The 1,006,923-nt window shown below is 40.4% G+C and overlaps 6 protein-coding genes and 3 long non-coding RNA genes across 27 annotated transcripts; 4 read left to right on the forward strand and 5 right to left on the reverse strand.

Annotated features, from left to right (window-relative positions):
- Positions 1-170,224: 170,224 nt before the first annotated feature.
- On the reverse strand, positions 170,225-215,113 carry LOC122225500. Its single transcript, XR_006205212.1, has 2 exons — positions 214,969-215,113; positions 170,225-170,644 (listed from the first exon to the last, which is right to left on the reverse strand). It is a non-coding gene; the product is annotated as an uncharacterized LOC122225500 (long non-coding RNA).
- A 62,282-nt stretch (positions 215,114-277,395) lies between these two features.
- On the forward strand, positions 277,396-311,468 carry PTER (phosphotriesterase related). The gene is made up of 4 exons (XM_042945000.1): positions 277,396-277,892; positions 279,237-279,502; positions 304,751-304,891; positions 310,581-311,468. The coding sequence occupies exons 1-4, from the start codon at positions 277,401-277,403 to the stop codon at positions 310,789-310,791; spliced, it is 1,110 nt and encodes a 369-aa protein (XP_042800934.1). The 5' UTR covers positions 277,396-277,400; the 3' UTR covers positions 310,792-311,468.
- Positions 311,469-313,021: 1,553 nt separating this feature from the next.
- On the reverse strand, positions 313,022-320,822 carry C1QL3 (complement C1q like 3). Its single transcript, XM_042948368.1, has 2 exons — positions 320,096-320,822; positions 313,022-314,279 (listed from the first exon to the last, which is right to left on the reverse strand). Exons 1-2 carry the CDS (start codon positions 320,681-320,683, stop codon positions 314,100-314,102), a joined length of 768 nt encoding a protein of 255 aa, XP_042804302.1. The 5' UTR covers positions 320,684-320,822; the 3' UTR covers positions 313,022-314,099.
- Positions 320,823-378,816: 57,994 nt separating this feature from the next.
- Positions 378,817-579,718, reverse strand: RSU1 (Ras suppressor protein 1). 3 transcript variants are annotated; one of them, XM_042945001.1, is made up of 9 exons: positions 579,579-579,717; positions 579,231-579,342; positions 539,863-539,913; positions 522,120-522,240; positions 514,680-514,798; positions 512,972-513,054; positions 512,587-512,701; positions 468,000-468,132; positions 378,817-379,398 (listed from the first exon to the last, which is right to left on the reverse strand). In XM_042945001.1, exons 2-9 carry the CDS (start codon positions 579,337-579,339, stop codon positions 379,296-379,298), a joined length of 834 nt encoding a protein of 277 aa, XP_042800935.1. In that variant the 5' UTR covers positions 579,340-579,342; positions 579,579-579,717; the 3' UTR covers positions 378,817-379,295. The 3 variants fall into 3 exon arrangements, with proteins under 3 accessions (XP_042800935.1, XP_042800936.1, XP_042800937.1); XM_042945003.1 differs by lacking the exon at positions 378,817-379,398 and adding an exon at positions 400,291-401,576; XM_042945002.1 differs by lacking the exon at positions 539,863-539,913 and having other exon boundaries at positions 579,579-579,718.
- Positions 579,719-579,945: 227 nt separating this feature from the next.
- On the forward strand, positions 579,946-597,010 carry LOC122223908. Its single transcript, XR_006204572.1, has 6 exons — positions 579,946-580,024; positions 580,130-580,180; positions 582,030-582,138; positions 586,420-586,579; positions 592,604-593,105; positions 595,909-597,010. It is a non-coding gene; the product is annotated as an uncharacterized LOC122223908 (long non-coding RNA).
- Positions 587,044-860,290, reverse strand: CUBN (cubilin). Of its 2 annotated transcripts, XM_042945004.1 has the most exons (67): positions 859,989-860,290; positions 859,472-859,601; positions 858,234-858,329; positions 857,636-857,674; positions 855,015-855,116; positions 853,488-853,591; positions 847,615-847,741; positions 846,458-846,620; positions 843,544-843,675; positions 842,587-842,682; positions 840,389-840,507; positions 840,019-840,205; positions 838,758-838,870; positions 835,954-836,188; positions 828,831-829,012; positions 826,859-827,021; positions 825,251-825,438; positions 805,575-805,719; positions 805,180-805,358; positions 802,640-802,805; positions 802,075-802,291; positions 798,569-798,699; positions 782,525-782,717; positions 780,785-780,945; positions 780,198-780,379; positions 779,056-779,212; positions 776,304-776,491; positions 757,378-757,528; positions 734,744-734,925; positions 729,742-729,916; positions 728,132-728,301; positions 708,127-708,286; positions 706,276-706,389; positions 704,502-704,612; positions 702,821-702,949; positions 701,672-701,804; positions 692,594-692,799; positions 691,506-691,690; positions 689,640-689,832; positions 682,274-682,471; positions 677,564-677,710; positions 675,182-675,372; positions 674,841-675,024; positions 670,798-670,972; positions 669,441-669,619; positions 667,772-667,981; positions 666,986-667,126; positions 666,279-666,460; positions 659,377-659,548; positions 658,058-658,264; positions 655,673-655,822; positions 653,370-653,491; positions 652,657-652,882; positions 650,991-651,178; positions 644,270-644,426; positions 641,646-641,795; positions 631,126-631,326; positions 628,256-628,385; positions 625,210-625,427; positions 607,765-607,973; positions 600,168-600,330; positions 599,600-599,805; positions 596,511-596,658; positions 595,243-595,424; positions 591,904-592,069; positions 590,168-590,403; positions 587,044-587,513 (listed from the first exon to the last, which is right to left on the reverse strand). In XM_042945004.1, the coding sequence occupies exons 1-67, from the start codon at positions 860,099-860,101 to the stop codon at positions 587,406-587,408; spliced, it is 10,863 nt and encodes a 3,620-aa protein (XP_042800938.1). In that variant the 5' UTR covers positions 860,102-860,290; the 3' UTR covers positions 587,044-587,405. The 2 variants fall into 2 exon arrangements, with proteins under 2 accessions (XP_042800938.1, XP_042800939.1); XM_042945005.1 differs by lacking the exons at positions 840,019-840,205; positions 842,587-842,682; positions 843,544-843,675; ... (6 more) ...; positions 859,472-859,601; positions 859,989-860,290 and having other exon boundaries at positions 840,389-841,045.
- Positions 760,907-775,225, forward strand: LOC122223907. 2 transcript variants are annotated; one of them, XR_006204570.1, is made up of 4 exons: positions 760,907-761,315; positions 763,009-763,199; positions 767,456-768,784; positions 774,690-775,225. It is a non-coding gene; the product is annotated as an uncharacterized LOC122223907 (long non-coding RNA). The 2 variants fall into 2 exon arrangements; XR_006204571.1 differs by lacking the exon at positions 774,690-775,225 and having other exon boundaries at positions 760,913-761,315; positions 763,009-763,152; positions 767,456-767,719.
- A 1,678-nt stretch (positions 860,291-861,968) lies between the features above and the next one.
- Positions 861,969-953,905, reverse strand: TRDMT1 (tRNA aspartic acid methyltransferase 1). 15 transcript variants are annotated; one of them, XR_006204569.1, is made up of 13 exons: positions 937,054-937,170; positions 909,550-909,659; positions 895,168-895,244; positions 892,534-892,605; positions 891,840-891,905; positions 890,996-891,065; positions 889,492-889,575; positions 887,512-887,855; positions 885,451-885,508; positions 883,996-884,125; positions 867,311-867,436; positions 866,685-866,812; positions 861,969-863,345 (listed from the first exon to the last, which is right to left on the reverse strand). XR_006204569.1 is itself a non-coding variant. In XM_042945010.1 (11 exons), exons 3-11 carry the CDS (start codon positions 909,603-909,605, stop codon positions 878,023-878,025), a joined length of 981 nt encoding a protein of 326 aa, XP_042800944.1. In that variant the 5' UTR covers positions 909,606-909,659; positions 942,381-942,447; positions 952,934-953,905; the 3' UTR covers positions 876,930-878,022. The 15 variants fall into 15 exon arrangements, 14 of the variants coding, with proteins under 14 accessions (XP_042800944.1, XP_042800947.1, XP_042800940.1 ...); XM_042945010.1 differs by lacking the exons at positions 861,969-863,345; positions 866,685-866,812; positions 867,311-867,436; positions 895,168-895,244; positions 937,054-937,170 and adding exons at positions 876,930-878,123; positions 942,381-942,447; positions 952,934-953,905; XM_042945013.1 differs by lacking the exons at positions 861,969-863,345; positions 866,685-866,812; positions 867,311-867,436; positions 895,168-895,244; positions 937,054-937,170 and adding exons at positions 876,930-878,123; positions 942,381-942,447; positions 948,675-948,939.
- A 9,583-nt stretch (positions 953,906-963,488) lies between these two features.
- Positions 963,489-970,908, forward strand: VIM (vimentin). Its single transcript, XM_042945022.1, has 9 exons — positions 963,489-964,212; positions 964,872-964,932; positions 967,260-967,355; positions 967,443-967,604; positions 968,138-968,263; positions 968,492-968,712; positions 969,180-969,223; positions 969,604-969,689; positions 970,538-970,908. The coding sequence occupies exons 1-9, from the start codon at positions 963,650-963,652 to the stop codon at positions 970,577-970,579; spliced, it is 1,401 nt and encodes a 466-aa protein (XP_042800956.1). The 5' UTR covers positions 963,489-963,649; the 3' UTR covers positions 970,580-970,908.
- The last annotated feature ends 36,015 nt before the right edge of the window (positions 970,909-1,006,923 follow it).

Raw genomic sequence — 1,006,923 nt, forward strand, 5'->3', positions numbered from 1 at the left:
TCAGAATTAAAATTATAATATATATAGGAAGATTATTATATATATAGGAATATTTAGTCATCAAAAATGAACACATCTTACCACTTGTAACAAGGATGGGCCTTGAAGTCATTATGCTAACTGAAATAAGTCTGAAAGAAAAAGACAAATGCTGTATGATCTTACTTATATGTGAAATAAAAACAAAACAAAACACCAAACTCATAGAAAAAGAGATCAGACTTGTGTTACCAAAAGGAGGGGTCAGAGTGGGGCTAAAATTTGAGGAAGGTGGTCAAAAGATATAAACTTCCACTCATATGATAAATAAGTACTAGGGATATAATATACAATATGATGAGTGTAGCTAACATCTCATCTATATGAGATGATGGATGTTTGCATTTCCCTAACGATTAGTGATGGTCAGTATCTTTCTATGTACTTGCTGACTTTTCATGCATCTTCTTTAGAGAAGTATCTACTTGGTCACTTTTAAAATGGGGTTGTTGTTATGTTTTGTTTTGGTTTGTTTTTTTGTTAATGAGTTGTAGGAGTTCTTCATATGTTTTGAGCATTACCCTCTTATCAAGTATATAGTTTGCAAATTTGTTTTACAATTCTGTAGGTTGTCTTTTCATTTTGTTGATGGTTTCTTTTGCTGTGCAGAACCTTTTTAGTTTGATACAGTTTTCTATTTTGCTGCTTGTGATTTAGTTATTATATTCAAAAAACCATGACCAAGCCCCATGTCAAGAAGCTTTGTTCCCAAGTTTTCTTACATTTAAGTACTTTATCCATTTCAAGTTAATTTTTGTGAATGGTGTAAGATATGAGTCCAATTTTATTAGTTTACATGTGAATATCTAATTATCCCAGTACCATTTGTTGAATAGACTATCTTTGCTCCATAGAATATTCTTGGCTCCCTTGTCAAATATGAGTTAACCATACATACTTGGGCTTATTTTTGGGTTCTTGATTCTGTTCCATTGATCTATGTGTCTGTTTTTATACCAGTATCACAATGTTTTGATGACTAGATTTACCTTATGGCTTGAAGACAGGATGTGTGGTGCCTTCTGCTTTGTTATTTTTTTTTCCTCAATATTTTCTTGTCTATTTGGGGTCTTTGGCAGTTCCATATAAATTTTAGGACTGTTTTTCCCTCCTGTGAAAAGTGCCACTGGAATCTCGATAGAGATTGCACTGAATCGATACGTGGCTTTGGTAGTATTGACATTTTAACAATGTTAATTCTTCCAGTCCATGAACATTGGATAACTTTCCATTTATCTGTGTTTTCAATTTCTTTCATCAGTGCCTTATAATTTTCACCATTGTAGCTATCTTTCATCTTTTTAAATTTATTCATATTCTACTGTTTTTGATGCTACTATAAATTGGATCAAATTCTTTTTCAGAAATGTGCTTGTTAGTGTACAGAAACACTACTGGCTTTGTATGTTAACTTTTATTCTGCAACTTTCCCAAATTCATTGCCAGATTACTTTTTTTTTTTTTCAAATCAAATTGCTGACTGACTTAGGCAAATAATTCACTCAGCTCCTTGCTTTGCTTGGAATATAAAGTTGCACTTTTGGGTGGGATTATTTGCCTTTATTTTTTTATTTTTTAAATTAATTTATTTTTTAATTTTATTTTTTATTTTTTAAAATTTACATCCAAATTAGTTAGCATATAGTGAAACAATAATTTCAGGAGTAGATTCCTTAGAGCCCCTTACCCATTTAGCCCATCCCCCCTCCCATAACCCCTCCAGTAACCCTCAGTTTGTTCTCCATATTTATGAGTCTCTTCTGTTTTGTCCCCCTCCCTGTTTTTATATTATTTTTATTTCCCTTCCCTTATGTTCATCTGTTTTGTCTCTTAAAGTCCTCATAGGAGTTAAGTCATATGATTTTTGTCTTTCTCTGACTGACTAATTTCACTTAGCATAATACCCTCCAGTTCCATCCATGTAGTTGCAAATGGCAAGATTTCATTCTTTTTGATTGCCGAGTAATACTCCATTGTATATAAATACCACATCTTCTTTATCCATTCATCCATCGATGGACATTTGGGCTCTTTCCATACTTTGGCTATTGTTGATAGTGCTGCTATAAACATGGGGGTGCATGCATCCCTTCGAAACAGCACACCTGTATCCCTTGGATAAATGCCTAGTAGTGCAATTGCTAGGTCACAGACGTTTTTTGTTTTTTGAGGAGCCTCCATACTGTTTTTCAGAGTAGCTGCACCAGCTTGCATTGCCACCAACAATGCAAAAGAGATCCTCTTTCTCCGCATTCTCTCCAACATCTATTGTTGCCTGAGTTGTTAATGTTAGCCATTCTGACAGGTGTAAAATGGTATCTCATTGTGGTTTTGATTTGTATTTCCCTGATGATGAGTGATGTTGAGGACTTTTTCATGTGTCGGTTGGCCATCTGGATGTCTTCTTTGGAGAAGTGTCTATTCATGTCTTTTGCCCATTTCTTCACTGGATTATTTGTTTTTTGGGTGTTGAGTTTGATAAGATCTTTATAGATTTTGGATACTAACCCTTTATCTGATAGGTCATTTGCAAATATCTTCTCCCATTCTATGGGTTGCCTTTTAGTTTTGCTGATTGTTTCCTTGGCTGTGTGGAGGATTTTTATTTTGATGAGGTCCCAGTAGTTCATTTTTGCTTTTGTTTCCCTTGCCTCCAGAGACGTGTTGAGTAAGAAGTTGCTGCGGCCAAGATCAAAGAGGTTTTTGCCTGCTTTCTCCTCGAGGGTTTTGATGGCTTCCTGTCTTACATTGAGGTCTTTCATCCATTTTGAGTTTTTTTGTGTGTGTGTATGGTGTAAGAAAGTGGTCCAGGTTCATTCTTCTGCATGTCGCTGTCCAGTTTTCCCAGCACCACTTGCTGAAGGGACTGTCTTTATTCCATTGGATATTCTTTCCTGCTTTATCAAAGATTAGTTGGCCATACGTTTGTGGGTCCATTTCTGGGTTCTCTACTCTGTTCCATTGATCTGAGTGTCTGTTCTTGTGCCAGTACCTTACTTTCTTGATGATTACAGCTTTGCAGTATAGCTTGAAGTCTGGGATTGTGATGCCTCCTGCTTTGGCTTTCTTTTTCAAGATTGCTTTGAATATTCGGGGGTGTTTTCTGGTTCCATACAAATTTTAGGATTATTTGTTCTAGCTCTGTGAAGAATACTGGTGTTACTTTGATAGGGATTGCATTGAATATGTAGATTGTTTTGGGTAGTATCGACATTTTAACAATATTTGTTCTTCCTATCCAGGAGCATGGAATCTTTTTCCATTTTTTTTGTGTCTTCTTCAATTTCTTTCATAAGCTTTCTATAGTTTTCAGTGTATAGATTTTTCACCTCTTTGGTTAGATATATTCTTAGGTATTTTATGGTTTTTTGTGCAACTGTAAATGGGATCGATTCCTTGATTTCTCTTCCTGTCACTTCACTGTTGGTGTATAGGAATGCAACCGATTTCTGTGCATTAATTTTATATCCTGCAACTTTGTTGAATTCATGAATCAGTTCTAGCAGTTTTTTGGTGGAATCTTTTGGGTTTTCCATATAGAGTATCCTGCCTTCTGTGAAGAGTGAAAGTTTGACCTCCTCCTGGCCGACTTGGATGCCTTTGATTTCTTTGTGTTTTCTGATTGCAGAGGCTAAGACTTCCAATACTAACTTGAATAACAGTGGTGAGAGAAGACATCCCTGTCTTGTTCCTGACCTTAGAGGGAAAGCTCTCAGTTTTTCCCCATTGAGGATGATATTAGCATTGGGTCATTCATATATGGTTTTTATGATCTCGAGGTATGATCCTTGTATCCCTACTTTCTTGAGGGTTTTTATCAAGAAAGGATGCTATATTTTGTCAGATGCTTTCTCTGCATCTGTTGAGAGGATCATATGGTTCTTGTCCTTTCTTTTATTGATGTGATGAATCACGTTAATTGTTCTGCGGATATTGAACCAGCCCTGCATCCCAGGTATAAATCCCACTTGGTCATGGTAAATAATTTTTTTAATGTATTGTTGGATCTGGTTGGCTAATATCTTGTTGAGGATTTTTGCATCCATGTTCATCAAGGAAATTGGTCTATAGTTCTCCTTTTTAGTGGGGTCTCTGTCTGGTTTGGGAATCAAGGTAATGCTGGCTTCATAGAAAGAGTTTGGAAGTTTTCCTTACATTTCTAGTTTTTGGAACAGTTTCAAGAGAATAGGTGTTAAGTCTTCCTTAAATGTTTGGTAGAATTCCCCTGGAAAGCCATCTGGCCCTGGACTTTTGTTTTTCAGCAGATTTTTGATTACTAATTTGATTTCCTTACTGGTTATGGGTGTGTTCAAATTTTCTATTTCTTCCAGTTTCAGTTTTGGTAGTGTATTTTTTTCTAGGAATTTGTCCAATTCTTCCAGATTACCCATTTTATTGGCATATAATTGCTCATAATATTCTCTTATTATTGCTTTTATTTCTGTTGTGTTGGTTGTGATCTCTCCTCTTTCATTCTTGATTTTATTTATTTGGGTCCTTTCCTTTTTCTTCTTGATCAAACTGGCTAGTGGTTTATCAATTTTGTTAATTCTTTCAAAGAACCAGCTTCTGGTTTTATTGATCTGTTCTACTGTTTTTTTTTTGTTGTTGTTGTTTGTTTGGTTTTTTTTTTTTTTTTTTTTTGGTTTTGATAGCATTAATTTCTGCTCTAATATTTATTATTTCCTGTCTTCTGCTGGTTTTGGGTTTTATTTGCTGTTCTTTTTCCAGTTCCTTAAGGCGTAAGGTTAGGTTGTGTATCTGAGATCTTTCTTCCTTCTTTAGGAAGGCCTGGATTGCTATATACTTTCCTCTTAGGACTGCCTTTGCTGCATCCCACAGGTTTTGGGTTGTGGTATTATCATTTTCATTGACTTCCATATACTTTTTAATTTGCTCTTTAACTGCTTGGTTAGCCCATTCATTCCTTAGTAGGATGTTCTTCAGTCTCCAAGTATTTGTTACCTTTCCCAATTTTTTCTTGTGGTTGATTTCGAGTTTCATAGTGTTGTGGTCTGAAAATATGCACGGTATGATCTTGATCTTTTTGTACTTACTTAGGGCTGATTTGTGTCCCAGTATATGGCCTATTCTGGAGAACGTTCCATGTGCACTGGAGAAGAATGTATATTCTGTTGCTTTAGCATAAAATGTTCTGAATATATCTGTTGAGTCCATCTGGTCCAGTATGTCATTCAAAGCCATTGTTTCCTTGTTGATTTTTTGATTAGATGATCTGTCCATTGTTGTGAGTGGAGTGTTGAAGTCTCCTACTATTATGGTATTACTTAGATGAGTTTCTTTATGTTTGTGATTAATTAATTTATATATTTGGGTGCTTCCACATTTGGCGCATAAATGTTTACAATTGTTAGGTCTTCTTGGTCTATAGACCCCTTGATTATGATATAATGCCCTTCTGCATCTCTTGATACAGTCTTTAAAGTCTAAATTGTCTGATACACATATGGCTACTCCAGCTTTCTTTTGTTGACCATTTGCATGATGGATGGTTCTCCATTCCCTTATTTTTAATCTGTAGGTGTCTTTAGGTCTAAGATGGGTCTCTTGTAAACAGCATATAGATGGATCTTGTTTTCTTATCCATTCTGCACTTTAATGGAATCTACATGTTGAAAATATATTCAAACTCAAATATTCTTTTTTTTTTTTTTTTTTAATTTTTTTTTTCAACGTTTTTTATTTATTTTTGGGACAGAGAGAGACAGAGCATGAACGGGGGAGGGGCAGAGAGAGAGGGAGACACAGAATCAGAAACAGGCTCCAGGCTCCGAGCCATCAGCCCAGAGCCTGACGCGGGGCTCGAACTCACAGACCGCGAGATCGTGACCTGGCTGAAGTCGGACGCTTAACCGACTGCGCCACCCAGGCGCCCCTCAAACTCAAATATTCTTGATATGTAAGTTGCTTCTATAACTGCTATTTTAGTATTTACAAACTTATTTTTTAATTCTACTATAGTTAATGCAAAGTGTTATACTAACTGATTTTTAATGAAAGAACACCAACTTTAAGAAATAAATGAGATGATAATAAGTATCTACCCAAGGGCTCTAAAATTTTCTCATATGTATAACCCCTTCATTGTCCTTAAAAGTACACACAAATAGGGCTAGTATCCAAAATCTATAAAGAGCTCACCAAACTCCACACCCGAAAAACAAATAACCCAGTGAAGAAATGGGCAGAAAACATGAATAGACACTTCTCTAAAGAAGACATCCGGATGGCCAACAGGCACATGAAAAGATGCTCAACGTCGCTCCTTATCAGGGAAATACAAATCAAAACCACACTCAGATATCACCTCACGCCAGTCAGAGTGGCCAAAATGAACAAATCAGGAGACTATAGATGCTGGAGAGGATGTGGAGAAACGGGAACCCTCTTGCACTGTTGGTGGGAATGCAAATTGGTGCAGCCGCTCTGGAAAGCAGTGTGGAGGTTCCTCAGAAAATTAAAAATAGACCTACCCTATGACCCAGCAATAGCACTGCTAGGAATTTACCCAAGGGACACAGGAGTACTGATGCATAGGGGCACTTGTACCCCAATGTTTATAGCAGCACTCTCAACAATAGCCAAATTATGGAAAGAGCCTAAATGTCCATCAACTGATGAATGGATAAAGAAATTGTGGTTTATATACACAATGGAATACTACGTGGCAATGAGAAAGAATGAAATATGGCCTTTTGTAGCAACGTGGATGGAACTGGAGAGTGTGATGCTAAGTGAAATAAGCCATACAGAGAAAGACAGATACCATATGGTTTCACTCTTATGTGGATCCTGAGAAACGTAACAGAAACCCATGGGGGAGGGGAAGGAAAAAAAAAAAGAGGTTAGAGTGGGAGAGAGCCAAAGCATAGGAAACTGTTAAAAACTGAGAACAAACTGAGGGTTGATGGGGGGTGGGAGGGAGGGGAGGGTGGGTGATGGGTATTGAGGAGGGCACCTTTTGGGATGAGCACTGGGTGTTGTATGGAAACCAATTTGACAATAAATTTCATATATTGAAAAAAAAAAGTACACACAAATAGGAAAGGTCCTTTGAATTATTTGCTTTTTCACACTAACCCTATCCTTCTTAGAACATACTAGTGTTTTGATATTTTTATACACTTTCAGCTTACGATGGTCGGCATATACATTTTAGTACTTTTCCCAATAATGGTGAGGATTCACAGCTATATTGAATGATAAGATGATGGATTTGGTAGGTGAGTGATACTCAAAAGGATAGACATTAGGTAGTCAGGGATCACTTCGCCAATGTTAGTATCATGAGCCTATGTATAAGATTCAAACATGACCCTGTGTAGAAATGAAGACAGTGTGTTTGTTCAGGCTTCTTTTTTTTATGGGGGAAAAACCATTGTATAAAATAGTTTATTTCTTACTACTTTCCTCCATTTTGAAATCTCTGAGATACAGACTACTTTTCCTCTGCTGGACAAGTAAAATATACTGCTTACAAGAACACAGACTAAACACAGACTATGATCCTTAGGTGTTGTCTCTCTCATCCTATTTCTAGGTCTCATATTTTCTCTTCTCTCAATTCATACAATTAATCAAGAAAACAATGTAAAACAGAATACCCAGTAGGCGTGTGCAATTGACCTTATAACCTGCTTTCTATTAAATTATAATTTTAGATCAATATCCTTATCTTTCTATATACTATCCATAGGTGCTATCAGTCAAGACACTTTGGGGCTAATCAAACAAGTCTCCATATCCAGTGTAGAGCCACGTTTCTCTCTTTAAAGTTCTGTCTGTCTTGGTTTTACAACATCTTGTATTTTCACTGCTTTTAAAATCCTTTATTTTTCTAATTTGAAAGGTAATAAATGCTCATTTTGGAAACATAACATTTTTTAAACTTGAAAGGATCATTAATTATCCAATCACTCTAAGATGGCCACTATTAATGATGTATAGTCCTCAAGACTTCATTTCTACCCACATGTACAAACTGAGATCACAGATTTTCATCTGAGCATCAACAATCCTTAACACTTTGCCAAAATTGTTTCATCTGTTACTCCACTTGGTTGGAGGGTGGAGGAAGAAGTCAGCACTAGAGTCTTTGGAAATGAATCCTGGACATCTTTTCAATTTATCCATAAATATTTACAAACACAGCTCTAAAGTTAAGGGATTTTTAAAACCTAAATACAATCCTATGGACCCTGTGACAAAATTAATACATAATCAACACATTATAATCCCTTAGCATCAACTAAAATGCAGTCCATTGATCAATGTAGCCTGCACTCTCAGAAAGGTCTTTTATTCAAATTAGGATCTAAACAAGTGAAAGCAATCTATTCAACAAGCACTCCCCCCCTCTGCCCCCCAACACAAAAACCACACAGGTGTCTGCTCTTGGCCCTAACTCTGTTTTTCTAGGTCATAGTGCCCTACATTCTCAGAAAATAGACCTCAACCACAAAACACATTCTTCTCTAATCTGACCACAACCCACACCCCAGATGAGCCCCTAACAAAAGCCCTTCAAGAAACCTGCTCTACCTGGCAAGAGTTGAGCCTTCCCACACCGCTTGCCCTGTCAGCACAGCTGCAACCCTCTCACATCCTGCAAAATCCCTTAGAAGGCCCAGCCTGTCAGAAACTCAGCTGACATTTCTCTACACGTCTGGCCCCTCTCCTCCCTTGAAGATGAATATACTCTGTCCTGCTTGTTGCTCCACTCTGTGCAATTCTTTGCCACCTGCATCACCAGCCACCCGAAAAAGGTACACAAGTTCCATTTTGTTGATGTGTCTCTCAAGGTTCTTTAGTATGTATGTAACAATGCTTCCTTCTTTATTTTTCTCCCTGACATTTATTGGTTGAAAAAATGAGTTATTTGTTCTGTGGAATTTTTCGAATGGTGTATTTTGGCAATCGCGTCTTCATGGTGCCGTAACTTGATTTTGTATCCCCTGTACTTCCTATAAAGTGGTAATTGGATCTAAAACAGGATTTCCATCCCCCCCAAATTTCTTCAATGATGAAAATATTATCTGTGCTTGTGTATGCTACCTGAAATGTTAGCCACAAGCTACATGTAGCTATTGAGTACTTCAAATGTGGCCAGGATGACTACAGAATAAACTCTAAATTTATTTAACTTAAATTTAATATTAAATAGACATATATGTCTAGTAATTTACATATTGGATGGTAGAGAAAGGGCTTGATTAGGTTCCAGAGATTCTACATATTCATATATATGATATACATCTGTATATTGTATATAATATAAACATTTTTAATAATACCTTAGAGGGGCGCCTGGGTGGCGCAGTCGGTTGGGCGTCCGATTTCAGCCAGGTCACGATCTCGCGGTCCGTGGGTTCGAGCCCCGCGTCGGGCTCTGGGCTGATGGCTCGGAGCCTGGAGCCTGTTTCTGATTCTGTGTCTCCCTCTCTCTCTGCCCCTCCCCCGTTCATGCTCTGTCTCTCTCTGTCCCAAAAATAAAATAAAAAATTAAAAAAAAAAAAAATTAAAAAAAAAAAAAATAATACCTTAGAAATAGTATTGTGTTCTTCTAACACATGACCTCAGGACTCCCACTATAAGGATGGTAAGACTGATCAGTGGGGTAAGGCATTGTTAACCTGATCCCTCCACTTGCAACTTTTCAGCCACAGTTCCTGCCTCCTTAAATCGTTGTTACCTAGATCCATTATTTCATGAGGGGTGAAAAAGATAGTGATTTTCTAACTTCATCCTATCTGAATTTATTCATTGTAGTTCTTCTATGAAGGAGGACATTCCCTAGGTAATTCCTTGGTTAACATGAAATATAATTTTATATGATATGTAGAAAAAATCCTTGGTTATCCTCTTATTTACCATTTTTTATAATTATGAACTAATGGTTTATTTTTGTTGTGTTTTATTCCATTTCTATGATTAATCTTTTGGCTAGTCAGATTGTTTCATCTTAGATAGGAGTTCCTTCTATTGTTTGCCATGTCCTTTTTAGAATACATTTTTTACTGCAATGACATACATATATGTATTATATACATACTGTATATATACAGTAATACATGTATATGTATATATAATATAAAACTTAGCATTTAACCATTTTTAAATGTACAATCCGGTGGCTCTAAGTGCATTCACGGTGTTGTGAAATCATTACTGCTATCCATTTCCAGAACATTTTCATCATTCCAAACAGAAATTTGTACACATTAAGTGGTAATTCACCATTGCCCCCTCCCTCAACCTTTAATAAATCCTTTTGTGTCCTACTTACTGGAATTAATATAAAACTTTCATGGTTCATTTATGTTTTAGTATTCATCCCACTTTTATTCATTTTTGAGACTGAATAACATTCTACTATATTTATATGCAACTTTTTCATTATTATTTGCTTATCTATTGATAGACACATGGGTCCTTTCCACACCTGGTCTACTGTGAATAATGCTTTTATAAACACGAGTACACATCATTTGTTTTAATCCTTTTCAGTCTTTCTGAGATACACCCAAGAGTTGAGTTGCTGGATCATATGACAATTATGTCTAACTTTTGGAGAAACACGAAACTGTCTTCCACAATAGCTGCACCATTTTACATTCCCAGCAGCGATGCACTAGGGTTTTCCAGTTACTTCAAATCCCTGCCAACAAGTTATTTTTCTTTTTTTAAAAAGTCAACCAAATACTTGTGAACTGGTATCGTATTGTGGTTTTGATTTTCCTTTCCCTAATAACTAATTATTTTGAGCATCTTATGGACGTATTGGTACACGTTCTTTGGAAAAATCTCTGTTCAATCTCTTGTCCAGTTTTTAAGTAAGCTGGTTTTGTTGTTGAGTTTGAGGAGTTCCCTTATCAATTCTGGATATTAATCTCTTACCAGATTTGTGATTTACAAATGATTTTTCCCATTCTATGGTTGTCTCTTTTCCTGTTGATACTGTTGATTTTATGCACAAAAGTTTTTAACTTTTATCAAGTCCTATTTGTCTATTTTTTGTTATTGCCTGTGACTTTGGTGTCATACTTATGAAACCACTGCCAAATCAATGTTGTGAAGTTTTTTCCTTATGTTTTCTTCTTTGAAATTTATGGCTTTAGTTCTTCCACTTAAGCGTTTGATCCATTTTTGAGCTAATTTTTGTGTATATTGTTAGGTAAGGGCTCAAAGTCATTCTTTTACATGTAGACATCTAGTCTTTCAAGCATCATTTGTTGAAAAGACTGTCCTTTCCCCCATTAAATGAATTTAGCATTCTCTTTGAAAACTATTTGACCATCCAGGAATGGTTTATTTCTGGGCTCTCTAGTCTATTCCATTGGTCTATATGCCAGTACCCCACTGTCTTGGTTACAACAACTTTGCAGTAAATTTTGAGATCAAGGAGTGTTAGTTAACTAACTTTGTTCTTTTTCAAGATTGTTTTGACTTTTCAGGGTCCCTTGATTCCATAGAAAATTTAAGACAGTGGGCACCTGGATGGCCCAGTCAGTTGAGCATTTGACTTTGGCTCAGGTCGCCATCTCGTGGTTTGTGAGTTCAAGCCCCGAGTCAGGCTCACTACTGTCAGCCTGTCAACGCAGAGCCTGCTTCAGATCCTTTGTCCCTCTCTCTCTGCCCCTCCCCTGCTTGAGCTTTCCCCAAAAATAAATAAATATTTAATAAAAAGAAAATTTACAATGGATTTTTCAATTTTTAAAATTAGACTTTTTTATATGTGTGGAATTTATTTCTGGAACCCCAACATTGTTAGGAGTTTTAATAGGGATTACACTGGATCTCTAAAGTTACTTTAGGTAGTATGAACATCTTAAAAATATTGTTTTCTAATTCATAAAAATGGGATATCTTTCCATTTATTTATGCTTTCTCTTAATTGCATCTGATTTTTATGTTGATTTTTAATCCTACTACTTTGCTGAGTTTGCTCATTAACTTGATTTTTTTGGGGGGTGATATCCTTAGTGTTTTCTACATAGAAGATCATGTCATCTTGTGAAAGGAGACAATTTACCTCTTTGTTTCCAATTTTTTTTTCCTAGCTGTTCTGGTTGGAACTTCTAATACTATGTTGAATAGAGGTGCTAAAAGCAGACGTCCTTGTCTAGTTCCTGACCTAAGTGGAAAATCTTTTTCCATCATCTTTCACTATTGAGTATGATGGTAGCTGTGAGTTCTTCATCGATGGCTTTTATCTTGTTGAAGAATTTGTTTTTTATTCCCAGTTTATCCAGTGTTGCTGTCATGAAGGAATATAACATCTTTTAAATACTTTTTCTGCTTCAACTGATATGATCATGTGGGTTTTTTTTCTTCCCTTTATTCTGTTAATGTGGTATATTACATTGATTGATTTCCATACATTGAATGTCCTTGCTTTCCAGGAATAAATTCCATTTGGTCTCAGTGTATAATCCTTTAACATGCTGCTAAATTTAGTTTGCTAGTATTTTGCTGAGTATTTCTCTATCAGTGTTCACAAGGGATATCGGTCTCGTATTTAAGTTTTTTGTGTCAATATTAATAAGTAAAACTGATGTGTAAAGTTTGTTTTATGCAATCTTTGTCAGGTTTCACTATTTTAGCATCAGAGAAAGACTCTGGAATTTTTCCTTATTTTCCTAAAAAGCAATGACTTAATATATATGTAAATAATGTATTCTTTGTTAGAACCATCAACTATCTTTAAACTATCTTTATGTCTATATCCATTATCTTTCATCCATATGTTTAGAAATTGTTAGTTTCCCATTTTCTCTTGCATTCTCAGAGTTTTAAAATTTATCCTCCATATCATTTATTTATGGATTAATTCTTTACAGTTTCTATTTTTACATCCTCTATATTCTTTTATATTTATCTTTCCTTTGCCCCCATGTTCTTTTCTTACCTCTTTATTTTCCTTTTTATTTCTGTCTGCTTTTGAGCAAACTTCGTTATCGCATTCTAAACCATTATCATCTTAATTTTAACTAATTATATTATAAATTTCAAGTTTGCTTAAATTTTAGCGAGAACACAAAGCAGAATTACTTCTGAAATTACTTATTTTCTTGTGGTTAATCTTTTCTCAATTTGTAATCATCCCATGCATCGCTTTTTTGTTGTCTTGTTTTGTTTTTAATATTGCACAATGTTTTTATAAACTTTATGATCACTTTGAGCTTAGACAATAAGTCTTTCCAGGTAGAGGATTTTTCATAAACAGGCTTAGCTTGTTCCCTTTCACTACCTACAAATTTTTTAATCTGGAAAGGGTTTTGTGTGTTGTTTTAAATGATAAAGTGTCATTATCAGTTTAGCCAATCAATGTTTTGAGGAGAGTAGATAGAAAACTTGAGTTCATGGATATCTTTGCAGTAAAACATTATTTAAGAAGTGCAAAGGCAAAGAACTCACAAGTGACTGAACAGTTTAAACAGAAACCACAACCTCCAATAAACATACTGTTGAAACACAACCCATTTCTTCCTACCTCACCTCGTGTTTTTTAAATATTTATTTGTTTTTGAGAGAGAGAGAGAGTGTGTGAGCAAGAGAGGGGCGGGGGTGGGGGGGAGCAGGGGAGGTGCGCGGGAACAGAGGATCCTAAGCAAGCTCTGCATAGATAGTGCAGAGCCCCATGTGGGGCTGGAACTCACACATCATGAGATCATGACCTGAGCTGAAGTCATAGGCTCAGCTGACTGAGCCACCCAGGCACCCCTTACCCGGTGTTTTAAATGGCTGATTGCCTGGCTGAGGTAGTGTGTGTACGTTTTCCCATTTTAAAGTTATGTCCCACTTCTCCATGCTGTAGTCTTTGGAAGGAAGTCACTACACTGAGCCTACATTTAAGGAGTGAAGAGTCTTGCTTTTCTGCCTTGGGGACAATAGATCTACATAATTATTTGGAATTCTTTCACATGGAAGATTTGTCCATCTCTCATTTATTTAGCCAATCATTTTATTTATATCGGTATGGACTTGTAGGTATTTATTTTACACATAGGGCTAAACTCCTAATACTGTATTTATCAAATTATTCCAGTTTTGGCCATAGGGGGTGCCTTCAGATAAGCTCCAGTGTCCCTATGGCATGTCTCCCTGATTATGGGTGATTTTTTTTCTTAGTATTGACTTACTTCCAGTTACTACAAGAAGCTCCAGACTTATCCCCTGCCCTAGTCCTACAATCAACCCTTTCTCCAGGGAGATCTGCCTCCTTTTATTGGAGAATGGTATTAGAAAATGAGTTCTGGATACAAGGTGTGCTCATTGTTATTGGGCCCTAAGGTTATTGAGCAAGAAATATGTATGTATAAATTCTAACGTGTATATGTATTTGTCTATAAATAGGTCTATATGCAACAACTTGTATTTATATTAAGGTAAACATGACTTCATACTGATGTCTCTAAATCTCATCAGCACATGGATCATTTTAGCTATCTCCCCTTGGTTATCTGTAAATTCCCACTTCTGAGTTGTCTTTTTAACCCATCATCCACCCCATGAAGGAGTCGTGCCTGATCTGCCCTGATGTTGCTGTCATGTGTCTAAGTGAAATCATGATGACTTTCTACTTGGTGTAGTCACTGCTTAACTCCTGATCCCTTGGTACAGCTGCTTTCAATGGAAACTGACTGTTAGTGTTAACCATGTAACATGTTGCCAGCCTCTCCAGGAGCCCTGCCTTGTCTCCAGGCCAAAAAGAATGCTGACAGTAATATTCCGTGAAGAAGTACTCTATTGATTTCTGTGATGCTCTTCTAATTTCTCAGGAAATTGTCTCTTGGTGTCTTATCTGTGGTCCAACCTTAATTTCAAGGTTTATCCCCAGTGATTATGTTGTTACCATAATGGAAGTCTACATATATCACATGTGATTAGGCTTAAAGCAGAATCGGGGTTTTTGTTTGTTTTAATTTTTTTTAATGTTTTTATTTATTTTTGAGATAGAGAGAGAGAACGAGCAGGGGAGGGGCAGAGAGAGAGGGAGACACAGAATCCAAAGCAGGCTCCAGGCTCCAGCCCCAAACTGTCAGTACAGAGCCCGATGCGGGGCTTGAGCTCATGGACCTTGAGATCATGACCCGAGCTGAAGTCAGACGCTTAACCGACTGAGCCACCCAGGCACCTCTGTTTGGTTTTTGTTTTTGTCTATAAGCATCCTGATGCATGTCCCCCCTGGGATGGGTAACATTAAGGGATTGGAATATAGGCAGAATCCCCTCTGCAATGAACCAGCTTGTTATTATCCTAAGTGAAAGGCAAAGTGTGCTGGTGAAATATTAGTTCTTTGACTCTGGAGGTGGGATAAGAAGGTTGGAGACATTCCCAGGTTTATTCTGGGAAGCTACATTCAAATTTCAATTCAATTCCTAGTTAATAAAGAGAAAAATGCATGTGAGGAAACTGTCCTACATTTCAACTTATATGTTATTGGGTGGATTTCTAGTTCTTGTTCCTTTTGCCTCTCAGTTAATCATAGCAGCTACTAGTTTCCTACCTCCTAAATAGCTTTTCTCTTTCTTTGTCCCAGCATATTATTACTTTTACCAGATTTCTCTCATGCTTCTCTCACACAGCTCTAACTGTACTTACCTATTTCTCACTTTCTGGTGTCTTTGATGAACAGGGCATTTTTCTGTTCCCTCAGAATTAATTATTTTCAAGTAAGAATAACTCTTGTAGTCCCAAGGTGCAAGTGAGTAAGGACTCACCATTCTTACTGCCTCACTTAGTTTGGGAAGATTTTATGCTCCCTATTCCTCTGCTTGGTTGCAACACACCATGTGGCTTTTGCTAATGTTGAAGGTAACAATGTGTTTTTAATCTAATTTACTAATGTGGAACAGCTTTCTTCTGAATCACAGTGGTGTAACCATTGACAACCAGAGCTTTGGCTCATGGTGAGTGTGAGTGCGTAGGATCAGGAAATAAAATTTTCCAGTATCTCACTATCCCAATTTAATCTTTATCAATCTTAGTGAATTAATTAGCAAGTAGTAAGTGGTGCTATATCAGTAAACGTTTATGAACAATTATGTAGTTTCTTTGAATGCTTATCATCCAAAAGCCACGCCATCGAGTTCAATCGGGCTTTCATTGTTGTTCTCACTTATTTGATTGGATTATTTTTAGCCATTCTTCTCCACATCTTCCCTTTCACTGTCATGCTAACAACTGACATTATCCCTTATTCACCTAACACTCTTTTTCCCCCCTCCAGATATGTGCTCTTATGCTTCTTTTCACGGGAGAGGTGTCTTACATTCTAAAATGAATCTCTTCTATATTGACTGTTTCTCATGAGACCCTTTTGAGGGCATCTATAGCATTTCTGTCTCTTCTCTCTTTTGCTTTGATATAAGCTCAAGTCTTCCTTGATTTAGGGGGGAAAAAACGACTCAAACATTTGACTATTTTGAACTATGAGGCTACCACCTTACTCTCCTTTTGTTTGCTGCCAGTTTCTTAAATCTTGGTTTCCTATGCTTCTCCACCCATTTTCTTCAGCGTCCTGAAATCTGGCTTCTCTTCCCATCACTGGACCAATAATACTCCTGCAGAAGTCATCAATGGCCTTGTTATCTATTTCATGACATCCCGACTGCTCATTATTTTTGTCTTGACATTGTCAGATTGACTTTTGGAAGCTCTTCTCTTGGTCGGTTTTCATGACACAAAAGTGCAGTGTTCTCTTTATCATTTCCCTTTTCTGATTTCTTCTCCTTCTTTTTATTTCCCTACTCCCTAACTATAGCTATTCTAAAAATTAGTTCTCATTAATTCTGCTCTCTTTTATTTATACTGCCTTCTACATATGAACTCATCCACACTCAACAATTCAATCATGGGGATGACTTAAAGTCTTTGTAGGCAAGACCTATCTCCTGAATTTCAGCCTTGGATTACCAAGTGGCCATTTTCATTTGGTTGCACGCTTCATCTCCAACTGAGAATCTCTAAATTAGAAATACTTTTCTTTCTCTGGCCCCTAAATTGACTCATCTTCCTATTTCTGTATTTCTGATAGGATTTTTAGCATTGTGCTTGATGCACAGGCTATCCAAAATGTCAGACTTTTGTGGGTCTCCATTTCTCTTTCTGTCCATATTACTTAGATCTCTTCTTTTCCTTAAATTCTTATGGTTTCCACCATTGCTCATGATTTGGCTCACCATGCCTACCTTATTGCCTTAAACACTAAAGCAAGACCCCTCATCTACAACTTATCTTTGTATCAAAATGCACTTGAGAACTGAGAAGATTCTAATTTTCTTACAGTAACACTTTTATCCCAAAATAAGCTCTCCTCCAAAAGCATGCATGCCTTCTTTATGGCCTGCACAGGAGACACCCAAGTATAAAAGTCTTTGAATGCCACATAAGAAAAAATATATATGGGAAGATTTTTAGGGATCTTTAATCATGGAACTATGTAAAAATAATGAAGTAAAATATTAATTTGTTTTCATTATATTTTGGTGGATGGATTAGTGGGATTGAGCCTGGAGGCAGTCATACCACCTGGGTGTTATTGTGATAATCCTCAAATGATAAGAATTTAAAATGACATAGTAGAAAGACCAACCCAGGACTAAAAGGAGAAATCATCCAGTGTTGGAGATTGATGTACTGGCTGTGGGGATGAAGGAAAGGAAAAAAAAAAAAAAAAACAAACCTAGAAATGACTGCCAGTTTCGAGGACAGGACAGTGGTACGTAAAACTATGGGAAAATTAAATTTCTAGCAAAGTAAGAAAAAGAACTGTATGGGAATAGAGTAGGTTTGCGATTTCTACTTAAAATAGATAGTGCTACTGATACCCTCGAATAAGTAGTCAAACAGACCACCTGAGATACGTTAGGGACTTGTAATCAGAGAATACCTTGTCTGAGCAATTTTTATGCTTTTCCTAAAAGAAAACATCATAGAGCTATACATGGGTAACAGTTCTTCAAGCTAAAGAAGGTGAACTGCCGCACGAGAGGAGGTGGACACTACAGATTTCAATCTTGCCTCAGGTTCAGAAAGAATAATCACAGACGAGAAATTATCAAAATTAAGATAAATATAAGCAAAGATTCATTTATACCTGAAAGTATTCCCATCTTGTTTCTTTTTGAGTCAGTCAAGGAGGTGAGGAAGAGAGGAACTGTTAATTCGTTCTCATTATTTACGTTCCCTGAAGTGTCAAGTTTTTTAATGATGTTCACACTTACTACCCTTTCCACCCACTAATTCCTTTATTACTCCTCCTGTTCACTCCTGTCTTTATCAGTATTGGGATTTCAATCATGACTCTTTTTTTTTTTTTTGGTTAAAGGAATGCTTTTGCTAACAAAATACACACACACAGATCACAGAACTCCATGAAGAGTTGTCACTCTGGCTTTATGTACTCTTTCCAAATTATTTGTTTTTAAGTAAAATTTAAACAATTTTACACCTGCCTAACTCAAGCAGACTAGCTCCTATCTAGGACTCAGGGAATTTCAGCCCGAAATCTAGGCAAAGAAAACTATTTCAAATGTGATACGAGCCCATGATAAAAACTTGGAGTCAAAAGGAAGAGAGTAAGAGACAGAACCCAGGCTCTTAGGCCAGTATTAACCATTCCACTGTCCAGGAAGCTCCCAAGAACCCTGTGCTCTACACCTGAGTCCTCCAGCCTAGGACACACTCTCTAGGTAGGCTGTGACACACGCCTGGTAACTCTAAGGCTCAAATGTGTTCACTTCTAGGATCCCTTTATGGGGCGCAGGACATAGAAGGCTTCCAATCGCTTGAATAGCTTCAGTAGGGCCATCACATATCTCACTGTCAAAAGTAGGGTTTCTATTTAAAAGAAGTCTCTTTCTGGTCACCAACTCATTTGCCCAACTTCAGTGAAATGGCACAGAAATTCATTTGGAGACTTTTATGCTCATGCATGTATGTGTAGATATACATGTGATCCCATACCTCATACATGGTATCTTTCACCTGCTTCAAGTAGTAGCTTTACTTCTTTATCATTCTATTGTCTTCTGACTATAGATAGCTAGACTCTTTTGCCTCTTACTGTATATTAAAGATAAAGACTTAAGAATTAATATGTTTTAACAGAAGTCATACTTCAAACAACACAGAGTCATCCAAATGTCCCAAGAGGAGAAACCAATCTGGAAATGCAACCAGAATCATGTTGTTTTGGGCCTGCCTTCAACATGATTAAACATTCTGTACCCTCTGAACCTCCCAAACCTTTTCCATCACTGAAACTTAACTATTCTTTGTCCCATCTTTTGGCATCCAAATAATATAGTGATATAATAGCCCTAAGATACTGTTAGCTGATAATCCCTTTAATATTTTAACCTCTGAACACTGTATCTTCCATTTGAAACAAGAGATCTTAATGTCTCAATTAATGAAATCGATAATATATACATGTTTGGGTTATTGCAAAAGATATTTAGGTACAAAGGCCATCAATTCCTTTACTCAAACGCTCCTAATGTATCAGTTGTATAAATGGTACTGACCTTCTTAAAGAAACATCTTTTGACTTCACTGATTTTTTTCTCTTGTTTTTCTGTTTTCAATTTGATTGATATCTTCTCTGTTCTTCAAATATAGGTGGCCTCCTCCACCAATGTTTGAGTGAGAGCATGCATTAGAAATTCAATGACTGCCTTACGTTACCCTGCTCTGAACCCTGTTTAAGCCCATATCTCACGCTTGCACCACTACATACCTCTCCACTAGGCTAGCGGATAATCAAACAAATACTAGTGTCAATACAACTGTATGCTCATTGAAGTTCATTGAAGGAAGTCAGTTCTGGAGCTTCTCAGGACCCTCTAATCCACTTTACTTATCTTTTCCTCTAACCAACTGGGGAGCTTTTGAACATGTCCATGAAAGACAAAAGGCTATCCTGTCGCTTTTCCTAGAGGCAATGCAACCAAGTATGCCACTGTCACCAGATAAGAAAATGAGTTTCTGCATATCGTTTCCTGGGCCCACGTTACTGACTTGGTGAACTTTGCATTGGAAGCGAAGCCAACCCAGGATAAGCATAGTCTTACCTCACACTTTACACAGCCAGTAGGATTTCAAATTACAGCACGGTCTCTCCAGGGTCAAGTTCATCATCATTTCAAATGAAGTTGCACGTCTCTTTCCCTTCAAGTTGAATGAACAAAAAATGTCAACTTCAGATTATTGCTCAGCATCTTTTAAAGAACAAACATAATTACATACCTCTTATGTGTCAGGTACTGCCTAACCATATGCATTATTTTCTCCCATGTTCACAACTTTGGTGGGAGAGGTTGAGTCATCAGGACCCACTTTTCATTGTCAAGTCACTTTGTGATCTCAGTAATTTAAAAGAAAAAGACCGATGTACCTAGAAATAACTCTGGAGGTTTTATATTCTGTGAATAGCCCAAAGAACGACATGGGAGGCTGTCAATGCAGATTATAATAAGACTTAGATACACCGCAAAAACCCCTTCCTGTAGCAGAGCATTACTCAGACCTTCTTTCCAATTTCAGCTCTTTGCCAAGACAACATCATAACCACCCACAGCATATGACAGGGCCTGGAAGGATTATACCAGGAGAGACAGGTCAAATCACCTGTCACTGCTCCATTTGTCTGCTACCGGAAAGATGCTGGATCTTCAGGTTGTGATTTCTTAACATTTCTGAAACTGTTTTTACAAGACACTGTAGCACCTGTGCCTCTCCCCGGAGCCATCCTCAATTGATACAAATGTCCACAACCACTAGATCCTGTTTACCAAATATGTGAAAGGTAAAAAGAATGTTAAGACCAAGTGGGAGTAGAGGCTACCAGGAGAAACCTTTATTGAATGGATGTAGAAAAACAGAGGAATGTATTATTTCTCAAACCAGCAAGGCAGGAAGTGGAAACATTACTTAAACCTGGAACAGCGAAGATTCCAGATTCTCACTGCTTCAGTGAGAAGCACAGAATATACCCTCAACTCTGATGCAGGCCCTTGATATCAACTTCAAGTACTTTTACCATGACTATAAATGCTCAGTATAATGGCAAAAATTCATACAACGTATTTCTTTTATTATTCTTACAAGTTTATTTTGGGGAGAGAGAGAGAGAGAGGGAGAGAAGGAGGGAGGAAGCATGAGTGGGGGAAGGGCAGAGAAAGAAGGAGAGAGAGGATGCCAAGTAGGCTCTACACTGTCAGGCCAGTGCCCCATGTGAGGCTCCAATGCACGAACCCTGACATCATGACCCGAGCCAAAATCAAGAGTGAGATGCTTAGCCGACTGAGCCACCCAGGTGCCCTTGCACAACTTATTTCTAAACCATCAAGTGGAATTTTGCCCCAAAGCATGAAAGCTCCATCTGGGTAAGGACTCTCTCTCAGTGAATACTTTCCTTCATACTGAGTTTCACATGAAGTTTCCTTCTGAATTTCAGATTCATCTTGCCTAACATTTGTAATGAATCTCTCTCTTTTATTCCAAGTGCAAACACTAGAATTCTCGCTGAAACTTTTGTTGTCTTTCTCTAGTAAGCACCACTGTATACATGGCATAAACTGATTTTAAATACTCACTTGACTTGGGTTGCCTGGGTGGCTCTGTCTGCTAAGCATCCGACTCTGGTTCAGGTCATGATTTCACAGTTCCCTGGTTCAGGCCCCGTGTAGTGCTCTGGGCTGACAGCTTGGAGCCTGGAGCCTGATTTGGATTCTTTATCTCCCTCTCTCTCTGCCCCTCCCCTGTTCAGGTTGTGTCTCTCTCTCTCTAAGATAAATAAATATTTTTAAAAAAATTTACTCATTTGACTCAATAAATGAGAACTTTGCAAAGAAAAATCTCACCAATTACAGAAATTTTTTCATTTTTCTCCCACTTCCTGTGGTCTATTTTCTCCTCTAACTGAAGAAATTAGTTTAAAAAAAAATGAGGACAGTTCCATGGACCTCTTATTTATACTATACCCTTGCACTTGGCTGGATATAAAATGACAACCTCCAGCTCTATCTTCCCCTTTACATAACAGTGATATTGTTTCCTTTGAAAAAAAGGCAGATAAAGCCTAGCGGAACTTCTACTTTGGGGCCTATCCACAGGTGTTACAAAGTTCAGGATTTGAGTACCAGAAGCAAGTTGTGTTACATCCAGTGTTCCAGTCAAGGGAAGGTTACAAATGGCAGGTTTTCTGTGTTGTTGGCATCTGTAGACACATGATTTCTGTTCAATTATGCAACAGAACTTGTTACAATTCATGAGAATGTTGTTTACAGTTTGGATTGCTTACATATTTGAAGTACTTATTGGAGAACGAAAGGCTACACGTAACATAATAAGTGACCCTGATACAATGGACTCTTTCCCTACTATCCTGAAGACAGAAGTCTGGGATCTCCATCTCAAGTATTTTTTTTCTCAGATTTAGCACAGGCTTCATGAAATTAATATATGTTTGGGCATCATTAAGGAAAGAAAAGGATGATAGTTCTTATCAGGCATCTCCCTTGACTGGGTAGGTGAACAAGACTGTGGTTTCTCTGTGTCTCCAATAACAAGAGTTTACTGAACGCTTACTATGGAATATTGGGTGAGAACACTCTGAACCTCCCAGAGGCCCAGAGGGTCACAGTCACCCTTGTATTCCCAGCACCTAGCACAGTGCCTGACATCACAGTACTACTTACTAAGTGATTTTCTTTTAAATTGCTTTGGGATAACTAAGAAGAAAAGAAGACTTCTCTCACCAAGTATGCAATCTTACTGAATACATTTAACATGTACAAAACAGCGCATGGGAAAAATTGCAAGGAAGCAGGTACATCCTAACTGAAGGAAACAGCCAACTTCAAAGTTTAAAAGAAGCTTAGCACATGGACTATCCTTCTGTGGACCAAGCCCTGCTGTTCCTGTATCTAACACGGAACCTCTAGAGATGGATCTCTAAGTGGTTTGTGAATGGAACCAGATCAGAATATCAATTACAAAGATCTAAAGATCTTTCAAGAAAACATATTATTCCTTTTTGGTAAATAAATGAATTTGAATTGTCAACATTGGACATAATGAAGGGAGAAGGTAACACTTATCGTTACCTTGGAAAGAAATCCAAGAGTTTGTGGCTGATTATCTTTTAGAAGCTTTTGTCTGTTTGTTTGTTTTGGCAAACAAGGGTTTCACTAAATATCCAGACTATCAAATTCCAATGGCATTGGATATTTCTTGAGAAATTTCAGGATATAAAGGGGGCAAGCAGGTTAGACATTAAAAATCTTCTTAAAGTAAGGACTTCTGAAGAGAAAGAAGTCAAATATGGTAGCTTTAAACAGTATACATGAAGTAATACAAAGTAATACAAATGCCCAGAAATGATCTAACATAACCCCGTGACAAATCCATTGTAATTACTTAAAGGCCTTGATTTTTTTTAAGTTTGTTTTTTTTTTAGTTTTATTTATTTATGAGAGAGAGAAAGAGAGCAAGTGCACAAGAGGGGGAGGGGCAGACAAAGAGGGAGACAGAGAATCCGAAGCAGGCTCCAGGCTCTGAGCTGTCCACATAGAGCCCGACGTGGGGCTCGAACTCAGAGACCCCAGTCATGACCTGAGCCAAAGTCAGATGTGGTACTGACTGAGCCACCCAGGTGTCCCAAGGCCTTGATTTTTTTAAACAATGCATTTAGGTATTATTTACTGAGATTAGTTAATTCATACAAGCACAGAATTTTCCAGAACTTTAGTCTCACTCCCCTCCTAGTATTCCAGGGGTACCATCTCCTTCCCCAGCTTTTATGGATTTTTTCAAAATACTTTATGCCTACCCAAGCACATTTACATATGTATACATATACATACAAATCCATATATACATATATATACACACATACACACACATATTTTTATTTTTTTACTTTAAAAATTTCTTTAAAATCTGAAATACTTTGGGACCCTTGGGTGACTCGGTTGGTTAAGCATCCGACTTGAGCTCAGATCATAATCCCATGGTTTTTGAGTTCAAGCCCCATGTCAGGCTTTGCACTGACAGCTTAGAGCCTGGAGCCTACTTTGGATTCTCTGTCTCCCCACCTCCCCTCTTCTCCCTCCTCCTCCCCTGCTTGTGTTCTCTCTCTCTCAAAAAATAAACATTTAAAAAAATCTGAAATACTTCAATATACAGAAACTGCATAATATAGTAGATAACCTGCACATAGATTTAGAAGCCTAACTTTTTTGTGGTTTTCATCTCAAATATAATTATTTTTTTCATTTTTAAAGAATTTTTAAATGTACGTTTATTTTTGAGAGAGACAGAGCGTGAGCAGGGGAGGGGCAGAGAGAGAGGGAGACACAGAATCCGAAGCAGGCTCCAGGCTCTGAGCTGACAGCACAGAGCCTGACGCGGGGCTTGAACTCACAAACCACAAGGTCATGACCTGAGCTGAAGTCAGATGCTTAACCAACTGAGCCACCCAGGCACCCCTCAAATATAATTAAACAATTTTTTAAAAATGTTTATGTATTTTTGAGATAGAGAGAGAGACAGAGCATGAGCAGGGGAGTGGCAGAAAGAAAGAGGGAGACGCAGAATCTGAGGCAGCTCCAGGTTCTGAGCTGTTATCACAGAACCCGACCCTAGGCTAGAACTCACGGACTGGGAGATGGTGACCTGAGCGGAAGTTGGGCATTCAACCGACTGAACCACCCAGGCGACCCTATAATTTTTTAAAGAAATAGAATGCCAGAGGGGCGCCTGGGTGGCTCAGTCGGTTAAGCGGCCAACTTCGGCTCAGGTCATGATCTCGCGGCCCGTGAGTTCGAGCCCCGCGTCGGGCTCTGTGCCGACAGCTCAAGCCTGGAGCCTGTTTCAGATTCTGTGTCTCCCTCTCTCTGACCCTCCCCCGTTCGTGCTCTGTCTCTCTCTGTCTCTAAGATAAATAAATATTAAAAAAAAAAATTATAAAAAAAAAAGAAATAGAATGCCAGAGATATAGTTGAATCCGCCAATAACTCGGTTTTCTTTTCCTTCCCTGAAGTTAACATTATCGTGAAATCAATGTATATGCATGCTATCCAACCTGTGGCATTCTTCATAGTGTTTAATACTGGTAACAGAAGTAGAATCTTGCCGTCATAAAAAATAAAAAAAAAATATGTTGCATTCATTGAGTGGACAGGTGGTTGGTAGGAAGAAAACTGATCTCACAGAACTGGATAGTGGTGGACAGAATTTTCTAGTGATGAGAAATGGCCTCAACTGCCTTAACAAAACTGGTGGTAAAATATGGGTGTTAAAGGACGGCTTAGAAGAAAATGAGAAGCACAGTATAGCCAAAGTCTATGTCATTGGGGAGAAAACAGATCATTATACACAGAATGTTTGGAGAAATATTAATTTTAAAAGCACTGCTCATGAAGATTCAGAAGGAAACAAGGAGGAGGTTATTGGAAAATGGAAGAAAGATGATCCTTCCTTCTAGGTGGCAGAAAATTTAGCTTAACTGTGTTCTATCACAAAGAAGTCCAAAAGTATGGCTATACAACGTATTTTAAGTGCTGAAGATATTTAGACACATGGTTCATGGGTTGCTTCAAACATCTCAACAGAAGCCAGGAATTATCCATTTAAGATCTGTGAAGGTCCTTTTTGTCTGGTGATATGAATGCTCATGATACACACAGGGTTCCCTAGAGGGGAAAAAAAAGATGTGTGTGTGTGTGTGTGTGTATGTGTGTAGACAGAGAGATTGAAAGAGAGAGAGAGAGAGAGAAATATGTATATAAGGGATTGGTTCATGTGATTATATAGGATGGCAAGTCGAAAAGCTACAGGGTAGGTCAGCAGAATAAAGACCCAGAATAAGCCTATGCTACATTTCAAGTCCAAAAGCCATCTTCTGTAGAATTCCTTTTGCTCAGGGTGAGGGTCAGCTTTTTGTTCTATAGAAGACTTCAACTGATTAGATAAGGCCCACCCCCATTATAGAGAGTTATCTGGTTCACTTTTTTTTCCCCAAAGTATAGTTGAATTTATTAGTTTCAGGTGTATAACAGTGATTCAACAACTATGTACATTACAAAATGCTCACCATGAGAAATGTAGTTACCATGGGTCACTATACACAGTTATTACAATAGTATTGACTATATTCCCTATGCTGTGCTTTTCATCCCCTTCTTATTTTATAACTAGAAGTTTGTACTTCTTGATCCCCTCACTGATTTTGTCTGTGTCCCTACCCCTCTACCTCTGGAAACCACTAGTTTGTTCTCTATGAGTATGTTTCTCTTTTGTTATTGTTTGTTTTGTTTTTTACATTCTACATTTAAATGAAGTCATATGGTATTTGTCTTTCCCTGACTTATTTCATTTAACATAAAACACTCTAACTAGATCCATCCATGTCTGTTTCACTGATTTAAATGTTAATCTCATGCAAAAACACCCTCACAGAAAGACCCAGAATAATGTTTGACTAACTGTCTGGGCACCGTGGCCAAGCCAAGTTGACACATAAAATTAACCATCATAATATTATCCCAGAAGAAATAACCTGGACTAAAAGCAACAGACTCAGGACAAAATGCGGATATTATTACACTCTCAATATTCAATAGGTTGGAAAAAAGTTGATAAAACTACAAAGCTGCAAACAAATGTTACCTTTCAAGAACGAGGGAGGATAATGCTGAGGGCATGGCCTTGGACTCAGACGTTAGAGCTGCAGATGCAGAGGTAGAGGCCAGAGTCTCAAGCCCCAGACACTTGAAATGTAATGGAATTTCCCCCATGGGACTAAAAAATTGCCTGAGATTAGTGACCTTTTTATTCCTTCCATTTTCTGCCTTTAGGAACGTAAAAGTCTATAATTAGCATATTACACTTGTCCCATCATTGTAATTTTTCCCCCATCATCGTATTCCAAAAATAGACAACTTCTTTTCCATTTTCACAAGTCCATCAGTGGAGGTCAATTCTGGACCAGGATGTATATATCCTGTCCAGAGTCTCACCCATACCTGATTTGGGTAATTCAAATGATGAGATCTGAGAGTGATGATAATCAGATGAAATTCTGGACATGAGTTGATGCTGTGATAGGCTCAGACTCTTTGGGTAATGTTGGGATGGGTAGATATATTTTTGATGTGGGAAGGACATGAATCTTTGAGGGCCTGAGCATAGACGATGGGAGGTCAAAACATGGTTCCCACAAAAGACATTCATTCACACTGTACTGTTTGGAATGTGTGAATGTGACCTTATTGGGAAAAGGGTCTATGTCGATATGATTAGGTTGAAGATCTTGCGATAGGGAGGATTTTCCAGATGGTCCCTAAATACAAAACCACACGTTCTTACTGGAGAAGGCAGAGGGAAACTTCAACACACACACACACACACACACACACGAGAATTCAAGGAAAGATGGGGATACGGAATAGACGGACAGAGCCACAGGCCAAAGAAAGAGGGCAGCCAACAAGAAGCAGATTCTCAGCTAGAGTCCCCAGGAGTTCAGTCTTGCCAACATCCTGATTTCAGGCCAGTGATACAGATTTTGGATTTGTAATCTCCAGAACCCTGAGAAAATAAATTTCTATTGTTTAAATGAAAAACTATAACTTATTACTGAATCTGTGAGAAACGAATATATTTTATAGAATTTCACTGAATTTAGAAATTGAGGATCATTTTTATAATATTGAATCTTCCCATCTATGATCATGCACGTACCCATCATTTTCTTTGATCTTCTCTTACATCCTTTGACTTAAAAATTTTTCTCCGCTAAAGGTCAAGTATATCTGTTATTCCTACATTACCTACAGTATTTGCTGCTAATGTGAAGCAGATCTTTTTAACATTATTTTTCTTTTCAGCATTATCACATTTTCTATTTATTATCTTTGTGCCTGTCAATTTTACCATGTAAGTATTATATCTAGTCTACTCTAAAAACTCATTTTTTCCATGAATTTATAGACTTTTCTGGATTTCTTATTTAGAGAAAGCATTTATTTTTTTTTTAAGTTTATTTATTTTGTGTGTGTGAGAGAGAGCATGAGCAGGGGAGGGGTAGAGAGAGAGAGGGGAAGAGAGAGAATCCCCAACAGGCTCCACACTGTCTGCCCAGAGTCTGATGCAGGGCTCAAACTCATGAACTGTGAGATTACGATCTGAACTGAAAACAAGAGTCAATGCTTAACTGACTGAGCCACCCAGGCGCACCTAGAGAAAGCATTCAATGAACAAGTGGCAAGATTTTACTTCTTTATGATTCTTTTCATTCCTTTTTCTTTCTTCTTTAGAACTAGGACAGTACCTAAGACTGCCACGACTTTGTTGAACAGCCATGGTGATAGAAAATATCCTGTCCCCCCCCCATGTTTATTTTAAGAGAATACTTCTGTTTCACCATGTACTTCTGTACACCTATGAAGGATACCTATGATCAATTAAGGGATTCTCTTTTATTCTTTTTTTTTTTCACTACATTTACTAGGTGTTTTTACTATAATTGGATTGAGATCTATCAAATGATTTTTCCGCTTGGAATTGGTTTTTCAAATTATGATTCTTTTTTGGGGCACCTGGGTGGCTCAGATGGTTAAGCATCTGACTTCGACTCAGGTCAGGATCTCACAGTTTGTGGGTTCAAGCCCCACATCAGGGTCTGTGCTGACAGCTCAGAGTCTGCAGCCTGCTTGGGATTCTGTCTCCCTCCCTCTCTCTGCCCCTCCCCCATTCATGCTCTCTCAAAAATGAATAAACCTTAAAAAAATTAAATTATGATTCCTTTTTTATTTATCATGCTTGGGGTTCTTCGGGGTGCCTGGAACTGTGGCCTGGTGTCTTCCATCAGTTTGAAAAAATCCTCAACCATAATGTCTTCAAGTGTTGCTTCTCTCTGCTCTCCCAGAGATCACCCATACTTCTAACTTTGTCTACATAGTCTCTACATCTTGTACCCATTATTCTATTATTTGCCCTCAGATAGTCTATGCTTCATTCTTTGTGTATTTTTCCAACCTATCATCCAGTTCATAAACTCTAATTTATTATTACAACCATTAATTCCATCCATTTAGTCAGCTCATTGTTTTTTCAGTTCTAGACTTTCCATATTTAAGCATCCAATTCTCTGCCCCAAATCTCAATTAAATTTCTTAACTCTTTAACAGCTACTCATTTTATCTTTTAAAACGTATTTTCTTGTCTCACTAATCTTGCCAAAAATTTTAGGTTGTGTTCATCCTCCGTATTTTATTTTCTCTATTTCATTATTTAAGATCCTGTATTTGTTATGTTCTTATTACTTTCGTTGGGTTTACTTTACTATTTTACTAATGTCTTGAGTTCAACACTAGGGCATTCATTTTCCAACTTATTTTCTACTATCAATTTCCAAAATTTACTGTCTTTAGTATTATCATATGTGATTTCCTATGCAGTATATTATTTATTTTGTTCTAAAGGCTTTGAATTTTTCTTTTGATTTCTTATTTTTTTCTCAGATCTTCCAGTTACAGGTTTTTAAATTTTCACACACATCAGTTTTCAGATATATTTTTATTAGAGATTTCTAAGTTATTTTTTACTATGGTCAAGAATGTGTTGTGTATTAACTTTTTTTATATCGTCGAAACTCTATTAATGGTCTAGTAGATGATTAAGATGGCCGGTAACGCAGGTGACAAAGAATTGCACAGGGAGTGGAGCAAGAGGCAGGCCAGAGTTAATTCAGTGTCCCAGGGAGGAGAGGGGCCAGACATCTAGAGAGATGTCCACCCCGATTTTCTGTCAGGCTGGGCCTTTAAGGAGTTTAAACTGCTGGATGTGAGAGTATTGCCGCTGTGCCCATGGTGGGGGGTGGGCAAGGGGAGGGGCTCAACTCTTGGCCAGGTAGAACAGGAAGTGGCAGGTTTCTTTAGGAGCTCTGTTGGGAGCTTGTCTGGGATATGGCGTTGTGGTCAGGATAGAGAGGAATGTATTTTGTAGTTAGGGTTTATTTTCTGAGAATGCAGGGCAGCTTGACCTAGAAAAAACAAAGAGCTAGGGCCAAGGGCAGACACCTGTAAGTGTGGTTGCCAGAGGGTGGAAGGGGTGTGTATGCTTTGAATAGATTCCTTTCAATGATTATTTACCATAAATGTCCCTTGTGCTTTAGAAGAACGTGTATTTATAAGGGAGGTTCTACAGGAGTCTGTTGATTGTGTTATCAGATACCGGCTCATTAATAATTTTGGATGTTCTTGCCCTAAAACTTAGACAGGTATGTTAAAATCTCCCATTGTGATTTAGGTTTGTTCACTTCTCTTTCTAATAGTGGCCATTTCATGTGCTGTAAGGCTAGGTTATGAGAGGCATACAAGATTATTTATAAGGATTTCTTTGTCTTTAAAATGTTTTTTGTTGTTTATCTTATTTTGCTTTATTTTCTGCTTTGCCTGATCTTAATAGCCCTGCACTCTAGCATGCCCTTCTGTGTGTGCTGGCATCTTTTTCCATCTCTTTACTTTTTTATCCCTTTACTTCTTAAATTAAAAAAAAAAATAGGCACATGCTGTTTAAAGAGATACATCTACATCTTTTTGGTAGGTCAATCTGTTCACATTTACTGTGATTACTGATATAGTTAAATTCATTTTGTGTTTTCTTTTTATCATGTCTCTTTCCCCCCAATTTGCTGTTTATGATAATGATTAAGTTTTCTGTCTGCCTTTGGTGAGTTGCCAGTTCACCATGATGGGTCTCGATGTGAATCTTTATTTACCATACTCTTCCATTTCAAAATTCAGGGCATTCTGCAATTCTGTATAACTCTGTCCAATTTCATCTTTCCCCCACAAGTTCTATTCTGTCTTTGGGGAACTACTATCATTCAATCCTCCATAACTCTTACCCATTGTTTAGGGCTTGCGTTCTCCCAGTATATATCCCAATTTGTGCGTTCCTGTAAAATTGTGTCTCATCCACATCGTGAAAGTTTCTTTTATTCAATGGCTCAATTAACATCTAGCATTCTCTATGTTATTTTCCAGTCTTGTTTGTCAAAGTGCTCTCATCTATCACTGAGATTTTAGGTATACTTTCTTCATGTCCTGAACATTTTTAAAGTCCTTTTTAGTTTCTTCAAGACTTTTCTCTTTTCTGAAGTTCTTGGGATGTTAATCCATTTTTTTCCCCAAGTGGCTGTGTCTTATGGAGTCCTGATTGTCTGCGTTATGGGAATCTTATTTACCATACTCTTCCATTTCAAAATTCAGGGCATTCTGCAATTCTGTATAACTCTGTCCAATTTCATCTTTCCCCCACAAGTTCTATTCTGTCTTTGGGGAACTACTATCATTCAATCCTCCATAACTCTTACCCATTGTTTAGGGCTTGCGTTCTCCCAGTATATATCCCAATTTGTGCGTTCCTGTAAAATTGTGTCTCATCCACATCGTGAAAGTTTCTTTTATTCAATGGCTCAATTAACATCCAGCATTCTCTATGTTATTTTCCAGTCTTGTTTGTCAAAGTGCTCTCATCTATCACTGAGATTTTAGGTATACTTTCTTCATGTCCTGAACATTTTTAAAGTCCTTTTTAGTTTCTTCAAGACTTTTCTCTTTTCTGAAGTTCTTGGGATGTTAATCCATTTTTTTCCCCAAGTGGCTGTGTCTTATGGAGTCCTGATTGTCTGCGTTATGGGAATGTCCCAACAGAGTGGTTTTATGTATGCTTCTGTCAGCTGCCCCACAAAATTCACTGGTCCTGCACCCTTTATATATTCATTTCTCAGCTTGAAGTTTCCTAACCCTGAGGCTACTACAAATGCAAATTCCACACCTTTATGTACCACCTGTTTGGGGTTACAGTTTTTAAGGCACTTTTCTATTTTTAACTATAATCGTAAATGAAGGCAAAATTTCTGATTCTCTAAGCTTAAAGATTTTACAGTCTTCTATCCTTAAGAGGGCACCCAGTTCTGAGATTATTGAAGGGTATGCCTAGCTTATTGACTTGGGTAGCTTAAGGCAATATTGCCTATCCCCACAATGTCCTTAAGACCTCGGACCCACATTCTTATAGCCTACGACTATGTCCACTATGCCCATAGATCATGACAGCTTTCTCAGTTTGTGAGATTTGTAACTTGAATTCCATCTCATCTTAATTTCTAGCACCTGGGTTTTTTTTCCTCTTTTGAGCTTGCTATGTATAGAAAGCAATTATGGTTACTATATTTTATTCTCCCTTTCAGTGGGTTTGGAGAAGGGAGTCCGTTATACCTAAACATGCCTTGTTTTTAAATTCTTAATCCTTTACGTAGTCCCACACTACTTTTTACATCTAACAACCTTGTGATTATTCTGTATCAATAACTCCAAGTTGCTTTGGTCTCCGAATGGCTGCACAGTGTCCCACTGTATCATGCAGAATAGTTTATATAATGACACTGTTTGCATCATTTTTAAACAAAAGGTTTTCACGGCACAAAATGTGGAAAAGATAAAACATGGGTGTATGTTTCTAGCTCTTTTCCTTTCATATATAATTTTGATATCTAAGCATATGACTTGGTAATCTACACTATCCTTTAAAAATGTTGCACACTTTAATCGTTAATATTCGTTAAATATAAATGATATATGTGTATATATGTATACATTTATATAATTTAAATGTATATTTATTAAAGTTGTTACAAATTATTCACTAATATTAATATGTCATGATGCACATAATTACATGTAAATATTTTTATGTCTCTCATGATGACTGCTGATTTAGGATTATTGTAATGGATAATCACTTCTAAAATATAAATATTTTTCCTTTTGATACGTATCATGAAATTGCCTTCTAAAATTGTATTCTAAATTGCCTAAAGTCCCTCCAAAAGAATATAAATGACTATTTCCTCATATGCTTTTCCATGTTTTCACATTTTTAAATTTTTGCAAAAATGGTGGGCAAAAAGTTGGCATTTCTTTGTTTTAATTTACATTTCTTTAGTGGAGTCTCATGTTTACTTTTGTTTCTTCCATGAATTGCCTATTTATCCTCTTACCCATTTTTCTATGAGAATATTTTTTCTTTGTCATAGTCATCATTTGGTTGTCTCTACTTCCCCATATTTTCTGTAAGGGCACTGAGGTGTTTCCTTATGAATGCTTGCATTCCTTAGAATATCTATTTTTATTATGTATGATTGACAACTTGCTTGGTATGTAATTCCTAGGTCCCATTGTGAAGCAGGAAAATTCTTCCCGGCTTTCTCACTTATCAGGCAAATGTGTGTTCCCTGAATTCCTTCACACAGTACGCCCATTTGCAGTTATAAACTTCCTTTGCATCTTCAACTGCCAAGCTGATTAATGTAATTTTTGGTTCAGTCTCCACTCAGCTTGTGTACCTGTGCATAAAGTCTGTGATGTGGGTTCCCCAAGCAGAGGAATCCTATCTCGGGGCAGTTTTTCCTTCATGACTGTTACAATGCAAAACTGTTGGGCTGCTACTCAAAATTTTGCCCGGGGCTCCATGGTGTCACTTCACACATCATCACTCACATAGTGTTTTGTCTCCCCTCCATGATGCCCTCATGCACAATTAACCTTCCATGAACCACCACCAGGAAAACCCAGGCTTCTCCCCGTGGGTGTGGTCAAATGCACCCCATCCAACGTGGTAGACAGTATTTCACGTCTTATACCTATATCAACTTGCACCTGCCCCCCCATGTCAGTGGGTATTAGTGAAGCTCTGCTATAACTCTTTAGATCCTGAGAGGTCTATCGAGCCTCCTTTGTACAATATCTCACAAAGAAATCCTAGACGTTTTTGGCATAGGACTGACACCTTCCTCATTTTCCTGTCTTGGGTGCAGGTTTTTAATGCATTATTCCTTTGGTCATTTGCTTAGAGATTTGAAAGGAGGAAGTAGAATTCAGACAACTGAATTTTATCATCTCACCAAGAAATGCAGCCTTTGACTTTCTGAAGTAAAACAATGTGGTCAGGTACTGTGACTTCCTGATGTGCACAGAAATTACTAGGGGTAATTCTGTACAAGGCAGATGTCCAGATTCAGACTGAGTATGTCTAAGATGCACCCAATAATCTTTTTTTCTAATAAGTAATTCCCCTTCCAGGTGATTCCAGTAAAGGCTCCAACAATGTTAGAAACCCCCCAGGTAAAGCAAAAAGGAATTAAACCAGTGGTTTTCCAAGTGTGGACCATAAATTAGTAAGTGATGTCAAGAGATTAGCTTCTCCTGGGAACTTATTTGGGAAGTAAAATTCTGGACCCCAACCCATAAGGAACTCTGGAGGTGGTGCCCAGTGATCTGTTTCAACAAGCTCTCCAGGAGTTTCTAATGCACACACCAAATTCTGAGAACTGCTAAACTAGTAGGTGAGTCAGAAATCCCACCCACGCTCTCCTCTGAGTTCTGTCTTTAGATAGCTCAGTGACCAGAGAAAAGTAATTCACTGTGTTTGGACCTCAACTTCTCTAAAATATCAAGATGAGAGGCCAGGTATCTCCAAGGGTTTTTAAAGCTTCATTTCAAACTATTTTGTAGTCTCTTGTATGTTCAATTGTATTTTTCATGAAATAAATTGCATTTGGATGAGCCTTGAGTACTATTATTTCTATCACATAGGGATGGCCCTGGATCCAACAGTCAATATTTCCACAGAGCTAATCAATCAAGTCCAGAACAGTTCAAAATACAGGTATAAATGTTAATAATTCTGAATGTGAATTGCCTATAAACACTCAGAGTAGTCCATTAGCAAATAGTTGTTTTTCTCCACCGCGCCCCCCCCCCCAACCTCTTTAATATAAAAAGGCTGGGCTCCATTGGCATGCGGTTCACCAGCTCATTTTCTTCATCTGGCTCATTTGATCTTAATTACTAGGGCTGGTTCTTCAATTTCAGCAGCTTGTTTCAAGGAGCATATGGCAGAGGGTGCTAAGCACAGGCAGCAGACAATGTGTTACTAAAAGGAGAAGAAATTTTCCTTTACATAAGAAGCCATATGCCGTCCAAATTTATCCATACTGTATCACTGAAATGTGTATTTTAAAACTTCATGTATGATTTTTCACAGGTATTGGTTTCATCCTTTGCATATTCAACATAGAACCTGTAAAGAACAAGTGAAGATTTTCAGAGAGTCCATTTCAAAACACTCCCAGATTGTTCCTATGAGTAGCATTTGGGGCCACCTTCCATTGCCACCTCTTGCAAGGTTTTGCTGCAAACCTAACACACACTTCGAGGGCATCCTTCCCCTGACAGTAGGCTCGCTCTTCAGATTTCAAGAAGGTCTTGATGTCAAGATGTTTCGTCCTTGAAAGCTGTCACACTCCTGCTTTACAAGAAAGGAAAGCAAAGAGCTGGCTCTTTCTCTCTGCCCTGACTCCCTAATCTCTCTCAGTGAGACAGCAGATCTCTGGAGCTTCTCTCTCTTATGCCTTAGAGAATACCTGTGAAGCATCAAAGCCACGGGATGCGGCAGAGTGCCAGCCATCTGGATGTGGCTTTCTGCAAATTTCCTTCATCCACATACTTCTCCGTTGAAGTCTCGTCTTGAACGCTGCATCCCTTTCCCCCTTGCCTGGCTTCATTTGCTGTCACCCTTACTCAGCAGCAGACCTCTGAGGGCACACATTAGACACTTGGTCTTTACGAGATTTTCTTCTGCAAAAACTGCTCTGTCTCATAATCTTCCTTGGAGTTTTAGATTCCCAACTGTGGCACCTCCAAAATCTAATTGCTTGGCACCACATTTCTGACATCACAGTCTGTTGCCATGGCAAGTGCCACCAATTCAGCATGATGACTTCCCTGCCAGAAGGAGAGGATGCACTGAGAGGGAGACAACATTTGTTTAAGCATAAATATCTTTGATATTTAGCAAAGAGGCAAGAGACTATATGGACGACAACAGAGGAAGCAAAAATTCCAATTTATAGAAGGCTTTGCTTTCAGGGTTCCTCTCTGGTACAAGTCAGGGTTCAACTTTCTTGAGGTCCTCATGTTACAGGAGAATTTCAAGGCGATTACTTCTTTGACTTTTGGGTTCATTGGAAGTAATACTGCAATGTGAAAGCATTTAGAGTTTGAAAAGCAGAATGTCCCTTCAAATGCTACATCTGCTTTTTTTGTGTGTTGCAATCAGAGGATTATCTTGGTAGAAAGATGAGCAGCAGCCATTCTAAATAGAATTGCTCATCTCAGCACAGGCCTTCCAATGAAGCCAGTTTACAGACAATTTAAGCTAGCTTCTCCCTCCCGCAGTTCGGCTAAGATGCGGGCCCCCATCTCTGCCAGGAATAAACCCTCCTAATAATGCCTACTGTTCAATTTACAGAGTTTCCATGAACAGTTTTTCCAAGGGCCTTGCCAAAACTCAAAATCTGCTCTCATGGCATAGATATACTTAAGAACATTTTGTCTCGAAACTTACGAAACTTATTGTCTGGTTTTTACCATGATCTAATGGTACACCTTGTAATTTGCTACTTAGGACTCTGAGTAGAAGAGCAAATTTGCATGCATGTGCCTAACTCTCCTTGTCCTTTTCCTAGCTTCCTATTAAAATGAAATTTTTAAAAAGAAGAGATAACTGTATTATTTGCTTGACATTAGATACTCCAGATCTATACCAAGAATTGTGAGAAATTTCTGCAGATGAAACTGGATAGAAGACCAGAATTACTCTGTCCTCTACTGCTTGCATAGGAGGTAACAACGCGCCTGAGAGGCCCTATAGAGGATTTCCACTAACACCCATGAAGTCCAGGCAAAAGTTGTGCATGGGGTAAGCTATGGGTCAATTAGGAAGTTTCTCTCAGTCTCAGCAGGGATGGGAATGCACCAGGCACGACAGGATGTACCTAACAGGAAGCCCAGAGTGATGCTTACTCAATTTTCATTTGTAGGAGAGGTTCCTACTGACAACTTACGAGGGCCCTAAAAGGCAAATGGGTTGGTGAGGACTATCAGCTGCCACATCAAGTACAGAGGAAGAAAACTTGAGCAGAGAAGGGAAACCCTTGCTTGTGAATCTCTTCTATTCTTACTTCTTGCTCTTTCTCCCAAGCACAGACCTTCCAATGAAGCTACAACACAACAGTAAACCCACACTTCCCTGCTCCCTTGGTCTACTAGGTCTGGAGTATTCAAACAGGGGTCACGAATTCTAAGAGGAACCACGAAGGATAGCAATACTAACCCTGAATATATCTTCCCCAATAAGGATTAAAGAAAGATTACAGTTTATGTGAAAGAGTCCTCAAGTTTGAAAGCAAGGAACATGCTGAGCAATCGATACAACTGTCTTCTAGGAAATGGTTAATGCAGGAAACAAGAACAATTCAGATGCATTCTAATTCACCTTCCTAAGAAAATCCAAGAGAACATTTCACCTCATGTCAGGCAATGCAGAGGAGTGGTTAAGGACAGGCTTCATCAAGTTCAAATCACAGCTCTGCTAATTATAAACTACTTATGATCATCAATATATTACTAAAACTATCTTGTCTCCATTTTTCCACTTGTAAAATGGAGTGGTAATAGTATTTACCTGGGCGAGGTGGTCCAGGATGGCAGCATAGGAAGATCCTAAACTCACCTTCTCCAGAGGACTGAAATTATACCTACATACAGAGCAATTTCTCCTGAAAATGAACGGAGGGCTGACTGAGCAGCTTTCGGACAGCAAATGAAAGAGGAGCCACCTTAAAAGGGTAAAAAGATGAAGACACAGTAAAAACATGAATACCGCCCCCCCATGTGGTGACCTGTAGTAGGGAGGGGTATCCCTGAGAGGCTCACAGGTAGACTTATTCATCTTTGTGCACAGCAGAAAAAGCAGCAGTTAAAAGGGCAACAAGACTATAAGTGAAGGAATTCTCTACTAACCATGGAGAGTCCACTGAACAGGCAGGTAGCTGACTGAGCTCTCTCTAGGGCAGGGGAACCCAAGCACCATTTTTTAGGTTTTACTTCCGCCTTGACAGTGCAGACCAGAGTAGAGTCCAGGCACTTTAGCAGGCCTGCTAGGCCAGCCCAGCAAACCCTGACCCCTTGGCTGACCCCAGCTCCAGCTATAACCCCTGGGCAGCCCTGGTGCAGGGTGCTCTGGGACACCTTCAGCCCATTCCCTTCACACCTATTTCTACCCTGCCAAGGAGGCCTAGGTGTAGCAGCCCCAGGACAATATGCCCCTGGGCCACAGCAACTCCAGCCCCCACCAAAGCTGTCCTCAGTAGAGCACACTCTAAAACCCCAGTGACTTGTCTGACTTAGCTGCCCCACCAAAGCAGCCCTGGTGTTGTACACCCTGGGACCCTCAAGCCTGGACCTGTTCTGCTCCCACCAGGGCAGCCCTGGACTGTACCAACACCAGCTCCAGCTAACCCATCAAGGCAACCCCAAAAACATGTATCCTAGGACTCTCTTGCCAGTATCTACTCCTGCTGCAGCCATTCCATCAAGGTAACCCTGAGGGGGTACACCCTGAGACTGCCTAGCTCAGGCCCACTATAGCTCCAGCTGACCTACCAAAGCCACTAGCCACATACAGTCTACACAGGGGATGCTCCTACACAAGGCTATTCCTTCAACACTAGGATAGGTAGCTGTTGTGTCCAATTCATGGAAATGAACACAGAAAGTAAAATGAAATGAGGAGACACAGGAATATGTTCCCAAAGAAAGAACAAGATGAAACTCTGGGGGAAGGGAGAACAATAAAATGGAGACAAATAATTTAGGTGACAAGTAAGTGGTCACAAATATGCTTACCAAACTAGGGAGAAGAATGTAGGAACACAATGAGAATTTCAACAAATAAAAAATATAAAGAAGAAACACCAGAAGTGAAGAATGCAGAAACTAAAATGAAAAATTTATGAGGGACAATCAACAGCATATTAAAATACACATGAGAATGGATCAGAAATCAGGAAGACTAAATAATGGAAATCAGTAAAAAGCAATAAAAAGCAAAAATCAAAAAATAATTTTTAAAAATTAAGATAACCAGGGGCACTGCAGTGGCTCAGTTGGTTGAGCATCCAACTTCAGCTCAGGTCATGATCTCATGGTTTGTGAGTTTGAGTCCTGCATCAGGCTCTGTGCTGACAGCTCAGAGTCTGGAGCCTGCTGCGGATTCTGTGTCTTCCTCTCTCTCTGCCCCTCCCCTACTTGCGTTGTCTCCCTCTCTCTCAAAAATAAATAAACATTAAAAATTGTTTTAATTAGATTGGTTAAGAAATCTCTAGGACATCATCAGGTGGAATAACATCTACATTATAAGGGTCTAAGAAGGAAAAGAGAGAGATAAAAAGGCAGAAAACTTATCAACTTATTTAGAGAAATAATGGCTGAAAACATCCATAACCTAGGGAAGGAAACTGACATTCTTGTTCAGAAAACACAGAGTCCCAAGCAAGATGAATCCAAAGAGATATACACAAAGACATATAATTAAAATGACAAAAGTTAAAGAAAGAATCCTAAGGGCAGCCAGAGCAGTACAAATAGTCATATACAAGAGAAACCCCAGAATACTCTCAAGTGATATTTTAGAAGGAACTTTAAAGCTTCAAGTGATTGGCAGGATAAATTTAGAATGCTTAAAGGGGAAAAATCAAAACCAAAAGTACTCTATGCAGCAAGATTATTATTTAGAATTAAAAGAGAGTTAAAGAGTTTCCCAGACAAGAAAAAAAATAAAAGAAGTTCATCACTAATAACCCGGCCTTACATAAAATGTTAAAGGGCCTACTTGAAGCAGAAAAGAAAGGACCATAACTAGAAATAAGAAAATCCATGAAGGAAAAAAAAATCTCACTAGTAAAGGCAATTATAAAGACAAAGTATTAGCTAGGGAGAGTAACAAGGTAGTGCTTTTAGAATCCGTTCAACCTTAACAACAATTAGCTTCAGTCTCTCTCTCTGTCTCTGTCTGTCTGTCTGTCTGTCTCTCTCTCACACACACACACACACACACACGTATATCTATGTCAATATATATGAACCTCATGGTTATTAGATATAAAAAATCTATAATAAATACACAAAAAAATAAAAAGAAATATGAAGGATAACCTAACACTAAAGAAAACATCAAACCACAAAGGAAGAAATCAAGACAAAAGGAGCAGAGAAGACTAGAAAAACAACCAGAAAACCATGAACAAAGTGACAATTACTGCATTCCTGTTAATAATTACTTTAAATGTAAATGGGCTACATATTCCAGTCAAAAGACCTAAGGTGGCTAAGGAGAGAAAAAAAAAAAGACCCATAAAAGACTCATTTCAGATCTAAAAATACACAGACTAAAATTGAGGGATGAAAAAAAAAGATACTCCATACAAATGGAAAAGAAAAGAATGCTGGACTATCACACACAAGAGATTATTTTTTAAAAAGACTGTAACAAAAGACAACAAAGAAAGGAATTGCACAACAATAAAAAATATCTATCCAACAAGAGGATGTGATACTTGTAAATAAGTATGTACCCAACATAGGGGCATGTAAATATATAAATATTAATAGATATAAAAGGAGAGATTGACAGTAATAAGAGTAGGGGATTGTAACACCTCACTTGTATCAATGGATAGATCATCCAGGCAGAAAATCAACAAGAAAACATTGGCATTAAATGATACTTTAGACCAGATGGATTTAATACATATATACAAAGCATTCCATTAAAAAAAAAAAAAGGAGAATAGAGGTGACTGGGTGGCTCAGTTGGTTAAGTGTCTGACTCTTGCTTTTGGCTTAGGTCATGATCTCATGGTTGTGGAATTAAGCCCTGCAGATCCTGCTTGGGATTCTCTCTTTCCCTCGCTCTCTGCCCTTTCCCCACTCGCTCTCTCTGTCAAAATAAACAAACATGTTTTCAAAGCAGAATACACATTTTTTTTGAAGTGCAGATGAAACATTCCCCAGGGGAGATTACATGTTAGGCCATAAAACATGTCTCAATAAATTAAAGAATACTGAAGTCATATTAAACATCTTTTCTGACCACTATGGCATGAAAGTAGAAATCAATTACAAGAAGAAAACTAGAAAAAAAATCCACAAACATGTGGAGGCCAAACAATAAAAAAGTCAGTGAAGAAATCAAAGAGGAAATGAAAAAGATACGTGGAGACAAATGAAAACAGAACACAACATTCCCAAATCTTGTAAAACAGCAAAAGCAATCTGAAGAGGGAAATTCACTGTGATATAGGTCTGTCTCAAGATACTCACAACATCTCAAATAACTAACTGTACACCTAAAACAACTAGAAAAAGAAGAAGAAAGCTCCTAGTGGAAGAAACCAAAGCTTAAAAACAAGAATCACTGAAACTAAACACTGGTTCTTTGGAAATATCAGCAAAATCAATAAACCTATAGCCAAACCCATCAAGAAAAAAAGAGGGTACAAATAAAATCAGAAAAATAAGAGAAGTTACAACTGACACAACAAAAATACAAAGTAAAAGAGACTATTACAACTATATGCCAATAAATTGGAAAGCAAAAAGAAATGGACATATTCCTAGAAACACACAACCTTTCCAGTTCAATCAAGATGAGAAAATCTAAATAGACTGTTACAAGCAAAGAAATTCAATCTGCAATTTAAAAACTCCCATGAAACCTAAGTCCAGGACCAGATGCCTTGACTGATAAATTTTACCAAACATTTAGAAAAAGTTAGTACCTTTCTTTCTCAAATTATTCAAGGAGGAGGAGGAGGAGGGAGAAGAGGAAGAGGGAGGATGGGATAGGGGAGAAGGGAGGAAGGGGGTGAGAAGAAGGAAAGGGAGGAGAAGAAGGAAAGGGAGGGGGAGGGAGGAGGAAAAGGGAGGAGAAGAGGGAGGAGGGGGATGAGAAGGAGAAGAAATGGTTCCAAACTCATTTTATGAGGCTAGAATTACCCTGATATCAAAACCAGACAAAGGCATCCACACCAAAACAACACAAAAAACTCCAGAAACCAATATCCATGATGAGCATAGATGTAAATATATTAACAAAACACTAGCACCAAATTCAACCATACATTAAAAGGAGCATACACCCTCCATGAGATTTATTCTTGAGATGTGTGGATGGTTCAATATTCACAAAAATTCAACACAATATACTGCATTAATAAAACATAGGATAAAAATCATACAATCAACAGTTGCAGAAAAAACATTTGACAAACTTTGATAGCCATTTATAATAAAAATTCTCAACAAAGTAGGTATAGAAAGAAGGGACATACCTCAAAATAATAAAGATCATATATAACAAACCCATAGCTGACATCATACTTAACAATGTAAAGCTGAAAGCTTTTCCTCTAAGCTCAAGAACAAGACAATGGTGTCCACCATCACAATATGTAGTTGACATAATACTAAAGGCTCATAGCAATTAGGCAAGAAAAAGAAGAGGCATAGAAATTAGAAAGGAAGAAGTAAAACTGCCACTTCTTGCTTATGACTTGATATTCTATATATAGAAAACTCTAAAACCTCCACCAAAAAACTATTAGAATAAACAAATTAAGTAAAATTGATGAATACAAGATTAACATACAAAAATCACTTGTCTTTCTACACAGTAATAATGAGCTACAAGGAAGAGAAATTAAGGAAATGATCGATCTATAATTGCATTCAAATTACTAAAATACCTGGGAATAAATCTAACCAAGAAGGTTAAAATCCTAAAGAATGAAAACTCTAAGACATTGATGAAAGAAATTGAGGTAGATAAATTTGGAAAAATAGTTCATGTTCAAAGACTGGAAGAATATTTTTAAAGTGTTCATACTAACCAAAGCAATTTACAGGTTCAATGCCATCCCCACTGAAATACCAATGGTACCTTTTACAAAACCAGAACAAAGAATCATCAAATTTGTATGAAAGCGAAAAGGATACCTGATAGCCAAAGCAGTCATAAGCAAGAAGAACAAAACTGGAGCTATCATGCTCCCTGGTTTCCAACAATGGTATAAAGCTATAATAATCCAAATAGGATGGTACTGGTACAAAAATAGAGACATAGATCAATGAAAGAGAATAGAGAGCCTAGAAATAAACTCCTATGTATATGGTCAATTAATCTATGATCAAGGAGACAAGGATGTAACATCAGGAAGACAGGCTCTTCAACAAATGATGTTGGGAAAACTAGATAGCTACACACAAAATAACAAAAAAAAACTGGACCACTTTTTTACACCACACACAAATAACTCAAAATGGATTAAAGACCTAAATGTAAGATGTGAAACCATAAAACTCAGAGAAGAAAACAGAGACAGTAAATTTTTGGACATCCATCTTAGCAATATATATATATATATATATTGGATCAGTCTCCTCAAGTAAGGAGAACGAAAGCAAAAATAAACAATTGGGACTGCATTCAACTAAAATGCTTTTGCAAAGCTAAGGAAACCATCAACAAAACAGGAAACCTACTAAAAGGAAGATGATATTTTCAAATGATATATATGATAAGGCATTAATATATAAAATATATAAAGGACTCATACAACTCCATACCAAAAAAACCATACAGCCTGGTTTAAAAATGTGCCATAGGACCTGAATAGACATTTTCCCAAAGACACAGATGGACAACAGTCACATAAACATTCTCAATATTACTAATCATCAGGGAAACGCAAATCAAAGCCACAATAAAATATCACTTCACATCTGTCAAACTGAGCGGTACCAAAAGAACAAAAAATAAGGAACCTTTGTGCACTGTTGGTGGGAATGCAAATTGGTGCAGCCACTGTGAAAAATGGTACAGAGGTTTCTCAAAAGATTGAACATAGAAATGTCTTATGATCCAGTAATTCCACTACTGAGTATTTACACAAAGAAAATGAAAACACTAATTTGAAAAGATATATACACCCCTATGTTTACTGCAGCATTACTTAAAAGAGCCAAGATATGGAAACAAACCAACTGTCCATCAAAAGATGAGTGGATAAAGATGTTATATATGTATATAAAATATAATATTACTCAGCCTTAAAAAAGAACAAAATTTACCATTAGTAACATCAATGGATCTACGTGATATAATGCTAAGTGAAGTAAGTCAGAGAAATACCACTATCATATGATTTCACTTATATATAGAACTTAACTCAAAAAAAAAAACAATGTCCAAAGAAAAGGAGAGACAAAAAACACTCTTTTTTTTTTTTAGGTTTATTTATTTGGGGAGAGGTGGGAGGGTCAGAGAGAGAGAATCCCAAGCAGGCTCCACACTGTCAGCACAGAGCCAGTTTGGGCATCAGTGCCATGAACTGTGAGATCATGACCTAGGCCGAAATCAAAAGTCAGATGGCTTAACCCACTGTGCCACCCACCTGCCCCCAAAACGAACACTTAAATATAAAGAACCGGTGGTTGCCTGATGGGAGATGGGTGGGGTTATGCGTAAATAGATAAAGGGGATTATATAATGATGGAATATTACTCAGTCATCAAAAAGTGTGGAAAAAATAAAGACTGTGCAGAAATTTTATGCTATGAACACTCAGTCTTCAAACACCAATAACAAAAAGAGAGAGAACCAAGTATTTGGTACTAAAAGTCTAGTACCATTAATAAACACCAAATGGAGTAGAAATATTACATAAGTCTATGTTAGGAGCAGGCAGTAGAAACTGAGATGCAGCTCCTGAAGAATAAAGGGAAATAAATGTATACCATTCAAGATGGAGAAAATTTATTCTTTCAACCCTTATTTATTGAACTGGCACTTGTAGAATTGAGGATACAGCAATGAACCCAACCAATCCCTCTTTCCTGAAGGTTACATTCTAGTGAGGAGACAGGGTAATTGTTGGAAATGATAGGATGAGGGGAATTTGCCAGCTACCCAGTACACGAGGGACTATTTTGACTAATGGAAGGGAGGACGAAGAAGAAGCAACTAATGGGTTTTAGCAAGATTATCATTGAGAAATGAGTGAGAGATCGAGTTTCCCAGACAAACAAAACTCAAAGGAGCTCATCACCACCAAACCAGCCCTATGAGAAATGTGGAAGAGAATTGTTTAAGTGTAAAGAAAAGACCATCAACAGAAGAAAATTATGAAAGGAAACTATTTCACAGGTAAATGCAAACATATAGTAAAGGTAGTAGACTACTTACGAGGCCAGCATGGAGGTGAAAACACAAAAGTAGCAAAATCAATTATATCTACAATAATTAGTCAAGGGACAAATTTTATTTTCTACAAAATAAAAAGATGTCAAATGTGATGTCACATACATAACATGGGGAGGGGATACAAATGTACTGCTTTTAGAACGTGTTCAACCTTAAGCAACCATCAACTTAATATAGACTGCTAGCTACTTAAGATGTTATGTGTTATATATGAACCCAGGGGAACCACAAATCCAAAACCTGAAATAGATACACAAAAAATAATTAAAAAAAAAAAAAGGAATCCAAGCAAATCACTAAAGACAACCATCAAACCACAAGGGACAAGAGCAAAAGAGAAACAAACAGAAGAGCAACAAAAACATCTAGAAAACAATGAGCAAAATAGAAGTACATACCTATCAGTAATTACTTTAAATAAAAATGTACTAAAGGCTCCGAAAGACATAGGATGACCAAACAAGCAAACAAAAACAAACCCAAGACCCATCTATAAGCTGTCTACAAGAGATTCACTTCATACTTACAGACACATAAAGACTAAAAGTGAAGGGATAGAAAAAGATAGTCCAAGCTAAATGGAAATGAAAAAAAAAAAGCCAGGATAACAATATTACTACCAGACAAAATCAATTTTAAAACAAAGGCTCTAACAATAAACAAATCAAAGCATTATGCAAAGATAAAGGGATGGATCCAATAATAGGATATAACAATTCTGGGCATATCTATGCACTCAACAAAGGAGCGCATAAATACATAAAGACAATATTAACATAAATGAAGGGAGAAACTGACAGTGACACAATAATAATAATATGCAGCTTTAACATCCCACATACATCAACAGATGTACACCCAGAAAAGAAAATCAACAAGGAAGCAATGGCTTCCTTGAATGACACATTAGACCAGATAAAACTAACATATATACAGAAATCCAATTATATAACAACAGCAGAATACACACTCTTTTCAAGTGCATATATAACATTCTCCAACAAAGATCACACGTTAGGCCACAGAACAAGTCTCCATTTTAAGAAGACAGAAATTATACCAAGCATCTATTCTGACCAAAACAGTATAAAACTAGAAATCAATTATACGACAAAAATGAAAAAACACAAACGTGTGGAGGTTAAACAACATGCTACTAAACAGTCAGTGGATCAGAAGAAATCAAAGAGGGAATTAAAAAATACATGGAGATAAGTGAAAATGAAAACACAATAATCCAAAATCTTTGGTAACAGCAAAAGCAGCTCTAGAAGGAAGTTTATACCAATACAGGACTACCTCAAAAACTAAAGGAAAAAACAAAACAAACAAAAAAACTAAACACACACACACACACACACACACACACACACACACACACACACACTCAAGCAATCTAACCTTACACCTAAAGAGAATCTGACACCTAGAAAAATAAGAACAAACAGCACCCAAAGTTGGTAGAGGGAAAAAAAGAATAACGTTTAGAGTGGAAATAAATGAAACAAAGGTTTAAAATAATAGAAAATATCAGGGGGCCTGGGTGGCTCAGTCGGTTAAGCATCCAACTTCAGTTCATGTCATGATCTCATGGTTTATGGGTTCGAGCCCAGCGTCCGGCTCTGTTCTGACAGCTCAGAGCCTGGAGCCTGCTTCAGATTCTGTGTATCCCTCTCTCTCTGCCCCTCCCCCGTTCACACTCTTTCTCTGTCTCTCAAAAATGAATAAAAATGTTTAAAAATTAAAAATAAAATAAGTAAATAGAAAATATCAATAAAACCAAAAGCTGGTTCTTTGAAAACAAACAAAATTGATAAGCCTTTAACCAGACCTATCAAGAAAAATAGAGGACTGAAATAAAATCATAAATGGAGAAGGAATAACTGACACCACAGAAATACAGATAATTGTGAGAATACTAAAAAAAAAAAATTATATGCCAAAAATTGGACAACTTAGAAGAAATGGATAAGTTCCTAGAAACATAGGATCTTCCAAAACTGAATCAGGAGTAAAGAAAAAAGTTCAACATCCCAATTACTGGTAACAAAATTAAATCAGTAATCAAAAAACTCCCAACAAACAAAAGTCCAGAAGCATATGGACTCCATCAGATATTTAAAGGAAAGTTATTACCTATTCTTCCAAAGTATTCCAAAGAATTAAAGAGAAAGAAATGCTTCCATTCTCATTCTATGAGGCCAGTGTTACTCTGATACCAAAAGCAATAAAGATACCATGATAGAAAAAAAAAAAAAAAACTACAGGCCAGTATCCGCAATGAACATAGAAGCAAATATTTTCAAACAAGTATTAGCAAACCAAATTCAACAATACAGTAAGAGAATCATTCACCATGATCAAGTGAGATTTATTCCATGGATGCAAGGGTGCTTCAAAATTCACAAAATCCATAGGATACATCACATTAAGAAGAAGATGGATAAAAACTATATATAATCATCAAAACAGATGTAGAAAAAACCTTTGACAAAATACAACATCTGTTCATGATAAAAACTTTCAACAAAGTGGGTTTAGGAGGAACAGACCTCAACATAATAAAGTCCATATAGATAAAAACACCACAGTTAACATCATCCTCAAAGGTGAAAATTGAGAACTTTCCCCCTAACATCAGGAACAAGACAAGATCACTCTTTTATTCAATATAGTACTGGAAGTCATAGGTACAGCGATTGGACAAAAAAAAGTATGTAAATTGGTAGAAGTAGAACTGTCACTATTTGCATATGACATACTACACGTAAAAAACTACTAAAACTGATAAATGAATTTAGTAAAGTTGCAAACTGCACAATTCAGTTTGCAGTTTTTTTAATACACAATACTCTTTATTATAAATTCCATACAAATTAGTTCTGACAAAATGTTTTAGCTGATTTTTACCAAATGCTTGCATCTGTAACATTTTGTGCATAACTTTCTTACATCTAGACAATAAAAAAAAAAAAAAAACACAAAACAATAAATCAAGCCCAGCTCTGTAGCCATTGCCAATTTCCATGGTGTAAACGCTCTCGAAATAGCCAATTTCAGGTTATCAACACATCACTGAAGGCAGAGTTGGAAAGAGATTCACAGTAACACATCATTATACAGTATTTCCACCACGCAGACATAATAGGTGTAAATAACCTGAGGTGCACAAATAATAATCAAGTAGAATAATTAGGCAATATTAAGTTTTTAGTATTTATTGCCTTTTAAAATACAACTGATGTACTTTTAAATTTAAATAGATTTTAATAAAAGTTCTGTCAACAACTAGCTTGCAAAATTCCTGAAAATAAGCTTTTACAGGCTATCATCTGGCTCTAGTGCATTGACTAGAAATACCTTTACCTTCCACCACATGAGGAATTCCCAATTTTTCAACAACCAGAATTGAACACATGAAACAAGAAGGACCAGCAGTTTGAGAGAGTAGTATCAGTCAGAACGAACAAGAGGAAAATGAAACTGATGAAAAACAGGGATGAAAACCTGAACTATTTTTTGAAAGGCATTAAGGAGATGTAAGTTCAACACAAAAAATATTAAAGAATTTAGTAAATAAAGAGAAGGAGAAGATGGTCACCACTGAGACATTAATCAATGATCTCGAAGATGAAAATAAAAATCATAAAAAGAGAAGTTAGTAAGCTTGCAGGACGCAAAATACACAGAAACCTGTTGTGTTTCGGTATAACAATAACTAAGTAGCAGAAAGAGGTATTAAGAGAACAATCCAATTTATAAATACACCACAGAAAATAAAAACATTAGGAATAAGTTTAACCAAGGAGATTAAAGATCTTTACTCTGAAAACTGTAAGACGCTGATGAAAGAAATTAAAGACAAGACAAATGGGAAGATCTAGCGTGCTCATGGATTGGAATATTGTTAAAATGTTCATATCACTCACAGCAATCTCCAGATTCAATACAATCTCTGCCAAAGTACCAAAGTAGCATTTTTAATTTAACTAGTATAAATAACCCTCAGTTTGTATGGAACCACAAAAGAATTCAAATATATAAAGCAATTTTGAGAAAAAAGAACAAAGCTAGAGGTACCACAATCTCAGATTTCAAGATATAGTAATCAAAACAGTATGATAGTCACAAAGATCAATGCAATGGAACAGAGAACCCAGAAATAAACCCACAACTATATGGTCAATTAATCTATGACACAGGAGGCAAGAATATACAACAGCGAAAAGATCATCTCTTCAACACATGGTGCTGAGAAAACTGGATAGCTACATGCAAAAGAATAAAACAAAGCCACTTAAAAAATAAAACTTACGGGCGCCTGGGTGGCTCAGTCGGTTAAACGTCCGACTTCAGCTCAGGTCACGATCTCGCGGTCCGTGAGTTCAAGCCCCGCGTCGGGCTCTGGGCTGATGGCTCAGAGCCTGGAGCTTGCTTCCAATTCTGTGTCTCTCCCTCTCTCTCTGCCCCCCCCCCCCCCCCGTTCATGCTGTGTCTCTCTCTGCCTCAAAAATAAATAAACGTTAAAAATTTAAAAAAAATAAAAATAAAAAAAATAAAACTTACATCATACCTAAAAATAAACTCAAAATGGATTAAAGACTTACATATTAAGAACTTAAAATGTAAAATTTCCAAAAGAAAACACAGGCAACAATGTCTTTGATATCAGCGTTAGCAATATATTTACAGATACATCTCTTCAGGCAACGGAAACAAAAGTAAAAATAAACGACTGAAACTACACCAAAACAAAAAGCTTTTGAAAAGCAAACCACCAACAAACCAAAGTGATCCTATTGAATGGGAGATGATATTTGCAAATGATATATATAAGACATTAATATCCAAATCACATGAAGAACCTATACAACTCACCACCAAAAAACCAATGTGATTAAGTAATGGGAAGAGGACCCGAATACACATTTTTTCCAAAGAAGACATACAGATGAGCAGCAGATACGTTGTGAAGATTTTCAATGTCACTAATCATCAGCGAAGTGCAAATCAAAACCACAGTGAAATACCAAATAAGACCACCTCACACCAGTCAGAATGGCTAGAATCAAAAAGACAAGAAATAACAAGTGTTGGCGAGGATGTGGAGAAAAGGGAACCCTCACACAATTAGTAGGAAGGTACAATGGTGCAACCACTGTGGGGAAATTTCATCTCTAAGAATGATTCCTTAAAAAGTTAAAAATAGAAATACCATACAATCCAATAATTGCACTACCAGTATTTAAAAAACAAACAAATGAAAACAAAAAAACAACAAAAAAAACCCTAAAACAAACAAAAAACTAAACACTAATTCAAAAAGATATACGCACCCCTATGTTTATTGCGGCTTATTTATCCAAAATATGGAAGCAACCGAAGTGTTCACTGATAGATGAATGGCTAAAGATGGGGTATATATACACAATGGAATATTACTCATCCATAAAAAAGAATATGACCTTGCCATTTGCAGCAGCATGGATGGACCTAGAGAATACTAAAGGAAGTAAGTCATACAGACCAAAGCAAAAACTGTGTGATTTCACTTTTGCCTAGAATCTAAAAAACAAAGGAACAAACAAGCAAGACAGACTCATAAATACAGAGAAAAAACTGGTGGTTGCCAGAGGTAAATGCGAGGATGAGCCAAATCAGTGCAGAGAATGAAGAGATACATTTTTTCCATTACAAAAATCAGTAAGTCACAGAAATGCAAAGCAGTGCACAGGGAATATAGCCAATAATATTGTAATAGCCTTTTATGGTGACAGACGGTGACTACATTTACATGGTGAGTACTGTGTCATGTATAGAATTGTCAAATCACTATGTTGCACACCTAAAGCTAACATAGTTTTGTATGTCAATTATACTTCCATAATAAAATACTTTTTAAGAACCTATTGGGTTGGCTCAGTGTGTGGATACAAGCCAAAAATGAACAATACTGGCTCTAAAGCTATTGTCTTAACCGAGTGATGGAATAGTCTTCTGAGAGCCCAGTGAGATGTCATTTCAGAAACAATCCACTAAGAAGGGCACTAGGATGTGGTATATACTAGAAATCAATTATTATTGCATGATTCTATGTTCCCAATAGGCAGAAAATATGGGCTGAGGAACAAAAGAATGTAAGGAGTAGTCTGGATGATCATGACTTCCAGTGACCCATCAAAAATCTGGACTTTGTGTCCACACAGTTCTAGCCTCTACAGTTAGAGAGGACCCGGTTCCCAAAGGGAGGCCCTGCTTCTCATAAAAGTAACAGCAAGAGCATCACTGTGCATTAAGCTATAGCAGCTACCTAGACACTTTGGGCTTCTCATGCCCAAGAATGATCTGGCAAGAAGAGAAATCAAAACCTTGGTAGCAGTAACTGACTGGGATCATCAGAAAATCCTTGATAAGATATAACAAAGAGTCTAAATAAATATAACAAAGAGTCTAAATAAACAATACTAATATTAACTGCATAAATTTAGCTGCTGAAAGATTTCTTAGGGCAGACTTAAGAGCAAAAGAAGTCATCTACTGTCCTGAAGAGATACACCTAAATCAAAACTATAGCCAAAAGTTTAAAAATAAATAAAAATTGGTAGGCAGGGAAATCATTTCAATGGTTCAAATCTTCTGAAAAGAGATCTAACTAAAAAATACCAAAATTCCAAATGAAGCCTGACAGAAATATTTAAAGTTGTGTTGTAGCATGCTCAACAATCTAAGAAAAAAATATCTGAAGGGTTAAATAAAAAAACCTACATCATTAGAAACCAAATTGATAAAGGATCTTGGAAGCCAAGAATACTCAGAGCAAATGCCAGAATAAAATTTTAAAAATTCAGAGAAGAGCGTGCAGTGGAACAGAAGATGTGGCACCTGAGACCATGCAAGGTAGGTACATGAACTTGATAGCTCCGCATAAAGCTGGAGACTTTGAAAGAGCTTCACCACCTGTAAAGAAGCTGGGCTAAGGGGAAAAAAAGTCTTCATTAGGAAAAAAGGAACCTCTGTCTCTGACGTAGTTACAGAAGACAGGGCACTTTCTTTTGAGACCTATAACCACTGGCTGTTCTCACATGGGTCTAGTTTCACATTTATACTTCCTACAAGGTCCAGGACATCTCAAACAGAGTAACTGAAGTAAAATAGTCCTCAATATTTGAAAATCACCATGACTCACTGTATTAACAGACTAAAGAAAAAAATGTAGAGAGAGTAATCTCAATTAACTCAGGAAAAACATTTAACAAAATTTGCATTATTTCAAGGAAAAATTCTCAAAAATGTAGGAATAGAAATTACTTAACCAGATAAGAAATATTATTTAAAAACTGACAGCTAAAATCAACCTTAATGGTTAAATATTGAAGGCTTTCCCGTAATATGATAAGTCAAGGGTGTTCTTATTCTTAGCTCCTATTCAAGATTATGCTGGAATTTTAGTCCAGCAGAACATAATAAAAAGGCAGTCATATTCAAAAGGAAGAAATAAAAAGTCTTTATTCACATATAATATGATTTTCCATAGAAAATCCAAAATAATCTAAGAAAATCTAAAACCAATAAGTGATTCATCAAGTTCTCAGAACAAAAGGTCAATATGAAAACAATGGTCTGTAATTCTGTATACTGGCAATGAAAAAACTGGCATTTGAAAAAATTTTTAAAGTACCATTTAAATGTCACCCCCCCCAAATCTTGGGCATAAATATAATAAAATATATATGAAATATGTATATTAAAAACTATAAAAAGCCACTAAAGAAATCAAAGACTCTAATAAGTTAGGAGATTTAGCATGGAATGGACAACTCAATATTATTAAGAAATTAAATCTCCCCAAATTTATCTACATATTCAGTTCAATCTCAACAAAAATACCAGCACACTTTTTTTGTAGATGACAAAATTCCAAAATTTCTATGAAGAGGAAAAGTAAAAGAGCCAAAAAATGATTTAGAAGTTTAAAGATAAAGTTGGAGGACTCACACCACCTGATTTCAATACTTACTATTAAATTACAGTAGACAAGACACTGTGAGATTGGCAAATGGTCAAACACATAGGTCAGTAGAACAAAATAGAGAATCCAGAAATAGACCCACATAAATATAGACTGCTGATTTTTGACAGAGTTACCAAAAATAATTAAATGAAGAAGGGATAGTCTTTTCAATTAGAGATATGAAAAACAATGGATTTTCATATGCACAAGTTAAAAACAAAAACAACCTCCATCGTATCTTATGTAACAATTAACTCAAAATCGACCAAATGTAAAACATAGGACTATAATCATTCCACAAGAAAAATTCGGAGAACATCTTTTCAATTTGGGTTTCGCAAAGCATTTTTATGGATAATACCTGAATAAACATCTGTTAAAGAAAACCATAGTACTTTGGATTTGATTTAAAATTTAGGACTTTTCTTAGTGTTGAGACTGAAAAATCAAGCTACAGATGGGGAGAACCTATTTACCAATTACATTTATGACACAGGACTTGTAGCCAGAATACATAAAGAACTGTCAGAACTCAACAATAAGAAACCACCATCTAAATTATTTAAGGGTAACTTCTCCTTCTGATCGAAATGAAAAGCTTCTGCACAGCAAAGGAAAGAATCAACAAAACTAAAAGGCAACTGACAGAATGGGAGAAGATATTTGCAAATGACATTTTGGATAAAGGGTTAGTATCCAAAATCTATAAAGAACTTACCAAACTCAACATATAAATAAATAAATAAATAAATAAATAAATAAATAAATAAATAAATCAGTAAAGAAACGGGCAGAAGACATGAATAAAAACTTTTCCAAAGAAGACATCCAGATAGCTAACAGACACAGGAAAAGACGCTCAACATCACTTTTCATCAGGGTAATAACAAATCAAAACCACATTGAAATACCACCTCAAATTTGACAATAAATTTAATATATTAAAAAAAAAGAAATACCACCTCACACCAATCAGAATTGCTAAAATTAATAACTCAGGAAACAACAGACATTGGTGAGGATGCAGAGAAAGGGAAACCCCTCTTGCACTGTTGGTAGGAATGCAAAGTGGGGCAGCAACTCTGGAAAACAGTGTGTAAATGCCTCAAAAAATTAAAAATAGAACTACCCTGTGTCCCAGCAATTTCACTACTAGGAATTTATCCAAAGGATACAAAAATGCTGATTTGAAGGGGCACATGCACCCCAGTGTTTACAGCAGTGCTATCAACAATAGCCAAATTTTGGAAAGAGCCCAAGTGTCCATCAACTTATGAATGGATTAAGAAGATGTGGTGTGTACACACACACACACACACACACACACACACACACACACACACACTGGACTATTTCTCAGCAATGAGAAAGGATGAAATCTGGCCATTTGCAACAACATGGATGGAACAGGAGGTTATTATGCTAAGCGAAATAAGTCAGTCGGAGAAAGACAGATACCATATGATTTCACTCATATGTGGAATTTGAGAAACTTAACAGATTAACATAGAGGAAGGGAAGGAGAAATAAGATAAAAACAGAGAGGGAGGCAAAGCATAAGAGACCCTTAAATCCAGAGAACTGAGTGTTGATGGGGGTGGGGGGGGGGGGACGATGGGCTAAATGGGTGACAAGAATTAAGGAGGGCATTTTTGGGCATGAGCACTGGGTGCGATATGTAAGAGGTGAATCACTGGGTTCTATTCCTGAAGCCAAGACTACACTGTATGTTAACTAACTTGAGAATAATAATTAAAAAAAATCTAAGATGATATAACAGGAACCAAATTTACCCTCACACAAGAAAGGGCAAAACGAAGAGGGAGAAGGAGACGGGAGAGGAAGAAGGGGGAGGAAGAAGAAAGGAGGAGGAGGAAGGAGGAGAGGAGGAGGAGGGAGGAGGAGGAGGAGAAGAGGGAGGAGGAGGAGGAGAAGAGGGAGGAGGAGGAGGAGAAGAGGGAGGAGGAGGAGGAGGAGAGGGAGGAGGAGGAGGAGGAGGAGAAGAGGGAGGAGGAGGAAGAGAAGAGGGAGGAGGAGGAGGAGAAGAGGGAGGAGGAGGAGGAGGAGAAGAGGGAGGAGGAGGAGGAGGAGAAGAGGGAGGAGGAGGAGGAGGAGAAGAGGGAGGAGGAGGAGGAGGAGAAGAGGGAGGAGGAGGAGGAGGAGAAGAGGGAGGAGGAGGAGGAGGAGAAGAGGGAGGAGGAGGAGGAGGAGAAGAGGGAGGAGGAGGAGGAGGAGAAGAGGGAGGAGGAGGAGGAGGAGAAGAGGGAGGAGGAGGAGGAGGAGAAGAGGGAGGAGGAGGAGGAGGAGAAGAGGGAGGAGGAGGAGGAGGAGAAGAGGGAGGAGGAGGAGGAGAAGAGGGAGGAGGAGGAGGAGAGGGAGGAGGAGGAGGAGAAGAGGGAGGAGGAGGAGGAGGAGGAGAAGAGGGAGGAGGAGGAGGAGGAGGAGGAGGAGAAGAGGGAGGAGGAGGAGGAGGAGAGGGAGGAGGAGGAGGAGAAGAGGGAGGAGGAGGAGGAGAGGGAGGAGGAGGAGGAGAAGAGGGAGGAGGAGGAGGAGGAGGAGAAGAGGGAGGAGGAGGAGGAGGAGGAGGAGGAGAAGAGGGAGGAGGAGGAGGAGGAGAGGGAGGAGGAGGAGGAGAAGAGGGAGGAGGAGGAGAAGAGGGAGGAGGAGGAGGAGGAGGAGAAGAGGGAGGAGGAGGAGGAGGAGGAGGAGGAGGAGGAGGAGGAGAAGAGGGAGGAGGAGGAGGAGGAGAGGGAGGAGGAGGAGGAGAAGAGGGAGGAGGAGGAGAAGAGGGAGGAGGAGGAGAAGAGGGAGGAGGAGGAGAAGAGGGAGGAGGAGGAGGAGAAGAGGGAGGAGGAGGAGGAGAAGAGGGAGGAGGAGGAGGAGAAGAGGGAGGAGGAGGAGGAGAAGAGGGAGGAGGAGGAGGAGAAGAGGGAGGAGGAGGAGGAGAAGAGGGAGGAGGAGGAGGAGAAGAGGGAGGAGGAGGAGGAGAAGAGGGAGGAGGAGGAGGAGAAGAGGGAGGAGGAGGAGGAGAAGAGGGAGGAGGAGGAGGAGAAGAGGGAGGAGGAGGAGGAGAAGAGGGAGGAGGAGGAGGAGAAGAGGGAGGAGGAGGAGGAGAGAGAAGAAAGAAGAGTATCTGAAATAATGGTTTTCTAAATCCTGGATCTCAGGAAACAATATACAGAAATTCCTGAGCAATGAAAACAAAGTGAGCCATAGGATTTTCCAGCTTACTACTTTAAGAGTTTCCTGGCAAGAGGCACCTGGGTGGATCAGTTGCTTAAGTGTCCAACTCTTGGTTTCAACTCCTATCACAAACTCACAGTTCGTGAGATTGAGCCCAGCATCGGGTTTTGTGGTGACATCACTGAGTCTGCTTGGGCTTCTCTCCCTCTCTCTCTGCCCATCTCTCTCTCTCTTTCTCCCCACCTCTAAAAATAAATAAATAAACTTTAAGAAAAAAAGTTTCCTTGCAGTAGTGCAGGGAGGGAGAACACAGTAAAAGTTTCCTTGCAGTAGTGCAGGGAGTGGAGCTCATCAGACTCCTGAATTGAGGAGACACGGTAGGAAAGTCCAGGGAGACAGAAGCACTTAGAGTTTGCTTGTCAGGACAGAGTACCTCACAAGAAAGAGCTATACAGAAAACAACACAAAGATCTGCATAGGGTCCCCCTTGAGAATTCTTCAGAGTACTAGTTAGTGCATGTGTGAAAGGACTCCTGGAGGCTGGAGGAAAAACTACCTACAAAGATTTTAGAGGGAAGAGTAGAACTGACAAAAGACCTGGCTGGAAGAGTGCTTGTTTCCGCAAGCCCAACCGGAAAACCTAACAATCCACATGGGGCAATGAGTGTGGTATTCAAATGGCTAATTCCTCCATGGTGGAGAATTAGCCTTAGACTATATTAGCTGTTATGGTCTCATCTAATAAATCTTCAAACCAAGACCCAGAAGGATGGAGCTGGTTCCTAGTAACTCAATTGCATGCCAGGTTGACGTTCAGAAATATTTATAGGAATACAAAAGTATCAGCCCCCTAAAAATAAAATTCTCAAGGTTTTCATCCAATTAAAGATTATCAGGCATGTAAGAGTCAGGAAAATATGACCTGTAATGAGGAGAGTAATTAATAAATAGAAACCAACTCAGAACTGATATAGATGTTAGAGTTATCATTCAAAGACATTAAAATATTATAACTATGTTCCATATGTTCCAAGAAGAGAAAAAGCATAATAAATATTTTTCAAAATATAAAAATAGACAAACATATACAGCAAAGATGATGAAAATAGGGAGAACATATAATGAAAAGCGTATAAAAATATGAATTTAACACAGATTTCTAGAAAAAAATAAGGCTTCTAAAACAGAATCAAGAGGAAGTAGAATGTCTTTTGCCCAATACATTGTAGAGGCTAACTGTGCAGACTCTGAACAAGATTATCTGAGTTCAGATCCTGGTTCTACAACTGTATCTTAATTTAAAATTTCTCTGCCTTGGTCTCCTCATTCTAAAAGGTGGATAATAAATAGTACTTACCTCAAAGAGTTATTATGAAAGATTAAATGAATCTATATAGGTTTGGTATTTAGAATAGGGCCTAACACATAGTAAGAGCTATCTAAGAACTACTCCTTAATAATATTACTATATCAAAGGTCATTGTGCCCTATTGCAAGGAACTCCACTTCGTGATACAAAACCCAGAGAAACGCTCACCCATGCACCAGAAGACATGTGAATGAATATTCACTGCAGCATTAATTTATATTTGTAAACATTTGCCATGTACCGAAATCTCCATCAACACAAAAATGGATAAATTAATAGTGATTAAATTTACTTAACAGGAGGCAGTACATTAAAATGAATAAATGAGAGCTGCAGCTACCATCATAGAAAAGTCTCAAAGACAATGTAGCGTCAATAAAGACTGGAAAAAATGTTGAAAAATATGTATGTAATATGATTCCATAATATCTAAAGTTAGAAGATGCAAAATAACATATGTTTGAGCCCATTTATATACAATATAGAGAAATGTTTAAGAAAGATGGACACAGGGGCACCTGGGTGGCTCAGTCAGTTGAGCATTCAACTCTTGATTTCAGCTCAGGTCATGATCTCATGGTCGTGAGATGATCCCCATGTTGGGCTCAGCACTGGGTGGGGAGCCTGCTTGAGATTCTTTCTCTCCCTCTCTCTCTGCCCTTCCCTCATTCTCTCACATTCAGAAGAAGAAGAAGAAGAAGAAGAAGAAGAAGAAGGAGGAGGAGGAGGAGGAGGAGGAGGAGGAGGAGGAAGAGGAAGAGGAGGAGGAAGAGGAAGAGGAAGAGGAGGAGGAGGAGGAGAGGAGGAGGAGAAAGATGGATAAAAAAAATCATAAATATGTTTACATTTAGACTTAGAGGGGAAGGGGTCAGCGGAGGGATGCAGAAGAAAGTTGAACTATAGTTGTAAAATTTAGTGGTGACATCTGTGGCAAACTATTATGATTTACTAAAACTTAGTGGTAGCTATACGAACATACATTATAAGTATCGTATTCTCTTTTTCCTGTGTTTTAAGTATTTTGCAATAAAAACAATTTTTTGACTGGAAGGAACACTTGAGTATTAAAATGGAAAGAGATCAAGAACTGCAGACAAAACTAAAGAGAGGAGACAAACATTTAGACATACCTTGATGACATTTTTGAAAATCAAGGATAAAAAGTATTGAAACCATTCAGGCATAAAAAGTCAATTTACCAAGGGGAAAAAAAAATCTTAGGGGACCAAAAACATCTCTGCAGCACTAAATGACAAAAGTCACAGGGCAAAGTCTACAGAGTTTTGAAGAGAGACTGAGTACAAGAATTTCATGCTCATGGCAGTTGATGATTATGTGTAAGGAAACAAAGATATTCTTAGTCATTGAAGGACTCAGCAATTATACTTGAACTCTTCCTGAAATATCTAGTGAAATACATTTTAGCTGAGCAAGAGATAAATCCAAATAAAACACCCTGTAAGTCATGGTATAAAAGAATTGAAGATGAACAATGTAGTCTGTAAAACACAATTAAATCCAAGTAAATATAGACAAGACCTAATCATCAGTAACAGTATTTGACAAATAGATTCATATTCCAAAAATTCCATAACCTTACAGATCTAAACTCACAATCTGAATCAACAAAAAGTATAAAATTGGAAAGAGAGAAAATGTAATTTGAATTTTCTTACATACAGGGAGAAAAGAGAAACTTCTATCTGGGTCAGTTGTTTGTTTTTCTTAATTTCTAGCTTTTAGTAAAATATAACCGAGACTTCTGGTTTCAACTTTAATATTAGATTTTAGAAGTCATTAAACCCATTCTTATAAGAAAAAGTTGGACAAAGTAAAAGTTAATGTCTTTTCCTGGACCTATCAGAGAACTGAGTTTGCAAGTCAAACTGATACCTTAAAATCTGGAAAGACCACTGAATCCTGAGTTAATGCCCAGATCTGCCTAACTGGAACAGAAGCCAATGGAGTTAAAACTGGTAGGAACATTAAAACGGTCATTTGGATGAAATGCTGAAGGCTGTGTATTGACTAGCCCAGAACTAAGAAACTCCTGAGAGGTGAAGTCTTAGAGAAACCCCCACATTTCCTGTGCTTTTCCTTCGGGAATCCCGCCTGATAGGGAAGACTGAAGAAAGAGCCTTTTACGCCTCTTGCAAGGAGAAGGGAAGAGAAAACCTTATGAAATATGCCCCGAGTTTTCTCAAAAAGAATGACCTACTCTCCAGGATGAAAGAATTTACCAGAGCCTTATTCAAGAGCCATGGGGGAGGACATTGTTCTCATTCCAGCACCTTCTATCCCTCCTGTCTCACAGAAGGGAGACAGCAATAATCTCTATGTTATGGGCTGAAATGTGTCCCCTCAAAATTTTTTATGAGGTACTAACCCCCAGTACTTCCATATGTGACTGGCTTTGGAGGTAGGGTCTTTGAAGAGGTAACTAAGTTAAGATAAGCTCATTAGGGTGGGTGTAATTCAACCTGACTGGTATTCTTATAAGAGAAAGTTATGACAAGACACATAGAGGCAAGATGCATGGAGATGGCCAAATACAAGTCAAGGAGAGAGGCTTCATAAAAAAACCAAGCTTGTAGACACCTTGATCACATATTTCTAGCCCTGAAAATTGTGAGAAAGTAAATTTTTGCTCTTTAAGATCCCAGTCTGTGGTACTTTATTATGGCAGTCTTAGCAAATTAATACACATCCAAAAAGAATTTGTGGGAATGAGAGGTCAGAGACATTAGCTTACTCAAAGACTGGATCTAAGTAGAAGATCATAGAATCCCCTCCTTATAGCTTACCCCCACATCCACAAGGCCCCAATTTAATAATAGTGGATTACAACTCTAAGAATTTTAAGAGATTATTTCTGAGGAAGATCTCTGAGGTATCCTGAAAGTTTAAAAGGGAGGGAAAAAAAGGACACTAGAGGAATTTGAAACATCTGGTACATATACCTAAAGACAACATGAGATGAAACCCACCTCCTAACATAAATCAAACACTAGAAATCTATTTACCTCAATTCCTACTACATAATAAAGGTCCAGCTTTTAAACAAAAACTAAAAACGTTCCAAAAGGCATGAAAAGCAGTCTGAAGAGGCGAATCTCAGTGTCAGACTAAGCTACGATACAAATTGTGGAATTATTAAACAGGAAATGTAAAGTGACCAGGATTAGTACATTAAGGGCTTTAAGAGAAAAAATAGACAATAGGCCAAAATAGAAAGATAATATAAGCAAAGAGATGGAAGTTCTAAGAAAAGAATCAAAAGAAAATACTAAAAATGAAATACACTGTAGCTGAAATGAGAAATGCCTTTTATAGGGTTTCTGGCAGACTCAACAGGCTAAAGAAAGATTTGTGAGCTCGAAGATAGGTCAATAGAAACTTTGAAAACAGAAATGCAAAGGAAATAATAGTGAAAGAATAGAATACTATATCCAAGAACAATGGGATGATTTCAAAAGATATAATGTGCATAACTAGAATACTAGAAGAGAGAGAGAATGGAGCAAAACAAATATTTCAAGTAAAAATAGCTGAGAATTTTCAAAAAGTAATGATGGACATCACACCACAGATTAAAATATAGCCTAAAAAAACTGTATGTGGGGTGCCTTGGTGGCTCAGTCAGATGAGTGTCCAACTCGTGGTTTTGGCTCAGGTCATGATCTTGTGGTTCATGATTTTGAGCCCTGCATCGAGCCCTGACAGTTTGAGCAGTCAGTGCAGAGTTGGCTTGGGATTCTCTCTCTCTCTCTCTCCCTCTCCCTCTATTTCTGCCCCTCCCCTGCTCATGCTCCCCCTCTCAAAATAATAAAAAGAAAACTATGCCTGTACATATAATATTGCAACTGCAGGAAACCAAAGACAAAAATAGTATCTTGAAAGAAGCCTTTGCCTGTAGAGGAACAATACACTTTGCCTATAGAGGAACAGGGTAATATTTATGGAAGGTCTCTTATCAGAAACCATGCAGGCAAGAAAAATGTGGAGGGAAATGCTAAATCTACTGAAAGAAAAAAAAATACTCAATTAGAATTTTGTCAAAAGTCTATTTCAAAAGTAAAGGAAAAGTAGTCTTTCTCAAGTAGAAACAGAATTCACCACCCTTAGGCCTACCCTACAAGCAATGGGAAGGGATTTTCTTCATGTAGGAGAAAACTATATACATAAAAAATTTGGATATGTATAAAAAAGGTAGAGCATCAGAAGGAATAAAGGTAAAATAAAACCTTTTACTTTTCTCATTATTAAATGATATAGAATGTAACTAACTATGTCTGAAGTACTAAGAGTGATTATATTGGGGCACCTGGGTGGCCCAGTCAGTTAAGCATATGACTTGATTTTGGCTCAGGTCACAATCTCATAGTTCATGGGTTTGAGCCCTGTGTCAGGTTCTGTGCTCAGAGTGTGCAGCCTGCTTGAGATTCTCTCCCTCCTCTCTCTCTCTCTCTGCCCCTCCCCTGCTCCACTCACGTGCATACCTACTCTTTCTTTCTCTCTCTCTCAAAATAAAATACTTTTTAAAAATAAGGCATAAATATAGTAATTATGGATTGCATTATAGTATATTGATAAGTGAAAAATGAGTGACAGCAATGTCACAAGAAACAGTAAAGAGGATTTAGTAATACTCTATTATAAGGCACCTGCACTGCACTTCAAACAACAGTGTCATTTGAAGAATGATCTTACATTAATCAAATTATTTTAAACTCTAGGGAAATCAGTAAAAGTATTTATTTTTGAAAGTGTGACTGATATGTTCAAAAAGGGGATGAAACAGGCTCATATAAAATGCCCACATAAAATGAGAGAAGGCAGGAAAGCAACATCTGGCAATAAGTACAAAGCAAATACAAACATAATTGCTATTAATTAAAATATATCAATAATCATTTAAATGTAAGTGGTGTTAATTGGTTAAATGAAAGATGGATGAGGAGAAAGGGGAACTCTCTTACACTGCCGGTGGGAATACAAACTGGTGCAACCACTTTGGAAAACAGTATAGAGGTTCCTCAAAAAGTTAAAAACAGAACTCTTCCATGACACAACAAGTGCATTACTAGGTGTTTACTCAAAAGATACAAACATATTAATTTAAAGGGATGCATGCACCCCAAAAATTATAGCAGCATTATCTACAATAGCCAAATTATGGAAAGAGCCCAAATGGCCATCGACTAACGAATGAATAAAGAAGATGTGACACACACACAGACACAGACACACACACACACACACACACACACACACACTGGAACACTACTCAGCCATCAAAAAGAATGAATCTTGCTATTTACAACAATATGGATAGAGGTGGAGAGCATTATGCTGAGATAAGCCAGTCAAAGAATGAATAATGCCATATGATTTTACTCATATGTGGAATTTAAGAGACAAAACAAATGAACATAGGGGGAAAGGAGAGAGAGAGAGAGAGAGAGAGAGAGAGAGAGAGAGAGAGAGAAACCAAGAAACAGACTCAACTATGTAGAACCCAGAGGGGAGGTGGTGGGGGATGGGTGAAATAGATGATGGGGATTAAGGAGTCCAAGTGTCATGGTGAGCACCAGGTGCTGTATATAAGTGTTGAATCACTAAATTCTACACCTGAAACTAACATTACACTGTATGCTAACTAATTGGAATTTAAGTAAAATCTTGGGGGAAAAAAAAAGATGAAGATTGTCAGAGGAATTTAAAAAAGAATAAGCCAAAACTCTATGTTGTTTGTAAACACACACACACACACACACACACACACACACACACACACACACTGTAATTTAAAATTTTTTTATGTTTATTAATTTTTGAGAGTGTGTGTGAGAGAGAGAGAGATCAAGCAGGGGATGGGCAGAGACAAAGAGAGACAGAGGATATGTAGCAGGTTCTGTGCTGACAGCAGAGTCTCATGTAGGGCTTGAACTCTGGAACTGCGAGATCATGACCTGAGCCAAAATCCAGAGCTGGAGGTTCAACTGACTGAGCCACCTGCATACCCTCCAAACCCACTTTACATAAAGTGGTTAAAGGTTAAAAGCAAAAGGAGAGATATACCATGCTAACAATAATAAAAAGAAAGCCGGAGTAGCTATATTAATATCACACAAAGTTGATGTAACAATCCTAACCATATATGCACATAACAATAAAGGAACAAAAACAGTGCAACAAAAACTGATAGAACTGAAAGAAGAAATAGATACATTCATTATTATATTATAGAGACTTCAAAACCTCCTGTCAGTAATTGATAGATTAAATAGAGAGAAAACCAATGAAGATATAGTTGAGCTGAACAACACTATCAATCAACTTGAAATAACTGACAATTTCAGAATCAGAATACTCCTTTCAAAAAAAGCAGCTAGACTAACTGTGGCAATCACGTCACAGTGTATATAAGTTTCAAATCACTATGTTGTACCCCTGAAACTAATACAATGTTATGTCAATTATATCTCAATAGAAAAGAAGGGGCAAGAAAACTCAAAAAAGCAAAAAAAAAAAGCAGAATGAATACTCTTCTCAAATTTTCATGGAACTATCACTAAGTCAGACCACATTTTGGGCCATAGAACACACCTTAACAAATTAAAAGAAAATCATACAAAATAGTTACTCAGATCACAATGGAATAAAAGTAGAAACCAGTCACATAAAGATAACTGAAAAATCTCCAAATATTTGAAACTAAAGAATACACTTCAAAATAAGACATTGGTCAAGGAGGTTTCAAAAATAAAAATTTTGTGAACTAAATGGAAATTAAATGCAAATTACCAAATTTCTGAGATGTAGCAAAAGCAGCACTCTGAAGGAAATGCATGGCATTAAATGTGTAGATTAGAAAAAGAACAACGTCAACCAAAACTTCCACCTAAGTAAACTAGAGAAAGAAAAGCCATTTAACCATAAAGCAAACAGAAGAAAAGAAACCACCAAAAGGAGAATATAAGTCGATGCAACTGAGAACAGGAAAACAATAGATAAACTCAATACAACTCAAACTATTTAAATGATCAGTAAAATAGATAAACTTTTAGCTAAGCTAACAAAGAGAGCATATGTGAACCAGAATTGAAAGAGGGGGCAATGTCTACTGATACCATGGACATTAAAAAGCTAAAAAAAAACTATAAAAAATTCTACACCCACAAATTTGACAATTTAGATTAAATAGACCAATTTCTTGAGAGATGCAAGCTGGCAAAACACACAAGGAGGAAGAGACAACCTAAATATCCGTACATTTACTAAGGACATTGAATAAATAATTCACAACCTTTCAAAAAAAAGAAAAAGACCAGGCCCAGATGGATTCATTGGTGAATTCTACCAAATATTTACAGAAGAAACTAAACAAATTCTTCAGAATATTTTCTAGAAAACAGAGGCAAAGATAACTCTTCCTAACTTACTCTATGAGGCCAGCATATCCCTAAAACCAAACCCAGAGGGGGAAAAAAAACATTACAAGAAAGGAAAACTAAAGAGTAGTATCTCTTACAAATATACACATAAAAATTTCCACAAATTAGTAGCAAATAGAATCCAACACTGCATAAAAAGAATTACATACCATGACCAAGTGTGATTTATTCTAGGTCTATGAATTTGGCTTAACAAAATCAAGGTAATCATTACATTAATGGACTGAACAAGAAAAATTATGTATCAATCGGCACAGATAAAAGCAAATTTGACAAAACCAAGCACCCATTCACGATGAAAAACTTCTATCAAACAAGGAATGAAAGGAAACTTCTCAACTAGAAAGGGAACATCTAAAAGAAAATCTACAGCTGACATCAAACTTAATGATGCAAAGTTGGATGCTTTCCTCCTAAGATAGGAATAACACAAAGATGTCTCTTCTCACCACTTGCATTCAATGCTGCCCTGGGAGTTCTACTAGTGAAATAAAAAATAAATGAGGGGCGCCTGGGTGGCTCAGTGGGTTAAGCGTCTGACTTCAGATCAGGTCATGATCATGGCTGGTAAGTTCGAGCCCTGTGTCGGGCTCTGTGCTGACATCTCAGAGCCTGGAGCCTGGTTCAGATTCTATCTCCATTTCTCTCTGCTCCTCTCTTGTTCCCGCTTCTGCTCTGTCTGTCTCTCTCTCTCTCTCTCTCTCTCAAATATAAACATTAAAAAAAATTTTTTTTAACTAATTGGGAAGGAACAAAGAGAAGTATCTTTGTTCACAGAAAACATGATTGTGTATGTAAAAATCCAAAGAATCAATTACACTCCTGGAAATAATAAGTGACCGCAACAAGACTTCGGGGTACAAGGTTAATGCACAAAATTCATTGGCTTTCCTATACACCTACAACAAATATTGGAATTTGAAATTAAAACACAATACCATTTATAGTAGCCCCCAAAATGATTCATTTAGGTAAGCACCTAACAAAAGATGTACATGATCAATAAGCAGAAAACCATAAAACTTATTAGAGACTTGTGAAGGGGTGCCTGGGTGACCCAGTCGGTTAAACGTTTGACTCTTAATTTTGGCTCAGGTCATGACCTCACAGTTCATGGTTCAAGCCCCGCATCAGGTTCCCTGCTAACAGTGCAGAGCCTGCTTGGGATTCTCTCTCTCTCTCCCTCTCTCTCTGCCTCTCCCCCACTTGCATGTGCACTTGTGTTCTCTTTCTCTCTCTCAAAAGTGAATAAAGTTAGAAAAAAAAGAGGCTTATGAAGATCTACATGAATCGATACTTTTTGTTCTTGGGTTTGAAGACTTCATAAAGATGTTTATTTTTCCCAGCTTGACCTATAATTTCAGTTTTTACCCCAGTGAGATCCTAGCAGGCTCATTTGTAGATCTGAACAAATTGATTCCCAAGTTTATTTGGAATATCAAGGACTTGGAATAGCCAACACAATCCTTAAGAAGAATGAATTTGGAAGATTCACAATACTTGATTTCAAGATAGCTGTGAGTCTACAGTAATCAACACAGTGTTATATTGGCATATAGACACAGGCAACAGAATAGGCTCACATAAACAAAATCAACTGACTTTTGAGAAAAGGAACAGTTTGATGAAGAAATTTGTCTTTTTGACAAAGGTACTATAACAGTTGAATGTCCATATGCAAACAAATAAAAATAAAAAAATAAGAATGTAGACACAGACCTCATACCTTGCACATAATTCACTCAAAATGGATCACAGACCGAAATATAAAATGCCAGCCCATAAAAATTCTCAAAGATAACATGGGAGAAAATCTACATGACCTTGGATTTGGTGATACACTTAAAAATATCATACCAATAGTTTTTGAGGAAAACATAATGGATAGCAGAGATTGGGGTGCAGGCTTCTCAGTCTCTGTGGAAGGCTATAGATAAGCAAGGGTTGTAGGCTAAAATGATTCATATGGTGGTGATGGATCAGACATTGGTATTCATTCATATTTAGATTTATATAGACACAGATGGTCACATACAGAAGTATTGGTAGATATGCTTACAAACACAGGTCAGTATACACACATAGTTCCTTACTCTCTCAGGTAAGAGGGCCTCACAAGTAAGAATACCCTAGCAACAATAAACACACCTGGCAGGCAGATCTTGTTTCCTAAAGACCATGCTCCAGTAAAAGGAACCGGGGCTTTGTGGAGAGAGGCTCGTTCTCAGACTGAAGCAGGGAATGTTCAAGACAACCCTGGAACATTTTGTAATGCTTCAAAGTAAAAAAAAAAATACAAAGAAATAAATGGCACATATAATGATGTGATGGCAGGGTCATAGGGGCCAACTGTAAGAGTTCCCAATGGCCAAAGCTCAAACAATTTAGCATCAAAAACAAGTTTACTAAGTTAGCACTGGATTACAACCCAAGGCATAAAGCAAATATCTATTCATTTATACTGATATAAATGATTCAATAAGAAAATAAGATAGTAGATAAATCACCTGTGTACAAGATTTCAAAATAATTTCTGTACCTACTCCACACTTAAGGAAGTAGAGCATCATTTCCCACTCCTTATGTGTGGCCTGTGCATAGTGACTTCCCTTTTGAGTATAATGTGGAAAGGAAGAAAGGAAAGAGTAGCTTTGAAATAGAAAAAACAGACAAACACTACCTCAACCAAGTGATCAAGTTTAGCTTCAACAGTGATCAATTTTATTTCTAGTACATATTCGTTATAGAATGTGATGAGAATGTCATTTTGCTTCTGTGATCTTCCTCCCCCAAACACATTTTTTCAGTGTAATCTTGAGAAAAACAAACAAATCCTAACTGAGGGACAGTCTATGAAATACCAGTACTTCTGAAAACTTTCAAGGTCATCAAAAACAAGGAAAGTCACATTTACTGTCACAGCCAAAAGGCACCTAACAAATATGGTTGATGAATGTAATCTGGTACCTTAGATGAGATCTTAGAACAGAAAACGGACATCAGGGAAAACTGAGGAAATATGAATCAAATATGAGGTTTAATTATTAGTAATGTGTCAATATTAATTCATTAATTGTGGCAAATGTACCATATAAATGGAAGATGTTAATAACAGGGAAAACCAGGCAGCTGGGTGGCTCAGTTGGTTGAGCATCCAACCTCGGCTCAGGTCATGATCTCGTGACTTGTGGGTTTGAGCCCCACATCAGGCTCTGTGCTGACAGCTCAGAGCCTGGAGCCTGCTTTGGATTCTGTGTCTCCCTCTCTCTGCCCCTTCCCTGTTCATGCTCCATCTCTCTCAAAAAAAAAAAATAAATAAACGTTAAAAAAAAATTAAAAGGTAACAGGGAAAACTGGGTATGGGATATATTGCAAGTCTCTGGGCTATCTGAAATAATTCTTTAAACTAACATTATTCAAAAATTAAAATTTTATTTAAAAATATATGAAAATATAAAAGCATGTTTTTTGTATTGTTTTTAAAAAGACTGGTAACACTCAATCTTGGCGAGGAGCATTCATACTCTGCTGGTGGGAACGTAAAATGGTACAACTTCATACAGTTATTTTACTCTTTTCTTTTTCCCCAGGTACTTCTGCAAATATGTTTAATGCACTTAGATTGCACAGAGGAAGAGGGAGCAAGAAGGAAGTGCTAAGTGAGTCACCCAAAAATTCTTACGAAAGTCCCAGGCTGTCTGCAGCCCCCAGGAACCGAGTCACCATTGACATTAGAAACTAATATATAAAATTTTACAAAAGTCTGCTCATTGCAGCATTCAGGTACTGGTACACAAAGAGGGCTCTCTCTACCCTGGTACCTCACCTGGCATGTAGGACCTCAAAGCCAGAGAAGAAAAAAAATACAGTCAAGGGAGTTCTCTAATGGCCTGCCCCATAGAGCTACCAACCTTCAGGGTTTTTTTTTTTCCTGCTTTCAACTCAATCTCAAAACCCAGTCCCAATACCCTGAATTTATTTTTAAAAATTTTCTAGCCCTTCAGACTCTTCCTAAGCCTTCCTAGTCCTTACCCTGAAGCATTGTCTTTGGAACAGGAAGAGGAGAGCAGGAAAGCAATTTTACTCTTACGCAATTTTCCAGGAGTGATGAACACATGTAACCAAAAAAGGGCTGAATGCTCACAAGCAACTTTATTCATAGTAGCCAAAAGTTGAAACCACTCACGTGCGCCTCAACAGGAGAATAAGTAATTTGCCGTACCTTCTTACAACAGGAGATATTTAGAAGATATTTAGCATTGGTCTCAAAAAAACATAGACGAATCTCACTATCTTGGTTGAGCAAAAGAAGCCAGACACCTCAGAGTAAACACTGTAGGATTCCACTTACATGGATTTCTAAAACAGGCACAAGAACTCTTCACTGAAATGATTCAGAAAAGCTTTGTCTGAGGAGGTGTTGACTTAAAAAGGCCCAGGGGAGATTTCTCGGGCAGTAGAAATGTTCTCCATCTTAATAGGGGTATAGCCTATGTGAGTATATACATTGTCAAAATTCACTGAGTTGTACCCAAGATTTGTACATTTCACTGTATGTCAGCTTTAACTTTAGAAGGAATTGTAAACCAATAGGAAAAGCAATGCCAATGTACCCATTTTGGCTCAGGCCTTGAAATAATGATCCCCAACCATATTTTGATCGTCTCCTTAATGTCAATACTTGCTTCCCAATGCGATTTATGATCTACATTAGGTTGCAGATTAAAAAATAATTTAGGGCATCGGGTGGCTCAGTCAATTGAGCCTCTAACTTGAGCTCAGGTCATAATCTCACGGGTCTTGAGTTTGAGCCCCAGGTTGGGCTCTGGGCTGATAGGCTCTAGGCCTGGAGCCTGCTTCGGATTCTGTGTCTCCCTCTCTCTCTGCACTCCCATGCTCACGCTCTGTCCTTCTCTGTCTCAAAAACAAACAAACATGTTAAAAAATTTAAATATAGAACAGTTGAAAATTAAGTAATTATCATTTTTAAGTGTTTTTTTTTGTTTTTTGTTTTTTTTGTTTTGTTTTGTTTTTAGTATAGCTGACACACAATGTGACATTAGTGTCAGGTGTGCAACATAGCAGTTCCACTCCTCTATACATAATGCTATGCTTGCCACAAGCATAGCTACCATCTGTCACCATACGATCCTATAATTAGCATGTTTAAATGTTTACTATGAATCATCACTAGAGCAAAAACACCTATGAAAAAGCAATTATTACCCACTTCACAGATGAGTAAATTATGGCTCAGAAAGAAAGGGATCTTGGTCAAGATTACTCAGAAAGGAGAGAGGTAAGTTCCACAGACCCCCAGTATTTTTGGAGCTTGCTCTTAACCAGATGGGGGAGGGGGAAACTAAAGCCAAGGTTAATCATGTAATCCAATGGTGAATTCAGCTGAGTTTTCATGAATCCAGGGCCAAACCAAAATCAAAATGAGATGTGGAGTTTTATCGCCTGATACAAGGAATTAAACCAGCTTGCCAGGAGAAGGATTTCTTCTTCTGACACTAGATTCTAAGGGGATTTGGACTCTTCTGGATTTCTCCCAGAAGTCCTTGTGTAAGAGCCATAGAACAGTATCATGCACAGTGTCTATACTAACAGTTTTACAGAAGATGCAGACATGTTCTTGATCTGACCCTTTCTCACCTCGATGTTCCATAAAAACTGAGAACCTGCTGTAGGTACCTTGCTCAGTTAACAACTTGAGTGTTGATATGGCCTACCTAAGAGCTCAGTTCTAGCACATCATCTTTCATTTACTGTAGCCTGCATTAATCAGCCTGTTAGTAATCATGCTAATTGAACTATTTGTTGTGAGTTCAATCTGATCTGCTACTGAGGAAAATAAACATCTTGGTTTATCCATGGCATGTGTTCTCAAGAAATGCTTCACTTAACACCCAGCTGTAAATCCGAATAAAATTGAGAAGAGAAATTTCCACAGACAAATGTTTTGGCTAACTGTCTCCTATGGCATTTCAACTGAAATCTTCTCTTTAAAAAATATAGCTGCCATTTGAACCAATATTTCTTCAGTTTATTCCATTCCCAATTAGTGGCTCAGCTTTGCGTTGGCATTTCTGTCTTAGCAGCTGCAGTGGAATCAATGGGACAAATGCTGTGTTCCCCCTTTTGCCTACATGCCACTTTTGCTGATCCACACAGGCAGAGCACAAGTGCCAGGGGGCAAGAGATGGCCCAGAATATCTAGTGTCCTATTCATTAATGCCTCGATGAGTCAATGACAGCATTAGAATGCAGTTATGCATTTTCTGAAAAACGTAAATAACCCTGGGTGTGGCTCAAATGAAGGGGCTTACTTATAAGCAAAAGGGCTATTAAAAGCAACCACACAATTGCATCTAGAAGGGGAAACAGGCTTTCTTGCCTCCAAGCATCAGGAAATCAGGTCTCCTGATAAAGATGGTTATATTAGAAGAAAATTTGAAGAGTTCCTATTTAGAAAACACAGTGAATCTATTTAGTAAGCATCTCTCAAGTAGAGACTCAGTGTTGTGCTGGTCCCTGCAAGTGTTCATCAAAAGTAGAAGTCATTCTTCTGCAGTGATGCTGGAAACATTTGCAATGACTGGATTTTCAGAAGAAATGGAGTGAAGTCCTAAAGAGCAACGGACATGGCTTTTGCCTAAGGGTTTGAGGCACTGTTCCATCCCTCAGATACCTTTCTCTCTTACTTGAGGATGTGAAAGTCAGAGTATGTGAACTTTATTTCAGAGGATTAAGTTAATTACTGAAGAATAATTCTCGTTTGGGGATGGGGGAGATGGTGGTACTTTTTTCTCTTCAGGTGTGAAGTTGTATGAATACTTAGAAGTAACCTCAGCCCTCCACAGTGCACTGTCCAATATGGTAGCCAGCAGCCAGATGGCCCTTCATCAATCCAAATTTTAAATTTCAAAATTCAACCCCTTAATTGTACTAGTCACATTTCAAGGGTTTTGTCAGCAGGAAATAGACCATTTCCATCATCATTGGAAGTCTTCTCGGATAACCCTACTCCACATAAGTGAAAAGGGTCCTGAAGTGCTGCAGTAGACGATCCTGGTGTTGAATTCAAGATTCTCCCATTACAGAAGACCTTGATACATGACAGAGTCTTTTGATCTGACTGCAAAACCACTGATACTCAACTGGGGTGAGCTCCCAATAGTCACAGGCTCAGCATGACCATAGGCCAGATCGTGTTCAAAAGCAGCAGCATATGAAAAACCTGAATCTTGACCTCAGGAAGCTTACAACTCAAGACATTTCTCTCCCTACTGTCTTCCTTCTTCTCTCCCTTTGTCCATGAACCTATCCCTCTGTCATGTACCCTTCCCTTCTCTCTCTGATTATCTTATGCTTGCCTACTCATCAATGAAAGAGTTCTAGGCTCATTTATGCCCCCCAAAATTAATGATTTAATAGAAGACTAGCCGCTAGGCTTGAAGACAGAAGTTTTGACACAGTTAGGCTGCTCCTGAATGACTTCTTTGCATATTGTTATAAAAATATTTCCATTTCCCTTTTGACAACTAATGGCATCTACCAGGATACAGCGAAATCTTTGGGTATGCGGCAATGTCTTGCCAGACAGATGAACTGGTAACCGTCCGAGCTTATCAAAATGCTATTGTGATGTCAAGACAGCTGCAAGACTGTTTCTGGAAAGCCTAATTACAGTGGCTGGGAGACGAGCTTGAAAGGAGAAAATGCTGTCCCTAAGTAAGATAAGCAAGTGGAACTTTACAAATGTATATTCTCGTCCTCCTTGTCTCCTCTGTCGCCAACAGGCAGCCAAAAAGCCAGCGGGGTTCTTTCAAAGGCTGTCTTTCCATTAGGATTTCAATGGCATTGGCAATAAAAGGTGAGACACAAGGGCACACAAAATGGAGCTGAATGCCACCCTGGAACCAAGTTATTATGCTGAGAACATACTTGTTGCTATGCTAATGGGACAGGATTATATTTCTCTAACTATTTAAAATTTTCCAGCACAAATGAGGCAGTGTAGTGGGGCTGTTACATCATGTAGTTTCTCAAAGGGCTGATGGCTCCTCTCCATTTACACCTCCTCCTCTTGCACATGGCCCCCTTTCCTGGTGAGAAGATGCTTTTGCTTTTTACAAAGTGGTCTCATTTGCTTGGAAAACATCATGAGACTCACTTAGGATTTCTAACAGCCAGATTTCATCAGGACTCCACAAAGGTAAAGCTGTCTTGGCCACGTTCCAAAAGCGTTCAAGTCCTCATCTTTCTATCTCTCACTACTCCATAGCTGTTCCACCAAAACAAGAAGGAAACTAAGAAATGGACCTTTCAGCTGAAAAAACAGCGTTCAATTTAAAGGTTTGGTTTATGTCGTGTTTTGTCCAAGTCCAAATGGGTTCCACTATGTGGATAAGACCACAACAAAAGAAAGCAAAGCTGGGGGTGGGGGTGGGGGGAGAAAAAGGAAGAAAAGAAATTTGTGTTGGAGAAGTTTGTCCTTTACTGAGGATAAAGCTCAAAGTCAATGGTAAACATAAAGCACCTGAAACAAAGACCAAGTCAAAACTGAAATATATACCCTTATGCCTCTCAAGTATGTCCACTTGTCTTAATTACTACCACCAACCTAACCTAAGCTAGCATCTTCCTGCAACTAGATTCTCTGGTCTCCTAAGAGGTCTGCTGGTCCAGTCGCTCTTGCTTCACTTCAATGAATTCCTTCTCCTCTCTGCTGGCAGGGTAATGTTTTAACTTCTGCTTAAGTACCTTTAATAGTCTGTAGTGCTTTTACCATAAAGGCAACCTTCCTTAACATGGTTTGCAAGCTCTATAAATCCCAGACCCTCTCCAGCCCTCTGAGAAGCCTCACCTCCTATCACTTTCTCAACCATAGCCTTCCCTTGGTGTCTCTCCAGTATCAGACTCCAGCTAGGTTCCAGGTATTCATGCATACCTGTCTCCTCTGTCTGGAACCCTCCTTCTTCCTCTCTTCACCTTACATAACTCCAATTTCATCTTTGTATCTCAGCTTAATAGAAACTTCCCTGACCTTCACCAGAAAGCCCTCCCCAACCTAATAGGCAAGAAGCCTTGAACACGGTCTTTGTTTTCTTTGTATTCTGACTTCACCTTTTTAATCGTTATCAAGGTTTCATTTTAACATTCATTGTATGAATGTTTAATGCTTTATCTACACCCTGCCCCCCCCCCCACTAGCTTTGTGAGGTCAGGGAACATGTCTTTCTTGCTTATAAATTATATTCTTGGTAACATCTTGGCACATGGCACTAAGTGGCACCTCAAAATTATTTGAGGAACTAAGACAAGGAAGGAGGGAGGGACTTTTCCAGACATAATACAGTACATTCCCTGAAGGCATGGGACTCAGCCCAGGAATGTTTCTAGTAACTTCCTGATAAATAATTGTTGCTTTATCTACAGTAGTTAGCAATGACTGATTGACAGGGGAAAGGATTAGGGAGAGCAGGAAAGTTTCCAGGGTACAGCAAAGAACACATCTAGGAGGAGAGAAGTACACATGTGACATGCATAATTAGAGGTCTAGCCTGAATGTGTATTTCCTTGATTTGGTGGCTTTCAGATGAGATGAGCCAGACTCGATGTGTTCTAAGACACATGGCCAAAGTTCTTTCCTTTGAGGAAATAGACCTTGCTGAATTTTTATCAGACACTGGAGGCAAAAGGATGGGCTACATGGCATCTGCCAAGCCCTCAGATCCTGAATTAAATTGTACAAGTGCTACCAGTGAGCTTATAGAAGGGCCAATTGGACAGTGTTAAAAGGTATACCTTGTACAAATCAGACAAAACAGAATATTGAGTCTATAAATAGGAGAAGTTTTAGTTAGCCAAATATGACAAGTAGTATATTAGGGATCCTAGTACCTTGTCTGGTATGTTGTTACATGATATTTAATTTTTGCTCAATTTGGTGCATATTATATGATGGTATTCTGTTTGGTATTTGCTAAGCCTAAACAATAGCAGCTCCCAAAACTCTCCTGGTTAGGTCAGCCTAGAGTTCCATCCAGATCAGAGTGTTCCCTTTGCAACATTCAATTTGTATTTTGGGATGCATGCTCTTATGTATAGTTAGAAGCTTTAGTGACCCTGAGCTTCTGATAAGATGGATGTTAACTTGTTCCACCTAGATAGTGTGCTGACTGTCACATTTCTGTATTGTCAAGTTGTTATTTCTAAATTGTATGAGCCCAACAAAGATCAACAAAATTTGAACTGAAAAAATGAAATCCACTATTATTCTTCCTTATTACAGCCCATGGCTAAGACAAAAAAATGGATATAGAAAATTTAACGAAATTCATGTCTGTATGTTCCATTTAAATTCTGGCATTTAGCCATGAATATTGAATATTCATGAATACTGTTAAATAAAATTTTCTATATCAGCTACATGCAAAAGAATGAAACTGGACCATTTCCTTACATCTTATACAAAAATAAATGCAACATGGATTAAAGACCTAAATGTAAGACCTAAAACCATAAAAATCCTAAAAGAAAACAAGAAACTCTTGAACATCAGTTTTAGCAGTATTTTTTGGACCTGTCTCAGGCAAGGGCATTAAAAGCGAAAATAAACAATTAGGGTCACATCAAACTAAAAAGCTTTTGCATAGTGAAGGAAACTACCAACGAAACAAAAAGGCAACGTACTGAATGGAGAAGACACTTGAAATGATCTGATAAGGGGTTAATATCCTAAATGTATAAAGATCTCAAACCACTCAAGACCAAAAAAACCCACAAACAATTTGATTACAAATGGGCAGAAGACCTGAAGAGACATTTTTCCAAAGAAGACATACAGGTAGTCAACAAACACATGAAAAGACACTCAACATCACTAATTGTCAGGGAAATGCAAATCAAAGCCACAATGAGATGTTACCTCATGCCTGTCAGAATGGCGTAGTATCAAAATGGCAAGAAATGAGTGTTGGGGAGAATATAAAGAAAAGGGAACCATTGAGCACTATTGGTGGGAATGTAAATTGGTGGGCACTATGGACACAGTATGGAGGTTTCTGAGAAAACTAAAAATAGAACTACCATATGATCCAGGAATTATACTTCTGGGTATCTACCCAAAGAATACAAAATTACTAATTTGAAAAGATATATATGCAACCTATGCTCATTTCAGCATCATTTACAAAAGCCAAGATATGGAAACAACCTAAATGTCTATCAACAGGTGAATGGATAAAGAAGATGTGGTATATATATGCAATGGAATACTACTCCACCATATTAAAAAATGAAATCTTAGGGCACCTGTGTGGCTCAGTCGGTTAAGCATCCGACTTCAGCTGAGGTCATGATCTCGCGATTTCGAGCCCCACATAGAGCTCTGTGCTGACAGCTCAGAGCCTGAAGCCTGCTTCGGATTCTGTGTCTCCCTCTCTCTCTCTGCCAATCCCCTGACTGCTCTCTCTGTCACTCTCTCTCAAAAATAATAAACATTAAATTTTTTTTTCTAAAAATGAAACCTTGCCATTTACAACATGGATAGACCTAGAGGGTATTATGGTAAGTGAAATAAGTCAAAGAAAGACAAATATCATATGATTTCACTTATATGTGGAATCCATAAAAGCAAAATAAATTAACAAACAAAACAGAAGTACTTACAGAAAACTGGTGGGGAAGGGGTTAGGGGAATGAGTGAAAAACATAAAGGGGATTAAGAAGTATAAACTTGCAGTTATAACATAAATCATGGGGATGTAAAGTACAGCACAGGGAATATAGTCAATAATATCTAATAACTTTGTATGTTGACAGATGAGAAGTACAGTTATTGTGGAGGACATTTTGTAATGTATATAAATGTTGAATCACTATGTTGTACACCTGAAGGCAATATAATATTGTAAGCCAACTCTACTTCAATAAAAAAATACTCTGGCTTTCAGATATTGGATTTAATAAATGATTTTTTTGGTAAATTTGTCTGAGTTAAGAAGAACTCTAATTTATCATACCCTTGATTTTTTATTTGGCAATTTATAAAAACATGAAAAAATAAAGAGATGTTCACATTTGTTTACATCACCTTTAGCGGTTAATGATAGTATGAACACCATGATTTTCTATAGTGAAATAGAAAAAAAAAATCCTTAGAGACCTGTTTAATCATTTGGATCTAGTAGTGCAATGTTTATTCATTCATTTTGAGTCCATTAGAGTGTAAATTAGATTTGATTTGCTTGCTCTGATTGGCTTAATTGCCCCAGTTACAGCTCAAGTACAAATAAAATTGTAATAAATTGAACAGATGTTTAACCTACTCTACCAAGATCTTTAATAGTCAATTCCAATTGCAATTTACATTCAGCAATTTAACAAGACCCTTAGGAAACGTATTTGATTATTAAAACAAGCTGTTTGTTTCTATGTGTGATGGAAACAAGACCATTGTGTCCATGCTTTGGCCTGATCCAATTTTTTTTCTATTTAATTTTGTTTATCTCTTGTTAGGAGGACACACACACACACACACACACACACACAGCGAATGCATGGCTTCAGAAGTTAGTTTGCCAACTTAAAAAAATGGACACCACATTAACGTTGACCCAACAAGGGAAATTTTTCAGCCTTTTGACATATTTTATGAAGAAACAAATCCTATTATGTTTTCCATGAGCATCTTCACTAACAGCCTTTTTTATAGCCAGTGGGAGAAACTCACCTTAAGTAAAACATCAATTAGAAAATAATAAATTCCATTGTTTAGATTCTGCCTCTCATTCACCAACAACTCATGTGGGAAAAAAATATCCTTACAAAACACGCATGGGATTGCACTATCTCTAAAATACTTTCACTTTAATTTAATGTGGCTGTTAAGATACTGTATAACTTTTGTGTGATCTGTTCTTAAGAATGCTTGGCAGAAACTGGCACATTGCAGCCCTTGTACTTCCTCAGAAAGGAATTTAGGATGGATTTTATGTCTCATTCTATAAATTTATAATGTGAACTTCCAAAGAGATTTCCAGTTATTATACACTGAGGCCATGTTTAGGTAATAGGAAAGTTGGTTTACCAGGAAGATAAGTTTGTAGTATGGGTATAGACTTCCTCAACTGAAAACCAAATAAACATTAAGAATCAGCTAATCCTGGAGCCAAAACTCAAATGCCTACAGGAATCAGGTAAACAGCCTAAATGGGTGAAACTCCCAGTAGGGACAATGGTTAATTGAAAGAGCCCAATGATCCCCCAGTTCTTGGGTTCCAGCCATGCATCGGGCTCTGTGCTGACAGCTCAAAGCCTGGAGCCGGCTTTGGATTTGGCTCTCTGTCTCTCTGTCTCTCTCTGCCCTCCTACCCTGATTCATTCTCCCTCTCTCCCCCTCCCTCCCTCCTCTCACAAACAAATAAACATTTAAAAATTTATTTTAAAAAAATGAAGGGACCCATCTCCTTTAAAGAGAATGACCCACTTAGCTTTAGCCAATCATTGCCATGATAGAATGCAAGCCCCGGATGAAGAAGTTCTGAATTTTCATGAGCCACTCAGAATTCCAATTTTTGTAAAAACTCTCTTGATTCAAAAATTTGTAACTACTTCAAACAGCAACACCAAAGTCTGCAAACCAAGTTTACAGAACACTGTTTACTCATTGATCTATCCAATCTCAATATTTGAGAGTTAATGACAATAAGACCCTGATCATTCTAATCACCATTACACCTTAGTGGTAAAAGAGTGAAAGTATAAATTAGAACCTCTTCTTCAGTATGTTATGGTTTCAGATCCCTATTATGGCCCAATGTAGCTACACGACCTTGCACAAATTACTTAACCTCTCAAATCCTCAATTTTCTGATTAATATGTTAGAGAGAGTAATAATATTTATATCAGAAGCTTGTTGAGAGGATAAAGTGAGGTAATGTGCAAGGAGCACTTAGAGTGCCTACTACCTGGTAAACATTCAATAAATGGAAATTACAATTGCTGTCATCAGCATTACCATTCAGATCCTTCTGAAAGAAAAAGGAAATGATCTTAATAATATACCCCAATCCTATTGCTAGGGCATTTTATTAAAAACACATTTCAGATAGGAAACCATAAAATTCCTGTAAGAAAACATAGGATAAAATTTCCTTGACATGAGTCTTGGCAATGATTTTTTGGATAGGATATCTAAAGCACAAGCAACAAAATCAAAAATTAACAAATAGGACTACATCAAACTAAAAAAGCTCTGCAGAGTAAAGGAAAGCTCATCAATAAAGTGAAAAGGCAATCTACTAAATAGGAGAAAATATTTTCAAATCAGATTATCCGATAAGGAAATCATATTCAAAATATATCAAGATCTCATACAAGTCCATGGGGGGAAAATGACTAAAAAATGGACAAAAGACCTGAACAGACATTTTTTTCCCAGAAGATGTATGAATGCCCAACAGGTACATGAAAAAGTGTTCAACCTAACTAGGCATAAGGGAAATGCAAATCAAAACTGCAATGAGATAGCACCTCATCAATGTCACCTTATGCCTATTAGAATGGCGATTATAAAAAAAATGTAAGAGATAACAAATGTTGGTGGAGATGTAGAGAAAAGGTAACCCTTGTGTATTGTTGATGGAAATACAATTTAGTACAACCAATATGGGAGACAATACAGAGGTTACTCAAAAGATTAAAAACTGAACATATGATCAAGCAATTCCATTCTGGGGAATATAGTCAAAGGAAATGACACACTATGTCAAGGAGCCATCTACTCCCCCATGTTCATGACAGCATTATTCCCAAGAGTCAAGGCCTGGAAACAACCTAGGTGTCCATCAACACATGAATGGATGAAAACGTTGTGGTCACTATATACAATGGAATGTTATTCAACCATAAAAAAGGCAAGAAAACCTGCCACTTGTGATAACACGGGTGGACCCTGAGGTCACTATGCTAAGTAAAATAAGCTAGAAAGACAAATATTGTATGACCTCACTTGTACGTGGAATCTAAACAAAAACAAAACAAAACTCACAGAAAAAGAGATAATATTTGTGGTTACCAGAGGGGATAGGAGAATTGGAGGAAGGTGGTCAAAAGGAACAAACTTCCAGTTGTAAGTACTGGGGATAGAATGTACATCATGATGACTACAGCTAACACTGCCTCATGGTATATGGGAAAGTTATGAAGAGAGTAGATCCTGAGAGTTCTCATCACAAGGGAACATTTTTCTTCTTCTTTTTGTATCTACAGGAGATGATGGGTATTAACCAAACTTATCATTTCAGAACATATATAAGTCATACCATGCTTCTGCACACCTTAAACTTACACAGTGCTATATGTCAATTATATCCCATTAAAACTGGGAAAAATCTATTTCAAAGTGCTAGGAGTCAGGATACTGAGGAAATGCCTCCATAGTCTCCATTTCTGTGTCACAAGTTAAAGAAATGATATAAAAGGACATAGTGGAAGGCTCCTGGGTGGCTTAGTTGGTTAACGGTCTGACTTCCGCTCAGGTCATGATCTCCCGGTTTCTGTCTGAGTCCCAGCCCTGCATCTGGCTCTGTGCTGACAGCTTGAGCCTGGAGCCTGCTTCAGACTCTCTGTCTCCCTCTCTCTCTGCCCCATCCCTGCTTGTGCTTTGTCTCTCTCTCTCACACTCTCTCTCAAATAAATAAACATAAAAAAAAAAAAAAAGGACATAAACGGAAAAGAGGCCAAGGGCATGTCCCTAAGAAACACTGTGTTCACAGACTACCTCAAGAACTATACTCCCACTCCCAGGAGATTCAGCTGCCCTGACCAAACAATACCTCCCCTCTTCTTACCCTCAACACCTTTGAAAAAGACAATTAACAAAGAATTGCTAAGTCAGGGGGGACATGTTTTTCTTACTAGGTGTTTGTGTTTGCCATTATGAGGCTAAGTGAAAGATAAAATGCAATACAAAATCTTAAGCCAACTGTTTATTTGGAAACTGTTCAAATCAGTCACGACCTTTTATTCTACCGAAATCCACAGTGACATAACCCTTATGGAGCCTGCTTTAATTATGGAGGATTGCTTTTTGTTACTATGTAAATACGACACGCAGTTTCTTACCATGTTTAAACTACATGAAGCCCAGAAGTTATTTCCCAATTATACCCTTCAGTCAAAGGAAAGAAAAAGCTACACACTATAACTGGAATATCAAGGGCGATCTTTGGCTTATTCTCCTGATGATCAAAAAGGAGGAGGTCTGAGTAAAAGTGAACAAAATGTGCAAAAAGAGAAAAGCACAGAGGAAACTGGGGTATGACATAGTGAAACTCTTCACTGAAAGCCATCGTTGAAAGTTCAGTTGAACATTAATTGTGGTAAGCCATAGCTGAAATGGATGAAAATTATGCACAAAGTTTAAATCGGTGTGAGTATTAAGAAGAATATGTTTTCTCATTAGAAGTGAAACATTTCCAAAAACTGTGGCACTTTTGTAATTAACATCCTAATGCTTTAAAAAAATTTTTTTTAAATTTATTTTTGAGACAGAGAGAGAGAGAGCATGAACGGGGAAGGGTCAGAGAGAGAGGGAGACACAGAATCCGAAGCAGGCTCCAGGCTCCAAGCTGTCAGCACAGAGCCCAACGCGGGGCTCAAACCCACGGACTGCGAGATCATGACCTGAGCCGAAGTCGGACACTTAACTGACTGAGCCACCCAGGCGCCCCTCCTAATGCTTTTTTAAAAATACTTTCTAGGAGTGCCTGGGTAGCTCAGTCGATTGTGCGTCCAACTTCAGCTCAGGTCACGATCTCGAGGTTTGTGGGTTTGAGCCCCGCATCAGGCTCTGTGCTGACAGCTCAGAGCCTGGAGCCTGTTTCAGATTCTGTGTCTCCCTCTCTCTCTGCCCCCCCACCACCACTCTCTCTCTCCTTCAAAAATAAATAAACATTAAAAAAAATTTTTTAATACTCTCTATGGCTTTGCAAGTAATTCCCTTGGTTTGGTTTCACCGTATAGTAAAATGAACCAATAACATCTGTAACCAATGACATGTAAGATACGATTTTTAGCAAGATGTGCAATGTTGACTTGCATTAATAAAGGAAGTATACATTCTCCTACTGGCCCATAAGGAATCATCAAAACATGAAGCAACCAAAGAATTAAATCACACACTGAGCAAGTAAGCTAAAAATTCACGAGGTTTTTCCTAGCTCCCACTTAAAAATTCACTTAGGTAAAACTTAAAATTTGAATTATAAATGAGAGTTATTTTATGATCTCAAGGGATGAAATTCTGGTGAAATGAGTGAACTGGTCTCTTTTTTGGAAAAGTGTGTTAGAAGTCCTATCATACCTAAAATTCCATATGAGTGAAAATCTTGGCAAGAAGCATCTAATTGTGCTCAGTATTTTTGGCACCTTTCACCTCTAGAATACTCTACGTGGGACAGATCCAGGGAATAGGACAGTCTGTTAATAAGAGGATTTCACAAGGCATTTTCTATGGATTCAAGGAAAATTGGTCTAGGATCTCTTCCCAAAGAGATCATCTCTTGTTTTCAGGTTAGCCATGTGTACCTAGAAACCATTAGTAAGTCCTTTTAAAAGGTTTCTCTAGCTTTTTGTTCCACATGAGCTCTTCATCTATTTCTGTTCCTCTCTCCTGACACTTTGTCTTCTACTTCAACTCCTGGAAATGTGAGAACTCAAGATGGACAGAAAACATTTTGCATCTGTGGCAAAGGAACCTATTTGAAAGTGTCTCGCTGTCCTTCACCTTGACACTGAGATAGTGCACCCTGCTCCTTTGGAGGCCCCTCCAGATCACCATGCAAAGTTGGACCCTTTGTGGTATCCGTAGACAAACATTTTAAGCCTAAAGTTCAATAGAAAAGACAACAAGGGGCAATTATGAAGGTCTCTGCCTTAATTATTTAAAGGAGTGAATCAAAAAAGCATCCTAAAATGTTCAGTTCCTTACAAATTAAGGAGATGCTTATATACTCCTCCCAACTTAGGTCGATTTACAAAAAAATCTCAAGTAGGCATTGGCCTTCAAGAATTCCCAGTGCTTCTTGGAATGGAAAACTGTGGAGGCCAGTGTGTGTGTGTGTGTGTGTGTGTGTGTGTGTGTGTGTGTGTGTGCGCGCGCGCGCACAAGTCTATGATGTTTACACAACAGAGTACACAGGGTAGTTGGGTCCAGGACTTATTCCTTAAAGGGGCCATATATTATGTTAGCCCATCAATAACGACGAATCTGCCACCTGGAAAATAGGCTTTAAAACTAATGAGAATGTTGTATTAGTTTCCACCTGCAATCATAATGAATGACCTCAACTTTTAGTGGCTTAAAACAAATTTATTATCTTACAATTCTGCAGTCAAAAGTCTCACTGGGCCTAATGTGTCATCAGGTCTGAATTTTTCCCGGACAACAGTAAGGTTTTATTGACTCAATTATGTCCCCCCACCGGCCCCGAATTTCCTATGGTGAAGCCCCTAACCCTTACCCATGCTGCTGTATTTGGAGATACTAACTTTAAAGAGGTAATTAAGGTCAAGTGAGGTCACAGAGGTGTGGCTCTAATATGATGAGATTGTGACTGTATAAAAAGAGGAAGAGACACCAAAGAACTTTCTCTCACCAAGCACACACACAGCAATAATGAGAAACCTTCTGTCCCGAGGCCAGGAAGAGAGACTTCATCAGAAGCCAACCCTGATAGTACCTTGACCTTGAACTTCTAACCTCCAAAACTATAAGGAAATAAATTTCTATTGTTGGGGTGCCTGTGTGACTCATTTGGTTGAGTGTCCGACTTCAGCTCAGGTCATGATCTCACGGTTTGTGAGCTGGAGCCCCACATTGGGCTCTGTGCTGACAGCTCAGAGCCTGCAGCCTGCTTGGGATTCTGTGTCTCCCTCCCTTCCCCTCCCCCACTCATGCCCAGTGTCTCTCAAAAATAAAAACATCAAGAAAACCTAAACTTTCTGTGGTTTAAGCCACCAGCCTGTGGTAATTTGTTACGGCAGCCTGAGGACACTAATACAAGGGGAAAATCTATCTCCTTCTATTTTCCAACTTTTAGAAGGCTGCCTGCATTTCTTGTCCCATGGCCATTATCCCCAAAGCCAATATCACAGCATCTTCCAATAGCTCTGATTCTGACACTCATGCCTCTAAGAACCCTTGTGATTCCGTTGAGCCCACCTAGAGAATCCAGAATCATCTACCCATTTCAAGATCCTTCATTTAATCATAACTGCAAAGTCTTTTGCCATGTAAGATTAAATATTCACAGGTGTAGGAGATTAGCATAAAGACATCTTTGGGGATTCATGATTTTTGCCTACCATTATGTTGAAATACACAAAACCACCAACTCTGCAAACTACAAGTCTTTCTGGTGCAGATCCCTGACTATAAAAGCAAGCCAGGCTCTGAAGCTGTTTACAGAGAATACAATGACTTTAAATCCAAAGCCAGTTCACTTCAGGCCAAGTTTGAGGATGGGATCAAGATAAAATTCTTTAGGATATAAACTGAAAAAGCCCCAAGCTTTGTCCATCCCTGAGAAAACTAGGTTGTGGCCACAGTGGGTCCGTCCATCCATGGGCTTGCTGAAGTGAAAGAGTGGCCTCTCATAAAAAGATCTTCTATGTACACAGGACCTTCAATATTAAGAATAAAGTAAGTTAGTATGTACAGAATCCTTAGGCCTTAGACTAGAACCCAGTCTTAGTACATGACAAATGACTGTTTCCTTTCAAAAACGTCTTGGTGGTGGTATGTTTGAAGGTTAAATACGGTTCTCCTATAGTTTAATTGTTTATTTAAGTAATCTCTACACCGAACATGGGGCTCAAACTCAAGACCCTGAGGTCAAGAGTCACATGATCTTCCAACTGAGTCAGCCAGGTTCCCCTCAGTTCTCCTGCAGTGGAGATAATTGTATTTTCTTTACTGTTTCTCCTTAGGTTCTATCTTCCAACTTAAGTTTCTTATTTTCTCCTTTGAGCCACCATCTCTCTCCATCTCTTTTCATTATAAATTGCACAAAATGGGAACCATAATATTGTCAGTCTCCTCCTGAAATTCAGTGTGTATTTTCTTCATCAGAGGGACAGATTTGCCATCACTCACCACATTGAGGCCCCCTTTTTTCTACAAAAATCTACATATTTGCTCACTAGAGCCAGAGATGAATTTAATGGCCAAGGCATAAAGACATAGCAAGGCTGCACTGTTACTCTGACACTCTTGCAAAATGCCCCACCCTTCTGTATCACAGTTAGGTAGGGTTAACTTCCAACTAGGCAAAATCTATAGCTTTTCATGAATTCCACCATTACCACCATCCATATAAGCAGATAAAGAGTTGAGGCTCTTTGAGAAGGAACTAGTCTCGATACACAGGACTTGAAAGATCATCTGAACAACTTTTAAGAAGTTCTATTCTATGGAAAAGCTTCCAGCACATATTTAGAACAAAACATGTGCCGTAGGCATATGCACCAAGTAAAAAGCCTTGCAACAGTTAATAAAAACTCAAAACAGATTTCTTCTTTGATCTGTTTCAATTATCTAGTTTCCTTCATTCCTGTGTTCTGCTAGAAAATTATGTTTCTAGTTTTCTTAAAATACCTCAAATGTGAATTTTAAAGTATTTCAGATACATTACCTCACAGTTTCCTCATAATTCGTGTGTTTGTGTAACATCTGCAATGAGATATAACCTACCCTACAATTCATAACCTACAGTACGCCCTACAATTCATTTATTTAAAAGTATAACTTGGGGGCCACCTGGGTGACTCAGTTGTTAAGCGTCTGATTCTTGGTTTTGGCTCCAGTCGTGATCTCACGGTTTCATTAGTTCAAGCCCCACATCGCGCTGTGTGCTGATTGCATGGAGCCTGTTTCAGATTCTCTGTTTCCCTCTCTTTAAAAAATAAACATTTAAAATATACATAATACAACTCAGGGTGCCTGGGTGGCTCATTCAGTTGAGCATCTGACTCCTGATTTCAGCTCAGGTCATGACCCAGGGCTGTGGGATTGAGACCCACTCAGTGTGGAGCCTGCTTAAGATTTTCTCTCTCTGCCTCCCTCCCTTTCTCTCCTTATGCCCCACCCCCAGCCCATGACTTGCACCCTCTCTCTCAAAATAAATAAATAAAAGTGCAACTCAGTGGTTTAAATATAGTCACAAAATTGTGCAGCCATCACCACAACTTTAGATCTCACCACCCAAAAAGGAAACTTCTTATTTATTAGCAATGACTCTCCATTTCTCCCTAATCTCTCAAGTCCTAGACAACCACTAATCTATTTTCTGTCTATAGATTTGACTGTTATAGACATTCTATATAAATGCAATCATACAATATGTGATTTTTTTTTGTCACTGGCTTCTTTCATTTAGCATATTGTGTTCAAGGCTCATCAGTGTTGTATTACAGATTAGTATTTTATCCCTTTTTATTGCCAAATAAAATCCCATTGTACATACACTTATTAAGAGATGGATAGTATTTTTAACATTTCATATTATTTTATTTTTTAAAGTTTATTTATTTATTTTTAGAGAGAGAGAGAGAGGGGCACCTGGGTGGCTTAGTCGGTTAAGTGTCCGACTTCAGCTTGGGTCATGATCTCCTGGTTCATGAGTTCAAGTTCTGCATGGGGCTCTGTGCTGACAGCTCAGAGCCTGGAATCTGCTTCAGATTCTTTATCTCCATCCTGTTCTTCCCTTCCCCTGCTCATGCTATCTTTCTCTGTCAAAAATAAATAAATGTTAAAAAAAATTTTTAGATGGGAATGCAAGCTGGTCAGCCACTCTGGAAAACAGTATGGAGGTTCGTCAAAAAACTAAAAATAGAACTATGCTACAACCCAGCAATTGCACTACTAGGCATTTATCAAGGGATACAGGTGTGCTGTTTCAAAGGGATGCATGCACCCCCATGTTTATAGCAGCACTATCAACAATAGCCAAAATATGGAAAGAGCCCAAATGTCCATGGATGGATGAATGGATAAAGAAGATGTGGTATATACATACAATGGAGTATTACTCGGCAATCAAAAAGAATGAAATCTTGCCATTTGCAACTACGTGGATGGAACTGGAGGGTATTATGCTAAGTGAAATTAGTCATAGAAAGACAAAAATCATATGACTTCACTCCTATGAGGACTTTAAGAGACAAAAGAGATGAACATAAGGGAAGGGAAACAAAAATAATATAAAAATAGGGAGGGGGACAAAACAGAAGAGACTCATAAATATGGAAAACAAACTGAGGGTTACTGGAGGGGTTGTGGGAGGGGGGATGGGCTAAATGGGTAAGGGGCTCTAAGGAGTCTACTCCTGAAATCATTGTTGTACTATATACTAATTTGGATATAAACTTAAAAAAAATAATTAAATTAAAAAATAAATAAAATAAAATAAATGAAAAATTTAAAAATAAGATCAGAATTGAATGAAAAATTAGTTAATCATATTGTTTTAATTTGAAATCTGTGTAATGATCAACTAATGCATTAAATGTGACATTTTGGTACCTCAACAAGTGCGAAATTACTCTCCCATATCTGTAATTTTAAATATAAAACTTTCAGGTTTTGGTTAAAAAAATTTTTAAAAAGAGGTTAGAGTGGGAGAGAGACAAAGCATAAGGACTCTTAAAAACTGAAAACAAACTGAGGTTTGATGGGGGGTGAGAAGGAGGGGAGGGTAGGTGATGGGTATTGAAGAGGGCATCTTTTGGGATGAGCACTGGGTATTGTATGGAAACCAATTCGACAATAAATTTCATATATTAAAAAATAAAAAAATAATAAAAAAATTTAGTGAGCAAGAAAGCACACATGTCCGCACATGAGCAGGGAAGGGGCAAAGAGAGAGGGTGACAGAGAATCCCAAGCAGTCTCCATACTGACAGCAGCAAGCCTGATGCAGGGCTCCAACTCTAAAAACCCCGAGATTGTGGCTGGAGCAGAAACCAAGGGTTGGATGCTTAACTGATTGAGCCACCCAGGTGCCCATCCTTTCATTTCATTTTATTTATTTATTTTTATTTTAGAGAGAGGAAGTGCATAAGAGGCGGCAAAGGGAGAGAGAACCTCAAGCAGGCTCCACACTTACCACAGAACCCAACCCAGGACTTGATCCCATCACCTGGGGTCATGACCTGAGCCAAATCAAGAGTTGGATGATCAACCAACTGAGCCACCCAGGCGTCCCAGTAGAGGGACATTTTTCAAAATGTCTACTTTTAAGCTATTATGAATAATGCTTCCATGAATATTCATGATCAAGTTTTTATGTGGCCATGTTTCCATTTTAAAGGGTATATAACAACTAAGAGTGAAATTGCTGGGTCATATATTAACTTTATGTTTCACATTGTGATGAGCTGTCAGATTCTCTTCCAAATCATCTACACCACTGTATATTCCCATCAGTGGTATACAGAGGTTCTACTTTCTCATCAACACTACTATCTGTCTTTTTGATTACAGCCATCCTGGTGGATGTCAAGTAGTATCTCACTGTGGTTCTGATTCACATTTCCCGAATGCCTACTGGTGTACATTTTGCTGATGTGCTTACTGACCATATCTATTCAGCTCCTTTGCCCATTTTTAACTAGGTTATTTGTCTTGTTATTGTCATAAGATTTTTTGTATATTCTAGATACAAATCCCCTCTTAGGTATATAATTTGCAAGTATTTTCTACAATTCTGTGGGTTGTTCTTTCACTTTTCTGACAGTGTCCTTTGAAGCACAAAACTTCCATTATGATGAAATCAAATTTATTGATTTTTCTTTTGTTCTTATGCTTTTGGTGTCACATCTCAGAAACCATTGCCTAATCCAAGGTCATAAAGATACAAGTCCATAGTTTCTTCTAAGATTTTTATAGTTTTAACCATTATCTCTGGTATTTTATTTATTTATTTATTTTCAATTTTTATGTTTAGCATGAGGTAGGGGTCCAACATCATCCTTTTACGTGTAAATATCCACATATCCTTGCACCATTTGTTGAAAAACCTATTCTTCCCAATTTGGTCTTGGCACCCTCCTTAAAAATCAAGAGAAGGTAAACATAAGAGTTGATTTCTTGACTCAGTTCTGTTCCTTCGATATGTCAGTTTATCCTTATGCCATAATGTATACTAAAAAGGATCTCTTTCAAAGAAATTATAGTGCAAGTCAACCGTTAAGTATTTTAAACTAACACTATCACCAATCAGCGAAATAAAATACAATATCCACCTCGAGTGTTTGCCACAATTCCTACTTGACAGAATAGTAAACGGGTTGAAATTTTTAACTGACTGCCTGTATACTGAGAACAGTAAAACCAAAGCCAGAAATAGACTTAGTAATCGCTACGTCTAGGCTACATGGTCTACAGATAATGAACTGTTGCCCATATGTTGAGTTATTTTTTACCCACTCATCATAGCCAATTGCTCTTAGTCAATCAGTAAATTAGGTAGAAATATTAAAACAAACACAAAATCTAAATTCAAATATACAGGGAAGAGTAAAAACTCAAGAGCATATTATATTCAAAGGATCAAGATAACAAGCATTTATTATGAACCAAACCCTCTACCTGCAGTGCTGCATTTAATCATAATAATCTCATGATCTGGGCAAAGGGAGCTGTCCAATTTACAGGAGATAAAAGTAAAGGTAAAGTTCATTTCTCAACATCATAGATGTAGTTGTGGACTGGGTGGGATTTGAGCCTGGATTAGTCAAAACTCAAGAGAATTGATAACAACTACACTTCTTTATCAACTCTACATGCCCCAGGGCTCCATAATTGTTCAATCCCATGTTGAACCTCCATGAGACAGTGACAAGTAAATTTCTACTTTATTTTAATCCAACAGTCCTATCCAATTGTCATTAATTATGGTGTATAGCTTATTAGCTAGGAAGATTACAGCCAATTTCAAGCCTAGGTTCAGCCAAGATTTATGGAACTTCTGCACTGCTAGCTAGCTGATAGTCCACTTAATCCAGGTGTCGTTTCACACACACCCGAACTGATTCTCAGAGGGATTAAATGACTCATTCAAAAGCTCAACATGCTCCTGGTGAATCCCAGCACAGATTTCAAATATCGCATTTTTGAAAACTCGACTCCACTGTGCTAAGTAAGCATCTGTTATCAATTACTATTTGATATAATTCTGAGTCACATGCTTTAGGATCTAAAACCTTCAGTCTGTTCTTGCTCTCGAACTTCACAGCAACTGCCACAGACATTGATGAGAACACTCACTGACCGCACCCCTGCTTTGGATGACTATTTCCATCCAACCTCCTCAGCCATAAAGTTCTGGTCTTGACCCTTCAGTGAGGCAGCTTCTTTCTATTTTTTCCAAACTACCATTCCAACCCACCCTATTTTATGTGGCTTTCATGCTCAATAGGTGCTTGGCCTCTTCTCTTTCACTGACTTACCCTTCAGTCCAAACACAAAAGAAAATGCCCTGTAATGAAGGGTGGCTCACTAAGTTGCCATCATACTTCATATATTCAAAGTGATATATATGTCATCTCCCCCTGCCTTGAGCTCTGAAAGCCAAAGCTACTTTTTAAGCTTTATTTTAATCAATGTTAGAATCGCCACTTTAACAAAGTTCTTTGCCTTCTGGAGTCATTTTTTCCTATTGAGTTTTTGATGGACAAGAAAAAATGTCTGGCTTAAGCATCTAGGTTTTTGTGCCTATGTATGACAGAAATTTAGAATTAAAAAAAAAGACTGTAAAATATACTTGACAGCATTTCTTTATTGACATAGATTAGAGAAATGACTCAACTCTGACATTTCTGCCTCTCGTCAACAAAAGAGTTAAGTTATATTTTTTAATCATTAACTTTCGTATGGAGATATTATTTTAATTAAGTCACATTTGCATTAGAATAGAAACACAGGACATAAAAACTAGCTGTTAATTTAGATTTGCAGTCACCTTTCCACCATTTTCCAGTTCATTCTAAAATCTTCTGCATTACAGGTAATACCACTTTAAAAGAAGCAAGCATTTCACTGAAGTGAGATTCCTACACATGGGGAACAACATGGTAAGCTGTGATCTGAGACGACAGTTGGTTTACTCTTACCATTTGATCACAAAATTTCTATGCCATCTGTGGGAAGCCACACAGGCAAATGTGTCATCACATCTAATAATGAAAAGAAAAAACAGACAGAACGTGCTGGAGAAACAGACTGCTTTAATTACCCCCTCACAATGCTCCTTGAGAATTTGGAAAAAAGCATTGTGCAGACAAGCTCTTTATATAAAGAAGTAGCCAGTGCTAAAAACTTTTTTTTTCAAAAAATCAGGATTAATGCCCTCATTCTAGCATGTCCAGTTGAGAGCAGAAACCAATGTATGGTTAAGATTGAGGGGAAATCTTGGAAACCGACTTGCCAGGAAAATAAACAGTACGATTACCATCTATAGTCCACTATTTATATGCTAAAGTTTCAAAATTATATTCTTTAAATTAGAAAGTATCTTTACCAAAGTTCTACAGCACAAGTACAGGAGAAAGTTGGAATATAAAGACAGCTCTAAGACACAGGGATGTGACCTGCCCAACATCTAATGGTGACATTCGTTAACCTCCAACAACCACCCTCTCTTCTTTCAAGCCTAGACCAGTGAGTGACCCGTGTTCCAGGGGTTTTCTTCATCTTCCTATCATAGGTATCCTCACAAACAGAGGAGAGCATAGGGTGTTTTCCTTTCTTCAAGAACAATAGGAATTGTGTCCTAAGCTGGTAAAAAAAAAAAAATAATAATAAAGATGGGAAAGACACAGTGACACAGGACTTGACCCTCATCAGTGTAACTACTACAACTCAAGACAATTACAATCACTCTCCTTTCTTCAATCTGAAATTGGTACAAGTTATAGACATTCCCTAACAAAAAAAGAACCATTTCATTTCTGCTCACTTTCTATTCAATTTATGTTCATTTTCCATTTTATTTCTGTTCGTGTTTACCTCAGTTGTCTTTATATTTCCACTAACCGTCACTCCTAACTCTCACCAGTCCAGTAATTTCTATCCTCAGCAAGAGACAAATCCTCTCAAGACCACATTTCCAACTGACATTGGGACTGGAGCATTGAAATGAACAGAGAGGAGTTAACAGTAGACCGGGGACGTGATGAATGAGTCGTCTCTAGACACAGTGACAGAAACAGTGAGACACTTGTGTCTGTGTGTCCTGGGAATTCATTCTCATACTAATTCATGCTGCCCCACCTCTGAAACTTTCATCATATATTTATTAACTATTTTTGAGCATCAACAATGAGCCAAGTTCTAGCAGCTCTAGGGAAACAAAGAAAAAAGATGTTATGAATAAGTACTGTTAACCATGAGAACTCAGTCTAGGTAAAGAGAAACATGACAACACATACTTAGGAATTCCTGTTTTCCCATTTCTTACACTTTGAAGGCAGTATAGAACCCTACAAACTTCCACAAAGATAATATGAAAATATGTGTAAATATTAAAGATGGCAAGTGACAGACAATGGTGTTTGAGTAGAAAATGTTTCCTGCTAGATCAATACATGTTTTAAAAATATTAGGAAGTTATCTTACAGCTTTTTTTTTTTTCAAAATACTTACTGAGAACCTGCTCAGGGCCACACACTGTTCTAGGAGGCACCACAGATACAAGAGTGCACATGACAGAGAAGATCCCTGTCCTCTTAGATCTGATATTCTGGTCATCAAGATAGCTAATAAAGGATTTTTTTCCAAGTAAAATGTATAATATGTAAGAGCATAAAAAGTGTTAAGGAGAAACTAAACCATGGGAGGAAGACTGGGGGAGGATGGTAGGGAACATCTTACAATTTAAATGTGAGGGTCCAGGAAAGGCCTCACTGTAAATGTGACTTTTGAGTAAAAACCTGGAGTAAATGACAAGGAATCAAGTATCGATCTGGAGGAAAAGCATTAGTGACATTCAAACTAAGTACAGATAAATTTTGAATTGTTTTCCATTTAACACATGGTACAAGTGTTTCATTTTACTTTAAATTTCCTAAGAAAAAACATAATCTGTCAACACATACATTTAATTATGACAAGTTTGGTTTGAGAATGAAATATATATTAAAATGTAATATAAAATGTAAGTACATGTTAAACACTATTTAAGAAGGCAAAACTGTTTTCAGCATCTTAAACTCAGTAGTTTTGCAGTTTGTGCCTTAAAAAAAAAAATCAACAGGTTTCAGACTCTTATTTGTGAGTACGTTTCTGTAAATAACATATTGTGAGTGGGGATAGTCTTAATTCCAATAAATAAAAAAACAAATTGGAAATAGTCATCATTATAGCTTCTCCTTTTTAAATTGGGTTATGAAATATTGCTTTTTGCTGAAAGTTCAACATAAAACACTTGATCAGAGGAGTGTGATTAATGGCTCTTATGAAGTTCATGTTAAGGCAAATTTGTAGATGTCACATCATTTTTATCTCCCTATTAACTTACTGGATTTCAAAACCAGGTTTCTTTGTAGTCCATAGAACTTATCAAGCCTGTTATGGATTTAAATTAACAATATATGGCCTATAGTAACAAAAGCACCCAATTTAGAGTTGTATAAAGGTCTTTACCACAAGATGGGGAGTAGGGTTTGGCTGAATTATAAAACATGTGAATTGGTCATGGTTACTGATCTTCAGTAACTGCCTGTCTTGATCATCAATCCTTGGAAACTCTCTAATGAATCAGTTTTAAAGCAAAGAAAAAGCTTAGATAATTATTTTACTGCTTGACAGCTTAAATAATTATTTTATTGCTGAATGGACACCATTATTCTCTTGAACACTCTGAACTGCCTGTTGTATTTTGAGAAAACTTAAGTTGGGAAATACTGCAATTCAGCACTTGGTCTCAAAGAAAGAGCTATAGTGGAAGGGAATGCTGAGCCCACTGGGGGCACAGATGAAGGACCCACACTCATCAAAGCCTTCTAAGAATTCCCCTGAACGGTAAGTAGCAAATAGGCAGTGGAAGAAGAGCAAAGAACTTCCACACGAAGACACAAAGACATAAAGTGGCTCAGTTTATGGACAGCTGGTGGTTAATATGATGAGGCCAGATGTGAATGAGAGGAAGAAGTTGACAGAAGATGGCAGACTATGAAGGGCCTCGTACAACATGCAAAGAAGTTTGGACCTTATCCTGAGTGTGTGTACTGGAGATAAAGTACTCTACTTGTCATGATGGAAAGATCACTGGGGGAGGGTAAGGATTAGATGCCAACAACACCTTGTTTGCATTGTGCTATCTATGCTAGGGGAATTACAAAATTTAAGAAAAATCAAGAGAAACTTTGCTTAAGGAATACCTTCTTCCTTTTCCTCCACCCTCTGGTATATTCCAGTTAGAGGAAAGCATTGTTCTTATGCATTCTTGGTTGAAAATCACTAAACTACCAAATCATTAAATTACCAACATGGGACAATAAGAGTTCTTTGTCTTCAATGTTTCATGGATAATTTTTTCTTAAAGAGAAGCCAGTGAAGTTGAGGTGAGAGACAGTTTTCGGAGGCTTGGTGGTGAGTAGCCCATCCCAGGTAAATAATCAGTCTTTTGAAGTCAGGAGAAAACAGGTGGTCTAGAATTTCTAGAGGTACTAGAATGAGAAAAAAAGATACAAGGCAAGAAATGGAGCAAGGTGGGAAGTTAGCGCTGGGACATGGGAAAGTAGAAAGAATACAGGCCTAAGAGTTTAGAGCCCCGAGTTTTAGTTTTGGCTGCCAGTGAATGGCTGCAATTGTGAAGGCCCTGAGATTTTACCCTATGGGCAAGCTACCAAGTTAACCTCCCACTGTTTCAAGGGTGTTGGCAGAAGACATGAGACTCCTAGATCAGAGACAAAGGACAATATTTCACTAACAGCAACATCTCAAGTATCATCATTGTTTTGCCCCAGTTCCTTGACCTCCAGTTCCTGTAAGGCAACACAAAAAGGGCCAAGGATACGTACATGTGCAGTGGATTGATCTATGGGAGAGGAACCCTGGGTTAGCAAACTCATCTTTTAAAATGGGCAGCAAATTGTCCCATCTTTTCTCTGGAGGGAGACATTGTCTGCCTGCCATTATAGTTCACTATACAGCATCTTTGAAAGATGGTCCAGAAGACTCTGTCTACAACACATGTAAAAATGCTAAATCCATGAAGAACTGTCTCCCAACAGTGAGTGTACCCCTAAGTTCTTGGTCAGGTTATTTGACTTTACTGTGCTTGTTTCCTTATCAACAAAATGGAGAGATCATTAATTCATGGGGAGTCTGAAATAAAATATTCTTTCAAAGTCACAAAGAACCAAAATGGTGAGTACATAACTTTGTTATATTGTAGCATTTTCCAATAGCCCTGCTGAAAATTTAATTCTCTTATTACTATATATTGTACTAACAATCCCCAACTAACGAAAACACAAGAAATCTCAATCTAGTAAGACTAAAGGGTAATGTCTAAAATCAGAAAAATGTGGAAAGTTAACTAATGGTTTATCTAATTTAGCAACTGTGCTTGCACATTCTTTTTCTGTCTTCACAAATCCCTTTTCCTAAAATAATCTATGAGCTTGCTCTTTTGTCTTCCTACTGGTTGCCTCAGTAGGGAATTATTTAAAAATTTTATCAATGCTAACATATAGGTTTGTTTTAAAAGTCTTTAAATTTCTTTCGGGGGTTAAATATCAATAACTGTCTGAAGGTATCCAGAGCATACCAGGCATTCAATAAATATTAGGCCTTTCCTATTATAGTTCTAACATTCTAGGATTAACTTTAATCATACCAACTTTATTATTTTGTAATTAAAATCACAAAGCCATATTGTTTCCCAATAGCTTTAAAATAATGGCCATTTTTGCTGCTTGCCATATACTTTCAGAATCAATGTAATTTTGATTGCAACTACTCATGAAAAATGGCATTTAAACGCCTCCATTAGCTAAAACACATTTGTAACTGGAGCATTACTTTTAATTATCTCCCATTTGGTGTTCCTTTTCAGTCAGCTGGTTTCTCTCTCCCCCAAATCAGTCTATCACTTTAGTTTCAGAAATGGAGGGAGAGAGGACATAATTCTGGAAGAGGGTGGATACTATTTAGGGAATTAGCCCACCCAGGCCAAAAGAGGAAGGTAAAAATGTCTGCCCATCCCCACCAGTTTTAAGTAGGAAGAAAAAGAGCAACGTAGTTACGAGTAGGAGGCAGTCAGACACATACATGGCTATCTGCAGTGTAAGGCTGGAAACCCAGGCCTGAGGACATGAGTTACCCTGATTAAGGGAAACATGGAGAGCAGAGGAGCTTTGTTCCAGTTCCCTCTTTGGTGGAAGACTTGGAACAAAGGGCTCTGAGCTTATCTCAGCTGGCTTCAACATCCCCAACTGGTCATGACCAGAAAAACTCAGAAGACTGAGGTTGCTTATAGTTTTTTTTTTAAATTTCTTGGGTGGTATGGGCATCAAGGCAAAAGGCAGGGAGTCTCTTCTGGACCCCACCATGGGCAGGGCAAGATAAACCCACAGCCGAGGCTTTGGGGTGGTCAGCATGATCCAGGGGCCAAATGATGGATGTGGCAGGGACTCAAAGGAGTCTTCAAAACTGATGAAGCTCAACAGGAGGCTGGGTCATGAGAGAGATTTCTCAAGTCCTGAGACTCTGAAAAACCATATATTGTGCATGTATACACCAAAGACATTGCTAATAGATATCAACAGGTTACCTAGGATCAGGCCTGGCTGAGTAGAACCACAAGGATGCTAAGTTCACATCAGTTATCACACCCATCCACCTCTCCCTGGTCTTCCACAGTCTTGTGGTCCCTGCCTTGCACTCTTGGATGCCATTTTGGAAAACAGCAAGGAGAATATAGGGGAATCTCCAACACTGAAGAGCTATCCTAAAAATCTTTAAACCTAAGGAAACGGACGAAATTATTTTGACTTACTTGTTTTAGATCAGACTATTTTGTTTTCGCCTCTACCCAACAGATAGCCACTTGATGAGAAAGATCAGTGTGAGTACATTTGTAACCCCACTACATATTTTTTTGCGCTGTTCAAACACTTTCCATTATTACTGGGGGTGGAAGCAGTTAGAGAAGTCTCACAGCAACAGAGGAGCAGTCTTGAGTTTTGCTTTTTTTAGGATGTCAAACTCCAGTATTGTGGTATTTTTTCATACAACATCAACTATAATAGCTTTACAGTGCAAAGTTATAACATTAAATAAAAAGGACTAGGAGTAGCTGTACAAATTGCTCATTAGAGTTGATCACTTTTTTTTTATGCCAGCAAAGCTCTGTAGACGAGAAAATAACAGCTGAAAATCCACAAATGATGTCATCCAAGGCATGAAAAGACTGGTACATACAGCCTTCAGCCTGTCAGCTAATAGCATCAACCTCATCCAAATCAGGTAAATAAAAACTGCGTCTGACTTATGGGTAATACAAAGCATGGCTCTTGGGAAGACGGAAAGCTTTGTAGTGATTTAGAGCCTGGTCATTTGAAAATTTGATTGTAAGGTAAAATATGCAGAGGTTCTAAGAAAGATATAAAAATGCCATACAAATAGGGGAGCAGTCAGGGAAGAGCTGAGATCAAATAAAATTTTCCCATAAGGTGTGCCACTTTATTTTCATGCACTGAGAGACTATGCTGTGACAGGGAAGGGCACAGGTCTGGAAGCCAGCCTGCCTGGTCTGGAGTCCTGCTTCACTCCTTACTGACCTTCAAACAGTCACTCAACCTCACAGTGTGTGGGTTTGCTCACTCCTAAATGGGGACAAGAGTCCTGGCTTCGCCTGTTGCTGAGGAATGTTAATGCGTGTCAAGTGCTCCTACGAGTGCCTAGGACTAGCCAGCTATGTGAGTCTTAGCTGTCCTTATCCTTGTTATTAGCAACATTACCACAAGGACACCACAGTAGTGGGTGGGGCATAGGGAGCAGGACCCCTGCCCCCTCAGAGTTTGCAGTCTTACAACTGGCATAGATTAGATTACACTGAACAGCCTTAGAGGTTTTCCAGTTAAGAGATCAATAGGTCCAGTGAAGAGATCAACATAAATATGAGTTGCACTTTAAATGTAAAAGTGAAACGTGTTGAGAACACTGAAAATTACTAGTAAGTGGTTTTCAAGTGGTCTTCCGAGAAGCCATGGGGTTTGAGTACTGATGCTTAGAAGGAAAGAGAGACAAGAGGGAGAGAAAGAGGAGAGGAGACGATGAAGCTTTACGGTATCTTTTTAAAGTTCAGTGTCTTTACACAGATCGGCAATCAACAAATGAGGTATGTGAATAAACAAACTCTAAGGGACCTGTACCTGTGCCTAGAAGTGCTTCGAACATTGAAAGTCTTACTCAGCTTTAGAATTTTCCTTCCGGTCTTACTATTAACACAATTAACAAACCATTTAGATCTCAAAAATAGTAACAAGTTCCAACTGACTCGTCTATGACTACAAATTCCTGAGGTCACATTTTATTCTATGTGATACAACAGCAATGGCTCCCCAACACATCTTTTGAGAGGTAGATGGTGGTAGATCTTGCCAAAAAAGAAAAAAAAAATCCAGTAACGGTGGTGATTCAAATCTGTAACAAACTTGTGTATAGAAATCTCTCATTTAAGGTTTTTTTTCCATCTGTTTTCTTGAGTGGTCGGTGCCTATTACTGATAAAATAATAGAATTAATAAATAAGCAGTGAATCGAAGTTAATGAAAAGCCTGGTAGCTGATTGGGCTTGGCTCGTGTTCCTAGACACCAGGGCTAGGATTTGGTAGAGCAAATATGTAACATTGTTCTTTTTCCTCCCCAGGACACTGGCAGAATTGCTCATGTGGGTACGTGCCAGAGCCCCCATGACCGCTCACTCTCAGGAGGTCATGCATCTAAGGGAGACTCGAAACCACCACAGTATATGGTCTTAGAGCTTTTAATACAATCTAACAGAGGACCTAAGTTTTCACACCCAAGAGCTTTCGTGCCAAATCTGCAGGATATTTGAGAAGTTGTTAAGCAACCATTAACATCAGCTGTGCTATTGGTGATCCGTGGCCGCTCCCCCATGGGGAACAGGACTCTGAGAACACGGTATCCAGAATATTGCCTCCTTAGTCTCTAAATGAACAGCAGTTGGACTTCAAAGCACGCTGGAAGAATCTGGAAAAGCATTTTGTAGCTTTAATTCTACGGAGCCTGTCCACCTCCCCAACACCCTTTTCACTATCAGCAAGACTGGACCGAGTTGTAGGATAGATCACGTGGCACATGGCACCTCAGGAGAGACGGCTTGCATCCCCAGTCTCCATTGTGACCTTGGGGAAATTAGAGACCAGATTCAGTCAAGTGTCAGGGGAGTTGATAAGGATGCACTTCTCAAACACACTGGAGAGGAAGTGGGGGAAGAAGGAGGAAATTTTATCTATCCTAAAAATACCCAGTTTCAGCAACCCCTAACAACAAAATAAGGTTTTACTTCCTCATTTCCAGAAATTTGCCCACCTCAAAGACTTCCTGCAGCTTTCTGGAGCATCTGCCAGGGAATTTTCCTCTTGTGTGCCCAGGAACCTGCCCCTCAAAGCTCTTCAATTCCGCTGTCTCTTGCTGGTGGTGACCTACAAGATACCACCTTCCACACTGCAAGGCTGCTGGTTTGGAATGACCTGGAAACAGAAGCCAGAACAGGTTACAGCTTTTACCAGGAATTTCGTATCGTCAGGGAATCATTTAAAAGTGTGAGACCTGGCTACTCAAACAGCCTGCAAAACCAAATTGGCCTCGGGTGCTGTTTGGATCCCACTCATCGGTTTCCACTTCGGGCTTCTCACAACTGTTTCCTTTCTTCTCCTCAACTAGGGGTTAATGAGGGCCTCTTAAAGTGCCAATCTGTAACTTTTTCTCCAGCTTCCAGAAACTGGAAACCTTGAATGTCTGCACCAGGAAGTCAAACTAAGTGGGATGCGTTATTTATAAATGCATTTTGAAGTATGAGAGAGAAAAAGAGAGAGAGAGAGAGTATTATAGGCCAGTACCTATTTCTAAACAGTGTAACATACATGTTTTGAACAGCTAGGAAACCTAAGAGACAATCCACAATCCTGCTCGGTCTTCTCACAAATTTCTGATCAACAAAGATCACAGCTGTGTAAATGTAGATTCTACAGTCCAGGGTTACCTGCACCTCAAACTCAAGGCCAAATTATAATAAACAAGATCTGCAGATTGAGTTTCAGAAAATGATACAGGAAGGGGAGCCTGGGTGGCTCAGTCGCTTACGTGTCCAATTCTTGATCTCGGTTCAGGTCATGATCTCACGGTTCATGAGTTTGAGCCCCACATCGGGCTCTGTGCTGATGGTGTGGGGCCTGCTTGGGATTCTATACTTTCTTCTGTCTGCCCTCATCCACTTATGCTCGCTCTCTCTCTCTCTCTCTCTGCCTCTCTCTCAAAATAAATAAACATTAAAAATTTTTTAAAATGATATGGGAAAAAAGGAAAGATTTCTAATGTGTGGGATTCATCCACAACACTTTCACATTTTAGAAAAGTTAACATTTTTCTTGTTTATTGCCTGTCTCACTCCCATTAGACTCAGTTCTTAGAAAAAAGAAAATACCACTATTTTGCTTATTAATGTATAGCCAGAAATTAGGTCTACCACATAGTTGGCACTCAAAAAAAAAAAAATTACCGAAATGACGGACTGAAATCTGGGAAGAAGTGAATGGAAAGAAAAATGAGTCCACCTGGTTACTAGGAGGGAGCTGAATAGCGAGCGGGTTGGTGGGTGGGCGAGTGCAAGGGTAGGTCCCCATTCTCTGACCAGTCCGCTCAAGAAGGTAATGCCAGAGAGCAGAGAGACAGCTTGGGCATGAGGAATTGAGACTAGAAACTAACAGAATGTTCTAGTCGAAAGGGATAGGAGATGAGCTTAGCGGCTTTTCGGTGCTGGCAAAACCACCAGGTATCCTAACTCCTGGTTTTAAGTGCCATATTGTCTCCAGCAGCGGCTGCAAACGGGAGGGATGCACATGTCAGAACATTCTGGAGCTACTGGCAATGGACTCTCTGGGCTTCTATTACCTCCTATAGATAGATACAGTGGCCTCCTGTTCCAAAGACTCAGTATAAAGGGTTGAGAAGAGGCAACGTTTGCAGAGTGGATCCCTGAGCTGACCAAAGGCAAGAGGGGTTTGAGGGGAGATAGTGGCAGGGAGGTGGGGGGCTGGAGAAGAGGCAGTGTACCCCGGGGTGCAGGCGGTGGGTTGGCAGGGAAGGTGGTGGGGGAAGGTTCTGGGCTTTGAGGAGCAGCACACACAGAGGGAGTACTGTGCTGTGTTGTTACAGTGGCAGCTGGCAAGTGTGGGAGGGTGTAAAGAGATCACAGAGGGGGAGCTGTGGGAATCACGGCGGCATGGAGAAGCCACCGTCCTCCATCTTCAAGCCCAGTGGGGGGCTGGGTCTCCAGGCACTGGGACCCCTCCCCTCCCCCAGCCAGAATCTGGTCAACGGTCCCTGGCACCTGAGACTGCACCCGTGTGTTAGGGCCAAGTGGCTATTTCTGCTTCTCCCGTGTCAGAAGCTGGTCCTCTCTGGGGCCCTTCACCCCAAATTCTCAGAAGTCGAACTCAGACATCTGTTCACGATACTGAATTTCTAACTCCACAAGTTTAAAGGCTTCTTCACACCCACTGCTGCTTCTAGTCTAACACTTGCTGCTTAACCTGAAGCCAGACAACTCTGCAGTGACAAGTACAGACATTCCCTTCTGTTTAAGAAAAAGAAAACACTGGACACAAAGTCTGTAGAATGCCACGGTGAGCGAAGGGGACATTTCCACCGCCTTAGCTTCTGCTGGCTTTGTGACGCCTGGTCCTGCTGATCTAACCTTGAAGCCACAATTTCAACTTGCAAAGTGATTTTTTACCACCTTTGCAAACCTGCCGGTGGCCGCTTGGAAATGCAGCTGGATTCTGTGGTTACAAATAAGCTGTTTTTGTGCACGTGGCTCTGTCCTTGGACACTGGCTCTATTTTGTAATCTGTGCTAGTCCGATCTGTGAACAGCACCTTGGGTTTATCTGGCAGTACTCTTCAGATATACCTCAGGATGCTCTTCACAAATGTCATTGCTTTATTCTTTTAGGACTTTCATTGAAAAGATTCTTAGAGGCAGGCGTGAAATAAGAAAACCATTCTTTCCTTCAAGAGAGCTCTATTAAGCGTTTCCTATTCCACAATCACACATATTCTTCTTACCTCTCATGTTTGTGATTTTTCTCTTCAGTCTTGTACCTGCACCCACTGCGGAGCTTATCTTCTCTTAGGAGTGTCACTTTTTTTGGCCCCCTGGATTGCACGGTCACTACGCCCTTACCATGTTCCCAGTTTTTTTTGGAGAGAGAGAGAGAACAGGTGAGTAGGGGAGGGGCAGAGAGAGAAGGAGAGAGAGAGAGAGAGAGAGAGAGAGAGAGAGAGAGTCCCAAGCAGGCTCCACGCTGTCAGCACAGAGCCTGAGGCAAGGCTCAAACTCACGAATGGTGAGATCATGCCCAGAGCTAAAGTCAAGAGTAGGTTGCTTAACCGACTGAGCCACTCAGGCGTCCCTCCATTCTTTTCCTTTTCCTGAACAACATCAGGTGGTGAAGATTTCATCACAGATTCTTTCCTCTGGGTCGTGTGTGTGTGTGTGTGTGTGTGTGTGTGTGTGTGTTTGCCTTCACTTTCTGAAAACCAAATTCTGAAGATGTAATTCCAAAGTGAACTTCTGGACTAATTTTCAAAGCCAGTCACTGAGAGTCAGCTGGTTCAACATTTAAACATATTACCTTGTTTCAGAAAAGCAAGCATCACTTCAGCAGGGACGGCGCATAGCTGCTTAGCATAATTTTAAAAATCAGACTTAAAACTGTTTGATGAGTCATATGTTGTGCTACAGGGATTAATGTTCTTTTCTTTCTTTTTTGTGCTCATCTTCAAATTCTTAGTGAGAATCATGCTCTGTGTAGTCAACAACCTAGTTAATAACAGGTTTGGGGGAATTTCCTGGTTACAAAGTGTTTACAATCTAGTCAGCTATATCCAACCTCTGGGAAAGTACTACCACTTTCTTCCTCCTCCTCCTCCTCCCCTCCCCCTTCTCCTCTACCCCCTCCCTTCTTCACCTCCTCCCTCCTCTCCCTCTCCCTCCCCTCTCCCTTTCCCCTCTCCCCTCGTCCCTCTCCCCTCCCTACTTTGCCCTCCCCCTCCTTTCTTTCTTTCTTTCTTTCTTTCTTTCTTTCTTTCTTTCTTTCTTTCTTTTCTTTCTTTCTTTCTTTCTTTCTTTCTTTCTTGTTTCGCCTTTGTGTGCAGTCTTTATTACAAATATTTGTTGTAACCTCAGAACAAAAGCAAAGATCACTCCCTGCAGAAACTTAGGAACTATGTACAGAACTTTATAGAACAGAGGACAATACTTTGGCTGAAGCCTGACTGCTGACCAGAGAATGGAGTTCTGAATGGGCTCAATGAAGAACAGGAAATCAGGAAGGGAAGGTGCCCTTCTGAATGGAACTTCAACTTCTATCAGGGCAAGTCTTGTGATGGCCAAAGATTGGAGGCTGTTGTTGGCAGCTTCAAGTACAGCACAGGGGGTTCCATGTGTCTGTTTGGCTACACTGGCTTGCTTGCTTGCTTGCTTCCTTTTCTTTCTTTTCTTTCTTTCAGAGGGAGAGAGAGAATCTTAAACAGGGTCCACGCCCAGGGCAGAGCCTGATGTGGGGCTTGACCCCATAACTGTGAGATCATGACCTGAGCCAAAAATCAAGAGTCAGATGCTTAATTGACTGAGCCACCCAGGCACCCCTATCACTTTTTTCTTAATAAACACATGCATCCATTCTTTGTGTTTATGTGACAAAAGAACATTTGTTAGCACCCGCTGTATTCAAGGACAGTGCTAAAGTCTGGTAATATGATGTTAAAGCCAGTCTTACTGATTCCTCATGGGGGACTAATCTACTAGTCACACTTTTATTTTACTTTTTTAAACATTTTATTTATTTTTTTAATGTTTATTTTTGAGAGAGAGAGAGTACACACAAGCGGGGGAGGGGCAGAGAGAGAGGGAAACACAGAATCCAAGCAGGCTCTAGGCTCTGAGCTGTCAGCACAGGGCACAATGTGGGGCTCGAACCACAGACTGAGAGATCATGACTTGAGCCAAAGTCAGACACTTAACCAACTGAGCCACCCAGACGCCCCTCCTAGTCAAAGTTTTAAATCTGCAACTGCAAACTGAGAGAAGCACTCAAAAGGCAAGAGACAGGGCTCACTCTATGAGATCATAGAATAAGGGGGCAAGACCTAAAATAGGAGCAGGTGGGAATCAGACAGTGTCACCAAGGAGTAACACTCAACTATGACCCATATGCTGTGCATTCAATCTCTAGAACTTATTCATGTTCTAGTTGACGTCTGTGCCCTTGGACAACATCTCTTCAGTTCCCCCATGCCCCAGCCCTGGTAATCACCTTTCTATTTTTTTTTTTCTTTTTTGGTTCCACATATAGGTGATAACACATGATATTTATCTTTCTCTGTGTGGTTTATCTCACTAAGCAAAATACCATCAAGTTCCATCCATTTCCTTGCAAATGGCAGGAGGTCGTCCTTTCTTACAGCTGAATGTTATTCCATTGTATACATATACCACATTTTTATCCAATCACCTTTTGGCAGACACAGGTTATTTCCATATCTTGGCTATTGTGACTCATGCTGCAATAAATGTGGGAGTGCACATATCTTTTTGGTATCCTGTTTGCAGTTCCTTTGGTTACATACCCAGGGGTGGGATTGCTGGATCCTATGGCAGTTGTATTTTTATTTTTTTGAAGAACCTCCATACTGTTTTCCCTGGTGGCTGAATCAAGTTACATTCCTACCAATGGACACTGGCATTCCTTTTCTCCACATCCTTACCAACACATGTTATCTCTTGTCTTCTTGATGAAATCCATTCCAACAGGAATGGGATGATACCTCATTGTGGTTTTGATCTGCATTTCCCTGATGATTAGCGATATTGAGCATCTTTTCATATACCCGTTGGCCATTTGGATGTCTTCTCTGGAAAAATGTCTATTCGTGATTTCTAAGAGACTGGAATTTAAGTGTTCTCACCACAAAAAAAGAAATGATAATTATGTGATGTGATAAAGGCGTTAGCTAAAGCTATAGTGGTAATCATATTGCAATATATAAAAGTATCAAATCAACATGCTGTACACTTTAAACTTACAGGATGTTATATGTAAATTATAGCAGTAAAAAAAAGGAAGAATAGCATTTGACTCGACATTTGTCAGAATGGGAAGGGGTTAAATAGGAGAGCGTAAGGGAGGAAAAACCAGTCCGATAGAATGACTTGCATTTAAGTCCATGGTGTTAAGGGAAGTACTCTAACATTTTGAGAAAAAAAAAAAAGGCAGCATACATAGACATGGAGAGTTAAGATGATCAAGCCTGAAGGGCCAATCCACAGAAGCCATGGAGAAGTTTTTTCTTCAGTTGTTGTGGGTTTGGGGTTTATTTTTGTTGATAGGGTCAGGTTTTTAATTGGTGGGGTCAGTTTTTTTATTTTGGAAACACCTTGGATGCAGTGTAGAGAAAATAGTCAAGGTGGTCCAGAGTAGATCAGTTGGGATCTGTTAGAAATCTGCTGGGAATCTAGGAAAATAAAGAAAGTAACATCATCAGGATGATTGTAGTTGAGCTACAAAGTTTTGGATTACTTTCAGAAATGAGTAGAAGACAAATTTGAAAGATTAGTAATGGATTGGACTGGAGAGTTAGAGAGAAGGAACCATCAAGGATAGTAGATGAGTCTTGAGCTTTCACAATAAACAACTGGTACCAGACTAGGGAAATGGGAATATCACATCTTTTAATTTGAAGATCCTGAATTTTTGTATTTTTGAGACAACTGAAAGGAAATATAGAATTGGCATTGGATGAAAGGAACTAGAGTTCAAACAGGTCTGGGATGGAGATAGAAATTTGGAAGTCATTAGTATATAGGTATGACTGAAGCTTAGCCCTTACTGAAATTCCCCAGGAGACAGTACTTAGGGAGAATAAAAGACAAACTATGACAAAACTTTGAGAAAATACATTTAAAAATAGAGAAGAAATCTTAAAAAATACTGGAAAGTACCATGTGGAGGGTCAAGAGGAAATGAGAAGGATGAGGTTTCTTGAAAGCCAGGGTAAGAGACTTTTTCAAGAATAATGGCATCCCCTACTTTATATCATGTATAAGAATTAACTCAGAAAATGTCTAAGACCTAAATATCAGAGATAAAATTATAAACCTTTTAGAAGAAAACATAGGAGGGGGGTTCCGGAAGATGGCGGCGTAGGAGGATGCGGGGCTCACAGCGCGTCCTGCCGATCACTTAGATTCCACCTACACCTGCCTAAAGAACCCAGAAAACCGCCAGAGGATTAGCAGAAGGGAGTCTCCGGAGTCAAGCGCAGACCAGAGGCCCACGGAAGAGGGTAGGAAGGGCGGCGAGGCGGTGCGCGCTCCACGGACTGGCGGGAGGGAGCCGGGGTGGAGGGGCGGCTCGCCGGCCAAGCAGAGCCCCCGAGTCTGGCTGGCAAAAGCGGAGGGGCCGGACGGACTGTGTTCCGACAGCAAGCGCGACTTAGCGTCTGGGAGGTCAGAAGTTAACAGCTCTGCTCGGAAAGCGGGAAGGCTGGAGGACAAAGGGAGGGAGAGCTGCTGAGCCCCCGGACGGCAGAGCTCAGCTTGGCGGGGAACAAAGGCGCTCGCCAGCGCCATCTCCCTCGCCCATCCCCCAGCCAAAATCCCAAAGGGAACCAGTTCCTGCCAGAGAACTTGCTCGCTCCGCGCAAACACCCAACTCTGTGCTTCTGCGGAGCCAAACCTCCGGCAGCGGATCTGACTCCCTCCCGCTGCCACAGGGCTCCTCCTGAAGTGGATCACCTAAGGAGAAGCGAGCTAAGCCTGCCCCTCCAGCCCCCGTGCACCTTGCCTACCCACCCCAGCTAATACGCCAGATCCCCAGCAACACAAGCCTGGCAGTGTGCAAGTAGCCCAGACGGGACACGCCACCCCACAGTGAATCCCGCCCCTAGGAGAGGGGAAGAGAAGGCACACACCAGTCTGACTGTGGCCCCAGCAGTGGGCTGGGGGCAGACATCGGGTCGGACTGCGGCCCCGCCCACTAACTCCAGTTATACACCACAGCACAGGGGAAGTGCACTGCAGGTCCTCACCACGCCAGGGACTCTCCAAAATTACCAAACGGAAGAATTCCCCTCAGAAGAATCTCCAGGAAATAACAACAGCTAACGAACTGATCAAAAAGGATTTAAATAATATAACAGAAAGTGAATTTAGAATAATAGTCATAAAATTAATCGCTGGGCTTGAAAACAGTATACAGGACAGCAGAGAATCTCTTGCCACAAAGATCGAGGGACTAAGGAACAGTCACGAGGAGTTGAAAAACGCTTTAAACGAATTGCAAAACAAAATGGAATCCACGATGGCTCGTCTTGAAGAGGCAGAGGAGAGAATAGGTGAACTAGAAGATAAAGTTATGGAGAAAGAGGAAGCTGAAAGAAAGAGAGATAAAAAAATCCAGGAGTATGAGGGGAAAATTAGAGAACTAAGTGATACACTAAAAAAAAATAATATACGCATAATTGGTATCCCAGAGGAGGAAGAGAGAGGGAAGGGTGCTGAAGGGGTACTTGAACAAATTATAGCTGAGAACTTCCCTGAACTGGGGAAGGAAAAAGGCATTGAAATCCAAGAGGCACAGAGAACTCCCTTCAGACGTAACTTGAATCGATCTTCTGCACGACATATCATAGTGAAACTGGCAAAATACAAGGATAAAGAGAAAATTCTGAAAGCAGCAAGGGATAAACGTGCCCTCACATATAAAGGGAGACCTATAAGACTCGTGACTGATCTCTCCTTTGAAACTTGGCAGGCCAGAAAGGCTTGGCACGATATCTACAGTGTGCTAAACAGAAAAAATATGCAGCCGAGAATCCTTTATCCAGCAAGTCTGTCATTTAGAATAGAAGGAGAGATAAAGGTCTTCCCAAACAAACAAAAACTGAAGGAATTTGTCACCACGAAACCAGCCCTACAAGAGATCCTAAGGGGGATCCTGTGAGACAAAGTACCAGAGACATCACTACAAGCATAAAACATACAGACATCACAATGACTCTAAACCCATATCTTTCTATAATAACACTGAATGTAAATGGATTAAATGCGCCAACTAAAAGACATAGGGTATCAGAATGGATAAAAAAACAAGACCCATCTATTTGCTGTCTTCAAGAGACTCATTTTAGATCTGAGGACACCTTTAGATTGAGAGTGAGGGGATGGAGAACTATTTATCATGCTACTGGAAGCCAAAAGAAAGCTGGAGTAGCCATACTTATATCAGACAAACTAGACTTTAAATTAAAGGCTGTAACAAGAGATGAAGAAGGGCATTATATAATAATCACAGGGTCTATCCACCAGGAAGAGCTAACTATTATAAATGTCTATGCGCCAAATACCCGAGCCCCCAGATATATAAAACAATTACTCATAAACATAAGCAACCTTATTGATAAGAATGTGGTCATTGCAGGGGACTTTAACACCCCACTTACAGAAATGGATAGATCATCTAGACACACAGTCAATAAAGAAACAAGGGCCCTGAATGATACATTGGATCAGATGGACTTGACAGATATATTTAGAACTCTGCATCCCAAAGCAACAGAATATACTTTCTTCTCGAGTGCACATGGAACATTCTCCAAGATAGATCATATACTGGGGCACAAAACAGCCCTTCATAAGTTTACAAGAATTGAAATTATACCATGCATACTTTCAGACCACAATGCTATGAAGCTTGAAATCAACCACAGGAAAAAGTCTGGAAAACCTCCAAAAGCATGGAGGTTAAAGAACACCCTACTAACGAATGAGTGGGTCAACCAGGCAATTAGAGAAGAAATTAAAACATATATGGAAACAAACGAAAATGAAAATACAACAATCCAAACGCTTTGGGATGCAGCGAAGGCAGTCCTGAGAGGAAAATACATTGCAATCCAGGCCTATCTCAAGAAACAAGAAAAATCCCAAATACAAAATCTAACAGCACACCTAAAGGAAATAGAAGCAGAACAGCAAAGGCAGCCTAAACCCAGCAGAAGAAGAGAAATCATAAAGATCAGGGCAGAAATAAACAATATAGAATCTAAAAAAACTGTAGAGCAGATCAACGAAACCAAGAGTTGGTTTTTTGAAAAAATAAACAAAATTGACAAACCTCTAGCCAGGCTTCTCAAAAAGAAAAGGGAGATGACCCAAATAGATAAAATCATGAATGAAAATGGAATGATTACAACCAATCCCTCAGAGATACAAACAATTATCAGGGAATACTATGAAAAATTATATGCCAGCAAATTGGACAACCTGGAAGAAATGGACAAATTTCTAAACACCCACACTCTTCCAAAACTCAATCAGGAGGAAATAGAAAGCTTGAACAGACCCATAACCAGCGAAGAAATTGAATCGGTTATCAAAAATCTCCCAACAAATAAGAGTCCAGGACCAGATGGCTTCCCAGGGGAGTTCTACCAGACATTTAAAGCAGAGATAATACCTATCCTTCTCAAGCTATTCCAAGAAATAGAAAGGGAAGGAAAACTTCCAGACTCATTCTATGAAGCCAGTATTACTTTGATTCCTAAACCAGACAGAGACCCAGTAAAAAAAGAGAACTACAGGCCAATATCCCTGATGAATATGGATGCAAAAATTCTTAATAAGATACTAGCAAATCGAATTCAACAGCATATAAAAAGAATTATTCACCATGATCAAGTGGGATTCATTCCTGGGATGCAGGGCTGGTTCAACATTCGCAAATCGATCAACGTGATACATCACATTAACAAAAAAAAAGAGAAGAACCATATGATCCTGTCAATCGATGCAGAAAAGGCCTTTGACAAAATCCAGCACCCTTTCTTAATAAAAACCCTTGAGAAAGTCGGGATAGAAGGAACATACTTAAAGATCATAAAGGCCATTTATGAAAAGCCCACAGCTAACATCATCCTCAACGGGGAAAAACTGAGAGCTTTTTCCCTGAGATCAGGAACACGACAGGGATGCCCACTGTCACCGCTGCTGTTTAATATAGTGCTGGAAGTTCTAGCATCAGCAATCAGACAACAAAAGGAAATCAAAGGCATCAAAATTGGCAAAGATGAAGTCAAGCTTTCGCTTTTTGCAGATGACATGATATTATACATGGAAAATCCGATAGACTCCACCAAAAGTCTGCTAGAACTGATACATGAATTCAGCAAAGTTGCAGGATACAAAATCAATGTGCAGAAATCAGTTGCATTCTTATACACTAACAATGAAGCAACAGAAAGACAAATGAAGAAACTGATCCCATTCACAATTGCACCAAGAAGCATAAAATACCTAGGAATCAATCTAACCAAAGATGTAAAAGATCTGTATGCTGAAAACTATAGAAAGCTTATGCAGGTAATTGAAGAAGATATAAAGAAATGGAAAGACATTCCCTGCTCATGGATTGGAAGAATAAATATTGTCAAAATGTCAATACTACCCAAAGCTATCTACACATTCAATGCAATCCCAATCAAAATTGCACCAGCATTCTTCTCGAAACTAGAACAAGCAATCCTAAAATTCATATGGAACCACAAAAGGCCCCGAATAGCCAAAGTAATTTTGAAGAAGAAGACCAAAGCAGGAGGCATCACAATCCCAGACTTTAGCCTCTACTACAAAGCTGTCATCATCAAGACAGCATGGTATTGGCATAAAAACAGACACATAGACCAATGGAATAGAATAGAAACCCCAGAACTAGACCCACAAACGTATGGCCAACTCATCTTTGACAAAGCAGGAAAGAACATCCAATGGAAAAAAGACAGTCTCTTTTTTTTTTTTTTTTTTTTTTTTTTTTTTTTTGGACAGAGAGAGACAGAGCATGAACGGGGGAGGGGCAGAGAGAGAGGGAGACACAGAATCGGAAACAGGCTCCAGGCTCCGAGCCATCAGCCCAGAGCCTGACGCGGGGCTCGAACTCACGGACCGCGAGATCGTGACCTGGCTGAAGTCGGACGCTTAACCGACTGCGCCACCCAGGCGCCCCTAGACAGTCTCTTTAACAAATGGTGCTGGGAGAACTGGACAGCAACATGCAGAAGGTTGAAACTAGACCACTTTCTCACACCATTCACAAAAATAAACTCAAAATGGATAAAGGACCTGAATGTGAGACAGGAAACCATCGAAACCTTAGAGGAGAAAGCAGGAAAAGACCTCTCTGACCTCAGCCGTAGCAATCTCTTACTCGGCACATCCCCAAAGGCAAAGGAATTAAAAGCAAAAGTGAATTACTGGGACCTTATGAAGATAAAAAGCTTCTGCACAGCAAAGGAAACAACCAACAAAACTAAAAGGCAACCAACGGAATGGGAAAAGATATTTGCAAATGACACATCGGACAAAGGGCTAGTATCCAAAATCTATAAAGAGCTCATCAAACTCCACACCCGAAAAACAAATAACCCAGTGAAGAAATGGGCAGAAAACATGAATAGACACTTCTCTAAAGAAGACATCCGGATGGCCAACAGGCACATGAAAAGATGTTCAACGTCGCTCCTTATCAGGGAAATACAAATCAAAACCACACTCAGATACCACCTCACGCCAGTCAGAGTGGCCAAAATGAAGAAATCAGGAGACTATAGATGCTGGAGAGGATGTGGAGAAACAGGAACCCTCTTGCACTGTTGGTGGGAATGCAAATTGGTGCAGCCGCTCTGGAAAGCAGTGTGGAGGTTCCTCAGAAAATTAAAAATAGACCTACCCTATGACCCAGCAATAGCACTGCTAGGAATTTATCCAAGGGATACAGGAGTACTGATGCATAGGGGCACCTGTACCCCAATGTTTATAGCGGCACTCTCAACAATAGCCAAATTATGGAAAGAGCCTAAATGTCCATCAACTGATGAATGGATAAAGAAATTGTGGTTTATATACACAATGGAATACTACGTGGCAATGAGAAAAAATGAAATATGGCCTTTTGTAGCAACATGGATGGAACTGGAGAGTGTGATGCTAAGTGAAATAAGCCATACAGAGAAAGACAGATACCATATGGTTTCACTCTTATGTGGATCCTGAGAAACATAACAGAAACCCATGGGGGAGGGGAAGGAAAAAAAAAAAAAAAAAAAAAAGAGGTTAGAGTGGGAGAGAGCCAAAGCATTAGAGACTGTTAAAAACTGAGAACAAACTGAGGGTTGATGGGGGGTGGGAGGGAGGGCAGGGTGGGAGGGAGGGCAGGGTGGGTGATGGGTATTGAGGAGGGCACCTTTTGGGATGAGCACTGGGTGTTGTATGGAAACCAATTTGACAGTAAATTTCATATATTAAAAAAAAATAAAATAAAATAAAAAAAAAAAAAGAAGAAAACATAGGAGTCAATCTTCATGACCTTGGATTAGGCTATATTTTCTAGATAAGATAGAAAACCTAACCAACAACAACAACAAAATAGATACATTGGACATTAACAAAATTAAAAATTTGCATCAAAGGACACCACCCACAAAGTCAACCCGTAGAATGTAAGAAATTTTCTGTACATCATACATTTGATAGGGAACTTACATTCAGAATATATAAAGAATTTCTATAATTCAATAAAAAAACCAAAATAATCTAATTTAAAAGTGGCAAATAATTTGTAGCAACATGGATGGAACTGGAGGGTATTATGCTAAGTGAAATAAGTCAGGCAGAGAAATACAGATACCATATGTTTTCACTCATATGTGGATCCTGAGAAACTTAACAGAAAACTATGGAGGAGGGGAAGGAGGGAAAAAAGTTACAGAGAGGAAGGGAGGCAAACCATAAGAGACCCTTAAATACTGAGAACAAACTGAGGGTTGATGGGGGGTGGGGGAGAGGGGAAAGTGGTTGATGGGCACTGAGGAGGGCACCTGTTGGGATGAGCACTGGGTGTTGTATGGAAACCAATTTGACAATAAGTTATATTTAATATAAAACATAAAATAAATAAAATTTTTAAAAAGTGGCAAATAATCTGAATAGATTTTCTGCAGAGTTTTACAAATGACCAATAAGCACATAAAAGAGTCCCAGCATTAGACATTGGGGAAATGCAAATCAAAACTGAAATGACAGGGCACCTCCCAGGATGGATCTACTCCAATCCTAGCTGTCCCAACAAGGCAGCCTTAGCATGCATGCCCTGAGATTTCTCCCAGCCTTGGTTCATTCCAGCTGCCCTGGTAAGGCAGCCATGGCACAGTGTGCCCCAGCCTCCCCCTGCTTATGCCTGCTCCAGCTCTTGCCATCCCACCAAGGCAGTCCCAACATGGTGCACCCTGGAACCCCACTGCCCATGCACACCACAGATCCAGCCAGCCTGCCAAATCTACCAGGTAAACCCAGTCTATAATATTCTGAATGCACATAGATGCAAAAATCCTCAATAAAATATTATCAAACCAAAGTCAACAATACATTAAAAAGATCATATACCACAATCAAGTTGGATTTATTTCAGGAATGCAAGGATGATTCAACATCTGTAAATCAATTAAACAGCATTAACTAAATGAAGGGTAGAAATCATGATCATCTCAATAGATGCAGAAAAAGCATTTGGCAAAATTCAAGGTTCACTTTGATTAAAACTCTCAACATAGTGAGAATAAAAGAATGGACTTCAACATAATAAAGTCCATACATAACCATCCCATAGCTAACACCATACTCAGTGTTGATAAGCTGAAAGTTTTTCTTCTAAGAACATTAAGACAAGAATGCCCACTCATGTCACTTTTATTCAACATAGGATTAGAAGTTCTAGCCACAGCAATTAGGCAAGAAAAAGAAATAAAAGGCATCCCAGGGCACTGCATGGCTCAATTGGTTGAGCATCTGACTCTTGATTTGGTCTGAGGTTATGATCCCAAGGTTTTGGAATCCAGCCCCGCACTGGGCTCTGTACTGAGTGTGGAGTCTGCTTGAGATTCTCTCTCTCTCTCTCTCTCTCTCTCTTTCCCTCCCTCCCTCCCTCCACCCCTCTCCCACACTGGCGCTCTCTCTCTCAAAAAATAAAAAAAATTAATTTACAACAAGAAATAAAAGGCATCCAAATTCAAAAGAAGTAAAACTGTAATTATTTGCAGATGACAGGACACTATATATAGCAAATTCTAAGGACTCTACAAAAGACTTTAGACCTAAATAACTGAATTTGGTAAAGTTGCAGGATACAAAATTAACACACAAAAATTGGTTGGATTTCTCTGCAGTAATAACAAGCTATTGGAAAGAAAAAATAGGAAAATAGTCCCATTCATAAGTGCTTACAAAAAAGTAAAATACCTAGGAATAAATTCAACTTAGGAGGTGAAAAGCTTGTACTCTGAAAATTGTAAGACACTGATGAAGCATTGGAAGATTAAATATTGTTAAAATGTCCATACTACATAAAGCTATCTACAGAGTCAATCCAATCCTCATCAAAATACCAATGGCATTTTTCACAGAACTAGAACAAAGAAAGTTCCCACTGGGGCAAGTGGGATTACATCAAACTGGTAAATTTTTGCACAGAGAAGGAAATCATCAGCAAGGAGAAAGGACAGTTACTGACCATGCATCTCATGAGGGGTTAATATCCAAAATGTGTGAAGAACTTACACAGCTTACTATCAAACAGAAAATCCAATTTTAAAATGGGCAGAGGATCTGAATGGACATTTTTCCAGTGAGGAAATATAGACCAAAGCCACAGCAACATATCACCTCACACTTGCCACACTGGCTATTATCAGTGAGACAAAAGATAACGAGAGTGGCAAGGCTGTAGAGATGAGGGGACCCTTGACACTGTTGGTTGGAGTGGAAATTGGTACAGCCACTCTGGAGGGTAATGTGGAGTTTCCTCAAAAAAAAAAAAGTGGAAATAGAGCTACCATATAATCCAGAAGTTCCTCTTTTGGGTGTTTATCCATAGAAAATGAAAACACCAATTTGAAGAGGTATAAGCACCCCTATGTTCATTGCAGCATTGTTTATGATGGCTAGGTATGGAGGTAACCTAAGTGTCCATTGATAGATGGATGGATAAAGAAGATTAGATATAGATAGATATAGATACAGATATAGATAGATAGATGATAGATAGATAGATAGATAGATAGATAGATATAGACATATAGATACATAGATATGTATGCATATATGCAGTGGAATATTACTTAGCTACGGAAAGGAATGAAATCTTGCCATTTGCGACAACATAGATGGGCGTGGAGGGTATTATGCTGGGTGAAATGGGCCAAAGACAAATACCATGTGATTTCACTTATATGTGGAATCTAAAAAACAAAACAAGTGAACAAACAAAACAAAATAGAAGCAGGCTCCTAGATATGGGAAGCAATCTGTTGGCTGCCAGAGTAGGGAGAGGTTGGAGAATGGGAAAAGGGAATTAGGAGGTACAAACTTCCAGTTATAAAAGAGATAAGTCAGGTGCCTGGGTGGCTGAGTCGGTTAAGTGTCCGACTTGGGCTCAGGTCATGATCTCACGGTTCGTGGGTTTGAGCCCCGCGTCAGACTCTGTGCTGACAGCTTGGAGCCTGGAGCCTGCTTCAGATTCTGTGTCTCCCTCTCTCTCTGTCCCTCCCCTGCTCATGCTCTGTCTCTCTCTGTCTCTCAAAAATAAATAAGTGTAAAAAAAAATAAAAAAAATAAAAAAGATAAGTCATGGGGATGTAATGTACAGCATGGGAGAATATTGTCAATAATAGTATACTAACTTTGTAAAGTGAATGATGGTAACTAGACTTACCGTGGTAATCATTTCATAATGTACGAAAATGTCAAATTGCTATGATGTACACCTGTAAGTAGGATACAGCATTCCAAATATGCTTCAATTAAAGATTTTTTTTTAATTTTAAACTTAAATGAGATACCACTACACATCTTAAGGATGGCTAGAATAAAAAAACTCAGGTAATAATGCATATGGGCAAGGATGTGGAAAAATCGGAACCCTTATGCATTGTTGGTGGGGATGTTAAATGGTGTAGCCTCTTTGGAAAACCTTCTGCAATTCCTCTAATAGTTAAACATAGAGTTACCATATGGCTCAACAATTCCATTCCTAGATATAAACTCAAGAGAAATAAAAACATATGTCTACACAAAACTTGTTCACAAATGTTTATAGCAGAATTATTCATAATAGCCAAAAAGCGGAAACAAGCCAAATATTCATCAACTGATGAACAGACAAATAAAATGTGGTCTATCCTGGCAATGGAGTATTATTCAACAATAAAAAGGATTGAAGCATTGATCTATGCTGCAATATGGATGAACCTTGAAAACATTATACTAAGGGGAAGCAAGTCACAAAGGACCACATATAGGATGATTCCATTTACACGAAGTGTCCATAATAGGCAAATCCAAAGACAGAAAGTAGGTTGGTGGTTGCCTAGGGCTGGCAGTTTGGGGATAAGTGGGGGTGACTGCTAAAGGGCATGTTCTAAAATTATTTTAGAACAATGTTCTAAACAGAAAACTGTCTAAAACTGTAGTGATGTTTGCAAAATCTTTTGAATATGCAAAAAAACACTGAACTTTATACTTTAAATGAGTGAATTATATGGTATATGAATTATCTCTAAATGAAGGTTTTCATTAATAAAAGAATAATGAAGTCATCAGGAAAGCTAAAGATTGCTGAGAAGGCCAGTAGATAAACATTACAATCTGCCCATTGAATCTTGTGCACAGGCATCAGTGATGACCTTACTGAGAGCTATTTTGGTTGCTAAATTGGTGTGGGTGTGGGGATCCAGATTGGAGTGAGTAGGATTACAGAGTGGAAGGTGAAAAATTGAATGCAACAAATACAAAAAGTGTTCATTCACGAAGTTTGGCTGTTAAAAAGAAACAGTGTTGCATGAGATGAGATGTCAATAAGAACGATGGAAGAGATGTGGGCATGTTTAATGTTGATGGGCATGACTTTGTTGAGAAGGAAGAGCTGATTAAGTGAGGTACAGAAGGGATAGTTGCATTGTCACTTTCCTAAGAAGGCAGTATAGTGTTGTTATTACCAGACTGCCAGGAATTAAAACCTGCCTCTCTACCAGTTACCAGCTGGGTTACCTTGGACAAGTTACATAATCACTCTATGCCCTAGTTTCCTCATCTGGAGTGTGGGAACACTTATAGGATCTACCCCTAGGATTGTTGAGAGGATTATGAGTAAAGTACGTTGAGCAGAAGCTGGCATATGGGAAGCACATACTGTTCACATGATCATGATTAGGAGCCGAAGCAGAAGTGGACATATATGTCTTGGAAAGGAAGGACATCCCTTCCAAGGCAACTGGGATAAAGAAGGAAAAGAAGAGGGCACGTGTCAAAGGTGTGCATGATTAACTGCAGAAAATTAGATGATTTTTTAACTGATGATTTCAATTTTTCCCGAGGAGGAGAAGAAGCCATCGGATAAAAACGAAAAGCAAGTGTGTTAATGAATTAGGATGGTGGGGCATACAGAGGATGAGACTGAGGCTGGGGAAAGGTACAAAGTTCAAAATGATTATTCTGGATTGAGGGATCGAGTAGATCAAATAAATGTAATGGGGTATTAAGCAGTGTGTGGGATATGTTTTAACAATTATGAATATTAATGATACTTACCTGCCATTTGTTGCAACCTTCTCCATCAAGTCTCAGTTGGTCATGTACAGATGAAGGAAAAATAGCAAGACCTTTACAAGTAAGTAGTACCAAAAGGAAATCAAGAGGCTTATTTACAAGATTGTTACTGAAAGGCTAGATATAAGAATCTCTGGTCAGGAGGGTAAGAAAGAAAATAATAGCACAAGAGTGACAAAGTGTAAAGGTCTCTCTGCTGATTGGGCATTCCAATGAGACTGAAGAGTAATCATGGTGAAAGTAATCTAACAAGCAGGCTGGAAGAGGAGGAGACAGATGTCCAAAAGTAGGAGGTTTAATTTAATGGCAGTAGAGGTGGGGCAGTTTCTGATGACACAGTACATAGTGTGACCGCAGGGATGAGTGACCGCATAAAAGAAAGAGCCTGGGAAATGACAATGTCCTGGAACTGAGAGACCAGGATGTCAGAAGGATCATGCACATGTTGGAGTCCTGCAGGATGGCTGTGGGTCTTGGGATGAAGAAGATTGTAAACCAACTGCTCATAGTCTGGTGAATGACAGTAAGCACTAAAGCGGCAGGATTTTTTCTCTTCCTTTATTTCCTTCCTTTCCTCCCTCTTTTGTTTTCCTTTGCTTTCTTTTTCTTTTTCAAAGAGAGTCAGATAGAAGGAAGCAGGAAGAAATTCAATCCACTGCCAGAATTTAGAACTCCAGCCAACCTTAAAGATGTTAGAAACAACCCGGTGGAGATTGGGGAAATTATCTTCCTGCCTTCACCTGAAGGTATAGTGAGTGCAGCTGGTGAATTGGGTTCCAATATCCACCTATCATTGCCACATTGCCTCTTTACATATGCAAATTTGTTATGTCTTTTCTTGTCCCCCTTTCATTTTTGCAACTCAATTCCAATAGTAATTACAACAGTAGTGTAAAGAGAGTTAATCGGTATTTTGGTTTTCTTGTGTGTACTGTACGGATATTACATCTAGGAATGGATCTTATGTCCTGAATAATGGTCAACTAGATCTAGAAATCAAAGTCTGGACTCTTAGCCAAGACTAACGTGGATTTTGGGACACCTGGGTGGCTCAGTCAGTTGACAATACAACTCCTGATTTTGGCTCAGGTCATGATTCCAGGGTCATGGGATAGAGTCTGGAGTCAGGCTCTGTGCTGACAGTGTGAAGCCTGCTTGGGATTCTCTCTCTCTCTCCCTCTTCCCTTCTCCTCAACTCTCTCTCTCTCTCTCTCTCTCTCTCTCTCAATTAATTAATTAATTAACTCACTTGGATTTATATGGTACTTTTCAACAAAAGAATTATCAGAATAAAGATCATTGGTTTAATGTTTTATGTGCAAATAAATCATTATCATTTACTTGCTTATGTCCAATGTTTATTATTCGGCTCCACTACCAGAAAATAAACTTTACAAAGGCAGGATTCTTTGTCCACTTTCTTCATAGATATATTACAAGCAATAATAAAAATGGGTAACCCATAGTAGTCACATAATAAATATTTGCTAAATAAGCAAAAAAGTTCTGCTATTAGCAATCAATTGTTGAGTCTCTGCCATTAGCAATGCACTGAAACTGTCATGGGTAAACTTATGGTCTAACTGGGGAGACAGAACTTACACACATAGAAGAATATTAGAAAGTTCACAAAACAACAAGGCAATCTACTTGAGCTTCACTCTGTAAGGGTATAACACAACCTGCCAGAGAAAGCAAGAAAAAGAGAAGGATGGAATTTAGTCCACTCATCTTTTGCCCAAGAGAGCAAAAATAAAGACAGAAGTTATGGAGCAGGTGCATGTAGGTATAACGCATGGTGTAGTATAGCAGTTCCAAAAATGCCATATTTCAATATTAAATCTTTTGAGAACCATGGTCAATGAAGTGAATCAATGAAATGGTATTAATGGGATTTCAGGTTTCCTCCAGGAAAACCTAGTGATAGGAAGTTGTAACAACATGGGAGTAAGAAGAAACATGCTACATAGGATCCTTGGGGAACTAAAGAGATTTCAGCAAAATGGCAGCCTTCCATGTCCACCCCACCACCATGCATTTTCAGCTTAGCTCAAACTTCCCTTCGTTCATGAGTTTTCTCTCATTTCCCTACGGTTAGGAATGCACTGTCTAGTTAAGGATGATATGATACACTTATGCCTAACTATACAACAATGCCCTTTGTAACAGTCTCAAATCTGATTACTATACAGACCTCAAATTACAAGACGAAAATTTTACTTAAGTTCCACAAGAAGACAGCACACCCTTGCAGGTGCAGTTAGATACATGTTGATTTAGAAAACTAAGTTCTTAGGAGTGACAACAGGAAGATGGTGAAATAGGGGTTTTCAGCTGTCATCCCACACAAAATCATCAATTTTGACAACCATCCACAGATAAGAGCACCTTTGTGGGATCCTGGGAGTCTAGTGGAGAAGCCCCAGGACCGTGTTAGGGCAAAAAATCTGAGAATAGACACGTTGAAAAGAGTAAGAATAACAGTTTCATATTACCTGCATCACCCTGCCCCCAAGGCAGCACAGCTCAGGGCCAGGAGAGACCTCTTCAGACTCTGATTTCTCCCACATGGAAAAGTGAGAAAATGTGAGTGAGTACCTGATTTCCCCAGTGGTGTAGGACTCTGCTCAACGTGCCTGCTTTTTTTTTCTGGAGGATACCCACTCTTGACATTTCTATTCAACACAATACTGGAAGTCTCATTTAGGCAGAAGGAAAGGAGGGAGAGAAAAGGAAGGAAGGAAGGAAGGAAGGAAGGAAGGAAGGAAAAGAAAGCAGGGAGGGAGAGAGGGAAGGAGGAAGGGAGGAAAGAAGAAATAAAAGACATCCAAATCAGAAAGTCAGTAAAATTTTCTTTGCAGATAATCTGATCTTACAAATAGAAAATCCCACACACTCCATTAAAAAAACTGTTACAATTAATAAATGGTTTCAGGAAAGTTTCAGGATATGAAATTAACATATAGTCATTTATCATTTTATTGAGCTTCACTTTATCGCACTTCACAGATATTATGGTTTTTACAAACTGATGTTTTGTAGTAACCCTGTGTCATTCGAGTCTATCGGCACTATTTTTCCAACAGCATTTGTTCACTTCATGTCTCTGTCACTTTTGGTAATTCTTGCAATATTTCAAACTTTTTCATTATTCCATTTGAATTGCTGCCATCTCACGATAAAACTTTAGCAGATGATGAGTTACTTCTAATGAATGAGCAAACAAAGTGATGGGATGAAATCTTGAGATGGAATGTACTGTTGAAAGTGCCATGAGGACTGCTGAAATGACAACAAATGATTTAAAATATTACATTAACTTAGTTGAGAGAAGTTCTACTGTGGGTAAAATGCTATCAAACAGCATAGCATGTGACAGAGAAATCATTGGTGAAAGGATATGTCAATGTGGCAAACTTCACTGTTGTCTTATTTTTTTTTTTCCAAATTTTTTTAAATATTTATTTTTGAGAGAGAGAGAGAGAAAGAGAGAGAGCACAAGCAGGGGAGGCGTAGAGAGAGAGGGACACAAAGAATCTGAAGCAGGCTCCAGGCTCTGAGCTGTCAGCACAGAGCCCGATGGGGGGTGGGGGGGTGGGGCGGTCTCGAACTCACAAGCTGTGAGATCATGACCTGAGCGGAAGTCGGACCCCTAAACAACTCAGCCACCCAGGCGCCCCCACTGTTGTCTTATTTTAAGAAATTGCTACAGCCATCCCAATCTTTAGCAACCACCAGCCTGATCAGTCAGTATCCATGGACATCAAGGCAAGGCCATCCTCTTAAAAAAGATTATAACTCACTAAAGGCTTGAAGATGGTTAGCATTTTTTAGCAATAAAATATTTTTTTAATTGAGGTATGTAAATTTTTTAAAACATATGTTCTTGTGTACAAAGCACAAATAATATACTACAAAATAGTATAACTTTTATATACACTGTAAAACCAAAAAATTCATTTGACTTGCTTTATTGCGATATTTGCTTTACTATAGTTGTGTGAAACCAAACCCACAATACCTTCAAGGTAAGCCTATACAAACATCAGTTCTGCAGCTTTTCCAACACCATTTTTGAAGAGACTGTTCTTTCCCCCACTGTATATTCTCATTGCATTTGTCGTAGGTTAATTGAGCATATAAGTGGGCTTGTTTCGGGGCTCTTAATTCTGTTCCATTACTATGTGTGTCTGTATTTTTCTGCCAGTATCATACTTTTGTGATTACAGTGTTTGTGATGTAGTTTGAAATCTGGCTTTGATATCTCTAGCTTTTATTTTTTCTCCAAGAATGCTTTGACTATTCTGAGTCTTTTGTGGTTCCATTCAAATTTTAGGACTTTTTTTGTTTTGGTTCTGTGAAAAATGTTTTTGGTATTTTTATAGTGATTTTACTGAATCTGTTGAATGCTTTGGGTAGTATGGACATTTTAACATTAATTCTTCCAATCTATGAGCACAAAGCGTCTCCATTTATTTGTGTCATCTTCAATTTCTTTCATCCATGTCTTATAGTTTTTGGGTATAGGTCTTTCACCTCCTTGGTTAAATGTACCCTTAGGTATTTTAGTCTTTTTGATGCAATTGTAAATAGAATTGTTTTCTCATTTTATCTTTCTGTCATTAGTGTACAGAAATTCAACAGATTTCTGTATATTGATTTTGTATCCTGCAACTTTACTGAATTCATTTATTAGTTCTAGTAGTTTTTTGGTGGAGTCTTTAGGGTTTTCTATATGTAGTATCATGTCATCTGCAAATAGTGGCAGTTTTGCTTTTTACCAGTTTAGATGCTTTATATTTCTTTTTCTTATCTGATTGCTGAGGCTAGAACTTCCAGTACTATGGTGAATAAAAGTAGTTAGAGAGGACATCCTTGTCTTGTTTCCAATCTTTTAGTTTTGCCCCAGTAAGTGGGATGTTAGCTGTGTGTTTGTCATTTATGGCTTTATTATGTTGCAATAGGTTCCTTATATTGTATTGTTGAGATATATTCCTTGTATTCCTTGTGTTGTTTTTATCATAAATGAATCTTGAATTCTGTGAAATGTTTTTTCTCCATCTCATGAGATAATCATAACTATCTTTTAGTTAATGTGATGGATATCACTGATTCATTTGTGTACATTGAACAGTGCTTGCATCCCTGGAATATATCCCTCTTGACTGTGGACAGCTACATGCAAAAGAATGAAACTGGATCACTTTCTTACACCATACACAAAAGTAAACTCAAAACTGATTACAGACATAATGTAAAACATGAAACCATAAATCTCGTTAAAGAAAACATAGGCAGTAATATCATGGATATCAGCCTTAGCAATATTTTTCTGGCCATGTCTCCCTAGGCAAGGGAAACAAAAGCAAAAATAAATAATCAGGAGTACATCAAACTAAAAAGCTTTTGCACAATGAAGGAAACCATCAACAAAACAAAAAGGCAATCTAGTAGATGGGGATATACATTTGCAAATGATATATCTGATAAGGAGTTAATATTCAAAATATATAAAGAATCCATGACTTAATAGCAATAATAATAATAATAATAATAATAATAATAAAATCTGATTACAAAATGGGCAAGGGCCTGAATAGACATTTTTCCAAACAAGACATACAGATGGCCAATTGGCACATGAAAGGATGCTCAATATCACCAATAATCAGGGAAATGCAGATCCAGAACCATGGTAAAGTATCACCTCACAGCTGTCTGAATGACCAGTACCAAAAGACAAGAAATAACAACTATTGGCAAGGATGTGGAGAACGGAACCCTTGTGCACTATTGGTGGGAATGCAAACTGGTGCAGCCAATGTGCAAAACAGTATGAAGCTTCATCAAAAAACTAAAAAGAGAAATGCCATATGATCCGGCAATTATACTTCTGGGTATTTAGCCAAAGAAAATGAAGACACTGATTTGAAAAGTTTTCTGAACCCCATTGTTCATTGCAGCATTATTTCCCATACCCAACATATGGAAGCAGCCTAAGTTTCCAACTATAGTTAAATGGATAAAGAAGTTGTGGTATATTTACATGACGAAATATTAATACTCAGCCATCAAAAAGAATGAAGTCTTGCCATTCTCAACAACATGGATGGACATAGAGGGTATTATGCTACGTGAAATAAGTCAGACAGAGAAAGACACACACCATATTATTTCATTTCTATCTGGAATCTAAAGACCAAACAAACAGCAACAACAAAATAGAAAAAGACTCCTAAATATAAAGAAGTGGTGATTGCCAGAGGGGAAGAGGGTGGAGGGATAGGCAAAACAGGTAAAGGGGATTAAGAAGTACAAACTCCCACTTATACAATAAGTCACGGGGATGTACTGTACAGCACAGGGAAGATATTTTATGATCAGGACACTGCCCTGATTTTTCTGGACTTAAATATGCGAATATATATTGTCTGTGAATTTCATGGCAAGACAATAAAGGAGATGCTATAAATAATTACTACAGAAAGAACATTGGGTCTGATATGGAGGAGGTGGAAAGAGCATAAGCTTTGAAGTCATATCTGGGTTCTAGAATGGTCTCTGCCACTTACCAGTTTTTGGAATTCAGAGATATTACTTCTTTATGTCACCTGTTCCTCATCCTCAAAATAACAGATAATATAGCCACTGTGATTTATCTAAGTTGTTATATACCAACAAAACATGACCAAAAAATGAAGAAAACAATCCCATTTACAAAAGCACCAAAAGAATAAAAGCCCTAGGAATAGATTTAACCAAGGAGTTCAGCCATCTGGATTACAATCACCTAGGTGATTCTCCCTGCTAGTGTCACCTGAGGTTGCTCATGGGACTACAGTCACCGGGCAGCACATGAGTAGATAAAGCTGGTTGGTCTAAGAACTTCCTTTATGCATCTGGTAATTGGTTCTGGCTGTTGGCTGGGAGCTTCCATTCTCTTCCACGCGGTCCTTCCTTCTCCTTTCAATAGGCCAGACCAGACTTCCTTATATTGAATCATCAGGCAACATTCCACAAGAGTAAGAATGGGGATTGCACCACTTTTTAAAGCCTAGATTCTGGGACTCGTAGGGCATCACTCCTGCCACATTCTCTTGGTGGAAGCAATTCCAATGCCCAGAGGCAGGGAGAGGGGAAATAAACTGTACCCTTTTTGGGAAGAGCAGCAAAGTCATAGAGCAAAGAGCGCCACGTACAGACACGGAGGATTATTGCATCCTTCTTGGCAAGCAATCTATCAGAGGTGTGCGAACTTCACCGGCAGACTGCTGAGTTGGATCTACAATTACTACCCTGTGAGGTCTAGGGCTGGTCCATGTTGGTTCACTATCTTTCTCAGAGAGCCCTGTTCCTTTTCTTCTGAGTTCTTTTCTCAGTTGGAAAATTATCGACTGGTAAGTGTGATGACGAGAGTAGTATCTCTCCACCCTGGGAACAGAGGCTAGTTGTTTGGGTTTTTTTACGCACTCTTTTATCACCGGCACTTACACTGTTCATATAACATAATGGCCACTGAATAAATTCTGTCGAATGACTGAATAAATAAATGAATGAATGTCAAAGTTATGACAGTGGTAATATGTAAGCTGTATTGTGAAGGATTGTTTTGATTGCATTGGTCAGAGAAGGGCCAGATGAGTATACTAATTCACATGAAAGAAGCAATGTGCCTAACACTAAATGGCTCAGAATTCAACATGAATTCCATTCAAAATCTTTTAAAAATGATAATTGGGTACAATTATTTTAATACTTTAATAAAATATACTAGAACTAACAGAAAGTTATTATAGCAGACAAAATTAAATAACCTGTTACAATAGAAAATTACGAAGCATTAATAATGGCCTATATAAGATATTAATAATATACATAATACAATATATAACATACGAAATGAAAAAGCTGAAATATACATTTTAAACTATGAGCATATATCCAAAAGGGAATCTATCATATAAATAAAAAGGAATAAAATCATTCTATTAAAATATGTACCATGGAAAATATCTTTAGGAAATGCACACTGATCAGCACAAATTAGACCATTACATATCAATGTCTTTGTAACAGCTATGTAAAAATCATAAGTGCTAGCAACTAGCCCGACAGGAACTTTATTTCATAATTAGGTTGTATGTAATATGCAAACACTGAGAAAATAGCCCAGGGTACGTTATATAGAAGAAAAAAAATGCACATATCTCTCTCTTAAAGAAATTCTTACAAAGATTCTACCCAAAGAAATTCAAACAGAAAATCCCAGTAATATTAAGGATATCTTTAGCCACAAAATAATCATCATGCTGGAACCTAAGAATAGGAGATCCTTTCATCCTCTGGGGGAAATATGCTATACAAAGGAAAAATAGATGTGACAATTTTATTGAAATGTGGAATCCTATTTGCAACCTAATGGAAAATAAAAGTTTTGATTAATGGTACAGAAAGAAATAATACTCTCATAGATAGCTAAAAAATTATTTTTGATTCCTTTTTGCTAGAATAAATAAGATCACAGAAATACCGTATGCAGCATCTTTAAAATAACTACATACACACCTGTATGTGCTCTAACTTAATTAGAAGGGAAGAACCAGAAGCAGAACCATCTTTAACATTTGTGGGACCCAGGGCAAACTGAAAAATGGAGGCCCATATTGCACATGGGAATATTTGGAAGTTACAAATCATGGAAACAAACCATTAAAGAAGTTATTTCTACCCATTTACCTTTACAAATTTTCCATTTGGATTCTGGGATTCCTCAGAACTCCACAGCAGAATATGATCTACCTATGACCTGCACCCTTGACCTTGTACTTACTGCCCGATCTATGGGACACCACAGGTACCTCAAGTACATGCATGTCAATGCCCTAGCTCAAATGTCCCATCCGTTCCATTCATACTCTCTCCAAGTACTATTTCTCAGCCACCCTTTGAGCCTAAAAGCATGAATTCCAACAATAGGACAGACCTGGGAAAGACACCTGCATAGTTCCTGGAATCAGACACAGGGGAGACCAAGCAGATAACATGGACAAGAAAGGGCTGTGCAGGCTCAAAGTGAACATCTGTCCCCAGTCCCCACACCAGCTCCATGGACTCTTCACACAATAGGGCCAGAGTAGGGCATCGTCTTCCCCAGTCTGATATGGAACTAAGCAAAAGAAAGGTTGGGTCATCACAAACACTCTGGAGTCATGCAAAGAATGTCCTTGATCCTCACTATGCTCCATTTTTCACTTGTGTTTTTGCATAAACTTAAAGTCTTAGGATTTCTGATGTTTAAAGTTTTTAATAGGAAAATATCTGATAATCCAATCCCATTCAAAAATATTTATCAAGGCCTATTGAGAGCGGAAGATTGTGCTAGTTGCCCAGGATATAGAAGTGAATAAACATTACTCCTGCTTCAAGGGTGAGTAATTTGGCACAGACTGTCACATACCTTCAATTCACTATAATTAAATGTGGTAAGAGCAACAGAATTCATGTGAAATAGTGAAACTACATGACATCCCACCACTTGGATGTGCCCTCTACTACACCAGAGAATGTTTCATTTGTTCACTGGTTTATATACACAGCTAAACTAATGCCTGCCCAAAGTATGTGGTCAATAAATATTTGTTGACTGAGTGAAAGAAAGGGAAAGAGTAAATACTGGGCATCAATACATATCAGGAACTTAGATAAATCACAGTGGCTATATTATCTGTTATTTTGAGGATGAGGAACAGGTGACATAAAGAAGTAATATCTCTGAATTCCAAAAACTGGTAAGTGGCAGAGACCATTCTAGAACCCAGATATGACTTCAAAGCTTATGCTCTTTCCACCTCCTCCATATCAGACCCAATGTTCTCTTTCTGTAGTAATTATTTATAGCATCTCCTTTATTGTCTTGCCATGAAATTCACAGACAATATATATTCGCATATTTAAGTCCAGAAAAATCAGGGCAGTGTCCTGATCGTAAAATAAAGAAGGAATAAAAATGATGGGGTTTAAGAGGGTGGAGGGGGTTCGGAGATGACAGCTGAGAAAGAATTCTTGAAGACATCTTTGGTACAAAAAGGTGATTTTATCAAAGCACGAGGACAGGACTGGTGAGTAGAAAGAGCTGCACTAGGGTTGTGAAGAGTGACTGGTTATATACTGTGGAGATGGGGGAGGTAAAGTCAAAAGGGAAGCTTCCAGAAGGACATTGATATGCTAAAGAGGATTCCTAAAATGCCTTGCTATTGTCAAGCTAAGGTCATTTTTCCTCTAGTAAGGCATTAACATTAGGACAGTGGGGGGTTCCTGGAGAAATGTTATACTCTGTATTTGCCTCAAGTATTTGTCGATGGGCTGCAGGTTATAAGGAAATGTAATTCTGCCTGCCATTTTCTTCTTGCCTTTGTTCTCACATCACTATGGAGGTGAGAGTGATATTAGGGGCTCTAGGAAACTGAGTCTCCAGTTTCTGGAAATGAGGCTACTGATAAAATTGCTTTTTTATTATAATTGACTAAGATATTTATAAACTGATGGAGACTCATGTCCTGCATGACTGAACTCTATCAGTTAACCATTGGTTTTCTGTCCTTTCCTTTGTTCTTGGGCAGCCAGGAGTGCCTGAGGAACATCACACATATCCCACCTGGGGGTAGGGGGTGTGCTAGCTTGTTCTTGGTCCTTGGCTTGCCTTATGCTCCCTCATCAAAAGGAATGTAAGTTATGATAAAATAAAATAGACATAATAAAACAGACATAATAAAACAGATGCTCGTCCCTTTTCCCAGGTTTTCCACCACTGAAAAAATTACATGGACGGAATGAGAGAGGTGACAGATATTGGCAGGTCAAATATCACAACTGGCACTGCCACTGACTCGGTAACATTACAAACAAAACAATGTGCAGTCTTCTCTCAATTTAGATGGCAGCTGAACTCTTGGAAGATTCACTGTACCTTGTTGAGGTTTTGGGGGGTGATAGTTCTGTTCGTGGGGTCAGGAACCCATGGCCAAGAAAGAATTCTTGAAGACGTCTTTGGCCCAAAAAGGTGATTTTATTAAAGCACAGGGGACAGGACTGGTGGGCAGGAAGAGCTGCTCCAGGACCATGAGGAGAGACTAGTTATATGCTAGGAGTTGGGGGAGATAAAGTCCAGGGGAAGTTTCCAATGAGATTTTCATATGCTAAAGAAGACTCCCAGGATTCTGGAGGCCCAGCTATTGTCAAGCTAAGGTTGTTTTTCCCTCTAGCACAGCATTAGCATTAAGACAGTAAGGAGTTCCTGGAGAAATGTTTTACTCTGCCAGCCTCAAGTATTTGTCAAAGGGCTGCAGGTTATAAGGAAATTTAATTTTATCTGCCATTTCCTTCTGCCTTTGTTCCCCACATCATACCTTACAATTATGCAGATACTGGACACAGAATACTTCTTTATTGTATGAAGCCAGTTCCCACCCACTGAATGCCAACAATGCCTGCTATCATACAACAAAAACCTCTCAAAGATTTCCAAAATGCTCTATACAGAGCAGCACCACTTCCCAGGGAACCATTGCTTCGCTGGTCCTTCTCTAAAGAGCTATGAGAACCCAAGGAAAGAGACTTTGACTCTGCCTTGCCCAGTCTGGGCTTTGGAGGTCGACAAATATTTCACAGCAAAGGCAAAATGTAAGCTGGGGCTTCTCGTCTGAGGGCTTCTCCATGCTAAGGCCCTGGGAGAACTCTCCAGAAGAAAACCTTCAAGAAAGTCTCCGGCAGATTTCCCACACACCCCCACACTGTTGATCAGAAATAGAATACAGTACAAAGCTCCAGGCTATTGTCAAGTTTGTGTGGGGAAAATGTAATTGTTAACTGGAATAAATTTTAATGACCTCAGCAGGAACTAGGGAAATCACATTCTTACCCCAGAGCAGTACAAGGGTATTAGCAAGTATATTCCATATAAACTGGGGGGCGAGGGGGGGGGAGTGTTTTTTCAAGTCTTCTTTATAAACCTATTCAGTGATATAGTTCCTCAGTAACATTATGAGCACCAAGCTTACTAAGCTACAGATCTAGAAGGAGAAGCGTGGCTGACTCTCTGTGTGGAGTGTGTTTTTTCTCTCTGAGCTGGATTCTGTGCCTCTCATGTTTCTGGAACACAGTTTCGGTTCTTTGACACCTTGGGCATATCTTAATCATGATGCTATGCCTAATAAATGTCTCTGTTTGATTTGAAGTCTCATCTACTGTATTGAATCAACATAGCCCTGCATTTGTGCCTGCATGTGTTGGAGATGCTGTTCAAGCATCTGTCCAAATTAGCGCACTTAGCTTCATTTCCTTCCTTGGGGGAATCCTGTAATTTTTCTTACTCTAGAGTTTTTTAAGAGGCCCTAATTGTTTATATTTCTTGTTGTGAATGAGTCCCTTGGAGCTGCTAACAAATGACTCATAATAAGTTGGACTAGATGATCTCTGAAATTCCCTCCTGGTTCCAACATTCTATGATTTTATAAGTGGCCCATTAATTTCCCTAATTTCTCGAGAACTCAAATGTCACAGGCAGATATGGGGAATATAAAGTGATTTTTGGTGAACTGTCACATACTTGCACACTGTGACTACAAGGCACACTGGGAAGGGTGTTAAGGGACAACAGGACTGCTTCAGATTATTAGACCTGGATAGTGTTTGAAAAGATTTCAGAGCAGGATTATCTTTTAAATGTCTGGAGCAGGGAAGACCATCAGCAAAGAGGCTTAAGGAAGTTCTACTAGAAAAGCAGAATGATCTAAAAGAGAAGAAGAAAGCACAAAACAGAGATGTTTGAGAGGTGAAGTTATAGATTTATGTGGCGGACATTGGCAGTTGAACTCCAAAAGTAACTTTGTTTTGGTCCCAGTGATTTACATGTCAACAAATAAAGAAAACAAAAGAAAACTTTAGATTGCTTCCAACTCCCCCTCAATGACTAGCTGCTAATAAATGCATCAAAGACCCTGTCACTGTCATCTTAGGAAGATTTGTTCTATAGAAGAAGACGCCCATGTTTGGGGAGAGGCACCATTTTTTACAATTTTGCCATTTTTCTATTTTCATGAAACATATATACTAATCTAAGTTACTTTTATTTTTATTCTTGTTATTGGAAAATAGAACTGTTGCACTTGTTTTTGCCTTTATACATATATGCCAGATATATAGATATAGATATCTAGATAGGTAGATAATTTGTTGGTTTCACAGAGCTATTCTACCCTCATTTCTGAGCTTCATTTTTACCAGATGCTTCATTCCAAAGTAAATAAATACTGAAAATTTACATTTATTCTTTTGATTAGGGCATGACTTTCCAGTCCATTTGACTGATCTTCATTGGATTGCTATATTTCTTCATTTCAGTTGCATTTCCAATTTCCTTTTTACTATGTTCATCTTTTGTCCTGTATATTTCTGAGATTTCCTTAAATGAACATTGGCTTATTCTGTTTCATATTTTGTCATTCACCTAAAACATTCTTCTTTTCCATTTCTTCATTATTTTCATAAGAATTTCATTGGGGGGGGGTGGTGTCATGTTGGCTATTCCATTGGCTCTCTATTTCAGGATCAGCCCACATCTTTCTCTGTCCTTCTGTGCCACTATTTTACTCATGGAGTTTTTTATCCCATTTGGATTTATGCTGTTGTTTCCTTTTCAATACCCCATTACTGGTATCTTTCCACCTTCACTAATTCTCGCTCTCTCTCTCCACACACACACACACACACACACACACACACACACACCACTGCTGCCACCACCTGCATGTTCCCCTCTGCCATTCACTTTGTGACTCAGATCCATTTACTACTCCAACATCCAATGTGTAAATCCTTCCTTCTTAATCCAGTTCCGCAATTTAACTCTCATCTCTCCTTCTATCCTCTAACCCAACCCCACATCCTCACCTCTTCCTCCTGTCAAGGGATCATTTCAGTAGTGTTTATAAGAACAGACATTTTATTTACCACTTCAGTGAAAACAAAACCCCCCAAACCATGATTCGGATAGCAAGACACAAAATGGAGTAGAATGTACTCCTTCATTTAACAAGTATGTGCTGAGTACAGCAATGATGTAGTTCTGGCTCCGGGACAGAGAATCATCAGAGGTGACATCTACCCTCAAGGAACTCTCTGCTTTCTTAGAAATCACAAAATCACAAACTAAATATGATTGCTCTAAAATGTCTGAAATTGGGGAGATTGAGGTCTGAGCTTCCTGTCTAATATGTCTTACGAATGTTAAAATATTTGAGACTGAGGAGACTTCCCTTGGCAAGTGGGAGTTTTCATTAAAGATGCAAATTGGTATTATGGATCTCTGAATGAAGTCACTGCAGACTGAAAAGGAATGAAGTGAAATGTATCCAAGTAGGATGGTATGAAGAAATAACACAGCTTTTAGGGAAACACTAAAACTCAAACCATAACAGAGTATTGTTGAAGATAAAGCAACATACCCAGAACGTACTGATGAAAAACAAAAGAGAAGGCTTGGTAATTATAGATGAAGAGGCTCTGAGAACCCTATTTACTGAAACCAGAGCAGCCAGCCAGCCTCCTTCAATGTCGCCCCTCGTCAGTCTTCAGAGGCTCTGCCAAGGAGAAAGTGTGCTCAGTGTGACCTATCAGAACTGCCGGTAACTTCCCATTACTATCTGCCCTTCTTCCTACATGATCTCAACCCACAGGCAAACTGAAGTCTTCTTAGTGAACTAGTTTCTGGAGAAGGAGGTGTGATCATTGTTCAAGTTAATAACTACAAGGTAGTTACTTGAGAGAATCTAGACATGATTTCCAAGGTCTGTGGAGGTGGAACCCCATGATATATGAACGAGAACTCTGACCTGATCACAGATTAATAGGGTGTCTTGGAAGATAAAACACTTCCTGTCAAGGAGAGGTTTCAAACACGTGTGAAATGACTGCTCAACAGGGATGCTCTAAAGGGCATTCAGGCCTTGCCCAAGAGGTTACATTAAACGACTGTCAGGGGAATTTGTAGAATTCTATTCATTTCATGGAAAGCTCAGTTTTTCTGCCCTTTATAGGATGAATCTAGGTAAATGAGTTTATTAGATACTGGTTCTCTCATCGTCTTGAAAACTCATTTTGCTTGTTTGTGAAATGGCATTATACTTATGTCACAGGCTGTTACATGGATTAATGAGAAAAGTGCTTACTATAGAGTCAGTCGTAGTCAATAGTTAACATTTTCCTGGACTCTGATGTTTGCATCGTGATGATTTTAACATATATGAAATAAAGGATTATTCATAGAGTAAAACTGTGCTTCCAAAGGATTTTCAATAGGACTCATCTGGTAGAACACAGCTATATTTTATAACTGGCACAGGCAAAACTGAAAACTGGCTATCCAAAGAAGGTTTCTAGTAAAACACAAATCAAATCTTACAGGAACTAAGTTTTCTTTCCCAGAATTCTCATGGCTCTGGGCTTCTATGTGTTTTTTTGTTGCTGCTACTAAAAATTTGTTTCAATAAACTGTCAATCATAAGATCTTACAGGAAGATTCTCACAGTAAAAAGAAATCTGTGAATAGAAGTACTGTATGCTCTGTTAATATTCTTCCACTGAGAGTGAGAAAATAGAAAAAAATGGAATCCATGAAAAGAATCTGCAATATCAAAATATTAGAACATTGCACTGCAATATCAAAATATTAGATGAAAAGAAAAAAGTCCATCTGAAAGATTTACGACAGAAAATGGAAGCAAACTGCTCGTCATGTGTCCCTTGAAGGAAAAAAAAAAAAAGCAATGGTTATCAAATAAGAGATGAGATATGCCATGATGAGATAACTTAGTAACAAGGATGGGGAAGAAATGGTTATGAAGCCGATAGAAATAAGAAAGAAGCAGAATGAGACAAGGAAAAATGTGATGTGAGGGACAAGCTTGAGTCACTAGACTAGAATGCAGCCTAAAAGAACATTACATTCTCTCTGATTGAATCAACATCACACTTTTAATTATTGCAACTTTAGAACAAGATTTAATATCTGGCTCGGTTATTCATCTTTCCATCTTCCTTTATAACACTTAAAAATATTTTCATATGTTCTTCCTTTTGATAAAATTTTTCAAGATCTAAGAAATAAAAACACCAAATTTTAATGCAAACAAAATACATGTAAGTTTGAGGAAAACTTATATTTTTACTTGCATACAGTCCATTAGGTTAAGTGTCTCCATTTATAAGTCTTATTTTATTATTATTTAATATTATTTTGTTATTAAAGTATTATTATTTTTATTAAATATATAATATATAAATAATACATATTATTTATTATAATATGAAATTAATAATAATATTATTATTAATACTATTAAACATTATTATTAAGTCTTCATCCATTGACTAAGTGGTATGCCTTTTTTCATGTAAGTGCAACATATTCTATTTAATTTATGCCTATGTAGTATAATTGTTTACCTAAATAAGGACCCTAAAACAACACACTCATAATGGTGAAACACTGGGATTATTCATGCTAATGTCAGAATGGCTTCATCACCTTTATAGTGAATACCATTTTGGAAATTTTATCCAATAAACTAAGACTTCCAAAAAGCAGTGTGAATATAAATATTTAAAATAAACTTATAACGAGCAGATTCATGGAATCCTACTTTTAGGAAAATCAACTGAAACCTACTATAACTAATATAAGAGTTTTGTAAGATAGCAAATTGCTATAGGATTAAATGAAATTATAGATGTAAAGTACTTGGAACAGGTATCAATGTTCAATCTTTGAACATTTCCTTTAGCTAGTAGAAAGTATGTTTACCTGCTAAAAAAAAAGTACATATTTGCCCCAATGCCTCAGTGCCTCAATATGGCTAAAATGGGAATTCATGGGCCCATAGATCAGGCATGTTTTCAACCTGACTGGATATTGCCCAATGGCTTACCAGTTTACACTCCTGCTAGTAGTTTTTCATGTATTTTAATGTTTATTTGTTTTTGAGAGAGTGACAGAGCACGAGCAGGGGAGGGGCAGAGAGAGAGAGAGAGAGAGAGACGCAGACTCTGAAACAGGGTCCAGGTTCTGAGTTGTCAGCACAGAGCATGAGGCTCAACCCACAAACTTCAACATCATTATCTGAGCTGAAGTTGGATGCTTAACTGATCCAGCCAGCCAGGTGCCCCTCTTCATGATTTTAAATAAATCAAGTTACACACTAATTTTTAAGATCGTATTACTTCCGGAAGAGAGACATACCATTCTGCTATGCTAGCAGTTGAAAACACTTTAATAGAATTCTCTATTTAAACATAATATTTTAACAGAGAAAGTTATACTCTTTTCTATCAAAGATGAAAATTTATCCATGTCCAGTGTGACTCAATTGAAGAAGAATAACTTAAAAATACTAAAAATCATACATTTGTCTTCTGAGTCTATCCCAATTCATTAATATTAGAACATATTTTCTTCTATATGTTATATATAAAATTCCATATATAAGACTCTATAGTCTTTTCTCATTTTTATGTACTTTGTTCATTTATTAGCTCAGTAAAAATTGAAGATTAAAGTTCAGAAGTGCCTAACAATTGTGTGGGGAGAGAAAATATAGGAACAAATAGTAGGGTATAACTTAAGAGGTAATCAAGAAGGGAGAATATCACTCCCATCAATATTTTATTGAAGAAACCAGAAATACTACAAAAGCAATATAGAAATACAACACAGAAAATTCTAATCTAGAAGTTGATTAAAATGTTGGCTAATAAGCCCCAAAATTTGTACACAATTTAAGTAAAATAATAGTCCACTCATCTAAAGCATGACAAGTGGCAATTCAGGCTCTTTTCTGAAAATGGAAGAAAGTTTATCTCAGTGTCTTCCACATGAACTCTGGGTTTTACTACACAGCATCTTGGGATTACAACTGATTAATGTGAAACTATGCCTGTGACCTGCGGTAGTTATGTAGACTTTGTAGGCTGGAAATTTCCCACACTTGAGTAATGTTTTTCTGTGCACTTGAAGCAAGTAGTGTGGTAGTCTAGTGGGAAGCATGGGTGGCCAATAGGGAAGAGCAGAGCCTGGGAACCTATAGTTAAGCCTGGGAACCTACAGTTAAGGTGAGTAAATCATGTTTGGAATAAAGTGTAAAAAGCTGAATGTGGGCACAGCAGAGATCCTCTGTTAAATTAGAAGCACAGCCCAGGTCAGAACCTGTGTCCCCAATTGCCATTGCAATGCTTTTTTAGCTCCATGTTTGAAGTGAGGCTTAGTGAATGGCTGGATATGGAGTCTGGGAAGAAGGAAGAATCAAAGACGACTCTGAGATTTGAGATGCGAAGAACCATACTACTACTGTCATATAATTATGAATATCAGGAGGTAGTCCTTGCTATGGTTCCTTGGTGAGAAGGGTTAGCTGTCACTGGGGAGTAAGCAGGCTCAGATCTTAGAGAAGGGATTTGTCTGTGCCTGGGGCAAGGTATTCTTAGAAGGCCAAGCTGGCTTAAAAGTTTAGAAATCAGAGTGTAGGGATTGCTGGAATGTTGGTGACTGAGCCCTTGCAGGTAGTGGTAAGCCCACAATAGAAGAAATACATAGGAATGATTCGACTGCTCTGTAAGAAGCAGTCTGTGAAAAAAATCAGAGTGAAAAGTGCTGCTGAAAACACGATGGTATGTGTATAATATTTAATAAGAATGGTTATGTATAATTTCTGGGCCATAAAGAAGTAATTTAGGGGTTTTTTTGTCCCAGTAAATAAATGTACTGCTATTAAAATATACTGCTGGATCATTAGCAAAATTCAATTATTACCTTGGCACAATTACCAGGGTGAGAACAAGTTAAAATTAACAGGTAGAATGTGATCCCATAAGAGCAAGCAGATAAGAACTGAAGTGGTTTCAACACATATGAGGCTCTCTCCTATCATTACTGAGAAATAGCTTCCAAATTGCTTAAACCTATCCAGCAAGAATGGTTCAAAGTGTAATTGACAAGGGGAGGCCATGGGAGGGGAGGGACAAGGTAGTTAATTATAGGAAAGTAATTAGAAGGTAGTTTTGGGGAGTAATGATTTGAGGTATATTCAGGTATCTAAATCAGATGTGTGGTTAAAACCCAGAAAGGGTCCTTCAGATATCTCTGCATAATTCAAAAACTCAGAAAGCAGAAAAGTCCCCTAGACTGTAAGGATTCAATGAAGTTGTCAGCAGCAAGTACACATGTCGGGTGTCTATGGTCAGATCATGTTGGGTTGTCTCAGGGCTGAAAGACATGAACAAAATGCATCTATTGCCCTCTGGTCAGTGTCTGGCCCTATCTGTGAAGTTATGCTGACTTCTGTAAGGAGAAACACAGCATTGAACAGAACTGCATACTCACTTAGGAACATGATCAGGAGTATATATGGAAATTAGTAACAAAGGCTTCTGGAATCTTTCAAAATTTAGGAGGACTGCAGAGGATCAGCTTTGTGAATGATTAGAAACACCTATGAATCTAGTTATCCATGACAAATCCAAAGGCAAAATTAAATAATGATACTTAATAGTTTGAAAATTAAATTAGACCCCAGAAAAGTGGGGGAAATGAAATGTTTGATCTTTTCAGGGAAAATGAATATAATAAAAATGGATTTTCCCTGGAATTTAATGTCTATCTCATAAAAGTGTTAGAAAAATAGCATTCATTTCAAGAGAAAATAATAAACCCAGGACGGAAGGAATAAAAACAAATGGAAACTTATTAAACATTTCAATTGATTTTAAAATGCTATAACTTTTCAATTCAGAAAAGCTATCATAATAGATCATAAATCAGATTAAAAGAGCCCTAACTTGTGTCTGCATAGGGGAAGAACTCACAAAATGAAGCCACATACATTTGCTTATAGAAGAACATTCTGGAAAATTTCATCCATGAACTACTTGAGCTCTTAACCAGATAGCACACATGTCAGCAATTATTCTGTGTGATATTGCTTTGAATCTTCTTTAAATTAATATCACTCTGACATATTTCAGGGAATGGAAAATCTTTACATCCAATAAAACTGATAGGAATTTTAGAAATCATGGTATATTTTCCTTATGCACCCTTCAAAAAAGACATATTACAATATCTGGTTCCAGTGATTGGAATCTGTGACCAAAAAAATAAATAAATAAACAAAATAATAACATAAGTCAACAAACAAAAATTTCATAAATGCGTTCCCTTGACTTTGAAATTAGCCACTTCCCAACATGCAGAGTGTGAATCACGGGTCCTGTAGAAAGGGTGCTTGAGACAATATTTTGTAGTAGGCGTTTTAAAGATAGAAACCTGCATAAGCACTTCCACTTAAGGATATAAGAAAAAGCATGATTTCAACAGTGGCAGAACCTTACTAAACTATTCTGAACATAGTCATTCACCAACCTAGACCACATGATTTTCTTCAAGAGGTCAAAACACTGGTCATTTCTGTGCCTTTGGTAATCAAAATAGTATATAAAAGAATTTAGCTGATTGGGTCTTTTGCAAGTTATGGTAAAAAATGAATATGGTTCAAATGAAACAGTTTGATGGGCAAGGGCTATGTGGAAACAGCCATTAGGGTGGTGAAAATGAGATTCAAAATTAGTTCAATTCAGCAAATGTTTGTTAGCTTTATACATAAGGCTAGAGAGGTGTTCTAAATCGGAAAGATATGGAGATGAGTAAGACAAGTTGCTTTCTCTCAAAGTCTTCACAGCTTAGAAATGAAGCCAGCTATGTAAACTCTGTAACAGAGTACAAACCATAGTGCTATAATAGACTTACAGTCCTCAGAAGAAATTTCCTCTTGACTAGGAGACCTCTAGGGAGAAGTAGAAGACCTCCAGGGGCAGTAAAATTTGAAGAAGTCCTTCAGTGGAAAGAGATGAGAGATAAAGCAAAGAGAAAAGAAAAGTGCATGTGTTTTCTTGAAATGGCAGGTATTCAAATGGGATGGACACAGAGGGGTGGCAGAGGTGGAATATAAGTCTGACCAGAGTGTCTAGGGATAATTGTGTAGGACTATTAAGCTCTAAGCTTAAGGCTGGTACTTTGTTCTGCAGGCAACAAGGAGACATCATAGTCTTTTGAGCAGAGAAGCAGTGTGATTAGATCTATAATTCAGGCCAAGCATTCACATAGCCATATGTGGAGTGGATGGCAGCCAGGAGTGACTGTCTCGGGAGGCCAGTTCCAGAGATTGTTACAAGATTCTAGGTAAGAGGATATGAGAGCAGCAGGAACAGTAAGTGGAGTATGGCCAGAGGGAAATGAAATGAGGCAATGGGTACAAAGTTAGATGACAAACTGAAACAATAGGACCTGTAACCCTATTAGCTTATAGGGAGGGATAACCGGAAGGGGTAGAAGTAAAGATGCCTGATATTACTGCCTTTACTTCTTATTTGGAAGTGAGTTCAGGCTTATAAAAATATATAAAAATTAATATAAAGAGTTTTTACGGCTCTTCACCCAGATTGCCCAAATGTTAAATTTTATCATTCTTCCTTTTTCTCTTCCTCTTTCTTCCTCACACACATCACTATATTTATTTTTCTTAAAAAAAAATCCTTGACTTCTAAATACTGAACATATTTGAACCTCTGAGCTTTGAGGTACTAGAAAATTTGTGACAACAGTAATTTAGAATATGAATATGAAAGAAGAAGAGAAGGATGGGTTGTGGACTATACAATGCAAAAATCTAGGAAACACCACAAAAATGCCCTACAAACACTTTTTCCTAATGTTTACCTCAACAGTGGGTATTCCTCCTCTGTCTAGAAAGCTTAACCTTTTCTAGCAAATGTACAACTCTGAAAAGATTACAGTCAGAGCAGTGACTGAGATGGAAGGGCACTCACCTTGGCAGATAGTTTAGGTAAGTGGAAGCTGGTGACCAGATATTGCAACAGATCAAATTAGACATTATACTAGACATCAGTCTTCCTCCCAACTCTAAATCATTCATTTATTTAGTCACTCAACAAATAGTTATTAAGGGCTTAATATGTCAACCACTTTTCTACATACTGGAAATTCAGCAGTGAACAAAACAAAAATCCTTTGCTCTAATAAAACTTACAAGCCTAGTGGGAAGAAAGAGACAATAAACAAAGAGATATGCATCATGAGATAATAAGGGCTATGAAGAATAATTGAGCTGGATTAAAAGACAATAATAATCCAGGTTCAGGCAGCCACCTTTATTAGGAGGTCAGGAAGGGCTTCTCTGATAAAGTGGTATTTAAGCAGAGACGAAATGAAATCAGAGAGTGAATCATGTAGATATCCTCATAAGGGCAGAGAAGCTCTCAGACATGGCACTGAACTGGACTCATGTTTAACACATCTGGGAAACATGAGGAAGAATTCTATTGAATTGATTATTGCTTAAAGCAACCATCAAAACAACAAAATGAAGAATTACAGTTCATAAACTGACAGAGATTAAATTAAACCATGACAAAAACAATCCCAAAGAAAGCAGAATAAGAGGAAAAGGGAAATGAAGAGCAAATGGCACAAATAGAAAACAAATAGTAAGATGATAAGCTCAAACATAATCACATTAATAATTACATTAAACATAAATGGTCTAAACACTCAAGTAAAAGGTTCAGATTGTTGGGAGGCAGGATCAAGATAGTACAATAACAACTTTCCGAGCTCACCCCCTCCCACAGATACACCAAAACTACAACTACATATAGAACAACTATGAGGACAAATTGAAGACTAGCAGAACAAATTTTATACAACTAAGGATATACAAGCAAACCTCAAAGATATTGTAGGTTCTGTTCCAGACCACTGCAATTAAGCAAATATTGCAATGAATTGATTCAAATGAAGCTTTTGTTTCCCAATGCATGTAAAAGTTATGTGTATGCTATATTGTAGTCTATTAAGAGTACAACAATATTATATCTAACAAAATAATGTATATACCTTAATTAAAAAATACTTTATTGTTAAAAATTTCTAGCCATTATCTGAGCTTCCAGAAAATTATAATCACTGATCATAGACCACCATAACAAATATAATAATAATCACAAATATTAAAGTACTGCAAGAATTACCCAAATGTGGGGCACCTGAGTGGCTCAGTTGGTTGGGCATCCGACTTCAGCTCAGGTCATGATCTCACGGTTCGTGAGTTCGAGCCCCACGTTGGGCTCTGTGCTGACAGCTCGGAGCCTGGAGCCTGCTTCCAATTCTCTCTCCATCTCTCTCTGACCCTCCCCTGCTCATGCTCTGTCCCTCTCTCTCAAATATAAATAAAAACATTTAAAAAAAAAAGAATTACCCAAATGTGACATAGAGACACAAAGTGAGCAAATGTTGGGAGACAATTATACCAACAGACTTGCTCAATGCAGAGTTTCCACAAGCCTTCAATTTATAAAAAAACAGTATCTGTAAAGTAAAGCAGAGTAAAGTGAGGTATGCCTATGAAGGAAAAGTCACATCAAGATAGATAAGATGGATGGAGATTCAGTTTAGTTAGAATTCACAACATGAGCATGGGGTGACCAATAAGCAGGAAAAATACCACAACCATAGACACACTCACGTGGGAAAAAGTGGTCAGAGCCCCACATTGGGCTTCCCAGCCCAGGAACACAAGCACCCACAATGTCTAGCTTTGGAAACCAGCAAGGCTGTGTCTGGAAGAGCCAGAGGGGAACAGGAAAATAAGACTTTGCTCTTAAAGGGTGCACACAAATCTCACTCACACTGAGTGAGACAGCAGTTTGAAAAGTACCTGGGTTACAAGTGAAATAAATTCGTTGACTAATTTTAGGGCACATGCCAGAGGGGCAGAGATCTGTTGGAATGTTCTCCAGAGATGGAAGTGCTGTCAGGCACCTTTTTTTCCCCACTCCCCTCTACCTGGTGGGCCTAAGTGCTGGTGGAAACCATTTCTGACATTCTTCATCTAATGCCTCACCCTGTCTCAGCATTCCCTTGCAGATTCCCCAAACCAACCTGCCAGCCTTGGCCAACATCCCTCCTAGGCAACCTGCTCATCCCACCATACTCAGCAAGTGGCCTCAGCTGGTACCTCATAAGTACCCCACAAGTGGCTCCCTGCACACTAGCATTCTTTCAACAGCTGAGTCTCTCAGCCAGACAGCTGGGGGCCAACCCTTCTCACCAGTGCACCCATACCAGGTGTGGATGGGCTCACAGACAACCACACCAGGGGGCAGCCTTGCACATCAGTGAGCCCACACCAGTCACAGTCGAGCCACAATAGGAGGACACATGCAGCTCACACAGGGGACACCCCTGGAAAGTCTGGCTTGGCTGACCAAAGTGGGGGATCTCTACTGGGCCCCACAGGACAACTTCTATACAAAGCCACTACTTCAAAACCAGGAGATATAACTGACCTAACACATAGAAACAGACACAGACAGGAAAAATGCAGAGACAGGGGAATATGTTCCAAGTGAAAAAATAAGACAAACCTTAAAAAAATATCTAAAAGAAATAGAGATAAATTACCACATAAAGAGTTCATATGGCACTCATCAGACTTGACAGAAGAGTAGATGAACTCAGTGAGAATTTCAACAAAGAGATAGAAAATATTTAAAAAGAACCAATCGGAGGTGAAGAATACAGTAACTGCAATGAAAACTACACTATAGGAATCAAGAGAAGATTAGGTAATGCAGAAGAATGGATCAGGAATCTGGAAGACAAGGTAGTAGAAATCACTTGGGTGGAACAGGAAAGAAAAAACAATTTAAATAAATGGAACAGTTTATGGGAGCTCTGAGACAACACCAAGGGTACTAACATCTGCATCATAGGGGTCCTATAAAGAGAAGAACTAGAGAAAGGGACATAAAATCTATTTGAAGAAATAATATACAAAAACTTCCTTAACCCAGCAAAGGAAATGGATATCCAAGTCCAGGAAGCACAGAATCCCAAATAAAAAAAATCAAGGAGAGCTACACCAAGATACATTATAATCAAAATATTGACATTAAAGATAAAGAATCTCAAAAGCAGCAAGAAAAAAAACAACTATTTATATATAAGAGAACTTTCATAAGGTTATTGGCTGATTTTTCAGCAGAAATTTTGCAGGTCAGAGAGAGCAGCAGGATCTATTCAAAGAGGAAAAGACTTACAACCAAGAGTAGTCCACCCAGAAAGGTTATCACTCCAAATCAAGAGAGAGATTAGTTCATCACCATCAAATCAGTCTTGCAAGAAAAGTTAAAGGGAATTCTTTAAATGGAAAAAAGACCATAACTAAAAAAAAGAAAATTATGAAAGGAAAAATCTCATTGGTAAAGGTAAACATACAGTAAAGGTAGTGGATCAACCATCTACATAGCTAGTCTGAAGGTAAAAAGACAAATGTAGTAAAATAATATAGACCTACAATTATTAGTCAAGGGATACACAAATAATAATACATAAAATTTGATACCAAAAACACAAAAAGTGGAAGGGAAGAAAAAAAATGTACTACTTTTAGAAGACATTTGAACTTAAACAACCATCAACTTAAAAAGGACTGCTATGCATGTAGCATGTTATATAAAACCTCTTGGTGAACACAAACCAAATATTTACACAGATGCACACAAAAAAGAAAGAAAAAACAATATCAGCATAACACTAAGGAGAGTCACCAAATCTCAAGGGAAGAAAGCAAGAGAATAAAGGAACAGAAAAGAACTGTAAAAAAAACAACAAGAAATAATCAACAAAATGGTATATCTATATGTCATATATACAAAAGTACATATATATCAATAATTAATTTAAATTTAAATGGATTAAATGCTCCAATCAAAAGACACAGGGTGGCCAAATGAATAAAAATGCAAGACCCATCTACATGCTGCCTACAAGAGACTCACTTCAGTTCTAATGACACATACAAACTGAAAGTGAAGAGATAGACAAAGATACTCCGTGCAAATGCAAAGAAGTATGAGGTAGAAATATTCACATCAGTTAAAATAGACTTTAAACAAAGACTGTAACAAGAAACAAAGAAAGGCATTACATAATGGTGAAGGAATCACTCCAAAAGGAGGATGTAAACCTTATTAATATCTAGGCACACAACACAGGGGCCTAAACACATAAAGGAAATATTAACACACATAAAAGGAGAAATGGAAAGGAATAAAGTAATGCTGAGGGACTTTGACATCCCACTGTATCAAAAGATAGATCATCCATACAGAAAAACACTAAGACTACTTGGCTTTAAATGACACATTAGATCAGATGGACTTAATTGAAATATACTGAGCATTCCATCCCTAAACAGCAGAATGCAAATTCTTTTCAAGTGCCCATGGAACATTCTTCAGGATAGATTACATGTTTAACCAAAAAGCAATTCTCAGTAAACTTAAGAAGATTGAAATCATATAAAGCATCTTTTCTGAATGCAAAAGTATGAAACTAAAACTCAATTACAAGAAAACTGGGGGAAAAAAACTAACCGTGGAGGCTAAACAACATGGTACTAAACAACGAAAGGATCAGTGAAGATATCAAAGAGGAATTATAAAAATACTTTGAAGGGTGCCTGGGTGGCTCAGTTGGTTGAGTACCGACTTCTGCTCAGGTCATGATCTTACAGTTCATGGGATGGAGTCCCACATCGGGCTCTGTGCTGACAGCTTGAAGCCTGGAACCTGCTTTGGATTCTGTGTCTTCCTCTCTCTCTCTCTGCCCCCCCACCCCACTCAGGCTCTGTCTCTCTCTGTTTCTCAAAAATAAATAAACGTTAAAACAACATTTTTAAAAAATACCTTGAGACAAATCAAAATGGAAACAACAAATGGAAGTTTATAGCAATATAGGCTTACCTCAGGAAACCAGAAAAATCTCAAATAAGCAATCTAACTTTGTACCTAAAGGAGCTAGAAAAAGCACAAAGATCAAAGTTAGTAAAAAAAAAAAAAGGAAATAACAAAGATCAGAGTAGAAATAAATGAAATAGAGACAAAAAATAGAAAAGATCAATGAAACGAAAAGCTTGTTCTTTGAAAAGATAAACAAAATTGATAAGCCTTTATCCAGAACTCCTTAAGAAAAAAAGAGGGATCAAATGAATAAAATCTGAAATGAAAGAAGAAAAGTTACAACTAATACCACAGAAATACAAACGATTATAAGAGACTACTACTATGAGTAATTAAATTCCAACAAATGCCTCAACCTAGAAGAAGTGGATAAATTCCTAGAAATGTACAATCTTCCAAGAATTAATAAAGAACAATTGGAAATCTGAACAGACTGATTACTAACAATGAAATTGAATCAGTCATCAAAAAACCTTCAAGAAACAAAAGACCAGAATCAGATGATCTCACAGGTAAATTCACCAAACATTTAAAAAATGTTAGTACCTATCCTTCTCAAAATATTCGGAAAAACTGAAGAGAAATAAATACTTCCAAACATTTTATGAGGCCAGCATTACCCTGATACCAAACCAGACAAAAGCAACACACACGCGCGCACACACACACACACACACACACACACACATACACACACACAATTACAGGCTAATATTCCTAATGAACCGAGATCCTCAACAAAATATTAGTAATCCAAACCAAAAAATACATTAAAAGGCTCATACAGCATAATCAAGTGGGATTTTTTTCTGGAAATGCAAGGACGGTTCAATATCCATAAATCAATCAATGTGATACACCATATGAACACAAAGAAGGGTAAAAATCATATGATCATCTCAATAGACATAGAAAAATAATTTGATAGAATTCAACATACATTTATGGTAAAAACTCAATAAAGTAGGTATAGAGGGAATGTACCTCAATATAATAAAGGCTATATGTGACAAGCCCAGAGACAAGATCATACTTAATGATGAAAAGCTAAAAGCTTTTTCTCTAAGATATGGAGCAAGAAGGATGCCCAGTCTTACCACTTTTCTTCAACATTGTATTGGAAGTCCTAACCCCAGCCGTCAGACGAGAAATAAAAGGCATCCAAATTGGGGCGCCTGGGTGGCTCAGTCGGTTGAGCGTCCGACTTCGGCTCAGGTCACGATCTCGCGGTCCGTGAGTTCAAGCCCCGCGTCAGGCTCTGTGCCGAGTGCTCAGAGCCTGGAGCCTGTTTCAGATTCTGTGTCTCCCTCTCTCTCTGACCCTCCCCCGTTCATGCTCTGTCTCTCTCTGTCTCAAACATAAATAAATGTTAAAAAAAAAAATTTAAAAGACATCCAAATTGGAAAGTAAGAAGTAAAACTTTCACTATTTTCAGGTGACATGATGCTATATATAGAAAACCCTAAAGTCTCTACCTAAAAATATTAAGACTGATAAATAAATTCAGCAAAGTTGCAGGATACAAAATTAATATATATAAATCTTGTATTTCTATACACTAATAATGAACATCAGAAAGAGAAGTATAGAAGAAAATCTTTATACAAGTGCATTAAAAAGATTATCTAGGGGGTCACCTGGGTGACTCAGTCAGTTGAGCATCTAATTCTTCATTTCAGGTCAGGTCAAGATCCCAGGATTGTAGGATTGAGCCCCGTATCCAGCTCTATGCTGAGAATGGAGCCTGCTTGGGATTCTCTCTCTCTCTCTCTCTCTCTCTCTCTCTCTCTTTATCTGTCTCTCAAATTAAAAAACAATATCCAGGATAAGTTTAACCAAGGAGGTGAAATACTTGTACTTTGAAAATCATAAGACACTGATGAAAGATATTGAAGATGACACAAATAAATGGGGAGATGTCCTAAACTTATGGATTGGAATAATATTGTTAAAATGGCCATACCACCCAAAGCAAACTACAGATTCAATGCAATCCCTATCAAAATAGCAATGGCACTTTTCACAGAATTAGAACAAAGAATCCTAACATTTATGTGGAACCACAAAACACCAAAAAGCCAAAGCAATCTTGAGAAAGAACAAAGCCAGTCATGTCACACGCCCTGATTTCAAACCCTAAACAAAGCCACAGTAATCAAAACAGTATGGCACTGGCACAGAAACAGACACATAGATCACTGGAACAGAATATAGAGTCCAGAAATAAACCATCACTTACATGGTCAATTAATTTTCAGCAAATAAGGTAAGAACATACAATGGGGAAAAGACAATCTCTTCAATACACAATGCTGGGGAAACTGGACAACTACACACAAAAGAATGAAACTGGACACTTTCATACACCGTTCAGACAAATAAACTCAAAGTGAATTAAAGACTTAAATGTAAGACCAGAAACTATAAAACCCTCAGAAGAAAACATAGGGAATTAAGTGCTTTCACATGGATCACAGCAATATTTTTTGGACCTGTGTCCTCAGGCAAGGACAATTATAGCAAAAATAAACAAATGGAACTACATGAAACTAAAAGGCTTTTTGAAGAAAACCATCAACAAAATGAAAAGCCAACCTACTGAATGGGAGAAGATTTTTGCAAATGATATAACCAATAAGAGGTTGGTATCTAAAATATATAAACTCATAGTATTTAGTATCAAAAAAAAATCCAACAATCCAATTTTAAAAAATGGGCAAAGGATCTAAATAGACATTCTTCCAAAGAAGACATCCAGATGGCCAAAAGACACATGAAAACATGCTCAACATCACTCATCATCAGGGAAATGCAAATCAAAACCACAATAAGACAGAACTTCACACCTGCCAGTATTACTATTGATCAAAAAGGTAAGAAATAACAAGTGTTGTCAAAGATGTGGAGAAAAGGCAACCCTCATGTGCTGTTTGCAGGAATGCAAAATGGTGCAGCCACTGTGGAAAACAGAATGAAGTTACATCAAAAAATTAAAATACAAATAAAATCCAGCAATTCCACTTCCAGGTATTTATTCAAAGAAAATGAAACCATTAATTTGTAAAGATATATGCACCCCTATGTTTATGGCAGCATTATTTCATTATTTACAATAGCCACGATATGGAAGACACCTAAGGGTCCATCAACAGATATGTGGATAAAGATGTGAGTTGTTAGAAAGGTAAGTAGGTAAGTAGGTAGGTAGGTAGGTAGGTAGATAGACAGACAGACAGACAGACAGACAGATATGATGTGCATACACACATACACACACTAAAAAGAAAGATGGAGTGGCTACATGAATATCAGCCAAGGTAAATTCCAGAATAAAACTCATTTTGTGGGAAAAAGAGGGTCGTTTCATCAAGAGTAAAGGGTAAGGGATCATTTTGTTAAAAAGACATAGTAATCTTAAATGTTTAGTCCTCTAACCACAGCTTCAAAAACGATGAAGTAAAAACTGATAGAACTGCAGGAAGAAATTGAAAAATTCACCAGGGAATCAGATATTTCAATACCTCTCTCTCAATAAATGTTTCAACAAGTACTATATTGAACAAGAACACAGATTTGACCACCACCGACTAACTTGATTTAATTGACATTTAAAGAGCGCTCTACGTGGGGGCGCCTGGGTGGCTCAATTGGTTAAGCATTCAGCTTCAGCTCAGGTCATGATCTCACAGCTTTTGGGTTCAAGCCCTCCATTGGGTTCTGTGCTGACAGCAGAGAGCCCACTTCAGATCCTCTGTCCCCCTCTCTCTGCCCCTCCCTCTCTCTTTCTCCCCTCCCCCACTCTCTCAAAAATAAATAAACATTAAAAAAAAAAAAGCATGCTCTAGGCAGAATACACATTCTTCTTGAATGCACACAGAACATTCACTGAAACTGGATACATACCTCATTTGCATAACTCAAGGCAAGAGCATTCAACGATTACATGATACCCTCCCTACTCTGGCTCACAGGGAGCCACGTATTTTCTGATGTCTTTTTTTTTTTTAATAGACAAAAACAAATACAATCACAAAGTTCTTTAAACAGTTATAATCACAAAGTGCCTACTCTGCTAGGAAAATCTGTGCTCCAGACCAAAATTATAGATCAATCCACACATTGTATTCTCTTAGTCTGCTTTGTTTGGTTAGCCAACAAAACCAAACTCACTGTCTTTCACTCTAAGGTGTGATGTTCACTCTTAAATCATTAAATCCCTCTAAATTAAACTCTGAGTTTGCCCTTCATTGTTTGGTTTGAGGAATTTCCAGCATTCGCTATTAATGGAGTTGCAGTAGACACCATCCATATGAAATAATCCCATTTAACACCGTCAAATTAGTGAAAATGCCATCTAGAATAGTGTGCTAAATTTAGCAAATAAGAATACAGAACAGACGCCCAGTTACATTTGCATTTCAGATAAACAACAAGTAATTTCTTAGTATAGATACGGTCCAAATATTGCACGGGGCCTACGTATCTTAGATGATCACCCGGAAACTGCAGTTGAGGACCACGTAGTAAATTCTTATGGTGAAGGATTAGAAGGCCACAATGCCTACATGTGGCAGGAAAATGAGTCACTAAAGGGATCTAAAACAAAACCAGCCAACAGGACAGAGGGATGATCACACGCACAGAATCAGAGCCACGTATGTGTGACATGGAAATAACCTCGGTGACTTTCCCCAAGAGGTGTCCATTTGGCCCCAGCATGAACACTGGTACGATTAGCCAGAGTGCAGCTCTTAAAGCCTACAAACTACAGTGCTGTATTTGTCTTGAATCCTTCTTATGCTTCCTACATGCAGTAATTAAAGTAATGCTGCTACTGCTATTTTTATGGATGTATATGGCTCTGACTTCCAAAATGAAAGCTTTAATCTATAATCGCACACCAAGGCTCTTGAGCAAAGGATACAGTCTTTATTCATAAAACCATTCCCTCAAGTAACCACCCTGCATGGGTTAGATTAAGGGAGAGAGGAAAAAGGAGGGGGACAAAGGAGGAGGAAGCAAGTGAGGAAATATGAATAAAACTGCTTTTGCTAATAATGAACTCATAGTTATAGGAGGCAAGGAAAATGGACATGCTTTAAGAATTCCTCGGGGCTAAAGCAATTGTTATTTTTACATTTTCAACCTCTAATTTGAGATCTTTCTTATAAAAAGAATAAAGCCGTGAAGTCTTAGAATAGTAGTAGGCTTATATAGCATTGAGCACACTACATTGACTGTAATAACCAAACCTATTGAAAACAGAGACATCAAAACACCATTTGGTCCCCTATCTTCAGACAGGGCTGTTCCGATATCTCTCAGGCCAAAGAGAATTGATTCTAATTTGCGGGGAGGGACAGGAAAAACTCTTAGGGGAACAAGACTGAACACCTTCTTTGCTAAATTATTTTAGTCTTTCCTGCCAAAACAGGCAGGAAGTTCTTTCTCATAACTCACCCCAATAACTCCTATTGTAGTTCAGATTGACATCCTTTGAGATTTATTAATATATTCCATGGAGAGAAAGAACAGCTAGTTACTATCTTCTGGACAGTCCTCCTTCAGGCACTGAAAATTCCTGACCAAATAATTCCATCAGCCTTCTCGCAGATTTAATTATTTCAGGTCTTGTAACCTTTGTTAATAAGTCCTATTTTTCAAGCCTTTGTTCATTTTTAATCATTAGTTATACCGTTGCATGAAGATCAGTGCATAAACCTTTTGAAAAAGTGAAAAACTCAAATAATTCATTCCAACAAATGAAATGCTAATGCTGTTGCTATGCAGCAACGCTAGGTTCATTAGATGCCTTTGCTCGGCATACCATCTGCAGATCTCCTTCTTTTATCCCACCAGCCTTGGAACATTTCAAAGGGTGGAATGTGTCATAACCCATTTATTTTGACTAAATACCAAATCACATCTCTGTTTTCTATAAGACAAAAATGAAGCTTGTCACACTTGGACTAATAGTTCTTAATGAGAATTATGTTCTTTATCGTTATGTTTTAACATTCCCCTAAAAGAGACATTTTCAATTTGAGTAATTGTTTAATTAATGACTATAAAGCAATTTGATGCAACACCAATAGCACGTAGCATGAATTCTGAACAACCATGATTGTTAGTTTGAGCCAAATGGACTGAGTTTTCATTGCATGAGGCATGTCAATAAAATAATTTCTTGTGAGCCTCAACGAGACTCTGGACAAACTTGTGAAATAAAGCAAGTAAATGTGTCCTCTTAAATTCTTATTATTTACCAATGTGTTCTTTCCTCACCTTCTAAACTGTGCCTTCCAACCCATAATAGGCACTCAAAGCTGTCCTGCCCCTTCTGAAAAAACTCCTTCAACTGCACATTCTATCACTACCCTGGGTCAGTGACCCAGATATTTGCCAGATCTATCCCTCCTATAATCTATTTGCCAAAGACTCTGCTGAATTTTGAATAACTAGTCCAATCAATTCAACTGCTCTAGTGATACAAATTCTCTAAAAGAGAAAAATTACAAACTGAGAGAGTAATGTTTTTGATGAGGGGAGCATCCATTAACCAATAGAAATATGTGGGGGCCACGATTGTTAACTCATGAATCCACAAATGTATCTGTATTTCCATCTTTTCCCATTGCTTCAGCATACACTCCAGATACTACTTTAGCATTTTTTCCAGAGTGGACTTACATCAAGACAGGAAAGTGTCTTCCTCCTTTTGCTGGAGGTACTCTATTGTTGATTCATTAACACTGAACGCACAGCCAACACACTAACTCATGCCTGAGCAAAGCAGATCTAACACACATTTTTCCTTGTAAGGTACATCGTAACTTCCTTACACTTAGAAGCACTAGACAGAACTTCAACATTATGCTTAGTGTCCATTTTAAACAGCAAAATCGCCAGAAAGCACAAGCATGAAAAGCAAAAATTGTAGAAATAATTGCCACTAAACATACCATGAAAAAGACACATGTTTACGGTATGAATGCTGAAACAGGAAGGTAGAGTGTTGCCTTGCTCAGCCTCAGCTGGCAGGGAATGGGCACAGGAGGCAACTCACATTATTTGCAGCTCTGTGGTCTCAAAACAGGCACTGATTTGGGGGTAATATGAATCAAAAAGAATAAAATATTTAGGCATAAGTTAACCAGGAAGGTAAAAGATCTGTATACTAAAAACTATAAAACAGTGATAAAAGAAATTAAAGGAGACACAAATATATGGAAAGATACCCAGTGCTCATGGGTTAAAAGACTTAATATTGTTAAAATGTCCATACTACCAAAAGGGATCTACAGATTCAATACAATCTCTATCTAAATCCCAATGGCATTTTTCACAGAAACAGAAAAAACAATACTAAAGCAATCTTAAACGAAAAGAACAAAACTTCATTTCAAATTATATCACAAAGCTAAAGCAATCAAAACAATATGCTACTGGCATACAGACATATAGACAGATGAAAGAGAATAGAAAGCCCAGAAATAAACAGATGCATACGTGGTCAACTAATTTTTGACCAGAGTGCCAAGAACACACAATGGAGAAAAGATAGTCTTCTCAACAAATACTGTTGGGGAAAGTGGATTCCAGATGCAAAAGAATGAAATTGGACTTTTACACCATGGACAAAAATCAGTTCAAAATGGATCAAAGACAAAAGAGAGAGGGAAACAAACCGTAACAGACTTTTAATGATAGAGAACAAACTAAGGGTTGATGGAGGGAAGTTGGTGGGGGATGAGCTAGATGGGTGATAGTTATTAAGGAGGGCACTTGTTATGATGAGCACTGGCTGTTGTATGTAAGCGATGAATCACTGAATTCTACTCCTGAAACCAATATTGCACTGTATGTTAATTAACTAGAATTTAAATAAAGTAAAAAAAAGTGGATCGAACACTTGAACTCAAGACCTGAAACCATAAAACTCCTAGATGAAGAACATAGGAGGAAATCTCCTTGACAGTGGTCTTGGCAATAATTTTTTGGATATGGCACCAAAGCACAGAAGACAAAAGCAAAACCAAGCAAGTTGGACTACATCAAATTAAAAAGCATCCGCATATGAAAAGAAACAATCAACAAAATGGAAAGGCAACCTGCAGAATGGGGGAAAATATTTGCAAACCGCATGTCTGATGGGGGGTTAGTATCCAAAAACTAAGGCCAATAAGTACATGAAAAGATATTCAACATCAGTAATCATCAGAGAACTATAAATCAAAATCACAATGAGATTTTACCTTACTCTAATTAAGATGGCCATTATTAAAAGAGAGAGAGAGGTAACAAGTGGTAGCAAGGATGTAGAGAAAAGGAAATTCCCAGACGCTGTTGATAGAAATGTATATTGGTACATTCATTATGGAAAACACTGAAAAAATTGAAAATAGAACAACTATATGAACTAGTAACCCCACTTCTGGGTATATATGCAAAGGAAGTGAAATCAGCATTCTAAGAGATATCTGTAGTGCCATGTTTATGGAAGCATTATTTATAACAGCCAAGATATAGAAGCAGCCTAAGTGTCCATCAAAAGATGAATGGATAAAGAAATTGTGGTATGATGGGATATTATTAAGCCTTGAAAAGGAATGAAATTATGCCATTTCCAACAACATGAATGGACCTGGAGGGCATTATATTTCGTGAAATAAGACAGACAGGCAAATACTGCATAATCTCATTTTAATATAGAATCCAAAATTGACACTCATAGAAGAGAGTGGAATGATGGGTGCCAGGGGCTGGGGAAATGAGGAGGTGATGGAGGAAAGGCAGAAGCTTTCAGTTATACAAGATAAGTAAGATCTGGAGATCTACTGTATACCACAGTGCTGATAGCTAACAATGCTGTATTGTATACTTAAAATTGCTAAGAATGCATATCTTATGTTAGGTATTCGTGCATTCAAATAACAGAAACAATAACAATAATGAGGTTAGGGAGAAACTTTGGGAAGTAATGGATATGTTTATGTCCCAGATAGTGGAAATGGTTTCACAGGTGTATATTTATCTCCCAACTCCAGATGTATGCATTAAATATCAACTGCTTTTAATGCATTAATCATACCATTAGTTGTATATTAATCATTGACTGTATTATCCTCATTGTAGAGATGAGGAAACAGGTAAATGGGGTAAATAATTTGCTTAAGGTTATCTAGCTAGGAAAATAAGTGGAAGTCTACCTTTAATACTTTCTGGATCCAAATCCTATATATAAGCTATTATGCCACAATGCTTTCCATATTGGTTTCATCATTATTACACTGTCCTATTGCATGACATCCTTTGTCTTCTCTTGGTGAAAAGTGAAAACAAGCATCGGATATCCCCAACCTGTATACATCCCAAAATGCTAATATTGTTACTTAGAGATATTCTAGGCCCTGTCTTCTCGGTGACAGAGGAAACCTGTCTTCTGATGCATTTACATTCCTGATGGTACGTTCAGAGCTGGCACTGCAATCAAGTAAGGGTTTTGGAACCATAAATTTGCTAGTTACCCCAGCTTTTCTCTACACTAGTTGTGTGACCCTAAAGATCTCATGTATCCTCAACACAGGAATTGTCATGCTAATTTCATAGGATTATCCTGAAGATTAAATCAGATAGCTAGTGCAAGGGCCCTAACTCATAGTAAGTGCTTGGAAATAAGCATGTAGTGCTCTTCAGAATTTGTTCTTCGGGGGGGGGGGGGAGGCGGGCAGAACCTATGCAACAAAGCGACTTTTCATCCGTTGGTTTCTCCATACAGGCTCTTAAAAATCAAAAGTAAAAACAACCGTCACTTCGCCACGACTGTGATAATAGCAGCTACATTGCTCTGCAACCCTCTACAGCTCAGCTCTAGCTATGCCCCCCTCTTTGTCAAGGGCAATATAGACGTGTGATACATATATAGTAGCTCCAGGGTGGAGATCCCAATATTCCATCATCAAACGTGGCTTGAAAACAAACCTTAACCCCCTTAGAATTAAAGCTAAGTCTGCCATGAACAGTTGTTTCTAAACTTCCACCTCTTTAAAAAGCACTGTGTTTTGATTTTCAATCCTAGTGCAGAAATCACTCCATCTGGCCTGGCCAATCAGGATGCACAAGAAGCACCGGATTTAGTTTATTTTATTTATATATATAATACCAGAGGATGTGTTAATGTAAAAATGAAACCAGGTTTGCAATAATGCTGGGGAAAAGATGGAAAGATTTCAGGAACATTTCTCCAAACCCAATGGGTTTGGTTAAGATGGGAGACTCGGGTGGTTTCACCAGAAAGACCACAATAGCTTCTTAAGGAGAGGACTAAACAAAGTTTTAATTCATGGCGGGCAAGGTTAAAAATAAAAATGACAACGCTGTTTTAAAGGATGAACCAACCACACAGGGTACCTATGTTATCTGCGTTTTCCACATATTCTGAATAATGGAAAGCTCATGTTTCGGATTTGAACTGCCACTCTTTTACTTCCTTTGTGACCTGTGCAAGTTACTTGATCCCACTGAGCCAAACGTTCTGTTTACAAAAATGGTGGGAATAATATCAGACTCCCAGCATTGTTGCAAGCACTGAAATTAGGAGATACGTATGAAATTTCCTGCAACAGAGGTCTTAAGAAATCTTAATTTTGTTCTTTAAAGATGAAGAATTATTGACTGGCAATATAGATGTAAGATGAATTTTTTTTTCTTCAAAATATTTCAATCATTTATTCAACTTGCACTGATCATTTTCTGTGGGCCAGATACCATGCTAAATCTTCCAAGTCAGAAATCCTTGCTGTGTGTGGGGGTGGGGGTGTGTGGGGGGGTGTTGATAGAGAAGGAGCATGATACTATCCGTGGATGTCTCTTCAGAGATGTATAAATCTTACCCTTTTATGTACCGCGAATTTGACATATTAGCAAAGACTCTACTCTTGTAACAATCCCAAAAGGGAATTAAATGTTACTTCTTCCATTAAATTTTTTCCCTCAACATTCCGAACAGAAGCAATCACCTTAACCTCTAAGTTCTTACTACATCTCTCACTTATTCATTTAACAAGAATTAATGTATCACTTTTCCATTTAATAAGTACTTACTGGACTCGTACTGTAGGTAAGCCATGAAGCTGTAAAAGGGGAAAAGATCTCCTTTCAGCAGGATCAAAGGAGACTTCTTGGAGGATGGGCTTTAAAGGACGGATGGCATTTTGACCAAGAGCACAAAGTAAGACAGGAAAACACAAGTTCTGTTGGTTTTAGGAGAGTTAGGTATGGCCTTGTGTTGTTCATCGTCTATTCATTTTCACATCTTATCTCCCCATCTACTTGACAGCCATAGAGACTGTGTTTAATCTCCTGTTACTCGCACATCAAATGACACACAAGGTCATATGTACGTGCATCAAATGGCTGGATTCGAAATCCAGATTGGACTAGATTAATTCAGAGAATACATGCAGGTAAGATCTACTCCACCTTCCAGTATTCAAGGAAAGAAACCCTACAGCACCCTCAAAGTCAAAGTGTTTCCATTGGGGTCCTACAGCTACCTCCAAATCCCAAAGGATTTAGTTACCGGTCATGACCTGTCGGCATGCTAGTACCAGAATATGTTCATGCAAACATGTGACATGTGCCTCTGCTCATTTTCTGTGTTCTTTGTGGCCTTTTCTTTCTCCAGTGTGACAAGACACTTCAAAGGAATGTTGCCCATCCCTGGCCAGGAGATGGAGTCCTGGGCTTTGATACAGGCAGCACCACTTACCTTCCTTGCTAGAATGTTCTCCGAGGGTCTAATTCAAACCCTGTATCAGGACTTACTTCATTTCTAAGGCAGTACCAAGTCATAAAGTTACTACAGCACTGAATTAGCATATGCTGTTGCAATTTTTTGGCATGAATGCAGTTTTTATGTAGTTAGAAAAGGTTATTACTATGGTTTTTGGAAAGTAAAAATAAATGGTTGGGGAAATAGTTATGATATCATTTTTTTTCAAAAAATAGACATGTTCCAAATTCTCAGCACCTATCTCAGCACAGAAAACATGGCCCTGAATTTCAATGCATGTTGGACAAGGGCCCCAGCTTTCTGTGTATCAGCAGTCTTAATGTCACATCATCTAATTCATAGATGATGTGTTAAGAGAATTGGAAAATACTTTTCACTCCTGGAGATGCTCTAGGATTGTTTTTGTTTTATTATTTTCACACTATCACATTGCTTTTTTGGTTCCTACTGGGGAGTCTAGAGATGAGAACTGATTCCTAAGCCTTGGAAATCTTTTATTAAGGAGGAAAAACCAGTCAAACTATTATTTGAATGGCATATTCTGGTCTTAAGCAAAGTTAACAATCTCACTGAATACATGCAAATCAAGTTTCTAGCAAAACTTGGCTTTGCTTCTACATCAGTAAGTAGGTGGCATAGGAAAACCTGATAGGTCAGAGTCCATGTAACCACTACTTTTGGTCCCATAAGTATACCACCATAACTCCTGGCTTGTGTCATTAGTCGTATTGGAAGACATTGGCAAACATGGCTCGTAAGTTTTGAAACTTTTTGCCGAAATCTTAAGTAAATAACAGAAATTCTGGTCCTCTTTCAAAGTACTAGAATTTAAAATGCTACTTTAATCTATTAGAATAATCACTATAGGGGTTCCTGGGTGACTCAGTTGGTTGAGCCTCCAACTTCAGCTCAGGTCATGATCTCATGGTTCATGGGTTTGAGCCCGGTGTTGGTCTCTGTGCTGACAGCTCAGAGCCTGAAGCCTACTTCAGATTCTGTGTCTCCCTCTTTCTCTCTCTGCCCCTCCTGCACTCGTACTCTCTCTCTCTCTTTCTCAAAAATCAATAAACATTAAAAATTTGTTAAAAATAAAATAAAATAAGACAATCACTATCTGTCAGAGTTAGGAGAAAATCCAGAGCTGGGCTGGTACAATTCTTGCTTTCTCAAGGGGTCATGGCTGGTTGGAGATGCAATAGCTCTCAGAATCCATACTTTCTAAATTAAAGTTCCTGACAATCAGCTAGCCTGAAGCTTAGTAGAGTATCCTAGATGATCCAGGTGAGCTAGTGTGACCATAAGTGTCTTTATAAATATAAGGAGGAGGCATGAGAGTCAGTGATGCTATGTGAGAAAGGCTAAACTGTCTATTGCTGGGTTTGAAGATGGAAAGGGGACATGGACGAAGGGATGTGGCACTTTTTAGAGGCTGGAAAAGGCAGGGAAATAGTTTTTCCCTTAGAATTCTCAAAGGAATGCAGCCATGCTAACATATTAATTTTATCCCACTGAGACCCATTTTGGATTTTTGACTTCCAGAACTGTAAGATAATAAATTTGTGTTGTTTTAAGTCACTGAAGTTTGTCACAACAGTAATAGGAAACTAACACACTGTCTAAGGATGTATTCAGTTCAATTTCCTCTTTAGTGTATAGGAAGGCACTAAATTTGCTTCCTCCTGCTAGGCACAGAGGAGAAAAACTCCCATCAATTATTTCCCCCAGCAAATACTCGACAGCTCAACAAAATCGGTATTTAGGATTTAAGACCCATCTAGCTCCATCAGTCACTCAGTGTTTCTGTACCCACCCTAAGCAGCATAGCACCCAAATAAAAGGTACAAACCACCTTGTATTAGTCAGGGGGTGTAGCAGGGAACAGATGGTTCATTTAAAAAGACTAATTGAAGAGAGCTTATTAAAATGACTATTTGCAAAAGGATAGGCAGAGTTAGAAATAGTACTAAAGAAGGGATGATAAAGTACCCAGGGACGAGCAATAGAGAGAAATTAAGCCTAGGATTAAAAGGACAAGGCATGGAGGCCATTCCCAAAACTCAGGGAGACCTGATGTTGTAGAGAGGATGGTCTGGCAAGAGCTATAGGCTCTGAGAGACAAATAGAGCTCGAGCCAACCACAGACCATGGAGAGAGGATGCCAGAGGAATAAATACCTTGACCTTTCTCTCTTCCTACACTCTGGTTTCCTACTAGTTCCTCCCATTGGCTGAAACCTAATGGAAGTCAGAAGGCAGCAAGAGTAGTTGATGTAGTCAACAAAGGTCAACCTTCCAGGGCACAGATCTGGGAGAGAAGGGAGATGCATGAATCTGGAAGACCAAACAGAGAAATACAATATCCTCTTTTCAACTCACTAGACCCTTCTCCCCTTTTCCATGATATGAGAGGTCAAATGGAATTGCTATTAACTTATATAGTGGAAAGATAACATGTTATGGGAAAATGAAAAATATTTCAGAAGCATTTGGATAAGGCTCTTTCTACTACTATCAATGCATAAAATGGTTTCAGAAAACATAGATGGTAACAAAACTTCCTTAAAGTTAAGAATATTTTGGCACATTTGAGATTAGTTTAATAAAAGGGCACTACCCTGCATTCTCCTCAAAAAATGTTGGTCAGAACCACCAATGCCAAAGATAAGATGATGGCTGGATGTACCATTAGTCTGACCCAGCATGCCGTTTCTTATAGTGCTATGATTTATGGGATTATAATTTTTTGGCCAAGAAATAACAAAAATTTTACTGAAATTTGTTTCCTGGGCCTTCTAATGTTGCAGTAGGACAAATTTTTATGAACTTTTCTGTTATACCTACAGAAAATAAAAGATAGACAATGAAATCACCTAAGGACCAAGAATGAATGAATCCAAGGTAGTAAATTTAATACACTTACTAGCATTAAACTGACTAGAAGACATTTACCCTTCCTAACAAAAAACAAATACTTTGACAGCTCTTAGTCAAAAGTGCCATTGATCTAAAGAGATGCTACAACTTCTGACCAACTTCTGTCACATCCACCCTTGGTGTATACTAGGCCACAGTATACAGAATCACTAAACTTGGAATCATCTCAGACTTCTACCCCCACTATATATGCTGAATCCCTTTAGCATTATTGACCTGTACAAAAAGAAGCTCCAGGGGTAGAAATATGAAATCAGTGTGCACAACACTATCACGCTGAAACATAAACCCTGGAATGTAGTCGTTCCACCTCAGCTACTGGATGAAAGCAAGAAGTTCTGCTGCCTTAATCCTCCAATTCATTCCTTCCTAAATGTTAATAAGCACAATAGAGAAGCAGCACTAAGATTAGCATGAACCCTGAAGTCTTGGAGATCCTTCATCATCCTGTGGCCATGGTGATGAGTGAAGCCATGTCTCATAATGTGTGAACAGCCCCCTGTGGGTTGTAACCAGTGGAAAAGGGCCATAGGTTTAGAGCCCTTGCAAAGTACCCTCCAGTTTTCCAGCAGTTATTAATTTCCTTGGTGTTAGAGGTTGGACATAGCCTTAGGTATATTTATACATAGTAATAAAGGACCCAGTTCTGATGATGAGAATTGTGTAGGGGGTCACTGAGGACAGAATTTGGCTTGGTATCAAACACATACAAAAAGCCAAGTTTACCCATATTCAGTTTCCTAATTATCATTTGTTTCCAAATTGGCTATATTATTTTCATTCTGCCGTTCCAAATAGAAGAATCAACAATATTTATTATCATATAAATGCTAGTTCTAACATTACTAAATTTTCTTTAAACTTTGATTTGACAATTCTACAAGATGTTAAATAATATCTAGTGCTTTGTAGAATGCCTGCATTTCCCATTGCCAAAATATTTGGAGATGATATTCACCATCCAAATATACAACAGAGTAAATAAGCCAGAAAAGAATGTTTTTGTATTTAATACATAAGGTGATATTAACATTAATATGTTCTGAAGGCGTTTGGACCTTCACTTTCTCCCACACACATTGGCATAATTTCAGATACAAAAACTTTTGACATTTAATCTACTTAGCAAAAATCCTAATTTCCTACTAAAGCCTTGGTAGTCATTAGTGCTATTCACATATATTTATAGTTTTCTTCATCCTGGGTACATGGCAAGCTACATGTCCCCCTGAAGTCAGATAAAACCATCTGACTTACTTTAGCTACTGAAGAGTGAGTAGAACTAATATGTATCAATTCTGGGCTGAAGCTGCTGTATGCATGATCTGCTTTGTTCCCAACTCCCTGCCACAGGTACCAGTGATATTCTAGAGGTTGGGTCACCCTCAGCCTGGGACCAGAGTGAGGACAATATGCTAATCTGAAATGAACATGCAGAATGAGTAAGAACCACACTACATGCACTCAGCTTACCTTCTCTGCTCTCTCTGGGAATGACTAAACCTTCCTAAGAATCACACACATACACACAAATGCCCACACGGCCCTAAGGTCTAAACACCCTTTCACAGCTGTGCTATATTTCACAGACCACACTGGCATTTAAGATACTTGAGATTACTGGGGTTATTACCAAGTACAGCCACACCTCTCCTGATGGATAAAAGACAACTTTAAACTTCTCACAATTTACATCTCTCACAACAAAGGGTCAACTGAATGAAGTAGAGACAGTGTATTTGAATGAAGGAAGCATGAGTTTCATAGTCACCTTGATCTGGTTGCAGTAGAGGGTTCATCAGCTATTGTTTATACAATCTTACAAAACTACTTAGATAGTTTGAACAATTTACTTTTCTCATCCATGAAACAAGATAATACTATGTATTTTACAGGATGCTATGAAAGATAAAAGAGATAACTAATTTCAAGTATCTAGCCCAGGATTTGTAGTAACCATCAGTGTCTATTTGTTTCTCCTACTCTGATCCCTTCTGATAACGAAGTATTACTAGAAGTGACAAGATCGGGGTGAACAAATTACAGCCAACAAGCCAAATATGGCCCACTGTGTGGTTTTTGTAAATAAAGTTTTATTGGCTCACTACCCCATTCACGCATTTATGAATTGTCTATGGTTTCTTTCACACTAAAATGCAGAGCTGAGGAGCTGCAACAGAGACTGTATGGCCTACAAACCCTAAAAATATTACTTTTTGGATTTTTTCAGAAAAAGCATGTTGACCTCTGAACTAGATTCATTTATAACGTGGACAACGGAATTTCTCATACAAATCTCGTCCCGGACTTATTTTCCTAGAACAGGTCAATATTGTATTGTGTACCAGTGGTAGGTTATGGAAGCTTGAGATCCAATGATCACGGCCTGGTGTGTGACATGACCCAAGATTTTACAGTGAATCATGAAGCATACTAATGGACAGTCAAAAAGGTTGCTCTAAGTCTACTACTTGAATGTCCTAAATAAGCACTTATGTTTTCACTTAGTAATTCATCTCACAAGTATGTGTCTAAATACCAGCTATACGTCAATGAACTGTGCTAGGCACTAAGAACATGAAGACAAACAGTGCTGCACTCAGAAGTTCGTGGTCTAGCAGAGTGGGAAAATATGCAAAGAAATAAATAATTACAATTCAGTGAGTTAACAGCTAATGAATATATAAGCGTACACACATAAGCAAACTGTAGCAAGGAGACGAAAGGTGGTATCTGAGCAGAACAGACTGGATTCCTTGACATAAAGCATCCCAGAGTGAAAGCCTCTGCATATGGACGTATAGAAACAAAAACAAAGGTACTAAGCAGACCCCAGGGTGGGCAGAGTGTACATTTTCCCTGCTCTTGTTGGAGATCTCCAACAAGTATCTTGATCTGGATCCTATTTGGTTCCCGGCTTTCGCTTCTTGGGAATGTCTTGTGACATTTCTCTTGACCTCAGGGTTGGAGCCTCAATACCATCACAACTTATTCTTTGTTAGACCTGACTTGGTTCTTCTCTTTCAGTTCTGGACTTCCCTAGAGCCATGCTGACTTTTCCATTTAGTTCAGAACCCTCACCCCAAGCTTTAGATCTTCTCTTATCTGATTCTAATATGCTCACCTCCTTACTTCTGACCTATAGGTGCCAACGACTTGTACCTTTGTCCTATTGTTGCAATCCAAATTTGATACTGTTGAATGGAGTGTTATGGAAAAGAAAGATTTTTCCAAGGAACAAATGCAGACAGTTATTACAGTTGCATGGAATGTAATGTTTGAAGTTGCAAAGGTGTGAAAAAGTAAGGTGGGTTTAGTTCCCCCAAATAAATTTGATATGGATCGTGTATATACTACAGAGCAAAGAATGGCAGAAGATTAAACTAAAAACTAGTAAAGAGCAAGATTGTGGAGGAGCTTGAAAATCATGTAAAGGAACATGTACTTCATTCGGTGGCTAGTCAAGAACTATTGTCAAATTTTAAACAGAGAGGCATATGATCATCTTTGAATTTCCAAATATTTCTCTGGAAGCAATATGGTACATGATTGGAAGAACACAGAAGCTTAAGGAGAAAGAAAGCAGTTACCTAACCATTGTCATATACCAGGTAAACAATGAGAGCCTAAACTGAACGAAGAGAAGAGAATGAATTTGAGATATATTTGGGATGGGATCGCAGAATTGATGTCTGCATGGATAGATAGTGAGGGCAGAGAAGCAGTCTAGAACAGTGCTTCTCAAACTGTCTCAGTGAAGTCCAGTTTAGAGAATTCATAAACACTGTGGAGTAATACCTTTGTAAAACAAAACAAAAGAAAATGATCATGTGCTTGGATGTTGCAGAAATGTCAAATCCCTCTAAGAGTTTCTAATGCGTACTTTCAATTTGTGTGTTTATCTCGTGACAGTGGTAATCTGTGGTCCAACACTTATCTGTAGACCACACCTTGAGTAGTCCTGCACTACTAGGCCCCCAGGGTTTCTGGTTTGGATGACTAGATGGGTGGAGAGGACTTTAGCCAAGTTAAGGAACAGAGGGCAAGTGGATTTAGAGGATGAAGGATGAGTTTCATTTTAGATATGTTATTCTTGATGTCCCAATGAAACATGGATGGAGAAATCCATTCAGCTTGTATGTGCTTCATTTGCAGAGAATGTCTCATATGTGGTAGGTATTTAGTAAGGTTTAAAAAAAAACTTTTTTAATGTTTTATTTATTTTTGAGAGAGAGACAGAGCATGAGCACAGGAGAGGGGCAGAGAGTGAGGGAGACACAGAATTCGAAGCAGACTCCAGGCTTTGAGCTGGAGCTCAGGCTTTGAGCTCTCCAGCACAGAGCCTGACACGGGGCTTGAACCCACAAACTGTAAGATCATGACCTAAGCCAAAGTCAGACACTTAACTGACTGAGCCACCCAAGTGGCCCTAGTAAGGTTTTTTTCAATGCATAGATGGAAGCAAACTTCCTATTTAATTGTCTCCAAAGTAAACACACTATTGGAACAAGCAAGGCAGGATATTGGGATAAAAACCTAATGACACAATTCTACTACCAGACTTCTGCAATTACACCACAACCTGAAAATCTGAATAACGAGACTGTTAAAACAGGGCAGGACATGAAAGGTTGACTTTTTGCACGAAGGAAAAATGGTAAAAGGCAGTCAGTTCTTCTCTCTACTTCATGTATTCATTTCTCAGTCACACAGTTCATGTGTCTGCTGCGTGATAGTTAACTGGATCCAAGTTTACTGAGGAATCACAGAAATCAGCCAGGTTGTTTTGGTAGAAGGTACAAATCTGCATACAACTCAAGTGCACAAAGCATGTAATGTTTTGTATATGTCATATTACTTTCTATTTATAACCCATATTCTACCAGGGGAAGAAAAATTAATCTGCCTTTCACCCAAAGTTGCATCTAGATAACTGGAATCTTACAGAGTGCTGCCATGGTATGAGCTGTCTGACTACTGGGGGCCAACCCTGTCTGATTTCTCCCTGCCCTACACTCATTTACTTCAATGACCCCCATTCCCTTGGTCCCCATCATTAATCCACAGCATTGGCCACTGTCACACCCTTTGTTCTGACCTCACAATCTCTCAGTTCAACCCTCAGCCATTTCTTAGCCCTCCTCCATGCCTCGCTGGTCAGGGAACATCATGGGACTAAGACCTGCCACTACAATTGTGCTTTTATGTGCTTGAGCAATCATTCCAGTGCTTCCTACACTATACTTTGAAGAATTCATTCAACCATCTCTGCCAGCAAGTATCTTCTGAGCACCTATTATGTTCTGAGCCCTTTTCTAGACTCCTGGGAAACTTCAGTGAGCAAAACTAACTAAAGCCTCTGACGTCATGAAGCATGCATTCTTGGATGAGGGAATAAGTGATAAATAATAAGCATAATACATAAGTCTAACAACACAGTATGCTTGAAGTTGGTAAGTGCTATGGAGTAAAGCAGAGGAGGGCAAAGGAGATTTGGGAGTGCAGCCTAGGGATGGTGGTTTGAAATTTTAAACAGGTTTGTCCAGAATAGAGTTCACTAAGAAGGCAATATGTGGGCAGATGAGAGAAGTGAAGAGGTTCTTCAAGTGGGGGCGTTGGGAAAAGGACTTTGCAGGCACAGGGAACAGCAGGTGCAGAGGCCTGGGGATAGGAGTGAGTCTACTCAAGGAATAGCAGGAAAGTCACTGTGGCACAGTGAGCAAGGGTGAGAAAAGCAAGAGACACATTCAGAAAGGCAATTGGGTTTGGTTTTACTCTGAGTGAAATGGGGACTTCAGGGAGAATTCTGAGCAGAAGAGTGACCACGCTAGTATGTTGAGATCACACTATGAGAGGAAGGTTGAAGCAAGGAGACTCATTTCAGTAGCAGTAGAGGTGGAGAGAAGTTTTTGGATTCTGGATGAATTTTGAAAGCAGAACCAAAAGAATCTCTTGTTGGATTGGACACAGAGTACGAGAAAAAGAGGAGTCAAAGATGATGTCAAGATTTGTATCCCGAGCACTGGAGGAGTGAATTACCATCAGCCTGACAGGGCAAACTATGGGCAAAGAGTTTTGTTGAGCAACATTAGATCCTACACTTTTGCTCTTATCCCGGGTTTCTACACACTGGTATTCCCATTCCCAGATACAGTGCGCACCACCAGGTAGGCAGAAAATACACGCTGAGTGAGCAAATGAGTGAATGGATAATTAAATACAATCCCTACAGGGCAGACAACCTGAGGTCTTGCTGCTTGCTGTCAGAAAGCACAAGGCAAAATTAGTGTCTGCTTGCAGATTCCCAAACCATCTGAAGTTCTTTTGCCCTGTTTCACTCCCATCCAGGGATTGCCAGTCTAGTATGGGGGAGAGTACTAGCTCTATTCTCTGAGACACATATCTCAGCTCCCTGGCTTCCATTCCAGCTATCCTTTTCCATCCACCAGTCCAGACAACTTTTGTCTATTTCCAGGGGGGAAAAAAAGCCTAATTGTATAGTCTTTCAAATCCAAAGATTTTATGCTTGTTTTTCAGCTTTGAAAATATGAGAGTTAAAAATCATACTCTCAGGGCACCTGTCTGACTCAGCTGGTAGAGCCTATGACTCTTGATCTCAGGGTCATGAGTTTGAGCCCCACATCGGGGGAAGAGATTATTTAACAATAAACTTTTAAAAAAACAACAAGGAATCATACTTTTATTCTCTGAGTTTAAATCCATTGATCCAAATATGGCAGGATAATATTTTAATGTATTAACCCGTGGCATGCCAGTGACCAAACTGGGGAAAGGCAAGTGGTTCAAGAGAATGCCAGGAATGAAATACACCAGTTAACGTATCAAATATTATGTTGTTACTTTTTGATCATTTAGATGAAACAGATTTGCCCCTGGAATAGGCTCTATCTGCACAATCATCTTGTAATTGTTATCAGTTTGCCTATTGATCCAGAGTAAATTAGTGTGATGGTATTTAAGTAAAACAGATACTGTCCACGAAATTATGCAAAACCTAACAATGTTGACACTGGTCACACTGCGCAAGCTAATAATTAGACGTCGTGTATGTCATTTTCTGAACTTTCCGAGAGAACATTAAACAGCAAGGCATTTGCTAATGGTAGAACATTTCCAGGGGAAAATGGCTGGCAGGAGAATTGAGGGGCAGGGATCAACAGTGTGCAGTAAGGAGAATGAAATGTGAAGGGGGCTGAGGAAAGAGAGAAATAGATACTTCAATAACAGGGCAGAGCATCCCCTAGCTTCAAATCCTGCCTGTGTTACCATCCTACCTAATTAATTATTTTTATAGGTTAATCTCTACCTCCTGTTTATAAAGTTGCCAACTCCTTGTGTGCTTATTAAACAACAGCAGATTCTTTAACTCATGAGGGAGAGTTCCTGAAACCCTTGGAAATTGCAAATTCATAAAGACCATCATGGTATACCATTTTCTCTATGCAATGTAGTTTCATATAACTGCAAAAGTATATGTAAATGATCCAACTCTCTTGATGATCAGCTTATGTCCTGGCTGCAAACACTTACTAAATCCATTTCACAAATCTTGCTTTTTGTATTTTCATAAAGAACATATGGCTGGCTTGTTTCTATCATAGCTTCTAGTCACCAAGGAATTTAACATTTCACTCTTTATCCAAAAGTCTATTTTCTGGCAAAGAACTAATACCTTTTTAGTCTCCTTCACCTACCTTATCATTCTAGAAGTTTTCTTTATTTCAGTCAACATTTATATATTACCTTTCAGAAGAAAAATCTTTTCCTACACACACAAGATCGTAAGTTGAACCCACCCCATCACCAAACACGCACATCCTGGGTTGCATACTGGCTTCTGGCCACATTAGTCTCTAAGAGAGTGAGTCCTTTTCACCAACTTCTAGGATTCAAATTAATCTCTCAGCAAAATTGCAAATTATCTCATGTCATGAACTTATGCATTACCTGCAAAGAGACTACCACAAATGTTAAATTCATGAAGACAAAGGTTTTAGTCTTGTTTCTTTTGAAAATAGAGCAATTTATTTGAAGTGAGCTTACACAAAATCATTGCACAGGCTAAATTTGAAGAGCTCTTCATTCATAGAATCAAAATCCAAGCTAATCTCCTAGGTACTCTGAATCATGCAGAGATGATTCTCTTATGGCCCCTGTCCCCAAAGAGCATATTGTCTGCCTTGAAATTTAACTATGCATTTAACAAATGGTTGTTGAGTAGCCACTATGTGCGAACCACTCTCATAGGTACTGGGCATATAGCAGTGAACAAGATAGGCAGTGCTCTGGGGTGCCTGGGTGGCTCAGTCGGTTGAGCGTCCGACTTAAGCTCAGGTCATGATCTCATGACTCTGTGAGTTCGAGCCCCACGTCAGGCCCTGTGCTGACAGCCCTGAGCCTTGAGGCTGCTTCAGATTCTGTGTCTCCCTCTCTCTCTGCCCCTCCCCTGCTCGTGCTCGCTCGCTCTCTGTCAAAAATAAATAAACATTAAAAAAAAAAAAGATAAGCAATGCTCCTGCTCTACTGCAGGAAGATAAACAATTAATAAACAAATAAAATAGTAGGTAGTAATGAGAGCTACGGTAAAAACATAGTAAGACATTGTGATCAAGAATGACGAGAGACACTTCTTTAAATTAAATCCGAGATCAGGCACACGACGGTCTGTGCTGAATAATGCCTGCCATCTTTTTTCTGTATGGCCCATGCACTAACAACAGTTTTTACAATTTTTAATGCAAAAAAGATCACTGGTTTTCCATGAGAACAGTTGCTCAAAGCATTGAAGACATTGCCTCTTGGCCCGCAAAGCCTAACTGCTTCACTATCTAGCTCTTACCAGAAACGCTTGCAGACCCCTAAATCAGGTGACAGGATAGGACTTTCTGTGGAGGAGATGATCAAACTGAGAACTGAATAGCAAAAGAAGAGTCAGCCATGGAGAGATGTAGGGAGAAAAATTGCTAATAAAAAGAACTCACAGTGGAAATGGGAATGACATATTCCAAGAAAAAAAAAGAAAGCTAATGTAGCTAGAGGGTAGTCAGTGGAAGAATTCAGAGATAAAGGAGGGGGGTGGATCTACACAGTACAAATCAGGCCTGAGAGAGTTAAGATAACTCAATTTAAAATACACAAGGCGACAAAATGGCAATCCTTGATGACTGCACAATACCTTCACCATGATGGTTCCTAATTTATTTTAACTCTTTTCAGTGGGTGGTACTTCAGCTATTTCCAGATTTTCTAGTTTACAGGCAAAGCTTCTGTAATAGATGTAAGTATGTTGACAAACTTTTGGAAGTAAATTATTAAGGTAAATTCTTAGCAGTGGGTCAAGCACTATAGGCATTTTAAAATTTGACAGCAAAGTGGATATCATGGATAAGAGTGAGAGAAGGGAAAGAAGGGGGCATTTGTAATAAAAATGATTTGAGCAAAGGCTCAGAGTGGGAACCTCAATGACATGCCTAAGATTGAGTGCCAACACCGAGTGGGCTGGAGCAAAGTAAGTGTGTAATTTAACTGGGAGAATGGTAATGTAGGTTTATAGAACATAGAAAAGGTCATGATATCCATGGATCCAGATAGAGTAGGGTGAAAGACCATAACACTTACACGTTCCCTGCTTCTGTGACTGATGTGAGATTAAGAGAGAAGAAAAAGTCATTGTTCTTTTGGGTCTCCTGATGCTATTCTTGAGTTGTCTTATCTTCAGAAGACGTGGACTGATGGCAGTGTGGGGAAATGGAAACTCACCAAGGGGAAAGTGCTTAGAGTGGTTATGTAAATGTAAATGATGACCTTCCTTGACTCTTATCTTCCTCAACTTCAATAGTTTAACACACATTTGCTGAGCTTCTGTTGTGATGTGGAACTGAGTGTTCCAAAGATAGGTGAGTAAATAAACTGAGCTGCTACTCTCAAGGAGCTTCTAATAGAGGTGATTTCCCCAGGAAGAGTTAGTGGCCTCCTTCTTGGTGGGGTCTCAGCCCATCTATACCCTTCTATCATAGCACTTCTCACATACACTGTATAACTAATTGTTTAGAAGATCACCCACTCTGTGAGCATCTAGAGGGTAGTAACTCCATCTTATATATGTTGTATCCCCAGTAGCATTCCCAGTTGTTGCTATCCACAAGGTGGAAGATACATATTGATTGAATAAATGGACAAGCCAATGGTTAAATATAATCCCATGGTCATTCTATAGAGGTTGTAGAGGAGACACACACACCTACTCACTCATTTCCTATCCATCTCTGGCTTTCAGGTGACAATAAAACAACTGTCGACTCAGTTAATGCTATAGGGGCCACGGTTGGGGAGTAGGGATCAGTTCATTAAACTTGTCAAAGTTGATCAATCTCTCCATTTAAACTGCGATTGTAGTTTCACCAGAAGATAAATCTCTCTGCGCTCCAGAATCTCAGCCCGAGAAGCCACACGAGCAGTTGGAATAGCAGACATTTGGGAGCCACTCGGCCAGGACTCCGAATGCCAGGACTCCGAATTCCAGCCCACCATTACTTCAGGCAGCTTTCTCTGTACCTCAGTTCTTAAGTAAAAGGAGAATCAAAACATCAGCTTCACAGAACAGTGGTCTGGAATAAAAGAGTATATGATTAACTCAGAACAGAACATAGGATATGTTGAGTATATATTTAGTGCATGTATTTTCATACTCAACATGTATGCCCTTCTCTATTTTTTTTTTTTAAATTTTTTTTTTTCAACGTTTTTTATTTATTTTTGGGACAGAGAGAGACAGAGCATGAACGGGGGAGGGGCAGAGAGAGAGGGAGACACAGAACCGGAAACAGGCTCCAGGCTCCGAGCCATCAGCCCGGAGCCTGACGCGGGGCTCGAACTCACGGACCGCGAGATCGTGACCTGGCTGAAGTCGGACGCTTAACCGACTGCGCCACCCAGGCGCCCCAGCCCTTCTCTATTTCTTAACTGGACTGGAAGATCCTTGAAGGCAGAGCCCATGTATTACAATTCTGTACCCTGTCTTGAGTCATAGAACAGGGAAGATGGTAGAGACTCAGTAAATATTTGCTGAATGGGTTTTTGTTTTGTTTTTGTTTGTTTTAGTTTTAGTTTTAGTTTTGTTTTTTTCTTAAGGAAGAGGGAGAACAGGGAAGGGGCAGAAGGAGAGGGAGAGGGACAGAGAATCTTAAGCAGGCTCCATGCCCAGAGCAGAGCCTGATGCGGGGCTCAAACTCACAACCCTGGGGTCATGGGTTGAAATCAAGAGTTGGACGTTCCACTGACTGAGCCATCTAGGCACCCCTTTGCCGAATGAGTTAAAGAAAGGATTTCAGTAAGCTAAAGAGTTACTTGTACATTTCTTTTAGATCATGTAATTTACCATCATCTAATCATAAAACTAATATATGATCATTGTAGATAATTTTTAAAATACAGAAAAGTATACAGAATTAAAATCACTCATTATTTCAAATCAAGAAACAGAAATAATATCTAAATATGTTTTGGTCTATTTACTTCTAGTCTTGTTTTTTTTTTCCCTATGCATTTTTTATGTGCATTTTTTTAAGAAAATAGACTCATAATGCTGCTGTTGACTTGTAACCTGTTTTTATTTCTCTGCTTTGCATTGTACAACAAGTTTCTTCAAATGGCTGTTTTTGAAAAACATGATTTTTAATGGGGTAATAATATTCTCTTGTACCATAAATCATTTGCCATTTTCAACTGTCGGACATTTATGAGATTTCTAATTTTTCACGACTTGAAGTAATGCTAAGATGACTAACCCTGTACATAAATATTTAACCACATCTCTGATTATTCTGTGACTTTTATGCATTCCTGGGAGGCCATCTAGCATAGCAGTAAGAGAAAAATTCCAGATTCTGAAGACACCCCATCCTAGGTTAAAAGTTGAGCTTTGCTACTAACTATAGCTATGTGTCCTGAGGAAGTTACTTAACTTTTTTGAGCCTCAGAAATGTATAAAAGGAGAAGACATTTCTATATATGCTTATTTGTGGGTACAAGTTTACAATTGTGTGATATAATTAGTAAAGAGTGAATAGATCATGTCTACATAGATTATGCCTACACACACACCCTACCAGCCCTTGCTTTAAATACCAGGCCACATATTCTTAGTGCAGTTGAAACATTAGTAGGTACACATTCTAGGGCTTTAGACACTTTCTTCAATGTGACTATTGTTTGTGTGTTCAAACAGATGAGTAAAGGTGAGAAACAAGTGGTGTATTTCACTGAGTGCTGTTAATTGAATGATTTTGCTAATTAATATACTACATCCTAACTGTGACTAGACAGAGATGTTAATTGTCTTCTCTGTTACAAAGATGGAGTTAATGCCAAGGATTTGAGACGAATAGCACTTAACCCCCTGAACTCTGGATGAAGAGGGAGATGGATGTTTGCTTTTGATCATTCCAGTCTTTCCATGATCTGAATCAATAAGTACTCCTTATAGCTTTGAGTCATGGTTCTAATTAGTGGTTCTCCTGGTCCTGGTTTACAAAGTAAAATATAAATCAAAAGATTATTTGTAAATTCCAACAAGCTTTCTGGGCTCATGCCATCTTCATAAAATAGTTTAAATGCCACCCTCTTGTTAAAAATGCTTTCCCTATGCCAAAATATTTATACTAGTGAATTCAAATTGCATTTGAAAGGAATGGGTATTTTAAAGCTATGGATGTATGATGTAATGCTATCACAAATAATGGAGGATAGGATAAATAAGTTCATACCTAAATGGAGAAAATGTATTCATACACATTAAGAACTTCAAAGTAAAAATTAATAGGAGAGTGTGATGATTAGGGAAGGATAGTGTAGGTGGCATGTCTCATCCAGAAAAAAATATTCAGAGGAATTTTCACCCACAAAAATCCCTTGCTTTGCCAAGGCACAGAAATCAAAACATAGCAAAGTGAACATTGGCCCTGAGTTTTGCCCAAATCTCTAACATTAAAAAAAAAGTTACAGGGAACATTTTATTCTAAAATTGTGAACTCCTTTATAGGAGATGGAGGAGGTCTATCCAAAAGGTAGGATTACATAGGAATCCTTCCTTTGCTTGTGAAATGTGGGTGAGATACTTGAAGTGTAGATGACCAGTTCAGTTTAAGAATTGCCAATTCCCCATTCCAGGTATAACCACAGTGCCTACCCCACGTGTTGTTCAAATGAGTCATACACATCTTTAGTGGGCTACATGGTGTGTTGTCAAGATTGCCCCAGCCTCACTAGACCTCGTGGGGGCAGGGATCGGTCATCTACCTCACCTTGGTAGCTTCAGCATGTGGAGCTGAGTGGGTTCTCAGTGCATATATGTTGCATGAATGAATAAATGCATGAATGAGTTGGTGTGTGTCTTTATTTCACTCTCTCTCCTGTTTAAGTCAGTGAGAAGATGACTTCTATTTCCTGTCTCTTGGAAGTTACAAATTTAGATTCCTATTTTCTGAAATTGCCTCCTGTGTTTGCCCTAGTACTACCCCATTTTGTAATGGACCTGCAATCTGCTTCTGAATAGAAGTCATGGAAGGGATCAAAATAATTGCTCAGCAGAGACAAAGTTTAAAAAGTATATATTAGTGTAGCACCCTGTATTTGTAGTACCTGCTATGAATATCACAATATTATATGTAAGTACACGTAATAGTAATTGAACACCTACAATCTAACAACTCAGTATAAACTATTAGTATCTTACATCTTTCTGGTATCCAAAGTGAAGATTCTAGGTTTCTATGAGATCTTCAATTCCTACAAGTTACTGAGTTCTGCCCCCTCCCCAGATGAGTGATCTTCTCATGAGCAGGCAGTACATACTCACTCCTGCCTGATGTGTGGCTCTGGAGGCTCAGGAGGCATGAATTGCACAGATGTCTAAGTCAGGAACATTGAATGAGCTGGCTGCATGGAATCCCTAGATTTGCACAATGCCAGGAGGGAAACTCCAGGCTCCTCTTTAAAAAAATCAAGCCACTACCACTTTAGCAGCATCATATTTGCTTCACATTCTTCATAGTCTTTAACCTTCTTACACTGAGCATGCACAATAATTAATGTGAACCCTAGCACAGTAAAAAGCATGGGCAGGTAAGCGTGGCATTTCGTTTCTCCCATTCTCTTGCGTCATAGAGAGCCACTTATGTTATGATTGTTTTGATATGTTTCTGAATGTACTTTCATGGTCCCAAACAGTTATACACAAGTATACCCCTGATTTATTTATTTATTTACTTTTTTAACTTTATCAGTTAGCAAAGAGCTGGTGATATCACATTAGTTTGAAGTAAGGACCTGATAGGAATCCTCAGCTTCAGCAGGCGGAACAATGGTTTCTTGGACTCACAGTGGTAGGGAACGTTATCGGGTTGCTTCTTATTTCTCATTTTAGCCTTCACCATGAGATAGTATATTGCAAAATCATTGCATTCCTTTGTCTTTCAGTCTCACTATCTCTTAAATTAAAATTAGAGTATTCCCCCTTGTGTCACGAGGACTCTGGGGAGACTTAGAGTTAGAGTTAGAAGACTTAGAAGACTTACGAGCTTCTGGAAGAGTTTCTCAAAAGACTACTTTGTGCCTCCAAAAGGCACACCATAGCTTCACAGCCAGCAAAGGTGCAGGAATAAACAGTACAGCAAATGAAAGTTTTTTTCAACTGTCCCAACTCCCACCCTTCACCTTCTCTCCAGTTTCATAAATCTTTGGCTCAGTTGGCTCTGTCTGATTCTAATTCTTAAGCTCTCAATTTCATTTCATTATAGAGGGGGCTATGTAGGTTAGGCTTCAGAGTTATCCAACCCATGTTCTAATCCCTATTCCTGAACACTTAGCTCATGGTGTGACTAGACAAATAACCAATCAAAACCCCGGTTTCCTCATCTGCTAAATGAGGCACACACCTAGAGGAGCGAAGTGATATGCAGTAAATGATAACAATATTCACATTCCTTCTAAATACTATTAGACTAAGGAGGGGTAAATTAAGGACATTTTTCTTACTACCTAGGCACATATATATATATATATATATATACATATATACATATATATATATACATATATATATATATGTATATATGTATATATATATATATATATATATGTGAAAACAAGTCCCAAGTGAGTGAAAGCAATTACATCAGTCTAAGTTAAGGTCAACAACAATGGAACAATTAAAACGTATAACTGCAACCTATAATTGAAAGTAAAGGTCCTATTTTTTTTTCTCCTCTACTTTTTAAATAGTCTAGACCATCATCAGCTTCATGTTGAATATCTATACTATATCCTGCTGCCATGGTAACTATAATGGAGAAATACAAAATTGTATAAGGGAGTTTCCCAAAACATAAGATAGGCTGATACACATCAAATAATTAGGGGAAAAAATAACATTTATAATAAGGTGCTTTAGAACAAATTATACTAGTTGGAAAGGACTTTTGGGTTTAAACTTGACCACAAATGGGGTCAGAGGGCTTGAACAAAAAAGGAGGAAGAGTATCCTTAGCAAAAAGAACATTATGACCATAGATTTGGAGAGAAACAGCAACTTGAACCATTTGGGGACATAGGTTGGTAGGGGGAGAGGGGTGCTGACTGTATACGGATTAAAGGTATGCTACAAGGTTGTGGGGACCACGCTTAAATATGTAGGCTAGGGCAGCACCATGGATAGCACTGAATGACCGCACCTGATGCATAGGGAGCAAGAGAATAAGCAAATGTTTAAAAAATTACCCATATGCAGAATGGGGTAGTAGCAGAAGAGGCAGAAAGTGGGAAGAGTCCATTGTGGGGCTTCACTTTTCAAACTCCTATCATAACTCTTTTATGCAGAGAAAGTGTACCCCTAAATTTGGTCTTTAACTCAGCCTTTTTATACTGGCACAGCTATCCGTGGAGCAAAGATAAACTAAATGTCGAGTCTGGTTTAAAACACAGTTCTATCTAACCATCTACACAGTCCTTACATCTCTCGCTGAATATCTCTCGGACAATGGCACTCAGCCTCTAAGATTATTTCCATCTCCCCTTCTTTTCTAAGATGTTGTTCAGGTGTATGGAGGGAGGAGGGTGATTTCTGTGTCCCTGTGGAATTGGGGAGGAGGGGAAGAGCTTTGTGTTGGTCCTGGAGTGGGCACTGGCCTGCATCCACTGACTTAAGGGCCAGTCTTTTTCCTAATATGGTACTTCCCCAGCTTGACTTGCCTCTGCAACCTGCCTTTTATGCACCTTGTAACTTGATCTCTCTCAGTGTGCTTAGAACCTGGGAAGACACCCCAGCTCACCTGGCCTCATTTTTTTACTTACTCCAGCCACAAACAGTGTCAGTCAACCATCTACCAGTCTACCTGCCCACTGATCTGTCCCTAACCTCTGCTGCCAGCCCCTCTTCCTACCATGCAGTGCCCAGTGGCAGCCATGGCTTTCTGATCAGAGTTTAACCAGGCCAAAGCTGAGAATGGCTCTGGACAGACTATGGAAAGCATGAGGACACTGACTCTCAGATCCTCCCTCTGTCTAATATGTCATGCGACCTAGTTTAGTGTGCTGTGGACACAGTCCACGTTGACATAAGGCAGCTCTGCCTGCTTTGTCAGAACCTACACTAGACTAGAAAGAATTTGGACTTTAGTTATTTTTGTAATGGGGAAACATAAAACTTTATTGAGTGACATTAAAGATGACCAGATAAATGGCATAATATACCATATTCATGGATTTGGCGACAATACCATAAAGATATTACTGCCAAACTGTTTTATACCTACAATTCAATCAAAATCCAAACACAGAAATTATCCTGTGAAACTTAGCAGGCTAATTCTCAAATGAAACCATCAATGAGTTATTACCCCAATCAACAAATTAGCTAAAAGTAAGTTGTCTGACAGTAATAAATATCAGAGAAGGTATGGAGGAATGCAGTCTCTCAAATACCATGGTGGCAGTGTTCATTGGCACAACCATTTTGGAAAATATTTTGGCATTATCTACTAATAGTAGATAAATACATATTATGGGTTGAATTGTGTACCCTAAAAAGTTATGTTCAAATCCTAACCTTGGGTACTTGTGAGCGTGAGGTTATTCAGAAATAGTGTCTTTGCAAACGTAATTAAGTTGAGGTCATACAGGATTAGAATGGCCCTAATTCAATGACTGATATCTATGTAAGAGTAAGGAGAGAGGGGCTAGAGAAGGGGCAGGGACACAGGCACACAGGGAAGGTCATGTGAAAATGGAAACAGAATGTTATGCTGCCACAAGCCAAAGGTTTCTGACTACCACCAGAAGCTAGAAGGGGCAAGAAAGGATCCTTCTGTAGAGCCTTTAGGGGGAGCACGGCCTTGCTAACATCTTGATTTCAGATTTCTAGCCTCCAGACTGTGAAAGAATAAATTTCTGTTGCCTTAAATTACCTAATGTGTTGTACTTTGTTATGGCAACCACAGGAAACTAATATAATATGCATACCCTATGACTCAGCAATAAATGCATACCCAATGTCTCTTAGGATATATTGTATAGAATGTATATCTATATCTATATCTATATCTATATCTATATCTATATCTATATCTATATCATCTATATCTATATCTATATCTTTCTATATTATCTATCTACCATGTGTTATACATGTGTGTCATGTGTAAAATGATTTTAGCGCATTGTTTTTAACAGCATTAAGCTGGAAATGACCCAAATGTTCATCAATACTACATGGATAAATTTTATTCATTCAACACTATGCATGGATTGCTTCCTATGCACTAAGCACTGTTGTAGTGCTTTGTAGAATTTACATTCCAATTGGAGAAGACAGATCATAAAAAATATACAGGCATAGATCAAGTTATATACCCTGATAGAAACTGATCAGAACTCTGGAAATAAAAATGTACAATGCAATGGGAATTGGAAGTACCAGGTTGGCGTAAATTTCAATATTACATCTGGTGGTCAGGTGTTGTGGACTGAATTGTGTCATCTCAAGATTCATATGTTGAAACTCTAACACCTAATACCTTAGAATGTGATTATATTTGGAGATAGAGCCTTTAGATAAAAAATTTTAAATGAGGTCCTTAAGGTAGACCCTAATCCAATCTGATTGGTATCCTTATAAGATGGGAAGATTAGGACACACAGAGAGACACCAGGGAAGTGCATGTGCAGAGAAAAGACCACATGAGGACACAGTAAAAAGTGGCCATCTATAAGCCAAGAAGAAATGAAACCTGCTGACATCTTGATCTTGGATTTCCAGTCTCCAGAACTGAGAGAAAATAGTTCTGTTGTTGAAACCACTCGGCCTGTGGTATCTTGTTATGGCAGCCCAAGCAAACAAATACATCAGGTCAGACCTCACTAAGAAGACGAGATTTGCACAGATATTTATAGGAGAATCTGGGGGAGGAATGTTTGAAATAGAGGAAACAGCCACAATAAAGAATCCTGAATCAGTAGCTTGCCTTATATATTTGAGGAGTAGCAAGGAAATGAGTTGTCTGAAGGAAAATTAGAGTATGAAGTGGGTTGAGGGAAGTTAGATAGAGTTGAAGAAACAGAGTAATAAGAAACAGTAAGTAGGACTTAGAATATTATAATGAGGACTTTGGCTTTCTCTCTGAATGGGACAGGAAGCATTTTAGGAGGCTGTGGAGAAATTAGATGCCTCATAAACTGGTAAAGGCAATGCAAACTGTATACCCATTTTAGTCAGAATTGGATTTTAAAAGAATCATTCTTGGGGTGCCTGAGTGGCTCAGTTGGTTGAGCCTCTGTCTTTGGCTCAGGTCACGATCACACAGCTTGTGAGTTTGAGCCCCACATCAGGCTCTATGATGACAACTCAGAACCTGGAGCCTGCTTCAGATTCTGTGTCTCCCTCTCTCTCTCTGCACCCCCCGCCGCCCGCTCACACTCTGTTGTGTGTGTGTGTCTCTCTCTCAAATATAAATAAACATTTTAAAAAAGAATCATTCTTTTCTTCTTCTTTCCCTCTCTTCCTAAACATTTAGTCCAAAGTCATCAGGTAGCACAAAGCAAGGTAGGCATTTATGCCAGCTGAATAGAGGGATAGGGTCATGATGACCCAGAATGGGTGTCAGAGACCAAGTGAAGTGCAAAAGGCAACCACATAGGAAGCCTGCCCAGCACAGGATGTCAGAGATCAAGCATTGTAGGGAGGGCATCTATGTGGAGAACTGGCACAGGGTACTGGGGTCCAAGCGGGATAAGGAGAACCACCACATGGGAGACCCAGTATGAAGGATCAGTGTCTGAGGGTCTGTAGAAGGCACTTCTACAGGGAGGTGGTCTGCTGTGGGAACCAGAGCATCTGTGTGTGGGAGGCGTGGGGTGCAGCCCAGAAAGTGCTGTTACAGCCCAAGTTGGGTGAGGAGGGTGTCTACGCAAGGGAGCGGATGGTGGTGCAGATGGAATAGTGGTTACAAATAGCGAAATATATTAGAAATAATGGATCCAAGTTTCTCATGGTTATAGAAGGGAGTTATAAATATGAGGGGGAGAAAGATTAGAGTAAACCCTGTGGTGTTGGCAGGTAATTGGTCAAAAAAATACAACTCTTGCTTATATATATATACACACATATATATATATATAAACATATATATGTATATTTTATATATGGTATATTATGTGTATATATGTATATACGTGGCCATATAAACTCATGAAAATAATCTAGATGTGGCTATATGTGTATATACACACTTACATACACACACACACTCCCTAACTCTGTTCATTGAGAGCACTGGGAACAATGATACCCCAATAGCAATGAGCACTGTTAGCATTAGGATCATGGCCTCTAAATGCTGTATTTCACTATAAGGGCTCCTTGGAAAAGTAGCTGATTCCAACCCCAGAGCAAGCAATACACATGCTGAGTCTGGATATCTCCTTGTACTAGAAATCACAAAAGGTATTAAAAGAATATGTTAAAACAACACCGAAATTAGCTTGAAAGGGTTTCCATATTTGTAGGGGCCAGATATGTGGTAATGTGAGTATGATAATATAACTCATTAAATAAAATAGGGAATCTTAAATCCATCCATATTAAATGAATAACTATAAAGTTTGATGATAAATGAAATATTTACACAGTTTCACAGCACCTCTTCTTTGCAAAATTCTTGATAATTAGAAATAGGACAAGAGTACTCACTACCAGCAATCAAAATCATGTAGCAGCTGAGAAGATACAGCACCATTTCTATGTAATCCTTGACTAAGATGTATAATCTGAATCTGATCATGAGGAAACACCAGACCCTCCAAACTGAGCGACTTCCTAGGAAATGATCTTCAAAAGTTTTATATGAAAGACAAAGGAACAATTTCAGACTAAAGACTCTGAAAAAGGCATGACAACAAAACACTGCACATGATTCTGCACTGAATCCTTTTGCCATAAAGGACATTATTAAGACAACTGGCAAAATGTGAGTGAGGTCTGAGGACATTATGGTAGTAATATATCAATCCCAGTGGTTGTGTTATGGTTACTTAGGAGAATATCCTTGTTCGTAGGAAATATTTGCTAAGGTATTAGAAGAAGTTGGGGCATAAGGACAGCAACATACTTTTAAATGATTCAGGAAAATAAATAGTTTTTTGTACTGTTCTTAAACATTTCTGTAAGTTTGTACTTGTTTCAAAATTTTAAAACAGGTAAAAAGAGGCACTCAAACCAATACTTGTATACAAACACTCATAGCAGCAATATTCACAGTAGACAAATGCCGGATACAAACCAAACGTCCATCATTGGACGAAGAGATAAATAAAATGTGATGTGTACAATGAGGTATTATTCAACTATAAAAAGAAATGAGGTGTTGATACATGCTACACCTGGTTGAAACTTGTAAACAGTATAAGTGAAAAAAGTCACAAAAGGTCACCTATCATAGGATTCCTTTCATATAAAATATCCAGAACAGGTAAAACCATAGAGACAGAAAGCAACTGGTGGTCGGCAAGGGGGTAGGAAGAACAGGGATTGGAGAGTAACTACTTAATGGGTGTGGGGTTTTCTGGGGAGATGACAGAAATGTTTTAACTTAATAAAGGTGGTAGTTACAGAACATCGTGAATGTACCAAATGGCACTGACTTTTACACATTAAAATGGTTAGTTTATGTTAGCTTCATCCAAATAAAAAAATATGAATCTCATTCCTTAAAAAAAAAAAAGACCATTCCAACTGCTGTGTTGAAAAAATTCTGTGTAGTGGTGTGTAAATATGAACTTCAGTTAGCACCCTAAGGCAGAAACCCGGGAGTAATAGCAATGGAGATTGTAAGAAGTAGTTGGATTATTCTGAGTGTATTTTGAAGGTAGAGCCAACAGGAAGTCCTTAGAGATTAGATGTGAGATGTGAAATAGAGTTAGGAAGCTCTCATAATCCCAAGGATTGTGGATTTAGCAAGTGAAAGAATACACTTGCCTTCAATTAATAGGAAGGTTGAATAATTAGAGTTTAGTTTTGGCCAAGTTGAGTTTAAGGCGATTACAACTTGAGTAGAGATTCGAATAGGCATTTGGATGTACAAATCTAGAATTTGAGAGAGAAATTTGGGCTGTAGATATAATATTTGGTAGTTGTTAGTGTAGTGATATTTGAAACTGTTACAGAGGATGAGAACATCAATGAAGACCCAGAAAAGAAGAGGAATATGGACTGAACCCTAAGACATGTCTACATGCAGGAATATGAGAGAAGAGATGTTGACGAAAAGGTACTGAAGAATTATTAATGAGTAAGCAGTATTAACCTCTGAAAAACCATGAGAATGTGTGTTCTGGAAGCTATGTGAAGAAGCTAACAGGGAGGAATGTGTGATCATTCATGTCAAATGCTACTGATCTCTCTCATAAGACAGCAGAGATTTTTAAAGCTACATTATTAGATGCAAACTCATTTAAGGTTTTTATTGGTTTTTTAATGACACTACCCTTTTATCATTTTGAAATGTCCTTCTTGACTTCCAATAAGGCTCCTTGTCTTGAATTCTATTGTCTGATATTAATGTAGCCATATCAGCTTTTTTATAGTGTTTGAATAGTACAACTTTTTAAATCATTTTACTTTCTTTTTTTAAAACTATATTTATTTATTTTGAGTTGGGGAGGGCAGAGAGAGAAGGAGAGAGAGAGAATCCCAAGCAGCCTCCACACTGTCCGCACGGAACCCGATGCGGGGCTCAAACTCGCAAACTGTGAGCCGAAATCACAACCTAAGCCGAAATCAAGGGTCAGACACTTAACCAACTGAGCCACCCAGGCATCCCTAAACCATTTTACTTTCAACCTCTCAGTGTCCTTATACTTAAAGTGTGTCTCTTATAAGCAGGACATGGTTGGATCTTGTTTTATTATTCAGACTAACAGAAACTGACAACAGAGTAATCATTCCTTTTGCACCTAATGCAATTGCTGATACGATGACGTAAGTCTATGATCTTGCGATTTTCTAGTTGACCCTCTGTTCTTTGTTCCTTTGTTCAAACTTCTCTGCCTTCCTTTAAATAAAAATTTTAGTTTTTCCTTTTAGTTTTCTTTTTAACTATATGCTTCTGCATTTTACTCACTGCTTACTCTTAACATTATATGTATATGACATTGTAAGTTTACCTTGAGTTACTCTATCGTTTCATTTAAGGAAACTTACAAATATAATTTCACTAAACCCTCCTATCCTTTGTGCTACTTCTATCATGTATTTTCCTTTTACATATGCAATAAAGTACATCAGTACAAAATATTCAAAATCCTTTAAAATTACTTCTTATAGGGCACCTGGGTGGCTTGGTCAGTTAAGCATCCAACTTCAGCTCAGATCATGATCTCGCGGTCTGTGAGTTTGAGTCCCGCACTGGGCTCTATGCTGACAGCTCAGAGCCTGGAGCCTGCTTTAGATTCTCTGTCTCCCTCTCTCTCTGCCCCTTCCCTGCTCTCTCTGTCTCTGTCTCTCTCTCTCAAAAATAAATAAATTTTTTTAAATTTATAGTTGCCTGGCAACTAGTGTGAGTAACTGATTTCTTTGATCCAAAAAGGAACAACACTGGTTTGAAGCTGAGTTTCTCCATTAGTTAGTTTTGATTCACCTCTGGTTTCAAATGTTTTGAAGGCAAGATCTTCTCTGTGTGTATTGATCTCTCTCTGCCTCCTAGCTCCACCTTTAGCTTCTCATAACAATTTGTGCTCAACAAAATGCTAGAAAGATGTAGAAAAGTAAGCAGGAATTTCAGGTAGCTCCACATTCCAATCTGTCCCCAGATGGTTTAAAGTTGTGCTGGCCTCTCTTTACCCCAGAAAGTTCCTCTGCCTATAGCAGACCCTGCTATATATAATTGTCCTGCCCATATTCAGACATGACAATTTGCCCCTGAGATGGAATTGGCTTTATTCACTTGGGAAAGGTTTGCCATTTTCTGTAACGTATTTCCTTTAGATTTCTTTGCATCCATAGCTCTCTGCTAGCTTTAAAATGTAGGGCTTTTTTTTTTTCCCATGATTTCCCGGTTGTTTTTTTTTTTCAATATATGAAATTTATTGTCAAGTTGGTTTCCATACAACACCCAGTGCTCATCCCAAAAGGTGCCCTCCTCAATACCCATCCCCCACCCTCCCCTCCCTCCCACCCCCCATCAACCCTCAGTTTGTTCTCAGTTTTTAAGAGTCTCTTATGCTTTGGCTCTCTCCCACTCTAACCTCTTTTTTTTTCCTTCCCCTCCCCCATGGGTTTCTGTTAAGTTTCTCAGGATCCACATAAGAGTGAAACCATATGGTATCTGTCTTTCCCTGTATGGCTTATTTCACTTAGCATCACACTCTCCAGTTCCATCCATGTTGCTACAAAGGGCCATATTTCGTTCTTTCTCATTGCCATGTAGTACTCCATTGTGTATATAAACCACAATTTCTTTACCCATAAAATGTAGAGCTTTTATAGTTACTTATTCTATTATGGCAGGAGTAATAGTCTGTCATGTACTTTTTAAAAATGTTTATTTATTTATTTTGAGAGACAGAGAGAGAGCAAGAGCAAGAGAGGGACAGAGAGAGAGGAGAGAGAGAATTCCAAGCAGGCTCAATGCTGGAAGTGCAGAGCCTGATGTAGGGCTCAAATTCACAAACCATGAGATCATGACCTGAGCTGAAATCAAGAGTCAGATGCTTAACTAACTGAACCACCAAGGTGCCCCCTCATATACTTTTCATCTTAGCTAGAAGATGAGTTTTTGATCTTTATCTTCTTATTTAACTTTCCTCCTTTTCTCTCCCAATTTCCTTCCCACATTCCAGGAAACAGAAGTGTTTTTATATACATCTTTCTTTCTAATTCCAAGTGCCTGCCCAAGCATTAATCACAAATATTGGTATTTTCTATATATTTTCAGGGTATTCTGTGACCTGAATCCCTGGTTTAGCAATTTATATGCCAAAATGTAGGGGGATTAGTGCCAAAAGAATTGATTAAATTCCTTTTTAACTAAATAGATAGGCTTACAAGATAATTATCTTGGCTGTAAAGACATATTTTGAATGTCAAAAGCTGACATTATTTCTATACCTGTAACAAATCCTAATCCCCAGCTCCCACAACCAGGAGATGGCTATCCCAGGCCAATTAGAGTCAAATTTTTATACCTGAAACAAAAATTGGATTACACATTTAAAAATATTAGTTTTATACACTAGAACCTTATGTAGGGTGGTAAGAACGGAATAAAAAGAGAGAGAGAGTGTGTGGGCAAATACAAAATACAAAAGACTGCTTTAAAGGCAGATTATTTAGGAAAGTGCAAACTTCCTTTATTTCCTCTTTTTTCAAAAATGAATTTTTATTTAGAGCTGTACCTGGCTGAACTGTGTCCCCCCTCCAAAATTCATGTCTACCAAGAAGCTCAGAATGTGACCTTATTTGGAAATAGATTCTTTGTAGATGTCACCAAGTTAAAATGAGGTCATCCTAGATTAGGGTGGGCTCCAAATCCAATGACTAGTGTCCTTAGAAGGAGAGGGAAATTTGAAGATGCACAGAGACACAGAGGAGACACACAGGAAAGAAGGCCATGTAAAGGAGAAAGCAGCGACTGGAGTGATACAGATACAAGCCAGGGATGGCAAAGATTGTCATCAATCACCAGAAGCTAGAAAAGAGACATGGAATAGAATCTCCTTCAGAGCCCTCAGAAGGAAGAAACCCTGTCAACTCCTTGACATTGGACTTCTAGACTCTAGAATTCTGAGAGAATAAGTTTCTGGGTTTTTTTTAAGCCACCCGGCTTAGGGTAATTTGTTAAGGTAGCCCTGGGAAACTAATATAGTAGTTAATTCCTTTAAAACAACACAGAGGAGAAAAAAGCAAGAAAATTCTCTGGTTTCGTTTTTCTTCTGTTTTTCTGTCTGATAATTGTTAATAATTTATAGTATGAGGGAAGGATCATTTGTATATCTGTTTATCAGAGGTATCAGTAAAGAAGAATTAAATTTCTAACTATGAAAACAAAAATAAATAAATAATAGAGAGTCCAAGGTGATGCCAAGGTACGTGGCTGAAAGACTGGTGACAATAAGAAAATGTTCCAAAAATATTAGGTGAAAGAGACTGTCTGACAAATTAGCAGGTTGATGAATGTGTCAGGCCTGAGAGGGCAACATGAAGTCAAGTGAAGAAATTGCACATGGAGTTAGAAACAACACAAACCCGAATCACTACTAATTACAATGATACCATCTATTGAGAACTACCCCGCACCCTGCTAATTGCTTTACATCATCTAATTGGAGAAAACCCTATGCAGTAGATATTATGATCCCAATATTCAAATCAGAAAAGCTGAAGCTCTAAAAGTTTAAACTATCAAATTGAAACATGCATGTCACTGTGGCAAGTGGCAACCCCAGGTTTTGAATTTCAAGTCCGTAGGATTACAAAATCTTTGCTCCAAATCTAGGCTTCTGTGTTCTACTGTCTCATTTCAAGGGAGGCAGAGGGGTGAGAGGAAAGTCCTAGAGTCTTGGTTTAGATGGAAGTTTAGGATACTTCTGAGTTTCTTTGGAGATTATAAATGGTTTATATGATCCTTTCGTAAATCTTTCCTGAAGCAATATTTGACTTGATATTTGCTTTTTATTTTCTAATTCTCTTACAGAAATAGAAACCTCTACTTATTATGGGGCATACCAGATTGCTTAATGGATCCATTCTTAAAAATAATTAGGCTGAGTGAAGCTTCTCTGGGTAAGTTGAGTCTGACAAATGGATATAATCAAGCCTTTGTGACTATGCCTTTTTATCAGCGAAACATTTTGCAAGAAAAAGCTACAATATTTGAAGGCAAGGAACGACTTTAATCAAAACTCAGTTGCAAAGCAGCAATTCCAAATAATCTGTTAGTTTGGAAATCAGATTTTCTCACTAGTCGATTCTCTTATTTGGCTTGAAAAGGCAAAATATGGAGGCAGAAGAAGGGCTTACTTTGGATTCCTTTAAATATTCTCAACATTTTCAAAGGAGAAATATCCTTTCAAGTTGTACAAATTACAAAATGCAATTTGTGTCTTTTGACCCAGTGTGAGACCTTCTTAAGCCTGCTGAGGATTTCCCCCAGATGGCTACCATGACTGATTGTCAGTCACTAGCCCCGCCTGTACTGATTCAATGCCTCAATTGACCAGACATTGAAACCTGCCACCCTCCAGCCCTGACAAAGGAAAACAAATAGCTGAGTGCGGTCAGTGAGCTGATGATTCCATTGCCAACAACATTTCCTCATTTCCTGCGTGATATCATAGCACATTTTAACCGGAGAGATGGCTGGAAATGGATCCCCTGCGCACTCACTGAGATAGAACCCTCTAGATCAGAAATACCATTGCCAACTGTTATAATGTCCAATTATCTGTGGTGCTTTCTCCAGAGTTTTTACTTCCGTGATACCTAAACGATGAAGCAATTCTATGGGTGCAGAATTCTACCATCCTTCTCGAGCTTAAATAGATGACAGAATTGATTGTCTGAGGTCACACGTAAGGTCAGTACTCAACAATCACCACACAAATACTCGATGGTGTTTGGGATAAAGTCAAGGAGGAACAAATTGCAGTGTACAAATCTCTGTCTCATGCTTTGCTTAGACTTTGAGACAGACTGCTACTGCAACCCTTCTTCCTGGAAGCATACAACGAGAAATACAATTCTAGACAATTAAAATAATAGTCAATCTAGAGTTATTTAAAAATTAAAAATTAAATTTAAGAAGATAATATGAAGGCCCCCCCCTTTTTTTTTTGCCATTGCTTGCTATATTGCTGTTCTGGTCATTTGAAGATGCAAATCAATACTATATTTCACTTTTTGAATTCTTATCTGTTCATTTGACATTTATTGCTGTTGATGTTGAAGATGTTTGAACAATAGCACATGGTTGGTCTGTTTTATAATTATTTATAAGAAATCACTATACTGTAAGAGCAAAGAATGGCCATATAAAATGTGAAGTCAAAATGATTTGGCTGATGATTAATTGACTATTAATTCCTATTACATTCATTTTAACGGGTCCATGAATTAGTTAATGACTTTAGGTGAAAGGTTTAGGATTAAGAACACATTTTTAAAAGGCCATCTTTTGCTGAGTTTCATTTAAAATAAAATTCCTTCTATACTGGTCATTGAGGACACTTTCAGCTGCATTAAACAAAATGCAACTCAGAATAGCATAAACAATAAGGATACTCATCACAATCATTAAAGTCCAGAAGTAGGTCTTTTGCATAGTTGACTAACTTGGTGGTTAGATGATAGCAGCAAAGACCTAATCTTGTCTTTTCTGAGGTGATAAACTTGTCCCAGTTTGCCTGGGACATTCCTGGTTTTAGTTCAAAGTCCTGGAAACATCCTCAGTCCTGGACAAATGGGATGGTTGGTCACCCTATTAACCTCTCTATCCTTCAAGCGTTAGCTTTAGTCCTCAGACTATGTTCCTGTTCCTAAAGATGATTACATCAGCTCTAATTTTTTTCATTCTAATGCATTCAGAGACAGAAAAAATAAAGTCTCTTTCTACACCTGTATATAAGACCAAATGTCTCTTTCTATGCCTCTATATAACAGCAAATGGAATCTGTCCAAAAGACTCCCCCAACATCCCATCAGTCAAAGTGTATAACATCCCCTTTCCTCAACCAGTTATTGGCAAAGGAAATGGCAGTGGCCTCCTGGGCTTAACCTAATCAAGATTCAGCCTGCTGGGGCTGGGAAGTCATCTTCTCAATGCACAGTAATGAGGAGAACAATGAAGAAAGGTACAGGGTGCTGAAGGATTTGGGTGGTGTCTGTGCAGCAGACTGCGGGATGCCTGTGGATTTTATTGTTTAATTTATGCCTGCCTCTCCACCCCTATAGATTCCTTGGGGGTAAGGAGGTCCCTTTCCCATCCACATTTTAGGAAAATGGCGGGGGGGGGGGGTGTAGAGGAAAGGAGTGGGACCTCCCTACGTGATTCTAAGACTCCTCCACTCCTCTACATCGTAACTAGAAGCCATAGCAATACAAGCTGGACCTCCATGACTTCAGGCAAGCCTTGCTAGTCTTTTTAAAGTTGCTGCACTCCAGGAAAATCAGACTCTAGCTTGAAAGACTATTATAAATAAACGAATGCTTGTTTCTTTATATTTCACCCCCATATTTTCATAGTCAGTAGCATCCCTGGCCCTATCTAGCATCAAAAGGTTGAAATGTCACATTTAATACGGTATCAGAGGCAGAGAGGTCATGTGGAGTGGGTGTGGGACAGGCATCTTATACCTGATGTAGTGTTTCTATGAGAAGCTACCTTAATGTTTGTATAATAGAAGGCTAGTCAATAAAAGGCTCACTAGTAGAACCATCAATTTATGTATAAAATATCCCTCAGTTGGGGGAGGGAATGTTCTGCCTTTTCTTCCAGAGCCAGCAACGCTCATTTAGAATTCATCCTCAATCTTTTTTCCCAGATTCTCCATAGCCAAAACATTGGATTTAAGCCTCAATGCTTTTTAGCTGTAGCATTTCAAAAAGATAGACTGAAGACGCGTCTAAGTTACAGGTTAAAAAAAAATTTTTTTTAAACCAAAGGTGTCAAACATTAAAGTAAGTCATTTTTCTGCCTAAACTGGTAGATACCTTTGTGAGATTTAAAAATGACTAAAGTAACACCTCCAATATTTTCAATGAACTGTAATACGATGACCCTGTTCGTTGCTTCTTCAGAACGTCTGTGCTGAGGATTTCTGGCTACACTGAATTCTCCCTCCACCGAGGACCTTAGATGCCACATCTGCCATATCACATCAACAGTAGCAAATGTCCTTTGCAAATGCAAATATTTGTAAAATATTCTCAGAGTAGGTGGGGACAGGGTTTGCGGATAGTTTCAAATAATTAAAGGGGCTCCATGTGCAAATGTCAACACAGAAAAAAAATTAACAGACAACGGAGCAAAGTGACAATACAAATGGCCAGATCTCCCTATTATCACTTGCTGTACATCTCACAAGACAGCTGATTCCCTGCTCTGTACGGGTTCCAGCATTCAGTGATTTATTGGGTAATTCAGCATTTGCCAGTATGTCTGCTGCTAATTAAATGCATCGCACTCTATTCAGAAATGTCACAATTGATTTGTCTTCTGCAAGCACTGACTTTATTTCAATCTTCTGAAAAAGATTTTATGAGCCCCGGATAACTTATCCTGGCACATTCATCTCCCAGGGTAGCTTCTGTGTGTGAGGGCAGTAAGAGAGGAAACCCTCAGTGAACATTCAATACAAATACCTTCGCAGACATCTTATTTATCTGTTATGTGCCATATATCTGAGAAATGGCATAGGTATCGTAGAATTACAAACCGCCCCATTAGCCTATAAAAGCATTTAAACATGACAGGAGTTAATGTAAAATGATATTGGCAGATCTTATTGGATGATGTAAGATCAATCCAAAAAAACACACGCTTTGAAAGTGTGTTATTTATTACGAGGTGTTTACTTATTCACAAATTGATTTTGACTGAACTCAGCTATTAACTAACTTGCATACAAGAGGAAATCACATAATGTCATTTCAGGGGCAAGGGGAGAGAAAAGGAGAAAATGCAATGTGGTGGAGGTTTTTAGGAGATGTAACGCATCTCACCCTCATGTAGAAAAGCAAAGGTGGACGATTGACTAGTAGCCCTTATTTAATTCCAGGTAGGTTTCCCCACTGCCCTCCACCTTCTGAACTTGGATACAGCCTCCATGTTCATTATCTTCATTAAGGATGAACCACAGTAAAAATACACACCTTAGTCCGAGGGAAATAAAAATCCAGTCCCAGTCACTGCTTGTGAATTGATAGTCTGTGCCGCAGAAAAAGAAAGACCATATATGTCCTATTGGAAAAGAACAATCGTTGTATCTATGTGACAAGGAAAAGATTACTCAAAGAGAAGACACTACCCCACCTTTAGCAAGGAAATTTTAGAGGGGATTTTTCTGGAAATGAGTAACTCACTAGCTTGTATTATTCCATTTTGCTCCTTGTTTATATTAACATTTGAGTTTGGGTGCAAAAATGCATCACTGAATAGTAAAAATACCAACTTTCAGAGTTCATTTGCTCTTCTAGTAAAGACAGTCTCTGTTTTTGAAACTAAATGGAATGCTAATCATAAGGGCTGAGCTCTTTATGGGGTTCAAGTAGATGTTCTATTGAAATGTCCAGTGCCTTTTAGCTTCTATTTTAGGGAAAGTTAAGTCTATGTGAGACTGATTAATTTATTCAGAGGTCTTCGGAATTAGCCATTTTACCCTGCTTGTAAATTGCAGTCAAATATTTGTAAAGTCACTCCATGGGATTGGGTTTGTAAATAACTAAAATAAATCTGCAAATGACTATAGAAAGTTATTTAGCAAAACACAAAAGGAATGTAAAAGGTAACAGTTCACCAACTAACTTCTTATGCTTTTAAACTTTAAGATATATAGTTAACCCCAGAGCAACAGGAGTTAAGGGCACCCACCTCCCACACAGTCAAAAATCCATGTATAATTTTTGACTCCCCCAAAACTTAAACTAATAGCCTACTGTTGGCCAGAAACCTTATCAAAAAAATAAAGTTGGTAGACACAAATTTTGTATATATTATATATACATAAAAATATATGCATATTTTATATATATTATATACCGTATTCTTACAATAAAGTAAGCTAGAGAAAAGAAAATGTTATTAAGGGGTGCCTGCATGGCTTAGTCGGTTAAGCGTCTGACTCTTGGTTTGGGCTCAGGCCATGGTCTCGTGTTTCGTGAGTTTGAGTCCTGCATCGGGCTTTGTGCTGACAGGGCAGAGCCTGCTTGGGACTCTCTCTCTCTCCCTCTCTCTCTGCTCCTCCCCGACTTGCTCTCTCTGTCTCTCTCCAAATGAATAAATGAACTTAAAAAATTTTAATAAAGAAAAAAAAGAAAATGTGATTAAGAAAATAAAAAAGAAGAAAAGTTACATTTACAGTACTGAACTGTGTTTATCGAAAAAGATCTGCATAGAAGTGGACCTACACATTCTAACTTATGTCGTTCAAGATTCAACTATAATATGCTTTTCATTGAACACAATAGGAAACTGAGAGGCAGATTCCTTGTGTGACCCTACGTATAAGTATACAAAAAGCTGCAAAATGGCAGAACCTAAACTCAAACAACAGCCTTCCACCTTCAAATTCCACCTCCTTCTGTCATAGCACATCATAGCACAGTTGAATCTGTGTTGCAGGGCACTATATAAACAAAACAAAAACATTATCAAGGAAGGTGGATGGACTGACCCAATTATAAATCAGTTGGTTTAATATTATACATAGTTTTAAGTTTACTTATTTATTTTGAGAGAGACAGAGACAGCGCATGGGGGTGAGGGGGAGGACAGAGAGAGGGAGAGAGAGAGAGAGAGTCCCCAAAAGGCTCCCTGCTGTCAGCGCAGAGCCCATTGTGGGCTCGAACGCATGATACCATGAGATCATGACCTGACCTGAAACTGAGAGTCAGACACTTAGCCAACTGAGCCACCCAGGTGCCCCAATATTATATTTTCTTAAACACAGAAGCACAGAGGATACTGTGGTATGTTATCCAGGTCTTATTCAAGGACTGAGGAGGCCTTGATTCCCCAAATTCTGGAAGTATTGGTGACTGCATTATTAGGTCAGTCCCTCTCTAAGAACTACCATTAGTCCAAGGTCACATGTCCTTCCAGAGAGCAGCCCATATCCAAAGACTGACTCAGAAATGAGTTATAAAGTCAACCACTTGGGGTGCCTGGGCTGCTCAATTGGTTAAGTGTGGAGTCTTGATTTTGGCTCAGGTCATGATTTTAAAGGTTCATGAGATAGAGCCCTGAGTCAGACTCTACACTGACAGTATGGAACCTGCTTGGGATTCTCTCTCTCTCCCTATTTCTCTGCCCCTATTCCACATGCTTTCTCTCTCTCTCTCTCTCTAAAAATAAATTTTAAAACTTTGAAGAAAAATAAATAAATAAAGTTAACCACTTGCCTCAAGGTGAGAAGACTCCATTTCAGTTGTAGAAGTCCCTGTGGAAATCATTGAAGTCTCAGAAATGACATGAACAAATGGAAAGATATTCCATGCTCAGGGATTAAAAGAATATTGTTAAAATGTTCATACTACCCAAAGCAATCTACAGGTTCAATGCAATGTTTATCAAAACACCAGTAGCATTTTTCACAGACTAGAAAAAAAGAATCTGAAAACTTGTATGGAACTACAAAAACCCTGAAGGGCCAAAGCAATCTAGAGAAACAACAAAACTAAAATTATTACAATCCCCTATTTCAAGATATAGTACAAAGCTATAACAGTCAAAACACTATGGGATGGGCAGAAAAATAGATACATAGATCAAGAGAACAAGATAGAGAGCCCATAAATAAAACCATGTTTATATAATCAATCTACAACTAAGGAAGCAAGACTAAACAATGATGAAAAGACAACCTTTTCAATAAATGGTGCTTGGGAAAAAGGACAGCTAGATACAAAAGAATGAATCTGGACCACTTTATTACACCATACACAAAAATAAACTCAAAATGGATTGAAGACCCAAATGTAAAACATTAAGCCATAAAGCTCTTAGAAGAAAACATAGGTAGCAATCTCTTTGACATCAGCCATAGCAACATTTTTCTCATTGTGTCTCTTCAGGAGAAGGGAACAAAAGGAAAAATAAAAAATTAGGACTGTACCAAAATAAAAGGCTTTTTCACAGTGAGGGAAGCCACCAAGAAAACAAAAAAGTAATCTAGTGAATGAAAGAAGCTATTTGTTTTTAAATTTTTTTAACGTTTATTTTTGAGAAGAGAGAGACAGAGCACGAATGGGAGAGGAGAGAGAAAGAGGGAGACACAGAATCTGAAACAGGCTCCAGGCTCTGAGCTGTCAGCATAGAGCCTGACGCGGGGCTTGAACTCACGAACAGTGAGGTCATGACCTGAGCCAAAGTTGGACACTTAACCGACTGAGCCATCCAGGTGCCCCTGGAAGAAGCTATTTGTCAATGATATATGCAACAAGGGGTTAATATCCACATACATCAAGAACTTATATAACTCAACACCAAAAAACAATTCAATTAAAAAATGGGCATAGGATCTGAGTAGACATTTCTCCAAAGAAGGCATACAGATGGTCAACAAACACATGAAAAGATACTCAATATCACTCATCATCAGGGAAATGCAAATAAAAACTACAATGAGGTACCTCCTCACACCTGTCAGAATGGCTATTATCAAAAACTTCCTCAAAAGAAATATCAAGTGTTGGCCAGGAGGTGGAGAAAAAGGAAAGCTCATGCACTGTTGGTGGGAATGTAAATTGGTACAGCCACTGTGGAAAACAGTATGGAATTTCCTTAAAAGTTAAAAATAGAAATACCATATGATCCAGTAACTCCACTACTAGGTATATACTCAAAGAAAGCAAAAATACTAATTTGAAAAGATATATGCATCCCTATGTTTATTGCAGCATTATTTACAATAGCCAAGATATGGAAGCAATTTAAGCACCCATAGATAGATACACAGATAAAGAAGATACGGTTATTATTATTTACAATAGCCAAGATATGGAAAGTTACTCAACCATAAAAAAGAATGAGATCTTGTCATTTGCAACAACATGGATGGACCTAGTGGGTACCATGCTAAGTGAAATAAGTCAGAGAAAGATAAATACTGTATGATTTCATTTATGTGTGGCATCTAAAAAACAAAACAAACAGCATAGGCAAAAACAGGTCCATAAACACAGAGAATAAACTGGGGATTACCAGAGAGGAGGAAGGGTAAGGGGATAATCAAAAAAGAGGTGAAATTATGGAATGAATAAGTCACAGGAATGAAAGGTACAGCATAGGGAATCCAGTCAATGGTATTATATCAAAAGTGTTGCATAATGACAGATGGTAGCTACAATTGTGGGAAGCATAGCATAATTATAAATACTTATCACATAATTATATTGTACACCTGAAACTAATGTAAGATTGTAGGTCAACTATACTTCAATAATACAAGAAAAGAAAAACACCGAGGTCTCTGTCGTAACCGCATTGCAGTTGGACTTCTCCATTGATCCAGTTTGGTTTCCCTCACTCCTTTGCAGATAAGATTATTAATAAACTTCCTGCAATCTAATCTCCATTTCAAGGCCTGTTTACAAGGGAATGTAACCAATGACATAAGTATCCAATTGATCCCAAAAGTCATCAACAATTTTGCATTTTGAGTGTATAAGAACTATGTAGATATAAAATCATTTTTACATATTATTATCTCCCTACTTTCAGTCACATATAGTTCACACTTATTTTGTTAGCTTTATTTATTCTAAAATTAGGTACAGGGGCACCTGGGTGGCTCATTCCGTTGAACATCTGACTCTTGGTTTTGGCTTAGATCATGATCTCATGGTTTCCTGAGTTTGAGCTTTGCGTCAGGCTCTGTGCTGGCAGCACAAAGACTTCTTGGGATTCTCTCTCTCTCTCTTCCCATCCCCCACTCATGCTGTCTCTCTCTCTCTCTCTCTCTCTCTCTCTCTCAAAATAAATAAACTTTAAAAATAAAATAAAACAAAATAAAATTAGTACAATCATTATTTGAGTTGTAGGTTCACAGGAAATAAAACAACTCATGCAGATTGTAGCAGATTAAAAATGTAAGTAGGTTTGAGAGTATAAATATATGTTTTAGGGTATTTCCCATAAAAAGTGCAAGTGGCTTTAATCAGCTTATAAGAATTATAAAATGTGAATTGAATAAACATACTTTTTTTTTGTTTTTACTCATAATACTAAGATAAGGGTTTTCCAGAGGTTTGGGAGAAATACACAAATAAATTTAAGAAAGCATCAGACTAAGCTATCCAAGTGACAGTAGAGACAGAAAATAAAAGCAAGTTCTTTAAAAATTAATGAGTCTGCAAATAACAAATTTATAAAAAGTAACAGAAATATAATCACCTAAATAGTTCCAAAAAAGCACATGTGAAAATGTAGTACTTATTTAAGACAACAAAGAAACATATAAAAAGTGAACATAGAAGTGACTTATCTAACCTGATAAAGAATGTTTCTCCCAAATCCATATTTAATTATGAAATATTCAAGTTTTTCTCAAATTGAAATAAAGACAAGGATGCCTGTTAATATTTCTACTTAAAATTATATAGTTCTAGGGGTGCCTGGGTGGCTCAGTCGGTTAAGTGTCTGACTTCGGCTCAGGTCATGATCTCGCGGTCCGTGAGTTCGAGCCCCGGGTCAGGCTCTGTGCTGACAGCTCAGAGCCTGGAGCCCACTTCGGATTCTGTGTCTCCCTCTCTCTCTGTCCCTCCCCCATCATGCTCTGTCTCTCTCTCTCTCTCTGTGTCAAAAATAAATAAACATTTAAAAAAAATTATATAGTTCTAGCCAGTGTGATAAGGCAAGAAAAAAAAAGCCTAAGAATTAGAAAGCAAGAAATAAGTGTTCATTATTTATAATTAACACGATTTTTGCACATAAAAATGCAAAAGAAAATAAAGCTATTAGAATTAGTCAGTAAATTCAGTAAAGTTGCTGGTTCCAAGGTCACTATTTTTTTAAAAGATTTCTAAAGACTAGCACCAAAAAATCGAATTTTATAAATTATACCATTTACAACAGCATCACCAAACACAAAATAAGTTGGGGTTAAATGTATGCAAGGATATGCAAGATTTCTACTCTGAAGACTTTGAGACATTACAGAGAGAAATTAAACAAGAATTAAATAAATGGATAAAATATTCCATTTATGAATTATAAAAGCAATATTAAAAAGATGTCAGATAGTAAAGCTGAACATCTATCTACCCTATGATCTCACAACTCCACTCTCAGGTATTTACTCAAGAGAAATGAAAATATCCACAAAGACATCCACCTATGTTCATAACATCTTTATTCATAATAGCCAAAAATTAGAAATAACTCAAATTTCCACTGATAGCAGAATGGATAAACAAATTGTGATATGCTTAGATATTAAAATATTGCTTAGCTGTTGATAATACCCAAAGCAATCTACATACTCAATGGAATCCCTATCAAAATAACACCAGTGGAGTGCCTGGATGGCTCAGTCAGTTGAGCACCCAACTTCAGCTCAGGTCATGATCTCACAGCTTGTGGGTTTGAGACCCACATCAGACTCTGGGCTGACAGCTTAGAGGCTGCAGCCTGCTTGGGATTCTGTGTCTCCCTCTCTCTCTGCCCCACCCCCACTTGCACTCTGTCTCTCAAAAATGAATGTTAAAAAAGTGTTTTTAAAAAATAACACCAGAATTCTTCACAGAGCTAGAACAAACAATCCTGAAATTTGTATGGAACCAGAAAAGACCCCAAATAGCCAAAGAAATCTTGAAAAAGTAAACCAAAGCTGGAGGCATCACAATCCCAGACTTCAAGATGTATTACAAAGCTGTAATCATCAAGACAGTATGGTACTGGCACAAAAAGAGACACTCAGATCAATGAAATAGCATAGAGAACCCAGAAATGGACCCACAAATGTATGGCCAACTAATCTTTGACAAAGCAGGAAAGACTATCCAATGGAATAAAGACCGTCTCTTCAGCAAATGGTGCTGGGAAAACTGGACAGCGACATGCAGAAGAACGAACCTGGACCACTTTCTTACACCGTACACAAAAATAAACTCAAAATGGATGAAAGACCTAAACATAAGACAGGAAGCCATCAAAATCCTTGAGAAGAAAGCAGGCAAAACCTCTTTGATCTTGCCCACAGCAACTTCTTACTCAACATGTCTCTGGAGGCAAGGGAAACAAAAGCAAAAATGAGCTATGGGGACCTCATCAAAATAAAAATCTTCTGCACAGCAAAGGAAATAATCAGCAAAACTAAAAGGCAACCGATGGAATGGGAGAAGATATTTGCAAATGGACATATCAGATAAAGGATTAGTATCCAAAATCTATCAAGAACTTATCAAACTCAACACCCAAAAAAACAAATAATCCAGTGAAGAAATGGGCAAAAGACATGAATAGACACTTCTCCAAAGAAGCCATCCAGATGGCCAACCGACACATGAAAAAATGCTCCACATCACTCATCATCAGGGAAATACAAATCAAAACCACAATGAGATACCACCTTACTCCAGTCAGAATGGCTAACATTAACAACTCAGGCAATGACAGATGTAGGTGAGGATGCAGAGAAAGAGGGTCTCTTTTGTACTGCTGGTGGGAGTGCAAACTGGTGCAGCCACTCTGGAAAACAGTATGGAGGTTCCTCAAAAAATTAAAAATAGAACTACCCTACGACCTAGCAATTGCACTACTAGGTATTTATCCAAGGGATATAGGTATGTTATTTCAAAGGGGCACATGCACCCCCATGTTTATAGCAGCACCATCAACAATAGCCAAAGTATGGAAAGAGCCCAAATGTCCATCGATGGATGAATAGATAAAGAAGATGTGGTATATATATATACAATGGAGTATTACTTGGCGATCAAAAAGAATGAAATCTTACCATTTGCAACTATGTGGATGGAACTAGAGGGTATTATGCTAAGCAAAATTAGTCAGAGAAAGACAAGTATCATATGACCTCACTCGTATGAGGAATTTAAGATACAAAACAGATGAACATAAGAGAAGGGGGGCAAAAAGAATATAAAAACAAGGGGGGGACAAAACATTAGATTCTTAAATACAGAGAACAAACTGAGGGTTGCTGGAGGGCTTGTGGGTAGATGAATGGGCAAAATGGGTAAGGGGCATTAGGGAGTACATTTGTTGGCATGAGCACTGAGGGTTATACATAGGGGATGAATCACTGGATTCACTAATTTGGATATAAATTAAAAATAAAAATAAAATAAAAATAAAATAAAATATTACTTAGCAATAAAAAGAGAACAAACCACTGACAGACACAAAAACATGGATGCCTCCTGAAAGCATTTTGCGTGGAAAAACAGACATGAGATTATATCCTGTTTATTTCCATTTATATAAAATTCTTGAAGGCAAACTAATCTTTAGTGACAAAAGGTAGATCAGCTTTTGCCTGGAGTTGGAGTAGAGAAGAAATAAACTGGAAAGGGACACAGAGAACTTTCTGGTGTGACTGAAATGTTCTTTAACTTAATCGTTGGGGTAATTATACAGGTAGATACTTTTCTCAAAACTCAAACTGTATGCTTAAAATGGGTACAATAAATTTTATTTCAAAAGTCAAAATTTTTTAAAAAAATCACTAGCTACAAGCATATGCAGAAAGAGAACTCATTCTAAATAAACTCAGTGTAAATGATACATAGCAATGGGCTATCTCCTGGAACAAAGAGATTCTGTAAATTTTAGATGGATATTTTGAACTCCATATCAGGAGTCCAGCAAATGATGTGACACACTCAAATTAGACAATATTCGGGCATTTTAATAAGAGAATTTATTATTAAATAAAATAACTTATTTGCAAGACATGAGCAGAATATAGAGAAAAAAAAAAACTGCAAGGGAAAGTACAGTAACCCAGAGGGTTATCACCTTAAGACCAAAGCGACCAAGAATGGAGTGGTTTTCAGGACATCAAAGAGACTTTTTTTTTTTTTAATGTTTATTTATTTTTGAAAGAGAGAGAGAGAGAGAGAGAGCCCAGAAGGGGCAGAGAGGGAGGCACAGCATCAGAAGCAGGCTCCAGGCTCTGAGCTGTCAGCACAGAGCCCAACGCGGGGCTCGAACTCACAAACTGCGAGATCACGACCTGAGCCGAAGTCGGTCGCTTAACCAACTGAGCCACCCAGGAGCCCCAAAAAACACTGAATATTTATGATGCATGTTTCCTGGGTATCTGAAGAAACCAACACTACAGGCAAAAGGCATTTCAAGGACTATTAGAAAATTCAAGTATGGAAGCTGGGTATTGGAAACATAGAATTAGGCTCCTTCTTCTCTGAGAGAAGGAGCATACCCTCTGGGAGTTAAGGAGCTTGCGATTCAGGTCCTTACCCTTGACACTTCCTGGAGAGCAGCCCTGAAGATCACAAGAAACATGAGAAATCAGCAAAGTCAAGCTATTCAACAGTTGAAGAGATAAGATGATACAGTCATCAGATAGTCATGGGCAGGGATGTCATCCCAGAAAGGCAGCAGCTGTTGGGTGTATGGAATCAGTTTTGCTCAGTCATCCTTTACTTATTTTTGCCGGGGGAAGCGGGGTGTCTAGGAATAACTAAGAGGAGTCAACTCACTTCCCCGAGTATTTCAACTGCTCCCTTCTTCAATCTGAGACTTTCCATAGAATGAGAGAGGCCAAGAAGGGGGAGAGAAGGAAGGGCACTTGCTCTCAGGTGCTAGGCAGAAAAGTTCGAGACTTTTCCCTAATGGCAAGTCACACGGTCTGCACTTAAGGACTCTCCAGATTAATTTCACTGACAAAATAGAGTAAGGTGAGAAAAAGTCAGCAAAATCCAACATCAGCACAGACGCAGTCACATTTTCACAGATGTATTTTTTTGGTAGTACCGAAAACTCTGTTTAAAGTATTCAACAGGAAAAAAACAGAACTGAAATTATAACATAAATTCTGTAAAGAATGCACTTTGAATTTATTTTTATCTTGAATTCACGTAATAACAGTATGATGCATACCTCATATGAGGAGACAGTTACTAATGCATCTACAATGCCTCCTTTTTCATTTAAATACCACAGTAAGTAGATGCATAACGTTCTTGTATAAGAATAGTCCATAAATATGTTCATCACCAAAATGACACAAACTGTAAGCATGATTTTAGGTAAAATGACATTTTGTAAATGTTTCTAATTTTCCCCACAATAAGACATCAATTCTTTTAGAAGAGGGGTATTATTAATTCCATGCTGTAATTTCTCTAGATCTGGGTTTGACACACTTCTACTAGGAAAGGATCTGTTTCCATGGACAAAGGCTGGGAAATAAGGAGGGGTAGCTATAGAAATTTCTAAGATCAAGGAGCTTGACTATGGAAGCACAATTAAGTGACGTAGAGGGGCGCATGAGTCAGCTTCTACGGCAGTGCAGAGGAAGCGATTTTTGTCATGTGTCCATAAGGGTCAGGTCTAGAAGTCATCTCTAGAGCTCAGAAAGGGAGTGAAATTTACCATTTCCCTGTGGATGCTCTGCTTTGTTTCAGGCGAGACCTACCCTAACATTTGCAGGATGGGGAAGAAGGTAACACATGGAGACATCTATTTGTCTACATATTTACATATTAAAAAATCAGGTTAATAACGAGGAAATAAAATAGGTTCTCCCACCTTAAGAAATACACGTGCATAGTAATAAAATGGAAAATGCATATAAAGCGCTGGCTTTGATGACACTGAAAATCAGTAAAATAGCAAATGACTAAATTTATTTCTGTATATGTCAGGATATTTTGTTGATGCACCAGTTGGTAATAAGACGAAAACAAATTACATATAAATTATAAATAATTGCATAAAATTTTTCTTATATTCCTTTCTACAAAATCAATAATTATGTGGGTTGCCTGGGTGGCTCAGTCGGTTGAGCATCCAACTTCGGCTCAGGTCATGATCTCACGATCTGTGAGTTCAAGCCCTGTGTGGGGCTCTGTGCTGACAGCTCAGAGCCTGGAGCCTGCTTCAGATGCTGTGTCTCCCTCTCTCCCTGCCCTTCCCCTGTTCATGCTGTCTCTCTCTGTCTCTCTCTCTCTATCAAAAATAAATAAACATTAAAAAAATCAATAATTATGTGGCTATAATGAAGATATTGATCTAATTTTTGTTTGTCTAATCACCTTAAGAATTGTTTACTGTAGTGATTTTCAGTGACACAATTTGAATACATTTTCATCTGAAATGCAAATTAATGTAAATGTAAAATATCCAAAAGCATTGTTTGTATATTTTAAAATATATTTTTCTCTAACAGATTAATTAAAATAGAGGGAAAATATAAAATACATTTAATGCACAGCAACATTTTTAATTAGATCAATTTAACTGAAATGTTTAAGCAAAATTCAATATTTATTTATTTTTTGAAAAATGTAAATCTCATTAAATATATTTATAAAAAACAAAACTACTTATAATCTAGGGCTCACTGTTCATCTAATTGCCATTGTAAAGAACTGCTATCATGCTTTGCACACATAGACTTACATAGATACAAATTTAAGAGTGGCAGGAACTATTTAACATCACAAAATATTCCTCTGCCAACACCTGTAACTACTGCGAATATTATAAAACTTTGTGAGTATATCCAAAACTGTGGATTAGGAAGGAAAGCTGAAAACTGCACTGAAGGTTCTACAGGGAAATTACATTTATGTGAGAATCTATTAAATTCATGCCATCGTAGAAGAAAAATTTGGTAACAATTAATTTGTCTTTCCCTTAATGTAACCTTTCTATTCAAAACCCAGCCCAGCTGCCAGCCCTTTCTGCAACCCAGCATTCCAAAGTCAGCAAACCCACAAAACCCTGAGGGCACTCAAGTGCAATCACCTTTTGTTTTAAGGTCCAAGAATATGAAAAATGGATAAACTTTCTCTGGAATCTGAAGGGTGGTAGTCACTGCAGCAGATGTTCAGGATTATGGAGGTAGCTGTACTGGGTGCTGAGCACCAGCATTTATTTGTGGTAGGTATTTGGGATTACACGGGGTCCCCTAAAGTTCAGGGCTAGAATTTAACTACATCCTCACTACAGCCCTACCCATGTACACACCAAAAAAGTTTAAACTAATTGGGTTCACTAAATACACAACCTGTTTTTGTATTAAGGAGAAAGGATTGGAGAAATATGGGAAGAAGGAGAAGGGTAACACAGTAGCAATGGTGGAGCCTGTAACCAACCAGGAAGATCATTCCTATCTAAAGGCATTCAACTGCAAACATTTTAGTGTAAATTCTATGTGTTCTCAGCACACACACACACACACACACAAATGGTAACTATGTGAGGGGATGGATATGTAATTAACTTGACTGTGGTAAGCGTTTCACAATGTACACATTTATGAAATCATCAAATCATATACATTTAAAAAGACACTTGAGGAGCCCCTGGGTGGCTTAGTTGGTTGAGCACCTGACTCTTGATTTCGGCTCAGGACATGATCTCATGGCTGCTCTGATGGCACGCTTAGAGCCTACCTGGGAGTCTCAGTCTCCCTCTCTCTTTACCCCTCACTTGCTTGCATACACACACACTCTGTCTCTTTCTCTCTCTCAAAAATAAATAATAAATAAACAAATAAACATTTAAAAAAACTACTTGGTACGACCTAAATATATACAATTTTTGTCAATCATACCTCGATAAAGCTGAAAAAACAAATTACCTGGCCAAATTGGGCTGTTGGCTGAAACAACTGTGACCCATCCTGTGAGATTGTTATTGGATCATACAAAATAATTTTCTTTACAATAACAATGGTGTATGTTGCATGTTTAATGTATGATGTAATGCTTATAGGTGGAACTCAGGAAATAACTCCCCAGGTTCCCGTCTCAACTGAAACAACACAATTCAACCAATATATACATTTCCAGAAAAAAACAGTGAATGTTTTTAATCACTCCATATATTTGAGTTTTCAAGGATATTACCCAGAAGCCATTACTTTTCATTGTCATTACCCCTGAAATTCAGTAATGTTACTCTCAGGTGGGTGATAATGCCCAGCTTGTGACACCATGTTCCAAACAGCTCAACAAAGCTAATATAAGATCTTTTTGAATATCAACTCTCCTACAATGAAGCTTATGTGGAAGGCACTATCTGATATGATTTATTATTCAGCTAAGATTTAAATAAATTTAAAAATATCCTTTAGGATTATTATCAATTTCTGCTTATATTGACCCTGCTTATATTTCCAGACTTAGGAAACCATTCCTTCATTTACTCCAAAACTTCTTTATTCAAGGCTAATCGGTATTTAGCTTAGGTTAAGCTTAACTTAGGGTCAAAGAAAACTGCTAATTCCTGGGTAGTCAGGACTGAATTTTATCTATTACTGTCTTCCCCTGAAGGTGGGAAGATCTTGAGTCATATCTTTTGACTCCTAATAAGCATTGTAAACAATCAAGAGACTTTTATCTAGATTTTAAACATAAACAAAAGCAGAGCATGAATAATAACCCTCCCTCAAAGAAAATATTTAGTAATGCTGTGTGTCAAGCTCTATTCATTTATTCTCAGAACCATCTTATAAAGTGTTATTATCACCTTCATTTCACAGGCAAGAAGGACAGAGTAGCTGCTTTTCTTGCCCAAAGTCACATAGCTAGTAAGTGACTTAAATGAGATGCCTGACTATGCGAGATTTCAGAGCTCATTCTGATCTGTCACTTTTGGCTTGCAGGACATACCTGTGTCTTTGATGTCGCACTCGAAGAGCTTCCCTCCATTAACTCCATTTCTATTTCAATTGTTTACCCATTCAAATTATTATTTTTGTAATTTTTAACGTGAGTACAGTGTGCCAACCTATTTATCAAAACCAATCTAGCTTCATCTGATATAGAGTGCCTTTAAAAAAGAGAGAGAGAGAAACTTTTTTTCTGTATCCTCACATTTGAAGCATATTTCAATAGAAATTAACAAGGAATTTAAAGAGATATAAACATATTTCTCCACAGAGAAGAACTCATAACAATAGTTAATATCTCCTAAGATCAAGGAATGACTTGGAAATTAATGGAATTAACTTTAAAAAGTGATGAAATTTTCATTAAGTGGAGATTCTCATAAGGTATAAAACAAACTGAAGTATGATTCGATGAATTATTAGAAGCAAAACTTCGGGGTTATTTGAAACTACCCTTAGTCCAAAGAATCCTTCGGCAAAGAAGTAGGAAGGTACATTCAAAGAAAATATTTATTGAGGGGTGCAACAGTCAAGGACCGCTTTAAAGCCATTTTTACTACACGGCTCATCCATTTTTTGACCTGTACACTACTTTCTGTAACTAGACTCCACCAGTGATGTAACCCAGACCAAATGGTTGACCTTTACATGAAAAGTAAATAATAATTTACAGAAGTTCCCGGTTCAGAAGTGACTCACTGTTGACTGCTGTCCATGAGCACTGTCCCGTATGGATGGACATCTGCTTCATGATTAACCTCTGCTATGGGTTCAGTGGACTTGGAGACTGAGCAAATGATTAACGAGTCAAGAATTTTTTCTTCCTCTGCGACTTATACTGTCAGCACCAAGGGAGAATGCTATAGCAACCAGAATACAGAGATGTGGCAGGATGTGGCTGAGTGATTACAAAAGCATTTTGCAGGAAGTACTGAGGCTATGGGAAAATGAGTACCACATAGAATTTAAGTCTTAGGAAGGCAACAATAAAGGTAAAATCCAAGGAGAGAAAAGAACTCAAGAAAGCTGGGCCTTCAGGAGAAAGAATAAAATTTTACGGACATTAAACAAAATGAGAGAAATTTCTGGATAACACAGAATAAGTCATAGGAATGACATCCACAATTTAAAGAGTTTTGAGGCCATCAACTAAAATTAGGTATTTTTTCAATCATATTTGAACAGGTGTGATTTGCTAACCGAATGTCATAAACCATCACCATCATCTTCCGGAAGCATCTAGTAAATGTCAGTTTAGCATGGCTGGCGAGGTATTGGGTTTTTTCCAAGAAAATTTCATATTCTTAGTTTTTACCTAACATGTCACTTTGGTACACATTAAATGCACAATAGTTTGCTAGCTGTTTTGTTAGACTGACAAAGATTATCATGTGTAGGAATATAGAATAAGAAAAAAAAAATAACCAGAAATGGCCCAAAATATATCACTGAATAGTTACTCAAATGACGCATCTTGGAAACATAAATGAAGGCATAAGTAATCAGGACAGCATCAGGCAAGGTAGCCACTGAGTTTAACACGCTCGCTGTGAGGGGAAATGGTGAACTCTATGTTTATCTCTGGGAGGCCTGATGAGAGGAAGAAATGCAAGGGCATTTTAGTGATTGGGTGAAAGAGAAACAACATCGTTTCCTGGGGGAGTGGAGAGCTCAAGACAGGGCTTCAGCCAACTGAAGTAGGTGTGTTAATGACAGACCTGACCCTCCATGCAGCTGCCTGAGGTAAGTGGCGGCCGTTGCTGGGGCATGAGAAGATGGAGGTAACACTACCTCAACTGCAATATCCACATGGGAGGACGGGCTTTGGCACTGCGGCTTAGAATCTTCCCGAATGTGATGCTCTTCTTCTCTGCTGACAATCTTATTTTCTTGTGGCATGGAAATCCCCGCATTTGAAAAAAAGCATTTGAATTTAGGGGTCAGCATAATTGGGACTATTTTAGGCTAGCCTGGCCCACAATGAAGTTGGAATATCTAAACAGAAAAGAATAGCAACCAAGGCACATGCAACCTATGACCCTCAAGGACATCTGGCTTAAGCCCAAAGACTTTAATAGTAATCTTCAAGTCCTTCTCCAATTGGCTGTATGACCAGTCAGGGCAAGTCACTGACTTTTTCCTCAGGGCCTCGAACAAAACACAGCCTGGAACAGCATACATGGAACGGCAGAGAAGCTAACCAAGCATCAAGTCTGTGTATCCACCAAAGCTCTCATTAGCAGCCTAAGGATCCATCCAGAAATCACCAAAGACTGAGTAGGAGCTCCCAGAGGGCCATGGTAGTCAAATCCACAATGGACTTTCTGGCAGAACAGGGCTGACTAAGTACTATCTGCAAAGATGGGGGTGAGGTTCCTCAAGTCCAGAATGGTCCTCAGGAATGGCTAGTTCTCTCTGGCAGAATCTCAGCCAGAACTGAGGAGGGAGGGAATGTGGTCTCCAGCTGGGCTGATGTCTGGTAATTGGTCTCTAAGAAGCAACAATTACTTTTCAGGTGTCCTGTCAATGAAGACCGGCATACATTCTGTACTCGAAAAATTTCCCAACTATTTGTTATCTGCAAATCCATTAGTTGAAAATAGCCTATAGCTTTTGGCCCTAAAACATGGAGATTCACCTCCTTCCTGCTAAATATCTAAAAAGGGAGGAAAAGGACAATGGAGCAGAATATGACTAACCCATCAGTCAGGTCACTTCTGAGACTATTTCTGCAGACCCTTTGTCCCCTCTCAGTCAGTATTAACTACACAGTCCAATTAAACCTAGTGCTGGTTGTCCACAGGGATTCCTTTCATACAAAAATGCAATTCTCTCCAAGATTCTCGGCATTACCTAATGGGCTGCATAGAGTCAGTTTGATGGCCTCCGGCTGGTTCCCGGGCGACAAATTGATCACCATGGCAATAATCAGAGGCTCTCACCCTATCCGGGGGCAAGGTAAAATCCACATGGCCGTAGAGGAAGCTTATCTGATTATCTCAGAAGGGCTGTCTCTTTAGAGGGGCTGCTGTTGCCCATTAGGCTGCTCTACACACACATGCGGGGCCCGTGCCAGAGTGTGGAACGAGGCATATGGTTGGAGACCCAGTAGGGAAAACGTGCCAGCTTCTGAGCATGCCTCTGCTCAGGTGGTCTGGGTGAGGATTCTGTGAGTAAGACCTACTCAGTCCCAGGAAAGGGGACCGATGGGTACCTGCAGAAACACCACGGGACTGAAATCAGTAAACCACTTCGCTAGCAATACAAGAGGGGGACAATCCAGGAAACATGAGCCCATGAAACTGGTAGAGAAACTAATGCGAGCCTACCTGTAATGGTAAACTGTTAGATTTTATAATCCTTTTGTCGAGACTCTAAGTACTAACGGAGGAACTCTAAGTACTTTTTCTTCTACGTTGCCCCAAAATAGGTTTGGGACTTTTCTCTAGGACATCCTCTGAAAAGAATTAGAATTATAGAAATAATAGATGAGGAGAGGAAACACACAAGAAAATATATTTCTGGGGGTGCCTGGGTGGCTCAGTTGGTTAAGTGTCCGACTTCGGCTCTGGTCGTGATCTCCCGGTTTGTGAGCTCGAGCCCCGCATCGGGCTCTGTGCTGACAGCTCAAAGCTGAGAACCTGCTTCAGATTTTGTGTCTCCCTCTCTCTCTCTGCCCCTCCCCTGCTCTCACTGTCTCCATGTCTCTCTCAAAAATAAATTAAACATCAAAAATCTTTTAATAAAAAAAAGAACATATATTTCTGCATTGTATAATCTCTGTCGCATGATAAATGCCCAACGTGCCCAACAAGACCAAAAATCTAGTTTTCCACTCATGTGTGAAGTTGGTGCGCTCACGCTGTACAAAGCTGGGATAAAATTGTTCTCGGCAGAAGTTAATGTATGCGTTGTAAGGCACATACATACTTCTCTTTATTACTCTGCACATTCAAAGGCCTCCAAAGCAAGTACTCACAAGCGTGACTTTTAGTGTTGAGAATAATCTAGGGACAGTTCTCTATAGACAATCATGGGGGAAATATATTTTCTAAGCCCTCGTGGACAGGTCCCACCCTTCTAAGGTCAGAGGCTTGACGTGTAGCCCCATATGACAGAAAGACGTGGACAAGCAGTCAGACTGTTTCTTGGGGGGCCGGGGGGAGCTGCGTGCAATCAGTTCTGGGCAGAGAGATGGTCCCTCACAGGACTTTAATGAGCTTACTGCAAATCACACTGAACCCGAACACCAAATGATTTCACAATTAGAATGGTCTGTTCTCTTACTTTTCTGTCACATTTTTTGTACCGGGTGTTAATAGGTCCTTCAAACTCTTTTTAGCCAACCCCTTAAATAGACTGCAATTAAAGAATTTCAACCATGCTCTACCATATAGGATAAATCATATCCCTTTTCTGTGAAAATAAAATTCATCATTTTTTTTCCTTTTCAGAAAACCACTATCTTATGTTAAATTAATTTGCATTAAAACAAGTGTGGGTTTGATATGGCGTTTTGTAGAAATTATCTTTATTTTAAACTGCTGCCATTTAAAATAAAGAGCAGCCTCTTCTTTCCTGGGATAGTAGTATGGATTTTAACCTATTAATCTCTGATTCTGTTTTCCCAATCATCGAAGAAACTGAGATTTGTGTGTTTATCCCATGGGTTCACAGTAAGGGTTCCATGCTCAGCGCGTAATGGTTTCTCAAAAAATATGAGTTACCGCTCTTTCCTAGTCACTAACAATCTTTTTGTCCCAACTTGATATTAAGTGTCCTTAAATAATACAATTCCATTTTAGTTCTTTCTGTTATTTCATGAATACAACGTACAAAAGAAATCGTTTTTAAATCCTTGGACCCATAATGTGGTGAATCTTTGGGAATTCACCAAATTCACTTTGGGACGGAAGCAGAACATACCCGTCTCTAAACCTCATCACAGACAAAGCTTTCTTCCAGAACGACCACATGTCCTTTCTCCCTCCAAATTTCTTTCATCCTTCTTTATCTTCAATTGAGGGTGTACAGGGACATCCTAAAACAAGTTGCTACCAAAACCAACAGCAACTGAGACCCATGGGCACCTTTCGTGTGAAGAGGCCTGTTGTTACGTGGGGGCCACGACCTCCGGAGTGAGGCAGATCTGGGTTCAAATCCCCGTTCTCCTGTATTTGGCTGTGTGGTCTCTGGCGAGGTGTTCAAACTAGCGGAGTCTCAGTGTCCATAACGGTGCCATCGATTATACACATCTGTCCTTTAGCATTGTCAGAGACCCAGGTGGCTGTGCAGTGGAGCTGAGGAAGCTTCATCTTCAGAGCTGCTCCCTGGCATGCATGTCTCCCAGGCCCTGTACCTCTTACTGTATTTGCACGTGTTCTTCCTTCCCTTAAACAGAGCTTCTCAACCTCAGGCCCCACAAATCTTGGATCTATCCTTGTACAATGATTAAACAGGAGAATAAAAAAAATAAATAAATAGCCCATAGCAACGGTCCAATAAATGGTATCATTTTCGTCAGACTCACGGGCCATATGCTTGGATCTAGCATTAAGTAAATGCAGAGAAGGCTCCTACGTAATGGTGTTGCTGGCAGGTTATACAGAGGTCAACCCTTCTTACAATATGCCATGCTGAAGCCTGGTGAGATGCGTGCACCAACCTCTAGCAACACATTTGGCTACAACCTTAATATTAAATGTGTAACCAGATTTGGTATATTAGAAAGTTAGGCCCTAAGCAAATGCATCGCAGGATGGGTCAACTTCAATGTCAAAGAACGAGTGTGAAAGTCAAGAGCAAAGGATGCCATCTGCAAGCATCCCAAGGGGAGGGCTCTTGGAGGGTTTGGGGGAGATAAAGAACAAGATTCAAGAATGCCACTCTCCAGGGACTCAGTAGGACACTGTCCAAATTTGGCTTGCCATCCATCTACAGTAGAACCACCTCAGGAGCCTCAGTGAAAGCACAATTTCCTCCACCTTATGCCAGCCCACTAAATCAGGGCATCTGGAGGTAGCACCCAGGATTCTGTTTTATAAATAAGCTACCCCACCCAGGTGATTAGTTTAGGAACCCCTGCTTACAACTGAACAGGGAGGAAGTGATGGGGTATTTCTCAGGATTCCACCTATGTTCCTGCCTGGCTCAGAAGTGGACCGATTCTCTATAATCCTTCCCTTCCACAGTTAGAGGTGAGTATCTGATTTGTGCATTTTTGTACTTGATAGGTCTACTATAATTATAGATAAAGAGCATGCTATTCAGACACAGATATCACTTTTATTGCGATTTCATCAAGATAAGATATCTCTTTACACACCTGGGGATAAGGTAGTTTAACACTAGCTAAAATGTGGATCTACTGTACAGAGGGATACAATCCTCCCAGAGAAGGTGGATTAGCTCCTGAAAGCTTAAAACAAAGCTTCCAGTGACAAAAATGTTTGCTCTCTGGCTCTGTCCTGGTCAACCTTGTCATTGTTAACTTGGATGGAAACCTAGGAAGCATGCTTACAAATATGCAGATTATACAAAACATGGAAGGAATAAAAATGCCCAGAAAAGGATAACAGTCAAGCAACAAAGTAATGCCAACAGGTTGGAATGAGAATCAAGGACAAAAAGGATCATGGAGTCTATGGAAGCATGTGTGAAAAGAAAAACATCAGAACTGTTTCCACAAGATATCATTGGTACAAGTTTTGTTTGAACCAACAATAAAATTCTGTTTAATACTGTTACTGCTACTCATGTGTACATTTTTTTTCAATTCTTGGAGGACAATAGTTCTACTCTATTCTGTGCTGGTCAAACCATATATATTCTGAGCATGACATTTTAAGAGAAGAAATCCTCAAACTACCATGCAGCCAAAAAAGGGATATATAGCTATTATGGTGAGGTGTCTACAAACTAACATATACTTCCTATGATAGTTTGGAGGGCGGTGGGGAAAGGACCTTTCTTTAGATAACGGGTTATCTGTAGACTTACATTGTTGGAACTGGGCAAAACGCTGAGTATGTGAAAGTTGTAATAAGGCATAATTAGTTAACTATAAGACAAGGAACAGTTAAATAGCTCCAAAAATGCAATGGAGAATTGAGAATGAAAGTGAGCTCCCCATTGTAAAGGTAATCAAACACTAAGTAACGACTCAGTCCCAATTGCTACAAAATAGGTTCTTTCTACTGAAATTGTTTGGAGAGCAGAGTGATAAATCTGAAATGCTTTCAACTCCAAAGAAAAGTTTCTGTGATTTGTTCTATCTCAGCTAGCTCAGGGTTCTAGCAGCAAACTGAAGCAGAAGAATGTGCAGAGAGCAACTAGGAGCAGAAGGGAAAAACAAAAAGGATTTACAGACACTCATTGAAAGCATATGAAGCACATACTCAGTGCCAAACTCTTCTAGGTGCTGGAAATGTGGCAGGGGAAGAAAACCAACCCCAACCTCTGCCCTCACAGAGCTTATATTAATAGAAGTGTACTATTAGAAGACATGAGAGGAGTTTTGGCAATTTCCTCTTGCTATGAGAACAGAGGAAAAAGTGAAAGAAACCATGAGGGGTGAAAAGGAAGCCTAATTGTGCCAAGAAGGACTTATTTGAATGAACACTTTTCAGTCGAAACAAACCCGAAGATTGCTTATCAATGGAGTCTATTTCATATTAAGCTTTCACCGACTTCTCCAAAGCATCGCAATCTGTCCATTTAGACGGCACGTTTTCTGGTCCCATCCTCCTTTTAAACATCCCCAAGTGACCATCTAAGTCTATCAATATTGACTTCTTCACAGAGGTCACCACCTATCAGATGTTACATCCATCACCGCAAACAAGTTCCCCTTGACATATTGATTATTTCATTTTTCTTGTCTTTTGGTCAGAATCTCCTTTCCAATTAATTTATGGTTGGTGCTATCAGCACGTACGTCTTTGATGTTCCTGAGACCATACTGTCCACCTGAACCACACATTCAGCTGCTTAAGTCATACAGGTGCTATTTCCTATCTCTGACAAAATGATCTTCTTGAACACTGGCTCTGTTTACCTCGCTTTAGAAAAACTTCAAAGAACTTGCCAAATCTCAATTCCAGTTTACATTTGTATCTTCTAAGGTAGACTATCTCTTCATTGCCCACAGGCATCTGGCTTTAGCTCTGAGAGTCATACATCATCAGATCAACTCCCTACTTTCTCTCTGCTTTTATTTCTGGTTTCTGTTCGTTTCTGTTCACCTACAGGAACAGAGTTGGGCTCCGGAGGTCAACTGGGAGGGTGTTTGAGTTAATAACCTCGGCAAGCCACTATGCATTGATCTCTAGTCTCCTCGTGCACTCATATTTCTCTCCCTGCAATTAGATGCTCAGCTATCTGCCAGGGGACCTCTTCCCAGACAGTCTCTGATTTGAACTATCTAAGGGCTCCCCATCAAGCTGTTATGGGAGACTAACAACCCACATAGCTCATGCTGTGTACTCCACTTTTGGTGAAGGGTGCTGCATTCTTGCCAAGTAATCAAACCAGTGCCTCAGTCATACGAGATTAATGTCCCTTTGCTTATATCCTTGAAGCAGAGAAATGGCTAATGTGATTCTCTCCTTCATAAAGGCTTCTATGCAGTAAGTGGCCAGGATTAAATTATACAATCATGTCATCTATCTGTTCGAAAGGCTGTCACTCTAATGCTGCATTTGCCAACTTGTCCCTTTAGCGGAGGGGCTCAGCACTGTAAGAAGTGGAAAAGGGAGCATTATGATGCCGGGTAATATAATTCTAAATACCATCAAGGCCATAAAACGGGAAGTAAGTGATAAATAATTTATATTTATCAGAATGACTGAATCTTATTAAAAGTGCAGCAATATGAGATCTTCTCATACAGCACAGACATGCATGGGGAAAGAGATCAGAATTTCAATGGTTTGCTAGAGTTGGTTTGAATTCCTGTTTAAAGTCCTATAAACCTGGTGCGAACCTCATGATATTGTTTTCACCTATCCCTGGAAAAGACCATGCTAGTCTCCTAAGAAGGGAGTAAGCAAAAGGAAAAAAGAAATCCAATCCAACAAGACAATTTGGAAAAGATAATATGGCAATAAGCAGTAGGGCTAAAATGCTACCATCATTGATGTTCTTTTCTCCATTTCAACTCTACTAGTATATACCATTCACTCACTCCTTTTTTAAAAAAAGATTTTATTTTTAAGTAATCTCTACACCCAACGTGGGGCTCCAACTCACCACCCCGGGATCAAGAGTTGCATGCTCCACCGACTGAGTCAGCCAGTCTCCCCCTCCTTCATCTATTCTTAATTTATTTCTTCATTCATTCATTTACTGTCAAATATCTTCAGTGTATAAGATACTGTACTAGGAACTGTGAAAGATAAACCATGAAGAATAGGATTCTCACCTTCAAGTAGTATACACTCAAATACAGTATCCCGGAACTTTGTTAAACTCTGGGGACCATAACTCCATCTTTATAAAAGGAAAAGTGAGCATATGTCCAAACTAAACACTGATAAATTATATTTTGCTTCGTCTGTTTTCATGGTATATGCCTAAATCAGAGCTGTGCCCACTTGAAAATGTTTTCCTGGGACCAGGTCCCTGGTTGGAAATGCAAAAATTCAAATCCACTTTCATTTCTTAAATAGCATCATCAGCAAAAAGTCATTTCCCAAATGATCAATTAGACTTTAACTCACTTTTTATCATGGATGCAGAAATACCCAATGAGCAGAGAGGCATACATTTCTGAAAACAAAATTATCTCCACACACATGACCAAAACTTTAGATTGCCTTTTTATGGCAGGATGTATCTCACATGAGCACAGTGTCAGGTATACAGTTATTTTTTAGTAAATACCTGATAATGTCCTCAATTAATAACATTAACCCCTTTTTCACCTTTTCTGCTTAAGTGTCCGAGATCTGCTGTAAGCAAAGTAATAGTTCAGCGTGTGAACACTCTCCTGACACCTGGCTATCTTTTGTTTTCAAGTAGGGCTCCAAGAGTGTAGTTTGGTCCGAAAGAGTTTACTCGGTAACTTGGGCCTAGAATACACTTTCTGTAACATTTCTCTCCATCCCTGCTGCTACAAGCTGCCCTTGAGAGAGGACCAAGTCGGGAAGATGAAGGGTCACAGTATAGCCTCCAGCTACTGAATTTCAGCCATCTTTTGTTTTCAAGTAGGGCTCCAAGAGTTTAGTTTGGTCCGAAAGAGTTTACTCGGTAACTTGGGCCTAGAATACACTTTCTGTAACATTTCTCTCCATCCCTGCTGCTACAAGCTGCCCTTGAGAGAGGACCAAGTCGGGAAGATGAAGGGTCACAGTATAGCCTCCAGCTACTGAATTTCAGCAACAATGAGCAGAGGTGCTGGGTTGGTCCCCTTTTGCAGCTGTGACATTGAGGGCTTCCGGGCATGTGAGAGAAGGCATTCTTGCTTTATCACCACAATAGTCTGTAAATGTATCCCCTGCTCCGCCACACACATCCTACCTCATTCTTTCTCCATAGCGCTGCTTGCATAGAACCTTGATGGTGAATTAGCCAGTCAGTTGGCAAATCTCCCCCAACAGCCCAGACATACCAAGCTCTTTGTTCCTCAGGTCTGTGTTTGCACTGCTCACTTGACCTGGAATGGCCTTTCCTTCCCCAACCCTCTCCTGCCTCCAGAACACTAAAGTGATCTTTCAAAAGCCAGGGCAGGAACCACCTCCCCAGGATCCTTTCTGTGTCCGACCCCACGTCAGAGGAATGAACCCTTGCCCCAGTTAACTTCCCATTGCAGCTGTAACAAATTACCATACATTTAGTGACTTATGACAACCTGAAAGGGCGGACCTAGGCTGGCTGACTCCATCTTGTTCTGTGTCCTCCACCTTGAGTAACTTCCCAATCAAAACACGCCCGGCGACATGTATAACAGGACTCCGACCCTTCCCCAGCCAATCGGCTGAGGCCACAGCCATTACCTCACCAACTGCCCCTAGGCCCCAATAAAACCTTTGTCCTTTGGAATCTCTCTCTCTCTCCCCGGTATCTCACTGCTGCGTCGGTGCAGGTAGGGGATTGAGCTTGAGCTAGCTCGAATAAAGGCTCTTTTGCTTTTGCATCGGACTCGGCTCCCTGGTCGTCTTTGGGGATCACAAATTCTGGGCAAAACAAGCCCAAACACCATCTTACCATTCTGAGGTCAGAAGTCCTAAAATCAAGGTACCAGTAGGACTGTGTTCCTTCTGGAGGCCACAGGGGACACTTGGTTTCCTTGCTTTTTCCATTTATCTGGAGGCTGCCTGCATTTCCTGGCTCATGACCTCTCCCTCAAATCACTGTGACCTCTGCTTCCCTCTTCTTCACAGACCCACCCCCCCCCCGCCTCCCTCTTTCCGTCTTCAGGGCCTTTCTGATGACATTGGCTCCACCTGGTAATCCCAAGTAAGCTCCCTATCCCAAGAGCCTTAAATTAATCGTATCTGCAAAGTCCCTTTTGCATGTAAGGTAACATATTCCCAGTTCTGGGGATCAGGACTTAGACTGCTTTGGTCAGGGATGTGTTATTCTGTCAACCACACCTCCTTTTGAAGTCCCACCCTCCTTTGTCAAATGTCCACGCTAGCTGCATCACACTCAGGTGTATTTTGTATATGACAGTCACCTTAACAGGCTATTGTCTCCCAGAAGAAGATACTTTTGGGTCTCTAAGTTATTTCTCCAATGCCAAGAATTTTGCTTATTACTCTGCAGCTGTTCAAGAAATCGGATGGAATGTTTGTGGGAAAGAAACTCAGGAAAAAAAAACCAAAAAACCAGCAAAGATGATTTAACTTTAAGGTTATTATTTGACAATAAAATACAGTAAATGAAGTTTTGCATCTACATGGATGCCAAAACAAATGGTTGGGAAAACAATCAAAATCAGCATTTTGACATAACGTTTCATAGATAATCGCAGAACAATGACATCCAACTGGTCTAGATCAGGGGTTAGCAAACTACAGCCTGTGGCCCCCAGTTTTTGTAAATAAAACTTCATCAGCACACAGTCGTATCCCTGTGTTTACATATTGGTTGTATCTGTCTTTGTGTTTCAGTGGCACAGCTGAATAGTCGGAACAGAGACTATATGCCCCGCAAGCCTAAAATATTTCCTATTTGGCTCTTTACATAAAACGTTTGCTGACTCCTGGTCTAGAAAATGAAAATGATTAAATCAGAATTTTGCTCCAGACAGGTTGGACCAACCATTCTGAAAGAGGAATTCACACATTCACCCATCATGGCAGTTGAACGCCCAACTGTCTAGCTGGGCTCCCTCTTACTTATTAGATGAGTAGGCTGATATTCGAATCCAGTTATGAAACAATAAAGCTGGTCAGCTGACTTATTTTGAATGTCTGAGAACTGAGATATGACAGTGGTGTACCCAATCTTTTATGCAATTATCAAATTTCAAATTTCCCGGGGCGACTGGGTGGCTCAGGCAGGGAAGTGTCCGACCCTTGATTTTGGCTCAGGTCGTGATCCCAGGGTCGTGAGATAAGAGCCCTGAGTCGGGCTCTGTGCTGACAATGTGAAGCCTGCTTAAGGTTCTCTCCTTTCCTCTCCCTCTGCCCCTCTCCCGCTTGCACGTGCTGTCTCTCTCTCAAAAAAAAAAAAAAAAACAAATTGAAAAAAATTAAATTTAAAATTTCCTGACTCCTTCCTTATGAACGTGGACTGAGTCGTCTTGTCACTGCTTAACATAGGTAGCATCCCTAGAAAATTATGTCGGCAGCTAAGATGCCTCATTTTTACTTTTGGCTTGCCTCTCTGAATGCGTTCACAGACACTAGAGAGAAATAGCCTTTCGATTCTCCTAGTAGAAACTGACCTATTTGTAAGAGAAAATAAAATGAGGAAGAGAAGAAGAGTCAGGAAGTAAAAAAAAAAAACAAAACCCTGAAATATTGCCTTTTACCAAAGATAGCTTTAAGTTAAAAAAAATCAAAAATCAAAAATAAAAAACAGGAAAAAAAAGCCACTATTTTGGTATTTGCATGAACTCAGAACGTTTAGTATGTTTGGTCCAGGAGAAAATAATTCTTGGTCAAATCAGTTTAGCCACGTCATTTTAAACAATGTCCCTTTAATTTAAAAAAAAATGGAAACCACTATTATGAAACCACTTACATTTAACTTGTCTTCTAATTCCCAGGAATGGCAATTAAGAGCCTCAGGTCTCAATTCCAGTTTTGCCACTGAACTTGCTAGGTGAGCTACAAGTCACATACATTTCTGTGGCCTCGATTTCCCCATATGTGAAATTATTATTACAATATCTTCCTTGCCTAATTCATAGTGCTGCTGTTATGATAAAATGTGGCAATGTTTGTGAATTTGTGCAGGCGCTATACCAGTGAAAGATATTATGATTTTCTGATTGTCGCCTTAACATCTTCCCAAATTGTCTCCGGTATTAAAAATGTTACGGTCATAAACATCCATAATAATGCTCCACAGTTGACTATGAAATTCTCCTTTGTGAATTCCATGGTTTGGATTTTATTTTGATGTAATAAACGAGCATAATTAACTTTTATTGCGTGCATTATTTGTGGGAATGTTTGAACACGTTAAGTAGGACCATCTATCTCAGCATTACACAAGGCTTACCAAACAGAGAAGTGCTATCTTTAAAAATGGGATGATTTCATTTGGAGATCGGAGTTCGGTTTTATTGCTGAAATTAATAAAATGTTTCTGTTTAAAATGAAACTGTTTTCTTTCCAGCACTTCATATTTTTGCTTGGTTAAAGAAACAGCAATAACATGATTAGATGTCAGTAATTAAATATCTTTTTGGAACGGTATCTTAATAGCATATATTTAGAACACAGCCATACCCAAAACATTCAATTACATAGATTCAGCTTTAATATTTAACAGCTTGTTTCTTAACTACCATCCTTCTGGTGAACCGATGTTGACTATGTATAAAGGCAAGCAAGCAGCTTAGTGTCAAATTAAGAGAAGTAGAATATATTATAATGGTACTTTTTATGTTTTGCTATTCTCACATTCAGCCAAGTATAATGTTTTTATTTAATACGTTTAACTATCAATTCATCTCTCTTATTTTTAGCAACAGGAGCCTTTAATTTTCTCTAAGCAAAATGAAGGTTTAACCAGGGACCAAAGACGGGGGGAAAAAAAAGTCACTCCACTTAAGCATCATAGGAAAACAAGCATATGTAAGACGCAAGAGACAGAAACCCGGGGCTACTCCCACCCTCCACCGCAAAATCCCAGAAAGTAAAATGTGGAAGCCACCGCAAGGCATGTCGGGAAGTGGAGAAGAAAGCTACCTCATTCTCTCAAGAGACGGGACTGGCAAGGAAGCCAGGCTCCAGTCAGGAGCCCCTGTGTTCTGCTTTTACTTAATGTTAAGTATGAGTCCGTAAATGAATGGAATCATCCCTAATTTCTTCCTGGTGCACTTTGTTTTTGAAAAGAGCTCACCATTTTCCTAAAATTTTAATTTAATTCCAGTTCCGTGACTCCTTACTGTGAGTCAGGGCTCAGCTCTTTTTACTAAGAAAACGATTACCTGTTCAGTATTGTTTAAGTAGCATGACCTTCAACACTCAGGGAGGGTAGGGATGTGGCTCATACCATTTCCAGGTCCCCGTAGTGATAAGGACCAGGATGGTGCTGAGAGCAAGATGTCCACCAAGTACCGGTTCATTGCTCTGGTGGTGGTGGAAGAAGAAAGCCAGTCTGTCTGCGGTTGTGTAGACACAACCGAGTCTGAAGTTCACCCACAGGGCTTCCGAGTTTGGTGCGTCCACTTCCTCCCTGTGTGATCCTGGGCACATGGTTGACCATCCAAATCAAAGTCTCTTACCCATGAAATGAAAGCTAATAAAAGTATTTCCTTTGTCAACATGTCATAATGCTGAAGCCTCGTATGCAACTGGCGCTTACTAAATAGACGAAGAAAGGTAAGACATTGCTAGAGAAAACTGAAGCCAAGGGACAATGTTCTACGGAGAGAGCTCGCCTGTTTGGACTGGAGCCAATCTTTGGGGATGAGGTGGGTAGGAGGGAGTTGGTACGCAGAAGAACAATGGAGAAAACCTCGCTAACAGGTCTGGCTCCCTCCTATCAGCTTTGGTTCACGGGGTCACCTGGAAATGAAAAGTTTTCTCACTTCAGCGCGATGTACCTCCTCTTGATCTCGGAGCCTTACAATATTTCTCACCCCGTCTGGCCTTTTGAGCTTAATTACAACGGCAGCGATGGCGGGTGTAGACCTGGAGCAAACCACATCCTTCGCACGTGAACAGTTGGGCACCACCTTCGTTACTCTGCTTATTAGTGAGGGCTTGATCAACGTTTACTGAAGGGCTAGCTCATCTTCCTGACAATCCTGTAGCTAATCCGCGCCCTCATCTGTGGCGTGTCAAGCACCTGCCAGAGCGATGGAGGAGGCCAGAGGGGCCTCATCTGGTGGATGAGGACCCGGAGGCCCCCGGTGAGATGCCACCGGGTGACTTTGCTCCGTGAAGGCACCAGCGTGTCAGAGGGAAGACGAGCAGGGCAGCCCAGAACGGCCCTCTCCACCCTGCTGCATTCTCTACCCCAGATCAGAACCGATATCCTTTAGCATTGAATGGCTATCAGTGGCTGAAAAGGAAAACAAAACGCAACTTTATTTCTGTTTCATCTTTCAAGAACTCCAGAGGAGGGGATTTTGATAAGGAAGAGGGGCAAACATGCTCCGCGCCGTGGAGCTGAGTGAGGACAAACACTGCTTTCCTTCAATCTGTTAGGATGGGGAGCTAATGCTCTCCCGAAGAAGCAATATTTCTGCGAAATCCTCCCTGATCATTTCCACCAGGGTCTGCCCGGCTTAAAAGCCACACTATTTAAAAAGAAATAAGAGCGGGTGTTGCTATGAATAATGTGAACGTGTGAAGGGAAAAGCACGGGAGAATAAGTCAGAGAGATAGCATTAAAATGCCTTTTCATATTCGACACAGAAGAAGCCTTATCTTCAAAAAAAAAAAAAAGCCTGATGAATATATGAGCCGCTAATACTCTTCTATATCTGAGATTCCATCTTGGAGGGAAAAGGAATGATTTCATTGTGGTGTTTTGAAAGGAAACCCACAGAGGATGAAAAGGATAAGTCTGGCGAGCGTGATACCAGGTTCTGAGAAGTTGTCTCCTGTCACCAGCCAAAACAGCATCCCAGGTTCTATAGGATTCGACACAAACAGAAGAGGGGATGCCAAGAAGCACTGTTTTACTTCTGCTTTAAAAACAACGGAGAGGGTGGAGGTGTTCCGTCCATCACAGACAAAGCTGAGTGCTCTTTGTAAGTGAGGCGTTACTTCAAAGTCATCGGGGTCAAAGGACATCGAGCGAAGATAGATTACCCAAGACTTTCCGTCTGTAGCGGAACAGCGAATCGGCTGTCATCCCGTCAGAAGTGAACAAGCTGAAAATCACTTCATTCATTTTGAGATCATTGAAATGCAACCCCCCTGAACGTAATGAAGTGAAAACACGTGGCCCTGCAAAGAAAGATCAGTGTGGTGCAATGCACCATATTGAGGCAATATTCTCCCCCTCTGATACCTTCAGCTCACCCTGGCCTGGGCTTTCTAGCTATTGACATTTGGAGCCGGATCATTTTTTGTCGGCGGCAGAGGGTGCTGTCCTGTGCATTGTAGCAGGTTTGGCTGCACCCTGGCCTCTAACCCCTAGATGCTGGTATCACCACCTCCGCGTCGTGACAACCAAAAACGTCTCTAAGACATTGTCAAATGGTCCCAGGTGGGGGAGGGCTGAATGAAAATCACCCCCAGTAGAGAAGCGCTGCCCTAAACCCTGCTCGGCTTTTCATTGATCCAGAGTCTGCTGTCCACTCAGATACCGGATAAGGCTCATCTGACACCGGGGCAACTGGGTGGCTCAGTCAGTTAAGCGTCTGACTTTGGCTCAGGTCGTGATCTCACAGTTGGACGAGTTAGAGCCTCTCGTCGGACTCTGTGCTGACACCTTGGGTGGAGCCTGGAGCCTGCTTCGGATTCTGTCTCTCTCTCTCTCTCTCTCTCTCTCTGCCCCTGCCCCACGCGCACTCTCTCGAAAACAAATAAACATGAAAAATTAAAAGAAAAAAAAAAGACTCTTGTGACATCATCACCAACTTCTCACGTATCTCAGGCCTCACCTCTAAATGTGTTAATTCATTCCATCCTTAGCGACTGACCCTTTATTTCCCGTAGATGGTCCCTACGCAGACCACTTCGCTTTCTTAGGGACTGGGCGGATAACTCCACCAAACCGATTTGAGGTCTTTCCCTAGAGACTGTGGCCTCAAAAGGGAGAAAGAGGACTCCTTGCAGTTTGCTGGCCCTGGGTTCAAATCCTGCCTCTGCCACTTGGCAGCTGTGAGGTCCACTCTACAGCAAAGGTGCTGATTAACTATTGTATGGAGAGCCCCTGTCAGCGTCTGGAGGTTCTTGTTTCAGAGTAGCTTGGAAAGTTAGAAACACATTGCTTAGGCACCGAAGAAACGATCTGAGGGTAACGACAGGAGGTCAGTGGGAACTGAAATGGTAGTTGATCAACTAGGATAAGAATCAAAGTCAGCAGTACTGGGAAGGACGGGGCGGTCAGGAGAAATAGGGAGGAATCAGATTACCCTGGGCATTTGCAACAGGTTAGTGGTCAGGGCCAGGAAAACACCAAATTTCGGCAAACAAAGACGGGAATAAAAATAGCTGGTGTTGGGGCGCCTGGGTGGCGCAGTCGGTTAAGCGTCCGACTTCAGCCAGGTCACGATCTCGCGGTCCGTGAGTTCGAGCCCCGCGTCAGGCTCTGGGCTGATGGCTCGGAGCCTGGAGCCTGTTTCCGATTCTGTGTCTCCCTCTCTCTCTGCCCCTCCCCCGTTCATGCTCTGTCTCTCTCTGTCCCAAAAATAAAAAAAAAAAAAAAAAAAAAAAAATAGCTGGTGTTGAGAGAGAACACTGACCTGTGCCTACATTTGACACAAATACCCCAAAGGGCAGATCGGTGATCAATCCATTTTGTTTGTGCGTTTGTTTCATTGTATTTCACTCCCCAGCTACTTCTCTCACATTGGTTGTCTTGCTAATTTTGAAATGGTCCCCTGTTTCTAAAAGAACTCCCGATTTCCTTGAGATTAATTTATACCCGCTCAGTGTTTCTCCAAGTGGTTCCTCACCTCAAAAGCAAAACATGCTACTGATGAAATATGACATTTGTATAGCACCTACTTTTGCAATTCATGCAAAAAAAAAAGTGCCTGAAAATGTCACAGTCCCACGTAAAGTCACTCCAGTGTAGATTTTAAAAGGGAAAGCAAGTATTAAATACCCAACAAGAATGAGATTTCAGAAACATAATACAAAGTGCATTGCATTATTAAATCCATTTCTAAAATGGATTGATTTCTTTATGTTTAGAATAGTACACTAATGATAATTAGGTCAGTTTGGAAGATAAATGCTTTTCCAATCTTCCCTTTAAGTCCGGTATTAGTATAAAATTTCACCGTTGCTTAATTAGGAGCTGAGAGAGCAGGCCCATATATCCTTTTCTGGAGCACCAGCCCTGAGAGAAATTATTGCATACCATCAAAATAATAAAGCAGGTCGCTGACAACTGTGTTTTCCTAGCAGAGGCATCCCTAATAGTGCTATACAATCACTATTAGACCAAGCCTCAGAGAGGAGTGTCAGGAAAATTAAAACGGACAGGCACCTCTTTAAGCCACTTGGTGCAATTTAGTTGGGCTTAATAGGGTCTTTCTTTGGGAGTCTGAATAGAAGCATAAGCAATTCCACCCAGATTTTCAGATCTTAACTTGTGTTAGAAATGTCAGCTGCTTTTGATCATGTTAATGATGGGGTCCTCTAATTGGACTTGTATATAAGGCTGGGCTCCTACAAGATATTGTCTTCCTTCTTTACGCACTTAACTGTCTCTCTGCTTTCATTTCAGTGTAAACAAATGTGCATCTGGTAACAAGCCACCGAATGATGAGATTCCTCAAGTCGCTATTCCGTGCACATCTTTTCAGCCATGCGTTTTCAGTTGCTCTGAATGTCTCCACATCCATTTTTAGGCATCATGTATGTCAGCCCTGTTGTATCCAGTTTTGTCACTCTATTTTCGAACAACTACAAAAGAGACCTTGCCTTTATAAAAATTATGAATGGAAAAACTTATTTTCCATCTTAATAGAAGAGCAAACTTTTGAATTTTATCATCAGATGCCGCCTCTGTTTTAAATGCTTCGGCCAACAATGAGTTTCACTTTTATTGCATTGTCTATTCCATTTTTGAAGACAGTTTAGGGTGCATATCCAGACTGTGAAGCTTTCCATAGCAACAAGATACAAGAAAGGATGTGGCTTTCTTTTGCATTTTCTAGGATAAACGCCTATGAGCTACTTTGATTTTTGCCTTTTAAATGCATTTCCATCGCATTCGCAGAGAGAACAAATCCCAAAATTTATTGCACGTCTCTCAAAACGAACTGAGTAAATTCTATTTTGTAACTACAACTTTAATTGTGACCTCTGCTAGATGCCGAATTTCAGGGAAGCAAAATTCTTGCACTGTGCACTTACATGACATACGAAATGATTTACTTCATGTATAATCCGGGGAATTGAGAAGTTAGACATGCTTAAGGAAGCCGATCTCTCTCCTTTGCCCTTGCCCTCTCCTTCTGTCTACCCCCCAACACACACAGCTGTGTGATCTCCAGGATCTGAATCATGGCTGGGATTTAGTGAAGGAGGGAGCGAGGTAGAGTGTGTTTGTCTGTTGGGGAACAGGGTGGTCATTGTTGGTGGTGTTTAGCCTTGGGAGAAAGTTCACAAGTTCTAAAATCTTGGACCTCGCTGTTTTGTTTTCCCTACCTCACTAGGCATTTTATCTCCTATGAGCCGGGAAGCCTGGCCAACTGCAGTGAAGGTGCCTGATGACTAATTTAACATTTTCCAAAGCTGCAAAATCACTGATCTACCAGTGGGAGACTCCTGGGCTCAACAGTGTGGCCAAGAAATCCAGCCTCAACATCCACGTAACCTGGTGTTCTTTTGGAGAATAGTTCCTGCAGAGCAGTGCCTGGATAATGATATTTAAAAAACGAATCATTGCATTTGTGACCAAGGGGATGGGGAAGAATAAGGCATAATTTTTAATATTTGTGAATAAAAGAACTTTTGCTATTCAAATGGAAGGAGCTAATAATAGTGGTACAGGATGATGACTTGGAAACCTGGCACCAAATTTCTCTGTTTGCAGAAATGCATGCCTTACACACTCCCTGTTTATACAGTTCTAGTTTACTTTAGCAAAGGTACCTGTTACATATTTGTTGATGTTCTCTTACCTTGTGTTGTTGATACTGTTTTGTTTTTACATTAAGAACTCCCGAGGTACAGGGTTCTGTTTCATGTTTCTCATGAAATGCCTATTTACTTAAATATGAAAGTCTGTGAAGAAAGAAAGAAATGGCATGGAAACACACACAATAGAGGAGGAAAATTTGCCATGTATCAAAATATTATATGTTCCTGACTGGTTTTTAATTGTTTTCATGAAAAACTGATTGGATACAAAGGAATAATTGTGACATGTGTATAAGGCATGATGAATTACACTAAAATTGAGGACCATGAAACCACCACCCAGGATAAGGAATAGAGTGCCCCCCCCATGCCCACCCCTTTGAGGGGGCCTATGTGCCGCTCCATAATGTTGTGGGGCTTCTCCCTGGAGAAAACCGCTACTCTGAATTTTGGTTTATCATCCCCTTGTTTTGCTTTGTAGTCTGGCATATATGTTGATATCTTCAAACAATGCATAGTTTAGTCTTGAATGTGTTGAGTTGATATAAATGGAATTGCTGAATTCTGAAACTTGATTTTTTTTTCACTCAGTATTATTTCCCGAGATGTATCCAACGTGATGTGTATTTTATTCTTTTTCACTGCTGTATGGTAATTTTACATCATTTATTTTTAAAGAAAATGTAAGGAGGAAAGTTGGCTATAAGCATACATCTTCAGTATTTGTTGTTTAAGAGAACTTCTATCTTCATTTCCATTTTAGTGTTTGGTTCAGCTTTATACTTCCCCTAGAGAAGAAGAATGATATACTGGGTTTTAAATTTTTTTCTAATGTTTTTCATTTATTTTGAGGGGCAGGGAGGGGCAGAGAGAAGGAGAGAGAATACCAAGTAGGCTCCATGCTCTCAGCACAGAGCCCAAGGCAGGGCTTGATCTCACCAACTGTGAGACCATAACCTGAGTGGAAATCGAGTCAGACACTTAACTAACTGAGCCACCCAGGTGCCCCAGAATGATACATTGTTTGTTAGCGCTCAAAGGAAACTAGAGATTCTTTTGCTCAACCTTACATAAGGTACCTGAAACTGCCCCCCGACCCCACTCCCGGTAAACAAAGGGATCCATCTAAGGTTACAGAACAGTCAGGTCTTTGGGCATCTAGCTCTCACCTCCTCAAAAGAAAGAAGGGTTCACCCTCTTGCCCTTCTCTTGTACCTTCTCTTTTCTTCAGGAATAATTCATCAAGATACTAAAAAAGAGACTGTGTCCAGACTCACTTCAAAGTGACCACAGGTCTTGATTTTTAGAAAAAAAATACAAGGACTTGATTTTATAATGTATGTGGATACTCTTAAGTACTTGTTCTGTTTTCTGTCATCTAGAAAACAAGCTCTTGGTGGACTGCAAAATTTTCTCTTCCCATTTTAGCAAAAGAAACTATTGAGAAAAGTAAGTTAAAAAAAAAAAAACTTTGTAGCTCTCAAACTTTAGTATGTGCAAGAATCTTCTAGAAATTTAAATTCTGAGGCCACACTCAGAAACACTGATACAGAAGGACTACAGAAGGGTCCAGGAATCTTTGCTTTAACAAGCACCCAGATGATCAACACAGTCATCTAGTAACCTTGAGAAAATATACAAAGAAAGTGAGGTTGTGCGCTGTATTGGATGAGTTTACCAAGAATACTCTTGGTTCCCATGAACAGAATTAAAAAAAAAAATACAGAGGAGGAAAAGTGGAAATAATAGGAGCAATTAGAAGCTGGATTTCAGGAAATTTATGCAGGGAGGATGGAGAAGAGCAAGAGTGTAAAATCTATTATTTTCTTTTCTTGAATTGAGGTATAATTGACATAAACATCACATTAGTTTCGTGCATACTATGTAACGATTCGATATTTGTATACAGTATGAAATAATCACCACAATAATTCGAGTGAACACTCATAACCACACACGGTTAGGAAATTTTTTCCTGTGATAAGAAATTTTGAGATCTACTCTCTTAGCAACTTTCAAGTTATGCAATAGAGTATTATTAATTATAGTACACATGCTGTACATGACATCCCCACAACTTATTTATTTTAGAAGTGGAAATCTGGCTTTTTTGACCACCTTCACCCATGTTGCCCACCCCCCACACCACTGCCTCTAGCAACCACCAATCTAAACTTACGAGCTCATTTTATTTTTTTGGTTCCACATATAAGGGAGATCATGTGGTATTTGTCTATCTTGTTTCACTGAGCTTAATGACCTCAAATTCCAGCCATGTCTTTGCAAATGGCCAGATTTCCTTCTTTTGTGCAGCTGAGTAACATTTCATTTTATACATACCACATTTTCTTTATCCATTTATCTGTTGGTGGTGGACACTTAGGCTATTTCCGTGTCTTGGTTCTTATAAAGAATGCTCCAGGGTGGGAGGGGGGGGTGGGGGGAAACTCCTGCAAGTCAGCAGCGTAGGAAGACCCTGAACTCACGGCCTTCTACGGACTCACCAAATCTATAGCTACAGCTCTGAAAAGGATCTGAAAACTAGATGAATTGCTTCTCCACAACAAAGGATAAAAAGACCATGTCCAGATGGGTAGGAGAGGCAGAGAGACATGGTCTCATCAACACCCCGGCCCCAGAGTGGCAACCCACAACAGCAAAGGATCTCATCAGGCACCCCCACCCCTGGGATCTACATTGGAGACATGAGCGCCCAAAATGTCTGGCTTGGAGAACCAATGGGACTAATGTCCAAAGGACCCAAAATGTAGTAGAAAACGAAGATTCCCCTTTCACTTTTTAATTTTTTTTTTAAGTTTCTTTATTTTGAGAGAGAGAGAGAGGCAGGAGGGGCGGGTGGGCAGAAAGAGAGGGAGAGAGAGTCCCAGCTAGGCTCCTCACTGTCAATATGGAGCCCGATTTGGGCCTGGGACTTACAACAGTGAGATCATGACCTGAGCTGAATTCAAGAGGTAATGCTTAACCAACTGAGCCACCCAGGCATCCCTAAGATTCACCCTTTAAAGGGCTCAAGTGACATCTCACTTACCTTGAGACCCAGTGAAAAAACAGCAGGTGGAAAAGCACCTAGACTATACGTAGAAGGCATTGGATGGATTGATGATGTACTGATATGGGGACGTGTTTTGTTTTGTCATGTTTTTCTAAGTAGAATAGCTTGCTTTCTTAGAACTTACCCTTAAAAACAAATTGAATTATAATAATAGTAACTTTATCTGCTTATTTTTTTCTGTTATAAAATGCTTTCACATTATTACAAACTATGAAACTTACTCTATGCCCAGTCTACATTCTCTTTTACAGAGGAGCAAATTGAGACTCAGTGGAGTTCATCAGAGCTTTCAGTTAGTTAAATACTATACATTTTTTAAATTTATATTTAAAATTAAAAATTTTTTAAGCTACACTTTTAGAAATTAAGCATTGTCTCTAATCTGCTTTTACGAGTAATGTTTGAAATCTCTGAGCAATGCTTTTTAAAAACTTTTTTAAGTTTATTTATTTTTTTTGAGAGAGAGAGAGAGAGAGCTAGCCAGGGAGGGGCAGAGAGAGAGAAGGAGAGAGAAATCCCAAGCAGGTTCAGTGCTGTCAGCACAGACCTGGACGTGGGGTTCGAAGTCACAAAATGTGAGATCATGACCTGAGCCGAAACCAAGAGTCAGATGCTTAACTGACTGAGCCACTCAGGTGCCCCTATGCAATATTTTTTAAAAATTGTGTTAAAGCTAAAAAAAAAATGTACACAGATCTACCTTTTTCATTGTTTTAGGACAAACATTAAGATTCTAATGTGTGTTTTTTTTTCTCTAATTCCTGCGTTTTTAATTTGTTTTAGCTTTGGTTTAGTTTTGGAAAATAATACCTTCCCCTGTATATTCTCAAATGATGGTTTGATGGACAAAACTACCTTTTTTCAGTAAATTATTAGAGCATTATTTTCTTTATGAAGCAGGACACACTACTTACTTTTACACAAGAAATTATACATCCTAGTTTCAACTGATAGCATTTACGCTTTTATTTTTTTAATGGTTATTTATTTTGAGAGAGAGAGAGAGAGTGAGAGAGCATGTGAGTGGGGCAGGGCCAGACAGAGAAGGAGAGAGAATCCCTAGCAAGCTCCACACTCAGCTCAGAGCCCCATGTGGGGCTCGAACTTACAACTGTGAGATCACGACCTGAGCCGAAATCAAGAGTCAGACACTTAACTGACTGAGCCACCCAGGCGCCCCACATTTATGCTTCTATTCATGTTCCTCTTTCCAACCTCTTTCCAGACTAATTTACAGAGGAATAAAATTCCTGATGACCTCTCCAAGAAGGCTCATATTCACCAGGTGACACTAACCCCCAAGGTCAAGAGGAGGTGCACAGTCCAGACTGGGTCGCTGATGGACTGGTCAAAAAGATCCTAAGTGAAAAGTGGCACTGCCACTGCTAGGTCAGAAGCACTGAGAAAGATGTGATGTCCTGCATGGGGCCCTTCTGTTCTGTCCCCAAACAATGCAGAGAAACTGCCCTCAATCAAAGCAAGTGGTTTCGGAGGCCAGCAGGTTTGACCAGCTCAGCTTTGAAATGGCAACTTGATCCCATCAGAAGCAACCATGGCACCCCCCACCCAGCTTTCCAACAGTGGGGACTCTCAGCCAGGAAAATGTGGTCTGCCTCATTTTTCTACAGTACAGCCACCATCGCTGGTCCTGCAGGATTCGATCTGGGGGTGTTTACATGCTCGAGGCAACAACCCTGGACATCACAGACCCCCTTTTCCACGTGAAGAGAAATGGGTGAAACTTGGCAAGAGGAAACAAGGTAAGGCCTTTGTCTGTAGGCAGAAAATAGACGCTTTCTTTGTCTAAATACACACTCCTCTTCCTAAATGGGCTGCTGAAGAGAACTTTAAGTACAGTGATGATGTCAATAACAGGTGAATGATTTGTCTACATAAACGTAAAACCGGAACTGATCACATAGTAAACTGGATAAGAAAGCCAAATACTCAGAGGCAGAGGAGACAGCTGTGTGGATAGAGTGATGTTAGAAGAAGTGAAAGACTGAACTGACTGGGTGATCCAGTCTTTTAAGCATCCGGCTCAGGTCATGATCTGACCGTTCCTGAGTTTGAGCCCTGCTATCAACACAGAGCCCACTTTGGATCCTCTGTCCGCCTCTCTGCCCCAACCCTGCTCGTTTTGTCTCTTTCTCTCTCTCTCAAATAAATCAATAAAAACTTTTTAAAAAGAGAGAGAAATTGAAAGAAAATCTAATTCCAAAATGCTTACTCAAGGTGCCACCGCGGTATCTGAAATTCACACCAACAGACAAATCACAACTTTGTAATAATGAAGTATATCTCTAAGTGTGTTCTCCAGGGAGCATTAATAGTCGTTATACTAAGAAAAAAAATGCACACAGACAGATATTTTCACTAATGTTCATAAATGTGGGGAAATCCCAAGTTTAAACGAACAGCTGTCTTTACTGTAGAACTTACCCGGGCTTGGAAAAACTACAAAGTCTTATGAATCTCCAATAACGGGCATAAATGGGTAGTTTTTCCAAATGTGATTGGCCATAGGACACCCTTTTTAAAAAAAAAAAAAAACAAAAACAATGTACCTTATTAAACTTTCAGGTTTTTCTAAGACGAGAAAATGCATCTTTCCCAGATGATCCATAAGAGTATGCAAATGTCCCAGCAAGATGGACAACTCATGAACTCATTATCATTCATGAATACTTGAGCATGGCTCCCTACCTCCCCGCCCCCAACCACATCCAACTCAGGAGCTCCAGAGAACAGAAACTTGCAGCAACAAGGGATTTATGTTTGGGCGTGAAGGAAAGAGAATGAGTGTTACCTAGAGGGGGCTGGCAGGGGTGAGGGCTAGTGTCTGGCAGGTGGACTTAGGTGCAGCACACTAAGAGTAACTACTACCCCTCTCCCAGTGAGGCCAGGGTGCACGATGTGGAGTCCAGACAAGGTGGGAGAATCTCCAAACAGACCAGAATGGAAGCGAACAGGGAAAATGGAGAGAGACATTACAGCGACATTTTGTTCGTGGAAATCCTTTGGTTCGGACTACCTTTACCAAGAGAAAAAGGTCACGATTTCAATTTTCAGTGGCAGCCAGCCATGATAGCCGCCCCTGTTTCAAAGTCTTCCAAATGGAATTCTTTCTGCACTCAAACATAAGGGGCACAGTGGCACTGTGCAAAACGGCGGAGGCCTCCAGCAACACAAAGTTAATGCCCAACATGCAATAATATACCGTGACCCTCCAACACTGCGAACGCCAGACGCATTTGAACGCCTCCTTTCTTTTACGGAAAATGGGTTCATGTCACTCTCTTGTTAAGTTTATTTATTTATTTATTTTGGGAGAGAGAGTGCGTGAGAGGGGAAGGGGGAGAGGGAGAGGGAGAGGGAGAGGGAGAGAGAGAGAGAGAGAGAGAGAGAGAGAGAGAGAGAGAATCCCAAGCAGGCTCTGAGCAGGGCTCGATCTGAGGAATCATGAGGTCATGCACGACCTGAGCGGAAATCAAGAGTCTGACCCTCAACTGACAGAGCCTCCCGGGCATCCCCCCATTTCATGTTTTGAAAAATCATTGCTCAAAATCACACACTGTTTGTACGGTTTCACTCATATGTAGAATTTAAGAAACAAAATAAAGGAACAAAGCGGGGAGAAAAGGAGACAAATCAGGAAACAGACGCTTAACTAGAGAGAACACACTGATGGTTACCAGAGGGGAGGTGGGTGGGGGGATGGGTGAAGTAGGTGAGGTACCTAAGTACCTAAGGAGTACATCCGCAACCAGCAACCTGATGGTGTATGGAAGTGTTGAATCACTATATTGTACACCTGAGACAAATACAACACTGTATCCTAACTACACTGGAATTAAATTTTTTAAAAAGAGATATAGAAAAAACAAAAAAACAAAAAAACAAGGGCATTGGTTAAAAGTGTGTATCTGGAATAGTTAGGGAAAAAAAAAACCCAATTTTTAATTCTGTATTTTGTATGTATTCTTGTGCTGAGAGTTTTAGATTCAGCTCCTAGGGATGTTACTTTCTACTACAGGAGATATTGATTTCTACTGAAAAGTGAAGTTTCAGTCAAGGCTTTTGAATTCATACATAAACACCATTCTTATTTTAAAATTAAAGTGCTCAAACATTTCAAATGATTGGGGATTCGACTGAACCTAAGAGCAACTTTTGTGCGTTGCCTCTCATTAGAGCTGAATATAGTTCGAAGGTGGTGACAGGCGCTCTATTTTGGGAGATGAGCATATCATGTCAGGACCATAATTCAAGGAAGACATGATACATGGGTGGACTGTTACTTTGAACGGTATCGTTTTCCAGCTGAAGGAAAAAGGTGTCTTGCCATAGCAAGAGGGTTTTATCTCCTCCTTCCCACTTAAAGTCATGTTTTCCACCTTAATCCTCACATTCAATGAAATATTTTTTAAGTGATTTTATTTATTTTGAGAGAGAGAGAGAGAGAGTGTGTGTGTGTGTGTGTGTGTGTGTCTGTGTGTCTGTGAGGGGGAGGGGCAGGGAGAGAGGGAGAGAGAGAATCCAAGCTGTCAGCACAGAACGCCACGAGGGGCTTGATCCCACGAACTGTAAGACGGTGACCTGAGTCAAAATCAAGAGTCAGACACTTAACCGACTGAGCCACTCACACGCCCCCTCAATGTAATATTTCCTTGTGAGGTTTCTGCTGCCCGTCAAAGGGCACAATCTGCCTATTATGTGATGTGCTAAGATGTTTGTACTTTATCAACTGTTAATTAGAGTGACAGCCTAGCAAGCTTTTTCTTTTTTTAAATGTAGCACAGCTCTTGGTGTCTAGGCTTAGGTTAAAAGTGCAGCCTGACATAACCACTCTCCTTTTACACTTACCCCACGTTCCCCGAATGCTGACAGAAATATTTTCTGTGCTGATAAGTCAGACTGTCCTGTTATCTGAAAGAGGAAAGAAGGCAAGCAAAAAAAATTTAGGGAAATAAACATTCCCATGACTTTCACCCACGCCAGAAGGAAAGTAATAATCCCACCTCTGAGGAGTCTAAGTGATATTTTATTCCTACAGGATTTATTTTAAAATACTGAATTTGCCCCATGTTAAAAAATATGATGTTGTTTTCTATTGCCATAATCAGTGACGTAACAGTAGCTTGTCCTTTTAAATAAATCCCTGATTAATTTCAAAACCTGTATTTTCCACCTTTTTTCCTCTTTACTTTTCTGTCTATCCCCAACCTATTACAAAGTCACCTTCATGTAAGGCTGGTTTAGAATCATGAATCTGAGCCACAGGAATGACTCAGGGCGGGTACATCTGCAAAGTCAGGTGTGAGCAATGAAGACCCAGAATAGGTTTTCATGCAATTCGCAGGCAAGAAACAAATCCCGGATGAGGCAAAGGGACTTCTATCCATTCTGCTGATCAAATGGAGGAATTGTACGGCACATTCTCAATAGCACACAGCTGCTTTTTTACATAATTTTTTTTTACATTTATTTATTTTTTGAGAGACACAGAGAGACAGAGCTCAAGCTGGGGAGGGGCAGAGAGAGAAGGAGACACAGAATCCGAAGCAGGCTTCAGGCTCCGAGCTGTCAGCACAGAGCCCGACGCAGAGCTCGAATCCACGAACTATGAGATCATGACCTGAGCTAAAGTCGGACGCTTAACAGACTGAACCCCCTTTTTTTCATTGGCCCCAGGGCTCTTAGTTAGTTATCAAGTTTCTTTCTGTTTAATGACTGGGTCTAGTAGGGAGAGGCTGAGCAGAAGGGAGATGGAACCCATCCCATCGTGGGACACCATGGAGTTGACCAAGGTCCAGCATGACCTATGACCTGCCTTGGAACTGAGTCCTTCTGGGTGCCTGTCCAAGCTCGGGCTCTCCGGATCTGCCCGTCCTACTTCTAGCAGGGAAGCCAGTGAGGCCAGAATGGCTGCCATCAACTTAGCATCCTCCCCACATAACGACCTCACCCCGCACCACACCGATAAAAAGGGGGTCTTTGTGAGAAGTGTCACAGTGTGTTACCAGGAAAAGCTTCAGATCTTTAAGAAGAGGAGTGAGCCTCTTCACCCCAAATCTGCCGAGTACAGAACCGTCTTTCTCACAAATACAGAATTTGCATGTTTTGAACATTATAGGATTTTGAGTATTAATGTTAAAATAGCCTTCTCAATATATACCTAGTGTGGACATTATTCCTTGGGGAATTATAATCCTTTATTACAAGGCTGAGGCCAAGTCAAGTTTACTCATGTGTTGTGGAATTTAACTAGCATCCTGTGTGCTTAATTCTATTGTGAAAGAACTTTTATAAGTCACTTCTACCTTATCTGCTATGTCTCGGAGAAGGAGTGTCATTAGTTAATTTTCAAGACAAGCTAAATTTGGCAAACCTGTGTTAAGAAATATGGCGTTTGCTGTCAGTTTGCAACCCTGATTTATAACAGTAATACTTTCCCTACTCTTTGGAATTCTGCATCCAGGCTACGGTGTGGTGAAGGTACCTGAAATATTGAAATATTGGATGCCTAGGTATAGAAGAGTGGCTGCCCCTGGGGCGGGGGGAGTGGGGGTGAAAGCAGAGGGTAATTGAGACCAGAGAGGAGTACGCACTGGGCATCTATGGTATTGGTAATGTTGAGTGGTGGGTTCATAGATGTTTATTACAAGGCTTTATAACTTCCATAAGGTTTATTGAATATGTTCTTCTCTATCAATTAAAAATGCCATGTGCCTGATATTCTAACAGGACTCTTAAAGCTTCCACACATTTATGCACCTTAGGTTAAAAAAGATAGTTCTGTATTAAAACGACCACATCATCCTCACATCCTATTACCATGTAAACATCAGAATAATGAAATGCTCTATTTTAAGGGAATTTAAGAAAAAGAATGCCAAGATCAAATATAGATGTTTTCCTATTACATCTGTTACTATTAACACATTCTAACCTTAATCTCACACATATGCTATGATTGTAGAGTGCTTTCTGACTCACTCACTCTGTTTCTCTGAAGTTAAAACCTTTCTCTGGGACTTTAGATTGTTTGAGTTAAAAGCCCTTTCGAGTTTGCTTATTTCTCTGCGGTCGGTGACTTTTTAAAATCCCAGTGAATGTCCTTTGCCTCTTTCCGAGAGAAGAGAGTTGGATACTAGATTGTTTTTAAGATCTTCTTCTGGCTCTAAAAATCTGATCCTGTGACAATCCAGGAACGTGTTAGGTTGCCTTTCCAGCTTCCCTGTTCTCAGAGCATCTGGTTCCTTCTTAGGACAATTAAAGAAAAAGAAGCATGGAATTAGGAATTATTTTGCTCCCTGACTTCACTTCACACACATACACACACACACACACACACATACACACACACACACACACACAGAATATGTATGGGGAGCCTGGCCTCACAGTCTTTAGCTCCAGTCTAATGTTGCTTTTGCTGATGTGTGCCACAGACTCCTTCCCTTGTCCAGGTAACAACAGCTAACATTTCTTGATCCCTTTGCTATGTCCTGTGCTAAGCACTTAACTTGGATTACTGGGTCGTTAGTTCTTAGCATTTGGGTTTTGGGGTCAGCTAGTCCTAGATTGACATCTCAGGCCAGCCCTTTATCAGCTATGAGACCTTGAGCAAAAAGAATTCACATGTGTTAGCCTCAGTTTCCACATCTGTAAAATGGGGATTACGTAAATATAAAATCTTAAAAGTGTTTACAAAGGGCTACGAGAATAGAGAGGCTGGCACACGGACCGCCATAAATGTCGACGTTGTTTTTGCTATTTTTGTTATCGTTAGTGTTATTTTTGTTACTATTAACATTATTGCCAGTGAAAAATACTGCCAGACCACTACTCCTGAACCCTTGCTCCTAGGCTCCTCACTGGTGACTCTGACGCTTGATTTTCTTACGTCCAGCCTGGGTGTCAGATCCCTTCTGACCTGTTGGACCCTGGGCTTCTCACATGGGGGATTCCCCAGAGGGCTGTACCCTGAGGCCCATCTACACTTTCACACTGTTTCCTTTGTTCCATTTGCTGTGTCTGACTTCTCTGTACTTAAAGCCTCCTTATGCCACCTGCCTAGCAAAGCCCCCCAATATTGTTCTCGAGACTCCAGATAAGACACTCTCATAGCCCTAATGCTTATGGGGACTTCATACAAACCTATGGAGGTACAGGATCTCTGCCATCCTCAACACGCAGATTCCATCTCTGGTCCCAAGATTGCCCCTACAGCTCCCATCATCTCCCAGCCAGATAAGGCGCATATCAAACCCGCAAAGTCACCTGGCCGTGGCCAGCCACAAGAAAGGCTGCAAAGCGTACCTCTAACAGGGTGGCCATGGGGGCGCTGGGTGACTTCGGGGTTTCGGCTCAGGTCACGATCTCACGGTTCACGCACCGGCAGTGTGGAGCCTGCTTGGGATTTTCTCTCTCCCCCTCTCCCCCACTTGCACTGTCTCTGTCTCTCTCAAAATAAAGAAATAAAGTTAAACAAAAACGAAAACAGGGTGGCCACGAACGCTGCTGAATTATTAGGGTGAAAGAAAGTCAGAACGGATCTTTAGGACAGCCAGCAAGCTGCCAGAGAGAGGTATTAGGATTTTCGTTTTATAGAGGGCACCACGACTAAGGGAAATTAAGAGGTCGCAGAGTAAGAAAGACAAGGAGCCAGGAACTGAAGTCAGGCCTTTCAGACTCTGGAGCTACGTCTGAAGGTACTTGTCACTGGTGCCTCCCCACCACACTGTTCACTGAGAGCATAGCTGCTTCCAGCACTCTCTGACAGGCGATTTGTCCCCGATTTCCCGCCATATTCTACCTGGAAGATTGAAGCAAACTCTTCTCTTCAGTTATTTTAGGGTAGTTATATGCCCTACTGTGTTTTCAGACATCCCAGTATATTGTCACTTCTGTCAATATTTACTAAGTGACACAATCTGGCCAACAACTCACACAGAAGAATTCAAGGACTAAAGTTGCAAAGGTTGTCTTCCCATAGTACAAAATATATCAAACCATGATTTCAACAAAGCTTCTGAATAGCAATTTAAACTAATTCCATAGAAAAAAAAAATCGCACAATCAAAAAAGATCCTGAAATGAAAACAAAGAAATTCTTCATCTTATGTAAAGGGGAAAAAAAGTCGAATTATTTGAATCATAAATTCAAGCCATCCCTTTAACATTTGCTTCAAGTCCACATTGTTTTGTTTTTCAAGACTGAGACAACTACTATTTGGTATTCTTCACAGACACGCATGCCTGGACTTACAGTTAATGAATAGCTTCCTGCTGGGTTTTTTGGATTTAATTTCATTCTGTTCAACTTAGCTCTCAACACCGTATTTATTAGAGATCAATAATCACATTATTGTGTGCTAACAGATGCCTCTAACACTTAAATAATTCTCTCAAGGATTTGGGAAGCCATAATGGAAGCCATCTAATATTAGTCATTAATACTAGCTGGCTAAGGGATAGTGGTTTTTTAATTTGCATACAGAACCGCCCAATTCTCTTACCGGGACAAACACTATATTAATCAGGGTCGACTATCTTCTGTAACAAATGATCCCCACATCTCCATGGCTTAGTACACTTTTCACTGGAGAAAGAATGGAGGATGCCGGGTGGGTGGGGGTTTTTTCCAGGGGCTGCTTCTGGTTGCCACTTCCACTACATCCCATTGGCTGGCACCCAGTGGCAAGACCTCCCCTAACCGCAAAGGAGGCTGGGAAATGTAGTATAGCTACCTGCCCAGGAGAAGGAGGACATGACTTTAGTGAGCACCTAGCCACTGAAAAAAATTGAGTCTGTCATAAACACCAAAAGAAATTGTTAGGTAAGAGGAAAAAAAAACAAAAGGAAATTCAATTTAAAAGGTTTTTTTTTTTTTTTTTTTTGTAGTGGGGGGGAGTACCTCTGTGGCCCAGTCAGTTAGGCATTGACTTCGGCTTAGGTCATGGTCTCATGGTTTGTAAGTTCGAGGCCTGTGTCAGGCTCTGTGCTGACAGCTCAGAGCCTGGAGCCTGCTTCGGATTCTGTGTCTCCCTCTCTCCCTGCCCCTCCCCTACTGACGCTCTGTGTGTGTCTCTAAATAAATAAATAAATAAATAAATAAATAAATAAATAAATGATTTTTTTGAAATTAATGACGATAAAATTGAACCTTATGACCTTTTATTTATAGTAGCAAATCTAGTGAGAGTAACAGGTGTTCTAAATTCACGTCATCTTTTTACAAGTTACTTACAAACAGCTGTCTCAGGGTCAAAATTTTTTATTATGGGAAAATACTCACAACGTGAAATTTAACATCTTTAAGTGTGCGGTTCAACAGCATTAAGTAGGCTCACACTGTTGGTCTACTGTCACCACGCTCCACCTCCATTTTTTTCAGCTTCCCAAACCGAAACTCTGTACCCATTAAACACGAACTCCTCCTTGCCCCTCCCTCCAGCCTCGGAGAACCACCATTCTACATTCTGTCTTCATGAATTTGACCGCTGGAAGTGAAAGCAACCAATATTTGTCCTTTAGCGTCTGACTTATTTCACTTAGCATAACGTCTTCAACGTTCCACTGGATGCACAGAGCACATTTTGTTTATGCATTCATCCACCAATGGACACTTGGGTCGAATCGCCACCTTTTGACTATTGTGAATAATAGTGTTACCAGCATGGGTGTGCAAATACCTGTTCACGTCCCTGCTTTCACCTTTTTTGGATATACACCCAGACGTGGAGTTGCTGGATCGTTTGTTAATTCCATGCTTAATAATTTTTGAGGAACTGTTCTACTGTGTTTCACAGTGGCTGTAAAGTCGTAACAGTTCCAAAGACCAACTTATCATTGGCTTCTACAAAAGGTTGTAAAGGCTGATTTGTAAAGGGAGAGTCTCCATTAAAAAGTCTCTGGAATTGGGGGATTATGTGTTTTCAATTTAGCTCTTTAAGAACTAGAAAAGTTTTGATTTCATTCTTCCTTTGCCTCTAAATGAAGTACCAAAATATACTGAGTAATTACTTGTGTTCTCTGGGAGGTATAAAGAATAGGAATTTGATAGAAAAATGTGTGATGAAAGTTCTGTCCTAGCCCTCTTGTGACATGGTATCTAATAGATCTCCTGGAAACGATGGGACTAGTTTATCACACCATGACTAAAAATTAAACCAAGAAAATCTCTGTAGCACTGTCAACTTGAACTTCCAATTAACAGTTAAAACCCGACAGCCACACCATTTACAAACTGATATCATTGGCTGTGCTTTTTTTTTCTGCTGCTCATCCGATAATTATCTGGCTTACTTTATATTTACCTCTTTGGGTTTTTTTTTTTTCTTTTTCCCTTTGGACAATTTTTGTGTAAATATTTAAAACAACTAACTAAGGTGACGAAAACCTGAGTGCTTTCCAGAAGTTTAATCCAACCAGCGAGGGGTTTGGATGTTTGGTTTTGATTTCATTCTCTCTGCCAATTTAGGGTTTCTGAGTACAAGTACTACCAAACTTCAAAGATACCATGAAAATGAAAAGCAGGTACTGTGGATATGAGAGCACGTTTGAACTAAACCCTTCTCTGACAGATTGATTTGGAAACCTTAGGTTCCTTAATAATATGATTTTTAACTCAGCTATTTCATCACAAGCTATGGCAGTACATTGATGTTCTAGGTTTCAAAAACTATCTCCAAGTTAAGCTTTTCCAGGAGGAAAGGCTGAAAAATGAAGTTGGGCACACGGCTTGATAACATTATCATTTTGGACAGCATAACACCATACAGGACCCCTTTCATCCATTCTTGCCTGCCTGTCCTCAGGGCTAGCGGATTTGGGGGGCCACACGGGACAATTTTAATTATTTTTCAGTAAGACAGCATTTGCTGCTTCACCACCAGTACTGCTTAAATCACCTATGATGTGAAATGGAATCGTACAGTATATACTCAAATAGTGGATGACATCAACGTTTTTCACTGTTGCACACTGGATTGCTGTGGATTTCTCTCCCTTTGTTCGAACAGATGTGTTCACAATAGTTGGATAAAATTCCCAATATAAGACTTCCACGTATTAATTGGAAGCTTCCTTGAAGCGATTTCTTTCAAAGAGAAATAAAATCTACACTACTTTCTCTTTAACACCGTCTTTAGGGAGTAAAGCCATACAAGTGAGAGCCTGCATGTGAAATCCGTCACAAACCTTGTACAATGGGTGCAATGTGGGTGGTGCAGGATTTAGCAACTTCCATAAAGAAAAGCTGACGTCATTTTTTAACATGAATCTTGTGTATAATTTCACTTCTGGCAGCATAGACTAGTAAGATGCAAAGCATTATAAATGATGGACTCTTAGTCCTCTCTTTAACAGCCATTGTCAGGTACACATTTATATGGCTTCATGGTTGCAGCACGGGCAATCAAAGGGGTAGCCAGCACTGAAATCTCTCTAGAAGCTTCCCTCCATCCATCTATTCACTATACAATCTCCGTGTGAGCCCCAGTCATCCCTAGTGATATTGAACTCTCTCAATACTCTTTCCTCTGGAGTTCTTAACCTCTACATTTATTCTTATCTCTCTCACTCTTGGGCCCTATTTTTATTCCCTTCCCTGTTCCTAGGATTTAAGCAGCCACCTCCTTAAGGAACATTGCTCTCCTTCAGTCTTGTCCCCCTGCCTGTCCTTTACCAACCAACTTATAGTTTTACCCTCCTTAAAACACAGACACACACACACACACACACACACACACGCACACACACACACACACACCTTCATTTCCTTTTCTCTTCTTTTTCTGACTGAAATATATCAGTTTAGTACCTAGCGTCTTACCAAAGTGCCCTGTTCTCTACCAGGAAGGTGTGGTGTAGTGACATCGACCAAAGCACGTTCTAGCCCTGGCCTGGGACAAGGGACTTCTCTTTCGGGATCTGTTTTCTTATCCGTAATTGGAAGAGAAAACGATTCCACCACATGTAGGCTGTTCTAAAAAATTAAGCAAGATAACCTACACACAGTACCTAGAGGAGGAGAATTGGCTTCAGGAAGTATCATCATCATCATTATTATCGTTAATTATTAAATGTTTACCTTCCTTCCAAACGACACCTGGACATTCTTGCCATCTGAGTACTCATCCTTTTTTCCCCAGAATTCAGGACAAAATTAATTGAATACAGTGTAATACCTAAGGGTATCGTCCTGTATCGCCGCGACTGTTCCCAGCACTAGGTTTGGTCGACAGGTGCACTCACTTTCCCTAAGCCAGTTGACACTGAAGCGTAGGGCCACTTCAAGCGTCCAGACTCTGCTGGTAAGGATGAGAAACCTCAGGTCCAGGGACATGAAACAATGGACAAATCAACCCAAAGTCGCTTTGCGTTCGGAATGATTATCCAAATCCTGTTCAAGATACCAAACTGCCAGTGCAGCCCCTCTGATCCGTTATCCTTGGAGGAAGCTACAATAGCTACTAAAGCCTCCATGTTCCAGGCTTTTCTACAGAGACCTGGGGTCTGGGGAAAATGCAGCTGCTTCCTTTCCCCTTGGGGGATCTAGCCCCTAATTCTTTCGACTCAGCTGAACTCGAGGGAGACAAGAAACCTCTCCTTCCAGGATATTTGGGGGGGGGGGGGGGTATCTACAATAGACTCTCACGCAGAGAAAGTAGGCTTCCAGTGCGGCAGCTGAACGGATCCTGCAGCTACCAGCCTACTGCCCGCTTCAAGGTTAGGACAGGCAGCCGACAGGAGAGAACCCGGACTTGGACGGGCGGCGGGCGGGGCGGGTCCTGGGCCCGCGGGGCGTGACCTAGGGCCGGGTAGGGCGTGGCAAGAGCCACAGGGCGTGCCCTAGGGCCGAGTGGGGCGTGGCCGGGACCCGCGGAACCCTGCCCTGGGACCTGGGGGCGGGGAGAAGACTAGCCCCGAGCGTGAAGCGGGAGGGGAGTGGGGAGACCTTAAAGGCCCTGCACGCTGGCCCCGCCGAGGGTCCCGGGGGCGAAGGCGGCGCGCAGCGAGCGGAGGGAAGGTGCGCGGGAGCCGGGGCGGGGGCGTGGGGGCTGTGAGCCGGGTAGCAAGGGTGGGGTGAGCAGGGGAGCCTTTCGTGTTCATCCCTGCGGGGAGTCCCGGCGATGGTCCCCCTGGGGGAGAGAGGTTGAAAGCAATCCGCGCTTTGGCGAGCTGCTGCCTTTCTCCAGATGCGCTGCAAAGACGCGCGGATCGTGAGGCTGCGCGAGGCCTAGGAGGCTGGTCTGTGTTGGAAGTGGGTGGTTGGTTACCCCAAAGTCTAAAGTGCAGCGAAGCCTGGCTTGAAACCCGAAGCCGAGAGTCCCACGAGGAGCGAGGCCCCGGGGGGCCCCGCGTGGCTCCAGCCCAGTGTTGCTGGACAGAAATGCTGCAGGAGTTGTCGTCGGGCCGTTGGGCTGGGGGGGTGGGGGTGCGGAGGGGTGGGGGCTTCTCTAACATGCTGGTTCTCCTTTCCTGAGCTTTGAAATCATACCTCTAAGCCTTGAGCCTCAGCCTTGCCCTTTATTTTACCGTCTCATGGTTCTTCTGTTGTAAAGATATTCCAAACACACATGGGTGCGCCTCCCCTACAGATAAGAGCGCGGTGTTTACAGGCGCGACGTTGTGATATTTGTGGAGGCGCCTCGGGTTGCAGGGACACCTCCGAACCTCCGAGAGGGACACATTTACAGAGGAGAGCTTCCGCCTTGTGTAAAAACGTGTCCATTCGCCCTCAAATCACTGCCACACTGGAGGAAAACGACAAGCGTTTGCTCCTATCCTAAAGGACCTTCGCAGTCATTGTCAAATAGAATGAGCGTCAGTGAGAGAAGCGAGCTAACACTTCTGACACCGACTTGGCCAGTTGCGTCTTGTTTTGCATAGACAGCAGGGGTGTTCAGCAGTTATCCTAAAGGCCTGATGTAATTCCGGAAATAATGAACTCCTTTTTAAAAAGAAATCTCAGCACGCTGCAAAGAAAAAGGGATCGGACAACTTGCCGTGGAGAGCAAGGCAGCAACTTAATTTCAGAAAACAGGAGAATTGGAACACAAAATTCACAGCGCGCTGCTCTATGAAATTAGGTTTTCCATGTGTGGAGGCTGGATGTTGCTTTATTCTTATGGAAGTTACAAAAATGTATGTAGTATAGATTGGGGCATGCATTTTTATTGCAAAATGCAAATGCATGCAAAATGCATTTTATTCCCATTCCTGGATCTTAGAATCGGAAGAGGAATGCCCACGCCTATGTTTTTCAACATTAGTGAAAGCTAATCACCAGGGGTCTTCTTCGAGCTCTGTGCCCTAGAAGTTCACACTTTACACTGCTCCTTGAGGTGTTCTCGTGATACTGAAGAGGAAGTTAAGGCATAGGGGTGAGGCCACACTGCTGGAAAGTTTAGGGGGAAAAAACCCATGTCTTCCTAACTCAAAACCTGTGCTCCTACCACTGAGCCCCCGTGTACTTTGTTTTTCACAAGTATGCCCCCTGTCCAACAGGAACTAAAGATACGCGGGTAGAGGGGGCTATAAGACAAGTTGTTGGTTTAACGTACTCAGGACCCGTGAGTGGAATCTCATTCTATTTCCGATTCCAGCTCTGTGACTTTGCACAAGTTACTTATCTTTTCTAGGCACATGAAAGTAATTGATCTCTAGGTCTCTGCTAGATCGAAAAACCTATAGATTTGTGAAAATAATATTCTGCTTTTGCCACTTAATGATATTTTTGGTCACACTGGGTGTTGGAATTACAGGGCGGTCAGGAAGGGTTGGTTTATTCATTCAATAAATGTGCGTTGTGTAGCTGGACACGTACTGGGGCTGCTGCAATACAGAACAGGACAGATGAGGATTCTAGCCTCCAGGGGTATATATTCTGGTTAGAGGCAGGGAGACCTGAGCAAACAAAGAAGGAACTAACAAACAAATTAATTAACCAACAGCTACAAGTTGTGAACAGAGGGCTGTGATAAAGGAAAATGGAGCAGAGAGGTGGGTGGGGCACTTTAGATGTGGTGGTGAAAAGGAGTCCTCACCAAGGCCTGCTGGTTTGGAAGGATGCGAAGGACCTAGTGAAGTTCCTTCCTTGCAGTGGGACCTGCTTGGGCAAAGGAGCCATGAAAGGACTTGGCATGTTCTGGAAATGACCAGAACGTCTTTGTGATGGTGATTGGTTCAAGATGAAGTCGGAGAGACAGGGTGGGACCAGGTCATGCAGGGCTTTGTGCAGCCTGGTAAGGTCTCTAGATGTTCATCTCACAGCAACGGGAAGCCACTGAAGGGTTGTGGGCAGGGGAGTGATGTGAAGGTGGCTATGATGCAGCCCAAGTGAAAGGCAGAGGTAGCTCAGGCTGGGGTGGCAGTAAGAGTATTTATTGATTTTGAGAGAGAGAGAGAGAGGGAGGAGGAGGAGGAGGAGGAGGAGGAGGAGGAGGAGGAGGAGGAGAAACAGAGGGAGAGAGAGAATCCCAAGCAGTCTTCATGCTGTCGGTGCAGAGCCCCACACGGGGCTCGATCTCATGAATTTCAAGATCATGACCTGAACCGAAATCAAGAGTTGGACGCTTAACCAACTGAGCCACCCAGCTGCCCCCTGACAAGCATATTTAAAATCACATGCTGGGGCGCCTGGGTGGCGCAGTCGGTTAAGGGTCCGACTTCAGCCAGGTCACGATCTTGCGGTCCGTGAGTTCGAGCCCCGCGTCAGGCTCTGGGCTGATGGCTCGGAGCCTGGAGCCTGTTTCCGATTCTGTGTCTCCCTCTCTCTCTGCCCCTCCCCCATTCATGCTCTGTCTCTCTCTGTCCCAAAAATAAATAAAAAACGTTAAAAAAAAAAAAAAAAACCTTTTTAAAATCACATGCTAACACCCCTCGAACACCCTGGCATTCCCATCCTCCTGTTCCCTTTAGTTTTCCCGCATACAACTTAATCCCATATGACATATTACACATTTTGTTTATAAATTATTTACTCCTTCCTATAAGAATGTCAACCACTTGAGGGCAGGGTGTGCATGTTTTATTTATGGCTGTTTCTCTAGCACCTGATGCTGTGCCTTGTGCAAAGTGGGCCCTTGATCCATTTGTTGTAAGAATGGATGTGATAAATGCTTTGGATTTTGATTCTGTAGAGCTTGCTGATGAATGGGATATGATAGCGAAAGATAAGGAGAAACGAAGGATGAGTCTCAAGATGCTGGCTCAGAAACTGGGCAGATGTGGATGTTAATTAATAAGGAGAAGGCTAGAGAAAGAACAAATTGGGAATTGGGGGAGGGGAGATGGAAAGTTCCATTTGGTACATATTAAATCTGTGGTGTGTGGATTAGTTACCTATTACTACATCTAAAAAATTACCCTAAAATTCAGCAGAGCAAAACAACAGACATTCATTGCCTCAGGTTCTGTGGGTCGGAAATTTGCACACAGCATAGTTGGGGAGGTTCCGGCTCAGGGTCTTTCATAACGTTCCAGTCAATCTTTCAGCCAGGGCTGTGGTCATGTCAAGGTTTGACTGGAGCTGTGAGATATGCTTCTTAGCTTCTTCCATGGCTGTTGACAGATTTCAGTTGGCTGTTGGCCAGAGAGTTCAGTTCCTTGCCACATGGACCTCTCCATAGGGCTACTCATGATGTGGCTTCCCCCAGAGCAAACGTTCGAAGAGGGAAAGAGAACCCAAGATGGAAGCCAGTCTTCTTTTAGAACCTGATCTCAGAAGTAGCATACCATCACTTCTGCTGTGTGCTGTTGATCACACAGATCAACTCTGGTGCAGTGTCAGGGGTGGGGGTGGCGGGGACAACACAGGGGTGCGAATACTAAGAGGGGTGGGGTTGTTGGGTGTCATTGTAGTATCTGCCTTCTACAGGGTCTATCAGCTGTCTAAGGGGAAATGTCATATAGGCTGGTGGGTATATTATGCTGTAGCTCACAGGGGAGATCTGGGCCACAGATAATTATTGGGGAATCATTGGAAATGTGTCACAGGATCCAGGGAGAGAATAAAGGTAGAGAAGGGAAGAGGATCTTAGACCCAGTGTCGAAGAGCCCAATGCTTAATGGTTAGTGGAGTAGCAGCCAGCAAAGGAGAATGGCCAGCACAGCGTGTATTCTGGGGGTGACTTAAGGGAAAGATAGGTTTCACTGGACAAGTTTCCCCTTCCCTGTGAAGGGCAGAAAATAGTTTGAATATGGCGGAAATGAAAAGAATTTCTGAAACAGTGCAACTTAATACAGTTGAAATGTGAGTAGTTAAACGTTGACCCACATAGAAACAGAGAAAAGAACATTTGTTTATTTTAAAGTTTATTTATGTAACTTTGCGGGTGAAGGGCACACCGAGAGAGAATCTCAAGCAGACTCTGCACTCAGCACAGAGCTTGACGAGGGGCTTGAACCCATGAACCGTGAGATCGTGACCTGTGCTGAAATCGAGTCGGCCGTTTAACCGATCAAACCACCCAAGCGCCCTCGGATGGAATATTTAGAGTTTTGAGAAATCTATGGTTGCATCCTCAGTGCCCTGGCTGGGATTATAGTTGGTAGAGAGCCCCTGTGTAAAGATTTTAGAGGTTGAAGAGAAAAGAGTGAGGGCATAGGTGGGGCTACTGGCCCTGGAAAAGGCCTACCCTTACTTCCATATGTTCTACAGCATTACTGTATCAGGAGTCTTTCTCCTCAAATGTCTTAGATACCCCAGTGAGCCATACAGTGACAATGGGAAAATTAATTCCTGATTCAGTGGTGTCCTGCTCACAGCCCTATGAACTTCACTGTTAATAGAAGGACCGAAGATGGTTGTTGTACATGTTTTTCACACACCAAATGTGGCCTCGTGCTTCTCTTTTCTTTAGCTGCTCTTTAGGGTGTATTTTCAGTAATCCATGTTTTTCTAAAAAGACTTTCATTAAAAAAAAAAAACAACCTCTCATTCATAGACATCCTCCCTCACTTCAAAATAATAAATAAATAAATAAATAAATAAATAAATAAATAAATAAAATAAAGAAGATGGAGAAAAATAAAATACCTGCTCCCACCTGGCCACCTGGCATAAGCTGGCTCTGTGGTTCTGTCTGTTCACGAAGGCAGTATCTGCCTGAATACAGATGCCTCTGCCTCATGGCAGTCGTTGAGTGTTATCCATTTCTCTGTCCCCTTCCAGTGAGGTATGGCCATGTGACTTGCTTTGGCCAATGCAATGTGAGTGGAGGGAAATGTCACTTCCAGGTAGACGCTTTAAGAGCCAGCGAGAAGTCTGTCACCCTTTCTTTCCCTCTGCCGGAGTGACCACCAATTTTCTAGATAGTGGCTGTTCTGTCAGCTTGGCTCATGAAATGAGGGCAGTGAGCAGAGCCCCCCGTCAACCTCTGTTAGCCATAGAGAGAGCTAGAAGTAAGCTTTTGTTGTGTTTAGGCCTCAAGATTTGGAGGTGTGTTTGTTACCACAGCATAACCTTGCCTATCCTGACTAATGTCCTCGGGTAAGGTCTGATCCATGTGCCTCCAGGAATTACTGATTTCCAGTTTACCAGATACAGTGGGAGCCTAAGAGAGAAGGCACCCTGGAAGCCTTGCTGTTGTGACTCATGTTCCCCTTACTGTTGGTAAACAGCAGTTTACCATAACGCTCAATTCAGCTTGTTTCCATGTGGAAACGCTTGTTTCCATAACGCTCAACTCAGCTTCGAGATTTTAATCAAAGGGGGCAAAATGGCATTTAGGTGTTCAATCATACCCTGTAAGGGCAGCTATTGTTAAAGTATAAAGTACATAAAGGCTCAATGTCCAGAGGAATTAAGGCTCTCATTTTTATTTTGAAAAACACTACACACACACACACACACACACACACACACATATACATATTATTTTTTTTAATTGTCAGCTCACTTCCAAGTTTTCCAACACAGAGAAATGTTCATAGGTTCAATGTTAAGAGATAATTCTTCCCAAGTGTCGGTATCCGCGGATGCATTTCAAAAATGATTTTGTCACCACAGGACATTGGAAATGCCTCATCCATAAGCGTTTTTTAAGGCAGCTTCGATGAATATTTAAGTATGGTTTCCTGGGTATCTTACTTTTGCACTAAAAGCATCAGACCTGGGTTTTGCTCTCACTGTCCTGGAGGCAGTGTGTTCGCACTTTTACTCTGAGTTAAGCAGAAGTGAATCAGGGAGCGTTTTGCTTTGGGCAGAGCCATGCGGTGCTCCTAGGGATGTTGGCTATAAATCCATTCTCCCTAGAGGTTAACAATCAAAGTTCTCCCCCTCTCTTACTCAGACGAGTGATATGATGATGATAAATTGCTTGGACATGACTGCCCCAAGCACTAGTGTGATGAATTATGTTGTTGAGGGCATGACCACAGATTCTCCATTGTCAGTATGCCACATTGAATATTGGCAGTATTCATAAATAGCCTCCTGCCGATTTTGGTCACCGCTTTGCATATTAAATTTGCTGTTTTCACAGGTCATGGTTCTTCGTTCTTAATCAACTCTGTCTTTCCCTGAATTCACTTAACTAATCAACCTTTTGTTTTTCTGTTCTCTACTCGCTAAACCGATGGGGCGTTCTCAGAGTTGTGTTCAGTAAACATCGAGTCTTTGTTCACAGAAACTGTTAAAATAGTAATTGTTAGTCCTTTTCACTAAATCTAGAGTAATAACAGCTTATCTTGCAGTGGCTTAATTGGGTCATTATTTAGTGTTTGAAAAGCACTTTGAGGAGAATATTGGTAAATACTGTTGTTAATTTGATGTTTCCTTGTAAATTAATGTTTCCTTGTAAATTCGGGTGAAAGTCCACTGCACCCGAAAAGTCCTCGGTATTACTATGTACCAACAAGGATTTCTTAGTACTGCTTACTGTTTTCAACATTATATATCTACTGATTTTTGAAAAATTTTAAATATTGTCATAAATTCCTAAAGTTATCATGTTTACACTGTCCCATTTCTACGTGTGTCATCTACTATATTCATTACACATCTGAAAAGTGAAATGTTATGAGTCGTGCTCTCTAAAGTTTGGAGGAAATAGAAAGCCCAACCCCCAGTGCAGAGGTATGTCACGTGCTATCTTCTACATAATCTGTGTGTAGTATCTGATTAACTTTTCAGCAAGCTGACCTATTATACCCTGACAAATAACTGAGGTAAATAACGCTGAGTCCATATACTGAGCTATCACCTGATTGTCATTAAACTTTGTCGAAAAGGGTTAGATTGAATCACACGTGCCCGGCCAGCCCTTTGAACAAATTTTCTGCTCACTCTAGCCCCAGATTCCCCGGGTGTAGCTAAAGGCCACTCTGTAGCTTGGATCAGGCAACCTCAATACTGACGGTATTACTTTGCTAGGGTTGTGATAGCTAAGTAGCACCAGCTGGGTGACCTAGACAACAGATATTTACTTGCCGGCAATTCCGGAAGCTACAAGCCCAAGATCAAGGTGTTGGTAGATTTGGTCTCTTATGAGGCATCTCTTGGCTTGTAGATGGCCACCTGTCCCTATGTCCTCCCTTGGTCTTCTCTTTGTTTATGTTGTCTGTGTCCTAATTTCTGCTCGTAAGTATATAAAATGGTCATGTTGAATTAGGACCCACCCCCAAAACCCCATTTTAATGTAATTACCTCCATAAAGGCCCTATGTCCAAATCCAGTTACATTCTGAGGTTAAGACTCCAACATATAAAGGTGGGCGGAGGGGGGGGCGGGGCGGCACTATTCAGCCCATACTCCTGAACTATAATAATGATCTGTGGAAACTACCAGTTTTGGAGTTATTTTCGTTGCTTATCAAATCTGAGCAGACAGCTGATGACTACAAGCGTTTGGAGGTCTACTCAGTATAGGAACTTCTTCATGTTACTTGGAGGAGGGCTTTATGCTTGTGACTAAAACAATGAAGTAATTTGATAAACATTGTAGCAACATTAAGTGAGTTCTGTATACTTTATTAAGATGCTAACCTTAAAGTGTACATAATTAAGTATACCTTGCCATCTGAACTACCACCGGCCAAATATTTGTTATAACAACTCGCCAATATTTTTACCCAGAATTTCCTCTCTGAACCAAAAACTTGGCTATGATTAGTCCACATTCTTGTATCATCAAAAAGGGCAACAGGATGTAGAGAACACGGTGGTCCCAGCTCAGATCTCCCCCTAGAGGGGAACATCTTGCCCTCATGTTGTTAAACGTGTCGAGCATTTTTGCCTTCATGTTATCGGCTGAAAACATCTAAGAAAGCAGGAGAGTTTCTAAGGAGAGATGATGAGCCTAAGAAGCTAGAAAAGCTCTTACATTTGAAAAAAAATATTGGGAACGTGAAAGCATCAAATACCTCAATCTGACTGTTACCTGCCTGCCTCTAGTATGGGTACTATGGTTGTTTCTGGAAAGCTTTACAATGTTCCTTCAGAATAGAATAATAGTGTTTTTGTAATCCCAAAAAATGTCTTTTGTAGTTAATTAATAGCCAGAAATCCTTAGAGGATTGTTATATAGAGCTCTAAGAGTATGTTAGTAATATTTGGGATAATTGGTTGGTAGTTTTGAATGAGCTGCGGAACATTAATTTTCCCCTTAAAAACTGTTTTCATTAGAATTTATTGTTGAAGCTGGGTGATGGATACCTAGAGGTCCATTATACTGTTCTCTCCACATTTGCAAGCTTTTGAAAATGCTCGTATTAAAAAGTTGAACTGAAATGATTTTTTTCTTAAAAAAAGACATGAATGAAATATATAGCCTCCTGCAATGCACCCATCATGGGCTCAGGGACAAATTACATTTGAATAATGAAGTATGAGTGCATATGTAAGGCACTACATGTGTGAGTAGAAGGGGTTTTTTTTACTACCGATCTTTCCATAGAAAAGTATTGTTGAGACCCTTATCTAGGAAAGGCTGTGAGAGTGTCTTTCTTAGTTGTGACCTAGATTATTTGACACATGTTTTTATTTATCACTCCCTGGAGTATGGCATATCTGTCATTTCATGAGTCAATGCCTTTCTACCAGTCATGGAGCTGCCCCGGCCGCATTTTCTCCCAGTTGAGTCTTTTAGCTTCAGACACTTTCCACCTGTAGCTATACAAATCCATTTAACACGGGAATTCAAGAAGAGGGTGCTAGCTTCCAATGTCCCATGCCTGGCGAATACCTTTTGCCCAATACTTTCTATAAAAATGTCCTCTACTCCTGCAAGACGGGTGTTCACAGATTGCCGCTAGGCAAGAAAAGATCTCTGCTGAATGTACTTTGAGGAAAGTTACTCCAAAGCCCCGTCTCCAGCCTGTTGCTGCCACTGCCCATCCAAGTCCCCCCAGCTTCCACAGGGAGGATTAGGGACTGTCCCGGACCTCTCTTGTGAGTCTCACATTCCTGCATAAGTCGAAGGCCCAACATTGCTTTGAATTTGCCCCATTCTCATTCAGAGAAGTTCATCTTCAAGGTGTTCCTCTTTGTCTTGTGTAAATATTTTGAAGCAGCTTAGTGTATAAGAAGTAAAGAACCTGCTGTTTTGAGCACTTGCATTACTGAGCCTTTGACCTTACAGACATATTTGATCTGGTGGGTGTGCGGGGAGAGGAGGGGTCCTGCAAACCAGTGCTCCCTTTGGACATAATTCATTCCTCCCAGGCCTTATTATTATTATTATTATTGTTACTTTTGCTTTCTGTTTATGAGTGGATTTCAGTAGAAAGCTCAAAATATTTCAAGCTAAGAGAGCCACGTTTAAAATGATCCCTGTGAAGATTTTACATAGTTCTCTATATTGTCTATTGAATTTCATTTAATTGTTAGATTTAAAATATATAAAAGAACATATACAGCTTCTAGCATTAGAGATACTTCATGGACCTTTGCTACTCCTTATTCCTGCCACAGTAAAGTCAAAAGGATTAGTTTCTAAATTCCGTTGCTTTTTGATAGACCAAATCAGAATTGTAAAAGGTTTTTTTATATAGAATTTTCACAATGCATTATGTAGGGATGGTTTAGTTTCTTGTGAACCTGTCTTCACTTCTTTATGTTTATCTCTGCATTAGTAATACCTTGGCTAAAATAAATATTCATTAACTATTCTTATTTAATGTAATGATTTTATACCATTAGCAGAAAGGAACGTTTCTTTATATGTTGTTTCTATATAAAGAACAATGTATTAAATTTCAGAGTTTTCTCTACTAAAATTGGAAAGCTTACTCAGTAGCTACACCATGTCTGAGCCATAATGCCCCAATTTATATTTTTGACACCATGTATCATATTTATATTTTTAAATCAACCTCATTTAAAATAATGTCAACAATTATAGGACCAAGAAAAAGGTCTAAGAGTGAAAAGTGGATGATAGCTTTCCCTGCCTAATTAGAAGTCATGATTGGGGCACCAGAATAGCTCAGTGGGTTGGGCTTCTCACTCTCGATTTCAGTTCAGGTCATGATCTCATGATTCATGGGATCAATTCCCACATCAGGCTCTGCACTGACAGATCAGAGCCTGCTTGGGATTGTTTGTCACCCTCTCTCTCTCTCTGCCCCTCCCCAGCTCACCTGTGCATGTTCTCTCTCACTCTTTCTCTCAAAATTAAATAAATGAACAGAGAAAAAAGTCACGATGATATTTCTGATGAATTAGGAGGATGTTACCCCCAGAACAGAAGTTAGTTCTTTGATAGGCCCAAGAAAAGAAATGTGTTACAAGACACTGTAGAGATATATGCCTTTTAATTTTCACAAACTCAGCATAATATTCATCAGAATGAATGAATTCATCATTCATTAATATTTATCAAGTTTGTCAAATTTGATTCATTCTCCTATCATTTTTAAAGCATGTTTGCTATGCCCAGGTACTACGTTTTCTAATTACTTAATATATTTTTTTAAAGTAACCCACTTTTTTGCTTTACCCTTATCCGAAACAATAATCTCCATAAAGTCAGAGGCTTGCAACATTAATTCTTTTTTCTAAAACACATTAAAATAAACAAATAATGTGTTTAAAACATTGTTTTAATTTTTTTTAATGTCTTATTTATTTTTGAGAAAGAGAGACAGAGTGCAAGCAGGGGAGGGCCAGAAAGACAGGGAGGTACAGAATCTAAAGCAGGATCCAGGCTCCGAGCTGTCAGCACAGAGCCCAATGTGGGGCTCAAACCCATGAACCATGAGATCAAGACCTGAGCCGAAGTCAGACACTTAACCAACTGAGCCACCAGGCACCCTTCTAAAACACATCAAAATAAACAAATATGGGGGCGCCTGGGTGGCTCAGTCGGTTAAGTGGCCGACTTCGGCTCAGGTCATGATCTCGCGATCAGTAGGTTCGAGCCCCGCGTCGGGCTCTGTGCTGACAGCTCAGAGCCTGGAGCCTGTTTCGGATTCTGTGTCTCCCTCTCTCTGACCCTCCCCCATTCATGCTCTGTCTCTCTCTGTCTCAAAAATAAATAAACGTTAAAAAAAAATTAAAAAAAATAAACAAATATGTGTTTAAAAGACCTTAAATGCCCATATATCACCTAAAATTGGTTTGAACCACCAGTGGGATATATATCACACCTTCTGAAAACATTGACAAAACCAAGCAGATTATTGACTTTTTTACTTATCTCGCTGTCCATGAGGAAATAAAATAATCATTGGCTGTGAAGTTGGCACAAAACAATTTTCAGAATAGTCTCCGTACTTGTATTGTGATAATTAGAAAATGTGCACACTGTATATGTATGTGTGTATATGTGTGTGTGTGTGTGTGTGTGTGTATATATATATATATATATAAATGCACATATATACACATGTACATAGGTAGATAATGGATCATTTTAGCTGTTATTTGGGAAATAGCCAAGAGTTTTCAAGTGCTTAGATACTGAGCATCATTTATTTGAGGCTAACAGAGCCAGCATTATTTGATCCTGGCGTCTCTATTGTACTGTTAGTCATAAGCATTATAAAGAGTGATAATTTAAAAAGTAATAATCTGACTTGTGAGGTATGTTTATTTCATTCTTCTGTCCATAATAATCTGAAGTTTATAGTAAAGTAAATGCTGTAATGTGGTAAGAGGGTGGTTCAGAAAAAGAATTAGAAAGATATCAATAGGTTCCTCATTTGTCGTATAGAAATGTTCTGCCTGATTTTCGACTATATAAATATCCCCATTTATCTAATGTCTAAACAAGGTGAAGTCATGGGGAGCCACTGCACAAGTTCTTTACAGGTCATTTACTGCCTTTTTGCCTAGAATCGTGGAATTTGTGTCCGGAAGGAACTTTGGAGATCATCTTGTTTAACTCCTTTGTTTTATCTGGGAGAAAACTGAGGCTCACGTGCTACATTCGCCCAAAGACACACGTTGATCCTATCAACTTTTTGAAACATCTGTGTGCTTCGTCAAGCTCTAGCATTTCTTCCTATTGAGGAGATAGTGATACGTTCATAAGAGCGTTCTGTTGCATTCTTACATTTCTGAAATATAGCAGCGGAGCATTAATATTTGGTGGTACTCTAGATATTTAATAGCTACTGACTATTGCTTGTGTCAAATAAAAGATGAACTCTATTGAACATTATCAGGAATGTTTTCTGTTGCCTTTAATACATTTGAGTGAGAAAGGAAAATGACGACATTTTCCTAAACAGTGTCAAGATATCTTTTACAAAATAAGTAAGATTTGTGTTCTTAAGGGGAGTACCTTCGGATTCAAACATCCCATTCTTGATTCTTGATTTTTACTCTGTATGTCTAATAACCAAGCAAATAATAAGAAAAACTGGTAATCGGGTAATAAAAGTAAATTCTGATATGAATTCATAATGGCAGATGTTCCTGGGAAGAATGAGCCAGAAGAGTTTAATTATGTAGGATGCCTAACCAAGAGCCCAAGGAAGAATCGGGTTAGCAGGTGCCCGTAGACTTTACCTATGAAAATTAAAAATAACTTCTGAAGGAAGGACAGCTAATTTTGTTTATGTAATACGTTTATATTGCTCTACAGCTTGTTGGTAAAAGTAGTTTTGAGCACTCAGAGAGCAATCTTTCCCCTCGTCGTCTTCCAATTAAAAAAGCAGTATTACTTCTTTTCGGATACTGAGCCAGTGAGTAGCTCCAAGATCTCCCAGGCCCACACAATTTAAGAAAAGGGAAATTAGCAACCCTTCCCCCTCAGAATGCTGTGATCTACCAGAACAAGAAGGCAAAGCAGGTCTTTAATAATACAAGAGACATTGCCAGTTGTTAATTCCTCCGCTGTTAATGCCATGGGAGCGCACGTATTCCCAATCTGCTGCCCATGTGCTCAGACCCACAGCACAGTGTGTTCCTTCCAGCCGTGTTAATTTACGCATCTGTCCATCCTCAGCGCTTATCGGATGCCTGCTCTGGGCCAGTCAGGGTGCCGAATGCTGGCTGTGACGTTGTTCTCACTCACACACCGAGCGGAGAGGATTCCTTGAGACTTACGATCATCTGTTTGCAATTCTCCTGTGGTGTCCCCAGACAGTACCAGATGATTAGAAGCCCCTCAAGTGAACACAATAGGCTGCCAGTCTTGTAGCGTGTGCCATTCGTCACTGACACAACCTAGTCATTTAGCCCTGTGGCTTCAACCCAAGGAGAGTAGTAGGGGCTGGGCAGTGCTTTTCCGAGTAGGAGTTTCCTTTTGCTGGCCCTTGGTCTGATGCTTCGGAGACCGTCTCTGCTTATTCTCTTAGCATTAAAGAACAAGGTCCAGCTTCCATTCTGTCCACCCAGTGGGGGAGATGTGTGCAGAGGAGACGCTTCCTGTCCGAAACCTGTTCCCGCTTCCTCTGGCCAGGAAGCCGTGGCTCTGGCCGTGGCCGCTACTGGTGTCTTCAGTGGCCTGCCTTCTCCGCAGGCTTAGTGAATGCAGAATGAAGATGCCAGCCTGACTCTTAGGAGCCCTGATAACGTGCACTCCATTTCTGTCACGCAGCCCTCATGTTCAGTCTGTTTAACCCTTTATAATTATCAACCGTTTCCCTTGAGGAACACCTTGTGTGGTTTGTTCTCACCGTCTACTTAAATGCCGGTTACCAGAGTACTTTGTTTATTTGGAGCCTATGAATTGCATTGAGCTCTATGCTCTATAGAACTTGTTGCGAACCTGATTAAACAGTAAACTCCTTGAAGACAGGGACTAGGGCTGTTTCTTTCTGTATCACAGAGAGGGACTGACCCAACTGATTACCACTGTTTGAGTCCTGAACAAACAAACACAAAGAAAACCCAAACAAAACCCGTCCATGGTGTGCGAGGGCGTCTGTTCAATTCAGGGTTGTGTTGCAAACCTCAGTGCAAAATGCACGCACTTTATTGCTGAGCATTGCCTTTTTTTTTTTTAAGCTTTCCTACCACAATTAATCTTATATGGTAATGCAGTGACAATGAGATGATTTCTCCGGAGAATCTATGCTAATACTATTAAAATGCTCTTACCATGTCAAAATGATTGCAGTGGAAGGCACGTGGGGACCGTGCTTATGTGATTATGATATTATAGCGATGGGCGATTACCATAGGAAACTACTAATTCAACCCTGCAGGGACTTGCATTATGAAGCCATTATAACATGAGATTATAATGACACAATAACTCGGATGCACACTCGTGATGTGAAACCTAAAAGCTAATTTGAATGCGAGTAGTATTTCCATTAAATTGTAATTAAACACCGAAAGCCATGCTTGTTTAAATTTAAGACGGAGACCTCCAATCCAGAAAAGGAAACTGTGGGTAAAGGACGCACGCCAGGCACGAGCTGACGATGGTGAGAAACCCTTCCCAATTCTGCCCTTTACTTAGTGGGTATGGAAACTCACAACAAAGTGGCCTCCCCAGACTTCTTCTGTCTGTGCTGGCTCCCATTACCCGAAACCGAAAATGATTAGAAGCCCCTAATCATTACCCTAAGAGGACTTAGCCTCTCTGGGTAATTTCTTTCAGGTTATTCTCTATGCAAAGTATATACATTTTCTTCTAGAAAAAAAAACTGTATTATGCAATGCTTTTAAAACCTACTTCTTAATTCTTCCTATCCCTCTCAGAGTCCAGGAGAATCCAGTTGCCAAACTTTTGTCTGTCTTTTAAAGGTCAGCTCAAGATGGATGATTTTACATGTCAGGAAACTTATATTTGACTATTAGGGAATAGTAGTTGGTGGGGTTTATGCCATGCCATCTATCAGGTACAGGGTGATTCGGTAGTAAAATTTTCTGATTCTGTTAGAAACACTAGGTAGTCTGTGAACACTTCTCTCTGTTAGGGAAGACTGGTGCATTTCAGAAGCCAAACATTTCTCGTTTATTCTCCACTGATAATCACTATCTGGCTTAGGTCAACATAAAGATAGATTATAAAAAGTAAGAGCTACTGCACTTGTTAGATATACACCTGCATTAGCGTGTTCAGATGTTATAAGGACGCACAACAGCTAATATATACTCCCTCCTAATTATGACTAAAAGTGGTTATTACTCCTTGGTTTAAATATAGTGAAGATGATTTTTTGTTAATAAGCATTTCTTTTGCACTTAGATATGCTGTATGCTTTAGAGTTATTTTTATTACTACTTATTGCAACAGCCAATTTAAGCAGGGAAGTCAAAATTACTCGAGTCCTTATTTTTATAATTAGGAAGAGGAAAGTGCAGTGCAATTAAATGGCCTGCTTGATGGTATCCAGTCAGCAGTGGGGTTGGGATAGGATTTTCTGGTCCCAGATAATTGTAGCTTCTTCCTTGGGCCATTGAGTGATGTTACCTCTGAATAGTACTCCCACGTTAATGGATACCAGGATAACTTAATGTGATGTTTATAGCAAATATCTCCATGGTTAAAGGAAAGAAACACTTGCCTGTCAATTTGGGGAACTGGGTTCTATCTGGGGCTGTCTGGCCTTCAGGAGATGGAGCAGTCAGTGTTTGCACCTAAAAATGAAGTCATTGAATTAAATGATCTGCATGGTCCCTTTCTGCTCAAAAATTCTGAGATCAAATAGCATTGAACAGTCACTGAAATTTACATATGTTAATTATTTTTAAATATTATTATTTTAAATAATATTTAATAAAATATTGATTTCACTTATTTTAAAACTATTAACCTAAATTCAAAACCATACCTTATTTAGATGCATTTCATAATTCAATGTGTTTTAGCAGATCTATAATTTGATTTAAAACTGCCTTTTTTATTTAGGGAATTTATTATATTTAGTAAAGCTACAGATGTAAGTCTATCCAAGGAGAAGATTAAAATTATAGTCCTTTGGTACACTGGCAATATTGGTAAAATATGTCAGAACTACAGTGAAATGAAATGTATAAGTATATAAATATATAAATGCTTTGTGGGAATTCTTAGGAAGCAGGTAATAGTGATGAGTAAGATTCCAAATTAAAATATAGTGCTGGGGCGCCTGGGTGGCTCAGTCACTTGAGCGTCTGACCTCAGCTCAGGTCATGAACTCACAGTTTGTGGGTTCAAGCCCCACATCAGGCTCTGTGCTGACAGCTTAGAGCCTAGGGCCTGCTTCAGATTCTCTGTCTCCTTCTCTTTCTGCCCCTCTCCCACTCCCTCTCTCTCTCTCTCTCTCTCTCTCAAAAATAAATAAACATTAAAAAATAAAGTAAAATAAAAATAAAATACATTATTGGCTAGACAAACCTTCCTAAATCTTTTAGGGTACCTTATTTTTATGGGGAAAAATACATAAGCAATTACATTCCCTTTATATTTCAATACATATATGTGACTAAGGATTGGTTATTTAAAAATTTGTTGTTTGCCTATAGAAAATTTTCCTAATTTAGTGAATCTTTTTTATCTAGAGAATTCCATTAGAGCATTTTTTCCCCTGCCATCTCAAAGATTGGAAAAGAGAAATTATTGCTGTATGACCCATGAAGCTATTAGATTTGCCCTTGATCCCATTGTAGTAAATCGGCTTTCAGGAGTAGAGATAAGCTGTTTGTTATTTTTAGTGCATCAAATACTAGTCTTCCCCAAAAAAGAGGTTTCTGTGTCAGGTGCCACACTGTTTTAGAACTAGGCAAAATTTGTCATCTTGCCTTCTTCCCTAGTTCCACTAATAAAGACTGTCTTTTGGAGACAATTTTCCTCAAACTTGAGGCTCCACAAGTTGTCATCAAAATTTTTGAATTTACATTCTCATTTTTATGATAAACCAAACAATTTTAAGCATAGTCTGGATCAATATAACCATCTTTCAACCAAATAGTGCCATAGGATTTCATTATTCATATCTTTGTTTGTTTTTAACACTTCGGTGATATGAAATTATTGCCTAAAACAATAACATTTATCTTTTTTCACGATTTTTTTTCCAAACTCGGATGTTTTCCTGGGCGACATGACTGCATTTTCTGGGACATCAGGAGGTGGTTAGATTGACACAGTGGCGTCGAGGTCTGGCAAAGTGGTCTGGGCCCTTTCATTTCCTTTATTAGAAGTGGAGTTGTTTTATAAACAGGAGCCTCTAAGATTACTGCATGCATGTTTGTTTTTCACCATCTGACTTTGGAATCTGTACCGCTATCCGAAGGGTAGAACCGTGAGTCAAGACTTGTCCAGTTTTCTACTCCTCAACATTTTTTCTAGCCCTGCAATTTGTACTGTCTTCAACCTAACCAGTTCTATTCCCTGATCTCCAACAGACCGGTGCCCGCTCTTCTCTCTGGTGTTGTGGGGGGGAAGCTTGGGGATAAGAGTCTATGGAAAGAACTAGCCGAACTTCTGGCCAACCAGTCGATCAAGGCTAAAACACTGTACATCATGATAAATTGGGATTCTTGTCCTGTGGTTTTTTTGTTTTGTTTTGTTTTTGTTTTTGTTTTTGCAAAAGATGGATAATGTATATTCTCTTGGTGCACATTTTAGGTGTTTATTCATAAATGTTGGTCGGCTCTCAAAGGAGTAACCTCAGGGGTCATGGTGTTTGTACAATTTTTAAAGGTCTCCCAGGAAATGCTTACAGAGCCTATGGCATTGTATTTTGCCTTCAGTGAAAATAGAAGATAGCTCATCATCCTCCTCTGAATAATAACCCCATTTCCTCATTGGTGAAATGGGAACAATAATAATCAAAAGTGGGTTTCATCTAAAAGTATGTCCTATGGTCCAGTCTTCTAGCTGGATACTTTCCGATGACTCACCTTCTGCTGATCCCTTGCCAACTTTGCAAGGACATTAGGAGATTTAATTAAAGTGTGTACAGTGCCTTAAGCTCTTCAAAGAAACACACAGCATTATTGTTGTAGATAATACTTTTGAAATTCCATAATCTCGTGAAGGTAATGAAACCAACCATACAGAAAGTGGGGGCTTCAATGCAGTTTTATGAAGAACTTCCTACGACGTCATGTTAATAGTGGCCATCGTGGGGCACCTGGGTGGCTCAGTCGGTTAAGCGTCCGACTTCAGCTCTGGTCACGATCTCGCAGTCCGCGAGTTCGAGCCCCGCGTCGGGCTCTGGGCTGATGGCTTAGAGCCTGGAGCTTGCTTCTGATTCTGTGTCTCCCTCTCTCTCTGCCCCTCCCCCGTTCATGCTGTGTCTCTCTCTGTCTCAAAAATAAATAAACGTTAAAAAAATTAAAAAAAAAAATAGTGGCCATCGTGTGGCTTTGAGAATGCAGACTTCAATGACTGTGAACTTTTTAATTGTAAATATTTTGATTTAATGTTTTCCCATCAATAACTAACACATTTGAGAGGTCAATAAGTATTCAAGTCATGATGTTCCTGGCCCACTTTTAAGGCTTTACAAATTTTTTTTTTTTTTTTACTTTTTTTACTTCTTGGTTTAAAGTATGATTAAAAGGAGTACTTTACACTACTCCCAGCATGATATTTTGTAAGTTAGAGAAGGGTGAAAAAGAGAGTGCTCTTCGGGGCTTCTTCTGCCCTGACATGTAGTTCTCCTGCTCTTTTTTTTTTTTTTTAAATTTTTTTTTAACGTTTATTTATTTTTTGAGACAGAGAGAGACAGAGCATGAACGGGGGAGGGGCAGAGAGAGAGGGAGACACAGAATAGGAAGCAGGCTCCAGGCTCTGGGCCATCAGCCCAGAGCCCGACGGGGGGCTCGAACTCACGGACCGTGAGATCGTGACCTGAGCTGAAGTTGGACGCTTAACCGACTGAGCCACCCAGGCGCCTCTAGTTCTCCTGCTCTTAAAATCCCCCAGGAACAATGAAAATTGCTTTAGTTTCCTAACTCATCCCCTGTCTCCAGCATTCAGTCTATACGCACGCTGCCCATTTAATTACCATCCTAACACAGGTCGCTTCCTCTGGATCCGGTGCCTGTGTCAGTGTCTTGACTGTGGACCTGCCATGCATCATGTGTTTGAGCCTCAGCGGGCTGCTTACAAATCCCAAAACATGCCTTTCGTTGCTCATGCCCCCAGGATGCCTCCTTGTAAAAACTCTTTGTGCAGCCTTGCCTAAATGCCACCCTCCTCCAGAGAGCCCTCCCAAACCCTCCAGCACTGATGAATCTTAGCCAGACACATCTTCCCAGAACATCTGCTTGGGACCTCTTTTCCAACGTTACTGCATTCACTTGAACATCGCAGGTGTCCCGCTAATATATAAAAAATATCAATCCCCCATTGAATGCTCACCATGTGCCAGGTACCATGCTGGGGGCTCTTTAGCCTCTTACAGTAAGATTATTCCTTTTTCATCTTTGTCTCTCGTAGTATCCTCCTTTGGACGCACTAGATCCTTAGCAAACATTTGCCACATTGAATTGAAATGTACCCGGGTGAAATTTTCAGGTGCCCAGAAAGCAAACGTCTTTATGTTACCTTCCTGTGTTCTGTGAATTTAAAGTCCAAGCTATCCCTCAACTCTGTAAACCAAAGCAACTTCTCTTACTATTTCAAGGAGAGTAACAATAGCTGGTCCCAAGCCTGCGAAGAGGCTGTGATGTTCATGAAAATATCCAATTGCTTTTGGCTAACCTTGCCTCCCATCAGTGTGAAATTGAAGGTGGATAGAACGAAAAGTGTTCATTGGATGAACAGACACCCACTGAGCATTTACTTCTTGCCAGTGGCTCTTGTAGCCCAGGGCTGGTACCTCCTTCTCCATGTGTGGGGATGGAACTAGAGAGATTATCAGAACAGAAGCTAGTTCTAGAGATGACTCTCCTTTGCATCAGGCATGGCATGGCATTTCTCATACAGCGGACCATGTTTTGGAAGCCACTAGAACAAGACAAGATGGGCCAGAACCAGGCTGGGAGAGCTTCTCGCTCTCCTTGCAGTGGCTCTCAGACCTTTTTTTCTGCATGACTATCCTTTTTAACACCAAACAGGAGAAGCCTGACAATGTGAAAGCCCATTCATGGACTGATTCTTCGTAACTTGGAATTAGCTAAGCAGGGTAGCGGAAGTCAAGACTTTTCTAAGAAAATCTACTGTATGGTCTTCAGAATAAAGGACCTGAGATGATTTTGTAGGAAATAGATTTTTTTTTTAAATATTTATTTATTTTTGAGACAGAGAGAGAGCATGAACGGGGGAGGGTCAGAGAGAGGGAGACACAGAATCTGAAACAGGCTCCAGGCTCTGAGCTGTCAGCACAGAGCCCGACACGGGGCTTGAACTCGTGGACCGCGAGATCATTACCTGAGCCAAAGTCGGACGCTTAACCGACTGAGCCACCCAGGCGCCCCAGGGAAATAGCTTTTAGATACACATTTGTTCATGCAACTGAAGGGCTCTCTGTAATTCGAGGAAGAGTGCTTTAAAATTAAACTACCTTAAAAAGAAATTAATGTGGATGGTCTATACATTTTAAAAATTAGCCTTACGAGTCGTTATCCAGTTTTACTCCTTGTAAAGGATGAGCTACTGTCATGAACCACCTGCACTAATTTAGATAGAAAATGTGCTTGAAGATGAAGTCACTTGCTGTTGGTTATTTCTGTGCTCAAGAATCTTGCCCTGGGGTGCTTGGCTGGCTCAGTCAGGGAAGTGTATGACTCGATCTCAGGGTTGTAAATTTGAGTCCCATATTGCATGCACAGATTACTTAAAAATTAAAAAAAAAATCTGGGGCACCTGGGTGGCTCAGTTGGTTAAGCAACCAATTTCAGCTCAGGTCACGATCTCACGGTTTGTGGGTTTGAGCCCTGCACTGGGCTCTCTGCTGACAGCTCAGAGCCTGGAACCTGCTTCAGATTCTGTGTCTCCCTCTCTCACTACCCCTCCCCTGCTCACGCTCTGTCTCTCAAAAGTAAATATATCTTTAAAGAAAGTTAAAAGGGCGCCTGGGTGTCTTAGTCGGTTAAGCGTCCAACTTCAGCTCAGGTCATGATCTCACAATCTGTGAGTTCAAGCCCCGCGTCAGGCTCTGTGCTGACAGCTCAGAGCCTTGGATTCTGTGTGTGCCTCTCTCTCTGCCCCTCCCCTGCTCATGCTCTGTCTCTCTCTCTCTCTCAAAAATAAATAAAAACATTAAAGTTTTAAAAAATCTTACAAAATTAAAAATTAAAAAAAAATTTGCCCTTATTACTAAGGGAAAGTTATAAAAAAAAAAAACTTACATACTACCATGCTGGGTGCAAAAGAATAAGCTTAAATGGCATGTTCACTATCTTCTGAGAGCTTGAAATGCAAAAAAAAAAAAAAAAGGGGGGGGAGGTAAGTTGTAAAAACAAACATGGCTTCAAAATCCCAAGCCCCCAAACTTTTGGGAATCCATTTTCCATGCTTTTTAATAATACTTTTAGCTGTTTTGATTTAGGGAAATAATATGAACTGCTGGAAAAGGGGTGTGCTATGATCTCAGAATTATCTGTTGTCAGAAATGTGTTACATAAATATTCCAGGACAACTTTTTTAGCCCTTTGCCAACAACTGTTAACTTGCTCTTCCTTCTTGGTCCTTCTTCTACTTCCGTGTATAATTTCCACGCTCCTACTTTAATATTTTTTTCTTCGCTTTATGTGTCTTTTGTGCAAGTTACCTCCAGTCCTTCGTGGAAGAAGCCTGGCTCAAAACAAGCAAGCGTATGCATGTTAATCAAGTACTGACTCTGTGCCAGGCACTGCGGGTGGCTGACGACTCGCGACTGACCGAGACACGGACTCTGCCCTCAAGGAGGTCAGAGTCTGGAGGGAGAGACATTAACCATTAACTTAAGAAGTGAGTTTCAAGGTAAAGGTCCAAGGGCTAGGAGAGAACTTAGAATCGGCATGTTTCCCCGACTGCCTGAGCCACAAGGCGGAACATCAGGAAAAGCTTCTGATGATGCCAAAAGCCCTGTCCTCGATGCCTAGCAGAAGTGAGCTAGTAGAGAAAAAGGGTGGAGGGGGCTGGGTTTGTGTAAGCTGAGGAAGAAAGAGGCAGAGAAGCGTGAACAGTCTGAACCCAGAGAAGGGCAGGCAGTTGAACAGAGTGGCAGGAGCAGAGTGGGTTCAGGGGGCACCACCAGGCTCTAGGTATAGATTTGTCTCTTAAGGTTAGCAGGACGACACCCGGGGGAGACCTATCTGAGTCTGTGTTTTAGGGAGAGCACTCTGTAGGCTCGCTGAAAGCGGACCACAATGGCAGGGAAACCGGGTTAGAAGCTCCTGGCAGTAATCCACCTGAGAGAGGGGGATGGTGGCTGCACTGTAGCCGTGGCTGTGACGATACAGAGGGAAAGAGTGAAGGAGAGATTAAAATGGTGGTGTTTGTGGCATTTAGAAACTCCCTGTGGGTGAGGTGGGAGTCTGGGGTGACACTGGGTTATTTTTTTTTTTTTTTTAACCTAGGCGGCTGATTGAATGGAGCGTCGGAGAGAATTCAGACAATGCACATCTCTAAATTCTGTCTGAGGACTAAATGTGCTTGGCAGGTAGTAATCATCCAATAAGGTTGCTATCGTTGTAACCGTAGGCTAACCTCATCTGGTTAGTTCTAACGGAACTCTCTAGAAAGTGCTGCTCGTGATCGACATGTGCGTTCTCTGAGCAGACTCTGGATCAGATGGCAACTTTCGAGACTCTTAAGTTTCTTCCATTTTCTTGGCCTGTTTCCTCTTATAATATCAACCAGGCAACGAACGTTTCAGTAAGAACTTGAGATAAGAGATATAAAGTCCTTTGTGTGGCACCGTATGCATAATGGAAGCTCAGTAAATGACAGCTTCATACACGAATGGAAGGCGTCATTGTTGGTTCTCAGCCTCCAGGGGCTGGGGGGCATTCTCTCTCATGGATCTTTGTAACTCTCACAGGCCCTGCCTACCCAGCACAGGGCCTTACACTTAATGCTGGCCAGTAAATATTTATTGAAACTAGAATAACTGCTACTTCATCTTTTCTTGTCTTTCTGCCAAAGGTGGTTAACCCTCTTTTAAAAAGATTCTTTTTATGGTTTTGTCTTCGCATGGTTTATCTTTACTTAAACTTTATTTCATTTGGGCCCTCTTTTTTCCTTCTAAATGATGACCCACATTTCATAATTTCTGACGTTCTCCTATAAAATGTCTCCTTGACAATCCCCCATCTGAACTCCTTTTTTTTTTTATTAAATTTTTTTTAATGTTAATTTATTTTTGAGAGAGAGAGAGAGACCGCGGGCGGCCCGAGCCAGAGCGCACACGTGAATGGGGCAGGGGCAGAGAGAAGGGGACACAGAATCTGAAGCAGGCTCCAGGCTCTGAGCTGTCAGCACAGAGCCCGACGTGGGGCTCAAACCCACAAACTGTGAGATCATGACCTGAGCCGAAGTTGGACACTTTGGCTGAGCCACCCAGTCACCAACCCCCTGACCGCCCCCCCCTGCCCCCCCCCCCCCCAGCCATCTGCACTCCTGCCCTCTCACAGGACGGTGTTTGATAGTGGGATCTTGGTTCTTATGTGACTTGACTGTGATAATTACTTAGAGTGCTAAACCTTTCCTAAAATTCTTACTGGGCTCCAGGATTTCCACTAGAGCCAAGATCAGTCCATTAAGGACTTGGTAAAACAGCTTGAATTTAATCACAGTGAACCATACTCACTGCAGAGACATGTAATTTGATCAGAAATATTTGCACACAAACATACCAAGTCTCAGGCATGGCTGGCAATTAGCGACTCTGTGATAATAAAGAAGAATTTGAGATAGCTCTTGAGCTCACGAATCTTTGCCTGTCTGTGTGTTTTCGTTGGGGAATTCAAAACATATATTCGGTTATTTTACATGTGGCACTGGTATAAGCATCGGGTAGGTTTATACTGGTATCATTGGTCTTTTCCCATTTTACTCCCTTTTCCTGGTTATAAATGAAATAGATAAATATAAAAAATAAAAAACAGAAACTTGGAAATACATTAACCTGGGAAATACATTAAACTGTAATGAAGAACAAAATGCCACCCAAACATACACATGACATTTTTGTGTTTCTAATTAAGCTCTACATGTATGTAGATACATATACTCTCCATAAATTTATAGCACTTAAAATACAGTTTTGTATTTGCTTTTTCACAAGTTATAATAAGAGCATTTTCCTGTGTCATTAAATAGTCTTTGAAAGTATAACTTGAACGTTTGCATAATGTTCTATCATACGTGTAAACATTCCCATACTGTGAGATATTTTGGTCGCTATTCTAAATAATGCCATAATGAAATCTTTGTGCGTAAATATTTTTTACGTGTCTCTAAATATTTCCTGAAGACAGATTCCCCAGCAGCAGAGTAACATTTTGAGACTCTAGATACATATTGCTAAACTGCTTTTCAGAAAAGTTGGGCAAATTTGCACTGTGGCCAAGGCTGTGTGTGTGGGAGGGCCACCGTATCACCACTCACTGTGATCTGTCTTATCTTTCACGAACCACACAGTGAACCTGTGGGTCAGATTTGTTTTAACTGCCTCCCAATGGTGCTTTCTGTCCTAACCCCATAATGTGATTTCTGTACACTTTTAGGACTAGCTTGCCATTTAAAGGGGAAAGCTTTTTTCCTGAAGTGTGAAGCTAGATTTCTATTCATGAAAAATTTCAAATGGTTATTTAATGTTTCCAGTGTGGCAAGTTAAGTTCCTTAAATGGGGCATCCATTTTAAATGTTTTTGTCATTTACCACTGTTCACCCAAAACTAAAATCAAGCAAGCATCCCTCTTCCCCTTGTCATGGTTAGGGGCTTATCTAGCAGCAGTAATTCCAAATAAATATCCTAGTTAGTTGAGATTTGGACATTTGGACAGCTATTTGAAATTTGGGCGGTTTTCCATTATGCTGAATCCTCTGGAAATTATTTTTGAAAAATACATCATGCTTTATTTAGTTTTGGTTTGTAGGCATGAGAATTTTATGTATGTAGCCACTGCTTTCTTCATTTGTCCCTAAAAATGCCTATTTTAAACTAGATTGTCACATTTGTTTGTATATAAAAGAAGATGTAACTATCGTAGGGTATTCTAATCCAGTGGGATTTCGGGTTCTACATTTGACATGCCCTTTCCACTTGCAAACTTCAACCAAAAAAAAATTTTTTTTAATTCTTATTCGCAATTTAGAGCTATAGCAAATTTACTTGATTTATTTATTTATTTATTTATTTATTTATTTATTTTTAAGTAAGCTTCACACCCAGCGTGGAGCCCAGTGTGGGGCTTGATCTCACGACCCCGAGATCAAGCCCTGAGCTGAGATCAAGAGTGGGACACTTACCCGACTGAGTCACCCAGGCGCCGCTACTTTATTCATTTTAGAATGAAACTTTTGACTCTTTCAACCTCGTTCTTACATAAGGCATAAGCTCATTACTTTCTTTCTGTCCATTCTGTTCAGTTCAGGTTCACAGATGCAAACCAAATGCTAGATACTATGTAAAGACAAGGGACACACACGTACGTAAAGACACACAGAGCACATCGTCAGACACAAATCCCTTACCAGATCGATTCAGTACAATGTGACACGTCCTGGAGCACACTGTTGGTCCCCTTATATGATGTACTCACTTACAAGTGCCCCTTCCCCCAGTTAACAGGTTGCTCACATAAGCCAATTCTATGGTCTACCCAACTGACCATTCAACAACCAGGTTCCGTTCAAGCATTCCTATTTTCCCCTGTGTAGATTTCTGTGCCTGCCTAGCACCCCAGCATCTTTTTTTTTTTTTTTCATCTCTGGCCGATTGTTGTAAATATTGATAAATTTCAAGAAATATGATGCAAGTAGATTGCAAACTGAAACTGAAAGCCTTAAAGAAAAGAAGATGCAGTTGTGGTGAGGTCGATGACAGTGATATTGGAAGAGAACTGTATTACATACAAAGCCCAATGTGGAATAAGTTGCATCACAACTGCATAATAAAAGACCTTGGTAGGGGCTCCTGGGTGGCTCAGTTGGGTAAGGGTCTGACTCAGGCTCAGGTCATGATCTCACATTTCGTGGGTTTGAGCCCCAAGTCAGGCTCTGTGTTAGCAGTTCAGAGCCTGCTTGGGATTCCCTCTCTCCCTCTCTTTCTCTCTCTCTGCCCCTTCCCAGCCTTCTCTCTCTCTCTCTCTCTCTCTCTCTCTCTCTCTTGCAATAAATAAGTAAACTTAAAAAAAAAATAGAGGGCCTTGGTAAAAAATAAAGCCTTCAGAGATACTTCAGCAAAGATAGCTTTTTTCATCACTGGGTGCAAAAGTCAAGTAATGATGTCATTTCACATCATTTTGTCACCCCCAAATCTAACATTCAATTACTTCCTTGTTCTATAATTAGGACATGTTTATAATTATGACTTATTTTTATCATATTTATTTTATTTTCCCATTTGAAATATTGATCAAGTCTTTTTTTTAATTAAAAAAATTTTTTTTAACGTTTATTTATTTTTGAGGCAGAGAGAGACAGAGCATGAACGGGGGAGGGTCAGAGAGAGGGAGACACAGAATGTGAAACAGGCTCCAGACTCTGAGCAGTCAGCACAGATCCCGACGCGGGGCTCGAACTCACGGACCGCGAGATCATGACCTGAGCCGAAGTCGGACGCTTAACCGACTGAGCCACCCAGGCGCCCCGATCAAGTCTTAATATAACTTATTATTCAGTGTTGGTGTCTGTATTTTCTGGTTACCTACTGCTGTGTGACAACCCCAAACCACAGGTTTCAACGACCATTTTATTATCTCTCATAATTCTGTGGGTCGGCTATATTCTTCTCGATTGGCCATAGCTGGGCTCGCAGTCATGTGGAATCATGGCTGGGTTAAAATGTTCAAGATGACTCATTCATTCATCTGGTGCCTTCTCAGGGACAGCCTGGATTCTGGGGTGCCTGCCTCCCCATGTAGTCTGAGGACCTCTCCTTCTCCACATTAGGGGTAGCTAGACTTACATGGCAGTGCAGGTTTCCCCAAAGCACAAAAGCAGAAACTACTTCCGAAGATTTGGGTCCCAAACACATCGCATCATTCCTGCCACATGCTATTGGTTAAAGCGAGTCACAGGGAAGCTCAGGTTCCACGTGGAAGGGAGCAGCACACAGATGTGAATACGAGAAGGCCTGGTTCACCGGAAGCCATCTGTGACCTCCTATAGCTGTAATCGCTTTGGTGGGTCATTTCCAAAAGCCTAATGAGCTGTGATGTCAATCGCAACAGTCAATCTGCTTTTAAGAATCACAGGCCTCTGATTGATTCGTAAACTTCAGACCCTTACTGTTCGTTTTTTGAAAGAACAGGTTTGGGTTTATTTGCCTAAGGATACTCAGCAAATGTTTGGAAAATAATTCACAGTTTGATGTATATAATAAGAATTTGGAGCATTTGTGTGTGCCTCATAAATTAGGTAGTGCTTTTAGGTGTTACCTTATTTGCTTTTCATTTCAAATCTTGCAATAAGGCAGGTATTCCAGTTTTCAAGGGAGGAAACTAACTCATGGTAAGCTGTTCAGTTTTTCACAGTTACACAGATAGGAAACATTGGAGCCAGAACTCCAAGTTTAGGATTCTTTCAAACCAGCCATCCCTCCTAGGGTTCTTTTAAACTTAGAAGGATCTCAAACTAAAACCGATTCTTTCTCTCTCCATGTACATGTGTGTATGTATTCACACATATATAAATTATACATTAAAAACACTCAATAGGCACATCCTCCATTGATAGTTAATGAATGAAATTGATAGGTAGTGAATGCAATTCGCCCATTCTGTTATTATATACATATATGTGTGTGTACACACATGCACACACACACGCACACATGTTTATAAACTGGACATTTTAAAAATCAGTAAGTACAGCCTTACTGATAGGGAATGAATAAAATTGAAAGGTAATGAATGAAATTCATTCTCATTACATATATAGAGATGTATATATATATATATATGTGCACATGTATATAAAATATACATTTTAAAAACCATTCTTAAAATACACCTTCATTGATAGATGAAGATTCTTCACTGAATGATCTATGGAAGGTCATTAATATCCATTTCAAGCTAAAGGATATTACAGAAGCATGAATGTCATCTCGAAGTCATCTGGTCCAACCCATTTATTTCATAGATGGGACAACAGGCTCCGAGTGGTTCAGTTAGTTGCCCCAAATCACACAACTATTTAGTGAAAGAGCCAAGACCTGTTGACTCTGAACCTATTGTTCTTCCAACTAAATCAAGCCACTGAAGACAGCTTCGGCTCAGGTCGTGATCTTGTGGTTCTTGAGTTTCAGCCCCGCGTGGGGCTCTGTGCTGACAGCTTGGAGCCTGGAGCCTGCCTTGGATTCTATGACTCCCTCTCTCCCTGCCCCTCCCCTGCTTGTGCTCTGTGTCTCTCTCTCTCAAAAATAAATAAACATAAAAAAATAAAAAAATAAAACATTAACATGTGATTCTCCTGGATTTAAAGGAAATGCAAATTGGGGGCGCCTGGGTGGCTCAGTCAGTCGAGCGTCCGGCTTCGGCTCAGGTCATGATCTCACAGTTCGTGAGTTCGAGCCCCGGGTCGGGCTCTGTGCTGACAGCTCGGAGCCTGGAGCCTGCTTCCAATTCTGTGTCTCCCTCTCTCTCTGTTCCTCCCCTGCTCACACGCTGTCTCTCTCTCAAAAATAAATAAAGATTTTTAAAAAATAATTAAATAAATAAATAAAAGTAATGCAAATCGTAAACTCTTTAAGTGACTAAATACAGTTAGGGACCAGCTGTGCAATTTGCTGAAAATATTGTTGTTTCTGCGAGAAAACCTAGTGCTAAGAACCCATGGAAGAGGAAATTTGCTCTGGGAAAAGCTGAGAACTAACTTCAGGGTTGAGTTCTTTATGAAGAAAAAGAAGTTATCGTCGTTGTATCCAGTAACTTGTTACGTGTTTTACTCCTAGGATTATGCTCGTAGCAAAATCAAGGAATTTACATCAAACATTCTCACAGAAGTGAGTGTAGAAACTTTCTCTGAGAATGAGGGGTTGAGATGAGCTAAATCTCATTTTTTTTCCAAATGAAGGAAAACATAAAGGTCAGTTCTGTAGATAGCATTCTGACAATATCACACTTGTCCCAGCTCTGATGTTACTATGACAAGTAGTGAGTAATGTTGCATTTTGACCTGAATACAAGGCTTTTCTGCCGTCCTCCTTTCCTCCTTCCACCTCCCCTCTTTTTATCAAGGAGGAAATGTTTTCAATTTGTTGACTAAACAGGTAAAGTCAAGAAGCCAATAGTAATTTGCCAAAGTCATAGTGTATGTGACCAGCTGGCACCTGTTTGAGTAAAGAGCCCATTAAAAAATGGGCAGAGAAGGGAGCCTGGGTGGCTCCAGTGGTCAAGCCTCTGACTCTTGATTTCAGCTCAGGTCATGATCTCACAGTTCATGAGATTGAGCCCCTCCTCTGGCTCTGTGCTGACAGTGCAGAGCCTGCTTGGGATTCTCTCTCTCTCCCTCTCTCTCTGTGCCCCTTTCCTGCTCATGCTTTCTCCATCTCTCTCTCAAAATAAATAAATAAACTTTGGAAAAAAAATGGGCAGAGGACCTGAATAGAAATGTTTCCAAAGAAGACATACAGGTGACCAAAAGACACATGAAGAGATGATCAGTGTCACTAATCATCAAGAAAGAGCAAACTGAAACTATAATGAGATCCCCTTATACCAGCCACAATGGCTAGTATGAAAATGGCAAGAAATGACAAGTGCGGGTGAGGATGTGGGACAAAGGGAACCCTTGTTCACTGTGGGTGGGAATATAAGTTGACGCAGCTACTGTGAAAAAGTTCTGGAGGTTCCTCAGACGGAAAATAGATATAGCATATGATCCAGCTATTACACTTCTGGGTGTTTGCTGAAGAAAACAAAAACACTAATTCAAAAAGACACATGCACCCCTATGTTTACCACAGCATTATTTACAACAGCCGAGTTAGAGAAGCTGCCCTAAGTGTCCATTGATAGATGAATGGATAAAGAAGATGTGGTATCCATTGGAATATTACTGGGCCATGAAAAAGAGTGAGATCTTTCCATTTGCAAATAGATGGACCCAGAGGGCATTATGCTAAGTAAATAAGTTGGACAAAGACAAATACCATATTTCACTTCTATCCAGAATCTAAAAAACAAACCAACAAAACCAGAAACAGACTCATAATACAGAGAACAAATTGGTGGTTGCCAGAGGCAAGGTGGTGGTGGGGGGGGGTGGGGATGAGTAAAATGGATGAAAGAGATTAAGAGGTACAAGCTTCCAGTTATAAGTCACAGGGATGAAAAATACAGCATAAGGGACATAGTGATATTGTAATAACTGTATGGTGACAGAAGGTAACTATACTTATGGCAAGCATTTCATAATGTATATAATTGTTGAATCACTAGATTGCACACCTAAAACTAATATAATATTGTAGGTCAGCTATAATTCAGTTAAAAATAAAAATTTTAGGGGCACCTGGGCGGCTCAGTTGGTGAAGTGTCAGACTTTGGCTCACGTCATGATCTATCTCACAGTTCATGGGTTCGAGCCCCCATCGGGCTCTGCGCTGACAGCTCAGAGCCTGGAGCCTGCTTCCGATTCTGTGTCTCCCTCTTTCTCTGCCCCTCCCCACTCATGCTCTCTCTCAAAAATACAGTTTAAAAAAAGTTCTTTAATAAAAATTTTAAAAAGAGAGTCAATTAAGCCACAGGCCGCATCCTGTCAGTTGAGCAGCCCAAAGTGATTTCTGGCTTTAATAATTACTGGACTGAACTATCATTTTTTAATGTTTCATTTATTTATTTTTGAAAGACAGCAGGGGAGGGAGGGGCAGAGTGAGAGGGAGAGAGAGAATCCCAAGCAGGCTCTGCACTGTCAGTGCAGAGCCAGACAAGGGGCTCGATCTCACGAACCGTGAGATCATGACCTGAGCCGAATCTAAGAGTCAGACATTTAATCAGCTGAGCCACCCAGGTGCCCCTGAACTGACGTCTCATTTTAGATGAACTGTTGCTCAGGCCCAGGAAGGCCTGTGCTGATCCAGGGGAGGGAATCTTTCCCAGGCACACCCATCTGTGAGTGGCTTTTTCCAGGAGTGTCACCTCTTGGGTATATCTCCATCACCATCTTCATATGTGGGATTTGGGATTTGGAGATATCCTCAGATCAGCTCCCCAACTTCCTTAAATAGGGCAAAAAAGGAAAAGAAAAAAAAAAAGCTTGGGAATGAAACCCACCGTTTTCCTCTGAATGCAAAATTCAAGGCTGTTCATTTGTATCTGCGAGTGGTTCTGTTTTATTTATGTCACAGTCTGAAGAACTCGCTGGGTCCCATTTTTCCTCTGTGTACTGAAGTGGTTGGATTTCTTTCCCTTTACGCAGGTAGAGTTATTGATGTTTTGACAATGCTTAATATGAAAAGTTATAAGCCTCCATGCAATAGGGCCACACAGTCATATAGATGTGGGCAAGCAGACAGGTACTGTGCATGGGGAGGAAATCCTGTGTCACCACGGCTCAGCCACCAGACCGATATTGTTTGCGAGAAGACAGGTCACAGGCTTTAAACTGCACTTGATGAAGTATTCAAACGAGCTTTAAGAAATATTATGTGGTTTAAAACATACATATTTCGATGACAAATCAAATGTCAGCCCTAAGTGCAATGTTTGTAGGGTGCTGCGGGTCTGTGCCACACAAACCATAAAAAAATAGAAGCACCTGCATATTTGCACCAGACGGCACTTTTTTCTGAGGAGCCCATTATTTGGAGGATACTCTTACAGCATCAGCAAGTCCGGTTAGAAATTTCCAGCACCTCCTGCTGCTTCTGCTTTCCCACCATCTCCACTGCTGTCCTCTCAGACAGCCACTACCTGATTTTTTTTCCAGGTTCTAGCAATGCCCCGTGGGTCTCAGCAGGCACACTGGCTCCCCTTCGTCCATTCTCCACAGGGCTGCCTGTATTCAGTTCATATCTTCTCCTGCATAAAGCTTGGAAATGCTTTCCCATTTTTTTTTTAATCAGGGGGAGTTTGATCAGGGAATAAAGATTTATTATAGAGATCGGAAGTTGCACAGTTGTTGGGGAAGTGAGCTGAGAATCAGTGCAGCAAACATCACTTGCCAATTTAACCAATGCGTCTAAACTTGCAGGGCAGGAACCTTCAGCCGGGTCTAGGACCAGTGACAGCAGGGGCCCCGAAAGGGCATGAGTCTCTGAGATCTACAGGAAGCTCATTCATATGTGAAATTCTCAGGAAGCCCTACCCTCTGAAATGTGGAATGTAACTGAAATGAGCATTCAACTCCAGGAGACAGAAAAATCAAAATGAAGTATAACGATCAGGGTGAAATAGGTGTAGCAAAATCTTGGGGAAAACAAACTAAAATCGCCCTCAAACTACCCACCCACCACCAAATCTCCAACAATTTGGCAAATCTGCTCTGTATTTTATAAAAGTTAATTCATGTATGTGTTTTCAAAAATGACACATCCTACACACTGTCTCTGATTTCCAGTTCAGCACTATAGCACGGATCCCCTGCTCTTGTCTTTTTCTTTCTCTTTTTTTCCTTTAAAGCTTGCGTTCTTATCCGATTCTGTACCTGTGGGAATGAGAAGGCTCATTTCCTTTGACCCGGCTGTGACAGGATTTGCAGAGGAGTCGCGTCAGTGTCTCTGCTCAGATTTCACTTCCGAAGCACAACAAAGCTTTTGGCAAATGTTACAGCTCCTCTGTCTCTTTTCCCACTACCGTCTGTTGCAGGTGTGTGCAATGCCGAAGCTTCCCATGGATGCCCTGCAAAATGCCTGAAGCCTGCTTTTTTTTGGTGGGGGTCCCTCCAGTCTGTACAGTTGGGAGCTGGCAGTTCTCATTGCCCAGAACCTTCCTCCTTAATCTGTGAACTCTTCTCTCTATGGCGGAAGGCCAGTGGTAGCCCCTTGTCTCTACCTTGAGAAGAGAACGACTTTCAGGCTGAATGTTCGTAGGAGAGGGCTTTCTAGCCTCATGGGAATCATGACTGCCACATACGTATTTTATCCCACTAAAAGACACATTCCAGCCTAGAGCAGTGGCAGCTCTGGTTTGTTCTTTAGTCATTTCTTATCCTTTAAGCATGGGTTACATTGTGATCATAGGAAGCACCAACTAGTTCTGCCTGAGGAATTTCCCACGAGAGATGACATTTCTTAAGTGATTTTTTTTTTTTCACAGATTCACAGGTTGCGAGCTTGAAACTTACTAACGTTGCTCTTTCAAATCCGTATCAATTAACCATGCTGTGTGGTACTTTTCTAGTAGAAGTGATAGTGGTTTCTCCCCCTCCCCATGTTTTTAAAAAAACCGAAGTATAGTTGACACACAAAGACAGTGACGGTGTTTTATCAGTTTATCCAAGTTTCTGGCCTCCGACCGTCAGAAGAAAGGAAAGAACAAATTAAGCCTTATGGAAAATGAAATCGATCATTAGTGGAACTGTGATTTTGTCAACAGAAAGAACTAGCTATGTATTCCTTGCATTCGGTAACAGGGAATAAGGCATTGAACAGTGGGGTCCTAGACATCATCGATGAAAATGATTGCCCTGTGCAGTGACTGGCAGCTAGCTTCTGTCACCGTGTGAATTATTTAGAGGTTAGAAGTTTGGCTTGCAGAAGAGTGCTACCTAACGAAAACGAATGGCCATGCTAGCCACACATCCTATAGTTCTCTGCCAAACACTCGAAATCAATTATTTACACATTATAGGCCAATATATATCAAACCCCTCAGCTCCAATGGCTTGATATAAAGCTGCCTTTAGCTCGCTGCTCCCTCTTCTCCCACGCTGGTCTCTTTTCACCGTGTCTCTTGAACGTACTACACCCACTGCGAATTGTCCTCTACCCATTGTTCCCCCAAATGATCTCCTCTCTAACCAAAGACTTGGAAAAAAAGAACCTAGGGACTACCTAATAGTTCCTAGAACCAGCATCGCAAAGCCACTGCTTGTTGGCCACGTGCTGTGCCAACCATGTCTACAGGTCTTTTTTAACCTGTGGTATCTCATTTCATCGAATCCTTAGGATAGCCTAGGAAATGTGCATTGATTTCCTAATTTATAGATAAGAAAAGTGATAAATTTATAGATAATTCTAATTTATAGATAAGAAAAGTGATAAAGGGGCAGGGATGTGGAGGGTGGGGGGAAATGATTTCAGAATGTCTTTTAAAGAAACAGCTTGAGAGCTTCAAAGGCATTTTCTTTTACCTGGTTCCCAGTCCATTTGTCACCATCCTCCAAATGTGTGTGGCTGGCGGTCTGTGTAGACCACTGTTTCTGGCAGGGGTTTCGCTCTTGGCCATGGAGGTGTTTGTCTTCACACTTTCAGTCGTGCCTTCTTCTTTCCAAGAGAATCCCTTCATTTAGGGAACATACGGAACTGTGGTTTTTGCTGTCAGTGATGGAAACTTGGTGAATCCTTAGTATGTGTTACAAATGAAAGTAAATAGGATAAGTGGAGAGGTATTTACTCTTTTGGGGGATGGCAAATTTCAGCTTCAATAAATTATAGTTGCTTTCATTATAACAAAGGATTTTTGCTTTTAATGATTTTTGAAATGTTTCTATGTGCCCTAGACACAATAAAACTTCTAGAGCGAAGAGGTTTTTATTCTTGTTTTTTTTTATTATTGAACCTAGGTGTTTTCCCCCCAGTTTTTTTTTTTTTTTTTTTGCGGCGGTGGGGGGGAGTCTGTGAAATCATCAAGGTCAGAGAGTTTTGTCTTATGCATATTTGTATATCCAATTTCTGGCACGTGATGGACCATCAACAGGAGTCTGATAGTAGATTCATGTGGATAGTGAATGAATACTAATGGCTAGTGATGATCAGTAGCCTCAGTATATATTTAATTTATCTGAAAAAAATGACAAAAAGTTCGGAGACAAGGCTGGTTTGGATAAAACTTACTGGTTATGAGTTTTTTTAGATGGAGATTACTGTTGAATTGACCAAGAGTGTGTACCTGTGACTAATGAGATGAAATTAAGCAAAAGGAAAATGTGAGCTGAACACCAAGAAATATTTTCAATAGATGAGGATGGGATTAAATCAGGCAGAGGAGTCCCAGTGGAAGTGGCCGGGGGACATTTAACACCATGCATGTCACTTAAGGCTGCAGTGAACTTACACAATTTACTAGAGACTGACTCTGGCTTTGGCAGGGTGATAAATGGGACCATATCTCTAGTCTCATTGATTCTTTTTCTTACACGGGTATACATTCACAGCCTCCCATCCCCTATGGACAGAATTTATGTGTGTGTTAAATTTTCTGATTATGGTTTTCTTTTTTTTCCAGAAAACACTCTTTTCAGAGCATCTCCTGGTATCATCAGAAATGTCCTCCTTAAGTGGGAAAGTCCAAACTGTTTTGGGCCTGGTAGAGCCAGACAAACTGGGCTGCACTCTGACCCACGAACATTTGACAATGACCTTTGACTGCTGTTACTACCCACCTCCTCCACGTTACAAAGCTACCTCCGAAGAACCTATTATGATGAAAAATTTATTTTGGATTCAAAAGAACCCTTATTCCCATAAGGAGAATCTTCAGCTGAATCAGGAGACGGAAGCCATCAGGGAAGAACTGTTGTATTTTAAAGCCAACGGTGGAGGGGCTTTGGTCGAGAACACTACTGTTGGCATCAGCCGAGACGTGAAGACTTTGAAGTGGCTTGCCGAAGAGACCGGCGTCCATATCATATCTGGAGCTGGATTTTATGTGGACGCAACTCACTCTCCAGACACCAGAGCCATGTCAGTGGAACAGGTAAGAAGCCCCAAGTTGTTCAGCAATGTTTGCACGTAAACTCAGAAAAGCCAGAACTCCAGACGTCGGATTACCCCTGTGTGTCACCTACATTTGGAGAATGTCACTGACTCAGAGGTAGCTGGGCATGCTACAGAAGTTTGCTAGCTAGCAAAGGCATCTGCCAGTTGGGACCCAAATTAGGAACATTTCATTTCGTGAAGAAAAAAAGTGTGAAGGAAGGAGCTCTTAACCCACTGGTCACTGGAAAACCCAAAGTGTGAACGCTTAGATTTGTATGTATTGTGTCTGTGCTCAGTGGTGGTGCCACAGTCTGTTTGTAAACCTCATTTTTCCATTATAAACTTCAGTTATGTAACCTCGATTTTCTTGTTGGATTTTATAATAACCAGCAATAAAAATTCACTGCAGGGTGAAACTTGGCAGGCAGAGACTTGGCGCATTTGCGAATATGTTTCCTTCTTTTACAAAACAGGAGGGGTGGTGGAAGAAAATCCATTCCTGTTTTTGTTATCATATGATCTGAGGCAAGAATGGGCAGAAGGAAGTAAATCTTTCAGAGATAAAAAGAAAGAATTAACCACAAGTCTTTTTTGCATATACATGTGCTCTCTTTCTGTGATAGTAACTTAATGTGTTTATACATACTGTATTCATTTGTACGTGTCTTCCATTATCTGCTTGATAGGCAAGAAATGTCACCCATAGTGTTTGCAAAGAATCAGTCAATTATTAAAATCTTCATATTTCAAAGCTTTATTTGCATTATTTTCCAATCAGCCCTTTACCTTTTTATATGTCTATTATTTGAAGACTATTCAGAAGTCAGCTATCATACATTCTTCCAACCACTCTTAGTAGTAAATATACATATGAACCAAAAAATATGATATTAATATCATGTGCTGTGAATTTCCTATGCTGTATGGGACCAAGGGCTGCATAAATAAGGGAGGACTAAAGAATCAGTTAATACAGTGGACGTATGTTCAAGGGCAGTCTTTTTCCGCTCTAGATGTTCCTCAGGTTAAATTACAGTTTGTTTTTTTTTTTTCTCATCTGAATGTACTTGCATGAAGTCACATCTTTTTCCCTATAGCTTTCTAAAGCCCCAAATTTCTTGTGAAATAATCACAGTAAGATATTATTGAGTCTTTGATTTAGAATGACTTGTGGAATTTGAGACTTGGCCTTTCTCATTGGCCAGTATTCGCTGAATGGATGTCAAGCAGATTTTTTAAAGCACGAATGACGAAATGATTAAATTTCATTCCCACACTGTGGTGACTATGGGCTGATAAATTCCACAATCTGTAAAGTATCTTCTTTCCCACTCTTCCTTAGCTTACTGATGTCCTCATTAATGAAATTCTCCATGGAGCTGATGGAACTAGCATCAAGTGTGGGGTCATTGGAGAAATTGGTTGCTCCTGGCCTCTGGCAGAGAGTGAGAAGAAGGTTCTTCAGGCAACAGCTCATGCTCAGGCTCAGCTCGGCTGTCCTGTTATTATTCATCCTGGAAGGAATCCAAGCGCACCATTTCAGATTATCCGAGTGTTGCAAGAAGCAGGTGTAGACGTCTCCAAAACGGTTATGTCCCACATTGATAGGTAAGCAGACTATCTCCAAATAAGTCCCAAGGCACCAGATGATTATGGATGATCAAATAAATAGTATCGTCAGATTAATGAAATACTAATCACCTAGAGAAAACCACTAACTACCTGGATGATAGTATTTATAATGTTTTACAACAGACACCAATAAAAGTCGTTGCTGCCATTTTTGTGTCCCGACTCTGGGTCTGTTAGTGTCCTAGGTATTTTGTGTAAATAATTCCTTTTAATTTACTGAGTCCTCCCCAGCTCTTCATAATAACTGTCTCTATGCACGTTGTCTCTGATATTACAGTAGGTGCCAATTGTACATGCTCAGTATTTGTCAGCTGGGGGATAAATTTCTCTGCAAATATAGAAGGAAGGGAAAGTGAATGGTTTCACCCTGAGACAAAAACCATAAATGTAAACATTCAAGTTTGCTGTTGTGACTGGTGGTTTGAATCCTCTGAATTTTGCAAATGCAATTAGAAAACGTGATAGTAATAGGTATAATGAATTGTTTGGCAGTATTCTTAGTTTCCTACAGCTGCTATCACAAATTAGAAGACACTGGGTGACTTAAAATACAGAAATTTCTTTCTCACAGTTCTGGGGGCCAGACTCTGAGATGAAGGTGCTGGTGGGACTGTACTTGTTCAAAGCCTCCAGGGCTTTCCCTGGAGGGGAAAAATTTCCTCCAGGAGAAAAATCTACCTTCCTTCTTCCTTCCATTGTCGGGTTGTTCCAGACATTCTTGGCTTGCGGCCGTATAACTTCAGTTTCTGCCTCTTTCTTCACATGGCTTCCTCCTATCTGTCTGTGTCTTCTCTTCATTTCTTAGAAGGACACATCGTTAGATTTAGTGTCTACCAAGATAATCCGGAATGATCTCATCCCGAGACCCTTCGCTTCATCACAACGGCAAAGACTCTTTTCCCAAAGAGGATCATTTTCAGAGGTGCAGGGGTTAAAACATGGACAGATCTTTTTGGAGTCCACCCCTCAACCCCCAACACATTATATTAGATGTGTAGGAGCAAGCAGAATAAATGACTATCTGAACAGGTGTTGACTACAGTTTGTTTTATGAAAAGGCCTGACAGTGTTGCAAAGGCTAGACATTAGCCTTTGATTAACGAATTAAATTGATTAAGGAATTAACACAGTACAAATGGGACTAATAATACATTACAATTACTTCTATCTTGTATATTGGAATAAAGCCATATCAACAGACTGGTAAATTCTCATAATCACACCTGGCATTCAGCTATTTAATAAACTCACAGTCCTACAGAATGTACTGAAACAATGCTTCTACTTAATAGAAATATTATAAAAGCCTGTGCTGAGAAAAGTAAGTTATAGCTGTGGCAGAATAGAGAAGCCAATATTAATGACTGAGAACATCAAGGTAAAGGCAATTTTCCTGGCAACTGGGTTAGTATCAAGAACAGTACATACATGGCTATTTTCTCTTTTTTTAAATTTTTTTTAATTTAAAAAAAATTTTTTTTTTAACGTTTATTTATTTTTGAGACAGAGAGAGACAAAGCATGAACGGGGGAGGGGCAGAGAGAGAGGGAGACACAGAATCGGAAGCAGGCTCCAGGCTCTGAGCCATCAGCCCAGAGCCCGACGCAGGGCTCGAACTTACGGACCGCGAGATCGTGACCTGAGCTAAGTCGGACGCTTAACTGACTGAGCCACCCAGGCGCCCCTATACGTGGCTATTTTCAAACTCTTCTGGTCATACTGATAAAATACAGGGATGCTTCTAGATCCCCGTCGCAGACATAGTGCACCATAGTATGAAGAAGAGACTCTTTGGACCCAGAGACACCTGCTTTTGAATCTTCACTCTACCATGTGCCATGAGATCTAGGGTAGGTTCATGCGAATTTAAAATAATGTATTTGATCATGTTACCTTGGATGATACAGAACATATGTAGTGTCTCTAATCAAGAAAGATGATTCTTTAATACTCATTAAACAATGTGAAGTATGTCATGCAAACAAGCAAGATAAATTTTAAATTTCATAAATATTTCTTAGGTTCTTGAAAACATTTGTATCATGCTACGATTATGCTCTCTATAGGTCCATTAGACTACAGTTATTAAATTAACTATGTTCAAATATTGTATATTCCTACTGATTTTGTGACTGCCCAACTGATTGATTACAAAAAGCAGTATGTTAAAATCTATTACAGTGGATTTTTAGCTTCTGATTGCGTGTGTGTGCGCGCGTGTGTGTGTGTGTGTGTGTGTGTATTTTGAAGCTATGCTGTCACAAGTTTTTTTACCTTCCTGGTGAATTGAAATTTATTTCAATGTATATTGAATTGCTTTATCTCTAGTAATTTGAGTAACGCTTTTTGTTTGAAAGGCTGTTTTATCTGATGCTAGTGCGACTATACTGATCTTTCTGTATTAGTTTTATAATTTAGATGTGTTTTACATAAGGGGCATGTGGCTGGGTTTGGGATTTTACCCAGTCTCTTCTTTTATATGAAAAATTCAGTTTACATACATTGACCATGTTTACTAAAATGTTTACCCCACCTTTTCTTTTTGTCATAGTTAATGTCATTCTTCCTTGATTTCTTTTACTGATTTTTTTCACCTCCGTATTTTATCTTTCCCCTTTAATACTTTGGAAGGTATATATACTATTTCTATCCTATCAGTGGTTATGATAGAAAATGTAACATGTATCAAATGTAACATATCAAATTTTAAATATAATAAATTTCTTACCAACCTTCCTGGTAAGACAAAGACCCTAGAACCCTTCAATTTCAATCATCTACCATCTAAGTTTTATACTGTTTTTTTTTTCCAGAATGTGTGTCTATTTTCTTTTTCTAATCCCAGTGATTAGGCATGATTTTACTATCATAAAGACATATTGATGGTCACTGTATATTTAGATTTGCCTTTCTGTTGGCAATTTTTTTGCTCACCATTTGCTCTTACATCTCAGGTCTTTATCCTTGAATTTCCTAAGGTAAATCATTTGAAGATCCTTTGATGTGTATCTGTTTTGGTAATAAAAACTTAGCATATAGGTATCTGAGAATGCCTTCATTCCTTCATTCATAAGAGGTAATCAAATAGAAAAGGCAATTTATCATAATTAATTAAAATATACAATTCTAATTACAAGTTAGTTTTTCTAAGTCCTTTAAAGATATTCCATTTTCAACTGAAATATGGTACTGCCGTTCATAAGTCGGCTGAATCTAATTATGCTTCCTTTGAAGTAACGTGCCTTTTTCTTTCTGTTTTTAACCTGTCTCTGGTAGTCTGTATTTGCACTATGATCTATCTCAGTGTGAAATTCTTTTTATGGCGTATGCTTGGGATTCCTGGATATGAAAATGTAGTTTTCATTGTTTCTGGAAAACTTTAGCCATTGTCTCTTTGAATATCACTCTATCTGTATCTTCTTGGTTATTTGCATCATAAACTCCAATTTGATATATGTAGGATCTTATTACCTGTTCTGCAGGTCTCTTAACATCTCCTTCATATTTCCATCCATTTGCATATTTGAACTATTTTTCTTAAAGTTCTATCTTCCTATTTACTACTTCCCTCTCCAGCAAAATCAATCTGTTGCCTAGCCTATCAATTTGGTTTACAGTATTAAGAATAGGGGTACCTGGGTGGCTCACTCGGTTAAGGGTCTCACCCTTGATCTTGGCTCAGATCATGATCTCACGATTCATGAGTTCGAGCCCCACATCAGGCTCTACACTGACAGTGCAGAGCCCGCTTGGGATTCTGTCTCTCCCTCTCTCTGCCCCTTCCCAGCTTGTTCTCTCTCTCTCTCTCTCAAAATAAATAAATAAACTTAAAAAAAATAAGAACATAAAACTTAAAACCGTAGTCTTTTCAAAAAAAATTCTGTAAGTTCTATTTGTTTACTTTTTACATCTGCTTGGTTAATTCTGATAATTTCTTTTTCCTTCAATATGTTTACAATTAAATCTTTAAAAAATATTAAACATATGGGGCGCCTGGGTGGCTCAGTCAGTTAACTGTCCGACTTCAGCTCAGGTCATGATCTCACAGCTCGTGAGTTCGAGCCCCGCATCGGGCTCTGTGCTGACAGTTCAGAGACTGGAGCCTGCTTCGGATTCTGTGTCTCCCTCTCTCTCTGCCCCTAACCCACTCGCATTCTTTCTTTGTCTCTCTCAAAAATAAAAATAAACATTAAAAAAATTAAAAAAATATTAAACATACCATATTTAGCTTGTAATCAATAAATCTAATTTCTAAGGCCTGATTTTATAGTTTGTTGGTTCTTCTGGCTTTTATTCATGTGAGGTTATTTTCTCATATTAAAAATATGTTATTGTGATCTTGGATTCCTTGGAAATTATTATGAGTCCTAGGTTAGAAGGTTTTTTTTCCCATTTGTTTGTTTGTTTGCTTTATTCGTTTCTTATAGGCAGTTAGGGGGCATTGCCAATCCCGTTCTACTTTAGACTCAATTTTTGTAAATAAAAAAAATGTTTATTTATGGCAACATGCTCATAGTATAAAATTTACCATTGTACCCATTTTGAGGTATAAAGTTCAACGGTGTTGTGCAACCAATCTCCAGAACTCTTTTCATCTTGCAAAACTGAAACTCTGTACCCATTGAACAACAACTCCCCACTGGCCATGGCACCTACCATTCTATGAATCTGATGACTCCAGGTACCTCATTCAAGTCATACAGTATTTTTTGTATGTGTGTGACTGCTTAAACTTTTGACTTGAAGAGTTTCGAACCACACAGGTTCTATGAATTCTGTCCCCTAAACTCAGTGAGTGTGGGCTTGTGGTTATGGATTCTCACTGGAGACATTTTTTCTCACTCTGCTTCCCTTTCACCAGAAGACAATACTGAGAAAGGCATATCACCAAAGACTCCCTCTGTGAACCAGGTTTTTACCTATTCTGCCCACATGGGTAGTGTCTGGGGTGAGGGAGCCCTCCCTTTATGTACCGATGGGAACTGTGTTCTCCAATTTACTTCCTGCCTTATCCAGGCTGGGCTCTGTCTCCCTTTGGTCCATTAACCTACCCCTCTCCCCCACCTGCCAGGCAAATGAACACTCTAGGTCTCCCCTTACCTCTCAGTTTCTTTGCTCCCTTGTTGTTCCTGCACCATGAGAAAGTCCTTTACTTCCCCACCAGCCTAATCAAGCATTTAAAAATATGATTATTTTTCCCCTTTCATTATATTCAGTATTTTACATGCACGATGCTGGAGAGGCTTTCTCTGAACATTTAGTCCGCCATACTATTTGAACTGCCTTATGGTGATTCGTAAAGAAGAATCTTTCTAATTCTCTCTATAGTTAGATATGTAGGTAAGTTAGAAAATTATGCTTGGCCCTAGTAGAAAGTTAGCTTTTGTTGGAAATTGTGAAATAAATCTTAACTCCTAGGACAGTAGGATAATTTTGCTCATAAAATCAAACAACATATATATGTACATATGTATATATGTATATACATATATGTCTGTATTTTTTTAACTAACAAAGGTACATTATCTGATTTTCAGGGGTTGCCATCCCAGTGCCTCCCTCTAGAATAGCTCAGGATGGAACTGAGAGGTTGGCCTGGCATCAGACAGATTCAGAGCATCCTAGAAAATCCTGAGACCATTTCTCAAACAGCCACCCATTCTGTACCTATATTAGGGACTATGCAGGGTTCCAGTGCCTGAAATACATACAAGTAAGAACATTTCAGTGAGAGTCAACTGGGCAAAATGGCTTCAGAAAAAGTAGTGCATTTAGAAAAACAAACGGAATAAAGTAACAGAAAAAAAAATAATCAGGGAGGCAGATGCCGGCAACTTTAGCTTTCTGATGTGGGTGTTCACAGCAAGACAGTTGCCAGGCTGACGTTTGACTAGGTCAGCCTTTCACAGACTCTCTGAGGTCTGCTGGGCTGTGCACGCAATCTGATCTGTACTGAAAGGGCAGCTTTCATAATGGGGACAAATCACAAAAGAGCATGTATTTCCTGCAACAAAATGCACGGACAACATACAAAAAAAGAAGAGCATTCTGAAAACAAGGCCTCCCAGGAAAACAAAACGGAACAAAACACAGAATCATTCCTTTCTCCCACCATGCCGTTTTAGGCATAAAAGAGACGGTTCTGAACCCACCAGCTGTTCTGATTGCCAGGTAACCAGTAAAGGCACTGGCTCTGCCCTGTGGCTGCTTTTAGAACACGGGGGTCTCCCCCAGGACTGGCGCTCAGCCTTGACCACGCGTAAAATTGGTGCATTTATCCCCTTAGAGGTAAGACTTCTATCATTTCAGAATACAAAATAAAATATTCCAGCATGGACACAATCACGTTAAAGCAGTGAAATATTTGGAAGGGATATAAATCTTCACTAGCATTCATGCATAAGGCATTTTATCTTAAAATGTATGTTTACACACACACACACACACACACACACACACACACACACACAATACAACACAACACAACAACAATAGCAAAACTGTTATCTACCTATCCAAAAGGAGCAGTTGGGACCCTGAGAGGGAAGAGTTAATGAATGGCAGACACCTCAGGACACCTCTGAACCACATTGTTGTCATGTGACCATTTGTGACCTGCTTACGGTCATTTACCTGGAGATAACAACCTGACAAGATAAATCTGCTTCGGTGTCTAGGCCCTCCCCTAACCATCTGTTCTCTTTAAGAAATATGGGTCTGTGGATGCGCCTATGGACTGTTGTGAATTTAGCCCTAGGGAACACTGCAGGGGGCTGTCCTTGACAGTTATAGTCACCCAAAGTCAACAGTTACTGGAAAATAACACCAGCACCTAAGTGTTCCTGTTTGGGTTGTTAATCCACAAAGGCTTTATGCCTTTTAATAATTTAGTATAATTTTACTCCCTGTTGAAACTCTATCTACATTTCCAGTTGGCATGTAATCACAGCCCTGTGTCTGCCCCTGGTCTAATATTTGGTGTATGTGATTAAAGAGGATACCCCATGGATAGTCTCTCTGCAATTCATCTCCAAGGAAATTTTATCCTTAATGTACTATAGAGTAGCTGTAGGTATTTTTGTGACAACACCATTCTTTCATTACCAGTGAAAGTTGGGTAAAGCAATATGGCTGGAAGGCATTTGGGTACTAACTATTTACTGATTAAAGTTTGAGTCCCGGGGAGGGCAAAAGACAGGTGCTATGCCTCCATCATTTTTCTACTTGGTTATCTATCTAACAAACCACAGAACTTTGATGGAAATCCAGGGCCCAGAGTTTGATTAGGGGCACAATAATAATCAAGTGTAGGAAAATAGCCCACCTCTCTCTTTGAAAATTGCTCCCTGTGGAAGGTAGAAGAATTTGACCCCAGGGTTCTGAAAGAAAAGGGAGAGCTCAGGGAATGGGCTAATAACACATTTTATTCTTCGTACCTCTGATTATTCATGCCAGATTCACCTCTTTATAGGTTACAATTTTGATATATTTTTTCATGCACTTAATTAGATGAAGTAAGAGGGTAGAATATTACTGCATTCATTCATTTATTCACTCGGTCAACAAATACTTATTGAGCGCCTCATTACCATGTACCAGACAGTGGAAAGTAGCAGGGAACAACATATTCTCTGCCTTCAAAACGATTACTGAATTATGGGGCACCTGGGTGGCTCAGTCGGTTAAGCGTCCGACTTCAGCTCAGGTCACGATCTCGTGGTTTGTGAGTTCGAGCCCCACATCGGGCTCTGTGCTGACAGCTCAGAGCCTGGAGCCTGTTTCAGATTCTGTGTCTCCCTCTCTCTCTGCCCCTCCCATGCTCATGCTCTGTCTCTCTCTGTCTCTCAATAATAACAAATAAACATTAAAAAAATGATTACTGAATTATAATTATGGTGACTTTTAACCTTAAGGTTGCCTTTGAAAAGCCACAAAAAAATTATCTGGGATTCTTGGAACTGTACACTTTTAATTCCTAGGAATCCTAGTGAATTAACGTGAAACCATTCAAAAACAATTCCAGGCAAATGTTTTGCAAACTTAAATTGAGCAAAACATCCTTATATACTTAAATAGTACGGCATTTTAAAGAAAGAACAATTGGAATGCTATGCACATGAAATGGTTTATAACATTTAGAATCCTGCGTGTACAATGCTGTATTTCTTAACAGTTTATTATTAGCATTATGCATATGCATGCATTATGTGCATAAGTAGAGCATGCCTGAGAGGAATGAGTACACACATTGGATAGTATATACATTGTGCACATTATTTATAGTAAAGAGAACTTATTTAGTCATATTGGCTCAGATCCTACCATGGAGTGAAAAATTAAAGGAAACAGTTCAGGCCACAAAGTAGAGGCCTGACAAGCAAGTGACAGTTTTTTTAAAAAGGAAATATTTACTAATAACACACCCCTTTTTAAAATTTGCTAATGTCCTCTGATATTTCTTCTGCTATCTCTGTGGCAGATGACAGGAAAGAAAAGCTAGAAAAAAGAAAAAAAAATAGATGCTTTGAAAGCATGTCATTATGGCCACATGTACATAACTTGTATGGTTGGGGCTGAATTTTATATAAAAGTCTACACTGGTTTGTAGGGAGCACTCACTGACACAGAAACACAAACACCGAACAGATATCAGGTTACCATTGTGTGAGGATATCGGCAAGTAACTACATCATCAGTGTGTGTGTATCTATTTTCTTCTATATTCTATGCATGGGACAATGGAGAAATGGGGTACGGGCATCATGTGACTTAATTTCTAGTTCTGACAACAGCACTTATTTGCTTGGTCTTGAGAAAGTCACTGAAGCCTTCAAGTCCTTCTCATCTGTCAAAGGGGGTTAAGAAAAACTACTTCTAACCCTTAATGCATTATGTGCATTCCTCCCCTGTTATTGTTTACCATGGATTTCTTTTCATTGCAGGACCTATTCAATAAGAAAAAAACAAAGTGCAGACAAATGTTTGACAGATTGAAATGTAGCAGAACTTCTTTTTTTTTTAATACAAAATTTATTGTCAAATCAGTCCCCATACAACACCCAGGGCTCATCCCAACAGGTGCCCTCCTCAGTGCCCATCACCCACCCTCCCCGCCCTCCCACCCCCTGTCAACCCTCAGTTTATTCTCAGTTTCTGAGAGTCTCTTATGGTTTGGCTCTCTCCCTCTCTAACTTTTTCTTTTTTCCTTCCCCTCCCCCATGGTAGAACTTCTTAATATACACGAGTAATGCCAAATAAAATGCAATTAAGTAATGCTGGTAATTGGTATTTGTGGAGTATCCCAAATTGTACTCTTTACAGACATTTGGGCAGATCAGCCCACGTCAGGGCCAAAGAAGGCATTGGTCAGATATCCTCTCCAGTACATTATACCCACCCAAAGCTTCTACCAGTAATTTTTTTTTTCTAAAGTAATTTCTCATGACTCTGACACCATTCCCATGAAATGTGACATTTTAACAAATAGGATTGCCATGTCTATGAGATTTATCTTTACTTTTCTCAATACCATCATTCCCTGAACTGTGGACCGCCTTACATGAAAATGCAACCTCTTTTGTGCTAGGTGGCAGCTGGAAAGTTCATATGGTAAAAAGCTCTTCCTAGGGTATATAAACTGTGAAATGTATTTTAAAATAAAGTTTTAATTACATTTCGCAATTCAGAGCCAACTTCTGGTGTTAGTCTAATTTAAACAAGGGTTTTTCTCTCTTGCAGCCATCTGTTCCTTTTGCGTAAGCCTACCCTTAAGTCATAATATTGAAAGTGTGACGTCATTCCTTCTATGATGTCATTTAATATCTCTGCATGGTGTGGAACCAGGCAGGAGGAAGATGCTCGTTCAGATGTAGGTGATGGGGAATACAATTAATACATAACAATCTGAACTGTTTTTCTATTGCTTTTCATTCCCAGTGGTTTTCTAACATTGAAAAGACTGTGCTATAAAAGTAATGCCTTAAAACACAAAAAGATAAGTGATCTTTAAAATTCATATACGGAATAAACAAGTGTGTTCATGTGAATGCACCCTAATAATTGACGGTTTTGAGTTTGTGTGAAACCAAAGTTTCTGGGAAATATTTAACTGAAATAACAAATTATACTTGCTAACCGCAGGCAATTCTTAATCACACATTAAGAATCTGCCTTAGTCAGTAGGAGGCTTGCCTGGTCCCACAAATACAACTCGATAATACAGCAGCATAAATAACCCAGAAAATGACCCAAAGACTACCAGAACGAACTCTACCCTTAAAGGTAGAGAAGAGACCACATCAGAGAGGGTATGAAGGATGGAGGCATGGTGTGGAACAAAAGGGACTCGCTGTCCTGAGGGGATGGGGGAGGCATCAGCGTGGAGAGGGGAGAGAAACAGACAACGACGATGTTGGGGAGGGTGGGGAGAGCCTGTACAGGGAAGACAAAAATCTCTGCAACACTTGACTTTGAAATCAAGAGGGGCCAACTTTTGTAAGCTCTTACAACCAGAGGGATTTAAAGCCTGGAATTTTAAAAATCAGAGGACTCAGTTCTGGGACAACCAAAGGGAGATAGGAAGCTGACTCCTTGTCCTTAAAGAGACAGCACAACAAGCAGCCCATCGAGATAGAGCCTGGAAGTGGCAGTTTGAAAAATGCCTGGAGCAAATGGGAAGGGAGCGCTATTTACCCATCTCAGAGCACGTCAGAGGGGCAGGGATCACCAGGAAGACCCCTTCAGGAACAAAGGGGCTGTCAGGTTCCATTTCCCACCCTGCCGCCCAGAATAAACACACAACCACCTGTGGGAACAAGCGTGACACTGCCATTGGCCACCTCACTCGCTTACACCAAGCCATGCCCACCTGTTCTTCAGTGGATCTGCTCTTCCCAGTCCTGCTTGCTTTAGTCCCAGTGCTGGGGTCTCCTCCCCCAGAAGAGCATTGCAAGCCTTGCCAACACCATGTCTCCTGACGGGTACATGTTGTGGGGCCTTGGTCCTGGCATCAGCGGCAGCAGGGGCAGCGGCCTGAAGGGAGGCCCTGCAGAAGCCCGAGCCATACTTTGTTAAAACAGTGTGCCCTGTCCATGCAGCCACGGTTCCCGGTGTGCACCTTGTTAAAACTGCATGCCTCACGCCAGCCAGGGGCCAAACACTGCCCACAAGAGGCAAAGAGAGCCTCTGCAGACAGCTGACCTGAGAGAGAGAGCAGCCAGGGCACAACAGCAGGGCACATGCAACGCATATAGGAGACACCTCCTGAAACGCCGGGCTCCGGGCAACACGGGACACTACAAGCCCTTTCAAAAGGCCGTTACTTTCAAGGACAGGGGATATAGTTGACTTTCCCAAGACACAGAAACAGATACAGAGAGTGAAACAAAAGGAAGAGACGGAGGAATATGTTCCAAATGAAAAAGACAGGACAACACTACAGCAAGAGATCTGAGCAAAACGGAGATAAATAATATACCTGATAGAGAATTTAAAGTAATGATCATAAAGATACTCGCTGGACTTAGAAAAGAGTGGCGGACCTCAGCGAGATCCTTAACAAAGAGATAAAAGAGAATGAATCAGAGATGAAGAACACAATAAATAAAATTTAAAAATATATACTAGTTGGAATAAACAGCGGGCTATAGGAATCAGAGGAATGAATTAGTGACCTAGAAGACAGAGTAATGGAAAGTAATCAAGATGAACAGATAAGAGAAAAAAATTTTGCAAAATGAGAATAGACTTAGGGAACCCAGTGACTCCATCAAGCGTAATAATATTTACATAATAGGGGTCCCAAAAGAAGGAGAGAGGAAAGGAGGCAGAACATGTATTTGAAGAAATAATAGCTGAAAACTTCCCCAACCTAGGGAGGGAAACAGATATCCTGGTCTAGGAGGCACAGAAAATGCCTCACAAAATCAACACGAGGAGGTCCACACTGAGACACATAGTAATTGAAATGGTAAAAAGTACTGATAAAAAAAATCTTAAAAGCAACAACAAAAAAGACAGTTACATATAAGGGAAACCCCATAAGGCTATCAGCAGTTTTTTCAACAGAAACTTTGCAATCCAGAAAGGAGTGGCACGATGTATTCAAAGTGCTGACAGGAGAAAAATCTGCAGCTAAGAATACTCTATCTAGCAAAGCTATTATTCAGAATAGAAGGAGAGATAAAGAGTTTCTCAGACAAACAAAAGGTAAGGAGTTTATGACCACTAATCCAGCCCTACAAGAAATGTTAAAGGGGACTCTTTGAGTAGAAAAGAAAGACCATAAGCAAAAGTAGGAAAAGTGAGAAACATAAAATCAGTAAAAATAAGTACATCTGTAAAAATCAGTCAAGGGATTCACAAAATAAAAGGATGTAAAATATGATACTATATCCCTAAAACATGAGATAGAGGGAAAGGAACAAAAAAATGGGTTAAAACTTAAGCAACCATCAACTTAATGTAGACTGCTATATGCTGAAGATGTTATAAACAAACCTAAGAGTAACCACAAATCAAAAACCAGTAATAGATACGCAAAGATAAAGATAAAGGAATCCAAGTATATCACTAAGGAAAGACAGCAAACCGTGAGAGAAAGCAAGAGAAGAAAGGATCAGAGAAAATCTACAGAAACAACCACAAAACAAGTAACAAAATGGCAATAAAAATATATATATCAATAATTACTTTGTATTTAATGAACTAAATGCTCTAATCAAAAGACATAGGGTGGCAGAAGGGATTAAATAAAACAGAAACAACAACAACAAAAAAACAAGACCCATCTATATGCTGCCTGCAAGAGACTCATTTTAGACCTAAAGAAATCTGCAGATTCAAAGTGAGGGAATGGAGAAACATCTTGCAAATGCATGTCAAAAGAAACTTGGGGTAGCGATACTTATATTGGACAAAATGGACTTTAAAACAAAGACTCCAACAAGAGACAAAGAAGAACACCGAATAATAGCAAAGAGGACAATCTTTGTCCTTCCTGACAAGAAGATATATCAAATGTAAGTACTCATGCACTACACCTGGGAGCACCCAAATATATTTAGCCGCTATTGACAAAAATAAAGGAAATAATCAATAGGAATACAATAATAGTAGGGGATGTTAACCTCCCACTTACATCAATGGACAGATCATCCAAACAGAAAATCAATAAGAAAACAGTGGTTTTGAATGACACACTGGACCAGATGGGCCTAATAGATATGGACATAGCATTCCATTCTAAAACAGCAGAATGCACATTCTTTTCAAGTGTACATGGAACATTCTCCAGAAGAGATCACATATTGGGCCACAAAACAAGTCTCAATAAATTAAAAAATACTGAAGTTATACCATGCATCTTTTCGGACTGCAATGCTATGAAACTAGATCAACCACAAGAAAATACCTGGAAAGCGCACAAATATATGCATGTTAAATTCCATGCTACTAAACAATGGATGGGTCAACCAAGAAATCAAAGGAATCAAAAATCACATGGAAACAAAAGGAAAATGAAAATGAAGACATAATGGGCCAAAATCTTTGAAATGCAGAAAAAGCTGTTCTAAGTGGGACATTTATAGCACTACTGCCTACCCCCAAAAGCAAGAAAAATCTCAAATACACAACCTAACCTTAAAGCTAAAGGATCTAGAAAAAGAACAAAAAAACCTGAAACCAGCAGAAGGAAGGATAATACAGATAAGAGCAGAGATGAATGGGATAGAAACTAAAAAAACAAAACAAAACCACAGAACAGATCAATGAAACCAGGAGCTGGTTCTTTGAAAAGGTCAACAAAATTGATTAACCTCTAGCCAGACTCATCAGAGAGAGAGAGGGAGAGAGAGAGAGAACTCAAATAAGCAAAATCAGAAATGACAGAAGAGAAATAACAACCAACACCACAGAATATAAATGATTATAAGAGAATGTTATGAAAAATCATATGCCAAACTTTGGATAACCTGTAAGAAATGGGTAAATTCCTAGAAACATATAACCTACCAAAACTCAAGCAGGAAGAAACAGAAAACTTCAACCAATTACCAGCATTGAAACTGAATCATTAATCAAAAAACTCCCAACAAACAAAAGTTCAGGATTGGATGGCCTCACAGGTGAATTCAACCAAACAGTCAAAGTTAGAACCTATTCTTCTCAAACTATTCCAAAAAAATAGAAGAGGAAGGAACACTCCCAAATTCTACTCTATGAGGCCTACATTAACCGTAAGGCAAATAAAGATACCACAAAAAAAGAGAACCACAGATCAGTATCTCTGATGACATAGATGCAAAAATACTCAGAAAAATATTAGAAAACCAAGTCCAGCAATATATTTTAAAAAATCATTCACCATGATCAGCGTGGGATTTATTCTCGGGAGGCAAGGGTAGTTCAATATTTCCAAATGAATCAGTTTGATATATCACATCAAGAAGAAAAAGGTTAAAAACCATATGATCATTTCAACAGATGCAGAAAAAAGCATTTGACAAAGCACAACCTCCATTTATGATAAAAAACCCTCAACAAAGTAGGGTGAGAGAGAACATACCTCAACATAGTAAAGGTCTTATACGAAAACCCCACATCATACTAACATCATACTCACTGGGGAAAAACTGAGAGCTTTTCCCTTAAGGTAAGAAACAAGACAAAAATGTCCACTCTCCCCACTTCTATTCCACATAGTACTAGAAGTCCTAGCCACAGCAATCAGACAACAACAAAAAAATAAAAGGCATCCAAATAAATAAGGAAGAAGTAAAACTATCATTGTTTGCAAATGACAAAATACTATATCTAGAAACCCCTAAAGACTCCACCATAAGGCTGGTAAAACTACTGATAAATTAATTCAATAAGGTTGCAGGATACAAAATAATACACAGAAATCCATAGCATTTCTATACACTAATAATGAAGCAGCAGAAAGACAAACTAAGAAAACAATTCCATTTATAATTGTACCAAAAATAATAAAAAACCTAGGAATAAACTTAACCAAAGTGGTGAAAGACCTATACTCTGAAAATTATAAAACTCTGATAGAAGCTGGAGACAACACAGATGGAAGATTCCAGGCTCACGGACTAGAAGAACAAATATTGTTAAAATGTTCATACTACGTAAAGCAATCTACAGATTTAGTGCAATCCCTATAAAAATAACAACAGCATTTTACACAGAATTAGAAAAAACAATTCTAAAATTTGTATGAAACCAAAAAAACCCTAAATAGCCAAAGCAATCTTGAAAAAGAAAAACAAAACTGGAACTAGCATAATTCCAGACTTCAAGTTATATTACGAAGCTGTAGTAATCAAAACAGCATGGTACTGGAACAAAAATACACACATAGATCAATGGAATAGAACAGAAAGCCCAGAAATAAACTTAAAATTTTATGATCAATTAACCTCTGACAAAGGATAAAAGAGTATGCCATGGGGGAAAAAAACAAATGATGCTGGGAAAACTGGACAGCTACATGAAAAAGAATGAAACTGGGTCATTACAGCACACATAAAAATCTCAAAGTGGGTCAAGGAATTAAATGTGAGATGTGAAACCCATAAAAATCCCAGAAGAGAGCACAAGCATCAGTGATTTCTCTGACACTGGTCATAGCAACATCTTTCTAGATATGTCTCCTGAGGCAAGGGAAACAAAAGCAAAAATAAAGCATTGAGACTACATAAAAATAAAAAGCTCCTACACAGCAAAGGTAACAACCAGCAAAACTAAAAGACAACCTACTGAATGGGAATAGATATTTGCAAATGAAATATCCAGTAAAAAAGAGTTCACATGCAAAATATATAAAGAACCTATACAACTTAACACACACAAAACACTGCAATTAAAAAATGGGCAGAAATATCTGAAAAGATATTTCTCCAAAGAAGTCATCCAGATGGCTATCAGGCGCATGAAAAGATGCTCAACATCACTCATCATCAGGGAAATGCAAATCAAAACCACAATGAGGTATTACCTCACAACTGTCAGAACGGCTAAAATACAGAAAGTCAGAAACAAGTGTTGGCGAGGATTGGAGAAAAAGGAACTCTCATGCATTGTTGGTGGCAATGCAAACTGGTCCAGCCACTGTGAAAGACAGTATGGAGTTTCCTCAACAAATTAAAAATAGAACCACCCTACTGGGCATTTACCCAAAGAATACGAAAACACTAATTCAAAGGGATAGCTGCATCCCTATGTTGATTGCAGCATTATGTATGGACAATAGCCAAGCTATAGAAGCCACCCAAGTGTCCAATGGATAAAGAAGAAGTGGTGTGTGTGTGTGTGTGTGTGTGTGTGTGTGTGTGTATAAATTTCCATTGATGATATCTTGCCCATTTGCAACAACATGGATGGATCTAGAGAGTAAAATGCCAAGTGAAATAAGCCAGTCAGAAAACGACAAATACCATATGATTTCACTCATATGTGGGATTTAAGACACAAGACAAACAAACACTGGGGGAAAAAAGAATAGCAAACAAACCAAAAAACCAGACTCTTAACTAGGTAACAAACATGGCTGCCAGGGGCAGGGGTTGAAACAGGTGAAGGGGGTTAAGAGTACACTTACCATGATGAGCACTAAGTAGCATATGGAACTGTTGAAACACTATATTGCACATAGTATATTGTATATATAACACTGTATGTTAACTACACTGGAGCTAAAAAAAAAACCCAACTTATTCTATTTAGTTTCTATTTTGGCATTAAAAATAAACGAAAATTATCAATTAAGAATTTCTCAGATTTATTAGGTGCAAGTGCCATTAGCAATATATGAACATATATGAATAGTGTCTTAGAATTATATTAATATTGAACTTATTAGATTATAGTAATTTATATATTAATTTCTTCGACACATTACATTCTATTTAAACATACATAAGTTATTATATTGATAGTTCTCAGTGAGCTTAGTAATTCTCTTAAGGAGTTGTTGAAAAACTCTTATAAAATAATAAAGAATCCCACATAACATTATCTGTACAAATATCCACTGGTTTTTAAATTGAGGAATTCAGTGGGGACAGAGATTAAAAGGTTATTTTGGGAATTACTTTGGTGATAACTAATTTTTATAATAATCAGTCACTAAAATTCAACATTGTTTTTTAAAACTTTTAAAACATATTTTATTTATTTTTGAGAGAGAGAGAGAGAGACACAGTTCAAGTGGGAAGGGGCAGAGAGAGAGGGAGACACAGAATCGGAAGCAGGCTCCAGGCTCCGAGCTGTCAGCACAGAGCCTGACGCGGGGCTTGAACTCAAGAACCATGAGATCACGACCTGAGCCCAAGTCGGACGCTCAACTGGCTGAGCCACCTAGGCACCCCAACATTGTTTTTCGTAAATAAGTTGTGTATACACACCCACTTATTATTGTATTTCTGTGCCAATTCTAAAAAATTACTTGGTCAAGTTCATTACTTTTAGCATTGAGTGTATTCTGTGTTTCTCTTGGAATCAGGCCGTGAGCTGGTCTGATCTCAAATTAGCGCTGCCCTCATGGTACTAAGTCTCTAGGCCCAGGAATTCACAGATGGGACTGGCTGACAGATTACAACACGGTCAACAATGCAGTGTAATGGAAAGTGAAACGCAATTGGGGTAGGGATACTTGATCACTCAAAAGATCCAAGCTTTAGTTTCCTCTTCTATATAGTAATGATAATATGTAGTAAAATGATTTCACCAGTTGATTGTGAGTTTCAGAACCTGCTCCTCCCATGCTCTTGGCGTCATTTAACGACACCAATATCTAATCGACTGCCCAAGACAGGCCCTCGATTCTCCTTCTCCACCGCTGTCACTATGGGGACAGTGACTCGTGGCTTCCTCTTCCTGCTGTGTGCCCTATTCTGGTCGAACACAGCATTATTCACCCAGGTGTTAAATTCCTCCCTTCCCTGCACCCCCACATGATGAAACCTGTCTACTTTACGAAGATCTCCGAATACAACCCCTCCTATGCATTCCTTCCTTGTTGACTTAATTCAGGCCCTCATCTGCCCTCTGAACTACTGTAATCATCTTCAAACAGGAATCATTCCCTTCGCCTCACCCACGTGGCCACCAATTTTGATCTTTCCAGTGCAAACTGGATTACATTCCACCCTGAGTCACAGCTCTTTAGTGACCCCTTCGCCTTCAGTACAAAATCCAGATATCTTGGTCATCTGGCCTCTACCCATCCTTTCACCTCATCTCCCATAAACTCCAGTACACACACCAAATTTGGACCAAGGCCACCCTGACTGTGACCCTGAGTGCCCCGTGCTGATCATTCTTACATGCTTCTCACACAAGCTAGTCCCTTTGCTATGAATACTCCATTCTCCCTTATCTACTCGGCAGAGTCTGTTTGCAAACACAGTAAGTTCAACAGAGGTTTTCTTCTTAAGAAAGCTTTTCCTGAAGGAGCCAAGAAGGGTTTGTTATCTCCTTCTCTGTGCCAGCCCCGTTCCTAGCAGTACTTTTATTATGACTTGGTAGGTCTGGAAAACAATCGTTTGCATGTCTCTTTTTTCCTAATAGACACTGAACTTCTTGAAGGATGGGACAGTGTGCTGTCTTTGTTTAGCCAACTAATATCTCATCCTGTAAGTTGATGATCAGTAGTTTCTTGGGGTGCCTGGGTGGGGCAGTCAGTTAAGCGCCTGAGTTGACCTTGGCTCAGGTCATGATCTCAAGGTCTGTTAAGTCCGAGCCCCATGTGGAGCTCTGCCCTGGCAGCGCAGAGCCTGCTTGGGATTCTGTCTGTCCTTCTCTCTCATCTCCCCCACTTGGGCTCTCTCTCTCAAAATAAATAAATAAACTTTACATTTTTTAAGTAATAATTTCTTTTTTTTTTAATATTTATTTTTGAGAGAGACAGAGAGCGAGCAAGAGTGTGTGTGTGTGTGTGTGTGTGTGTGTGTGTGTGTGTGTGTGAGGGGGAAGGACAGAGAAAGAGGGAGACAGTATCTGAAGCTGGCTCCAGGCTCTGAGTCATCAGCACAAAGCCTGATGCAGGGCTTGAACCCACGAACCATGAGATCATGACCTGAGCCAAAGTCGGACACCTAACCGACTGAGCCACCCAGATGCCCCAAAAGTAATAATTTCTTATTGGTGGATGGATGGGTGGCTGGATGGATAGATGGATGGTTGCCTCTTCCCTCATGGACTTTATTATTTTTTTTTAAGTTTATTTATTTATTTTTGAGAGCGAGAGAAAGAGCGAGAGAAAGAGAGCGAGAGCACATGTGTGAGCAGGGGAGGAGCAGAGACAGGAGGAGAGCGAGGGAATCCCAAGCAGGCTCCGTGCTGTCAGTGCAGAGCCCTATGTGGGGCTTAAACTAAGGAACCATGAGCTCATGACCTGAGCTGAAATCAAGAGCTGGATTCTTAACCAACTGCACCACCCAAGCCCTCCCGTCATGCACTTTGGCTCTGATAATTACAGCTTTATCATCAGGAACAGCAAGATTCTTTTTCTTTTTTCTTCTTGTGCCTCTCAACAGGTGTACTTCATTATCATCCATCCAGCAACACCTGAACCCCACCAACCTTTATCTGAATCATCTTCTATTCAATAGACTCCACCCAAATGAGTTATTCTTTTCATTTTTCTTTCACAACACTTTGTATTCATTTGTACTAAAAAAAAACCTTTCAACACATTTAATTGTAATTATTAGTCTAAATTCCTATCTCCTTCCCTTTGGCTTTACATTCGTTAAGACAGCAGCTTAAATATCTCCCTCATATCTGTATTCCCAGCGGAGGCTAGCACAAGGTAGGTGATGGTACAAGATAGTAGATGCTTGCTGAATTAATTCATGAAGGTGTGCTTGAATGTATGAAATGAAAGAAGGCATTTGAGAGTTCTTTGAAACTGGAAAGCCCAAGACAAATGTTAGATACTGTTATCATCTTGATCACACCCACGAATCATATTCTTTGCTGCTTGGTTCTTTCGACCCTTGTCTAAACTATCACTTCACACAGACTTCCTTGCTCCCACTCAGAATGCATTTTGACATTAAACTAAACCCCTCAGCACTCGGATAAGATCTAGAGTATAAAGAAGTTTGACAAACAGAATCAACTGTCATCCGATTTAGTACCAGCCTTAAAACACTAGTGAATGATAACCATATTCTGAAACTGAAGATAGCCAAATCGCTTCAGGTACCACTTTGTGGCTGATGGCAATATGTCTGTCGTAAATTTATGCCTGTTCCTGATATAGAGAGAATTTGTTTATTAGTTAGGGAGCATAAACATAAAACATGCAACAGGAGAAAGAGTATATATAATATGAATGACAGGAACAAATACTTGATACAAAAATTTCAGCTTCTTCCTGGGAAATCCCAGGATATTTTACAACGACATTGTAACCACTTCATCCACCTTGAACAAGGAACTTTCTCCAGTGTGAAATGCGGGAGCCCTTCTGTATCTCAAAATCACCCCTCTGACTGCTTAGGGCAAGAGGTGAAAAATAATCACCTTAAAGGCTGGCGAAGATTGGAATAAGAAAGAATATCATTTTCATGGATCTAGAATATGGAATGAGCAGAATTAGAGTTGACACCTTGTATGAGAAGCCCTACGAGATCCCTGACGACCGGGAGGACCAGGACCTCTTTAATCCTCATCTGAAAGACGTCAAGCAGAGTACATTTTCCCAAGGTACCATTCTGACATTTGGGGTCAATCCTTTCTCCAAGTGAAAAAAAAAAAAAAGTCACTTGCATAAATGTGACTTCAGTAGCACCTTGACAGTCCCTGGAAGTCATCCAACGGAATGTCAGTTGAATGTGGCTGAGTCACCTTGTTAGACATTCATGGTGCAGGGTTACTAGTTTGTGATGGGGTGCACTTCGCCACAGTTGAGTCTCAGCGCCGGCGAGTGGATGGATGTGGGTGCTTCTCCCAACACAGAAGGGGCTACATGGCCTAAGAACATGGATTTGGAGACAAACACAGTCTAGGTTTATTCTCAGTCCCTCAGTCTGGAAGTTGAGTTCCTTAACTTTTCTGAGTCTCAAGTTTCCCTGTCTATGAAATGGGGATGATCAGACCTTCTTCATACAGTTTTTGTAAGGATTAAATGAGATAGGGCTGTTTTAAATACCTGATGATTATTATGTGTTGACTGTCTTGGTTTACCTACTATCCCCCATTAATAGCTTATACCAAATTCTGGGATTTTTTTCAGGATTTTCCTTGAACATTGTGCATGATCACTGACACTATTTTCTCCCCGTAGATTTTGGGCAACAGTAAGGAGAATTAAGGTGAATTCATTTCTTAGTCACCTTCACCCTAATGTTCAGTTATCCAGAGGGTGTTATATTACCAAATGTCTGTAAAAATAACAATATGTAATACATAATACGTGATATATGATGTATGATTTCATCTATCTATCTCCTGACATTTTCATGAGAGCACATTTTTCAGCTTCGTTTTTAACTGCATTTTCCTAATGTCCAAAATATCAGCTTTTGTTCCTCTTCTGAAGAAATCTTCTCTCCATGTGACTATGAGATTTTTAAGAGTATTTTATAGGAGGACCATTTGCCCCTTAATCATACTCCTTTCTATGTGCTGTCCTACAGAATAATTCCCACGGATTTACTTCTGAAACTTACATGTGTAGATGAATCTTACTAAACCTGTTAGCCTTCCTCTGGAAAGATATCTTCACCCAAAGCGACGTTCTTCAGATAACATATATAATGTAGGTAGCACCTATATGTAATTGACATCTGGAGAAACAGATTCCTACCTTCCCCATTCCTCTCTTAGATGAGGCGGTTACAAGACCACATCAAAGAGATCAATCATGGCCTCATGGGCCACTGCGAGGCCTTGGCTTTGTCTCTGAGGGACATGGGAAGCCACTGGTGAGTTGTGAGCACTTGAGAGACCTGGTCTGACTTAGTTGTGGTGATAGCACTTTGGTTGCTACATGTGAATAGAAAGTACTAGACCAAAGGCAGAAAAGCAAAGAGAGCAGCTGCGAAAGAGATGGTGGTGATTTGGACCAGGAGGGTAGAGGGAGAGTTGGTGACACGTCCAGATTCCGGACACATTTTGAAAGTTGAACCAAAAAGCTGTCCCGGCAGGCTAGATGTGTAGTGTGAGATGAAGCCTGTCAAGGACGATAGCAAGGTTCTTGGCCTGAGCAAACGAATGGATGGAGTTGCTGTCAGAAGAGAGAGGGAAGGGTGTTGGGACAGCTGGTTTATGGTGGTCGAGGAGGGGTTTAGTCTGCTATCTATTAGACATCTCAGTGAGGATGGCAAACGGGCCATTAGACATGCAGTTCTGGACTTCAGGAGTCCAGCCTGGGATAGGAGACTCTTAATATGTGCCCCTTAATATTTGTAAGAGGCTCAGGGCAATGTCAGGCTCCTGGTAAGAAAGTAAGCAATGGTCATAATTAATATAGTTCCTTCTCCTTCTTTGACCATGTCAATGAAATTGTCTAATAGAACTATAATGGTCAAATACTGCCTACTGTATATATCTACCCTTTGAGCTAGCAAACAAAGAACTCTTCAAAGTAATCCTTTCTTACTTTTCAGGTTTATCATGGCCCAGCCCCCACACTACCCTTTGACGGAAATTCTCCATTTTTTTCTTTTCTTTTTTTTTTTAAAGTTTATTTATTTATTTTTGAGAGGCAGAGAGAGTGTGTGAGAGTAGGGGAGGGGCAGAGAGAGAGAGGGAGACAGAGAATCCCAAGCAGGTTCTGTGCTGTTAGCACAAGCCCAACATGGGGCCCCATATCACAAACCATGAGCTCATGACCTGAGCCAGAAATTGAGAGTCACATGCTTAACCGACTGAGCCACCCAGGTGCCCCATATTCCCCATTTTTCGAGTGCATTTTGTGGGAGGGAATTAAATTTCAAAATAAAGATTTAAAAAACCCTTTGTGTGCTACAGTCAGTGTAATTCTGGAAAACGTCCTTTGAGCACAAAATGTTTAGCAGAAGTCATATAGATTGAGGATGAAGATAGGTGATTCTAGCACTGAAATGAATTTATATTTCAACACATCACCTTGAATAAGCCTCTAATCTCTCACATCCCAGTTTCCTCATCTGTAAAATTGAGACCAGTGGGATTACGGAGAATATGAAATGGGGTAACAAATATAAAGTGCTTTAGCACGATGCCAGACACATGGTAAGTTCTTATAATTTTTAGCTATCATGATGATAAGCAATTTTATTTTTTCATTTTCAGTTGGAACTAAGATGAAAAAGTTTCCTACGGCTTTTCATTTACTACAGGCTTCTCATTGAATATCTATCTTGGTATGTCATTCAAAATCTAGAAAACTTAGTCTAAAGACATTAGGCCACAGAAAGAATAAAGACATTAGAAGCAGAAAAGAGTCTGATCCAACGTGTTACTGGCCCCTACATCCCTGGTTTGTCTCCCCCCACCGCCCACCTACCCAGTAATTAACACACTGAAGGAACTGACTCAAAAGAAACACACTAAACTTATCTTTTCCTTCTTATGTTATTTTAATTGTGCATATTTTGTTTTTAAGCATGGTTCTTTGGGGGAAAACAGAATGTGTCTACTATAGAAAAACACATATTCTTTTAGGCAAGTAATTTTGGAAGCAAAAGATGGTCCCCGGGGTAAGAAGATGGAAAAGGAATAGTATTAGAAGACAGCACGGAACTAATGCACATCTTATAGTATAAAAGAAAGATATTTTAGCCTCCCTGCCTAAAACAACATCGTGAACTCTAAGTTATGCTGAATTGTTGAATAGAATAAAAAGGAAGCAGCTACAATATGACTGCTCAAAGTGAAAGTCAATAGTCAGCTCCTAGGGAGCATCCCAAGACAGCAGAAAACTCTTGCACTCATGACACACAGAGGCTTAATTGGTCCTCCCATGGTTTGGAAGAAAGGCCTTAAAAATACTTGTGACCTCTTAGAAGCAGATTTATAGACATATGATAGTGCTTTAATCCTTGCATCCTGGAATAGCCAAGGTAATAGAATATCAGTGGAGAAAAGCCTAGTAAGACAATGATCATCTGATAAATCCCACTCTGCACCAGGCCAATTTGGGATCTCAATCACTTCCATAATCTACACCCTTACCACCCTTCACACAATGTCTAATGGGGTGCACTTTTCCCCTCACATTTTTTCTATATTGTCTCCTGAAGAATCAATCCTTCCTCCCTTCCCTCCCTTCCCTCCTCCCTCCCTCCCTCCCTCCCTCCCTCCCTCCCTCCCTTCCTTCCTTCCTTCCTTCTTTCCTTCCTTCCTTCCTTCCTTCCTTCCTTCCTTCCTTCCTTCCTTCCTATTTTTCCATGTGTTTGAATCTCTACCATGGTATTTTGGGGGTTGACCTAATGCGTCCCTTTTTACTTATTATAATCTAAATTTCTCGAGATAATCTACTCTTGCTCTGGACTCTGCTCCCCTGTCTGTAGCCTGTGTTTATCTCACATACCTCTCCTTTCCCATTCATTTACACAGTCTTACATCATAAGATAGTGTTATTCTTACTATGATCGCTAAAGAAATGAGAAGATATCCATAAAGATTATCACAAAATAATAAATTCTATTTAAAAATAGGTACACCAGAACACAAATAAATATCTGTAGGAATTTTGCCCCCCTTTTTAAAAAGAAGCAATGACATTCACAAAGGCCTTGGAATTAATTTTGGAACCACCTTATGATCTTCATAAGAAAATCTCCTTACCTTAGCTTCATGTTTTACGCAGATTAGTATTACTCACCTAGTTCACCAGGCTGATGCCAAGTTCCCTTCGATAGTTTCCAGAGCTCACAGCTGTTCCGCTGCTATGAAGGATTTCCAAAAGAATACGGAACATATCCTGAAGACAGTTCTGAAGGAGAATTGCAAGATTGTTTTTGAGTAATGGCAACATAATTAAAATGTCTATAGTTCCCAAGCACTTTAGAAGGGAAACTCCCTTTTAGATATGGTAAATTCCCTTATTTCTGGTAACAAGTTGAACTTACTATTTTACAGTCACATCCTAAGAGCGGACTCAAACTTCTGTTATTTTAATTATGTTCCAGTACATGGTGTACTTAAAACTTTTAATCTGTATATGTGGAAAATATGCTCTTGATAATTACACTGTGTCCGTCTTATTGTCTCTAGGACTATACTTGATAAAAAGGAACTCCTGGAGTTTGCTCAACTTGGCTGTTACTTGGAATATGATCTCTTTGGGACTGAACTCCTTCATTACCAATTCAACCCGGATATCGACATGCCCAATGATAATAAAAGAATTAGGAGGTAAATATGATGAAATCCCTGATAGTGTTCCCTTTTACCAGTCCTTTTTGATTCATATCTGGGTAGGTATTAGCAAAGATTCGGAAAACAGTGAGCAGGCAGAAGCAGAGACTTGCAGAAAAAAATGTATCAATGCTGTTTTGGGGAGAGAAATCTCTATATATTATTTCAAGAAGCAAATGAGTCATCCTAAGTAGGCAAAAGCTTAGCAGAGCCTTAGGAGTTCAGTGCAGATGGGCAGCTGACAAGAAACAGATAATACTTAACCCCTGCCATGACAAAAAGAGAACAAAGATGCTTTCATCTTTCTATCCCTAATGAAGTAAGTGGTTTCTTTCCCATGTTGACCACATTGAAGTCCTAACCTCCTACAACGTGTGTGTGAAATGCTTTATCAAAAAGATTCACTATGGAGATGACTGAAACTTAAATGCTGTAAGTAGAATGTCTAAAGACCAAACATCATATAGAATTTGACCCCTCAAAATTGTCGAAGCAACAAATTGTCCGAGTCATTCTCTGTAACCAAGTGGAAAGTTTCTGGAGTCAAGGATGGATGGATGGTTACCTGGTTTGTCCTGGTTACACAATGATGTGAACATTGGATGCACCAAGTTAGGGAATCTGGGAGGAGAAACAGATTTGGGATTGACAAGGATGACTTTGGTTTGGGAATAATCTAAGAGTAGCTATCCAGCGGGGCTGTGGATAAGGCTGTGAGGCTCAGGGCAGAGATCTGGACTCAGACATAAATCTAGGCATCTTTGGTTTGTATGTCATGGTTGGCAGCGTGGGAATGAATGAGATCACTCAGAGGAGAGAATGAGGACAGAACTCTGGGGAACACTGATATTTAAGGAATGGACTCAGGAAGAGTCACTCAAGGACAGATCGAAAAGTTTTCAAAGTGAGAAGAGAATCAGGGAAATATGTTGTTGTGCAAGTAGGTGCAGGAGACTGTTTGGAGCAGAAGGGCTTGGGCAACTGACAGGTGGCAGGCATCAGTGAGGTAAAGGCTGGAGATTCTCACTGTGCAGTCAGTGAGGTCTCCGTAGAAAAGCCTTGAAGAATGAGTAGGGGGTAAGGAAGAGGAGAGAGAAGGTGGGGTTACTCTTTCAAGAAGCTTGGTGGTCAGGGGAAGCAGGGGCATAGGGTCAAAGTGAGAAGACAAGATAGGATCAAGGGAAGGTTTTGTCAAGGGTCCAGCAATGTTTGGGGCACCTGGGTGGCTCAGTCAGTTGAACATCCGACTCTTGATTTCGGCTCAGGTCATGATCCCAGGATCATGGCTGGGCTCTACTCTGAGTGTGGAGCCTGCTTAAGAGACTTTCTCTCTCTCCCTCTGCCCTTTTTCCCCATTCACTCTTTCTCTCTCTCTCTCAAACTAACGAAGGGTTAAGCAATGTTTATGTGGCTGAGAGCAAAAGCAGAGACACAAAGAGAACAAATCGCAGGAAGAAGTACCTCTTCTATAGGGTTATGGAATTTATATGAAATAAAGCATGAAGAGTTTTTTCCTGAATGTCTGGTGCAGAATATGAAAATAGTCGATCGACACTAACTTAAAACAATCTGGAGAGAGGAGATATAGAGCAAGCTTTCCAAGGAGACAAACAGATGGCAGCTGGGAAGCAAACAGAAAGTTGGTTGAAAGGTGTAAGGCGAGTAATGGGGTGAATGCAGATAGATGTGGTGAGAATGGGAACCCGAGGACATATGACCACCTGTGTTCTGTAGGGTCCCTGTGAAGTCAACATGGTTATCTTCTGCGAAGGAGGGAACAGATTCAGGGCAGGACCTTGTAGAAGAGGAGGAAGGCTGGGAATGGACACTGAGTGTATGAGACAGATACTGATAGGACAGTGTGTGTGAGACCCCGGTGAGGCTCAAGATCATGTCTGCACGACGGAACATGGGCACCAGTGCACATGACTTGGTGATTATTCCGCCCCCCCCCAAAAGTTTTGTATTTTGATAATAAGACCAAAGAAGCTTTGAGGAGAAGCAGAAAACGTGAACAGTTAGAGAGACTGAGGGTTGGGATTCTGTCTGAAAAATGTGGTCGACAGGGGATCTGGGGTGGGGTTGAGTGAGGGTCCTGAGGTCCAAGACGAACAGAAGAAGGTATAGAGAAAAGTAAGAAGAGGTGGGAATAACATAGCAGCGGCAACCAATCAGAAGCTTGAGTGAGGGGGAATGTACCCAGAAGACGGTGAGGGAAAAAGAGAAATGTGACTCGTGGTCGGGGTGGGAGAGTGAAGATTGGGATTTTTAGAGAGGAAGTAGTCTTCTGGGACGGAGACGGGCCAGAATGTGGTTAAGGGTGTAGAAAACTGTGTGGGCTACGAGTAAAGACACCAGACCTACAGAAGTGATGTCCAGAAACGGAGGCTAAAGCAGCAACGGTAGGACATACACCCACACTGGAATTGAGGGGAAGATCTGTGGCCACAGTCGGGGACAGCCCTCAGCTCTTAGCGTGGGTGGCCAACCTTTACACCTGTGTGCCTTCTGCCCGTCCCTGCATATGGGTACTCCTCCTGCATGACCTCATTAACAGTAAAATAGGCTTCAAGTTCAATATCATCAGGGAGAGCTAGCTGATCCATGTAATGCTTGCTATGTAAATATGGAGATGCTCAGCTGTACAGGAGCAAACTGACCTGACCAATGAAGCTAGGACTTAAAACACATTTTTTTTAAACCACTGAAATCAGTTCTCTAATACACCAATTTATTGTTCCGTTTTGTTGTTGTTAATTTTGCGTCAAGATTTTACCTAACTTTCTTAGGAGCACCATTCGGTACAGGCAGACAAGTTACCCCAGGGCCCTACGAGCCTGGGCCAGGCTGCGAGATGAATATTCTTTGGAATTTAAAGTGGGGGAGTAGGGTAGGGCTTTCTCATCTTTCATGATCTCCAAACCCTGTTTCCGGATGAATGCCCTCAACATACGTTTTACGATTCATCTTGGAAATGGGAAGTTTGCTTCTAAGACCCACTTCCTTTTCCTAAGCCCCTTTGTGGCAGCGAGCTGCATCTTTTATATCTTCTGAAGCAACCCTACGCCACCCATGCGGCTCCCAGACCTTGACTAAGAGAGAGGGGATCGGCAGAGGGGGTCTGAAGGATATATGGGGGGAGGATGACCAGCACCTCTCCTCACATTCCTCCTTGATAACTTCTGGCTATTAATTCAAGAACAAGAATTTAATTTTGGCCAGCTTTCATTGAGCCAAATGTAAACATTCTAGATGTCTGGAAATACATCAAAATATATATGCGATATATGCGTGTTCATGTATATGTATGCAAGCTTTATCTTCCCTAAATTAAAATCATGCATAAGGTCACTTGGCTCAAGCACAATTCACGGTAATTACCGAATGACCTTTAGGCAGGGGGTGTGTTCCAGCACCCCCCTCGTCTGCCATCTCTTGGGCACTTGATTTTCATCATCCATTGGCAGTCCCTTTCTGAGCCTTAGTCATCTTACATCTCTGAACTGCAAGAACATAGAAGCACGCTTCTGCCTACCTCTGGTTTTCAGCACCAGAAATTCTGTGTCTGACACCTGTTTTCAATCTTACGCTCCATTTCTCAAATCTTATTATATCTCTGCCTTTTCACACTTTGTAGTCTCTCTCTAATATTTGTTTGCAAAACACTAACTCATTTGTATTTCTATAATTACTGTCATTTTTGTCTTCTCATCTACAGTGGTTCCTTCCTTCTGGCAGCGTCTCGGAACTACTGTTCTTCCACACAATGGCACAGCATGAGAGAGGAGCTTTTATTTTAAGACTGGCCAAGTCATATCTTGATTTGATAGTCAGGAGAGAACTGTTTTGTAGAGTCATAGCAGTGTCTTTGTCGTGAGGTAACTAGTCTCTACGTTCTTGACTTAAATCAGTTCTAAGGATTCTCAGTTTTAAGCGAGTGTCTTAGCCATTATACTCTTTCCTTACTCCTTCACAATTGAGTAGCAGTGTTGCAGGAACAACAACAAGAATCCGCTGTTCCATACGATATGCCTCTGACGTAATACGATATCGCTTTTTTTTCCTCAGACAAGGGAAAGAGACAAAAACTTCTGGGAAATGCTCAGAGACGATAAGGAGGAAGGCATACCCTAAAATTTCCCATAACGTGACACTCCTTCTCAGTTGTGGATTAAGGGTTGCCACACTCAGTTTCAGCGTGGGCATGCATTCTGTCAAGTCTTTCTCTCTTCTCATAAATGACCCTAGAACTTTCTAGGGAATTGCCTCAAAGAGAGTTCCAAAAGTAACTTCAGGTCAGAGCTTTTGGACATTGTACAGATTTACGAGGTAAATATCCATGGTGGCTCAAACAGCATCCAAGTACTTACAGGACATGCGTATGAATGACACGAATACAGATTTCTAGACAAAAATGCTCGACGTGGCTCTTGTTAGGCACGACCTAGGAACACAATGTCTCACCTTCAATTATTATTTTATTTTAAAATGTATGTTCTCAGAGGGCAGAGCTCTGTGTCTGAGGTTTCTGTGCAGTGGCCCAATTTTGCTTACTTTTAGTAGTTACTAAATATGACTCACGCGCCAGGATGCCAAGAAATGTCACAGACACAAAAAGGATATCTTTTGAATAATTAGCCCTTGGAGGAAGGTGCTGTCTGACCATCTAGATTCATTTGGGAATCCAGAGACTGACATGACCATGAAGAGAATGCCAGGGAAGAGCCATTGTCTCCACTTTGCACCTTCTGCCAGTAGAATCCCGTGGAAGTCATGACAGACACTGCCCAGAGTCCAGACACACACAGATGGTGGCTGTCAGGAGGTGACTCACACTATAGATTACAGCATTTAACAAAGCAAAGAGGATTAGATGTTTAGACAGTAGTTGGAAAGCCCTTCTCCAGTCAACTGGCTATAAATTTAAAGGAACGGCTTGGTATTTACAGCAATCTTGTTGAGATAGAAGGAAGACAGAGTAAATTTGTACTGGTTGATTTAATACAGTGCTCCAAGACTACTACTACTAAGTCAGAATTCTCGTAGACTTCAAAGGAACAGATGCTCAAAATACAGAAGTACCCTTCCTGATCTTTTGAAAATGACCATTTCGCTTATCGTATGCCCCTTCCTTTCAAATCAACTGATCTGACTCTCAGAATGTTTTACCTTTGCGAAGGTTCCTTTTGCTTCTCTGTTTTAATCAGAAATTGCCATTGATTTTATTTGCTAGAAAATAAGAGAGAGAGAGAGAGAGAGAGAGAGAGACACGGGGTGGGAGGAGAGTGAGGTCTGGAAAATGGGACCACCGAGGGAGGTATTTTAGAGTGGAGAGCTGGATACAAACCTAGAACGAAGTTATTTCGTGAAATGCCCAAGCAGCCATTCACTCAGATTGGCACATCCTATTAGAACTATTTTTAATGCCGTATTGTAGGCACTGTCATAAATATCACAGGCTGGAAGTTTCTGTGTGCATGGAATAAGGATCATGTTCCTGCTACGATGCAATATTACCTTTATCATCACCACGCAATCTTTATTAAGGGTCTCCCAGTACACATGCCATAGAAGAAGGCAGTATCTCTACAGCAAGCACAATAGATTTATGAGTAAAAAGTTGAAAGCACCCTGATCATTTTAAATGTGAGACAAATGCCATATAATGAGTTGACATTTTTCACAGAGTGCGTCTTCTGGTGGATGAAGGCTACGAAGATCGAATTCTGATGGCACACGACATACATACGAAGCATCGGCTGATGAAGTATGGAGGTCACGGCTACTCTCATATACTTACCAACATTGTTCCTAAAATGTTGCTTAGAGGGATCACTGAGAATGCACTTGATAAGATACTAATAGAGAACCCTAAGCAATGGCTAACTTTCAAGTAGGATGGTTGTTTACAGACTCACACCTTGAGTAGAAAGCTCGCAGAGAACATTTTTCAGTGATTTCAAACCCACAGTGAGATATTAATCAGGGCTATGTAGGACGAATGACGGATCATTTCCTATTTATGAGAATTAGAAATTTTGCCTTCTCAGAAACCAGCTGGTACATCGGTACCTTTAGGAAGTTACTGACCTAACGGAGCCCTCTTGTTCTGCCTTTAACAAAATAAATACAGAAGCACCTATTTCCAAACAGTGATTTACATTCTGTATCCCCTCTAGCAAAGTTTTGCTTTGTTTTGTTTTCTTAATCTATCAGCTGCACTACTTGAGGAAATTTAAAGTGTTTCTAGTTAAATTACCCTCTTCTGGAGCAATCTAATGTTTCTTGTAATATTGATGATCCTACTAATTATCCTGCTGTTCTTTAATTAATGCTTAATGAATAATATGGCACTTGAAAATAGCTTCTGCAGCAAGGGAAGTTAAAGTTTGAGGCTTTTTCCCCCCCAAAGGACACTGTAATACAATCACCAACTCACAATGATAAAAATATTGTCGAAGCTTGATTATATTCATTATATATTGTAGAAGTTGTCTACCTATCTATATTGACTGGTAATAAATCAGTTTTGTTGCCTGTGGCTTCCTGGTATCCATTTTTGCTGTAAAGCTTTGTTAGTTTAAACATTTGTATAAGGGGGCATGAACACATAATACTGAATTATAAAAATTCAATGGTAAAAGTCAAAATATATTACATAATATAGTTTAATGAATCATTACATTTATAATAACAAAGGCCACAGTTTAATTAATAATATATATGCAAAAAAAGAGAAATGTTTGCCATATATATATATTCCCTTTATTTCCCTTACCTTTTATTTGTTTTTCCTTGGGCCTAAACAGAGAAAATGATGCTTAGTTATCTGAAGAAAAGGTCAGATCTATTAGAAATGGCATTCTGACTCGAGCCTACTCTTCAAAAGGTACCCACCCCAGATGTTTTGTGTAAATAAAGCCTTTTTAAAACTCTTAGTTGATGTGCACTGCTGTTTATACATTAATCTTTTGGTTGATTCCTCATTATGCTATTTGTTACAAACAAAAACAAAAACAAAAAAAACCCAAAAACTCCAAACCCCAGCTACCAATTCCTCTTTGATAAATATATATCGTTCAATAGAAGTAAATTCGTTGAAACCCCATTATCGGTTATCTAACATATTAGAAAGGCCAAATAGAATTAGTCATTATTCCTGATGAATGGGCTAAGCATTTTTGATCATAGACATCATGACAGTGACTCCGACCAAGGCATTTAAACTAAGCAAACAGCACCTTCAGATGGGAACATCATGCATAACTCTTTTGGAAAGTCGAGGTTTACGAAACACAAGATATTTCTGTGGCTCAAAGACGATCACGCTTTCTGTGTATTAGAACATAAAGTACCCAAGAGGAACGAGCCAGGGGAACAAACTAATTCCTTTAAATGAAAAAATGCAAATGTCCTTCACCAGTAAAACAAGCAGATTTTTAAATCCCTGTTTTTGAAATCTACTTGTCAGAGTCTTCAAAGGCAACCGAGGAGGTGGGGGGGGGGGGAGGGAGGGGTGGGGACAGATTTTTCATTGTAACAGTGGAAGTTGTCCGATAGGGAGGATATATCAACATGCATTTTTAATCTTTTTCTTAGATTAAAGAGATGGCTTTTGGCAGTGTATTTTAACCAGAGAGAAATGATTTGCACTACTCTCAGAATCTACTTTACTGTCAGCTTTAATCCACCTGAGAAAAAAGAAAAAAGTGATCATTCAAATGCATATAATTCATAGACATTGCAAAAAAGAGCCACCCGTTTCTGCAGTCCTAATATTAACAGTCTGACACAGAATGCGGTGGGAATATTGATTGGCATATGGTAATAAAGAAGCCGTAGGCTTAATTTACAGACATGTGACGTATAGGGCATTTTAACCTAATAAACTTTACGTTTCTGGGTAGCTCGTAAAAGAGAAGCCATTTCAATTGTTTTGCTATTCCATACACTTTTGTAATCCAAAATATATTTCGATCCAAAATAAGTCAAATAATTTTTGCGTGTTTGTGTGTATATATACACATACTTTTTTTAATTAAGTTTTCGAGGCTATACAGCCACTGTGCCTATGGTCTGAAGCCATATATATATTATATTTCCTCTAACATATGTGTGTGTGTGCGTGTACACACAAATACATGTATTTGTAGCAGATACTGGTATAAAATATATACACTTTGTTGTCATATTGGTTATACGTGAAATTATTCATTTTGAAATAACCTCAGGCCAGGACTTGTAGTAACTATTTGAAGGCCTTACTTAGTGTCCCCTTGGTGACCCATGCAGTAGCTCAAATTAAACCTTTGTGCATTGGGTTTATGAATAATCTTTTGTTCCAAAGAAAGCAAAAGCCTCAGTCTGATTTAACACCAAAGAATAAATTTCTCTGACTTTCTAAGTAAATCTAAACGCATTCTATTGACAAAATGGACACACAGGGGATTTTCTAAATACCACACATAATTACACGTTTGCACACTTAGAGGGTAATCCTATGATACAATTTCGATCTCCATTTTTAAAAGATAATCACCAGAAAGGAGAGAAAAGAAAATTCACAAGAAAAAGGAAATGTGAAAATGATCATAGGCTTGGGAATTCCCTCAAATCCAGAAAATTCCAGGTTAAGGCTTGAAGTTGAATCATTCCCAGGACTAGCTCTAAAGTTAACAAAAGTACAAGGCAAACAATTTCTTTGGGGACAAGCAGCATTATTTCAATTAGACCTTCTCCTGCAGGGTAAGATCATTCTCCCCACACTATGAATGGACTCCAAGTATCATCAGAAGCAGGTAAACTCACAAGAACCAAAGCTGATATATGGATCAAAGCAGCAGGGTCACAGAACACCAAAGTATCATAGATATTGGAGAGATAATTCAGTGTCTTAGATTTTTCTATAAAAATTTGTGATCTATATAGGACTTCATTCACATGGACACTAACAATAAGGAGGAGAATTTGCTTTGGCGGTAATGGATAACACATCTGCTTATCTTGCTTTTAATTTTTTTTTTTTTTTTTTTTTTTACAGAATGTTTCTGAGTATACAGATGTGAGTCAGGTAGCATTTGAATTCCCCACATATACACAACTGAGGTGCCCCGCAACTGGCATCCCCTGGGATCCTTGATTCAGTGACGTCAGCCATACGAATCCAGTGTCCAAACTCAGAATAATAAGCTTAGTTTCTGCATTATCAGTCCGCATAAATAATAAATCCAGAAAATGTGCTGTATTTGTTGTTATTTCCTCCGTGTGCTTTCCCGCCATCTAGTTTGATGTAGACTTCATCTCCTGGCTCCAAATGGAGAACCACACTGTTACTGGCATAATCATAATTCTGATCGGCGTCTTGGGCAATGGCACTGGCACGCACCTATGTGAAACAAACAAGAATTAGAATGCGTGGAAGAAATTTCTCCAGTATTCTCTCTCTCTCTGTCTCTCTCTCTGTCTCTCTCTTTTTTCATCCATTCACAGCACCGTAAGCAGACTTGCTGCCATAGCACAGAATTTAGCATGAGAGAGTCCACCTGGGCCTTGGAGCTCTTTGAGGAGATCTTTGCAACAGTTCGAGCTCTATCACTGGAAAGGAGGAACAGAAAGAAGAAAATGGTGCTTTCCTGAGGGTCACGGCAGCCGTCTTTTCCTACCTTACATGGTAAACAATGCACACCAACCTATTCTCTTCCTAAATCAGCACTTTTTCTAATTCCTTGAACCTCTACGCCCAATCACTTCTTGGAATGGAAATAAGGGTAATTTTTTTGCATTTCAATTCAGACCAATTAGCAATAATCTAAACCAGCTGTTTATGAGTACAGAGGTTTAATCCAAACTTCAGCGGGTCCCCAGGATTTTCAGAAAATCGAGATCCACAGGCAGTTGAGATTCAGAGAAATAAAACAACTCCAGCTCTACTACATAGGGGAAAAAAATGAAGAAAGCCTTTTCATGTGAGGTTTTCGAAATCTAATTCAAGTAAAGCCTTTTTTTTTTTTTTTTTTTTTTGCCAGAAATCTAACTCACTTAAACGTCACCCAAGTTTGCAGAGTTCATTTTTCTATTTGTGGCTTTTTATTACTTCATTGTGCTGTGTGCACTTCAATAAATTATTTAATTGCCACATATCTAAAAGTTGTAGAAGGAAATAAGATTTGAGGCCTCTAAAATTTCTAAAACTTTTTAATGATCTGATTGAATACCCTTTTATATTTAGGTGATTCTAAAATGTGTGGTTTGCTTTGAGGATAGAAGCTGCCTATAATCCTCTCATGTTCAGCCTGTGACATAGACATCCTATCACATTCTCAACTCCGATTAGGCTTCATATTCATTTAGCCATATTTTGATTCTGCCTTGGAAAAAAAATTTTCCATAGGCAGACTTATATTTGACTTATTTCAGTAAGACATCTTCTACTCTGTGCCTTGTTTCTATTCCATTATAATGGTGCTTCCCTTAATAACAGAGCAAACGATTTAGTGGTTTTGTAAACCTGTGTTATGTAATAATACCTGACTTGGGGTACCGTGTGCTGGCAAAATGAGGGAAACGAGGCACACATCAAGAATTTCCAGGTGTTTCTTTCAAAATTTAAGTGATAGGTTTTCAAATTAAATTTTCATGGGCCATGTTCTCACATTAATGCTGAAATGTTAAAAAAGGAGAAGGCTCTTTGACACTGCTGAACTTGTGAAGTAATTTGAGTAATATTTTAAAAATTTCTTTCTCTGGATATCGTATAGCAAAAGGAGAAAGGGGCTTAAAGGATTTAGAATTGCTTAACCCTGGGCTAACTGACACTAATACAGTGAAAGCAATGTACCACGCAATTATGCTCAGAAACACTGACTCAAATGTATACACCGATTCAGCTAGACGATCTGTGTTGACCATTAAGTAATAATACAACGTAACGTCACAATATTTCCTAGGAATTAATTGTAGGTTTGTAGGAGTTGAATGTTTTGATTCATTAATTTCACCTAGTTATAAATTCCCTAGGGGGGTGGAATCTACGAGGAGGATAGTGCTGTTATGACCTGATGTTTTTCTTAACGTGTGAATTTTTAATGGGTTAGAGAAATTAAAAGACAAATTAGTAACTGGCCATATCAGTAATATATTAATGAATTCACAATCCATAAATATACTATTCAGCTATTATTGATAACCAGACATATTTAGTGCTTTAGGTATTTAATATATGCTCTATGGGTGTTGTGCTTTAACACTGTTCTCTATAGAAAGGCATCTGGAAACCAGGACTCATTAAAATCCCTTGATTTAGAGACAATAGTCTTAAATGTAGTTTTTATTCGATAGGGTATAAGCACAGAACCATATAAATGTGACCATTTTTATTCTGTAGGTACAACCACGGACACCTGCAAATGCATTAGTGTGATCCCACAGACTAGAAGGTTACCCTTATGGTTTTTCACTTCCTTTGTCATGTGACTGCTTTTTAATAAAAGTGATTCTCTTAAGGTATTAAGCTATACTGTAGACCGCAAGACTTTCCCAATTAAATAACTGCCATACTCCAGCACGCTTTGGACAATTTCAGAATGTCTGCTCACCTGATCACGCTCGGAAGGTACAATGGCACTTGAAATTTCAAGCTCTAGTAACCAGCTCGGCGACTTCGAACAATTCTTCCTTTAAGCCATCAAACTACTGAGCAAGGTAATGCATCCACCTTGGAGGCTATTTTCAGGTTCCCAAATGTACACCGATTTCAGCATTTTCTCCGGGAATATGATGCATCCTTTCCTCAGCCCTACGTACCCATTTCTGCCTAAAGGTCCTCTAAAATCTTTTCATATCACAAGTTAACTATTTAGATTCCGCTTCATCTGTAGTGCGGGTTTCACAGCTTTTTAAAATGATGGTATTAATTTGGCATTTCATTAATCTTGCTAATAAATGAATATCAACTCACAGACTGTTGTTTCCAATATATCTCATGTTCCTCGATGCTGTAATTCACACATTCTTAGAATAAAAATTGGTCCTGAGTTATTTTATGGTTCTAATCTGGGGCCAGCTTCAGTGGTTAATACAGTGGCTTGTTACAGGGACATTACAGTGACTGTGCTCACACAGCAATTTTTCAATTCAGGTTTGGCTGCTAAAAGTGTACAAACACATTACAATTATGTTTCCTGTCTCTTTATAAAGCCATTTGAGTCCAACTTTTACCTTTCATGTCAACAAACGGTGTGATTAGATTTTAGGTTGATGGTTTCAACGGGGAATATGAGAACTGTAATCCCTTTAGTGGCATATTTGTGAGAATGAAGCAGCCTGTGTGGCTTTAGCATTATCTTATTAGTGAGGGTTTATCATCGGAGACGATATTTATGGTAACATTTGCTAATTTAATTAATTGCTACTGATGCTCCCATAATTTCATTTTCATTGTACTTCTGTGGGATCATAAACAAAAGGTTAAGTGGTGCATCAGGTTAATTTACCGGCCTTTGATGTTTCCATCTGTGATCCTGCATTCAACACAAAGCATAAATAAAATGCTTCCCATATAGTTACGGTCCAGAGGCACTCCTCTATCCTAGAGTGAACTGCATTTTTAGTTTAATTTTTGTGCTTCTCAAATCCACTTAATCCATGGCACATTACACTGACATAGATCTCTGAGTTTCTGTTTTATGAAAACAAATTAGGTCTGCTCGGGGGGAGACTGCCATGCTAAGAAGTGATCGGACAAGAACGTAACTGAAAACCAAGGCTAAACTATTTGTTTCATAGTAATAAAATAAATTTCACAAAAGAGTTCTCATTTGCAACTCTCTGCAAATCAGACTTTACAAAATAGTCCTGTTCTAGGGATAAAATTCCTTAATGGTAATATTTTAATAGCCATTTTCCAAAAGAGTCCACGTCGAAGTCGAAAATACATTGTGTGGTGCTACATATAATATATTTTTTAATTACTTGTTGCACACCTTTTGAAGAAGTCACAGCTTAATAATGCCAATGAAGAGTTTGCTACATGATAAGGTCAGCTGGTTTGCCTTATTTTTTTTTTTTCCTGATCCTCACAGAATGTGCCTGCTAGGACGATACAAAGGAGCATTCGACTCTCCAAACAATGAAATAATTTTAAAAACAAAATGCAGGTAGCGCATGTATAAGAAATGGTTTTCTTGGAATCAGTACAATATACCTGAGCTCAGCAGTTGAGATAAGAACACTTAAACTAATTAATATGTATCGTTCCCTGATTAGTCATGCAATTGCCATTTCTGGATACTTAAAGATGTGTTTTTATTCAGTGGCTGATAAAACTTGGTATTGTTCCATTTTAATTAATACCTCTAAAAACAATCCTTCAGCCCGACAGTAATTTCCAGACCTAACCTTTGAGTCAGAAGAGAGCCAATTTGAAAAGAAATGGGTGCCTCATCACTGTCTGCCAAGGGGCTGGTCATAAACCATTTCGTAAAGGCGACAGAATACCTCTATTTGGGTACAGTGAGTCATGCCCTTTTTAGCCATTTACCTATACCTGGCTCACTGCTCTATAAATGATTTTTATTTATCTTAATATTATTTTTGTGCATAATAACTATAATAAACAACCCTGTCAGTGCCGCCTGGTGGCCATTTTCCCTTTTCTTTTGTTGTTGTTTGTTTGTTTTGTTTTGTTTTGTTTTGTTTTGTTTTGTTTTGTTTTACCTGTCCTGTGGGTTCCTTGAGCTTTTTTAATTCCTTTAGAAGTGACGGGTGGGAGGAAGGGGGAGGGCAGGATTTTGTGCCCTTCCTTATACATTTAGAGTATTTGTCTTCCACTTTTGAAAAAACTCTGATACTGAATTAGGCCTTTGGAATAAATCCTGCCTTAATGCTGCTTAATAGAGACCTGGGTTAGAACGGAAAAGGTCTGATTTCGAGGGGGCGGGTGACCTGAAGCCCAATGAGCCCTTGTTAAATCTAAGTTGGCCACAGCGGGGTTCCCTGGGCCACCCAATAAGCAAAATTAAAGCCAGAGAACCCAGCCCAGACTTCAGGCTGCAGGTTGCAAGGCCTTGCCTGAGTGCGGCTGCTGATTCAGCGCGCGAGCCTCAGGTCTGATTACACTTTTAGGCAGTTACAAATACTATTGTCCTCTTCTGACTGAGAAATTAGACACACTTTGTTTTTGCACTGACCGCGAATTTCTCAAGCAAACGGTAAAGTGGCCCCGGCATAAAAGTGCCACCCGTGGCCCTTGTGGCAGAGCCGACCAGCTCAGGAGACTAAGTCCCAGGGGCCCGCGCGCTGCTCTGAGGCTGGTTCACAGTCAAGGCCAAGGCCACTGCCTCTCGAGAGAAGGCGGGGTTGGAAAGACTACCCAGCCGGCGGCCCGGGCCTCCCTGGCGGTGAGGCCCATCGGCCCAGGGCCGGCTCGGCCTCCTGCCCTCCTTGCCCCCTGCCCGTGCGGCCTCCTACCCCAGCCGGTGGAGTTAAGGACTCTGCGTTTGGGTGCGCGTTTTACGGAGTACACTCACGAGTCTCAACTTTTTTCTTTTGTCATCAACACTCTTTACTTCTCCCCCTTCTTCTGCTGGGGCTGCAATCTAAACAGGAGTTTGCGTCTTGCATTTGACTATATGCTTGTTTCCGAGGTCTGGGACGCCGCGAGGGCCCTGGCGACCGCAAGTCCCCGGTCCCTCTTCGGCTCGGGACGCCCCACACTTGGACTCGCTCTTTCGGGTCCCTTCTTTCTCCAGAGGGCCCATTTCTCCCCCGTTTGCCACCCTGGCACGCCCACTTCGGGGTTCCCCGCTAGCCGTCCTATTCCAGGCAAAGCCTGAGAGCGACCCTAAGCTGCAGAAGATCCCCCGGCCGAGGGTAGCGTCCCGCTCCCGGCCTCCCGGGGCACAGGCTGCACAGGGGACCGAGCTCCCAGCTCCCCTGCCCTCGAGGGTCGCTCTCGCACTCGCGCGCACAGAGAGCGCGGGTCCTAGCTTGGGAACCGCCCTCTCCAGGCCTCCGGGCGCCCTCTTAGGCCCGCGACCCCCGCCTCTCCAGGGAGTAACAGCGTCCCCTCGGCTCCACTCCCTGGAGCCCGGCTGCCGCGCCCTTCCTCCGCGGGCTCCCACCCCCATTTCCGGGGTCTCCTCCCTCTTGCCTGCACCTTCCCGCGCTCCCTCCCCGCCCACCCCGCTGCCTGCCGGCACTCACCTGGTTGTTCTTGCAGAGATCAGCCCACATGCTGGTGCCGTCCCCTCCGCGCATCAGGACGTGGTAGGTGAAGAAGTAGATGCCCGGGATAGAGCAGGTGAACTTGCCCGTGGTGGGATCGTAGTGGTTACCGAGGTTGGTGACCACGTCGTCGAACTTGAGCACCTCGTAGCCTTCGTGCTGCCGCTTGAGGCCGGCGTAGAAGGCGATCTTGGGCACCGTGCTGTAGGTGGCGGCGCTGATGGCCCCGGCCGCGTTCAGGCCGGGCGCCCCGGGCGGGCCCGGCAGGCCTTGGCGGCCGGGCTCGCCCTTCTCGCCCGGAGGGCCCACGGGACCCGGCGGCCCGGGCTCACCGGGGGGCCCGCGCGGGCCCGCCTTCCCCGGCCTGCCGGCCTCGCCTTTGGGGCCCTGGATGAAGGTGGGCAGGGACTGCATGAGGCCGCGGTCGGGCGTGGCGGCCGTGCTGGGCGCCTTGGTGCCCCCGTAGGGGTCGCAGACCATGCGGCAGGTGCCCAGCATCTCGTAGTGCGCCGACGTGCCGGCCGAGCTCACCAGCACCGGGATGAGGATAACCAGCAGCAGCACCATCACCACCCCCAGCGCCCCGGCGGCGATCAGGCGCCTCCTGCTGCCCACCAGCCGGCTCAGCGCGGGGCGATCCTCTTGTCTGCTTTTGGACAAAATTTTGAAGGTTGGGCGGGGACCTCCTCAGAGCCGAAAACAACCCCCTGCGAACCCCAACTCCCCTGGGCGGGCGCGCGCCGGCCGCTCCCCGCCTGCTCCTGCTCCTGCTCCCGCTCCCCCTGCTGAGGCTGCGGCTGGGGAGGGAGCTCGGACGCCAGAAGACTTGAGCTGAAGTCCCGGGCTGGGGGGTGGGGGCTGGGGGAGGGGCGCGCAGGGCGCCCTCTCGCCTCCCGCGAGCCCCTTGGCACCTGTGGCTGCGCCTCGGGCGCCGGCGCGGCCACCCGGAGGGCAGAGCCAGCCGCCGCCTCTCGCGCCGCCCGGGGCCGCTCACACTTTTATGCGGCCGCTGCCTGCGATCGACTTTTCCGTTTTTGCCGACTGCGCCAGTTCGCACCAACTTTCCGTCTGAAGTTGCCTTTTTCTGCCTCCTCCTCGGCTTCTCTCGCTGGCTCGGTTCGCCCTTCCGCTGCCTGTCTCCCCCTCCTTCGCCACCGCCACGGCAGCCCTAAGAGAGGCGCACCCCCCCCGCCCCCCGCGAGCTCGGGCCGGCCGCCCCCCGGGTGCGCGGAGCGGCGACGGCGGCGGCGGCGGGCACGGTCAGCGCGGCGAGGCTCGGGGCTGGAGCGGAGGAGCCAGTGAGCAGCGGCGAGCGCCTGGCGGCCGGGAGCGGAGCGCGAGAGAGACTGAACGCAGAATCCTGCCCGGGTACCACCTGCCAGGAGAAGAGGAGGCTGACAAACGCGCGCCGGAGCAATTTATAGGCACCCAAGGCACAGAGGAAGGGGAGCCGCTCTGGCATCTCACTGCAGCATCTGCTCCGCGCATCCCACTCAGAGAGAGTTTGGCATTACTCTGACAATGTGGGATTTTTTTTTTCTCAGCCTCTCTCTCTCTCTCTCTCTCTCTCTCTCTTTTCCCCCTCTGCACATGGATGAACAGTGAGATCGTGAACACTCCCTTGCCGAGCCCAGGTGATGGCAGCTCTCTCGTTGGACACACCTGGCGGGGGGAGGGGGAGGGAGACAGATGTGCAATGGCCTCGGGGACTCGAAGGTCACACCTAAGCCCCCTGTGTCCCCGCGGGGAGCTGCGCCACTTGGAGGGTGGAGGTGAGGGTTGAAAAGAGGATGGCTCCGTTGACAGTATTTCTCTGCTGGCTCACCCACAATCAGCCGGTGCTTCAGGTGTTTTTCAAAATGCCACTTTTAACATAAGAAGGGCCCTTTAGAATTTTCCAGATGGTTTTCTTTTGTAACCTTATGGTTTCCCTCGCCAGTCTTCTAAAATGAAACAAGATGCCACCCAGAGAACAGGAAGGTGTGTTGAAAAGCCCAAGGGCTGTTTTGAATGATTATGAATGAATAGGCCCACCACACAATGGGGTGGGGGTGGGGGTGGGTTCTTTTAACAAATGCGCGGACCCCGTGTCCTCTGCTTACAGGATTGCAGTTCTAGCTACCTTTCAGGAGATCCTGCCATTGGATCTGAAGTTGCATGTACTTGCACTACATGCACGAGAGATAATGACTTGTCGGATGTCTTTAAAGGTCTTAAAGCAAGCAGCCTTTACAAAAGTGCTGGGCAAGATCTTTTGCTGAGATATGGAAAGTGTCCTGTAAGCTCCAGGCACAGTTCCTGCATGTACACTGAGGCATGGGGAAAAGAGGTAACATGGGAGAGCAGAAGGAAAAGCCTGGATTTGTAATATTAATGTAAAACCCCCAGAGTAGGTATTAGGCAAGTTATCCCACTAACAAATACAGAAGGCACACGAGAACGGCCTTAAATAAACAAGCAGAATTGATTTGTAAATCATACTTTTGCATTCAGGACCCATGGATGTCAATCAAACGTGGATGGCATTTGCTTGTCAATACGGGGATGATGGCTGGGAAGATGGTGACTTATTACATCAGGGTGAGAATCTGAAATGAGCAAGAACAAACAACACCACAGCAAGCGAACAGTAACCTCCCGGTGGCCTGGGATCCTGTCTGCGGCTACCATAGCCCCGAGCGTCTCCTTTTCTGTTCCTTCCGCCTACCTTCCACAGAACCCCGGTTTAGTTCTTTCTTTCTTTCTTCTCGGTTTCAAAACAAAGTAAGGTCAAATGAGCAGGCGGAAGACAACACCGATTCATTGATTCTTTTAAGAGAAATGTCAGGAGCTCCTTCAGGCCTTTCCTGGGAGAATCAACAGCGAGGCGCAGGCCCGCCGGGCCCAGCCCAGCCTAGGTCTCCAGGTTTTCTCTCCCTCTGGCTGCTGAGGGGGCCGCTGCTCTTGCTACTGGACAAGAGTCCTTCCCACTCCTCAAACCTTTAACTTTTATTTTCAGGTAGTGGTTTTAGAAACGTGTGTCTATGTCTGGGGCATAATTATACATGTATTTCAGAATACTTTTATTCACACGAGGAACCTTATTTTCATATATTTGAGCAGCGGACACATAGCAAATTCTCCACTGACCACAATGCCTATTTTCCTAACACACGATCTGGGTTGCTTCTCAAAAGTCACCTTTCTTTTAGGGGACGAGATAGTAAAGGGTGGTAACAGCGATGAAGGTTAATGCATTAATCAAACTCTTTTCCAATGCACCAAGTTATCAACATTCAGAAGACTTCTTTATTGCTAAAGAGAGTCCAGGTGGGGGACAGAGGGGGGAGTTTTTAAAAGGTAGAGTTGAATAAATAAATTCTCATTGAAAATCTCAAGATACATGGCATTTTCCGCTGGAGACTGCCCACCTTACAGAGGAACCCAGTGAGGATGCCATGAAATGGTAGGGTTGGAATGAATGCGGGCAAGCGAGTCCACACCAGCTCACTTTTGCTGATGTTGTAAGGGCGGGACACAGCTGGGAGCAGAATCGGGGCCGTCCAGTGTGCGTGCTGGTACCCTTTCCTCTACATTGCACTGACGGACCTATGGTACCGTTCTGTTCATGGAGGCTCTTCTCCTTCTCCTTCCTTTAATGCCAAAGCGCAGCTTGGCTTCGTGAGCGAGGGCACTGGCATCTTAAAGTTCCACTGAGGTTTGGAAAGGTGCTCTGTAGTCCTCCTTCATGAAGAAGGCAACGTTGGCCAGGCCACATGGCTGAGCCATTTTCCTGTTGAGTGCACAAACCCGGGTGGCCCACGGACATTTGGCTTTTCAGCGAAGTAAGTTTAAATTATTGGTCTCCTTCCTTTTCTCTAGAAGCGTCCCACCATGTGCTTTGGGAGAAGCTTCTTGTTGTTGTTCAGGGATGACTGGGTAGTAGGTGAACTAATGGCAGCTTGCAGCCACTTTCCACCACTTGAATTTCTGAGAAGGTTCTCTGGAAAGTTACTCACGCTTCAGCCCTTATTCTGACAGTTTGAATAAGCCATCTGATATGGCATATTACTCATCATCTCTATATGTATATAATAATAGAAAATGTGTCAATTAAAAAAAAATATTTGGTTCTCTTCAGTCATCATCAGAGAAGCAAGTTATCGCTCAGAGTTGATGTTAATCTTGGAGATGAGCCCTGGGAATCTAATTTTCCCAGTCATTTCTCAAGGAAACACAAGGCTCCATATTCCCGTTCCTTCTACACCTGGGACTTTGTGACCATTCGGATTAGAAAGTTAAATGCAGAAACCCAAGATCCAACCTGGATCTTCTGCTGTGATTTTCATCTTCCCCACATCATCTCTGTCTCTTTCGGAGAACCCAGCAGATCCTGAGCACGCGACTCCCACACAGATGTGCAGGGACATCATTAATCTTTATTGAGCGCCCACTGGCAGCACAGCCCTACACTGGGCTCTTACAAGGCAAACAAATCTTTAGTCATGAGAATGATTTCCAAATGCAGCCACACTTAAACAGAAATAGCATTTATAAGGAGAAAATAAAAGGAGTTAGCAAACCCAAGGACTATCTACAGAAATAGAGATTTTAAAAGTCTGAAAAAAAATCAGACTGGGATCAGCTATTTACCTTTGATTTCTGGGGCTCCAAATTGTAATTCAGGACATATACTCCTTTGGCTGAGGAATTCGAGATTTCTAGAAAGGGTCTGCTTGGAGTAATGGAAGGAAGTAGTAGTATATCCTTATGGCTTTGGAATCAGATGAGTCTTAATTTGGATCCAGTTTCTTCATTTACTAGCTATGAAAGTTACTTAATCTCCCTGAGGCTTAATTCCCTTTTCTCTAAAATGGGAATAACACTAACACCTAAATTGTAGGGTTGTGGTGAAGACGCAAGTTCCTGCATCAATTACAGTGCTACCCAACTCATGACCAGGGCCCAGTAAATGTCAGTTTTCATGTTTATCTGTTGTAGGACTGCTGAGTAGAACATGTGCATACGGGCTGGACGGTAGGACACAGGTTTCGTAAAGGAAGCTAAAGGGTCAGACTTAAGACAAATGCCATCAAATGGATACTAAGTATCACAGACTTGGACAAAACTAGATAGAACACACAAGTTTTCCAGGAGAGGTGCCTGTGTGTCATATTATATAATATGAAATGAAGTAAGACGAAACTCAAAACAACGCTCACCTTCACCTTTCTCCAAAATAAGAAAAAAAAAAAAACTTTCATAGCAAGATAATTTGAATTCACTGCAGTTTCACAGACCAAGATGTTGGATTTAAAACCTACTAGGAAGCGTTAAAACGTGCCCCCCCCCCGTTCCTGGAAAGTTCCCCAAATCAACAGGTTGCAAATGTATACAAAAATCATTGAGATAGTTACTCAGGAACTGTTCCCGTGGATGACGATTCTTGAAAAAGTTAACATATATCAGAGAGGGCTGCTTTGTATAGTTAGCCAGAAGAGTAATCACTCTGAAGGAAATAAGTCATAACCACATGCAGTAGGGAATTTTCAACAAAAAACTCTCCATGGAGGATAGTGAGTTGGAAAGCTGGCTTGACAGGTCTATTGCCAGAAAACTATTGAATAGCCAGCTGGAAAATTATTGAATAGCACATTACATAAGACTTGGTATAATGCATGGCTTCAAGTTGGTCTCAAATTCTTGTCATATCAATCAATGCAAGGATGAAATCTCTAGTATGGATATGCTATTTTATACTTGCTTTCCACGGGTGGAATGTTCAGGCCCTAAGACCCTATTTGATGTAGAACTGAAGGGAAAGTTACCAACAATGAAATCTCAGGGGTCAGCAAGTCCTCCCAAGTGATGGTCATGATAACTCAGCCATACGAGGAAGATGGGCGAGTTCCAGAAACTACTGCCATTAGACTATAGGGAATTTCAAGCAGAAGATATATCATAGAAACACAGCTGTGAAGGCTTCTAGCAGACAAGGTCAATTGGTCAGGTCAGATTGGTTAATCGGGCAGGTAGCGATAAGAACTGTGGTAGTCTTATTGTTTTAAAAATCAAAAGCATCATGAATCCTGGCAGAGGTTACAGAGAACCACCAACAGAGCCAGACCCTGCCAAGAGCAGCTGCTATTCTAGAATCTGACTCTAAGAGAAATTGGGCTGGGGTCGACAGAAACATCAGATGAAGGTACATTCAGCCCCACTGCTATATGAGAGTACCCCCAGAGAAACTCACTTTCAAATGTGAACAATCTGTCCTGTGGAAAAAAAATACTGCATTCCTTGGGTATTTGTAGATGAATAGACATATCAGCTTTTCCCTAATTCGGGCAACCTCTTGGGAATAGTCTTGAACTATATAAAAATAGATACAGTTTAAAACCATAATCCTAAGAATAAATTGTAATTTAGATCTGTAATAAGCTGGAGGGGAAAAAATTAACTATCGTAGGGAGTTGTATGTTCAATATAAGTAGTTGTATATTTCAGTGTTTCCCATTGAAAGTAGTTGCAACAATTCATAATTTAATTACTTTATATTTGGCTCTGGAAAGTGGAAAATGTAGTAAAAGGTGGTGCTACTTAGATGAGGGTTTGATGTTTTTCTTTTGCCTGGACAGTCCAAGATACAAGAGGTAATCTTTCCACTCATCAATATCCACAAAGGTCTATGGTTTCGCTCAGGCCTTCTAAGACTCATCAGCACATAAAAATATTCCGAGTGTGAGCTGCTCCACAGATGGTAATCATTCTGGGTATTTTAGCCTTTTATTGTCTGCTGCTGCCTTGTTTGGACCATTCTAGCAAGCTAGCAAATTCACCGGGGCAGGAAACAGAAGCAAAATGATTCATTTTATTACCAATGGCTGCTTTCATAAAAGAAAGTTCAAAACTATTTGCTAAATTGAGGATTACTCGAGCATGTCTATTATCCAATAGTTGCCATCATGCATTTATATGTGTGTGTGTATTTGCAATCATATGTATAGTTTTATACATATGATTTATACATATACATATTTATACATATACATTTATACATATACATTTACTCTTAAGGGTTTGTTAAACCTTAGTAGTTGGATAATGAGAGCCAGATGTGGTCTACCCATGATGGCTTCTCTTAGTTAAAGCCCCATAACGTGATTTCGGCACCCCGGAAAGTACGAACATTTGTTCTAGCATTACACAGACCACTGGTTGGCCCTCTTTGCCCATTTCCCTGAGGGCTAAGGGTGACATGGTCCTTTTTACAAAAGGCCTTGAGTAGAAAAAAGAAAAAAAAAATTAGGATTTAATTAAAAGGAATTTTAGACATGTGGTTCTCAGATATAATCACGCATCAGGTCTAAGCTACATAATTAACTTTTCCTTCAGAAATTCAGAACAAGCACAGAAGGCCCAAATCTAATGTTTTATCCAGTTTTGACTCTACTAGTTAGAATGAATTTGTTAGATAAGTCACTTCTATTATCTTCTCATTAACGTGTTCCATTTAATTCAACTGAACTGAGTTAAAACCTGCAAGAAAAGAACTGGGCTTTGCTACACATCTGCTCCTCCTGAAGCCTCTCCCAGGACCGGACCCCTCTCACGCTCCCATTTGCAAAGACCTGCCTCCAGCACCTGCTCAGGGTGGTTCACCATTCTGCCCAGAAATAGCAACACCCTTAGTGTCCGCATGGCCAGAAAGTCCAGGTACTTAACCTTGGAATGCTGGGCTCTTCAGAAATTGCCCCAAGGCCTCTTTACCTGGCCAGCCTTGATTTTCATACCCAGCTCCCTCTTTATCCATTTTCTGGTTTTCAGTTAATCATGCCAGAAGTGGTCTTGTCATTGCCTTCTCCTCTACTCTGGCAACCAATCTCCTCCCTCTTCTCTTTCCTCCTTCTGCTATTATCCCTCTTTCAGCCCCACCCCACCCATCTGCTAAAACCACCTCCTTCATCCCTTCTCCTACTGGCTCCCTCCCTGCACCCCCTTGCCACTCCCTGCCTCCTTGGTTCTTCCAGAGCCTGTGGCTTGTCCTGGTTCACAGCACTTCCCTCCCACTGCTTTGTTGGTGGTGGTGCCCTCTGTCCCCCTTCTGTTACTGTCAGAAATACTAGCAGTTTTCATCTTCCAGCCCTACGCCACCCCCAAGCACCAAAGACATGTTGATTAGGGGCCAAATGCGTTGTTTGTTGATTGGAATTGTTAAATCACGACTGGACAGTATAGTTTTCAAAAGAAATTGTTAAGGTTTAAGAAATCTGGATGTGGTCGGGCCCCTGGGTGGCTCAGACGGTTAAGCATCTGACTTCGGCTTAGGTGATGATCTCACGTTTCATGGGTTCGAGGCCTGTGCCCCGCGTCCAGCTCTGTGCTGGCAGCTCAGAGTCTGGATCCTGCTTCCAATTCTGTGTACCTCTCTCTCTCTCTCTGCCCCCTCCCGCTTGTACTCTATCTCTCTCTCTCAAAAATAAATAAACATAAAAAAAAAAAAAAAGAAATCTGGATGTAGTGAACATGCCTGGACTGGAAATTAGATATTTCCAAGGACTAGACTTCCCTAAAAAACTGGAAACCCTTCACCTGCCAAAAGTGTTAGTTTAAGAAGCAGATTAGTATCAGATCTTTATAAAATCAGCAAAATTAGGAGCTGAGAAATATCCTGTACAAGATCAGAGGTAGAGATGTATGAGGGCCTTAGATGTCAGACCTAGTATGTGTTTACCTCGCAAGGAGAGATGTGTGCAGGGTTGGCTATGATAGTGGAAAACGATGATTAAATTTGTTTAACGACTGTATTTTCCAAATGCCTCATAGTGTGTGCATGGTGGGGAGCAAAAATTCAACTGTGATTACTGAAAGAGAATATGAATTTCTCAGGGATTTTGGCCCAAGAGGATGGCCATACGAAGCACCTAAACTACATGCCCCACTGGGTCTCCTATGGGTTTCTCCGCCCATTTCTTTAAGATTCATGCCAAGGTATTCTGCCTATAGTCTATCTGCTGTTAAGAACTAGAGGCAAGATATTTCTTCTAAAATACAGAATGATAGGGGCGCCTGGGTGGCTCAGTTGGTTAAGCGTCTGACTCTTGACTTTGGTTCAGGTCGTGATCTCACAGTTCACGAGTTTGAGCCCTGCATTGGGCTTTGCACTGACAGTGCAGAGCCTGCTTGGGATTCTGTTTTCCTCTCTCTCTGCCCTTCCCCGACCTGCTCTCTCTCTCTCTCTCTCTCTCTCTCTCAAAATAAATAAAAAGTAAACTTAAAAAAAATAAAATAAAGTAACATACAGAATGATCATATTAATTCTTCTAAACTTCACCTAGTTCCAAAGAAGTATTGAAGTTTCTAAAGAGAAAAACACAAAGACATGTAAAACAGCTCCCAAAAATCAAAATAAGAGAACTATAGCTAGGTGACTGAAAGAAAGGCTGGGGACAAGGGAGAAAGATTTGCCACAGAAGTGTTACATCAAGGGTGGTGGCTGCTGTATAGAAAATACTTCTGGGTTCCCCAGTAGCCAAGGCAAAAAGGAAAACGTTGCAGATTATCTTCATCTTGTGATTTATGAAAAAAAACATTCCAACATTCAGGAGAAAGAGATTATTCTTATTATAAAATTCTAAGAATTTAGTGAGAAGTATGGAACTGTATCATGAATAACAGTCAAAAGCAGCTTCACAGAAAATGAAGAAATGTTCCCCAGTGGCAAACTAAAGAAGCCCAAATCTAATGCAGCTTACCAACCCTAGTACATCTGGAGATTCATTCAAAGAAAGCTGACAAGCTCAACAAGAGGCAAACAAGACTCCCCGAAAACACACAATTAGCAAGAACAGAATGATATGGGATCAAGGGCAGAGGGTGCGGTTTAAACCCGAATGGGCCACGGCTCATTTTCAAATAAAAATCAGAAGTGTGGTAAATGCTATCATCGGAGTGACGAAGCTCGGCGGAAACAAATGCAAATAAATTCCACATTTCTGTTTCTTTTTAGTATGTAATTTGAAAAGATCAGTCAAATGTGACTAGCTACAGAAAAAAGAAAAGTTAAACCATTTGGCAGATTTGTTCCCAAGTCATGCCTACAATATTTGCACCCGTGCATTACTACAGATAGAAAAGCGTTACTACTCACATTATAAAAACACAATGTTGGGCAGATAGGAAGTGAAATAAATCACACCTAATTCTCCAGTTTTGAAACCAAAATGAATGCATATCCTGCCTGATGACAATATTCATAAACACCAGGAACTATTCATATAAGAGATTACTGACCCCATGCGCCCCTGTGATGTAACAGCAAGCTACTTACGGCAGGTACAAAAATCACTTTTCTCTCTTCACATTCAACTGGTTACTTACAATTAAGACTCTTTATTTCAACCCTAGTAACACCTTAATTAAGTCTATACTAAGTCATTGGATATTTAGTCACAGACGAGTGTACATAAGGTGAAAACATCCCAATACTCCTGAGGCAGCTGATGAATTTTCTGAAGATTGTAGAGCATGCAGAATAGTAGGAATTTTAATGGTTTTCAGCTCCTCTTAGATCTACATGCAAATATAGAAATATGTATTGTGAAATGCAAATGAACTTGAAATGGGTTCAGTGGATGGTAATGCCATCCCCATGATGGGCACATTCATACTCAGGACCAGAAACCACTCAACAGGTAACAGTTTCCCATCAGCAAAAGATAAAAGGCAAACTGCTCTTACAAAGCGATAAACAGTACATAATACAAAGGGGAAAAATAAATACTCTTTCATGACACAAAAGGGAACGGAGCCAGGGAGATAAAAATGCAAGAATAAATATAGGTGGTTTAAACTAGTAAAGGAGAATCTGAATGAGAGAGAAAAAGGACGTGCTGCTTTTCTTTCTTTGAGGATGTTACATCCAAGCTTTCTCTGAATAACTCAAGTTTCAAACATGGCAGCACTTTTTAGTTCAGCGTTTACGTTTCATCGCGGACAAGGACAGATTTTGAAGCACCGTGAGTGTTTCTAAAGAATTGGAATCCCTTTGAAATGACAATTACACTATTTATCGGTGCAATTGGAAATAAGCAATAGGGAGGAAGGAGAGGAACAGTGAAGATTCACCATATAGGTGACTGCCATTCCCTCTGACCAACTCAAAATCGACTGACATCCTTACTCGGTGCTCTGATGGCATGGTAAACCGTGGTCCTTCATAGTCATCAGGACTTGATGGATGTGCACTATGGATGGAGAGCTGGGAGCAGAGCAACTCCAAATTAAAATCTTCACTGTTTTGTTGGCCTGGAGATTCATTTTTGCTGTCATCCCCTCAATACACGCCTCCTTTTGTTTTCTGATTATTAATTTTGGAATCATTAGTGATTTAATTTTTTAACCACAAATGCAATCATTTTAATGATTCATTTGAGTAACATTTTTTAATTGGAAGCAGGAGAGAGTTAAATCTAAACTGAGTTCTCTGAAATGAAGTGGCCTCTTTATGGAAGCTAGCATATTTTAAAAGGATTTGAAGTCTTTGCGTGGAATTTAACTGCAATCATAGAACTCAGTGTTATGGGATGGTTAGTGCACACGTACACCGACTTACATAAAATGTACAAGATTCAAGTTGGAAAACTCTTTCAGGGTGAACTATTCACGAAAGTGGAAAATTACAGGGTTTCCCTCACTAACAAAACTGTTGGTTTCACCAAGATGTCATTATAGCTGATCCTGGTGACCATACCTGGTTAAAGTAAACGAGGTAGTTGCTTTGGAAGGGAGGGCCTTGGGTTTGAGAGTTTCTTGTTTACTGTGTGTAATTTTTCATAGTGATGAAGCAGCAAAAGAATAAAAATATTTATAAAGGTTGGGCAACTATGGGGCAAAGAATCCAGCGAAACTCTCAGTTCCCAAATTACTCAGTTTTGTATAAAACGAGTTTCTATTAGGGGACTAGGTATATTTTTAACTGAACATATCTTATCCCCTTTTATATGTCCCATAGTCTCTATACCAGCACCTGTGCACCAAGGAAGCCCTCAATAAATGTTTGTCAAAATAGGTAAAGAGAACGAACATGTTTGCTGCGTGCACCGTACAAAAAATAAAGATCAGAGCATACACAACACTTACTACGCAATGGAAGGTTCTAGATCAACCACTAAAGAGCTACCATATTTATCTTAGTTAACAGTGCCCTGATTGAGAGGGCAACTCCACTCACAGCGACTCCTTGCTCTTTGGTGTCGTGGGAAAGACACTGGGGTGGACATCACATGTCCATTCTTTTGTCCTTCAGCACCCTGTTGCTGTCTCTTTGTCAGCCTCATTTGGCCGAGTAGACTTTTTTTTTTTAATTTACTTATTTATTTTGAGAAAGACAGAGATAGAACAAGTGGAGGGGCAGGGAGAGAGGGAGAGAGAGAATCCCAAACAGGCTCCGCAGTGTCAGCACAGAGCCCGACGTGGGGCTCAAATTCACAAAACCGTTGAGATCATGACCTGAGCCAAAACCAAGAGCTGGATGCTTCACCGACTGAGCCACCCAGGCGCCCAATCTGAGTAGATTCTTGTCTGAAAATGGGCCACTCAGTTTCTCTTTCCTGATTTTTGAGTAGAAAGAGGTGGAAACTGACAGCTCCGTAGAGGAAAGGCCTGCAAAAGCGTCACTGCCCCAGTGTTTGGAGTGGCCTTTGGTTCTCCAACTGTCCTTCTGATCCTGTAGGATATTTGCTATTTCCCAGGAAGACCCACCACCACCTTCCCATCCCATTTTTTTTTTAATTTTTTTTTTTTAACGTTTATTCATTTTTGAGACAGAGAGAGACAGAGCATGAACAGGGGAGGAGCAGAGAGAGAGGGAGACACAGAATCTGAAACAGGCTCCAGGCTCTGAGCTGTCAGCACAGAGCCCGACGTGGGGCTCAAACTCATGGACCGTGAGATCATGACCTGAGCCGAAGTCGGATGCTTAACCGACCAAGCCACCCAGGCACCCCAACCCATCCCATTTTTTTAAAACTTATTCTACCAACAGTGGATTTCTGTTGCTTATGCCGGAGAGAACCTTACTAAACACAACAGGTTGGCCTTTAAGGAAGGGTTAAGCGTTCTTCTATACCAGCACTGTCCACTACGATGTTCTGTGATAACGGAGATGTTCTATGTGGTACTAGGTGGTCACTCGTCACATGTGGCTATTGAGCACTTGAACTGTGGCTAGTGCTAGAGAAACTGAATTTTTTAATTTTATTTAATTTTAATTGAGTTAAGTTTAAATAAGCACAGGTGATGCGTGGCTAGGTGTTGGATGGGGCAGCACGATGAGGGTGATTGGAATCCTTTTTCTTCGTTTACGGAGAGAACAAGAGGAATGGACTTCAGCTGAAGCAAGAAGGCTAAGCATTGGCTGTGAGCAAACCGTGAGAAAAAGATGAGTTTTTGGAGCTCTCTGGCATGCTCAGAAGCCACCAGCAGAATGGAATGGGGCATTAGGGTGCTAGGCTGCTGTAACAAAGTACCACAGCCTGGGGGTCTTAAACAACAGAAACTTTTTTGTCTTACTGTTCTGGAGGCTGAAGTCCAAGATCAAAGTGTCTATAGGATTGTTTCTTCTGAGGCCTCTCTTTTTGGCTTATGGATGGCCATCTTCTTGCTGTGTCCACACATGGTCTTCCCTCCCACACGTGTCTGCTTCCTCATCTCTTCCTCATAAGGACACCAGTCATATTGGTTTAGGATCCACCCCAATGACCTCATTTTACCTTAATTACCTCTTTAAACACCCTGTCTTCAAATACCAGCATATTCTGAGGTAGTTGGGAGTTAGGACTTCAGTGTATGAGTTTTGGGGGGACACAATCCTGCCCATAACTAATGGTCTAGGGGTGGACATACCTGAGAGACAAAGGCATGATGGACATCCCAACCTCTGGCATGGCCAAGAACTAGCCATCCCTTGAGCCTGGAGGCCTGCTCAGTATTTCCAGTCCAAGTTTGACTGCCTTTTCTGCATTTTAGTTGCAGCACGAGATGAACTACAGATATGGGCACAGCTCTACTCCAGGTAACCATTTCCAGGGAGTTTACAGAGTGTGACTTATTTCACATAACTAAGAGATTTGAACGCTGATTTTGAGTCACTGGATTCTTCCTCTACAATTATCTCTAATTTTGAGTTTTTCTTCCTCCAAGTGCTATCTGACCAACTCTTTAGGACCACACGCCAGGACCCTCCTAAATAGCTTTCTGCATGATCCCCTGGCCTCAATCCAGCCTGTCCCAGTCCTCATTCATTCTACTTAACTAAGTTTAGAGTCTTCTTCCCAAGAGACCATGTTCATTGTTCTTCTCATTTCCTGGAATCTTCCAAGGACTCTCAGCCTAGTGGTCTTAAGCAAAATCCCGAATTCCTAACCTCAAGCTAAGTGTAATTTATTACCTCACTAAACCTTACAGATGACTCTAATTTCTACTGCTACCGAGAAAAAAAAACAAAAACAAAACAACGACAACAACAAAACTCCTCTGAGTCCCCCTTGATTTCCTCACTTCCCGCTGATATAGCTAATATACACTCCATGCCCAAGCCCTCTGTTACCTTATTTGGAATGTCTTCAAAGGCCTTACTATTCATTAAATTAGAACTTTGATTCAAATTTTACTTCTTCAGAAATGTCTTCCCTGCCTAAAATAGTGTTCCCTCCATCCACCAAAAGTCTGTAACCCTGCTTTGATTTTCCTTATGGTGCTGTTAGGGGCTGAACTGTGTGTCTTCCCACCCCAAGTTTATACATTGAAGTCTTAACCCCCCCAAGACTGCAGGTCATTACTGTATTTAGCATAGGATGGGGTGGGCTCTACGCCAATGTGACTGATATCCTTATAAGAGGAGATTAAGACAGAGGGAAGATGCAGTAAAAACAGGGAGAAGTCGGCCATCTGCAAGACAAGAGGAGAGGGCTGGGATCGGTCCTCCCCTCATGACTCTCAAATGAAACCAACTCTACCAACACCTTGATCTCAGATTGCCAGCCTCCAGAAACTGTCAGAAAATTCATTTCTGTTTTTGAAGCCACTCAGTGTGTGGTACTTTGTAATAGTAGGCCTAGCAGACTAATAAAGGTGTGTATATCACAACATTTTTGTTTTTGTTGTCTATTTCTCCCCCACTAGGAAGTCAAGTCCGTAAGGGCAGAAACTTAATTTTGTTCATGGCTATCTCCCCATATGTAGAGCAGTGCCTGGTGCATAGTAGGTGTTCAATACGTCGAGTCTGGAATACCAGTCTGTAAGCATGGCTCCCCCCATCTCTGCCTAATTTTGTGGCTTAGCAAAGGAAACCCATTTAACTGCAGATAACATCTACATTCCTCCATCCAGCCTTCACGGGTAGTAAAGGCAGCACTCTGCAGGCTTTCTGTTGTTTCTCAGTGGGTTTCAAACTTGGACAAGGAGGGGGCAGCTAGCTACTTGTAGCCTCACTCCCTGAGGACCTGAAGTATCTTGCAAATGGCAGGTACTGGACAAATATTTCACCCAAAGATGCCCTATCTGCATGTTGCCCGACAGTTGCCATCCATGCATATTTTCGTTCCGAGCTTCTAGAGGGCAGAGGTTGTCTTCGGTGGTGCCTGCAAGTCTGTCCCTCTGCTTTAGTGGCTCCATAAGTCATGGTGAACGGATGACCGTTATGCACATTCTGTGGAGCCCTGGGGGAACATCAGTGCGGCTCCCAACGACTCCCCTTCCCTGAGGTTTTTCTCACTTCCCCACCCTTCATCTCGCTCCCACGACGGACAGAACACAGAGATGAAAGTTGTGAGTGTGCACTGTGAGCCTCTCTCCTCTTCCCCTTGGCCACAGGTACTGGACCAGACACAGATACCGTGCCGCTAAAATGACTTCAGCCAGGAATGCGGATTGAGACGGAGACTCATGACAGCCTCTGCTGACTGTAACACTTAAGCGTTTTGTGTACTTGGGTGATGGAAGGAAGCTGATGGGTGTTCACTTTGTGGCACAGAAGAGGAAAGGCAGTTCACGGAGGAAGCGATGGGAGTCTGCAGTCAGGCAGAGAGGAGCAGTGACAGGAAGCCCTGAGAGCTTTCCAGGAGCGTCCTAAAGCCACCTTCCACTTCTGCCCTTCACTTCCATGGCACCCCTGCGTCCCAACATCAATTCCCTCTTGTTTGCCTAAGATAGTTTGAGTTTGTTTCTCTTGTTTGCAAAACAAAACAAAGAGAAAACAAAACAAAACAAATAAAACCCCCAACCCATTAACTCATTCACCCCTGTGATGATTTTTGGAAAATAAAAAAGGAGGGCGTCATTCCCTACAGGAAAAGAGACATAAAATTCCCTGGCCCCCTCCCCTACCTCTCAAATCTCCCATTAAAACCCATTTCCTTTGGGGAAAGAGAAGAGCCCTTGCCATGCATCAGCTAATGTACAGCGTTGGACAGCATTCTTTGCAATTCTTTCCAAATGGAAGAAAGTACACCTGTGCTCCAAAATCTACCAGGAACACTCAAATGTTTTTAAATCTATCTTTTTCTAAATTGCCTCATAAATCCGCACTGTTCTCAGGATCACCTTTCTCCACTACGCCAGCTGAGATCAACTCAGGTGGTCACCCTAACAGTTCCAAGATGTTAAAACTTAAATGCTAAACAAAGCTCTTCACGGGAAGAAGGCGTTCTTTTTTCTTGTCCTTGTGTTTACATGTCCTTGTGTTTACAACCACACCGTTCAAGAGAAAATCTTAGCGGGGGTGGGGTGGGGGGGGGAGCGGGTAAACACTTGTGTATGAAAATTAAATCCACATGGGGCCGAAAGGACCCAATTGTTGGAATCATCTTCAAGGACCCCCACTCATCTTCGTTTGTATCTTATCGATAACCAGCTAGGAGGCGGCTGCGGTTGATCAGGTCAGAAGGTGGCTTGGACCAGGTGGCCTCAGAGGAAAATGGTGGTAAGTGGTCAGTGAGGGCTCACTGAGAACAAGAACCCCGGGGGGTTCCGCAGAAAAGAAACAAACAGATCACAGACAGAGAAATAAAACGTAACACGCAAGGATACATTCTGTGAAGAAAATAAAAAGCAGGGGGATGGGACAGTGCCCTGTGGGTTACCTTGGGTGAGTAGTCAGGAAGGACCTCCCTGAGGAGGTGATCTGTAAACTGAGAGCTGCAAAACCAGGTAAGGAAAAAGAAGAACCCAGACTGGGGAAACAATAAGCAAAAGACCCTCAATTATGAACAAGACTGACAGGCTCCAGAACCACAAGGGAGGTCGGTGTGGCTGGAAGACAGTGAAGCTAGGGGCAGAGGTGTTCAGAGACACAGAAAGGGGGCAGGCCTTCGAGGTCTCTGGTAATGTGCAGCCAGTTGAGGGGTCTTTTTAAGTTGTATTTATTTTTATTTTATTTTATTTTATTTTATTTTATTTTATTTTATTTTATTTTATTTTATTTTATTTTATGTTTGTTATTTATTTATTTTTATTTTTAAAATGTTTTTGTTTATTTTTGAGAGACAGAGACAGCGTGAGCAGGGGAGGGGCAGAGAGAGAGGGAGACACAGAATCCGCAGCAGGCTCCGGGCTCCGAGCTGTCAGCACAGAGCCCGACGCGGGGGTCGAACTCACGAACTGTGAGAGCACGACCAGAGGCCGAAGTCGGACGCTCATCTGACAGAGCCACCCAGGAGCCCCTTGAGGGGTCTTTTTAAAAATGTTTATGTAGGATGTGTCCTTAAAAAACCACCAGGTGTTTTTTTTTTTTAAATTTTAAGAGCAGTTTTAGGTTTACCGAAACATAAAACAGAGAGTTCCTAAGTAGCCCCCTCCCTGCCACATACAGTTTCTCCTATTATTAACATTTGCTGCAACCAATGAACCAATGCTGACTATTAACTAAAGTCCCCAGTTTACATTAGGGTTCAGTCTTTCATTCAAGGGGTCTTAACCTAGGCAGGGGGTGAAGTCGAATTCACAACTCTGGAAGAGTCAGGCTCACAGCTTTGGTGGAATTTCTTCTTGGCCCCAAATTCCTATGAAGTCCTCACTCCTCGTGCCTCAGAATGTGACTGTATTGGGAGAAAGGGTCTTTAAAGAGGCAACTAAAGTAGGCCACCAGGTGGCCCAGTCGGTTGAGCATCCGACCTCAGCTCAGGTCATGATCTCGTGGTTCGTGAGTTCGAGCCCCGCCTCGGGCTCTCTGCTGTCAGCCTGACAGAGGGGAGCACGCTTCGGATCCTCTGCCCCGCTCTCTCTCTCTCTCTTTTTCTCTGCCCCTCCCCTGCTTATGCTTTAAAAAAAAAATTAAAAACAATAAAAGAAAGAGGCAATTAAAGTAAAGTGAGGTCACTGGGCTGGGTGCTAATGCAATATAACTACCGTAGTGTCCTTGTAAGAAGAGGAGCTTAGGACATGGGCACACACAGGGGGACGACCACGAGAGGACACGGGGAGAAGACGGCCATCCGCAAGCCGAGAGAGGCCTCCAAAGAAACAACCCTGTCCACACCTTGTGCTTGGACTTCCGGCCTCCAGAACCGGGAGACAGTAGACTTCCGCCGCGCAAGCCCCCCAGATCTGCGGCACTTTCTTAAGGCAGCCCCAGCAAACTAATACGGCTGTGAAGACCCCCAGTGGAAAAACCTACTGGGTTTCATCCAACCACGTATTTTCCAACGTTTTAAACCAGAGCACTGGCCACTGACGCTCCACACACTGGCATTTTGGAGGTCACACTTTGGGGCACACTGAACCAGAATATAAACTTCGTGAGGGAGAGGACTTTGTTCTCAACCCTGCTGGGTCCCCAGCGCCTGAAATCGTGTCTGGAATTCAGCACATGCTTGTGGAATAAACGCACTCAGCGTGTGACTTTCTGCTGTTCCATGTGTGTATATCGCTTGTCCAGGTTCTACTCTTGACAAAGCTTGACAGCACGTGCCCTCAGGTTAAAGCTGAGCATGACTTCAGAGCTTTCCTCTGAAGTTCCTACAGGGAACACCGTATCAACCCAGTCCCATATTAGTGCCTGTATCTTCCAAAGGACTGAAGAATGCCACACACTCCCTGATGCTTCCTTTTCATCGAAAACTTTATCATCTTGATTTTTTCTCTAATGCTAAACAGCATTAAACACACACGATACACACACACACACACACACACACACACACACACACACCCCTAAGTAAAAGGAACAGCCATAAGCAAACAGGAGTTTTTCTTCACCATTCTGACCAGAGAAGTCTCTAGGGACACCTGGTTTCTAGGTGTCCAAAACCCAAACCAGCTTAACTGTATTCTCTGGAGGTCTGCTGAATGCTGGTCCAGCAGAAATACTCTATTCCTAGAAATCAAGTCTACATAGTATCAAATGAAAATTAAAGCTGGTCATCTTTGTTTAAGATGTAGATCTATGAAATATTGAAGCATAACAACCATAGCTGTTCTGGGGATTAAATGAGGTTATTTATAGTAGTCTATGGTAGTCGCAACTATAGCGGTCCTGTGGTACTAGGATTATTATTTTTTTAATGTTTATTTTTGAGAGAGAGAGAGAGAGAGAGAGAGAATCTCAAGCAGACTCTGCACTGTCAGCACAGAGCCCAAGGTGGGGCTTGAGCTCATGAAACTGTGAGATCATGACTTGGGCCGAAGTCAGATATTTACCTAACTGAGCCACCCAGGCACCCCTAGGATTACTGTGAAAGAAGGAACAGAGGTTCATTTTAGCAGCTGAAGTAAAATGGTGTGTACCATAAAGACATATACAAACCACTGAAAAGTAAGATCTCCTCAAAGACTGGCTTATTTTCTAGTGTCTATGTTCTCTCTTAAGCATCCACTCTTGTTTTCCTGATGTTTTTCTGTGAGTGGGCTCCATTCTCCTCTGTGTCCTAGATGATCCTTCTCAGATTATGTGTTCTCAGATTCTGGAGGGACCGAGTCTTTTTGCTTGACTACAGTCACTTTGGGCAGAGTCCCTTGTAGGACACCACCTCAAGTCATTAAACGGACTCATGGACAGGCTGCCCAAGACCATCTCTCAGGGCTCAGGAGGTTTTGCACAGCGATTCTGGGGCTGCCCATGGGCCAGATTCTGCTTTTTCAGAAGGAGCTACACTTGGAATGTCCGTGACCATGATGGACTTGTCCACACTGCCTTACTTTCGTAACCCATTCACTTGAATCCTGGTTGCCACCGAAGCTCTATTTCAAGGCTCGCCATCTGAAATGGTTTATAAGCGCTGGATAGAAGCTTAAGACCACAATGATAGTCTCTTCGCTGGTTGCTTTCGTATCTATGAACTTTAATTTACTTTGCAAATTGTATTTCATTTGCGCATAGCTAGTATATGCAAAACCCAATCTTGTTTAAAAACTTCAAACGCATCTTAACATGGATGTAACATCTTGAGAGTCATTTTTCAATATGTATCTTAACTTGTAAACAGAAGCTTGGTAGCAAATATAAAATGTGACAGGGAATACATGGTTAAAACACTGCCAGGTAAATAATGTTTTAAGAAGCTGACGATGAAAACTGACGTGTCTGTTTCTCTTGCCACATAAGCGAGGACATGACACAGTTTCCAGCAACAGTGAGCATAACTCTGCCCCTCCACGGCCCTTGTGACTGAAAAAGGACACGCTGTCGTTATACCTCAGACAAATGCCCCCGTCCCAGTCCCTTGGCTTTATTTGAAGGTAGGTAAGGGATGAAAGAGTGTCTCCTGAAAATCAAATTCTAAAGGCTCCAAACACCATCTCAAAGAACCTAATTTATTTTCCAGCAACCTCTCGTAAACCCTGGGGGGCTACATGGATCTCAGTGAAAAAGAAAGTTACTGTACAAGCCAAAGCTTTGTAAAATTATAAAGACATTTAGTCACTTAGTCATTAAAAAACATTAGATAGTACTTTATAGATACATAAATATCTTCCATGAAATCTTCTTGGTTATTGGAAAGGAAAGAAGCGCCAAACCTGAAAATGGCAGCTTCCCCCAAATGCGTGAACGGGGAGAAAAGCGGATGTGTTTCTCACAGCCTTTGTGGATCCTGTTTTCACTGGGAAAAGGCTGTCCTGTTTCTTCTTTCACTACACACTGAGCAGCACTGCAGCCAGATTTCTTTCAGACGATTGAGGGAGACTGGTGAGAAGCAAAGTATGCGTTTTCCAGCCATTTGGTTGGCACCCTGCTTTTAAAAAATGGGTTAGATCACTTCATATTTCCCCGGAACCCCAAATCATCTAGTTAAAAAGAAACGGCGACAAAGACAGAAATCAAGCGTGGCTTTTCCCCCCGCAAAAGGGTACCAATCCCAAGTAGCTGTTTTACATTTTAACTTGATCTTTGATGGTTGAACTTTGATCTTAGACATGTTTTAATTTTCTAACACATAGTTCATATAGACTCAGGAGTCATGTTTTTGCCTCTTTCTTCCTTCCTTCCCTCCCCTTCCTTCCCTCCTTCCCACCTTCCTTCCTTCCTTCCTTCCTTCCTTCCTTCCTTCCTTCCTTCCTTCCTTCTGTGCTTCCTTTTCTTTCCATTCTTTCCTTTCTTTCCTGTTCACCCTGGTAAGCATTCTTCTATTTTCCCTGGCTTGAGTGACAACATGTGCCAGCCACAGTGTTTCCTCCATGCTTCCTGGTTGTCCAAAGCCACGCTGCTGGTCCACTGCGTTTTCCAACGTCCATGTGCTGCTAAGGGAAAGGGGTGCTGATGGCAAATAGTAAGCTCCCTCTGCCGGCTGTGGGCTGCCTCTGCAGAAATAGATGTCTGAATATCCATTAAGAGCTTGGACCCTTCCTCTGGCCCGGCTATGAAAGCCTTTCTCACAATGGAGGTGAAGACCGTCAGTGAATGAGGGGCCTTGGAGAGCGCAACAGGAAAATGCCGGAGCAGGTTCCTCTGACGATTCTCTCCGAGGTCCTCTATGGAAAACCTGGGATGGTGGACCGAGTTAAATGATTAGCTTTTAACTCTGAAAGGGACAGATGGCAGAGCCACCCTGCAATAGCTTTTCCGGAAGAGTAACACATGGTAAATCGCATTAATTGTAATGATCGCTTTTTATGCCTTGATGAAAACTGGCAAAGACCTTCAAAGGTCTTCTAATCATGGCAACTCAGCACAGCTCCGCCTTGCAGTGAAAGAGCTAGAGGACCACGGTTTGGTTTCTGCTCGGAGGCTGCGGGGTTGACCGGAGCATAGGAACCAGTGGCTCAGGAAAGAGATGGGCAGGTGAGACCCTGGATATACATACACAAGCTAGAGAACAATCTCGTGCCATGTGGGGCCAGGTGGTTGGTACTTCCTGCAGGCACGTATGTGGTTAATTTCACAGTCGTGGCACGTGAGGATTTGGAGAGACTCCTGCCTTTGCAAAATACTGAAAGAGAGGGTTACGCTGGGGCTGCCGTCCTCCCTCAAACTCAGCACAAGAGGGGAGGGCAGTGGACGGCAAGATTTCCTACAGCGCGTCTGTGTTTTTCACCTGTTATTTAACTCACCACGTAACTCCAGGAGAATTTCTATTATTTCGTAAAAGCTTCCAGTTTCCTCTTTCCCATTTCTTCCACAAAGACTTTTATGTCTTTGCTTTATTGCCCCTCTGTAAGGAAGCTGAGTCAAACTTCTGCTTTGTGCGTGGAATTAGTCGACAACTTCAGGAATTTTCTGTTATTTTTTTTTCTTCCAGGAGTACCTGTGTCTTTTTTTTTTTTTTAATTTTTTTTTTATTATTATTCATTCATTCCTTGCAAATGCAAGAAACCTTTATGGAGAATATACTAGATTTCAGGAGTCTACCGGTGCGGGCCACGTTATGAGCCTGTGGGATACAAGGGTTACCTGCAGCTAAGATTTTGTGTTCCATGTGTCATGTGAACCTTTTATCAATATCTTGTTTAATCCTTGTTGCAACCCCGTGAGGTTATGCTTATCATCCCTGTTTTGCCAGAGCGAAATCCAAGGCCCAGAGAGATGAAGCGGTTTTCTCAAAGTCACACAGCTCATAAAGTGGCAGAGCTACAGCTTGAAACCAGGCTGTCCACCTGCAGAGCCCCTGTTCTTCGTGATCTACACCTTGAATGACTCACATCATAGTGGTATGAGTGGGCAAACTGGTAAATGAGCAGGACCATTTTCACCCAAGATGTCAAGAGCCCTACTCTACATATGCAAGTGTTTTTAGGGCAGGGGTCAGCAAACTTCCTGTCACGGGTTAGATAATGAACATGTAGGCTTTGCAACCCATACCGTCCCTGTTGCAACAACTCAAGTCTACTGTAGCGGCAAGAAAGCAGCGGTAGACAATATGCAAACGAATGAGGTGGCCGTGTTCCGATAAAACTTCACGAAAACAGTGACGGGCTGGGGCACCTCCGTGGCTCAGTCGGTTAAGCATCAGACTCTTGATTTCGGCTCAGGTCATGGTCACACGGGTTCGTCAGTCGGAGTCCCCTGTCGGGCTCTCCGTGGAGTGGAATCTGCTTGGGATTCTCTCTCTCCTCTCTCTGTGCCCTTCCCCTGCTCACACTCACTCGCCCTCTCAAAATAAATGAACAACAGTAAAAAAAACATAAAACAAAAACAACAACAAAAGAGGGACAGGCTGGATTTGACCCACAAGAGTGTAGTTTGCCAACTTCTGTGCTCTGTGTGAGGGGATTCCGAGGAATCAAGTACCAATGCTGCCTACAGGTGACGGGGAGACATTTGAATCAAGTCTTGGCTGTCAGGCAATAAAGGAGAAAGGCACACCCAACAGAGAGACACATGTTGGAGAATGGGGGACAGTGGATAGAAAATGGATAGTTTGGGAGCACCTGGGTGGCTCAGTCAGTTAAGCGTCTGACTCTTGGTTTCAGCTCAGGTCATGATCTCACAGTTTATGAGATCAAGCCTTCCGTCGGGCTCTGCACTGACAGTTTGGATCTGCTCAGGACCATCTCTCTCTCCGTCTTTCCCTTTCTCTCTTCCTCTCTGTCTCTCTCTCTCAAAATAAATAGATAAACACTAAAAAAAAAATAATTCACAGTTAAACACTGTGAGGTTTAAAGAAAATGGATAACTGGGAAAGACGGGAAATTGTAAGTGGTAAGGGACGTATGAGACAACGACAGAGAACAAGTTTGGAGAGCGGGATTTGAGCCTATGTTAACCAACAGTTTATTGTCAAATAACAGGTTTCCAGGTGTGGTTTATTTTACAGTTCTTGTGGGCTGCTTTTTTGTTTTACTGTGTGAGCAACTTGTTTCCCTTTCCCTGATACCACCTGGATATTTTCCTTTTCACTTGCAGCATGGACAATGTCTTCATGTGCAATTTTATCAGCAAAAGAGGAGGAAGGAAAATCATAGAGGGTCTCCCAGCTACACAAAGATTAAACACATGGTCCAAGAAACATGGTGTCCCAGAGACGCAGGACTGAAACATTCTAGGAGACACTCACATAGAAGATGAGGACGCATTTTTGTCTTTTGTCAAACCTTATGGGTATAATTTTGCCATTAGTCAAGATGGATGTTTCAGTGTCGAGACATGAGAAATCTTTGAGACACCAATGGCATAACAAGAATGCTGCAAGGGAAAGAAAGTTGATTCCATCCTTTTTCTTGAGCTGGAAGTCAGCTAAAGTTGCTTATGACAGCTTGCTGATGAAACATGATTTATAATGTTCACAGACACTTGTCCAACTTATTAAGTTTATTAGAATTACTGCATAGGTCTGAAAGCTGTTGAGCATGGTGTTGGATTCTAGTCTCTAAAATCAAATGATCTTCCTGGGAGTATATCTGGGACAGCTTCTCCCAGCAGCTGAGACTCTCTGTGGGAGAAAAAGTGGGGGCTGGGAGATAGATCGGTTTCCCTTGAAATGTGGGTATGTCCTCTCTACGCAATCAGGGGATTCCCTTGATTTTAAGATTCCCCATCTGGAAGAAATAAAGTTTCAACTGAAGCACTGAGTTAATTAGATGACATTCCTAAGTCAGGGGCCAGGCCAAGAGGCAAGTTTTTCCAAAAGAAAAAAACCCCGCAAAGTATTACATGATTTTTAAGCCCTTACCCAAAATCTAAGGAATAAAAGGGTATAAAAGAGCCCTATTAGGGTACTTTAAGCCTCAGTTCACCACACCCACCCAGGGGAGCAGGGTGGAGGGGTTGTGTCCTGCACTTCAAGACTAGTGGGGCTTCATCACCACTAGAATGATATACAATGGGGCCCAGTTTACTGGCATCTGGCTCCTACTCCTAAAAATGGGAAACAGGCTGTTTTGCTGAAAGAAGGGGGCTGAGCTGGTAATCACCATGCCTCTGAGTCTGTCAGGAAGATCCACCAGTGTCTCCTAGAAGAAGAAGGCTGGAAATGGGTTGTGTAGGAGAGAGCTGACAGCTGATAGTCTTAATCCAGTCTAAGATGGCCACATAGCAGGAGAAGGGACTTGAGGGGAAAGAGGGTTGAGGTGAATCCAGATTCACAGAGGGTGAGAAAAGAGCCTCAGAGATCAGGGTGAAGAAAGATTCATTCTCCCTCACTAAGGGAGTATGGGTGGGACAGCCCTGAAGACGCCTCCAAAGAACCCCAGAAGCACCCACAAGGTAGTAAGTGTTCAACATCTGCCAGGCCCAGAAGGCATGAACTCAGCTGTTGTAGTCCCAAATAAGAAATTTTCTGCCCACCTTCCCTCCCCCTCACTTTGTGGCTCCTCCCTCTCCTCTACCCCAGTGGGTATTGGAATGTGCACATAGCAACAGAAGGGAGAGGAGAAGAGCAAAGTAAGGTGACAGAGCAGAAGCCAATCACACCTTCTTCCCCGAGGGAAGCTTCCAGACTCCACTGGTCCTGAGTTGGGAGAAGGCAGCCAAATATCAACTTTGATCGACTATAGTATTGACTCTTATTTGAAAGTGGACATTGGCATCACTAAATTGACTTCGTGTGTTATGTCCTGAGAGTGTTGAGAAGTCATGAGGTCTGCTAACATTTTCATCCAAGGTAAGCAATTAAGGAGACTCACTAAGGACATTTAAGCAAATGGCAAATAAAGTTGCTTTGATTTTTGCATTTGTGCTGGTCCCAGGCGTGGTTGCCCCCAGATCCATTTTTTTTTACCCCCACCTTCCACTTTGTCCACTATCTCCGAATTCTAAGATGGCCCTTGAGTCTCCAATCATTGGTATACATGCTCTCTACCATCTCCTCCTCGTGAGTGGGAGTGAATTGGGTCCTGTTGTAGGAGGTTCTGCCTTAGCAGATGGGAAGGAGACTCTCCTGCCGGCTTGCAAGAAGGAAGCTACCATGCTGAGAGAGCCAGATGGCTGGGGCCTGAGTGCAACTTCGAGGGGCCTTTTTAAACTCCATAGCTGGTGAAAAAAACTCAGTCCTACAACCACAGGAGATTAATTCTGCCAACAACCTGAATGAGTGTGGAAGAGGACAGGAGCACATGTAAGACCACAGCCCTGGCCATCACCATGCTTTCAACAGATGAAACCCTGAGCAGAAGACCCAGCTGACCCTGCCTGGACTCTTACCCAGGGAAAGTATGACAAATACATATGTGTTCTTTTAAGCTCCTAAGTTTGTGGTGACATCTTACACATACAGAAAATTAACATAAGAGAGGCAATTCTGGGAAGCAGGTTGTCTAGGCTCCCATGTCATCTAGGCTCCTCACTCAATGAGAAGGGCTACAGACAGACGGAGGTGCTGGAGGGCAAGAAACCAGAGTGTTTTCCCTGCCTCCCTTCCACGGATGAGCGCTGGGGTAGTCACTGTGTTTCTTTAGTGGCTCCAGCTGCCCTCAGGTGACCAGATAAGATTATCTTCACCCACCCACAGCACCCCTCTTTCTTTTCCTTTCTAATGTCAGACACATTAGAAACTTCTATCAGCAAGATCTATCTATCTATCTACCTACATATCCATCCAACCATCCATCCATCCATCCATCCACCCATCCATCCATGTATATAGGTATATATACACCCATATATACCTTTATGTGCACACATATATAAATATATATGCATATATGTGAACTTTTTTTGTAGAAGAATGAGCCAAAGCAGATTCAAAGGACTACCACCAGATGCTTTCAGGTTGGTAATAAACTTCAAAAAGAATACACTTGTTTGCATTTAGTAAAATAACATGTTGAAGGCTTTCACAAACGGTTCTTTCATCTAATTGGGAATGCCCAGTCTAGTCTTACCAACTAGTCTATGACATCACAAACCTTTGGGCACCCTCAGTCTTCTGTGCTAGAAGCTGAGCCAATTCCCAGGACTCTGAAGAAATATTCTACCCTTCCTCAACCATCTTCTCATGCCTTCAGTATGAACTTGCATCACTGGCCTCAGGTGACAAAGCTCAGAATTTGCAAGCACTGGAACCAAGGACACCCAGGGTACCCCGGCCATTCAGCAATGTATCTCATATAAAGTAAAATAAGATGTTTCCAAAACCTACTTGTTTGGTTATACTGGGAAATTTTGTGATAAAGTGGAGACACTTCCTCAAAGGGGCGAATTCTTAGACCATTATTAAAATTTCAGCTTTCTTGTCCCTTTATGGCATGCCATTTCTGGCTTAAATTGATAACAACAAAACAACAAGTAAAGAGGAAGGGACCCTCAGACACAAAGACTCAATGACCAAACAAGTGAAGCGGCCACACCATCCGGTCAGTTAACACCTGCACATGTACCGAAAGGTCCATTGGTGGCCTGGACTGTGGATTAGGGCTCCACGTTGGCTCTCTGGTTCTCAGAGGGCAAACTTTTACGTGGATGCTCAGTAACTAGACCTACTCAGATGTCTCGCCAATCAATGGCCCAAAGGGAGCATTAGACAGAAAAGGAAAGGATGATTTATGCGCTCTAACTCCTAACAGAGGATCAGCGTAGCCACCTCCTGATAGGCACGTTTCATTTTACGCAGGCTGGCCTACCCAGCGTTGCTAGGGAGAATCATCAACTTCAGTGTGTAAATCAGTTTTGCCCTAACTCACCTTGGGCCATGAAGAGATGCCCTCAGGAATGTTGGGTTACAAATCGCCAGGCAGGGCAGAGCATTTGCCTTTCTGACCTTTGACTGGGAACGCACAACGATGCTGTGGACAGGTAAACCAACAACAATGGGTTCCAACAGGAGCCTATTGTTTCTACAGAATGCTTTTGTTGACTTTTGACGAATTCTTGTATCTGGAGCCAAGCTGTGGCTGCAAATGATACATGGGCATCGTGCTAACATGAATGTTGGTTGATATTTTCGTTTATGTTAATGAGTAAGAGGAAAATGAAACAACAGAGAAGATATACGTTGGGATTTCATTCATTTGTCAATGACATGAGTGGCTTCTTCGCAGAATCAGGTAATAATTCTTGAATCCTAGAATGCTGCCTCGATTTTTTGTGCTACTCACAAGGGAGTAGTTACACATACCACAAATGTTTAAGTTTTAATCCTCAGGGTTAACTTTTTCTGCATCACTTAATCTGTAGTCTAGAAAAACAACAAAACAATAAATCTAACTCACATCTGTAGTGCTTATCGATTTCTGTGGTGTAAATCTTAGTACATCACCCTCAAGTGTTAATCTCTATACTGGAAGCCTGATGAGGGCAAGACACATCCTGTCTCCTGTGCTTCATGCTGTGTCCCCAGGTCTTTGTACAGTTCATGCCACATGGCAGATGCTGAAAAGATACTCATTGAAAGAATGAGTAAGTCCTCCCTTTCTTCCTTATTATGAAATAAAGAGAAATCAGAAGCTCCTCATGCTTTATTTTATTAAAATTCCTTGTTTCAAGCAGGTTATGGTTAGTCATGTTCCCGATTTGTGACAGATCTGGCAATCCCGACAGAGGCTCCAGGGTGCCTTTTAATGCCTTTCCCTTCCTTGGTCAAGAACAGGGATGGTTGAAGGAAAGAAGTGAATCTGAAAACCCAACTCACAATTCTGCTTTGTTCACTATAAATCACTTACTGGTTGAATGTAGATTGTGTAATGAGCAAGAGATTAGTGATCCATTCTCAACTTGCCGCCTTCTTCTTCTCCTTCCTCCCCCTCCCCCTCCTCCTCCTCCTCCTCCTCCTCCTTCTTCTTTCCTCCTCCTCCTCCTCCTCCTCCTCCTCCTCCTCCTCCTCCTTCTTCTTCTTCTTCTCCCTCTCCTCCTCCTCCTCTTCCTCCTCCTCCTCCTCTTCCTCCTCCTCCTCCTCTTCTTCTTCTTCTTCTTCTTCTTCTTCTTCTTCTTCTTCTTCTTCTTCTTCTTCTTCTTCTTCTTCTTCTTCTTCTTCTCCCTCTCCTCCTCCTCCTCCTCTTCCTCCCCCTCCTCCTCTTCCTCCTCCTCCTCCTCCCCTTCTTCTTCTTCTTCTTCTTCTTCTTCTTCTTCTTCTTCTTCTTCTTCTTCTTCTCCCTCTCCTCCTCCTCCTCTTCCTCCTCCTCCTCCTCCTCCTCCTCCTCCTCCTCCTCCTCCTCCTCCTCCTCTTCTTCTTCTTCTTCTTCTTCTTCTTCTTCTTCTTCTTCTTCTTCTCCCTCTCCTCCTCCTCCTCCTCCTCTTCCTCCTCCTCCTCCTCTTCCTCCTCCTCCTCCTTCTCCTTCTTCTTCCTATCCACTATAGTTTTTCTTTCCCATTACTATCTCCATTCTCATCCTAACTGAATATTGCCTCCTTCAGGTCTGGTCTTGTCTTGTCTTTTTTCTTTTCTTTTCAGTTCTTTTCTTTATTAAACCACTAAATTTTGTTGTAGTTACTTAGTCATAGGTACTTGTAAATTTTTGTTAATGTTTATTTACTTTTGAGAGAGAGAGAACCTGAAGCAGGCTCCAGGCTCCAAGCTGTCAGCACAGAGCCCAACATGGGGCTTGAACCCACGACCTGTAAGATCATGACCTGAGCTGAAGTCGGATGCTTAACTGACTGAGTCACCCAGGCGTCCCTCAGGTGTTTTCTGAAATACCACTCTGCTACTAAAGTCTAGTAATAATTATATATATATTTCTTCACCAAAGTACTCTGCATACTATGTATGTTTACTTCCTCATTTTCTGCCTTCCCCTGCCCACCACCAAAATGTAAGTTCCATGAAGACTGGGATTTAAAAAAAGTGTTGGTCTGTTTTACTTATCACTATATCTCCCACTTCTTGGACAATGTTTGTTAAATAAATGAACAACTATATCAAGCACCTATTTTGAGCTATAAACTGTGCTAGGAGATATGTCACTAATATCATAAGACAGATATGATTCTTACCCTTAAAATTTATATTGTCTAGGAAGGCTATTAAACAAAAATCGCACAACGAATCCGTTAATTATAATTTTATGTAATTTAAAGGAAAAGAACAGGGGTATTACCTAATGTTCAAGTTATGGAAGGCTTCACTTAAAAGACACTGATATTTAGGGTAGGGCCACTTGATCAGGCAATAGTCAAGAAGAAGAGTGTCCCACAAGCTATGACCAAGCATGCAAGAACCTGGGGAGCAGAGTGCCAGAGCTATTCTTGAACAAAGTTGCTTTCTGGCAAGATCCAGCTAGTCATGAATTAATAAAAATTAAACCTTTAGAAAATAGAAAAGATACAGTGGGAGAACTAGCCACGAGCACTGAATGTATTTTGATAAAGGGCTAAGAACAGATATAAATATACTGGGAATTAGGGTTATGACCACAAAGAAAATGTTATAAGCCTTGACAATATAAAAACAGCGATATAACCATAAAAACAGGGAGAGGAGGAGAAATCACAGGAGGAAGTACAAGTGATAATTCCCTCATATTTTGTAACAAATAGGAAGCAGATTCTGTTAAAATCAAAATAGGTAGTTAACAAAAATCGTAACGGGTTGTTTGTATTCTTGAGTTTTGAGAGATCTCTGTATATCCTGAATACAACTCTTTTGTCAGTTACGTGCTTTGCAAACACCTTGTCGTAATCTGTGGCTTGGATTCTCATTCTTTGTTAACAAGGTCTTTTGAAGAGCATAATTTGTACATCTTAATAAAACTGTTTATCACTGTAACAGCCTCAAGCTGGGGGGGAACCCCCCCCCCCACCAAAGTGTCCATCAGGAGGTAGTGATAAGCAAATTGTAGTATATACATACAATGGGATACTATGTAGCAATAAAAGGAAATAGACTATCGATGTATCCAGCAATATAGATGAATCTCAGAGTAATTATGCTGAGTGAAAGAGGGCAGACAAAAGAAAGTACAGATAATTGTCTCACTTAAAGAAAACTCTAGAACATTCAAACCCATGGACGTGATAGAAACAGATTCCTTTGAGGAAGGGAGGCAGAGAGGGTGAAGGGAAGAGATTTGCAAAGGGGTGCACAGAAACTACAGGGGTGAAGGGTGTGTTCACTATCTTGAGTAGGGTCACGCTTTCCTGGGTGTGTATACATGTACAGTTTACCAAGTTGTACATTTTAAGTATGTACAGATTATTATAGGTCAGTTATACCTCAATAAAGCTGTTACAAAGCAATGATTCCATTATTATTTTGTGTTTTTATTACCTTTAGAGGGCTTTTCTAGGAAGTAATATTTGTTATGGTGAAAAACCTTTATCCGAAATTCAGCTTTTCTTTCAGTTTCCTTTTGGTTTTTATTTTTATAAATTCAAACAAATGTAAAACTTAAAAACAAAGATTTTATTTTATTATTATTTTTAAGTAATCTCTACGCCCAAGGTGGGGCTTGAACTTACAACCCTGAGATCAAGTGTCAAATGCTTCACCGATAGAGCCAACAGGTGCTCCCAAATGTAAAAGTTTCAATTTAAAATGCTATGTATAATATAATCTGATTTTAATAAAGTTTTAAGAATCTATCCTGTCATGCATGTAAAAATACACATGAAGTACATTTTTTTTTGAGAGAGAGCATGTATGTGCGTGAGTGGGGGAAGGGCAGAGGGAGGGAGGGAGGGAGAGGGAGAGGGAGAGAGAGAGAGAGAGAGAGAGAGAGAGAGAGAGGATCCCAAGCAGGCTCCACACTCAGCAAGGAGCCTGACATAGCACTTGACCTCACAACTCTGAGATCACGACCTGAGCTGAAATCCAAAGTTGGATGCTTAACTGACTGAGCCACCCAGGTGCCCCCTCATGAAGTACATTTTACTTACATGGCACATGAATTGTATTATGTCTAATATATATTGATAGGTGTATGTGTGCATATATACATATAAAATACACATATATATTTGTATGTGTGTGTTTATACATAAACAAGGTCAGAAATAAGGTTAAATGTAAATGATAGTTATATCCTAGCGGTGAGTTACTTTTTAAAACTTGTATTTTGGACTGCACCATATTGCTGGAGTTTCTTTCAGGCATGTGTACTTTTTTGTAAACAAACACGGTTATCATGAAGAGGTAAGGGGGTGAGGAGTGGGGTAGGAAGAGGGTCAAGAGGAGAAGCATTTGATGCAATGAGAGAACTCCGGGGAAATAGCCAGGTTGGTGCGAAAACAAACACATACAAAATGGAGCATGAAGGTGTGGCCAGAGGCAAGATGAGGGCAGAGAGAGATCCTGATGACCTAGGACCTTGAAGGCCGCTTCAAGGACTGAGGACTTCATGCAAGTTTGAAGCAGGAAAGAATGATGAGATTTGTGAAATGAAAGGATCCCTCCTTTACAAACCCACCGAGGTGGCTGCTGTTTACAGAGGATTAGTAATGGAATATATTCATCGCTGGCAAACTTTAAAAGAAAAAAAAAAGCCAGAATATACCAGGAGTTTCACCTGAAATGACATGACTTTTTTTCAGCCCTGCTGGACTCGTCTATGCAGCCAGCGTTTCCACCCTGACTGGCTTCTGTGGCTCTGAAGTGGGTTCTGGTTTTTGCTTTTGGTTCTGCCGCCATTAGGAGATTACACAGACATAATCTCATCTGTGTTTTCCCGGCACAGCAGAAAAATGGAGCTGTGATTAGTTATAAAAGGTAGTTCCTCGCTGAAGACGGACAGAGAGGGGAAAGGGAGGGGGTCCAGGGGAGGGAGAGCGAGGAGAAGTAAAGGAGAAAGACAGAACTGCAAAACTAAGTACAGTTGGTGGAGGCACATAACGGAGCTGAAGGCAGAAAACAAAAAAAGAAAAAAGAAAAAAGAAAACAAAAGAAGGAAGGGAGGGAGGGTGGAAAAAGAAAAGAAAGGAAAGAAAATGGAAAGAATCAATACCAGCAGATGTGGGTTGATCCCTTCAGGCCCCAGCCTTGCTGTAATTATTTAGCTCAATGGGTTTGGGCACCAGAAGGTGAACCCCAAAGGGCTTGAATCAGACCCATCACTGTGATCAATTAGTTTCACTGCATTCCTGGCTATGCCTCAGCCACTTTTGTTCACCTCGGGTCATGTACTTCACTTTCTCACACCTCAGATTATTTTTCCATAAAATGGGAGCAGCAATATTTTTTTCTACCTCACAGGACTGCTTTAAAAATTTTGCATAACTTATTTGAAGGAAGCCAGAATGTCAATATTTAAAACAGAATTCTCGATTGAGAGCTAATGTTTTTGCTTTTCTCAGTTTGTCAATAAACAGAGAGTCACTAAGGGACTACTTTTGTGTTTAAAACACTCTATTCGAAATTCAAAGCTGTGGGGGAGACAAGCGTAGGTGTTAAAAAGAGTCCCTTTTTATCAAAATTCACAACTTCTGGTCTTCCAATGACAATGTTAAGAACATGAAAAAGCAAGCCACAGACTGCAGGAAATATTTGTCAAATATATATAATGTGTATACACACATACACACACACACACACACACACACACACACAGATGACAAAGGACTACACCCAAAAATATACATAATGAATTTTATAAGATGAACAACCTAATTTTAAAAAGTGAGCTAAAGATATAAATAGACCTTCACAAGAAAAGATATATGCATGGCCAGTAAGCACATGAAATGATGCTCAACATCAGTAGCCATCACTCACAATTAAATATCACTATATACCCATTATAATGACCAGAACTAACAAGACCTGACAATAACAAGTATTGGCAGGTATATGGAACAACTGGTGGTAGGGATATTAAATCGTTCAGCCCTTTTGAGAACAGTTTGACAGTTTCTTAGGAAGTTAAATATGCACTTGTTATGCATCCTACCACATTACTACTGCATTTTTTAAGATGTAAAGCTTTGTTTATTTGTAGATGACATGATCTCCAATACAGGAAATCCTAGAGTCGACAAAAAAGTCACTAGAACTAATAAGTGAGTGTAACTACTACTGCATATTTGCCCGAAAGAAATAAAAACATACGTTCACACAAAAACGTACTCATGAATGTATAAAGCAGTTTCATTTATGATAAGCAAAATGTAGAAACCAGCTAAATGTTCATCATCGAGTGAATGGAGAGTGGATACACATATGTGCTACCTTCACATAATGGAATACTAACATAAACAAACAAGAAAGGAATGAATTACTGATACGTGCGACAATGTGCATGAATTTCAACAGCATTATGCTGAGTGAAAGAAGTCAGATGCAAAGTACCACACTCTGTAAGATTCAATCTCTATAAAACTCTAGAAAAGACAAATCTAATCTATAGTGACAGAAAACAGTTTAGCAGTTGCCTAGGGCTGAGGAGGAGGAGAAGTGACTGGGAGGAGACAAAGAATTTTGGGGTGATGAAAATGTCCTATATCTTGACTGTGGCAGTGGTTATATCAGTATACAGATTTGTCAAAACTTACTGTTTTGTTTAAGAATACAAATGTATTCTTAAAATGGGTGCATCACACACACACACACACACAAATATATATATATATATATACATCTCAAAAATTGATTAACTTTCTAAAAACAAAAAACAATCCTTACACCAAAGGGCTTGCAGTCTAAGAAGCACCGTATATCTTTAGGGTACTTTATTCCAAATTCTATCAATTTGAGGAGGGGGAGAATTTTCTACTAAGGGATCTTAAAGCCTGTTCTAATATTAACATACTTTCTATATTAATGTTACCATCAATCATATCTCAATCTATAAACTGACAAAGATGCTAAGTAAATCAAACAGCATACCAACTCCCTCTACTGACATCCTGACTATCCTTTATAATGTCATCTGCCTTCAAACAAATCGAATTTTGTCCTAAGAGGTACTATTCATAATATTTGTGCCATCAGTTTTACATTGACTGCTCATGCTGGCTAATAACAAGGTTTTTTAAGCTTAAGAGACTTAAGTGACATTTGAAAAATATCTGAGATGAAAAATATAGTAGATGAAGAATTTCCTTAATCGGTGTAATCTCCAAAGAATTGATTATCACCATTTATAACTGGTTCATGGGAAAAATTTAAAAGTCTTGGACTATTGTCAAAATAAATGCGTTACCACCGATCATTTATATTATGAAAAGAGAATTAATAATCAAAAGCTACTTTTTCATATCGCTTTTACTCCAATTATTTCCGATTACTGTCACTCATTCTTTTGTGGAACTTCTTGCCATTACCCTTCCATGACAAGTTGGAGCTCTGGTGGATCCGGTGGATCCACGGGGAGCAAGGATTTTCGTGCCACTGCAGAGAGCGCCGGTTATAGCAAAAATAACGGACTTTGGCTACCCAAGAATGACAATATTTCCTTGCTGCCTTAATCCTCGCAGAGTGTTCCTTTTCTGGTTCAACCTAAAGGTGCTGATCAGAACCGTGTCAACCAACATGTGATGAAATGGTCCCCTTTTGTGCCAATTTACAGTGGCTCTCAGTGTGGGGGGATGCAGGGACCTCACTTTCTCCTTGATTTGCAGCCATTAGGGAAACCGAATGCTAAGGATAAACTGAAAGTCTCCTAGAGTTAACCAATATGGAAACCCTACCTGATGTGGAAAATAGGATTTTTGGTCTGGCATCCACCTCTGGTATCTCTTTTTATGTCATACTCAGTAATGGACTTCATTCTTGATTGAGCCAAATTTATCACTACCTTAAAATGAACCAACAGGTGCCCCTGGTTCGTAAGGTGCTGGAGAAAGGGTTTTAATTTAATCCTCTGAACCTCTCTACAAAGTAGGGTTATCTGTTATTTTTTTCCATTTTGCACAAAGGAAAACTGAGACTCAGAGTGGTTATATAATTTCCTCCAAGGACACACAGCTAATAATTAGAAGAGGTAGGAATCAAATGTAATCTGTCTGATTCCCAAGTCACTAAGGCCCGAGACTTTCTTATCAGGAAACTTGGTGGCGACTTATTCCGACATCAAGGACAGTCCAACCACATTCAATGCGAGAGAGATTTTGCACAGAGAATATGAATAGATTCACACTAAATCTAAAAGTCAATCTGAGATATAGTTTTGACCTTGCAATATACTGAAAAGAAATTAGAATAAGAATAGTAGTTACATATATTCATCCTCTACTGAAACTCTACTAATTTATAAGGTTGATAAAACAAATTCATTATTTTAAGACCTAATCAATAAATATTTTGGAGGTTAGATTGGCAGCATCCAACAAAGTTTAGAGTATTTTTTTTGACTCAGTATTTCTAATTCTAGGATCTGTCTTACGGTAAAACTTACACAAGTATTGAAATATACATACATATATATACATATATATATATATATACACATATACGAAAACATATATGTATATATATACATATATATATATATATGTATATATATACACATAAAAAACATTCTTTGCAAAGTTGTTTATAGGAGCAAAAACTGAAATAGTCCAAGAAGGCATCACTGGGGACTGGTTTAAAACATTTTGCTGCATTTATTCAATTGCATTACCATGTAGGTTTAAAAGAAAGAGGTAGATTTACATGCTGTAGGAGGTTATCCAAAATATATTAGGTAGAAACATATGTTGCATAACAATATGTATACTATTTTTGTAAAAGTAAAAGATATCTATTTGTATGGGTAGAAAAATCTGGAAGGATAGATGCTAATTGTTAACAGTGGTTATCCCTGTGAGAAAATATTGATAAGAAGGGAGGGGAATCTTTTGTCACCTTAGGAGCTCCGAGATGTTTGCAGTGCTAGTGTATGTGTGTGTTTAAATAGAGGGATTTGAATTTACAGTGCTCTTTGCTTTTTATAACATGTTCATATATATATTCATTAAAATAACTGAAGAGATCAAAATGCTAACAATGGTTATCTCTGGATGGTGGGGGCTAAGATTTACTTTTAATCTTGTGCTCTCCATATTTTTATACTTTAACATTTTCTTTAAGGAATATGCATTAATTTTATAATCATAATAAATTGTTGGGGAAACAGCCTTCTCTCTGGAATTTGGCTTTATCAGCCACCCCAAAATGGGTTAGCTCGAAGGAGTAGGATGTCCTTTACCTCTTGAGGCAAAACAATGCATTGTCAACATTTAGCCTGACAAAGCGGACTGCTGTAGTAAACTGAGCATATATAGACATTCTCTTATGTCTCAGGTGGCCTGGCAGTGTTTGTTTGAGACTACGATCATTCAGTCACTCAACACAGACTTCTTAAGCATTTGTTGCACTCAGTAGGCAAGGTACTCTAAACGAATGCAAGAATGAGACACAATACTCATCTTTAAGGGGAAGAGCAGGATCTAACTGAGCAGAGAAATACCCATACGAGAAATAGCAGGCAATCTCCAACACATAATCTGAAGGTTTAAACGGTGTAACAGAGGTCAACAAGCATTACAGCCATCAGGGGGAGTCAGAAGAGATGCCAGTGTCCATGGCATGGCAGCGCATTTTCTTCGTTTGACATGTGAGATGCATCAGCCTTAGGGAGCTAACTGGTGTTACTTAGCAGAGCTCAGATTGACTTCTGTTTCTTGTGCCCCTTCCGCTAGGCTGGGTTTTCTCAATCTTGGTGCTATTGACATTTGGGGCCCCTTATTCTTTGTTGTGAGAGGCTGTCCTGTGCATTGCAGGTGCGAGTCAAACTCTACTGCCTAGCTGTAACAATCAAAAATGTCATTGCCGTAAACTACCCCCGGTTAGGAACGCTGTACTAGACCAGGCTGATTTTTGATAGATTATGAGAAAAGAGGAAGCATTTAAGATAGGGGATGAGATGGTCAAATATGCTATCCATTTTGGGGGCATGTGCAGGAAATGAGTCTGAGTCAGGTGTATTCAGTACTACACCAACATATATTAGCGAATGGTAGAAAATACAGTTACATGGGCAAAGTAGGATAAGACTCTGGAAATACAGATGTACCTAGACCTAAAAGGAAATGTAAGGTCTTTGTGAAGTTTGAATAGGGAATTGTCATGATGAAATAACATTTAAGGGAGGCTGGCTTGTGTGCAACATGAGGATAGATTTTATGGGGAACAGACTGGATTTGGGGAAACAAGTTGTGAACAAATAACAATATCCCTGACAGCTAAGGGAGTGCGACTGGGTGGTGGCAATGGTGACAGGAAGGGAGGGCAACAGATTAAATATATTTTAAGGGAACGTGAACTGGGCTTGGCTTGATATGTAAGAAGAGGAATTAATCAAAGATGACAAAGTTTCTGATACCGCGTGACCACAAGAATAAGGCAAAAAGGGACAGTTACGGGAAAAGTCAAGAAAGGAAGCCAGCTTTCATTCATCAGTAATCATGAGTGTCTCCATTATTCGAAGAATTTGAAGTTATGAGGAGACATCCAAATGGAAGTGACCACTAGACAACTGGAGATACAGGCCAGTGTGAAGGTATGTAGTCCACACTTACCAGTCCCAAATGTGGAGATGTGATCTCAAAATGGTGAGACCAATGTTGTGGATGGCTTATGGGCTTGCAAATCTCTTTTTTGCAAATGCGAGTGACACAAAATACAAAGACCTGAACTCACAAACTTAAAGAAAACAAAACAAAAAAACTACCCATGAGGCCCAGACCACAGGTACAAAATGTTTCCAATCCTATTCATTTCTCACTCTGCCATTCCCTCCTGAAGAACATATAGGGTACAGGCTGAGAAGACAAGATTATTTCTCTGAGGAGTTCATTTTATGTTTTTAGGTATCATCCACAGAGATTTATTTACTGCCAAATTAAACTGGAGCTATATCAGCTACTGTACAAAGACAACACAGATGTGGTCCCTGGCTTCTAGACTTACTTTTACAGATAGATAAAGTATTCACAGAGAGAATACAAAATTCTAAACAACGCAGAAATAGGAAATATGCACATGGGGTATAAGTTGAAAGCATTGGAGAGGAGAGTGGGATTGGGGAGAGGATACCACAATCATACAAAATGGTACCCAAAGGCAATGCAATATAAAAATGAGGGGGCAGGGGTCCCCCACCACCTGAATAATGGATCTACTCCATGATCTTAAGCAAATAAGTTCAATTCTCTCTGCTCAATGCTACTGATACTATCTGTTTGAGAACACACTCATCCATTTGCTTCTTTAACAAACACTGATTTAATTTTACCTCCATATGCTGGTCCCTGTGGGTAGGGAAATGTAAAAATGATAGCAACATAACCCTTACCTTCACAGGAAGTTGGTAAAATAACATAAAATAGGAGGGGATTCTATCAGTTAGGATGCTCTTGACTACAAGCAACAAAAGGTCCAACAAAGTGTAGCTTGAATAGTAAAGATACTATCTATCTCAGATTAAAAAAAAAAAAAAACACGCCTCAAAATAGAAGATTCTAAGGTTGGTTAATTCAGTCAACCAGTGTCATCAAGAAGGACCCAGGTATTTTTTTGCCTTTGCACTCTGACATCCTCACAATGATGGCTTCAGTATGTAGGCTTGTCTCTATTCATGGATAAAAATGGCTGCCCACAGTTCCAGGCATCACGTCCTGAGGCAACTGAGATTGAAACTGTTAAGTCTAAGAGAAGCAATGCATATATAAAGCATGGATCCTGATGCATAGAAATTACTCAACGGATGTTGGCTATTATTATTTTTGGAATTATGTTACACTATTTAGCGCCAGAGAAAATGCCTGTATTAGTTTGCTACGGCTGACACAACAAAGTATCACATTGGGTAGCTTAAATAACAGAAATTTATTGTATCATTGTTCTGGAGGCTAGAAGTTTGAAATCAACCTGTCAGGTGGATTGGTTCCTTGTGAAGGAAGGATCTGTTCTAACCTCTTTCCTTAGCGTGCGGATGTCTACTTCTCTCTTGGTCTCTGCACTTTATCTCATTTCTTTGTGTCTTTCTCTTCAATGGCATTCTTTTTGTAGGGACACCAATCATATTGGATTTCCAATTTCCAAGTAAGTTCCATTTGGAGATACAGGAGGTTAGGACTTAAACATGGAATTTGGGGGAGAACATATCGATCCATATTACTGTCCATCAATGTGCTTTAGTTTAGGTGGCTTTATTTACTAGTGCTTTAGGGGCACCTGGGTGGCCCAGGCAGTCAAGCATCTGACTTTTGGTTTCAGCTCAGGTCATGAATTCATGATTTGTGAGCTCAAGCCCAATGTTGGGCTCTGCACTGACAGCAAGGGGCCTACTTGGGATTCTCTCCCTCTCTCCATCTGCCCCTCCCCTGCTCATATTCTCTCTCTCTCTCTCTCTTTCTCTCTCCAAATGAATAAATGAACTTAAAAAAAAAAAACAAAGACCTGTTTTTTTTTTTAAAGAGAGGAAATTAAAAAAGAGAGAGAGGAAATAAGTGGGGAAACAGGAATCTGGCCAAGTGTTCTATGTATCAGATCTTCCTTCCAGTTAGCAAATTCTCTTTCTCTAGCAGTGGGTTTATCATACACTGGGAGATGAAAGCAATTACAGGATATTTCCCAGTAACTGAGCTCTTTTTAAAAAGAATTATATTATCTTTCCCTGGTTTTATTTCCTTTACTCTTTTCATCTCCAACTTCATCTCATTTATTTCCTGTTCTTTTTAAGAAAAAAAAAATCTGGGCGCCTGGGTGGCTCAGTTGGTTAAGCACCTGACTCTTGATTGCAGTTCAGGTCATGTTCTCACAGTTCATGAGTTCAAGCCCCGCACTGGGCTCTGTGCTGACAGTGTGGAACCTACTTTGGATTCTCTATCTCCCCCTCTCTCTGCCTCTCCTCTACTAGCGCTCTCTCTCTCTCTCTCTCTAAAGATAAATAAATAAACTTAAAAAAAAAAGAAAGAAAAAACTTCTGCTTTATTCATTTGCAGACTTCCCAACATGGGGGAAAAACCCAATGGCCAAGAGACAGTGAGCACATTCTTGTTTGTTGCCATCCTTTCCTCTCTAAGAGACTGTGTCTGGAATTCAGCCATGGTTGATGCCAACCACAGACTAAAACAATGCATAATACTTTTTACCAACTTATACATTCTCCTGGGTGCCGGAGGAATTTGTAAGCTATTAAAAGTTGAGTGAGTGTTCTCAGCTGCTCGAGGGAAACACCGAGACCATCTGCATGGTCTGTCCTTTTTTCATCTGGGGCCATAGCAACTCTGTCCTTGGCCTGGAGGGAAGATGGATAGAGAAGAGCCCCGGGTTTCATTTCTGGAAAGGGAGAAAAGCTGAGTGGGCACCTAATAGGGATTCTCCCTCCTGCTCCTCAGCAGGACCGCAGGCTTCCTCATTACACCAAGCTGAGAAGCAGTCTGGTCTCAGCTCCTTCTCCTAGCCCATCCTCCTGTCTCCCTCCCTCTTCCTTCCCCTTTCTTTTCCACCAGACCTACTAGTGTTTGGGAACCAGGGTTTTTAATTTTGTAAATCTGAGCCATCCAACCCAGAGGCACTTCTACTCGCACATTCTCTGCATCCTCTTGGTGAAATGAAGGACTGGGCGTTTGCCCGGCTCCTCAATTAAAACGATCGGGTTCGCTAATTGTGATTACTCGCAGATGCCCTATTCACACTTCCAGGTACAATTTTTAATTTCAAACTAAGCTTCTGAAAACCAAATTAAATACTTTTCCTTTCTTTTTTAATGCTTACCATTAATATTTTCTGAGAAGAAACGAAAAAAAGTTTTAGCATCTCCAACAGTGTGTTCCATGAGTTTCCTGGTGGGAGGTGATAAAGGCATTTTTTTTAAACTGACTAAAAATGGTTAGCCACAGCACCATGAAAATATCTCAGAATGTTTTAAAATGAAAAAAAAATTCTGTGACATGGAAATAGCAATTTAGAGGGGGGTCCAGGGTTTGTTGGCAGCTTTGAATGGCTGATTTTAGTCTTCTCTGGACCTCCCTCATGATTTCCACACCAATTTCCATCTACATCAAAAAAGCAAGCCTCCTGAGGTACAGAGGGGGGGAAAAGTATGGGACCATTTGTTATTTTGGACACAGATGATTCCAACCGAGGGAGGACATTAAAATGTTTCAAGAAACACAGCCTTTGAAATACAGCAATAGATTCACATCTATAACAGACTCTTCTGTAATATAAACCCCCTCAATGGAGTGTGGAACCCTTTTGTGACTCTCTATGCTTCAGATCCCACCCCCTAGGCACCTTTTTAAGTCCTGGAATTTAGCTTTAGCCTTTACTGATGGTTAACAACCACTTGTGCCACACGCAGATCTAGGCATAAAATTATGGCAGACGACATCATTCTAAAAACTTCTACCATTTTAAACTTTCTGGAAATCCATTGCCTTGCTATATATTCCCAGGGGAGGAGGAACACTGCACTTGTAAAGTGCTTTGCATCCTTTAACAGGAGGATTGTGGTTGATGTGGCTGGAAACCAAAAATAATTTAACCTAATTTGCATGTCCAGAATGGAGGTGTGATGGAGGCTCCATTAGTATTTACTGTTACTTCAAATAATACTGAATGAAAACTCCCATGATCCCAGGTGTTAATTCCCCAAATAATTTTATTAACATGCAGATTTTTCATGACCATTTCTCTGCCACCCCTGTCTCTCTCCTCAATGTTATTCTAGTAGTGCTAGGCTTCCGATGCCCACAAACCAGCCTACTCAACAGTTTCCACTCGAACATCTTTCTAGATGCTTATTCATTCTGGTCATTCCTTCTTTTTCATTTACTCAGGCTCCCCCTTAGTTCGGAAGAGCTGCTTAGGGCTGGGAACCTTCTCCTGGAGGAGAAGGAGGATGCCAAGGGTGGCAAGAGAGAGCAGGGGAGACGGAACTACAATTACAATGTTTCTGCGCATCTCGCAGAATGTTTTGGCCATCCTGCAACAGTGAGAAAGAGCACCGAGCGGAGATATGCAAACCTATCATTTAGCACTACCATGTTATGCTGGGATTACTTAAACTTCCACGAGACAGCACACAAAGATCCAGGCACCTGGGAAAATGGGAGATAGTTCCCTTTGGCCTCCACCTCTTTGTTACTTCGGGAAGGAAAGAAATCCAGTCCCGACACGAACAGGTTGGTCTACAGAGATTCACTGACAGTGTGTGTCTCTGTTATGGTGGATTAGAATTTTACTCAAATACAGTCCTCTGCTTTAGGAAGACTTCAAAATGTGTATGAGACTGCCAGTTTCATTTCACTAGCCCTTGAATGTACTGGATCTTTCTCTAAGTTTTCCTAACCAACCAGGCTCGTCTTTGGAAGAGTTTGGTCTATTTTTCTCGGATAACTATTGAAGGGGGTTTGTCTTTGCTTTTGGGGGTTGTTTCTGCCCATCCCCAAACAAATCTCTGGGATTATCCAAATACACACCTTGTTACATCACATTCCGGATATGGGGGCTTTTGCCACATGGGTCTTGAGCCAGCTGTGATTTGACCTGGGAAGTTTGCCTCCATGGGTGGTGTTAGCACTGAGTTTAGCAGGATGACAGAATAACTGTAATGTCATGTTCTTGGGCTACTGATGATTTGCCTTTGGTAACTCTAAACTTTGCCCAGACATCAGAGTTCTACATCACTCTGTCACTGTCACTCTTTGGAAGAGGAGTGAGGCGCACTTATGTACGGTGACTATGCAAGTCTTGTGGACCCACCACATGAGCACGCCTTCTGTCAGTTTGTGTCTGGTCTTCTCTTCTAGCATTTTATTTCCCGATCCCTGACTTGTGCCTGGACATCCAGATTCTTGTCTTGATGTGTTAGCTAATTTGCTTTCAAGAAGACTTAAATTTCTGGGGTCAACTGACCTCTCTGAGTTTCAGTTTTTCCCTCCTGTCAAGTGCAGGGATTGGACAAGATGGCTTCCAAAAACCTTGCCTGAACAAGTCTTCCAAGGTTCTCTGACATCCTGTTTTCATGCTAGGATCTTTTTTATTTAAGGCGGGGGGCGGTGGTGATGCATATAGGACGGCAGTATTTCATTTCCCAAAGCTTTGATCAAACTAAGTTGTCTGAGTACAGAACTGGTATCTCCACTCTCGTCTCCATATAAAATGGCATAAGTTGCTAACTATATGCAAGGAAGCATTTCTTGAGAAAATGTGAAAAATGTCAATGTGGTTAGAACTCTTTTACGATGCATACATTTGATCTCTACTTTACAAAGTTGGTGATCTCTGTTCTCTTGCGGCCAGAAATCAACAAGAAAAAAAATCAGTGAGCAGCTAGGGGGGCTGTGTTGCTGCCCTTTGAAGAGTAAAATGGCAAACTAAAAGTTATAAAAGAAACATCATTAATTGACTGAGGGTGATGATTTGGTGCCTAGTATTGTTCTGGTGTCATTATATAGCCCTGAGTTTATGACGGTTTGCTAAATGATGGTGCAATGGGAAACTTAATTTGTGTTAGCTGCTCTTCATGGTGGAATTAAGTTTACTAGGTTATTTAAAAGCAGTGGTCAAGGGGTGCCTGCGTGGCTACGATGGTTGAGCATCCGATTTTGGCTCAGGACATGATCTCATGGTTCGTGGGCTCAAGCCTCGCATTGGGCTCTCTGCTGTCAGCGCAGAGCTTGCTTTGGATCCTCTGTCCCTCCCTCTCTCTGCACCTTCTTGGCTCATGCTCTGTCACTCAAAAATAAATAAACACTAAAAAAAAAAAAAAGTTAGTGGTCAGAACAATCAGATTAAATATCACCATCTCAGCTTTTGGTTTCCCACGAAGACTTTTTCAGAATGGACAAACCACTACTGTGGAACAGAATGGCCATCATTTTGAAAATGCCAGAAAAATAAATGGTGGAATTGTTAACCTTTGGTATCCACACAGCAAAGTGGCCTGACAAACCTTATCACCCAGGTACTACTGTGCCAAAGCACAGTACATCTATTTTCTGCTTCCTCAAAGTGGCCTTCTAAATATCTACATCAGATCATATGAATCCTCTATTTCAAGTCCTTCTGTGTATTCCTTTGGCACTCATGATGAACTACACATTCCATAAGATGGCTGAAAAATCCCTATGTTTATTTACTCCATGTTTCCAGTGCTGGGACAGAGCAAGTCATGTAGTCTGCATCTGATGAACTTTTGCTGAATTAATGAAAATCCTGTGTCATTGTTCTGCACAAGGCTACAACTTGAACCCCTTTTCTCTGTCTGGTTAAATTCTGCCTTCTTCCAGACAAAACATCATTCTCTCAGGTTTTCAGGGATGCTGTAATCACGTCCTTTGTATTGTTCTTTCTTATAGCACCAAATTCTTCTATTTCAGAGGATTATCAAATTTCTTTTTATTTTTTTAATGTTTATTTATGTTTGAGAGAGAGAGAGATGCAGGTGAGTAGGGGAGGGGCAGGGAGAGAGGAAGACACAGAATCCGAAGCAGGATCCAGGCTCTGAGTTGTCAGCACAGAGCCTGACGTGGGGCTCGAACTCACAAACCACGAGATCATGACCTGAGCCAAAGTCGGATGCTTAACTGACTGAGCCACCAAGGAGCCCCAAGATGATCAAATTTCTAATTACATAATTACTTATTTGAATATTAGTTTATAATTTCTCCCATTAGGCTACACGATCAATTTCCACGGGGGCAGAGATTGTGCCTACTTCAAAACTGTATATTCTGTAAATAATACAGTCTAGTGCATGCTCAATAAATATTGATTCAAAAAATTATTTCAGAGGAACCACTGGCATGTTAAAATTAAATTTTTATTTACTTATCCTAAATATGTAATATACATAGACAGTTTTTTTTTAAAAAGAGGAGACAGTGAAAAGCAAGTCCCCCAGTTTCTAGCCCCAGAAGTGACTTCTCCTATGATATATGTATCTATATATATGTATCTCCTTCCAGAGATAATCTGTGAGAATAAGCACATATTCATATCCACATTTATATCCAGTTCTCTGAGGAATGAATTAGTAAATCACTTCTATTTTCACAAACCCATTATGAAAGTTTTTAGGGGTTACCTGGATGAGAGCTTTTCATTTTGTGCATAAAACTATATAAAATAAGCCTCACCTAGGCAACAAAGAAAAAAAATAATTTAGCCAGCTCAGAAAAACAAGAAAACCTTGTCATATTGATTCTTTTTGTCCTTGTTTATAGCTCTGGATTAGAAAATAAGCATGAATACAGAATGTCACCCAACACCTGTAAAGAAATGAGATTTCTTTAATGAGGTGACCAAAAAAGTTTTTCATTCCTCAAAAGAGAAAATGACATTTTTAGCATGTCCCCCCCCCCCACCCCACCCCCCGTAGTAGAAACTTCCTGATGAAAGAGAAACCATTCGGGTTCTTAACTGAGGAACCGGAGGCACAGCCAGGAATGAGGTACAGCATCTCCACATAGCACTCCTGGGACCCACAGTCCAAGCTAGATCCTAGGATGTTGGCCACACACAGTTCTGGCTCAGCCAACAACAGAATAAAAACCACATACATCTCTGGTTTGCTCTGGTTTCTCCAATCCCACCAGAGGAGCAATAATTGCCAGCCTCACATTGTTCTGTGGTCCTCACTGGCCTCTTTGTTCCGAGAAGGTCTGTTCTGAGCTGGTTCCCAATGCCTAGATACATTTCCTAAAGCTGCTGTCGCAAAATACCACCAGCTTGGTGGCTTCAACCAACAGAAATGCACTGTCCCATAGTTCTGGAGGTAAGAGGTCCAAAATCAAGGTGTCAGCAGGCCACGTGCCCTCTGAAGACTCTACGGAATGTTCTTTGTCCAGTTTTTGATGTCGCCAACAATCCTTGGCATCTCTTGCCATACAGCTGGATCACTCCATCCTCTGCCTCCATTGTCACATGGCCTTTGCCCCACGGTCCCCCCCAGTGTCATTACATGGCCTTCCTGTAAGGATACCAGTCATTGGACTTAGGGCACACCTAATCTAGTATGACTTCATTTTAACTTAATTATATCTGCAAAGACTGCATTTCCAAATATCATCACATTCTAAAGTTCCAGGTGAGCATGAATCTTTGGGGGACACTATACAACTCAACCTAGTACCCAAGGCTGATGACCTGTGACGGAGGGAAGTGGATGTCAGCGCCCAAACGAACGTCTCCATAAACGCAAACATGGCGGCTCCCGCCGACTGCAGCTTCTTCCCAGCCCACAGAACCCAAGTTTCTTCACACGTGTCCCCCACGCACCTACAATTAACACCACCACATTCTCACACTGCTTATTTTTAGGTCGAGGATGACTTGCATTGCCTTTCACAAAAATCTTTTTCACTGCTGGTCCTCGCAAGGCAGCAACAACAAAGCTCCACCCTACACTGGAGTTTTCAATGGCTGAACAATCTTGGAGCTAAGACCTCGCCTCCAGGCAGGGCCTTCCCTGATGGAAACATTGGTCTCGCGCTGCGTTGTGATTTAAGAAGTGGCTCTTTGTTAAGATCCCGGTTATACAAGTGAAAAATACACCACCCACACAAGCAGCGAGACTGTCCGCCTGGTGTGACGGGGATATTTTGGGTGGTACTCTGGGGGAGTTATGAATGGGTTGGGCTGCGTTCCCTATTTTCAACTGTTAGCCAGTGGAAGCTGCTTTCCTCCTGGGGCAGGAACGAACCTGTTTGGCTGACGACACCTGTGCACAGAAGATACCACTTGCAGAGCCCGCCGGGCAGTGTAAACATCGAAAAGACGACACCTCCAGAGACAGATAAAGTTGGCCCACAGTGAATGTGGACACTGGGATGATTTCTGAGGTGGTGAAGCAGAATCCTTGACCTCAAGGAACTGTGTGCGTGGTCAGCTGGATAATCAACAGCCTGTTCCGTTCTTACACGAGGAACCCAACATGTTCTCTTAGTAGCGGTAAAGACCCATTTCCCTGATTAGGCGCCTTTCCTGATGACACCACCACATTCTTATCCAACCCCGTTTCCTCCGTTCACCTCCAATTCCTGGCCCTGCAAACTTATTAGAGGTGTCGCCTGATTCTTCAGCAAGTCTCTAAGTATCCCAATAGGAGACACGACCTCACCATTTATAAAATTAGTATAAACGCTCAGATAAAATAGTAACAAGATGTTTGCACTATCCTGTGGAAACAGCATTCATTCATCCACCGATATTGGAATGTCCAAAATGCTCTAGGAAATCTGCTAGGTACGAGGGCAACAGAGCGAATAAGGTGGGGTCTCTCCTCAGTCTCTGAGCTGCTACAAACAAAGTCACAGGTGGTCTGATCATGTCAGGCCAAAACTACTTGAAAAGAAAACCCAAAGAAACTTGCTTCCTATTTCGGGAGGGAATGTTCCTTGGGTGGGTCACGTGAGAGAATCCCCTTTGGAGTAAAATAGTTCCTCGTGGAGGAACTATTTCTGCTGCATTTCTGAACGAGATAAAAAAGGCCAGAGCTGTTCTCAGGAGTGAGGCTTTACCTGCTTTGGTCAATACATCACTTGGCCATCAGAGAGATGCTGTCACCTTACCAAGCACGGAGAAGAGAGAGAGTAGAAGCCAGAAGTCAGCATTTAGAGAAGCGGGATAATGCTTCACTAACCCTGCTGTCATCACGTACTCACTCGAATGTGTTAATAAAATGAACACTTCAGGAAACCAAAAGCAGCAACTCCAATTTAAGAGATGATGTGAAGGGAAACTGTTGCCTTTTACAGAGACTACAGGAGTCTTGCTTGACAGAAGAGCGGTAATGTCAGATGGAGAAAAGGACGTCTGCTCTAGGAATCAGAAGATTCTTCTCCTACATCCTGCCTCCACCACTCACTAGCTTTGGGCCCTTGGGAAAGCTCTCTCGTTTCTCCGGGGTTAAATTTCCTAGGGAATGACAATGTCCGTACCAACATACTGTGCCCGAGACATGAAAGTCCCTCAGGAAATAAGTTATATGGGTCCTATGAAATAAATTCAGGAGGAAACGAGGCAATGGCAAATTACCACATTCTATTATGTATGAAATGAGTATGAGGTGAGAGGCAATACCACAAAATATTTATATGTGGTACTAATAGAAACTTGACATTTCTAAAGACCACAGGGATCTCCTCGTCTCCTATTATTATTTATGGAAAGACGAATGACACGTAGCCACATACTTGTGGATGTATATATGTATATATACTTGTGTGTGTGTGTATATATATGTATATATATGTATGTATATGTATATATATATACACACACACATACATACACAGAGAGAGAACATGCAATGACTTACACACATTACACTATATGTACACATATATAATCAAAAATATACATGAATGACGAATGCCTAATTTGAGGTCACAGAGGGTCCAGGGTAACAACAGAGACCAGAAGTACTTGGGTTGCTGGTTCTTCTGTCTTTAAACGTCACATTCCAGACAAGTGTATTTTGGGGAACATCCACAGGTTCTTCTGAAATTGACTCACACTGGACTCTAGAGCACATGGATTTAAAATTTTTTTTTTAATGTTTATTATGTTTTGAGAGAAAGAGAGACAGAGACAGCATGAGTGGGCAGGGGCAGAGAGGGAGGGAGACACAGAATCCGAAGCAGGCTCCAGGCTCTGAGCTGTCAGCACAGAGCCTGATGCGGGGGTTGAACTCATAAACCGCGTGAGCATTACTGAGCCATAGCCAGACGCTTAGCCAACTGAGCCACCCCAGGTGCCCTTAGAGCACATGGAGTTTGCTTTGGGACCCTTCCTCTAGATGTCTTAACAGGCAAATTAAATGTAAAGTCGTAATAGGGGTATAAGGCCCTTCCAGTTCAAGCTGCTACAGGAGAAATCAATGGTTATTTGAAGACGTTAAATAACCAAGTATGAAACAGTTTGGTCATTGCAAGAGAAACCAAAAATTCAGGTAAAAGTTTGAGTTTTTCCAGGGTTGAATAAAGTCTCACCTATAGTATTCAGAGGTTATTTTTCTCTTGTGCAAATTTGAAAAAAATAAATAAAATGGACACAAACCATGCAACAGAAAAGTCTACAGGTATGCCTAAGAATGTCCCTTTCTTTCTTCCTTAGTATTAGCTTTGTATTATCCAAATGGCAGTAGTATTGAATTCAATTAAACAAACATTTATGGAGCTCTTAATGTGTACCAGGCATCAGTCTAAGTGCCGGGGACATAATGGAATGGAATAATCGGGTGACTTTTTTGGTGAAGGGCTAAAGAGTAAATACGTTTGGCTTTTGGGTCATACTCTGTCATAAGTACCCGGCCCTGCTGTAGTGGCACCAAAGCGGCCTCATGGAGACTCTATTCTAAGGATGACACAACCAACATTCTGGGGTTAGAGACAGGCAACAAACAAAATAAGTGCAATTTATTTTTTAAAAAATTTTTAAGTTTATTTTCAGAAAGAGTGCGGGGGTGTGCAAGCAGGGGAGGGGCAGAGAGAGAGGGAGAGAACGTCAAGCAGGCTCTGAGCTGTCAGCACAGAGCCCAATGCTGGGTTCGATCCAACGAACCACGAGATCACGACCTGAGCCAAAATCAAGAGTCAGCTGCGTAACCGACTGAGCCACCCAGGCGCCCCCGAATAAACTGCAATTTAAAACAGGGTGATCCAGGTAGGCCTTATTGAGAATGTGACTTCGTAACAAAGATTTGAAGTTGGTGAGAGAGTTATATTTGGGAGAACATTTTAGGAAAAGGACTGAAGGCACAAAAGCACTAACATGGGAAGAACCTGGAGGCCAGTGAGGCTGGAATAAAAGCAAGTGAGAAAAGAAGAGGAAAAGGCAGATAGATCACGTGAGGTCTTGCAAACCATGTCACTGGAAGACACCGATGGAAGATTCTGAGAAGTGTGCTCTGACGTCTGTGTTGAAATGATCACTGCTGACCGGAGATTGTAAGAGAGCAGGAGCGAAAACAGGAAGAGATTCTGGAAGAGATTCTAATAATCCAGGTGAGAAGTCAGAGTGCCTGGACCAGGGTGGAAGAAATGTTATGAAGTCTGCAGTCCTGGTTATATTTTGAGGGAAGAGCCCAAAAGAACTTCTGAAGGGTACATGGCGGGTATTATGACTGTAGAGTTTTCTTGGAAACTGCTAAAAACTTAACTTGCAATTGAATATAACACCCAAGTTATTTAGCACATCATGGATAAGTAAAAGTAAAAACAGAGAAAGTTAGGGTCAACTTCTGTTCTGTATTTCTAGCAATTGACACTGACACCATGACTAAGAAAACCCAATTCCTTTTAGATTCAGAAAACTTTCATTCTGTATCTACTCCAAATTATCATCATGAGGATTCACCTATGTTAAGTGGTTTCTAAGCAGTTTCTATCCGACAGAGTAAATCTGATGAGGCTCTAGGCCAGTTGCTTGATCCTACAGACAATATATCCCAATACGAGTTCCAGCAATTATAAGTGTGGCATCATGCTTAGTGAAAAAGCAGTTCTGTGTCAAATGTTCCTGAATACCTTAGCTCCTTCTCAGAGATTCAAAACACACAGTAAGATGGGAAAGACTCTGTAACCCTGCAGGAAAAAGAGTTTCTTTACCCACAAATCTATTTAACCCTAGCCTTTTTCTCTTGCTTCCACCTTTTCTACTTGCTCCTATCCTGCCTGGGAAAAAAAAAAATTCCATGGACTCAAGATAAATAGAACATTTAACTTCTAGCCGAGAAAGAGAAACGCTTCTCTTCTAGATCTAAGAAGCATTACACAACTTATTCCCAAATAATCTTGTCCTGCTTATTTCACAAAGTAGTTGCAAATGTAACTACGTACACACAAGTATTCTGCACACTGTCTAAGGTATCCAGCACATGGGCAAAGTAAGTGTTTTACACAAAGAAGAGAAGTCCAAGGAAAGATGCTTCAAACCAGGAACAAACAAAAATAGTCTGGGTTCCCACACAGGCTTAGAACACTGGAATAAAGGCAACCTTGAGACCGCAAAGCATTCCCAGTGACAAATACTCTCATCATTGTGCTGAAAAGGTCAGGTTATTTTTGTTAAAAAGCTACTCTTTGGAGAGAGTGACATTACCAAGATGGCAACATAGACTGTCCCTGACACTGTTCCCCTTCACAAGAACAACAAATGTTCCTGTAAGAGACACCACTGAGAAAACCCTAGAGTAGACAAAATTGACTTTAAACCAAAAACAGTAAAAGAAGAAAAGTTCATCATAAAATTATAAAGGGGTCAATCCATCACAAAGATTTAACAAATGTAAGCGTTTATGCACTCAAGAATGGAGCACCTAAATATATAAAGCAAAAGCTAACAGAGCTAAAAGGAAAAAGAAACAGCAATACAATAATATTTGGGGGTTTTAATACTACACTCTTTAATGGTGGATAGATAACCCAGACAGCATCAATAAGGTAATAGCACATACGAACACTACTATAAACCAAATGGACCTAACAGACATATATAGAACATTTTATCAGTCAACAACAGAGTACACATAATTACCAAGTGCACATGGAACATTTTCTAGGGGAGAACATGTGTTAGGCAACCAAAACAGTCTTAAGTCTTAGCAAATACAAGAAAACTAAAATCGTGTCAACTATCTTCTCTGACCATAATGGTATAAAACTAGAAATAACAGGAGGAAAACTAGAAAACGCATACATAAATGGAAATTAAACAACACTCTCCTGAACAACTGATGGGTCAAAGGGGAAATAAATTATTATTAGACAAATGAAAATGGAAACAACATACCAAAATTTATGAGATACAGCAAAAACAGATCCAAGAGGAAGGTACATAACAATAAATACCCATCTTGAAAAAAATCTCAAAGAAAGCACCCAACTCTATACCTCAGGGAACTAGAAAAACAAGAACTGAGCCCAAATTTAGCAGAAGGAAGTAAATAATATCAGAGCAGAAATAAATGAAACATAGAGCAGGAGTGCAATTGAAACGATTGACAAACTTACAGTTAAAAAACAAACCAGAGTTGATGCTGTGAAAAGATAAATTTGGCAAACCGTTAGCTAGACCAAGGAAAAAAACAAAGGACCCAAATCAGCAAAATTGTAAATGAAAGAGACATTACAACTGATACCACAGAAATACAAAAGGTCATAAGGAATTACTATGAACTATATGCCAACCAATTAGACAACTTAGAAGAAATGGAAAAATTCTCAGAAAAATGCAACCTACCAAGACTGAATCAGGAAGAAATAGAAAATCTAAACAGGCCAATTACTAGCAAGGAGATTGAATCAATAATCAACAATTTCCCAAAGAGAAGTCCAATACCATACTGCTTTGCTGATGAATTTTACCAAACACTTAAACAAGAATTAACATCAAGCCTTCTTAAACTCTTCCAAAAACTCAGAGAGGAGTGAGCACTCTTGAACTCATTTTATTAGGCCAGCATTACCCTGAATGATAACAAAGCCAGAAGGGATACTACGAGAAAACGACAAGTCATTATTTCTAATGAATATGGATAAAAAAATTCTCAATAAAATGCTAGCAAACTAAATTCAATAGCACATTAAAAGGTAACTGAGATTTTAGTATATGTGCTGCCGAAGCAAGCACAATGATCAACTGAGATTTATCCTTGGGATGCAAGGATGGTTCAGTATACACAAATCAATAAATATGGTAAATCATGTTAATACAACAAGAGAGAAAAACATATAATCGTCTCAAAAGACACAGAAATAACTTTTGACAAGATTCAACATCCATTCATGATAAAAAAAAAAAAACAACACTAAACAAATTAGGTATTAGGTATAGAAAGAACATACTAACAGAATAAAGGGCATATTTTCATGAAAAGCCTACAGGAAGTCCTAGCCAGGGCAATCAGGCAAAATAAATAAAAGACATCAATACTGAAAAGGAAGAAGTAAAACTGACTTTCTTTGTAGATGACATGATTTTATATATACAAACTCATGAAGACTCAACCAAAATACTGTTAGACCTTATCAATAAATTCAGTAAAGTTGCAGTATATGAAATTAACACCCAAAATCAGTAGTATTTCTACACACTAACAACAAATTTTCTGAAAAAAAATAAAGAAATCGATCTCATTTATAATAGCATCAAAAACAATAAAATACTTAGGAATAAATTTAACTAAGGAGATGAAAATTGTCTACTCTAAAAACTGCAAAACAGTGAAGAAAGAAATCAAAGAAGACACAAATAAATGTAAAGGTATCCCATGTTCATGGACTGAAAGAATTTTTATTGTTAAAATGTCCAACCACCTAGAGCCATCTATGTAGATTCAATGTAATCCCCATCAGGATTCCAATGGCATTTTTTACAAAGGTAGAAAAAACAATTGTAAAATATATATAGAATCAGAAAAGACCCCAATAGCCAAAACAATCCTGAGAAAGAACAAAGTGGGAGGCATCACACATCCTGATTTCAAGCTGTATTATAAAGCTACAGTAATTACATAAAACTATAGTAATCAAAACAGTATGGTACTGATATAAAAATAGATACGTAGGTCAATGGAAAAGAATCAACAGCCCAGAAATAAACCCATGCATGTACAGTTAATGGATATTTGACAAGGGAGCCAAGAACACCCAGTAGAGAAGAGATGTTGTCTTCAGTAAATGGTGCCGGGAAATTGGATATCCACATGTTAAAGAATAAAACTAGACCCCTGACATTAGTCAAAAAGGATTAAAGACTTAAATGTAAGACAAGAAACTCCCAGAAGGAAACATAGGAAAAAGGGTTCTTGACATGGGCAAAGATTTTTTGGATGGGACACCCCAAGTACAAGCGACAAAATTAAAAATACACGAGCGTAACTACATCAAACCAAAACACTTCTGCACAGCATAAACAACAATCAACAAAATGAAAAGACAACAACATACAGAATGGGAAAAAAATATTGGCAAACTATATATCTGCTAAGAGGTTAATATCCAAAATATATGAAGAACTTATACAACTCAAAAGCAAAAAAATCAAATAGTCCAATTAAAAAATGGGTTCTTCTATTCAAGAGCTTGAATAGACAATTTTCCAAAGAAGATATACAAATGGCCAACAGATGAAAAGGTGCTCAACATCACTAACCACTAACCAGAGAAATACAAATTGCAATCACAGTTAGATGACATCTCACACCTGTTAAGAATGGATATCAATGAAAAAGGTAGGAGATAACAAACACTGGCCGGATGTGGAGAAAAGGGAAGCCTCATGCACTGCTGGTGGGAATGTAAGTTGGTGCAGCTCCTATGGAAGACAGTATGGAGGTTCCTGAAAAAAATTAAAAATAGAACTACTATATATTCATCAATTCTGCTTCTGCGAATATATCCAAGGAAAAAGAAAACACTACGTTGAAGAGACATCTACATCCCCTTGGTCACAGCAGCGCTATTTTTACAGTGGCCAAGGCAGGGAAGCAAGCTAAGTGTCCAGTGATAGACAAACGAATAGAGAAGATGTGGGGTATATACACAACAGAATATTATTCAGCCATAAAAAAAGAAAATCCTGCAATTTGCAACATGAATGGACCCCAAGGGTGAAATTAGAGAAATATAAACGCTGTGTGATCTCATTTATTTGTGAAATCTAAAAAACGAAAACAAACCAAACCATAGAAAAAGAGGTCATTTGAGGTTACCATGGGATGGGGAATTGGATGAGAATACTCAAAAGGTACAAACTTCCAGCTATACGATCACTGAAGTCCTGGGGGTGTAATGTATAACAGAAGGACTTCAGTTAACATTGCTGTATGGTCTATTTGAAAGTTAAGAGAGTAAGTCTTGAACACTCATCACAAGGAGAAAACCTTTTTTTTAATCGATATGAAATGATGGACGTTAAATTATGGTGGTAATCATTTCACAATACGTGCAAGTCAAATCATGACGTTGTGCACTTTAAACTTACACAGTGCTGCATATCAATTATATCTAAATAAAACTGGTAATAAAAACTACCTTGTAAGCTGTGGATAAAATGTTAATTAGGGTATCAAGTAACCAAAAAGAGTGTGTGGAAAAACGTGAAAACCCACGTTAGTGACAAGGCAAAAAAAAAACACCCTGAGATTTTATACTATGCTTGAATTCAAATATATGTTATTTTCTGGACTGCTTAAGATATGCATTTCATCTTGAAAACAAATATTTAATATTTTTTGATTACAAAAGTATACATTATCACTATAGAAAATTAAAGTACAGAGTATTTAAAATTAAAAAAAATAATAGATGATGGGGACTAAAGAGTACAGTTAACATGATGAGCACTGAGCAACATATCGAATTGTTGGGTCACTCACCTGAAACATAACACTGTATGTTAACTGTACTGGAATTAAAATTAAAAAACTGAATAAAAATAAAAAAAAATTTAAAAACATTTGAGAGAGTGCATGTGAGAGTGAAGAGGGGAGGGGTGGAGAGAGACAGGGAGAGGGAGAATCCCAAGCAGGCTCTGAACTGTCAGCACAGAGCCCCAGTGTGGGGCTTGATCCCATGAACAGTGAAATCATGACCTGAGCTGAAATCAAGAGTTGGATGCTTAGCTGACTGAGCCACCCAGGTACCCCAAAATACAAAAATGTTTAAAAATAAAATTAAAAAACAATCTTAACCCACCACAGAGAGATAATTGATCAACCATAAAATCCTGGTCCATTTCCATTTAATTTTTCTACATGTACGTATTACAAGCACAATTTCCTTTTTATACAACGAGGACCACGTAATTTTTTAATTTTACTTTTTTTTACTGAACTGGATAGGACATCTCCCTTTGCCCTTAGATATTGTTCCGTAAGTTTAATGTCTTCAGAAAAGTTTGTCATGTGGATGGATACATGGGGGGTGGGGGTAGGTATTCTTCCATGAGGGGTGGGGCAATGGCTTTACCCCTCATGTCCACTGTGTAAAGAGTTGAAAGGGCGATTTTCAAACACAGCTCTCTGCGCACATCTCTGACAGGGTCCTTAGGATAAATTGCCGGAAATAAAAATTCTGGGTCCGAGCACACAATTTTGAGGTTTTGCTACATGCTATCAAAATGCTAGCACCTTTCTGGAGAGAAATTTATATTCCCAACAGCAGGTGCCTAAGAACGTTTAGCTCATGTTACTCCCCACCACTAACTACGGCCTTGAAAAAATATTTGCACATTTCTCATTGTTACACATTTTTATTTTTGGTTTGATTTGTATTTTTTTGATTACCAGTGAGCTTGGACGTTTTTTCATGCTCCTTAGAGAGATTTCCGCTCTGTGAATTTATGTGTACTGCCTACATTTCTACTGAGAGTGTTCATCTTTTAAAGAAATTATTCGTAAGAGTATATTGTGATATTTTTACTAATGCCTTGTTGCCACTTCACTTTTAGACAAAAGTCTTTCCAATCCACAACACAGGCATTGTCTTTCCTCCAGCATTATGAGCTAAAAAATCAAATTAAACAATTCAGGCCGCGGCAAAGATTGCACCTAGAAAACTTCAGTCAGTCTTAACCCCAAACAGGTGAGGACACCTGGGGATTCCTTAGCCCACAGGAATGTTCTATCAAGGCCTTTTCCAGAAACAGTGCCTGTGATCCACGGTCTTTCTGATTTAAATGCCACGTCCAACTCCTAAGTAATTCAGGATTCGTTGTTGTCGTGTTTTGATTCTGGCTTTTCCTACTTCCTGGCAGTCCTGGTCTTGGGGGTTCCGCTGTGAAAGTGAAGGGAGGGGATACAGAGGTAGAGATGCCCCGATCTGACAGTGTTATGCCTTCAGACTCCTTTTGTTCCAAGGCACTGGTGTTGGCAGGCCTCGTTAGCACAAGGGTCCTGTGCCTGGGTTTATTTTCACTTACATCCACATGACTGTTGGTAAGAACACAGCTGCCTATCACAGATGCTAAACAATCGGTTGTTTAATGACCCTGCTGCTGCGGTTTCTACCCCACAAGTGGGGTGGGGGGAGAGCGTGCCCGTTTACACAACCTCGCTGGCACCATCGAAGCCACGCGGAAGAATGCTCTGATGTGAGATTTTCTGCAGTGATGAGAAACATACTTGAGTTTTTCTCCCTCCGTTTCACAACTTTTGTCTACCAGCCACTGGCAGAAGTCACCATTTCTTCAGCTAAGAAATGCTGCTTTCCAAAATCCTTTGGCAGAGTCTCCCAGAGATTTGTTTTTCTGCTCCTTCCTAATTTAGAAACAGTCTTCAAAGGAAACACACACACACACACACACACACACCCCAACTAACCAACCTAACAAATCCATGTGAGAAGACACCAACTCTGATGTAATTTTGTATTTCTTTCCCACAAAGTTTCAGAGTTTATCATCTACAACAATCTGGACGGCATAGTTTGAAGGGAGAAGGTAAACAAAAATGTGTATACCCCCAGATCATTCTCTATTCAAGGAGCATCATGTGATACAAATTCAAGATTTTATTAAAAATTACTTGTAAGTTAACACAATACCTTGATGGTTAAGGAAAGCTTTTCACAAAGCAAAGTAATGAGTTCTGTGAATAAACAGAAGAGCGAACAGTGTTAGTGGTGACATTTAAGTGATCGCATGATTTTTTAATTATTCTTTTGAGAACACGCACCTTAGTGAACATCTATTCAAGGAGCTGCGGTCTGTGCCTCCTCTGGAATTTGCAGTTGAATTAGAGCTTTGTTTCCTGCCTTTGGCAGTGGTAAGGAAACAAATGGAAATGATTTTGAGAACTTATAAAAATCTACCACCTACCAAAAGCATGTTAAGAGGTGAAGTGGTAAGTGCTAGAAGGAAAGAGTGGAAAAGCGACACATGCATTGTATTTATTGGTGACATACAGTAACAGGGAACAGAAGTAATAACAAGGAAGAGGAGTAACGAGAAGTCCAGCCCATGCCAACCCTTTATTTGTTTTTGGCTGTCAGGGGTTTCCGGCTGATCTTTTTCGATTTGTCATTATTTTTCTTCGGCGGTTCTGGGTTCGCCTGCATGTGTCTGCCGTAGAGGCTGAAAAGAGAGAGGAAGAAACGTGAGATCCACCTTGCTAACACTGGAAAAGCTTTTACTGGTAGGGCTTTGGAGAACAGATTATTATTATCCAGGAATATTCAGGAAGCCAGAGAAGACTAAAAGATGCCTTCTGCTGTCTCCGGCTCATACCTTTTATTTAGGAATTTGAAATTCTCTTCCACACGTGCGCACACACGCGCAGGGCATGATGAGGTCAATTCTGGACAAGTGTCCCGGAATTTCACGTTCACTGGGCAGAGTGTGACAACACCAAAGGCAGAAGAGATCTGGGGCTGTGAGAACCGGTAATGCTCAGCCCAGCTGTTCCGGAATGAAGCTCTAACGGCTGTGAGCGTTTAAGTCGACAATGACAAAAACTGGGTCGAACTGAAGAGACAGAGTGTCCATTTAGTGAAAAGTGAGCATCACGCCTGGCCGGAAAGCCCAGGGGCTGGATAATGTGACAGAGAGCAATGGTGTCCGAGCCTGCTCAGGCTGCTCACACGTGATTGATGGCAGTGGGACGGCGACCACACATCAATGCCGCGTTAATAAGTACCGTTGATTAAATGTTGACAAAGTACCCGACAATTACAGCGGGTGGCATTCATCCCAGAGCGATGCTAGCCTGTGGCGGCGAGGATTGAACCAAACGGCAGATAATAATTAATCGATAATTTATGAGTGCTTCTGATTAAACAAAATTAAAAGCCACCCTAAAATAAATACGGCTCAATCTTAACCCCCCTTATTGATATAATTGTGTCCGAGAGAGAGCCTGGCGTGTGTCTCAGTTCCTCCGGGGAAAGGCAATGCCTGATCTGCCTGTTGTGATGGTCTTGTGCCAACTGAATGGGACGGGATGACACAAGGACTGACCTCCCGGTACAAGGTGTCCCTCGTTCTAAAGTCCACTCAAGGCATCGACACCTCTCTTGATGCTCGCACCCTGCCAGGCAAACTGGTGGCATCTACCAATGCTCTTGAGGACGTGGACAGCGTGGCTGGCAGGCCAAGGGATGGACCTAGCACACAGAGCTGGCCAACTGATGGAGCAGTTAGGGCGGGTTGACAGGTGATAGTGTGGTCTATCTTCTCCAGAGGCTTCCGAATGTCTCCCTAGAAGTGCTCCGAGCAGGTCCCACCGGCAGTGGCCATGAAAATAGGTCTCTGCTCCCAAAGAGTTCAGAATGCAGGGTCTGGAGCTGGCAGCACGGACCTATGAGCCGGGGGACATATGTGCAGCCAGGTCCTGGGAATGTTCTCCAGGTGAAGTGGAGGGGGGGGGGTGTTGTTAACCACATGCCTGACAGGTAACATTAGAAACTGCAAGCTCGCTTTCAACTTCTGTAGAAATGAGCTTTAGAGACTCTTGCTCCTCTCATGGAGAGGCCCAGTCCTGCTCAGCCTGAGAGCGTGTCCCTACAGGAGAAACATCTCCTTCCCCAGGACAGCTTGTCCTCCGGGAAAATGGATCTTTTTGAAATCCACATGAGCCCTCCTCCAATGCTCCTCACTTTAAAAAGGGCCAGGGATGCCCCTGAAGTCTATGTCATGGACATTTAGACGTCCTGGAGCCCAGGAAAGGAACCACTGGTTTCAGCAGAGAGGAAGTTTCTGCCCAGCTGTCCTGCTGTTGCTGCCCCGACCCCATTGATGTCCCTGTCCCAGTTCCTGGGACTTGTGACTACCGACTTACACAGGCAAAGGGGCTCTGTGGAAGCAATTAAGCATCTCGGCGATGGCAAGCTTGTCCTCTATTATCTGGGGACCCCCCCCTTCCTTCAGTCCTGCAGCATCTCTCCCACCACATGCATCAAACAGGTTAAAGAAACAGCCACGGTAGACTCATCTATTATATCCCTCAGCTTTAGCAACACATGCCCTGAAACATACTTTTTCCTCTAAGAGCCCCGGCCTAACCCCTCATCCCAGGATGCGGCTTTCTTTGCGTTAACACAGCAGTGTGGTGTGGGGTGTGCCCGGGAGGCCTCTGCTGTCCAAGCTCCCCTCACCCGGCATATGGCAAAGGTCTGATTCTGGTCTGTGCATTCATAGGTTCCCTCCAGCCTCAAGGATCTCTCCTCTAGTTTGCAAACCCCTACCCCCATAAGGGGGAACAGTATGCATGTTCTTGCTCACAGATAGCATTTAACTTTGAGGCTTACAAAAATCTGCAGAAATAGTTTATGAACTGGGAAACCCGGCAACAGCGACACAAATAAGAGGTCAGAGGAGGGAAAAGAGAATAAAGATCTGATAAGGGCCCCAGGTATCAATCACATCCTGAATGAGTAAGAGCCGAGGTGGGCACAGAAGGGTTCCCAGAAGAGGTCGGGGTTTCGCTGGGCCTGACGGTGGTAATCCAGCAAAGTCATTTTAGAAGGGGGTGCAAAAGCTGTCTGGAACTCAGCAAGGCTCCCCTTGTTAGGAAGGAACCGGAATGTTCCAATGTTTCAATGTCTGCCTTTTTATATTCAGACACCACTGTGCCTGGATCTCCTGGGGCGACACAGCAAGTCCCTACAGAGGGCCAGGTCAGAGACAGCATTCCTGAACTTGACGTTGAAATCCTCCTTTTGCAAGTTATTAGCTGCTGACTCTGGGCAAATGATTAGCATCCCCCCCCCCTCCCGATTCCCTCACTGTGCCTCAGTTTCTTAATCTGTAAAAACAAAACAAAACAAAACAAAAAACAAAACAAAACAAAAAACGATGCTGCTTTCCTAGCAAGGAGGCTGCACTAGTGAAATAAGCCCAGTACCTGGTATGTCTACCAGAAGCGGTCAGTGGATGCTTCCTGAGACACAGGACTGATGTGGAGTTAGAGTCGGAGGGATTAAAGAAAGACAATTAAATGATTACTTCCTTAGGACTTTTTGCTCTGAAAAAAATGACATGGTATTTTCTATAAGTGCCAAACCCACGTGTCTCTAGGAGAAAGGTTTTATTCCTCTCTGAAGAGAGCAACTAAGGCAGAACTAAATGCATCCCCGCCCCCCACCACCCACCACCCACTTCCTCGGTGAGTCACTGCCAGAGCCGGGATGATGCCGTGTCCTCCCGGTGATCCCTTATTCCTCCAGCTGAGTGGGCAGAGGAGAGTGGTGATTTACTAAGTGGCCATTCCCACATGGAGACATCACTGGGGCAGAGCGGTAATGACCAGCATTTTAGGGTCCTAGGTCTGGGGTTCCATTCCTGGCTCTACCAGTGATTAGCCATGGGGCTTCCATTGTGTAAGTGTGGTAGGCAGAATAACGGCCCCCCAAAACAGGGACATTCTGATCCCTGAAACCTGTATCATAAAGGGACTCTGTGGAAAAGGTTAATTAAGGATCTAGAGCTGGAAGATTACCCTGCATTTTCTTGGTGGGCTCAGTGTCATCACCAGGGTCTTTAGAAGAGGGAGGCTGGAAGGTCTGAGTCAGAGAGATCTGAACATGGTACACTGATGGCTTTCAAGGAGGAGGGAAAGGGCTACCAGCAAGAAATGCAGGTAGCTTCTAGAAACTAGAAAGGCGAGGAAATGCATTCTCCCCTGGAGCCTCCAGAAGGAAGCCACCCTGAGGACACCCTGATTTCAGACTTCTGACCTCCACAACCATAGGAAGATATATTTGTTTTATTTTCAGCCACCAAGTTCACGGTACTTTGTTACCACAACAGGGACCTAATACAGGAAATGAACCTCTCTGGGCCTGACAGGGCAGCCTGGAAGTGAGAAGTCTGCTTACCTTCAGCAGAGGAGGAACGGGAGACTTCTGGGGTAGCAGCTCATTGAAAAGAATGACAAGTTAAAAAACTGTTTCAAAAAGGACAAAGGATGCCCCAAAGGGGGCAGGGGAAAGGGTGCTGTTTCTATCAGAAGAAAAGGGAACAAGTGGAAAAACTGTCCTCTCTGTACTACAGAAGGATCGGACGCTCCCTGCCCCCTCTGTTGTCTGAAGCTAATGCCTTGGCCCATGTTTTGAATGGACCCAGATTTAACTTCTAGAGGTGAACGAGTGAGATGTGGAGAGGTCAATGCCTTTGAACGAAGCTTCTCAAGGGGAGGGTGCACGCCACACCACACAAGGCCGCGAGGGGAAGTACCAGGGTCCATTAGGAGGGAGAAGGAACAAAGCAGGAAGCAGAATCCAAGTACTTCAAGGTGGTTTCATGGGAAGGAAAGGACGGGGTTGAGTGGATTTAGGATTGCAGAGTTTGAATAGTTCCCAGGGGCTCAAGGCTGTCACGGTGGTCTCCAGGTGTAGGGGACCTGGTCCTGGGGTGATTTAGGGCAGGGGAAATACTGGCTTGGAGTGTGAGTTTGATACAGGAGGTGGTCAGGTGTTGGCTTTGGATCGGTTGGTTTGCGTATCAAAGGCAAAGTAGCAGATAAGTTGGTCGCTATCTCTAGGAATTAAGCTAGCCCTGGAAAGGGCAATGTCTCTCCAGCCAGTAAGACCTCCAAGATGTCAAAACATCATAAAAGACAGAAAATAAACAACATGACTAATCAATGCAGTCCCGGCCTTCAGGATGGCTTCTGTCTTCCTGACCCTGTATCTTCCTCTCCTGACACACCTGCCTCTCAGCCTTCCTGAAGATGGCTTCTCTCTTGACCCACCTGCTAGTTCTACCTCCTTCATCTGGGAAATACCCCACCAGCCCTCAGACCCTGGCACAAGGCACTTCCCAAGCCAGCATGTCTCCCTCATGCTCGGTTCAGGTGGCACCTGTCCGGCCCCACGTGAGCCCATGGCACCCTGCCCGGGGGACCCAAGACAACAGACCTGGGGCTTCACTTACCTCTGCATTCTGGCACCCTGCTCGCCCTCAATGACGTGTGACCTTGGGAAAGTGACTACTTTCCATAGTCAAAAGTCCTCATCTGCAAGGATGAGGGTGAAAATGCCCAGCTACCTTGGAGGGCTTGGGGGAAGATTAAATCAGACACAGAAAAGGTCTGGTCTGTGCAGGTACTTAGCAGATGTTCCAGAATGGCAGCTGCCGCCTTTAACCTCTCACAGGAGGTCTGAGACTCAGGCTAAGCTGGCCAGCCCCTTCCACTTGAGCACACAGTTGCCTTGGAGCACACAGCAGATCCAGGAACGTGGCCCTGCCAGCTTGACAGTGGTGACAAAAGGAGCCTGGCTCAAGGTCACCAACAGTGCAGCCGCTGCAGGTGGACAAAATGTTCGACCCACAAAGTGGGGGGACCCTATGTCACACAGTCTTAGAAACTCTTCTCTCCCCTGACATCTGAGGTTTATGGGGGATAAATGGGAGATGATAAAGGAGTGGAAAAAACCAACAAAGAACAATCCAAAGTGACAGGAAAGGTTCCATTATGCACAGGAGTCTGACGAGCAGGCTTCTGTCACTGAAGAGAATCTCAAAGGCTCTCCCATGGCTGCTCTCGGCTGTGGGAGATGAGCAAGCCAGCATCGATCGGCCTCCCGGGGGCTCTCTGTTCTCATCTGTGCAGGAGGTGGGGGGTGGGCCCTGCCCCAAACAGCGGCTGAATTCCTGCTGAAGACCACCCCTGGAGGAATCCTTGTGAAACGAATCCAGGGAGAGCCAGGGTCATCTGACTGATCACTTCGGACGGATCTGGTTACAAGCAGCCTGCGCACCGGCCACTTGAAGCAACTGAACACGCCTGCAGTTCTGGGACTGCAGCAAAAAATTCCAGCCCAACAGAATCAGAATAAAGTTTGCAACTAATATCAGGGCAGGTGATATGCACACTTTTCAATTACTGCTATGTAAACTTGCCATATGTATATGGGCATTTTCACCGTGGGAAAAGATCCATTCGAGTCTTATCCTTTCTTTTGGATCCCAGGCTCTCTCACAGACCCTCAGTCCCTCCAAGCTGCGGCAGAAGACCACCGTGGGCCCACCCCATTCCTTCCTGAAAATTTCCTCCCTTGGCTGCAAATAGACTATCTTGGTTCTTAGTCTCTCCTTCTGACACTGCTTCAAGTCCTTATGTTTCTGCTGTCATCTTTGTTTTTTCTTTCCTAGAAAGGACATCTAATTTTCCAGCTTCAATGATTACCTCTTAGAAACACCTCCACGTCCCCACCCCCTACGGAGCCAACCACCGTCTTCAAACCCTGCTGTGCCTTATTCCCACCTGGACACTGAACTATTAAATCCAACCAGGGCACGGAACAGTTCCCTAGCCCGACTTTCACAGGTCTGTCCCTCTGTGTCTCCAGACCTTCAGGATCAAATCACTTCAGTGGTTTTGACACAAGCCTCTTTTTTTTTTTTTTTGGTTATCCCATGAATGAAGTTTGAGTGAAGCTTCCCCTGCAACAGGCATTCTGAGTCTGGGCCCAGGGAAGTATCCAAAACTCCAAGCAAAGCTCTATGTGTTTTTTCAGCAGAAGGAGAACGCAACTTTCAACAGCTTCTCAAAAGGCTCAGTTATGTAACTCAATGGATTAATCAGTCACTTTATGGTGCTTATTCTTATTTTCACAAACGTGGGATTTTATGTATTCTTTTTCGCCTTCCCAAATAGAGGCCCCTATCAGATGGTCATTAGATTATTATAATGGGTCCTTTCATTCCTCCAACGTGTCCTACGACTGGCAGAATAGTCTCTCCTTGGTTTACGCATGGAAAATGGCATCCACTGTCCACCAGGTCGTATCCCCAACCTGGTGTTATAAAGCAGCCACAAAACGTATCACGTGATGCTTAACTCCGACAACCTTGTCTCTCTGTCCACCAGCAGACCGGAGCACAGTAAGGCTGTTCTGGAGGAAGGCAGAGGGGAGCACAGTAAAGGGGAACCGAGGGTGAGCTCTGCCACCTGTTAACTGAGTAACCCAGAGTCCTTTCTCTTTCCAGAATGTGTGTTACCTTAACTGGAAAATGGGAATACGTGCAGTCAGATCGGCTTGGGCTCATGCGTGTGTTTGAAAAATAAAATGGTGCTAAATCGATCCAAGCCCTGGAATTAGCTCTTCCTCCCGGGCAGCATTCCTTTTGGTCTGTTTCTTGCTGATCTGGGTTAGTATCATCAGGAATGCCTGCCTGCCTGGGTCCTTCTCTGCAACTTAGATCCCATCCGTAGTTTTAGGCTTTTCAGAGCTTTCGTCCCCCTGCCCCAATTTCTGCCTTCACAAAACACTACGCGAGTTATCAGGATTGCACCATTAAGTCCTTGATGATACACAGGTTCCTGCTCTTGGCTTGTTGGTTTGAACTACCAGCAGAGTGCCGTGATAACGACACGTTACAGTTACGGCTACCAGCCATTCAGCGTTCGCTGCCACGACAATCCAGGGAAGAAGGGGCGTTTCTTATTTCCGTTTTTCAAAGGAGGAAACTGAGGCTCAGCAAGTTTAGACCCGGATCAAACCCAGGCAACTACGCCAAAGTTCGAATCCTTAATGCACTATGTTATCTTGTTTTCCATCTTTTTTTTGCATTTCCTAGATCTGTCTTCTCAATAAGCCTGCCATTTTCTTGAGGGTGGGGACTGAAGAGTTCACTTCTTTTGTATTCTGTATACTCAAGGCACTGGTAGAAGCATGTTGTGTGCTATGTAAATATTGTGTTTCCGAATGCCAGGTATATGAGAGGTACAATATGCTGTTCTTAAGTCATTTGCTCGTGTCATATGCCTCCCTCCTGTTGTTTTGGGTGTTTCCATGGAAAGTCCTTATACAGACCAAGAAAAGAACCAATTTGAGAATCCAAGTTATATGGCCAGTGACAATAATAGAGAGAAATAATTCTGTTTATAATCTGTAATCTTATGGTAGGTTGCTAAATTTAACATGTCTACAAATAAATCTGTGGACAAAGTGTGAAGCCTAGATTATTAACAAGTGTTTGCAGTATCTTTATTTATCCTATCTAGCAGCTATGAGGGGCTGGTGACAGAACCTTTAGCACAGAAACTGCTGAGTCTTAAAGAAGAAAAAAAATTAATAGTTAACCATATTCCCGGGAGAAATCTCATTAATTCAAAAGGCAATGATTTTTTGAGATCAAGCCTCCAAGAGATGGTTCCATGCAGGTCGCTAATGGCAGTATGTGTCTTTCACGTTTTTCTCCATTACAACCCTCACTGCCCTCCGTTCCCCAACACCCAGTGTAAAGGAAAGTATAAACATGCATTTGAAATCCACGGAAATAGCCAAAAGGAATTTGCAGATGGCCTAAGATACAGATTAAGCTATACGACAATATAAAATATAAACCGGGTTTTAAAACACCCTATACATTCTAGACTTACTCTCTGCCCCACTGGAGGGGAGAAATGAGGATTCTGGCAGAGCAAAGCTAACAGTCTCATGCACAAAAGATGCTCATTAAACTTCATCATCCTGTCTACTCTAATGATGCTTTTACTTAATAAAAATTCCCCGAGCAGTTGCAAGGATATTAGGCAAGGTCTTTGGTTATGTATCAGAGGTCCGAGCTGTCACGAGCAAGCATGCAGTTCAGGGGGTATGTTCCCTGGGGAAGGAGCAAATCCAGCTTTCACGGAATACATGCAGAGCAAAATCAATAATTCCAACTTGCTTCCCTGCTTAAGCATTTAAGAAAATAGGTAATCCTTTTAAATTAAACTGTGAAGTGCTAAATGATGCAATTTCCAGAATAAACTAAAAAGCAAGAGGAAACAAGTCTAAGGGCATTTGTAAGTTTCCCAAACAAGCTTCCTTAATAGACTTCATACCTGGACTGCATATTTTTTATGGAGAGAATTATTTTTTGATTTCATACTTATCACTTATAGAGATTAAAAAAGAGACATCCAACCACATATGTGTGTGTCTGTAATACACACACATATGTACAGACTTCACCATAAACACAAAGGAAAAATTATTTTCATATGTGCAATTCACCCTCTTCAAAAATTACACTTAAAAAGCACTACTATAAAAATTAACTAAATGGAATCTGACTCTCAAAAGCTAAATAATAATTATATAATGGATCCCTTAATGCGGACAGCTGGATATTAATACTACATAACCGTGAATTATGTGTTGAGATTATATAACTTATTTTTAAAATTTTGATTTATTTAGTGGGGCTTGAGTTTACCCGAAGTGGGGCTTGAACTCACGAACCAGATCACGACCTGAGCTGAAGTTGGGTGCTTGACCTACTGAGCCATCCAGAAGCCCCTATATAATTTCCTTTAGAATTCACGACCTGCCAAACAGACCTGACTGGAGAGATCACATCAGTTAGGGCAAGAGTGAGGCACCAAGCAAAATCCTGAATTTAAAGGTAAAAAAGACTGTCCAGCTAGGTGTTCGATGATAACATGGACACAAAATGAATCAAAGCATTAACGGGAAAAATCATTCTAAATATCACCAGCTCAACTCCAATGAGCGTAGACAGTAAACTGACTGATGGTATTAACAAAGCTGGAGGGAGAATCTGTCCCTCAGAAGTGTTGGTTTTGGTCAGCGATACAAACAATGGGATAAATGCTCACAGTGGGCATCTGAGGCGCCTTCTGGAGAAAGGGGAGTTCTGGGCATGCCCGGCCAGGGCTGTCTCTAAGAGGAAGCAGCGAAAACAAACACGGAGCTGCCCCCACCCTTCACACTCTGAGCCACACCTGTCAGCTCTCTCCCCTCTTCCACTTCTACCCTCCCACATTCCCAACCCCCAGCATGTGGGCAAATGGGTAAGGCCCCTGCCCACTTCTGAGGTTTGTACTTGCTATTTACCTGGAATATTCTTCTCCTGGTGTCCCGGGGACAGGCACTATCACCATCCCCGTTTTACAGATGAGGGTATAGATGCCCAGAGAGATTAAATGCCTCTGAGGTGAATAGCTATGCTGCCTCAGTTTTAGTGTCAAAACACAACTCAGTCACAGGGCGCCTAGATGGCTCAGTCGGTTAAGCATATGACTTCGGCTCAGGTCATGATCTCGTGGTCTGTGGGTTCAAGCCTCGCGTTGGGCTCACGGATTCTCGCTCTCTCCTCTCTCTCAGACCCTCTCCCGCTCATGCTTTCTCTCTCTCTCCAGATAAATGAATAAACTTTAAAAATAAAAACATGACTCAGTCTGAAACCTTTCCCTTTTTCTGGGGGACAGTGACTATTCATACATGATCCTATGGCTAATTTAAGCCAACTGGAGAAAGACTTAAGGTTTTCCCTCAAACTGCCATGGGGAAAAGTCCTTTGTTTTCTATTTATTTCAGTTAGGAGTCCAGAGCTACTGTCAGACCTGCTGACATCTCGTGAAGAGAGCATTCCTGGGAGAGAAAGCAGCCCAGACAAAGCAGAACTGGAAGACGGAGAGACGTGGGTCTGACGACATCGAGCCCTCGCACCACGCCGGGCCTGAAGTTTACCGTTATCGCTGATTATTTTTAGTAGAAAATGACCAAATAATCACCACTCCTCTTAGTTTTGTGTTTCTTGCAATCAAAGGGACGCTGAGTCCTGAAGGACACATCGGTCTCACCTTTCTCCAAATGCGAAATCCTAGGGGAGGTCCTTTTGCCCACGATATCCATCACATTCTTTTCCTTCATATCAAGAGTCGCCATATAATTATTTTATTTATCTGATTGTTTGTTCTTCCCAGCCTCCCTTAACAGAAGGTTAACTGTGGGAGAGTAGGAACCCTTCTGTCTTGTTTGGTATCCCGTGTGACTGGTACACCACGGGCATGAAATGAACACTTGGTGACGGAGGGAATAAAAGCATACATCACCGCACTTCCTAGGGTATACTCGAAGTATCCACGTGGGCTTCCTCCCAACTGGATTATTAGTGCCTCTGAAACAGGGACTGTCTTAATCATTTTGCTTCTCTAGGGCCCACCGGCCACTAGTCACCTAATACGTACTTAATGGCGGACTGAAAGAGCATCGTAGCCAACGCGTACGTTTCCCCATGTCCTCCGTTCCATGCTCCTCGGGCTGAGTACACATCAGCTTCCCACTGAGAGCTGACTACTGAAACAATATGTGCTATGCAGACCGAGGCAAGTGTTCTGGCCTTTGGAAGCAGCTACCCTCTGTTAAGGAATCTTGGTTTGTACACCAGTTTCCTATGTGTCTTCCTGGGTTTCTGCAGCATTTCTGAGGCTGGAAGGCTGACAGTGCGGCTGCGAGTTCAGTAAGCGCATCACCGCGCAATTCTGCGAGGCCTCTTGGGACCCCGGTCTGCCATCCTCTCGTGGATACTCTCTCCCATAGCACTGTGGCCAGGGTCTGCCAAAAATTCCTTTAAAGCACGGTGGACTTTTATGGAATACTAATCCTATCTGATACTAGTAAGAACTCACTGAAGATAGTAACTTTCTAAAAAAGAATTAAGCTGAAATGAAAATGATGAAACCAGTGGGGTCCCCCCTGCGTTTCCTTTGGAAAAATTAAAAATCGGAATAAATTTTTCTGGTCATGGAAAGGTAAGAGTCTTTGTGGCCACACGTGGGTCCTTCACGGATGGCTCAGGGTTGTTCACGACCTCTCACGTGATTAAGCTAGTGAGCGAGCACAATAGCAACACCCATCTAGCACTTACTGTACGTTAGCATTTCTTTAACAGGCTTCTGTGGCATTTTCCATCTAGCAGCTCGCGTAAGCTTTAAGCAGTATCACATGAATGACAGAAGCCAGGTGACTCCAAATATAAGTGATACGACAAATGAGGAACTAATGGCACAGGACTAGGAACACTAGTGTCTAAACAGAAGCTTTGCTTTTTCTTTTTTCCATCTTTCAGACAAGGAAAAACGGTAAAAGCAGATTGAGAGGTTATTATTCACCACCCCCCCCCCCCGCCCTTAACAATTTGGACTCTCTGTTCCTGAGACTGTTCCTTCCTCAGTTTCTCTCTGTCCAGCTGGCTTGGTGATTTGGCCATGGCAGGGGACTCATGGCCAAGCCCACAGAAAGCTAGCCATCTCTTCAAATTTAAGTACAAGCCTATAGGTTGCAGATGCAGGGCAAAGAACTCTGAACTAGATTCACAAGTCTTTGGAATTAATCTTGTTATCTGGGTAATCTGTTTCCCCAGATGGAAGATGGGGTGTTTGGACCTAAATAGGGGCAGTAACTGTCCAGCCTGGATGCTGCCACACCCCTCACGCAATGACTGAGCACAGCCTGACGGTACCTCAACCCCTGTCCAACTTGAACTGTCCAGGCCACGGCTTCAACCCCCTCAGCGTTGGACATCTGAATGGAACTTGCCGACTTTACACATGAAGCTTGCATAAGCACTTTGCTTTTATTAACTTGTCTAACCCTTAAGCAAAATTATGTTAAATGAAACCTTACAGGGCTCACATCTCTGAGGTTCCTTTTATGTTCTGCTCAGATTAAGGCATGATGCTTGCGGTCTGTAGACCACACTGTATTACTTGCCCCTACTTTCTGTGCGTGGATTTTCTGTGAGGTGACTCATGCTCTGCTCCCAGATAAAGCCAAGACATTAAAATAAAAAATGAAAAGATGAAAACGAAAAAATAAAAACCAGAAAGCATCCATCTACGTACAGGTGGACTTATGCACACAGCGCTTTATCCATGAGGCTCTCACCGGAGGGATTTCAGGAAGTGGCAGGTACAGACCAGTAAATGCTGCCCAAATGCCCCAGCCTGCTTCCCTGGTGAAGCAGAAAGCCTCAGATAAGCTGAGCTCTCTCTAAAGCGGCAGACCCCACCCTTGCAACATGGCCTATCAGGTTGAACTGTGCTTTTCATCCATTCCTGATACCAATGTTTGAATCACTGGCCATGAATAAGGAAAGACTGGCAGGAGGGGAGGAGACCAGCTTTTGGTGGCTGAGAGACAAAGTGGTATTTGGGAACAAGCCAACAACTGTCAAAAGAATAACGGAGAAGACACGTATGGGAGCTCGACAGGAGACAAGCCTGTAGGTCCCACCCTTCTTTGGTTACACTTTCATGTTTCTGAGTTTTGTGGAGAAAACCTACTCCCAAAAGGAATGGAACATTTAAAAAATACTTTTAGCCCTGATGTATTCATCAGACTTAGTGTGTGTCATCCATTTCCTCCTAGATTTTGTAAATCAGATTTTTAAGAGTCTCGAAGAAATTTATGGTCTTCAAGGGCAAAAAGGTTAAAAATGAAGACGTCTGTGGTTTGTGCTTGATGTTAAAAATTATATCAAGGATCCATCCATGCACTAGCAATAAATCTGAGTGGGGACCCCAGGAACCTATCAAGAGGAGGAGAGGACTCTGTCTTGGGGCTCAGGTTTTAGTTGTTTGATGCCCTCGACAGGCCTTGTAGACTCAGAGCAAAACTGTGGCCGTGGGCGGGGAGGGGAGAGCTCACGCTTGTCACAACAGACCTCATCCAAGAACCTCAAGTGTTTCATCTAGCAATCTCACCCACAAAACACTCCTGGAAGGTGTGAGAGCATTCTAAATACAGATGGTGAAAGTCAAAGCAGGAGGTGGAGATGCCAGAGGACCAGGGTATCTGTGGAATACCGCCCAGGGCTGCTCTTTTCTTATGCTTTCCAGGATATCCAGTGGTTGTGGCCATGATGTGGCCAACAGGATGACACTTGGGCAAAAAATGACGAAGGAAGGGGGGCACAGGAGTTATTTCAAATACTGACAAACTGTCTGCAACAACTGAATCAAACTGACCTATGTTCTCAGGGAAAAATACCCCTGAATACCTGCTATTCAATAGCTATTCAAGATGTCTGCTCAGGACACCTGGGTGGCTCAGTTGGTTAAGCATCTGACTCCTGCATTAGGCTCAGGTCATGATCTCATGGTTCATAAGATCGAGCCCGGCATGGGGCTCTGAGCTAACGGTGTGGAGCCTACTTGGGATTCTCTCTCTCTCTGCCCCTCCCCACTTGTGCATTATCTCAAAAAAAAAAAAAAAAAAAAAAAAAAAAAAAAAAAAAAAAAAAGATTTCTGTCCAATATATTTCCTCCAGAATGGCAAAAGCCCCTTTTAGTCAGTACTTACTATACTGAATACCTAGTGATTCCCCTCATCAATATTTCAGAAAGTTATTTTTAAAATCTTATTTTTAAAACACATATTAGTACTTCTAATTTGTAGACACGTACTCTATACTTTCATATATCTATAGACTAGCTCTGTCCGAAATATAAAATCCATACAGATAACTTTCACTTTTCTAGCAGCCACATTAAAAAAAGTAAACAAATGAAATCAACTTTGATATACTTTTTAACCCAATATATCTAAAATATGATCATTTCAACATGTAATCAATATAAATGTGATTAATGACCTATTTTATCCTTAATTTACAGACAAAAGACTTAGCAAATCTATCATATAAGTTTAATGATTTTTTTTTTTTTTTTTTTTTTTGCCCTAAGTGTCTTTGAAACCTGGTGAGGATTTCACAGCACATCCTAATCAGACAGGATAACAATTCAAGAGCTCAAGAGCTGCATGCTGTTTGTGGTCACATGCTGCACAACAGAGAGAGACCATGTGAATATGGTGGGGTCAAGCCTTTCTTGTACTAGATGAAAGGCATTCTGAAAGCTGATGGGACTCTTTCTTGGTGCTTGGTTAGTTTTTGCACTTCAGCAAAAGGAAGGATGGACACACACACACACACACACACACACACACAGTACTTTTTAAAAAAGTAATCCCACTTAGCTAGTAGGTTCTTCCCTGTTTTTAATTGCTTACAACAGTTCCGAGTATGAGCCTGGAAAAGTCTTCAGGCCAATACAAGTAAGTCCTAAAGCCCGTAAACACTACTTGGCTGGAGAAAAGCATAGTTGGGCCTTCTCTTTCCCAAAAGCAACAACACATAAAAAAATGGCTTTAGGAGCCAAAGGTCCTGAGCTCACAGCTGACCAGGCTGCACTTTCCACAAGGCCTTCCCTAGCAGGGGCTCAAAAAGAAGCAGGTGTAGGTCATGTGGACTCACGAGTTTTGCCATTTCCCAAGCAAGCCGCCTGGCTTCCTTCCTCACTCAGCTGCTTCTTGTGAAGTGGCAAATACCAAGTCTAGACTCTGGCTCAGTCTCCATGTCCGTCTCTGATCTCTGGGCCAGGGAGTCTGGAGGGTGGGTCTACAGAAGTTCACTGCAGATGTCCATGAGGCACGGCATCCGAGTCATGGCTGTGCTTACAAGAGACTGGGGACAAATGTTCAATGTGCTGGCTCTCCCATGGCTGACAGTAGTTTTAAATTCTCCATTCCTCACCAGGATATTTTTTCTATGGAACTCAGAAATAAGAAATTGAAACCTAAAGGAAGGGTGAGAGCCAAAGACTTGTCTACTGTGGAGCTCCCAGACATGCCTTTGTCGTTCTTTTGACAATTGTTGACTTGTTCCCAAACGCCACTTGGCTTCTTTCCACCCAACAATACAGTCTCCTTACCCACTAGCCTCTTTGGGTTCCCTTGCCCTGCTCGTGTCTCCCATATTACTGGGGCCTGTCATCATTGTCTTTGGCTAACACTGATGGTGACCGTCTCTTATGGGGGGCACTTTGAAACTGCCCACAGTGAACAGTGTAATACTGGCTAGATGTAAAAGTTCCAGACAGAATTAGTGGCTGTGTAGCTTGAACTATTCTAAGCCCAGTTCTTCAATCTATAAAATAGGAATTTTAATCAGACCTACACTGCCTACAATTGTGAGGAATGAATGAAGCAATCATGCAAAAAGCTTATCACCGTGTCTCGCCACCCATTAAGTATGAACTATTTTTTTCATTACAACTACTCTTAAGAGAGGTTAGGTCAGTTTTTCAGGATTTCTAGCAAATGAAAAAGGAAGGGCCCAAGTCCCGATGTATCTGATTTCAAAATCCAGCCAGCTTTTCCAGAAATAGAGAAAGTGAGTGACAAAGAGCCCAAGAGAGTCCAAGGGAGTGCACGCAGGAGAGGGAGAGAAAGCAAGAGAAAGGGTAGCTCTCTCTGTGCTCAGCATCTGTGAGGAAGTTAAAACACCTGGCAGATGTTAGTCCTGGTTTTGAAGTTCATCTATAACAACTGGCAGCTGGGTAACCTTGGCCAACTTACCTAACCTCTCTGAACATGCTCTGCCATCTGGGAAGTGGGAATGACACTCATAGTACATACCTCATAGGGTCACTAGGAGGATGAAACCAGAGTGTTTAGCAGGTACCACACAGGTGCTCAGTAAACCAAGGCTGTTACGCACACTGTGCCCTGAATTGGGATTGACCATTGTAAGCTTGGTTGAAAGCCAGAGCTGAAAAACGGGGTTGTGTGCTACAAGTTTCATGCAAAACACAGTCTTGTCCCAAAGAGATGGTTTTTTAAAATGTCACATGTGTGCTTGAGGAAAAAGGCAAATGGCAGAGAAAATCAGGTGAGGACCTTCAATATAAAATGGCTAGCAAGCCTGGTCACTTTCTGACCCTGGTCTTCACTGAATATTACACAGGGCCATGCTAGTCAAAGAGAAGAGAATCATGGCGAATCTTCCTGCAAGAAGATTCACGGGCTTTTGCTCTGTCCGGGGTCCTGAATGGGCGGCTTCCCAGGACTAAGTGAAAAAAATGAATAAGGGCATTGAGCACATTGTGGTCCTCCTCTTGCTTCAGCTCGCCCATTCACAGGCTAAGCTATTCTCAGATCTATTCAGATGGGAACCACATTACGTAAGAGTCAATAATCTTTATGGTAACTCTGCAGTGAAAGTGTCATTTGTTGTAATGAACACTGATCATAAGTTAAGCCCCTAGCTACTCTCTCTGTTATTTTTCATTATACTGTTCCTTGCTCTGTTATATTTCAGGAGTACTGAGGGAATTCATCCAACTATGTTCGCTAGTCAGCTCTTCGTTACTCAGATTACATTCTGCTAAGATGCAACGAAGCAATTTGCAAACACACGGATTCTCAAGGAAATGCATCAGACGCTGGTTATATGTTCTCCTTGCCAATGCCAGCGGGCACCCGCCCCTCCCTGGTTATTTGTCCCCTTAATTTGCTATTTTCCTCTCTATTTATCTTCCACTCAATTCACAGTATGGTTCTTTGGACCCAAATCCGAGAGACTATTAAAGTGTTTCTGGGTAGTTTTTCCTTCGGTAAGGACTCTTTGTTCAATTCCACACCCAGAATAATGTTTCCCAAATCATCATCGCCTTTCATGTAGCCCTCACTTGCAAACACCACTCTGCTTACATTACAGTCATTCCCCCCTCCGGCTGCTTTAAAGGGCACTAACTCCAAAAGGCACACCAGTGAGGGAAAGCTGGAGGTTTTCCATTTCTTAAAAGCCCAGTATGAAAAATTCATTTTGCATGGTGTATATTAAGCTCGAGAGTGGAATTTCCATATGCCTCTGTGCTTCGTGCTCTTGGACGTGCTTACGGGTAGGCTGGGAGTCCTCAGAGGGACCACGTCATCGCCATACCTCAGAGGTCCCCAGCATAATGGCTTGGAGACCAGGTGGGCTGGACCTCTGGCCACGAACACTTGCAGGTTTCACCACTCTTACTGAGTCTGAGGCTTCCGTCCATCCCCAGCTAATACTGGGCATCTCCACTTTTCCTGTGGCCATCAGGTTTGATCGTGTTTGCCATGGTGCCAGGCAATTTAATTTAAAATATTAAGAATAAAAAAAATGGCACCTGCAGACACCAAAGTTCTGGGTTTGCCACCCTGGATATCTTTTTAGGGCAGACTTGGCTGGGGATGTTCCCTTTTCAGAGAAATCTAGCTCAATGAAGTGAAATGGATTCAGACAGGCAGGCTACAGTAATGCCATATTCTCTTTTACTGTACTTTTCTCCGGATACACAGCAGACAAAAGCTGAGGAGAAGCTTTTATTAAAATGTCTACAGCTCTTTAGAAACATTAAAAAAATTTCCCCCAGACATGATACAGTGCTTCTGGTGAATGCAGAAGGCTATCTATTCACGCATATGAAGATAACGTGTACTACAAACCAGTATCCAACAATCCTGTGCCAGGTGGTACTCCTTGGGAATTTTGTGGTTGTGGGGAGGGTGGGCATAGAATCAAGGCCACAAAATAAGAGTTCAAGAGAAGGGTAAGGAGGCTAATTTCTTTAAAGGTGAGGTGAGCCATATGGACTCTAACATAACGAACAAGAAGGACAAAATTGGTAAACGAAGTTCCCCTCTACTTAAGGGAAATAATCGTGCTGAGTAGTTAATTAACCAAAATCTCAATTTCACATTAGGTGTAACACATGGAAACAGTAAACAAGCAAAAGCATCAGAAAATTTTAGCAGATATAAATTAGGAAACAGCTAGCATTTGACAAGTATAACTATATGCAGAAGCTAAAAAGAAAGCTTGCTTACAATGGTACAGATTTACCCCACGTTCAAGAAGAATCATTAAGGAATCTATTGGCAAACAGAACCTGTCTGAGGCTCATTTTGTACATGAAAGAGGCATTCTCTGTGCCACCTAATAGGGTTAGTTATGAGGACCTAATGTCAGGTACTCAGCACCTTAATATGGTTCCCCTTGAACATTAAGGGAATAACTACTATCCAAATGGCCCAAAGTACATGTATTTGTTGTCAAATACTAAGAAATTAAAAGTGAATGGGAACGCATAGATGGAAGGATGCTTAAGTAAATACGTGAGGTAACAGTCCTGTCATTTAAAAAATGTTCTAGGGGTGCCTGGGTGGCTCGGTCGGTTAAGCGTCCAACTTCAGCTCAGGTCATGATCTTGCGGTTCGTGGGTTCCAGCCCCCCATTGGGCTCTGTGCTGACAGCTCAGAGCCTGGAGCCTGCTTCCAATTCTGCGTCTCCCTCCTTCTCTGCCCTTCTCCTGCTCATGCTCTGTCTCTCTGTGGCTCCGAGCCAAATAACTGTTAAACATTTTTTTTTTGAAAAAAATAATAAAAAATGTTCTATACATTCTGCCGGCAAACAACTATCACCGTGGCTTATGTAGCAGTACCAGTCATGTTTCTACTCCAGTCTCGTCAGTTTGGTCCAGTTACAAGTCTTCACTAGTGAAAAAGTTGATGGTGACATGGTCCATAATGAATTACCCTTCTGTGACAGCAACATGAATGGCCGCTGTCACAAAAAGTGAACTGATCTAGGCATGCGGCAAGTTCCTCACCCTTTCTTTTTACAGGTAAGGCCGAATCTCATCCCAGAGGCATTCATATTAAAAACCAGTCACAACAGAGGGAGTGGCCCCACCGCCTGCTTCCCATCAGGACGTATTTTGGCTGTGTACCCCAAGGAAGGAGCCTGCATGCTTCCTTCAACAAAAAAGTAGCTTCCTTCAGCTGTCTGCCCCAAGGGACAGCAAATCAGCTCTGAAAGACTGCTGACCCCAGACCCCAGGACACACGTACATTTATCTGTAATGTGCAGAATATGGACGTTTCTTGGCTGGAATTGTAGAGAAAAAGTAACTGTGACAGGAATCTAAACTGTATCTTCCTTCATTTTTAACTTACAAATTTCACTTTTAAAACAAATAGAATATATTACAACCCATTTAGAAAATCAGAACAGGGTTGGGTGCCTGGGTGGCTCAGTCGGTTAAGCGTCTGACTTTGGCTCAGGTCATGATCTCATGGTTCATGGGTTCGGGCCGCGCATAGGGCTCCGTGCTGACAGCTCAGAGCCTGGAGCCTGCTTCGGATTCTGTGTCTTCCTCTCTCTCTGCCCCTCCCAGACTCATGCTTTCTTTCTCTCTCTCTCTCAAAAATAAACATTAAAAAAAAAAAAAAAAAAAGGAATTCAGAACAGGTTGAAAAGAAAACAGCCAGAAGTCTCTCACTTAAACATAAATTCTACTAGCATTTTTTTTGTGAATATTTTTTAAGTTTTCTTCCAGAGTATATATGTTTTAATAGTAATCATCATGGCTTATATTATAGTTAGGTTTCTAATTTTTTTTGAAGATTTTTTGGATAATTTCTACACGCCACATGGGACTCGAACTCATAACCCTAAGATAAGGAGGCACGTGCTCTGCCGGCTGAGGCAGACAGGTGCCCTTAGATCGAATAATCTTAAATAGATGTTACTGCATTAGTATTTGCCACATCATAAACACAATTATTGGCAGGCCACCCGTGAATCCATACTGTATGTCATAACTGAAGCAAACATTTCTTTGTTTTGGGGACAGACTGCTTCCAATATTGTTTTTAACAGAATTGCATCTTTAGTAGTGTGGCTTTGGGCAAATCATGTAACCCAGCCAAGCTTCAATTTTCTCAGTGAAAACAAACAAACAAAACAAAACAAAACAAAACAAAACATAGGAATAAATATTAACCAGCATCATTCAAGAGAATACATTTAAAACAGTAAGTATCTCGCAAAGACACAGGCCTCCACTGGTGTTTACTACTGGTGGTAACAAATGAAATCATTTCTCACAATGAGCCCGTCTGCATCTAGGTCAGAAACACACGAGGGGGGTCAGGGAGATCCAACCTGCTCTTACAGGGAAGGGACCAGGTGCTTCCTGAGCAGGTATCAGGAGAGGCCAGGGCCACTTCCATTTTGGGGGTAGGGAAATTATGGGCACAGTCACAAAAAAACTAAAATGTGGTCACAAAAAGTACAGTATATTTTATATTTTATTTTTTAAAATTTATTTTTGATATATACACATATACGTATATATAGAGAGCAAGAGAGAGCGAGAGAGAGCACGAGAGCGAGAGCGAGCTAGGGAGGGGCAGAGAGAGAGGGAGACACAGAATCTGAAGCAGGCTCCAGGCTCTGAGCTGTCAGCACAGAGCCCGGTACGGGGCTCGAACCCACAAACTGTGAGATCATGACCTGGGCTGAAGTTGGACGCTCAACCGACTGAGCCACCCAGGCGCCCCAAAAAAGTACAGTATATTTTAAATATACATACCTAGCAAACCGACAATTTAAGACAACAACAACATGACTCATATATAACACAGTGCTACTCAACCAGGCTCGATTTTGCCCTCCACCAGGGCTCTTTTTGGCAGTGTAGAAACATGTTTGGTTGTTGCACCCGGGGGGTGTGTGGCTGGCATCTCCCATCTAGTGGGGGTGTGGTGTGTGTGGCTGGCCAGGGATGCTGCCCAACATCCTATAATGCACAGAACAGTCTCCAAGAACAAAAAATTATCCAGCCCCAAAGTCAATAGTTGAGGTTGAAAAATCCTGGTGTAAACAAAACTTACAAGTCAAATGAAACCAGAGGCCCTTACTGAATATTAAAGCCCGGAAGAAGTGGGTCTGTTTCCCGAACCCCACTCGGCCCCCGAGGACGGAACATCTCCCCCCAAGCAATGTCTCCCAAGGGTGTTCTGTGAGATGATTATGTGTGGAGATTCCAGCCTTAATTACTATGTACGTTTATTAATTGTAAGTGATGCCAACTTATCATCTAGAGTACGGCTAAACCGTTTCATTTAAAAATAAATTTAAGAATGAGAACGGATTTAAGGAAAAATATTAAACCTGTAACAACAGAGGTGCTACCCGGCTATGGTGAAAGTCACTCCCTTAGACAACACGGTTTCTGTACACATTTTTTGTACAGATACTCTTTAACAGATTCGAGGCTGACAATGACATGAGGTTAGTAAATTTCTCCAAGTTACATAATGGAAAGAGCAGGAAACAGCACAGCCCTACTGTTTCCAAGGTTTCTTTTTCTCTGAAGGGAACTGTGCTTTTAGTGACGCTCAGAGATGTCAGAACCAGGCCATCAGGGCGGCATGCCAAAGACAGGAACCGTTCGGGACTGTATCAAAAGCAGAGGGTAGGATTCTGGAAAATGCTCCAAGAGTTTCTTAGTTGGGCCAAGGACTGTTCTGGATATCTGGATTTAGTGGAAAAGGCCGTTTATAAAGCAAGGCTGGGCAGGGTTCATGCCCACACACACGCGGGTACAACCGGGATGGAAGTCACTAATGCGAAGAGATGTACAAGGTACGAGTTCTGTGGCAGTGTGAGGACAGAGAGGGGGCACGCTCGGCCCCCTGAGAGGAGTCTGAATCTATAGACAAAAATGGGCACGTCTAAGGCTCAAAGTTCAGGACTCTTGACTGAGAGCTCTCCTTGGATGGTGTGAGGGAAGCGCTACCCAAGAAAGTCCGTGAAGCAGGGTGGAGACTTGTGGGACCGCTGCGCCCGCCACGGCGCTGGGTCGGGTGCTTTCACGGAGTTGTCGGTTTACAGATTCAACGCTGCAACCTGAGTTTCTAGGGATGAAATTAAGAGAGAATTGAAAATTGGCCAATTTGAGCTTGAAGAACAAACACGCAAACAAACTACCGCAGAAAATTAACACTCTGTCGGGCAAAGTAAAAAATAAATAAATAAATAAAAGCCTATTACAACTTAATCTTCATATAACCCTTCAATCGCTAGTGATTCAAGGAACTAGAACTTGATGGATATTACCACATCAGTGTCAAAAGAGACTTGGAACACAGCAACACGGACGGACGTTCTGAAGGGCTTCCTATTAAGCCCCTTGTTCTGGGCACTAGTTTATTAAGGAGCTGAGTGGTTCCTTCGCGAATACACAGCGCACCGAGTTTGTGCTCCAACCACCACCCCTGCCCTCCAGCTCAGGGACCCAGGAACCTACAGGAGACCACGCCTGAGCCCAAGCGCAGGTACGAGCAGCGCCAACAGGGTCACCCTTTTTTTTTTTTAATTTTTGTCATGTTTGTTTATTTTTGAGAGACAGAGACATACGCAGAGCGTGAGCGGGGGAAGGGCAGAGAGAGAGGGAGCCACAGAATCCGCAGCAGGCTCCAGGCTCTGAGCTGTCGGCACACAGTCTGACATGGGGCTCGAACCCACCAACCATGAGATCGTGACCTAAGCCAAAGCTGGATGCTCAACCAACTGCGCCACTCAGGCACCCCAGCAGGGTCACTCTTAAAACAGCCGGTGGACAGACTGGGCACGGAGGAGCGGGAGCAAACGTGCCAGCGTGCCGCCCGTGACTTCCCTTTCAGGTTCAACCGGCCCTGCTCCCTTCCTCCCCTGGGGCTGCCCAGGGCTCCTCGCCCCTTGGAAGTCTCCCACTCCTCTTCGGAGCTCAGCTGTAGTCATCCCAACTCCTTCTGCCTACAACTGTGGTCTGCCAGCTGGTCCTCAAACCTTTTTGTCCATGCCACTGTAACTGGGGACGTGATGCTCTCCCAGCCCTTTATACTGGCGCACTACTGGGACCCCAGCACAGGGAGGACACCGCGTAGAGAAAGCTGTCTCCCACCACACTGCCATGCTCCTGTTCTGCCGCCTTTCCCTTCCCTGTCCCGATACTGCACTCCTCAATTCGGTGGAGACCCTGAAGGCCAAGACAGTATCCTATAAATCTCTGTCCACACAGCCTGGTCTCGTACACACCAACTATACTTAATACAAAATTGCTCGTGTGCTGATGGATTAAAAGAAGCTCCGACTCACTCCCTTCCTAGGTTCCTAAGAAGAAATACACCATAAAGCTGAAGGATACAGCTGGCTTCCTAATTAATATTAGTCACTTGGCAGTTCTTAATTAAGAACTCCAAAATAAAGACCCACCTTCCTACCATGCCAAGTACATCTCACCTTCATTAGTATTTAAGAGCTGTACCACGACTTCATTTTTATGCTCTTTTCTCTGGCCTGCCAGATGGGAACATTAGCTGCATAGTATTTATTAATATAATAAACAAAGACAAGTGCAGAAGCTTGGGGGAAATTCAGGCAGAATTAGTCACCGCACTCCTTCAGCACAAGCTTTACATGGAAGCGGAAGGAAGCCTTCTCTTGTCATGCAGGAAGCAGCTCTCTGCCCCAGTCACCACCTACAAAGAGCTTCTGTGCCCTGGGGGTCTGGTGTGGGGTCCCCAGGCCCGCCCCCCACCTATTTTTGTGATGCTCTGAGGGGCACTGATTCAAGGCTTGCCTGTCCAAACCACCTCTGCCCTTGGGAAAGCAGGAATGTCAACTTTGCAAACCGGGGAAAGATCTCAAAAGACAAAAAGGTCCTATCCCTTTCAAGATGGTCACACAGTCACTGTGGGTAGCAAAGCAGAGTTCCTGTGGGAGCCAAGTCCCCAGCGTGTTCTGACCAGGAAGCGCACGGCATTTTCTAGCTCTGTGTGTGATCGTCAGTCACCAACTGGTGAGTGTTCCCTTCCTCAAGCCTCTAAGCTGGCCATCGCTGAGTGACCCACATCCGTGTCCTGCTAAGAAAGCGCCTGCTTTCATTCTCAAAAGTGTCCTCCTTCGGCCAATCAACTATTTGGGCACCTTACTGAGGAGGAAATGAGAAAGTAAAAGGACATCAAGAAAAGGTGGGCGAGTGGTTACCAACAGGTTATGCATGCTCCCTCCTTCTAACGGCCCAGCTCTAACGAGGTGTGGGAGCTGCTCTCGGCAGTTAAAATGAACTCGAAGCCCAGTTCTGTTTCTCACCGGCTGAGTGACCTTGGGGAAGAGGCTCAAACTCAAGTGTCCCAATTTGTTTAAAGGCAATCAACACAATGGCATTGCAGGTTTGTCGTGAACATTAGGTCATGCATGCAAAGCACCTGGCCAGAGGAGATAGCCACAGCCAGGGGTGAGGGTGGGTGTGTGTGGGGGGGGGGGGGGGGGGCTCAATGAATCTCACATCACAATTCTGAGAAATGACCCGCAAAGCCTACATGTGTTTTAACGCAGGTTAAAAGCAGGGATTCTAGCGTCAAGGACAGTCTGGAACCCAACTTCATTATTTCCTGCCTATGTGCCTTTGGGAAAATGACAGAGGCTTCAGTTGCTACTCGTGAAAGACAGAGATGAAACCAGGGTATCCTTGCCTCATGGGGTGACCATAACCCCCTGAAGACCTTTTCTAGAAATTGGTGGGGGCGTTTGTGGTTGTCCTCATGCCTGGAAAGCTATAGTGGCATTTACTGGATGAAGGCTGGGGAGATGATGTCTTCTGATAAAGCCAGACCTGGTATGTTGAGAGCGGTCTCCCGGGCCCCAAGAGTCCTCAACGTCCGTGGGACATTCGTGTAGATGGAAATCCTAGAACCTCAATTTGTTTTATGGAGGAACACAAAGTATTTTCTGTCCAGCATCGATGTAGACTGGATATTCCAGCCATGCAGCTTTTGTGCAAATCGAGATGAGGCCATATTTTGCTATGTTTTTGGAGCTTTGCTAAGATTCGTTCGCCATCTTGGAAAATCACATCACTGACACCGAGACATCTTATAGTATCTGGGTAGCCCATCTGTCCTATCTCTTTCTGCCTGTTTAGAGCTGCCAGATATCCAGATAGGATTTCTATGCACAGCTGCAAACATCTGACCACTATGACCCATCCCCCAGGGTAGCCAGGAGCAGGCTTTCATATATTCAATGAATTCAGTAATAAGCCACACTCTTTTCATTTCTCCACTATGTTACAGTTGGAAAATTACAATGACTTTGAAAAAACTACGTGTGTTGGTTACGGTAGCTACAAATCTGTTTCAGGACCGCAGTGGCATGACCCAAACAATGGTCACATAAATGATGTGAGAGGTTTGGGAAACACTGCACTTTCTCTTAGGGCTGCCGGGAATATAAATGTGGTAAATGAAATCAGAGCACTGCACAGAGAGCCTCGTGTGTAGTAACTGCTCAGGAAACGTTAGTGACTTTTCGTATCGGTAACGTTACCAGTAACCACCCCTTTCACCTAACGCTGCTTGATTAACCACTAGTATAAAATGAAACTCACCTTCTGGTTCTCTGGCTAATTCCATCCAGAGGTGAGACCGGCAATGGTGAAGGGCATTCTTTCCTGCATCAGAGGGAGACTAATAACATATGGCAAGACGCCCAGAAGGGAGAGAGACTTTTCCCAATAGCTCTGACACTCACAGAGGGTACTTCATTAGCCTGTCTATTACAAACCACTTCAGACACATATTTATTGACAGCAATCTGCCAATTGATTAAACATCTCAATATATGAAACTGACTTTACATTAATTAGCAGTTTGGAGAACATGATCCTAGAAGTTAGGATGGATAGTTTTGGAGATCCTGGCAACACTTCATTTGCTTTAACCTTTCTGTAAAATATCAACAACACACTATAAAAACAAGGAGCTGGTAATAATCTTCCTCCATATCACATTATGTACACACACGTATTAACACATTTACATACGTTTCACAGGGGGCTCGATTTATAGTGTCCTCTGTTTATGTTTTTGCACGTAATACTTAATTTTTTTTCAATATATATCTTAAAACCCTCATTGAACATGTAATATAACTGCCTCTACATGAGCTAAGTTTCAATTTTCGCTTGTTAGGTAGAATCCAGTGACTGCAAGAAATGGTACATTTTTCCTGTATGTTCTATAAAACGTTGTGCATTTAAGAAACAGCCACGTGAGACAGGAAGGAAAAACATTCGTTGCTGCATGCTGCGTATTCGCTCTTAACGATAAATATGAGTAATTATTTTACACGACATAGGATTTTTCACTTTGGAGCTGTTTTATAAGAAATACGAACTTTGAGGGGAAAAACAGAGGGCCGGGGAGTCCTGCAATTAGCTCAAAATAATAACCCTGAGAAGTATGGCTTATCACTAAGTTTTAGCCTTCTCTCTTTTTATTAATTCTTACTTTTTACTAGTTGGACTTTACTGTTTGAACTCCCAAGCAACCCGGGATGGTTTTTTTTCCAAAGTAAAAACAAACCCGAAAAAAACCCTGTGTTCTTCAACTCCATAAAAAGCAAGGTCCACGGAAAAAGATTTCTCTTTTTCCAGCTTCTCCTGCGTTCAGGTCCTATGCCTTCCTCCTGAGTGTCGCGGTCTTCTGTCGCGATTTGAGAATCGTATTCCTCAAATTCTTCACTCCTGGCCACAACACTATTAATGTGGTTATCGTGGCGTGACACTCAACTGTGCTCTTCTGCCAAGTAGCACAGGGTTCACGTGCAGTCCTGCCAGACGTACAAAGCTCCCAAACTTCTGTGTGCACGGGAATTACCTGGGGCATCTGGGCACGTGCCGATTCTGAGTCAGCGGGTCGAGGGGCCCGAGATCTTCCATTTCTGACCCCATTACCAGGTGACGCCCAAGCTGCCGGTCAGGGCACTCCACTGAGTATCAGGGGACCTGAGATCGGGTCCTTGTATTAATTAGCGAAGGTTTAAAAGAAGACCCATTGGCAACAAGATGATCTAGGAACAGTGTGGCCTCAGTGCACGGTGACACAGAACGTGCAGTAACAGGAAAAACAGAGGGCTACCTGAGTACACGTCTTCCAAGTGATCACGTTACAAGTTTCCATCTCATTCCACCCGCCATGCACCCACCAATCACTGAGCCCCGCCTTCGTGACAGGTGGGGTCACTAGCAAGCTGATCGGAACATTATGTGATGGTTCTGTGAGTCATAAAGAAGCTCCGGATTCCAAGCCCATCTTAACATTCCCTGATGTGTAAACCCAGAGAAGTCCCCTAGTCTCTCTGGGTCTCTATCTCCTCATCTGCAAACAGGGACAGTACCTACATACACCCTACGGGTACAAGGACACTAACAGAACCTCCCTCTTAAGGTTGTGAAGAATGAATGAGATCACGTCTCTGTCAGTCTGGACGCATCTAATTACTCATGAAATGGCAGATGTTCTTAGAAATAGTGACTCTAACCTCAGGCAGCACAGAGGATGCTATTTTTGAAATTCAACTTGTCCCAAATGGAAAAAAAGTAATTTTGTTTGGTTTTCTTTTCCATTTTGGTAGCACAACTATTAGACCCGTTAAACTTGAAAATCACCTTTTTTACCCACTAAAATTAAAAAAAAAAAAGTATAGATTTTAAAAAATGAGGGTGACCTAAATTCACTTTGGTTAAATGTGTTGTTCCGCAGATGAGAAATTGGGGTGTGGTTGGGCCAAATGAGTCGACCAAAGTGACAGGTGGTCGATGGCAGAAATGTGCTCAGAAACTCCCGGAAACCCCAGGCCGGGCTCTTGTCAGTCTGACTGCCTGGCCCTACCCGAAGTCACCCAAAAGGTCTCAAGCGAGTTGACAGGATCCAGAGATAGCCACCTGATGAAACCGCTGTCAGTGTGTGATTATCGAAGATTCAAAAACTAAGGAGTGCAAAATGGTAAGTCTTGTGTCCATTTAAGAAAGGAACACGCCCGGTTGGTGATACAGCTCTTGGGCTGTATTAACTTGGCGTCCGCGGGCTCTGTAAGGACACAGGGCTGCTGCAATGCACAGCTGAGAACGGACCCCGAGGGTGGGGCCCATGCTCTCTTTACCAGGATGGGCAGGGCTCCCATTCACATACCTACTTGAAGTAATGCTCAGCAAGTCTCTGTGAACGAGTGAGTGCACGAACGAGTGTGAGAATAAACGAAGACACTCCCGAGCAAAGCCAGTGTTCATGCTGTTGGCTTGGCCCCTGGCCTCGTCACCCCTTCACCAGAACGAAAATGCCCATCTCTACCTGTGCAGGGGTACTCTGCCACCGCCCAGGTTTCCCTAGAGCAGAACTGGGATGCATGGGAGGCTTGGAGTCTCTTTAAACACAGAGGGTTTTCCTCCCTGGCTCATAAGAGGGAGAAGTAAGGTCACTGAGTTGCTGCCCGGTAAGAATTAAAATCATCAAGAAAAGGCTGAAAGAGGCACAGAGAAATGAGATTTAATGAGTGTCATTCCCTTAAACTTCCTGTTCATCATACCTTGCACTTATACCCTGGAAGCAGGAAAAACTTTCAGGAGATTCAACCAAAAGGGTAACTGCAGAAAAATTTCAAAGCCTTTCAAATAGCTCCTTCTGACACAACTGTATCCTCAACTGTGCCAGGGAACAAAGCAGTGGATCTTTGTGGACCTGTCTTTGCCTCTGTCTACGTTTTTTGGGCTAAGAGTGGTGCAGGAGTGGGGGCACTCGCTGTACTCTGACTTCCCCAGGTAAGGCCTAAAGGCAAGTTTGTTTCTGCCAGACAATCTTATCTGACGATTATGGAAATGCAACATTAGACAAAATTTATTTTGTATATTGTGACTATATATCAGCCACCGAATTTAATAGGAATTATGAGTCACTTCACTTTCCTTGAGGAAAAAACACTATTTAAAAATCCATGGAATCCCAAAAAAAGTACGTAGGGGTGTCCTTTATTTACTTAGTCATTAAAGATGATTCAAGCACATATGCTGGAACGTTGCCTGTAGCCTATCAAAAAGCCTTACTAAAGAAAGCCAGCCCATTCACATACCTACTTGAAATAATTAAGACATTTCCTGTTCTTTTCTCTACTTTCCCCACTAATGCTGGATTGCCTTTCTGCAATCTCCCAACAGGTTATCATCCTTTCCAGCGATCAAGGATCTGCTGGCCTCCTCCTTGCTTGTCCCCAACCAGAGCCGGCGACAGCATCCGCCATGCGTCACACGGCCCCGTGAAGTACGCACCTGCCTTCATGTCTATACCTCATTAACGTAACCGATGATGAGAAAGAATGACATGGTACCCAAAGCCCGTATTAGCGCAGGCCAACTCCCAAAACATCCCTTTGTGAGCTGGGCAGCTTTGTTCACTACATGATTCCACGCTACAGGTGCGTTTCATGATTCTTTCTCCAGTGCTCATGATCCATTTAATTGAAAATAATTCTTCCCAGGTAGAACCTGCTAGAAATTTTACACAAACCCAGGACACAGCATGAAGTCAGATTGGATAATCAAACTCAGACATTATGAGAACACCTTCCCAAATGTCACCTCAAATTTAATCAATGCCTATTTTTGCCTTTGCATTGAAATATCCAAACTCAAACCCCTCTTCACCGGGAAGTAACAATTAATTAACCACTTGTTCAGTCCTTTCCCCGTGAACACAGAGGGAGAAGCTGTTGGCTCAGGTCACGGTTAACCAAAGCTGCCTGGCTTGATCTGCCTCGCTCTGAGTTGTTCCCCAGGACCCAACCCACAAAAAAGAAATCCTTTCATATTTTATGGTGTTTCCTTTTCACCGCCACCAACAAACATCAACAGATTTGGGTGCAAGGGCCCAGGGGTCCCAATCATAATTAGCATCCAACTGTCTGCCAGCAAACCACTTGTGATAATTAATCCGGCCGTCACAGACAAAACTGTCATGTGCCATGGGAGAGGATCGGAAGACAAGCTTTTGCCTGAGAGCTGCACTGCCGTCATCGGCAAGGGACGGTTCAGACCACGTCTCCAGAGGGAACAATTTCCAGCACTAAGATGACTGAAGCCGCAAACAAGCTCAGGGCACATCGGTGCTGGGTCCTGCCTTCACAGTGGGGAGCACTCACTCTTCGGAGAGAGCACTTGCCCAGTGCTGTGCACTATCAGGACCTCAGCTGACCCTGTGTTGCCATGAGTCTCACAAAAGGAAACAGAGAAGGGTGATTTTATATATATATATAAATATATATAAATGTTATATTATAAATATATATATATATAAACATTTATATATACATATTTATATATAACATTTATATATAAATATATTTATTTTTATTATATATTAAATATATACTATATATTATATATTTAATATATTATATAAAATATAAATTTTATATATACAAATAAATATATATATATATGTGTGTGTGTGTGTTTTACCATGAATAACTAGTACCACCAAAGGAGGATTTCTAGAACACCTTGAAATCCCAAATGGTCCCCACTCCTTCAACAACAGCTCACTAATCTTAGTTTTCATTTAAAGGTGACAACAGTCATTCGATGCTCATGCTAACCAGCCAGGAAAGAGAAAGGGAACTTCGGCGGGTGGGGCAATTCAGAATCCTCCAGTCGGCCTCTGCTGCCAGTATACTCCTACCACGGTGTTGTCTCCCTGAGTTACATTCACTGTGGGCCCGGGGAACCCCCGAACCCTCCTTTTACACCCCTAAAGAGTGTGTGTTTCCTGTTTCCATCCCGCACACAGGGGGGACCCCAGCAGTGCTCACTCCCACCATTTTCAAGTTTGGTTTTGGACGGAGTCAAAGAAATGGGGGAAGAGGGAGCCTTCACTGACACTCAGAGCAAATGTGACAGGGTGTGTGCTTCTGGAAGCCGTCCAGAGAGGCACTGGAGCTAATCTAATTAGCTTCTGCCTTGACTGACAAGCTCTTCTGCGTCCTCTCTCAGCATGGGTTCTACCCCTAAAAAGGGTGGGTGGGAAATTATTCAGCGTCTGTTCTGTTCTCCTACTATTACACATCAAAACCTGCACTGAGGTCGAGTTTGCCTTCTTCTGACAACGTGAAAAACACATTCATGTGATTTTTTCCCCCTTTTGTCTCCCCTACTACAAAACAAAATCCACAAAACAAGCCCTCCACCAAATAACCAACAATGCACCAGATTTAGCAAACTACGTCAACTATGGAAAACAAACTGCTTTCTGGAATGTATGAATAAAGGAGTGAAAACACAAGGCCTTTTAAATCTCTTTGATCTTGACTGCTCACTCTTCTCTTAATTAGAGGTAACCTAGACCTCATTGGTTTATTAGCGAGAAGTTGGATGTATCTTAAAAAAAAAAACCCAAGAGGGCTGTAAAAATAAGTCCCTGTTTAGGATTCAAAGGTGTCTGCCGCTCTGAGTTAAGTTACGGATGAAAGCGAGCGAAGAGCAAAGCCGCCAACATCGTATTCTAACCACACACCCCACAACTGATTCTCAATGAATTCTTTCTATGGTGAACTACTTGGCTCCACTCTAACTCTTCTGTAAGAGCCACGGAGAATATAAATAACTGCAGAACCTCTGCTGCTCATGAAATTAAGACTCTTGCATCTCCCTAGATACCAACAAAGCTGAGTGCCACAGCACAACCCCGTGAACTGTGCTGGCCACCAACGGAAGGGGCTACCGGTGGGCTTGCAACCACTGGCTCCTTTAGTCCAGAGTTTCCCACTCCCACCGCAAAGACCTTTTGGACCAGGTAGTTCTTTGTTGCGCAGGGCCCCCCGGTGCACTGCAGGCTGTTCAGGAGCATCCCTGGCCTCTACTCATTAGCTGCGCGTAGCATCCCCACATCAGATATGGCAACGATGGGGTCTCCAGTAACTGTCAAATGTCCCTTGGGAACCAAACTGCCCTGGTTGAAAATCACTGCTTTTGCATTATAAATACGTGGACTTTTGAACAGCTATGAAGAATGGAAGCCCAATGGAAGAAAGGAGTCATCTTTAGAGATCAAAGTAAAGATAAATCAGAGCCACTTAAGAGATGACGGTCCCTGACTGGGGAAAAGAACGCTTACTTGTGTGGTTCTTCACCCCACTGAGAAAGAACAAAAATAAAATGCCCATGATCTAGTCCCCCCTAGGGAGAGAAACAAAACCAGACACAGCTGCCACTCCATGCTAGTGGTGCAGATGCTTTTGGCTTTAGATTCTTTCCCCATGTCACAGAAGAAAGGTCCCACGGCACGGGCTCGGTAAGGTTGTACCCTGTGGGCATGTCCTGAGAAGTACGTGGGTCCTACAGTGAATGTGCTGAGGTAGTGAGTTCCAGGTCACTCTAGGTTCTCAAGCAGATGCTGGCTGACAATCAGGCCAGGGATGCTGTGGAAGGCACTTCGCACGTTGCAAAGAGTTCGGCCTGACCTCTAAAGTTCAAATCCAAGATCCCCTATGAATGCCTTTCAAAACCCAGGTCTTTCAGAGTCCCTTCTGAGAAAGCAGAGGGCATTCATCTGTCCCTGAGTGGATGAGGACCTCACAACCGCAGGACCCCGAGGGGTGACGGGCACCAACTGGCCATTTGCCTCCACCGCCAGTCACAGCTTAGTCAAGACTTCCCACTGGCTTGGAGCGGTCTCCCAGTGGCTTGTCCCCTCCCCTCCCCTAATTCTCATTACCCTGAAAGGCAAACTATACAGGAGAATGTGATCTCACACTGATGTTCAACCTGTCTTTTCTAGCATCCTCTATTTATCAGATGGCTTCAACCACGGGAACATGGCACCCCAGTCTTTGCTGAAGCACATCCTTCACTGTGCAGTGCTGAAGTTTGGGAACAGACAGCTGAGATGTCTCGGAGACATGCAGCCATGTACACGGAAGTCCATGTATGGACAAGACGTACAGAAAGACGGCAATGGGGTGCTCTCTCCCATCGCTGGAAGGAAACAGAAATGTTCTCTGCTCTCGGCCGGAGAGCGCCCAGATGAGCAGGACACTTGTCCAGCGGTTCTGCAATAGTAACAGAGGCCAATGTTGCATTCCTCTCATTTCCAAGCAAGCCACAGCAATCTTAACAGTGCACGTGTAGGGAGTTTGTTCTTAAATCACCCAACTGTGTCTCCCAGTATGTACGTCCTAACAAAAGCAAAATGGGAGCTATTCACAAGCACACAACTTTTTAATATAAAATTCTGAGTTGAATTCTCTGTCACCTTACAACGTTTTCTTCTAAAGACTACATCATTTCCACATGCAACTGTGTGCTTCATATAAGCCTAATCCGTTTGCCTCTGCACCTTACGTTCTAGATTTTCTTCCTGTGTCCTGCACATTAAACACAACTCAACTCCCGCAGAATAAAAATGTGCACAGGTATCAGGCTTTCTGTCTGTTTATGACCATGTGGTTGAATTTCAGCAAAACTCACAGAATGTGGGATCTCAAAAGGGAACTTGCAGATGACCTCGTTTATATCTTCCGTGTAGCTTCTGGGGAAATTGAGTCTGTAATAGTTCGGTGACTTTGCTAAGACTCGGTAATGACTAAGCCGAGACCATGAATTTCTGCTATCTTGCATTTCCCATTTACTATACATTTATTTTCTACCCAACAGGGTGAAGCATTCGCCTGGTTACTTTTGCAGAACAGCCACTTCAGAAAACTGGCAGTTTCTTTCCAAGTTAAATATATGTCTATTCTACGACCCAGTGATTCTGTTTCTAGGAACCTACCCAGGGGAAATGAAAACATATGTCCATATAAAGACTTGTACAAAAATGCTCATAGCAGCTGTATTCATAATAACCCCCAACTGGAAACAATATTAATGTACAATAATAGGCCAATGGATAAACAAATTGTGGTGTATATATAAACTGGAACATTAGTTATTTTCGCAGGTATTCTGGGCAAGCTCTCCTGATGCAGTGAGCACAAAGAGGCAAGTTCAATTCGCGTGGATTATCACCAGGGTCCTTTGTAGTCCTGGCCATCTTCACTCATTTCTTTGGTACATCCCTTCTCCCACTGCTAGCCGATTTTATACCTTCTTCTCCCAAACCTCAAATACTTTACAACTTCCTCATCCATCCTGCCTCCTCTCGTTACCCTGCATGAAGTGCCTGGATCCCTAGCCAGGCCAACCCCTCTGCTTGCTTTCCGGACCCCCAGCCCTTCTACCTTCACGATGACATTGCTCTAGCAACTGTCCCCTCTCCAGCATCGATCCTTCCCCCAACACGTTAACCGTTCACATTAACACAAAACACACTTTATTCTTGCCTGTCTGGACCCAACATCCTCCTCCAGCTATCGCCCATCCCTGCCTTCCCTCGGAGCCAACTCTCCAAAGACATATCTGTGTTTAACACATTCCAAGCTAATCTTCCTATTCCAACCTCTTTGTTAACAAAACAAGCTCCCAGTTTTGATGAGACCTCAGCATTGTTAACTCCAAAGGGCAATCTCAAGTCTTATCTTACCCCAGTTTTCCACGGCAGCTGGAAAAACTGATAAATTTCCACCTCTCTGACACCACTCATTTATATGCTTTCTGGAACATTACGCTTTCTTGGCTTGCTTTATGATTGAGGGCTCGCTCTCAGTTCCCTGTACTGTTTTTTCCCCTCCTGCTGCCTCTCAAACACTGGGGAGCCTGGGGCCTGGTCTCTGGACCTCTTCTCTTTGTACTCCCTAGATGATGGTCTTCAGACTCATGACTTTCAGTCATGCTACCCACCCTGGACGCTCACGCTTGGATCTCCAGCCAGGTCCTTGTCCTGCCTCCAGAATATGACAGCCACCTGCCAACCAGCCCCTTCAGCACATCCAAGCTCCCCCACTCTCTCAAATCCACTCCAATCCCAGGATTCCATTCAGGCAATGCCAACTTCTGGCTTTCCATCCCACGTCCAACTCACCAGCAAACTCTGTCAGCCTCTCCCCTTGTGCTGCTTCTAATCCATTCCATCTCAGCCACCCCACCACCACCCTCCTGCTCGGGTTACTGCAATGGCTTTCGAGTTGTCTCCTCTGCTCCCCCTTTCACCCCCCAGGACCAGTGATCCTTCTAAATGATTAACCAGATCTTGTCGCTCTTCTGCTCAAAACACACCCATGGGGTCCTGTCTCACGGAGAGCAAAGCCAACTTTTGTCACCATCATCTCTCTGAGCTCACAGTGGCTTCACTCTTTCTTCCCGTGTGGGTGTACCTGTGTGGACCACTCCTCGCCTCAATTTCTGCACGTCCTTCAGGTCCCTGAGGCCTTTCTTGACACCTCCCACCCTCTTGCTCTCTTGCCATCTAACATTTGTTCACTGACTGTCTCTCTCCACTAGAATGCAAACTTCCCCAGGACAGGTATTGTATTTTATTCCCTGTTGGACCCAGGGCCAGTAATAGGCACTGTAAATCTTGGTGGAGTAAACGAATAACAAAAGAATACTACGCTTTGTATTGAGTGGAACACGCTCCTTCTACTTCCTGCAACCAAAGCATTATAAATAAATTACATTAGCAACAAATTAGCTCGCTGAGACCATCCGAGCTCTGTTCTCCAAATCGCCATGAGAGAATCAATAGCAGCGAATCAAACCACGAAGAAATTCAATCTTGCCTCCACATGAAATCAAAACAGCATTTATGGTATGCAAAGTTACTTATTAATTTGATAAACATTTCCGAACAGGCAACTGTGAGCAGAAACTAGCTGAAGAGAAAAAAATGAGGCGGTTGGAGCCAGAAGGAGGTTTCTTGTAGTGCAGGCTGTCTACATATCCAAGGGATTTGCCGTGACTTTCACTCCCTTTGCCCCCCTCACCCTTTATTTAGAGTTTAAGCCAATCTGGAAAAGCTGACTGTGGGAAACAGACAGCTAATTATAGGGTTGTGTTAATATAAAGACAAAACTGATTAGGCAATATTAATAACTGACAGCGAGCAGTTAGAAGACACTATAAACACAACTAGTAAAACCACTTAAAACTAACGCTCAGATCAACCACATGCTATAAAGATCATTTTTTGCAGTTAGTAATGTGGACCCTTAAAGAAGAGATCTTCCCAGCATACAAAAGAGTTGGGCGGGAAGAATAAAAGACACAGAGAACGGTGTCCAGACCACTAGAATCTAAACAATTAAAGAATCTGGCACACGGTTTCTCTGACACTCTATTTCCAAAAAGATCAAAGCAGAAAACCGTAATTGGTTATATTTTTTATGGTACTTCACAGCCTTGAAAATCACATGAACAATCATCATTATATCTTCTACTCTGACAAAATTTGTGCTGTGGACAGCACAGTGTAACTAATGTTTAAAGCAACAACAACAAATAAACAAATAAAAACCACAGACCCAAAATGGCATCACTTAGGTTAAGGCCCCATGGCAGTAAATCAAGACTTCCCACCTAACCTAACTGCAGATTCAACCTTCTAGATATGTAGCCTTCAATGAGTTAACATGCTTAGTACTAGGAAATTTTACTGATTAGACCCCTTCGGCTCCGCGTAGGAGGGCAACTTTGCCTCAACAATGCATTTCTTGCTAATACATCCCTTTCTTCTTTTTAAAAAAAATTTTTTTCTCTGCCTTTTAAAGCCTTTCTTTTGTGGGTGGCTCAGTCAGTTGAGCCTCTGACTTCAGCTCAGGTCAGGATCTCACAGTTGGTGAGTTCGAGCCCCACGTCGGGCTCTGTGTGGACAGCTTGGAGCCTGGAGCCTGCTTCGGATTCTGCGTCTCCCCCCACCTCTCTCTCTCTGCCTTCCCCTGCTTGCGCTCTGACTCTCTATTTAAAAAATAAACATTAAAAATGATTTTAAAAATACCTATAAAAGCCTTCCGTTTGTTGGGCTCCGCGAAACTCCCCTCTACTTGCTGGATGGGATGCTGTCTGATCCACAAATGGTTTACTTATTAAACCACATTATTAATTATTTTATTAATTATTAATTTAACAATGATTTAATAATTTTATTAATTGATTATTAAACCACAAATGGCTTAATAAAGCCAATTACATCTTCAGATTTACCTGATTGAACTTTGTTGAACTCCATATGCTTTTTACATGTTTTATATATTTTGATTTGTATATTTCATAGAGAAAGAAAGTGAGGGTAGGACACTTCCAAAAACAAAAACAAAAACAAACAACAACGCTCTAGGGTCAATAAAGTTTGGGAAATGCTGCACCCTGCATACCCTACCTAGACACCAAAGATGAACACTCACCTATCAGCAAACAGTTTTCCCCAAAGTTTTCCAAGCTTCTTTGAACAGAACGCCCTTTAACGGGCCTATTAATATCCTCGCAACATACACAGATCACCCTAGCCTCAAGAGTCTCCAATATCGCTGGGTGGCCTCAAAAGACTTTCCAGAACTGAGGCCCCAGTGGGTTTGTGATTTAAAATAAAATCTTGATGAAAATGACAAGCATCAACTAGCCGGGTGCCTGCTGTTACAGTAGTCAATCACCGAGTGTGAGTTTCTTTGCTTCGGTGTAAGGACAGGGGCTGGAGGTGTTCTCTCAGGGGCTTGTTGAGAAGCAGCTTGGGATGGGATGAGACTGTGCTTTCCCTGAGATGACAGTGGCTACCCAGAGGCCAGCACGCAAGGAGGCTCTGAAAAGCCTGAGCTAAAGTATGCCACACGTGCCATTAAGATACACAGAGCACAATCTAGTCCATCTGATAGCTTCTGACATGCACTGAAGCCTGGAGATGCTGGGCTGGAGGAAGAGTGTTAGACAAGAAAATTCTACAATGCAGCATAAATTCAATCCCTTACAGTTTTCCCAACTGCAAGGATGGATGTGGACCTCACCGGGTAATCATGCTTATTAAATACACGTGAAATGATTGTGATACATCTTCACTCCTGTTTCTCAAATCACTTCGTGAAAGCCAGACTTGGTGTCCACAGAAATAACAGAAGGCCGTACAGAATGATCTCATTATTAAAAGTACCTTTGAATGTAAAATGATCTTGGACAATTATTTGGTTGTGATCCTGCAGGACTCTGCTGCTGTTTATGAGTGCTAACGTATGGGGTAAATTATTTCCCTGATATCACGCAAATGGAACTTCTGAATTCATTATGCATAAATTGTTAAGTTATAAAACACGACTGCTAATAAAACCGTGGCTACAAGAAGTGTGATTAAAGTCACACGTGACTGTGACCTATTAAACAATAATGTATTAATTCATAAAGCTGTATGCAGCTTATCCAGTTCCTATAATTAAAATATGCTTCATCACTAATTGCCTTACCAACCCTTAAATTTCCCCGAAACTATTCACAAATGATGGCAAAACAGCAGCTCTTGCTATTATACGTCTTCTGGCATTGGTAACTAAGAAAACACTTGTAATAAAAAACTTTTTATCTCTGTTCTAATGCAATCCTATTGATTAGTCGTAGATTTACGGCTGGAAAATATTTTGGTAAAATGAATGCGTGTTTAAAGGTAGGGGGAAAAATATCCAGGCACAGAAATTGAGGGGAATAACAATGTTTCACATATTTCTGCCAACATATTAACTAATACAGCAAAAAAAGATCCTTGATATGTCATTTGCTGACTGATGCGTGCACAGAGCTGAGGCTCCAGCACGGAATTTTATTGCCGAAGACATTTTCATCTGCAGCCAAATCACCAGGGAAACACTTTGTCAAACAACTTCATTCTGCATGGAGACTTTGTGACAATATTGGCATCCTAAGAATTTGTTCGGGCTTTTCCTATTGTATCTACCTGTCTGTGCCTGGAAATATTTACAGCAACATTGCAATTCATGCAGACGTTTGGTTTTAGCACCGAGAAACAACCTAGCCAGCTCATGTTTTATCTCCCAGAGAGTTTAAAGTAAGTGCTCCGAAGTTATATGTTTTTAACATAAATGAGACAATATATTTTGGGAAAAATTCATATCAAGCCTCCAATTCATATTAATAGGAACGGATCTGGCATGGGGCACTTGCAAAGTTAGAGACCAAAGTTCCTCTGCAAGCAGCTAATCTTTTTGCTTGAGTTGTACCAGAAAGTTAAATAATTAAGAAAGAGGGAGAGGGAGGGAGGGAGGGAGGGAGGGAGGGAGGAAGTGAAGGAGGGCGAAAGAGAAGGGGGAAGAACATAATACATGGCTTGTTGGATTCCAGTTATTTTGAAGGGTACTTTTAATTTTAGACCCTGAATTTATTTTGTCTAAAGTGAGAACACAACCCCTCAAAACAGCCCTGGACGCTTCACCCTTCCTCCTATCCAATCATCACATACATACTTCCAACTTTTTCCCCTCAATAACTTTCTCAACCTCTTCATCATCCCCTGGTCCAAGCTACACTGCCTCATATCTGGGCCCCTGCTGGGGCCCAGCAAGTGGTCTCTCTACCTCCGCCAGCCCCCTCACTCTGTTCGGTGCGCGGAGTCGAGAGCGACCTTTCCAAAAGCGAACCCGCTCACACTCCTGCCCTGCCGCACTGGCCATTTTCCCTTCACTCCGGGATAAAAATCCTCAGATGGGTTACCGGCTAGCACCAGGTGGTTCACGCCCAGCACTGACCTCAGCTGGGACCAGTCTCTTTGCTACAGGCAGAGTCAGCTCCTCACATGAGCCTTGCCCTCTGCTGCCACAAGGCCTTGGCGTGTGCAGCTTTCCCCGCCAGGAATGCCCTTCCACACTTGCTGCTGGACTCCCCTTACCCTTGTCATTCCTTCACTTGTTAGCTCCTGCCACTTCTCACAGCTTTCTAGGCTCTCAGGTCCCCTGCTGCAAGATCTCACAGCACAGTGGACTTCTCCTTTTCCATACTTAACGAGTTTCTGATACGTATCTATATTTGAGACTGCGTAGAGACTGACTTCCCTATTGCACTGTACCGTTCACATGGGCAGGGGACAAATCTAGCTTCACATGAGTCCCTGTCTTGAATGCAGAACAGGCGCTCAATCAATGCAACTGAAGCAGGGAGCCGAACAATGGGTCCCCTCCTCTCAATATTAGGCAGGAAGCCTACTAGCCTTCCCACCACCACCACCATTGAAACTAGGACTCTGCAGAGCCACACAGGCAATCACCTGACGGGATGGCCTGTCACCAGCAAACCGTTTAGGTTATCAAGGGTTTTTTTTTGCCTCAAAGTGGAGGGAAGAATTAAACAAGGCTATTTACACACACACACACACTCTCTCTCTCTCTCTCACTCTCTCTCTCTCTCTCTCTCACTCTCTCTCTCTCTCTCTCTCTCTCTCCCCCCACCCTCTCACACACACACACACACACACACACACACACACACACTCCTATATTGGTATGGGCTGTTGTGGACACATCTTTATTGAGACAGTCATAGAGAAGGGCTTGGTCTGTGTGGAGGTGCTCATGGAAATCAGTTTGATTTTAGTCTGATTTTTACTTCCTCCATCATCTCACACATTACCTGGTGACAGAAAAGCACACTGACGTTATTAAAGTTGCAAAAAAGCAGATGGGTGTGCAAAGGCAGGTAGGGGAGGAGGGAAAGAAGCAAACGACATGGGAAGAGACGGTTTGGGAAAGCAGTGAACGATCGGCTGAGAACCGCAGACCAACCAGGCGCTGCTCTGTGGAGACCCGGAGATCTGGACAGAAACCGGTGGAAAAGGTAGAAACTGTACCAGTACCAGCTTCTGACTTTGAACTCTGGTTGGCAACAGAAATCTCCCACCAGCTACGGCATCTGGATCTCTAATTTTTTTCATCGGCATTTTTTTTCACACACTGCGTGCTGTAGGCTGAGGAAGATCCACTTTCTTTTGTCTTAAATTTTCTGGCCATTAATTATATCCAGGATGGCATGTTGCCATACAGTAGGTAAACAAAGAAATATCGTGCCTGGATTTGGAGGGATATCGGTGTTATGTAAAATTACATTATTCATAAAACCCATTCTGTAACATTCTTTCCCATTCATAAAGATAGACAGTTTCTTCAAGGATGCTGAAGAACAATTGATTAGGTAAAAGCACCAACCTTAAGCCTATTTCCAAAAGACTAACCACCTCATTGAACAACATCCTTGTGAATGCTCCATTTGAAATTTATATACGATTCTTTGCTAGCCTCGAGATTTCAAATATTTATGCTTTTCTTTACTTTTTAAAAGTTATATATATACACCAGGTTTCTGGTATATAATATATGCAGCACAGAAAAATCTCACGCTTAATCTTTAAGTAATAAGCCAAAAGAGAAATTTATCAGTGTGTTAAAATTAAAATGTTAATTCTAAAAGGTAAATAGTTCTTTCTGGTCAACACATGTGTTTATTGCTTAATGTACACAGGAGACAAAACCAACCAACCAACCAACAAACAAAAAAGAAACTCTGAACAATATTTTCATAATGAAGGGATGTATAAAAGAGGATGGCTATTCAGAGATACTACTATGAAGGATTGTTAAGGATTTGTACAGAGCTCCTTTATTTAAAAATCAGAATGAGATTTTTATGAGAAGCAAACACAATAACATCCTGCCATGTGAATCATATAGATTTGTCTGGACAGCATCAAACACACAGTGATCATGTGTGGAGAAGGGTAAGGGATGTGATGTTACCGAGAAGAGGGTTACCCTTTACCTCAGAGTGGGTTTATTGTGGACCCTTGAAGATGTAAAAATGGTTTTTGCTATGTGAAAAATGGTATAAACTCTTGTTGCACCTTACTCCACCTCCTTCCAAGAATTAAAATGACAACTTGTGTCATAATTCACTCCCACCCAAGTAACATATAAAAGTGATAATACGTCAAATGATCCACTTCGTTACAGATCCTGGTACCACCTGTGTTGACCATGTAACCTCGGGAAAATCACCTAACTTCTCTTTGCTTCGATTTCCAAATCTACATAATCCTGACAGGGTTGTGGTTCGGCTGAATTAGAAAATACAAGTCCATCACCTCCCACCTCCAGCCCCTGAGCTGTGCCTTGCACAGCCCAGCCCTCAATAAAGAGAAGCCGTGTCAACGATCGACAACGTGCCCACAACACACCCGGATGAAGACGACCTACAGATGACACAGGGGATTCATGTTTCCAAAGTGAGTTATCACCACAACAGTAACGTTTCCGGACAGTCTAACAGATTTGAATTTAAATACTGGCCTTTCCCACTAAGTACAGCGGGACCACAGTGACAAGGACAGGGTACGGAAGTGGGCTGGCCCACCTGCCAGGTGCCCTGCCCTGGGCTTGCCGTGCGCGATCTCAGTTATTCCTCGCGGCAGTCCTAGGAAGTAGGCAGTATTTCTGATTTTATGTGTTACAAAAGAGGATATCGACATGTAGGTGAGGTTAAAGGACTTGCTCAAGGTCACACAGCAATGCTGAATCGGAACCAGACTCTGTGGGTCTCCAAGGCCTTGGAACTAACTGCCACACAGAGTGCAGAGTTCCGATGTGTGCGTACTGAATGGGTCTGCAGAAAGAAGGGAAGGGAAGGGAAGGGAAAGGAATTATTTATGGTGAACTGGAGGGTAATGTTCACAAGCACAAAGCACTAGGAAAGAGAGTTTTCTCATCGCTATTAACAGCGATCTTACGCTAAAATATGTAATATGATGTATATTTAATTATATTTAAGAAAACACTTGTACTAATAACTGAGCTTCAATTATTTCATGGCATTTTTGCAAGAGCTTATTTGCCGTGAAAGCATTCCAGAAAATTCCCTGTTCTGGATCTAATTTTATCTAAAGGAAAATAAAATCTGGGGAATTGTGTGACCATAGTTAATAGTTCTGAATCCTCAGCACCCTCTTTCAGGGGGAAAAAGTAATGCTGGAAAGGTTCCAGAAGTTTCAACACACAAATCTATTTCTCCTTAAGCCATCAAACATCAGAACCAATTGGCAAAAGCATGTTATATGGCTTTGTAAAATATCATGTCAGAGTTGCAAATTTAGTAAACATAAATGAGGATTTGAGCTCATTGGGGATGCTGAAAGTTGCTTCTCCTGTACATCTTTTCAAGATGATCTTGGAGTGTCTTTAAGAGGCAGAAGTGTACTAGGTGAGATTTAGTACCAAAGGTGGTTTTATCTGTAAGCTCCACAGAAGCTGATCTTTTTCTCCAAAACCATTATAAGTGCTATCAGAAAGAGAACAGAAAACAAAACACCTGAAAATAAATATTTAATCAGGGAAGAGTAAAATTTTACAAAAGAAAAAAATTGTTTTACACACACAAAAGACCCAGGGAGGTCATTTCATATTTCATCAATTTCAGACTACAAATCACACATTTTTCTAAAAGGAATTTTTTTTTTTGGGGGGGGTCAGATATCAGTTGGGCACTAAAAGGGATTCTCATGTCCTTGTTAAAACATGTCCTTGTTAAAAAAAGGACAAGTAACACAAGCAGCTTCGGGACCAAATGGACACAGCTCTTATTCAGCTGCTGAGTGAGATCCTGTCCCATCTTAACAGATATGAGGAAGCACTTTCCCCCATCACGAAGGCTGTCGTAAAGGAGAAAGACACCAGCCCAGCAGTGCTATACAAAACTGTTGCCTACAAGATTTTGACAGTCAAGGAATCAAGATCCACAATGGCCACTCGTTGTTCTCAAGAGTCAGGAGCTGTGTCTTTTCATTCCGATTGCCCCCCTTCTTGGTTCAATGACTGAGACAGAACTGTTCACGGTATAACGAATATGGCCTCTGCCATGTTTTTCTTTCCCCTCTTGATCAAAGCCCTTCTCTCCAGCAGAAGTAACCTCTTCCACCCGTATGTTCCCACTGTTCGGTGTTCATGCTTCCTTCCACCATCGCGCCCCAAAGACTTTACTTCATATATTCGTTAACAAGTACTGTCCTTCCTTTTACCCTGTATGCCACCGAGGCGGCGCCCAAAGCTCTTCTCAGCTGAGGTACAGGCATGGCACACGGTAGCAGATACTTGTGGCTAGCAGTTTCATCAGGTCCCACGGTAGTGAGTACCAGTTTGTAAGATACTCTCCCAACCTGAAAACCTGTGAATAAGCACATGAAAACAGGCTCCACATCACAGCCAGGATGGAAATGTAAACTAAAACCATAGTACCATTTCACATCCACTAGGATGGCTATCATCAGAGAAGACGAAAAGGAACACGTGAGGGCCAGGATGTGGAGACACCGGAGCCCCCACACATCGCTGGCGTGAATGCAAAATGGCGCACACCCTCTGGAGAACGGTCTGGATGCAAACTGTATGAATATGCTAAAAGTCACTGAACTGTACACTTCCAATGGGTGAGTCGTATGGTCTTGTCAATTATTATCTCAAGAAAGCCGTTAAAGAAGCAACAACAGGTGAGCTTTCAGCACGTGACTGTTCTCTGACTGGCCCATAAGCAAGAACTGGAACGGTGTCTGACTGATGCTCTTCGAATCACGTTTTTCAGTCAGGTTCGTAACTTGAGGAACCAGGAAGGACACAAGGGTGAGGGAGGCAGGTATGCAGATGGCGGAGATAGGCAACCAACATTCGCTTTTTCCCCAAAATTCAATAGAAACTTCAATGATTCACTCTCGTACTTAAAGGCAATGGTTGTTTTTTTTTTTTACAGAGAATCAAATGTACCTGGATTCTATACAGAAGATTCCAACAAGGGTTTCCATAATTGCTGTTGAAAAGCAAGATAATGTTTTCTAATTACTAGCTCTGCTTAACCCAACTATTAAAAACAGGGAACAATGGGGGTAAAAAGTGCTACATTTGTCCAAGTCTTAAAGTATACAAGCATTAGTTATGGCAGATGACTTTTAGGTTCCTTTTAAGGAGGTAGTATATTCCTCTTCCTCTTTCTGCTAAGTGTCCTCTAAAATGAGATTCTGTCCTGAGACGTCTAAATAGTTAAGGGAAATCCATTTAAATATTTCTTGAAAAAATACCACGAGAACTTTATGAACCTGGACATCAAAGACCTTAACAATCTCATTTTTATTTTTAATTTATTTTTTGAACCATCAATGCAGCTTTAACTTAAAACGCGTTTTCACTCAAATTTATTCATAAGCAAGACAAACACCCTGACAAAATGTAGATTAGGAGGGGTCCTTGTGAAGCGCGAAGACACAATACTCAGCGTGTTTGAAAACAGAATTAAATTACTCTCCCTCTCTGAGATACGCATCTTATTCCTTCAATATCCAAACAACTAGGATAACTTATTTATCCAAGTCAATTAACAAAATTAAAAAGAACAAGTGCGTTCAAAGGGAAGAATCTTATCGGCATTTAAAAAGGAGTACGGTACCTGAAAGAACCCAAGACAGAGCTTTGTAAACCCTAAGAGGTCCTTAAATACAGAGCTAAGAAAAGAAGACAAAGAGGAAGATTTTAACTTTGCTACATGGGAGAGGCACAAAAAGAAAGAAAAGGAAATCAAAGGCTTTGTTACCACTATCTTGCAAATCACGATAGAGAAAAATGCACCAAGGGGTAGAAACATCCTCTCCTCTCCTCCCCACTAAATTCTTCACAGGCAAGTGATTTCTGTAGGGGGATGGATGGAACACAACTGAGTTCTTCACTGAGCTCAGTATGAAAATCCTTGGCAGGAAAAAGACACAAGGATCTTCACACATCATGAGTGGTTGACTGAACGGCCCAACGTTACTGGAAATCACTCCTTAATCTTGATTGAAATGAAATTTGGTAAGACATTAAGGACATTTGTTGGGAAAAAACCCATTTACACACAGTGATAAAATGAATTCCCAACTTCATAACCATCGAAAACTTTTTATAGTACTGAACACTAGTTCAGGACTTCTGTTTAAAAAACAAGACATGTTCTGCTCTCGAAAGCTCTTCCCCAACTCCACTCCCTACAAAGGATGAATTTGGAGCAGGCATTTCTCATCACAAAGTAACACACCTGTAGAATGCTTTGTCAACTTACACGTATGCAATTATCTCATTACTTTAGACAATAACTAACTTGCTTCTTTCCCTTAGGCTCAATCTGTAATAATGGAATAATGCTAATACAAAACTAAATTAAAGCACAAAGACACGGGCATTGAGGAGGGCACTTGTTGGGATGAGCAGTGGGTGTTGTACGGAAACCACTGTGTCAATAAATTATGTTTAAAAAAACAAAAACAACAACAAATGAAACATGAAGGCATGTCCACTCTGTAAAAGCAGAGACCATCTTCTTAGCTCGTTTTGGTTGTTTTAAAGATCCTCTGTATCTGCGGGCACGTCACAAGGTTGAGAAGACAATAAGCAGGCTGGTACTGTTCCATTTATCACCTTCCCGATACAACAGAGGTTTGAATAAAGACTGTACGGTAAGTAGTAGCATAGACAGCGAAGCATGAGTTTAGCAACATTTTTCTTCCTACTGGAAATAATGACCTACTGTCGGTGTTTGTCAAACATGGCACACAGTAGTTGCTTCATAAACACTCGCTGCTACTGATAACCATAGTGAAAAGGGTATCCTTTGAGGAGAGACTCTAACAGACAGGTACCGAAAAGAGACACGATGGCAAGAGGTGAATTTAAACTAACACTCTGAAAATCAACGAAAGGAAGCCCTGAAAGACTTTTTATGTTTTTGTCTAAAAAAGAGAAGGCAGTGAATTTTTCATAATATATATTTCATTCGGGTTTTTAATATTTATAACTGATGCGTATGATTTATGAACAAAAATGTGAACTATGGAATTTATTTAGATCTGATTTACTAGCATCATCTTTATTAGATAAATTAATTTTTTATTGTCACATATCCAAGATGATTCTCTGCCCATGAATTTTTACTATGAAATAGTTTAAAAATTTAAATGCTATAGGCTATAGTCTAAGTTTTTACTACTGAGCTATCATGTTTCTTTTTATGTTACGTCTAAAGTTTATTTTTCAAGCTGATGTCAAACAAGGCATGTGCGATTGAATCAATGACACGAAATTACCTCTTCATTCTTTTCTTTCCAGGTTAAAAGGTGCTCTATTCTCTCTAGGCTAAAAGGTGTTCTGTGTTTAATGACGAAACTTATTCACTTATTTTGCCTATTTTTCATCTAAAATTTATTCGAGGAAGAGCCAGTTCAAATTTACATTTGAAGGAAAACTGCCAAATGCTCACCCTTCAAGATTGTATTTTCTACCTTCCTTTAGCAGAAGCAGATAAATTCTCCATGTCACTGCTGCTGAGTTTCCCCTGCTATTTTTATTTTCTTCTGACAGAATATTCAAAGCTGACAAATGTTGTAGAACAGACATAGTTATTAAAAGCTTCAATTTACAGCAAATAGTGACAGTTTGCTTTTGCTGCTCATAAAGCAACATCGAATAGGTGTAAATACACAGGGAAGGTAGAACAAACCTACTTTCGATCTTTTTAAAACAGTTCCAATAAGCAATGCTCATTTGACGAATTATTCCAAAAGTATTAGTTTAGTCATTGATTCAAAAGATAAAAACAGAATGATGGCTGGCAATGTTCAGTAATACTTTCAAAACCTTACTTATGGTCATCCTTTATATCTAAGGAATGCTTTTAAAAAATCACAGATAAGTGACTTAAAACACAAGATGGAGAGTTCTGTACTAATCAAGAGCCATCATCTATCTGCAGGAGGAAAAAAAAAAAAATAAGGCAAATAAGCAAAGTACTTCCTGGTTTGCCTCTGAGATGAATTTCCTAAAATTGACAATCACCCAGATTTTTAGTACATTTTGCTAATTTCTGAGGGGAAGAAAGACTTCTGTACACAACAACTACGGAAATTCTGGGTGATGGAAGGGGTCAGGTAATGTCAAACACCAAAACGTTTCTGATATGGAACATTCCAAAACCCTTACATGACCTCCGTGGAGGCTGAATCACAGTAGTGGTAAACCATAAAACATACTGCCAGCAGAATTTAGTAATGGGAAGAGAGACCTGGAGTGGGGTGGGGAGAATGGACACGGGAAAAATCATATAGAAAAAGCAAGCAAATCGTCTCCCATTCAAAAGTCATGTCCTCGGCCAAAGGGGCTAATTCAGAAAGTCTGCTGTAAGGCTATGGACGAGGGACAGTCAACGTGAGGAGGTGATGGACAATGCCCCAAAGCAAGAAAATCAAGGAGGAATCTGGAGAAAATGAACCATACCCAAACACAGACAGGCTTCTGCCAAAACTCCCAAGGTGACAGGAATGTTCTATATCCTGACAGGGGGGACCTCGATATATTCATTTGTCAAAACTCAGGGAACTACATGCTTACGGTCTACGCATTATATTATGTAACTTCAATTAAAAAAAAAACTTACAGATGTATTCCAAACATATATTTATTTTATCGCATTAGATGCAAAATTAACAGTCTTCTGTTAGTTTTTTTTTTAAACTTTCTTAAAGAGAAGAAAAATATAAAAGGGAGAACTGAGAACATCTGCGTTGGGGGGGGGGGGGGAGAGATAAAAAAAAAGGAATGGAGCAGAGAGATAAACCATCAAACTCTGAGTCACCATTGAAAAAAAAAAATCTTTCCAAAGACTCAAATGGTGCTCCCGGGAGCAAGTGAAAAAAGGGAAGGAACGATGCCTCATATTTTTGTATGACTTGACATACATTATCTACATTTAATAAAGAAGCTTTTGTTTAATAAACTAGGCGGTGAGGAGCATCTCCGTTGTAAAGTCGATGAAAGACACAGAAGAGTTCAGTGATGTGCCTAAGGATACACAATTAGGAACGAGCCAGGATGCAAATAGCTCTCAGACTCCCACACATAACTCATCTCACAAAACAATACTCTGTGTGCATAATGTGTGTGTGGTGTGTAAAACATAAAAAGAAGGACCACTGTTAGCTTCATATAGTAGAGATGAGGCTTTCCGCCTCGCCTCCACACAGGATGGGCGAGTATAAATGTGCTGGAAACTATGCACATGAACTAAAACAATCAAGGGTTCTTTTTCTTAAATATTCATTCATTCCGTGGCTTCAAATCTGCAACATTATACTTGGGTATGCAAATATATATCAGCTAAACGCTTAACAGCCTAAGAGCTCTCTGACTAGATATGTTGAGTATAATTTTATTCTCTTAGCACAATTTTTAATTACGATTTGATTAAAGTTAGTTGTACTTGATTTTAGGAGAGCAGGCAGAAGAAAACGCCAGACAAGACTGCGTTTTCCGTGGATTAGTTACCAAGATGTGCTTTTTGGGAATCTCACAGAAAGTGGGAAAGCATGGGACTCTCAAAGGGATTACACAGAAGTCCACTGAGGCCCAAATGTGACACCAGAGGTAATGGATGCCTCGGCTGGTCCTGGAAGCAGTGTTCTCACTTATACCCCTTAGCTTCCTACCACACACACACACGATTCTGCACTAGCAATGCCCTTCCTTCCATATGCTCTCTGGTAACCTCAGCTGCCCAGCCTCAGTCACTGCATGACCTCGAAGCACAAATAATTTGCCCTATGTGGTTCACTGCACTTACTCACACTTAAAACACACATCCCCACCCCCACCAAGCAGCAAATCGGTATAAATTTCAAAATCGCAGTCACTGAGGCAACCTACATATATCTTTCCTTCCTAAATAGAAACATACATTTTGCAGTCCTCTGTAAAATGTGCAAAATACAATCTACTGACTAGTCAGTGGATGTTTCAGAATGTCATATGGGTGCGAACCACCCATTTCAATTCAATTGTGACAATCTGTAATATTAACTCTCAAATGGAGTTTGTATGTTCTTCCACCATGACAAATGGAGACCAGTTATAGGATGATAAAGGCAAAACCACTGCTAACATTTAATGACAACCAAAAAAGGGCATAATGACAAAAGTGTGGTGCTTAAGAGCACAGGCTTGAGTTTCAGACTCCTGTTCAGAGCTGGGCTCTGTCACTCAGTAGCTGCATGACCGAGGGCAAAAAATCCAACTGGCCAAAGCCTCAGTTTGCTTATCTATAAAGTGGGGATGATTACATTTTCTTTCAACTTCATAAATTACTCTGAGGAATCAATAAGAAAACTTACATGAAGGGCTTAGCAATAAAACATGTGGCATATATGATCAATAGTTACATAACTTATATATAATTTTGTATATGTGTATACATAATAACGCATATATAACTAACTCTGTAACAATTATTTGAACAGTGCTATAATAACAAAAATGCACTAAGTGTGTGTTTCCTTTTTTCCCTTAATACTTTACAAAATTTTATTAGAACATCTATTTACATGATGTGACTGAAAATGTTGTTGTATGTTGTTAGAGAAAAATCAGACAGTCATAGAAAGCATAAAGAATAGACACCACATACAATACTACCACTTGCAAATATATAGTTTTTTTTTTGAGAGAGAGAGACAGCGTGCGTGTGAGTGGGAGAGTGGCAGAGAGAGAATCCCAAGCGGGCTCCACTCTGTCAGTGCAGAGCCCAATGTGGGGCTCAAACTCATGAACCGTGAAATCATGATCAGAGTCAAAATCAAGAGTCAGGTACTTAACCGGCTGAGCGACCCAGGGACTCCAAGAAAACTATAGATATTTAAGGTCCATCCTTTAAAGCTTTTTTTTTTTTTAATACAAATGGGCTTGTAAATATAGGTATAGAGCCTGCTTTCTAAATTCATAATATATTATGAAAATTCTCCAAAGCCTTTCGTTTTATACATTAAATGGCTGTGTAGCATTCAATCATATTCCTGCATCATTATTTCCTTAATCATATATGGTGGGGCCTCTGGTATTTCCCATCATTGCTATTATAAATGAGGTTAAGTTTTTGTTGACTTGTTTATCTGTTAAGAGTACTATAATCATGTACAAAATAAAGTGAAATAAAGCAAGCTAAAGAATCCCACTTCTTTTAAGGCTTTAGCCAGTGACTTTCAGGTGGGGTTGTGATGAAGTACAAATGATTTCTTGGTGACTGCAAAACTCCCTTCCATCATGCATCCTTGGCCAAGCAAGCATGCAAACCATATGCCCAATCACGTACTTGAATTAACAGAGGTAAAACTGGAATGACTCACCTGACCTAACAGAAATGGCTTATGATGTACTTCCATAAACACATTATGTAATACACAAAGTAGAGTAGCTTTAACAAAAGTGAGAAATTTTACTCAGGGTTTTACGGGAAAAAATTGTGAGAATATGTTATTTAATAATAATAATAAAAATCTCTTGTACTATTTAATCAACAAAATTAGAATCAGCAGAAACAAAATGAGACACTAAACATCTTAGTAGCTGTCTATAATGTTTTTCAGTACCATAAAAATAGCAGAATCAAAAGGATAAATAATGTTTCAAGGAAAAAACACCCTTCACTTAAATCCTGGAAACATGCAAATACAATACAGCTTCGTACACTCAGGAAACTGGTTCTTTATTCCGCAGAGATTTTTCTGTCAGTGTTACAAGCTAAAAACAAAATATGAATGACAAGTGCACATACTTAGCTGATGGAAAATACAGAGCCCAACAGTAACCACATTAATCTCTCATAGAGGTTATGTGACTTCCAGGCAGAAATATTGATTCAGACCTAGTCTCCTGCCACCAAGTTTGACAAGTATTCTAATCTGAGCTGGGAAATTTCTCCCCAAAATGGTAACTTCCTGTATTTCCTATAACTCATCTGGCTAACCAGCTAACTAACTTGATGGTCTAGTTTAATTCATGCATTAAGACCTCTTCAATAAAAAGGCTGCTGGATAATAAGAGTATGTATACACAGATGTCACAGATACTGAGTTATTCAAAAGCTACCAATTGAAAGAAGCAGGCAACAGTGTCCATGTAGTTATTCTAGGTTAGATTTTTAGCTTTGGCGGGGGGGGGGGGTTCTCTTCATTTTTTTAACATTACCACACATCTTAACCATGCTCAATGACAGCAACTATTCGGTAAACAATTCTAGAGCTTGAAATTAGACTTTGGTGCGTGCCTAACTGAGAGTTTGGAAAATTCTCATCCTGCCTCTCCCACAGTTTCCTCTAGTTGCCCCAGGGTCATCCCCACAGACCGCTCTTGAAACCGTGGTCGTCTGAGTCTTCAGTCCTCCTTGGCCCATGTCACGGCACAAGATTTTCCAAAGGATTCTTTTTCTTGTGGATAATCGGGTTTTGTGGCATGAATGTCTTCATCTCAAACACAAGGAGTTCTAGTGGCTTATGGCTTTTCCTTTCCTCTAATCACTGTGCGTCTTGTGTTTTGATTTTTCATTTTGCACGTAACTTGTATGTCAAGTTAAATCACGACAGAAATAAAAGCACGATACAGAAGACTATTCCTTGACATTTTCTTTTGAATTATCTAAACTTGGGGGTTGGGATTAAAAACAAACAAACAAACAACAACAACAACAACAACAACAACAACCTGGTGTCATCTGGTATGTTGTGAATCTCTCAGCAGACCTTTCTTTCCTCTTGAAAATATAAACCAAATCTACCCCCGTGTTCAAGGTTTGAGCAGAGAATATTTTGGCTTCAAAGATAACTTAGTGCTTATTAAGAAAGCAATGTAACTTTTTTGTTAAGTTACTTTTCTCCTTACATGTGATAAAACGCAAGGAAAGTCAGACTAGATTTGGCTGCCTGGGTCTTGGAAGGGAATAAGATGATGAGAACATGAGAATCCCCTCTACTCTCATCCTTCCCCACCAACAGTACTGCCCCAAATTTTCATCTGGCCAAACTGGTAGATATCAAATGGTATCACTGTGATTTTGATTTCCGGCTCTCAGATTACGGAGGCTGATTGCCTTCTATGTTCATTCACCAGTCATGTTTCCTTTTCTTTAAAAACGTGTGTTCATACCTCTGACCTATTGTTATTTTATTCATATGATTTCTTTATCTGTTTTAGATACTAATCCATTGTCAGTGATATATGTTGCGAGATTACTTCTCCCCACTGGGGCTTGTCTTTTCAATTTGTTCAAGATACCCTTTGGGGTGCCTGAGTGCTCAGTTGGTTAAGCGTCCAACATTGGCTCAGGTCATGATCTCACGGTTTGTGGGTTTGAGCCGCACATCGGGCTCTGTGCTGACAGCTCAGAGCCTGGAGCCTGCTGGGGATTCTATGTCTCTGTCTCTCTGTCTCTCTCTCTGACTGTCCCCTGCTCACTCTGTCTCTATCTCTCAAAAATAAATGTTGAAAAAAAAGATATCCTTTTGATAAAGCATTTATTTTGCATATAGTTGAATTTATCAATTATTTTCCCTAGCAGTTTGTGTATTTTGGGTTTGGTATGAGAAATCCTCCCCCTCCCCCGCTTTTTTTTTTTTTTTTTTTGCATTCAGTTTCTTTTATTTTACGATAAGGCTAATTTCAAATCTACATTAAACTAAGTTGAACACAAAGTCTTAGTGCAGGAAGTCTGGTGGTCTCATTTATAAAAACGTATGACCACCGTGCTTAAGTCTTGGAGTTTCAGGAAGGATCCTTCAGACGGCTTTGTATTTGCATGTTTCAGTGCTGGAGCACAGGGAGAGACCTTGTGTTCACTCGGCTTTCACCAGCCCCCAGCACCTCGTCTCCTCTGCAGATCACTTTCAGCTAAAGAAATTATGTCCACAAACTTTCCATCCCCTGGCTTTGCCTCAGGTCTTAAATTTTCAGCCTTATCTTCACTAACAGCTTCTGTCATAAGGTGTATGATACAGTCTGAAAACCATGGATCCATACATGCAGCTAGACAGCACTTACCAACATCACTTTTGTTGCCAGTTTCTTCCTTAAACTCCCAGAGAGAATCTCAGTCTTAATCTCTCTCTCTCTCTCTCTCTCTCTTTTTTGGTTCATTGAAAATTCCACAGTTTTGAGGCACCTGGGTGGCTCAGTCAGTTAAGCCTCTGACTTCAACTCGGGTCATGATCTCGCGGTCCGTGGGTTCAAGCACGGAGCCTGGAGCCTGGAGCCTGCTTTGGATTCTGTGTCTCCCTCTCTCTCTGCTCCTCCCCTGCTCATGCTCTGCCTCTCTCTGTCTCAAAAATAAATAAACATTAAAAAAAATTTTTTTTAATTACAAAAAGGAAAATTCCAGTTTTACTTTCCTCTTAAAACTTTGTTCCATGATTTAAAGATTCAACTATTTAGGGGCACTTGGGTGGCTCAGTCGGTTAAGCATCCGACTTTGGCTCAGGTCATGATCTCCCGGCTTGTGAGTTCAAGCCCTACGTTGGGCTCTGTGCTGACAGCTCAGAGCCGGGAGCCTCTTCAGATTCTGTGTCTTTCTCTCTCTCTCTGCCTCTCCCCTGCTCACACTCTGCCTCTCAAAAATAAACATTAAAAAAAATTTAAAGATTCAACTATTTAATCTACCTGGAACTGACTTTCTGTGTATGTCACAGTCTGGTTTTTTTTTTCTTCACATGTATAATCTTGTAACTGCATCGTTAATGAACAGTTCATCCTCTCCCCACTGATCTGCAACATGCATTCTGTCATAAAGCAAGTTTGCATGTATGCATGGTACTGTGTATAGGCTTTCTATATAGTTCCAATGGTTTCTTTGTCTACACCAATACTCTAATTCCATAGTCTTGATTACAATAGTTTTTGTTTTTTAATGTTTGAGAGAGTGCAAGTCGGGGAGGGGCAAAGAGAGGGGGGAGCAGAGGATCTGAAGCAGGCTCTGTGCTGAGAGCAATGAGCCCGATATGGGGCTCGAACTCAAGAACCATGAGATCATGACCCGAGTGGAAGTCAGACGCTTAACCCACTGAGCCACCCAGGTACCCCAATTACTATAGGTTTATAACAGACCTTGGTCTCCATAAGGCAAGACATCTTACCTTTCCTTTTCTGGTTGTTTTTTGGAAAGGTCCTGGTTATTTTTGACCCTTTGCTTTTCCAAAGAATTCTAGAACTAGCCTGTCAATTTGAACTATGCTTTCTCTTTGGGAGCCTGCAGTACCACCATGATATGTCTAAATATGTATTTACGTTGCTTGTTATGCAGGGTGTTGTCTCTGTATGAGCATTCTAAACTTTCAACATTTCTGGAAAATTCTGTGTTGATACCTTAAACAAATTACCTCTCTGCTACTAGGAAATAATTTTCCACTGGACTCCTATTTCTGCATGTTTTGTGAGTACAGGCACTGATAGCTTTGGCTCTGGGATAACTTTCCAAGGATATCTGTATAGCAAACAACCTTAGAAGACAGTCTCCCTCTGGAGCAGAGAGCAGATTTGTTTACTGTCCTGGAGATAAAATAATGTCTCCCTCCTGGCCAAACAAAGAGCAGATTTGCTTATAGTCCATTTTATTTTTGTTTTCTCCAAAAAAATTTTTTTAAAGTTTAGTTTTATTTATTTGAGAGAGAGAGAGAAAGAGAGAGAGAGAGAGAGAGAGAGAGAGAGAGAGAGAGAGAGAGAGAATCCTAAGCAGGCTCCATGCTATCAGTGCAGAGCTCGATGTAGGGCGTCATCCCATGAATCATGAGATTATGACCTGAGCAGAAGTCAACAGTCGGATGCTTAATCGACTGAGCCACCCAGGTGCCTCTATAGTCCATTTTAAAAGATTGGGGGGTCTCTGGATGTGACTCTGACTTTCTGCATGTCCCACTCTGCATCACCCCCAGGGGACATGGGAGGCAGGGGGAGCTGGCTTGAACATATAGCTCATGCTGCTTACTACGCTGTAATAAGATCCTTCGCGTTTGGCCCAGGAGTCTCGCGTCTTCAAAAACCATCTGTGAAATTATAGCAAGCTCATTTACTAAAATAAAGACAAAATTTTCCTTATTTATTAAATTGTTATTTGGATGACGTTTCACATCCTTCAATTCTGGACCACTCCCTCCATTTTCAAGATTTTAACACCTGGCATTCCAAATGGACATATGTTCCACCTTCTCCTTCTATCAGCCCTCTAACTTACTCTGGACTCTTTCTCACCCCCGCCGTCTCTCTGCCCTTCATGTCAGATGTCCTTCCTAATCTTTGAGGCCATTCACCCCTCTTCAGCTGTGTGTAATCTTCTACTTAACCCACTAATGAGTTTTTATTTCCAACTATTCTTTTTTTTTCTTCTAATTCTATTTGCTTCCTTTTCAGATGTTTCTATGTTTGATGGTCTCTTATTCCTTGTTCAATTTTGTTCGTATGGACTTCCTGTACATTGGTTTTATATCCAAAACCAGCATCCCAGTGTTCTTAGGCATGGCGGATCTAATCTATTGTTTCTGTTGACTTCTGTGAACTATGCCTTGTGTTATTCCCCATTTGGTAATTTCTGGATTTCTCTGTTGAGTGTCTGCCATTTTTTTTTTTTTTATAGGTAACCTTGTATAAGCTGAATCTGTAGGACCTTCTGAGAGAACAGGACTGTTAATGTTTTCCTCCAGAGAGGACTTAAATGCTTATATTTACCAGGTCCAGAGGGTTCTGCCAATCCAGAAACTTGTTAAGTTTCTTAGGCTAGGGTTTCCATGACCTTGCAAGAATTGTAAATTTATGCCCCAGACTCACTGAAAACAAGCTTGTAGTAACAAATGCTCAAAGATGATGACTACAACGTTACTACCTTCCTTCCCCTTAGACCAACAGCAAAACAGTTTTCCTCAACTGCTCCCTTTTCCTGGGGAGCTCATTTTCTTGTCCAGCTCTCACTCGCACCTGCACGTGAGGGTACAGTTTCTATGAAGGTTCTTGCTCTGTGAATGTTTCATGTTTGGCCTTCCGACTGTACTCAGACCCCAGAACTCCTCGTCTCTTTTTGCCCAAGGCAGTTAAGCTGCGAGTCCCTGATGCAGGCAGTCCCAGTAGGGCAGTCCTGGCCTCTCCACCATAGCACTTTGGTTTCAAATTACTGTACAGACTTTTTGCCTTACAGATTTCCCTTACTCTCTTCCAAGTTGAACAGAACATCTACAAGGCAAGTTTCTCTGAGTTTTTTCTGCATCTAGTCTTTCAGGGTGAAAAGGCTTCCAGAATATCTGCTTTCCCACACGCTACCATTTACCATGTTTTCTTTTTTGTCCACCCAGCCAAACCATGGTGATCTTTTGTTCTGCAAGTGCCTTTTAGAGATGTTTGAATTTAGCTGACCATGCAAGTAGGCAAGAGAGACTGAAATAACAGCTTTTCTGTAAACTACAACATTTAGACCAAAAGCATTCTGCAGCTCCCATGCAGCTGGTCTAATCTGATACTACATTCATCAGGCTGACGTTTATATGTTCCTGTGAACAAATGCTTAAGACAAAGCATTTTCACTTATCATTTTGCCCCATGTGGCCAGGGTAGCTATAGGTACCACTTTTCTTTGAGAAACATAGGTGAATTCCGTGACTGAATATCTCATGAAGCAAAAGACCGGAAATCCTTGCGATCCAATATTTAAGATACACCATAAACTACTACCATATACTTGAAAGAGAAGCCGCCTTAAATTTTTGTTGAATAACACAATACAGCTTAGTTTCTTAAGGTCCCACAAAGACTTCTCCATGTTCACTTTCCTAATAAAACCACACTGCCACTTTTTAAACCATCCTTCTCGTACACATCCTGACCTGTCGTAACTCTTAATAGACTTCTGGGCATCTTAATTTTGGCCGTTTTTGGTCACAGCTTTAGAAATATGTGTTTGAGGGACACCTGGGTGGCTCAGTCAGTTAAGCGTCTGACTCTTGATTTTAGCTCAGGTCATGATCTCATGATTTATGAGTTCAAGCCTCACACAGGACTCTGCACTGACAGCATGGAGCCTGCTTGGGATCCTCTGTCTTCCTCTCTCTCTGTTCCAAGCTCTCTCTCACAAAAATAAATAAATAAACTTAAAAAAAAAAAAAAGTAGTATATTTTTGGCTATTGGAAACATGAAAAAAAATCAGAGACTGTAGAGAAGAATCAATAAATGAAAACGCCCTTCAAATTCTGTGTGTTTAAAGCCCAGATGCTTCCAGACATCAATTAGTTAGATATTCTCTGATAGTTCATATGCTAATTCATGCTTACTTTAATTAAAGAAAAAAAACTGGAAGCACTTTTTCTTGGCGTTTTGAAATGAAGGGACAAAATAAAGGAATCAAGCAAAAGAAGACTATTCTGTGGCGTTAAAGAGAAGATTAAATTTGAATGTAAGCCAAGGCTGACTGGGATGTTGGCGGTGGTGATAGTTTGGGGGGCATCTCTCAGCAGTCTTTGAAAAGCCCCTCTAAATTTGAAAGCATGAAAGCATATTTACTCATAAAAACAAGAAAGGAGTCAGAAATCATGACATCATGAAAAGCCCACTCTTGTTCCTTGGACTGTTGCCTTCTCTTCACGTGGCCTGTACACCTTGAAGTATCCACCAGTCACCTCTCTATGGGTCATGACTAGACTAGCACCCATGTCCACTACCGTTCTGAAACAGGTTTCTCAGGATGGTCCATCCAAAGTCATCCTGCTCTAAACCAGGGGCACTGTGTGTTCACATTCACCAGGAGGAAGAATCATTTGTAACGGCCTCCCTCGTTCTGCCCCTTTTTGTGCCCTCCGAGTGAAGAGTCTTTATCTTGGGAAGATGAAGGGATTAAAAATAAAGATGGATTACTATTTTAGGTTATAATTTGTTCATTTGGGGATCTACTTTCTTAAATGGAAGGAGCTGCAAAGCTTCATCAAGACTCTGAACATTTCCTCCTACTGCTCCTGGTAATGGGTTAAAAATATTCTTCAATTAAGCCTCAACACTGCTCTGCAGAGCAAGCCTGCGACCATCAGCTCTCCCATCGTGTGCTCAGAGCAGGAGGCTGGCAGGCTGGGAGCGGTGCTGACAACCAGAAAGGTCACAAAACTCGCCACTCGTGGAGCAGGAACCACCACCTGTGTCGTCAGTATGCAAAGGTCAGCCATTGGTCACTCTCAGTCTCACATGTGGTCTCCATGAAAACACACAAGAAGGACTCCACTCAGCATACCCCACAAGGCAGTGTGACGACAATCTTGTTACTTTAACCACAGATACAAAAGTGCAGCTGAGTGGGAAGGCGAGAGCCTAACCCCATGCTGTTAAAGAGGTGAAATCACTCCTTTTCATTTTTTCCCATGATGAAAGACTGGCCCCAGACTCAGGGTGGTCAGTATCTCCAAGAAAGAGAATGCCCAGGCAGGCAGTGGGGTCAATCTGGGAGTTGGTGAGCAATGGGGCACTTTCAAAGAGGAGCAAGTTCGATTAATATACACTCCAGGAATTCCAAAAGGGACTGGGGTTAAATATGCCCCCGTGAACACTGTTTACGGTACAAACACTGACCTTTCCTTTACTGAGAATTTTATAGAACACACTAAAACATAATAGCTGAGAAGCATCTAATACATCTCCTTTTTTTTTTTTTTTAATTTTTTTTTTTCAACGTTTTTTATTTATTTTTGGGACAGAGACAGAGCATGAACGGGGGAGGGGCAGAGAGAGAGGGAGACACAGAATCGGAAACAGGCTCCAGGCTCCGAGCCATCAGCCCAGAGCCTGACGCGGGGCTCGAACTCACGGACCGCGAGATCGTGACCTGGCTGAAGTCGGACGCTTAACCGACTGCGCCACCCAGGCGCCCCTAATACATCTCCTTTAACACATGACTCTGATTTATAAGGAAGAAAGGGTTCATTTTAATGTTAGAAATTTATGAGATCTCCAGGGAAATTCTACACCACTTCAAGGGCATTCCCTTTTCCGACGGATAAGGCTATTGTCCCATCGAGGCATTCAGATAGAGCTGCTCACATTCACTGAGGACATTGCTAGTTCGAGGACAGTCAATAGTTTTTTCCATGACTCTTGGGTGTACAGAAATGTATTTCTAGAGGATTAACAACCACCAGGACATCAAATCAAGAGGAGCTAGAAGTGTTATATACTGGATAAGAAGTCACATACATAACACAATGACATCTAGGACAGGTTCAATGAATGTGCCTGTGGATAAGTCAGCATTTTAGTAAAATAGATGGAACACTTAACTTTGAGCCAGAAGACCTGGGTGATAGAGTCTGCTGTCCTAGCTTGATAATCCTGAAGAGGTCACTCAATCTTTTACAGCTGCCTTTTTCATCCACACAAAGAGAGAGGGGATTAAACTAGACTGTCTGAGACTCCTATGAACTCTAGTATAATTAATATTCTCTAGTTTAAAAAGCTTTTATTCTTCTTTCCTAACATCATCTTCTGAGTTTGTACCAATTTAGAGATGTGTTCTCAGTGCTCTATCTACATTATCTCATGGAATCTTCTTTAATAACCCTGCAAGGCAGACACCATTATCATTCAATACTAGAGATGAGACAGTGCTCAAAAAGTTAAATAAATAAGTAATAAGTGGTGGGCTTAGGATATGAAATGAAGGCATTTCAGCTCCAGAACTCACCACCACAACTACTGTCACACTGACTGGCCACAGCAACACACGACTCAACAATACCTAAAGCAAACACAGCTCTCCATAAAAATCTACATAAAGATTGCGCACTTCTATTTTCTATTATTCTGAAAAATACACATCTTGTCCGAATTTTTAGGTAACAGGAATATTTAGATACCTGCAGATTAATGATACAATAACTTTCCATACTAAATAAAGATTTCTGTCTGAAATACACTCCCTTAAGAAAAAAAAACAACTTGTGATTTTCCTATGGAGACAGATGATTTCTTCTAAAGCTATGTAAAAGATCACATTAGGCAAAATAGAAATGATAAAATATGTATTTAGGAGATGGTGATACTGAAAATATTCCATGGATCATTCTAAAATTTAGACAAAGTTCTATTACAGTGCCATGATAAAATGGACAAGATAATATATTGAATCAAGGAACAAGAACTCAACAGTTCATCTGGGCAGCTACGCAGTTATGAATAATTTTAATAAATATGCAAAGCTGGTATTCTGCCACATAAAATAGCTAGGCAATTGTGAATCTGAAATATATTTTTAGACTATAATGTATCTGTCCTTGGAATTAAATAATTGATTGTCACTTTCATGAATACTACTATTTTTGATTTTAGGATATCTGCATTTTGTCTTGTTCTTTCTTAAGATTAATTCTAGTCTCTTCACCATTTTATCTGTGACTATTTTATAGATTAATTTTATAACTCAATTTTTATTCTACAGCTAGGTTTTTGCATACCAGAATACACTGCTGATCACTTGCCAAATGCATTTCTATACCCTAGAGATAACACCGCTGAACTAAGTTCAAGGATATGATTTGAAATAATAAATCCTATCTGCACCACACAAAATATATACACGATGACATGGAATACACACAGAAACAAATGCATCTTAAAGACCAAAGAAAGGACAAAGAAGTACTCACCTCTTGCTGTAACTGAATGAGGACATTAACTACACCGTCGAATTACATGCTAATTTGAAAATATTTACTCTAGCCTTTCCTAATGGTCCATACCCAAAAGCCTGGTTCAGACAGTTATGTTAACTACCACCATATCATAAAGACCCTGGATCCATCTTGTTCTCAAGGATAAAACCAACAAGTTTTTCATCCTTAGCAAGGATGAAACTTATACCTAGCTGCCGATCTAGTTAAAAAATCAGCTCTGGAAAGCAACAAATTTTTCCAGATTCACTTTTCTAACTGTATTTAGTACAGGTACCAAAAAGAAGTAGGGAATAAAAGTTAAGAGCCTTGGATACCAGGTGAGACTCTGTCTTGGGTCTCAAGCTAAGTCACCTCTAAGCCTGTTTATAATTAAAGCCCCTCAATTATTGAGTACTTACCAACTGACACGACCTAGTGTGCACCAGGTGTGCATTTTCTCAGAGTTCTTCTAACAATGCAGTTGTACTATGGTACCACAGGCAACTGTATGAGAGTGCAGTGCAATGAGAATAATACTATAAAAATACAGTAGTAACTCTACATATGAAAAAATATATGCAATGAGCCTTGTATCACATAATCTCACAGATAAATATAACATTATAAGAGCAGTAAGTGCCAAGACAGGCACAAGGTATCTTGACAATAGAAAAGTGTGGTGAGTTGACCTCAGACCTTGAGTAAGACTGCGTTTGAATTCTGGTTCTAGCACATATAATTATATCGCTGGGCAAGTTAGTTAGTTAATGCCCCTGTATTTCAGTTTCACCCTCTGCAAAGTGCAGCTAACCTCTATCTACCTCATAGAGTTGTTATGATGATTAATTAGTAAGTCTTCAATAAACAGATGTGGGTGCTTTCTTGCTATTGTAATTATCTGATCTTATCAAGGGGTGAGGGCAGTGGGGTAGACTCCTCAGATAAAGGGATCCCTAACTTAAAATTTGCAGAATGGTGGGGGAGGAGGGGTGCTGGGTAGGAGAAATATTTCAGACACTTGAAGAGGTTCAATGAACACAATATGACATGAACTAGCTAGCTAATCTTAGATCATTTAATCATTTGGGGATTCAATTTCATCACCTGAAAAATAAGGAGGGAAATGAGATAATCTCTATGATTTCATGATACTTATACTTCTATAAAATTTGAACACAGTAAAACAAAGCATTGGAAACAGATTTGAAACAAACAGGTTTTACTCCTTTTTCAGTTCCAAATGCAGCCCAAAAGGCCTTAGATGTAAATTTTAAGACCATTCCCACTTTATCTCCTTTCTACTCCCCTTGTTCTGGTCTCCCTCATTATTAACTTTCCTACATCTGTAAATAAAAGTAATCACGCTGCAGTAACCTTGTTTTCCACCTGTGAAGGTGGTTTACATTTCTCTAACTGTAATGTTAATTTTCTCCTTCAGGAGTATCATCCATCGACATGATTCCAGGTGGCTATGTTTTATCAAAAGGACTGCTGTATATAAATATGGCCGGATGTTTAAATTTATGTTTACATTTACCAAATTGCTGATATGACGTTATATATATTTATGACCAAATCTTCCTCCTTAGTTGGCAGGCTGGTGTCTAGTTAAAGGAGAGGCCCTGGGAAGACTTAGCCAAAAGAAAGATGAACTCTATCTCTAGCCTAATTGGCTTCCTAAATTCTAGGACCATAAAACATCATCCTTATTAGATCTCTCTCCATTGAGGGTAGTCCAGAAAAGTCAAATTCAGGGTATATAACACCAAACTCATCTTTCATTCCTTCCTGCCCTGCCTCCTCCCTTTCCTCCTGGGTCCCTGTTGGACAGCACTGGTCAGCACCACGGATAGCTCCACAGGCCCTTTTAACTCCAAACTGTGGGATGAAAAAACAATCTTTTACAGCTTGCTGGGAAGAAATGGGTGGAGGGCATGGGATCTGAGCTATTTTTTATTATTTTAAGGTCAAATAATGTAACATGGAGTTTAACAGGCACTATCTCCACAACAATTCTATCACAGTGGCACTAATAATTCTTCATTCATTACATTTAAAATACTGTCAACTTTATTTGGAAAATTTTTACCCATACTCAAAAGTCAAGAGAATAATATAAGTCCCCATGTACCCATCCATCCCGTTTCAAAAACTATCTATACAGGGCATGTTCTATTTCATTTATTTTCACTTCTACTTCCCTCCTCCTTAACTATGACCAAATCTAAAAATTCCTTACTCTCATCAAATATCCACTATCCAAATTTCCTGATTATCTAATATATCTATCTATATGTATATAGATAGATAAATAGATATTTGCATTTTGTTTGAATGAGATTTTCTGAAAACATACTGAATGTGTTTTAATAAACTGTAGTTATTATTCTTACTGATAATCCAAACAGTCCCAGTTTTGGCCAGTGGGACCCTCTTCAACCTGGCATCTCAAATTCTTCTGACACAGTCTTTGATAGCTTCCTTGCTTTCTAGATTGACAGGATATTACAGGCTCCGTTGTATATTCTCCTCATAAAGACCTGGAATTAGCTTTTTTATTTTATTTTTTTTTTTTAAAGATCCCAGACTTCTTTCAATGGGAAATGGTATTTAAAGACACAATCCAGGGGCACCGGGGTGGTTAAGCATCCGACTTCAGCTCAGGTCATGATCTCGTGGTTTGTGAGTTCGAGCCCCACGTTGGGATCTCTGCTGATCCTCTGTCCCCCTCTCTCTACCCCTCCCCTACTTGTGCTCTCCCCCAAATAAATAGATATTAAAAAAAAAAAAAAGACAACAGTCCAGAAGCTAAGAGTGGTATCGCTACTGTATTAGTCATTTTTTTTTCTAGGTCTCTTTGGTGGGCAGGAAAAAAAAAATTTTTTAAGGGAAAAAAAAATCATTAGTTTTTCCTGTATTTCCAATTCTAATTTATGATTGTAGGATTTAACTTCTCTAATTCTTGTTATCTCCTTGCTCTTTTGCTGAAAATTTTAATCCTTAATTACACTAACATAATTACTCTTTGCTTTATACTATAATAAATATGCAATCATTTCAAAAACAATGCAAATGTTATTACTAATATATCTGAAAACATATCACTTCCTCCAGTTCTTTCTGTCATGGGAGTTTAACCTAATAGAATGTAAAACCAAATCACTGTATTTTCAAGTCATTTATAACAGTTTTTAAACTGTAAAAAAGAAGTATTACCAAAAAGTCCATAAAATATATATCCTTTTAACAATGCAAGTTCATTTAACAAGAATTTAAAAATGAATAATCGTGTAACCATTACCTAAGACAAGAATGAAAACAAGGTAGAGCCACTCTCCCTGACATCTCCTCCCTTTCCTCCAGAGTTAATCAGTATCCTGACTTTTGTGAGAGATAAAAAAAGATCCAAATAATCATGAGATGAAAACTATAATGGGGTAGTTATCAATTTTTAATTCAAAGTAACAAAAAAGATCTAAAATGACACTCAGAACACAGGATTAAACAAACGAACAGAACATAGCTGTGGAACAACTACAAGAGGCTAAGTAAAACATGTATAAACAGAGTCCTGAAAAGAGAGTCAAGACTGGGGGACAGGGATGGGGAGGGAGAGTGAAAAAAATATTTGTAAAAACAACAGCTGAAAACTTTCAGATTTGATGAGAACTATAAACCCACCGATCCATTAAGCTCAGCAAACCCCAAGCAAAAAAAACAAACAAATGGACAAACAAAAAGCGAGGAAAACTACACTAAGGCACATTAAAATCAAATGCTCAAAACCAGTGATAGAGACAACCTTGAAAGCATCCAAGGTTGGGCGAAAGGGTTACATACAAAGGAACAGAAGGAACACAGCAGATTTCTTGTCAGGAACAATTCAAGTGAGAGACAGTGGAACAAAACCTTTAATGAAAGACAAAAAACTGTCTATCCAAGATTCTACACCAGTGAAAATATCATTCAAAAAATAACGTGGAAGAGTTCTGGAGGTATATGAAATCTGAAATAATTCATACGTGGAATATCCACACAATAAGAAAAGCTAACAGAAGTCCTTCTAATAAAAGGAAAAATATAGATAGAAATACAGACCTACACAAAGGAGTGAAGAGCACTAAAAATGCGTAAATACCTAAATGCATAAATACATAACAAAATGTATAAGATGCTTTACTTCTATTTAGATCTCTACAAAATAGATTTCACTGATATAAAAATAATAAAAATGTAATGTGGAGTTAATAACATTAGAAGTAAAATGTATGACAACAAAAGCATCTGGAGGATGAGATATCCAAGTATATTATGTTAAAGTTCTCCTAACTCTATGTGAAGTGATAACATCACTGTGAAATGTCAAAGATGTAAATTATAAACACTAAAGCACACCCTAAAATTAGAAAAGATTACAACTGGTAAGTCAACAAAATAATGATAAAATGATGTCTTCAAAAATATACAATCCAAAAGGCACAAAAAAATAAAAGTGGGAAAAACAGATGGGATAGGAAAAAAACATATACTAAAGGATAGATTCAAACCTGTCCACATCACTAATCACATTGTGTAAATGGTTAACAAACCCCAATTAAAAGAGACTGTCATATGAGATGGAAAAATTGGTCCAAACTATATGCTGCCCACAAGAAACTCACTTTAACATAAAGATATAAAGAAGTCAAAAAGCAAAAAAGGAAAATGATATACCATGCTTACATTAGTGAAAATAAATATGGAGTACAGCTACATTAATATTTAGCAAAGTCGATTTCTGGCCAAAGAATGTTACTATCGCTAAATAATTTCACTTCATAATGTAAAAGGAGTCAATCAACAGGACATAAACAAACTAAATATTTATAAATCTAATTACAGACCATGAAACTACATGAAGCAGAAACTGACAGAACTGAGAAGAGAAAGAGACAAATTCATAATTATAGTCTGAGACTTATACCCCTCTCTCCATAACTGATAGAACAAGCAGACAGAAAATCAGAAAGGATCCAGAAAACTTAAACAACATAACCAACCAATCTGCACCCAAATGGGTAGAAAATACTGAATATGCAAAAAAATATGAACTTTGATCCACACCCCACATCATATAAAATATGAACTCAAAATGCATCACAGACCTAAATGCAAAACCTAAAATTATAAATTTTCTGGACTAAAACAAAGGAGACAATCTTATTAATTTGAATTAGGCAAAGAATACTTGGATAGGACACCAAAAGTACAATCCATAAAAGAACTAACTAGACTTCAACAACATTACAAATATTCTTCAAGAGACACTGCAAAGAGAATGAAAAGAGAAATCACAGAAAGACAGAAAAGCTTTGCAAAGTATACAACTGAAAAAGGATTTCTATCTGAACACATAAAGAATCTCAAAAGAATAATAAACTATTAAAAATGGATGGATTTGAAAATTTCACTAAGGAAGACAGAGGGATGGCAAAAGCTCAACATCATTTTTCATCAGATAAATGCAAATCAAAACCATAATGGGAACCTACTATAATGGATAAAAATGAAAAAACTGGCCATGCAAAGTCTTGACAAGGATATGGAGGAACAACACTTAGACACCGCTGGTTGGTACAGAAAATGATACCATCATATTGAAAATGGCTTGGCAGTTACGTAGGAAGGTAAATCTATACTTACCATATGATCCATCCATTCCACTCCACATAAAAAAAGAACAGCACATATCCAATCAAAGACTTGCACCAAAAACCCATCACAAGTTTCTCTGCAATAGCCTCAAACTGGAAACAACCCAAACATCCACAAATAGGCAGCTGGATAAATGAACTATGGTATCCCCACTCCATGGACTACTACTAACCAATACAAAGAAATGAACTACTGATGCATGCAAGAACAACTCTCAAAATCATTACGCCGAACTAAAGGAGCCAGTTTAAAAAGAAAACAAACAATACACGCTGTATGTCTCTATATAATACTCTACAAACGTATAGTTAGGAAGTAAATCAGTGCTCACCTGGAGACGGGCTAAAATGAGGGACAGCATGAGGCAGGGATAAGGTCCACACAGGAGCACAAGAAAACTTTTGGGTGTGACAAATAAGTTGACTCTCCTGATTCTGGTGACTACTCTACAAGTGTATACCCACATCAAAATGTATTCAATTATGCACCTTATATATGTAGTTTATTGTTTAACAACGACTCAATAAAGATGCTAAATTAAAAACAAAATCAAATTGGCCCAATGTTACGAAGCTAGCAAAAGGTAAGAGTGGGATTTGAACCAGGGAAACTGCCTCCGGAGCCAGTGCTCACATCCACTGGTCTCCTGCATGCCTCCTGGAGCGCGTTTATGCACCGAAGCCGCACAGGCTTGATGTTAAGTGACTGAGCCCTCCTCTTCCTGTGTTCCCTCCCAGGTAGTACCAAGAGACACTTCACTGTGTATTTACATTTCCTTTGGGAGAATCCAGAAGCCCTTTGGGTTCAGGAAAATGCTTCTCTAGGGTCCCAAGTTCGCCTGGCACAAGTGTGCACCTCCAGAAGCCGGCAAGGCTCTGAGCCAGAAGTAGGCTGATCCTGGCTGTGGTTCTGACGGCTGCCGTGCAGCCTCTAGTTCTCTTTTGTAATGGAGGCAGTTACATTTATTGTCGAAAGCAGGAATCTTGGCATAACGTAAACAGAGTGGTGACAATTCTTTCACTCACGTGCTCTGTTTTGGTGGTGCACGTAAATTAAAACTAAGTCACACTGCTGCCATCACATGCCATGCCATCTTTTTGTCCTTCAACACACAATTAGCAGTAAAAATTTGACAGAGAGAATTTTGTTTGCAATCTACAAAACTAATGAAACTTGTGAGACAATTTAATATCAAACTTGGAAGTAGTGCCCTGGCAGATCGTTCTGTGTGCAGACAAGCCAAATATTTCTACGAGCACACACACTACTCAACCTTGTTGGGAAACTCCCGAGTTCAACAAGTCAGACAGCACATCAGTGACACGGGTGAGGGAGGGAAGTAATGGCAGGCAGCCTCCTCCAGGCTATGGCTCCTCTTCAATGCAGCTGATGAGAAGTCGACTGGTTCCCCAAAGCCGGGCAACTACTGAGGGCTTCTCTATACCCTTTCACATCTAGGTTTTTACGTTCAGAAAATGGGCTCCAAGTACTTTTTCTGACCTGTCCACCAAACTTATTTCGAGGGCTGGGGCTAGGGGGGATGAACTATCTCCCATTCCCTTCCTTGGGCTTTGCTATATGTTTCTAAGCAATTGTTATAGTTCAAAGCCTGCCAGTTCACCTTCTACAGAGTCTCTCACACCATCATGATGGAAGGCAGCAGCCACACCTGCATCATGGGGTGCTCAAGTGGCCAAGAGCTAGGTCCCTCCCATTGACCCCCCACAAAGGTATCTGTTAGAGGATGGAGCCTGGCTGATTCAAAAATAGAAACACAAACAGGCTCACGGGCTGAACCTAGGTCAAATACCCCCTTGAGGGCTCTGTTAGTTTTTTCCATATTACCCTCAAACATTCCACGTGTGGGGTTTCTTTCAGAGCCTAGCTGAAAAGAGCTACGACATTTGATGGGGAATGGCTGGCTAGGGAAGGCTGCAGCCTTGGAAACATCACAGAAACATTTATGGTGATGGAAGCGACACTAATAATATCACGAAATCTTAGCAACTCAGACACGAGAAGAAAAAGGGAAACACTTAAGAATGTGTAATGGATGTGCGACAGAAGGTTTTTAAAACTGTTCCTCCAGCAGCAACGTCGAACCTGCAGGCAGCAACGTATACTTGAAAGAAACACCACTCTCATTCACCGAGGATTTCGAGAGCTGAGGGGGTGCCAGGCACTGTCTGAGGCTCCTGGCGACGCACAAGTGCACAAAACAAAGTCCCAGCTCTCAGGGGAACCTTCACTCTAGAAGTTACAGGCAGGGGTGCGTGGTGGGGTCTGTTTTAGAGACGGTGATACAGAAGGTGTTTTGCTGAGCTGACGTGTGAGCAAAAACTTGAATGGGATGAGAAGGAGCCAGACGTCATTTGGAGGTTAAATCCAAGAGCAAAACTATGTGTGTTTACAGACAAATATTCGTGCCCAAGAAAACAAAGAGGGTGAACACACATCAGAAGTTCAAAAGGTTGTACTGGTATGTCTTTCCTGCTTCTGTGTTTCTATCTTTTAACTGAATGGGAGTCTATCTAGAAACCAGGTGATCCACACCTTAGTGTTACTGAGCGGCTCACACCTTTGGTTTTTTTCACTATAAAACCCAGAAGGAAATTACAGTTTCTTTCTCTTTTTGGGTGTTCTGGGGATAGCGACAAGGTTTCCTAGACTTCACACACTTAGCAGTTCATTCCAGAACACTTGAGGCCGGGTCAGGAAGAAAATAATGGCATGCAAATGTGGAGTTGCTAGTCATGTAAACGCATGCATGATTTAGTATGTGGCACTTGGCAAAGGGGGAACTGGGTTAATAAACTCCAATAACTGGGTGTCCGGGTGGCTCAGTCGGTTAAGCGTCCGACTTCGGCTCTGGTCATGATCTCGCAGTTTGCGAGTTAGAGCCGTGTCAGGCTCTGTGCTGACAGCTCGGAGCCGGGAGCCTGCTTCAGACTCTGTGTCTCCCTCTCTCTCTCTGCCCCTGTCCTGCTTGCTTGCTCGCTCTCTCGCTCTCTTGCTCTCTCGAAAATAAACATTAAAATATCTTAAAAAATAAAAATAAACTCCAATAACAGAGTAAAGCCAAGACAGATTTAATGTTCAGGTAAACTGGAATGGTCAACGGAACTGCACGCTCCTTTGAACACAGGTAATTTTTCTGTTTTGTCACTCTAATGGCTGGCAGATCTCATGTCACTCTAACTTTGATGCCTGTTTGGAAGATACATACTTCTGGACCTTAGGTTTTGAATTCTAATGTTATCTGCCACTTAAAAGAACCAAGACTCCTTGGAGAAAAGTCAGTTCTTTTGTTGAGAATTATAACCTGGGACTGGCGCTAATAAGAAAACTAAGACACAGGGGAGCCTGGGTGGCTCAGTTAAACGTCCAACTTCGTTTGGCTCAGGTCACGATCTCGCGGTTTGTTGAGTTCGAGCCCCACGTCAGGCTCTGTGCTGACAGCTCAGAGCCTAGAGCCTGGAGCCTGCTTTGGATTCTGTGTCTCTCTCTTTGCCACTCCCCTGCTTGTGCTCTCTCTCTCAAAAATAAATAAACATTAAAAAATTCTTTTTAAAAAAGAAAGAAAGGCAAGACACAAAGAAGAGATCACAGGGAAAACTTGGGAGGGGCTGTAGCAGCCAAACTGATTTCAGTCGCTGGTACCTGAATGTTATATCCTATGCTTTCAACTATAGGATGGGGATATGGCCCTACAGGGCACTGGGATTTAAAAATTTTTTTCAACACTTATTTGTATGTGAGAGAGAGACAGTGCATGAGTGGAGGAGGGATAGAAAGAGAGGGAGACACAGAATCTGAAACAGGCTTCAGGCTCTGAGCTGTCAGCTTGAAGCCCGATGTGGAGCTCGAACCCACAAGCTGTGAGATCACGACCTGAGCTGAAATGGCATGCTCAACCGACTAGGGCTGGATTTAAGAACCAGAAAAGCTGAATGATGATAACTGTACCATTAAGCGTCATACTTTAACTTCCTTTTGAGAATGTCGGTATAATCTCGGCATTTCCTTTCTCTTCCTAAATAATACTCAAAAAGCAACAGGTAGAATATGAGAATATGAATTTTTTTATTAAATTCTTTTTTAAGTGTTAATTTATTTACTTTGAGAGAGAGAGAGCATGTGCGTGAGCGAGCAGGGGAGGGGCAGAGAGAGAAAGGTAGAGAACCTCAAGCAGGCTCCATGCTGTCAGTGCAGAGCCCAAAGTGAGACTTAAGCTCATACACTGTGAGATCATGACCTGAGCCCAAATCAAGAATCAGATGCTTAACAGAATGAGCCGCCTAGGCACCCCCAGCAGTGCTCTTTTGAGTAAGATTGACGGAGTTTGATGTCTGGCTCTACCACTCGGGTAAACCTTGGTCATTGTACTTAATCTGCAACTCTCCATTTTCACATCTGAAAGCCAGGTGAACTGACACTTAAGTCTTACGGAGTCATAAAACTGCAGGAGATGAAGCCTGCAAGGAACCTATCAGGGCCTCGAACACAGCAGGACATCCATGAATGTCAATTCTCTCTCCTCAACGTAACTAAGGCAACTTCTCTCACTCACTAATCCACCTGGATGTTAGTCCATGAATAAAAGCAAAATGGAGGAAGCGGAGGGGGTACTGGACATCCTCATGTTCCGAATGTTTCTAGTAAAAGCTTGTATAATGTATTCACATGCTGGTCTCGAGGGAGCATTTGCCTCGTATCCCATTGTATCTTTCTCTAACCGTGTTTCAGTATCAAAATAATAAAGATAATAAAGACATTTTCATTCAATCAACCTCATGACTGGTATGCTCCCTGTTGATCTTATTAAAAGTTTATATAAAAATAAAAAAGTCTGTTTCAGAAAACTAGAAAAAAAAATACAGTTCCAAGATTTTAAGTATTTCAAAGCAAAAACTGTTATTAACAAAATTTGCATTCCTTAGGAATTATCTAGAATTGAGTACCAAAATAAATTCCCTAGTTGCAAGACATAGTCTATTAAAAGATCACCACTCACGCAGTTTCTATTGAGAATGCACAGGAACAGATTAAAAATGCTCATAATCTCACATAAACAGTCTGAAACACACACGTCATCTTAACTTACAGCCAAAAAAAATTAAATGAGAGAAGAATTATAACAAAAAAAAAATCCATGTCTTACATGGGAACCTGAAGCTTAATCTCATCATCTCATATGTAATGAATTCTTCGAACATCCATTCTTTCTTATTTCAAACTCTCATGACATTTCAAATATAGAAAAACTTACTTTCAGTCACTTCAACTCTAAGGGGGGGAAAATACCTCTATTTAAAGAAACTCAGCGCTCAAGTACGTTTTGTTTTTTCCTTATTTTCCTCTGTTACATCTTTGTGAATGACGACCTTTTCCCATCTCACATTGGATTATGACAGAAAAATGGATTGTTGCAGATTCTTCCAAGGACACAGGAAAGCCTGATGCTATATCTGTGACATGTTATAAAAAAACATAGGATTTCACAATACTTAAGCAAAGAATAGGAATGATCAACCTCATTAAGTAAGAAACCTTCTTTCAAGCTCTCTCAGAGAATCCCTTTCTAAGACTCAGGACTTCTTTCTTATGAACCTTCTTTAAGAAGGTTTGGGTGTACCTGGTTAAAGAGAGACTGTAAGAAGGGTTCTACTCAACTGAGGCAAATGAACGGAAAAGAGCTATCACAGGAGACAAAAACCAATCACAGGCATGCATTCCTCAGACATAGTGAGGGTTTGGTTCCAGGCTCTACAATAAAGCAAATACTTATTTACTTATTTTAATCAGTAAGCCAAACGAATTTTTTGGTTTCCCAGTGCATGTAAAAGTTGCGTTGACATTATCCTGTAGTTTACTAAGGGTGCTATAGTATTATGTCTAAATAAATGCATATTTTTGCTAAAAATGCTGACCATCACGTGAGCTTTCAGTGAAATCATCATCTTTTTGCTGGTGGAGGGTCTCCCCTCGATGTTGATGGCCACTGACTGATCAGGGTGCTGGCTGCTTGATACTGGAGTGACTGCGGCAATTTCTTACGATAAGACAATAATGAAGTTTGCTGTCTCGACTCACTCTCTTTTACCGACAATTTCTCCGTATCACGTGATGTTGTTTGAGCATGCTATTCACAGGAGAACTTCTTTCAAAAGTCAATCCTCTCAAACCCTACAGCTGCTGTATCAACTAAGTTTGGGTAACTGTCTAAACCTTTTTTGTCATTTTGAACAATCTTCAAAGCACCTTCACTTCACCAGTAGATTCTGCTTTAGGAAACCACGTTCTTTGCTCATCCATAAGAAGCAACTCCTCATCCAGTCAAATTTGACCATGAGACTGTAGCCATTCAGTTCCATCTTTAGGCTCCACTGCTAATTCCAGTTCTCTTGTTATTCCTACCCTATCTCTCAGGGAAGAGAGGCCAGAGGAGTAGGACAGAGACAGGGGAACAGCCCATCAGTGGAGTAGTCAGAACACACATCTATCCATTCAGTTTGTGTCTTAGATGGGCGCGATTCATGGTACCCCACAACAATGACACTAGTATCATCAAAGATCACTGATCACGGATCACCATAAGAAATGTAGCAATACTGATTGGGATTGCATTGAATGTGTAGATAGCTTTGGGTAGTATTGACATTTTAACAATATATTTTCTTCCAATCCATGAGCATGGAATGTTTTTCCATTTCTTTTTTCTCGCAGCTACAACAAGCAATCCTAAAATTTGTATGGAACCACAAAAGACCCCGAAGAGCCAAAGTAATATTGAAGAAGAAAGACCAAAGCAGGAGGCATCACAATCCCAGACTTTAGCCTCTACTACAAAGCTCTAATCATCAAGACAACATGGTACTGGCACAAAAACAGACACATAGACCAATGGAATAGAATAGAGACTCCAGAATTAGACCCACAAAAGTATGGCCAACTAATCTTTGACAAAGCAGGAAAGAATATCCAATGGGAAAAAGACAGTCTCTTTAACAAATGGTGCTGGGAGAACTGGACAGCAACATGCAGAAGAATGAAACTAGACCACTTTCTTACACCATACACATAAATAAACTACAAATGGATAAAGGACCCGAATGTAAGACAGGAAACCATCAAAACCCTAGAGGAAAAAGCAGGAAAAAACCTCTCTGACCTAAGCCGCAGCAATTTCTTACTTGACACACCTCCAAAGGCAAGGGCATTAGAAGCAAAAATGAACTTTGGGACCTCATGAAGATAAAAAGCATCTGCACTGCAAAGGAAACAATCAACAAAACTAAAAGGCAACTGATGGAATGGGAAAAGATATTTGCAAATCACATATCGGACAAAGGGCTAGTATCCAAAATCTATAAAGAACTCACCAAACTCCACACCTGAAAAACAAATAATCCAGGGAAGAAATGGGCAGAAGACATGAATAGACACTTCTCTAAAGAAGACATCCAGATGGCCAACAGGCACATGAAAAGATGCTCAACGTCACTCCTCATCAGGGAAATACAAATCAAAACCACACTCAGATATCACCTCATGCCAGTCAGAGTGGCCAAAATGAACAAATCAGGAGACTACAGATGCTGGAGAGGATGTAGAGAAACGGGAACCCTCCTGCACTGTTGGTGGGAATGCAAACTGTGCAGCCGCTCTGGCAAACAGTGTGGAGATTCCTCAAAAAATTAAAAATAGATCTACCCTATGACCCACCAATAGCACTGCTAGGAATTTACCGAAAGGATATAGGAGTACTGATGCATAGGGGCACTTGTACCCCAATGTTTATAGCAGCACTTTCAACAATAGCCAAACTATGGAAAGAGCCTAAATGTCCATCAACTGATGAATGGATAAAGAAATTGTGGTTTATATACACAATGGAATACTACGTGGCAATGAGAAAGAAATATGGCCTTTTGTAGCAACGTGGATGGAACTGGAGAGTGTTATGCTAAGTGAAATAAGTCATACAGAGAAAGACAGATACCATATGTTTTCATTATGTGGATCCTAAGAAACTTAACAGAAGACCATGGGGGAGGGGAAGGAGGAAAAAAAAAAGTTAGAGAGGGAGGGAGCCAAACCATAAAAGACTCTTAAAAATTGAGAACAATCTGAGGGTTGATGGGGGGGTGGGAGGGAGGGGAGGGTGGGTGATGGCTATTGAGGGCACCTGTTGGGATGAGCACTGGGTGTTGTATGGAAACCAATTTGACAATAAATTTCATATTAAAAAAAAAAAAGAAATGTACCAATAATGAAAAAGCCTGCAATATTGTGAGAATTACCAACACATGACACAGAGATAATAAGTTGGCAAATGCTATTGGAAAAATGACACCAACAGAGTAGTTCAACACAGGGATGGCCACAAACCTTCAGTATGTAAAAAAACTCATTATGTGAGAAGCATAATAAAGCAAAGTGCAATAAAACGAAGCATGCCTGCATACAGCTACATGCTTTGTGGTTTCTTAGCTTCAAGGGCCCTACTGGTTATTCTTTGGTTTTTAAACAATCTGTTAAATAGTGATATTAATATTTAATAGTGTACAAAATGATACATATTATATATACATGTAATATATGTGTAATATATACACATAATAAACATGTATGTATATATGTAAACATAAACATCTATGTATACATTGTGTACATAGATACAGAATGATATAACAGCTAGTAACGGACAAAATAGAACATTCAATCAGTTCCAAATGGTAAAAAGGGAGACTATGTCTTGCCCTGCCTGCCTCTACCCATAAAGTTTCCCTGCCTGGAGATAACCACCTGTACCAGCTGGTACACTATGTCTCTCTTGAAAATATTCCAAACATTTACAACACAACCACACACTCCAGACAGCATGAAACACTCTTCTTGATGGACAAAGAGAAGGCACAAGAAATGAACACAGAGTCTGCAGATTCACATAGAGGAAGGTCTCGCTTTCCAAATACAATTTGTTTGTGAAGTTAAAACACAATTTCATTTCTAATATGGGAGTATGGCGGGAAAAAGAGATCAATAGAAACAATGAAAGACTACTGTGAAGACAGAATTTTCACTCAATACTATACTGTATAGTGAGAATGGATTTTAATGTTTTGACTATTGTTTACTGTGCACAGCAAAAACAAAAACAAAAAACTGTAACTTGGTGCATTCTAGATGCCAGAAAGCTGTTTTGTTTTTTGTTTTTCTTCTTTCTTTCAGGAATCAGGGCAGCCTATCTGAGGCTCCTCTGCATGAGGCAGGTAATTTATAGAAGACACAGAGGCTATGCCACAAGCAAAGCCCAGGCATGAGGGAATCTTGAATAATGCTCTCAGAAAGATTACAGCCTCTTAAGGGAAAGAAAACATGTACTCAGTTCCCTTCGCCAACAAATAAAGGTAGTATTCACAGAAATGATCAACAGCATTTATAATAAGTTTAGCACAATGCCTGTCACATGGTAAATACTCAATAACTGATCATTATTATCATTAAAATTGCTACTAAGGAAAAAGAAAAGGCACTGAAGAAGGATGATAAAAGGGATTTGGAATAGATGGGCAATAGGGAAATATTCACAAAAAGGTCTCTAAGGAAGCAATATTTGATACTTGAAAAACACTTGGGCATTCAGTAGGTAAGTACGGGAAGAAGGAACATTCCAGGCAGAGAAAACAGCACTTAAGGAGGTGCGAGGTGGGAAGCAGGTTGTATCTCTGATGGGAAGCAACCCAGCCTCATCTTTTGGGTCCACTCCCAGTGGTTCCGTATTAAGCTCCTCAGTGCAGCTCAGCTCTTCCTTGGGCCACTGCCATGACCCTTCTGTCTTGTAGACAATTGGGAGTCTGGTACCCTCAGGACGGGGCTCAAGTGATGGAAAAGCTCCCCTCCCAACAGCTCATCTCACATGATGAGGATCCAATCTTTTTTTTCCACGCTGTCAGAATGGTGTCAAAAACAGGGCCAAGAATACAGCAGACGTAAACCTGTGCCTCATTTTTCAGAAGGTACACGCGGAGCCTGTCCACAAGAGCGGCAGTCTGCCTACTGCTGCCTCCCCAGGCCACTTCAAAGAGTTCAAGCTTAGTAATCTCGCTCCGATTGGAAAGGACAGAGCTTGATAGTTCTGAACTTTGGATGACAATGGTAACAGAATCCCAAAGAAAAATGTAGATCCTCTTTTAAAATAAATGTTGTAAGCGTATCATTGGAACATGATGTTTCCTACATTCTGTCTGTTTAGCATCCCCAGTCCTACAGTCAGACCCAACGGAATTTTCTACTGGAGAAAAACAAAGAAAAGAGGTTTCACCTAAGAAGGTAACGATCACCCTGCTGATTCTTCGCATGAAATTGTAGGTAAGTTCTCTGATACTGGTTGTAAATATAACACACAACCGACAAAAAGCACAGTCTTAAACGATCCTTTACATGCCACTTTCTCTACCCTATTAAGATGCTCGTTGTTTCTTTGATTTATCTGATAATAAATTTTTGATGACTGGTAAGTCTCATAAAATTGCTCTGGTGTTGACTACACTGATTAATAAGTCTGAAGAATCGAAAGTGTCAGGAATTCATGTGTAGGAATAAGTTACTGCCAAACATATATTAGGTATTCCATAAAATATAGAATAAAAAGGTTGATCTGGTAATTTTATCTTGTATCCATTTTCCTGTAACAATTTATATTCAGGGTCATCATCATCTTCTGTTGCCTTAAAAAAAAAATCAATGAAGTAAAGCCATACGGAGGGGCAAATTAAGGAATTAAACTAAATTTTTTAAAAATAATGAATATAGACAATAAAACATGTTTCCCAGAGGGGGAAAAAATGGAATTAAAAATCATTGCTGGGGGGCGCCTGGGTGGCTCAGTAGCTTGGGCGACTGACTTCGGCTCAAGTCATGATCTCACAGCTCGTGAGTTCAAGCCCCGCGTCGGGCCTGTGCTGACAGCTCAGAGCCTGGAGCCTGCTTCGGATTCTGTGTCTCCCTCTCTCTCTACCCCTCCCACGCTCATACTCTGTCTCTCTCTCTCAAAAATAAACATTAAAAAAAAAAATGATTGCTGGGGCAACTTTGAGATGATCTAGTTTGAATCACTCACTTTGAGATGGGGAAGTTGAAAGTGGGTGTGAGAGGCCGTCTGCCACCGACCAGCAGGTGGGACAAGAAGCCACCTCTAAGGACCAGGACATACACTAAGAACAGACTTCTTTTTCCTCAGATCAGAGTATGCCTTTGTCTTTACGTCATGGTGCATCATAAGAAAATATGCACGCTATCTCTGATGTCTCTCTCTCTCCCTCTGCTGGGAAAGCAAACCTGTCTTAATTAGGTAAGAACAGAACTCCCTACTTTGTTATGAGTAGTCTCATTCTTGCCTGTAAAGACTCTGGAGATCTCTGGAGATAAGGTAAAGAAAATGAAGCAAAGTTACAAGGGCTCCAAATGTGGTTACCGCAACTCTGAGACGAGTCAGGAAATCCCTGATCCCTTACTGAGTACAATGCTAGGAGCTACCACTCAAGACCACAAAGTCCCAGGGAGAAGATTCCTTACTTACTAGCATGGGTCCCACGGCATGAAGCAGACAGGAGGACAAAGGCCCCCTGCACAACATCTCCCCTCTAGAAGATTCTGTGAAAGAAACAGCATGGGGTCCAGGGGTTGGTGCTCTATGTAAGCCTTCCTTGTTGAATTCTCTAGCCAATGGGACGAAGGAAGGGGCTGTGTTAGGTGCCTTTCATTCCCAAGGAACGTTTAAATCCTGACCAGTTTCTGTTTTAATGTGGTCTGCTGTTACAGGAAGATGAGAAGAAAAAACACTGACTCCTCTGCCAAGAACAAGAGCCTATCACATGTGTCCCTGAAATCAAACAGGAGTCAATCTGCATGCTTTGGGGGAACAGAACCCCAAAAGCCAAGCACATTAGGAGAGGCATGGGGTGGGTGGGGGGTAGATCAAGCCTCACACAGTCAGTGAAACATACTAATAAACAGAACATGCCTACAGTGAAGCTATGGGGGTGGTGGAGGAAAAGAATAGAGAAGGTGGTGGACAAATAGAGAACTGAATGCAATTTGTGGGCATCTGAGTAACAAGAGTGCCATGGGTTAACTGTACCCCTATCCGCTCCCAAACTCATCTGCTGAAGTCCTAGCCCCCAGCACCTCAGAATGTGATATTTGCGTCCTTATAAGAATGGGAAATTTGGACGCAGAAACAGATAAACACGCAAGGAAGATCATGTGAAGACACACGGGGAGAAAATGGCCATCTGCAGGCCAAGAAGAAAGGCCTGGAACAGACCCATCCCTCAGAAAAAAACCAACCCCTCCAACCCTTGATCTCAGACTTCCAGCCTCCAGGACAGTAAGATAATAAAGTTCTGCTGAATGGCTTCAACAGCCACAATTAGACAAAACTAGGTATCAGCAGGAAGAAAAAGAAAAAAGCTATGTGCTTATCTGGTAAACGTGACATCTAAAACAACCACATCCTCAATGATAATTTATTTATTTTCTAAAAACACACTATCTACTTGGATGGAGAATAAGACATACATTTTGAAGGTGATGAAACAGTGTATGCTACAAGTGAGACTACCTAAAAATTAACTGTTGTGGGGAATATGCCTGAGGAACTCCCGGAGCTTGCACCCATGGGTTAACAAGGCATAAAGAATTAGGAAGCCACAGAATGTAAGCATCCAAGATTAGGTAATCAAGATTACGTATTTTGGGTGACAACGCCCCCCAACTTAGTACAATAGCTGCTTTCACAGGAGAGAAGGACCAAAATAGGTAAACACCTAAACTGGGCTCTAAACCAAAGCAGGGTGAAATTGCCAGGAGCAGAGCTAATTAGCAAAAGAAAGGTGCCTTGTTGACCCTGAGGTAGCATGCTGGGTCTTATCCCCTCGGCTAGCTAAGATAAAAAGACCCAAAGGGGAGCCTCTTGCCCGCCCAAACAACCATCTGGCTCCAGGATTTTGTTTTGTATTGACCCAACCCCTAACACAGCAGTATCTTCGAATTCTTATTTCCCCACACGCATGAGTTAATGTTCAAGGTTTCACTGTCTCTTTCTGCACATCTATCACGCTTGTAAGCCTTCTGATCCTAATAAAAATGGAGCACGGACCCTCACTCTGGGCTCTTGTCTCCTCCTGAACATTAGCCTCTCTTGCATTTAAATCCTGTGTCCGCTCTCTTGCTGGACAAGAGAGAACTTCAGACCCAGAGTCTACGACAAACTATTACAGTGGAAATAGTATTTCTTTTTTTTTTTTAATTTTTTTTTAACGTTTATTTATTTTTGAGACAGAGAGAGACAGAGCATGAACGGGGGGGGGGGGGGGGCGGGGGGGGGAGGGAGAGAGAGGGGGAGACACAGAATCTGAAACAGGCTCCAGGCTCTGAGCGGTCAGCACAGAGCCCGATGCGGGGCTCGAACTCACGGACCGTGAGATCATGACCTGAGCCGAAGTCGGACGCTTAACCGACCAAGCCACCCAGGCACCCCGGAAATAGTATTTCTTGACCACAAACTTTTTGTACCATGAGTCTTTTTTTTTTTTAAGTTTATTTATTTAGAGAGAGGGTGGGCAGTGAGCACACAGGAACAATTGAGGGAGAGGTAATGGGAGAGGGGGAGAGGGAGAATTGCAAGCAGACTCTGCACTGTTAGCTGCGGGGCTCAAACTCACAAACTGTGTAATCATGAGCTCAAGTTGGACGCTTAACCAACTGAGCCATCCAGGCGTACTGATACCATGAGTCTTAAAAATATACATGAAATAATATACAAACAGAAGAGGATAAAATATGAAAAGTTGTTACCTTAATGGCTGACAAATAAATTGGAACATCAACAAATGCCTATAAACGTAACTCACAGTTGAGTTTTTTATAGGATAAAGCTGATTGAAACTCCTTTCATATTGTAAACATTCTAAACCAGAATAGCTGACAGTACTGAGCTCCCAAAAATTTACCAAAAACTCCTCCTCAAAACCCTCCAGTAATTCGCGACCAGAATAGGAGACCAGGCCTCAATGAAAAGCCCGCATGTAATAAAACAAGGTATTGCTGTGTAGAGAATAGAAACCACAAGGTTTTTATTATAAAAGCACTTATTAATTTATCTCTCAAATAAAAACTGCAAATACAGGCAACAACTCATCTTAGCTGGACAGAAAGCATCAAGCATTGAACTTAAGACGAGTAGAAGTTAAAAAAAAAAGTTGTCAATATGCAAGGCTGATCAATTTCATTTCACTGAGGAGGTCAATACTCAATAGATCAATGTGATTCTATCAAGTGAATACCATCTAAAAATGGAACTCAAAATAGCTCTTGAAGAGGAAGTAACCTGACACATTTCCCCTTCAGAGGGCAAGCTGGGTCTAGGCTATGTTGATTTTCTCCTGTCAAGTGGAACAAATTATCTGTATTCTATTTACCTTAAATTGAAACTGTAACGAATCACGCTGTACATAACAGTACAGCTGTACAAGACAGGCTTAATGCAAGCTGGACAGTCAACATACAAGCGAGGAGATGGGGTGGGGGAGGGAGGACATGAAGGTTCTGTTCTTTACAGTATCACATAAAGGTGTGAGGTTCAGAATAAACATCACTCTTCTCCCTTTGACGTGGAAGTTGTGTTTTTTTCCCATTTATTCTAAATGTATTCAACTTTTTTTTTTTTTAATATTTGTATTTAGTTTTAAGACAGAGAGAGACAGAGCATGAGCAGGGGAGGCAGAGAAAGAGGGAGACACAGAATCCAAAACAGACTCCAGGCTCTGAGCTGTCAGCACAGAGCCTGATGCGGGGCTCAAACTCACAAGCTATGAGATCGTGACCTGAGCCGAAGTCGGATGTTTAACCGACTGAGCCGCCCAGGCGCCCCTAAATGTATTCAACTTTTTAGTGGTAAGGACACCAGTGGCTACATAAAATGCAGAAAGACTGACACAGCTCCTGCCCATCGGCCAAACATGCCCGAACCTGTCCCCACAGGGCTGGCAGGCCAGCACAATGTGGCTACAGCGTGACCACACTGGAGGACCACAGCAAACATGGGTTTGGGAGGGAAGCTTTTCCAAGTGTGCGCGTATATTCAAGTCAGAGTAAAAAACATCGCGAAATATGTATAAGACGGGGTTTCCCAGATGCGTTCAGGAATAACAGGTAGCATCCTGAAGCTAGTTTGTAAACCCTGGCAAGGTTCAACTTTGACCTTACTATGTTTAGGGGGTAGAGGTTCCCTCCTTTAACTCTCCCAAACTTCAGGTGCACCGGCAATATCGAATGGGAAACACCTTCCATTTAAAAAACCAAACCAGGGGCGCCTGGGTGGCGCAGTCGGTTAAGCCTCCGACTTCAGCCAGGTCACGATCTCGCGGTCCGTGAGTTCGAGCCCCGCGTCAGGCTCTGGGCCGATGGCTCGGAGCCTGGAGCCTGTTTCCGATTCTGTGTCTCCCTCTCTCTCTGCCCCTCCCCCGTTCATGCTCTGTCTCTCTCTGTCCCAAAAATAAATAAAAAAACGTTGAAAAAAAACCAAACCATTTTGCACGAACTATAAAATAAAATAAAACTAGAAAAATAAAGCTTCACAAGGCATGTAAAAACTTCATGTATTGAAAGAAATGTGCACATGTACAAAGAAAATGGAAAATTACTAATTATCTCTCAAGTTTACCTGAATAATAGTGCTAAACAAGTTAAAAGCAGAAGAGCAAAAATCCTTTTAAATGTAAATTACATTAATCTAATCAAAAAACTCGTAAGAGAGAGAAAATTGTTATGTACTCTTTTCTCACATGATCTGTTTTCTTCTTGTTACCTTAAGAGGGAGGTATTAATTTACCAGAGCAATGAATCGCTCATGGCCACAGACAGCAACAGGTGAATGAGTATGTCAAAGGATGACAGCTGATACTACATCCCAAATTACATCTGTTAGGTGGAATAAACAGGTCTCAACTCCTTGTGCTGGTAACATACTATCTGGAGAAAAAGGAGCGCTGTGTAATTTTACCACTAAAGGTAACATCAGATAAGGGATATGACCTCATACTACCCAAAATATACTTTATGGACAGTTTCCCTTTTCTCTTTGCTATTTCTTAGCGATGTTAGATAAATGCAACATATTTGCATGCAAATAGATCTGGAGATGTCAAGAATTTGAATCATATTTTATGTTATGGTGCAAATGTGATAATATGTTTATTAACAAGAAAAAAATATACATATATAACATCTATAGAGGAAATGTAAATTACCAGGCACCCAATACACAGTCAACCTTTAAAAATAAAAACGATCTTTTATGTCCAAAGCTTTAGGGGGGAAAAAAAACCAAAACTGGTTCTTCATTTTCACGTCTACTCTAAGGAAATATTGTTTTTCTCTGACTTAATTTGAGCTGTTTTCAGATACAGTAATGAAAGAGAAGTCTACGTTTTTTCTGCATTCCTAAGTCACTATGTAAAATTCACTAACTGCTAGAAAGGTCCTGGAAGTTTAACACTCTCCTTCATCTTTCCATGATATTTATAAAACCATCTGCTAGTTCTGTGCATCCATTTTTATACTTCACCAGAGAATAATAAGGTTTGGAAAGTTTTGTTAAATGGGATTTCCTTCCTGAAAGGCCTGTCTTAAAATGAACGGGTGGGGGGGGGGGGGGTCACCTATTAGGTTTGAAATGCTTTAGCCTTTTGGTAGACCAGATATATCTGTTATCTAAGGATCTTCTAGGTCACAGACTCAGCAGGCATTAGAGGATATGACAGTTGTTTAATAAAGCCCATTTACGTCCGTCCACTAGAGCCTGTGATAGGTTGGAACACAGTGAAGAAAAAAAGAAAACATTACTTAGTTTTAACTGTACGAGTAAAATAAGTTTGGAGATGATACCCAGAAGATCAAAGTATTCCTCCTTATAAGCCGAACAGGATGACTTATTTTGCTAGATTTGTAGTGAAAAGAAATTGCTGGCATTTTTCTCATCACTGCCCACCATCCACCAAATACTGCTTTGTTAAAATGTTTCCAAGAACCGGCATGAATAATAGTATGGCCAGTCTCCACTGAAGATTAAAAAAGAAAATAAAGTAAGTGAGTGTGGCGCCTTCCCCTAGAGACAAAAGCAAGTCACAAGACAGGAAAATGCCAGGGAAGCATCCTTTGAGTTATGCCGCTCTGGAAATGAGGCTTAAGGACAGCCATGCTTCGCAAATTGCAGCCTTCATGAGGGTGCCTGTTTTCCAAATGCCTCATTCAACCAACACATTTTCAGCCTAACATTTGTCAAACCTCTTCTTTTGTTAAGAGTTAACTTGTCAGCTTTTAAAATGGCTTGCGGTTCCCATCCACCTTCCTTGATGGAAATGTGAAAAGTGTGAGTTACTCCCTTTCACAAAGAATCTTGTCAAGGATCCTGACTCTAATCTGACTTCTCCTCCTGGAGGTAAAAAAAAAAAAAAAAAAAAAATCTACTTTCTGGAAACTAAACAAGTGGTGACTATTCTATCATAATTCTGCTTCACAGAAATAAAAGAGGTCAAACAAGGAGAAAACCACCACCGGATACAGCGTTAGGAGGTGACCCTATGGCCTAAGGACAGCCTGAAAAATGCTAATGTACTTGTAGGGTGTACTTGTAGGGTTTGCTCCTCAAAAACTGGATGAGCGGCTTTTTTTATGCAATGACACCAGCCAATATGTTCCCCTGGCTGAAGTATGACAAATAACAAAGAACAGTCCCCACCTGAGAAATGAGTTGGAAGGCATGATGAATGCCCCAAGCGTGTTCTACGGCACGCTACCATAACACGCTCCCGGCCACACCTACCCGCGTCTCCCCGGCCCGTGCTCCACTGCGCAAGTTCCTATCTTCCTCGTGTCAAATCCTCTCGGAACATTTTAATTCTTCCTCAACACTGATTGCACTGTTTTGTTGCCAATGTCCTCGGCTCCTCTTGGAGTCCATTAGAGCCTGGAAATCAGATAATCTGTCTTCTCCACCTGTCGCTGCTCTACGCTCAGAAGGCCTCTGAGGATGTGCCTGGAACGTGAAGGTCGCTGTGAAAGTCGACCGCAGACATGAATGAAAACGAGACATGCCGGTGAGGTGTTTACTGATCTCACTTAGGAATGGGTCGATTGGTTAGAAAAAAGGAAAATAAGGAAGCAGAGGCGTTGGCAAGTAAGTGCCAAAGCAAAATGAAAATGTGCTTTCATGGGAGTCGTCTCAAGATCGATACACAAAAAAGGGACTTTTTGCTGGAAGGGGTCTATGTGGCTTACACAAAAAAGGACAAGCGAGGGTAGAAACTGCAGCTTTTAGAACGGAATATCTAAGGTGAAGGTGCTGAATGTGAAATTGGCTTTTTTGAAAAAAATATGTGTAATGAATAAACCGGCTCCTTCAAAGTCATCACATGCCCAGCTTTAAAAAAAAAGTAGCCAAGCACCTGCTTAATTAGAATAACATTTTTTCAGGTAGTTGATAAGGATGCAAAAGGTCCTCTAATTAGGAAGTGGCTGCTGAAAAAAATTAAAGAATTAAGTTGGGTTCTAGTTACATGAGGACACAGTAATGTACAGCTATTCATATAAAAGAGGTTCTTCCCTTTTATTGTATTTTTTAAGTTTACTTATTTTGAGAGAGAGAGAGAGAGAGAAAGCACGAGTCAGGGAAGGGCAGAAAGAGAGAATCCCAAGCAGGATCGTCACTGTCAGCACAGAGCCCTTCACGGGGCTCAAACTCACGAACCGTGAGATCATGACCTGAGCCCAAACCAAGAGTAGGAAGCTTAACCGACTGAGCCACTCAGGCGCCCCAAGAAGACCTTACATTTTAACACTCAGTGAAACATAATGGTGGCATTTTTGTGTAAGTACTATTTTAAAAAAGACTAAGAGTCTGACTTAGCATCTAACTTAGTTAATAGGCCACGTGTTCAGCTAGTACGTTCAGTAAAGGAGTGAACCCAGAAGATGTGGGAGAATGGGCGAAGGACAGAAAGCTGAAATACCAAGCCACTAACACTTCTCTCCTTCCTAAGGAGAAGGGGAGAACTCTGAGGGAGAACTCTGAAGGGTCCCTGCCCTTAAGGAGGTCACATCAAGTGTATCCTCCCAGTTGAGGCTCCCATAGACTCCTCTAAAAGCAGTGAACGTTGTACTAACTGGTCCCCCAAGAAAGGGGGTGATGACTCCCCTACGCTTACGTAAGCTTGTGGATGCTCTTGTCACTGTATAAAGGATAACATCATTCTCCAGGAGGAAATCAGAACATAAGCCAGTGGGCAAATTGTTTACATTACTCTGATCCTCAAAACTAGGATGCTAGTAAGAGAGACGGGGCCAGAGGCAACAAATATGCTACTGATGAAAATGCTGTGTCATATACAGTCCCTTTCAAAGAGCCCACTAACAAACTCAATCGAAGCCGTGAGCCTCATTCATCCAACATCCTAACCATGTTCAAATAACCAGAAATAGTTCGTAACATACAACAGTTTGTGTATGATGGTGATTAGTCAAGGACTTGGAGTTAACACAATATCCATCAATTCAAAACGTAATCTTTTAAAATGAAATTAAAATTAGAAGTGCTTTTATAGGCAATGTGCTCTCATACTCTATAGATTATAAATTAATGGATGATAAAATAAAACAGGGTTATCTAGAATGAAAAACAGAATATTTTCCCCAGTTCTGAGTTCATAAAAGCTTGTTTGTGTATTTTTCTCTATGTTAAGGTATATACAATGATTTTCTGAAAAGATAACCTACAAACGAAGATCTATGGAGACTCCCATTTACTGAGAAAATATCAGACCTCTATCTAAAACTGATGATAGCAATGATTAACAATTTAAGAGGAAAAAAATGAACAATACGCTGCTCATTTGCAATTATATTTTCACACATTTTCATAATGAACTAATTTCCAAGGCTGAGCTATATTCATATTTAAAGACACTATATATATCATTGCAAGTAACTAGGAGGCTCATGAAACAATAAAACACAGCTTCTACTTCTCTCAGTTTACTCTTGAGGTAAGTCTTGAAAGGCATATTGTAAATGTCACGGTATCATCTTAAAAGAAACCTAAATCGTGCTTTAAGCGGCTTTCACATATGAGGATATGCTATCATTTCAGCAATTTAAGTGTATTTAATTTTAACGCCATTGTTCTTCCCGGATCATCTTCTCTGTGGCTCTGCCCGAGGCAAACAGGACTACACCAAGTCCTAGATGTGAGACCAGGAACACGGTACACGGGAGGAGGGTCCAGAAGCACACAGCTGACAAGCTACCGGCAGGGATTCTGCCCTGTGGGTTAATCCTGACCCGCTGCCCCAGCACGGACTCAGTGAGGCCTGTGTTGAGTGGGGGGGATTTTTTTTAAGCCCCAAAAAGCAAACTCCTAACTGAATGTGACCTTTAATGATTCTCGCACTCTTCTCTAGTAGCTGGGATGTGAAATTCTCAAAGGATGGTGCTGGACACAAAATCTGATTAAATCAGAGTATGGATTTTTTTTTTTTTTTTCCAGTCTCTTCTGTATTTGTTTAACACTAGAAGGGACTAGATTTCACCATTAAGGATCGGGAAGCACTGCGATAAATGATCATTTCAACTGAGGGATGGGGGCGGGATGAGGGGGAAATAACGTCAGAAGATGCAGGAACCAACAGGGCAAGTGGGGATGGAAGAATTCCAGCTGCCCTTTGACACAATGAGGAAGAAACAGGTGTGGACAGTTAGGCCCTAGAGCTGGCTCCCCAAGGTCGCCCTTGACCCAGGGCAAGGACTTAAGGGATTTTGATGCTGTGACTAAAGCTGGCTGATTCCTCCTCCTCTTTTTCTGCCTTTTCTTTTTCTCTTAGAGAGATTATCATCTTGCTAGAGTAAGAGCTTCTAAAGAATAGAATGATGCTTTCCTAGTATCTCCTCCTAATGCTATAAATAAACTGCTTAACAATTTTGTTCATAACATTTCTTATTCTTTGCATTCAAAGGAGAAAAAAGTACGTGCTGATCTTAATGTGTCTGGTGAATTTCGTTAGTGCCATGAATATGCAACCAATTTAATGCCTTAAAATTTTTCTCAACAACTTTGGTGTGAATTCCCCTTGAAAACGTCAATTAAGAATAATCTATAAATAACAGGGGCAATTACTACCTGTGGTTATTAATAAAACATTTAAAAATACTATAAGCTAACCGCCACCAATATGACAAGGTCATATGATAGTTTTTAAAAATGGCATAATTACAAATACTGTAAAACGACAGTCTACTAATTTAGAGAATCACAGTCTACTTACTATTTGTATGTCTCAGAACGGATATATTCAAACACGTGGGACACACCAAGCTGGAACTGGTCAGCAATGGGGGTAACCCAGGGATTGTTCTCTGCTTTGAACACTTGCTTCTGACCAGTTAAATCCAAGTTTCCTGAAATGATGGAAGGAAAAGAGGAGAGGTGATGTTCATTTCATCTAACACAAATCAGGTCTAAGGAGTCCTGCCCAGTAACCACGGCACAACCCAAAATACCTCTTGGATCATTTGAGTTGATTTTTTAAAAATGTTACTTCAAGTCCTCGCTGGTATGCAAGAAATGTTAGTGATAGTACCCTGGCCCAAGAAATTAACAACAGAAGGAAGGAAGGAAGAAAGGAAGGAAGGAAGGAAGGAAGGAAGGAAGGAAGGGAGGGAGGGAGGGAGGGAGGGAGGGAGGGAGGGAGGGAGGAAGGGAGGGAGGGAGGGAGGAAGGGAGGGAGGGAGGGAGGGAGGGAGATAAAAAGGTAAGAAGGAAGGAAACCTGGAAGGAGTTCTTGCAAATGCAGCACATACTTTATTTTTCTAGATATTTTTTTACAGAGAAGGAAATGACCCATCCAAGACTGAAAGATACAAGCCTTTTAGAACCTCCTGAAATTCTATTTGACAACGTATATTATTGCTTGTCCAATCTCATCTAAACCCAATCCAATCAACATCACCATTCATCAAAGCAGACCATGAGTGAAGGAAGATAAGAATGTTGCCCAAGTAAAATTATTGTTTTATTACTCAGGGACCATAAGCACATCACAGAATCGGCACTAAATGAATCTCATTAACACAGCTAGAAACTCACATCTGTATACTCCTTACCAAAGCTGATGAATTAGCTTTAAAAACCATTTCTTCATTTGATTACCTAGCAATCCCTAAGGTCAATAATTGACATCGCTTTATAGATGGAGAAATGGAAACATGGCAAAATTAAGTAATATGTCCAAGATCAGAACATGTCAAAGTCGGGATTTGAACCCAAGGCTCCTGACCCCAAATCTTGTATTTCTACGCTGTCTGGTGAAGCTTTCAGGTTACATATTCTAGATCAACCACGGATGAGTTAAGGAAGGTAGCATAACAAAGTCAGCAAGTGCCACCCATCTGAATATCATCTGTTAATAGTCAGCTGACCTTTTCCCCCCCGTTTGGTATATTCAAAAATGGTAAAGGCTACGTGTGAAAGAGCTTCCCACCACACGCTTGCCTACGCAAGAGACAAGGACAGCACGGTGTTGGAGCAGCAGCGTATTCAGGTTACTTGGCATCAGACTCACCAAAAGCCTTCCCCTAAAGGCCCTACTGAGGAAGTCCACTTTCAGACTCCCAGCCTGCAGGACAAGAGACTCACCGATTATTCTTCCCAAGATACATCCAACGTGCCTTGCCTGTCCAGTTTTGAAACTTTACTTGCCAATTGTGTCATAACTGATAACTCAGGATAAGGAAAACACATTCTGGGATGCAAGTATACCATGAAGCACATAATGTCCTAGCTGATCTGAACTTAAGAAATGCACAAACATTTGTGCTGGGAAGATGGTGTAATACTTCTTCTTAAAACAATTGATGGTTTCAATTTGTCTTTTTGTTATACGAACTTGTAACTATTCAGAAAAATAAAGAAAAGACCAATATAAAAGTGATTACAATTTAATAAAATGCTTCTCAAGAAAACAGATATTACCAAATATAATGAGTAATTCGTCATTTTTCCAAAGCTACTTAGAATTTGTTGGTGTCAACTACAAAAATAAGCAGATAAATTTCTCTCCAAGATTATCAATATTGTCAGTTTCCTCATCCTAATGGTTAAACATCATTAGTCAGATATTAAATCATTGGGTAAATTAATAGGCTTTATTCTCTAAACCAGGAGTCAGAAAACTGCCTCAGGCAAGTCAAAATCCCTGAGTTGTCCAAATTCTCTTAGCTGCATATCCTACTTGGGTGTGAGCTGTAAGTCCTGAGCTATTTGTTTTTTATCTTCTCCTGGGGAGGGGTTTTAGCTTTCCAAGAATAAAAATTTGTATCTTGTTTAAATTCCTCTGTAATTATTTTTTTCTTTTAGGATCTTGTTTGCTGTCTCTATGCCCTCTCTTCCATATAATTCTATTACTTTTTCCAATTTTTTCTTTTCCTAAAAATGAATATAACATCTGAAAAAAAGTCTTCCGTTTAAAAACAATTCTAGGGGTGCCTGGGTGGCTCAGTCGGTTAAGTGGATGACTGTTGATTTCAGCTCAGGTCATGATCTCACACTTCGTGGGATCGAGTCTCACATCAGGCTCCATGCTGACAGCACAGAACCTGCTTAAGATTCTCTGCCTCCCTCTCCCCCCTCCCCTGCTCTCTCCCTCTCTCTCTAAAAATAAAAATAAAAACAATTCTAAAAGAGACAATAAAACCAATTCCATATTTAAAAAAAATTTTAATGTTTATTTATGAGAGAGAGAGAGAGAGAGAGAGAGCACATGCAAGCAAGGGAGGGGCAGAGAGAGACACACACAGAATCCGAAGCAGGTTCCAGGCTCTGAGCTGTCAGCACAGAGCCTGACACCGGGCTTGAACTCACGAACTGTGAGGTCATGACCTGAGCAGAAATCGGACGCTTAACCGACTAAGCTACCCAGGCACCCCAACAATCCCATATTTCTTAAGTGGCCTGTTTTAAACGTACAGTGAATATGTTGCCCATTGTTCTTAGGAAGCATGGTCACTGAGGGAAGCAGTGCCACAGCAGGCAACAGTCACCATGGTATAGCAAATTCACTAATAAGCTGGGGGTGGAGGCAGTGGAAGTAAACACCTCTCTTAAAATCTTCACCCCATAAACAAGCTATGTTCATCCTGCCTCTGAGGCCTGCCCACTGACATCGGCATGAAACCAACTATGAAAAAATAAATAACAGACATCTGGAAAAATATACGTATTCCAAAGTGGCTAAGAAAAAAAGGAAGAGAAGCCACAAAAGGCATGAATGGCATAAGGAAGCAAACCATTTCCTAAACAAGGGGATCTCCCTGTTAGTGGCTACTGTGACCTGAAGATCTTTCCTCCTTGTTCCCCAAATCATCTATCCTACTGAGAAATACAGTCTGAATTTCTAATGGGTATAATTTAATCTGGTGAACATCTGGGACTCCCCAACATTCGCATATCACCAGGAATTAATTCAACGGGATTGCTTTCTCTTAACATGTGGTTCAGACTAGTCTGCGGAAGAAGAGGGGGAGGATGAGGGAAGGGAACTCGATACCTGGAGCACAGAGCACTTCTCACCATGCTGTGTTTTCAGGGCCCTGGGTCCATGTGAGAAAACTGTGGACCAGGGACAGTCTCCAGGAAAGACCCCACAGGCAATCCTCAGCTCGGGGATGACGTCCATGGGACAGTGAGAGAAAGAAGACTCTCTTTTCTCCTGGGCTGCATCATAAGCTTGCTTCCACCAAGGTCCAAGGGTTGTCCCGAAAATGCGGGAGTACAGGTATGCTCTGAGCGAAGCAAATCTTAATGGATCATCTCTGAGCTTGAGATACAAGTACATGTCTCTGTGCGAAGGAAGAGCCTGCTTCCTACCACCTACCCACTTGGGAATGCACGTGGCCTCTTGTTAACTTATTAGCAGCCTCTTACAAAGCCGGCAGCCTTTTTAGTGGTAATCCTCTGAAAATCACGTACTAAAGTTCTATGCTCCCTGACTGCCACACATGGAAGACAGAGCTAGAGGAGTAATGCCAAGAAAGGTCAGCCGTGTTCTCTGGGCCCTTTTGTCTGAAGCCTCTAACCCCCTGGAGATCTGTCAGTCCCTAGCAATGTCTCTATTTAAGCGCTGTCAACGGAGACAGAAGAGACGGAGGGGACTGCTAATGACGTCTGCTAACTGGAGCACGCAGGAGCAGGAGACGCTGGATGCCAGCTAGACACGTACCCTTTGGGGAAAAGGAGTGCGAAAGTCGGGGTACAACACAAAGGATCATGGGATATTCATGAGCATTCTCGTTTCTACCACTTTACACTCATCTGTGCATTCCAGAGGGGGAGGGGGCCTGGGGCACCCTCTCCCCCACCCCCATGTGCTTAATTTTAGTATCAAACACAGCTACTGAGTCAGATTCCCAGATCTTCACCGGGCTGCCAGAATTGGCAGGGAGTGATTCAAGTTCCCTGGGGGGAGGGGGCGACCCAAAACAATAGCTCGGTGGTGGTCGAAGCTGCTCTTTCCTTGTAAACAAAGAAGCAGGAAGACCATGTTTAACATCCACAGCAAACCCTAAAGCAGACGACTGCTGCAGGTGACAGAGACGGAGATCGTGCAAGCCAAACCCGGGCACTGCCTCTTCGGAGCTCTAACCCGGCTCGGGGTAATAGGACGTGCTTATTTTGCTTTTCAACTTAATGTCATCGGCGGAGGGCACAACACCTGCCTCTGTGCGGCTGGAATCTTCCCAGCCGGCTATTTGTCTCCGGCCTCCCTACCTGCCGGTGTGCCGGCCCAGAATGCAGCAATTTCAGAAGGGGGTTAATATAATTAGAGTAAAGCTGGGCCATTATACTATGTGAAAAGATGACACCCGTCTCATATTGGCCTAGCAACAAGTTACCCTTGCCTCGGCAAAGCTCATCTGTCAGCTGTCGGAGGTAGGTTCCCTTTTAAGTAATAACATGCAGGAAGCGTCTCGCCCCCGCTGTCAGTCAGGATGCAATCCCCCTCACTGCCGCACGCTTCAGTGCGTCTAGTTAGGCGCCCTCGCCCAGCTCCTTTATTAGAAGCCCGAGCGGCGCTCTGGTGGTGTTCTAACAAGGATCAGGCAGCAGGATTAAGCACTGTGACAAAGAGGATCTAATAAGCTAGAAAGTGGTGCATCTACAGACAGGCTGGCTGGCTCCCAGACATAGATTCACTCTGCTCACTCTTCGGTGGGAAGGCCCGGGCCACAGGGGAAGCCAGCCAGCTCCGTGATTAGCGGTGACCCCCTGACCGAGGCTGCTATGAAGATCATATATCACTCAGAGGCTTATTCTGCAATCGCAAATTGGATTTGCCATTTTATTACCTGCAAAAGGACCACATATGCTTCTTTCCAAAGCCGCTGGTACAGTAAGCTTTGCCGTGCCACCGTAATTTTGTAAGCACTAAATCATGCAAAACAATCGTTCTCCTTGCTGGTTACAGATGGGATTGAATGCAATAGGCAATTGCGGCCCCATTAATAAACATGGTCATTTTCACTTACGGAAATTGGTTATTTTCATAATCACCCTGTTCAGAATTCTTCCTGTGTACTTGGAATTCTGAAACATGTGGCCGGTAAATATTATTTATCATATATTAGGAAATCCAGAGGATCTGGGCCAATTTTTCACACCATCAAAGCGGCATTCCCTTCTTTCGTAATTCCAAAATTCCATGGAGCGCTTTTTTAAATTAATGCACTCTAAAAGCCAGGTGCTCACTCCCAGAAATCTAAGGCCATGGTCTAACAAGGTAAAAGTAGCAAACCATGGCTGACTGGGCAGTCTATCATTAGTGTACTAGGTTCGCCCAAACGCAGATAATTGATTTGCTCTGGAAGGGGTCTAGATGGGACATTATGACAGCTGAAAGATCACCCCTGCTCCTCAGTGAAACCACACACTGAAGCTAACCACAAATGACTCCAACACAAAATACAAGCTACATTTACGGCTGCTCCATACATAAAGAGATACCCTACACCTAAATCTCTATAATTCTTATTACCACAAACCATACCACTCATCGCAAAAGTACATGATTAGAGGTAACAACTCAATAGGGAAGGCTCCTACTTTTCCCCTTCTTTAGCAAAACACTTTACTGAATGGAAAATGATCATATGGCTCATAAAATAATGCTTACATTGTAACAGTAAATGTTTGTGGTAATAAAACACACCGGAAACAAACAGAATGTTCACCAACAGGTGAGAAGCAGAATAATGTATGTTCCAGCCCTATAGGTATGGAATGGATTTATTTGCATGTCCTGGCCTAGAAAGAGGTCTACAGTATAATTAAAAATAATAATAATAAGAGTATTCTAAATTTGCTCTTATTTTTGAAAAAAGTACCTCAAAAAAATCCCATACATGTGCATGAGTAAATGTTTATGTGAAAAGTAAAAGAAGAAGGCACATACGTCAAATCGTGAATGTGGGTTTCCCTGAAGAGGGGAAGTTAAGGCAGGACAGGGATTTGAACCAGCAGAGCAAAGGATAAACTACTCATTTTCTCTTTTGAGAATTCCATGTGCTTACAAGTATGGATTATTTTTATAATAAAAGCATAAAGTACCCTGAAAGGAAATGCCAAATACAATTTCAAAATACATGAAGCACATTAATTAGCACAAAGGAGCCCATCTTATTTAAAATGGCATCGTCCATGGGGCGCCTGGGTGGCTCAGTTGGTTGAGCGGCCGACTTCAGCTCAAGTCATACAGCTCGTGCATTCGAGTCCACGCTGGGCTCTGTGCTGACAGCTCGGAGCCTGGAGCCTGCTTCCGATTCTGTGTCTCCCCCTCTCTCTGCCCCCAACCCACTCACATTCTGTCTCTGTCTCTCTCAAAAGTAAATACACATTAAAAATAAAAAAATTAAATGGCATCATCCTACTGCAGTGAACACCAAACTTCGTAGATGATGGTCTATAAAGCCGTAACTGGACTGAGAATCTAGATCTGAAGCTGCTTCTCTTTCTGGGCATCATCAATGCAATCAAAGTAAGCTGGGATGTCTCATGACAGCTCTCAAATTTATTCCGTGGGGAATTCGAGGCCACACTGTCATTCTGGCAATTGTCTGCTTAGCCTTTCTGGCAACACGTCATTCATTTAATACACCCAATGAATGCACTGCTGCTTTAGGATACATACTTAAATAGACAGCTGCTCTTCTGATCTTGTTGGGGAAGAGTACAATTTAAATAAAAAAAAAAAATAAAAATAATATCCTGCCAAATGGCTCCAACAAAGTGGCCTCTGATTTATATGTATCCCTGTGTACAAGGGTTCAGAAACCCTTTTCACCAATGAAGAAAAATTGCATGTCACATAGGTTTCCCTCTGATACTCTTCTTGGCCATTTGAGATCTGTGTTCCAGGGTCAGATGGAAAAAGGGGGCCCTCGGTCACTTATAAACATGACGGCCCAACAATGGAACCACAGCAGCCCCAACACACACCACCATGGTTGTTTCTTCCTGCAAGGCACCTTCTATGGGTGTTAAATAAATAATTCGTGTTTTAACCTGCTGCTCATATAGGATTTCCCAATCATCCTTTCAAATGTGGGAGGTAATCTCATTTGTGCTTGCCAGATTTCCCTTTGTTATGTAATGCTACCAAGGGTAGACAGAAGCCCAGGAGATCTGGCCAGAGGACCTGGCTCCCGATCCCAAATCGCACACATCAACTTTGTGACAGACACGTTTGGGGTCAATCTTTGTTCTTTTTTTCTGAGGTTTGCCTTCCTCAGCTGTCCTGTGGGGATAACAGTACCAACTGATAGGACTACAGACAAGAGCCAACAAGTGTACAGAATGGTTCCATAAACTGGAAAGCACTATATACAGTATGCTCCTCGTTATTATTATTTCAAGTGAAATCTGCAAAGGAGTGAAATGTATACTCGAAAACAATGTGCCTAAAGTGGGTTTGCTGAATGAATTTATAACCCCCGGAAACAGGAGGTGCCCTAAGTCAGTTATTATTTATGCAGTGACACTCTTATGAGGAAGGGGCCCTGTTCATGATCTTCTCAAGGGTCTGTGATTGAAAGGAGAGGAAAAATAAAATTTAGCAACACTGATTTCATTTCCTGGAAGTCTGAATGATGTCTAAACAGCAGCAGTCTGAGGCACCCTCCTGGAGTCAGTTCCCAGAGTACACTGGGGGCACCCACCGTCCCCCTAGCCCTCATTCTCTCCATTCTAATTCCCGAGTTCAGGACATCCTTATGCCTGCCTGGGAAGCTGGGAATGTCAACACCGAGGGAGCTTCCGTTACCCTGGAGACTCCAGAAGTCACTAATTAATGCAACATAAACTAAAATAAATTTATGTTCAAAGAATAAGTTTCAGTATAATCTTTTTTAAGTTTATTTATTTTGCAAGAGAGCAAGTGAGCAGGGGAGGGGCAGAGAGAGAGAGGGAGAGAATCCCAAGGAGACTGCACAGTCCGTGTAGAGCTCAATGCAGGGATTGAACTTGAACTAACCATGAGACTGTGACCCGAGCCAAAATCAAGAGTTGGACACTTAAGTGACTGAGTGAGCCACGAAGGTGCCCTTCAGTATCATAACTTTTAATAGGATTGATAAATATATATCACAAACCGGCCTTCACCATAGCTGTTTAAGATAAACGTATACAGAAAGGCCACCTTCTTGATAAAACTTTTTTTTCAGCCAGTGTAGCATTCAGTTCATCTTTTATCTCAGGTTCCTTCAACAATTCCCTCATTAGCAAGATTTAATATTTATAATAGCATTACCTAATTGATTTGTGATACTGCAGACAGGAACAATTTGTTGTTTTCTTCCTTGAAGGCCCTCTAGTCCCTAGTTAATCCCTACAGGTATATGGGGCTCACCATCACATCCACATTGCCTAGTTATTTTTGTTCCATAGCACACCTTTAGAAGACCTGCAACTCCCTTTCAGTGAAACATATGGAGTCTTGAAGAAGTAAGGAGCAGGCTGTATAAGAAGAGTAAACTGTATAAATTAACACCATTAGCATGTAAGAAACAAAATCCAAGACAGCATCTACCATTCATGCTTGTGAACACACAAGTATAAGGAAACGCAAACACTAGAAGACAGTGAGTTCTATCCTGTTCACTTGCAGTTCAGAAACATCCTCCTCTCAAATTAGCAGATATTCAAAAAGACTGGGGCTCCCAGGGTTGGCCAAGGGTCGAGAATTAGACAGTTCCCAATATGGCTGGTCAGAGTACAAAATGGCACCTCTTTACGGAAAGGTAATTTTGGCAATATATATTCAGAGCTATAAAAATGTTCATACTGTTTGACCTAGTAATTCCATCCTGGTAATAAATTTATGCTAAGGAAATGATCATAGATATCCGCAATGATTTATGAATACAAATTTTCAACTCAGTGTTGCTTATGTTCCTCCTCAACATCTGTAAACAACTCAGATGTCTAAGGGCTTGGTTAACAAATTATAAACACTCATATAATGTAGCCACATGATTAAAAATGTTTTCAAATAAAATTTAATGACATACAGTGATGGTCATGACTTAATATTGAACTGAACACAATAGGCTATTGAACTCATAAAGTATGGTAGGTTTTTTTTTTTTTTAAATAGGTATTTACACATACATGTAAGGAAAAAGGCTAAAAAAATACACATAAGTACCAATACACAAGAATAGAGAAAAGGTGGGAGGGAAGTACACTCAGAATCCTAACAGTGGCCATTTCTGAAAGACAGGATCGAGAAAGTTACCCCTTTCTGTGTTTTTCAGATTTTCTAAAGCTGTTTCTAAAGTTGTTAAAAACACTATATTGTACACCTGAAACTAATAGAACACTGTATTTTAACTATTCTGGATTAAAATAAAAAAAAGTAGGTTAAAGCAATATAGAAAATAAATAAATAAATAAATAAATAAATAAATAAATAAATAAATATTTAAAAAGACTTGGGTGAGGCCCAAGAGTTTCCATTTCTAACAAGTTCTTACGGGCAGATAATGTTTCTTGTGGAGACCACACTCAGAAAATAGTCACTACTGACAACCGTAATTAGAAATTAGAAATAACTGTATAATGTGTAGGCATTTTAAATATAGACAATTATATCTGTCAATTACTCCTCAATAACGTTAAAAAAATTTGATCAAAGGTTTTTTAAATTTTAAATAAAGCAGCCAAAAAATAATAAATCTTGACTACTGAGAAAGAAATCTAACTTTTAGACAATATTACTAGTACTATTAAAGACGTCAAAAAAAAAAAAAAAACCCCACAGATCAATGAATACTCACCATTACCATCATTTTCATCACTGTAATTACAATAGCTCTTATTTGCAGAGCGTGTACCATATACCGGTCGTAGCTTCAGGTGCTTTGCATACACGTTATCCTAAGCAGTTACTAAGATCTTGCATGGAAAGTATTATCATCTCATTTAAGAAAAGCAACAACATTCAGGGCGGTTAAGATCCATATCCAAGGTCACATGAGTAGTACAAGGCAGAGCTGGGATTCAAAGGCCAATTTATCTGGGCTCTTGGTCTTTCCAGGACAGGACACGCATCTCCTACCACAAAAAGGTATTGATTGAGGAAGCATTGGAACAGTCAATAACTTGACCAGGTTTAATGAGCACCAGGGAGGCATCTGCGGAAATACACTCTTTACCTCCCTCACAGGTCTAATATTCCATTATCAGAACCATTATCTTAAAGGTTGAAAGCCTAGTTGCCTCTAGGTTATTTTCTTTTTATATTAAAACACCCTGGTAGAGTAATGCATTATTAGGCTGATACACTTTCATTAACAGGACAGAGTGACTACTTTTAAGAGGTAGCATTAATACAGACAGGCATGCACTTCCCTATTCGCCGTTTTTACTCAAAATCTGCAACTATGCTTTGAGGTGGCTCATGTACAAATACACTGACTGTAACATTACTTATACAGAAGCTGATCAAGATCGAGATGTCAGTTTAACTCAGAAGCCCATTCAGGGAAGTTGGGAGGGAGGGGTCTTGTGGGGATGGAGTCTTAAACATATGTAGATTTCTATGCGATTTTATTTTCCAAATCATGTGAAAAGAGGAAATGACTGCTTAGATAACTTTACAGGACATAAAAAGCCAGAGAAATATAAACTGATTCAATTAGTGTGAATACGGTCCCATAATCTTAATAATACTAATGGTGGGGAGCCTGGTAGCTCAGTTGGTTGAGCATCCGACTTCAGTTCAGGTCACGATCTCCCTGTTCTTGAGTTCAAGCCCTGCATCAGGCTCACTGCTGTCAGCATGAAGCCCACCTCACATCTCTGTCCTCCTCTCTCTGCCCATCCCCTGCACTTTCTCTCTAAAATAAACATTAAAAACAACAGTAATAATAACTGTAATGACCTTTCCAAAAGGCAACAACTTGTTTAATGGCTAACCTCAAAAACGGTTACTAAAAAAGTATGGCAATTGTTCCGCCAACAGGACCAGGACTGAAGTTTAAGTGTCATTGTAATATATTACCAGGTACTTGCTCATGAGGAAGTATGAAACGAAATTAATTTTATTTTTTATTTATATATAAATACCCCTGAATCCAACTTTATTAAAGGTTAAGTAAGGGATCAATCTACTACACAGGACCTAAACTTAAGTTATATGTAAAAATGGCTTGTTTCGGCTTTGCTCCTCACTCTGGAGCTTATATTTTTATTACTTTGGTGCCAGGTGCCACGCTCTCTGCAGAGGCTGTAGGTGGTAGGAGTGTGGATATTATGTCACGTAAAATATGTACTAAGATAATTAAGAATCGTGAGTGACACAAATGCTAAAACTACATGAAAAACTGCAACAATTGTAACTCAATTTCCAGTGAATTCAAAATTACTCATGCTAAAAGAAACCCCGAATGTTTTTTAGGTAATGTACTAACAGCCCATTTTAATAAGTTTGATGAACTTACTTTTGCTTATTTTCAAGTGTAACAATAATAGCTTAGAACCAAGATGTAATGGAAAGAAAATCACAACTATCTTGAAGTGGTATTTCCATGTGTGTGAATACACACATGCATGTACGTACCCACATACACACTCACCCTACTGTAGCATCTGACAAATAAAAGCAAAGCAAAGACTACACCCAAAAGCAGAAAAGCCGTATAGTTGTGGGGAGCGGCGGGGGGAAGTTCAAAAAATGTTAAGTTTCTACTTTTACAGATACCTATATACTTCTTTTTCAGTATAAGTGATATAAGGCAAATAAACATCCCAAACTAATATAAACAAGAGGACCTTACTGTCTGGTGCTAATCCGGAGTCAAGCACAGGCCAAGGATACAAGCTGATGACTATGTTAAAAAAATTTAATAATAAGCCTTAAGAAACAGGAAAGCCAAAGGACAATACAACTCAAGGTACAAAAGTCTGCCCCACTTCCCAAAGCTCTACTTAGACAATTTGCCATTCCTAATGTACGAAGGAAGTATTAACTATAAATAACCGAGAGAAAATGGAGATCTACCACAATTTGGGATTTGGGTGAGGATGATCACATCATGAATTTGTTTCCAGTATTTTTGGAAAGCCAACTGTCTTGGGTTAAAAATATGAAATCCTGTCACAGTTAACAAACAATAAAAAAGGAAAGTACTATGATACTCTACTCAAGGGAAAAACAATCAACAACTATGAGACAGTTTTCAGTGTGTGAAGGTGTTTCAGAGACTCAATTTATTTACCGAAGAATAGAGTTTGAATTAGCCAAGTCCTGGCTTCGTTCCAGGCAGTGGCACTTCGCGACAAGTGTCGTGATTGCTACTGGTTTACCCAGCGTGGTCTATCGGCAAACTCCATCTTGCTACTGTCAAGAGTCAGACTATCCTGAGAGTCCTTAACCACTATCATCATAAACACTTACCAGAAGAAAAGAGAAACAGAATTAATATCTTTCCAATGACACCACCTGTTTAAAACACAAAATAACCACCTTAAGAAGTAACTAATTGATACGAGACATTTTTGACGCTATTTGAATTTACTATCTTATTTGATCTTCACCATCCGGAGACCTAAAGAGATGTTCACAAGGGAAACATTTTTGCTTGGTAGTAAATTTGACATCAACAAATAAAAACAAATGGTGTCCTATGGCTTCAGCAAGAGCCAGGTCCCTCTCTTCGATAATGCAAATTTATAAGAGTAAGAGGGGCAAACCTAGAATAAATAAAGCAGGCTCCGCACAGTGGCCAGAACGGCGGCTTCAATTTTTAAACAAGTGTATTTTACAAACGGTATTGTGGGGGCACCTGGGTGGCTCAGCTGACTAAGAGTGTCTGACTCTTGATCTTGGCTCAGGTCACGATCTCATGGTTCGTGAGTTTGAGCCCTGTGTCGGGCTCTGGGCTGACAGCTCAGAGCCTGCTTGGGATGGTCTCTCTCTCTCTCTCTCTCTCTCTCTCTCTCTCTCTCTGCCCCTTCCCCGCTTGCACACTCTCTCTCTCAAAATAAATTAACTTAAAAAAAATTTTTTTTAATCATTCACAGGGCATTCATACTCACTTTCCATCAACAATGTGTGACTTACTTGGGACGACCATGAGCAAACATACCATAGTGTTTCTTGCTTCTACACCTACCTCCATGCTTTCTCCCCTGTGCCTCCTGACAAAAACCCCATTCCATGTCACCTCTTCAGGGAAGCCTGCCTGGACTTCTCCACAGAAATCTGAGCCCTATGATTCTTGTCTATCACAGCACTTATTTGTTTTGCAGTACTTATTACATTGTATAATTTTTTCCTGGGTTGTTTTTTTCCTTTGGTCTGTTCTTCCACCTCCACTGGAAGCTCCGTGGGCACAGAAGCTCTTATCGACCGTCTTGCTCTGTGAGGTGCCTGGCTCCTCTCACAGCAGCGGCTGCTGTGTCTACACTCCCATTACATAACCAAAGTGGAATTACAACCAAATTGTTTCCCTTTCAGAGTCCTTCATGAAATAGGGTGGGCATTTTGTCTTACACGTTTTTCTTTTCCTGGCGTCTAATGCATAATGATGATGCGTTTCTCCAACGGGATGAGAGGTGGTCCCTCTCCGGGTGCCTTTCACCTGAACTGGGATAGAGTTTTAAAGGCAACTATACACTTGTCCACCTACACTTCATCCCAGGCCCACCACAGATTGCGACGTGTCCCCTTCTGTCCCACTTGACAGTAATGACTGGCACTGGAGACGTCACTGAGCTGGGCATGGAAAGACTACCCGGGAGGGGGAGAAGAAACACTAACAGCAATGCAGCAGGCTCTCACAGGTACGTCGAATCAGTAGACTATCCGTGTTTATTCCCAGTGTGCACAATGGCTTAAGTGATAAGCACATAATCTGAAAATGAGAAAAATGCTTCTTGGATCTACGCATCACCGACTAGCCTAGATGCCTCATCCATAGCATCTCAAAGGTGTCTGAGAAGGGGCCACACAGTTAAGGAACAGGAGGTTCAGAGAGGATTCTGTCGTTTCCCGAAGGCGCATGGCAACATTGAGATTCACACCAAGGTCTGCTCCTTCCTACATGCCACGGTCAGTCATCAGGAAGGACCAGTTTGTCTGTTTGCTCATTCTTGCCCATTTTTCCTCCTTCCTCTCTCTTCCCTTTTCAAGAAAAAACCACAGTGACAATATAAACACACTTTCAAGTGTGTTGGGGTCAGCACAAAATAGCCAACTATGCCTAGAACAGCACCTAACCATGGTTGTGATGTAAAACGTAGGTTATCCCATAAATTATTCTAGAAGACAAATAATTATATATACATATGTGTTTCAGAAACACGTCTGCAAATATCAATACCTAATAAAAATCAAATAGAAAACAGAAATGCACAGAATCACTGAGTACAGACAGTAGCTGAATTACACAGATGATCTCCATTTCACAATACAAAACAGTATGTATGATACCAATAAGAACGTTTAGGGAATGAAAACGTCCTGAGTCTTTTACAGCTAACTCAGGTTCAGGTTCAGGAGAAAACCCTCCTTATTTCTCGCTAAACATTTTCTCACGTACTAGAGGTTTCTTATTAAGACTCCTACACCGAAAATGAGTTACGCCAAGGACTGCAATTCTCTTTCACGTGTTGTTTATGTGCACACATGAGACTTTAGAGATTACACAGGTTTCGGAAGTGATTTTATATGCCACCACAGTCCTATGCCGGGACTGCCGTCCAAAACAGCACAGACTAGGTGCCTTACACAACAGAAGGTTATTTTTTCACGGTTCTGGAGGCCAGCAGCCTAAGATCAAGGTGTCGGCAGATGTGGTTTCTCCTGAGGCCTTGCTCCTTGGCTTCTAGATGGCCACCTTCCAGCTGTGAACTCACATGGCCTGTGGGAGTACCAGCCTGGTGTCTCTGTGTCCAAATTTTCTCTTCTTAAAAGATACCAGTCAAATTGGATTAGAGCCCTCCCTAAGGGCCTCATTTTAACTTAATTACCTCCTTAAAGACCCTATCTCCAAAGAGAGTCACATTCTAAGGTGTTAGGTCTCCAGCATATGAATCTTAGTGGGGGTGGCGGTACGGATGGGCATGGAAACCAGTTCAGCCTGTAACAGCCACTGTCTCCATTTTCTTAATAGTCAAGTGGCTGGAGTTTCAGAAAGTCTGCCCTACATATCTGTTTTTGATTAATCAAGGTACTTATCCACTCACAAACACCTGTTTAGTAGAGTTTATGTCACAAAGATAAGAAAACTTGTCCCCAGTGAGCTTGTGGTCTAGTGATTCAAATGAATACAAAACAGAGATAATTACAACACAATAAGCCCTTGATTCAGAGTGGAAATGGAGGCAGAGGGTAGGACCAACGCGGGGAGTGACTCTTCACAGGATCTCAGTGGAGTCTCCAGAAAAAGGGGACAGGGGCAAAAAGTAGAAATCACAATGACAACAGGAAGACTGGGAGCTTTGTCTGGAAAGGCAGGCAGGGGGCGCTAGATCACCGGAAGCCTTATCTGGCAGAGCACCTGGGGCTTTATCTGCGTGTGCTTACACCAATGGAAGGTTTAAAGCAGGAAAGCCACAGCCCACATCTCCACAGACTACACAGGTCAGTCATTTGGTGCAAAACAACGGTCTTTGCTGCAGAGGCACTCTGGTATGTGGCATGAGCCCTTAGCGGCTTCCTAAGCCATGTCCTACACGGATTTGTTACTGAGAGTCGAATGATTTATAAAATGTTCTTTAAAAATCAGACTGGATCTGCGACCAGCTCTATAATGTCAACATGCTTATACACCCGGGTGAGAAATGGATGGAGAACAGCCAGTGTACCCATAACCGCAAGAGAAGAAACAATGCTCGGGGCGATCCTTATCCATTTCCATATACGGTATTTCCATTCAAATCCCAGATGCATTTAACTAAGACTCTAGACAGATCACACATGCTCTCCTCTGCATGATGAAGAACGTTAAGTGTTTACCTCCCAGGGTTATTAAGGGACTAGAATGGTTAATAAATGTACAGCTCTCAGAACGTTGTCTAACACACAGCAGTACAACAGAAATATACGCTATTACTACCACAGCAATTGATACTGCTCTACCGTTAAAGACGGTGAGAACTTCTGATCTAGAAAAGTGATGTGACTCTTATGTGGGATCCTGAGAAACTTAACAGAAACCCATGGGGGAGGGGAAGGAAAAAAAAAAAAAGAGGTTAGAGTGGGAGAGAGCCAAAGCATAAGAGACTCTTAAAAACTGAGAACAAACTGAGGGCTGATGGGGGGTGGGAGGGAGGGGAGGGTGGGTGATGGGTATTGAGGAGGGCACGTTTTGGGATGAGCACTGGGTGTTGTATGGAAACCAATTTGACAATAAATTTCAAAAAAAAAAAAAAAAGAAAAGAAAAGTGACGTGAAAAACCCTAAGAATGGACACCCTGGCTTTTACACGGCAAACACATGAAGAGTGGTTTTCACTCTTTGACACGGTTGTGTCTTCAACACAATTCAGGAAGAGAAGAACACTATTTCAAACATGATGTGACGGACCTATGGGATATCAACATGGAAACGGTCACGAGGCATAGGATATAGGGCCTGCACTCTCAGGTAAGTGGAAGAGCTAGCTGGAGATTACGAAGGTGGAACTTATAAGTAATACAATACACAGTAAGTTAAGTGTCTTTAAAACAGGCCTGCCTAGCATTTATGCAAGAGCCAAATAGACAACATTCCAGAAAACACAGGTGGGAAAAAAAAAATGAAGCTTTCTGAAGAGCAGACTACTTGTATGTAATCCAAACTACTATATATTTATATAAAATATTATGTAATTTAATATATTAATTGACGAGGCACTTGGGTGGCTCAGCTGGTTAAGCATCTGACTTCGGCTCAGGTCACGATCTCACAGTTCGTGGGTTCGAGCCCCATGTTGGGCTCTGTGCTGACAGCTCCGAGCCTGGAGCCTGCTTGGGATTCCGTGTCTCCCTCTCTGTCTGCCAATCCCCCACTCACACTCTGTCTCTCTCTCTCTCTCTCAAAAATAAACATTAAAAAAAAAAAAATATATATATATATATATATATATATGAATTGACATAATGTGAGCTGTAGGAGTAAAAATCTGATTTTGTTATTCTTTTGGCATTTCTAGCTATGGACATCATTTGGTGGGTCAGAAAGACAAGGAGACTATCAGACATAAAGATTAAATTTCTCTTTAATTATATAACATCCAGTATTTTCTCATCCTTTGGATAAAAGCGCTTCCTCAAAAACGTTGCTGCCACTTTAAATCTTTAAACTGTGTAATATTCTTCAAAGAAGTGTGGCTCCTTTGTAAAGTCACCACTCTATTTTCAGGGGGCCGCCATGGTGGTACCAAATGGCACGCAGCAGAACACGAGGCACCTCACTACAGTTCAGTGAGCCATGGGAGCAGGAGCTCCGATGGCAGTTTTCAGATGCTATTTGATGATGAATGATAATATTAAGCTCCTACTCAAAGGCAGCATACAATAATTCTCCATTCCCTGATACTGAAAACCTGTAAAGGAACATAAAGCTAGCCTCATACTACAATTTACCCCCACTGGTGAAAGCACTCTTCTGAGGGAACCCCTCAACGAAAGCAGGGGGAAAAAGAGACAGGTCAGCAAGAGACTGGGCACGGAAGGGTGGTGGCCCTATGCCAGGTAAATTAGGAAGAAGGCCGAGATGGCACCAAAAAGCCACTGTTTTCCCATAATGGTAAATCTGCACAATCAGCCTTAGATTTTATACGTACTTTATCAGGGGCACCTGGGTGGCTCAGTTGGTTAAGTGGCCGACTTCAGATTGGGTCACAATTTCAGTTTGAAAGTTTGAGCCCTGCGTCAGGCTCTATGCTGTCAGTGCAGAGCCTGCTTTGGATCCTCTGTCTCCCTCTCTCTCTCTCTCTCTCTCTGCCCCTCCTCTGCTTGCTGTCTCTCAAAAAATAAATAAATAAATAAATAAATAAATAAATAAATATTTTAAAAATATTAAAAATAAATAAACGTCCTTATTCAAATCTAAGGTAACTTAGGAGACATCCAGTTAACCAGGATGGAGTAAAAGCACTTTTCCATCAGGGGAAAGGGTTTCCCAGAGAAACCCCCTTCCACAGCAAACTACACAAGAGGAGCTGACAGGTGAGATGCAAGATGCCTCTTTGCCCCCTGAGTGGGGACAGGGCAGCAACGAGGGAGCGGAGGCAGTGGTGCCACAGCGGCACTCTGAGAGCCTCCGTCCGATCCCACGGCGGGCCCCAAATGGGGAAGGTCTCAAAGGCGGGAGAGATTTTGCTTTAAGCAAATACATAGCTCAAGTGAGAAGTGGGACACAGGCACAGCTAATTCCCATTGTAGGACCAGTGGGAATGAATGAAATACAGCCATATGCGACCACATAGATGAGCCTCTAAACACAGAATAACCTACTGAATGGTGCCCTTTATGTGAAATTCAAAAACAGCAAAACTCAATAATAGTATTAGAAGTTAAGGCAGTGGTTACCTGGGGGCAGAAAAGAAGGCCTTGCATATGACCAAGAGGCCTGAGGGGGACTTTTGAGACTCTGTTGGTTTTCTATTTCTTGATCTATGTAGTTGTTGCTTGAGTTTCTACAGGGTGAGAATTCACTAAGCCATAAGCATATGCCACATGACTTTTATCTATGTGTTATGCTTTAATAAATATAGTGGAGAAAGAGGGAGAGATAAAATAAGTAAGTATTCTTACACTTCCTCAGTCAGTGAAAAATCAGACCGGCCTCTGATGTCTGTCTAGCAACATTCAATGTCAAAAGACAATGCCCACAAAGATCCAGGAAAAGAAAAGGTTATTCAAGAATTTTATACCCAAATTATCTATCAAATAAAACAGGACAGATATTCTGAAGTGTGCAAGAACTTAGGACATAAAACAGCCTCTCTGAAAAACAACTACCTAACAAATCTAACCAATTAAGCAACAGAACAAAAAGCCATCAATCCACTTTGAAAAATAGTTTAAAAATATAAATGTATTTACATATAAAACTTTGGTATTTATCTATAGATTGACACCTAGTGTAGGACACCTCAATATTATCAGTAATTTTTATTTTTACTTCACATGATCTTTTAGGAATTAATACCTTAATATTCTTGGTCAAGTGGTACAATTTTCGTAATTTCCTCATTTGATTGTCCTTTCTTAAATTCAAATAAAATGTAACATTTGAAACATATTGTTTTTTCAATATTGTTTTTTACTTATAAATGTAGTTGCCTTTCTACCTCCTGACACACCCTTCTGTCCACATCAGAGACTCGTCTTGAATGACAATCACTAAAACGTAGTAATTAAGTTGCTGAGGTTTTTTAAAAAATGTTTATTTATTTTGACAGAGAGAGAGAGAGGATGTACATGTGCATGTGCATGAGTGGAGGAGGGGCAGAGAGAGAGGGAGAGAGAGAATCCCAAGCAGGCTCCTCACAGTGTAGAGCCTGACGTGGGGCTTGACCCCACAAAACACAAGATCATGACCTGAAATCAAGAGTTGGACACTTAACCAACTGAGCCACCCAGGTGCCCCTAAGTCGTTGAGATTTGGAGTGAATTTTTTGACCTTTGCGAATGTTTTAGTTATTTAAAATAATGAACATAAATTATAATAGCAATATGGTGTTTTTTTCCAAATTGAATTATTTGGTACCAAAACTGGTGTCCCTTCATTTTGTTCACCACCATCCCTACCCCTACCAAAGACGAGCAAAAGAAAAAGAAAGCAGTATTTAATGTACTAAAAACACAGACCTCAGGATCTATGATCCGTCCCTACTGGACTAAGTGAACCCTGAGTTTCAAGGAAGATCCGGTGCCTCAATGACAAAATAGGATCCCACACAAGAAAAGGAACTGTATAGGACTTGACTGTTTTACAAACAAAATTACCGTGGGGACACCTGGGTGGCTCAGTCCGTTAAGGATCCAACTCTCGATTGCAGCTCAAGTCATGATCTCACAGTTGATGAGGTTTTGAGTTCAAGCCTCACATCGCTCCATGCTGACAACACACAGTCTGCTTCAGATTCCGTCTCCCCCTTTCTCTGCCCCTTCCCCACTCTTACACGCACGCCCTCTATCTCATCAAAATAAATAAATAAACTTAAAAAAAAAAGATGACATACTCCGATGACTGTGACGGCTAAACTTGCTTTCTTGTTGTCAAAACCAACACTCTGCGCTCCAGAACATTTTCTCTAAAAACTCACCTGGGGTGAACGAGGCAAGAGGTTCAAGCAACTGATCACTGCACATCCCTCCCAACGCAAGACGCCAGTTGGCGGTGTCCGTGGAGAGGCCCACCAGAGAAGGAACAGGTTTTCACCCCCACCCCTGCGGTGACAGCAGCCACTGACTTCAGAGGCCACTCATCTGGGAGGCAAGAGTAAAGACGGTCCGCCTGGCGGAGTAGATAACTAAAATGGACACAAACGGATACGAATCCTCCCAACGCACCCCATTCAATTTTCCCATTAAACAAAAACCAGCTCTACCTTTTCTGAGATAAATATGTGTTTCCGGTAAATTCACAATCGCCATGAAGGCCAGTTAAAGTTCAAACATAAGCCAGCAAGCATTTTGGAATTCCTGTTCCTTGACCACCGCAGACTATGTGTTCAACTGTGGATGACATCTAAGTGTTCCTGATCATGCAGGGTAATAAGAGAGCTGGAATTTCAGAGTTCCCATCTCTCAGAAGACACGCTACGGCTCACTCATGGCCACTGTTTTTGGCACAAGTTTCAGGAGACTCTTTAGGAGAACGTTTTGCATTTTTCACTCCAGATCCATACTGTGAACCAGGGACTGAAATTTCCAGTGGTGAAATGAGTAAACATTAACAGTAAAGTGATAAAATAAGAAAAATTTAAAAACAGTATCGAAGACACCTCTAGCCAAGCGGCGTCGTGCTAATGACTTCTACTTTTAGATGACAAGTCGCGCTATTTAAACAACCAAATTTCACTGCAGACATCCTTCAGGAACAGGTACCAAGGCAACCGCACTGGTGCCAGGCTGTGGGGGGCTGTGGGAGGCTGTGGGGAAGCGGGGGCGTCAGAGCGCCTCGATATACTGATAACGATCCAAAACACCGCCGCACACTTGAAAAATTATCTGAGGAAAAACTAAAAAACTGGACCTCATTCAACATCCATCTGGCATCCCCAAAAAAGAAATAACTTAGGACTCCCTGTCTCTTCAAAAACTTTGATATTTCAAAACTGCAAGTAAGGAAGAGTCAAGTGTTCTGAATGAGATTATTTTAACGAGGTTTTGTGGTTGACACTTTAGAGGTATTTCTGGACATGCCGTCGTCTTTGGCTGATTACTCAGGTACGGGATACGAAGCTAGCATCCTGTAACTTACTCCTCTCAGAGCAGCTAAAAGCACGACAGTGCTTCTGTCAAAATACGTCATAAAAGACTCCTATTTCAAAAACGGTTTTGTGTTAAAAACTATTAGTCATAATACCAATATGTAGAATGAGGGAAGAAACACAAACTTCATTTCTCCTCGATCTGAATAATGAAAATCAAGTTACACATACACCCACATGCTTCATCAAACTCAGACTCAAATCCCAGGGGAATGAGGATCTTCCAGTCAATAGATACACTACAGACCAGCCAGCTTACGTGATTCTGGAGGATGGGAGGTGGGCCCACCAAGAAGCGGGGAGAAAGAAATGATTTTCACGAAAGCAGCTGCATTCTGAAGCTCTTGTGTACTTTACCATGTGGGGGAACAAGCATCCCCCAAATATCTTCATGTCCCAATCCCCAGAACCTGTGGGTGGCAGCTTCTATGGCAAAAAAGACTCTATAGATGCGATTAAGTCAAGGATCATAAAATGGGAAGATTACGTGGGTGGGCCTGATGTCACCGCAGTGGTCCCGCTATGAGGGACGGAGGAGCCATCAGTGGGGTGGCCACAGACCAAAGAATGCAGCAAACACCGGAAAAGCTGAGAAAGGCAAGGAGCTTGATTCTCCCACTGAGCCTTCTGAAGGAACCAATGCTGCTGATACCTTGACTTCAGGTCCGTGCAACTGACTTCAGATGCCTGACCTCCAGAACCGTAAGAGAATAAATTGTACTGTTTTAAGCCACTAAATCTGTGGCAATCTGCTACGACACCAACAGGAAACTCATACACTGTGAAAAAATATTCTGGGTGCTTAACTACATTAGGACTTGCAGGTATTCATTCACAACATCACCTTGCCCCAAATGCCTCATGATACTATTCACAAAAGGTCTATGAACGTTGTTGCCTCCTGTCACACAAAGTGAGAGCAACATAATACATTTCTATCCTGATATGGAAAATTTCCAAGTTAAATGAAATGTTTTCATTCTTATAGAAGCTGTACAACAATATTAGCAATAGTATAAAAACAAATATGTACTTCACATCACACCCGGAAAACTGGGCATTCCTCTAATAAACCTATTAACCCTCCATGCCATTTCCATTTGACTGGTTGTCTTCTGCGTGTGTTAGGAAGTTTCAGTTAAAGAGAAAGAAAAATTAGGGGTGCCTGGCTGGCTCAGTCGGTAGAGCACGCAACTCCTGACCTTGGGGTTGTGAGTTCGAGCCTCACACTAGTGGTAGAGAGGACTTAAAAATAAAGAAATAAAATCTTAAACAGAAAAAAAAATTACTGGACAATCACAAGCTCCTGGCTACTCTGCCTGGGGAAGGGAGAAGGGAAAGGAAGGCTGGAAAACCAGTGGAAAACTAACTGTATGTCGTTATTGGCTCACTACCTGCCTTCCTACTCATCATGACCAAGAAGGAATATAAGAAGAACTATGATGTTATCAAAACAAAGATATTAGGACTCTCAGAGGCTGTCAGATTAGGACTTCAAGTTGATTAGGGGTTTCTTTTTTTTTTTAATGGAATTTAAATATCCTTGCTTATGTCAAAGATGGCTTAACAGAAACAGCTGCAGTAACACCCCCCACCCCCATAACCAGGCCCTTATTTCCTTTGAACATTGACCCTGGGCTTAGTCACATGACTTGCTTTGTCCAATGCGACACTAGCAAATGTGAACCAAGCAGAGACTTGGAAAGTGCTTGGCTGCCAGCCTGCCAGCCCCCAAACATGTGAGCGAGACCATCCTTCGTCAACAGCCATCAGCCAACCCCCAGCTGACCCGGATCCATGAGAAAGCCAAGTAAAAACGAGCTGCTGGGGCAGTCTGCACCAAGAAGTCTGACCAAATAAAATGGCTCTGTTTTTAATCCACTAGGTTTGAGGACGGTTTGTTGTACAGTAAAAGCTAACTTGATATCGTTAATAAAGTTAACACAAATACGTTGTAGAAATTTTGAGGAATTAAAAAAAAAAGTAGACCAACATACGAAGATACTAGTCAAAAACTTTTTGATTAATTCATTTCACTGTAGCTATCTAAACACTCTCTATAATTAGAATCACACTGCAAACTCAACCTTAGAGGGTACTGATGTTAGCATTTACCATGTCATTTTATATTCCATAATCGACCACGGTTTATTTAACCATGATTTTATCACTGGACTTTAAGGTGGCTTCAAAATTTTCATTATAAATACTGCTGCAAAAAAATTTACATATAGAAATTATTTATATAGATTTCCCCAGAAAGAAACATACTACAACAAAAGGTGAGGAGCTCTTAATTTTTTTTGAATTTATTTATTTTTGACAGAGAGGGCACAAGTAGAAGGGGGGCAGAGAGAGAGGGAGCCACAGAATCCGAAGCAGGCTCCAGGCTCTGAGCTGTCAGCACACAGCCTGATATGGGGCTTGAACCCACAAACCAGGAGATCATAACCTGAGTTAAAGTAGGATGCTTAACCGACTGAGACACCCAGGCGCCCCATGGTGGTGAGCTTCTATAGTGCCTGATACATACAGTTAAAATACAGTCTGGGATGACCTCACTAATTTACCACCCAACAGCAATGTACGAAAATGTTCATTTCACCAAACACCCACCATCACTTTGTATTACTATATTTTAAAGTCTCTGTTAACTGACATACTTAAAAATGGCAATATGACTTAACTTGCATTTGATTGCTAGTAAGGGTGACTAGTTTTTCATATGGCTGGCCACCCGTCGTCTCCTGTGAAACATGTGTTCTTATTAATTTTTCCTACTGAGATATGAAAAGTACGTGCCATTTACCTCCAACGCCCTTAACTGGAGCTAAGATAAGTTGATGAGGTCAGGGCAGAGATTTTTAACCACAGGTACAATGGTGCTCTGTATAGAAGTTGTTTGTGTGTGACCTGTCATGTACTTCTGTGCCCAGGGCCGCACATACGCCATTGTGGGGGGCTTAGTTGGCCAGCCCTGGAATCAGAACTGGCCCTTCCGTTCCTGATGCCAAGAGGGATTAACTTGCTTCACCTCCTTGAGGCAGACCAGATCTATCTGGAATAGGTCAGGGAGGACAGAGAAACATGCAGACGCCCAGGCTCCTGAGATTGTGAGATACGATAAAAGAAACAGAGAAAAACCAGCTCACTCAGGACTCCACTCAGGCAAACCTCGTGACTAACTGGAGATCACACACGGGTGGTGCACGTACTGCCCTGGCGGGAAGAGCCAGTTGGAGGCCCCACCAGAGGGAAGGACGCTCTGCCCGGGACCCTCAATTCCAACTCCCAATAAGCCTGCTCACCGAGGGCCATCCCTAGTCAGAAGGTTGGATGCTGGGAGTATCTGATTTGATGTATTAACCCTTCTTTGCTCTTTGCTATACTCTCTCCCTCTGTATGCTTACTTTAATTAATTCCACACATTCCCTTTCCCTTATACTAAAGTTTTCCTCCACAAAACATAAAGTGTGGCTATCTTGAATTACTATTACTCAGAACAAATGGTCAGGTATATACATTTTTTTTCCTAGGGTGAATCCACTGCCTTCATCAGCTTCCTTAAGTAGTGCATGGATCTCATAAACTCTGAGAAGCAACTGGCCTAAGTGGTAAAGAAGAGACAGCATTAACAGGTTTCACCATTGGGATGCTCTAAGTTGTCCAACCAGTCACAGAATCTGTAACTGAATGAAAGGCAGGAGTTCTGGTTAGTGACGGAGGAAGACATATGAGGAGACAGGAATGATGGCAAAACCATAGATTAAATGTGTATTTAAGTCCAGAAATTTAATACATATCATGATTTCCTTTTTTTTTTTTTTTTTTTTTTAAAGGCCAGCTGTATGCTCATCTCTACCTGCTACGGGCTGTCTCATTATTGAAGTCCTAATCACCAATGTGATATTTGGAAGTGAGGCCTTTGGCAAGTGATTAGGTCTTATGGGTAGATAGATCCCTCATGTTGGAATTAGTGCCCTTATAAGAAGAGACACAAGAGAATCTCTCTGTCCGCCACGTGAAGACATGACAAGAAGGAGTCTTTTTGCAAACCAGGAAGAGGGCCCTCACTGGAAACCAAATCGGCCAGCACCTTGATCTTGGACTCCCCAGCCTCCAGAACTGTGAGTTTAAGGCTCTCCATCTGTGACATCGTTGCTCTAGGGCCCAAGCTCAAGTCTTTGTAGATCACCTGAAGCCATGACGGTCTTTGCCTGGGCGCAATCCTACCGCAGTTATAGCGGGTATCCCAGTTTATCAGTCCCTTAACTGTTCTTCAGGTTTCATTAGACTATGGGCTCCATTAAGAGAGAAGTCTGTGTCTTTCACAAGGCCTGGGAAGATATTAGAGAATACACACTTGATAAACATTTAACTGATTCCTAGTCGCTGCCACGGAACATACATATTGGGTGAAAGCAGAGAGTCTGACAGACACAGATTCTCCCTGTGGCACTCTGTCAAGGCAGCTCCTCTAGCCTTCAGTTTCCTCACCTGTAAATGGGCAAAACAGTAACCCCCACCTCACGGGAGTGTCTTATTTAGGAATAACTATCTGATTTAGAAGAGGTAAGTGCTCATAAATCGTAGCTATTAGTATCATCATCATTATTAGCAGCACACTTTCAAGGTCACACATTTATAAAAACTGCTCAATTTAAGAGAGCAAAACGGCAACTTATGAAAAATCTTACCAACACAGAAAACTCCTTGTTGTTCAAAGTGGTGTTAGCTACAGTCCGTGCGTCGAGGTCATGATCTGATATAGCAAAATCTGCTAGTATGGAGTAAGAGAAAGTTGTGATAAACTGAGGTTCAAAACATTAGGAAGGATTCAAACACAGACCAGGAAGAGTTTTGTTAAAGAAGTAGGTGAACAGCTAAAGTAGCATAAAAATTAAAGAAAAAAGTATACTGAGTGAGGAAAAGTTCTGGAGTATCAATTAAAAGCATGCAAGAAAAGACCGGTCTTGATCTTTTGATCTTCTGGTCACTGTCCTAGGAACATAGTAAGCTGAGAAATCTTCTCCACACTCTTATAAAGTTGGGCAACTCACTTTTCTGCATTCTATTTCAGCAAATTATAGCTAGTGAAGTCTTTCAGATAGCAATTGCTTTTACTTCGGTCAACCGAAATGACCAAACAATGAACCTTTAACACCAACCATTGATCTTGTTAATTGCATCTGCCACTATATTTGTTTCTTTTGTTTCCAGTCAGTCCTCTTTCCAACACTATTCCAACTGTTAAATGGTCAGAACACACAAAGTGACAGATTTACTGCTCCACTGGCAATTTATATAACTGACTGCAACGTTGTTGTTGTAGTGAATCATGATTTATCTGTCTCACATTGCAGCACATAACCTTTTTAAATGCAAGGGGAAAAAGGCAACACCTCCTTAAAGTTTATATATTACCATCTACCACTATAACCTATGAACTAGATTTGAAAGAGAACGGGCCAAATAAGTGATGGATTTCTTTTCTCTTTCTGTAGCTATCACTTTATGCACAAACCATTCATGTATCTTGGGCTCAATATTCTTTATTTGCATGTAACTCACAGGAAGATCTGAGATATACATAAATGATGCCCATCACAGTTAGCTAACAGAACCCAGAATTAAAGCGTTCAAACAAGGAATACTTGGGGTGAGAATTCTAGATTTAAGAGTCCATGCATGGATTGGGGGCATCTTAAAATTCCCCAAGTTATACCTAAAATTTCCTATATTAAAATGCACATTTTGGGGAGAGTAGCTCTATAGTTTTCACTGGTTTCTCAAAGGGGTGATTCTTGAAAAGATTAAAAATGATGGCTTAAGGGAGCTAGACCTATTGTTGCAAAATAAAAGGGATCAAAGGCATAAAGAAGCTCGTGAACAATGAAATATCCAAAGACATCAAGTTTTACACCAAGGTTATAACTAAAGAAATGAGAGAAATGATTGGTGCTATGGACTGAATTGTTTCTTCCCCCCTAAAATTCATGAAGTCCTAACTCCTAGTCCTTCAGGATGAGAGTATATTTGAAGATAGGGTCTGTACAGATGTGATCTGCTTAAAATGAGATTAGGATGGGCCCTAATCGAATATGGCTATTGTCCTTACGGGAAGAAGAAATCTGAACACGCAGAGTTATATGTGTATGCACAGAGGAAGAACCATGAGGACACAGAGAGAAGGTGGTCATTTACAAGCCAAGGAGAGAGATCTGGAACAAATCCTTTCCATACGGCCCTTGGAAGGAACCAATTCTACTGATACCGTGATGTGGAACCTCCAGACTCCACAGCTGTGAGAAAATAAATCTCTCTTGTTGAAGCTAACCACTCTGTGGTACTTTTTATGGCAGCTTTCACAAATTAAATATTTGGTCTTATCTACAACAGTGAATTAAGAGATAATTCAAAAAGCAGTTAAGACCAGGGCACCAGGCTGGCTCAAATGGTAGAGAAAGTGACTCTTGATCTTAGGGTCATTAAGTCTGAGCCCCATGTTGGGCAAAGAGTTTACTTAATAAAGAGTTAAAAATTTAAAAAAAAAAAAAAAAAAGCAGTTAAGACCAAGAGATTATTTGGAGATTAAAAACATAGCAATACCAAAAGTGAAAGTGTAAATGGTCTTGAGATATTTAAGTAATATGGAAGTTGACAACCATAATACTTCCACTCCTGCTACAGTACCCAGCCAGTGAGTGCAAGGTTGAGCAGATAAACAGTAAAAATCACATCCTGAGAACACCGTAAACAGGCAAGAAAGAGGCAGAAGATATTTACATTTCAACTGCTCACCCTGAAAGTTATCGAAAATTCATAGAGACTTCTGCTTCCAGCCATGGTAACGTGACTAGAAAAAATGTATAATGTTAATTGCTTCTAGATCCTGGACAAGCAGCAGCACCAAACTCATCATCTCTGAGAGAAAAGAAACAAGTGTGCGGAACCCCACGATCACCCTAATTTTCCCCTGGAAGCATCTCCAGTCATGGAGGAAGTGGGAGATCAAGCAACATGGTGGCGCTGTTGAGCTAAAAGGAGAGAGATCAGAGTTTGAGGCTGTGGAGGGAGGAATAATGAGCCGGAGCAGGGTAGTAGAAACAAAGTAGCTATAAAGAAAAATAGCTCCAGAAAACTGCAGAGGGGATCTTTGAGTCTTTGGCTGAAGAGTAACTGCCATGTCCAGGGCAAGGCTCTCAAGGCTAAGAAAGAAAGATAAAACAAAATAACAAGGGGAAAACTACAGAGGAGATAAAGCCAAATCATCACTGGCATTAGCACAAGGCTAGGAAACATTCATTTCCAGCAGCCAGAGAGGAGATACCTCACTGAACACCCTGGTCATTCGACAGAGATTCCAGAAGCCTTAGGAAAGGACTCATCTAGCCCACAAGTAAAGGTGAGTCTGGACCAACTCCAAGCACGATTAAAGGCAGGCCTTAAAAAAAAAAAATCAAGCTGGTCACAAAGAAATTGCTTCCTTAAATGAAACTCAGCAGCCCACAAAAGGAGACAATAATATCTCTACATCAAAAACATACTATTCATATCTACAATGACACCATAATAAAAAAATACTAAGCATGCAAAGAAACAGAAAAAGGTGATGTATAAACAAGAGAAAAATCAGTCAACAGAAACAGAATCAGAAATTACATCAGTAGACCAAAAAAAAAAAAAAAAAAAAAAAATTAAAACATATTTAAAATGTGTCCAAAAATTTAAAGGACAATGTGAACATAATAAGGAAATAAAGAGGAACTATTCATAGAGAAGTGCAATTACAAGAACTATATGGATATAATTGAACTCAATGATACAAGATGTGAAATGAATATTTCATTGAATATATGCTTGTCAGGAGATTAGACACTGCAGAAAGATCTGTTAACTTGAAAACACAGCAAAATAAACCACCAAAACTGAATCGCAAAGAGGGGCACACGGGTTGAAAAAAACAAAATAGAAGAAAAAGTTTTGGGCAGCTGACTTGTGGAAAACATCAAGTGATCTAACCTAAGTGTAATCTGACTTCCAGAAAAGGAGGAAGAAATAGGAGGTAACTAGCTAAATAGGTAATAAGTAGGTAAATACATAAATATAGAAATAATGGCTAAAGTTTATCTAATTTGGTGAATATTACAAACCATATATCAAAGAAGTTCTACACAACCCTTGAGAAGAAGAAACAATGGAAACCGCAGGAAGGCACATAATTAAACTGCTAAAAATCAATGATGAAGAAAAAATTTTAAAGGCAAAGAAAAATAAGACACAGTACATATTACGGAGAACAATGGTAAAAATGACACCAAAACAATGCAAATTAGAAGACAACGGAACACTACCTTTAGAGAGTTGGAAGGAAAAAATAAAACTGTCAACCTAAAATTCTCTGTCTAGAAAAAAATTCTTCAACATGAAGGCAAAATAAAGGCAATTCAGATGAAGAAAAGCTGAGAGAATTTGTGGCCAAAACAATACAACAAGAAATATAAAAGGAAATTCTTCAGGATGAAAGTAAGTTATACTCATATCTCTATCAAGGGCTAAAAAGCACTGGAAATGGTAAGTGTGCCTTGAAATACTAAAGATTTTTTTCTCTCTTGTTAACTTTTTAAAAAGATAGCTGACTTAAAAGAACTTATAGCACTGTTACTTGAGGTTTTAACAAATCAACTAATTTGACCTGATATTTATATAACACTATAGGATACTTAACCTTTTAATGTGCATATGGAAAATTCATCAACACAGACAATATACTGGGCCATAAACCAAGGCTATGAACTTCTAAAAGAGGAGAATCATACAGCTTATGATTTGTGACCATAATTAAGGTTTAAATCAATAACAAAATGACTACAAAATCTTTGAAAACAAATCATCTCTAAATAACCCACATGCCAAGGAAGAAATTACAAGGGAACTGGAAAAAATTTTTATTTATTTATTTTTTATAGAGAGAGAGATAAAGAGACATGTAAGCAGGGGAGAGGGGCAAAAGGAGAGAGAGAGAAAGAGAGGGACGGAGGGAATCTTAAGCAGGCTCCACACTCAGTGCGGAGCCTGACACGAGGCTCGATCCCATGACCCTGGCGTCGTTATCTGAGCTGAAAACAAGAGTCAGACACCCAACCGACTGAGCCACCCAAGTGCTCCGAAAATATTTTTAAATGAAATGATGGTTAAAACACAAAATGTGTGGGATGCAGCTCAAACAATGATTAGAGAGAAATACATTTCTTTATTTCTAGAAACGCTTATAGTAGGAAAAGAGAAAGACTGAAAATCAATGATCTAAGCTTTCCCCTAAAGAAATTAGAAAAATCAGAGCTAATTGTTCTCAAAGTGAACAGAAGATAAGGAAATCAATGAAATACAAAACAAAGAATTAAGAAATTCAATTAAACACCAGTTTTTTAAAAAGAAATAAAATTGATAAAGCCTAGCCAGACCAATCAAAAGCAAAGAAAATAGAAAAAACCTAAATTACTACTACCATAAATAAAAATGGGGATATCATTATAGATGCTACAGACCAACTTAGAAGAAACAAAAATTACCAATGCTAAAAGAAATAGAGAAAACTGAGGAGCCTGATATCTATGAAAATACTGAATTCATAATTCAGAACTTTTCTGCAAAGAAAATTCAAGACCCAAAGAGCTTCACTAATGAATTCTGTCAAACATTTAAAAATACCAATTTTACCAACTTTATGAGACCAGGATATCCCTGATACTGTACAAAGATACTGTTAAAAAAAAAAAAAAAAGTACAGACCAATATCTCTCATGAACTGAATGAAGGAGAAAATCTTTCGAGAAAATATTAGCAAATCAAATCTAGAAATACCAAAAGTACAAAAAACAAAAACCACATTATCATCTCAATAGATGCAGGAAATGCATTTAACAAAATCTTAATACCTTTTCATGATAAAAATCATCCTACAAAGAACAGAGGGCACTTTCTACATCTGACAAAGGTCATCTACAAAGAACTCACAGGAAATGTACTCAGTGGAGAAAGACCAGCAGCTTTCTGTCTAAGATCAGGAATAAGATAAAAATGTCTGCTCTTGTTACTTATATTCAACACTGTTCTAGAGGTTGTGGCCCAAGTAGTCAGGCAAGAAAATGAAATAAAAGGCATCTAGAAGAGAAGGGAGGAAGTGTAACTATCTCTAATTGCAGATGACAAGACCTTGGACACAGAAAATTCTAAGGAATCCACTAAAAACTAATTAAAACAAACAAGTTCAGCAACATTACAGGACACAAGATCAGTATGAAGATCAACTGTATTTTTCTATACCAGCAATGAATAAACTGAAAATAAATTAAGAAAAGAATTTTATTTACAATAGTGTCAAATAGAATAAAATGTTGAGAAATACATTTAACAAAGGAAGTGTAAACCATATACTCTGAAATTGACAAACTATTGTTGAAGGAAATTTAAAAAGATCTAAAGAAAAGATATTTTATGTTCATGGATCTCAAATTTAATATAAGACAGCAATACTCTCCAAAATAATCTACAGATTTATCGTAATCCCTATCAGAACACCAGTTGGCTTCTTTGCAGAAATTGATAAGCTGATTGATTCTAAATTTATTTGGAATGTCAAAGGACTCAAAATAGTCAAAATAATGTTGTAAACGAATAACAAAGTTGGAACTAACAAGTCCCAATTTCAGAACTTACTAAAAAAGCAACAGTATTAACAACAGTGCAGAACTTATATAGGATACAACTATATACATCAATAAATAAACATGAGTCCAGAAATGAAATCACATATCTATGGTCAAATAAGTGTTAACAAGGATGTCAAGACCCAATGAGCAAAATAGTCTTTTCAACAAATGGTGCTGTAACAACTGGATAGCCACATGCAAAACAATGAAACTGGACCTTTATCACACCACATACGAAAATTAACTCAACATGGATCCAAATTCTAAATGTAACTGACAAACTATAAAAATCCTGGGGGAGGGGGGGAATTGTGGAATGCTAGCTATAGGGTATTGAGTTTCTTTTTAAGCTAATAAAAATGTTCTAAAACTGTGGTGATGGTAGTACAACTCTGAGCATACTAAAAATGCTGAACTGTATACTCCAAATGTGTGAATTATATGGTATGTAAATTTTATCTCGATAAAGCTTCCACCCAAAAAAAAAAAAAAAAGGATAAAAGAGTAATACCAAGTGGGATTTAGTATAAAAATACAAGACTGATTTAACATTGAACAATCACTGTCATTTGCCACAATGACAAATGAAGCAGACATATTAGTTATGCACTACTAAAGAACAGAGTACTGCAAAACTTGGAATTTAATACAATTAACATTTATTATCTTAACATTTTCCCAGGGTACGAATCTGAGAGTGACTTATCTAAGAAGTTCTGGATCAGGGGCTCTCAGGAAACAGTCAAGTTGCCAGTCTGGGGCTTGTCTAGCTTGACTGGGGCTGGATGATCCACTTCCAAGTTCGGTCAGTAAGGTTGTTCACAACAGAACAACTGGCTTTCCCTAAGAGTAAGTGATTCAAAAGAGAGTGAGAGAGACAAAGGACAAGACAGCATACCCGAGATGGAAGCTGCAGCGTCTTTTATAATTTAATCTCACAAGTGACATGCTATTATTTCTGCTGTATTATATTGGTCACAGAAACCCATAGGAGCAGACCACACAAGGGTATTAATACCAGGACACAGGGATCATTAGAAGCCACCCTGGAGGATGGCTACCAGAGGAGAAAAATCATATGATTGCCTCAATAGAGGGGGAAAGAAAAAAAAAAGCTTTTGGCAATATTTAATACCTATTCATAAAAACTTGAAAGAAGCCAGGAATAAAAGGAAACTTTCTCAACCTGATAAAAAAGTGTTTTTCTAAAGACATATAACTAGTATCCATTTAACAATGAACAATAATACTCTCCCCCTAAGATCAAGATAAAGCAAGGATATTCCTTCTCACGGCTTCTATTCCACACTGTAGTGAAGGGCCTGGCTGGTGTAATAAGACAAGAAAAACAATAAAGAATAGTAACCAGAAAAAAAGAAATACAATGGTCTTTTTTGGGAGACAAGACTTCCATGTACATAGAAAATCTTAGGAGATATGCTGTGCTACGCCCTGCCAGCAACAACAATGAAAAAGCCAAACAAATAAATAAACAAAAACCCTATGAAAACTAGACTCATAAGAAAATTAAGAAAAATCACAGGAACCAAGGTCAATTTACAAGCAGTTGTTGTATTTTTAAGTACTAGCAATAATTAAAAATGAAATTTAAAAAGTTCCACTCACAATAGCATCAAAAACCGAAAATACTTAAGGATAAATTTAACAAGATATATGCAAGTAAAAACTGTAACATTGCCAAGAGAAATTTTAAAAACCTAAACAAATGGAGAAAGAGATCATGTTCACAGATTGGAAGGCTCTATATTGTTAAGATGCAAATTCTCTCCAAAATGATCTGTCAGTTCAGTCAAATTCCAATCAAAATCCCAGCAGGCTGACTCTGAAATCTATATGCATGTACAAAGGACACAGACTAGCCGAAACGATTTTGAAAAAATAATTTACACTACATGATTTTAAGACTTCTTATGAAGCTATAGTCATCAAGACAACATGGTAGTGCTATAAACGCAGAACAAGGAAACATAATATACAATCCAGAAATATATCCACATTTATATAGTAAATTGGCTTTTGACTAAGACCAAAGCAATTCTTTAGAAAGAAGAAACTCTTCTCTACTAATGGTGCTATAGCAATTACTTATACGGGAAAAAATATACATACCACACACTAAGTTTAATTCGAGCGGATCGGAAGAAAAAAAAAAAAAACAGCACGCCATAATAAAAAAATAACAGGAAGGGGCTGGTGAGATAGTGAACGGTCAGGAGAGGGATCACTGAGGAGAAACCACATGTGAGTTGACACCTGAAGGTACCACCTATGCAACTATTCAGGAGAGGAAAATTCCAAGCAGAGTGCAAAGACCGTGAAGGACCACGAAGCAGACACGGAGGGTAGCCCATGAGCAACGGAGGGGCCAGAGCAGCATAAAAAACAGGGAGGCAAGATAATCTTGGGCCTCCAGACTCAACAGGGTACCTTCAAGAATTCGAAATCACAGAAGTGGTCAAAAAAGCACCTGGAGCGCTGTGTGAAGAAGGGATCGGATGGAGCGAGGGAGGAAGCAGGGAAACCAGTCAAGAGGAGGCTCTTGTGGCAACCCCAGCGACAGAAGGCGGTGGCACACTCTTGTCTTCAAGGATGGATGTTCCAGTCTAACACCAGAGCTGGCATTCCAGCAGATTTGGGTGTTTATTGTCATTTCTGCCGTCATTTTCAACCGTTTGTTGTTTCCTTCAAAGGTTCCCTTTATGAGGGAAGGGATCATGTCTATTTCACTTACTGCTCTGCGTCAAACCCAAAAGGTCAGAGGAATACACCGTGTGAGGAGCTGCAGGTCAGGATGTGACATGGTCACATAGACAGGGGCTGTCCAAGGAGACGAGCCATTCTGCTTAGAACAGCAAATATGAAAGGTAACAGAGTACTGAGGTCTATTAAAATCACTACACAAACGTTGACAATGAACATGAGCGTGTAGGTTTTGGGTCTGTCACTAAATTTCTGGTGTGGCCAGCATAAAGGTCATCATCCTCCACTTCACCCCATCCCAGCCGTGACCCCCAAAAGACACTCACACAATACCTTTCAGGACTAAGTTAGTATAAAATTGCTTTAAAAAAAAATACAGGAATAATGTAATATACAGGAGATGCTTTGAGGGAGATGCTACATAAACGTAAGATATTATATACGTATTCGGGTGATAGGAACTGTATTTACAGATATGCCACTGGAATAAAAAAAATTAAATCTAGAATCTCGGTACTGCCGATATTTCTCCCAGGGCAAGAATACATTTAGTGTCCTATTAAATCAAAGAATGGTCCACTGCAAAGAGTCGCATGCCTTACCAGCTGGTGTTAACACAGAATGATGCACACGTTCAATCACAGTGAACCTGACATTGGGCTTCCTGAAATTTATAATACGGAATGGAAACGTTTTATGTGTTGCAACTTCCCACCCCCTTTAAGGCAGTAACTCACCAGGCAGAAATATAATTCACTTAGCATTTTTAAAACCCACACTTAGAGCATTCTCTGGGGTAAAAAATTCACTGAAATAGAATATATAAAATGGAACTTGTTAAAAAATATCATGTAGGAGACTGACAGGAATCATTTTTGATTATCAACTAAGACCATGGGAATGAAAGAATAGGAAATATTTCCTATGAAGTATGTCAAAAGAGTATTAACATCGAAATAAAATGTAAGAGGATGTAACATAATTCAAACCAAAAGTCAAAGTTTGGTGAAGATTCTCTATGCCTCACGCTTTATTTTTCAAAGAATAAAATTAAGGCCTATGTTTGGAATCACTGTTATCTGTCATTTAATGATAAATGATGTTCTTCTAATTGGTTCAATACTGATACATGTACAGATATACTATTTAGAGGAATACTTTTGTTTTTGAGGGGGAGGGTTCTTTTAGCTCCTTAAAAAAATTTTTTTTTTTTGAGTATAGTTGGCACACATTTCATCAAGTTTCAGGTGTACAACATAGTGATTCAACATCTCTCAATGTGAACGCTTTGTTCACCCCAAGTATAGCTACCATCTGGTACCACACAACACTATTACAATATCGTCCATCCCGTAACTGGAATCCTGTATCTCCCACCCCCCTTCACCTATTTTGCCCAGCCCCCCACTCCCCTCTGGCAACCATCAGTTTATTCTGTGTATTTATAGGTCTCATTCTCCTCCTTGTTTTGTTTTTCAGATTCCATGTAGGAGTGAAGTCATACGGTCTGTGTCTTTCTAGGACTTATTTCACTTAGCATAATACCCTCTAGGTCCATCCATGTTGTAAGAGATGGCATGATTTCAGCTGTTTTTATGGCTGTATAATATCCCACTGTACACGTCTACCACATCTTCTTTCGACAAACGCTCGTTTTTGAAGTCGACAGACCTGAACTAAAAATCTGGCTCTGTCAGTAACAAGCTGTGTCAGTAATGGAGCTTAGGGCACGTCACAAGCTCCCTGTACACTTTGGTTTTGCCACCTTCAAAAAGTGACCCAAGAACTTTCCTTGCCTACAGTACAGAACCGAGATTAAAGGCTATGGAACCGTTTTGTAAATTACGACATTTTGTGTAAAACTCAGGTTTTTATGTAATTCCATCAAGCCTAAAAGCAACTTCAAAGAAGTGTTTATGATCAACTGCCAAATTCAATTTTGTACAAGCAGCACAGTTTATAACTCCATGAAGTAAGTACGTGCCACTCACTACACTACGAAGCTAACTTACCATGACATCTGGCAACCATTTCACAGACTAACAATTACCTCTTGGGAGGTGCGTGTCTGTTAGCATCCGCTCCAGAGAGACCTTTCCCCTACAAAATGCTGCATTTTTACATTTTCCTGAGTCCTAGAACAGACGTAAAGCAAAAGCAGTAAATGGTCCTACCCTTTGATAACCTGGGGTAGTTACCACCGACTGGGGACAGGAGTTCCACCTTCCAGGGTACTTTGTGAAACTATAAGTTTGTTATTACAGAGGGCACCTAGGTGACTCCGTCGGTTGGGCATCCGACTCTTAATTTCGGCTCAGGTCCCAATCTCACGGTTCATGGGTTCGAGCCCCGCACTGGGCTCTGTGCTGGCAGTGTGGAGCCTGCTTGGGATTTTGTCTGTCTGTCTGTCTCTGTCTCTCTGTCCCTACCCCCCTTGCTCTGTATCTCTCTCTCTCAAAAAGAAATAAACTTAAAAAAAAATTTTGTTATTACAATTGTGACCATGGAATTGAAAGGACGCCAGTGCCAGGACTGTCCCACACCAAGTGTCTGTCATGTGGAGCCTCTCCACGGGACCTACACTCTCCTCTATGCACAGCACCCCCGCATGCCTCTCCCCACACCTACTGTGCTTCTCCTCGGCTTCCACGCCAGCTGATGCACAGCCATTCTTCCACCCACAGGATAAACCAGCCCATCACAGGGTGCCACGGGGAATCTGGATTTTTGACCTTCTCGGTCATTCTTCCTCTCCGGGTGCTCTGCGGTAAGTGCTTCTCCCTGTCAAAAGGGTGGGACTCGGGCAACCCCTATGGTTAGACTGCGTGAGAGGAGCCCAGGCTTCAGAAAACCAGCCTATAGAGAGTGAAAACTCTACAGTATGAAATCCAGCGTCTGTACACGTACACACACACACACACACACACACACACACACACGCACATCTGTGTGCCTGTATTCGTTTACCTAAGGTTTCCTGGGAAGTCGTCCTTACTCCTGGCAAGTGGCTAAATTCTCCAGATGGATTATTCTCTGATGCTCAGGACAGCACTATGAGGTGGGACCACTCTTACCCCCATTCTACACGAGGCGCAGAAAGTAAAGTAATTTGTCCAAAGTCATAGAGCATTGAACCCAAGCCTGGTGATGAAGAGGTAAGTGTCCACATTCTACTGTACACATTAAAACATGTGTTGTTGGTTTTTTAGACTTCTGGGTTAAGATAATTGGGAAACAACTGACAGAGTGAAAATAATGCAAAAGACAATGAACAAGACACAGCCTGGGACTTGACTGACCAAAAAGAAAACTGCATTTCCTTCTTGCCTGCCTCAGTAGAGTATTTTTCTTTAGCTTCTCAACACCATAAAGAAAAGGATTAAGAGGTGTAATACAAAAGAGTTTAGACAGGTCTATACCCTCTTTCTTAATTCTGTTCCTTCTACAGAACTATAATTGGAGAAAAATTCCCAATTCCTGACATCACTTACTCTTTGAGTGGAATTAATATTTGTCTCTACTCTTCACAAATATGCTAGAAAGAATACATATACTTCTCCTATTTCTGTAATAAAAAATACTATTGCTTCCTGACCTACAAAGTAGGACGCCAGGCCAGCCAGCCCCAGGTGTATGTGGCACTGCACACGTCCCTCCTACAGGCGGCTTAAATTGGTGTAGACAAGGTTCCAACATCTAAAACACTTTGCTCTGCTGCATACCCACTGGCCAAGGCCATTTCCTTCTCTAACGGCAATTATCTGGGTGACAGATATGGGAGAAGAGGTCCCAGGACTGTCTAGGGGCCAAGAAACCAGAAACGACTCCAGCAAGAGCAAGTAACTGAACCCTGGACAACCGAGTGGAGACCATGCAAAAACCTGTAAGTCACATCCTCAGTTCACAAGACAACAGCGGTCTCGGGCGAGAGAGGAAATGCCAGAGCAGAGCAGAGGACCGCCGCTCAGAGAGCAGCTCCAGGAGGCTGTCCACTCTGGCGCTCTGTCTGTTCTGAGGACTGCTCGGGGCGTCCGTCTTTCCTTCCTCCCTACCGATGCAGGCCTTTCCTCCACTCCGCTCACTCATTCTGCCACTAATTAAAACCGGGTGAAACTTCATTCACTCACATCGCTGCTTTACTTTGAAGAGATTGGCTAAAGGACGGGTCCTGAAGAGACATTCGGATTCAGGCAGGCTCCGGACAAGATTTCGACTGTGTCTGTTTCATGCTTTCACTGGCAGAATTAACTGCACATGTCCGGAAAAACATTTTTCCTCTGAAGCACAGCATCCCCACTGCACCAGCACGAGGGAGTCATCGTGGAGCCAATCAGGGGAAGCCACAGTCCCCAACCTGGCCAGATACCTGCCTGGGAGTGAGCCAGACAAATCCCTCTGGCTTTAGGGTCTAGGAACCACAGTGCTCCCAGGCTCTATCTTCTACAGTCACACCCGGGGGGTCTCGTCCACTCGGTGGCATTACATCTATGTTCGTAACGCCCCAAATCATCTATTAGCCCAGACCTCACTTCCAACTTCAGATCGCCCTACCCAGCTGCCCTCTCAATTAGACATCCAAAAAGGCATCTCGATCTTAACACACCCACAACTCGGCTAATCACTAGCTCCGCTCCTCCCCATGTCTCCCCACCCACCCTTCCTGTTCTCTCTCCCATCCTTTTAGCTCCCGGGGTCTGAAACCTCCACTCTCCCCCTCACCCAGGTCATCACCAATTCCTGTTCGATCTGCCTTTGAAACAGACCCAGAAGCTGACCATTATCACCATCTGGATGAACGCAGCTGCATGCCTTCTGGAGGCTTCGGAGGAAAACACACTGCCTTGCTTTCTTCAGCTTCCAGAAGCTACCCGCATTCCCTGGCTTAAGGCCCCCTCCACGACAATCCAACCTCTTGGTTCTGTCATCACACCTTCGACTACTGACTACTGTCTCTGACCCTGCTGCCTTCGTCTTCTAAAACTCAGGTGATTATACCGGGCTCACCTTCGTAATCCAGGATAATCTCTCCATCTCAAGATTCTACATCACACTGGCAAAGTCCTTTAGCCATGTGAGGTGACAAATGCCCGGAGACGGGGGGCATCTTTGGGGACCATTATGCAGGCAGCCACGACACCTCAGAGAAAAAGCCAAAATCCTTAACAATGCCCACAAATTCTCATGGGATCTAGTCCCCACTTCCTAACTGGGCTCCCCTCTCCCCACCCTCCCCTTGGGAGTGCTAGGGACTCATGCATTTGAAGTGTATTATATGCGTCCCTGCTATTCCTCAACACACAACTCATCTCAGGACGTTGGCACTTCCTGTTCCCACTGCCAGGAAAGTCCCCTCCCTTGTTCAGGTCTCTGCTTAAATGACACCAACTTATAGGCAAACCGTTCCCTGTTGACTCTGGTCAACAGAGTAATATTGCCCCCACCACAATCTAGACACTCCCTTCCATGCTTATTTTTTTCACAGAGTACTTACTATCTAATATGGTGTCCATCTATCCACTCATCCACCTTCCCCCAGTGCAGGATCTGTCCCTTGTCCTATCTCCAAGAAACAAGCATGAAGCAGGGGCCCAATAAACAGTTGAGGAGTTAGCGAATTTGACTTTATTGGAAAGTCAGTTCCTTGGAGACAAGACCTGGCCTAAAGTAGGAACTTAATAAATGTCTGAATGGGTGAATGACAGACCTGATTTGTACCTAATTTGCTATATGCATATGGACCAACATGAAATCAAGTGTACTACTTTCTAGGAATCAGACACAGCAGGTAAAGTAACTTATTCAGGGATTTCCAACAAAAGGAAAGTAATAGAAAAACAGAAAAAACTCCAGCCAAACTCCTGACTTTATTTTGCCGTGTCCATGAACATTCTTAGACCTGACAAGTCAGAACACATCTGGATTCCACTGCTTGGTTCAAAGACGCTTACCAATAAGGCTTCAAGTTGTTAAACTCCAAATTTATTTTTATTTTCTTTAACGTTTATTTATTTTCAGACAAACAGCGTGAGTGGGAGAGGGGTAGAGAGAAGGAGAGAGAGAAAATCCTAAGCAGGCTCCACACTGTCAGCACAGAGCCTGATGTGGGGCCTGAATTCACAAAACCATGACATCGTGACCTGAGCTGAAACCAAGAGCTGGACACTTAACCAGCTGAGCCACCCAGGCGCCCCACCTCCCAATTTATTTTTAAAGGAAATTTCACAGAAATCTCAAAAGCATTTGCCTTGCTTATGCCGATATGTATAATACGAACATACAGGGGAGAGAGCATCATCCACACTTGAGGGTGCACCCAGAAGTAAGCCCGTAGCCAGTGGGTGCTGTCGGGACAGATATAATGCACTTCAAGCGCATCAGTCCCTAGTGCTGCTCATTAGCTAGGCCAGGGCGACTCCAGACGACCATCTTAGCTACTGTGGACAAGCCAAACCAAAGACATTTCTGCTGTGGCTGTATGTCTATGGGGACAGGGTCGGGTGGACCCAGGGACCATGCACTTTGGAGGGTCTAGCAGAAGAGCACTGTTTTACAGAGGCCGTCTCATCTGCACTCTGCAGGGTATTACAACCTGCTGCTTACACCCCCACCCCCCTCCCCATGCTGGCCATCCAACCGCCAGAGGAGAGCAGCTTTTCTCCTGCCACTAGGGGGAGTGAGCGGGTGCTGCACTTTCTGGGAATCCTTTTGCCGGCTGGAATGGAAACGAGAACACCACAGTGGGGAGGAATACTGACCTGGAGGACAGCCTGACACGATGCCAATCAAGCCTCTGTGACTCGTTAGCTGTGCCCCTACAGACAGTGCTAAGCTTCAGTGTTCTTACCTCTCAAAAGTCCGCTGACAAGTCTTAGGACAATTACAGGAGCTAGGGCAGGAAAAGCACTTGTCACAGCACCCTAATACGTACTATTATAATAATTATCATTACATTACTATGTATTAGATTATTCTTGACTCAAAAAAAAAAAAAAACCCACCATTTAAAAATAAAGAATACATCTGTCTTCATCTCTAGTTTCGACCTCTAACAGAAACTCCCAGGGGGTCATGATTTATTTCCAGCTAAGTACTTGCCTGTCATTAGGGAAATCTGCCACGAGGCAGATGTTGGGATTAAGCTTTCCTAGGTATGGCTTGAAAAACAGTCATTTAGTGACTTTCTCCTCAACTGTACTCTTGAGTAAAATATAAATATATATATATACACACACACATTAATAAATTATATATAATAATAAAAATTAATATATATATATATAATTTGTTACTGGAGAGCTTAACAGAAATGTTAGATAAGTAGGACTAGATTTTAAGCAAGATATTTAAATGGATAAGCAATATGATTTAAGATTTCAAAATATGTAAGGACATAGGTGTTCACTTGGGTTTATCTTCCTAACAAAGTATTACCTGATAGAAATCACTGATCAATGCCCTCACTCGCTTCTCTGCTTGAAAAATGAAATAAAATAACAAAACACACTTCAAAAGAAAGGAAGGAAGGAAGGAAGGAAGGAAGAAAGAACAGTTTCTCCTAATCACACTGCCCAAGAACGCACGCCAGAAGCATGGAGGGAGCTTTTCCAAATGGCACGAGAACTCGTCTCCTGCAGGGGGATTTTGATTCACCAGGTCGGAGAAGAAGCAGGTATGTGTATTCTGCCAAAGCCCCCCAGGTATCACTAATGCTACCACCCCTGGTCAACAGTCACGGTACAAACCCTTTCTTCTGACAAGGAGTTTTTCGCCTTAAAAACGTTCGCAACGATCTTTCCTTGGTCCCGCAGCCTGCTCCTAAGTGACGCATGACAACTTGTAACTGTGAGGAGAACGTGCTGAGCTACTTCTCAGCCCTTCAAATTGGCGCAAGTTCCTAAAGACCTTTTACAACGACAAAGTTGACCAAGGAGATGGGGCAAGTGGTGCTGAAACTTTCCATCGTTCCATGAAACCACGGGAATGCTTTTCCTTCACACCAGCGCTGCCCAACAGAACACCCTGTGATGAAAACGTTCTGTACCTGGGTTTTCCCCGGGGGTAGCCACGAGCCGTACATGGATACTGAGCACTGGAAATGTGGCTTGTGGCTTCCACGAGGGGAGCATGGCTCTGGGCAGACGTCAAACTCTGCCTCCGCATGGCCTTCCCAGCACCTTGCCAGGTGAGTCCTCATTTCATTAACTCATTCAGTACCCATTCCTCAAGCACCAACCTGAAGCCTAGAGCATGGCAGGCACGGGGCATCCAGCAGGGAGGGAATATAAAACCCCACCCCGCTCTCATGGAGCTTTCGTTCCAAGTGGCAACCCCTGGCCTCTTTCAAACGGCCAGGTTCACTTGAGGTACTTGCTCAAAAAACTCTGGGTTAAATGTGGGTTTGTTTTTGTGTTTTTTTTCTTCAAATTACGGGAATCTGGAGCAGAAAAGCAAATATTCACAGTTTGAGGAACAATGCAGTTCAATGGGTTGAAGGAGTGAGAGAACACGGAGGGTCTGCACGAGAGAAGAGAAGTAAACTCATGAAACCTTTCCAGAAGGGCAGAATACGTCGGCAACAGAGTAACAGGTTTGAACGTGATTTCCGAGGGACGTCATAAGCCCACCCTGGGCCATGTGAATGAGCAGGCAGAGGACTAAGATTCATCTGCCACAGAAGCAGGACCAGGGAATTCTCAGCTGGAACATATTTTGCAATTCCCATGGAAGTGGAGTCAGGCTAGAACCAAATGCACGATGGCAAAAGGTATCTTCACACAGCCGTAACAAATACTTTATGTGGCAAAAGTTTTCAAGGGATTAAAACTACAAACTAAGAGAGTAAAAAAAAAAAAATAATAATAAGAGTGGTGGGTTGATTAAAAAGTCGTTGGGGTGCCCAGGAGGTTCAGTTGATTAAGCACCCGACTTTGGCTCAGGTCATGATCTCACAGCTCGTGGGTTCGAGCCGCGCATCGGGCTCTGGGCTGACAGCTCAGAGCCTGGAGCCTGCTTCCGATTCTGTGTCTCCCTCTCTCTCTGCCCCACCCGTTTGCATGCCCTCTCTCAAAAAATGAATAAATGTAAATAAATAAATAAATAAATAAATAATTGTTAAAGAAATCATCAGCCAGCAAAGGAGGAGACACAGACAAGACCGCTACGACTACTCTAGGGCTGTTTCCCCGACCCCGTGCCCGGGCCGAGCTGGGTTATTCTTCATCAGCAGTTTCTCTGGGTGCTCGGGCTGCCGAACACAGCAGCACGCCAGGTCAAACCCTTAACAGCTGAACCCTGGTCAAGGACAAATGCTTCTAGAAATGATCAGAAGGAGCACCTCGGAGGAGGGTGCTTGCCAAGAGGAGAGAGCGTTGCTCAGAACTGCCGCACTGGGATCACTGATATTAATGAAACCCCGAACTGACATCATCAGCAACCTTACCTAGTTCTGGGGGCAGAACGGTCAGGCGGTTCCCCTGAATGTGGAGTTCCTTAAGCTGAGTAAGCTCTCCGATTTCTTTAGGCAGCGAGATCAGGTCGTTATCCCTAAGGCTGAGCTAAATATAAGAAAACAAGGGGTTGTCAAAACAGTTTTCACGTAAAGAGGCGCTCAACAGAAACTCTCGTCCTTTCCATGCCCTCTCTTCTTTGAAGGCTCAATGCTTTCAATTTATTTACAAGTGCCTACAGATGAACAACAAACAGTATCGGGAGTGGTGGCTGATTCCTACACAACAAACCTCACCCTGCTCAAATTGACTTGATTCTACTCCTACAAGGGCTGCAGAAGTGAATTGATTTTCCAAGAATTTAGATAAATTACTTACTATCTGCAACTTTGTGAGCTTCCCGATATCTGGCGGCAGGATTTCAAAATCGTTGTCACTTAGATAGAGTGCGCGCAGGGTGGCTGCGAATTAAACAGCGATATATAAACAGGGTGGCATGAAATCCAACCATTTGAGGTCTGATCAATACAAGGGAGTCAGCTTTGATTAATAACCCCGGCTCGGTGAAAAGCCTGTGACACACCTAGGGCTCCCAATAATAAGAAGCAGGTCAAACTTAGATTTACTGGCTTATTGTGGGGCTGGTGTGGTCAGGAAAACATCTATATCCAAGAGGACTGACACAATTAGCAACCGTGGGCATCGGCAGTTTCTGGCACAGGGTTTCAAGACGCTTTCAGGAAAGAGAGCGACTTTTCTTCTATCATTTCCGATTCACATTTATGCTTTGCGTCCGTATGTGTAACAAAGAAAACCACTGTGACATTGGTGTCAACGCTTCAGGCAAAAAGGTTCTGTCGTGTAAATGCAACTATGTTAAAAATAAATAACTAAAAGGCTTTCCGGTGATGAAGGCCATAATCACAGTTCATTGTTTAATAATCGGGCTAATTATTATTAATTGTTTCTCTAGCCTTAACCACAAAAAATAAATGAGAATGAGAAATAAATGAGGACAAAGGAGCTAACATGACGACATGGGAATTCACAAATAGAGAAACCCTAACCCAGGCAGAATATCAGCGGTCAGAAGTTTGTTCACAATACTACACAGCCCCGAACTACGGAAGGAAAAAATCCTAAGGCATCTTTTTTATCGCTGACCAAAAAGGAGAAGTATAATCAGAGGTCTGTTTTGTTTGCTTACAGGTATTCAATTACACTCAAATGTTTTAAAATTCGACAGAACTCTGTGTTAATATACACAACAAAATCTCCTTCATGGCCCATGAAAATATTTTAGAATTGGCTTCATCATGTGCTTGGGAAAATCTGGGGGAGAGAATATGCATAAGGTTATAAATGAAGTTTTGGAGACCAGCTCAGAAAATTCAGAATCTCTGGATGCCATACGTGTCACTATTTGGAGAAGCAGAACACTCATTTAAGGAAAGCAAATCTTTCCTAAATATTTTGTGAGTTCTCAGAAAAATCAGTTTTCCCTCATTCTTACGGGTATCTGCAGCAAGAAATCTGCTTGCAAAGAATACAGTCGAAAAGATAAAGTGTGTTTATCTATGACAATTTCTTGACGTTTGATTGTATTCTATAGATGAAACAGACCACATCATTGACAGTATTTTTTAGGAGGCTTAAAAAGTTGTCAGTAGCTTACTAATGCATATTTTTATATATAATTGGTTGAAATATCTTTGGGGAAATAGCTTACAAAGAGTTAATTGCAACATGGGAGAACACATACATTATTATTATTTTTTTGCATGCTCTTTAAGAAGGAAGTCAAGTTCTTTAGCTAAATGTGAGACTCGATCTCATTTAGGTACATAATCTCTATCTGGAAGTTAATATGACATTACTAAGTCCACTTGAGCTCAATGGTGTCAGCTAACTATATATCAAACATACATACTGCTGAGCTATGAAGGAATATTCAAAAGAAATGTGCGAAGAAAAAAATATATACGTCCAATAATTTCTCTTGGAGTTTGGGCCCTGGCAAATAAATTTCACTTTCAGAACGCAAAGTACCATTTTAAGGAGATTTATAGAATTAAAAGTTTCTTACTAAGGTAGAAGAAGTTTCCGGGAAGAGAGTTTTCATTCAAGTTGTTGTAAGTCAAATCAAGGACCTCAAGAGCTGGGAGAGAGCCAAATCCTCGAGGCAAAGTGTTCAGTCTGTTCATGCTGTGGTTGGGGAAAAAAAAAAACCCAAGACGTCACACACAAAACGTTTATGTTCAGACATCACCTCTGTGTCACAGGCCGAAGAGCCGTGTGTAAGAGACTGAAAACTCAGAAGAGGCCATAATTCTGCAATCACTTTATGTTCTTTTAACCAACACAGTAATTATAGTTAGAGAGCCTCTATGCTCATTAAACATCTGAAAATGTCTCATCATTTTCTGCAAGGAAGCTCAGTCCCTGTGTTACACAGAAACTTCAATCATCACAAAGTATCTGTCCATCCAGAGAAAAACTGCCTCACGGATGTGGCAATAATAATTCCTCAAAAGATACAGATTAAGCTTTGTCGTTTTTAGACATTTGCTTTATTTCATTTATTCCAATGGAAGAAAAAAAAATCACTTTCTTGTTATGCAATTACTAACATTCAAAACGATCTCCAATTACAACAGTGGTTGCCAGGGGCTGAAGGAGGGAGAAATGGGGAGTTGTTGTTTAATGGGTATAGAGTTTTGCCTGATGAGTAACTTCTCGAGGTTGGTGCACAAGAACGTGAATATACTTAACGCTACAGAGTCATAGACTTAACAATGGTTAAGATGGTAAATCTTATGTGTATTTCTTCATAATTGAAAACTAATATATATATATGTACGTATTTCCACTGAAATCTAAAGTAAATATCTTTTATTATTTTCTTTAAGACCCTTACTTTTCTTAATGTGGTTCCCTTTGAGCATACTTAAAAGAGGATTTAAAAAAAAATTTTTAATATTTACTTTTGAGAGAGAGAGAGACAGAGCATGAGCAGGGGAGGGGAAGAGAGAGAGGGAGACACAGAATCCAAAGCAGGTTGCAGGCTCCAAGCTGTCAGCACAGAGCCCAACACAGGGCTTGAACCCACGAACCATAAGATCATGACCTGAGCCGAAGTTGGACACTTAACCAACTGAGCCACCCAGGCACACCCCAAAATTTTTTTAGTCTAATATAAGATTAAAGGTAGGAGGACTGAAGGGTAGGAGGAACTGTGACATTAAAATGCTTCGATTGGGGCACCTGGGTGGCTTGGTCGGTTAAGCGTCCGACTTCGGCTCAGGTCATGATCTCACGGTCCGTGAGTTCGAGCCCCGCGTCGGGCTCTGTGCTGACAGCTCAGAGCCTGGAGCCTGTTTCAGATTCTGTGTCTCCCTCTCTCTCTGACCCTCCCCCGTTCATGCTCTGTCTCTCTCTGTCTGAAAAATAAACGTTAAAAAAAATTGTTAAAAAAAAAAATAAAATGCTTCGAGGCCTCGATCCTTCTCATACTAGATACAATCCTGTCCACAGCTGCCAATCACCCACCAACCAGGCCTCATAAGAAAAAATTGATAGCACAAGTAGAAACCGAGGTCAAAGCGATTTCTACCTTTTGGGTAGGAAAGTCACTGGTTAACTTTACACTTAATAAAAGTAACCTCCATGACCCTTTGCCGTAATGACAACAACGGATTGTTTCTACCAATTCACCGTGTGTGAAGCACATTGACATCAAGTTTCACCTTGGTCACCAGAACGATCGCGTAGTTCAGGCAGGACAGCGCTTACTATCATCTCTTTAGAGCTGACATGAATTAAGTGACAAGGACTTCTGGCTCACCTGGGGAGGGTGACAGGTATCTGGGAGCACCTAGCCCCTCCCCCCGATGCCTAGATTCCAACGCAAGGATCTGAGGAAACTGAAAGAAAAATCACCAACACTGGACAAAGCACGGAGGTGTACATTAGGTGTTTCTTTACCGCTCTAAGTTACCTCTTTTTGAAAATCACCAATAAAGTTCGTGTTTCCAAACACAGTAGACTTTGGAAAGATGAGGTGCAGGAAAGCGCCAGTCAGCCTTCCTCAGAGCAAAGAGACACCTCCCAGAAGGAGATCTCCATCTCCAGCCCAGAGTGAGCCTGAGTCTGTCCACCTGATGGACAGAGGTGGCTCTCTTTGCTAAGAGAACCAGAGGTGGTTCTGAGCCAGAGGTGGTTCTCCTTGAGACAGAAACCAATACCCCCAGGGTGTCCGGATCACTGCAGAGGCCCCCCGTGCAGTGACAGCAGTGACAGCAGGGAGCTCGCCAACCTGGCAGGCAGAAAGGAAGCCCCAACTCAAATGCTTAAGAGGGCCCGGAGGCGCTGGTGGCCACAAACAAGGAGCCGCAGGGGCGCACGTGGTCCCCAGCCATCTCCACGCCCATGCGTGGGACCGCGGCTCTGGGGGCCCCTGCGGGTGTCCGTGAGAGGTCACAGCAGGGGCAGACAGAGCTGGGTGACAGTCGGAGTCCAGCCTGGCGCCGCTAGCTGGGTGACCTTGGGGAGGTTGCTCAGCTTCTCTGAGACCCAGTTTCTTCGACGGGAACATGAGAGCAGTACTTTCCGGAAGGATCGCCAGGGGGCTGACAGCTGAGACGTCTGAAGCAGCTCGGAAGATCTGTGGCTCGCAAAGGGTCCTCGAGAAAGGAGAGTCATCACTACCACTGGTTTTCAGGAAGCCTGAGAGAAATTTTGACTCGGTTTCCAACAGGTAAGCTCACCCTGGGAGAAGACCGCTGTGGGCAGCCTGAACAGCTGAGCGGGGCTTTCCTGTCTGGGTCACCAGCTTACCCTCAGATCACCTCCAGTGTTTACACACAAAGTTGCTTACGGCGCTCATGCGTGCCATGATGGTATGAATTCTTCTGTCTGCCAGTGAACTTTGTTTCCAGTGTGTTTTGGAAAAGGGAAAGCGCCTGCACATGATGTAGAAATTTATAAAAGCAGGGGGTCGAAGGCTGGTCGGCATCTTTTTCCTTTCTCTTTTTCAAAAGCTAGGAAGGTCCTTCCTAATGCTTCCCTTCTGGAACGTTTTGACTTCCAGAGGTCCTCTTGGGCTCCTCTTGCTTCAGTAAAACCTTAGTTATTAGCTAAGGGTAATAATTCTTCTCACGTCCACGGTGACCCACTCACACACACAGCCACTCAGAACTGGACTTACTGAAAACTTCTAAGTTTCGCATGATGAGCTCCAGCATCTCATGGGGTCAAAAACCATTCCAGAAGAGTTAGCCTGTGGTGCTACTGTACTGAGATTATCCCAGAAATAATTACCAGCAAGTAGCCAATGTGGCTTTATATTCTGTAGAAAATGACCACAAAATGAACCACATTTAAACAATTAGAAACGTAATAAAACTTTATTTATTCAGAGGGCCTAAAAATCCCTTCAGGCCTTGCCATCATCAGGACAAACAGCAAATACCGTATATAACTTTGAAAGCAACTTCTGGTTGAGCGTGCTGTTCAGAATATGCATATACGTGGCCTAAATGCTGTGCTGTAGGGTCTCGTCTGTGTGTGTACAGACGCAATTTTTATTTTAACTCCAGTACAGTTAACATACGGTGTTACATCTATACATAAGTCTCGGGTGTACAATACAGTGATTCAATGCTTGCATGCGTCACCCGGTGCTCATCCCAAGTGCACTCCTTAATGCCCTTCACCTATTTCGCCCATCCCCCCACCCACCTCCCCTCTGGTAACCATCAGTTTGTTCTCTTAAGACTCTGTTTTGTGGCTGGTCTCCGTTCTTCTTTTTTCATTTGTTTTGTCTCTAAGTTCTGCATATGAGTGAAATCATATGGTGTTTGTCTTTCTCTGACTTATTTCCTTAGCAGCAGGCCTTCTAGATCCATCCATGTTGTTGCAAATGGCAAGACTTCATTGTTTTTTGTGGCTGAGAAGTACGTGTACACATACATACCACGTCATTCCTTCATCTACTGAAGGACGGCTTCTATGTTTGAGCTATTGCAAATAATGCTATTAACGCAGGGGTGCATATATCTTTTCAAATTACTGTTTTCGTATTCTTTGGGTATGAAAGTAGTACTGGGTACTAACACACAGTAGTGGGGTTACGGGATCATATGGTAGTTCTGGTTTTAATTTTTTGAGCAACCTCAAATGTTTTCCACAGTGACCGCACCAGTTTGCATTCCCACCAGCAGGGCATGAGAGTTCCTTTTTCTCCACATCCTCACCAGCAGTTGGTGTCTCTTGCGTTTTTGACTTTAGCCATTCTGCCAGAGGTGAGGGGATGTCTCATTATGGTTTTGGTTTGCATTTCTCTGATGATGAGTGATGCTGAGCATTTTTCAGGTGTTTTTTGGCCACTGAATGTCTTCTTGGGTGACAGGTCTGTGTATGTCTTCTGCCCGTTTCTTAACTGGATTATTTGGGGTTTTTTTCGTGTTGAGTTTTTTGGTGTCTCCTGTGTGTCTATTTTTATTCAGACTGCTTCCTCTAAAGAGTCCTCTCTCTAAAACTTTCCTTAAACAGGGCTATGCAGGTATAATTCTTTATGCATTTGAGAACAGAAATATCCTTTATTGAAACTCATGTTAATTCCTCTCCCAGAGAGCTAAGAATTTTTGTTCAAACTTTGACAATTCCATCTATATAGCAATGTAATTAAATACACAGAAAGTTTTACACAATGAATAAAACACCGAGAGCCAAAAATGCAAACAGCTCCAAAGACAACAGAGAGGGAACTAAGATGCATTTGACTAAAAAAAGAAAACTTTTTAACTCTGTCCTAAGGTACCTCCAACCCAACTGAACAAAACCTGAGCTCACGATGTTATTCCCACAGCTGTCCCCATCTTTATTTCTATTTCAGCTGCCCAGACAGACCCCCAGGCATCACCCATACCATCAGTGACCATCTTGTGAGTTTTAGCTCTTAAGTATTTTTCACACAAAACCCCTCTCCTGGCTGGGCATTGCCACTGCCCTAGTTCACCTGGAACACTAATTCAGCGTGCTTAGGGGTGTCCTGACCGCTTCTTACCCCAACCTCCCCTCCGCATGACCTTTCCTACAAAAATCCAATCTTTTCTCATACCTCCTGTTCTGCCTGCCGTAAAAGCTCCTCATGGTCCGCAGGATAAAATCAGAGCGCCTTTATTTGGCACCCAGGGCCACCCTGCCATTGTAGACATTTATTTGTTTATCGTTGGTTTCCCCAACTGTGACGAACGCTCCATAAAGGTTGGATGGCTACTACCTAGAACGGTGCCTGGCACATAGTTGGGAGCTCAGGAAATACTCAGGAACGAAATAGCAGACACTCGTGCTTCTTTACCTGGCCGCACCTCTTCCCTCACTGCTTCCTGCCTCACACTTTACACTCAGCAACACTGAACAACTTGCGTGGAACACGCAGTACTCTCAGCTTGTAACCATGTCATTCTTTTAAAAAAAAATTTTTTTTTAATGCTTATTTATTTTTGAGAGAGAGAGAGAGAGAGACAGGATGGGGGGGGAGGGGCACGGAGAGGGAGACACAGAATCCAAACAGGCTCCAGGCTGTCAGCACAGAGCCCGACGTGCGGCTTGAACTCCTGAACCGCGAGATCATGACATGAGCCAAATTCGGACGCTCAACCGACTGAGCCACCCAGGCGCCCCACAATCATGTCATTCTTGCAGCCTGGGATGCATTCCCTCTGCCTCTGAGTCTGAGAAATTCATTTCCATGCATCAAATTTTGGCTCAAATACTGCCCCCTATGGGAATTTTCAGACAACCTCACCTGTTGACTAACCCCCTTGGCGGTCTCTCCCACCTGCCTTCAGACAACCTCCAGCATGTCAGTGATGTGGCTGTGAACCGTCACTGCTCATTTACAGCTGGCTCCGCCCCCACACTTCAGGCCAGGGGCTGTGATTTTCACCACTGAACCCCAACACTAGAAAGGTTCCTGACACAGATGAGACACTTACATAGTCCTGAAGTAAATGAAACAAGGAAGAAAGTGATGATGACGGCGAGGGCGATGGACACAGCCAACACAACGTACTGCTTACCGCGGACCGGGTACTGTGCCTGGCACCTTATATATAAATGACTCGTTAAACCACTTAATCAAAAAATTAACAGTAAGAATGTACCTAGTTTTGTACAGCTAGTATACACATCTAGTTTTAGCTTCTTGCTTACATACAAATTAAAATCAAGACTTAATAATTCCCAAAACAAAGATATAAATGAGGGATCCTTTCTTTTCTGTTTTACCAGATGGGTACACAATCTCCATATGTGTAGGGGTAAAAGCCATCTGATTTAAGTCATATTCCCCTTTTCCTTTAAGCTCTACTTCCCCTCAGACATTAGGAAAGAGAATGCTCATGGATCTTTCTAAGATTATATCCTAAGCAGAGTGAACATCATATGAGTCTGTAACCAAACTCCCCCTAGAAAGAATATGCTCAACTAAAAATCCTTCCATGAATGAGATGTTTCTTTTTTCTTCATGATTGCTTCCTATGAAATTGATAAATACCTGGCCAGCTTCTATCACCATTCCATGTAAATCACTAGCTTAACTAAAGCATTTAATGGCTATAATTTAATGAATATGCAACTTCACACAGCGGATGAAGCATGAGTGGACAGCTTCACCTCACAGCTTTAACAATGAAGCTGGGATTCAGAAGCCCAAGTTCTGGTGTCATCTATGGAGTCTCATGGAGAGGGCTGGACCCCAGATAATGGGGTCCTCTGCCTGGCTCGGTCACTAAGCTCAGGGGCAATCAGGAAAGAGTCACTGAGGCTCTCGGAAAGGGCCTGACTTCCACTCCACAAAATGAAAACTACTGCCCATCCTACGTCCCTCATAATTGTTGAGAGGGTCAAATCCCGGCATGAGGACTTTGAAAACTGGAAAGTAACAGATGTATTATTATTATTCACTGCTACCTGGTTCTGCCACCTCAGCTGAATCGAACCTCCTCTCTTCACCTTTGTACAAAGAAAGACACAGGATTATAACCTCTCAACTACATAAAAGAATTGTAAGAATCAATGGAGCAGTGTTCGGAAATGTATCTTCCCTCCCCCCCCTCACTTCTGTGGAAGGAAGACGCTTTGTAAACGATTTCTACTTAAAACAGAGAAAAAAATCAACCACACTGCAACTGGTCTGAACAGTTAACGCTATGCAAATAAGTCCCTTTCCAGTCAATGTAACTGAAATAAAATTTTGTTAGAAACCAAATATGACAAAACACACACACACACACTCCCTTACTGCACCAACAATTAGCTTTGCAATTACTTCTCTAATAGATATGCATAACGCAGCCCACTGAAAAGACATATTAAAAGCAGTAAAACTTTTGTTAAAGTCCTACCACACAAAAAGAAATTAGAAGTCAGTAACAGACACAGTCCCTCCTGTGCTCATAGCCTGCACGCGCCCTCCCCCTCTTCCTCTTCTTCTGTTCTTTTCTCCTCCAGGGATACTCACCCCAGATTCAGGTGTTTGAGTTTTTGAAGGCTGCTGATCTGTGTGGGCAGCTCCTCAATCTGGTTATTAAAGAAGTTCAGCACTTCCAAATTCTTCAGCTCTGCTATGTTTGGCGGCACAGCTAGGGAAACAAAGATGCTGGGTGTGAATACAGGAACCTCGCTCTGCGTAAGGAACGCCAGCAACACACTGTGTTTTTCTTGCCCAGGAAAGAGAGATGAAACTCCAGTATGACCATCTGATTCACATATACACACATATTACTTTTTGTAGGTTTTTCTTAGGTTCGCAACTCACCATCGAGTAGAAATGAAAACGCTTCTTTAAAGGGCAAGAGAGAATTTCAGGCTGCCATTAATAGCCCATAGGTGAATATTCCAAAGCATAAATTCTTTTATAACTGCCATACGATGCCTCACAAGCACGACTGTTTTCTTCCTTTGGGTTTCCTTGCACCTCTACCTGAAGGGAGACCGCAAACGCCAAAGCCCTTCCTGGTTAGTGATACCTTCATCAAGGTGTTTCAATAATCTGATATCTGAAGAGCTGTTTTCTTTTTTTAAAGTTCATTTTTATTTATTTTGAAAGATAGAGTATGAGTAGGTAAGGACAGAGAGAGAGAGGAGAGAGAAAATCCCAAGCAGGCTCCCCACTGTCAGTACAGAGCCTGATGCAGGGCTCGAACTCATGAACCGTGAGATGATGACCTGAGCTGAGATCAAGAGTCGGACACTTAACTGAGTGACCCCAGGGGCCACATGAAGAGCTGTTCTCTTTACAGTGCACTAAATCACAATGTAAGTTCAACCTCAAATGATGAAATATTCAACCAACCTCTTTCATGATTTTGGTTTCTGGTCTTTATACCTTGATCGATCTCACACACACACACACACACACACACACTTTACAACAGATTAGCAACAGATCAATGCACTGTTATTACACAGAAATATGAAAAACCAACTCAGTAGCATTATATGAATACTAGCATGCAGATCAAAGGTTAAAATAAACCAATGAGGACCTAAAAGAGTCTTCCTTCCCTAGAGCATATACTTGCAAATATCAACTTGCAGGCCAAAGGCATCTTTACCTCAAAAGTACTAACTCTCCATTGGTAGCAAGGAGATCTGTAACAGATGCCCCCCATTGCTAATCCAGCCTTCCTACAAACATTTGATACAAACTGTTGGCTCGTCCACGGTTCATGTCAATTCTAACACCAAGACTACCCATGTTACCGAAACCACTGACATGGGCCTTGGGTACAGCACAGCAAAGGGTCATGTCAGTGCCTTTACTTCCCATCCCAACAACACCCTCCAGAGCGCACTCCGGAAGACTGGGAAAAACCAGGAGCACCTTTACTTAGAACCACTACAAAGGTATACATCCGATTCCAAACAGACATCTGAAATAGTTAAGGAGGGAGCCGCTGCGGGAGCTCTGGTGCATAACTCCCAGCGGAACAAGAATAAGGAGGACAGGCACACTGTTCGTTACAGTTCTGAGTCCTCAATTTCAGCTTCATAAAATGTCTAAGGTATTGATGATCTGACTTCCGTTAGAGGGAAGAAGGCTTGGTAAAGGCAAGGGAAATGCTTTCACTGGAGGAAGGGATTGTGAAGAATATGAATCAGTCTGGATTCAGACACTTGGCAGGTGGCAGCGGTCCCGATGGAAAATGCACAAGGCACAGTTACTCAAGGGGACGGTTTGGGGAGGAGATAAAAGGGTGGGTTTCCATGGGAAAATTGAGGCAGCTAGAAATTAACCTCCAGAAAGTGTACTCTTGGATACCAACATGAATGCATAGAAGCCCTACCTGTACAGTTTGGCCTTAAAAGCACATTTATAGGTGTGTGGTCGGGGAGACACTTTGCGGGGAATCAACGGCATTCACGTTGCATAAAGGATCGCAGAGAAGTTCACTCAGGTGCACCTGCTGAGTCGCTGGGTGTTGTCAGCTGACTCTTCTCTCCCCACAACGTTCAGTGTGTAAGGCACAGCTCTACTGATGACTACACCTCTGCTAGTCAGCCCTGCTCGGGGACCTCACCCTTTTCCCCTGTGCACCCTCCAGCTACCACTAAGCTTCTCTCACCGCATTCATCTGATTAGTTTGAAGAGCAATAAAGAAAGTTAGTGCAACCAGGAGAAAATGATGATCTCAATTTAGCCACAAACCAAGAATAATGCAGCCAGAATTACTGCTGCCTTCCCCAAGTTACTCTGCCAATGCAATTAAATGCTGGTCTGAAGGTATCGCCTTTTTGACAGGATGAGAGATTATTTCACTCTCCTTGCTAAATCAGTCCAATTTAAAACCACAAATTATGCTAAATGTGATTTAGGGCTTTGTTTTGTGGACACAAACAATAACCCTACATTCAATTTACTCTACTTCTCCCAGCCTTTTGTATGCATATGAATTTTGTTGTTGAGACTCCATTCAAGCTAAAAAGGGAAAAACATTACACAGCTAATATTCTCTCTCAATTACAGAATTCCCGCCACCTGGCCGTAGCAAAAATCAGAAGAAATTAACATTCAGACCTGGCTGGACAAGGAGTTGAGTATACAAGGGAAACAGCGGGCCATGTGCTGTGTGGACACAGGAGTCCTGGCTGGATTGTGACCCTTTCTAAGTTCTCTTCCACCTGGCTTTAACATTCTACGATTCTCCAAAGAGCTGGATTAAGAAAATCAACAATATGGATTTAAATAATGCAACAAATGAGGTCCTCAATTAGGAAGCTCAGTCATGTAGAACTTTGCTTATGACAGAGCACTGAGTGTCATTTTCTGTCAAAAACGGCTGCTTTGATTTTAAGACTCCAGTTGCCACGTTTGAGAGAGAGGTCCCTGACCGCTCTCAGGTGTTCCCTGGCTCCTAAATGCCACATTCTGCTTTAGTCACAGGATCAGAGGACCACTGGGAACACTCTCGGGCCAGAGTTTCCGCTGTGTTTTAGCAAGGGTGACAAAGATGTGGTCCTGCCACCCCAGGAGCTATACCCAGGGACTAGCCTCAAGTTATCTTCCGGCAGTTAACAACAATTCAGACTAACGAGCCCAGCAGGAGCCTCTTTTCCTTCAAGCCCTCCTAAATCTAGAACCTGAACGTTATTCTCATTTGACGTGAGGAGCATGAGCCAGCCAGACTTAGCAGTCGGCCTCTGCAGTTCTGGGACAACCCTACGAGTCAGCCCAAGTCCCAGGGTGGGCTCCCCAGTCAGGGCCGGAAGGGGACCTGCCTAATCTCCTACATTAACACCCCCTGCGAGGCTCCCTCTGGCAGGAAGCCTCAGAAACCACTCGCTGGACACAATGGACAGGCCAGAGCGCTCCAACTCTAATCAACAGTTGACCCAGTAGCGAGCAAGAGTCAGCTGTCTCGTGCAACGGAAAAACCTGAAGAAACGACTGTTATGGCAATCGGACCTTCACTTGAGGAGTGTTTTGTTCGGGGATGTAAAATTAACAATTCCATAACCAGTAACTTGTTTTTAAAAGCTTACTAGTTCATCACAATAGTTTATCACAATAAACTATTGCCTATAGTTTATCACAATAAAAAAAGTACAGGTACACTCTGGAGCTGGGTTGCCCAAGGCGCAGTCATGACGGAAAGCAGTATGGACGTCCCTCAAAAAATTAAAACTAGAATTACCATATGATCCGACAGTTCCACTTCCGGGTATTCATCCTGAGGAAATGAAATCACTGTCTCCAGAAAATATCTGCACCCGTGTTCACTGCGGCATTAGTCACAGGGACCAAGATGTCCACCGATGCGTGGATGGACAATGAAACGGGGTGTGTGTATACATAACGCAACACCACTCACCCATAAAAAAGGAAATCCTGCCATTTCCAGCAACATGGATGGACCTAGAAGGCATCATGCTAAGTGAAGTAAGTCAGAGAAAGACGAAAACGGTATGATCTCACTCATATGTGGAAGCTTACAACACACACACACACACACACACACACACACACACACACACACACAAACTCACAGAAAAAAAGAGATCAGAGTTATGGTTACCAGAGGTGGAAGATGGGGGGAGGGAAGGGAATTGGATGAAAAGTATTATAAATAAAGAAAAAAGAAATAAATTTAAATCTAGATTAGTTGCAATTAGGTACAATTAATAATTCAGTTGCCTGGTCACACAAGCCACATGACAAATGGCTGGTGGCTGCTGTTTGGACAGCACAGATAGAAAACATTCCCTTCACTGCAGAAAGTTCTAGATAATGCTGCTCTAGGGTGGGGGGGGTCTCAAACGTTCGATGTAATTCGAGTACATTGGAATTACTGGAAGGCTTCTGACAGCACAGATGGGGGGTGGGTAATGCAAACCACAGAGTTCCTGACTCAGTAGGTTTGGGATGGGGCCCAAGATTCTGCATTTTCTACAAGTTTCCAGGGGATGCTGATGCTGCTGGTCCAGGGACGACAACGCTTTGTTCAGAAAACTTTTAATTTACTGGGGACATCAAAATCATTAATCCAGTACATATGTCCCTTCCTTCACGATATAATGCTAAGTAAGATCACCCAAATTAAGACTTCTCTGTCACCTCAGTAAGCTACTGAGACTCTGAGTTGATGAAAAGTGGGGGAAAAAAAACCCACAAAAGGCAATCTAGATGGTTGATTGACCCACCCAACCTGGGGGCTATAATCCTGTACTTTCCAGTCAGCTTCTGCTTCCCCAGGAAGCTAGCATCCACATCCTCAGTTCAGAGGAAAAAACAAACACTAGAGGTCATATGACGCCCAGGCACAGCTGGGCCTGGCACACACAGAACCAGGCCCAAGAGGCGGGACTTCCTGCTTATCACTCAAAGGAACAGGAAGTATACAACCCCACTAGCTTACACACGTACCCAGTTATCCTGAGCACCTACAGGCAGCTAACCAGCAACGCCCTCAACACAGAAGCACCAAATGCCCCTAATGAAATCTCCAACATGAAGAACAGAGGTATCTTTCAGATTCCAAGTATCTTGGGATGGAACCCCTTCCACGGGAGCAGATGAAGTAGCACCAGAAGTAACTAAGCAGTATCTGTTAACGTGACTTCATGGGCCTCCCATCAACAGCATCCACCTTCTCAGAAGACCCTGCCTCAAACCGTGCCCTTAAAAATCCTCACTTGTGGGGCACCTGGGTGGCTCAGTCAGTTAAGTGTCTGACTCTTGATTTCAGCTCCGGTCATGATCTCAGGGTTCGTGGGATGGAGCCCCACGTGGGGCTCTGAGCTGACAGCATGGAACCTGTTTTGGATTTTCTCTCTCCTCCCCACTCTCTGACCCTCCCCCACTCTTTTTCTCTCTCTCAAAATAAATGAACTTAAAAAAATCCTCACTTGTAAGCTACTGGGGAGTTCAGGACTTTGGGGTATTAGCCCCCCAACTCTCTTGGGTGGCACCAGACCAACAGATAAAGCTTATTTTCTTCCACTGCAAAAGCTTGGTCAGTTTTGTTGATCTGCTGTGCGTCGGGTGGATGAACTCTCATTTGCTTCAGTGACACCCATACAAATCTTTATGGTGAGATACTGAGGAAAAAGAACAATGTAAGAGGCAAAGTTCTGAATTCCCTAGTTCATCGAATTAAGTCACTTAGCAGCAACTTCATCATGACCAAGCGTGGTCCTATGAAGAGATGCCCCTTGCTACACTTCTGGCCGTCAAAACACGGAGAATTAAATGGAGAATGCTGGGTGGTAATGACAGCACAGACAGACCAGCTGGGGTGCAGCCGATCCGGGGGCTTCTCGAACAAAAGCATCTTGTGGCCCGAGGCAAAGAAACAAAACTGAGAAGAGTGACAGGCTCTGGGAGCAGCAGGCACCCTGCAAAACATAAGGACAGGCGCTCGCCTGTGTGCAACCCACGGAAGGGCCGGCGGGTCAGGCATTGGTCTTTAGAGCCATATGGTTGGCACCGACAGCCGGGTCCTCTTCAGCTACAAAAGGGCAGCAATAGACCATGCACCACGTTACCACCCACGGCTGCTGGGAAGCCGGAAGCCGCTCAGAACACATGTAGGTTTTCATCATAAGCACGGGTATGAAATCCGGAGTTGTGAACCCTACCCGCCACCTTCCACCAAACTTCTGAGTACTTAGAACTACGCTGTGCCTAACTATTTTTGCAGAAACACCAGGCTTGTTTTGGGGGGTTTTAGTTAATCTGGAGATTCCTACAAAGGAAAGGCACTAGGCTATAGCATGAAGGCCAAGAGGATTCGGCCTGCACGCCTCTTTGTAAAACTGAATTCGGGGCTCAGCCATTGCCTCCACATGGGAAACCAGGGAGGGACTGCCACCCGCCCCAAGGGTCCAAAGAGGGAGACTCAGAGAGGGTTCTTAATAGGAACCACTGCCCACGGCCAGGGCTAAGACCAGCACATGGCCCAGTGGTGGGTGTGCTCCTGGCCCTGCAATGGGTGAAACGCTACCAACTCGTGCCAATCTCCGGAGTGCCACTGACCCACAGGCCACACAAAGCCCAAAGACACCATCATATGGGATAAGGCAGAGCAAAATAAATCAGACAGCACTCCTTCCCCAAACCTTTCCCCAAACCCTGTATTTATATTAAAAAGAGGAGACTTGATTGCCATAACAAATGAACATGTTCGGTTAGACTTTGACATGCTTCTGCTGCTTTGTAAGATTTCTTTAACAGAGAAGGATAAGGGAAGGTGGCAGGTAGTTAAATGAGGCCAGTTATTAGATCCCTAAGATAAAGTGCTACAAGAAAGTTATTAGAAAAATTACAAAAACCATGCGAATACATCCAAAGGAGTGAGATTATTCATTCTCCGTACAGTGAGGGAACAAAGATCACATAAGTGGTGAAAGCAAATGTTTCCTTGCCCCAGTATTGGATGAATTCAGTCCTGGTCAACCACCATCCATCCCCCTGTACTCTGAATAAGGTAAGTTGGGAAGAAACCAAAAGATCAGAAACCACATGAACTATGAACTTGGGGCATTCCTGGCCAGAGTAAAAGGACAGTCCCTTTAATCCTCAGTAACAGGGACATTTGTCTATTCCTACCACAGACAGGACGTCTAGACTCATTATATAGATGCCAATTCTTCCAGCAAATTGGCAATCACAGTCTTGAATGCCATTTTAATGATTACCTGTAAAGAAGAATCTCTTTAGTCTCGCATACAAATAATTACGCTCTTCAGAATTTTATATGCGAAAAAGGTCATTTGTATTTATAGTGATTAATGACTTTTGTTTTCTGGCCAAAAACACAAGGTGGGTAACGAACTAATTATATCTTAGCCCAAGAATGTTTAGTTCAAAAGTATACTAACGCTAACCAGCTTTACAGATTTCATGGGATTTTCCCCAAAGCAGCTATTAAAACAGTGAATTACAGTAGTTATGGGTTATTTAAAAACATAAAGTTTATGAAACAGTAAAACAGGTTCTCATTTAAAAGGATCTACACGTTCCTCAAGGTAAAAGTAAAATACCAAAATATCTAAATGTCCACCCAATAAAGGCCAACATCCCCCAAACCATTATTAGCTTTACAAACGACAGCAGCAATGCGACTTTAAGCTAATCAACAGTATTTACTAAGCACCACACCTAGAGGTACACGTTTATTGTATCCTATCATGGGCCTCCTTAAGGTTCTGCAGCTTAAGTAATTTTACTAACCAAAAATATCCTGACTTAATTCACTGCAAAAAAAACCCAAAAAACCAAACCAAACCAAAACAAAAAACCCCAAAACAAAACCCTCCTCTTTCAGCAACATTGAGAATAATCAATTCCACAAAAATCAGGGAAGAAAAGTTACAAGCAAGCGTTATGGCAGATTTTACAGTATAAAGTCAAACATGCAAAAATATATGTCCCTGGGCTATAAAAAATGTGTATGCAAGGCCAAACAAATCTCCTAAAAAGCTGACAAGCACAGATTTCTGCTCCTCTGAGGATGCAAAATTTACTTGATTTCTGAATCTTTTATTAACTGCCCAAGCAATGTAGAACCAAGCAATGGTCTACACAATCTTGAGGAGGACTTCCAAAGCCAGAATTCTTTTATGAACATACCTTGGGAATTACAGTCCAGGGCCTGAGACTTCACTGCCAGCAAGGCAGGATGTCAGCGAACAGCTTTAAGCAGGGAGCTGGGTGAGAGAAGCAGCACTGGGAGGAAAGGCAGTGGCATTCGATGGTCTGGAATGGAGTGACATGTAGTGAAGGACAAGCAGAGGACAGAGATTTCTCTAGAAAAAGATACCTAAGAAGTTCTGAGAAGGTGATGAGATGGTGAGAAGGAAGAGAATGTGAAAACAAAACCAAAGTTCAATCAATGCAAAAAGCAAGCTCAGTGTCATAAAAAGAGCTATTCCAGGCTCTTAAATATCATTATATGATACACACACACTCAATCCTCGAATATTTTTTAAAAATGTTTATTTAACTTTGAGAGAGAGAGAAAGACACAGAGCACGAGTAGGGGGAGGGGCAGAGAGAGAGGGAGACACAGAATCCAAAGCAGGCTCCAGGCTCTGAGCTGTCAGCACAGAGCCCGACGTGGGGCTCGAACTCACGGACCATGAGATCGTGACCTGAGCCGCAGTCAGACGCTTAACCGACTGAGCCACCCAGGCAGATGCCCCTCAATCCTCGAATATTAACATGAAGAGGGAGACATCAAATTCATACACAAACACAACATGCTTTGCCAACAGTTTGTGTCTTCTGTTACAGTTAAGAACGACTTCAGCAAGAGAGCACGCAGGGCTGCTTCTCTTCTTTCCCCATCTTACATTTCAATGCCAAGGAAGGCAGTAATTACATGAGGAAGAAAGAGAGTGGGGGATAAATGCCCATGGCTAGAAAAATCCACACAACCTGCACCAGTAGCTTTGGGAAGGCCCCCTCTAAGAATAACACCTTCGCCTTTTAACTTCTGGAATTCTCCCTACTTTTCCATCTGAATATGTTAAGATCCAGGGCCAAGCTTCCTCCTAGATGGACAGGGGTGGGATATTTAAACTGCACACCTACATCATCGGGAGGGGCAGCAGGGCAATGGTGAGCACAGAAGCTTGGAGGCCGTGAAAAGCCCTCCACCTTCCAGCTCCAGCTGCCTGATGGCTCCAGGCCTGTGGCTTCTATCAGACATAGAGGAGGACGTCAATACATGCTAGTTCTTTGCCTCCCTTCTTTCCACGCTCTAGTCATGATGTATGTAAGGTCGGCCCTTCAGAGTCTAAGAAACTTGGGAGGGCCTTACACGTCATCTGCCACACAGGGCACGTGGTGGGACAGGCGGATTTTGTGGGGCAAGAAGAGAATTCATCTCAACTTTCTGAAGGATGAGTAAGATTTGAAGAGGGGCAGGTCCTGCAGATACGAACCAGGTGATCAGAAAAGCATATATTCAGGCAGGAGGAAAAGGCTACAGGAAGAGTCAAAAATTAGACAAGAGGGTTCATACTAAAAATATCTGAAAAGGACGTGGATGAGTTTGCTAACTGGTGGCCAATCACATCAGAGTGGCGTTCTGTCCTAGCAGGCTGACTGGCAAAGAGAAAGAAAAATTGAAATGGGAAAGGCATTCATTCTCAAGGTTTTAAGGGAACTGAAATATGTATATACTGTGAAAATTACCCAAGGGAAATCTCACTAAAATGGACTTGGGAGGCCAGCAGGGGGAGCACACACGTCCTACCCTTGCCAACTGTAGCTCCAAGAGGAAGAGCTGGACCTTGCACACAGATAACCACTTTACCATCTCTGCCGAAGGAAGAAAGGCTTACCTCCTCCCCCTGGCAACAGACCAGCCAATGAGAGACAGTCACAACTCAGCCAATGAAAAACCACTATACTTCCAGCAACCAGTTTACGCCAACGGGCTTTTTGTTTATAACAGCATCCCCAACTTCTCCCTCTCCTCCACAGAGGAGCTGCCCCTCTCCTTTGTTCTCCCAACTTGTCTATGGTTTTGCCACAGCAAATTGCAATTCTCTGCTATTCCTGAATAAGCCCATTTTTTGCTGGTAAAACAATGGGTAGTTTATATTCAAGGTTAACAATATATATGCATTCCGCTCAAGATTACAAATTCTTATTTAACAAAATGTAAATTTCAGCAGCTAAAGTAGGTGGAGCTTTTGAACATTTTTTACAAGTTATCAAAAGTGAATTTCACATTGTACTGAAAATCATCTTTTTAGGGGCGCCTGGGTGGCTCAGTCAGTTCAGCATCTGACTTTGGCTCAGGTCATGATCTCATGGTTCTGTGGGTTCGAGCCCCACGTCGGGCTCTGTGCTGACAGCTCTGAGCCTGGAGCCTGCTTCGGATTCTGTGTCTACCTCTCTCTCTGACCCTCCCCTGCTGTCACTCTGTCTCTCCCTATCAAAAATGAATAAAAGTTTAAAAAAAATTATTTAAAAAAAAAGAAAGTCATCTTTTTAAAGTTTTGTACAATTTTCCAGCAAATATCTCTAAGAAATAGCACCAGTATATCTACAGTGCAAATATACTGTTATCTTTCCCCTACTCTAGGGTTTCTAAATCTGAGTTACATGCACCCCTAAAGAATTTATGGATGGTTTTTATAGGATCCACAAAACCTATGTGCATTTTTCTAGGGGCCATTGACACAGTTTCACCCTATTAAAAAAGGCTGGTGAGTTATGAAATATTAAGAACGTCTGTAAAGAATATATACACCGATGAAATGTACCTCCTAGAATATCTTCTCCCACCCTTCTCCATAGTACACACATGAACGTGCGTGCACACACACACACACACAATTTAGGAGAAATAGTCAACAGATAATTTAGATATAAATTTTTGCTATTCAATCAATCGTGTTTGAGAGTCTTAGTAAAACGAAACGCTTTTCAAGATCAGCTTCCCCAGACAGGCCAGTTATGACCTGCAAAAGGACAGATCCAAACTGCCCCCACATTTATTTTCTCCACAGCCTGCCACCGTTCTGAAATTCTCATAACTGAAGTCATTCCATTTAAAAATAGACCGTGGAAGAATTAACACACTACACGTCAGCTGGCTTCCTTGTAGCACTGAGTAGGACCCCAAGAAAAGAGATCCTAGAATAGGAACGTATCGGTTTGTAGCGCGGGATCCGTGCATCACCGTCTCTGAACTAAGGACACGTTGAGAGTCAGCTTCTCCAACTTCACCCAGTGGCCTCAGACTCGGCTGGTCCCGGACTACAAGGGCAACAGATTCTTCCGCATGATGACCCTGCAGGCTCATTTACTAACTAGAACCAAAAGGAACGACAAACTCCCAAGTGCACGTCAATTTTTTTATGGTAAACTAACCACCGGTATCATCGGATAGATACTGTCTAATTAATAGCTGCTAGACCCCAAGATACTATGTATGTAGTTCTCCAAATCCAATCATTCAAATGATGGCATAGTAACAAACTGATAAATGTGCACTAATTAAAAAAAATAAGCTATTGATCAAAGCCTCTGTATTATAAATACATTTATACTCTCTTAAAATGCAAACAGCAAGCTGTTTTGACATTGTCACAAGATAAATTCATGACACACAGACGATTTATTTTGCATATTCCCCCTCGATTTAATTTCATACAAGCCATGCACAAGAACTTTTGCATAAGGCATGACAAATAATCTATGGAAGAAGAACTGACTAGAGACTTCAGAACAGAAAGGTGCTGCACACTGGTGAAGGTCATTCTTATGAGTTGGGACAGTTAATTTTTCTCATTCATCTCAACAATCTATGAGCTCTGTAGAAAAGGGTTTAATTTATCAGGCTTTAAAAAAACTGCTTCATTTTCTTCAATATAATTGGATCTGCATATTCTGAGAATTATGCCATTATTTTCACGTGGAAAATGCCACTTAATTCATTTATAACAACATTTACCTTTAGCTATCTTATCAATACACATATCTACATAAAATTTTAAAACATTGTATTAACCTCTACGTATTTAAAACCTTATCTTCTATAAATTATTGAAATAGCTAAAAAAAAACCCTAGTACTTCTTATTCATTATAATTTCGAATTCATACATAAGCTGTAACTAATAGGAAATAGTCTGTTAAAAAAAATAAAACATGTTTCGCCATAAAACTTAGGTTTACTGCCTGACTAGCCATTTCCGATACATTAAATGACAAGATACGGTCACATTAAGGCCTCATACTGCAGGCAAAACTCCTAAAAGCTCAAGGAAAGGTTTTATATGACAGTTCAGAGTTCAAAGTATAAAAGTGAACAGTTACATCCAGAGACCTGCACTCATGAAAGGTTTACACAGAGCTGGCTGTTCAACGTTTACACACAGTGAAATGATATCCTCTGCATTTCTTACACAAAATGATGAGTAGTTAAGCCTCAAAATGCATGAGTCATAAAATATAAAACACTATTGTCATATTCAAGGTGCTAGCAATATCTGTATGTGGGTTTTGCTACAAAAATAAAATTGTTTGTAAAATTAAGAAAAGCTTCATGCTAAAAAATTATGCCCAGAAATTGTTTTATCACTGACTCAGAGTGTAATTCATTTCATAAAGCATAGTATCCTTCCCGACACAGTGGTGTTTAGTAGAAAAATCTGTTAAAGTACACACAAAATGCACATTTCCCTGAGTTTTACATAGTTGTTTTTCTCTTTTTGATTCAGATCAAAGAAAGTCATTTTAATTAAAACTTCTATTAGGGAAGAAAATATTTAAAGAACTGTGATCTCTTTTAATGTCTCAGATTTGGCAGATTCGAGAAAAATAATACATGCCTATAGTCATCTGTTCAAATGTTTGGAGATTATCAAGATTAAGAATTTATTCTGTAGCTTTACATTTGAAAAAATACATGGTTATTAAAATCTGGTTACACATATACATATTTTAAACTTTCTTCCCCAGGAATAAAATCTCACATGTGCCAAATACAAAATACTACAGAAGGCGATAAAATTCTTCCGACGTAAAGAAGAAAACTTCGTAGCTTGAGAAAGCAGCCATAATAAACACTAAAAAATAGTATGTTGAGACTGAACGATAATTACAGGAGCAAAACAAAAAAATAACATATATCCTTAGAGGGATCTACCTCAATTATGGCACAAGCTGCACCACGTAAATGGCAACAGCAACATACCCTACTGGACACAGCAGAACAGCCTGCAAAAAATTTAATCTGACAACACAAATTTGGTTTTTAATCTTTGGGCAAAAGACCTGGGGGGGAAAAAATACATATCTCAACAGTGACCTCTGGTGGAAAAGTCCTAAAATGACAGCCTCAAAATGAAATTCTAAGACTGAAAACAAGTAGAAAACAAAAAGCACTTACAAAGCTAACGCTTCCAAACCACCATAAAAACCAGGTATGAGATTATGGAGCCAAATAAAAAGACTCAGCTTACACTGACTTAAAAAGCAGAGTAATGACAAAGACAAGGACTGGAACAGAGGGACAGACGCACAGGAAACAGCCTTTGAAATCACCGCTACGTTCCCTTCTTCCAACACACGGAGAGCTGGCAAGCCCTTGGGTACGTCATGTGTCTGCTCTGACTTAGCACAAAGCACAACTCATCACCTGCCAATCCATTAATCAACCAGCATTAACTGAGGGCCCAGCATCTGATGTTCACCATGCTTTTGGTACTTTTCTGAGGGTAGATACAAAACAGCATCAGACAGGGCTCCTCAGCTCAAGGAAATGATAATGCGATTACCTCAGTGAAGGAATCAGTAAGTAACCTAGGCCCTTAAACATAGAAAACCACCTTTAAGTGTTAGAGGAAGAGGCCCAGAAGCTGTCACATCCGTAAGAGCAAAAGGACGCCCTCCTGAGAAGTGACAGCCGAGTCCAGGGGGGCCTCTGGGGGAAGGTGTGCCCTTGCTTCCTCCTAACATCAGCGCCAGTGTTCCCACCTGTGGATTCTTAGATGCACCTGAGGGGCGCCCTCCCAGCACCTCATTCCTCAACCAAGAAGGGTCCCTATGACTAGGAACGCGATAAGGACATCAATTTCCAGGACATAAGGTAATGTTTTTTTGTTTTTTTTTTTAAATAAATTTATTTTGACAGAGAGCAAGAATGAGCAGGGGAGGAGCAGAGGGGGAGAGAGAGTCCTAAGCAGGCTTCCACACTGTGGGCACAGAGCCTGATGCGGGGCCAAATTTCACGAAACGTGAGATCACGACGACCTGAGCTGAACTCAAGAGCGTGGACACCCAGGTGTCCCAGAGAACGCTCCTCTAGGGCACTCGTAGTCCAGTAGGTGTCGCACGAACCCACGAGTAAGAAACAGAGTGTGTGTGGGGGCCACATCGACTCAAGTCCCCAACCCACTTAGTCCTGACACCGTGCAGTTTGGACACAGACTGCTTGACCTCAGGCCAGCTGTCTCCTGTCAGGACCTCCCTGTCACCTACTGTTCCCCGCTATCAATCATTATTGCTTGACACAGGCAACTGCTGGCAAGCCACCACGTGCTGGGTGACAAGTGTCAAAGTGAGAAACGAACGGTCCCCACTTTGGAGAAAACTTCCGATCTGTCTGGAGAGAGGGAATAAATATCAAGCAGAGAAGGACAAGCGGGGCCACAGTGGTGTAAGGGTCTGTGAACAACAGGAGTCTGGGGAAGAGAGATTTCCCACTGCCCAGGGTAGTCAGGGGAGCCTCGGGCAGAGGATGAGGAGGCAAGTCCGCGCAGAGTAGAAGAGAAGAGGCAAGGTGGCACAGGTGCAGAGGCAGGGCCGGCCAGGGGAGAGACCGACCCCCCATCCATCTGCCGCACTGGAGGAGGACACACTGGCTGGAGGAGGACGGGCCAGATGAGGGCGGGTTCTGAAAATCAGGCGAACTGCACCTTCCCCCAGGGGTGCTTGCTATCACAGCACGAATGCGGTTTCAGAAGGGGCAGCGCGGCGCCATAACCTCATCTTCACTCTGAAACCAGTCTCCCTGGGCCACGAAGAACCTGTGCTGGGCTCCCAGCTAGCACCTGCCCGATCAGAGCAGAAGGGAAGAAGGGAAAAGACTCACTCATTGCTCTGCCTTTCCTCTGAACGCGTCAGGGAGACGCTCCCATCTAGGAGAGTTGTTTCGGGCAGGGTGAGCCCCCCGGACTCTACCAAAACCCGTCCACGCTGCCCCAGTTCTCCCGGCTCAAATTTAAATAGTGATGCTGTAATCATGATGAACCTCTCATAGCGACTGGCTTGACAATTTTGTAAGTATTCTTTGTGAACTCAGATAGGGAAAACTACAGAATCTCGGGCGAACGAAAGGATCATGTGACTGACCACGCCCAGCTTCCCGTGGCCTCACTTGGACCACGTGGATAGGACCCGTCGATGTCACAACCACCAACAGGGAAAGAAGTCCATTTGATGCCATACGGTCCCTGATGGCTCTGCAGACACTGACTCCAGCATCACACGGTGTCCCCAAATCGAGGTCCCGGTCTGTGCAAGCCCGTCACTCATTCGCTAAGTACACAGGTGGAAATGTCAAACAACAGCGTAACTGGCAGACTCAGAGAAAAACACCACTACTTTTGCAAGATAAAAGCGGGGCTGAGCGGTTTATCTTTCGTGTCCCACTGGCTTTAATGTAGCAATGTCAGCCAGGTCCTATTAAAAAACACAGAAAGTGAAAGACACTGATTACAATACAAAGTGACAGGAGGGTGTGCTCAGCCTCTTAGATTTCATGCATATTTATATTTCCATCAAATGGACATATTTACTATAAATACTGGAAAAACCATAGCGAAGTCATTCATTTAAATGCCAGAAAAATAGTAAAAGATGCTAATTTGACCTTAGTGGAACAGATCGAGTGTCACTGACACTGCACACAATGGCTTGAAACAGAATTTACCAAGACGATTAATTAGAGTTTACTGGATTAGGTCAAGAGTGTCTCACATGGGGGGGAAAAAAAAAGAACAAAAAACAAAAAGCAGGGAAGGAAGAAATCTGAAGTCTGAATCCATTCACAGTCAATGTTTTTAAGAGATACAATTTAACTCCATGTTTATGCCTCTCTAAATTCATCTTGTCTTAGATGCCTGGAGAAAGAAACAGATTCACCCATCTAAGATTTCTGTCTTTGTGGACATGTAAAAAGAAATGAACTACAACTGAAAAAAATCTCAAAACACCTGAAAGGTTTCTCTTTCTTTCTTTCTTTTTCTTTTTTAAAGAACAGATAAATTAATGATGTAATAGGAACAAAGCATTTAAATGTAAACTCTTTTCGCTCTACTGATGATGCAAATCTAACCACGGGAACCTTGGCAATTAGCTATTTTTGTGAATTGTGCAACAGCTTCAGGAACTTCTCACGCAGTCTTGGGGAATTCAGGGGTTACACGGTCCACCTTTCAAGATAAAACTGCAGTACCCTCTAAACTAGGACCATGGTCTCAGTGGACAGCTGGACTGTTTGTTTTGAAACCCATGAAAATGCCAGCATATCAGCTAGTCGGTTAAGCGTCCAACTCTTGATTTCGGCTCAGGTCATGATCTCACGGTTTGTGGGTTTGAGCCCCCATCTCAGGCTCTGCACTGACAGTGTGGAGCCTGCTTGGGATGTGCTCTCTCTCGCTCTCTCTCTCTCTCTCAAAAATAAATAAATGAACTTTAAAAAAAAAAAAGGTCACATGAGACTTGGAGCCATAACTTTCAGCTTCTATAACCACCATTACTCAAAGGTGACCATTGTGCCACTCTGCCTTGGCCTTACAAATATGTGCTTTTTGCTGAAAGGGAACTAATCTGCCTGCTTCCTGCACATGAGGGGCCTTAACTGCCTTCTTAATTCTCAATAATCAACAGCTCAATGACAATGTCTCGAGCACTATATAATGCACCCACACACACACAGATTCACGACACAAATCCCTCAACATGACACCCCGCTCAATTTCATGGGACTCAGAAAGCTCCCTAACAAATTCTCACCACATGATTAGAGAATCATTCAAGTCTGCAGGAAGTATGGCAAGCACAAGGAAGTGACAGTCAATTAGGAATGAGAAAGGAGAGTGGGTTCCTGTCATTACAATCTTTAAAGGCACAGCTCTAAGAATAAAATGGCCCATTATCACTCACATGAGGTATTGTCATAAAAATAGCTATCAAATGTCCTCTAGGTTAACCAGGCCATGACACCACCCATGCCCCCAGGGAATTCCTCTTGGGGACCAGACTCAAAATGTGAAAAATACAGATGCAGATTGATAGAACTTCTACAATTTTGTGGGTTTCCCCCCCTTTGATCAGAGAAGAAAAGTATCACAACAGTTAATTATTCCCCTTTTCAGGAGACGTACAGAGAAAGCCAAGAACTCTTACATTATTATTTTGGAGTACTTTTTTTTCATGAAATACTAACGAATCTCCTGGCCATTCAGATCGCTGTAGCACTTACCACCCCTGAATGGGACCATTTCCAGAGAAGCAATGTCATTCTGTCTTCAGTTTACACAGGTTAGGCGAGAATTCTCAAAAAAGCACAAAATACAGGACAATATGCTCATGTATCATAGTGTCACCAAAAACGATTTTAGGTTTCCCCAAATATCATCTGTCATGAGTGTCTTCAAAGGAAACAAAAGAATCTACAGTATCACAATATTACCTCAAAGTCAGAAAGTGTCTAACAAACGATAAAGTTAACTCACTTGTTAGCTTGTTATGGCTGAGGACCAGTTGTGTGATGTGGGATAAGGAGACTGAAAAAAAAAACAAAGAAACAAAAAAATCACAGTCAGTAAATGTACACGAATTATCCCCACACTCCTACAAGGTAAAGCGTTAAATTATCTTCACGGGTTGAAATGCTACCACTCACAAAAATGGAAGCAAGCCTTCATGTAACACTGTTAAATGTTAAGCCAAATTAAGAAAAGTTATACAATTAACACGGCAATTAGCACAGCAAATTAGAGCTAACGAGATTGATGTCACAGGATCAAACATTACGAGGGCCGACTGGCTTTGCTAGGCGAACTGTTCTGCTGGCCTAGCCTGAGGCATCCATCTCAATAAGGTGTGCCAGTCAGAAGAAGGGTCCCCAGAGCCTGGAGAGGCACAATGCCTTACCTGTACTCAAACGAACATCAGGGGCACCTGGGTGGCTCAGTCAGTTAAGTGTCCAACTCTTGATTTCTGCTTAGGGCATGATCTCACGGTTCATGAGTTCGAACCCCGCATCCGTGCTATCAGCACAGAGCCTGCTTGGGATTCTGTCTCTCTCTCTCTGCTCCTCCCCTGCTCATGTTCGTTCTCTCTCTCTCTCTCTCTCTCTCTCTCTCTCTCTCTCTCTCAAGATAAATAAACTTAAAATTTTTTTGAATCATGTGAAGACAGAAAGATCATGTCACAATAAACAGGTAGCACAGTACTTCATCTATGTCCACTGGCAACCCAGAAATTCCTCTACACGCTATCAAGTTACTAACATATTAAAAAAAATCCTCTGAAATTATTTTGGTTGATGTTGCCAAGCCCCTGCACATTGTTCGCCAGTTTCATATAGTATTGTGAAGTTTTAAACTAAACAAGAACAGACTTGATTAAAAGAAGGTTTTCCAACCATAAAGAAAGAAAATACACACAGATCCACCAGGAGAGAAAAAAAAAAAAAAAAAGTCCAAGAAGAAAAGTGACCTGCCTTCCATTTTGGGTTCTAAAGCTCCACAGGATGACCAGCATATGTTTTAAATACACATTATACATAATAAGCAAACAGATTTAGGCATCTTTCCAATATTCTTTCTCTAAGAACATTATTGTATTAATGCAGAATTTCTTCCCTAAGAAGAAGACAAAAATGTTTCTCAAGCAAAGTCTTAGCATGCCTGCAAGAAAATGAATAGATCACTCCTGACCATAACTTGTATTTTTTTTTTCAGTCCTCAGAAAGTTATAGGAAATTCAAAATGCAGTACAGAGACCTATTTTCCTGCCCTGAACCATTAGAGATTACGCCGCGGGCCCGATGCCCCATAAGCTCGGAGTATTCGTACGATGACATCCTATGGCAAACCACAGCACAGCCACCCAGGCCGAGGACTTCCTGTCACCCGTCGGAATCGCCTAATCGTTGGCCCTCACCCGTCTCCACCAAATGTCCCAATCATTTGTTCTAGAGAAAGCAATCCGGTTCAGGATCCCGTTGCACGCAGCTGCCGGCCCTCTTAGGTCACCTGTCGCCTGCATTTCTCTCTCCTGGACTTTCATGAGCTTGGCAACTGTGAAGGCTGCAGGCCAAGTTATTCTACACTATGTCCTCCGGGCAGGTTTGTCATCTGTTCTTAGATTTAGGTTAAGCATCTTTGGCAGGAGCGTTGAAGAAATGCTGTGCTCTTCTTCCTATCAGGTGGCACACGATTTCAGTCCGTCCTGTCACTGATGATCTTCCCTGGATCACTTCTGCCTGCCAGGCTTCTCCACTGAAAATGTATTCTTTTCCCCTTTGTAATTAATAAAGGGGAGAGGAAGGGAGAGTACTTCATGTTTCACATTTCCTGTTCCACATATTTCATGATCCCCCACCAGGATAATCCTTACCCTCATGGTACGTCTGGCAATGTCTGCAACATTTCTGATTCTAACAACCATGGCCACTAAGAACCTAAACTTTCCCATGTGGCTCTCACTGCATCCGTATTAGGACAGCACCGCTCTAAAGCAGAGGCGTCTTGAGGGCAGGGGCCAGGACGCTTCTAAGCGTCCTACGAGGCACAAGGCAGCCCACTGCCTTGCAGGAATGTCCAGAGCTAAAAAACAGTGTGGGCGCTCCTGCAAAAACAGTTGGGCGGAGCAGGGTTTTAACTGCTCAGGATCATCCAGCCCAAATGTCAACAGTGTTGCTGTTGAGACACTGCAATGTACTTCTTTATTTTTGTAGAGCTTTGTGATTCCCTACTGCAGTCAATGGATTATTATCTATTGTTATTATTCATGTCAGTGTTCAGATTGTCTGATTTGGCCAGAGGGAGCCCATCCAAGCTGGCTGCTGTCCTTGTGACAGGTCTCCATTGCTCCCTGAACACCTCCCTGCTTGCGGGCACACGATATCCCGGATCATCTTGTCCTTTTTCTGCCACAGCCCTGAAATCACCATTTCTCTAATGAGCTCTGGGTCCTTTTTGTGGAAAATGGTATTTATAAGACACAATCTGAACACCAGATGTGCTCACTGCTATTTGGGGCTCAGTATTCTCAGCTCCTCTCAGTGGACAGAGCTTGCACACGCATACACATGGACATACACACGCGCGCGCGCGCACACACACACACACACACACAATCTATACCGATTCACTATTCAAAACCTTGAGTTCACAACAATACATGCAATTCTAATACAACATCATTCGGTTCACTCTAGCTTTTTCCCTTTCCATATTTGTAATTCCCTTCTCTAACATGAGCACCCTGGCTTCCATTATCTCTAACCTACTTACCATGTAATCAATAAGCCTATATATAACTGCATGAAATGGAATTCTGTTACAGCTGGGCGGGGACGGCTCTATGCGTATTTGCAGGGGGACCCGGAAATCTGGTTCTGATGCTTGGTCAAGATCGGGACAAACAGAGAGTAGTTAGAGATGTACAACGTTCAGCTTAAACTTGAAACCCCCAGGGCCAGCTTGTTTACACTGTTTAGGGATACGGAGGCTGATGGCTTATGCCTGGCTACGAGGTACATGCCCAGTTGGGCATAAGAGACATTGCTGGACATTTCTGCCCAGGCTCTCCTCAAACACTGATTCCTCACTCACGTCTTGATGGTTCATAAATCTGGAGAGCAAGGTCCTGAGCAACTAAGAAACGACTCTGGGAAGCAAACCCAGTGAGCCGCTGAGGCCCCAGATGTTCACCAATGCTTTCTCACCCCTGGTAAGCCGTATCCTGTGCCTTTATTAACTCCTTAGGTGAAGAGCCTCTGGGGAATTGGTGTCCTTTCCACTATCCAACTCAAGAACCAATGCAGTAACCAATCTCTCCTACCTCCCTCCCTCCTTCTGGGACACCTTTGCTTTGCACTCTGCTCAGACTCCCCTGCTCACCTGTCCCTCCACAGCGACACGCTCCTTCTCCTGCTTGGGCTGGAACCTCACGGGCCAGGCTCCCCCACCTACACAGATGCTCACCTCTCCCCACACAGGTTCCCACACCCCGTTCTAGGCCACCAGGCCCTCCTGACCCCAACCACCTCTCTTTTTCTGTCCCACTGACTGGTTTTAGGATTGAAACATTAAGAAGGGGGAAGAGAAAGGCAATGGGGGAGGAGACGAGCATTTTCATGGTTTTTCAAAAGAGTCACAGTGGTGGCTTCTCCCATGATGTTTAAGATTTTAAACAGTGCAAAACATCTTGCACATTTTAAAAGTCAAGATTCCTTGTCTACCAATGAAGCATTCCTTGATCTGAGGTATACAGTCTGATATGGAGGGGGGGGGGGAGAATCTCAAACAGCTACCCTCATACCAAACCAGATGAAAAAAATTTATAGATGTACAGGTTAAGATTACGGTCACCTTCATGTGACAGCAGGCCACAAATAACAAAGAGTACACACAACGGGGGTTTGTCTCTCACTCACTCACAGGCGATCCTGTGTGTGCTGAGCAGGAAAACATCAGGGACCTTGCTCAACCATCCCCAACACATGGCTCCCACCTCACGGTTCAAGATGGCTGCCTGAGCTAAGCCATCCAGTCTGCATCCCTCTCAGGAAGACAGAAAAAAAGAAGGCTTCCTCCTTCTGAATACTTCTAGGAAGCTGCACATGGTACTTTGACTTGCAAGCAATTAATCACAATTTTGTAATACGGTGAGGCCTCACTGCAAGGGAGGCAGAGAAACGTAGTCTTATGTTCCAGGTGACCTTGTGGCAGCTAAAAATCAGGGGCAGAAGATGGGGCAAACTGAAACCAGCAGACAACGAGCAGCCTCACATACTAGCAGACCACTCCTCTTGAGCGCCACAGGAATCAATCCTGATTACAAAAGAAAATGAACAATCTCCCATCTCTTCCTGTCTTAATGTTTCCTAAAATATCACAACTAATTAGAAAAAAACTTTTTCGGCTCTTTCTCCCAGCCACCATTCACAATGGAAGGTTTAGTTAGGGAAAGCGGATTCTTTTCAATCATTTCCTCATGTCCCTTCAGCAAGCATTTAGCAGGAGAGAAAGTGACAAAGTTTACAAGTTCTTTTTTCTGGTTTAATAAAGAGAAATGCAGTTGTGGCTTCACCTGACAGCATCGCGAGGACATACTTTTTCTCTCATGCTATTGGGACAGAGCTACATGTTAAAGTAGGTGGGGGGGGGGGGGTTGGGGGGGAATTAGAGCAGTAAAGAGCAAGCTAATAAAAGGTCTTTGAGAAAATATTTAGGGCAACAAAGGACTCCAGGCCGGGTATGCGGGGAGGGCAGTTAAGTTGGACAGAATCACAATCACAGAATCAATCACAAAGCCTGGAACAGGCAAAGACCGAGTTGCGACAAACGTATTTATACAGTCCGCCACTCCCCTCCACTTGGCAATGGTGAGCTCATTGTGAGTCTTGTATAGAAACTGTGCTGTTAAAAAAGAAGGGAGAAAGGGTCTACCAAAATAGAATAGATTATTTAAAAGCACAAAAGCCGCCATGGTCAAATACATTGGGAAAATGGAAGCAGGTTGTACCCACCGACCTACCTTGCAAATCTTAATCACACACTAGGAGATCTTTCACCGTGTGAATGACATACTTTAGCGGTCCCACTAGCCACAACCCATCAAGCATGAGCAGCACCAGAACAGGACGAACAAACTGTTATTAAAATTCCTCAAGCAGTATTAGACTATGCCTTGCCTAGGCATTTTCAAAGCAGAATATATTTCAAAAATCAACCAGATGACTACAGAGTGTGTTGACATACACAGTTAAAGCCTGCGGTGTCTTGCCCATCATTCTGCCTCTAGCCTTTAGAAATGGCACTTGGGTGAATAATGTTCTTCAGGCCAGAACGAACAGTGGGAAACAAAATTGTTGTGAAGGAGGTATTAGTGGAGGAAGGAGGGATGGGTGAGGTTGCTGGCACTGGACACGTGATTTATGACTATTTATTCTCCAGCCAAGAATGGAATCAGCAGGAAAATGCTCAAAAAGGAACCGGCCGGTTAAATAATTTCACAAGAAATATAATCAAGGACTCATTCGGGCACTCAGCACACTCAGAATGCTAACAGGCTCTACCTTGGACATTCTCTATGAAGTACCATTGGCTATGCGTCCTGCTGAGTCTGGAGACGTCTTGGATTATGCGGACTGCCCCTCTCGAAACTGTCCCGGTTTGGATGGCAAACTACGTAGTTTCTCACTTTAGGGGACACAGAACATGCCCCAAAATGCTAAAATGGAGGCTATGAAAGGAACAGCGACACAAGAGTAGCAGATTAAAAACGACAAAAGGTAGTTGAGAAAGAGGTGTTACTTATTATGGGGTGACACATCCAAAAATGCTTTAGGGCAGAGGGTATACCTGCAGGACCCAGAAACAGGAGGTTATGGATGCCATCCCAGGTTTCCCTGAGCAAACGGATGGAAAACAGGCAAAGTACAGGACTGGATGGGACAGCCAGTATTTTAATGGAATCAATCCAGAAAACTCAAAGAACTAAATATTCCTAGGAAAAGAATCGTAATTTCCAGATAACACATGGAAGCAGATATTATCATTATTATTATTATTATTTATAATCAGTTTGGGGGCACCTGGGTGGCTCATTCGGTTAAGCACCCGACTTTGGCTCAGGTCACGATCTCGCGGTTTGTGAGTCTGAATGCTGCATCGGACTCTGTGCTGACAGCTCAGAGCCTGGGGCCTGCTTCATATTCTGTGTCTCCCTCTCTCTCTGCCCCTCCCCCACTAGTGCTCTGTCTCACTCTGTCTCTCTCTCAAAAAAAAAATAAACATTTAAAAATATATAAGAAAAAACAAAATCAGTTTGGCTTTTTCCTTCTCTCAGCATAAAGTAGGCAGCATAAGAAAAAAACCACTTGATGAGATCCACAGCACCATAAGATGACATTACAGCCTTGTTTTCAAAATAACCTAACATAACACAGTGATGGGCCCACTGGAAATTGTCTCTACTTTTTCTATTCGGCAAATGAGAAGGCAAATGTTTCCTCTGGTAGCCCTTCAGAGAAGGGACAAAGTTGTAACTTCACAGAATGGCATTTCCATCCAGAGGGAAAAAACAAAGCCAGCGTGAACCACAGGGAAGGAGACCTGAAAACACGCAATACGATATGGGACCTGAAGGATTCCGCTATCTTGCTATAGGTCAGAATTGGCCACCTCCGGATTTCAAATAAAAGGTTCTTAACTGGTGACAGAAATTGGACTGGAATTCCCAGTTTACCTCAGAGACTGCGTCCCAAAGGGAAGAAGTCAGAGAGACACTGCTATCACCAGAGGGCAAATGGTTTACCCCCTTCTGACAGTTCTTGTGGAGGTAAAGACCTCCATGTTTGAAAAACTACCATACTTCTGGATATTCAAAGAGGGCGGCCTCGTTTGGCAACTCTGGGGGCATGATTCAAATTCTGTGCAATGACAGATTAGATCACAAATAGTGCCCTCCATTAATTCAATTCCCCCCAAAGTTGTAGGCCAAAAAAGAATTGATTTGAACTTGAAATATAGGACGGTTCAAATGGTTTCTCCACTTTGGCTCCCCAGTAGGCTGGAAACAGCCACAGCCCTAAATAACCCTGATTCGGAGACTCCAAAGGGATGTGGAAGCCAGCCAGATGTCAGCATCCGAAAGCAATGCTGACCAATTTGGGTTCTGCGTCTCCGTGATGCATGATTAAAATGCCTGCCTGTGTCGCATGGCTGAAATTATTTCACCCCTGGTAGTAAGATACAGATCGGATCTTCTTAAATATGCAGCTTTTGCCAATATATCAGAGTGAAGGCAGAAAATAAAATGTTCAATACTAAGATATAATACAAATATCATATTCATCAACACACCCAGAATCATAAAAACATTTTTTTTTCTGAATATTGCTCATAACTAAAAACCTAAAAAAAAAAAAAAAAATATCACCAGGATATGAAAGCTTTCCCTTATTTCACAACTAATTATTGAAAGTGAGTTGAAAACTCTCCGGTAGCAAGGTTCTGAAGCTGCTTGACTAAATTATACTATTTGCAGATAACGGGTCTAACAACTGTAATTAAACTGCCCTTTCATTCAACAGGAAAGCAAATGAATGTACGTGACCAAAGAATTCACAGGTGTTGAGAACCCCCGTGAGCAGGTCACTGATTGGGGGCTTTCTGCCCATTGGGACATTAAGTCAAGAGATACTAGTCCCGAGTCACTGCGTGATTAAAAAAGTGGAGGCCACACCATTCCTGTTCAAACGCACCACCTCCCAGTCTCCCCTTCAGGAAAAAAATACAAAGAAAATCTGTACTTCTGAAGATGGCTGGGAGAATCCAAGAGAAAAATAGGCCAAGTCACCTAGGGTGTGCAGTCATTAATTGCTCCTGAGGTGTAAGGAGGGCCATATTAACACATGCTCGGTGAACTGCAACTGTTTTGCAGGACCAAACTCGGGCAGTGTGACAGGGACAGCATGTGAGTGGGGCACACTGACTGCCCTCGACAAGATTACTCTGTAATAATAAGGGGACGCAAGAGAACACGAGGCCACGTTGTGGAATGTAAGTGCCATAAAGGAGATAAGCTGATTTGAAAGTCCCGTGAAAAGGGAAAGGCTTGAAAATTTTTTCAGGGTTGGTAAAATCTTCACGGTCCAGACTCAATTTTATTCTGCATCCACCTGCCTACCTACCTGCGTGGTGTTACAATCTACACTACTTTTTCTAGCATAAACCACGTTATTGGTGTAACGACAAACAGGTGCAGCTTTAGAAGTCAGTTACAGCATCCTAGAAATCAAAATGCTGAAGCCCCTCCCATTTTCTAGGTAAGGAAACTGCGGCCCACAGCGGCCAAGTGGTTTTTCGGGGGTCCCACCGACCACCGGACTTGGAACTAAGACGACATCTGAGGTCTTCAGATTCCACCCTGAGCTGCTTCTTTCCAAGACGGTGGAAATTCCAAACCATAATAAAAAGTATAAACGTGAATGGAAAACTCTGTTCTATCATCCTGAATAAAATATGACAGTTACATGAAGGGACTCAAAGCAAAGAATAACCAAATTCAAGCAGTGTGACATCCAAATCGTACTGCCACGAGATCCTGAGAAAATCACTGGAATTTTCTAAGGTGCAAACTTCTCATCTTGAAAATGAAAGGCTGAATTAAATTATGGGACTCTGTGAAAGAAGCAAGAGTGGAGATAAGATGAACTAGTATTTATGTAATGCTTACTACATCAATGTGCTATGCTGGGCACTTTAATAGCATCAAAACTGTTAAAACAAAATAAGGGAGTGACTACAATAGCCCAGGTTTGCCAAATGCTTGAGAGGTAGCTGGTACCATCCTGGGAACTGTACCACCTCATCCGTGCCTCACAGCGACCCTACATGCTAGTACTGTTATTAATCACCTCCCTCCCAATTTTAGATCAGAAAAATGAGGCAGAGGGCGGTTAAATAGCTCTGCCATGGTTTCAGAGCTCATCAGCAGAGACAACCCTTCAAAACTTGTTTCCAAACTAAAAGCTGATTAATTTTCACTCTGGTTTTTATTGGCCAAATAAAGCAAATAAACGTCAACAAGAGGCCGACTGTTCGACATTTTTAAGACATTCGAAAGATTTAAAAAAAAAAAAAAAAAAAAAAAGGCAGCTTAATTCATAGGTTCGTTTTTTACCAAAATCAAGAATGGTTAAAATCAACACCACAAGAAACAACGGGTGTTGGTGAGGATCTGGAGAAAGGGGAACCCTCTTACACTGCTGGTGGGAATGCAAACTGGTGCAGCCACTCTGGAAAACAGTACGGAGGTTCCTCAAAAAGTTAGAAACAGAACGACCACATAGTCCAGCCATTGCACTACTAAGTATTCACCCAAAGAAAACAAAAATACTAATTCGAAGGGATACATGCACCTCGATGTTTAGAGCAGCATTGTCTCTAAGAGCCCTATTACGGAAACAGTCCAAGTGTCTGACGAACGGCTAAAGATGTGGCACACGGGCACAATGGAATATTATTCAGCCGTAAGAAAGAATGACCTCTTGCCATTGACAGTAATATGATGGAGCTGGAGAGCATGATGCCAAGCAAACGAAGTCAGAGAAAGACAAACACCATATGGTTTCACTCATATGTTAAATTTAAGAAACAAAACAAACGAGGCAAACCAAGAAACACAGTCTTCGCTAGAGAACACACTGATGGGGACCAGAGGGGAGGTGGGTGGGGGGCATGGGTGAAACAGGTGATGGGGATCAAGGAGCGCACTTGTGATGAGCACCGGGGGTTGTTCAGAAGTGTTGAATCGCTCTCTTGTACCCCTGAAGCTAATATAACACTGTATATTAAATAACTAGAATGTAAATAAAAACTTTAAAAAGACCAAGACACCAACAGTATCAAATATGTGTGCTTTCTCCATTTCAGACAACATGGTGCATTCTTTTTTTTCCTTTTTTAATTTTTTTTTTTTTTTTTTGATGTTTATTTAGAGACAGAGCACAAGAGGGGGAGGGGCAGAGAGCGCCAGGGACAGAATCCGAAGCAGCCTTCGGGCTCCGAGCTGTCAGCACAGAGCCTGACACGGGGCTCGAACCCACGAACCATGAGATCACGACCTGAGCCAAAGTCGGACACCCAACCGACTGAGCCACCCAGGAGCCCCCACCATGGCGCAGTCTCAACCTCCATGTGTCCCTGCGGATAAACAGGGAGGTAGGGCACAGGTATTTTTTTTCCTTTCCAGGGTGCGACGGCAGACGTTGCTATTTCCTCATTTCTCTGGTTCTCGGCTTCCACTGCCATCTCTGTCCACACGTCTTACTCCACCCCCAAAGCCCCACGTCTCCCTGCAAAGGCAAGTCCCCTTCAGAAGCAGGACGAGCTGGAGTCCTACCCCTCCTGCCTACACAAGAGCCATGCGGTTCCCCGAGCTGGAGCTCTAGTCCTGCCGGCCACCAAACACTTGAGGACCCTGTGCCACCTGCTCTCACTCATACAAGACTCGATTTGGTCTCGTGCCGGTTCATCTTATTTTCACTCCTGGCGTTCAGCCTCTCTCTCCACATCGTCAGACACGGACCTCCGAGTGTAGTAAGGGCCAGTCCTGGCAGTCAGTCTCCGGGACAGACCCACGCTCAAACCTGGGCCTGTCTCCTGGGACCCGCTACAGCATCTCCCCAGACCTCCCCCTGGCTCATCATGTCTCCCCACGCTCCTGCTCCGATGCACCTTTCCATCTGCCTCCGCCCTCTCCATACATGGATCCGGCCAGTGGATGTGTTCCAGGGGACGCCACCACACCCTCCCCTGCGCCCATCACCCCCAAGACCGTTCACCTCTTCACCCCCAAACTTCCTGCCCCACCGGAGCTCACACAATGAGATCTTCCCAAATGCCCGAGCCTCAGCTTGCCACACACACCATTTCCTAATTACTGACCGTAACGGCCACCAACTCCGCACCGGGCACTACACAGACACCGACTTTCATTCAAGGAACAGCGTGGTAGGTTTCCCATTTCCCCACTGACAAAACTGAGGCATGGGGACGCCGTGAGCTCTTTCTCAGGACACGTTAGTAATAAATAGCAACACTGGGATAATTGACTAAGACCATGCCTCCAAAGTCCACGTGCTGAGCCAGGACATGACACTCTCTCCTTAGATCAATCCTCAGGGTGTCGAAATATACCCAAAGAGGAAGCACTGCAACAACGAATCTCTCCTGGCACACAAGGTCTAAGACTCTAAGTGAAACAGAAAGGATGGCAGACAGGGCCAGGTGTGAGAGGACCTCTCTACGGCCCCCTTGCCCACGGAAGCCCGTGCTCCCTCACCTGCGCTGTAACGGCTCTGGAGCAGGATGCTGGGCTCCTGACTAAGAAGCCACTGTCCAGCCTTCCCTCCCGAGGCAAGGAACAGACGGTCCCCGAGAGCCCCGAGGAGGGAGTGTGGCTTTGCCACACCCTGACTTTTGGACTTCTGGCCTCCAGAATTAGAAGAAAACCAATCCCTGCTGTCTTAAACCATCCAGTCTGTGATAATTCATTACAGCAGCCACAGGAAACTAATACACCTGAACTTAAAGGAAAACAGTCTTTTCAGCACCTAAGAAGGACTAAGCGTTTATGTAGAAAATAAGACTACCAGCAGACCTGCGGAAAGCAATGCTTTTTGTCAGAAGAAAACAGTAACACGTTTACAATACTCCAGGAAAAGAAACTGTGAGTCTTTCTATCTAGTAAAATGGACTTTCAAGTAAAAGCAGCACAGGCTTTTTTACCCATCAGCAACATGTAAGAATTCTGGTGTTAATATCCTCATGACCCCTACTGAGGAATCTAACAGGTACAAGTTTCAGAACAGGTACAATTCTGTGGGCTCTTCCCAAGGGAACCTGAGGGTCTGCTCTCCTACCAAGCTAAGACCTAGGTGACCTGCTGGCCACCTAGCTCTGAATAAGCAGATGAGGATGATACCCCAGGTGGCAGAGAAAGGAATGGAAAAGAACGGAGATCCCTGGATGTCACAAGGAAGAGAGATGCCCACTGACCGAGAAGCGCACGTCTTGGACTGTGCTGTGAAAGGGACGCACTTTTTCCGCGCTTTAAGCCACCCACCAACTTTTCGGTGGGTCTTCTGTGCATGCGGCTTAGCCACTGACTCCAGATAATCACCATTTCCCCTCCCACAGTGAAAACTTCAGAAACCTGCACAACAGCCACATCTGTGTTACAGAACAAGCCATGGGAGGTGGACAAGCTGGGAGACTCCAAAGTTCAGGCTCCCAGAGCGCAGGCTGGAAGACACAGGTAGGTGCCCGTCCGCAGTAGGACAGAAAGCCGAGCGATCAAGGCCTGGAGCCTGCCAGATTTAAGAACACAGTGTGTGTTCTTGGGAGATGGCAGAAGCCTGGCAGCACATTTTAGGAATCTTGATCCCCACATAAGAATAGAGAACAGACAGCAATAAAAAACCCAAGGACAGGAGCACCTGGGTGGCTCAGTTGGTTAAGCGTCCACTCTTGATTTTGGCTAAGGTCACCATCTCGTGGTTCGTGACATTGAGCCTGGAGTCCGGCTGTGTGCTGACAGCCAGAGCCTGACTGGGATTCTCCCCCTCCCTCTTTCTCTGCCCCTCTCCCATTAGCGCACGTGCACGCTTTCTCTTTAAAAAAAAAAAAAATTAATAAACATTAAAAAAAATCTAAGGACATAATTTACAACAAAACTAGAAGATAAAGTAACCCCCAAAATTCCCACATACAAGTGGGTCAGAACAAACACCCCACAAGACCAACATGACATCAGCATCTGTGATGAAAGCAGAGACCGGCAACAGGGAACCTAACAAGCCTGGGAACACAAGAACTAACCAAGTTCACTAGAAAGGGCAGTGCAACAATCTAAGGGAAGCAGCCAAAATTGGGGAGGGTCTGTCCACTGCAACAAAGGAGGGCCTGTAAGACCTGACTGGACAGGACAAGCCCAGCCCCTGTGACCTGATCACCCAGCACTACCTTCCAGGACAAGCCTATATCCAAAATTAACCAAGACAGGGGAAAAAAAGGGAACCAGTGTAATATTATGATTTATAATAAGTACTTATTTGGTCTTCCTCCCCTTTCTGGAACAGGTGTTAAAATCCTAGCAATTGCTTAAGCTATAAAAGCTACAAAGACTTTTTTTATGTTAATGAGGTGACTTTTGGGAAGCGCCTAAGACTGGGTGTGGTTGCCAGTGGATCCAACTTTGTGATTAGAGTCTTACCCCATTGACCTCCAGGGGCGGGAAGGGAACTGGAGGTTGAATCAATCACCAATGGTCAATGATTTTATCAATCATGCATATGTCACGAAGCCTCCATAAAAACCACGAAGGTGGGGTTCAGAGAGCTTCCAAGCGGGTGAACATGTGGGTATTTGTGGGGAGTGATGCTCCTACAGAGAACGTGGAAGTTCTGCACCCCTTTCCTTTCATCATAACCTGCCCTATACATCTCTTCTATCTGGCTCTTCCTGAGTTGCATCGTTTTATAATAAACCAGTGATTTAGTAAGTAAAACCTTTCTCTGAGTCCTTAGAGCCACTCTAGTAAATTACTTGAAATAAGAGGGGTTCTCTGTAACCTCTTATTGATCTCCAGTTGGTCACTAGCACTGGTGACAATCTGGACATGCAACTGGAATCTGAACTGGGAAGGGGCAGGAGGCAGTCTTACAGGACTGAGCCCTTCACCTATGGGATCTAATACCATCTCACGTGAATAACATCAGAACGGAGTTGAATTGCAGGACATCCAACTGGTACTAGAAAGAATTGCTTAATGGTGGGCGAAAGTCCTTCCACATTGTAACTGGTGCCCCATCATAGCTGGGGATCCAAAGTGAAATTGACATCACTGAGAATCAATACCAAGGACAGAGGAGGTTCAGATACAAGTGCAGAGGGGAACTGGGTCAGGTCGTTATCAAAAGCAAGCTACTATATTTTTACCACTACGTGACAGCAAAAGAAGAGAGAGCTCTGGGATGTTAGAAAATCTATCCAGTACCATGTCTCCCTCTGAAAGATCACAAAAACATCTCATAAAAATGAGCGGCATAATAGTACCAAGAGCAAATCCAATGAAGTCAGTAGGAGAAAAAAGAAAATAAGAGGTAGAATACCATCCATCCTTATCGATAATGAAAGCCCACCAACCAGAAAGTTGTGCCCAGAAAACAGATCAAAACTGTTATCTACTCTTTCAAAACAAGGGAAAACACATTTTAAAAAATTATATGAGACAAGAAACGACATAAACCAGAATTGGGAAAACTCAGGAATGAAAGATCAGAACTCAAGAAAGAACTGAAAATAAAAGAAAAAAATATCCCAGAAATAAAGACGGAGGAGGACGACCAAGATGGCAGAGTAGGAGGATTCTGGGCCTGTCAACTCCAATGGACACAACAAGGCTACAATTACATACAGAGCAACTCTGAGAATGACATGAGGATTACCAGAATTACCAGCCATTCTACAGCTACAGATATAAGGGAAAAACCACAATGGGAAGGGAGGGAGTAGCAGGGATCTGGTCTGGTTGGGACCCACACCCTGACACAGCAACCCACAGGCAGGAGGGATATCACATCCTTCCCGAGCAGCAAGAAGTTCAAGACCCACATCAGGCACCCTCTCCCTGGGAATCTGCACTGGGGAGACAAGTCCCCATAATGTCTTGCTTTGCCAATCAGGAGGGCTTAACTCTGGGAGAGCTAGCGGGCTACAGGAAACCAAGACTCAGTCCTTCAAAGAACCATACACAAACTCATTTGCTCCAAGATCCAGCACAGGAGCAGCAGTGTGAAAAGTACCTGAGCCAGGTGTGAAGATTTATGCCTAATTTTAAGGGGTATGCTGGAGAAACAGGGATCTATAGGAATTTTCTCCAGGGATGAAAGTACTGGGAGGGTACCATTTTTCTTACCCTCCTTCTGCCTAGCCAGCCCAGCACTGGTGGGTGCCATTTCTGATACTATCCATCCACCTTGCTAGCACAACTTACTCTCCCTTGGCATTTCCCAACAGACCAGTCCCACTAACCCACCAGGTACCCCTTCAAAATGGTTCTCAACCTGCTACACCCAGCAAGTGGCCTCAGCCTGAACCACTGCCCCACCCAAAGTGGTTGCCACTCAGGGTGGGGATCCCAACCATGCCGACCAGTGGCCTCACCACCAGCCACACTGGGAGGAAACCCCTAAACAGCATGCCCATGGCAGTCATAGTCCAGACATAACAGGGGGATACACAAAACCCACACAGAGGATATCCTAGGAAAGCCTGGGTCTGGTAACCAAGGGGACTGCACTTCTGTACCCAACATGTCATCTTCTACATAAAGCCACTTCTTCAAACAGGGAGCCATAAGTGATTGTCACACCACAGAGAAACAGAGTCAGGCAAAATGAGGAGACAGAAGAATAGGTTCCAAATGAAAGAATAAGACAAAATCTTGGAAGAAGAACTATACACAAGGAAGATAAACCATCTACCTCATAAAGAGTTCAAAATGATGGTCATAAAGAAAACCATCAAACTCGGGAGAAAAATGGATAAACACTGAGAATTTTAAGGGAAAGGCATGAAATACAAAAAAAGAACCATTCAGAGCTGAAGAATACAATCATGGAAGTGAAAAATACAACAGCAGAATAGAGGATGCAAAAGCACACATCAGTGACCTAGAAGGCAGGGTAGTAGAAATCACCCACACTGAAGAGCAAGAAGAAAAAACAAAAAATTAAAGAGAAGAGATTAAGAGACCTCTGTGCAACATCATGCACATAACATTGCATTATAAGGATCCCAGAAGTAGACCGAGGGAAAGGGCAAGAAAACTTATCTGAAGAAATAATTGCTGAAAATTCCCCTAGCCTAGGAAAGCAAACAGATATCCAGGTCCAGGGATCACAGACAGTCCCAAACAAGATGAACCCAAAGAGATTCAGATCAAGAAACTAATTAAAATGTCATGAATAAAGATAAACAGAAAATATTAAGAGAGCTTCAAGAGAGAAGCAAAAAGTTACTTACAAGGGAAACCCTATTAGGCCATGGGCTGATTTTTCAGAAGAAAATTTGCAGGCCAGAAGGAAGTACCATGATATAGTCGAAGTGCTGAAACGAAAAAACCTAAATATTCTACCTGACCAGGTTATCATTCAGAATTCAAGAATTCAAGGAAAGAGAAAGAGCTTCCCAGAAAAACAGAATTTAAAGGAGTTCAACATCACTAAACCAGTCTTACAAAAAACGTTAAAGGGAAAAAGAAAAGGCCATAACAAGAATTAAGAAAATTATGAAAGAAAAAAACCTCACTGGTAAAAGCAAATGTATAATAATGGCAGTGGATCAACCACTTATAAAGCTTGTGGTAAAAGACAGAAGTTGTAAAATCAGCTGTATCTACAATAATTGGTTAAGAGTCCACAAAAATGTTAAATGTAAAATACGGTATCAAAAAGAAAATCTGGTGGGGGGGGGGGGCGTTTAAAAACGTAGTGCTTTTAGAATGTGTTCCAACTTACACAACCATCAACTTAAAATACTTGGGGTGTATACATAGGATGTTATATACAGACCTCATAGTGACCACAAACCAAAACCTTTACCAGGTACACAAACAGAAAAGAATCCAAACTGTTAACACTAAGGAAAGTATCAAATCTCAAGGGAAGAGAGCAAAAGAAGGGAAAGAACTAGGAAACAACTAGAAAACAATGAAACAAAATGGCAATAAGTACATACCTATCAGAAATTAACTGTAAATAGACTAAATGCTCCAGTCAAAAGACAAGGTGACTGGACGGATTTAAAGAAAAAAAAGACCCATTGATATATGCTGCCTACAAAAGGCTCATTTAAGACTTAAAGATACACACAGACTGAAAAGAATAGAAAAAAATATTCCATGCAAACGGAAATGCAAGGAAAAGCATGGGCAGCGATACTTGGGCAAAACAGACTTTAAAACAAAGTCTGCAGCAAGACACAAAGAAGGGCATTACATAATGAGAAAGGGACGAATCCAACAAGAATTGGACAATTGTAAATATCTAGGCACCTAACATAGCAGCACCTAAACATATAGAGCAAATAACTGACAGACATAAAGGGAAAAACTGACAGTAATAATCACAGTGGACTTTAACACTCCACTTACATCAATGGATAGATCACCCAGGCAGAAAATCCGTAAGGACACAGTGGCCTTAAACAACATTAGATCAGATGGACTTACCAGATACGTATAGAATAATCCATCAAAAAACAGCAGAACACACATTCTTTTCAAGTGCAAATGGCACATTCTCCAGGACAGATCACATGTTAACCCACAAAATGAGTCTTAGTAAATTTAAGAAGACTAAAATTGTATCAAGCATCTTTTCAAAACACAACAGTGTAAAGCTAGAAATCAATTACAAGAAAAGAACTGGAAAAAGCAAACACATGAAGGATAAACATGCTACTAAACAAACAATGGGTCACAAAGATCTCAAGAGGAAATCCAAAAATGGAAATGGAAACATGGCAAAAATCTATGGAACATAGCAAAGGAGTTCTAAGAGCGAAGTTTATAGGTGCCCATAGTACCTAATATACAGACGCACCTCAAGAAACAAGAAAAATCTCAAATAAACAATCTAACCTTACATCTACAGGAACTAGGAAAACAACAAACAAAGCCCAAAGTTAGTATAAGGAAGAAAATAATAAAGATCAGAGTACAAATATAGGAAACAGGGACCAAAGAAATAGAAAATATCAGTAAAACTAAGAGCTGGTTTTTGAAAAGATAAACAAAAGTGATAAGGCCTCTGGCCAGAATCATCAAGAAAAAAAAAGAGAGGGCCCAAATAAATAAAATCAGAAGTCAAAGAGAAAGTTACAACAATATCACAGAAATAAAATATCATTGCAAAAGACTACTATGAATAGATATATGTCAACAAATTTGTCAGCCTAGAAGAAATGGATAAATACACAAGCTTCAAAAATACACAAGAAATACACAAGATTCAAAGACTGAATTAGAAAGAGATAGAAGGGGCTTCCGGGTGGCTCAGTCAGTTGAGCCTCCGACTTTGCCTCAGGTCATGATCTCGCAGCCTATGAGTTCAAGCCCCAGGTCCGGTTCTGTGCTGACAGCTCAGAGCCTGGAACCTGCTTCAGATTCTGTGTCTCCCCCTCTCTCTGCCCCTCCCCCTGCCCATGCTCTCTCTCTCTCTCTCTGTCAAAAATAAATAAAACATTAAAAAAAAAAAGTTTAAAAAAAAAAAAGAGATAGGAAATCTGAACAGACCAAGAGCTAGTTACAAAACTGTATTGGTCATCAAAAAACTCCCCAAAACCAAAGTCCAGGATCAAACAACTTCACAGGTAAATTTTATCAAACATTGAAAAAAGAGTTAATACCTATCCTTCTCAAACTATTCCAAAAAGCCAAAGAGAAGAAATGCTTGTAAATTCATTTTACAAAGCCAGTATTACCCTAACCAAACCAGACAAAGAAAGACATTACAGCAAAAGAAAATCACGAGCTGATAACCCTGATGAACACAGATCCAAAATCCTCAACAAAATGTTACCAAACCAAATTCAAAACACAGTAAATGGATCATACACCAACGTCAAATGAGATTTAGTCTAGGGATGCAAGGATGGTTCAGTATTTGCAAATTAATTGAGATATACATTAACAAAACAAAGGATAAAAATCCTATCTCAATAGACAAAGAAAAACCATTTATCAAAACTCAACATCTACTTATGATAAAAACTCAACAAAATGGAAATAGAGGGAATATACCTCAACATAATAAAGACCCATGTATGACAAACCCACAGAAAACATACTCAATGGTGAAAATCTGAAAGCTTTTCTTCTAAATCAGGAGCAAGACAAGGATGCCTATTCTTGCCACTTTTTTTTAACATAATACTGGAATTTGTAGCCACAGTTCTCATGCAAGAAAAAAATAAAGGAATACAAATTTGGTGAAGAAAAAGTAAAACTGTCACTACTCACAGATGACATAACATAAATAGATAGCCCTAAAGACTACACCAAAAACCTATTACAATAAACTCATTAATGCCGTACAATACAAAATTAATATATACAAATCTGTTGTATTTCTATATACTAAAAAGTATCAGAAAGAAATTTTAAAAACCCCATTTATAATTGCATCAAACAAAACACCTAGAAGTAAATTTAACGAAGAAGCTGAAAGACCTGTACTCTGAAAACTGCAAGACAGTGATGAAAACAAATTAACAGAAAGCAGTATCATGCTCATGCCTTGGATGAATATTGTTAAAATGTCCATTCTGCCCGAAGTACCCTTACAGATTCAAGGCAATCCCTATGAAAATAGAATGGCATTTTCTAAAACAAAGAATCCAAAAATTTGTATGGAACCAAAAAAGACTCTGAATAGCCAAAGCAATAGTGAAAAAGAGGAACAGTGGGGAGTTATCGTGCTCCCAGATCTCACACTTATACTACAGGGCTTTAGTGATCAAAACAGTATGGTAGCAGAACAGCAACAGACACAAAGGAACGAACATCAACCGAACGGAAGACCCAGAAATAAACCTATGCTTATATGGTCAAATAATTTACAAAGTAGGACCCAAGAATATACAATGAGAAAGACAGTCTTTTCAATAAATGGTATTGGGAAAAACTGAACAACTACATGCCAAAAAAAATTAAAGTGAAACACTTTCCTGCACTACATAAAAAATACATTCAAAATGGATTAAAGACCTAAATGTAAGACATGAAACCATAAAACTTCTAAAATAAAACACAGTCAACTTTTGGGCAATAGTCTTATCAGTATTTTTTGGATCTATCTCCTCAGGTAAGGGCCACAAAGGCAAAAATAAACCACTGGGACTACATCAAACTGAAGACTTTTGCAAAAAGAAGGAAGCCATCAGCAAAACAAAAAGACATGCTGCTGAATGGGAGAAGATATTTGCAAATTATAGATCCAATCAGGGGTTAATATCTTAAATATATAAAGAACTCCTACAACTCAATTCCGAAACAAACAATCTGTTTAAAAAATGGACAGAGATCCAAAATAGACCTTTTGCCAAAGACATACAAATGGCAAACAGACACAGGAGAAGATGCTCAACACTGCTGATCATCAAGGAAATGCAAATCAAAACAACAATGAACACCTCACAAGTGTCAGAATGGCTACCATCAAAATGACAAGAACACAAGATGTGTTCCCAGTGTTGGTGGGAATGGAAAACTGATGCAGCTGCTATAGCAAACAGTATGGAGGTATCTCAAAAAATTAAAAATATAAATACCATATGACCCAGCAATTCCAATTCTAGTATTTATCAAAAAAAAAAAAAAACCACTAATAAAAACTAAACCACTAATTTGAAAACATATATACACCGTGTTTATTGTAGCTATTTACAATAGCCAAGACTTGAAAGTAACTGAAGTGTCCAACAGATAAATGGGTAAGGAAGATGTGATATATACATACTTGGCTATAAAGAAAATGAAATCATGCCATTTACATCAACATGGATGGACCTAGAGGATATTATGCTAAGGGAAATCACTCCGAGAAGGATAAATACCACACAAGTGCATATATGAAATCTAAAACACAAAACAAATCAATCAACAGAACAGAAACACACTCGTTGTTGATATAGTGAACAAACTGGTGGTTGCCAGAAATGAGATTGGGAGATGGGCAAAATAGCTCAATGAGAGTAAAAGGAATAAACTTCCAGTTATAAAAATAAGCAAGTCACAGGGTTGTAAAGTACAGCATAAATAATACAGTCAATAAAATTGTAACAGTTTTGAATGGTGACAACTGGTAACTAGACTTATCATGGTGATCATTTTGCAATGTGTATAAGTGTTGAATCACTATGTTGTACGCCTGAAACCAACATTGTTATCAACTATACTTCAATCAAAATTAAATTAAAATGCAGAGCTTAAAAAAAAAGATGAGACTCAAAGGCAGAGAAGAACAAATCAACATGGGGCACCTGGGTGGCTCAGCCAGTAAAGCATCCAACCCTTGATTTCAGCTCAGGTTATGATCTCACGGTTTATGGCAACCAGCCCCACATCCGGTGAGTGCAGGGCCTGCTTAAAATTCTCTCTCTCCCCCTCTCTTTCTGCCCCTCCCCAGCTCACGCTTTCTCTCGCTCTTAAAATAAATAAACATTAAAAAAAAAAATCAACACAAAAGAATGCCTTACAAGAAATAGGAAGTAAAGTGGAGATTTCTAAAAAGGAAGAAATAAAGAGATAAATAAGATTTGGGAGAAAATAATACATATGAAAGGCAGGCAAGATTAACAAATACAAAAAAATGCCTAAAGAAGAAAACACAAAGGGAACAGATATATACATATATAAAATAATGTGGAAAAAAATTCCCTGAAATAAGAAGATTTCATCTTCCATAGTGCAAATATAAAGAGCATACCACATACCTGGGAAATAATCTACAAAGTCCCTTACCAAGACATAACTAAAATTACTGGACTTAAAGGAAAAGTAAGAAATCTGCTCAGCATCTCAAATAAGGAACTATGGTTTATATAGGAAATGAGGATATCAGGTTTTGGGGCAGCAGTGGCTTATGCTAGAAAGAAATGATACACATTTGAATATTCCAGGTAAGACACTGTGAGTCTTTATATCCAATAAAACTGACCTTTAAGTAAAGAGGATACAAATACTTCTCTATCATGAACGTGCAAGAAAAAACAAAAACAAAAACAAAAAACAAAAAACAAAAAAAACCAACCCTGGAAAATACTCGTTTTAGGGTCCTTCCTGTGAAATTTATCATGGCATGAGGCTCAAGCAATCAACATAGCAAGAGAGACTGACCTGAGGACTGGTGTAAATATATACAGGTAAAAACTATATAAGTATCTGTAGAACAAAGAGTAGATGATAGTTAAACAGGGAGAGAGTGTAATAATGGATATATGCCCTAGAAGTTTAGATATGACTCATGTATTAAAAAACAGGGAGACGCACTATAAGAATTATAATAAAGCTGTATCTGGTTTCTAGGCCAGCACATCAAGAACCTGGAAATCGTTATTCTCATCATCACAAGAAAAATGCTGATTAAACAGAATATAAACAACTCGTCTTCAGGGCGCCTGGGTGGCTCAGTCGGTTAAGCGGCCGACTTCGGTTCAGGTCATGATCTCGCAGTCCGTGAGTTCGAGCCCTGCGTCGGGCTCTGTGCTGACAGCTCAGAGCCTGGAGCCTGTTTCAGATTCTGTGTCTCCCTCTCTCTGACCCTCCCTCGTTCATGCTCTGTCTCTCTCTGTCTCAAAAAAAAATAAACATTAAAAAAAAAAGATTTAAAAAAAAAAAAAAACTCGTCTTCAATCCATAAGAGAAATGAGGTCACAGAGCAAACGACCACACAGAAAACCGCAGAGCCAAGTGATCGAGAATCACAGCTTCCCAGCAGCAGAAACAGCCAGTACTGCCGGCAACTGGTAGCAACACTTCCAGGGTGGCTAATTTCTGGAGACTGAGTCATCAAATCACTTGAGAAAGAAAAACTCCTAGGGCCCCACCGGGGCCCCACTGCAGGAACCCCACCGGGTTCTCAGGCTGAAAAATCACTGAGAAACATCCCCCGTTGCTTCTAGCGAAGAAGGGAGTAAATAAAAACCTTGAAGGGAGACAGCATTCTGTTTTTCTTAAAAAAGGAGAAACGATGTACCACACCCTAACCAATATGGAAGACAGAAATACCCGAGTCCAGTCTCCTCTTACCCTCCTATCTCACCTAAGGAAAGAAAAATGCTGAAAAGCAGTCTGGAAGGTAAAGGCCCAGGAACTCCCTCTCCACACCTCACCAATAGGGCTCCCATACAGTGACAAGGTTATAGCTGAAAAACTACAATGATCAGACACTACTAAGGAGAAGTCTCTAGGGAAACTCAAAGACAACAGGAAAGACAAAACAAGGATACTGGAGGAAATTCTAGCCTATGAATCCTGTAGCCATAGCAAACAAACCCTACACTAAAAGCCTTTTTACATCAGTTTTGTCTTCTTAAGACATCATGTCTGGCCTTCATCAAAATTACAAGGCATACTAAAAGGCAAAAAAAAAAAAAAGTCTAAAGAGACAAGGCAAGCAAAAGAATCAGACTCAGATATGACAGAGACTTCAGAATTACCAGAACAGGAATGAATATAAAATAATTCTCATTGATATGTGAAGTGCAAAATTAGCCAGCATGCAAAAACACAAGAACACATGATGTAGGCAGAAGGCGACTCTAAGAAAGAATCAAAAGGAAATGTTAGAAATCAAAACAATGTAACAGGTATGAAAAAGGTCTTTGATGAGTACATCCGTAGACTTGACAGTCATGTGAGCTTGAAAATACGTCAACATAAACTTGACAAACTGAGAAAAAAAGAATGAAAATAATGGAACAGAATAGCCAAAAACTAGGTGACAATTCCAAAAGGTGTAATATACATATAATGGGAATACGAGGGGGGGGAGGGGAGGGGAGACCGCAGGGGTGGTGGTGATAAGGAACATGAAATATCTGAGGTACTAATGGCTGAGAACTTTCCAAAATTAATGATGGACACTAAACCACCAAACCAACATATCCTCTGTAGGTACTTCCCCAAAGTTAAGGAGAGGATAATTACCTACAAGGATAATTACCAAAATAACTACACCTAGGCAGACAGTATTCTGCCAAAGACAAAGAGTAAACATTCACAGAACACATGAAAGAGAGAAAAGAAGACAAAACACTACCTGACACGAACAAGAATAAAAACTGCCTTGGCCTTTTGTTTAGAAACCATGCAATGAAGGAGACAGCAGAGTAAAATACTGAAGCGTTGAACAAGCAAGCCCACCAACCTCCAAGTCTACATCCAGCAAAATTATCCTGGACTTTCTTGCACTAAGAAAAATCGAGAGATTTGTCTTGGGAAAAAAAAAAAAAAGTATTAAAAGAAGTTCTTCAGAGAAAATGCTAAAGGTCAGAAACTCAAAACTACGTAAAGAAAGGAAGAGCATTAGACACGTTATATAAAGTTATTATTAAATGGTCACACAGATAACAGTTTATAATTATAGCAACCAACGTATTCATTGATTATTGCTTATGGATACGTACAATGAATGACAGCAATGCACTAAGTGACAAGAAATGGGAATGAGGATACTATTCACCAATTCAAAAAGATCTATGCACTCCTATGTTTATTGCAGCATTATTTACAACAGTCAAAATAAGGAAGCAGTCTCAGTGTCCATCAATAGACAAATGGATAAGGAAGACATGGTCCACACATACATACACACCCACATACTCACACGAAATATTACACAGCCCTAAAAAAGGAGTGTGTTATGTCATTTAAGACAACATAAACAGACTAAAAGGGTATGATGCTCAGTGAAATAAGTCAGACTAGGAAAGACAAATGTCATATGATTCCACTCATAACTGGAATCTAAAAAAATAATAAATAAATGAATAAACAAAAGGCAGAATCAGACCTATAAATACAGAGAACAAACTGATGGTTGCCAGAGGGTAAGGGGGTGGGCAGCGTGGGCAAAATGGTGAAGGGGAGAGGGAGATACATACCAATTAAAAGACAGAGACTGTCAAATAAAAAACAAAATCAATTATATGTTGTCTGAGATAAATAAACCACTTTAAATATGAAGCCACTGATAGTCTAAAAGTAATAGAGCAAGATATACCACACTAACACTTAAAAACAGAAAGGAAAAGCCAGAGTAGGCATATTAATTCCAGATAGACTTCAGAGGAAAGAATATTATCAAGGATAAAGAGGGGATTACAGAATGATAAGGGGGTCACTGATCCAAGAAGACATAACAATCTTCATCGTGCACGTAAATAACACAGCGTCAAAATAACGTAACGTAAAAGCTAATAGACCTGCAAGGAGAAACAGGCAAATCAACTATGGAAGTTGGAAATTCAACACCCCTCTATCAGTAACTGAAGGTCCAATAGGCAGAAAGGGAAAAACTAAGCAGCATCAATCAAGCGTACCTAACTGACATTTGTAGAATACTTCCTCAGCAGAATACATCAACAGGAGAATATACATTCTTCTCAGGATGGAACATTTACCAAAACAGACCACATTCCGGATATCTAACACACCTTAACAAACTTAAAATAACAGAAATCATACAAAGTATGCTCTTGGACCACAATGAAACTGAACTAGGAAATAGTAATGCAAAAAATACCCAGCAAATCCCAATACGTGGAGATTAACAACGTACTTCTACATAATACATGGGTCAAAGAAGAAATCTCAAGAGAAACTTAGAATATTTTGAAGTGAAAATGAACTATGACTTAGTAAAATGTGTGGAATCCAGCAAAAGCAGTGCTTCCTGCGAAGTTTATAGCATTGATGCCTATATCAGAAAAGAATGATCATCTCAAACGAGTAATCTAAGCTTCCATTTTAAGAAACCAGAAAAAGGAGAACAAAATTAAATCCAAAGCAAACAGAAGAAAAGAGACAATAAATACTAGAGCAAGAATCAAGAAACTGCAAACAGGAAACCGGTAGAGAAAATCCCTGGGACCAAAAGTTGGTACTTTGAAAGATCAATAAAATTGATAAACCTTCAGGCAAGTTAGCTACAAAGAAAAAAAGAGACCCAAATTTTGGAGGCAACCAGAAATAAAAGGAAGGTCATCACTACTGATCATGTTAATGTTAAAAAGGATAATAAAGGATCATGAAGAACTCTACATCCATAGATGCAATGTAATCCCAATCAAAGATCACGGCAAGTTTATTCTGTGGATGTCAATAAATTAACTTTATAAATGGGTGTCGATAAATTAAACTTTATATGAAAAAGCCAAAGACCCAGAATGGCCAATAAAATACTGGAGAAGAAAAGCAAAGTCAAACTCAGAAAACTGATACTACCCAACTTCAAAATTTACCATAAAGCCACTGTAATAAAGACAGCATGGTACTAATAAAAGAACAAACAGATCAATGGTCAGAACAGAGCCCAGAAACAGACAGGTACAAATACAGTCAAGCGATCTTTGACAAAGGAGAAAGGCAATTCCGTGGAAAAAAAGGTAATTTGCCAACAAGGGGTGCTCAAACAACCAGACATTCACATTCAAAGAAAAAACAAAAAGAATCTAGACACAGAACTTAACGCCTTTCACAAAAATGAACTCAAGATGTATCACAGACCTAAGTGTAAAATGCAAAACCTTAGAATAAACAACGGAAAAAATCAAATCAAGGTGGCCCTAGATTTGGAAATGACTTCTTATTCGTAACACCAAACACTATCCAAAAGCAAAAAGGTGGTGAGACTTCATTAAAATTTAAAACTTCTCCTTGGTGAAAGAAAATGGTAAGAAAATGAATAGAAAAGCCACAGACTGTGACAAAATTTATGCAAAGTAAGTATGTGGTATAGGATTGCTATCTAATGCACACCGATTTTAAAACTCAACAATAAGAAAACAACCCAACTAAAAAGTGGACCAAGAAACACCCCTCATCAAAGAAGATACACAAATGGCAAATTAGCATGTGAAAACATTGTCCACACCTCACGTGATTAAGGAACCGGAAATTAAAACAAGATACCACTATACACTACTACAATGGTTAAAATCCGGAACACTGACATCACCGCATTCAGGCAAAAACAGAACTTTAATACATCATTTGTGGGAACACAAAATGGTACAGCCACTTCTAAAGGCATTTTGTTGGTTTCTTATTAAACTAAATATACTTAATCACCCATGAATGTTTACAGCAGCTTTATTCATAATTGCCCAAATTTTGGAAGCAACCTAGATGCCTTTCTGTAGGTGAATGGATAAGTAAACTGTGGTACATCCAGACAATGGAGCATTATTCAATAATAAAAAGGTATGTGAAAAAACAAATGAATAAAAAAGCAAAAAGCAGGTCAGACCTATAAACACAGAATAAACTGATGGCAGCCAGAGGGAAGGGAAGAGGGAGATAAAGGCTTCCAGTTATAGAATAAGGCATGAGTATAAAAGGCACAGCACAGGGAATATAGTCAGTGATCCTGTGATACAGTGTGGTATCCTGACAGATGAGAAGTACACTTGTAGGGAGCACAGCGTAAGGTATACAGACAATGAATCACTATGTTGTACACCTGAAACTAATGGAACATGGTGTGTCAACTATACTCAAAAAATTTCTAAGTAAAAAAAAAGATAGGCGCTCTCAAGGCAAGAAAAGACACAGAAGAATCTTAAACGCACAACGCTAAGTTAAAGGCGGCTTTCTGTAAAGATTACATACTATATAATTTCAACTATATGACATTCTGGGAAAAACAAAACTACGGAGACGTAAAATTTCAGTGGTTGCCTGGGGTTCGCAGGGAGGTAAGGAAAGAGAGAGGGAAAAATAAGTAGAGCAGAGGGGATATTTAGGGCAGTGAAAGTCTCCTGCACGACACTACGCATTGGTTAAAACCCACAGAGCGTTACAACACAGAGTAAACAGTAAACTGTGGACTACAGTTAACTTATGGACACTGGTCTGTCAATTTTAATAAATCACCACACTTATGCCAGATGCCAATGACAGGGGAAATGGTGGGGGTTTTAATAATAGAAGAAACTGCTTTAAAAAATAAAGTCCAGTTTAAAAAGAAAAAAGAAAAAAAAAAAGGAAGGGGGAGAGAATGGGGACAGCATACACACAAAACAACTCTTTTCAGCACTATCAGTGGGGACCCTGGTGTTGACCAAGTAAGTGAGATATTCCAATTCTACCAGTTTGTAGCCCCGAGAATCAGGATGCTCAGTGTAGAAGGAAACAGATGTGGAGCATGAAGAATAACAGCCTTACGGTCCTACATTTGAATTGGAATTCATTAGTATCTTCTCCTTAAAAACATACTCTTCTTAGCCGTGTCCATTAAAAAAGCTTAAAAACCACCAATGACCCAGCAGTAAGAAGTACGCATGGAGCCCACTTTGGGCCTAAAATACTTCCCACTAAGACATACAAACAAAACCAGGGTTTCTCAGAGGACTGGCCGATTCTACGTCTGGGGCAGGAAGTGACAGACACATCGGGGACGGCTTGGTACCTCACGTGGCAAGGAGATTGGCGGAGATGGTCTTGCAAACGGAAAGGCCATGTCAAATGGATGGGAGAGCAAAGTAGAAGAGGCTCCCACGGGGCAAAAATGAACAAAAGGTGTTTGAACGAGGACAATGGCTGCACAGCTATGGTGCGCAAGCAGGCAAACATACTCTTTTAAGAAGCAAAAATTCTGATACCTGCTTCTACACTCAGAGCTTCTCATGTAATCGGCCTGGGGTGTGGCCTAAGCATCAGAAACTTTAAAGGTCCCCTAGGGTCTAATCCGCAGCCAAGTTTGCGAGCTAATAGCATAGAAGGTATTGGTCAACAGACAAGGTCCTTCTCGGAGACAGGCTTGAGGTGTGGTGTGAACAAGCCTTCTGGGAAGACGGCCCGGCCGGGTGGGGCCAGCACGGTCTGTGAGATCTCATTATATGCGTTAACAATGTTTACCCTTTGCCCATCACAGAAGTTTCCAGTATCCTCCCTATTTGGGGAAGTCTTGCCTTCCATTTTTACAAGTATGTAAGAGCACATTCCAGACCCAACAATTCCACTCCTGGGTCCACAACCCACAGAAATGACCGTGCGTGTGTTCACCCAAAGGCATGGGCTCATAGGTTTACAGCAGCACTATGCATAACTACCCTCATCTGGAAATGATCCAAATGCCCATCAACAGCAGAGTGGAGGAACAAATAGGGGCAGAAATCACACAGCGGATCCAAACCCAACTTTACGGCATGAATGACTGTCACATGATGCTAAGCAAGAGAATCAGACACTCAAGAGTGTGCACATATACTCCTCTTTTTAATTTTTTTTTTCTTGAGAGAGTATGCGCAGGGGAGGGGCAGAGGGAGAGAGAAAAATCCCCAGCAGGCTCCACGCCCTGCACGAAACCCAACTCAGGGCTCAATATCACAACCGTGAGATCCATGACCTGAGCCCAAATTGAGAGTCAGACACTTAAAACCGACTGAGCCACCTAAACACCCATATAATCGTCTTTTATATAACAATGTGCAAAAACAGGCAAAACTATGCCTTCAGGGTCAGGACGGTGTTTATCCTTGAGGGGACAGTGACTGGGAGAAGAAAGGCTTCCGGGCTCTCGATCGTGTTGTTTCTCGGTTTAAGAATGTGTCAGGCTGTACAGTGACATGTGCACTTATCCAAATGGTTGCTTCAAGAGTTTTTTGGAAGTGGATATTTTTTTTAGAGTGTGTGTAAGCGAGGAAGAAGTAGTTTCCTGCTTCCTCGGCCCGATCGGTCTGAGCACGGGCAGGTCGGCATCCCCGAATGCGCTCCTACATCGACACCGAACTGTTAGCCCACAGACGGCAGTACCCTGGCGTCTACGACAGAACCGGACTGCTAGCGGTCGCTCACTGTGCACCTGCTGAATTAGCCGCTCTGTCCTTGTATGTGCATGCGCCCGTCGAAAATGTTAGGGACAGGAGGCAAGACAGCATCAGCTGAGAACGCAGCTTCTGAAGTCTGACGGCCTGGGTTCAAATCCTGGCTCTCTTTCTCATTAGCTGTGTGACTGGAAGTTAACTTAAGTTCTCTGAATCTGCTTCCTCAGCTATAAACTGGATGAGGATGAAGACAACAATCATAATGAAACTGTGGGTTTAAAAGAACTCATCCATAAGGAGAGCTTAGTACAATACCTGGTGCCTGGTAGGCAATGTGTGTTTGAACATTTGTGTGTATCACTATACTATGTATATACGGCATAGTATTTTAATTACGTGATGATTTTTCATCCTTCTAATAAAAAAAATTAAAAGGTACAAATATGTAATAGGTTAAACAGGTACCTTCCTCACGACCTAAAGGCTTAAGTATTTATAGCTCTGAGAAACCAATTTACACCTGAACATTTGCAAAATCATTAGTATACTGAGGCTGCAAAGCACGTCAGCAGTCTCTGGTCTCAGAGGCCAAGATCCCTTCCCAATAACCTGGTGTGATGTGTGCCTTTCAGCCTTTCAATGGGCTCAGTACGGCCTAAAAATTGCAAACTATTCTGAGTCCAGAGAAATTACTAACATATATGCAGAGAAATATATTAAACGAAAAGGTGCTGCATAAAGTACAGGTACATTATAACTAAAGTTACCATTTCATGTAATTCAGGTTTCTTGTAAGAAGCAATATTTCCCCAACACAGTCTCTCCAGCACCATACTTCGTCGTGTTTTAAACTAACGTTCTGTTGGAAGACGGGAGAAATGAATCCATATACAACAGAAAAAGATCTCGCATTTGGTCACTAAATTCAGTTAAGATTTGTAAGTGTTTCAGAAAACCATAGAGGGGGAGGGTCACACTGACCAGATCAAAGAGTAAGTTGCTTCTAGTGGTTTCTTCGACCATTAACGTTCTGCAACAGCATGATAAAACTAAGTTTCCAAGCCGACGGGCTGGCCGAATGCACGTTATTTGCCCAGTGCGGGGTTTTTAAGGAATTCTGAAACTGACGGCCTTGAGGTCAGGTCTGTGCCCCAGTCAGCCCTGGAAATCATCACTCCTTAACATCTGAGCCAGGCCCTCACTGTACTTCAGGGGTGCAAAAACGTGCCACAGTGTTACAGAAGCGTCCGACACACTGCAGCGTGTACCCCACCACCGGGACTTTATAGACCCTACATAACCTTCCGACTCGCCATCTGTAAGATGCTGACAATTACCATGTGCACCACAGGGTGATAGAATGCAAGCGTAACAACCACTCACCCCGACATAAACACGTGTAGATCATTCAGAACCTCTGGTGTAGACGTTATGAGCTGAATTGTGGCCCCTCAAAATTCATACGCTGAAGCCCTAACCCCCGGTGTCTCAGAATGGGGCTGTATCTGGAGACAAGACCTTTAACGAGGTGATGAAGTCGACACAGGGCTGTTAGGGTGAGCTGTCATCCAAGCTGAGTGGTGTCCTCCTGAGAAGGGGAAAGTGGACACGCACAGAAACACCACACGCGTGTGCGCACAGAGGAGAGACCGTGTGAGGACGCAGTGAGGGAGCCGCCATCTTTAAACCAAGCAGAGGGGACTCAGGAGAAACCAACCCTACTGACACTTTGAGCCTGGTCTTTCGGCCTCCACAACTGCGAGGCGTAAATGCCTGTTCTGTAACCCCCTAGTCTAGAGGGTTTTGTATGGAAGCCCTGGCAGACGAATAAAGCAGGGAATGTTATACTATCATTTGTCTTCCTGGTTTAACCAACACCTCCAATCCAAAGTACTCTTTTACATCGGTAGGCATCACACACGGGTGAAATCCGCCCAAAGGGGGCCCTGCAGATTCCATTTCTCGTGTTTCATTGAGAGAAATGCACTGACTGGTCAGCACCTCTCCATTCAGAAGCCCCTGGGTCTCCAATAGGGTTCAGGCCTGCAAGGTAATTATGAAACATGACAATATTAAAGATACTGGGAATCAGAACATAACAAAGGTGAGGTTGCTTTGACTGTGAAGTTCATGGAAGTACCATAAAGGGGGCTATCTCTACCCAAAGGAGGCAGCATGAGGAGAAAGGAAGCAACCGCCTAGGTAGCACTGGATGACAGAGCAGGAGGAGGTGTAGAATGTCCTGAGGAAAACAGAGGCTCAACAGTGACCTCTGCCGGCCAGACACTTGATCTACATGGGGCAGGAAGTCCCATGAGAAGCCCTGAGGAAAACACAGTCTCAACAGTGACCCCTGCGGGCCAGGCATTTCATCTACATGGACTGTTCCTCAGCCACATCTTTATGCTGAAATTGCTTTAAAGAATAAAAAATAAACCAGGGTGCCCAAACGTGCTATTCAAAGCAAAGGTACTGTAAAGAAATCATCTCTAGCTTTTGCTTGGCAAAACTATAACTACAGGAGTGGATCTCCTATAACTAGATACAATTTCTTTGAACCAGGTTCCTGTAAATTTATGGAAAGAGGAGACGTGATGCAGCTCTCAATTAGTAACCATATCGATTTTAGCACTGATTAGCACAATTAAGAGCTCGCTGTAATGGCAAAGCGGTGGGTGTTAACAGTTTCTGATGCTAAAAATCCAACTACTGCAGATTGATTACATAGTTCACAGTTTTCTCAACATAGCAAATATTAATTTATCAATGGACAGTTTAAAGTTTCAGTAGGTAGGAAACTCCCAGAGACTTGGCTTGGATAGCACCCATCCTGAAAAAATGCTAGGAAGTTCAACACACAGTTATTGGGGGATTTGTGGTACTTCACTTAGTCGAAAATGGCCACCATTTTTCCATGCCTGTCATTCTCCATAGACACAAGCACATCACCACCAACATCCTGTGAAATGCCCTGCTGCCTCCCCAACTACCTCCCACGTTGACCAAGGCTCTGAATTTGCCGTGTGAGGCCACGGTTCTTCCTCCTGACCTTGTCACACCAGACATGCCCATCTAACTTCCTGGCAATTCTCAATCGGGTGGGGAATGAGGCACTGGGTGCCCAGACACCATGCAGCAGAGAGATAAGCAGGCGAAGGTCACTGGAGAAGCACCATTACCGAGAATTCTAAAAGCTAAACAGACACTGCTTTGCATTTTTTTTTACACAATCATGGATAAAACAGATTTTCAGATATTAGAAATAGTGAAGATGAAGACTAATACGTGCCATGCTACTGAACTAAAGTGTGTGGCCCCAAAATTCATATATTGAAACCTAATCCCTATCTGTGATGGTATCAGGAGGTGGGGACTTTGGGAGGTGATGAGGTGAAAAGGGTGGAGCCCTCAGGAATGGGATTAGCATCCTTGTAAAAGACACCTGAGAGAAGCTCATTCTCCAGTCACCATGTGGAGGTTCTACGAACCAGGAAGTGAATCCTGGAAGCGAATCCGCCCGCGCCCTGACCTTGGACTTCTAGCCTCCAGAACTATAAGAAATAAATTTCTGTTGCCTGTAAGCCGCCCAATCTAAGGCACTGTTACGACAGCCAAACGGACTCAGACATGATGCACCAGATGGCCCTCTAGGTACTTTACAGATAATGACTCACAGCGACTCTCTGAGGTAGCTACTTTACCTTCATCATCCCCACTTTATAGATGAGAAACCCGAGGCGCGGAGAAATGACGTGACTTGCCCAAGGTTACACAGCTAGTAACCAAAAAGCTGCTTCCAAAAAATAAGAGGCCGAGGCTGACCGAAGCCGCAATGTCAATTGACTCATTATTAAATGTTCAGTCACACCAAAGGCATCATATTTTTTCTTTCTTTATTTCCTATCTGGATGAGACATTTTCCGTTTTTACACTGTCCTAAAATCAGAACTAGAACACTGAGCAGTTTATAGCATGTTCCTGATGGTTGTAACCAGGCTTCCCTCTGGAGAGTCAGGGAGGGGGCCGGGTAGGGGAGTCCTGGGTCGTGTTCCCTCCCCTGCGCTGTGCTTTCTACCCTAGCCTGCAGAGGCACAGCTCTTAGCAGAGAGCAATCCTTCTGGGGGAGCTTTCTCCAAGCACTGTGCCAGGTACAGAGGTAAGAGAGGCATGCACACCAGGACCAGAGGAGACATGTAAACCAGGCTGGATGGGATGGTGGGTTAAAAACAGCACCGGGGCGGGGCGCCTGGGTGGCTCAGTCGGTTGGGTGTCCGACTTCAGCTCAGGTCACGATCTCGCGGCCCGTGGGTTCGAGCCCCGCGTCGGGCTCTGGGTTGATGGCTCAGAGCCTGGAGCCTGCTTCCGATTCTGTGTCTCCCTCTCTCTCTGGCCCTCCCCCGTTCATGCTCTGTCTCTCTCTGTCTCAAAAATAAATAAACGTTAAAAAAAAATTAAAAAAAAAAAACAAAAACCCAGCACCGGGGCAGGGAAGTGGATGGATCAATCATACCGTCTGTCAGCAAGCACTGACAGGGGTACAGGAGGCTGGCTGGGGAGAAGAGGGGAAAGGGCTTCCCAGGCCAGGATACCACAGGGTTAAAAACACAATGGTGGGCGTATCTATGCAAGTTAGAAAAATAAAAAAGGAAAGGTCTAAGAATTATAGCTAACGTGACATGTCCTCCAGCTCCTTTATCTTTCCTAGAAGACAGCCTATATTGATAAGAAAGTACTAAGGGGGTGACCACCTCCAGGTTTAACAGAGCTTGTGAAACAGCCCTTCCAGAAAACCCATGATTATGTTTGTTGATTATCTTGCATGGTCCTTTAGAAAGACCACTGCCTCGGGGCACCTGGGTGGCTCAGCGGGTTAAGCATCGACTTTGGCTCAGGTCATGATCTCACGGTTCTAGAGTTCGAGCCCCGTGCCAGGCTCTGTGCTGTCAGCTCAGAGCCCAGAGCCTGATTCTGATTCTGTGTCTCCCTCTCTCTCTGCCCTCACTCTGTCTCTCTCTCAAAAATAAACAAAACATGGGGCGCCTGGGTGACTCAGTCAGTTAAGCGTCCAACTTCAGCTCAGGTCATGATCTCGCGGTCCGTGGGTTCGAGCCCCGAATCGGGCTCTGGGTTGATGGCTCAGAGCCTGGAGCCTGCTTCCGATTCTGTGTCTCCCTCTCTCTCTGCCCCTCCCCCATTCATGCTCTGTCTCTCTCTGTCTCAAAAAATAAATAAACGTTAAAAAATAAAAATAAAAAGAACATTAAAAAAAAAAGACCACTGCCTTGAAGGTGAGTTATTTTTCTTTATAATTTATCTGAAAGATATTTTAGCCTAACCTGAAAAAAAAAAAAAAACCACCAAAAAACTGATAAAGGTTTGACATCCAGAGGGCAATACACTTGAAGAGATAAAAAAAAAAAAAAAAAAAAAAGTCACAAAAGACTTAAATAAAAGAAACGAATAAAGTCTCCCTGGCTACTAATGGGATTCTCTGCTCCCACAGAAGCTGATTACAGGGCCCTTCAAAAGCGGCTTTATCATCCAGGTGAGGACAGCTGCACACCGCACAGGTCTGCAGCGAAATCTCTTCAATAAAGAGAACAAAATTGCTACCATTACTCTTGGAAGCTTTAAGGAGAATGTGTGTGCAGATTTCACGCCACGTAGGAAGAAAAAAAAAAAATAAGAAGGAAATAAAATGAGGGAGTAATTTCAAAGAAAGAGCAACCTGAATCTTTAGGAATCCTAGGCCAAAGTGCCAGATGCTTCGGGATCTGTAAAGTTACCACAGAAAACGTCAACATCTGACACAAATGCCTGACCCAGCCTAAGGAGCCCGCTCTCCTTGGTCCAGACTGTCGACTGCGACGGAACTGGTTACGTCTGAGGCTTATGGGCTCTATCCGGATATTCCTATTAAAGTCAACATTCACTATGTGCTCACGCAGTACCAGGCGCGGTGCTGAGCACTTGACATGCATCAGTGCCCTCGTGGCTAATCCGGTCCTACGAGGTGGGCACTTACATTTCCATGTGATGATGAGGACTCAGAGAGGTTAAGTAGGTTCTCTGAAGTTCCACACTATGAAGATCTGAACCCAACCTATGCAACTCCAGGGCCCCACTGGTAAGCACTGTATTCTCCCGCTCTGGGGGGGGGGGGGGGGGGGGTGGGGGGGGTGAGGGGGGGGTGGGGGGGGGGCTGGCTCCGCCCAGAATCTGGCTGGATGGAAAACAGCAGCATCTGTCTGATGTCTGTCTCTGGCCCATGAAGACTTCCCCATCAAAGCTTTTGGGACCTGAACGCCTGAAAATATTTTTTAAAGACAATTTACCGTCTCAGAGAAAGCAAAGTGCTGCATTTATAAGACACGATTCTCCCACGCAGAAAGACAGACGGTTCACGCGCTTCAAGGAAGTACAAAACCTCCATTCTTAGTTTCAAAACTTATTTCTTATCTTTTGCGAAACTCAACAAAGTAAAGGATAATGAAGGGAAAACTTGAGACACAACGACTATTCCCTACCCATGCAAATGAGTTGTTCCCTGCGGTGAATCTTCATGCTAAGACAGAAAACCTCACGGTTACAGTTAAAATTTTACCAATAAAGAAATAGGGGAATTCTTATGCTACAGTTTAAGTGACCAGGTCAAACATTTTAATATCTAGATTGTTAAAATATACACAGTAAGCATTATGCGTAGTACCAATAAATGAGCCCCAGTCAAGAAATGGGCTTCTGGAGGCATCCTGGAACCTTCCAGACTCCAGGAGTCCAGAAGTCAGGCAGTTACAGCAGAGAGGGGCCACTCTGTGGGTCTCCACACACCCCAGAAGCTGGAGGAGGTCAAAATCTCCAAATTTACTCCCCCAACTCCCCGAGACGCAGCCTTGCTTTTCCTTAAAGCTACTTCCCTGGGAGAATAAGGATCTTGCTCTGCACCACCTGATATTACACCGGAAACAGCTTTCTCAGGAAGCAAGTGGCTATCTTTTCTTCTTCAGTAAAAGCCAAGGCTTCAAAGAGATAATGCGAGTGAACCGAAATAGCTATGCCACTCTCCCTACTTATAAATATTACATCAAGAAACGTCTTCAAAGCCGAGGATTAGAAAGCTCCTCGGCCATGATGGGGAGCAGAAAGCCACGGGGCCACAAGTACAGCAGAGAGAGGCCTCCCGCTCACGCTCCCCATCCTCGGTTCCAGCAGAGCCTCCGGCGGTCACCATGACCTAAGCAGAGCCGGGAAGGGGCAGCACAGGCACACATCCAGATCTGCAACTGCCAGTTCAGTCCCGGGGACAGTGGCTCTGTTGCTGCCCCCAAGATGCCATCACCACTTGGGAGAGGCCGACACATCTCAAGAGGCTGAGATGCTAATTAGCACAAAAGCTAAAGCTGGAGGGCAGGCATCTTAGGGTCACCAAATACAAACACTCTAGGACTTCTCGCCCCCGTTCCTTCTGCAGAGATGGTTCAAGAGCACCAGCGCCCATCTGTCCTGGGCACAAACCACGCGTTCACAGTAAAGTTGACTCTGCTCTCTCCATGCCTAACAAGGAATCCATCATCTTTTAGGTCTCCTGGATATCTCCCCTCCTTCTCCAAAGTCACGTCCTGGTCTGGGTCTCATCCACTCTCGGGCCTAATCCGTCAGGCTTTCCGTGATCCATCCAACTTTTCTGAGCACCCACTGTGTCCCCGGCACTATAGAGCAGACAAGTATGATTACCGCACGACAGCGTTGCCCCCACTCTCCAATGTGGACGAGAGACATCTCCATGAAGAACACATCACAGTCCCGTGTAACGAGTCACGAAGCAAGGCATATCCAACTTCACAGAGAAAGGGCGGTGTTTGCTCAACACTGACAGAGAGGGCTTCACAGAGGCTATGACAACTAAGCTGATTCTTGACATATAAGTAAAAAGATGTGGGGGGGAAAGGAGAAGAAGAAAACAATACTTCGAAAGCACAAAGACCTGAAAGAGTGTGCCCTGATTCGGGATGGGCAATCTATTCAGTGGCTGGGAAAACAAATGTGTGGAAAGGACAGGCACTAAGGTAGGTTTCAGTAAGATTCAGAATGGCTCTGCCTGTCACGCCAAAGAACCTGGAGCATTACTGTTGGTAATGAACAACCAGGAGAAGTGTTGAAGGGAGAAGGTCCAACCTTAAGCCACGTTCTGCCTGAAGAAGAGTTTTATTTCACCTATAAATTATTTTTCAGGGCGCCCGGGTGGCTCAGTCCGATGAGCATCTGACTTCGGCTCAGGTCATAATCTCGCAGCTCATGAGTTCGAGCCCCACGTCGGGCTCTGGGCTAACCGCTCGGAGCCTGCAGCCTGGAGCCTGCTTCAGATTCTGTGTCTCCCTGTCTGTACCTCCCCCGCTCATGCTCTCTCTTTCTCTCTCAAAAATAAATAATAAACATTAAAAAAATTATAAAGAAATTATTTTTCAAATTTTGGAATTGGTTGTCAACGTCTAAAACTTAGGAAATTTCATATAAAAATCTGGATTCTTGGCTTCTTAAAAAACAACTCTGGCAACACTAAATCCGCATCCCCAGGTGGTGACAATTGTTTGGATGTGAGTAGCAGGTGTAGCAGCCGCCCCCTTCAGATGAGATACCTCTTATGAAGTCCATGACCACCTTCACCTGGCCCCAATGGACATGCGACTTTGCAATCTCTGGTTTAGAGAGCTACACAGTAAGGTATGTTGCAGAAAAGCAACACTTGAAAACAAAAGTGGGTAAACAGGCTCAGCAAAACCGGAAGAGGGAAAGTTAGGGAGACATCACAGTAGCACAAGAAGGCGGTAACAAAAGCCTCAACTAAGTAGAATAAAGAGCCAAAAAAGGGTAGAGAGTCAAGAAACGTTTAACATACTCCACGCATAAGAATAGTGATCACATAACTTTTCTGTGGCAATTGTTCAAGGATCAGAGACTGTATTAGGAGAAAGGAAGCATGATTCAAAAATTATTTTCTTTTTTTAATGTTTATTTTATTTTATTTTTTTAAGTTTATTTATTTTTCACAGAGAGATAGAGAGAGCGTGAGCGTGAGCTAGGAAGGGGCAGAGAGAGAGGGAGACACAGAATCCGAGGCAGGCTCCAGGCTCCGAGCTGTCTGTCAGCACACAGCCTGACGAAGGACTCAAACTCACAAAGGGTGAGATCATGACCTGAGCTGATGTCGGGCTTCACTGACCCAAGCCACCCAGGCGCCCCAATGTTTATTTTTTTAAGAGACAGAGAGAGCTTGCGAGCCTGACCGCAAGCAGGGGAGGGGCAGAGAGAGGGAGAGAGAAATCCCAAGCAGCAAACTCAAGAATTGTAAGATCATGACCTGGACAGAAACCAAGAGTGGGTCTGACGCTTAACTGACCGAGCCACCTAGGCGCCCCCAAAATGATTTTCAATTGAAAATAAAGTGGGTATTAAGTACACTGTGTGGGAAATCCACCCAAATGCAAACGATCAGCATAGACGACAATGAGGTACAGCTACACCTATCTGTGTGATTCTTTCCCTGGACTCTCAGGTTCATCTTCCAATCGGAACGGAGCGTAATTCTGACTGCAAACTTTCTGGGCTAAGCTCTCCACAAGCGAGGTTGACAAGCAGGGAGCGGGATGTAAATCTTTACAACCTCTCATACCGGCCGCCAGCTACTTGGAAAATTTGTAAACCCTCCAGCGGCTCCAAGGGGAAGACCCTGCCCGAGAACTTACACAAGCCGTTGACATCCAGCATGTTGGAGATGCCCCGGTCACTCATGTCCACTTCCGGCTGGTTCTTCTCCCGGCTCTCCTCCACCAACTTTTTCAGAGACTTGGACATGTTCTGTAGCAATGACAACAACAAGCACGTGGGCGACGGCCAGGGTGGTGCAGGGAGAGAAAGGGGAGACGCCCCGGGCTGGCACTGTCCAGTTTTCCCCCAGGCTTGGATGGTGGGCAACTGCCGGCAGGGTCCGGGTGCAGGGAGGGGGCGGGGCGGGGCAAGAGCGTGGGAAGCGTCCAGTACTACTCCGGTGGCGCGGAGAGAGGCGAACCCAAGTGCAAACCACACACACTCACCGCGGAAGGCAGCACCTAACAGGTGGGGCGAGAGAACCACAGGTTTCCGCAGGGAGCACTTGAGTGGCAAGAGATGCACTCGTTCGGAGCAAAACGCGGACCGGAACGGGGAACACGCCCTGTCCCGGAGCTCGGCGCAAGCGCACACCCTGCGGCTCGCCGCTCCACGCCCCGCCCGCGCCTGACCCTTTCCAAATTAGGAAAACAGTTTACTAGACGTGGCTCTAGGGTGAAGCTCCGCCCACAAAGGAATGTGTCCCCGGGGGCTGACCAATCACGTCCGTCATTTGGCCTGGCGACTCCGCCCCACCCCGAGGTTCGTTCGTCCCCCGGAATGCCTCCGGGTTTGCAATCCGCGCAGACCCGCCTGGGAGCCTGCGCAGCAGTGTTGGCGCAGGCTCGGTTCGTGGGCCGAAGCACTGAGTGCTTTGGGAGGAAGCGGGAAGGTTTGGAGGGGCATTGAGGGTGAGGGTGTTGTAGCTGGGCTTGGGAGGTGGGGAAGGGAGAAGTTGCCTGTGTACTTCTTCTATAATTGAGGTTCCATTTATCAGCAGTCGCTGCTTCCCGCTGTATCAGGAGCTCAAACGCAAGAACTGCACGGGGTCTGTATTCCCAGCACCCAGCTCGGAGTCCCGGACCTCTGTGTCACGTGAAGGGGAATACACACAGATAAATGACTTCTCTTTTCTTATACTACACTCAAAATTATGACATACTTTAGTTTGCTTTCTATTGAATGATGAGTTTTTAAATGCAATTGTCATTGTTGGTTTTTTGTTTTGTGTGTGTGTGTGTGTGTGTTTTACTGGAGTTTCTCACCGCTTTTCTTTTTCTTCCTGTAAGCCTCTTTATCGTATCTCCCGTTGCTTTAAATCCACTCAATTCGGGGCGCCTGGGTGGCTCAGTCAGTTGGGCGGCCGACTTCGGCTCAGGTCATGATCTTGCGGTCCGTGAGTTTGAGCCCCGCGTCGGGCTCTGTGCTGACAGCTCAGAGCCTGGAGCCGGTTTCAGATTCTGTGTCTCCCTCTCTCTGACCCTCCCCCGTTCATGCTCTGTCTCTCTCTGTCTCAAAAATAAATAAATGTTAAAAAAAAAAAAATTTAAATCTACTCAATTCTTCTTGAAGACTTTAGGAACCTACTAGCTTTCTGCTCTAACGTAGACTAATTATTTCTGCTCTTCCAGCTGAGAGCTGATCTGTGGTTTCTTTAACTGGGTTCCTGGGTTTAAACAGACCTTTCTTGTATACATCTTGCTGGAGTACCACTCAAGTAAACTTCTCTGTGACCATGTATAGGAGGCACAAATTTTGAGTAGCTCTGTGTTTTAAAATGTTCTTATTTTGCCCAACCCTTTCTTATTTGCCTAGCATGGAATTCTAGGTTCAATATCAGTTTCTCTTAGATCTCAAAAGCATAGTTCGATCGATCTATGCTTCCAATGTTGATGCCCAGAAATGTGTCAATCTCCTCCAGTCTTTGCAGGAGAACTATTGTTTTCTCTTGGGAAGCTTTTGTGATCTTTGAATTGTTTATCATGTTCTGAAATGCCACCATAATCTAATTGGGGGTCTTTTTAAATTTAATCTGTTTAGCATCCGTTTGGGCCCTTCCAGCTGGAGATTCATTTCTCTCTTCCTCTCTGGAAATTTTTTTCTGTTATTTCTGTGAAATGTCTTTCCAGCCATTTTCTCTGATTTCGCACCTTCAGGAAATCTGTCAGAGGGCAGCATCCTAGGACAATTTCCTATAGGTATCTTGTTTTCCACCTCATGTATTTCATTAATTTATCTTTTTTTTACTTAACGTTTTCGGAGATATCTTAATGTTGTCTTCCAAACCTTCTATTAAAATTTTAACAAGTTCTGGCTATTAACCAAAAATACTGCCTAAGATCTCCTCATTGATTACATTAGCCCCGAACTTTTGTTTGATGAGCGCACTCTTCTCAAATATCTCTGAGGATAGCACTTTTAAAAAAAAAAAAATTCTTTTTTAATGTTTATTTATTTTTGAGAGAGAGAGAGAGAGAACGAGTGAACAGGGGAGGGGCAGGGAGAGGGAGACACAGAATCTGAAGCAGCCCCCAGGCTCTGAGCTGTCAGCACAGAGCTCGACACAGGGTCTCCACCTAAAGGGGCTCCATCTCACAAACCTGGAGATCATGACCTGAGCTGAAGTCACAGGCTTCACCGACTGAGCCACCCAGGTGCCCCTCTGAGGATAACAATTTTCAGATTTCTCTTCTGTTGACTGAATTGTGTTTTCTTGTGCCCTTTTTCTGTTATGTTCTCCAGTGATTTCGCAGTCACACTACTGCAGTTCTTCCTGTCTGGTGATTCTTGGTTGTTTTTTCATATTCACGCATGAAGATCGGAGCTAATTTTTCTAGATAGCCAGGGTGTGGTTGTTTTCCTCTTTTATTTGTGATGCGTATTTGTTTCCTTCCTAGGTCAGCATTAATTTTACCTGGGCTGTGGGTTAAATTTCTTCAGAGGAGGTGTCCCAGTTTTGTGCCTGCGGTGTAGTCACATGGCTGCCTTTGCAGGGGCAGGGAGACGGTGAGTGGCGCGCTCCAGCTAATACAGTACTTGCATTGCTGGTCTCACCTCCTCACGCTGCACCTGCCAGCCCCATATCCACATAGTGCCTGGAAAGCCGATTCCCAATTCTGCTGCATATCTGTCTGGAAATTACTTTGGGCCGCAGTTTCTTTTTTTTCTGATTCTCTTGTCATCATGCTTTTATTCACTTCCTCTTTTCCAGAAATTTATTTTCATTTCTTCATAGTTCTCCTCTCCTTCCCTTCCCTTTTGCAAGTACAGCTCTTTTTTTTTTTTTTTTTTTTTTTTTTGAGAGAGAGAGAGAGCGCACATGTGCATGTGTGAGCGAGTGGGGAAGGGGCGGAGGGAAAGGGAGAGAAAATCCTAAGTAGGCGCCTTGCTGTCAGTGTGCAGCCTGATGCAGGGCTCAGTCTCACCACCGTGAGATCATAACCTGAGCCGAAATCAAGAGTTTGACACTTAACCAACTGAGCCACCCAGGTGCCCCTTGCCAGTGTAATTATTAATAAAACACGTCCCTAAGTTCCAGAATTTTATAACATGGAAAAGGGGCCCAGGCTCCTTGGATATGTGACCTGTGCAGTAACACAAAGTTCCATGCTTAGCTGGGCCCCATGTTTGGTTTAATGCTCTGCTGTCACCATCTTGAAATGTCTAATAAGATTTGAACAAGGGGACCTGAGTTTTCCTTTTGGACTGGGCCCTGCAAATTATGTAGACAGTCATGCATGCAAAAGTTAATATTTATCAGAGCTTAAATCCCTTCCACAGCCTCACTGCCAAGTGCTCTGTGCTTACATACAGTCTGTGCTTCAATACTTCCTTCCCATTGGGAGAAATGTTCTACCCCCCACCCCCAGCCCACAGAGTGCTCCAATCAAAGACAGATATGGAAGATGCCTGGGCCACACGAGGTACACTAGATTATGGCAACTAGAAAATTTACATAAATTATTACATATGTCATTACTTCTAAAAATGCCTTTTTATTCTCTAGACTTCTATACGTTTATATATAGTTATCAAATTAAAATTTGAAAAACCAATTTTTCATGAAATATCCAATAGTTAATATATCATTTTTCTTCCAATAGCTTCCTCTTTTTTTTTTTTTTAATTTTTTTTTTTAACGTTTTCTTTATTTTTGAGACAGAGACAGAGCATGAACGGGGGAGGGGCAGAGAGAGAGGGAGACACAGAATCGGAAGCAGGCTCCAGGCTCTGAGCCATCAGCCCAGAGCCTGACGCGGGGCTCGAACTCACAGACCGCGAGATCGTGACCTGAGCTGAAGTCGGACGCTTAACCGACTGAGCCACCCAGGCGCCCCAATAGCTTCCTCTTTAAATGGATAGCCATGGGGTGATTTGTAATCCCATAGGTAAAAAGTTTTTTTTCCATTAACATTATTTTTGATGATGTTGTATAATCTCTATTTTTTTACTAAACTAACAGCAATTACATTTAAAATTTTTTTCTGGGTCATACAACAATCTTTTTAAATAACTTTGACAGGCCTATGAAAATAGTTTATAATAATATTTAATAATATTTCATATTTAATAAGTTCACACCTACTGCTTCAGGCTGAATGGGAGGCACACTCTTGGGTGGTTGTCAAGGTTAGAATCATAGCTCTGTCACTCAAGTTTTATATAAGTTTTCAGACCTCATTTTTCTCAACTGTAAAATGGGGGTGATCATTCTTAGTGTTTTATTTCAATGAGTGATATATGAGAATGACACCTCGCAGAGGGCAAGTGTTACATAGATATTTGTTCTAATTATTCTTTGGGTTTTTTTTAAGTTTATTTATTTTGAGAGAGAGAGAGAGAGAGAGAGAGAGAGAGAGAGAGAAAGGGAGCACCTGGGAGCAGGGGAGGGGCAGAGAGAGAGAGAGAGAATCCCAAGCAGACTTTGTACTCTCAACATGGAGCCCAATGTGGGACTTGATCCCATGAACCATGAGATCGTGACCTAAGCCAAAATCAAGAGTCAGACGCTCAATGGACTAAGCCACCCAGGCATCCCAGTTCTAATTTTTCTTAATATAATTAATATTGTTAGTACTCCCTTGGTAAGTGTGTGGCATATTTTTAACAAATTCCTTCCAGTAAACGGAGTTGAAATGTAATAGAAAATTATGGCAAATTATGACATCTCTTAGCCCCCAGCTGTCACTGGCCCCGACCATGCCCTAGGGATTCACAAGAATGCCTGGAGTGACAGAATATTCCACTGGGTCCAGAAAGAGCCAGTGGTGGCCTCTTGCTGAGCTACCTCAAGGGTAAGTCTGGCCATTATTGGCCAGACTTACCCTTGAAGACTAAAAGGCATGAGGTTTGTTCTTCCTGCTAAGGTCCAGTTGTTTAGGGAGACAGAGACTCAAAGGGGAAAGAGATCAGGTAGTAGTGGAAGCCTGGCTCGCCCCAGTCCCGGGTTGCCAGATATAAGCAGGTAGGGATGGGTATTACCAGGAGAACAAAATCGGATCGTGCTGGAACAGGGTCCTAAAGCCACCTTCTATGCCAAGCATCAGCCCTTTGTTTGCTGGATCCTGGGGAGGCCGGAGGGGCGAGGTGGGTACTGGAGTCTGTCTCTTGTCCCCGCCCTGCTCTTCTCAAGTTCCCAGTGTCACCTAGAGTGGGATGGGGTCAGAAGGTAACCATGAGACTTTCTCAGTTCGGTGTGTGATCAGTTGTGAACAGTAGTACTTTCCCTTGCTTTACATTTGTACTTGCTTGTATTCCTTCAGACCCATGCGGACTATCACGTTCCATTAACTTCCAAGTAAGACCTCCCCTCACCCGCCCCTCAAACTCATTCATTTTATGTTATAGCTTTTTGGATTCCGCTTTATGGCCTGCAAGCAGCATTTGGGTGTATCTCGGTATTTAACAACCAGGAGGCCTGCACCAGTGTGAACTTGTTGATTGTTAGCTCTGTGCAGGGCTGATCGCTCCCGATGGAGCTCCGTGATCATGCAGTTTGGGAGCCAGAAACTTATCACTTGGCCACCAGATCTGGGAAGGTGGCTTAATAGAAGTTTCACCAGCTAAGGAAATTAAAAATTTTGCCTCGGGACAGGCTCAGGAAACCAGACAAGATGGACGTGGGCAATGGGGTTTTTGACGTAGGAGGACATCAGTTGTATGTATGGCTGTCTTGTTCACTACTTTATCCCTGGTTGTTCTTAGTACATGTCACGTAGTAAATGTTCAATAAGTATGTATAAATAAGTGAATTAAAACAGAACCAGTGGAAATTAGATGCATCTTATTAATGGGAGATGATGCGATCTTATATATAAAAAACCCTAAAGATTCTACTAAGAAAACAAACTGTTAGAACTAATTAGTGAATTCAGTAAAGGAGCAGGATGCAAAATCAACATACAGAAATCAGTTGCATTTCTATTCACTAACAACAAACTATCTGAGAGAGTAAAAAAGCAATCCCAATTACAACTGCATCAAAAACAATAAAAAAAGAACACTTAGGAATAAATTTAACCAAGGAGGTGAAAGACCTGTACATTGAAAACTGTAAGACAATGATAAAGAGATTGAACAAGATGCAAATAAATGTAAAGATATCACATGTTCTTGGGTTGGAAGAATTAATATTGTGAAAACATCCATATTACCCAAAGCGATCTACAGATTCAAAGCAATCCCAATAAAAATTCCAAACTCATTTTTCATAAAAATACAAAAACAATCCCCAGATTAGTCCCCAGAAAAGACTCTACATAGCCAAAACAATTCTGATTAAAAGAAAAAGATGGGGTGCCTGGGTAGCTCAGTCGGGTAAGCGTCTGATTTGGCTCAGGTCACAATCTCAGAGTTTGCGGATTAGAGCCCCGCTTTGGGTTCTGTGCTGACAGCTCGGAGCCTGGAGCCTGCTTCGGATTCTGTGTCCCTGTCTCTCTCAGCCTCTCCCCTGCTCTCTCTCTCTCTCTCTCTCTCAAAAATAAATAAACGTTAAAAAAATTACACAATAATATTGCCTATGTTTTCTAGAAAACTTTGTGCCTCCTAGATATTTTAATGTACCTCCTGGGAAAGTGCATCTCTCTGTGCATAACTCTTGTGGATACCATCACTCTCATGACGCGACCTGAGATCAAATCCTTTCACTGTCTGACAGCTGCATATGTTTGTCTTGCCTTCAGATAAAATTCCCATCCTTTCACATGTTAGTGTCAAATTTCTCTATATCCTGTACCTTTGTGATTCATTTTCAGGTAAAAGAGCAAAATGTTGTATCTCCCCTTACAGAACTTCATCTTGAGTTTTTGTCCATCGCCCCGGCTCGTCAGGACCCTGTGGATTGGATGGTTCCGTTCGGTGCATTCACGTCTCTGGCCAATAACAGGTCGTCTGTGAAAGTCACGTATCTACCCATAACACAGAGTTCAAGGAAGCGGGAATTGTAAAGGTGAGAATGTTTTATTCATGTGGCTCTGTACTCTGTGCAGAAGTAATTTTTCTGGCACTTGAGTATCCGAGTAGGATGAAGTCACACATTCCACAGCGTCTTCCTTTCACTTTGTCCCATGTTGTTACGAAGACTTAACTTTGCATATTTAGCATAACATGTTTGGTTAAAGGCAGCAGAAAACTTTACAAAAGCGTTGTTAAGCTATGTAGGACTTTACATACAGTGCTGGTAAGCTAGAAATGGACAATGGTGGGACATAGGTAAATGAAAGCTCAGAGAAGTTAAGGAAGCTTCAGCAAGGAGGGCTAACGGTCAATGCAGGCAGCATGGCTCCATAGTTCGTATTCTGAAGGATCTGCGTACTTCATCCACATGTAAAAATTCAACTTGAAAATCTACACCTGCTAGTGAAGGACTAAATGCTAATGAATTAAAAATGAGTGCAGCGTCATCACGTACAATTCATTACTGTTTATTACCCCTCATTTGACATTCACAGCGAAAATCATACTCCTGTTTTATCATTAACTTTTGACAGTTTCCATCACGGTTGCCATAATCATTTCCAACTTTTTAAGGGATTTTAGGAACTTTTCGGCTCAAAGTGTTAGAAGGAAGGGTGACGAGCACGGCCAAGGCTAATGAAGCTACATTCTATATTAAAACAAAAATATAATGTATGCATATTGATTCCACACGTACATTGGTGAAAACAAAATTCAGATTATTCCCAGTGGCAGAGGCAGAATCCTGCATCAGGATGGCAGACATGTGCTCATGCCCCAGGGCCCCTGCAGTACAGCCAACACACCGTGTTACATAGTTAGCTGTCCCAAGTTAACCGGATGGCTGATGGCCGCAGTGCATACTCTGCATGAAATTTTACGAAGACCCGATGTGAGGAGGCCACAAAGGGAGCTATGTTCGTGTCCTAAAATTGGAAAGAAAAAAACAAAAGTAACCAATTACACGTTTTGCACATTTGAGCATCTTTCTGGAAACGTTAGCCTAGGAAGAAAGTACTACATAAAGAAATTTTGTTGAATTTACATACACCTGCATATTTTTCTAGAAGGAATCTTGCTAAGAATTAATATGGATACCTCAAAAAAGAATATTGGTGGTGGGAGGTGAGGATCAAAGGGAAATGGAGATTAACTGGTAGTGGATACAGGGTTTCTTTTGGGAGAAAGGAAATGTTCTAAAATTGTTTGTGGTGACAACTCTGAACTACATAACTCTAAATCTACTAAAAGCAATTGGATGTACACTTTAAGTAGATGGATTCTATGGTACGTGAATCATACCTCAGTAAAATTGTCATAAAAGTTGAATTTCCAATCCAACTTCGTACTAAAATTTTAATTTTTCTGACGGAAACACATACTTTATTCTTCCAACTAAAACAATCATATCAGTAAAGTGTATGACTCTCCCCTATTAACATCTGCAGTTTCCTTTTAGGGTTTATTTTCATAACCTTTCTGTCTTCAATAAATGGCGCCATGAAACATGGATATTCGCATCCAATAGAACGAAACTGCACCACACATAAAAATCAACTCCAAATGAATTAAAGACCAGAGACCATGAAACTCCTAGAAGAACACATAAGCAGTAAGCTTCTTGACATCGGTTTTTGGCAATGATTTTTTGGATGTGATACCAAAAGCAAAGGCAACAAAAGCAAATATAAACAAGGATCTACATCGAACTAAAAAGCTTCTACACTGCAAAGGAAGCCATCAACAAAATGAAAGGGCAATCTACTGAATGAGAGAAAATATTTGCAAATTATGTATCTGACAAGGGGTTAACATCCAAAATACATAAAGAATTAAAAAACAATCAAAATATATAAAGAACTCAATAGCAAAAACAAACAATCCGATTTAAAAAATGGACATAGGACCTGAATAGTCATTTTTCCAAAGAATACAGATGGCCAACAAGTACGTGAAAAGATGCTCAAAATCACTAATCATCAGAAAAATGCAAATCAAAACCACAATGATATATCCCTTCATACCTGTTAGAATGCCTATCATAAAAAAGACACGAAATAACAAGCGTTGGCGAGGACGTGGAGAAAAGGGAACCCTCGTGCACTGTTGGTGGGAATGCAAATTGGTGCGGCCACTGTGGAAGGCAGTATGGAGATTCCTCAAAAAATTAAAAACAGGACTACCATGTGACCCAGCAATTCTACTTCTGGGAATTTATCCAGAAAAAAACAAAAACACCAACTTGAAAAGATATCTGCACCCCTGTGTTCATCACAGCATTATTTATGATAGCCAAGATGTGGAAGCAATTTAACTGTCCGTCAATGGACAAATGGATAATATATAGGATCTATATTTATAATATTATATATTTGTATATTTATAATGTGATGATAAGGGAGTATTATCCAGCCACGAATTGAAGGGAATCCTGCTGTTTGTGACAACACGGAAGGTCCTTGAGGTCATTATACTAAGTGAAATAAATTAGAAAGAGAAAGGTAAATACTACATGATCTCACTTATTTGTGGAATCTAAAAAAAACAAAATGAAACGAAAACAAAAAACCAAATTCTCAGATATAGAGAACAAACCGGTGGTTGCTAGAGGCGGAAGGTGGGAGATTGGTGAAATGGATGAAGGTTGTCAAAAGGTACAAACTCCCAGTTATAAGTAAGCCCTGGGAATGTAGTGTCTATTTGAACGTTGCTAAGAGAGTAGAGCTTAAAAGTTCTGGTCACACACACACACACACACACACACACAAAATTCATGTCATACACCTGAAACTAATACGTTATATATCAATTGCATCTCAATTTAGGAAGCCAAACAACTCTTTAGATTTTTAGCTGCTGTAGTTCACTGCCTTATTAATTAGCAAGGCTAATAAATAAAGAGCAGAACGGTAAGAACTGATATTCTGTCTACTGTGGTCACATTTCCCTTACTGGAAAGCTCCGTATCTACTTTCACATAAAACGAGAAGGTGGCGAGGACAGACGCAAGCAAAATTGAGTCCCTGTCAGAATCCTATCTTGACGTTTAAGGGAGATCTATCACACCAGAACTTTACAAGAACAACTACTAGTTACTAGACCCATTTTCAATATCTCTATTTATTTCTTCAAAGAATTCCTACGATTTTCAACAAGAAGTAGATAAAATGGAGTCAGGTGTTCAAATGGTCTGTAGTTGTATTCATGGAGAAAACAATATGGGTATTCAACCCTGGGAAGTGCATTGAAATCATGTATGGAGCTTTTAAAAAACAACGTACAACAGCCCCTGTCCTAGAAATTCTGGTTCAGTGGATGGGAGCGGGCACTGGAAGGCTGGACCCCTACGTGGCGGCCCAAAGCGATTCTGATGCAGTGGAGTCTGGGAACTATTACTATTAATTTAACGCAGTGCCCACTAGGTGGCACTCGTGCTCCCCAAATAGAAAGGAAAATCTGGAAACTGCTGAAATTTGCAAAAGGCTTGTGCTTTGTACTTTGCATGTGTCTGCCTTTAAAAGTGTACAGTAAGTTATTTAAAAATAATAAATGGGAATTTTAAAATGTTTGTTTTACTCACTGCCCCACAATATGGTCCAGAGGCTGGAGAATTAGCATCCGGTCCATTGTAGAGTATGAGATAGTTCTGGACACAGTCTCCGGGATCATCAATGCTGACAAAGTAAAAGCTGACCGTGACAGGTCTGCCAGCAGGAGCAATAATGGTCCATTCACAGTGAGTGTTGTTTGGGTAAGTTCCCGGGTAGCCAGGGCTGGTGAAGGAGCCACTGTGTCCGTAAAGAGTTCCACCACAGCCTACAAGGAAACCAACACAGGCCGTTATATTCAACAAAGTGGAAACCATCTCCTTGTGAGGCAGGAAGACGGTTGCTATTTTCTCAAGGTGCTGAGACACTCTGCAAGAACAGAGGTGGCAGAAAGCCCTTTCCAGTTCCTTCTGTGGGCTATATCCCTTCCAATGCCTCAACACCACCTCATCCCACCTTCCCCCACCCCTACCATGTATTCTGTTCCCTGTATATCATGACTTGGGACCACTTCCTCTAAGTCCTTTCTTTGAAAACAGTGGGTTGGGAAAACAAAGAACTTGATAAAATAGCTGTAGGCGAGAGTAATTCAAGTTATTGTGTACTTTTGATGGCGTGGGGCTCTCCATATGCAGCAAGTTGATGATAATGATGGGAGTGAAGTAAAATTAAAAGTGGAATTCCAGGGCTGACCCGAAAGACTGTATCCTTGTAGGTTTTGACAATAATTATTTAATTGTAAAATGACTTTCCTGGGCTTATAACTGACAGTACCGAGACTGACATACTCAAAAACAGAGCCCTGTAAGTATTGGTGTTAATTTGCAAATGCTGTCATTATTTAGACCAGATACCCTGGGCACCCAGATATCCCACTGAACAGAAAGAAACCTCATGGTAAGATTAAATGGCGCTGGGCTGGGTGTCTAACCCCTGGAGGTTTGGTCTTGCTTTTGCCAAAATCTTGCTGTGCATTCTGGAAAACTCATTAACCTCATTTTTATTTCCTCCGCTGCAAAATCAGGGCATCGGAGATCATCTGTAAGCATCTTTAGCTGCCAAGATTTAAGTTATTTCTTGTCCCTCAGTATATTTAAGTCATTTTTATCATTCTTACCTGGAAATTTTTAGATATTTTGAAATACCTCAACGGGACTTCTCATAAAGATATTCCTCCTCTCTGGAGTGAAATATATTAACATGACTTAAATTTCCTCCAGTTACTTGATAACCAACCAACCAAACGTGCAGGAAGTTACTTGACTTCCCTGAAAAAAATGCACTTTCACCCCCGGGACTGCTGAAAAATGACTGGTGCTATCAAAGGCACAGCTGTTTACTTACACCCAAGTATGTGTAAGTAATTTGGCTTTAGGTACACATTTTTTTTTTTTAATTCTCAGAGAACTACCTTGATGATCAAACCGAAAGTTAAAAATATGGCAAAATCAGAATTTATAAAGGAATTTAAAAATGTATATCATATCTATGCTTTATACGTATGTATATTCATATATCTACTCTTTCTATATCTCTTCATATTACAAGAAACATGTAATGTAGAAATAATGAGTGAGAGTAGAATTGAAAAGGATATCTGTACTGTCATTGTTAACAAAAATCTCTATATTTATTGGAAAACAATACAGTATACAGATGGCTAAGAGGTAAGGTCACTTTTAATTGTCCTTTTTTATGAGACACCACCCCCCCCCCCAAGTTTTTCCTCACTTGCATCAATTTCCCTTACAAAGTGCAAGTGTCTTACCAGAGGGTGATGAGGTCCAGACAATTTCATACCCAAGACCGGAAGTTGCACCATCACTCTTAAACCGTAGGTACAGTTCATTGTTTTGAGAAAAGATAGGATTTGGCTGCAGGGTTCCACAGTATGTGCCCAGTAAGGGCGAGCTGCTGTCACTGCCGTTTCTTACCTTGAAAAATGAGCCATTAATTATTATACTTAAGCATTTTATTCTTCCTTCTCTGACTTTCCGTTGCCATCCACTGAGACATGAGACCATCTGAATGACAACCTCTTTTGGAAAAGCTTTGTCTTTTTGTGTACTTAAGAACGAAGAGTTTTCTGAACATACACCCAGAAGTCACGTTCTCTTGCAAAGGAGAGAAACATCCAGTTTGTAGATCAAAAACCATTTGCATTTGAATTCAGAAATATCTGTGAAATTTCAAAAAGATGGGAGGGGGATATTGCCTGCTCCATTTCCAGTCGCTTCTATTGTAGTTTATTCATTATACTGTGTGTATGTTTTTTTCCCTTTGAAAATTGCTTGGCTATGAAGGGGCTATGAAAAAAAAATCAATGTAGGACGTATAATAAAGTCCAAAACCAAAGGAATTTCTGTATAGGAAAAGGACACAACTCAATAAATTTATAAAACTTGACTATTAGGTAATTTTAAAAACATTCTGAAGCTGAATAGTTTTTTGTTTTTTGGTTTTTTTAGATTCACTGCTTGGAGGAGAGGCATATAAAAAATGGCAATGAGTCAGTGTGTGAGAATGGGTAACCACAGTGAACTTGACCACCTTCTGTTCCCAGTGTTCCTTCTGCGCATTCACAGCCTCCCTATTCGGAGGAAGACTCTTGAGGAGTATTAAGGAAATGTTACCCAGGCAATGGAGAGCTGGAACCAGCTCAACATGTATGAGTGGAGATTTTACTCACATATGTATTCAAAATTCTTGGAAGTTCCTCCGTTGCCTTTATAATTTCACAGTTTAGCATTTGGCTAATTGCTGGCTGTCTTAAGTCATAAGAGGCACAACGGTTAGTCTTCATGTTGATCTAAACCGAGATTCTTTTTAGGTCTATGCAGTAGCCAGTGGGAGAAAACAGTGCCTTTTTGTCCTTTTTGGATTATGCTGCTAAGTGGCCTTGCCATAGTTGGCATAGCCAGTGAACTACCTGCATTCAGAGAAGGCTGCCATATTCAAGAATGCTGGAAGGTCAGACCTGCTACCACTCTATTCTTTTTTTTTTTTTTTTATGTTTATTAATTTTTGAAAGAGAGCACAGCGGGAGAGGGGCAGAGCGAGAGGAGGACAGAGGATCTAAAGTGAGCTCTGCACTGAGAGTAGAGAGCCCAACGCGGGGCTCCAACTCAGGAACCGTGAGGCCATGACCTGAGCTGAAGTCAAACACCCAGCCGACTGAGCCACCCAGGCACCCCTACCACTCTGTTCTTCCCTTTGGGTCTCTTTCCTCTGGGCCCTGTTTGAGAAGGCTGTGCTCTGAGAGCGTAAGTTCGATCTCAAGTCCCGCTAGCATCCTATTCATTTATCTCTGTAGAGGGGGGATGGGACAACGAGAGCAAGAGACATCCTTGAGCCTGCAGACGATCCTGAAAAGGGGGGATGAAGGCACTAAAAACAAACGCAGACTCCAAATGTGGTCCAGAGCTTGACTTTTGTGTGGTAGTAACACGGTCCGAATCCTCACCAGGAAGTTTCTGTTCCTGCCGTGGTTAACGTCAATGGGATGGGGAGGTTTGCTGTTACGGCTGCCGATAAGCCCTGCTACGGTCTTGCCATCAAAAACCAGACTTGGCTACACTTTACAGGCCACACTTGCAGTTTCCTGTCTTTGCTTACTGGACAGGAAGTTTCAAACCAACTTCCATGGGATAGGAAGGGCAGCCAGGAGGAGTAGTTCCCACCTCTGGTGCTGGAGAGCTAGCCTGCACGTCCCAGCATCCAGAGGGAAATGGCAACTGTTAACTCCAGTCACTGACGGTCAGCTCAGGCTTGAGGTGGACCCAGGGTAGCTGCACTGTGACTCTGAACGGACGGGATTATTCTGTCCTTTCTTTGTATCCCCTCCTCTGGCTTCTGCCTCACACTTCACAGAAGTGGGTGAGGCACAAAGGTCTGCGTTTAATGCCCTGATTGATGCAAACAATACTGCAGTTCTCTCATTTCCTCCCTGCTACATTCATCTCCTCCTCATTTCCTACCATGACAAGGATATTTGCCATGATAAAGGCCCAGGCTTCCTTCCAGCACTTGCTACACTATAGACGCAGAATATTCATTAGCAAGGGGCACCTATGTGGCTCAGTTGGTTGAGCGTCGGACGCTTGATTTCGGGTCAGGTCATGATCCCAGGATAGTGGGATCGAGCCCTGTGTCGAGCTCCACACTGAGCGTGGAACCTGCTTAACATTCTCCTTCTCTCTGCCCCTCTCCCCTGTTCTTGCTCTGTCTCTCTCTCTCTCTCAAAGAAAAACAGAATGTTCATTAACAAAAGATTTGGATTAATTCTATAGGGGAGAGCTTCCCAGAATAATAAAACTCCTTAACAGATGTAGAGGAGCAAATAAACTGCTTGGAAACCTTACAGAAGACTCTTGTTTACATGAAACAAAGCCCATTTAGAGCAACTTCAGGTAAGATTTAGATTCAAATTCATTTCATGGAGGAATTCAGCATTTTGTATATACAAGTCTCAGGTTTCACCTTAGTCTGCTCCCTAAGAATGAATACATTTCCAAAAGAGTGTGCAAAGAACACCCGCGTGAGCTCTGGGGTTTTCATGGTAAAATATAGGCGCTGTGCTCCACGCGCTGTCTGTGCTGGTAATGGGCTCATCTTCCTGTGAACAGCAATGTAATGGGTCTGCTCACTGAGTGTAGGTGGTGCAGGGCAGAAGGAATGCAGAGGGCGTTCGCATGGTGCTGCTGAAGAATCAAAGTGCCAGCCCCCACCCCAGGAGCATGGCTCTGCTTCCTCCAAGTCCTTGCCGGTTCTCTCTAAACCCACACATCGCCTCCCTCCACCCGGAAGCTTCTCTTCCCCAAACTGCTGATTCTGTTAGTCCTTTCCAGGTGTGAGGGAATTGACTCTTTCCTATCTGTCTTTCCCATGGACTCTGAGCCTCGGGGGCCCTGCCTATGTCTTGTTCCCTACTGGATTTCCGGTGCCTGTACCTAGAAGGATGCTTGGTAAATATTTATGGGATGGAAGAATAATGAATAATCATGAACAAGTAAGGGATCCAAGATTAGAAGTAGCAGAGAAAGAGGTGAAAAATCTTCAGTGATCCATCTTTTAAATAGTTCTTTAGATGCGATCAAATGTACATTACCTCCAAGAAATCGTGCGCGCATTCACTTGAGTCCTCGATGCCAAATGAATGAAAAAAGAGGGAAATGGTGTGGTTCTGAGGGGCCGTGAGAGTAACAGTGCAATCCATGTTATTGTTATAATTATCTGGCCATCCCGGACTCTTGAGATTGCCAAATGCCTTGTTATACTCTCTGTTGCAACCTTAGAGAAAAAAAAAATCGCAATTAATGTAGGCATCCCAACTTTTAATGTTCTTTCAACCTGACAGAATTCAAGATTATTAGATTTGAACACACTTTAGAAAAAAAAGCTATTTCAACCCTCTCACCTTTGGGATAACTGGGGCCACAGGAAGTGAGGTAACGGCAAATAGCGCGGATGCAATGTGGTGTCTCGTTAACGTAAAATGCCCCCATGAGAAATATGAAATATGAGCATTCTCCTTTGAGGATGAACTTTCTAGAATTCTCTGTTCTCTTCTGATCACATTTAAGTGCAGTTGGTTGACGTTTAGGCCTTTTTTTAGGCACAAAGACTCTGCAACCATAACTGACTTTTGTATGAAGATTTCTATTTATATCCTTTGATAAGTTACTCATTCTGATAGAATCGGTAAATTGTTCATCCTTATCATTTTGGGTGAAACCACCAAAAGCTTTTCTACTTGTTTGTGGTTTGTTTTTAGGCCGGTTCCCGCCCAGTTTGGAGCCCAACATGGGGCTTGAACTCATGACCCTGAGATCAAGACCTGAGCTGAGATCAAGGGTCAGACACTTAACCGACTGAGCCACCCAGGTGCCCCACTATGTGTTTGTTGTAATCAAAAGCAGCTGTAGTTTTAATCAAGCTTGAAATGAACATCAAATAATTTCTCCTGGAAATAAACTTCTCAATTGTTACTGTAGTCAAATAGCCCTTTCAAGATTTGTTGTTTTTTGTTTTTTGTTGTTTTTACAAAATAATTTCGTAAGAGACAGTGATTTCTATTTGAGGCCAAGTGGATAATTAATAAAATAACTGGTGTACATTTAAATTAAATTAACTACATGGATTTGAAAAATATGCTGGCATTCTAAACATTTTAATTAGTGTTATTTTCACTTTACCTCCTCAGAAACCAGCTTTAGTCATCTGCGGACGTGGGCCTGGCTTCTAAGTTACAATTTCTTACCTTGTTGTGGACATGGTTTATGGTAACAGACCCAAATTTGCTTACAGGAGTCCATTCTAGCAGGAATTGGGATGGTGGCAGGTTTTCTGAATAACAGACAAAGTTCCACGGCTCACCTGCAATCTGATACGTGAAACCCACTCTGGAGTTTCTGTCGAGAACTTCGGATTTGAAAACGACAATTGCCGTACTCGCAGAAGAATAGAACGTCGGTAGAGCCGAAGCATTTCTGCCACAGAACTGAATTCCTGGATTTCCATCGCTCTGAAATGAAATGAAAGCCAAATCACACTAGACTGAGTTTCAAAAGAGAATAGACCTTAAATCGAATGCACATTAAAGGGTGGCCTCAATATTCACCCACAGAAACTAGTTACAGTGTTCCAATCCTGCTTCACCCAGGCTCATGCTGGTCTTGGAATCCACAAAAGTCTCACACTCCCCGAGGGGTGCTAGGGGGAGGCCAAGCTTTTGCTGAAACCAGGAGACAGACACGAAGGACAAGACCCTTTCTCCCTCATGCAGCCTCACAGCCAAAGGCCTGTGCTGTGGCTCTGCACACACCCAGGCTGACTGAGCTCAACACAGTTGAGCTGGGGTTTTCCCATAGTCCTGAACTCCGTTGAGACCAACCCAGGGGCACCTGGGTGGCTCAGTCGGTTAAGCGTCTGACTTCAGCTGGGGTCATGATCTCATGGTTCACGGGTTTGAGCCCCACGTCGAGATCAGAGCTGGGAGCCTGCTTCGGATTCTATGTCTCCCTCTCTCTCTGCCCCTCCCCAGCTCTCTCTCTCCCTTCCCCCACCCCACTCTCTCTCAAAAATAAGCAAAAATTAAAGAAAAAAAAAGACCCACCCAGTGCTCCTCCCCTTAGCTCCCAGCTCACTACCCCTGAGCTCATCCAACCACACTCTGGCCACACTGTGAATCCCAGGAGGCAGTCCCTGCCTGCAATGAGGTCCCCATTTCCCCCTTGTAAAACCCGGGCAGCCTTCCTCGCCTCTCCAGATAGTAGGGTAATAGGGTCCAGCGCCTACCCATCCTTCCATAAAAGCCACTGGCACCGAAGTTGAGACATTTGTGGCCTCTAACTTTTGGGCGCCTACTGACAGGCCCGCTTCCCACTCCTGCTCAGAAGCTCTTGTTGCTGATGTATGTTTCTCCCCTGCACTGTCTCCTGCTGCTGGTCCTTCCCTAACCTTGCCCACTGCCTCCTCTGAACTCTCACTGCAGTGATAGCTGCCCCCTGTATACATCCATCCATTTCCACTTTGTGGCCCTGAGTGAAGCTTGGGTCTCCAAGCCTCCACCAGGGGGCTGCAGGAGGCCATTCGTTCCCCATCCTCCACCATTCCTTGAGTAGGACTAGTGGTGGGGGGCTGGGACGGTGGGTGGGGTTCTCCAGGCTGCATCTATCCCCGGACCAGATCCAGCTCTACCCTGAGGGTCTCCACCTCTGGCCAAAGGTTCCTCTGACCCTTCTCACCATAGCCACTTTCCCTCTGGCATCTTTCCCTCATTAAAGACTTGGGGTGTCTCAGCTCTTGGCCATCCTCTGCACCCTTCTTCCTTTCTCAACTCATGGAGGTTTCAGTGTCTTTCCAGACGACCCACTGAGCACTGTAATCTGCATTCCTCCACACCAGCGCCTTTCTCTCCACCCTCCGTGGCAGCCCCTGCCAGAGCCGGCCATGGTGCCTTTGCCACACGATTCTCGTGTGAATGTCCAATGTCTTGCCACTCTCAGACGTGGGGAGAGTTCCAGTTTCTCCTAGTTATCAGTCACTTTCCTACCTCTCCTCCCAATCTACCCACGCTGAAACCCTTTGTTCTTTCCTTTATTCCTTCAGTCAAAGGACATCCTTCATTCACGACAAATACGGGGTCTTATTCGAAGCCAGTCCAGCTGCGGTTATGATCCAGAGCTGACCTGTGCACTGGAAGTAGGCTTTCTGCACCCAGGTGGTGGTCTGCTCCGATCCCCATTGTCTCAGCTTCAGGAAACAATGGGAAACTGAGAGCTTTAACCAAAGGGCCTTGTTCCACTTGGCTTGAAGACCCTCTAGGAAGGGCACCACCAGGGAATAGGAGTCTTGTTCTGAAAACCACTACCAGGGGAGTGATGGTAACCTTGCATGCGGACCATGGTGGGAGCCTGGGCTGTGTCTCACTGTCTGCCTTCTGAAAATTCAGCAAATACGGTATCTGATCAGAAGTCAGCTCTTCTCAGATCTCTCCAATTGGAGTCAGCCAGACTGGATTTTTCTATACCCACCAAGATCCATACGTAAATGAGGGGTCCCTGGATTTATAGCGAGGAGACCCTGAAGACTCAGGAAGTGATAGATTGGATTCTCTGCAACTGCCAGCCATCGGGGGGTTGAATATGACACTCTGGGAACGAGCTGGGGGGAATTAGCTGCTTCTCAAACTGCTAAAAGATAATTCAGGTATTCCGGGGGGTTCTCCCCAGGTATCTGGTCATGCCTTCTCACTTGACAGATGCTCCCTGAATAATCTCATTACTCGCATTATTGTAGCTACTGATCCATATAATGATGACGCCCAAATCTTCAGGCCTTCTGTGAATATTCATGCATCTACGTGCAACTGTCTTCTCAATGTCTTGGCATCTGGGCAATTCTCTCTTTCTCTCTCTCTCTCTCTAACTAAAACAGCTTTTTCTTTTTTTCCCTCTCATATTACCATGAATATAGTCCCAAAGGACTGGTGCCAAACGGCCTCGTAACTGATTTCCCTGTGTTCCGCACGGACCCCTTCAGTTTGTCATCCACACAGATCCCCTTCCTGCACAAATGTTTCTCTGGGCGTGGCCCTTGGAGCACTAATGGCAGAATACTGAAGATGTGCATCGAAAATTTAGGTTCCTGGGCACTGTGTAGGGAAAACGGTATCTGAGCGGGAGGTGGGGAGCCCTGGGGCATGCACTTTTATCTAGACACCCAGATGTTTCTTGTGCACACGGCAGTTCGACAGCTCCTCACCTACAAGACCAAGTGCACGTTTCTTAACACCTAAATAGAGGGTTTTGTATATGGCAAAAAGAGAGGGGTTTGTATATGGTGTTGTATATTTTGTATATGTGAGTTTGGGAATTTAATTATGCCCCCATTACTTCATGTGTTTCGTAAATACTGGTGAAAAGGCCACTAGATGTCACTGTCCCGCATCCTATAATTATTACCTCAGGTGAGTCCTGAAACTCTAAGTAGTTCTGGTCACAGTCTTGTGGGTGCAGTTGCAACGCCCACACAGTGATCTTGACCTGCTGATGTGGAGGGGCTTCGAGGACCCAAGTACACGTGGAAAATGGGATTTCTGGGTCTGACGAATTGGGGGACGAAATACTCTGGGGGGTCCAAGTTGCGTTATATGTTCCACCACAAGGCACTGGGGAAAAAAAGGAAAAACTTGTAAGACAAGTTTTACTCATGTCTCTTCATACACACAATATTTAAAATTCACTCTTCCTTATCCTTCCAGCCCAAAGAACTCTGTTTACATCATTCTATAGAGAAGTTAGGATATTCTTGACTAAGAATTATACCAAATGTGTATGACCGATGAAACACAGAGTGATTACCATGGTGTTTAGAAACTGACATGGAGTTTCCATAGGAATTAACACTGAGTTTGGTAATGAACATTGAGTTTGGTAATTAACGTTGTGTTTGCATATAGGCATGGCATTATTTTTAGCGCATAAATATACATATGTTTCATAATAGTTAAAAATGTCTCAGTTTACTCACTGTCCACAATGGTATAAGTAGCATTAAATCCTTGTCGTTCTACAGTTATGTCACTGACAAATTGAACCGTCAGGAAATTGCCAGAAGAGATAAAGGGAGCAGGTACAGTGGAACCACAAAACGTTCCAGCCAAGTTGGCATTTTCACTATCCCCATCATACAACTGAAAAGAAAAATAGTTCATTAGTTATCCGTTACTCCCCAAGAAGCTGCAAGCTTTACACTGAAATGGATGCGGAGTCACAACAGGTCATGATTAAGAATCTTACACTGATGTTGTTAGAGCTAGTTTTAGCTTAAGGACAGTTGCTAATGAGTCGGTGCAATTATAATGATCTTCAGTAAAAACCTGCTATGATGCCTAGAAATCTTTCCTCACTGCAAAGGTAATACCTGATTCAAAACTATCATGTCATTAGAGCCAGCAAACGCCTCACTGTCTTGCCCTGCGTTGCTCTCTCTTCTACTCCGGTGCAAGCCCCTGAAATCGCATGCGTGGGTTCTCAATGTGGCTTCCGCGTGGGGCTCCCTGGTTCCACTCTTGTCCCTCCCTAGCCTGTCCTCAATATGTGAGCCAGAGGATTCAGTTCTGTACGTATGTATGTATGTATTTATATTTTTTAAATTGGCTTATTCATTTAAGTAATCGCTGCACCCAATGTGGGGCTCCAACTTACAACCTCGAGATCAAGAGTCTCACGGATCAAGAGTCCGACTGAGCCAGCCAGGCATCCCCCAGAGGATACAGTTAAAATGTTAAGTCAGCCCGGGGCACTGCTAAAACCTCTCCTAGCTGCTCCCCAGGCACTCACTATAAAAGCCAAAGCCAACACGGTGGCCTTTAAGGCCTGAGAGAATCTGCTGTCCACACCACCCCTGCCGCCTTACTGTCCCCATGTCATTCTCTCTGCAGCACACTGCTGCTTCATGGCTGTTGAGTTTGTTGTTCCCTCTGCCGGAACATTCTTCTCCTATACACCCATATGGTTTGCTCTCCTTCATTCCTTCACGTCTTTACTCGAGTATCACTGACTCACTCAGGCCTTCCCTGACCACCCTACTTAAAATGTCAACTCTCCCCAAATTCCCTTTCTTACTTCCTGTTTGATTCTTCATTTAGAGCGCGCATTATCTTTACATACTACATATATCACTTAGTGATTGTCTTCCACTCTGAAGACAATGCAGGTTCACGAAAGCACAGGTTGCTGTCTGTTCTGTGCCCTGCCATGTCCCTAATTTTTAAAGTTTATTTTATTTATTTTGAGAGAGAGAGCGTGAGCCAGTGGGGGAGAGGCAGAGAGAGAGAGAGAGAGGGAGACAGGGAGCTCGAACTCACTAACTGTAAGATCATGACCTGAGCCGAAGTCGGATACTTAACTGACTGAGCCACCCAGGCGCCCCTGTCCCTAGTTTTTAGAAGTGTCTGGCACATAAAAGGCACCCAGTAAGTGTCTAATAAATGAGTAACGCTTTGATTCCTCTCTCCACTACACACCCCTCCCAAACCTATCCTCCCCGTCTTCTTGATATCACTAATCTGCTCAGGCCTGAGACTTTAGTCATCCTTGATTCCTTTCTCTCACCCCTCCTGCCCCACATCGCTTCCACTCTACCTTCAACATCCACCCCAGAGGGCTCCTCCCCGTTATGACCATCATCGTCCTCCACCTTGGTTATGGTAACATCTTCCTAAGAGATCCGTTTCCACCAAGCAACCACAGTACCGTCTGCAGAGCTGACGGCTGAGTGTTTGCAGGCTTAAACCAGATTACACTCTTGCTCGGCCTTAAATGCTCCAGTGGGTCCCGGCTGCACCTGACGTGAAAGCCCACGTCTTTATGGGGGTCTGCAAGCCCCTACCTGGAGTGGCCGGTTGCTTGTTCCAGGGCCCCACTCCCTGCCCTATTCCCATACCTTCTCCTGCCAGGAGGGTCTCTGTAAGGCTGTAAGCTCTGTAAACTCCGGAATTGGGCACGCCCCCCCCCCTTGTCATATGGTCTCAGCTCAAATGTCACCTCCTCAGACAGACCCAGCCCATCTAATGTTGCCTGGCCCCCAACATCTTCCTATTCAAAAGGCATCTTATTTGTTGCTTATTTACTTTTCCTGGTCTCTCTTCCAATAAGAACATAAGTCCCAGGGCGCCTGGGTGGCTCAGTCAGTTAAGCATCCAATTTTGGCTCGGGTCACGATCTCCCAGTCTGTGGGTTCGAGCTCCACGTCAGGCTCTGTGCTGACAGCTCGGAGCCTGGAACCTGCTTCACATTCTGCGTTTCCCTCTCTCTCTGCCCTTCTCCAGCTCTCACTCTGTCTCTCTCTCTCTCTCTCTCTCTCTCAGAAATAAACATTTAAAAAAATTAAAAAAAATAAAACAAAAGAACATAAGTCCCGTGGGTCGGAAGACTGATCATACACTGCGGTGTCGCCAGCAGCCAGAACAACTCCCAGCCTTGAGGAACCTTCTTCAACAGACACCTGTCCAAATAGTGGATGCCTGAATTCTCTTCAGGTGTGTTACCAGAAAACAGATTTCTCCAGCTGAATAATCTTCACGGTATTTCCAAAACAAGTATGAGTGTGTATAGCCAAACATTGAATTTATAACACAACTATGATGTGCTATAAACTTCAGAATAGCCGTGACCACAGACATTATTCGAAAATGCTGGGAATATGTAAGATAGAAATAATTTAAAATAAACAGAAAATAAATTTACCACTAGGTGGCACTGTTTCTCCCACTTATGTGTGAATTTGGTAAATTTAGATGGATAATCTGATCCCTCCCATTTTAGAACACAGCAGATTTGCCAAGTTTTAGGTAATGTACCTTTTCTGGTAAACAAGTTAAAATGTTATTATAATGGATACCACATTCGTACCAGCGTTTTAATTCTACATACCGTGTGCCAGATCCTATGTATATGAGGATGTCTAAGGCGCTTTCCATACGTTCAATTTACTGACTGATGCTAACTAATTAGAGAGATCCATACATTGAATATACATATATATTTGTGTTTTTTCCAGTGCTTAGAGCAGTGTCTGGAATGTGGTAGGTACTCAAATAAACATTTATTGGAACCTGATGCCTTGATAGAGTACAGATCTCCCCACACTGACCACAGACTGAATGGTTAAGCCCAGTGGGTTAAGGCAGAGGTTCTCAGTGGGGGCTGTAGTATCTCCCAGAGAGCATTTTTTTTTTTGCAAAAGTGTCTTGTTTTGGGGGTCATCACAATAATTTGGGGCTATGACTGGCATTCAGTGTTTAGAAGCCACCTTGCAGAATCTCATGCTGCAATTCACGGGACAGCTTTGCAAAGTGAAGACTGATTCTGTCCCACATAACTTTTCAATGTTCTGCCAGACATTTCTGTAACAAAACTGTTCATTATTGTGTGACCCTGGAACCTAACTCCGTTCTCTATATAAACACAAAAACATTTTGCATAATGCAATTACTGTGTCGGTGGAAGGAGGACTCTACTTTGTTTTATTTGGAACTATTTTTTTTGAGTTTTTCCACTTTCTTGGAAATTCATATTGCAGACGGTGATGTTAACGGCACTTAGTTGCAAATACAAGCCCCCCCCCATATTAGTTTAGATTTATGCTTTTGCATTTGCCATGATGCCACATAGAAGAATCTTGACGACTTTATCACGTGACATAAGGTAGTTGTATCAGCATTTACATATTTAAGTGTGCCCTATTTTATATACTTTCCTTTTATTCCTCCTTTTTCATTGCATTTAGTATGTTAATATTAAGTTTCTGAAGCTATGGATATGGGTAGGCTATAGCGTACATGAACTCGACTTCAGATGGTCAAGGAAGCACTAGGAAATACTGGCTGTTCAAACGGGCAGATTAGGTTGAACAGGAAGTGCTCCTCTGTGATATTCCTCCAAAACTCAGCTCAGCCATCGCACAGAGGAAGCCTTTCCCAAACCCCAAAATGATGTCAATCATACCTTCTTCTCTACTTCTGTTCGCAGTTCGTATCTATTGTTTTTGTCACATTGTATGATAATTTATATGCTTATGTGTCAGTCTCCTCCTTTTTGCTGACAGCTCCTCGAGGAACCCTAACTTTATCCCTCCTTAACGACGGTGTGGGATGCCTGGCACATAATTATGCCACGTGACTCTTTATGGAATGGATGTGATGTTAATTTCAACAGACACGTTCAGTGAAACACACCGTCACGATGTACTGCAGCTATCTTAGTAACTTCCTGAGTCAAACCTTTCAAAAGCAAGAGTGATAGGGAGCCTGGGTGGCTCAGTCAGTCGGGCATCTGGCTTCAGCTCAGGTCATGATCTCTCAGTCTGTGAGTTCGGGCCCCGCGTCGGGCTCTGTGCTAACAGCTCAGAGCCTGGAGCCTGCTTCGGATTCGGTGTCTCCCTCTCTCTCTGCCCCTCCCCTGCTCACACTCTGTCTCTGTCTCTCTCAAAAATAAATAAACATTAAAAAAAACTTTAATAAAAAAAGCAATAGTGATATAATTATGAATGAATGATGGAATCACCACATTTTCATTTGTATATCTACCTACAGAAATGAATTAAATTAGCTTTTCTAAAAAGTGATTTGATTATAATATCTAAGAAACATTCTACAAGGAATCAAATGCCCCATTTATCACAGAGAGTCGCTTTAATAAAGATACCTCCTAGACTCCACATTCCAACCAATGTTCTTTGATCTGCCAGTTTAGTAAAAGCTGGAAAAGTTGCCAGTACAGGGACATTGCTTTCCTAAGAAGGAAAGCCAGAGTAGACCTGAACAGAATTTCTTTAAAAAAAAAAAAAAAGGAATAGGAGGAGAGGACATTTTATATTTAAGCTAGATGGTAACTTCTTGTTTTTGATATTGCTATTTTTCTCCCAAATAACTTGAAGAAATTCAGAAAATTGCTAGTTGTGTTAATAACAGTATCAAATCACACTCAGCAAGTGATGAGAAGAAGGTCAATCGACCGTTCTCCTAGCAGGACCACACCCAAAACACCCTACGTGAATCTCCCTCTCTCTCTGCCCCTCACCCACTCGCACTCTGTCTCTCTCTGTCTCTTGAAAATAAATACATGTTAAAATTTTTTTTTTAAATAGGTGAGGTGATAAAGAACTGGGGAGGTGAGGAATCTTGTGGCAAAACTGAGTTAGAGTCCATACTACCTGCCTCCAGAGTTTACTACCTTCCTGTAAAATCAGGGTAGCTCTCAAACATTTTAAAAAAAATTTTTTTTTAATGTTTATTTATTTTTGAGAGACACAGAGTGTGAATGGGGGAGGGGCAGAGAGAGAGAGAGAGAGGGAGACACGGAACCTGAAACAGGCTCCAGGCTCTGAGCTGTCAGCACAGAGCCCAATGTGGGGCTCGAACTCACGAGCTGTGAGATCATGACCCGAGCCAAAGTTGAACGCTCAACCGACTGAGCCACCCAGGCACCCCGCTCTCAAACAGTCTTGAATGTCAGCTTTGTTGTTGTGCAGGCCATCTGGTGTCATTTTAGAAAAGAATTCAACCCGAACCGACGTCCCTTGTTATCTCCAATCTTTCACCAACTCCCTCTGATCTGACTTCTGTGCCAATGCTTTAGCTAAATGGCTGTCTATCAGTCAGAGGAGTTTCTTTCTTCGTCTTTACCTTTCTTGGCCCCTAACTTATCATTTAATGGTATCGACCACCCATCCTTGGTGGACCACTCTTCTCCCTTGACTTCAGGGATCCTCCACTATTCTGGGCTTTTACATGTTTTCCATGACTTGTCTGTTTCTCGTCCTGCGTCTTCTGTCCTCTCTGACCGCCTCTCTGCGTCCCTTTCCCAGAGTGGAGCGGAAGCCTGGCTTCCTAGTTCCATGCTGCCTTCCTGGAAAGAAAACAGGACTTCTTCTGACAGTAGAAGCAGTCCTTTGCTGTCTCCTCTCTGTGCTGCTCTCTTCTCGCTGGAGCCCTGTTCCAGCCTTTGCTCACCTGTCTGCCCTGCTGTCACCCAAACTAAACCCCTACCTTACAACACAGGGTCTTCTCCTAATCGAACTGACATTCTTTGGGCTTAGAGCTTAGCACAGTAAAAATACAACAGTATATAATTAAGTGCCCAATGGGTACTCCAACTCTGACTCTTCCTTCCCCCTTTTTAAAGAAAATGGCTTCTTTAAAATTTAAGACAAGTTTTAAACTTAAAAGTGCTTGCACCAGCTTGTGATTTCCGTCTCTATCCCCTCCTTACCTAACGGTAACCTCTCCCTGGGGTCCTAACTCCAGACTCTCTGCTCACCATCTACCTGCAGTGCTGATTCCATATTAGTCTTCCGTAAATGCTGCTCTCATCATATTACTCAGTGGAAAGCCTTCAATCCTTCTTTATTTTCAACTGCATAAAATCTGAAGTCATTAATTTGACTTTTCAAGATTCTTTGTGATCTGGGTGTATCTCCACGTAGGCGATCTTATTTCTTGCTACTTTTTTGCAATATTCCTCTCAAAAAAAAAAAAAAAAAGGCAGTCCCTTCACTCCTTCAAGAACACACATATGCCAACGTCCATACTCCCCTTCTTTTTATGTGTACCTTGCCTGGAATGCCTTCTCTCCTGAGAATATGCTTTCCAGCACCCTATGAAGCCTTTCTTTTTAAAAAAAAAATTTTTTTTAACGTTTATTTTTTATTTTTGAGACAGAGAGAGACAGAGCATGAATGGGGGAGGGTCAGAGAGAGGGAGACACAGAATCTGAAACAGGCTCCAGGCTCTGAGCTGTCAGCACAGAGCCCGCTGCAGGGCTCGAACTCACGGACCGCGAGATCATGACCTGAGCTGAAGTCGGACGCTTAAACGACTGAGCCACCCAGGCGCCCCTGAAGCCTTTCTTGTTCAAGCCAGGTCATCATGAACTTTCCTCCCTTTTAAACTTGCACATTGCTTCGAGCCTCTATCCAATGCATTAGCTGGCCCTTCAATATTGACTGTCCTGAACTGTTTATTATAGATTTGCACGCGTCACCCACTACCTTAACAATCAGATTTAAGTTCCCTTGGGCACAAATCTTGCCACACTTGTCTTCCGCCCCAAAGCATTGTAGAATACACTGGCTGATACTACTTAGACGGTTTAATCTGAAGTCATCTAGCCTGATGGGTACAGTAACTTAATATTAACGAGTCAGCAAAAATTCAGCTTCCTTTTAATAGGATTTCAGAACTAAGTTATTTTCTACATCTACAGGTCATATGGCCAGTAAAGATACAAACTTTATTCTAGGATTTGCCAAAGGTCTTTTGAGTGTCTCTTTCCATACAACCCACCTTTCCACTGATCATCTCTCAACAGAGCATGAATGAAGAGGGAATCTTAAAGCTAATGTTATAAGCCACATGCAATTTCTGGCTCATCCATCCAGATTAAAGATTAACTTGAGATGAAGATAGGACATCTGTAATAATAAATGTTATATCATTGAAGAATATGTCATTTTAACCACTAGCGGTACTCAACATTTCATGACTTCCTGAATGGTGCCAACTGGCATGTATCATATTAAAGTCCAGGTTAGAAGACTCTGTTAAGAAATACAATGGCCTTACCTTTACATAATCATATATGCATCTTTGTGCACTACTTGGTGCCTCCAGAGCAAATGTTTTGAAGGTGAGTTTAATCACTTTGTTTACAGGTGCAACTATGAACCATACACAGTTTAAATTCTTGTCATATCTTCCATTGGAGTCAGAATCAGGAGAGGCAAAGGTATCGCTCGAACCTGTCAGATAACCACCACATCCTTGCTGAGGCCCTGTGTTAAAAACAAAGACACATCACTACGCAGACCAAAGGGAATAGATCTTAAATTTTACAGGGAGGGTTTTAAAAATCATATAGTTTCTAGTTCGGTCACACGTGCATGGACATTATCAGATGGTGCCCGGAGCTTCAGGTGGACACTATCAGATGGCTTATGCGGGTGTTGTTCCCACCGTATTAGCTTTTTTGTTCCATATTTCCTTTCTGCTCCTATCACCGACACTTTAGTCCCCATCTAGTCACCTAGAAAAGTGGGGAGTTGTATTTAGTTTTATGGGCATTTCGAGAACTGTGGATGGGATTTATTGAAGTTTTTCCTATCCTTGAAAAAATCCAAAAAAAAAAATCCAATTTTATAGAAAATAAAGTATTTTGCATAACAAAACTTCTGGAAAGCATGACCATATTTTACTTTTATGTTCTGCGTTTATGAACACTATCAGATGGAAAACTGAATTTATGAAGAATTTACCCAGCACTGCAAGAAAATTGGTTCTCAAGAAACGTTTTACTAAATACTCTGTCAGAAAGGCTGAGGGGCATCTCATCTAACACTATCTAACACATACTAACACTAACACATCTAACACTACTAACACTCATCTAACACACATCTAACACTAAGGTCCAGTTAATATTAAAACACTCTACATGTGTGATTTTTATTCCAAAAAGAAAGGGAAACTGAAAAGGAACTTAATTGGGGGAAAAAAGTCTACTTTGAAATTCATGATAAAAATACAAAAGACATAAAGAATACTCTCAAGGTGACAGAAACTTCTACTACAAAAAAATATAGAACAACATTATCAGAACATAGGACTTGGTTTTGTCCATTTCACAGTCCAAGGCAATTACTTCAGAAGTGACGTCAGAAGAGAGTAAAAGGAAGACAAAGTTATTGACGATTTTGAAACCGTGCACATGAGCTAAATTGAAAACAACCCTAGTAGGAATTGGGATTAAGTGGTCCAAAATAGTGTTCATAAAGCTTACATTCTGCACAAATATAGATCATTATTTGTTCCAAAGTTGAATCTCACTGACCCTGGCCTTTCATTTATCCATCTCGTTGTATTTATTGATCTGTTAACAGGGAAAGGATTGCTTTCGACATTAGGGGGCACCAATATTTTGGACTTGGAGCTCGGCAGGAAGTGGAAACACAGCAGCCCTCCTGAAATGAGGAGGGTATCAGTTGTGCAGTGTTTCTCAGTACAGGTGCATTATTTAGTAGGTCAGGCTGCCCTGTCCAGAGCTTCTAAGTCAGGTAAAATGATAGATTATTTGCAGAGTCAGATGTTTCCTAGAGTTGAAATGCATCCAAAGGCCCAATCCCTGATAAACCCATAGATGGTATCCAGGACAAAATTATTCTGAAAAGAAAGCAATGCCCAGGGCTGAACTGCATATTGCTAATGATTCTGCTCGTGTGAAACAGGCCCGCAAACTAAAGAAAGAGCCGGAATTTGCACAGCTTTTGTATCCAATGCGGACTGACTGTTACTTAAGAAAACCACTTAACCTGGGTGCCTGGGTGGCTCAGTCGGTTAAACGTCCCCCTTTGGCTCAGGTCACGAACCATGGTTTGTGAGTTCAAGCCCCGCATTGGGCCTGTGCTGTCAGCTCAGAGCCTGGAACCTGCTTCAGATTCTGTGTCCCCCTCTCTCTCTGTCCCTCCCCTGCTCACGTTCTGTCTCTCTCTCTCTCTCTCTCAAAAATAAATAAACATCAACAAAGGAAAAAGAAAACCACTTAACCTGATTGACACGCAAAACAGGGAAGAACAACTTCCCCTAACCGGGAAGAGTTAGGGTATTAATGAACTGACAAATGTATTTATTAAATATTGTTTTAATAGTCAAAAGAAACATATTTAACATTGAGGGGGGAAAAAATAAATGGTAGTCCAACAGCAGTGACAAGACAGATAAATGACGATAATACAATTCAGAAAATAATAGGTGCCATATAAGAGGCAGGAAAGTCTTGTGAGTTCTGCAGGAAGGGAGAGACTACTTCGGGCTGTGAAGAACGTAGAACGTCCAAGGAAGAGGTGACATTTGATTTGGGTCTTGAAGGATAAACAGGACAAGACCGTGTGGAAATGGGATTGGGATTGGCACTTCTAGGTTCCTTCAGAACTTCACAACCAAAGGCGAAGTGTACAAGGATTTGGGTTATATGCATAGGAAAGCATGGTTCTGTTAGTAACAACGATAGAGTCCATGAAGGAGAATAACACGACTGGGAAACAGGACTCGCTGTTCTGGAGAGGGCCTCAACTGTCAAGATCATTGAGTTTGACCTTGAGAACCGTGTGCATTCTGTGCATAATGGGGATGCATTTGAAAGGTTTTTGATTAGAAGAGTGGGAGGGTCAGAATGCACTTTCTAATCACATCTGATGGAAACCCTGTCTGGTGGTAGCATCTCAGTCAAGGGAGCAGGACAGACGGAGGAAGGTAAGACCAGGAGAGAGGACACGCCAATGTCCTCTCCAGGACACGTGGGCTGGGGAGAAGAAGGGTGTAACACGTGGAGGTTTGTATGTGGGAAACTGGTGTTGCTGGGCTTTATTCTGTTCCTGCGTCAGCCTTAAAAATTACCTGTTATTTTTAAAAAGCTCCAACTGTCTTAGTACCACTTGTGTATTCATTGTTACTAACAGATTAATAAGGGCAAAATGACGACTGTACTTGGGCAGAGTGGGGGCTCTTATACACACTTAATATTCAGCAGTACTGGTGCCTCCAGGACTAAGGTCATAAGACAGACACACCCTCCCTCCAGGGAACCCAAAAGCAAACACAAAATTCCTTGGTGTGGGCTGTCACAGACTGACTGATCGAATGGATGATTCTTAACTCTTTAGCCTCTCTCTTGGCAGTTCATTAGAATGGACAGGCTTTACTTTTCTGTGCTCTGATGTGAGGCTTGCCCAAGTGACCTAAGAATATTAATGGGCTGGAAGTAGGAAGGGGTCTGAAGTGGGCTTTGTGGTTTTTGGCTGGTGCTCCTGTGCGCCATCCACCGGGAGCTCATGCCCTAGGTAGCTTCTGGTGAAAGACAAAGCGGGGTCACATAGAGCAGACTTGAACGCGCTCTGAAATATAAAGCCAAGTGCCGTCCTTCTGCGGCCTGGAACAGGCAAACGACGAGTCTGATGAGCCCCAAGTGACAACAATACATGCTGTGGGGATGAGCGCTGAATTTGGGTGATTTGTTATGCAGCATTGCTGTGGCAATAGCCGACCAAAACACAAATGGCTGGTTCGAGTTATTAAACTGTAATAGAGTGCATTGCTTAATTCACAGAATATACACACAGAATTTTAAAAAAGGAGAATTAACACGGTCTTCAGACAATCCTGGCCAAAATATTCAAATAACTGAAGTAAGCATAACATTATGTGAATGAATTCTATGATTCATACTATATTTGAATAATATTATATACTCAAATATACTATACTTGAGTAATATATTAATATGAGTGAATATAATTGACATAAGTATAATATTATATGAGTAAACACCTTTCGGTGTTTGTTTGGTGAAGGAAATGGTTATAGTTGCCCTATCCCCCCACTTTAGTACTTAAACATGGTACAACTGCTCTGTGCTTCTGCCCCTCCTACAGCAAATGGAACCATAAATGTTTGTATTTGGGGAAATATAGAGAGAAATATTAACCAAGAAGGATCCTTTACCAAAAACGTGCTTTGCCACACTACCAGTTCTGTATTTCTTTTCTTTTTTTTTTTTTTTTAACATTTAATTATTACTAAGAGACAGAGCGTGAACAGGGGAGGGGCAGAGAGAGAGGGAGACACAAAACTGGAAGCAGGCTCCAGGCCCCGAGCTGTCAGCACAGAGCCCGACGCGGGGCTCGAACTCACACACCGCGAGATCATGACCTGAGCCGAAGTTGGACGCTTAACCGACTAAGCCACCCAGGCACCCCCCCAGTTCTGGATTTGTATAGTTCAGCAAAAACATGACATAACACGAAGAACTCTGTGACTGTGAAATAGTTTCATACCCAAGAAATTAATATCTGTTTACTATATTCATATTTTTAAATCTCCCTGTCCTTTTTAACTAGTATCAACCCTTAACCTTGACACGTAGTTTAGCACCATAAATCCATCATCTTCCTTGTTACTACACACATTCTACCATCCAGCAAACTCTCATCCATCAGCACCCAGTTCATCAGTCATGTCCTGTCAGAAGCGCTCTGTAACGACACTCCCTATGCCCGAGAACAAATGTCACTCCAACCGTCTTCTCCACGTTGGAAACACTTCCTACAAAAGAGCTACTTCTTTAGAGAAAAGAAAACGTTTGGCTACAGAAATAGTGGAAATATAAACCCATTGTAAGCAGTGAAATGTGGGTTGAGCTCTACTTAATTAAAAATCAGTAACCGAATCCTAAATGATTGCCCTCCAGGAAATTAAACCTCAGAATGAAGCTCAAGCCAGGACAAATCTGACAAAGCAAAATAGTTATATTATCTAAGACAAAACATCTTGAAGCCTTTAGTGGGGACAGATACATTTCTAAATAGTTATCATGAGGATTGACATTTTTGTGGCTGCCGTTACATTGTGGCTGACATGCTATGGAGGTCTTCTGGATAGGATCTCTGCCTGCCTCTGGACGGCTACCACTTGGACACATGGCAAACGGGAAGCCATACTTACAGCTAAAGACTGGCCTGACTTCAGGCATTTTCCTGTTCCCCAGTGAGCCAGCTGGGGCTTTAGCCGGTAGTTAAAGGAAGCAGATAGAAGCACAGGAAACAGAACACAAACCCTTTAAAGCTGGTGCTTCGGGGAAATGGGGGTGCACCAGATTAGCTTCCCTTCAACCACACAGGACACAGGGCTAGCGCTCCAGAACCCTTTCTTGGAATAAATCTGTGATTTTCAAAGCTGCATTATTCAATTGCCCTACAGCCATGAATTCATTTTTAAAAATTCAGCTAGGTTCCAGATGAACGTGTTTCATCTTTTTCTCTAAAAGCAGATTGGATTTATTTTTCTATCCCCCTAACCTCAAACAGGCATGACCTTTTAGGTATTATATTTATGTTATACTAGAAAAACAATTTAGTGGTTTTTGTAACACGAATTGTGTGTTTTTGTTTTCATTTGTTTGTGTTTGGTAACGTGACTCAGTTGGACTCATTGTAAAAATCCTAATTTGAGACCCAGCCTAATTTAACTTAGAATATGTACTTAGTCTGGTAATATTTGGGAAGCATAAAACTAAAATACTAAAAGAAGGGTAATTTCAGCAACTAATCAGTAGCTATAGTCACTAGAAAAAGAGTAATACAATGTATTACAAACTTAGGAGAATTTTATCATTATCTTTCTACTAATTTCGCATTATTTAGATATTACTGAAAACACTTTATGTATGCATCATCAGTCTACGTGCATTTCATGAGAATTAGTCTCACTAACTTTGAAATTTTAAAAATGATTTGCTAAATCAAATGTTCTGATCATATTATCATGTCAACTGTTGCAGGAAAGGATTTAGTACGATCCGACTTGCTTTCATGATAAAAACCCTCAGCAAACTAAGACTAGAAAGGAATTTTCTCAACTTGACACAAAGTATCTATAAAAATCTGCAACTAACATGATATTAATGGTGAAAAACTACATGTTTTCCTTGTAAGATGAGAAACAAGGCAAGGATACCTTGTTTTCATCACTCATGTTCTACATCATTTTGGAATTCTTGACAGTTAATAGGCAAAAAGAAATATATAGACAGACTGGAGAGGAAGAAATAAAATTGCCACTATTTTCAGATGTAGAACATCCCAAGGAATCTGCGTAAAAATTCAAAAACTAGTGAGTTCAGCAAGAACTCAAAATACACGAACAATACACAAAAGTCAGTCACATTTCTATATTTGAATAATAAACATATGGAAACCAAAATTAAAAATATGATTGCTCCAAAGAAAACTAAATCCTTGGGTATACACTTCATGAAACGTACACAGGATCTGTGTGCTGAAAATGACAAAATGATAAAAGAAATCGGAGGAGACCTAACTAAACGGAGGGACATACATGTTCACGGACTGGAAGACACAACATAGTAAAAATGTCAATTATTCCTAAATTGATGCACAGGTTTAATGTAATTCTTATCAAACCCCCAGCAAGATCTTTCTGTTTCTATTAAAAAATGCTCACTTAAAAAAAAAAAAAAAAACACGCCATTTTAAAATTTAAATGGAAAACTATAGGCCCTTGAATATTTAAAATGATCTTGACAAAGAAGAATAAAGTTGTTCTCCACCTTATATCCCAAAGCATCACCAAAGGTTGCGCCGATCAGCCTGTAGCCTCTGAAATGGCATGACCTACAACATGATACATGTTTCTCCTTCTTCATAGAATGTTTTCCCAATGAATGCCTTTTCACTCTCCCAAGCTAGTCCTATTTAAAGCTAAGATTTATTACATGCTAAATGAGTGCCAGGGAATTTTTTAGTCTAACCTTCACCACAACCTTATCAGGTAGTTATTATTAGCATGCCCATTTCAGAGATGAGGTAATCAAGATGTAGAGAGGAAAAGTGTCCAAGGCCAAACTTGTTGGGATGTACAAGAACTGAGTTTGCACCTAGGAAGTCTTGCTCCTGAGCTTACACTCTTTTTTTTTTTATAATTTTTTTTTAACATTTATTCATTTTGAGAGACAGAGAGAAACAGAGCACAAGTGGGGCTGGGGCAGAGAGGGAGACACAGAATCCAACACAGGCTCCAGGCTTTGAGCTGTCAGCACAGAGCCTGACGTGCAGCTTGAACTCATGAACCGTCATGTCCTGAGCCAAAATCGGATGCTTAACAGACTGAGCCTCCCAGGCGCCCCTAGAGCTTACACTGTTAACGATCACACTACAGTTCAGGGTTCACACTCTGTAATGCTTTCTCTAACAATCCTGTGTCCTTTTTACTCAACACCAAGGAAACACAGGTCTTTCTTTTCTGCCTCCACTGTCCTTGGCACATTCTTCTGTCAAAAAGCATTTATTATCCCAAATTTACAATTACTTACTCTTCTACTTTTAAAAAAAATGTTTATTATTTTTGAGAGAGAGAGAGAAGAGAGAGAGAGAGAGAGAGAGATGGGGGAGGGGCAGAGAGAGAGACGCACACAGAATTTCAAAGCAGGCTCCAGGCTCTGAGCTATCAGCATAGAGCCTGACGTGGGGCTTGAACTTACAAACCGTGAGATCATGACCTGAGCTGAAGTCGAAGCTTTACCGAATGAGCCACCCAGGACCCCCTAACTCCTCTACTCTAAAAAAAAAAAACAAAACTTTATTTAATGAGAAAGAAAGAGAGAGAAAAAGAGAGAGAGAGAGAGAGAGAGAGAGAGAGAGCTCCTGTATGCACGAGCAGGGGAGGGGCAGAGAGGGAGAGAGGATCCCAAACAGGCTCCATGTTGTCAGCACAGAGCCTGATGCAGGGCTCGATCCCACACCCCACACACCGTGAAATCATGACCTAAGGCAAAATCAAGAGTTGATACTTAACTGCACCCAGGCACCTCCTAACTTGAATCAACCTCTCAAGAATACGGACCTTGTTCAGTTCATCTTTGTATTCGCAAGAGAAGTTCACTGCCTACACAGCAAGTAGCTGGTGAATACTTTTGAATAAACAATGAAGGAATGAATAGAAAATGTAAATAGTTATTAGGTGGATCTTCGCATCTATGCTGAGTTTACAAGGGGAATTCTTGGAATTAAACATATTTCTTGATTTATAGAGTTGTTATTATATTATAAACATGTATTCGATGTATACAAAACAACGTTTTTGTCCAATGTATTAACGTGTTTTTAAAGCTAACTTAGTTGATTTTTACGGCATATTTGATGGTCAAGAGACAATTAGCAGGATAACAATAAAACATCACTAAAAGATTTAAAACACTGCCTGAGCAGTGGAAAATGCTTCTGTAGCTAAAAATTTGCAATGAAAAATCATGTTAGGTCTATTACTTAAGAAAATTTAATCTCTGAGTATTAGGTTTCAGCAAGCAGAGCAAATTTAATCATTTGTAAAACAGAGGATACGCGAATGTGCAAACTACACTATATAAAAGAAGTACGACTTACACCGAAAGAATGGCTATTAGCAAAAAGACGAGAAAGAATGAAGCATTGGTGAAGATATGGAGAAAAGGGAGGCTTCTTGCACTGTTGGTGGAAATGTAAACTGGTGTAGCCACTGTGAAAAACAGTACGGAGTTTCCTCCAAAAATTAAAAACAGAGCTACCCTATAGTCCACCAATTCCCCTTCTAGGTATTGATCTGAAGAAAATGAAAACAGTGATTTGAAAGGACACAGGCACTCCCATGTTCATTGCAACATTATTTAAAACAGCCAAGTAATGGGGGCGCCTGGGTGGCTCAGTCGGTTGAGCGTCCGACTTCGGCTCAGGTCATGATCTCGCGGTCCGTGAGTTCGGCCCTGCATCGGGCTCTGTGCTGACAGCTCGGAGCCTGGAGCCTGTTTCAGATTCTGTGTCTCCCTCTCTCTGACCCTCCCCCATTCATGCTCTGTCTCTGTCTCAAAAATAAATAAACATTAAAAAAAAAATTAAAAAAAACAGCCAAGTAATGGAAGCAAAAGAAATGTCCACAGATGGATGAATGGATAAAGATGAGCAATATACAGACAAAGATGCGCACACACACACACATGCACACACACACACACACACACACACGCACACACACACACTGGAACATTACTCACTCATAAAAAAATGAAATCTTTCCATTTGCAACAATATGGGTGGACCTAGAAGGTATTATGCTAAGTGAAATAAGTACAGACAGAGAAGGACAAACGCCATATGACTTCACTTATGGGTTGAATCTAAAAATCAAAATAAATGTGGGGAGGCTGGGTGGCTCAGTCGGTTAAGCCGCTGACTTTGGCTCAGATCGCGATTTCTCAGTCCGTGAGTTCAAGCCCCGTGTCGCACTCTGTGCTGACAGCTCAGAGCCCGGATCCTGCTTCGGATTGTGTGTCTCCCTCTCTCTGTTCCTCCCCTGCTCCTGCTCTCTCTCTGTCTCTCAAAAATGAATAAATGTTAAAAAAAAAAACTTAAAAAATCAAAATAAATGATCAAATGAAACAGACTCATAGATACAGAGAGCAAATGAATAGTTGCAGGAGTGAGGGGATTGGATGAAGTGGGTGAAGGGGACTAAGTGGTACAATCTTTCAGTTACAAAAAAAAAAAGTAAGACATTGGGATGTGAAGCACAGCATAGGGAATACAGTCAATAATATTGTAACAACTTTGTATGGGGACAGATGGTAACTAGACTTACTGTGGTGACCATTTTGTAATGTATATAAATACTGAAACACTATGCTATACACCTGAAACTAATGCAATATTGTATGTCAATTGTTCTTCAATAAAATAATAACAGAAGGATGGCTTTATTTACTTAACATTGACAATTATAAAATCAAAGTCAGAAAAAAATCTTTAAATGTTCTGTTTGGAGAGAGCAGGCTTAATAGCAAAGCACTATTTAACCGTCATAAAATAGATTGTAATATAAAAGAATTTACGGAATTCATAAAGCCAGACAAAGTTTCCCACAGCTTTTTAAAAAATCATTTAAATGGGGACACAGAACCATTTGGTTGTTCTTCTTGATATATTAGCTTGTGCACTGTGCTCAGGATATTTCAACTTTTGTTACTCTGGTGGAGACAAAATGGAGACAAGGATTACTTTCCCACTTCTGCTCAAGACTTGCCAAGTGACCTTGGCAAGTCACGTAATGTCTTTGTGACTTAGTTCCTCATTTCATAAACTCATCTTTATAAGAGTACCAATCAGGGCTAAACCATAAAAATACATGTCCAACTCACTTCATTTTGTCAGAATCCTGTGGTAAGGAATTTTACTAAATTGGAAGGCATAATTTGGGGCTAGGTTTTATTTGTTACACAGAGATTTATTACCCTTACATTCCAATGCAACTGTATTCCACATAACTGTGCTAATTCTTTATCAAAATGCCATGGAAAGCCAATAAAACAGATGTGACATTTACCTGTCAACATCAGAAGACAATGTTATTTTATGGCATATATTCTGTGATATGGTAGAATTATACTAATATAATATGTATTGTGAGCTATAATATGCATCTATTAAATGTATATTGCATATACATATATGTTATATATTCATACATGATATTTCATGTAAACATTACTTATAATATAAACATTACAAATATATAGTATAAAATATATGACTATATATTTATTTATAAATTGTAAAGATAGCCTAGTATAACAAAAATATAACTGTTTTAGAATATAAAATTATAATACAAATATTATATAATATTAATCTTATAGATATGATATAATATGATTGCTGTAGTTATACACACTGTTTATGTAATATAGCCTATGGGCTAATGTACTATTTGGGGCTCGGTACAAATTGGAATGCTGTTATTAGAAAGCAGGTAGCAGCAAGAAGATGAAAGCAGAGAAAAGTAGCTCAGTCTACCCCAAACAGGAATTAGAGACATGACCTGCCTGTCAGACAACTCACCCCAGAATCCCTCTTCGTCCCTGGCTATGTTTACTGACTGCCACAGAGATGATGTGGGTTGATTAGGAAAAAGGCGAATCTGGGAGACAATTACACCTGGTTCAAAGCTTGGCTTTGCCTCTTACAACACGTTGACCACAGACAAATAACTTAATCTCTTAACTTCCTATTTCTTCCTTTGTAAAATGGGACTGTCCCTGTCTTGTGGGCAGTTGTGTAGATTAGATGAGACCATCCAGGGAAAGCCCCTGTGCTACATCCAGAGCATAATGGATGCTCCGGGACAGGTGGCCACTGTCATCACGCCTTGGGAGTTTGTGATGTCTTCACTTGGGAGTGAGCAGAACATACGGCTACTGCACATTAACAGATTTGTTTGTGTATAAAATGACAAGAAGAATACAGCCCCATGGTCCTAGTGATGTTTTGTTTCTGAACTGATTTATAACCAAAGAATTTTTTTAAGTGTTTATTGCTGACCAGAGATAGTTTGCTTTTATGCTCCTGCAAACGCTACATCAAAGTCAAGCTGATCTGAGTAAGGATAATAATTATTATAGGGGATCTATGGTTACAAATAATGTAACTCAAAGCACCTGGGTTTGAGAACATCTGCGATGAGGTGGGGTTCCATTTTGAGAAGGGCTGATGTGGTTTAGGTTATGCAGAATAATTGCTTTCCAGGTCTTGTGCATCTGAATGTTTCCCAGTGTTATCTTACGGTTTACCACTAACTCAATTTTGTCACTCAGCTTGGTCTCCACAGCACCAACTGGTTTTATTTCCCCAGTGACCGCTCTACTCTTGGAGACCAGACACAGCAATCAGGTCATTGCAGAGGTGGGGGCGGGGGTGGGGGTGGGAGCACAGATTCTGATGTTGGAATACATTTTAATAAAAATCTTTCCTTTCCTTTTACTGACCTGGAATTTTACTCCTGTCTACTTGCCTTCATAAGGTTTTGGTGAACCAAGCATTGTTGTTTTCTTTATCGAAGCCCTGCGTTCTCGGCTCAGCAAAAAAACCTTCTCAGCAAAACCCACCAAGAAGAGATTGCAGATAACCTTGGCTTTGACATCATCTCTCAAGGGAAGTCCAATCAACAGTGAAATTTAGAAGGCTTAACAAGGGCGGAAATAAGCTTAGTCTAATTTTCTACAAATGGGTGTACCATTTCAGCTCATCTCATTCTCAGACTTCATCAGAGGGAGCAAATGACATTAAAAGAACAGACAAACGCCAGTGCTTTCGAGTAATACCCTCATTATTGCTAAACTGAGAGTTACTAGAGCAATGATTTATAAAATTATTCAAGTTTTAACTCAATTCTCTTATTGTATTTGTACTTTTAAAAGTAATATGGTTTGGCAGCTTTTATCAGGCTGTCAGGAAGCACATGGAAATGTACCCATATCAATATTTAGAGTTACTGGATATACTTAAGTTTATTCTTTTATTGTTTAGCTACAGATTTTTAGAGTGCCTCTCAACGTCCAAACATAACACCAAAACTGTGAAACTAAGAAATAACTAGAAACCAGAGTCTGATTCTGACATGTTGTGATATTTTTCTCCATCTGTTTTGACTATATTTTCCATCTTTGGGGCTGCAACTCTCGTTGCCTTTGTCAGTCTCCCTTTCCTTCTTCTCCTGTCCCCTCTTACAAACAAAGTCAAGTTCAGCTCCCTTGGCTCTCTCCCACTGCTCCTGGTGCCTTCTTTTAGCATGTTAGGGAGCCGTTTTCCACATGTTACGGCAGTGGGCAAAAATCCAGAGAGCAGACGCACATGACCCAAAGGTTGAGTGTCATCTAGAAGTCCTGATTCTCTTGGTATGAAAATGATCCAAGTTTCCACCCTGAGTCACAGCTGAACTGTATGAACCATGATTGGGAAGGAGGCGCATCTAGATATAATAATGTAGAGTCTATCATTTATATTACCTATAAGGTAATTGTTAAGGAGGTGCAATGTGCCCATTTATTCTTCAGAACAGTCAACCAGCCAATAGTGGTGGAGTATTACGCACTAGACCTCTGCCAGGCATTAGCATTTAACCAGAATTTAGCTTTTGATTTCAGTTATAGTCATAAAACAAACATTAGGGTTTGCTAGTTAGATTTCAGTGCAAAGTGAGTAAGAACAAACAAAAAGATCAAGGCACCCTGGAGTGGTCCTGTTGATGATAATGACCCCAGCTGTACACACACCTCTTCCCCACCTTGGAGATAGGGTGGGGAAGGTCACGCAACCTTGCAGAAATCCAAGACCTCAACATTACTTTCTGATGACATAACAGCCTCTCTCTTTGACATCTAAGGAACTGTGCACAGGGATTAGCTACTTTATCCCCATCACATTCTTAAAAGAAAGAAAGTGATAATGTTTCAAACTTTTCTTTTTTCAGTAGATAAAAATGGAGCTCAAAAATGTTACAGGACCTTTCTAAAGCATCTTACCAGACAACGATGCAATGGAGCATTTATGTCATGGCCACCTGCTTTCCCATCTATGGCTCTTCCCATCTGGGCACATTCCCATCTTGTGGAGCACGATTCATTTTGTCCTTGTTAAACGTGCACTTTGGTATTTTTGCCATTGTCTCACAGCAAGGTCTGTGAACCTGACCGTATTGCCACCTGACTAGTTCTCCACATGGTGAACACCCCAGCTAGCGACTGGGAGTGGCCTCATCCTCAGCACGTGGGCTGTGGGTAATGGGGGGGCTGGGAGCTTTAGTCATACATCCAGTGTTCACAGTCTTAGGGGAAGAGAACCTCTTGTCCCCAATCCTGTCATCTTCCCCAGGGTGACGTCTTTGTCCTTCTAGGACATGTCATCCTGAAGGGTCACTTTTTACTCTCTCCTGGGCTACTCGCTGAGCAAAATGCCTACCAACCTCACACCTAATTAGGCTAGGGTCGGTTTTGACCCCAACATTTTGCTGAAGTGTTATAGAAGACATTACTTTAAAATACACATGAAAGTACCACGGCACTGCACAAGTAAATGTACTTTAAATCCCTGATCTAATCAAGTATCTAGAAGCCTGATGCCTAACGTGACAAGCATGTTGTGAGTAAGACTGACTAAGCAGCACCCTGCCATGAGACCGGGACAGTAAAAGGCAACAGGGGCCTTGATGGTTTAAAAATACATTTGCAAGCCTGAAATGCTTCACAGGACATACATGTGAGCACAGTCGTGGCCAAACCAGCCACTGGTGGTCAAGGAGGGACAAAAACTCAACTAGCAGAAGTGAACAGACTATAGGGCACTTAAAAATGTCAATTCTGCACTATATATAGCATTCCCATTTCAGCCAAACCCACAGGACTGATGGCTTTTGAAACTTGATAAGATCATCGATACCAGTGACAATCAGAGGAAAGCAATGCACGCTCTTGAGAAAACACTCAGGTAATTTCAGAGTTGCACAGATCCCTAAAGCCCAGGATGATCCCTTTCCTGGTTATCTTCTTTCAGGATGAATTATTCATGGAATGCTGGGGTGCAGGGGGAGAGAGAGGAAGGCAGATTAATGTTACAGTTAGATGTGAGCCCCCATGAAGGACCTGCCTTCCTTTCTTTTTACCTTACGCCCTGTGCATTACAGTCCTGGAATACAGAAGGAAACTCTGTTTCCCTACACATTTAGTAATTGACACAAACTATAGGATATTTCCCCCAAATTTGTTCTGACCCATCAGCAATACAAACAAAGGAGTTCACCTTATGATCACAGGCTTATACGAATGGGGCTCTTTACTGACCTCTGAAACGTTGAAGTAAATTACTGTCAAGTGTATAATGTAAATAGTGAATGTGCAAAACTCCAGTGCATGTCAAGATGAACGAAACTGGGATGTCAAAGGCTAAAATGGTCTCGTCTTCACAGCAATTATTTACTCTGTGAAAATACTGTTTTCCGGACTGACCCGCACATCCCCCGTCAAAAATTCAGTTGACTGTTGACTGTCGGGTCCACACAAGGCTCTTTCCCCTCTTTACGGAAAAATGGGGTGGCTTTCGATGGGTGAGACAGATGTGAAAGGTGCAGCTTACTGGCTAGTTTTTTTGTTTTTTTGTTTTTTTTTAATGCAGATCTGTAACTAAAAGGTTCTATAAGCCCTAGAATTCAATCTAATGTTATTGCTCTTTCCCCCACTTCCTTACCACAAACAAACAAACAAAAATCAAAATTGAAAAGTTATGCAGAGTGATCAGCAAACTCACCTGTGTGGTCTTGAAAGCTTTGTGAGACCAAAGCAATATGAAACGGTAACACCGAGGTTTTCAGTAAAAAATTACTATTAAAGATTACCTAAAATTACTTCTTAGATATTTCCAAGTGGCCAACGGCAATTACACAGATGAAAAAGAGGTCAAAGTCATCATCATGAAATGCAGTGGTCACACAACTCGGGCAACTAATGACAGTCCATTTTTTGTTCCCTGCACTTGAACCCTTCCTATAACCGTGACCAGAGGAAAGCAGACATTGACTGATAGAGCCAAGTGCTCATACGTGAACAGTGCCTCTGACAAGGCAAGATTTTTCCTCCTGTGCTGCTTCACTCCATCAAATCACAATAAGTCCACAGATGCCTTCTTTGTAGCTCAGAAAAACAACACGGTCATTAACGAGGCTGGGGAAACACTGACTAACTCGGGAAGCTTTGTGCAGATGACAACAGCGTGGAGCACTTTAAGACCATTTCAATGGTCATGTGAGAATAGATTAGGAAAAAAGGAAAACAACTTGAAAGTAGGTAGCAAGAACAAATGCAAATATATGTCATTTGATTCTAAAGTCTGTGCTAAAGGCAAGAATGTGTGAATTCTTTCGTGTATTAAAAAATAAAATCTCCAAAGGCAAATGAATTTTTCTTTCAAAACAGCCTCTGCGTTTTGCACACCACTTCGCGTAGGCAAGTCTATTGAGGCAATACTCCCTGTCTGCCCGTGAGGCTGGCTCTCAAGTTACTGTTGATCGAGCCAAGTACAATAGGTGGCAAAGTGGTTTTCTGATACAGTTTGTCATGACGTCTGCATTTTGTTAGGAAGCCTTCACACCACGAACGTCTAATTGCTTCCCTCAAGAAATGCACAAAAAAGCGACACATCAAACGTAAAGAAAGCTTAAGGTAAGCTTTGCTCTGTATCAGAGGGATGAAGGTGATCCACAGCATGGGGTAAAGAGAAAGAAAGAGTTTCAATAGTGACTCAGAAAGCTTATTGCAGAAAACGTCTCAGGTCTCTTTAAGTCTTCACTCACAGAGAATGTGATTCGTTTGGTGAGCTGTTCATTGGCAGAACATGAATCACATCTATATCCAAATGGAGGAATCAAAGCACTTTGCAGAGTCAAACGTAAGTTTTCTTAGACTGTGCCATTGACGCTATGAATATAGATAAACAGAATGGATTAACTCATTTAGAGTTTAAATGACTCAAAGCTCTGAGTCAATTTTATATAATTACTTCTCACACGCAGTGGGAATAAACGGTCTTCAATTTAACCTCACATCTAGCTTTTCCTTTCACCTCTAGAAGAAGACTTCCAGATCATTCTCTCCAGCCCAAATTGCTTCTCGCGGATCAATTTCCTCCTGTATTTCTCCACTTAGGTATCTCTGAGGCCTCCAACCACAACTGCTCCAAACTAGTCGAGCATTTCTTCCCTAAATCTTAGCCTCCTAAGGTGCCACTATCCAGAAATCGTCAAATCCTCTCCTCCTGCAATATGTCACCAACTTCCACACTGTACTCCCCACACACTCTACCTTCTCAGTTTCTCTGAATTCTTACCTTTCCTTCATTTTCCATTCCCACTGTGCCAATGTGAGCCTTCAACCTTTCCCATCCAGAATTCTGCAGTGAGCTTCTTCTTGTCAGGTCACGGGTTCCCTCCTCTCCAGCCTTCCTCCACCCTGCTACCACTGTCACCTTTCCAGAAAGAAGTCAAGTCTGGCCATGCAGTTTTTTCTTAAAATCCTCCCAAGGCTCTTCATCATTTTAAAGATAAAGGCAACACAGGTCATGAGGCCTTTTTTCCTTGATGGAGCCCTTGCCTGCTTTTAGGCTAAAATTCCACCATTTCTGTCAGTGATAAAATGAGGCTCAGGTCTCATTAGAGATGGTTGTGTACGTAGAGTTTACCTTTGTATACCTAAGAGGTATATTAGTTGAGTCATTTTTTTTAATGTTTATTCATTTTTGAGAGACAGAGACAAAGCGCAAGTGGGGGAGGGCCAGAGAGAGAAGGAGACACAGAATCCGAAGCAGGCTCCAGTCTCCGAACTGTCAGCACAGAGCCCGACACGGGGCTCGAACCCACGAACCGTGAGATCATGACCCGAGCCGAAGTCGGATGCTTAACCGACTGAACCACCCAGGCGCTCCATTGAGTGATTGTTTTTTTAATCAAAATACAGCATATGTAATTTTTAAAACCAAAACGTTATGTGACCTATTCCTCAAAATTTAAATGAAAAGCAACTTTGGTCAGGTGAAAAAAAATAAAGCAGAAAAATAACAGTCATGAAAAATAGATTCATATATCCACAATTCTTACCCAGTGTCTGACGGAAAGTTATTTTCCAACCTCTTGCTGTTTGAAACGAATCTGTCTTGAATACCAGAAGCATGCTGTTATTGTTGCTCTTAATATTTGGTGGAAGAATGGACCCACAGAATTTTCCAAGAAGAGGATTACTGATGTTAGAACCATCATAAATTGCCAGATAGTCTTGGGAGCAGAAGGTGGAGGGAACCACATCAAAATCACTAAACCTGTGGAATGAACCTTGTTAATACTTATGTTCTCCATTTGAATTTCCATTACAGTATACCTTTAGTTCTTGTAAAAGAACAAAAGGAACCAAAAAATCAAAAAATAAATAAAAATAAAAATAAAAAAAGACAAAGACAAAGACTAGAAGCAGAATATCCATGCTTTACCTGATAGAAAATATTGGAAACAATATGCTGTGTTACTGATTTGATTGCTATAAGCGAAAACTGACATTTAAGATCACTGTGGTTGTTAACAGGAACTTCACCACACATCCCCAGCTCTCTGCCTTCCTGATGTTTGGGAGAATTGCCCATCTGTGCACACTCTGAGGTTCACCATGGCCCCAAGACTTGCTTTGGCCACAGAAATGTAAGCAGTAGTGATATGCATTACTTTTTGGAAGATGTTTTTAAAAAGTTACTACTCAGTTGGCCATACTGCCTTCCCACTACACTGATGGACCATGGATTCAAATGTACAAATGAAGCTTCTGTCAGCCTGGGCTGCTGAGTGACCAGGCCACATTGGACATACTCATACAGGTGAGGGTGAGAAATGAGCTCATGAAGCTACTGTGCTTTGGGCTTGCTTGTTACCACTCAAAACTATCCTGACAGATACATCCTTAGTTTTACTTTTATGGCCTGAGATACTATATGGATCTAAGGCCTACACTCTGTCATTTCAAGTAACTAATCCCAGAGTTCCCAAACAATCAAGCCTTTCCACATGGTTTATCTTTAGGATTTTAGGGTGTGTTGACTATAACATGTTTTTTCTTAAACCTATTTGAATTATTTGATATCCTTCCCTCATTGTTTTGGAAGTTCTTCTGCTTTCTCAGTTTTTTTTTTTATTTTTGCTAGCAGCTACAATAAATAACATATCGGCAGAATAATTTGAAAATATCTAATTTGAAAATTCCTTTTAAGAGCCTGAAGGAAAAAAAAAAAAAAGATCGGTAAATTCTTTTAAAGCTTTTCATTAGTTCAATTTTTTCCAAGCTGGTGATTAAGAACAAGATGAAAAATTCTTTATTTTCTTTAACCACATGTAATATTTAATGTCCTGATTATGATGATGATGATGATGATGGTGAGGGCAGAGCAATAGCCAAGTCATTTCTAAAAATACTGCATTTATTTTCATCCTCCTTGGATGACGCATTTATTTTCCACAATGTGCATTCACAAAGAAAGATAAAGATGTGAGTTTCCTAGAAGACTCAGAGAGGCTTTGGCTTTTTATGTTGTATCATTTTTCCCAGAGCACAGAAAATATGTGGAAAGTCCCATTGATAGAAAAGTTTATTTCGCCAGCATACTTTGGGAGCACTGGTGGAGGAAGTCCTCTTTTACAACTGTCTACAACCTCTTTAATGCCTGAGGTAGTATCTCTTTCATCGGCTTTAGGTTCTTGGAAAGAGCCTAATAAATAATTTTCCAAACATGCTGACATGGACTTTGACTATGATGAGCCCAGGGCCCAGCGAGGAAACAGAAATATACGTTATCAACATATGTAGTACATAGATCAACTATAATCCTGCGGACATAGAAGCAAATGCTGTCGCATCATGGCAGATGACAAGACTGACTCCTTACACTTCTGTTCATAGGCCTCCTGCTCTGGACCATCTGACAGCTTTGGTTTATTCTTTTGTTCCTAAGACTTAAAGGGCTTTTTCACCCTTTGGGCACAGCTTCGTTACAAATAATCCCAGGGGAGATCGGCTTTCTTCAAGATCCAGTCTAGAGACCACTTACTGTCTGCTACAGGAACCCAGTCAGGCTGGGTGACACTTGTCTTTACGTCCAAAGACCCGTTTGATATATGAGGTCCCTGGAGGCAAAGTGCAGAAAGGATATCGTTTTTAGGGATGAAAGTGATCACAAACATTTAGTCGGGGTGGCAGGGGGCTAGGTAGGGGAGAACCTAGCCCGTCAACCTTCTATAAAGAATTCTAGATTGCTGTGAACCACACCAGCTTTCAGAGTTTTCTGCCTTAAACTGTATATCACTGAAATACAAGACTTACAAATACGTCATCTCAGATGAATGTGATTTTGAACTTTATCACTTATAACTGGAGGTCGTATTCCCTTACTCAGTCCTGCGGGGAGTAGGTAGGATTAGGGGGCAGTTTTACTGATGATATAAGCGATATTGAATAGCACCAGTTTAGAGGTGTTCTGATACATGGATAAAAATACACTTCTTAAGTAGTCAGGAAATATTTGCCCTTCAAGAGATAGCACAGGGAAATATTAAGGACATGGCTTTGGGAGAAAATATGATGTGAATTCAGATTTTGAGTCTTCATTTAATAGCATATCACATTGAGAAAGTTATTTGACTCTTCTAAGCCCCAGTTTTCTCATCAGTAAACTGAGTTTAATAATAAATACCTCATATGACTGTTTTCAGAATGAAAGAAGGGAATTAAGTGAAGTGTCAATTAAAGTCCCTTGTGTATATAATAAGTGTCCAACAAATGGATACTACTTTCTCTTGCTGTTCCCAAGACAGGTTTATAATTTTACAACCCATTATACGAGGCTCTTTGGAAACTGTTGGAAAATTATAATATTCATTTTCACTGGTGGAGTGCCTGCTTTTCTCCCTAATCACTACTGGCTTGTGTGGGAGGAAGGACACCCATTTCCTGGATTTATACTTCACTCTCAACAAAAATTTCACTCTCCCTTCCTCGAGGTTCCCTTATATACCTCCAAGAAGAATCAGTGTTCTTTATCGTGAAGGACTGTCTTTTCCGTAAATAGAGCTGAACATATTTTAAAGAAGGTACATCTGTCTTACATACTTGAGCTGAATTACTCTGTCCTCTCTGCCGATGATGGTGTACAAACAGTATATATTGTTGGGGTAGTCTGAATGTGCATAGGCAGGGCTCCTGATGACCCCGATGGAGAAGTTGAACACACCGCCACAGGCTGCAATAGTAAACAGAGAACAAGTATTACTCATAGTATGAAAGAATAATTTTGAGATATCCTTTCTATTGTACCTTTTCCCCTAAGAGATATAACAATCATCTGTGTTAAAAAACTCAACCCCCCCTTCATTGTTGTTTACAAATAATATTTATTGTTCCACTGAGCTCAGAGAAAGAGACAGTAAGGGAGTAGAAGCAGGGAAGAATACTTTAAGACACATCTTGGAATAGAATGAGTCTGAGTCAAATTAATGACCAGAATGAAAATAATGAGAAAGAACATTTCATGTGGTTGGGGTATAACTACCCTTTCCTTTCCTAACGTGGTTTTTTTTTTTTTTTTTAAGTTTTTAAAATTAATTAATTAATTAATTAATTAATTTATTTATTTATAATTGTTGCTAGAGAGAGAGACAGAGCACAAGCAGAAGAGGGGCAGAGAGAGGAGACACAGAATCTGAAGCAGGCTTCAGGCTCCACGCTGTCAGTACAGAGCCCGACATGGGGCTCGAACTCACAAGCTGTGGGATCATGATCTGAGCCGAAGTCGACCATTTAACCAACTGAGCCACCCAAGTGCCCCTTCCCTATGTTTAACTGACAGATTGAGAGGGATGACAGAGATAACTGGAAGCTTAGAAAAGGCATGCAGATTTGTTGTGAGCATCTGAACCCAGGAAGGATTGTGATCTGGAAATCTTTAATACAGATTAAAGATCTTAAATATAGAGTCTCCTCTGTCAAAGATAGACTATTATAAGGTGAAGTGTTGGAAATAGTTTTTTAGAACTTTCAAGGTTAGTTCCTTTCATGGGCTCAGATGCATATCTTTTGGGTCCTTTGTATTTTCATTTAGTTGCGATACTGGTAAGGACTGTATTTGCCCAAATTTGGAGTAATGGTCTTTAATTTAGCAAGCATGAAGAGGCTAGTTCTACTCCCCACCCTAGCTCCAGCAATCAACAGCCCAGAGCCCTCAGTTATTTCTATTAATCAAAAAACAACAGCCATAAAAAGAGAATCAATTCCCATTATTAAAAATATAAAATTATTATTTTTGCTTGGCCTTACATATAAGGAGGATTGGATTATGCCACACAATGATAGAAAGTGCCCCACTCCTTACAGCGAGAAAGGCTTATGTTTATCTTATGATCCCAAAATTACAATGTTAGTATATTTTGATGATATCTCTATGGTTTATATAATGTCAATAGATATATTCCATTTACATCTCTTATAAATGACAAATTACAGCTGCCATTTAAGGTTATTAAGGTTATTTGTTGGTTGGCTGCTTGCTTGGTCAGTTTATAGTCCCTCAGGTAAGCCCATTTTTCAAGGAAGGCAATTCTCTGCATGCCCACAAGTATTCACACATTCAGACCTCTGGAGACAAATGTAGTGAATTAAACATAAGATTTGTGTAACCATTATTTTATTTCAGCTTAAACACAGTTATTTGGTCTCTGAAAGCTTATCAATGTCCCCAAGCCCCCAAATTTGTACCTTGTCAGAATTTGAAATCTTAAAGTCAACACTCTGTAAATGAGACTCTCATCATAGATACGGTAAAGCTTACCTACAGTATTTTGGGGAAAAGGAGAGATTAAAAACTAGAAGAACATAAAGCAGCATCTAAGTCCCCAAAACACCAGTGATGCCACAAGAATAAAACAACCTGATGCTCCTCTTCATTCAACAAGACAACTGGGGGAAGGAATGCTTACTGTGCCCACATCCATTCTCTTTGTGCCCATGGACCTACGGAACCACACACAGCCACACTTTACAAATGGGGTTATTAGGACTCAGGTCACAGCTAATGTGAATGAATTGTAGAAGCCTTTTTCATGAGTCAGTTTCCAGTCTTCTCTGTGGATGGGGGGCAGTGAAAGAAAACGATTTAACTTCAGCAATGACCTTTGGTCAAGTAAAGACATAACAAAACAAAGCTTTGGCCAGATTTGTGTGCCCATGTTACTGAAACTGGGATGGCGTGTTAAAAATGGCCAGTGACCTGACCAAGTTTATTGCAGGAGAGGAAAAGACTATTGAAAATAGGGAAACATAATCTTATGGTTTTCAAATACATGATTAAATCGTCTATAGCGAATGAAAAGATCCTGGTAGCTACCAAGGTCGTTGCTCAATCCATGACCTGCCTTTTCACTTTGCCTTTGAAATAAAGAAGTTGCAAATTATAACAGAGTTGAATATATCAATCTTTTCTTTTCCATTAGACCTTATGCTTTTTGTATTTATTTAAAAATTAGTTCTGAACAGAACATCACAACAATATTCTCTTCAACTTTTTTTCTAAATCATAAAATACTGCTTTTCACATTAGCAAAGTGATTTGGGGAAATGAAACAGGTATCTGGATAGTCGAGGCCAAAAGTCACCTTTATATAATACACTAACAACTAAAGACAGCAGGAACGTTAATTCTAACTTAAATTACCAAAATAAATCCCAATCTTCCATTTGGTTTTCAAAGAGTAGTTCTACCCAAAGTTCATTGAAAAGGTCCCCTCCCCCCATTTTTTTTTTTTTTTTGTGTGTTGATTTTTGAAGAAAATGCCTGAGTACTTGTAGAGCAGGCATCTAATTGATAATTTTTCCCCTTAATGTGTCTGAGTCTTCAAGTGGTGATGTATGAATCACCATTAAAACTCCTTATGGGAATGACTCAAGAAAAGAAGCAAATTCCAGACAATATCATTATAGCTACTCACGGGTTATCTTATAGTCAAGCTTGAATCCCAAGGCAGTGGTGTATGCATTTGAGTAGAAGTTGAACAGCACCGGGCCTACGATGGTGACAGGAGGTAGGATCTCGTCACCACATATGGTGGCAAAAGGCGTGGAAGAGAAGCTGGAGCCTCTGATAATGTGAAGGCCATCACTGTCACAGCTACCCGTTACGGCTGAGCGAGCTGCATAGAGCACGGAACAACCAGCGTTAGAATCAGAAACAACACGGGTGATCAGTGCTATCAATGTTCAGACAAAAATGTAATGCAGATTCATGCAATGTGCATAGAAATTAAAAGAAGAGTCAAGGGCTATTTTGGCAAGTCGCTATTTAACTTGATGTCCTGATGAAACCATGTTTACCCTAGTTATAAAGCAAGCGGTATGAGAAAACAGGTAGATCTCCACAATACATAAATCCCGCTCTCAAACAATCCAGAATTTTCTTCCTTTATAAAATGGCTCCTTTCATTCAGTGACTACAGACTGAGAACAATTTTGCCTGCCAGGGACACTGGGCAAGACGTGAAGACAACATTTCGTTGTAACGCTGGGGTGCACTAGTGGCATGGAGTGGGGAGAGGCCAGGGGTCCTGCTAAACATGTTCCAGTGCTCAGGGCAAACCACACCTTCCCCTCCTCCCACCAGGACAAAAGTCACCTGGCCCAAAATGTCAACCACACTGCTTTTGCAAAACCCTGCTCTAAAAAAATGTCTTTAATGTGTATTTACTTCTTGACAGAGAGAGACAGAGCATGAATGGGGGAGAGGCAGAATGAGAGGGAGACGGAATCCAAAGCAGGCTCCAAGCTATCAGCACAGACCTCAACGCGGGGCTCGAACTCACAAGCTGAGTGATCACGACCCAAGCCGAAGTCAGATGCTGAGCGCAGTGAGCCACCCAGGCATCCTGCAAAACCCTGTTTTAACTTAATGCATATGTACAGATAAGGGACTCCTACCATGGAGAGATAATGAGAAATTCCTTAATATTCACTGAACAACATTTTTAAATATTCACACAAACAACATTAGTTAAGAGTTTAGTGACTGTTAGATATACATATCTATATAACATTGTTTTTTTTCTAATTATATATGCATAGAAATATATACTCTAAGCCATTCCACAGAGAAATGCAAAGCGCTATAAACAAAATATTTAAAAGACTTATTACTGCACCCTATGCAGTCATTTTTACAGGTTAATGACACTGTGAAAACATTATTGGGATCACTGAGCATGATCTTTTGTAACTTAATTTTTATTAACATAAAATAACATAACCACACATTTTATGTGATTAAATATTCTTTTAAAACATTGAATTTAATGCATACATAAAACTCTAACATATAGATGTACCATATTAAGTTCAATTAATCCTCCATTGCTTGCTAATTCTACCTTTTCCACCTTATTTTGATTAAAAATACTGTTGAAACAAACACTCTTGTGCATAGATATTTGCCGAAGTTTCTCATTATGTCATTAGGGTATGTTTTTAGAAGTTGGGTTACTGGTACAAAGGTAAGGTTCTTTTTAGGTTTATCAAGTGGCCCCTTGGAAAGTTGTTTTTAACTTACAGTACCACGGCAACTGAGGTATCTAACATTGTCCCCAGTTCTACATTTGCATTCTCCTGGGGATAAACTCTGCCCCATTAATAATCACTGCCCATTTACCCCTTTACTTTACTGCTCTCCCAACCCTAGGCAATCACGAACCTACTTTCAATCTCTATGGATTTGTCCACTCTGGACATTTCACATAAACAGAATTGTGTCACATGCAGTCTTTTGTCACTGGCTGCTTTTACTCAACGTGATGTTTTTGCGTTTCATCCATGTTGCAGCATGTGTTGGTATTTCATTCCTTCCAAGGCTGAGTAGTATTCCAATATATGGATAGACCACAGTTTGTTTATCCATTCAGCAATTAATGGACATTTGGTTTGCTTCTACCTTTTGGCTATTATGAATCATGCTGCAGTGAACATTCATGTACAAGGTTTTGTGTGGACATATGGCTTCAATTCCCTTGGGTATTTAAGCAGGACTAGAATTGATGACTCATATGGTAACTCTCTGTTTAACATTTTTAGGACCTGACTATTTTCCAAAGATGCTACACCATTTTACCACCCCACCAGCACTATATGAGGGTTCCAGTTTCCCACCCCCTCACTAACACTTGTTATTGTCTGTCTTTATTTAGCTATCCTAGTGGGTACAAAGTGATAGCTCATTATGGTGTTGATTTGCATTTCCCTGCGACTAACGACACTAAGCATCTTTTCATGTGCTTATTGGATACTCTCTTTGCATACTCTCTTTGAAGAAATGTCTATTCAGACCCTTTGCCATTTTAAAATTAGGTCATACATCTATTATTGTTGACCTGTAAGAGTTCTTTCATATTCTGGACACCAGCATGGTCACAAATCTCTATTTTTTTTGGATAAATACCTAAGAGTGGAATTGCTGGGTCAGAAATTATAATTCCAGGGACGATCATAATCGTAATCATTGTTATTATTTTTATAGAATCCCACTACCCTGAGCACTGTTGATAGATTGATTACTTCAAGATAGGATGTCGGACCCAATCTAGACCAATCAGGTGTGTTCAAACTGTAACTGAGTAAGAGGGAGTCAATAGTAGAAGCCACAGATGTTCAACTTGGAAAACATCAGCAGCTGTCTCCTGACATGTGACGGAAGGTCCGCTGCGGTAAGAGAAAATGAAGTTGTCGTGCGGAAAGCAACAAAAGATGGGGGTGGGGCGGGAGTGGGAAGGAAAGAGAGCATTCTGAAGGATTCTTGTTCTTGCTTCTGCTTGTTCTGGAAGCCCATAACTCCCTTCTTATTTTTAAACCTCCCATTTATGAGAGAAGATAGCCCAGCATTCTTCCTATAAACTCTGTATCAATGCTAACCTGAAGATCATCTACCACTTCTAACTGAAATAAGCTTGATAAATGCATTTTCTTTTACATATCTGTATATTAAAAATCCCCCTCTCCTTTTCAGATGTATTATCTTAGAGAAAAAATTGATGGAGGACATTTGGCTCCCTAGCTATGTTTCTACCCAACTTCAATCTTGAGTATGAGTTCAAGATATTTATTAAATTAACCTCAAAGAATTTCTTCATTTTGGAAATCCTGGAATAGGAATGCTTCTAATTGGAGATAAATCTCCTAGAAATGTGAAAGACTTAACTCCATGACAATACCATATAAATAGAAGCAATATGTTGTTGGGAAAATAGGACAAAAAAAGAAATACATTAAACTCAGATGCATAGTTTGAATTCTGGAAGATTATGTACCCTTAATTGTAACCTCTTAATTTGTGCTCCAGTCACCAAAATCTTTATTGGAATTTTAAAAATTCAGAGTAGGTGAGTTTGAGAATCAAAAAATATTATGCATTAGCTTAAAAATATCTTTAGCCATCAACAATATATAAAGTTATAATAGCAAAATCACAGAATGAAAGGAAATATTGCCAATGCTACATTAAAAGCTTGGTTCCACTTTGATCCAATAGTTTGCTATGCAGATATCTGTTAAGTATTAAAGAGTTAGTTTTTAAGTTGTTGACCTAATGATATAGACTATCACAGTGGTGGTTGTCTTAGAAAATTACGGAAAGGCTGTGAAACATGGGTAAAACGTGTCATAGAGTTGATCATGTTTCCAAAATATTAATTAAAGGAACCAGTTCAGTTCTAGAAAGTTTGCCAAATAGCAGTGGTACATCTATAACAAGATACAACCAAAACTCATTAACTGTTCACAAAAGATCTATGTTCAACAATAAGGACATTGGGTAGGGGAGAGGCAGAGGAAGTTGAGAGAGGATTTTATAATCTTTTTGTAGATGGCGAGAGAGTATCAAACAACTAAACCATTCAAAAAAATCTGCTCATCTGCACAGCCTGACTCAATATTATGAAAGTTATGATATTTGGCAAGTTGCTTGGCGGGTTAAGACATTCTTATATCCTTTCCAGCAGTCATTTCTTGAAGGTAGGATGTCCTTCTAAATTTTATCCATAAAAAAATCAAACACTACATGATATCAGAATTTATAAAATTTACCTGAAGTCTAAGAACATAACAAGGATTAGCGTAAACAAGGTAAAGTATAAGAAAATGAGATATAACTATCTTGATAAGGATAAAGTAATTCACACATATATATCCTTTCCTCAAGCTCTACTTATCACATCACCACACAGTCTGATTCTTGGTGACAAAGACCACAGTTATCAGATAATAATATTAAACACTCTTCCATAATCATACGGGGAAACCAATTGAATATACAATAAAAATATACACAAACCTCTCAAATAGAATATAGTTAAATGCAACTAGCATGATCGCCTTCTAGGAAGAGAAAGGAACTTGGTCAAGGCTTGAAGAAGTTCTTCAAGGACCAAGGTAAATATCCAAGTTGAGTTTATGGCCAAGAGGTAACATTTATTACACATATGAGGACTTAACAGGAAGAGGTAACCTGAGATTGAATGATGCATTCTCCTTGGACTAGAGCCTGTATCATGAGAAAAGGAGCTCCAGTCATTCTTAATTCTATCTTTAGTAAATAATTTGATGTATATTTACTACTGAAATCTCTGAAGTGTAAAGCAATCCTCCATGATTTGTTTTGATGATTATTTTCCATCCTTCTAAAAAACTTTGAGATTGTATTGTTTGAAATGGGTAAGGCTCTATCCAATGTATTGAAATACAATTTTTATCACACTCTTCTGACTTTATTACCGAGAAATGTTCAATTCTGAACGCCATTATGATTCCAAGAACTTGGAGAGAACTGAAAGGAAACCAAGGATGAGTAATTCAGCAAATAGTATAAACTTGTAAAATTTAGATTCAGAGTGCAATTTTTCTTGAGAGCCATGATAGAGAGGCAGAGATATCTAAGAGGACTACAGATAGGGAAAAATCATTTGGGTTGGACTATTTTAATACTGTAGATAAGATAAAGTCTTTTCAGTAAAGCAGTGAAGAGCTCTAGGAAAAGGTACATGAAGTAGGGGGCAGCAATGCCTAGTCAACATTGCTCCTAGTAGCTTGGAGACCGGATTGCCCAATGGGGGAATGACCCAGTGGGACCAAGAAGCATGTGCCAGCATAGAACTAAGCTCTACAGGATGTGCAGGCCAAAGTCTTATAACCCAGGCAAGCAGGGAATCCCACACAACTGAACTCTCACCTCTAGTGCTTGACCAATTTGAATAAACCGTCAAGAGTAACTATTTCAAAAGAAGCATTGCCCAATGCTTTCTAAAATAATACATTGTGAAATGTGCCTACATTCTGATTTCTTTAGAAACAGTTAAGAAAGCAAAGAGAAGAAATGGTTAAGTAGTTGAAAAATGCCTTTAAAAAATAAAACCTTAGATTATATGGCAGGGGGTAACGTGAACTAAGACAATTGACAAAATGTAATCATTGGGCTTCTTTGTGCGAAAAAGAGCAAAAGGAAAAATCTAAAACTAAATTTTCTTTTCTTTTCTCTTTCAGCTTATATGAGGTATGACCTGTAAACCAGGAGCTCTCAGTAAATTTTAAAAATTCAGCCAAATATTACAAAGGACTTACCATCTGTCCACTCTGTGAATCTAGCCCTAATCTTCTTGGGGCCTTTCGAGGCCATCTTTAGAGGAGAGTGAGCAAAACATTTGCCTTTCTGTTTGTCTCCAATTTCTGTGCCAAGGTGCTACTCTACTATTTAGTTCTTATCAACTGATCTGAGAAAAACTGAATTTAGAATTTGCCTAGGGGCACCTGGTTGGCTCAGTCGGTTAAGCATCTGACTCTTGGTTTCGGCTCAGGTCACGCTCTTGTGGTTCGTGAGTTTGAGCCCTGCATCTGGCTCTGTACTGACAGCACAGAGCCTGCCTGGGATTCTCTCTCTCCCTCCCTCTGCCCTTCCTTTGCTTTCTCTGTCTCTTAAAATAAATAAACTTCAAAAAAAAAAAGAAAAAAAATGTTGCCTAGATTTAGGATTTTTTAGTTAAGAATTTTTAAACTTTTCATTCTCACTAAGGTGAATCAATGTTATAATTGATTTTAATGATAAAAAAATCAAGAAATAGAAGGCCTTCACTTGCCATAGGGTACCTCATCTATAGTATCTTATCTATAAGGTAGAAAATAAATCAATAAAAATAAAAATAAATGGTCTGTCATCTTCCCAGCAATGTCGAGGCATCTCCTTGGGCACATGAATAATGAAAACACAAAACTACACTTTGTGACCATTCAATATTTGGGAAAATTAAATAAATATTTCTTTAAGAACGTCTGATTCCAAAATAAGTACAAACATTGACAGTTTCTCTCTTACACTTTGTTGTTAACTTTTGTCTGTTTTTGGTGTTTCCTTTTTGACCAAAAGAAACATATTGAATTTGTCAATTTTCTTCTATTTTACAGCCTTTTTTTTTTTTTTTTTTTTTAAGAGATAGCGCGAGTAAGCAAGAGTGTGAGCAGCGCAGACAGGCAGAGGTAGAGGGGAGAAAGAGAGAAAATCCCAAACTGGCTCCACACTCAGCATGGGGCCCAACACAGGGCTCAATCCCACGATCCCGGGATCATGAGCTGAGCCAAAGTCAAGAATTGGATGCTCAACTAACTGAGTCACCCAGGTGCCCCTTTTTAAACATTTTTACATTTTATTTTTTAAATGTTTATTATTTTATTTTTTTAATGTTTACTTTTGAGAGAGAGAGAGAGAACACAAGCAGGGGAGGGGCAGAGAAAGAGAGGGAAACACAGAATCTGAAGCAGGCTCCAGGCTCCAAGATGTCAGCACAGAGCCTGATGTGGGGCTTGAACCCATGAACCGTGAGATCACGACCTGAGCTGAAGTCAGACACTTAAGCAACTGAGCCACCCAGGCACCCCTGGTTTTCATTTTTTATATTTTACAACTTTTAACACCACTGTTAAGAATACCAAGAGCCAATGGGGCGCCTGGGTGGCTCAGTCGGTGAAGCGGCCGACTTCAGCTCAGGTCATGATCTCGCGGTCTGTGAGTTCGAGCCCCGCATCAGACTCTGTGCTGGCAGCTCAGAGCCTGGATGGAGCCTGCTTCAGATCCTGTGTCTCCCTCTCTGTCTGCCCCTCCCCTGCTTGCTTGCTCTCTGTCTCTGTCTCTCTCTCTCTCTCAAAAATAATAAACATTAAAAAAAAAATTAAAAAAAAAAAAAAAAAAAGAATACCAAGAGCCATTTCAATCTTGAGGTGACATTCAGGGAAAAAAAAATGTTGCCTTGTAAATGCTCAAACAGAAATTTTTCCCATGACTTTTAATTGATTTCACTGCAATTTTTATATTTCATCAATAATTATATAGAATATATATTATAGAAGATTATATATGATATAATACAGAAGATCACATAACCTCCTGTAGTGGAAGGTAGGTCACTGAACGTTTGCAGTGTCCCGATGGTGAAAGCACCAGGGTACAGTGGAGTCATCAGTATGCTAGCCTGAACAGCAATACCTTCCCCAACCAATTGTCAGTGTTTGGGAGATACAGCATACAAGTATATGGCCCCGTTGTATTTTGTAGTCTGGGATAGCCCATCTTGTTTTTGCCAGATCTACCTTTTATGCTGATGACCCACCGAAAGAGTAGATCTAGAACCCTCATCTCTGCCAAGGTCAACAGGGCTCTGTTGATGTGCTGGGCTCAGAAATGCTTAGACAAATGTGGACAGTCTTTCAGAAACAGTTCCTTTGGCCTAGCTAGAAAGACTAAGTCTCCTGAAAAAAAATGAAATGAAACGAAACGAAACGAAACGAAACGAAACAAAACAAAACAAAACAAAACAAAACAATAAAATAAAATAAAATAAAATAAAATAAAATAAAATAAAATAAAATAAAATAAAATAAAAAATAAACCTGCAGCTTTTTGAGGGGAACAACTTTCCGTTTTATCACAACATATGAACATGAATTCCTCAGGCTCACTTTGGAAGAGGTGGAAGGTTATTTTTACTGTAGCTAATGAATATCTGGCTTGTTAATGATATTCAGTGAATGTCACCATTGCTATGCTTAGCGATAAGAATCTAATTACAAGATAAATTTGATTAATGTTACCCTTTTTGGGAATCATCAGAATTCAATTAATCTATAGCCGGAAATTACTCACTTAAACATGCTAAGTACCTGCAACACTGGAAATGTCACAAGACATTATCATAAGCCTATCATCTTATTAAGAAAATCAACCTTTCAATGGGGTGAGGGTTAGCAAATAACTTAATCTGGGAAAAACAAGTATTTGTTCTAGGCAACTCACGTTAAGTTCTATCTGGAGAGCCAGAATGGTGGCAACAGCAAAAATAACAAAACAGTGGCCACTCTGATATATTATAATTCACAAAATAGGCTTCTACAAGCATTATTTGAGTTTCATAACTACTATTTCATATTTAAAAAAAATTGAGTTTGAGAAAGAAAGGTTAATTTGCACAAAGTCACCTGACTAGTACGTGGTTGACGTGGCATTGAGACATATTCTAATTTTTTTTAATTTTTATTTATTTCTGAGAGAGAAAGAGACAGAGACAGAGCATGAGTGGGGGAGGGGCAGAGAGAGAGACACACACAGAACCCGAAGCAGGTTCCAGGCTCCGAGATGTCAGCACAGAGCCCGAAATGGGGCTTGAACTTGTGAACTGTGAGATCAGGACCTGAGCCGAGGTCAGAAGCCCAACCGACTGAGCCACCCAGGTGCCCCGGGATACATTCTAAAATGCTGTGCACTCTCCCACCACCCCAGGCCAGTGGTCCCAAGGATGCTTGGGGTCAGTATGGGTTCCTTTGTCATAAAACATATACCATTGGCGTTGGCAGTGTTTTTGTGGCTATATTATATGGTATATCTACCAGCGTCTCTTTTTTTAATTCTAAAGGATATTGGCAGATGACATTTTTATGGTTATGTAATTTAATGAGAACAAATGCACAATCCAAGCCACGTGCTTTTCTCCTGCTATTAAAACAACTTTTCTCCAATTATAAAAATAATAGAAAAGGTATGAAGAAAATACATATCACCTATAAATCTATGCACAGTGGTAAACTCTTAAAGTACTGCTTTATAGCCTTACGCATGTTATTATTATTATTATTTTTGCTCTTATAATACTTCTATTTTTTTAATTTTTTTTCAGGAGTAGAATTTAGTGATTCGTCACTTACATACAACACCCAGTGCTCATCCCAACAAGTGCCCTCCTTAATGCCCATTACCCATGTAGCCCATCCCCCAACCCAACACCCCTCCAGCAACCCTCAGTTTGTTCTCTGTATTTACGAGTTTCTTATGGTTTGCCACCCTCTCTATTTTTATCTTATTTTTCCTTCCCTTTCCCTTTGCTCATCTGTTTGGTCTCTTATGTTATTTTTAAATACAAAATTGGATCATTTTAGATACACTGTTTTACCTTCCCCTAATACTTCACATACTGTGAACACATTTTTATACTACAGAGATGTTGTGCCAGCAAATGCTGAAAAGATACATTTTACTTCATTTTCCATTTTCACAGTGACAGACATCAATTCATACTTGGCATTTTTTAGCAAACACATGTGCCAAAATTTACAACCTGTAGAGATGTGGGAAAAGGAGGTCATAGAAAAAGGATAAAGTGAGAGAAGCTTTGTATAATTTATCAATGTAGCAGTACTGACATGTCATTCTTATCTTTATGCAACATAAATTTCCTCAATGCTGAATACTGTAGGATATTTTGCTTACTGTAGCTTTTCACGGGCATGGGAGACTAACCCAAACAGAAAGAAATTTGGGTTACACAGAGGTAGCGTGACAAATCTACAGGCTAATTATAATTTAGAAATGGAAAGTTAATTTGTAAAGAATAAACTTTAAAAAATCTTAAAAAAAAAAAAAACCTCTATCACTAACATGTGCTACCTTTCAAGACTTTTTTTTTTTCTTTAAGCAATTCATATGATGCTTCTGTTACATTCTTAAAGCTCTTATGTTACTTTTTCATATCTGGAGGGAATATATAGAATGGTACATATGGTCTTAAAATACCAAATGGAATTTTAATCATGTTTACATCAAAAATACTCTAACATTTTATTTTTTTAATGTTTATTTATTCTGAGAGACAGAGAACATGCCCGCGAGCAGGGAAGGGGCAGAGAGAGGGAGAGAGAGAATCTCAAACAGAATCCACACTGTCAGCAGAGACCAATTTGGAGCTTGATCTCACATATCCTGAGATCTTGACCCGAGCCCAAATCGAGTAGAATGCTCAACTGACTGACCCACCCAGGTGGCCCCAAAATACTCTAACATTTTAAATATTTCCTTCAAGTGATGAATTTATACCACCTCTGGCTCTATTTATCACTCATTCATTTATTAAGAATCTAAATGTAATTTACATAAGAATAAACTTACCTTCCAAGTGGAAAGACACAACAGTCAGGAGGACCAGGGACAGAGGATCAGCCTCGATGATGTAGGTGCAATTCATGTCATTGTCATAGTGCTTTGGGTAGTTTGGAGAAAGGATGTAACCTGAAGGGTTGGTGAAATTACCTCCACATCCTACGTGGGAAGAAAAAGGCATAATCAGAACATTTGTTCTCAAGTGTAGGATCTTATCAGCGAGGGAAAGACTCAAGTTCTCTAGAGACATATTTCCTGACATATTCCAAATGAAAGAAACAATAACTAAGGGGATGGGGCTCTGATTTTTAAAATACATATGCCGCCAAAATGAGTACATTCTATGTGTTTTAGAAAATGCTGCAGAGTTTGGGGCTAGGTAGTAGACATTTTACCAAAAATCCATTGCAGATCACTTAATTTGAAGATAATATGGAAAGGATAACTGGGCAAAGATCGAATATGGTTCATGCAGATAAGGACATAAAACAGATGAAGCGATTTGTACACTTACATGGTTTTGTTCATTTGTTTGTTTGTTGTTTTTTAAGGAGGCTCTATGTTCAATGCAGGGCTTGAACTCATGATCCTGAGATCAAAAGGAAAATGTTCTACTGACTTGAGCTAGACAGGTGTCCCCACTTAATGGTTTTAAAATATCTTATAATAACATTAGAAAACTATGTGATTTTCATTAATATTGTAATCAGGCCACAAAAGCAATGCCTGCTTTTAAAAATGTTGAATTTACTAATGCCAATTCTTATCAAATTCTCACATGGATGATTCCCTGGTGTCAGAAATAGAGAACCATCCTCTTACTGATGTGGAAAACAAAGGCAAAAGAAATGTAGAAAAAAGTCAAATTTCCTTACAACTTGCAGCCCATTGACAAGGACTTACGGCAGGCAGGGTGACCTTCCTCCAGGAACTCATCTGCCTCAATGGTAATACTTTGCTAGGGGCAAAAGGCAACCTTAGCTTGATATTAGCCCCGACCTCCTGTAAGTCTCCTTTAACATATAAAAATCTCTTTGGGGGAGTCTGGGTGGCTCAGTTGGTTAAGCTTAAGTGTCCAGCTCTTTGTTTCGGTTGAGGTCATGATCTCATGGTTCATGAGTTCAAGCCCCACATCAATCCACAGGGATACTCTCTCTCCCTCTCTCTCTGCCTCTCCCTCTCTCTCTCAAAATAAATAAATAAACAAACAAATAAATAAATAAATATTATTTTTATATTTATATGTATATATTTATAATATAATATAAAATAATATGATAATATAATATTTATTATATACAATTAATATTATATATATATATATAGCCTCTTTGGAAACTTCCTGTATTTCTAACCACCCCCCCCAAGATATAAGTTAGCAATCATCCTGCAAACGTATGGCACACTGATACACATCTGAAGGGTCTCATGACTAAGGGTTTACTAGACAGTAGTAAATCACCTTATCCTAACAACATCTAGCCCCTCAAGGTCCTGGAAACCTTGCTTCCAAATTCCTTAGAGACTCAGCTATCCCTAACGTCCTCCCAGCCTGAAACTATATAATCAGTCAGTCCTCACAACCCCAGTGCAGTTCTTTCTGCCTACAGGTCCTGTCTCTGTGCTTTAATAAAACCACGGTTTTCGCCCCGAAGATGTCTCAAGAATTCTTTCTTGACCGTTCACTCCCAGACCCCAACATTTCACATCAGCACTACTAAAATGACATTTGTTTGCATATAACCACTAACTAGTTAATCCACATCACTCCCTGACCTATCACATATGAAAATATCAGCATCCTTCTAAACGGATATTGAAACATACAATCATGCACTCACACACACACGCACAAGAACCAAGCGAAGGAGGACCCGGAATTAGGCCTGGGCTGGCCTTTCCTTCCTCCCTTTCCACCACACTGTCTCTCCTTCGTGTCTGAAATACCTATTCACTGCATCACTCTCTCTAATTGTTTTCATCAGACTTGTTCCGAAACAGTGGTTTGTGTTTAGTGGCTACTCCTCTGAACGCAGCCAGCAGGCACACATCACTGCTTCTCAGACCTGAAACCTGCCGCATTTCTCGCTACTCTGATCTGTGAGTAGTAATCGCAGAAGGAAGGGAAAATCCTGAAGAAAGTGACGCAAAGTTTACTGACTTCGAGAATCATCTGGGTGAGAGTGAAAACATGCAAGTCCCCACAGGTAGAAATTGTGAGTTCCGGTGGGTCAAGTGAGGCCCGACCATCCAACGCTCAGTGGGTTCAGAAAGCCCCAGGGTGATTTCCATGGAGGCCAGGGTGCCGCTCACCAGGCACACCGATTGTCTACTAATTACCAGCCTCCTGGGCTTCCCTAATTCCTGCCCCACACTGGGTGTTAGGGTCATTTCTAGACATTGGCTGGTGGCACTCAAGCCCTCTCCGTCATCTCTCAGTTGGCCTCCCATTGAATTCAGCTCCAACTCTGATGGGTTTTTGAAAGGTGCTATCAGGATCAGGCGACCCTCCCTCTCCCCTTTGAACCCCCAGGTCCAGCCAACCCTGGTTCAGCCCCCACTCTCCCACACGCCTGCCTGCGGCAGCCCCACCCTTTGAAGGGCCACCCGGTTTGGCTTTTAGGGCTACTTACGGCTCACAAAGGATGCAGAGAAGCCCTGAGCCGGGACTTCCTGAGACTGGAACACGGCTGTGAATGCATTTCTTGGTGTCATGATGGAACCGGGAGCCACACTGCCACAGCTCGAGGCTAACAGGGCTTTGTCCATTTCCTCAGTTCCTGCCCACACCTAGCAGAGCCATAGACACGACTTAATGCTTGAAGTTTTCCCCTGTAGATAGTCTAATGTGCTTAGGCTGGAAAATTCACAGAACCGGGGTGTAATAGACCTAAACACGGTAGTAAATCAAACACATGCAAATCTATAATATTTTCTTTTGAGAATAGTGTTTTTAAGCTGCTTTTTAATGAGATATCCCATTCTTGACTCTTGCAAAGAGACTGACCATTTTCATGTAGCTAGGCAGTGATTTCTAAAAAAAAAAAAAAAAAAAAAAAAAAAAAAAATCAACCACTACTCATATTCTTCTTACCTTCTCCTCATTGGCCTGATCTAGCTAAGATCATAAGGTGTCAAGGGAGACAGAGCAGTGATGTGTACTACTGTGAGGCTTATCATTTGTCCCGGGTAGACGGCAGACTGTGGGCTGCAAGGAGACAACATGTACCAAGAAGCCCATGGAAATTAATACATTTGTAGAGCTTGAGGAAAAGGGACATGAATTCCAAGTATACATGTAATCATCATGAACTGGAATAAGTCATGGAAGACTTCCTGGCAGTGTTCACCTTTAAGGTTCATTTTGAAGAAAGGGTGAGATTCGGCCCCGAGGTGCTATTTACCGAAAACTGGGTTCCTAACTCCCAAGTGGACTTAGGCTGTCATTTCATTGGTCTGGCCACTGTAAAAGGAGTAATTCATATTTGAACCCATGAGAAAGGTCGTTGCTGAGGAATAAATTGTGAGCATTAAAATTCCAAATCAAGCCAATCCTAACCAGCCTAACCAGAGAAAAATAGTAATCATAGAATCATTTAAAAAAAATTTAAAATGTTTATTTATTTTTGAGACACAGAGAGAGAGAGAGAGAGAGAGAGAACGAACATGAGCAGGGTAGGGGTGTAGAGAGAGGGAAACATTGAAGCAGGCTTCAGGATCCAACCTGGCACAGAGCCCAATACAGGGCTCGAACTCACTAACCGTGAGATCATCACCTGAGCTGAGGTTGGACACTTAACTCACTGAGCCACCCAGCTGCCCCCATAGAATCACTTCCAATGCAGAGTTCCAACCGTGAAAGGAGCTGTCATGGAGCTAGCTAGAGTATATAACAGGGGGCTTCACCTGGGTTGGGGAGGGTGTGACTGCCTGAAGAAGCACCTGTGACAGGAAGGGGCGGGGCTATTTCAAGGAACGGAGAGCAAACTGAATGAGGAGTGAGGAGGGTTGCAGAGTCCCTGCAAGCCTCCAGGCTAAGGTCCTGAAAATGGCAAGGGGCCAGTGGAAAACAGGCTCTAGGACACTTTTGAAAATCATTATGATGTGAAGGGTGCCTGGATGGTTCAGTCAGTTAAGCTTCCGACTTCGGCTCAGGTCATGATCTCACGCTCGTGAGTTCAAGCCCTGCACTGGGCTCTGTACTAACAGCTCAGAGCCTGGACCCTGCTTTGGATTCTGTGTCTCCCTCTCTCTCTCTGCCCCTCCCCTGCTCATGCTCTGTCTCTCTGTCTCTGTCTCTCTCTCAAAAATAAATAATCATTAAAAAAAATTTAGAAAATCATTACAATGTGGAAAATAGGAGGAAAAGAGAGAATACTGGGAGTTCCTCCAGGAGAATTCTGCAGTCGTTCAGGCAAGAGATCACAGCAACTAAATGTAGGGTGACTCAAGGAAAATATTGGTATTAGGTAATAACTGTATGTTACTGGGGAAAAGAGACCATTCAACACGTTTAACCAGGGAAGATCCCCCTGGTTGAGTGAGGCTCAACCAGGAGCAACTGTGCCCTCCCAAGGGGACATTTGGCAGTGTTTGGGGCATTTTTGATTGCAACATTTGGTGTGGGGGCTGGCACGTAGTAGGGGGCAGGGGCCAGGGGCCAGGGAAACTGTAAACATCCTATAATGCACAAGACAACCCCATCCCCACCCTCAACTAAGTATTATCTAGCCCAAGAAGGTAAATGGGTTTGGATTAGTCTTACTTGACTATTCAACATTTTCTTCATATCAAATTATATGAAATTATTCATTTAGAACATATTACTTTCAGGAATATTCCTCAAAGAAAGCAAAGAAATAACAAGCCATTAAAAATTATTTCTACGGACAGATCAGTCCATAGGAAGAGGTGTGAAGTAAAACTGATTCATAGCACTGATTTACTATTTCTCAGTTCTTTAAAGCCATATCATTTCCAGTGATTTTCAAACACTGGGTATCCAGCTGTTAATTACATTACTGAAGTCAAATTATGTTGCCATTTATCAGATATAGAAGGTGTCTGTCATGGGAGTTACTAAGAACAAAGGCACAGATATTCTGCCAAATATCTAAAATCAAAAAAAGCATCAGGAGGGGGTGCCTGGGGGGGGTCAGTCAGTTAAGCGTCCGACTTCAGCTCAGGTCATGATCTTGCAGTTTGTGAGTTTGAGCCTCATGTCAGACTCTGGGCTGACAGCTCAGAGCCTGGAACCTGCTTCAGATTCTGTGTTTCCTACTCCCTCTGCCCCTCCCCCACTCATTCTCTCCCCCCCTTCCTCTCTCCCTCTCTCTCAAAAATAAACATTAAAAATTTTTTTTAAAGCATCAGGACAGAATCACACACTTCCAAATTTCTGTAATATATCCTTTAAGATGCCCCCTTTGCTATCCAGGAAAATAGTATACAGAACTTTTCTATTCACATGTTTAAAAATTATAAATATGACTTAATGAGAGAGAGAGATATTTGCATGCACTATTTTTACAGTATTACTAAAAAGGCAAAGTGACAGATAAAACTTTTTATAAAGAATCTCAAGTGCTTTAATTAAGAACTTCAAGAATGATCAAGGGCTTATACTTTCCTGAAGCCATTAATTATGGATCTGACATCCTACCTTTTGGCCCAGGGACGTAAGCGTTGTAATGATAATAATGGCAAAGAGTTATTCAATATGCATTGCTGCCTTGTCAGTCAAGAGCTCATTTCATTGCCCAGATGACCCAGGACTCATCAAAACCATATTGGATCTACAGAATGTCACAGAGCTGTCATTAAGTCAAAAACTTTCTGACTTTTGTTATTGTTTGTATAATTCCGACTGGCTGTACATGATATCATTCAAGTAATTTTTTTAAAAAATATTCCTTACTGGGGTGCCTGGGTGGTTCAGTCGGGTAAGTGTCCAACTCTTGGTTCAGCTCAGATCATGATCTCACTGTTCTGTGAGTTTGAGCCCTGTATCGGGCTCTGTGCTGGCAGCGTGGAGCCTGCTTGGGGTTCTCTTTCTCTCCCTCTCTCTCTGTGCCTCTCCTCCACTCCACTGTCTCTGTCTCTCTCAAAATAAATAAATAAACTTAAACAAAATTATTGCCTATTAAGATACCTACAGATTCACATGCAGTTATAAGCTATAATCTAGAGAAATCTCTTGTACACATTTCCCAGTGACCCTCAACCTTGACATCTTGCAAAATTAGAGTATAATATCATAACCAGGATGTTGATGTTGATATAGTCCACTGATCTTACTCAACTTCTCAATTTTACTTATACTCATATGTGTGTGTGTGTGTGCGCATGTGTGTGTTCAGTTATGTACCACACATTCAAGATGATGAATAATCCCAACACCATAAGGGTTCCTAGAGTTGCCCTTTTATAATCATATACAATTTGCTCCCACACCCACATCTTTCTAACCTACGGCTGTCGTTCATTTTTAAGTATTGTTATTTTGAAAACGTTATATAAATAGAACAAAAGAGTATGTAACCTTTGGGTATTGGCTATTTTCACCTGCCCCAATGGTAATCTGTCCAAATGGTTAGTGGGTCAGTGGTTGGTTTGCTTTTACTGAGGACCTGCATTCCCTGGTAGGTATGTGACAGCTTGGCCATTCACTTGTTGAAGGACATGTGCACTGATTTCAATTTTTGGCTATTACAAATAAAGCTGAAATGAACATTTGTATACAGGTTTTTATGTCAACATAGTTTTCATTCCTCTGGGATAGATGTCTAAGAGGGCAGTTGCTGGATCTTACAGCAAGTGTATGTTTAGTTTTATAAGAAACTGCTGAACCATTTTCTGAGCGTCTGTACCATTTTACATTCCCGCTAGCAATGCGTAAGTGATGACAGCTTCTCCACCACCTTGCCAGGATTCAGTGTTGTGACTACTCTTTATTTCTGGCATTCTGAAAAGTGTGTCACAATATCTCCTTCGGGCTTTAATTCTCATTTTTCCTAATGGCTAGTGATGTTGGACATCTTTCCATTGCCTATTTACCATCTGTACATCCTCTGTAGTGAAATATCTGTTCAAATCTTTCCCCCATAGTCCAGTTGGATTCTTTGTATTTTTACTGCTGGGCTTGACTGTTCTGTATGTATTCTAGATAGCACTCTGTTGCCAGATAGGTGGTTTGTACGTCTTTTCTCCCAGTCTGTGGCTTGTCTGTCCATCCTCTTCATAAAAGCTTTCACAGAACAAAAGATTTTTAATTTTGATGAGCTAAGATTTTTTTTAATGTTTATTTATTTTTGAGAGACAGAGAGACCAAGCACGAGTGGAGGAGGGGGAGAGAGAGAGGGAGACACAGAATCCGAAGCAGGCTCCAGGCTCTGAGCTATCAGCACAGAGCCCAATGCGGGGCTCAAACCCATGAGCCGTGAGATTGTGACCTGAGCTGAAGTCAACATTTAACTGACTAAGCCACCTAGCCACCCCAATTGATGAGGTAAGAGTTATTAATTTTTCTTTTTATGGATCACTCCTTTGATGTTTAATCTAAGAAATGTTCATCTATCTCTAGGTCCTGAAAATTTTCTGTTATTTTTTTTCCTAAAAGCACATAGCATGTACTTTACATTTCAGTGTGTGGTCTATTTTTAGTTAATTTTTGTATACAGTGTGAGGTTAAGGATCGCTCACTGGAGCTGGTCCCTCTTGCTGGTTCTGCCCACCCTGCTCAGTGTCTCCTGGTAGAAACAGGAGGCTCAGTCCTGGCAGAGAAAGAGTGCTTCCCAGGCCACTTAATTTGAGCAGGGCTCCCAGTGGATTCCACCTGCCAATTATGTTGGCTTTGCCAGAGGTCAGAGGGGTTCCCGTTCGGTCCAGAGGAGAAATGGGCTGGGGTACCTGGGTGGCTGAGTAGGTTAAGTGTCCAACTTCAGTTCAGGTCATGATCTTGAGGTTCATGAGTTCCAGCCCCGTGTTGGGCTCTGTGCTGACAGCTCAGAGCCTGGAGTCTGCTTCAGATTCTGTCTCCCTCTCTCTCTGACCCTCCCCAACTTGCTCTCTCTCTCTCTCTCTCTCTCTCAAAAATCAATAAGACATTTAAAAAATTTTTAAAAAAGAGGAGAAATGGGCGTAAATAACTTTTCATATTCCATTTGTACAACTGATGAATGTGAAAGGCTTTATGTATGTCTATGCATTTGCTATTGACTCAATCCCTGAGAGACAGTTCATTTGTTCCATGAAAAAAAGCAATTAGGAAAACTCGTATTAAATGTGTTTTATTGTAGACATATTTTATAAAAGTATGGGATTTTTATTTAAACAGCATGGATCAGGTAGATATAAAACATAATGTGAAAGATGATGTAAAATAATAACACCCAACAGAAAAAGGCCACTGCTATTCATTAGGTGGTTTCACATTCAAGTACCTAGCACTGTTCGTGTTATTATATCATATTACTACTAATGCTTAAGACAGTCCCACTAAAGGGCGAATTGTTCTCTTTATTTTTAGGTTGAGTCATTTAAGGACAAATGTGTAATTAGCTCACAGAAGAACATGCAGGTAGTAAATGCAAGAGACATGAATGAAGTCTAGGCTAATGTGAACTTAAGGCCGATGTCCGTTCCATTAACAGGTAGAAAGGTCTCTTAGAGATATAACATATGACATGAAAAATAGCACAGATGGAATGAATTTATCTCACTGTCATCACATTTATAAACCAGTGAAAAGTGAGGTCGGTGCCACCCAAAGTGCTTTTCTAAAGCAGTAACTTTAGAAAAAGAGAGCCTTCCTGACCGCCCCACTGCCATCATTTTAGGTGAGCCTCCCATGTTCTTCTTAGCTTGTGGGCTCCTGAAGCCCACAGTGGGGGCTGACACCAGCCACATCTCTAGCTTTCTGTCATTTTTATAGCACATTTTAAATGTTGCCTTACATTTGTTTTGTCCTGGAGGGTCTATTAGAAAACAAAACCAAAAATGAACGAATGAACGAATGAAAGAAAGAACATAGCAAAAAAAACCCTGGCCTTCTTTCTTTAGTTTCCATGGTAAGGAAGAACCCCAAGCGCTCAAGAAGAACTTAATAAAGCCAGAAAACGGTGTCCTTAGTTAAGTCACTTGCCTATGTACTCGCAAATGAAAAGTCACAATACGTTGGGTATTGTGGTTCAAATTTTAACTCCAAATAAGTGAGATTTTTCATGCTTTTATTCAAGAAACCCAAGCAACAAAATTGTCTTTTTCTTACTTCTAGAGGCAATGAGTCATTTCTGGTCTAAATGGTTATGTTCACAAAACCAGTTCGGCTCCCATTAAATAAACAAGCCCACTCACCTTCACAAAGCTGTTCTGACACTGTCCGTCACCACTGGGGATTAGGAAGTTGTTGTCAAAGCTGATCTCCAACTGCTTACTTTCATGAGTAATGACTGTCCAGGAACATCTGCTGTTCTCGGGAAAATTCTGAGGCCAGTGAGGGGATCTGATTGTACCATTGTCTGAATGAAGTATTCCCCCACAGCCTGAAAAATTGTCACAGAAGAAGTCATTAATTTGAGAGGAAAATAACAATTTTAGTAGTCCAAAACTTCCAGAGGAGACACATTTCTCAATGTGAGAGTTCAGTCTCCTTACCTGTGAGTCACTGGCCTTCAGGGCAGGTATGCGACAAGAACTCCCCATAAGTGTAAGGGGCACTGAATCCAGAGGAAGCTTCAGCTGTTACTGTTTTGTTACATTTCTATTGAACTCACCCGAGACCACTAATCCTTGCCATAAAAGGGATAGATTTCTATTCTGTTTTCAAACAACAGCACTATTTTTCACTCCCCTTGAAGCTATATAGTATTTGAGTAGCAACAATTCTACGTTCTGTGTTTTGTTACTGCGAACACATGAGAACACAAGTCTACACTCATTTATGATTTTACTCTAACATCCAGGACTAGAGAAAATGATTTTCAAGAGGATAGATTTCTTCCATTAAGGAATCTGCTTCGTTCATATTGATACATTAATGGATGAAAATAAATTACATGGATTGAAAGAAAGAAAATCTAGAATTATTTTATACTATTAAAATATGTCCTTAAGAGATGACAAAAGAAAAAATATGAATTCCAAACAAAATGAAGTTAAGTTAAAGAGTATTCCCTGTTATCTTTTGCTTTTAAACCCTTGGAAAGCCAGTGGTGCATCTAAAACTCCCCTATGACTTCAACAGATTTAATAAGATAAAGTTTGACTCATTCCACAAAAAGCTTTTCACAATAACTCTGACTCTTCTAGAAAGAATTGCCCTGTGTGATGCTGCAAGGCTTTAAAGTAATCCTGACTAAAGTATCCAGTGCAAGTTCTTATGTTTTCTGGGAATTTCCATGAAGTTCATACTTTACATACAGAAAAACTACCCTTTTGAAATCAAATCTATTATATTTTGCCACATACAGAGCATTCACTCTAAATCACAAATCTTGTCACTTTGCTGCTCAACACTCTTCAATGGCTCCCCATTGCTCACGGGACAACAGAGAAGACAAGGCTCTTCGTGATATGGACCACCTAGATTCCTGCCCTCAGCTTACCACCCAGCCTTCTGCCTCCAAGCTCCAAATATTCCAAACTACTTGTGATTCCAATACATATTTTCTATTATTTTCGATTCTCTGGTTATGCCATGCCTTTTTGCCCATTTAGGCAACATGGTGAAGTGTTAAGATCAAAGTTTCTGGGCCCAGTGACTTTATTCAAATCCTGACTCTACCAATTATTAGCTTCACGACCTGGAAAAATTATCAACCCACCTACCCTCAGTTTCTATCCATGCGAAATGGAAAAAATATGTATTGATATTGTGTCTTCCTTACGAGGTTGTACATGAGATGACACGGGTATAACATTCTGGGTTCAGTCTGGCAGAGAGTAGTCATAAAATACATACTTGTTAAATTAGCTAATACATTTTAAGAACAGATCAATTAAAAATGCATGTTCCTTTTACCTAAAGTTTGTGTGTTCCATGTAGCATAAAATCCACCATTTTGCACCGAATGGTCCGAGTTAAAAATCACCACCAGCTGGTTGGAACCAGACTGGATCGTCCTGGGGTTTGAACTTCCACAGTATTGTCCTATTAGGGGCGATCCAGGAGAACCGCCATTCCTGACGGTTACAGAGTCCCAAGCGCAGGTTGCATGGGCTTCGATATCAAAGTCACTAAACGTAAGCTGCAGGAGAAAAAAAAAGCAAGAATGAGGACTCTGTGTTGTTCACAGACCTTTTTATTTTGTTTTGATTTATCTAATTTTGTGTTTATGTCTCTTATTTCATTCTCCCCTGCCCTCTTCTCTTTTTCCTTATTGGACGTTCTACTGGAAATTTTGAGAGGAGATATTCCTCCTGGAACCGCAGTCACTAGAGAGACTGCCACAGTCCAGCGGGCTGGGATGGACGCTCACATCAACAATGCGATTTCACTTCTCTCCTGGGTGGGGAACATCGTCTACATATACGCTCTCCTATGCTTGCAAACTAGATTTCTTCAGTAACCGTACACTTGGAGATGCCAATGTCTGCACCCTAACGAGAGAAGACTTGGGGAAGATGATGATCTGATTGCAGGATCAAAACCTATTCTAATTGCTTGCTTATTAAAAGAAATCCGTTTCCACACAGGATGTGGTATTTTTGTTCCAGAACAGAATCAGAACTCACAGTGATGGTATGGCCTTGTGGGGCTTCTAACAACCAGGAACAGTGAGTCGAGCTGTCGTAAGAGGCTGGATAGTTGGGACTTGTGATCACTCCACTCTCACCCAGCTGTATTCCACCACAGTCTGAAAGGAGATTTGTAGCCTTCTAAATTAGATACAAGAAAAGAAAAATCTCTGCAAAGCCAAAGTAAGTAGGTCTTACAGCCATGATTTTAAAAAAGCAATAAATGAATAGAAGAAAGTGGAAAAAGCAAAGTAAAACTGGGTAGAAGATTAGAAATTACCAGAATTCCATATAGTGTTAAACTGTATCACACAGTGAAGACAGGACCATTTTTTAACGTTTATTCAAATTTGAGACAGAGAGAGACAGAGCACAACCAGGGGAGGGGCAGTGAGAGAGGGAGACACAGAATCCGAAGCAGGCTCCAGGCTCCACACTGTCAGCACAGACCCCGATGCGAGGCTCAAACTCATGAACCACGAGATCATGACCTAAGCCAAAGTCAGCTGCTTAACTGACTGAGCCACCCAGGTGTCCCAAGACAGGATCATATTTAGTACAAAAGAGAAGGAAGATAATCTGTACCATAAATGGAGAATAATTAGATGTGCATATAACCCACACTGTGTAATAACATTGCCTTGCTTGAAAGAAAACAAGCCACTGAAAAGAAATATAAGCTTGAAGAATGTGATGCATAGCATAACTAAAGAATTTGTCATTTGATAAAAAGCATTTATGTCGGTGGTCAGCTATCAAAGTATAGATTAGCATGGCAAGTTGAAGAACAGATATATTTTTAAAACACAGGATGGTCTGACATTCTACATGAATAATACTGCTTCCTGAAACCTCGTTCTTTTCTTTCAGTTCAATAAAGAAAAGTCAACTGGCAAGTGGTTGACCAATTTTACTCCCTCTTCCAATCAACTGTTTGATTATAACACAAAGAGATGTTAGATAAAACTATAACCAAAACGTATTTTGACTAATAGGTAAACTTAATAGAAAGAAAGGGGATTTCCAAAATCTATAAAAAAATTAAGTGTAGGGGTGCCTGGGTGGCTCAGTCGGTTAAGCGTCCGACTTCGGCTCAGGTCATGATCTCACGGTCCGTGACTTTGAACCCCACATCGGGCTCTGTGCTGACGGCTCAGAGCCTGGAGCCTGCTTCGGATTCTGTGTCTCCCTCTCTCTCTGCCCCTCCCCCACCCATGCTCTGTCTCTCTCTGTCTCAGAAATGAATACCTCTCACATTCTGAGAGGTAATCCTCTACTGAAAGTTCATAAGTTTGAAAGGATGTAGAATGAAGATGTGGGCCCCAGAGATATGGGTCTGAGGTTTTGAACACCTGCACAAGAAGAACATACGGCCTTGGACCCTCACAAAAGGAAGGGCTGGAGTTGAGACTTTTACATAATGTTGAGGGTCTAAAAGAATGGCCATGTTAGTAGAAAGGGACCCTAGAAAAACTCTGATGGCCCAGAGAAGCAGCAAAGAACAGTGCTGTCTGTCTTGGGTTGAATTTTCAGATATAAGCAGAATGTCACAGATGCAAATCCAGTACAAAAACATTAGCAAATAATATGTAGTAATATGTTCAAAACACATGTCACACCAACTAGGGTTTATCCTGGAAATTAAAAGATGGTTTAATGAGAAGAAAGTCTTTTAATATACAACTTGTCATATTAATATATTAAAGGAGGAAAACAGAATCATCTCAAAAGATGAATCAGTTGGTAAAATCTTATACCCATTCAGAATTTAAAAAAAAGTACACTAACAATTGAAGGGATTTCTTTAACCTGATAAGAAGTATTTACTGAAAACCTAAGAGAAATCAATAAATTTAACAATAAAAGGTCATAGGCATTCACATTAAGGTCAGAAACAAGATGCTATCACCCCTTCTGTTCAACATTGTGATGGTGGCATAGCCAGTAAAATAAGACGAGAAAAAACATTAAGTTTTGGGGTTGAAAGAAACAAATACTATCATTTGCAGAAGACAGGATTGTTGACACCGAAAAAACACAGATAACCTACAGACAAAATACCAAAGCTAGTAAGAGTGTAGTGAAATCTCTGGGCTAAAGATCCACGTGTAAAAAATTTTAAATTCCTGGATATCGGCAACAAATAATTAGAAGACGTAATTTGGAACATCTCATTGACATTAGTAACAAAACTAATAGCTACCTAGAAATGAATCTAACAAAATAGATGTGAGATCTTTGTGGGAAAAATTGTTAACTAGTCTATTGCCAGAGTTTGAGAGCTTAATCACAAGTCTTACCTGTAAAAGAATACTCCGCATGAAATCCAACATATTCTACACGTTCATTGGTGACGAAGTGTATCCACACCTGAGGATAAGGTATGACCAGTGGCACTGTAGGTTTTGAAGGTCCACAAAGTCTCCACATCAGAGGCCCATCAGCATCCCCTGAGCAAAATAATACGCCAATTGCCATAATTTATGTAGCTTTTGAGAAAGACATTCCATGAATTCAGTAGGAACAAATAATAAAAAACATTTCAAGGTATTTATTGACACACATCGAAATTCTGACGTAGTAGCTGCCATTTCACAAAGTTCCTTTCTATGTTTGTCAACTGCAAAAGAAAGAGTCCCTCCAACAGGGTAAAAACAAACAACAACAACAACAACAAAAACAAAAAAACAAAGGAAAAAAACCCATGCTTTTTTAGTATGGGCATCTTTCTCTACTGTAGGTGCCATTTTGTTCCAATTTGTGTTTTCATAACTATTTTAGCATACCTAAACAGAGATACAATTAATTAATAAGAAAACAAAACCTTTTGGATGTGCCTTTTTTTAGGAAGTAAAAAATATAATGCCAACAGTGATAAAATATATCATCAAGATAAAAGTGATAATTAGCTAAAATTTTAATGATTTCTTCACTGCATTTAATCAACTAAAATGAATAGAATATTCAGTACTCAGGCTAAGAGTTGAGAGAGCTGAGTATTTTTACGGAGATTATTTTTCACGGTAATTTGATTAACCTTTTTTAAAACACCTGCAGAGCTCACATTTAATCTTCTCTTTATCCTGTCAGATCAATATTATTGATCGTGTAAGTCAACAAAATATAGTATTTTAACTGTCTCTAAAATGAGGGACTATAAGAAATTTAATATACAGCTACTCTGCTTAATTCAATAAGCCAGTGGTTTTGAGCCAGGTGGCAGTGGTGTGGGTTTGTCAGAATCACATGGAGAACATTCTCAAACTACAATTTCCATTTTCCTCGTAAGTCTCCTCTAGATTCATCTACCTAGAAGGGTCCAGATGATTCTCCTGCTGAGTCCCTTGGTCTGTGACCACAAACTTTATCAAGTTCTCCCTGAAAATTCTGTCCGACATGGTCTCAAAGTCAGCAATGATTTCCCTAGCCACCGTAGAACATTGCCACCACCTAATTGTACTAGTTTCTGCTGCTTTCAACCTCCTTTAAAAAAATTTTTTTGCAATGACATGGAACTCAGTGAACCTTAAATAGCATAGACGATCTACAATGTTACGTTATTTCTCTTTTTCAAACCACAGAAAGGGTGTCAATGTAACAATGGGGGGCAATTTGATGGATAACCCACTCCTCAACTGCAAGAAAGAACTAAAATGGATTCATCTTCTATGAATGCAGATTTTTAAAAATTCTGGAGACTTATGGTTTACCAAGTAAACCTCAATCCATTTCCATCATGAAAACAAAGACAAGCTTGACTCCTCTGGGGATAATTCCCCAAATAACTTCCATGTGCTTCTCCATCTGGTACACTGCAAAACTTCTTTTGATTTCTAAGTAGAATTCCTGTAACTTTAGGAAATCACTGATACAGTTCTGACCATGCCAAGTCCCAGTCTCTGAGGAAAGAAGTCTTGAGTACTAAAAGATTATTGAAGGGACCACCTGAACTCATGAGGAGAGAACAGACAGGCACCTGGGTGGCTCAGTCGGTTAAGCATCCGACTCTCGATTTCCTCTCAGGTAGTGATCTCACAGTTCCCTTAGTTGGAGCCTTGCATTGGGTTCTGTGCTGACAGTGCGGAGCCTGCTTGGGATTCTCTCTCTCTCCCTCTCTCTCTGCCTGCCCCACCTCCACTTGGCCTTTTGCTCTCTCTCCCTCTCTGAAAATAGATACATAAACATTAAAAAGAGACAGAGAATACACGCAAACCGAATCTCTCCTGGGTAAGTCTCACATCAATTGAAACACTGACCCATCTCACTCACTGTTACTAGAGCATGTTACCTCAGCTGGGTGTCCACAGAATTACAGCTTTTTTCTGACCAACATTCTTTTGGATTCTATGTACATATATTGTAGGCACGTGAGTCCCTTCATTGTTGGTGGTCCCCAGGTATAAGAAGAATACCGTGGATAAATGGGAGAACAGTTGGGGCGCCTGGGTGGCTCAGTCAATTGAGCATCCCACTCTTGATTTCAGCTCAGGTCATGATCCCAGGGTCGTGATCCCAGGATCGTGGGATCGAGCCTGGAGATAGGCTCTGCACTGAGCATGGAGCCCGCTTAAGATTCTTTCTCTCTCCTTCTGCCCCACTCCACTGCATGTGCTTTCTCTCTCTCTCTCTCTAATAAAAAATATAAAAAAATAAACTGGGAGAACATGCTCTTTGATTGAACTCACCCACTCGTAGCTCAAGGACATCAAACTGACAGTCTTGGTGACTTTCCAGGTAAAAATCTTCAAAGTGAATGTAAATGGATGAATTTCCCTGATTTGGATTGCTGAGAGTCCATTCACAATTTAAGTTTCTTGAGTAATTACTGACTCCGTCATAGCCAGGGGAAGTGAAGTTTCCTTTGGCGGAATTTGTAAGGGACCCACCACATACTAAGAAAAAAAGGGGCAACAGAGAAAGTAGCAGTGAGGTCCAGGCCATAACAGAAGATGCAAATAATACAATAACAACGAAAATAACAACAAGATTTTTATTGCTTTGTTTTTGTAGATGACATTAAGATTATGGGTGAAGGGCTGGTTCGTGCATGGAGAAGTTTCTGTGAGTTTCTGTGAGTGTCTATGGAAGTTTGTGTGAATTTCTACAGAAGACGTTTCTGAGAGTTTGGAAATATGTGTAAAACTAAACAGCTTCTTTATTTTCCTGTAGGGTAGATTAGGTGGATTTGCGGGTTTGGCTGGGCATCTGTTTCTCCTAATTTAAGCCTATTGTTCGTTAATATTTAATTTGGAGAAATATCTAACTACAGTGGTGGTCTCAGTGGCTTCTCATTAGCAACTCTCCACTTGAGCCTTGTTATTTCATCAAACAAATAACATCATGGGAGTGCCAATGAATTCGCTCCTTTTCATATGGGAATGAATGCTCCTATCAATGAAACAAAGATTTTTTAAACATTCAGTTCCAACTCTTTCTACAATTTAAAACTCTTAGATAATAGCCCCAATCCAGAAAGTAGGCGAATATTTAGACCGGAAAGGCCATATCTTGCATAAATTTTCAATACTCTGTATCCAATGTGAACCCTCATTCATTTACACTGGAAATACATATACAGATGGCTGGCTAAGAAACCATAAAATCTGTCTATCTTCAATTAGTCACTTTCAGGGAGTCAGTTACCTTTTAGAGATAGAAGGTCACTTTCAGCAGAAAATAATTGACCAAGGACTGTGAAATAGGCAACCAGTATTTCATGGCGACATTATACGGGACTGAGCTAGAAGCTCTCCTAACAGCATTGTTTTTTTTTTTTTAATTCACAATGGCAGCTTTCTTTCTGAAAGCATAACTTTTTTTTTTTTTTTCCTGCCTGGCATGGGTCTTCTCCCTGGTTATATGTGTTTACCTGCTGTAGAAGCTCTTAGGTGTAATTTTGATCTCGAAAGGGAAAATAGACGGCTCGGCGGCTATTGGTGGTAGCTGTGCGAACATCTGCGGTGCCCATGATTGAAACAGGTGTATTTATAACGTCTTCTCTTACCTGCATCTTCACTGGATGTGTAGGAAGCACTGAAACCTCCATATGGCCTGGATCCATCAGTGAAAAACACGACTCTCATTTTGTGTCCTGAAGATTTGATCTCCTCGCTCACGTTCACACTGCTACACAGTTTCCCTAGCTGGGGTGAGTTACTTCTAATGCCATTGAATATCTGTTGGAAAAATCATTTAACCTTTAGTCACACAGTCCATCTTACTGAATATTTACTGGGAGATTATATTCACAGCCCAGATACACTTCCTTCTAAGGAAACTCTGGGCTAAAATGAATTACTTAACAGTCCGGGCTCCTAGCCCAGTGCCACAAGCCACTTTGTTGCCCGGAGCACATTCTGTGGCCTCAGGGTCATTTCACTAAAATGAGAGTATTACAGTAAAGCCCTCCTGCCATGTGCTGACAAATGAAAAACTGCTGTACTCTTTGCAACTGGAAACCAAGCTCTAAATGTAAATTAGACAGGCCAAAGCTCTTACATCTTAGTTCACAGAGTTCACTGATGGACCATTTTTCTTAACAATGTATCAGGACCTTTCGTATTTGGAATGAAGGCTTAAATGTTAGTCTCTGATGATTTGAAGCCTATAATAACTCAAATATTTTAAAATGCCTTGAAAAGTAACTTTAAAAAATCAATATAATAGTTCTTTCCTGAGTACTTATGGATCCAAAGCCTCACTTTTCTTAATAATTTGAATTTTAAAAAATGGTTTTGAGTAGTGCTGACTCCAAAATATTAAACAATAATTCTAGTTATGCACATACTTATAATAACTGGAAAGTATTATTCCATTTCTGTGCAAGACCGAGGGAGTTTTAGCCTGCCCGGTTTTCACGGTTCAGGAAAGATCCAGAAGTAACTAAACAATAATTGAGTAATTGATATTCCTGTTTTTAACAAGAATTTGAATCATTCACAATTAAAAATAATGATTCAGAGGATGGCACTGACAGAAACGAAAGAGGAGGATGCACTCCATAACAGACGGTGTGAGCTTTTTTATTTACTATCATTGATTATTAAATTGAGCTCTGTGGGCTTCTGGTTTAAAGTGTCTTCTGACTCAAAGGACCAGACACAGCATTTCCTATTGCTAACTGAGCACCAGGCTCTGCTAATAGCCTGCTTGTATTACTTGATCCAATTAGCACAATGCCCTCTCAGACACAAAATATCATCCCTGTTTTCCAGATTAAGACAGTAGAATTCAGAAAGGGTTATGCAATTTGCTTAAGTTCAAACAACTAATGATCATAAAACTGGATTGAAATCGTCCCTCTGATTGCAAACCATGAAGTCATGTAGAAGGCAACAGAAGATGACAAAATTTCAGTAATACTGGAAACAGGAATGGGCAACATTTTGCCAGAATTAGAGGGATTATCAGCAACTACAGACTAATGGAACACATTGGAAACCATGACCATTGGCGGTTATCCTTGCGCCAATGTCTGCCTGAGCTTAGAATCACAATGACTGATAATGTTCAGGCATCCATTTATAACATGAGCTCCTGCTTTTAAAGGCCACCAAAGTGCTGTTTCCACTTTCCTCCTCCACTCACATATGTACGCAGAAACTGCAACTCCCAGAAAACAATGGGGCAGGAAGTAGGCATTTGAGACTCAGGACAAGCTCTAAAATTTGCTATAAGCAGGAATAAAATCAGGCACATGTCTCATTGTAGTGCATTTCTTCTTTATTTCTCTCTCTTCCTGTCTCTTTCTTTCTCCATCTCCATCTCTTTCTCTTTCTCCTTCTTTCTTTTCTTCTTGCTTCACCCCCACCTTTTTCGAGAAGTTCTCAAAGTAAATAAGGTACAGGCAAAGGGCAAGCCACATCCCCTTATTTATAGCAGAGTGAAGAGGAAACAAAACATGCAGTGAACCTATAGAAATAGATTTTGAAGAAAAAGAATGGGGATATGATATTAAAGATTCATAAAAGAAATTAATTCTGAGAGGTATTGTCGGAGTTTTAACCTCCCCAGGAAAAAAAGAGACCTGTAGACAGGACATTTGTAGTTTCCCCTCATTGATTGGTCAAGTCCCTCCCCTCCCCACCCAATGAGGACCATAAATTGACAATCCCATGCACACAGAGATTCCAAGCAGCATTTTAGTACTTCATTCTTGAATATCAATAAGCAACCAAGCGTCACCACACATTTAAGGAAACATCTAATGTAAAAGGCAGAGACCACTCAATATACATAAATAGGAAACAGGAACTTGAAAGAAATGGACCCTTCCAAAAGGAAGCAACATAAAACTTTAAAATTATGATTAACAAGTTTATAACCATAGGTGAATGTATCAAATACATATGATATTTTAATGGAGAGAGTATATTCAAAGATCAATGGTAAAATAAGGATAATTCCAGGTACACCCCTTCTCAAAAAGCTTAACATCCATGCCTACGTCCTTATGGAAATACAAGAACATATGCCTCACTGAATTAGGAAATGAGCCAAGACAGGGAAATGCACAAATCATGGAGTCTGGGGCCAGCCCAGGAGAGGAATGAAGGGGCTTGCAAAGTTGCTGGTGAAGGGCATGTCTGGTTTGACAGCTGGCATCAGGCATGTAGCTGATGGAGAAAGGTTCCATCATGGAGAATATCCATGGAGAAAGGATTTTGCTAAGGAAAACAAATGAACTGGTGGGTGTGCTTTACTATACAAGGTGGGGACGTACACCAGGAGCGAGAGTGTGTGGGAGAATCAGTGATATGTGCATCAACACTAAATATTAGAAAGGACACAATTATTGTCATTACTCAGAAAAAAACAAGAAAATGCTACCATAGTATATTACTTGGTTGGGTTGGGAATGGCATCTATATAATCATAATCTTGTAAACACTGAAGAGAAATTTAAGCAAAATCTGTGACATATGTATTTTGGGAGCAAGTTGGCAGAGGCTATGAATTGTGCATAGCCCTGTGAGCATTTGGGCTAAGGGGGTTGGATTGTGAAGAGAGCTCAACCCTCATCTTCCAGAGTTGCATGTGGCTAGATAATGTCTAAGACTGAAAAGCAAACAAGGAGCAGAATAGGAATATTATTTTGAAATAATGACATATGCACCCAAGAAAAAGCTAAAAGAGTTGGAAGTAGACACCTTTGGCATATATGATTCAGAGATGGGAAAATGACACGTAAGATGTGATTCAGAATTTGTGGTTGTTGCTGCAAATTTTATTTTCTTATTCAAGTTCTGAAACTATGACTCTTCATATTATCTTTCCTGCACAGCATGTGAAGATTCTGCTGGTAAGCATCCTAATAACCATTATATTCAATATTTCAACTATGGAAACAATTTCAAAGGGAAATAAGCTGTTGTGTGCATCAAAATTTTAGCAATGGATTGGTTGCTAATTGACTGAAATTCAAGTATTTTTAATATTTTTTATTTTCAGAACTCTCCAAATTTTGTTCAATAGGCATCCATTATATTTATAATCGGAAAAATAGATGAAAATTAGCATGCAAATGAATTATGCCACATTATTACAACTACATGATATATTCATTGACAAGAAAATACATCAAAATATGATATACTGGGAGTGGTTAATTTTTTTTTCTACTTCAACCTTGCCTCTATATGTTCAGTTGTTAATAGGAAGGAAATGTTCCTTTAAAATAACCAAGCTTACAGGCACCTGGGTGGCTCAGTCGGTTAAGCATCCAATTCAGCTCAGGTCATGATCTCATGGTTCACGAGGTTGAGCCCTGCATTGGGTTCTGTGCTGACAGCTCAGAATCTGGAGCCTGCTTTGGATTCTGTGTCTCACTTTCTCTCTGCCCCTCCTCCCACTCTCTCACTCTCTCTCTTTCTGTGTCTCTCCCTCAAAACTAAAATTAAAAAAAATATTAAAAAATAAAATAAGCAAGCTTAGTCCAAAATTCCCTGGCTTTCAGATAGAAGAAAACACCTGGGGCCCCATAATTTTTAATATCTGATAAAACAGATCATTTCAATCCTTCAGGTGTTAGAAGGGATACAGAAGTACTGATGCATAGGGGCACTTGTACCCCAATGTTTATAGCAGCACTCTCAACAATAGCCAAATTATGGAAAGAGCCTAAGTGTCCATCAACTGATGAATGGATAAAGAAATTGTGGTTTATATACACAATGGAGTACTACGTGGCAATGAGAAAGAATGAAATATGGCCCTTTGTAGCAATGTGGATGGGACTGAAGAGTGTGATGCTAAGTGAAATAAGCCATACAGAGAAAGACAGATACCATATGGTTTCACTCTTATGTGGATCCTGAGAAACTTAACAGAAACCCATGGGGGAGGGGAAGGAAAAAAAAAAGAGGTTAGAGTGGGAGAGAGCCAAAGCATAAAAGACTCTTAAAAACTGAGAACAAACTGAGGGCTGATGGGGGGTGGGAGGGAGGGGAGGGTGAGTGATGGGTATTGAGGAAGGCACCTGTTGGGATGAGCACTGGGTGTTGTATGGAAACCAATTCGACAATAAATTTCATATATTTAAAAATAAATAAATAAAGGATTATAGCTAAACTATAAAAAAAAATCCTTCAGGTGGTAGAACCTGGAAGCAAAATTTGAAGCTTGAATATGATCATTTTAGGGCAACACGAAGTATTATAGTAATGTACAAAGATGCTTTGTATTTCTGAATCTACTACCCAACAGGAGACAACTAAATTGAAAACAAAAGTGACTTGTCTTTAAAAAAGGACAATGATAGGGGTGCCTGGGTGACTCAGTCAGTTAAGCATCTGACTTTGGCTCAGGTAATGATCTCACAGTTCATGGGTTCCAGCCCTGCATCGGGCTCTCTGCCGTCAGCACAGAGCCTGCTTTGGATCCTCTGTTCCTTGCTCTCTCCGCCCCTCCCCATCTTGTGCTCTCTCTTCTGTCTCTCTCAAAATAAATAACTAAACTTAAAAAAAAAGGGGGGGGCGCCTGGGTGGCGCAGTCGGTTAAGCGTCCGACTTCAGCCAGGTCACGATCTCGCGGTCTGTGAGTTCGAGCCCCGCGTCAGGCTCTGGGCTGATGGCTCGGAGCCTGGAGCCTGTTTCCGATTCTGTGTCTCTCTCTCTCTGCCCCTCCCCCGTCCATGCTCTGTCTCTCTCTGTCCCAAAAATAAATAAAAAACGTTGAAAAAAAAATTAAAAAAAAAAGTGGGGGGGGGGGGGACAATGATAGTGCTTCTATTCATTCATTCAATAATTATTGTTTCTATTCTGTGCCAGGCACTGGGGACTCCATGGGAATGAAACAGAGGGCACATCCTGATGGAGCTTACATTCTGGCTGGGAGAGCAGACAATAAACAGACAAACAAATAAATGCGGGGGGAATGTCAGTTGGTGTGAAGTGCTGTGAAGGCAAAAATGCAGGGAGCAGGATGGGCCAGGGTGGAATCGATTTAATGTAGGGTCGCAGGGAGCAGGTCGTTTGAAGAGCAGCGAAGAAGAGAGACAGTGAACAGACAGCCGTCGGGGAGATGCAGGCCAGAGGCCGTAGCACAGGTGCAGTGGGTTGTGGAACATTCTAGCACCCAAAAGGAAGCCAGTGGGACTGGATCCTAGTGGGCAGGAGGGGAGTTTGAGAGGAGATGCAGATTCTATAGGGCCAGCTGGGCCAGTGTAATGATCTGGGATCGTCCCCTGGGTGAGAGGAGAGGCCAGTAGAGGATTTTCAAGGAGAGCGGCATGATGTGCTTTACCTTTACACCCGTCACACCAGCTGCTGTGCTGAAAGTGCAGGGAGACAAGGGTGGGACTAGGGAGACAGGCCGGAAGTTATTAAATTACATTTAAGTGAGCCGTGATGGCTGTAGTAGGGGATATGGTGAGAAGGAGTTAGATTCTGGATCTCCTTAAAGATACAGTCAGTGGGGTTGATTACGCATGTAATACAAGGTGTGAGAGAAAGTTCTCCAAGACAGACATCAATGTTTTTGACCTGAGCATCCCCAAGTTTGAAACTGTTATTTGCTGAGATAACAAGGACTGAGGAAAGGTCGAGTTGGGTACAGAAATATATTAATATTAATGTATAATTAATCCTGTATGTGTCTATATGTTTATATGCGTATCTGTCATTTAACAATCTTCATTCCCACTCATGGGTCTCCTTTGTTTTCCTTTGCTAAGGGAAGCTAAGAATGCTGACGGCATATCCCCAAGCATTTGACCTTGGCAGCACTGACCTTGGCAGGCAGCCGTGGTCTTCCAAAGGAGTCACTCAGTACCTCAGGCAGAAAACAGTAACCGTGCAGGACCACTCAATCGCTCAGAACTTTTGGTGGTGGCCCGTTCTGTGACTCTGGTCCCAGTCATCTATGTGCTACCCACAGGCTCAGCTTTTCTCCATTTACCCGTTTTGCCATGTGTAATGATCATTTGCTCTTAAAATTTATCCTGCCTATGACCCTGATGTATTTTGTGACAACAAAGAGCCTCTTAAACAGGTCTTACAAATATCATGGCAGTTTACTGCATTTTTGTTCTATCTAAAATACTGAGAATTGGGGCGCCTGGGTGGCTCAGTCAGTTAAGCATCCGACTTCAACTCAGGTCACGATCTCGCAGTCTGTGAGTTTGAGCCCCGCGTCAGGCTCTGGGCTGATTGCTCAAAGCCTGGAGACTGCTTCGGATTCTGTGCCTCCCTCTCTCTCTGACCCTCCCCCATTCATGCTCTGTCTCTCTCTGTCTCAAAAATAAATAAACGTTAAAAAAAAATTAAAAAAAAGAATACTGAGAATGTGTCTGAGGTACAGTTGCACATATGGGAATATTCCCGACCTACTTTTCTGACTACGATTGATAGGTCATTAAGCTCCTTCAACGATGGAACGTGATATCCCTGACTGCAAGGAGACACTCACTGTCACATGCTCGCTGTTGCAGGATGGATGAACTTCCAGCCTCAGGTTGTTAAACGTCAGGGTGACCCGCCTTCCTTCCTGCACCGTGATCCTCCACTCACAGAGCCGGCCGTGAGGATTTGGGTTCGGGAAGTTGGGAGAAGTGAATGTTCCGGTAGGGCCCTGTAGGTCTCCACCACACTCTGAAGGGGAAGAAACCCAAGAAATCATCTTCCGATCCGATCAAAATGACCCCTTCCACAGGGAGTGTTCTCTAAAATATTTTCTTTAGTATTCCACGGGATACTAAAATTACGGCTTTTATTTTTCACTATGTGTACGTGATGACTTAACAGAGAACGTTGGTATTCACTTCCTATCTCTAATATTTAACATTTAATTCACGTTTCCATGGATGACAGTTCACTGGTAGTATTCTATCATCATGGCCCAAGAAGCATGAGAGACCAACGGCTGTAGTAATCTCAAGAGTCAGAAGATTCAGAAGACTTTTGTAATCACCCAGTTTTTTTCAGATAAAATCTGTGTTTTACCAAAGTATTTCAGAAAGGCCAATTCTGACAACTGTGGGGCTAATGGACTGGCTTTCTTAGGATGAGTATATGTGTGTGTGTGTGTGTGTGTGTATATATATATATATATATATATATATAGTATTACTAATATTATTATATTATCTACTATACTTAACAAATCAGTGAACTTACCTTCCATGCTAGATTCAAACCGTAGTCTAAATCCCGAGGCAGTCAGAGAGCCATCTGTGACAAACCTGACCAAAGCGATATTGCTAGAAGTGTCTATGCTGTCGGGAATGGTGTTTCCACAGTATCTGCCCAATAAATTTCCTGTGAGAGTCAAATAATTAAGTATATACACATTCAGGTGATTGATTTCATTTAACCTCTATTTGAGGTATTCTACAAGTACAAAGAAAATGATAAAACACAAGGCTCTGCCCACGAAGAAATGGTGACCTCTGTTGAGAGGAGGACAAACAGGAATAAAACGAAGATATTCAAGTATGTGGAGACGTGTAACAAAACTGCAACCAGTTAGGGCAAGGCGGTCTCAGCACAACGAGGGAGCTCATTTGGTTAAGGAGATGGTTCCAGTCAACAGAGTGACAAAGTGTCCAACTCCCGTGATTTCTAGGATACACACACACCCTCTCCTCTCCTTAGCCAACAGGATGCCCCTCAAATAACTGCATATGGGCCTGGAAAGTCTCAACAGAAAGAGGATGTCTTCACAATACAGTGCTCTCTCAACGTGATCTATAAAGATAAGCTATATAAGGACACCTGGGGCTCCGGACACCCACTGTTTATGAGGGGGAACCCAGGGAGGGAAAAGTTGGCAGAGGTCCGAGCTGACTGCCCTTCTATGCAAAGAATAGATGCAGTTTGGCCTTTCTTGAGGCAACTTCGGAGGCCGAATGAATACCTGTGAAAATAAACACCCCCAAAAGACAGCAGACGTATTTCACTGACCAGAGGTGTGGTTTTCCCAGATCTCCACAAAGTCTTTTTCACAGCCAGAGGAGTTCTGAAGGTTAAAGTCTTCAAAATGGATGGTGAGGTAGTGTCCCCAGGGACCCTCCAGATGCCACTCACACAGCAAATTGTCTCTATACGGCAGTGTTGGGTATCCGCTGCTTTCGATGACGCCACTTTGCCCTGTCACTCTTCCCCCACACGCGGCTGCAAAAAAAGAACAATATTCTGTTACAGCGTTGTTGTTGTTGCTGTTGTTGTTAATTTAACCAGTGCATTTATAAACTTTCAGATGCCAATTGAATATAAGTTAATGCTTTAAAAATTCTGAGAATGTTTAAGTTAGTGTTTCCCTTATGATTTGAAATCTACTCTTGATGTAAAAAGAAAGGATACCCCAGGTCCAGTCAAATAATGAGAAATGGAAAAGTGAATGGCATATTCTGTAACATCTCATTAATCCTCATGGGACACGATGTAAGAGCTATTAGCTGCAAGAAAGTTTCATTTCAAGGACCCGCTGATGGATTGAGAGGGCCTGCCTACGACTCTGTGTCTGTGATTCTGAAGACTGAGTGCATGCTCCACTAGAAGGGGTGCTGTGATTGATTAGTGATGCCTACCCTGTAATTATCAAGTAAGTGTTTCACTGGAGTAACTGGTATCTCAGGGCCTGGAAAATTCCTACTCAATTCTTTCTTATCAGCTGATGTGACAGTTACATTGAATTATACACAATTTGCCTCAGGCTATAAAACGACCTATGGTGTAGGTTCAATAAGGCTTACAATAAGGCTGTCCAACTTTTGACTCTATTAAGTATGTTTGGTTAGTGTTCAGACCCACCAGGTACTAAATTCTATGTAATTGCGACCCTATTACATTACATCTTCAGTAAGCATGTGTGTTGCTCATTTTTTAAGTAAGCAAATCAAAACACTGAGGAGACATATTTGTTTTTGTTTAGTGACTGATTTGGCACTAGAGACTTAGGGGGAAAACATTTTCCATTAGTGATGACTTCAAAGTTACTGTTCTAAATATAGTTATTTGAATATATATGAATAGTAAAGTGTTCTACTAGTTAAAGTAATACGATAGAGATGTCATGACAAAAGGAAAAAAAGCAAATATTTGATTTAACTGAATATGCTTTCACAAAAAAATTAGGAAAAAATACAAAATATTCAAGTCTACTAAAAAGAGTTTCTTAAAATGGAAAGCAAGGTAAAATTTTAAACTGATAAATGACTTTGTGGTTTCAAACATTTATATTTCTTACTTATTTCTATTAAAATTAGGCAAATACAAAATCTCTAATTTTTTAAAATTTTTAATGAGTTTTTATTTATTTCTTTTTAATTTTTTTAATGTTTACCTATTTTTGAGAGAGAGAGAGAGAGCGAGATAGAGAGCGTGGGGGGTGGGGTGGGTAGCAGAGAGAGAGGGAGACACAGAATCCGAAGCAGGCTCCAGGCTCTGAGCTGTCAGCACAGAGCCTGATGCGGGGCTTGAATTTACAAACCATGAGATCATGACCTGAGCTGAAGTCAGACGCTTAACTGACTAAGCCACCCAGGTGCCCCTAACTTTTAATGAGTTTTTAATATTTTATTATAATTAGTCTGTCATAACTTTCTTACCATGTATAAAAAAATGTTTTTACCTATACCATACTTGATCTTGAACCCCACATGTGTGGGGCTGTTGTCAGATCGGAATCTCAAATACATCACCTCTCCTGAGGACAACTGGCTGTTGGGCAAAGATGTTCCGCAAACCTTGGAAAGTACTCGTGCATTTGAGTCAGCCCCATCACGCAATTCAAGGTAATTGGATGCGCAGCTACGGTGGAAAGAAAACTCCATTTAATATGTAAAGTCAATTGCTTTGACATATTTAAAAAATAAAGACTTCACCAACTTTCTCCAAGAGCATTATTAAATCATCATTTCTGCAGAAGACACGATGACAGTTATTTTAAATCATATGTCACTTCAGAATGCTGCACACTATTTTTCTAATCGTAATACGTTCTTCAGTTAGTAGCTCAAAAAGATGGGTTTTACAGGTGCGACACCAAAGAATATTTACTTATCTTCCTCCATATTCTGTGCTTGTTTTACAAATACAAAAGTCATTCTCAAATTAACCCCCAGGAATTTCAAAAAAACCAAGTACTTTGTTTCACATGATGATGAGACACATGTCACATGACAAAGAAGAACCCTCTCTCTTGACAGCCCTGCCACCCGGGGCTAATGGAGAGTCATAGCCGGAATCTTCCGTGTCCGTAAAAGTGAATATTTACCCAATATGTCTTAAGAAAGTCAGCCAATTAATGCTCACTGACTAGGACAGTGGCATTGTGTCAGGTGCCCATAAATGGTAAGAAAAGCTCTCATACCTAAGTTTTCTTTCATACATATATTCTTGCAAATGTATATACGCGTTTGTTACATGAACAGAAAAATTCAGGTTTTGTCAGCCAGGATAGTTATTCTCTTTGTGTTCAACACAGTAAGGCTTGCTCCCCAGTTTGTAATCCCGTAAGCATTCTCATTAAAGAAAGACTGGGAAATTGGATTGTCCTCGCGTTAGTCCTTTTTCCGACACTGGTGACCTCTAGTGTCACGTAACACAAATGTCCATTTGTTGAACAGGCATTTTATTATTTATGACATTGAGTATGAGGCTGGGAAAATAAATATTCATCTACCAGAGACACTATATTTTTCCTGTGGGAGGAAGAATGGATAACATCAATCTCAAACAGCCATCGTCAGTGTCTCCTGGAGGAAGTGCATGGCGTCAGGAGGAACAATATCTGTGTACATAAGCCACTCAGCTAATGACAGAGTGGCTGGCGGGCAGTGTTTTCAGGCTCGAGGTGTAATGCATGTCCCTTTTCCATCCCTGGATGTTCTACGCTTAGAAAAGAAGAGAAATTATTCTCGAACACGACGGCTGAAGAAAACTAACTCTGAGTAGGAGAAAAATGAAATGGAATTGACTTGACATACCTGGGTGTTTCTTCAATATGGAATTGATCTTCAAACTGCAGCCTTATGAGCTTTCCAGGGGGAGCCGCTATGAGCCACGTGCAATCAGCGTGCTGGGGGTAATTGTCAGGGTGGTTGGGGGAGGTCACATATCCAGCAGAATCCGCATCGTGGATGTAGATATTGCCCCCACAGGCTGTTGAGAAACACAATGAAATCAACCTACAGTCTGGAGAAAGACAATGCAATGCCACTAGCTTCTTCTTCTTCTTTTTTTTTTTTTTTTTCTCTTTTTGCACTGTCTTGTGTCTTTATAGTGGACACTCACTGTCACATTAGTTTCAGGTGTATGACAGTGATCTGACAAGTCTACATGATTTCATTTGTATGTGGAATCTAAAAGACACAAACAAATAAACCAAAAGCAGAAACAGACCCATGAACACAGAGAACAAACCAGGGGTTGCCGAAGGGGAGGGAGTGGGAGGATGGGCAAAATGGATGGAGGGGAGTGGGAGGTACTGACTTCCAGTTATGGCATGAGTAAGTCATGGGGATAAAAGGTACAGCATAGGAAATGCAGTCAATGGTAACAGAAGAACGTTGCATGGAGCAGATAGTAGCTACAGCCTGTGCTGAACACAGCATAACCTCTAGACTTGCCACTATCGTTTTTAAAAGCCTCTTTGGGGTGCCTGGGGGGTTCACTTGGCAAAGTGTCTGACTCTTGACTTTGGCTCAGGTCATGATCCCACAGGGCGTAAGATGGAGTCCCGCCTCGGGCTCTGCGCCGACAGCACGGAGCCTGCTTGGGATTCTCTCTCTCCCTCTCTCTGTGCCCCTTCCTTGCTCTCTCTTGCTCTCTCAAAATCAATTAAAAAACAAACAAACAAAAATAAAGTCTCTTTATCTGTATTTCCAATCTCAACGTCCCTTCCTCGAGAATTATCCTCATTTCCTTTTTTAAGCAAATGACTCTGAATTTGCTATTGAGGGAGCTACCCAGTGTGTCACGTTTTAATTTGCCCAACCGTAAATTCTTGCAGAGAATTTCTCTCTTCATTTTAAAAAAAAAAAATGTTTTTTAATGTTTATTTTTGAGAGACAGAGAGAGATAGAGTGGGAGCAGCGGAGAGAAGGAGACGAGACACAGAATCCGAAGCAGGCTCCAGGCTCCGAGCTGTCAGCATGGAGCCCGATGCGGGGCTCGAACTCAAGAACCGTGAGGTCATGACCTTAGCTGAAGTCGGACGCTTAACCGACGGAGCCACCCAGGAGCCCCAAGAATTTCTCCCTTCCTTAAGGCCAATAAAATGTTGATGGTGCATAGAACATGCAGTAGAACATCATCGAAGCACTAAAACACATTCACCACTTAGATAAGCATGTGAACACACTAGCACTTAGGACTTCCCACTGACCGTGCAGTTGAATAGAAAGAAGCAGAGCTGTGACCTCCATGTTTAAAAGACTAAGCAGATTATATATATATAATATTGCACAGCTCTGTGGGCATTCGCTCATTATATTTCTGCAGGATTTAGATGCATTTCAAAAGCAAGGGACGAGTGGCATAAGAGAATTTGTTAGCCACTTTCTGTAAGAAGATAAATGAGTTTTTAACACTTCTTTTCTAAAAAACCTAGGTATTATGTAAAAATACTTTCCTTTTGTCAATAAGCATTTTTGGGTAATCTCAGCAAACAATCCAGGCCAGAGTGAACTGGGTACTTAAAATGCCAATGAAATGAGCCTACTAAGTTAGCCTCAGATCCCTGATCTGCTAAACGCTATCGGCATTTATTTCTGCTCCCATTCAGTCACTTACGGTCCTATCCTGAATTTTGCCATGCCCTAGAATGCTTTTAGTCTCTGAAATCCTAAATGGCAGATTCCTCTGACTGCCTTCAATACCCTTGCCCTTGGCCCCTCCCTTAGACTCACCTTGCAAAAAAAAGAAACCAATTTCATGACCGCATGCAAGTCAGACAGTTTGTGGAAATCAATGCCAACAAATGTGTGCTCTCCACGCTCGACACGGCCAAGCAACCCTGCTGTCTCACAGAGATATAAAAACCATGTGAGACTTGACTCTATGCCCTAAACCTGTATTCTCCCCTCTTTCTTTAGCCTCAGCATGCCAACTCGTGTTCTCCTTGAGAGTGCAATGGGAGAAATCAGATGGGAACGCCTTCAATTGTTTACCATCCTAAATGAATTCATCTGCGTCGCTGCCTCCTTTATCTTTCTCTGCACACTGTCTTCCTATAGCTCGGGGTCAGTCTCACACTCCACTGTGTCCCCAGGGATCATGCTATGTGGAAGCCTTTCCCTTACCCTGTGCTCACACTCTCTCTCCCTCCTTCTCCCCTCCCGCACCCCTCTCTCCTTGTTCCTTTCTTCTTTCCACTCACCGTGGGCTCGGGTCACTTAAAGTCACTTTCTCTGACCTCACTGCCCTCTTTCCTCCTTCCCCCTTGGTGCCCCTTGTTGCCTCACGGTTGTGTACCCAAGGATCTTTTTGATCTTTGTTTTATATCCACAGCATTTAACCTGGTTGACCACATCTCTCTACATTTCTGTCCCCCAGCTGCTTGGACACGGAGCTCTCCTCCTCCTTTTATACCTCACACCATTCCTCCTTCGGTCCTTGGGTGTCTCTTTCCGGGTGTTTCCCAGAAACTGGAAGTTTGTGTCTCTTAATCCCCATCACCTATTTCACCCATCCCCCCGCCCCCTCCCCTATGGCAACCACCACTTTGTTCTCTGTATTTAAGAGTCTGTTTGTTTGTTTGTTTGCTTGTTTTTTTAGATTCCCCATATAAGTGAAATCAAATGGCATTTGTCTTTCTATGGCTGGCTTATTTCACTTAGCATAATAATCTCTAGGTTTATACATATTGTCACAAATGGCAAGACTTCACTCTGTTTTCATGGCTGAATAATACTTCATTGTGTGTGTGTGTATACATATAGGTGTGTATATATATGTGTGTACATACACACACACAACCCACATCTTCTTTATCCACTCCTCTAGCAATAGACAATAGATTTTGAAATCAAAAGAACTGCAAGTCTAATACTGAGGGCAGAAAGATGGGGAGAAGATAATGGCCATACAATTCTTAGATGAAAAGAGGGCCCACAAAGGAATAAAAGAGTCATAACACCGGCAAATAAACCCTTAGTGAATCTGAATTATCACTAAATTTTGAAATCTGTATTATCCAATTTCGAGAAGCAAAGATTTACTCTCCACTAACATTACTCTTTCTTTTGAAACTAGGCTTATTTACTTATTTATTCAATTAAACATTATATAAAAATAAATGCCATAAAACTAAGTCATTACAGTAGAATTAAATATAATTATAATCAAGTGTAATTAAGTAAAGGTAATTAAGTTAAAGTCCACTGCCATAATGTATAATTAAATGGGTAATAACAGAATCCCAGGAATACATGTTCATTTTAAAAGAAAGCACACAAATTATCATAAAACAATGTAATTATCATTCTTACAATGTTTCTATAACTGAACATAACTTATAGTTAGACATTTTATAATGGCAAGGACTAAGGAATTTCAGAGTATCCTTAACATCAGTTTAATTTATACTCGTGGAGAATTTACTTTGCTCATTCTCTTGATAAGAAGGCTTAGAAAAATCTAAGCCTCATTTTACTTATCTGTAGAATGGGAATGATGTCTTCCTTAAAAAAGTAGTCATGATGAGATAGTTTAATTTATACTCGTGGAGAATTTACTTTGCTCAATCTCTTGATAAGAAGGCTTAGAAAAATCTAAGCCTCATTTTACTTATCTGTAGAATGGGAATGATGTCCTCCTTAAAAAAGTAGTCATGATGAGATAGTGAATGTATCAAGCATATGGTAAATAGTACTTAGGATAGGTAGAGTAGGCAGCTATTCTCATTAAATTATTGATCCTAGTTTAGAAAAGAAAGGCTTACATATTTTTTTCCTTGAATTTATTTAAACAAGGAAAACCAAGAAACCGCAGGAAAAATACAGGCTTTAGTCTCAGTCAAAATGCTTACCTAAACTCTTTGCCTCATATTTGATTTTAAATCCTTGCCCTCCATTACTGCCATCGGAAATAAACTGAACAAACATTTGATTATCAGAGGTGAACAGAGTGGATGAAGGGCGACTGCCACAAAAACGACCATTTCCTCCATGGCTTCCCAAGGGTGGAGAATAGATATCAGGTCCATTTTTTAGCTAGGAACACAAAACAAAATTGCATAAATCCCTTCATCCAGAGAGAGCTGAAAGCACACAAGTCCTATCAATTTATGTCCCAGGAGAGAAGATTCATTTGTTTATTGCAAGAAGTCTGCAAAGATAGTAATGCGAAAAGGTGAGAAGCACCACTCACCACCAAGTAATCGCCCTGGCTGCATGAAGAATCTCCATTTGGAATCTGGAAGGGCTGTTCAAAATGGACAGCAATGGTCAGACCGCTCTGAACCAGGACATGCCACGAGCAGTTGAGGTTGGGACCGTAGGTCTCTGGATACTGAGGTGATGTGATGATCCCCCTGTCTGCATGCAAATATCCACCACAACCTTTCCAAGAAAACAAAGGTATTTTATTTAAGTAACATTTGCAATAAGATTTTTATGTTGCCCTGTTTTTCCTGAAGATTTTTAAAGCACAGGCAATAGAAACGTGGTTTGAAACCAATTGGGACCAAAATATAAGAAGCAATCAGGCCAGCAGGCATTTGTTGAGCACACACGACAGGGTACTCATTTTGTGATTGTTGCTAAGATCAGGACCTAGAAATAAGTAATAGAGGCAAATGATTCACTTTATGAAGCTTACTTTATAGGTGAGTAAGCCATACAATAAATGCACACATAATATGTGGATGGGGATAATTCTACAAAGAAAGGTGAGGGGGAGGGAGAAGGGTACAGCATTGTCTGGGGACGTTAGAGAAGGTCGCGTCGTCACAGAATCACCTCAAGAGAGACCCAGAGAAACGAGGCATCAAGCCAGATGGCGTTGCGAGAGAAGAACATTCTGGTTCAGAAAACGCTTGCTTTAAGGCTGGATGTGTCAGTGGTACATCATGCAAGTCAGAATGAAGGAGACACGGGGACAGATCGCAAAGGAAGCAGGGCTGGGTCAGGCAGGGAAGTGAAAGGACTTATTCTGAGGAACAGAGGAAGATATTCAGGGGTTTGGAGCGTCAGCGTGGCATGACGTGACTTAGATTTTTAAAAGCGTCACTCTGTCTGTAATACCTAGACCGTAAGATGGGGCAGAGAGAAGCAGAGCAGAGTGTCCGGTCGGAGGTGATTGCCTGGGTCCAAGGAGTGATGACAGAGCCTGGACTAAGACAGTACAATGGCTGGGGTCTAGGTATATTGGGAAACTAGAATCATAGTGATTTGTTGATGGTTAGGACGCAAGGTGTGAGAGAAAGAGAAAGATCGAGAATGACATCAAGATTTTTGGCTTATGCAACTAGAAGGATGCCCTTTCCGTCTATTAAGGTTGGAAAGAGTGTGGAATGAGCAGGTTTGGAGGGTGGGAGAAGGTGGGAAGCAAGAGTCGGAGTCCCACGTGTTAAATCGGAAATACTTCTAGATACGCAGCTGTCTAGGATGTAAGTGCGCGCGCGCACATGTACACATATGTACATATATACATGCACACATACATCTGTCATACCTAAGTACATGAGAGAGAGGCTGGGAACAGAAGGAGAGAGTGGAGGGTGGGAGCAGGGATTAATTTGCCAGTTGTCAGGGACTAAACAGCTCAGTGAGGGAGTGCAGTGAGATTACACAACTACTTAATCACAGGTGGAAATTTATCTCAGGTCTGTCTGATTTCAAAGCCCGTTCTTTTAAGCAGCCATGTGACCTGCCTCCCTTGAGTGTGAGGAAGATAATTTATCTTCCATTGCTCCCTACTCTATAAAAGACATATATAATAGTGCAGGAAATATTAGATAAATGTTTAATGTCTATATCGAGAGTCGACTTTAAAATTACACCTCTTTGGTTAAAAACATCAGAGTCTTTCAATGTTCCATTTTCCATGAACTGCTTCTTTAATTTTAACCCAGTTTGGGTTTACTGGATTTATTACTGGACTTCCCATTTTATCAAGTTTTGAAAGTCTCGGTCATACCGCACATGATCGCCTCCCACATATCGTGCACATTCTCTGACTCATCCAATTCATATTTTAAGAGAAACATAGTCTTCCTGCCAACCCTCAGATAAGGGATTTAAACCAAAAGATTTCTGAAGATACCTTCTATATTACTTCCGGTATTTCTTAGATTGAAGAGGACTCTGGCTTATTGTTCCTTTGATGGGTGGTGGGTAAGGGCTGTCTAGTTCTGTTCTAGCTGAAGCCCTCAGATAGGCTGAAAAATTGTTTTAAAGATGTCACCCTTTGTGCCTACCATGAATGCACCTCCTTTTGGGGGGAAGATGCCATGCCCAGGGACCTGAAGGTAAGGAATCCTTCTGTGCAATCCTGGCCACAGTTTTTTGGACCAGGACTCAGTACCTGGCATAAGGATAGCCAGCCAGAAGCTGGGCAGAGACCTGTGTGCTCTCACTTACAATCTCTGTCCTGGCATAGAAAAATAAGCAGAGTATATTAGAGAGAGAGAGAGACAGAGAGAGAGAGAGAGAGAGAGAGACAGAGACAGAGACAGAGACAGAGGGAGAGGGAGAGAGATGATGAGGTGAGATGATATGACATGACATAAAAAATAATGGAACTTAGTACCCTTATGAAAGGATGCATTAAAGCCCGGTCTGGTGACACTGAAGTCAGAGGTGAACCGGATGAACATGTACTCTCCAGTGGACCGGATGGGTCCAGGGATCTCTCTGCCACAGAGAACCGCTAGCTGCTGGGCCTGGATATTGTCTCCTATGCCAAAGAAAGGAAATGTCAAGCGTGAAAATATAATGCCTTCAGAATCTCCTCCACCATCATTTGCAACCCAGACAAAGTGGCTCATATGTTTTTTACAGAACATCGCCATTCCTGGGAGATAATGAGATTCTCAAGTACAAGGACGCTCCAGGGGTTACATCATTCTGGCTCCAGCTCATGATCGAACTGCCTACCTTTCTCTTTACCCTTTATGTTAAAGTCTCCCTTGACAGTTCCCACCGTCTTTCTAAAAACGGGGCAACCGTTCCTCCTGGCACTAAAACCCAAAATCGGAGCACATGAGAGTTAGGAATGACGGAGGACCAGTGCTGACGTGTGTTAGAGACCCTGCTAAATTACTCTGATCACTGAAGGTCCAGTATCTGAAAGAGAAGAAAGATTGGCTTTTAGGCAGCAGATCCTGTACTATCGTGGCAAGGTCATTTGCCAAGAAGTGTGCAACTTTTATATGAACCTCAGCTCCAGAGAGTTTTTTGGTTGTGGCTGTGTTTTTTGTGGGTTTTTAAAACTTCATTTGTTTTATATCGTTTATTCATGTTTCTATTAGACGAACACACATACGTCCACCCGTGGAGGATGAGAAACGTTTCAGCCAGGGTGCCCTCCAAGGAGAGAGGCAAAGGACAACTGGGTCACTTCATGGCTCTTTTCCTTTTTACGACTCTTGAATATAAGCAACATGGAACAAAGCCGCAACCAAAGGCAGGATGGAGCACAGGAGATGATAAAATATTTGGATACCTTGGCTGGGATTTTTTCCCCCCTAAGGCAAATAATTAATAAACTTCAAGCTCATAAAAACCAAAAAATAGAGTACGAGACATGAGGAAATTTTCCCCTGTAAAACAACAATCAGCAAAATTAATCCTTCCGCCATTGATCACCACCTAAAATGCACTAGTATTAACTATTCTAGAAAACCAGGTAGTGTGTGGGATTACAAATGCAATGGTATAGCTATAAATAGGAGACGCTTGAAAGGTATTCTTTGGAGGGTTTGTGACCTCTGAAAATTTTTGGTACTTTATAATTCAAAAGTTTCTCTCTTTAACTCCTTTTGCACGTGTTATTTTGCTACACATTTTGCCCTGAATTGTTTCGGTGGACTTACTCTCTAATTACCAATGTCACAAAATTTGGAAGTTCATGGTATGTTGTTATTTATTTCATAGGTGCAAATTTTCTCTCTCAGTGAGACTGGATAGGATCTACTGATTTGTACTTCTTTTCTAAACTTCACCTCAGACCATGTGATGAAACAGTGCTTATCTCTAAATAATTACTTCACGATCACCTAACTGATGAGTTGGTAGATAACCCAACAACTGTAAGATGGCTTGTTTCTCCCCACAGTATCCATAATAAATACGGAGGTATGTCTAGAGCCTTCCATGACTTCATCATATGGATGGTAGCAGGGATGAATCTGATCTTTAAGGGGAGGGGGAAATCAAAGGTAAACAGCCAGGGCTAGAAGGTAGTCTGGTGATTCTCTTTCTAGTCCAGACTCCTCATTTTAGAGATGTGGCCGCTGGGGCCCAAGATTACAGTAGCTGACATTTATCGAGCAATTATTATTACCACTTTGAGTGCTTTACATACAATATCAGACTTTATCATCACAATAATGCTATTAAGTAGGTATTTTTATTATCCCCATTTTGTAAATTGGAAACAGTCTTAGGAAGGATATACAATTTGCCTGAAGGCATAGAGCATAGAAGTCAACAAGGATTTAACACCCTGGCTAATTAACTCCAGATGCTCAAACTATACTATTATATGATTTCCCTAAGATCACAAAGTACCTTTTATATCTATAAATAGATAAAAGGATTACTGATTTTTGACTTTTTTTCTTTTTTTTTTTTTTGCCTTTTCCCCCCTTTTCACTGTTTTTTTTTTTTTTTTTTTTTAATTTTATCTAGGTCCAATGTAGTTTCATGGAACCTCAATTTTGGGGAATCTTGGTATGTAAAATTTGTTGTTACATAGTCTGGAAAAAACTGATTCAGTCTTGAACCATCACCAGCCTGTAAAATGAATAAACAGGTGGGAGAGTGACTCAGGTCTCCCAGGAAGGCTGCAGGGCCCTCTCTGGGGTGGCCCAAGAATGTTCACAGCCAGCCTTGGACCAAGGGACAAAGGCCCAAGGCCTGTGATGACTGCCCAATTGCACAAGTGGCCTGTAAGTATCATTGGTTGTGGTTAATGGCTTTAGATATTTCCTTCAGGATGGTATATACCCCTGCTACTCGGAAGCAAAAACCTGGCTGAACAAAGAACAAATAATTGAAATCGGACTTGAAATTTTATTCTAAATGTAGACAAACACTGAGCCAATGAACAAAATACCCACCAACCGCCACATAGTAGGCACTCAACAACCACATCTTGAATGAATCAATAAACAAATGAGGAAATAATGAACCTATTCAGCACCAACTCATGTTGTAAATAAAAATCTCTTTGGATAGGTTGCACACCAATTTAAAATATTATCATTGTTTTGGCATAGAAGTCAATCTGCAGAGCTCTCCAAGTTCTATGCCTCAGCAAGAACATTCTATAAAGTGGATATGATGAAACCTATTTCAGAAATATCTCTAATAAAGTAAATTGAAATCTAAATTAAGCAATTCCAAATTCTGCATCTACAAAATGCCAGGGCTTTTGCTGGGGAATTTTGTGTTTATTATGTTCCCTAATACAACAACCTCATGAAGGAGATATCAGCCTCTCTTTCACAGACAATAAAACAGACCTGGAGCCATTTAGCAGTTTAGCAAAAACCACCTCAATAGAAAGTGATTTTTGAAAGAGTAGCCACACTTTACTTCATTAATGCAGTTACCTACTGAAGATGTTTTTTCAAAGTTTCTACTATATTCTGAACACTCAGAATATGTGTGCAAGGACACACTCATTTCATCACATGAGAAGTTTTAAATGTTAACATCCACAGGAATGCCTTGATGTGAGAAAAGACGGCAATTTCTCTGAGCAATGTGCTGGATGATGTTTGATGGAAAAGGGGGGAAAGTTAAGGTTTATCATCTCCTGTTTTGTACGACTGACTTGAGCGTTAGTGTCCAGCCTCTACAGAAGGAAAATCAAGCACCTCTGCCGTTTCCTAACTGCCTTTCACGGAAGTCTAGCGTTGAGGGAATAAGGAAGACACAAGCTTACACGTTAGTAACCTGTGGGCAAAAAGCAAGCACATGTTCGTTTGGTCCAGAAAAGGCTCTGAAGCTTTTTTCATTAATTTCCAAAATTTAACAATTGGGAAATTCATAGAAAATTCTGTATCTTTCACATCTCTTAAAAAAAAAAAAAAAAAGGAAGCTAAATAACACTGAGCCTGCCTTCCTAGTAGCTGCCCCTTCAACTCTGTGCCCCAGATTAACACTTTCCTTGTTATGTCCCCTGTTTGTCTAGGTAGGCATGTGAGGTCGCAATGTCTGTATCTTGTGGTTCTTAGACTTTAGAGACCATCATTATCACCTGGAGGCAGGGACAAGGGTCAAGCGAGAGAGGCACTTGCCTCATGGGCAACATTCACGGAGGTCCCAAAGACCTTAGAAAGCAAGATAAATAATATTTTACTGCAATAGATAAAAACTGAAATTTAATGTAAAATGGTCAAAATATCACCATTTTCAACAAAGACAGAATCCAACCGTGCAGTTTGCATAATCTTGCCTTGCTTTCCTCAACCTAAACGTGGCCCCTGCCTGGAGGGCTTTTTAAATCACAGACCTAAGACCCACTTGGAGAGTTTCTACTTTGGTAGATGTGGGGCGTGGCCATAAGATTGGCATTTCTTCCCTGGTGACACTGATCCTGCTGGTCTGACGACCACACTGGGAGAAACACTGGTCAGAGGACGTGGCTTGCCTCTCCTCCAGCCTTGTGAACCGTGAAGCATGATTTTGTACATGTTGCATATTAGCATTATTCTTATCCCCCATCATGACATAGCCATACCACACCTGTGCATAGAGGAAAACATGAAAAAATATAAGCCCTTAATTCTACCTATTCTACCCAGAGATTCAGTAGACAAAGAGAATTGAATACAAAGAATTATATATCTATAATAATATATATAATAATAATAATAAATATATATAATAATATATAATATATATATATTTTTCACACTGGTATCTTAAGGTCATAGGTATAAAATATCAAAATGTATCTCCAAGACCTTTCAAAAAGAAGGCAGCACCACCTGGAAACTCAGACCATTATTTTCTACTTAAGCCAAAGATAGTATTTTCTCTTAGTAAGATAATGCTGTTCCTGAGATAGTATGTGCATTAGTTTGTTACAGGCAATTTAATATTTGCCTTATGTTCTTCAGAAATTGTAGCCAATTCTGGTATGGGATGCCTTCACTGACCATAATGTCAGGGAACTTCCATACAAAATGGATGGAGGCAGTAAATGAGTATCACTATAACTGAACGTAACTCTGTATGTGTCAAGGTTGAAACTCGTAGTTTTGTGTTTTGCTTAAATGTTTCTCACCATCTCTTATCACAAGTTTGTCATAGTCACATGTTCTGTGAGCTTCGATGTCCAGGGAAAGGATGTTGAGTTCCACGGTAGAATCTGGGGCCTGAATGAGCCACATACAGTCAGCGCTGTTACTGTAGCTTTCGGGCCAGCCTGGGGAGAAAAGAAAGGCTGGCGCATCTCCTGTCCTCAGGAACCCACCACAAGCACCTGTAGAATGAAAAACAACATCTATGAGATACCTCTGACGGAGGAGAATCTAGCCCGTTCATTTTAAAGTGGCAGCTCTGTACCAAAAGGACACAACCAGTTACAACAAAGTTCTCAAAGAAATCTAGAAATATTTTATTAAACCTGCTGACTCACAAAGCTGTGATTTCTGTTCATTTATTTTTTGTGTAAGAAAAACACTGCGTTCTGCTTTTTTCACCATAGCCTTGCCACACGGCCCGTTTATTAGTGTCTTAGTGTCTTTTATTTGTTAAGCACGAAGTTAGTCCACGTAGAAGACCTTCTTTTATTATCATCATTATTATTATTATTAATGTTTCCTCTGTACTTTACCTTTTTTGAGAGAGAGCGAGAGAGAGAGAGAGAGTGCCCAAGCATGAGTTGAGGACGGGCAGAGGGAGAGAGAGAATCTTAAGCAGGCTCCACGCTGAGCATAGAGCCTGACACAGAGCTCAACCTCACGACCATGAGATCATGACCTGAGCCCAAATCAAGAGTTGGATGCTTAACCGACTGAGCCACCCAGGCGTCCCTCCTCTGTATTCTAATCTTTACTTTTTTCAGCATAGCTGTTCACCATGTTATTTATATGTGGGCAATTTTAAAATCATTTTCAAATTAGTAAAATGTATAACAACAGCCTTTCTTCATTTCTTATTAATTTTTTAAACAATTAGCTTCGTTAAAGTATTCTTTGTGTGTCATAAAACGTACCTTTTAACATCTACAATTCAGGGGCTTTTAGTTATAGTTACAAAGTTCTGTAACTATCAGGGCTAATTTTAGAACACTTTCACCATTCCAAAAAGACACTTTATACCAATTACCACTGATTGGCTATTTTCCACTCTACCAGTCCATGGAAACCACTAATTTACTTTCTGTCTCTGTCTATGGATTTGCCCATTCTTGCCATTTCATATACATATAATCGGACAACACGTGGCCTTTTGTGACTAGCTTCATTCACTTAGCATAATGGTTTAAGGTTCATCCGTGGCATATTTCAGTATTTCTTTCATTTTCCTTCATTCTTTTCATTTCCTTGCTTTAGGCCTGTCCAGTACTCCACTGTCTGGATATATCACATTAAGTTTTATCAGTTGTGCGATATTTGGGTTGCTTCTGCTTTTTCACTATTATGAAGAATTCTTCTATGAACATTCAGTTTATACATTTTTATGTGGACTATATGTTTTCAATTCCATCAGGTATATGACTAGGAATGTAATTGCAGGATCATATGGTAACCCTGTGTTTCAATTTTTGAAGAACTGATAAACTGTTTTCCAAAGTGGTTATAACTTTTTATAATTTTACCAGCAATACACAGGGTTCTTATTTTTCCACATCCTTGCCAACCCTTGTTATTGTTTGCTTTTGCCAACCCTTGTTATTGTTATTGATTGATTAAAATCATCCTGGGAATTTTAAATATATATATTTTTTAGTATACCATTTTAATTCACCTGTTCTTTTTTTTTTTTTACTATACATACATACATACATATATTATTTTTATTGAGAGACACACAGAGAGAGAACACGTGCAAGTGGGGAAGGGGCAAAGGAGAAGAATGCAGAGAATCTTAAGCAGGCTCCAGGCTCCGCATTGTGGCCTGACACAGAACTCGGTCCCATGACCGTGAGATCATGACCTGAGCCAAAATCAAGAGTCAGATGCTCAGGGGCACGTGGGTGGCTCAGTTGGTTGGGCGTCCGACTTTGGTTCAGGTCATGATCTCATGGTTCATGAGTTCGAGCCCCACATTGGGCTCTGTGCTGACAGCACAGAGCCTGGAGCCTGCTTCAGATTCTGTGTCTCCCTCTCTCTCTCTGCCCCTGCCCTGCTCACACTGTTTCTGTCTCTCAAAAAAGTGAATAAACATTAAAAAAAAAAAAAAAGAGTCAGATGCTCAACTGACTAAGCCACTCAGGCTCCCCTACTATGTATATTTTTAAGTTATTTTCTCAGTGGTTGTTCTGGCAGTTACAATTTACATCATAATTTGAAACAATGTAGTTTGGGTTAATACTAACTTAATTTGAATGGTACACAAAACTTGGCTCCAATAAAATTCTATTTCCATCCCCATCCTTTGATGCTATTTTTGCCATAAAAATTATACATTTAAACATTACAAATCCATCAACACAGTTTTATAGTCATTGCTTGATACAGTTGTCTTTAAATCAGAGAGCGGGAGAATTACAAACAAAAATGCATTTGCAATGTCTTTATATTTACTTATGTCATTATCTTACTGCATATACTATTTATTAGTTGTCAAGACATGCTATGGTACTTTCATTTCAGTCTAAGGCCTTCCACTAGAATTTCTTTTAGAGTAGATCTGCTGGCAATAAATTCTCTCCATTTTCATTTATCTTGGAGTCTTTGAATTTCTCCTTAGTTTGGAGGATATATGTGCTGGGTATAGACTTTTGACTTTTAATCAACAGTCTTTTTATTTCAATACTTTGAATATGTCATTCCACTGCTGTCTGGCTTTCATGGTTTCTGATGAGAAGCTAGGTGAGGACTTCTTTTACATGATGGATCACTTTTTCCTGGTGCTTTGAAGATGATCCCTTTTTCTCCAGCTTTGATAGTTGGTGACTTATCTAGGTGTAGATTTCAGACAGCTTATCCTATTTGGAGTTTACTGGGATTCTTGGGTGTGTAGAATAATATTTTTCATCAAATTTGGGATTTGGACACTGTATTCAAATATTCTTTGTCCCCCTTTATCTCCCTCCTTTTCTGGGGCTTTCATTGTACATATATTAGTATAATTGATAGTTTCTGAGGCTCTGTACAATTTTTTTCAGTCTTTTTCCTTCTTTCCCATGGACAGGCCAATCTCAATTGACCTATCTGCACGTTCGCTGATTCTTTCTTCTATGTGCTCAAATCTGTAATTGAGCCCATCCAGAGAATTTCAATTATTATACTTTTCAATTCTAACATTTCTAGTTGGTTTTTTTCTTTTCATAATTTCTATCACTTTATTGATAGTCTCTGTTTGGTGATATATTATTCCCATATTTTCTTTCAATTCTTTAGACGTGGTTCCTTTTAAGTTTTCAACACATTTATAATAGCTAACTTAAAGTCTACATGTGTTGGGATATGCCTATAAAGCTCTAGTAGGCAGTTTACAACTCTGCCTCAGTCTTCACTTCCTGCTTACACAGACCCTCAAGATCACATAGAGTTGAGAGATCAGGGCCCTCACGTCCTCTCTTGGACATGTGCACAGTCCTGCACCTGTGTGTGGCTTTCTAAACTTCCAGAAATATGTCAGAGTTTTCCAAAGCTCCCTATGGGTATCTCATTCCCCAGGATTTTCCTTTTACAGTTTTATTCACCCTCTTGTTAGCTGCACCTGGTATTACTGCCACATATAACTGTGATGTTAAACAGTCACCACTGACTGTTTTCTACAAACACCCTGGGGATAGGGCTATGGGCACAGAACAACCGCTGAGGCAGGTCAAATGAAGACAAGTCCTGAGAATGGAGCTTTCCTAGGAAGCTGCCAGATAGGTCAAATAATGGTAATTCCTTAGGAATAGGAGGTTTTCTGTAGCTCTCAACCTGTTCTACTCCTTCCAGTAGTCACTCAACTACTGGTTTTGCAGCAACTATAGTTGAGGATTCTGCGAGGCAACTGTAAAGCTGAGGCAAGGGGAGAGATGGAAATAGGGAGAATTAAGATGCCAGAAAGCTGACTATTTTCCTGAGATTCAGCCATCATTCTTGAATAAACGCTCTTTAGATTGTTGCGAGCTTTGATGAATTTCCAGGGTTCTCAAAAGCTGATCTTGACAATTTTGACAATGTTCTCATTGTTTTCCTGCAGGAATGCTTTTTCAGAGGTCCTCACCCCACCATTCCAGAGGTTTCTGACTTTTATACCAGTACATGTTTGAATCTTACTAGGATCACCAGGAAGTGAGTGCAAACTTTTATGGGACTAGGTCCTAATTCTTGTGTCCTATTTCTACACAGGCTACAGAAGTAAAGAAAAAAAGAGACAAATGAAAGAAATTTTCAAGTGGAAGACTTTAATATTACTCAGGGTCTTCAAATGTTAAGATTTTCCTTTATGTAAAATATTTCTTACCTTGAATTTATAAAAGGCAGTTATCAAACTAACCGACTTGGGGTCATTATTCTTTTTGGTCAAATATTCATTTTCCCTCATTTATAAACACATGCTGACATTGCAATTCCTGATCCTTTTGTGGTTGAGTGAGGTCATTTGACCAGTTTGAGCCAATGAATTATGAGCAAAATAATTTTGTCACTTTTAAGCTGAGCACTTTTGTACTGAGACATGCCAGAGCTCTCCTTCCTCTGGCCATGATCACAGTCAATGTCCCAAACAATGTCAGCTCCAACAGCCTGGGCTATGCAGTGATACTGATGACAAGGCACTTAGTTAATCCAAGAAGAATATGTAACACAAACCAGAAAGAAACTTTATGATTTTTCACCAACTCAGAGTTTGGAATTGTTTGCTATCGCAGCATAACTGATTGTGTCCTGACTGATATGCTGACTAACCTTCTACTCGATGTGTTTAATTTCCTTCAAATGATCCTCATCCACATTAAGCTCAGTTTCCTTTGCTTTCTTTTCTTCTGCCTGTACCACATGCTTTGTCATTAAATAATTTAATTACTAAATTGTTATTTAACTGACATATGAATACTTTGTCTTTCCCAAGTATTTTTAAGCTCCTGGAGAGTTGAGATCAGATCTTTGTCCCTTTACTTAATTGTCTCAGTGTATCTATAGCAAATCCTCAATAAATATTTATTGAATTAAACTAAACATATGCATGTGTAAGAAATGCTGATGGTACAATGTGCAATATATATTTTAAAATGTTAAGCTTTTTACATTTTTTTTTTAGTTTTAATGAATCTTTCAGAATGCGATGCCCCCCATCATCTAGGTAACTAGTAAATTATAAAATTCTCTTATCTTCTTACTTTCACCTTCCCTTGTTCTCAAGGAAAATGAAATTTATGATATAATCACTCATCCACTTAACTCATCTAATTACAGAGCTTAAGTATGAGAAGAAAATTTGTCATTTTTGAGTACTAAATTATATTTGTTGATATAATATTTTCCATGAGTAAGTGGTTCTTTCTCTAACTTGAGATTCGTGGCTATAAAAAAAGCTTAATTCAAGTTTACTTAGAAGAGCTATCCAGAATTAAATGGATAGCTTCAAACTGCATTTGGCAATCTTGCTGATGGTTCTTTGCTCTTAGATAAGTAGATTAATATTTTAAGAAAGAGATTCATATTCAATTTTATGGAAACATCTTGTAAGGGGGGGTGGAAAAAAACATCTCAGAACAGAATATTCTAGGTGCATTAAATGAAAACAAGTATGAATGATACATTAATCAGTTACCTCTGCCAATACAAATTCCCAAGAAGTTAGAAGCAAATAGACTCTAATCTTTTAGGATATATTTAGTCTTAGAACAAGTTCAAAGTTTGAATATTCTTCAATGAGAACCTATGATAATGTGTCTCAATCAAGTACAGCTGATCCTTGAGCAGTGCAGGGCTTAGGGGTGCCAACCCCCAACACAGTAAAAATTCCACATGACTTTAAGTAGCCCATGTGCCCAGCATAGGCTCAAGCTCATGACACTGTGATTAAGAGCCTCATGCTCTACTGACTGAGCCAGCAGGTTCCCCCAAAATCCATGTAACTTTTGACTCCCCCAGAACTTTATTACTAATCGTCTACCATTGACCAGAAGTCTTACAGATAACAGTCAATTAACACATATTTTGTATGTTACATGTATTACATGCTATAGTCTTATAATAAAGTAAGCTAGCTAGAGAAAAGAAAATGCTGAGAAAATTGTAAGGAAAAGAGGGGCGCCTGGGTGGCTCATTCGGTTAAGCGTCTGACTTCAGCTCAGGTCATGATCTCATGGTTCGCAAGTTCAAGCCCCACATCCGGCTCTGTGCTGACAGCTCAGAGCCTGGAGCCTGCTCCAGATGCTGTGTCTCCCTCTCTCTCTGCTCCTCACCAGCTCACACTGTCTCTCTCTTTCTCTTTCTCTCAAAAATAAGTAAATGTTAAAAAAAAAAATTTTAAATAAGGAAAAGAAAACACATTTACAGTACTGAACTGTGTTTATCGAAAAAATTCTCATATAAGATTTTTTCAATCGCCTTCATTTCAAACTTGTGTTGTTCAAGGGTCAACTGTATACCAAGGTTGGCAATATCCCCCAAACTGGGCTGTCAGACTTCTATGACAACCCATAAAAGCCATTCAAAATTGTTTAAATAAAATTTTAAGGAAAAATCAGTCTCCCCAAACACTGCTTACCAAGGGAATTAAGGATGTCTTAAACATAGTCAAATAAAAGTTTAACAATTAGGCTAATTTTACCTTAAAACATGAGTTTATGACCAACTAAGGAGAAAGTGAAGCATTTCCGAAGGCACATTTAAAATGAAATCTAGAAAAGGGGTGCCTGGGTGGCTCAATTGGTTGAGCTTCCCACCTTAGCTCAGGTCATGATCTCATGGTTTTGTGAGTTCCAGCCCTGAATCGGGCCCTCTGCTTTCAGCACAGAGCCTGCTTCAAATCTCTCTGCCCCTCCCCCACTCACTCACTCTCTCAAAAATGAAAATAAACATTTTTTTAAAAACTTAAAAAAAGTGAAATCTAGAGGAAAAACAGTTACTTCTGTCTTCTAGCTGACCCATAATATTGTGTGTGTGTGTGTGTGTGTGTGTGTGTGTGTGTGTGTGCATGCAGAGCATTTACAAATCAAATTTTCAGAGATCTCTAAAGGAGTCTCTAGAAGTTATAAGTAGAATGCCTCATGGATATCAAACCCCTAATTAATATAAAAAATATAATGGGAAAAATATAAAAAAACCACAAATGTACAGTTTTTACAAAAGGCCGTATTTATGAAATTAAAAGAACACCTGATATATATGGAGGGTTTTAGGGCTGCACTTATTCTTAGTAATTTACATATTTGCCACCTATTAAGGGAAGGCCCTTTGAAACCTATTATGGGAAGGCCCATGCAGTGAAACCCAAAAACAGAATTTTATTTATTACCATTTGGTAATACGTACCTGGAGCAATCGTAGGGGAAGGTCCAACAGAGACATTCATTGCAAACCACTCCAGAAGGAATCCTTTCCCTGAGATTGAAGAGTCAGAAGAAAACTGAAATGTCAAGGAATTTCTAGAGGAGCTAAAAGATTTGGTCTGGGTACCACAGTAAGTTCCAATTAGGCGGGAATAAACACCAAGCCCATCGTAAATCTGCATGTAAAAAAAAAAAAAAAAAAGATAATACAGCACTGAATTCAAGTAATTACCTCTATTTTTCTTCATAAAAAAGAAAACTAAAAGGTTGCCTTGTTATTATAATTTCATCATAATGAAAAAAATAAACAAGTAAACACCCTATGTCAGTTGAAATAGAAAGCACCATTAAATATAAAATATGACTGCAAAACATTTTAAGTGTTTTAAAATAATTTCATCTTTGCTGCAGAATTATATGAATTCATAAGCTGTATGCAATATAACTCATTATTTGATCTACGGTAAAATTTAGGGGTGGAAAATTAGGAATCAAGATAGTTGTACGACAATAGAATTTATTGAATGTGCTTTGGGGCCTCAAAGGAAGGAATTAAAAAGTAACAGAAAAAGCAACAAGAAGAAGGAAAGGTTTAAACAGACAGGTGTCGGAAAGTAGCATTAATGACAACAAAAGAGTGACAGCTTGCGAGGGCTCAACACACATTCAAATCAATTATTTTTTTTCATTTGGTTGAAAATATGAAGTTACCTATTTAGAGACATATTTTTATAGTTACAAACACATAGCACGGAGCACATTGTTTTTTTCGGCACATGTGAAAAAATGCCATCCAACCGTATTTCCTATCCTTCACTTCATTTTGTAAATAATTTGGAACAAGTTCATTGAAATTGTTATAAATTTCTCTGCCGAAGCTATGAGATAAGCTGTTTTTCAAACTATGTAATAATGATTTCCACACATCCGAAGCACCTTTAGGTACTGAACTCTAGGTGAGGCCCTGCAGACCCAAGATGAATAAAATGGAATCCTGGCCTTTGAGAATCTGATAACATAGTTAAACTCACAGAAGGAGAAAGTAGACTGATGGTTCCCAGGGGCTGGGGAGAGAGGGAAATGGGGAAATGTTGGTCAAAGGTTACAAAGTTTCAGTTATGCAAGATGAATAATTCTGGAGATCTAATGTGCAGCAATGTGACTACAGTTAATACTGAAATATATCGTACTGTTTCTGTATTATATACTTGACATTTGCTAAGAGGGTACATCTTAAATATTCTTTCACACACACAGACATATACGCACACAAAATCCAAATGATAACCATGCAAGGTGATACAAGTATTAATTAGCTTGACTGTAACAATTATTTCACAATGTGTACATAGGTTACAATATCAAGTTGTACATCTTAAATATACCCAATATTTATTTGTCGAATATACCTGAATAAAGCTAAAAAAAGAAAAAAGAATGTGACAGTGTTTTTGAAACTGATGCAGTAACCAAAATCTGGATGGCAATAACCACCACAATTTTATATTTATTTATTTAAAAATGATCCTTCAAACTTTTAACACTCTAACATAAGAATACACAAGAAAATGAGATATGAGAGAGAATACTTAACTAAGATATACATATACACATAGACAAAGCCCAAGAGGTAAATTACAATAATGCTAAAAATAAAACTTAGAGAATCCAAAGATAATGAATATAATGACAGAATTACCTTTTCATAGGTAATCTAGAAGAGGTAATCATGATCCAGGGAGGCCACCCCATGTGATTTACAAATGCTTCAACTGACATTAACTTGATTTGTTTTTGCAAATAGAAATTCACCAAAATTTACTAACACTGATTGCCCTTGGATACTCACCCTTAATTTGTCATAATAGCAGTTTTGAGTTGCTTCAATGTCTATCTCCAAGATTCTACCATGGATAACTTGAGACGCATCCACATTTACTATCCATTGGTAATCAGAGTTGTGGGGGTAATGTCCAGGCCATAAGGGAGAGGCGACTTTCCCATGAGTTCCCACAATATTATCATTGCCAAATACTAGGAGGGAAAACAGAGCAGTAAATCAGAAGTACTTAGAATAGCTCTTTAATCAAATGAAAGAAACAAAAGGCAAGGGGTGTTGAAAAGGATGGACTTTTAATTGGCTGTGATTTCTATTCTGAACACTGGAAGAAATATTGCTTCCCTTTTGATTTCTGTACTATCTACTAATTCCTTGGAGAACAGTGATTTTGCGAATGGAATTTCATCTCCTAAGAAGGTGGCATGGTGTGAAAAGAGGAGATAACTTCTCATGTGAAAAGGGGTTCCCAGACCCCAGGAGACCTGATGACAAGTGAAGGGGTATTACCAGGCTCATTCTCTATTTTGTTTACCTATTTTCCTTTTTACAAAAGAATGGGACATGTTTTCAAATTTTTGGCAAGAGAAACAGGCATATTGGAATGCCGTGAAAAACAGCTAATTATGGAAAAGTCAAGTTAGAAAATAAAAATATTAACATTATATTCTATTAGAAGAAAACCCTGTTGTTATAATATCTGAGCACTTAATTCAATCCTAAAATATACTCAGTGTTTTGAATTTGAAGAATAGAGAGTTTGTGACTTCAAACGAAATACCCTTGGTATCAATATGCTCAACCTGAACTAAATACGTTAGAAGGTTCTAACAAAATATCATGTAAAAAGTTTAATATAACATTAGGTAGAAACGAGCTTAAAACGATTACTAGAGCCACTCTCCCTTGCTCCTGGTGGGCCATGCACATGTAATTTAGTTTTTATAATATATTTTAAAATGAAGTAATTCCACAAATACAACAAATCTAGGAGAATAGAGTTCAGGATTCTTCACTTACTACATTACTAAAAAATTTGTTATCCTTTCTAGTTTGTAGGATGTTCTCTGGAAACCATCGATAAAAGAGAAGCAACTTACTGTTAGTAAATGTGGCTTGGAAGCCTATGCCACTGCCTGAGCCATCGGAGACAAATCGGATCCACAGTCTGTGCCCAACAATGGATGAATAATTGAGGGGGAGGACATTTCCACAATATCGCCCCACCAAAGTACCAGTGGCGTTTCCTTCGCGGATCTCCACAAAATCCCTGTTACAGTCCTGAGAATCCTCCAACTGGAAAGTTCTAATTTGAAAAGAGAGAGAGAGAGAGAGAGAGAGAGAGAGAGAGAGAGAGAGAGTGAGTTTTGGAGGATTAAACTGATAGAATAAGCTTTGAGATTATCCCGAAACACCTGCTGGTTTCTTTATAACTGTTCTTTATAAAACTTTAACTTTAATCACGTTATCTTTGAGCCAACTCCAAAAATTTCTTTTCCCCAAATTTGCTGAAATGCCTGTTGCAGAGATGCAAAGATTAATACACGGCCTTCAAGGACTTTTCTTTCTAGGGGGAAAGATTGGGCAGGAATACAGGACAAGACACATTATAAGGTAGAATATCATAAAGTGCCCTCGGAGCTAGAAGCGTTCGAAGATTCGGAGGCAGACGCCTCACATCGGATTGTGAGGCTCAGTCACAGCTTAACAGAGAGATTGTTTCTGAGATGGAAATATAAACATTAGCTGGACTTAAGGTACAGAAATGGTGAGCACAAAACGCATGTCGATAAGAGCACATACACAGAAAAAGGGTGAGGCTTATTTAGAAATCTGTGAGAGTTCTAGTTTGGTTAGAACATTGAGTACTTTTAAGAAAACATTAGGAGACACAGCTGAAGCAGTATCATGGGCTAATTTTGCCAGAGCTTAAGTGACAAAGGCATCTGTACTTAATTTCTGAAGAGGTAGGCGAAATATGGGATTTGTAACAATAGAGGCTAGAGTTCGGAAATGCGGCCTATTCAACTTGTATTATAATCTGCAGTTATGATGATATGGGAGAATGAAAGACAGGAAAAACATCTACTCAATGATTGCCACAGATAACATATAGAGTCTGGAACATGTAAGTGTTAAATGAATGCTTTCAGAATGTAGCTTTAGTGCTTTATAAACTTGGACATAATCAAGACGGTGTGAGGGGGGCCTGTGGGGTGCAGTCAGTTAAGCACCCAACTCTTGATCTCGGCTCAGGGCATGATCTCACAGTTCATGAGTTTGAGCCATGCGTTTGGACTCTGCACTGATGGCACAGAGTTTGTTTGGGATTCCGTCTCTCCTCTCTGCCCCTACCCTGCTTATGCTCATTTCTCTCTCTCTCTCTCTCTCTCTCTCTCTCAAAATAAATACACTTTAAAAAATTGTTAAAAATCAAGATAGTGTGGTATTAGTGCAAGGGTAGACAAAGAGTTGAATGGAACAAAAGAGAAAGTCCAGAGAAGAACCCACCAATACAGCCCAATCCACGCTGCCAACATAATTCAATGGGGAAAAGAAAGTCATTTTAACACGTGGTGTTTCAATTACTGAATATCCTTATAGAGGGAAGAAAAGACAAAAAATCCTCAACCTCTACTTCTCTCCACACACAGAAAGTAATTTAATATTCCTCCTAGATATACACATAAAAGCTAGAACCATAAGCTCCTAGAATAAAACAGAGAATATCTTTACAACCTTGGGGAAGGCATATATTCCTTAGATATAATGCAAAAGGCATTACCCATAGGATTTAAAAAATTAATAATTTGACTTCATCAAAAATTAAAATTTCTCATTAAAGACATGACGAAGAAAATGAATAGGCAGGTTACAGACTGTGTAGGGGGAAGAAGAGATCATTACAAAACATATATCTAACAAGGGACTCATCTCTGGAATATAAAAGGAATTCCTACCAAAAAAAAAAACATGAAAAAAACAAATCACCAAGTTAAAAATGACAAGAGATTTGAACAGACACTTCAACAAAAGTTGAGTGAATAGCTGATGAGAATGTCCAAAATATTTGATGTCATTAGTCACCAGAACAGTGTAAATTAACTATCACAGTAAGCTATCATTTTATACCCTTCAGAATGGCTAAACTAGAAAAGACTGACAAGATCAAATGTTTGGCAAGCATATACAGCAACCGGAAGTCTCATGTGTTTCTGGTGGGAATGTATACTGATAGAACCACTCTGAATAATTATTTGGCAGTTTCTTGTAATACTAAATATACATCCAGTTAATGCCCCGGAACTTCCTCTCCAAGATATTTACCCAAGAGAAATAAAAAATGCAAGAGCATACTAGTATCCTGAATATAAAAGATCTCTTACAACTCAAAAATAAAAAGACAACTCAAGTAATAGCAAAAGAACTGAAAATGCAGTGCCCCAAAGAAGATATATTATGAATGGCCAATAAGAACATGAAAAAATGCTCAGTCACTAGTTATTAGAGAAATGCAAAGGGAGCCTACAATAAGGTAACACTTCACCCCCATTAGGATGGCTATTATTTAAAAAATGGAAAATAACAAATGGTGATGAGGATGTTGAGAAATTGGAACTCTCAGGCATTGTAGGAATGTAAAATAGAGCAGCCACTGTAGAAAACAATTTGGCGATTCTTCAAAAAGTTAAGCATGGAATTACCATATTCTACTTTTAGGTATGTACCAAATTCTACTTTTAGGTATATACCCAAAGAAATTAAAAGCACGGGCTGAAACTAACATTTGTATATCAATATTTATAAAAGCATTATTCACAATAGCCAAAAGCTGGAAACGACTCAAATGTCCATCGGTAGATGAATGGAGAAACAAAATGGATAAACAAAAATGTATAAACAAATGACTGGACAAACAAAGCTATATATAGTTATATAATTATATATATTATATATAAATAAAATTACACATAGTTATATATAATTTGATATATAAAATGTTGATAAACAAAACAAGATACAGCTATGCATTTATCTATCTATATATAAAATCACATTTTATATACACACTGGATGATTCAGCCTTGAAACAGAATGAAATTTTGATACATGCTGCAACATACATGAACACTAAAAACATTATGCTCAGTGAAATAAGCCAGACACAAAAGGACATGTATGATTCTACTTCAATGTGAAAACTAGAATAGAGAAATTTGTAGATTCAGGAAGTAGGATAGTTTACCGACGGTTGGGGACAGGGAGTTATGTTTAAGGAGTATAGAGTTTGTTTAGTATGATGGAAAAGTCTCAGAAAAGGATGATAGTGATGATTGCACAGAATTGTAAACGTATCTTATGTCACAATAAGCTGAAGAAAAAAAAACAAAAACAAAAATAAAAAAAAGAAACACCTAAAAAAAAATCAGTATTTAAAGTTGCCCACAGATGACACAAAACAGAAATCTGTGCCCAGATGATTTTCTGGGGGAATTTCAAAGCTTCAATGAAATCAATAGCCCAACCTCAATGTTAGGCAAACTGTAACAACGCATAGAAAGGAGTCTCCAGCATTTCAAGGTTAGTATAATCTTGAGAACAAAACCAGTCAAGGGAAGCCAAAGAAAGAAAAGTATAGGTCAACCTCACTTAACGATATAGATGAAAAATCCTAAATAAAATATAAGCAGCATGGATCCATCAGTTTGTAAAATATATAAATCTAATCAAGTTGGACTAATAATGCTTTAAGATTAGAAGACCTAGGGGTGCCTGGGTGGCTCAGTTGGTTAAGTGTTCAACTCTTGATTTCGGCTCAGGTCATGATCTCATGGTTTGTGAGTTCGAGCTCTGTGTCAGGCTCTGCACCAAAAGTATGGAGCCTGCTTGGGATTCTCTCTCTCCCTTTCTCTGCCTTGCCTCTGCTCATTCGCTCCCTCCCTCTCTCTCTCTCTCTAAAAATAAATAAATAAGGGGCACCTGGGTGGTTCAGTTGGTTAAGCGGCCGACTTCAGCTCAGGTCATGATCTCACAGTCTATGAGTTCGAGCCCCACGTCGGGCTCTGTGCTGACAGCTCAGAGTCTGCAGCCTACTTCGGATTCTGTGTCTCCCTCTCTGTCTGCCCCTCCTCCACTCATGCTCTGTTTCTCTCCCAAAAATAAGTGAACATTAAAAATAAGTAAGTAAATAAATAAATAAATAAATAAATAAATAAATAAAACTTTAAACAATTTTTTAAAAAGATTAGAAGGTCTATAAGAAAATTCACACCACACAAACACACACACACACACACACACACACACACATGCACACACACACACTTAACAAAGATAGATGCAAAATATATTAAGAGAGAACCCATGACAATTGCAGGAAAACATTGGATAAAACTCAACACCCACTCATCATAAATAGTCAGAAAATTAGGAATAGAAGGAAATTTTCCAAATGGGATGACAAACGTCTACCAATGCCTGCAGCAAATATACTTAGAAGTAAAAATTTCAAAGCATTTCCTTTGAATCAGAAACAACACAAGGGAGCCTGCTCTCATCACTTTGTTCCTCATTACACTACAGTGTTTTCCAGAGAGACAAGACAAGGAAACGGGGGAAAGGTTGTAAGGATTGGAAAAGAAGAGCTATAAGTTAATATTTAGGAGAGCTCATTCACTGATAAATACTTATTGTGCACCTTAATGTGTGAGGTCCTCTTCTCGGCACTAAATATACAGCAGTAGAAAAGAAAGAAGAAAATCTGTGTTATTCTAGAGAATACAATGGTGGCTGGATAAGACATACAGAAATCGGTAGGGATTCCTTATACCAGCAACAAAAAATTTAGAAACTGCAACTTAGTTAACACCTACTCAACAATTTTTACTGTCTTCCATGTTGCCAGACATTGTGGGGTAGGACGGTGAAGAACATAGAGAATTTTCCGCCCTTTTGGGAGCTTCTATTCAAGAAGGAGAGATAGATAATAAATAAGTAGACATATAAGGAGGTAGTGAACAATTCTAGGAGGAAAAATTAATTTGAGGTGTTATTTTTGGTAAAGTGGCCAGGTTATGTCTGTAAATTTTAACTGGATTCCCTTTGCAGTAGCAGCAGCCAAAAAGAGGTGTCTAGCGATAAGAGCTCTATTTTTAAAAATGTGAAAGTTTAACAAAGAACATAAAAGAAGAACACAATAAATGCAGAGATATTCCAAATTCAAGAATATGAAGAGTCAATAAAGATACTCCCGAAAATTAATGTATAAATTCAGTGTAATTCCAGTCCAGTCAACAAGTAGGATTCCATTTCTATAAAACATAAAACAGAAAGCAATACTATGTAGTGTGTATGGAGATTTATACATGCTACTCATATTATTACATATGTAATTTAGTGTATATATAGAAAAACAAAGCTATAAAATTATGAAAACACGCATGAAAGTGATACATATGCAATTCAAGATACAGGGTAACTCCATGATGAGTAAGTAAGGGGGACTTTTGCTACCCTGCAACATTTTATTTATTTAAAATTAATTTTTAAAGAAAAAAAAGTAACGGTTAAAAACTGTAGAGAAAGTGTATGCAAACTATTCTTTTTCCAGAAGTAATTGGAAGGAGTTTTTCCTGAGAAGAGGAAAGACAAGATAAAAAGGAGAAAGAATAACCTGGAAAGACTATAGAGGAGAAACTGCCAGAAAGGGGGGGAAAAAGTCACAAGAATAGAAAACTTCCTTCTCTATTGTGTGTACTTTTCAGTCAACACTCAACATTTTGTGTTACAAGATTTCACATGACGGTAAGTAGAGGGTTCTCCTGGGACTCTATCTCAGCTAATGGATTAGAGTGACAGAGAACCAGCCTGGAGGTTCTGGGCACCTCAAGCCCTTCTATGGGACCAGTGTATCAGGCACACCTCTGAGCATTCGCTACCAGGATGCTGGAACAAAGAAGTCAGATTTGCTCTACCACTGCTTCTCAAGCCAGATGCTAGCATTGGTAGGTCTCTAGCCAGACCAACAGTGAAGCTGTCGCTCTCACAATCCTACCAAGGTGAGGTACTACAATATAGATCATCTGTATCTATATTCTAGACACAGCTTTAGCAGCAAGCTATGACCCGTCACTGAATAGCAGAAGAAATCAAGAAAAATCCACATCAAGCTAACCCAACTCCACATTTGCCCTTAGGCCCATTGTCTTGCTTGACAATTCATTCTTTGTAATACAAAGCTTCTATCCACAATCATTTCTGGCAAGGAATCATTCTGAATCCATCTTTAGGATGACTGCCATGTTTAGCACTTAAATTCAGGCTCGGTGTTATTACCCATAATATCATCAACAATGTGAAATATGCTAAAACTGTTTGGTTTTGGGTTTGCTTCCCCGAAAGTAAGAAGAGAAGAAAGAGATCATTTTCCTCAGCAGGCGGTTTACATGAAATTGAATCTAAACCTTTCTACTAAAGGCAATCTGTGGTCCAGCAGCACCCGCACTGCCTGAGAACTTGCTGAAATGAAGAATCGGAACCCACCAACCAACTAAACCAGAATGTGGGTTTTCGCAAGATCCCAGGTGACTGGTGTGTACATTTCAGTAAGGTCCAACTGTCCAGGAGATTACTAAGTGGAGGTCTTTTCTGTTTGAGTGCCATACTGGTGCCATCAGTGACAAATTACAGAAAAGACATTTGGTCAGAAATGATGGCAGGATGATGCCTATAAGAGTCAAATTAAACTTCTAAAAAAGCTTATTGTTTTCTTGGAAGTCTTTGTTTTAGGCCGGTACATTTTATAAGCAAATCTACCCTCTTTCCAAATACTTTGGCTGAAATCTGTTAGTAAAAATATGATGTGGAACAAAAATAGTACAATCGCTGTTTCTCATTATCCCATTTTGATTCTTGAACCAAGATCAGTCACTTTCTAAAAGTACTCTGCAAGCATAAAATATATTTTCTGTTAATTCCTTTAAATATCTGTTTTACAAAAAAACTCCTTTTTAGATTCTATTTCTCCCTCCTCCTTTTCGTTACAGATTCAACCATAATTTCTCCGGTTTTTCTCCCTATTCAATTTCACCACAGGGTCCACAATCCAAACCCCATGATTTTGAACTTGACGTATTCCATATGCTTCTCACACAACCCCAGGGAATGTTTCCAAGCACCCATCTGGATACAGTTTAGACCAGGGCAGAAATAACTCACAGGCCTTGCCATAAAGCCCTTCTCATTATCCTGTACATAAAGAGGAACATCTTGCATTCTACAAAATTTGTTTTACAAAGAAAACTCAAGCAAGTAACACAAAATAACCAAAATTAACTTCTTATGGATGAGAAAGGAAAAGGCTGAGTCGTTAAGATTTGCCTATATGATAACTGGGATTTAGTGAAGTGGATGAACCAGCATTTTGTGTTTATCTCCTATCTTCTAGAAAGAGCTCAGCATCGCCCTTCTTATTTAACTGTGAAATGCCACACAAGGTATTTTAGAAAAGGCAGAGTGAGATCACTTAACATGCGCTGAGCATCTGGTATGCATCAACCTTGTGCTACACATTTGACATTTGACATCTTTAACGGTGGTCCTGTAGATGGAATGGATCTCTTTAGGTTTAAATAAATAACTTCTTGGCCTGAATTTATTAGTAACTCATCAAGAAATGGGATGTCTATCTTAAACATTCCCTTACCTGGCCCATTCCTGGCACCCACGGAATGTCAGATTAGTCAATAATGTGAGTATGGTAGAGACTCAAAGGAAAAAGACCAAAAAAGAAGCCCATTCATTTGGCAGTTATGAGGCCTCGTAAGCCATGGGAAGGACTTTGGGCTTTACCACAAGAACAACAATCATGTTTTATTCATCATTGTATATAAAGCATTGGGCATGGGAGTAACATGTGCTAACTATGTGAGCACACAGTAGGGCTTACACATATTTGTTGAAGAAAGGAAGACATATGTATCAGGTAAAAATTAGAGAGAGAGAGAACCCCCCCCCCCCAAAGAACTTTGAGCTTTTAGCAAAGACAAAAGCAAACAAAAATTTCTTTCCCATGTGGCAGCTTAACCTTGCTTTGCCTTTCAGGCACTCAGCGGGTGTCTTTGTTTTAACACAATGCCACTTGTTCCCTGAAGAGCACTGTCTGATTGATGGACTGAAAGAAAGCAACTTCAGATGTCTGAACATGGCCCACAAATGGGACTGTTCTTTCATTTAAATCCTTTCTTGATGCGCAGTACGGCTCCTCGAGGACAAGGGACAAGACTTTTGAATAAACAGGCCGGTGTCCTCAGAACAATCCTCTGCTCTCTACGCGAAATTGTTCTATTCTCTTCAAAAACGGAATTAGCAATCCCAAACGATGCCCAATAATGTGGAATATGATATAACAAGTAACTTTTCATTTAAAGCGGCAATGTAAACACTGAAATCTTTTCGCTCGGTGTTTGTTAAGTGGTGTTTGTCTACCACTGGTTTGGCGCGTCACAGGTACTTGTCTACTGATGGATGAAAAAGTCTTATGTCTCTTACCGTGTGCTTTTCACTATCCACTTCTAGGAAAAGCACATTATTGTTATTTAATGTAATCTAAGACCACTCTGAATGTGGCAGGATCCTACTATTAATTCCATATCCATAGTTTAATGAGGAACATGCCAGTGATTGTACAAACCAACCACTAAGTTCCTAAAAACTTCCAAAATTATTCTTCTGGATGGAGTAGAAGGGTAAGGTGGATTGGGGTAGAGACATGGTATACGGGGTAAGGAAGGCTTGATTGTGATGGGGATTCCTGCTGGAAGAAAGAAGGTTAGTATTTCTCTGGAAGATTCTAAATGTGTCTGATTCAGAAAAAGATACAGCTACTGTTCTCTGAAAATAAACATTCCACAAATTAGTGCACTAAGAGTTTAGGCATATCTTTCTCATAATGTTAGGCAGCGTTCTAGAACCATTCTCAAGAATTTTAATACCGTTTATAACCCAAACTATGACTAAACAGAGGAAATTTGGAAACAGTCTTCTTAAAGTTCCCACCATGTTCTCTAACAGTTGCTTGGACACATGCTATTAGTTGTCCATTCTATTAGTAACCGTGCTTCCTTCCTGCAGATTTATTCACACTGAAACAATACACCATAAAAAAAAAAGGGATTTACATAAAAGACAGCTGGAGCCGGTTGCCAGGGGAACTGACAATGTTCCAGACACATTCCACGTTAGAGGGATAAACTTCCGGGTAGCCAGGGCTGTTGAAGATGCCTTCAGCCATGTGGAAGGTTCCACCACAAGCTGGAAGAAAAGAGAAACAAAGTGAGTGCCAGAGTGAAGATCGAATATAAGATACCATAAGGACAAGGAGAAATAACTCTACCGGAGCTGTTAGCAGGATCAAAAGATATCCTATTTCCATTTCCAATGAAAAAACAATCCATGTCATATACAATAAGGAAAAGATTATGAAGACTGAAAATAAGCCACAGGATATGGTAGATCAGAAGGAATCTCTGTCGTTTCTCTTCTCAAAGCCATTTCTTGCTGCAAACTATAACTTCACATAATAAAAGACTTATTTTAACTCCACAACCACTCACTGTTTCTGGCCAGGATGATTTTCAACACTGGCCCTGAAAAGAAGGCAATGTTCCAGCTTTTGTCTCTCAAGAGAACACACACACACACACACACACACACACACACACACACATCTTCTAGGTGTTTTGTGCTTTTAACTGCCAATAATCAGGAAGCTGGCAGCTGACAAACAGCACACCCCTGGCCGACAGACCCAGTACCGGTGACTCCTCCCTCCCCTCCTCCCACCATGCCACCATCCATCTTGCCACCAGTGACAATACCCAGACCGGCCTGAGCCCAGCCGTGAGGCCAGGGAGACTGGAGAACAGCAGCTGTCCATTCAGAAGAGATGCCGACGGACACTGCCAGTCAGGGGCTGGCTTAACAGACATGTCACGAAGGAGCGAGCACACTGGCCATTCCGACATCATCCCAACCCATCCTCCCCACTCCCGGAGCTCACTATCAGCATGAGCCGCAAGAGCCAAGGTAAGGAAGTACCCCAAGCGTCCGCCAGTGGATGAGTGGATAAAGAGGACGCCGCACAGAGTTTACTACTGTTAGAATTTACAAGGAGGTTAACCTCAACTGGAAGACGGAGAGGTTCGTCCCAGAGGTAGGCTCAGGGAAATGGCTCCCAATTCCGAAGATACGGCAGTCCCAAATAACAAACTGAGGCTTTCTATCACATCCCTCTTAACCCAGTAATGCCATTTGCTGACTCCTCTTACCTGATGATGACGCGGCGTATGTAGCATGGAAACCCTCGGAATTCACTCTAGAATCTGAGACAAACCTCAGCGTCAGAGCATTGCTAAAGGAAGTGATGGGATGCGGCATGGAGGCACCACAGTAGCGGCCTGGATAGGAAAAGGACAAAAAGAACGAGCGATCACGTGGCACATGGCACAGACTGTCACTTCTAGTAAATGTGCATTTATTAGAACCACAGGAGATGGAAGCAAAAAGCAGAAGTCACTATTTGGAGAATTTAAGGCAGGGTCGGTGTTTGGGACAGTGCCTGAGAGTTAAATATAAACTATAAAGACAAGCATAGGAGATATGATTTATAAACATTGAAGAATATCAGGGGGAGGTAAGAAAGATGTAGACAACCTGGCTCCAAGCGGAAGGAATGCTAAAATCTCTAGCCAAGTATGGACCTGCGCAAGTAAATGCACTAATGCTTCAAAGCAAAGCATTATGGCCAAAAAATAAATGTGTGGATGGTGGAGCCAGAATGCATGGATTCAACTCCTAGCACTGCCATTTGCTAGAGGCGCGACCTGAGATAAGTCACTGACGTTCTCTGTGCCTCAGTTTCCCCACTGGAGAAAAGAGACTATCAATAATAATGAGACCTCTATCATAAGGGTATGAGGATTGACCAAGTTGCTATTTATAAAGTTCTTAGAATAGCACTCAGCACAAGTGAAGTGCTATGTAAGTGTCTGTTAAATAATATCCCTTCATCCTTGGTCAAATGCTTACAGATAAACATCCCAAGCAATGCGATCAGGACCGCATAGAGCAGAGAGGAATCAATTGCCCACTACTGTCCCAGGCTCTGCTCTGGGCCCTGGAAATAGAGCAACCAGCAAAACAAAGTCCCTCCTCTGATGGAGTTTGTCTTCTAGTGCAGGATAAGAAACTTGTATGCCAAAGCTCAAAGATGACTACCTCATGGAGAAAGTTTAAATAACCTGAGATGATTTTACTTGAAGATATTTCAGAAACTAGATAGCAGCATTCTTTAATTTCACCGGGATGTCCTGCAATCAGAATTCCCATGTGTGTGTTTGTTGCTGTATTTTTTGCTTTGTTTATTTAGTTATTCCTTCCTTCCTTCCTTCTTTCCTCCCTTCCCTTCTTCCTCCCTTCACTCCTTCCTTCCTTCCTTCCTTCCTTTCTTCCTTCCTTCTCTCCTCCCTTCCCTCCTCCTTCCTTCCCTCCTTCCTTCTTTCCTTCCCTTCTTCCTCCCTTCACTCCTTCCTTCCTTCCTTCCTTCCTTCCTTCCTTCCTTCCTTCCCCCAATGCTTCTACTGAGGACAAAACCAGAAGGACCATGCTCAATTCGAATATAAGAACCGGTCATATATTAACAAGAAATTTCTCACGGAATGCTATCTAATGCCAGGACGGACTGAATTTCATTACTCTCTAAAGCAGTTGCAACTTTTAAATTAAAAGAAAAAATACATAAACTGTTCATGTCCTTGAGTGTGAACAAGCTGTGTTTCTTGAGCCCCACCTTCACTCTTGCTATCCTACCCTCTAACTCTCTTTACTTGGCTTATATTGCTCTTCCTATCTGTTGGAACCATTCCAACCTCCAATAACAGCATATACGTAGGTAAATATATAAATACGACCCAGTCAGGGCCACAGACGAGTGCGTGAGCGCTGCGGTACCTCGGAGGGGTGCGTCATCATACTTGCCATCCAAAATTTCTAAAAAGTCTTGTGTACACATTGCAGTGCTTTCAAGTCCAAAGTGGCTGAAGGAGAGGGTGATGTGATTGACTGCAAGAGAAGGAGAGAGGACTAAGAGAGCCCTGGCAAACAAAACATACAGGGAGCGAGGTTTATCCTTTGATCAATTCCTTTGCAGGTTCTCCAGCAGGGAAGCGACGCATTTGGCTCCTCTGAAGAGCGACAGAATCAATGTTTTTTGAAAGTGCTTCCAGAATCTGAAATGCTGATGGTGGTAAATAAGAGGGCCCTGGGGTATGTTCATTCCACGGAGACCACGTGGAGTGCTTGTCGGAATATACGGTCTTTACACTTTTTGCATCAGCCATTGCTGGCTGACTAGTTTACTGACTTGTAAATGAGATGCTCCTACCCCCCTGGCACGCACAGCCTAGCTCTCTTAGTTTTACCTGAAGCCCAGAGCCAGGACCCTAGAGGTTTGGAGTCATTTATAAAGAAAGCTTTGAATTACTTGCAAAACAGCAAGTGCCTGGGTGTGTTTTTTCTTTTGCTATTCATCCAGGGTCCCTAATCTTCAGAATAGGATCTGTCTTTGAACCAGTGAGATCTTTCATCTAAATGCTTTACAACTCATTAGAAATTATCCTTACATGCAAAACCGCTCAGCTCAAGGCAGGGGGCTCCTTATCGAAGGCTTAGTTTCTGGCCAGCTGGCAACTTTCTTTGGCTAAGGATTACTTCGCCAAGACCCCAATCACATGCATGGTAATAAACATATTCTTTTGTTACCTCTTAACATCCCTAGTCAGAAAATATTGAAGTGTTAGAAAATATTGAAGTCAAACTTATCATTTTTTAGATTAGCTAATGGGGCCTCGCTGGCTTAAGTGGATTTGCTTATTGTCACAAAAGTGATTAATCGTAAAGCAGAGTAAAGAACTTAATGCCTTTCCTACATTATGGCTGAAATCATAAATTTTTCCCAAATACCTCAAGGAAGGGCAGGGCCCCTCTGAAACATGCGTGATGGCCCCGGGATCACCCTCTTTGCAATCATTTTGCTTTGAGTCCTGAGAGGTCTCTTCCTTTTCTCTGTCTGGAAACTGTGGACAGTAATTCTTACCACCAGGTTGTTACCAGGTCAAAAAATATGATTCTAGAATTCTAAAAAGAAAATTATGTAAACACTCACTAAGTGTTTCTTCCAGGCCGTGTGCTAGAATTTTCTGTAATACATGCATTGCACGAGAGGCCCGGTTTAATAATCAGCTTCCACTTTGATCGAAGATCGATATGCTTATGGCATCACATTCCCAAACTATGAGTTATTAATTTTTCAGTTTGTGGTTCTTATTCATCATTTAGTCATTTGGCAACTGTCCCGAATATCTACCACACTCAAGGCACATGTGTCAAAAACTATTTATCAGTTATTTTTGCTTATCCCCAATTTCACGTGCCTGTCAATACAGCAAGGTTACAGGTTTTTGTTTTTTTTCTTTTTCCTCTGTTAGGCCTTGAACCTTAAATTTTTTTTTTTTTTTTTACTTAAGAATAAACAGTCAAAATTACTTTCCTATCAGATTAGGAAGTGCTCGTTCTTGTGCACATCAGGAATGGGGACTTCCAAAAAAAGAAGAGGAAGGCCATCAATTGTTACCATTGAGGAGACGGGAACATTAGTCATAGATGGACTTTCCCACAGACACCATCCATCCTGGATTCCTTTCCTTTTTTCTTTTTTGTTACTTACATGGAGGCTGAGCTTGAATTATCCAGCTGCAGTTCTGATTGTGTGGATACTTGGCAGGGAACAATGGAGAGGATATAGTATCAGATGAGTCGGTAAGGATGTAGCCCCCACAGGCTGAGGAACACAAACACACACACACGCACGTCAGATACTTTTGATTTCTACTGACTGCACAAAACAATTATTTGATGAGTAAAAACACAAATGATGTTTTCCTATTTCTGAAACACATGCCCAGGAAGTACTCTGCCAAGGAAGCTGCACATAAACCATGAGAAAATGGAAATGCACCGTACGTTTATAACAATATTCTTCAATTACAGGAAGTGGGGAGGGGCAGAGGACAAAAGATGAAGCGGCTATGAACTGCTTGAGCCACTGAAACAAACCTCTAGTATGGGTCCACTTACTCTGCCCGCTCATAAATTAGAGGTATAGGGATAATCTGTTTCTGAGCAACTTTATTTATTTATTGTTTGGAAAATAAATAGTCAATTGAACAAGAGTGCATAGGATGGCTGTGTGTTATCAGAGAAACGCAAAACTCTGTGGCGGTGCAGACGGGAGAGTCTGGCCAGCTGGGGAGCGTAAGGGGTGTCTCCCGGAGGAGAGTGGCTGGAGGAGGAAGTGGGGCTGAGGAAGAATAGTCCAGCAAGAGACACAGAGGAGGGTCAGGCCTGCGACTGTGCAGACTTGGCTAAAGTATGGGGCTCCTGAAGGGTGTTGGGGAAAAAAAAAAGACTGGGGAAGGTTCCAGGACCCTTGGGTAACATCTGGAGGAATCTGGGGCTCCATTCTCCATGCGATGAAGAGCCAGGACAGATTCACGGAGCACACAAGGGCATGGCTGGAGTGGGGCTTTTGGGAGCTGACTTTGGAGGAAGATGGGGAAAGGGTGGGTGAGCGGGAGGAGGCTTTGTAATAATCCAGAAGAGACCTCCTGGGGACATTGTTTACTCTGAAGCAAACCATAAGTAATTAATTAAATGAAAAATGAAATGCATTAAGAAACTATTCTTTTCTTTGCAGAGTGGCTGATTCATGCACTCTGTCTTGCTCCCAAGTCTACAATGCATCTTTGAGAGACCCCGACCCAGAAAACATCCCTAGCCAGGGCTCTTTGCTGTAGGATACAGGCAAGCTCCAAATAGACCAATGACTAAACAGACCACCCGTATTTGAAATGACAAGGATGATCTGAGTAAAAGTCAGAGGCAAACTGAAGCTGGCCAACAACTCCTTCCACCTTGCCCTCTATCCCTGACATGGGAATAAAGGATTCATCTTCAGGAACGGCCGGATGAAAGGCAACGGTGAAAAAGTCTAGAAGGATGAACTGAGAAGTGGTGAGTTAAGAACAAAAACAGTGGAAAACAACACCGATTCCTCAGGTGGACAAGAGCAGGATTCAGGGCACCACTACCTCAAGGGTTAGTTACCACCAGACTCTACATTGCACGCAAGCCTTGTGATTTATAATTGTCCCAGAAGAAAATCCTGGACAAATGCTAGATAATTTATCTACTCATGAACAAATATGGAGAAACACTTTGTTACAGTGACCATAGTATTAAAAATGCTCTGAAATATCATTCTGAAAGCTCGTTTGAGAGACACACAGATCCAAAGGAAGTCGGCGTCACCTGTTAGACGATCGTAAACTTAAAGGATCAACTGGTGGAATAATTGCAAATCGTAGTTCCTTTGCTCTATTTAAATTGTCGCCTGTTAAGTAGAAAGCTGGGACCGATTTCTGAGCACTGGCCTCCTTTTTTTTGCGGCACCAGGAAGGGCACTCCAGAACAGACAGCGGGTACCTCAGGGACACACACAGAGACACGCGGCACTTGCCTTGGCTGAAGTGAGCTCGGAAGCCCCTGCTCTGTCTGGAAGGGCCAGACTGAAATCGCAACAAGAGGCTATTTCCCGAAGAAACGATGGGGCTAGCCAGCGGCTGTCTTCCACATGTTCTGGCAAGGCGGGCAGTTGTGGGGCTTATGCCATCATATGCCTACAAATTAAGACAACAGGGTTAATAGTTCAGAACTTCAGATTTACATCTATGGGGCCCACGGTCCATGGGCTATGTACACATTGGTGAGCTGGTGGAAAGCAATACATTCACCGGATCTAGTGCTTTATGTCATTGTCTCATCAAATAGCCCATGGGAGTGTCTGAATCATTGGTTATGTCTAGGGAACTTATATGGATTCCAGTGGGAGTTCCTCTGCCGGAGCCCATAATTACATCCCTGGATATTTTACTTTCACAGCCCTCCTCCCTCCCCTGACCTCGGCGCATCGCATCAAGTGCCATGCCCACAACATGTACTGAAATGTTTGAGGCAAGAATCAAGATAGGAACAAATAGGTGAGGAAGAAGGAGGAGTAACCATTTGTTTTCAGAAACCCAACCTTTGCCATAACTTTTTGCTTTCCATAGGATAGTGGTCAAGAAGGAAGAATATTGGCAGAGTTCTTTCAAATGATATAGTGAGTGAGCCTAACTCAGAAAATTATCTACTTAATTAAAAAAAAAAAGGTACTAGGTTCTATGTCTGCCCAGGGCTATGTCGGGACTTAGCTGACCCTCCAGACGTACTGATGGAATAGAGTTGACATTACATGTACCCAAATCACTGTATGGGTTTGTGAAATTGAAACTTGGTTAATTTCCTCGGAACTCGGTGTGTCTGGTGTGCAGTTTTTAACACAGTTATGTATAAATGGGGGAAGTGAATTCCTTTTCTTTGGATGATAACAAGAATGGCAACCATTCATTTAGTGCTCACCCTCTGCCAGCAACTGGTTCAGACCTTCACGCACACTATCCATTTCCTTTTCCCCAATTGTCCTCCATTTTTAAGAAGACAATTGCTACACAGAGACAAAATTGTGTGGCCGACTTCCACAATTCCTAAGAGGGAGCAGCTCATGTTAAACCAGACAACTAGATTCTAAAATTCAGAATTGAAACTCTCATATTGTCTAATGCAAGATACCAATTAAGCAGGATAGGATCAACTGTCAACTACCAGAGTGGGATTAAAATACGAAGTTAGGATACGGCTGTTTCACCCAAGATAAACTGTCATTTATATTTCATAAGAAACACTTGGGGAAAAAAATAGAAAGTTCGGGATTTGACGCAAAGAAGTTCACACAAATTATTTTAAAATATCTAGTGAGGATTATAATCACTGTTCTCTCTAGCACATAAGTATGAGTGGGAGGCAATTCTCAGTTTAGTTCATCATAAGCACATGAATCAAACATCAATAACATGTTTAACTCTCTACTGAGGGGCTAAAACTTTTACAATACTGAACTTTAAATAAATGTGGTTCTAGAACACCATTTCTTTCTTTTTTCTTTTCCATTGCTTTATTTAATGTTCGTATTTTAAATCCACAGGTCCAATAAATAAAACCTTAAAACTGATTTTTATTTAACATTTTTTTCAAAAATTTTTTTTAATGTTTATTTATTTCTGAGACAGAGGGAGACAGAGCATGAGTGGGGGAGGGGCAGAAAGAGAGGGAGACATAGAATCAGAAGCAGGCGCCAGGCTCTGAGATGTCAGCACAGAGCCCAATGCGGGGCTCGAACTCACAAACCGTGAGATCATGACCTGAGCCAAAGTCGGCTGCTCAACAGACTGAGCCACCCAGGCGCCCTGGCCTCTATTTAACATTTAAAGATTGATTACAAACTCAGTTACATTTTCTTAACCAAGTCAAATTATAGTTTTCAATCTAGTATGACTGCTTCTATTGAACACGTTGAACACCATCAATAATAGTCAAAACAATGTATAAATCAAGGGGTGCCTGCGTGGCTCAGTTGGTCAAGCATTCAACTTTGGCTCAGGTCGTGATCTCATGGTTTATGGGTTTGAGCCCACATTGGGCTCTGTGCTGACAGCTCGGAGCCTGGAGCCGGCTTTGGATTCTGTGTCTCCCTCTCTCTCTGTCCCTTTCCCCACTCACGCTCTCTTTCCTCGAGTAAAAATTTATTTTACTCAAAAATAAATAAAAACTTTAAAAAAAACAGTGTATAAATCAAGATTACAAAACCTCGTTACTACATTTATACTTCAACCTACTCTCAAATGTTACCAGCATTGTTTTAATCCAAGACTTTATTTTTGGTATACTTGGCTTTATACTTTCCGAAGGTGATACAGCTATAACATCCTTAGAGTTCAGTAATGTTAATACTGTCTTGCTTTAAAGAATACCTTCCTAGAACGCCTTGGGAGTCTAGAGAATATGCCAATTGACTCTTGGTCAAGACTATCCACACGAGACTATTTGCTTCTCTTGGGGTGATGTGTTTGTTTAGCACAGCATTTCTTATACTTCAGCAGAACACCGGGGTTCTGTGAGGTATACAGACTCCCCCACCAAAAAAATACCACCAACAAAACAACACATACACTAAGAGGATTTTTACAAGTCCATACACTCACAAAGGCAGGACTCTTTTAGTCTCCTTTATTTCTCCCCAAACTCAGAGGCCTAGTGAGTAAGTAGGTATTGTTCCTTCTTTTCCAAATGGCTGCAATCCTCTTAAGGCAAAAAAGTAAGGTAGAAATGTAGGGCTAAATGGTTCAGAAAGTCATAAGAATGAGCCATTTCCCAGGGGATCCTTTGAATGGGCACATCTTCCAGGATGTCTATGAGTTTCTCAGACCTCCCTCCCCCAGAGACCCTGGAATCAAAGGGCCTTGGTTGCAGTTCATACGGCTGGAGCATTGCTTTTCAGGAAGTGGATCTGAGGTAGAAGGTTTCCAGATGTCCCTGAATCAAAATTATATACCACTGAAACACTACATTTGATTAGCACGTTGTAATTTTATAAGGACCATCAGAAACATCCTAATCTAGTCCTCAACACCATGTGATTTTTTTGTTTGCATGAAGAAAATGAGACTTAGTGTGCTAGCTATTAAAGTATTGCCTCATCCAGTGTAAACTAGTGACTAATCCGAGTTCATACACACAGTGAGTAGAGTCAGGAACTTACGTCCCCTGTCTCCAAATTCTATTATATCTTGTCACTTCTCTTTAAAATGCTGGCGATAGTTATTAAGATATATATATCCAGTTGTTGCTTTATGAAAGTGCAAGACCTCAGATTAACAAGGAAACAACTGATTTTTTAATAGTTTAGAATAGCAATTCTTTTATTTTAGATGGTTCCTAACTCTTGTAATACCAAATAAATTTAACTTTTTTTTTTTGAGAGGGAGAGAGAAAGAGAGAGTGGGGGAGAAGGGCAGAGAGAGAGGGAGGGGGAATCTTAATCGGGGCTCCGTGCTCAGCGCAGAGTCTGACGTGGCGCTTGACCTGACAACCATGAGATCATGACTTGAACCGAAATCAAGAGTCAGATGCTTAACCGACTGAGCCGCCCAGGCATCCCCAAATCAATTTAACTTTTAATTTATAAAATTATAAGAAAAAAACTGCAAGGAAGAAAATATGAGAAACCTTGATCCCATTTATTTAAAATTCTAAAGTCATGGAAATTATCAATATGCATTTCCCCTTATTTCCATTTAGTTCCCAAGGCAGACCTAGCAAATTATATTACTATTGGAGACACATATAACAGTCACATAATTTACAGATATATAATTCTTATTTAAGTCTACTGCCAAGAGTTTGCTAGGCCTGAGAATTGGTTTTCTGATCTGTTGCTCAAGTGGTAAAATCAGAGAAATATACCACCCGCCCCCCGCCCCCTGCAAAACCAGTACATTTCCATTAACTCATTTCTGGATGACATTAGTAAAACTTTGAAGTTGAATCCACAAAAGAAAAAGTAGCCATACCCCTGAAAGCTCCAACTACTGGGACTCTAAAAACAAAGGCATATCTGGTTGAGGGATAACCTAATTTCTACAAGAAGTTAATCGGTCCCTTCACAAAGTACCCAGAGTTTTGTCAAATTTCCGGATACAAACACACACATTCAAAATGCCTAAACTTATATTTATCACATGAAAATAGGAGACTAAGAGAGTAGACTTGGGCACATAACAGACAGTAAATATTTGATGTATGGATGAGTGCATGAATTACATAGGTAAGAGTATATGGCCTCTAAGAACAGAGGACTAAGAATGAGGGAAAGTCCAGAGTTAGGAAATAGCTGTCCTCCCTCTCATGGATTGGAATGTATAAATGCATAGCAGGCATGACAGTGAGTAAAAGAGGCTATTCACAGTGGGAAAGAGGTCAATTGGGGCTGCTTTCTGGGCAGGCTTTTTACATTTTGGCCCCAATGGGCAATGGAGGAGGGTCTAATCACAGGACATGGCTTATGCCAAACACAACTGCCCAGTGCCCTTCTCACAGGCAGTGCCAATCTTTTGCCAGCACTGCGAGAGAACACGGAAGGCAGAAGGTGGGCAGAGGACATCAAGCCTGTCCCCAAAGCCCAGAGTATTCAGGACACATGACATTATGACGCTCTTGGGAACCCTCCGCACTCTAAGCTCTAACCAGAAGTTAGAACTGAGCCAAACATTTGTGTACTTGCACAAACATTTTAATACTTGATGCTTTAATATCTTAAGGAGATCTGAGAAATCTTTTTTTTTTTTTTTTCCAGAGTTAACACGTGTCGGCTCTGGCATAAAGTGACATTGGGGTGGGGAGCCATTCAGGTACAAGACTAACAGTCCTTTGTGATGACATTTATAGAGGCCTGGGTCAGGGTCCTAAGCACTGGTAATTTGCGAAAAGAGAGGGAACTTCTGCCGTCCCGTACACTTACTGATGATAGAAATAAGTGTAACTGACACGAGTGTAAAGCTCAGACTGTTCACCAGAATTAAATGATTACAAAGATACTTCACAGTACGTACTTGAGAGATATAAGCCTGTATTTGTAAAGGGAGACAAAGAGAAGGATAAATTGCTCTGTATGAAACGAATAAAAGTAGGAAGCTATTGCAGCAAAACCAAAAAGAGGCCTGAGAGAAGGGGTTTGTCCAGCAACACGGATGAGGCTGGAGCATAGCCCATGGATATTACCAGCTGAGACTGTTGGGGCGGGGTGGCAGGCAGCGGGGCAGTGGGGGCAATTCTGACCTGGCTCCCAGTGATTCATGTCCCCGTGTAATCACCCCACCCCCACCCTGCCCAGGAGTGCGGGCTGCACCTAATGACTTACTTCTTCCAATGAAGAGATGAGAGCCACGGTGATGGGATGTCACTTCCATAACTAGGTTACAAAAGAGGGACTGTTCCACGTTGTCAGCTCTTTCTCTTGCACTCTGCACTGCCTGCTTTGATGAGTCTAGCCGCTGTGCTATGAGATACCCTGCAGAGAGGCCCTCCTGGAGAGGAGACGAGGGAGGCCTCCAGCCCTGAATCCTGCTGACTATGTGAGCCAGCTAGGAAAGGGCCAGGTACCCGGCACCCTCATTCTTGGCTCACAGAAACGTTCAATGTTGTTGTTTTAAGGCATTGGGGTCTGGGGATATTTGTTATGCAGCAATCGATAACTACTGCAGGAGGTGTGAAATGAGGGACTGAGAGAGAAATGAACAATGGAGTCTTAAGGATCACTTTTGAACTCGACTGCTCTGCTGCTATTTGCAGTAAACACCTGCCAGTGCTCCAAAGAGTTAGTCAAAGTCTACTACACAAAGGAGCCTCAAGATCGTGGTATTTTGGGGAAATTAAAAACAAAGTGTAAGTTCCAATATTCTCTTAACAAGGGCGACAGAGAAAGGGAATGGCCACAAGAAGCAAGAGACAGGGGCTTAAAATGTGAACCACGGCAAGCAATAGCCATCTGGTTGACCTCCTTCCTTCTCTCTTCACTTCTCCTCTCTCCTCATTTCTCTACATAGAAATCCCTGAAAATATCAGGGGAGAATAATGAGTTTCCTAGACCCCTGAGTCTCCTTTTCCTCACCTGGAGTGATCAACCACTGAACACTACTGAGGGAGCAAACATTACTCATGAACTTAGTGACATGGAGGTCGCTGGAGGTCTAATGAGTCGTTTGGACATAATTATGGACAGACACTAACTGAGTGGACTGAGCTGTGTGTGCAAAGGGGAGAAACAGAGGACTAAGTGTTGACACCTTCACTTCTCTTTTAACAGTTGGCTCCTCTAGGGATGGAGGAAGGAGCCATGAGGTAATATGTGCTGCCTGGCACAGGAGAAGTACTCAGTGAATCCAGTTATCCTGTTTTCTTTCTTTGTTTCTTCCTTAGTTCTTTGGAAAATACGGCTATCACAAACTGTTCGGGAATTTGTGATAGGATCCATTAATGTACCAGCTGACTTGGAGATAACAAAGTACCTGACCTCTTTGAGGAAAGGCAATGATTTCAAATATGGGTTCCTCCCCAAACACCTTCCCTACAAAACCTTCCCGGCTCCACAACACAGCTTCATAAACACTCCACAAGTGGAGCCTCAATGGATGTCCATATCCATGGTTAGTTCAAACCACACTGTTCATATCCCTTCTGTTGCATGGCCTTTGCTGACAGGCTATGCACAGGCTCCAGCCTGTCTGACATTTTCCATCAGATCAACTAAAGCCCAGGGGCAAGCACACTGACCTTCGATTAAAAACACCCGGGAAACACAGGGACCTTATGGTCAGAACACCTGGAAGCGTTCTGTTCTTAGGTCCCAACACTTGAGTCCTGGGTCCACCGAGGGTATTTGTTTTCTTGCCAAGGCACTTCAGAAGCCACTGGTTATCGTTCCATCATCTCACAAATGGGGGTGGAGAATCGTTCCCTCTGTCTCATCATTGTAAAGATCAAGTCAGACAATGTATTGGAAGTGTCGCGGAACGAATATAGTATGAATGTGAAGGTAAGTTTCTCCCATTCATTATGGGAATCCTCACGCGTATATTTCTAGTAGGATTTGGCAATGCAGAGTAAATGTAAAAGCTAGCACTTCCACGTCAATATGTCTAATCTAGGGAAACTCTTGCATGATTGCATTCGGAAATATGTCCAAGAACGTCCATTGTTATAAGAGTTGCAACAGCTGAATATCGGAAGCAATTTGCACATGCATTCACAGTGGAATGGGCATGCGACTCATGGTAGACTCATGAAATGGAGTATTGTACGATGGCAAAAAGAATGCATTAGGGGCGCCTGGGTGGCTCAGTCGGTTAAGCGTCCGACTTCAACTCAAGTCACGATCTCGTGGTCTGTGAGTTCGAGCCCCGCCTCGGGCTCTGGGCTGATGGCTCAGAGCCTGGAGCCTGCTTCCAATTCTGTGTCTCCCTCTCTCTCTGACCCTCCCCCGCTCGTGCTCTGTCTCTGTCTGTCTCAAAAATAAATAAACGTTAAAAAAATTTAAAAAAAAAGAATGCATTAGATCTAAATGCATTACAGAGTAGACAAACGTTAAAAACAGAATGTTGAGTGAACAGAGCAAATAGAAGGGTATTGTATTTGCGGTATTCCTTGCTTAAAGTTTTAAAACTTGCAAAATAATATATGCTGTATATGAAAACTACAAAAAAATGAAAAAGTATAAAAATAGCCATGGGCGCCGTAAACCCAAATTCTGATAAGCAGTTTCCTCTGTGATGAGAATAGGGAATAGTGTCAGTGCGGGTGACACATGGGACTTCACTGTCTCTTTAGTAATTCCTTTATTTTGGGGGGGAAAAAAAGCACTTGAAGCAAGTATGGGAAAATATTACAATTTGGCAAGTCTGGACAGTGAGATGACTTTGTTCTTTATACACTTCACATGTATTATATAGTCTATACTTTTTTATATACTTAAAATTTTCCATAATAGAGTGTTCACTAAAGAAAAGAGCATTTAGATGAAGAAAATAATAGGGAATGTCGAGTCAGATTCACATATAAATATGGTCTTCATAACACTATGATAATAAAGAAGTAATCAAAATGGTCAATAATAAGCTAGCGGTTAAAGAAATTCTAGTATGTCTATATAATTGATTAAATAGCCAAGGATACTACTTTTGAGGAGAAACGTATTAAGTGTTAAGTGGGAAATGTAGGATACAAAATGATGTGTGGTATTAGCTTAACTATCTATGTGTACGTGTGTGTAAGTGTGCATGTGTGTGTATGGATAGGTATGTAAGTGTAGGAAATAAGCTAAAATGTTTCAGGGTTTGTCCTTACGTTGCAAAATTATGGATGGCATTAATTTCTTTTGTTCTTCTTTCCTGTATTTTAGAAATTCAACATGAGGAGCACGTAAAACTTTTAAATACTGTATATATTTAAAATGTTTAAGTGTGCAGCCAGTCAGACGTGTAAGGAAAGAACTCCATACAAAGACAAGAAAATATGTTACTCATATGACAGTGCCGCAGTATCTAAGGCAGATGGTTATTAATGCCACCTAATCTGGTCTTTGCAGCCCGACAAGAATGTAGTTAAACAGATATGGGTTCTGTTTTAAGATCTCCAAGGCATCTGCTAGTTGGTTAATATCTCCAACTGTAGTGCAGACGTCTCTCCGAGCTCCAGGCTTATCTATCCAACTGCATTCCAGACACCACACTGCTCGTATGGCCCCACAAACCTTGAGCATTGATGTCTCAAACTGAAGTCATCTTTCCTCCCCTAATTCCCCCTTCACCCTCATTTCTTGCCTCCATAAATGCCCACAGCAGGTTTTGCACTTGGTGAACATTTTCAGACCTCTCCCATATTTCCCGAATCCAATGGATCTATGTGTTTTGCCAATTCTCTCTCCGATGTATCTCCTGGACCCACGCCACCACTTTCCCGCAGGGGCTCCTCTGGGTGTGGGATCTCGTCACCTCTCCCCTTGGTCACGGCGCCTGAACTTTTCCCTGCCTAAATATGTGTCCCCTTTAACTCAGGCTCCAAACAACTGCCACTGTGGGGCACTCTTCATAAAATGTAACATCTGATTCAACAAGAAAGCTGAATACCCCAATGATATAAAATACTGCACTAAATAAAGACAAGTAATTACTGATGCTTCGTTTTGAGGGAAAGAACAGGTGTCTGACTCGGATGCAGTGCACAGCCCTGAGCCCCAAGCCCCCTCCCCACTGATCCAAATTCTGGCTGATGGAATGACTCATGATCACCTCACTGGAATAGTCAGCACGCACAGCCCGAAGCATATGACCCAGGGGGAAAAATGAACAGTAGCTTCCCCAGTAATGTTTGTATTTTCATCTCCAGAAACTGGAATCTATTCCCTCAGATCGAGTTGGAGAGGAGGAAGTGAGAAAATATTTCTACTGTATCTCTTATTTTCTTGTTTTACTAAGTTTCATCTTGCTCGAGGAGGAAATAAACCAACTAAATATGCATGGGCTAAAACTATTACAAACTGGAGGACGAGGAAACTATTTTAATTCAAAAGCAAAAACACACGGTGTGTTTTATAATCCGCAAAGTATGACAGTGTTTGGTCTGAGCTCCAGAGTTGAGCTTTCCCTGAAAACAAATCATGAACGTATATGAATAGATATAAATGTATATGAATATGCTTTTATTGGCATTTTCTGCACCACTACCTTTTTTTTTCTGAACTCATTTGTGAATCTTCTGGAAGGTATTAAAATAACACATTTATGAAGTAATAAAATTCGTTGAGATGATATGGTGAAGAACGTGTGAAAACAAATTATATGTTTTAAGATTTAAAAAAATATTTTAAGATAAGACTGGCCTTCATAACTCATGATGGTAGTCAGCAATGAACTATGGATTATGGATCCAGTTCTGGGTACCTACGGTTCACAATTTTTGAAAAGATAAGACCTTTCACATGGTTTCAGTAGTAACAGAAGCAGTAGCAGGAAAATTGGGAGTAACAATTAACACTTATCTATACCAGACACTATGCTAAATGCTTTACCTTTTAAAAAATTCAATTTTTCTTACAATTCTACTTTACATTTGGTAAAGTTGAGGCTCAGAAAACAGAACTTGCTCACAGCCACATACTAAGTAGTATAGAGCCAGTAATGAATCCTGTCCGTTGGACATCTGATCAATTATCATGAAACCAACTGAAAAGATAAAATCAAGTTTTATCCATGACCTCCAAGAAAGATAATCATGGGAGCTCAGGAAATAGAATGGAAGTGTCTCGTTTATTTAGACCTGCAATAAAGCATTCCTACAGTGGCATTTTAGAATTTGGGGCCCCCATGGATTTCAGAACAGTTGGCACCTGTCATGGATTCCATCCCACTGAACATGCATGGGATTCCCAGCATGGCTTATACAGCACATTGTGTAACAAAGGGCACAGTGTCCAGGGCCAATACATAACCCTAAGATTTCTATCCCTGATTCCTAAACTCAGTTTTATTCTTTTTTTTTTTAATGTTTGTTGATTTTTGAGAGAGAACAGAGACAGAGAGAGACAGAGAGAGAGAGTGCGCAAGCACGAGCGGGGGCGGGGCAGAAAGAGAGGGAGACACAGGATCCAAAGCAGGCTCCAGGCACAATGCCCAATATGGGGCTGGAACCCAAGAACTGGGAGATCCTGACCTGAGCACTTAACCCACGCTTGACTGACTGAGCCACTCAGGCGCCCCTCAGTTTTATTCTTAGGTTCAGATCTAAATCCCCTTCTCGTCCTTCTCTGGTCTAAAAAGCCATAACCTGTCTGGTCTAGAATGGCCTCTTCCCTCACCTGGGCCCCGGCTTACTTTGGTTTTCAACCCAGCCTTTATCTTTGACTTCATTTTTGACTCCTTGCAACACGCGTCTACTGCTCTGGATCGCCTTAAAGATTATCAGGGTGAAAGGATAAGATATCCGGGGTTCAGAAGAGACAGTCTGCATTGCAGGAAAAAGTCAATTTGGAGGATGGGAGTCCCTGAAAGATTTTCACGTGCTGCACATGGTGGTGTAGCTGCTAACAGAATTCCCATTTTGGAATGGGAACTGTTCCAAGATAGAGGAAATATTCAGTGATAGGGAGGGGAATCCCTTAGGAAAATATCCAAGTTGTTAAAGTCATAAGTGTATGTGAGGAAGGAAATGAAAATATTACTCATTCTAGCAGCCTTTGGTGAGGGTGGGGGGGATAGGGGGAGGAAGCATGGGGTTCCTCAGTCAGCGGTATTTGCCAGCCAGGTGTCTCTGAGGTTAAATACCAGGTGACATTCACGGTGGCACATCTCACACATCAGGACTTCATCACCCCTATTCCTTCGTTCTACATTATTGCACTCGGTCCTCAATTTTTACAGATTCTAACCTCTAGCGATTTGTCATCGTTGCAAGCAGGGACCCAAAGATCCCCGGAAATGTCAATAGGCAAAGAAATCCAAGAAGCTCATTTTGTTTTCACAAATAAACAAGCATTTAGCGACATTCTGAGCTGAAATGCAAACCGAACAAAACAAAGCCTGTGCCCACAGATTGAGAACTGTGGCTTCCGTTCAGTTAGTCTTTGCTTTGGAGATGTGAATTGTTGGCACCGTTCTTGGTGACTAATTTGGCACTGGAAGGCCAGGTTATCAAAGGCAAGTCCCAGAATAAAACATTTTCAAGAAATCCGTCAGAGATAGTCCTCAAGTATCAGCTAGAAACAGAAATGAAACTTCCTGTGGGGAAAAGTGAGGGAGAAAGGGAAGACAGGGAGGCAGGGAGAGGCGGATTCTTGTCATGGATTTATTTGTAAAACAATAAATATTTAAAGAATCGCTTCCATCTTCTCTTTGAAGCACTGAGTTCTATTATTCCTGGGTCTGTTTTGGAACAGATCAATGTTTTAAAAGGAAACACATCATGGGTAGTATCTAAAACTAAATAAATAAATCAAGCAAAATACGGATTCTGCGTCCTGTGTCTGCCCTGTTCCACCCAGGGTCTTACAGTGAAACAAACTGTGCAATGAGCAGACCAGACGTTGTGGCTTTGGGTGGGGGGAGGGGACCTGGTTTTCTTCAAATCACGTACTTTGTTTTCTTTCTCCTGGATGGGGGCAAAAAGCTTCAGAAAGAAAACAGTTACTCATCATGTGCCCTTTTTTTTGTACTAGGCTCTGTTCGCCCTAATGTATATTTTCTCCAAAGCAGAGGCTGGATCTGGACTGTGCTCCGCTTGCTTTTATCTGTTTCTGACTGATTCTCCCAAGGCAGACATTCCATTGTGCTGAGCAAAGAGGATGCTGAAACCAGAGGCGGGAGTCTCCAGGGCCCCGCTGGGGCTGCAGGACCGACCTCTCCCTCTCTCGCACTGAGCTACCACCAGCATTTCTCAGAGATCGATAAGAGCTTGCAGAGCTACGTGGATTTAAGGCTCGGAAGAGAGACTCTAATTAAGCAATTAACTGTCAGTTGGAGGTCACTTTAATACTCAGCCTTCATGAAAGGCAACATAATGGAGCCATTTGCGTGCTGACCATACAGAGTCATGCCCAACCAGTGGGTCCCACTGCTGCCTTAGCAAGAAATACTCACAATGTGTCATTCAGGAGAGCCTGGGGTTAATTACACTAGCCACTCAAAGGGGACAGAGCGGAAAGTGCAAACATATTACCAAATTAGCTGAAACCCGAGTGCCAGTGGAGCTTTCCGATTAGCTCCCCACGATGCCCACCACTTCAATAGAAGTCAGAAAATTCCGTTTCTCTCTCTTTTTTCATTAGAGCAGCATGAAATTCTAGAAAACGGGCTTCTGCGATGTTATCTAAGTTCTCATGCGGCTCAAACTAGTGAGATCGTATATCAATAATTGTGCCAGGGAGTGAACTCAGCACAACACATCCCCAAATGTGTCATCTGCAATTTTCCACTGAAGTACTGACAATTGCAGGAATAGGGACCGCAAAATTCATGCATACATTTATTCAGCCCTGCATCTATTAGCAATTTGTGTACCAAACAGACTGCTGCCTTTGGGATACAAAGACCACTGCTGTTGGTTGGTCATATGAAAGAGGATAGAGGCTGTGTATTACTGTTCCATTTTAAGATTTTCACTCGTTTCTTCTACTCGTTAAATTTTGCCTTCAGTTCCACAAAGCCAGAGGGATGGCTTGGGGTTCCCCGTGGGCTCACTCCGCCTCCTTTTAGGACTGCTGGGGACCAGGGCCTGCCACAGGAAGAGCTCTCTTTTGCTCAGCAAGTGGAGTGTGGAGATGACCTCTTCCCAATGCCAGATCTTGCTCCCCAGGGCAGAACCCGAAGCTTAGCCAGTCTGTGCGAATCTGACTGTGACCTCTAGAGCGAACCCACACTGACGTCACCGGACCCTCAGGATCTGTTTCTTCATGTTCACCCTGTGCTCTTCTTCCCACCCACGGACACAACTCCTAACTGGATCCTGTTTCTGTGTGGGTCTCCCAGGCGCTCGATTTTGTAAATGGGCAAACTCAGATCCCCCGGCCATGAAAAGAGGGAGTGGTAGAGCCATGCCTGGACACCAGTGCCCAGCAGGGTTGGGCGCATGGTTGACACCGAAGATTGAACGGGTGGATGGAGCCCAGGCCACCTGCCTCCAAAGCAAAGACACCTTCCTCCTCGTATCTGGAATCCTAACACTTTTCCTCGTATTGACAAATGAGCTCTGGGTTCATCCAAAAGAGAACGCAAATAGTTTTATTTTTTCTCCCCCGATTTCTCAGCTGTCCGCGAGTCTGCAATTTGGTTCCTTGTGTGTAGCCTGTAATTTTTACATTTTACCAGAATACTACCTCTTACTTTAGGCTTGCTTATGTTTTAGTGCCGGCCCTGCTATTAACATCTACCAGGTCTTGATGCTGACCACCCAGACTTCACTTTTCTTATTTTTAAAATAAGAATACCACACACAAAAAATTGGGATATGGCAGTAAATTATCTCTAATCTCTCCTCCTGCAACCCTAACATTCTATGTATCTATGCGTTTGCAACTATTAGCCATAATGTCTGTTAAAATTTATATTTCTACTTCTGACAATCCAAACTGTTATAGGAGTTTTAAAAAACACGATGGCTGGTCCCATCCAACCATAGTTTACCTTGGTATTTAATAATACACTTGGGCTCTATTAAAAATCCCATGAACACAAACATTACCTGGCAGCATCATTGGCAGCTGAATATTTTTCTCTTTGCTAATGACTGTCTCAGCACCGGGACCAAGAAATTAATCTGAATTCTCCAGAATGAATGATGGGCTTTGTGTGAACTTAAGCTGCAGAGATATTATGTAAGATACTGGACTGCTGGGTACGTTTCACATCCAGTGTCCACCTAGTTGTAAAGGATAGATGGTTGGTGCCTCAATGCTTGCGTTCATGAGCCCCCTGGACAACTAACTGTAACTTGCAGCCAAGCTTCCAGCCTCACCAGGACACCGCCCTCCTGGTTCCAAGCTCTGCAGGCCTCCTATCCCATAACTGGGTCCACTTGGCAACCACACACAGCAGATCTCTACCCACTCTACCAGAATAGTCCTTCTCCGCGTTACTTTATCTTTTTTTGTAAAGGTAATTCATAAATGGTGCAAACAAAAAAATAACTTATCTTGTGTGTGATTTCTGTAATTTTCAGTGTGAATAAATTTGCAAATAAAAATTATATGGCTTAGCATCAGTCACGTGTTTTAATTTCGCATTCTGAAAATATGAAATTTATAGGATCCCTTTGTCTCTTCTTCAGATCGCCACCTTGAACATGACTGCATCGATTATTCCCTTTGTCTCTTATATTGAGCTGCTCCTCTTCCACCAGTGCCTTGCCTTTTTCACATGGTCAAGCTTCTCCATTTTCCATTGGTCTCGCCTTACCTGTAGGTTATAACCTTTCATCCCCTTATATCATTCACTGCCATCACCTTAGGAAAAAGCTAAGAAGTTCCTGCCCCTGCTGACCTGTTGTGATCTAGAGTCTTCTACTACTATGCACACCCATCCTGCTCCTTACGAGGTCATCAAAGACTGAATTCAGTAGCTTTGCTCCAATCCTCTTCCTAGTTGACCTCTGCTGGATTTGATACCTTCGATCACCCACTCTTAAAATTGGCTTCGCCCCACATTTCTATACTACCGCTCTCTCTGGTTCTCCACCTGCCTCTGAGTGCTCTTTCTCAGTCTTCTTTTCCTCTGTTTCTCCATTTGCCCCATAAACGGCGGTGTTTCCCAACGAGTTTACTTGGCCTTTTTCTCTTTAGAAAATACTACTGTAAGTGATCACACCTACTTTTGTGGCTTAACAGCTACCCAGATCTACAGAAATTAATCATACCTACACATCCAGCTCAGATCCCATCCTGAGCACTAAATTCTTATGTCAAACTCTGTAAGGGACATAGTGTAGACCTCTAAACTGAAAAGTTTCCGAATCACACTCACGATGTCTACCCCTTTACTTACTTTCTAGCGTCATCACTCACTCGTTCTTCAAGTGAATAGTCTTCACTTCTTCATCACTAACACCCACCTCACCCTCCACCATGTCATTAGCCTATAAATTTCAGTGACTATATGACCACCATGAGTTCTCCAATACGTCTCTTTTTCTCCATGCCCAAGGCCACCACCCCTGATTTTTCCATAGCTTCCCAAATAGCCTTGTTGCCATCTTTCTCTTCCTCTGCCAACCTAGTCTTCACACAGCTGCCCATTATCATTATAAAACACAGTTTTGAGTTTATGATTCCTCTGTTTTACAGAAAACTTTCATCAACTCATACTATCTATAGGATAATTTCAGATTCAGAGAGTGTAAAAGGGTTTGTCCAGTCCTGAGGCCACTCACAATGTCTTCTATAGACTCTTGGTCTCTGTGTGCTCCCACACATAGCTATACTCCAGGACAACATCTTTCCTATTCCCACACATCTGTGTATATTCACGCCTCTGTGAACAATTTCCCCTATTCTTTTTCCAAAGCCTCTTCTCCTGCTCTCACCACCACATTTCCACTGGTGAAATTCTGCCACTCAAACGTCATTTCCAAAGTGAAACCTTCCCTGGCTTCCAGATCCAAATGAATCCCCTCTTCTGTTTTCTCATGATTATTACTATAGTCAGTGAGTCCAAGGTATAGGAGATGTCAGGTGCCGTGCTAGGAGAAAGATGCCTAACCGCGTTCTTGTTTCACTGAGGTCCTTGAGGCCCAGAAGGGAAGCACTGGCCCTTAAGCTCACTGTTCCTTCTAGTATTCCCTGCTGTCCCCTCTTCCAGTGCTCATTGCACACGCCTCTCTGTGGGCACTCACCATCAGCATCATTATGACCAGGGCTGGCATGAATCAATAACTTTCTATATGCACAGTAGGTCACTTAACATGATCTCAAACATCCCAACAACAAATCTGACACAGGTACTTACTATCCCCATGTCACAGTTAAAGAAACTGCATCTATATGTGACTGGGTTACTGCAGGGTAACACAGCTCGGGAAGGGCAAAATTCAGACTCAGCTCTAGGTCCACCCCCCCACAGAGTTAGATTTCTTAACCATGGCACCATGCTATTGACGTGGTTCACTTTTTACGTGTAAGTCTTGCTCCGGTGATTAGCGGCATCTGTTTCCAAATGCTCTATCTGCCCACTGGCAGGGATACCTCAACTCCTTCACACGGGATTCCCTCATTTTGACAACTTGTTTGGACTACTACATTTCGTATGTTACCTTATCTGCCAGACTGAACTCCTCCCAGCACCTGTTTTTGGGTTTATTTTCCTGTCTCCATGCCTATGACCAGTTCATATTTGAGGTTTTACTTCCTTCTATCTGTTGCTTTCTACTACAGTTTGTTAAGTCAAGCCCAGCTGCATGCTGAGATATGGCAGTGGTTAAGAGAAAACCCCGTCTATGTATTTATCTCATATAGGTGGAAAACTCTATTCATGACCATAGTGGGGGGAAATGTAGCCATGCTAGGCTTTGTTTACACTCTTTCATAAGTTAAATTCTATGGGTTGTGGACTTTACCAAAGAGAAGAGAAGATACTGTACCTGGCACTAACCCATTTGGGAAAGGAAGCAAATGGTGGAGAATTGCCCACCGCAAGCAAATCAATGAGGTAAACAACTTGTTTCCGGCCCGTTTGAATGTCTCCTGAAGATCCCTTTTTGGTTTCAATGCTTCATTTAACCTTCATTCTTAAAGACTATTTTAGGAGAGTACAAAGTTCCTGATTGGTAGTTATTTTCTTTCTTTAGACTGAAGATAACATTCCATTGTCTTTTCTCCTTCTTTTCTGTTTTCAAGTTTATGTGTTTATTTTTAGGGAGAGAGAGAGAGAGAGAGGGCGCGAGTGCATGAGTAGGGGGGAGGCAAAGAGAGAAGGGCAGAGAGAATCCTAAGAAGGCACCATGCTGTCAGTGCAGGGCCCGATATGGGACTCAATCTCATGAACCATGAGATCACCACTTGAGCTGAAATCAGGGGTTGGACGCTTAACTAACCGAGACACCCAGGCAACCCTGACTCTTCTCCTTCTAATTATCACTGTTGAAAAGTCAGAATTTAGTCTGCCACTTCCTAAAAGCTATTTGTCCCCCTACCCACTCTCCTGGCTGATTGTAACATTTTCCTTTTATCTTTAGGTTTTTTTAGATTAGCATGTCTTTCTATTTATTTCTCTTTCTATTTATACTTGCTTAGTTGTTTGGGTTCCTTGGGATTCTTGTTTTTGTAAATGTGACATCTTTCATCAGTTTTAGAAAAGTCTTAATCATTAGCATTTCAAATATTGCTTCTGTTCCATTATATCTCTCACTTTTCTTTCTGGGGTGACAATTAAATGTATATTATATCTTTTATAAGCATACTGTATGTGTCTTAACCTCTCTTCTATATTTTCCATCCTTTTGCTTATTGTGATTTTTCCCTAGATTCCTTTGACTTATTTTCCAGTTCACTATTTTTCTCTTCATCTCTATCTAATCTGCCTAAAAGACAAAACACACACACAAAAAAACAAAAAACAAAACAAAAAAAAAAACCCACTTCCATTGAGATCTAAATTTCAGCTATTCTATTTTATCCAGTTCGGAAAATTTTAGTTGGTTCTCTTCCATATTTGCAGTGTCACTTTTTATAGTTTGCATTTCCTTGCTGAGAGTTTTAAGTTTGACTTTTATCTCCATGAGCTTGTTTACCAATCATAACTGTTTACCAATCTGTGATATTAGTATGTTTGTTTCCACTGTCTGTTACTCATATTGCATCTCATTTATGTTATATCCCCTCCTCATGTACGTGAGTATCTTTGATAGTGTGCCGGCTATTGCATATGAAAAATTATGAATAGAAATGAAATCTAGGCTGATTTTATCCCCCTTTGAAGAAGATTCTAAATTGCTTTTGCCAGATGTACAAGGATGTATTAACAATCCAGGGTCCTCTCTCAGCCAGGGTCCCCCTCAGATTTTGGGGCCACTCAGGTGACTTAAAGCTGGAATACAGTCTCTGTGAAAGCTGTTTTAATTTTGTTTTACCTAGGATATGGTTTACCAGGACTTCCACCCTGTTCCGGCTCTGGCCTAAAACTCTGATCCTCTTTGTCCTGAGAGGCTCACAGAGGTGCTGCCAATCCCTTCTGAATCAGCAAATGCCCTGTAGACAAAAGGTATCTGAAATACTAGGCTCACATCTCTCTCAGATATTAACTCAAAAATTTCACATTACCTTGTCAGTTCTTTGCTGCATTTAGGAAGATGTTTTTTAAATATCAGCTTACAAATTTTAAATTGTGTTTTTCAGGAGAGTTGGTCTGAGTTACCTTTATGGAAAGTAGGTGTTCTATCCTTTATGTCTGTACAATGCTTTGCCAACTTAGACCCTGAAGACTCATTTAGAAGACTAAAACAGTCATGAGTCAACTGATCTTTTAAGGAGATTACTTTTTAATCTTGTAAAACAGTATCTGAAATCATACCATGACTGCACTACTTTGAAAAATGTGAAACAACTTTTGAGTTTTCTTGAGTTAAATTTGAAAGCAGGCCAATTGGAGTTTGTGTAAGAAACTGTCAGGAAACTAAAATATAAAGTTCCATCAGCCAAGAGAATCTGGTTTATATTTGAGTGAAATGTCTCTAAATACAAATGAAATATGGAAAATCTTTTGTTCAAAAAAAACTAGGTAACCAAAAAAATCAATTTAAAAACAAAAAGAAAATCTCAAAATACATTCTCATTCACTCCTACATTAAGGATACATCCTTAATTTCAGGTGAGAATGCGTTAAAGCTGAAAGTAGTGATAGAAACTTTGGTCATCTGACCAATTAATACCCATCTCTCTTTCCTCCACCCCCATCCCCAAATCTATTCTGTCCTAGGGGACACTGATTTGTTCAAGTAGCAGATCGAGATATCCTGAGCTCAAAAAAAGTAGAACCCTGTGAAAACCCCCGGAGGCTTAATAATAATTGATTTAAAGTAGTTATGATAAATTCATTCTACTATAAATTCCCTAATCTCTCTTGCAGCCAATTCTGGCCAATGATGTATGTAAGTAAGCGGGCTGTGTGAAAATCTTCTTCCTTGATTAAAAAAATACAAAATCGAAACAAATAGAATTATCTCTTCTCCCTTGTTCTGCATCTGTAGTCAGACAAGATGTTCAGAACTACTGCAGCCATTTTTTGACCATAGGAAACAAACACAAGATGACAAATCAACACACGAAGGATGGTAGAACAGAACCTGAGTTGCTAAACAAACCACGAGATCATCTACCTCCTGATTTGTATTTAGATAAAAACATAAACATCCTTATATTTTAAGTTGCCAGCAGTTGGGTTTCCTATGATCTGACACTGAAAACATCCATAACTAATGTATTTACTAAAATATGCTCATATTGTAATGTTTGGGTCCAGGCTTGACTAGAGACAACGCTTGAAATTTGTGTCACCTACCATAATACAAGAGTCCTGAGGTTCAAGGTCAAAGTCAGTGAAGTTCAAGAGAACACGGTGATTTCTTTCCACCCGAATGACCCAGGAGCAGTCAGTGTTACTCCTATAAGGACTGGGGTAATTTGGAGAATGAATCTCTCCATTGGGAGCCTGGAAAATGCCGCCACAACCTGTAAGTAGGAAACCCAGTTCAAAAATGAGAGGAATCCCTGATGGATAAAGCTTTGCCCAATTACCTGGTAGCATAGAACAATATGATGCTTTGTTTGACCACCAGTTTTATGTAGTTGATGATATAATCAGCGTGCAGAACTAAATATCCACCATTCATTCATTCATCCCAACAAAATGAAGGATGACGAAGAAAATACTTCAAATAACTTAAACACTGATGCCAAAAGTAATTTCTAAAATACTCAAACGTAAGTGCAAATAAAATCATGCTCTCATAAAGCCATAAAATGCTTCTTCTTTGTTCTCTAAAAATATAATATACTGTAAGAATAGCACATCTCCTAAGAATTTTGATAATTTAGTAGGAGATGTTTTTAATAATTTAATATCTGCTTTTTAAAATTTAATATTCTGGACCTGGTATAGTTATTCAGTCTTTTTATTCCTATGATATTATCAAGTAAATACCTATCAACATCTATCTCTATGACTTATCATTTCTTGGGTTTATGATAATATAAACCTGTAACGGAAAAATGCGAGTATTTTCTAACAATTGACAATAATTGGATAATCTAAACACTATGTGTATACAATCATATATATAGCCCTCACTAAATTCATGCATCATTAACTTTAGGAAAGGCCTAATATAATTTACTGTATCACCTTAGGGTTCCCAAAGTGGGGTCACAAGGTAGCCTGGGGTCACATCTCTGCTTTAGTATTTTCTACCTATGTGACTTTGGACAAATCACAAACTTCACTAAGTTTCAACTTCCTCATTAGTAAATACATTTCCCTCATAAGGTGGTCGTGAGGATGAAAAGAGGTCGTCCTTGTAGAACAGTTAGATTAGATGCCTGGCACATAGTAATCGTCCAATAAACACGGCTATTCTTACCAGTCATAGCAGTTAACATCTGCTTAAATATTTTGTGTATTAATTTTTTTATTTAAAAAAAATGCAACAGTAAATATTTTTACACTGCCTAAGACCCTGGGCAGAAAATCACTATATAACACACGGTAATTCCTTGCAATTCACAAACTTAACTTTTACAGTCTGGGCACCTGCCAAGCATCCAAAGATCTACACTATGGCATGAAGTAATTTACCACTTTGCTGATGCCCACATTTGAGGTCGGTGAATGGGCCCGAGTCCCTTGGAGGGTAAGTGAGTCTATCCAATCGCCCCACTTCTGTTTTCACCATGGACTTGCATACTTGCAAGGACTGGTTTTCACATATGAGGTGACTCTGGAAGTAAATTCTATCAGAGTTTTCAGGGAAGAGTAAATGCCAGTGCAGTGTGTGCCATTTCAGGAGTCATGAAGTTGTCCCTATGTTGGCCTTTGCACCACTGTCTAATCATTTCATAAAATTTATAAGGGTTCCGCTTAAGTGTCTTGAGATACCTCCTTGGTTTACTCACCTCCAGGGACTGCCTGCCATGTGGCATTGAAGCCTCTCCCATTTATAGAGCTGTCGGTCTTAAAGCGGATGGCTAGCTCATTTCCAGTGCTGGAGACCTGCAAGGGACTCTCAGATGACCTTTGGGCACATAACTGGGCTATTCTGGGCGAGTGGAAATCAGGGCCTCCATAGACCTAAGATGGGATGCAGAAAAAAGGACTGAAATTAAGAGAGAAATTTAAGAAAGGATAACCCTTCCCCTGGCTCCGTTTACCACCATTTCTTGGATTCTATTTTCGTTAGAGAGTGAAATCTCAGTCTCCTTGGGTGGGGATGAACTTTAAACTTGAGCTGGATCTTCAAAGGCATTCCCTCAGCCCTAGGAACACACAAGTTCAACCACCCATAAAATGCCTGCTTATTTTCTCAGTCAGAATTGTAGAGCTGAACTGAACAGACTCTTCCAGAATCTTCCCTATCTCCTCTCTTCCTCTTTCCACATCTTCACAGGATTTCCTGCTTTCTTTGGCAGAGGCATTGCAGATAAAACAGTATCAAGTGTGGCTGTCTAACTCTTCTAGGCGCATATGAATAGTCTGAGCATAAAGCCATGTTGTTTGTGAAAGTCAATTCTCTGAACCCTGATCTCCCAGTTACATTTTGTAGGATCTTCTCCTTTGCACCCTGAATAGTGTATAAGATTAGGCATTTAAAGTAATATTTTGCTTCTTCAGAGAGAGTGGAACATATAACCTCTATCAGCGTGTTCTGTGATTTCCTCAAGAAGGGACTCCCCCAGATTCTCTCTGAACCTACTCCCAGAATCCCACTGGTGGGAACATGACCAAGAGCAGCCAACTTCTTCTGGGGAGTTGCCCTGGAGCCTGCCCAGTATCAGGATGGCTCCTTCTAGATGCATCTCACATGCCCTCAGGTCTCCTAGGCTACTCCAGTTTGCACCCACCTATCTGACTAGGGTCCAGTGCCTCAGTGACACATTCCTCCCAGCAAGTGCCCCTGGGGTCTCACAGCCACATCTTGCAGGCAGGTGGCGCCCAGCCCAGGCCCCGTCTCTGACTCCTCACACATGGGTTCCCGGTGGGGACAGGGGACAGGAAGATAAGACTCAAACAGTATTGAACCCCCACCTCCGGGCCCTGCCAAACTCGAATTTGTAGAAGAAACACTATTTTTGATGACAGTTTTCAGGCATAACGGTGTCTGGGTCCTTCCCTCTGCCCCACATGGATAGGCTACATAATTCTGTGCTCCGGGTCAAAACCGGACCAGGGAAAGCGGTGCTGGGTGAATTTGTACACAGCGCCCTCACACCTCTGAAATCTGTGCAGCCCTCCCACCTAGCTGTGCTCTCCCCGATTCCCCAGGCCCCCAGGTCCTCACCCACCCTCAGGGCAGCTGTTGACTGATAGGGGGAATCACTCAAGAGTTCTCCAAGAGGAGAGAGGGAGAACAAGAAGCCTACTTTTGGTGAGGAGTGTGTGATTTGAATCCATAATGATTTCTTTGTCTGATTAATTCCCCCCAGCGATGCGAGAAAGGCCAAAATGAATGAAGCTGCTGTTTCACGGAGGGCTGAGCACAAGGGCTTTAATTGCAAAGGAATGAAGCAGGCGGATGGCTTCAAGCTTATTTTCATAGGAGGAGCTATGTTTGTGTGGCCCCCTAAGTCCCATCAAAAGCAGGACTTTAGGAGGAGCCCTGTGTGGCCCTTTACACGTACACATATGCAAATGGCAGAAACAGATTGCTTCTGGTTTACCCCGTCCTTTGCTGTTTGTGGGATCTGCCTGCCCCCCCCACTCCCCATCCCCCCTCCCGCCCAGAACACAGTCCTCAGAGCATGAAACTGACAGCCTGTGCTGCTAATCAGCCATGCTCAATAAACAGCACACATTTGGAGAGAACACTGAGCACAAGGCTTTAGTTCTGACAAAGAAAACTTGCACGTCGGCAAAATATTCTTTGTTTTCCCTGCCCAGGGTCCCCTTAAGATCACAAACATAACGGGGATGAGTCGGCGGGGCCCAGAAGCCTCCAGAAGAATCAACACTGCCGCTTTCGACATTCTTTGCTTCCACTCTAACAGGGCTGGGCTCACAACGGACCATCGCAGAGAGACCAGAGGGAATAAACTGACCACACCAAGCAATTGTCCTGATTTATTGCCCCAAGGAGTGGATTTCCTTTTCTGCTTTATGCAGGTTCAGGCTTCTTTCTCAGAGACTGAAATAAAATCAGCCCAGAGTGTTTCCATGACCCAAACAATAGAACGGTACTTTTGGCTTCCACAAATAAAACCGAGACTTAACGCGTGACTCTTCAAAAGAGGAAAAAGATGGAAAGAATTTCAGGGTGTGGTTCATTCGACTACAGCATATGACTAAACTTCGGGGGGAAAAAAACCGGGTCTGATGATCAGAGATTAAGAAACGTGTTTTTAGCAAATGCTCAGGATATAGAACATTTCAAAGCCTATGGTTTTAATCTGTTTTGAACATCGCTTTCTGCACTGTTAGCTCCATTTATTGTTACAATCAAGTCAGCATTCCAGGGTTATGAGTAACCAAACGGCTGTTGCTTTAATGCAACTGGCCACTTTCCGCACACTGAGTTTTTAGGGGAAAAAATACTGGCTCTTGGTAAAATCTGGTGAAACCCAGGTAAGCCCCAATACCTGCTGACAGAGAGGTCCTACTTGGCTGTGCTCAGAACAGGAGGGGATAGTGTGCAGGCTGAGAAGAGTGGGTCAAGAAAATCAGCAGTCTCAAGGCCACATACCTACCAGGGGTAACATTCTGAAACCTATAGCTAACGTGTTATCAGCAGCTACGGTATGAGAGATGGAAAAAAATCATTTTATCATCATTAGTGCAAATTTATTACAGCACTGTCCACCTGCCATGAGCATGTGCAAGGATGTCAAATAAGGGTTTTGAACAAAAGGTAAGGGGGTGACTCATTTCAGCCTTAAGTAAGCTTTCCCAAAACACTTAAGGGGCTCAAGATTTTGATGGATTTTGATGGATTTTGATGGAACATGGGAGACCACCTTGTCCTAATATAAATAAGCCCCAGGCTGACTTGTCCTAATATAAATAAGCCCCGGGCTGACTGTAGCCTCTTCTCAGAGCCCTTTTTGTGCAGACACAGGACCCTGCCTAAACGCAGCTGCCTGGAGACCCTGCTTTGTCCCCCTGTCCCCAAGCCACTTACAGCAAGGAGCCCCAGTCTGCTTTCTCACGTAATGGGCGGGACAAAACGCAAAGCACAATGAACCCATTTACATTTTGCCAAGTGGGCAACAATCACAGGCACTTCGGAATATGAAAATGAAGGGTTCGGAACATTTCACATTACTGTGGAAAAGTCTGCTGCCAGCCCTTTGTAAGTGTTAAGGGGTTTTATGCCACCGAAAAATTCCTTGCTGGCAAGAAGGACCATTTGAACCTTCCACATGTGAGTGTTGTTCCTACTCATACTGGGAGTGTGAATTTCAAGAGCCACCTTGTTCCCCTAAAACCTTTCCTCTTCTGAGATGGAGCCATGACTTGGCAACACCCAGTACTTACATGAAGACAAGGGTAGAGGTTTTAACCCAAGGACGTACCTGCTGTCTCTGATTTCACTTACTGAGCATTATCCGCCTTTGGAGAGCCTGGCACTGCTAAACGCAATTCTGTGAGTCTGCGTCTACTCCGTGAGGGCACGGTTTGGGAACCCCACTTCTTTTCAAGGAAAGGACTTGTTTTCTAAGTAAAGTTTTTAAGCATTAAAGTTTCCTATGAGGTCTGTGCTGCTCATTTCAATAACTTGCACATTACCCACCTCTGTCTATCTTTACGTACTGGCTTATGTGCAGCACCGAGGAGCGGATGAGCTCAGTTCTTAGCTTTTCCACCCACTATCCTCAGGGTCATGGAAAGACCCATCAATATTTCCAAGCCCCTGTTTGGACAACAATAAAACGGGGACAAAATTCCCTTCATACCCTGCTGGATTATTTAACATTCAAAGGGGAAAATGGATGTCACAGTCCCTTTGCAAGCCACCACCCACGCACGTTATTATGGCATGTCAGGGATTCGTATGCTTTCATTCTTTCCACAAATGTACATCAAGTGTTCACTATTTGCCAAGTAGTCTGCGGCAGGTATAGCAGGAAAGCAAAACCGAAGCAAACAAACAAACAAATACCCAGGCTTTCATGGAGTTTAAGTTCTACTAGATATGGAACCTTGCCATGAAACGCTCTAGCAATCTCCAGAGCTGAGGCGATAGGCGCTTTGTCCATAGGAAGCCATTCAGTTTTGCACTCAGTTTCGGTTCCTAATGACCAGGGCCCTGCGATAAATGGCTGGTTGTAACAGATTCTCAAGGTCATCCCAACTATCTGAGATAAACCCTGTGCAGTAGTGTTGCATTTCGTGCCCTGCACCATGTTGACCCCCCTCAGATTGCAGCTGCCCTCTCACCCCAAGCCCGCCCCTTCTCTACACTCTGCCTCCTCACTGCCTTGCCTAAGGGAGTTTTCTCAGACTGAAATGGAGGGCATTAACAATCCCCAGTTAGCAATCCATCAATGGGGACAGGAGCTGGGGGACCAGTGCCTCAGACTCTCACCCTTAGGGGCATGGTTCTGACGAGCAGTCCCCATAGCCCCTCAGAGGGTCCCAGTGGGATAAAGCTCAAGTGGCCCACAGGGGCTCCCATCACTGGCTCTTCCTCCTTCACCCTCCCTCCCACTGTCCCCTTTCCTCCTGCTTTCTGATACCACCTGCTAGTCCAACTGCCTGCCCCCAAGTCCTTCAAGAGTCACTGCTTTTAGGGAAAGCCAAACTGAGATAGTAATCCCATTTGCCCATAAACATCACTCACAAAGAAGTGACACTCATCAAAATGTCTAAAAATAGAACACCACTGGCCCCTGCAAATAATTTGCACAGCGATCTCCAGTTCTACCCCAAATTTGGCATGCGCTGGAAAGCAATCTAAATTCCTACCTCCAGGACGTCAAAGTTGCACCTTGCGTGATACTCCACATCAAAGTCGTGGATGGTGAGCTGAATGCTACTCCCAGGGGCTGTGTTAATGTACCAGATGCACTCCTTGTTGGGGGGGTACGTGTTAGGGTACCCGGGGCTGCTGAAGGTGCCCGTGGTCCCAGACAACTCCCCGCCACAGCCTGTTAAAACAGGAAGGCTCAGTCAGTTCAAAGTGGACACTGTCATTAGGAAAAACTCAAAAATCCAACTACCCAAAAGATAATTGAAAATGCACAATGCCTAATTTAGGGGAAAACTCATAAAGTTATAATAGAGTTAAAATTAAGCAGTTATAAAACAATGAGAAAAAAATCATGGCTACAACTTACTAAATTTCTTCCTAAAAAATATATTGATTATAACATTTGATACAAAAATTCTCAGTCCTTATTCTCACCACATCAAAACTTTGGTAAGATGTTTTAAATAGAATTCCAATTTTTAGATTTTCTTCATTATATTTAGGAAAAAATTTCACAGTAGAAAGTACAATGAACTACGTAAGCAGTGTTAGCAAATACCATGTCTCTCGACCTTCAGTTTCCTTGTATGCAACATGTTATTTCTAAGTCCTTATCAGACCCAAGATCTAGAATACTAAGAGCTAAAAGTTATTACCTTTGTATGGGAGCCTACAGGAAATAAAAAAAATAAATAAATGATATGTCCATAGCAGCTTTATTGGTATTGTCCTTCAGTACAATGTCCTTCAGTAGCTACAAGGATAAATACATTGTGGTCCATCCACGCAATGGAATATTATTTGACTCTGACAACAAAGGAGCTACCAAGCCAGAAAAAGATGTGGAAGAAATTCATAAATAAAAGAAAGCAGTCTGAGAAGCTTCCATACTATATAATTTCAAGTCTACGAAATTCTGGAAAAGGCAAAATTGTGGGGACAGTAAAAAAGATAAGTAGTTGCCAGGAGCTAGAGGAGAGGAGAAATAAATAGGTTGAGCATAGATTTTTAGGGCAGTAAAGCTACTATGTATGATACTATAATGGTGGATATATATATATTACACATTTGTCAGTCAGGTGGGACAATGCCAAGAGTGAACCCTAATGTAAACTGTGGGCTTTGGGTGATAATGCAGTGTCACTGTAGGTTTACCAGTTGTAACAAATGTCCCCCTCTGGGTGGGGGTGGGTGCAGATGTTGATAATGGGAGAGGCACTGCATGTATGGGGACGGGGTAAATGGGAACTCTACCTTCTACTTAATTTTACTGTGAACTTAAAACTCTTCTAAAAAATAAAGTCTATTTCAAACAAAAACAGTCAATCATCAATTCAATGATACAGGTCCTGACCCAGAAAACTTACATCTAAAAACCAACTAAATAGGGGCGCCTGGGAGGCCCAGTCAGTTAGGCATCTGACTCTGGCTCAGGTCATGATCTCGTGGTTCGTGAATTCAAGCCCCGTGTCAGGCTCTGTGCTGACAGCTCGGAGCCTGGACCCTGCTGCGGATTCTGTGTCTCCCTCTCTCCCTTCCCCTCCCCTGCTCATGCTCTGTCTCTCTCTCTCAAAAATAAATAAACAATAAAAAAAACTTTTTTAATTTTAATTGAAAACCAACTAAACAAATAGAAACTGGGTATATAAAACCCAAACATGAAGCTTATGTTTTATGAATGTTTACACAGCATGGCTTAGAAAGTCATTAAGGCAAATCATTACAACAACCAACCCAATATTGCAACACACGGTATATAGTAAGAAAAACTGCCACCACGCACTTAGATGCGCTTTACTGCTTTTCCCCCTATTTGAATACCCATAGTCACCATGTGAAGCAGCTGTTAAGATTATCTCCATTTCTCAAGTGAGCAAATCAATGGAAATAGAGGTCAAGTGCCTTGCCCAAGGTGACCTGGCTTATAAGTGGTTGGAGCAGGACACCAGTCCAGGAAATCTGATAGTGGCCCAAGGACTTCATTACTGAATTCTGCAGACTCACGCGGTGTGTAGAAATCCAGACAGAGATTTGAGGATGGAGAGGCAGAGAAAACTTTGTGAAAGAAGTAAAATTTGAGGAAGGCTCAAATTTTCATGACAAAATTGGAAAAAAATAAAGGTAAAATTAGGGGGAAAGGATAGATCACTTTTTTTTCCCCAATAGCAATTTTTGGTGATTAAAAAACATTGCTTGCTCTGTCAACATATCAAAGTCACCTTTTTTATTTTTTCAACATATTCTTTACTGGATGGCAAATTGTTCCAAGTATCTCCTCTTATTCCGTATCAAGGCCTTTTGGGTTTATAAAATGACAGTACCAGGGCACCTGGGTGGCTCAGTTGGTTAAGCCTCCAATTCTTGGTTTGGGCTCAGGTCATGCTCTCACAGTTTGTGAGTTCGAGCCCTGCATCACTGAGATTCTCTCTCCTTCTATCTCTGCGCCTTCCCCCCTTGTGCCCTCTCTCTCTCTCTCTCTCTGTCAAAATAAATAAATTTTAAGAAATGGCAGTACCTCCTCACTCCAAGATGAACATATGTGCATTGTCACATGAGTACAATTAACCTGCCATGACTTAAAACAAGCCCCTAAAGCTGAGGTCATGTCTACTCTCTGCCCCATGCAAATGTGCTCTGTACAGTGAGTTAGAAACAGGATTTATAAAGGATTCAGAAGAAATACTCTCCATACAGAATCTCGACTTAGCTGAAAAGAGCTGAGGAGAATTCTAAGAACCTTGACCTCAGTACAGAAATCTGATTCCAGCTCCAAATGCCACCACCTTCTGGAGTGCCCGTTTCCTCCTTCTAGTTGAAAACCTGTGTTTTCAGGCTTCAAGTTTGTTGCACAGGGTAGTATCTTTCCTGGGGCCTGTAAAGTTCCAACCTTTATTTCTCATTAAAACCCTTTGGGCGGGGGGGCGGGGGGGAATAGTTTAAAGTTAGACGCACTGATATTGTTTATAGACTCTGGTGAATGTCACAAAAACATGAATGCCATGAAAGATTAGAAAATATTTTTCCTACTAGAACAACACATGGAAAATGTTCCTGAAGCCAAAATCAGCACAGTTTACTCAGCACCACTGCACAACTGTGGGGGGCACCAGTCACAGTAGATGCCACCGAGTGATGCCCTCTGGAGTCTTGTGACACAGTGACCCCCTAAAAATTATCAGAAGTTGTAACACCTTCTATTAAAATACATCACAGGGAAGCAAAAGCGTTCCGATACCCCACCCTCTTCCTTTCAGCCTACATTTTCAGCTTCTGTGGATCCTGAGACCAGTTGTATCAGATAAAAAAAAATCCAATGAAAAAAATCTTTGGAGGAAAATACCTTGGTGGCCACATCGCATAAAAGAGAACAAGGAAAGGGAATCTTGGGTATCTCCCAGTTCTCATTTTTATTTCACTCCAGTTCACCAGACAATCTAATTCCATTTTTTTTATCATAGTTGATTCATCTAAAAATCTGCCTGACATTTTCCATTGTCTTTTCCAGTGGTTTTAGGTTACCTTGTAAATTCCTTTGTGAATAACAGGATACGAATACCCTTAAACTAGTCAGTGTAAAAGCTGGAATGATAATATCAGGTTCTTGGCAGGCAGTGATGCTTTGAAAAACTACAGCACTGATTTTATTCACCCACTTACAGCTCTGGAGACCCACAGTGTACTTTTCCCCAAGATTTAAAACAAACATAAACAAGGTTTATAAAATACAAAACCAGATCGTATTTTTAAATCTGTTATGGTTTCTTCTCATCAATAGCACTTATGTGTGTGCCTTTTAAAGGCAAATCCCAGTATCATTAAAAGTACCCTATTGGAAGACTTACCCTATGACCCAGCAATAGCACTGCTAGGAATTTACCCAAGGGATACAGGAGTACTGATGCATAGGGGCACTTGTACCCCAATGTTTATAGCAGCACTCTCAACAATAGCCAAATTATGGAAAGACCCTAAATGTCCATCAACTGATGAATGGATAAAAAAAATTGTGGTTTATATACACAATGGCGTACTATGTGGCAATGAGAAAGAATGAAATCTGGCCCTTTGTAGCAATATGGATGGAACTGGAGAGTGTGATGCTAAGTGAAATAAGCCATACAGAGAAAGACAGATACCATATGGTTTCACTCTTACGTGGATCCTGAGAAACTTAACAGAAACCCAGGGGGAGGGGAAGGAAAAAAAAAAAGAGGTTAGAGTGGAAGAGAGCCAAAGCATAAGAGACTCTTAAAAACTGAGAACAACTGAGGGTTGATGGGGGGTGGGAGGGAGGGGAGGGTGAGTGGTGGGTATTGAGGAGGGCACCTTTTGGGATGAGCACTGGGTGTTGTATGGAAACCAATTTGACAATAAACTTCATATATTGAAAAAAAAAAAGTACCCTATTGGAGGGGCGCCTGGGTGGCTCAGTACGTTGAGCGTCCGACTTCGGCTCAGGTCATGATCTCACGGTTCGTGAGCTCGAGCCCACATCAGGCTCTGTACTGGCAGCTCAGAGCCTGGAGCCTGCTTCAAATTCTATGTCTCCCTCTCTCTCTGTTCCTCCCTGGCTCATGCTCTGTCTCTCTTTCCTTCAAAAATAAATAAAAACATTAAAAAAAAGATATTAAAAAAAATTACCCCATTGGAGTGAAAATACTGTGTGTCGAGGAGAGAAAGAAAGTATTGGCACTTGAAAACTATGAAGCTTTCTTTTTATCCTTTGTGCGCTCACTACCTCTGAGGCTTAACGTAGCAAAAGGTTAAAAACTTTGATTTAAAAGTTCACATCAAATGCAAAATAGAATAAGTTAATTTAGTGATATTTCATGGTAAAACTATAAAGTACTGGAAAATAAAATTAATTCTGATAATTAAATTTAACTCTATCTTTGTATTTTCTACATCCTGAAAAAGATAGAAATAACTTTCCAATTACTATTTATTCAGTCAATAAATATTTATTGAGCATGTGCAATACGTGATCTAGAAGTTGTGCATATTTAATGTCTCTGGGAAAAAAAAACACACACAAAAAAAACAAAATAACAACTCCATTTATAGACCTAAAAAGTGCTATCCCCACATGCCTTTCTGTAAATCACTAAACTCTTTTTGTTTTCCCTTCAGTTTGCAAAGAGTAATTTCAATATGTTTGACTTGGAAAAAAACAAACAGTGAACTCTATTTTATCCTTTACCTGTTAATTGGTGGTAAATTACAAATAAGAATAAATAAATGACAGGGACACCTGGGTGGCTCAGTCTGTTAAGCATCTGACTTCAGCTCAGGTCATGATCTCATGGCTCATGAGCTGGAGCCCCACCTCGGGCTCTGTGAGGACAGCTCAAAGCCTGGAGCCTGCTTCAGATTCTGTGTCTCCTTTCTTCTCTGCCCTCCCTTACTCACGCTCTGTCTCTGTCTCTCTCTCTGTCTCTCTCTCTCTTTCTTTCTTAAAAATAAAAAAAAATAATAAACAGACAAAACAAGAATAAATAAATGATCATATTGCATTGCTAAAAGATATTTTAATTTTTGTTAGTTTCAATAGGATAATGTTAGCATAATTCTCTTTTGGGACTTATTTCGAGTCCACAGATGAGAGATTTTAATCAACATTTAGCCTGCTATGCCTCACTTTCTTGGGTTTTATCACATTTTCCTTGATTTGGGGATTCTTTGACAGATGTGTAGATGATATCAGGCAAAGGAAAATCTGTCAAAATATACATTTTAAAAACTGAAAAAATGAATGATGTCTGGGGCTTTTTCTATGCTCTCTTTTAGTGACAAGAGAAAACATATTCACAAAAAAATTAAGAAAATTTCTATTAGCCAAAAAATTAAATATGTAGTGAATTTATTTGATACTTTCATAAATTCAAGCTATCATTAGGCTAAAAGTGAAACATTACAACATGAATTTGGAATTGTATGATTATGGATGAAAATGGAAAATTAGAAAGTCACACCAAAAGCTGGACTTTTTAAATTATAAATGAAAGCAGGGACACCTGGGTGGCTCAGTCAGTTAAGCGTCTGACTTCAGATCAGTTCAGGACCTTGCAGTTCGTGACTTCCAGCCCCGCGTCCGACTCTACTGACATCTCAGAGCCTGGAGCCTGCTTTGGATTCTGTGTCTCCCTCTCTCTCTGCCCCTCCCCCACTCTCACTTTATCTCTCTCTCAAAAATAAACAAACATTAAAAAAATTCTTTCTTAAATTAAAAAAATTTTTTTAAATTGTGGGGTTTTTAAAGAATGTAGAATGTGAGTCTTCCAAATTTGATTTATGCATCATTTTCCACTTAATTAGCTGTGGAAAAGGGAGTCAGTTCCAATACAAGAAATGGGATTTAGAACCTATATTAGCCCATCATCAAGGAAAAGGAATATGAAGACAATTCAAAAGTCTCACTGTGTATAATTCTAAAACAGAGAAAATGTGTGCCAGATGCTGAAATGAATCAACAGCTAAGTTTAATTCTGCCTCATCAATCAATATCTTATTCATATTGGGTAACATGGCTGTTCATTTTGATGTACTATTCTGCACCTCCTATGGAAGAGAGACAAGGTGGGTTTTTGTTTTGTTCTTAACAAGGTTTATGGAATTCAAAAATATACCTGTCAGGGAAGGTGCTTTACCTCTATAGTTGTTATCACTGTTGCTAATGTCCAATACTAAAAACTTTCTACACGAACAATTATCTTCAGTTTACTTTCTTGTTAAATTTAAATTTGGGGGGCGGTGGGGGGCCTGGAAGAGGAAAAAATGTTTTGTTCACTGCACTATTTCCCTTGGTGTGGGGCTTAGGTCTTGACAATCTCTTGTTAAAATACACTTTCTCCTGAAAGAATCGCAGAAGGAAATGCGTTTCTAAATCCATCCACCCATTCTGGAGACAGAAACAAGGCTTCTGGAAAATTGCACATGTCAAATCTCTTTGAGAGCAGAAATAACGGTACAGACACATGTGTGAATATCACACCTGATGCAACTATGGAGAAGGCACACAGTTGTGGGCGGCTCTGCGACAATCTAACATCATGTTGTTGTCAATCATGCCCACGATTTTGAGGGGTGATGGTGGGGGGTCACAGGAAGGGGAAGGAAAGAGAGATGGAGGCCAGACAAGGCTGGAGGTGAAGGAAGTCACATCAACCAGTCAATGGCTATCAGGAAGTAACGTAGGAGGTGATGTGTAGACTTCCAGCATCTTCTCCATCATCATGTTACCTGACCAGTCAGATGAATAATAAAATGTGACAGAAATAAATACGTTTTCTGTAACCGGGCTTTAGGAATCTCAAATAGAGGATAATGATTCAGGAGAGCATTTCAGGGGTCAACATAGGGAAAATAATAAAGCAAGGTTTTAAAAGGCTGACAAAGGAGCAGACGGTGGAGTGATGAATAAAGGGTTTTGACAGAGACATATTTGGAAGAAATAGAAAGTGGCTCTTTGTAGCCAACTGGTAAAAGAAGATTTTCGTGGAGGAGACAACATGACTTCAGAGTTGTGTAATTTGCATGCTAAGTTGCAAAACTTTTGAAAATATAATAATATTCCAAGTAAAGCACAGACTATGGCATAAGACCAACCTTGGCTCTGTTACTACTTGGATAACTAACCTTTCTATCCTCAGTTTCTTTATCTGTAACAGCACTAATACTTAATGTCGTAGGGCTGTTGCACAGATTACATGAAATAACCAAAGTAAGACTGTTAGCTAGCTGTCTGGCACGTGATAGTCACTGAATACATTCTGTATGTTATAATTTAACGAAAATTCATCCAGATATGAGGTGAGATGAGAGAAAGATTTGGAGGTGGAATCACCATATCAGCTAAATAGCTTTCACGAACACTCGATGAAAGGTAAGAAATCAGTTGTTCATTAAGCTACAGCAAAGATAGTTCATATTTGCAGGGTGGCTCATGGTTTTTCAAACCAGTTTTAATGAGCACATGATGATCTTATCTGACATTCCTAACAACTCTATACAAGAGGCAAGAATGATTGTATCAGGCCCATTTTACAGATGAAGAAAGAAAGTATGGGTGCCCGGGTGGCTCAGTTGGTTGAGCGTCCAACTTTGGCTCAGGTCATGATCTCATGGTGCATGGGTTCGAGTCCTGCATCGGGCTCGCTGCTGTCAGTAAACAGCCCGCGTCATATCGTCTGTCCCCCTCTCTCTCTGCCACTCCCCTGCTCACACTGTCTCTCTTAAAAATAAATCAACATTAGAGTTGAGCAAAGTGAGGCTCCAGAGGGCTACTGGACTCACGGGTCACCTTGTAAATGGCACATTTGAGGCTACCCCCATCTCTATCCATCCCTCCTCCACCCCTACCCCCACGCCCCTTACTCCCAGTTCTGTGTTCTTTCCACTGTGCTTTTTGGACACTTGAGCCCAAAGGCATCGGAATGGCAGTGTTGAACACCACCCTCATTACTGTTCTGTCCATCTAGTGAGGGGAAAATCACCACAGCAACCTGAAAAAAATAAATGAAGCAAAAACTTTTTTCATTTAACGTGAGGCAAATCTGATGAAATCTAATATATTAACATTATTAGACATCAGCTGAACTGGAATAAAATAAGGTCCTACAGAGCATCACATGTTTTTCAGTTTTAATTAGTTAATCTTTCTAAAACTTTTAGTACTGGTGACTGATAATCTATTTGATTTATTTTCCTCCAAACTCCCAGTCATCAGCTGAAAGGAAGTGCTTACCTTATCATCAGGAAGCACGTTGATCTACTGAACTCATAACAAGGAAGAGTTAAAAGCTGTTGCTAAACCTGGTTACTTGTGAAGATCATTTAAATCTTTTTCATAAAAGGACTTTGCTATCACTGTTTTTTTCTCTTGGTCTAAAACAAGCAAGTTATAAAATTTCAGAATGCACACATAAAAATGAGGCATAATCTATGTATGTTCCATCCTCAAAGTTTTGAGTTGTTGTTTTTAAATAAAAAAGTTCTAATAAAAGCAAACCAGCAATGAAACAGGGAAATGGAATCCCAGGCACAAAGTGTTTAAAGCTCTCTCTGTATTTCCCTACGATTGCTCAGATGTAGTTGTTACTTTATACTTGGCATTTTTCTGGAACTATTTTCCATAAACCAACAGCACTGGGAGGACTGTCAGCGTGGAACTGGTGTGTTCAAGGCCCACCGAGGCTGCAAGAAAAGGAAGAGAACAGATCTAAACAGGACATCTTCACACCCATATCCTTAAATTTCTGAGGGAAACATGTGAGAAGTCAGTGGTCAATGTTAAAAAGGAGCTGAAAAGCCAAAATATGGTAAAAGAATAAGTTTTACACACAGTAAACCATGATGCTCCATACACTTCATTAAAATAACTGATGCATGTGTTAATTGTTTTTCTATAATTAAAAATTAAAAATGTTCTCTCTGATAATGCCTTGAGGGGTGCCTTACTGGGTAGCCCAACTCCCCTCTGACATGCTACAAGGCAGCATGTGGAGGCAGTGGGGTCGCAGGAGGAAGTTGCCAGAATTCTTCTGGTGGGGCAGGTAGGATGTAAAATGGTAACTTAGGAACTCAGAATTTGGGGATGGTCCAACCCAAGGCAAGGTTAAACTGCTCCGTGGACTACAGAGGCCTCACTTCTGTTTCATCTGTGAGATATGCAAATAATGTAGTTAAAGCAATTCCGACCAGAAAAATTTAAGGATGGGGTAGAAGGCAGAGGTAGAGAGAAATGTGAGCTCCCTAAAATGGCCAAAGCTGTTCAAAGGTGCCTGTGACATGTAGAAGAGCCACAGAAAGTCAGCAATATCTGGTCTGATTTTACCAGTTAATTTCTCAGTAGTTTAAAAGTGGATGCTGTTCTCCCGTGATGCAGGAAAAAGGCAAATGGTAGGTATCTATCCTACTAAAAGAAAAACATGAAAATCTGATCACTAGACTCTTTGAAGTCAAGACCAATGGTGGAGCCCCTAGAATCCATCTGATTTTAAGGATATGATCTGATCTTAAGGATGTGCATATTAATTTTCTGGGGGATTTTGTGGGTTAGCCCAAGATCGGGCAATCACAGGTGAAACCAGACAAGAAGATCAGGTAACAGAGAGACCAAGGAATGTGAGGTTCTCCTGAGAATAAAGGAAGAAGAAAGAAGACAAAGCATGGTGACTCCAAGAGAAGAGAACGTTGTCAAAAGCTGCAGAAGCTCATGTACGAGGGTGAATAGTGTCCCCCAGACATCACATCTACCTGGACCTGTGAACGTGACCTTATTTGGATGCAGCATCTTTGCAGATGTTACTAAGATGAGGGTCACACTGGATTAGCGTGGGGCTGAAAGCCAGTATAATTGGTGTCCTCAGAGGAAGACGGAAATCTAGACACAGACCCAGAGAAGGAAGAAGGCTAGATGGAGACAGAGATTGGAGTTATGCATCTAGAAGCTAAGGAAAGCCAAGGGTTGCCGGCAACCAGCAGAAGCTAGAAGTGGTAAAGAAGGATCCTTCCCGAGAGCCTTTGGAGGAACAGCCCTCCTGACATGTGCAGTTTGGACTTCTAGCTTTCAGAAGTCTGAAAATAACTTCCTGTTGTTTGAAGCCACCCCGTTTGTGGTATTTTGTTACATCAGCCTTAGGGAAGCTAATCTACCCCCATTGTTTTCCTGATAGACAGGGCGGCCAGACCCAAAGACAGACGCAAAATGACAGCCGTTCCGAGTGTAACATCTGAAGGAGCATGGGTTGGTAAGCTCTCCCTGCTCCTTCTTGTATCAATTACTTCCCCTTTATCACACTGAGGTTTAGATAATGGTTGCTTAAGGATAAGGTTAGAGGATAGCAAAGGTTTGTTTCAGCCTGTTTGGGCTGCTATAACAAAATGTCACAGACCGAATAGCTTATACACATCAGGAATTCATTTCTTACAGTTCTGGAAGCTGGAGGTCTGAGATCAGGGTACCCTCATGGTAGGGTGAGGACCTTCTTCTGGGTCACAGACATCACATGGCAGCGGGAACTCTTAGGACTAATCCCAGACCCCTCATGAGCTGATCACCTGCCAAATGCCCCACCTCCTAATACTATCACCTTAGGTAGTAGGGTTCAACACATGCATTTTGAGAGGACACACTCATTCAGACTCAGGAAAGTCTACGGTTGAAGAAGCTACAGACAGACTTAGGGCTCAGTATCACATTAGGAGAAAAGCAAAGCCAAGAACTAAGGATAATGATTTTTAGCACCAAGAAATCAGTAAAGGTTTAAAAAGTTTCCTCTTCCATAAGGACCTCATCCCAACTCCATACTCTGACATAATCATTTGTCTGACTAATTTCCATACAGCAGGGATCTGTTTTCAATGGTAGGGACAAAAAAGAGAGAGAAAGAATAAAATCATACCACGAAGTTAATGACCTGGAAAACAGATGCGAGGAGCTCAAACTCGAGTCTGTCCATGGTTATAAAATGACTTCTAAATGACAATATAAGATGTCACAGAAATATTCAAAATTAAGATTATCGTAGCCCTCTGACTCTCTGAGCTATCCGGAGGCTGAATATTGAAGTATTTTGCCTTAGTACCCCACTAAAGAGAAATGAACCCAATGGAGCCACATTTGGGGACTTTTCACATAGTATAAATTTTCATTTCCTGTACATGAAAGGATAAAAATCTTTCATTTTGACCCAGAGAAGTATAGCCAATCTCGTCATCTTTTCATTTTGATTAATATGCCTTTTTTTCTTCCTAATCTACTCATTCCAGCCAAATTAAACAATGGTTTCTCAGTAGCAATTCTTTGCTTACAATTCAGGAGAAGTCAATCACTCAGTCCTTTTCTCTTATACGTTTTAAATTATTGAAGATTTCTGAACAAAACGTCTAAAAATAGTGTAAAATATCTTCCAAGGAAATGAAATGAGACCAAGGCGACTGGACTAATTTCCCCCAAAAAATACCTAAGTAGTCCTGCCTAAGGCTACTAATAGCTCTTTTATGAAATCCCCCACATAAGCAAAGACTGAGGGAATGTGTTCTCTTGATGTGATTTTCCAAGGTCAACACTCATACTTCTATTTAAAAGTATTCATTCTAATCCTGCTTTCTTTTGGTGTAATTGTTTTGGCCCTCAGTATCCTTATAAGGAAAAGCTCAGGAGCCTCCCCTCCACCCCCCAGGGCTCCGCATCACCCTCACCACCATTTCTTTCTCCCTCTTTCCTCAACCCTGAACGTTTCCTGCACAGTGAGGGTGCTCCGTATGGACACATGGGCAGATGTGGGAGGGAGCACCATGCCAGTGGTGGTCATGTCCTCCAACCATCCATGCTCTGTGGATCGTTTTCTGTAATTATACCAAGGGGTGCAGTCCGCTCGCAGGGCAAATGCTGATTCAGGCATCCAGCCTGGCCAGGAAGTTTCTCTGGAGGAGGGCAGAACTTTCTCGGGGCTGGGCTCCTACATTAACCAAATCAGGGGATCCACTCTGTCCCCCATTGCTGACCTCCAGTCAAACCAAGCTATTTGAGAGGCAGCCATTCTTTTACTCTTCACCTTAATAAAACTCCTCTTGTAAACTAGTTTGGGCAGCTAAACCATAGTGACAGATGAGATGATCTCTGTGGTTGATCCCAGCTCAGAAGCATATGATTCCATCAACCATATGTAGCAACTCCAAAACAAGAGCACTTTCTAAATGAGTAACAAAGCAGATATTGTGTTGAAGGACAAATAACATCAGCTATTTTGAACTAGTCATTTGCTAAGTAATATGCTTCCCCCCATTATTGCTCTTTGAACCTGAAGAAAAAAAGGAATTGTGGGGCGCCTGGGTGGCTTGGTCGGTTGAGTGTCCGACTTCGGCTCAGGTCATGATTTCACACTCCGTGAGTTCGAGCCCCGCGTCAGGCTCTGTGCTGACAGCTCAGAGCCTGGAGCCTGTTTCAGATTCTGTGTCTCCCTCTCTCTGTGACCCTCACCCATTCATGCTCTGTCTCTCTCTGCCTCAAAAATAAATATAAAAACGTTTAAAAAAAAATTTAAAAAAAAAAAAAAAAAAAAAAAAAAAGGAATTGTGTAGTCTAGTAGAGAGGCCTTGGAACCAGAATATTATTCACTGGGAAAGAGTGTATATGTTCATTTTAAAACATTCATTATCCTCAGTGGGAATTTAGTTGCAAAATTACCTGCTATAAACACTGGCCATTTCTGCATTGCAATATAGCTTAATCTTTTCTGCAATGAAAAGTTGTGGGGAAAACTTTCTTACTAAATAGGCAGCATGAAGCTGTTTATTCATTTTTTTTTAAGTTTATTTATTTATTTTGAGAGACAGAGAGAAGTAGAAAGGGGCAGATAGAGACTCCCAAGCAGGCTCTGCGTTGTCAGCATGAGAGCCTGACATGGGGCTTGAACTCACGATCCTTGAGATCACAACCTGAGACAAAAAAAGGGCTGGCTGCTTAACCAGCTGAGCCACCCAGACATCCCAGAGTGCAGCTACTTAAAACATAGGAGCTTTGGAGTTCTACACCACACACTGTTTTTGTGTTCTAATTCCATCACTTACTGGAATTGTGAGTTTGGGCAATTTGTTTAACTTCTCTAAGACTCCTTCCTCGGTTTTCTTATCCATAATGTGGGGATGATGGCACTTACAGAAGAGAATTATTAGACAAAACATGAGATAATATTAAAAGCACTAATCACAGGGCTCAACGCATGGTAAATATTTCTTAAAATGATAGCATCAACATTTTCCAAACAACATCAACATTTTTAAAATAATTACTTGGTCCAGCAATAATAAATGAGATGTCAATTGAATTAATGGACCAAGCACTTAAATCACATTTTCGTTTATTCTTTATATGGCAGTGTGGTTTATTTTTATCATAACGTCTTAAATTTAAGATTACATTACATTTAAGTGTAAAATCTATATATTATTGAGCTTGTGAGGAGTCTGTAGGTATAACTGGGAGAAAAAAATCATGGACAAAATATATTAATGTCATGACTTACATAGAGAATATAAAATTTTATTAAATCTTCTAGAACGTAGTTACTATCCTACACCAGAGATCCCTTCTTTTTCATGTGAATTAATGCCACTGAAGGCTGGCACTGGTTTCTCTGAGTACACAGTGGCATACAAATAAAATAAGCCTTTGGATAAATATCACAGATAAATATGGCAATATTTAAGTAAATGCTCAAAAAGAGAAACCTCTGGGGACAAAAATTAATGCTCTACACCGAACACTGTGCTTGTTCTGTGTTGGTTTAGTCATTTTTGGTTGCCACAAAATTTGAAACTGTGAAAAAAAAAAAAGCGTGGTTTCTTTTTTTCATGTTGTATGAAAAAGTGTGGAATCCCCTGGAAAGTGTGTGCAATATCTATCAGGGATGTTGTTGCCAGGGAACAAGAACACAAATAGAAGATTCAAGAAAACCCTTCCTTTGGCCCAAATCTGAAGGACTATTATAAATTGTGCAATATGTGATTTGGGAAGGTCATGGCTGTATGGGGTTGTTTTTTTTTTGTTTTGTTTTATTTTGTTTTCTCTTTCTTTTTATAACTGATTCAAAGAGTAGCAATGGAAATAGAACTCAAAAGTTTTTCAAATAGTAGGGACATGGGAATTGGGATGCAAGGCTGCTAAAAGGCCCTCCCTGGTTGCAAGACTGAGAGCCAACGTGAAATGAAGGTCAACTGTGTGTATGTGTATCTTCTGTTGTCAAGGAGGCAAATAACGTCAGGATTTAGCTTTCCCACTCATTCTGAAATGTCTGCATATGTTTACTGCTGTCTCAGATTATGAGGACCTTGGTGGAAAAGTTCTCAAGCCAATGCAAAAACAGATGCATGGTTTTTTTTTAGCAAATTATTATCCCAATTTAACAAACGTGAGTTAATTTATAAACAGATTTTTTTAAATTAGCATCATCCATTAAGAGCTTCTTTGCAAAAAAGATATATGAGAATTTGCCATACATAAAAATAAGACAATGTATCCTAATGCAGAAATCTGTTCTTGGTTCTATACTAAGACTGTCCATTTGCTGTGGGTATCGCAAAGATAAAAGTTCAAAATACCAAATAGGCTGAACTAGCCAGGGGAAGCAGGATAGGATATAACACATATAAATGTAAAAGAAAGCCTAGTTAGTGTTTATGGAAATAAGTTTTAACTTAAACAGAACTAATGTTTCTTAAAAGCTTCTCTTTTACTTAAATTTCTACCCAAACCGGACAGGATTTATCTTATATCACACTAAAGAATAAGACAATCACAGAAGCCTATGTTTTTACCCATTTGTCTTTACCAAGAGATTGCTTACTGACTTACTGAATAAAAGGCACAGTCTTGATTGTCAATGAGGCTTACTTTAAAGGCAGACAGGGACGGGTGTTTCAAACCAGTTTCTCTCTACGACATTATATCTATCACCGCCCAACAGGAAGTAACACTATGAAAGCAATTCGTCACCGGCAGAGAGAAAGGCCTCTGTCTCACATTAGGACCAGACGGTGTGATTCACATCCCGGCCTTGTGAGCGTGCCTTGGATCTTTGCTGACCACAATTCATAAAATCACTTTCACTGCGATCATCATACCTCCAGACTATTGTGAATTCCTTCATCATGCAGAGGCAGGCTTGGGACAGGCCACAGGAAATAAAATCCAAGTTCTTGCAATGGTTCTTATCAACTGATATCTGACCACATCCCCTCATGCCACCCCCCACCGCTCCGTGTGGCTCAGTGTTTCCCAACTGTTTGTTCATTATTGCCCTTCTAGGGAACCTTCCTAGATATTTTTTCCCAGGTTCTCTGCCATGGAGTGTTAACATTACAGATATACTATATGTTATGTATGATACATATCTGAGCTTTATCCGTTAAGCACAAGATTTTTTTTCACTCTCCTAAGAACCAATTTTCACGCCTTTAGAGTTGACATTGAGAAGCTGTGCTCTAACTGAAATACTTGCCCATTACAAAACTTTGGTGCTATCCCAAGCCTCTCTGCTTCTACTTAGAAATGTCCTCCTCTCCCAGATATTTGTCTGACTGATCAATTCTTGCTCATTCTTGAAGAGTCAGTTTAAGGGGCAGAGCCTGAAGCCTGCTTTGGATTCTGTGTCTCCCTCTCTCTCTACCCCTCCCCTGTTCTCTCTCTCTCTCTCTCAAAAATAAATAAACACTAAAAGAAAAAAAAAGTCAGCTCAAGTACCAAAGCTGTCAGGAGAGACTCCCACACTCCCTCAGGCTATCGCCCATTTCCTCTGCTCCCACAGCATCATGGATTATGGATTTATTTCTACAGTTGGTTTATTTGTCTGTCTCCCCTACTAGATGACTAACTCCCTAAAGTCAAGGATGCTCTCTCCTTCTTCTCTGTTATGGCCTGAGCTGTCTCCCCTGAAATTCTTATACTGATGTCTTGACCCACAGTACCTAGAATATGACTGTATTTGGACATGAAGCCATTATAGAGGTGATTAAGTCAAAATGAGGTCTCCTAGGGGTGGGTCCTAATCCAGTCTGACTAACGGCTTTATGGGAAGAGGAAATGTGGATGCATGAAGAGACACCAGGATGTGTGCTCACAGAGAAAAGGCCATGAGAGGACATAGAGCAGGAAGACTGCAATCTGCAAGCAAGCAGAGAGGCCTCAGGGCCCAACACCTCGATTTTGGACTTCAGGCCTCCAGAACTATGAGAAGTAAGTTTCTGCTGTGTAAGCCCACCCGGTCTGTCATATGTGCTCATGGCCACTCAAGCAAACTAATACACTCTCTATATTCTCAACATCATGCGCTGAACCTGGTAGTGAAAACAATATATGCTGGTTGGTTGGTAGGTTGAATGAATTAAAAACACGATCTTGATAAATTCCTGCTTACAAAGGCTATGTGCAATCACTGTAACACGATGCACAATTGCAAACGGTCTGTTCTTTGGAAAGCAGGCCTGGATGGCCTCAGAAAGCCAGGTCTGGGGTGGCTCAGTCGGTTAAGCATCTGACTTTGGCTCAGGTCGTAATCTCATGGTTCATGAGTTTGAGCCCCACATCGGGCTCTGCACTGTCAGTACAGAGCCTGCTTGGGATTCCCTCTCTCTCTCCCCATCTCTCTCTCTGCCCCTCCCCTGCCCTCTCTCTCTCTCTCTCTCTCTCTCTCTCTCTCTTTCAAAATAAATCAATAAACTTTAAACAAAACAAGACAAAATAAAAAGCCAGGTTTACTCACCCTCGGACACGAAGAGGGATGACCCACCATAAGGCAAATGGATAATATGATCACAAAAGATAAAACAATTGTCCTCAAAGGATAAACCCCCCAGAAACCCCAGTACACATACTCTCAGTCACAAAAGGAATAAAAAATTACCAGTGAGAAGGGATTCCCCTGAAAGACCCAAAGTAAACAAAAACCATTGAAAAGACCATGTGAGGGAAAGAGAAGCGGAGGGAAGGTCAAAGAGAAACACTGCTGACCTCATGGAGGTGCTTTGCCAGGGCTCTAAAAATACATTCTTTTAAAGCCTTTTCATCCGGTGCCACACGGTCACAGGTACTCAAGGAGGCACTGGCTCATGTTCAAACCAAAGCAGCCGAGGAGGATTTTGATAAGGGTTTTTAAATGTTTCCCCCCAGCCGATTTCTGAAAACCCTCAAGCCTTGGGAAACCTCGTCAACAGCTACAAAGAAGGTAAAATGGAACCGGCCCCCGTTGGAGAGGCTGATGTCATCTATCTCCCCAAAGAAAAGGCCACACTTTGCTTTGTGAAAAACCAGGGTGACATCACCTCCCGATCACATGCCACTTAGCCCTTCCCCTGCTATTCCCAGCTGAGGGGTTCTCTCCTTTTGCAAATGTCATTTTTTTCACTCACAAAGCTCCTTGCCCTTGTCTGTGCACCGGAGTCCACTGCCGGTGAAAGAGGGCCCCCAGGAGGGACAGCCGAAGAGGCGTGGGCTGTGCACGGCTGGCCGGGAGGCCTCTATTCACACAGCTTGCAAGAGACCTTAGCAACCCAGATGGAGGCCCCGGAGGCCGAATGCAGCCCCTGGACAATGCTGTCAACACTGAATACCGGGAACCGTTTAGCCAGGCAGGGCAACTGTGGCCATTTCTTTCTTTCCAGAGTGGGATTCTCTTTGATGGTTCGCATAAAGGCGAGGCGGTGCGGTTTAATCTCCCATCTACAGAGCCGCTTTAAATTTGGACCCACGAATAAAGCCTGATTGTAGATCCGTGCTTTCAGAGCAAATAGGAGATCTGTGCAGTTGACAAAGAAGCACATTTTGGAAACAGGCTTATTTATTAATTGGCAAAATAAATGAAGTGTTGGGGGAAGGGGGGGGGGCAGAATTCTCCCTAAGTAGCAATGTTCGGGAAAGGATGCCAGTGTAGATTCTGAATTCTCAGTGAAGAGCTTTTGGGGGTTCTTACCGTACAGTTTGGAAAAGAGCTAGGGGGCGGGGCCCGAGAGCCTAACATGAGACATCTCGAAAGAAGAGAGGCTAGGGGTTTAGGGGCACTTCCTTCCAGCCAGGGAAGGAAAAGGAGCCTCAGGGCTAGTGTCAGGCCTGGTGGCCTGGGCCCCGGCCATGTGATCCTCACTCTGACACCGAGGTCGGGAGGGGCTGCGCAGAGAAGTGCTTCTTGAAATACATTCACATAGGCACGCGCACAAGCACACTCAACGGTACTTTGAGTGTGTTTTGAGACCAGTTTTTAAATGTGTTTTGGATTTTGCATCTGTTTCTTTTGCATTTATTTGTATTTGTATCTTAGCTTGTATCTCGAATCCCACAACACACCGTGTTGCTTCGGTGCTTCAAGGTCTCATCAGAACTCCTTTCTCTGAAATCTGAAGGACTTACATGAAAGAGAGGGTGTGGCCCCATACCAGCCTGAGCCTTTAACTGTGAGTGACCCAAATGCTGTGGCCATGGCTCAGGTCTCCGGCACTCCTCCCCTTGACCTTAAACCCCAGCCACCCCAAGCTTTGAGTCCCCCATACTGACCCTGCTTTCTCCCCCCCACAGGGACCTTCTTCTACTGGGAAACCTTTTCCTTCTCCTATTTGCCTGTGTAACCCCTGCTCCTTCTTAGATTTTAGTTCATAGGTCCTATTCTCACGCAGGACTTCTCTGACCTCCTGTCTAGATCAAATTCCCTTTTCTGTGCTCCCGTGGCTCTACAAAACCAGGAACCAGGCCTGCAGGTGGGAGTCACACACTGGCCCCAGCCCCATCACAGCACCTGGCCCAAAACAGCTCCTTAATATCTGTGGACTGAACATGCAGTCTGTGTGTTCACAGACACATAAATCTGTGAAACCAGATTTATGTCTTCAGTCTATCTCTGCTGGGTAAGAAGGGCGGGAGCCTCTCCCATCAAAGAACTCTTCTCTGACCCTCGTCTTTTCTGTTGGCCTCTCTCCTTAGGCTATCTCAAGCTAAAAGACCACATCAAAATGCAGAGTAGAAACTCTGTGTACATGCAGTGTTGTATAACTATAGTATATGATAGTTAATTTTGCACTGATCTAGACTACCAAGAATCCCTTTCCAGAAGGTTCTTCCCAGGGGCACCTGCGTGGCTCAGCTGGTTAAGCAGCCTGCTCTTGATTTTGATTCACATTGTGAGCTCATGGTTTGTGGGATCAGGCCCCATGTTGGGCTCTGAGTTGACAGCTCAGAGCCTGCTTGGAAATTTCTCTCTCTCTTCTCTCGCTCTGTCCCTCCCCTGCTAGCACTTCTCTCTCTCTCTCTCTCAAAATAAGTAAATAAGTAAACATTAAAAATAAAAAAAAGAAGGTTCTTGTGAAGTGTAATTTATATATAGTGGACAGCATAGAGTTAAAAAAAAAAAAAAAGTTCAGTTCTGGTCCCAGCCATCAAAATTTGGTTGTACAACTCTGATTCCAAGCTTAGCAAGTTTTCTGCAATTGGAAGAAAGTTGTGAAATAATAAACAGGAAGAGAGAATAGACAGAGAGTGTCTTTGACCTTTCCAAAGGAAGACAGATTCAAAATAGAGCTAGTAGAAAAAATTTTCCCAACAAAACCTCAAAGCTTTCAGCAGAGGATTCAACTGTGTCTAGCATGTTGGCTAGAAGAATCCAGTGATACAATAACCCAGTGTAGCCAATAACATCCTTGAAATCACACTTCTTAAGTGTGGCCTTGAGGTAGGATAGCTAGAACAGCCTGGAAGGGAGAGGAAGCAACCAACTGAGAAGAAAAATATAACCAGCATCAACAAAATCACTGCTCCTAAAACCCTCCACCCTAGATGCATTGCAGAATTCCTTAGGGAGGTGTTTTAAATTAACAATTGTCAGGGTCCCACCAAGGATTAACTGAATTCTATCTCTGAAGGCTGAAACCCAGGCATGGGTTCTCTTTACAATTCCCAGGCAATTCCAATGTGTATCTAGGGTTGAGGACCCTAGATAACCCTCCTGGTTACCATTTCCTCCTTTCCACCCTCTGTCTCACACGCAAGCTTTCTCCCCTTTGGATCTCGGAAGCACTAAGGTTCTTTCTCACAGAGGCCCTAGTTCATATCCTCCTGACATTGAGAGATTGGTGAGATTTTTCTGCTGTTAGTACAACAAGACCTTGAAGCACCTTACAAGCTTCCTCTAGTCTCTAGAGATGCTGTCTTCCTACCATTTTCTTTCTCCCGCCTTAACATCTGCTCTCGCCTTGTTCCTCAAAGTGGGGTCTACAGGGTGGCAACATCAGCACGACCTAAAAGCTTTTTCGAAACACCTCAGCCTCCTGTATCAGACTCTGCATTTTAACAAGACCTCCAGTGATTCACATGCACATGAAAGTCTGAGAAGCGCTGTCTGGAAAATATCCCCAGCCCTTGAAAATCTGGGTCATTTCTCAAGACGTTCCTGTTTCTTCTAGGTGTTTTCACACTGTTTTCTAGTTACCTTAGAATCACGCCATTTCTGAATCACAGAATACTAGAGATGGACGACAGTACACAGATAAATCAATCCAGTCCCTTCACTTAACGGATCAATAAATTGACCTTCCAAGGTTAAATCTACCCACTTGATGAAGAGAACAGTCCAGAAATCCCACAGGCTTAATTATCATAGCTCGTTCACTTTGGGAATTCATAATCTGTATTTCAAGCTATAAGGAGCATTGTGGATTACCACTGAATACTTTTAAATGCTGAAAGCCCCACGCTTGTATTTTTAACAGAAATAGACTCTGTCTCCAGTTCATATTAACAGAACACCTAACACTCAAGTCTACAATAAGGGTACTCACTTATGTACAACGCTATGATTCATATAATAAATGGCCTATGATTTTAACAACGCTCAACAGTCAACCACAATACACATTTATGTGTGCTCACCTTGGGCTCACCCCTGACTTTGACAGTCAGGCCACAGCTTACATATCTGCGTGTGAGTCCTGGTATAATATCGCAACTCTACCAGTGAGCCCCAAGCCCTTAGATGAGAACTGCTACTATAATAGTCACAAGGACTTATTTTGTTTTTTTAAATGTTTATTTATTTTTGAAAGAGAGAGAGAGAGAGAGAGACAGAGCGTGAGAGGGGAAGGGCATAGAGAGAGAGGGAGACACAGTATCCGAAGCAGGCTCCAGGCTCTGAGCTGTCAGCGCAGAGCCCAATGTGGGGCTCAAATCATGAATCATGAGATCGTGACCTGAGCCAAAGTCGGACACTTAACAGACTGAGCCACCCAGGTGTCCCGTACAAGGACTATACTTGTTAGGTGTGGATCACTCTGGGAGAGTGGATCTCAAACTTTAATCACCAGGGAGACTAGTTAAGGCACAGATTATTGGGCTTCCACAGGTCTGGGATGGGGCCCAAGAATTTGTATTTCTAACAAGTTCTGGGTGATGCTGATGCTGCTCTCAGGGGACCACATCTTGAGAATCGCCACTTTGGGGCCTACTCCCTTTAGACTGAGCCACAAGAGGTCAATCTACAAGTTTCAGGACCCTCGTTAAACACGAATTTTCATCCTCAAAGGAATAATTATCCCTACCTACTTTCTGAAGCACCAGTTCGTAGGTGGGTGGCCCTACTCTGTCTGGCAGGTAAAACACATGCCCTGGCTTAGTGCCAGTGAGTTCTCTACTCCTGCTCCCCTCTCAGCCCAAAGCATGCCCTTCCCCTTCTCTCTTGGATTGACTCATTCTTGCCCTTTGATCCCCACCCTTCCTTCTCTGCTAATGTCAGAATAAGCCTGGGACCTCCTTCCATTCCACTCCCCCTGGGAGACCCCAATGCCACCTTGCCATTTGCTTGCCACACCCACGGACAGGTCTTTCTCCCGCCAGAAACTTCACTCTGCTCCCCTCCTTTCTCTTGGGTGATTTATTGTTGCACTGACTTCAGCAGCTCTCCAAGTGCTGTCCTCTCTTAACCCTGCCGGGATTAACCCTCCAGTGTCTGAGGAAGGTTTCCAAGGCCTTGCACCAGATTGTGACCCAAGCCCCATTATTTGTGGTGGTATCGTTTCCAAAGTGAGAGCTGGGAAAGGAAGAATTCTTGGTCAAGTATCAAGCATCCAATACAACTAAGATCAGCCCAGGGCTTACCATGAATGAACCACTGCATCTGAAATCCTCTCTCATGGTGACCGACCCCATCGGTGTGGAACAGCACTTGAAGCCTGGAGCCCGTGGTACTCCCTGCAGGCGGTAGGTCAGCTCCACAGTAGCGCCCCATCCGCTGGGGGCCGTCGTAGAGCTGGAATCAAGGAGAAACTTCCCAGGGTGGGGAGCTTTACATGGTGTGTCACGGGGAAAAAGTAAAGTCTGTTCATGTAGCAAAAGCTGTTCCTTGGCTGAGCTTAAGGGTAAATCTGCTAAGGTGGTTTGAACACAGGAGGCTTAATATAAGAATTAACAAATTAAAAATAGGTGATTATATAGAGAGACTTTATGGGTGAGTCCTAAGCCCAATAAATCTGGAAATCCAAATATTAGTGTTTGGTTTTATGTCGGCCTAGCAAGTTCCCTCGAAAGTGTAATCCAGGTACAGAATAAGGAAATGGTGGGCCAGATGAGATGTGTTCACACGTTAATGACATATAAGAGATGCTCGTTGAACAGCAATCTTATAATTGAAAGATACATATATATAAATATATATATAAATACTAATTTATATAAATATATATAAATACTAACATAAGCATTTAGACAGCTTAGAGAGCTATGTAAAAAATGAATACAAAATTTAATTCCACTGAAGATAACCACTGTTAATATTTTGTTAAAACCAGAAGTTTCTCTTGTCAACATTTTTTTTTCATTGCTTGTGTATGTATACATATACCTATGTGTCCAGGTATATATGTGTGTGTACAAGCTTGGGCTATACATTTAAGTGTGTTCCTTATTTTTTTCTAAGCATGTCAGCAAATACTCTGTGTAAACATTTTTAACGGTGGCGTAAAATGCTTCTAATACTCTATTGTTGTTCATTTAAGGACATTTCCAATTTTTTGCCAATATGGATGTTTGTTTGATATTTTAAATGTCCCTCAGGAAAGATTCCTATAAGGGGAATGAATCAGAGAATATAATCTTTTATGGCTCTTGATCTATATTATTAAGTCTCTTACCAGAAAGTTTATACCAATGTATCCCCCACCAGCAATTTACTACAATGGGACTTTGGCAATTACAACTGCTATTCTTTTTTAAGTTTATCTTATTTATTTTGGAGAGAGAAAGAGCACACACACGTGCGTGCATGGGATATGGGTCAAAAGAGAGACGGAGAGAGAAAGAATCCCAAGTAGGCTCCATGCTGTCAGAGCAGAGCCCGATGCGGGCTCGATCCCGCAGACTGTGAGATCACGACCTGAACTGAAATCAAGAGTTGGATGCTGACCACCTGAGCCACCCAGGCACCCCGTGACTGCTATTATTTTTAGAGCTGATACCGATAGGGAAAATATGTTTGGTTTTGTAATTGGCTCAACTTATGTTACTTTGAGGTTGAAGGTTTTTCGTGCTTATTAGGCATTTATATTTCTTCTCTTGGAACTTTTCTGCTGTGGTTTTTGCTCACTTTCCCATTGAGGTATTTGTATATCCTGTCGTGTACCCTTTATCTGCCTCATTTATTCATTTCATCAGATATACACCTCTAAACTAAAAAATAAATAAACTTCTCTGCCATATCTCTTTCAATCAGGAAAGATCATGATAATCCAAAACAATTGGCTCCTCGTGACTCAGGCCATTATATTTTTCTTTTCCTCTACTAACGTCCACATTATTGTCTACTTTGTTCTGGTTACCCTTGGGATGAACTGTCCATGAAACAAAATTGAAAATACCTGATCATAAACTAACAGACTTCCTTGATCATTCTCCTGTAGAGGACACATATATAAGAGTATGTGTGAGTGCATGTGTTTGAACGAATATGTCTGTAGGTACACGTGTAATCTGGATTCAGTAAGTTCCAAATTGGCCAAATTATTTTCATTTACTGAAATGGTATGATATAGTTTGAAACATATTGATGAGAGCACGGAAAACTTTATCATCAAATTCTACAAAGCACCCTATGGAGCCTTCCCTAATCCCTAGGGATTCACTCACGAATTAGTTTTCCTTTGAAACCTCTCATCTTGTACTCGTGCTTCTTTGTAGAAATGGTTCCATTCCCCTCTGTTCTACTGCCAGCCATGTGGGCCTCATCTCCCCTACTGATTATGGGTTTCCTTAGAGCCCAGAGCACCTCTCCCAGTCTCCTCTGTCTAGTTCAGGGCTTTGTCGAGGGCACATTCCCAATACATCTTCAATGAACAAAAACAATGGAACAAACACGATGATTTCCCCCACAGCTGCATTTATTTCAGTGGGATTTAATCTGCCCTATTACTTGAATCCTACATAGTTAGGTACATATCAGGGTCTTAGAGTCCTAAATTTCAGCATGATTCTTTTAGGCAACAAAGGGTCTGGATCCTTTGTGGGCCTCTCTGTAGAAGGGCTGGTGGCAGGGATCAGGAAGGGCCTTGTTCAAGATCACAATAAATTACAGATTTCTAAATCTTGGCCTGTCTCATGGAGTTCTCAAAACTAGCTGGTCATCAGTCATACATGCCTGTGATATTTGGGGGAAGGTCAGCAGAGATTTAAAGAGAGACATTCAGAAGTCTGTTAGATAACTCACCCTTAGGTAATAAACCTAAGCATTTGAAGCAAACGAATAAAGATGAAATTTATTTTTCAGGCTTATTGCTTCAGTTTCCTTTGTCTTTTTTAAGGCCGCTGCTGCTTTGACTAGGTATATTAATTAACAAGTGTCTCCTTCATAGGCTAGTTGACAGAAGCCATAATGAGGGAGCAAAAAATGGGAGAAAGAATAAAGCAACACAAAAAGAGGAGGGAAAACCCAAAGCCCTTCGTTTCTGCTCTCAGATCCCTCCATCTAAGGCGGGAGGTACCAGTAGGGGAGGAGGGCCATGTTGCAATCTGTTTACTCCTAAGCTACTGCTTCACTGTAGGGTATTTATCCCAGCTTCAGAGGGTTTTTTTTTTTAATTTTTTTTTAATTTTTTATTAAATCCAGTGTACTGATTCCAATCCCAAACTAATTAATACAAAAATAAACATACTGTTCCCAGGCAGAGGTATAATAAGCAAGAAACACTCCACTATTTTCCAATCCAGAAGTCTCATTCTTAACTCTGGGTTGTAGTTCAGTGACCAAAGCTTTAATTATTTCATCTTTATGCCACAAAACACGAGGTAAGATTTCCCCACCACCGCAATCGCTCTCAGCTTGACGGGTCTTCTGAAATGGTAGGCAGTGACATTTTGAGGAAGTGAATTTTAGATTCGCTACAAGGCCGTAAGCATTACAGTAGTTTTGCCTCCCCAGCTCAGCAAGGTTAAGAAAGCTGACATTTTCACATGACTTGGAGGGGACTTTTTTCTCTTCCTTCCGGATAGGATTACCTCATTGAAGGAGAGCCCCTGAATCCCAGTCCTTCTAAAATAACACATTGTGAATGGGATGGTGCGGGGCGAGGGGGGGCACAGGGAGTGGGGGTGGGTGGGGGGGAACACTGATGAATGACAATTAGTTTCTTTTTGCCTTTGGAGGGGAGAAAGTGATGCACACTGAAACATCGAATAGACATTGATGAAAATGCTTAAATATGTCAAATAAACAAATGAATTAATTAGTGGAGAACAATACCTCTATACAAAAGCACCCCAACCCCCAACCCTATGTCCTTCTGAAGTTTACACTTAATTAAATCGGGGGGTTTTTTGTTTATATTCACACAGATGGCTAACGTCACCTCAACAATTCATTCCCGCGTAAATTTACCACACAAAAAGGAACAGTCATTGTTCAAAGTACACAAATACTGGTTGCCATGGAAACCAGTAGGTGCCTGCTGCTCCTGATTCTGTTTTCAGAGCAGAAGGCTAACCACAGGACATTCCAGCTGTGACTCATTGCCACTACTGGCGAGCATTCTGGCTTGGTCCCGCGAAGGGTATGATTTCCCCTGTGTTTAGAAAGCCTAAAGATCCACAATATCTAAGCTTGGAATTAAGTCCACAGAAGGAAACGAGTAGAAATTAAGAAAAGAAAGATGGAGATTCTCACTTGAAATATGCAGATCTAAGTTCTATAACCGTGTGGAGAGGGGTGTTTCTTGTTTGTTTTTTTTAAATACCTGCAATGCTGCTTCCATTTTCAGGTTGGCGGTTCAACGTATCTTCAAATGTAAATATGTGTATATATTACAACCTCCTGTGTAGAATCCTTTCAATTATTCTCTTAAGGAGCCTGTTCGTTTAGGATTTATGTGGTGTAGGTCTCTGCACCCCCGCTCCACCCTCAAGTGGACACGCAGAGAGGAAGGAAATCTCTTGCCTAAGCCACATTTACCAATTTCTATCAACTTCCTTTGCATGGGTTTGATAATTTGGCACATGCCTAGTTTCTTAGACCATTAGGGACTTCAGACTCCAGGTGCAATATGAAATGATCCGTGGACTCCTTCTAATTAAGAACCATGCATGCAAGGTAGAAGATATAAAACTGAGGATGCCTCACTGACAGAGAGAGTTGAATTTTTGTAAGAGTAAGGATTTTGTAGCAACACTGGAACTCGAGTCCGGAGGAACCCAGTATCAGCTAACGTGAACCTCAACCTGTTCTCTCAATGGGAATCAACTTTATGAATTGCCAAGAACTCTCAGAACAGAAATGTGCTTTTGAAGTACTTCTTTGCTGCTAAATTTCTTTTATGATTTTGAATATTTGTGACTTTGATGAAAAAAAGTATAATTACTTCATATATTTATAAGCATGGGATGTATGGATATACTACCTTTCTAAACTCACTTTAGCATTACGGGGAGTAATAACTAGAATTCAGTTCTTTCTATTTTAGATTGGCATCTAATTCATACTTTTTCTAATTCATACTTTTTCTTATTTCCTTGACATTTTTCTGAAATAAAACTTGCTTAGAGTGGATCATTAATTTTAAGAATTAAATATAGACCAAATAGAGAAATTAAATCAAGGGGCTCTTGGGAAGATATTACTAAAATATGGAGAAACTTCAGGAAAAAATTTTGGTTCCCCTTCTACTACAAATCTTTAAAAACAAAAATAAGGTTATCCTTTAGAGTTTAACATGTATTGAAATATCCCACCTGCCATGAGGGAGAATTTTAGGTGCAGTAGAGAATCACCTAATGCTTATAGAAAGAACACAGTTAAACTTTCTGAGACCTATACTCAATGAATTTTTAGATTAGCTTTGTGAAGCCAGTGTCACCAACAGATTGTATTCAAACGCAAGCCAGGAAGTAATTTTATTGTAAGAGCAGACTAGAGATATTAATCGTGATCAGCCTGTGGGTACACAGTCCAGTCCAGCTCTAAACTTTCCTTAGAATGCAATCTTGTGAAAAGTCCTCACCCTCTCCTAGCTACAATTTCTATATAAATCTGGCACCATAATGGTATTTATAAGGTTGGTGTAATTAGCAAATGAGACACACTGTGTAATTAGGTTGAGTGTGAGACTTGGCATGTGGAATGCACTTAAAATGTTATTCTAACCCTTGGCATTTTTTTTTCCCCAAAGAAACCACTCTAGAAATAGTTTTGAGAGACAAAATATGACGGGTGTAGAGAACTTGAGCTGACTCATGTAAAACACTTCACAGAAATCATCCCCGGCAGACCAGATGGGAAAGCAGTGAATCAATGAATCACTTGTGAAGAGATGGACGGCCAACATGAATCGCTTGCAGCGTGTTGCTATGACAACCTGCTTCTGTGTGGACACTGAGGCCATTCCCAAGTGTGGGGTGCGTGGCCCAGAGCAAACCATACCGTGGGGGACAGCGTAAGCCTGGTGCGCGTGCCGGGGTGGAGGGAGGTGGTGGATCCTAATGGGATGGTGGTGGAGACAGCGTTAGGAAATCTACCAAGGCTGCGCTGGCGAGGTGGGGAAGGGAGAGGCAAACGGTAGGGAAAGCGTCTCTGCACGTGTTTCTTCGTGTCACTGCCTCCTCTCCCATGACAGTCCAGCCAGCCTGCAGCTCTAGCTGCTTAGCCACCGGTGCTCCAAAAGGGTGGCAATTGGTGAATTCTTGGGGCGTTTCTTCAGATTTTCCCCCACCCCCGGAAAACAGCTCTAAAGGGACCCATGAAAAGTGCCTCATGAGAGTAGTTATTAAGAGCGTTTACACATAAATCTCTCGGATAAACCTAGAACCTTTCACATTTACTTTAAATCTGACGGGCTTCATAATATTCCTGGAACCACAGTAAAAGCTTCCAAACAAGATTTGTGGAGTTGGGCAAAAGTTCCCCTAGTGGATGAGAAAAGGCTAAGGCAGGGGTAAAAACGTAATCAGATTGTGGAGGGTAAATTAGGCAAATGTTAAAGATGAAAACTAAGAAGCAGAGCCTGGTAGATTGTAGATGGCTCCGCGATGGCCCCGGGAGGCAGCGTCTCCACCAGACACGTGGCCACGCAGTGTCTGATATACAGGCACACGTCTTCCCCGCAGCACAGGAAAAGCCATGCTGCCATGTGCTGACAGGGTGGGGCAGGAAATATGAAATACCCATCTAAAATTAAACAATTACTCAGAATTCTGGGCTTTGCATGACAGCAAGAAACCCATCGAAGACCACGTTCTGAGTTATTCTGTGTCACTCTGAATTAGATGTCGGTCTCACGCCCAGATGAGATCGTCTCCTTCCCATGTGGCAGCTAGCCGCTGTTCACTCTTCATAGCGCACTGACACTTCTGTTTCTGCTTTCTATACATTGCTCATTTTAGGAGCCACAAAGGCTGATTTGTTTTTTTCTTTTTTGCCTTTTGTTTGTTTGTTTGTTTGTTTGACTTTTCAAGTCATTGTCTACACACGTATATGTGCACGGATTGAACTACAAGAATGTTTATCTCAGCATTGCTCATAATAGTGGAAATTTGAAAAAGTTCTAAATGTTCCACAGGAATAGGTGGCCGTATCGTGATGATGGGATGTGCAATGTCATAAATGATGTGGCATAGTGAACAACACGGAAAAACATTCACAAGCTAGTGTGATCTGGGAAAAAGTCATTATAGGATAGTTGTGTCCAGAAGATCCCCTTTGCATATTAAAATAAAGTATATAAGGAGCGACTACAGGAAATAAATACCACCAAAAATTATTAGGAGTGATGTTATTATTGAGATCATTTTTATTTTATCTAACTTTCTCTATATTTTCCAAACTTCCTGCAATGACTATGTATTCCTGTGTCATCAGATAAGTTTATTTTTTCAAGGATTATCTTTGGGGACCTATTGACATAGCATTGCATTGACATAGATATGCATTGGTAATGTTTTTCCACTCTCAGAATTCCATACCCTCTTAGGTTCGCAGACACCCAGCTGGTCTACTAAAAATATTATACTCTCTATTTCTGTAGTCTTTTATACGGATCTCAAGTTTATACATGAAAATTAGCCCATTAAAATGTTATTATATAAGGTAATCTCCTTCAGCATAATTTAAAACCATATTTTGCCCCTAATGTTTCCTTTTTTTAAATCGTAACTAGGTTTTTATGATTAATTAGACTAATTCTTTATTTAAAAAGAATTCCTTCCGCTGTTCAGGGACTAAAGACTTCTTACAAACGTAAGTTCTGAGAGTCGCTGATGGAGTAGTAAATGCCTAATTCCCTCCCTGGTGGTAACTGAGATGCACTGAGAGCCAAGCCTACTCTCCTGCGTGTACATGAACATTTAATTCCATGAACCGAGGAGTTCCCTCTGCCAACTGCATCACTACAGCGAAACACTGAACTTTTCTTAAAAAAATTACTCTGCCTCCTAAAAGCCTCACCATCTGCTAGAGATGGACTCAGAAACAGGGAGAAATCTGCTTCACAGAACAACATGAAGTCATTGAACCTTGAGCTGGAAGGATCTAGAGTGCTGCCAGGCAGACTTTTCCCAGTTCAGGGAAGAAGAGGGGAAAAGCCTGTTAAATAAAGAGTAAATATAAGGACCGAAGGGTAAACATGGCATTTATTTTTTTAATTCTGAAATGTTGCAGTTGGAAATCTTTCCTATTTTATTTATTTTTTTAATGTTTATTTATTTTTGAGAGAGAGAGAGAGAGAGAGAGAGAGAGAGAGCATGAGCAGGGGCGAAGCAGAGAGAGAGAGAGGGAGACACAGAATCCGAAGCAGGCTCCAGGCTCCAAGCTGTCAGTACGGGGCCCAACACGGGGTTCAAACCCACTAAGTGCAAGATCATGACCTGAGCCAAAGTTGGACACTTAACTGACTGAGCCACCCAGGTGCCCCTCTTCCTTATTTTACAAAGTGGACAATCAAGCTAATTAATGAAAATCCACAACGATAATCCCTAATTTTAAAATTTAGCATTCTGAGCTATGGGTTCTCATTCAAGCCACGTGCCCCTTAGATGGTAGAAGGGAACTTCCATGCACTTGCTGATGGTCTGAGGAGAGAGCTAGGTGAGGTCCCCGAGGGAAGGAAGTGAGGATAGGGCATTTTCAATTTTTAAGCCTCTGATGTACTTCTTCCTGTCTTCAGGGTAGAGTGGAAGTTATCTGTAGGTCTGATTATTAATCATCCTCATTCTGTCTTTCACATTTGAGAGAATACTGAGAGGGGAAACACACAGAGTTTCTTTGGAATACAAGAGCAAAGGCAATCTTTTGAGGGCTGGTGGGTCTGCCTCATTAACTGCAGCAAATTCATGCAATCACATGAAAATTCTTCACTGTGAGGGATGGCCAGGAAAGATCAGCATTTCCTTCTGAGGAAAGGGATTTTGATTACACTGAGACAAATAGCTCTCCTTTTAATTTTTCATGATTTAAAAAAAAAAATCACCCTTTGCTTGGACAACACCAGAATCTTAAATTTCTTGTAAAATGCATCTTGTTACTCTTAATGATAATATGAAGTATGTGGCTTAATAATCAATGAATACACTGCATTCTAAACTTTTGCACCCAGATCATGATTGGTACAATGCAAGATTCATATCTAGTACAGAGACATAAATTGAATTGTTTGGTATATTGTTGTCAGTTTTTATGAGTGTTTTGGGATGGCAGTTGTCCTCAGAATTAAAAGAGCTTATCTCTGAATTCTAAGCCAAATGCAAGGTGTCCCAGAAGCAAACTTCCTCTGACAGACAGTTAGAGGAAGCGTGACTCATCTGCCCAGGAAGTGTTTAAGGAGGTGCCATGATGATGAAAGTCGGCTCAGACCCATTGTTACTAAGACATAAAATATCAAATGCTTTTCTCCCGTTGGCAAGTGGGATACTGACTACCATACTTCTTAGATTCAGATATAGAATTCCCATGGCTTTTGTAGAAAAGCTGAGAGGCCAGGAGACAGAAGCCCTGCTTTCAATATATGGGACCAATCTATCCTCATCACAATTGGGAAGGCTGTTTTGGAAATCAAAGATTTGCACGGACTGCAAAATATTTTAGATAGCAAAAGTTAATCCACAAAATCATGTTTATGTTGAAATAATAATAAATAATACTTAGTAGCATTTAATAAGTAATATTTATTAGTGGAGTATTATTCTAAACCCTTCATGTATGTTTCCTAAATTTAAAATTCCTAGCAGCTCTATAATGTAGGTATACTGTTCTCCGCATTTTAGAGTTCTAGAAACTGAGCCATGTAGAAGTTTAGTAATTAAAGTCCTCAAGAATAATTTCTTTATATTTTCTTCATGGGTAATTATATTTTAAAACAAGAATTGTCAAATTCAAGGATACAATAAAGTCCTTATTCTCTGTAATAATAGAGAAAACTAAAAATAATTTCTAGGGACACCTGAGTGGCTCAGTCGGTTAAGCGATCAGCTTCAGCTGAGGTCTTGATCTCATGTTTTGTGGGTTCGAGCCCTGCATCGGGCTCTGTGTTGACAGCTCAGAGACTGGAGCCTGCTTTGGATTCTGTGTCTTCCTCTCTCTCTGTCCCTTCCCCCCCCCCTCAAAAACAAATAAACATTAAAGAAATAATAGTAATTTCTAAATTATAATGATCACATGCAAAACTCCTTTAGTCAATGGAATCAACATATTCTTTGTTATATTTAACAGAGCTTCGAGTGAAGTAAGCGGACTAAAATGTTGGCTGTATCATTTATCCTTTGTGAGAAGTGCCAAATGCATCAGTGACGCCAGCTGCAGACAGAAAGCAAGAGGAAACTCAAGTGTCTTAAGAGATGAACCATTAATTATATCTCAGCCTTGTCTTCGCCTGGACCAGCCCCAGTCCCATCCAATCATTGGTCCACTTCTGCTGATTTTACCTCCTCGGTGCTCTCAAATCCTTCTATTACATTCTCCCTCCTCAGCTTGCAAGGAACTGGTGCCCTCTCTCTCTCGCCTGGGCTGCAGCCACCCCCTCACTGGATCTCCACAGTTACTTTCACCTCCCTTCCATTTTCCCTTAAAGCCAGAGTCTTTAAAGGCGCCAATCTGAGCAGGCCGTTTCAGGCTCACACTCCTGAAAGACCTCTTGCTGCTCCAGGGGAGGTCCCTGAAACTCCTCATGCCCCCTCAGTGCTGGGCTACGCTCACTCGCCCACTGGCTCGCAGGGTCCCATCCACCCAGAAGCCCCACACTCAGCCTCAGCCACACTGGACTTCCTTCAGTCCTGACAAGGATTTTCTCCTGGGCTCGACTCTAGCCAGGCCTCTCTGAACCTTCTTCCTGACTAAGCCTCAACCTTGGCCTACAAAAAATGAGGACTCTGGGCACACGTGCTTTCATCCACTCACGCCCCCCATATTAAAAGACTTAAACACTAACATGGTTTCTAACAGCTCAAGGTCACATCCCCAGGATGACCCCTGCCCCGCTTAAAGTGCCTGCCTGAGAAAAGCTCAAGGCAACCAGAAGAACTGACGGTTTGTTCCAGCCAACACCTGAGGCTGGGCCCCTGACCACCCTTTCATAGAACACTTACTAAAAAGGGCTTATAGGTGTGAATCCTTCCTCTGTCCCTTTGAGATGTATGTGTGCCTCCTAGGACTCAGGAGTACTTTCTCAAGGATCTTAGAGCCATGCCTTTGAAATGTAATCTTCAGGAAGGATGGGACCCTGGCTCCCAGTCCATGTGGGAGGGCAGAATCCTAATTCCCATGGCTGCAGCCAACAGCATGCTGCAGCTGGCCTGGCCACACTGACACGGACTAACCTTTTGTCATTTCTCACTTCCCTGAGTGTTCGGGCTGCTGCCCCCTCCCAACTCCCTCATTCTCCCTTTAAAACGTCCAGTCGCCTCCCTACAAAGCGAAGGGAGTGCGGTTCGTGCTGGATCCCACTGTAGGAGCACATGACGGATTAAACTCTACCTTTGCCACTCGAACTCGCAGCTGCGTTAGCTCTGACAGTTCCTCCAACACAACTTCTCTTTGAACTTGGTAAGTTATTATTCCTCGGGGAAGACAAGGAAGGGACACAGTCTATGTGTCTGAAATGTATTTGAATGACCAGATGAATGGATATGGGAATGAATAATGCATATTTAGGGTGGTATGGCTTGAGGACATACCGCAGCAAACGCGGAACAAAACAACAACCCCTATTTGACTGTGTTTAATTCAGCATTTCTCAAACTGGTATTTGTAAAACATCTATCGACATTTGCGGCAGAGAGAGATATGAGGGCTTCCCCAAATAGACTTCCCTTTTGTCTGGGTTCCTGAATCACCATGTGGAAGGCAAGGAAGGCATGCTCTCTAACACGACTGAGAAATAAACTTGTAGTACACAAAGCATCTGAGAACGTATAACAACAGCTCGTGTTATCTTAACTAATCGCAATATCACCCGGGCCTGGTGTTTCACAGTTGCGGTATGGAAAATTGCGTAGCTCAGGCCGCAGACTTAGAAAACACAAGTGTAGGACTTGAAGACTCGGTTTGGGTCCATTCTTTCACTTGAAATGCATGATTTTGTAATTGGAAGAGGACACGGGAGTGTAATTAACAATAATATAAACGTCTGGTGGACAAGATGACATCAGAGAGAGGATTTGCCAAGAGATAACATCAATCTTATGAAGACTGGGAAATGCGTTGGACAGAAGTCACTGACATAATCAAGAGGATTTGAGAAGGGGAAGGACCGGAAAGGTATACAGAAATGAGCTGGAGAAAAAAAAAAAAAAAGAAATGAGCTGGAAGATAATAGCGGCAAAGGTGCCAAATAAACACGGGTGGGGGAGAAAAGTTTCGAATCAGAACACAAAAATTGCAAAGTAAAGCTGATGTCTTTATATGATGAGATAAATATAATGATGGTATCACTGCGTCTTGGTGAGAAAAAGATGTGATTCATCTTATAGGAATGGACAAGTAAGACCTATTGAAAGAGAAACATTCAATGATAGCACTTGAAGGGACACATTAAGAAGATACCTATTAAAAATATTTATAACTCCCCGAAGAGAGCTTTGAAGTGAGGGTAAAATGTGCTGTCAGAGTCAAAGTGGGCTGCAGACAGTGATTTCAAGTGCTGGCCCAAGAGCTCTGAGGGTGGGGGGGTGGGGGTGGGGTGGGGTGGGGTGGGGGCAGTGGTGCCGTCTCTAGTGAAACTCCCGGAGACTTTGGTTAAGTAGGTCTGGGGTGAGGTCTAGGTATATGTTTTTCTAACAAGATCTCCAAGTGACTCTGGAATGCAGCCAGTTACAGGGGCTTCACCTTCACATGGGGTTCTTCCTCAGTAGAGATTCCAATTTGTTCCCAAGGAAATATGTGGACACTAGTGCAGCACAAAGAGACACGCAGGGGTGGCAAAGGGGAGATAATTTCAACCATCTGGACATCTCTCAGATGTCAAAACTGGAAAAAGCATGGAATTTGATGAATTCTTTAAATGCTCTCCTCTCTCAAAAAGTAAACAGTGAAGAGAAATGCTACTCTGGATTAATTCTGGACAGCAGAAAAGTGGTTGTTAATGTAGAACAAAACACTAGGAGACACTGATCCATGTCCCTGGAGACTGTGATACTGACTATACCAGCCATGGGCCTAAAGTTTTAGGGAGTCCAACTTCAAAAGGAGATATGAGCTCATGGACCAAAACAATTCAAAATTAAAGAAAAAAGAGAAGCAATAGAGAAAAGAAAGAAAATTCAACACAGATGACAAATTCTCATAAAATTAAATTCTGCCCACAAAGTCAGGAATAACTTTTGGGGCAATAAAAAGGGAAACCTCTGAAGAAACCAATTAAGAAGGAACAATGGAGCTTATATAGCTTTCTGACCATTTTATGAGCACACAAATTGGCTCAACTTTGGGAAACTGCACAGTTAGAAAAAATGTCTACTTTCTAAAGCTAAGATTAGGGCAAATGAAAGATCAAAATATGGATGGATCAACACTTTCAGAAAAGAGCATAATGTGATGAAGGGAAAACAAACATATCTAGTATAATTTTGAAACTAGAAGAAGAGACAATGAGATCCAATTTACATGATAAGGCAGTCAATTCCTTTAAATGAATTTTTTGGGCTTGATTGAGTTATATCCTGCACTACAGAAAGGTATAGTTATCACAAATTAATTGTGTAACCTTACTGAATTTATGAGTGTAAAGAAATGTTTTAACATGCCAGCAGAAACCATGCCCCCACACACAATCTATGAGCCACACTGGCCAGAGGACTGGACTTCACTTCTCCTGGCCAGAGCCGTCATACTGCCCAGAGGGGCATGCATCCACAAGTGGGCCAGATCCATGCCTTTACTGTCAGGCTCAAAAAGATGAGACCCCGGGGCACCTGGATGGCCCAATTGGTTAAGCATCTGACTCTTAGCTCAGGTCATGATATCACAGTTCACTGAGCCCCATGTCAGGCTCTGCACTGATAGCAGGGAACCGGCTTGGGATTCTCTCTCTCCCTTGCTCCCTGTCCCTCCCCTTCTCCTTCTCCTTCTCCTTCTCCTTCTCCTTCTCCTTCTCCTTCTCCTTCTCCTTCTCCTTCTCCTTCTCCTTCTCCTTCTTCTTCTCTCTCTCTCTCTCTCTCTCTCAAAAATAAATAAACATTAAAAAAAAAAAGATGAGAACTCCGTGCTGGTAACTGGTCACCAAGGGGAAGCCTAGTTGGTTGTAAGAGCTCGAGGCAAATAGTCATGTGGAATCATGGCTGGGGCGGCCATATTGAAGGTAAAGTTCTGAGGCTGCAGAAAAGCAGAGGAAGCTTTTGGGAAGACAGATGGAAATGGAGTATACATGTGCAGGGAGAGGCCACTAAGCTGCTTTTGTTCCTGCCCTTTTCCAGCTTCTTAGCTTATCCTGGGTCATGAGGCTTTTTACTTTCCTCAGAGGACAACCCTTTCACAATTCTAATGGTTTAGTTCAAGTGTGTATCTGCAACCAGGAGCATAAAACACAACAATGAAAAATAGGAGAATGGCCAGAGGTCTCAAGGAAAATGTTTCAACTTCCAAACTGAAGAAAAGATTTATTCTAGAATCTCATGGGTAAGAATGACAGCATTTTTTGGAAAAATTCTAAATTGGACACTAAAAATAGTTTGTCACTATGTAGCAAAAAAAAAATAAAAAAAAAAAGGTGATTATAATAAATGACCAGTGCTTATCTATGAAGAAGTGTGCTAAAATAATATAGACTTCTCTCTGTGACAGTATTATGGTAAATCTGCAGGCTCCATGGACATCTCCTCATGTCATCTCTGAAGGTGACAGAAAATTGTGAGTGTATGCACAGAGGGTGTGTAGTGTCATAACTAAAAGCATTGGCCGTGCCACAGGGCCTGGTAGAAAGCCCGACTTCAACACCTCTAATGTTTGTGACTGTGGACATTTGCCTCAACTGTCTCACCTGTCAAATGGGGTGATATATCTTACATTATAGGGTTGCTGTAATAATTACCTAGCAAATAATAAGAAGTGTTCAAGGGAGGTCAGCAATTACTATCATCAAATTGTTTGAATAGTGCTATCCCAGAAGTGTCTGACAATACATCATCTTACCGAAGAAAGACGTTATTTTGGAGTATTTGAAACAGGCGCCATCTTTTTTGACATTTTTATCAACTACTTTTGAAGAACTAGTAGGCCAGAGGCCAGTAAGTCTATATGCAAATGGATAATTCACAGACCAAAGAAGCGGGGTTTAGAAGGTTCATAATGAGTTCAATTCGCAGGCAAAATAGTCAAATATAATTTAAGTAGGAATGATATCCTATGCATGGCTCTGAAGCCATTACAGTTCGTATAAAAGTGACCTGTAGAATACAGGTATTAATATAGTCCAACATTATACCTTGACTAACAACAAGCCCGTGTAACCTCAGCCTACGTACAATACCAGAAGTATATGAGCCAGATAATACAGTCCCAGCATACTCGACCCCGGCCAGCTTCACTGGAGTGTTGAATCTAACCCGGGGCCACATTAGAAGAGACACTGACATACAAGACAAAATGCAGAGGAGGGTGTCTTGTGAGAGCTTGCCTCATGAGGACGAGTTAGGAAAATGTAGGATGAGGACTGGAGAAAGGAAGAAAGGACTTAATGCCATTTCTTTGAGAGAACTCAGACAGTGAATTCATGGACTTAAACCTCTGTCTACTCTCACTCTCTGCCCTTTGTGCTTCTTCGTACTGTGGTCCCACTCTTGCTCCCCCTTCCCCCAAACACCACTTTGCCTGGAGTCACAGTGATCTCCACGGGACACTTCTTAACCCTGAGATCCCCCTTGGCCCCTGGGGAGCCTCTCCCCCTTGTTGATCACTGTCACCTTCTTTATACTCTCTGCCCTTAGCGTCCATGGCACAACCACCTCAGAGTTTCACTCTTTCCTCTACATGCCACGAACACATGCTCCCTGTCGACTTAACACAGGCTCTGGCCTTCCTGCACATCTCTGTGCTGATGTCTCCCAAACCCATCACTTTCATTTGTATACTCAATCAGCTATTAGAAATCTCCTCCTCTGTGCAGAGACTCAGACTCAGCATAAAAATTAAGAAGTGAAATCAAGTTGTGGGATGCACAAAGAATCCTTAAGGTTGACTTCCCATAACTGCATGGACAGTATGGTCTTATTTATTCCTTTAGGCAAGTGACCCTTCCTCCCATTGAATATTTAGTTTCCAAATCTGAATCATTTTGTTTTGCCCAGAGGACAAATAATAAAGGATGGTTTAGCTTCCCAATGGGCTCTCTACCAACCCACACCCCTCAGCAAGGTTGGGCACAATGTCCGACCAGCACCTAATCGAGTCCTTCCATAATCTCAGCTTTATTGATTCAAAATAACTCAATTCCGCAGTAACAGTCACTCAGCTGGGACCTGGCTCAGTTACTTGAAAAACCCTTTAACTACAAGTTATGAAATTAATGGAAACTAGATTTTGTGTTTGTGGCTTTTCTCTTCTTAAGTGGTTATTTGTGCTTTTAAAATTTTCATCACAGACCAGCCATTGTAGCAATAGCTCTGACCTTGCCCCTTGGCTTACAGAAGCAGAAAAAAATCTCCTCCCTCTGGCAACACTGTCATTCTTTGGAAGGCTGTGCTGAGCTTTTGGTTCTCATTCTGTACTTTTGCTGCTTTCACCATCAATGTTGCACAAGATAAATGGCATATCTCTCACGTCATCGATGGAGGGCCTTTAATTAGTGGCTCTGTGGTTGTTGGAAGAGGTATTTTTTGGTTGACGGTTTTCAAACACTTCCAAAAATTATCTGATGGGCCTTTCTGTTACCTTTCCATCTTCAAGTAAGCCCGCAGAGGTGGAGTCCAGTCCCTGGAAACATTTCATCTCATTTTCTCCCCATTCTTTCTTCTAAAGCTTCCTTTAAGGTCCAGGTCGGAAGCTTCCCCTCTTCCCCCCCCCCCCCACCCCCGCAGCTTCCTCCATTGTACTTTTATCAAATCACTGCTACGGTGCCTAACATGTGCTTATGCACACAGCGCTCTCCAAGACCATGACTTGTCTTTTGCTTTGTGCTCAAAGCAGTAGAACTGCGCTGAATGTGTAGGAATTGGACAAAAAGTTCAGTTTGGAATTCAGTCCTTTCTCATTAATTAATAGCTATCGTCAGGCTGATGCTAATATATGGCAGTGATATTCAAGTTCTAGTGAGCTCACTGGATTCCTATAGGATCCCAAGTCCATAATCAATGCCTGGGTCACAAATTCAGTAGAAGACGGCTCGCACCTTCAAAAAGCTCATAGTCCAGTAGGACATGTGGGCACCATCACAACTGGTAAAAATGTGGTAAGGTAAATTGCTGTGTTTGAAGTATGAGCAAGGGGCTTTGCGAGCAAATTTCCATTTTCTCTACAGAATGCACAAGATCTTACCACGTGAAGAAAATAAAAGGATGGCTACTCCAGGTAAATGGAGTGAGACAACCATGCCATTATTAAGCCTGTGAAGACCATCTGAACACCAGATGAAGAAAGATGACTTTAAAACCATTGTCAAGTTCATGTTTGTAAGTTTGATGTTATATCATACTTCCTTTGAATACTAGTAAATATAACTTTCTAATGGGTAAACACTATGGCTGCTATTTCAAAACTATCTGTTTTGAAAAACAAAAGGGCTATTTGGAAAAGTTATGTTAACCTCAAACAGCCTCAATCAGTGCTAATTTTTTTAAAGAACTGGTGAAAAGAAGGTTAAGAAACTTTTACAAGGATGAAGTTTTCCTAAGACTATGTCCTTAAAGGTACAAGTGCTGAGGGTTGGAAGTCTTTGTAAGCAAGACTTCAAAAAGGTCAAGAGCTCACGGTTTATGGGTGCGAGCCTTGTGTCAGGCTCTGCACTGACTGTGCAGAATCTATGTGGGATTCTCTCTCTTTCACTCTCTCTGCTCCTCTTGGGTGTTCTCTCCCTCTTTCTCCCTTTCTCTCTCAAAATAAATAAATAAGCTTAAAAAAACCCAGAAACCCACTAAGTCACTAGGTGGCACAGAGGGAATGAGGGGAATTTCATAATGTTAGCAGAGTGAGTACTTGTCACTCAAGAAAAGATTGTTAGTGAAAACATCATATGTGATTCAAAAGTATTATACACAATGTCAATGAATATAATGATGGTATTTTAGATGGGCTCAAAAGGGATTTTATTAATGATGAAAACCTGACGTCAAAATATGTCAGTGGCTCCAAATTGTTTTATGAAGTGTAAAAGCAGAAACGATAATTTCTAAATTAATATAATAGTTTATAAGCCATAAAATTTTATATACGAATGCATAGTTACATTAATAGAGTAAGTAAAACAAGTAGGTCCCTAACGTTTCAATCTGTAGCCCTAAAAAGCCACATATGCAAATCAGCAAAAAATCTTTTATAAATAAAACATCTTATTGTAAAAACAGCAGATTACCTGATATTTTGGGTTGGCTAATTTTCAAGCAAGTTTCATTGAATAGCATTGTATACAGAGTTGAATAAATGCCACAGGTGGTCATTATTGTAACAAATAGAAATTTCTGTGTTACCAAAAGAAAAATGAACTGAAGTTTAAAAATAAAACAAGAATCAAATCATGATTTCTAGTTATCGGGCAAATTCATTATTAAATAAAGCCATGGCACCCAAACATTTTCTGATCTCCTGTTTATAGGGAACAAAAGTAACAAAAAATAGAAGTTATTCTATTACGTCTGGGATTATTTAAATAACATGAGGTCAATCAGTCCAGCAGTTACGTTGAAAACTAAAAACATAGGTAATCCTTTGTGTATATAATTTAGTGGATTAAATATCCTTAGTATTAATACGATGCAGTGAAAGTGACACAAAATATACCTGTTCAAATACCATGGGTGGTTGGCATATCACAGATGTGTAGGGCAGGGTTGGAGATTCGGTTCTATGAAGCACAATAGTTTGGCTTGCCTACCTGAATCTGAAAATGCAGTAACTTATTTAGGTTCAGAATACATACCTCTAAGTAGTCTGTGGAGCAGTTTGTGTGGGTTTCCAACTCAAATGCTAAAAATGTATAATTCACCGTGTTGCCCGCTGTCGCTTGGATGGTCCAGTTACAACGCTGATCGTCAGAATAGGGATGTGGATAATGTATACTCTCTAAGATGCCATAGGATCGGTTCACAATTACCACGTTCTCACAGGCTGAAAAAAAACACCCGTGATTATTAAGAACCACTATCATGTCTTTCATAATTGCCCCAAGATGTGTGAGATTTTCCTTTAAGAAAAGATCTAGATTAAAGTATACAGTTTATATATTTTATATTTGTATGTTATGCAAATGTGTATGCAAACGTATATATCTGTGTCTATATACGTAGTACAGCATTTTACAGTGAGTCTCCATTTAGAACAGATGAGAAACAATACTTAAGTGAACTCAGAAACTTTAACGTGCCATGAAAATCATCGATTCCCATAAAGAGGCATCCAATTCCTATGAACTGGTGAAAACCAGGATAGCTCAGCGCTACTCAGGGTGCAGTCTGATTTGTTTACAAAAGTGTATTAAATATCCTATGCTTCTGTTTTTCTAACTTTAACGTTCGAAAGAACAGAAATCCTGACCTTTAAATTCAACGGTTTAAAAACACAAAGTTCTATGTGAATGCTAAAAACGGACAACAACATGGCTTTGTTGAACATTCAGAAGTCAGCATGAAATTCACAATAAAGCCTCCCTTATTCCTCTGGTGAGTCATCAGGAAGTCCAGAACGAATAGAGGCGATGTAAAGGATTGGAAGAAGAAATGAACATCTTAAGTTCTGAAAAAAAGGCTTCCATTTTGAAAATACCAAAAGCTGGTATTTTCCTCAGCTGAGTTTTCAACAAAACTGTACTAGGTACCTCCAGGGGTGGCTGGTCCCCGGAGTCAGTGCCAAATTCAGCCCAAATTAATGACCTGAACAAGGCATATACATGCCTTTTCCTAAGCCTTTTCCATATTATCTCCATGATGTGTGATAAAAGAGAATGAGAGGATAAACATTATATTGAAAAAAATGGTCTCTGAAAAAGGTGGTTCATAGATGCATTTCTGCTACTATACTTTTTCTGACAGGTGACTAGGACAGTGTTGATAAACTATGGTATGGAAAAGTATACATTTGTGTCTCCTCAGAATAGTGCTTTGCTGGAGCGAGGGAATACTCAGGCTATTTCTCTTTAGGTGACCTTTTTGTCCACAAAGGAATTCTAAGTAATAATTTTGTGGGTTTTGATGACTGGGAGAAGTTACAGCTATGCAGCACAGAGGTATCGTGTTCCTCAGTGACTACAAGTCAGGGCAGAGGAAAATATACTCGCCTAAGCCATATGGCTGCTCTCTGTGTTCAGAAATTATTCCGTCTGCAAACGTCCAATTTCAAAAGGTGAATTTTACAGAAAACCTCACTGGTTAGCTCTGATTTTTGCCTTTAAGGACATATATCCCACCTGCACTGAGTTACTCCTTCAGTGTTCTGAAATTATGAGGGAATATAAAATATCAGGGGAATAAAAGGGAGGAATCCTTAATAAACAATCTGACTATAAGCAAGAAACAAATTAGCACAGCAATAATAAAATTAGAGAAATGATTATATGCTCAACCAAAAAAATGCATCCCTGAGAAAATTTAGGAGAGCTTTTCATATACTTGATGGATTTCTGCAGAATGAAGTTTTTCATCATTAAAACTCAGTTTTCAAAACTATATAGAATTCGGCCTAACCCCAAATGTAGGTGAATGTGAATATTTTCAAAATCACACCTAGTCAAGGTCAAACATTAATATGCCTTCAATTAATTCAAAGGGATATTGTATGTTCCCTTCAGATCTCAAGACTTTCAATTCTATTTTTAGGTAACTGTGTCAAAATATGGATACACTTAGGTTTAGTGGGGCAAGGTACTGTGCTTTCAAACGCACAAGTAAAGTGTTTATTAAATAACAATTCAAGGAAACTTTTCTTAAATGTCCATTTCGAAACTAACATTAGAATGTATTAAATTCTAGACCTAGAAGGGAGATTTCATAAGGGCCTTATTTAATCTCCTTTTTTAAGAGAAGAAATCATAGAACCCCATGGAAAAGTGACCTTCTCAGGGGTCAGGAGCCAGGGACAAACCCCTGGGGTCCTCGATTCTTTGTGCAATATTCCTTTAATTCTACCATGTTGCCTCACAGGAAAGTAGATTTTAAAATGGCATCTCTACAATGACCGGATTTTTCCACGGTAAAGAATGTGCTTATTCTCCATATGATTACAAGAACTGTAGTTTCCCTTAATAAAAATTAAGGTAACTTTTGATGTACAAGACCAAAAGAAAAACCAAAAACAAACAAACAAAAAAAAAACACAAAAAAAAAACCCCAAAAGTGTGGGAGATGCTATGTGCAGTGGAATGTCTAATTAGAAGACTGCAATGTTTGATACAAATGAAAACCCATTAGCCGTTAACCTGTTACACTGATCTTTAACTGAATGGCAACTCTCCCGGCATATTAAATACTCTATTTTCTAGAGCTTACCACATGCTTTGGTTTATGGCATTAAATTTAATGTTAAGCATTTTTCTCTCAAATAGAATTAAATCTTTCTCATAAGGAGCAAAGATTTATTTCAATTGCTCAATCCAATGGGTTACACTTATTTCAGTCTGTTTCATTATCAGGAAATTGAAGACCCACTACGGGCACTAGGCAGCCAGTCTACATACTTACTCTGCCGGTATTTGGCCAGGAAGCCACCTCCTTGTTGACCTTCATCTGTTCTGAGTTTTAAAAACATGCTGTCTCCACTAGAACGGATGAGAGGTGGTGTTTCATCCCCACAAAGCTGACTGAGCAAATGAGAACTGGTACTTGAGCCATCATATACCTTTAATGAAACATTTTAAATGTCAGATAACCGTGGCTATAAACATCATCTAAAAGACTCTACCTCTTAAAAAGTGGGGAAGAAATACATAAAAATACAAGAAATACATGACAGAACACAAGAATAGCCCTGAATCACAGTATCTTTTTTTTCTATTTTTTTCAATAGATGAAATTTATTGTCAAATTGGTTTGCATACAACACCCAGTGCTCATCCCAAAAGGTGCCCTCCTCAATACCCATCACCCACCCTCCCCTCCCTCCCACCCCCATCAGCCCTCAGTTTGTTCTCAGTTTTTAAGAGTCTCTTATGCTTTGACTCTCTCCCACTCTAACCTTTTTCTTTAAAAATTCTATTTAAATGTCTATAAACTTGGACCATGAACTTGAGCCATTAGCCAGGGCTGTGTATGGAGGGAAGGATGGGAACCCAGGCTGAAATCTGGAGATTAAAAATGAAAGACTAACACCTATTTTTGAGACCATAGCTGTTATCAGTAGTTCTCCTTGCTTTTTTATTTCATAGTTCACAATTTGTGACATTCTAATGCATTTTTTTATTCAGATTTTTTTTTTTAATGGACAAGGGTCAGTTGCTGCTACTGTAAAAAGTCCCACCTTGATGACATCAAGTACCTTCTCCAATTACCAGTATAGTCCTCTACATTGCTAATTTTCAGTGCATATATATAAATTACATAGGTAATAATCATGATAGAGCTCATAATCCCTCTGGGGAGATTTTAACCATCTCTTAACAGTTCATATTCAATATATTTTAAATACTTACAAGCTATTCAGTGATACATGCCATATTCAGAGGGCTGTCATTTTCATCAAATTTTCTTTTTATTTCTTCTTTTAAGTTTTTTATGTGGATATTTTAAATGTTCTCCTTTCCCGAATTTCAAAGATAAAAATAAATGCATTTATGTGTGTGGGTAAGATGGGAGCAGTGAAAGAAACAACTGAACTTTATACATACGGCCAGATAATCTAAAGTGCAGTTTGGGTGGTACTCCAAGTGAAAGTCTTCAAATTCCAGTTCAAATGGGCTGCCGTGGCTGGATTTCAACCACCAATAGCATTCGGAGCTGTGGTAGTAGGGCATCGGGTAGTTGGGAGATATGAACATGCCAGTGGGGGTGGTGAGATTACCCCCACAACCTACGGGAGAAAGAGACCAGGTGACACATTTCTTTTTCTTTATGGTAAAATGGAATCTTCTTGTCTATATCCAACTGGGGCTACTGTTACTCTCCTTTCAACCAGGTGGCAAAACAAGACTGCATCACCAAAGAGTAGCTAGCCCCTGTCAATGTCCTTTCCTTCTCTTAACCAAGACCACCAGCTTGAGGTAATATACCACGAAACAAGGATATTTCCCCTTACTTTGTCCTCAAAATCAAAACCCAAACAGCGTTGTTATTCAGGAATATTTTCAGTGTTTTAGTATAAACAGGAATGATAAAATATAGCTAGAAAAAAAAATGGATAAGAGCATGGCAGTCTAAGAATCAAGAAACCAGTCAGACTGGACTCTCCAATAAAAGACAGCTCTTTGCCATTTACCTGTTAATGATCCATCCCAGTAAGCTGAGAATCCAGATGCTGAGCCAAAGAAGTCACTCTTAAATTTTAACCATAGTTTGTTACTATGAGAGATGATTCTTGGAGGTGGATCTGAGCCACAGTATTTTCCCAGGGGTGGTGAACTTTCACTGCCTCCATCTCTGGGGCAAGACACAGATGCGGTCATTTACTCGTCACTGATAATATTACTGTATAAACATTTAATATTATTTGAACTTTGAGATTGCAAACAGATCAGTTTAGGTCGGTCCACTTTTCTTAAAAATACTCTAAATCACAATTTCAAGTTTTCAATTTTTCACCTGATTAAAAACATTTGAGTAGCTTAATAAAGAACATCATTTATGGTTTGCACAACATTTTATATAACCAATTTCAAGCTGAGAGGAAGAGTTTAATCTTCTCTCTCTCAAATGAAGCATCTGGTAAATGTGTCAGAGAACATGGGATAAACAGACCATAATTATTAACAGTATAAACAAATGTTGCTTCATTTTACAGAGAAAACTTAAATGTTTGTCTTCTAACTTGAATTTTTTCAAATTTAATGTTGTATTTTACATATTTAGCAACATTTTGAAAATAATTCTTCCCCAAGGACTTTTAGGGTCTTAAATCTACTTTGTAATCTGTAGCTTTTTCAAGCATAAAAAAAAAAAGGACTCACTCAACATTCAAATCTAATGATTAGTTATTGTAAATCAAGAAAATTACGTTATTTTGCCATGATATGATACAACTCTGATTTATTTTAGTACCATACCTCACATTATAGAATAAAGTTTATTATAAAAGTATAATACTCTAGGCTTTTGAAAGGTCAAATAAAAATCTGAAATAAATACACACCAAATTGTGTGTGTACAAAGCCTAATTTATTTCTATGTAAAATGATCTGCATAGGTGGCAATATACAGGTCAACTTACCTTTACTGCAAATATAACTTTTTAAATTCATTCTCTCTAAATACCATAGCATTAAAGAAAAAAGTTCTCACGCTGAAATTCACAAGCCTAGACTTTTATTATTTGAACACAAAAAACTTGGTGAAAACATTACGGTTCTTATCTTATCATCATTTTTTTGGATATAATTATACCAAATGGACAAAAAACAGCCTAAAATTCTGAATTGATTTTCCATAAAGAAAGTAGGTATTCCGGGACACCTTGGTAGCTCAGTCAGTGAGGGGTCTGACTTTGGCTCAGGTCACATCCACAGTCGGGGAGTTCAAGCCCCACATGGGGCTCTCCACTCTTAGTGTATACAATCTACTTTGGATCCTCTGTCTCTCTCTGTCTCTCTCTCTCTGCCCCTTCCCCCGCTCTCAAAAATAAGTAAACATTAAAACCATTTTTTTAAATGCCTGTTTAAAAAAATAAAAAAGAAAGGAAAAAAGAAAGAAAGTAGGTATTCAATAATTGCAAGTATCTAATTTCAGAGTAGTAGTACATCTGTTTACTCTGCCCAAATAAAATCTAGAGTTTATTTTCAAATATTACCCATAAAATAATCACTTCAACATAACCACTGAATCTTAGGCAATTTTCTGTTTTTCTTCTGTGAAGTTGGGCTCCACATGACAAACTTTTTATCTTGCAAGAAAGAGCACAACAGGGAGCTTTACAGAGAATTTCCATGCGTTTTCCTTAACTTTTCCAGGAAAGACTATGAATGAAAACAAATAAGGAAAAAGGTGATAAAATAAAGGTGCTTACCTGATTTCCACAAAATCTGCTATGCACTCTCCACCAATGGCCTCCTCCAAGGAGAAGTTTGTAAAGTGCAATGCAATCTGTTGGCTGGTTTCCACCGTGATCCTATAAATGCATTTCCAGTTGTTGGGGTAATTATTGGGGAAGTTTGGAGAAGTAAAAGTCCCAGATTCTTCTGTATAGTCTGTCATGCATGCTGTGAAAAGAAACAAGAGCATAAGAGAGAAAACAGAAAACATCATGCTACATTTATAAGACATTCACTAACACACACTTCATTAATTTGTGCCAAGGGGCTTGATTTTCAATAGGCCATTCTAGAATGCTAACGAACGATTTCCTTTCAAAACAAAGTTGGTTTTTTTTTAAATCTCAAAGGCAGAAACAATTATTAATAGCAAACCTAAGCCATGTAGTGGAAACTGTTACATATATCATACCTTTCTAGATCTTGGAGGTGTTATAATCTATTAATCAACGCACATTACCATAAACATTAAACATTTAGGCTGCACCACGGAAATCCTAGAAGGGACCTAGAAATAGCTCAGTTCTGTTCTCCTTTTCCTAACCTTCCTTTAAAATGGTTTTCACCAAAGCATGCATTTATGACAAATGACAAAGCAGCACCTCTGCCACGTGAAGAACAGAAGGTAAGTGTCGGGAATCAGACGGACCTTGAATCAATGCCTAGTTCAAACACTGACATGCTGTGCAACCATGAGCAAATTACTGCATCTCTGTGAGCCTCATCTCTCAAATGGGGATGGTAAGTATCTTTGTACATGTAAGGGTTAGAGATAATGCAATGAAGGGGCTTGGCACTTGGTATGTAACTCAATAAATGGTAGTGATCATTATGTTGCAAAATAATTTAGAAAAGTGTATGAAAGTAGAGCATAAATGAGGAATAAATCAGGTCATTCATATAAAACATTCAGATGGTACTTGGACAATTTTATATTGCAAGTAAATATTAGCTTCTACTTTAAGAGTTTTAACTTTACCCATTCTGTCCATCGGACTCCATATTTACTAACCAACCCGCTCAATCTCCTGTGTCCTTCAAATCTGAGATATTTTCTAAAAAAAATCTTGTTTGGGGGAGCCTGGGTGGCTCACTGGGACAAGCGCCTGACTTCAGCTCAGGTCGTGATCTTGCCTTCCGTGAGCTGACAGCTCAGAGCCTGGGGCGTGCTTCGGATTCTGCGTCTCCCTCTCTCTTTGACCCCATCCCCTACGCCCACTCTGTTTCTCCCTACAATGAATAAATGTTAAAAAAGTTAAAAAAAAAAAAAAAAGAAAAAAGAAAATCTTGTTTCAATGCATTTTTTTTTATTTTTTTTTTTAACGTTTATTTATTTTTGAGACAGAGAGAGGCAGAGTATGAACAGGGGAGGGGCAGAGAGAGAGGGAGACACAGAATCTGAAACAGGCTCCAGGCTCTGAGCGGTCAGCACAGAGCCTGACGCGGGGCTCGAACTCACGGACTGTGAGATCATGACCTGAGCCGAAGTCAGACGCTTAACCGACCAAGCCACCCAGGCGCCCCTCAATGCATTTTTAATGTACTGTATCTTTGATTGTATCTAGTAATAACATAAATCTAAGGTCCAGGAGTAGACACAAGCCTCCTGAAAGGTGTTGAGGGAGAAAGAACTATTATACTTCATTGTAAGTAAAAAAAAGAAAAGGAGGATGTTTTGACGTAGAATTTCCCCATTTGCTCTGGATGATCACACTCAGAAAAGAGGCAAGGAGCCACTGGCATTGACAGCAGGACGCACAGAAAATAGTACAGGTTCTACTACCTATGTATAATGTTCAAAGTAAGAGGCACTCATCAAATAATTGGCTTCCTCTATTTTAAAACGTTTATTTATTTATTTTTGAGAGAGAGAAGGGGGAAGAGCAGAGAGCGGGGAAGGAAAAGAATCCCACTACCAGTGCAGAGCCTGGTGGGAGGCTCAAAAACTCACAAACCTCGGACCATGACCTGAGCCAAAATCACGAGTCAGACGCTTAACTGACTGAGCCACCCAGGTGCCCATGGTTTACTCTATTTTAAATAGCAAGCAAACAAGGCTTTACTTTGTTGAAAACAAATTTGAAAGTGATATTTAACTTCAAAGATGAATATTGTATACTTTTATGTTTTTCTATAGTCTGTCAAGAAATATCTCTTCAAAGATCAAGGAAGGCAGGAAGGCAGGAAGAGAGGAAGGGAGGGAGGAAGGAAGGGAAAAGGCAAGAAGAAAGCAGGGGGGGAGGAAAAAGAGGGGCAGAGAGTGAATGGGGTTGTAGAAATGGCATATTAAGTATTTCATATTTGGAATGAATATTACTAAGATAAAAGTTCATGGATCAAATGGACATTAAATGAAGGTTATGACCCGGTCTCCCTGAGCTGACAGAACCAGCAGACTCGTTGACCACCCCCACATTCACATAGCTTTAGCCAGTCAATTAAACGTCTAGAGCAAATCTGTTTGTCAACTGTTCTTAGAGATAATGTTCCTTCCTTACCCGCTCTACTCCCAGAAGGGAAATACAATTGTATTGAATATTTCTAGTGCAACTTGCAATTAGTCTGCAGGAGAATGGTTTATATAATCAGAATCTCATGTAAAGGAACCAATTCAACAAATATTTGAGAAGTAATGATGCATAATTTCCCTGTACATATGAAAGTATCTATTGTGGCACAATTGGTTGTTTTTCATTTCAGACTGAAATTCTGATTTATTCATTAAGTTTCTTTTCTTTTGCTGGCACAAAAGTAAACACAATCCCTTATGAAATGGTCCTCACACTGTTTACTTTGTTTGAAAGTCTTTAACAACTTCCTGTTGGACCCCAACAAGCCACTAGACAAATAAGCTCACGTATCATTTAAAGCCAAATTCAATACCACCACCTCTGTGAAATTTTTCCAAATCGAGCAGAATTAATTTCCTTGTGCTCAATAAACCTTTAGGCAAATAGCAATTGGAGCCCCCGAAATATCACATTGTAATTGTTTTATGTGAGTGCATTTCCTCCACTATGTTTGGAGCAATTATTAGCAATTATTAACTACCACTTACTACATTATCTGGCCCATATCTAAAAAATATTTGTTAAAATTATATTACGTAATGTATTGAAAACTGAGAGGATAGGACAAGTATCTAATTTCTTCCCATTCTCTCTACCTCCATCCTTTTACCCCCTCCACTTTTCTTATCTCCTTCCTATCCCCTCTCCTGGGTAGGCTGAGATTCTTTAATATTTTATAATGTTTATTCAGTCTAAACTATAGACATCTCTGCTTCCAGCCATGACAAATAAACTAGTACTAAACTAGCCCCTCTCCATAAAAACTGTGAAACTGGGAAAAATATACGAGGCGCTGGGCAATGGGCAGTTCAAGATTGTGATCCTTGGCACAAAGGAGGTGGGACTCTATTTCCTTGACTCTTTACCTGTGTGGAATTTTCTGATCCCAGCAGTTTGCTGAAGTCCAAGTAGTCAATGACAGTTCCGTTGAGCTGAGGAAGCAGGGATCAGAATTTAGGGCTGTCAAAGGAGCTGGAACTGTAGGGACATATTCCAGCAAGGAAGAACTATATGGAGAGGAGGACCAGACATCTGTGTAAAGTCCCTTATGAATTCTTGCGTGAGCCTGGGCTGGGCAGACATGAGGTGAGACTTCAAAAGCCATGCCAGAGGGTAGCTGCTAATAGGCTGGAAGCTACAGGACAGGCAATGCTCCATGGGAGACTATGGAGTTCTCCCACCATCAGAATCCCCTCATTTACATGCCAGGCACCCAGTTGAGACACAAGAAAGGCCACACCTTAGAAATAAAGACCATGACCAACAGTAAGGCTTTCCTATCAATGTTTAAGTCTTAACAAGAACTGCAGGAGTGATGAAACTTAGAGCTTGAGACCTACCTAGTTTGAAGGGATTAGGAAATACCTAGGTATTTTCACAAATACACCTTAACAAATAAAAAAAAAATACAAATCTGCACAAGTACAAGATAATCAGCTAAGTATTGAATCGACATAAACTTCAGAGAAAGAGAAGAGAATCCAGAGTCTTCATAACATATCATTCACCATATCCAGTATAAAACTCAAAACCTGCCACTAATACAAATAAACAGAGTAATAGAAATCATGGTCAAGAAAAAAGTGCAACCTTGTGACTTGAAGACAGCCCAGATAATTATATTAGCAGACAAAAATTTTAATGCAACTACTAGAAAAAGGTTCAAAGCCTTAAAGACAAATATAGCCTCAATGGTAAATAGATAGGGAATCTAGGCAATACAAAGGAAACTATTAAAAGAATCATATAGAAATTCTATAACTTAAAAATATACTAACCTGAAACTAATATAACACTGTATATTAACTATATTGATTTTTTAAATTTTTTTAATTAAAAAAATGTTTTAGTGTTTATTTTTGAGACAGACAGAGCGTGAGCTGGGAAGGGACAGAGAGAGAGGGAGACACAGAATCCAAAGCACAGAGCCTGATGCGGGGCTCAAACTCACAAGCCATGAGATTATGAACTGAGCTGAATTCAGACACTTAATGAACTGAGCCACCCAGGTGCTCCTATATTGAAATTTTAAAAAGAGTAAACTAATTGAAATTTAAAAATCCATGTATGAGCTTAATAGAAACTTTGAAGTAGAAGAAAAAGTGTCATTAAACTTGAAGGTATACCAATAGAAACTATTTAATCTGAAAGAAAAAAAAGAAAAAATGTGCAAAAGACAGATTCTCAAAAACCTAGGAAAAAATACCAAAGAGTCTAGCACTCATATAATCAGAGACCCAGAAGGAGAATAGGATGAAAATAGTAAAATAAATAAATAAATAAATAAATAAATAATATATAAATATAAAATATGTAAAACTATATATATATATACACATATATATGTATATATGTGTGTATATATATACATATATATATACACACATATATACATATATATATACATATATATACATATATATACATACATATATATACATATATATACATAAATATAGGCTAAAATTCTCCCAAATTTGATTTAAAAAATCAAATTAGCTACAAGGAGTTTAGTCAATCCTAAGCAAGATAAATAAAAGAAAATCACACTTGGGTATATTAAACCATTGAAAAACAAATACAAGGAAAATAAAGGAGTTAGAGGAAAAATGACACACTATATACAGAAAAACCATGATATGAATAGTAGCTGGATTCTAATTAGAAACAATGGAGGCAAGAAGAATATGGAATACATTTTTACAGTGTTGACAGAAAAAAAAACATTTAATTATCCCCAAAAAAGTATTTTCAAAATGGGAATGCAAAAAAGACATCTTTAGACAAACAGAAGCTGAGAACACTCACCCCTAGAAGTCCTATACTACATGATACTAACAATGTCTGTCATGCCAAAGGAAAATGACACCAAAGGTAAACATATATCTAGAAGAAGGAATGAATAACACCAGAAACGGCAAACAATTGGATAAATGGAAAGATTGCTCTTCTTCCCTGATTTCTTTAAAAGAAAACTAATCATGTAAAGCAAAAACAATAGTAAGGTGGAGTTTATAATGTAAGTAGAATTAAAGATACAACTAAAGTAGCATAAAGAAGAGGGCAGACAGAATTCTACTGTTGTGAGGTTATTACATTTACAAAGAGAGATGTGTGTGAAATACAGTGTCAGCTATAAAATATAAGGTGGGCAGTGTGAAGTAGCAGCATATTTACTCTAAGGAGACTTACCGATAAGCTAACCAAGTATTTTGTTAGCCTCTGAGCAAACACAGAAAAAAGAGGTACAATTAAAAAGCCAGTGAAGGAAATAAAATGGAATATGAAAACTATTCTGTAAACAAAAAAGAAAACAAAGTAGTAGCAAAAGAAGAAGGGCATCTATGAAAAACCCAAAGCTAACGTGATACTTAAGTAATAAAGGACTAAATGCTTTCCTGTTAAGATTAAGAACAAGGACAATATGTTCATTCTCATCTTTTCCATTCAACATTAGGTGGAAATCCCTAGCCATTGCAAGAAGGCAGAGAGGGACAGAGAAAGAGAGAGAAAGAGAAAGAGAGGGAATGAAAAGGAAAAAATATAGCTGTTCTTATTCACAGATATGACCATCTATGTGAAATATACTAAGTAATCTATTAAAATGTACTAGAACTAATAACTGAATTTAACAAGGTTACAGGATACAAGGTAAATATAGAAAAATCAGTTTAAACATTTTTTGTAACGTTTTATTTATTTTTGAGACAGAGAGAGACAGAGCATGAACGGGGGAGGGGCAGAGAGAGAGAGGGAGACACAGAATCCGAAGCAGGCTCCAGGCTATGAGCCATCAGCCCAGAGCCAAACGCGGGGCTCGAAATCACGGACCGCGAGATCGTGACCTGAGCTGAAGTCGGACGCTTGACTGACAGAGCCACTCAGGCGCCCCTAGAAAAATCAGTTTAAATGGCAGATATGAGCCAAACTGAAAATAAAATTTAAAATATCAATTATAATAACATAAAAAACATAAGGTACTTGATAATAAGTTTAATAGAAATATGAAAAAAAAGCTATAGTGCAAACTTTAAAGCATTGCTGAAGGAAATTTAAAAATATTTGAGTAAATGGAGAAGTAAAATATGTTTATGGATTGGAACACTCTATTTAAGATGCTCTTTTTCCCTTATTTATCTATAAATTCAATATAACCTCCATCAAATTCCCAAAAAGTTTTATTTTGGTTTGGTGTGGTTTTTTTTTTTTTAAGTAAATATGGGAAAGCTGATTCTAAAATGTATATGGAAATGTAAAGGATCTAGGATAACCAAAACAATTTTGAAAAATCTGGAGAACTTATACTCCTGCTTTTAAGATACACTATTATATTACATAAATATTGTAATATACTGTCCTATGGGAGAAGAGAGATTCCAGAAGCAGACCCAAACATCCATGCACAATTAATTTGCAACAACAATGCAAAGGCAATTTAGTGCAAAAAAAGGAGAATCTTTACAATAAATAGTATTTGAACAATTAAACATGATTCATTCCCTTAGACACATAATTCACATGGCATAGAAAAATTAACTCAACATGGATCATAAACATAAATGTGAAACTTCAAACTATAAAACTTGTAAAAGAATACATAAGAAAAGAAAATCCTCACTACTTTCGGAGGCACAGATTTCTTAGACAATATACAAAAAACACTGACCATAAAAGGGTAAAAGGACATAATATACTTCTACCCTTCAAAGTACCATTAAGAAAAGTAAAAGGCTGGCTGCAATGCATTTGCAATGCATTAATCTGACAAGGGACATAGTTATATGCAGAATAGATAGCATAAGACAAAATAAGGCAAATAATACAAACAAAAGTGAACAGAACTATATAATGGACACTTCATAAAAGAAGATATATAAATTGTCAGTAAGTATGTGAAAAGGTCCTCAGCACTATCAGTCATCAGAGACATGCAAATTAAAACAACAACGAGGCACTACTACACAACGAGTAGAGGTTAAAAATGAAAAGATTCAAAATACCAAGTGCTGGCAAAGATGCGGAGAAAGTGTAATTCTCATTTGTTGCAGGTGAGAATATAAAATGGTATAATCCCTTTGGGGAAAAAGCCTGATAGTTTTTCATAAAATTAAACATAGAATTATCATATGATCCAGCAATTCTACTTTTAGATATTTTATCTAAGAGAACTGATGACGTAAGTCCACAAAAAAACTGTACATCAAAGTTCACAGCAGGTTTTTTCATAAGAGTTAGAAACTGGAAACAATCCAACTATCCAAAAGTAAGTGAATGGATAATCACATTATGATATATCTATACAATGGAAGGCAATCCAGCAATAAAACAAAAAGAACCATTTATAAATAGAACAACATGAACAGATTTCAGAAGCATCATGCTAATGAAGAAGCCAGGTATTTGCTTTTGAACAGAAAAAACTAATCCATAGTGATAGGAACCAGATCTGCAGTTGTTGAGGTGGAGCATGGAGAAGGATAGATCAAATGGCTAACAGATGCATGAAAAGATGTTCCACATCACTCATCACTAGGGAAATACAAATCAAAATCACGATGAGATACCACCTCACACCTGTCAGAATGGCTAACATTAACACAAGAAACAACAGGTGTTGGCGAAGCTGCAGAGAAGGAGGAACCCTCTTGCGCTGCTGGAAGGACTGCAAACTGGTGCAGCCACTCTGGAACAGTATGGCAGTTCCTCAGAAAACTAAAAACAGAACTACCCTATGATCCAGCAATTGCACTACGAGGTATTTACCCAAAGGTTACAAAAATACAATTCAAAAGGGTACATGCACCCCAATGTTTATAGCCGCAGTATCAACAATAGCCAAAGTATGGAGAGAGCCCAAATGTCCATCGATTGACAAATGGATAAAGAACATATGGTACATATATACAATAGAGTATTACTCAGCTATCAAAAAAAAAAAAAAAACAAAACCAAGAAATCTTGCCATTTGCAATGATGTGGAGGAAGCTAGAATGCATTATGCTAAACAAAATAAGTCAATCAGAGAAAGACAAATATCATATGATTTCACTCATGTGGAATTTAAGAAACAAAACAGCTGAACATATGGGAAGGGAAAACCAAGAAAAAAAAGAGAAGAAAGAGAACCGAATCACAAAAGACCCTTAACAATAGGGAACAAACTGAGAGTTGATGGAGGGAGATGGTTAGGAGATGGGCTAGATGGGTGATAGGTATTAAGAAGGGCACTTATGATGAGCACTGGGTGTTGTATGAAAGTGATGAATCACTGAATTCTATTTCTGAAACCAATATTGCACTGTATGTTAACTAACTAAAATAAAGATTAAAAAAATTTAAGAGATGCCTGAGTGGCTCAGTGGGTTAAGTGTCTAACTCTTGATTTCGGTTCAGGTGATGATCTCATGGTTCATGGGATTGAGCCCCACATTGGGTCCCACACTGATCGTGCAGAGCCTGTTTGGGATTCTCTCTCCCTCTCTTTCTGCCCCTTCCCTGCTTGTGTGCTTGCTCTCTCTCTCTCTCTCTCTCAAAAATAAGTAATGTTAAATTTTTTTTTTTCAAAAGGAACACTAGGATACTTTCTGGAATGATAAATTTATTCTATAAATTTAGAACGGTGTGGTGATTACATGCATATACATATTTGTTGAAACTAAAGAAGAATTTTACCTGAGGAAATTATGAAATAAAATCTATGTTTTATTAAAAGTTTGAAAGTTCCATGCAAAGACAGGTTGAGTTCTCGAAAGGAAAGCCAATAAATAATTCAGATATCCAATAAATAATAAATAAAACTAAAATAGAGAAAAAAATATTTTGAAGGTACATCTGCTATAAATATTAAATAGAGTATTTAATATTAAAGTTTGATTGTAGCTTCATGAGATTCACATGTCTTATTTTGTGGTGAGAAAAACAAAGGTTTTCTGAACTTATCTATTTCTGGAGAGGTTAGTAACTCCTCTTACCTAACACTGAAGTCTATACAACGTTTGTGTTCTCTTCCCTTGACTGTATAAATGTCTCTTTCTAGAATAATATTAACCCTGAGATATATTTAATGTTAGGCTTTGGTTTTGTCTTCCACTTTGCAGTAATGCACAAATAATTAAAATTGGATAAATTTCCACAAAAGGAAATTCATGTTTTGCCTGATGTTTATTATATCTGGACAAAATGCAGACATAAAAATGCCTTTTCTTTATATCTCATGTTACCAAAGGAAAACTCATATCCAATGGCAGTTTGCTTTTTATCATGGTCTCATATTGAGAAAGAGATGAAGGAGAAAAATACATTTCTTCCATCAACTGTTTTCCACTGAGCAAGCAATGGAAAAGCACATCTCTGAAAATCAAAAACCACTACCGACAGACCTCACCTATCTTTCTTTTTGACCAACACCAACAACAACCAAAAACAGTGAAGAAAGGAAAGAGAAAACACTACAAATGTCTTCCGTGAACCATTACAAAATCAGAAAACTACTTTTCTAGAAATGTATCTCTGCCTCCAACTAAGCATTTTCAAGTACGTTTTAATAACGTAGCATTTGGTTCGTTATCAAAAAGGAAAATCCAAAACATAGATAATCCTCCAATCCACAAAGCAATGATGACCTCAGCCCCAGAGGATCTGGGATACAGGAAGAGGATGAACTGATCCTGTGGACAGAAGCATGTTTACCTTGGGAGACCCTAGATCAAGGGTAACTGCTCTACCACCTCCCTGCTTTGCCATTTGCAATAACTTATGATTATCCATTTATATCAGGGATCAATCTACACATGGTGCTTTCTGATATCATTTATGAGACTTCTGTGTCTGCATGAATCCATACGACCTTAGACCTTCCCAATATGTGCTAAATAAATAGTCAGCCTAGGAACCTTCACCTGCTTCCATTGGCATATTTGGTTAACATTCTTCAAAGTAAAGACTTCAGGGAAGAAAAAAATTCATGTTCGCATTCTCCTGAAGAAAAAAGAAGGCTCCTTAACCAAAATCTAACATTTTGCTACAATTTGCTCCTAGGTGGTCACAGCCATGGCTTTTTCTTTTCACTCACAGGTGACTAGTTTAAACGAATATGAATATAAGTTAACTCACTAACACAGCTATTGTGAAATTGTACTTGGGCCTCGGCAATTCTATTTTAAACAAAGAACAGTCATGGTGCTTTGCAGCTGTTACGTAATTTTCACACTGAATGTCTCAGTTAACCTTCCCCAACTATGTGAAACAGCCAGGCATCCCAACGTCCACTTTTTAGAGAGGTGTAGAAAAGGGATCTGAGACTCCTGGAGGTCAAGTTCTGAAGACCACTTAGTTCAGACATGACAAAGATAAAATGCAAACCCAGTTCTCCCTTTCCAAATCCTGTGCTCTCCAACAATCCCTGGTTCCTCCACGCAGGAAATGTCAATTTAGACATTAAGGTGCGCAGAAGACTAGGAATATCACAAATGTTTCATTTAGCATCTTCATTCTAAGGATGAAGAAATACAGTAGATTAAGAAAAATCCCCCGAGCTGTAAAGTGCTGGGATACCTGTATATACAAAAATATGAGCACACAGTGACCAATGAGAAACTAAATCTTTAAAAGATCAATAGACTTACTAATAACCTTTCCCAGAGGGAAAAGATCTGAATATCTCATAGCAGAAAACACAGAATTCAAGGTGGATGGAAAGAATAAGAGAACTGGGTACTTCTCCAAAGCAGTGTCAAGGCTGGCCTAGAACCAAGACTCGTGATTTCGCCATCAGCCTTTCTGTATCATGGAAAGTACTTTCCGCCATGACTGTTACAGTCCAATTCCCACTACATCTCACTTGTAACTCTGTAGCAACTTATGTGCTAAGACTTAGCTTCCAGAGTCTCTGAAGAACTTCAAAGTTTTATTAGAACCACCTGAATTGGTGAAAACCCACCCTAGACATATGTGAACCAAAGTGCTGATGTGGGGGTGGGGGGTTGGGGGGTGGGGCCCTGATACCTGAATTTGTAACCAGAAAATCCCACTCCAAGTTTCTTATAAACACTAGAGTTTGAGAATACTGCTCTACTGGACTGAAGTTTGAAAATAGAAACAGTATTCCCTATTGATTTCTTCTGAAGAAACCCTCTTTTGCCCTTTGGTGATCACTTCTCAACTTCTCACTCTTATATGCCTCTTCTGGGCTCATTCCAGGGTGACTGATGAAAAACAGCCTTAAACATCTGCCTTGGGGTGGATGGGAACCCTGAACTGGGAAAGAGGAGGTTGGGAAAGCCCACTTTTAATCCTATGTTGATGTGGTTCTGATACTTCCTGACCATTTCCCCAGACAACTGTAAAATCCTGCCTTTTTTTTTTTTTTTTTTTTTGCAGAAAATATTAAAAGCTCATTACAGTCCTACCATACCTCTCTGAGCTGAATGCTACCAGCCACACCATCCACAGTTCATCCAGAGCATTTCAAGAGCTAATCAGGACATGATAAGACGAATGGATTAGATGTTGGAACTGGATTCTTTTGGTTTGGCTTCTAAACCCACTTGCTGTATATTCTTGAGAGGACTTCACTTTCTCTCATTTAAAAATAAGAAATTAAAGTGGATTTGTGTTTGGAATTTTCAGACACACCATAGAAAAAAAAAATACATTTACATTGGAGGCCCTGGATGGCTCAGTCTGCTAAGCATCTGACTCTTGACTTCGACTCAGATCATGATCTCACAGTTTGTTAGTTCAAGCCCTGCATGGGTTCTGCACTGACAGTGGGGAGCCTGCTCAGGATTCTCTCTTTCTTCTTCTCTCTCTGCCCCTCTCCTGCTCAGTCACTCTCTCTCTTTCTCAAAATAAATAAATAAACCTAAAAAAAAACATGCAAAAATACATTTACATTAATTGTGCACACACACGGATATTACAAACAGATTTCATGAGGGAACACCAAACTTTGTATAATAAGCTGATACTTTCTAGTCTATTCTTTTCTATTCCGTACTTTGAGCAAATTTCATGACTGACTAATGAGTCATGAATGTTTTAGTGTTTGAAAAACATTGGAATAAGTGTTATATGGGTTTTTGTCTAATGTTAAAGTAGAAAATGAATCAAGTACATTTGTCTATTCTCTTGTCCCCTCTTGGTAGGATTATATTAATGCATATGCAGTAGATACTAATATAATATAAAATTGCAATTTAAATTAGTAAAGTTAGCTAATCAACTACATTCTTTCAAGATTCAAATATCTTGTACTTTAAGAAAACATTTAAAACAGTCTCACAATCAGCTACTAAGAAATTCTTCAGAATTTCTACCTATAAACATTTTACTTGTTCCTTTTTGTCTTTGTACTTCCCAGGCACATCTGGATGCAGGCAGAAACAGTGATGAGGGAGGGAGTCAAAGTAATAACCAGAAACTGATCTCTTTCCTTCCAAACACATATTTAGGGGCTGACATCATAGCCCCATGGCATGAAATACAGATGGAAAAGTAACTGGATTCAAGTCAGGAAATTTAACCTTTATCAGATAAAGACAGGAAAGCCTTCAGCAGAGAAACTCACACCTGCTGTGAACTAGAAATCACCAGCCGAATATTGTCATTATTGCTCCGAAAATAACTTCGGCTAGAGCAATAAAATAGGATGAGGGCCAGTGATTAAGCTTCCACTGATGCTTTTTCCTGGTACTGTTTTCTTCTACGGTAAATACAACAAATCAGACAACTGGAAAGAAGGCATCCCAACACCTCCTAGTTGCAGGTGGGCAGCTCCCAGGACTCGGGCTGCCTGGAGGGTGAGCCCACTGGCTAACCAGCAGGGGCCCCACATCTGTCTCCTGCGCCCAGTCCCTCTCTGAGCAGTCCTGCGGGGCCACCCTCAACAATTCACGACAGCCAATCACTCACATCCTGCCGTATGGGAACCTGAGACAGGCTCTAAAGTGGTAAGTTGAGTCTGCCATATGGCTTCCTGGGTCCGTCGTCTGATTGCTGTTTAGAATATCTGACTGTGTTAGACCGATGAGTTCATCCAGTCAAAGGCAGGAGCACAGGGGCCAGCTGGGCTTGGCGAAGGACAGAAAGCAAACACTCCCTTGTCTGTGATTTCAGCCCTGTCTGGGCCAAACAGAGGCCAAAGTAATGATTATCACACGGGGAGGCAGATCGAAGAGTCTTTTGAGTTGGCCATGTCAGGGTCCCTTTCTCATTTTGTCAAATGTCTTTTCTTGTGTTGTCTTTCTTTGTTAGTTTCTTTTCCTCTCCAGTTTGCTTTTTTCCCCCTTTTTCTCAACTTTCTTTTATTTTACTGGTCTCTTATCTCTCTGAAAACCTTTTTTAAATTAAGGTCTAGCTTCAATAGCCTTCCTGCCAGATTATTTTGATCACTCTTGGTTCTTACTGCACTTGCTGTTGCCCTATAAGCAAGTGTGGCTATGTCTTACTTTGCATATCGTTACAAAGATTTCCATGGTATTTTCAGGAGGCCCCAACAGCATTGTATGTTATCTAAGACACAGCTAGTTTATTCATGCAGCAAATTAGACTTGTGTTCACAGTTGATTACAGCCAGGAGACATCACAAAGATGATCAAATCCAATCCCTTAATTTTACAGATGAGAAAACTGTGGCCCAAAGAATTCAAATGGCTTGCTCCCAATCCTAACCTAATATTCAGTGTGGTTTGGGCCAAATGTATGAGACAGATAAAACTACAGACGTATGGAAAATTGTGTGCACCCTGTAATTTCTTACAAAGCCAATTTTGGTCAATGGATGTTAAACCCTTGGACAAAGTCCAGTGAATATATCAATTGCGTAACATAACCTATTGTAATTGCTGGGGATTCAACTCCCCTGCTCTCGAGCTGGATAATAAACTGTCTCCGAGAAAGGGGCCCTCAGGACAGAAGGGTGTATGATTCACTCACACTCAGGTTTCTGGAGAAATCTAAAGCCATACTACCAAAACACAGAACTTGAACTACCAGAGAACAGCAATTTTGCATGGAATACAGAATAGTGGCCAGCCACTCTGAAAAGAAATAACTGAGAAATTGGGAAGGGATTCTGAGTGAATGTTTTTTTTAAAAAAATATCTATTCATTCATTCATTTATTTATTTATGAGGGTGGGGATTTTAAAAGATAAGCACCTAAAGATCTCTGGAGGCAAGTCTATGTTACAGGCAGCATATCCTGCACAGGAAAAGCTTCCAGTACTTTCTCGAAAGAACATCAGTGAATCACATCATGCTGTTGGGGCAGCTCAGAGGCTGTGGGATGCATGAGAAGCTCAGCCACCAAAGGTATATACTAGAGCTATACTGGATGGCATTTTTGTCCAGTAAATATCTTTCTAAATATGATGCCAAAGACCAGACTCTCTAAAAGGGCACACATCCCATGTGGGAACAGGAGCCTAATAAAACATGATACCCTCATGAATTCCTTGTGCTTTTGGGGCTGGGGGCATCTCTGGTTTACAAACTACCTCAAAGACCCTGCTTGCAGAAGATGTTTATTTCCCACACTGCACTTGCAAAGAGCAAAGTTAGGATGAGAATTAAATAACAGGAAAAATAATAAAAGAAATAAATGCTAAAAAGGTTCATTTTCATTAAGTCAAATTTAGAAATACATTTTTGTTAAGAAATGTTCCATTTCCTGCCACAGGGTTTCATGTAGTAGTCTTTTATTCTTATGTGCTGCTGTCCTTTCTCTAATCTCTTTTTCTTCTAAGTTTTTTTTTTAATTATTTATTTTGAGAGGGAGACAGAGAGAGCACACGCACATGAGTTGTGGAGGGGTGGATAGAGGGAGGGAGAGAGAGAATCCCAAGCAGGCTCCACTCTGTCAGCACAGAGCCCAGGGCGGGGCTGGATCCCACAGACTGTGGCATGATGACCTGAGGCAAAACCAAGAGTCAGATGCCCAACTGACTGAACGACCCAGACAACCCCCTTTCTCTAATTTCTTAAAATTAGTATTTAGTCTCTTAAATAATTTTTAATTTTGATAGAATTTTAAGCTTGAAAGTTTAAGAACTAGCTCCCAAATTCCTCTCACCTAGATTTACTACATATTTGTATTTTGCCCTCATTGCTTTATCTGTCTCTTTCTCCAACTTACTCCCTTATTATCTGAACCAATTGAGAATAATTTGGAAACTTGCAATGTCTTTACCTCTAAAAACATCGATGTATCGTTCCTAAGAAGGAAAACATTCTCTGACAAAACACTGTACAATTATTACAATTAGAAAATTTAACACTGATACGGTACTCTGGTCTAATCATTATTTTTAAGAAGGAAGGTACTGGAGTCACCACACTCTTTTCTACATCAGCTTTCATTGTGCACCACGGGTTCAAAGATAAAGTATTCTCATAGTACTATCTTGTAAGGAACCAAGTTGGTACCAAGGAGACGAGGCTGTTTTGTTACCTGCTGACACGTCAATTGCTTCATAGTTTATTAAAAAGCCTTCATATGCAAGGTCAGAGTCAGCCACAAATACAAGCATTAATGCATTGGTACTGCTGGTAAGAGAGGGCGGGACTGATTTTCCACAATATCTGTGCGAAACCAAGAAGGAACAGAGGTTTAAATTTTTATTAGTATACTTGAAATGAGGTACCAAATATTAGGACATGTAAAAATAAAAATAGTATCCCCTATTAACCTTAAAAACCAAATATATTTCCGGCACAAAATATTCACAAAGTTGCTGAAGATCATCCTATTCATGATTACTTCCCTGAAATGGTTTTAAGTGTTATACTTACCTGTGTGGCTTGTCGTACATAAGAAGTTTAGTGAAATGAGATAGCAGAAGCTCTACTAAGTCACTGTACATCATATGAATTAACTTCTTAACAAAAATGTAATAAACTTACACAACAGCGGGAAACCATATACCATAAACTACAGTTTATAAACTATAGTCAACTCCATCATTGGAGGCATTATGACTTTGAGCAGATGACTCAACCTTGGCGCCTCAGTTTTCCCTTCTCTAAAATGGGGGTCATGATAGTAACTACTTCACAGAATTTCATAGAATTGTTTTCAGAATTTTGAGTTAGTATACTGTATAGAAGAGGCTTAGAACAGTGCCTAGAATAGTGAGCCCTATAGAGGTGGACTCTATTATCTTTAAACACCTGGCCTGTGCAGAGGTAAAAGTTTGGTTACTGAGCCATGGTAAATTTTTGCCTAATAGAATGAATGTGACTCAGAAAAACTATTCTAATAATGCTGAAAATAGAGAGTAATGCTCAAATTAATGCTGAAAGATATTCCAAGAGCTTATTTCTAGAGAAACACCTATGAGAGTGATTAGAAAATAGAAATCTCAAATCAAAGCAAATTAACCAAATGGAATCAAAGTAAATTAACCAAATGGAATCAAAGCAAATTAACCAAATGGAATGGCATGGGAAAAATATATAAAAACAAAAATAAGAGGTAGTGTTGAATATGGGAAATAGATGAGTTAAGTTCCAAGGGAGGAAAAGAAAAATCTGCATTGTTAAAGGATTTAATATCTCGATCAAAACAAAGGTAAGTGAATGAAAAATTTACGTCTTTTTTTTTTTAATTTTTTTTTTTAACATTTATTTATTTTTGAGACAGAGAGAGACAGAGCATGAATGGGGGAGGGTCAGAGAGAGGGAGACACAGAATCTGAAACAGGCTTCAGGCTCTGAGCTTTCAGCACAGAGCCTGACGCGGGGCTCAAACCCACGGACCGTGAGATCATGACCTGAGCTGAAGTCGGCCGCTTAACCGACTGAGCCACCTAGGCGCCCCTACATGTCTTTTTATATGCACATATTTACCAAATTTGGGCAAGATTATTACAGCTTATGTCACTCTTCAAAAATTATATATTTTTCAGTGACTATGATCAAGTCTCATAAAAAAGAAGAAAAATTGTAAAATGAAAGATTAAGAGAAAAAATGAAGAGGGAGAAAAAACTAGGAGAAGGAATAAGTTTAAGAAAATAATGAATAAAGGGAAAATGTTTAAAATAGATGAGAAAAAATAAAATGAAATGTAAGAAGAAATAAAAAAGAAATCATCAGATCCCCATTTCCAACAAAGATGTAATAACAGGGGCTCGATATAAACTTTTACATGAAACAACTAAAAATGTGGACAAAATATATAAAGCAATGGATCTCAAGACACTGGAAATCAAACAAGAAGGACAATGATTCTTCAGAGACAACAAACAAGTGAGTTTGAAAGCAAAACTGGAAATGATTAAGTTGTTCCCAGGTAACTTAATATATCCTTAAAGAAAGCTCAACATATGTGGAATTTAAGAAACAAAACAAACAAGGGGTGCCTTGTTGGTTCAGTCAGTTGAGCATCTGAATATTGTTTTTGGCTAAGGTCATGATTCCAGAGTTGTGGGATCAAGCCCTGCGTTGGGTTCCACACTGAGCATGGAGCCTGCTTAAGATTCTCTCTCCCTCTCTCTCTCTCTCTCTCTCTCTCCCTGTCTCTAGCTCTAGCTCTAGCTCTTTCTGCCTTTTTCCCTACTCTCGAAAGAAAGAAAGAAAGAAAGGAAGAAAGAAAGAAAGAAAGAAAGAAAGAAAGAAAGAAGCAAGCAAAGGGGGAAGAAAAGGAGTGAGGCAAACCAAGAAACACACTCTTAACTATAGGGAACAAATGGTGGTTACCAGAGGGGAGGTGGGTGGGAGGATAGGTGAAATAGGTGATGAGTGCACTTGTGATGAGCACTGGGTGTTGTATGGAAGTGTTGAATCACTATACTGTACACCTGAAACTAAAATGACACTGTATGTCACTAACTGGAATTGAAATAAATACTTAATAAAAAAATAAACCTCAAAAACACATATAGGAATACAATAATGTCCAGTACACAAAAATACGAATTTGAAAAAATATCTGGCATCTTATCAAATATTACCAGGCATGAAAAATAAGAAAGTACAGTCCATAATGAGAAGAAAATTTTATCAATCAGAGCACAGCAAGAAATGACATCGATGACTGGATTAGCAAACAAAAATATTAAAATAGTTATAACTGTATCCTAAAGATTTAAGAAGCAAGAAGAAAAAAATAATGTGTAGATACATGGAAGATATAAAGATGGCCCAAATTGAATTTCCAGAAATGAAAACTATAATGTCTAAGATGAAAGATACACTTGGTAGGATTAATAGCATAAGAGACACTGCAGAAGAGAAGATTAGCACCCTCGAATACACAGCAATAGAAGCTTTCCAAAATGAAACACCCAGAGAACAAAAACTCAAAATCTAATGAACAGAGTTCATGAATGAATTCTGAGACAATATCAAAGGGCCTAAGACACCTATAACCAGAGTCCCCAAGGGGACTAAACTAATGGCCCCCAAATTTTTCAATTTGATAAAACTACTGTATTTCAAGAAAAAGTATTTCAAGAACTAATGGCCAAAAAATTTTCAATTTGATAAAACTATAATCGCTCAGATCCTAGAAGCTCAATGACAAAAAATTATGCTAAGAAAAGCCAGACCCCCCCCCCAAAAATACATACAATATAATTCCATATTTATACAACTCCAGAATATGCAAGCTAATTTACAGCAATAGAAATGGTGGTGCTTTCCTAGGGGTGGGGATGAAGGATGGAAGTAAGGAATTATAATAGTCAGAAAGTTAGAGGAGTGATGGATGTGTACATTACCTTGATTTTTGTAATGTTTTCATGGGTATGCTTAACTTACACAAAACTGAATGGCTGAAGACTAAGGCTACAGAGCAGTAAGTAGTGAAGCAGAAATGGTCATTAAGAAGCGTGTTGATCTCATCTGGTTTTTATGACACAACATGGTACATTTTAACATCCTTCAACACAATAGGAAAGAAAGAAAGCAGGAAACTTTTGTGTTAAGAAAAATAAATAAAAACAAAACATTCTCACCTCCCAAGAAATGTCCCAGAACCAGTGTCATAAACTTCCAAGTAGTCATTTGTGCAATTGTAATGAAACTCCAGATGAAATCTCCTGAATATCAAATGAATCAGGTAGCCAGGTTGGACTAATATATGCCAAGTACAGTTGATGCCATGAGGGTAGATATTTGGGTGGCCAGGACTTTGAATGATTCCTGTTGATTCTGTGAGAATTTTTCCACATGCTGTTGAAATAAAAATAATCATCATTATTAGAACCAGGAACCAACAAGCTACCTGAAAATTCAAACTAAAACAATTGGACCATAACCTCTTAAAAGCTGAAAAAGAAAAATGTTCCCCATATGCCACTTAAGTGAACTTAGGTCCTCCCTTATTAATAGAAATCAGTTAACTATTGATATGTACTGATTAAGAAATATATTTTTTCTTTGGCTTTGAATGTACTTTAAAATTTTTACAATGTAGATAACTACACATCTACAGTGTAGATGAATTTTCTATAATAATTTATTTCCACTGTTTACTTTTTCTGCCAAGAGACAAAGCAGGAGAAAAAATCAGTATCTTACCTAATTCTGCAGTACTGAATTTAGCCATGAAACCACGATTTTCAGTAGAAGAACTTTTCACAAATATGACATAAAGAAAATTGTACACAGATGTTATAAATGAAGGTATGTCTGTGCCACAATATTTTTTATTTTCAGGAGAACCCAAAATGGAACTACTACCAATCTAGTAAAAAAAAAAAAAAAAAAAAAAAAAAGATATATTTAAATTTATTTTGTTAGGTATTATTTTTGAAAATTGCTTTGAAAATAATTATTTTTGAAATATTTTTATCAATGCAGTAAAAATAAATTGTAGCCACCACCAAAGAAACTCTATATCCATTATCAGTCATTCCCCATTTCTGAACCCCAGGCTCAGATTGTCCATTCTGGGCATTTCAAATAAATAAAATCACACACTACATGGTCTTGTGTGACTATCTTCTTTCACTCCATCTGTTTTCAAAATTCATCCATGTAACATGTGTCATTTCTTCATTCCTTTTTAATGACCTATAATATTCCATTATATGGATATACCACTTTTATTAATCCATTCATCATTTGATGGAAATTTATATTGTTTCTACTTTTTGGCTACCAAGAATAATGAGTATAGTCATTTATGTATGAATTTTTGTGTGGACATGTATCCATTTCCTTTGGATATACACCAGAAGTGGAATTCCTGGATCAAATGATAAATGATAATTTCTAGATCAAATGTTTATTTTTTTGTGGAACTTGCAATTGTTTTCCAATGTGACTGTACCATTTTATATGCTTACTAGCATTGAAAGTGTAAAAGATTCCAATTTCTCTATATCCTTGTCAACACTCATTATTTTATGAGTTCATGATTATAGCCATCCCAGTGCTTGTGAAGCAGCATCTCATTACGGTTTGATTTGTATTTCCCTGAAGATTAGTGATACTGAGCATTGTTTCATATGATTATGGGGTATTTGTATATCTTCTTTGGAGAAATATATATTTAGATTATTTACCCATTGTAAAAATTAAATTGCTTTTAATTTTGATGAAGTCAAATTTTTCTATTTTTTCTTTTGTTGTGCTCTTTGTGTAATATCTAAGAAGGCTTGGCCTAACCTAGGTGACAATGTTTTCTTCTAAAGTTTCATTGTTTTAGCTCCCACATATAGGTCTATGATCCATTTTTAATTAATTTCTGTGTATGGTGTAAGGAAGAGGTCTGCTGTCATAATTTTGCATGTGGATATTAAGCACCTTTTGTTGAAAATACTATTTTTTCTCACTGAAATGTTGTGGCACCCCTTTCCAGAACCATAAAGGTTGCTGGCCATAAAGGTATGGATTTATTTCTATATTTCCAATTCTATTCTATTGTTCCATATTTTTGTCCTTACTCAACTAACATACTATCTTTATTACTGAAGCTTTGCTCCAGGTTTTGAAATTGGTTAAGTGTGAGTCTTCCAACTTGGTTCTTCTTTTCCAAAAATGCTTTCTGGCATTTCCATATGAATTTTACAATCAGCTTGTGAATTTCTGCAGAACGTGCCAGCTGGGATTTTGATAGGGATTAAATGGAATCTTGAGATATATTTGGGGAGTACTACCAACTGAACAACATTAAGTCTTCTAATCCATGAACATGGGATGTCTTTCCACTTATTTAGGTCTTTAATTTCCTTCAACAATGCTTTGAGAGCACAAGTTTTACATGTCTTTTTAAAGACATATTTCTCAATGTTTATTCTTTTTTTATACTGTTGTAAATGGCATTGTCTGCTTGGTTTCATTTTCAACTTGTTCATTGCTAGTGTATAGAAAAGCAAATGACTTTCATATTTTGATCTTGTATCATGCAACTTGCTGAATATGTTTGTGTGTGTGGATTCCTTCTAATAGTTTGTGTGTATGTATGTGTGGATTCCTTTTGATTTTCTATATACAAGATCATGTCACCTGTGAAGAGAGTTAGTTTTACTCCTTGCTTTTCATTTTGAATGCATTTTCACTCCTTTTATTTGCTCAATTGCCCTAGCTAAAATTTCCAGCATAATATTAAATAGAAGTAGTGAGAACAGACATCTTTGCCTTTTTACTGACAATAAGGGCAAAGGATTTAGTGTTTTATCATTAAATATGATGCTAGTTATGGGCTTTTTATACATGCCCATTTTGGGATGAAGGAAGTTCCCTTCTATTCCTAGTTTGTTGAGTATTTTTATCATGAAAAGGTGCTGAATTTTGTCAAGTGCTTTTTTTGCATCTATTGAGGTGATCATGTGGAGAGTTTTTCCTTTATTTTATTTTACATCACTGATTTTTGAATATATACCAACCTTACATTCCTGGGGTAAATCCCAGTTGGTCATGGTGTATATTCCTCCTTATAGCAGCTGAATTCTGTTAGCTAGTATTTTGTTGAGGATTTCTGCATCTATATTTATAAGAGATATTGGTCTATACAAACTAGTTTTGTTTCATATAGCTGATCTGAGGATAACATGACATAATATTTTTAATTATATTCCGCCAAATACAAATATCCAAAGTTATTTCACTCTTACCTCAATATAATCTGTATCACAGTGGGCAGAATTTCCTATTTCAAAGGCAGTGAAGTTGAGAATAACTACTTGGCTTTGGGGTTGGTAGATTGTCCACCTGCAGACCCTTTCTCCTGGGTACACATTAGGATAAAAAGGTGAGCGAATGACCCCTTCTCCAGTTAATTCTCCGCCACAAGCTGTAAATATGAAAACGATAGTAGAGTTTGTTCAGAGATAAATGATTTTTGCCTTCACGTTCATTGCGAAGTTTAATTCTGCATAGAAATATAAAGGAATGCAATCTTACTATTAGAATTTTTTCCTTGCCACTAAAGGACATAAAAATGACTACATTATTTCAAGAAATTAAAATGTTACAGTCAGACAAATTAGAGACTTAAAAATTTTCTTACCAACTTGATAAACAGCTCTGAAACTAGCTCTTACAACTGAAACATCTATTTTAAGCCTGATCCAGATACTATTAGTAATGGATTTAATCTGAGAGAGAGTTTCATTGCCACAGGCTTTTCCAAGCAAGGTTTGATCATCTCGAACCTAAAGAGAAAAATAAAACATATCTGTAACCCTAATCAACAAAATTACCTTGGCAATGGTGGATTATTTGGAGATGAAAAAATGGCACTTTAAAAAGAAGTTATAATCTAACTTGGGTTACATATTTATATTATTTTTGAAAGTAATCAATGGGTCATTTTTTAGCACCATGCAATAACATTAAATATTGATAGTATCTTAAACCAAAAACAAATCCAAAAGCATGTAAGTATTTAAACTGTTCTCCTAATAATTTCTACAATGTCAAAAGGGATATAAATGTACAACTTCTGATTATTCAGAAAACAACAAAATGTGAGAATATGATATACCAAAATATGCGAGTGTCAGCCACATCTGTAATTAAAGTAGGCCACAGATTAAACTGCTTTTATTAATGAAAGAAAGAGACAGAAATGTAGATTACAGAAAGAAGATTAAAGGAGTCAACTTAAAAAATTGGAAACAGGTATTAAAATGAGGGATAATAATGTAAAAGTGAAACCTAATAAATAAAATACAAAAGAAAGTTGAATTCAAGAATACATTCAAGAACTGTATTGGGGAGGTAGTTTGGGGGATGGGGATATTTAAGACATATCTTTGTCAATAAAGATAAAAGAAAATAAAGAAAAAAATAAACACAAATACACAAATCCAAAATGAGAAAGATGATACAAATACACAGATACTGATACATTCATTTCCTATGAATAATAATTCTTTGTAAAACTCTATGCTAATACAGTTGAATGTTCTGTAAATAATTATTTACAGAAAAAATAGAAATTACTAAAATTATCTCAAGGAGAAGGAAAATAAAATCTGAGTAGACAATAAACCATGGATTAAATTGAAAACATTATCAAATAGCTACGTCCCACCGCCCGCCAAAAAAACTCCCAGGAGATGCTCTACCTTGTCAATTATTTCAAGCTTTTAAGGAGCAGATAATTGTCACATATAATTTGTTCTAAGGTACCCTCACATATGGAACAATCTCCAACTAATTGCTCTCCGAACCATCTTACTAATTCCAACAGAGAATAATACAAATGAAACTATGCATTGATCTCACCTATTTACACCGATATAAAAATCTTAAACGCAATTCTAGAAAAACAAATTCGCTTCATCATTAGGCTTATAAACCAGTCATATGTGGGAATTTGAATAATGCAAGGATTATTTGAAATTACAAGTTATAAATTAAGCTAATCAATGGATCCAGTAAGATAAACCATCTGTTTCCATAGATGTAAAAAGAAAGAAAGAAAGAAAGAAAGAGAAAAGAAAAGTAAAGAAAAGAAAAGAAATGTCAGCATTCCTGTTTATTAAAAGCAAAACTCTTAGAAAGTTAGGAGGAAAAGAAAATTTCCTTCATACAATAAAGACCACCCGTTGTAAATCAATAGTCAGTGTCTTATATTGGCCATAAGCACAGTCTATGGAGTCATACAGACCAGGCCAAAGCCTCTGCACTCTTGAGCAATCTACTAAATCTAAGCCCAACTCATGGGCTTGTTCAAGCAAATACATGAAACACTAGGATGAATTCCTTAGCAAAATGCCTAGTAATAAAAAATGTGAACTGAAGAATAGCTATTGCTATTGTTGACATTTTTAGAGGTGAAACAATAGAGGGTCCTCACAAAACCAGGAATTATTCTACGAATATAGATACTACTCCTGTTACATAGAATTCTTTGGAGAGGTCTAGCCATCCAAATATTAATTCATTCCCTCAACTAACATGATCAAGGCATCAGAAAGTGCCAGGCCCTGTGCAGGTGACGGTGCTGTGAAGGACAGTCAGCACGCTCAAGGATTCTAGAATAAGCAAGCACGTTTTTCTAAGAGCATTAGTGTCATGTTTGGGAAAGTACAAGAGGCTATATTACTACTTAACACGACGGGTCTCGATAGGTAGTGAGACATTTGAGAAATCGGTGAAGGCATTTTTTTGTTTTTGTTTTAATCAGTCAACACAATAGTGGTAAGGCATTATTGCATTTAGTGGCTGGGGACCAAAGACACTAAACACCCTGAAAAGTGAGAGACAGACACACCCCAAAATTCTATTTCCTGTGTGACCTTCACGTAGTGGCAGTTCTGTTACTAAGTATAAAACCTAGCTCTACTTTACATACTAAACCCAAAATATTTTTGCCCAATTTTAACACACACTGAATTTTCCAAGATTATAAGTTTTGTTTTGTTTTCCTGGAAATCTGACAAGAGTTGGTAGCCATTTCAGAAGATTTGTCACCAACCTACACAGCCACGTCAGCCTGGGTTTGTACGGTGGCATTCACAGTGATTCAAAGAGAACATTTAAGGTTTCATTTTGTCTTCTAGTGCAGCTTGCCCAGGCTTTTAACTTAATGACATAAGGAAATATATATTTTACATTATTTCTCCTAAATCCTATACTTCCAGCTTTATTTTTTTATATATATGTGTATTCAGGCTATATCATCTATGATTTTCATTTCAGAATAAAGAAACAAGTAATATAAAAAGGCCTTAAAGGAAACTGACTTTACCCTAAAACCCTGAACTCAAACAGGGCATCATAGAATATTTGTCAGTGGAAATAACCTTTAAGTTGAGATTTGAAGGATTACCCAGGCTGAGGAAAATAGGCAATAAAGGGAAGATTTTAAAAGTCTGATACTCAAAGCAGAGGGCGAGGGGAGGGATATGGTTGCTCACATCCATAACTGGTGGAAGCATATATAAATTTCTGGAAAATAATTCAACTATGTATCAGGAGGAGTCTTCAAAATGTTCATGTGGGACTCAGTAACCTCACTCCTTAACATCCATCATTGGGAAATCATTCGAGATACAGGCAAAGACACACAAGGATTCCGATTGAAGTTGCTCTATAATTAGAATATTGAAAATACTCCCAGTGTCTAATAATAGGAGGGTGATTAAATAAATTATGGAACAGCTGTATGATAGAATCTTACACAGATGTTAAAAATCACATCCCTCTCCACTGACTCGTAACCAAACCAGTTTGTTTCTATGAGCCGTAACATGAATTTTGCATATTGTCTTAAAGTTATGCTAAATATCTCTCTAACCAAACAGATCTCTGGGGGAGGAGATAATGTCTGTCATGCCTTTAGCATCTAACAGACCTTTGCAAACAGGTATTTGACAAACATTTGTTGATTCATTAATTTTAAGGTGTGGTATGATGGTTCAATTTTTGTTAGAGACACAAACATACTGGTTCTTGGAAACCAAGAAGCATGAAACACAGAGTAATATATCACCCTCCTCTCTGATCCTCTGGGACTCCATGCTCCTCTGTTCAGACTGAAGTCTCTCTTTTGCATTTTGCCTGTTAGAAGATGACAAGAAGGGAGAAAAATGGCCAAATAGCATCAGAGCAAGCTAAAGTGGGCCATTCCCCCGGGACCTTGCTGATGAAATTCAAGGATTTTAGCAAGGAGAAAGGCAGCTGCAGTCCAAATGTTTTAAGAGGAACTTATAGGGCTCAAGGGCCCTAAACCTCGAAGGTACAATTGATTTGGGCTGCATTTCTCTCTCTCTGTGGAAATGAAACCTTATTAATTCTGAACGGCAGTATTCTCTGTGGATCCTGGACATGACAATAACTTAACCACAAATCCTTTGAAAGAGACAAATAAAGTTCATCAAATGTTCTAAAGTGATCCCCAATATTTGTTGCAGCCCATTCTGCATTCAATATTATAGGACTTGTAAATTTGCATGCCACCACCGCCCTACAAAAATACACTCTTTTCTTTGTGCTTAGGCACCAGGATAGACTGTATTCTTTTTCCTAAATATTTATATTCCTCCCTGTAAGGGGATCTAACATCTCTGCTCATTGCCATGTAACTTACAGCACCTTCCCATGGAGAATTAATACTTATTCTTTCCATTGACTGGGCTTGGACTTAGGGTTTGCTTTGCCCAGCATAACATGAGCAGAAGTGATAATGCCATCTATCTCCAAGCAGAAGCTTTGGGAGTAACTGAAGGATTCAACCATCTTTTGCTTTCCTTTATTGTTTTTTTTAATGTTTATTTATTTATTTTTGAGAAAGAGAGAGAGAGCACATGAGAGGGAAGGGGCAGAGAGAGAGAATCTCAAGCAGGCTCCGTGCCACCAGTGCAGAGTCTGATGCAGGTCTCGAACTCATGAACCGTGAGATCATGATCTAAGCTGAAATCAAGAGTCAAGACGTTTAACCGACTGAGCCAGCCAGGTGCCCCTTTTTCTTTCTTTTCTTACGAGATCAAGAACCCGGGTCCCAGGGACAAATGGAACAGAGTGAACTGCCTGGCAACAGAACTGTCACTGACCCAAAACCAACATGTTTATGTGGGCAAACAATAAATGTATGCTGTTGTAAATCATAGAAATTTTTTGTTTGTTATTGTTTTTGATTTGTTGCATTGATTGCTATAGACAGTTTGTTATTGCAGTATAATGTACAGAAAAGTGATATGTATTTAAATCTGGATTATATTGGGGTGCCTGAGTGGCTCAGTCGGTTAAGCGTCGGACTTCGGCTCGGGTCATGATCTCACGGTTCATGAGTTCAAGCCCTGTTTCGGGCTCTGCACCGGTGGTGCGGAGCCTGCTTGGGATTCTCTCTTTCTCTCGCTCCACCCCTCCCCTGCTTGTGCTCTCTCTCTCAAAACAAATAAACTTAAAAAAAAACTGGTTTATGTTAAGAGGTTTTTCTTAACAAGTCAGGTAAAGCCCTGAGCCATCAGAACAAATTCATTCTTTCCAGTGGATCTCATTTGTAAAGAAATGACTAGGGCCAATTCAAAATTCCAGTGTTCTGTGGACCTGGCCCAGGTTTCTCTTTGCTTGCCTTACTTATCCAGCTCAGACTGACTGTTTCAGGCCCAGAGACACAGTGTATAACCCATGACCCATGATCTCTAGCCTATGAAATAACCCAAATGGCTTCTGATTTTTGCATTCTTGGAGAGAAACTGCTCATTGAAACAATAACAACACAAACAGAGTTCTTACAAACGAACTATTTCCTGGAGAGAAAGCTGAAAAGAACTGGGCCGAGAAACACAGTTCATATGCAATTGAAGGTTGAGCCCTTGGAGCCCAGTCAGCAGTAAGCTTTAACATCTGCAGTGGACCAGGTCCCAAAGCCACATCTCAATCCACGTGCTCAATGTGTTTGTATCTGCCATGTATCCAGATATGTTTTTACATAACAATTCCAAAAATCTATTTAAAGTACTAAATGGATTTAATTCAAAGCAACCAAATATGCGGGCATGTAAGCTCGGCCTAACTAAGAGCTGCAGACAGAACCCTCGCATGCCGCAGTGTTTGGACATGCAGCGTCTTGTGAAAGGAGCTTCAGGCTGAAATGCCCCTTAGCTAAATAAAGACTTGATCCTGCAGACCAGTCTCGGGTTAATTTGGGCGTGTAGGAGGAGGATGTGGCCCCACTGCAAATGAGAGGATAAAAAGGTGAGGAATAAGAAATGAGAGAAGCCACGCAGGGATTAAAAGCTATTTCCTTATGTTATTACCATTCATTATTTGTTATTATGTGTCATGATTTCATTTCATTTATTTTTTTTTAATTTTTCTTATGTTTATTTTTGAGAGAGAGAAAGAGAGAGAGAGAGTGAGAGAGACAGAGCATGAGCGGGGGAGGGGCAGAGAGAGTGAGACACAGAATCCGAAACAGGCTCCAGGCTCCCAGCTGTCAACGCAGAGCCGGACGCAGGGCTCAAACCCATGAATTGCGAGATCATGACCTCAGCGGAAGTCAGATGCTTAACCGATTGAGCCACCAGGCGCCCCCTCATAGTTATAATTTTAAAGTGTTGTATGCCTCATGAAACAGTGCCCCTTCTAATATCTCTATCAGTAAACTTACCTTTATCTAATTTTTTAAAAAATCTCCTTTCCCCAAATCAAGAAGACTTGACTAGTTTCACCTAGAAGTGAGAACCTACATGATCTCAAACTCCATTATGTCACCTTCTCCTCCCTTTTTCTTCTCCCCAACATCACGATCATAATCATCCTCCCGTTAACTTTTAGTAACCATTCACACGGGTGCCAGGCACTGTGCTGAAAACGTTCTAATTGTTTCCCTTTCCACTGAGCCAGGCTGTGTTCTTTACCTCCATCTACAAAGTCTTACAAGGTCTAGCTCCTGCCTAATTTTTTTCTCTCCCTCTTCTTTGCGATTCCGGCCACACTAGTCTCTTTACAATTCTGAGTTTGTCAAGATTTTTTTTTTCTCAATTCACTCTCAAAGGCTGTGTTGGCATTTCCAGCTGGAATCATCCTTCTCTTGACTCGTGGCACTCACTGCTAACTCCTTGTCATCCTCAGACCCAAAATGTGACATCTTTGGGGAAGATATTTCTAACCATTCAATTGAAGTCATCAGCCCTATGATTTTCTCCCATGGGACTGTTTCTTTCCTTCATGGTATGTTTCCCAACCTGAAATTATATAGTTGGGTGCTTGCTTGTTTAATATCTATTTTTTTTTCATGTTTATTTCCGAGAGAGAGAGAGACAGAGAGAGAGAGAGAGAGCGAGAGAGCGAGTGGGGGAGGGGCAGAGAGAGAGGGAGACACAGAATCCAAAGCCGGCTACAGGTTCCAAGCAGTCAGCACAGAGCCCGACATGGGCCTCGAACTCATGAACTACAAGATCATGACCTGAGCTAAAGTCAGACACTTAACCGACTGAGCCACCCACGTGCCCCTAATACCTGTCTATTTTAAACACCCGTTGCCAAGCACGGTGCCTGGTATCTAAGTCATTTGATAAATATGTAGAGAATGAATAAATAAATTGATGAGCCTTTTAATTCTTTTGAGAAGACTATATTACTATTCCTGTTATAGATGAGGAAAACTGAGGCTTGCAGATGATACATATCTTGTCCTTAGTAAAAGAGACAGTTGAAGACCTTTTGCGTGTTTCCATGCACTACTGTGTTTGTTTATATCAGAGAGAACTGGCCATCCTCTCGATTTCTCCAGATGGTTTGTAGCACTCCAGATAGGTGCCCTTTCCAACACCCTCTGCATCGCCATGTTCCACCGGGTTTGCGATCTCCCCATGAGCATGCAACTCCTTCACATACAGCAAGGATCCGTTCTGTACAAGGCCTCACACCTCCCAAACTAGGTGGGACTACCATGTCACTCTTTTCCCCGGCTCCCGCTACACCAGGCTATGGGATGCTTTCACCCGAGCAACGGCGTGTTTTGTCACTCCACGACAAAAGACCAGGATGGCCAAGCAACTGTGGAAAGACCGCGCTGACCACAGAGCTAAGATAGCAACCCAGTGTTTCCAGTTGCTGCCAAAACCCCAAATCCAATATGCTCAAGAAGGCAAGCTATTGAATATCACTTCATTTCCCCTTTTTTCCTGCCATCTCTAGAAAGACTATTTCTCTGAGCCAAAATTAATTTCAACACGTGCTTAACTGGAGAACAATACTCCTCGGCCTCCGCTGGTTGTTCGCTTACTGCAGCTGCCTTCCGGTTTCGGTTGTCAGAAGTCTTTCTCTGCCATTCGGGTTTTTACTCTTAAGAATTATTCGGTGAGTCACAGCCATGAGACTGTAACCAGCATGTTCCCTTGAGGATAACAAGTGTCTTCAGGCGGACCAAACGTTGTCGTAGCCCTCCCTCAACCAATCTCAAGGATGGAGATGAACAGCTTCAATGCCTAACAAAAAGCAAAAGGAAGTCTTGTGTGGAGATGTGGGAAAGCTGTGTGGGGCCAGCTGGGCGGGGTGGGGGAGGGAAGGAGTGGGAAGAAGAGGGGGAAGTGATAAAAGATCAGAGGGAAGATAGGTCTCCAGTCTTTCAGCTTGTTGTACTCCCTCACTCTTCCAATTTTTAGCTCCTTCTTTATGAGCTTGAAGATTTTACCTGGACATTGAGTTTCATCATGTCTCACAGATTTTGATACCTAGCATTTTCTCTTTCTTATTTTCTACATTGTCTTTCATTTCATTTTCTATTTCCTTCCTTAACCCAGTAATTATTTAGGAGAGAGTTTATAGATTTCCAAGTATTTGGACATTAAAAAAAATTTTTTTTATCAATAATTCTAGTTTCATTACGTGGTAAAGAGATATGCGTACAATTTTTGTTTTGTGAAGTGGCTGGGATTGGCAAGAGGTCTAAAATATGGCTAATATGGGGGCGCATGGGTGGCTCAGTCAGCTAAGAGTCCGACTCTTTACCTCAGCTTATGTTATGATCTCATGGTTTGTGAGTTCGAGGCCCAAGTCTGGTTCCACACTCACAATGCAGAGCCTGCTGGAGATTCTCTCTCTCCCCACCTCTCTCTCTGCCCCTCCCCTGCTCGTCCATGGAGCTCTCTCTCTCTCTCAAAAATAAATAAATAAATTAATTAATTAATTAAAAATAAAATAAAACATGGTTAATGTCATTCAATGACACTTGAAGAATAGGTACACATTCCCTATATTTCAGACAACAAATTAGTATAACTTACTTCTCTCTATCTTATTAGAGTCTTCAACTCTTCTGTGCCATTGTTCTCTGTTTGCTTTCCACTTCTAAGAAGGAACAACTTTCTCAGAAGCCCTCCTATTTCCTCAGAAGGCACTTCTGCTTCCCCTTCCCTTATCTGCCTCTCTTATGTGGTTCCCTTTCCACTTACCAGAATTCTTGGCTACCAAGGGGTCAGAGGATCCAGGATTGGTCAAGGAGATTCTATTCATTTCTTTCTATATCCCATTTCAAGCCCTGTCCTTAGCATCATATAGGCTTCTAAAATTATTATTCAGCCTACTACTTGCACTCTCTGGGATTAAAAATTAAACTTTCATGACTTCCTTATGTGTCCTTCACTTAGAGTTCTGACGGCTTAAATCACTTATGAAATATTAATGAGAGGTGCTTTTTTTTCTGGAAAGATGCTTCTGCCCGATTCATTGATTTGTTCCATACAATGTAAAAGCTCTCTTTGCCAAAAACAGATGAACTAACAGTTGATCTGTTCTTGCTATGCTCATTATTTTGTTACCAGCCACATTACATCACCCATGGGCAATGTGTGTTTTTAAAAGCAGAAACTTTAGTTGAGAGAGAGATATAAATCCAAGAATTAATTCATAAATGTGTGCTTCTTGTTAAACAAAGGAAAAATAAAGATATGCTATACTGGGTCTGGCCAATACCACATTTATTATCTTCTATAGTTAAATTTTATTCTCAATAAAAGTTTTACAGAGCTCTCTTACTGAGCAAAAATTCTTTCAAAACTACACTATACATGAAAAAAGATAGACTAGGCAATAACATCGTCATTTAAAGGATATATTCACATGGCAAAAGCCAACTGGAACTACAGAATGAGAAGATCTAGGATTTTTAGAGGGGCATCTATTCCTTCAAAAGAAAGTTTTCTATTATCATTCTCCCAGATCTCTCTAGAATTCCCTCTCTGCTTTTCACTCTTTCTAAAATTTTAGGTGGTCTTTTCTCTCTCATAGAGTTAGTAAATGGCAAAGTCATCTGCTCTCCAAACCATTAATGTACCTAAAATACCATTATTCTTTTTTTATTCCTTTGCTTAAACATTAACTTTTTAGATATACCTTTAAAAAATGAAACCATCATTTCAGGGAGCAATATATTGATTCATAATAATGCCATTTGAATTTGGTTCCAGCACCACTTTCTTCCATGCCTACTGTCTGAAGGACATGAAAAGAAATATACGTACTTTTTAAAAATAAAATGGGTTCATTCACAAATTACCCCAATAGAGGGATATGATTTACTGGCAAGAAATTGATGTGAGTCAACATATGTCTATCCAGAATCCCATGAAGGTACCTCTAAATCCTATTCTGACAGTAACTAGAGTTTGATCTTTGTGACCTCAATTTCCTCATTGGTAAAATTAGGAATTTAAATTAGATGACCTCTGAGGCCCTTGCTGGTGCTAAAATTCTATAAATCAATTGATTGTATGCCTTTAGGATGGTCAAGGACATAATAGAAAATCTATTCAATTATTTAAATCACTATACATGTCCTGTCCTTCTAATAGCACTCTTGTATTTTTTTCCATCAACAACCCCTGAGGGAAATCTGATCAAGACTTTGAGTGTGTGTGCACATCAGAATGTCAATACTCCAATGGCCAGCCATGAAAGGTCTTATCAGCTGTCTCTGAACTGATAAATTCAAGGCAGGAGTTAGAAACTTGGCCTAGGAAAACCTTGCATTCTTATTATGTTTTTAATTGCTGACACTTCTTTTATCATTCACTGCCTTTACTTATTATCACAAAGTTTAAAGGATAGGTAGGGCATCTTGTGGAAGTAGAAACTGAAACATCCAGATGAAGAATTTTCCAAGCTTCTACAGTCATCAAATGACTGAAAAAAATAAATAAGAACTTAGATAAATTAACTATAATCCTCTTCTGGCCATAAAACATTCTCCCACTCTGTTTTATAAAATTAACTCTTTTGATGCTAGTTGTTTTTTTTAATAACTTTCCACAGCAATTCAGAATTCATGTAACGCCTTATGGAAATTCAGTTAGAGAGCACTGCACGGCCAGAGAGGATATATCATTCCAGATGCTTTGATGACTGCTTCGAGTCATTAGAACCACCACATAGCCCCTAATAGAAAGGTACTCAGATTTCCCTAAAAATTAGAATTACAGTTCTTCCTGTCTGAGAAAAGCATTGTGCCTGGTTCCGTGTTATAGTCCTGTGACCAGGGAGCCACATATGGAATTGGGAAATTCATAAGAGCTTCCTTCTTATGGAAGGTGAGCCACCTTTTGGAGTCATAGCTACACAATTGTGTTTCTGTTCTTATCAGAGAACAGTACAACTGGAACGAATTCAGCGTCCAGCTCCCCTACTCCACAGACATGTAACCATGGGCAAGTGACAACTTCTCTGGGCCTCAGTTTCCTCATATCACAAAGGAATAATAACAGTTGTTGTGAAGATTCAATGAATTAACTCATGTAAAACGTGTATCACATCCAACAGACAGTAGAAAGTTAGTAATGGTTATCTACTTAATTTATTAGAGTGCTTTATAGTAAATCTTATATTTATATTTATATTTTATATAAATTTTATAGTATTTTAAAGGCTTAGAATAGCACTTGGCACATGGTAAGTAGTCTCTAAGTGCAAGCTATTTTTACTGTTCTTAAAGTTAAAAAGCAGATGTTGGAAATTTAATTTTTATTTACATAAATGTATCTAAAATAGATAGCATAAAACTTTAACGTATTTTTTTTTAATTTTTTTTTTTAACGTTTATTTTATTTTTGAGACAGAGAGAGACAGAGCATGAACGGGAGGGGCAGAGACAGAGGGAGACACAGAATCGGAAGCAGGCTCCAGGTTCTGAGCCATCAGCCCAGAGCCGGATGCGGGGCTCAAACTCACCGACCGTGAGATCGTGACCTGAGCTGAAGTCGGACGCTTAACCGACTGAGCCACCCAGGCGCCCCAAAACATTAACGTATTTTATGAGATACTTAAGAGAACATAAACGGAATGAGTATACACGTTTACCTCACCATCTAAGTCAAAAGTCTCTGGTTTAAAAAACAAAAACAAAAAAACAACTAGGTTGCTGAATCCAGAGAAGCAGTTTAAGATGACAGCATAGAAAGTTCCTGAACTCACCTCCTCCTAGGAACACAACAAGTCTACAGCTACATACAGAAAAATTCCCTCTGAAGACGACCTGAAAAGTACCTGAACAAGCTCCTCCACAACAAGAAATAAAAGGGGCACATCAAAATGGGAGACACAGTCTCTCCAAAAACACCCATCTCTAGTACAGCAGCCCACGGTTGAGGCATCTCACAATCTCCCTGAGGAGCAAGGGGGTTGTCCCCACATGAGGGACCCAAATCTTGGAACCTACACCAAGGAGATGAGACCCCAAAAATGTCTGGTTTTGAAAACCAGTGAGGCTTAGGTCCAGGAACCATATGGCTGTAAGGGATGGACACTTCACTCTTCAAGAGCTCACACACAGACTCACTCACCCTGGAACCTAGTACAGAAACAGCAGTTTGAAAAACACTTAGACCATAAGTAAAGGAGATTCATTTACTGTTCTTAAAGCACCTGCCAGAAGAGCAGGAGCCTACAGAAACTCCCTCTGGGGACAGAGACACTGGCAGGTACCATTTTCAGCATTTTCCTTCTAACCTTCTAGTGCTGGTGGGCATGCTCAGACTTTATGTGCTGCACCCCATGAGCCCGTCTAAGGTGGACAAGCACCCCACTCCTGTACACCACTATTCAGCAGTTTACCCAAAGTCAGCTAGGTGAGTGCCCCACCCTCATATGCCACTCCACCTTGGCCTTGCCAATGATGACCTAGTGAGCGCCCCACCCCTGCATGCTCCTTCACAGTGGCACCACCAAAGCCAGCCAGGTGATGCAATCCATACAAGGAATGTCCCATGAGAATCTGTCTGGTTCTCATGGCCAAGGGGGATTGGGCCTAGGTCCTATGGGTCTGAAACAAATGGAAAGAAAATTCTTGGCAGGCTATCACCATAGAGCATTGCACAGACAGCAGACTGAAACACATTCCCAGACTTGCTGTGAAAAAGTCCTATCTACCTGACAGGAATTTCAGGTTACGAAAGTGTTCTTGGGAAACAGAGGCTATAGGAAAGCATCTTTGAGCTCGTACTTGATCTTACTACATCTCAACAATACCTCCCAGAAAAAAGTCCAAACACTCATATGGAGCCTTGAAATTTGCAACTGTTGCTAAGGGGACACATCTAGATCACTTGAACCAGAGCCAGCAGAGGGTACAATTGAGGTCCCACAGGATTGTATATATTTGCATACCATAAAAGCTGCTGCCTGAGGATCTAGCCTCTAATCAGCCTGAAACTAAGTGCTGACTGAGATCGCCTCTCAGGAACACTCATAGGTCTTGGCATACCCTCAGTAACTGGGACCTACCAAGAAAAAGTCAGGCTGCGTAGACAATCACAAAGGTTTGAAAGACACCGAAGGCTTAGGGCAAGGTTAAATGATAAGGTTTATTTCCTACAAAAGATCATTCATATAAGACCTGGAAAGATAGCTGTTACACCTGATACATAGAAAGGGACACAGAGAGATAAACAAAATGAGGAGACAGAGGAATATGTTCAAATGAAAGAACAAGATAAAACCCTAGGAGTGTGGGCCGGGGGGGGGGGGGGGGGGGGGTGGGTAAGGAGGCAGGGAGGGAAATACCTTAAGGAAACAAAGATAAATAGTTTACCTGATAAAGAGTTCAAAGTAATGGTCATAAAGATGCTCACTGACCTCTGAAGAAGAATCGATGAACACAGTGAGAACTTCAACAAAGAGACAGAAAGTATAAGAAAATACCAAACTGAAGCCACAGAAATAAAGAACACAATAACTGCTCCGAAAAATACACTAGGAGGGTTCAACAACATTTGAAGCAGAAGACAGAATCAGGGAGCTGGAAGACAGGACAGTGCAACTCACAAACAGAGCAGCAAGAAGAAAAAAAATTTAAACCAAAAATAGCTTAAAGAACCTATCAGACATCATCAAGTAGAATAACAGCCACATTATAGGGGTCCCCTATGGAGGAGAGAGAGAGAAAGGGGCAGAAAACTTATTTGAAGAAATAATGGCTGAAAAAGTCCCTAATTTGGGGAAAGAAAGAAACATCCAGATCCAGGAAGCCCATAGAGGTCCATAGAAAATGAATACAAAGAGACCCACACCAAGACGCACTATAATTAAAACGTCAAAAGTTAAAGAGAGAATCTTAAAAACAGTAAGAGAAAAACGTGTTATATATAAAGGAACCACCATAACACTGCCAGCAGATTTCTTAGCAGAAAATTTGCAGGCAAGAATTGAGGAGCATATGTTCAAAGTGCTGAAAGAAAACAACTTCCAACCAAGAATACTCTACTCAGCAAGGTTATCATTCAGAATTGACAGAGAGATATAGAGCTTTCCAGATAAATAAAAGCTAAAGGAATTCAACACTAAACAAGTTTATGAGAAAAATTAAAAGAACTTCTTTAAGCTAAAAAGAAAGGGTGCGTATCAGTTACAAGAACAAATATGAAAGTAAAAAATCTCACTGGTAAAGGTAAATATATAGTAAAGAGTGAATTAATCACTTATAATATTAGTAAGAAGATTAAAAGACAAAAGTAGTGAAAAAAATAATGATAACCACAATAATTACTGAAGGGATATACAGAATAAAAAGATGTAAAATGTGACATCAAAAAGATAAAATGTAGTGGGGGTAGTAAAAATGTAGAACTTTAGAATGTGTTAAAATTTAATTTGCTGTCAACTGAAAATAAATTGTTATAAATATAGGCTGTTATATGTGAGCCTCATGGTAACCACAAAGCAAAAACCTATAGTAGGTACACAAAAGATAATGAAAAAGGAATCCAAGCATACTACTATAGAAAGTCATCAAACCACAAGAGAATAAGCCAAATAGAAGAAAAAAGGAACAGAGAGTAACTACAGAACACAAAGAAAACAATAAGCAAAGTAGAGTAAGTACATACTTACCAATAATTGCTTTAAATGTAAATGTGCTAAATTCTCCAATACATTGAGGGGCTGGATGTATTAAAAAAATAAAAATATAAAAACAAGGCCCATCTATATGCTGCCTACAAGAGACTCACTTCAGATGTAAGGACACACCTGGGTTGAAAGTGAAGTGATGAAAAAGGATATTTCCCACAAATGGGAACCAAAAGAAAGTTGGGGTAGCTATACAAATATCAAATAAAATAGAGTTTAAAACAAAGATGCTTATAAAAGACAAAGAGAGGCATTACATGATGATTAAGGGGTCAATCCAACAAAAGGTATAACATTTATAAGTATTTATGTACCCAACAGGAAAGAACCTAAATATGTAAAGCAAATACTAACTCACCTAAAGGGAAAAATTGACAATAATAGAGTTTTGGTAGGAAACTTTAGCACCCCATTTACATCGATGGATAGATCATCCAAACAGAAAATTACTATGGAACATCAACCTTAAATGATACATTATACCACATGGACTTGATAGATATATACACAACATTCCACCCCAAAGCATCAAAATATACATTCTCCTCAAGTTCACATGGAACATTCTCCAGGTTGGATCATATGTTAGAACAGAAAACAATTCTCAATAAATATAAGAAGACTGAAATCATATCAAGCATCTATTCCAACTACAATGGTATGAAACTAGAAATCAATTATAAGAAGAAAGCTTTAAAAATCACAAACGTGAAGATTAAACAACATGCTACTGAAAACCAATGGGTTGATGAACAGATCAAAGAATAAATTTTTAAAACTACCTGCAGTCAAACGAAAATGCTAATGCATCATACCAAAATGTATTGAATGCAGCAAGAGCAGTTCTAATAGGCAAGCAAGATTTAGGCTTACCTCACGAAATGAGAAAAATCTCACATAAACCACCTAAGTTGACACCTAAATGAACTAGATAAAGAAAAACAAATTATCTCCAAAATTAGTAGAAGGTAAGAAATAATAAAGATCAGAGTGAAAATAAATGAAATACAGATTTAAAAGAGAGCATAAATTAATCAATGAAACTAATAGCTGGTTCTTGGAAAAGATAAACAAAATTGACAAACATTTAGTGACACTAACTGAGAAAAACAGAGGGCTCAAACAAAAGAAAACCAGAAATGAAAGAGAAGTTACCAGATACCACAGTAATACAAAGGATCATAAGAAACTACTTTGAAAAATTATATGCCAACAAATTGGACAAACTAAAAGAAATGGATACATTCCTAGAAACATATACCTATACTGTATCATGAAAAAGAGAGAATCTGAATAGACCAGCTATTAAAAAAGAGATTGAGCCAGTAGTCAAAAATCAACCAACAATCAAAAGTCCAGGCTTCAGTGATGAATTCTACCAAACATTCAAAGATTTAAAACGTATCCACCTCAAACTCTTTCAAAAATTTGAAAAGTAAGGAATGCTTCCAAACTCATTTTCTGAGTCCAGCATTACCCTAATACCAAAACCAGACAAAAACACCACCAAAAAAAAGGATCGTAGGCCAATATTCCTGATGAACTTAGATGCAAAAATCCTCAGCAAAATATCAATAAACTGAATTTAACAATATATCAAAAGAATCATGTACCACAATCAAGTGTGATTTATTCCAAGGAATGCAAGGATGTTTTAGTACATGCAAATAAATTATTGTGACATACTGCATTAACAAAATGAAGGATAAAAATCATACGATCATCTCAATAGATAAAGAAAAAGCATTCGAATAAATTCAACATCCATTTATGATAAAAAGCCTCAACAAAGTGGGTATAGGTAGAGTAACCTCAACATAATAAAGGCCATATATGACAAGCCCACAGTTAACATTATTCAGTGAAGAAAAGCTAAAAGCTTTTCCCTTAAAATCAGGAACAAGATAGATGCCTATGCTTGCCTCTTTTATTTAACATAATATTGGAATTCCTAGCAAGTGAATACACAAGAAAATGAAAAAAAGGGGGGAGGGTATCCAAATTGGAAAGGAAGAAGTAAAACAGCAACTATTTGCAGAAGACATGATTTATATAGAGAAAATCCCACATAGCAGACCAAAAACCATTAGAGCTAATAAATTCAGTAAAGCTGCAGAATGTCAAATCAATATACAGAACTATGTTGCATTTTTATATACTAGTAACAAGGTCTCAGAAAGAGAAATTCAGAAAATAATCTCCATTACAACTGGATCAAAAAGAATAAAATAAATTTATTCTATAGAATAGAATAAATTTAACCAAGGAAGTAAAAGTCCTGTACATTGAAAACTATAAAACACTAATGAAAGAAATTGAAGAAGACACAAATAAGTGTAAAGATATTCTGTGCTCATAGACTGGAAGAATTAATGTTGTTAAAGTGTCCACGTTACCCAAAGTGATATGCAGATTCGATTCAACCCCTATCAAAATTCCAACAGCATTTTTCACAGAAAGAGAAAAAACAATCCTCAAATTTGTAGAGAATCACCAAAGATTCTAAATAGCTAAAGCCATACTGAGAAAGAAGAACAAAGCTGGAGGTAGCATGCTCCCTGATTTCAAACTATACTACAAAGCTAGAGTAATCAAAACAGCATAGTATTGGCACAGAAACAGACACAAAGATCAACGGAACAGAACAGAAAAGCCAGAAATAGACCCAATTATATTGGGTTTATTATTTACAATGAAGGAGGCAAGAACGTACAATGGGGAAAAGAAATATCTTCAATAAACAGTGTTGATAAAACTGGACCACCCCATGCAAAAGAATGAAACTGGACCACTATCTTACACTATTCACAGAATTAACTCAAAATGGATTAAAGTCTTGGACATAAGACCAGAAACCACAGAACTCCTAGAAGAAAACATGTGGGAAGCTCTTTGACATTGGTCTTAGCGATATCTTTTTGGATCTGACTCCAGAAGCAATGGCAACAAAAGAAAAATGAACAAAGACTACATCAAACTAAAAAGCTTCTGCAAAGTGAAGGGAACTATGAACAAAACAAAAAAGCAACTTAATGAATGGGAGAAGACATTTGCAGATCATATATCAAATAAATAGTTAAAAACCAAAATATATAAAGAAATCACACAATTCAATAATAAACAAAATCTGATTTAAAAATTGGCAGAAGATCTGAGCAGACATTTCCCAAAGAAGACATACAAATGTTCAGCAGACTCGTGACAAGATGTTCAACCTCATTAAATATCCAGGAAATGCAAATCAAAACTGCGATAACTCCTCACACCTGTGCGAACAGTTATTCTCAGAAAGACAAAAAAGTAACAAATGTTAGCAAAGATGTGGTAAAAAAAAAAAAAAAAGGAACCCTTGTGCACTGTTGGTGGGGGTATAACCACTATTGAAAACAATATGGAAGTTCCTCAAAAAATTAAAAATACAAGTACAATATGATCCAACAATTCTACTTCTTAGTATTTAACCAAAGAAAAGGAAACCACTAATTTGAAAAAGATATATGCATCTCTATGTTCACTGCAGCATTATTTACAATACCCAAGATATGGACACAACCTACGTGTCCAATGATAGATGAATGGACAAAGAAGATGAGGAAGAATGAAATCTTGCCATTTGCAACAACACAGATGGATCTCATGAGTGTTACGCTACAAACTTTCAGTCATAAAAGAAATAAACCATGAGGAGGTAATGTACAACATGGGGTCTATAATCAATAATACTGTACTGCAAATTTGAAAGTTACTAAAAATGAAATCTTAAAAGTTCTCAGCATACGAAAAAAAGTGTTACTTTGTATGGTTACAGGTAGGTAAATACACTTATGTGGTGATCATTTTGCAACGTATACAAATGTTGAATCATTATGTTGTACACACTTGAAACTAATGTGATGTGTATCTCAACCGCGCTTCAATACAATAAATATTGCTGGGGTGCCACGGTCAGTGTACTTCATTTTTCAGCTAAATCCAGATCTTATGCTAAAATTTTTTGTTTCCTCACCACACATAAAGGAGGGAAGAGGGCAAGGGGTTACAAAGGTTTTTCCTGGAAAAATAAATTGGGTCTAACTCCATGAGCAAACAAAACTGTCAATGCCTCTCTGAGTTTATATAAAATGATTGCACCCAACAAAAAGTGTTTTGTCTTTCTTGCTAAACACTTTAATTTGTGGCTTGACCGATAATTAAGCAAAAGAAATACCAGGCCAGGCAAACAAAAACTGCCTTTTTGTTTCAGATATTCTTTGTTATTACAATAATTACACACACTTAAATCAGAGCTAAAGTTTTTTGAGAAAGCAAGTAGTGCTGATGAAGGAAAAAGAAACTAAAGTCCAAAACAAGGGCTGGTCAACACCCTGACTTCTCTGCCACTGAATAACCAGCTCACCTGGGCAAATCCTTTTCCTTTTCTGGGTTGAGTTTCCTGGACAATCCATGCAAACGATGTCTTATTAGTACAACTTATTAGTCCTTCTTATTTGCACTCACCTTAGTTATTAAGGGTCAGTTTCATAGCATCTGAGTTCCTAGTCTCAGCTTACATTTCTGTCCTTTGCTATTTCATTACCAATCTCCTGTTTCACCAACTATAGATCTATTTTTGGCAAATTCTTTCCTACTCTCTAGAACAGTTGTTCTCAGACTCTAGCCTGAGTCATAATCACTGGGACGGTTGGGGTGCAGATTACTGGGCATATATCCCAAGAGGTTCTGATTCAGTAGGTCTGAGATAGGACACAGAATTGCATTCCTAACATCCAGATCATCCAGAGAATCTGCACGCTGCTGGCCCTACAACTGCTTGAAAACCACTAGACTGTAGAGAATATAAAAATGTTGATAAACATCATCTAAGGGCCTAGGAGTAGTAAAAGTTACCTCAATATAACTCTGAGCACAGCCACTCTGGCCTTCCAGCTCCACCTGGGTGAAGTTGACCTGTATTTGTTCTCCTAGGGGCTGCTCTATAATATAGATGCATTGTCTGTTGTGAGTGAAAGGTCCAGACAAGTCAGAAAAGAGAAGGCCCTCTGGGTCTGTGTAGTTTCCTCCACAATGTAGATCCGCTGAAGAGAACAGGGAAGAGAAGGGAAAGGTCATGCGAATGGCCATGCCTGTGGCTCTCAGGCATTACATACCATTTTTAGAAACTTACACCCATACACACACAATCATATATCCACCTAATTCACCCTGTACAGGTTTATGTCTCCAATTATATTTTCAGTTTGTTGTGTGCTTGTGGAACATCCCTGTAGAGCCTAAAGAAATAGATACAGAGATGCGTAATCTAACTTCCAATCTAACGTCCTCTTCTACAAATTGCTCTTTGATTGTTTTAAGTTTATTTATTTATTTTGAGAGAGAAAGAGCATGAGCAGGGTAGGGGCAGAGAGAGAGAGGGAGAGAGAATTTCAAGCAGCCTTGAGCTCACGAACTAAGAGATCATGACCCGAGCCGATCTCAAGAGATAGACGCTTAACTGACTGAGCCACCAAGGTGCCCCTACAAATTGCCTTTTATTTATTTATTTATTTTTTTTTTTTTTAATTTTAACGTTTATTTATTTTTGAGACAGAGAGAGACAGAGCATGAACAGGGGAGGGGCAGAGAGAGAGGGAGACACGGAATCCAAAACAGGCTCCAGGCTCTAAGCGGTCAGGACAGAGCCCGACGTGGGGCTCGAACTCACGGACTGTGAGACCATGACCTGAGCCGAAGTCAGACGCTCAACCGACCGAGCCACCCAGGCACCCCCAAATTGCCTTTTAAATACGTTTATGTTCTCCTTCATTCCAGAAAGATTTGAGGCAGTTTATAAAAGACATGTGACAAAAAATATATATACAACTAGACAAATGAATCCAGTTAAAGGAATAATGAACAGAGAATAGCAGGATGTGCTCAGGGGGGAGTGACATGCACAGAGAACAAGTATGCACCGACCACACAGATTACAAAAAGTTTACTATAAATTCAGCCCGAAGGCAGAGTAAATTAAGAAAGGAGACCTGTGGAAGGTGTTCACTGTTAGTTTTCCTGATATTGAGACTTGAAAGGTGTTTTTCCTGTGAATTCTCATCAGAGCACAATGATGTATGTTAAGAATAAAAGCCCCAAAGTAAAAATCATACAGGGGCCACCTGGGTGGCTCAGTCGGTTAAGCATCCAACTTTGGCTCAGGTCATGATCTCGCGGTATGTGAGTTCAAACCCCGTGTCGGGCTCTGTGCTAACAGCTCAGAACCCAGAGCCTGCTTCAGATTCTGTGTCTCCTCCTCTCTCTGTCCCTCCCATGCTCATGCTCTGTCTCCCTCTGTCTCTCAATAATAAATAAACATTAAAAAACTTTTTTTAAAATCAGAGTATTTTCTTGTTTTTCATTGTTTGCTGGTTTGTTTTAAGATGTCAACACAAGCTCTAAGCATAAAAGCACAGCACAGTCCCTCACATTCATATGAAGCTCCCAGTTGTTCAGGTTACTTACATGGTGATGTTAAGTAGGTGATATGGAAGCCTTGGTCATTAATCTGGTTGTCAGAATGAAAATGAATTCTGGCAAAGGGACCTGTGGTCTTCAGTGGTGGTACAGAGAAAGTGGTGCAGAACTTTCCAAGAACGGGGTCCTGATACAGAGGACCATCTCGAATCTAAAACAAAAGAACGAACCATTAAGCACAAAGTGGTCAGATGTTGACAAAACGAGTCATTTTGTACCTTAACTTCAGAAAACCTGTCATTTGAAACTGGTGGCTCTTACAGGTTTTCCCATCTCGCACATATCAGCTGCAGCTCACTAAAGGGTAGTCCCCTGCACCCATCATCCCTGATGCCGTATCTTCTGTCTAAATCTTAATTCCGAGGCTAGATGTGTACTTTGAAATCTTCTCATGAATCTTTCTCTATGTTTTCTTTCCTAGGTTCCCCCCACCCCACCAGGTGTTTGTTTTGAAATGATAAATTAATTCCTAGTAATTGAGAAGGAGAAAATGAATATATTGAAAGAAAATAGAAGAAGGAATGCTAACAATGTTGACTGATTCACAACTTGTTTCAGAAGGATCAGAGGTGGAAAGGAAGTGAAGTCAGATCAGACACAACATAAAGACAGTTTAAATGTATTTTAAAAGTATATAATCCTAATACTAATTAGGTACTGTGATAATGATCGTATGATCTGAGAAATTCTTTTTAATTGTTGGTTTTTAATTTCTTAAATAATCACGGTAACGTCTCTATAACTCTGTTGTAACTGCAAATCCTGTACATCATAGAACACCAAACCTCAGTGAACAAAATAATATTTTAACATGGTGAATTCCATCCACTCAAATTACTTTTTCTATTGGCCACAAAGCTATAGGACAGCATTATTCTATTCCTATATATAACTAGTTCCTTGAAATATTGTTGAGAAGTGAGAAGCATTTCAATATTATCAGAATGATTAATGCTTTCTATTATATATGTATCAAGGAATTATGTAGGAGCAAAAAACAAAGCCTCTAATTTTAATATGATGGAACTCACTGAAATTAATTTCAAAAAATCCATGCTACCGTCAACATTTAAAGGATTATGGTGCTGAAATTTTCCAGGGAGGGGTAGATCTTCCAGTCATTCCCAAAGGTTTCAAATCCATTACAACTGCTAAATTACTAATGACTTTGATTTGTGGAGATCCCTGTTTGTCAGTCACACCTTTCTATCCTTTGTGAGTAATTCCAAAGCCCTCCATTCTCTAATGGGCTTGGAAGGGCATATTGTCTTTTATCACTACTGCAAGGACTACTGTGATTTATGGTAACAAAAAGACAAGAGCAATGTAAAAACTCACTCTTCTCAATGATCTTTTCAGTCTATAAATGGAGAGCAACATTTCAGATATACCTATACGCTTAGGGCATTTGAATACAACGGCCCATTTTTCTACTTGTATAATTTAAACTTTTGCTAATGGTAACCAGGAGGGACACAGATTGGCTCTTCTTCTCCCAATGACAATTATGAGTATATTCTAGGCTCACCCTTTAGCAATGCATTACAACACAATTGCTCTTAAGTTATTTTTCTTCATGGAACACTATAGCCAGCTTGTGGAAATAACATGTTGGGTTCCCATAGATAACTGAAATCTTGATTCTTCATTGGAAAAGATACCCGTTACTGAATGTTTATTTTGTTAATTCTTCTATTCCCTTATTAGGGGACTGGGCTTCCAGGAAATGACAGGGAAAAGTAAGGCAGTCTATTTCCCAGATTCAAATGAGACCCACAAGAAGCAACAAGCTGGCACAATTAAGAATAAGGAATCAGCAAAGGCTCAGACATTGGCTGCCTACTGAAAACTATATCTAACTATTGCAAGGAAATTGAAGTCATCCACAGGTATCACCAAACCATAGCTCTTTGAGTTCTAACCATATCATGACATGTTCTATCTAATTACATTTGTTTACCTCAAGATAATCTTTGCTGCAATCATCATGGTGCTCCAGACTCAAGGTCCCAAAAGTAAATGTTATCAAGAGGCCAGGACTGGTTATAACTTTCCAGACACAATCTCTTCCTGAAGGATAGTTTCCAGGATATCCCGGAGACTTAATAGAACCATAAGTGCCTGTCAGTACACCTCCACACTCTAAAATAAGAGGAAAAAATAACTTGACATTTGTATACATGTTATAATTTATATAGCGTTACGGAAGCCTTTATTGCAAGAAGACAAGCTTTGTTGAAATATCTATGTACAGTTTGGGACACCCTCATAAATTAAACAAGGCTTTCAGTTTTCCAATTTGATACAGTTATAAATCTAGGAATATTAACTGATAAATGAATGAGTCACATGCATTGAGCTCTGTGCTTATCAGCTATTACATGGTGATATGATTTTAAAATACAGTGCTGAACTGTCTGAGGGATGAATAATGAGATAATAGATATACTGTTTTCACTTTGAGGGAGGTTAATTTCTTTTTTTTTTTTTTTTTTTCAACGTTTTTTATTTATTTTGGGACAGAGAGAGACAGAGCATGAACGGGGGAGGGGCAGAGAGAGAGGGAGACACAGAATCGGAAACAGGCTCCAGGCTCCGAGCCATCAGCCCAGAGCCTGACGCGGGGCTCGAACTCACGGACCGCGAGATCGTGACCTGGCTGAAGTCGGACGCTTAACCGACTGCGCCACCCAGGCGCCCCGAGGGAGGTTAATTTCTGCATAACTTTTACAAGTTCTGGTTCTTAAAGAGTTCCCTTTTTTGTAAAGTTTTTTCATTTGTTTTTGAGAGAGAGACTCAGAGCACGCATGCTCAAGTGGGGGAGGGGCAGAGAGAGAGGGGGACACAGGATCTGAAGCGGGCTCTGCACTGACAGCAGAGAGCCTGATATGGGGCTCAACTCATGAACCGTGAGATCACGAGCTGAGCCGAAGTCGGATGGTTAACCGACTGAGCCACCCAGGTGCTCCAAAAAGTTATTTTTAACTCTTAAAAAGTTCTAGAACTTCTGTTACCCCTATGTCTTTCAACAAACCAGATTGTTTCATACATTAGAATAGTTAAGTGCTACATACTTTTCATGTGAGAAAATTTCTTAACACTAGGATAATAGTTAAACTCTTCATTTTATAAATTGAACATATTCAAATATGCATGGGCAGTTGCCTTGCTCAGGAATGGAGTGAAAGAAAGGTGGGACCAGGCTTTGTGACACCCACTCCACTACCACTCCATTAATTACCCCCCAGAGTTGTATGTCAGTGACTGGAAGAATCTTTCCTTTATTAATACTCACATTTACTTAACGGAGAGTCTGTGATGGCTTATAAGAAATACTAATGTAAAATTGAAAAATAGAGATACTAAATAAAAATCTAGACTGTAGTAAATATAAATTAGAAAAAATAAAATAAGGTGGTATCTCAGATATGCAAGATGTGGGATCTACATAACTACACAGGTTACTTATTAGACAAGCCTTTTGCCAAGGTAAAAAATGAGACAAGTTAGTTACATGATTCTCACTGTTCCTAATACAAAAACACCTCAGTTGCTCAGAGGCAGAGAAGTTTCCTAAAATTTGGAAGTTCAATTACCATATGGGTAAAAAGAATTACAATTCCATAAGCAAAGTAAAATGTTAATGGAGACCTGGGGAAAAAAATTCAATACGTAATACAAAGAATTAACATCTCTAATATATGAAGAGCTTCTAAAAGGAGTAGAGACATAAACAAAGAGTTCACTGGTAAAAATTCAAATGTCCTTTTACATGGAAAAGATGTTCAGCCTCACTCTCAACAAGGGACATACAAATAAGAACTTTGGTGAGACACCATTTCTTAGCTCTCAGAATGATAAATATCCAGAATATTGAAAACAAATTCTGGCGGTCCTGTGGGGAAACAGGCACTCTCATACATCGCTGATGAGAACACAAGAGAGTACAATTCTTACAGAGGAGACTATGGCAAAGTCTAGCAAAAAGTTAGGCATTTATTTTTTGACGAAGCAACCACACTTTTAGAAATTGATCTCAAAGATACATTGGCAAAAATGCAACAAGACAAGTTCACAAGGACTTTGTCGCAGTACTATCTGGAATTCCAAAAGGCTGGAAGCAAGGCAAATATCCGACGAGAAAGTCCTGGTTGAATAGACAGTGTATGAGATGTCTATTAATGGCACACTATGGTCTAGTTATGGACTAGTCTCTATGACACATCAAGTGAAAAAGCAAACTACAAACCAGTGTATATTGTATGTTATCTTTTTTTTAAGGGAAAAATATGATTATATGTGATTATCTGCTTATAGTTTTGAAATGGAAGGATAAATCCAAGACTAATACAAATTGTTACCTTTTTTTAAATTTATTTATTTGTTTTCAGAGAGACAGAGACAGCTCTAGTGGGGGAAGGGCAGAGAGAAAGGGAGAGACAGGGTCCCAAGCAGGCCCCCCGTTGCCAGCACAGAGGTCAATGCCAGGCTCGAACCCACAAAGCCAGGAGATCATACCCTGAGCCGAAACCAAGAGTCAGATGCTTAACCTACTGAGCTACCCAGTTGCCCCCAAAATTGTTACCTTTTAAAGAAGAAAGGAATAAAATGGAAGGGATAAGGATAAAAGCTAGACTTCTCTAAATTTACCATGAAGTTTGATTTGGCTTTGGAACTATGAATATGTTTCACATAATGATAGAGAAAAATTCAATAAAAATGAAAAAGTGAAATCTTTAAAATCACAAGCAAAATGAAATGACTATATTAAGCTAGCAGTTTAAACAGGGAGAGGAGAAATATTCCAAGACACTTTAAAACACTGTAAAGTTTGATTGCAGAACTGGAGTGAAACATATATTAAGTACAAAAAGAATAATTGAGAAATACTAAATGGCTTTCAGTTATCATGTTATTAGTAATAATATTAGTATTGTTATTTTGAAAATTCACACAGTAGGATTAGGTACATAGGTAATATGTGAATGTCACTGGGAACCAGGATTTTTCACGAAGTGAGAAGTACAAACATAAAGTTAAAAAACCTATAATTTCAATATGCCAATATTTTGGAAGATCACTAAGAATACATGATATACCTTTCCTTTAAAAATAATAAAAATATTTCCCAGTTCTTTCCACTGAAAGTTCTAGAGACTTTGTTCAGTCTAGTAGCAATAGCCACTCCTAGCACCCAGGTTATGAAACCTAAATACCATTTCCCGGTAGAGGAGTATGAACTGTTCCGGTCCTAACACAATAAATATGTATGAAGAACCTAGAAAATCTTTCAGGGCAGAAAGCAAGAAAGTTTCTACAGATAACAGAAACTTGGGTCAAAGAGGCTTAGAAACTAATTATCAGTTCTCCCACTAGCCAAATATGGAACATTTTAACATTAAAAAGTTTAGAATGGATTAGATCAAATATGATAAAATGTGTGTTCCTGAGTATTAAAATCAATAAAAAATAAAAGAAATAATGACTAATTGTTCATTCTGAAGAAAGCTAGGAAGCCAAGTCATTAATTTGAATACTGGGGAAATATTAGAGAAAGAATCAAGCATGTATCCTATGTTTCCTTTATGATCTATATGGGAATGTAACCGAATAGTTGACATGAGAAAGTTCAACTCTATTGAAGAACTCCAGACAATAAATAAAGAAGAAATGATAAAATTCAATTGTCATCATTTTGAAAGCCCCAGTGAACAACTAACCTAAACAATGAACCTAAGGGTTGCTAAGACCATTACAGAAAGTGTGAAGGTTTCTAATGGAAAGATCAACCAGGGACAGTCAAAACACTCGAATCAATGCTGCAGTCATAATAGGGAGACAAGTGGATATCCAGTACCTTCTAATGTGATTATTTTTGTCTCCTCAAAGATAAAACTGAACTGGATCAAACCTCTAGCTTGATTTAACTACCCATTTACAGCATGAGGAATGGCACATGGGATATAAACAGCAAAATCTAGACTCTGGGATAACAGCAGTTTCTGTAATAAATAAATGTGAGCAATGATTAGGATTCTGTAATTGTAAGGAATTATTGTTTGTTTTAGTTTTGTTTTCAGGCACTGAGAAGCAAACAGTGAAGGGCTGTGATCTTGAGGGAAGGGAAGGGAAGCACATGTGATAAATCCCATGTTCCTTCCAGGATTCTCCCTGCAGGCAGCTTCCAAATTACACACAGCACAGGGCAGTGGGAGTCCAAGGAGCAGCAATCCTCTTACTGGGTGAAAGAAACAAAATTCAGAATTTGGGGCTACTAGAGTGGCCGGGATTTTCGAATAAGGTACTATAGAGAAGACAGCTGCATGACAATGGCACCCCAAAAAGGTATAGGAGTTTCTTTGGGCCCTTAGCTGAATCTTAAGCTGTATATGCACAGGGCAAGACTCTAGAAGGCCTAATAAAAAATATAAGAGCTACGAGTCATAGTCAAAATCTCCAGCATATGTGTAATTTGAATCCCAGAAGGAGAGGAGAGAAGAAAAATAAAAGAAGCATCATCTGATCATCTCCATAGATTTAGAAAAAGTATTTAATATACCTCAACATCCATTCATGATAAAAACTCTTGACAAGCTAGGGATAAAAAGTAAGATGGTTTAAAAGCATTCAAAATATCTTTGACACTTCTTCCATTGAGATGGGGTCTATGTCTCCTCCCCTTGAATCTGGGTGGGCTTATGAGTGCTTCAACCAATTAAAAGTATGGCAGAAATAACAATATGACTTCCAAGATAGGTCAGAAAAAGCCATGCAGCACCTGCCCATGTCTGTTGAAATGGTTGCTCTAAGAAAAACCAAGGACCACGAAAGAAGTTCCACTAATCTAAGACCAACATCACAGAGGCGCTACATGTAGGCACTCAAGTCAACAGCCTGGTTCAACTCTTCTCCAAAAGCCAGCATCAACTGAGCGAGCTTGGGTTTCTAGCCTCACTGAGCCTTTAGATGACTACAATCCCGGCCAACATCTGGTAATAACTGCTCACCAAATCAAATGACAATTGGTCTCTTTCCAAATTCTTGGTCCACAAAATCAGAAACATAATAAAATGATAAATGTTCTACAACACTAAATTTGTGGGTCATTTATTATACAGTAATAGTAATTTGCAGCAAACTTCCTTAATCTGATAAAAGTTATCTACAAAAACTTACAGCTAAAACATTATATTCAATGGTGAAATACTGAACATTTCCCATGAGGTTGGGAACAAGATAATAATGCCCAGTCCACCACTTTTGTTCAGCATTGTACTGGATGTCCCAGCCAGGGCAATAAATAAGTTGAGGGAAAGAAAGAAATAATAGTTACAAAGATTGGAAAGGAAGGTGTTACAAGGAAAACCCCAAGCCCAAAATGGTGCCACTTAGGCCAAGTCCTCAAACTTGGGCTTAATACCTAATCTAATTGTACTTTCAACCTTCCCCGGAAATATAATCTTAACCTGTCAGTCAGGAATTTTCCACTCAGCGCCATGAGGCTGCCATATGGGCTTTCTCCATCTCCCAAAGGAAGATGAGGTAATCTGCATGATCAGACCCCTTACTCTTCCCCCTAAGGGAAGACCTTGCCTGGATCAATCTTTTTCTTTTGCTAATAACTTCTTGCCTTGCCATTCCTTCCTATAAAAACTTTTCATTTTATATAACTCCTTAGGGCTCCCCTCTGTTTGCTGGATAGGATCCTGACCGATTCAAGCATTATTTCATAAAAACAATTAGATTCAAATTTACTCCATTAAATTTTGTTTCTTAACAAAGAAAAACAGGCTTTATTCATTGAGAACATAGCTGTGTATGTAGAGAAATCCAAAAGAATCTACTAAAAAAAACTATTAGAATTGATTAATGAATTTAGCAATGTGGCTAGATTCAAAACCAAATGTTTTTTAAAAATACATCATAATTCTACATACTAACAACAAATAAAAATGCCATTTTAGAAAACGGCATCATTTTACATAATATAAAATATTCAATATCTAGAAAAAGACAACAAAATATATGGAATCTATAAACCATCGCTAAGATAAATTATAAGAGGGCTAAATAAATACAGAGATGGTCCATGTTCATAAATTGGTAGGATCAATATTTTTAGGAATCCCAGAAGATTGGGGAGGGGGGAAATTAAAAAATTGATTCTAAAATTATAATATATATATTTATATATATAATATGTAAAATATAATATATATATTTAAAATATAATATATTTTATATATATAATAAATATGTATATATTTTTAAAAATTTTTTTAGAGAGAGAAAGCAAATACACGAGCAGCAGAGAGGGGCAAAAGGAGAGAGAAAGAGAATCTTAAGCAGGCCCCATGCTCAGCACAGAGTCCCCATGGGGCTTGATCCCACGATCTTAGAATCATGACCTGAGCCAAAATTGAGTCGAATGCTCAACCAACTGAGCCACAAGGTGCCCCATATTAAGCATATTATAAAAGACAAAGTTGTAAGATTTACACTACCAGATTTCAAATTTCAGTAGTTAAGCCAATGTGCCACAAGGATAAATAGACCGATTGAAAAGATAAGAAATTCCAGACATAAATGCACAGATTTATTGATGAATGAATTGGAGCTTCAGTGTACTGCTCTCTTTGCTTTTTTACACGTTTATAAAGTGTATAGTAAAAAGTAAAAAAAAAAAAAGTAGAGCTCCAAAAGGCAAAATACCAACGCAAAGAATGAATTATCAAATGGTCACTAAGATAAAGAATACTAAGTGAAGGAGTAGACAATGTCATCAACAATATCCCTGCAGTAATTTACTAGTAAAGTTTATAAAAATGTTGTTCAGTAATTTCATAAGGGGTCCATTCAGATTCATGATTTCTCATCTTTTTCATTCATCCAAATTTTATTATCTCTGAACACAAAATGAAATTTCAATGCATTGCAGATTTATTTGATGTGAAAGGAATTACAAAAGTATTATATAATCCTTAGATCTCAAAACATGTAATGTTATCCACAAGTCTAATACTAATCAAAAAAATTTACTGATCTCAAGATTTTGCTCTATTTTTCTTCTTGTTTACACTTACCTGGTTGCTGTGTTTCCCATCTTATTGTGAAGCCTCTCTCGTTTCTTAAATGTTCAGAGTAGAGATGAAAATAGAGGGCATTGTCACTACTGAGGAGTTCATGAGGGGGAACAGAGCCACAGAATCTTCCAAGTTGAAACGCCGCAGAGGAGTCTCCATCGTGAACCTGAAGAAACTCGTGTGGACAATTGTTCACTGATTCTAACTGGAAAAAAGTGAAAGTGATACGCAGCACCTAAAAACATAAAGGTCACAATACATTATTTTTCACTTCCATGTCAATTCTAAAGCATTTCTCCCAATAAGGAAGCATTCATATTAATTCACCTTTCAAAAGACAGATCTATAATTTCTCAATTATCTGCAAACACATAGGACAACCCTACATATTATTAGATAACTTGTGTTAAAAATTGCTTAGGCTTCTGCCAATATCAAAATATATCAAAAATCTTGATGTTAATAAAATAGATTTTTAACAGCTTTATTAAGGTATACTTGATATACAAAGAACGATACATATTAAATGTGTATAATTGGATGAGTTTGGACATATACCAACACCTGTGATGCCATCACCACAGTCAGTGTGCTAGGCATATTCAACACCTCCCAGAGTTTCCTTGCGTCTCTCTTTCTTTCTTTCTTTTAGTGGTCAGAACACAACGTGAGATCCACTGTCCTAACAAATTTTGAAGTACATGATATGGCGCTGTTAACTATAGGCACTATGTTGAACAACAGATCTCTAGAACTCACTTATCTTGTATAACTGAAAATACCCACTGAGTTGTTACTGAATCGGTTAATGAAATATACGTACCTAGATTTCATTTAACTGTCAAGTCCATTAAACGTAGGCACTTCAAATGTAGAGCTGACAATCATGCTTCGAAATCAGTAAAATACAATGGACATGTAAAAAACCTACCTTGAATTAAGTTTAACTGACAAATATGACCATTCACAAGAATTTATACCCTGATCACCTGAATAATCTGTAGTGTGCAGCATCCACACAAATGTTCACTGATCCCCGGAAATGCTGATTCCTGAGGGTTCTCTGAAGCTCTTAATGAGATACTAACAGATTGACAACTTCAGGTATAGACTGAGCTAGGCATGGTATAGATATGTGTAAAGTCCCCAAGTCTTCAGTGGTTGGATATCATTAAGAGACGGGTGACACCAAGAGTGGAGAACAGGGAAAAAGTAATCTGAAGTGTTCTGAGCATACAAGTAGAAGAGAATAAACCCAAACATACATTTCCAAGTTAAAATGTTAGAATGTACAAACTCAAATATAATGATATAATTCATATAATAAAAATTTTTTGGATAGTATCATTTAAAACAGCCAAACTGCTAAAAGGAAGCTGTTGAATTTGATATCCACCGCGATCTAAAACAACAACAGCATTCAGCTAATGAAAAAGGATATCAGGATACTTTTGAAATTCTATGCTAGGGTATTTTTAAGATCTGTTACCCAACATTACATCATTTTTGTCCTTGAAGAAATTTCAATAAAAATTGAATAAATGTTCATGAACTGAACTATCCTGATTTCTATAAAATTTCTACTATATTGTGCAAATTGTGGAGATAAGATTTAAAAATCAAAACAACCAAGGAAAACAGCTGAATTTATTTTACAAATCGATAATAAAACTATTAACATTTTTTCACAAAATGACTTTTCTTGAAAGAAAAATGTTTTCAATGTCAGGAAATAGAATTCATGAACACTAAATGGAAGGAAGGAAATTCACATAACATACCCACTGGGAAATTGATTTTGGAGTTTATGCTATTATAGGGTCACCAGGCTCCAAAGAATCCTCTCTTCTCAAGGGAAAAAATGTTTTGTGACCATTGTACAATGACCCCCTGTAACATCAGTTCACAGGGAAAAGTTCACAGAATTGCAAGGGAACACCTTATCTATCCAGACACCCAAGTTCATTTTAATGAGTCCAGGAGTTGGTTGAGAAATAAATATTTGGAAAAGTCTGAGTAATGAATGCTGGGGATAGAAGAACTAAAAACTTCAGGGTCAGATCTGAATTTGAGGAGTGTCCATGCAGCAGTTCAGAGTCATCAGAGTTGAGTGGCCTGGGTTTGAGTCACTGCAGGCCACTTACAAACCACGTGACCCTGGACAAATTCCTCAGCTGCTCTAGGCTCCACTTCCTCATAGTAAAACGAGAGTAACAATTCTTATCTCTCAGGGCTACAAGGGTTAAAATACAATGACACAATGTCGGTGAAGCAATTAGCACAGCACAATGGCACACTCAATGGCACAAAGAAGCACTGATAAGAAACCCATCTTAATAGCAGTCCCTATTTTTGCATAATAATCAGCAGAACACTGAGTGGTCTTCCTCAAACACTAGTGTCTCAGTGAGAGCAGGACTTTACAAATTCCCTGCTTGCAGTCAGCCAATCCCTGCAGAGAATTATCCATACTGGACAAAGCCTGGACTTTGAAACAAGACAAACTTGACTTTGAAATCCTATTCCTCTAATTACCAGCTAAGAAATGCTTTTAAAAAATTACTTAGCTTCTCTTAGTTTCCCTTATCTTATCTACAAAATAAGGACACTATTACTTTTTTCAAAGAGTCCTGTAAGGTTTAGGAAAGATGCATAAAATACCTAGCCCAAAGCCTGACACCGAGCAAGTCCTCAATACATGATAGTTGATTTACCACTATGTGTATTTTATGGAATATATACACATATTACATGTTCGCATAGATAAACGAAATGTGCATTTAGACAGGAGCTATTACATTTACCTTTCCCTCTTCAGTTCGGATAACCCAGAAGCAGTTAACATCATGCACATAACCAACATCAGGGCTTTTATAGCTGAAGCTTCCATTCATCCCAGAGAGGGACCCTCCACAAACTGCCAAGGGAAAGATGAACTGTTCTTTACAGAGACTCTGAAAAGGAGGAGGCTAGGTATCTCTCTCTAACCTTGCTGCTGAAATATTAGAGAAGTCTGAGTGATTAACATTGGAGACAAATGCCCTGCGGTTCTCTCTTCCTCCCACCCCTTTGTCTTTGGACACCCACCTAAATCCCACCTCCTGTTTGAAGTCTACTTGGGATTTCCTTGCCCCCACCATGAACCTCCTCTGCCCCCTTTTGTTTTCTCTGGTTCCCATTCTCTCCACCTCATGATACTTGATTTGACCCCAAGCAACTTAGTTCTTATCTACTTCTTGTCTCTCCTCTGCCATTTTGGATTAGATGTGCCTCCTCAACCAGAAGATCAGCAAGTAATATGTGGAGATAGTGTTTTATGCTTATTTTCCCACAGTATCTACCATAGTCCTGAACACATAGTGAGGTCTCAATAGACGTGCTGATTCAGAATCAAGAGCTCTGAGAGAGGACGAGTAATCAGGAGAGGCTGGATGAAGGAGATTGAAGCTTGAAGGTGAAGTACTCCTGAAGGACAGACACATTTGGATGTGAAGCAATGGAAGAATTCAGAGAAGTATGGAGAAATAAATATCTCAAATATTGGAACACAGCATGGTGGTATATGGGATCAAGTGACAAGAAAAGATGTCTAGATTGGATAGGGAGTATTATTAGGAAACTAGTGAAAAATAAGGTTGATTGGATAGGGTAAGGCCTAGTTATAGAGGATAATTGAGAAAGAGTCCCAATCTTTAACAGGCAACGGGGAGTGACTGTATGTTCTAGAGCAGGAGAGTGATACGATTTAATGAGTAATATTATAGGGAGATTAAATGGCTGCTGTAGAGAAAACTTCCCTTAGAAAATGACAATATCTTAGCATATTCTGTTTTCAGAACAGACATAATAAAAACGGCAAATACCAATTTACTTCTTCCTTTGAAGGAAGGTTCTTCTTGGCCTAAATTGAGATAAATACTTACCTTGTAAATTCTATACTAGTGCTTGAAGGAAAGACTTAGTTGGAAGCATTTGTGCAACTAGACAAGAAAGTGGAAGAATCTGCAGCAGGACTCACTGAGGAATGATCCTTCTAAGCTGTGGTACAAGAGACGCTGAGCATACCTTGCTGGGGAATCTGACACAGAAATCCAGTCCAGAAACGTGTGCATTCACAACTGAACGCATTGACGCCATCCACACAAGTCCCCCCATTCAAGCAGGGGTTGCTCAGACACTCATTTATATTTTCTGTACAGTTGATGCCGGCCCAACCTGATTCACACTTACAAAGATAACCAGAAACCGTTTCCTAGGGAAAGAAAACCATAATGCCATGAAACAAATAAATGGACGATAAACATTAAGCCAACTCAAAGAACAAAGAAGGGTTATGTGATGTATGTAGCAGGTGTTGAGCCACACACACCTTCTAGAATTCTTGTAATAATTCATTTAAATGGTAACTACTAAGGAAGGAAGAACAAGGACTCACAATGCATTGTCCATTTAAACAGGGGCGGTTCAAGCAAATATTACTGAGCTGCACGCATCCATTTGGCCCATAGCCATTTCCAGTATATCCCGGGAGACAAGTACAGAGAGGTAAAGAACCTGTCAGAAATAAAAATGGAAGCGTAAATACAGGTCTCCTTCATTCAGACCCAGTAACAAAACTCAGGCTCTGTTGTCTAGACAAGGAATTGCCAAAATCAAGTCTGCATATCCCTAGGGGCAGACATGCCAACTATAAAGAGGAAGTATTAGGATCTTTTTCTATGTTTCATCTTAAAAATAAAGAAGGCATTACATTCCAATACTTGATGCACAAATTGACATTGGTCCTGTCAGTCCATATGTCACAGTCCTGAGGTGCGTACAAATGTGAGGTATGCCAAGGGAAAAAAGAGTTTCTCACGGAGGGGTTGAGAGAAAAGAATATTCTTATGAAAAAAGACGGTATCTGTTGCAAGCACTGGCCCTATATGGACTATAAATAGGTACTCTTGTAATGCCCGTTTATAGATGAGAACAAAACACAAAAAGGTTCGGTGGCTTGACCCAGGACACACAGCTGGAATACAGTGAAGCCAGGGAGAAAATCAAAATCCAAGCATTATTTTTCTAGAATCCACGTTCTTAACCATTTCAGTACTCTCTGAATCATTTAATAAACATTTAAATAGTCATAAATGTACATGTATGTGTGTGTGTATACATCTATATTCTTTTACATATGTGCTTATATATATATCACGTATATCACTCGTAAAAATAAAAGTAGTATTTGGAAATAGCAAGAGATATGATACTTTATTCAATGAATGAAGCTGGAGCCACCCATTTGAACAAAACTATCAAGCAAAATGTTTGATGCCATAGATACAAATAAATCTTAAAAAGATCCAAGATCTTAATGTTAAAAATAAAAGAAAGTATAAAAGAACAAGCACCTGACTATTTTTAGAGTTCGGTAGGAAAAGCCTAATTCTAAGAGGAGAAAATCCTATAAAAAAAGATTTACCTTTTTGACTACATAGAAATTTTAAACTTCTAAATAGAAAATACCACCACAAAATTAAAATAAAAACAATATGCCAGGGAAAATACATGTAAACCATAAAACAGATAATGAGATATTATTCTTAGTACATAATGAAATTTTACACATCAATGAGAAAACAGATGAACAAAGGACATACAAAAAATAGAAAAAAAATAAAGGCAGTAAAATATAAAAAATATTAATTATTAGTAATCAAAAAGGTAATTTTGATGTAGTCAAAATCAAAATAATAGGAAGGCAATTTTTGCCTGTAAACTTGACCAAAATGAAAAATAACAGTAGTATCCATTATTGCCAAGAGTGGGAAACATGTAGTTTTCATACACTGTTGGGAAGTATAAACTGATACATTTCTGTGAGAAAACTTAGCAATATATATTTAAAAAATTTTTAATGCTTATTTATCTTTGAGAGAGAGAGAGAGTATAAGGTGGGGAGGGGCAGAGAGAGAGGGAGACACAGAATCTGAAGCAGGCTCCAGGCTCCGAGCTGTCAGCACAGAGTCCCATGCGGGGCTCAAAGCCATGAACTGTGAGATCATGACCTGAGCCAAAGTCAGATGCTTAACCAACTGAGCCACCCAGGTGCCTCAAGCAATATATATTTTTTAAATTATAGGAGGTGAAACTTCTTTTACACAGCATTGCAAACACTGTTGGTTATCCCCCTAGATCCACTTTTCCATTCTTTCGTAGTGAATTCTTTTTTAACTGAGGGCATAAGCTCCTGAAATAAACTACATTTCCCAGCCTGACTTGCAGCCAGGGTTAGCAACAGGGCTCAGTCCTGGCCAATAGCATAGAAATGAAAGAGGCCTTAGAAGGAGTTGACAGGTGGTCCTTCCTCCTTTTCTCCTTCCTATGTGCTCAAACACAGTCATAAATTTAATTTGCTGGCTTGATTATCTTGGGAAATATTGCTAATTTAGACCAGACCACAGAGAGCATAGTCTACACATTTAAAAAAAAAAAAAAAAAATCCAAACGTATAGTTTTAAAACATGGATTATTTTTGGTTTGAAGATCAAAATAAGAACTTTGAGGTTAGAGGATTGTTTTCAAAATGTTGATTTGTTTCAGAAGGCCATAATGAAATACCCCAAACCAGAGGCAGAGAGGAGTCATCACCTAGAACTGAGGAGCATGATGCATGTGGGTGGCAGCCTCCATTATCGACCAAGCAGACATTGACGAGCGTGCACACTCTTCCATTGCCTTGGTACCCTGATCACAGAGAGAACAGGGCATGACAAACAACATTAAGAAGATGGAAGAAGAATCCCAATCCAAGAAGCAAACATCATGAAATCCAACCAGAGAGCTTCTATCATCACAACAGAAAAGGTAAATATGAAGTGTCATAAACAAATTCCTATCGTTAAGAAAAAGGACAACCATTTGGGAAACTGACTGCAGAAACCATGTTCTAATGGTGTTTCTAAGGACAAAAAAGGAAATGAATAAAGATGAAAAGATGCATGAAACTACTGGTAGACTGAGACAGTTGCTGACACTAAGCAAGTTGACATTTTCTAATTACAGTGACTTTAATGATCTAAGAGCTAAATTACTATAGAAGTCCCAAGTACTAACTTAATAAAGCAAATAGGGTTTCAGTTTATCCCTTAGAACTCCATGAACTTCTTGGATAGTCACTCAGTTTAGATCACAGAATACCAGTAATGACTTCTTTCCAGAAGAGAAGAGAAACTCTGAACAGGTATTATATGCCTACTAGTCTGCCTGTTACTGAGCAAACTTTATATGCAAAACATCTCATGAGTATTTGGGGGAACAATGGAGCTGTAGGTCTGTGATCCACAGAGAAAATTTTTCAAATTCTGCATTATCTCCAGAGGCTATTTCACAATTTGTAAAGTTTTGTTGTTTTCCACTGGTATTAAAAATATTTGTTATTGCTTTTTATAATAGAGCTGACCTAATGTGCCCTGAATCTGTAAGTTAAATAAAACTTTCTGCACTGCTCAGTACATCTCCTTAGACAGAGTCATATTTAAAATGGAGCACAAAACCATGTTTCCAAATGTTTCGCCTATAATGGTGTTGGGAAATTTGGCGTAGCACCTGGTGGACAGGCCTGACAGTGGTAAGACCCAAATGTATTCACACACGTAACAGGTGGAACCACAGAACAACCGCCATTATTTATGTCACATTCATTGATATCTTGGCAACTGTATCCGTTTCCTTGCCAGCCTAGAAAAACCAGAAGATTTGAAAAGTTAGCTCTATAGACAAGTTAACAACGAAGAAACGCATATAGCCAAAGATACATAAAAATTTGCTTCACTCTGAGAAACTACATATTAAAATGAGATTTTCATTCTTAAAAACAAATTCTGGCAAAGAGGCGGGCAAGTGAGGTTCTCATATGCTTTTAGTCAGAAGTCTATAATTAGTAAAACCTATCTGGAAATAGATCTAGCGGTACTCATTAACATTTTTTAAAATATATACCTTTGGGGGCATCCGGGTGGCTCAGCCGGTTAAACGTCCAACTCCTGATTTCAGCTTTGGTCAGGATCTCATGGTTCGTGAGATGGAGCCCCACACTGGGGCTCTGTGCTGACAGTGTGGAGCCTACTTGGGATTCTCTCTCTCTCCCTCTCTCTGCTCCTCCCCAATTCACTGGTCTCTCTCAAAATAAATAAACTTTAAAATATAAATATATATATATATATATATATATTTTCTTATACATATAAATATATATATATATATATTTGACTAACAAGTCCACTTCTTTTTTTGACTAACAAGTCCTCTTCTAAAAACTCTCTTGCAGTGATAAAACTGCCAGCATCTACAGATGTAGGCAAGCAGAGGTCTACTGCAGTGTCGTTTAAAGGGGGGGAAAAACCCTCTTGATCATCAATATGATTAAATATATTAGGACTCATGTTTACTGTCGAATACTACAAATATTTTTAATAACATGCACATATTTAACGTTTTTCAAATATATACATTAGCTAATAACACAAAATTTTAGAAGAATATGCAAAGAATGATCCCAATTTGGAGAAAGAATTTTTTAAAAACCTGTGTACGTGTCTATGTGTTTGTAGGAGAGAAGGAAAAGGAAGAAGAGGAGAGAGAACATGTGTTCACAGTGGTCTCCTTCAGAGCATGAGACTGAAGATGAAGAGAGAGTGTCATTTTACTGTTGGTATTTCTTTTTTTTTTTTTATTTTTATTTTTTAACGTTTATTTTTGAGACAGAGAGAGACAGAGCATGAACGGGGGAGGGTCAGAGAGAGGGAGACACAGAATCTGAAACAGGCTCCAGGCTCTGAGCTGTCAGCACAGAGCTCGACGCGGGGCTCGAACTCACGGACCGCGAGATCATGACCTGAGCCGAAGCTGGCCGCTTAACTGACTGAGCCACCCAGGCGCCCCTTACTGTTGGTATTTCTGCTTGTATCCATTGTTACCTTGAGTTGTATTACTCCTATAATAACGATTAAAATTCTAAGAATGTTTAAAACCTTTTACATTTTTAAAAAATATTTCTTTTCATTGACTGAAACAGTCCCTCTCTAAAACCCTACCTAAGAAAATTATTGTATTTGTGGGTGAAGAAATGAATACACAGAAGAAAGCTGGAAGGAAACACATCCACATGTCAATGGTGGCCCTCCGAGTGATAAGACTCTGGGTATTTTTTGCTGTTTTATTTTCATATTTTTAAAGTTTCTCTATATTTTATAAGCAGCATGTATTACTTTAATAGGCAGGGAAAAAATAAGGTCATTAACAGGAAAACAAAAAGCTTTTGTTTTTCTTTTTTCTCTACAACGATATAAAGAAGAATCCTTTAATTCAAATAATTTATTTTTCTGATTTCTAGTTTTTAAAGACTGTCACTGGCAAATTACCTTCAAGAATGTGGTTATTTGCTAATTTTATGTGCCCCTGAGACCTAAGAGGGAAAAAGTCTTCACGTGGTTTTTTTCAATTTCTTTCTAGTTACACAAGATCTAACCATGTACCATGAAGAAAGTCACTAAACCAACAGTCACAAAAGGAAGCAACTGGTGTGTGTGCTTCCCTTGATCAGACAGAACAATGGACTATTCAGCAGCTCAGCTCAGATCCACAGATCTGGGTTTGAATCCCAACTATGGGATTTGGGACAAGTTCTTTACCTTCTCCGCGTGTCAAGATCCTATCATTTCAAGTGGGAATAATACTAATTTCTAACATTTCTTGATTTTATCACAGTTGTAAGAATCGAAATTTGCCTAGCACAGTGTCTCAGTGAGGTTTTCATGGAAGAACAAATTACGTTCTCTTACATGTTCTCTTACATGTTCCACCTTCTAACAACACACGAGGAGTGCCAACGGGCCTTGAAGACTCCCTGAGGTCTGGTAAACTGCTTACCGTGCACCCACCAAGTGCTTTCTTTGCTCATAGTAGGCTCTACAAACATGCACTGAGTGGATGATACTGATCTCATATGGTGAGAGATGAAGCGTGGACTCAAGCCCAAGCAGTCTCTGAGTCCAGAGTCCACGTTTTCAGTGACTTGGCCTGGAGATTCAGTCTCTGGGGGGCTGAGCTGGAGTCAGACATCCCTCTTTACAGCAAGGCCACAGGGCCTTCCAGTGATGTGCCCTGGTGAGAACTACAGGGGCTCTAGAGGTGACACTAAGAGGTCAACTAATCTGCCTACGTACAAACACCTGGCCAGTAAGGTGGGACGAGAGCAGGTCTAGTCAGCTGATGGCCTTAAGGATCAGATGTCTGACCTCACCACCTCCCCGGCTAACCCTGCCCCCCAGCGTTTGGCTCTGGCCCTCTGATTTCTGAGGCTGAATTATTACAGAAGGAAGACGGCCTGCAGTGCGATGTAGGGAAATAGAACCTGAGATGGGATTGGGATGCTTCCTAAGAACGGTCTCCTCATCTTTTGGCCGGGGAAGGAAAGCTGTTCTGGCACCTTGCGTGGCTGGGCGTGGCCGAGCCCACATACCTGTCGGGCAGGCCCCGCAGTAGAAGGAGCCTGGGGTGTTGAAGCACTGGGCAAGTGTGGAACACGGTGCAGGCTGGAGGCTGCACTCGTCGATGTCCAGCAGGCAGGCCGAGCTGTTCGGCGGGGACGTCCACCCCGCGTCACAGATGCAGCTGTACATGGGCTGGCAGAATGACAAGAGTGTGAATCAAAGCAATCAGGAAAATAAGCAAGAAAAGCTTTTGAAAATCTCACCAAGCCCCCGACTGTTTATCCTCTAGCGTTCATTTCCATAAGGCCAATTGAGTGGCTTCTCTTTTTCTTCCCATATGATTAAGCATTTAGACCCGACCACGCAAAAAGAGAAACATCTTTATTTCAGAGTAAGGAAAACCTATAATTTGCCCCAAAGATGCCAGGGAAAGAGCAACAACAATCAAGAACTGTAAGTCAATATAATTAAAGTCAATCCACTCAGCCCGCTATGTTTTTAGAGGGAAAAACACCCATGGAGGCACAGACCTTGGAAAATCCATTCTGTTTGTTTCCTTTTTGAAAGTCTTTCCTTCCCCTCCCAGCCACTCCCTCCTCCCACCATCACTGGAAAGGAACCATTTTCTATCAATGCATTTAAAAATATACAGAGAGAGAGAACTAAAAATAAAGACCTGAAGGTCTCATACAAGGCCAGGCGGGCCTTGTATGCTGAGTGCTCTTGAGGGTCAGGAGTCAAGGTTGTCAGGATCCAGAGCACAGGGAGAAGTGAGGCAGTCTGCAGACAAACTCAGGGTCCACAGCACTCAAAGGTGCTCCGGAGCCAGAAAGAAATCCAGACTCCTCAGAACTGCGTGCTGCCACCAAGAATGGGCCTTGGTGTTTCCATGTCTCGTCACTGTTAATAGCTCGCGAGGCCAAGAGAAGGTCATGTCTCACAGAGAGATTTATGAAGTAAAAACAAAAAAGGCAGTAATTTCTATAATGATACCACCTCTGCGTCCAGTTTTCTGTTTATTTATGGACAACTCTCATCTTTTTCCTCACCTGTGCCCCCCTGAGAGCAGGAAGTACCTTCCTCTCTGGAACACTGCCAGAACGATGCTCCTCTACAGACATGCAGGCTAAGGGACTAATAGCAACCGTGACTCCCTGCACGAAGCCACGTTCTGGGAGGGACTCACCTCTCCAGCCTGCACTCGGACTAGATCCTCACAGATGCCGTGGACGCAGAGTGCTTTGGAGCCCCCTTCACAGTCATTGTATCTGGATGCACACTGGGGGCCGTGTGTCTCGGGAGAGCATAGACACCTGTTGTTTACACAAGAGCACAATGTCAGCGCCTGTGCCTCAGCACAAGTGCCTGTTTCTTAGCACCAATTAAAGAAAAGTAGTAAGTCCGACTACAAGTCAATGACATTCACGTGGAATCATAAACTAGAAAACCAGATCTACTGGCTGGAGTCTTAGAGGAAAATCACTCTGCTCCGCTTCAAGCAGTGGGTTGAGTGAATGCGTTATCTCTCTCAAGAAGTAAGAGAGGGGCACAACTTACTATCTGGGCAAGACTGCCACCATAAATTCTTCTGGTATCAGGTCATCAAATAGCACTTTCAAAGGTCAGACATTCATAAACTAAGGGGGATGGAGTCCCTTGGGGATGGTAAAGGGAGAGATCAACAAGTCCATTCATCATCCATCCAACCAGACCCTCCAGTAAGCACAGGTGACCTTGACTGAGCTGATGTATTCCCAAAGGTTCTCTGGGATTGTAGAACTCCACAGACAATGGTACGTCCACATCTCAGAGTATGCAATCCATATTATCGTATTACAAAGGGCAATAGTTCCATCTGTTAGAGATGTAGCTTAGATAATAACATTTCTTTCATAGCCACACTTTAACTCACAAATGCAATTTGACATAATACCCAAGCTTGCAGTGGGTGTTTTGCTTTGAGAAGATTTCAGTTCAATAACAATCAAATAAGGAAATTTGTTTTAAACTATTGTCATCCTTCAAATTGCTGAGTTAGCTTTCTATCTGTACTGTAGCTTCCGAGGGAATATGGAAGGTATGGGAAAGGCAGGTGGGAATGGGAAGGACACAGAGGGGTCATAGAGCCTCAGCCTATTTTCGCAGGTTTGAGGGCATCCGATGGAGTGGAGAGCCAGGCCCGGGGTCGCCATTTGTCTGCCTTGAGCAGCACTGGCCCTCATGGGGGAAGGTGACCATAGGGGTCAAGGATCAGAGACAAGGAACACGGAGAGTCTGCATGGCCATGAACTAGTTTCTGAGTATTCTGGAAAAGAGGCCATTCTATAAGGCAAAGAAGCTCTTTTAACAATCTTGCTGAGGCACAAGGGACTCATCTCATGTCCGAAGATGAAGACACATGTGTGATTGACAGTGTGGGAAATGAGAGTCTGGCTGTTTGAGAAGCATCCAGAGCCACACTCTGGGCACAGAACTTGATGGGCCCATGGAGGGTTCCAGAAACAATTGCTGGGGTGGCACCTTTGAGTGGGTTCTAAGGAAGAAGACGTCACTGAATGTGACCAGAGACAGAGAGTAAAAACATGGAATCACTCACGCACTTCCATACAGAGTTGCCAGACCTAGCAAATAAAGACACGGGACGCCCAGTTAAATCTGACTTTCAGACCAATGAATACTTTTTTGGTATAATTAAGTCCCAGGCAGCTTTCAACATCAGTATTTCATTGTGTAAAACCTGTTCATTAAGGTTTCTCAAAACCTTTCTCATTAAGACAAGTTCATAGACTAACCACAATAGATGATTAAACTTAAAAAACTTTTCAATTATTCATTCCCTATGTATAACTATTTATCTTCCTCTCATCTCTCTCTTTCCATACTCTCCCTCTCATACCCCCTTCCCTTTTCTCTTCACTCGCCCGTCCTTACACAGAATATTCTTTTGGGAAATTTCATTAGATTCTTGAGATAATAGAACTTCACACTAGTTCATATATTTGAACATTTGATTCAGCTAGCTTCCTTGCTGAAAGTTTATTCTACCACCACGGCCAGCCACCAAAAAAGATTTTTAAAAAATCTTTAAACCAACTTTACTAGCTTTCTGAGCCTATCGTATATAAGAGATCTGAGTCTCCGAGACCAGATGGGACAAGATTGCCTGGATTTAAATCCTGATACTATCTATTAACTGTTCGCCTTAGGCAACATCATAACACCATTTCTTATAAAATAATAGTGCCCATCTATGAGCACTATTTTTACCTTGGGGTCATCTAAAGACATTTTCTGGTAGGAAGCGCTTGGGCAACTGTGTTTATCTTATCAGTAAGTGCTTTACTATTGGAAAATGACTTAAGATTTGAGAGGAGATTCTGGTTCCTGGACATGCAGGTAAATCCTCTCTATCTCCTCCTTCTCACTTGGAGAAAATGAATGAATTTTAATCGCACACTTTCTGCTAAATAACTACAAAGTATATTTCTTTCATTTAAATGTAACTTAATGTGAGAAGACAGGCGGTGGGGGGGGGGGGGGGTAGGCAGTGAAGCATATCACCAGCTTCCTTGCTATGATCCTCAAAGACAAGTATTAATCTCATTTTACTGGCAAGGCTCACGTTGCCCAAGGCCACGGAATTAGAAACAGGCACAAGATGAATTAAAACCTAAGTCTGTGTTACTCTTGCTCCGATGTTTTTCTGTGTCACGCTCCCACGTTGTGAAAGGTAGTTAGTTAAAGACTTTCCATTTCTGTGTGTCTTTTTAACATAACAGTGTTTGCATGCAAAATATATTCTCAAGGCGGCTGCATGTGACCTTTAAAGTAAAAGAGTGACCATCTATATACCTCCCCGCACAAGTCACTTGCATAATGGCTTTCTATTGCTGATTTAGTTCTGGCGGAACAAAACTGGGCTTGTCAGTCTTCAAAAGCACTGCGAGGGCCTTTGGCAATTGGGAAGAGGTCAAATACACTTTCAAAGTCATAGTTTAACTTGCATTAGAGTCCATGGTTCAATATTAACGTAACTGACTCACTGAAAGAGGTAATGAGTTTAATACCTAACTACCATCCGAGCTAAAACCAGATTGTCCTCATCATTTAAACTCTGCATGTTTTAAAAACCCACCAGTGATGACAGTGGAAATAAATAAAATAAAGTGTGCTAATCATCATTGCACTCCTGGAGAAAACACACAAACAACAAACTCAGCGGTTTTTTTTCTAGAAAGCCTTCTAGATCTGAGTGTATATGGCACACACCATCCATGCTTAGCAAATCTGCATCCCAAGCGCTGTCTTCAATCCAGAGTAAGCAGCAGGATGATAAACATCAATTCTTCAGAACAAAGAGGCAATAGGAGAATCAGGAAGTGGCAAAATATTGTCTGTTAACTCTTTGAAGCTTTTGGGGGCAAGACTTCAGCCACGGGAATTGCTGGAAACAGAAAATGGTCTCCTTGCCCTAGTTTCATTACTGGGGAAAAAAGTTTTTACCAGAAAATTTCCTAGGAAATAAGGCTTCCAATTAATTAGTATCTGCATAGTGCTTTATCTTTCAAAGGTCTTTGTAATTAGGAATTATTAATCTCTTTAAATAAAGACTCCTTTGTCCTTCCCCAAGTAAATGGGTTCCAAGAGTTAGAGGCTGAAGTAGGTCCCAAATCCAGAGCAAACCCTTTGCCATGAACACATTTCTGCAGGTCCAGACTATTCAACAGTGGCTCATTTCCCTTTAACAAATGTGTACTGAAGATTCCCAAATAGTTTTCTAGCCTCAGAGAAGCTACTGATTAAGGGGCATTTAATCTCATGTAATTAATAGCACACAAGAAAATATCTAAATGTTCTCTGTTTCATTACACAGATTCCACAAAGCAAGCATTTAGTCTTTCGCTCATACACATTTTTCTATTTTCTGATATTCCTCCAAAAATTCTCCATCAAATGCCTGAATAGGAGTCTTTAGTTCGTAGATATCAACTGGAATTCATGGAGCTTCATAAACTATCCTCACATCAAGAAGAAGAAACCAGATCTAAATGTTCTGTTCTTAACTGCAAATCTATGAAGGACAGAGGCTAGAAACCAAAACCACTTCCAGAGTCAGCATAGTGAGTTCTTGGGCATTTTTACAGGAAGGTGCAAGAGAGAATTCAATATTGCTCATATAAAGTTGAATTTTCCCTTTAGGTAGCTCTCAACAAATAAAAATGGTTCTCTCTCTTTCTCTCTCTCTTGTTTATGCCTGGAAAAAGAACTCTACTCCTTCACATGCAGCAAATAGTTATGTTATGGTATATTTTTTTCTTTTCCATTTTTCAGGAGTAAAAATAATTTACTGGGGGGAGAACAAAACAATTTTGGCTTCGTCTCTGGGTCTTCCCCCACCTGCTACACATCTTTGTTATTCTATTGGCTTGTGAGACCCCACAACACGTAATGATACAGGAAGACCAGGAGTGAAATCTAATCTCCAGGACATTCCTCGATATCAGGAAGACAGGAAAGTATTAGTTCTAGGAATAATTTTCCTCCAGTGTCTCCAAGAAGCAATTCTCGTTGATAAGTGCCCATAAACAGACATCAGGAGATAATGCTTTCAAGGGAATGAAAGATTAGACCTGCATTTTGGATCTCACCCAAACTTGAATGCTCATAAAAGCAGGAGTCAGGGGGTTCACCAAAATGGGAAACAAAGTCCTGAACGCAGAAGTCTCTGCAATAAAATAATACTTAATTTAAGTCAGAGGTGATTGATTTTGGTTCTGCACGATGGTGAAGCTCATGAAAAAATCAGAAGTTTGAATGAATTCAGTTTGTGACTTGGAATGAGCAAAAAATCTTAAGATCAGATCAAAAGAACAAAAGGGTCAGTTAAATGAAAAAGAGGAGGATTGTGACTGCCTTTTTTGACAAACGATGAGAAAATAACAAAATTACTGCACTCATTTTTGCTGGAAAGAATAGGATGGATATTGTTACAAGGGAATGGAAGAACAAGATAGCAGAGGCATTAGTAAGAAAGCAAACAATTGCTCTTTACTCCACTGAGATTATACCCCTGAGGACTGAAAGAATGTGTTCACGTTATAACACAATCAACTTTTTTCACCTTTTAATAATCACAGAACATAGGAGCCCAACCAAAATATGGGGAAAGATCATGTCTAGAGTTCTTAAGTCTTTTTTTTAAGTGACTTTAAGGAACTATACAAAAGTAAGTTTGATGTTGATCTGCCAAAAATTTCTAGACTTGATGGAAAGATAATGTGTCAGCCACTATAGCTTTAATAACCAATACTCAGACAGTCTGATGGGAACGTGGAGGTGTGGTTATGCCTAACTCAGCTTAGTAAGGGAAGGGACGTTTTCTTAGGGTGATGCCTGAGCTGAGCAGGAGGACTCTCTAGACAGAGTAGGTCAGAAGATAGGAACTCTGTGATGATTGTGCTAAGGGGCCTCACAGCTCCTTCAAGACAGGCAATGAGAGGTAACTACATGGAGAAAACCTCAGTTCAGTCTCTGGTCTTGTTATGGTCAACATTTTACATAGCACTTGACTGAAGATATCCTTACTCAAGCTAGCAGCTCACTTCTCCAATGAATGAGTGCAGCAGGGGCTTGTGGGTATGGTGGGGTAGCCCTCTTCTGGTTAATGCTCTTCAACGGCAGCCCCTTCAGTGCTCTGACTTCCACTAAGTCTTCAGCCTGGTCTTCCCCATGCTGTCCCTACTCCCTGTGCCAGCCACCGGGTCCTTCTTCCCATTCCTCCGGGACTCCAGAGAAAGGGGGTAAGAGTTCATGGGGTAAGAGTTGAGGACGTACAAGGTTTCTTCATCTAAATAAATAGTTGTGTGTCATTAAATAAGAGTCATATATTTCTCATGGATGCTCTTGACTATGGGATGTTTAAGTCCTTCAAAAACATACCCTAATGTTAAGAAAGAAAGACAGGGGTGGGGGGAGGAAGGAAGGAAGGAAGGAAGGAAAAAAAGAGAAGAAAAGAAAAAAGAAAAGGAAAAAGGAAAAGAAAGAAAAGAAAAACATTACCTGTAACTGCCTGCTGTATTTACACACGTGGATCCATTCTGGCAGCCCAAGGGTGTTTCTGAGTAAATCTCACATTCGTTCACATCAACTGAGCACAGAGGACCCTGCATTCATGTAAAGAATGAAGTCAGGTGCCATGGGTCACAGAAGCATCTGGGGCCAATATTCATACGATATGGTTAAGGATTTATATATCCACTGAAGTCCTCAGTCAAGCGAAATACAATCACGCTAATACTAATACTAGTTAGTATCCAGTTATCCTTCCTCTTGAACTCAGATTTGGCCTAAGGGAGCCAAAGAGCTCTTGGTAAAATCATGCCAGTTGCACAAGAAGAATCCTTTTACGAGGGCCTGGGTGGCTCAGTTGGTTAAGTGCCCGACTTCGGCTCAGGTCACGGTCTTGCGGTTCGTGTGTGCAAGTCCCACACTGAGCCCCGCGTTGGGCTCTGTGCTGACAGCTCAGAGCCTGAAGCCTGCTTTGGATTCTGTGTCTCGCTCTCTCTCTGCCCCTCCCCGACATGTGCCCATGCTCTCTCTCTCACTCTCTCTCTGTCTCTTTCTCTCTCTCTCAAAAATAAATAAACATAAAAAAAACAAACTTAGGCAAATCCTTATACAAAGTAATCCTCATGTGACTATGAAGCTATGCCTGGAAATATTCACTTAATTTTTTTTTTTAATGCACATGTCAGGAACATTTTCACCATTAATAGAAAAGGACAAGAATATTTACACAGCTATGTCAAGATTTCTTAGTACTGGGGCGCCTGGGTGGCTCAGTTGGTTGAGCATCGGACTTCAGCTCAGGTCATGCTCTCATGGTTCCTGAGTTTGAGCCCCTAGTTCAGGGTCTCTGCTGTCATCACCGAGCTGGCTTTGGATCCTCTGTCTCCCTCTCTCCTGCCCCTCTCTGCTTCTGAGCTTGAGCACGCATGCATGCTCTCTCTCTCTCTCTCTCTCTCTCTCAAGAAACAATTTTTTTAAAGATTCATTTAGTACTTTCAGTGCTGAACAATTTAAATTGATGCTAGCCAATATATCACGCCCTCCCATGTAGCTATGCAGCCAAGTGATCCCCTCCTTAAGACGGCTTAATGTTCAGTGGGTTATATAATCATGCTCACCACCGTTTGGATTTTGGCATTCTTGGTGTAAGTCATTTGATTCAGGAGACCACAGAATCCTAGAAACTTCGGATGGAGAATGAAACATGTCTGAATGCTTCCAAAGAAACCACTGATGCTGACTCACCAGCATTTTCTTTTTTTTTTTTTTTTTTTTTTTTTTTTTTTAATTTATTTTTGGGACAGAGAGAGACAGAGCATGAACGGGGGAGGGGCAGAGAGAGAGGGAGACACAGAATCGGAAACAGGCTCCAGGCTCCGAGCCATCAGCCCAGAGCCTGACGCGGGGCTCGAACTCACGGACCGCGAGATCGTGACCTGGCTGAAGTCGGACGCTTAACCGACTGCGCCACCCAGGCGCCCCTCACCAGCATTTTCAACCAAAGATGGAGCGACTCACCTCCCACTGTGAGGTACAGATGCAAACAAAGGAATTGTGAAGATTGAGGCAGGTCCCACCATTTTGACAGGGGTTGCTGCTGCAGACCTTTTTGTCCACCGTCTGAAACAAAGACAGGGCAGTCAGCGAGACCATCGTACTCTCAGCAGGCAGCAAAGAAAGGCATGTTTCAGGGCAGGTGCGCGTGTAAAGCACATTCCACTCCTCCTCCAGGGAGACTCAGCCTCCATTACTTTAAAGCAATTACCCAAGTTCTTCTCCGAATCAACTCTCTCATGAAAAACAACAGCAACAACAAAGTGTTTCACCTTTTCAGTCTACGCATGTTCCTTCGCTATTTAGAAGCATTTAGCCAGGGATGGGATGAGGCGCGAGGGGAGAAGATGCTCGCTCTACTCTTTGGAAAAGCATTGTTCACCTGGGAAACATACGTTGGTGGACAAGAGTCAAGATTTCAGACTGGGAATAATAATGGACATTCCTATTGTACTAAGAAAACCAAATGGAAATTCCGGTTCTTTTTTTGTTATTCTTATCTTTGGTACCTCCAGATAAGCATGTGAAATCTGATCATCTTTTGCTGTCACCCGTCCTCCCATGGGTAAAGATGGCTGAACTCTTCTCACCCCGAGTCCCTTTATTTGAAATGCGGGCTTATGTACACCCTCCACTCCTGTGCTCACGTGACGACTTTCAGACCAGAATCACAAACAGACCTGCCTTTGTCTATATAACCTGGAGAATCTTCCCGTATGTCAGCTACCAGTTCCAATCTTGTAAGCTTTGTAATACCTCTGGGGGGCAAGAAAACTTCTTTAGAGAGGACATGCGATTGTGCAAGAAAACCTATTTTATTAACTTCGCCTAATCATAGGCTAATTCTCTAAAAATGGGGCGAAAAATTAAATTTTTAAAAATTAAAGTTTTTAAACAGGGCAAAGTAATTACTACGTTCTTTTTTTATTCAGTGACTCAGAGAAAGTCATGTCTGTTCCCCTCATTTTACAGATGAAACTGAGAGCCAGAGGGTTGCCCACTGACTAAGCACCATTTATAGCCAAACCATCTCTCTCTTCCTTTGTCAAAAGTCAGGTGACCATGCATGTGGGGGTCTCTTTCTGGAGTCTGTTTTCTTTCATTAGTCCATCTATCTTTGTGCCAGGATCACAATTAGCCCTGTTTGTCAGAGGACACTCTTAAGGAAATTAACCACAACTCATTAGAAGTTTGCTGGCATACAAAAGCAACGTTGTCTGCGGCTTTAAAACTCAAAAGCGTATGGGGGCCCAGCAGGAAATGGAATCAGTAAGCAGCCAGGAGGAAGACAATGGGGAACTATGGCTAACTATTGTACCCAGAGAGCGTTGACCTATTAGAATGCATAAAAGGCATTTATATCCAAAAATCATTAAAAAATTCCTCCTGGGGGGTGGGGAAAGGGATACAGTCTGAAGTAATTTGACCATGGCCTCCAGCTCTTGACCTTTCACAGGAATAATGAAGCACTCTAGGAGACTGGAAACTCTAGCACTGTGTCTTCTCGACAGGTATGATTCCTTGCTTGTTTCATTCATTCAACTACTCCCTAAGAAGATAAAGGTTGAGGGGCAATTGATTACCAAGGTCAGGAAGAGAATACATAAGTGAACTTGCCTGCCAAATTTAAAACACCAAAGTAGAGAGCAACACTTGAAGCATCATCACAACAGACCCAGAATATTAGAACAGGGATTCTTTACCTGGAATCTCCTTACTTTATTTTTATTTAAATTTTTTTTTTAACATCTTATTTATTTTTGAGAGAGAGAGAGAGACAGAACACAGTGGGGAGGGGCAGAGAGAGAGGGAGACACAATCCGAAGCAGGTTCTGGGCTCCGAGCTATCAGCACAGAGCCCGATGCCGGGCTTGAACCCACAAACCATGAGCTCATGACCTGAGCCAAAGTCGGATGCTTAACCGACTGAGCCACCCGGCACCCCTGGAATCTCCTTACTTTTATTCAAAAATTTTAATATGGGGACATTCTGTGCATTTCTCTGGGTAGATGGTTGTAGCTCCTATGAAAATCTTAAAAACACCAGCCAACTTCAGAACAGGTGAGAAGTCTAAAATCACAAGGACTAGTTTACAAACATGTACTAGTGAAGTCATGGAAGGGTTGCTCGAAGAAACTGCTCAAATTTAATTACCAGCAAATGTACCTGTAAGAAAGTTTGAAATATTTTGTGATACACCCCAAGCCTCTGAGTTTAATGTTGGAGAAGATGCACAGCCTTTCGACACATCAGCAAGTTGGGTGGTCACACTTACGCCCACATAACATGGTCAAAGAATGACAACGTTAAGAGGCAGAGCACGTGAAATGCTGAACTCAGAAGGTTTCACATGCTCACATGCTTCACATGCCCAGGTACCCGGGGCCCGTCACTTGATGTGACGCTTGGGTTCCTCATCTATGTCCTGGGCGGCATAAACGGCGATGAGAATTGGATCACGGGAAAGAGCCAAGTCCTTGATACGGATCACCTGTCTACCCTCAGGTGAGAACGCCAGCTGCATCAGTGGTACCAGCACATTTCCAGTGAAAGATGTCAGCCAAGTGGTAGTTATGGGACTTACCTGCTGTAGGCTTTGAAATTTTCTCTCCAGATCCGCAAGCTAAGCGGTGAGGAAGAGAAAGCATTGGTTAGCATTTCACATGTGCTACTGTCCCCTGGCCTATTTTCCTAACACCCTCTGCTGGGGGCTCGCTTGGTTTGTCTGTTCCTTTTTTATTGCTTTTCCCCTCCCCATCCCTCTCTCCTCCAGGCTTCCCTCCTTTCTACTCTCTTCCATCATATACATCGTTTTTTTAAGGCATTAAAAAAAAAAAAAGAAGTACAACCCACTGATGAGTTGATTCATTGCTCCTCTGCACACAGTGATGGGATTTTCATAAACGACAGTGATTCATCCACTTCACCAATAAGAAGCTTCTATCAGAGGGGGAGCAAGACTTACTTATGCGACAAGTTCTTGTCACAGCATTGTCAACCTTCTGCCCATCGCTACCTCTACGTCCCCTGTTAGAGCTGTGTCATTTAACCAGAAAGTTCATCATCACAATGCTAAATTTCTAAAGAGGACCCAAAGTTGGTATATCGCCTGCAGAAATGGATGCTTACAAAGTTGAATGAAGGAGAGCTATTTACTCTAATGATGTAGATGTCAGACTTACCTTAGAATTAAGCTGATGGATTTGACTGGAGATATTCTGAGGCAGACTGACAGCACTCCTTTTTAAACTTGTAATATCATCTTTGTTTTTCTGGATCTAATTTTAAAAAGAAAAAGGAGGAGGAGAATGCTTGCCAGCGAAAAGATCATGTGTATGTTACAGATACAAAATTTTTAAAATTTGAGTACTGTTCTATTTTAAACACTAAGATCTTGCCCATCATTATAAAATTCAAAACAATACCATGTATAATAAATTGCAGACTAAAATAGCCATGGCATAATTCCATTTACCCCTTTCAGGAACGACATTATCAAGGTACTTTCCATTTGCATTTTTTCTCATAACAATTTGGAGTGCTTGTTGAGAGGCCTGGAGTGGAATCAGATTGCTTGGATTTGAAATCTTGACTCAGTCATTTACTGGGTGTCCTTGGGCAAGTTGCTGTGCTGCTGAAAGTTTCCTTTACCTCCCTTACAAATGGGGTGATAATAAAGCTGGGGTCTCCTGGGTGGCTCAGTTGGTTAAGAGTCCGACTTTGGCTCGAGTCATGATCTCATGGTTCGTGGGTTTGAGCCCCGCATCAGGCTCTGGGTTGACAGCTCAGAGCCTGGAGCCTGCTAAAGATTCTGTGTCTCCCTCTCTCTCTGCCCCTCCCCCGCTCATACTCTTTGTCTTTCTCTCTCTCAAAAATAAATAAACATTAAAAGAAAAATTTTTAAATAATAAAGCCAAACTCATAGCGTAGTGGTGGGGGGTGGAGGAGGTAATGCACACCAGTGCTGAGCACAATGGATAGCCCATAGAAAGCTCTAAATAATGTCAGCTTTCAACATTACAAAGGATATACTAGCATGATTTACTAAACAATGAACACTGAAAACAGTAAGGCAAGAGAATAATTGACCAATTCTGTTCTCTGGCAGAAGTAAAATGTCACATCCAAACCTTTCTTTGGCCCCTCTCCTTCCTTGATCCTCATGAGAAGGAGTCCCCTGTACCACCCTGTGTACCTTCTCTGGATTAGAGGACATAAACCCACACAATGAGCCACTTCCTACTAGAATTACTCCTGCTCATCATTAACCCTAGGGCATTGTTTCTTCACTAGGACTTATCTCACCTCTGGTTATGTTCCCTGGGCTAAGGATTTAAGGTGTGGATTCATATAGACCTCTTGAATTAAGTGACCATATGCAGATATACAAAATTACTTCAATATATTTCCATTGCCTTACCTGATGTAAACATTCGCCGAGGTCTTCATCATTTAATTTGATTTTTCCCAGGGATCCAGTTCGAAATTCAATGTTTTGAGCAGACCCTGTAAGAAACACTAGATTTCCCTTCTCTGCAGCCATTCGAGGCCTATATAAATCAAACCAGAGAATGCATCAATAATTAGCATATAATTTTACACAACAAAGTTTCTCACTGAATATACATAGACTGTATACACATTTGCCATGTGGTCAACTCAACCACATTCTCCCTGGTCATCTGCCATTTTTTTCCCTGCAAATTTCCTAGAGACACCTACTAATTGCATACTTGCCTTGTTTGCAAAATGCTAAGTGAATAATTTACGTACAAGAAGATAATCCCATACATCAGTCTCAATGTTCTTCCCTATTTGTTTTTAACATCATTGTTTTCCTCAAGAAAAATTACACCTTTGCTTATCTGGCTATTTGTGGAAACTAATGACCCCACTGCCCTACACCCTCAGCAGCAATGATGCACGTGTCTACTTACTGTTGGAGGTCAGTATTTCTTTTCTGTCTCTGCAGCACGAGCTCTCCAACTTCCCCATTTGATTCAGCAAATGTCACCAAAATAACCAAACTCCATAGAAAAGGTGAGGACATATTCCTCACCAACCCTCCTAGGTTGTCAGGTAAGAAGGAAGCCAGTCCAGCCAAGTGTGGGATTTTAGAGAAAGCAAACCAGGCAGATGTACTTTGGCCTGTGGAATATACTGCAACTTTCAGTCCTCTCTTCTTTGCCCTGGAAGGCTGTGTTACTTTTCCTTCCCGAGGGAGGTAAATGATCTTAGATCTTCAGTACTCTTCAACTTGTGAGAGGTCAAAATCTACCTTTAAGTGATGCACAATTTAATCATTATCTGTGTGACCTTTGAGACAGTAACAACTGCTTTGGAAACATCCACTAAAACAATCCTTTCTTCAGAAGCAGCTACCTTTAATAAACACTAAAACAAAGTAGACACCCTTTCAGCAAATGATACTCAAACAACTGGATATCCACACGCAAAAAAAATGAGGTTGGACCATACTTTACACCATATACAAAAACTGACTCAAAATTAATCAAATCCCTAAATACAGGAGCTAATACTCTTAGAAGGAAACAAAGGGGGAAAGCTTCACGAACTTGACTTGGCACTGATTTTTTTTGGATATGACACCAAAAGCAAAGGCAACAACAACAACAAAAAATTGGTAAGTTGGATACTTCAAAATGAAAAAAAAAAAAAAAAACAAAAAACTTTTGTTTCCCAAGGGACACCATCAACACAGTGAAAAGGCAACTCACAGAATGGGAAAAAATATTTACTAGTTATATATATGATAAGAGGCTAATATCCAGAATGCATAAAGAGTTCCCATAACTTAACAAAAACGAAAAATAACCTAGTTTTAAAATGGGTAAAGAAAATAGGCATTTCTCGGAGGAAGATGTACAAATTGCCTAAGAGCACATGAAAAGACGACCAACATCACTATTCATTAGGGAAATGTAAACCAAACCCACAAGGAGACCCTACTTCACAGCCATTACGATGGCTACTACCAAAACAAACAAACAAATAAACAAACAAACAAAAGAAAACAAAAGTCTTGGTGAGGATGTGGAGAAAGCTGAACCCTTGTGTGCTCTTTGTGAGGATGTAAAATGGTGCAATCACTACAAAACAGTATGGCGATTCCTGAAAAAATTAAACAGAATTACCTCGTGATCTAACAATTCCACATCTGGGTATGTACCCAAAATAATTGAAAAAAAAAGAGAGAGAGAGACTCAAAGAGATATTTGTACACCCATGTTTGTAGCAGCTTACTCACAATGGCCAAAATATGGAAGCAACCCAAATGAACACCCACTACAACATGGGTGAACCTTGAGGACATCATGCTAAGTGAAATAAGCCAGACACAAAAGGACAAATACTGTATGATTCCATTGCCACAAAGAACCTCAAGTAGTCAAATGCATAGAGACAGAATGTAGCACGGTGGTTCCCTGGGGTCGGGGGAGGGAAATGGGGAGTTATTGTTTAATGGGTACAGAGTTTCACTTTGGAAAGACGAAAGAAGGTTCTGGAGATGGATGCAGGTGACCATTGCCCAACAACGAGAATGTATGTAATGCCACTGAACTTTAAAAATGATTAAAATGATAAATTTTATGTTATGTAGATTTTACACTTAAAAAGAATTGAAACCAGGGTGCCTGGGTGGCTCAGTTGGTTAAGCATCTGGCTCTTGATTTCACCTCAGGTCATGATCTCACAGTTCATCGGTTCAAGCCCCACATCTGGCTCTGTGCTGATGGTGCAGAGCCGGCTTGAGACTCTCTCTCTTTCTCTCTCTCTCTCTCTCTCTGCCCCTCCTCCACTCATATTCTCTCTCTCTCTCCACGCCCCCATCTCCTCCCCTCTCTCTCCCTCCCTCAAAATAAATAAATAAACTCAAAAAAAATTGTAACCAGAATTAGAAAGATGGAATGGGAATCTGTTGCTATAGGAGAAATAAAAGGCTGCTTTGCATGTAGGCTCATTGTTTTCAAAAATTTAGAAAAAGAGTCTGTGAAAAACTTGGGGGTGCCATCTGAAATTTTAGATAGTATCTACATAAAACTACCCCCTTAAAGAAAGCGGTGTACTTGATACTATGAAGAAACGTAACACTGCTTCACACCTGTTCTATTCAAACATAGCCACAAAAACTAACTGGCAAGATGTTGTTTACTTGAGATGGGTACTGAGGTCACGCAATGAGTTTTCTTGTTATTTTGTTTGTTTTAAGCGAGGGACATAATACAATAAATGGTATCTCCAGTTGAATACGTTCTTTTAAAGTTACATTTGTCCCAATTTTGTTTAAAACCTTCACAACTTGGGGTAGGGGTAGGGGGAAAGCTTGACCTGGTGAAATATTTGTCAACTTAGAACCAGACGAAATAAGACGGGTTCCAATCTTCCAACACAAAGGACATTTCTGTTCCATTGAGCTATGAACATAACTATTTTCATGATTGTATTTTCCTGAAGATCATTGTACTCGGCAAATCTTTTCTTGCAATCGAAAAGGTCTGCAGCATGATCTTGACAAGAACTTCCTGTTTTATAGGATTTTCCTGGGGTACTAATGTGCTTATTATTAAACAGAGTAAAGATAATTTCTTTGCTCCCGATCTGGGCATACAATCCTAATCGTTTCTCACTATAGGAAAACACACACACACAACAAAAACAGAAACAAAACAAGAAAGAAATATCCTCACAAGCTCTGAGTGACTTGGTGAGGGGGAATTTTACGTCCAGCTCACCTACTCAGCTCTAGCTGAGATCAGTAGACAAGTCAGACCATCTGCATATGATGACTTGGGGAAGCAATATAAAAATATAAAAATCAATTGCTGTTTCCACAGCATTCGCATGCATTCTATTTACTTGCCTTATTTGGAATTTCTTCAGGAAAGAGAAATTAAAATAATCTTAGAATCCAAGACCTTCAGACTCAGAAGGTGAATAATCACCCCTCTTCCCTCCCCCAAGGTAAACTTTCTATGGACCTGAAACCCTGTCTTTCATTGACTAGCAAACCTCCCATTTCCTCCCTAATCCAGAATGCATTCCACAAAGCCTAGATGTGCCCTTTACATATTAGCCACACTATAAAAACGACAGGAAAACAAATGAAATACATTGTGGATTCTTCCCTTCACAGTCATATCTAGGGGGACACCATGTGGTTGAAGGGTTACGAACATGGGGTCTGAAGCTCACTCACCTGGGTTCAAGGGCTCCATCGCTTCCTAACCATGTGGCCCTGTTTCTTCATCAGGAGAAAGATAATCATCATAGCACTGGAGGTGTATAAAATGTTTAGCACATTCAGTCTCTTGGCACGTAAATACTTCTCCACTAAATAGAAAGCGCTATTGCCATGTAAATAAATATAATAATACCTCTCCTTCCTCTCCCACCACTTGGGTTTGGGTTCGTTAAAATAAGAAGTGATAGAAGAATTCACAGTCGATTTTAAAATCTTGGGTACAAGGAAAGTCAGTGGGGTCTCATCCCTCCTCTTTTGGAAGAGGATTCCAGAACAGAGACATGCATCGGTGACCTCGAGTGCAGTCTATGGAGTTCGGAGTGTAGCACGCTGTGTGGCGTGCAGCTAATCCACACCCCTCCCAAACCGGCCTCGCGGTCTGGCTTCCCTACCTCTCCCTAGGGCTCCACAGCAATTCTTACAGAAGTCTCACCTCCCTCTTCTCCCTCTTTCTCCCCTGACGGAACCGCCAGAATCCAGTTGTAAGACTCAGAACTGTCTTTGCCTTTCTTCCTCCTTTAACTTCTCCAAGATGTACAACCTTTGTTCTTTCTGTGTGTCATCTGCTTCACCCCCTTCTTCTATTCTGAATCCTCAGTCCCCACCCTTCTAAGTAATTCCCAACACAATGCACAAATGAAAACCCTGTGGTCATCAAAAACGTACGTGGAGGGAAAGCCCAATATGCTAAAATTTCACATGAGGAAAACTGCTGGTTAACAAGGGATCACTGTAGTCAGGACACTGATAAGGACAAAAAAGAAAAACACTAATAGGAAAGAGAATTAACTCTGCCTGGGAAGAGCAATGCAGGTTTCCCTGGAGACCAGCTGTGTCTTACAGAATGAACAGTTCTCCAGGCAAACTAATAGGACTGGGAGTTTCGGACAGAGAAAATGGACACCCAGTTAGAAAAGAAGTCAACTTTTCTAAGTTAGAAAAGAAGTCAACAGGACCAGAGCAGTGTGGGTCTGTGGGAGATGAAATTTCTAAAATGGACCAGAAGTCATATCAAGAAGGACTTTGAAATGTCATTGCAATGAGCCCCATTATTTTAAATAATGACGAATTATGAGAGTGTTTTAGGCAGGAGATTAATTCACATGGTCACGTTTGTATTTAACAAGCATTCCCGCAGAGACAAGTCTCGGACCCAGAGCTAGTGAGGACGATGGTGTACAGTTAAAGAGCCACGAACTGGGAAGGCCCCACTGGATGCACTGGCAGAGAGAGCAGGAAACAGTGCAATAAATATTTAGGAAATAGAAGTACTGGGACAGTTAAGGGGGAGGGGTTGGTGTTCAGGTTTCTTGTTTGAGAAATTGGAAGGACAGAGGTGTTGATAACTGAATAAGAGAGAATAATCAGGGGGATGAGGTTTTGGAGAGAATACCCTGAGTTCAGATTTGGAAGCACAGAGATCTGAGGGACACCTGCCTTGCACTGCTGTCCCACAGCTTCACTCTGCAAGTGGTTTAGTCATCCGCGATGGGTGCAGAGAAGATCGATCCAGAGATGGCCCAAACTACACCCTTGCTACCTACTTAAAGCGTGATCCACAGACCCAGCACAGGTATCAGCCAGGAGCTTGTCAGAAATGCAAAACTCTCAGGTTCATTCTTGGACTCACTGAATCTGAATCTGCATTTTACAAAGATCCTCCTTTCTTCCCCCAGGGGGGTGAGGGCATCTTCACTCAATAAGGAGTCACGTGGTCTCCAAATGCATCTTTATTTCCATTCTCCAATCTATTTCTTAGATTGACCTAGCTTTTCATAACTTTCTTTTCTATTTTCTAATTCTTTATCTTCTTTGGTTCCACGTCGTGAAGAGTTTTTTGGATTTATCTTTAAGATTCTTATTTTAAAAACTTTCCTATTTTTAATTTTAAAAATGCTTTCTTATTCTTGTTTCATGGTTATAATATCTCGTATTACTTGAAAAATATAGTTGCTTTTCTGAAGCTTTCTCCTGTTTACCACATGGTCTCTGGTTTCTCTAAGCTCTTTTTCTCCTATTTGCTTGTTAGGTCTTTCTATTCTGTGTTGGAGGCTTTCCTCAAATACCTATTGATCCTTTTGTGTCCATTTAAATTTAAGCATAAAACACTAAAGAGTGGATGATAAGCTCTGTGTGCATGGATGGTGTTCGTAACCAGTAAGTTTTAGCATGGGGGTGACCAACAGCAACCTGAGGTAATTTCACTGAGGAACTCCAAATGTCCATTTTTGAAGGTATTTTTCCCCTGGGGACATTCACTTTCTTCAGAAAAAAAAAATCCTCTAGCTTTATACAGGGATGAGGAAAGTTGGCGGGAAATTTTACTGCTAAGTGTATAAACTTTATTTAGACCCTTGCTTTCTATCTTTTCTCCAAACCTGGAGAGCACAATGCTACGTTAATGTAATTCTGCTGTTACTTTATATACCGAGGCTCACTTTTCATTCCTACCAGCTTCATCCAAATTCCATTGTTTTATAGTGTTAATAATGCTTAATAAGCACTTACTGCAGACATTATGACATTCTCAGCAATGAGGAAAATTCAAAGAAGTAAAGGTCATGACCTCCTGTAGTTTGTAATACAGGCATATGTACACATCTAGAAAGCTCTAATAGCACAACATTATAAAGATGTGCATGACAACGGGGGACAAAATATATACCAATATGCTATTAGAGAAACAGGATGCACCAAACTGAAAGAGAGGTCCTAAACCTAATCTAGGCAGACTTATAGACATAGTGGTTCTTTCTCTTTTGGAGAAAGGTGGCTGGGTAAAGGTGGGGGCATTGCCTGAGGATCTCAAGTGGCAGGTTGAAAATGTGTGATTTAATCCAGAGAGCTGCTCTTATGTCTTGAGTGAAATAACACTGGTGTGGTATTTCTGGCAGGCCAGCTGAACTTATCTGTGGAGGGCTTGATCAGTGTGGGAGTGAGGAGAGGGGTGAAAAACAGAGGTCTTTGGAAGAAGGGCTAGATTCTCACATCCTGTGTCTCGTTCCCATCTCATTTTATAGCTCCAATCTGCCTTTACTGCATTCTTTGGTCCCTTTTAATTTTCATATCAGTTTAAAAGAAAACACTGTAGAATTAATCTGCATTTTTAGCCATTAATGGAAACACTGGTGAATATAATGATCTCTTGTAACCTTTATGACACTTAACTCATTCTCTTTTTCAGGGACATAACTTTGCTTAAAAGGCACATTTACATATGCTAGTTTTGTGATTTTCTACAAAATTTCAAGGCAATACAATATTGTTCCAATTGTCTATTCAATTTTCATGAAGGATTACATAAAATAATTATGGAAATTGGTGTAAGTTTAAAACCATTCATTTGCTCATTTTATGGGAAATGCATTACCTCCCAGGAAATTACCAAATCCACTACTGTGATGAACTGATCTCTTTGAAAGCAGTGTGGTCTTGACTCAGGGAACATAACCCAGGCATTTGTTCTCCACACTCATTACGATGATGGTTGCAATTATCCTTGAGTAGAATGGGAAAGAATTATGAGTTAATCATTACCATTTGGATAATTCAGGTTTGGCAGAGATTTTCCTAAGAAGGTAGATTTACACATTGTTGAGAGTTCGGAAGACCTCCCTGGGTTTTTTTTTTTTTTTTTCAGATTTTTTAAAAGTATGATAATCCCTACATAACCAGGAAGGATATTACAAGAAAATTCATATCTAGAGGAAGGAATGTAACACAGGACTACAGCTCCAGGGGTGTGAATGACAGAGGTACACACACACACACACACACACACACACACACACATACAATCTACATGCTAACTCAACCTCGTGTCACCTATTCTAGAAAATGTAAAATATGTACTAGGGGCTCTTGTGTCCTCGCGAGATGAGGACTGGTCAAAGATAAGGCACATACCAGAGGCAACATAAATTGCTAGGATTGGTGGCTCCAAAAGCCACTGAGGAAACAACACAGCTTTCTCTACCTCCAAAAGCCTCTACCTACCAGGATTTCAGCACGTCACTGGATTCATCTGAACTTATTTCCATGAAGGTGTGAAGCAGTAACATGGAGGTTACCTTTGGTGAGTACCATGGGTAAACCCTCCTGACGTTCCTTTTCCAAGGTAACCTAAAAAGAACAAAATAAGTTTTCCAATCGGTGACTCCTGAAATTCCCTGAACAAGGCAGCGGAGTGGAAGATTCAGACACCGTGGTTCATACCACTGTCAGAGGAAAATGCCAGATTGCACCAACACTGGACGTGAGGGACGCGTAGGCGGCAATTGCAACTTGCACTGGATCCGATCCTTTGAAAAGGGGGAAATGCAGTTTTGTTACAATATTTTGTGTATGATGGAGGAGGAGAGCAAGTGAGGTGAGCCTGTCACCACTGAGCGGGGGCAGGGAGAAAAAGACGACTTTGGGGACATTGGCACACTACAGAATTCCGCCTCTTGTACTTCTAATCGTGGAGAAGCACACAGAAGCATCTTTCTCTGGCAATGGGAGGCTTTGCTTCATTGATGTGATTTATCATGGGAGGAGTGTTTTCACAAGGCTGATGCCTGACCAAGCACCATCATTCCCAGGAGATTCGTTAATTGAAGTGCCACACAGATCTGTGAGAAGATAACAAAGTGTTGTCATCAGGGCAGGAAGAAGGATGAGATGACCTCACCTCTCGGTCTTTTTCAGTGCCCTTATTCCAAGATCTATAAAAACCAAAGCCTTTGTCCCTTTGTGTGTGTGTGTGTGTGTGTGTGTGTGTGTGTGTGTGTGTGTGTTTTATAGAAGCTTGGGCTATATTTACTACAGAAGTACTGCTAAATCAGGTTTTGTCAACAATTCCTAGACTATGTTTATAGGAGGCATAAACAATTCCCTAGGAGTTTTCTGGTATTAAATACTTTTCATATAAAACCTAATGTGTTTTTCTTATTTAGGCTGACTGAGAGAATGATTCCAAAGATTCCCCAAGTCATCAAAAACCATAATGATTCTGCTGTGAAATGCAGCACACTCATATTCAAGTCAGATTAACTGGACAATTATTTATTAGGGACCCACCATTTGTCAGCAGCTGAGAGAGGTGCTGAGGAAACAGAACAGGTTAAGATGCAGCCTCTGTTTGAGGAGGGGAAGGGGCAGGGGGGAGTCTGGGGAGGAGACTGTATTATGCACCATCAGAATGCAAATGAAGCAGTGAGCAGTGACTTCCAAGCCAGCTTAAAATGACCAGACTCCATGGTTGAGACTTGGAATCAAGTACTGCTTTTGAAATAAAGAAAGTTTTTAATTATAAAAGTAATGTAACTGTACTATATTCAACTTGCAAAGTATAAACCAGAAAACTTAGAAATTCAATTACTCTCTTGTAACCCTTATCTATTACTTGATTGCAGCCTATTTTCAGATGAATCATTTCATAGTTATAATCATAGGATATACATGTATAGACTTGTGTCTTCGCCTTTTTTTTCACATGAGCCTAATCCAGTGTCCCCACCTAGTCTCCTTAACAATAACCGTACAAAGCTGCATAAAGTTATATATACTCATATATTATTTATATACTAAATTCGCATACCATTTTCCCCCTTGCAAAAAGAAAAAAAGAACAAGACAATGTAAACAGTGTGAACAGTTAAAACAACATTTTATCCTCTCACTTATTTAAGATGGTGATTTATAAGTATTTGAAATCTACAATAAGAGAGTAAACTCCATTTCCAGGGCTGTTCTCGTTTCTGTCATATTAGGTTGTTATATTTATTACATGCTTTTGTTTTATGTACTATGTTGCTTTCACAAAGTGGTCTCTTCTTCTGTTGTAGCTTTTTCCTTAAGAAAACTTTTTTATTATGAAAAATACCAAACATATAGAATTACAATAATACATTATATGTTTACCACAACTATATTTAATCTATTTTATTCTTTTGCCATGTTTGCTTAATCTATATGCATGTGTATGTATTTTTTTCTAAACTATGTAAAGGAAGTTGCATATATAACATTTCACCCTTTCATAGTCAACCTGATCTCCTAAGAATAAACCTGCATTCTCCTATAGACTCATGATGCCATTATAACATCCAACAACACTAACAAAAATCTTCCAAAACCGTCTAAAATCCAGTCTAACTCCATATTCAAATTCCTCCAAATGTTCCCAATTTATCTTCAGAGCTTCTTTTAAAACCAGGATTTGATTAAGTCTTTTTAGTATCTTTTAATTCTTCTTTTAAAAGATACTAATGTACAGATACAAACATTGTACAGATGAGAGAGATAGAGAACAAGCAAGGGAGGAGCAGAGAAAGAGGGGCACACAATTCCAAGCAGGCTCCACCGCTGTCAGCACAGAGCCCACATGGGGCTCAAACCCACAAACTGTGAGATCATGACCCAAGCTGAAACCAAGACTCACACTCTTAACTGACTAAGCCACTCAGGCACCTCTAGCATCTTTTAATTCTGAAAAATTTTCTCACCTTTTTTATGATGCCAACTTTTTTTTGGGGGGGGGTGGCAAATTTTAGAATTTATTTATTTTTAAATATAATTTATTGTCACATTAGCTAACATACAGTGTATACAGTGTGCTCTTGGTTTCGGGAGTAGATTCCTATGATTCATAGCTTACATACAACACCCAGTGCTCATCCCAACAAGTGCCCTCCTCAGTGTCCAACACCCATTTTCCCCTCTCCCCCACCCCCATAAACCCTCAGTTTGTTCTCTGTATTTAAGAGTCCCTTATGGTTTTCCTCCCTCTCTGTTTGAAACTATTTTCCCCCTTCCCTTCTCCCATGGTCTTCTGTTAAGTTTCTCAAGTTCCACACATGAGTGAAAATCAATGACATCTGTCTTTCTCTGACGGACTTATTTCACTTAGCATAATACCCTCCAGTTCCATCCACGTTGTTGTAAATGGCAAGATTTCATTCTTTCTCATTGCCAAGTAGTAGTCCATTACACACACACACACACACACACACACCCCACATCTTCTTTATCCATTCATCACCTGATGGATATCTGGGCTCTTCCCATAATTTGGCTATTATTGATAGCGCTGCTATAAACATTGGGGTGTGTGTGCCCCTATGAATCAGCACTCCTGTATCCTTTGGATAAATTCCTAGTAGTGCTATTGCTGGGTCATAGAGTAATTCTATTTTTTATTCACATACCATAAAGTTCACCTTACTTAAGTGTGCAGTTAAATGTTTTTTAGTGTTTTCAGAGTTGTACCATCATCACAACTCCAGAACACTTTCACCACCTCAGAAAGAAATCCTACACCTCTCCATTTCTGCTTCCCCTGGAAGTCACTAATCTACCTTACCTATTCTGGACATTTCATATAGACTGAAATTGTATAACACGTGCTCTTCTGTGTCTGACTTCTCTCACTTAGCATGTTTCCAAAGTGCACAACGTTTTGGCATGTGTCAGGCTTCATTCCTTTTTAAGGCTGAATCCATTGTATGGACAGATATACACACTGTGTTTACTTGTTCAACTGGTAAACATAGAAGTCTGTTCCATCATGAATAATGGCCCTTTGAATAATGGCCCTTATGAATAACGCTATGAACATTCATGTACAAGTTTGTGTATTTTCAATCCTCTGGGGTCATATGGCAGTTCAAGTTTTTGAGGAATTGCCAAACTGGTTTTCAAAGGGGCTCCATCATCACGTAATGTTTGGGTTGGTTTCATCATTGTCTTATTGTTGGCCATTTAGTAGGCTTCCAGTTTTTCTGGGTTTAATATCTTCATTTCTATAGCCTTTTGTCCTCCTGAATTACATCATTAAGGTAGATTTCTCTCGTGATTCTTGTTTTTACCATAATGTTTACTTTCAACCCACCCACATCACTTAATTTGAAGTGAGTTTCTTGTAAATAGCATGTAATTAAATGCTTTTTTTAATCCACTCTGCCAATATCTACATTATAATTAGTGTATTTTCACCCATTATATTTGAGGTAATTATTGATATGGTAGAGCTTGTATGCCATTCAATCACTTTTGTTTGTTTCTTCTGCTTCTCAGTCCTGTTTCCCCTTTCTTGCCTTCCTGTGGGCCAATGAATGTTTTTTAGGATCCCAACTTGATTTAGTTATGGTGTTTTGAGTGCATTCCTTTGTGCAGTTTTTGCAGTGGTCGCTCTGGGTGTTATGATATACACCTATGACTTATCACAGTCTCCTGGTATCAGCATTTTACCACTTCCCACGAAATAAAATCTCACTTCCATTGAGGTCCCTTTACCTTCCCTTTTAAATATCGTCTTGCGTGTCAGATGGAATTACAATTTTTGCTTCAATTATCAAATGTGATTCATAAAACCCATGAGTGGCATGTTTATTGTATGTATTCCTAATTCTATTCTTTCCATTGTTCTTCCTTTCTGATGCTCCAAGCTGCCGTTTATCATTTCCTTTCTGTTTGAAAAACCCCATTAGCCATTTTTACGGGTAGGTTTGCTAGCAAAAAATTCCTTCAGTTTTGCTTCACTTGAAAATATCATTATTTCCCTCTTCATTCTTGCAGGATAGTTGGGAGGGGTATAGAATTTGCACGGACAGTTCTTTCTTTTCTTCCAGAACTAGAAAATGTTGTGCCACCTCCTTCTGGCCCCCATGGTATCTGGTGAAAATCTGCTGTCATTCAAACTGTGTTCCCCCTTTATTAATATGTCACTTCTCTCTGGCTGCTTTTGATTTTTCTTTCTTTGTTTTTAGTTTTCTTGTGTTTTAATTATGATGTATCTTGGCATGGATTTCTTTAAATTTATTCTATTTGGTTCACTCAGCTTATTGAACTTTCACAATTGTATCTTTTGCTAAATTTGAGACATTTCCATCCATTTTTTCTTTGCATATTCTCCCAGCTCTATTCTTTTTTCTCCTCTACCTCTGGGACTTCAAATATACGAAAGTTGACACTTTTGTTATTGTCCCACCGATCACAGAGGTTCATTCCCCACCCCCTACAATCTTTCTTCTGTTATTCAGATTGAATAAACTCTATTGGTTTATTTCCAAGCTACTGATTTAATCTTCTGTCATTTCTACTGTACCATTCATTAAGTTTATTTTGGTTATTGTATTTTTCAGTTATATAATCACCATTATTTCTTTTTCTAAAAATTGGGATATAACACACACATCATTGTGATTCTTTTATTAACTTTTAAAAACTTTTTGCTACCTATTTCTTCACTGAAGCCTTTCTATTTTTTGTTCCACGAGAATTTGTAATTATTTGTAGAGGCATTTTTATGATGGCTGCTTTAAAATCCTTGTCAGATAATTCCAACATCTGATTCATTTTGGTGGTGTCATAAGTTTACATTCAACTTGTGATTTTATTTGTTCTTGATATGACAAATAATTTTGGATTGCGTCCTGTATATTTTGTCTATTATGTTAGGAGACTCTGGGTCTTATTTTCATCTTTTATTTTAGCAAGCAGCTACTCTGTTTATGTTTAGCATGCAGATCTTGGCCTACTTTTTGGTTTATGGTTCCAATGGCAGTTTAACTTTCAGAGCGTTTTGGTCTGCTTGGTTTATCTGTACCACTGGGGCTCTATGTGGTCCTCGGCAGTCCTACATTAGGGGGAAGAAGTTCTCACCAGGCCAACTCACTGGCACCTATAGGTTAAGGTAAGGAGCCTCCTGTCCATGGTGATGAAAAGGATTCCTGGATCAGGCCTTTTGGGGTGGGATCCCTTTGCCAGTGTCCTCTGGCTGTCCAGTGTCTCAGTAAGTGAAATGAATCTCAGGCATTCCAGAAAAGTAGAGTGCTTCCCCTGGACACTTGTCAGTGGGGATCCCTATATATTGCACTTGCTGGTGATATCAGACTCACCTGGTGTTGGCAGCAGGACCCCAGTTCCATCTGGGATAGGAATGAGCCATGCCGGGTTCCCACGTGAGGTTCGGAGTCAGGAAGCACCCAACTTGGATCACCTCCTTCTGTTGGATGGGAGACTGTAAGACATCCTGCAACCATGTTCCCTTGCCAGTCTTGGGATTACCTAGCTGGTTTGTTTTCTCTTCCCTCCTTTAAGAGTTCTCTTTCTGATGCCTCTTGCATTATTTTATAAACATACTTACCCAGAATTGATCACTGTACTTAGGAAGGAGCAAAGAGAAATGAGCCTGCCCTCTTGTCCAGACAAGAAGTCAGAATACAATACATATTTGTTTAAATTTCTATCTGCACATCTTCCTCAAAAGCCAAAAGATCAAGCCCTATCCTAGAATTGTTTTTTAAATCATGTGTTCCAAAGTTGAGTAAATTTGGCTATTCCCCTAAGTATGGAGGAAGTGGCAGTAACAGAAATAGTTCTCAGGAGAGTGACTCTGTTTAAATTCCACAGTGTGACGGCCTTTAGACAGCTTCTATATCAGTCCAGTATGGTGGCCATAGTCACTTAGGGCTCGCTGTGTGCCAGGTACCATTTTAGTCCCTGGAAAGGTAGCAGTGGAAAAGAAAAATCAAAAACCCCTGCCCTCCTGGAAGTCTACATTCTCCAAAACATGGGATATTTTTCACTTAAAACAAATTCGAATCACCGCAACTATCCAGCTCATTGTCTAATCATCTGTAGCATGAGATTTTTGAACAGAAAAGTCAACTTATATCTACTATCTAAGGACTCTCACATTCCATCAGGTATTTTCAATCATTTGTGTGTGTGACATTTAATTGTACTTGTGTAAGGAACTGAGTAAAATAACAACTATCTTACTAAAAGTGATATTCATGCTAGATCAAATTCAGAAGGCTGAAATTTGCTCAATGTCCAAGTGTTGACTCAAGCATACAAATCTGGTTGCAAACGGGCATGTGTGTCTTTAAGTTTCAAAGTGACTTCTTCTGTTTTCCTAAAGTGAATCATTGTGCAGGGAAGGCCTTCTTAGGAAGACTACTTTATTAACCGAAGCTGATAAATGGAAATAGAGTGAGAGAAAAGGTGATGATGACCTTGGGTGATGAGATTTGAATTTGGGAGACTGGGAGAGAAGCAGTGTGGTGTCATGATGAGGAATATTGAAATTAATCATGAGTGGAACTGATTTTTAAATGGAGGACGATTCACTGTTTTCAAATATGCTAAGTTTGATGTGACAGAAAGATACTCAAGTTAAAAATATCCCAGCACAAAAATTCTAGAACAGGGCTGAGGAACAATATCAGATCTGGAGTTACCTGGGTATCATGGGCAAAAAAACCCAGAAGTTGTAGGAAAGGGTGAGACCTTAGAAAAAATGGCTTGGATGGTAAAGGGTAGGGAGGCCTGAGGACTGAATCTTCAGTAATGGATAAGAATTCAACTCCAGACCTCTGCTCTCCCCTCTCTCTTTAGACTCTTCAGGTGATCTCATCTGATTATAGAGCCAACTTGGCTAAATAAACATGTTCCCTACTTGCGCGCTTATAATTTAAATCTGCCCTGATATGAATAGGCATAAAGGTGCAAACAAAATAAAATACAGAGCAAATCCTTGAAGTAAACAATGGAACCGTGCTATGTACGAGCAAAGAAATGAGAACATCCCAGAGCTATGCAGAAGAGCTCTTTGGGAAAATTACCTTCCTATCTTCTCCTTTGTGAAAATTTCTATCTAGGTTCATATTAGTAGGAAAAATAAGTTTGAGAAAGCTTTAGGAATCAGGTACAGCATACTTGAGAGAGAGCTCTCAGTGCTGGATGTAGTTGAAAATAAGACTCAGAACCTCTGGTGACTACAACAAATTTATTTTAGTAGTTTGGGAATCAGAAAGCAAAAAAATTCTCTGCACAGGTTCATATTTACTGAACAAATACATTTAAAAAGGAATAAACTCACAAATCAAGACAAAAATAGTGAAATTGTTTGGGTCATGGTTGCAAATGATTTTGAAGAACATGACCATCTTAGTGTAAAATGTTCTTAGAAGTCCTAAAGAGAGAAACAGACACATAGAGGTTAGGACAATGTTTTTGTTTTTGTTTTTAAAACTGAAGGTTTAAATTTTCAGTAGCAAAGTAAAGGAATGACAGGAGAGGACAGGAAAGGAAAAAATGGGCTGACAGCTTGACTAGTATAAACTGAAGTTGAGGAACTTGTGTACGATTCTTACTGCTTTTCAATAAAACGTGCAAAGGGGCATATCTAGATATCTGGGTGAGTCTGCTGAATGGAGAAAGAGGATTGGACGGGAAGTGGATCCAAGAAAAACAAATGTTAAGAAGTTGACAGGAGAGTTGTCTGCGGTGCACTTTGACACTGGAAGCTGAGAGGGAGAGAGTTCTGGTCCAGGAACGTTGAAAGGCTGTCTTGAAAAATTACATGAGTTCACAGGCTATAAGAAAACTGCTGAGACCATATGACCCTCACTCAATTTCAAAGTCCAAAGCTATCTGTAAATCAGTCTACAACTTGTGACCTAAAAGACTTGTAGTTCCAAGCTGAAGGCCAAATTATGAAAAGTTAGCCTTCTTTTCAATAACATAACAACCTGAGGAAAACACACTTTAACTACTTTGTCTATATGGGCTTCAAATTAGATCCTTATGACGTTATCTTGGCTTATTTGGGAACTTCTTGATTCTCAATTCTGATTTTAAACTATAAATGTATCCCCTCCACCCCCCTCATTATGAGATTTGTAATAAGGTTTGTCTTTAAACACATGTACATAATGTAGACGTGAACACTGATACATATACACATTGGCCTATATCCATATTTATCTATGAGTTTTTCTGAAGAAATGGTGGTGAGGAATGACTTTTTTTATTTAAATGTGATAAGATGTACATAACATAAAATTTGCCATTTTAAGGATTTTTAAGGATACAGTTCGGTGGCATTAAGTACATTTCCATTGGTGTGCAACCACCACCATTAAGCATCTCCAGAACTTTTTTACCACCCCAAACAGAACTCTGTACCCATTCAATGCTAACTCTTATTCCCCAGGTACCCCGAACCTTGGTAACTCTTAGTTTACTTTCTATCTCTATGAACTTGATTCTTTTACATACCCCATGTAACTGGAATTATAGAAAACTTGTCCCTTTGTGTCTGGCTTCTTTCACCGACCATAATGTCCTCAAGGGTCATCCATGTTGCTGCATGTATCAGAATTTCTTTGTTTTCATGGCTGAATAATATTCCACTGTATGTATACACTATATTTGGTTTATCCAGTCTTCACCCAAGTATGTTGGCTCTTTCCTCTTTTTGGTTATTGTGAATAATGGTGCTATGAACATTAGTATACAAATATCTGTTCGAGTCCTTACTTTCAATCCTTTTGGGCATATAGTTAGAAGTGAAATTGTTAGATCATAAGGTTAATTCTAGGTTTAATTTTTTGAAGGAATCATCATCTATTTTCTACAGTGGCTCACCATTTTACATTTCTACCAGCAATGCACAGGGTTCTGATTTCTCCACGTCTAAATGATTGTCTTTTAAGAATAAAAATATTCTGTCTGCTGTCAGCACAGAGCCTGCTTCAGATCCTCTGTCCCCCTCTTTCTCTGTCCCTCTCCTGCTTATGTGCACTCTCTCTCTCAAAAATAAATGAACATTTTTTTAAAAAAGAATAAAAATATTTTTTATTTTGTGATACAATTTCTGGTCTTATTTCTTTTCATTTCTCTTCTTTTTGTCACTTGCTTTTATCACTGAAATAAAACCACAGGGTTTATAATACAAACAGTCTGATAAGAAACCGTAATTCCAAGAAGTCTGAGAGAGAAAGAGAAAGTTTAAAAAGCTAATTCACAGAACAGTCATATAAAATGGGGTCGGAGAGCAGAATTTCCTCCCTAAAATCTGAATGCCACACTACATTCCCTAGAATGTGATGCAAATTCAACTTACAACAACAAGCTAAGAAGGAAGACAAAAGCAAGTTCTGATGACAGCAAAGTAAAAGAAAATATTTATAAATAAAGAACGGACAATGAAGTTTCGCATTTTACATGGAGGTAGAATTAAAGATAATTGGATAATGTTTACCTACATTTTCTGTAGCTTCCTGATGGGGACATAATCAAGAATTTAGGATTATTTTTTCTGACACTTTCTTCAGACGGCTGTATAACACTCATAATTTGGTCTAAAACATTATATGCATTTGTTTAGATATAATTAAGAAATGTTTAAAGGATGGAATTCAGTAAAACATTCAATATTTGAAACAGGCCAGAATTAGAAGCATCATTTTAAAATCAGGAATAATCAATCTGACAATAAAATAAAATAAAATAAAAATAAAATGATAGGATTCATAAAGCAATTTGTTTAAGCAACATACAAAAACATAATTTCTCAGGTTCACTATACTATGTCTATCATGACACTTTGTAAAATATTCATGTAGATATTCAAACTCCAATGTTCCTAAATTTCTATATACCATAATGTTATAAAGAGAATATTTTACATGTATGTTTAGCAATTTCACATGAAAATATATTCTTGTAAAGCATAATAGCAATTTTTGCTTTACAAAATACAGTAATATAAATTTTTTAAAAGTCAGCATTTTTATGATAAATCCAAATTTCTTTTTAAAGAGAGATAAAGAGAGTTTAGTAAAATTTCATCAAAATCAATTCAAAATAGAATTTCAGAATTACTACCTGGATATGAATAAATAATGTGACCATCTTTCAGAGTTATTTTTAAATTATTCATATAGGATTTTGATTAGTTTAGCTACTACATGCACATTGAGACTATTTCCAAGTAGACGATAACGCTGTTTCACTGTTATCTTCTCAGGAAATCCTAGAAAAGAGAGATAATAATTTACAAGACAATCATTTATAATACTAACTTCCAGAGACAAAAGGATGCATCCTTGAGTAGGAGCACAGTGGTCATTCACATAAATAAGTCCCTAAGGTCTCCACGAAGTTCAATAAAGAAATTAGAATCTGAAGCCAAAAATATTATCTAAAATTACAATGCCTACACCACGTGATATTATCATATCACATAACATATATTATGCTCAGTGCACACATAATTGCACACATACCCTCCACAAAACTCACAGAAATCTGTATATTAACACACTTTAGGAAAAACTGTGGCTACCATTATTTCACAGTTGTTTTCCTTTAGTTAAAAACAGCTTTATGGAGATAAAATTCACCCTTTTAAAATATACAAGTCAATGGTTTTTAGGACAGTCACAGAATTTTGCATACATCTCCACTATTTAATTCCAGAATATGTTTAGTGCCTCACAAAGAATGTGGCCCACAGCTAATAATATACTCAAAAGTAAAAAGCTAAACATTTTCCTCTAAGATCAGGAATAAGACAAGGATGCCCACTTTTGCCACTTTTATTCAACAAAGTATTGGAAGTCTTACCCAGAGCAATTAGGGAAAGAAAAAGAAGTAACAGGCATCCAAATTGCAAAAGAAAAAGTAAAACTGTCACAATTTGCCGATGACATATTATACACAAACCCCCCAAAGACTCGAAAAAGCTGTTAGCACAAATACATGAATTCAGTGAAGCTTCAGGATACAAAGTTAATATACAAAGATCTGTTGTGTTTCTACACACTAACAATAAGCTATCAGAAAGAGAAATTAAGAACACAATCCCATTTACAATCCCATAAAAAAGAACAAAATACCTACGAATAAATTTGATCAAGAAGGTAAAAGTTCTGTATGCTAAAAACTGCAAGACACCAAAGAAAGAAATGAGACACAAATAAATGGAAAGATATCTTGTGCTCATGGATTGGAAGAATTATTATTAAAATGCCCAGTATCCAAAGCAATCTACACAGTCAATGCAATACCTATCAAAATTCCAAGGGCATTTTTGACAAAAACAGAATACACAATCCTAGAATTCATATGAAACCACAAAAGATCCCAAACAGCCAAAGCAATCTTGTAAAAGAAGAACAAAGCTGGAAGCATCATGTTCTGATATACAAAAATTAACTCAAAATGGACTGAAGACTAGAATGTAAGAACTGACACCATAGAACCCCTAAAAGAAAACAGGCAGTAAGCTCCTTGACATCAGTCTTGGCGACAATTTTTTTGAATCTAACTCCAAAAGCAAAGTCAAAAAAGCAAAACTATACACGTGGGACTATATCAAACTAAAAACCTTTTACACATCAAAGAAAATCATCAACAAAATGAAAAGGCAACCTACAGAATGGGAGAAAACACTTGCAAATCATATATCTGATAAGGGGTTAATATCCAAAATATATTGAGGGCATGTATATTAATTAGTGCAGCCGCTATGGAAAACAGCATGGAGGTTCCCCAATGAATTAAAAATAGAACTACCATATGATCCAGCGACTCTACTTCTGGGTATTTATGGGATAAAAATGAAAACACTAATTTGAAAAGATGTATGCACCCCCATGTTCACTGCAACATTATTCACAATAGCCAAGATATGGAAAGAACCTACACACACACACACACACACACACACACACACACACACACACACACACACGAATTATTATTCAGCCATAAAAAAGGAATGAAATATCACCATTTGCAACAATACAGGTGGACCTTGAGGACATTATACCAAGTGAAGTAAGTCAGAGAGAAAAGGACAAACACTCTATGATCTCACTTATAATGTGGAATCTAAGAAACAAAGCAAGCAAAGAAAAAAAATATCCCTCACAGATACAGAGAATAGACTGGTGGTTGGGGGGAGTGGCTAAATGGGTGAAAGAGGTCAAAAGGTATAAACTTCCAGCTATAAAATAAACAAGTCATGGGAATGTCATTTACAGCATGGTGGAGACTACAGTTACTAATACTATATTGTGTATTTGAAAGTTACTAATAGGTCTTAAAAGTCCTCATCACAAACAAAAAATATTTGTAACTATGTCTGATATATGGCAATGGATGTCAACCACACTTTTTGTGGTGATCATTTCTCAATGTATACAAATATCAAATCATCCCATTGTATACCCAAAGGTATTATAATGTTACATCTTGATTATACTTCAATTTTTTTTTAAAAAGGAAAGCTGGTATCCATTAGCAATCACTCCCCAGCTCCCCTCCCTGCCCCTGAAGCACTAATCTACTTTCTGTATCTATGGATTTGCCTATTCTGGACATTCCATATAAATGGAACCATACAATATGTTGTCTTTTGTTTCTGGCTTCTTTCACTTAGCATATTTTCAAGGTTCATTCATTCATCACAACATGATGTAGCGATACTCCATCCTCTTTTTAACTAAATAATATTCTATCGCACGGATATGCCACATTTTATTTATCCACTTATCCATTGATAGATATTGGGTTGTTTCTACTTTTTGAGTATGAATTATTCTCTTGTATACATTTTTGTGGAGACATGTGTTTTCAGTTCTCTTGGATATATACCTAGGGGTGAAAATGCTGACTCGTACAGTAACTCTATGTCTAACATTTGAGGACTTGCACACTGTTCTTCAGAGCAGCTGTACCATTTTATATTCCCACCAGCAGTGTACAAGGGATCTGATTTCACCACATCTTTACCAACACTGTTATTGTTTGTCTTTTTGTGAAGTGGTATCTTATTGTGGTTTTGATTTACATTTCCTTAATAACTAATGATGCTGAACATCTTTTCATGTGCTTATTGGCCATCTGTCTATCTTCTTTGGAAAATATTCAAATCCTTTGCCCATTTTTTAATTGGATTATTTCTTTTTATTGTTGAGTTATAAGAGTTCTTTATATATTCTGGATACAAGTCCCTCACAGTTGTTTTTTATATTCTGCTTCCACAAATGGGCTTTCTCACATTGGACTTCTATTTTGCTACATTCTTTTTCAAAACAAATGGCCCATACATACAACATTTGCTAGAACAGAACCTTGCAAGTATCAACATAAAAGACTGTCCGTGAAGTATACCCTATAAGGTTAGTTACAATTTTCATATTCAGTATCCTCTGGCACAGCAATTAAATAAAGGAAAGGCAATTTAGATAATAAGATGAAGGAAATAATTAAAAAGTATTAAGAAAAGCAAAATACATATTTTGTGAGGACCAGAAGGTAGAGTTGACTGTGATAAAATTGCTTCATCGACACTTTACATTATACTTACTGCAATAAAATAAGTGGTCACATAAAAAAATTACATATGCAATTGAGCAAGATCATAAAATTGCCATTATAAAGATAATATGTCTTAGGCAAGCGCATTAGTCATCTAAAAAATTATTTCATTCAAATGAGCCAAAGATGCAACAGACTTTTAGAATATCCCAGGGATGACCTCGTGTAATATTAAGATTATATCACAGGGCAAGAAATGTTTGAAAGCAAACAAGCGAGATTTGTAAAAATGACATATATGTAAGGGTGCTTGTGTGTTTTATATACAGATACAGCTTTTTTTAAATTAAAAGGTGACTTTTTAGAAACTGAGGTACACCAAAAAGAATGATGCTCAAAAACACAGAAACATAGCATTAACAAGGTCAAGATAGCAGCTTCCATTCTGTAAGTGTAGGTTAGTGTCCGCTTCCCAAGCTCACTATCTCACGAGTGCATACCGCTAGTGACAAAGAAAACCAGCACACGATGTACGAAAGGATCGATGCAAAACCCTCGTTAACAGTGCAGCTCAAACAACGCCCATTTCAGATTCAGACTCGAAAATGTTGGAAGCACACGGGAAGGACATTTCTGTCACAGTGCTGCTCAGGGGTGACGTCAGGTCAATCCTGATCATACAAATATATCACATATTTTAAAAGAAGGTGAAGTAATTTAAAGACTGTTATGTATGCGCATTTGCAGAGAGCTTTGAAAAATTCTAACTTACATATGTGAAATTTTCAAATGAGAAGTATTTATGAAGTAAAGGCTATGAAAGCAAATAAATGTCCATTGTTTTACAAATAAAAGCTGACATTTGAATTTGACGTTGTATGTCAGAAAGCGTGTAAGCATTTTACACGTTACCTCATTTAACTGTCACTAGGACCCTCTGACCCTGGCGCTGTGATGACCCCCACTCCACACATGTGTAAACTAAAGCAGGGAGGGGTTGAGGTGCAGCTAGGACTCAAACTTGGCCAGTCTGACTCTGGGGTCCCTGCTGCCTTTCAGTGTTACCACAGTGACTGCTACTACTGAAAGAAACGAGCACTCAAAACGTAGGAATTTGTTATTAGACACTCAAGTTCTTTTCTCTCTTTAGTACTATGGAAAGTACCTTTGATTGTTTATCCTAAAAAAGAAAAAAAATAGTAAGCAAATGAGCAGACTGGGAATTAATTTCTTGAGTCCAATTCTCAGCTCTTTATTTGTTTTATGATGTTCTCACTTTACTGTGTGATGTAGACTAAGACAAGGAAAGTTTGTGTTTTCCTTAAATAACACTCCCCAGGATATTTGTGACTGAATGAGATCACCAAGAAAAAGGCAGAGAGTTACAAAATAAACCTGGTTGCCGTGACTACCCTTCAAGAACCAATTACCAAGAGGACAGTCAAATTATATAGTCAGTTTCTTCCCAACGTACAGAAGGATGTGCTCCAAAACCTCATCTGTAAATCCACCATTTAGAATTTAAAACATGACCTATTTAACCCGTCATCTGCTTCAAAAATAGTACTGTATTAATATTACAACAATACTGGATTTAGACAAGTTCCACTTTTCTGCTTTCAAACTCCCAGAGTTATCAAAAACACACTGTGTCCTCGTGTAGTCCTGGAACACGTTAGGGAGGTCTGTCTCTCTCTGGTCGGCGCGAGCCAGGTACTGGGAACACAGCCACCCCAGCCTAAGACACTGATGGTGTCAGTATGGCCGAGAGCACAGGCACCAAGAAAGTGGGATCAGGGATGGGGCAGGGACTCTGCAAAGCCAAAGCAAAGACAACGTGTCCAGTCTCTTAACAGCATCCATCCCTGGATTTCCTGGACTACGAAGGAGCTAGGACTTTGTCTTTCTCACTCTGTATCTGCATTTTTGTTCTTGAGATTCCCTGCTTTAGTTTAGACTCCGTAATCTTTGGTCGCTTCTGGCAGCTGTGCTCCTGACCCACCCTTTCTTTCCATGAGGAAGACTCCTTCTTAGACCACCTCTCCACCTTCTTGTTTCTCTCCTTATAGGGAGGACAAAAGGTACATAACCGATAAGAATGTATCTCTGAGAAGAAATACAAATACACTTACCACCAAGAAAACAAATTCCTCAGCCACCTTTTAATTTCTTCACAAAAAGGACAAACCTACACATTATTTCACAAGATCTATGTGGGGTTATTAGAACAGGACCTCTGGTATCAAGAAAGTAAGTTGGAGAAGGACATGCTATTAACAACCATCGGTGGGGAGAGGTGAGGAATTGCAAATTTGGCCTTTCTCCCCTGAAAACCACTTGGGACCATGACTGGAGTAAAGGGAGAGAGAATGGAGCCTGAAAGGAAGGGTCTGAGGCAGGTTATGAACAGAAGCAGAAAGAGGAGGGAAGGAAAATGTCAAAAATGGCCCCATCAGGAAAGGAAGAAGGTTTCTTACGTCCATCTGTCTGGGCAAGGGTCTATTCATCAAATACACACAAGAGTCCTTGATGAATTCTGGGACCTTAAACGAAAGCTGGGGTCTGTGTATCTCACATACCGAAGTCTGGAGGAAATCCAAGGAGATTTGCTATTTCTTTAGGAGTGAAATACCGAAGTTTAAGCATTGATAATTTTGTTATCTTTTCTTCTTGTGACAAATTGGTGAGGGATTTGTAGACATTCTCAATCTGTAAGAAAACAGCCAGGATAACTGATAAAGTAGAGTGCAAGCAGATTTGTTAAGATAAGATCATCTCTTGTGATTCAGTTTAAAAAGGATGAACATACATGTATGTATTGTATGTGCTACAATACACGGGAGCAAAACGCACAGGGCAAAACATCCCCTGCAATAAACTCTATAAATGCTTCATCAATGGCAATGTAAACTTTGAAATCGTAATGTTTAAAACTGAAAAGCTTAATGTTGAACAAATCAGGAAACACTCAGTTTACCTGTCATTTTTGAGCCCTCAAAAATGAAACCGTAAGAAATAAACAATGGCAATAAGACGTGAAGAAATACAGTGAAAGATAAGAAGAAACCTGATCAACCAAGGAAATCAGGTTCACAATGCTAATAAGTGGATCATTAAAATGTTCAATGTTTATGATCAATTTCATCAAATTAAGATATTTTCTTAAAATGATAAAATATACTTGGTAAATTTAACTTCTCAGATTCATTCATTTGCCTCTGATAGGATTTTTACCATGGGTAAATTGTACTAATGGGAAGTTCAAATCAGGATAAAAGAAGATAATGTGATTTCAGTCCAAAATTATGCAAAAATATAAGGTATTTTTGCTGTAAGTATATCAAGCTTGTTTGTTTTTAAACTATCTTTTTTTTAAGTTTATTTATTTATTTTGAGGGAGCAAGAGAGAGAGAGTGAATGAGCAGAGGAGGGGCAGACAGAGAAAGGGAGAGAATCCACACTGTCAGCACAGATGCCAACATGGGGCTCGATCTCACAAACCACGAGGTCATGACCTGAGCTGAAATCAAGGGGCAGATGCTTAACCGACAGAGCCACCCAGGAGCCCCTCAAGCTTGTTTTCAACCATGATGCCATGAAGAGTTTACAAGTGAAGTATTAACGAAGAGTCTTGCTGAGATGTAGATTTCTGTCCCTAAAAGGCAGTTTTATAATGTGTGATCCAACGAAAGCCTCCAATATTAAGATATTTGTGCATAATTTTAGAGAACATTAACTACTGTATGCTGCATTTCAATTTACTCCTTATGGAATAAAAAGAATACCAGAGGTAAGAATAATAACAGAGAAAGTGAAACAAAATATTCTTTGTACATAAACTCATCTAGCAACGAGAAACAAAAAAGATTTATCCTATAGTAAAGAATTATTATATACACTATATTATATGAAAATATGAATAAATAACATGTATATTAATTCTGAATTAGACATGTAAAATTACTTTAATATTCTCAGATCTTAAGTCTTAAACATAGTTTTCAAGTATTTTAGCTCTAAAGCATATACGATACCTGCACGTCCTCTGAGGTCTGCAACACAGATCCTGTCCCTTCTATGTAGCTTCCATAACTGAAAGATTAATATGTATGTTATGTAGCATCTGATGTATTTGTTAATGTGAAATTTCTTAAATATTTCTTGAATGAATTAATCAATCTAAATAGTTACATCCTTCTGAAATTGTCTGAAACACATCAACATACTTTGTAAGTGAAAAGTTGCCAGATGAGACACAAGATAATTCTATTTAAATTTCTCAGACACTAAATTTGGCATAGTTTTTTGACTTGTGCAAAAACAACGTTGAGTCATGCATTATTACCATTTCTTTGTATTACCTGTCAATTTCTTACTGTTCATCATAGAAAGCATGAATTTGTTAGGACTTTATATCCAAAGGCTATTCAGTATCGACACTCCTGGCACGTTAAACCAAATGTTATGTAGGTGAAAACAAATTGTCACTATTTCTCCTAACGCCTGAACCATCACTGCTCCTCATGAGCTGGAAACCACACTCTCCAAGACCACGACAAACACAGGCCCACTGAATGTGCGTCTCCCTCTCACTGTTAACGCAGGTTTGCACTCTTTTTCATACAACAAAGAGACCACTGTATAAGAAACTGTATTAAAAGTACAAAACCCTACAGAAATGCAAGATAATAGTAATATTTCTTCCCCCAAAGTCACTGCCAAGCTAGCTGCTTAAAATATTATCATTACTTTTTTCCCTAATAGATAAAGTGAGAGAAAGTTACACCAGGAAGAATATTTTTGCAAATCTGTGTTCTCACATATCATGTATGTGTGTGTGTGTAGATAGATAGAAAGAAAAATGTTTATACTATTTACACTAAAAAAATACATTTATATTAAGGCTTCCTTTATACCATCTTTATAATTACAAACGAATTTCAAGGTTGTTTTTTATTACCAAATTGATAAGTCTTGTCTTATCGGACTTGGAAACAGACAACAGCTGAGTACAGTCTTTGAAGGCAATGGAAAGTAATAAACCTGTGCCCCTGGAAGTCCAAGGGCAGAGCACGATAAAAATCAGAATAAATCTGGTATGGTTTTATCAGGAGCAGAGTGTGCATGAAAGCTAGCTAGCTAGTGGGTGAAAAGAGAAGGCCTCAAGTTTAGAGATAGGGGTCTTTTACAAAATTTTCTGGAAAGGCCTAATTTTCCCCTTCTTTGTAGGTTTTAAAACATTGATGAAAAATATTTTAACATTCAAAAAATAACCCAAAGGTAACCAATAAAAGACACTGTGATATATATACCATGAGAATAGAAAGTTCTTTATGTACTCATGTGTAATAATATCCAATTTATATCGCATAATGAAAAAAGTACATAATAATAGATATAGTATGTTACCATTTACTTAATAAGGTGGTAAAAATATACAAGTATATTTAAATACACCCTCATACATAATACCTTGGGAAGATTAGACAGCAAATTGAAATCACTAATTTCCTGCATGTAGGCAGGAAAACTGGATAAGCAAGAGATAGAGAAAGGAATTTCACAATCTTTGTACCTTTTGAATTTGGAACCATAAAAATATATTACTTATTTTAAAAACTGAAATTTAAATATGCTCTAATGTGCATTAGATGATTTAACTTTATTTCTTGATATTAAAATTTAATGTCTTCTTATACATTTGATCATGATAGTGGACATAAATTTTGAGGTCTGATGTGCCATAAAAAGAAAGGTACTAAAAAGTAGCAATTCAGTATCAATAGAAACCATGTTTCCACCATGGGTAATTAAGCTCTTATGAAGGTCACCAAACAAATGCCATTGTGTTTTATGAGCACTTTTGTGGGCTGTGCACATAATGTTCTGCCAGAAGGAATTTTTACTCGTGCATTCTATTGGAACACGAAAGCAGGCAATTAAGAGCAAAAAAAAAAAAAAAAAAAAAAAAAAAATCATTCCAATAGAAACATTTTCTAAAATGGTCCTTATTTTGAGAAGAACTAATAGAAACAATAACAATAAAAACCTGTCTATTTTGAATATGCCATTTTAAAAGTCTCTTTAAAACCTACCCTTTGGTAAAGCATGTGGACCTTCTGCAAGTGGGCTTAACAATGTCTAACAAAAGAGCGTATCGCAACAGTGACTTTGGTGGTAAAAAATACTGATTCGTGTCAATGTCATCTTCAAGAAAATCTTTTAGCATTTGCACAGAGAGATCACTGTCCTGCTGATGTTTCCGGTCAATTTCTTCTATAGTTTCAAGCTTAAAAAGAATGGCTTCTTTTCCAGAACATTGTCTGCCATTATCAAAGCAAATATTTGGTTCAATTTTCTTTCTTTCAATTTTATTTTCTGCAACTATTGTATTTTTTTCTGGATGTTCAGATTCAAGTTTGGGGAACTCCTTCAGCACCTGGCATTAAGTAAAAATACATGACCTGTTAAAAGCTTTATTAAAAAATAAAAGATAAATTAATAATGCCCCAACAACATTATGCAAAAAAATCTCTTTAGCCTTTACAGAGTTGTCAACAAAAATACAGAAACCGGATTTACTTGTATGTATACAAGTTATTATTATAAGTTTTTCATCATATAGCTGTAGTGTCCTCAGGCTACAGATGATTTATTTCCTGGAGTTACTGTTTCCTATATTTATTAATGAAAACATTCAACAAATAGGAAGTATGTTGAATATAGATACAGTATCATATTTAAAAAAGAAGTTTAGAAAGCAACTTTAGTTACAGAATGACTAAGTCAGCAGAATAAAAGGCACAGCATTTAAAAAAATAAAAAGAAAAGAGAGACAGCAACATTAACATTTCCAGAAAACGTGCACTGGATCAAAATTTGCCATATTCCTTCATTAAAAAAGAAAAGCTGGAACATACCCATGACCTACAGGGAAACTAGTAATTACGAAAAGGAAAGCATGTTTCCCCCTGAAAGGTTATTTCTCTTTGTGAGTCCCATAGGAAAACTTTGTTCCTGCAAAACATATAACCATACATAATGTCCTATTTTGTAAAAGAAAAATAGTTCCCGGAATTTTTAATGATGATGTCTTTGTGAATATAGTTTACATACCATTTTGGGAACTGACCACCACGGAAAGGCAGATGTACTGGTATCGTATTGCAAGGGATCCAAATGACACTATTGACCCCCTGCTAGTAGGACCTGGCGTTTGAGTTCTTACCTGTGATTGTTAAGAAGAGCTTCACCGAACCAGTGACACTCCCTGTTTTCCACAGCAATTTTAACATAAGTATGTACAGTTGTTTGCACCGTTAGAGATCCTATCTATAGCAATAGAGCATTTTATTCTGGCTTGTAGTAATCACTGTATTTTAAACAATTTTTTTTAACGTTTATTTATTTTTGAGACAGGGAGAGACAGCATGAACGGGGGAGGGTCAGAGAGAGAGGGAGACACAGAATCTGAAACAGGCTCCAGGCTCTGAGCTGTCAGCACAGAGCCCGATGCGGGGCTTGAACTCACAGACTGTGAGATCATGACCCGAGCCGAAGTCGGCCGCTTAACCGACTGAGCCACCCAGGCGCCCCAAGTAATCACTGTATTTTAATTAATGAAGGCTATATAGCACTGACCTCAAAGAAAATGCAACCAATGTGTTAGAATACTGTTAAGCCAGTTTTAAGATAGTATAATTGAGTTTTATCTGAAATAATCAATGGCTTCTTTTGGGGGAAAATGATAGATGCAAAATAGTCAATGGTCAGAAGGGAAATTACAGGGGAGAAAAGGAGGATAACAGCACTAATAATAGTTTTTTCAACCTTTAACTTCTATTTTCTTCTAATAATGAAAGAAAAGTTTTTATTTTTTGTCTCGTTTAAAGCAATAAACGGCATCGGGAGAGGAAAAAGGTCTAGGAGTTGGACCTAGGTGGTGGTCTATATTATAGGCTCAACAGGACACATGTAAGCTCCTACAAAGTCATTCTTGAAATAAATTAGCAGACTGAAATAAACTTACATAATAATAATAATAATAATAATAATAATAATAATAAAAATACCACCTGACCAGGAGCTTGAAAAGGCAATGGTTCTGACTGAAGCTTTGCAATAAGGAAATACCGTAGCCTTGAATTTGGAATGCCGAGCTGCAAGTAAAGCAAGCAGTTAGTTACTGTAGGAAATTAAAGAGACATGAATCAACTGTGAGCACCCAAGTGAAAAACGACTCATACAGGAATGCATTTAGTTTCTGTCAGAAAAGTTCTATTATTGATTCGTGGAAGATATTTTTGTAGCAAATTCTCAAACTTTTAAGTTGCTTTGTACCTTTACTTGAATGAACAGAGATTGCATGTGATGAGCCATAGGTCTCTGAGTCACTTTCATTTTGTAATTCCCAGGTAAGAAATTATACAGACATCCTTACATTCATTATTAACAGTAATCATAAAAAGTAACATTCGACTATAGCTATTTTTGGCAATTTATTACCTCCTTTTATTAAAAAAAAGGAGGATACACTAATTTCAAAGTTAAAAGGCAATAAATATGAAATAAACCTAATGAGACCAGACATAATGCCAATTTCCATAGTACATGTACTTTTTAAATGGGTTTTCTTTTAATTTCAGGACAAATAACTGTACAATAGGCTAAAGATAATAAACAGGAGGTTAACAAACACAATGGCAAAAGAAAAAACAGACGGTGATACTTGTAATATAAAAGATCTACCAAATATCTCCTCTTAACCACCTACTTTGATTTCATATCCATGAAATAGAAGTCATGTTTGCATTTTGTTTTATTTTAATTCAAGTCTAGTTAACATACAGTGTTATATTAGCTTCTGGCGTACAACACAGTGATTCAACACTTGCATACACGACGCGGTGCTCCTCAGGGTAAGTGTACTCAGTAATCCCCATCACCTATTTCACTCATCCCCAACCCTCATCCTTTCTTGGTAACCATCAATTTGTTGTCTGTAGCTCAAAGTCTGTTTCTTGGTTTATCTCTCTTTTTTGTTTTCCTTTGCTCTTTTGTTTTGTTTCTTAAATTCCACATAGGAGTGATATCCTATGATACTTGTCTTTCTCCGACTTATTTTGCTTAGCATTACCCCCTCTCGCTCCGTCCCTGTTGCTGCAAATGACAACATTTCACAATGTTTGCATTTTAGTGATATGTCCCCAAAAGACTACCTAGAAAATTATCATATGTTCATTTTGCTTTCTATTTTGGATTATTTTGAAGCATTATAAACTACGGTACACCCAATTTGGAAATACCAAATGTCACAGGTTTCAAAACACGGTATCCTTTATTTTCTGTGTGGAAATAAATTTACATTTTCTGTGAGCTTCAAGCTATATAATATATATTTTCCATAAAATATGTATATAAATGAATCTATGTGCCTGTACTACATTCTTCAGAAAGTAAGACCCATGTCTGAACTAATTTCAAGATTTACATAAAATATTCAAAACAGATCCATTCTTTTTATTGAGTCAAATTCCCTTTGGGAAAATTTATAGAAAAATTTATAATTTTGGTACCTACAGAGGTTGGAGATAATAGAAATTCTTGGTACTGAAAACCGCAATTTTCTATTGTTTGTATTAACAGGTCTCTGAAAAGACAAAGACAAAAATAAAGAAAAAAGAAAAGCTTTCACTCTGTGGTTGGAAATGGGGTTCTTATACAATAAATTATACATAAAACTTCATTTTATGTGAAAACTGTGTCGCTACCCAAATTGTTTAGGAAGCGAATGATCCTAGGTCTTTATTAAGTGCAGTACTTGAAAAATTACATTTCTCAAAACAAGATAGAGATAATTTCTATTATAAATAAACAAAGCTGCCAGATAATTTATCCCAACTGGTGCGAGCTAGAATCACTGGTCTACTGATGATATATTTGCTATGGGGATAGAGCTCTGTCTGTAGCAAATCAGATGCGGGAGCCGTTACATACAGACAGTGGCTGATTCAAGGACACAGATACTCTCCCGCTGGGCTACCATCTGAAAGGGCTCTGACACAGGGCTTGCTTCTCCTAACTGGAGGACACAAAATGCCTGTCAACAGGGACATGTCTCACTGAAAACATTCCTACTTCTAAAGAAACAGGCAGCGATATAAGCAGCTGAAATTGAGAAATACCATTCTCATTTAAATGCGTGGTCATGCTGCAAAAATTCAAACATATCAAAATGGGAATCAGGTGAACCTAACTTTGTGAAACTTTACATTATTAATTAGTCAAAATCTGTATTACTGAACAAAATATATAACATATATAAAATGTCAGAATGTATGCATTTATTTTTAAGATCTTTATTTCACAACGGCTCCCACAATATACCAAGTTTAAGATGAACACAAAGCAAACACATTTTTACCTTGTAGAAGATACTTCAAAACCTTTAACATTTTCTAAAAGAATGTATTTCGGTAATTTTTGTAATCTAAAAACAAAAACAAAAACAAATGGAATTCTGCACATGTCATTACTAAGAAGTAACAAGTAAAGAAAATCCTTAGAGATATGAGGTAAGTCATTTTTCTGAATTCTTTGTTTTCATAAAAGAATTTTAGAGGGGATAGAGGCAACTCATATTTTATTCATTTTCCCCATAAAAATGGCATACCTAATGAAGCTCGCATTTGAAATGTTAATTTCCAGTGAAGTTTATCAGAAAACATGGGTTCACACAGAGGCTCTGGATTGCACAACTTGCAAAGGGCTATCGTTTACATAGCATGGCAGCTTCTAGGGTTGGCCCCATGTTCCAGGCCATGGGCAACAGGACTCACCAATATTAGCCTTGTTTCCATTGGTACCGTAAGGAGAGGCGATAGAATTTAACTATTAGACTCTCATTCCCTGTCACTCACTGTAGTGGCAGCCGTGGAAATGGCAAACATTTGTGTGATTCCGTCAGTCGTGGCAGAAGAAATAAATGACATGCAGAGCCTCTGAAAGCTGCATGGATAAGCTGCTAATGTCTACAGAATGACAAATGCCACATTCTTCCAGATCCAAAATTTTAAAGTTTGGGTAAGCTGGTAAAAAAAAAAAAATTAAATTTTTACCTTGGGAGAATATCTAGAATATGTAAGAGGCTATTTGTCCTTGGATCAGTCACATCACCTTGCAGGCCAATTCTAAAGGAAAAAGAACGTTCGGATAAAATTCACCATGGATCTTACTTACAGAAAGATACCAAGTCACTTTTAAAACATAAAGACTGAGAAAACTAAAATTAGGTGGTCTTCACAAAAAATACGATCATGTTTGTTACTACAGGGAACAAAATGCATTTATCCACTTAATTAAAAAAAAAAGCCTTACCAATCTAATAAATACACTTCTTATAAAACAGTATGCCAAATGACTTACATGAAACAAAGAACAAATAACCAATAAAGACTAAAATCAATTAACCTGTTAAAATCACTGTTTAGGAAACACACACACACACACACACACACACACACACACACACGCTGGCTGATGACACCTTTTGCTCTGTCCCAGATGAGACAACAATAGTTCAGATGAATGAGCTGGTTGGGTAGGGCGGCAACCATAGAGGAACGGCATTGATAACCAATCATCCAAGCAGACCATAGTAGGAAAGACTAAGACAATCTTGTCCAATATACACTGGAGAGACCTGAATGCTTGATTCTACAAGCAGGGGTTGCAACTTGGTTAGACTAACTAGGTCAGAACAGGTCATGGAAACAGGCAGTATTTGGACTAGCAATTAGATATTACAAGCAAGGTTCAATATGACCAAGAATCACGCAGAAATGAAGACTTGGATTGGGCTTAGGTGGCAGAAACAGAAACAGGTTTAAGACTTTGGTCCTTATTAGCTCCATTGCCTTAGATGAGTTGCTCGATGTCACTTGTCAGTTTCCTCCTGCCTTCCAGCAAGGCCAGAACCATCCATGGATGTGAGGCTCAGAGGGACACTTACAGTGGACTTGAGTACAGGCCTCAGAAATCTTGGGTTCTTCCCACTGTGGCCCTTTCCTCTCAGCGCTCCAACGATGGCAGTGTTACTGAATCGGTTACTGCTGCCATCGGCAGCTGGAGATGGGCTGTTTCAGTTGGGAGCGGTAGTACGGAAGACAGGGGGCCCAGGGCAATAATGTAGGAGGCTGCACAGTGCTGGGGCTGCTTTCTGTTCTGTAGCTCTACTTACTGTAAGTTAAACAGGCCTTATGACTGCATATGCTTGGAGGCATTTTTACACGGATTGCCCTCCGCCTTCTCTGATAAATTCCCAAACTGCTTTCAGATACAGTTCAGATATTGCCTCTAAAAGAATTCCTGTCTCCTGACAAAAAAAAAATTGTCAAAATCCTGCCTCCTGGTATGCAGCAAGCCATTTTCTCCTCTGTGCTCTCATGGCACTTTCAGCATTCACTTCTTATATAGCTTATACCACCTTATAAGAGAATTCTTTGTCAGTCATCTCCCTTAGACTATAAGCTCCTTGAGGATGGGAACTATGGCATCAAAAGCAATGTCTGGCTTCCAGGCACACAATAAATCCTTGGAGAATTAATTTCCTAGAGAGTTGTTTATTAAAGCAAAACTTAGGGGGTACCAGAGTGGCTCAGTCCGTTAAACGTCCAACTCTTGATTTCGGCCCAGGTCACGAACTCATGGTTTGTGAGTTCGAGCCCCACATCGGGCTCCATGCAGATGGTGCAGAGCCTGCTTGGGATTCTCTCCCCCCCCCCCCCCCCCCCCGCCCCGCTCCTTTAGCACTCTCTCTCTCTCAAAATAAATAAATAAACTTTTAAAAAATAGATAATAAAATAAATAAAGCAAAACTTAGCTGGACATTAAGCCTGAAAATACTCATTTAAATTAGAATATTTATGATATGTGATATCCCACTTAAAATTATCTTACACATTTAAATAGAAATATATAAAAGAATTGATAAATCCTTGCTGACATTTTCCAATTGTACGGCCTTCAAAAAGTTACTTAACTTTTCTATGCCACAGTTTCTCACCAATAAAATGATGATAACAGTAATGCCTATCCCATAGGCATGTTAAATTAAATGGCAAACTCCATGTAAGACACAGGATTATCCTTATTATTTAAAATAATTAAAAATATCTAAATGAAGACAGACTGCTCAAGATTTCATCTAAGATATAATTTCCTGAAACACACAGCCAATAATACAATAAAAAAATGAATTTCAACATAGCTATAAAAAGTCACAATTAATTATTCAATGTATATATGAATTGAGAAATGTAAAATTTACTAATCCATTCTTGATTAGCTTTTAAATTTTATAGTTAGTTAAGAACTGAATATTTATTATGGAAACTTACTTTATTAATCAGTTAAAAAGATACTCTTGAATGCTCATGAGTTTAATGTAAGGTACTTTGGGTCAGAAAAAAATATCATATCTTAGGTAAGTATAAAAGAGGTCCCATATAGTCTCTGCGTATCTTCTACTGACTGAATTACTTTGCTCATTTGGTAGTAACTGCTATTTCCTTTTGGATTAATGCTGAATTATAAATGAGTAGATAAAAGGCACTATTTATGACAATTTTCAAAATTATGAAAATGCAGCTGACAGTCTTCAAAGTGTCCATGCTTGAAACTATGGTATTATTTGATTTAATGAATCCCTCGAAAGTACTCTTCTTCAACAGAGAAATATTTGTCATACATACCTGGTGAATGGCTGACAGGGAGGGCTCATTAAAATCATATTGAAAGACAATTTGTCAAACTCTTCTAGTGTAATTCCCTAAGGAATGAACATGTGGGGAAAATATATAAAAACATGCATAGAATGGGGAAGAAGGAAAAATGCTAACTAATTACAACTAAATATATCAGAAATTATAATGCTTAATAGTTTTATTTAAAACACTTAAAAGATGGGGCGCCTGGGTGGCGCAGTCGGTTAAGCGTCCGACTTCAGCCAGGTCACGATCTCGCGGTCCGTGAGTTCGAGCCCCGCGTCAGGCTCTGGGCTGATGGCTCGGAGCCTGGAGCCTGTTTCCGATTCTGTGTCTCCCTCTCCCTCTGCCCCTCCCCCGTTCATGCTCTGTCTCTCTCTGTCCCAAAAATAAAAATAAAAAAAACGTTGAAAAAAAAAAAAATAAATAAAACACTTAAAAGTTTATTTTATATATACGTGTGTGTGTATATATTCTATATAAAACAAACTTATACACACACACACATATATATATATATATATATATATATGTATATATATATATATATATATATATATATAAAACACTTACCACTTTTCAAGTCAACTTCAGTTAAACTAACTGCCCAAAGCAATCTTATGAAGAAATTGGACAAGTAACACGAAGCTAGGAAAAGCTTAGTGACTTCCCCTAAGTCTCAGAGCTGGCCAGAGCTGAGCTGGAATGCTCCCTGAATCCTAAGCATTTCACACCCCTGTCATACCTAAAGCGTAACACTGCTATGTTTCTGGAGCCAAATAGGGAGAACTTCATTTTACAATTAATGAATCTTTAGCATAGTGTCTAGGAAAATGTTCAACACCTCTGTATCAATAATATTTTTTATTTAGTAAATGTGACTGGCCAGTCACCATCCCTTCCAAGCATGTCTCTGCTAAAATATCACCAGATGAAAAAGGTCCCATTTTCAGGTATTCACAATTATTATATTGTTTTACAGTTGTGTGTAGTAAAACAAAACTTTAAAATCTTACAGATAGGATTAATCAAAATAATCCCTATTGGGCTAAGTAGTTGAAAAATGTGTTATTTTGACTCTATTTTATATATCAGAAGGTAAATAGGGTAGAGTAGTCCTCCCTTATTTCACTTTCACTGATTTCACTACTTTCCGGTTTCAGTCAACTCCAGTCAATCAGGTCCTCCTTCTGACATAGGGTCAGATCAGTAACAGCCTAACCCTGCAGCCACAACGCCTGCATCATTCACTCCCCTCATCTCATCATGTGGGCATTTTGTTATCTCACGTCATCACAAGAAGGGTGAGAGACCACATTCACCTTTTATCACAGCATATTGCTATAACTGTTCTATCATTAGTTATTGTTGTAATCTCTTACTGTGCCTAATTGATAAATTACCTTTATCATAGGTATGTATGTATGTGTGTATGTATAAGAATAAACGTGGTATATACAGTGGCTTTGGTACTATCTGAGGTTTCAGGCATCCACTGGGGTCCTGGAATGCATCCCCCATAGATAAGGGGGTCTGCTGTATAGAGAAACAAGTCATGGGCTTTCCAATCTTCATGAAGCTTGGCCAGAAACAAGCAACAAGCCTAGGACCACAACCTTCCTAAATATGACACATTGCTAAGAAGTTCAAGTACATGAAAAGGACGAGCTATATTCTAAGTTCTGTAAAGAGTGAATTAACCTGGGGAACCAATCAGTTGTCTCTACTGTACGTAAAGCATAAATATATGTGCCTGTCATTTTTAAATCACAGGCTTTTAAGTAGTTTAAGGTATATATGTAAAATGAAATCAAAATTAAATACTGAAAAGTTCCTAAAGCACCTCTGAAACTCTTGAGTTCTAGGGAAAGCAGTCTGTAAATCATACACTGACCAGTCTGTCAGAACACATGGGGCAATGCAGTACAATTAGCACATCATACTCAAGTTAAAGAGCCTGTGAGCACAAGACTATTGTGATAAGCAACTTACTAATTTTGTAACTGAAAGTAGATGGATTAAAGCTAAATTCCTAAAACTAAAGTAAAAAGAAAACAACTACCTTTTACATCAGGAGCATCCTATGTCTAAAATCTAAAGGAAGTAAACAGAGTTACTGCCTCCAATACAGCCTGGCATAAAAACTTACAATTTTAAAGGATTCTTCAAAATAGTGATTTTTAAAAATCAAATGATAGGGCAATATGCAAGAAATAATTACTCGATTAAGTGATTTTTTAAAAATTGTTTTAATGTTTATTTATTTTTGAGAGTGAGAGTGAGAGACACAGTACAAGCTGGGGAGGGGCAGAGATTGAGGGAGACACAGAATCCAAAGCAGGTTCCAGGCTCTGAGCTGTTAGCACAGAGCCCGTTGCGGGGCTTGAACTCACAGGCCATGAGATCATGACCTGAGCCGAAGTTGGACGCTTAACTGACTGAGCCACCCAGGTGCGCCAAGTTACCGCCTCCAATACAGCTTGGCATAAAAAATTACAATTTTAAAGGATTCTTCAAAATAGTGATTTTTTAAAAATCAAATGATAGGGCAATATGCAAGAAATAATTACTCAATTAAGCCATTTACAACTTTATTTAACCTGGCATTCTAGGTCATTAAATGTGTCAAAATTCAAGAAAGTAGTTATGGAGATACACAATTATCTTTAATAATCTTACGTTTGAAAGCTGATGGAAATCTATTCTTTTGTTATAACCGGGCCATAAAGTTATGAAAACACCTTTGCTTTCAGAGAACATTAGGTCAACTCAGTGCAGTAACACTGTTTATCACCCAATGATGAGCAGTTTAACAGTTCCCCTACTAACTTTATTACTTCTTTTTGCAGAAAGTCTCCTCTCTATTCTTATACTTAACTTTCATTTAAACTTTAGGAATAACTTGGTAGGTTAGAAAACTTTTGACTATTTTTAGTAAATTTATAGTTAACCTAAAGAGAACTGAAATTTGTACACTATTCAGTCATATTTCCATTTTTCAAATCTTTTATTCCCATGTGGGTCCTGCAGATTTCTTAAGTTTATTTCTCGGTGTTTATAAGTTTCTTGTTGCTACTATAAATAGGAACTTTCTTCTATTATATTTTCTCACAGGTCTTTGTTTATATATATAAGCTACTGGTTATCATATGTTTTGTAACCAGTCTCCTTATTAAACGTACTAATTGTTCCTCATCGTATTTTTAGCACAGTATGTTTTCTGTTTTCCAGGCCTATACAATTATTCTTTAGAATCTTCCTTGATAGTTATATGCTATTTCCCTTGTGTGAGTATATTACCTAACATCTACCACAATATTAAATAACAATGTCAATGGTGGACATCCTTGTTTTATTCATTATTTTAGCGAGAATGCTTTTCAAGTTTTACTATGTTACTGGACTTGGAGATATATGTGTGTGTGTGTGTGTGTGTGTGTGTGTGTGTGTGTGTGTGTGTGTGTTTAAATAGAAATATACACGTGCACACACACACGTAAAGCCACTAAATAACATACGTGTCTGTAGTAGTACACATATGTCCTAATTTTATTAAGGGAGATTAAAAACCCAAATGCAGAAAACCCTGCATTTGGTCAACTATTTTCTAATACATAGTTTTGCTGTTTCCCATTATTAACATGTTGAATAGTATTAATAGAATTCCTAAGTACTAAACTATTATATTCCCCAAAACAAAATCCATTTTGGTTATGCTACATTATTCTTTTAATGTGCTTCTGTCATATTTTACTTAGAATTACTGTGTTTATATTCATAAGACAATGATTTTCCTGTATTGTGGCATATGGTAGGTATCCAATAAAAACTGAGTGGATATTTCCTACCATTTCCTGTTCTGTGAACTCTCATGTTATTTTGTGCATAAATATGACAATCCTTCTTGAGGACCGTACTAATCATCATTATAAAGTAACTTTCTATGACTCTTAAATGCTCTGGCCTTGGAATCCATTCTAACTAATACCAGTTCTGAAACTGTTAGCCTTTGTTTCCATTTGCCTGGTATTTGTCCTCGTTTTTAACCCAATATGTTGCTCATTCAACAGTGTTCAGAAAGTAATCCACCAATATTTCAGAGGATCTACCCTCTGCCAGGCACTGTGCCGAGTCTGCGACAAGGAACAAACCAGACAAGGTTTCTGCTCATGTGAAGTTTATACAGTACTGACTACTAATTCCTCATTTTCTACCTAGATACATTAGCCTGCAGTTTTATTACTAGCTGTCTTTATAACCGAAGAGTCCTGCTCCTGGTTCTAAACCTCCCTGTGATTTTTTGGGCCTGACTGTGGGCAGTTACAAAGGCTGCCCTTCCCACTCCAGACTCCGAACACAGCCAGCACGTCGCAGGCTCTGCGAGCTGTCAGTCGAGGATGCAGGCGCCCTGGCCAGCACGGTCGTCACAGATTTGCACGTCTAGGTCTCTTCAAGCAGCTCTGTCAAGGCCTCCTTCCCGGAGAAGGTGGTGGAAACCTTGAAGACGCTTCTCCCCACTCTGAATGGTACTCAGCACTTGGCATTCCTAGCCCTCCCCTCTCACAATTTCCCCAAGGCTGGGGCTCCCTGGACGGTGAGCTGACCCCCACATCTGTGCTGACACCCCCGGCTCTCCCTCCGTACGCTGTCGCATGGGGGAAATGCAGCAGGGGGCCCTGGCGGTTCCTCTTATTGCACAGAATTGCTTATACCACCGCAGTAAGTGAAAAAGGCTTCACTCTTTCATTTTCGCCTTGCTGTTTGAATAAAAACTACTCTGACCCCTGAGAGCTCCGCTGTCTTTCCCAGCCCAACTAAGCTCCTAACAGTAACATCAAATAATGTCCTAAAAATCCACACCTTCATTTATCTTTCAAATAGACATATTTTTTGAGTCTCACTGTCCTACTTCAATCACATTATTATCTCTACAGCGCAAAGATTCACACAGTTTTACACATCTGTTTTCTAACCCTAATTTCTTTCCTAACACGGTAGCTTTATTCCTGGGTTCTCTACTTGGATTCATCTCTTGGTTAGATTAAGTGAGTCATTTTCTCAATAAGGGCTCACAGGTACTATGGCTCATGAATTGCCGTAGGTTTTATTTGGGGAATTTCCCCCTCTGTTTCTGTTAATATTTTTTTCCCATTTGTCTTATTGTCTTCTCCAGAGGTTCTAATTACTTTTTTTTTTAACGTTATTTATTTTTGAGACAGAGAGAGACAGAGCATGAACGGGGGAGGTTCAGAGAGAGGGAGACATAGAATCTGAAACAGGCCAGGCTCCAGGCTCTGAGCCGTCAGCACAGAGCCTGACTTGGGGCTCGAACTCATGGACCGCGAAATCATGACCTGAGCTGAAGTCGGCTGCTTAACCGACCGAGCCACCCAGGCGCCCCGGTTCTAATTACCTTTATCTTAGATCACTTTTGTCTTCAGCAGTTACCATTCCTTCTGCAAATTGTGATCTGTATTTCTTTTCCGTTTTAATTTGCTTTATTGTTCTCAAGCTCTCTCCTGCACAATTCTGGTTGCAGCCCTGTACACTTTATTTTTTGCTACTCTGACATGACTTTCATTTTTATAATGGTTTTATTTTTCTCCTCTTTTTTTCCCAGACTACTGGTAACTTTTCCAGCCCCAATTATTGTCTTACTGCTTTTTGAACTGTTGTATACATCTGATTGAATTGTTGGGGTTTTTTTTTTTTCAAGTTTATTATTTATTTTGAGAGAAAGAGTGCACGTGTGAGCAGGGGAAGAGCAGAGAGGGAGAGAGAGAATCCCAAGCAGGCTCTGCACTGACAGTGTAAAGGCTTGATCCCACCAGTGTGAGATCATGAGCTGAGCCAAAATCAAGACTCGGTTGCTTAAGTGACTGAGCCACCCTGGTGCCCCAAGTTCTTGTTTTGAAGATGTGTTATTTAATGCTTAAAGCTCATAGAGGCATGTATGTTTGAAATTTCCTTCTAGTTCTTAATATAATTTTCTGTTGTATATTCTGCTTTTTGTTTACACATCTTACCTTATTTTAAAATTACTATATTAGTATAGCCTCAAATAGGTTCCTGTCTAATTTTTGGGGTTTTTTTTTGTTTTTTTTTTTTTGCAGAAGGGGGAGGGGCAGAGAGCCTTAAGAGAGAACCTTAAGCAGGCTCCACACTCCGCACAGAGCCCTAGGCGGGGCTTGACTCAGGACTATGAGATCATGACCTGAGCCGAAAGCAAGAGTTGGATGCTCAACTGACTGAGCCACACAGGTGCCCCTATTATTCATTTTTTGACGCAGGCCACGTGAATGGAGGAGTCTGCTGGGAAATAAGGTGAAACAGATACATGGCTGCCACACCGCTCCCAGGAAGGACCTGCAGTGGCCTCTACCCTAAGGGCTTGCCTCTGTCCAGAGCCTGATCTCGCATTCAGGGCCAGCAGGAAGTCGGCCGCGGTTACCACCGCACTTTCCGCCAGTGATCTGGGTTTTTCAAATGTCTCCTCTCCTGACCGAGAACAAACAACTGCTGGTGCATTTGGTCCTCTTCCTTGCCATTCCTTCAGTCTTGATTCTGCACAAGACATGCAAAGGTTTGCCTGCAGCTGTGCCGTCTTCAGTCAGTTCCGTCTCATTTCCGTGACAGTGGACACTATTCTTCATAGTTTTCTTTCTTGTTTTAGCTTACGTCTAATCCCTACATTCATTAATAATGGTTTTTCATTCCCTTTTTCCCCTTCTTTTCTTCTTTCTATCAGGAAAAGGAATAGAGTTATGTAATAGAAGTATCTTCTCAATGCCACATTTGATCAGAAATCCCAAAGAAAACCATTTACAAGTTCAAGTTCTGTACTGGTCGATAAATTCTTGAAGGCAAAGACTATAGCTTCTTCAGATCTGTGCTCTCTCCAAGGGCTCAATACCCTGCATGTATTAAATGCTCAAATGACCAATATATGTTGTTTTATAAAACTGAAAATCCCTAGAGCCTCTCATCACTCCTAAGTTTTCCATTCAATTTCTACCCCCTTTTGAAACATGACTCTCAGCATAGCTCCTATATATTTGACCTAGACATGATAACACTCTCTCCACATCAGACCAGGGATATAAGGAATACCAAAGAAGAAACTGAAAGCCATAGGAAGGCAAGCTTTTTTCTTACAGACAGACTTACAGAGCTTACAGACAGTGAGCTGGAGGTACCTATCTCCATTCTTCCCTTTTCCTAGCCTTCTTAGATCATAAGCAAATAATATGACTTATTATCATCTATTAAAAGTGGCAGTGAAGTATAATTAGCACTAAAACAGGGCAGAGTGCTAGAAAGCAGGAAGCTACACAGGGAAAGAGAGGCAGAAATCTGCATGGCATTCACTTTGAGTGTCTGGTTGGATATCAACCTATGAGTGCATCAGGGGACATGCCATGAGGGAGGGCAAAGGACTACTGCTGCGAAAAGCACAATTACTGGGGAGCTGTAAGCCAAAAAACTAGGACACCCAGAGTAGGAAGACCTAGTTGAGTACGTGGGCTATTTTATTATTATTATTATTATCGGAGTGTAGTTGGCATATGATGTTATATTAGTTTCAGGCATACAACACGGTGATTCAATGAGGGTTCATTTTTCTCCACATCCTTGCCAACGCTTATTACTATTTCTTGTCTTTTTGATACTAACCATTCTAACAGCTGTGAGGTGATACCTCATTGTGGTTTTGATTTGCATTTCCCTGAGGATTAGTGATGTTGAGCATCTTTTTCTGTATCCATGAGGTATTTAATAGAGATCTAAGAAAGGTCATATCTTAGTAGTGGGATGAGACTAGCCTCACAGTAAAAGCTATTCAAGACCCACTTGAAAAAAATGCTTAAAAACATACCCTGAGAGAATTAAGCTGATCTGCAATTAACTGCCTGTGAGAACAAAATCCAATATTCCTTAAAGGGTTACAACAAACTGGCTACAATGCCAGGCTCCTAATAAAAAATTACGAGAATGCTAAGAAACAAGATAATGTGACCCATAAGCGGGAAGGGGGTGAGGGGCAAGAGGTGGGGGTGGGGAAGTTCATCAGTAGAAAGAAACCCAGCAATGAGAGAGATGATGGAATTAGCAAAGGTTTTAACAGTCAAAAATATCATCAATTTTTTCAAAGGCCTAAAGAAAACAAAAACATGGAGACAAATTGAATACATGAAAAAAGTTAACTGAAACTTCTAAAAATGAAAAAAAATTGAAACAAAAAGTTACGCACTGAAAAAAAATAAGAACTTGAAGATATAACAATATGGCATGTTCCCAAATGAAGCATATAGAGAAAAGGAGAGTAAAAATGAATACCTTCAGTGACCAGCAGGACAATATGAAGGAATCTAATACATGCATAATTTGAGGTAAAGTGAAAATAGGGAACAGAGAAAATATTTGAATAATGGCTAAAACCTTCCCAAATTTGATGAAAACTATAAACAAGAAAAGCACAAGGCCCAAGCAGAATGAATAAAGAAAAACATACAAAAACATATTAAATAACATTTCTGAAAACAAGTGATAGGGACAAAATGTTAATTGTAGCCAGAGAAACATATAATATATTAAGAGAAATGAAAATAAGAATTATTAGACTTCTGATCAGAAATTAAGCAAACCAGGTAAAGATGGAAAGTGCTGGAAAACTGTTTTAATTCATAGAAAATATGAACTTATGAAAACATCTTTCAAAAATGAATGCAACCAAGGATTCAGTGAAAATTCTATTTTACAATAAAGACAAAGTAAAATACTTCTGCACTCACAAAAAACTGAGAAATTGGTCACCTGCCAAATGCTCATGACAGGAAATGCTAAAGGTTCTTCAGGAAGAAGGAAATTATACCACATGCAAACTTTGATTTCAAAAAAAAATGAAGAGTGTTAAAAATAGTAGATGATATGTAAATAAATATGAAACATTTCAGGTCTTTTTAAAACTTTTAATAAATATTTGACTACTTAATCCAAAAACACTAACAATATATTTGAGGTTTTAATTTTTTTTTTTTTTTTTTTTTTTAACGTTTATTTATTTTTGAGACAGAGAGAGACAGAGCATGAACGGGGGAGGGTCACAGAGAGAGGGAGACGCAGAATCTGAAACAGGCTCCAGGCTCTGAGCTGTGGGCACAGAGCCCGACGCGGGGCTCGAACTCACGGACCGCAAGATCGTGACCTGAGCTGAAGTCGGACGCTTAACCGACCAAGCCACCCAGGCGCCCCTGAGGTTTTAATAAACATAGGAGTAAAATGTATGACAATAATAGCAAAATATTCTGGAGAGTAAAATGGATGTATATACTGTTGAATTAATTTATGAAGTGCTATATGTTATTTGAAGGTGGGCTTCCATAAGTTAAAGACGCATACTGTAAACCCTAGAGTAGCCACTAAGAAAATAAGACAGATACAAATAGTAAGATATACCTAATAGCCATTAGTGGAGAAACAGACGGAAAAATAGAAAACAAATAACAAGGTAGTAGAATTAAAATAATATTAATAACAAAATTAAATGTAAATGTATTCCAATTAAAAGGTAGAGGTTGCCAGACTGAATAAAAAAGCAAGACCCAGCTATACACTGTCTACAGCAAATCTAATTTAAATACAAAGATATAAGTAGGATAAAATTTAAAGGATGGAAAAAGATAAACATGCAAACATTAATCATAAGAAAGCAGAAATGGCTCTATTAGTATCAGGAAAAGTAGACTTCAGAACAAGAAATACTTCCTAGGGTTAAAAAGGAACATTTCATGATGATAAAGGGGTCAATCACAAAAAAAAATTACAAAGTATGTACACTTAATAACAGAGCTTCAAGATAAAATGAAGCAAAAACCGACAACACCGAAAAAAGAGACACATTTATGACTGTAATTGGAGATTACAACACCCCTGTCTCAGCACCTGATAGAAAAAATCAGTAACAATATAGAAAAATTGAACACTAACAACCAACTTGACCTAACTGGCATTTACTGAGTATTCCACCCAACAAGAAAAGAATACATTCTTGGGGCACCTGGGTGGCTCAGTCAGTTAAGTGCCTGACTCTTGATCTCGGCTCGGGTCATGATCTCAAGGTTTGTGAGTTCAAGCCCCACATGAGGCTCTGTGTTTACATCGCAGAGCTTGCTTGGGATTCTGTCTCTCGTTCTCTCTGCCCCTCCCCTGCTGTGCTGTCTCTCTCAAAATAAATAAACTAAAAGAAAAGTTAAAAAAAAAAGAAAAGAAAATAATACATTCTTTTCAATAGCATATAAGCATTCACTAGACAAAATGAATTCTGGCCTATAACAAAGTCACAACAAATTTAAAATAACTGAAATCATACACAGTATGACCAAAATAAAACAGAAATGAGAAATCAATAACAGAAAGCTATCTGGAAATATCATGAATATTTGGAAAGTTAAACCCATACTTATACATAATGCAGGGGCCAAAGAAGAAATCAGAAGGCAAATTGGAAAATATTTTGAACTGTATGAAAATGAACACACAACATATGACAATTTGTGAAATGTAGTCAAAACTTAGGAAAATTTACAACACTAAATGTTTATACAAAAAAAAGGAAAACAATCTCAAGTCAATCATCTAAGTCCCACTGTAAGAAGTATTAAAAATTTCAATGCAAAGTAAGTAGAAAGAAATAATAAAGATAAACAGAAATTAGTGAAATAGTAAACAAATGAATAATAGATAAATTCAATTGCATCCACAGCTGGTTACTTAAAAAGACCAATAAAATTGGTAAACCTCCAGCTTCATTAGCAGAGGAAAAAAAAAAAAAGAAAAGATACAAATAACTAACATTAGGAATGACATATGGTGCATCACTATCGAGTTCACATGTATTAAAAGGATATAAGGAAATATGAAAAATGTCAAGCCAATACATTTGACAAATTAGATAAAATGGATAATTTCTTCAAAGATCACAAATTTCTAAAACTAAACAAAAAAATAAATAGAAAGCTTTACTGGTATTGTAACAATTAAAGAAATTAAATTCATAGTTTAAAATCTTCCCACAAAGAAAACTCTAGCCCCACATAGCTCCATTAACTCAATTCTATCAAACATTTATAAAGGAACTAATACTTGTTTTTCAAACTCTTCCAAAAAGTATAAGGCTAGTATGACCCTAATACCAAAACCATACTAAAAAGCTGAGGAGAATGTAAAAATATCTAACAAAATATTAACAAATGAAAACAAACAAATTTTTATTACATAAAAAAGATAGTAGATCATGACCAGGTGGGATTTATCCAGGAATGCAATACTGAGTTAATATTCAAAAAAAGTTATTGATATAATCACTGTATTACCAGAATAAAAGGGGAGAATGCTATAATCATGCCAAAAGATGCAAGAAAGATAGCATTTGAAAAACTAAACATCCATTCCTCATAAAAATTCTCAGAAAATATAATAAAAAGAAACTTAATAAAATGCATCTATAAAAAATCTACAACTAACATCATACTAAATGGTGAATGACTGAAGGTTCTGCCCCTAGAATCTAGAAGAAGGCAAGGATACCCAAGGCAATCCTATTTAATCAATACAGTACAGAAGATCCTATACAATGCAATAAGAAAAAAGTAACCCTGATTGGAGGGGAAAGCAAAACTCTTTATTCTCAGATAGTATTTGTGTGTATGTGGAAAAATCCTAAAAAATCAAAGCTATCAGAATAAATTAATGTAACAAAGTCACAAGATACAAGGTGAAGGTCAAGAAACACAATTACGTGTATTCTTATATGCTAGCAATAAACAATTAAAAATACATTTTTTAACAAACACCACTTACAATAGCATCAATACCCACAGGTATTTAGGGATTAATTAACTAAAATGTGTGCAAGACTTGTACACTAAGTAGTATAAAATATTGCTGATATAAATTAAAGAACATCTAAATAAATGAAGAGAGATACCATATTCATGGACTGAAAGACTCAATTTTATTAAGATATCAGTTCTTCCAAAACCGATCAGTGCAATTCCAATAAAAATGTCTTTTTTTTTTTTTTTTTACTCATAGAAATTGGCAGGGTGATTCTGAAACTTACACACAAATGTAAATGACAGTGTAACCAAAATAATGTTGAAAAAGAAAAACAGAGATTCGAGAACTTACACCACCTGAATTCAATACATATTATAAAGCTATAATAATCACAAGAGTGTGCTATTGGTGTAAGGAAAAACATACAGATACTACTGAAGAGAGTCTGGAAATAGACTCACACATTTATGACTTAGTTTTTTAATAAAGGTGTCAAGGAAATTGAGGAAAGGATAATCATTTCAGAAATGGTGCCAGGACAATGTTATATGCACTTGGAAAAAAATAAATGACTGCTACTTCAAATTGCACACAAAAAGTAACTCTAAATGAGTCAGAAATCTAAATAGAAAAGCCAAAACCATAAAATTTCTAGAAGAGGGAAAAATAGGGTAAACAAAGATTTTTTTTTAGAACACATAAAAACGTGACCCAAAAACAAAAAAAAAGATAAATAACATGTGCAATTTGATGAACACAGTTAAGGAAATGAAAAGACAAGTTACAGAACTGGAGGAAATCTTTGTTATATATATTCTGACAAACAACTTGAATCCAGAAAACTTAATAAGCCTTTCAACTAAATGATGATATTACAAACACACCAAGTAATAAAAATTGGGCAAGAAATTTCATCACCGAAGAAAACACAGAAATAGCCGAGAAGTACATGAAACGATGCTCAACATTATTAGCCAGCAGGGAAATGCAAATTAGAATCAGCACGCACGAAAGAATCACAATACCTCTATATGCTCACTGGAATGGCTACAATTTTAAAAACTGACAATATCAGGGACACTTTGGTGGCTCAGTCTGTTAAGTGTCCAACTTAGGCTCTGACCATGATCTCATGGTTTGTGTTCGAGCCCCGCATCGGGCTCTGTGCTGACTACTCAGAGCCTTGAGCCTGCTTTGGATCCTGTGTCTCCCTCTCTTTCTGCCCCTCCCCCGCTCTATCTGTGTGTCTCTCTCTCAAAAATAAATAAACATTAAAAAATGACAATATCAAGTGCTGTAAGGATGTGAAACAACTGAAACATGTACGTGGATTATGAGACTGTAAGATGGTATAAGCACTAGAGAAAGCAGTTAGCATTTTCTCATAAAATTAAAGAAACCTACTACATGACCCAGAAATTCCAGTTCTGGGTATTCATCTACAAGAAATGAAAACAAAGGTTCACACAAAAACTTGTACATGAATGTTCATAGCAACTTTTTTGTGATGGTCGAAAACTGGAAACAACCTAGATGTCTAACATCATGTGAATGGACATATACACTGTAGTGTAAAATATTCACTGTACAGAATATGACTCAGCAATAACAAAGAGCAGACTACCGATATGCACAACAACATGGGTGAATTCAAAAAACATTATGTTACACAAAAAAGTTACACCCAAAAAACTCACCCTCATGATTTTATTTGTGATGTATTAGAAATGGAAAATTTAATCTGTAATGACAGAAAGATCAGTAGTTGCCCGGGGTTCGGGCACCAAGGAACACTGTAGGGGATGGGCATTCTAAGTCTTGATTGCGGTGGTTACACACTTGTATGTACTGGTCAAAACTCAAACTACACACCTTAAATGAGTGCAGTTTATTGTGTATAAATTATGGCTTCATGAGAAATTCATTGTAAAAGTCGTCACAACAAGAAAATGACAGAAAAAAACAATTTCATATTATTTTTAAAATAACTATTGTTTACTAACACTATTTAAAAATAGCGTTAAATACCTCTGCTGAGTTCATCACGTGTACTTTTAACCTTTAATTTTGACAGGCTTGCTAAAATAAGAAGCATTCAATAAGTAATAGCCAATGACTGCCTCTCTCTCTCTCTCTCTCTCTCTCTCTCTATATATATATATATATATACATACATATTATAGTATGTGACTATTGCTTGAAAGTAAAGAATTAATCAAAGTTTAATGCCATTAGAGAACCATGAATTTAGGAGTCAAACATATTCTTACGTTTCATTCCCTTGTCTCAGAAACCAAAATACTGAACTCTGTCACTCTCACTCTCTTAAACTGAAAATTAAAAATAAATAAAGGCAAAATAGAGCATGCCATCTTCCGACAGAACAGAAAATGTCGATGCCCTTCTCCTAAACTTCTCATTCGTATATAACTTATTCTCCAATTAACACACCATCAATCAGTATCATACAGTGTTTTTCAATCACGTTTTCCTCGCCATCTACTTATCAAAGCAATAAGCACGATTACTCACTTCAATTGTCTTGGCCAGTAACTGAGTGTGAGGAAAATTGTACGCGTACACTTCATTAGCGACAGTGTTTACATCAATGGCAGCCACCACTTGTGCAGGAATACAGCTTTCTGTAATGATAAATGGAATATCTTAAAATGCAAAGTCCTCAGTATCAACGTGTTCACTTTACAGAGAAGTCAAAGTAGCAGAATTATGCAGCGCGTTTCCTCACTAGCCAGAGCTCAGATTTCCGTGGCTGAGCAGGCTGCGGGAGTCGGGCACGAAGTGAAAGACGTGCATACTTCTGGCTCATTACTCTAAACAGCATTCTGAAGCTAAAAATGAGAATTAAATGTTTTAGTCAGTATTTCTGACCTTTGCCTTCCTCACTCCATTAAGATACACACTTACAAGTTAAATAGAAAGTTCTCTTAAGTTCAAACAAACCAAAAATAGGATAGTTAAGTATATTCTTAAAAACTGTATCACGTGGAAGTTTATATAAATAAATTAACTACCATTTGCTCTTCACCTTCTAATGTTAGTATAAAGCTGCTTCCCAATATCACTACAAATGCTTTTAGTTAAATTTGGGGGATTTCTTTAACAATAATATTATTGAGATATAATTTACATTCCAAAAAAATTCACCTGTTTAAGGCATAGGCAAGTTTTGAAATGAAAGAACAGTTAAGTGGTGTCCAAATGTATAAAACACATAGACTAAAAAAAAAAAAAATATATTGACAGCCTAGGACAGAATGTAAGAAGAGCAAGGGAAATAATTCCAAGGGCATGCCTTCGCTGCCCTTCTATCTTGCTGCTAAAAAAATAATAATAATAATTTTCAGAATGGTATCAGATTCAGAGTTCTGCTATAGCCCTTCACTGGCAGTCAACAATGAGGCTATGTAAACACACATAGCTGCTGTTAGATTTTGCAATTACCACCCCCTTGCACTCTTTACTCAAACACATGCAAAACTAATCATGTATATATACTGACCTAAATCAGGAGAAAATGTGAAGTTTTAAAAATAATAGTATTTGAGACTTCTGAGGAACACCATAAGAAAAAATATTACAAAATTGCATAATACCTCCAAATAGCTATTTCTTTAATAACCATTTGCTGTTAATAGTTAGCACAGGTAGACCAAATATCAAAAAATGAAAAGAAAATTTAGTGGTGAGAAGCTAGGGCTCATGCAGCAGGCACCAGAAATAAAACCCAGATCATAGAAGACGGAGTAAAGAGGAAGGCTCACACACACTCAGAAAATAATCACAGCCATTCACTGAGGCCTAAGAGTGAAGATGCCAGACACAAAACAAGGGCGTGAATGTCTTTAAGTACATATTTGCTGAAGACACTCGGCCAGGCCCAGCTATCTCCTAGGTATATATCACTGGAAACTCTGAGGTCCGGAGAGTAATATCATATAGCTGACTCCAACCGAGTTTAAAAGCAGTAACTAGTCCCTTGCCTTGATATGAAGTTGTACATAATATCTTTGTCAAGGGCATCAGAGAAATCTTGAAACACAAATCAAGAAGGCTTTTAAACAAACAAGAAAATTAGTATATAAGGATCATTTTGCAAAATCACAGACCTGTTATAATTCAGGTCAAGAACTAAGTTACTACTAAGCACTGTAAGAGAGCTCAGAATTAAATCAACTTTATTGAACTATTTTACTGTTCTGCTGAATAAGATATCTTATGAGCATGATGTAGCCTGCTTGCATTTCCACAATATATGCAGCAAACTGGGATTGCCTGGAGTTGATTAATAGGACTTTTCTCTTCTTTCAGGCTGATGGACAATCTACAGTGATGTGCTGAATCTGTACCACAATCAATAATTAATTTTATGTTCTTGCATCATGTGCCCGAAAGACATAAAAACTTACAAAAAGTAACTGCCAAATAAATGTTTTATGTGGCTATCTAAGAACTGATGAACCGAAAATTCTCAGAAAACAAGAGATTTTAAAAGTCAATAAGCAAATGCACTGTTTACACATTACTGTGGATTGTTGTAAAATTAGGATCCACTGCATGACCTAAAAAGTTACTTCCATGATGAGAAATGGATGTACCAAGATATTGCTGACAGTAATTCAACTTGCTTTTTCAAAACAGAATTGTTCTGGGGTATGGACATGTTTCTAAGGAAACATTTAGACTTATAAATAACAATTTAAAAAAGCAAACCTGTCAATTCTGTCAAAATCTGGACTTGAGATCCAAAGACAAGTTGACTAATATTTTCTACTATAGACTTGAAAAATCCAAAAATCTTTGTCAAGCCACATACACATATTTTGAAAATGTTTACTAAAAGTATCTAAGTGAATATAATTCACTTAGTGAATTTTGTACAAGTGAGCTAGATCTATTACTTAAATCATGCAGGAGCAGTGATTCTTGAAAAGAGAATTGGGGAAAGGGAACCCATCAGGATCTTCTAGTGGGATGGAGCATGGGATGTGTTTTCAGCACTTTGGTCTATTGCTTTACCTGGATTTTATTCATGATATTTCAGTTATTACACTGGACTGTGTACGTATCAACAGGATACATGGGTATAAAAGGTGAGACACTCTAGTTAGAGAAATGCGTATAAATGCTGTGAAAATATTGTCAGATCAGATGTACAAGGAAAGACAAGAGGTATCGTACTATTTACATGAGGACTGAATTGAAAAAGGTAGATTTAGTTATACCAGGAGAGATTTCTAGGGAAATGTAAGAAATGTCACTGACAATACATGCATAAGTCCTGTTCTCAAATATGTCTCAAGTAGGCAAGAATCTCTCTCTCTCTCCCTCTCTCTCTCTCTCTCTCTCACACACACACACACACACACACACACACACACACACACACACACCCTATGTGAATAGCAATAATTTTCCTTCTTTTTCTGATCACTCTTTCTGGAGAAGTTGTAGGAAAAACCTCTGGTTGGTAGTAGTGAAAAGGCACAAGTTCACGCTCTACCTGCCTTTCCTAACCAAATAAATCAGAAAGTTTAATTGTGCATAGTTACTAAGGTGGGGGAAAAATTCTGTTTTTAAAAATGTAAATATAAAATTAACCAGTCCACTTGGAAATAAGAAAAGTAGCTTAATTTTTCTTTGTTTTCTTTATCATTTATTTTCTGACTTGTACCTTATATGGGTGAGTAATTATTTGAATGAGCTCATTATAATCACACCTGAGACACCGAATCAGGTATGTTAATACTGACACCTAGTTGTGAAATGAAAGGTGACTTGAACATATCCAATGTCTATTTCCTTTCATTCAAAGTGATAGCTTAAGAATAAAAAAGTACTGTGCAAAAACAGACCTGAAAGGATTCTGGATTTAAAATGATTACTAATGAGGCACCTGGGTGGCTCAATGGGTTAAGCATCAGATTCTTGATTTTAGTTCAGGTCATGATTTCACAATCATGAGTTCGAGCCCCGCATTGGGCTCCAAGCTTAGCATGAAGCCTGCTTAAGACTCTCTGTCTCTCTTCCTCTGCCCCTCTCCCCCACTCACACACTCTTTTTCTCTCAAAAACATAAATAAAATAAATAAAATGATTGCTAAGTGTTTTATCACTATTAGCAAAGTATATTTCTTTTCTTTTTAAAGATTCTTGCATTTTAAAACTTGCAAATAAATTCTCTGAATTAAACAGAATTTAAAATAAGTCTCAATTTTTTTACAAAGTCCATTAATTTCCTTAGAAAATCGCCCTAGGGGGCGCCTGGGTGGCTCAGTCAGTTAAGCGGCCGAAATCGCTCAGGTCATGATCTCGCGGTCCATGAGTTCGAGCCCCGCGTCGGGCTCTGTGCCGATGGCTCAGAGCCTGGAGCCTGTTTCGGATTCTGTGTCTCCCTCTCTCTGACCCTCCCCCATTCGTGCTCTGTCTCTCTCTGTCTCAAAAATAAATAAATGTTAAAAAAAAAAAGAAAAAAAAAAGAAAATCGCCTTAGAAGTTTAGCTAACAGTAACCCAAAAAAACTTACTTTGGGTCAAGATATACACTAGATCTTTCTTACTAAGACCTAACTAAATACAAGAGCTCATCAACCAGAAAGTAGACAGGAACCACTTGAGACCTGTGTACAGACCAGAGCTGGGGAAGTGGGACAAGAGAGAAAGGTGCCAACTAATATTTAAAAAGGAGCACACTGAATTTACATGGAAAGAAAAATAAAGATGCTATGCCAGATAACAGTGCAATGTGGAGAAGAGGAGACAATGCATTCTGATTAGGACCTTGAGAACGGAAATGAAGATGTTAAGAAAAAAGAAGAACGTGATAGTTTGTGCTCTCTGGCCTTTCTACTATCGGTTTGTTTCTACTGTGGAAAAATAAATGGAACGGCTGCACTCTAATCACCATGTTAGTCCATGAAGAGAAGGGCCGCTTTCCAGGCTGATGAGGCAAAGAAGGAGAAGGAGCGGACGTCCTGAAGGATTTCACAGAGTTGCTGTAGCAGCCCTGGATTACTACGTCTAGACATATTTTATGTGAGAAACAAATTTTGACCTTTTGGACACCATTATTTTGGATGTCTCTATCATGGACAGTTGAACCTAATCCTAATGAATGCATGAACCCAATCCTAACAGTTACCCCAGCTGTTCAGCCAGGGTGTGTGTGCACACGCGCGAGGAGAGAATTTCAGGTTCAGTTCCTATTTAGACCAGATCAATGTACTTGGGCAAACATTTATTGAGTCATGTGTGCAAAACATTTTGTAGACCCACAGGGATGGATACACTAAGTGTATATTTATGGAGGTCAGGGGAGTCTTAAAATTAAAACATTGTTCTTCTCTGAAGTACAAGAATCCCTCCTTTAATATAAAGTTTTCCTTATGAAGGGGATTCCTACTAAGCAAATACTTTCTTCATTATTTTTTAATTTTTATTACTGAAGTATAGCCGGGATACAATATTAGTTTCAGGTGGACCACACAGTGATTCGACAATCCTGTCTGTACCTTACTCAGTGCTCACCATGGTAAGTGAAGTCACCATTAACACTATCTCTTCATGATTTGTTAAAAGTCACATCTATGTTTCCCTGAGAACAACTCTGAAGACTTGATTTAAGGAAATATAAAAAATTTAGAAAACTAAGCAAAATCACACATCAAATAAACAACTCAAAAATCTAATTACTAGCATTACTAGCAATACCAGCACTAATAACACCACCATGATATACCTCAAAATCTCAAAAGCAAAACTGCTGAAACTCTGCAACAATCATAATCAACCTCATGTATTCTCTAACCCCAGTAATCTCTCACTGAATACTTGTGCACAGCAAGACTTCCTCAGATGAGTTATCATAATACTGATTAGAAGGTGACACAATAACTCCCACTAAGGAAGTTCTGGTTTCCTTTTGGAATGATGGCTTGAGTGTCACCCAACAGCCTCCGTGGCTCTTGACATAAAACAAAGGTCAAACTAAAAATATTGATAATGATTACTAAAGAGGGGACACAATCATAATTTCTTTAATTTCTCAGGCTTTCATGCAACAGATCTTTTAATGATTACAAGTGTTCATAAGCCCTTTTTATAAAAGGTGCTTGGTATTTTTAAATGATTTCTTGTCCTAATATTAAGAAATGTCTCCTTCTGGGGTGCCTGGGTGGCTCAGTCGGGTAAGCGACCGACTTCGGCTCAGGTCATGATCTTGCAGTTTGTGAGTTCGAGCCCCACGTCGGGCTCTGTGCTGACAGCTCAGAGCCTGGAGCCTGCTTCGGATTCTATGTCTCCCCCTCTCTCTACCCCTCCCCTGCTCATGCTCTGTGTCTGTCTCTCAGTCTCTCAGTAATAAATAAACATTAAAAAGTTAAAAAAAGAAAAAAAAAAAGAAATGTCTCCTTCCAATTGAAGTTTGATAACTTTTTAAAACTTGGGAAGCAATATCAGATTGCTTATTTTTACATTCCGTTTTTTTTTTTAAAGAAAAATAAACCTTCATTTGCTTTTGCTTCTTATAGAAAGTCTATATTTTAGAAACTTTATTAAGGGAGATGGTCAGTGTTCAACGGACATGTTTATTTATAAGCTACACACATCAATACATGTAACACTTGATGTCAATTTTTTAAAAAACATGAAAGCTGCTCTTTTTTCTGAACTCCTATCAGTAAATTTACACTCATGGGGTTTCCCAGGATTCTTCCTAGGTTCTAATGAAGTCATTCTACTGCTTCCAAGTTATCTGGTACTTCACCACTGTCTACCCGATAAAATCCACACTTCTTAGTATGATCTCATGGTGCATTGCTGTCTAGCTTTCTCTCTTGACATTGTCCCTCAATCAACCACTTTCTTTCAACTCATACCCACCACACTCATACACATACACTTTTTCCCCAGGTAATACCCAACTACTTATCATGCCCCAGAGGGGCCATAACTTCTCAATCCTAATGCTTCTGTACATAGTTTAAAAGCCTATCCTACCCTGCCCAAGGTCACCATCTTTCTGGTCCTAGCTCATTTTTATTGGTCCCTCAGGACCCATTCAGCTCAGGCATGACTCCTCCAGGGGGCTTTCACTGAGCCGGCCGGATTGAAGTGGGGGCCGGTCCCTCGGGCTGTCACTGCACTGGGTAGTTCACACAGTCAGCACATTTATCCCAGGACACCACCTCTCTCACTAGACTCTGTGATCTGATAGAGCCCATGCCATGGCTCGTGCATCCCAGCCTGACTCACAGCACCCAGACATTTCTACAATTGGCACCCAATAGGCCTTCAGTAAACATCTGAATGAATAGTATGAAAATGAGTGAATTTGATCTCTAACTTCAACTCCTGATTATTGTTGATTACCCTCTTCAGTGTCCTGTTCCTGGGAACAGGACTAGCTTAAAAGCCTTTAATAATCCTGTACCTAAGTGTTTATCGATGTCTGAAAGACCGTGTTTAAGTAGATTGTTTGACATTCGGGTAAAATTTTAACTTCGGAAACACAATGAAGTTTCCAGAATGGCCTACAAAATTCTATTCATTTTACAAATATGTTAAAGAATAGCACCAATAGGGCTAGCGTCAGGCAGTTATAAACATTCGTTAGAGTACGTATCGTGTACTAGGCACCCGAGATGAGTGGACAGCTGTGTTGTGCTTTGCCAGCATCCAGTACCCTTTTTTCTGGCAATAGTCCCAGAGTTTCTTTTGGGGATCTCACCTCACTCACTTTCTTTCAAGTGGTTTAGATAGCCTCAACCCCTTCCCCTAGTTTCTCCGAAAGCGCGTGTCAGATGCCTGAGCCAAGACTTCCAGAGTGGGTTCAGGAAGGGCAAACAAGACAAAATAAGCAACTAGGCACAAGAAGAGAGAACACCTGACTTTTCCTTGGGCAACTAGGAAGAGATGCTTGCTCTTTCTTACTGAGTTTAACCATGGAAGGGAAGGATATTACGTGCAGCAGCAACTACAGCCTTCTGATGCAGTAACAGGAGCATGTATATAAAAATGCACCCACTCCAGAGAGAACAAATTTGAGATAGATATACAGAGAAAGAAAACTGGCTCCTGGTAACATGATGCGAGCCCCTTTAAGCTGCATCCCAAACCAAGCCTATATTTGATTTCAGTCATTACATGAGTATTTACGTCTTTTATGTAAACCAGTTTGCATTGTTTTTTGTAACTTGGAAACAACAGTTCTAATAGGCATTTAAGAGAACACACACTGAAATATCACTTGTCACTCTGAAGAAATGCATTTCAAATTCCAACTTGGCAAGCAGAACAACATGAACTTTATCAAAAGCCTTGTGAATGAGAAATTAATTAACCAAACAGAACCAAAATTAATTTACCAAACAGAAGCACATCTCTTCATCAAACACTCCTCAGGTGTCCTAAGTTGAGGCAATAATCGCAGGAGTCCCAATTTGGGGGGCAAGGACTTCATTATAGGGTTACCTAACTACCTTACCCTCTACGTGTATTCTAAAGACAACAAATATGTAGAGAGCACCTGTAAGCTGTATCTCCAAGCTCTTTCAAGGAGCATATAATATTTTCAGTTGAACGGTCTTAACGATTCCTACAAAATTCAAGTTCTGAAAGTAAACGCAGTCAAAATAGAAATTTCAATTGCAGGCAATTCAAAATAAAGAATTGTGTATGATCTATTAACATATAAAAGGATGCTGCACTTCACCAATAATGACAGAAATCCACATTAATCAGTTTTACTTATCAGATTTAGGAAAGGTCTTATAAAATGAACACTGTCTAGTGCAAGAAAGTGTTTGGAAAAATGTGCCCCTCCTCTTGTTGACCGTAGTATACGTGGATTCAACTCTTCTATGACTAGTCCTAGTGATTCTATTTGTGACAATTTATGCTAAGAAATATTTGGACAATATAAGTGTAAGTCTGCATAGATGTACGAGAACAACCATATTAAAAATGATACCCATATATACTAATGTGGAGTGACAGAAATTTTTAAGGACAAAAAAGTTACTAAATAATCTTGTTCAGTAATAATTCAAGTTTTGTAAAGTGTACGTGTATGTACCCATATTAAGAAAAAAAAAACAGCAAATGTCAACAGGGCTATCTCTTTTGGTACAGAGAATTTGGGGGTAATTTTTATTTCTTCCTTTAAACCTTTTTGGATTATTTGGCCTTTTTCTTAACAATAAGAATAGAATGCTTTTGTAATCAGTGAAAAGCAAACAAACGTAAAACTATTTTTATCTTGGAACAAAAGAATTCAAAGCTTCTCCTGGTTGTGACCCTGAGAAATCACAAAAGGAAGGTATCAAGGACAGACCAAAAAGGTTTGGATACATTCTCAAAACATACCCAACTGACTGTAAGACACCCCCCCCCCCACACACACACACACCAGTAAACAGGTATAACTCAATGTATTATTTATCCCACAAACTCAACAACAGTCAAAAGAATAAAAAACAAGAATTAAACTACATTGCCATGGTTCTTTAGAGATTAACAAGTAAATAGCATATGGCCAAAAATGTAGAGTTGAAAGCTATCTATATATTTAGAATTCAAAGGATATAAATCTAAATCTGTGTTCTCCATTTTCCCATGACATTTAAGTCTTCCTATTAATCTCTTAAAGGCATGAACATGTTTAAAAACATTTATGTAAATAGTTAAGAAATAAGCAATATAAAGCACATGTTATCCACCCTATTACAGGTTTAAATAACAAAGACTTTGTTTTCCATAAGTTTGCTTTGAATGAACAAACCTCTATGAATGTTTCATCACTATAAAAATGTAGAAACATTCTTTGTTGAGATTTTCTTACAATTTAAAAGATCATTTCTGATACACTCATGGAAGTCAATGAAGAAATGATGTATGCTTTAGTACTCTGTGCCTAACCAACTATGAATGAAAAAAAGAGTTGTAAAACTATTATTATGTTATCAATCATAAAAATCCCAAAGATTAAACTAAAAACTCTTCTCTAAGAAAATTAAAAATAAAAAAAATAAAAACTCCTCTCTAAATTTGTCCTGCTATTCTGAGCCCCTCTTTGCTTTATATAAAGTAGACCTTTCTTAAAGCTTATTCTTTTCATTATTGACTTCATAACGTTTTAAACCCTATCCTGAATTTCTGCTACAGGCATCTCTAAAAGGATTAAGTTTTACAATTTGGCACAGAATCAGAAAGTATAAATTAGCCCTAAGACCTCAGGGGAAAAACACTTCAATTATCTCATTCCTCATTTTCCTCTTCTGCGTCTCCTCCTGACTATATATTTCTTTGCAAACCTTTTTCCATTAAGCCACGGGGTATTCAACAAATACCGGCTATCATTTTTTACTCAAAACTGTCATAGGCACACCCTACCAAGATCTTTTATTCAGAGCGTGTATGTATGTGTGTATTCACAAGTCCTCAGAAAGAAAGATTTTAGGATATGGACATCTACTTATCTAGCTCTTTCTCAGCTGTGTTTGAAGTTTAGCTCTACGATTTCCAGCTATGTGGCTTAGGCAAGTTACTTGACTTCATTAAGTCTCAGCGTCTTTACCCATGAAAGTGAGAGAACAGAGGTAATAAAGTACCTACGTCATAGAGTTTTCTGAGGATTAAATTAGCTAACACCTATAAAGCTCTTATATTTGTGCTGGCCATGCAGTAAGTACTTAATAAATGTTTGCCACGATAACTATCAAGAGTTCAAAGATTTTTTTTTAAATAAGAATATTGAATATCAAATGCTAGAAAGGACTAAGTGTAAGGACCTCTCACTGCAGGTATATCAATCAAGTATTCAGTGTTTGAGAGGGCAGTTTGGCAGTATGTATCTAAAGCCTTCAAAACTGCTTTGACCTTAGCGATTTTATATCTGGGCACATATCCTAAGATGTGGTAGGCAGAACAGTGACCCCCCAAAAATCCATCCCCATCCTAATCCATGAAACATACAAAAATCTTACCTTACATGGCAACAGGGACTTTTGCAGATATGATTAAAGATCTTAAAAAGAGGAGATCATCCTAGGTTATGCAGGTAGACCCAGCGAGATCACAAGAAGGATGGAGGAGGGTTAGAGTTAGAGGAGATGTGATGAAGGAAACAGAGGTCAGAGAGAAAAACTAGAAGATACTGTATTTGCAGCTTTGAAGATGGAGGATGAAGTCATGAGCCAAGAAATGCAGGTGACCTCTAGAAGCTGGAAAACATAAGGAAACACACTGTCCCCTTGAGCTTCCAGAAGGAAACAGCTTGGACAAAACCTTGATTTTAAGATGTTTGACCTCCAGCACTATAAGATAATCAGTTTGTGTTGCTTTAAGCCATTGTTTGTGGTGATGTGTTACACCAGCAATAGGAAACCAATATGTAAGGCAACAATAAACTAACATGAAAGATTTATATAAAAAATAAATGCTATTTTATTTATAATAGCAAAAGATTATAAGCAACCTAAATGTCCAAAAATAGTTGATTGCTTTGAACAAGAACTTCCATAAAATGGAATATTACACAACCATTAAAAAACAAGTTGGCAAATATATTTAATGACAAGGAAGGAAAACTTCAAGATATTCTAGGTGAAAAAAGAAAGCTATAGTTTATTTTAATGTTCATGAACACATGTTGAATAAAGATCGAAAAGCTATAAATCATGCAGTGTTTATCCCTGCATGAGCAAATTTTTATTTTTAAATTTTCTTCTTCATTTGTGTAGCATCAGTTTTCTCAGTAAACCATAATCTCTGGAGAAAAAGAATACAGCTGTCTTGTTACTGCTGTATCTCCATTGCACATCAGAGTAACTGACACAGAAACCACTTAAAAATTACATGCTGAATGAATGAATACATTTTCAGTGTTTCCTAATTCCATCCCCCCACCTCAAGACTTCTGGTATTCTGGCAGAGTTATGGCTCCCAAGTCCAAATAGTACACTCTCTTACTACAATGGAAGATAAGTCTTGGTGAATCCACTATAAATGCCACATTAATGTGTACAATCATGGGTTTGGATTGGTTAAGTGGGGGATAGCTTAAAAGTGCAAATTATTTTTTTTTTATTTAAAAAAATTTTTTTAATGTTTATTTATTTTTGAGAGAGAGAGAGTGAGACAGAGTGTGAGCAGGGGAGGGCCAGAGAGAGGGAGACACAGAATGGGAAGCAGGCTCTGAGCTGTCAGCACAGAGCCCCACATGGGGCTCGAACTCACGGACCACGAGATCATGGCCTGAGCTGAACTCGGATGCCCAACCGACTGAGCCACCCAGGCGCCCCAAAAGTACAAATTATTAAACGGGTGAGATAAACATAAAATGAACAATAAGTGTAAAAATATGTGTAAATATTCAACTTCACTAGTAATAAAAAAATTAAAATAACAATTTTATGTAGTAAACTATATATAGTTTTAAATATTATATTGGCATATTTGCGGTCAAACACTATTAGATATAAACTGGTATATCCTTTTAAAATGCAAGCTGACAATAACATCAGTCTTTAAACTGTTAGTGCTCCATGACTTAAACACTCATTCAACATCTGCTATGCAACAGGCACCATTCCAGGTACCAAGGATACAACAGTGAACAAAACTGAATAAAACAAAAAAATCCTCACCCTCCTGGACTTACATTTTAGAAGGGGAGGCAGTCAATCTTTAAAATAGTATGGTAGGCAGAAATAAGTGTTGGTGGGGGAGGGGAATTAAACAGGAAGGAGGACAGGGAGGCAGAGCAGAGAATGTATTTTTTTTTTATTTTTTTTAAATATTTATTTATTTTTGAAGGAGAGAAAAACAGAGTGTGAGTGGGGGAGGGGCAGAGAGAGGGGGAGACACAGAATCTGAAACAGGCTCCAGGCTCTGAGCTGTCAGCACAGAGCCCAACGCGGGGCTCGAACTCACAGACCACGAGATCATGACCTGAGCCGAAGTCTGACGCTTAACCGACTGAGCCACCCCAGGCTCCTGAGAAAGTAATTTTTGACAAGGGCCAGGGAAGCCCTGAGAAGGTGACATTTGAATAAAGACAAGGGACTAGTCATGTGTCTATCAAGGAGACAGCATTCCTGGCAGAAGGAACAGCACAGTGGCTCTGAAGCAGGAACGCTCTTGGTATGTTTAAGGATAGCAAGGAGCTCACTATCCCTACTCCACTCTCCAGGAGCTTACACAGAGAAGAGGACAGGGTACATCCTTATTGGCCTTTTCCTATGTCCAAACTCATGTACATTATACACACACACAAACACACACACACGCATTCTGTATATACACTATATATACAAATATACATTGCCTAAGTATAAGACAACTAGAATGAAAGTCAATACCCAGGGTCTGCAGGAGAATATCCAAAATTATGTGGATATGGCCATTTTTGTTATACAGATGATGACAAGACATAGCTGAAATATTCAAATGACTTCATTTTACATAATTTCTTAATTTAGTTATACAAATATATATATATATTTAATTTTTTTAACATTTACTTTTGAGAGAGAAAGCGACAGGTACAGACCGTGAGTGAGGGAGGAACAGAGAGAGAGGGAGACACAGAATTAGAAGCAGGCTCCAGGCTCTGAGCTGTCAGCAGAGAGACAGACGTTGGGCTCGAACCCACAAACCGTGAGATCATGACCAGAGCTGAAGTTGGACATTTAACCAACTGAGCCACCCAGGCACCCCTAGTTACACAAATATATTTTAAATAGCACTATCTTATTAGTCCATCTAGAAATACTGCTTTTTCCACTCAAATTTCATGGAATAATTTTATTCTACTTTCTCAGCTGCATCTTTGAAATCAGAGTCTTTATCATCAACAATCACTTTTAAGTCATCTAACAGTTTTCAAGAACACATCAACTTCCCTTCCGAGTTCCTTGAGATCTAGCACTTTTTGAGTTCACAAATGATGATGTCACTGGAAACTTTACACCAACCTCAAATATCCATTAACTACTTGTGATCTCCACAAAGTAACCCCCTACCATATTACTCTGAAAAGTAATTTCCAGGTTTGTTTCCGATGATATCTAATCCATGTTACTGCAAGGTCATCCTCCTACAAATTATTTCTAAATCTTTTAATTCATCAGTATGATTTTTCATCAATTCCATCAAGTGACTTCAATAAGCACCCAACAATGGTATGACATTTTTTCAGGCTAATGTAACTTATCTAAGCAACATTTTATTACTTTGCTCTTCAAAAGACAGTAATTGAGGAATATGAAGATCCTTCATGAAAACTAAGATATAAGGCCATATTCTCTTTTCAGAGCCTAACATTTTGGGGGAAAATGAATATACTGTATCGAAGAATTTATGACAAATATGTCTATAAAGGCATATGTATACAGGTTTGAGTTTTGTTTTTTGGTTTGGTTTTAAATAATAGAATCACAAGCCCTTTGTTTTTTATAATCACAGGAGAAATGCAAAAGATAATCTCTTCAAAGAAGCAGAACTCTGGATTTTATGTTTCCCTTGGCAAATATAAAAATGCTAACCCATAAGACAGTCTAGTAAAATGATAGATTCACATATTTTCCCCCAAGCCATGGTTACCAACATTCTGACATTTCAAATTTAATAGCAAGGGACAGACAAATGGTCAGGATTAAGTCAAATCAACAGACTGCCATCAAGTTTAAATATTCAAAGACTATAATTTAAACAACTGACTCAGCAACAATAACCACAAGAGTCAATTGAAGCCACAAGAATAAAACGCATCTGAAGAAGCAGAGAAACCCTGCTACTTTATTAGCATTTAAATGTCAGGGTTTTCAGGAAAAATGTAAGCAAGGTGAAACTACTTACTTAGTATGTCTAATTGGATCTATGAGAGTTCAAAGTCTAACTAGACTGTATTAACTAGAAGTCCTTCATATTCTGGGTTCTTCCTGGACCAAAATTCTCCTATAATTAAGGAACATGCCAAAGCCTATGAAGGTCATGTACATGCTAAAAGGCTCAGACACTTGTTTCTTAAATTAAGTCTCACTCACTAAGGGATTATTAAATTCACTATTTTGTTTGAACAAAAACTTACTAATGGATGCTGAAGAACTATGACCAACTTTCTGATGGACTTGTTTTACTCCAGTCCAAGGATTTTTGCTCAGTTTGTGGCAATTTAAAATCCCAGAATGAAAAGAATTCATGGATAACAGTAAAAGCAACTATTGGTTCACATAAAATAATGGTATCTATAGTATTTTTTTTTAAATCTCAACTACATTCTACCTACCCTGCAAAAATGAGATACAAGTCTTTTGCTTTTAGGCAGGGTGAGAGCCGACTGGCACTATTTCTGAAAAGCACTTTTTGGGGGATATTACTGGATAGTCTTCCATGGGCAAAGCAAAAGGCCAAAAGAAATCCTCAAAAGGCTCTCAACACCAACAAATACCAAATTCTACATGCAACCTTAATCTCCCTGTTCTATGATAATAATCCTTCTGTAATTACTTACAGATTTGCTGTCATGTATCAACCTCTTCTATTCAATCTTCCATACAAAGAGGTAATGTTTCTTGACATGAATAAAAGGATAAAAAAAAAAAAAACACTTGAACTTCATTATTTTCACCATAACTCACTTTAACATATGATTAAAATGCTACAGTGAGTTAAAACCAAACACTTGTTCCCAATACACTTGACTCTTTGGAGAAAATTTCACATTTTATCATGTAGTACAAAAAAAAAATTATCTATTAAAATGTCACATATAGTCATGAAAACCCTTCAGGATTCTACTTATTTGTCCACAGTCCAACACATACACACACACACACACACACACACACACACACACACACGCGCGCACATACTGGTTTATCTCCTACATAATTCCTGTTAACATCCTTCAAAATACTATCCATGGACCACACTTTGAGAAATGCTAACTTAGCTCATTCCCCCAAAGAAAAATGACCTTTGTGATTCAGACTTAATACCTAAATTTAAACTTATCACAGTACAATAATATCTACTTCAACCTATGCATATTTCATAGCAAACATGACCCTACTACATTTATTCACTTATTCATTCAACAAATAGGTATAAGCAATGTTCCAGACAAAGGCTATCTTATTATAAAATTTATATCCTTGTGAGGTGGGGGAAGACAAATCATAAACAAATAAGTATATAATATGTCTAACAATGAAAGTACTATGGGGGCAGGGGAAAAAAAAACAAAACAGAGTAAGCCAGATAGTATAGAAGGGATTGGTTCTATTTTTATATAGGTTGGTTAGAGAATGTCTCAACAGCAAAAACCTGAAGGAGATGAAGGAGCAGGAAAATAGATATCTTGAACTTTCTAGAACACAGATGGGAGCATGCTTGTTTTGTAAGGGGAACAGCAAGGAGACCTGTATTATGGACTGAATATTTGTGCTCCTCTTCAAATTCTTATGTTGCAAGTCTATCTCCCAATGTGCTGGTATTACGGGATGGCGCCCCTGGGAAGTAATTAGAATCAGATGAAGTCATGAAGATGGGGCCCTCAAGAATAGGATAAGAACCCTTGTAACAGTCATGAGAGAGCTTACCTCCTCCCTCTGCTCTCAGCCATGTGAAGATACAAGGTGAAGTCGGCACTCTGAAACCTGGACAGGGCTCTCACCAGAATTCAACCACACTGCCACCCTGATCTTGAACTTCCCAGCCTCCAGAACTGTGAGAAATAAATTCTACTGTTTAGAAGCCACCCAGTCTGTGGTACTCCTTTACAGTGGCACAAACTTACTAAGACAGCCAGCAAGCCCGGAATGAAGAAAGCAAGGGGGTAGCACAAGAAATGTGCTCGGAGACGGAAAGGGGCTGGCTCTAGACCAAGGAGGATTGAAGCTCTCATTGAGTGATAGGAGAAACCTCTCAAAGGTTTTAATCAGAGGAATGACTTGTCTAATGCATTTCTAAAGGATCACACTGACACGGTGTTGAAAAAGAACTAGAGGAGACAGAGCAGAATCAAGGACAGCAGTAAAAAAGCTGTTGCAATAACCTTTTGTCCAGGTTTCCTAAAAAAGGACCCAAGGCGAAGCTTCGCAGCAGATGCTCTTTCTGGGAGGGAAAACTCCAAAGTAGCAAGAGTACAGGACAGTGAGGCAGGGAAGGGGGAAAAGGAAACAGAAGGCAGTGCATCACTACACCGGCCATAGCTGCACAGAAAAACCCAGCCAGCTGCTCCCTCGTGAAGGACTGGTAGGGCAGGCTGTGTGGACCACCACTCCCCACAGCTGCAGGGGGAGGGATGTATTGAAGGTGACAGGAGCCCTGCAGTAACGACACTGTTTGGTTTAAAGCAACGCTTCCACATCCCCACATGTATCTGAGCAGGGAACACTGGTGGGGAGACAATGACAGAGGATGTACCTGCTGACTCCTTCACCATGTCTCTTCCTGATGAGAAGTCATCTCATGAGGCACGTACAGGAAAACACTCCTGTGGTTCTCCTTTACTCACACACTACTACTATATTCACAACACTTCTGACACTAGGTGGATATCCACAATTCACTTTGACACTAACCAGAGTTAGCCAAGGCCCCTTAAGAGCCCAGACCCACAAGACTTCCCCAACGTCAGACACCAAGGGCAAGGAGTAGGTCTCTAGGTTACCGATGACTCTGTCTTACTTGGCTACAAATCAAAGTTTCCCACAACCCCTTCCTTGGATTCCATCATTTGCTAGAACAGCTCAGAGAACTCACAGCGACACTTATGTCTGACAGTTGATTACATAATAAGGGATATGATAAAGGATACAGATGAACAGCCGCTGAAGAGATACATAGGGCAATGTATGGAAGAGCCCGGAGCACAGGAGTCTCTGTCTCCATGGAGTTGGGGTGCACCGCCATTATGGCACATGGATATGTTCACCAAGCCAGAAGCTCTTTGAACCCTATACTAGTAGGATTTTTATGAAGGCTTCATCACATATGCACGATCAACCATCAACTTCCTCTCTAGTCCCTCTCCTTCCCAGAGAATGGGAGTGAAGCTGAAAGTTCCATGCTAATTACCCTTAGTCTTCCCAGTGACCACCCCCCATCCTGACGCTATCCAGGAGCAGATCAAGAGCCGCCTCATTAGAACAAAAGACATTCCTACCACCTAGAAAATTCCAAGGGATTTAGGAGCTCTGTGTCAGGAACCAGGGTCAAAGACCACATATGAGAACAAAACATGCTCCTAGTGCTCTTATCACTCAGGAAATTATAAGGGTTTTAGGAGCTCTGTGCCAGGAACTGGGGGCAGAAACCAATATATAAGTATTTTCTATTGTTGCAGAGGCAAGACTCTTCCTCTCCTCTCCACTTCAAGCTGTGTTATCCGACCCCTCCAGGCAGCTTCTGGAGCAACATTTCAGTCTGGATACTGGGGGTGGAATGAGCATTCTGGAAGTGTTACGGAACGAGGCAACAGCGGCAGAGTTGGGGAACAACACTGAATAAGCAGCTCAGGGGCCAGGGGGCAGGTGGGGCCAAGTGAATCTGGGGTGGCACGCAAATTAAGGTTGATAAAACTTAAAAATGAATCCAGAGATTATGGATGAGGTGGTAAAGGTGAGGCTAGAGAGGAAGGATGGAAGTATAAATAGAGTTTGAAGGGAGATCCCGTGGCATTTGCCGAGATGAGTAAAAGAGAACAAACAAAGATGGCCCCAAGACACGGGTGTGGGCACGAGAGAAAAGGAGACACCTGATATGAGGATGAGGAAGGCTGAAGGGGGAAGGAGAAGCAGGAGTTCAGTTTTGTACACCTTTAGAAACAACAGCAATAACGGGAACATTACAAAATCTGGCCTTACAGAAAAATTGCAGAGAAGCTCACTTTAGAGCCAGTCAGTGTTGTCAGCATCATCAAAGGTAATGCACATTAGTCCCTGTGCATCGCCCTGGCACTTCTCAACTCACCAACCCACTGGACGTGGCATGTTCTCCCATGGCACCATCAGGGCCCTCCTGTTGCCCAGAAGGCATTTCCCAAGACGCGCTCTAAGGAACGTTATCTTACAGGATGCTAATAAGTGTGACCCCCTTCTTCACTTAGAAAAAAAAAAAAATGTTCCTTACTCAAATACATATGGGAAGTGTGGATTTAAACCACACAGCACCCTTTTTGCAGGGCTTCTCAACACTTTTGGTCTATTAACGTGTCCTGAGACTTTCACGGGACAATATCGTATGAAGAGCTTCCTAAACTTATTTGACCATCAAGGCAAACTGATTAATACCTCTCAGAAGGCTACGACGTAGGATACCAGCCAGGAAATGGCAACTAACCCAAGAATACATTTTAGTCTTTATTTTACTTGGCTTTTAATATCAAATCACTCCTTAAAATCCTCTCCTCCGTTTATTTTCATGGCACAGTGTTCTTTCAGTCCTCCTTCTCGCTCTCTAATTCTTTCTGCTCAGTTTCGCTTTGTGGATACATCTTCTCTACCTGGCCACACGAAGTTGCTGCCCCCCAGCATTCCATCTTGTTGGTCCTCTTCCCTACACTCAACACATACACAGAAACAAATCTTTATTTCTGGTCTCATCGACCCCTCGGGCCAAAATTGACAAGCAGCTGCCCATGTGGCATCTCCGTGGGTGGTACAGACAACTCAAAACTCTGCAAGTCTAAACTGGAACCTATTATTGCTCTCCCATCTTGACAATCCCATCTGATAAACTACCCATGTCATAAACCTAGGAAACTGACACTCAAATAACTACTAGGTTTTGTTGATATTTAGATCCTGTATATAATCTAAGTCATCGTCTCCATTTATTGGCTCTGCCTAAATTCGTGACCTCTGGACAATAATCTCCTCACTGGCCACCATGCCTTTCTGCTCCACTTGCCACCACTACCACATCATGGTCACCCAAAACAATTTCTGGAACACAAATGACAGTTTCATTAACTTAACTTTCATTTGCTAACCAGACCTAGGAGATAAACATCCAAGCATCTTATCAGGTTGTATGGCGTTGCATGATTTGGTACCTCATAAAAATCTATTTTCTAATAGCATTTATATTGCAATGATATTTTAATATTTGTATGTCTCCACACAGACCACGCGATTTCACGTCTGCGTGTCTGTACAGGATGTTCCTTCTGTCCAGTATAACTTTTCCCTTCTTGACTATCTGAAAAACTCTATCTTCCAAAATCCTGCTTGGAAAAAATATCATAACAAAATGGAATAGCAAATCACCAATTATAAAAAAAGAATAAACCAATGGCAACATGAACACATCACAAAACAAATACAAATAACAAGTATATGATAATGTTCGACTTCCTAAGTAGCATCAGCAGTATTAGTTATGACATATTATATACTAGGAACTATACCACCTCTATGTATACAGTTCTATCAAGTCCTCCTACCAAGCCTGTTAGGTTAGTTATTATCCCGATTTTATCAATAAGGTCATCCAATGCAATTAAGTAGGGAAAGCCAGCTACAAAACACTGTGGGAAGAAGAAAAGGTGCTAAGATTTACTCAGTACCTACACTGTACTTCCTACATCCGCTGTTTCATTTAACATCATTCACAACACCCTGTGAGAAGGTATTACTGCATCCGTCTCACACAGAGTTCAGGCTCAGAAAGTCACACAACTTTCCAGGACTTACACAGCTCATACTTGGCAGTTCAATCTGACTCCTAAATAATGGCATTCATTTTGTCACTCAGAGAAATATATGGAGTAGTTCCAAAAACACTGAATAGGAGGCCAGGAAAATGCACAAAGTAGATCCAGTGAGGAAACCTATTCCCTAGTGGATAAGGAAGCTTTCTAGAGAAGCAAGAGGGCGAAACAGAATTTTCTGCTCTCTTCATTGCCCTTCTCTTTTACCTCTTCCTACATATTCATTCCATATTATCTTCTATAGCTATAAATAATTCTTTCTTTCGCTGATCTAGTCCTGCAGAATTCAAATCTAGTCTGAAAGCTCTTTGACAACTTCAAATACTTAATAACCAGCTTTTTCTAAAGGCCATTTTTAACAACATGTAATAACTTTCTATAACTTTAGTATTTTTGGTAATAGCTGCCCGTATGTACTGAGCACTCAACACATTCCGAGCACTAGTGACGCGCTTTATGTTTATTAATGTATAATTTTCATACCTCCGCTTTGAGGTAAGTACCATAATTGTCCCCATTTGATAGAAAAGGAAACAGGCACGGAAAGTTCAGTTTTTGTCCAAGGTCACAAAGCTAGGAAGTACCAAGGCCTTCTGACAACAGAACCGTGTCCTGTCGACGAGGAGATGAAATGGTCTCTCCCTGAAACTGTCCCACACAAACACTGTCTGATGCTACTATCTCCCAGTGCCAAACACAGGAGGATTTAAGACCAAGCTGCTACAAAAACAAAGCACCGTATTTCAAATTATGCGACGCTACCAAATAACTGTCGGGGACGGTTTAAGCATCAAACATTAAAAGGCTGAGAGAGCATTTGAAAAATAGAAAAACCGTGCCAGCTGAAGGATTCCTACAAGCATCTGGCATGTGAAGTGTACGTGTTCCTGCTCCCGATGTTTCTTCCACGTGAGCGCTTTGTGTTCATTTTAAACCCCTTCCCCATCCTAACCCTTCACCACTTCCGTGGGAAGGAAGAGTGACCGCTCTAATCAATAGGCTAATTTGAGAAGAACCAACTGGGCCTGCTGGCTCGGCTCCGCCCGTCTTCCTCTTGGGAATAAGCTACCCACAGGCAACATGTGTTCTGCCTGCTTCTCCAGCTGGGCCCAAAGGTGTGCTGCCTGATCGTCTGGCTGAATATTAGCTGACCCATCGGGCCCTCTCACTAAGCTACATCCTCCGACGCAGACTTCATCAGGAATAAAAAGCATACAAATTCTTATTTCCTGTTTGCCTTCCTCCTGTTTTATTTCTCTCTTTGTTCGGAATTACGAAGAGGGATACGGTTTATTGGGCCCCTAAAAGCCCCAGTAGGTAGGTCACAACACAAATTAAACCGGTCATCTACACGTTAGGACAGGGTAAATGATCTGATCTGTGCAAAACAGTAATAAAGACTCTGTGCTGAAGTAAACGTTCATTTTCAACACATAAACAATAGGTACTTCTATCATCCATTGGAAAGTTAGGGTTCTCCTCTGTTGAATATACAAAATCCATCCTACATATTTCATCTTTGTATTTCAAGTTTGGAAAAAACAATCTGATAACTTCTATGGATAATAGAGAACCAATGATACGTATTTTCAAACGGGACAAATTTTTATGTCACTTCACTTTAAATCTGGTAAGAAGTCATAAGAGTAACTATGGGGAAATAGGCAAAAAAGAGGACATTTTTACAATCCCAAAGACAATAAAAGAGAAAAAAAAAATTAAGCGGCTCAAATTCTAGCCCCTTACAGCTACTACTCCAGAAACATCCCCAGGTGGCATTCAGACCTACATTTAATAATAATAAACTTGCCAGATTCAGTTTTAAGCACACCTAATTCTAAAGTGGTTTGGGAGAGTCCCAGGTTGGCATATAAGTCATTGAGAAATGAAGATAAAGAAATTCAGAAAATAACTAAAGACTGACAAATGGCTTAACATTTTAACAGAAAATATTAAGGCTGAGTAACTCCTACTAAATATGATTAAGTGTTATGTAACTAAAACTCAAAATCAACACCTTTAGAAATTATTTGGTAGAGCAGGCCTTTTTACTTTTAAGGATGTCTCAGTGGCTGACTCTCTCTCTCTCTCTCTCTCTCTCTCTCTCTCTATATATATATATGTAAGCTAAGTGTCCATGTGTTTATTGGTCATCTGTGTATTTTCTTTGGAGAAATGTGTATTTATGGCTTTTGCCCATTTTGGAATTGGATTGTTTTTTATTCTGTTGTAGGGGTTCTTTATATATTCTGGATATTAATCCCTTATGACATATATCCCTTAATCCTTTATGATATATATACACACACATATATATACATATGTATACATATATCAGCCTGAGCTTTCCTTTATTCAACACTTTAAACCACATTTTACTTTTTTCCTGATACCACATTTTATGAGAGAAACAAAATCTTATTAACAAATAAGATTTACATCTGCAGGTAAATCTTATTTACATCTGCAGCTTGCCTTGCAGGCCCCACCAACATATAACTCACAAAACAACCTCTCCCACTGCTTTCTGAATGGAGGTATTTTCATTTCATTAGCCAAGACTTTATAGACTGTGTAGGCATAAATAATGTCAAAGCAGTAACAAGTGGACCCTATACAGTGCAACATATTTTAAATAATGTGAAAGATATTTGTTATACTTGTGGCCATCTAGAATCTCTGCCTGTGTCTTTTATGTTTGAAAATTTTACCATATTTTGAGTCCCTTCTTTCCAAAACAGAACCCAGAACTCACTCTCCCAGCTTTCTTTGCTGACAATGGGATCTAATGTGCACCAATCAACTGCATCCATATACAGCTTTAATTCAGAAGTAGCAATGTGAGGAAGCAAATGAAAAAAATCCATCATTTTGGTGACAGAGATGGTAGAAGCATCCACCCTTCAGGGGAAAACAGTGATGACACTTCTCACACGTGGCCCCCAGCAGTATTGGAGAAAGCGGTGATGTCGGTATGAAGCTGTGTAGGAGCAAAGCCCAGAATGTTGTTTGAGAAGTGCTCCTATTCACCTAACCTCTTTGCTGGGTGTTATGTAGATTCTGTGAGCTTCCAAATGTGTGTGTGTGTGTGTGTGTGTGTGTGTGTGTGTGTGTGTGTGTGTGTATTTTTTTTTTTTTTTTTTTTTGCTTATGTTAGCTAGACAATAGATTATGTGGTTTGTAATGAAGAGTTCTGTATTATACAAAAATTTGGGCTAAAAAAAACATGCTTTTATCAACATAATGGTAGAATGATTACCAACTCAATAATAAACTCAACAGCCAACCACAGACAACCTGTCACAAGTGTAGGACTGTGCTAGAAGCTATACAGGAACAAAAAGAAATACCAGAAGATATGGAGTAGGTAAACACATGGACATGCAGATAAAAAATAAAGTTAAATGAAACTCAGAAGATAAAGAAGTATCTACATAGTGACTGCAACAATATAAGAGCACATTGCATTTCCTTCTTAAGATGAAAATTTCAACTGAGGTATTAAAATGTCCATTGGTTTTCAGACAAAACTATCATGCTGCCCAAGCAATTAAATTTACCTTTTAAAATTCAGTTATGTGGAAGCAAGTATCTGCAAATCATATAAGTCATAAGGGATTAATATCCAGAATATATAAAGAACCCCTACAACAGAATAAAAAACAATCCAATTCCAAAATGGGCAAAAGCCATAAAAAGACATTTCTCCAAAGAAAATACACAGATGACCAATAAACACATGGTCACTTAACTTCAGTTGTTAGAACAATCAAAATCAAAACCAGACTAGAATATCACTTCACACCCTTTAGGATAACTATTACCAAAAAAAAATAAAATAAATTAATTAAAAAAATATATACATATATATACACACACGCACATACCCATACACACACACACACACACACAAATATATTGGAATAAGGAATCATTTTGATAGATGGAGAAATTGGAAACCCCCCCCCACATTGCTGGTACAAATATAAAATTGTGCAGCCACTGTGGAACAGTTTGGCAGTTATTCAAAAAGTTAAACACAGAATTATCATATGCTCCAGCAATTCCACTCCTGGGTATATATTCAAAAGAACTGAAAGCAGGGAATCAGATACATTGAAACCAATACCCATAGCAGTATTATTCACAAGAGCCAACAGGCGGAAACAACCAAGACCATCAACAGAGAAATGGATAAACAAAATGTGGTATATGCATATAATGGAAAACTATTCGGCCATAAAAAGGAATTGAAGCACTTCTATGTTACAAGATGGATGAACCTTGAAAACATACTAAGTGAATCAGATACAAAAGGGAAGAGATGATGGGGAGTCCTTGTTTAGAGGGTACAGAGTTTCTGTTTGGGATGATGAAAAAGTTCTGGAAAGGATGGTGTTGATGTTTGCACAACACTGTGAATTTAGTTAATGCCACTGAAGTGTACACTTAAAAATGGTTAAAATGGTAACTTTTATGTTATGTGTATTTTACCACAATAAAAAAATGTTTCGATCATAAACCTTATCTAGAAATCTGAAGTTATTATTCCTCTTGTGCTTATTATTATATAAACTGTAGATTCAAGTAGTGCATTTAAACATAAAAATGGCAGCATAGCATGGTTAAGAGGTCAGGTGCAGAAACCTGGGTTACAATACTGGCTTTACCACTAACTAGTTTATTAAATCATTAACATAGAGCCTGACATGTAAAAGGTCCTTAATAAATACTGCAGTTAGCGCTCTTACCTTTGGTCTTTCTTACTGTATAAAAACCACACGGGGAACAGCAATGCATTTTATTACAAAAAAATTTTAAACTTTGGTGCATCAAACAAATGAACAGCAGAATACAAACATGTGGGGAAAATATTTGCATCAGATATGATTAAGAGTCAATACTCCTTATAGGTAGGCCTGAAACCAAAAGGTGAGAGTCCATCAAGGTGGAGACACAGCAGGAAGGCTACTTTGAATCACAGGGTCAGCCACGGAAGGCTACGCTGAAGGGGCCACATGTGAACTAGACAGGAGACAAATGCAGCTACAGTGGAAAAGTCTGGGATTAGAGCACTCTGGATAGAGACGACAGCAAAAACAAAGGCCAGAACATCACAGGAACCTGGAGGGTTTGAGGGGCCCAGAGAAGGACCAGTGAGTCTGGATATGAGAAGGAGGAGGACAGTGGCACATAAGGTTGAAGAGGCAGACAGAAGCCAGATCTCCAAAGCAGAGGAGAAGACGGGGCTGTGATTCTAACCTCAAAGGGAAGCCACTTAAGCAGGGAAGTGACGTGATCTGATTTACTGTGCAAAAGATCATTCTCTTTTGTGGAGAAAGGGTGGAGCGGGGAAGAAAAGTAGAAGCAGGGGAGCAATTGGGAAACTATTTTAATAAAGCTTACATCAGGATGGTAGCAGTGGTAACAGAAATATGTGTACAAATTCAGGTTGCACTGGTTAATAGGAGAAAATATACTTATATTTCATTAAACAAAAAAATGCAAGTTAAAATTATACAATTTCTCCTATCAAATTAGCAAAGGTTAAAAAATGGATATTACAATTCCTAATGAATATGTAGTTCAGGGAGGCACTTAATTTGCTATATTATCTATCAAAAAACCTTAAAAAAGATTCTCATAATTTTACTTTGTTAAGTGGCACACAGGCTCTTATTGTTAAACAAATTAATTTCACTTTTAGAAAAAACGGTTAAAGAGAAAATTAGAATTTATGCACAAGGATGTAATTGTAGCACATTTATACTTGCAAAAAATCAGGGGATAATCTTATGTTCAACCCTTGAAGGGTAGTTGAGTTACAGTTTATGATAAAGTACAAAACAAGCTTTAAAATTATGTTCATTAAGGGTTTTCAAGATAAGGGGGAAAATGCTGACATTATAAAATCTTACAAAATTAACTAAGAGAATAGATAGTTCTAGAATTTTCTCTTTTTTGAAACTTTATTCATTCATTCGTGTTAAGTGATCTCTACACCCAACATGAGGCTGGAACCCACAACCCCGAGATCGAAAGCCCTGTGCTCTTCTGACTGAGCTAGCCAAGCACCCCTAGAATTTTCTTTTGTTTTCAAGCTGGTAAATTTTGATAAGAGAAGTGAACATAGAGAGCCAGAAAATAATTGGTAAGTAATAAAAATGTAATAATCACTGACCTCATCTACAACCAAATATATATGCTCAGAAAACTGATCATGCTCAACTCATTATATATTCTCTGTATCTTACAGTAGTCTTTTCTTGCCCTCGAAACTAAAAAAAGGAAGCAGGCAAGTTTCAGTTTTGTGGTTGCCTTAGTAATTTAAGAATAAACACGCATGCTCCAAGTCTATTTGTCACGCTGTTTCTCCGGTGCCTCGACAGTACCTGGCACAGTACAGGAGCTCAAGAATTATTTTTGAGCAAACGTCACCAAAAACGAAACCTTTCAGCTCCAACTTATCACTAAAGAAATTTAAAATCTCAAAATCGAAGACGTACATAAAAGAGAGGTACTAATAATTTATAATGCTTTGAGTGGCTACAATGTACTACGCACTATTATTAAACATTTCACCCGCCTCATCTCTGATCCTCACAAGCCTTCTCTGAAAATAGATTATTTTTCACATTTTAAAACCAGGAAACATGTTCAAAACTGTGAAGGACCTAGCCCAAGGTCACAACGAAGTTTCAACTCCGCTCTCCTGCCGCCTAAGTATCTAGACAAGACCAGCTGTTTCTTTTCAAAGGCCAGAAAGGAGCAGGTTTTGACTCAATGCCTTCTCTCCACAGTGTATTTAGGCTTCCCTAACTTCGACCTTGAACTGCAGCTATCCCTTCGAAAGTCCATCCCCTCACCGGCCAAGACCCCCAGCGACCTCCCCTCCCTCGTCTCCACTTCGTCCAGGGCAAAAGCAGCAGGTGTCCACGCCTCTAGGTGGCAGCCACACTCAGAATTGGGGACCCGCACCAGGCAGGGGCTCGCCTCTCCCCCCTTCGCGGGTACCATTTTAGTTTGAGTTTCTAGCCTGGCCTCGCGGATGAGCACTCACAAACGGAGTCCTCTGAGACGTGGGGCCCGCCCTTCAGGCATCGCTCGGGGCGGGAGGAAAGGAGTCTCCGCCCGCAGCGCCGGGCGGGGACGGCGCGCTGGGGCGGTTTCCAAGACAACCGAGCGCCCCCTCCCCCTCCATTCTCCGCCCCCAGCGTCTCGCCGCTTCGCCCCTCCCCCGCACCCAGGCTGTGAGCAGCGCGGAGGGGTGAACGTAGTCGGAGAGGCGGGGTGTGCTCCTCACCTCTCAGCGCCTGGTGCATGCCCCCAATGCCGCTGTACAGCTCGAGGACCCGCAGGGGCTCCATCTCCACGCCGCTGCCGCCGCCTCGCAGCTAGGCCTGCCGGTTCCCCATCTCGTCCTTCCTCCGCCCGCGCTGCTCCCTCGCCTCTGGTTCCGCGGCTTTTCAGTTCCCCCTCTCCCGCAGCTCCCGCGCTCGGAGAGCTTCAAGCAGCTTGGGGGGCCCGGGGGTGACAGGGGTCAGCGGGGGGACAACGGACACAAAACAGTACGGCCTCCCAAGTGAATAGCAGCCTGATTTACGCTCCATCTTCCTGCCGGAGTGCATTCAGGGACTTTGGAAGAAAACACTAAGCCGGAGCTCAGTAGACGGGCGAAATCTACCTTTGCCTCAAAGTGAATTAACACAGACAGGTTAGAACCCAGAAAAACTCATTTTCCAGGCTCGCTGCTTCACTGTCACTTGGAAGCCTTAAGTGTCCAGACCTCACTAACGTTGGTTTTGTGCACGTACCACGTGCCAGGTTTTGTGGCTGTGCTGGGGTGACAGAGATAAATCAGCCTCCTCCCGCGAGCGGGTCCCAGAGTTAGTTACAAGTTCAGAATTCAGCGGCCATGCAGCAGAGAGCCCCTGTGCACACCAGGACAGAGGACGCTTGCTGTAATTGTTAGTGGGGTTCGTTGTACTTTAACGTGGAAAGTATCCTGAACAGAGGATCTGCTGTTAATATAATGCGGAAGTATTTATGTCCCTCCAAGTGCCGGGGCCTTGCTTCTCCAAGATGCTCCAGTGACCACGTCGTCAGAAGCCGGATCACAAGTAAAACATGGCCACATGTGCAAGGGAGGAAATGATCTCATGGTGTGGTGTCATATTGTTCCCATTACCACCACACGTTAACTTTCATTAGGAAAAATTGGGGAGTGCCACTTGTAATAAGAACTGATTTGTTAGAAACTTTGCAAGTGCCCCAATGTAATGTTATAAACAAAAGTATGACTACCCTATCTAATTATGGAACTGCTCCATTCTGATGTTTCCTATGAAACTTTTTCATTGTAAATGTGTATTGGCCTTTAAATGTTTTTGTTGGTCACTTATTTCAGATACGACGGTTGGCAGAAAGACAGCAGAGAACAGAATCTTAGCCCTGGCATTGGCAATAACTGATTATGTGACTTTGCACTGAGCCTGGTTTCCCTACCTGCAAAATAAAAGGGAAGGAAGCAGGAGAAATGGGTGCTGAGGGCCCTGCAGCTCTAAGATTCTAAGCCTGAATTAGTTTTTGAGAAAGCGAGTCCCCTTTTGGCCACATGTCAATTATCTGCTCAAATTGAAATTATCCAAAAGACATTTTTTAAATCTGGTGTAAACAAATGTACTCTTTTTTTTTTAATTTTTAAAAAATATTTATTTTTCAGAGAGAGAAATAGTATGTGAGTGGGGAAGGGGCAGAGAGGGGGGAAGACACAGAATCTGAAGCAGGCACCAGGCTCTGAGCTCTCAGCACAGAGCCCAACGCAGAGCTGGAACTTGTGAACGGCGAGATCATGACCTCACCCGAAGTCAGATGCTTAACCGACTGAGCCCTGTGTTCAGGCGCCCCTCAACAAAGGTACTCTTAAGCCAACTTAATTTATGGAAATCATATATACACAGTAACATAACAAATATAATGCATGAAACAAACTTTTCTAGTATTTGTTACATAATATTAGTACAATAAACATATCAGCACCTATAAAGGGAGCTATGTAGTCACAATGATTTATATACGGTCAACAACCAAAATGTTACACAAACCTAAAATCTGTTTAGCATGGGTACTATAAATCAAAATAAATATGACCAACGATCTTACCCTGTAGGGGAGAGACAGGCCAAAACTATGTGGACGAGTTCGTGGAAAATGCCAATCTCCTGAGCGGGAGGGAGGTAGACCCCCATTCCCACACAGGCTGATTACAAACTGTTCACGCTGATCCTTAAGGGTCTTCACAATACAGCCCCCGACTTATGTTTCTTAACTCTGTTTTCTCTCCTTCTTCAGCTCTGCTGCAAACTGGAACAGTGGGCATTCCCCAAACATCCTTCGTGTCTCAGTTTCCCCACTCGTGTTCCTTGCTCATGTTCTTTATGTTGCCCAGAAAGGCTAGCCTTCTTCTCTAAATTCTCTGTCGAACAGATTCTTCCTTCTAGAATCCTAGGCTAGAAACCCCGACGTGTTTGGTTCCCTGATCCATACCTTGCCAGCGTTCTGAAATAGAGATCCTACCTGTTCCTATCGTGAAATCTTTTCAGTTATTTCCAACCCAGTTTCTGCCTGATCCACCACATCTGGATACATGGTATTTCCTCTCTAAAGCATATCATGTGTGATAATCATTTCAAGACTGAAAACGTTCGCCATAATCATAATGTGCAACCATCTCCATGGAGACAACTATAGATGTTAGATCCCCTCAGATTACGTATGCATTCACGTCCAAACCCTGGCACAAGTTGTGTGAGGTGAGGGTGCCACAATCAGGAGTAGTTCAGGAGGAGGATAGGATGGGGAGCACAGAGAAAATGAGGATACACATTGATGACTCTTTCCCAAAGCAAACTACAAATGTTCTTAAAGGAGAAAAACAGCTTTCTAATCCTATAGTTTCCCATAAAGTTATCCTCAGTGACATGTCCCACAGAGCTTATATTCTAATTACAGAAGCTCAACACACTTTCTGACAATACAAATATCAAAAATCAAACTTGAGGACATTCAGTGTTGTTTTCCCTCACAACACACAAAATACGCTTGAAAAAAAAAAAGCCAAAATGCTAGTTAACACCTGGCACAAAGGAAGCATATCAGAAATAATTAAGGAGCACAATATAACACTAAGACTATGTTAAAAAAATAACAGCATATCTCAGTTATTTAAGAGCTCATTGTATAACTTGAAATCTATCATATTTTGTTCTTCCTCTCCTGCCTGTCATTCCCGTGAACATTAATATCCAACAGAACTAAGACAGTCCGCCAAATGTTTAAAATACTTTTGGCAATCATCTTTGAGTTTCATGATCCAGGCCATTCTTTATTCCCCAGTGAAACGTGATGTGGATTCTTACACAGCCTGGCCAAAAGGAGAGAATACCCTGTTTATGCAAATTTGAATGATGAATACATTACATTCTGGTTTCACCCAGCAAAAAGAATGGTCTTTATGAATTGCATGGAAAATAAAAAAAAAGTAGTCATGTGGGAGTAAATTGGCAATAAATGTCCTCAAGAGAGGAAATTGTATTCAGAAGGGATCTGAATCAGAAAGGCCCTGAGAATTCATCTTCCACTTGCAACCTCCTGCTTATTCAAGAAGGCCTTTACATCACAGTACCGATGTGCCAGCATTAGGCCTCAGCTGTGAGCTGTTCCTGAGGGGCACGGCATACTTCACAGAGGGAGACGTTTGAAGTGAAGGCCTTAAATTAGTAGAACATCCTTGTTTACAGTCACCTAAAATCTATTCTTTCTGCACTGATTTTGAAGACCTGTCCCTCTTCAATAATGAGAGCCAAAGAGCGTAAACAGGAATCGTAGATCTGCTGCTTCCTAGCTATGCAACTTTGGGCAAGTCACTTACCCTCTCTGAGCCTACGTACATGTCTAAAATATGTACAAATAGGACATGTGGTGGCTGTGAGGGCTAGAGGACAATCTGAAGCGCGTAGCCCAATGCCTTGCACAACATAAAAGTGTGTTTCATAAACAGCATCTATCGGATGACGTCGTCTAAGTGATGCATTCTCGGTCCCTTCAACTGTGTCCAACAGCGTGATCCTGACCCCTGCAATTGCTCATCCCCCAATTGGGTGATGCCGGTTTTAGGAGCCACAACTGAACAAGGTCACATCAGCACGCTGCAGAGAGGTGCTTATGGCCACAGACCTCTCAGGGCCCTAAGTGGGGGTTGTGGATGGCGTCTAGGAATGGTCTGGCTTGGAGAAGTATGGATGCGAGGCTGGAAGTCTTCAAGCCAGAGGCATGACCGAGGGGGTGCGGAGCCTAGGAGCGCTGGAAGTCAGTAGACAGCAGCACACATAACTGTCTCGCTCTGAACTCCCACCAAGACCCAGGCAGCTTGAGAGGTAAGTCTACAGGTCTGGCAATCTTAGGGGAAAATTGTTAGTGACCTCACCTAGGATGCATCAGATACATGAGTTGCTGAGACTGGGGGTGGAGTAAGGGGAGACCTAGTAATACCATCCGATCACTTACTGACTTTTATGTGCCAAGCACTGAAGAACATTTAGCTTAAAATGGTTTTAAATGGAAAAACCTCTAACCTATTTCCAGCCATTAAAGTGCCAATAATAAAAACAACTTCGTGCCTTCTGTCCCCTGAACATAAGACTATTTTACCAATTGTATTGACCCTCCAGAACCACACTGTCCAATAGGGTAACCGCCAGCCACATTTGCTGATTGAAGTTTAAATTAGCTTAATTAATATTGAAAACTTAGTTTATTAGTCACGCTAGGCATGTTCCAAGTATTTAATAGCCACATGTGGCTGATGGCTACAGTACTGCTCAGCCAAGAGAGAACACTTCCATCATCACAGAAAGTTTTATTGGAGAGAGTTGCTTGAAAGTCAGTCTCATGAAGTCATGACCTTAACAGGTAGCCCATCAATAAATGAACAATGTTGAAGTGTGCAGCAAGTGCTTAATTATTGTACTATGAACACTGATTTAAAATAATTCCCCCAAGGGGCGCCTGGGGTGGCTCAGTCGGTTAAGGGTCTGACTTTGGCTCAGGTCATGATCTCATGGTTCATGGGTTTAAGCCCCGCATTGGGCTCTGTGCTGACAGCTCAGAGCCTGGAGCCTGCTTCAGATTCTGTGTCTCCCTCTCTCTCTGTCCCTCCCCTGCTCATGCTGTGTGTGTGTGTGTGTGTGTGTGTGTCTCAAAAATAAACATTTAAAAAATAGAAAATAAATTAAAAATTAATAAATAAAATAAGTGCCCTAAACCCTAAGAGACTCTTAAATACAGAGAACGAACTGAGGGTTGATGGGGGTGAGTGGGGGGGACGGGGAAAATGGGAGATGGGCATTGAGGAGGGCACTTGTTGGGATGAGCACTGGGTGTTGTACGTAAGTGATGAATCATGGGAATCTACTCCCGAAGCCAAGACTACACTGTATACACTGTATATTAGCTAACGTGACAATAAATTATTCAAAAAATCACAAAATAATTCAATTCAATTCAATTCAATTCAATTCAATTCAATTCAATTAAAAAGTGTCCTAAAGATATAGAGGAAAAGGAACTCACACGATAGCAAACCTTGTAACCAAATATTTCAGTTCTTCCTCTGATGTCCATTCACCTTGTTCACAAACTGTCACAAAAGAAAAGAGGCAGGAAACAACAGGTGTGTTATTTCAATGACATGATGAACTTCCAAGAGAAAAAGAACAGATGGAAAATGATGAACTTCATGGTGTCTTGAAGGAATAGTACTTTTCTTTTATGAAGTGTACTCTAGGGACTTCCAGTTGTAAATACTATCTTATGCTTACCTCAGAAGAAGGAAGAGAATAAATGTTTTTTTTTTTTAATTTTTTTTTCAACGTTTTTTATTTATTTTTGGGACAGAGAGAGACAGAGCATGAACAGGGGAGGGGCAGAGAGAGAGGGAGACACAGAATCGGAAACAGGCTCCAGGCTCCGAGCCATCAGCCCAGAGCCTGACGCGGGGCTCGAACTCACGGACCGCGAGATCGTGACCTGGCTGAAGTCGGACGCTTAACCGACTGCGCCACCCAGGCGCCCCAATGTGTTTTTTTTAATCAGAATCATGAGGAAATGTAATTCTAGATTTTTCTGCTGAAAAGCATAGAAACCATGCAGTTGGCCCTATAGCTTACCATCTCAAAGTACTCGGTCACAGATTTTTGACACAGATTTTTCTCTTTCAGATTATATCTGAAATGTCTAATTTAAAAATGTTTGGCAATAAATGTTAAAGATTATATTTCGGTTACATTAAAGATAGGGGGATTCTCTATCTTTAAAACTGCTCTCCTACACCCATGGAAATTTAGAGCCGGAAGAAATCTTTAGGACTATGTGCCAGTGTTTTTCCAACTATGTTTAGATGTAGAACCTTTTCTTCAAACAAAATTTCCCCTAGGATCAGGCACAGAGGGTGTGTTCACACACACACACACACACACGGATGCACACAGCTGTTGTGTTGTTAAAGCATGGGTAGTAGGGGCCCAGAAGAACTCCGGATCACCTCCCCTACCCTCACCCACCCCTGCAGCTGCCTCTAAGTGATCCCATATGACCCTGATTTCACCCAGTCTTCATCTGACCTCCAGAAAGTTGAGGTCACTTGCCCAAGCCCACGACAACAGGGAATCTGTTATTTGGGTTTCCTTCAGAGGTCTTTCTAGGGCCAGCTATATCACAAGTTAGTACAGAAGATACTCAGAAGGCTCAGCTGTCCCACGCCTGCTGGGCCTCCACCCCCAGAAGGAAAGCCAAGGATCCAAACTAAAGCAGCCCTGATTCCCAGAATACACTGCTTCCTGAGAACAGGTTGGCCTGAGGAATGAAGGCAACTTTTGAGATCCATGAAGGTTACCTTAACTGATAGGGCAATGCGGTTTGTAAAGATTAAACAAAAAGGTTAATTCTGCTTCACAAAAGAGAGACAACCTCAAAGACGCATGACTAAAATGTATAATAGATTCTGGGCCCAGTTATTTCTACAAAGACACCTTGATGCAGTGCAAGGAACATGGTCCTTAGAATAAATGAGTCAATATGAATCCTACCTCTAATACTTTCTTCATTTATGTAACAAGGGTAATATTTGCTAGCAAGGTAATGTCTGTATTTAATCAATAATTAATCGACACAGGTAAAGAGAGACAGTGAGAGAGAGAGAACCTCAGTAACGTGCCTAGAACAATGAATACCGGTTTCCTTCCCTCTCTGAACAACTGTGTCATAACGTAAGTTACATTTCATTCTTTTCTAACAATTACACACAGAGAACTGTTTTCCTGGTTGGTATGCTTTCAAAAAGGGTATATTACCAAGATACTAATTTGCATTTTCTCTACAAGATGTCTTTCCTTATTGTTTTCTATGATAGCCTTTGTTATGTCAGGCAGGAAAACAAGACTCATGATGGGAATAGAAGAGATAAAAATGAAAGAGAGCTATTCGTACTTTGCTCCTTTACTCTGCTAATTCATCAAACCTTCAGAACTGTTTGAAGTAACCAAATCCCCCTAACCAGATCCAGCAAGGCCAGGAAGAGGAAAGCATGTATGCACATCCCACATTCACCACACATACACACACGCTCTATAAAATGCTTCATTCTTCTTCACAGCCTTTTTATTTTTCAATTGCTACTGTTGTCAATACTGACAAATTAAAATCCAGATCCAGAGAAAAATCATACAAAAGCATTTTTCACCTTACCCTTGCTAGTCAGGTACTAGTTTAGATATACGACAGTATCACTTGGGATCGTTATCACACAATCCATTAGAGATAAAAATAAGCAAAATATAATAACATTATTACTAGGTCTATTCACTCCATAAGAAAAAAAAACCCTCAACTTTGTATTTACTTAAAACTGTTAAAACTGATCTTACAGCCTTTCAAAGTCACTTCAGCAAACCTGATACAACATAAGTACCACTTAACCCCAAACTTTCTATTCGTGCTGGAATGCCCCAGAAGCCATTAACCCTTCTATTACAGGTTACGCTGACTCCCGAAGATCGAGATTGAGTGTTCCATTTCCATCTAAGGTAATTACTGCGAAGTTAAAATATAGTACAAGTCCCAAAGGGATTTGCTCTATGTTTAGTCATTCAGAGAATACAGAGTGACCAAAATAGACTATATTTTAGTGGATGGCAAAGTATGCTTTAATAATAGGATAGTATCCATCATACACATTCATACAGGCCTGTAAGTTTCAAAGAACTTTATGAATGTTTAAAATGCTCATAAATCCATCTAGACCCTATCCGTTGTCTTTTTGAATATTCAGGTGTTTTTTTTTTTTAACAAAGAATCTAAAGAAGAAAACATGTGATTTGCTGAACGTCCCATAAATCAATATTCCCCAGATGAACAGATTTATTTACAAATCACCAAAGTGCTTTTTTTTTTACAGAAATCAGAAGATAGCATTAATTTTTTTAAAAAATCTAGAAGATATCAAAGGGAATGAAAGAAGACAGCTGGTATATATTTTGAGGGGGAAAAATCACATTAGGAGTTAAAAATCATTCTGGTTAGGAAAAAATGTCAGGAATCTGCAGGGCCCATCTTTTTTTACTCCTTTCACTTTATGGCTCAAGCCTACAATAGGGTGGGAAAAGAATGAAACCAAGAGCAGTATTTATGCACCCTTATAGAGCTCACAGTTTGAAAACCCAAAAGCTTCAGACCTCAGTTCAGTCCCATTACCTGTTCCCTATAGAGGTGAGACATAATTATTTGGAAAACAAATTTTTGTTTATCACCCAAAGTGAAAGAGACCTAATAAGCATACATCAGAAATGCCCAGAGTATTGAAAGCCCAATCCAACTATAAGAGAATAATTCTTTCTCTTTTTGCACTACTAATAAAATATTTACGCCCATCACACGTAATCTGGAAAACAGGAAAGTATATGAAAAAAGAAAATTAAAAAAACTACAAGACATAACTATGGCCAACATTTTAGTATTTCTCTCTCTAGTCTTTGCACTAATTATGTTTTACCAAAATCATAATCTTACTGCATTTGTGTTTTTTTAATGTTTTTTCATGTTTATTTTATTTTGAGAGAGAGAGAGAGAAAGCATGAGCAAGGGAGGGGCAGAGAGAGAAAGAGGGAGACACAGAATCTGAAGTAGACTCCAGGCTTTGAGCTGTCAGCACAGAGCCTGATGCGAGGCTTGGACTCACCACGAGATCATGACCTGAGCCAAAGTTGGATGCTTAACCGACTGAGCCACCCAAGCGCCCCTGCATTTGTGTTTTATACCTTGTTTTTTTTTCATCTAACATTTTATCATGACCAGTTCTCCATTTTGATCAAAGAGATGTATCATTCTTTCACATGTTATCTTTAGTTTTTCCCGAATTTTCTAAATAGTGCATGCTAATTTGGAGGGGTAAAGCAAATCACAAAAGTAAAAGGAGGAAAAAGACATACCCTTCTAAAAAAAACCTTGATTTCATCCCTACCCCTAAAAAACAACCACTTTTAAACTGTTCCCTGGGTATCTTTCCTTCCTTGTTTCTGTAGTCCATAAACAACCATAATTTGTGTTCCTAGTCTGTCAGTATTGAACATTTAAGAGGATTCAGTTTTTTGCTACCATGAACAGTACATGAATATTCTTGCATATAAATATTCAAATGCTCTGATATTTTCATCAGCTAGAGTCTAGAGGGGGGGTCACAGGTGAAAGTCATAATTATTACGTAAGTTCTTGATGCATATTGTCAAAACTCATTTCCAGAACGATTAGAGTCCAAACTCCCATCAGCAGTGACTGAGAACATTCACCTCCTACATCCACATGAACAAGTGATGTCATTTTAAACCTTTGTCTATCTTGTAGGCCAACAATTAGGGTGTCATTTTTATTTTCCCTTTTTTTGGTTAACATCGAGGATGAATTATCACATCTTTATGGGACATCTGTAATTTTTTCTTTTATCAATTATTTTTCACATTTGTCCTTTTGCTTCTGGGATGATAGGAGACTCTTATTGAATTACCACAATTTTATTTTTGTTGTTATAAAGCCGTCAACCACGTGTATTGTAAAAACACTTCCCCGTTCATCAGTTTCCATTGAATTTGGATTGTAATATTTTATGACACAGAAGTATTAAATCTTCTGCCATCAAATATACATAGTTTTCCTTTGTGACTTATCCTACGTCTCTGTATGTGCTTCTCTTCCTTACGTTTCGTTTTTTAAAATCCATTTTGATATGGGGTGCAAGGTGAGGTTTTAAACCTAACTTTCCCACAAATATCTAGTTTTCCCTTCCCTGGGGGTGTGTAACACTTCCTCTTTCCTCTTTTCGCACACTATATTCTAAGGTCGTATCATCCCCACGGGGCCTCACTCTTCTTGGGATGCGTCTGCTATTCTGGCTGGCGAACCACACTTGCAATTACTGGAACTTTGTTGTACATTACCACACCTAGTAGGAAGTTCCACAATGCCTCTTCTTTTGCAAACCTTTCTTAGCTATTCCTTCTTGTTCTAACGTCATTTTGGTATCCCCTCGAGATTTGTTACCAGTTACCCTCCCAGCTCTTTTTGGTGGCAGAGTGGCAGAAATAGGATCCCAGGCGCTAGGGGAACACATTAGATGTTCCCCACACAACTTCTGGCTAAAAGGAGTGTGATACGAGCGGCAGTCTAAACCCTTTCAGCTTCACAGGGGAGCTTTTTAGAGTCTCCAGTTCATCTTGAGTCTTCCAACTTATTTTTATTGTATTTTTTTAAGTAAGCTCTATGCCCAAGGTGGGGCTTGAACTCATGACTCCCAAGATCAAGAGTTGCTTTCTCTACCGACTGAGCCAGCCAGGTGCCCCTTAATGCTTCCAATTTATTAAAACCTTTCTCAACCTTGTTAACATACACACACACACACACACACACACACACACACTTTGCTTTGTCTAATGTACAGCTCCTCTCAGCTCACCATCTTTGTATCAACTTTGATACACCATACAGTGAGTTGCCACGCCAAATCCTGTTTAAATTACAGTGTCACACGTGGGGTGCATGGGTGGCTCAGTCAGTTAAGCTGTTGACTCGATTTCAGCTCAGGTCTTGATCTCACGGTTTGGTGAGTTCGAGCCCCACGTCGGGCTCCAAGCTGATAGGGCAGAGCCTGCTTGGGATTCTCTGTCTCCCTCTCTCTTGGCCCCTCCCCCACTCACACTGTTTCTGACTCTCTCAAAATAAATAAATAAACTTAAAAAAATAAATCACAGTGTTGCACAAGATTTAGAAGCATCTCCTTCTTTATTTCTCTTTCTTTCTTTCTTTCTCTTTTTTTGACTCTTGCCTCCTTATCTTCAAACTGGCTCAAAGTTTGACAGACCCAGATACTCTTTCCAAGTACCATCATCTCCCCTGAGCACATCCCCAGATATCTGGGAAAACAAGAAAAGGAAGACACAGGGAGAACAGGGAAGATGAAATGGCAGGACAGGAAAGAAAAGAACACTATGGTAGAAGGCATTGCCAATATTTATTTTAGTACAGAATTCTAATATTTTAGAAGTCCCTTTGGGGCACCTGTGTGGCTCAGTTGGTTGAGTATCAGGTCTTGATCTCAGGGTTGTGAGTTCAAGTCCTACGCTGGGCTCCACGCTAGGGGTGAACTTAAACTAAACTAAACTAAACTAAAATAAAATAAAAGGAGTCCCTTGGGTGGATGGATGCATAGATGAGTATTTAGTCATTATGTTAAGGTTTTGCTACTCTAACTCTACTACGCCAATCAAGCCCATTTGAAAAAATAACCAAATTGATATTAAGAATTATTAGACAAATACCTACCATACCCAATTTTCAAATTCCCAGCAAATTTTGAAAGGTCCATATAATTTTCACAATAGCATGTGGTCACTACAAAAACACATGGAAAAATGAGGCTTACGTGACATTCCAAGTCCAGGTTCATTTTCTTAGTGTACTAAGACACCACCCCTAGAAATACCACAAGACAGACACAGACATTTGGGGCCTGAGTTCAGATCATGGTCTCATAGTTTCACAAGTTCGAGCCCCACGTGGCTTCTGCTCCGACAGTGCTGAGCCTGCTTCAGAGTCTCCTTTTTTCTCTGCCCCTCCCCCACTCACACTCTCTCTGTCTCTCTCAAAATAAACTTAAAAAAAAAGATAAAAAAGAAAAAGTTATGCCTGCAATGCAAAAAGATAATTTAAACACAATACATAAAATTTTTTGTTTGTCTCCAAATGAGTTTATTTAAGTACAAGTGCGAATTGTATTTAACAACTGATAAAAGTTAGCAGTTTTTTAACTTCAGCTGAACACCATTTTTAAACACATTTTTAGCTCCCAAAACAATAAGAGAAGTCAGTTCAAGGGTTAATAACGTAAGACAGGAATACTGTAACTCAGTCACTTTAGAAAACAAAAAGCTACCTATGAGGAAAAGATGAATATCTAAAAAAAAAAAACAAAAAAAAACCCTTGCTCACATTTAAAGCTTAACTTTGGAATTATGTTGTGATTTGGGCACGCAGGAGGTTCCCAATTACATTTGCATGGACACACCATTTTCTCCCTGGCAGCGACCACAATTCTGGGGTGATTGAGGAGTGAGAGCCCCCCCAAAGTGGTTCTTTCCCTTTTTACCTTTGATAGGAGTTAAAGCAAGTTTCATGTAAAGTAGCAAGCAGTAGAAACCACCTGCCAAGGTGAAATACAACAGTACAACGCAAAGGAAGGGTTCCACAAAGAGTTACATCAAACTCTTACAACCAGCTATGTATCTATGTGGAAGGTATAAACAAGTTGGAGATGGTTGCAGAGGAAAGTTTTCGGAGAAAGTTGCCAGCGTGCTGTGTGGACTGACCTTTCTGCCAAGAAGATCTTTGGGGCTGTTTGCTACTCACCTCAGGTCCAAGGCAAAGAGTGTCTGTCACAGGACCACCTGGGAGTTTAAAACTCTGCTCTCATCCTCCTCTGAGTTCTGGTAGGTAAAGTATTTCCCTTGGACCAGATCTGAGCCATATAGGGGAGAACTTGCTGTTTTAGATTCTGAGGGAGGATGAGCCCCTGGAAAGAAGTTACCACAGCAAAAAGAAGCAGAGTGTATTTCCGAATGACTTCTTGGGACTGTGGAAGACAAATACGAATGCACCTGTGCATGTCAAGGGCACTTTGGGCAAGACAGCCCAATGATGAGAAGTTCCCACAGAAACACCTGCTAGAAAAAGGGCCCATTTCAAACACATGCCCAATGGAGCGGTGTAAACTCTAGATCACCAACAATAGTTGTCAAGAAAGAACTTTCTTTTCCCCTTCACCTCTTCTCAATGAGCCCTAACCCTAACCAGCAAGAGACCTTAGTCAGCAAAGTAGGGAAGGACGAGGAGAAACACTTGGTAAACAGAGAGAGAGGCGGGGAGGGGGAGAGAGAAATTCAGTACTCCCTTTTCCTTGTATCTAGCACACTCAAGCCTGGAGAGGGAAGAAACAGAACTTTAAAGCAAAACCGAAATGTTGATTATGAGGTAGACGCACAGATTATAAATCACTATATTAATTTTCTCTATGAGCAACCATCAGAGAATTGTTTGATTTCATAAGCGTGACCAGAAAAGTCATGGGACCTAAATTTTCATGTGCCAAATGGTCGGGCCATTTCACAAGCTGCCTCCTTGTCTTCTTATTTTCTCCTTCCCTCGACTATTCAGACACATTGCCCTCTTCAAGGTATCGTTTCGTAACGATAACAACACTAATAACAACCCACATTATCGAGTGCTTACCATGTACCCCTCAACTATGTATTTTATATACATCTCTCACTTCGTCTTCACACGCTTCTGTATTAGCAACACCTTCCTTTTACATTCGAAGAAATAGAGACTTATCCACGGCCTGTGAATTTACCCAGAAGCTGCCATCTTTCCCCGCAAGAATGAGTGAAATGTAGTCCCTCGGTTCAAAGGATAAAAAATATCAGGCTTGCTTTCTTTAATAAAACATATGCGGATCTCTCTCGTCTCATGAGAAAATGAAAACATTCCACTAGAGGAGAATTAATAGAAAAGTAAACATGGGTATTTTTTGTAATCATAAAATCTGCTGACATACACACTTATTCCAAACTCCTGGATGTCATTATGTCAACAATCACAAAGCCTCCCAACCCAGACACAAAATACCGACAGTCCTAACAACAATACCTAAAATGTGTAATGTTTGACCTTTACAAACTGCATTTTCATATTTTAATCTAATTTTATTCTCACAGCAAGCCTCTGAGTAGGGATCATAAATGCTACATTTTTGTTGAGGGAACTAAGATGAAAAGCTTTTAAAAACCGTGATTTACTTAACATCGAAAACTAATACACGACAGAGCCAGCAGTCAAGGAGGTGTATGTCAAAGGGAAGTTGAAATATCAATCCTTTTTTGTATCAACTTCTAAACCACCTCTTTGCCATCAATATCTCTACTCATGATTCTTGATGCTTATGCTTCACATTTTTCAATAATCAAAACACTTCACACATCCTCTTACATATTCTGAATCTCTGACTTCATTCTGATGAGATCATTTGTGGCAATTAACAACACATATGGTTTTCAGTTAGAAACTGTGGCCTCAAGATGCAAATGAATTGGCAAAGCCAATGGAACACGAGAGTCTTCTAGGATTTTACACACCTGGGTTGAATTTATGTCCTAATATAGAAAGCTGTGCCTTTTCTCACGAGAGTTTATTCTAGAATTTCAGAACCATGCCAATATATTTCACAGTTCCCTAGTCATCAGATTGCCCTTCCCTGAGAAAGCAAGGTTCTTGCAAGCAATCAGTCCCCCTAATTAAATTCCAGGCTTTTTAATTTTTTAGTCTTGAATTCTAAAAGTTAAAACATTCTTTTCTATTTATTCTTCATTTCCTCATAAATGAAGAGTCATAAACATCGCCTCTCCAGCCACTATATTGTTCATGCTCTTCATGGCCACAAATACTAAGAATTCACTAGCATAGTGGTTCTCAGACCTCAGCCTTCCTCAGAATCATCTGGAAGTCTTATTAAAAAACAGATTGTTGAGTGCTCGCTTCGGCAGCACATATACTAAAAAACAGATTGTTGGGCCTCTGCTCCAAAGTTCTGATTCAGTGCATCTGGGGTGGGGACTGATGGCCTTTCCAACGCCAGGTGATGCTGGTATTGCTGGTCTGGGTACCACACTTTGAGAACCACTGGACTAGTGGGTCCCCTTAAAGGGGCCCCTCGGAAAAGCGCCCAGGCACTAAGCCTCATGAATCACACAAATGGTGCTCAGTGCCCTCGCCTCACGCTGAAGGCTCCTATCTGGAGGAAAAAGAAATGGTTGTCATGACTCATTGTCTTTTTCAGGCTTCTCCAGCCACAAAATTAAAAACAGAAAAGGGCTGCATTAAAAGCAAAATGAAAATGGCTAAATTTTGAGACTCCCAGCACGGTTTCTGGGGTTAGAACAAAAGATGTAATGAGGACCCAGGTAAGCCCTGTGCTGACCACACTGAAGGTTGGAACCACAAAAATTACCAGGCAAGACACCTGGCTCCCGGTTTTCTTTGCCTGTAGGAAGTTCTCCCATATCGTTCTCCAAACACATTATCGGCCTATAACTCTTTGAATTAATTCATTTCTTCTGCAACTTCTTTACTATATTTTAATGCAGAGAAATATCAATTGTCAATAAATACTGTTGGAACATCTTTCAGGTAGACAGTTAACCTGAAAGGAGAAGCGGGCAAAGGCGTTTCCTTCAAGTTCCTTTATTTTCATAATTATCATCTCCAGACGACTCTCAGTGGAGACTTTAAGTCCAGTTTTTCATCTCCTTGAGGGACAACTAAGGCATTTTAGGTTACGGTGCAAAGTACCTCAGTATTTTGGTTTACTTGCCAAAAAGTACAACCAGTCTTTTGAATAACAGTGTTGCGTTAAATAACAAAAAAGTAACCGACAAGAGATGTTGTTAATATAAGATATAACACTTCTGCTTAGAAAATAGGCTTTAGTTCTACATTTAATATAGCAATATATTGCAAGAACTACTGACCTTTTACTCTGATCACCACTGAGTCCGTTAAATCTCAAAACATGAGCCAGCAAGCGAATGAATAATATGCTACTGAGTAATAAACCCATGCCATCCAAATGAAGCTTTTTCTGTCCCCGTCCAAAGAAAAAGGAAAACAGAAGCATAATGGTAAGGTCACCGAAAACACAGATTTTGAAAGAAGTCGTTCTGTACGAGCATGAGTCACCAAAACTATTTCCTTAGTGATAAAAGTTGTCAGAGCAACCCAGAGGCCTCCCTACGCTAACAAGTACATGGGCAGTGTGTTGAGTTTCAAACCCACCAGTCATTTCCTTTACTTAATTGCTAACTGCTCTTCACCGGCTGCATTTGGGGCCTGTGTTTTATGCAGTCACCCGGCAACTAGTTATTATGCTATCTTTTATCAGGGAGAACAAAACAGTAAACTTCATATTTCCATGGATTTCAGGGTAAAAGTCGATGTTATTTCACCAAAGCACTTTGAACCTTGGGTGGGGGCGTTATGAAACAGCTGAACTAGATCTCAATGTGGCAGCACAATCATGCAAGACTGAGAGAGAAAAAGATTGAGCAGAGAAGAGAGAACTATTTTGGGTGCCCCCTGCGTGCAAGGAAGGTGTTTTATTCATTTCTGTGTCCTTTGCACATAACGGGGATTCTGGCACATACTAGGACTCAAATACGTGGAAGGAAGAGGGTCACTGGTTGTCTTCAGAATAATCCAATCTATTAAAGTAACTGTGCCACTACGGAGTTAAGATTTCATCCGGTTTATAATACTCACATGCATTCTTTTCTCCTTGGATCTACAATGGGACTTTCTTGCCCTTGCCCTTGTACATGTGTGATGCTTTAAGGATGCTCTATTTTAAAAGAACTGGTGCTGATGAGCATTACTTGGGAAAACCTGATATGCAAAAGCGATAAGATTATTTTAATTTTTTTTTTTTAACGTTTATTTATTTTTGAGACAGAGAGAGACAGAGCATGAACGGGGGAGGGTCAGAGAGAGAGGGAGACGCAGAATCTGAAACAGCCTCCAGGCTCTGAGCCGTCAGCACAGAGCCCGACGCGGGGCTCGAACTCACGGACCGTGAGATCATGACCTGAGCTGAAGTCAGACGCTTAACCGACCAAGCCACCCAGGCGCCCCAAAAGCGATAAGATTATTATTGCACAAGAAATGTTTTACCTGGGTAGTAAGCTTATACGTATCCTCAGTAACACTGTTTAGTCTGGCCTTGAGAATCTTGGTTGTCAGGTAATCACTGAATCTCCCATATTTCAAAACTCTCCCATTATTCTTGGCCTATGCAATGTCAGTACCCCAAACGTTAATAAATCTCCCTAAAATTCAAACCAACAAGACAGTAAGTCAAAGATGCTCTTACTTACAGAGGCTACATGTTCCAAAAACGTTGGTTCATTTCTTCTCCACCAGCAATGTGGTTGAGGATTTTCATTCTTGTAATTGTACACAGGAGTCATATGCCATAACTATCAAATCGTTCTGGTAGGCTGACTCAGAACTAAAAACCGAGATCTCCACAGAAAGTCCCTGAAAATGTCCATGGACATCCTGATGATTCATTAAGGGCACCATATTCTCTGAATCAAAGAGTGTTCTGTTGCTGCATCAGAACAGGAACAAAAGAAATCCAAAGAGATAGGACAGATAACATGAAAAGAACGCAAAGGGTCTTGGGCACATCACCAACTGTAGTGCAAAAATACCACAGTGTGTGAGGTAGTGCCTTACAGTGAAGTTTAGAGTGTGGGATCTGGAGCCAGAAGTCCTGGGTTCAAATCCCAGGTCTGCCACTTCCTGGCTGTGTGAGCTTGAGTAAGCTACTTAACTTCTCCGGGTCTCAGTTTCTTCATATGTATAATAGGGCTGTTGAGAGGATTCCGTAAGTTTATACATGGCAAATAAGTTTACACTTGGCATATAGTAGGCACTCAAAATAAGCAACGTCTCATGATTACCATTAGTTTTCCAATCCGGGCCAGACTCCAATTTTAGTAATGATATCATGGTATGTCTGGTTATTATTATCATTGTTTAGAGTCCACGAGTCAAGAACTGTGAAAAACAATCCAGAGTCAGCAAAACGAAAACTGTGATCTTGACATGTAAATCTCTCTGCACTATATTCTGCTCACACATGTCAAAACTCCCGAAGTTCTGGAGATGACAGATGAAGAAATTACAATACTGTATCCGAACAATTTTTCATGATTTATGATATGACGAAAACATATTTAATCTATATTAAGCTCAAATTCCATAATATTTTTGTACTTATTCCATATATCCACATGTGTCCCATTAGAGGGCATGTTTCCAGTACTTAGCTAATCAGAAATACAAAATCTTACTCAATATTTTGGAAACCATTGCAGTAGAATTATGGAGAAAGCTGTCAACTCAAAATGGTCTTTCTTAGTTATTTGTCATAAATTTAGTGGGTTTTCTTAATCTTTTGCCTTACATAGTTTTATCATGATGCCATCTTATATTTCCTTCCATTTGCATTTAGGGTTACTTTGATTTATGTGTTTACTGTTTTTCTATTTCTTTGTCTTTTGAGTTTCGTTTCTAATCTCTACAAATCATAATGATCTTTGTCAGCACACGTAGAGACCAGTGTCTTATGGGGCATATTTTAAACACTGAGTTTATCAAACATATCTAAAAGTAAATGCGATAGTCATTGTTTCTGAAGAAAACAATTTTGCTGGCAAAGTGAATGTGATATACCAGAAATAAGACATCTCCACGTTTTTGGAAGGATTGGTCAATTAATCAGTCAGTTTTGAGATAAGTGGGATAGAGTTCTTTGATTGGCCTCAAATATATAGGAAAGACATTGTGCCTATCCAGATAATCAATATACTCCCGTTCCAACCTAACAGGTTACCACAAAGACAAATCAGAACTTGAAAAAAATTGTTTTCAGTTCTTGAAAAGAAAACCGCGCTATTCAACGGTTACTATCATTAGACCATTAATGAAATATCTCCTGGAAAAAAAAAAACTTCCGCCCCTCAGGAACTAGGTGACCTCAAAATAGGCAGAATGACTTCCCAAGATGTCCATGCGCTTGGCAAATGTTCTGGTGGTGATAAGACCTTCTCTATCCCGAAACATGGGAAAAACATTATTACAGGCCACAAGCGAATACTGCTTGTTTTCAGGTAGTCTCACTTGGCCAATAACTAAACTCTGACAGTATCGTTTAGGTCTCTTTCAAATAAGGTCTGGTTTTTATAACTGGGCTGGTTTCGTTCTGTATTTTGGATCTAGTGAAGCAATACGGAAAATCTAGCTTCACGCATTTGTCTCACATCAACTTGAGTTTTTTGCACTAGGTTTTCCCTCCATCTGTTAATTAATGTCTTTCTCTCCCTCCCACATACTCATCACCTTCTGTCTCCTTCATCACAGACTGTACATTAGACTTTGATGAAGCTGTAAGTAATAAATAGCTCTAGGGGGAGACTATGATCTGCTTTTATCTCCCCCAAAAAGATTCAGAAAGATTTCTAGGAATGTGTCTTAAAGCTTTTTCTCTGAACTTTAGAAACTGTTCTAGAGGGTACTAAAGAAGTCCCCAAGTTTACAAATCTGTGGAAACCAGGCCAACATACTCAAATCAGATAAGGAACAATATAAGGTAATTGATATTAACTCATATGAACAGGCTAGAAGGGCCATAAAGGGTAAAATGGCATGATCCAGCTTATATCTCACCTTCCTCTTGCGGTTTTATGTTATTGTTTTTTAAAGTTTATTTATTTAGGGGCACCCGGGTCGCTCACTCGGTTAAGCATCCGACTTTGGCTCAAGTCATGATCTCGAGGTTTGTGGGTTCAAGCCCTATGTCGTGCTCTGTTTTGACATCTCAGAGCCTGGAGCCTGCTTCGGATGCTGTGTCTCCCTCTCTCTCTGCCCCTCCCCTTCTCCTGCTCTGTCTCTCTCTGCCTCTCAGCAATAAACAAATGTTAAAAAATTTTTTTAAAAAATAAATAAAGTTTATCTATTTTGAGAGAGAGAGAGAGAGCGAGCAGTGGAAGGGCAGAGAGAGGGAGAGAGAGAGAATCCCAAGCAGCACAGAGGCTGACAAGGGGCTCAGTCTCACGAACCGTGAGATCACGACCTGAGCCAAGATCAAGAGTCAGACGCTTAACCAACGGAGCCACCCAGGTGCCCATGGGGTTTTACTTTACATCAACTACAGAAGGGAAGATACTTCCAGGTAAGAGGATACAAGTGAATTCTCTTTCACCTGAGATTAATTTCCCACCACATATTTTTTCTTCTGTGTATACCGCATCCATTCTCTCAGTTCCTGTCCAGAAAGTTCTGAGCCCTTTGACAAGCATGTCTTCTCTCTAACTTCATGGTCTGGAACAATCATCCCCCTGTGCCATCACAGGACACCCGCCTCTCCCCCTTCAAGGGCAGTCTCCTTTTACCATGCACCTGATCTACGGCAAACAGCCCTCAAATCACTCTCCTCGATTCATCCCCCAGATGCCACAACAGTCTTCCTAAAGCACAGCCACAAGCATGCCTTTCTCCCAGATACAAATGGCAGTGAATTCTCACTGCCCACCACATGAATTATAAACTCTTCTCTCTCTGGCATTTCATCCTCCAACGCATGGTCCCGTATTAGCTTTTGATGCCCTTTCTCCCCTACAACAGCTCCACAGTCGGGCCATATTGGGATTCTAGTCTTCCCTCAATGCCCCCCCGAAACCCTGCCCTCTATGCGATTTTTTCTTAGTGGGGTTCATCAGTTTCGAACATTCTTTCTCTACCACGATAAGCTATAAAAATTGTACCCATTCTTCAAATACCACCTTTTCTAAATATATTTTCTGGTCTCCCCCAAGGGGATATGATCGTTCCTCCTAAAGCCCCTAGTATTTCATTCCTATCTCTATGGGAGCACTCACCACATTCCACTCTGCATTACAGATCTTTATGTGGTTCCTAATCCTTTTACAAGGCTAGGAGCTTCCTGGAGCCACAGGCACTTTCTTACTGACCTGAACTAACAAGCATTGCAGAAAGTGTAGATAATGAGGACACCTGTCTGTTGAATGGAATCTGAGAAAAGGCCTGAGCATGGGGAAATGTGGTATATTCGTGGAACAGAGAGCAGTTTAGGGCCCCCCTGAAACTGCTGTCCGGGGAGGAGCAGTGGAAAGAAGGATGGATGTTCACACCGGGCATGGCTTTCCAAGGACACAGTTGAATGTTATGAGCCTCAGCCTCTTCCTTTAAAAAGGTTTTATTTATTTTTGAGAGAGAGAGAGAGAGAGAGCGCACAAGCAGGGCAGGGGCAGAGAGAGGAGGAACAGAGGATCTGAAGCAGGCTCCATGCCAACAGCAGAGAGCCTGATGTGGGACTCGAACTCATGAACCTCAGGTGAGACCATGACCTGAGGCGAGGTCAGACGCTGACCTTATTGAGCCACCCAGGTGCCCCAAGCCTCAACCTCTTTTGCAGCAAGACTTCTGTTTCCTTTGTCATCTTTATTACAAACTGTAATTCCTTCCTTTGTCCCTTTACCTGAGTATTGCATCTCTGGGTCACGTATGTGCCCACACAACTCAAGTCTACATCCCAACCAAGGGTGCCTGCATTGCACCTGCCTTGCTCACTTTCCTCAGTGTCGAGTGGAGCTCCCGGCACATGGTAAATATTCAATAAATGTATTTTGAGAAAGTGGATGAAATCTGTGGATCATAATACACTGTAGAGATTAAATACAGTCACATGTAAAGTCACTAACTAGCACAATGCTTGAACATTGAATAGAATACTAGAACATTGAATAGAATACTAGAACTAGAACACTGAATAGAACACTACAATATTAGCCTCGTCTCTCCCTTCTTTCCTTCCTTCCCTCTTCTGTGAATGGCTCATGCGTTAATCCATGCACTCAACAAATGCTCCAGGCTTCTCTAGGCACTGAAGATAGGCTAGTGAACCAAAGAGAGAAAAATCTCTGACCTCATGGAGGGCATTCTAATGAAGGAACGAGTGATTCACTTTGGGTCTTCAGGGAGTCTTGAGAATGTAGTTATTAAGAAGAGGTTGTGGCTCGAAGACAGACACGTTGGGAGGGGCGCGCAGAGCCTGGGGGGAGGACAGCCAATTCCAGCATCGCAGGGGTGAGACACAAAATGACTCGGATGAGTGACGGCCACAAAACCGAGGAGTGGATACAGGAAACAACGAGCCAGGACGCCCCCTGGATCCGAGTGACCTAAGAGTAAGCAGTGGCCATGGTGATGACGGTTTCCAATCCGGTTAATGTGCCGTGTTGCCCTGGACTGGGAAGTTAGGAGGGGAAGCCGTTGGGGTTGGGGGGTTTCAGGGTGTGAGACGAGTTGTGTCTGCTTTTGGATATGATGCTCTGAAGAGACGGAAAGATGGAAAGAAATCGAGGTGAAAATGTTTAACTCTCAAAATTAACGATCTAGGGAGCGAGTGAAGACCAAACTCCCTTCGTATCTACTAGGAACCACTGTTCCATCCCCTGAATAACAGAAAGCATCATAGTCTCAGCACCTGCCAAGCTCCTTTCAGAGTCCTGCTACTTCACAGCGTAATCTGATAATTAACCTGCCTCTTCAGTTCCTGGAATGCAGAAAGGCCCTAAATAATATGTGTGAATTGAATTGCTTGATAGAAGCAAGATCTCACCCTCGAGGAAGGCGGAGAGAAAAGAAAAGTGCATTTGGAGTCTGAAAGGCCCCAGGAGGAAGTCTTGCCCCCTCTCTCCCTCCTCTCGTAGTCACGGGGCCATGAGCAAATTGTTAGCCCGCCTCTCAGACTCCTCAGCTGCAAAATGCACAATCAAACCCACCTTGCAAGAGGCTGAGAGAGCATCAAGTAAAATGCATGCAAAGTTCCCATCACCCAGCAGGCACAAAAATTAAAGCGCTGATGACATTATTGAGTATTATCTTTGTTCCCACGCCTTCTTGGCGTTGCCAGGTTTCTCACGTCTTGCTTTATCCACCTTCTCGCTTCTCACATTCCATGCAGGCGATCCTGCTAGCGGCTGTCCTCCTGGCGTGGCCTCCCGCCAGCCAGCTTTCCGAAAGCCCCCACGGGCCCTAAGCTCGTCTGCACATGGCTGGCTGGTCCGTCAGTTCAAATCGCCCCAACTCAACTGACATCACCACAGCTTGCAAATTCCAAAATCGCTGTGAGTGCTTTAGATTTGGTCATGTTTACGCCTGGTCTACAAGTTCTACGGCGGTGTCCTTCTTTATCCACGACCGGCACCATGTTTGAAGCAGCTTCACGGTCTGGCATTTGAACACACCGCTGAGAGAGGCTGGCGTGGCCCTCAGAAAACACATATGAAGTGAGAAAGCTACGTCTGCATACTGTTTACTTCCAAAAGGTGACTGGGAACGCAGGGTGCAGAGATAGCAGGATTACTTGTCACCCTTGAGAAAGGTGGTTCAGACAGAGGGCTCGCCCACACGCATGACTGGCCCACTGGCTGAGGCACTGCACGAGGCACACATATCTCTGAATGAAGTTGATTCTCTCCTAAGTCTCACGCGTTCTACATGAACGATTAAAGTGTTTTTGTAATCTCCACTTTTCCACGCCCTACAGTCTGCCACTAACTATGGCAATTTCTAATAGGAAGGACATATTGGATATTGCATATCTGTGTGTGTGTGTGTGTGTGTGTGTGTGTGTGCATTCTATGCCAAATGCTACGGATGGATAGTTTGTGCCCTCATCTCCAATGCAACCCTATATGGAGACAGAGCCTTTGGGAGGTAATTAGGTTTAGATGAGGTGTTGATGGTGGAGCCCCCATTATGGGCTTAGTGCCCTTTTAAGAAGTGGAAGAGACCACAGTTTGTCTTGGCTTCGCCACATGACGACACAGCAAGAAGGCAGCTCTCTGCACAGGAGAAAGCAGGTCCTTATCAGACACTGAATCTGCTGGCACTTTGATCTCGGACTTCCTGCCTCCAGAACTGTGAGAAATGAACGCTTGTTGGTTAAGCCACACTGTCTACGGTATTTTGTTATAGCGCCTGAGCTAAAACAGCCAGAGAACATACCACGGTCCTGCCCGCGAATACAGATCACGGACGGGTTAGAAAGGAGAAGGGGTACCCTAGAAATGATGAGGAAGGCCAGAGTCCACCCCAGAGGAAGTCACCATACCCCGAGGAATTTGCTGTGGTCACCGACAGGGCACCCTGCCACACCACACCAGAGCCTTGCCCTCATTTTCCATGGTGAGTCAGTCAGCAAGCAGCACCACCTCATTGCCCTGGGATCAGCATTTTAGGTGGGAGTAGGGCCCACCCTCGCCTCCTCCCCTGGGGAGATGGCTTTTTTCTCATCCTAAAAATGCCAGGCTCACTCACAATGGTGACATTTGCTGAGCAATGGCTTGGATCAAGAGCTCTCATGGAGCAAGAATAAAGGAAACCCACAGCAGGGGAGCTATGCAGCAAAGGTCCTGCACCTTGACCTTGGCTGTGCCACTTGCCAGAGCTCTCTGAAATGAGGTCAACAAAATATTACCTAGCAGAGGCTTGTACAGAGAAGCTGGGATAAACCCTTAATTTGGTCCCAAACTATTTTTCTTAAATGCCGGGTAACCTCCAGTACCACACCCACAGCCTTCACCCACCCTCCCACTCCCCCCAGAAAAAGGGGGAAGGATTTCACCGTTTTTCTCCAAACTATCCACTATAGACTTTTACGGTGGTTTTGCAGTGAATCCATCTGGTACTCAATGTGTCCTCTAAACACACAACAACAACCACAACAAAATTCCATGATGTTTCAATTGCTGCTTAATTAACCACAGTAAGACTGTCAGGCCTTTCCTCCCTTCATCTCCCTTTGGGGGTAAGCACTGTATTCTGCATTTACTAACACCGCAAGGATGGCCCTTTACCTAGAAAGATTTGGGCGGCGGAATTCGACACTCCCTGGTGCCCTGGACCAGAAGGTTTTTGCTCTGTTTGCTCTGTAGACAGTTTTATCTCCGTCACTGGAAGACCAAATGCACTAATTCTTCTTGGAAAATAGGCCAAAAGGACCGGTGACATTTCCCAGACAAGTCCCCAGAATCCCGCAACGTGCCTCGCTGAACCAAAATGAACACATAAATCTATTTCCCCCAAACATTCTGTCATTTGAGTTATATAATTGCCTTTCATTAATCAGGTCGGAGCTTTAAAGCAACACCTAATTAATTCTATAATTGGCACAGATTATGCCTTTAATGACTTCCACTATAGCAGAAAAACCAATGATCTCTCAATTTGATTTTGAAACTATGGACGGACGCCGGGTTTCCTCTTTCACCCAGAACTTTCAGATCTTGTTAAAACTCGGGTGTGGTTTCACGGGGGTGGGGGGGGGGCACTGAGGGGAGCCCAGAGGGAAGGGTGGGAGGGAACTTTGCAAGAAAACCCTTCCCCGAGTGCGTTCGTGATGCCAGAGACCGGTGTTTGGCAGCTCTCTGGGGTCTGCAAGAAGTTTCCTGCTAATGGGAAGTCCGCGCATTTGGAGCAAAATCGGGCTTGCGCGAGTTCTTAACAACTTAGGGGTGCTCTAGGATCCTCGCGGGCGAACCGCACACAAGAAAGAGGAGGCCCGACTAGAAGTTGGGTAAAACTTAGAACCAACAGGGCGTGCGCCGCCCGAGGAGACTTGAGTCAATCTCGTCTAACGGTTTCCCGAACCGCTAGGAGCCCTCAACCTCGGCGGGCAGCAGGGCTCGGTGACTCACTGCCAGTGACTCAGCGACCCCACCCCTCTCGCCCCCCCCCCCCCCCCCCCGCCCCTCGGGCTTTCCTCGGCCGCAGCCTCGAAGCTCGCGCCGTCCAAAGCCACACCGAGCCCGTTAGGTCCCTGAACCTAAGGAACCCCCACGACAAGAGGCTGGAAAGATTCGTGGGCCAAAGCGGGCGGTGCGCCCAGCCTGCTCGCGACCCCAGCTCCGTGTCCTGGGCTGTGCGCGCCCCCAACTCCCGCTCCAATCTCAGGCGTTCTTTGTTCCTTTCTCCACGCCTTCCAAGCCTCGGGATCCCCCCCCTCTTCCTGCCCCTTTGCCCGCGGGTCTCCCCACCCACCAGCCCCGAGCAGAACACTGGCCTGCAGCGGAGCGCCCCTCCCACCCGCCCGCCTCCTCCCAGGCCTCTTTGGCCCAGTGCCTGGGGACCCCTCGGGTCCGGTCCCGGGCAGGGTTCCCTACCACCGCGCGACCCCGCCTTTTTCAGCACCCACTGGGAGCAGAGCTCAGGCCAACATCAGGAAAGCCCCCGAAAGTCCCAGCCCACCCAAAAAGTAACGGGAAGGTGCCCAGTCCCGGGCTGCAGAGGGGCGGAGAGGAAGGCTCGAGGGCGCCCCCGCCCCAACCCCCGCCCACCCTTCCCGCATCTCGTCGGGTCCCCATTGGCTGGCGCTCTCCGCGGCTGGGATGGCAGTGGGAGGGGACCCTCTTTCCCAACCGGGTTATAAAAACTGCGCCCTCGGCCCGGCCCGGTCCTCTGCCACTCTCGCTCCGGGATCCCCCGCGCCAGAGACGCAGCAGCGCTCCCACCGCCCACACCCACCGCGCCCTCGCTCGCCTGTCCTCCCCGAGCCAGTCCGCGCCGCCGCAGCCGCCCAGCCCACCGCCACCGTCTCAGCCATGTCCACCAGGTCTGTGTCCTCGTCCTCCTACCGCAGGATGTTCGGCGGCCCCGGCACCGGGAGCCGGCCGAGCTCCAGCCGGAGCTACGTGACCACGTCCACCCGCACCTACAGCCTGGGCAGCGCGTTGCGCCCCAGCACCAGCCGCAGCCTGTACGCCTCGTCCCCGGGCGGCCCGTACGCCACGCGCACCTCGGCGGTGCGCCTGCGGAGCAGTGTGCCCGGTGTGCGTCTGCTGCAGGACTCGGTGGACTTCTCGCTGGCCGATGCCATCAACACCGAGTTCAAGAACACCCGCACCAACGAGAAGGTGGAGCTGCAGGAGCTGAACGACCGCTTCGCCAACTACATCGACAAGGTGCGCTTCCTAGAGCAGCAGAACAAGATCCTGCTGGCCGAGCTCGAGCAGCTCAAGGGCCAGGGCAAGTCGCGCCTGGGGGACCTCTACGAGGAGGAGATGCGGGAGCTGCGCCGGCAGGTGGACCAGCTCACCAACGACAAGGCCCGCGTCGAGGTGGAGCGCGACAACCTGGCCGAGGACATCATGCGGCTCCGGGAGAAGTAAGGCGGCGCCCACCTCGGGGCTGCGGGAGGGAGGGAGGGGGGTTCGGGGCCCCCGCGAGAAGCCGCCACGCCCTTGGGGATGTGGCTGGGGCGGTGGCTGTCTGGGGGACAGCGGGTGAGCGGGGCGGTGGCTTCGGCGGCGCAGCCCCGCCCTGCACCCAGACCTTGCAGTTCGCATTTCCTCTCCCCTCCCCCCCCCACTCATTGCCCAAGAACACCCCGCTTCAGGTTACAGATTTCTTAAAACTACCACTTTGTAGCCGAAGGCCCTTAAAAGCAACGAGCGCGATCTCCCCCAAACTTTGAGAAAGTTTCCTGGCCCCTTCTGGCGTGCAGCCATCATGGGGCGGGAGAAGGGAAGAGGGGAGGGGTGTGGAGGCAGCGAGACAAAGGGATTGCAGAGGTTCCTCGGAGGCGGGGTGGGGGCGTTCGCCGTGCAGGCTGGCGTGGCGGCCGTGATTGCTTTTGCACACTGCGGGCCGAGGTCCCGCCAAAACTTGCGGAGGGCGGCAGTCCTAAAAGCCGCAGTCGCCGGCTGCCCGCAGAGGTGGCGCAGCGGATCTCGTCTCGCGGCGCCGCGACGTGGTGGTTGGGTGTGGCCGCCCCACCCCTGGCGGGGTCCCAGTTCCCTTTTGGTTAATGCGCGACTGTTTCAGGTTGCAGGAGGAGATGCTTCAGAGAGAGGAAGCCGAGAGCACCCTGCAATCTTTCAGACAGGTTTGTAGATTCTGTTCCCACTTGCACAGCCACCGGACCCCGCCCCATCAACCCACGGGCAATTCTCAAAAGTTACTCAACCCAAGTCTAGAGAGCGCAAAACTTCACTTCTGTGCGCAAAGCCCCCTAGCGGCAGAAAGACCGCAGATCGGAAATTGTCCGAATGAAAACCCTTGAATGGGGTGAAGCCTTTCCTTAAGACATAAAGAAAGTCTTTGATTTTTTACTTTGTTTCGACGTTTTTTTTCAAAAAAAAATTTTTTTTTCCGTTTTGTTTTTGAAACACATTGGCATTCAGATTCTGAACAGTTACAGTTTGATGTAGATAAAGGCTTGCTAAAGTCAAGCTGGCTAACTTTTACAAGGCCACCAGAAAGCACAGTTATGCCCTGTACTTTAAAATGTAAATGTACAGGGGGACAAGAAACTTAGTTTCACTGGATGGAAGCCAGCAAGTGTCTTTTCTTCTCTGCAAGTTCCATGGCGGCTTTAAAGTTATATGGAACTATCCCCAGGCACAACTATTTTGTGATCTAATAAGGGTGAAAAGGAGCCATCTGTCCTCTGGGCTGAAAGGTATTAATGGTTTCTACGGGCTTCACTATGGAATGTAGATACAGACATTCTGGCAAGTGTGGTGGCTCAGGACAGAAATAATAGGAGTCTTTGTGTTCCCAGAGAAGCTTTGCAACAGGCTGCATTCTTATTGAATATGTAATGATGTAAGCACAGTCCTAGTCGGACACAAGTATTTGCTAACATCCGTTATCTAATCTCTGGCCCAGACTTGTGAAGTATATTCTTAAAGCTACAATCATAATTCACATTTTGAAAGGCCTTTCTTGATTTGGTTTCTTAAATTCTTTAGCACATCCTCTACAAGAACCTAAGGCTGAAGAACGGATTTTCATTAAAGGGCTTTTTGCTCCAAAGTTAGATAGACTTAAAGGATTTTTAGCTTGAAATTAGAATTCAAAAGCAGGAAGAGCTGCCAGCATAGTTTTCTTCCCCTGAACACTTACTGGCATGGCTATAAAAGCTCTCCGAGGAATAGTCTAGAATAACATTTTGAAGCAGAAATACACTTACCAGATTAAGTTAAACACTGCAGTGTGTGCTTCATTTTAGTAACCGAGCATTTATGATCATCATATCTATAAAATTTTCTGCAGAGCAGTGAGTTAATATGAAACAATATTATTATGAAAGATCTCCTGTTTAGGGATTAGGTAAAATCCCTCATAGTCTCATCAATGAAGTAGAATGTCCCCCGTTGAACTTTTTTATAGAGGTCAGTAAATTATCTTTTGCATCTCTTTTAGGGCTTAACAAGCAAAAATGAATTTTGCCCAAGCCTGTTTTTTGTTGTCACTCATTCCTCATTCACGTTTCCATGAAGGTGATAGAGGGGTCTTTGAAGACTAATGCTATAAACCGTACACTGAGTACAGTTGCTTACAAAATAAGAGGTGTAAAGATTCTCGTGACGTTTCCTCGAGGGGACATAAAATCTTTGGGACGTAGCAGGTTACAAATGGTGGAAACAGAAGAGAGCCAGAGCGGCAAGAATTTTTCACATAGTTTCATTACATGCATTTTGAGCAGTCATTCTGAAACAAACCTAGTAACAGAATTTACACCGTGCTCAACGGAAGGGACGGACACACCCTTGTAGGATGTGCTACGAGAGGAAGCAGAGAAAATACAGTCCAGAATTTACATTTCGTTTCCTTACGTGCCTGAACTGAATCTTTGCCAGTGTACGTCTTGAGTTGGAGTATAAATCTAGCCTGTACCCTGAATGCCAGATGACTACACACTGACTTTGAATTCTAAGGATAAGTTTCAGAAGTTTGAGTAGAGAAAAAAAAGAGAGCTCATGGATACACTGACACTTTCAAAGCACAAATTTCTGTTCTGCGTACTCTCAGGTATAAATGAAGTGAGATCTGGCCAACCCTATGATCGTCACGTTATCTCGCGACATGATAAAAAAAGAGATCTTAAAAATGCTGTCACGTGGATTTTAATGACCGATGAAGTACGGTTTGCCCTGTGCAGTTGAGCATTTATCTGCATCCAAATTGCTTATCGGCCACCTAGAACACAACACAGTGGGTCACAATTCAAATTAGTTAACGAAGCAAACAAAGAGTATGTTATAGTACTGGGTGACTCACGGACCTAATGCAAAAGTCATAACATCTGTCAACAATCTCTTCACAGTGAAGAGACTAAGCTCATGTGATTAATTTACAATGAATCCATGAGACAGGCCTTGGGCTTCAGCAGCCCCCCAATACCCGTCTCTTCTCTTTTCCAACCAGGATGTTGACAACGCTTCTTTGGCACGTCTTGACCTTGAGCGCAAAGTGGAATCCTTGCAGGAAGAGATTGCCTTTTTGAAGAAACTACACGATGAGGCAAGTGGAGCCCCTTTTTGTGGGTGAATGTGGGGGAAGTTGTCCCCAGATGTGGCTTGACCGACCTCCTGTCTGTTCTTTCTTCAGGAAATCCAGGAGCTACAGGCTCAGATCCAGGACCAGCACGTCCAAATCGACGTGGATGTTTCCAAGCCTGACCTCACCGCTGCCCTGCGGGATGTACGCCAGCAATATGAAAGCGTGGCTGCCAAGAACCTTCAGGAGGCCGAAGAATGGTACAAGTCCAAGGTAGGACGCTAGTCCGTGTGGCTAGAACAAAAGAAGAGCGTTTTGCTCTGAAAATGCTTGCACCCGTCTGTGATTCCTATACATACCCGTTAGCTCCAGTCAGAAAGCTGGCTTGAACGTCTTCAAACTTCTTGAACTTCTTGTTCAAGTTTAATTTGTTGCTGCAGCCTCCCCATCACTCACGCCTTCTCTTTTCCACCCTTCCTTCTTAACCTTACATCAAAGTAACTCCCAGCACCATGCCCTCGACCTCCACCCTTGAACGAGGGCAGTAGATCACGTCTCTACTTGAACATATCAGTGTCGGCATTCCATCGCTCCCCCTCTGCTTTTCAGAACAGGAATGCAGACGTATTCTGAGAGACAAGGAGATTTGAAGTTAAAAATACGGAGCGTGGTTTGGATTATGTGTCGTTTATTTGTTTGGTCACCATCTTTAAGATCTGCCGGTTTTCTGGGGAAGGTAGAATCTTAGAGGATTGGAAACCAAGTCGCTTGGGGGGGGTCTACATTTTTGATTTGTTTTTTGACAGTTTGCTGACCTCTCTGAGGCTGCTAACCGGAACAATGATGCCCTGCGCCAGGCGAAGCAGGAATCAAATGAGTACCGGAGACAGGTCCAGTCCCTCACCTGCGAAGTGGACGCCCTCAAAGGGACTGTGAGTATCAGACCCCCGTAAAAGAGGGAACATAACCAGTCTGCACCATCCACATGGACCGAGCTAATGGCGATATCTGAACAAAACTTCAAATGAAGAAAAAGTGATTTTTTAGTCCAAAGACCATGAGTTGTCAGGACGGGTTCAAAAAAGCACTTTGGGGTCTGAAGATTTGAGCTTACACGGGCCTTATTGTTCTAATACTTGAGCCTTTCTTCCTCCCTGCAGAACGAGTCTCTGGAACGCCAGATGCGTGAAATGGAAGAGAACTTTGCCGTCGAAGCTGCTAACTACCAAGACACTATTGGCCGCCTGCAGGATGAGATTCAGAACATGAAGGAGGAAATGGCTCGTCACCTTCGCGAATACCAAGACCTGCTGAATGTTAAGATGGCTCTTGACATTGAGATCGCCACCTACAGGAAGCTGCTGGAAGGCGAGGAGAGCAGGTATGGCACGAGGGCTTGTGTGCCTGAATTAATAGCCACCGTGTATTAGGTATTCTGTCACTCATTTGACATTCCTCACCTCATTTCATCTTGGGAACATATCTTCAAGGTAGCTACTGACCACTTTTTATAGATACGGAACCTTCGGTCAGGAGGTTTAGTAACTTGCCCAAGTTAGAGTTAGTCAGGGGCAGAGCTGGGATTTGAACTCTTAACTCTCTGAGCGCCAACGCTTTTCCCACTCTGTGAGCCTCCAGTTCACGCCCCTGTGGAGAAGATACTTGGGGTAAAAGATTGTAAATGTACTAATGAGACCACTCATAGGTAAAATATGTTTGAAGCAGATCCCTCACGCCATGAACTACAGGAATACATTGTCTCCTTTGATGAAAACAAGAAGTGAATGAATTCGTGCCTTATTGTTTGAGCTGTTTTCCAAAAATTTTACTGTTTTTATCTTTTTATAGGATCGCTCTGCCTCTTCCCAACTTTTCTTCCCTGAACCTGAGGGGTAAGCATGTGATTGCCCTTTTTTGAAAAATTTTAGCAGCTTTGTAACCAGTCTGTTCATGATAAAGCACTCATTTGTTAAATGATACTTGGAAATGCCATACAAATTAAAATCCTGTAAAATATCCATAGTTTTTCGATCCAAGTACTGGCTTACAGTCTGTGCTTCCAGTTAAATTTAAACTACATTGACTTCTTCCTTTGGGGTGTAACTGAAATAGTCCATCTTGATGCTGGGCTTTCAAACGGGTATTCAGTCTCTAGAATTCTTTTGGGAGCAGCACTTTGAGCAATTATGAACCACAGTCATAATTCTTTGGCCAGTTACTTGTTTTTTTCAAATGTCCTTTTTCCTCATTTGGGGCTTTTTTCTTTATTCAGAAACCAATCTGGATTCACTTCCTCTGGTTGACACTCACTCAAAAAGAACACTTCTGATTAAGACGGTCGAAACCAGAGATGGACAGGTTGGTATCTTTCACTCAAAATCGGCATCATCTCAGGCCGGCATTGATAGCCTTGTGAATCACTAAGTCTGTATCTCAGATACACCTGGTTAATTGGGGGGGGGTTCCGTTTCACCCGTGACCCCTCAAAAGAGAATAGGCCTCTTCTCCTGGCATGACCCCCAGCCAACTAATTATTTGGTTCCTCAATGTGGAGGTGAGATCGCAATCTACCTATAGTCCAAAATAAAGGATTTCTTTCTATGGTCCTTAATTTAAAATGGGAGCACAGCCTCTTTCCATTACTTTCTAGACTCGTTTCATGAGCTCCTTCCTTAGAACCTCAATCCCAGGAATGTTTTGATACCGGACATATGGCCTTCCCTACTGACTGTGCCTCCTCAATGCTCCTGTGTCCTTTGACGTAGTGCAGGGACATGCCCTACGATCACTTCGTTTCTTGTTCGTTCCCTATGCCACGAAAGAAATGGCCGAAATCTATTGTAACCTTCGTGGAATCTTCCCTTGCCCATAAACTTCAAGTGTACGTTCTGTACAATTAGAATGCCTTCATTGCTTTTAAACTTTGCTACATAGGATGATCACAGCATCCTTCAGAAACATAGTTCAGTTTTCTTTTCTTAAACGCTAACATTCCATCGGATACTTAATCTGCTTGTAGGTGAAGAGCGGCTTACGTACGCATCTGTCCCTTCTAGCTGGGACCCTTCTTGTGTATAATCAACATGACCTGCCTGTTTTCACAATAAATTCTATTTCGTAGGGATTTTTCTTTGTCGTGCTCAATGGGGTAACTGAATCTTTAGCATGTAGTACCGTATTTGATTTGAATTTGAATTTTTTTGCAGGTTATCAATGAAACTTCTCAGCATCACGATGACCTTGAGTGAAGATTGCACAGACTCGGTGCAGCAATATATTACCAGCAAGAATAAAAAAAAAAAAAAAAGAAATCCATATCTTAAAGAAACAGCTTTCAAGTGCCTTTCTGCAGTTTTTCAGGAGCGCAAGATAGATTTGGAATAGGAATAACCTTTAGTTCTTAAGAACCAACACTCTTAAAAGATTTAGAGAAAAGTTTACAAACATAATCTAGTTTACGAAGAAAACTTGTGCTAGGATACTTTTTAAAAAGTATTTTTGAATACCATTAAAACTGCTTTTTTCCAACAAGTGTCTGACCAACTTGTTTCTGCTTCAATAAATCTTTGGAAAACTCTTTGGCTGTGTTACTTATTTGATAATATCCCCACAGTTCTCCAAAGTTTACGAGGATATATGTGTTAGTCAAATACTTTTTAGTCCTACTGGTTCATTTGTCACAAAAATCTAGGCTAACTTGATAAATCCAACTTATCTATGCTTGAGGTATAGTTCTTAACTGGGTCATTTACAGGTAGACTTCACTTCTTTTCAGTTACATTATTTGAACTTAACAAATAGACGATCTATCATAAAATAATTTGTACAAAAATGACAGGTCTTTTCACAAGATGAGTTCAGCAGGGTCCATGGCCAGGTGTGATTTCATTCTAGCAAACAGACTTTCTAAACCCAAAGACTTAGGCTGAATGAAAACTTCTGGGGGAATGCAGCATATGGGAAGCTCGGACTCCCCCACGGGAGTTAGAATATATGGCAATGGCAGTGCATCGGGTGCATCTTTGTTAGCAAGAGGCAGGAAGGGACAGGTCCGTCAAGTTTCAGCGAATGACACTTGCATTTCTGTGTCTAACTATATATATATATATATATATATATATATATATGATCTCTATAAGTGTACTTTTTAAATGTTGGTTTATTTTTGAGAGAGCGTGAGTTGGGAAGGGGCAGAGAGAGGGAGACGCAGAATTCAAAGCAGGCTCCAGGGTCTGAGCTGTCAGCACAAGAGCCTGACGCGAGACTAGAACTCACAAACCGCGAGATCGTGACCTGGGCTGAAGTCGGACACTTGACCGACTGAGCCATCCAGGCACCTCTATCTATATTTTTAAAGACTTTGGTGTTTGCAGACAGAAAATAAGGGAAAATCCCTACCTTCTGGCTGAGGGGTTTAATACTTGTGAATCACAAGGTAAAGTGATGCTAACTAAGTGTAATGAGCTTGCAAAACCTGGAACAGTGAGAATAAATGGTACAGTCGGGAGAAGCTTCAGGACCCAGAGGATGGATAGAGGGATAGAGTTGAGATAAAACAGGAGACAGAGGGTTGGGGCACCTGGGTGGCTCGCTCGGTTAAGCATCCAACTCTTGATTTCGGCTCAGGTCGTGATCTCATGTTTGTGGGATCAAGCCCCGTGTGGGGCTCTGCACTGACAGCACGGAGCCCGCTTGGGATTCTCTCACTTCCTCCCTCTCTTCCCCTCCCCTGTCCACACTCTCTCTTTCTTAAAATAAATAAACTTAAATTGGGGGCGGGGAGGCACCTGGGTGGCTCTGTCAGTTGAGCGTCCGACTTCGGCTCAGGTCATAATCTCATGGTTTGTGAGTTCAAGCCCCACATCGGGCTCACTACTGTCAGCGCAGAGCCCGCTTTGGATCCTCTGTCTCCCTCTCTGCCCCTCCCCCACTGGCACTCTCTCAAAAATAAATAAAACATCACAAAAAAAATTTGTTTAATGGGGGACAGAGGGTATTGCCTGGAGGCAAAGGAGTCGTAATGGTTGGTAGTGTGTGTGTTCTGGGGGGAACTCCTTTGGGTAAAACCCTGTACTTCTCGACCTCCCGGATTTCCTCTATAATATGATCCCCTCTCCTCCAGGAATGATGTGGCGGGCATTGGCTGTAACGTTCAGGCATTCGCCTCTACCTCTCTTGAGTTGCCAAGGGGAATAGTAGGTAGTGCGTGCAAAGCCCGCCTCAGTGCCAGACATTGTGTGCTGAGTAACACTGGCTGCGATTGACATCGCTTTTGTTGTGGGGGCCGCGCACAAGTAAAGAAAGGCTTGGCTGGGGAGATGACCCCCAGCTGGGGTGACTCTACATCCCAGTTTGCCCCATGGTCTTGTTGTTTAAACATTATTTATGAAGACTGCCCTATTCAGACTCCTAACTGTATTCATTCAGTAAATCTTTTTTTTTTAATTTTTTTTTTAACGTTTATTTACTTTTGAGACAGAGACAGAGCATGAACAGGGGAGGGTCAGAGAGACAGAGGGAGACACAGAATCTGAAACAGGATCCAGGCTCTGAGCTGTCAGCACAGAGCCCAACGTGGGGCTCGAACCCACGGACCGCGAGATCATGACCTGAGCCGAAGTCAGACGCTTAACCGACTGAGCCACCCAGGCGCCCCTCATTCAGTAAATCTTACAGAAAAGGGTGTTTACCCTGAGAATCCTTGAGCGTGCCTGCCCCTCCCCCAACCCCCATATATGCACAACTGGTGTGTTGAACGGTGCAATCCGCGTTAACACAGCAAACATCCAAGACTTCGGGCCCTGAGAGGCTTTTGCTATTGGACTCTTGGTTTTGTTTTCTGTCCGTTAGCCATTCCCACCACCATGCCCCCAGCCTCCTAACCCTATTTTTCATGCCTCCTCTGTCATTTCTCCTCCACCTCTGGCTCAGGAGGGTCATCCAGGGAAGACATAAGCCCCATGTTGGTCTTCTTCAAACATGTGACCTTTTATTATTATTTAAAAAAAAAAGTCAAGCTATGGTTTTTGTCCCGGGGAGGAAAGGAAGCAGGGTAACAGGGAGTTCTGCCCCTCTACTTTGAGACTCATGGGCTCCCCAGCCTTCAAAATCCCTTCCAGCTCTTTCTCACATCACCTCCCCAAAATGGCAAAGATGAGCCAGCGTCCCTTATCTGGGACTGTCAGAAATTAGCCTCTAATGAAAAGCCTCGTAGGGGCCCACCTCATAGGAATTCAAATCTATTTAAGCCTTTTTTCTTTTTATCTTTAATTATACTTCTAGCATTTTCTTATCTTCCACTTTGAAAAACTAATAAAAAGAAACTATGTTCTCACCACCTATGGTGAAACAAAGATTAATGCTCGGTTCTTTTATATTTAACATTAATCTGAGATTAATGGAGATAAAAAAAAAAGGAGGGGGCAGGGTGAAGGAACAGTGACATGAAGTGAGGGCTGGGAAATTTACCCGGGAGGGGGGGTGCAGGGAACCCCACAGAAATCAGGTGATAACTGAGTCCTGCTAAGTTGTCTCACAGTCGTGACGGATGGAAGAGGCGGCGGGGAATGAGAAAAACGTTTGATTTAGTCGCAAGGCGCCTAATGGAGGATACAGCTTCCGGGGACGAGCCTCTGACAAAGCACTGGGACCAGGAAACCTCACTGGGCTGTGGTGACCCGTGAGTGTTGCCTGATGATGGGGGAAGGGACGGCATGGAGAACACCGGCTTCCCCTCCTGTTTTCCCAAAGAAAGCGAGGAAAAAACCAAACACTGCCTGCAAGAGGGCTTTCTCTGCAGGCTGCCAGGCTTCAGCTGAAAAGAAAAGGGTCTGTTTTCAGCTGTGATGGCTGCCATAACAAAATGCTACAGACTGGAGGGGGCGGGCCTTAAACCACTGACATTCATCATCTCCCAGTTCTGGAGGCTGGAGCTCCAGGATCAAGGTGTTGGCAAGGTTGGTTTATTCCGAGGTGGCTCTCCTTAACTAACCTCTTTTTACAAGGAGACAAGTCACATTGGATTAGGGACCACCCATATGACCACATGTTACCTTCATTACTTCTTTAAAGACCCCATCTCCAAATACGGTCACATGCTAAGGTACCACCATACTGGGGGTTCGAACTTCAACATACGACTATGGAACTGTGGGGGAGGGGAGCCTCCCGGGGAGGGGACACAATTCAGCCCATAACAGGGTCCCAGTTAAACATTTGGAGAACATTCTCCTCGTCTGTCTTCAAAATAAAGCCTGTGAGAGAGATTTTCAAATGGCCCTAAGTTTCCGAAGTCACCGATGGCTAACACACTGATGACAGATTTGTGGCCGTCTGGGACTATTCAACTTCTTCACCTTTTCAACTCCCCTCTCTAAGAGGAGAGCGGTGTGAGGCAAATCCTTCGGAGACTTTCTACAAACAGCTATCGTGTAAGGCAAGCACTTCTTTAAGGGCACTGTAGGAAGTGAACAGGGAACTGTGGAAAGCCAGAGCTGCGGAAGAGGCAACAGAACCATTTAGTAGGCTTTCCTCGGAAGATTTTCCACAGTCCCAGACCAGTATAAAGCTACATTCTCTTGGAAAGTTCAACTCTCCTGGGTGTATCGGGCACTGTGTTGGGCACTGGCTGTACAACCACAAAGTCAGCCTCTTTACCGAGTTCATACATAGCCTATCAGTGCAGCGAAGAAGAACCGTGCTATTGACTGAAGACCGGTGTGCCCCCAAATTGCATATGTTGAGATTCTAAACCCCAGTGTGGTGGCATTAGGAGGTGGGGCCTGGGGGAGGCAATCAATTAATTAATTAATTTGGGGAGGTAATTCACGAGGTAGAGCCCTCATGAATGGGATGAGTGCCCTTGAGAAAAGACACCAGAGGACATGCTTTCCCTCTCCTCTGCTTTCTGCTCTGTCAGGTACTGTGTGAGGTTGCTTTCTGCAAACCAGGAAGAAGGCTCTCACCAGACACTGGATCTGCTGGCACCTTGATCTTGGACTTCCCAACCTCCAGAACAGTGAGAAGTGCATTTCTGCACTTCTGTTCAATTTAGTTCTCTTCAGCTGGAGTCAACATGGAGAAGGGGCAAGTTCTGTCCTCGGAGTTCAGACTGGGGATCCTAATCCTGATACTGGTCATAGCGCAGTGTGGGCCTTGTCTCTCCAGCATATGAAAAATCTCCGGTCTTCTCCTTTACCTTCTTGGTTATATGAATTATAGTTATAGATATTTTTTCGTCCTTGTCTGCTAATGTCAAGACATGAGTCACATGTGAATCACATGTGACTTTGTTCATATTGTTTGTTTTCTCTTTTGGTTTGTGATTATTTGGTGCTGTCCTTAGGATGCCTCATAATTTTTTAACTGGATGCTGAAAATCTTTAAATGAATACTCGTTCAGGCTCTGGACAGCATGCGCATCCTCTAAAGAGGAAGAAAAGTTTTCTTTGTACAGACAGAGTATCAGTGGATCACCTTGATCCTGGGAAGGGTTAATCTTAGCCTTTGTGAGGGCTGGTGTATTTTAACTCCATTATCTTAATACTGTTGCTTACCTCTCAAGTGTATCTCTCAGCCCTAGTGTGGGGGACATTTCTGAGACTCAACTTTGTCATAAACTGTGTTTATGAAAGCCCTCCCACCTTGGCAGAGCTTAAACTCTAGCCTACGCTTCTCCAGCACTGAACTCTCTGCTCATTTTTTTTTTAGCTTCCCTCCTACTGTCTCTGGTAGGCTTCTTGGCGTCTTGTCCTAAATAAATGCAGCTTCTGAGATGGCCAACAACTGGAATGAATCTCTGTCCCCTTAGCCTAATGGGAATCCATTCCATGTTTGAGTTCTCCCTCATTTAGAAATTACCCTCTTAGGAAAAAATGAGTGTGGATTTTACCTTGGATACTTTTCTTCTCTTAAGGAGTATAGCCCTCAATCTCAATTCTTGACCCTGTTGGTTGCTCTCAAACATATTCAAAGAGGTGTGTGTGTGTATTCCAGCTATTATACTGGGGGAGATATTCAAGTTGTCTATTGGCACTAGGAAACATACACCTGCAAAACTCAGCTTAAACCAACAATATGCGGTTCTCTGGGTTGACTGGGCTCAGCTAGGGAGAGTTCACTTGGGATCATTTATGCAATTGCGGTCAGTTGGTAGCCGAGGCTAGGTCATCTGGAGGCTCAACTGGACAGGACCTAGAAGATAGCATCTCGTTATTATGCCTCTTGCCTCAGTGCTCCTTGGTTTCTTTAACTACCCTCCTATGGTCTCATAATCTGAGGCGTGGGCTTCTCACAGCGTAGTATCAGTATAGTATCCTTACAGTGTGACCCACTGCTAAGAGGTAGGAAACAGAAATGTCTGGTTTTGATAAGGGCTGTGTCTGTAAATTAACATGGCATAGCTTCCAGTATAAACTATCAGTCAAGTAAGTCACAGAAACCACCCAAAGTCAACAGTGGACAAATAGACTCTATCTTTTGGTGTGAGAGTGGCAAGGTCACGACACAGAAGAACACGTGGAATGAGAGATACTGTGGCCATCTTTGGAAAATACCATCTGCCACACAAGCTCCTCTGTTGGGGTTGAAATGGGTAGTCCCAATAAAACTTAGCTCAAGAAGATACAGAAAACTTGAGGTTTTTCTTGAAAGAAAATATCAAGAACAGATCTCCCAACAATTGAATTCTACCAAGCATTTAATGTACAAATTCCAAAGCATCACAACAAACACTTTGAAATCATAGAAATGAAGAAATATTTTCTAACGCAGCATATGAAGAGAGCACAACCTTAATTTTAAAAGTAGGCAGAGATACAAAATAGGACATGAATAAATTTGCAGATCAACTTTATTCATGGATATAGATGCGAATATCCTACTGAAACATCAACAAACCAGATTAGGTTGGCTAAGTTTCTTTGAAAAGCCAAAGGTGGGACGAGCTGTACAAGACATGTGTTGTGAAGGAGAAGTGTAAAGACATAGGGATAGACGGGTGAGCCCTTAGGCTGCATTATAGGTCTGACGCCAGAGAAAGGAGAGGACTTTCTCAGAAGGACTGACTAATAGGAATAGTGTCAGACTGCAAGGCAGATTCAAGAAAGTTCCAGCAAAGCCTATAGGGTGCTCCTCAAGTCAATCACTGGCTAGATGAATCCCATGTGCCACGGGAATGGATCAGTGTTATTATTTCAGTATGTTCAGTCATTGGTTTGGGAGCAAAAGGTTGGCAGTGGGGCTATCACTCAATTACGCTTTCTGAAACAGCAGATGCAAGTGATGTATTTCCTTGCCACTACACAAATCTAGCAATATATTTTTAAAATCCATATATGTATATAAACGTATAAAAATATAAAGATAATAAATGCTGTGTATGGCTCAGTAATACAAGATTACTTAAATATTAAAAATCAATTAGCATAATTTAACATGTTAACATATTAAAGGGGAAAACCATACAAACAGCATAACAGGTACAGAAAAAAATTACATAATATGCAACATTTAATCATTATAAAAACATTTTAAAAACAGTAACATAAAGGACCGTTCTTAAATTGATATGAGGTAGCTAGAAGAAACCAGGAGTAAACATAAAAAAACAATGGTGAAATAACATAACTATTCCCTTTAAGACCAAGAACAAGGATACCCCATTCCTATCCAGCATCGTGCTATCGGAAAAAATAAAGAACTAAAAAGCAATGTAAAGAAGAGGGAAAACTGTCATTAATTGCAAATGATAGTGTTGCTTTTTTGGAAAACCCAAAACTATCTACACACAAATCATTTACAAAGAAACGCAAAGGGCTGAGAAGAGATGAGACCCTCTTTGCGATGAGTTGAGTGACATGAACGTCAAGACGGGAAGATATCTTACCACGTGGGGAAATTGTAAAATAGAATAATGTGCTATTGATGCAGAGATAGACATCAAGAGACATTAATAGAGTACCCCCAAATAACCCAGGTACCTTAGAGAGTTCGGGCTACTATAACAAAATGCCATAGACTGGGTGGCTTAAACAACAAACATTTATTTCTTGGTTCTGGAGGTTAGGGGCCTAAAAACAAGCTGGGACTGGTGAGGGACCACTTCCTGGTTTTCAGACAGCTACCTGCATACTGTGTCGTCACAGTATGATCTTTTCTTATAAGGGCACAAACCCCACTGTAAGGACATCTCTATCATGATCTCATCTAAGCCTAATTACCTTCAAAGTCTCCCCGGTACCAAAGGCCCTCCCAAATACCACCAATCACATTGGGGTTTAGGGTTTTTAACATATGAATTTTGAAGGGACACAAACATTCACTTCCTGACACCAAACATACGGAAATTTGCTCTATGATACAGTTCGTATTGTTCTAAGATGCATAACCGGAAGAAAATCATTTTGAGAAAACCACTTAAAGGTGTTGGGAGAGGTCAGCGAGAACACGTGACTGCTAATTGACCCACGAGCTGAACATCAGCCATCAGAATCTCCTCCCTCCCGTCCCTGTCCTTACAATGTACATTCTGCTTGCCTTCCCTACACCCAGAAGCTGCCTGAAGAGTACGGCCTTAAGAGAGTGATGTGGTGTTGAGATTATCTGATGGTATATCCAGTTAAGACCTCTGTATAAACGTTCAAGAGTAGTTGACAGGCAGGTGTGGAGATCTACTCCTCCTGGGGCTCCCAAGACAAGCCTTGTACATATGTTCCCTTGCTTATTAAAACTGCCACCTACGAAGCTGATGTGGTCTGCCTCCCTTTGTGGTCTCTCCCTGCCCTCCACGCATGGGTGCTGGTTTCAGATTTTACCTAGGAAGCTTGGGAGGACAATGCAAAGCAACGTAAGGGGAGATGCCACCATTATGTACCCAAAGATTTTTCTGAAGGCTTTTTGTACAATGGACCCAATGTTTTCTTTTTGGCCACTTTCTTGCTGAACTTGAAGGGGTGGGTGCCTCTTTGAGAAAAGAGATGACGATTGGATGGTTTTAATGTCTCTTTATGTCTTGCCAAAGATTTCTTTGACAATGCACAAATTCCATACATAATTGCTCAACATCTGAACAAAATTTATTTTCTATAAATATGTAGTCTAACATTAACTCTAGGAAGCCTACATTATGTTTGACAGTCTCAGAAGCCTTTCGTTCCTATTCATTGTCTATTTCACCACACCACACAAATCCCATCTTTCAATTCCAATTAGGTATGGATAACGCAAACTACCTCCGTATAATCTCACATGTGTAGGGGTACAGGTGCAGTCATAACTGAATGTTCTCCCCACCACCTCCCGATAAACTCTCTTCCCCTATGTGATTCACTGATCATAAAATGGTTTACTGCAAGAAATAAAAATGGATATGTTGAAGCTGTCTCCAGGTGGTAGATAGGATGAACTGCCCATGAAACAATGCAATCAGCTCCAGGCAGAATACATTTCAAGATGTTTCTCCCTATGGGATTTGACAGAAACAGGCAATTTTTTGTTCCAGTTGCCATGTGCTTCAGCAAATCATTCTGGCTGTTCTGAGTAGTCACCTTTAAAGCCCACGAGTGACCATTTGAGTTCTTTTTTGCTTCAAACTGACAGAGCAATGCTGAAGCAGAATGTCATCCGTGAAGTTCCAGTCTGTTCTGCTCAAGAATTGGATACGCTCAGACCTATGCCGGCTTTCCGTACCATGGGATGATGACATTTTTTGGCTTGACCGGAAAGTCCTCTTGATAATACTGGGTTGATGAGATTTTATGGTTTCCAATGAAAGCAATAACAAGTGAGACTGTGTGACGGGAAGAACCATCTAAAATGGCTGATCACAAAAACGATGAGGTCGCTGTTCCAAAGTAACTCTGCATTCACATGATTTGGCTAATCGACCTTCGTTGAAAGAGATATCTGTAAAGAAGGTTTGGGTTCATAAAGTTTGAGTCGATCACAGTAACACAAAGTTGAGTTTCGAATAGTGTTTTCTGGTGTGTCCTAAAAATAGGTTGTAAATATGTTCCTTCCAGGGATGGATTACTATCTTTAGGCCAAAGCTTAAGAAGATGAAGGAGAGCTTTCAACCAGCTGCCCAGAAGAGAGAGAGGCATGCATTTTAAGGACACAGGATCCCCAAAGCTACCACGTGGCCGAGGGCAGTCAGACTGTCTTGAATGTACTAATCAGATTCAGCAGTAGCTGGACTGTTGTTGGGAAAGGTATCCCTGCAACCGGGCCCGTGTGTAGCCTCGAAGCTGCCATTGTGGCCACCCTATTCATGTGTCCATGGTTCTAGTTCCAGAGTGATTGACAACCATGGCTGGCTAACGTCAACTGGCTGAATCATTTTATCTACTCAGTGGTTCAGTGTCTCTTTTGGTGGTGAGATGCCTTGGGGTGGGCATTAATATGGGCTACAAAAACCTTCACACTTTGTGCATCTCTATCCCGGCCCTCTTTAATCGTCCAGACCTTCTCTTTCTAGGCCCTCAGCCAGCCAGCTATGCTATTGGTCTCAGTCTCTAGAGTCCATATGTTTTAGACCTTGAACGCTGGCTCAGAAGTGAGCGAGGCGTCCAAACTTTTTATTGGGTGATTGCCTTCTGCTCCTTCATTCTTGCCTCCTTCCGGTTGTAGAAATTAAGAAAGACGCTATCAGCTATTTTGCCTGTAAGGGAGCCAGGGTCTGTTAACCATTTCCACAGCCTCCCGTGGGTCAAGCCACTGTGGCTGCCCTCCCAACTTTACCAGTCATTATGGTTAACTCTGGCTCCTTGGCTTCTAATGGTTGAGGGACCCCTCGTGGCCCCATCCTTTTTAAACATCCCATATTAAAGGCCCGGTAACAAAACCAGCTCTGTGTCTGTCTCACCTACCATCCTTCCCGCCCTGCAGAATTCATCTTACCACCTGTTTTCTCTAACTCTTCCTGGTCCCAACTCTCTGTTCAGGTCTTCCAAGAAGTAGAAGCCAAGACGGGATTAGGCTGGCTATAGCCTAGTGGCAGCAGTGGTTGGGAATGAAGACAGAAGTGGGTCCCAACATGATGCCTGAGACAATCAGTGATGTTCTATAGCGAGTTTTCCTGAGGGGAGTTCAGGACCTCCATGGTTCACCTCACCCAGGACCACACAATAATTCTTGTCAAGGAAGAACCTTTCCTCAGATGCCACAGAATCTGCAAAGATTCTTCTGATCCTCCAATGAGAAGAAATGAGCTGAGATTTGAGTCCAGCTCCAAAGTGTGTGCTCTCAACCACGACAGGAGGCTAATGGAAACAAGAACAACAAAACCCCCAAATCTGGCTGCTAAATTGGTAAGTTCTGAGAAATACTAAACTAGCTCCATCTCTGAACTTCTCGAGTGGGATGGCTCTCTCCATCAATCTCCATCTCTGCTTAATTACCAACCAGGCGTTGTGAATGATGTTCTAGCACTCCTAAATTTCCCAGCCAACAACTGCTTACATCCTCTTTTGCAAAGTACAACTGTTTGCTAATCAGGCCTCAGGAGGGCTTAACTGTTCCACGCAGAGTATCAGAAATCGAGAGAACCATTAAGTCACTACCTCGTGCCAAAGTGAATGCTACAGCATATTTTTCCGAGATCTTAACCTGTCTAGCATCTAATGACTCAGAAAGTGTGTCTCTTATTTAACCCCTCTCAAGATGCGTTTCTCACCAAGAAGCTACTAATGACCTGCCTTGTCAGGGGAGTTAGTCCCTTCAGGTACCTGTCAAATGATTTTGTGCAGTTAATCTAAAGCAAAGGTAAAAAAAAAAAAAAAGAAAAGAAAAGAAAAAAAAGACCGTGGCAGAACGATTCTGGAAAGCAAACAAGAAAAAGCTCTCAGCTGGGAAAAGTCTAATTGTTATTAGCACATGCACTCCTGGTAGGGACATGAAAAAGCCACACAAATCAAACACCAGCGTCTAAAATCAAATGCATGTCGACTTAATTCCTAGTCTTCCATTAACCTGATAAATTATTCAGCCTTCTTACACATTTAATAAAGCTGAGAAACAGGCTCCAGAAAATATTTGCATGTAAGATATTATTCGAGAAATAAATAAAGCCTTGGTGGAAGGCTATGGTCTTACCCGACTAACTGATAGAAGTACCCAAAGGGAGCTGTCTGTCCCGCAGGTTTCTAAGTCACTTTCTTCAGAGGGCAATTCTTTTTGGATTGGTGCTTAGCATGGTGGTAGTTGCTTAACTCCTGGCGAGTGGGGTCGGCTTGATTTGCCAGCCGGAGGTCTTGATGAAATCTGGCTTTAGTATCCTCAGATGTGTTTTCCCCACCTCTGAACAGAAAGATCTCCTTGGGAGAAAATCCTCTGTTTGGGTCTTCCTCCTAAAAATGTGTGTGTGTGTGTGTGTGTGTGTGTGTGTGTGAGAGAGAGAGAGAGAGAGAGAGAGAGAGACAGAGAGAGAGAGACAGAGAGACAGAGACAGAGAGACAGAGAGAGACAGAGAGAGGGAGAGAGATACACAAAGAGAGAGAGACACAGAAAATCCTGTTTAGGTCATGAACACCCTTGGCGATACCTAAGAAGAATCCTCCAGCCAAGTAAAATGTAGAAGAAGGGACAGAGGTCCCTTCTTCAAAGACCATTGATCGCTTGTACAAAGAAAGGTGAGGCAAAACCGAAGAGGTCATTGTGGTGTCCAAAGAAATACTGACATCTACTGGTGGGTCTAGAAGTCACAGGACTTTTCCAAGGGCCACATTTAGCTGTAATGGGATTGGAGGGATTAAAAGCCAACAGACAAAACTCGGAACTCCTTAAGTAAAACATAAATTTGTTACAGCTATTAAGAATAGTTTTCAACTTTTCTGGTATTTGTTATGGTCCTTTTGTTGCCAGAGAATCATTGACTAAATCCGTTCACCTGAACGTTCAGCCAGCGAGAAGCACAGCCAAGGCAACAGTAAAATAAACCAAATTCCTTTCTTTCTCGTGATCCCAAAACGTACCTCCTGAAAACGGTGCCTTAAAAAGCAGCAGGAATGACGGGAAGTAGTGTTGCTTAATCAAAAGATACACCTATGTTTCCGGTCTAGAAACCACCATTTGGCTTTGTAATTTCTACTGCATTACTTACTCTCTCGGAATGTCAGTCTTCTCAGCTGAAAAGAGGATTAAGAATGCCTCCTCCTCAATGGTAGTTTGAGGCAATTAACACAAAATGCTTTGCTCACATAAAATACTCCATGGGGTTGTCATCATATTTAAATAATAATAAAAAAACAAAACAGGAAAAAAGTGGGACCATTTGGTTCTTGATGACCAAGCTATGATTTCGGAGAGCGGCTCTCAAACTTTAATTTGCACACAAATCACGAGGGAATCTTGTTACAATGAAAGTTCTGACGCGTCAGTCAGGGAGGAGTCTTTCATACCAGATTTCTAGCAAACTCCCAGGTGATGGAGCTGCTCCCGCGGGACCACGGCGAGTTGCAAGGACACATGTGTCCACTGCCCCCTGGTGGTCAGGAGTGTTGAAATGGCCTCTCTCCACTGCCGCCTTTTCTGAGGGGCTTTTTTTTCAGAAGGGTAAATCGCTCCGAAACTTGCAGACATCCCAGGACATGGACGAAGAGAGCACAAGAAATCGCTGGGCCAGGAAGAATTTGGCTGATGTAGAAAAATGGAAAACGTTGCTTCTCGTGCCTTTCCAATGTATGGATTCTGCTTCTTATAAGAGAGACGAGGCATGTGGGGTTCTGAATCAAAACCACCCTTTAAAAGGGGGTTCTGTGACTGAAAGCCCAGCAGTTAATTTGTTGGGGTGCAGCTCAAGGCTTTCTGCAGGCTCTGACAATGATGAGCAATTCAGAGTCACAGGTGAGTTTGCCTATTGGCTTTGCCACCTGCCACCGGTGAGGTCACGGGCAAGTTCCCTATCTTGTCTAGGCCTTAGATTTCTCAGCCTATATTGGGAAAGCTAATCCAGGTAACACAGATAAGGCCTTAGCACATGTGCTGCTCAATACGTGATAGTATTATTATTGTTCTCATGACAAAACAGCCCGGCTCTCATTTCCCTTGTTTTTTAGTTTTTTTTTAATTTTTTAAGACGTATATATTTAAGTTTTTTTATTTATCTTGAGAGAGACAGAGAGGGTGCAAGCAGGGGAGGGGCAGAAAAAGAGAGAGAGAGAGAGAGAGAGAGAGAATCCCAAGCAGGCTCTGTGTTAGTACCACAGCGCCTGACATGGGGCTCGAACCTATGAAACTGCAAGATCATAACTTAAGCCAAACCAAGAGCAGGACGCTCAACTGACTGAGCCGCCCAGGTGCCCCTCCTTTGTTTTTTTTATATATAGTACTGCTACTTTAGGGAACAGTGTGTTAGAACAGGCCGTGGGACATCACAGAAGCAGGTTTGGAAGGAAGCAAGATGTGGGTTCAGATTCTAGTTCCACTACCAGCTGAGATCAAAGCTATACACCATCTCCGGGCCTCTGGGTCCATCTGCACAAGAGGGGAATTATAATTTACTGGGCTGCTGGGAGGACTAGAAATGTGAGTTAAACTGATACATACTAAGGCCATGAAATCAGTTGCTATTAATATCAGTGAGAGAAAAAACAACAACAACACACTGTATCTGAGATCAGACTTGAGCTGTAGAGCTCTTTGTTCTCCTGAGTTTTCTACCTACATACGGTCCCCTACTTACAATTCAACTTATGATTTTTTGACTTTAAGACAGCGTGTGAGCGATACACATTTAGCAGAAGCTGTACTTTGAATTTTGAATTCGGATCTTTTCCTGGGCTAGTGATATGTGGGAGGATCCTCTCTCCCGTGACGCGGGGCAGGGCAGCAAGCCACAGACCCCAGTCAACCCACCAGCGCGGGGGCAAGCGACTGGTGGGCTTATGACCATTCTGTACCCATCCGACCATTTTGTTTTTTATGTTCAGTGCTGTATTCAACAAATTACATGACATAGTCAACACTTTATTACAAAATAGGCTCTGTGTTAGAGGATTTTGCTCAACTGTAGGCTAATGTAAGTGTTCCAAGCACGGTTAGGGTAGGCTGGGCTAAGCAATGATGTTCAGGAGGTTAGGTGTATTAAATGCAATTCGACTTAGGATATTTTCGGCTTAGGATGCAACCCCATCATAAGCTGAGGAAGATCTGTAGATACACCTCATCTTAAGCAAATCAATTAATCTCACTGGGCTAATAAAATACAAAATGGAGGCAGGAATTGTGGTCCTTCCTATAGGTCAAAAGGTAACTTGAAAATTGGGGTTTTATTTTATTTATTTTTTAAGTTTATTCATTTTGAGAGAGAGAGAGAGAGAGAGTGTTTGTGAGCAAAGGAGGGGCAGAGAGAGAGGAAGAGAGAGAATCCCAAGCAGGCTCCATATTGTCAGCAGAGAGCCCAACATGGGGCTCGAACTCACAAACCCTGAGATTATGACCTGAGCCAAAACCAAGAGTCAGACGCCTAACCGATGAAGCCACCTGGTGCCCTGAAAATCAGGTTTTAAAAGCTCATTACTGGGGCGCCTGGGTGGCTCAGTCGGTTGAGTGTCCGATTTCAGCTCAGGTCATGATCTCACGGTCTGTGAGTTCGAGCCCCGTGTCGGGCTCTGTGTTGACAGCTCAGAGCCTGGAGCCTGCTTCAGATTCTGTGTCTCCCTCTCTCTCTGACCCTCCCCCATTCATGTTCTGTCTCTCTCTGTCTCAAAAATAAAATAAGAAAATATTAAAAAAAAATAAAAGCTCATTATTATTATAACCAATTAATTATTGTAACCAATTAAGTTGTATTTTAAATTATTTTAAAATCATATGTAATTTTTTAAAGTATGCAGAAGGCTTTCCTTACACACCATCACAATTATTCTGTACGACGATGTCCTACGTGGGCAGGTGGCCATATTTGCGTTTTTGTGCAGGTAGAGTAAAAGAGGCTCAGAGAGTAGGCAAGTTGTCTAGGTCCATGAAGATGGCAAAACACACCAAACAAAAACAAAAAGTTCATCTCTTGGAAATTGTCAAAGAGATTTGTGGAGCAAAAAAATACTAGTTAAGTGAGCCACATTAACAAATGCTCCATATTTTCACTGCTCAGACTGCAACCTAACATTGAAGGACTGTGACTCCATGACTGATAGATAAGGGCACTCTTGGCGGGCTCGGAAGACAGGAGTTCAAGTCCTGACACTGCTACTTTCTGGGGGTGATGCTGGGCCAGCCGCACTTTCCCAGAATTTCACTTTAACTATAAAAGGGAGACTTTGAGCTAGATAATGTCCAAGAGTATTCTTTTCTTTTAATTGGGCATCAGGGTGGCAGTCACCGACAGAGGAAAAGAGACGGTATGAAATGTGAGAATATATTACATTCTCCTTCGTAGCTAAGCTTGTCCTTGAGTGTTGGGGATATAGGCCATCCAAGGGGTTGTCCAACATCCAAACTACCCTTTTATTAGTTCCCTATCCTCCCTTTTAGGAAATCCCCCATGCTCTGGAAATCTTTCTACTGACGTCACCCACCCAGATCTTTCCTCTTGCTAGCGAGGAGCACTCAGGGAACCAAGACTCGGCTTGGAGGTCAGGTCCGCAGCGAATGATAGGAAAGAACAGTCGTGGCCTCATCACTGGCGATGTCAGCATCCCCTTTGCTCTTTCTTCTTTGCTAAGGCTGCTGCCAAAATTCTTGGGAATACAGAGCGAATACAGTTCAAACTATAGTTCATAATGGTGCAAGTTACATGAGGACTAAGAAAGGCAGGGTAAGGAATTCAAAAGTAGTTACTCTTCCTTTCAGATGCTTAATTTGAATCCCGCCTCACTCTCCGTGAATCGGGCATTAATGTCCCCTTCTAAAAATGTACCACATTCATAAATGAAATTCTGTTCAGTAAGATATATTTATGCACATGACTGGCACCTCGCAAGACCATGAGCTAGTGGAAAAGTGCTATGTGCTTCGTGAATTTAGAACCACATTTCCTAAATGTCAAGTGTTTCTTACCTGGAAAAAAGAAAGGAAAAACAACTCTACATTTTAAAAATGTTCTGCGGCTTCCTTGATGAGACGTTTTAAGGACCATTAGCTGCCTCAACAGAAATGTGCTTTAGGGAGGGGAAGCATGTGAAAGATTGTTCTCTAGTTTAAGATTATACCCTCCACCTTGCAATAAAGCTGTAAACTCAGGGCGCCTGGGTGGCTCAGTCGGTTAAGCGTCCAACTTCAGCTCAGGTCATGATCTTGCGGTTCGTGGGTTCCAGCCCCCCATCGGACTCTGTGCTGACAGCTCAGAGCCTGGAGCCTGCTTTGGATTCTGTGTCTCCCTCTCTCTGCCCCTCCCCTGCTCACGCTCTGTCTCTGTCTCTCAATAATAAATAAATGTTAAAAAAAAAAATTCTTTTTTAATTTTGAAAAAAAAAAAGCTGTAAACTCAAGCAGGCCTTTTGCACCCTGGTTATTCCAAATCATCTTTCTCTCTTGCCCTTAAACTCCTTACTCCGAAAGACAAATGCATATGAAGGCATTCAGCCTCAAGCGAGGCCTGAAGAGGTGTGATTGCCTGAGCCTTTTCTTTCACTTCACATGCAGGGTAAATGCTGCATCTATAGCCTAAGCGTTAAAAAAAGTTCACCCCTGAATTTCACGAAGGTGGCATATCTTACGCATAGCTTATGGGGTTCCCGGAAATGGGTTTGGTCGGAAGGCAATGATCATTTTGGAAAAAAAAAAAAAGAATTCTGCCCAAGATTTTCCGAAAGGGTAAGAAGATAAAAAAGTATTGGTTTTTCTATCTCTGGAAAACTAGCAAACTGTTCTTCATCTGATTTCTTTTTCATCTTTTCTGCTTTAATTTAGGACCCCAGGGAATAGAAGCATCTAATCGTCAAGCGTTTGCTTCAGAGTTTCCAGGCCTCAGAGAAGTTCAGCTGGTTTTTGGCATCAGGATGTATGATAATGGACTACCTTTCATCAGTTACCTCCTTCATTTTTATTTCGCTTTGCTCTGTGGAATCCGGGGTGTAAGTACGCTCAGAGCTGATATTTCCTGGGAATTAGTGTCAAGAGGTTAATTCTGTAAGAGGCGCTTTCACAAGTAGGAAACATCAAGGAGAGCCATCTCTAACAGACGCGTGCTTTGTTGTAAGAACACTCACGGATGAGTAAACAAATAATCCTTTTGGAGGAAGAAAGCAGTTTGAACTGGCTTCTCTTGACCTTACTTTTGTAGATTGCGGAGCTGATTTCAGAGTGGTCCCGCTAAACCTCCGAAACTTTTCGGAAATTGGCGCTTGCCGCAAGCAACTGGAAAGTCTTCCGTCGCTTGCCACTCAGGCAACATTTCCAACACCTACTATGCGTGGAAAACAACAGGGTAGGGTGCGGAACTTTACAGTGGTGACACACGTTTTCAAAAGCTGCCCAAGTTCAACAACAGGGGCAAAGGGCGCTTGTATCACAGCAACTGAGGTCCTAATACCCCTTAGGAAGAGAGACAGGTTAGCGGCAAGAGGCAGGAAACCTCTCTGATGGGACTATCAGACACAAAAGAACACGTTAGCCGGCCGTGTTCCCAGAGAGGCAATGGTCCATCCCCGCACTGGGAGAAATGGCAGGTTCTCCAAGCGGGAGCAGGGAAATCAGTCAGCTGGTGAGGAACTTGGTCGCCAGTGGTACACGGTTGGAGGATTAACTACTTTAGCAGCTGTGGTAGTTTCAAGGTCAGCAAATTGTGCCCTTATGCTTCCACATCGACCTAGTATCTCAGGTGACTCGTTGGCTCCCCTCAAGACAGCTATCTTGGCTTAAAGAATTCGGGGTCTTCTGGAGAGTCTCTGGGTGCAAAGACGTCTAGTTCCCGGACCACACTGAAAGCTGAAATAGAACCCTCTTGTATGAGATAGCAGTACTCATTTAGAGGAAATGCTTCTAGAAAACCGAAGCCTTAGTTCTACATCTAGAGTGATTAACATAGATTATATCATTGCTGGCATTTTCACTGGACATCTTAAAAACCTAACATGTGAAATAAAATAACGATGAACCTCAAGGTCAGAGGTCCACACTGCTCCCGGCTCTGCCATTCACCATCTGTGGGGCTGACATGGGGGTCACCAAACCTCACTGAACCGCACCTTCCCCTTCTACAAAATGGAGAAGGGCACCCCAGTGGGCTACATGAGATGGTGATACATGTAAAACCACAATGAAAACAACAATATTCCACTCACCGATCAATGCCTCATTTATTATTGATGACCAATAATTTGGAAAGAACAGACTCTGATATATGATCCACTGAGAGTGAAAACTCAGAGGGAAATTAATGGGGAATAAAATTTTACATAGTCAAGAACGGAGAGATGTGCCAGGGCAGGCAACCTTTTATGTTCCTTGCGAGTTCCATGTGATTGTGATACATAAAGCCACCCAGAAATGAGATGAAATCCATTTCGCTGAGGGGTTATGCAGGGAGGGCAATTATTTCCTATGAAACGCACATAACAAAGCCGGGAAGCTTCACTTCCCCTCAGAACACACCGCTGCTCTATTAGCTGGATTAATTAAAATGTTTTCTATCTCAAAACACTCCTGATATAAAAAAAGGAAGCAAGCATGTTTTATTATGATAGTGCCGGTCTTATGGCATGAGTAAAGAAGGATCAATATGAATTCTTCTTTCTTCAAGAATAAAACGTTCATTTTAACCTGAGAAATAAAAACCACGTTACCATATAATCTATAGTTAGCCTATCAAGAACTCCATAAAAATATGCACTGTTTTGAAAAAAGCTTTAAAGCATACTGCATAGTAAACCCCATTGCCAGAAGATCAAATCCAAATCACAGCCTTATTCAGAAACTGTCTCAGTCAAAATAGCTCTTTCCTGCCTAGCCCCCAAACCCTCCAATTGCTTCCTTAACCTTAACCTCTAAAGGAGCTCCATTCGATTTATGATGATGTTTTTATGTAAAGTTGATAAGAAACGAATTTTGAAGTTTGAATCAGATGCTCTTACAATTCCTTCCCACTCCTCATTTTGCAGATGGAGAAAGCCCAGTCTCGTGACAGGACACACATCCCCACTCTGTTTTGATACCTTCAAAAGACGATCACATAGAACATCTCCAAGTGAAAGGACAATGCAGCCTTGTTTACTCAGAAATGTAAGCATTTCGTAACTTTTTTATTAAAGGAAATGAAACTTGTTATCCTGTTCTTTAAAATTCATCCTGAAATTCATCCCACCTATTTCCAATTTAATGTTAAAACTATATTTTATTCTTATTTTTGTTGCTTTCCAAATCTGAGGTCATAGCCACTCGTCCATCTAAAAATAAGACACAACCATCCCCTACTATCTACATCTCTTTGTTGATTCTTGTTCCTTGCAACTCTCTTGAGCTGCACGTCTAAAAATCTCAGGTTGATGGGTATCTCAGATTTAGAGGTAAATTAGCACTGCATAGGGCTGTGAAATAATTTGGCTTCTGCACGCGCAGCACGGTATATATCATTTCTCCAACAGAACTCTAAAATACCTATGACTCTAGTAGATCAAAGTTATGGAGTCCATTTACGCTCTTGCATTTACTTCAAATCCATTCAAAAGACCTTAAAAAATATGATACGTTGCCCTATTTCTTTCTTACCAAACAGACAGGATCACAATACTCCTAGAATGCTAACCTCATTACAGGTTCCACTTTTATATATTTATTTCCTATTAGAGAAAAATGAGTCATGGTGAAGTTTCCTTGGAAACCTGAAAAAAATTACTTTTCAGGATCTCATCCCCAAGACTTATATAAATGCCCTCAAGGGTGTTACTTACTCTCTCTCCTTTTACACCAGATCCTTCCTGTGTAAATTAAGGAATATTTTGTACTTGTTGCTTATTTTTCCCTAACTAAGCAATAACTACCCAAGCCTCATGGGCTCTCCTGTGAAAATAAACACTGGAAATGATATCTTTGAAGTGATAAAGCAAAATGAAGAAAAATAAGATGAAACACAATAAAGCAAGAGAAGTAAATGAAAGCTTTATTGAGAAATCAGATACATAGAGTCTACTCCCTTCTTGTTTTATTAACATCTGAAGTTTGATATGCATATTAATATCCAGTGAGGGGGTTCTCTGTGGCTGCAGGAAAACATTAGAAAACCAAAATACATAACCCAAAATGTTAAAGCGAGAGCAAGAAAAATCACAAGAATAAAAAAGATCCATTCACAAAAATTCAAAAAATACTTCATCCCTACTGTGTGCCAGGCAGTATTTTAAGTGACAGGGATACACTATGAATGAGACAAAGACCCTGCCCTCTATGGTCACTTAATATTGCTCATATAAACTCAAAAAAAAATATTTCATTCTTACTTATTCCTTTCTTAGACTATAAGTTTGAAGGGAAATTTGGAAAAAAATACACTTATGGAGGTGGACAGCAACAATATGCCAATTCTCACAAGTGAAATACTAATCACCCTCCTCTCCAGGAATGAAATCTTTTTTCTATATTAACCACCTGCACCAGAATTACTCACCCTGGTTAAATGCTCATCTGCGAGGCTCCTGTGATTAATTGCTATTAACTAATTCATTGAGTGTCATATAAAAGATGCCGTCAGGTGCTAGAACAGATGCATTCAAAGTCAGATGGGATAGGGTCCCCAGTTTTTCAAAAAAATTTAATTTTTATTTATTTTTTGAGAGAGGGAGACAGAGCGTGAGTCAGGGTGGGGGGGGGGAGGTGGTAGGCAGAGAGAGAGGTAGACACAGAGTCCAAAACAGGCTCCAGGCTCTGAGCTGTCAGCAGAGCCTGATGTGGGGCTCAAACCCTAGAACTGTGAGATCATGACCTGAGCCAAAGCTGGACGTTTAACTGACTGAGCCACCCAGGCACCCCAGTTTTTAAGGCACTTGGAATTTACATGTATGAAAAACAAACAAGTAAATCTAGAGCAAATTAACATACAAACCCTAAGTATCTTTCTAAATCATATAAAGCAGAAGGTCTGCTTTGTAGATGAATGATGTATTTTGACTTAAGGTTTCTGTTTGCCTTGTCCACTTGAAGGTAAATAGGCCAGCGTCTCATAAAATTATGTCTCCAAAACATCTCCCTGGTCCCCATCTCTGCCTTCAGTCCCTTCCCATTTCTGCCTCGAGAAAACTCCATAATGTTCTAAATTTCAGGCACCCAGCATGCTGTTTTTTCATTCCCTCCCCACTACCCAAATCGGGAAGGTTTCCACATAAAGGAGAGACTCTGACAAAAAGCGATTCACTCTATAATGTTTGCCTAACCCATTAGTGCATTTTCTTTAAATCTCATATCCTATGCCTCCCCTGACCCCCATCCCCCTCCCACTGTCCCACCGCAAATTTCCAACAAAAAAGGTAGAACATTTTCAGGATCCAAGGGACCCCTGAAATCACATCAAGGTCTTTCAAGGGGTCTCAAAGGAAAACCTGATGTTGGCTTTTTGACCAACTGTCAGGGGGAGAGTCAAAATGCAACTGGCTTTTATACCTCAATTTTTATATCCTGCAACTTCTCTGAATTTGTTGATTAGCTCTAATGGTTTTCAGTGGCGTCTTACGGTTTTCTGCTTACAGGATCATGTTACCTGCCAACAGGTAATTTCAGGATGTGCCCCCATCAGAACTGAAGGAGGCTAATTTCTGTTGCTAAAAGAGAAAGGTGCTGGGTCTCTTCATCACTGACGCCTTTAAAACATAAAACAACAACAACAAAAAACAAAAACAAAAACAAAAACAAAAAAACCCAAAGCCTAGGTAAGCAGTTTTCAATTTTGCCTTTTTAGCTGATATTCGTGGTTGAGATGGGCTGTGTCCATAACTCTCCTCACTCTCAGGGTTACTTGGGAAACACAAATCCTGCTTGAGAGCTACAACTATCTCTTTCCCAAAGAAAGCATACCAGACCTGTTCATGGGGATGATCTTGAATCCACCCTATTTTACTTTTCAGAAAGTAAATCGTTTGTGAGCTTGAGCAACTTGTAATTGTAAATTACAAATTTACAACTGTAAATTTGTTTTTTGGGTTTTTTAAAGCTTATTTATTTTGAGAGAGACAGAGATAGTGTGAGTGGGGGAGGGGCAGAGAGAGAATCCCAAGCAGGCCCACTGCTGGCAGCGCAGAGCCCGACGTGGGGCTCGAACCCACTGAACCGCGAGATCATGACCTGAGTCAAAACCAAGAATTGGATGCTTAACCGACTGAGTCACCCAGGCACCCCCACAACTGCAAATTTATAAATAGTAACTTGTAAATACTGTTACTAGTTATGACTTAATCAGAATGAACCTGACAGCTAATCTCAATATTTCTATCGAGAGCTCCTATCCCTAATGAAGTGTTCCGAAAACTTCTGGAAAGGGCTAGGTTGCAAATATTCTCACCTTTGTGGATCATAGAGTCTTTGTGGCAACTGTTCAACTCTGTCGCTGAAGCGTAAAAATGCCCAGAGATGATACCTAAAGGAAGGAGTGTGCTGTGTTTGAGTAAGACTTTCTTTACAATAACAAGGAGGCTGGATTGGGCCCTTGGGGCATACTTTGCTGGCCCTGCCCTCCCCAGCTCTTGCTCCCTTCACAGGCTCCCGGGACCCCACCCTAGGGTCTTGGCCAGTCTCTGGTGGCTTTCTCTCCTTGAATGCTATACACTCTCCTCTCCCTTCCCGACAAAACTTCTCAATACGGATTTTATTCTTTCTTGAACTTTTGATGTGATTTTACTTCCTTTTCTTAAACCACTGTTTTCCTTCAGTCGGCTATCCTGAAACATATTCCTCTGTCTTCCATTTTATTTATGACCATGGTAATACATAGTTTTGACAGAGAAGTACATTTCCCTTCATTAAATGAAGAGTGCACTTCCTCTGTTAAGAAAGAGCACTACTGCATTTATAAATTTTCCAGTCGGCAGTAATTATTGCCAAATAGAGCTAGGCTTCTAATTAACAAATTCCAAATTCAAATGGTGTGCCAGTCTACTCAATTGTATCTGTTGCTTTTTAATTCCCTCACTGGAAGTCTCGGGCTTGGCTTTATCCCCACCGTCACGTCTTGTCTTTAGCCTAATCTCAGTTGGACTCTAGGTCACGTTAATTATCTCCACTAATTTGTTTGTTTACGTCGGGTAGAGGACCTCTTAGCCTGTAGAGTTCAGGGAATGTCAGAATCACTCTGACCCACAGTTGTACTTGTGTTACCTCGCAGGCAACAAAAGCAACACCTGACTATGGCTTTGTTTGCTTTGCTGGTTTCATTCTCTCTCTCTCTCTCTCTCTCTCTCTCTCTCTCTCTCTCTCTCCCCTGCAGTCTCTACATCTACAACCTAACAGAACACTAAAATTCAAACAAAATGACACAGAAGAATAGTAAGTACTGCCGCGTCAGCAGAGAATGAAGTCCAGGAGGTGAAGGTGAAGGTGAAGGTGCTAGAGAGCGGCAGGTGCAAGGCTGAAAAGGGAAGTGACGAGGCAATTAGCAAGGTGGCACCTTGAGTGCCTTCCTGATGTCCTCGCCTCTTGACTCCACCTTCCAGCTGCTTCTGCGCAGCCTGGCACCTGTTAGCTTTGAGCAGGCCTGGAGGACACGTGCAAAGTCTCCATGCGGGTCAATAAGAGAAAGCTTAAGCGCGACTTTTTTTCCTCTTGATGTGAGGTCAACTGTATGCGTTTCCTGTTACTGCTGTCACAAATTATCACCAGCTTAGTGGCTTATGGCAGCACAAATTTATTATCTTAGGGGCGCCTGGGTGGCTCAGTCGGTTGAGCGTCCGACTTCAGCTCAGGTCATGATCTCACAGCTCATGAGTTCGAGCCCCACGTCGGGCTCTGGGCTGATGGCTCGGAGCCTGGAGCCTGCTTCTGATTCTGTGTCTCCCTCTCTCTCTGCCCCTAACCCACTCGCATTCTGTCTCTGTATCTCTCAAAAATAAATAAACATTAAAAAATTAAAAAAATATTATCTTACAGTTCCAGAAGTCAGAAGTCCTAAATGGGTCTCACTGGGCAAAAATCAAGGGGTCAGGCAGCAGGGCTGAATTCCTTGGGAGACTTTGGGGGAGAATGTGCCTCCGTGTCTTCTCCAGCTTCTAGAACCCACCAGCATTCCTTGGCCCCTTTATCCATCTTCAAAACATCACAGCAGCATCGTCAACCTTTTTCTGACTCTGACTTTCCTGCCTCCCTCACTTACATATGAGAACCCTAGTGATTATACTGGGCCCACTCAGAAAATCCGGAATAATCTCCCCATCTCAAGGTAAACTGATTAGCAAGCTTCATTCCAGCCACAACCTTAATCCTCCCCTTGTGGTATAATGTAATATATTCATAGGTTTGAGGAATTAAGACATCGTTGACAGTCTAATATTCTGCTTGTGGCATTAACTGAGTCTGGAGTTCAACAAATGAGGGTTCCAGAGGTGTCCCTGTGCATATTGTCAGATTTTCTGCATTCTAAAACTAAAGTTTTACAGGACTTTAGACAGAAAATATAATAATTTTACACACTCTCTCTCCTATCAGACTGGCATTAAGTTCATCTGTAGAACGAACATGGAAGAGGACGGACATCTGCCGACTTGTGGGGTAAAGAACACCCTTGCAGGAACACCTGGGTGGCTCAGTCAGTTAAGCTTTGGACTCTTGGTTTTGGCTCAGGTCATGATCTCACTGTTGGTGGGTTCGAGCCCTGCCTTAGACTCTGTGCTGACAGTGTGGAGCCTGCTTGGGGTTCTCTCTCTCCCTCTCTCTCTGCTCCTCCCCTGCTTGCACTCTCTCTCTCAATAAATAAATAAACTTAAAAAAAAAGAAAGAAAATAAAAGCACCCTTGCAATTCAAGAAACATGTCTCCGTCTAAGACATCATTCACGCATCCTGGAAGGTAAAGATATTTGTTTATGGATATGGAAGGATTCCAAAAATACATATTCCATGAGCCTCATCCAAGGACAATATTATTCGAGAAAAAACTTTTAGGCAAGCAAAAAAATATTCACAAAAGAGCTCAGAAGATAGAAAAGTATGGAAAGAGAAAAGAGTGGTCAATAATGAGCTCTGAAATGTACAAATCATTAAATCTAAGGGAAGAATGGTCATATCTGAAGATTAAAAATTAGAGGCTTACTTTATCTGACTGGTCTTAGTAACAAAAATATAATTCACATTTTTAATTGATGAGAAGCCCTGGGAGAAAAACTAGTCTTGATGACACAGGTCTTCAAGGGTTATGTTGCTATGCTTTTCTTAGCAAGACAAGAAAGAGAACGATGAAAAATGTTTCCATCCTGGTGACGCCCACAGTCCTCGAAACAAGCAAACAAAGAGACAAACAGTGCTGGGAACTACCCAGAAGGGTCCACGGTACGGAAGATTATACTGACTCGGAAATGCTGTCGTTAAATTTACTCGCAGTTATGAGAAAAAGCAGGGCTTGTTGAGAAATATAAGCACTTGACAATCAGGCCTGTGAATATAATGGTTTAACCACAAAGCTTGAAAACATTGTTATAGGAAATTGATTTTGTTCACTTCAGCTGTAAATTAACTCATCAGACTTGTGATAAATAACCTACCGCTCAGGATGTGAACTTTCTGGTCTTGTGAAAATGAATCCACCACACTGCACGTTCTGTTTTTCAGAAGGCTTTGTGTGTGTTTTTTTTAACCAGTTCTCTTCCCAACAGCTAATCAATAGAATAGAACTATGTCAAGCTGTCTCTGATAGATCTGATCCACACACACAACACAGAATTTCTTTCTTCCACACAGTGTAAGTGAAATGCTCATAATAGTCTTGAACTAAAAGTTCTAAATTCAGCAAGACCTAGGAATTGAGGGAATGGGAGAAGATTAAGTCAAGTTAGAAGTATCTTCTTTCTGGCTGTATGGAGGAAAGCAGTGGAGAAATCGTGTATCTGAACCATAAAGGAAAAATATCTTATCTTCACATAATAGTAAAGAAATGATATTTGATTACGAATGTTCTTGTTTACAAGGAGAAAAAGATGAAGACATTTCCAGAAGTTGAAATTTTAAGGACCACATTCTTTGATGATAATCAACTGAAATTAGATTAAAAAACACACATATGCCTCTATTCCCCCAAAAAGCAGAAATTCACTTCTAAATACATCTTGGGTAGAAGAGAAAAATAAACGTGAAATCATGAACTATGCAGAGAAAGTAGCAAAAGGAAGAGCACTGCATTCTAAAATCTCTGGAACACAGTGAAAAGTGTACTCGGTGGAAAATTATAACCTGGAATAATGTCTCTGGGGTTCCCAACACCCACAGACTCAACGATTCATGAGGACTCACGGGACTCAGAAAAACTATTATACTCACAGGTATGGTTTATTGCAGGGACAGGGTATGGATTAAAATCAGCAAACGATGGGGCGCCTGGGTGGCTCAGTCAGTTCAGCGTCCGACTTCGGCTCAGGTCATGATCTCACAGTCCGTGAGTTCGAGCCCCGCGTCGGGCTCTGTGCTGACAGCTCGGAGCCTGGAGAGCCTGCTTCGGATTCTGCTCATCTCCCTCTCTCTCTCTCAAAAATAAATAAACATTAAAAATTAAAAAAACCCAACAATCAGCAAAGGGAAAAGGTGCAAGGGATGAAATCCAGAAGAAGCCAGATGCAAAACTTCAGTTACTGTCTCCCAGGAGAATTACAAAGATGCACTTAATTCTCCCAGCACTGATGTGTGACAACACGTGCAAAGTGTGGTCAACCAGCGAAGCTCCCTGGTCTTGGTGTCACGGGGTTTTGCTGGGAGGCAGAAACATAGGCACACACAAAATATTCAAATCACACACACACACACACACACACACACACACACACACACACACACAAATTCACACATACACAAAAACTCACACACACAAAAAAATCACACTGTTAGCATAAAGCATCTGATTAAGCTGGTTACACATGGGCCAAGGCCTCAGGCATGCAAAACACTCTGATCAGGCAGAATATTCTAAGGGCTCAAAGCTCATTTCCCAGGAGTCAGCAAAGGGCCAATCCTGAAGACAGGTTTTTCTTGGCTATGTGCAGAGTTTGAGCAGCCAGACCTGCTGAGTTAGCACTTTCCTGCACAAATACCATTATGATTATAGAAAACAAAATTTAAAAATGTAATGCTAGTTTTAAGAAATTAGAAATAAAATAAAGATAAAACAGCAGAAAAAGGACTCAAGATAACAAAAAGAAATAGAAAAGAAAAACCCAAAATAGATGGAATGTATCTCAAAGCCAGTTCTTCCAAAAGACCAATAAAATAGACAAACTCTCATGGGCTCAGTCAGGAAAGAGAACATACACTATAACTGATGCCACAGAAATAAAAAGGATAAGAGACTATCATGAATAATTATACGCCAATAAACTGGGTAGCGTAGAAGAAATGGATAAATTCCTAGAAATATACAGCCTACCAAGACTTAATCATGAAGACACAGAAAACTTGAACAGACCAATAATCAGTAAGGAGACTGAATCAGTAATCAAAAACAACTTCCCAGCAAAGAAAAGCCCAGGACCAGGCGGCTTCTATGGTGAATTCTACTAAACATTTAGAAAAGAATTAATACCAATATTTCTTATACTTTTCCAAAAAAATTAAAGAAGAGGAAACATTTCCAAACACATTTTATGAGGCCAGCATTACTCTGACACCAACATCAGACAGACACTACAAGGAAAGAAAACTATGGGCCAATATTCCTAATGATGAACATAGATGCAAAAGTCATCAAAAAAATACTGCCAAAATGAATTCAACAGCATGTTAACAGGATCATACACTATGACCAACTGGGATTTATACCTGAGATGCAAACATGTTTCAACATATGCAAATCAATTAATGTGATACACTGTATTAACAGATTGAAAGATAAAAATCACATGATCATCAAACTAGATATGCAGGAAAAGCATTTGACGAAACTCAACATCCTTTCATAATAAAGTCTCTCAACAAACTAGGTATAGAAAGAATGTGCCTCAACACAATAAAGGCCATGTGAAAAGCCTACAGCTATTATCATACTTAACAGTGAAAACCTGAAAGCTTTCCCTCTAAGATCTGGAGCAAGTCAAGAATGGCCACTCTTGTTACTTCTATTCAACGTACCATTGGAAGTCCTAACCACAACAGTTAGGGGGGAAAAAGTGATAAAAGGCATTGGAGTTGGAAAGGAAGAAGTAAGATAATCTCTGTTTTTAGATGGCATGATCCTATATATAGAAAGAAAATCCTAAAGACTCCACCAAGAAATCAATCGATCAATCTTAAGACTAAATAAACAAATAGTTAAGTTGCAAATATAAAATCAACATACAAAAATACATCAACAACAAACTATCCGAAAAGGAAATTAAGAAGACAATCCCATTTATAAGAGCATCAAAAAGAATTTAAAAACTTAGGAATAAACTTAACTAAGGAGGTAAAAGAGTTTTAAAGCAGCAACCACAAATCAGTGATGAAAGAAATTAAAAACAAATAAATGAAGGGACATCCTGTGTTTGTAGATTGGAAGATTTAATATTGTTAAATGTCCATATAATGCAAAGTGATCTACAGATTCAATGCAATCCCTATTAAAATATCACTGGCATTCTTAATTTTTTTTTAACGTTTATTTATTTTTGAGACAGAGAGAGACAGAGCACGAACAGGTGAGGGGCAGAGAGAGAGGGAGACACAGAATCTGAAACAGGCTCCAGGCTCTGAGCTGTCAGCACAAACCCGACGAGGGGCTCAAACTCATGGACCTCGAGAGCATGACCTGAGCCGAAGTTGGATGCTTAACCAACCGAGCCACCCAGGCGCCCCTATCACTGGCATTTTTAAATAGAAAAACCAATCTTAAAATTCCTACAGAACCACAAAAGACTCCAAGTAGCCAAAGCAATCTTGAGAAAGAGCAAAGCTGGTGGCATTACACTTCCTAATTTCAAAATATATTACAAAGCTATAATAATTAAAACAGTAGGACTTGAAACTAATATAGCATTCTATGTTAACTACACTGAAACTTAAAGAAAAAAAATAAAAAACAGTATGGTACTAGTATAAAAATAGACATAGACCAATGGAACATAATATAGAGCCCAGGAAAAAAGCCATGCATATTTAGTCAACTGAGCTTTAACAAGGGGGCCAAGAATACACAATGGAGAAAGGACAGTGTCTTCAACCAATGATGCTGGGATAATTGGATATCCATGTGCAAAAGCATGGAATTGGATCCTTCTTGTACACTATACATAATAAAACCAACACAAAATGGACTAAAGACATAAATGTAAAACCTAAAACTCTACAAATCCTAGAAGAAAACGGGTGATAAACTTCATGAAATTGGTCTTCGCAATGATTTCTGGGATAAGACACCAAAGCATAAGCAACAAAACCAAAATTAGGCTTGTGGGACTATATCAAATTAAAATTTCTCAGGCTGCCTGGGTGGCTCAGTTGGTTAGGTGTCCAACTTCAGCTCAGGTCATGAGCTTTCGGGTGAGTTTGAGCCCCGCATCGGGCTCTGTGCTGACAGCTCAGAGCCTGGAGCCTGCTTCAAATTTTGTGTCTCCCTCTCTCTCTGCCCCTCTCCTGCTCATGCTCTTTCTCTCTCTCTCAAAAATAAATGGACATTAAAATTTTAAAAATTATTAATTAAAATAAAATAATTAATTCTTCACAGCAAAGGAAACAATTATCAGAGTGAAAAGACAACCGATGGAACGGGAGAAAATATTTGCAAAAACTATATATCTGACAAGAGATTAATATCCAAATTATATAATGAATTCTTATAAACTCAACAGCAGCAAAAAACCCGAAGAGCCCACTTAAAAAAAGTGGGCAAAGGAATGAGTAGACATTTCTCCAAAGAAATGGCCAAAAGGCATCTGAAAAGATGTTCAACATCCCTACTCATCAGGGAAATGTAAATCAAAACCATAATAAGCTATCATCTCATACCTGTTAGGATAACTATTATTTTTTTATTAAAAAAATTTTTTTAACATTTATTTATTTTTGAGAGACAGAGAGAGTCAGAGCAGGAGCAGGGGAGGGGCAGAGAGAGAGGGAGACACAGAATCCGAAACAGGCTCCAGGCTCTGAACCGTCAGCACAGAGCCTGATGTGGGGCTTGAACTCACAAACCATAAGATCATGACCTGAGCTGAAGTTGACGTTTAACCGCCTGAGCCACCCAGGCATCCCTAGGATAACTATTATCTAAAAAATGATAACAAATGTTGGTGAGGATGAGAAGTTGGAACCCCTGTAACATTCTTTTGGGGAATATAAAATAGTTGTAGCTGCTATGGCAAACAGTATGGTCGTTCCTCAAGAAATTAAAACTACAACTACCATAGAATTCAGCAATCCCACTTTTGGGTAGCTAGTTATTCAAAAGAATTGCATTTGAAATATCTCAGAAAGAGATTAGCACTCTTAGGCTCATTACAGCACCTATTCACACATAGCCAACACAGGGAAACAAACTAAATGCCCACTGAAGGATACATGGATAAAGAAGGTGTGGCATATACTATACAACGGAATATTAGCCTTAAGAAGAAGGAAGTCCTGCTACAGGTAACAACTTGGATGGGCCTGGAGCACATTATGCTAAGTGAAATAAGCCAATCAAGGAAGGACAGGTACTACCCGGTCCTACTTACATGAGGTATCGAAAACAGCCAAACTCATAGAAGCAGAAAGTAGATTGATTGGTGGTCATGGGGAGCTTAGGGGTGGGGGAAATAGGTAGTTGTTGTTCAATAGGTATAAAGTTTCAGTTATCCAAGATGAGTAAGTTCTGGATATCTATAGGTACCACCTGGTGCCTATAGTTACCAATATTGTATTGCACGCTGAAAAGTTTGTTAAGAGAGTAGATGTAAAGGGAAGTGGGTTTTTTTTTTTTTAACCACACACACACACACACACACACACAAAAGATGAGGTAGGGCTAAAAGAAAACTTATGAATGTGATGAAGATATTTATTACCTTGACCGTGGTGATGGTTTCAGAGGTATATGTATATATGTTCAAATTTGTCAAATGTATACATTAAATATGTGCAATTTTTTTGTAAATGAATTATGCCTCAATAAAACTGTTAAAAAATCAAATCAAATAAAGAGCTTTCAAGAGAAAGAAAGAGGGAGGGAAGGAGAGAGACACAGAAAGGAAGGAAGGAAGGAAGGAAGGAAGGAAGGAAGGAAGGAAGGAAGGAAGGAAAGGAGGAAGGGAGGGAGGAAGGGAGGAAGGGAGGGAGGAAGGGAGGAAGGGAGGAAAGAAAGAAGGGAACAAAAGTGTACAAGATTAGGACTAAGAAAGAAAACACGAAAAATAGATAACACAGATGAAGTCATTTTAAGAAAATGTTAGATATAATTCATAGCAATCAAGTTCAAAACCTAAAGAAAATGTATATACTTTGAGCAAAATATCAACTGCCAACATTGATCCCAGAAGCTGTGAATACCACGAATAAAGAAATTACTATAGGAGGGATTGCGAAGATGAGTAAAGATTTACCATACAAGAGACAGCAGTGCCAGAAACTGTCACAGCAGAGTTCCAAAAATAAAAAGTCTAATTTTGGTGTTAAATAAGTCTAGACCAGAAGTAAATATTAAAAACTCCCAAATTCATTTTATGAAGCTATCATAGCATCTATTAAAAAAACTGATGAAGGTGACAGAAGAAAAAAGAGGAACATCTTACATAAATATAACCAACCTTACATAAATATAAAATGCAAAACATTCTACTAGAAAACACAACCCATCAACTTTTTCAAAGGAATAATACATTGGGGCGCCTGGGTGGCGCAGTCGGTTAAGCGTCCGACTTCAGCCAGGTCACGATCTCGCGGTCCGTTGAGTTCGAGCCCCGCGTCAGGCTCTGGGCTGATGGCTCGGAGCCTGGAGCCTGTTTCCGATTCTGTGTCTCCCTCTCTCTCTGCCCCTCCCCCGTTCATGCTCTGTCTCTCTCTGTCCCAAAAATGAATAAAAAAACGTTGAAAAAAAATTAAAAAAAAATAAAATAAAATTCACTGATTTAAAAAAAAAAAAAAAAAAAGGAATAATACATTATAATCAAGATTTGTTTCACAATTTCATGGGTGTTTTACTATTATAATATCTGTCAACATAATTTATTATGTTAACAAGTTAGAAGAGAAAAAGCATATATCATGACAATGGGTGATGAAAAGTCAGTTGATAAAATTAAACAACTTAGCCTAATAAAATTCTAAATAATGTAGGAATAGAACTATGTAAGTAAGATAAATTCTGTTTACAAAAAACAAAATGAAACATCATCCTGAATGATGTAGTGCTAAGGCCATTTTCATTAAAATCAGAACAAGGTGAGGATACTGGTTATTCACATTAATATGGGATGCTTCATTAGAAGTCCTTATAAATAAAAAAATGCCAGAAAAAAATTGGTAATGTACTTGAAAAGAAGAGATGAATTTTTTTGCTGTTGATAACACTGCATACCTTAAAAAACAAAAACCCTAGTTGAAAAAAAAATCTGTTAGATTAATAAGGGAATTGGGTAAGGTGTATAGGTACAGAAAAAATATTAAAAAATCCCTAGAATAATGTCTATACCATAATAACAGCTAGGAATTGCGATAGGGGAAATTGCATTCACAATCGTATCAATAATTGAAAATATGTAGAATAAATTTATTCTAACAAAGAACCTATAATATAGACTATGAAGTTTTATTGAGAGATGTAAAGCTAGAACACAACAAACTAAAGATATAGTATCAGGGGGTGTCTGGGTGGCTCATATCATGATCTCGTGGTTCGGGAGTTCAAGTCTTGTGTCAGGCTCTGTGCTGACAGCTCAGAGCCTGGAGCCTGCTTCGGATTCTGTGTCCCCCTCTCTCTCTGCCCCTCCCCTGCTTGCTCTCTCTCTCTCTCTCAAAAATAAATAAACATTAAAAAAAATTTTTAAAGATAAAGTATCAGAAGTCATGAAAATGTCACCCCTTGAACAGTTCCTTTGTAATTGCAATTCATGTATGATTTTGTAATATTTAATTTAGATAAATCATCTAAAGTTTACATGAAAGAACAGTGTTTAAGACTAGTCAAAAGATTATTAAAAGAAGAGTGAGATGAAACGTATTTTAAAGTCGTTGTAATGCAAACGTTATTATTTGCATTTGCTTAGACAGATTAAGGACACAGAATAGATTTCCCAGAGATGTATACATATATATATATAATATATATATACATATACACATAATATATAATATTACATATACACATAAACGTATATATATAATTGGGTTGGATATACGGGAGTTTAATAGAACATTCAATTCACTACAGGAAAAGATGATTTAATAAATAAGTAATTTTGGCCGTGTGTCAGTTCTGGGTCTGTTTGGTCTCAGATTCATTCCTTGCCTTCCGGCTGCTCTGCTTTGAATGGCATGGGCTGACACCTGCAGGCTGCATTTTCCTGTCTCCCTTGACTAATGGCCTGGCTGGGTACCAGTCCGTGGTAGACTATGAGGGGGTGTCCGGAAGTCAAGACGAAAGGAAAAGACAAGGCATTCCTCCACCTCGGGTGGCAACTCCAGCAGCAGCTGTCTCTTTTCCTCTTTAACTTCAGCTCCTGTGTGACTGGTCTTCTGGGGAATCAAGCTCCAATCAAGAAAATGTGTCAATAGGCAATTCCTCGAGGATAATACAAATGACTAGCTTTCGGGCCAGGTTCCCCCAGACATAGACTCTAGGGTCTATGGGAACAATACCAGTATTTGGGAGGTGAGAGAGAGAGAGAGAGAGAAAGAGAGAGAGAGAGAGAGAGAAGGAGGTGCCCATGATTAAATAATATGTGTGATACTTATGTATTGTTCCATATATGTATGGGTATAAACCCAAAGATTTGGGTGCAAGTGGCTTAGTTGGGAGTGGGAAAGTAAGACAGGGACGTTAAGGAGCTAATAAAAGTTACACCTTTAAGTAAATCACCAGTTTTAGAAACTGGAGCGTAACGTTGCTGGGGAGCTCCGGGGAAAGGTTGCGGACGTGCACTTCAGAGTTACCGCGCTCAAGTTAGCACCAGTCACGGGTGGAGGGTTGCTTCCAGCGAGCATGAACTCCCCAGCATTTTGGTTTGTCATGTGTAGGGGCTGACTGGATCCTAGCGGCCAAACAAAGCCAGAGATAGGTCAAGACATTAATATCATCTGCTACAACCATTAAACACAAAAATCTGTCCCGTTGTCCTGGTAGACAGGAAAATGCGAATTAAAACCATCGATAGCACTGTACCCCATAATACCGGCAAACTACAAAGAGGAGTGACAGACACCTACCTGCTGGGGCCCACAGGAGAGAAGGTTCTCTTACACTTGGGAGTAGCAACAGGAATTGTCGCGATCTTCTGAAGAGCAATCTGATAGGCTCCACTACGAGTCAAAGGGCGTGTGTGTAGAATTGTGTCTATACATAATTTACATGAATATAAATGGTTGTAGCAGTCCCAATGCTGGACTGCATCTCAGCCATTTCAGAAATAAGCGCCATCGTCTATAGGAATATATGTCCAGAATGATTTTATTTTATTTTATTTTATTTAAAAAAATTTTTTTTAACGTTTATTTATTTTTGAGACAGAGAGAGACAGAGCATGAACGGGGGAGGGTCAGAGAGAGAGGGAGACACAGAATCTGAAACAGGCTCCAGGCTCCGAGCTGTCAGCACAGAGCCCGACGCGGGGTTCGAACTCACAGACCGCGAGATCATGACCTGAGCTGAAGTCGGCCGCTTAACCGACTGAGCCATCCAGGCGCCCCTTTTTTAATTAAAAAAAAAAAAAATTTTTTTCCTGCCATTTTAGAAGTAGGGAGCACTGTGAGACTCTAGTATTCCTAAGGAAAGCCACTGAAAGTTTTTGAGCAAGTGAATAAATGTTTTAGGAAAATTAATGTAGAGTGATGTGCTAGATACTAATGGCTTCTCCTCTCAAACTCATAAATCCCAGCCCAGTGGTTGAATATTTCACAGGCTGAGATCATTACTAGAACATTTTTTTCTTCACTTTGTCACTTAGCTGTCCGTCGTGATTTATGTAACTTCACAACCTTGGAGTCTATGGAATAGGGAGTAGGGGAGAAAAGGGGTTAATATAGACTAGCTGCTAGGATACCCGGCAGGAAAGAGACCTCACGGAATCTCACCAATGAATTTTGCTAAAATTGGTGTTGAAATAAATGGAGCATCACTAGAGCAGTCTTCATGAATGATATTAGCATTCATTATTATAAACCATTCATACTTATTTTTAAGTACACCAAAGCCTTTATTTTTACTGTCTATTTTGTAGAGGTCCAACGCAAAAGGCCCCTTATCTGTGCAGTCTTTCCTAATCCCTACCAATGAATGGACTGGTCTCTTTTCTGAATCTCCAGAGTATTTTAACTTCAAATACCAGTTCCAATCCTCCAGGAAAGATACAATTGGAACAGCAAAAGATTTAGTAG

Source organism: Panthera leo, chromosome B4, assembly GCF_018350215.1.
Source record: "Panthera leo isolate Ple1 chromosome B4, P.leo_Ple1_pat1.1, whole genome shotgun sequence".
Classification (NCBI taxonomy): Eukaryota; Metazoa; Chordata; class Mammalia; order Carnivora; family Felidae; genus Panthera; species Panthera leo.

Bases quoted from the DNA above. Each gene is read 5' to 3' on its own strand.
- C1QL3 (XM_042948368.1), bottom strand. From the start codon at position 320,683: ATGGTGCTGCTGCTGGTTATCCTCATCCCGGTGCTGGTGAGCTCGGCC. The intron at 314,280-320,095 runs GTGAGTGCCGGC...TGTTTCACATAG, and splicing joins ATCTCTGCAAGAACAACCAG to GTGCGTGCCAGTGCCATTGC.
- TRDMT1 (XM_042945006.1), bottom strand. From the start codon at position 937,117: ATGGAGCCCCTGCGGGTCCTCGAGCTGTACAGCGGCATTGGGGGCATG. The intron at 892,606-895,167 runs GTATGTATGACA...TTTTTCCTTTAG, and splicing joins CCCTGTCAGCCATTCACCAG to AATTGGCCTGCAAGGTGATG. The intron at 887,856-889,491 runs GTGGTATTTTTA...ACTTAATGCCAG, and splicing joins CTTTTCAAGCTCCTGGTCAG to GTGCTGAAGGAGTTCCCCAA.
- PTER (XM_042945000.1), top strand. From the start codon at position 277,401: ATGGTTTTCTTTTTTTTCCAGAAAACACTCTTTTCAGAGCATCTCCTG. The intron at 279,503-304,750 runs GTAAGCAGACTA...TATTGTCTCTAG, and splicing joins GTTATGTCCCACATTGATAG to GACTATACTTGATAAAAAGG. The intron at 304,892-310,580 runs GTAAATATGATG...CATTTTTCACAG, and splicing joins GATAATAAAAGAATTAGGAG to AGTGCGTCTTCTGGTGGATG.
- CUBN (XM_042945004.1), bottom strand. From the start codon at position 860,101: ATGTCCTCACCTTTTCTATGGAGTTTGGTTATTTTGGTGACATTTGCT. The intron at 677,711-682,273 runs GTGAGAAACATT...TCTTTGGCATAG, and splicing joins CAAACTTGTGATAAGAGATG to GAGACAATATCCAGGCCCAG. The intron at 652,883-653,369 runs GTGAGTTCTGAT...TTTCTCCTGCAG, and splicing joins CACAAGGCCATACCATCACT to CTTACGTTTAGTGACTTTGA.
- RSU1 (XM_042945001.1), bottom strand. From the start codon at position 579,339: ATGTCCAAGTCTCTGAAAAAGTTGGTGGAGGAGAGCCGGGAGAAGAAC. The intron at 513,055-514,679 runs GTAAGAAACTTT...TTTAATTCGCAG, and splicing joins CGGAAACTTCTTCTACCTTA to CCACCCTGCGCGCACTCTAT. The intron at 512,702-512,971 runs GTAAGTAATTTA...TCTTATATTTAG, and splicing joins AGCTCACAAAGTTGCAGATA to CTCAGCCTTAGGGATAACGA.
- VIM (XM_042945022.1), top strand. From the start codon at position 963,650: ATGTCCACCAGGTCTGTGTCCTCGTCCTCCTACCGCAGGATGTTCGGC. The intron at 968,264-968,491 runs GTGAGTATCAGA...TCCTCCCTGCAG, and splicing joins TGGACGCCCTCAAAGGGACT to AACGAGTCTCTGGAACGCCA. The intron at 969,690-970,537 runs GTTGGTATCTTT...ATTTTTTTGCAG, and splicing joins TCGAAACCAGAGATGGACAG to GTTATCAATGAAACTTCTCA.